Genomic DNA, 1,125,968 nt, shown 5'->3' with positions numbered 1-1,125,968 from the left:
AGGGTGAGCCCTAATCCAATATAGCTGGAGCCCTTATAAGAAGAAGAGAAGAAACACAGAGATAGACATGCACAGGGAAAAAATGATATAGAGACACACAGAGAGAGGATGACCATGAGAAGTTGGAGGCACAGGTTGGAGTTTTGAAGTCACTGGGGTTGCCAAAAGCTGGAAGAGTCAAGAAGGATCATCCCATAGAGGATACAGAGGGAGCATGGTTCAGCTAACAACTTGATTTCATACTTCTGGACTTTAAAATTGTGAGAAAATAAGTTTCTCTTATTTTTTTATTATTATTATTTTTGTGTGTGTGTGTGTGTGTGGTATGCGGACCTCTCACTGTTGTGGCTTCTCCCGTTGCGGAGCACAGGCTCCAGACGCACAGGTTCTGGACGTGCATGGTCAGCGGCCATGGCTCATGGGCCTAGCCGCTCTGCCGCATGTGGGATCTTCCCAGACCAGGGCACAAACCCGTGTCCCCTGCATCGGCAGGCATACTCTCAACCACTGCGCCACCAGGGAAGCCCAGTTTCTCTTATTTAAAGCCACCTACTTTATGGTACTTTGTTATAGCAGCTGCAAGAAACAAATACAGTCATGATTCTTACCCAAGTAGAGTCTCTCCATTTAACTAACGTTCTGTTAACTTTCAGTCTTAACCAACTAGAGATGGTTTGGTTCACTAGGAAATCTCACAAAAATCCAGACAGCCTACAAAGTTTTGAATGTTGTAATTTCGTGAAGACTGTGATTTTCAGTATGGTTATAATTAAAAAAGAAAAAAATTGTTTAGTATTTTGTATGTCATCTCAGGCTACCAAACCAAAATATCACAAATTGGGTGGCTTAACAGAAACTTATTTTCTCCAAGTTCTGGAGACTGGAAGTTTGAGATTATGGTCAGATCCTGGTGAACACTCTCTGACTTGCAGGTGTCTGCCTTCTTGTCATGTGTTCACATGGCCTTTTCTCGGTGCCATGAGAGGAAAAGAGGGAGAGAGGGAGAGAGGGAGAGAGAGAGAGAGAGAGAGAGAGAGAGAGATCTGGTCTCTTCTTATAAGGACACTAATCCCATCAGACCAGGGCCCCACCCTCATGATCTCATCTCACCCTAATTGCCTTCCAAAGGCCCCATCTCTAAACATCATCACATTGGGGATTAGGGCTTCAATGTATGAATTGGGTGGAGAGGCATAAACAGTCAGTCCATAACATATGTATTAAACCAATAAGTTACATATTATTCACTTTCTCCTTCAAATATATATTGATATCAGGTTAATGCAGTTCAAATAACTTTTGGAAGGTGAAGGAAGGGGACAGGATGTGCTCAGTGATTATTAAGACATGGTCTCTGCCCTCAAGTATCTTGCAGACTAATGGAAGAGATAGATTCTTAATACAACATTACAATGTAATATGGTAAGCATATTGCTGGAGGTGAGCCTGAGGCAGCAGGTGAGGTTCAGGGATATCTTCCTTTAGGAGACCCCAAAGTCAGGGGAAGGGACTATGTCTCATTCCTTTTCATCCATAAGTGTGACTAGCAAATTTCAACAGCTATGGTGTGTATTTAATAAATTCTTTTTGAAGAAATGAATGAATGGATGAAGAATATTGTCATTAACAAGAACACCCAAATTCCTTATCATGGTCAAGGATTCTCTGTGTTTGAATATCATTATAAAATTCTAAAATGTAAGTTGAGGTATTATACAAGAAAAAACATTGAACTAGGAATCTAAAGAAAGGGTTCTAGTCCTAACTGCCTTTAAGTATCCCTAGGACCTTTGGTAAGAGACAGAGGAAGAAGATTTCTAAGATTTAAGGGGGTTTGTCCAGCCCCTGTCAGCTCTAAAACTGTGATTCTGGGATTCCCTCCTTGGATTTCATCTAAGGAACATTATTAATAACATCTGGAGTGCTAAAAGGAACTCATTACACTCTGTAAGGTGGTAACCCCTGAAAAGGCCCCAAAATCCAAATAATAGCCATGAAATGAACATGTGTTGAATTGAAGGAATAAGTAGTATAATGTAGCAGCTCTAGTGGATTTTTTTCATTCATTCAAAAGCATTTATTCAACTACTACTAAATGTCAGGCTAGGGAAGAGTTAATGATACATTCATGTATATCTCAAGAAGTGTATACATACACACAGTTATATAAATTTTTAAACACTAAAATCTATTTCTTCCAAGTAACTTTCTAAAAGGCTTTTTAACTTTTCAACTTGAGAGCTCTGTTGCCATAATCTCATGTTAGCAATGCTCTGTGGAAAGGAATTCCCCCTAATGCTTTAAGTGCTTGGCTCTTATATCTGAACCATGTGGTTATTGCACTTGACAAAAGCCAAAAATAGCTTTATAAAATGCAGCCTCTCGCCTCCCCTTAGAATTTGAAAAATATTAATAAAGCTTATACTTCACTTTCAGTTTGGTGGGGGGAAGTAAGTATATTTTGTAATTCTTTCCGAATTCAAGTCCACCTCTATATCATTCCTTTCCCAGCATTTCCTACATCCTAAGGAGATAAAGGAGTTTCGTTTTATAAAGGAAGTAGCGGTCCAAGCCTTGCCTCCTCTCTGCCCTAGCCTTAGGTTCCAAAGAATCATAGACCATTAGTGACTGAATGGCCATAGGGCTGATTTAATCCAACTCCTTCATTTTGAAGAAAAAGAAGTAGGCCTAGAGGATGGAAGTGGTTACCCAAGGTCATTCAGCTAACTGCTAGTGAGGGTGAGACTGTCACTCAAGTCTCCTGACTTTAAGTTCATAATCTTTCCACTAACTCATACAGCCCAATTTCTCTGTTTCTCTTTTTTCCTTCACATACATTTGCTCACAGATGTAGACATTTTGAGATCTCCATCATGTACCCAACTGGCTCATATCTGTTTATATCAGGGGCTAGCAAACTTTTTCTATAAAGGGTCAGATAGCAAATCTGGCTTTAAGGTCCATATGGTCTCTGTGGCAATGATACAACTCTCACTGTAGTGTAAAAGCAACCATAGGCAGTATGAAAATGATTAATCATGCCTGTGTTCCAATAAAACTTTATTTACAAAATCAGACAGTGGAATGGATTTGGCCAGTGGGCTGGAGTTTGCCAAACCCTGGTTTAGATCTGCCTTCACTATTTCTGATGCCAGGAGCCCTCTTCCTCTGATTATCAGGGTTGTGAATGAAAGATACCATCTTTCTTCCCTTATCGTAACTACAAGAGCTTGTGAATTGTATACATTTATTCAACAGAAATCTATTGCATACCCACTTTATGGAAAAATAACAAGGGGTTAAATAAGCTGTAATAATAATAATAATAATAATAGGGTATTATATTTATTGAGCACTTACTATACCCCAGTTATCAAGCAAAGCACTTTTATGTATATGCTTCTCATTATCCTTACAAAATCTTATTTTACAGCTAAGGAAAGTAAGGCCAAGCAGGAGTAGGAAACTCATTCAAGCTAGAAAGTTCTAGAAGTGAGATTTGAATCCAGATCAGCATGGTTCTTATCACTGCCACCTACGGGGTTCCTGAGACCATGGGTCTGGTCTCATGTTATAGAGGAAGCATAGCTCTAATCCTGGGTCCAGCTGTCTTCCATTAATACCAGGGATCCCTCCATCTGTTCCTCCCCCTTTGCTCTTTTGTTTGACAATAATTTGTGTTCACATACATAGCTGTGAATGATGTGAGTTATTGAATAAAAAGAACAACAGGAAATTACACTGATAGATTAGTCTAGGTTTCCCAAGAAGGTTAAAAGCCAACCTAAAGACAGATAGATAGATGATAGATGATAGATGATAGATGATAGATAGATAGATATAGATGATAGATAGATAGATATAGATGATAGATAGATAGATAACTATAGATCTCAGTCTTTCTGTCTTTTGATATGTGTGATTGGCCCACTCTGATCAGCATGGTGCCAGGCACTGCTACTCACACAAGCAAGATTTTGGAGCCCTGAGGTTGAGGGCTGACTCTTCAGCTACTTAGCTGAGAGAACTTGGGCCAACACCTCACACTATGGTCCTTACATTCCCCTTTAAAAAAATAAGAGTTTTATTTAACACTCACTAAGATACCTTCTGGCTCGGATAGTCTAGTTAATGAGTCTGCAAGAAAGGTAAAGTGTCACATAAGCATCCCTCCTAGGGTTTAAGAATTCTTTAAAGAACTACCTCTGATCCGTAAGGTTCATGTGAAGGATGTTTCTGGGGGCCAAATTTTAATTCAGAGCACCTGACTCTGATGGAAAGACGGTGTGAACACACATATGCACGTGTTTGCCCAACACTATAATGTGATGGTTAAGAGTCCAGGCTTGGGTGTCAAACAACCCTGGAACCCCATCTTGATTTTACCAAGATTTTTGTTAATCACATGGTCCACAAAAAAGAGAGGGTTAAAGTGGACTGGACCACAGATCTTCTCTAGCTAAGATATAAGAAGGGAGAGAAAAATAACTGAGGAGGGCTTCCCTGGTGGCACAGTGGTTGAGAGTCTGCCTGCCAATGCAGGGGACATGGGTTCGTGCCCTGGTCCGGGAAGATCCCACATGCCACGGAGTGGCTGGGCCTGTGAGCCATGGCCGCTGAGCCTGTGCATCCAGAGCCTGTGCTCCGCAACAGGAGAGGCCACAATGGTGAAAGGCCCGCGAACCATAAAATAAATAAATAAACAAACAAATAAATAAATATAACTGAGGACATTGGGGGTTCCATGGAGTAATAAAATTAATATGATATGATATAATATGATAACTATGGGAAGATGTCAGATCTAAATAAATTTTAAAAAGTAGTGCAACAAATAGGAAGGCAGTGAGCTCCCTCTCCATGGAAGGATTCAAATAGCAGCTGGACAGTAACTTTTTAAAAATTATATTAAAAAAAAAACAGGTACCAGATAAGAGTATGGCCAGAAAGTCTCCAAGAGTCCTTCTGATTCTGAAATTCTGTGACCCTAGGGAATGTGAAAGAGATTTGTTTACTTATCTTCTGTCAAGTGTAAAAGGAACCCAAAGATCCTTTGGGTTAAGCTCCTACTCTCTTAGAGTATCACAAAGAGCACTTAGCATAGCCTTTCAGCATTCCCAAAGGGCATGTTCTTCCTTCCGTAGAGCCTAGACAGCCCCTCAAGTCATTTATTTGCTCAGCATGTGTGCAGTGACCTTGACTTCACTGTTTTTTCAGGTAAGATAGACTGCCGGAGAGCTGCCCAGGTGGAACCATGGAGTTTCTACCTCAATGTTTCCTTACCTTCGTGATCACAATCCCCAAAACCTTGCAAGGACATTTGGAGTCTTCTTCTGAGTAATCATAACCCTCGGTGGAATAAACTGCCCCTAGAAGGTATGGGCCCTTGACATGGAAGCATAGTAGTTGTATTAAATGTTCTTTCATTCATTTAACAAACCACACTATTGCACTTTCTACATGACAGGCACAGTGCAAACCCCTGGAAATAGAGGAGCTACCTGTAATTTGCCTTTCTATCCTTAGTTCCCAGCATTGGTGTTGTGATAATACCTTGTATCTGGATCTCCATGAAGGCAATGCCATAACTGAGAGGTCATTCCTGAATGTGACAGGGAGAAGCATTGTTACTGGAGCCAAGTGTGATGAGGTGAAATGCGATGCAGTGTCAGCAGTAAAAGCCCATGAGCTGATGTCCCCTCCACCAGGTATATTTGTTTCTGACTTCTTTTACCTGCTTTGAGAGACTAAGCAATAAATTGCCCAAGAACATCCATGACAGGACTTTTGGCATGTCTTCATTACAGTCAATCATGTAAATTCTATTTTTGAGCTTGCTCATTCCTCTCTGCAGATCAGCCAACTAGGCATCCACTCAGAATCCTGTAGGAAAGCTCTGGTGCTCACCTCCAATTATCATATCCTCTGACTTCCATCTCAGATTTCCCTTTACATGATTCTTAACAGATTAGAGCTGTAAAGGCAGTCATAATAAACACACCAAATAAGTGTGGCATATATTGTCTGTTGATCCATCCCTACATTTTTAAGCTCCCCTCTACTGCAAGAACTGAAAGTCTAGGACCTATTACCTTCAGTGTGATTCTTACTCCAAGATTTATACTTAACCAATGAAGTACTTGCACAAGATTTATAAAACATAAGAGAAAAAGAAAGTCATTCTTTTCAGCTATACGCAGGCATATGGGCATTCAGAGGTAGAGCATTTTTGCAGAAACTTCCTAGCAAACACCTGATAGTCAACCCCTTCCATGAGGCTGGCAGCTGAGACCACAGGCAGTGGCTTCTCTGTGATTCCTAAACATGAGTGTGTTCTGAAATTTAGCAGTAGCCTTCCAAATCTTCCTGCCCCAAGTCCTTCCAAGTTGTGAAAATCTATCTCTTGCTGCATCAACTTTCTTCCTGCTAGAAATTCCTAAAGTGGTTTTCATTTCCTTGACAGATCTACATGGCAGATTATAATAATTAACTCACAAAAATAACTCCCATTATCGAATGATACTATTTGTTGGGCACCCTTCTGGATGCTCTATGAGTATTTTTTTATTTATTCTTCATAAACTGTTAGTCCCATTTATTAGTTGAGGAAATTGGGAACAGAGATGTTAAGTAACATTCAAAAGATCATATAGAAACTGAGTGGAAAAGCTAAGGGGAGGCCAAGGTTTTCTGAAATCTAAGCAGAGCCCATAGGGATGAGCCATCCCTTGGAAAAGGTACCTGGAGGAAATCCAGGCAGGCAGGTAGGACACAGGATCCAGAAAAATATGGTGTAGCGATAGGATGGTCCAGGAAGTGATACAAAGGCCAGTTTCAGAGGAGGTGAATTGGGAGATCCAGTTAGACAAGCAAACAGTTAGCATCAGTGGGGTCTTGTGTCATGCAGTAAGACATCACAGCTGAAATAAGATTCAGGGCCAGGACTATAGATCCTAGCAGGGCTCATCTAAACTATGACAAGTCTCAGTCTTGAGGGAACTTAAGTACCAGGCAAGATAACAAAGCAGGAACTCAAGTATGGGCAGTAAGGCTGGGATAGAGTTATTTGAAGTGGTCAAAGCAGAACAGTTCTTCATGGAAAGAAACCCTCAAAATGTGAAATGTGATGACATGCCTTAGCAACTTCTTAACTAGTCTCTTTAAGCCATCCTAGAATTAAACCAGATTGTTCTCAGAGACTAGTAAGGAAATGAGTTTAGAGGTGAGTGTCAAGAGGCCTCAATTTTGGAGTTTGTAATAGTGAAAAGACATATTTATACAATTTATTGTTATCATATCATGCTTTATTTTTCCCCTTATATTTTAGCACAAAGATTTCCCATTCTTTTGTACAAAGAACCATGGGTACAAAACGAGTGAAAGCTATAGGGTGTGTTAGGTAGTGTCCCCTAAAAATATATTCAAGTGATTTATTGCAGAAGAATTTTCAAGGTAAGGGAGTGAGTGACAGGGGATAAGACAAGGGGGAGAAAACTGAATAGTCTCATCTGGATGTTTCATCATTCTGATGTCACAGGGAAGCTCTGGAGGACAAACTGCATGACAGAGTTAGTCCCACCTTCAGGCAAGTGGTCTGGCTGACCTTTTATATCACTATGCCAGTGAGTCTTTTGTCCCAAAAGAGGGAAGGAGAGATAGCCTCCAAGGAGAGGTGATCCTTTGGCAATTCTCCAAAAAAGAGAACAGCTATGAACTATTCTCAGGCAACAATGAGCGTACTGGTTGATTTTTAAAAACCTGGGCAGGAATGAACAGCATCCACTACAGTCCACCCCTTGCATTACTTGTATTCATGTGTTTCTTACATTAAGTTTACTCCTTCTGAGTATAGCTTCTCAGAATTCTCATTGATGTCAATTTCTTGGCAAACTCACAAGGGATGGTTAATTGGGATGAACTCCATCCCCTTCTGCTGCTGAGGCATAACTGATATTCATCATCCCTAACTTCTAAAGCCATGTTAGATTTCCCTCCCCTGGGGCCAGTGCTTCTACTAATGTAGGGGGCTTGTCTGATGGCTTGCCACAAAGTCTTAACCCTAGCGGGTCTGAAACCTTGGTTACTATGTTATTATTGGGTTGCTCTATTTGTCAACTTGAGATTACAAATGGGCCTGAAAGTACCAAGAGATGCCTAAGTGAATTATCTCTAATTAGATAATTAGACATAATTATCTAATTATGTTAGATAGTTAGACATATTTCTCTTGGCCTTCATTATGTATGAGCAATCCCATCACTTCATGATCATCAGGGTTAGTTACCTCCACCACTATGGTAACTCCTTTATTTGGCTGATGGTCAGCTGGCTTGAGGACCCCAAAGTGACCAGATGGCAGCCGCAACTTTAGATTAGAAGTATTCTTACTCTGTCTACTGATGGAAGCATCCCCTTCTGGAACCTAAAACCTCTAAAACCACATAGCCTAAATTTGCATAAAAGTGTTGCAAAAAATCCTTAAATTGATTACAGGGAATCAAAATGAATGGTGTCATTTCCACTTCCAGTCTTTAGTTCTCAGAGCCATGTATTACTGGGAAGACAATATATAATGCTTAATGGTTTAAAGTGTATTCTGTTAGCACTCCATCTTTGTATGGTGTCTTCTCAAAGCTAGTGCTTCAGCTATAGCAACAAGAGTTTATCTTCTTTGCTCTATTAGGCCATAAGCTTCTGGATGGTAGGACCCATGGATGCCATAGCCATGTGCTCCCAGCTCCATCTCCGTTGCTGTAAAGTGGATCCAAGCAATGCTATATGGGATTCCATGTTGGTAGGTCAAGTACTCTATGAGGTCTTGGATAGTGGTACAGCCCAAGGCATGGCAGGCAGGCAAAGGCAAATCTATGACTAGATTATTTGTCAACTCCAGTAAACATGAATTACTGACCTTTCCAAGATGGAAGAGGTCTAATTTGTCAACTTGCCATTTGTTTGGCTCTTTTAAGGATGACACAGTCTCAGGGTCTCTGTTGCTGGCAGGTTGGATATTTAGCAGTGGTAGTAACTACATCAGCCTTGGTGAGCCCATGCATAGCCTCCATCTCTGCCACCATGGCTAATCTGTTTACTGGGGTCGTTGACGACAGAGGCTGCTTTACATCTACTGGCTGTATTAGCTTGTCTACTTAGAATTTTAGTCCTCTTCTACCATGGATGTTTTCTGATGGGCCATGACATGTGACACAAGATCCTCACACATTTTCCCCACTTTCTTGGGACTATCCATATGGCTCTTTCCTAGGACTGTCCCCAGGTGACCAATCTTGCACTTTTCAAAGGTCATCTCTGACCAACTAAGATATTCACTACTGCCCATAAGTCTATGTGTACCCTTGCTCCAAACCACTTCTCTGTCCACACAAAATGGATAACCAACCAGGTTCAAAGACCAAAGCTCTGCCCATTGTCCTTGTGGAACAGTACAGTTGCATATATACAGGCAACTGGGAGGTTTGTCTAACATTTAAGTGACATTTCAGATTTTCACGCATTTTCTCTCTTCCTTTGTGTGTGTGTGTGTGTGTTTCTCTCTCTCAGTCTCTTTCTCATTCCTTTTTCCTCTTTCTCTCATTTCTTTCAAATATAGTACATTGGCTGTAGTGAAGCAACAGTCCCTGTATGGCTTGTACTTTGTACATACAAAGCCAGCCCATTCATGAACTAAACTCAGGCTTTTTCTTCCGTCATCACCTGATCCTGTGGAACTCCCATCATGAGGGTCTAGGTGTGAGCTAAGGAAAAGGTGACAGTATACAGAGTGACATTTGGGTCCGGACCTCCTGCCCTCTAGTTTACTTGATCCCACTGTGCCTTCTCAAGCCTGATCCTAGATGAACCACTTCTATTTAGTGACAAATTGCTTCTGGAATTCTCATCCTTACGACTTGGTGGGTTTGACAGAATAATACATCACTTGATCTACAGTTCTGCTCACATGGTCAATTGATAACAAGTAGTCAGAGAATCAATTTCAATCAGGACCCAGAAGCACATCCGGAGAAATTTTAGAATGTTATATAGTGCTCTGTGGTAGATGGCAGGACCTTGCTCCAGAACCACAAGATTCTGCTCTATGACTCTCTTATTGGGTCCTGCCAGAGACTCCACATGACTCTCAACTTTATCCCCAACCAAAGCTAGAAGTCTTCTGCATCACCTGATAAATGGGTTGTAACAGAATTCCCATGTGTGGAAGAGACTGGCTTCAAAATCCAAAGAGTTCTATCAAGTGCTATACTTCTTTCTTACTGGCAGAAGGAGCAAGGTGAAATAACGTTGTCCTGTCCTTTGAAAGAGATGTCCTGGCATATCCCAGACCACTGGGTCCCTAAAATCTCCAATGTGGCAGGCCTTGAATCTTCATAAGATTTATCACCTGTCTTCTGTAGTGCATGTATCTTTCTAAAGCATCCAAACTACTTGCCATTTAATGTTTATCAGGTCAATTTTGTAGACTAATATGACGTTCTGAATTGTCCAGAGAGTCGAGGCCCCTTTGGAATATATTATGACAGAGAACATAGAGTTCACAGAGCTGTCACTAAACCGTGAATGTGTATTGTTACTTGTCTCTTGTGAATGTGAACTGCTCTTAGCCATACTCCTTGATGAGTATGGAAAATTAATTAATTAATAGCATTGTACCATGTACGTAAGTCTGCACGGGATTTTTTTTTCATTTTTTTAATTGAAGTATAGTTGATTTACAATTTTGTGTTACAATTCTGTGTTAATTTTTGCTGTACAGCAAAGTGACTCAGTTTTATATATATATATAAATGTTTATCCCAGAACATTGAATATAGTTCCCTGTGCTATACAGTAGGACCTTGTTGTCCATCCATTCTATATGTAATAGTTTGCATCTGCTAACCTCAAACTCCCAGTCCATCCCCCTCATCCCCCCACCTTGGCAACCACAAGTCTGTTCTCTATGTCTGTGAGTCTGTTTCTGCTTCGTAGATAGGTTCATTTGTGTCATATTTTAGATTCCACATATAAGTGATATCATATGGTATTTGTCTTTCTCTTTCTGACTTACTTCACTTAGCATGATAATCTCTAGTTGCATCCATGTTGCTGCTAATGGCATTATTTCATTCTTTTTTATGGCTGAGTAGTACTCTGTTAATCGACTCTAGGAAAGCTACCATATCAGTATATAGTTGTCACTGGCACTAATATTTGGTTAAGTTTGGGTGATCCACTATCATCCACCATGATCCACTTGGATTTTGCAGGGTCCAGACTGATGAAGCAAACAGGGATATGATTAGGGACCACCAATCCTGAGGGTGACATTACTAGCTGGCATTACAAAATGTGTTCTTATTTTTATTTACTTGAGGGGCAGTTTGGGGAGCTTCAATTTGGCCTGTTTTACAATAGTTCTCATTGTATAGAACAAGAAACCATTGTAAGGGTTTCTGCCAAGTATGTCTATTACAATTACACTTTTGGGAACCAGGATCACAACCCTTGTAATAACCCATCCCTTTGCTACATGTATCTTGACTCTGACTGTAGTGAAAGGAAGTTCAAATTTGGGAAGAAAATTACAAGGAGAACAAGGAGGAATCGCCTCAAAGGACAGAAAGTTCCTACCATATAGATAACACACTTCTCTGGAATCCAATAAACCTCAACTTCGTGTCAACAGCTCAGGGACAGAGGAGAAGGTACAAAGTCCATGTTACAGATTCAGCGGTGAGTATGGGCCTGACCTGCAGGGCATGCCCTGATGTCATTTTTATTATGGCAGCATTGATTCACTCTATTGGATAGACTCATGGAAGGGATTTTATGGTTTATCTAAACCATCCCCTCATTTTACCAATTAGCAGGCTCAAGCCCAGAGCAGAGAAGTGTCATGTCTGAGAGTGACAGAGGTAGCCTCAGATAATACCGTATAGAAATTCTCGAACAAGTTTGCCTGCGGCCAGATCCTGACTCTGTTGCTTGCTTGTTGACCTGAAGCAAGACAGGTAACCTCACAGTTTACTCACATGTAAAACGGGGAGAATGTTATTGTGAACATGATGAGCTGGTGCTTGGAATTGCCTAGGACAGGGCTGATATATAATGAAGGCTCAGGTAATATTAACTCTACTACTGTCACCTAAACAAAAGTCACCTGACTCCAAATCTGGTGTTTTGTTTAATTTCAAAGTCTGAATCTTTCACCTACTAGATGGGGCACTTTGGACACGTGACTTAATCTCTCTATGGGCTCATTTTCTTATCTGGAAGGTAAAGACGGTACTTACCTCATAGAATTGTGTGAAGAGAAAACAAAATAATGAGTGTAAAACACCTCACATTTAACATCATGCCATCTTCCACAACACTTTCCCTAAAGGCCTGTGGTTTAGAACTTCATATTGTAAGAGAGGAGGGTCAATTGGTAGAGAACTCACTGAAAATTAATGAAATGATTTTTATACTGTGTATGCACTTTATCTATAGCATCTTCATTATCTTTAATCCAAAACTGGCTACTATTAGCCCCATTTTACATATGAGGAAAAGAGAGTCTGGGAACTTATCAAGTCTGCAGTACTAATACAGGTTAGAGCCAGGAGTTCTACCAAGGTGCCTGGTAGCAGAGTTCTTGCCGTTCTGTTCCTCTACATTCAGGCAGTGGGGAGCTAAAGACGAAGGAAGAGGAAAGGGATCATTTATTGGGTGTGCCTACATCCAGGCTTTACCTGTGTTAACACATTTAGGAAAACATGACATTCTGTGAGCCTGGAAACTATCTCGACAAAGAGAGTACAGTGTCTCATAGTTATGTTTTTCAATTCACCACTGTTTGATTTTTTTTTTAAATACTAAGGTAAACAACACTGGTGAAGGGGCTCCTAAGTCTGTTCACACAGATGTTTACTTAGACACCATTCCTCAAACAATTGCATTAAGTGAACTTCAAGTTGAGGAATAAACAGCCAAAATCAATTGTGGTTGCTGATTCCGTATGGGTTATCTGCATAAATATTAAAATGCCTTCCATGAATTTAGAACTACTTCTAACCCAGTAAAGAGTGATGTCCAGGATTTATTGGTCGTCAGTCCAGAAGCCATGAGCTGGAAACATCAGCATCCACACAGATCTGGCTGTGGACAATTTGGGCATCAAAAGTCAAATTAACTGAGCAGTGGAAATGTTGCTAATGTAGCCATTTCTTGAAGAAATCACAGTTGTTATAATCGCAATGATTAGGCTGACGTGTTCCTAGTGAGCTCTGTTCATATCTGTGTCTATAGATTGTCAACACAGCATTTTAAAAAGTAAAAAAAAAAAAAAGAATTGTACCCAGATCATTGGTGATTATTTTAGCTACACACAACCACATAACTGACATTACCATATTTATAGTTAGTACCCCCATGTTATTTTTCCAAAGGACATTCGAATTTCTTATTTTATCCTCACAACTCTGGGAAGTGGGCTTCAATTACTGTTCCCAATTTATAGACAAGGAAGTGAGAATGCAAAGAACTTCCCCAAGGTTACACAGCTGAAAATTCAGACATAAAGTAGTCCTGAGTGTTTTTACCTAAAAGTTAGCAACTATGTTAAGAGACTAGATATTAATGTTTAAAGATCAGTTTGCTCATCTGTAAAATGGGGAAATAAGAGAACCTAAACCATAATATTGTAAGAATTAAATGATATCATTAATGTACGTCACATAGAATAATGCTTGGTGCATTGTAAGGACTCACTAAATTTTAAACATATGATTATGTTTAAACATAAACATATGATTAATATTTCATAACATAGCAGTGGACTGAAAAAACACCAAGGTTCAAGCCCGACCTAATACTTTCCAACTGCATGAGTTTGGGTTAGTGTCTAAATATGATATGCTAAGGGAGATTAGGTTATTCTTGCCCTATCAGCCTCACAGGATGCGTGACATGATGTAAGTGGAAATGCTTCGAAATTTGCAAAGGGCTATGAAAATATCAGAAGTTATTATGTTGGTGTCACACAAACTCTTCAGGCAGCAGAATTAATACTAGTTAACATAACATTGACTCCTTGCATGCCTGCCAGACACAGTTTGCTTAGTGCTTTACATGCTGACCCCATTCCATTCTCACTGTTGTCAGGGACAGGGATTAACATCCCCATCCTATGGATGAATATGCCAAGGCTTAAAGCATTGAGGTAATTTACCCAAAGTCACTCAACTAATAAATGATGGATAGAATAGAACCCAAAAGGAAATCCAGGTTTTGAGCTTAAGCTCTTAAGCACTATACTATAATGATGAGCTAGTAAACTTTATAATGGTGAAGAAAGGGCCAAAAATAAAATAGCATACATTTTTTAAAGCAAGACTCATTTATTGCATATGAACGAGACTGAGAAGATGGGCTTTGCCCAGCCCTGAATGTATTATCAGAAATAATAAACTACACTGAGCTAGTAGTTTGTCATCTGCACATATGGACACTGCTTCCATCTTGGGGTTTTACTGGAAAATCCCAAACTGATTTCTAATCTTTTTTTTTTTTTTTGGACTTCTGAAAATTCTTTATTAAACCACATTGAATTGATTTGCAATTATGCATTTTAAAATTGTGTGCATTAATACCTAGATAAAAATTATTTCTGACAGTAGTTGAGCATTTTTCCAGAGGACTTGGGACAAAATCTGTAATTCAGGTCCGTTACTAGCAATTTAGGTAAAATACTGTTATCTATTTTCTCTAATATTATAATAGCCTCCTAATTGGTATCCTCACTTCCTCTCTTACTACTCTATCTCCTCCCCTTATTTCCCCAATCATTCTTCCAACTTTATGCAAATATTATGTCATATCCATACAAAAATCCCCCAAAACAAAACCTTGTCTTTAAACACCTTCATTCCCTTTGTCCTTAAGATAAAGTCTAAGAAGCCCAAGTGATATGACTTATTGTACAGCATTGTCAAGTGCCATTCTATCCCTTTGTGTTTTATACTTCGTCTGTACTAGATATCTTTTAATACCTTGAATTTTCTGTGTCCTCTTCTACCTTAGTCCAGGCGTGTTTTGTTTTTGTTTTTTCCACAGCAAAATTACACTCATCCTTCAGATCAGAGCTTGAGCATTACTTCATCAAAAAGACTAAATTGTCTTTCTCTAGAATCTAGTAATTCTCTTCCATAACATCATTGTATTTTTAAAATCTGTCTCTTGTGCTAAAGAGTATAAGCATCCTCTGATTTCTAATCTAATCTACGTAAGTATTTGTATTTCTTGAATGAAACCAGAACCCACCACTAGGGGGAAAAAAAGTGACAAGAAGAAACCACTGAAAAGCAGTGATCCCTCCCCACCCTGGGGTAGTCAAGGGAAGGAAATTAAAATGCCATTTAAATGGAAAAAATTTTTTGAATTTTTAATCCTGAGTATTTCAATCTGTTCCTCTGGAACTTGGCAGTATTACAAATGTATTGGCATCTTTTTTAAGGAAAATACTGTGGAAAGTCCTATTGGATTTATTTTTACATACGCATGCCCCTACTGACCCTATTTAGGAGATGCCAATCCTGAGAGAGATTTATTTTTTTGTAACTTAAAAACAAATCAGAATAAGTTTTCCTCCTTTTTCCAAAAAAAAAATAGTTTTTCAATGCATTTTAATAAGACTCAAACTGTCTCCCTGTGTGTCTTCCTTCAATTTATCCATATTTAATTGTCTTCGATCTTGGCATCTTGATGCCATAGAAAGGAACTGTGGTTCTGTTCTCCCACCCCCTTCCTTGTCTGCTCCCTGAAATAAGCTTAGCAGCCATCTGCACCTCCGGGTAGAGTCAGGCTGAATGTCATCCCTCCTGTAGGGCTCCACAGAAGAGAGCTCCAGAAGACATGCTGGTCTCACACCCAAACTGCCATGCCCTTGCCTCGCTGTCTTTTCCTATTAATATTTCAGCACGTGGGTTGCATCGGCTTGGGAAGCCCTTTTGTCTCACTAGGGAGCAGATGACAAGCTTCATAAAGAGTCTTTTTCCCGCAGACATTTGAAAACTACTATTTAGATCTAAAGAGCCCAGTCTCCATCGCCTGTCTTTTGGTAGGCTAGAGGGACTAGGTGTTCAAGCAAAACTTTCAGAGAAAGGCAGAGAAGCCAGGTACAAGTTGGGTTGAGTGCTGAGTAGAAGGGAAAATAAAGATGCTAAAGAAAGAGGCTAAAGGAGAAAAGGTTGAGAAAGAAGGAAGTAGTTGAGGGAGGAATAAAGAAAGAAGAAAAGAATGTAGGTCCTATGCTTAGTTTCGAGGTGGCAGTGACAGGTAAATGTACAGGAGGAGGGAGGATCTAGAAGGAGAGAGGTGGAAGGAGGAAGAAAGAAAGAGATCTGTAATGCCTAATATGTATCAATCATGTGCTTGGGGCTTTGATATCCACTCTCTCATTTGATCTTTGCCATGATCCTATATGGTTGGTGTCAGGAAAGTTAAGCTCAGAGTGATTTTCAAAGTTGCCTAAATTTCAGAGCTAATAGCAGAATCGAAAACTCACTAGCCATTATGTCATCAAGCAAATATTTGTTGTATCCCTTATAAGAGGTGTCATGTGTGGTGCCATTTGTCTAGGTAAGTGATGGATAGTCTCTGCTCTCTTAAACCCCACAAGAAATTATAATAGATTTTTTGACAACAAATGGGAGTCTGGCCCCAGGGTGACTTGACAGGGCTGACAATCTGGAAGAGTCTATACAATACAAAACAGTCTAGAGTTTCAGAATCACATTAGGAGCTAGAATTCCTTCTAGCTTGGCTGGAATGGCTCTCAACTCTTTAGACTGCTGTTGAGGGAAGTTGCTTGGATGTAGGGTTCTTGTGTTACTCAGTTTTCCCTCAAACTGGAGAGATGTTCCTGAGGTGAATGCTTCTGATGTACAGAAGGGTCTGTCTTGAAAAGACCTCAGATGGACGTCAAAAAGATGGTGGGCTAGGAGGTCCCAATGCTTGTCTCCCTTACAAAAACAAAAAATGAAAATAGCTCTGGGAAAGCTCTAGACTACAATAAAGAAGCAGCAGATATCCAGCTGAGCTCAAAAATTGAAGATGGTTGCATAGAAAAGGATAGGAAAGATTTTACCTGCTTCACGCCACCCCTAGTATAGAGCAGCTCAGCACCAAGAGGGATCCCCTCAGAGAGATTTCACCCCACAGGGAAATGGAGAGTAGGAGAAGCAAAGTGATCCTCATCACACCGTGGATGTTTGTCGCCTTTGCTACTGAGGACCCCACAAACACTGAACCCAGCAGACGGAGCTGCCCAGAGTCCCCACCACTACATCTCCTCCTTGGGGCTGGAGTTATAGCCCTGGGAAAGTAAGTTAGAGGCTCACAAATAAACAGTAAAAAAAAAAAAAAAGAAGGAAAAGAGAAGGAAGGGGAGGGAGATGGGGGAGAGGAGAAGAGTACCTTCTAAGAGATGGTTCTCCTCTTCTGAAAGACGTTTCACTGAAGCCCTGGTATATTCCCTTTTGGAAACCTGTTTCTATCATAAAGCGTGGAATTTTATTCCAAATATATTTACTGAGCACCTACTACATGCTTGTCATGAATCCTCAGAGTTGTATAGTATGATTTGCAAGCAGGGAATGGAAGTCTGGGCCTTTTGCACTAAACTGTGTGGTTTCCTCAATGGGCATAAACTTATCATATACCATCCAAAAAGCAAAAGTTGCAAGCATTGAAGGGCTTTCATCTTGCCTTCAGTATTCATTCAACGATGACCTTACTCAGCTTCAAGCCCTGAGTACTTACCTGGAGTTCAGCAGAAAGCAAGTTGTTTCTTTATTTCCTATCTCTGACCTGAAATAAAGATTTTGCAATTCAAACTCTGATGACAATTTAGTTGTTGGCATGAGTGAGACAATGGATTCCTCCTCTTCTACTGCTCTATTGATGGAGGAAGAATATAGCTAACACCCACAACTTGCAGGAATACAGCAAGAGGATTACACAAGCCAATTTCATATACCAACCCCCCTCCCCCCAGCTCTAAACACACATTCAATCCCCAGCATTGTCCATTCTGCTTGGTGCTGAGATTACAGAGATGAATAAGACACATCCTCTGCCTTTGAAAGGCTGGACAAAATCCAAAGATAATAGAGAAACATGTAGTACCAGCAAACATCAATCTACAATTATGTGAATCCATCCTCATTTCTCTTCTATCTTAAAAGAATTGCTTATTAGTGTTTACGCTAAGCAGTATTGTGACATAAAGAATCCTTATTCTCACTTTGTGATACCTCCTTCCTTCTCCATAGGCAGGACTGTTCATGGATTTTAAAACCTTACTTCCTTAAACAAACTCTTCAAACTGACGATGCAAGAGCGGTCATAAGCCCCAGGACAGTCCTAGCCTATCTTAAGACTCAACTCCATAAATATACCTGGTTTCTAGGTCACCTCAGATTCAAAGTGTTTTCTAAGCATGTGCAGAGCCCTCTCTTTTTGTCAGTTTCTGGATACAGTTAGCTTCAAGGTAGCCTTGTATGACTGGGTGTTTCATTGAAGTGAGGTGTGTGGACATAATTAGAAGAAAGGATGAGTCCATTGTCTAGTTAGTAGAACTCTGTAGCAGAGAAACTTGAGCCAGCATTGTTCAAAACTAGAATGTGAAGGCTCCTTCATCCCACAAACATCATGAGGTTCTGTTACTAACACTGCAACGTGCCAAGGGCTGCCCCCACTTCAGAACTCAGGCACGCATAACACTGATGTCCAGAGTGTTGGCAACTGTTCAAGTTTCCCAGGGCTGCTGTAACAAACTACCGCAAACAAACTGGGCAGCTTAAACAACAGAAATTGATTGTCTGAAAGTTCTGGAGACCAGAAGTCTAAAATCAAGATGTCGGCAGACTTGGTTCCTTCTGACGGTTGTGAGGGAAAATCTGGCCCATGACTCTCTCCTGGCTTCTGGTAACCTCAAGCGTTCCTTGGTTTGAAGATGGCATTCTCCCTGAGTCTTTACCTTGTTTTCCCTTTACACATGTCTATTTCTCTGTCTAATTTTCCCCCTTTTTAATCCATCATCATTGGATTGGGACTCACTCTGATGATTTCATCTTAACCTGACCATCTGCAAAGACCCTTTTCCAAATAAGATCACCTTAACAGGTATCGGGGTTAGGACTTCAACATCTTTTGGAGAGACAATTCTACCTGTAGCAGCCACTGAGAGCTTGCAGTTAAATGCTCTCCTGAGATTGTCCTCAGCTGAAGAAAGCCAGCTCTCCCAAGTTATGCCCCCTCCCTGTATCATATCAACCTACATCCTATGATTGATCAGTGAAGGGAGTATAAAGGCCCCAGATCCCTTGCCCCAGGTCAGAACAACTTAGCAGTTATCCTAAATCCAAAACTCCCTGTAGTGTTGGCAAAGATCTCTGCCTAGGCCTTCTTCCTTCACTTCCCCTGTAGGCACTAAACTGGAAAACGCACCCTTATAAAGTTCTCTCATGCAAATAGCTAAATCAGAGTCTACTCATACCACTTGTAGCAGTGTTCCTCTGAGCCTGCGCTGGTCCAGATGCTGGAGAATCAAAGGTAACAAGGTATGTCCCTACCCTCCAAGATTTTCCTCAATATCAGAAAATGTTATAAGGTATAGAAAAAAAAGTCTTACCTCAAACACAACCTGCCTTTGGGACCTTCACTTTCTATTTTATGATTAGTCCCCCTTTACCTGCTCCACCCCCAAATCTCAACCAATGATCATATTCTTCTTCTCCTCATGAATTGAGCTTATAACAGGAAAAATAAAGAGAAGAGATTATTGTTTATTAGGTAGTATTGTGAGCTAGACATTTTGCATATGTGATCATATTCAATTCTCTCAACAGCGCTATTGCCTTTACATTACCAATGGAAAAACTGGAATTCTCATAGAACCAGTAAGGGTTCAGCTCATCTGGTCATAGCAAATCCAACAAGGAGGGGAACACAGGGGCTTCTGCTTTCAAAGCCTATGCTTTTTCTTCCACACCAGTGGTTCCCAGATTTACATTATACAGTCCAGTAAATTAAGAACAAACAAAAAAATTGGCAAACAGAAATAGAGATAGCAACTTTGGATACTGTCAAAAACATTAAACGTAAAAACTTCAGTCTACTAATACCACCATTTTATAATAAAAGGGACATTTCAACACAGAACATTTTGCAAAATCAAATCTCAAAATAGAGGATCAGCACTTATCATTGAATGTATTTAGCTTTATGGAAAATACGTCACTTTGCCCTTCACTTTTTTTTTCTTTTCATTTTGCCAAAGATTTGTGAAAATTTTGTCAAGGACTGGTACCAATCTTGAAAAAAAAGCTTGGCAATCACTTCTAATAGATCTGGATTTTATTCACACTAAAATAAATGACCTCTCTAGGTTATTCAGCAAAATGTTTTGAGGATTTCAGAAGATGTACCTAAGTTAGCTTTGATGTGATCAAACATAACTGAGAACTACATGGGAATGTTACATTTGAAGAAACAAAGTGAAAGCAAACGGAAATCATATTTTAAGTCTTGGCTATTTTTCCCCCAGGTCTCAGATCTCTCTCAGAACTCAAGAGCTGGCAAGGCGCCAGTTTCCAATCAGAAGATTTTGCTCTGGACCTATCCATTCGCATTTGAATGCTGAAGTTATATTCAACGATTTTTATTCTGTCATCAGTTACCTCTGGCAGGGGACAAGAGTTCAAATTCATATGTTAATAACTAATGCTTGTAAAATGCCAGCTCAGGGTTTGAAATGGATGCATTCTATAACGTTTGTTGCACATGTGCTCTCAGTATTTGGGGGAAGTATAATGAACTAATATATTCAGCAGTGGCAACAAATTTGTCTTGTGCAGAAATACTGGCTTATATTTGCAACCGTCCTTCATCCAGAGGGCTCTCACAGCACCTCATAGATGGGGTAAAGATCAGCCACTCACTCGTGAAATTCAGATGCCTCAGGGGCAAAATCCCTCGTGTCTGAGGTTTTAGCAGTGCAGAGAGCACACTGCAGCATTACATGAGATAAAGCTCGAATTCCCCAAGTATTACAGATTTAGAACTGACATGAGGGATTTCATTTGAAGAACAGAAGTATTTTAAGAAGGCTGAGTGCAATTTTGAAGTGGCAATCATTCCTTACAGGCAGCTTGTCATAGTGGCGAGAATGAAACTTCAGGAGTTCATCAGTTAAGTCTGAATTCCAGCTCCACTGCTTACCCAGCTGGGTGATCGCGAATACAGCCTGGTTTCTCTTTGTGAAAGTGGGGATGATAATGATGCCTCCCCACAAGCTTGCTGTAAAAATTGAACAAAAGATTGCACCCAATAAATGATAGTGGCTGGTATTTTTTATCTGTAAAGTGAAGGTGTAATGACTCTCAAAGTGTCGTGAGAATAGAAGTAAAAATAAGGAACGTTTAGTGAGGAGTTACTATGTGCTGGGGAATGTGCTCACGGCTTTATCTCATTGAATCTTAACAATAAATGTATCATTTTACAGATGAAGAAACTGAGTCACTGAGAGAGAAAGTAACTTGTCCAAGGTCACTATGCAGTTAATAAGGGACAGACAGTATCCAAATTTGTAGTGTTTAAGTGTATAGTCGGGACCAAAAAATTGCATTTAGTTGATCTCTTTAGAGAATGACTTGGAAAGCCCATCTCATCTCCCTACACCTATTACATCACTGGCAAGTTAGTCTGAATGGACACAAAGTCAAGTACACACTCTTTCTTAATTTGCCCTTTCCCAGAATAACTCCTTCAATTCCATTCAATGCACTAAACCATTGTGGAGCTCCTGCAGAGTGCAAAGACTGTTCTAGGCACTGCAGGTATACAACTATTTTCAAGATGCGGGTCCAGTCCTGCCCTATAACAAGGTCACAATCACGGCTAATTATCAAACGGGTGAGACTGTGATAAGTTTGAGTATTTGCAAAATGTTATGGACTCAAACGAAAAAGTAATTAATTCTGCTTGGGAGGAAGGGGAAATCTGCAGAGTGGAAGGGGTACTGGAGTGAACCTCAGAGACAGTACCGTCTCTAAGCCATCCTTGACAGGTGTCATTCTTTTGGGTTCAGCCTTGCCCTCTTCTAAAATGCAAACACTGGAAAAGGAAGGTATCACATCTCTTACATGGTCATTTTTAAGATCATTTTCAGCAGTATCTGACACGCCCTGGGAATGTCAGCACACTGGCTTGTCAGAGAAAAGAGACAGTAGGATGGAAAGGAAACAGGAAGCAGCACATGGGTGAGAGGCTTGGAGGATAACCTTTCAACTAGGTGAACAACATGCAAGACTATTAACGCGGCCCAAGTTGGCTGCTTTATCGGAAGGAGCACAAAGCTCTTCCCAAAAGCAATGGGCAGAAATGTCACAGCTAGGAGTATATTTTAGATACGAGACAGGACGTTTCCAAACAGCATGTAAGTTTTCAATTTGAGTCAGTTTACTGGAGATTAACTGGAGTCTTTTGATTTCTGCACAGGGTGCAAGAGATGGGGTGATGGATTGTTTGGTGTCTTCTCAGTTCTTCACTTCTTATGCATAAAAGCTGTTTTCTAAGAAATTCACTTCGATTCCAAAGGGTGACCAACATATCCAGAGGAAAGAAGATAGCTTTTTATTTAAAAATCTGCCTGAAGCAGTAATGATGTCATAGAAAATATATGAGTTTGGCAGCCAAACAGATGTGGGTATCTGTTTCCTATAGACTTCCCAAATTCGCAGCTGTCTGACCTCTAGCAAGCTAAGTTTTCCAAGCTCCAGTTTCTCATCTGTAGAATGGGAATTATATTATCCACCTAGGGTTGACATAAAATAACATGCAGCACTAGAAGGTAAGTTACATGAGGGCAAGGATTCATATTTTGTTTTTCATTGTTGCATTTCCTGTGCCAAGACCATTGCTAGCATTTATTGAATGAATAGATGAGTGAGTCCATGAACAATAATACTGGTTCAAAGCTTACTATGTGCTAAGTATTATTCTAGTAATAAGATGATACCTATAAAGTATGAAGTATGCTAAATAAGTATTGTTTCTCTTTATGATATCTCACACAAAACAGTGAATACGGGGAAAGAGAATCAGTCCAAGCATTGCTAACTGGCTCAACCCTCTCACTGAGGTTCTGAGTTGACATGAAGGAGACTCTCTTTTCCTGATTGCTGCCATTTGATTTCACCAGCTGCTGTCCCTTTATCAACAGCCAAAAATTTTTAGATCTTCCTGACTCAAGGCTTACTAAGCTTGCAAATCAAAGGCAGCCTTACTCAAAGCAAATGCTAAACATCTTTTCCATAAAAGGCTCACCCTGAAATAGCACTGATTTTCTGCCAATGCTTATTTGGAACAGACTTATATTTTAAGCTCCTCAGGTATGCCTTTAAGTCTCCAGTGTCCATAAAAGCATTTGGCAGTGTTCTGCACACAATAGTGCTCGATGAATGTGGTGTTTATTAAGTGAGTCAGAGAAGACAGAGGAAGAGGAGCAAAATTTGGAGAATGTAAGGAAGAGGAAGAGACGATCAAGAAGGAAAGGCAGGGGCTTCCCTGGTGGCGCAGTGGTTGAGAGTCCGCCTGCCGATGCAGGGGACACGGGTTCATGCCCCGGTCCGGGAAGATCCCACATGCTGCGGAGCGGCTGGGCCCGTGAGCCATGGCCGCTGAGCCTGCGCATCCGGAGCCTGTGCTCCGCAACGGGAGAGGCCACAACAGTGAGAGGCCCGCGTACCGCAAAAAAAAAAAAAAAAAAAAAAAAAAGAAGAAGAAGAAGGAAAGGCAGGCAGAAAGCACCTTCCCTCTGCTCTGCGTCCGTCTGCTCTATTTAAGCACTCCTCGAGGCAGTGGTTTTTGAACATTGGTGCACAAAATAGTCACTTAGGGAACTTGTTAAAATGCAGATTCCTGCCCCCACTCCCAAAAATTCTAATTCAGTAGAGCCCTCAGAAACTGCATGTTAACAAATCTCCCCAGTTACTTCTGATGCAAATAGCCTTGTGATGCTCTTTTCAGAAACACTGCCCTAGGGAAGATGAGAGGGAGACTGCTACAAGGAAGGCGAGCAGTTCAGGAAGAGACTAGCCACAGGCTGAAATCAAACACATCAGGAATAAAGAAGGGAGTAGCTATTTTCTTTGAAAACACCACTGCAAAAGAGAGAGTTAAAAATATTGCTATTATTACCATGATACACTCTTGCTAAACATGCCAAATAGCTTCTCACTGTCAGTAAGATAATTTTAGCAAGGCACTCCATAATCTGGCTCCCACTTACTTTACCAGCTTGATCTCTTTCCTCATGCATTTACCCGCCATTCCAAGCAGAAGGAACTATGCATCAACCCAAGTATGCAATAAATATCATTTCCACATCTATGGTGGAATATAAAAAAGTGTCAAATCATTTCCACCACTTGGAGTGATCTAACACAGAATTTCTTCAAATCGCAGGATTGAGGGCACCCCCAGATTTCTGGCTTGCTCCTGCAAGCCTGCCTTCTTAGCCCTCCCAAGCTTGGTGTCCCTGGGCCTCCAAGCCAGAACCTCAAAACTTTCTGGCAGGGCTTCCCTGGTGGTGCAGTGGTTGAGAGTCTGCCTGCCGATGCAGGGGACACGGGTTCGTGCCCCGGTCCGGGAAGATCCCACATGCCGCGAAGCGGCTGGGCCCGTGAGCCATGGCCGCTGAGCCTGCGCATCAGGAAAACTTCCTGGCAAGTCCGTGAGTTCCTAAAATTCTTCAAATAAATTTGCTTTTGCTCAAGTAGAGAGCATTACTGTTGATTTGAATCAAAGAACACTAACACTTACGCATTCTTCCCTTTAACCTTTACTTTCCCTACTTTTCACTGAGCACTTTCCATATACTGACTCATCCCATTAATTTTTCATCCACTTTTGAATTTTTCCACAACCAAATCCAGCTCTTTGGCTACAGAGACTGTCTTATAATTCTTTATGTGACCCTCTAAAGGCCTAGGGTAGTGTCTTGAATAAAACATCTGTGGTTTGGTTAGGTTATTGGCTACCCCCAGAGGTTGAAAGTCACCTTTCTAGCCTCAGCATAAAGTGTTCCTAACACCTTGACATCAAACTCTTTCTGGAATTTTCAAAATCATTGGTAATTCTTTGCCAAACCAATCTATGTGATGGACAGGGAGCATTCCTGTCTGTAACGTTTCCCTAGTGCTGGTGTTTAACAAAGATTGTAGCCCTGCGAACATCTGCTTAAAAACAAAAACAAAATTCCTCTACGATAACTTGATGTCTGAAATTCATCAAGAAATATTTTGGACTCCATAATGCATCAGATCACTAGTGAGTCCCACACTGTAATTATAGAATGAGACCCTAACATTTTCCCTCTGTTTAGGAGGTAAAGGGTGGGCTTTGAGTCACACACCCTCCCAGCAGCTCACCAGCCTCTGTTCCCTTGCCCCTTTCTGTCTAGTTTTCCAAAATATCTACTCTTCTGTACCAAGGCTGCTTTCCATGAGTGAAAGAACATTGCTAAATCAAATGAATCTACCGTGAATGCTGCCTTTCTATTTTCCACATAGAAGACACACAAGAAAAACCCATGCCATACAGTGAAAATATTAATTTGCCCTTTGCAATGTCATATTACTTTAAAAGTAATTTATTTGTAATTTCATATATACTTAAAAAGTATCTATTCTTTAAAATAAACTGATATTTGGGGAGGAAGTGATAAAAGTACTTGAATATAAGCAATTGACTGGGGATCCTGTCTACAAAGTTAAGGCTCACAACATTTCTTTGCAGTAACTCAAGGATACACCAAGCAGGTACACAGAGATCTTTCATGTACTCAGCCTTGGAAAATGCTATCAACCGATTTTTAGTATTTTTCAGTGTGAGAATAATCTTTCCTCCTGCTTCTACTCACTTTGCCCTTTAGTCCCAGGGAAGCAAAAAGAATAGGGGTATATATGCAAATACTGATAACCTTCAGGACTGCACTTAATTTTTTGACAGGAAAATTTGTGCTCATGCCTGAAGCAATCTCAGGGATATTTTCTGCTTTTGGGTGACATTTCTTCTATGATGATAACCTGAGAGAATTCAGCCCACAGTTACATGAAGAATAAACAAATTATCTTCCAAAGATCTTAATGCTAAAACTCAGACAGTGAGTGACACAATTTAGACTTCCTATGAAGTCTGTCTCCATCAAGAATTCCTTAGACAACAAAGCACTACATTTAGAGCTTTTATTCTCTCCAATACAATTGAAAGTGTCACATGCACAAGAAAGCCAAAGTTTTTTTTTAATTCTAAGAAAACAATGTGACAATGTCTTGCCTTAGACTTCTTCAGCTGAATCCCTCACTGCTTATTACTATTATTATTGATAATAAGCATTTCTGTGCCACTAAACTATTCACAGGACAACATACAGTTATTCTCTCTCTAAGCTGCTCTTTAACCCCTGCATGAGGTAAACCAGTTGTATACTGATTTTATTAACAGTAAAACAAAGATCTCAAGTAAATAAGTAACCCATTCCTTCTGAAATTCTTTTACTTAACAGAAACCAGAATGTATAATTTTTATCACACATCACAATCTGAAACACTATGTAGATAAAATCACCAAAAATGCCTACCAATCATGGGGACCATGATTATTCTGCAAATCCTCAAAGGTAGTCCTGTGAGTCTGCAACTTTATTTTCTTTGCAATTTGATCAAAGGAAACATATTAACCTTACACTCAGCCTTAATTTAACCTGCTCCAAGCAACTGCCAAAAATCTTCCTTGGAAATGCTGGTTCTTGTTCTAAGAATTATGATATCTGAAGTCATGTGTGACAGAAACCTTGTTTTACTAAGAGCGAGGGAGCATTCTAGCTGTAAAACCAACTGTCTTGCCAATGCATCACCAAAATACGCCCACCAGCCACAGACAGCAGGTCAGCAATACATAACGTGCAATTGTCAAACTAGGATACTTGTCAATTGCCTATTCCTAATGAAACCCCCAGTGCTAAGAGCAGAACCACTGAGTTATTTTCCCCTCTTTCATATATCAGCTCTTATCTCCTTAAACAAGAAAGAGAGGAAAAGAAGGGAAGTAAGCTTTGTTTTGGATCTCTCCTGCAAAGATGGTGAGCACCTTCCTCCAGCAAGACTGTGTTAAACATCTAAGAGAGTCTTTGGCTTACAGACAGTGATAAATAATTGACAGATAATTAAAATTAAGATGAAAAGGACAATGAATCCCTTCTCTGACCGGCATTTGGCTGATGTAAATGAGATAGGCATTTATTTTTTTTTGCCCTGTAAGTGGTTATTTCTAGCTGGAATCACAGAAAGGCTACTGTATCAAATTGAGCTATTTGCAGACAATCTGTTTCTGTTGACTCTAATTTATCTGTCTGTTTCAAACAATGTAAGCAATGTATCAAGCATATATTTTAAAAGGGGGGGAAATGGGCTTATTATTTGAAGTTGGGACAAAAAGGAGAGTTGTACCACCTCCATGGTCTCCATGTTTATAGTCCTATTCCCAGCATAGAAGATCAAGACCACCCATGGCCACACTACTCACTGCACACCTCCAAGGAACCCTCCAATGGTCAGCAAAGGGAATGGCCCTTCCTGGAAGCTTGGCACGTGGTAACCCTATAAACCCTCCCTATCAAGCCTGAGACCCTCAGTGTAGAAACAGCTTAAAGCAGATACAGTTGTGTTGACTCCTTCTGGACTAGAGTTCGGTTGTGCTGTCTGGCTTTTCCTGCCCTGGAGAGAAATGGAGATGTAGTATTGGGTCTCAAGGGACCATTTGAATGAATGGGATGACAATTGTGGATGTCAGTCCCAAGCCCTGAGAAGGACTTAGAGCCTCTTAGAGTGCTCAGTGACCACCTTCTTCCCACCTCCTTACTTAACTTCCCACCTTCTGACCTAGCTCCCCCAAGGCTATTACCTCAAACATGGGTGCTTTCTTTCCCCTTCCTGTTGTCTCCTCTGAAACCAAGGGCAAAGGGTTAGGATCTTACTACTACTGGCTTAACTGCTCTGTCTTAGCTAGAGAACTATAGTAACTAAAACATTTTTTCTGCTGGGGTCATGCCGACCAATATGAATAAATCTGTGGGATTATTTTTTGTTCTATTTATTTTAAATCAAGATACATTCACTGTCTAAACCCTAAATATAGTCTTTATGACTTCTGTTACTGTTTGTTTCCAAGGGAAGATCATAAGAATACTTTATAAGAAAATTCCCAATATACAGACTGATACCTACATTGCTTTTTGTCATCCACCAAGTTTAAATACTTTCAAACAGAACTTTAAAGACACCTAAGAAAAGTTTTAGATAACACTATCGAGGAAATATTTGTTTACTCAAAAATAATGAACACTTTTGTAAGTGCCAGGGAAATAACACTGAACAAGATGGACACAGCCACTGCCCTCAAAGAGCTAATAGTCTATCCCCAGGATCTTGAAAGGACTAAAAGATTTTGCCAACCCAAATTCTTTCTACAAGAAAATCCATCTCAACCAGTGTTAATCCCATCGTAGGAGCTCAGCTGATGATGAAGAATAATCAGTCCTTTGTGAAACTGACACAGTACTCTAGAAATGCTACTATTTGAATGTGGCCCAACATTTTTCCTTCTTACAAAAGTGACACTTTGTCTCAGCACGTTAGATGCAAGGTGCACACAGGTACCCTCTTGAAAGGGTAGACATGCACTGCTCAGCATGCTGAGGATGCAGGGGATGACATTTATTTTGCTTGTTCTTTCAGGGTGGCATTAGAACCCCACAGACAAGGAGAAACAAAGAAGTCTGTGTTGCAATGTGGACAGACATAAACCTGAAAGTCATAAGCAGTTGATCATCCATCTCCTACATTAATCCCAGGACTCAAAGTTACTTAAGTAAAAACTTGGGGCCTCAATTGGTATTTCAGTGCAGGACCTCAACAGTCTTAGGACCCAGATGTTTGAGACTCAGATGTTTATTATCTTGAAGTTATTGCTCAATAAGTTACAACTTTATGTATTGGAAATTTCTTAGAGCTTCCAATAGGGCTCCAGGCGCTGAAATTGGTTGAGGTCCAGCTGTTCAGTTAAAATTACCTAGGGTGGACCTCTTTCTCTGGCCCAATACTCTAGGCTTCAATAGCATTTATAGTCTCATCTATCATTCCCTCTTGTATTGCAGAAAACAGTTGGAGTTTATCAAACCCCATCCCATTCTCAACCCCAGGAATACACACACACACACACGCACACACACACACACACTCTTTTCTTCATATGGAAAAATTTTAATTATCCTCAAATGCTCAGACTAAATATCAATTTTTCTGTGTCAATGCCCTAGGTAGGGCTCCCATAGCACACTGTTCATAATCCGATTTTGAAATTTAATACACTACATTGTAAGATATATATTTATATTTATTACATTATAAAATATATATAGTTATGTTCCCCAACTACTCAATGGATTCCTCAAGGATGGGGATTGAAACCTCTTTATATTTTATCCACAAAACCTCACAGGGTGCTTAGAACACAGTAAGTGCTTAATAAATACTGAATGAATAAAAACTTTGTTGAATGGAACAAACTTACCCCATTCTAGATTATTCCATAACCCCACCATCACCAGGGTTACCTGTAAGGACAACTATTCTCAAGTAAACCACTTTGGATCTAAAGTGAATCCTTGGATGCTCAGAACTTCTGGCCCTCTGTGAGGTATAGGAATGTTAGCAGAAGCCATTTGTTTTTTTTTTTTGAATTACAGCTGAAATATATATAAATATTAATAGATATTCCAAGAAGCTCTGGAACTTTGGGGAAAAAATATGTGGATTTCAAGGAAAATAAATATTCCATCTCTGGCACAACCTCAAGTACCAAGAGCTGACTCTTCTTAATGAAGTATTAACGAAATGTCAGCACAGACCAGAACACCGTTGATTTGCATACTTCTTGGTTAATAGTGTGAAAATAGGATTGCATGGATGTTAAATCCTGTTTATGTTATAGAGCTAAAGTTCCTGTTAAGATTACTGATTCTTGGGCTTCTCTGGTGGCGCAGTGGTTGAGAGTCCGCCTGCCGATGCAGGGGACACGGGTTTGTGCCCCGGTCTGGGAAGATCCCACATGCCGCGGAGCGGCTGGGCCCGTGAGCCATGGCCACTGAGCCTGCGCGTCCGGAGCCTGTGCTCCGCAACGGGAGAGGCCACAACAGTGAGAGGCCCACGTACCACAAAAAAACAAAAAAACAAAAACAATTCTAATTTTCAAACAGAACATCTTTCTTTGTTGTATGCAGAAAACAACAGAACGGGAGGCTTGGAATTTTACAGACAACCCCTCATTCCTAAAAATTTGAGGGTCTATGCTAGAGGAAAATTTAATAATCACTGGGACCAAAGTCATTGAACCCAAGCATTCACTCTTGACCAAAGAAGTATCAGAAGTAAAGCATAGTGCCAAGGACAACATTGCATTACTATTTTTTGGAATATAGAGTAATTACCTTCTAAAATATGCTGCATCAGCAAAGTAGCTTAAGTATAAATATAAATATGCAAATATTATATACATAAGTTTAATATATGAATATTTATACAGTCCATAAAGCCATATTGCATTAAAATGTATTCATTTGTTATTGATAAAACGTTATATAAATATATTAATATTTATTCATTGTATAAATATATTGAATTACATATTATACATATATATAAATATTTATAATATAGAAATACTTAATATATACATATATAAAACAATGTACAATGATGTTCTTTTGGTGATTTCAAACTGTATACTGATGGCATATGCAAATTCATATCTGCATTTTATTTCTCACCTGTTAGTATTACACCCATGTGTTCAGCTGGAACTTCAAACTTATCAACAGCCACAAAACTGCACTTATCATCTTCTTTGTCCTCCTCCTATAGCCCTCTCCCTGTTCATGTCAACATCTACCCACTGAACCAGGAAAAGTCATCCATACCTCTACCTTTCTCCCTCATCCCCACATAACAATGAATTACTAAATAACTCCAACTTGACCTCCTAAATATTTCCCAGAAGATATCCTTTTGTTCTATTCCTACAATTACTTCCATGGTTTAAACACTCATCATTTCTCTTCTGGACCACTTGCACACCTCCTTACCTTCATTATTTTCTCTCTGGAATCCATCCTCCAACCAGTTACCACCGTGGTTTATCTAACATCCAAATATGTTTCCATGGTTTAAAACCCTTCAGTGACTCCCCATGACTTATACTGTAGGTTCAAGCTCCTAACACAGTAATAAAGAAGTGGCCCTGTTTACCTTTCAATCTCTTCCAATAACTCCATGTCTTGCTTCTTACATTCCAAAACACCTAAGTATTTCTACTCCTTTACATAGAGCATGATGATTTTTATTTGTTTGCTTTGTTTGGGGATTGTTTTCAAATATCTGGGGACTTTATCTGTATTCCTCACCTTAGTCTTCAAGAGTTCAAGACTAAGCTCAGACATCACCTTCTCTACTCTCTCATCTCTCAAGATACAGCCAAGTTTCCCTTCCATGTACACTTTCATACTTAGGGTAAAAAGTGTTACTTTTCTTGCTGCTTTATTATTTGGTTTCTTATTTTATTCTGGTTTTGTCTGTTTCTTACTAGATAATGCACTCCATGAAGGCTTGAACTAATTTTTTAATTTTATTTTATATTGGAGTATAGTTGATTAACAATGTTGTGTTAGTTTCAGGTGTACAGCAAAGTGATTCAGTTATTCATATACATGTATCTGTTCTTTTTCAAATTCTTTTCCCATTTAGGTTATTACAGAGTATTAAGCAGAGTTCCCTGTGCTATACAGTAGGTCCTTGTTGGTTATCTATTTTAAATATAGCAGTGTGTACATGTCAATCCCAAACTCCCAATTTATCTCTCCTCCACCACCTTTCCCCTCTGGTAACCATAAATTCATTCTCTAAGTCTGTGAGTCTGTTTCTGTTTTGTAATAAGTTCATTTGTATCATTTTTAAAGATTGCACATATAAGTGATACTATATGATATTTGTCCTTCTCTGTCTGACTTACTTAGTATGAAAATCTCCAGGTCCATCCATGTTGCTGCAAATGGTATTGTTTCATTCTTTTTAACAGCTGAGTAATATTCCATTGTATATATATGTACCACTATTTTTTTTAATCCTTCAAACCTAACATTTTGCCTAGAAAATAGTTGTTAAATGAATGAATGAAGACATTATTGTTCACTTTAATTTCTCTTAAGAAACAAATGTGTTCAATGCTCAGGAATAACTTTGTGAGCTAAAGTTCTCTGACCTGATCTTGCTTCATTCTTTTCTGCACTGTTCACTTACTTTTACCAATTCCCATAATGAAAACTTTTCCCTCCCTTTTCTTTATGTTTTTTAAAACTAACTCCAGAAATTAACAATTTCAAGAGGGTCTCTGTTATCTCTATTTCTATACCTCTATACATGGTTGTTTTTAATTATCTACTGGATATGTCTGTTCAGTGCAAGAACCTAAGCCCAGTTCTCCAATACATACAGAGTGAAACTGCCTGTTTTAATTTTCTGTCTCTGCTTAGTTATGGAAGGAAAAGGACCAGAAACACATTCTTGGTCCTTCCTGTTATAACTTCCAAATTTAATACTACTTGAGAAATCTTCCCCACTGAGCAGAAATAATTACCTATACATTACTTCTTGTATTACTTTAACGTATGAGGAGCTAAATCACAACAATGGACAGGATATAATCATGGTTCAATGAATTTGTATATTTGTGAAGAAATAAGACAAGAAACTGGACAATTATAATTCAGTTGCGAAAAATGTTATAACTCTCACCAGAAAGTTATTTTTTGAGTGGAGATCCCAAGGACAGGCAGCTGAAGTGCAGGAGACCTACTTATCTCCCCACCCTGGAAGCAACATCCCTACCACTCAAATGCTGTGTTTTATTTTGTCCAATATAGGGAATGCCCACAGGTACCCTGGCAGTGATCTACAGGTGTGTTTTAGCTCTTCAACCACAAAGCAAAATAAGCTAGGTGCTGGCACTTCCTTAACAGGATTGCCTGTTAAGAGTGTATTTAGTTCTTGAGATAGAATTTTAGGTGATGTAAATGGGAGGCACCCTCTCAAATTCTCCTACATGTGCCTGTTTAGAAGGGTGTCAACTCAGTACATAGATCAGAATAATATCTCCCCTATCTAAGAATCATGAAAGTGGTGACAACTGAGCCATATCTCAGAAAAGAGCAAGCTAGCCTTCTTAAGCATGTTTAGTGACTAGTGTTGACAGTTAACAAAACCCTGAAACCCTGAAGCTGGAGCTTGGAAGCCACTGATGGGTTTGGAAAACTTAATAAACATTTATTCATGTGTTTATGTATTTATTTATTTGATAGACACTTATGGAGAGACTACTGTGTGTCAAGAAATGTGCTAGGAGATGCGGAGACAATCATTAATAAGACATAATTCTTACCCTCAAAAGGCTTACCATTTAGAAATTCAAGTAAACTGTGATGATAATAGAATGTTCTCTGTGCACAGAAACTCAGAGATGCAGTTAACCCAGGCCTAAGGGATCATGGAAAACTTCTCAGTCAAGGCAATCTAATTTCTACACTGAATCTTGAAGGAATTAGAAAAGGATTTAGAGACCCTACCTTGCATTTGCCTTGAATAATCCAGACCTTCATTGCACATCTCTGTGCATTCATTCTGTGCTGCAGGGGTCCTGCCTATCCTCTCCTGAGATAATCAAAGATGTGTTGCAAAGGCACAGTGCAGAGCTAGATGTAGTTAGCTCATGTGTGTGACTCAGTCTTGCTAAAAGAACACCAGTCCCAGTTGAAGTGTTTACAGAGTAGATAAAAATAGGCAAATGATTCATTTACTTAGGCTTATTAATGAAGATATTCTTCACAAACAGCATAAACCTATTCTCTAAACCTCTGAGGCACAAAAGCTTTTGTTTCAGCCCTGGAAATCTGCATCTACTTGTGCCTGATTGAGTGAACCCTGAACAACGAAGAATAAAATTCTTTCTCAATAACTTTATTGATTGGCTCTGGAATGGAGAGTTGTTGGAATGGCAATAATTCATGTATTGCTATAGGAAGGTTTTCATGCTATTTTTATTGGATTTATTGGTTTTTAATCACAGCTTAAAAATCAGACATGCACATTTAAAAATACCTTACTAAACAGCTATCATTGTTCCCAGCACAAAATCTTATGTAATCTATTGAGACAATATATTTATGAACATATTCTTTTTTGTGATCAACCCTTGAATTGGGACTAAACATTAATCAAAATTTTTCAAAAATGATTCATATCAAAGTATTTTCTTGGATTACCCCCAAAGGGATGGAATGGGGGTAAGAACTAGCTCCATGTTTCACTTTGAATATTTCAGACCTTGGACTTTCTTTTTTGTAATTAAAAAAGCAATAAAGATGGAGGCAAAACTGCCAAATTTTAATTCTGTGATGAGACTCAAGAGGATATGATATATTTCCCATGCCTGGAAAATTTCCTCTTACAAAAGACAGATAACAATAAAGAAATACTTCATTAACTAGGAATCCAGGTGTAACATTGGATAGAATTAAGCTCATGTATTATTGCCATAATCCCCCTTTGCTGTGGATGTCAGAGGTATAGGATGTGGAAATTGCAGCATCATCAGTAAAAGAATCTTACAAATAAGTGAGCAGGTAGTATACAAACAACAGTTTAATCTCTCAAACAAATGCTATCTGCATTGATGTAATTCCACTTGTGTGTCAAATATGTGAATGAGATGGTTGCCTTTAAACTTCCAAAGCACATTCTGTCCTCCAAATCTTGGAATTACCATCTCTTGAAAGAGGAATCATAAAAATAGATGGAACTATTTGTAAGAGCCACAGAAATGGACTTTCTGAAAAATTGGGTCCACTGTACATGACTGAGCCAAAGCCCTTGAAAACATATATTGACACCAGGGCAACCAGCTAAGTATGAAAAAATCTCATCTGTGGAAACACACATCCCAAGCAGAATTTTAGGACATGAAACAAGATTATTGAGAATTTGACCTAAAATGGATTGAACCAGAAGGAATGGCAGAAGCAATAAGCTAAAGTAGAATCGTGATCAGATTGTTTCCGTAGCTTTAGGCAGTGCCTACGTCTGTAAACCACTCTGGTCCAGGGAATCAGAGAAGGAAAGTTCTAGTGACACCTATGCTGCTGACTGCAGCCTTCGGAAAGATACTTCTCCTTTGGAATATGAAAATGATACTTACTTGTCCTTTGTGCATTGTAAGGCACAGAACTTGAGGAATGCAAGCCCTAGGGAAAAGTCAGAACTCTTCTGTAAGGGAAAGAGCAAATTTAACCTACATGTACTCCTGCTTCTCAAACCTCTACTCAAATGGGTTGGTCCTCTGACTTGGCAAAAAAATAAGTAAAGCTCTTAATGTTCATAACATAATGACAACACTGCCTTCCTCATGTCTGGTGTCTAAAGCATGCAACTTTCACATTAGCCAAGAGTGTAGAGTAGCCATGTCATCAGTTGTTGCTCCATCAGGAATTGTCTGTGAGCCAGCACCCACCAGAGGCTGGCTTAAGGCATCTGATATTTGAAAAAGATAGTGTAATGGGCATGCTACATACCCTTTCTCCTAGACTCTGCAAGCCTACTGCATTTTAAGTTAGATCATCAAGAAGCAATGTACTTGGACCAAATTATCTCAGTTCTCCATAGAACTACCTTCACTGATTGATGATACAAGGTTTTGCCCTGAGTGCCATAGAGGGTCGATAGGAAAGCTGTCTCATCAGTACTTCTGTTGTTTTTGTAAAGCTGGAGCCAATCTGTGTCCACTATGTTTGCAAATATAAGTTTTTTAAAAGACCCACAGAAATTCACCTCATTTAACATAATTCCAAGGGAAGTTTTGTTTCTTGTCAGTAAAAGTATGCTTTCTTTTGTCTGGAGAGAACTTTAGGTAACTAAAGAGGTTTCCTTTTAGATGTCAGGAAATTCAGAGCTAAATTCACACATACCTTAGAAATTAACTCACTTTCGGTTTATAGCACTATCTATTTTTGGTTGTGTTTTTTTAGATAGTGTTTCTTCTGTTTCAGTCATGAACTATCTATTTTACATGATATTTATCTTGGAAGCTGCTTTTTATCTTTTTAAATTTGGGAGGCATACAGCTGAAGGTAAGTATAAAAGTAAACAGAATTCTCTAAACATTTACTGTGTGTCGGGTAGTTCACATTTACTACCTTAGGTGTTATTCAATAATATCATATTCTGTTTTAAAGTCGAGGTTCAGGTGTGTCAAATAACATCATCAATGTTACAAAACTAGTAGGAATCAGGGTCAGTGTTGGAACCCAGATTTTTTTTCTAGTTTTGTCCAAAGCACATTCTCGTATTTGTGACTCTACTATATATCTATTTAACAACATTAATTATATATATATATAATTCATATATATTTATTTTTATAACAAGCTTATTTTGAGCTTGATTATTAAGTTCATTAATGAATTAAATACCTATTCCCCTTTGCAGTATTGTTGTGAGGATAAAATAAAATTAAACACATGAAAGTACTTTGAATTTTAAAGTGATGTACAAATGTGAAGTGTTTTATCATCTGCTACCCCTTCATGTTGATCATTGTCAGGTTTGAATCACTATATTAAAATCTAATGGCTCCTGTCCTGCCCCTAGGTTCTTCAGAAACTTTTTTTTTTTTCAGATTCCAGCTGCATAGCACAGGGAGATCAGCTCAGTGCTTTGTGACCACCTAGAGGAGTAGGATAAGGATGGTGGGAGGGAGGGAGACGCAAGAGGGAGGGGATATGGGGATATACGTATATGTATAGCTGATTCACTTTGTTATAAAGCAGAAACCAACACGGCATTGTAAAGCAATTATACTCTAATAAAGATGTTTAAAAATAAAGTCCCAGGGCTTCCCTGGTGGCGCAGTGGTTGAGAGTCCGCCTGCCATTGCAGGGGACATGGGTTCGTGCCCTGGTCCGGGAAGGTCCCACATGCCGCAGAGCGGCTGGGCCCGTGAGCCACGGCCACTGAGCCTGTGTGTCCGGAGCCTGTGCTCCACAACAGGAGAGGCCACAACAGTGAGAGGCCCACGTACCACACACACAAAAAAAAGAAGTTCCATAAAGATAAAAAAGAATATATTACTCAACTTGCACCAGAGGTAAGAAGAATACTGTGTATATAACAACAACAAAAAAATATATATATATATATAAATCTAATGGTTCTATGTGAGTATGTAATTCTGAATCTTGAGTGCCCCACGATTCACTTATTAGTACTCAGCAATGATTTTTAATCAGCTGGAAAGCTGAAAAGGGTTTTGGTAAACGTCCCTCAGATGTAAAATATTCTACTGAAGTTCATCAACAAATGACATTCTAAATTAAACTTCAGCTCATAAAATTCCTGTTCCAGTAAAGAAATTCTTCTTATGCCATACATATATAGCACCTTCCTGCAAGCTGTATAAAACCATCCATTTGAAAATCTTACAGTGGGCCGCCGACCTGCAAACAGCTATTTCAGAGAAGAGAGAGAAAAACTATACCTCTCCTATGTCCTGAGAAACCTCCTCAGACTTTATGAAATGATCCATTGCCTCTACTCACAGACAAGAATAGTCCCTTCACTGCTCATCCCAGTCCAAGTCCTCAGCCAATATTAAAGTGCAACCTCAGCACGCTTGATCCTACTTCATTAATAAGTTTCTCACTTTCTTCTCAGTCCCCTCTTTATCCTTCCAGAAAATGACTTTGGCTATTTCAACTCTTGATACTAATTATATTTTTCATTTTGTGTGTTAGCCCTACTACGTCCTTTATTTTCTCAGTAAGAAAAAAAATTTAAACATACTGCATTAGAAACCATGGATATTTTTCTAAGCATCAACCGCAAGTAATTGCACAAGGAAGATTACTATCATGGAAAGGTTTCAGTGCTGCTTCATTATTATAAAGGTAGAAAATTCAGGAGATTGCAGGACTGGGTGCTATTTAAACACAGCTTCATTCTTTCTGTAGGACATTTAGCAAACTGTAGACACAATATTTTCTCTTTCTTATTTTTAATATAATGAATTGCAGCAATATCCTCACCTCATTCTTACCCATACTTTATCATCACTGGTGGATGGGGTGGGCATTTTTATATTCCCAGAGGTCTTTGGACATTGGCTACATCATGCATCATATGGTGATAAATGCCTTGGAAGCCTCTGGTGCTCTAAAAAAATATTATAAATGCAGATGAAATAATAATAACCTTTGACCCTTGGAACTAGGGTGACAAAGACCGTTCTGGGCAATCACTGTCACTCCATTAGAGAAGCAGTAGAAAGAAAAGTTGCAGAGATGATGAGCACCTTCCTTTTCTGAGAGGAGCATCACAGATCTAAAAGACCAACTGGGATGGAACTGATTATTGAGCACTGTTGGTACATCAGTCTGGGACACTTCACAGCTCCCTTAGAGCCAATGGAAACACAGAAAAAACAGCAGGAAAATTAAGAAACATGTGAGTATACTGTCAGTTTCCCTTGTTAAGAAGCAGAGCCTGAGGAAGAGATTTGGATGCAATCTGTAAGGGAGGGAAGGAAGCAGAATAGAAAAGGAGAGAGAACCAAGCAAGGACATGGGTATCACGTGTAGTATGGGGTTGGCCTCATATGCTGGGAATAAGTGAAACTCTAGAACAGAGTCAGCAGCTTCATTAGCTCTCTCGCAATTTTTCAGCTCTGCCATTGTAGCATATAAGCAGCCATAGGCAATAAAATAAATGAGCCTGGCTTTGTTCCAATAAAACTTTATTTACAAATACAACCTGTGGGCCAGATTTGGCCCAGGGGTCATGGTTTGCTGACTCCTTCTCTAGAGTATAAATCACATCACACAGTTGCTGTCTTCTCCCCACTTCAGAGGCAAGGAGTTTGGCCTTTTGTCCCCTGTATCAGTCAGTCAGCCACTGTGGAGCTGGGTGGCCATGGTGCCTTACCTCCAAGACCAAGCGGTTTCCATCAGCTAGTATGGTAGTTCTCAAACTTTGCTGTGAATCAGAGTCATGTGGAATTCCATGAAACACAGATTATTGGGTACCACCCCTGGAAAGTCTGATTCCGTAGATCTGGGGTGGGGTTTGAGAATTTGCATTTTTAGTACGTTTCCAGGTGAAGTTAACACTGCCTTTTGGGAACCACTCTTTGAGATCGCTGAGTTCAGACAGCTCTCTGGAAGTGGGGCAGCGGTGAGCTCTTTGCAGCCAACACTCAAGGCAGCTAGATGTTCTGGCCTTTTAAGGGGTATCTCAGCAGGTCATCAACAGCACCCAGTACAATACCTCAATGTTTGCAGCATGGAAAGATACAGATATTTTAAAATATACCTTTGGATGAGGAAATGTTTACTCATGCCATATTTTCAATGAGGCTACTCATTCTTGAACTGTCTTTTCCTGTCTTTTTCTGATCCAGCTATTTCATAACACTGAATTATATCCTTCTGAGTATCTATATTTATTTATATGTGTTATCTGCCATGTGTTTATTTATGCACTCATTGGTATTGGTTGGATACTAATTTTTGTTAAATTCTAGAATCCTTGGGAGCACAGACCATGTTTTCTCCTAACTTTACAACTATAAATGTAAGAGTATTCTATGCACTTCATAGCTGCTTTGAATCAATATTTCCCTGTAGAAAATAAAACTCATAGCATATAGAAAATTTGGGTTTCTTTATTTATGTCCTCCCATAACTTCTCTCTTGTTCTTTATGTATATTTCTGTTAGCATAAAGTATATTCCCAGACAACTGACATCACCAGCATAACATTGAATCTCTCACTAAATTTGTCTTCATATATATTATTGCCCAAGTATTAATGCCTTCCCATGAGCACTCTAATTCTGGCCAAAGAGTCATTACAAGGAACCCAAAGCAGAAAGAATAATCTCAATTTGTGCCTTATGAAGCAAGTTCTCTGAGCCACCTACAGTTTGAGGGCAAAAAAAAAAAAGAAGAAGAAAGAAAATCACTGTTTATCTAAATCTCGATTTTATCTTTCTTAATATCCTTAAAGACTAAGCAGAGAAATGTGGCTTGGAGTTGTGACTAGTTGATGAAATTAAGTCTACCTAAAGGATAATGATAGGTAGAGTTATTTCAACCTCAAGTGTTTGCAGTACTTCAAGCTGTAATAACCTCAAGTTAGTAATACACACACATGCACATGCTCTCACACATGCCCCCTGCTCCCAACACACACACACACACACACAGCAGGCCAAGAAGTAAATACTTAGCATGCTGGCTCAGTTAGCCAGAGTTGGAGATGGGGGATTAAGTGGCTGAATAAGATGAGAGCTATTATAGTCTATAGATCAACACAATGCAAGCTACAGTAGCAAGTCCAAGCCAAAATATTTTGGGAAACACTGAGTCAAAAATCAAGAAAATGAAGTAATAAGATTAAGATGAAAGCAAGAGCTGGATCATAAACCACATGATCCAAATAGAAAAACAGAATGAATTAGAACTCAAAAGATCATAAGGAAAGGAAGGGTAGACATAGATTATGACCAAAAAAAAAAAAAAGGATAAATATAAGTGATGTGTGCAGTTTTCTTTATTGTTCAGAAGGTGTGGTGGCATAAATTAAAAATCAAAAGCATTATTTTGTAAGGTTGAGCATTAGCATACATACCTTATAATCCAGCAGCTCCCCTTATAGATATACAAGTTAGAGAAACTTACAAAAATGGACCAACAGATATGACTAAGAGTGTTCGAAATGATGTTGTTTATAAAAATAAATTACCCGAAATAACCCAAATGCCTATTTACAGGAGAATGGATAAATTGTAATATATACACATACTAGAATATTACACATCAGGGGGAATAAATGAACTACAACTATATACAATAACATAAATCTTGAAAATTTAATGCTGAGTGAAAAAAATAATCCTTATAAACTCCACTTCCATTTAAGCTATAGGAAGCTGAGAGAGAATGTTGCTCCCAGCCTAATAACAACAACAAAAACAATATACAAAATAATATACTATATAAAATATAATATACAAAATTATAACTTATCTTGAACCCATCAAGGAGCTGAGGTCATAAGGCAGCCATAAGAACTGAATTTCAAAACCAGACAAGCCAGCAATTATACTCCAATAAAGATGTAAAAAAAAAAAAAAACAGACAAGCCCCTCTAAAGAGAGACATGAACATTATTTTACCTTTACCAGAGATCAAGAGACATAGGAGGCCACTCGAGAAGAAGGTGAGACATCAGCTAAACTTGTAACAAATACCTGAAGGTCAAATGTGGGCTAGCATGTAAGTTTAGAATAACTAAGAGCCCTGGACCCAGGATAATTCTTATTCCCACACCAACTCTTCTCCATGGGGCTCCAATAATGCTCTCAAGAAAGATTAGGGGCAGGACAGGAGACCTGCTAGATGTCCCTTCCGTGGTGTATGCAGATGGAGAATACCTTCTGCTTAGATTCAGACACAAAAACATCATCCACTTCCCTGGACCCATCTTTCATCAAAAACAAAAGCCACTTTGGGAAGAATAGAAAATCCTCTATGTGTCCATGGTCACTGAGGAAGAGGTAATAGCAAAACCCATCAGCCTCTGGAGGAAGAGTATGACGCTCCCCTTCCTGTCACCAGAAATCTTCTTAAGGAATGATAGGAACAAAGAAGTCTTCCCCAGGAGAGACAAAGGAAAATCTTCAAGTCCCAGTGATCTGAACCAACACAAAGAAGAAATCTGCTACCCTAGAGGATGGTCAGGAAACTCTTCTTCCCAATACCTGCCACAGATACAAGGCAGGGTTTGGTTGACACAGGTGGAACTGACAGAAACACTAAGAATGCCCTATCCCCAAGGCCCAGGTGCATAGGGGCTGGCTAAAATTGAGATGATTTTCTTCTTATTTTTTTCTTGGTTATCTTGTTCCATTTATTTTATTTTATTTTATTTTATTTTTTAAATTTTTATTGAAGTATTGTTGATTTACAATAGCTTGTAAGGTGTATAGCACAGTGACTCAGCTATATATATATATATATATATATATATATATATATATATATATATATATATATATATATATATATAAAGATTTTTCAGAATCTTTTCCCTTATAGGTTATTACATAATATTGAGTTTAGTTCCTGTGCTATACAGTAGTTCTTTGTTAGTTATCTATTTTATACAAAATAGTGTGTATATGTGGTATACACACACACACACACACACACACACACACACACCAATGGAATATTACTCAGCCATAAAAAAGAATGGAACATGGATTTTGCAGCAACATGGATGGACCTAGAGATTTTCATACTAAGTTAAGTAAGCCAGACAGAGAAAGACAAATATATGATATCACTTATATGTGGAATCCAAAAGAAAAAAAGAAAAAGAAAAAAAGAGACAAATGAACTTACTTCCAAAACAGAAAGAGACTCACAGACAAAGAAAAAAACTTATGGTTACTGAAGGGGAAAGGGGGGTGGGTAGAGGATTTTTTTCTTATTTTTAATAATATTAAAAGAAAATATGTTGTCTAAAGCATAAGTAGTAACAATGTATTACAAGGTTTATAATATATGAGAAGTAAAATAACAACAATAGTACAAAGGATGGGAGGGAAGAAATGGAAGAATTCTGTTGCAAGGTTCACACAACCTGTATGAAGAAATGTAATATAATGTGAAGATAGACTATAATAAGTTAAAGACATATATTGTAAACCTTAGAGCAATCACCCAAAAATTGTAAAAGAAATTTAACTAGAAAAAAACAAATGGAGAAGAAAGAGAATCCTAAATATATTCTATTAATTCAAAAGAAGTCAAGAAAAGCCAAAAAAGGAACAAAAACAGATCAAATAGAGAGCAAGATGGTATATTTAAATCAAACCATACCAATAATTATATAAAATGTAAATTGTCTGAATGCTGTTATTTTAAAAATTATAATTTGCAGACACTTAACTACATGATAGCATTTTTACAAGCCTCAAAAATGAGCAAAACTAAAAAAAATGCTTGTTAAAGATGTACATCTACATATGTATGTAACTATTTAAAATATGAATGATAAAATTCACAATAGAGATTATCTCTAGAAAAGATGGGGAGCATAGCAGTCCAGTGATTTTGTGAAATTCTGGTTCTTGAGTTGGGTGTTAAGTACACAATGCATTACTATGCTTTGATACATATGCATTACTTATATTTTGTCATAAGTGTCAAATAAAATACTTTGAAAAGAAGATTATATAAATAACTAAATATAGAAAAGGACCTCAAAGTAAACTAGACGGATTTTCAAACAGCAAAGGGAGAAAGGGCATCTAGAACTACACTGAAGTGAGAGATTCCATAAAAGTTTAGTTCAACAAAAATATCTTGAACGTATATTCCATGTGCTGAGATTTACAGTGAATGTAAAATTATAAATAAGACATCATTCCCTACTCTGTATAGCTTATACCATAGTGGAGGAGTTCACTATCAAATCTCTATCTGAAAATAATATGTTGTTTAAAATAACCGGAAGGTAAGGACACAAAGAGGGAATCAGTGGAGGTACCGAAGGAGCAAGATTGGCCATGTGTTGATAACTTTTGAAGTTTTGTGATGGGAGCAAGGTGTTCATTATACTATTTTTACACATTTATAGATGCTTTAAATCTCTCCTAACAAAAAGTGGGTTTGTTTTGTTTTGTTTACAAAAATTATCCAGTACAGTACTTTTAAATAAAAACTAGGATGAAGAATTGGTGAACTTTCTGATCAATGGTGAAAAACATAGATGACACTTTCTTGATTCCGAAGTTCTTCACAGGCTAGAACAATGGGGTAAATAAAAATATATGTAGTAGAGATGCAAGAAAAAATAAGGTATACACATTGGAAAGACATACAATCGTCTCTACTTGCAAATGACATGATTGTATAGGCATGATATAGAAAATTTCAGACCTTTTAAAAGCTATTAAAACTAATTAGTGAGTATCAAAGTAGAAGAATACAATGTCAATATAAAAATTTAATAATATTTCTATATACTAGTAGTGAATAATCAGAAGTTTAAATTTTTTGAAGTACCATTTTCAATAGGACCAAAAAATGAAATATATGTGTACAAATATTACAAAGTAAGTGTAAGATCTGTATGCTAAAAGCTATAAAATATTGATGAATGAAATCAAAGAGGATCTAAATAAATGGAGTGATATACCAGTTCAAAGAATGGAATATTCAAAATTGTTATATAAGTTCTCTCCAAACTGGTCTACAGAGTTAATGGAATCCTAATCAGAATCCCAAGAAGATTTTTTTAAAGAAATCAACAAACATTCTAAAATTTATGTAGACAGGCAAAGAAACTAGAGTAGTCAAAAACTTTTTGGAAAAAAATTGTAAAGTTGGAAGTTTCACATTACCTGATATCCAAACCTACTATAAAACTAGAGAAGTCAAGACAGTCCGATGTTGGTGAGAAGAAATACATATAAATAAATGGAACAGAATGGAGAGTCCAGAAATAGATGCACACATATATTATCAATTAGTTTTTATGAAGGTGCAAAGACAATTCAATAGAGAAAGGAAAGTCAGTTCAACAAATGGTGCTGAGACAATCAGATAACAATGGGGAAAATTTTTTTTAATGAACCTCAATCCATACCTCTCAGTCTATACAAAAATTAACTCAAAATGGATCAGAGACCTAAATGTAAAATCTAAAACTATAAAACTTCTAAAAGAAAATGTAAAAAAAATTGTTGTGTTCTTGAGGTAAACAATGATTTTTTTAGATAAAACACCCAAAGCAAAATCCATAAAGAAAATATTTGATAAATTGGACTTCATCAAAATTAAGAACATCTACTCTTTGAAATACAATGTCAGAATGAAAAGAGACAAGCCATAGAGAGGGAGAAAACATTTGCAAATCGTATTTCTAATAAAGAATTTTAAATAGATTATATAAAGAACTCTCAAAATTCAATAATAAAACAAACAAACAAATTGAAAATGGGGAGATATTTGAGCAGACACTTCATATTGCAACCAAGTACATGAAAAGATGCTCAACATCAATAGTCACTAGAGAAGTGCAAATTAAAACCACAATAAAATACAACTATATAACTATTAGAATCAAATCTAATTTAAAAAAATCTGACAACATCAAGTACTGATGAGGATGTAGAGTAAGTGGGACTCTCAAACATTTCTCAGAGAAATGCAAAAAATACAGTCACTTTTGGGAAATATTTTGACAGTTCCTTATAAAGTTCAACATACACTTACCATACAACTTAGAAATTCCATTACCAAATATTAACCCAAGTGAATGAAAACCTATGTTTAAACAAAAAGATGAACACAGATGTTTAGAACAGCTTTATCTGTTAATTGCCAAAAACCAGAAACAATTCAAGTGTCTCTCAGCTGGGGAATAGATAAACCCCCAGTATATCTGTAAGATGGAATACTACTCAACAGTAAAAAGAAACAAACGCACTTGAGACACACAACAATATAATTGCATCTCCAATGAATTCTACTGAATGAAAGAAGCCATAGTCAAAAGACTACATACTGTATGATTTCATCAAAATGACATTCTTGCAAAGGCAAAATAATAGGATCAGAAAACAGATCAGTGATTGCCAGACATGAGATTGGGAGAATGGTTGACTACAAAACTGCACTAGGGAGTATTTTGGAGCAATAAAACTGTTCTTTATCTGAATTGTGGTAGTGGTTACATGGCTCTATAAATTTTTCAAAACTCAAAGAACTGTACAGTAAAGAAAGCAAATTTTACTGTATGCAAAATATACCAACATTTTTTAAATGGAAAATATCCCCCTCCAGAAACATAACATAGATAACCATAAACTATTTTATTTGGTTTTCAAAATTCATAAATACAAAATGAGAAAAATATGATTTAATATGCATACATGTAAAAGTATGAGAAATAATTATAAATTCAATATGAATAAACCCCTTGGCATGACTGACCAAAAAGTCAATTCACTCAGTAGATACACAGAGTTCAAAAAAAAAGGCAGGGAGTAGTGCCCTGTTATTTTGTACTACTGAGGTCACAACTGGGGCAATAATTTGAATCTGGGGCCAGGATATAAGAGGGATATGACCCATGTATCACTATCTACTAATAGAATCTCCTTTTGTCCAGCCAGTGTGAATTCACCATCATCGAAATTGTTCAGAGAACACTGAAAACACTGAGATCAATTTTGAAGTGAATTAATAAGTCAGAATTTCAACATTTGTTTTTTGTTTCCTCTTAAAAAGTTATCAGTAATGCACCTGCTCTGGGCCAAGAACTATATAGTCTGGAAATATACTAGTGAACAGGTACTGTGTTTCCAGCCTGGGAAAGACCTGGTTAAAGTTATCAAGTTAAGCATTCTTTCCTTTAAACTGCAAAACCTGTAGTTGAAAAGGGAGACATGCAGAGAGCAATACTTCCTGACTTATTTTACTTAATTATGTCCGGGAAACCCTCAGGCAGCCATGATCATGAGAAGACAGCCAAATTCTACTTGACTGCCTATGCCTACAATTCAGTTCTGTTGTTGTTTTGTTTTGCTTTTGTATCTTGGATACTAAATCTGGACTTCCTCAGCATGGTTGCTTGTTGCCTTACCTTAAACCTCTCTCCAATTAGTATCTGAAATGATGTGAGTAGGAAGACCAGAAATAAGCAGTTCATCACATACCTCTGTTTTTACTGAGCCTCATGTACACTCGATGATTTATAGAACACGAACCTGATAATGGCTTTGTCCTATAGCTTTGGCATTCATCGTGGGGGCTTTTTCCACTCTACGACACACTTGTCATATTGTATGTTGATGTATTTTATATATCAGGCCATGACTTTCCTGCTGCAGATGTTCACACTCTCCTAAAGTAATTCCTTAATCACTTGTGATTCATTCACTCATTTATTAGCTAGTAGCCTCACCTGTATTTACCAAGCATCCACTCTATGTCACTCAACTTGCTAGGTGTTAGAGGTGCAAAACTGATTATTTATAATTATTTCACTAGAATTTAATTTCATTTGGTTTTTACAGCTTTCTCTGACCAAAGGAAAGCACATTGTTGATTTCTTTCTCAAGGCAATAGTTTTTGTTAGTGTGATTAATACATGCACAACTCACAATATACACACACACACACAATTAAAATGGCTTGATCCTAAATTTTTCTTCTCAAAAATATACCTTGATTTAAAACTACCTCTTTTATAAAGGTTTCTCTAGTTCTCTTAGCCCAGAATGACCTCTCCCTCTTGTAGTCCTCAAATATACTTTACCATTTGTCTTTCACTTTATAACATCATGTGTCTTATTGTATTTCTTTGTGTTCACTTTTCAAAGGTTTTTATTTCATTTTGTGTCAAGGTAATATAACTGTACAATATGAGCATATGATAATGATTTAAAAATCATACAAAAGAAGTCTTCATGAAAAGCAACAGTCTTTGCCCCTCCTTATCTTGCTAGGCACCACCCTCCTGCAACCATCCTAATGCCTAAAGGTAACAGCTTTTTAATATTTGTATACTAGCCCTTCTAGATATTAGCTATTTTGTTTTTTGAGCTATAAACTTAAGATATTATATCTTGGTTCCTGCCATGAAAGACTAAATTTTAACTTATTTACCTTGTTTTCCATATTCTTATCCCCCTCCCAATTCTTTGATTTCTATAATCTTTTTAATCAACTTTCGAAAGTACACCTTGACTCTCAGTTATGTACAGTGAAACTATTAGTGCTCTTACCTTTGATGCCACCTCACTTCCCTTCTGAGGAGAATGTTTCTACTATCCAGACCAAACTGATTCACTAATGTTTTATCTCATATGTTGTTAATTCATGTAATGTCTCTTATTTCCTTCATATTTGGACCATGACTTCTGATACAACTTTCTATTTGACTTTCCCATACGTTTCTAATTGTCTTTCATTTTCTTACTGACAAATTAATTCACTAAATTCACTAATATTGCCAGTTTTCAGCCCTCTGATTATTCTTTCTCCTGCTTATAATCCACTCCATTTTTTTTTATGAGGACTTTCTTCATGGAATCTTCTGACTTTCTTTTGAAATTTACAACAGTTTTCTTTTAGGCCTCTACACAAATTATCATTACAGGATAAATTTTAATCATACTCTTAGTTTAGTCCCACAGTGTCTTGAATTTTTTATCTTCTTTCTTGGTTTTCACCAAAATTTCCCTTGAGTCTCATTCTTAGAAAGGGTGCATAGAGATGTGATAGGAAGGGTATAATCTTTGAATGTACGAAATGTTTTTATTTTGCCCTCAAAGTAACTTGACTGGGAATGGAATTCCAGATTTAAAATAGTTTTCCCTTAGACTAATACTTAGGCATCTTTCTGTTGTCATCTCTCAGCAAGTGTTGTTGAAGAGAATTCTTGCCAATTCGTCTTTCATTCCTTTGTAGATACCTACTGTAGGTTTTTTTTTCCTTTCCAGAAGCTTTAAAGTCCTTCTCTTTTTCCTTGATATTTTGAAATTTCATGATGATTGATCTCAGTTTGTCAGTCAGGATCCCCATAAGAATAGATGGCTGTTGTGTGTAACCAGAGGAATTCCCCAGGTTAAATCTGAAACTGGCCTCTGTACACAGTGAGAAAGAAGAGTCAAAAGAAAGAGGCAGACCACTCCAGACTGGTAAGTGGCAGGTTTGATAAGGGAATTTACATACAAGGCTTGTCTTGGCAGCCATAAGACATGTAGATTTCCCCATCCACCCCCCAAAATCTTAAAAGTTTATTTAGAGTCCTTAACTGGGTTCAGTCATGTATACTATCCAGATGGTCTCAACAACACATTGCTCTCTCAAGGCTGCATCCTTGTCCTTGAAATGACTCCAGTGATGCGGATGGTGGGCAGAACATACATTCCAAGGGCGGGGGAGGTGTGGGGATGAGGAACCTTCAATTGCCTGGGTCCAGCTCTCCAGTCAACCTGCAGTCACGTCCTCTCAACAACCTCTTCCAACAGTGGCCCACTCAAGTTAATAAAAAATGTTGAGGAGGATTTAATCTGGAGGATATTTACAAAGGTATTGGGTATGGGAGATATGGAAGAGTCTCAAGGGATGCTGCCATGACTCAAGATCAGTCATTACAGAGCTGTTACCACTCCTAAGCTCAAAGGGACAAGGAAATATGGGATGGCCAGGGAGTCACATACAGAAAACTGACCTGACAGTAGCAGTGACTTGTGTTTGAAGAGACTCTACATAGAGGGACCCACAGACAAACACCCTGAGCCTACCCTTCTTCCTCCCTCCCATCTCTAACTAGGATTCCCAGTGGCAAAACCCACCCAAAAGCCCGAGGGCTGGGGACCAGATGGTATCATCCATCGTGTTAGAAAGTGGTAAATGGTGGAGAGTGAATATAGCAAGACAAAGAAAAGGTAGCCAGCACATCAAGTATGATGCTTTTCTTTTCTCTTCTTCTGTACTGAATGGGCTTTCAATCAAAAGTCTTGTCCTGACTCAACTCCAAGAAGTTTTGTTCTATTGTTTCTTTTACAACTTCTTCCTCTCCTTGTTTTTCCCCTTGCTTCCTGAACTCTTCATTTTCTCTTTCTGCAACACTTCACTTTTTGTTGGCTTCACCAAATCATAAACTTCTTGAGGGGAGAGAATCCACAGATTATATACTTTTTTGTCTCCTGCAGTACCTGGCACAGTGGCCTGAGCATGAATGGTATAAGAAAATGAGTTCTAAATTGAATTCAGTCTAAAAAATGTTCACTTTAAGTGTCAGTGCTGTACAATGTTTAAGTCATGAGAACTTGGAAGAGAAAGGCTTTCAGAAGCATTTACTTTTCTTTTACTGTGCAGTTTTGCTTTGATATTCACATTGATACAGAAAAAAAAAAACCAAGGAATTTTGTTAAACTTTTGAATTAGGATGAGGAATGAATGTGTATTCTATTTTGACTTAAAATGTACAAAACATGAAAACATTTAGCTCTTTAATTAAAAAGAGTTAAACAGACAGTAATGACCAACAAATTATTGAATTTACATTTAATTTTTAATACCCTGGCATTTTTAAAAAGAGCTACTGGGATTCTGCGTTATGATTTAAGGTAACATGATACATTCAATGGATAGAATCTTTTACGGTTACTTGTGTTGTTCTTAAAATCTTCAGTTTTTCAATACCAAGAGATGTTTAGACAGCAACCAAGTCATTTTTGTCAGAGGAGAGTGGACCATATAAATTCTCACATTCTTTGGCAGGAAGGAGACCAACCCCAATCCAAGGTGTGCATTCTGATTCCATCACCCACCAGAAGTGATTGAATTTAGGCACATTATGACCTCTGAACTTCACATTTCTCACCTGCACAATAACATCTTAGATTGTTATGATAATTAACTGAGAAAATTCTGACAATACCTTACTGAATATCAGTCACCAGCCCAGGAAGACCTGTCCTCACACTTTTTACAGTTTATTGGAGAAGATGGACAATTAAACAAGGAATTGTTTAAACCAAAAAGAAAAAAAAATATCTCTAGTTAGTGCTAGATTAGGGAGTTTCAGGGATCTTTGGGGTAGAAAATAAGGGCCTTTTATTTTGATGAGGGGGCGGATGTATGATAATAAATACAGCAAGTAGATTAGGTCAGGTCGGGAAAAGTGTGCTGGAGGCAGACAGAACACAGTGCATCTACCATGTGGTTAGTGCTCAAAAATGGTAGCCAATATTACTCAAACACTTGGTACAAAGCCAGGCACAAATGTAGCTAGCAGATTGACTAAGTGGGACTCGCAGAGGCAATGAAGTTGCCCCTGCCCTCCACCTGTGCATTCGGTCTCTTCTGTGGGATGTGTTCTTCCTCTGCCATTAAGTGAAATCTCAGGTAGTCTCCATACCTTGGCTAGTCCTGCTTGGAGGATGCGTACACATGAGTAAGGCATACATACATGGGTTACTAGCAGTCCAAACAACAGTCTTGTTTCAGGAATGTATATGTTCACTTCAGCATGATAAAAGTATCCAAAATTAAATGTCCTTCTCTCCTCTATCAGAAGGATGGGTGTTGGTTCAAAACCTCAGGAGCTTCCTGGGTGAAACCTGAAGCTGGCCCCCATACACAGAGGGCAAAAAGAGACTGAAAACAGAGGCACACACTACAGTAAGTCCCTACATAAGAACGAGTTCCATTCTGAGTACAGTTTGTTTGTGAGTCTAACAAAGTTAGCCTGGGTACCCAACTAACGTCGGCTATATAGTACTGTACTGTAATAAGTTTATAATACTTTTCACACAAATAATACATAGAAAACAAACAAAAAAATAAAGAAACCATTTTTAATCTTACAGTAGAATTCCTTGAAAAGTACGGTAGTGCAGTACAACAGCTGGCATACAGGGGCTGGCATCAGGTGAACAGACAAGGAGAGTTACTGACTGGAGGAGGGAGAGGAGGTGGGAGATAATAGAGCTGAAGGATCATCAGCAGTAGGAGATGGAGGCCAGGCTGCAATTTCACTCACACCTGAGGTTGATGGCACAGGTTCTGGTTCCTTGCTGGAATCGATTCTATCTACCCTCCTGAAAAAAATGATCCAGTGATGTCTGGGTAGTAGCTCTTTTTTTCTCTTCATAGACGACACGGTAGCACTGGATTGCATTCTGAACAATTGCTGCAACCTTTGTGTACCATTCTACGTTTGGGCCCTGTGCCTCAAAAACTAACAGTGCCTCCTCAAATAAAGAAAATCCCCTTGCCATTTCCTGTGTCGTGAATCTCTTCAGGTCTTCAGTTACTTCTTCCTCTTGTCTCTCTCCTTCCTTTCTCTGGGCCTCCAATTCCTGCTGTTTCTTAACAGTACCAGCTATATCACCACTGCTTTTAATCTTGTTTCCGACATCCTGGGCCTGAAATAAAGATACTGTACTACTGTACTCTATACAGTACTTACAGTAAAGTACACAAAAGCACAACCACTTGTAGAGGATGCACACACGTGACAATGTACTCCAGACACGTGAACTAACTTATATGGTTGGACATGCAAACACATGTTTGCATCTTTGAAAGTTCGCAACTTGAAGGTTAATATGTAGGGAACTTACTGTACTCCAGGTTGGTAAGTGCTAGGTAATAAGCAAGGGAACTTACATACATGGCTTGTCTTGGGCAGCCGCAAGATGTGTAGATCTTTGGCACCCACCTACCAGATTCTTGAAAGTTCACATAGAGTCCTTAATGTGGACAATCAGTCACATATACCTTCCAGAGGTTCTCAGTAACACATTGCTCTCTCAAGGTTGCATCCTTGAAAATGACTCCCACTATAGGAATGGTGAGCAGAACCCACTTTCCAAGGATGGGGAGGGAGAGGTGAGGAGCCTCTGATTGCCCAGGTCCAGCTTGCAGGTCAACCAGTGGTCGGTCACATCTTCTCAGTGACTTCCTCCAACGATGGGGTGAGCTACTGCTTCCTTTCCCACCTCTTTTCTACCAGCCCTAGGCTTCACATACTCTTCTAGGGGAGAAGCCAAGGAAGAGAAAAGAGGTAAGGGAGCAGGAAAGTTACTGCTTACCTGACGTCAATAATCTACCCTTAGTTTCCTTTAGGCTATGTGGAAGTTTAAAACTAAGTCTCTTTGGGCTTGGGAGAAGTTTAGACTTTTTTTTTTTTTTTTTTTTTTTTTAGTTCTTTGTAGACAGTGTCATTACTGGGATCTCTGCCTGAGTTCCCATAACTACTGATCCCTTAAAATCCCCCCATTTGAGTGGTCTAATCTGAACAGACTCTCCCTTTTGGGGACCCATCACTTCTCCTTATTGGAGAAAGTCATTGTAACACAGCTTTGGGCAGATTTTTGTCTCATATTGTCCCCCATCTGCTCATCAGGCAACCCTCACCCATCCTTTGCTCAAGCTCACCCATCCTTTGTTCAGGCTTCCCTAACACTTCCAGCTATGCTATGGACACATCTAACCAACAATAACCTTGTAACTTTAGGCTGTTCTAGGCTTGACCTAGGTCCTACAGAAGACATAGGTCAATCTGTCAAATGGTTTCCTCAATGCACCTCTCACTCAACTTGGGGTGAGTGTGGATAGAGTGGGGGTAATATGAGAGAAAATGCCTCAGCACTCCAAAAACTTCCACACACATTCTCTACTTGTCACTTCATGATTCTTTCAAAAATGGATAGTTATTCAAGGGCTACAAAACTGAATTTTGAAAGCTTTTCTGCAAATCCTGCATAAGTGGCCTGGTACCTCACTCCATTGTAGAAGAGCACTTGGGTAATAAGAAAGTACAAATCTGACTCCATATTGGATCTGTTTCTTTTGCCTTGACCTTTGTATTCTGTTGTTTTTGCTTCAAGCTAAGAATATTGCCTACAGCCTGAAGTATACAGGACAGCCCTTTCTCAAGGCTCTGACCTTTAAAGGTGTAACACTTTTCCATTCACATAGAGATAGGTTGCAGAACAGAGGACAACATTTGACTTGTTGGAGGTTTACAGGAACATGAACATCATGGCCTAACCATCATGGACAGATGCAAAAACAAAGGATTCCGACACCAAGAAGTTTGCAACAACCAATCATACCCCCTCCCCTTTTAGTATAAAAGAAGCCTGAATTCTAACTTGAGTAGAATGGTTCTTTGGGAAACTAGTCCACCATCTTCTCAGTCTTCTGGCTTTCCAAATAATGCTGCTATTCCTTGCCCCAACAACTCACCTCTCAACTTATTGGCCTATCATCCAGTGGGCAGTATGGGCTTGGACTCAGTAACACTTGCACCTACTGATTTGGGGCCTCAGCCCAAACTGAGGCAAGAAGAATCCTTTTGAAACATCCTGTTACCCATAGTAGCAACTCAATAAGTGATAGTCAGACAGCAATTTGTGCAAGAGAAATTTCCAATGAAAGATAAGCAGGTATTATGGAATAAAGTGACAAAAAGATCAAACTCTAGTAAAGCACAGAAATAAGGTTTCAACAAATCCTTATTGGGGAAAACTTGAGATAGGAGAACACTATCAGAAGGACAACATTGACCTTAGTAAATAAAATAATAATAGTTGCTAGTTATTAGGGCTTTCTCTTTGCCAAGCATAGTGAAAAGCACTTTATAAACAGGATCTCCTTTAATCCTCAAGTAACCCTATGAATTAAGTATTACTATCCATACAATTCATATAAGGAAACCAAGTCTGAGAGAAGCTAAGCAACTTTTCCAAGAATATGGTTCTATGATATTATGTGTAATTTCCTGAATACCTATATATTTAATTATATGTATTAAATGTCCTTTTGAGGTTTCCCATAAAGAACACTTTAAGATATTATAAGAGGGAAGACTTGGAATTTGTGGGACCAAAATAACAATCACCACCAAGGTTCTGGAGCCCAGAGTACACAGGTTAGAACCACCAGTAACCAGAGAGTAACTAAATCTGGTCTATTCTTTTTGTGGCATCACATTGCAGAAGGACTCTAGTTTTTAGAAAAGAAACTGAAAGTGTCTTTGCAATTTATTCAAAGTCCTTATAACTCGGATCAGCTAAGATATAGCCTCAATATAAGCTAAATCACTTATAAGGAGTTTCTTTTCCTTTTATTACACTATTTAACCCCTAGCCTCTTTTGTGGTTTAAGCAAAAGCCGATTTTAATAAGTAGGAAAAAATTACATGCATGAAACTTATAAGCTTCCAATCACTGTATGCCAATAACCAGCTAGTTCTTGCAGAATTTCATAACAAGGTATAATTCCAATGGCTCTTTGTGATTTGACAGAAAATTTTAAAACTTTTTCTTCTTTCTTCTCTCTAGTAGTTTCCAAGACTTCTTTTGTTTCTTGTGTATCTTGTTGCCTATAAGATGTATTATTTAATTTGCTCTGAAACTTTAAATTTACTTTTTATGTTTGTCCTCAGAAGAGAAAATAAGTAGATAGATTAACCTCATCTTACCAAAATTTGAAGTACCGAATATGTTTAAATTAAAAACATACAAACTTGGGCTTCCCTGGTGGCGCAGTGGTTGAGAGTCCACCTGCCGATGCAGGGAACACAGGTTCGTGTCCCAGTCTGGGAGGATCCCACATGCCGCGGAGCGGCTGGGCCTGTGAGCCATGGCCACTGAGCCTGCACGTCCGGAGCCTGTGCTCTGCAACGGGAGAGGCCACAACAGTGAGAGGCCCGCGTACCGCAAAACAAACAAACAAACAAAAAACATACAAATTCCCTGAATCCTTGACCCTCCACTGCCAAGTAATCCCAAACCCCTGAAGCCTGTTTCTACCCTCTTCTCCTCTCTGAACTGTGAATGGCTCCATCCACCTAGCTGCTCAAACTCCTCCATCAAATCACTTCCACATCCTGTCAATGCTAATCCCAGAGGACATGTCAGGAAACTCCACGTCCTTCTAGCATCCCAGAAACCACCTTGCTCCAAACTACTAGCATCTTCCCAACCTCCCAAGTGACCCTTTCACTTATGTTCTTGCTCCCAGCTCAAATGATCTCCAAATAACAGCCACTGAGAGCTTTGAAAAATGTAAACTGCATTCCATCACACCCCTATTAAAAACCTTCAAAGGCTTCCTATTACCCTCAGAATAAATAAAATTTAATCTTCTGAAAATGGTCTACAAAACCTTATATGGTCTTGTCTCTGCTATTCCTTCCAAGCATATGCTTTCCACTCATCTTTTATACCAATGTCTAAGTATTTGTGTATTTGGTGTAATGTTTCTCTCCTCCCCTGGACTGCGAGTTGCAGGAAGGGGGACCATGAGAGTTTTATGTATCATTCATGATTTGCTTGCACCACAATACCTGGCACATAGGTTCTCCATAAATTTTTATTAAATGAACATGTTACTATAATCAGCAGGAAATATTCTATATTATATGCAGCTAGTAAAATGGGAATTACAAACAACAGGGAAATGTATACAATATATTATGTGAGGAAAGAAAAATAGGAAATGTTATGTAAAATACAGTTGTATATAACATTTACAATATGATTAACATAATACTTACAGTGTGTATATGTTATAGATATACAGAGCATCTGCAGTACAATTGAGCACATTAGAACATAGAGTTGTCTTGCATATTTTTTTAAACCAATCCTTATTATAAAGAAAGGGAGATCTATTTAAAAAGTTATAAGCAGGGTCTGCCTTCTGAGGTGGCAAGTAGAATTTGGCTTTGGAGCAGATGATTCCTTTGTCTATAAAGCAATGTTTTGGTGGACCTTTTAGTTACAGAGAGTGAAGCAAAAATCCTTCTCTGACATGGAAGGTGTGTGGAGCTTAACTGCTCTGTGTAATAATGATTTGGTCTTCAATGAAGGTAGAGGTGCATCTCTGTAGATTTTGCTTCCTTTTTGAATAACCTCCTGAGCCTCCCATCCCTTCCTCCCTTTTGGGTAGCAATGGTGGAGAGGGTCTTTCAAAGAGGCTGGAACTTAACCTCTGTAGAAGCATGGGTTAGGGAATAATGCACTGAAGCCATCTCATGACGTCTCCAAAGACCCAATTGTTAAATTCTCAGGAATTTTGTGAGATCACTGTTAAAAGCAGACATTATTAAAAATTCATTATTATAATCTTACAATTATATAAATTTTATTTAAAATAAAGTTAGGGAATTCCCTGGCAGTCCACTGGTTAGGACTCCTCACTTTCACTGCTGAGGGCCCGGGTTCAATCCCTGGTCAGGGAACTAAGATCCCGCAAGCCGCACAGTGTGGTCAAAAAAAAGAAAGAAAAAGAAAAGAAAGTTAACAAATACTCAAAACTCATCAATTCCTATTTCATTACATTTTACTATCACCTCTGATCTGGAAGTTGCTTATGTGTCCTGTATCTGTAAGGTGGAAATATTGCATTGATATAATGGAATGCTACTGCACAACTCTCCCCAGCTCCGTGTTTGATGGAGTCATGTTGATAGCTTGAAATCAGCCATGGTGGCTCCATTTATACCACGGAAATTGGCAACTTCTATAAAATAGGGTTTGATTTATTGTTTTGTTGACTTTCCAGACTGAAGTGATACAGAAAATATTTTAAAATCCAGATTAACCTTTAAATTGTGTCATGTCTGTAACCATTACATTGTGAATAGCAAAAAACATTGCCAAAAACAAAATTATTGAAACTTGGCCTATGTTTTCATTGTTTCACTTTTGCTGTATTCCTTAATATAAACTAAAATATCAACCAGCATTTATGTCAGAACTACACTTGTCAGTTGCAACCATATGTTGTCTAGGGCACAACAGTTCGGCAAAAATCGATGAAATCACTCCATGAGAATCAATTCCATATCAATCAATTGATAAAGAATTTACTATAAAAATATTGCATATTTTATTATTATTGTAAATTGTGTTACATCCTTCATATCAGTAAAATTAATAATAAACTTATGTACATATGCATGCACACATTTTTTTCCCAGCAAGCCAGTTGTTGAACCAGCACATCACTGGGTCTGGGCCACTTATGTAGCAGAATGGAATTTGTGAAACACTAAGCTTTCTTTCAGATATGTAGAAACTTTGGGGAAGGAGAACCTAAAAAGAGACTGCTCTTCCTGCAATATAAAAGGATGAGAACTCCAGCTATTAGTATTTGGGAATTAAAAATGAGAGTAGTTCCTAAAACCTGGACTGTCAGATACACATACGTAAAATATTTATGCATATAGACAAGGACTAGGGAGTGATAACTGTCATGAAATAGACAGCAATAGGTTTATGAGTCATTTTTTTCCTTTATATTAATGATTTTATTATCTTGAAAACATATAAAACATAAAAATACATGATTGTAGAGAGAAGCTGTTGGCTCAAAAATAAGAAATATGCAAATTTAGATTTTATGCCTAGCTCTCAACTTGTACTAGCATGGGTGAAATAGTTTGGCCTCACTAATTCTGTTTCTCATCTCCAAGGAGTGAAATAGAAACGTGGATCACCAGGTACCCATGAGGAATAAGCAATTCAGTAGCTTTTTCACCATAGTTTCTTAAAAGAATGATAGATGGATCAAAGGACAGACTGTATTATAGAAATACTAAAGATAAAGCTAACCACGCTTAAATAGATAACACTTCCTTGGTGGTCAGCTGACATCCGTTATCGAATCTGATGTTTTGAAATATCTATGATCTGTCTTTGGACATTCCTTCATTAATTCTCTTAAGTATATGAGAATTATACTGCCATTAACTAGGAAACGTGAAAAATACATTCTAATGAGACTGTTAATTATAGACAGTGCTTTATTTCCTAACTTGGTATCCTTATAAATTAAATGTTTTTCCCTCTATAGGAACAGAGAAACACAATTGTTATTTTTACAAGGCCAAAAGTAACAAGCAAAATTTCCAGAAATGCCACCAGGTGATAGGGGTCCTAAGACATCCCCCAATAAACCTGGAAGATCTCTTGTATTGTAATGATATGATTTCTCACATACAATTTTACATAAAATAAATCAATGGTAATATTTAAAGGTAATTGCTTTGCTAGATGAAGATAGTGTCAAATCGACATTCCTATAGGTAAAAGAAGGTTGCAATTCATCAGGGAAAAATGTTATTTCCTTTAATAAGTAGGCTTTTACCCTCTCGTTGTTTTCCTTCCCTCTAATTGGTGTCAAAATGAGATCAATATCCCATCCTTACCTCTTGAGAGGACTCTTGTAAGGATTACAGTATATATGCAATGCTCAATACAGGCACACAATACACGCTATAGACATGTAGCTATTTTTTATTGTTATTATTATATACATGAAAATGTGACTTCAGCTCTGTACCTGCCTGGAGGCGTATTCCCACGGTACATTTTCACTATCTCATGGCCACCTGTCTCGCCATCTGCCTGAGCCATGTTCACATCTCTGACTTCTTTCTTATTGCTTCATCCAGATTTCTCCATGATTCTCTGGCCACCTTATAGAAATTAGAGATAGATATTCAGCCCCACTAAAGGTATCCAGGTAGCAGATCTCCTACGATTTTGTGCAGTTAGATTTTTATAAAGCCCAAAAGATAGATTGTTATATTTTCTCAGGCTCTTGTCTCATGGTCCTGTTATTCCAGATAATTTATTTTTCCTTATTGTGTTTCCTTATTCATTCTTCTTAATACTAAATACACAATACTATTTCTACTTGGTGTATTTTTAGAACAAATGACCAGTTGTTTTAGAATGATGGAATTAAAGGAATGGGAAGAACCTTAAAGATTAGGAGGTCAAAGCTCTCATCAAAAATTGGGTGTAACCTTGCAACGCTTCCATCCTGTATCTCTCCTGTCTCTTCACCACTTTACATCATTTACACTTGAATAAGCAGCAGTTTTTATCTGTCTACCCTTCCCACCATAGAAGTGCTCAAGTGACGTAGGCTGCTCAAAGTATCTCATCACTCTGGTCACTGTCATGGTCTGAGGGGGGACATGTGAAAAAAACAGGGCTGATTGGTGTCTTTGAAGATTGATATTGATACCAAGAGAGGGGTCACTCTATTGTCTATGGGATCCCTAGCAGTGAGAACAGTTCAAGTCTAGAGTCATCTTCCTCACCAAGTGGAGAAAGCCTTTCCAGAGAATTCAGTAACTTCTAATTAAATGAAGTAATTAGCACTTGTAGCATTCATAGTATATGCCAGGCACTGTGCCTGGTACTTGAAACATATTATTTTATTCAGTCTTTCTAACAAATTTTTTAGGTGGATACGGTTTTCCCACTTGCAAATGAGAAATTTAAGGCTCAGAGGAATCAGGTAACTTGCCCCAAACCAAATCCTCAGTACTTGGCAGAGCAGGGATGAAAAGAGCTCTTTCCATCACACCACATAGGGATAAACCATCTCCATGGAAGTGAAAACTGTCCAGTGGCTACACCCAACCTTCTTTTTTCCAACAGAAAAGGTGGGTGTTCCTGTGTAGAGAGCCCAGTCTAGCCCTATCACTACCTAGATGAGACATACTCCTCTGAAATGCACCTACTGCATGGCTGTGGTCAGAGGTGCCACTGTCTAATTACTAGGCTATGTCACCAGACACACACGCAGGGGAAAGAGAGACTGAATGTTGCAGACAAGGATTTAAAGCAAATTCAGGCTGGTGGATATTCCCTGTGTCTTTCAGCCTGTGCCTTCTAGTAGCTGACGATTCAGACAGAAGTCAAGATAGTCATGCGGATTAAAAACAACAACAACAACAACACTAGCAAACTGTCACCAATGCTATGATTAAGTGATAACATGCTGTGGGGTTTCCCATGAAGCTGAGAAGAACTCTGCCTCCTATTCTGATTTCTAATGTCATTCTTTTGAGTTAATTTTTCCAACATAGAATGACTGAATTCTCTTCCAGTGAGTCCTTCAACATAGAAAAACAAAACATCCTTCCCTTGATACACACACACACACACACACACACACACACCAACTCTATTTCTCCTGTCTTGCATTCCCCGTTCTTTTCTTGGTGATGATAGAAATTCTTCCCAGACATTGCTTTGTCTAACATTCCACTTACTGTTCTTCCCTGCCTTCCTTGGAGCATTGCTGAAGACACACAGCTGGAAGAAACAAATGGAAGCCTTTGCCCTGTCCCCATCCGCAGCCCTCAGACAAGTCCTGACTATGGAGCATGGCAGCATCGTATGCCAGATTTTCCTGCCAAAGAAAAGGGAGAAGGGTCATTTTTCCCCCAGTTCAGAATGCTCTTTTAAAAGTGCTCTCCAGGGCTTCCCTGGTAGCACAGTGGTTGAGAGTCCGCCTGCCGATGCAGGGGACATGGGTTCGTGCCCTGGTCCAGGAGGATCCCACATGCCGCGGAACAGCTGGGCCCGTGAGCCATGGCCGCTGAGCCTGCGCGTCCGAAGCCTGCGCTCCGCAGCGGGAGAGCCTCCAACAGTGAGAGGCCTGCGTACCGCAAAAGAATAATAATAATAATAAATAAGTGCTTTCCACAGGGAGTTTCTCTAAGTGGTTCCTTACCTCTTTCAATACTTTGTTCCATTCCATCATGACTCATTCGAAAGGTCTCTTCCTTGCCCCTCATTTTCTTAATTGGTTTCCTCAGAGTATTGAAGGCTACTGCTGTGCAAGGTTCAGGGTAGGATGTATGAGCCCAAAGTGTCCTCGCTCACAATGCAGTCTGCAGGCTGCCCCTGGTGGATCTGGACCACTGCTGCCTACCTGCACTAATCTTTCCTAGAAAATCCTTACCACCTACAGCAATCACTGAACATTGGACTTAGGCGAGCCATGGTGCTCAGTAGAGCACACAATCTCTGGTGACCCTCAAAGTGATCCTATGAGATAGGTATGATTATTATCATTTGCAGATGAGGCATCCATGCTCTTCAAAGTAAAGCAACTTAAGTTCACAGAGCTAGTGGCACAGCTTGGACTCAAACTTCAGTCTGTCTGATTCTAAAGCCTGTGCTTTTTTTTTTTTCTTTGTTGAACCTGTACATTTTATTGCTTCCCAAGGAAAACACTAGAAATTTTACATCAGTATGACTTGCTGTTCTCCAAGTCTGCCAGACCCTTACTGATTTTGCTTCTTCTGCCTGGAATGCCCTCCTACCCGCTCCGTGCTTGGCTAATGATATCTGCCCTTCAGCCTTCAGCCCTAATTTCCTCTAGGCTGGATTATCTCCTCCTCAAATGTTTCCCATATGACTCTGCACTCACAAGTGCTTCATCACCTGAGCACCATAAGCATCTCTTCCATTGCATGGTCTCCACATTTATTTGATACCAGCATCCTATCAGTGAACCATGTTTGAGGTAGCAATCCAATTTATGTATATGTATTTATGTCACTTGCAGTACTATTCTTCTGATATAGAATGTGTATTGTAAATCGACATGTAATACAAAAAATTTAATATAAAAACTTAAACAATGTTCTCAATATCTTGATAATGATACTGGCTTCAAACTACCGTATTGTAAATCGTTTAGGACACAATGTATACTTAGGGTTGATCATTAAGAGAATAAAAAAAATCAATATTTCAAAAGTCATCTTGATTTTATATTTTTATGTGACTTCTCAACTGATCTAATTTGGTTTGACACTGATTTTACCTCCTAATGCAGTAATGTGTCCTCCAGTTTCCATAGTTCTATAGCTACAAATGGACTCCAGCCTAGAAAGCAGTTGACAATACCTTTTCCCCATCATTTCACCAGTGGGAGATGCACCCTGGTCCCTGTTTTCAAGCACTGAGCCTGGCTCAGGTTCCCACCTCTTTGAGAAGCACTTTCAGTCCAGTTGTCCTGCATAAACTGGTCTCCTGATTGGCTCTGCTTATTTGGGAACAGGAAACCAGGAGGCCAACAGGACAGTCCTTCAGCCTTGTCCTTACTTATCATTTAAATTTCATTTCTGGTCCATGGAGATACTTGTCTTGTTTTAAAGCACAAAAATCTCTTTAAAAATTTCTCATTCTATGGTTTTTTGTTTGTTTGTTTTTTTCCTATCTGGGGGAGAGGATGGTACTTAAATGCACAATTCACAACATTATCTCAATATAAGGTCTCTTATCTTTGTATTCCCAGTAATGAGCACAGATTATCCATGAACAATTGAAGAGTCAATGCAGGCACTCATGACTCCCTGCAAGGAGAAAGCAAAGCCTACCTTACAGGACTATCTTGAGGCTTAAAGTAGTCAGGTCTGACTCTTGTCTTTAGTGTTTTAATTTTTCAGCTAGTTTTATTCCATCTGAGTTAGTACACCGAGGAATGTCTGATTGTTAGACAGGAGTTCGTGGGAGGAAGAAGATTTCACAAAACTCTCCTAATCTGAGCTGGTTTCTGCCTGATGGCCGATTTGGGGAGAGGAATCAAGCAACTGCATAACTGGAAAGGAGGTGTGAACACCAGATTTATGAAGGAAGCCGCTTGGCTCTGGGCTGGGAGAAGGCAGTGTGGGATGACTAAAGCCAGATCTTCTGGGCTAGAATAAAATGAGATGTGCTGTGTGAAAGAATTTGAAAAACTGTAATCTTAAATTTGTAACGTGGGGTTTAACAAGCAGGAGACCTACTTGACCTCTCTGTGGTCAGGTCTTCTCATACACAAATCAAGAGGAATAAATTCTGTGCTTTCCACAACCTGTAGCATGTGTTAAAGGTAGGCAAAGAGTATCAGTGAAACACTTTCAGCTTCCTAGAGGAGAAAGAGCAGCACTGTGTAGGTATATTAATTTTCAAGTGTTTTTAGATTAATGTTATTAGTAAAAGCTTCAAGATATTACTTTTATGAGCCCTTTTGATTTAGAGGTGTTTATTATACATGCTCTACAATTCTGTTATTTATATTGCTTTTCTTTAATTTTATTTTTCACACATGTAATTTAAAGAATTTAATAGGAGATCTTGTTTAGGAAAGGCACTAAAACTCACATTCTCTTTTTTACACACAGTAAAACTTAAACCTCAAAGGGGAAATATATTTTAACTATATTTGTACTCACCATAAAGCAAAGCTTTGTCTCTATTCACGCTTTGAGGCTGAGAAGAATCCTCATTTGGAAGGTACATTTGGGGTGGCCCTTCTGAGTAGAGGTTGACCCACGGCTATAAGGACAGTCAAGCACCTGGCATACCTGCCAACCTGTTGCTGAATCTATATTTGGCTGCCAGAAAATCTCTTCTAGTAAATAAAAATAAATGCATGCATGAAGGAACCAGATGCTATGGACATCATTTTGCTCAGTTTGAAAATGTTTTTCATGAACTGCAATTTTCAAGCATAAGAATTTGCCTCTGAACAGGCTTTAATAATGGAAATGGAAACAGTTCTAAAGACGAAAGGAAGGTTGGCGTGTTTGAATACCCACAGAAAGATGTATTTCCTAATGTGAGGTGACAGGTATGAAATAAGACCACAAAATTGTTGGCATTTATGAATATATTATTTATATTCTTTCCTGAATGCAGGTACCATACTGCAATTTCTATCCAACAGTGAAAAACCTGTGAACCCTGATAAAATTCAACCAGGAGTTATTGTACTTATATCATTACAAAAAGAGACCCCTTTTATTGCTTGAGTTAAGAGTCTGTCCATTTTCATCTCAACCTTGATTTCTGTAAGATTTTCATCTATAAAACTGTATAAAGGGTTGAACTTGATATAAATTCTTCAGAATTGTATGGTTTGCCCCAATTTTTTCTACCCTCTAATCACTTTCGTGTATTTTACTGTGATTAGCACAGGATAAAGCAGTGTGATCTAAAGATCAGAATGTTCTAATTGCTTGCTCATGTTGCCAAAGAGGCCGCATCCTTGTTCTGGATTGAGTTATCAATTGATTAGGCCTAAAGCAGGGAAGCTGGTGTTTAAGAACACCATCGGTGCTCCCATCTCTTTCAGATTGCATGTATCCTTTGATCCTTATAGCAGCTTTATGAAGCAGAAAGAGACATCTCCATTTTTATAAATGAGGAAACAGAGGCTCAGAGAGGTTAAAGAACTTAGTCAAGGTCACACAGGGGACAAATGGTACAAGGGAAATTCCAACCCCAGTCTTCCTGACTTCAAAGGCCCTGCCCGTTAACGCATTCCTCCACAAGATCTTTATTCTCTAATATCAGGGCTCTGAGAAAGTTGGTTACATGGAGGCTTCTGGCCCTCTTCATTTTTTTCTCTTCAGTTATAAACTTCCAACAATAATAATCAGGTGCTAAGTGTATGGACTAGAACCAGAAGTGCACTTTTACTCACACCTTTCCTGTGGGGAGAGTTGGACTCTCCTTTGAGAAAGAGCTTAAGTAGCCAGCCTATATCTTCCTTTCTGTCTGCCTCTCCAGCCCCACACAATGCCCTCTCCCCCACAGATACCAGTGCCCTCCAGCCACCATCCAGGTGTCCCCTGGCCACCTCTCAAGCCTATACTCCCAAAGGAAGCCTCATTCATTAAGCCTTTGTGGTCAGTCAGCAAGTACGGAACAAGGACCTCTAACAGCCAGAAACTATAGCAGAAGTGGAAGATGTAAGGAGAGGTAAATAATACACAGGTCCTACCCTCCAGGAGTTTACAGTCCACAAGGGGAAAAAAATGCATCCAAACAGGTAAAGAACCACAACATGACACATACTACAGGGCAGTTATGAAGCAAGAAAAATAAGAACACAGTAGAGTGAGAAATGAACTCCCCTTGCAGTACTTGGATCACACTTCTTGGAGGAGGTGAGCTTTCTGTTGTTTTTTTTTTCACATTTTTATTGCAGTATAATTCCTTCACAATGTTGCATAGGAAGTTAAACAGCTGAAGAAGAAAAAGAGGAGGATTCCAAAAGAGGGGAATTTTACATATAAGGGCAGAGAGGAGTACATGGACAAGGCAGTGGCTAGATGTGACTGAAGTAGAGAGAAAGCAGTGGAGTCCACTGGTTTCCTGTGGCTGCCCTAAGAAAGTACCAAACAGTGGGTCTCTTTTTTTTTAACTTTACTGGAGTATAGTTGATTTACAATGTTGTATTAGTTTCAGGTGTACAGCATAGTGATTCAGTTATACATATACATATATTCATTCTTTTTCAGATTCTTTTCCCAAGTAGACCATTACTGCACATTGAGTAGAGTTCCCTGTGCTCTACAGTAGGTCTTTGTTGGTTATCTATTTTATACATAGTAGTTCATGTATGTTAATCCCAGGCTCCTAATTTATCCCTCCCCCTCACGTTTCCCTTTTGGTAACCATAAGTTTGTTTTTGAAATAAAACAACAGAAGTGTATTGTTTCACAGTTCTGGAGGTTAAAAGTCTGAACTCAAGGTGTTACCAGGGCCACACTCTCTCTCACAGCTCTAGGAGAGAATCCTTCCTTGTGTTCTCCTAGTTGCTGGTGGCTGCTGGCAATTCTTGGTATCCCTTGGCTTGTAGATGCTTCAATCAAGTCACCTGACCATCTTCTCCCTGGTGTTTTCATATTGTCTTTTCTCTGTGTGTGGGTGTGTCTGCTCTGTATCCAAATGTCCTCTTTTTATAGAACATCAGTCATATCATGTTAAGGTTCACCCTACTGACCTCATCTTAACTTGATTACTACTGTAAAGGCCCTATTTCCAAATAAGTTTACATTCTGAGGTACTGGGGGTTAGAACTTCAACGTATCTTTTTGTGGGGCATCCAATTTACCTTTAACATAGAGTTAAGGCTGAAAAGATCAGTTGGAAACTATTGTGAAGATTCATTCATTTAACAAACATTTATCAATCGCATATCAAGTGCCAAACATTGTGCTGGAGAAAAAAATGCCCACACGGATGCTCAAAGTTTTTTGAGCTATGATCCAATGAATTTAGGTTGTAAGAACAGAAAGAACATTGTATCACTCATCTATTGCTCTGTAATTAATCACTCTGTACTTGTTGGCTTAAAATAATAATCATGAATTACTGATCACACATCTGTGGGCCAGCTGGGGGCCAGCTGATCTAGTCTATGCTTCTGTGAGGAGGTCCTGCTTCAAATATCTCTCATCTTGGATCAGTGGGCCGGTTGGGGCATGTTCTTATCATAACAATGGCAGAGGAGGAGGAGGGCAAGTGGAAACAAGCAAGGGCTGCCATTTCTCTTCATAGATCATTGGTCAAAGCAAGATTTATAGCTCAGTTCAAAGTTTAGAGGGAGCAATTGTAAAGTCACATGGCAAAGGGAGCAAATATAGAAAGGTTGAAGAATTGGGGGCAAACTACCCTACGGATTTTGCAGTCAAATTGGACCTTGCAGGGCTTCCCTGGTGGCGCAGTGGTTAAGAATCCACTTACCAATGCAGGGGACACAGGTTCGAGCCCTAGTCCCGGAAGATCCCACATGCTGCGGAGCAACTAGGCCCGTGCGTCACAACTACTGAACCTGTGCTCTAGAGCCTGAGAACCACAACTACTGAGCCCAAGCACCACAACTACTGAAGCCTGGATGCCTAGAGCCCATGCTCCACAACAAGAGAAGCCACCGTGATGAGAAGCCCACACACCACAATGAAGAGTAACCCCCGCTCTCCACAACTAGAGAAAGCCCACGCACAGCAAATGAGGACCCAGTGCAGCCAAAAATAAATAAATAAAAATAAATAAATGAAAAAAATTGGACCTTGCAGTCAAATAGGCCTGAGGTTATGTGTGATAGATCTATGACAGATAGATAGAGAGACAGAGAGAGAGAGAGAGAGGGAGAGAGAGAGAAATATGTGAAATTATTATTTTCATAATACACAGTCCTCTGGCTCTCTTATCAGTAGACAATAGCTTGCTCCTACAGAATATCTGAAGTCAGACTCTCCTGTTTTTTACTCCTTGTTCTTTTAATCTGCTCTTAGTTTGTTTTCAAAGATGGAAAAATCTAATAATATAAAATGATAAGTACTGATAATGGTATAATATAATGTCTTCCCAGGAATACATTGAGGGATTCTGCCTAACCTGGGGGTGGATATTGCTTCATCTATCACAAAGAGGTAATAATGGAGGAATTTCAGGCACCTATGAAGGACGTTGAGGTTAGGCAGAATCCTCCCACTACGCTACATAGGCAGCCACCTATTTTACCCGTATGTAGAGCAATTATGACGCTAAAGGCCCAGAAAAGTCTCTGTACTAGTTCTCCTTATCAATCATCACCAATTGAGGGTGATGCTCAGGGCTGGCTGTCGGGATGCCTTATAGAAATGCAGATTAAATCTAGACTTTGGGACTGTATTCACCTGTGTGCTCTGACAACATCTTTACTCTGTCAGTACTCAGTCAGTGCTTTTCCCCCATCATTACTGTCATTAACATCATCCTCCTACCCATAAATGTGTCGTCTGCCTCACTGCAGTGGCAGCTCCCACACACCTGAAGTGTAAAGCCATCTCTAGGCTTCTACTGGCAACTGAATTATAGCATAAACCATATCAACTCTTGATCTGTGAAAAAGAGAAGGCACTGGGATGCTTCCTCAGGCAGAAACACACATTTGCTTTTATGGAGAACAAAACTTTAAAGAAGGAATAAATGACTCATTAGGCTCACTTCTAATAACTAGATTTTTTCCCTCTAATTTTAAAAGTAGAGTATGGTCATAAGCAATAAGGAAAATTATAAAACGACTAAATAAATCATCGGCCCTAATACCATCACCCAGAGATAACCATAGCTAACACGTTAGTGCTTTTCTTTCATGTTACTCTTGCATATACATAAATACATATTTTACTTAAAATTAGAACACAGAGAATAGATGGCTTACTTTTATTCATCTTTAATATTGTGGTCATTAACCCAGATCATTTTCACTAAATATTCTTGAAGGACATGATTTTTATGCTTTTAGGGTAGTTCAACAAATCCACTGATACCTTTTCACTTCTACATTTCTCATGGTCACATTTGATGTCCATGAATCAAAAAATAAAGACCTTGTTTTAAGGATATTAATGGCTAAGATATTGACCTCCCATTCTTAACGTTTGTCACAAACTGAGTCTCCCAGAAAGCAGAGCCTGTGGCTGAGGGTATGTATGCTCTTAATTTACTGGAGGGAAAAGTGGGGGAGAAGAGAGAGAAGTGGGGAAGGAAGGCGAGCCAATACAAGGATGCATTATCAAGCTGGCGGCCACAGGAATGTTCAGGAAGCTGTATAACCAGAATCTCAAGGTCATCCATAGGAGGACAGAAGGAAGAGCCTTTATCCATTTGCACCCATCTCCCATTGGACTCAGATTCAGTCCACGGAGCTTTAATTCTGCACTTTGGGTTTGCACACGCATGGATACCAGGTGGATCCCTGGTCATCAGCCAGAGGCAAGGCATGGTCAGCTGGGGCCACATGACCACATGAGGTCTGGGAAGCTGGTGCTGAGCCGAAAAGAGACAGGGAAGTGGTGCAGAAGTGGTGTCTGATCTAATGCCTTGTCTACCCTGTCTGCGACTACACGACTATTTAAAACACAAGACCAAAAAACAGTAAATGTCGTTTAAAAGAACTACTAATTTTACAGTTAGTCTTACAATGTTAGGAGGCCAAGAAAGGTATGAGGGAAGAAAACCAGGGGACAGGGGTTGGTGTGTCACATCCTAGTAGGACAGTCACAACCGCCTGCCATTCCTTCAAAACCCTCCTAAAAATAATCCCTCTGGGATGCCTTTCATTATTTATTCCACCTGAATGAACATTGCTTGCTTGATTCTCCCCTGGCATTTTTGTGCTCTCTTCATACTGCAGTCATGACAATCTCATAGGACGGACTCTCAGCTTAACAAGGTAGAAATTCCTAAGAATGACAGTTTACCCTATTATAGACATGCATGTCCTCAAAATTGTGTAGTAATTGAAAATAGAATTTCAGAGCTAGGGGCACTTCATTTCAATACATAAATGATATCCAATCCCCATTCTGTAAACAGCGTCATTTGGGGCAGTTCAGTGGACATTAATTCGATATGGCAGTGCGGCTGGAAATAAGGTAGCACAGTATACAAATGTTTTGTCCATCCAATACACCTTGATCACCCACTCATTCACACCAAGTATGAGTAAGATATACACGAAAATCAGATACAACCCTTTATTTCAAAGGTTTTACAGTTGACAAAAGAGCATTTTCTACATTTGTTACAAGCTCAAAGTATACTCTTATATATATTAACTAGTTAGATGTTTATAATGACCCTGGGGAATGAAGGTTAAGCCTCAGGGCTCTGGATTTAGAGAGATGTAGTTTCAACTTTGGTTTTGCCATTAGTGGCAGTGTGGTCAGGGGGCAGTGGGCATTCCAAGCCTCACCTCACTCGTGTATAAAAAAAGAATAATGATAATATGCACTTCGTCTGGTTGCTGTGAGAATAAGATAAGATAATATATGTAAAGCACTTAGTACATCGAGCATATAGTAATTCAGTGAATGTTAACTGTTTTAATATTGTTCAGATTTCACAGTGAATTTAAATGCATTGTTTACGATCCTATGCCACAGCCAGGGCTAGAACCCTTGTTTTCTGTCTCCGCAGTCTAGTGATACTTCCTTTGAAGTATAACAATGAGGAATACGGGCTTTTCCAGACTTTCAACCCTAACGTCCAGCACAATATTCCACCTGTAATGGAGAGTCAGGAAATACTGCTGAATAACTCACTGGCAGCAGACTCCAAGTCAAATTATAGAGTTGCAAATGCAGAATAAAAATAAAATGTGTTTCAGTGCTTCTTCTTGGCATTGCTTTGGAAGATATTAAAGATAGTTTGAACAAACATAGTTTGTTCTTTTGGTCCACCAGCTGGCGAGAAAAACCATAGGTGCTCAGATCATGAACAAATCCTTTAAGGAAACATTTTGCTTTAGCAGAGTTTGCCTGACCACAGGGATCTTGAAGAGATAATCCCAGTCCTCATCCTCTTGTCAGGTGGAAAGCAGGAGGGTATAGGACTGACCGAGGGAAGGAAAGGCATTTTGCTTTGGGCTGAGGAAAGGCCTGTGGCAGACTGCACGGCCCAGACATCCAGAGAGGGGGAAACCCCTCCTGGATCACTGGCGTCTGACTCAGTGGGTCTGCGACAAGCAAGATAAGTCCACGCAAGTGTGAAAATTTCAAGTTATTGAAGTCCAGCCCAATTGGAACAAAAGGATAGAGGCTTCCTTGAGAAAGAGCCAGTGGCATGGAATCCATGTCCTGAAATGTGTACCTGTGTTTGTTCTCTGGCAACCAATCATTCTAGAAAAGCATGTTGCTGGAATTTTTCTATTTCATTACCTGAGTACAACTACCAGGGACTTTCTAGTCACCATTTATTGAGCATCTGTTTTACACCATGGACACCATTTACTGTACATTACCTCATTTCATCCTCCCAATTCTCCTATAGCCGTGGAGAATTGGAGCTCAGGGTAGGGGGTTTGTTCATTTTGCCCACCACGATATCCCCAGTGCCCAAAACAGAGCCTGGCAGAGTAGGTTCTCAGGAGTTTTTGCTGAATGTATTAAGAGGATGAAGTCTTAATGCCAAACCTGAAACTCGGAAGGGTGAAGTGACTTGCACAATCTAGGAAATGAAGCGGCTAAGACTGGAACACAGATCTATCAAATTCCAAATCCCACCCTCTCGGCCACTGCCCTCCTCACTCTTACTGGTTTCTCTAATTCTAGGCTCTCCCCTCTTCAAAGCAGAGCACACAAACCACCATTAGTACCCTAAAACACTGTCTTCATCTTGTCATTTCTCAACTGAAAATCCTCAGTGTCTCTCAGCTACCTTAAGATGACACTTAGACTCCCCTGCCTAGCTTTCCAGGATCTTTAAAATCTGGACTTCACGTTAGTATTTTCCGCTAAAACTCCCACAGAAAATCTCTAGCCCAGTACTCTCACTGTCCCTAGGTCTTATGCATTTCTGCCCACCACAGTGATTCCTTTATATAAGTCATTTGAAATTACCAATTCATTCTGCCGCCCTCTCTGAATCCCCTCCCATCCTTTAGGATTCGCTCATGTTGCACCTCTTCAACAAAGTTCCTGACTATCTCAGCAAGCAAAAATTTCTCATGTCCCAGAAATGACAAATCTCTCATTACGTGTCTAGGCAGTTAAAAATGTTCCTTATGGGCTTCCCTGGTGGCGCAGTGGTTGGGAGTCCGCCTGCCGATGCAGGGGACGCAGGTTCGTGCCCCGGTCCAGGAAGATCCCACATGCCGCAGAGTGGCTGGGTCCGTGAGCCATGGCTGCTGAGCCTGCGCGTCCGGAGCCTGTGCTCCGCAACGGGAGAGGCCACAACAGTGAGAGGCCCGAAATGTTCCTTATGATTGTTGATCTTTATTAAGAGTCTAAAACATGAGTATAAGCATATTGAGAGCAAGGAATATGTCCAGAAGCAAACAAAACAAACACTATACCTGGCATCTAAGAATAACTGGTTGAATGGTTAATGCAACTACGTATTTTTGGTTAAGCTAGCTAGGTGGCATATATTAAAAATATATCTGAGGTTATTGATTTAGAACAAAAAAAGACAGTAAAATGTCCCTACCCTTCCCTCTTTCTCTGACTCTTTGCTCTTTTCGGTTGGCAAGGTCCTTGTGTGTCTCTGCTGCAGGGCAGAGATTGCCAATGCTGGGAGACAGCCATTGTGAGACAAATGCAGGGTCATGTCAGCCTGGAGGCTTGATTAGAGTTCGATGATCCTGGCCAAGATTTCAAACTAGCTCCATTCAAGAGCTATGGACTTGTGTGTGGCAGACTTTGCTGTGAGATCACTGCTGATGCAGTTTCTCAGTGTCTTTACCAGGGACATGAGAGAGGACCACCCAAGATGCTGGGGCAAGTTAGGGAATGACACTGTTAGGGAAAGACTGTTATTTAGCAACAGACTCAAACCGCTATGATATTCTGCTTATACTTAGGATGAAAGGATCATTCAGACTAAATAAACTCTACTGTTCCTTCCAAGTTAATCAATTGTTAGGGAAATGCTAATGAAACTGACCAAGGATGTACTATGTTGGAGTGCAAGTAGGGAGAAGCCGTCTCCTTCCTGCACTGGCATGTGCCGCCACAGTAAAGAAGCAGCTTCCAAGTCTGTTCTCAGAAGGGCTGTTTCTAACCCTTTTGGGGGCAAGAGAATGATTTGTGCTGAGCAATCTCCCATCAGCAGCAGTTCCTATTCCCAGAGGAATCCGGTTGCTCCAAGAGAAAACACTTCTGGAAACCAACCCCTGGGGACTGTTCTGGAACCAGTCGAGGGTCCTCTACATCATGTGAAGTAGAGAGATGCATCTGAGATCCTAGTAGCTGCTCTGGAAATGTTTTCAAAATAGTTGTTCACTTAAAAAAAAAAAAAAAAGAGCTTCCTTTTCTCTGTACAATAAAAGCAAGTTGGGGACTTAGAGGTACTCTGAAAGGGACAGGGACCCTGCAAAGGAAGCAAGTATAAGTATTACACTGAATTAAAATTGCTGCTAACTTGTGTTCTAAGGCACAGAAAAGGTGAATAGATACAGCGAGAGTAGGATGCAAGCTTCTTGAGGCAGGAACTGTGTCATATTAACCTCTAGACCCTCTGCTACTGGAACATAATAGACACTCAGGGGTGTGTATAGAATGCATTTATGTTTGCCCAAGTAGGTATACGGGCTAATAAATGAACAAAGTCTTTTTCCATCTTGATTCTTATGGAGTCTATTAGTCCAAACAACCTTATCAGAATATTATTATAAATCCTCTCCCACAAGTAACACTCAGATTCCTAGAAATTAAAACCTGGTGTTACCTGAATTCTCTAGAGCTTCCAAATATTCTAACCAAAATGGGATAAAGCATGCATGTTTATTCAGAGTTTAAAATATATATATACTCTGCCCCCATTTTAAAAAACACTAAGCAAAAATATGATGTGATCTCTAAATGGTATTTGTCAATATGAAGACGGGGCCAGCTTCCTTGACTGGGACCACTGTTAAAAACACTCTGTGTTACCCTCATGAGCTGGAGGATGCTTGACAGGTTTGCCAGAGATTTTCACACCACTCTGGCCTCCCCACTAGCTTCTGGGAGCAGTGCTTCAATACCTTGTGACACCACTACTGTCACTCTCAAACAAGCTCAGAAATATGTTCTGAGAAATGAAATTTTCTTCAGACATTTCTTCACCTAAGCCTTCCAACTCTGAAAGATAGAAGGCTCCAGTAAATTTTGTCTTAAAGGCAAATAAAAAGTTACTGGCACCAGGTTTCCAATATCTCAGGGAAAGTAATACTTGCAACATGGCTAAAACAAAACTCACTGATTTTAGGTACAAATTGAAGAAAATGAAAATATTTTCCATGTAACTCCTTAAAAAGTCTCATTTTTTTCAGGTGCCTAGTCCATGTAAGTAATATGAGTGTTTCATTTTAAAAAAAATCTTTATTGGAGTATAATTGCTTTACAATGGTGTGTTACTTTCTGCTGTATCACAAAGTGAATCAGCTATACGTATACATATATCCCCATATTGCCTCCCTCTTGCGTCTCCCTCCCACCCTCCCTAACCCACCCCTCTAGGTGGTCACAAAGCACTGAACTGTTCACCCTGTGCTATGCAGCTGCTTCTCACTAGCTATCTATTTTACATTTGGTAGTGTATATATGTCCATGCCACTCTCTCACTTTGTGCCAACTTAGCCTTTCCCCTCCCCGTGTCCTCAAGACCATTATCTATGTCAACGTCCTTATTCCTGTCCTGCCCCTAGGTTCTTTAGAACCATTTTTTTTTTTTTAGATTCCATATATATGTGTTAGCATATGGTGTTTGTTTTTCTCTTTCTGACTTACTCCACTCTGTGTGACAGACTGTAGGTCAATCCACCTCATTAGAAATTACTCAATTTCATTTCTTTTTATGGTTGAGTAATATTCCATTGTATATATGGGCCACATCTTCCTTATCCATTCATCTCTCAATGGACACTTAGGTTGCTTCCATGACCTGGCTGTTGTAAATAGTGCTGCAATGAACACTGTGGTACATGACTCTTTTGTAATTATGGTTTTCTCAGGGTATATGCCCAGTAGTGGGATTGCTGGATCATATGGTAGTTCTATTTTTAGTTTTCTAAGGAACCTCCATACTGTTCTCCATAGTGGCTGTACCAATTTACATTCCCACCAACAGTGCAAGAGGGTTCCCTGTTCTCCACACGCCCTCCAGCATTTATTGTTTGTAGATTTTTTGGTGATGGCCATCCTGAGTGGTGTGAGGTGATACCTCATTGCAATTTTGATTTGCATTTCTCTAATGATTAGTGATGTTGAGCATCCTTTCATGTATTTGTTGACAACCTGTATATCTTGTGTGGAGAAATATCTATTAAGTTCTTCTGCCCATTTTTGGATTGGGTTGTTTGCTTTTTTGATATAGAGCTGCATCAGCTGCTTGTATATTTTGGAGATTAATCCTTTGTTGTTTGCAAATATTTTCTGCCATTCTGAGGGTTGTCTTTTCGTCTTGTTTATGGTTTCCTTTGCTGTGCAAAAGCTTTTAACTTTCATTAGGTCCCATTTGTTTATTTTGGTTTTTATTTCCTTTTCTTTAGAAGGTGGGTCAAATAGGATCTTGCAGTGATTTATGTCATAGAGTGTTCTGCCTATGTTTTCCTCTAAGAGTTTTATAGTGTCTGGCCTTACATTTAGGTCTTTAATTCATTTTGAGTTTATTTTTGTGTATGGCGTTAGGGAGTGTTCTAATTTCATTCTTTTACATGTAGCTGTCCAGTTTTCCCAGCACCACTTACTAAAGAGGCTATATTTTCTCCACTGTATATTCCTGCTTCCTTTATCAAAGATAAGGTGACCATATATGCGTGGGTTTATCTCTGGGTTTTCTATCCTGTTCCATTGATCTATATTTCTGTTTCTGTGCCAGTACCATACTATCTTGATTACTGTAGCTTTGTAGTATAGACTGAAGTCAGGGAGCCTGATTCCTCCTATTCCGTTTTTCTTTCTCAACATTGCTTTGGCTATTCAGGGTCTTTCGTGTTTCCATACAAATTGTGAAAATTTTTGTTCTAGTTCTGTGAAAATTGCCATTGGTAGTTTGATAAGGATTGCATTGAAATTGTAGATTGCTTTGGGTCGTATAGTCACTTTCACAATGTTGATTCTTCCAATCCAAGCACATGGTATATCTCTCCATCTGTCTGTATCATCTTTAATTTCTTTCATCAGTGTCTTATAATTTTCTGCATACAGGTCTTTTGTCTCCTTAGATAGGCTTATTCCTGGGTAATTTATTCTTTTTGTTGCAATGGTAAATGGGATTGTTTCTGTAATTTCTCTTTCAGATTTTTCATCATTAGTGTATAGGAATGCAAGAGATTTCTGTGCATGAATTTTGTATCCTGCTACTTTACCAAATTCATTGATTAGCTCTAGTAGTTTTCTAGTAGCATCTTTAGTATTCTCTATGTATAGTATCATGTCATCTGCAAACAGTGACAGTTTTACTTCTTCTTTTCCAATTTGGATTCCTTTTATTTCTTTTTCTTCTCTGATTTCCATGGCTAAAACTTCCAAAACTATGTTGAATAAGAGTGGTGAGAGTGGGCAATGTTGTCTTCTTCCTGATCTTAGAGGAAATGGTTTCAGATTTTCACCATTGAGAATGATGTTGGCTGTGGGTTTGTCATATATGGCCTTTATTATGTTGAGGTAAGTTCCCTCTATGCCTACTTTCTGGAGGGTTTTATTATAAAAGGGTGTTGAATTTTGTCGAAAGCTTTTTCTGCATCTATTGAGATGATCATATGGTTTTTATCCTTCAATTTTTTAATATGGTGTGTCACATTGATTGATTTGCATATATTGAAGAATCCTTGCATTCCTGGGATAAACTCCACTTGATCATGGTGTATGATTCTTTTAATGTGCTGTTGGATTCTGTTTGCTAGTATTTTGTTGAGGATTTTGGCATCAGTGTTCATCAGTGATATTGGCCTGTAGTTTTCTTTCTTTGTGACATCTTTGTCTGGTTTTGGTATCAGGGTAATGGTGGACTCGTAGAATGAGTTTGGGAGTGTTCTTCCCTCTGTTATATTTTGGAAGAGTTTGAGAAGGATAGGTGTTAACTCTTCTCTAAACGTTTGATAGAATTCTCCTGTGAAGCCACCTGGTCCTGGGCTTTTGTTTGTTGGAAGATTTTTAATCACAGTTTCAATTTCAGTGCTTGTGATTTGTCTGTTTATATTTTCTATTTCTTCCTGGTTCAGTCTCGTAATGTTGTGCTTTTCTAAGAATTTGTCCATTTCTTCCAGGTTGTCCCTTTTATTGGCATATATTTGCTTGTAGTAAACTTTCATGATCATTTGTATTTCTGCAGTGCCAGTTGTAACTTTACCTTTTTCATTTCTAATTCTATTGATTTGAGTCTTTTCCCTGTTTTTCTTGATGAGTCTGGCAATGGTTTATCACTTTTGTTTATCTTCACAAAGAACCAGTTTTTATTTTTATTGATCTTTGCTATCATTTCCTTCATTTATTTTTCATTTATTTCTGATTTGATCTTTATGATTTCTCTCCGTCTGCTAACTTTGGTGTCTTTTTGTTCTTCTTTCTCTAAATGCTTTAGGTGTAAGGTTACATTGTTTATTTGAGATGTTTCTTGCTTCTTGAGGTAGGATTGTATTGCTATAAACTTCCCGCTTAGAACTGCTTTTGCTGCATCCCATAGGTTTTGGGTCATCGTATTTTCATTGTCATTTGTTTCTAGGAATTTTTTGATTTCCTCTTTCATTTCTTCGGTGATCTCTTGGTTATTTAGTACTGTATAGTTTAGCCTCCATTGTTTGTGCTTTTTATGTTTTTTTCTCTATAATTGATTTCTAACCTCATAGCACTGTTGTTGGAAAAGATATTTGATATGATTTCAATTTTCTTAAATTTACTGAGGCTTCATTTGTGACCTAATATGTGATGTATTCTGGAGAATGTTCCATGTGCATTTGAGAAGAAAATGTATTCTGTTGTTTTTGGATGGAATGTCCTATAAATATCAACTAAGTACATCTTGTTTAACGTATAATTTAAAGCTTGTGTTTCCTTATTTCTTTTCATTTTGGATGACCTGTCCATTGGTGAAAGTGGGGTGTTGAAGTCCCCTACTATGATTGTGTTACTGTCTCTTTCACCTTTTATGGCTGTTAGCATTTGTCTTATGTATTGTGGTGCTCCTATGTTGGGTGCATAATTATCTACAATTGTTATAGCTTCGTTTTGGATTGATCCCTTGATCAATATGTAGTGTCCTTCTTTGTCTCTTGTAATAGTCTTTATTTTAAACTCTATTTTGTCTGATATGAGAATTGCCACTCCAGCTTTGTTTTGATTTCCATTTGCATGGAATAACTTTTTCCATCCCCTCACTTTCAGTCTGTATGTGTCCCTACGTCTGAAGTGGGTGTCTTGTAGGCAGCATATATATGGGTCTTGTTTTTGTATCCATTCAGCCAGTCTGTGGGTTTTGGTTGGAGCATTTAATCCATTTACATTTAAGGTAACTATCGATATGTATGTTCCTATTACCATTTTCTTAATTATTTTGAGTTTGTTATTGTAGGTCTTTTCTTTCTCTTGTGTTTCCTGCCTAGAGGAGTTCCTTTAGCATTTGTTGTAAAGCTGGTTTGGTGGTGCTGAATTCTCTTAGCTTTTGCTTGCTTGTAAAGGTTTTAATTTCTCCATCGAATCTGAATGAGACTCTTGCTGGGTAAAGTAATCTTAGTTGTAGGTTTTCCCTTTCATCACTTTAAATATGTCCTGCCACTCCCTTCTGGCTTGCAGAGTTTCTGCTGATAGATCAGCTGTTAACCTTATGGGGATTCCCTTGTATGTTATTTGTTGTTTTTCCCTTGCTGCTTTTAATATTTTTTCTTTGTATTTAATTTTTGATAGTTTGATAATTATGTGTCTTGGTGTGTTTCTCCTTCGATTTATCCTGTATGGGACTCTCTGCACTTCTTGGACTTGATTGATTGACTATTTGCTTTCCCATATTAGGGGAGTTTTCTTTTTTTTTTTTTTTTTTTTGCAGTACGCGGGCCCCTCACTGTTGTGGCCTCTCCTGTTGCAGAGCACAGGCTCCAGTCACACAGGCTCAGCGGCCATGGCTCATGGGCCCAGCCGCTCCGCAGCATGTGGGATCTTCCCAGACTGGGGCACAAACCCATGTCCACTGCATCGGCGGGCAGACTCTCAACAACTACGCCACCAGGGAAGCCCGGGAGTTTTCAACTATAATCTCTTCAAATATTTTCTCAGTCCCTTTCTTTTTCTCTTCTTCTGGGATCCCTATAATTTGAATGTTGCTGTGTTTAATGTTGTCCCAGAAGTCTCTGAGACTGTCCTCAATTCTTTTCATCGTTTTTTCTTTATTCTGCTTTGCAGTAGTTATTTGCACTATTTTATCTTCCAGGTCACTTATCCATTCTTCTGTCTCAGTTATTCTGCTATTGATCCCTTCTAGAGAATTTTTAATTTCATTTCTTGTGTTGATCATCATTGTTCTTTGCTCTTTATTTCTTCTAGGTCCTTGATAAACGTTTCTTGTATTTTCTCCATTCTATTTCCAAAATGTTGGATCATCTTTACTATCGGTACTCTGAATTCTTTTTCAGGTAGACTGCCTATTTCCTCGTCATTTGTTTGAGCTGTTGGGTTTTTACCTTGCTCCTCCATATGCTGTGTGTTTCTCTGTCTTCTCATTTTGCTTAACTTACTGTGTTTGGGGTCTCCTTTTCACAGGCTTCAGGTTCATAGTTTCAATCATTTTTGGTGTCTGCCCCCGTGGGTAAGTTTTGTTCAGTGGGTTGTGTTGGCTTCCTGGTGGAGGCAACCAATGCCTGTGTTCTGATGGATGATGCTGGATCTTGTCTTTCTGGTGGGCAGGACTGCATCTGGTGGAGTGTTTTGGGGTGTCTGTGACCTTATTATGATTTTAGGCATCTTCTCTGCCAGTGGGTGGGGTTGTGTTCTTGTCTTGCTATTTGTTTGGCATGGGGTGTCCAGCACTGGAGCTTGCTGGTCGTTGAGTGGAGCTGGGTCTTAGCATTAAGACAGAGATCTCTGGGAGAGCTCTCACTGATTGATATTATGAGGGGCTGGGAGGTCTCTGGTTGGCTGATGTCCTGCACTTGGCTCTCCCACCTCAGAGGCTCAGTCCTGACACCTGGCCAGAGCACCAAGACTCTGTTAGCTACACAGCTCAGGAGAAAAGGGAGAAAAGAAAAAATAAAAGAAAGAAATAAAATAAATTGTTATTAAAATAAAAAAAATTAAAAACATATTATTAAAATTTAAAAAGTAATTAAAAAAAGAGAAGAGAGCAACCAAACCAATAAAGAAATGCACTGAGTATAACAAGCACTAAAAGTTATACTAAAAAAAAAAATGGACAGAAAGAACCCTGGGACAAATGGTAAAAGCAAACCTATACAGACAAAATCACACAAAGAATCACTCACATACACATTCACAAAAAGTGAAAAAGGAAAAAATATATATATTTATATACAAAAGGAAGAGAGCAAGGAAATCAATATACCAATCTACCAATGATAATAAGGTGTAAATAATAAACTAAGATAAACATAAAACTAGAAACAAATTAGATGCAGAAAGCAAACCCCAAGTCTACAGTTGCTCCCAAAGTCCACCGCCTCAATTTTGGGATGATTCGTTGTCTATTCAGGTATTCCAGAGATGCAGGGTACATGAAGGTGATTGTGGAGATTTATTCCGCTGCTCCTGAGGCTGCTGGGAGAGATTTCCCTTTCTCTTCGTTTGCACAGCTCCTGGGTTCAGCTTTGGATTTGGCCCTACCTCTGCATGTAGGTCACCCTCTGGCGTCTGTTCTTTGCGCAGACAGGACGGGGTTAAAGGAGCAGCTGATTAAGGGGCTCTGGATCACTCAGGCTGGGGGGAGGGAGGGGTACGGATGTGGGGTGAGCCTGTGGCGGCAGAGGCCAGTGTGACTTTGCACCAGCCTGAGGCGTGTTGTGTGTTCCCCCCGGGGAAGTTGTCCCTGGATCACGGGACCCTGACAGTGTGGGCTGCACAGGCTCCCGGGAGGGGAGTTGTGAACTGTGACCTGTGCTTGCACACAGGCTTCTTGGTGGCTGCAGCAGCAGCCTTTGCGTTTCATGCCAGTCTATGGTGTCCATGCTGATAGCTGCTGCTCGCGCCTGTCTCTAGAGCTCGTTTAGGCGGTGCTCTGAATCATTTCTCCTCACGCACCTGAAACGATGGTCTCTTGCCTCTTAGGCAGTTCCAGACATTTTCCCGGACTCCCTCCCGGCTACCTGTGGCGCACTAGCCCCCTTCAGGCTGTGTTCACGCAGCCAACGCCAGTCCTATCCCTGGGATTCGACCTCCGAAGCCCGAGCCTCAGCTCCCAGCCCCGCCCACCCTGGCAGGTGAGCAGATGAGCCTCTCGGGCTGGTGAGTGCTGGTCAGCACCGATCCTCTTTGTGGGAATATCTTCACTTTGCCCTCTGCACCCCTGTTGCTGTGCTCTCCTCCTTGGTTCCAAAGCTTCCTCCCCACCACCCCGCAACTACACCAGTGAAGGGGCTTCCTACTGTGTGGAAACCTTTCCTCCTTCACGGCTCCCTCCCACTGGTGCAGGTCCCGTCCCTATTCTTTCGTCTCTGTTTGTTCTTTTTTCTTTTGCCTTACCCAGGTACGTGGGGAGTTTCTTGCCTTTTGAGAGGTCTGAGGTCTTCTGCCAGCGTTCAGTAGGTGTTCTGTAGGAGTTGTTCCACGTGTAGATGTATTTCTGATGTATTTGTGGAGAGGAAGGTGATCTCCACGTCTTACTCCTCCGCCATCTTTCCGATTGCTTCTTACAACCAACCAGGATTGCTTGTAATTACCTGCCTCAAAATTCCCATCTGAAGGTTTCAGAAAGTGTGTGCCCCTGTGACTATGATGGCAACAGCATTCATAAGGTGCACAGACAAGTTCAGGTTCATACCCATGCACAACAGCACTTAAGATTGTCAGGAGATCAAAGCTGCTGAGGCAGCAGGAATTTCCCCAGTCTCCTCAACTTCCCCTATTTTGATTCTAATGATGGGGGAGATGCACCCAAAGTGTACTTGATACAGAGAAGCACTTCCTTCTATCACTCACGTGCCAGACCCTGGTAGCATAAAATCATATGAACCAGGGTGTAAAGGAATGAAAGTTGTAAACAGGGCCAAATAAATGCAGACATAGCCTCTGTTCTCTCCCCAGATGGTTCATTTCTCCTCCCCATCAGGTCTGTAGTTGGTTCCAACCTGAGGAGAATAGGTTAGAACACATTTTGGATACTGTGGATGGTTTTCCCAACAGCTGTGCCTGCCTAAGCTAAATGAATTGGTTAATTGAAGCAATTACCTGGCAATTCAAGCCCAAACACCACCCCATCATCAGGAGGAAAGAGAATAATGTGGAGTTTTTGAGAAATTAGTTAGACTACCTGACTGCAGCCTGTGCGTAGATTTACAGGTTGAGTTAAAGGGGTGTGGCACTTCCATCCTTGAGGACACAGATCAGGCTCCACATGGGCTTACTCTGAACTCTGAACACATGTGTGTATGTGAAGAGTAGTGGTTTTCAAGTTTTAACAAGCATCAGAGGAGAGAATCACCAGGAGAGTTTGTTAAAACTCAAATCTGTGGGCTCCACCTCCAGAATTTCTGGTTCACTAAGTCTGGCGTGAGGCCTGGGAAAGTGCATTTCTAACAAGTCCAAATTGACATGAATTCCACTGGTCCAGGGACCACATTTTGAGAACTACTGATCTAGGGCTCTCTCTCTCAAGAAAATGAAAACAGTACAAGGCTTCCTATGGCAACTCCATGCTCTGCCACCTCTTGGAAACTCAAACGAGGCTGAGATGTATTTATTCATTCAACCTGCAAAGAGTTTTTTTGAGCACCCACCATGTGATGCTCACCTTGGTGATACAGAGATAATCACCAGCCTTTATCCTCAAGAGGCTCCCATTCTGGTGGAAAGACAGACACGAAACTAGATGAAGATGAGGATGAGGCAGTGTGACAAATGATATCACAGAGGTAAAGACTGGATGCCACTGGGAACACAGACACTCCACTGGGACTGGAGGTTTATCAGTTCTGGGCTTGGTGGGGTAGCAAAGAAATGAGAATAAAGGTGTTAAGGTTGAGAGGTCTGTTAACATCCATAAAAGTCAGCCTTACTGAATCCAAGGGCTGCACCCATAAAAGTCAGTCTTATGAATCCAAGGGCTGTCATGGGCAAGCTTCCTGATTTCAGGGACCATTTATGCCACAAAGATCTCCATCTGCCCCTCTGCACACAGTAGGTTTTTAGTGTATGAATGAGTTGCTGTCAATGCTTCATAAATGCCGTCTAGTGACACAATCTGCCCAATGGAAAATGTATGGAGAGAAGTAGCTTTTTTCAAATTGACTCCTGAATCAGAGTCAGAGGAAAAGAACATTTAATCACTACAAATCTGGTTTGAATTTGGACTGGCAGATTTGGAAATGAAAACAAAAAACACAAAAAAACCTGAATCCTATGATCAACTCCTTGAAACTGCTACTTCCTCATAATCAGTAGGGTTTGTTTGTTTGTTTTCACTTTACTGAAAATCAACTGTATTTGGCAAGTAGTTAGTTTTGGATGAACAAAGTTATCAGGTACAAAAATAGATGATGTTCTGCCAGCATTCTTTGACAACAGCCACAGGCAGCAAGATGCTGGTTCACAGTGACGTTTTTGTTATGCAAATAGTTTGATGCAGTTCACTTTTGAAAAATTATGCTGACATTCATGGCTAACATTTGGCCCGGTGAAATGAAATAGGTATTAATGTTTGAGCTAAAGTATTCTAAAAATAAGGGTAAGTAGACCTTTTCATGAATTCAAAATGAAAAGGGGGTTTATGTTCCTTAATTTAAGGCAATATGCCAACATTTATTTTTAATAATACTTTGCTGATTCAATTAAAATCATGTAATAAAATCAATTGCTATAATTTGTTCACCAACCTCTTGGAAAGACTTTTTCCTTTTCTTTGGTTCGGGGGCTCCTGAGTTTAGATGGATTTTTTTAACATTCCTGTTTTGGATTAGTCAATGAATAAGGTAGAAGGTCACATACTTCTTCCTTTTAGCAAGTAGACAAAAGTCTTTGTTCTGTGCCTGGACTATTTTTTTTGGAGATGCACTAAGCCTGAAGCAATAAGTAGCTAAGACACTTAGGCAAATTAAAAGACAGGAGATAAATTCTAACTACTTTTCCAGTCTAAGATTTTATGGAACTTATAATAAATGGTGACCTCACTTTTATGTTACATAGCAACTTTCCCTTTGATTGGTAAAGGAACGTCTTAATTTACAAATAAGCTGTGTTCCCAAAGTTTGTAAGCCAGTTGTTTTAAACTTGGAAAGTTTTTCCCACAGAAATATGTTATAAATTGTGGTCTGACTAGATTAGCCCGCATAAGCATGTTTTATTTCTAATACAACTTATCTATTGTATTGAAATATAGGGGCAGACAATAAATATCAATACTTTATGAATAATTTTAAAAGCAGTGATTTTGAATAAAAAACTAAAATTTCACCTCAAGATACTCAAAGAAAAGAAGGTTTAGGTAAAGGTCAATAGGGTAGATGAAAACTTTTGGTGAAGATGATGAAGTGGGATCCTGAAACTATTAATACCTTAGTATTTGATGACATTTATCATTTATAGTATTATGTCAAAACACATATCAGGTGTAACCCCAAATATCCTGTTTGCTTATTAGCCATGGTTAATGTTGAACTTTAGTTTATAAAAAAAGAAGGATGGGGTGGTAGTGATCTTTAAACAAACAACTTGAAGCATTCATTTGTAGTCCTTCTTACTGTTACATTTCTTTATATAATCACTTGATAAATAGTGACTTCTCCACTGGCCCAAAGATCCAAGAGGGCAGATATCAGTTTTTGCTAACCATTATATCCTCAGCGCTTAGCAGAGAGCCAAGTATGTAGCTGCTTGGAAGTATTGCTTGAATGACTAAAAAAGAAAAAGAGGAATGGTCTAAAGAATATAGAATTGCAGATGCGTTAAAAATGAGTGTCTGATATTACATTTATTATTAGTCTCTGTGTAGCCAAAGAGGGGAGAGTTGTAGCCAAAACAGACGTATAAAGAGAAATTTCCCCAAGGATAAGGACAGTTGGTAATACAATTTTCTTGGTGAAAGCCAAGCAGTTAGGTCTGTCCAAGTTTTCTTTGGTTGTTGTTCAAAATAAGGAAGTTTGGGATTGATCAGCTTTATGATAGTTCAGTGGCAAAGAAGGACCCCTGCAAGAATCATCAGAGGCTTGTGTACAAAAGGTGGGGCAGAGAGTTCTGCCCAGTGTGCAGACATTGGGTGGATAGAAGCGCTCTCTGTATGTAGAAAATTTTAAAAGGAAATTTAAAAAGAGAAGTCAGTCTGCTCTTTAGTATTACTATATACCTGCAACTGTAAAAACGTCAGTGATAAAATATTCCTCTGTAACAAGATCTCTTTTGGTCTAAATTCTAAAAAAATCCTGCGGTTACTCTTGCTTTAATTTAGTTACTATTGAGTTTTCATCTGGAGTTTGTAAACTCCAAATTAGCATATTTTAATTCCTTATCTTTTTACTAAGCTTTGTAGTCTAAGTGGAAGTTAATTCAGAGAACTTCTAGTTGCATAGTGGGTCCCCCAACACAGGAGGCCTTGGCTATACATGTTTATCTTAAGAGGAAGTTATTAAGAGTTTGGAATAATCCAAGTTCATTTCAGGTACAGTTTGCGCCTAAAACACCTGAGATACTACGTATCCCTTATAGGAGGTTTGAAAAAGCAACTAAAGTAACTAAAAACTGGAAGAAACAGAACGTGAGTTTTGGACTAAATTTTTTCATGTGCAACATTTTCCTTAATCTGGGTTCTGTGGAGGGACTTTAGAGGGACACAGAAACTACTGAAATAGAATGCAGAATGTGTATGTGTGTATATGTGTATTTTTAAGAAGATGTTCTGTAAGTTTAACCAAAGAGGTCTGTGACCCAAAAAACATAAAGTGTATCCAACGTCTCTTCTATATTCTTTTTTTTTTTTTTTTGGCTGTGCTGTGCAGCTTGTGGGATCTTATTTCCCCGACCAGGGATTGAACTCGGGCCCTCCACAGTGAGAAAGTGGAGTCCTAACCACTGGACTGCCAGGGAAGTCCCTATTATAATATCCTTTTTAAAAACAAATTTTTAATTTTTTAGTATTTTTGGCTGCATTGGGTCTTCGTTGCTGTGTGCGGGCTTTCTTTAGTTGCAGCGAGCGGGGGCTGCTCTTTGTTGCAGTGCACAGGCTTCTCCTTGCAGTGGCATCTCTTGTTGAGAGCATGGGTTCTAGGCGCTCAGGCTTCAGTAGTTGTGGCACACGGGCTCAGTAGCTGTGGCTCGTGGACTCTAGAGCGCAGGCTCAGTAGTTGCGGCACACAAGCTTAATTGCTCTGAGGCATGTGGGATCTTCCCAGACCAGGGCTCGGACCCGTGTCCCCTGCATTGGCAGGCGGATTCTTAACCACTGCGCCACCAGGGAAGTCCCTCTTCTATATTCTTTGATGTTTTATAATACACAGAGTCAAATGAGGAAACATTTTTCTATGAAGATATGTGAATTATAATTATAGTCATATATGTAGTATATGACATGTTGTTAATTATAATATAATATATATTAATATTATATATAATAATCTTGAAAAAGGTGAATTTGAAATCTAAGGAGGTTTATTTATTAATGAAGAGCAAAAATGGATATAAATAGATGTTTCCATCCACAAGTGATCCCCTTACATATTGAATATAAACATTTTATGGATTGCATGATATTGAATATCTGGAATATCATTTTGCTGTATTTGGATAAAAGTTTGGCCTTTAATTGCTGAGAATTACAGAATTTTAGCATGGAAGGGATAGTAGTAAGTCTGAACTTCGTTCTGGCTGCTAGCACTGACTTTAAGCTCAGATGATATTAAAAAATTGCCTAAAGATTTGGATCTAAAAGAATAGTAATAGTTAAAATTTGTTGGGTGCTTATGTTGAGCACATGCTTTTATGAATTATCTCATTTATTCTTACAATATACTTATCATTATACAGGTCCTATATTACATATGAAGGAACTAAAATCTAGGGAAACTAGGTAACTTATCCAGGATAATACAACTCGAAGGTGGAAAGTGAGAATTCTAACTGTCATTCTGTCTCCCTCCAGGGCCTGCTCACTTCACCACCACCCTAAATCGACTCCCTGTCATGATATAACTTGACTTTATCTGTTTCCAAAACATCCTAATACCACAGTTTCTTGACAGATCCACTCCTAGCCCAAGTTGATAAACACCTATCCTTTGATTAAGTACTTCCAGGGAGGAAATTCCAGCACTTTTCTCAATTGTCCATTGTGGTAACGAATTCTTCTTTAAAGGAAACTGTTCTGGAATGTTTATGGAAGGCTAACCTTGAGGTAGGCCCTGCCTCAAATGTCACACTAGACAAGTTCCTCTCTGATCATTGATTTTCTGAGCACAGAAACACAGTGAATGGGATTAATAAGAAGAGATCCGGGTGGGATATAATTGATCACAAACAAGAGCCAGTGTGTGTGTGTGTGTGCGTGTGCATGTGCGTGTGTGTGTGTGCTATAGCACATTTTGAAAAATAATTTGCTCCTTAATGTAAATATGTAGAATTGATGGTGGGTGTTTGCTTGGCATTTTGCCAGAAAGTAGAGACTGATAACAAAGACTTACTGAAAATGCTTCACTGGGGAGTGTGACCCTAGGGGACCCAGCTAAGGATGGAGAGCCAGGACGAGGATGTGTTATCAAGCTGGCCACTGCTTCAGCTGACTGGCTCCTCAGGAAGACCACCTGAGGAGCTCTATGGAACACATTTCAGGACCCTTTGTTGGAGGATGGAAAAGGGAACAGATATCCATGGACTCCCACTGGGCAAAGATTTACCACAGGGTGTTTAAGCTGTCATACTTCTTTCTGGGCTTTCTTCTAAACCAAAACTTCAACCAACAAGCCTCTGGGTGGGACAAGAGATGTAAGAGAGGCCTCGGGTGAGACACTGTCAGACTGGACCTGTGTGAAGCCAGTTGGAGCCCATTTAGAACTTGGCTCCTGCAGTGGCTAAAAGAGACAGGCCCAGAGGATAGGAGGTGGTACATGGGAGGTGTAATATAACAAGTAACATTATTTTATTATTATTTTAATCAAATTATTTTATTATTCAGTTCACAGTTTTTCATTCCTTGGCCTACTTTCCTATAAGGAATGTCCTACGTATCATATTCATTGGGTTTAATGGAAGATTCTCAAGCTTTCATTTTCCGTTCATTCTTTGAATATTTATTGGGTATTTACTGATATTCATGGAATGTATTAGACCTGTGTAGGGAACTGGGGGTAGAAATATAAACTCACATGACTCCCTGCTGTCATAAAGCTTACTATGTTATCCACACTGAGCTTACTACAGTACTAGCACACAGTAGGCACTTTTTAAAGAATAAAATGGCCTTCTGAGAATGAGTATTAAGTACTATGCAAATCTTAAATGACCAGAGGGGTGTCCTACTAGATAAACCACCTAATCATTCTTGTAGGAAGTCTCTCACCCCCTGCTGTAAATGGCTTATGTCTGCCAAGGGAGTAAAGACTATTTACTTTATTATCTATGTACTGCCTAGGGATAGGGGAGGCTGAAATTTAGACAGATTTCTGTACTTATCTGTAACGTGCCTCCGAGGCATAAGAGAACATTCGGAGGAGCTGAAATCCAGGAGCAGTAGCAGCTGTAGCAGCAACCACACCTACACTCACCTGGCAGTCTTCCCAGGCAGAAGGTGGAAGATGCCCTGTCTCCTTGCCAGCACTCCTTCCTTGAGCATCCTAGTGGCCAAACAACCACTCGCTGACTCTACCCAAAGCGCCTGGTTTTGGGAGCCAACTCGTTTCAGCACTTCCCTGGGTGGGAAATATCGATTCCTTACAACCTTTGATGCACAGTTGGCTGAATTCTGTTGGTCACAAGCAAAATGCCCTGCCAGGGTTATACACACACACACACACACACACACACACACACACACACACACACAATAAACTTTCCAGTGCCTTAGAAAGCTACTGAAATAAAAATAAAATCAGATTTAAATTATTCAAATGATAACATTTTGGAGGACAGGAGAGTCTTCCTAGACCTGTTGGTGCTTTCCCTCACTCCAGACCCATCTTCTGGCCTTCTGTGACAGTGAAGCCCTAGGTAACATCATGCTGATTACCTCCGAATTAGCTGATGTATGGGGAGCTGTCACTGTTATTTAGTATTCACATTAAACTCTCAGGGCAGAGTGACCAGAGCATGCCTGTGCTTTATGGGGCAGTCAAGGCAGCCAGGCTGCTGGAGGCTTTCAAGGGGAACCTTCCACCTGTGGGGAGCGGCGGGGCCATTGTGTAGCTGCAGCAGGGCAGCGGCCCCAGGCTGAGAACTGGAAGGACAGAAAGGTAAACTCCGTTGGCTCTTCAAAGGACTCGCTCTAGTGACTGAGCACAAAGCCCCCGGTAGCCACCCCTACCTCATTCCCCAAGGAGAATTTCATGGTTGAAAAAAAGTAAGGATTTCTTTTGGAGAAGAGATCTGCAGGCCTAGCTCACCTCTCCTCTGGTGCCAACGGTAGAGTTGGGGACAAACCGCCTGGGAGAGAGCATCCGGGGCAACATGCCAGCTCGTGTGCCTGCTAAAAGGACAGATGCGCGTTGCTGTGTGTGGAGAGTGGGGATGGGGGACGGGGGTGGGGGTGGTGTTAAGACGCTTCTCAGTTCTGAGGAGAAGAAAGGCGGAAGTGCGAGGATACATGGAGAGCGGGACGAGTGCAGGCTCCGCGGCAGCAGAGTGTGCGTCGGGGGTGGAGTCGGGGTGTGGTCTGGGAAGCGTAGGAGGGATGGGGGCGCACAAGTTACTGGAACAGACGGACAGACAGGTTGCAGTTGCAAATCATCAAGCCCCAAATCAATCACTCATTCCATTTAGAAGTACCTCTCCTCCATTTGGACATAAAAATGTTTAAAACGATCTGGGGGCAGGGAAGGAGGGAAGAAAATGTGCCACGGTTACCCCTTTAGTTTAATACTCTCTCCTCCACAGGGGAATTAGATGACCCCACGATCCAGAAATGTGTGGGAAAGCAGCAGGAACCCTTTCTGGGAAGCACGTAATAAAATCAAAAGTCACTTTGGGTGGTTTCATCTTCAAGCTACAAAGTAACCTCGGGATCTTAGATTAGCCATTTTAATCTCCATGTGCCTCAGTTTCCTCATCTGTCCTCCGAGAGTAACACGTGCTGGACCTCTGCTCGGGGCTGTGGTAGGGATGAGACTGAGAGCGGTGTGGGTGAGCTCTCTGAAGCCGGCACCACGTTCCGCCCGCGCCGCCAAGGAACGTTGGTGTTATCCTGGAGCCCCAGGGACACGGTGGGGGAAGACTCGAGCTCTAAAATTAGTCCAGCTTCCAGGCCCGGCGCCCGGAGCGCCCTCCAGCACGCCGCGCCTCCCCCATCACCCCCCTTTCCACCCGCCCCCTCTCCCCAGCGCGGCGCTCCGAGATCGCTAGTCATCCCGGACGCCGGTGCTTCTCTCCCCCTCGCCCTTTGCGCTCGCGGTTTGGGAGGAGGAGACAGCGACAGAGAAGGGAGAGGGGGAGATGAGAGAGAGAGGGGCTTGGCCGTGCGTCGGCGTCGGCTGTGATGGGGAGCTGGGAGCAGCCAGGCGCCGAGCAGTAGCGGCGGCGGCGGCAGCTCGGAGCACACACGAGAGCCGGCGCTCCTCCCGGCAGGCTGCGCTGTGATCTGGGCTGCGGACTGGGATCTCGCGCCACCGTCCCCCTCCTCCCGCTGCCGTTCTCCTCCTCCCAGCTCCGCTCCTCCGCCTGCGAGCCCCGGCGGCGGCAGTGGCGGCGGCGTCCCGAGCGCTGAGCGCCTCCGCTCGTGGCCCCAGTCCCCGCTAGCGCGCTACAGGCACTGCGGCGGCAGCGGCCGGGTGGCCGGCTCGCCCCGGGCACGAGCGCCGGGAGAGGAAGAACAGCGGGGGAAGCGCCTGGTGTAGCGGAGGATCGCCGGCGGAGGCAAGGGTGCGTGGGCATTTTTAACGTGATTATTTGGCTGCCCGGTGCACCGGCTGGAGCGCGCCTTCCGGAACACAGCTCCAGCTTCCGGGTGCAAACTGGCTGCGAGGTGGGCTCGGGTAGGCGAGAGCCGGCGGAGCGCGTGGGGGAAACTTTTCACCTTGTAAAGTTCCTGCCTCAGCACAGCTCCGAGCAGTCTTTGCCGCTGCAAGAAAGAGGGGAAGGAGACTAGGTCTCGTGGCGGTAGCCGGGAGGTTGGCATGGAGAGTTGGTTAAGTTTGGGGCTGAGGATTTGGAGAGGGGACCCGAGGGGGCTTGCAGATCAGTGCACCCATCCCCCGACCCCCCGAGCCCCGACCGCCCGCTGCAGGTGGATGAGAGGGTCCAGGCGGCGAACCTGCTTGGTAGCCGTTGCCTGTCGGGCGCTGTGGGGACGTTCAGATGCCAATGGATGCATTTGAGGGACCCGGAGGCTCAAGTTGGGTCGTCACTTGGCGAGGTGCCGGGTGGAGCAGGGAGCCCAGACTCCACTTTGGCCAGGGAGGGGAAAGGGTTACTAGACATTCTGCGGGTCCACTCCATGCTTGACTCCGGTTTGCGGGGGTCATGGGCAGGGTGAGATGTGCTGAATGGCAGAGGCTTTCGGACTGGGGCGACAGTCTTTTACGGAGTGGCGGGGAGGTGGGACTTTCCCTGCTATCTTGACAGGAGGAGGGAAACGGAGTGCCTTGAGAATGCACGGATTTTGGCGGGCGTGCGTGAAGGTTGCTTGTCTTTGAAAAGAAAGCCGCGCGGGTTTGAGTGTCCTGGGGGTGCGTTGCGGCCCTCCCTGTGTTGGGGAGTGGGGGCGAACGCGAGGGCGCGCCAGCTCCACTCTCAGGGCCCCCTCCTGGGCGGTGCCGGGTAGACTCCCCGGTGGGGACCAGTGTGGGTGCGAGGTCCGGGAGGGGGTTTGAGGCGCTCGGGCGGGGAGGCAGCCGAGGTGGCCGGGGCAGTCTTCTCGCGGCGCGCTGAGCACCAGGATTCCGCCAGTGGGGGTCGCTGAGCTAAAGTGCATCTGGCCCCCCGGCTTGCGCGAGGTGGCGGGCCCGGGGAATTTTTAGCAGCACTGTGGTCCGTACTCCTCCCTCCACTCTCCCGCTGACTTCCGTCGCGTGTGCTTTCCGAGACGGTTAAACATTGACCGCGATTAGGCTTCGCGGAAAGCAGCTTTCATTGTTCGCTTTTCCCTGCTCGGCTCTCGTGGGCGGGGGCGAGTAGGGGGCAAGGATGCGGGGGTGGCGGGAGGTTGGCTGTGAACTAAGGGAGCCTCTTAGGTAGCCTGCGACAAGAGGAGAGGAGGGCGCTCCTGGGATGTGTGTGTGGTGATGGTGGTGGCATCCAGCGGCTGCAGCTCCGCGTGATAATGGGGGCAAACCTGGCAGTGGAAGGGGATCCCAGAAAGGATGTGAAGAGGGAGGGAGCCTGCAGGGACCTGGCGAGGTCACCGTGGAGGGGCGGGCCGGGTTGGAGAGGCCCCCGGGAGGGAGAGGCGCCTGCGGCCTGGAGCGTGGCCGCTCGGTGGCCTGGGCTCGCGGCGTCTGGCCGGTTCAACCTTCCTCGGCCCCGGGCTCCGTCTCATCGCCACCGCGCGCCGAGCGGGACTCTGGCTTCTGGTTGGGGCGAACCTGCAGCAGCCGCGGTGGGAGGCTGGGAGGGAAGCGCGGAGCGCGCTGCTGCTTGAAGAGTCTTTTCTCCTCCTCTCCCCCCAGCCTCCCGCTCCTCCCCGCCCCCAGACTCCGGCGCGTTTGTTTTCCAAGTTGGATCCCACTTCCATTTACAAGTGTCAGACAAACCCGCGCGAACCTCCCCCATTCACCCTGGCCCCAGCCAGACGCGGGAGGGGCCGGGGGCGAGCTGTCTGGGCAGCGCCTAGGGCTGTGCGACGCTCCCACGGGGGGGCTGGACTAGCTTGGGTTCACATTTGTGGGTCCTTGATGTTTAAAAAAGAGACACGTAAACAAACCACGAAACCCAAACCGCTCTGGCCACTTGTATTCCGCCGCTTTTCTCCTCCTCGCCTCGGACGTTTTAATTTTCTGGCCCCAACGCCTGTCTTTTTAAAGGCGAGTCAGGGGCGGTGGGAGGCCGTGGGCGGGGGAGCGGGCCGCCCAGTTCATCACGGTGGATTTGTGCTCCCGGCTTTGTTGCTAGGATTAGATTCTCTGATTCCGCCCGGGCTGGGTTAAAATACATGCAGAAAGACTGAGAGCCGACCAGAAGGACTGTAGACGACTTTGCCCGCATCCAGGCGGCAGGTCCAGGTGGTGGAATGGGGAAGCCCGCCATCTAGGAATCGAGGACTGAGGTGCTCCCTTCTCAGTATCAATCAAAGAGAGCCGGGATTTCGCTTCCACCGGCAGGCACGCAACTTCTCTTAACGTTTATCGAAAGCCTGAATGATGTTCTGGTTTGTGACGTGGAGATCTGAATCTGAGAAGGAAAGGAAGGGAGGGGATGGAAGAGAGAGAAGGAGGGAGAGAGATGGAGAGATTGAGATTCTGCAGAATCCTGGAAACTGCACCGAGCCAACTGCTCTTTTTTTTTTTTTTTTTTTTTTTTTTTTTTTTTTTTTTTTTTGAGTTCGTATTCCTAAATTGGAGCAGTTGAGCAGTGAGAGAATAAAGGACAGACAAGAAAACCAGGGCGCCAAGAGACAAAGACAAAAAAAATGCATAATAACTTTAGCGCTTTGATGTGCTTTTTTTTCCTCATAGGGTGGAGTGGGGGAAGGGTATTTAACGTTTTACAAGGAGAAAAGTTGTCTCTTAGAATTAAGCGGTATGCTGATATTTAATCGTGAATCCTTGTTGTTGCCTGTTTTGGAACTTGGACAATGAAGGGTGGTGGGGCCAGTTTCTGTGCACAGTGAGCTGGGATGAGAAAGTTCCCAGAACTGTCCAGTTATAATGTCTTCATATCAGAGCCACACAGAGACCTTCACATGAAAGGCAGCTGGCTCAGAGATCAGAAATCGGTCAGCTGCTGGGCTGGCTCCATGTCTTGGAGCTGTAGGATTTTCACAGCCAGTGTTTGTTGACCAGGGACTGGCTATCAAGCCCCCCTCCCCCTTTTTTTTTTTTCAAATTTATTTGTTCTGGTTCATGGCAGAGTCATTTTGGGGATTTAAAAAAAAATAGGACCCCGTCTATCTGTTAACTAGCAATTACAGTTGTGCTGAGCTACTCAAAATTGAAATGAGTAGCAATAAACAGAGTGGCTGCCCACTGACCTGTATGCTGTATGGTTATTTTGCCAGCTCACAGCGTTTTGTAAAGCAACAGCTCTTCACGCTGCTCACAGAAGAATTTTTTGATGACATAACTTTGATGACACATTTTTGATGTGTCAGGTTATGTTATCAGCCTTGCTTTCTTCATATGCTGCAGAACGACCCACTGTAATCTGGCTAATGAATAATGTTAAATAGAAGTAGGCAGTTACCAGTGAGGAGTGGATATTTAGTCATAGCAGCTGGTGTGAGGAGTGGCTCTTGTGTTGTTATGCTTTATTAATAGCTCATGAGGCAAAGAGGACCATGGTGGCTTTATTTTCCTGTTTGTGGAGTTGGGTGTGGCTTTCCTTGACACCCTACTTCTGTCCGGTTGACTGGTAGGTTGACTTTTTCCTGCTGAGCAAGAGGGAAAGGATAATATTGGTGATGTTTGGTTACTTGAATTGTGAGTCATTCCTTGGTTCTTTCCTTCTGCAAGGGCACTGAGTGGGGAATCGTCTGATGGGATCAGGTGGGACCATACATTTGGATTGATTTCCTTTGATTGCTGGGGAAGGACTATTGATGAGCTGTTGCCTTTGCTGATTGTGACAAACACCAGGAAGGAATGATAATCTAAAAGAGATCTGACAGACCTAGTGGGGAGGACATGTCTGCTGCCAAATTCCTTCCTGAAGATAAGAGAGCCCCTGATTTCCACAGATGTGCAGAGTCTTAAAAAATTAAAGGAAGAAACACACCCCAGTGTAGATTGCTTTGCTTATTGATGCAATTTTCTGAAATACGTTTCAAACTCTAATTGTTGAATATGTCTTTATGAGCTTCTTTCTACACCATTGTGAGGGTTGGCTCTATTTTTATAGTCTGTCCTTTGAGGATACCATGCCTACTGCCTAATAGACACTAAATAAATATTTGTGGCTTAGGTGACTTCCTCTGTGAAGACGCTGATGGTACATTTCTTTTCTGTGTTTCACTCAATTTTATTCTACAGGCTTCTCAAACTTACTGATTTTTCTGTCAGTTGAAGAGTATCTACTTCTTTAACTGGCTTTTTTCTTTCTTTGTTTACACTGTTTCTTTTCCCCAAATTTCTTTCCAAGAATAACTTTAGGAAAGCTTACCTTTCCTTAAAGAAATAAAAACAAAAAGGCTCAGTTTAATGCCACAGATTGAATTTATTGAGAACATATTTGACACTTGTCTGGTGGCTTCGAGCCAGTTTCTGGTCTACCAAAATAGGCTATCAGTTACATGTAACAGTGACAAATGACCATTCTAGTAGTTCTGGATTGGAATGGCACTCCCTGGTTAGTCTTAATTTTAGCCAGTTCTAGGATTGAGATATTTTTGTATTAAAGTAGAAGGATTGAAAATTTGAGAATGGATTTCCTGGCATGATGGTGGTTGCAGAAAATAGAGAACAGATTTCACAACTTAATGAGCAAACTCTTTATATAATCAAAGTGTGTTACTTCCTTTGCTGGATAGATATGTATGAATGTGGAGGCCTGGGAGGAGGTTGGGAGAGGGTTGTGAGATTGTCCTTCTTTAGAAAATGTTTTATGAGAGTATTGCCTTGCCTGGAGAGAAAGGTTATACATGGGACCCTGAGAGGAATCCTTGAGGAGATTTTAGTATTTCACCTTTCCGATCTTCCAGGGTTCCAGGATTGTGGAATGCAACCTCTATTTGATAAAGAAAATTTGTTTAATTAATTCTTGCCCTTGTGTGTCTTAAATTTATCTTTTTATTTTTATTCTGTTAAGTCACACTGAATTTAAAGTCATTTTGGGTTTTTTTCCTTTTAAAACAAAGCTTTACTTTTTTAAACTTATATTTTTGTTTCTTTTATCTCTTGAAGAAATTTATTTCACTTAAATTTCTTTTCAGTAATATTTACGACCCTAAGCAGGATTCAGATATGCCCTTTGTCAAAGTAAAATGTATCCTTTGCTTCTGTATGCTTACTGTGTTGTTGGGAAGATGGGAGGATACCCATGTGTGCAAACTAGAAATCAACACATGACATATTTGTTAATCGACAAAAGAGTGTCACTGAGCAGGGTCCTGGAGGAGGAGGGAGAGATTAATATGAGCTTGAGCAAACTTTTAGGGGGAGTATAAAAGTGAATATAATCCAATTTCATAATTCTTAGTGAAACTGTAATGTAAGCAAGACAGTACAAAATTAATCAATTCTTTCATTTCTTTAGGACAGTGCTCCTTTTTGGAAGAACACACTCACGGAACAGGCCAAATAGGCTGTTGGAATGTTATTCAGTATTTTGGTAAGACACCAGAATTTATTCAGGCCCTTTTCTCCATTATGCTTTTGTGGCTCCCCACCTCCCCATCCCCAGCTTAAAAGAGGAACTTTTAGGCGTTTTAAGTGTGTCTGGGAGCCTGCATGCAGGTGCACCTGCCTGCCCCCATTTCCTCCACTATGTATTCACACACTCTGGCTTCCTAGTGGTTCCATCACTAATTCTGGGTTTTTTAAGTTTTTTTTTTTCCTGTTGGTAGTATTTAAAAAGTATGGGTGCGTGGGCTTCCCTGGTGGCACAGTGGTTGAGAGTCCGCCTGCCGATGCAGGGGACACGGGTCGTGCCCTGGTCCGGGAAGATCCTGCATGCTGCAGAGTGGCTGGGCCCGTGAGCCATGGCCGCTGAGCCTGTGCGTCCGGTGCCTGTGCTCTGCAACGGGAGAGGCCACGACAGTGAGAGGCCCGCATACCGCAAAGTATGGGCGCAAATAATTTGCCTTCTGGGAGGCAACTACTGATTCTTTAAAGAATCATTCATTTTTGCTGTTTTGCATAAAATTTAATGGGCCTTTTATGGCACCGCTTATTATTATTCAACAGGGAACTCTGGGAGACTTCTCACACCACCCAAGGTGCCCCAAAGTGATCCTAAGGTAGGAGTCCTCAACCTTGACTGCACTTTTGGAATCACCCAAAGGCTTTTAAAACAGCTGACTCACAAGTTGCATCCAGAGCACTGAAATCAGACTCTCTGGAGGTAGCACCCAGGCATCAGTATTTTTTAAAGCCTCCCAGGGGATTTCATTGGTTAGCCAAGGCCAAGGACCACTGCTACAAAGGCTGTGTCTCCATCTGGGAGTTAGAGTTCACTCCTGTCCGAAGCTCCCAGACCCCAGGGAATTTGAATGGAAATCAAAAACGCATGCTCTGCATTCTCCTGCTGTGAATGTAACCCCTGGGACTCTGTACTGTGTTGAAGTTAAGCTGGACTGGCCCTGACGGAGGTGGCTAGGAAGGTCCTGGCTTCCATCCTCCTGTGTTTTTTTTGGTACTCAGTTTTGCCGGTGCTTAACATTCTTCCAGTTGCCTAATGTGGATTTAGCCTGTTTGACTCTAGTTTGCCATGGTGCCTTCTCCAGATAGTAATCATGGTGCTGTCTAGGAGCTGGTAAATGATATTTGGAAAGTTTCAAACATCTTCAGGAACAGAAATTCCTTCCTTTTTCACATTGGATTCTCACCCTATCTAGAGTCTTTTTTTTTTTTAATGTAATTCTGAATTTGGGGAATGAATTCAATGTAATCCATCAATATATGCTCAATTTTCTTTCTATTTGTAGGGATTACAAGAAATGCATTGCACAAAAAAATGAATCAGGTCTTCAGGAAGCTTACAGTCTAGTTGTGCCTCAAGATGTGTACTCTTAAGGAAAAAAATCACAGCACTGTTTAATGTTGGAGGTGAAGGAATCTATGAAGTTTGGCAGGCATGCTTCTGGCACATGTTAGGAAGAAACTTCATTCCCATATACTGATGTAATTGGCGTCTTCTTAGTTCCATTTTCCTCTGACGCTTAGTTAGTAATCTCAGAATTAGCTTTAGCACAGAGAACTTTGAGGTGTTCTGTCATTTAGGAATTCAGCATTCAGGTCTGTTGCTGGCTTTTTAACATTCAAAAAAAATGTCAAGTAAATGGTAAGCCTAGTAATGCTAGCTTTCACAATGTGGGTGAAAAGGCCAGAACTTTTACCTTGGATGTTCAGCATGAGTTGCTGAAACTTGCACTTTGCAAAGCAGTTGCAAATACTGTTTCAGTTATTCTTTATTTCTTTTCTTTTCTTTTTTGAGATGTCAGAGACAAGCCTAGATGTTGAGTGACGCACAGATAGAAAAGGTTAACCGGAAGTTTAATTGTAACTTTAGGACTTCAAGTAAATTAAATTCCCAACAATCTGATAAAAATTATAGCCTTTACCATACCAGAGAAGGTTAAAAAGTGAGCACACTGGAGCGGCTATTACATTTCACATTTTGAAATAAACTCCAAATTATTAGTGCTACTAAATATCCATATCATTGAACATTACTTAACACTCATAAACATCTGAAAGCATGCCAGTTAATACAGATTACATCTAGTGACAACTGTGCTTAATGACAGTATAAATATCATTTTTTTTCTATCAGATAAACAGTGAGTGTGTGTGTTCTCTTCAAAAGCAGAAGGAGGCTATATCTTGGGAGAAGGGGTAGCTTGGTCTTTTTTGCAACCTAGAGCATCTGTTACAAATGATGTATTGCTGATTTTTAAACATCTGAGTATGTGACTAATATTTTGGGCATCTGAAGTCTGTTTTTAAGACTGGTTTGAAATTCTCTGTTTGGCTCTAAGTGGTGGCTAAATGATGGCTGTTGGTGCCGTGATTGGTTGAGAAATGCATTGTGTGATACATGTGGTGTGGTCTCTGTTTGGCTCTAAGTGGTGGCTAAATGATGGCTGTTGGTGCTGTGATTGGTTGAGAAATTCACTGTGTGATACATGTGGCGTGGACCTGTGCCAGGCTGGAGTGTGTAGCTACAGTTTCATCAGATTGGCCTGGCTGTAGAGAGTCTCACAGTAAAGAAATGCACACACGAAAGTAGGCCAAATGCAGACAACTTTAGCATTGCTGGATTTAGGGAGAAAATGTGAATCTTTCCCACATTTCAAAAAAGGTTTCATAATAACCATTTCAGTCAGATGAACCAGAATTCAAAAGTATGTAGTAATCTCCCTTGAGAATTTGGTACCTATCTGATAGGACTGTAAAGGCATTTCAGAACGTCAATTAAATGGAAAAATATGCCTGGAATTGAATATAATTAAGAAATGCTGAAGTCTGGTGTCTACATATTCAGACACTGTATTCCATGGTTTAATTAGTGAACCAGGACTTGCATTTATTGACAGAAAGTCTCTTTCTCATGGCACGTTTCACCCTCTATATTATATTTATCTGATATTGAAATCCACATTTCTCTGCGTCCTTTTCAGTTTTATTGTTGATCAGTTAGTGGTATCAATCCTTTTTACTCCAGATTGTGGCTATGGAAAAGTTCCCAGTTAAACAGGAGATTGGGAAATTCTTTTCTTTCTTAAATATCCTTGTTGTGGGATGTATTTCTTTTTGAACTGCATTTGATGGTTATAAAGCCTTGAAAATACTGTAATTAATAAAGAGATAACTTGGGAATGTTGACAACAAGTGAGGAAAAGGGAGAAACACAGTTCACCTAATCCTTGAGGATTTGTCACTACCTGATTAGAGTTTTTAGCTGACTCCTGTACTTGTATTAATGTGAACAGCTAGTTTTATACGAATTCTTAATTCCTTGTCTTCATAGGTATGTTCTGTAACTAGCAGCAGTTTAATGTAATCTGGCATTTCATCTTTCCTGTAGACATAGCAGATCATTCACAGTCTGGGAGAACTAAGTACACATTACATTGTTAACCTTTCTGAGGGCCTGTTCTGGGTTCTTCAAATCTGTGTGTCATTGTTGGCAAAAATGTATTGAGTGCTCTTATTACCTTGTACTGATTTTTTTTTTTTTTTTTTTTTTTTGGCGGTACGCGGGCCTCTCACTGTTGTGGCCTCTCCCGTTGCGGAGCACAGGCTCCGGACACGCAGGCTCAGCGGCCATGACTCAAGGGCCCAGCCGCTCCGCGGCATGTGGGATCTTCCCGGACCAGGGCACGAACCCGTGTCCCCTGCATCGGCAGGCGGACTCTCAACCACTGCGCCACCAGGGAAGCCCTACCTTGTACTGATTTTGCATGCAGCATATTAAACAAATGTGGTGCCTGACCCTTCAAAAGTTAGCCTTGTCAATTGACTCTTGTTTGCCTAGATAGGCCCAGAAAAGGACAAAATGACTGCGGGACCCAAAGTTAGAAAGATGGCACCAGCATCTTTTATTGAGATGAAGTGACATCATCTACTTGGAAGTACCTGCATTAACAAAGGACAATATGTCTTCCATTTATATTCAGAAGACAATCACTACAGTGAGGAAATTATGCAGTCTAGGCAATTGATTGGGAAATGTAAGACAAAAACATACTACCTTGCCAAATCAGTTTCCTAGATCTCCTTGAATTATCCAATCATTAGATAATCTTCTTTTACTTTGGAAGTGCAGATTTTGTATGTGTAATTATTTGCGTTAATGACTTTATTCCCAAGTTGTATTCAGCAGTACATACAGTCTGTTCAATTTATACTCTCTCTATTTCTGTTAAGTAGGTAGAATTAATAACATATTATACTTCCTCTCCAAAGAGAGAGAGGGAAATACAGGTATTTTTATAACATTTGCCACTTTCATACAATACAGCTCATCAGTGGTTATTATAATAATCAAAGTGAATAAGCCTAGATTGCTCTTATACAATAGATATGTTTTTAAATGCGAGTGTAAGTTCCATTTTTCCAAGCAAATCACATTTTAACTGCATTCAGTTAGGGAAAACTCACTATTTCAGCAGATCCTGTGGCACATTCTTTTATAAAGTAAAGAATATTTTGTTTCTCCTTAATTTACCTGTTTTTCAACTTTCAATGTTTGCATATCAACTTTCTTAAAAAGAAGCAAGAGTGTATGCCTATGTAAAATATATTTTCTTTTAAATATGTGATGAACTGAAAGTTAGTTTGTCCTTCTCCCTCTGAACTGCTTTCAAGAGAAGCATCAGAGGGGAAGCTAAATGGGGAAGACACGCCTGGAGTTAGAGAGGATGGGAATGTCCATGTCATTTGTGGAGACTGAGGAAATGTTATAAAGCTTGAGAATTTCTGGGCAGTAGGGCCAACCCAGTGCAACCCAGAATTACACCTCTGATGATATCCGCTCCTTTGTGATGTTGACTGAGAGAAGTACACAACCTAAAAGTTGAGAGTTGTTTTATTTGGTGGACAAAAGTGAGGACTTAAGCCCAGGACACAGCATCTTAGATAGTTCTGAGGGACTGCTCTGAAGAGGCAAAGGAAGAGCCAGGATATATAGGAGTTTTTGCAACAAAGACCAGGTAGTAGGAACGTCACAAGATTACTGTTAATAAAAGAAAACCAGACATCTCAAGTAAAGGAATTTAACGCTTTTCTGCGAAGGGGAAGGTGCCAGAGTCTGGGCTCACTGAAATCATTCCTTTGATATGCACCTCAGCTATCTGGGGCCAGTGTCCTCTGCTTCTCATCCTGAGTTTTCTCAGGGTGCACCATGGGGGGTGGCTGCAGTGTCTGATGGCCTGATGGCAGGCATTCTCTTTCCATCCTGAGTTCCCTCAAGGCTCACCTTTGGGGGCAGCTGTAGTGGCTGATAGCTGCGACATCCTTTGTTTGCTGATATTTCTACACACGGTTGCCCACTACAGTTTGTGTTACTATCATAGCACCTAATTCCATCTTGTAATGAACTTACCTTTGTTGGTGTCTCTTCCTTCCTATAGACCATTCATTCCTGGGTTCAGTGAAATAACATAAATCTTTGATCCTTCATTCTTATTACTGCTGGATCTTACCAGTGTTTAATATTTAAAACTGAATGACCATATTTGTTGATGTTTAACTTGAATAGTATATTATTGACTTTCACAATGGAACATCTAAGACTAAACATTGAAAAATATCCCTGAGATATTAGGACTTCTTATGATACTGGTACTGGTGAGATATACAATTGGCCCTCTATATCCACGGGTTTTGTGTCTGTGGATTCAACCAACCACAGATCAAAAATATTAAAAAAAAATTCCAAGTGGTTTCAAAGAGCAAAATTTGATTTTGCCATGCTAGCAACTATTTATGTAGCATTTACATTGAATTTATAATTATTTACATAGCATTTACATTGTATTAGGTATTATAAGTAATCTAGAGATGATTTAAAGTATTTGGGAGGATGGTGTGTAGGTTATATGCAAATACTATGCCATTTTATATAAGGGATTTGAGCATCTGTAGATTTTGGTTCCCAAGGGGGACCCTGGAGCCAATCCTCCATGGATACTGAAGGACGACTGTAGTATATTCGAAGTCCTCATTTTCTAGTTGAACAAAAGACCCTCCAGGCATGTACACCCAGGTTCTTGATTGGCTGGTCTGTCAAAGCTGTGGATCTTTCCAATAAGTTCTCAGCCAGTGCGGTGAAGACACCAAGAAGCCATGTTGGGTACATCCAAATATTTGTTAGCTTTCAGTAGCACCACTTTGTTTTCCAGGAGGTTCTGATAGAGGAATTATTAACCTAAGGGTACATACACATGCACGTTGGATGGATATTCACAGTCAAAGGTCAGATTTACTGGGAGTGGGGAGCACATCTCAGTACTGAGTCTTTTCTTCTCAGGAAAGCATAAAATGCATATGTAAGAATGTTGTTATTATAAGAAAATGTGAAGCCTTTTAAATTTATATTTAGAAATTGAATTATTTGTAAACACCTTTGCTGTAACTCTTGTTACACTAAATTACAATCAATGTACCATTCCAGTGGGTACGAAGACACAGAGGTTCCCAAGGGTATTACTTACCCAGTTCTGACCATTGTGGGCAAGAGAATCCTGCTTTAAGGGCCGAATTTACAGTATCTGGCATGTAGTAAAGCTTGTGTGTATAAATGAATGCACAGAGTTACCTGGCAGTTAGTAATAGAATAAATTAAAAGCAAATCTTGTAAAATTCCAAGTATCTTTTTTTTTTCAATTACACTGCACTAAAGCATTATTTGAGGGGCAGGCCAGTGAAATCAGCATGTGAACAGGTGTGTGTCTTGGGAATGTCATATTACAAAAAATGTTCAATAACTATTTCTTGAATGAATGGAAATTGGAAAAGGCCAGGTCTGTCTTTTAGACACTTTGTCGTTCTGTGAGCTTAACAAACAAAATCTCATTAATGCTGAATGCATGGGAGCACGAGAAATGTGTAATGCTCTTAATTTCTTATTAAGTGATTTGTGTTTATTGAAAATTGGCTTGAAGGTACACTGAACATAATTCATAATATTGGATTTAAGGGAGTCTAGATAGCCATGTCTTTTCTGTACTTAGAATGTGCTTACAAGCGCATATTGGAATAGGGGGTGGGAAGAAGGATAGCTTATTTCTGGAAGGATTTCATTTCATTTCATTCTCTGTAATGAGAAGATGATGAGTTAGACTTCAGAGATCCTTTTCTGATGCTCTCGTGCCTTTTAGGTTTGTGTGAATTGTGTAAGGCCTTTATTTCTCCAGGCACGCTTTGTACGTGTCTACAAGCAGATGAGAGGGAGCGAGGGCACTTCGGGGCTGGTAGAGGCAAATGTGGATCCTGTTTTTTCCCTATTAACTCATGAGGCCTGCTGGGTAGCAGCAGGCACTAGCAGACATTTAATTGTGTGCTAGGTAAGGCTGGCACAACTCCAGCATCATGGTGGAGTAAGAATTACCCTAATCAGCTGGGATATACTGCATATATTGATTAGAGTTGGATTTTGTTGTGCAAAAAAAAAAAAAAATCTTTATAAATAGTGGGAAAGTAATTGAGAGTAATTAAAAAGGCAGAGAGTTAATTCACAGTTCTTTAGATGAAAAGGCATTTTGATCCTTTGCTTCCATGCAGATTTCTGGGCAGGCTGAAGCAGTCTGTGAGCACTGAGTCTGAATGGTGTGATGGCTGTTACTGCTGCCCTCAGCAGTAAATGGGCAGGCTGTGTAGATGAAGCACAGGTGACCAAGTTCCAGCAGTTTCTTCTTGGTAGCTCTTTGCTGCAGGAAGCCTTCTTCTTTATTTGGGTCTGGGGGGTTTTCATTTCTTTTTCTTGGCCCTACTGATAGCTTTTGGTTATTATTAATATCCCTGATGAGAACTGGATTGGGACCCAAGTATCCTAGAGAACACTGGAGAGAACATTAAACTTCACTGGAATTACCTGGAATTTCAGCATGTTTTGTCCTTGCTTCCCTCCTTCCCCCAACTGAGAAGGCTTCGTAGTCATTTGATGTCACGGAAAACACTTCATTTCTGAAATGATGACCTGAGTAGTATATTTGCACACCCTTTCTTGCCTCCTAGCCCTTTCACTCATAGGCAGTGTCTGCCACAAAATAGATGCACAATGAATATCTGCTGGATGGATGAATGAATGGGATATTGTATAGGTTTGGATGCTGGAAGGATTTAGCATTTTTGAGAGAAGTTATAGATGATGTTTGGTGGAGTTCCAAGCATCATTAAGATCTGAGATCCTGAATAACAAAGGGAAAAAGGGGAATAGGGGATGGAAGAAGAAAATGGCTAAGATTTATTGAGCATTTACTACATCAGGCTCTTTGCATATGTGCTTTTGTTTCAGCATCAACTATGTTCTGGGAGTTGTTTGTTAGCATTATCATTTCATAGGTGACAAATAATGGTTAGGAATTGAACCAAAGTCACAGACCTTAGTTGGCAGGATAGGGATTTGAACCTACAGCTCTTGTCTACAACCAGGACTTCTCAAATGTAGCCACACAAATCCCCATACTGGAAGAGGAGGTTGGTCTCATACTGTCAGAGCTTGGTGGTGAAGCCCAAAGATAGGCCGTAAGCATCAGTCAGATTTCTTTGAAGGCTGAGTATTTTTCTACAAACACTTATGGGAATTTTACAGTCTGTTCCATAATGTGTTTGGTTGAATGTGAAATAATATTTTAAATTACTTGATTATCAAAGTGTTTAATTTTTCTGCCCCAAGTCTTTCATTACAATGGACCCACCTAAAGTTGCTCCAAGTGTATCCTCTGGGACTTTTCTGGGAATTCCATGAAGAGAGAATCAGAGGTGGCAATTTTGTTGGAGGAGGGACTGGGGAACCTGTCTTGAAATTTTGTTCCCACTTCAAGTGTAGTTTTTTACTTAGATTGGATGCTTATTTGCAGCGGCATGGGGCTATTAGAGATGAGGAAGGTGCCAAAACTCCCCATGATTTCGTCTTGTTTATCAGGAGCTTTAAGTACCCTGATGTAACTGCTGTTAATCCAAGTTTGAGAAGTACACACAGAAACATACTTCACTGTATTATTTGAAAAATAATAATGATGCCAATAACAATTACTGTGCATATGATTAATTGGTTAGTCATAAATGGCATTTTATCCTAGTTTTACTGTATGGATGATAAAACTTAAAGGAGATACTTGAGAAAAGAATGTGGATTAAGAATCCTTGAAAAACAGAATATTCCCAAACTTCTGCTGGTCAGCAGGCACTTATTGGTAGGAGACTATTAGAAAGTAATTCCTGACAATATCAATAAAAACTTGCATTTGTTTAGAACTTTACCATTTATAATTTGTCATTCATTTTTACATTTTTTTTACAACAACTAACATTGATGAGAGATTTACACATATTATCTCATTTATCCACCAACAACTCTATGAGACAGGTACTATTATTTTCTCTACAGATGAAGAACTTGAGGCCACTTGACAAGTGACTTGCCCGAGGTGACATACTTTCGGAGGTCAGGATTCAAATTCCGCCTTATCTAACTTTGCAACCTGTGCTCTTTACCCCTCTGCTGGGCTACCAGTTGTTTTTCTCCTTGGTGAAGTTCTCAGTTCCTGGCCTGTCCTCAGCCTCACTCATAGTTATAGCGACCCTCTAGTAATCCTGCAGAGGCATCCTTCTCCAGACTGCAGTATCCCTTAAAACACCTGCCAGTGCATGGCAAATCTGGTTTGATTTTCTAAAACATGAGTATGCAACCCAGGTCAGCAGGAAGCAAACTTAGTCTCTCCAGAGGGTCATGGGAAGAGTACAGATGTTCCCTCTTGGAAATTACTTTTCCCTTCCGGGATAACATAACAACACAAAAGGAAATGGAAAAGTTAACCAATGCCCATAAATGTGGGTTGTTGCAACCTTGCTGGAACTAACTTCAGAATTGTTGGGCTTGTCTGAGTTCATCTTACTCCTGCGAGTTGGGCTGTTAGGTTCCAAGTGACTGTCCTACAGTTATCCATGGCTGTGCTTGTACAGGACAGGTTGGATCAAGAAGCGGGAAATCTGTTTTCTGATTTTGATATCTCAGCTGAATGTAAATAAAAAGATGGAAGATAAAAATGGAGAAAAATGCATTAGCTTGATTAGGGTCTTTATTTGCATAAAACTCTTTGAATCACAATTTCCCTCTGGCTTTGGACCCACCCCCCACCCTTGCCTTTCTTATTATCCAGTCCAAGGTCGTTACTAAAAGACTTCCTGTTTCTTGGACGAAGACTTACTGAAATATTAATTTCATTGCCCAAAGTAGATTCATATGGTCTGGTGAATAACTTGAGGTTCTGTCAAAATCACAAAGTGAGAGAGTTATTTTTTATGCCTTTGGAAATGTGGTTCAGGAATTTTAGTAACAGGCAGCTAAAACTTCACTCTCATTTTGCCTGTGTTTATGACAGAAGTGAGTACAACTCTTTATGTTCTTTGGTAATTACTGCAGTGAAACAACTGTAACTGGGTAAGTTGCATGTTTAAGTCATCATGGAGGAGATTTTGTTTTGTTTTGTTTTCCTTTAATTGCACTGTGACTGGGTTTGGATTTGATGCATAAGATTCTGAGAGAGAAATGAACTTGTGACATTTGAAGTTTGGAAGGTTTTTTTTTTTTTTTTTTTTTTTAGTATAGGTAGAGCTTGAATATTCAAGATTTTGTTGAATACCTTTTCAGTTTGTAACTGCTTTCACACAAAAGCTTGACTTCAATGCTTTTTTTTTTTTCTGTTGCTCTTTTGCAGCCTTGGCTGTATGTGTAATTTAATCCAGTGTATTAAAAAGAAGTTGCGTTCCTCAATAGTAGAGCAAAAAGCCCTCAATCTCCCTTAGTAGTAGTTAATGATAATAATACTTGCAAGCACAATTCTTTAAAACAAAGACAAAACAAAACAAAACAAAACCCAAACTGTAATTGAAGGTTTTTGCATCATTACAGGCAACAGCCTCATAAGGCTGTAACAGATACACTTGGAGAGAGTTTGGCTCATTTTATTGACATATTGTTTTGTCTGTTGTGAGTAGACATGCATTATTCTTGGCCCAAGTAACATATATCAGTTGACAAAAGCCAGCAACTTACTTACCTGGTCTCACTTTGGAAATATCCTTGAAAGCTCTTACTTTAGTGTTCTTTTCAGCTGGTTTTGCTCAGTAGCTCTTTGCATAGCTGTTTTCCAGTCTGTTTTATAATCCATACGTGTTCCCCCCACACCCAGCCTTGCATTGCTGGAATCTTTTCTGTTTTACTTTAAAAAGCACTTTGCTAAATGTCACAACAAAATAAAGCATGGATTAGAAACAGCATTGCAGTTGCAGACTTAATGCCTTTGTGACATCTCATTGCTATGCAAATGAGATTCAAGGAGGTCATCCCTTTAGCAGTTGCTCTAGCCCCCGGTATCTACTTGATATTCGTTGGCCCAACTTACTAAGCATTCATTACTGAGCTGGCCTAGGTGTTTAACTCTTTGTTGGCTTTGAACCTGCTATTTGAGTCTGCTGAGTTCAACAGCTCCTTCTTTAGTAGATGTTTGCATCTTAGGGACCTCTTTGCATCTCTGCTCTGTGCTTCTCAGACAGTGGGTACCTCAGGAAACCCAGTACTCCTATTTGCAAGATACACTTGTTTGTATGCCAAGACAGTATTGGGAAAGCTCATTTGTGATGTTTCCTTTGCTGTCTCAAGTATTTTTATCATTGCTAAATACTATACATTTAGATAGATGTTTTATTCACTTGCATCTGTGACAAATTCTTACAAATATTCCGTAGAAAAATGTGTGTCTGGGCTGGTAAATGTTCATGTAATACTTACTTTAAAATTAATTGTCCACAGTTCAAACTTGATTTCATCTGATTTAGCAGATGTGTTAATAGTAAGTAGTTACTGTAAGTGGTGGAATCTGGTTTTAATTCAGTAAGAACCAACTACCTTTAATGAGTACAGATTATTGCTGGTGTTCCATTTGCTTGGTTAAAGGGTGTTTTTAATTTGCTAGTATGATTCGTTTATAGCATGATTATAAAAGTAAGATGCACTTGTCTTATAATTCCAGTTTTGAATGAGCATTTTGCAGTTTGAGCAACTGGCCATATTTTAAATGGTTGATTCATTATGTAATTATTCTCTTAGTGATTATTTCAGTGTAGTGGATTTCCTTTACACACAAGCAGATACAGAGCTGTGTAAACACTGAGTTAGTTCTGAGAATTTGGGTAAAATAACTGCTAACACAAAGAAAGCACGCCTTGTACTTGGTGTAAGAAGGCTCAGGCACTCTGGAGAAGAACAGTCATCTTACACCATGGTCCCGTACACATTAAGAATTAAAATGTTGACATTGATGAGAGGGGTGATTTGAACAACTCTGTGTTTCACATGGAGAATTACAGAATGAGGATTTGACCCTTTTCATGTATTAAATAGGCATCTCTGGATTAAGGTATTTAATCAAATCCAAAAAGAAAAAGTTTTTAAAGCTTCTTTGGCCTTTTATAGACCAGTACCTTTCAGAGTGTCATATCTGACTGCCTACTGGTGTGAAGGACTGCTCAGACATCTGATAATGACAGGTTATCTTGAATTCTGCTGAGAGCGGCATTACGCCTTCATGATTTTGATCAAGGGCAGCAGGAAACTACTAGTAGTTAAAATTGGAACAATATTTCAAGGGCCAGTTAAGTGCAACATTAGAGTGAAAGCTTAGAATCACCCTTCTCTGTGGTTTCCCACCTCCTATCCTCGTCTTTATTGGATCATAAACATTCATGGCGACCCTGTTACACTCTGCATCTTGCTGGGTGCTGGGAGGGCCAGGGAGATAAATTTAACTCTTCTTGACTTTGAGGAATTTAAGGTATGGGGGTGAGATAAGGCCTACCAGTAACCATCAAGGAATAAGACGTGGTATTGCTGCAGTGGCTGTGCTCTGCTAGTTTGGGCACAGAAGTGTTTTCTCTGAACTCACCTGGGAATTGATTTCTGATCTGTCTCTTATGGACACCTCTAAAAGCAGGACTCCCTGTTCAATGCTGGAGCATCCTGATACAGGAACCGAGGGTGGCCAGTTACCCAATAACTAACACTTGAAGAGTCAAATTTCTCAACTTGATGCTCCTAATCTATCCTGGCAATTCTTCTTTATTCAATGAACAATTAGAAGGAAATCTTATTTAGTAGGTGCATTCTAGGAAACAGAATATGTCATCTTCAGAGGATTTTTTTTAATTGTTGTGAAATCTTTTCATGTAAAGAAGCCCTCCAAGTTATTCTTTTGTAAAGAGACATATAATTTATGAGTTATAAATTTGAATTTACCAAAGTGATGTTAGAAATATTAAAATCCGGGAATAATTATATTTGGTTTGCAGATTATCTTGGGGCCTGGCAGGCAGCTGCCCCTTCTCTATGGTCTTCAGTTTCCCACCTAAACCAGGTGTTGAGTGTGTGACCTGTTGAATTGAAATCAACCAATATTGATTAAAATGAAAAGAGGAGACAAAGTTAGAGAATGTAGAAGCTAAAATGAGATAAAGTCTGAATATTGTTTGTCTCTGCTGTCATTGTTTCCAATAACACAGATGATTCAGTGGAATGCTTTCAGATGTGGGTGAATTATCACAGTGGTAAGTTTTCTTCTGGGGCTTTTGAGGAAAGTTTTAAAAATGAGTTTGCTCAGAGTTAGATGGAAATGTTCTTTGCTGGAAGCCCTGATTTTTTTAAAAAAAATATTACCTTGCTCTCTGTTTTAGGAAATTGTCTTTTTTTTCTCAGTAGAAAACTGTCAGAAAATTGAAAATTAGTAGGTCAAACATTTTGCATCCTACCCCATACATTGTTTTAGAAATCGACTTTCTTATTGCAAAAGATGCTGGTTGATAGACTGCTCTACATCACTGTTGTCATCAGTGTTTGCAAACCCAACGTTAAAGAGGTCTTCCTGGGTCCTTGGCCTGCTAATAGGGTAAAATGCTACCAGGTGAGCCACAAGGCTTTGGTTTGTGATCTGAACCATAAGCCAAGGACTTGAATTTTAGATCCAGATTCCAAACCATGAACTTTTCACTGGGCATGATTTTTTAAACTATGGATCCAATCTTTATTAAAATGCCTTAAAATAGTAAATATCAACTCTGTTACTGTGCATTATATATAACAATGGATTAAGGTCAGAGTTTAAAGAAATGAGCACCCAAGTAAATTTAATGCCTTTCTTATCATTCCATTGTGATTCATATGGCAACCCTTTTCTAATACACACACTTGATTAGAATGTTCCTCTCTGCCTTACAACTTTTCCCTCAACTCTAGGGTCAGAATCTCTTTTTGGGGTATTTAGAAGAGGTCTTTGAAGTAGCGTAGCCCCAAAAGACCTTGCAGCTATTAACTGACGTAGGAAGAGGGGAGGAGATTTTTGAAATGTGAGATTTTGAGGTAATCATATTGTTTTGCACTTTGTTTATATCATCGGCTCCCTGATTGAACTCCGCATTACTCTTGAGTAAAAGCTCTTTTATGTTCACTTTATAGCTCCTACATAGGATTGCTAGGTAGAGTAAATAAAAATACAGATCTCAAGTTAAATTTGAATTTGAACAACCAATAATTCTTTAGCATATCTCCAATATTGCATGAGATGTATTTTTGTCTGTCCACCCAACTCCTGCACTGATCACAGCTCATCCTATACAGGGTATTGAGAAAGGGTTTGTTGAATGACTGAATGAGCCTCCAAGGGGAAATATCCAGGAGTTAGTTGAAAATACTAACTTAGAACATAGCAGAGCTTGATTCAAGAGTCTCTATCACATGCACGGGTGGTACTTGAAGCCCTGGAGATTGTCCAGGGTCATTGTGTTGACCTAAGGTTCTTAAACTGCAGTGAGCATCAGAATCACTGAGAGGGTTTGTAACACATAGATTCCTGTGCCTCACTCCATAATTTATGATTTTGTAAACTTGAGGTGGGGTTCAAGGACTGCTTATCCTACAGGTTTCCAGTTTATGTCAGTGCTGCTCTTCTGGGACCACGCTTTGGGAGCTACAGCCTTGACTCTCTAGAGATGGATCTGCAAACCTTTTTTGTAAAAGACTAGATAGTAAATATTTTAGGCTTTGTAGGCTGTACTGTCTCTATTATGATTACTCAACTCTGCCTTTGCAGCTTGAAAGCAGCCACAGGTAGTATGTAAATAAATGGGGTGTGGCTATGTTTCAATCAAACTTTATTTACAAAACCAGGATACTGGCCTGATTGGGCTCCTGGGTCAGCTTCAGTTTGCAGGCCCTGCTCTAGGGTGAAAAAAAAAAAGGTGACTGTTGAAGACATCCAGGTTTAAAAATTGGGCAGAAGAAAAGGAAACAGAGGAAAAGTGATCTGAGCCATGGTAGAAGACCCAGGGGAGTATCCCCAAAGCCAAGCAATCACCCTCATCTATTGTCTCAGAGCAATTAAGGATGTGGGAGGGGATGAATGCTGAAAGAGGCCATTGGATTTGGCAGTTAGGATGTAATGACCACTGTTGAATGAGTCATTTGAATAGAGTGGTGGGGAGGGATGCCTGCCAGATGGCAGTGGGCTGAAGTGAAGGAAGAGGTGGAGGCAACAAATTTTGAATCCTCTTTCAGGAAATTTGGCAGTGAAAGAAAGGAGGGGTTCGAGGCTAACGCTTAAGGAGAAAATTGGGTCCGAGAAGGTTCTTATGAGGATAAGAGGAAAACAAGTATGTTTATAGGCAGAGAAGAAAGGTCCAGTAGAAGCAGGAGCCTGGGCTGCAAACACATGGTCTCCTAAGAAGATGGTTCCCCGCAGGTTGTGCAGCAGGTCGTGAATAGGGACCAGAAGAAGATACAAGAGAGAAGAGATCATTAATGGGGGAAAGTTCTCAAAAGAAACAGTGCGGGAAGGGGGATTAAGAGAGCCTGCAGAAATTGCCCTTGGTCCGGAGAAGGATAATACTTCCTGTAAGACAAGAGCGGGTGAGCATCACTCCATTTCGAGGAAGGAAGGTAAGAGACTTCCCAACCCATCGCCTTTGTTTCCTTGGAAAGGTTGAAAGCTAGGCTAGAGTGAAGAGATTGTGGGAAAATTAGGGATTTTAAGGAAAGCAGTGATAGTTTGGAGTAGGCAATGAGGCAGAGAGTATACCAAAGGTAAGTACTATGCATACCAGGTAGCACTGAGGACTCTGATGGAGTTTAAGCTCATTTATGAGCATCCATATGTCACCCTGATATATGGAACTTTCCTGTAGTCTGTAGCTGCCTGGAAAATGTAGAACATGTAACAGATGGAGGGTTATTCAGAATTGCAGGTTGTCAAGAGGTGTTGGTCAGAAAGACATGAGGCGATAGAATTGGAGATGCCTGTGAATGGGAGTATGAAGGAGAACGAAGTGGAGAAGCAAAGGAAACCAAGAGTGGTACCCGTGTCATAGGTTGAAGTCTTGGTAAAGATGAAGAAGAGCAGGTTTAGAGGAAGATGTAAGGGGGTTGAGGAGGATTGGAAATAATTAGAGATGTTGGGATTTCTTAGTGATTTCAGAGATGTGGCAATTCCAAGGGCCTGGGCTGTGGCTGCGGAATTAGGCTCTGAAGTCGAGTTGAGGGGGTGTGTTCAGGAATTGAGGGGAGTAGTTTGGGTAGGTTAGCAAGGTAGATCCTGAAGTTATGTAAGTCATGGCAGGAGAGGAGGAAGCTCTTGGCACAGCAGGGGACCTGCCTCTTCTTCTACCTGGAGGAGCCTCGAAACTGTCTTGTTTTGCTTTTTGTGGGGCTCCCCAGTTCTTGCTCTTTTGGTCTGCTTCTGCCATTGCCTGGCATGATGTATCTCTTCTGTGACCATTGAAGCAACTCACCACACATTTTCCTTCTTTCTTTCCTCATTTTTCTCCCCTGGCAGAAGCAAGAAGAAAGATTATAGACAAGTAGGGTACCTCTTGTTGGTAACTTGAACTTCTGTGACTGTTCCTTGCAACTCGGAAGGAAGCTATTTTCCAATTCCCACTATAAAAGAGAGAGCAAGTTTTTCTCCCTACCAAGCCTTACTAGTTGTTGGGCATCATTGAACATTTGCTGGTACCTTCGAGTCTGTATTGTTGCTGACTTCTTTGAGGAAGTCTGTCTGTTGTAAAATATTTGGGCTCACTTGTCTTTAATTTTCCAGCTTTTGGTTGCAAATTATCTTCTAAAAAGGAACTGGATCCTTTCTACTAAAAAATGCAAGCTCATGTATGATAACTTTAATGAACTAAGAAAAATAACATTTAAATGAGCATTTAAGAAGGGCTTAAAAGAAATGGTTAAATGGTGTCACCACAGAGGATTCACGCTTCAAAAGGAGTATCTCCCCATTGCCCAATCCTTCCTTTGTCCTCTCTTTCTTTTTCTATACAACCATTTTCTTTCACCTACAGAAAAGAGGACTATGTTTTGAATTTGTCTTTATTTTTGATGTTTTTTTTTACAGGAATGGCTTGATTTATATCTCATGCTCTCATGTATCAGTTGAAAAATCTGAGAAAATGAACTGAAAGAGTGTATCATTTTTTAATATTTGAATAACATCTCACACTAGATTTCATATCTCATACAGATGGCATTACCCTTTGCATATTTTCCCCCCATTTTGGAATTGCCAAAGGAAAGGTATGAATATGAAAGGTAAATGAATGTTGGAGAAAGATTATTAGAATAGCTGTCAGATGTTATGAATACCCTATCTGCTTTGCTGGAACGTATAAAAGTTTTCCCTTTGACTAAATCTGTGCAGAAAATGTTACCCTGCACTTGATATCCATCAGTATTTTCAGAACTGAAACATGAAAAAGAAATATAAAATTTTCTTTCAAAAACTCTATCCCAATTTTACATCTGTTGTCATTAGGGGAAATAATATATATTGGAAAAAAGAGAAAGAAGAACCACTGATGGTGATTGTACTTTGGCAGACCAACATCCAATCTCAAAACTGACTACATGACGATGACATTTCCACATACATTTTAGTGAGGTATAGAGTTTGGTGTTTGAATAAATAACCTGTACTAGATAGACAACTCCTAAGAGATAGAATAAATTGTAACACCATAGCTCCATTAGTGATCCTGAAAAGATGTAAAAACCACGGAGTCTTAGGGGCTGGAAGAAACTTCAGAGTGAATCTGATTTAATCTTCTTTCTTTACAGATGGACCGAGGTTCCGAGACGGCTAATAAATTGCCCAGGAACATGGAACTAATTAGGGACTTAGTGAGCGGCTAGACTCGAATATTCTAAAATCCGAATTCTGTGCCCCATCACTAATTGGTCATCTAGATTTAAGCACTTTACCATTTTCAGACTGAATTTGAAGGTGTGATAGGCATTTTAGAAGGCTTATTTGTGACTTAAAAGTAAGTTAAAGTACCTGCATTTATCTCACAAAATATGGGAACGTTTTGACAACTACGTCATTCTGGAAACAAACTCAAATGAACTTGCAGGGAATAACTGAGATGAAAATGATTGATCCGAAGGGGGAATGGGAGACTGTAACAAGGCAGCGTGTGTTTGTAAGTACAGGGGCCACCACCTGTGACTTTGAGGAGAAGTGAAAACGCAGAGGCACGTGTAATCCGAAATGTGCCTCTCACTCATCAATCAGTGTTTATCAGAATTGGAGGTCTTCGTAAGCGAACTGAATGCTTTCAATCCAGACATGCCAGTAATTGCCATCGACCGAGCGTTCTGTCACACCTGCCTGCTTTTCTTTCTCTTTCTCTTTACTTCATTACATATTGATTGACTTCTTGGGTTTTACAAGTTCATAAATCACATTCTTTTAATAGGCTTCTTGGCTTTTGTGTGTGTAGACTGAGACTACTGGAAAAGATTGATACTCGAATCACAGTAACGAAGAACTTCATTTTCCCTCCTTCAGTTTCATATGCAAGAGTGACATCAAAAGACAGTGTCATTGTGATGAAACAGATTTAAAAGCAGTGGAAACACCTTATAAAAACCTGGAGCACTAATAGCCAGCCCTCTTGGGTTTAATGGAAACTCTCATCTTACACACATGGAAGGATTGGAGAGAGCTGGAGAGACTTCACAATCAAGAAAAGTATTATTCAGTAAATAAATTATTATTTTAAAATATTAGAAGTATTATTCAGTAAATAAATAAATAAGTAAATTCAGTATTAATTATGTAATGAAATGTCACCTTTGCAAATAACCACAGATATTCCTACCTGATTGCAAATCCATAATCCTGGTACAGGATAGAATAGATTTTTGTCTGTCTTGGAGGGCTACATTTTATGTGCCTGCAGTAGAATAATAAAAGAATGGATACCTATGATCTCTTCTGCTCCTAAAAGTTTTTCAAATTTATAAATCTTAGGAATTGAACTTTGTTATTATCCTTTTCATGAAAAAAAGGTCATTGTTCTCTCCACTATGGACATTTTAAATTCCTGTTTTATGAATGAATCCTAAAACATCCACTTCTTACTGTTTCTGGCTACAAACTGATATTTAAACTCCGTAAGAATTTTTTTTCCTATTTTTAGTACCTGTTTTTTATTTTAATATAAAGCAGTTACATGACATTTAAAATTCTTATTTTACAGATGAATTCTAAAATACTCATTTTTTTTTCTTATTTAATGATACAAACTGGTATGTTAACACTGAATGGGATAGTTTCCTATTTTTGGCATCTATGCATTTTTTCTTAAAAAGTCACGTGGGACTTTTATGGAAAGGCCTATGCAGTTGTATAATATTAATGTCTGTTGTCCTCTTAAATAACAAGGGAGTCTACTTTGTGGGTTTGTAGTCCAGCATTAGCAACAAAAAAAATCATATTCCAGGCATTCTTTAACAGCTGATTTAATTTGGAGATATTCAGCCATTCATTTCTGCATTAATTTAATTTCTGACAGCCAGTTTAATACCTCAAAAGGGAAAAAGAAAGCAAAAAATGCCACTGAGGTTGACTGTAATTAATAGAGCTGACTTCTGAAGCACTCCAGACTTCTAAGCCCTCACATGTGAGAAGTGGCTTATTCTGAAGGGATGGCACTTTGAAAGAGCAAAACAATTGAGGCTTGAGAAGGGAGGCTGTGAACCAGTCTTCACTTTGGTGATTCAGAGCCATTGCTTCTATTTTTCTCTGTGAGGAGGAAGCAGAAGGAGGACGGGAAATGTTCTGGGAATAGCTGTCTTTTCTTCACAGAGTTTGCAAACAGAATTTACAGGCAGAAGTGTGTCTTTTGCACTAGTTTAGTAAAATGACATGAAGTCTCACCATGTTGCTACAGAGAGTCATATCTCCGAAATGAGGTAATAGAAGATAGCCATATTTACTGTGGATCAGTCAGTGTCTACAGTACATGTGATATTTTCTTGAGACAGTTTTAGTAAATAAACAGATCCAGAGAAATTCCCTTGAAACCAGAATCTGAAAAACTGAAATAAAATACATTTCAAGTACTTTAAAACAAATAAGCATCATTATTAATTGAAAGGCAGTACTGTGTTAAATACCATATAGACAGTCTCATGTAAGCTTCCTTACCTCTGGCCTCTGAGGGAAATACTGTCCTTCATCTTTATAGATGAGAAAACTGAGCTTGAGGGAGGCTAACGAGTTGATGGTTCCACACATGATGAATAATGGAAACCAAGTATGTTGGCTATCATAGTTTTTCTTTAAAACCTGTAGAATATATCAGGTTATACTAATTGAATTCATTTAATTATTCATCTTAATTTTTTTAGGAACCTCTAGAATGTTAGCATTTAGACAAAAAAGCAGGTACTTAATTGTTAAAACAATGAAAAAGAATTGATGATGTTACTGAAGTGTAATGACCTCATGATTTTCCACAACCAGATATTTTTTCTACCCTGGTTTCCTTATCTGTTACATCTCCAGTAATGTGCTTAAGGAATTCATATTTCTTTTAGTATTAATCAAAGTAGAAATCTAATTTTAAAAAGATGAATCTGTGAATAAAAGCCCACAAATTATATTTCATAGTTAAAAATTACCTTTTCATTAATTCATTGAAGAAATAGGAAATTGGAGTGCCTACTTTGCCAGGGATACATGGGGGACAAGACAGGCAAAGTCCTGCTTTCATGAAACTTCCAGGTTTTTGAGGGGAAAGATAGCTAATAACTAAGATCTGATTTGCTTTTATCCATTTTGAATTAGCTATCATCCGGAAAGATCCTAGGAACAAACAAACGGATGTGTTGAAAAGTACTATTAGTTTACTTGGGAAAACCTTCCCTCCTATTTTGCTTTAACAAACTTGGAAGTTCCACATAAGTAATTCACTGGTTACTTTTTAAAATGTGATTAGATAATCTGGGGTTGTATAGTACTCCATTTTTTTAAATTGAAATATAGTTGATTTACAATGCTGTGTTAGTTTCAAGTATACAGCAAAGTGATTCAGTGATACACACACACACACACACACACACACACACACACATTCTTTTTCAGATGCTTTTCCCTTATAGGTTATTACAGAATATTGAGTAGAGGTCCCTGTGCTCTACAGTAGGTCCTTGTTGGTTATCTATTTGTTATGTAGTAGTGTGTATATGTTAATCCCAAACTCCTAATTTATTCCTCCCCCCTTTAAACAATTATTACTTGATGAATTATCAAGGCTTTGAGGGTTGATCATAAATGTGTAAAGGCATTAGAAGCCAGTGGGCCAGGTGGCACTTCTAGAAGGCCCTTGGGGAGTCAGGAACCACATACCTGATGAAAGGAATGAAGTACCAGAGGGAAGAATGCAGAAAATAAATTTAGCAACTTTGCCAAAGACCAGCTTTATGAGCAATCCTTGGAATTGAGAGCTCTTTCTCCTAAGTTGTGTATCTATGTCAGTGCTGGAGAGACATGGAATCAAATGGAGTGAAATCCTTTAGGTTCAGCTGCCCTCTGTGACCCTGTCAACTGGATTGCCCCAAAGTGACGCAGTTACACAGCTGCAGGGCTAAGTCTAGAACTTTATGACCATTTCTCATGAATCCTGTGCTATGGTTCTTCTTTGAGGTGACATCAAGGAGAGAACAGTCTTCCTCTAAATCATGTCGCTGAACATCGCAAAGAATTTACTTGGCTGCAAGCACAGCATTGGAAGGGTGCATCATTTCCTTTCCTTTCACTGTTTCTTGGCCCCATCCACTTGGGTCCCTAACAGTCGTGTGCCAGTGTCAAAGCTGTTTCCTAAGCCGTAGTTCCCAAACCTTGCTGTGAATTAGAATCGGGAGCTCTACAATTTAGATTCCCAGGTCCAACTGTTTCAGGTCATTTCCTTGGCAAAGAATAAGCAAGTAAGTGCAAGTAATCTTCCAACAGCAATAAGTAATTCTCTCTCTCTGAACCCCTACTGCAAATTTGCTGGAAGGGCATCTTCTCATCACCTCCCTCCCCCACCTCCTTCCCTATAGAATGCTGGCTGTGGAGTAAGTTGTGGGGAGGAATGAGTCACAAATATTCTATGTTGTTTTTCCCAGGGGATTTGGCTGTCACTCTGAGAGCAGCACTCAAGCCCAGGTACCTCCTGCTCTTTCTAAAATTATTACATATTTTCCTTCTGCTAGTGCCTTTTTGCCCGAATCAAGCAGTATTTTGCAGGTACTTGGGCCTGTTGCATAAACTCAGTCACCCCTCCCCCACTGTCCCGGGAGCAGCCTGGAGGCAGCCTGGAGGCAAACGACCTTCACACGTTTGCCCAAGCTTCTCACTGTAATGGTGAAGTGGATTCTCCCTGTCCGGTGTTGCTGAGTGGATCTGGGTAATACATCCACTCAGAGGGAAGAAGATTGATCCATCCCACCGTAAAAGGGCTGTACCTTCTCTTCCTCTCCCCTCCACATCCTGGACAGCTTCCGCTTCTCTATTTCCCACTAATGCACTTCGGATTTGGTTCCTCCTCTTTTTGGGGGGAGCTCTCTTCAGTTGATCTGTCCTCTCGTTGGTAGATTTAAACCTATCGTGTAAATCACCAACTTCATAGTTAACAGCATTGCCCTTCAGTCTTGCTAGTTTTTCCTGCTTATTTCCTTGGTTTCTGCTCTGAGTTTTTCTTCCATGTGATAGGAGCTGGTGCTTTTTGCTTGCCAAGGACTCCTAGGACATATTTATTGTCTCTTTAGAAAGTAAACCAACTGGAAAGCTTGAGGATAATTATTCAGTACTTGGAATTTATAGAGAGCATCTCTTTATAGTAACTCGGGTTTCTTTAATGTGAAGCAATACTGGTTTTAGACCGTAAGTACCGCTAAATTGCACCTGTGAGCTAGCCATATTTTTTTCTTCCCAGTATTTTTAGAAGGGACAACTTTTAAGAAAGTCAGCCTTTGTGGGGATTTTTTTTTTTAACTGCAGAAACGTCAAGGTAAGTGGTCCAGGCTGACAACTGATTCATTGAGTCATAGAATCTCAAGTTGGAAGGGATTTAGGAAAGATCGTTAGTCGTCTACTATTGATGACTTCTGGACTGAAAAGATCACATTGCAAATTCCTAGATCACTCCAAGATTTAATTTATTTGAGATCAGATACTTGAACTAATTCCAATCAGGTATTGGTAGTTTTCTAACCTCTGAAAGTAGTGGCAACCTTTCTTGACGTTGAAATTCTCCATGGAAGTTCTAGATTTGAAATAGATGAAAGCAGAGTTCTCTGATTGCAGAGGAAGAGGGCTCTGAAATAGGGATTCTTACATATCCCCTGGTCCTTTCTACCTAGTTCTTCTTGCTGAGAGATGGAAGGTGGAGGAAAAGTAGAAATCCAGCAAATCTGTCTGCTCACTGTCATCTATTAAAACTATACCATCTTTTCCACACCAAGGGCCCTAATCTGCACATCCAAATGTAGGCAATGTGGCAAGATCTAAGAAATGTTGATATCCTGAGAAATCTCGCAGAAGGATCCAAGATCCTGAGTTAATCAGAGATCAGTTTTATTTTAGTCACCAGACTGTTACTAAGATAAAACATTGTATTAACGCATTTTAGAAAGATTTTTAAGGACAAAGTGTAAAAAGGAAGTTTCAGAGAGTTAAGATCTTGATGGCTAGAAATATTAATGCTGTTCACAAAGCATTGGAGAAAAACAGGGCATTACAACATGTTAAAGAATTTATATATTAAAACTTTCAAATCCTTAGGTAGGGAGGAGCTTTAGGTAAACTTCAAACTGGTGGTGGATGCCAGGGTAGATGGTAGAGAACTACTTGAGATTTTAGGGCTGGGGAAAGCATTTTATGACATGTTACTTTATCAAACTTTTATAGGAACTTACCCAATACCTGGGCATACATAGACAGCCAGGGAGAGGTGAAAGGAAAGTTGGCATTTTGAAGCTTTGTTGGCAGATATCTCGTATTATTAAAAAACAAAAAATAGCAATTGGCTGAACAATTCCACTGGGCTGGAATCAGGAATCCAGATGTTATAGAAACAAGTCCAGTGGCCACTTTGCCTTTGTACATGCTATGGCTAAAATTAGCCCTAGCTAAGGGCCCCATCAGCAACATCAGAGATCTGTGTTCCCTGGTCCTCCAGACCAGGATGGGGCCCTCTGCTATATCCATCCTTTCACAGGGTCCTCCCCGGCTTGTAGCAATGATCCTGACTTTAATTAATTAATTAATTACATATTTTTTTAATTGTAGGGCTTTCTTTGGTGAGTTTTATTTAATTATTTGGGTACGTTTTAATATTAGGTTTTTTTGAATAAAAATTTCTCAGTAGCTGCCTTGAAGGCAGATACAATGCATGTCTTCTTCATTATTGGAACCCTGCTATCTTGCACAGTCCCTGCCATATAAAAGAAACAACTAAAAGAACATACTGAATGAATGAATAAATAAATGAATGCTGAAACAATCAGATTTCTACATTTTTATCAGGGAAAAGGAACTGTTGTGGGCATTTTGGATACCAAGAAGGCAGCCTACTGGAGTAGATACAGACATGGTGCTCTGAGTTGAGTCTGGCTCTGCCACTCCCCAGCCTTTAGGATGCTGGGAATTGACTTAACCTTTCTGTGCCTTAATGTTCTTCTCTGTAAAAGGTGATAATAATAGCACATAACCTGTAGAGTTTTATGAATATTTGAAGGGGGACCTGACACAAAGTGAGTGCCCAAGAGGAGTGGGGTAAAGGTGAATGAACGGGCTCTTGACTAAGTAGGGAGAAACTCCTCTGCCATATGTATTTCAGACTGTTACTAATTAGAAACAGGGCCTTTACTGGGACAAGGATGTCAGGAGTGGGTGAAACCAGAGAAGGCCCAAGTAATTGAAATATGGAGGTGACAGCTACCCCATTACAGCAGAGAAAATCAAGTACAGTTGACCACTGAACAACATGGGGGTCAGGGGAACAGTGGGAAATCCATGTATAACTTATCCCTCTGTATAAGCAGTTCCTCTATATTCGAGGTTCTGCATCTGTGGATTCAACCAACCGCAGATCATGGAGTACTGTAGTATTTACTGTTGAAAAAAATAAGTAAGTGGACCCATGCAGTTCAAACCCATGTTTGTTGTTCAAGGGTCAACTGTAAAACTAGAATGTTGAGCTCTGATGCAAATACCCTTAACTTTTGTGAAAAACTGATCTACAAATTACAAAAATCCATCGTTCTTATCTGGATATTGAAGTGTGATAGTGGATACATTACCCATTATCCTGAGCCTAAATGACGCTGAGTATTTTTCGCTGTTTTGTTTTGTTATTTCCCAGTTTCACCTTGAAAGGATTTGGCATCCGTCTGTTGGCACAGCAGATAGGTCTTTCATGGAGCAGGGTGTGTTGCTCCAGGAAGAAGATGGGGGTCCAGAGGAGACCCCTGGGAAGAGTGCACACTCAGTTCACACACACTGTTAAAACGTTCACGGTTTCCCTCAGTGACAGAGGAATGCTTTAAATGTTTGGAATTTATAGTCAAGGAGTTTCCAAGTGAGCAAGGCTGTACATGACTCATTTGTAAAGGTTATAAAACACCATTGGTCATAAGATAAAAGATGCCCTCCAAATTTAATATTGTTAATATTATAAACAAACAAGGGGATAACTAAATAAAAAGGAGATAGAGAATTAGAAAACCAAAGTACAAAACCAAAAGAAAATCCAGGCGTCATTTGGCATGTGTGAATCAAGCCTTTTCTTTCTTTCTTTCTTATTCTTTCTTTCTTTCTTTCTTTCTTTCTTCCTTCCTTCCTTCCTTCCTTCCTTTCTTTCTTTCTTTTAATTGAAGTATACTTGATTTACAATATTGTGTTAGTTTCAAGTATACAGCAAAGTGATTCAGTTATATTTATTTATTTATTTATTTATTTATTTATTCAGATTATTTTCCATTACAGGTTATTACAAGATACTGAATATAGTTCCATGTACTATACAGTAAATCCTTGTTGCTTATATATCTGTTAATCCCATACACCTAATTTATCCTCCTTCTCCTCCCTTTCCCCTTTGGTAACTCTAAGTTTGTTTTCTGTCTGTGAGCCTGTTTCTGTTTTATATATAGATTCATTTGTATTATTTTTTAGATTCCACCTATAAGTGATATCATATAATATTTGTCTTTCTTTGTCTGCCTTACTTCACTATAATAATCTCTAGGTCCATCCATGTTGCTGCAAATATTTCATTCTTTTTTATGATCAAGGCTTTTCTAAGTGTAAGGTTGCTTACACTTAGTGCTGTGGTTCTTTTGAGTTTAATAGTCATTTAAGTGTTTTATTACCATTTGCATTTGCTTTGGATTTACTCTGGGCCACAGGATGTTTTGTGTTTAACATTTTACTTGTGCTGTGTCAAGATCATCACAGTTGTCTGAGGTTGGTATTATTATGCCCATTGAGAAACAGAGGTTTAGGGCGCCACTTAATTTGTCTGAGATTATATACTTAATCAATTGTGGAGCCTGGATTAGAACCCAGACCTGCCCTGATAACAGTGCTTTACTCTTGACCATAATGAGACTGCAAATCATACAATCTCAGCCCTTGGGAAACTTGGATTTTTGGTAACACTAGCAACAGGTCTTTGATGAGCAAATCTTGCTCCTTTCTTTTACTAGTTTTTTTTTTTTTTTTTTTTTTGAGTTTTAGAAGTCTATTGCCTGCTATTGACCATTCTGGGGTTTACTTACAAGAATCCAAATGAAAACCTCATGCCTTAGCTCAGATTGTTGTCACTTCTTCTGAGAATGACAACACCGAAAAATAAATTTCTATGTGTGGAGGCTTGCTGCGGAGAACAGCTACGGTGGTGAAATTAACTCAGAAATGCATAAAAACCTGACGTGGTCTTTTCCATTTGTGCCTAGGATTGTTTTGCTCCCTTGCGAAGAGCAGAGGTCCTGGTTTTCATAGCTGTTTGCAGTTTCAGCTCAAGTCTTGTTATAGTTTACATTTAAAGCTTTACAGTTGTACCAGGTTCAGGCTAAATTTGAAAGGAGCTCTGGGGAAGACAACTTCAGCATTTCCACAGGGAAGTGGACTGGAAAATTGCTAGAGAGTGAACTGTAGGGAACAAGCTTGACTTGGTCTCTTGGGTTGGCCATAATTACCTAATGGATTTTCCATCTCTCAAAATTTTAGGAAGGAAAAAATTGCATTAAAAAAAAACAAAAATGTGAAACCCGAACCTCCTTGATTTCTCTTCAGGACTATAAACTCCTGCCCTCCTGTCTAGCCTTTGAAGAATGGGTGTGTTCTGGGACAGAGACAGGCCAGAGGAGACAGTGCAGGAGAAACGGATTGAAGTGATTGAAACTCACAAATTCCATAACCTTATTTCCCCCTTCTGAATCACTGCTGAATGCTGAGATTCAGCTCCATTCAATATGGCTTTGGGTGCAGCTGGGACTATATTTTAATGACCTGTATATCCTAATTATTATGGAGCATTTTGTTTTTCCATGGAATATAAAGGTATTTGTTGAGTGGCTTAGCTGTTTGCATACCAGGGTTTCCTGCTCAAAGGGACCCATTATGCAGTTAGTTTTCACCTATAACACTGCCCACCTCCCACCTCCATCTTGCTTGGAAATTGTATCTGGAACCAGGAACATTAAACTCAGTCCCCCACCCCACCCCCACTGGATGCGTCCCCAAAACTGTTCTATTTTAACGTGTTTGGTTATTATTCAGATTGCCCAGGAAGATAAAGTGTCTGTTGCTCTTCTACCCCTCTAACTTTTCTTATTGGCCAATGTGTGTAAGACTGTGCTTGGCTTTGGGAATAAATACGCTCCAATAGAGGGAGCCAGCCTCTGTGATCCCACATACGTTCATTGGACCGATAAATGTGAGTGTTTGCTGGGTGCCCAATGTCGTGTTACAGCTGTGATGGACCCACACATGGAGCAAACACTGACTTGCTGCTTTCGTGATTGGGGAAGTAACTCATTTACAGAAGAAAGAAAAATACCAGGTATACTATGGCGAGAGCTTTAAGGGATCCAAGTGCTACGAAGTTCAGGCAAAGGAGACTTCACCTTGGCTTGAGGGATCATGGGAGAGATCATTTGAATTAGCTGCAGTCTTGCCTGTGCCAAGAAAGGAGGGTCCGGCTGGGTCCAGCAGCACCAGCAGAGGCCCAGGACTGGGGAGCAGAGGTGACTGGCATGGGACTGTGCATGGTTTCATTTGACTGGCATATTGGTTGTATGGAGGATGGTAGTGGCAGAGAAAGTCGGAGCCAGATTTTGAATAGTAGTGGACATCAAGGAGGGAGCTTGGGCTTTATTCATTAGGCGGTCAGGTTTTGCTGCAAAGATGTGAGCATCTTGGCATCATTATGAGAACCATGATTACTGTGGAGTTACCTGGAAGCAGTGTGGTGTGCACAGTGGATTGTAGGAATATGGGGGCACGGGCAGACACAAAAAAATCAGGTGAGTTAGAATGAGGATGATAGGCGACGGACCTAGAGCAGGTGGGATGCAGATGGAGACCAGAGACCAAGGTCGCTGGGGAAGGAGAACCAGCGATTGAACCAGTAGTGTGCGAAGGCTGTGGCGAGAAGCTGAAGGATTAGAGTTTGGATGACAAAGAGACAGGTGGTGACATTAACATAATTAGTTGAGGAGGGAGGAGTGTGTGTGTGTGTGTGTGTGTGTGTGTGTGTGTGTGTGTGTGTGTGGTTGTTGGGCAGGAGGGAGTTGTGGCCAGGCTGGCGTTCTTTCAGAACTTGATCTGATACTTCCTTAGCCGTGTAATCTTGAGCAAGCAGCTTCACCCCCCTAAGCATCTAAGCATTCTACATCTGTAAAATACGTCTTTAATTCTCATGACTTATTATTCCAAATATTATTTGTTTAAGAAAAATAGAGAATAGAATGGTTCCATCAGTTCTCAGAAAGTAAAAGAGAGGAACAGGAAATGCAATATGGAAATCTTTTGAACTTTCTGCTGCTGCATAAGATTTAGACCCTTGACATTTACAGCAGAAAAGTACAATTTAATAAATGATGGAGGGTATGTTAATTAGTTAGTAAATAGGAAGTTTCCCCCTTTGACACTTCAGATGGCCATAATTTGGGGTGGCACTTACCCTGGCCACGTTTATACTCAAGGCTAATTGTGCATTGAGTGATAAATAAGAAATGGGTTGAAATTTCCAAAGAGACCGACACAAATATGAATATTACAAACTGGAAAAAAAAAAGAGAACCTTCAAGCTCCTGTTTTGCCTTTATATATGGTAGATGACAAGAGAAGAGGTCCGCTTTGGATTGGTGGTATAGGTGGGTATATTTAGTGCTCAAAACTCAGCACTTCAGAAGGAAGTGAAATCTTTCTCTACATCTAACAACTTGTAAATAACCGTATGGCTTCTAAGCTACTTGAAATTTTGTTGAGTTGAAATGAATTGGAAAGGGACCAGACCTGTCATTGAAAACTAATGGATTGAGCTTTCTTAAATACTAAAAGGCACCTAAATGACCTCCCCAGGTTTTAGAGAAGAAAGTTTTCAACCTGCTTTCATCTCCTCTTCCTCTGGGTATTTTTCATGTAAGGGATGGGGAACAGAAGCCACAGTTGGGGTGTTTTTAAGGTGAGACTGGAGTTTGCCCTCCAGTCTTTCAAGGATAAGACAGTTTTACTTACCAGGGATAGGATCTATTACACCCTGAGCAGCTGCTGTTTTTGAGGTAGGAAAGTGAGGCTGAAGAGCTTTGTACAGCTGTCATGCAGAATTCTAAGCACCCATTTTACAAACCTGTCAGTATGGCCTGGTTTCTTGGGCAGATGCAGCCTTCGGCTGCAGCCTCTTTCCCTGCTAGCCCTCTTCTTTCATCAGTTTTGTTTTTGTTTCCTGTTAGGAATGTTCCAGATTTAGCAGCTTATAAGCAGGATGTGTGTGTATGTTTTAAGAGTCTTCATTTGTGTGCTTGAACTCAGACTCCTGTTTGTCTTCAAGGAGTCATATACAAAAAACCCCCCAAAAAACAAAAACCTTGACTCAAGGCTCTGAAAATTTTGTCCTACAGGGAAAAGGAAGAGCAGAAATCCTTATCAGCTTTCTTATTTGCTTATAAAAGTGGTAAGGCATGAAATTGGAACAGATGGCATAGAAATAGCTAGACTGATCTCCTTTAGTTGAATTTTGCTGACAGTTTCTTTAAAATCTTTGTAAACTCCCACTTTCAACAGTTCTTTTAGGTCTTTCAAGGCCCTGTGGGTAAATGCAACAGTGTAATAAGCTCCCATCCAGGTATGTTACAGGAAGGAAGCTGTAAACTAATTCAGGACCCAAGATCTAGACCACGAAGCCTATTTTACATATCTCTAATAAATAGATCCTAAAGTTAATATATCACCTGTTCTGTCATCCTGAAGTTGAGACAGTGTAGTTACCATCTTAGGTTGTACCTGAGGGGGTACGTGTAGTGGACAGCCTGTCTTTGATAAGTTAAAGTGGACATTAGAACATCCTTTAATAGAAGGGTTGAGGAGATTTTGAGAATTGCAGGCTGAGTATGCCAACACATAGGACATTGGATAGACAGCAAAATAACTTAAGTAGTGGGTATCCTATTCACTTTTTTCACTGTAGATATTAAGCAGTATGAATAGCTGGAGAAAAATTGTTATATCATTAGCCATGGGTGGTGTGGTGATAGTTTATTATAGGGTAGAGTTACTGAAAAAGAAAGAGATGTATCATTATTCATATTAAAAAATGCTGTGACAATGTACTACTTCAGATGAGTGTTGCTCCCATAAATCATCCCAAATCCCTGTACTCAGGGGATTTGTGAAAAAATAGTATTTTCAGAGGCAAAATTATTTCAGTTTCTTCATGGGAGAAATTTTAGAATGCAAGGAGGAGTTCATCCAAACAAGAAAGCCATTTACTGAGTTCATATCATTAAATAGGAAAGGTAAGGAGGAATATGCCGAGTTTAAAGATATCTTAAAACAACTCTCCCCAACCTGGGGCCTCAGACCTCTGGGCGATTGCAGTGTGTGTCAGACCTGCATTGCCTATAAACTTAATGAATAAAAACTGAATTCCTTTCTGTTTTGAGAGTGGTATTAAAAGGGCCTCGTACTCACAAGGGTTGAGAAGTGTGCTTTAAGGTGAGGTACAAACCTTAGTTTGCTCTCTCTCTCTCTTTGTCTTTTAATTTGGCTATTTTCTTATTTATGGACATTTTAGCCCAGCTCAGAATAGAACAGCAAAATTGCAGTCACCAGCTGGACCCAGTTTAGTACAATATTCAATCTAAGGGTCTTGTATCTTACAAATCTTTGTATTATTCCAAATCCTTAGTGGTTACATACCTTATATATTAGTACTTGATTTCTCAAAAGATTTCCTTCTAAAAGCAGAATAATACCACAACTAAGAGGTAAGGGCAATGTACTTTGAGTTTCTGAAGCCCTGGCTCTTTGACCTACTCATGCTGGCTGGATGCAAAGGCATTTTAGTCATTCCTTTCATTAAGGATTCCCCAAATTAATGCCTTCTAATTAATTATTCAATTAAATTATGTTGTCCTCTTTCTCCTGAATTCCAGATTTTCTTACTCCTGTATTGCTTTCCTTTATTATATATTTGCTTTTTTCTTTACTTTTTAAAAAAAATGCTTTAGTCTTTAGAAGAGTAAATGGACTTAAGCATTATTTTGCTTCCATGTGACCTAAGGAAACTTGCCCAAATGCTACCATATTAGATATAGCTTTTGCTTACCAGAGGCATCTGAAATGGCAGAATTATGACAAGAACGTCCAGAGAAGGAACATTTAACTGGAAATTCCACCCTTGAACAGATCACAAAATAGAAGGAGCCCTCTTTAGCTGCCCTTAACTGGTAATAACTGCTCATGGGTAGTTTTAATATCCTTCAGAATTCCTCATCTTTCCTTCTCTATATTTTCTTGTAAATAGGTGTCAAGAAGTAGTTTCAGTAACTCTTTTGAGGACTGGATAGAAGGAGCAAATTTTTGAATTTGCTCCACTTTTATTGAATTCAGAGTAGTCACTTAACATATTAAGCTCTTTCCATCAGCTGAAGAAATCTTACCTCAGAATTTGGAGACACCAATCCCTTAACCATTATGAGACACTTTTAAGGCATCCTTGGCCTGGTCCTTCTTGTTGGAACTCAGAAAAGATTATCAGACCCTTTAATGACACCTTCACCATCTCAGGAAATTAAACAAGTCTGTTTCTCCATCAAATAGAATTTTCACTGGTCCTTTGTGAATGGGCAGAGCATGATATATTTCAAATAATTTAATGAAAGAATTGAAACAAGTTTTACTTTGATAACTATTTGGGAATATATACATACCCTTCTTGAGAAAATGAGAAGATTCCATGTGGGACTGAGATAAGACCAGGGTTAGGAAACATTCCCAGAAGAAAGGGTGAGGTGTCAGTATCCCTGCTTCTGAATCTGTAACACCTGGCCCCAAAGCAAGTGATTGTAAATACTTCTGAAGGATGATTGTCAGTTCTTTTCCATAAAGAAGAGAATAATAAGAGCATAGAGAAATAGAGACAGTTATTCTGGTCAAAATAGCTACTGAAATGCAGGTACTCCTCTTTGGGCCTGTGGTGCCCCTATGATGATGTCTTTTATCTTCTTTTCCTTCTTTATTCCTTTTCACTTTGTAGCTGGTTGCTGTACCTCACATTGTTTCTTTAATAAATGGAATATTTATCACATCCACCTGGGGATCCTTGGTGGTTTTGTTCCCAGTATTCACAGTGCAGTGCTGAAGAGATAATGGTTTGTGTGTGGTGGGGCATCTCAGTGTTAACCCTGCCAACCTCCTGTGGGCTTCACACTTCTCAAGGTTCTGTCCAGCATTTTCTTTTTCAATTTTTTAACCTGGTTTTCCTCAGGTTTTCTGTGTCATATCACAGTCTGGAATTACATATATATACATATATATATATATACACACACACACACACACACACACACACACACACATATATATCTTTACTAAAGATTAAAGTATTTTTTTAAAAAAGTAAAGAAAAAAGCAAATATATATATATATTATATACATATAAAATATAGTGTGTGTGTGTATATATATATATATATATATATATATATATATCTTTACTCTTCTAAAGACTAAAGCATTTTTTAAAAAAGCAAAGAAAAAAGCAAATATATATTATATATATATAAAATATAGTGTGTGTATATATGTATATATGTGTGTATATATATATATATATATATATATATATATATAGTATTTGCCATATGTCACATTAGACAGTTGTAAATAGAAAATCGATTCCTTGAGAAAGATTTCATTTCATCAATACTGTGGGAGTAATAACTGTATTGCTGCTTTATAAAGATTTTAAGGGTTTGTGAAACACTGTTTATCCTTTGTCTAAAATTTCCTTCCTTGTGTCTGCACAAGTTGTGAATATTGGATCTGTTAGGTAAAATGCCACTTTTTCTAAAATGTGGTATGGTAAGTGTGGCATTTGAATATAAGTATACATGTGTGTTATAATTTTAATTTTGAGTTCTAAATGCTTCCCCATGAACAAATGATGAAATATTTCCCCAATTTATTATCTGTTAGCATTGATCATATCCTACTTGGTATTGCTTTTAACCTTCTCTCTTTTTTTTCATCTTGAGTTACTTTTCTAAGGCCCCTAAGAGTAGGGATCTACATTTGGTATCAGTTCTTAGGAGGAAAGAAAGCTGACATATCCTGAGCAACCACTGTGTTCTAGGCATTGTGCTAGAGAGACAGTGTTCAGAGAAGTGCTACGAGGTAGGTATTATTACCTCTATTGAGAAACTTAGGTGCAGAGTAGTTAAGTACTATAGGCCCATAGTTACATTTGATCTACTGACCAAGCACTGTCAAGCCCACTGTTTCATTTCTATTTTACCATTATGCCTCTTCTACCCTGTGTATTCTAAGGTGTCATTTTGTTGACTTCAGCTAATTTAAGTATAGAAATAATAAATAATAGAAACCAGGGTAACACGACATTTTCCTTGTCTCATGACAAGCCAAGGGACATTACCGTAATGCTAATATGTATTTCAGATTTGAATCTGGAATGACTTGAGACTTGAATTTTGAGCCTTGTTTTCATGTTGTACCCATTTCAGGATAGTGGATCTTAATGCATTGTTTTCCACATCTGAAGAACAGAACATGAAAATGGTTATCTGTAGTGTGAGTGACATGTGTATTGAAATGGTTAAATTGTAGAAACCAATCATGGGTTGTTTTAAGGACATTAAAGTCATCTCTGCCCCTTGTCCTGTAGAACATACTATGCATTTAGAGAGAACTTAACCAGTAATTCAGGATGACCACTGTCACATACCATACACTTACTGTGGGTGAATCCAGGTTGCTATGACAACGGAAATATTTTCAGTTTCTTCTTTTTAGAATATAAACACACAAAGCTGGAATATTGCTTAAGTTCACATTTCATATTTATCTTTTCTGACTTCAGGTTACAAAGACAAAGAAGTGAGGAAGACACTAACCATATTTCTTCAGTTATGCAATTGTTTCTCCTTTTCACTCCCATCTCCTAGTGGAGTTCCTGGAATTCAGCTTGGCTGTCGCTAGACTATGCTGACATCTCTTCTTAAGGGCAATGATGAGGAGAGATTAGACAGCTTTCATTACTGTTCTCGTTTAAAGATTAACACATATTTATTTCAACTTGGATTTGAAATCTAAATCTCCTTGGGTAAAGAGGATTCAGGATCAGAGATACACAGTATCCCCCCTTTATAGATGGCAAGGACTTCATTCTGTGAATATTCTGTGGGGGGGTGTTCTTGGCATTCAGGAAAGAAGAAAAAGGTAGAAGAGAGGAGGAAAAAACAAAACCATTGCTAAGCCAAGAGTATAGAAATTACCCCAGGCTCCCTGGGGCTTTTTCTCTTGAGGTCCCTTCTTTGGGACCCACAGTGTGAGTTAAGAGGATCACTAAAGAATCAAATAGCTGTAGATGGTTCAGCAATTTTTGAGCCAGCTAGGTGCTGAAACCCTATATTTATTTGAAGGGTAGCAGACATACTGGCTTCTGCTCCACAAGGCTAACAATGAACACTGTTAAGGAGATTTTATTTTGTTTTGTTTGGTTTGGTTTGGGTTTTTTTGTTGATATATTTATTTGGCTGCACGGCAAGGCTTGTGGGATTCTAGTTCCCTGACCAGGGACTGAACCTGGGCCCTCGGAAGTGAAAGTGTGGGGTCCTAACCACTGGACTGCCAGGGAATTCCCAGGAGTCTTTTTTTTTTTTTTTTTTTGCTTACTAGATCACTGGTTTATTATAAAAGCATATAACTCAGCAACAGCCAGACTGAAGAGATGCAGAGGGCAAGGTATGGGGAAAGGGTGCGGAGCCTCTATGCCCTCTCCGAGTGCAATACTGTCCCCAAATCTCCATGCGTTCACCAACCCAGAAGCTCTCTGAACCTCCTTTTTTTTGTTGTTTTTATGGAGGCTTCATTGCATAGGAATGGTTGATGAAATCATTGGCCATTGGACCTCCAGCATCTCTCCCTTTCCCAGAGGTCAAGGGTGGAACTGAAAGTTCCAACTCTCTCTTCAAGGTTGGTTCCCCGACAGCCAGCCCCCATCCTTAGGTGCTTTCCAAATGTCATCTCATTAACAAAAACTTAGTTGTGGCGAAAAAGGGCTTGTTATGAATAACAGGACACATTTATGGCTCTGAAATACTTTCAGGAACTAAGGATAGAGACCAAATATTATGACAAAAGATGCTCCTATTGCCCGGGAAGTTCCCAGCATTTGGGAAACTGTGAGCCAGGAACTGTGGATGAAGACTAAATATATATGAAAAAAATATTTTGGCCGCCTCACCAAATATACATGTTTCTTATAAATCACAGTATTGCACGTGGCAAAATAGACTTTGTAGATGTGATTAAGTTAAGGATCTTGAGATGGGGAGTTTATCCTGGAATATTTGAGTGGGCAATGTCATCACAGGGTCCTTACAACAGTCGGGGTCAGAGAAGGAGATGTCATGACGGAAACAGAGGTTGGAGAGATTCGAGGAAGGATTGTTACCCAGCCAGCTGCCTGGCGTGTACAGAAGCCAGTACTATGGCGCTGGCTTTGGAGGAAAGGAAGAGCTTTATTGCGAGGCTGACGGGCAAGAGGACAGGAGGCAGGACTCAAATCTGTCTTTCCCATCCAGAGTTCAGGGCAAAATTTAAGGGTGAACTTGGCAAAAGCTGATTGGCTAGTCTCAACTCATCCATCTGGAAGCCATTTTTCCTTATTGAAGGACTTCTCACTTTGTAAAGGGCTCCAGTGGCAACGTTTCTATTCTTTGAGTTCTGTAGACTCAAGATTTTTGGTTCCAGGGTCATCCTGGAGCCATGGGTTCCTGTCTTGCACATTCATAGTACTGCCTCTGTGAAATAACTACAGGTTTGAATACTCAACAACCTGTTTTAAGGAAGCAAAGGGAGTTTTTGCTGGTCAATGTGTTATGTGCTATTTCAATTTCCCCTTATTTCTTTATACATTCCTCAATCTTGAGGGAAATAGGGTGCTTCTTGCTGATTAGGAGCATGGTTTTTTATAAGAGGAACAAAATTGTTTTGCACTTAATTGTAAATATTCACAAGTCCCACCTTGAACTCTTAAGTCTTAGACCATCATCGTGTGAGTGGGGAGGCCTATTAAATATATGAGACAGACAATAAGTACAAAATTTGGTGAGTCCTGTGAAGGCGTCTACAAATACCAGCAAATAGCCGTAATTTCTCATGGCTCTTAGACTCACGGTCCAGGCTATTTGCAAACCATCTCCAGGAGATTTTAAAAAGTACAACTCTGCAGCCTTGGGCTTCCCCATATTCTCTCCATCCACCCCTCCATTCTCTTTTTTCTCCTTTTTTCTGTACCCTTCAATATTGACTGAGTGCCAGGCACTGTGTTAGAAGATGCAGGTAAAATGATGCCTGGGGCAGACCTCTTTTTCTATCTTCATAGAGCCCCAGTCTCAGGGGGAAGACAGATGGGTCGACAGGAGATTACAACATGGTACTCAACGTTCCCTGAGAGGGCAAGGGGAACACCAAGGCCTCTGGTGCTGGTAAGACTTCCTGCGTGGGGCAAAGGCAGCAGGCTCCAGGCTTCTTTTCTCTTCTCCTAACTTCTTCCTTCCCCTTTCCTTCCATCATTTCTTCCTGTTTTCTCAGATTATCTTGAATATTTGTCCGAACTGAAACTATGTCTTCAATAACTACTTTTTTATTATTAAACATAAGGCACGATTTGTAATATTTTCCTCCAAGTCTTTAACTTGGAAGGAGATTTATCTCAGGTGCTAAACGCTGCTTTTAAAGAAATACCGACTAGTTTTTCATTAAGAGAAAGAGGATAATAAATAAGCTACATTTCTTTTCAAAATTCATCAGCGTAGCTCTCTGAGCAATTCACGCTGTTCATTTCATTCTGTAGTTTGAGAACCTGGCCTCACAATGAAAAGTTATGCCCAAACATCCTTGAAACTGTATTTTCTCTTTAGTATAGGCAGGAGCTAAAGTGTCTTCAGATCCAAAATGCTGTTTATTCCGTGTTTGACACGTACAAATCCTCTTTGGTAAAATGTCATTAGGGAGGCATATTGAGCTGTGTGGCCTCCGTTGATAGGTATTTTTCAGCTTTTATCACTGTCTGTGACAGAAAATTAAGTGTAATCTAGGGTACTTTCATTCCTTTGTTAACTCTAGTGGGTGTATTTTATATTAGGGAATTTAGTACCACATTTTGCCTTGGAGAAATGCATGTCCCTTTCCACTCTGACAGCCTCAGCCTGCTCTGTCTGGAGGGTTGTGACTGAAAAGCCTTTTTGCCCACCCTCTGGTTGAAAGTCCTCTGCTGAAGGGTAGCAGGGATGGTTCTCAGAGATTCACCTCATTTGCAATTCTGTTTTGCAGAGAGAGTGTATCTTCTATTTGCAGGGTGACTATTTGCCGGAAATTTTATGGAAACACCACCTGAAAATCTGGGTATGCTTTTTGGGTGCCTTTTCCTGATTTCATCTGATGATTTTCATTCTCTGTGATTCATGCCCCAAGGTTGTCAGTTAATTCTGGCATATCACCCACAGAGTAACATCCCATAAGCAAAGGGCCCATTAGCATGTGTCTGCATGCTGCCCTGTGCTGATAGAAATCCTCTGGAAGAAACTTGGACTTAGCCGCTGCTCCACTCTGGTGTGGAAAGGTGTTGGAAGGCTGCCTGTCTGACAGTGAGTGCCTTACATGTCACCAGCCATAGCGCCCTAAATTTGCACAATGCTGATGCTTTGTACCAACTCATTTATTGGCAACATTTACTGGAAAAGAAATGTACTTGGCCTCCATGAGTTTATCATATTACTTGTTATTCAGGACAGAAACATTGGGACAGAAAGCAAATTCTTTTTGTATGCACCTACACTCCTCAAAGATGAAAACAGTGTAGAGATTGTTCATTGTAGGTACATTCTTTCATGTTTGTAAAGAATTTCTAAATAAATGCTGAAACTTCCTACCAGAAATCTAATACTAATTCGTTCTAATTAGTCAACCTTTAGTACAAGAAGAATATGATGGATATGTTTTGCTGGGGTCAGGGGAAAGAGTGCATAGAAGCTAGAGGTCCCCTCAGCAGCCTGAAGGTGCATAGAATTTGGGGATGGTCTTTGGGCCAAGATTGGCAGTTTGGGAACAATTGCTTTTAGGAAGGAATAACTAAAGGGTTTGGAAGTATGGAAAAAAGCAGTGATGGTGATGGGAAATGAACCCCCCTAAATACAGCTACCAATTAGACTACTCACACCCTGTCCATTTTTTTATGTCTCTGATTAAGTGGCTAAAATGTAGTTTTATCTGAAAGTATTAAAGCGAAGTAAAAATGGAATGTTTAATTCTGACAGTTCTCAACAGAAGCTCTTGGTTACCATTATTTATTTGGAGATACCGTTGTCCCTTGAGCAACACCGGTTTGAACCGTGAGGGTCCACTTATATGTGGATTTTTTGCCAGTCGTAAATACTGCAGTACTACATGGTCCATAGAGGGTTGAATTCACCAGAGCAGAACCACGAATGTGATGGAACCTCATATAAAGAGGGCCGACTGTAAGTTATGTGTGGGTTTTGGACTGTGCAGAGGTGCCCTAACCCCCTCGTTGTTCAAGGGAATCAAATCCAACAATACATTACAAGGATCATACACCACGATCAAGTGGGATTTATCCCGGGGATGCACGGATTTTTCAGTATCCTCAAATCTATCAATGTGATACACCACATTAACAATTTGAAGAATAAAAAACATATGATCATCTTAATAGTTGCAGAAAAGGCTTTTGATAAAATTCAACATCCCTTTATGATAAAAACTCTCCAGAAGGTTGGCATAGAGGGAAAATATCTCAATCTAATAAAGGTGTCCTGAAATTCTTAAGTAATCGAGTCTGTGAAAATCTTTTTATGGGACTGTGTAAGAGTATGCATAATGACATATGTGAGCCCTGATTTGTTAGGATTTGGGGAGCTGGTTCTTCAGATTGAATAAGGTAGCAATTCCTCGTGAACCTGCTTAAATTACTGAAAATTGAGGCTCTTCTTCTTTCAGTATACTTCACTAACATTATAGCCTTTTAGAGTATAAAGGGAATTTAGTTATCTGCCCTAAGTTCCTCATTAAGGAAACAAAAACAAAAACAACTAATCTGTTCAGAGGGAAAAAAGGACAGAGAACAAACCCTAGTACCAGCTCTGGGTTAATCGTTTCAGATCATTAACTTATTTAATCTTAACCTTGTGTGATAACTATTATCCCCATTTCACATATTGGAAAACTGATACTCAGAAAGGTTAAGGAGCTTGCCCAGGGAAACATAGCACAAGGCAGAGATGAGTTTTAAATTTAGATCTCTCTAGTGTCAGTGTCCATACTCTTTCTACTACCCCAAGCTAAGGCCATTCAACTAGTTAGTGTTAAAGAGAATGGGCTAGAACCCAGGTATCTTACTCCCCTAAACAGTGATCTTTCTAATATATGATACTACTTAACTTGGAAAAATTTGAACATGTATGCCAATTGTAAAAAAGATTAATATAGAATTCCACTTTCTTAATTTTTTCAAAAGTAAAAATAATTTTCCTTGAGACTGTAATTTCACAATCCTCCCTCCCCCCCCCCTTTTTTTTAAAGCTTTGTTTTTTGCATAGAAGCTAATTGAGCTTTCAGACACTTCACTAACTTAATTTTAATCTCTGGTTGCTCTTCTGTATATATTTCTTTTCCGTTCAGATGATGAGTATGCAATTGTGGTTACCCTGATTAATGTTTTACATATTTCCCCAGGCATTCATACAGAGTTGACTAAAATATAAGTTACCCTTGGCTTCAGAAAACTTCTGGCATTTAGAAACACGCACAAAATATACCCCTCGGTAAGCAGTGTTCCAACTTGCAATTTTCTTCCTTTTAAGGAAGGGGGGAGAGAAAGAGACATTTTCCAGGGAGATTTTGGTTACAGAAAAGACACTGGTTTGAAGCCATTATTTTTTCCATTTCAGCCTTTTCCTCAACATAGGAAAAGTTAAAAAATAGATGTATTCAGGTGTTTTTAACATGATGAGCTGGAATGGAATGCAGAATCAGCTCTTTTTTCCTCTTCATCTCTGAGCAAAAATATCACCATATCTTAAATGGCTTTGGGTCAGAACACTGTTTGTTGAATTATTCAGCAGTTTGAACTGGTAGAATTAGAGGATTCATTAGACCGAAGGTGAAAAGTTAAGTTTAAAACACTTCCTTATAGTTATGATATGATTCACAATGTTGACAGATTCCAGAATGGCCTCAAGAGCTGAGAGATGTGTGGTCTTAATGAGCTAAAAACACTCTTTTGCCTGGCCATTTAGCCCCTCGACCACTCAGAAGTACCCTGAATTCAAATCACTTAGGTCTGTGTTAGATCTGTAGGCAAGTGTGTACTGGGTAATACTCCCACTGGTTCTTTTCACAAGATATTTACATGAGACTGGAAATTCTTCTACTGATTTATTTTCATTTTCCTGGTTTATCCACATCCCATGAAAAAATGAATCTGGTTCATACTGGGTCGTATAATTGGAACAAACAGAACTTTCTGCTCTTCAATTCATCTTTCAGTTATTTGTTGAAAGAGCGTATGGCTTGAAGTCATAAGATGGAAACTGTATTGAGCAGATTTCTCATTAGAAGGATGGCAAAAGAAAGGGTAATATAGCAATACTGTGCATATACCGAGTACCAAGTGTTCATGGGCAATAAAATATTTACCTGCCTTCTTCCTTATTCATGTGTATACAGAGGGTACTTAGTGTTGAGTATCACCATTTTAGAAATGGGTAAGACGATTTGCAGAATCAAACCAAGAACACTGTTCTCTTGTCACCAGTCTGCCCACTATGATCCACTTCCCCTTCCCATTTGGCAACTTGGGAATTTGGAAAGTTGGGCTTTGGGAAGAGTTCTACCTTACACCTTCTGGTGCTACCCACTATTTCATTTTCTTGCTGTCGGTTGAAACTCACTTGTTTTAACATGCATTAATTTACTAGTTTGGACACTAAAGAAATAATTGATGGTGAAGCCATCTGAAGAATAAGATGTTCCTTTACTACTTTGGCTGTAGCCACTCTCCTCTCCATTAAGGCTCTTTCTTTCCAGGTGATTGATGATGTCTTGTTGATCTGTATCTTAAGACCCTAAGCTGCCAAAGGTGGTGAGATTTCTCAGCAGCTTTTGGTGTAGGTGACCACTTCCTTTGCCTTGAAACACTTTCATTTTTGGTCTTCAGTAATATTACCCTGACCTGGTTTTCCTCCCACTGCACTGGCCATTCATTCTTGGTCTCCTTTATTGATGCTCCTACCAACCTCTAAATATTGAGTGTTTCAGGGCTTGAACTTGGACCCTCTTCTCTCTTTCAGTCCCCTTCCTTACCTCTAGTGATATCATTTAACATTGCTTTTAATACCATCTATAGGTTACTCTTAAATTTATATATCTGATTGAACTCCCACTTGGATGTCTGAGGGATGTATACGTATGTGGCTAAAGAGAACTAATGTTCCAGTCCCCACCCTGAAAGCTGCTTTTACCCCTGTCTTTTCAACCTCCATAAATGGCACCATCATCCACCCATTTTCTCAGGCTAAAAACCTAGGAATCATCCTCAAGTCCTCTCTTTCCCTAATTGCCCACATCCACACCATTATCCAATCCTGTCTGTTTTACTTCCAGAATATATCCTGAACCTGACCACTTCTCACCGTTTCCATTGTTCTAGCCCTTGTTCAGGGGATCGACATCTCTTCCCTGGACCACTGCAGTGGCTCCCATCCAGGAGCGGACTCCCTGCCTCCAGTCTCCCACTCTTAAAATTCATCCTCCATGATAAGCCAGAGTGTTGATCAGGCCACATCACTGTCTTGCTTATAGCCTTCCAGTGGCTTCCCATTGATATAGGTATAAAATTTAGACTCCCTACCCTAGCCTCAAGGTTCCTTGTGACCTGGCTCCTGTCTGTCTCTCTGATTTCCTCTCCCTTCACTGTCTCTCTGGTTATCATGGCACACAGGCCTTTTGTCTGTAATGTAAACCTCCAAAATGTCCTGCCCCATCACCTTTGTCTCTGCTGCTCCTTCTGCTTCCTTTTCCTCCAAGTCTTTCATCTTCTGCTTTTTATCATTTATGTCTTGACTCACCCCCTCCAAGCAGCCACGCCTGACTGTTCTAGTTGAAGTGATCCCTCTTCAAACTTCTTTCTTAGAAAGATCCTATTTCATCATCTTCACAGCACATTTTAGCACTAGAAATGATTATGTTTATATAGTCTACTCTCTGTCTTCCACCACAAGAATTTCTGGTCCTTGGGGGCCTGTCTGTGGGGTTCACTGCTGTTTCCTCAGTGCCCAGAACAACACTGCTTGGTACATAGTAGCTGCTCAACAAACACTGGTCGATTATATTTGCCTCTTGGTTTCTATAGCTCTTTTGATTTTTCCTTTAAAAAGAGAGGTAACAATTCCCTTTGATATGCTGGACTGGGTAAATTAGATTTGCTCCATTCATCTAAATAAATTACCCTGCCAGAGCCTATTAATCGTTTTTTTGTTTTTGAATTTTATTTTATTTTTTATACAGGAAGTTCTTATTAGTTATCTATTTTATACATATTAGTGTATATATGTCAATCCCAGTCTCCCAGTTCATCCCACTCCCCATGCCCCTTTCCCCCCTTACTGTACATATGTTTTTTCTCTATGTCTGTGTCTCTATTTCTGCCTTGCAAACTGGTTCATCTGTACCATTTTTCTAGATTCCACATATATGCGTTAATATACAATATTTGTTTTTCTCTTTCTGACTTACTTCACTCTGTATGACAGTCTCTAGGTCCATCCACGTCTCTACAAATGACCCAATTTCGTTCCTTTCTATGGCTGAATAATATTCCATTGTGTATATGTACCACATCTTCTTTATCCATTTGTCCGTTGATGGGCATTTAGGTTGCTTCTGTGACCTGGCTGTTGTAAATAGTGCTGAAGTGAACATTGGGGTGCATGTGTCTTTTTGAATTATGGTTTTCTCTGGGTATATGCCCAGTAGTGGGATTGCTGGGTCATATGGTAGTTCTATTTTTAGTTTTTAAGTAACCTCCATACTGTTTTCCATAGTAGCTGTATCAATTTACATTCCCACCAACAGTGCAAGAGGGTTCCCTTTTCTTCACACCCTCTCCAGCATTTGTTGTTTGTAGATTTTCTGATGAAGTCCATTCTAACCGGTGTGAGGTGATACCTCATTGTAGCTTTGATTTGCATTTCTCTAATAATTAGTGATGTTGAGCAGCTTTTTATGTGCCTCTTGGCCATCTGTATGTCTTCTTTGGAGAGATATCTATTTAGGTCTTCTGCACATTTTTTGATTGGGTTGTTTTTTTAATTTTTTTAAACATCTTTATTGGAGTATAATTGCTTTACAATGTTGTGTTAGTTTCTGCTGTATAACAAAGTGAATCAGCTGTATGCATAGGTATATCCCCATATCCCCTCCCTCTTGGGTTTCCCTCCTGCCCTCCTTATCCCACCCCTCTAGAAGGTCACAAAGCACCGAGCTGGTCTCCCTGTGCTATGCAGCTGCTTCCCACTAGCTATCTATTTTACATTTGGTAGTGTATATATGTCCATGCCACACTATGACTTCATCCCAGCTTACCCTTCCCCCTCTCCGTGTCCTCAAGTCCATTCTCTATGTCTGCGCCTTTATTCCTGTCCTGCCCCTAGGTTCTTCAGAACCAGTTTTTTTTTTTACATTCCATATATATGGGTTAGCATACAGTATTTCTTTTTCTTTTTCTGACTTACTTCACTCTGTATGACAGTCTCTAGATCCATCCATCTCACTACAAATAACTCAATTTCATTTCTTTTTATGGTGGAGTAATATTCCATTGTATATATGTGCCACATCTTCTTTATCCATTCATCTCTCGATGGACACTTAGGTTGCTTCCATGTCCTGGCTATTGTAAATAGTGCTGCAATGAACATTGTGGTACATGACTCTTTTTGAATTATGGTTTTCTCAGGGTATATGCCCAGTAGTGGGATTGCTGGGTCATATGGTAGTTCTATTTTTAGTTTTTTAAGGAACATCCATACTGTTCTCCATAGTGGCTGTATCAATTTACATTCCCACCAACAGTGCAAGAGGGTTCCCTTTTCTCCACACCCTCTCCAGCATTTATTGTTTGTAGATTTTTTGAAGATGACCATTCTGACCAGTGTGAGGTGACACCTCATTGTAGCTTTGATTTGCATTTCTCTAATGATTAGTGATGTTGAGCATCTTTTCCTGTGTTTGTTGGCAATCTGTATATCTTCTTTGGAGAAATGTCTATTTAGGTCTTCTGCCCATTTTTGCATTGGGTTTTTTGTTTTTTTGATTGTTTGTTTTTTAAAAATTGACCTGTTTATATATTTTGGAGACTAACCCTTTGTCCATTGATTCGTTTGCAAATATTTTCTCCCATTCTGAGGGTTGTCTTTTTGTCTTCTTTATAGTTTCCTTTGCTGTGCAAAAGATTTTAAGTTTCATTAGGTCCCATTTGTTTATTTCTGTTTTTATTTGCATTACTCTAAGAGGTGGGTCAAAAAAAATCTTGCTGTGGTTTATGTCAAAGAGTGTTTTTCCTATGTTTTCCCTGAAGAGTTTGATAGTGTCCGTTCTTACATTTAGGTCTTTAATCCATTTTGAGTTTATTTTTGTGTATGGTGTTAGGGAGTGTTCTAATTTCATTCATTTACATGTAGCGGTCCAGTTTGCCCAGCACCACTAATTGAAGAGACAGTCTTTTCTCCATTGTTTATCCTTGCTCCCTTTGTCATAGATTCATTGACCATAGGTGCATGGGTCTATCTCTGGGCTTTCTCTTCTGTTCCATAGATCTGTATTTCTGTTTTTTTGCAGGTGCCATATTGTCTTGATTACTCTAGCTTTGTAGTATAGTCTGAAGTCAGGGAGTCTGATTCCTCCAGCTCCGTTTTTTCTTTCTCAAGATTGCTTTGGCTATTTGGGGTCTTTCGAGCACACAAATTTTAAGATTTTTTTATTTGGTTCTGTAAAAAATGCCATTGGTAATTTGGTAGGCATTACATTGAATCTGTAGATTGCTTTGAGTAGTGTAGTCCTTTTCAAAATGTTCATTCTTCCAGTCCAAGACATGTTATATCTCTCCATCTGTTTGTGTCATCTTTGATTTCTTTAATCAGTGTCATAGTTTTCTGAGTACAGGTTTTTTATCTCCTTAGGTAGGTTTATTCCTAGGTATTTTATTCTTTTTGTTGCAATGGTGAATGGGATTGTTTCCTTAATTTCTCTTTCTGATCTTTCATTTATAGTGTATAGGAAAGCAAGAGATTTCTGTGCATTAATTTTGTGTCCTGTAACTCTACCAAATTCATTGATTAGCTCTAGTAGTTTTCTGGTGGCATCCTTAGAATTCTCTATGTATAATATCATGTCATCTGCAAACAGTGACAGTTTTCTTCTTTTCCGATTTAGATTCCTTTTATATCTTTTTCTTCTCTGATTGCCATGGCTAGGGCTTCCAAAACTATGTTGAATAGTAGTGGGAAGAGTGGACATCCTTGTCTTGTTCCTGATCTTAGAGGAAATGCTTTCAGTATTTCACCATTGAGAATGATGTTTCCTGTGGGTTTTTCATATATGGCCTTCATTATGTTGAGGTAGTTTCCCTATAAGCCCACTTTCTGGAGAGTTTTTGTCATAAATGGGTGTTGAATTTTGACAAAAGCTCTTTCTGCATCTATTGAGATGATCATATGGTTTTTATTCTTCAATTTGTTACTATGGTTAGTCACACTGATTGATTTGCATATATTGAAGAATCCTTGCATCCCTGGGATAAATCCCACTTGATCATGGTGTATGATCCTTTTAATGTGTTGTTGGATTCTGTGTTGCTGGTATTTTGTTGAGGATTTTTGCATCTATATTCATCAGTGATATTGGTCTGTAATTTTCTTTTTTTGTAGTATCTTTTTCTGGTTTTGGTATCAGGGTGATGGTGGCCTCATAGAATGAGTTTGGAAGCGTTCCTCCCCCTGCAATTTTTTGGAAGGGTTTGAGGAGGATAGGTGTTAGCTCTTCTCTAAATGTTTACTAGAATTCACCTGTGAAGCCATCTGGTCCTGGACTTTTGATTGTTGGAAGATTTTTAATCACAGTTTCAATTTCATTACTTGTGATTGGTCTGTTCGTATTTTCTATTTCATCCTGCTTCAGTCTCAGAACATTATACCTTTCTAAGAACTTGTCCATTTCTTCCAGGTTGTTCATTTTATTGGCATAGAGTTGCTTATAGTAGTTTCTTTCTTATGATTCTTTGTATTTCTGTGGTGTCTTTTGTAACTTCTCCCCCTTCATTTCTAATTTTATTGATTTGAGTCCTCTTCTTCATTATGAGTCTGGCTAATGGTTTATCTATTTATTTTATCTTCTCAAAGAACCAGCTTTTAGTTTTATTGATCTTTGCTATTGTTTTCTTTGTTTCTATTTCATTGATTTCTGCTCTGATCTTTATGATTTCTTTCCTTTTGCTAACTTTGTGGGGGTTTTTTTGTTGTTGTTGCTCTTCTTCTTCTTTCTCTAGTTCCTTTATGTGTAAATTTAGATTGTTTATTTGAGATTTTTCTTGTTTCTTGAGTTAGGATTTTATTGCTATAAACTTTCCTCTTAGAACTGCTTTTGCTGCATCCCATAGATTTTGGATTGTTGTGTTTTCATTGTCATTTGTCTCTAGGTATTTTTTGATTTCCTCTTTGATTTCTTCAGTGATGTCTTGGTTATTTAGCAACGTATTGTTTAGCCTCCATGTGTTTGTGTTTTTTTACATTTTTTCCCCTGTACTTTATTTCTAATCCCATAGTGTTGTGGTCAGAAAAGATGCTTGATATGATTTAAGTTTTCTTAAATTTACTGAGGCTTGATTTGTGACCCAAGATATGATCCATCCTGGAGAATGTTCCATGTGCACTTGAGAAGAAAATGTAATCTGCTGTTTTCAGATGAAATGTCCTGTAAATATCAATTAAATCTATCTGGTCTAATGTGTCATTTAAAGTTTGTTTATCCTTATTAACTTTCTGTCTCGATGATCTGTCCATTGGTGTAAGTGAGATGTTAAAGTCCCCCACTATTATGTTACTGTTGATTTCCTCTTTTATAGCTGTTAGAATTTGCCTTATATATTGAGGTGCTCTTATGTTGGATGCATATAAGTTTATAATTGTTATATCTTCTTCTTGGATTGATCCCTTGATCATTATGTAGTGTCTTTCTTTGTCTCTTGTAACATTTTTAATTTTAAAGTCTATTTTATCTGATATGAGTATTGTTACTCCAGCTTTCTTTTGATTTCCTTTTGCCTGAAATATCTTTTTCTATCCCTTCACTTTCAGTTTGTATGTGGCCCTAGGTCTGAAGTGGGTCTTTTGTAGACAGCGTATATACGGTCTTGTATTTTTTTTTTAATTTTTAAATTTTTTTGGCTACATTGTGTCTTTGTTGCTGCACACAGGCTTTCTCTAGTTGTGGTGAGCAGGGGCTGCTCTTCGTTGTGTTGTGGGGGATTCTCATTTGTGGTGGCTTCTCTTGTTGCAGAGCATGGGCTCTAGGCACATGGGCTTCAGTAGTTGCAGCACACAGGCTCAATAGTTGTGTCTCGTGGGCTCTAGGACACAGACTCAATATTTTTGGTGCTCGGGCTTAGTTGCTCTGTGGCATGTGAGATCTTCCTTTACCAGGGATTGAACCCGTGTCCCCTGAATTGGCAGGCAGATTCTTAACCACTGCCCCACCAGGAAAGGACCTGGGTCTTGTTTTTGTGTCCATTCAGTGAGCCTGTGTCTTTTGGTTGGATCATTTAATCCATTCACATTTAAGGTAATTATCAATTTTAATGTTCCTATGACCATTTTCTTAATTGTTTTGGGTTTGTTTTTTAGGTCCTTTTCTTCTCTTGTGTTTCCCACTTAGAGAAGTTCCTTTAACATTTGTTGTAGAACTGGTTTGGTGGTGCTGAATTCTCTTAGCTTTTGTTTGTCTGTAAAGCTTTTGATTTCTCCATAGAATCTGAATGAGATCCTTGCCAGGTAGAATCATCTTGGTTGTAGGTTCTTCCCTTTCATTACTTTAAATATATCATGCCACTCCCTTCTGGCTTGTAGAGTTTCTGCTGAGAAATCAGCTGTTAACCTTATGGGAGTTCCCTTGTATGTTATTTGTCATTTTTTGCTTGTTGCTTTTAATAATTTTTCTTTGTCTTTAATTTTTTTCAATTTGATTACTATGTGTCTTGGTGTGTTCTTCCTTGGGTTTATCCTGCCTGGGAATCTGTGCTTCCTGGACTTGGATAGCTCTTTCTTTTCCCATGTTAGGGAAGGTTTTGACTATAATCTTTTGAAATATTTTCTTGTGTACTTTCTCTCTCTCTTCTCCTTCTGGGACCCCTATAATGTGAATGTTGTTGTGTTTAATGTTGTCCCAGAGGTCTCTTAGGTTGTCTTAATTTCCTTTCATTCTTTTTTCTTTTTTCTGTTCTGTGGCAGTGAATTCCACCATTCTGTCTTCCAGGTCACTTATCTGTTCTTCTGCTTCAGTTATTCTGCTATTGTTTCCTTCTAGTATATTTTTCATTTCAGTTATTGTATTGTTCATCTCTGTTTGTTTGTTCTTTAATTCTTCTAGGTGTTTGTTTTTAATTCTTCTAGGTCTTTGTTAAACTTTTCTTGCATCTTCTCGATCTTTGCCTCCATTCTTTTTCTGAGGTCCTGGATCATCTTCACTATCATTATTCTGAATTCTTTTTCTGGAAGATTGCCTATCTCCACTTCATTTAGTTGTTTTTCTAGGGTTTTATCTTGTTTCTTCATGTGGTACTTAGCCTTCTGCCTTTTCATCTTGTCTCTCTCTCTGTGAGTGTGATTTTTGTTCCACAGGCTGCAGGACTGTAGTTCTTCTTGCTTCTGCTGTCTGCCTTCTGGTTGATTAGGCTATGTAGAGGCTTGTGCGTGCTTCCTGATGGAGGGACTGGTGGAGGGTAGAGCTGGGTGTTGCTCTGGTGGGCAGTGCTCAGTAAAACTTTAATCAGCTTGTCTGCTGGTGGGTGGGGCTGAGTTTCCTCCCTGTTGGTTATTTGGCCTGAGGTGCCCCAGCAGTTTTTGCTATGGGCTCTTTAGTGGAGCTAATGGTGAACTCTGGGAGGACTCATGCCAAGGGGTACTTCCCAGAACTTCTGCTGCCAGTGTCCTTGTCCTCACAGTGAGCCACAGCCACCCCCCACCTCTGCAGGATACCCTCCAACACTAGCAGGTAGGTCTGGTTCAGTCTCCTATGGGGTCACTGCTCCTTCTGCCTGGGTCCTGATATGCACAGAATGGAGTTTCTGTTTCTCCAGTCCTGTCAAAGTCCTACAATCATATGCCCCTAGCCTTCAAAGTCTGATTCTCTGGGAATTGCTCCTCCCGTTGCTGGATCCCCAGGTTGGGAAGCCTGATGTGGGGCTCAGAACCTTCACTCCAGTGGGTGGTCTTCTGTGGTATAAGTGTTCTCCAGTTTGTGAGCCACCCACCCAGCAGTTATGGGATTTAATTTTATTGTGATTGTGCCCCTACTACCATCCCATTGTGGCATCTCCTTTGTCTTTGGATGTGAGGTATCTTTTTTGGTGAGTTCCAGTGTCTTCCTGTCATTGATTGTTCAGTTGTTAGTTGTGATTCCGGTGCTCTTACAAGAGGGAGTGAGCATATGTCCTTCTACTCTGCCATCTTGAACCAATCCTCCCCTATTTATCTTTTTTATGTAACTTGCCTTTTTCTGTCTTCTTGTACCCATTTGGAAGTGGATTTATTTTATGTCTCAATATCGTTGTCCCATTTTTAACCTGTGTGTGGCAACTCTTGGAAGCAGACTCTACTAATCTCTCTACCTCCTCTCCTGGATCAGGAGTGGCTTGCCTTAAGATTGCATCTTTTTTATTATATAGCTGTGTAAGAATTTAGATCAATTCTCTCAAGCAGTCATCCTCCTCCACCTTACTTCTCTTGTGTTGCAGAAGGAAAAATCCCTGGTTTATTCATCAAAGAGAGCTCTTTTATTGATGTCATTGTAAATTCCTGCTCACATCAGAGGTAGTGGTGATTATGCAAAGGAACAGTGAAGCCACTGAAAGGTATTAGAGGGGAAATTGAGTGTGGGTACCATTGTTCACTGTACCCTACTTCCATGGGAGTCTCACCTGGTTGCAGATGACCAAGCAGGATAGAAGTCTAGCATGTAAGGCTGAGTGGCCTTTACCATCTTTCTGGCTAAGGACTCTCTGTTCCAGCATAAAGTTTGCATTCACATGGCACAATTAGACTACTTTCTGAGTTCCTTGTAAATGTGTGACATTTTGTGAGTTACTGAGTAGTCATGGTGACAGTGGTTGGGAAGATAACTGAGACATGGATCATGTGCTCAGGAAGCTCTTCATTAATAAATATGGGAATAATCAACATAAAGGGCATAATATGATTTAAGCCAGAGGAAAGAAAGAAGCAAAATGTGGTGGGTGTTTGAAAGGGGGGAGATTACATGTAGGCTGGAGGAGGATGGGGGAGAATGAAGAGGGAAAGCTGCAGTGAAGAGGGGCCATTTGAGGAGCTCATGTGCTATGGGGGTGGGGCAGCCAGGGAAAATGTGCCTCAAATGACTGAAGTGTTAAGGAAGGGTAATCCTCAGGCATCCTTCACTTCTGTCATTGTCAATGACCTTGGACAACCTTGTTAAAGAAAGGATTGCCAAGGAAGCCTGCTAGACCTTTTGAAAAAGTAAGATCTGTTGAGCCCAACAAAGTATTGATCTGCAAACCTCCTATCTAGCTTCAGATGGAGATCTGACCCTACACCTTGTCAGTATTGTATTTGTCAGCAGGGAAACTGGGGGAAGCCTCAGCCATGTACTCTGAGGTCCACTTTTTTTTCAGTAGATAATCTTATTTACATTAATACAGAATCACTTTACATTCTTGGATCTGACACTAGTAGATGCTTTATTTTAGTAAATTATGAAGGAAACAAAAAGGAAATTAATCAGAAGTGTTCTCCATGAACCTGTCTTACCATAGCAGGGGGATCTGGAAACACAATGGAACTGGCACATCCTTCAAGCCATGGTTGGGGAAACAGTGTTTTGCTTTGGCTGGATGATGGAGAACTTTCTACTGCTGTGACTGTGCTTTCCTTTTCTGAACAAACGTTAATGCAGAAAAGCATGATTATTAACATTAAATAATTTAAACACACTTCTGAAAACAGAGGCCAGCAGTGTGCGTGGTTTCCCTAAGTCAGATTTTCATGTATCACCTTCTACTGACATGCCACTGATGAGTACCCCCTGTACCCCTACTTACGTCATATTTTCCTTTAAATCAGTCCTCTGTTTTACTTAAGTAAATCGAATCTCATCCTAAATAGTATCTGGAAATCATGAGTCTGATGTACCATGTGTTTACATAAATTATAAACCACCTACCATTCATCTCATGTGTTTTATATAAGTGATGCTGAGATGCCGAATTTGTTTGTTCGGAACTTATGTCTTCTGCCTTTAAAATCATTTCAGCTTTGGGGGAAAAATAAAATTACTTCTTCACCATCTTTGTAGCAGTCCTATTAAGCCCTTCCCCTTCATCTCTACCCCCTCCCCCTGCCGTCATCTTCGCCCTGTCCTTCCAGATTCTGTAGCATTCTAAGCCTGCAGGGATCATGGAGGACATAATAAAAAAGATCTTGGGTATTTTAGGATTTGAAGTTCAATGAAAGGAAGTTACCGACACACTGAGTCGCCATTAAATGGGAGATGGTGATATCAATCTGGTAATGTTTCCTACGGTCCTAGGTGTAATAACTGTATAATATCATACACTTTATCAAAGTAATTTAAAAGCTGGCAAATGAAGTTGTTATGGAGCCTCTGTGTAAAATGAAACAAAAGTCAGAGGGTCTAGAAGTTGGTGAAGGAGGAAGAACAGACTATATTCAGTCCTACAGGACCAAATTAGAGGAGAACTATAAAGCTCTGTAGCCAGAATAGATTTCTCAAAGTCAAGTTCATGTTGACATGGGGCTCTGAGTCTCTGGGCTCTGTTATTCTACAGAGAGTAAAAAATGATGCTCTCATCCCCTCTTTTGTTTTAACCATTATTATTCTTCTGAGCTGATGTAAGTTAGCATGCAAAGTTGCTTGATTTGTAGACTGTGATTAAGTTTACTAGAACAATTCTGGCATAATAAACTGACTTTATGAGGGGCCTGCTATCAGCAGGATGCATGTTTAGTGCATAGCTCAACCCATTAGTTTTTATAGCCCATAATGAAATGTCTGCTGTTATCAAAAATTTAATGAAAATTATGGTGGTATCTCTCAGTGTCCTTATTAAAAAATCAGGTCTTGATATTTCTAAAACTTTCATTATTACTTTAATCAGTTTGTACTCTCATTGTCTTTCTTGGGCACTAAAATTCTTGAAGTTTCACATTTTTGTCAGTATTGTTTTGTCACTGTTTTCTTCACATGCATAATCTAGAACATGATTATAGAGGAACGGTGGAGCATAATTAAGGGAGATTTCTCTTTCTTTTTTTTTGGAAAATAAGCATAAGTTGGAAAATCACGCTCCTGTGTTTTCCTTTACTCTCATATTACTACCACACTTTACTTCCTGTCTGACACTGGATGTGTGGGTTTTCCACACAGCAGGCATTTCTGCAACACCAGTTGGGTGTCCTACAGTTCAACTCAGTTCTGACACTATCTACCTGGAGGTAGCATCACATCCCTCAAGTTGAGGATTCAGTTTCACAAGACTGCCTTCACTTAGGCACCAGTGGCACGTCTCACGTTGCCACCTGTACTTCTGACGGACTAGGCTATAAATCTGGGTTCCCATGACCCCCTGCTAGTGTTCCATAATTTGCTAGAACAGCTCATATAAGTCAGGGGGACACTTACGTTTACCAGTTTATTATATAATCAAGGATGCCGATGAACAGCCAGATGGAATAGGTACACATGTCAATGCATGTGGGAAGAGGTGCGGGGCTTCCATCCCCTCTCCGGGCACACTACTGTCCCAGCACCTCCACGTGTTCCAGCCTGGAAGCTGCCTGAAACCCGTACTTTGGGGATTTGTATGGAGGCTTAATCACATGGGCATGCTCAATCATTAACTCAGTCTCCTGTCCATCTTCTCTTCCCAAAGGATGAGGGCGGGGTGGAAAGTTCCAAGCTTCTAATCATGGCTTAGTCTTGAGAGTTTCAACCTTCTAATCATGGCTTGGTCTTTCTGGTGACCAACCCCCCATCCTGAAGCTATACAGGAGCTTACCAAGAGTCACCTCGTTGCACAAAAGACACCTCCATTGTTCAGGAAATTCCAAAGGATTTAGGACCTTTTTGTCAGGAACCAAACACCAAATATTAGAACAAAATGATGCTCCTTGTGCTGTTATCACTTAGGAAATTAGAAGCATGTTAAGAACTCTGTGCCAGCAACTGGAAGCAGAGATCAGTACATAGATAAGTTCTTTTTTCTATTATTTCACAAAGTAGGTATTATTTTTGTTACTGTAATCATACTGCAAGTTTTCTTGACTTGGTCTTCAATTAAAAATTTCTGATTACTTGGGGGGTCACTATTGTTTGATTTAGAATTATTGATAAAAAGAAGGTTTTCTAAAAAATTAAATAGTATTGCAATTAAATAGCTTGTGAATGTTAGGTTTAAATTTAGAGTCCCAGAATTTGAGCACTTTATATGCATAAATTTGTTGGACCACTTCTGGTTTATTTTCAAATCTCATCTTCTGTGAATGTGATGTCAGTTATAAAGCATTTTTAAATAATTAAACTCTATAGGACTTCTTCTTCTAGAAGATTTTTTGGCCAAGGGTGTACATACACTTTTAAATCTTTAAAAGTATTTTACACTTAGTGAAAAGCTTTATGTTATTTCAGTATATTTCTTCACTTTCTTTATCAGTTTAGGGTCAGAAGTATAGTATATTGACCTTACTATCATATTAATAGTCTAATTTTTCCCATTTTTTTAAATTCAGGAAAATAAAACACTAAGTTCTTGACCTTTCCTATGACTCTGTGGGCGCCCACATTTGTCTAACCTTTCCTATATGTTTATTTTGCTGTGCTGTTTGCTTTTATGAATGTTAATATAAAGAGCTTCTCATAGTTGTGAAAGAAAGAACGGCAACTTTTAAATGAGGATTACTAGGAAACATTTTTCATATATAAGGACTCATTTGCACACATACACGTTGGTCACTTCCACATTTTAATTGTGTATGTCAGATATTTAATGCAATGTGAATCAACATAGCAACAATAACAGGGAACTTCTGCAGCAAGATGAACCATGAATTCTAAGCCCTTGATTCTTCAGTCTTCCCAGACACCACACTGAAATCAGGAGCCTTCTCCATCTCTCCATCTCTCCCTGAAGGGTTTTATAATCCTGGGCCAGACCCTCATTTCCTTATCTCGTGCTGAATTAGGGTCATAGACATCTGCAAGACTTCTCTGCCTTTTTACTTTCTCCCTAGCTGTCCATCCATATTGCCAGAGTGACTTCCCACTTTCAGACACTTTCAGCATTAACTCCCTCGCCATATTAAATCCAAACGCCTGTGTCTGGGTTTCAAAAGCTGCCATAATTGGTCTCAGTCTCTGTATTCTACCTTATTTTTCTCTAAATGCTGAGTGACCCCTCTGTTCATCTTTGGTTCCATTCATTGGCAAACATACCACGCTTCTTCTTATTTCCATTACATCAGTTATGACTCCCTTCCCCCAGGTTTTCTGGACTGTATTTCCTAAGTCTCCCTCATTTTGTCAGTACTTATCTATCCTGTAAAGTGCATCTTGATTTTTACCTTCATCATGTACACAAATCACTGCTCTTCCTCATTTGGAAGACAGCGCTTGTTTCTGCCACTAATTTAACACTTAACTACCAATTGAATGGTTACTTTTCAGGAGCACATGCACTGTGGAAAATAAGGAACACCTTTTAAATGTTCATTTTGATGATAATAATTCCCAAGTTGGAGACTTGTGTACATTTATGCTTATTAATCACAACCTTTTATTTTCAATAATTCCAGTTTTCCAGCAACTTTCCTAACCTATAAAATGGAGTTAAGTGTCTCATTTTTAGAATATTTTCACCATTAAAATTTCAGTCAAATTTAAGAGTGCATAGTTTATCATATGCTTATGATGTCATATGTATGTGATACATATAGAGTAAGAATAGTTTTTAAAAGAAACTGATAACTCACTACATCAAGCTTTGAATGTGAAAAGGAGGCTGCTTAGCTGTCATATGATGGAACATTTTTTCTGCTAAATTGCAGTTCTCTGTGCTTGAATCTGCATGGGTAACTAGATCTGAATAAAACTGTTTTCTTTAGCTCAAACTATTTAACAAAACAATGCCTAAAACACTAAATCTTTTTATTTCTATTAACATTATCAATCAGTCCAGTAATACATTTTTATCAAAGTAGTCACAAAATTGTAACATCATAAAATGATAGAGCTAAAAGTGACTCTGACAATCAATTTTAACCAGAATTTTGACCTATACAAGACCACAAGGAAGCCTTTTACTTTGGTCTGTATGGTAGCTTAGATTATTGTTGAAAATGTTCACTACCTTCTCTGTCTCCATGGGAGAAATATATTTTCTCACTCTGGGATCTTGCACTTGGCCTTATGACTTGATTTGCCCTCAAGGTTGGTGGAGTCTGCTACCTGTCCTTTGATGACTGGTGTGGCCAGGTGGCTCCCTTTGGCCAATGGAATATTAGCATTCATGACACAAAAAGAGGTTTGAAAGGTGTCTTGTGCTTTGCCACTGCTGTGAGAAGAACTTCCCCCAGGTAGCCTGGGTACCTGAACGCATGTGTGTTGAGCAGACCCAGCCTCCTCCACAGTGAGGAATCAAGCTCAGCTGACCCAAAACTTGAAGCAGAGATGCTGACCAGCCTAGATCCCAGCTGACTTGGGGACCCATAAGCATGAGAATAAAATGCTTATGATTGATTTTATGCCATTGAATTTGGGGTAGTTTGTTATGTAACATTATTGTGGCAATCGCTAATTGATATAGTAGCATAGGACAGCCATATTTGTTTTTAAATCATTTCCATTTCTGGTAGAAACTTTCCTAACTAACTGGTTTACTGAGTTCCTTTTTGGGTTCACAGACACTCCCTTCACACTCTGATAAAAACAGTCTGACTGATGCCCGTGACTCACTGATCACTGACAGCTGGTAGCTTACTCGTTAAAGTGCCCATATGCTTCTGCCCCCAACAGTTGTTAGGTGCTTACAAGAATAAATTTTAGTTGTGCTCAAACTTGCTGATACCAGTTGTACTTCTATGTTTCAATTAAATATTAGTGAAACACATCTGTTTAAAGATAGTTGCCTCTGGGAAACCACATTAAATGCTGGGAAAAAGCTAGTTTCCAAAAAGTTTCTGTCAAATAGGGCAAGTGAGGTAATTGTATAAGAATGGAAAAATTGTAAGCTCTAGAAGGTTGCTATGGAAGTATCCCTAAGTTATTACTTTACTTTAAAGAATGCCTAACTGGAAATCATAGGCAAACCTGTGTGTGCCGTTCACATAGGATAGAGCTGAGAGAGGACTTGGCCGTCTCAAATGATGGGTGAATGAACTCATATCTATGTATTTTATGTTAAAATTACATGTTTAAGTCATGATTTCCTACTTTAATCACCTCTTTTGATTAACTGACCAACTATTGGGTTGGAAAGCAGCTTTGTTAGGGATATTTCATTGGGGTTTGCCCCCTTGTAGTAAATTGTTGGGACATTTATGAAGTTTGGACTATTGGAGTAAACATTCCTTCATGTTTTTTCTTTATTATAATATTTCTTCTTATAGGTAGGCATATATTTGGATGTTCTACACATTTAGAATTTGCTGGGCCTCTTTGGATTTTCCACGTACAATTTTAAGAGTCACAATTTTCAGGGTTATTAAATCTAGAAATAATTTTAGATAATATATATTAATGGAAACTGGAAGCTGAGGTGGGTGAACAGTTTTATATATAAATATTTTGTGTATGTATTCTTTATGAAGTACATACATAAACACACATACTTCATATACTTCATAAAATTTTATGTATATATACTACTCCTATATAAACAAATTATAAGCAACTGTCAAAATAAATGGATGAACAAAAACAAGTTGTGATTCAACTCTTTAGTCTTGAATCCTATTTGCACAAAGTTAATCAGCAACATGCAATGATTCATGTTAGTTCCCCTCGCCATGAGTGCCAATTAGAAAAGATATGGTGATAGAATAAAGGACGTTTTTCTGGAGACCAGCCCATCCCAGGAGACAGTCTATCTCGAGGATGATAAACAGAGTGTTTGTTGATTGTGTGGCCTGTTTACTCTTGCCTGTTTACATCGTGGGTGGCTTCCAGTCCTCTGTGGTGGGCACTACTGGATTTTGAGGACCACAGGAATATCAAGAGAAGAGGGAAGGGAAACAATAGCTCTGAATTAGGAAGTGCCCCTCCCAAGTGGATGGAATTCTAGCCTAAGCACTGTAAAGATGGGTCCAAATAAAAGTGATATCATTTACAATCACACTGCTGTACGTTTTATGTAAGACTTTTTAAGCCTTTTATACCATGTATAAGATGACCTTAGGGTATGCAGATTTGTCTAAATACCCATTGGTCCCACCTGTCTCCCATTTTTGGTGTGACCCACCCCAACCTATGGCTCAACCTCCCCTTCACTGACTACTGCTGATGTCTTCATCTCCTCCATAGGTACAAAGGGCGAGGGTAGGTCAATTGGGAGGCAAAGCTCTAAGTTAATGAGGACATATCATCTGTCAGGAATAAGGAGAAACATTGAATAAATGTTGACAAAACGAAGGTTCTGGAAAGAACCTCAACAGTGAAATTTGACTAGAGGGATGTGGAGATTCCCTCTAGAACATCATCAGTCCATACCACCATCTCCCTCTTAAATGGGAAGGGTAACCTACAGGTCTTCTTGATAGGGGTGTTTTAACTGTCTTTGAAATCAGTCACCAAATCTTGTAGATTCAGTCAGCTTAATATTCTTTGTACGTACCCCTTTTTGTGCATCACTGTTGCCTAGCTTCAGGCCATTCTTTGTTTGCTCCCGGATTATTAAAGTAGGTCACCAGGGTGTCTTTTCCCCTCCAGTGTACCCCCCATCTGTCATTGCCACAAGTGTGGCCTCTAAATCATGAATATGATCATGTCCTCTTTTCCTTAAAATATTTCAGTTTCTCATAACTAACTCTGTGATGGAGTTAAATCCCAGTAGTTCAGCTCCCAAGACTGTTTGTCTTTATGAGTTAGTTCTTGGCCATCTCTTCAGCTCCATTCAGCCACTCCCTCATCCCAACATACACACCCCTTTGATCTAGCTTTGCCGAATTACCTGAAGTCCCTGAACGTTGTCATGCTGTTTCATGCCCATATACCGTCATACATACTATTCCTTGTACTTCACTTCTATTTCTTCCTCAAAACTCAAGCTTATTTAAAATATGTATATTCTCTTTAACCTAATAATTCCACTTCTAAGAACTTACTTTAATGAAATAAATTTTATGTGCAAATATGTTTATTGTTACTGTTTATAATGGCAGAAGTACTGTATTTGAAAAAACTTAAATATCCAGTGGTAGGGAAATGATTTAGTAAATACTATGCAATATTGCATTTACATTACATTAGATTTTCATAGGTTTTTGGTAACATGAGAGAACATCTATAAGATAATATTAAATGTATGAAACACAAACACATGTATATTTATTCTCATTTATTTCTTTTAGTGTCTGTTCCTTTATTTAATGAGGAGTGGAAGAGAGAGACTGGAAAATATCACCAGAAGGAAATATCATAAAATTGATAGAAACTCTTTGGGTGATAGAATTGTAGGTGATTTTAATTTTTCTTTATATTTATGTAATATGTAAAATTTTATATTATATAACATTCTTTATATTAATTTATTATGTCTTCCAAGTTTCCACAAGTGTATGTGTATTTTATAATCAAGAAAACAATTCTAATTAAACACATACAAATGAGTTCAAGGATCCATCTACCTGGGAAGCCTTCCAGGAACTCCCCTACCCATCGGGATCCTCCGCAGGTAGGGGAGTTCTCTACATGGGATTCTCCCACATTTCCGCAGGCCCTGTGCTCAACTTCACTTGTGCATCTGTGGTACTGGATGCTAGTCACTGATTTATTCATCTCTCTCCAATCCTAGACTGTGATATTCTTCAGGGCAGGCAGGAGACTTAAATGACTTTTCCCCAGCACGGTAACTGCCCTATGATGAGTGCTTAGTCAAAGGTCATGAATCCATAAACTAGCAATGACACCTCTTCTGGTGTTAGGCAGCCACTCTAATCACTCACTGGTCCACTGTGTGGTAACAGGAGACCTGGAGAGCATTGAGACCTGGGAGCAATGACTGTAGATTTGGAATACTCCTTTTCTTAGAACTTAACCTGATTGAGTCCTCATACTGAAGGGTCCTACTATTCAAATCCCCATCCCCACCATCTGATCTCTGCAAACTGTGCCCCTTCTTTCAGGTCTGTTTCAAATACCATCAGCTCCCTGAGGTTTTAAGGAAGCATATCTTGTTTAGATTTCAGTCCTTAACAGTGAGTGCCTGATGATATTTTTGTACACAGTTTGTGCTTTGTAAATGACTGTGTCCTTGTATCACCAATTCTGCCTTAGGAATTCTTCCTACTTGGGCCTTCCCTAACACCTGTCCATCTAAAATTGAAAATTTTCTTTGCCCTGGAACTTCACATGTCTCCTATCTGGTTTTTATTTTATTTTATTTTGCTGTAGAGTCATCATCACCACCAAACATATATAATTTACTCATTTATTTATCTGTAACATCCAATAGATGGTAGAGATGAATAGTAGTTTTTTGTTTTTGTTTTAGTTTTTTGCGGTATGTGGGACTCTTACTGTTGTAGCCTCTCCCATTGCGGAGCACAGGCTCCGGAGGCGCAGGCTCAATGGCTATGGCTCACGGGCCCAGCCGCTCCACGGCATGTGGGATCTTCCCGGACCGGGGCACGAACCTGTGTCCCCTGCATCGGCAGGCGGACTCTCAACCACTGCGCCACCAGGGAAGCCCTGAATAGTAGTTTTGTTCACAGCTATATCCCCAGAGCCTATGACTGTGTGTGGTATGTATAATAGATGGTGTTCAGTCCATATTCATGGAATACACAGTGAAGGATAAATATATTCAGTTCCATTCACTTCAATAAGCAGGTACAAAATGCTTACTATTTGTAAAGCACTATGAAAAGAACTGTAGATAAATATGAGAAAGGATGGCTTCCGGTCCACAGAATTATTTCCCAGTCTCATAAGAGATACAATATACAGACACAATACAACATGAACTTTGATAAGTGCAATGATAAAAATACTGACAGTGTTCAGGGGGAATTTGAGGAATAGAAGACTTGATTTCCACTAGGTTTATCTATGAGGGCTTCTTGGAAGAAGTAAAATATGAGCTGAATTTTGAAACACGGGTAAGATCTGGAGAGTGGTGTAGAAAACAGTAGGCACTGGCGGGTAGCCGGAGGGAAAAACAAAGGTGGGAGATGACAAAATGAATTCTGAGGACAATTAAGAGCTCATTTGTCTTAGTTTAAATGAAGGGGATGGGAGGGCATGGCAGAGGAAGCAGTTTGGAATTTTACTTAAAAACATGAACGTTCCCACAAGTGTTGAGCAAGGCCATGTTGTAAAGTCTTTGGAAAGGTGGTTTGTAGTGAGGAAAGCCTGGAGTCAGGGAGAGGTACAGAAAGAAGATAGATCAGTTGGGAGTCTACTGAAATCCACCTAATATGAGTTGATAAGAGGCTGGATTTGGGTGGCAGGAGGTATTGTATCCATGGAGCTTGAGAGTTTACAGTGTAAAGTGAAATTTGGAAGATGGAAACAGTAGAACTCAACTTCTTACTCTGTTGCCTCATTTATAGAACAAGAATAGTGATTTGCTTTGGCCTCCTCTAAAGAGGCTGTTTAAGAAGTATAAATTAATTTTCGTTGAACATTAACTTTCCTGTGAACGCAGGTAATTTCAGCACTGGATGGAACTTTATTAATCATCAGTCTATCTTTTATCCATTGCTTTTACCTGAAATTTACAATCTGATTTAATTTTTATAAAATAAGCCTCTGAAATAAGCATGCTCATCCTTGTTTTATAGACAAGAAAACTAGGGTATAGAGTTTGAATGATTTCTCCATAGTTACAATTAAGTTATGGGGCTGGTACTGGAACATAACATTCAGAATTCTACTCCTGTGCAAATTCTAGTTCAGTGCTCTGTCTACAGCCCAGACCAACTCTCTGGAAAATCTTCTTGTCTCATCTTGGTGTTATGTCCTCAGAAAAGATCATACCAGTAACCATTTTATTCCCATTAAAGCAAAATCAAATCTGAGACTTATCTGTGGCAAGCTTTGCTCCTGAGTTGAGAGGCATTAGGATTTTTTACTTGGTGTGTAGGTTGGAGTATTATAATGTTTATCAGACAAAATTTTTGACACCAAACCTCCACATCAAGAATTAAACCTTAGATCATTTTCTGAAGCATCTTAGATACTGTGACAGTCAGATAAGCCTGGTTCTATCAAGATACTGGCTCTGTAACACCTCCTAGATTCTCTACTCATTAGTTTTCCTCGTTTGGGTTCCGGAGACTTTTTAGCTAGCAGTTCAGTGAATGCCCTAAAGAGTTGAATCCAGTTTCTTTTGCAACTTTTACAGTTAATGATGGCCTGTTCACCTGAATAAGCTTCTGGTCTCACCTTCAATTCAGGAAGAGCTAGTGATGTACTTCTCAGTACAATTGGAATCCTGGTGCTTTCTGGAAGTCTTCGTTAAAGTGGCCTTGCACAAAGTGAGAGCCACCGGGTGCATTGGCTATGTCATTCATTTATCCATGCATTTACTCCTTTATTTCACAGACTGTTTATTGGGCTAGTGCACTTTGAGAGAACAAACCAGGTGCTGACCTTGCCCTAAAGTAACTTAACATCTAGAAAGGGTGATAAGACCTCTCCCTTCAAGCCTTTGCTGACCCACTGAAGCAGGTGATATTCTTTCTTTTGTGTCTTGGGACACAAAAGTTTTCTTGGGACTTTATTAAGTCTTGTATCCTATTGTATTGCATTTCTGTATGTCCAGGTCTCTGTGAGTTTTGTGAGGGCTTGCAGAAATTCTGTTCATTCACTTCTACCTCTCTAGTACCAGACATAGCACAGGATAGGTTTTTAATAAATGTGTGGTGAGTATATAAACACGTAAGAAAGTTAGGTGCAGAATGAAGTACAGTTCCATTGGGAAGATGATAGAGGCATTGGCATCTGAGCTGGCTTTGAAGGATGGACATGAAGGAAAAGGAGAGAAGGCATTACAGCATTGGAAGCAGCATATTAAAGATATGGAAATGGGGAAGAATGAAAGCTTCTGTGATTCCAGGAGTGATTCCTTTTGAATGGAGTGTGGGGTTCACCAAGGTACGAAAATGGAAATCATGTTGGAAAAGGAGCTTTGGTCTTTTGGGGTCCGATATGGGTTTTGCAGAGGAGGCAACAAATAGCCAATAATGTTGCAGCTCACTGGCCTTTACACCAGTTCTAAAGACTCCACCTCTTAGGTTTTAAGGAAAAGGAAGGTGAGGGGTCAGAATGGGAATATTATGTTATGAGAATCAAAGCCTGGGCAGTCCTTCAAGGAGCTCAGGACTGAGAAGGACTAGGATGGGAAAGAAGCCAGGGCCCTTGGAATGGGCCCATCCCACCCTAGGGTACTTGAGTGTTGTTTCCATTTGTCAGTCTTGGGCCACGATGTGTTTCAAAACACCGGTGCTGGATTTTTTTAGATGAACTTTGCAGAGGCTGAGTGCTCAGAGGACTTTGTTGCTCTGCCCCTTAGCTCTCTGCACGTGCTGCCAACATAGTACCTCAAATACGGTAAGGCCCCTACATACGAAACTTCAAGTTGTGAACTTTCAAAGATACGAACATGTGTTCGCATGTCCAATCACGTAAGTTAGTTCACGTGTCTGGCATACATTGTCACGTGTGTGCATCCTCTACAGGTGGTTGTGCTTTTGTGTACTTTACAGTACTGTATAGAGTACAGTCGTACACTATCTTTATTTCAAGGCCAGGATGTCCGGAAGCAAGTGTAAAAGCAGCAGTGATGTAGCTGGTATTGCTAAGAAGTGTCAAGCGAAAACGATGGAAACAAAAATGAAAATAGTTCAGAGTGGAGCGAGGAGAAAAGATGGTAGACATTGCTCATTCTTATAACACGAATCGTTCAACTATCGGCATGATTCTAAAGAACAAGAACAAGATCATGGAACGTGAAGTCTGCTGTGCCATGATGTCGACAATAATATTGAAGAAGTGTGGAAAAGTGATGGAGGAGATGGAGAAACTTCTCAGTGTGTGGATGCAAGACCAGCATCAGGGTTGAGTCCCACTCAGCTTAATGCTGATTCAAGAGAAAGCTAAAAGCCTTTACGAAGATTTGAAGAAGAACATTGCAAGGAGTCAGAGGGTGCGTCTTATAATGCCAGCCATGACTGCTTTCGTCAGTTCAAGTCTAGAACCAACGTTAACATCGTAAAAGTAAGTGGTGAGTCAGAGAGTGCAGATATGGTAGCTGCCCAGGAATTTCCTGAAACGCTTCAAGAAATTATTGATGAAGGCATGTATTTACCTGAGCAGGTTTTTAATGTGGATGAGCCGGGACTGTACTGGAAGAGGATGCCAGACTGAAGTTGCATCAGTAAGGAGGAAAAGTTAATGCCAGACTATAAAGCAGAAAAGGATAGGCTAACTCTGTTGTTTTGTGGCAATGCTTCCAGCGATATGAAGCTGAAGCCTCTGTTAGTTTGTCACTCGGAGAACCCAAGAGCCCTTAAAAACATACCCAAGTGCTCTCTTCCTGTTGTGTGGAAGAGTAATGCCAAAGCCTGGGTTACACAGACCATTTTCTAGGACTAGTTTTTCCACCACTTTACCCCAGAAGTAGAGAAATATTGCTGGGAGAAGGACATCCCATTCAACATTTTTTTGCTGCTTGACAATGCTCCAGACCACCCCCCATTCATGGATGACTTTCATCGTAACATCAAAGTAGTGCATCTGCCACCAAATACTATGTCACTCATCCAACCTATGAACCAGGAAGTTATAGCAACTTTAAAGAAATATTATTTATGTCACACTTTTTGTCAGGCAGTAAAGGCGAATGATGAATCAGGAACAACCTTGTGACAATTTTGGAAGGACTTTGACATCTACAAGGCCATAAAAAACATTGACTTTGCTTGGAGTGAGGTTACGGCCGACACCATGAAAAGGGTTTGGAAGAATCTTTGCCCGCAGTTTGTTCATGATTTTCGTGGATTTGAGAAGGTGGATGAGGAGTCCAAAGAGATCTCCAGCAACTTAGTGACCCTCAGCGAGAAGCTGGAGCTAGATCTGCAAGAGGACAACTTCACTGAACTCCTTGCTGTGCAACACGAGGAGCTTACTGATGAAGACCTGATGGAATTGGGGGCCCAGGCAAAAGACGAAGAGAGACAAGAGGAAAAAGAAGTAACTGAAAACCGAAGAGATTCACGACGCAGGAAATGGCAAGGGAATTTTCTTTATTTGAGGAGACACTGTTAGTTTTTGAGGCATAGGGCCTGAATGTAGAATGGTACACGAAGATTGCAGCAGCTGCTCAGAATGCAAATCCAGTGCTACTGTGTCACCTATGAGGAGAAAAAAAAGAGCTACTACCCAGACATCACTGAATTGTTTTTTCAAGAGGGGAGATAGAATTGAATCCAGCAAGGAACCAGAACCTGTACCATCAATGTCAGGTGTGAGTGAAATTACAGCTTGCCCTCCGTCTCCTGTTGCTGATGGTCCTTCAGCTCTACCATCTCCCACCTCCTCTCCCTCCTCCAGTCAGTAACTCATCTTGCCTGTTCACTCGATGCCAGCCACTGTATGCCAGCTGTTGTACTGTACTACTGTACTTTTCAAGGTACTGTACTGTAAGATTTAAAATGTTTTCTTTAGTTTTTTTGTGTTTGTTTTTTATGTATTATTTGTGTGAAAAATATTATAAACTTATGCCGATTGTGTTAGTTGGGTACCTAAGCTAACTTTGTTGAGTTTACAAACAAACTGGAATTAAGAACGCACTCTCAGAACAGAACTCGTTCATATGGAGTGGACTTACTGTATTGTCCTAGGGATGCTTGCAGGTCAGTCGTCTCCACAGATGGCTGCAACTGGCCGAGGCTGCTTTGTTTCCCCAGACTGAGTGCAGTGCTGGCACATGGAAGATCCTCTGTAAATATCATCTGAGTGGAATCGAATTGCTGAAGTATAGCCAAAGATAGTATTACTCACCTCGGGGACATCAGAAGCAGAAGTTTCCATCTAGGTCGGAGTTAGGTGCTCTTCGCTTATTGGTGATAGAATTTACCCCTAGGAAAATGACACTACAGGTATTATCTTCCTGGTTTCCTTATGCCATGGGGATTGGGAGGGAGCAAAAAGAGGAAGGCAGCGAACTGTCATCAAATCAGTGGCTCTCCCTAGGACACGAGTGAGGTGGTGATTCAGGAAAGTTGAGGCTGCATGGTGAAGTCAGAGACTCCTCCCCTTTTTCATAGGGGAGGAGTGAGAGAGAGCAGAGTATTTAACATAGCTCTGCAGGCTCTGCTTATGAGTTGCATGTGCACAGCTACACATGCAACTGGGTTTTCTGAAAACCTACCCAGTCTGTTTGTTTTTCCAATTATATACACACTGGTATGCACATCCAGTTTTTACTAGGAGCAAGCTGTTATCTATTAACATGGTATTTTTATTATTACCATTGTTTTGCCAAATGGTAAGGCTTTCTAGAATGGGAGTAACTTGACTATGTGCAGGAATGGGAAAGAGTTAGGATACTGGGCAGAAGTAATAGTACAGCTTGTGAAGTGCTGATGTGTTTTGCTCAGAGCGTCATCCCTTTCTTGCAGCTCATTTGAGGAGTTTACTCAAGTGGCTATTTGATCATCCATGTGATATCTGGGGACAGGCAGTTAGGTCTCCTCTGTTTTCATGAAATCATGTATCTTAGCCAAATTTGGAATTATTTCCTTTATACTTAGGGAAAACCAGTATCTTGGCAGAAGAATCTTCTGTCTGGTTCTGTTGTGCAGGTCAGTGTTTTGTCTCCTAAGAGGAGGCATTCGTATATTTTTAAGTCAATGCCAAAATTAAGCAAAATTCTCTTTAGTCACTTATGTGTATGTGTGTTGAATTGAGGCAGCAGAGGGTGGAAATGGCAGCGTATTGGGGGATTCTGTGTTTTGTTTTCTAGAATGTTCCACTTTGCTCCCCTGCCCCTCCACGGTGGATGGTGGTGGGGTCCGTGCGCAGGATGGCAGGCAGTGTGTGCACTCTTGGGTACCACAGCTAATGCTCTTCCCCAAGATAAGAGTGTTGGCAACACCTGCTCCTAGTCAGCAGCGTGACTCCCCTCCTCTCCCTGGAGACCGACTGCCCCCCTTCACTGTTGGCTCCAGGCTTTAGATCAGAGATGCCTTCTAATGGGAAACTCTCCCCAGTTTTGGCAACGGGGATACACATTGCTGGTGATGCTTTGTCATTCCAGCAGCTGATTTGTTGCAGGCGTTCAGTATGCGGTGTCTGTGGATTGGAAAAATTCAGGGGTCAAGTCTATTTTATCGACTTCTAGGCTGGCAATCACTGCCAGTGACAGGATCAGTCCAGGGTTTTTGATTATTCTAAATTTCATGTCCCAGAAGCCTGGATAATCTAGCGGTGAGTAAAGGATGCGAATGCCCAGATTCTGGAAATAGCTTTGAGAAACCTTCCCTTATATACATGGGAGGGAACTTACTCTGTTTGTTCTTTATGTAATCAACAAATAGTTACTGGAGTGGAATGGCTCCTGTTATTTAAATATAGAACATGGTTTTGGTGTAGCTGTTTTCCTGAATGACCATATGTGAAGTGACAATACTCTCTGATAACTAGTTTGTTTAGAAAAGCCTCACAATTCCCTCATCTTAATAATACATTAAACACTTAGGGGCCTGATTTTGAGCATTTTACTATAGTGATAGCAAGGGAGAAAAAACTCTAGCTGGTGCCAGCCATTTTTTAGGTTATACATTAAGAGCTCATTTGCCTTTTCCTGTTAAGGCTTATGGCATCGGTTTAAGAAAAGCTGCTCCTCGGCTGGGCCCGTGAGCCATGGCCGCTGAGCCTGCGCGTCCGAAGCCTGTGCTCTGCAACGGAAGAGGCCACGGCAGTGAGAGGCCCGCGTACCGCAAAAAAAAAAAAAAAAGAAAAGAAAAGCTGCTCCTGGAGGTTTGGACTGCGTTAGGGGTGTAGCCTGAAGTATTCAATGACTCAATCTGTGACTTCACGTTGGCTCATTACTCCCTCTTGAGCAAAAGACAATATGTGAAGAATTCTGATTATAGCTCAGATCTTCAGCTTTAAGAAGTTGCCCTTTGAGCTTGCTCTGTAAATACTGATTAGTGTCAAACCTTCAATTTTGGTCCTTCACCACCCAGACTGGTGCCTGGGTACCGAAGAAAAGTGCTTTTCTCACTGCAGAAGCACTTGAAACAGTAGATTCTTTTGCAGGGAAACGAAAATAGGTTTCCTGTTGTTTAAATGGGTGTTCTAAGTGCTTTGCAGGTGTATCTTAGAGAATGGAGGTATTTATTTTTAATGAGAAGAGCTGAAGAATAAAAACAATCGCAGCCTTGGAGAATTGCAGATCAAAGCTTTTCTTATTATAAAACAAATGAAGGCCTCCCTCCTAGGAGTTAGTAAATTTATTAATTTTTAATAGAGGAATAGGCTGTACATGGTAATTTAATTCTTTGGGAGAAGATCGTTTAAGTGGTGTTTAAAAATCTACATACTTAGATGGTTTGAAGTGAGAACTTGCTGTGATATCTAAGGTAGTAAATGGGCAGGGTGGTTGAGAAACTTATTCAGAAACACCATGAGTCCTTTACAAATGTTCTTCTTCTACCTGGTGTACAGTATAATATTTTGTACTGTAGCCATAGTTAGCTCTTATTTTGGACCTGGGTTTCCTATCTTGCCATTTGAATCAGAAATGCCACTGTCAAGAAGTAGAATTTTGTGCAGAAATAATAAGCAAATCCCAAATCTTCTATTTCACATTTTTCCTCCTTAGTTAAGATCTCCCCTCACCATTCTAAATGCCTGTGCTCCCCTCTAAGTGATCCCCCTCTGTTTTCCCCTTTTGTCTTCAAGTAGCAGCCATAATATTTCTTGAAGAAGCCAGCTGTGCTCTCTATGAGTTGTTTTGTGGAGTTGGATTTCTAAGCTGCTGATTTTTGTGATCACTGCCCCGAGCCCTCCCAGCCTCTTCAACATTGTGGTGCTGGCTTGGAAAGAGCCAGTCTGCTCCAGAATGCCCACGTGCCAGGGGGCAGCTCTTCCAGAATGGGTCTGCCGTGAACTGAACATGTTGGAATGGCCACAGAACCGAGGGCATTTGTTAAAGTGACCTGAGTTTGAAGCCATTTGGCAGGCGCAGAAAAGTTGCAGAGCAAATGAGTTGTCTCTGATCTAGGTGTGTGTATGCAGGCGTGCATTTGTCAAAGGGAAGTCACTGCTGGGCTGAGAAATACCTTTTGGGAAATAAGATGAATCATGAGGTCTGAAAAGCATTGGGGTAGAGGAGGCCCTGCCATCTTCTGGTTCTATCCCCTGCTTTAGAGATGAGGAAACTGTGGCTCAGAGCTATGAAAGGACAGCTTTGGAGCCTTAGAGCCAAACACTACCTGAGTCTGCTTCTTGCCTCTCCTGTCCTTTAGCTCTGTAAGCTGGCTATTTACGCATTTCCTTATTTCAAATCTTTCCTGGAGCAGGGCAGCACATTAATAACTGAATTAATTTATGCCTTCTGTGTTTTAACATGTTCATTCTTATCATCTGTCTGTTTATCCATATTGTAAATCTGCAAGTGATTGTCTATCTTGCTTTCCTCCCCTCTTCCACCCCTCAAATTGGAGCCGCAGGAAGGTAAGGACCTTATTGAAACAAAAACAAACCTATAGCATCTAAAATTCCATCATGTTCCTTGACTATTCAAAACATGTTGCTAGGGAATGAGCCTCATGAATTAAATATTTGCAATTTTTAAAATCTTCCTGGTTTGCTGGGACCACACTTGGTTAGCTCTTTGGTGAAGGGTAGTTGTTAAACCTGATCTAGGAAAAGCAAGTTTTCCCATGTCACTGCTTCCCTTTCTATTCCTTGTCAATGTGCTGACAACTCCACCTCAGAACTGCTGGAGCCTGAAAATTATCTGTTGTGAGCTCCAGGCCCTTCTTGCAGGGCTCAGGAGTCAGGGCGCTAGGTCAGGCCTTGAGGCAGAGAGGTGCAGGGCTGTAAAAACAATCATAGATAACTCATCTGGGGCCCATCTAAGAGCAGGTGTTCTCTAAATGACCTCTTTGATGGTTTTAGTCACACACGTTGGCTGGCAGTTTGGAAACATCCAGTGTTGGAAGGGTTAATCCCCCAGGTCCGACTCCAGTGCCTGTCGAGGTGGGGACAGTTTTCCTTGCTTCTTATCTGTGTTTTAGTTCCAGGCTCAGGTTTGGGGACCTGTTTCTGGGTCCCTTGATTCTAAATGGAAATTCCTATTGCACTGTCTCTTTCTCCTGTGTCATCCTCTGCTTTTTGTTACTTTCTAATGGCATGCATATATGTTGGCATTCCGTTCATCTTAAAAAAAAAATCCTTCATTTGATTTCACATCTCCCTCCATACACTGCCCCGTTTTCTGCTCCCCTTTCAGTAAAACTCCTTAAAAAGTTGCTTATTCTTGTTTCTTTCACTTCCTTTCCATTTCCTCCTCATCACTCCACTTAAACAGTTCTTGTCAGTGTCATCAGTGGCCCGGTGGTCACTATAACCAGTGGTCAGTACTCAGCCCTCTTCTTAATTGACCCATCAGCAGCATTGGATACAATCCATCATTTCTTCCCTCTTCCTTGAGACTCATTCTTCATGGAAGGAAACACTGGCTTTCCTCCTACTATTCTGCCCATTCCTTCTCAGTCTCCCTTGCTGATGTCTCCTGGTCTCCCTTGTCGCAAAATATTGGGGTGCCCTGGGATCAGTTCCCTTCTCTTCTGAAACAAGATTCATTCTTTAATAATCTCCAGTCTCGTGGCTTTTAATGCCATCTATACATCCTAAATGTAGAGCTCTAGCCTGACACTCCCTCATACTCCAGATTCGTATATTCAGTGTTTCATTCAACATCCAAATGGGACCTTCAGAGGGCTTGTGAAACTTCACATGGCCAATATGGATCTGCAAGTCTTTACCCCATATACTTGCTTCTTCTGCCATCTTCCTGAATAATGGCAGCTCCATCATCCTTCCAGCTTGGTGTCTCCCATATATATATATAATTAATAATAAACTATAATATAAACTTATAAATTGTATTTATGAATTATGTATTTCTATATTAAATATATTTATTATATATTTTAAAAATTAAATAGTTCCAGAATCTGACCACTTTTCATTGCTCCCACCTCAGTTCAAGTCACCATTATCTCTCTTTTGGATTATTGTAATAGCCTCTTAGCTGGTCTCCTTACTTCTACTCCTCTGTGCTGTTTTTTTGTTTTGTTTTGTTTTGTTTTTTTGCGGTACACGGGCCGCTCACTGCCGTGGCCTCTCCCGTTGTGGAGCACAGGCTCCAGACGCACAGGCTCAGCGGCCATGGCTCACGGGCCCAGCCGCTCCGCGGCACGCAGGATCCTCCCAGACCGGGGCACGTACCCATGTCCCCTGCATCGGCAGTCAGACTCTCAACCACTATGCCACCAGGGAAGCCCTGTGCTGTGGTTTTTTTCAACACCTCAGCTCAGTAATATTGCTAAACCTTCATCAGATTATCTCACTCCCCTGCTCACAACACTGTTGGCTTCCTATCTGAATCTGAGTCAACTTAGCAAAGACTGTATGGAATTTTGACCCTGTTTCTCTCCGACTTTATCTTTCCCATTCTCTACCTCATTGACTCTTGCCACAGTGCTCTCATTCCTGTTCCTCCAGCAGAGCAAGCCTCTTCCCATCTGAGGGACTTTACTTGTGCTGCATCTTCAGCCTGGCATCCTCTCCCCTACACACCTACATAGCTCACTTCCTTACCTCCTTCCCTTATTCAAACCTCACTTTCTTGGTGACACCTTCCCTGAATGCCCTATTGAAAACTGTTACCTGCCTGCAGCGCTGCCTATCTCCTTTTCCTGCCTTCTTCCTCTCCACAGTCCCTATCATCATATGTTTTAGTTATTCTCTTCATTTCTTTTCCTTCTCCCTCCGCCAGAATGTAAACCTCTCTGGGGCAAAGATGATGTCATCTGCTTTTGTCTGGGCCTGTATCACTAGCTCCTTAATGGGGCCTGATTTGTAATAAGCCATCAGTGCCTTGAATAAATGAATGCTTTCCAGCAAAATCTGCCTTTTCATGGCTCAAAGGTTCTGTTTTCTGTGTTGTTAATTTTTTTTTTTTTTTTTTTTTGCGGTATGCGGGCCTCTCACTGTTGTGGCCTCTCCTGTTGCGGAGCACAGGCTCCGGACGCACAGGCTCAGCGGCCATGGCTCACGGGCCCAGCCACTCCGCGGCATGTGGGATCTTCCTGGACCGGGGCACGAACCCGTGTCCCCGCATCGGCAGGCAGACTCTCAGCCACTGCACCACCAGGGAAGCCCTGTGGTGTTAATATTTAATACGAGATAGTCCAAACTCACCAGCAGAAGCAATGGATTTAATTTATATAATGCTTTCTTCAGCTGTACACCGGCCACCTTAGAACACCAGTGTGACTTGTCTAACTAATCAGGGAATTTTTGCATAATTATAATGGTGATATTATAAATACTAAATTGAAAGGCTTGGGCTTGCTAAGATATATGAGAATCCATATACCCCCCCCCAAGTGTGCTTTAAAGAGACCAACCATAACAGAAATAACTAACATTTGTTGAACCTTTACTCTGGGTTACACTCTGCTAAATGCTTTTTGTTATCACTCACACACATACACATACACACACATTCTGTGAGGTAGGTGGGCATTTTTTTCATTTTGCAAATGAGGACCCTGAGGTTTAAAGGGCTTAAGTACTTGTCAAGTTCAAAGGTGAGGAAGTGGCCAAGTCAGGAGATGTCTTAACTCCTCTGCTCGGTTGGAAGGACTGACTCCTCAGAGATTCACTGGGTGAGTCCTTCCTTTCTCACCAGGCAGGTGCTTCTGCCCTTGGTGGGAGTCTGACACAGTCATGAAATCAGGTCCAGTGGGAGAGGAGAGAGAGGGCAGAGTGAGAGCAGAATGGATCCCTTGCTCAAGGGCTGGGCTGCTATCCAGCCCGTACCCTCAGCTTTGGGACCCAGCTCCGTGCTTCAGGCTGCGGAGGGAGGAGTGTTAGCTCGTCAGAAACTCAGTCGGGAAGAGAAACCTAGTCTCTAACTTTGCTGGATGTAGATTTCGTGCCGGCCTCCTACCTCTCTCTCAACAAAGCAGTTTAGTCTAAATGGGATGTCTTGCTCTGGGGGCCAAAAGTTATTTCTGCTTTCCTAGGTCTGAGCCACAGAAAAAGCCCTTATCTACTCTGATCACCCAAATAGGAGGATTTCAGAGCTGGAATGGATTTTAAAGATCCTGCAGTACTTCCTTATTTTGTGTGCTCCATCCTTCTGGAAGAATACACAAGTGCTCCCACACACCCTTCTCTCCTCACCCTGGCCCTTGCTCTGTTCCCTCTCCTGTGAAACGTTCTCTCCCTGTCTCTCTGGCAAATACTTTAGGATTTAGCCTAGTATGGAGAACACAACTGAAGATTTGCAATTATTGTTTTTAATACAAATGAAGGACAGTTAGCAGCATCATGATTTGCTTTCATGTTTGCAGTTTATTCTCTGAAAAAAAATATTGATTTGCATATGCAGATGCTAGCATCTGAAAGTTTGGTCAATCTTTTAATCCCTCTTATCTATCACAAGGCAAAATTTAACCATGGATGTGAAACCCAAACAAGTGTATTAATTAATGGATATCAATGGCCTGTAAAATCAAGGCACGGCCTGTTGGTTAAACATAGTCTCAGATTAATGATAAACAGAAGAATATTTTTTAAAAAATATGCTAAGTGCATAAGTTTGTGACTACATTAAGTGTGGGTTTATCATTATTATCCTTAGGGAGAGAAGGGGCTAGGTTATTATTTAATGAATCCAGATGTCCAGAACTGTATTTCCCCTCAAATTTAAACATACTTCCAGCCAGAGTTTCAAAGCTGGAGCTGTTGAACATGACCATGGGGATGGGAAGTGAGGTAAGACAGCTGCTTTTGTCTGTGAGGAAACTTAATTTGTGTGACACTCGCCTTCTGTCTTCCAGAAAATTAGCATGTGTCATTTTAAACCACAGAATGGACATGCTGCTGTGTTTATTAAGCAGATCCAGTTTATGCCCCTGCATAGCTCTGTGACTATGTACAAAAACTTTTAGACTGTACTGTGTATAGCAAATTTCTGTGCACCTGAAATGCCACTTTTATCTAAAAGGGGGGTTTCAGTGTGGAGCCCAGTAGGAAGGAAGGGAACTGACATTTATTGAGAGCCTTCTGTGTGCCCGGCAGTGGGCTATATTCATGCTTTGGGCACGAGCTGGCATTTCCTACTGAACTCTGAAAGCGAGGGTGTTTTAAGAAGGGCAGGGTCGTGGGGCTGGACATCCTGAGCATTTCTGAATAAAATCAGCTCTCAGTGACCCGAGCCGATGGAGAAGAGCAATTTGGCAACTGTGGTGGGTACTCTCCCAGGACCTCTCTGATCTCCAGGGAGAGGGTGACAATGGAGAGCAGAGAGGAGGGTGAGGCCCTGGAGGAGGTGTGAGGTCTTCTACCAGCTCCACGGCTCCTCTCTTCCCTGCAGAGGGAGGGGCAGTGGTGAGGTTGCTGGGAAGGAGGTCAGTCTTTTCCTTAGAGGAGCCCATAGCCTTCACCCCGTGTGGTTTTTTTTCTTTCTCTTCATTCAAAAGTAATTTAATTATTTGTTGAAGATTTAGAGAATGTACATGAATATAAAGAAGAAAATTATAATCATGCCCATAACCACCTGACCCTGATATAACCAGTTACCATTTTAAAGTGGAGCCTCAGATATTCTGTAAGTAATTTACAGTAAGAATATACAGTACATACCTTTTTTTTTTTTTTTTAGTTCTCTTTTTTTTTTTTTTTTTTGCGGTATGTGGGCCTCTCACTGTTGTGGCCTCTCCCATTGCGGAGCACAGGCTCCGGATGCACAGGCTCAGCGGCCATGGCTCACGGGCCCAGCCACTCCGCGGCATGTGGGATCCTCCCGGACTGGGGCACGAACCCGCGTCCCCTGCATCGGCAGGCGGACTCTCAACCACTGCGCCACCAGGGAAGCCCAGTACATACCTTTTTAGTTAATCTATTAGCCACTGGCTTTCTTAATTGAGCAATTAGGAAATAATTGTGGCGTGGATAGAGAGAGGCCTCCAGGAGAGGATCCTGAGGCCTTCCAGTGCTCACGGACACTGGAGGCTCAGTCAGAGCACCCAGGAAAGGACCCCAGCTCTGTTTGTAGTAATAATGCTGCACAGCCGTGCACTCATGAAGCTCTTTATAATTGTTCAGAGGTTCTCTGATCCTTGTAGTGTCATCAAGATATATATACATCTCCATGTGCTTCCACAAAAGCCTGAGATGAAACCAGCTGTTCTGTTGACTGTGGAAAGAAGGGGCCTCAAACCCTTGACATTCTTCTTTTAACCCAATAATTCTCATTCTCAGATGCACAATCAAATCTCTTTGGAGGTTTTGGACACCCAGGTCCTTCTCCAGACCAGTAGAGTCTCTGGGGGGTTCCCAGGCCTGAGGATCCAGTGTGCAGCAAGGTGGAGAACCACCATCTTACCAGGTTGAGTTCAGCTCTCACCAGGTTTCAGTTAGTTGGGTGATTGATCATGTACCACTGCTCCTGGTAAATAGTGGGGATAGGACGTGGGGAGCAGATGAAGGAAGACACTTAGTGGTTTCTCCTGGTTCAGTGGTCAGGGCCAGACTCAGAGTCTCTAAATATAGTTGAGATTGATTTTCCAGGTCTAGACCCACATTTTTTTTTCAAAAAAATTGAGGTATCATTGATTTATAATATCACATAAATTTCAGAGGTACAACATAGTGATTCATAATTTTAAAGGTTATACTTCATTTATGGTTATTATAAAATATGGCTATATTCCTTGTGCTGTAAAATATATCCTTGTAGCTTATTTATTTTACATTAGTAGCTTGTATCTTTTAATCCCCAACCCCTATCTTGCCCCTTTGTTCTTCCCTTTCCCCACTGGTAACCACTAATTGTTCTCTATATCAGTTAGCCTGTTTCTTTTTTGTTATGTTCACTAGTTTGTTGTATTTTTAGATTGCATGTATAAGTGATATCATACAGTATTTGTCTTTCTCTTGGACTTGGAGGGTATTATGTTTTTTGAAATAAGTCTGACAGACATAGACCCACATTCTTGACAGCTTCCCTAGGTTAGAAACTCAGAAATCCACCTCTAATTTCCATACAGTTTCTGGGAAGCATTACAGAGTTGTGGCTAAGAGCACATGGTCAAGGTCACAGGCTTTGAAGTTGGAAAGAAAGGAATGCAAATCCTGGATTTTACACTTATCATGTGTGTGTCTGAAGCAGCTACTTTATGTTTTCATGGCTCAGTTCCACCTCTGGAAAATGGTAGAATCATACATGCATTTCAGGATTTTTAATGGTTAAAACAGACTGTGCACAAAGAGTAAGCACTTCATTCTATCGGCTACAGAGGGAGGCTCACTAGACATTGACTCTCAGGGTAGCTGTGTATCTAGTACGAGGGTCAACCAGAGATCCTGGGCTCTGAGTGCCAATCCTAGCACTAGCAATGCTGGTTATCACCATCTAAATGATGACCTAGGGATGGAAAGCAAGTTCAGGAAGCTACTAGTGGCCAACTTCATATCAGGTCCAACTTGTCATGGCCTGTCTGTTCGATGGGTTTTTGACAATCAGTAGAATAATCTGATGAAATATTTAATAGATGTTTTGAAACCCAGAATGAAATGGAGCTGAGCTAGCAGTTAGCCTGCCTTTTCCACCTCACCACTGACCTCCCTATTTGTCAGGATGGGACGTGAAGGATGACTCCATTGCACCTGCTGGCCAGAATCATGGCAGTCCCGATGCCTTAGCACTCTCCAGGCTCAGAACTTAGAAAGAAGGACTGACTTCTTTCCTGGATTTGAATGTGCCTCCTGTGTTATTTAGACCACTCAGTGACCCAGAGCAGTGAGTATTAAGTGATCCCTAGATTTCATTTTAGTAATGTAAACCTCTGTAGGCATCAACATTACCCACGCTTCAAATAAGCAGCAGCATTAGAGCTTGATTTTAGTTATCTTGCTTCTGTCCTGTCCTCTAGAAACAAGCAAACCAAAGTATGACAGGAGGAGAGGAGCAGCCCAAAGACTAGATGGGCCACAGCACTGGAATAACTGTAGTTGACTGGACTTAGTTCATCGCTGGTAAAGTCCTTCTTCTTCATGAAGCTGTCCTCGAATACTTGTCCTCGTTCAACCAGATTCAAGGTGTTGCCTCTTCTGAATTCTTGTAGTGTTTCAGTGACTTTTTAATGACAGGCTTTCTTTTATTAAAATTATTTATGCCCATATTTCTATGAGCTTCTTATGGGAAAGGACTTGTATTAGTTATTTTTGTATCTCCCTTAACATCTAAGCCTTTTTACAAAGTAAGTACTCAGTGACCGTCAACTGAATAGATGTGTTTTGGGCACAATTATAAGAAATGAATCTGTACCATCAAGACTCACCACTGTAATCCTGACCATTGAATGACAGCTGTCATTTACTTTTCAGGTGTTTAATTGAAACACTGATATCCAGGCCTTGTAGAGTCCTTTTAAGAATTTTTTGATATCTTAGTTTTGATGTCCATCCTCCAGACAAACCCCATGGCCAAAAGCAATGAAGAGCTTTCACCATTAATATTTTTTCCTCCAAATTCACAACTATTATGTAAGCACACATTTGCAAACGTACTGTTTTGTGTGTTCTGCTGGTGTCTAAGTGAGTGTAGTTATCATTTAGAATTCTCCCACCTGCTTCCAGATGTCAAAGGTGGGGGAGGGATTGCTCTTGAGAGCTCATCAATTCTGCTTCAGTGGACACTGGGAAGGTGCACGATGTAAATTCTCTTTTGAAATCTTGAATTGTTCACAATCTGTGGCAACTCTGGCTTTATTTGAATATGTTGGAATGGTGGGGTGGCAGTAACTGGAGTCAGAAATTCTGTCCAGCAGGAGCTGGACATAAAAAAACAGCATTTTCCTGCCTGGTGGTAAGCTCTTTGGGGAAGAATAAGCTTGTTTCTGTGTGTACAACAAGGAAATGGGGGTGGTGAAGACATCCAGGATAAGACAAGTGGTGATTGACAGCCCAGCTGGTGGAAATGGGTAATTGGAAATTCATGGCACATAAATCTCCCAGTACTTATCTTGAAGCACAGGAAGAGAGGAGATCTGAGCAGGGGAACATTTAACTCTTTCAAAGAGATCTAATAATGTAGCAAATCTTTAAGTTCTTCATTTTAACTTTAATTAAATTACGGTTTTCTGTCTTGGAGAGATAAATACATTCAGCTAAAGGAAATGTTTCTGTGCATAGTAAATGGAAATGTGCAGAACTGTTGAAGAAAAGTTGTTCAGTTTGTTAGTTTACTTTGAATAAGTAGTCCTTTCCCATGGGTCGCATTCATTTAGAGAACAATTGTTTCCCTCTCTCGATGGGTTTCTGGATTCTCTGTATATAGTGATGTCTCCTTTATGTACCTTACCTTTCTAATTTCCAAATTGGTGTTTTGTAAAATGAGGTGGTATTAGAGCATTAGCAAGTAACTTGAATTACAAATACTAGCATAGCGAAAGGGACATTCATCATACTTGTTGAAGTCTCATGTTTTCTCTGATGATCTGATTTTTGGTTCAATATTTTTGACCTGGACAACTACCTGCCATTATCTTTCTCATGATAATCCATCATACTATTAAAGATAATCATTAAGTTACTTCTAATTTTTATCTCTAAGCCAGACAACCCCATACAGACTAAATAACTAAAAATTTTCATCCCAACACAGTTTTGGACTTGTCAGGGTATGAGTGAGATTGGGAAACTCGGAGTGTCCAGTTTGCATCTGAACCTGATCAGTGGAGCTCCCTGGTACCTTTCCATAATTGGGATGGGTCCCTTGAAGGATTGGATCTATTTTATCAACTGGGCTTCTTCCATCTCTGCTTCATTTTCGTTGCAATTCAGACACTTATCTAATCTTAGTGCCTTGTATGCCTGAAGATGTGTGGCCACATCTGTGTTATTTCTGGCTGGCCAAATGTTGCATCTGTTGCCATGCCAGAGTTCCTGCTGGTGAACAGTGTTATGCCATAGGGGGCCAGCTCTCTATGGCTTCAGGGCTTCCATGAGTCTAATGCCCTGACATCTGGCTGAGGTCTGAGAAGGGAGTAGAAATTGGAGAGGTACGCTGGGATACAGAGATAGACATGACAATAGTTATAATGGTGGGGCACAGGGTGGGTGGATTAATCTGAGGGAATGCATTGAGCTTTGGAAGCACTGAGCCATTGTGTTAGGCATCCTTCAAAGTACTCAAGAAGGACTAAGTGTGGTCCTTTGGTGACCTGAAGCCAGGAAACCCAGGTTATCATCTGAGCTCTTCCAGGAGCCAAATAGGTTACCTGGTTTGGACTAGGTCTTTAAGATGAAATGAAAGGGTTGGACTGATAATCATGTACAGTAGGAACAAAAATGCTATAAACTTTCTTCCACTATTCAAAGGCCATTAAGGCTATTTTATGATTCTGATGTGTGAAGCATATGTTATCTCACACGATGATCCTTGCTGTGCACAGAAGAAGAAGATGATATGTACACATGGGTTGACTGATTCAGTGTGGAGCCAGGTAATGGCAGAGTGGTGGATCACAGGGAAGAAGTGAAGACATATATTTGACAATCACAGCAGGAAACCTTTAGTAGATGAGATTATCAAGCTTTAAAAACCATGTTTCATGTCTGAAAAAGCACTGCAATGAATATATGTCTCTACAGTGAAGGACACAAAAAGCCAAATCTTCATTTAAACCACATCAGCAGTAGCTGTTAGCACTACCAGTATAGGCTTTCTAAGGGCAGGCATCCAGGTTCATTGGTAGGTCACTGTTGTCATCCCTGAGGTTTTCTTGTGAATTGCAAGACCTTTAATGGCCCCCGTACCTACAGAAAGAAGTCCAGCTGTCTCCAACTTTCATCTTTCAACCTTCACTAACTGCTGTGAACCTGTCTTTTTACTCTTCACCCAACTCATTGTGCTAGATTATTACGATTCAAAATGAGTAAGTTTGCTATTGTTAAAGAATGTACATTCTAACAAGGGGAAAAGACATGGAACAAATCCATACAATTCAGTGCTTAAATGCCATAAGAGTAACTTCTACAGGGTACAAATGTCATTTATAGACATGTCATACACTCTCATGCCACTGTTCCTTACCTCATTATATTTCCTGGGCCCAGAATGTTTTTAACAAGTCTGGTGGCAAAATCCAACTCTTCAGTCGAGGTCATGGTCGAAGGTCACATTTTAGAAATGTTCATGGACTCTTCCCATTGGGGTTTGGGTGGGAGTTTGGGGTACACTTATTATGTCACTGGGTCTGTGTTCCCCACTATACCATGGGGCCTTCAAAGGCAAGGGATTTGTCTAGTTCACCTTTGGGAAGAATAGGAGCTTAACGAAAGTTTACAGGCATGCAGGCCGGCTGTTATGGCAGGGCCTTTGCCATTGCTGTTCCCTCTGTCCAGAATATGTTTGTCCCAGATCTCTGAATTGATGACTTAGTCTCAGAGAGGCCTTCCCTGACCACCTTCTCTAAAACAGACCCTTCCTTTCATCCAGGTTTCTCTTCATCACTTTGTCAAGGTGTTTTGTCTTCGTAGCACACATCACTGTGGGAAATTACTTCTTAATTGTTTTTATTTAATTGAAGAATAGTTGATTTACCATATTGTGCTAGTTTCAGGTGTACAGCAAAGTGATTCCATTTAATATATATATATATATTATATATATAATTTTTCATATTCTTTTCCATCATAAGTTATTATAAGATATTGAATACCCTGTGCTATATAGTAGGTCCTTGTTCTTAACTGCTTTTGTCTGTTAAGACAGCTTAGACAGCTCTCTAAGAGTGGGGATCTTGTGTGTCTTGTTCACTGATGGATTACTTGCACCTAGAACAGTGTCTGACCGGTAGAAAGCCTTCAGTATGTATTTGTCTAATCCATGAAAGGCGTTTGGTTCCCTTTTAACCCGATTTGTATTTCTCATCTAACATACATTTTTATTATTTAAAACCGAGCTCTTTGCACATTTCCAGTGTTTTCTTCTCTCTCTCTGGGCTGGTTTGAGTTTTCCTGGCACCTGGAAGATAAGGGCGGCAGGATGGCATGTTTTCTTTTGCCACATTTGGCTCCGGGCTGCTGGCCTTTCATGAGTGGTCTTCAGCAGGTGTTTCACAGAGTTTTTTCTGAATCATGGAGGCCTGGACCCTCCACTCTTGTGCTTTTGGGAACTGGCATCCCAGGGTCGGAGTTTGGCTTCTGACCTCCTTTGTCTTTTTCAGCTGTTTGTCTCCATCAAGTCAGCTGGCCCACACTGATATATGAGTTACGTTTGAGAGGGACAGCACGGAGGTTTTTGTATTCTTTCCTTAATGACTGCTGACTGTTCCAAAGGGAATAAGGGCATGGAGTTGAAGGAAGAGGAGAGGATGACAAAGGAGAGAGAGATACAATGGATAAGCCCGTGACTGGGAAGTCCTGAGGTTGCAACCACTTGAGAGTCCTGAGTGCAGGAGGCCCTGCCCACTTGGGTGGAGGTGGTTGCATGAGCACCCCTCTCCCTCCCCTTGTTGAATCTGCTTCTCCTTCCATAGGCATAAAATACCCCAATTCTGGGCCTGCAGCTCTCTGCCAACCAGTCACCCTTACTTTAACCACCCTCTTCTACATAGTCTGGAGGTGGGCAGTGGGATAAGGGGTGTGGAACTAGCTTTGCTGGATGGCAAGTCCATCACCCCTCTCCAGTGGGGACAGTTATACCTACTGTTCTCAGCCTTGGGACTCAGAACAGCCAGTTAAGCTGTTATTATTGTTTCTCTGTTCTAAAGGGGCTTATAATTTGCTGCAGTTATTACCAGGGAGCATGAGGATCAGAATGCTTGAAGTGTCAGATGTCATAACTGAATCATCTTTGTATGCCTTATACTAGGTCTAGTGTGTGTGTGTGTGTGTGTGCGCACGCGTGTATGTTTTAGGTTAAGCTGTAAGCACAAGTATCCACAAAATCCCCCACCTCTTTCTAAGGGGCCCATAGAAGCCCTGAATCATTCAGGGTACAGGCTAACTCTGCAGAACCTCCTAGAATCCCACTGACACATCCTAATGAAATGTCAGGGTGTTAACTTCTGTAGTCTCTGCTTTAGGGATGGAAATGCAGACACACACACACACACACACACACACACACATACATACAGTTGACCCTTGAACAAGGTGGGGATTAGGGACACTGGCCTTCCTGAAAAAACTTCATGTATAAGTGGCCCCACATAGTTCAAACCCGTGGTCAATTGTACATGTAACTATCTCCACCATGAGAGTATTGTTACCTTGTTTCTCTTTGGTGATCATTAGCAAAAGATGGAAGTATTTCTCTATGCAGTTTTAAAATATTATTGGATAATATTCAGTCCTCCTGGTGGTTTCATGTTGCCGAAACTGAAATTCTAAGGGAAAAAAATGGCCTTTGTAGCATGGCTACATAATGAACTAGAGTACATTTAGTTAGCTGAAAAACTCTGGCAGTTTATTGTGTGGATGTAAATTGTAATTATCTACCTAACATTTTCTCATGTTAAGCTTGTTGTTGAAAAGGTTGTTTTATCTCCTAAGTTTTTTTTTTTTTCTTTCAGGCTCAGCACCATTTATATGTATATTGAATTTGATTAAGGGAAAAGAAGAAAAAAATTGGTAATACCAATCGGTAGAAATCACCCCTTTGTGGAATATTATCTAACTTTCATAGTAGCATAGAAGCATAAAAGGCACTGCATTTACAAACAGTCTCTACATTTATGAACAATTTTTTCTCAGTCCAAACAGAACTCATAGATCTATTTTGAATGAGAACTAGTCTCAAGTTGGAATTTATTATTATAATCACTCATTTTATTAATCATTTAACAATTGTGTGGTGTTGATTAATTTTCTGGCAGTGTTATGTTAACAAGATTTCGAGGAAAGGAAGGAAGTAATTTCATGTATATGGGTTTAGTTTAATTTTATTCACCAAAATGGTATTTAATTAATAACAATGATGGAAATAAGCACAGATTCAGAATTTGTCACCTTCTATTTTAGTGCATGGCTAATGAATGGAGCAGGTGCTTGTGGAAAAATAGGTTGTGAGTCACAGGGGCACTCGACCTCATTTGAGTGTTTGCAGTTTGGATCAGAGATGGTTATCTTCTACCAGACTGTGATGTGTCTATGGATGCTTGGTCGATGCCAATTAATGAGGAGGGTTGAGATCCCCTGTATAGTTTTAAGTTTGTGCTGATTCTTAATGCACAGATTTCCCATTAAGTGGAAATCAGTTTTGCGAGGAATTTATTTACAAATTTGTAGGTAAAATTTATTTTAAAATTAGGATTAGTGCTAGTTTTAAAATTCTGTTGTGTTGTTTTCTCTTCCATTTTCCCTCTCTTAATTGCATGGTGATGGGGTTATTAACCCGTTTGTCAGAATAGAGATCTCTGTCTCTTACACCAGCCCACATGGTTGTATCTTGTGTGTGTCTTCCAAAGGTTCACCTCTCAGAGTATTTAGTTTTCCAGCTCTTAAAACACGTTAGCGTTTTACTAACATAGTTGGTTAAAGGGGCTAACACAGTTTTGATCACCTTAGGATTTGAAGAATTGAGTCTTGCCCTTTGAACCAAGTGGTAGGCATTTCTTCAGTATATTGCTCTTATAGAGTCTAGATGGTCTTTGAAATTCTGGCCCTAAAGATGAGTTTAAGAACAATAAATGTATTGTTTAGCTCAGAGTTTCAGTAGCAGAGCTTAGGTGCTGAACTAGCTTTTTAATTTTTTTCCCTTAAAAAACATTTGTAGCTTGGGATGGATAGTCAGAGAAACCATGGTATCATAGCAGAGAGTGGGCTGGGTTCACCTCATCACATAATCATTTCATTTTGGATGAAAATTTAGCACCTGGTATTGAAAACCTAGAGAAAGTTTTGACAGCCTATTAAAATGTAATTTAGAGAGTTTTCGATTCTAGTAATATAATAAATATAGAAGCCTGTTTTAGCAGTCATATGGTTATGTAAAGATTTTGACGCAGAGCTCATGGGGTTTGACGACATATTCTGTTTGGTGGTCTAGTGATTTTAAAGGGCGTTTGCAGAGTATGTACCTGGTAAGTAAGGGAGCTATGTGATGTGGTCTTCAAGCCACTCTCTAACCTTTTCCTCATAAGACTTTTCCTTCCTTAATCCTCTCCTGGTGGTTTTCTGGTTCTCCGAGGCATGCCAGCTTGAGGAGTGAGCCTCAGGATGGCTCTCCGTGGGTGCTCGGAAGGGGGCTTGGTAGCTTTTTTGCTGACCTCTACCTATATTCCTGCCTAATGAATCAGGGTTCCTCCTGGGTCTAGATTCTACAGTGGAGAAAGCTAGCAACCACCACCTTAACCAAATGATCAAAGTTATTTTTACACGACATATCACTATCATGTAACCCTTGGTCTGATGCAAGAGAAAGGAGAACATCACTTCTATGGTATTCTTTCCAAAAATACACACCCTGAGTTAATCATGAGTAGACATGAGGTAAACTCAAATTAAGAGACATTCTACAAAATAACTAGCTAGTACTTTTCAAATGTAAAAGTGATGGCTGTTGTGGAAATGTCACAGTCTTAAGGAGAGTAAGGACCCAGGACAACTAAATGCAGTGAGGGTTCCTGAATTGGATTCTGGACCAGCAAAGGGACATACCTGTGACAGTCAGCAAAAATTGTGTAATCTGTTGATTAGTTAAGAGTGTAGCATCAGTGTTAATTTCCTATAATTGTTATATGGTTGTATAAGATATGAGCATTTGGGAAAGCTGAGTGACAGATATATGGGAACTCTTTGTGTTAGTTTTTCAACTGTTTTGTAATTTTGAAATAAAAAAAGAAGTAAAACTCTCTTTTCTTTAGGAGATATTAAGCTTCATTGAACTAATGGTTTCATTAACTCCCACATATCCTGTCTCTGCATATACCTAGTCGCTCTTCTAAGAAAATTAAAGCACATGGAGACTCTCCTTTGATGTTATCATTTTACTTGAATATCAGACTAAGTTTTTTAGCGTCTCAAGGTTGCACTCTCCTCTCATCATCACCAATAAGAGAAGATACTCAAAGTTCTACCGAAGGGGGCAGGGATGGTCCAGCTTTTCCCACCCAGTTACCTGAGTCTTCCTACCCTTGAGTTGCTCTGAAGGGAGACCCCATTGATAATAGGGCATATTTATTGTGAAGTTATTGAAGCTTCGGCTTCAGAACGCTTCTCGCTCAGGGGCCTCTTCCAAAGACTTCTGACTTAATTTTGAATTGAAAATTTTATACTTGTTTCTTAAAGGGGGCCCTCCACATGGTATAAGCTTCAGGCCCCACAATACCTGAAATGCTCCTGCTTCTTGGGAATATTTTGCCTGAGGTAGCCCCATACAAGGTCATGCAGTCTCTTTCCATTCTGGCTCACCAGTTCAAAACAGCAGAGAAGAAAACAACATCAAGTGGATGCCGCAATCAAATATTTCAAAAGTTTTCCTTTGGGACTTCCCTGGTGGCGCAGTGGTTAAGAATCTGCCTTTCAATGCAGGAGACACAGGTTCAAGCCCTGGTCCGGGAAGATCCCACATGCTGCAGAGCAACTAAGCCCGTGCACCACAACTACTGAGCCCGTACTCTAGAGCCTACGGCCACAACTACTGAGCCAGCATGCTGCAGCTACTGAAGCCCGTGCTTGGCAACAATAGAAGCCACCACAATGAGAAGCCCGTGCACTGCAACAAAGAGTAGCCCCCACTTGCCACGACTAGAGAAAGCCCGTGTGCAGCAACAAAGACCCAATGCATCCAAAAAATAGATTTAAATAAATAAATAAATAAAATTTAAAAAAACAAAAAGTTTTCCTTTGCTGGATTTGGTTCACTACTCGGCTAGGCAAAATTAGAATCAAATAAAGGTGAATGCAAATGAAAAGCATCCATGTCAGCAGTCAGAACCTGAGCACATTTGGTCAGAAGATCAGCTTTGCTGCATCCAAAAGGTCACTGCCCAGAGGAGCACACTTTGGACACTTAGAAGCAACATGGCTTGGACTGACTTGGAGTTGCAGCTGATACTTGAAAATTCAACCCCCAGCCCAGCCACAAACTCATCCCAGTTCATCTATCTGTCAGATAAGCTCACAGCCCGGATTTTCAAGTACCAGACCTCACAAGAAGAGGCCAATTATCCATATGTAGAAATCTGTGTTAAATAAAATATAGGATCAAGCCAAGGAGCATGAAATTTGGCGCTGGTGTTGACAGCCCCTCATTCCTGTCACTTATTAATTTTATTTCCCTCCTCAGCTTGTGTCATTGCCTAAAAATTATTTAAACATAGGTTTTCATATTCTGTGATTTAACTGTTGAAGACCTTTTGTAACACATGGGAACTAATGACCTCTTTCTCTATGAACATTTTCGATCGAGTTCATTCTTAGGGAAATTTGATCTTTAATAATTTTATCAAAGTGATTGTTTTTAAAGCCTAGCTGTTCTAACCCTGAATTTACCAAGGACATTTTCTTTTTCTGGCCACACACTTTTGAAATCGAAGATTAGAATTACAAGACACAAGGCATTCATTCTGAAGTTGCCTTCTCTCTCTTGACTTTTACAGTCTGTGTGTGTTGTGTGTGTGTGTGTTCAGAAATTTTTATTTCCATATCTATGTTTCCAGAGTAAGCAGGGGACAGGATGTAGAAGTGATTTGAAATCACAAATTAAACTAGTTATGCTAGAAATATCAATAAAATATTGTTAAATGAAGAGGCTGATGGTTTGGAACCCTCACTTGACAATGGTTCCTGTTTTTAATGAAATACATCTAGCAATATTTTAATTGAAGTATAGTTGATTTACAGTGTTGTATTAATTTCTGGTGTACAGCAAAGTGATTCAGTTTTATATATAACTCTTTTTTTTTTTTTTTTTTTTGTGGTACGCGGGCCTCTCACTGTTGTGGCCTCTCCTGTTGTGGAGTACAGGCTCCAGAGGCGCAGTCTCAGTGGCCATGGCTCACGGGCCCAGCCGCTCTGCGGCATGTGGGATCTTCCCAGACCGGGGCATGAACCCGTGTCCTCTGCATCGGCAGGTGGACTCTCAACCACTACGCCACCAGGGAAGCCCTATATATAACTATTTTTCGTATTCTTTTCCATTATGGTTTATTACAGGATATTGAATATAGTTCCCCATTCTATATGGTAGTACCTTGTTGATTATCTATTTTATATCTGGTGCTTTGTATCTGCTAATCCCATATTCCTAATTTATCCCTCCCCTACCCCCTTTCCCCTTTGGTAACCATTAGTTTGTTTTCTATGACTGTGAAACTGTTTCTGTTTCTTAAATAAGCTCATTTGTGTCCTATTTTAGATTCTCATGTACATGATATTATGTGATATGTGTCTTTCTCTTTCTGACTTACTTCACTTAGTATGATAATCTCTAGGTCCAGCCATGTTGCTGCAAATGGCATTATTTCTTTTTTATGGCTGAGTAATATTGCATTGTATATATGTACCACATCTTCTTTATCCATGTCGTTGGACATTTAGGTTGCTTCCATGTCTTGGCTATTGTAAATAGTGCTGCAATGTATCTATTCAGGGTGCATGTATCTTTTCAAATTATGGTTTTCTCTGGATATATGCCCAGGATTGGGATTGCTGGACATATATCCAGAGAAATCTGGATCACCTGGTAACTCTATTTTTAGTTTTTAAAGGAATCTCCTTACTGTTCTCCATGGTGGCTGCACCAATGTACATTCCCACCAGCAATGTAGGAGGGTTCCCCCTAGCAATGTTGTTTTTGATGTTTTATCTTTGGTCTTTGAAAAAAAGCAATTGTTTGATAATCAAATGAATCAGAGACAGAGAGAATACCATTTTTAAGGAAGACTTGCTATGAAGTATATTGAGGGAACCAAGTCAGGTTCTCTAAAACGTATATGAGTGAATCATTTGCCAAAACACCAGAATTTGGCTATGAAGAACCCAGCAATCACCAGAGTCCCTTATGAATTAAAGCTCAGGAAACCTCACATGTGAAACAGCCTGCTGGCCATCAGAGACCTGAGGATACAGCAGAGATGATTTCATTGGCTTCAAAACTCTATTAGAGGGACTTCCCTGGTGGCACAGAGGTTGAGAATCCGCCTGCCAATGCAGGGGACACGGGTTCGAGTCCTGGTCCGGGAAGATCCCACATGCCACGGAGCAGCTAAGCCCATGCACCACAACTACTGAGCCTGTGCTCTAGAGCCCACGAGCCACAGCTACTGAGCCTGTGTGCCACAACTACTGAAGCCCGCGCGCCTAGAGCCCATGCTCCACAGCAAGAGAAGCCACCGCAATGAGAAGCCCTTCTCACCACAACGAAGAGTAGCCCCCACTCGCCGCAACTAGACAAAGCCTGTGTGCAGCAACAAAGACCCAATGCAGCCAAAAAACAAAACAAAACAAAACAAAAAAACTCTATTGGAGTTAAGCTTCTTAAAGATGTTCAACCAAGTCATCATGCTCTTCTATCCTTACATAATGTCTGGTATGTGTGTGGCTTACACCCACCCCCTGCCACCCCGATTTTGCCTGTCACTCTACAGAGGAAATAAAGAAGCAGTAGACCCAGTTTCTGGACTTATGGAGATGCTAAAAGCCAGTTTATTTCATATTGATCATACCAGGGAGCTAGCCAAGTATGGTGTTAATTGGGTCCTTTGGAATTCTAAGCCCTCGGGACTGAAAGCTTTCTAGTGAGGAGGGGAAATAACCCACAGGCTGCATAAAAATGAAATCCAGGAGCCCACAGTGTCCCAGTTGCTGGTGATTTGGCCAGCTCATTTTGTATCCAGTTGCTTATTTCAATTAGCTTGTTTTGTGTTATGTTTCCCCACACCCCCCCTTTCCTGCAAAGCTGTGAAGACTTGTTTTGAAAACTGCTGCCCCAGAGTACACTGGTTTGGCTGTCCTGTCCTCATTGTTATAAGGCTCATTCCATATGTGGGTCACATCCTAGCTCTCTCCACCCCTCCCCCCAGTCCCTTCAGTAGTCTCCCCTTCCCTGTCCAGGCATCCAGGCATTGGCATGCACTTGCTAGTTCTCTCTCTCTCTCTCTCTCTCTCTCACACACACACACACACACATACACACACACTTTTTTCCCCTTATGAGGCAGAGGGAAAGAGCAGATTCTTTTAGGAGCTTGCAGGCAGAGCCATTCAAACTTACTAAGCTGGTAGCTGTGCATTTAGTTTATGGCAAACACCACTTCACCTTCATGAAAGTCATTATTCTGTTCCTCTCCCTTTTTCCCTCTTCCTACCCCTTGCTCTTTTCCCTTCTCTTTTTCCAGGACAAAGGTCTTTAAGAAACTAAGATTGCTTCTTAGTTTGGCCCTTTCTTGTTACCGTGGTAGCGGGTGGGTATCTCAGACAGTGAAGGATGGAGCAGGCAGGCTGGAGTTTTTATGCGCAGTTCTTTGGGAGCTGCAGAAGGAGTCCGCTGAGAAATGTGTGTTGCAGGCATGCATGCTGAGTTTAGTCTGTTGGTTATCTGTCACTTACTCTGACTAAAAGGTAAGGGCTTCTGTAATTTGCTGCTGCAAAGAATTGGTGCATTGTTCTATTTCTAAGGCCTTCAACTAATTGGCTCTTGAGGGAAGATTGGAATGAGAGTTTTTGCTTGACTTCTGTGGCCTATCCTGTTAGATCTCTCTGATTTTTTTTTTTAATATCTGAAGAAAATATAATCTTGGCTAATGTTATGGCCATTAATGGAAGGTCTATTTACATGTCTTCCAGGGGGAAAAAATGCAAAAACTTTTGATTCCATGATGTTTCTTTCTTTTCATCTAAAACTTTTTATTTACCAGTGAAGAGGGATGGGGTACATGTAGTCACTATTTTCAGTTATTTCTGTAAACTTTGGGAACATGTAGTCACTATTTTCAGTGATTTCTGTAAACTTTGGGAATAGGACTTGTAGTTTTATCCCAAGCTAATAATATTTTCATTCAGCAGATTGCATTTTTACCAATTAAGAACTATAGTGCATTTGAGTAGTCAGAATGAGGAAAGTTAGAGACTATTTAAACAAGAAGTAGCATTTACAAGTAGCATTTAAACAAGAAGTAGCATAACTGATTGGTCAGTTACTCTAGCGTGTGTAAATATATATTGATAAATAGAAATCACCAATTATACCTCTTGTTTTATGTGTGTTTAGAGGAAATTTTCCATTTCTGATTAGAATTCAGATATGAACTGAAATATAGGCAAAAAAATCTTAACAATGGAACTATTATAAAATTATAGAGACCTTAAACTTATGTTTCTCAAACTTACCTACTTAAAGTAATTGAAACTAGAATATCAGATGCCTGTTATCCCTGGGAAAAAAAGCTTACCTTTGGTTAAAGAAACATAATTTCCAAAACAGATTGCCCATCGCTATGGAATTTGTACAGTTGGAAACCAACTGAGTTTTATTGAAAAAAATGATTACACCTTATTTTCGTAAGCACTGGTGATTTATGGAGACTCTTTGGTAGGAGTGTAGGATGTATTTTATTGGAGATGGAGGTCCCTTTAAATATATTTTCTTTTATGGTTGCTACTTGGGGCGTGTGATGTGTGTTGCAATCTGGCTCTATTTATCAATCTGTCTCATGAGCCATAAATGAAGGAAAGGTGTATGTTGGGACACCCAATTTAAGTCAACTTATTTTATGTATTACTTTATAAAATTTGGGCCAAAGAGCCTGTGGGAAATGTTTCTTCCAATATTGATGCATATTCCTCCAACATATTGATGCATCTACTTAAAAAACCTAGTGATATTAGCAAAACAAACTGGATTTCTTTAGTGATTAGACTTTGAGAAGAAACAAGAAGTAACGTGGATACTGAAGGGATGATGCTGTCTATAAAGGGGGAAAGTTTTATTTCCTTAACCCTGACTAACGTATTCCTACTGGGACTACTAGAGATTGAGTCTACAGAGTAGGGCCCAGATTTTAGAGGCTGTTTCTCTCCCACAGCTACCCCTAACCCCAACCCTCACTGTCCAGTGTCTTGTCATTAAGTCCCTCTGGTTTCTTTAATGTGTCAGCAGGATGGCTTTACCTTCCATTTATTTATTTATCTATCTATCTATCTATCTATCTATCTATCTATCTATTTATCTAGGCCGTGCATGGCATGCTGGTCTTAGTTCCCCAACCAGGGATCAAACCTGCGCCCCCTGCATTGGAAGCACAGAGTCTTAACCACTGGACCACCAGGGAAGTCCAAAACTAAGATTGACCTTCCATTTGAAATCAACAGGAGATGGCTCAGATCAGCACATACTCCTGGAGACCTTAAAAATCTTTCCTCGGGCTTCCCTGGTGGCACAGTGGTTGGGAGTCCGCCTGCCGATACAGGGGACGCGAGTTCGTGCCCCGGTCCAGGGGGATTTCACATGCCGCGGAGCAGCTGGGCCCGTGAGCCATGGCCGCTGAGCCTGCACGTCTGGAGCCTGTGCTCCGCGATGGGAGAGGCCACAGCAGTGAGAGGCCCACATACTGCAAATATATATATATATATAAATAAATCTTTCCTCCCATGTTTTATTCCAAACATCTCCTTCTTAATACAAAGAAAAAATAAACAAGGAGGAAAAAAAAGAAACCAGATACTTCTTCATATGAAAATTTTTTTCTCTTCCAAGTGTTTCATACTTTATTTTCTAAAATTTAAACTGGATTTGTCCCTTATATAAAATTGGATACTATTTTATGTACTAAATCAGTGACTGTTAGCCTGGGCGTGTCCTTAGGACTCACCTGTAAAGTGATTGAGTGATGCCGCCGTCAGGGAGTTTGTTCTGGAACTCTACATCCATGCCTGGTACATGGTAGGTGTTCAGTAATATCCAATGAATGTTAAATACTGAAATGTTTTCAGAGTGGATTCTAATAGGCCACATTGGATAAAACTCATTGCAAAATCTGTTCCTCTTCCTCTTTAGTTGAATTTAGAGAAGGGCATGTCCCAACTTCTATGCTTCCTACATGTAAGTTGAGAAATAATAAGGCTTCTTTTGAAAGGCTGGACTTCTTTTGCAGACTTTTTCAAACCTCTGAAAATGGATGAATAAGGGCCCTTTAATCATTTTCTAGCACACAAAACAAAGCGACTTCTATAGCAATGATATTAACATACCTCTTAGAAATTACTGTGTACTCCAGTCCCAGGATTCTCTCATGAACCTCAAAATGATACAATGGAGAGAACCCAGCCAACTGAAAACATTCTCTTTCCACATGTGTATTTTTGGGTTATGTGTGTATCTTCTCACTTGAACCAGTAGAAGTGTGCCTCTTGAATAATATTGGGTTGGCCAAAATTTCTTTGGGCTTTTTCAGAAAAACCTGAATGACTTTTGTGCCAACCCAATAATTATTATGTATTTCTCAAACAATTCTGAAGGCACCTAGGTAGACATTACATATCAGATGAGGCTCTATCTCCATAGACCTGGAATTGGTATGTGACCTAAACATTTGTTTTTCATATCAAAGTTTCTCTCCTCCAGTGTCTTTTCTACTTTAGACTGAGTCTTGAAAAATTATGAGAGTATCTAGACAATAGGGGCAAGACCCTTAAAAAATGTTCAGTGATACTAATATGTTAATATTATCTGTGATTTGAAGACTTGGATTAGAAGAGATGAGCCTTAAGTCATTCCCAGGTTTCTAATCTCTGAATTTTAGTCTTTCTTTTATAAGTTTAATCAATTCTCAGTAGTCATTTCTGCTGTAACACTTGTTTTGAAAATGCAGATTTGTTGCAAAGCAATTGATGTATTAGAGAACAGACATAAAAGAAATGTATTTGCTTATGTTCAGTTTCTTCCTAGAGAGACACTAGGTGAAGGCAGAAAACTGCAGCCAAGCTTAACGCCACATAGAATTACCCCAAAGTGTGTACAACACCCAGTTATCTACATACTCATTTTACTTATGAATTATGAGCCTCATCCATCCACATTTGGTGTGAAACAACTTTCTGTCTCATTTCAGATCGCTTTTCTACCACACTTCACAATAAACGCATCTCTTCCTGCACCCAAGTCCAAAACAAACTGTAGCTTTTTTTTTTAATGAGGTAAAGTGTCATATTTATTGTAGTTCTTATGTGTTTCTTAACCGTTTAACACAAATAAAACTTTGATATTAAAGTCCTGCAATTTAAAAATGTTACTGATATCCTTTTTGAGTGCTTACCCCTAACCCCATGCTCCCCCTAAGTCCTATGGTTTTTATTGCATGATTTGCATTGTATCATGATTTTCGGGAACACTTATGTTTTGTTATAGCAGAACTGACTGTAATGGATCTTGGTGTGATAAAATTCTTAGAGGCTAGTGATGAGGACATTTAGCATGTCCTAGCATTGTTTTCTGAGTGTGGACAACTTGGCATGCTTTTTCCTACCTGCATTTTTTTTCCCAGTGCCTTTATAGGTTTGCTTCAGAATAATCATTTTCCAAAACTGCAAACTTCAGAGGAAGTTGTATGACATTCCCAAAAGTGAAGACCATTGAAAGATGATTATATTCTTGGTCCAATCTTAGGAATAAGGAGAGTTTTCTGGTCTTGGCTAATTAATATTTAAGGTCATTGGGTGATATAATTTTAACCGATTCTAAAGTTCAGATTTTAAAACATGTAGATGTTATATTTTGCAGTATAAAACTTGATCAAATGAATCCAAATTGGATCCTTTTTACATTTACCAAAAAAAAATAAACGCTGGACTCTTCATCATATGAAACAAGGAAGAAAGCTGGCCTGGTTTGGTAGAAGGGAAAGGGGATTGTCATCTTCAGAGGTGGTAGAGAGGTAATCTATACTGTAGGGTTGTTGGTTTGTTTTCAGTGTCTGCTTACTGTGAGCCTGGGAATTGGAGTCTGTGTTTTTGTTTCTGATGCTCCTCAGGGTTCTGACTTTTGGCCACAAGCAGTTACACCATATATTGCTCAGGGTATCCTCTTGCCACTACCTACTCTGTTAATATTTCTTTCACCACCGAACTTGCCCTCCAGACCTTTGCAGAACTTCTCCAGGGAATTGAACATGACGGCCAGAGTTTGGAGCTGCAGATGGAGCCCTTGTGTTGTCCTAGGGTCTCCTCTGTTTTCTAGCTGTAATGCCTGTCAGGCCACATGGGCAGGCTCTTTCGTCCTGACTTGTAAAATGGAGCTTCTCTCCAGTTCCTTCATGAGAACTTTTCCCTTTGAACTGTAGACATTTAAAAGCTTCCCAGGCACATCCACAGTCCTTAGGTCAATGACCATTCTCAGAACTTACTCACTTGACTAGAGGGCTGGTGCCTTGATCATTATATATGCTTAACCCGTTTTTACTCTTATTAAATATCCTGTTAGGGACTGAACATTTGTGTACCCGCCTCAAATTTATATGTTGAAGCCCTAACCCCAATGTGACTGTTTGTGGAGACGGGGCCTATGAAGAGAGGAGGGTCATAAGAATAGGGCCCTAATCCAATAGGGCTGGTGCCCTTGTAAGAAGAGAAGACACCAGAGTTCTCTCTTTCCCTACGTGGGGACACAGTGAGAAGGTGGTAGCAGTCTGAAAGCCAGAAAGAGAGTTCTCACCAGGAATTGAAACAGCCTTCACTCCAATCTTGGCCTTGTCAGCCTCCAGAACTGTGAGAAATACATTTCTGTGGTTTAAGCTGCCCAGCCTGTAGTATTTTGTTATTGTAGCCAAAGCTGACTAAAACACACACACAGTTTAATTCATCACTTTAATGAATTTCTGGTTGAAGAGAGGAAACAAGAAAATTGACGTTGAAATACAAATAAGTTGCCAAGAAGTATAAAACTAATAATCCTATTAATAACCTTGAGATTGACCTGAGCAGATCTTCAAGCTGAGTTGAACAGTGTTCTTATATAGCATATCAGGTGCTAAAAATAGAAGACACAGTACCTGCTCCATCCACTATGGCTCTTCATTTACTGAGATTAAAAATTATTCACAGGGGCTACCCTGGTGGCGCAGTGGTTAAGAATCCGTCTGCCAATGCAGGGGACACAGGTTCGAGCACTGGTCTGGGAAGATCCCACATGCCACGGAGCAACTAAGCCCGTGCACCACAACTACTGAGCCTGTGCACCACAACTACTGAGCCCATGCGCCTAGAGCCCATGCTCTGCAACAAGAGAAGCCACAGCAATGAGAAGCCCACACACTGCAACAAAGAGTAGCCCCTGCTCGCTGCAACTAGAGAAAGTCCGTGTGCAGCAAGGAAGACCCAACAAAGCCAAAAAAAAAAAAAAAATTCATATCCACTCTATGGTTATTTATTGAGATGTCTGTGCAAATAGAAACCTGAAACCATCAAAATTACCAAAAAAAAAGTGGGTTAAGCCTGTGATGCAAACATTTCAACTATCAGATCACGAAATTTGGTTTTTTTTTTAAATTTTTGACACAATATGGTGCAGTTAAGCCTCAATGTACATGTTAATATGTGCTCGAGCCTAAGATGAAACCTTATATAATGTTATTTTAAATTTAAATTGTAGACAAATGATTAGTTTTCTTACAAACTTAAGGTAAATGAAATAGCATTTCTTACTTATTAAATGGGAAAAAATTGGAATTTGTCTTCATACATAATGAATGTTATTAAAATTGTATTAAATGAACTTTATGATAAAATCTTTAATAATATATTGATCTCAAGTGAAATGCTTTATTTTAAATCCCTTATCATCTACCATGCAGAAAGGATGAAATGATTAAAAGTTTTCCTAAGGGGTTTCCAGTGGTGATGCATTAGAGTGAAAAAAGGGGTCCCAAGTGAAAAGCGAATAGACAATGCTAGGCTGAAAGATCCCCAAGGCCTCTGTAGAGTCTATAGTTCTCTGATATGCCTGGAACAAAGCAGAATTAGGGATACAAAGGTGGAAAGAAAGAAGCGATTCCTTAGGAAGTATAAAGAAGACACTCCACTTGGAGCTCCGTTAAGTGTAGAAGGTTTCATTGAGCTGAAAAAGAGGCGTTTCAGTTCTCAGACACAGGCTGCACCCTAAGATAGCATGATTGTTGGCAGCAGTATAACTATTGGTTGTTGAAAAAATATATACAAAATACATATTTCTTAGTTGCTTTGATTAAAAAAAAATCTGTCTGTTTACAATGGTCCTTTTAATATCATGCCAAAAATAAGCCCCTAGCTATCCATGCTTAACAAGTTGAATTGGTTTACCTTTTGACTACTTCATAATTAACTGATTCGGTTAGTCTTGGCAAATGACAGAACCCAATTGTTGATCTATTTTCTAATATCTCTGTAAAATTAAGCTGAAAAAATGCATACAGGGTAAATTACAGCAGGAATTGCAGTGCACCCACCTTCTCTTTGTGTTGAAGAAAAAATAATGATTAGATCACACTTTAGATTCATTTGATTTCACATCAACTCTACTTATGATCATAGGTCTAGGTTAGGGAAGGTCTGTGGGACCTCTGTGCTGCTGTGTGTTGAGCTGAGTACACTATTTAATAGCCTCATGGTAGCTTTTAGGCAATGATTTCCCACATTCCTCTCCTTCTCCAGTCTGGAGCCAGGTGCCTTGGGAAAAGGGAAAGCCATAGCTTAATTTGAACAAAGAAGGAATTAACCAGTTGCCTTTCCAATCCTAGGACATACGGAGCATACTGGCTGTGCCACTAAGGAGTTGGCAGAGGAGGAACTGGGACCTCAGGACAGATGGCACTGAAGGGAAGGAGGAAGGGAGGAAGGTAGAAGGAAGGAAGGAAGGAAGGTGGAAGGTGGGAAAGAAGGAAGGAGGAAGGAAAGAAGGTGGAAAGAAGGAAGGAAGGAGGAAGGAAAGAAGGTGGAAGGAAGGAAGGTAGGAAGGAAGATGGAAGGTAGGAAGGAAGGAAGGACAGAAGGAAAGAAGGAAGGAAGGAAGGTAGAAGGTAGGAAGGAAGGTGGAAGGTAGGAAGGAAGGAAGGTGGAAGGTGGGAAGGAAGGTGGAAGGTAGGAAGGAAGGAAGGTGGAAGGTAGGAAAGAAGGAAGGAAGGTGGAACGAAGGTAGGTGGGTGGAAGGAAAAATTGAGGAAAAATGAAGGATGAAGAAAACCAGCAACATGTACTTTAAAAATGTTTTGTGTCCTCTCCCTCCAAACATGGTGGACATGGAGATTCACATATATTCTTCCTCAACTTTAGTTGTATTCTTTTGTTTGTGTAATATAATGTTTAAATTTTTTAGAGGAAGCCCTTTCCGTTTTGCCATTTTTTTTTTTTTTTTGCGGTGCGTGGGCCTCTCACTGTTGTGGCCTCTCCCGTCGCGGAGCATAGGCTCCGGACACGCAGGCTCAGTGGCCATGGCTCACGGGCCCAGGCACTCCGTGGCACGTGGGATCTTCCCGGACCGCGGCACGAACCCATGTCCCCTGCATCGGCAGGCGGACTCTAAACCACTGCGCCACCAGGGAAGCCCCGTTTTGCCTTTTTATAGCTGAATGACCTCAGGTAGGTAATTTTGCTGGGAAATCAAAGGATTTGGTTGTTTGAATTGCATTAGCATCAGAAAGGCAAGTTGCCTGGTGCGCTGGCTAAGGTAGCCTTGTAGAAAGAGGCTGAGCTGGTCGTGGGGAAAGAGATTGTTCCTTGGAATTAAGAGAGAGCTGGAGTGGCTTTGTTGGGCAATCAGTAAAGCCCTGCTCACAGGTATTGCTGAATATCAAGTTCTCTTTGCTGGGCTGGGTAAAGCCTTATTGCAGTTGATTGTGGCTTCTTCCTTGTTGTCAGTAAGTATATACTTGAGGCTAACTAAAGTGGTCTATACTGTTTTAGTGCTCACAACTTTTCTGAAGGCTTTTCATGTCTTCAGACTCCTAGAATTACAGGCTACAGGAGACATGGTGGAAGAAAGTATTCTAGCCGGGGTCAGGAATGCAGTCACTACTCTTAACCGACTGCTTTTGAGCAGTTCCTTTTACCTACATGGCCTCAGCCTTATCCAGCTTTAAAATATGGGACCTTGACTCTAACAGTCTTTATTTTTCTGTTTGCATTTATTTAATATGAAAGCTCCTGCCTGTGATTGAAGTTGGCCCAAAGTGACTGGAGGGATAGAGTTATTCTTTAACAGAAATTATCTGCCTTTACCTTGAAAATGTTTTGTAAAGTACTTTGCAAAGTCCAAATCACATAACATCCCATGAGATAGAGAAAACACCATTTGGGCATGGATTTCTAGAAATGGGCAAACTGAGATACAGACAGGTGGTGTGGCAGCCTTGATATCCCAACTCGGATTTGGAAGTATTATGGGAATCTTCTTCTGAAAGTCATTAAAATATATATATATATATCTATGAGATATATATATCTATGTCATAGATATATATATCTCATAGATATATATATATATATATATATATATATCATATATCTATTATGAGATTCTGAGAATATGAAGGTTATGAAAACAGTGCATTTGCTTGTATTAGTGTTTACTGAACTTTATTTAATGGAAAAATGTTAATAGTTATGGGGGAGGGGAAGGGGGGAGGACAGAAGGAGTTTCCCTGGTCAAAGCAGGTTAGCAAACATTGAGCTAAATGAAGGAAGCAGGTTTTTCTTACACATGTAAGATTTTTTTGTAATCTTTAACCTGCTGATGTGCATTGTAAATCTCTAGCATGGGTTATAGAGGTAGTTCCCAAATCTGAAATCATAATCACAAATTCCTGGGCTCCAAAGACTCACTGCATCAAAACTGTGGGAGGTGGGAACTGGGGACTTCCATTGAAAACACCTTTGGGAGACCACCTTTAGGCAGTGAGTTCATTTATTTCAGCAGGGGTCCAAGGCACCACTGTTAGCCAGACTGCAGCCCTCCCGCCCCAATTTATTTAACTGCCAAACTCCTTTTGTCTGAGAAATGCATGTCGACATTTATGGAACTAGCAGTTTAGAAAATGCTGGTCAATGCATTCTCTTACTAAAGGCTTAAAGAAAAATACGACCATCAACAAGTATTGGTTTGGGACTTTCCTTTGAGTTGTGTATTTTGTGTGTGGTGGTGGTTCAGATAGCACTAAAGATCACATGCATTTTTTTGAGCCCACAGTGATGTGTTATTTATTATTTTTTATAGTGGTGTTTATTTCATTTATATTATCCTTAGACTTTTTTTATTTTTCTCTTTTGCAACAGACTTTCCCAAGATGTTGAATGTAATATGTAGTAAACTGTTTTGTTCTTTCACTTTGTTAGGGAATAATGCTTAAACTTATTTAATTTCTAAAACTCAAATCTCCAGAGATAGGGAATTCTGTAATTAAAGTGAGTTTGATAAACTTTTGGCATAAAATAAATAAGTCTTCCAAGAGAGGAGAGAGTGAAGGATCTCATTTTTTAAAAAATCTTGATTGTTTCTAGTACTGGACTCTAGATTATTAATTTATTATGCTGAAGGAGGCTATGACAGTGACTTAATTAAAATGATATAATTAGACAAATACAATACAGAAAATACTGGTCCTGAAAAGAAGATGATTTTTCTGAGGGGAAAAAAATTGGGAAAACCCCTCCAAAGGGGTTTAACTTTCTCCTCATATGTGTTCTGATGCCACATTTGAGAGCCTCAGAGCTGAGCTGTGGAACTGAGGCAATTCACTGCAGACTTTGGGGTTCTGTATGGACACCCATGAAGACGTTTGGGGTGCAGCTGTATTTTGAGAGGAGATGATACACTCTAACGGTAACTCCCTTCACAGCCATTAGAATCAGGTGTAATGTAAATACAACCTTCTTTTCATTTTGAATATCCTTCTATGTAGAAAGCTGTTTCTCATAAACTCACATTTGAGTCTCTGCTCACTTATTAAGACACTGCAGACCAGATCACCATTTCTGTTCAAGCGACTGTTGCTGAGGTTCAGTACCATGGACCTTTGAGATCATAGGTAGATGAAAGGGCTTTGAAAATTTTTGTTCAGTCATCGAAAACCTTAATTGCTGAAGTGCAGACTCAGGTTCACTGTAGACCTTGTCTAAGGGTCCAGTGAAGCCACGTGCATGTACAATATGCTAACAAAACACCAATAGCAGCACACACGTGGTGGCCTCTAACCCATTTCATGATGATAATAATTGATCTAAAGATTCTCTGAAGAAAAGACCAATTATCGCTGACATTCTGCAAGCTGGAACTCCCTGTGGGTTAGACAGAGGCCCTGACTGAAGACTGTTACCAGGAATTTGAAGATGATTCTGGCAGAGGTACTCCAGGAACCAGGACCTTTAATCTGATCACATTTAAAACCCATTTCAAGCATGTTAGGTAAATTATGTCAAGGCTCTGGGGAGATATCTCCGGAATCTGAACATTCTCTGGGGATTGCTGTTTGACATTTAAAGCAGGTGAGAGTCCTATAGCTTGTGAAGTCGTTAAGGTACAATTATGACCAGCTAGACTTGATCCTTTCTGATGTGCCTGCCAGACTTGACAGCTCCAAACAGTTGGTGGGGACCCGAAGACACCTCTTCTTGGTTCCTTGTAGCACAGTGAAAATATTCTGCTCCCTGTGGCTAGAGCTGCATGAAAGAAATTTTTGCTGAGAAAAGGTAGAAGGCCCTCTGTTGACGGTTGCTATTAAGTTAGAAACCTTGGGCCTATTATCGATGACTCCCTAGGTGTACAGAATGGGTATAATTCCTCTTCTTCTTTTTTTTCTGTTTTTACTTGTGCTTTAATTGGAGGCTGACATTTCTTTATTCTGTCAGATAACTCCTTACCTTAACTCTCATTTGACATCTGGCTAAAATGGTGTCTGTGCTTTTGGAATGCAGGACGGTGGCATGTCTACAGCAGCTTGAGTGACATAGATTAAGGGTCATTCTTTTTATTTGTGTGGATGTGTGCATTTCTTTCATGCATGCCTAAGCCTTTGTAATTTAGGGCCTGGCTCCCAAGCCATATTCATGTTGGCAAAGTAGTTTAAAACAAGTACTTCTTGAGTAGGCAACCTAATCTTACTAAGAACTCTGAGCATCGGGGTCACCCAGGGTCCATCCAGTACTAGCTATGTGATTTAGCACAAGTAATTTAGTTTCTAAGCCTCAGTTTCCCCAGTTGCCCATCTGTGAAAAGCAGCTCCTTAAAACTACCTCCTAGGGTCATCTTAAGGTGAAATGAGACAGTGCATTTAAAACACAGTGTGACGTACCACAAAAAAAACAAACAAACAAAAAAACACAGTGTGAGGTACATAGTAAGTACTTTATAAGTTGTACTATAATTATTGTTTGCAGTCAATTTCACTAACATAAAATGAATGTATTTTTTATCTCTTTTCCTTGAAAGACTAAGTGATAAATGATATGGATATGAACCTGGAATAGAATTTCTGAATTAATACATCTCTGCTCTCAGGAAATTATCTTATGTTGGTGGCTGTCTTTGGTCTTCCTTAAGTCTTAAGGTGTTCCTTAACTTCTCTTTATTACTTTGGTTGTGTTTAGAGTTTCCCCCTTAGTTATATGTAAATGTATTTTATCTAACGCTTCATTTTGAAGAAGATAGAAAATGTTTGTATTCTTTAGAAATGCATTAGATAGCAAGTAATAGAAAACCCAACTACAACAACTTAAACAAATAATTTATCATGCTAATATAGCAAGTAGTCCTGAGGTGGGTGATTGCTAGCTTTGGTTAAGGACCTCAGCAATGTTAGGGTCAGTGCTTCTCTGATTCTCGAAGATTTCCCTCCTTTTTTTCCCACATGGTTGCAAAATGGCTACTGAATTCCAGATATCACATCCCCATTCAGGTAGGAAGAAAGAAAGAAGAAGGAAGGGGCATGCTGCCTGTCACCCAGTATCATCCCTTATTTCTGCTAGTCTCATTGGCCTAAACTGAATCACATCCTACCTGCAAAGGAGATCAACTGTGATCATCACCTGGAGTTGGACATATTTGCTCTCTAAATAAATATGGTGTTAGTTAGGTAACAGCAGGATGATGAATATTGAGTAGACAAAAATGGTCTTCTGCAGTATTGCAGACCTCAGCTTAGTTTCTGTACCAGCTGCCTTCTGCACTAGAGGAATTAAATGCCAGGGGGAAAACAGTTAATCCTAATCCCTCTAACCCTCCTCCATGTGAACTGAACATGGTTAATGTCTGTATTATTTATTAGGTGCAATGGACAAAGAAGGAAGCATTTGAACCAACAAGTTGCCTGCCCCAGTCTCCATCCTTTGCTTCAGGATGGCTTCCCTTCCCTTGGTTACGTCCATCAGGATGGTTGTAGTTTATGATGGATATAATGGATGTGATGTTGGACCATCTTTGACCATGACTAGTTCTCCACCAAAAAACATCCAAACAAGCATGAAGCCTGCTGCTCCCGACTCACCCTCTTGGGACTCTGGGCAGCCCCCTGGTGTGTTCTCCTTGCACAGTCTGCATTCATCTACGTGGGAGCCCACCCTTCCCCACCCCCACCCTCACTCCTACTTTATCAGAAACTGGAGGCTAATTTCCTATTGTCTTATAAACTCCCAAGACTCACTTAGAAATAGGAAAGTTTATTGACTCAATTTCATTATCTAGATTAGTGAGTCAAAGTTGAATAATTCTGCAATAGTTCTAGGGACTAAACCATTCCTAAAATCAGCACTCACTGGCCCAATACAAAGTAGCTACTTGCTTATCCTAGTATTGCATCTGAGAAGCAACCTTGAAGTTCCCTTTCCTTTCGTCTATCATTTTCTCAAGGTGAAACAGGCATAACCAGAACTTTAAGGTATTCCTTATACAGTCCAAATGCTTTTCAATTATATTTATGAAAAGACATGGAGTCGCTTTTGCTTATCATGCAGCTTGTTACTGACTTTTTCTTTTCTGCATAAAAAGAAAAAAAAATACCTCTGTAGGCTTCCTATTCAAAGGCACCTAGGCTGAATGAAAGATTTCCTTTTATTATTGTTATTTTTTTCTACTTGCAAAGCCAGGAGTCAGAACCATGGAATCAGAGAATTCAAGTTTCTTTATAGTTCAAGCAGAGTGAGGCAGGGAATGGATAGAAATAGGTCACATTGTGTTTGAAAGTCCAGGACAATGAGGGTTTTCTTGGAGTGCTCAGACTCTGATGGATTCTCATTTGGGGGCAGAGTGTTTCAGAAAAGTCAGAAGCCAAGAATTTATAGTATGACAGCCAGTAAAACATTGAAAAAACGTTTACTAGTCTGTGTGTTTTTTCCTAGTAAAAGGAATTTGGCAATATTCTTTAATCATTTGTCAAGAAGAGACAAGTGGCTTTTCCCAAGATAATTAGAAGATGGGTTGAATGTGTCTTTTCTGTTGCATGTAGCCCTTGAATGATCTTTGGACATCACCAGCTCCCCACATGGCTGGGTAATGGAGACAGTAGCCGACCCCTTAGCTGAGATCCCTAGGTCCCAGCCACTGGTTTTGCCAGTAAAGATCATTTGGCAATGACTTTGAGGAAGTCACTTAATCTGAGGGTGTTCTTACCAATAAAACAATGGGTCTGTTTGGCCTCTTCAGCTTCTAAAATCAGGGTGTTGCTCTCACTTTGTGGTGTGCAGTTATAAGGTAATCTGGGGATTCTTGGGTTATTGCTCTGAGTCTAAACAGATATAAAAACGGGTAAAGAAGAGGTGGAAGCTTCCATGGGCCCCTGTCACTATCTTTGTTTTCCTCTTCCCATAAGAGACAGGGTAATACCCAGAAGGGCTGTGATTTTTAATTTTGCAGACTAACTCTGAGTGTTGCATGGGCTCTGGTTTCTGTCTTGTTCTTGCTGCCCCTTCATCTGGGATTTAGGGACATTACCCCTCTCCCTTTCTTCTCAGTTCTGCCCAGAGATTAAGTGCTTTGGATTCTTGTACGTCACCCAGACATACCCTCCTGCTTCAGAATGCCACTCCCATCTCCAGTTAGCTTTTCCATTCTCTGAACATAAAGCCAGACTCAGCTAGCTGCCAGATTATTTGATGACATTGATGGACGTCAGGTTGTTAAATGATGCTGAACTTTAGCAAGGGTATATACATTTTTAAAGAACATCGCCCTGAAAAGGATCTCTAGTTTGTGGAATATGTGGAGAAGATAAGAATAACACTATGTGTCATGTTTTATCCACTTCAAAAGGCTTTCACATTAATCATCATGTTTAGTCACACCAGGAAAATGAACTAAATAGGGATATCCCTCCGGGACTTTATTTATTTCATTTGAGCAGCTGAGACAGGTTGAGCAGATAATGCTCAAGGCCAGCTGGCTAAAAAGTGAAAAACCAAGACCTTGCACCTAAGTCTTCCCATCCTGGGCTCTGGCTTCTGTAAGAAGCACCTCTTCACAAGTGCCACTTCCTTTTCCTCATCTTCCTTTTCCCTGTTGAATCAAGTACATTGGGCAAAGGGCCACCACATATTTAAGGGACATGCTGACTTTAGAAGATGACTTATAAATCAGAGGGTGTTCAACTGTATGTAGGATCAGCTTTGCAGCCTTAAAACATCTACCACTATGGGCTTTTTTAGCTTTCCCCATCTTTTAAAAGTGAACTCAGTGAAGACCAGTGTTGGATTGTGTGGTATAAGAAGTGGGGCAATTTTATACCATGACATGGGATGTTATCTACCTGGTGACAGTACTTCCTGTGACACAGGGAGGGGAGTTGTGGCACAGGGCTGCCATCTGCTTTGATGCTTTAGAAGATTGTGTTTAAACCACCAAATAAAAAATCACAGTTCTTTATTCTCCAAATAGTATGCTTTAAACAGCTCTTCATTCTTCAAACAATAAAGAAGAATGTAAAATAAAATGTAAAATCTCCTACCCCATTCAAATCCCTCTTTCGGGTGATTTTTGAGTGTGTAATCTTCCAGACCTTTTTCTACACCATACAGTGTATATATCTGTATACATATTTTTAAAAAATGAATTGTAGTTGTTTTAAGAAAATCTTTCCCTGTTAGTAAAAAAAACTTGATTTTTCTTAACGGGTGCCTGATATTCTACTGGATGGAGTCACCAGAGGTATTTACCCTTCCTTACTGAAGGGCATTTAGTCTTTCTTTAGTACATCACTACTAAAAACAACCTCGTAAAACATATTATGCCAGTATTTCTGTAGATAGATTCAAAGAAGTGAAATTGCAGAGTCAAAGAATGTGCCATATTAAAATTTTAATAAGGGTTGCCCATTGTCCTCCAAAGCTATCATCCCCAATTACTCTTATAGTAGCAGTATTTGAGTGTGCCCGATTCCCCGCATATATATTCACCAACATTGGGGAATATGACTCTGGTTTGCCAATTTGATAAACAAAACAGGCTCTCATTTGATTTATATTTCCCTGGTCATGTGAAGGTTGTACATCTTTTTCATAGGTTTTTTTGCTATTTGTATGTCTTTTGCTGTGAAGTGCTAGTTCATGTCCTTGTTCCAAATTTCTTTATCAGTACAGTCCTCTCTCTCTCTCTCTCTCTGTATCCATGGAGGATTGGTTCCAGCACCCCACTCCTCCCCTTGGAAGCCAAAATCATCGGATGCTTAAAACCCTTACATAAAATGGCATAGTCTTTGCATATAACCTAGGCAATCCTCCCTTATATTTTAAATCACCTCTAGATTACCTGTAATGCCTAATACATTGGAAATGCTATGTAAATAGTTGTAAATACAATGTAAATGCATGTAAATAGCAAGCAGCAAATTCAAGTTTTGCTTTTTGGAACTTTCTGCAATTTTTTTTCGAATCTTTTTGATCCATGTTTGGTTGAATCCACAGATACAGAACCCGTGGATATGGAAGGCTGACTGTATTTGTTTTCCTCTGTAAGAGCTCTCTCTGGTCTGTCATTAGCCTTTTGTTTATGGTATCTTCTGCTACTCAGGTGTTTTTAATTTATATGTGGTCAAATCTGTTAGCCATTTTCTTTATGGCTTTCTAAGCATTGTGCCATCTTTAGGGAGGACTTCACCCTGCTAAGATTTTGGAAATATTATACATTTTTTTTCTAGTCCTTTTAAAGTTTTTTTTTCTTTTCTTTTGTTTGTTTGTTTTAGGGTATAGATTCCTGATTCATGTATGACTGTAGGTAGACTTCTCATTTTACTATGAAGCACTAAAAATTAACAGTTATTTAGGAAAGAAAATAAGATATAAAATTGCACCAAAAATAAAATGAACTCCTAGTTATCCAGGATCTGGAGGGCCATTCGGGGTAAGGTTGGTGATCCAAATCACTTACAGGGTGTTGGGGTCCCTTGAAGCAATTTCTCCACCAAGATCTTAGAAGCTGTAAACTATCACATTCCCCTACTTTTAAGCCCATCATGATGTGTTTCAGGACCAGTCCACCTGGGTTTAGTGACTAATGAAAGATAATGAGTTAGTCATTTGTATTTGTTCCTTAGTAGACAGTGCAAAAGAACAGGTGTGATGACCAAGAAGATATTTTCTAGGGTAAGCATCTTGAGATGAAGGGGAAAGTTTAGTGGAGTCTGGCAAAGACCTGAATTTATGCTGGATTGCAGAACTTAGTATATTTCTTCTGGAAGAGAATCCCCCTCATAAAGCAGATGCATTGTTGTCAGTGAAGAATGAGAAAATAGCGGAATTCATGAAAAATGTCTTCAAGTCACCTGAGTGCATGAATGACTTAGGGAACATATATAGGTAACTGGCTTAGAGAATTGCTTATAGAGGAAATGATGTCAGGACAAAAATGCATGCAGAAGGGATTTATCCTCAGCATGTCTTTCTTAGAAAAACAGAAACCAGATCTTAGGTTAGGAAGATGGTGGGCAAGGCAGTTGAAGATCACTTGTGAAATTTTGATCTATTTTGAGTCCCCTTTTCTCTGAAGATACCTTTAGATTCACAAAAGGGAGCAGAAAAGGATATCAGGATGTGAAGGATGTGGTCACCCCAAGGTCAGAGGTGAGAGCAGGGAGGGAACAAGACCCTGAACCTTACCGTGTCTCTGTCAGGATGGAACAGACACACATAGATGCACGCCACATCACAAAAGGGCGTTCAAAATTTTTTTCAAGAGAAATCCCTGAAGATTCGATTTTCACTAAACCAATTATAACTTAAACTAAAATCCTTAAACTAAAATCTACTGAAGAGAAACAAGCCGTCCTTATGAATTAATGCTTGTCTCATCTGACTTGAAGCATAGATGAAGTAATTTTGCTTGGGGTCCATAATAATCGAGACCTCTGTGAACCAAGACCCTGGGATGTTTGTCCTTGCTGTGGGCCTTAGGAGCTGACTAATTTTTCCAAGTCACTTAACTCTCTGAGCCTCAGCTTCCCCACCTGTAAGATGAGAAATAATGCCTGCTTCAGAGAGTTGCCATGAAGAAAAAGCTAGCTGGTCCATATAAAAATTACCTGAATAATTTGGAAAATTCTGTGCAGAGGGTGAGATTATAAGGTGTACTAGTGCTATAAATGATCGTGAACCTTTTTTGGCCTTCTTTCTGATATAGGTTAAGTTTCCTCTGATGCCATTGAAGGTTGTATCTTGACTCATTGTACCCTGAAACATCTGACATTTTATATATATATATATATATATTTTTTTTTTTTTGAGGTACGTGGGCCTCTCACTGTTGTGGCCTCTCCCATTGCGGAGCACAGGCTCCGGATGCACAGGCTCAATGGCCATGGCTCACGGGCCCAGCCGCTCCTTGGCATGTGGGATCTTCCCAGACCGGGGCAGGAACCCGTGTCCCCTGCATCCGCAGACGGACTCTCAACCACTGCGCCACCAGGGAAGCCCTTATAGATACATTTTAAAGAACTATGACATTAAAAGGGAAATTTGAATTGTCTTTTCCACACTGTAAATATAGGGGTGATGAGTTAAGCTTTCTGAAGTGAAGGTCACATTGTCTACTTTTGTTTCTCCCCCAGTGTCCAGCTAGCATAGTGCTGTGCACATAGAAGATGCTAAACAGAGGTTTGGTGATGCTCACAGATCATCACTGAACTCTGCTCCAAATTCACCTGTAATGCTGAGAGCTGGGGCGTATCTGTGTCCCTCTTAGAATCTCATAGTGCTTCTGTATTGTTTCTGCACCAGCTCAAATGAAAATGCTGGAATTCCAGCTGGAGTGTCAAAAAGTCCCCCCACCTCTCATTTTAGGGAGATGAAGGGCTGTTTAGAGAGAGGCACTAGAGCATCCATCCACCCTTTGGCTGCATTCTCACTTACCTGCTACAAAACCCCATGACTCTTCCTTTACTCCAGAGCTGACATTTCCAAAACTAGACCTTGGAGAACTCTATGGGAATTGGATTTTGGCAGGCAATTTCTGAACAGGCACTAGTCTTTCTGCTTTCATAGATCCTTAGGAGTTGTTTGCACCTAACACAATCTTGTCAGTTAAAACCTCAAGCCAGCTGAGCCCTGAGGATTCAGGGAGTTGCTGGGGGAAAACTGCCTCTGTTTGCTAACTTGTTTTAACTTCAGCTTCTGAAAGATGGGGGCCAACTCAAATTCTTCCTGCTGCGCTTCCGTTGCTGGGCACCTATCTTTCTTTGTTTCTTGTCTCAGACAATAAACAGAGGGTAATGGTTGCACAAGCATCCAGTTCTTTTGTGATAGCCTGGGAGCTTCATGCAAGGAGGTCTGAACAGGTTGCAAAACGGAGGCTGTTGCTGAATGAAAAAGAAACACACACACACACACACACACACAAGAAACAAAAGACAAACCCCAAAACACACACAGACACAAACCCCCCCAAACCTCTTCCTTTCTAGCTTGTTACCCTTTTCCAAGCCTTCTTGAGCCTTACCTGTTAGTGAGTCAGTACCTTAACCGTTTCTTCAGTAATAAGCTGAGGGGTAGGATTGAAACTTGTACACTTGGTGATATCATAGGAAGTTCTTACCTGGGCTTAATAAACTTCAGCCTCATTTGAATGTATTTTTCATAGTCACTAGAAACCGGGCATGTTCTTAAACTCAAACATTAATGGTTTTGTACTTTTAATGTTTTAAAGCAAGGGTTGTAAATCCTTAGCATAAGAAGAAAACTAAACAGACAAACCCCAAAGCAGTGGTAGGGTAGTGGAAAGAAAACTGAAGGAGATAGCAGAAGAGCTGAATTATTATCCTAGAGACCATATGTAAAGCAAAATAAAATGTTCTTTTGGGGGAAATGTCACAAGGCTCCATGTATATTGAAATTAAAATAATATATTTCTTGACTGTATGACTGCAGAATTTGGCATAAATTTATGGAAGCTACACTCTTCCCCTTTCTGCTTTGCTGATGCCCCCCAAATTGTGAGTCAGCCTATGGGGGAATCTAGCCCAGCTGTCTTGGCTCTGTTGCCCACTGGATTTTGACTCTGTAAGACATCTCCTCTCTCTTGTCCTTGGCTTCCTCCTCAGTATACTGAGAAACAGTTCATATGTTACACTTCTGGTTACTTTCAAATACATAGCTCCATAGTAGCTCTGTGTGATAGGAGAGGTGGAACAAGTTCAGAAAGTTGAAATGTTTTGCCCAGGGTCGTAAGCAAGCAGGAGTTTCACCTCCTACTCACTTTCCAAATCCAGTTTCTTCAGCTCCACTGCTTGGCTAGGGTTTATTATAAATTGTTAGGACCTGACATTGGGTAATGGACAAAAAACTATGCAAATAAATGGAGTACTTTATTGCTTCATTGTTATTTATTTGAGTAAATATTCATTTACATGTTGCTATTATGTCTCAAAATGTGTAATTGTTTTATTGTTGGGAGCATTATCACTTTGGAAGGAAAGGCTTTAAATATCTGATAAACATAGAAAATATTGAATAACGTGAAGCATTTTAATGAGTTTCCATTGACTTTAGTTTGCAAATTATGGTAATAGAGTAAAGGAGGGGATTTCTTGTTAGTGAAACTGACAGGAAGACACTGTGTATGTGTGTGTGTGTGTGTGTGTGAGAGAGAGAGAGAGAGAGAGAGAGAGAGAAAGAGAGAGAGGGAGAGAGAGGGAGAAAGAAACATCTACAACCACATTTACAGCTTTTCAGATTCTGTTATTGAATCTGTACAGAGTTGAATAAATAAATGTTAAGAAAATAAAACCTGTAATAAAATACTTTATCATGCCAAATAAAATGTATACTTAGGAGTACCGTTTGAGATAAGTTTTCAGCCTATCTCTGGATGTAATAGATCAAGAGTCATTTAACATTCTTTAGCACTCCTGTTGCACAGTTAAACATTATCTATGGTTGAATGGATCATGAAATGCAGTGCGCATAAGGTATGTTTTCTTTCTTCCATTTTTTTTCTAAATGTGGGTTTCATCGAAACCTCTCTACGATATTAAAAGTCCTTCTCTGATCTGAATAAATATTTTCTCTTCAGGCAGATCATATATTATAGTTTGACCAAATAAAGGCTTATGGCAGAGGCACATGAAATGCAGATCATAGTAAAATAGCACTGGATAAAGCCCCCCAGGGCAGGTGCAGGCTGTACTTTTAGCAATGAACCCCTCCTTATGAAAGTCTCTGCCACAGGGCTTCAGGAGAAGTTGATGTCCTTTTGAATCAAAGTGGCTGTAATATTGCTTCCTCACTTCTTTGCCCTGATCATGGACTGAGATACTCCAGTAGTGCGATACTAACATTCTTGTCTTTAGCTTGTGAAATTCATAATACAATGAAACCTAAGGTGAATGAAAACAGAATTAGAACTTTGCTTTTAAAAAAGAGTTTTCTCTACTATATTCTTGTGATTTTTTTCCTTCCAAAAAATCATTTTTTACTTTGTTGAATAAAGGTACTATTGATATGTAACAAGAGGGATTTATAAGAGGAGAAATAATATATTAGACAAGAGTGCGTATACAAAACACTAAAGCTGAGATGAATTAACTCGACTAAAGGCTATTATATTATGTTTCTTAAGATCGCCTTCTCTTAGCTTAGTGTTTCTTATCAGACTTCCCTGGTTCTTATCTCTTCTTTTAATTGCATCCTACACATATCAGCTACAGAGCTATAATTTTCCTGAAGCAGCTCTTCCATCTTGATGCTTCCTTAATCAACAAAAATAGGTAGGGAGAGGGTTCCAAAATTGCCTCCAAGCTAAAGTTCATGATCTTCAGTTTGATATTTAAGGCTTGGAGGCCAACCTCTTTTTTTTTTTTTTTTTTTTTTTTTTGCTGCACGTGGGCCTCTCACTGTCGTGGCCTCCCCCGTTGCGGAGTACAGGCTCCGGACGCGCAAGCCCAGCGGCCATGGCTCATGGGCCCAGCCGCTCCGCGGCGTGTGAGATCTTCCAGGACTGGGCATGAACCCGTGTCCCCTGCATTGGCCGGCGGACTCTCAACCACTGCGCCGCCAGGGAAGCCCGACGCCAACCTCTTGAGCTTTATTTACCTCTTTCCCTATCGTGTCCTCTTGCTTCCTCTAGTCCAGCTACACTGGGTCACTGGTTCTTTCATGGCCTTGCACTTTCCCACATCTGTGTTTTCACTTTCTTGGAGTTGGGACCAAAAAGATTCCAATCAATCATTAGAATTCTTTCTGCCCTTTGTGACCCACCTCACATGAGAGTGTAATACCGTGGTGGGCGAGAGCCTGGGCATTGCAGTCAGACACACCAAGCTGGAATTTTAGTTCTATCATGTGAATGAGAATGTGGGCAAGAACCTTAAACTCTCCAAACCTCAGTTTCATCATGTGTGAAACAGAGGTAGTGATACCTCATGAATTTATCGTGAGAATGAAATAAAATGATATAGGTAAGGCATATATGATCATAATGCCTGGCATTTAGTAGGCACTCAGTAAAATATTATTCAATGCTTCCTTCTTCATGGAGTTTCTCTATTTTCCATCCTACAAAACAATTAGCCTATTTGAATTCTTAGAACACTTTGCATCTTTATAGTATTGCTGTGTTCTGTTAGCATTTTCCTTCCCTTAAGCTCCTTGAAGTTTATCTCTGCTAGATGTTTCATAAATGTTGGTTGAATTAAGTTAGGTTGCTGAACCAGGGCTTAATAACAGTGGGGTTTATATGATTTCATCATAAAATAAATGGGAATTTTAGATAATTAATGGTTCCTAGGTCATGCCAAAACCCAAGCATCATTTTTATAGTGTAATAACTAAAATTGAGCTGAAAATAAGGAGCACTGAAAGCCAGATACTTAAATTATAAATAGCTGGGGAGGACCAAAGAGGTCAAATAGCTGATGCAAGGTCATTCAACATGGAATCATAACCAGGTATTTGGACATGGCCACCAGTGATTTGATCTGCACTCTTTGTAAAGTTACAAATATTTATTGTAATGGTGATTTCTCTGTGTTTCAGATTCTCATTAAATCATACTAGCAATGCTAGCTTTCTAATAATTTTAACTGACTTACATGAATCACCAAAATTCTGGTGTAAGGGAGTCAGGCAGTCAAGTGAAGTAGCAACTTGCTCCCCAACCTGTGACCGGGAGGAAAGTATAGTCAGCACTCACTGTTTGGCTGTCCCTCTACACCTCTCCTCCTCCTCTTCTCTATACAGCTGCTCTTTCTCTCTGAATTTCCTTATCTGGTGGGGAATTTGGAGCTGCAAGTCCTGGAACGTATTCAGAATTCTCCAGATTCTTATCTTGAAGTATTCAAGACAAGAAAAACTGTGAAAGTTTTTTTCCAACCTTAATTCATGTTCAAATTATCATCCTCCCTACATCTGCCTCATAAATGTAGGTTTTAATTTAAAAGTATTTTTTATTTCTCCATTAAGGCAGCAGTGAGACATTTTTGAAGAAAGGACAAGATATTAGGGCTCTCTCCAGTTATATCCCACACTCTTGAGCTGTGAAGAAGCATTAGTACTCTTCCTAAAGCATCTCTTTAATCATGACCCTCCCCTGATTCCCACCTCCGCCCCTCCACAAAATCAAAAGGGGAGAAAACCTTTTTCATTTTGCTCCCAGTTAAGTAGATTACAATTGGTAAAGGACTGAGGGTGAAAATGGAATTGCTAAGCAAAGGAACTGACCAGTATTCCAGTATTTCCATATTGCCTTTCTTCTCTTTTAGAGTGACTTCATGAAGGAAGTGAGAGTCATAACTTAAAGAAAGTAACATCATTATCTTTGGTAGACTGTGCAAAATATCTTACTAATGCCTTATGACTTTTGTCAGGATTCATTTTATACTCCCACCTAAGAGGCTAATCTGTAGCTGATGATTTTCTTTCTTTCTCCATTTTTAAATTTCAGTCATCTATAGAGGGATTCCAGAGAGTGTCGTTGATAAAGGAGTGATTCTTTCCATGAGTTAGGAGGGTGCATTTTATGTGCAAATAATGCCATTCATATCAAGCTTATAATTCTCTCCTTGGTAGTATGCGAAAACACCACCTTGAGGAGAAAAGATAGCTGCTTCAATTATGGGAAGCCTTTGAAACAGCCCTGGGCCAGCATTTGTGAAACCTGTTCAGAGATGCTCTCTTCTGCCAGTGAAGAGCTGACTCAGATAAGAACTGATCACAGTTAAATTAGGCTTCTGTGAGGGAATGTCGGGCTGGAGGGAGTGCCCTTTATGTTCACCATTGATTAGACCGGTGGAAATTCTTATCCTGAAGGCACTCTAGGCCAGGATCCTGAGGAACTCTGCATGTATTAGAAAGGAGAAGCGCCGACTGCGTTAAATGTCTGATGATGCTGCACCGGGAACACGAGACAGGACACCATCACTGTCATCTGCTCACTTTGAGAATCCCGGGAGTTACATTTAGTCCATTTCCTCCCCTCCTCAGTGTTGGATCCTTCTTCTGTTGATCTACATAGGGAAACCTACATACTTGTTTTTGTTCAAAAAAAAAAAAAAAAGGCAAACATTCCCCAACTGTCTTTCCCCTGACTCAGACACTGAATGTATGCAAAATTCCCAAATGACTTGAAACGGAAGATTTCACTCCTTTGACTTTTTATTTAGGTTAAGTGGTTGATTATGGTTTTCTTGTCAGGCAGGGGGGTTTTGCAATTGATTGATCGGATGGATGATGGACAGAGGTGATGTATTAGAGTTATTGGGTACTTCCGTGCATTTGAGTGAGGTGATTGTTTGCCATTATGTAATCTACAACAATCACACCCGCTTTCCAAAAAAACTGTGGCTTTTCCAAAAATCTCAGAGGCTTTGCATAGTATATCAGTATATAAATCTGATGTAAAAAAATGTAAGAGCATGGCTTTGAGGAAGGCTAATGTTTTTTATACTTTATTTTAAATTGTGATAAAAAACATATAACACAACATCTACCATCTTATCAATTTTGAAATATAGTGTTCAGTAGTGTTAAGTGTTTTCACATTGTTTTCTCACTATAGGCTAATGGTATTGAGGAGGTCCTAGTCTAGAAATAACTGCATACAATGTGACAGAGATTGTGAACATGTTGTTAAAAAAAAAAAGATTCTGGAACTGAAACTAAAATTAAATCAGTGGAAAAGGAAGAAGCTAGAGCAAGAAGGACATTCCAGGGGCTTCCCTGGTGGCGCAGTGGTTGAGAGTCCGCCTGCCGATGCAGGGGACACGGGTTCATGCCCCGGTCCGGGAAGATCCCACATGCCGCTGAGCGGCTGGGCCCGTGAGCCATGGCTGCTGAGCCTGTGCGTCCGGAGCCTGTGCTCTGCAACGGGAGAGGCCACAACAGTGAGAGGCCCGTGTACCGAAAAAAAAAAAAAAAAAAGAAGGACCTTCCAAAATTGTCCCCAAAATCAAAGTCCAAAGTTTCAAAGGAAGATTGATATGTATTGAATCACATGAGTATATATTCTATATAATCTGTGTCTGAATTGTGAAGGGCAAAAATATACAAATCAGTTATTTGTTGGCTTCACTTTTACTTAGTGGGGAGATCAACATTATGATAATCTGCAACAGAACTGACTTTTGGGGGCCGTTTTTTAATAAAACCAAATCACCAGTAACTATTCGATTGTAAAACCAGATAACCTTAAACTACCAAATAATGTTTCTTGACTCTTTCTTAGTGACATGTTGAATCCAAATAAACTCTGGAGTGGTAGAAGTAGGGTTGCAGACCATATGGCTTCCATTTGCAATTCTGTGAGAGTATGGTAAATAAACATTCTCTTTGTACTTCTAGAAATTATTTTAAAAGGTAATAGTTTTATAACTGTTTATTTTTGGTTTAGAGCTTGAGTTCTTATCCTCGCCCTGCCATCAGCAAGCCCATGTGATGAGTATTGAGTTCTGAGCATCATCTTTCGACCTCCATGGCAAGGTTGATGCACCAAACTGTTACTGAGCACAGGTTCACGTGCTCAGTGCACAGTGAGGCCAAACAACACTGAAAAGTCAGAGTTTGTAGCAGAGAAAGGTTTATTACAGGGCCATGCAAGGTGACAGGTGGCTCGTGCTCAAAAAACCTGGAATTCCCCCCAAAGGGTTTCAGCAAAGCATGTTGAAAGGCAAGATGAGGGAGGGGCATGGTTAGTTGTTGCAAACTTCTTGGTATTGGAATCCTTTTCCAGCTGTTCTTGCAGCTGTCCAAGTCGGTCAGGTCATGATGTTCCTGTAAACCTCCAACAAGACAAATGTTATTCTCTGTTCTGCAACTTTTTATCTCTATATGAAAGGAAAAATGTTATACGTTTAAAAGTCAGAGCCTTGAGAATGGGCTATCCTGTATATTTCAGGCTATAGGCAACATTCTTTTACAAAAGGTGCATAGCTAGCATGACTAAGCACAGGTAACAGAGTACAAAGGTTAAAGTAAAAGAAACAGATCTAATATGGAGTCAGATTTGTTCTTCCCTATTACAAAACTACCTCTGAAATTCCTTCCTCCTTAACCTCCCTAACTCTGGAAGCACCAGTGTTCAAGTTATCTTAGATAACAAAACAGTGCACAAGGTCTGGCCATGTGGTAAGCACTCATTCTGTGTTAGCTGTTATTACCATTTCCCAAGTCAACGAATATTTATTGAATGACTGGTATTTGATCTTGCAGAAAATATGGGAGGCCAAGAGTAGCGATGCCTACAATTCTAGTTAGGGACATTTAATCTAAGTAATTTTTCACTAATATCATTTGTTCTTTCTCCTAAAAGCACATAAGTAGTGGAAGGATGGTATTGTTACCTTTGTGAGGCTGAGAGCTAGCACTTCTCTTTTGGATGTGGAAATAGAGGCTTTTGCAAACTATAGTATAGCCTAGTGGATTCGTGAAGCTCAGAACTTAAAGTGTTTGGTATACAGATTTTTCTGTTGCTACATTCTTTATTAATAATATTTACTCTTGTCTGTTCGCATTTACTAATAACACATGGACATTGAAAAGCATACTTCTGGGCTTAACGTTTGTAATGGTTGGATGAAATTTGCTCATAATGGTCAAACCACTAGGGCTTCTTTCCTTAGTTAAAAAAAGGAAGTGGGAAAGGCATGTTAAACACAACAGAAATCTGTTCTAAAGGAAAATTCAGATCTGAACCCCTTAGGTGGAATGGTTTGATAAAGGTTAAACAAACCTTCTCTCACTCTTGTGGGACTTTAAAGTAAATTTCATCTAAATTCTTGTCAGCTTCCCTGTACAGCTGTCCCTAAACATCTGCCGTGGCTGCTCGGTATGGCAGCTTCCCCCTTTCACAGTTTACACATGCTTGTGTAAACTATTTATTTGTAATACATAATTGGTGGAAAAGTGTAGACTTGGTTTTTAACTACATCGACTCAGGGTGGACTGGAAGAAAGCTCTATTTAACTTCATGGAATGGGAGTAGTTGGTTTAAGGCTTGTTAGATTTGCAACCCCATTTATTTTCCAGCAACTGTTGATGTAAAGGGGTGTTTAAAAATCTATTTAGGTTCTTGTAGCTTGGGGTAATTTGGGGAGTTGTGCTTGGCCTCTCAATCCAGGACTGGGTTTGAGAACCCTGCCTGGTAGACCACGCTGCTGAGGAAAATGACTCTTTTGAAGCCATGGAAAAGTGAGGCAGCTCAAAGCCTGGGGAGGCTGTGGTCATAGTAGTCATGCAGAGAAAATTATGTGACCCTTGAGAGAGGTGGCCCTCCATTAACCTGGAAAGATCAATCTTCCAGGGTCTTGACTCTGTTGGCAGAATAAATGCTTCTGTAAAGAGTGAGATCCAAGTCAGGTTGTTGGAAAACTGGTGAACATTAGTCCTTGGGAGCAAAGAGGGAGCCTAGCTGTCAGGGTGACTGATGGTCTTGCCACACGTGAATACTTCCTGGAGAAATCAGGTCAAATGGTTCCACCACCGAGAGGTGAAGGTTTCTTCATTCTGTGTTGGGGGCAGGTAACTGAGAACCCAGCCAGGGTCATCCTGTGGGGATGGAGGTCATCCCATCCCTAACAGAGGGGAGTTCAATTCTTAGTACCAGATACTCAGAGCTGTTCTCCCTGGGTCAATATCCTGGGAACATCTCAAGGGCAGCAGAAGGGCTCTGTGAAGTGTCTCTTCCATGAACCATTCTTCTTGGGGGTCTTTTTATTTTATATGCTACTACCCTTCTCAATATAATTGCCCTTGTTGCCCTAGTCCAGTTGCAACCTCAGCATTAATTGACATCTTACTCCTGATGCTAATTCTTTGTTTGGGAGCCTGTCTTGTGTCTTGTAGGATGTTCAGCAGCATCCCTGGCCCAAGCCCACCAAATGCTAGTGGCACCTTTCTCCTCATTGTGACAATGAAAAATGTCTGCAGACACTGCCAAATGTACTCTGGGGACAAAATTGTCCCCAGTTGAGAACCACTGCTCTAATCCCATGGTTTCATAAGACATTTATAGTTTATCCAACAGCAGATATTGGGCACCTGTTACGTGCCAAACATTAGGTTTGGTGTGGGACAAGAATGATGACCCTAAGATATGGTCCCTTCCTTCATATAGTTTATAGTCCAGCTGGGAGAGCAGATATTAATCAAATGGCCTTACTAAAATATAATTAAAATGGTAATAACTGTGATGAAAGAATGTTCTGGGTACTCTGAGGACCAATAACAAGAAGCCACAGCTAGTCTTGGGGATCGGAGAAATGTGCCTGGAGGGATACAGAAGCTGTGGTGACTGTGAACGTGTTTCCTGATGGAGATGGGGCTGGGAAGAGTTAAACTCAGGGGCAACAGCATGTACAAAGTGCCTGGGGCAGGAGGTGATCTGCCAGGAACAAGAAAAAGGCCAGTGTGGCTAAATGCAGAGTGGTTAGAGATGAGTCCAGAAAAGAAGCGAGGGCCAGATTCAGCAGAACCTTCTCAGGCATGTTAACAGTTTTGGTCTTTATTATCCTGAAAGCACAGGAAATGTGCCCTCAGTGGCACCCTCATTCTCATCAGCCATGAGTGAACTTTAATCTGTTCCAGCTCCAAAGTCCTGGATTTGAATTTGCTGCATTCTTATAACATTCACATTCTTTCTTTCTTTTTTCTTTTTTTTTTTTTTCACTGTCTTTTTGAACCTACTACATTTGACTGCTTTCCCACTTCTGGCTCTCAGGTTCCAAAATGATACGAGGGTCCCAAGAAGCGGGGTGAGGGGATGTCCCAGGAAACCATTTCATTAGCCACGCCCACCACTTTGGGTCCTAATTCTTCCAAAATTGTGATGTGCAGCAGTATTGACAGAGATGCAGAAAGTAGCAGTTTAGCATTTCTCAGGGTGACTCCACTGACCAGCCTTGTCCGTGTGTGCTTAGTAGCTCTTCTCCAAAGATAGGACCTACCCTTGGCCTTTTGGCTCCATTCTAGGTAGCAGAGTTCTTGTCAAGCCAGCTCTGAGGCACTGAGTGTTCACACCTAGTCCTTTTACAAGTGCTTTGGGATAGTAACCCTGCCCTGGACCTAATATGTTAGGCTAAGGTTGGTTATACTGAAAATTACTATCTAGGTGCTCCGAGGTTCTTTGACAACTCCTTCCATGTGGATCTACAGAAATGTTACAAATATCTCATTCTTCTCAGGAAATATGTTTTCTTTAGTGAACGTGAAGACCCCACTGACACATGATTCTGCATCCTTGGGCTTCTCAGTTGAGATGGAGGGAAGTTGATACTCAGCTGGCCTTGATGACCTGTTCTTAGGAAGACTCTGGGTAGTCCCGTGTGGGGATTGAACCTGTGACCTTGGTCTCATTAGCACTGGGTACTAATCCAAGCAATGTCGGTATAAACCCATGAATCAGTAACAAATAACCTTAATGGAGAGTATGGGAGAGCTGAAGGAAGCCAATTTGCATTTATGCCTTGTTTGCTAAGGCACAGTTGTCAGTGATGACAATGTGAGGAGACGTGACTGACAAGATTCCTGGATTGCCAGCAAACTTCGAGACTGCATTTCTTGACCTACATGTGAGCTGTTTTAAATCCTGGCCAATATTTTTGTTGCTTATTCCCAAATCATCTTCTTTGCCTTCTCCTGTATTCTTTACCTCTCACCATAGTGTGTTCATCTTCCATAAGTTAACCTGCTTTTTCATCTCTTCTAGGATTGCTGCCTAGAATACCTTTTTTTAAAGAGTCTCTCACCCATTCCCAGATGTATTTTTTCTTCATTTCTTGCCCACATATTCTCTTCCCCATCTTCATCTGCCCATTCCCCAGCTTTCATGCGGTGACACATATAGTATCACGCCGTTGGAGAGAGTTGAGCGTGTATCTCTTTTCTTATTAGATTCATTTAACAATGCTGTACCGTGCATAATATTTAGGGATCAGTGCTGCTGCCTTCTTACATTCGGGGGGGGGGGCATTTAGCCAAACACATAGGCCTTTCCAGAACTGTCTTCTGGAACTCGTGACCTGCTTTGTCCAGAATAAGACCAGATCCCATGTGTAATTTTGGAAAAATTTGGAGTTGAATAAATTCTCCCAGAAGTCCTCCAATAGTCTTTAGGATGTTTTATCATTTTCACATCTTTCTTTGGTGATTAGGTTCTTTGGGAGGAGGGAAACCTGATACCCCCGTTACCTTGTTTTGGTCCCAGAGCTCTGTGTACCTCACCCTTCCTCAGCTCTCCCAAGGATGCACTTCCTAACATTACCAACACTTATCACAGTGGGGAAGGGAGGTACTGAGGGATGCTCCCCCATATTCTGCTTTCCTGATGCCTGATTTTACTATGCAGAATACTCTTTTTCTTGAAGGAGATCCACTTTTAAAGGGGTACAGCAATTGGGATGGCTGAAATGATGTTAACTTTTGGAAATAGGACAGATCACAGGGACTTAACACAGCAGTAAATATGGGTTGTTTCAAAACGCACTAAGCTAAGGGCTCAGAGAACACAATTCCCTTCAACTGCATTTTGCCCCCTAACTATTGGAATGAACACTGTTAAAAAGAATTGTTCCATTTGAAACTATTCGGGTTCTTTTTTCTTTCAGGCAGTTATGCAAGAGTAAATGCCATTACTTGGAAAAGGCTCTTTTTTGCTTTTTCTTTCTTCATTTTTAAAAAATCTTGAGTGAACACTAATGTATTTACTCTTTGGTTTCTGTCAGCGAGGCCCACCAGAGAAAAATTGAAATCATGCATTTTTCTGGAACATTTTCCCAGACAGCCAAGCATAGAAGCAAATTATATCCACTCCATACATTTTTTTTTTTCTCTTACCCCATGATGAATTTCTTTCTCCAGAGGGAAAAGTGATTTTTAAAAGGCTTGAACAACATGCTAATCTTCCTTCTTATAGCCCCTGGTTGAATTACCCCTGAATTTGAAGCATTTACTGATGAAATAATACTTGACATTAACCACTATTGTATGGAAATATTTCTAGCACCTGGGGAGAAAATAAAGGAGGGTGTTCATAACACTGCTGCTGTGTGGCCTGAATCTTCCATTTTTCTCAGGACCAACTTGAATTACACTTGCTCCATGCTGACTGACTTTTCTCCTGAGAGACCACTCTTGGACAATAGAAAGATGTGCACAACTGGAAAAAATGAGAATTTACAGTATTATTATAATGAAAAATATTGGGTTTGGGTAACATTCTGCTTGGCTGGTTGGCAGAGCCAACTGGAGGCTTTGGTTTGGGACTTGGTCCTCGTTCAGAATGACAGAAGTTGATATCATATCCTTGTCAATGAAATACTCTTTTGCTTGTAAAACCCTGCTTAGGCTTGGGGCTCAAGTAGACAAGCAGAATTTTCCAGAGAGGTGTGAAATATGAACTTGGTTTTAGGTTTTGCATCTCAGAATATTTTTGATTTGGCAAACTGCTTTTGATCATTGACTAAGTAAAAACAGATAATAAAAACTATGAAAATATAAGGATGATCATTTAACATTAATAAGGTTCTTCCCCTCATACCAGTCTATGTAGCTCATAGGACTGTGAAAATTCTCTATTTGCCTTTTTTTTTTTTAATGAGAAAAGAAAATATACAGCACACTATAGAACATTCAGCTTTTTCTTCAGTTGGAGCATGGAGATGTGTTTATATGACAAATATTGAAGCAGTTTCTTCAGGGATAAGTCTCAGCTTAGTTGAAATGAGAAAACATACCCTGTGATATGGTGATGAATAATGAACCAGTCTCAAGAATCTTGGGATTAGCCCTCACTTCCAAATCTTTCCAGGCAGCTGTTTGACCTGTCTGAGCCACAATATCTAGCTTGGACTCAACCAGTGTTTCCCCAACAAAATATTGTTTCTTCTCCTGCTGGTGGTGGTATGGGGAGGGGGTAGGAATGGGGAGGAAATTCATGATCAAATACATTTTAGAAATAGCGCATATACTATCCCTTGGGATCACAATTTACATAGTATGTCTGTTCATGCAATGAGAATTTCTGAATCCTGACCAAGTACCAAGGAACTTTATTTCTCCTAGTGTAAGTAGACAATAAATACAGATTGTCCTTTCCTAGGGAGTTAACAAAGCAGGGCAAATTATTAGAGGTGACTAAGGAAGGGAGATGGGGAAAGTTTATTTTGGAGCATAGTAAAGGCTCCAAGAAGTTCTAAATTAAGAAATCCGTTTAGCTTTGTTCAACCAACATTTCCTAAAATGTTTTTTAGTTGCATACCTATTTTCATATCATAGAATGATGTGTCATAGGACACAGTTTGGGAAATGGTGTACTATTTCTCCAAGGTGTCTAGGTTTAATGACTATAATTCCTGATTTGTCCAATGCTCATTTTCATCCTCTCCCTGGAGCATGTTGTGAAGTACACTGTCTAGACAGTGTACATTGGCAAGACAAGTTTCACTCGACAAAAGTTGATTGAAGTTTTGCCTTTTCAAGTTAGATACTGTAAAAAAGAAGAAACAAGGGAACTTACTGTCCAGTATGTAATTTACAAACACACATAAGTAACTTTTTTTTTTTTAATGTTGAGCCTTCTTTTAATTAATTTATTTTTATTTTTGGCTGTGTTGGGTCTTCGTTTCTGTGCAATGGCTTTCCCTAGTTGTGGCAAGCGGGGGCCACTCTTCATCGCAGTGTGTGGGCCTCTCACTGTCGTGGCCTCTCTTGTTGCGGAGCACAGGCTCCAGACACGCAGGCTCAGTAGTTGTGGCTCACAGGCCTAGTTGCTCCACGGCATGTGGGATCTTCCCAGACCAGGGTTCGAACCCATGTCCCCTGCACTGGCAGGCAGATTCTCAACCACTGAGCCACCAGGGAAGCCCACACATAAGTAACTTTGATACAAGGAAGGCAGTGCTATCAGGAGGTGCATATGGATAAGCTACAGACAGTTTAGGGCAGTGGTTCTCAGAGTCCTGGTCGTCCCAAGATGAGCATCTCCTGTGAACTTGTTAGAAAAGAAATTCTCAGCCCCTACCCCAGACCAACGGATCCAGAATCTCTATGGTGGGGCCCTGCAATGTGAGCTTTAGCAAGTCCTACCTTGTTTCCAACATTTGCTAAAGTTTAAGAATCTCAGCTTTAGATGTGGAGCTCACTTTTGGATGGGGGTGGGTATCTCCAGGACTGCTTCAAAAGGTATGTGGCATTTTAGCTAAATCTAAGAAGATGGAAAAGAATTATAGGCACGAACAAGTAGAGACCTGTATTATAAAGGAAGCAATAGCAACGAGACAAATTCACAGTAGAGATCTGAGGTCTAATTTTAGCTTTTTTACTGGCGAGCTGTGTGACCTTGTCCAAATTACATAACCTCTCTCGGTGTGTTTCCTCAACTCTAAAACTGGGTTGTTGGATGAGACAATTTTATGATCCTTGTGTCTGTAAAACTCATTGGGTCTCCATGCCTCTGGTTTAGTATATCATAATGTCATCTGAGTAATGGCATGACATGAATTATTTGTGATGCAAATGCTTAGTATATTATCCTGTACACTCTCTAGCTACAATGATTTGTATTAAGAAAACTACACAGTAAACATTTTTTCTACTTTTCAGGCAGCCATTAGCATCAGCCAGAGAGTAAAACTTTATTCCCAAGTGTGTCATACAGCCAGTCTATAACTGATTTCAGGAGCAAGGACCCAGAACATAAAGTAGTGCCATGAGGATGGTAATTTAAGCCATATTGAAATATGCTGCTCTGGAAGATAGGGCTTAATAGTATCTGGCTGTGCTGGAGCTCATCATTGCAAGGAGAAACCCTGCTAGAACTTGTCAGGAATTAAAGGCCAAATCTGAGGAGTAGGTCCCTAATGCAGCTATAGTTTCCTAAGTTTGAAAGTGTACACTCAGGAGTTGGGAATGAGTTACAGAGCCTTGGCAAGAACCCTTAGCCTATGTTACCATGCAAAAGACCCCTCCCTGACTCTGACCCCAACCCATGGCAGGAGCCTGGGTCTGTGGAAAGGTTATCTTTCCTATTAGGGATGGACTACCCCATGGATTGTCTTCCTCTTGACCCCTTATCCTCAGCCCAGTTTTCAGTTATTTTCTACTTTGTCTCAGTTCTTCTGAACACCGTAATAATTATAGCACCAGTACATATTTGTGAAACATTTACTGTGTGCCAGACACAGTTGTAAGCCTGTTTCATGAGAGTGGGAACTGGTATAATCCCTGTTTTAAAGATAAGGAAACTGAGACTTAAAAAGCTTTATGTGTTACCCCAAGGTCACCCAGCCAGTAAGTAGCAAACTTCTATTCAAGTCAGATATCTCTGACCTTTGGGTCTCATGGAGTGATCCTTTGCTTTTCGTAAAGAGGACATCCTTTCCTTTCCCTTCAATGTGGCTTCTCTTGTTGAAAAAAAAAAAAAAAATGTCAGCGTAGGTTGTAAATTTCGTCCATTATCCCTCTCTTGTGACTCACAGATTTTGCCGTCTCTAAAAACTGCCTTAGTTAATGATATTAATAGCCAGCAGTTGTATACTTACCAAGTGCCATGGACTATTTTAAGTGCTTTATATTTATTAACTCAAATCCGATTTGGTAGGCAGTATCATTCTCATTGTGTAGTCGAAGAAACTGAGGCACAGACAGGTTAAATAGCTTGCCCAAGGTCACACAGCTACTAAAGAGCAGTGCTAGGGACGTCCCTGGTGGCGCAGTGGTTAAGAATCCACCTGCCAATTCAGGGGACATGGGTTCGAGCCCTGGTCTGGGAAGATCCCACATGCTGCGGAGCAACTAAGCCCGTGCGCCACAACTACTGAGCCTGCGCTCTAGAGCCCATGAGCTACAACTACTGAGCCCGTGAGCCACAGCTACTGAAGCCTGCGTGCCTAAAGCCCGTGCTCTGCAACAAGAGAAGCCACCGCAATGAGAAGCCCACGCACTGCAATGAAGAATAGACCCCCACTCTCCGCAACTAGAGAAAGCCCGTGTGTAGCAACGAAGACCCAACACAGCCATAAATACATACATATATACATACATACATACATACATTTATTAAAAAAAAAATAAAGAGCAGTGCTGGGATTCAAACCCAGGCAGTCATGCAACAGAGTGTGTGTTCTAGAACCAGTGTGCATGGAGCGTTTGTGTAGGTTTCAGACACAGTCACAGCACACCTGAGCCGTGATTGACCTTCCCTTTGCAGTTCGAACATAAGGCATCTTCGTGAAGGATGCCTGTAAAGGGGAGGCCCTTCAGAGACTGACTTTGTTCTTTGTTTCACAGGCTGTCATAGCACATTCCCCAAGCATCATCTCTGGCTTACAAAACCCTTTGAAAATCTGTAAGATACGAAGAGATGGAGTAAAAATAGAATGCTTTTCTAAGATGCTGTTTCTACTGTTCAGATATCCCCGCTGTTTAAAGAGGCCAGCTTACTGATGGCAAAATACAGCTTCCCCAGGTTACCTAAGCAAGTAGAGGCACTCCGGGACTCCACTGAGTCAAGGCACTTCCAGAGCGGTGGGCTTTGTAAGAGGTGTTCATTACCCTGAGGTCTGTGGTATTTTTTCATCCCTGGAAAGAAAATCCGCATGCCCTTCTACATCCCAGGCTAAGATCCCCTCTATCTGAGTGGGCAGGGCCGGATGGTGAGGCATGCTGGACTGCTTCTGGAAAATAAATGTCTCGAAGATTGATGACTTGATGATCTCTTTGGAGATTATATCAAAAATTATTGATTATGTTACTGAGTCGTAGAAAATAGGCTCTGAGGTTGGGAGCTAAGTGCTTTCTTTAAAATAATCCAGAAGCAGTAAAATAAATCAATGTGCAGAGCTTCTCAAACACCATCAACTATCATATTGGCTTCACAAATAGCTTGGCTTCAATGTGGAAAAAGCAGGACTCTTTTTTTAAGAAAACATCTTAACAGTCATCTTGGCATACTAAAACAAGGAAGCCAAAAACTAATTCTAGTACTTACTTTGCAGAATTTTAAAGGATTTCTCACTTCTAGCACTTGTTTATTTTCTAAATTGATGGAGAAAACTTCAAGGTTTTGAAATAATTTGTGCCATATAAGACTTTTTTTTTTTCAAAAATAAATATACCAAAACCTCATGAGATATTTTTTGGTTTTAACAACTGAAGCCTACAAGCTCAGTCCTGCTCAGGTTTTTTGGAGTTAAATCTAAATTTCAGAGCACAATAATACAATTCCATTTCAGCGTGGTTTGAAGTCTTTTCATTTGCATTTAAGACCATTGATTCTGCTTTATAAGAAAAGTATTCCAGCAGTGTATCTTGCTGAAAGAAAAACTCAGTATGCAAAAGTACTGATTTTCAAATAGTTAACATGAATGACGTTTTTCATATTATGACAGCATTCTGTGTTTTGAAGGATTCACCAGAAGGATTTGTAAAAGTAACTCTTCCCCAGGGCACTTCAATGTTTACTTATAAACAGTTAACTACTTAGAGGAGGCAGTAACACCGGGGAGACTAATAAGATGTCAGAAAACAAAGATGGCTGCAAAATGTTGATAAACCACAGCTCTAAAATTGTAATATAACTCAAAGGAGAACTAATTCAATTGACACACATTTCCATTTGGTATCAGCTCGAACCTGGGAGATCTGAGACCTCATGTTAGGGAATCTCGTCCTCTTTATGGGCCTCAGTTTCCTCATCTGTAAACTCAAGAGATTGAAACAGATGTTCTTTAAGGCTCCTTTGAATCAGTATAATTTCTTGATTCTGTTTCCTGAAGTAAGATGTGCTTATTTTGGGGATTTGGAAACTGAGCATGTTAAAGGCTTCTGGGCCTCTGTTTACTTCTGTACCTTAATATTCTGTTCAGCAAACCAGTATTGTATGCCTCCTACGTGGTATGTGGTTGGTGGTACATGCTGGACTGCATGCTGGGAATAGAGTGGTGCCCAAGTTCGGCTCATCCCATCAGGTTTCCTTCAATCTGGGCTTAGGGTGGGGATGGGGGACAGACTAAGAAAACTGCAATTGAACTAAATTTACCATTGAAATGGGTTTCTTCTCTGGTGATCAAAGAGTCCAGACTCCTTGGGCTAAGTATTGGTGAAACCCCAGGAGTGCCCGGGGTGTAGACTAGTGAGTGGGAAATGAGGCAGAAACTTGCTTTGTATTTCCCTGGAGATGCTGGGAGTAACCTGTTTGCTACCTTAAGAGAGTGCACATGCCTTCAGTCATCCCCTTGTAAAAACCTTGTCTCCTTCCACTGTGTTCATAGTGCACCTAAAAATACCTCTTCTGCTTTGGAGCATTCTCAGATGATGAAATAAAAGAATCTTATGAGTCATACAGGTTCTTATCAAAGCTTCTGCTGATTTCTATCTGTGGTCTCTACAGAGGCTCTGTCACTCCCACCTTTCAGCTGAGTGTCCTCCACGGAGAGTCACCTCCAGTCACTCTGGTCCCCTGGGGTTCACTCTCCTGAACCTTCTGTATCCAAGCTGCTGCTTTGCGCAGAACTTAGCACATGGGACATTTCCAAAGGACAGCCAGCCAGAGGAACTGCATGTGAAATTAACTTCTTTTATAAAAAGTCGTCCCATCTTTCTGCTTTTCATTTTTATTGTCTATTCTGCTTACAAAATCCGTATAGTAAACTGTACTCTTTCTACCCATCTACTCAGTGTTTCCTTGGTACTTCACCAGGTGACAGCAGCAAGGCATATTTCCTCCTCAGTTGGAACCAAGCAAATGCAGGCTCGGAATTTCACTTATGAGAGTCTCCTGTAAGGCAGAGTTGGGGGGGGGCGGGGAATGAGAAAGTGCATGGGGTGTGGAGAGAGTCTGCTACTAGGAAAATGAGGTTTGATGTTCTCATCTAAAAAAGGTATAATAGGGCTTCCCTGGTGGCACAGTGGTTGAGAATCCGCCTGCCGATGCAAGGGACACAGGTTCGTGCCCCGGTCTGGGAAGATCCCACATGCCACAGAGCAGCTAGGCCCGTGAGCCATGGCGGCTGAGCCTGTGCATCCGGAGCCTGTGCTCTGCAACGGGAGAGGCCACAACAGTGAGAGGCCCGCATACTGCAAAAATAAATAAATAAAAATAAAAAAAATAAATAAATAAAATTAAAAAGGTATAATAGCATGTGCGTTGCCAACCTTGAATATTTGTATAAACTACAAAGATATCTTTGTAGATGCTAAACTTCCATATGGGATTTTTTAGCTTGCAGCCAGTGATTGCAATTAGTTTAAACCCAGAATGGAGATCATCAAATAGAGAGGATGTGTGGGTTTTATGCTTTTCCATCAATGATAAATACTGACTAGTTCAACAGAATGAAATTATGTCATATGTGCTTCTAGGGAACCTGATTATTTCATTCTTGCTTATAGATAATTTAGGAAGAATGGTGGTGTGATAGGAAAAAGCATGGCTTTTAGAGCAAGAAAGACCAGGGTTCGAGATCCTGCTCTGCTACTTACCAGCTGGGAGACATTGGTTGGGCCAGTGTTCCAACCAAGTGGGTTAACTTTTCTAACTTTCAGTTTTCTAACATGGAGTTGGGTGAAATTGTACTTAGGGTGTTGTGAGGATTAAATGTAACAAAAGGGCTAAGTCACAGTATGCCGGCTAAAGGATTCATTTCCTATCTCCTCTTCTCTCCCATTCTGTTTCCTATAGAAGAGACGGAGAGAGGAAATGGGAGGTTCTGGTGAATATGTCTTGGTGGAAGAACTAATACATTTTGTTGTTCTAAAAATCTGAGTCATCATGGTATAAATAGGCTTAGCTCTTCCCTGTTAAATAGCATTTCCCCTCTCTATTTTTAAAGCACTTGACAGATTTTAGAGTTAAAATAGGAAAATGTTTTGATAATCTACATAGTCAGAGCTGTGGTGACTTGGAAATTTAATAGTAGCTGATAAAAATAATTGGAAGCAATTCCTTCAGTTACTCTTAAGAAAATAAATCTCTTGTCATTCTTTAAATTTTTCTTGCACAAAATCTTTCTTACCTCCCTTGTCCTTAGTGTCATGGTCCACTTGTGAATGTCACTTAGCTCATGCAACTCCTTAGGGATGGTCCTTCCTGCTTTGTTTGTTACATGATGTTTTGTTTATCCTCATGGTAGTAGATTATGCCTTAATTTTGATCAGTTTAAAAGTCAACACAACAGAAGATGGTGATACCTTGAAAACATTTCTTTAAAGATCATAGTTATAAAAGTAATTACACAACCATAGATGAGCAATGTTAACTGAAGAAATATTAGAAAATGCAAAGATGCCCCCAAACCCACAACACAGTTAATTCATTTTAAATGTAAAAATGCAGTTGTATATATAAATGTTTAAATAATAATAGAATGATATCACATATACATACTGTTTTATGATTTTTTTTTATTTAGCATTACATCTTACTTCATCGGAAAATATACATCTTTTTATCATTATTTATTTATTTTTTTATCATTCTTTTTAATGGCTTCATAGTATTTTGTTTTATGAAATGTGCCACAAATTAATTGCTTCTCTATTGATAAGCAGTTAATATCGTTTCAATATTTTGTATTTTAAACTGTGCTCTAAATGTACAATTGTCTAATTATTTCCATAGGATAATTGCCTAGAAGGTAATTTTATGTCAGAGGTAAATGCACTTTTTAAGGCTTCCAGAACATATTTCTAAATTGACCTTCAGAATGCAAGAAATCTACCAATGAACAATGCTATCAGCAGTGTAAAAGTGTCATTTAAAAAAAATCAAATAAGATAAATTTAAATCCTAGTGGTTTTGAATTCCTTGTCATCTAGTAGTGGTAAGGAGTCTAATTTTTTTCTCATATTGATGTTTTAGTAAAAATATTTTATAATAAAGTTTTTAAAAAGCACTGTTTCATAACAATTATTTCCTGTTCCTTCTCCCATGTTCCTCTAGGTTAATGTATCTTTCTCTCTCTCTTTTTCCCCCTCCAGGATGGAAGTATGATGTGATGGATATAACTATGGGATACTGTGTAGGTACACGGCCTCCCTCTTGCCTCATCCTCCTGCTTCTCAAGCTTTTAGCCACTGTCTCTCAGGGGCTGCCGGGGACCGGGCCCCTTGGTTTCCACTTCACACATTCCATTTATAATGCTACCGTGTATGAGAACTCGGCAGCAAGGACCTATGTCAACAGCCAGAGTAGAATGGGCATCACCTTAATAGATCTGTCCTGGGATATCAAATACAGAATAGTGTCTGGAGATGAAGAAGGCTTCTTCAAAGCAGAGGAAGTCATCATTGCAGATTTCTGTTTTCTCAGAATAAGAACTAAAGGTGGCAATTCTGCCATATTGAATAGGGAAATTCAGGACAATTATTTATTGATAGTAAAAGGTTCTGTTCGAGGAGAAGATTTGGAAGCATGGACTAAAGTGAGCATACAGGTTTTAGATATGAATGATCTGAGACCCTTATTTTCACCCACAACCTACTCTGTTACAATCGCAGAAAGCACACCTTTAAGGACTAGTGTTGCCCAGGTGACAGCAACAGATGCAGATATTGGTTCCAATGGAGAATTCTACTACTACTTTAAGAACAAAGTTGATCTCTTTTCAGTTCACCCCACGAGTGGTGTCATCTCTTTAAGTGGACGATTAAATTATGATGAAAAGAATAGGTATGATCTGGAAATTTTGGCTGTGGACCGGGGGATGAAGCTCTATGGAAACAATGGAGTGAGCAGTACTGCAAAGCTTTACGTTCACGTTGAACGAATAAATGAGCACGCTCCGACTCTCCACATGGTCACTCACATTCCTTTCTCACTGGACAAAGAGCCCATATATGCACTGGTGACAGTGGATGACCTAGATGAAGGAGCCAATGGAGAGATTGAGTCTGTTTCCATTGTGGCTGGGGATCCTTTAGATCAGTTCTTCCTGACTAAGGAAGGAAAGTGGATGAATGAGTACAGGATTAAGGAGAAGAAGCAGGTTGACTGGGAGAGCTTTCCCTATGGCTACAATCTCACTCTTCAAGCCAAAGACAAGGGGTCACCTCAGAAATTTTCAGCAGTAAAGATAGTCCACATTGCCAACCCCAAAAGAGACACTGTCCCAGTTAGGTTTGAAAAAGAAACATACGATGTGAGCATTAGTGAATTTTCCCCTCCTGGTGTCGTGGTTGCTATAGTAAAATTAAGTCCTGAACCTCTAGATGTGGAATACAAATTATCCCCTGGAGAGGATGCACAGTACTTCAAAATTAATCCTCGGTCAGGTCTGATCGTCACAGCACAGCCACTGAATACCATTAAGAAGGAGGTTTATAAACTAGGGGTGACAAATAAAGAAGGAGATTTAAAAGCACAAGTCACCATCAGCATAGAAGATGCGAATGATCACACCCCAGAATTTCAGCAGCCACTGTATGATGCTTCTGTGAATGAAAGTGTTCCAGCGGGAACAAGTGTTTTGACAGTTTCAGCTTCTGATAAGGATAAAGGAGAAAATGGGTACATCACCTATAGTATTGCCAGCTTGAATTTGTTACCATTTGCCATTAACCAGTTTACAGGTGTTATTAGCACAACTGAAGAATTGGATTTTGAATCCTCACCAGAAACATACAGGTTCATCGTCAGAGCCTCTGACTGGGGTTCGCCATACCGCCATGAAAGTGAGGTCAATGTGACTATTCGAATAGGAAATGTCAATGACAACAGCCCTCTCTTTGAAAAAGTGGCTTGCCAGGGAATTATTTCCTATGACTTTCCAGTTGGGGGCCATATCACAGCTGTCTCAGCAATCGATATCGATGAACTGGAATTTGTAAAGTACAAAATCATCTCTGGAAATGAACTTGGTTTCTTTTATTTAAACCCAGACTCTGGTGTTTTGCAGCTTAAAAAGTCACTGATGAATCCTGGAATCAAAAATGGAAATTTTGCCCTTAGGATTACAGCCACCGATGGGGAGAATTTTGCGGATCCTATGTCTGTTAACATTTCAGTCCTGCATGGGAAGGTGTCTTCAAAAAACTTCAGTTGCCGAGAAACTCGCGTGGCTCAGAAGCTGGCAGAGAAACTACTCATTAAGGCCAAAGCAAATGGGAAGCTGAATCTGGAAGATGGATTTCTTGACTTTTATTCAATTAATAGGCAGGGGCCACATTTTGACAAGTCATTTCCTTCTGATGTGGCCGTGAAGGAGAATCTGCCAGTTGGTGCTAACATCCTGAAGATTAAAGCCTATGATGCCGACTCTGGCTTCAATGGAAAGGTGCTATTTACAATATCCGATGGGAATATGGATAGTTGTTTTAATATTGATATGGAGACCGGGCAGCTTCAAGTCCTTATGCCCATGGATCGAGAACACAGAGACCTCTATCTCCTTAATATCACTATCTATGACTTAGGTAATCCACAAAAGTCCTCGTGGAGGTTGCTCACCATCAATGTGGAGGATGCTAATGACAATAGCCCGATTTTTCTTCAAGACAGTTACTCAGTTAACATTCTTGAAAGTTCAAGTATTGGCACTGAGATTATTCAAGTGGAAGCCAGAGACAAAGACTTGGGTTCTAACGGTGAAGTGACTTACTCAGTCTTGACAGATACACAGCAGTTTGCCGTCAATAGCTCCACTGGAATCGTGTATGTAGCTGACCAGTTGGACCGGGAATCCAAAGCAAACTACTCTTTAAAAATAGAAGCCAGAGACAAGGCAGAAAGTGGCCAGCAGCTGTTTTCGGTTGTCACCCTGAAGGTTTTCTTGGATGATGTCAATGACTGCTCCCCGGCTTTCATTCCCAGTAGCTATAGTGTGAAGGTTCTTGAAGATCTCCCCATTGGCACTGTCATTGCTTGGCTGGAGACCCATGACCCAGACCTGGGACTGGGGGGTCAAGTGCGCTATTCTTTGGTCAATGATTATAATGGGAGATTTGAAATAGATAAAGCAAGTGGCACCATCCGCATGAGCAAAGAGCTTGACTATGAAAAGCAACAGTTCTATAACCTCACCGTTCGGGCCAAAGACAAAGGGCGGCCTGTCTCTTTGTCATCCGTTTCCTTTGTTGAGGTGGAAGTGGTGGACGTCAATGAAAACCTCCATACTCCCTATTTCCCAGACTTTGCTGTTGTTGGATCTGTAAAAGAAAACTCACGGATTGGAACAAGTGTGCTGCAGGTTACTGCCCATGATGAGGACTCCGGGAGGGATGGAGAGATCCAGTACTCCATCAGGGATGGCAGTGGTCTTGGAAGGTTCAACATAGATGACGAGAGTGGTAAGTTTCATATTTTGTGCCAGAATTGTTGTTTCTCTTCTCATGAATTGTCAACATTGGAAAAGTGAATGGCTATTCTTACACTCAAACGGAATGACAAATGAGGTTGCATTTGGTGCAGAGGTGATGCAAGTAAAAGCTTTTCCGTAGAATGCATTGACTTGTAAGAAGACCCGTTTATACAGTGATAGCCAGTGGTTTTCAGTGGGAGTCCCTGGTTTTTGTTTTTCTTGTTCAGCATTGCCATCACCAGGTTATCTTTCAATAAGTGTAAGTAATTGTCACCTCTGTTGAGTGCACTTCTGACCTTCACTAAATTAAGGGCCCTGATAAAGTAAATTACATTTGAATTGGCTTTAAATTAGAAGTGTGAAATGGATTTTCAAATGGATCTTATATACCAGTGTTTCCCTTTATAGTAAGGCTTTTCTAAAGTGATATTGCATTAGTTGCTTGGTCTCTTGTGTTTCCCAGGCACATCTGGCACTTGAATGACAGGCATTTGCACTGTATCGGCCCCATTAATGCATGGAGGCAACCTTCTACAAATGTTTTCATGATAGACTAGAGGAGGCATGTTGTGGCTTTTATTTATTTAAAAAATGGTTTTAAGATTTTATCTGTAAGGTTTTACCTTTTACAGAAACATTTTAAAATATGGGACAAAATAGTCCCAATATTTTCATTGTCCTCTACCTGTTTATTTATACACTGTCATAGATACAGGTATAGATTTTATTTCTATTCTTATTATTGTCATTATTTGCCTTTAAATGTACAGGTGCTTGGACACCTGCTTGTGTGTGTGTGTGTGTGTGTGTGTTCCTTGATCAATACAGTGCCTTTTTCTAGTCTTCTCTAGATTGTACACATCTCAAGACAGGGACTGTGTCTTCTCTATTCCTGTGTGAATGGTACTATTAGTGCTTTACAGTTTGGGGGCACATTTGTATCCAGTAAATCATTTTCTACAACACTCACAGGGTGTTTTGTTCCCAGTAATGATGATGACGATGATGATGAAGAAAACAGATAGTGGGAAGTTGTCATCATAGGGATACTAGTTGTACATTAATTATACTAGAAAAAGGGTTTGAGAAAGTATTAAATACTGGATAGGAGTTACAAAACTGTGTATACTGTCAAAAATTTAGACAGTAAATTTTTTGTATAAATGGTTTCTCATTTTGGCTAGTATAAATTGTAAAATTGATCTCCATAGCCATAATGAAGGAAAAGGTAAATGTCAAGAAAACTGGGTTCTGATGTAGCCCTATACTCTATCTTATTATATATAACTTGTCATTTGATTAGAATATATTTTTACCTTTGAAGTACAAAATGAGAAAGAAAAAGTAGTAACCTTTACTGGGTGTCTATTCTATGCTAATACTTTACTATTAATAATAATGACTTCATTGAGTACTTGCAATAGGCAACACACCATATGAAGTGTTTTAGAGTCGGGTCTTATTTAATTCTCCCAACAGCTCCTCCAAAACTAATACTCATCAACTCATGAACTGATGTTCAGAGAAGATACATAACTTGGAGCCTGGTTTCAAGTTTAGCTCTGAGTAACTGTAGGATACACTGCTGTCTCCCATCTAAAGACAAGTATGTGCTTCCTTGCATGTTCCTAGATACACATGAATTTGATGTTGATCTAAAATCTGTAAGGCAATAAAGTGTTAAATGGGTTTCAAAGTCCTTACAATCCTGGGCTTGTTGGCTGATGGCACCAGCCATTAATCATCTTCCTTCTTCCTCACAGTCCCATTGTTTGTGTGGCTCTTCAGTGTGAGAAGCTTACCTTTGGGACTCAGGTGGATGTAGGTAGGTAGGTCAACAGGAAGGTGTCAGGCTGAATCACTAACAACTGCAACCTTCATGACTACATCAGGCCACAATGAGTTGTGTTCATTAGTTTCATCTTGGTGTAGCTTGATGCAGAGAAGAGCAGGAGCAATTTGGTGAGAGTGGCCTAGATTTTCCATGTTTGTACCATGCTATTTTGTTCTCATCTTGGGTGTTATTTCAGAAAATGTGTGTATAGTCATCTGATGATGTAGCTGCTTTTATAATTCTTTACATAAATAGAAATTATTTTTATTGAAGTATAGTTGATTTACAATGTTGTATTAGTTTCAGGTGTACAGCAAAGCAATTCAGTTATATATATGTGTGTGTGTGTGTGTGTGTGTGTGTGTGTGTGTATGTGTGTATATATATATATACATATTCCTTTCCAGATCCTTTTGCATTATAGGTTATTTGAAGATATTGAGTATAGTTCCCTGTTCTATACAGTAGGTCGTTGTTGTTTATCTACTTTATATATAATAGTGTGTATCTGTTAATCCCAAACTCCTAATTTATCCCTACTCCCTTTCCCTTTGGGAACCATAAGTTTGTTTCCTATGTCTATGAGTCTGTTTCTGTTTTGTAAATAAGTTGATTTGTGTTTTTCTTTAGCTTTCACATATACGTGATATCATATGATATTTATCTTTGTCTTACTTACTTCACTTAGTATGATAATCTCTAGGTCCATCCATGTTGCTGCAAATGGCATTATTTCATTCTATTTTATGGCTGAGCGATATTCCGGTGTGTGTGTGTGTGTGTGTGTGTGTGTGTATACATATATATATACCCCACATCTTCTTTACCCGTTCATCTGTCTATGGACATTTACATTGCTTCCATGTCTTGGCTATTGTAAATAGTGCTGCTATGAGCATTGGGGTGCATCTATGTTTTCAAATTAGTGTTTTTGACTCCAAGAGTTTGATGTCTTTTGCCTCTGTTGTAAAAACAACTTCCTACTTTGCATTGTGCCCTTATATTCTGGATTGTATAAAATAAGTTTTGCCATGAGTGATAATAATTCCACTTTCATTTTGACATTGCTTTGTGACTTAAAAATCTCTTTTCTTATGACATCAACTCCCTTGGGGTAACAAATAGCTAAGTGCGTTGTGCAAACCCACATACCCATTAGAGGATTTAGATCTAGAACCAACTCTCCTCAGTCCTAGCTCAGTGCTCTTTTCTTTGCATTCATTACCCATGTTTCTGATTTACTTTCCTAGAGAATTATTCATTTTTAAAACCATAGTGACTATTTCTTTTCCTCTTTTTTTTGAATTTTATTTTATTTTATTTTTTTATACAGCAGGTTCTTATTAGTTATCTGTTTTATACATATTAGTGTATATATGTCAATCCCAATCTTTTCCTCCTTTTTATTTCATTTTGTTTCCCCCTTTTAGGAAGCAAAACTATCTTTTTCTCTAGGTTATAGGAAAAAACTTTCAACTTAATGTTGAAATTTTTATGAAGATTAGAATTTCCATATGGTAATATTCTTAACCATCTTCCTTCTGTCTCACTTCTTGCAGATTTTAACATCCCAGACCAAAAAGATGATGAGGAATGATTGTGTGGACTTGTGCCACGGGGATGCTAGGGTTAGGGAGAAGTTTGGCAAATGTATGTCCAACAAGAGAAGCCATCACCATGGCGCTATTAGGTTTGCGCTACTGTTGAGTGATCAATCAGCTCTTTGCCTCCCAGCTCTAAAAATCATGGCTTGAGCTGCTGGTAGAATGAGTGGTTGTTTAGCCCTACAGCTGCTACTGGGTCTTAAGCTCGGACTCTGTTGTTTCATATGACCCCTTGGGCATAATAAAATGGCCTAAAATTGTTGGGGTTTTCGTCTTTCAAGAACCTTAAGTCATCCGGCAAAGGTTCTGTCATGGCTTGCCTTGTTTAATGGGTCTAAACATAATATGCATGCACATGAATCAGCTGGAGAGTTTGTCAGCAATGCAGATCCCCAGGCCTGATTCCCAAAGATTCTGATTCAGTTGGTCTGGGGTAGGACCTGAGGGATCTTCATTCAAGCACTCCAAGCGGTCCTTCTGTGTGTGGTTCAGAAACACTACCCTAAATTTACCTGGGCTCCTTAGAGTGTGTCTATCAGATTATATCTTTTCTGTAAAATCCTGTTCCTTATTCTTTGTAAAGCCAAGGAATTGAGCTCATATTTTAGATAAATTTCTTTTCTAGTCAAGTTTTCCAATCCAAATAAATTTTCTGTTATTCATTAGTGGTGATAGTTTTCTGAATGCCTTCCCAATGGATCAAAATCTATTTCTGTGCTTCAGTAATTGCAGTGCTCCTGTTTTGTGAGACAGATTATGCCGGAATTAGTTGATCCATTTAGTAGTTTTATGTTCTTGACCTTTTTGGAGCTCAGTGAACAAAACCATACCTTTGAAATTCTTTACCATGCACGGGCATTTAATAAATGTTTAATAATGTTCACAGTAAATGGATTAACTGAGGGGCCCCCAACTACAGTGGATTTGACGACAATTTAAATAACCAGTCTGGAAGATGCAATTTAATCTTCTTTTATTCCTTCACAAAGAATGCATTCTTATTCTTTGACATAATAGGAATGCATATTCTTGACTACTCAGAAGTTTTAGAAGGTTCATACAGAGCACACTGTACATTTTAAACAGTGATTTTCTATTAGATTCTTTTGTAAACTGCAAACTTGAGCAATGACTTCACTGTTTTATTTACCTGGTGTTAAAGAAGTATTTAATCCAGATAAACAATTTCCAGTTTAGCGTATTAATCATGGGTGATTAGGAAGATATTTTACCATCCGTTATTACTAATTATATTATTGCTTCCATTTATCAAGTACCTATTGTGTGCTAAGCACTATGCTAGGTGCTTTGTGGGTACTTTCTAGTTGTCACAGTAATCCAGCACGGTGAGGTTCAGTGAGGTTTGCCCAAACAGGGTCAGGCATCTGGAAGTTGTTAGAACTGGATGCTCTAGTGCAATGGACTCCAAATCTCAAGTCAGTTCCCCTCTTTTCCACTGCAGTGTGCCATAATAACCTTGCTAAGCATATGTATTAGTCAGATTTTTTCTGTATTATTACTGTATAACAAACAATCACAAAATTTCAGTGGCTTATAAAAGCAGACATTTTTTTCTTCTTGCTCTTAAGTCTGGGAAGACAGTTGAAGTTGTTGAAGGCTGTAGAATGAGTTACGATCTGTTCTACATGTGTTTCCTACTTCAGGACCCAGGCTGAAGGGAGTACTCACTGTCTGGGATGTAGTGTTCTCAAAGTCAGATCAGGAGTGCAAGAGGCTGATGGAAGTTTGTGGTGCCTCTTAAAGCCTCTGCTCAAGACTGGCCCACATTCCATTGGCCAAAGAAGGTCTTGGGGCCAAGTTCAATATCGATGTGGGGTAGAGAGTAGTACTTCTCTTACAGAGGGAGGGAGGAAGAGGAATGAATAATTACTGAATAAGTAATAATCATAAGTACTGAATAATAATACAGCCTAACATAGCATGTGACAGCTCTCACTATTGTCTTCATAACTTAATGTTAGTTGGACATTACCTTTGTGGAACGCACTGGGACAGGCAGAGGTGACACAGAGAGCTACAGGTATCAGACCTGGGCCTTCTATAGTGGGACCAGGATCTTTCAAGCTCTCCAGTGTTGAGATGCTGTACTTGATCTTCTATAGGGAGAAGGATTCACTTCAACTGGTGGCCAGGGAAAGAATAAATACATAGAGCTTTTATTTATTTAGTTCAACTGAAGAATGTTTACTGGCTGACAGTGCTGAGTCTAATACTCTTTTATCTGCAGACTAATCATTAGAGAGTCAAGAGTGGGTGGATGAAAACCAAGAACGGGAAAATTTGTATTGTTAGAAATTTGAGAAGCTTTTGTCATTGCAGAAATCGGATGTCTCAACACAGATATTTTAAAAGGTGGGTAATATCCATAGGATCATGTTTCTTGCATAATGTCATAAAATATAAGCTTCCCTTTTCTGATATTCAGAGGCACCAGAAGCCATATTTTATCTTATGGTTGGCTGTTAATCTTTCCAGTTTATTCTCCCCAAACTTTCCTGTTAAACTCCTTTTTGACAATCTGAGGTGTAAGGCAGATGCTACTCGGTGGCTTTGGTGCAATTCATGATAATTCCAAACTAAATGGTGTTCTCCATCCTCATTCTTTTTTCAAGGTGATGTTTTGTCTCTACCCGTCTAGGTTAAAAGAGAATCACTGAATTTTGGCTCAAAATTGCCCCTGGGACCAGAGCAAGTAAAGGAGAGGAATGAAGTTATGATCAAGTGATAGCAGAAACTTTTCTCAGCTCTGGATTTTTAGCCTTAGCTCTAGACTTCTTGATCATAATTATTTGAGAGAAATATAATGTTCCCAGAGGAGCCCTGAACACTCCATAACATTCAAATGAACGTAGTAGTTGTCATGTAAATCAGGCCAGAGAGAGGATTAGAAGCTTCTGGAAAATAATGAAGAGCATGTTTTTATTACTCTTTTCAGCACGTGCCTTCTTCTTGACCTTTTTTTCTTAACTGTTGGCTGAAGGCAGTCTAGGTTTTAATAGAAGACAGTTGGTTCAAATCTGTAATTATGCCTGCCTTGTACATCAACTTTGAGCTGCTATTGTCCCTAGGTAACTAGTAAATGGTAAAACTAGTGACCAGCATAAAGATGAAATCCAAATAGGGTGGCAAGCCAACAACCTAGAAACTTGTGTGGTCTTTTCTCTGAAATCAGTCTTCCTTTTATATTTTAATAATAGAAGTTTCCCATGGCTTACCTGGCCCATCATGCCAAGGTCATGATTTCCTCAGTGCCAAGTGATAATGAATTATATTTACTTCTTCAGTTAACAAAGAATGAAATTTCAGAGGCCTAGTAAGCAGAGGTTACAAAAAAAATCAAAGGCTTGCATCATGTATTAGTGGCTCTCCAGAAGGTAGTGGGATCAATTTATTGCCTTCTGTGACTTCGGATAGCTTGTGTCTCATTTCAGTCTTCTAAAAATGTTTTTTTGGCAGGTGTTTTATATGCATGTTGAAGGATACTTTCATTTATCATTACATTTGGAAGGTTTATAGAGTTTGATAAATATTTATGTGATGCCGCTACATTCACAGTGTTTCATTGAAAAGAAAATGAAAATGGGCTGCAGCCTGTAGTTTTAGCTTGCCAGTTTTTATGAACGCATGTCTTATCGACAGACAGAATCTACAAAGAGTTGTGTGTGGGATTCAATTCAACTTATATTAAATTCTGGGCACTGGTATACAATGATTGAATATAATAGGACTCTCCAAATTTTCCCATTGGACATTGGAGGACTTAGTAGCTCCTCTAGGGCCACACTCTTTGTGATTAAATTCACCGATTTTCATTTACATAGCATAGTTAATATTTGAGTTGCTTTTAAAAAGCAGCATGCTAGTGAGAATAGTACCAAGTAAAAATAATATATTGAATAGGAAATGTCTTGAGTCAAAAAGTGAATAAATGTTGAAGGAATTAAGATAAGAATTTGAGGTACACACACACCAGCATACACACACATGCACACACACACAAACACACACATGTTATGGTAAAAACATAAAGGCTTTGTGGTTTAGCCCCAAGATCTATAAAATAGAGCTTAAACCATTTTCGGTTTTTCTCCACATTCTTAAAAGTCTGCCTCTTGGCTCTCGTGGCTTCTCTGCTCCCTTTTTTCCTCATCCTCCACCTCTTCCTTCTCTACTTGCCACAGTTATAGTGCACAGATTCTCTACAGGCACAGTGCTTTGCACTGAAGAAGATGCATAGATGATTAAGTCACGGATGGGTAGTAGAGACAGAAAAGCATGTAATTGCAAACCGTGGGATACATAAGTGACACAACGTAAGTGAGTGCCTTGTGCTGGCCATTCATCATGTTCACTGTGGCCTTAGCATCACCCTTTGGCACTGTGGGATGATTTTTACAAATTCCAGTTAGAGACAAGACAGTCTGAGAGATAACCAGGGCATTAAAGTCAGTTGATGATGATATATAAGCAAGGCTTAATTGTCAAGGAATGCATAACCCGAGAAATGGATCCAGGTTTTGTGAGACTTAAAGCTCATGCAATTTGGTGTGCCTGCTTTGAGAAAAATTATAAAAAGTATGACTACAAAATCTTTGTATTTGTTTAGAATGAGGAAAGAAATCACAGTAACTCATGAGTTTGAAAGCCAACAAACACAAATATCACAAAGCTCAGGAAAAATATAATATTTTGTTGATTGATTGTCTAACATACCTTTCTAATACTTTTTTCCCCTGCATTTTTTGGTTGCCTTTTTTCTTTGATTGCCTCTTATAGGATAATAATCTTGTAATTGTTTCTATAAAAAGTGCAGAAAGATTATTTTTCCTCCAATGTGGTTGATTGAAGTTTGTTTTTTCACTGAGAGTTTAGAAATGTTTCTCTAGAGTCACAGCTTGTTATTAGTAGTGCTATGTGTATTCTCTCTATTGGTGTCAAAGTTGAAAACATCTCTATCAAGTTTATTTCTCATATGAGCTGTGGCAGATCTACTTGCTCTTAATAATAATTGCTACAGGTCTGTGCTCTGTAAACAAAAATCGTATAGTAATTTCCATGTCTGAGAATCTAATCCACCAAAGGAAAGAACTCATGGTGCACTTATGCTGCATTTCAGGAGAAAACTTTGCTGCAAAACTTTGATTTTGACTCTATAGGCAAGAACCAAATCTTCTAATTACAAGTTTACATGTCTAATGATTGGGGAATTTTCCACAGACTAGCTCCTGGCTCTGTACATTTTGTACTTAGTCTCTCCTTCCCAATGGCTGTAATTCGAGTGCTGGCCACCCCAGGATATGGTCATGTGGTGATACAAGTTCTTTCCCTTCACTTCCATGTTACAATGCTGGGTGTCTCGGTGCAATGGGTAGTAGAAGAGTTTTGGGAAGCCATTCCTACACTGGACAGCTAACAACAATTTGTCTATACATGGAATTGATGGTGAACCACATAAATATATGCCACTAAATGCAAACCTAATGTATCTTCAACTCATTCTCCATTAGATCCTTCAGATGCTTACAACTACTTTATCTGGTGATGCAGAGTATAATAGAGGAGAAGTTGAGGGGAAAGAGAAAGAAGTTTTAAATGATTGTGGTTTAGGTATATTACTTTTGCAAAATTTCTAGAAATGTGTAACCCTGTGAATCATTGCTAGGGTCCTCTATGGGGCTTGGAAGCTTTGACTTTGATAGCTTCATATTAAATGTGCATCTGCCTAGGAGTGTTGGTAAATGAATATTTTTCTGAAAGAAGTTAAGTCTTCAAGATCATTGGAGGGAGAGACTGAGCTGGGCCAGGCCACAAAGGCTAGTCCTGATTTGTAGACTGCCGACCCCTAGACCAGGTTTATGGTTTTTGTCACTCTCATGTATTATTGAACCAACAGACAAAACTGTACAAAGGACATAAAATCACGGTTACGTGTGAATGGATCTGACTCCCTGATATCTCCAAGTATCTCAAGGAGGTGCCCTGGAAGTGCGTAGCCAAAGCAGCCCTTGAAGAGTAAGAAGTGGGCAAGTTCAAAAAATACAGAGTTTTGAGCTCACTGCCTTTTCTGAGTGGTTGGCTGGTGAGAGAAATGCATTGTTCCTTGGGCCCACTCTCTTTTATAACACCTATTTGGAAATTCACTAGGAAGTATACACTAGGATCTGGAAGCCAAGGAAAAAGGGTCTTTGAGAGCTGTCCTAATGACAGTCACAGAGTTCTTTTGCTTTGACTCATTATCTGTATCCTAAAAGCATGATTTTGAGGTTTCCCCTAAAGCATTAGGGGTTTCACTTAATCAGAATTTCAACATTATTATGAAAGTGTTTTTTGGTAATCTAATTATTGCTATTGTATCGTACATATCAGTAGCACATCTCACAATCGGTAATTTCCATCCCCATGGGCTGCTGGCATTGGTAAGATGTTTCTGGAACCCTGATAACACCCTGTTATTTTTAAAAATAAACATTGACTTGAGGTCAGCTTTAACAGGGAATTCTATTCAATAGATATCACATCATATTGAGCCAGCATGAGGCCCTGAGATCTTGAATGAGGCTGTGGTGATACCAAGCAGGGTTAAGGTTTTCTTCCATGTTTGTCTATCCCCTGTTCCCATGCATATCAGCATCTTTCCCTGAACCTGGGTAGAGTTGTACATATCTTTCTCACACCTTGAGTATACTTCTAAAGAAATATTTGCCACATGATTAGACTGAATGAGCCTTGAATTGAAAACACGGTGATTAACTTTTAGATGACAATTTCATAAAACATTGTCCTGATTGCTAAAAGTGCAGGCGTCGGGGTGTCCCTGGTGGCACCATGGTTAAGAATCTGCCTGCCAATGCAGGGGGCACGGGTTCGAGCCCTGGTCTGGGAAGATCCCACATGCCGTGGAACAGCTAACCCTGTGCACCGCAACTACTGAGCCTGCGCTCTAGAGCCCGCAAGCCACAATTACTGAGCCTGCATGCCACAGTTGCTGAAGCCTGTGCACCTAGGGCCCGTGCTCTGCAACAAGAGAAGCCACCGCAATGAGAAGCCCACACACCACAAAGAAGAGGATCCCCCACTCGTCGCAACTAGAGAAAGCCCGCACGCAGCAACGAAGACCCAAAGCAGCCAAAAATAAATAAACAAAATAACTTAATTTATTAAAATAAATGAATAAATAAATAAATAAAAGTGCAGGCGTCGTCCATCTGTCTGTCAGGTAGTTTTATCCTAGAAGGCAGATCATCAGAATTGGAATGAGTAAGAGTTTCATTTATGGTCACTAAATTCCTGTGTTTCACAGCTAGGATAGCGTAGACAACCAATGGTGTTAATGCTAAGTCAGAATTCTATATTCCACAGTCATACCACATGACTCAAAAATGTATAATTAGCTAAACTGGAACTTGATAATTTGGTAGAATATGTTCAAGAACCAGAGTGTAAGCAAAAATTGCTATTGGGAGCCTTCTAAATAATCTTTAGAATGAATTTGTTCTGCTATACACGAACTCTTGGGTTTTTACCTAGACCTTTTCTTTTTCTCATTAATTTATTTTATTTTATTTATTTTTGGCTGCGTTGGGTCTTTGTTGCTGCACGCGGGCTTTCTCTAGTTGCGATGAGCAGGCGCTACCCTTCATTGCGGTGCGTGGGCTTCTCATTGCGGTGGTTTCTCTTGTTGCGGAGCACGGGCTTTAGGTGTGCGGGTGTCAGTAGTTGTGACTCGCGGGCTCTAGAGTGCAGGCTCAGTAGTTGTAGTGCACGGGCCTAGTTGCTCTACGGCATGTGAGATCTTCCCGGACCAGGGCTCAAACCTGTGTCCTCTGCACTGGCAGGCAGATTCTTCTTTCCTGCACTGCACCACCAGGGAAGCCCTTTACCTAGAGCTTTTTAATTTTACTTTGCACACAGTTCTAGTAAGCTAGACTTTTTTTTTTTTTTGCAGTACGCGGGCCTCTCACTGTTGTGGCCACTCCCGCTGCGGAGCACAGGCTCCGGACGCGCAGGCTCAGCGGCCATGGCTCACGGGCCCAGCTGCTCCGCAGGCATGTGGGATCTTCCTGGACCAGGGCACGAACCCGCGTCCCCTGCATCAGCAGGCAGACTCTCAACCACTGCACAGCCAGGGAAGCCCTAAGCTAGACTTCTTGATGTATAATCCTACAGTATTTTAGAAACTGCACAGCAGAGAGATTGCTGTAGATAGGCATACTAACAACAACGAGGAATAACCCTGTTCATCAGACAGGGAGAGAAATCAGTGGCTAACCCCCCATTGCCACTGGTATTTATTATGTGCCAGACATGGAAAAGTATTAACTCATTTACTTTTCACAAGGATTCTGTAAGGTAGGTACTCCAATTATCGACATCTATGGATGAGGAAACAAAAGCTTGATTTTAAATTACTTGTCCAGGGTTTCACAGCTTGTGGTAGAGCAGGGACTTGAATGAGGCAGACCAGCACCAGTCTGAGCTCTTAATCACTATACCTCAGACATTTTCTGGATGAACAGCTCTAAGTATCTCCTTAAGGGCTGACCCAAAGGGAGCCCATCACTTCATTACCACACAGTATAAGAGATGATCATTATCATGAAGAGTCCCAACCATTGTAGAGGCCCAGATTCCCTAGAAAACAGAGCCCAAGGCAAAAATTACAGTACATGCTAATGTTTTATTAAGAGTGCAATCCCAGGAGAACAAGAGCGAGGGAAAGAAGGAAGCCAGGCCTGAAGGAAGGGAGTCCAAATATTAATTGGTATATTAAATTAGTCACAGCTTTACAACAAAAACCAGCCTGTTTCTCAGTCACCCTGCCGTCTCCAGGGAGGCCACTTAGAACCTCTGCATCTTGGGCCATTTGGCCTGGAGTTGGAGGGAAGAGCAGGCAATTTTTCTTTTGACTCCCCTTTTTGACCTCTTATTGGTCAGATCTGCCACCAAGTGGGGGCATCAACACCCCAACTCTTCTGGGTTGCATTGGGTATGCTTGGGCTGCTGGTGGGAAAGCCAATACTTTGTGGGTACAGCCTGGTCAGCATTCCTGCGTTACTGTGAGTAAGCTCCTTTTCCTGCTGTTGCACTGGGGGTTCCTCACGGGAAGCTGGTGAACAATTGAGGCTGTGGGAGAGTAGTGGAGCAGACGGAATTGAGTGGATCTTGGCAATGCACAAACAGGGTCTGGGCAGAGAATTGCAATGTATTTGGGAAAGATTTTTCGTTGAAACAAACAAATAAAATCTAAGCAACATGAAACACAACCCATAAAATTGTGATGCCTACCTGAGCAGACGCTAAGCTACTTACAAAACTCAGTTACACAAAATGACACATTTCCCCATAGCTCTGATTTGTCAGGGTGTTGTGATTCCTGTTTCTGTGGGCCCTGGACTGCTAAGAACTGCATGGGAAGAAGTGCCAGCACTGCATATTCTTTCATTGATGTGGGCAAAACCTCCTTTTAACACCTCTCCTTTCTTGACATCTGAGTGCTATTTTATCAAATGTTTGTGCATGAATTCATGCGCTAGAAATACAGGGGGAGGTAGAAGAGAGACTAGAAGCTGAGGATTTTGTGAGAATTTTGTCTGCTGAACTTACTTTCCCATTATCATTCCTTGTCACAATACAATCATCTTTGTTATCCTCCTCATTGGTATCATCACCATCATCATCTAGCACTTTATTGGAGAGCTTGTTATCTGCTAGATGCTCTGCAGGATGTTTTATGTACTGGAACTCATGCAGTCCTCACACGAAACTTATGGGCCAAGGACTCTTATGACCCCAGATTTATGGGAGTGGGAACTGAAGTTTAGAGTGGTTGAATAACTGGCTAAATTTCACAAAGCTAGGAAGTAGCAGAGCCAAGGTTTCAACTCAGATCATCTGACTCCCAGCCCTTGCTCTTGTCCTGACCACACACTGTTCCTGGAACCCACATGTTTGGGTCCTCTTAGAAAAATGCCTGTCCCCACCCCTGCCGCTGCCCTGTGCATCGATTTTCTTATGTGCCTTTGTTGCTAGGAGCTTAAAGGGAATATCTACAATATTCAACAATTCATTAAAATGGACATTGTATGTTATATCATGCAATATATAATATAATGAACATATGTAAGCAAAATAGAATATGTACTAAATATAATAATATATAATAGAGTATATAATATAAATATAATTATAATATAAAATATATAATATAAAACAACATAATTTATAATACATATGTCATATAGTATTACATGTTATACAAGTTATAATATGTTATGTATTTGGTATTTTCATATATGGTATGTTATTATATATTATATATATTGAGCACCTACTATGTGCCAAGCATTGTTCTAGGCAGCAAGCTAGGCCAGCGAATCAAATGGACAGAAATCCTTATCCTTTTAACATTCTAATGGAGAAGGAGATAATAATCAAGATAAATATAACATGTAATATGTTAGGTAGGTTTAAGTGCTAGGCAGAAAAATCACGCAGAAAAATCAGGTGGTGGAGTGTTCCAAAGAAGGCCTCACTAAGAAGATGGCCTCTGGATTAAGTCCTGAAGGGATTTTAGATGTGGAAAATTATTATTTCAGCTTGGAGGAAGGCAAGAAAGATGGGGCACAAACTCAGTTGATTGCCACAGACAAACTCTCTAACTACTCTTTGTGATTAACAAAATCACTATGAACTGTAGGAAGGATATAATTTAAAAGACACAATTGTAAATGCAGATTTGTTCAACACAGAAGTCTCCTGTTTTAAAGTATTTTCCAGTGACTCAAAAGTCTTGATGTAAATGTATCCCATCTCAAATTTCCTTTAACTTCAACATGCCTACGTCATAAGAGGAAAAACTATTTCCCTTGTTAATTATATAACTATTTCCCATCTTCCTTCTAGAGTCTATTTTTTCTGATACTGTTTCACAGCAACTGTACTTTCATTTTTATCAAATGTATTGTATTAAAACATGTCCAACTGAGCAGGTGTAATGTCTTAACTGCTGGGAGTGGATCTTGGCTCCTTGCTTGGAGGACTTCTAGTTGGGAAGATAAGGCATGTGTGCAGGCAAAGTGGAAGTGTTCTGTCCTGTTTAATAAAATAAACATGTACACACCCTGTACCTAAATTACTAATTTTCAAAGAATTGGAGTAATTTAATACACTTTCTGCTAAAATTATAATTGAACTGGATTTTTAAAAACTCCTTGATGATTCTTTGGAGCACATTTCGCCCAGTGCCGTGCTTTGACATTTGAGGAAGATGAGACTTACTGAGATAAAGTGACTTTTCCACAGCCCCAGAACTGGTCAGTGGTACCACTGAGCCTTGAACTGAGGACTTGTAAGTATGTACACTGTTTTGCTCAGAGCTGTCTCCACGATTCAGAAAATGCTTTTGATGTCTTAGGTTGTCATCATTAACCATATTTATTACTGAGGTGTGGAGTTACCGACTTTGCCATAAGCAGACATCAACTTTTAGCAGAATGGCTTATGCTGCAGTTGACTGTATGTTCACTTTACACTTGTGAAGATTTTGGGTGACCATCCTCTATGGTATTTTACAACTTATTTTACATTCTGTTGTATACTGCCCTAAAAACATCATACCTAGCATTTGAAGCAAAGATGAAAGCACACTTTTTTTTTTTTTTAAATCACACATGCTCAGTTTTTAGTCATGGAACTCTTGAAATGAAATCATTAGCATATGGAAACACTCTTTTTCCCAAATTGGTTTTTTACTCTGCAATTATTATGTTGTTTGGGGTAAGATAAATAAGCCCAACATGAAAACACTACATATTAAAATGAGAAACAGTAACATTGTCATTATAAAATATTAGGGAGCTATGAAAACACAAACAAACACAAAGATCCCCCTGTGGCTCCTGGCAGGGTCTGTTAAACACAGTGATGCCTGACCCCAGTCTTGGTCCTCTGGCTTCCCTGGGTGAACACTGGGCTGTTGAATATTCTCTGCTGGAACTGGCTGGCCAGGCCACTAGTGGGGGTAGGCGGGAGGGAGAGGTTTCTGCCTTCTTTTGTTCTGATCAAACCCACTGCAGTTTCTCCAGCTGTGAGGTCGAATTTCCAGCGCTTAGTAAAATTAAATCATCTGCTTTGTCTAGTACCAGTTCTGATTTCAGGCAGACAGAGCTATAGTGGGAAAGCAACCGTGTGGGTAACACAGAGGTAGTGTTGGCTTTGGGGCAAATAGTTTATCATTCTGGGGACCTTAGATACTCAATTAACATACAGAGCTTGGTACCCAGGTTTGAGTAGATGGCCTGTCACGTTCAAGAAGATTTCTCTCTGTTGCAGGGGAATCTTTCGTAGTTGGCACATGGGATTCTTAATAAAGATGTTGGGGGGCCTCCCTGGTGGCGCAGTGGTTGAGAGTCCGCCTGCCGATGCAGGGGATACGGGTTCGTGCCCCGGTCTGGGAGGATCCCATATGCCGCGGAGCGGCTGGGCCCGTGAGCCATGGCTGCTGAGCCTGCGCATCCGGAGCCTGTGCTCCGCAACGGGAGAGGCCACAACAGTGAGAGGCCCGCGTACCACAAAAAAAAAAAAAAAAAAAAAAAAAAAAAAAAAAAAAAAAGATGTTGGAAACAGCAGCCCTGCTATGTTTTGGCTTCTCACCAGAAGCCAAATAAATATCAGAAGTTCTCTGTCCCTCTCAAATGGATCCTAGCATCTCTCACTTCGGAAAATGAGTGTGGTTTTGTTAGCTTGTGTGTTTCTTGTTATTGTTTTCTGTCTTTTAGTGTTTGTGAGTCACTCAGATTTGGCAAAACTTGAGTAGACATATGAACCCCAAATAACTGTAGTAAGAAATGCAGAACATACTGAGCAGGAGGTTATTGGATTTCCTTTAGTAAGCAAATATATCCTAAGAGCTCATGGGTGAAAATAGCTTTTTATTTAATGAGTCATTTTTATTGGAAGGTAATGCTTATGTGCAGGTCGTAAATACAGTGTAAATTCCCTTCAGTGGACATTAAAAACTTTCAGTTGTAAGCAGCTTTAAAGGCTTAAGAATTCTGAGGTACAAATTTTCAAACCTGTGCATTCTGTACACATATGGTTATAAAGAAATGAATGAAACCCAACAAGAGTTTGTGCATAGGAACAAATGTTTCTGACCACCATCTGTAGTTGAATACAGCGACTTGAACGAGAACATATAATGATAACAAGTTTTCAAGTTATTGTTGCATGTGGCATCTCATTTTATTGTTATAGCATCCTGTGAGTTATTATCCTCTCTCCATTTCACAAATGAGAAAAATGAGGCACAAGGAGATTTGGTGACTTACCCAAATACTTCATATTTCCAGTGTATTATATTGACTCTTCTTGTGTCTATGAATATGTAATTTTAGGACTAACAATTTGAACAATCCATCTTCAAAGTTTAATTATATTTTTCTTCCAGGAACACTCAACCAGAAATAGGAGTTATTGCTGGTGGATAAACTTAATAGCTTATACATGATAATTGTAAAAAATCCAACTGTGCTCCACATTTACCTAGGAAATAAAAACTGTTGTCTAGTCATGTAAAATCATATCTAGACTCTGTAACCTGTATTCTGTCTGTATTAAGATTCTGTTTAGCTGCCCAGAGGGCAGGTGACAAAACTTTTTCAGAACTTTTTTAGAACTTTTATATAGTCATACTACCAAGGTATTGAACTGGCTGTTTCCAGCTAACTCTCTGGGATCAGCTGGTTTTGTTGGAATAGCCGAGCACACAGAAGATTTGGGTGTAGAGGCCCAGATTGAACTACACCCATCATCTTGGTTCAGCATCAGTTGTACATTTGTCTTATTCTTTCTGCTTGATTGTAAGCTCCTTGAAGGCAGGATTTATTTCTCTTTTTTTCCTTCTTTTTAAAATTGAAGTATAGTTGATTTATAATATTGTGTTAGTTTCAGGTGTACAGTAAAGTGGTTCAGTTATATGTGTATATATACATATAATATACATGTTTTTTTCAGATTTTCCATTATAAATTATTATAAGATACTGAATGTAATTTCCTGTATTATACAGTAAATCCTTGTTGCTTATCTATTTTTTTGTATATAGTAGTTTGTATCTGTTAATCCCATACTCCTAATTTATCCCTCCTCTCCTCCTTTTCCTTTTGGTAACCATAAGTTTGTTTTCTATGTTTGTGAGTCTGTTTCTGTTTTGTATGTAGATTCATTTGTACTATTTTTTTAGATTCCACATATAAGTGATATCATATAATATTTGTCTTTCTCTGCCTGACTTACTTCACTTAGAATGATATTCTCTAGGTCCATCCATGTTGCTGCAAATGGCAATATTTCATTCTTTTTTATGGCTGAGTAATATTCCATTGTATATATATACCACATCTTCAGATGGCCAACGGGCACATGAAAAGATTCTCAATGTCACTAATTATTAGAGAAATGAAAATCAGAACCACAATGAGCCATGCTTCACACCAGTCAGAATGGCTATCATCAAAAAGTCTACAAATAATAAATGCTGGAGAGGGTGTGGAGAAAAGGGAACCCTCCTACACTGTTGATGGGAATGTAAGTTGGTGCAACCACCATGGAGAACAGTATGGAGGTTCCTTAAAAAACTAAAAATAGAACTACCATACAATCCAGCAACCCCACTCCTGTGCATATATCCAGAAAAGCCAAAATCTCTATTTCAAAAAGACACATGCACCCCAGTGTTCATAACAGCATTATTTACAATAGCCAAGACATGGAAGCAACCTAAATGCCCATCAACTGATGATTGATTTAAGAAGATGTGAGATATATACACTACAAAGGATTTCCAAAGATTTGGGTTTTTTTAAACTTTTTATTTTATATTGGAGTATATTTGATTAACCATGTTGTGATAGTTTTGGGTGTACAGCAAAGTGATTCAGTTATACGTATACATGCATCTATTCTTTTTCAAATTATTTTCCCATTTTGGTTGTTATAGAATATTGAGCAGAGTTCCCTGTGCTCTACAGGAGGTCCTTGTTGGTCAGCCATTTTAAATATAGCAGTGTGTACATGTCAATCCCAAAATTCCAAAGATTTATTTCTTATGCACGATTGTGTCCTATGTCTTGCCTAGTCAGAGCTTGGCATATAATCAATGCTGAGTAGAAATTTTTGGAAGGAAAGGAAGAGAAGAAGGGGCTGGCTGTATATATCCAATAGCAGCTCTATGTCTCTGTCTCATTCCTCTCGAGAGGTTGGATTAGATGAAGGAGACATGTTTTCTGGCCATCAACTTCACCTCTTGAGTACAGGAGGGTTTGTTCCAGTACCTTTTTCTTCTTCTGTGATTCAAAGCTTTGAATAACCAATACGTAGATAAAGAAAATTGAGATGTGGATTATCTATGGAAAAGCTTCCCTGAAAATACTGGCTTATATTTTCCCAGCCATTGAAGGTAGAGACAAAAATAATGATAAAAGCTTACATTTGAAAATAATTTGACTTTTTAATGATTTTCACTATGTCTCATTGACCACCATAGGGTTTTTAGCTTCTACATAAGCTTTCTTTCTCCCTACCTGAACACAACCAACACAATGTCCACAGAGCTGCCCATCGCTTCCTTATAAATTTCATCCTCTCAGACTTCCAGTGCTTTCTTGTTACCTGGCTTCTTCTTCTCTTGTAATGTGTTTAATGCTCCTGTGGCCAGTTCTTAGGCTGACTCTTTCTACTTCTGTTATTGGAAGGACTTTATCCTCCACATAATTCTTTTATTCTCTTTCTTCTCTCCCCGCTATTTGTCAGTAAGACCCCATAAACCTATTATTGGTCACTTCAGCTCACTAAGCCCTTCTACATCCTTGTCTCTTTGAGTAGGTGTTACCTCATACCCTGGCTGGAACTTTGAGTTCATTTCAGCCAGCAGTTTTTATATAAGACTTTCCATACTATTTCCACTGTGCCAAGGGCCTCCAGTTTCACCACTCTCTTAAAGGTTATCTTCATCCTTAATTTCTACTTTATATGCATTGACTTCTTTTGGTATTTCTTTGCAAAAGTACTTTACTGATTTTCCAAGTTAGATCTTTGGCCTTGTCACCCTGCCTACCACCCTCCCATCCATGTGCTTTCTGTCAGCAACACTTTTCTGACTTCTTTAAAAATCTTCTGTCTTCCCCTTCATTCCATCTTCTTCTTAGGTAGGAAATATTCTATTTTTCTTCTTGGGATAACATAGTTTTAAGCTTGTTCCACAAATGATTTTATACTAAATGAGTTATTTTATATACCAAACATGGTCAGGATTCCTTGTATATTTATTTTAGCCTTTCTCATTCTGAAAGGAATGTAATGGGCATCACTGGTGCTCAGTAGTACCTGTCCCCACAGACCCAGACATTCATAAATTTGAAACATAAGGCATTCAATTATCAAACATTTCTGTATTTACCAAGCCATAGTTTCTTTCTTCTTCTGGCAAGTAGTGTATGCCACTTTTGATGGGGTTACCCTGTTTCATGGGGCCAGGAAAATGGTCTCCACGAGCAGGAAATCATCTGTTTTGTACATACCAGGCAGTTCTAACACTATTTGGTGGTAACCCAGACCAAGGCAGATTATTCTGTCTTTGCCTCCACCAAAATCACTTAGCTGGATTATAGATGACAAAACAGCCTGACAATCATGTAATTAGATTCCTCTGTGTGTGTGTGTGTGTGTGTGTGTGTGTTTGTGTGTGTGTGTATTCAAGCAAGCCAGGAACAAAATGGTACAGGTGAGGGTCTGTTCTCAAGATAACTGGTGTTAAATTTTATAACCGGGATTTTATGTGGGGAAGGTGCAGTTTGAAAACAAATGTGAATACGCCTGTCACATAGAGTGTGTCTCTTATACCTTCAAAATTCCCTTTTGTGGTTGACCTTTGACACTTACTGTGCCTCTTGCTAACGTCTGGAGTGAACAGTGTGGACCTGGTACATGAACATTCCACTTGCTCTGTGGCCCTCAGCGTTTCGTGGTTCTTAATCGGTTCTGCATGCCCCCGTCATCCTTTTCCAGTCTTGGCCATCTGCTTGATCTGTCAGCTGTGGTTATACAGCTGTTTCTTTTCTTCTTTTTTGAGCACCCCAAAAGAAACCATGTGGACGGTGCTTTGTCATGTGAGGAGGTGCCCATGTGACCTTCGCAGCCACCCTCTGAGGCATGATTATCCAGACTTCAGAGATACAGAGCATAATTTAGCTCTCTTTATAGAGCCAAGGTGAAACCCAGATCCCTTCATCCTTAAGCCAATTCCCTTTTAGTAGATAACCTGGTAACATGTCAGTCTTTTATTTAGGAGCTAGAATTCTTTCATAGGTTGGGAGAGATACAGGGTCACATTTCCATGAGTGGGTACCAGAATATAGACTCCCACTCTAGGCCCCATACCCACAACTGACCTCTCTCTGTCAATGAGCTGCTTATGGGATTATGTCCTTAGGGAAACCTTGGCATTTTCCTGATTTTGTTTTTGGTTTTTGTTTGATTGAGGTGAAATTCATATAACATGAAATTAACCATATTAAAGTGTTCAGTTCCATGGCATTGGTACAACCACCACCTCTATCTAGTTCCAAACTGGGTACCCATTAAGCACCCATCTCTCCCCTGCACCTGGAGACCACCAGTCTGTTTTCTATCTTCTGTTTTGGTTTTTCATAAGCATAAAGTATAGCCATATGAAAGAATGAGATGCCATGTTATTCAATTACCCCATTGTTAAAAGAGAAGGTGGGATCTTAGGGACTGGGATTTCTTTTATGTTATCATAAATCCAAGAGGTGAGTTTCAGGAATAAAACCACATCTTGCTTTATCTTCCCTTTAGTGATAAAAGAAAGATGTTAATTTTCTGAAGCAGCTTTGATCTGACTTTTAAGGAGTAAACCCATATATTTTTGTTCAAGCAGACAGCGAGATAGCTGAAAGATAATTGAACTATTTTTTTTTTCATTTTAGAATTGTATTTTTTGGAGAATCCTAGTAACACTCTGGAAATGTATGGATTAATTTCCCATTTTAAGTACCCGATTCTGTTTTTTTTTTCTTAAAGGAAATATTTTTGAACACCGGATTTCATTATGGGAAGACGAGTGTGCCAGGCATTAAAAAGAGAATAAAAGAAATATGAGATGCTGTCTTTTTCTCAAACATTGAGGGTAGTTTGTATACTTTCGGCAGGATTTTTGCTTCATGAGTTTTTGTTGCTTCTTCATTGCAGTATTAGTTACTTTCAGAGGGCCAGATCTCATAAAATGCCAGAAGATCCAGGAGAAAATTGAACCCTTGGGCTCAGATCAATTACATATTACGTTAGAAGACTGCAGACTTCATGAAAACGCCTCCTGTTAGGAGGAGGATCTGAATAGGATCTGAATCCAGATCTGTAGGATTTAATAGTAAAAAGACATGGCTTCACATGTATTTTTAATTTCCTTAAGTTTGAAAGTTGCATGAGTCTTACACTGACCCTTGGAAGTGGATTTCAGAGTTGCTATTTAAAATAAAAGAATCACAGAGACTTTTGTGGGGTGGGGGTCAGCTAGAGTGTCATTTTCAGGAGCAAGCAATATGTATTTTGTCCTTTGTTCAATATTTTCTGCAGTTTTCATTTGGTAAATCTGGTTGTTATGAAAGTGCCAAAGCTAATGGAATTACCTGCTGAGGTACTGTCCCAGGAAGGCACCTGGAACAAAACCTTCCATTTACTGAGGGGAGATTCTTATGAGGTCCTGCCTCACAAGAGGGACCCCTGAGGGTTACACTGGAACATTCCTTCATTCTACCTGAGTGTCCTTTGGCTTTAATCCTTCTGCCACCACCTAGATGCCTGTCAGCCTCCAGCTTAAATTCATTTTAAGATACTCCTTGGTCTTTCCTTGAATTAAACACAACAATAAAACAACCAACACTCTGGAGGGTTTTTCTTCCTTCAGGTTTTACTAATTTTGAGATAGCCATAGTTTGATGGCTTTTTTCAAGTGTGTATCAGGAAAGATGTTCACGGACCCACCAACTATAGGTCAGGACCTAATGTTTCAGGTGACTGTGTTCTTGTTCAGTGTTGTTGTTTTTTTTTAATTTATTTTTTAACTGAATGAAAGATTCTTTAAATTCTACATTGCTTTACAATTTTCAAAAGTTTCACACATGTGGTTTCATATAATCCCACAATAACCCTTTTAAAAAAATCCCCTACCCCTGTATTGCCCCTCCTCCCTTCCCTCTCCACACTGGTAACCACTAGTTTGTTCTCTATATTTGTGAGTCTGCTTCTTTTTTGTTTTATTCACCAGTTTGTTATACCTTTTAGATTACACATATAAGTGATATCATATAGTATTTGTCTTTCTCTGTCTGATTTATTTCACTTAGCATAAGGCCCTCCAAGTCCATCCATGTTGCTGCAAATGGCATTATTTCATTCTTTTTTATGTCTGAGTAGTATTCCATTGTGTGTGTGTGTACCGTATATAAGTGTATGTATATATATATATACACCACATCTTTATCCATTCATCTGTCGATGGATGCTTAGGTTGCTTTCATATCTAGGAGACTGTAAATAATGCTGCTATGAACATTGGGGTACATGTGTTTCTTAAAGAGTGTCTGCCACGAGTCAGCAGGTATGGAGTGGGCCAAGCATCTGCATTTCAAACTGGATGATTCATATTAAATCAGATGATTCTGAGATAGGTGATGTGCAGACCATACGTGGAGGACCACCATCCTAGCCTATTGAAGCCAATGGGGGCCTTGCTTTGTTATCCAGCATATTTGTTGTCCCTCCTTTTTGAGTCATGAGAAAATTTGGTGAGATATTCATGATCTAATCGCAGTCATTAGGAAAAATGTTGACGGATGCAAGACTGGATTCAGAGTCCCGAGGCAAGCCGCTGGAGACTCTTTTCTAAGTTGACACTGCCTTGTGTGTACTGAAATTCAATCAGTTTTATACCCCTTTCCCTGGCTTGTCATTTGGCCCACATTTTCCCTGTTATGTCCTCTGGGATTTCATGAGAGATTTTTGTCAAATGCCTTGCTGACATCCAGCTATGCTATATCTATAGAATTTCCCTGATCCACAGTTTAGCAAACACATTTTTAGACAGGAAAGAATAAAAGAGATGGGCAAATAAAATTTTAAAAAGGAAAAGAAAATTGAGCCTAATTTGGCATGCTGTCCCTTTTCCTGCTGATCCAAACATATAAATTTGAACCCACAAATTTCTTTGGTTATTTCATCTGGAATGCTCAGATTGTAAGGTATACTTCCCAGGAGTCACTAGAGCCTAACAAAGAAATCTACATGCATTTTACAGGAGGTTTTGCCTCCCCACAGGAACATGTGCAGACATAAATGTGGTAAGTCATTAATACCAGCCTCCCTCTTTACGTGATGGGAAGCAGGGGGGCATCTTTTAAGTCTGAAGCAGTGATTTTTGGGGAAGGGTATAGAGATAGGCATTTCCCTGTAAAAATCTCTGAAGGTTTCACACTGGTCATCCCTCACTTTCTCATCTGCATACCTGATCCTCCCATTCTTGCTAAGTGGCCCTGATCCTTTCTCTGTTTGTCTTGTGTATCAGGGAGGAAATAGGCAAAGGGTTGCTGCTCAAAGAGAAAGGGAAATTCCTGTAGCACATTTGAATGACAAAACTGTATTTTTCAGAGGGTTTATTCCTAGAAAAAGGAAAGAGAGTAGTTGGAATATGTGTGTGTTTCAGAATTCTGACCATGAAACCGCAGAAAAGAATTTGACTCACAACTCACTTAAGCTAATCCCTCCCTCAGCGCCCCCCTCCACCCCGACTCTCACAATGTGGTGATTCATTGTGGAAATCTGAAGCAAACTGAATTTAAGCACATGCAGAAGCTAGACTACCACGCATCTGGGGGATTACGCACTGCCATCATCCCTCGAAAATTGATGGTTCAAAAGCACTGCCCTTCTGATGTACAAATTTGAAAAGTGAGGGAAGCAAATTAATGATATTCAAAAAGAATTTAAAGTAGACTAATCAGGGCAGTGGATGAGACAGGGAGATGTTTACAGATGTGTGATGTAGAAAAATCAGTGTTGGCTTTGTCTGGAAGAAGGAGTGGGGTTCTTCTTCTCTAGCTAATTAAAATGGGCTTATCTGTACATTTAGTCATTCATAAAGCTTGCTTCCACAAAGCTGCTGTTTTTCTAATAGGATGGGAAGGCTGGGTTTCTGTAAATGTGGGTCAGCCATGTGATTGAGTGACCCAGATTTCTGCAGACACCCAGAAGACAGAGCAGAGAGAGGATCTGCCAGCTCAGGCTGCACAGCACAGCATGGGCACACCTAGCGCCTACTCCCGTGCGCTGACAACAGAGCTTGAACTTGAATGTTTTCACTTAGAAATCAGGTTGTAGTTTTCTCCTAAGAAAACAGCACCAACCACCAGGTCTTCCTGTTTTTTTTTTTTTTTTTTTTTTGATCACGTCTCTTTCTTAAATTTGCTTTTAAGCATTGAAATTACGGCAACATCTTCCTTGGCTGTGGCTCTGTCTGGGATAGCTGGCAGCACAGGAATTGGGCTGGGGTCCCCGAGTGTCCATCAGTGGAGAGTCTGGAAGTGGACTCATGCTGATTTTAGACAGCTCATCAAATTAGCATTTTATTATCTCTCTGCATATTTTCTTTATAATGTAACAGCAACTGTTTTCATCTCATGGTCAGCCAAATCATTTTTTTTGTTGTTGTTATAAATTATGCTCAAGATGACATGGCTCAATGTAGAAAACACGAAGAAGCAAAAAAAAAAAAAAAAAAAAAAAAAGAAGGGGTGATTAGAAAGGGAGATAAGAAAACTCTTACTGCTACCACTCAGAGATAACCATTCTTATTCTTTTGAAGACATGAGAAAGAGGTGGTTTTGTTTAGAGGATTTTAAAAAAAGGAGCTCTGGAACCAGCTACCTGGATTGAAATCCCAGCTCTGCCACTTCTCAGCTGTGAGATTTGGGGAAATTAATTGATCTCTCTGTATCTCAGTTTCATCTTTGATAAAATAAGGATACCTACTTCAAGAAAATTCCTTGATCTAATTAAAAGACTTTGAACATAGTAAACATTCAATAAATGTTTGTTGGAAAAGACGCTGAATGAATGCTTAGGTGGAATGTTTCCCATGCGGTACAAAGTTATGTATCTGGTCCCTAGTCCAGTACCTAGAGCAACACAAAAACATAATGGAGCCTGCTTAGCCCAGTGTGTGTATCGTAAGTGCTGTGTAAGTCTCAGTTATGATTATTGCCTAACAAATACATTAGTATTTGTTAGATATTTCTTGAATGAATGGATGTCAGTCACTTCCCTTGGGTCATTTAAACTTGAGAGAGAAGGCAAGAGAAGATTCATGAAATAATAAATAAGTTGTGAGCCACTTGGTACCCATTTGAGGGGAGAGCTCCCTGGGGGCTCTTTTATTTCGGAGGTTTCTTTGGTGTGTTCAGTTGATTAAAACGCTCCCACTACAGCCTGATTGTTACTGGGTAGTGGATCTAGGGCCAGATCATTCCATCACAGAATAAGAAATATGCTGTGGCTTCATGCATTCATCTTTTTAATTTTTTTGTTCCAACAAACATTTCCTGAGTCCTCACTGAGTGGCAGGAGCTCTGTCAAATTCTGTAGCTCCAAAGACATTTGCAGGGGACACAGTTAGAGAGACCTCTGACTCAAAGGGGAATTATAATGTACTGTGATATATGGTGAAAGCCAGCAATGCCCAGGGGCTGTGGGAGCTGGTGTGTGTGTGCTTATGTGCGTTGGAGGGAGAGGGTATCAGAGCATCCTTTCCCCAAGGAGGCCCAGTTGGAACTACATCCCAATAAAGACTAGGTATTAGCCTCATGCAGTGGGTGCGGCTCATTATAAACCAAGGACACAAGAGTGGCATTTGCAAACATTGAGGAGAGTAAGAAAGCTGGGAAGGTGAAAAATCATCCTTAGTTCAGCATGGCTAGAGGTCTAGAGTGAGGAGGGTCATGGGTCTTTAAGTTTAAGGCTGAATGGGGCTGGTTGCCATTGAATGATTTTTAAGCAGAGAGTGACATGATCAGAGCAGACTTTTGGAAAGCTAGTCAATAGCCACATGTACGTGGAGTGGCAGTGGGGGTGCATGGACTGGCATCAGGAAGACTAGTTGTGGAAAATCCAGAAGTAAGTGGCTGGAGTAAGGGTGGGGCAGCAGGGATGAGCAAAGGAACTGATTTGCGAGATATTAGGGAGGCAGAATTCATCAAATTTGGCAACCCATGAATGTGTCTGCGTTGGAAGGATGGGTGGTGGTGGGGTGAATTAATGATGGTCCTCAAGTTTCTGGCTCATCATGAGGTGCATGGGATGGTGAGAACTTTTTTTTAAATATAAATTTATTTATTTATTTTTGGTTATGTTGGGTCTTTGTGGTTGCACGCGGGCTTTCTCTAGTTGCGGCAAGCAGGGACTACCCTTCGTTGTGGTGCGCTGGCTTCTCACTGCGGTGGCTTCTCTTGTTGCAGAGCACGGGCTCCGGGTGCGTGGGCTTCCGTAGTTGTGGTGCGTGGGCTCAGTAGTTGTGGTTCACGGGCTCTAGAGCACAGGCTTCAGTAGTTGTGGCTCACGGGCTCTAGAGTGCAGTCTCCGTAGTTGTGGCGCACAAGCTTAGTTGCTCCGTGGCATGTGGGACCTTCCCGGACCAGGGCTCCAACCTGTGTCCCCTGCATTGGCAGGCGGATTCTTAACCACTGTGCCACAAGGGAAGCCCAAGACCTTTTATCTAGATTAAATATACAGGGGAAAGGTCATTGTTCAGGTGGGAAGATGCCAAACATACCAGTGGATTTTGATGAGCCTCTGACACATCAGTTTCCTAAGGGAGCGGCCCAGAGAAAGCACTGCTGTAGAGGTAATGCTGGAAAGCGTGGCTTTTTTCATGCAGATGACCTTCTGCTTGCATCAATATATATCTCTTGGTTTTTCCTCACTAAGTAGTTTGGGAGTTACCGGCTTACGTTAAGTTCTGTCTTCTTAGCGTAACTGTCCCGTCCATAGAGAACTGAGGTCTGCTGTGCTTGTTCTAAATACAGGACAAGGATCTTTTCTGGTGAAGGGAACTACTCTGGACAACTCATTTCCATTTTGGGGCTTTCTGCCAGGCTTGTGGGAGGCAGCACTTAGAAGCAGGGAGATGGAGATTAGCACTGACTCATTTTTGATGCTTTGGCTCCAAGCTGATAAAGTAATGAAAGTTTTATGATTTCAACATGGTTTTGTGGATGGGTCATCATTATTTATGTATTTGAAAGTGAAGGAAAAACCAGTTCTTAGAGGGAAATGTGCCCTCTCCTTGTGGCCGAGTCTAGATCTGGCGCTGCCCTTTCCCCACCAGCACTGGGCCAAGTCATTTTAATATGCTCTTTGAGAGAGAGGCCTCCTGATCTTCTGACCGTCGCCCAGGGGGTGGAAGGTAATATTTCTTGCCCATTTGTTTTATAGTGCTCAGTGCCTCAGGTCAAGAGCGTTCCTGGAAGAGAAATGGTGGGAAAGAAAAATTAGGAGTCTGGGATTAACATAAACACACTACTATATATAAAATAGATAACCAATAAGGACCTACTGTATAGCACAGGGAACTCTACTGAATATCCTGTAATAACCAATAAGGGAAAATAATCTAGGGAAAAAATTATATATATAATTGTATCACTTTGCTGTATACCAGCAACTAACACAACATTGTAAATCAACTATACTTCAATACAAAAAAAAAAAAAAAAAAAAAAAAAAAAACCTAAAGAAAAGAAATATTCAGAAACAGGAACCTATGGCTATAATTTACTTCTTAATTGTTCTCAGGTTACATATAGAGGTAGGATAACAAATTGCGTTCATGTTTCAACAGCATTTATTTAGGACTTACTATTGTCTATCAGATATTGTAGTAAGTTTCCTGGTGGCGTGATGAAGGGGTTGCATGTATAAAACAACAGGGTCTGGTAGTCCTGACCTGAAGAAGGTTACTAACTTCCTGGGGGAGATGGGTTTCCAAACAAATAAATGCAAAACAACGAGTAAAGTGTTGTAATAGAAGTATATCCAAAATAGTACGGGGGCTCAGAGCATAATTGCCTGGGGAGTGCTAAGGAATTCTTTACATAGGAATGCTATCTGGGCAGTCTGCTTGCTTGTTTACCTTGTTTAAAATAGACTGAGACCCGTGTCCTTTTCCCTGCACTGGACTTTCTTTATATTCTATCTGTGCTTCTTTGTATTGCAGTTTTTTCGGTCTGAGTCTTCTCTCCTCCACTATCCTGGAGCATCTTCAGGGCAAGGCCACTGTCTGTTCAACTTTCCTATTCCCTGCTGGGCCCAGCAAGTACCATAGTAACACACAAAATTTATCATTTCACTCTCAAAATAGCACCATGGCACAGATGTTATTGTTAGCCCCATTTTTGAAGGTAAGAAAATTAAAAGTCAGAGCATTGAAAACTGTTTTCAAGGTGTTTTAGTCAATTCTGGCCACTTTAACAAAATTCCATAGGCTGGGTGGCTTAAACAATAGAAATTTATTCTCTGACAGTTCTGGAAGCTGGGAGTCCAAGATTAGGGTGCCAGCATGGTCAGGTTCTGGTGAGAACCCTCTTCCTGATTTGGAGACAGCTCTCTTCTCTCTGCATCCTCATATGGCAGGGGGAGTGGGAGAGAGAGAGGAATCAAGGTCTCTCCTCTTTATTTAAATTTTTTTGAAATATAGTTGATTTACAATGTTGTGTTAGTTTCAGGTGTACAGCAAAGTGATTCAGATATGTATATATACACACACACCCACACACACACACACATATATATACACACATATATATACTCTTTTTTAGATTCTTCTCCATTATAGGTTATCACAAGATATTGATTATAGTTCCCTGTGCTATCCAGTAGGGCCTTGTTGTTTATCTAGTATGTATATTTTAATTTCCATCTCCTAATTTATTCCTCGTTCCCTTCCCCTTTGGTAACCATAAGTTTCTTTTCAATGTATGTGAGTCTATTTCTGTTTTGTAAATAAGTTCATTTGTATCATTTTTTCTAGATTCCACATATAAGTGAGATCATATGATGTTGGTCTTTCTTTGTCTGACTTGGCTTCACTTAGTATGAAAATTTGATAGGTCCATCCATGTTGCTGCAAATGGCATTATTTCATTCTTTTTTATGGCTGAGTAGTATTCCATTGTGTATATATACCGCATCTTCTTTATCCATTCAGCTGTTGATGGACACTTAGGTAGCTTCCATGTCTTGGCTGTTGTCAGTGTGCTGCAATGAACATTGAGGTGCACGTATCTTTTTGAATTAGCGTTTTCTCCTGATATATGCCCAGCAATCTACCCAAGAAAGAGTCCAGAGTAATGATTGTAAAGATGATCCAAGGACTCGGGAGAAGAATGGATGAACAGGGTGAGAAATTAGAAGTTTCTCCTGTCTCTTATAAAGGCACCTAATCCCATCATGAGGGCCCCACCCTCATGACCTAATTAATTACCTCCCAAAGGCCCCATCTCCAGATACCTCATTTTAGGGACTATGTCAACATAGAAATTTTGGGAGGACAGAATCATTCAATCCATAGCAAAGGGTCACACAGCTAGTTGAGTGAAAGCCAAGACCAAATCTAGAACTTTTGACTTAGGCTCCTTTCACTAAACCACCCTATTCACTAGCATCACCGTACCTGAAGGTGGGTGGAGGGGTACTACATCTCTGTGGAAGCTCTGTGAACAATGCACAGGTACAGGAGCCCCTCTCTTAGCTTGGGTTTCCCATAATTTGAATTTAGGGAGATTATTAGCAGGGAGCAAAGAGTGTTAGTACAGGGAGAGAGGAAGAAATTCAAGAATGGAAGGCAGCCAATGAAGGACATTTACCACAGAGAATAACTGGGGCTGATTCCAGGGAGAAACTCTGGGAAATGGTGTAAAACACAATTTGAAATTATTCTGTTCAAGGGGTGAGGGAGCTGAAGTATTGAGGTGCCATGTTCATTCAGTCATTGGTTGGGGACTGCTGGGGGATGGGGGCGATTAATTCCCTGGCACATTCAGCCTGCTATGAGATAGGCAAAATAGCCTTAATTAGTTTCAGGAAAAACTCTCAGACACAGAGACGTGGAGGGAAATCATACAAAGCACCCTGAAATGGCAAAGTCATTAGGATATCAGTGGGGGCCCTGACAGTGTCTCCCAAGCCTCCTGCCTTCCCTGCATGGATTCAAGCTCATAGATGAGTTTCCTGAGCACTTGTTTTTTGCCTTTCAGGGATATAACAGTAATGACTAGTGTTCTCTGTCCTGGAATCAGACTAAATACTCATAACCACTCCTGTTAATGATTATAACTTCACAAGGCACATTATTCTTATTCTTGTTTTACAGGTAAGAAAACAGTAGACAAACTTAAAATCTAGTTGGTGAGAAAAGGCTCACGTGCAAGGATAATGAAATAAAAATAGATTTAAATAATAAAGACTAATGATATTAGATATACCTTAAGGTAAAACATAATCAATTGTCAAATGAATGGTACACAATAAAAACTCTCATTTATTGAGTGGTATGGCTGTGACCATCTTGGTGAAGTGCTTTATAATAATCTTCTCAGTAGCAGTTAGAAGTGTGTACTATTACTTTTCACTTTTACTGAGGATGAAATCAGTGCAGAGAAGTTAATGATCACATATTAGTAAGTATCAGAGTAAATGTCAGGTCTGTTTGTTTCCAGTGCTTATTCTCTTAAATGTGCAATCACAGCAGTGTAATACCCTGACATATTAAACTTTGAGTTGTTCTTTTCCACACTGGCTTACATTCGATCTTTCTAATCAGCTGGTGGTCTTCACATTGCCTTGTGGAGAATTAGGGGCATTCTAGGCAGGGAGCAGAATAAGCAGGAGGCATGCCCCTAGAAAAGCAAAGAAAGCTAAAGAAAAAAAAGCTATATATATATATATATTTACTTCCAAAATAGGCTTTTGAAGTCCACATCAAAAATAACAGTTTTAAAAGCACAGGTTTTGATCTTAAGAGCTAAGTTTTGTTGGGAGAAGAAAAGCCTCCTGAGAATAAAAAATGAAGGTCTCTGAAAAAACTGACCCTAGACTTTATGCCATAATCACAGATTGGAAAGAGACTAGAGGAAGATTTAGAAGCTTCCCTCTCCCCACTTGATTCTCCCAAGACTAGCTGAGGATCCTTGGGTTGGTAGAGAAGGAGAGTTAGTTAGGACTTGAGCAGGGCGGAGGGGTCTGAGGCTTGCAGTGATGGGACCAGACCTGGGCTGCTCAAGGAGACAAGCAAAACCAAGTGTGGAGAGTGTGCCATATGCTGGCCATGGCTATGTCTGGGAGCTCAGCCAAAACCTACTCTCTTTCACCTTTGGAATGAGCACCGTATGTCACCTCAAGGAACCATGGTGGTTGCTTACCACTGCTTATCAGGCCTTCATTGATCGCTGTCTGCATGCTACTGGTGGACCACCCACTGAGCCTTGATGTGAACTGCCCAGTTTAGGCATTCCCCTTTTCATGACCCAGGATACTCAAAGCCTTGCAAAGGAAACCAATCTCTGACCTGGGTAGGACTGACGGTATTTTGAAAGAAGTGAAGACACTCTATGATGGTTTCCAGGAGCAGGTGGGACCAAAGTTGGACCTTGAGGATGAGTAGGACCCAGGAAGTGAGAGGGTAGGAGAAGCCTTCAAGGAGGGGATCAGAGTGCATAGCTGTGGAAAAGCATAAGTGTTGTGGATGTACTTAAATCCTGTAGTTACAGGTTAGGGCTAGAATCTGGCATCGGGGGCCTTGAATGTGAGATTAGAGTTCAGACTTCAGCCTGTGGACACTGGGGAGTCACTGAGGTTATCTTTTGTGTGTTTGTTTATTGATCTTCATAGTGGCTTGATGAAAGGCTCTACTAAGCATTTTTCACGGACGTACGAACGACCCACTTAATATTCAAGAACAGCTCCAGAGAGGCTAAATAAATTGGCCTGAGGCCACATAACTGGAAAGAGGTAGAACCCAGCAGATGTGAACTCTGGGTTTGTCTGCCAGAGACAAAAATCTCATGTTCTTCCAACTGTTCCAAGCCGTCCTTCAACCTGTAGGTGCAGGTTGGGGCTAGCATCCTTGATAATGCTTGGAGTCTGGAGTCAGACAGTTGAAGATCCCAAAGTGTTCCTGCAGCCTTGCCAATGAGTGTAACACCCCTGTCCCCCAAAAGGTTTTCTAGCCTAGTCATTCCCAAGCTGTGTGGCCCCTCATTCTCCTAATTTTATTCTGACTGAAAAGTGAAATCAGTGTCAATCACCTATAGGCTTAGGCCCCAAGGCTGTAGGCAAATGGTTCTTTATGTTGACATCTCAGCTCCTGGATCTGTGCTTTGTACAAGATCCTGTGCATAATGTTTTTCTTCCCCTCGCTCCTTCAGAGTAACTTTGTTCCGGTGTCGAGGGAGGACAATTTGTATGCTTTACTGTGAGTTCTTATTTATATGTGGTTTAGCTCTGTGTTCTGTCACCTCATTAATTTGTCTGCTTTTCATTCAGTTAGTGACAAATGGACACTACACAAATGTTTGACATTCAAAATAGACAGCTCGGCAGTTTTGTGCTTTTAGATCATTTACTCCCTCCAACTTGGAGATTTATCTAAATTAGCATGACAGTGGCCGTCTTTCCATGCACTTACTTCTACTGTCCTTTCTGGAGTTTTTCTTGGCACCTCAGAGTTAGGGATGGGATTCATTAACATCAACAATTCTTTGAGATAGAGAGGATATGTGTCCTAGGGTTCTGTTCATAGTGCCCACAAGTTATTCTGCTGTCCAGTGGAGTGGTGATGGTTGCCTGGAATGCTCAGTTGTGTCCATTCCATTGGAATTCAGCAGTTTAGCATCATGCTCAATTGGAAGTAACTTTGACATCTACTATCAGATAATCCATCTATTCTCTCTTTCTCCTTCTCTCTCCTCACGTCTTCCTCTCTTTTTCTCTCACACACGTGTACACAAATACACGTTATATTTCAGCCAAATTGAACCATGTGAATTTTCCAGAATGTTCCATATGTTTTCTTACCTCTAAGCATCGGCAAATGTTGCTGTTATTGTTATGATTAATACAACTATAGTAATGACAGTGATGGCTATGAATTATTGAGCCCCAGGTTGTTTCCTCACATTCTCTTATTTAACGGATGAAGAGGAAGAGCTTGGAGTATTTGACGCACAAGAACAAATTTCTGCCCGGCTCTAGAACTGCTCCCTCTGCCTCGGCTGTGCTCCTCCCTAGCCACTTGGCTGATGGTGCTTTCTCTTCGGGACTCAGTGTGCTGCCTGCCCGCAGTGTCTCTACACCAGCTGATACCGTATTGCAGCAGGATGCATGCTGCACTGTATTGGCCAGTATGTCTGGCTCACTCCTCTACTAGAGTCAGGGACCACTGCATCTGTCTTGTTTGGAACTGTTTCCAGACTGACTGTAGTGCTAGACTGTCCCTGCTCAGTCAAGGTGGAATGAATGGCAGAAAGTGATGAACAGGTATGGAAGGAGGATGCTGCGTAGCACCCCTCAGCTATTTTGTGGTTGTGACTCTTGAAGTCCCCTCCCCTTCAAGCCCATAGCAGTGATCAATAAGGATTTGTTGACCAATTGAATGAGTCTGATGAAGACAAATCTGAGCAATTTGTGACAGCTTTCGGGACCTGGCAGTGCCTCAGACTGCCAGGGAGACCAGGGGACTCTGATCCCATCTCTGAGTTGCTAACAGGCCATCTTTTCCTTGACTGCGAGTTGGGTGGAAAGCTGGTGGTGACTCCCTGTTTTCTGAATGGAACCTAAATGTCAGAGTTACGTAAGCAAAGAACAAAATAGTTCTCTAGTTGCCATTCCCTTTCCAGCTGGCTTTACACCATTAGAGACAGATGAAAAAGACCCATGGAAGGCCAACTTCACCTGATTTTGTGTGCACGTGTATGCATGTGGGGCATGAGTGTGTTTGTTCACACTCCTGTGTCTCTGCCTGTGGGGATTGGGGAGGGGTTCTGTTTTGCCTCCAGCTTCTCGAGGAAGGCATTGCTGTCATCACAGTGAAACATGTGGCATCAAAGCAGCAGCGGCAATTATGCCACCATTTGGATGCCTGTGCTATGGCAGCATCTGCTGATGCTCTGAGACTCTTCTGCCAGGATTTCTCCTGCCAAACTAACCAAACCATATGTTCTCATCAGCAGTAAGACCCGCATCCCCAAGTCTTTTAGGGGTGAGGCATCATAGATCAACGACCGGCATCTCGGTTGGGATAAGCACAGCTTGTGCTTGGCTTTGATAGCTGAAGGGAAGTGGTGGGATACTTTGTAATTTTGATTTCAGAAACAATAGGTGTTAAAAATAATGTTGAATTTACTTCTGATCCACAGTAATTGACAGTGTAATGAATGGATTAATTAATTACAAAGAGCGCAGTGTTTTTCCAAGGCCTAATCTGCTGGCTTGTTGTTAGTGAGAAGCATCATTAAACAGAATAGCATGAAGCAGTTGTTTTCCTAAGTGGCAGGAAAGAGTGTCTTAACTTCTGGTTGGGGAGTATCCCACTTTCTGTTGGCACTAACACATGAATTTTATATGCTATTGATGTGCTACCTTGCAATATCTCAAGAATTGATTGCTTTCTAGTTGTTTCAAAGTATATGTTTGTTTTTTGTTTTTTGCGATACGTGGGCCTCTCACTGTTGTGGCCTCTCCCATTGCGGAGCACAGGCTCCGGACGTGCAGTCTCAGTGGCCATGGCCCACGGGCCCAGCTGCTCCGTGACATGTGGGATCTTCCCGGACCGGGGCATGAACCCATGTCCCCTGCATCGGCAGGCGGACTCTCAACCACTGCACCACCAGGGAAGCCCAACAAAGTATATGTTTTATTTTCTACCCCCTCTTCCTCCTAAAGAAGTGATGAGCCTGTTAAAAATAGGGCTACTCATGTTTTTCTTTTCTACTACTAGGAGCCCACTACGACGTTGAGCCCTGAGGAGGTACTCAATACATCACTCAGAGAAAGAATAATACTGACAAATAAGATTTATTTAGGAGGCATTACAGTATGGTTAAGTCACCAACAGATTATAAAAATTTAAACTTTTATCGAATGATCTATATACAAGAATTAAAGCAGAAAACTCTTTTATCCCAAATCAGATTCATAGTCTTTCCTGAGTTTCCACAATTAATAGGAAATTAATATTTTTCCTTAATATACATGCCATAAAGCATTTGAATCTATCTACACACAGTTGGAGGCTATTGGAATCTTTAAAAGAGGTTAAAAGTTTTTAATATTTTCCTACTTCTCTCTAACTTTTCAAATTAGAACACCATAACTATATCCCTAGAATTCAGCGTCCATTAGGGCAGGGATGTTTGTCTGTTTTGTTTTTCTGCCTCGCCCATTGGCTGGAAGAATGCCTGCCACATAGCAGGTATTGAGTATTTGCTGAATGAATACCTGAACCCCAAATCCTTTCTAACCCAGTTAAGAGTGCTATAAATAACCTTTTTTTTCAGTTTAAGACTATTAATTAAATATTTTCAGTAGTTCTAAATACTTTTTCTCTACAGTTTCCCTAGATATGTCCTCCTTTTGTCCTTTACTGATTTCTTGTTCTGTCTTTCTGTAAAATGAAAAGACTTAGTGTTGAACTAGACACTTGAATTGTTTGACAGTTTTGACATTATTCAGCATTTGGGTCACACCGATCACTTACTGGGTGCTCAATAAATATTTGTTGAAATATTGCAGCCCATCTGATTGACGCTCAGTCCCCTTCTATATATGGGCACTTTTTGCTCATTTGTATTTACAAAATGAGACTGTACGCCCAGGTCTTTCTTACTAGTTTTCTCTCTTACCATTGTCTAAGAGTCCTGCATTCCAGTTTCACCACATTTCACCACATTTCTTGCCATTTTATAAAGACACACTTTTTTTTTTCATGCCTTCTTTTATCTCCTTTCTTCGCATCCCTGTCACCCGGGTTCAGTGTCACTTTCTCTGGTCTTGGGCATCCCTGACCCCAAGTAATATTTAACCAACTGGTGCTGTGGTGTACACTTGTCTCGTTGTCTCTCCCTGTAGGTGTTGAGTCTGTCCAGCTCAGGGAAACTAGCTTTTTCACCCTTGTATCCTTCCCCCTCTCCCTTCCCTAACAGCCATCCCACCCTGATGCCTACTCAGTCCCCTGCCCATTCAGGGCACTGAAATGTTTATAGAAGGACTGGCTGATAGCTTCCCTCACATAGAAGGGTAAGTTTAAATCAAAATTCATATCATAAATCTGAGCCCATCTGTGAGCCAGGCATTTTACAGTTACCATCTCATTTAATTCTCAAAAACTCTGTGAGATGAGTATGCTCGTAAATCCAGCTTATTCCTGAGGAACCAGAGATGGGGAGCTACTGAGCAGAGTGTTACACTGTGAGTGATTTGTTTCCTTATCTAAACCTTTGTGTCCCTACTTGCTCTGCTGCCCTGCTATCTCATATGCAGGTATTTTATAGGGGCCAGAAGGGCAGAATTTAAAGGTCCATCTGCTCGTTCTCATCTTGATACTGACCATGGTTCTTGACCTTCACTTAATCAATAGAAATTGATAAGAGGCCAGACAAGAAATTCAGGCAAGGCTTTACTGGGGCTCCTGCTGCAGCAGGGGGGAGCAAAAACAAGTAACAGTTTCCCTTGCTGGCTCCCCAAGAAGAAGGGGTGAGCTGTTTCCATCTATGGGGTGAGGGTAGGGGTGTGTCCAGGGGTCAGGCCAGAGGTGTGGCTTGGGTGTCTTGCCCACCCCTTTGGTGGTGCTGTCTGCAGGAGGCATGCGCAGTACCCTGCTTTTGCTCCCAACACCCTGTTTTTGCTCCCAGCTCTTCAGAAGTGGCAGTTGGATTTTTGGTCTCTTTGTATCTTGTCCATAATTTGCCCCAGCCACGCATGCGTGTTTTTAATCTCTCATAGTTTCTTTGTATTTTGTTGCTCAATGTTGTAAGCATTGCAGCAAAGGGTCCAAGGTCCCAGGTCCCAGGTCCCAGCCTGTTTGAATCTGACCAGGGAGTGGGAGATCTGGTTTACACGGAGGGATAGCATCGTAGGATGGTTTGCTGCCGGTGGGTAATGGGTACTGAGGTGTGTATGAATCGGCAGCTTCCCCCAGCCCAGGATGCTACGCAAATACAGTGATCAGATGAGCAACTGCAGCTCACGAGTAAATCATGCTAGGCTACCCCACCTCACCCTCCTGTTCTGGTAACAGAATAAGTCATTGGGTTTCCTTTTGTTGTCCCTTTGACACCCTAATTGACTGCATACATTTATACATACATGAGATTTGGTAATAATGCAGTTTTTCTCTGTTAATGATAATATGATGGTATGTTATAGGGATTTTGTGCCACATAATTTGTGTTACAATGTGCATTACAATAGCAAGCCTAAAACTGTTTACAAAGTGGTTTTTGTTTTGTACTCTGTTAAAAAAAAAAAAAGGACTTGGAATTTTGGGGATTTGGGCATTAAGCAATACATTTGCCCAGATGTGAAAAGTTAATTTCTAAGGGATCAGGAGATCTTGTTTATGGTATGTGAAGGAAGCTTAAAGGGAATTAGTTTAATTGTGTAAAAATATTAAGCAATCTTCTGCCGTCTGCTGTCAACAGCGCATGGGTCCCTGAAGGTCTGCTTTTCCGTTACTCTGATTTTCTCCCTGTCTGGATGGAGTTCCCAACATCATTAACATGCCTCACAGTTTCTTTTGAAGCTTGGGCTGGGTTAAATCATTTTTACTTATGCAAAGTGGATTGGCAAAAACCTTTTCCCTAAATACCTGCCAAAAACAGCTATTTTTGTCTTCTCTTGCAAGTGATGCATGGCCAGTTTCATACAGTATATTACCCCGGCCAACAGCTACTCTATTTAATTATACTGCTCTCCCTGCCTATCTTCCCAGAAAAGCTGGAACCTCCTTCCATTCCCCACCCTGCAAACGCTCCATCTTTCTTTTTTTTTTTTCCCCTGCCTCCTGTCTTAAGGAGATTGCCCAGATAGATTTCAGTGATAGTATATTTGCCTGTGTTATGGAACACTGTTTCACAAACTTTTTTTGGCCACAATCCACAGTAGGAATTACATTTTACATTGTGAACCAGAATATACATCCATATGCACATAAGCACACGCTCCAAAGGGACTCTATAAAGACTTTCTCAAACCAGTATTGTGTTAGTTTCCTAGGGCTGCTGTAACAGTGTACCCAAAACTGGGTAGCTTAAAATAACAGGAATTTATTGTCTTACTTCTGGAAGCCAGAGTCTGAGATCAAGTTTGGCTTGGGCCGTGTTCTCTCTGATGACTCTAAGGGAGAATCCTTCCTTGCCTCTTCCTGACTTCTGGGGTTTTGTGGCAATTTTTGGTGTCCTTGGCTTGTAGATGCATCACTGCAGTCACTTGGCTCTCTTCTCCCTGCGTGTCTTTGCATCGTCTTCCTTCTGTGTGTGTTCTGTCCCTGGTGAGATTTCCCTTTTCCATTAGGACACCAGTCGTATTGGTTTGACTCACCCTAATAATTTCATTTTAACTTGGCTACCTCTGTAAAGACCTTATATCCAAATAAGGTCACTTTCTGAGGAACTGGAGTGGGAGATACCCCCAATTAGGATGTCACCGTATCTTTTTGGGGGGGACACAACTCAACCTATCATAAACACCAACCCTTAAATAATGTCTTAATATCTATTCTCTTCTTTTATTAAAAATGTTGCTTATTTCTCACAAAATTAATTTCATGTAAGTTTGAAACACTGTTTGGGACAGTGGTTCTGAGTTTCAACCTGGCTTCTCTGATCTTCAGTTCCCTCCTATAAAAAATAGAGATTATAATCCCTACATTACAGGATTGCAGTGAAAATTAAGAAGAAAATATAATGAGATACTTGGTAAGCTAAATGTAATAAAAAACAAAGTGAAAATGAGAGGGAAATTAGGAGCAGTACCTTTTAATCTGCTCGGTGAAACTACACAGAATCCATTATGTCTGACGTGATCAGGATCTGTAGTTGTTAATCAAAAAAATCAGACTATTAACAATTATATACACATACCATACAAGATATAAATTATTCATTTATTCTCCAGTCTTTTAATGTTGGACCAAGATTTGTGATTGTTACTGCTGCTGTTGTTGTCTTAAGAGTCCCATGGTTGATGTTTCACATCATTTTTCTTGTGTAAAGCCCATATCACTAATAGTTTCCTTTTGGAGGGTTTTTTCAAAATAACGAAGTGAGAATTTAAAACACAGAGCAATCTGAGTGTAGAATTCTGAGTAAAGCTTTCTCTACTGATGTAGAAAATAGTTAACTATTTTCCTGGAAAGTTTCACAGTGGTCTTGCTCACGTCTAATTTGATGGCTAATTTAACAAAAATCAATTCTCATTCAACTTAATTTTGTTTTTGTTCACACTCATATTTTATTAGTTTATGCAATATTTGCTTAAATTATACAATGTTGTTAACAAGTAAAGCTGGCATATATTGTTTAGGGCACAAACCCAGCTGATTCTCAGCCTGACAACCCAGTTGGTGGGGGTAGAAGACAAGATATCACGGAGAAGGGCCTACTGGCTAAAACCCTTCAGTCTAGCCATGGGTGCGGGTTCATATTTTTCTGAAGGAATCTAGAGGAGTGGTTGATTTGGTGAGTTGGTTAAGTGGTGGTAGATTAGGGAGCTTTTACATTTTGATGACCACTTACATGAATCAGTTCTCCGTTCAGGGGACTCTTGTCTAAATCTTCTGCAGCCCTCCCCATCTGTACCTCTACCACAGATACAGGACATGTGGCTGGGAAAGCAGAACCCAGCAGTTGGGCTGCGCCCCACAGGCCTACAAGGCCTGCACTTGCCCAGCTTTAAGACCAAAGAAAAAGCAGGGAGTCAGCAATAGAGACATCAGTGGTTTACTCGACAGTGGGGAGCTTACATGTCTGAAGCGACACCCCACTGTCTGCTGTGGATGGTGGGCAGGATGTGGCTACAGTCTTCGCTCCCAGGGGAAGGAGGGATGGTCAGTTATAGGGGGGATTGACATCCAGTTGGCTCATTGGTTACCAGGGAAACTAGCAGAGGGGGCAGGCCCCTCACTGCCCCTTTGATAAGAACAGTCACTACCTGGGGCGGGGGCAAGTATGTAGACAGGTGAGTAGGGTGTAGGTGAAGCAGGCACTGGTCAAACAGGGGATGTACAGGGAGCAAGAAAACAGCCACTGTGAGTGGCCTGACCATATACCAGCCAATAGGAGATACATTAAAAGTGAAACAATATGGAGAAGGAAATGAGCTTGATAGACGTGTTTCTTTGTGCCTGCTCTGCTTCAAGGATGCTCTTAGGATGGACTTTGGATGTATGCTCTTATCTCAGTGCAGGGATTATTGGCTCCTCTTAGCTCTTCCTTAACACCTCTGAGATTGTAAGAAAGAGAATGCACACCTCACAGTGAAAGAGCTTTCTCTACTGATGTAGGTGACTTTTTGCTTGTGTCAGTATTTTTATCTAGCAAAATGGGTTTAAGCTGAACTTTAAAAAAGGCAGATATGTATCTTCACTAGGCATTTACTAGGAAATGTCAAGTGGTGTTTTTATTAACTCAGTGAGATAAAGCCAAAGAAATACACAGGAGATCTGCAGCTCGGCTTGAAACAACTAAGAGACGTTTTCTTTGTAACTGTCTTAGCCTTGGATCGCTTATCCACACAAGGAATATGCTTTGACTTTGATTGTGCTTTTTTAAGTGTTCTGTCTGCAGATCATAGTGCTCAACAAACAGGTCTAATGCTCAGGATAAGGTTGGTAAGAAATGGTAAGCACTGTACATGAACCAGAATATGGAAGAATTTAAAATAAAGATGTCTGAAATTAAAAGTATTGTGGCTTGGCAGTCAATGGTCATATCATCTTACATTTGTGCATTACTTATTCTTTGTCAGATGTGCATTTTCTTACAAACATCTCTATGAGAAAAGTACTCTCCATGTAGTTTTCTTCCCAAAGAGACTGAGACTTGGACATTTAAATGCCAGATAAATAACAATAGGATGAAACACCCAAATAGAGGGAAGATAAAAGTAGAAATTGAGTATAATATATGATAAAACAATGAAAATTGATATGATCAACAAATGAGAGGAAACACAAATTGGTAATATTCAAAAGAATGCCTATTTACAGGGTTATTAGAAATTTAAAAATTTGTGTATGTGCATACACTCACAAAGAGAATGACATGAACCGCTATGTGCCAGTACTTTTAAAAATCTAAATCAAATGCACAAAGTTCCGGAAAATATATAGATTACTGAAACTGACCCAAAAAGAAATAGAAAACCCGAAAAGATTAAAACCATAAAAAGGGGACTTCTAGCTCCAGATCTGACATGCAAAGAGCTTGGATATTGTTACTCCCAACATTACAATATCGATTGAAAAAATATGCGGAAGCTAAAAGTTGAAAGTTACATTTTATTCTGCGGGCAAAACTGAGGACTTAAGCCCAGGACATGGCATCTTAGATAGTTCTGAGGGACTGCTCCAAAGAGGTAAACGGGGAGCCAGGATATATAGGAGTTTTTGCAATAAAGACCAGGTAGTTGGAACATCAAAAGATTACTGCTAATGAAAGAAAACCAGATATCTGAAGTTAAGGTATTTAGCGCTTTTCTACGCATGGGAAGATGCAAGAGTCTGGGCTCACCGAAATCATTCCTTTGATATGCACCTCAGCTATCTGGGGCCAGTGTCCTGTGCTTTCTCATCCTGAGTATCCTCAGGGTGCACCATGGGGGAGTGGCTGCAGTGTCTGATGGCCTGATGGCAGGCATTCTGTTTCCATCCTGAGTTCCCTCAGGGCTTACCTTCGGGGGCAGCTGTAGTGGCTGATAGCTGCAGTTTCCTTTGTTTACTGACATGACAGGCAGCATTCTTATACACATCAACAACAACAAACCTGATCAAACTGGAAATTGACTTTTCTTGGAATTTGGTTACCTGGAACAGAAACCAACCAGTAAGTGCTATAAACTGGTAGGAACATTTTGATAGAAATTTCGACGAATTCCTAGTGGCTGAGTGTAGACGACAAGTGGGAGATTGAGAAGCTCCTGGGAGCTGAAATAGACCCAGGAGAATATGTAGGTCACCACATTTTCACAAGCTTTACCTTTGGAACCTGCCCAGTGTTCAGGAGGAGGATCCAAGAAAGCTCCCGTCCTGGCTCTGGGAAAGGAGATGGGATGAAATAAAGGAAACCCTCTGAGACTCTTCTCCCTAACAACGGTCTACTCTCAAGGGGGAAGGACTTCTCTAGAGGGCAATTCTAAAACCTTATCCCAGCTGAGGGAAGGGAACTGGCTCCACCACAGCTGCCTCCAAGCCTTTCCTCTCACTTAAGGGAAATATAAGTAAATAAAAGCCATAGTCAACAGGGGAGGGAGCTTTAAGGAAATAGACTGGGAATGTTATAGCCTGAGAGCTGAGAAATAAGGCTCTTCTCCTGGAAAGGGACAAAACACTTCTGAAAGCCACACCCCTGAGACATAAGCTCACTAAGCCTGAGACTTAAGTGAGGATTTGAGAACACTCCTCTCCCCCACATCCTACCATTACACTCACAAGCTTCCAGTAATAATAACAGTGGGGTAGAGCTGAAGAGGCTGCAAAACACAAGTTCTTTCTGAGAAGCAATAAAAAGGGAAGCCCAAAAACTAAGAGAGGGGGAACACAGAAGCCCACTATAGGGATTTGAAGCCTTGGGTACCAACAGCTACACCAGACATTAAACACAGCTTATCTCCTAGCCCGATTAGTATAAATTCTCACACTAAAGTCCTATTTATTTCAGTAACTATCCTATAGGACATGTCTTGCTTTCAGTAAGAAATTACTAGTCATACCAAAAGGCAAGAAAAAATCCTCTCACTCATACACACACACATATGCACAGTCTGAAAAGACAAAACAATCATCAGAACCAGACCCAGATATGACATGGATTTTGTCATGATCAGAGATTTTAAAATAAGTATGGTTAATATGTTAAAGGCTCTAGTGAAAAAAAATAAGCAAGATACAAGCCCATATGGTTAATGTCAGCAGAGAGGTGTAAACTCTAAGAAAGAATCAAAAGGAAATGACAGAAATTAAAAAAAACAGTAATAGAAACAAAGAATGCCTTTGATAGATTCATAGGTAGATTTAACATAGCCAAAAGGAAAGAATAGGTGAACTTGAAGGTAAGTCAATAAAACTTCCAAAACTGAAATGTAAAGAGAAAAAAGAATGGGAAAAAGGCAAGTAGAACATCCAAGAACTGTGGGACAGTATAAAAGATGCAATGTTTCTTTTATGAGCAGCAGAAGAGAGAGAGAGAACAGGGCAGAAGAAATATTTAAAGTAATAATGGTTGAGAACTTTCCAAAATTAATGATAGACACAAAATCATAGATCCAAGAAGTTCAGAGAAATCCAAGCAGGTTAAATACCATATAACCAACCAAACAAACAAACAAACAAATACCAAAAACCCATACCTACACATGTCATATTCCAACTGCAGGAAACCAAAGACAAAGAGAAGATCTTAAAGGAAGTGGGGGAAGTGTGAGGTGAACATGAGACAGTAGAATCAGAAATCAAAACTTTTCCACTCTCTTCCCACTTCTACCCAGCCTGGCCTCCATCACCAAGATACTGATCCATATTTTTACATCAAGTTTACCTAACTTTCAAGGAGTCCATAATCTCTATTTTATACAAAGTCTTCCAGGAAATTTTAAAAAGTGGGGATGAGGAGTGAAGCAGATGGCACAATTTGTTTTATAAGGCTAACCTTTTTTATCAAAACTGGACAAGCCCAGGATAAGAAAAATGTAGGCAACTCTCACTTGCAAATATAAATGTGAAAATCCTAAGCAAAATATTAGCAACTGAACCCAACAGCATAACCTACAGAAATACATTATGTCTGAGAAGGATTTCTCCTAGGAGATAGTTCAACATTAAGACATTTGTCAACTAAGAGAACTGATTAACAGATTAAAGGGGTTAGTTAAGCAATTGCTTACTCATATAGCTATTAATGGGTAAGATTTCAACTTGCATAGTTCAGAGCCTAAGCTCTCATCTACTATTCTGTCTCTGAACAAAGACAAAAAAGGATGAGGATGGAGGCAAAAAGAAAACTGTAATGGCAACGAGTAGAAACAGACTGTGGTGGCTGAGCAAGATGTCTCATTACACTGATCTCTTATTAGGGTTTTTGTTTCTTTGCTATTTTACCCAATCTTCTAAGTCCCTACCCTCAGTGTCTTCTTAAATTGTTCTGTTCCTAGGTTTCTCACTGACTAGCTGTGTTTCCTTGAGCCCCTCTTACTCCCACTTATTCCATAAAAAGAAGGGTTGCCCTTTGGCACATAGGCTCCCAGAAAAAGCAAATTAAATACAATTCATTGCCACATGTGATTAAGTGTCATGTAGATATTACAGATCACAAGTATAGTAGGAGTTTAGAGATGAAAGCTGGGGATAACGTTTAGGAAGTCAAAATAAAGGAGTTAGATTTGAACTAGGCCTTAAAATTTGGGGTTGCCATTTTCAGAGATAGAGCGGGTTTATAAGGATGCTCTAGTCCAGGGCTTCAGCATTGTTAAAGTCCTAGAGGTGGGAACGTGTAGGTCAATGTAGGTCATTCTGCTCCAGTGGGAAGAAAAAAGTTTATATTGAAGAGTGGTAGAAGATAAGTATGAGGAATGGATTTTATCCTTTGAAGGAAAACAAATAAAAGTTTTGGAACTTTCATCTGTGAACTTATTCATTTGTTCCTCCATTTAACAAATATCAAGCATCTATTCTATACCAGTCTCTCTGCCACCATTCAGAGTACAAAGGTCAAATGGAAATGATTCCTGCTTTCAAGGAGCTTTGCAACTAAAAAGAAAGATGTGTCTGTAACTAAAATGCACTGAAACAGGTGCCGTACTGGTGGAATGTATGACTGGGTGTGGGAGGCCCAGAATAAGGAGTGATTAATTTTGTCAGGCAGGAGAAAGAATAACAAAGAGCTGGAAGAATCTAATTCCAAGTAAACTATCCTGAATAACTTCGAGTAGATGATCCATCTTTGTCAGATCCTCAGCACTATTCCTCACTGAGCATCTGTGGACTTTGGAGGTTTTCCATCTGTGTTTGGTCATGGCCTGACCCCGTAGTGTGGGGGTCATGGCCTCAGAGCCCAGTATGACCAGTGGATGAAGCTGGCTTACTGGCAGTTGTCCTAAAACACCTCTTATTTACGGCTTCTTCCTGTGTTCTTCATGGCCATTTCTTCCCAAGCAGAACTCTTCTGTTTGACAGATACTTCACTTCCAGCTATAGAGTTTGCTTCTACTTTCCCCAAGTTTACATATATCACTCTTATTGTGGAAGATTCCATCCTAATGCCTTCCCATGATGCTTTAGAGAAGCAAAGGTAGCATTGAGGTACATCCGGGGGCTGTATGTAACATTCATGGTGGCACAGCCTCTCAAGCCCTGTTCAAAGAGGTTTTATTATTTGGCAAGAATTTTCTATATAACGTGATCTCATCAAGTCCTCTTTTGAGTGGTATCAAAGGATGGCATGAGAATGAGGCTCCCATTTATACATTAAGATCCTTGAACCAACTGGAGAACTTTTAGAAAAAGTAAGTATTTGGTGGTGTAGAGAAAGTAACTAGTGGGAGTGGCTAGAAATTTTATATCCTTAGTCAATTTTCAAAAATTTAAAATTTTCTATGACCAGTGATATTTTGCTTTCTTTTAGCAAAATCGTTTTGGACTTTTCCGAGTTTCCTAGTTAAACCCATGAATATTCTGAAACTTTGACTCTTTCAGGACATAATCTTGACCCTTGAAATATGCCTTGTTATTGTTAAAGCCCAAAAAAACCCCGCTTCATTCCTTGGTTCATGCGTACATGTTGCTTGATTTATATATGGCTGCTCATCCTTCTCAGGCTCCACTAAGAGTTCAATTTTCTCTTTTTAGTGTGGCAACAACAGAATTTTAAAAAGGATTCTTTTTTAGCATTTGAGCCATACATTCTATGACTTTGTCTTAATGTTTCTATGGAGATTGTCTTCTTCTTTGAGAAACTGTTTTAGGAGTTAGTAGTCTCCAGAATTCGTGCTGTTTTGTTTCTTGTTCCTTGTGTTACCCCAGTCCCCGATAAAACCATATTTTAGTAGTTTATACACCTCCTTTCTAATTGCATATTTAACACATAATGGATACTTAAAAGTTGCCTTGTAACTAATTGTTCCCTTTCTTAAATAAATACCTTAGTGCTTCCTAGATCAGAGTAACCAAGGGAACAGCATCTCATTTTCCCAAACATAATCTGATTTCTTTCCTTCATGCACATGCTTAGTTTGCTGGCCTGAAAGTTGTACAGACTGCATGGACTTCCAGAATTGTTTCCAAAGGGAAAGATAACTCACGTGGAATCCTTCCTATCATGGGCCCCATGTGAGCCTCGCCTGGAGGAACACTGATTTCAGTCCCTTTCCGGGAACCAGTAACAACACATCCTAGTAGCTCCCCAGTGGGCAGATACCAGGTGCCTCTAGGACCCAGGTGACTGAGGCTGCCAACATGGACTAGATAGACACATCCTTCTAGGCAACAGCAGATTCTCCAGGTTTGTGCCCTTTTCCTGACCAGCCGAGGAATCCACCCTACAGATCCCGGAGAGGCCTCTGTTTCTTCATAATGTTGTCAAGTTAATGATTTAAGAAATTTTCTCTTATATCTTAGAAGGCTAGACTCCTGGAGACAATTAGAGAAAGGTACTCTGGAAGGCTGAACTTTTTTGAAAATGACAATTATTCTAATTGCCAGAGACCAGACTCAAGGGAATCTGTCTGTTCAGGTTTAAGCCAGATGATTTTATTTGCTAGAAAAATTATTTAGGAGATACTGCAAGAGTGTAGGAGGGGTAGAGTATGTTTAAGAGAGAAAGATTGAGAGATGGAGATTGATTAGTAACACGTAAGGGATCCTTTTTGAGAAAATGTGTTTATTCATTCATTTGGTGATGGAGCACTACCAAGTGCCGGGTGCTGTTGAGGAGTTGGGATTACAGTGGTGAAAAGAAAGGCAGGCACGGTGCTCCAGAGCTTCTTAGAATGATGCTCACATGTTATTGCTTCACATATATATCCCAAACACCTAGAACACTCTCTAGCACGTAGTAGGTACTCAGTAAATGTTTGTTGAGGGAAAGCATGAATAAATATTCAGTGAATTTCTCTGCTATCATCGAACTGTTATTTTCTAAGTTTTTCAGTGCTCGTACCTTGGCTTTGATTCATGCATGTAGTGTAGTTTGCCTGTGAAACGGTGGGTTGATTTGAGAGGAAGTGCCCTTGATTCCAGACATGTAACTAGTCAGGACTGATCAGATTGAAATCTAATGTAGACCCCTAATTTAATGAGGAGAGAAAAAATTACCCAAACAAGAGCATGTGTAATTATGCTAAATTTCATGACTTCGGGGTCATAAATGGATTTTGCTTGATGTTCATCTGACATGAATTAATTCCAGTTGTTGCTGACTGTTAAGCAGTGGCTTGTAGAGTCCCTTATAATAAGAGGACATTAATTCCTGTTAAATTGTGATGAGCCTCCTTCAGAGTCATCCATTTCATTCATATAGATGCAGCTAATAAGGAGACAGTGAAAGACCAAGGGGAACAGAAGGAGGCTTTTGCTGCAGAAATTGAGAGGGAATGAACCTTTGCCTCCCGTGAGGCAAAGAGGCAAGGAAGAGTAGTTAGCTCCAACTATGGTAACAAAATACCACAGACTGGGGGCCTTAAACAATAGAAATTTATTTTCTCAGAGCTCTGGAGACTGGGAATTTCAAGATCAAGTTTCGAGCAAGATTCAGTTTCTGGTGAGAGCTCTCTTCCTGGCTTATTCGATGGCTGCCCTGTCCTCATGTGGACTTTCCCTCTGAGTGCATGCCGAGAGAGGGAGCCGGAGAGAGGACGAGATGGAGGGGGCAGAGAGAGGGAGCGATGCTCTCTGGTGTCTCATAAGGACACCAGTCCTATCAGATCAAGGCCCCATGCTCATGACCTCATTGAATCTTAATTACCTCCTATAGGCCCTGTCTCCAAATACAAACACATTGGTGTGCTGGGGCTTCAGCATATGAATTTGGGAGACACAGTTCAGTCCATAGCGGTGGGGTAGCCTGAGGTTTGAATTCCAGCCCTTTTTCTGCTTAGCTGTTTCGACCCTGGCTGGTTGCTTAGGCTCTCTGAGTCTCATTCCTCTAACTCCATATACCATGGGGGTAAGAATCACAGCCTGAGTCACGAGATTGCAATGAATTAAATGTGTTTGAGAGCCCTCACCCAGGCGGGGCACATAGCGGGCACTCACAAAGGCCAGACCTCAAGCTCCTCCCTTACCCATTGTGCCCACTCAGACTTCATCCTTCTTTGCCTGGCCAGGCTGGGATCCAGGTTCTCAGGTACATTTTTGATGTGGATACCCCTTTCAGTGATCAGTGGATCATAGTCTAGGAGGGCAGAAAAATCTTCAGAAGCAGGGATTAAATGTGGAATGTGTGACAATCTGCCTAAGTGGTGATGTTGAGAAAATGAGAGGATTAGCAAGCACATTAATGCCAATGGAAATTATGGAACAGTGAAGCTAAGGAAGGCATTTTTAATGACTTGAGTAAACGAGAGAGTGACTTTAATTCTATTCTATCAAATTATGGGATTAGGCTAAGGCCTTTCTTTGATGAGAAAATAAAATGGAATCATTTTTCAGCAGAATTCTGTTTTAAAAGTATGCTCATCTTTAAATATTGTTCTTTAATAATCCTGTCAACTGTTAATGAAGTAAACATTATGTATAGATGTGTTGTTTTTATTTCCTGCTCTGCAGATAAATCTCCTAAGAAAAGATTCTACATCTTCTCTGGGCTTTCTTCTCATGGTATTTGAAATTAAATTCCTCTGGCCAAGTATTATATATATAATTCTTATTCCTGATTTTACCACAGATGTTAATAAATGTCACCCCAGTATATTTGCTTTCTTTATTAACCTGAATTAACAAAGTTTTCATATATATATATATATATATATATATATATATATGTAAATATATATAAACACATCTGTGCAGCCTGAACCTTGATATTTTTAAAGAGATAAGCATATTTTCCCCTCCCTTTCTTTGTACTGAAGAAAAAAATGTCATCAAGTGTTATGCCAGCTGCATTCCAATACCTTTGCAGATTTTTGTTAAATATATTGTTTGTGCTTGCGTATTAAGCCCTCTAATGAGCTAGTATCAGTCCTCTGCTATAGTTTATTGGTGGCATTTCCGCAACTCGGCAAATACATCTTCTTCATTCATTCACTGAGCCTGTGGAGTCGTTGTCAGTTGGTGCTATTTAGTGTGACAGAGGAAGGAAAATAGCTGTGCTTGAAAGTGCTGTCAAATTATTATCTTTTTTTTTTTTTGGTCCCAGTCCTTGTATTTGGTATACAGAAGAAACCCTTTATTTTAAGGCATTGAGTACAAAATTAGATCAGTTCCATAAGATAATGACCGTATTTCACAGTTTGAGCTGGTGTGATTGCAGGGTAGCACTTACAGCTTAGAGTCACTTCTTGTTGTGGTACCTCGATGAAGTGGACTCATATTTTTTATTTTCTTTTGTGTTTTGCCAGCCTCAGACAGCGTTCTGTACTGGCAGTTGGGATAACAGACCTTGAATTTTATTGAATGAAGTAGGGTGGAATGGACATCATCTTTCTGACTGCTAAATTGTGCTGGTGCATTTGTTTATCCACTCATTTGTAAGAAGTAACACAGAGCATGCACTGTTTGGTTTTCGGAAAAAACAAACAAACAAACAAAAAAAAACAACATTGCACGGAATAAACAAGGGCCAAAATGTAAGGAATGAAAACAAGTCCACTTTTTAGATTTCTTTTACCTGAGGATCCTTGTAGGATTATGACTCTATATGCTCTTTGTAAGGCGGTCCGTGATTTTTTTGTTGTCTTTTTGTTATCATCAGATGTACTGCAGCTTTGGGATTCCACAAATCCAGAAATCCTTTGTACCATTTTCTGTCCTGACTTCTTCACCTGTATACTAATTGCATAATATGGCCATTTAAAATTTCACTGTACTTGAATTTCTTTTATGGTGTGGGTGTGTGTTTGTGAATAATCACTCTGGGACTAATCAGGGGGAGAGTGGAGCTTGAACCATGCTTTTGAGACATCTGAGAGATTATGATACGGGCGTACAATCTGATAAACACCTTTGTTGAGTCAATTTGAGTTAACTTGAAGCCCAAGAGTATTTCCCCAGTTTTTCCATTAGGGGGTCCATATTTTTGCTGGTGTGTAAATTCTTGTGTCATTTTTTTGCCTTTAGTTCTCAGCCAATAAGTAAGCTTAGTAGCTGATGGGAAGGAGGGTGAGTTTATTGAATAACTTTCCAGATCAGTTTGTGGCCCAGACTTCAGCTGCAACCAGCATGATTTCAGACATGCCAGGTCCTCATTTCCTCATTGACCTCCTTGGCCTTCCTGCCAGAACCAGGCAAAATAAAAAATAAATTAAAAATGTGGCTCCTTTCCTGCCGTTTTCTTGGAATATAGTCATGGGGACATAAGCCAAAACTCTAATGAGGAAAAAGAAACCTTACTGGAAGGAAATTTTCATATATCACCCTAGATTTTTTTTCTTACTATTGAATGTTAGGTACAGTTGGTATATGTGACAATTTCCTATGCATAGATTGGAAGGTCCTGAAACTGTAGAGTCACTTAGGCAAAGAAACAGGATAAAGAAATACATGAGGAATGATAAAGCCAGGAGAACCTCTAGGCAAGTTACAAAGTCAGAATGACCCACTTCTTTTTCTTTTTTTTTTTTTGCGGTACGCGGGCCTCTCACTGTTGTGGTCTCTCCTGTTGTGGAGCACAGGATCCGGACGCTCACCTCAGGGACCATGTCTCACAGGCCCAGCCGCTCCATGGCATGTGGGATCTTCCCAGACCGGGGCACGAACCTGTGTCCCCTGCATCGGCAGGTGGACTCTCAACCACTGCGCCACCAGGGAAGGCCAGAATGACCCACTTTTTGAACAAATTTGTTTAACTATTGTTGATTTACAATATTGTGTTAGTTTCAGGTGTATAACTTCAGATTCTTTTCCATAATAGGTTATTACAGGATATTGAATATAGTTCCATGTGCTATACAGTAAATCCTTGTTATTTATCTGTTTTATATACAGTAGTGTGTGTATGTTAATCCCAAACTCCTAATTTATCCCTCCTTCTCCCACTTCTCCTTTGGTAACCATAAGTTTGTTTTCTATGTCTGTGAGTTTGTTTCTGTTTTGTAAATAAGTTGATTTGTATTCTGTTTTTAGATTCCACATATAAGTGATAGCATATAATATTTGTCTTTCTCTGCCAGACTTAATTCACTTGGTACGATCATCTCTAGGTCCATCCATGTTGCTGCCAATGGCATTATTTCATAGAATGACCTACTTTTAAGGGAACAAGTTAAAGATGTGTTACTTAGTCTCTGCATGCTACTCCCATTGTGCTAGGAACTGTAGAAATTTCAAAGCTGAATCAGACCAAAGTCTAGTAGGAAAGTACAGAAAATGCTGTAAGAACATTGTATAAGAACAATGACAGATGCCCAAAGACATACAAATGTATTTTTAGGAGACATAGAGTAGGGAGAGATTGCATCTATTTCATTGCTTCTGAAAGTGTGTCTGCAGGCCTGCTGCTTGTTGGAAATGAAATTTCATTGGCCCCGCCTGAACCTGTGCTGGGGCTGGGGCCCAGGAATCTGTATTTTAATGAGCCCTCCAGGTGATACTGGTGCTTGCTAAAATTGCAGAAATATTCAGTGTATAAAGAGAGTCTTGGGGTTTCATGGGGGAGGTGGTATTTAAGTGGGGCAAGAGAAGCAGACAGAACATGAGTAGGCACTGCAGGAAAGCAAAATTTGCGAAGTCCTTAAGCCACCATCTATTTTAGTGCCTCCGACTCTTAGAATGAAAGATTTATTTTAGACTTAATGTAAATTCATCATGCTTTTCCATAAGGCTGTTTCCTCTGTTTTCATTCTCAGTGGAATTGTGAACATGGTGATCATATTTTGTGTAACAGCCTTTGCTGTATTTCAAGTAGAATATTAAGTTCCCTACTGTCTTTTCTTCCCCAGGCTAATTAATCTTCATTCGTCAGCTTTTTCTCCTACCTTCCAACCCTTTTATCATTTTCATTGCCCTTGTCTGGGCTTTCCCCAAATCTTCCATATTTCTTCAAAGTTACAAAGACCCAAATTATACCTGGAGCTGGTTGAGGTCTTTGCCTTTACAGTCAAGTGGATGAACATCTTGAGCCCCACATATTATTTTTCTTTGTGGGAATTTACCTACAGAAGTAAGAGAATGTATTTTTCAACACATTGTCCTTGGATTAATGGGGAACTGGGGATTGTTCGCATGGAATCTTAGATCCATGTAAGTACTGGCCATTGTCTGCAGACTCAGTAACTATCATGATTTCTACCTAAATGCATTTCTTTTTTTCCTCACTTATTTAGCTGTGATAGGGATTAGCAAAATATTATTTTAACTTCTTATGCTTTCTTAACACAGTAAAATCCAACTACCATGGTGGGAATCTATGGAATTTTTAAAGTCAACAAAGGAGCCCTTCTTGGTTTGAAAACATATTTATTGGGGCAATACGCCAGACAATGAGCATGGTGCCCTGTCTTCGTCTGTACAATAGGAAGAAAAGGATCTGCCTTTCACGATAATCATCATGAACCATGTGTCGAAAGGTGGTTACTGTATGTAAAAGAACATAGTAGGTGTTTAACAAATGGGAGTTATTATTTATGTGTACTGACTCTTGTGTACCATACATGCCTTTTAAGCCACCATGATCATTTGCTCATCTAGCCCTAGAATATTTAGATGGCATCTGTCAAATGGTGCCACACTTTTCTCCATTTACACCTCTGTTCTTTTCACTTTCTTGTGTTTAAGTTTCTGTGGGTAGGGGATCGGGGAAAGATTCCTTTTGGAGAGTGTCCTTAGTCTGAGTTGGGGTTCGCTGTGCTGTATCTTGCCATGAGAGGCCCCTTCATTCTCTACTGGATGTCTAGAATTTCAGCATTTCCTGCTTGAACTAAAAGCAATAAAAGATGAAATAGTGTGGGTGGGTTTGCTGAACGGCACAAAGTTGAAAATTTAAGACACATTTCTATATAGTCATTTGAGTTTTCACCAAGAACATTATTTCCATATATGTTGACAGGCAGGAGAGGAAAATTTCTGACCCAGGAGTCTGTAAAGTGTTGAAGACTAAATAAATGTTCTTAGCAGACCTGAGATGAAGGTGTGGCTGGTCTCAATGGAGCCTTTCATGAAAGAGATGCAATTTTCATGGCTCAATCTCTTTCCAACTCCCGGATCTGTGTGTTTACCTTGGTGATGTTGGCATAGGTTGTCCTTTTCTCTGTTGCAATGGAAACAGGTGATGCCACACCTACCTTCTCTGTCTGCTTTGCATTTTATGTGAGGAGGTCTGAGAGGGCCCTGGTACACATGCTTCTTTGATGGATCACTGCTCCGTTAGTAATGCACAGTTCTTATAATTTATTGTTGTGCTGCATGCTGGAGTATCATTTCCTATCTTTGTCATTTCTATTTGTCTTCTATTCTTAGGCTTTGTTTCTTTTTTCTCCTCTAAGGATGTGGTACCTTTATTTTTATTTATTTATTTATTTATTATTTAAATTTCAAATACATATATATAATTATTCCAAGTCTCCAAAGTTTTTTTGTTAGTTTCTGCTTTACAACAAAGTGAATCAGCTATACATATACATATATCCCCATATCTCCTCCCTCTTGAGTCTCCCTCCCACCCTCCATATCCCACCCCTCTAGGTGCTCACAAAGCACTGAGCTGATCACCTTGTGCTATGTGGCTGCTTCCCACTAGCTATCTATTTTACATTTGGTAGTGTATATGTGTCCAGGCCACTCTCTCACTTCGTTCCAGCTTACCCTTGCCCCTCCCCATGTCCTCAAGTCCATTCTCTATGTCTGCGTCTTTATTCCTGCCCTGCCCCTAGGTTCTTCAGAACCATTTTTTTTTTTTTTTAGATTCCAAATATATGTGTTAGCATATGGTATTTGTTTTTGTCTTTCTGACGTACTTCACTCTGTATGAGAGACTCTAAGTCCATCCACCTCACTACAAATAACTCAGTTTCATTTCTTTTTATGGCTGAGTAATATTCCACTGTATATATGTGCCACATCTTCTTTATCCATTCATCTGTCAATGGACACTTAGGTTGCTTCCATGTCCTGGCTCTTGTAAATAGAGCTGCAAGGAACATTGTGGTATATGACTTTTTTTGAATTAGAGTTTTCTCAAAGTATATGCCCAGTAGTAGGATTGCTGGGTCATATGGTACTTCTATTTTTAGTTTTTTACGGAACCTCCATACTGTTCTCCATAGTGGCTGTATCAATTTACATTTCCACCAACAGTGCAAGAGGGTTCCCTTTTCTCCACACCCCCTCCAGCATTTAATATTTGTAGATTTTTTGATGATGGCCATTCTGACTGGTGTGAGGTGATACTGCTTTGTAGTATTGTTTTGCATTTCTCTAATGATTAGGGATGTGGAGCATCCTTTCATGTATTTGTTGGCAATCTGTATATCTTCCTTGGAGAAATGTCTACTTAGGTGTTCTGCCCATTTTTGGATTGAATTGTTTCTTTTTTTGATATTGAGCTGCATGAGCTGCTTGTGCCATTTGGAGCTTACTCCTTTGTCAGTTCCTTTGTTTGCAAATATTTTCTCCCATTCTTAGGGTTCTCTTTTCATCTTGTTTATGGTTTCCTTTTCTGTGCAAAAGATTTTAAGTTTCATTAGGTCCCATTTGTTTATTTTTGTTTTTATTTGCATTTCTCTAGGAGGTGGGTCAAACAGGATTTTGCTGTGATTTACATCATAGAGTGTTCTGCCTATGTTTTCCTCTAAGAGTTTTATATTGTCTGGCTTTACATTTAGGTCTTTAATCCATTTTGAGTTTATTTTTGTGTATGCTGTTAGGGAGTGTTCTAATTTCATTCTTTTACATGTGGCTGTCCAGTTATCCCAGCAGCACTTATTGAAGAGGCTGTCTTTTCTCCATTGTATATTCCTGGCTCCTTTATCAAAGATAAGGTAACCATATGTTTGTTGGGTTATCTCTGAGCTTTCTATCCTGTTCCATTGATCTGTATTTCTCTTTTAGGGCCAGTACCATATGTCTTGTTTACTGTAGCTTTGTAGTATAGTCTGAAGTCAGGGAGCCTGATTCAGCCAGCTCCGTTCTTTTTTTCTCAACATTGCTTTGGCTATTTGGGGTCTTTTGTGTTTCCATACAAATTGTGATATTTTGTGTTCTAGTTCTGTGAAAAATGGCACTGGTAGTTTGAATAGGGATTGCATTGAATCTGTAGATTGCTTTGGGTAGTAGAGTCATTTTCACAATGTTGATTCTTCCAATCCAAGAACATGGTATATCTCACCATCTGTTGGTATCATCTTTAATTCTTTCACCAGTGTCATAGTTTTCTGCATACAGGTCTTTTGTCTCCTTAGGTAGATTTATTCCTAGGTATCTTATTCTTTTTGTTGCAGTGGTAAATGGAGTGTTTTCTTAATTTCTCTTTCAGATTTTTCATCATTAGTGTATAGGAATGCAAGAGATTTCTGTGCATTAATTTTGTATCCTGCTACTTTACCAAATTCGTTGATTAGCTCTAGTAGTTTCCTGGTAGTATCTTTAGTATTGTCTATGTATAGTATCATGTCATCTGCAAACAGTGACAGCTTTACTTCTTCCTTTCTGATTTGGATTCCTTTTATTTCTTTTTCTTATCTGATTACTGTGGCTAAAGCTTCCAAAACTATGTTGAATAATAGTGGTGAGACTGGACAACCTTGCCTTGTTCCTGAACTTAGAGGAAATGGTTTCAGTTTTTCACCATTGAGAATGATGTTGGCTGTGGGTTTGTCGTATATGGCCTTTATTATGTTGAGGTAAGTTCCCTCTATGCCGACTTTCTGAGGGGTTTTTATCATAAATGGGTGTTGAATTTTGTCAAAAGCTATTTCTGCAGCTATTGAGGTGACCATATGGTTTTTCCCCTTCCATTGTTAATATGGTATATCACATTGATTGATTTTCATATATTGCAGAATCCTTGCATTCCTGGGATAAACCCCTCTTGATCATGTTGTATGATCCTTTAAATATGCTGTTGGATTCTGTTTGCTAGTATTTTGTTGAGGATTTTTGCATCTATGTTCATCCGTGATATTGACCTGCAATTTTCTTTCTTTGTGACATCTTTGTGTTGTTTTGGTATCAAGGCAATGGTGGCCTCATAAACTGAGTTTGGGATTGTTCCTCCCTCTGATATATTTTGGAAGAGTTTGAGAAGGATAGATGTTAGCTCTTCTCTAAATGTTTGGTAGAATTCACCTGTGAAGGCATGTGTTCCTGGGCTTTTGTTTGTTGTAAGAGTTTTAATCACAGTCTCAATTTCAGTGCTTGTGAGTGGTCTGTTTGTATTTTCTATTTCTTCCTGGTGCATTCTTGGAAGGTTGTGCATTTCTAAGAATTTGTCCATTTCTTCCATGTTGTCCATTTTATTGGCATATAGTTGCTTGCAGTAATCTCTCATGATCTTTGTATTTCTGCAGTGTCAGTTGTTACTTCTCCTTTTTGAGTTCTAATTCCATTGATTTGAGTCTCCTTCCTCTTTTTCTTGATGAGTCTGGGTAATGGTTTATCAATTTTTTTTAATCTTCTGAAAGAGCCAGTTTTTAGTTTTATTGATCTTTGCTATTGTTTTCTTCATTTTTTAAATTTATTTCTGATGTGATCTTTATGATTTCTTTCCTTCTGCTAACTTTGGGGATTTATTGTTCTTCTTTCTGTAATTGCTTTAGGTGTAAGGTTAGGTTGTTTATTTGAGATGTTTCTTGCTTCTTGAGGTAGGATTGTATCACTATAAACTTCCCTCTTAGAACTGCTTTTGTTGCATCTCGTAGGTTTTGGGTCATCGTGTTTTCATTGTCATTTGTTTCTATGTATTTTTTGATTTCCTCTTTGTTTTCTTCAATGATCTCTCTGTTATTTAGTAGTATATTGTTTAACCTCCATTTGTTTGTATTTTTTACAGATTTTTTCCTGTAATTGATATCTAGTCTCAAAGCATTCTTGTTGGAAAAGATACTTGATACGGTTTCAATTTCTTTAAATTGACCAAGGCTTGATTTGTGACCCAAGATATGATCCATCCTGGAGAATGTTCCATGAGCACTTGGGAAGCTGTGTATTCTGTTGTTTTTGGATGGAATGTCCTATAAATATCAATTAAGTCCTTCTTGTTTAATGTATCATTTAAAGCTTGTGTTTCCTTATTTATTTTCATTTTGGATGATCTGTCCATTGGTGAAACTGTAGTGTTAAAATCCCTGCTCTTACCTTGTTACAGCAATTTCCCCTTTTATGGCTGTTAAAAATTGCCTTATGTATTGAGGTGCTCCTATGTTGGGTGCATAAATATTTCTGATTGTTACATCTTCTTCTTGGATTGATCCCTTGATCATTATGTAGTGTCCTTCTTTGTCTCTTGTAATAATCATTATTTTAAAGTCTATGTTGTCTGATATGAGAATTGCTACTCCAACTTTCCTTTGATTTCCATTTGCATGGAATATCTTTTTTCATCCCCTAACTTTCAGTCCATATGTGTCCCTTGGTCTGAAGTAGTTCTCTGGAAGACAGCATATATACAGGTCTTGCTTTTGTATCCATTCAGCCAGTCTATGTCTTTTGTTTGGCTCTTTTAATCCATTTACATTTAAGGTAGTTATTGATATGTATGTTCCTATTACCATTTTCTTAATTGTTTTGGGGTTTGTTTTTGAATTACTTTTACTTCTCTTGTGTTTCCTGCCTAGAGAAGTTCCTTTACCATTTGTTGTAAAACTGGTTTGGTGGTGCTGAATTCTTTTAACATTTGCTTCTCTGTAAAGGTTTTAGTTTCTCCATCAAATCTGAATCAGATCCTTGCTGGGTGGAGTAATCTTGGTTGTAGGTTTTTTCCCTTTCAACACTTTAAATATGTGCTCCCACTCCTTTCTGGCTTGCATAGTTTCTTCTGAAGGATCAGCTGTTAACCTTATGGGGATTCCCTTGTATGTTATTTGTTGCTCTTCCCTTGCTGCTTTTAATATTTTTTCTTTGTATTTGAATTTTGATAGTTTGATTAATATGTCTTGGCGTGTTTCTCCTTGGATTTATCCTGTATGGGACTCTCTGCACTTCCTGGACTTGATTTACTATTTCCTTTCCCATGTTAGGGAAGTTTTCAACTATAATCTCTTCAAATATTTTCTCAGTCCCTTTCATTTTCTCTTCTTCTTCTGGGACCCCTATAATTCGAATGTTGGGGCATTTAATGTTGTCCCAGAGGTCTCTGAGACTGTCCTCAATTCTTTTCATTCTTTTTTCTTTATTCTGCTCTGCAGTAGTTATTTCCACTATTTTATCTTCCAGGTCACTTTATCCGTTCTTGTGCCTCAGTTATTCTGCTATTGAATCCTTGTGGAGAAATTTTAATTTCATTTATTGTGTTATTCATCATTGTTTGTTCTTTAGTTCTCCTAGGTCCTTGTTAAACGTTTCTTGTATTTTCTCCATTCTATTTCCAAGATTTTGGATCATCTTTACTATTATTACTCTGAATTCTTTTTCAGCTAGAGTGCCTATTTCCTCTTCATTTGTTTGGTCTGCTGGGTTTTTACCCGCATTTGCTCCTTCATCTGCTGCATATTTCTCTGTCTTCTCATTTTGCTTAGCTTACTGTGTTTGGGGTCTCCTTTTCTCAGGCCTGGCAGTGGCAGGCTGCACAGGCTCCTGGGAGCGGAGGTGTGGATAGTGACCTGTGCTTGCACACAGGCTTCTTGGTGGCTGCAGCAGCAGCCTTCACGTTTTATGCCCATCTCTGGTGTCCACGCTGATAGCTGCGGCTCGCACCCATCTTTGGAGCTTGTTTAGGCAGTGGTCTGAATCCCCTCTCCTTGCGCATCCCGAGACAGTGGTGTCTTGCCTCTTCGGCACGTCCAGACTTTTTCCCGGACTCTCTCCAAGCTAGCTGTGGCGCGCTAGCCCCCTTCAGGCTGTGTTCACGCAGCCAACCCCAGTCCCATCCCTGGGATGGGACCTCGGAAGCCCGAGCCTCAGCTCCCAGCCCCCGACCATCCTGGAGGGTGAGCAGACAAGCCTGTTGGGCTGATGAATGCTGGTCGGCACCGATCCTCTGTGCAGGAATCTCTCCGCTTTGCCCTCTGCACCCTGTTGCTGCACTCTCCTCCGTGGCTCCGAAGCTTCCCCCGCCCACCCCCCATCTCCACTAGTAAAGGGGCTTCCTAGTGTGTGGAAACTTTTCCTCCTTCACAGCTCCCTCCCACTGGTACAGGTCCTGTTCCTATTCTTTTGTCTCTGTTTTTTCTCTTTTCTTTTGCCCTACCCAGGTACGTGGGGAGTTTCTTGCCTTTTGGGAAGTCTGAGGTCTTCTGCCAGTGTTCAGTAGGTGTCTGGAGGAGTTGTTCCACATGTAGATGTATTTCTGATGTATCTGTGGGGAGGAAGGCGATCTCCACGTCTTACCTCTCCACCATCTTGAAGGTCTCTCTACCTTAGGCTTTGTTTTGAGTCATTTTGTTTACACCAAAATTCACTCATCCAAAAACAAGCTGGGAGAGATCATCATGCCCCAGGCCCCCAATTCATGGGCAAGGAACTAGGAGCTCTTATGAAATGTGAACTGCCCCAGAAACTAGTGAACAAGTGAGAGACTGATGTTTGTAGAGAGAATACGAAAATGCTCCATGTGTTGGTGTTCTGGCCAATACAGGATACCTGACATTGATTAGAAAGTTAAACCTTCTAGGTGATTTCTCTGGCACTTGTGGTTTTCCATTGCAAAACAAAAAGTAGTGACGTTCATAGAATTTTAACTTTAGCCTGTCTTTTCTTATTTTGCCTTTATAAAGCATTGCATCAGTTTTGTATTTCTCCACTTCCTCTTTGCCTACAAGAAATACATCACATGGGCTAGATGATTTTCTTTCTTGGAAATGTGTTTGACAAAGCTGCATATAGTAATAGCATAATTTTCTCATCAGGAGAGCACAACACACTACGCTTTTGCAACTGGGCTTTAAAAAAAATCTAAAGAATACACTTACTTAGATCAACTTGGGTTGTGTTTTCATATTTTTGAAGTGGTGTCTTTGTTTCAGAACATTCCCAGTTGAAAAAATATGAAACTCTCTTTTACTGATGTGCTGGGAAAAAAATGGATTCTCCTGCCAGTTTCAGCTTGAATAATCATGGTGCCTGTTTAACTTGTTCTCTTTGTAAATTATAAGCCTTGAATAATTCTGCCATTTCCCAAGTTTTAAAATATGTTCTCATTTGATCAAATTTACTTAGCAATGAATGCTGATGGTGTTCCACAGATTGATCAGGCTCTCGTTTTGTTACATGCCTTGGGTACTGCATTCCTCGATGTTTGTGTGTTCTTGGCATGTCTGAACCAGGATGGGCATAGAATCAGAAGCCTTGGATTGGGGACAGATGCCCCAGGCCATTAGCTAATCTGTCCTCCTGCATCACTGGAGCAGCAGAATTGCAACTTATTCCCCTCATGTTGGCCACAATTTCAGAAGAGTGGGGTCTCAGTAGACCATACTGTGCCTCCGTGCTTCATATATCAATGGCTATACTTTCAGAAGACCCTGTATTATCACGGTTGAACGAAAGAACATCTAGAGTGTCAGAACAAAAATACCACCAGGCACAATGCAGATGGTTCAAAGCAACTGAAGTGTAGGACTAACTTTGGGGGTTTCCCTGGTGCCATTGGCTTTGCAAGGTCCAAGTTGGCCCCTGAAATATGCTTTGTTTTAGCCCCTATCACTTGGAAGGTGAGAAAGAGTGTGAATAATCATGTGGGTAAATGTACTCATTTTCCAGTATAAGATTTTTTTTGTGGTGTTTTAAACCCTATTGCTTACAATTAAGAGCAAACCATCTTCACACAGGCAGAACTCCTTGAAACCTATTTGTTTAACTTTTCATGTTAACATTAATGATAATTAATTTATATGACATTCAAATTAGTGTTTCTTATACATTTTTCTTTCATTGGGAAAATGGATATGCTGTGTTTTGTTAAGGATATGTAAGAAACCATTGGCAGAGCCATCTGGATCAGATTATTTCTAAATTTTGTCAGTGCTTTATCCATTACACAACACTGACTTGACTTGCGACATAAAAAGCTCACATAAAATGTTGTCACCAGTCCCTTGAAAGGAATTAACATTTTAGCAACCCACCCCAGAAACTTTGCCTGATGGATGAGATTTTTTGTGAGGCATAAGGTCACCTATGAGATACCCTTGCTTAGTGAGTCCCAGTTCAGAGGCAAGCACACAGAAACTGATGAGACCCTTTCTCAAAGGCTCCTCTACATCCTTCACAGGTGCAGGCCTGTCCACATCCTGCTGAGAAAGATGGATGTGTCTGACTTTTGGTTGGAGAGGATGGTTGCCAGGACAGATGCTGGAGGTTAGGCAGTGGCCTGGGGAATTTGGCCAAGCCAGCTTGGATGTGTGCCTTGGAAAATACCAGCCATGCAGAATGATCCAGGAGCTGGAGCAAGGGAATAGAAGCTAAAAGAGGGTATTTAAGCAATTGTTTGATTGTCTGAGCTCCCTTTTCAGGTTTAGAAATCAATTCCTAGTCATCATGCCTTGATACAACCTGCTGTTTTGATAGTTCTTAGGAATTTGTGGTGATTTTATGGTTGTTTAGTTCCTACTTTTAAAAATGCTAACCTATGATGAAGGTTATTTCTAAATCACAGCTGTGGGGAAGAGTTTGCTGTCAGCTGGTAACAGGGCTGTGTTTCTCATTATATAATTAAACCCATTCCAGGGTCTCGATTTTGAATTGTACACTCTCAAATTCAACATTAAAAAATACATATTGAATACTTCTTAGGTACTTTGCTGGATTCTGGAAATAGCAAAATGAGAAGAATGGACTTTGTTCTCCTAGAATGTATCATAAAGTAGGAAGACAGATGTGTAAACAGTAACTACCGAGTGGTGTGATGGGTGAGTGTAGCCACAGAAATGTTAAGGTAAAAACTGAGCATGGAAGAGGTCATGGTCAACTTTCCAGGAGTGTGTGAGTCAGGAAAGATTTCAGAGAGGAAATGATACCTGAATCGATTTGTCAGATGGATAGACATTCATCAGAAAGGGAAAAGATACAGTGAAAAGTTACCAGGAAGAGCCACACAGCATGGGCTGAGTCACATAGATGGGAGATTTATGTACTTAGTCTTAAACCACTCTTGATGGGAAAGAATTGACTTACAGAATCTTCAAAAATAACATTTAAAAAAAACCCAAATAAGTAATAGATTCCGACTTTACTAATCATATCATACAGTATCATTGTTGCTCCCTGTGGATATTTAAGCAATAGCTGTCCTTAAACTTATGTGAGAAACATCTTCCTTAAATTTAGGAGAGGAAATAATAGTAGTAGGTTCAGAAGGTGCTTTTCCCTTAAACCAGCAGGTGCCCTGCACATACCTGTTGAGTGGGTGCTGGAAGGGGACTCTGAGGTGGGAATTCTAGCCTCCTTTCTGCAGTCACCGATGGGGGGGTGTAACCTCGGGCTTATTACTTAGTGGAATCTCACTTATATCTTGATCAAAATGAGCTGTTTCTGTGTCTGATATCTAAATTCTCCTTCCAGCTCTGATCCCATCACCTATCAAAATACCTTTTAATACATTTTGACACACGAAGGAGAATAATTCACACGTCTCGACAATTCTCTCATAGTGGGTAACCGAGGTAGTATTAGTAAATGCTAATGCTAATACCATGCTCAGTTTTTACCTTAGCATTTCTGCGGCTACACTTAGTAAATCTTTCACTTAGTAAATGTATTTTATGTAGTGATAACCTCATACCCTGAAGAAACCAGCTTTTACTAGGCTACAGAAGAAATTATTTTAAAAAATAATATTTAGGAATAATTATAACAACAACAAACTTCCGTGAAAGTGTTAAACAACCTTCCTCTCTCCATAAGAGAGAATAACTTTTCCATTATAGCACCACCAGGCAGCTGTCAGATTTGGTGCCTTGCTGAGATCCTCGCTGTCACCCTCCAGGCGTCATTAGAAGGCAGTGAGCACCTTTGGTAAAGACGCAACTTAGAGCACGTCTGCCTCGCTGTGCCTGCAGGTCCCCAGGAAGCATTTGAAGGGCTTATTGACCCTGCTCTCTGGGGACCACTCCAGCCAAGAGGGCTCATCCATGCCCGCAGTAACAGATGCAAAATGTAGTTTGCTTAGGGAATTTGTTTGAGTTCTTTATCAAATCAAAATTCTATTCTGTTTTTGTTTTTTAAATGACATAACTTTGCTGGAAATTGCCTTTGTAGTACATGATACTAAGAGAGATATTAGAACCACTGCCCTCAGAGTGCTTTCAGTCTTTGCAAAACATAGATGTACCTATTGTAGCTTTTAGGAAATCACTAGGCCTGGAGAAGAAAACATTTTTATAATATCTGGACCTCCTGGTCAAACATCAATCTAGCTTTTAGAAATTACCGGCAAAGCAAAGGAGTGTTCAGAAGAGGCTTTGACCTTTCCCTGTCTGCCTCCCCATCAGGCTTCTGACTTACTGGATCTGAAAAACCTTTAGTGCAGGCTTCCTGCTCCCCTACCCCCAATTCATATTCTATATTAAATATATTAGTGGTCTCTATAGAAACTCTCCAGAACCATTATTATGACTTCTGGATTTTATTTTCTTTAGGTAAGCATTTAATGATAAAACAGATTTCATGAACACAACATTTCTGTTGCTGTCAAATTTTATGTTTCATGGTGGTATGCTATGTTCATTTCTATGTAGCATTCTTTTTTGTTTGTTTGTTTGCAGTATGCGGGCCTCTCACTGTTGTGGCCTCTCCTGTTGTGGAGCACAGGCTCCGGATGTGCAGGCTCAGCGGCCATGGCTCACGGGCCCAGCCACTCCGCGGCATGTGGGATCTACCCAGACCGGGGCATGAACCCGTGTCCCCTGCATCGCCAGGCGGACTCTCAACCACTGCGCCACCAGGGAAGCCCTATGTAGCTTCTTAAAAGTGGTTTAAGGGACTTCCACATTTCTAAATTGAGCTGATGTCCAGGAAAACCTTGTACAGGTTGCAGGTGATGGGTATTTATATTGACCTACAAAGATCCAGGAAATTCATGGGGCCCTAGTTTTTGTTAATCCCATTATAAAGGGTGTCTGAAACAGAAAGTTTAGGGCTTGAAAAAACTGAAGATCCCCAGGAAGATAAATAATACGATATACAGCAGAGATAGGAGGATTATATTACATTTCTTTAGGACCTCGGATTTCTTTAATCCCTAGGTGTGTTGGGATAGTGCTTACCTTCATGACTGAATTAGCAAGGTAACTGAGGAGTTTTGAATTTCACTTTCTACCTTTCTAATGCTTTATATTTATGACTGGTGTTACTGTTGTATATTTGTTCATTTCAACTGTGTACCCATCACTAAAGCCAGGACCACTGACCGGTCTTAAATGAGATAAGTGACAATCTGGAGCCAGCAAGTCAATTTCAGGTGTACTCTTTGTAATTTATTTGAAAGACTTCATGCCATCCCTCTGGCTATATAACAAAATCACAAGTTGACTGAAGGGATACTTGCCATCTTTCAAGGATAAACTCTTACAGTCTTTAAGGAATGTGGGAAACTTGTTTAATATAAAGATCATTCCTTTAAGGATGTCTCAGGCAGGAGAAACTTGGAAAGTTAACTTAGATTTTTTTTAAACATCTTTATTTGAGTATAACTGCTTTACAATGGTGTGTTAGTTCTGCTGTATAGCAAAGTGAATCAGCTATACCTATACATATATCCCCTCCCTCTTGTATCTCCCTCCCACCCTCCCTATCCCACCCCTCTAGGTGGTCACAAAGCACTGAGCTGATCTCCCTGTGCTACGTGGCTGCTTCCCACTAGCTACCTATTTTACGTTTGGTAGCGTATATATGTCCATGCCACTCTCTCACTTCGTCCCAGCTTACGCTTCCCCCTCCCTGTGTCCTCAAGTCCATTCTCTACATCTGCATTTTTATTCCTGTCCTGCCCCTAGGTTCTTCAGAACCATTTTTTTTAATTTTTAGATTCCATATATATATATATATATATATATATATATATATATATGTGTTAGCATACGGTATTTGGTTTTTCTCTTTCTGACTTACTTCACTCTGTATGACAGACTCTAGGTCCATCCATCTCACAACAAATAACAAAATTTTGTTTCATTTTATGGCTGAGTAATATTCCATTGTATATATGTGCCACATTTTTATCCATTCATCTGTCGAAGGACACTTAGGTTGCTTCCACGTCCTGGCTATTGTAAATAGTGCTACAATGAACATTGTGGTACATGACTTTTATTTAACTTCTTTATTGGAGTATAATTGCTTTACAATGGTGTGTTCATTTCTACTTTATAACAAAGTGAACCAGCTGTACGTATATATATATAGCTCCATATCTTCTCCCTCTTACGTCTCCCTCCCACCCTCCCTATCCCACCCTTCTAGGTGGACACAAAACACCGAGCTGATCTCCCTGTGCTATGTGGCTACTTCCACTAAGTATCTATTTTACATTTGTTAGTGTATGTATGTCAGTGCCACTCTCTCACGTTGTCCCAGCTTACCCTTCCCACTCCCTGTGTCCTCAAGTCCATTCTCTACATCTGTGTCTTTATTCCTGTCCTGGCCCGAGGTTCTTCAGAACAATTTATTTTTGTTTTTAGATCCCATATATATGTGTTAGCATATGGTATTTGTTTTTCTCTTTGACTTACTTCACTCTGTTTGACAGTCTCTAGGTCCATCCAACTCACTACAAATAACTTAATTTCATTTCTTTTTATGGCTGAGTAATATTCCATTGTACATATGTGCCACACCTTCTTTATCCATTCATCTGTTGATGGACACTTAGGTTGCTTCCATGGCCTGGCTTTTGTAAATAGAGCTGCAGTGAACATTGCGGTACATGACTCTTTTTGAATTATGGTTATCGCAGGGTATATGCCCAGTAGTGGGATTGCTCGGTCATATGGTACTTCTATTTTTAGTTTTTTAAGGAACCTCCATACTGTCCTCCATAGTGGCTGTATCAATTTACATTCCTACCAACAGTGCAAGAGGGTTCCCTTTTTTCCACACCCTCTCCAGCATTTATTGTTTGCAGATTTTTTGGTGATGGCCATTCTGACCAGTGTGAGGTGATACCTCATTGTAGTTTTGATTTGCATTTCTCTAATGATTAGTCATATTGAGCATCCTTCATATGTTTGTTGGCAATCTGTGTATCTTCTTTGGAGAAATGTCTAGTTAGGTCTTCTGCCCATTTTTGGATTGGGTTGTTTGTTTTTTTTTGATACTGAGCTGTATGAGCTGCTTGTATATTTTGGAGATTAATCCTTTGTCAGTTGCTTCATTTGCAAATATTTTCTCCCATTCTGAGGGTTGTCTTTTCGTCCTGTTTATGGTTTCCTTTGCTGTGAAAAAGGTTTTAAGTTTCATTAGGTCCCATTTGCTTATTTTTGTTTTTATTTCCATTTCTGTAGGAGGTGGGTCAAACAGGATCTTGCTGTGATTTATGTCACAGGGTGTTCTGCCTGTGTTTTCCTCTAAGAGTTTTATAGTGTCTGGTCTTACATTTAGGTCTTTAATCCATTTTGAGTTTATTTTTGTATACGGTGCTAGGGAGTGTTCTAATTCATTCTTTTACATGTAGCTGTCCAGTTTTCCCAGCACTACTTATTGAAGAGATTGTCTTTTCTCCATTGTATATTCTTGCCTCCTTTATCAAAGATAAGTTAACCATATGTGTGTGGGTTTATCTCTGGGCTTTCTATGCTGTTCCGTTGATCTGTGTTTCTGTTTTTGTGCCAGTACCATACTGTCCTGATTACTGTAGCTTTGTAGTATAGTTTGAAGTCAGGGAGCCTGATTCTTCCAGCTCCATGTTCCTTTCTCAAGACAGCCTTGGCTATTTGGGGTCTTTTGTGTTTCCATATGAATTGTGAAATTTTTTTTTCTAGTTCTGTGAAAAATGGCATTGGTAGCTTGATAGGGATTGTAGTGAATCTGTAGATTGCTTTGGGCAGTATAGTCATTTTCACAATGTTGATTCTTTCAATCTAAGAACATGCTATATCTCTCCATCTGTTTGTATCATCTTTAATAACTTTCATCACCTTCTTATAACTTTCTGCATACAGGTCTTTTGTCCCTTTAGGTAGGTTTATTCCTAGGTATTTTATTCTTTTTGTTGCAGTGGTAAATGGGAGTGTTTTCTTAATTTCTCTTTCAGATTTTTCATCATTAGTGTATAGGAATGCAAGAGATTTCTGTGCATTAATTTTATATCATGCTACTTCACCAAATTCATTGATTAGCTCTAGTAGTTTTCTGGTAGCATCTTTAGGGTTCTCTATGTATAGTATCATGTCATCTGCAAACAGTGACAGTTTTACTTCTTTTCCGATTTGGATTCCTTTTATTTCTTTTTCTTCTCTAATTGCTGTGGCTACAACTTCCAAAATCATGTTGAATGATAGTTTTGAAAGTGGGCAACCTTGTCTTGTTCCTGATCTTAGTGGAAATTGTTTCAGTTTTTCACCACTGGGGGATGTTAGCTGTGGATTTCTCATATATAGCCTTTATTATGTTGAGGTAAGTTCCCTCTATGCCTACATTCTAGAGTGTTTTTTTCATAAATCGGTGCTGAATTTTGCTGAAAGGTTTCTCTGAATCTATTGAGATTATCATATGGTTTTTATCCTTCACTTTGTTAATATGGTGTATCACATTATTAGTGTATATTGAAGAATCCTTGCATCCCTGGGCTAAATCCCATTTGATCATGGTGTATGATACTTTTAATGTGCTGTTGGATTCTGTTTGCTAGTATTTTGTTGAGGATTTTTGCATCTATGTTCATCAGTGATATTGGCCTGTAGTTTTCTTTTTGTGACATTGTTGTCTCCTTTTGGTATCAGGGTGATGGTGGCCTTGTAGAATGAGTTTGGTAGTGTTCCTCCCTCTGCTATATTTTGGAAGAGTTTGAGAAGTATAGGTGTTAACTCTTGTCTAAATGTTTGATAGAATTCGCCTGTGAAGCCATGTGGTCCTGGGCTTTTGTTTATTCGAAGATTTTTAATCACAGGTTCAATTTCAGGGCTTGTGTTTGGTTTGTTTATATTTTCTATTTTTTCCTGGTTCAGTCTCGGAAGGTTGTGATTTTCTAAGAATTTGTCCATTTCTTCCAGGTTGTCCTTTTTAGTGGCATATAGTTGCTTATAGTAATCTCTCATGATCCTTTGTATTTCTGCAGTGTCAGTTGTTACTTCTTTTTCATTTCTAATTCCTTTGATTTGAGTCTTCTCCCTTTTTGTCGTGATGAGTCTTGCTAATGGTTTATCAATTTGGGGTTTGTTTTGTTCATCTTTCTCTAATTGCTTTAGATGTAAGTTTAGGTCGTTTATTTGAGATATTTCTTGTTTCTTGATGTAGTATTGTATTGCTATAAACTTCCCTCTTAGAACTGCTTTTGCTGCATCCCATAGGTTTTGGGTCATCATGTTTTCATTGTCATTTGTTTCTAGGTATTTTTTGATTTTCTCTTTGATTTCTTCAGTGATCTCTTGGTTATTTAGTAGTGTATTATTTAGCCTCCATGTGTTTGTATTTTTAAAATTTTTTTCCTGTAATTGATATCTAGTCTCACAGCATTGTGGTCGAGAAAGATACTTGTTATCTTTTCAATTTGCTTAAATTTACCAAGGCTTGTTTAGTGACCCAGGATATGATCTATCCTGGAGATTGTTCCCTGAGCACTTGAGAAGAAAGTGTATTCTGTTGTTTTGGGATGGAATGTCCTATAAATATCAATAGTCTCTCTTGTTTCATGTATCATTTCAATCTTGTATTTCCTTATTTTTTTTTCATTTGGATTATCTGTCCATTGGTGAAAGTGAGGTGTTAAAATCCCTGCTATTACTGTGTTACTGCAATTTCCCCTTTTGTGGCTGTTAGCAATTGCCTTATGTATTGAGGTGTTCCTATGTTGGGTGCATAAATATTTATAATTGATACATCTTCTTCTTGGATTGATCCCTTGATCATTATGTAGTGTCCTTCTTTGTATCTTGTAATAGTCTTTATTTTAAAGTCTATTTTGTCTGATATGAGAATTGCTACTCCAGCTTTTCTTTGATTTCCATTTGCATGGAATACCTTTTTCCATCCCCTTACTTTCAGTCTGTATGTGTCCCTAGGTCTGAAGTGGGTCTCTTGTAGACAGAGTATATATGGGTCTTGTTTTTATATCCATTCAGCCAGTCTGTTTCTTTTGTTTGGAGCATTTAATCCATTTACTTTTAAGGTAATTATTGATATGTATGTTTCTATTACCAGTTTCTTAATTTTGGTGGGTTTGTTTTTTTAACTCTTTTCCTTCTCTTGTGTTTCCTGCCTAGAGAAGTTCCTTTAGCATTTGTTGTAAAGCTGGTTTGGTGGTGCTGAATTCTCTTACTTTTCCTTGTATGTAAAGATTTTAATTTCTCCACTGATCTGAATGAGATAATTTCTGCACAGAATAATCTTGGTTGTATGTTTTTGCCTTTCATCACTTTAAATATGTCCTGCCACTCCCTTCTGGCTTTGAGTTTTTTTGCTGAAAGATCAACTGTTAACCTTATGTGGATTCCCTTGTATGTTATTTTTTGCTTTTCCCTCGCTGCTTTTAATATTTTTTTCTTTTTATTTAGTTTTTGATAGTTCGATTATTATGTATCTTGGCGTTTTTCTCCTTGGAGTTATCCTGTATCTGACTCTGCACTTTCTGGACTTGATTTACTCTTTCCTTTCCCTAAACTTCTTTTAGGGAAGTTTTCAACTATAATCTCTTCAGATATTTTCTCAGTCCCTTTCATTTTCTCTTCTTCTTCAGGAACCCCTAAAGTTCGAATGTTGGTGTGTTTAATGTTGTCCCAGAGGTCTCTGAGACTGTCCTCAATTCTTTTCATTATTTTTTCTTTATTCTGCTCTGTTGTAGTTATTTCCACTATTTTATCTTCCATGTCACTTATCCCTTCTTCTGCCTCAGTTATTCTGCTATTGATTCCTTCTAGAGAATTTTTTGTTTCATTTATTTTGTTCATCATTGTTTGTTTGCTCTTTAGTTCTTCTAGGTCCTTGTTAAACGTTTCTTGTATATTCTCCATTCTGTTTCTAATATTTTGGATCATTCTTACTCTTATTACTCTGAATTCTTTTTCAGGTAGTGTGCCTATTTCCTCTTCATTTGTTTGGTCTGCTGGGTTTTTACCTTGATCCTTCATCTGCTGTGTATTTCTCTGTCTTCTTATTTTGCTTAACTTACTGTGTTTGCATCTCCTTTTCACAGTTTGCAGGTTCATAGTTCCCGTTTGTTTTTGGTGACTGCCTGCAATGGCTTAGGTTGGTTCAGTGGGTTGTGTAGGCTTCTTGGTGGAGGGGACTGGTGCCTGTGTTCTAGGGGATGAGGCTGCATCTTGTGTCTCTGGTGGGTAGGACCGCCTCCAATGTGGGTTTTGTGGTGTATGTGAACTTATTATGATTTTAGGCAGCCTGTTTGGTATGGGTGGGGTTGTGTTCCTGTCTTGCTAGTTGGTTGGCATGGGGTGTCCAGCACTGTAACTTGCCTGTCATTGAGTGCAGCTGGATCTTAGCGTTTAGAGACAGATCTTTGGGAGAACTCTTGCTGATTGATATCACGTGGAGCCGGGAAGTCTCTGGTGTACCAATGTCCTGAACTTGGCTCCCCCACCTCAGAGGCTTAGGTGTGAGAGTACCAAGACCCTGTCAGCCACACGGCCAGGTACGTGGAGAGTTTCTTGCCTGTTGGAAAGTATGAGGTCTCCCGCCAGCGTTCAGTAGGTGTTCTGTAGGAATTTTTCCACATGTAAATGTATTTTTGATGTATTTGTGGGGAGGAAGGTGATCTCCACGTCTTACTCCTCTGCCATCTTGAAGGTCTCCCCCATTTAGATTTTAAGTCCATCGTGATTTTTATAGTTGATTGTAGGAGCAGGGATCAGAAAAGCCTAGCCTGCAGGCTGGCCGCCTGATTTTGTTACGTTTTAATGGGATACAGCTTTTGCCATACAATGGCAGAGTTGAATACTTGCCACAGAAACCGTCCAAATCTACAAAGCTTAAAATATTTACTATTTGACACTTTACAGAGCAAATTTGTAGAACCCTGCCTTGGGGGTATTATTGATGCTTAATATTTATTAGGACAATTTATCTGATAATTATAATTTGTAAAATGGAGGGGTCTTAAGTTAACATATGCACTACTATATATAAAATAGATAACCAACAAGGATCTACTCTATAACGCAGGGAACTATACTCAGTATCTTGTAATAACCTATAAGGGAAAAGAATCTGAATCAGGATATATACATATGTATAACTGAATCACTTGGCTGTACACCTGAAACTACCACAACATTGTAAATCAACTATACTCCAGTAAAAATAGGAAGAGGTCTTTTTAATAAGTCATTACATTATGGTTTCTGCTTTCCCAAAAGTGAACATTTTTTTGACCACTCATAAAGGATGCAGTGGTGGAAGGGCTGAACCAAGATTGCACGTAGATAGCTTCACTCAGCGTTCATTCACGGAGACATCCTAGAGCCCCCGTTCTCATATCCCAACCAATTTTATATTGAGTGGGATTTCACATCCAAGTTCTGGTCCTAAAGGATTCAACAGTTTTAGAAGACCTGCCTAGCGTAAGTGCTGATCAACCTCTCCACTCTGATGGGGTTTGTAGGGCAGAGAGAATACCCATCATAACTAAATGCTTACTAATTATTTAAATTCTACAAATTCCAGGACTTTTGCAGCTTGACTCAGTAAATCTTTCCTGTCTTTCTTTTTTTTTAAAGCAAGGGAAAAATAAACAGATTAAAGTGCACTTAGAAACCCAGCTGACTTGTTTTTAAGCTCCCAAAGGAGCACTTGATTCCGTTACACTATTTTCCCTTTTTATCAAATTGCTAAGAAACAGTAACTCAATTGATTTAAATGATGTCTATCACACATAAATTTTAAGACAAGTAATCGGTTTATTATGCTCCATCATAACAATGATATTTTACTTCTATGAATTGTATTTTCAGCAGTGCTCATAAAATACCCAGTTTGATTTTGTTTATTAACTTTCTCGTTTTTCCATTAACTAATGTTTTCCTGCCTCAGATAATTTTCCTGCCCGTTGATATTGCATAACTCAATAGAAATGTGTCTTTCAAAAGAACGAACAGAGCATTCTTTGAGGTTTGGATAAGATGATTTTATCTGAATATATCTTGAAGAATAATTCTTTGGTTTTTGTTTTAGTCAAATTTCACTTTTAATGTAATCTGAATATCACTTTGAATTTAATTACATTAATTTTTCTGCCTTGCTATTTAGTAGTTTCTTACTGCTGAGAACCTAGGCATTAAAAAAATTCATTTTATGCATTTTAGATAAGAAGATATGATTCAGTTTTCATTCATTCAGCTCTTGTCTACAAAATTAATTAAAAAGATGTCTGGTCTTATATTAATAAGTTTTAGTTTAGTGTTTTATTCTCTGTTGAGTCTCTTTCAGTCTGTTGCTGAAGCCATCTAGATCTGCATAAGGCATCTGCATTATTTTTTTATCTTCCTCATGTTTTATTGGCAAGTGACCTTGTGTATGGTAATTGAGAAATTGTGTGCTTACATGGGTTTATGGAATTTGCCTCAGCAACTTTTGGAGATCTTAAATTTTTGTCTCTAAACAGACTTGAAGGGGAAACTTTCTGAAATACTGTCTTCTGCTTAAAAATGTTTCATTTTATTGAGTGACAGTCAGTCTCAAAACATTAAAGACATATTTCCCTTTTCTCTTGTCCATATTTTCTTGTGCCTTTGTAATCTTGGAGACTGGAGCCAGAGGCAACTTTTCATTTATGAGGGGGTACTGACTGCCAGGAAAGGGGACAAATATTCACTGAGCCCCAGGTAGACCGAGGTCAGCAAGCTAAGCCTTCACATGCTTCATCGTAGCCTCTCTTGTCCATCAACTGCTGTTCTTTCCTCCCTTTTTTGACAAATGCAGATACTGACAAATGCAGATACTGACAAATGCAGTTTGAGATAGTGAGGTGACCTTCGTCTGGGTCCACCAGTCAATGTAGCAGAACAAAGTTTTGAGCTCTGCTTTGTGTCTTTGCCACCTTTCTGTCACCTGTTCCTTGGCAAATGTGATTGATTCTGCCATCAAGAGAGACACCTAGTGGGACTTCCCTGGTGGAGCAGTGGTTAAGACTCCACGCTCCCAATGCAGGGGATTCTGGGTTCGATCCCTGCTCAGGGAACTAGATCCCACTTGCATGCCACAACTAAGAGTACACATGCCACAACTAAGGAGCTCACCTCCTGCAACTAAGGAGCCTGCCTGCCGCAGCTAAGAGACCCGGAACAACAAAATAAATAAATAAATAAAAGAGAGATACCTAGTTCTCTTTTTTAGCTGCTTCCACAATGTTTCCTCCTTTGTTTGAGTCCTTACCCATTCATTCTTGTACTGGACCATGCCGTCCTGCCCCTTTTGCCTGACTCTTCCAATCCCATTCCTACCCTGATCTCTGGCTTGTGCTTCTCTGATCCCCCTTCACTTTTTCAGTCCCTGAGGGCAGTTTTTTCTGGGAAAGTGCTTGTGTTAAACTTGGGCCCCTCTGGCTTGAGACAAATTCCATCTTGAACCTGTGGGGCTTGTTCAGTCCCTGGCAGAAGCTGGAAGGCCATGTCAAGGGGGTGGAGTCTGTGTTTCCATACACATTTTATAATTTTTTGTTCTAGTTCTGTAACAAATGCCATTTGATAGGAATTGCATTGACTCTGTACATTGCCTTGGGTATGGTCGTTCTAACAATATTGATTCTTTCAAACCAAGAACACAGTATATCTTTCCATTTGTGTTGTCATCAGTTTCTTTCATCAGTGTCTTACAGTTTTTGGAGTAAGGTCTTTTGCCTCCTTAGGTAGGTTTATTCCTAGGTATTTTTTTTTCTTTTTGACAAGACGGTAAATGAGATTGTTTCCTTAATTTCTCATTCTGATATTTCATTGTTACTGTATAGGAATGTGAGAGATTTCCGTATATTAATTTTGTATCCAGGAACTTTACTGAATTCATTGATGAGCTCTAGTAGTTTTCTGGTAACATTGTTAGGAATTTTTATGTGTAGCATCATGTCATCTACAAACAGTAATAGTTTTAAAAAGAAGGGATGGAGTCTGAATGGCTTTGAAAAGAAGAAACTTGGTAGAGCCCATGGGGTGGGGGAGAAGCGTGCTTGACCAGAGGCTCGGGCAGGATGCTGGGGCCAGGGTACATGTATGGATAAGTGTGTTTCCATTGGGCATGGAAAGGTGTGTGATGAGGGAGACAAAAGGCTGAAAGGAGGCTGAAGCTGGGCCATAGAGCCTGAAACACACCTGGGATTATGGCCGCTGAGAGCTGCTGGAACTTGGTGGCAGAGGAAACCCTGCCTGCCCTGTGCCTGGCAGGCAGTCAGTGGATATTTACTGAACGGCCACAGATGGGATCTGGACATTATGGGTCCTCCTGCAAGGGAAATTAACTGAGTTGGAGGAGAGTGAAATGAGAGGCAGCATAACCCAGTAGAATGGATTCATTTTTCCTGTTCTCTGTGTGTAGGAGTCACAAGAAACTAGGGATACACTCAAGGAAAACACTCCAGAATCATATTCCTGGTTGATGGGTTTATATTTACTATTGCTTCATTTATATTTAGGAGAAGTGATACTGAAGACTGGATGGAGTACAGACAAAGTAAAATCTCTGATACACGGGCCTCTCTCTTCCTCCTTCCCTGTCCCCAGTATCCTGAGGCAATTAGGAACACTGCATGCCAGCGAGCCCTGAATTCGTCCAAGTCAGTGCTTTTCAAACTGAGGTATGATCCCATCCATGGATCATGCAGTGAAGTTAGTGGGTGGCAGAGAGCATTTGAAATAACACATTATAAAATATAAAATAGCCCATTGCATTGCACATCATAAGGGTCAGTTCTGTTTTGTGACAGAAAATATATTTCTTATTGTGGGTCACCGAGAAATTTGAAACACAACTGTAAGTGAAAAGAGCTTATTACTTAGGAATATCATATATCTATCTTTAGCTCTTTGTGTAAAGAGATCATATGATTTCTCATCCCAGCCAGGACACATTTCAGAGGGAAAGGGGTAGCTCTTAATTAGACCACAACAGGTGTAAACCGGGACTGCCTCAAGCTAATTAAGAAATATTGTCACTCTGCCTGTATTAGAGTTCTCCAGAGGAACAGAACCAATGGGATATATACATCTAGATCCATCTATCTCTGTATAGAGGGGGAGAGACAGAGAGAGGGAGAGAGGATGGGGAGGATATTGAGATTTATTTTAAGGAATTGGCTTACGTGCTTATGGGGACTGGCACATTGGAAATGCGTAAGACAGGCCAGCAGCAGGCTGGCTACTCAGCTAAAAGCTGATGCTTCAGTCTTGAGTCCAAATGCTGCTGCAGGACATCAGGCTGGGAACTCAGGCAGGGTTTTCATGGTGCAGACTTGAGGAGAATTCCTTCTTCCTTGGGAAACCTCAGTCTTTGCTTGTAAGATCTTCAGCTGATTGGATGAGGCCCACACACATTCTGGAGGGTAATCTGCTTGACTCACAGTTTCTTGACTTAACTGTTTATCACATAAAAAATACCTACACAGCAACATCTAGACTGGTGTTTGACCACACAACTAGGCATCATAGTCTAGCCGAGTTGTCATGGAAAATTATCCAGCACACCCCACTTACTTAAGAAGGACAGATGGTGGATGAACATAGCTACAAAGCTTTCTTTAGTGCCCCAAGACTCTGCTGAGGCTGGACAATTTATCAGGATTTTTGTTGTGCTGTTTACTTTTATTCATAGTTATTGGCAATGAAGTTATTGAGTATTTCCAATTTGACCTTGTGACTTCTTAAAATAATTTTTTAAAAAAGGTTTAACATCTCACTTTCGTGGTTTAGATCACCTTTTACCTAAATGTGAATTATATGTAACTTCGTATTTAAAGCTGTTTTATATCTTACCAAATGTTTTTATGAAATGTTTGGAGAAGAATATTCCTGAATAGCTTGGCTGCTTGGGACACACTGTTTATCCTATAGAAACTGCTACAAAAATTTCTTTATAAGTAGTCAACAGCTTACCACTTCTCTTGCTCCAAGATAAACTGTGAGGGCTCTGAAGTGCCAGAGAATTTGTGAAAACTTTAATTCTCATCAAGTGGCAGGAACTAACCATTAGGCAGCTTTGCCCTATAGTTGGCTACAACAGAGTAACTGTTAAACCCTGAGCAGAAAGCTGGCCTTGCTAGGATCTTTGAAGAAGGAGAGAGAATTCTGCAAATTTTCATATTGAAAAATATCCAAGTGAAACTCTTATCCTTCATCTTTGCTGACCCTATAGTCAACTTAGTGCTGAATATCTTAAGTTTTGCATTTTCCCTAGTTTTAGAAGGATTGTTTGCCAATTATAGAACATTTGGAAGCTATTGAAGAAGTACAAAGAAGGAGCAGAAATGAAAAATGATAACTCTGATCATAGTGTAGTAGGATCATTAATGTTTGAGTATTTTCCTTCCACCTTGTTTTCTGTAAACTTTTAAAAAATTGTAAGATTGCATGGCTTACATACTTCTATGTCTTGTGTTTTTGTCAGGTGACTTAATAAGGGAACACTTTCCAATGACAATAAGTACCTTTATAAGCATTATGTTTGTAGTCGGCATAATCTTTCATCATGTGAACACATCATATTTAAGTCATTTAGCATTCTTCCCTGTTGGACTTTCAAGATACTTGCCAATTCTTTTTTATGATTGTAAATAATGCTGCAGTGAACTGCTTTGTGAATGAAACTTTTCTCTTGTTTGGATTTCTTTAAAAGATAGCTTCCTAGTTGCTTTTGAATATAGGATTAGAGCCTTCCTATTGGGCCCTGCGTGCTCTGGGTCCTGAGGTTGGCCAGGGCTGAACCAACCCTCAGCATCCTTGGATACCTTCATGGAGGGCTGAGCTGCTTGCTAAATGGCAACAAAAAGCTACTTTCTCAAGGGAGCCATTAACTCTGGTTGAGAGTGATAAGCTTCAGAGGATACTGATCAGGTGAGAGGTGCTATCAGTCTCGGAGTGTTTCACCTCACAAGGGATTAAGGGAGCCTGGTGAGTCCAGGACTTGAAGAACTCATAGGCCAGGAAATCAAGGTGGGGCTGCAATGGAAATTCTTGTTGGGGATGCTCACGTTCCTCCCTGGCAGTGCATCACACGTGATTTTTAGTAAAGAGGATGAAGGGAGACTCTCGCTCTCTTAGAATCTCATGTTCTGGTTTATTTACATCATGTCTGCAGACAGCCAACACAATACGGGCTCCTGCCCAAGTACTTCTTTTCACTCTTGAAAATAAATCTGTGTTGAATAGAATCGTCATCAGTAGTTAGTCTGAACACCCCTCAGACTGCCTTATTTCTATGGAAAACATGATCAGGCAAGCCTGAGGTCATCACTTTAGAAGCTCGAGATCATGATACAATGTGGAGAGAACCCAAGTAGGATTTAGGGACCTGGAATCTCTTCTGCCTCTGCCGATGTAGAACCTTTGCCTCATTCTAGAGTCTTTGATGTTGGTTCATAGCACTGGTTCTCGAGCCAGGTAGATCTTGACCTAAAATCAGTCTCCCGTACTCATTAGCCATGTGACACAAGCTGCGTGACCTTCTGTGCCTCTGATCCTCTGTAGCATGAATATGTCACATCTGCTTCTCAGAATTGTTCTGGCAATTGGATAAACATAATGTAATTCTAGCAGTGTACACATTACTTAGTATTGATATATGTATGCCAGCATTCATTAAATGAAGCTGTTTTTATTTTTTTTTAATGGCTGTCCCAAATAATCTCTAAATTTTTGTTCTCATGTATGAAATTTCGGTGCCCCAGTGGGTAGCTCTTCCCCGGTGTCTCTACTGTGACTGATAGTAACTGGCGTTAGAATCACAAGAAACAGCCAAAGGTGATAACACAGCTCCTAAGGATGTTATTCTCTGGGATTCTCTCTGCCTTCCTGTTTTCTTTGTATTTTCATTATCTGCTCTGTGTCCAGTACTCTGGTAAGTGCTGGGGATTTTAAGTTGAATGAAACACCATTTCTGACCTCACATCATCTTTGTGGTCTAGTAGTTCCCAGATTTCTAACTTGTAAATGCATAAAGTACCTCTGATGATGCTTTCATTCATTTGTGACATACCCTGAGGATTCTCAGATGTGAAGGGCTCTTTATCTTCCCTGTAGTCGTTTTTTTTGTTTTGTTTTGTTTTTTTGCGGTACGCGGGCCTCTCACTGTTGTGGCCTCTCCCATTGCGGAGCACAGGCTCCGGACGCACAGGCCCAGCGGCCACAGCTCACGGGCCCAGCCGCTCCACGTCATGTGGAATCATCCCGGACCGGGGCACGAACCCATGTCCCCTGCATCGTCAGGCGGACTCTCAACCACTGCGCCACCAGGGAAGCCCTTCCCTGTAGTTTGATACCCAAAGTTAACTCTACTTTGACAGGAATCTTTTCTGGAAGGAATGGGTTCCCACCTGTCAGAGTTAAGACACTGTCTGCCAGCTTAGCATAACTTCGGGTACCTGGCACTTCCTAACCCAGTTCCTAGTTCTATCAGGAACTAGCTATCCTATGGACAGAGATGAAAATTTGCTTTTCAGATCCTGGAGCAAGGACCCAACAAGACATGGCTCTGGCCTTTGAGGTCCATTGGTTCCATTTTGGCCTCTGAGTTTCCAGTTTCTTTCTTTTTTTTTTTTTTTAACATCTTTATTGGAGTATAATTGCTTTATAATGGTGTGTTAGTTTCTGCTGTATAACAAAGTGAATCAGTTATACATATACATATGTCCCCATATCTCTTCCCTCTTGAGTCTCCCTCCCACCCTCCCTCCCCCACCCCTCTAGGAGGACACAAAGCACTGAGCTGATCTCCCTGTGCTACGCGGCTGCTTCCCACTAGCTATCTATTTTACGTTTGGTAGTGTATATATGTCCATGCCACTCTCTCGCTTTGTCACAGCTTATCTTTCCCCCTCCCCGTGTCCTCAAGTCCATTCTCTACATCTGTGTCTTTATTCCTGTCCTGCCCCTAGGTCCTTCAGAACCTTTTTTTTTTTCAGAGTCCATATATATATGTGTTAGCATACGGTATTTGTTTTTCTCTTTCTGACTTATCTGTATGACAGTCTCTAGGTCCATCCACCTCACTACAAATAACTTGTTTCTTTTTATGGCTGAGTAATATTCCATTGTATGTATGTGCCACATCTTTATCCATTCATCTGTCGATGGACACTTAGGTTGCTTCCATGTTCTGGCTATCGTAAATAGAGCTGCAATGAACATTGTGGTACAGGACTCTTTTTTGAATTATGGTTTTTGCCTATGTTAATTACACAGTGATTAATTGTGGGCAGAGAAACTGGGTTTGGATCCAGCTCTCCCTCTTGTTAGTTATGCAACCTTGAGCAAGTTATTTAACCTCTCCAAGCTTCAGTGTCCTCATCTGCATGAAAGGGGAAATTTTTTCAATATAGCTCACAGGGCTGGTGTAAGTTAAATGAAATAAGCCCCCTGGTTAGTGCATTTCAGTAACCATTAGCTGTTATTATGATGGAGCATGGAGAAAGGCAGGAACAAATCCACACTGAGCTGGGCTGCGAAATTACATTTTCAACAGGTGTTCGTGGTGGGTGAGGATATTCCAGGAAGGGAGGGCACAGAGACAGGGAATTGAGGGTCTTAGTGGGAACATTGGGAGTAATCCAGCTTGGCTCTGCTGTGTAATGCATGAGTGCAAGAGCGAGATGCAAACTCTAAAAAAGTAGTTGAAACCTGATCACAGCTGTCTTGGATGCCAACATGGAATTTAAAGTTCAATCATTAGTATGTGTATGTCTGTGTGTGTGTGTGTGTGTGTGCGTGTGTAAGAGAGAGAGAGAGAAATGGACAGACAGACAGTAAGAAAGAAAGAGAGACCAAGATATGATTAGACCTGGGCTAAGGGAGAGTAATTGGGTGAGGACGGATAGGAAGGGAGGCTTTCTTTAGATAAAGTGGAATTATAGCTTGTATTCTGATAGTGTATGTTGAAAACTTACAAATGTGTCTCCCTCTGGCCTGGCAATTCTGATTTTAGAAAAGTATGCAGAGATGATGGTTTAAAACTAATAACCTAGGACTTCCCTGGTGGTGCAGTGGTTAAGAATCCACAGGCCAATGCAGGGGACACGGGTTCGAGTGCTGGTTCAGGAAGATCCCATGTGCCTCGGAGCAACTAAGCCCATGCGCCACAACTACTGAGCCTGCTCTCTAGAGCCCGTGCTCTGCAACATGAGAAGCCACCACAATGAAGAGTAGCCCCGCCCACTGCAACTAGGGGAAGCCCACTCGCAGCAATGAAGATCCAATGCAGCCAAAAATAAATAAATAAAATACATTTATTAAACAAAAAACTGACAATCTAAATATCTAATAATGGGGTCTTGGTTAAAGAATGGAAAATCTATATAATTTAATGTTATCTAGTCATTAAAAATGATGTTATTTATCAACAAAGATTACCAAAATAATGCTAAAATTATTTAGAAGGTATGAAATGTTATGTTGGTATGATCTCATAAAAAATATATGTGGATATATGATGGCCTATACCTTCATTCATAAAAGTCCGGAAGGGATTTAAACTGAAATATTAATAGTGGTTACCTTTGGGTGACTTTTTAATTGAATTAAAATATACATAAGATAAAATTTACTATTTAACCATCTTTAAGAGCACAGCTCTGTCATATTAAGTACATTCACCATTGTTCTGCAGCCATCTGCATTCTCCATCTCTAGAATATAGGTGATTTTTTTCTTTATTCTTCATGCTTTTATCTACTGTTTGAATTTTTAAATTTTATAACCAAAACAAAATTTGAGTTAAAAAATACAAAGCGAGGTTTTGAGGCTCGCTGGGCTATTATTGCTGGGATGAGGGAAATCACGTCCTGACTCAAGATCATGACCAGTGGAGTGGAGAGGAAGTGCAGGGATTGAGAGAAGGCCAAGTTGTCCTCGTGTTTTTGCTTATAATGTTTGATCCCCCTGGATTAGATGGTGCTTTTTCCCCCAAGATAAATTTGGGGCACCAAGTTTATGGGAAATGGACTTAGGAGCTGCTGGGGACTTGCAGGCTTCTGGTGTGCATAATATATTGTAAGGCAGCTAAGCCACCAGATCCAAGATCAAGCTGTCATACCAACTTCAGGAAACCAAGGGACCCAGATCTGGTTCAGGTTGCATATATGAGGAAAAACTTTGATGGAGGCACAAATCCTTACTTTGGCCTATGGCTGCTTGTGGGAGAGCCTTCCTTTGTTATAGCATCAAGAATCTCCACGTCAATTTCATGTTGCATATAATTGGATTCTCTGATGCCCAAATTCCTTCACTTACAGGAACGTTTGTTTCATCAGCATTAACAAATGGTCTCAAAGTAACAAAACAGAAGACTATTTAAAAAATTTTTTCTGCAACACACAGGCTCCAGGCTCCAGTACCTCTGATCTAAAACAGAATTGAGAGTATTTTAGCACTTTTCTTTCATATATTGTGTCTTATTAGGTATGCTTATTATACAATGTGAAAGCCAGATCTCCCCATAAGATAGAAAAATAACTCCATAAGGAAGCATCCTTCAAGAAGAAACACATGGTTTTATTTAGGGACATTTCTAAAAAGTTCACCTTTTTTCAGCAGACGTGGAGCAAAGCCTACCACATGGAACCACAGTTGCTCTGGTGGAGGTGAGAATGAACATGACAGGGTGTTGGCCTCCCAGGAGCTCATGATTTAGTCTGTGGATTGTAGTTCAAAGTAAATACACATGTAAACATCTTCATAGGGGACCTGTGCTACTGAGAGGTGCACAGTTCTCCGGATGGTGGCGGTCTCCCTGGCTGATTGGCTCAGGAGGTTTGGGAGGGCAGAGCCTGGCCCAGAGCCTTGAGGATGGGTAACTCAGAAAAGGTGGTTATGCACAGGAGGTGTCTCTTGACGGAAAGAACAGCCTAAGTCAAAGTGCAGAATTAGAGATGTCCAGCATAGTGTTTGGATAATGGGTTTCCCCAGAAGCAGAATTGGAGGCAAGGATTTTAATTTAAGCCCTTAATTAGGGGGGATCCTGGGCAACGTTAGTAAGGGGTAAGGAAGTGAGGCCAGGAAGGGAAGGAAGCCAGTAAAGGGTGTGTCATGGAGCCAGTGAGCACTTTGGGCCAGTGGAGCTCAGCCCTGCTGGAAAGCTCTGGGAAACGATGTGTAACACGCCTTAGATTTATCCCAGCTGAGGCCAAGGCAGCCCCTATCCACAGCTCTCGGACCATTGCTGCTTGAGGACTGCTCCCAGGGACATGGATGCTGGCCCTTCCAGATGGTCCTGCACAGGTGGTTTGCACTTCTGGGGCTGGAATAAAAAGCTCTCGGGCAGTGATGCTCAGAGGTGTTTGTAATTAGAGTCTTCAGCATATAAAGAAGAAAGACTAGAGTGTTAAGGTACATCCATTGCATGAGTGGTCATGGTGGACGGGTGTCAACTGAAGAAACAAATTAGAGACGGAGCGGAATGCCATGCAGTGTCAAAGGAGAGCTTCCATAAGGAGGGAAAGTCGAAAGGAAAGTAATATTTTACCAAAAGCATGGTCATAATTGTGCTTTCAAACCCCCAAACTAGCCGATTATGTGTTAACTGAGTGGTCTAATGGAATAGGCTTGCTCTGAAAGTTGGCTGTAGTTCTGGTTTTGCTGTTCTCTAGCTGTGTGACCTCAGGAATGTCCCTTAACCTTTCTGGGTCTCAGGTTCCTGTTGTGTAAAGTGAGGTGGTTGTTTCCAATCTCTCCAAGTGCCAAGAGACAATTTGTTTGGATTCAAAGATGTCGTGTGACTCCCGCCTCACTCCTTGTCGTCTATTAAGTTCATAAGTGTACTGCACATGAGACGGAGCAGTAATCTAATTTCACAGTTAAATAAAGAGCTAATTTAAATGACTGTTGAAATTAAAATGTCCATAGAATAAATTTGCTAGGTCTAATAAATGCACTATCAAGCATTTTTCCCTCCCCCCCATTCTCTGAACCCGTCACCCTCTATCTTCTCTGTCTGCTTCTGTTCTCCAGCCTCCAAATGGACTCCAGAATTATTTTTATTTCGTGTTTGTTTACTTTTATCTATGGCTGTTTTGGCAGCAGGAATTATATCTGTTTCCCTGACAGAGAGTTTTACGTGGAGCATGTGTTTGAAAGATTAATATAAGCAGTCACTTCTGAAACAATTTAATCTTGCTTTCCCATAGTAATGAAAAATGAATAATCAAAAGCAATAAATTGTGTCTGGAAGATAATAAATACTTCTTCAAGCATTTTAGAACTGACTGTGAATTATAGCTGACCCCCAAATCGGGAAGGATGAATATGACCAATGGAAACTCCACAGTGGGTGCCACCGGCCTTTAATATCAGTGTTTAGCTGCTTGATTGATTTCATTGTTCCCTATCAGAACCCAGAGGATCTGCTGTCTGTCCTGCTGATTTAAAACTCAAAAGGGCATCTCAAGTGCCCATTAGGGGAGTCTGTTTTTAAACCACCATAAAACAGTTTTCTCTTTCTGTCCCTTAACTAACGTACAGACCCAAGTGGAGCTCCATTAGGATTTAAAATGTAAATAGTAACAACTGAATAATCCTAGATCCAGCTACTGTAGACCCAGAAACTCCTAGGAATGTATTTTATCCAGGACCTCATCAATTTCCTGGGCATGAAAGCTACTTCAGTAAACTCTAGAAAGATCCCTCAGAGACCTAATTTTACTTTCAGCTGCCCACCTTCTGCTGGCACATTCATGAACCAGGGCTTACTTCAGACCTGATATGTTTTGAAAAATAGTGCATCTCTTTCATGAGACGTTCTGTGAGGTATTGAAGCCCTGAAGTAAATGGTTGGCTTTCTTTTGAGATGCAACACTTAGGAAGTATATTTGAGCACCTGTGGCATTCAGATTGCTATGTGCAACACCACCAATAATACATGCATACATACATACATACATACATACATAAAACAGTTGTATCCATACTGTCTCTGCAATGAAGAAACTTAAACATTACTTGGCAAATGTAGACTTAATGCACTTTACAAAGCAGCGGTCAGGCACAGACACAGAAAGTTTCCTGCAAAGCTGATGGATGGCAAAGGGAATCAAGACATGACCCTGGTCAAGCTCTTGCACTGTATGCAACTGCCTGCATTTAATGTGTTTATATCTGCCTGCTGCTCTGGTACCCAGAGAGGCCATATTTTCACACTACTGAACCAAAAAGCAGGATGCGTCCTCCTTCTCTGATGAAGCTTGGCAGGTAATTATCATGAACCCCAAAGTACATCTTTATAGTGTCCGATTTTTTCCATGCTACCTAGTAGCTGAGATATTTGAGCTGAGGTGCTGGAGCTTCAGCATCCTCTAAAATGAAAGTAAGACTTCCCTTCTTTCTATTTCCAAGAAACGTTTCTAAGCACAAATGAAATAGTGTGTGGTATACATAAGCGCTTTGAAAACTCTATGGTGATGGTCAAACACAAGTTGATAGACCTGCCAAAAGTTGATTCCTCTTATATTGCTGTTTTGATTCTATTGTAATTGTAAACATAACTATTTAAGAGGTTTTGTCAAGGAATATTTTCAGGTCTTGTACATTTATACGAGCTTATATGTTTTCAAACCTGGAAATATAATTCTGAAATCTCCTAAATAAGTGAGAGAAAAATCAACTCAGCAAACCAGACTTTTGAGAGAGGAGAGGCTCTCCCTAGTTCATTGTTTCTAAAAATAAGCTTTCCAAATTTAGCATGACTGTTTGGGAGCAGGGATGCGATGTCAGTAGCCTTAAGTCCCCAAGTGCATGCCATGCTGTATTGTCAAATGCTTACAGAGCTACTGAAAAAATTCCTGGCATATGAGTTTCGTTCTAACAACTTAACACAACATATTGTTTTTTTTTTTTTAATTTTGCTTTTATAGAAATGTTCAGGTTCTCCTGGAATCTTCTGAACTGTTGCCAGTATGTGATTTAAGCCCTTGACTTGGTCCTACAAACAGAAGTTGAAAACCAAAGATGAACAGTCATGTGGTCTCTTACACATGAGAATTATCCAGTTAATATTTCAAGTCGCCAAGGCTGGTCTAGCAGGAAGCATGCATTTTATTTTTGTTGTAAAACATTTCTCTTTTGAGCTATTTCCTGAAGGGCTTTTGCAAGAAAACAGTTCATTGTATGTAGGAAGATAGCTATTTCTTAATGTGTTCTTCTCTTTCAATTCCTTGTTCCAAAGTGTCAAGCTGTTGGTGGTGGGGTTATAATAATAACAAGAAGAAAGAAAGAATAATGAGGAGAAGAAAAAGAAATTAGGAAGAATGGGAAGATGAGGAAGAAGAAGAGGAAGAGGTCATAACAATGTCCTTCAAGTCATTTATTCTTTTGTAATTTACAAAGTGAGTTAGTGAGGAAACTGACTTTTTGGTGTGACATTATTTTCTGTGTGTCATATAGCTTAAGTGACAGAGCTACAGCTTAAACTTCTGATTCAAAGGCTGACTTTTTTTTTTCTAACAAACAGTTGATTCCATATTTTCATTCCTAACTCTGCATGTACAGTGTGGAGTTTACAATGTGAGCTAATCTATTTGTAATAAGGCTTGAACTAGGGCCCTCCATAGAGTGAGTGCTACACTGAAAATTTGATAAAGAAATATAATAAAAATTGTCATTAGAAGAAAGAATGAAACATAGATAATTGTTAGAGTTTATCTCAGACAAAGGGGGTAATGTCCACCAGGTTCCCAAGAAGAAAAATACTTTAAGGATGCTAATGAATATTATTGGGAAAATAATGCAGAATATAGGTTATATTACTTTCTTAGAAGCACACATGTTTATGAATGAATGGCTCAGTTTCACAGAAGTCAGATAACAATGCTCAGGATACTTGATTGTGGCAGCTGTCAATGAACATGCCCTTTCCTTTCTCAAAGATATGTTGCGAGGAAATTAGTAGACACCACGAAATTGAAATGTAATGACTATTCCCTTTCAATGGCTTCTGTCTTAGAAGGTAAAGGCTCTGTCATTTTGATAATACACAATAAAATTCAAAACTGTTTATTATGCTCTGAATTGTGCCCCACTCCCCAATTTGTATGTTGAAGTCATAACTTCCAGTGTCTCAGAATGTGACTGCATTTGGAGATTGTCTTTAAAGGGCTGATTAAATTAAAATAAGGCCAGTAGGATGGCCCCTAATGCAATCTGACTGGAGTCTTTATAAAAACAAGAAATTTAGACACAGACACACACAGCGGGGAGACAATGTGAAGATGCAAGGAAAAGATGGCCATCTACAAGCCAAGGAGAGAGACTTCCAAAGAAACCAACCCTGCTGACACCTTAATTTTGTACTTCCCAGCCTCCAGAAGTGTGAGAACACAAAATCTGTTGTTTAATCTACCCAGTCTATGGTACTTTGCTATAGCAGCCCTAGGAACTAATACTTTTTAAAATCAGTAGCTCCCAAACCCAGCTGTGTTTTAGAATCACATACGAATTTTTTTTCAATTAATGCTCAGGGTACCATCCCAGAACAATGGAGTCAGAATTGCAGGAGATAGGACCTGGGTGACTGTGTTTTGCAAAGACTTCCCCAAAGATTCTGATACAGTTTAGGTTGAAAATCACTGATTTGCATTTCCTTCCCAGAAGAGTTCCCAACTGGTTCCTTTCGGGGAGGGAAGACAAATCTTCCATCCAGGTCTGGGTTGTTGGAGTTCGTTACTCAGAGCAAAGGAAGAAGACATCCCACATGGATCCAGTGATAGTCCATCCTTGCTGATCCTTTCAATCATTTGAATGTCTGTTTAAAAATACTTATTCACAGAGATTCTAACTTGTGAATCTTTGGAGTTCTGGGATAGGGGGCAGGAGTTTGAATGTTTAAGATGGTCTGTGAGTGATTCTGATGATATTTTAGATTAAGAATGGCTGAACATTTATTTTTATGTATGTGTGTATATATGTATTACGTATGTATTGTCTTCAGCAAGGAAAAATTACCTATAATTCCACCAACAAGGGAGCCTACTCACGTTTCTGATCTGTGATTGTTTCCCCATGTCTTTTTCCATCATTAGTTCAATGATGAAAGTGTTAAGGACATTGGGAGTGATTTTCACAAGTAGATGTGGGACAGTTTGGTGTTTTGTAGTAATGACCTCAGGTTAATCAGTATTTTCTCTTTATAAAACCTGCTGTTAGGGCAAAAGGTCTGATGCTAACAAATTATGTCCTTCACAGTTGAAGTAGAAATTGAACTCCAAATCCATTTGTTTGCCTCCTTATGAATACACTAATCAGCCTCTTTGGGGAAATTATCTGTCATGTATAGTCATATATTCATGCAACATTTCATTGACCCAAAGTCATTGATCCCCAGCCAAACAAGTTAAAATCTAGTTGGAGGGAAAAAGAAGTCTATGGAAAGTGAAAGTCAGTTCAAAATAGTAACTGATATGTGTCATAAATGATATAAATGTTTATATTCATAATCTCAAAACAACCTCATGTGATGTGCTACTATACCCATATTACAGATGTGGACATTGACGCCAGGAGAGAGGTGTTGGGTAACTCACCCAAAGTCCTGCTGCTAGGAAGTGGCAGAGACAGTTTCTGTATGCTCTTAACAGTTATACCTCTACTCACCCTAAACTTACCAGTTAACTCCTCCATGAGCCCTTTTCTCAGTCTCTTTTAATCTCTTTTATATCTAATTTTAACTAATTTTGGATTTCAGGTTTCCTAACCAATATCAGGTTTAAAACAAGCTTCCCAATCAAAGACCAGAAAGGATGCAATAGATATTTTTAGAGTGAGTGGTCCCTTTACACAATTCTCTTATTTTCACTTGTAAAAAAGTAATATACTATGATTTTCTTAAATATAATATTTCTATAATAATCTTCTCATGTATTAAATTGCAAAGATATCCATACATCCATAGGCTATATTCATAATCCCATCCTGATATGAAAATTATTTGTGTTTTGCCTACTATCTTTCAGTCTTTGACCTGCTGGTGTTTTTTATCATTGCAAATGGAACACTTATTTTTTCATATTCAGTTTTTCACTTATGTAAAGACATTTTGTGTCGTTTCAAATTGTTCCAGGCAGTCATCAAAGTAAATATTTGCAAATAGTTCTTGGAGTTGATACATCTGGATTTGCAGTCTTATGTCATAGCATTTTCAGCACTTCCTATCTCTTAAAATCACCTAGATTGTAAGCTTTTTGAGATTGACTATCCTGTCTAAAACCCAACTCTAAATTTACAGTTTGGCATACTGCAGAACAAATTTGTAGCAAATAAATGTTGATTGAATGTAGCCTAATAATTGTTTTTCACATATTCTCTAACTAGAAATGCTATACACACATAATACATATTTATATATATAATATACATAACAATATATATGTGTATGTGTATATATATACAGTGGTTTAGAGCACATATTTCAGACTTAGGCTGACTTGGACTAATACCCTTTTTCTACTATTCACTCCCTGAGTCACTTTGGGGAAGTATTTGATCTCTTCAAATCTCAGTTTTCTTTTCTGTAAAGTGAGGACAGTAATATCTACTTGTAGGTGGAGATTAAATGACAAAATAAAGGTGGAGCTCTTCAAGATGTGCAAGCCTGGCCCACTAAATGCCCAGTAACAGCTAAACAGTATTATAATGAAAATTCCTGTGACCCCAAACTGAAATACAGTAATTGTACAAAGCAAGGTAAACTTTTATATATAAGTACTATGAGGGTAAGGCACAGAGTGAAGTTTCCCTGGTCTTATTTGGAAATAACACACTTCTTTTGCTGAATATGGGCAAGGTTTCCCTGTGTACGTTGCCAAAACAAATGTCTTCATATAAACATGTCCATCCACTACTGTGAGCCAGGACCAATAGTCAGGTATGTGGAAACGTTTCTGGAAGGAGAAGTGGAAAGAAAGAACCAGAGTGGCTCCTTTTATCCAAAGCTAATCCCTTGAGCAGTAGGAAAGGAAGATGGTCAGGCCTGCCTAGAGTGCTTGTACCTTTGTAGAAGGTGGATGCTGAATAAATCTTGCAAACACAGAGGCAGGTAGGCAGGATCCAGAATGAGGTTCAAATCGACCTGGGGTTGTAAAAGCTCATTCTAGAGCCAGAGGGAGGGCTTGTGGGAGATGGCTGGATGAACTCATTCTGGAACCAGATGGCCTGGGTTTGGCTCCTGGCTCAGCTATTTACTAGTTGTAGGACTTTGGACAAGTCTTTTTGCTTTATTGTGGCCAATTCCCTTGATTGTAAAATGAGGGTAAAAATATCACCTACCTTCAAAGTTTGTTGCGAAGATTCAGGAAATTAATTTATGAAAGTGCTTGGAACAATATATGGTGAAAAGTGAGCATTCAGTAAATGTTAGCCATCATAATCTATCTACCCCTAGAGAGCTGAATGGTCAATTTTGCTCTCGCCAAGTTTTTTTCCCCTCTTTTTTTCCATGATTGTACCTGGATTTATGTGCATTTCCACTTAAGAGGTGACTCTTGAAGGTTTCTTATTTTCTGGGGGCAGAAAAATGTATAGCATTATGAATGATAAGTCTTGAGCCTGTTCTGTTATTAAAGTCATGGAGACGGTTACTTTTTATATTAAGAATGGTTCATCATCCTTCCTAATCTTCAAGATGCAAAATTTGCACTCTGACAGGCCTGGGTAGCACAGGACGCATTTGCAGGCAGAACAAAAACTGTACATCCACACACTTCTGAGGTTAGAACATGAATTAGTTTTTAGCAAACGTGTTTGCTCAGGATTCCAATTTCTTTTCTCATTCTCTGGGATAAATTCCTTTAACCACAGCTGGAGCTTTTCGTCGGGCTGGACTCCCTCCCCCTTCATTAATTTATTGCCCTTGTTGCCTGCTGAAAGTGTGCTCGGGAAATAAGACTGTGATTTCAGGCTTCCTCCTCCCAGCTTTCTTGCATTCAGAGTCTCTGGGATTAGACTACTGTCACTAAGCCCACTTTAGAGCCACTGATCTCTGAATTCTGCCATTAAGTTTTTTGTGCTGTTGTTCCAAAATATATTACAAGGATTACAGATTTTGCTGCCCAGGTAGTTCCCAAGGGCAGTGTGCGGCTACTCAGGTGCCAACCTCTGTCTTGAGTCTGGAGATGCTTGTGGCTGGCTGGCCTATTGGTATGAGGCCCACTTGGGTCACCAGACCAGCAAAGGAATGCAAGATTCCGATTCAGCCAATTTTTTTGTGAAATCCGACTCTGAATGGAGCTCAGTGGTAGATGGTTTCAGATGCCTCCGCATTTACTCCTCACAACATCCTGATACCTAGTCTGCAGATTGATGGGGGCGCCTGAGGGAGACTGAGAAAGAGTATCACTCCTCTCAGCCTGAGTTCTGAATAATTTGAGAAATAAAGCAAAAGAGCAAAGATGGAGGCCAGAATATCATCTTTATTGTAGAGATGCTAAATTGGCAGATGTAAGTTAGTGCCAGAGCCAAATGAGCTTGCAAAGAATGAATCCCAGAATTAGGAAGATGAATTGCGCTTCCCTATGGGCAGCTCAACCCCGAGAAACTGTGCAGCTGAGTGGAGTGCACCTAGTTTTCTTCCCAAATATGCTAAACCAATGAGTCACTCCAACTAGAGATGAATGGAATGAGTCAAGTGCTGGAAAAGGGGCATAGGAGCATGTTTAAGGAATATGTGCTCTCATGAAAACAGTGTAGGGTAAAGTTCAGATGAGAAAACTGAGGCACAGAGAAACTCAGTAACCTGCAAAAGGCTTCAACAGTTCCTTAGCAGAGGAGCTGAAATTTCAACACAATCTTTCCACTCTTCCACCGAGGCTGAGGTAGAGCTTTTCTCCAAATTGAATGACTGGAATCTTGACATAGGAAAGATATGTAAAAGGTCATTCATCCTCTAGAATCCAAAACAAGATTTTACATAAACTATCCAAGAAGCATAGGCAGGTATTTTCTCCTTTGGGCTTGCTACTTCTGCTTTTGCTGTTAACTGGCTGTTGAAAATTCTAGTGGCCTTGTTTTCCATAATATAGGTCACTTCCTTATGAAGTTATCTTGGCCACTGGACTTCTGCCTCTCAAAACTGACTCTCACCCTGTATACCAAAGCCCACGTCTGAGAAACTTGCTTTTAGACCATAGATGATTTGCAAATCAGCTTCCTTCCCCGTGACATCTCTTGCACAGCCATGCCACCTCCTTAACCATAGAGGAATGCTGCCTCAGCACCAATGGACTGTGACAACCATCTGTATACCTCCTGCCTGACCTTATGTTCTCAGCATTAGCAGGCCAGCTGAGGACCCATTAACTGCCTTGAAGCCTTGCTGTTGTTGTTGTTTTTTTAAAATCCCTTTCTTTCACATGTGATTATCATGATGCTTAATATTTAAATTTTTAATTGCGTTTTTAAATTTTTGGCATTAGATGGCTGAATGGCATCATCTTTAAGGACAGCTTACACAGTTTCCTGCAGGGGTGGGACCTTGCTCTCAAATGTGTTCATGTTCAGAGCTCAGCTTCCTTGTGGCTCTGTGGGGGAAGTGTGGAGTGATGGTGGAGGGATTTATGGGTGCCGTTTCCACTAGGAGGCTTCCTGGAAGATCTTTATGAATAAGCTAGATAAATGTCCTGAAGGAGATATGGTATCACAGCCTCTGGTTCCTGAAAGGTTTTATGAAGTACACAGGGCTGGAAACAATTAGGAGCAGCAGCAAGATTTGGGAAGTAGGAAGAAAAAGGTAAATCTTGTATCTTGTACCCAGAGTTGGACATGGGAATTTGGAATCTCCTTCCAGTGAATCAGAAGTTATAGCCCAGAAGCCATGAAATCCCAAAGCCTACTTACCTCTTAGTAATTTTAAAGAGGCTAAAATATCCTTTGCCTTCATGGCTATGCTAAACTGATAGTATGGACATTTTATAAGTTATGTTCCCTTGAAATATTATTATCCAGATAGATTTGCATTGTTTAGAAACTCATCTTTCAGTATGGCCTGTTTCCATACTGAAAGCTTCCAGATAAGTGTTCCTTGAGAAATCAAGACGATGTAAAATAGGATCCTGATTCTTGCTGGTCCGTCTATGGAAATTTTCTCTTGAGTTACTTTTCCCACCAACTGTAGAGCAGCTTTTATTTAAAATTCTACAGAACACTTCCTTTCTTCCTTTCTCTCTTTTCTGTCCTCACGGCTGAAAGCTCAGAAGATAAGCAGGAAGGTTTAAGTGGTGATGCAATAGTAAGCACTTGCCTGTCCGTAAGAAGTTGCAGCTTTGAGGGACCCTGGAAAGAAAACTGCGCTCCCTGCATGTGGCGAGGAAGTGTTTCCTATTTATGGACAGGTTCATTGGCCGATCACTCTGGGGAGCTTGTCCTCAACAATTTAATTCAGGTTGGGAAGCTAGTGAACCTTCAGCACAGCTCTGTGGATAAGGTTGTAACCAGCCTTCCATAACAAGTCCTGCCTCTGATTCCCTTGAGCTAGGGTTATTCTTTGGACTGTCAAACTGGCACCTTTGGATATTTCTATGACCTTGAAAATTAGAATAATTAAGTTTCCTCTGGCACAGCGGGAGTTGATATGCATAATTAACAGCAGCCAGCAGTCCCTGGAGAACAAATTTATGAAAGACATTAAAGGAGGAAAGAAGCAAACCTTTTTGAATGAAGGGAAGTGAACATTAGTTATGTGAGTGTGACAGTATTTGGATGTTCCTTATCATAAGCATGTAGATACTTCTGTGAAATTTAATAATGCATTTTCCCTTATTTTTCTTGGTAGCACCTATCATGTGAAACAGAGGGATGTGAACAAGTGGCAACCAGATTAATGAACGTGGGAGAGAACTAAACAACTTCCTCATAGGGGAGAAAAAAACTAGTTGCAGGTTACATTAACGTTTTTGCAACAAAAACAACTTTTAGACCACAATAATTGTGTATGTGCATTTTCTTTTCTTAAGTTCTGAGAGTGCCTAGCGTGAATTGGTCACAAGTACCTGCCTAAAAAATGTGCAAGGAATGTGTTTGAGTGTATGTCTTTTTAAACATTTCTCCAAACAACTGTGATTCTTTATAGCCCTGTTTTCTCTGAAATTTTCTTTAAATGTACATAGATAGAGAGACTGATGGACAAATGAGAGAGAGAGAGAGAGAGAGAGAACAATCCATTAGGATAGAATTCTATCTATCTACCTAATGACTGCTTTGAATATGGGTGTTTGCCTTCAGCCAATGGGAGTTAAAAGAGTAGACTGTAGATATGCTCTCAGCCAAAGAGCATTAGCATTCCATCTGTACATACTCTCTGCTGGTGAGCTCTGGTAAAGGGTGTGTTCTTCCTCTGGACTCATTATGGCCTTTATTTCATTTGGAACTAATGCCAAAAGTATGCAAGTGATAGTATCTGTGTGTCCGTAGAGTATCCTTCTAGCTGTAAGAACATAGATTCTTTTTTTAAACATTTATTTATTTATTCATTTAGGCTGCGCCAAGTCTTACTTGCAACATGCAGGATATTAGTCTCTGACATGTGAACTCTTAGCTGCAGCATGTGGACTCTTAGTTGCGACATGCATGCGGGATCTAGTTCCCTGACCAGGGATCGAACCTGGGCCCCCTGCATTGGGAGTGCAGAGGCTTACCCACTGGACCACCAGGAAGTCCCAAAACATGGATTTTTGCAGAGATGTCACACACCTTCAAGGAAATGATCCAGACATCTAGTAGTATTTACCAAGAAGCAATTAGAGATTAATGGAAATCCTTTGTCATTGTGAAGAGTGTCATAAACATCTTTACCACTGAGGAGGGGTTGATCAATTACTTAGGAGTGGTAGTTGATAAAGAATATGGCAGAGGGGCTTCCCTGGTGGCGCAGTGGTTAAGAATCTGCCTGCCAATGCAGGGGGCATGGGTTCAAGCCCTGGTCCAGGAAGATCCAACATGCTGTGGAGCAACTAAGCCCATGAGCCAAAACTACTGAGCCTGCGCTCTAGAGCCCCCGTGCCACAACTACTGAAGGCCGCACACCACAACTGCTGAAGCCCATGTGCCACAACTACTGAAGCCCATGTCCTAGAGCCCATGCTCCGCAACAAGAGAAGCCACTGCAATGAGAAGCCCATACACCGCAGTGAACAATGGCCCCTGCTCGCCACAACTAGAGAGGGCCCGCATGCAGCAACAAAGACCCAACTCAGCCATAAATAAATAAATAAATAAATAAATAAATAAATAAGAATATGGCAGAGAAGAGATTTTCTGAAAAGCATGGAAGGATCACTAAAGTACTGTGATGGGAACATGTATCCATAGGAACAGTGCTGTAATGACCTGTGCATTGTAATTCAGTTAATGCTAAATGGAACAAACACATATTAGTTCTTTGATAGAAATGTCTAGAAAGAGGGCAGGGGGATAACTGCCCTATAAACATCCACTGTGGCAACCCTAAATTGATATCCCTGTTTTTGTTACTGATTTCTACCCACTACCACTCACACCACTGCTGAATAGCTCTCTACTTCTCGCCCAGAATAAATCAGCTTTGAGGCAATTTGAACATTAAGAAATTAATCAAAAGATATTCTTAGAGCGTGGGTTCAGTGAATAGGTCATAGTAAGGCAAAATATTGCTCAAATGCTGCTTTACATACTGTTCACCAATAAAACCAAATGCTATAAGTTAAGTATTTATCACTTACTACTATGTACTATGTACTGTATACATTAGGCCAGTCCAAATGGGCATTTCCCCTTTCTTTGGGTGTTTGTATTGTGCTAATCAAATTCTAAGTTCTCTGGTCCTAAATAGAAGACTCATTTTTTTACCTCTTCACATTCCAAGTAAGGACTAGAGCCATTTCCCAAAACATTTTCTGAAAAAAAAAAAAAAAAATTAGTCCCTTAAGGTGCTCAAAAAGAAAAAAAGAGTAAAAATGATGTGTATCAAATGAGTACGAGAAACATGGGCCACATATCTTTTTTATTTTTTAACATCTTTATTGGAGTATAATTGCCTTACAATGGTGTGTGAGTTCCTGCTGTATAACAAAGTGAATCGGCTATACATATACATATATCCCCATATCTCTTCCTTCTTCTGTCTCCCTCCCTCCCACCCTCCCTATCCCACCCCTCTAGGTGGTCACAAAGCACCAAGCTGATCGCCCTGTGCTATGCGGCTGCTTCCCACTAGCTATCTATTTTACATTTGGTAGTGTATATATGTACATGCCACTCTTTCACTTTGTCCCAGCTCACCCTTCCCCCTCCCCATATCCTCAAGCCCATTCTTTAGTAGGTCTGTGTTTTTATTCCCGTCCTGACCCTAAGTTCTTCACGACCATTTTTTTTTTAGATGCCATATGTATGTGTTAACATATGGAATTTGTTTTTCCTTGCTGACTTACTTCACTCTGTATGACAGACTCTAGGTCCATCCACCTCACTACAAATAACTCAATTTTGTTTCTTTTTATGGCTGAGTAATATTCCATTGTATATATGTGCCACATCTTCTTTATCCATTCATCTGTCGATGGACACATAGGTTGCTTCCATGTCCTAGCTATTGTAAATAGAGCTGCAATGAACTTTGTGGTACATGACTCTTTTTGAATTATGGTTTTCTCAGGGTATATGCCCAGTAGTGGGATTACAGGGTCATATGGCTATTCTATTTTTAGTTTTTTTTCGGGACTTTTCCATACTGTTCTCCATAGTGGCAGTATCAATTTACATTCCCACCAACAGTACAAGGAGGTTCCCTTTTCTCCACACCCTCTCCAGCATTTATTGTTTGTAGAGTTTTTGATGATGGCCATTCTGACTGGTGTGAGCTGATACCTCATTGTAGTTTTGACTTGCATTTCTCTAATGATTAATGATGTTGAGCATTCTTGCATGTGTTTGTTGACAATCTGTATATCTTCTTTAGAGAAATGTCTGTTTAGGTCTTCTTCCCATTTTTGGATTGGGTTGTTTGTTTTATGATATTGAGCTGCATGAGCTGCTTGTAAATTGAGGATATTAATCGTTTGTCAGTTGCTTCATTTGCATATATTTTCTCCCACTCTGAGGGTTGTCTTTTCATCTTGTTTATGGTTTCCATTTCTGTGCAAAATGTTTTAAGTTTCATTAGGTCCCATTTGTTTATTTTTGTTTTTATTTTCATTTCTGTAGGAGGTGGGTCAAACAGGATCTTGCTGTGATTTATGTGATAGAGTGTTCTGCCTATGTTTTCCTCTAAGAGTTTTATACTGTCTGGCCTTATATTTAGGTCTTTAATCCATTTTGAGTTTACTTTTGTGCATGGTGTTAGGTATTTCATTCTTTTACACGTAGCTGTCCAGTTTTCCCAGCACGACTTATTGAAGAGGCTGTCTTTTCTCCATTGTATATTCCTGTCTCCTTTATCAAAAATAAGGTGACCATAAGTGCGTGGGTTTACCTCTGGGCTTTCTTTCTTGTTCCATTGATCTATGTTTCTGTTTTTGTGCCAGTACCATACTGTCTTGACTACTGTAGCTCTGTAGTATATCTGAAGTCAGGGAGTCTGATTCCTCCAGCTCCTTTTTTTACCCTCAATACTGCTTTGGCTATTCCGGATCTTCTGTGTCTCCATACAAATTTTAAGATGATTTGTTCTAGTTCCATAAAAAATGCCATTGGTAATTTGATAGGCATTGCATTGAATCTGTACATTGCTTTGGGTAGTATAGTCATTTTCACAATGTTGATTCTTCCAGTCCAAGAATGCGGTATATCTCTCCATCTGTTGGTATCATCTTTAATTTCTTTCATCAGTGTCTTATAGTTTTCTGCATACAGGTCTTTTGTCTCCCTAGGTAGGTTTGTTCCTAGGTATTTTATTCTTTCTGTTGCAATGGTAAATGGGAGTATTTCCATAATTTCTCTTTCAGATTTTTCATCATTAGTGTATAGGAATGCAAGATTTCTGTGCATTAATTTTGTATCCTGCAACTTTACCAAATTCATTGATTAGCTCTAGTAGTTTTCTGGTGACATTTTTAGTATTCTCTATCTATACTATCATGTCATCTGCCAACAGAGACAGTTTTACTTCTTCTTTCCAATTTGTATTCCTTTTATTTCTATTTCTTCTCCCATTGCTGTGACTAGGACTTGCAAAACTATGTTGAATAATAGTGGCGAGAGTGGACATCCTTTTGTTGTTCCTGATCTTAGAGGAAATGCTTTCAGTTTTTCACCATTGAGAATGATGTTTGCTGTGGGTTTGTCATATATGACCTTTATTATGTTGAGGTAGGTTCCCTCTATGCCCACTTTCTGGAGAGTTTTTATCATAAATGGTGTTGAATTTTGTAAGACGCTTTTTCAGCATCTATTGAGATGATCATATGGTTTTTATTCTTCAATTTGTTAATATGGTGTATCACATTGATTGATTTGCATATATTGAAGAATCCTTGAATCCCTGGGATAAATCCCAGTTGATCATGGTGTATGATCCTTTTAATGTGTTGTTGGATTCTGTTTGCTACTATTTTGTTGAGGATTTTTGCATCTATATTCATCAGTGATATTGGTCTGTAATTTTCTTTTTTTGTAGTATATTTGTCTGGTTTTGGTATCAGGGTGATGGTGGCCTCATAGAATGAATTTGGGAGTGTTCCCTCCTCTGCAATTTTTTGGAATGGGTTGAGAAGGATGGGTTTTATCTCTTCTCTAAATGTTTGATAGAATTCACCTGTGAAGCCATCTGGTCCTGGACTTTTGTTTGTTGAAAGATTTTTAATCACAGTTTCAATTTCATTTCTTGTGATTGGTCTGTTAATATTTTCTGTTGCTTCCTGGTTCAGTCTTGGAAGGGTATAGCTTTCTAAGAATTTGTCCATTTCTTCCAGGTTGTCCGTTTTATTGGCATAGAGTTGCTTGTAGTAGTCTCTTAGGATGCCTTTTATTTCTGCGGTGTCTGTTGTAACTTCTCCTTTTTCTTTTCTAATTTTATTGATTTTAGTCCTCTTCCTCTTTTTCCTGATGAGTCTGGCTAATGGTTTATCAATTTTGTTTATCTTCTCAAAAAACCAGCTTTTAGTTTTATTGTTCTTTGCTATTGTTTTCTTTGTTTCTATTTCATTTATTTCTGCTCTGATCTTTATGATTTCTTTCCTTCTACTAACTTTGGGTTTTGTTTGTTCTTCTGTCTCTAGTTCCTTTAGGTGTAAGGTTGGATTGTTTTCTTGAGATTTTTCTTGTTCCTTGAGGTAGGTTTGTATAGCTATAAACTTCCCTCTTAGAACTGCTTTTGCTGCGTCCCATAGGTTTTGGATCATCGTGTTTTCATTGTCATTTGTCTCTAGGTATTTTCTGATTTCCTCTTTGATTTCTTCAGTGATCTGTTGGTTATTTAGTAACATATTGTTTAGCCTCCATGTGTTTTTATTTTTTACCTTTTGTTTTCCTTTAATTCATTTCTAATCTCATAGTGTTGTGGTCAGAAAAGATGCTTGATATGATTTCAATTTTCTTAAATTTACTGAGGCTTGATTTGTGACCCAAGATGTGATCTATCCTGGAGAATGTTCCGTGCACACTTGAGAAGAAAGTGTAATCTGCTGTTTTTGGATGGAATGTCCTATAATTATCAATTAAATCTATCTAGTCTATTGTGTCATTTAAAGTTTCTGTTTCCTTATTTATTTTCATTTTGGATGATCTGTCCATTGGTGTAAGTGAGGTGTTAAAGTCTCCCACTATTATTGTTTCACTGTCGATTTCCTCTTTTATAGCTGTTAGCAGTTGCCTTATGTATTGAGGTGCTCCTATGTTGGGTGCGTATATATTTATAATTGTTATATCTTCTTCTTGGATTGATCCCTTGATCATTATGTAGTGTCCTTCCTTGTCTCTTGTAACATTCTTTATTTTAAAGTCTATTTCATCTGATATGAATATAGCTACTCCAGCTTTCTTTTGATTTCCATTTGCATGCACTATCATTTTCCATCCCCTCATTTTCAGTCTGTATGTGTCCCTAGGTCTGCAGCGGGTCTCTTGTAGACAGCATATAAATGGGTCATGTTTTTGTATCCATTCAGCAAAGCTGTGTCTTTTGGTTGGCGTATTTAATCCATTCATGTTTAAGGTAATTATCGATATGTATGTTCCTATGACCATTTTCTTAATTGTTTTGGGTTTGTTTTTGTAGGTCCTTTTCTTCTCTTGTGTTTAGAGAAGTTCCTTTAGCATTTGTTGTAGAGTTTGTTTGGTGGTACTGAATTCTCTTAGCTGTTGCTTGTCTGTAAAGCTTTTGATTTCTCCATCAAATCTGAATGAGATCCTTGCTGGGTAGAGTAATCTTGGTTGTAGGTTCTTCCCTTTCATCACTTTAAGTATATCATGCCAATCCTTGTGGAGTTTCTGCTGAGAAATCAGCTGTTAACCTTATGGGAGTTCCCTTGTATGTTATTTATCGTTTTTCCCTTGCTGCTTTCAATAATTTTTCTTTGTCTTTAATTTTTGCCAATTTGATTATTATGTGTCTCAGCATGTTTCTCCTTGTGTCTCTCCTGTATGGGTCTCTTTCTGCTTCCTGGACTTGGGTGGCTATTTCCTTTCCCATGTTAGGGAAGTTTTCGACTATAATCTCTTCAATTATTTTCTCAAGTCCTTTCTCTCTCTCTTCTCCTTCTGGGACCCCTATAATGTGAATGTTGTTGCGTTTAATGTTGTCCCAGAGGTCTCTTAGGCTGTCTTCATTTCTTTTCATTCTTTTTTCTTTAGTCTGTTACACAGCAGTGAATTCCACCATTCTGTCTTCCAGGTCACTTATCCGTTCTTCTGCCTCAGTTATTCTGCTATTGATTCCTTCTAGTGTAGTTTTCATTTCAGTTATTGTATTGTTCATCTCTGTTTGTTTGTTATTTAATTCTTCTAGGTCTTTGTTAAATGTTTCTTTCATCTTCTTAATCTTTTCCTCCATTCTTTTTCCGATATCCTGGATCATCTTCACTATCATTATTCTGAATTCTTTTTCTGGAAGGTTGCCTATCTCCACTTCATTTAGTTGTTTTTCTGGGGTTTTATCTTGTTCCTTCATCTGGTACATAGCCCTCTGCCTTTTCATCTTGTCTGTCTTTCTGTGAATGTGGTTTTTGTTCCACACGCTGAAGGATTGTAGTTCTTCTTGCTTCTGCTGTCTGCCCTCTGGTGGATGAGGCTATCTAAGAGCCTTGATGGGAGGGACTGTTGATGGGTAGATCTGACTGTTGTTCTGGCAGGCAGAGCTCAGTATAACTTTAATGCACTTGACTGCTGTGGTGGGGCTGTGTTCCCTCCCTGTTGGTTGTTTGGCCTGAGGCAACCCAACACTGGAGCCTACCTGGGCTCTTTGGTGGGTTTAATGACAGACTCTGGGAGAGCTCACGCCAAGGAGTACTTCCCAGAACTTCTGTTGCCAGTGTCTTTGTCCCCACGGTGAGCCACAGCCGCCCCCCCCACCCCAGCCTCTGCAGGAGACCCTCCAACACTAGCAGGTAGGTCTGGTTCAGTCTCCCCTGGGGTCACTGCTCCTTTCCCTGGGTCCCGATGCACACACTATTTTGTGTGTGGCCTCCAAGAGTGGAGTCTCTGTTTCCTCCAGTCCTGTCGAAGTCCTGCAATCAATTCCCACTAGGCTTCAAAGTCTGATTCTCTAGGAATTCCTCCTCCCGTTGCTGGACCCCCAGGTTGGGAAGCCTGATGTGAGGCTCAGAACCTTCACTCCAGAGGGTGGACTTCTGTGGTATAAGTGTTCTCCCATCTGTGAGTCACCCAACCACCAGTTACGGGATTTGATTTTACTGTGATTGCACCCCTCCTACTGTCTCATTATGGCTTCTCCTTTGTCTTTGGATGTGCAGTATCTTTTTTGGTGAGTTCCAGTGTCTTCCTGATGATGATTGTCCAGCAGCTAGTTGTGATTCTGGTGTTCTCACAAGAGGGAGTGAGAGCATGTCCTTCTACTCCACCATCTTGGTTCCTCCTCTTGTTTCTTGTGGTAGGATTGTATTGTTATAAACTTCCCTCTTAGAACTGCTTTTGTTGCATCCCATAGGTTTTGGGTCATTGTGTTTTCATCATCATTTTTTTCTAGGTATTTTTTGACTTCCTCTTTGTTTTCTTCAGTGATCTCTTGGTTATTAAGTAGTGTATTATTTAGCCTCCATGTGTTTCTGTTTTTTACAGACGTTTTCCTGTAATAGATATCTAGTCTCATAGTGTTGTGGTCAGAAAAGATACTTCATACGATTTCAATTTTCTTAAATTTACCAAGGCTTGATTTGTGATGTAAGATATGATCTATCCTGGAGAATGTTCCATGAGCACTTGAGAAGAAAGTGTATTCTGTTGTTTTTGGACAGAATGTCCTATAAATATCAATTAAGTCCATCTTGCTTAATGTATCATTTAAAGCTTCACATATCTTTTTGATATATAGATTACGTATAAAGTAGTGTAGTAGCTCTGAGAAGTCCTGAACCAAAGAAATTTGCTTTATTTAAACCTACGCTTTGACTCACTGTATTCACCATGATAAAACTATGTATATAAATGACTAACATTTATTGAGGGGGACTGTATTGTCCAAGGCATTATTTTATTGCCTATCCCAGTTTTGTTTTAATGTAACACCTATTAACTGTCTAATAAACCATCAAATGATTTTCCATTTAAGGGAAGCAAAATGTTGTACACACAAGTATGATTTGAGTACCTCATGGTCTAAATCAGCACTATCCAATAAATGGATAATTCTAACCACATATGTGATTTTAAATTTTCTAGTGAAATGGACCAAAAAACCCAGTTGAAAATAATTTTAATAATATATTCTATGAACCCACTAGATCCAAAATATAAAAGTTATATTAATATTAAAAATAGAGGATGTCCCTGGTGGCACAGTGTCTAAGAATCCACCTGCCAATGCAGGGGACACAGGTTTGAGCCCTGGTCCAGGAAGATCCCACATGCCCCAAAGCAGCTAAGCCTGTGTGCCACAGCTAATGAGCCTGGCCCATGTGCCACAACTACTGATGCCCGCATGTCTAGAACCCATGCTCCTCAACAAGAGAAGCCACCTCAATGAGAACTCCGTGCATTGCAATGAAGAGTAACCCCCACTGCCACAACTAGAAAAAGACTGTGTGCAGCAACAAAGACCCAATGTAGCCAAAAATAAATAAATAAAAATAGAAAGTTTACATTAAAGTATCTTATTAAAGATATTTTACATTTTTCCCCCATTTTTCCTATTAAGTCTTCAAAATTCAGGGTGTATTTGGCACTTAAACATTCCTCAGTTCCCACAGCTTCATTTCAAGAGCTCAGTAGCCACACGTGACCAGTGGCTACTCTTCTGGACGATGTGGGTCCATTCCAAGATGGCCCCTGTGGGAAAGTCTTCCCTGCCTTTCCTTCCAGGAGTGCAGTGCATCCAGTTCTCCTTTACTCCCAACAACACCATCTGGAATGCAGATCAGATGGTGAATATCTGTAGACACACATTTCTAATTCTTTGATGTTGCTGTTTCATTCAGCTCCAGTGTCAAGTTTCCCCAATGGAGAGGGAACACAAATGGGGGAAGCCTTTATTATTTAACGAAAATCAGCAGGAAGGCATCCAGAAACCTCATTTAACCTTGTCAGGATAACATTTAATTTTATTTAGGTAGGCCCTTAAGTTGACTTTCTGTGTCTTGGAACCCTGATAGGTGGATGTGGATTTTTAAAACAAGGTATTTCACTAGAACATTGGTATGGTCTTTGAGGGCCAGAGAAATTTCACTACAGTGTAATTTACGTAGGAATGTGTGCATGCATTTATTAAGATATAGATGATAATAGTAATAGTTAACTTTTCCTTAGTGTTTTCCATGGGCCAAGCCCTATTAATATGCATCATCTCTTTTAATCCTTACAATTCTATTAATTGCCTCATTGTATAGATGAGGAAAATAAGGCTTAGGCAGGTTAGGAAATTTTGACTGAGCTTCCCCTGTTGTCAGCTCTATTCAGTGCTGGAGCCCATGCTCTTACAGAACAGGGAATTCCCATGTGCCCTCCATTCAAGAATTGACAATCTTCTAGTATCTGAATGGAAGCCGAGTTTGGGCAGTCATGGTAGGATGGCTGTAGACCAACAACTGCATGAGAATGTGCTTCAGGGAACATCTCTGAATATCCTTGACACTAGGATGTTTAAATACTTTCTTCCTTTCTGTGAATGTGAAGATGATAACATTTCTATTTTAAAAATCAGGGGATAGTTTGAACCTAGTCTGGGAGAATCAAGATAATTCTCTTAGTTTCAGTTTATCCAAGCCTTGCAATTTCAACATGATGACTCTGTTCCCAGAAACTGTGGCTCTGACAAGCTCCTGATGCAGTCACTTCATTAATCTTACTCTACTAGGACACCTGTTCACTACTGTGCAGTGTTGGCTGATATCATGCGGTAATTATGTTGTTAATTCATGGGCTGATGTTTTCCAGGCTGAAGCATGGCTTCCTGTAGGCAGTGATCTGGGAAATCAAATCAAGGAAGCAAGGGAAACATTGACAATTGTCTGCTTCTGCCAGCTTGAATGGCATGACTTTGGGTGGAAAGAATGCCTTTTGGTGAATATGGTCTTTTTCATTTGGCCACAGCAGAAATACTGTTAATTGAATGGTGGGATAAAACACAAATTCTTGAGTGAGATGACCTAAATGGAGCTAGGACCTAAATCCTAGCTCTATTCCTTAATCTGGAATCTTGAAGTTACTAAACATCTCAGAGTCTTTTCTTGTATGATAGAATGACAATAGAGCTAGTGTTATAAGATGCAAACTCTTAACCCAATAAACACTCAATATATGTTAACTTCTATTATTATTATTTAGCAAATATATATCAATGGCTACTATTAATTAGCAACATGGAAAAGCTTCTTGAAGAATATAATATTCTAGTTCAGCCATTTATAAATAAGTAGAGATAAGATAGAAGAGCATTACAGATGGGGGAGCAAGGCTTTGTGTGGTCTGGTGTGGTTTGGATCCTTGGGCTCTGAGAATCTGCAACGGGATTTTTGCCTTTCAGTTCTATGTGATGTTGTGATTTTGAAGGACTTGGACTACAATCTTGCCTCTACTACTTCTTAACTGAGTGACCCTGGGCAAGTTTCTCCATCACTTGGTTCCTTCATCTAAAAAGATGCAGAAATAATACCTACTTCATAGGGTCTCTATGAGTATTAAATAAGTAAAGCATATCAAGCACCTAAAGCTGTACCTATCTCCTGGTACATACTCAGGAACAATTAGCTATTGCGTATAATAATATTATTTTTTAAAATATTTATTTATTTATTTATTTATGGCTGTGTTGGGTTTTTGTTGCTTCATGTGGGCTTTCTCTAGTTGCGGCAAGTGGGGGCTACTCTTAGTTGTGGTGCACAGGTTTCTCATTGTGGTGGCTTCTCTTGTTGTGGAGCACAGGCTCTAGGTTCACGGGCTTCAGTAGTTGTGGCACGGGGGCTTAGTAGTCGTGGCTCACAGGCTCTAGAGCGCAGGCTCAGTAGTTGCGGCACACAGGCATAGTTTGCTCTGCAGCATGTGGGATCTTCCAGGACCAGGGCTCCAGCCCATGTCCCCTGCATTGACAGGTGGATTCTTAACCACTGCACCACCAGGGAAGTCCTATAATAATATTATTACTTCTGTAGTTTATAGTTTCCCTGGGGAGGCAGACCTAGCATATGAAATTATAAGCAACCTATGATTCATTGCCACATATGTGGTATAACTTGTAATCAAGAACAGTAATTTCCAACTTTTTCACCCCAAGTACCTCATCATTACCTTCTCTAATGACTGTTAAAAAAACAAAACAACAACACAAAAACTTTAATTTTTTCTTATTGTAAAAGCAATAACTTGGATATCATAGACAAATTATAAAATATAAATATGCAAAGTGAGGAATAACATTGAAATCCATAATCACACTACTCAGAGATACATGTGGTTAATACCTTGATGTATAGCTCTTCATATCCCTGTCTTAGTGTGTGTATATATAACTTTTCTGAAAATGGAATTATACTATCCATACTGTTTACAACCTATTTTTATCCTTAATGGTGAATATTTTTATCTGTTAATAAATGCTTCTCAACAACAAATGTTTTTTAGTGGCTGAAGACTATTTCATTGTATGAATGCACTGTAATTCTTTCAACCAACCTCCACTTCTGGTGCTTTCCTCTGTGTGTGTGTGCCATGGCGAACAGCACTATGATGAAACTATCTTATGCTTAAATGGCATGCAGCTCATTCCAGTGTTTTGCTTGACCTAAACTTATGAGTAAAGAGGATGGTCATGGGTCTATAGCTAGGAGGTAAGGGCCAAGGTGGAACTGTCATCCATTTCCTGGGTAGAGGAGGACACAGGAGCAAGATGATCCCAAGCAGTAAATCTAAGAGTAAGGGCAGATGGAGTATAGAATGTGATATATTTAGAATGTGTTTTCCAAGGCAAGAAAAAGAGAGCCTGGAGGTCCTGTAGATGAGGACTAGAAAGAACTAACCCTTCTCTGCATTGCCAGTCGCCTGAGCCCCTTGCTATTTGAGGCTATGATCCTCTGCCCCAAGAGGTCAGAGAAAGGCCAAAAGCTCTGTGAGAGAGGGCAGCTGGAAAACCTTCTTGAAGTAGATATTGTGGGTGATAAATACAAGATAAGTACAAATAGGTCCAGAAGAATCATAAGAGTGTTTCAGATGGCAGAATAGCATGTATGGTCTGGTGTGGCTTGGACCTGTGAGCTTTGAGAAGCTAGCAGTGGGATTTTGTGGTTGTAATCACTCTGCAGAGCTTCTGGTAGTTGCATGTGAGTTGATTTGCAAAAAGGACCCTGGCCCACCTTGCATGTCCAGAGAAACGGAGAAGAGCTAACTGATGAATATGAGTGGATATCCTTGCCTTAAAATAATCATCAAAAATGACCTCATCCAAATCAGTCTGACCTCTCAGAATAAGATTCTATTTAATATAATTATACATTAAAACAAACAGACTGAAACATCTTAAGGCATTGGGTCAGAATTAAGCCAGCAGTTTACTTATCTCTCACAGAGAAACAGGTAAGAAAAAAAAAAACATTACCTTCCTCCTCAAAGCCTCCTACTTATGACCAGAAGAAAATCTCTAGTTTTCCCCAAAACACCACCTTTTATCAGGTGGTGTCCAAATTTTTTCTTCTATGGTGAAGAGCGCTATAATGAGACTGTGGTATTCCAGTTCCATTGTTCTAAATATTTTAACTAATGGAATTTTATTGTATTTTTTGCCCTGGGGACTTGAAGCAGTAGGTAGAACTATACAGGGCTAACCGATAAATAATAAATGCCTCAATGCCCATTAATCTATATTTGGAAGCAGTGTTTCTGTTGCTCTTTCCAGGTTCTCACATTTACTTGTACACTTTGCCCCTGACTATGTAGGTTTACATTAGCTGCATTTTCCACGGAATCATTTTCTTTAAATTTCTAGGGCCCGTAACATATATTTTTGTCCACTACTTGTTCGTTTGAGAGTGAGGTCGAACTTGTTTTCCATATTTTGCCATGAAATTTTGAGAAACCCAACACTGCTCTCTGCACCCCCCTTATTTCTGCCATTCCGCTTTCCAGCCACAGCAGAGGGACTTTTCAGTTTCCTAAGTGGTACGGGCCATTGTGAATGTCATTTGAAAGATAGATGGTTTTTCACTGGCCTTCCCGAAGATATTTTACGTGACGAGCATTTATATGGTGTGATGTACTGTTGGGAAAACTGACAAGAGGCAGCACGGTTTTGCATGGTCTGGGATCTGAGCAGGCTGCCAGGCAGAGCTGAGCCTAGTCCTAAGGAGAACACGGGCGTCCTTGCACTGTGATTCCATCAGCATTTAGCCCATTGCCTTCATTCAGCGAAATTCATCAACCAACATTGTGTATGCCTTCTGGGGGCCAAGCACAGGCACTTGATAATGATTTGCTAAATTTGAATTTAAGCAACCTTTACACCTGTTTATCATAATGTGTTGAGACCGTTGATTACATCTCTCCATATTAAGAAGACATTGGTTGACAACCTTGAAATGCAGATTGTCCTTTGTTACAGTCCTGTGACCCTCACTGCAGCAGGTCTCCTAAGGTGTGGGACCATCTGTGCTTTAGCAGTGCAAGGACCCTGTTAGAGCACAGCCCAGGAAGGACGGCTTCCTGAATGAGGTGGCGTTGGAGCATGGAGCGCAGCAGTGTGGATGCTCAGCCGTCAGAGCCTGTGACTTCAGAAACCGCAGGGCATCCCCTTGCCCATAGGGCCTTCCAGTTGGTCCTGACAGCTGCTCCTGTAGTGCTCAGGAGGCAAAAGAGCATGGAATGAGGGAAACTGAAGGAGGGACTTTGGGTGCCTGGCTCCGCTCCTGGCCAGCTTCGCAGCTTGGGTAAATCTCAGCACATGTCTAAGCCTGAGTCCTCTTCCACATTATAGCCATAATACACCATGTGTGCTTACCTTCCCAGCTGTAGTCAGGTTCCATTAAATAGGCTCCTCACGTTCTTGGAAATGCTCTCTAACTTCCCTGTCTACGCCTGGAGCAGAGGAGGGGCTTGGAAGTATTTGATGATGGAATGAATTGAAAGCACTACATGGATCATTCTGGTCAAATTCGAATTTTCAAATTCGAGCAGATGGGGTCTCATTCTCTTCCTGCTCATGTGAGGGTAGAGCAAGGACCCCACTTGCTTAATTGGGGGAGCAGCCAACACTGGTTTGAGGTCACCACACATCTCTCTGGCCAAACATCAAAACCACGTTTCCCTGGGGATCAAGAATGGGAAGCTAGCTGTTGCAGGACATGATGTGTTTTTGCCATTGCTTCAAATGCTAGTTAATCTTGAACTTTGCATGCCTTGTTGGCAAGCCTGGAGCTCCTTCAAAGTGTAATATTAAACAAGAAGAGCTATGGTTAGTGCAAGCCAAAGAAAAAAATATGTTTTCCTTTGTTTTGTCTTTAGCTCGAAGTTTATTGCTGCCAGAGACCTATTTATTAGCCAGCTTTAAAAAGCAGCTGTTCTCTGTCTTCATTTTGCCTCCAATGATGCCTAACTTGGATATTTGGGCACAGCTTAATTTTAACAGTGCTCTATAAAGTGAGTCCTGGAAAATGGATTTTATATCTCTTTCAGAGGTTAGAGAAATGGAAGTATAAATATTGAATCCACATATTAAAGAGAGGGTAGGTAATTAAGCTCTTGTATGTTCCCCAGCAGCTTGTTGATGTGTTTTTATTTTCTAGTGAATGAGTGATGTTTTTCAAAGGGAGGTGCCAGTTGGGAAATCAGATCTCTGCTGAAGCATAGCAGTGATCCCTGCATTGATGCACACAGTGCATCGTGTTCTGCACGGGTCCGGCTCTAACCCACAGGCAGGCGGCAGGGCTGGACTAACTACGCAGCTGTCAGAATCACACAAATGAATGTACTGGGAGTGCTGCTGCCTTATCTGTGACAGTGTTTGTGGGTTTGGATTTCACTTTTTTTTTTTTTTTTTTTTTTTTGCGGTACGCGGGCCTCTCACTGTTGTGGCCTCTCCCGTTGCGGAGCACAGGCTCCGGACGCGCAGGCTCAGCGGCCATGGCTCACGGGCCCAGCCGCTCCGCGGCATGTGGGATCTTCCTGGACCGGGGCACGAACCCATGTCCCCTGCATTGGCAGGTGGACTCTCAACCACTGCGCCACCAGGGAAGCCCTTACTGTTTTAACAAGCCCTTACTTTTTTAACAGTGATCTGTTAAAAAGTGATCAGAAAGCACTCGTGTGAAATTGAAAACTTTCTGAAAACAGTATTAGAAAGTATATCTGTCTGTGCTTGGGGTCCCATGATATAGAGCGTGCTTGCTACCAGTCCAAAGTCACCACTGCTAGTAAGACAAATAGATGAAATTTAGAATCATGCTGTGAGTCAGTGACCTTTATACCTCGCAGGAACATGCTCATTCACACAAAGGACACATGCACCCAGTATCTCTTCTCTCATTAGATGTATGTTACGGATGTTGTATAGCTAAAGTATAATTATGTTATAGACATATAGTGGGAAGCTTTATGGTTTAGAATGTTTCTCTGTGAACAGGAGAGGGGACGCCTCTCCTGAGAAGCCATCACCACTGACGTACAGATGTATTGTGAAACCATCCAGAAACCAAATAGGAGATGCTTTTTGTTCTGAGCTGTAAGGACCAAGGAAGTGTTTGAAGGGCTGTGCCATGCCTTACCATCTTCGAGCCTGTTGTTAAAGGAAAAATCAGTTATACTGATCCTGTCTTTATTTAAAGTGTTGATACTTTTTAATCAAGGATTGCATTAATGTTGTTTTTTTTAATGTTGTATTAAGATATATTCTGTCTAGATTATGGTGTTTTGGGGGGCACCCTCTTAAGTTTTGCACCTGGGACAGGTACCTTGCTTGTCTCACTCTAATCCTGGTCCCTTGGAGGGTCCTTTGCATTCTTCTAGAAGATGAGAACACAGAGATAGGAGCCTCCCTCATGCTGGCTCTGCTGCCTGGTACTTTCTCCTCCTTCCCCAGTAGGCCTGGTTGTGTGATATAGTAACTGCATCAGGCATAGTCCTCACGTTCATGGAGTTAATGGTCTGGAAGAAATGATAGACAAAATCAGATTAAACACATTTATAAAATCAGAGTAAACATGTTTATAAAAATTAGAGTAAACACATTTATAATTTGTTTGTTTACAAAATGCAAAGCACTGTTTTAAAAAGAGAACACTGGGATATGAAGAAGAATGGGAGTTGTGATGCTGGAGAATCCTTAGAGCAAAATTAGAAACAGCCACACACGGAGAAGGAGCTGGCATTCAGATCAACACCTGAGGAGACGATGACGAGCTGGGGGAGAGGACTTCAAGGCAGAGGACACTGGGTGAAGGGCTGACTTCAGCGAAAAAAGGTGGTCTTTTCAGTAAATAACTGCAGTTGGGGCAGAGGTGTAGTGAAGTAGCAAGAGAAGGGCCTGGAGTTAGAGGCAGAAGCCAGATGAGAGAAGCCTTTGAAGGTTAAGGTCAGAAGTCTATCTCGTCTGAGAAACTCTCCTCTCTCCCTCTGCCTCATCTTGGTTCACCCACAGCTTCCCAATCATGACACTTATCACGGTGTAGTAAGTGCTTTTTCAGGTGTTGTCTCCTCTTCTAGACTGAAACAAGGAATGTGACTTAACTGGTATTTCTTATGTCCACCACGGGGCTCAACAAGCATTGTGACATAACTAATCCTTACTGTTCAGGAAGACACGCTGGTAGCCAGAGATCAACCTAGCTGAGAAAAAAAGCAGGGAGTGTCTTGATATTCTCCCTTTGGGACTGAGGGTAACAATCTGCCAGAAAAAAAACGATTTGGGACTCAGGAAAGCAATTTGCTGTATCCATGGATATTCTTAGGACCAGAATCATATACTCCGAATCCATGAGTGTTTTTATATTGTTTATGTTGTCTTTAGTTCATTCTCTTTGCCTTGGCTTATAAAGCAAATGCCCGCTCATCTTAGCTTTAAGATTTTATTTGGGGTGTTAAGGCAGATTCATCATCCTTCTGTGTTTAGAAATGGCAGAAGAAGGCAAAACCAGAGGAGAAAACACGGAGGAGAGGAGAGAACCCAGGGGAGTGTGGAGGAACACATCGTGAAGTTCCACGAAGTTCAGTCTCCTCCCTTTTTATTCTCAGAGAAAATCTAGGATGCTTTGTGCATATTTTACCCAGAGTCATTCAGTTCATGCTGGAGAGTTCCAAATCTATATTATTAATTAGCTTTCAAGTTTGAATATCCTGATGCAGTGACTGATTCTCCTTTGATAATGTTTTTCATTAAGAATTGTGTTTTATAGCCAAGATGTGGAAACAGCCTAAGTGTCTGTCGACAATGGGCAAAGAATGATGGATAAAGAAAATGTAATATATTATATATATGTGAATGTTATTCCTATATATAATATAATGGGATATTATTCATCCATAAAATAAGAAGGAAATCCTGCCATTTACAACAACGTGCATGAAACTTGAGAGCATTATGCTAAGTAAAATGAGTCAGAGAAAGACAAATACTGTATGATCTCACTTACATGTGGAATTTTTTTTAAGTCAAATTTATAAAAGCAGACAGTAAAGTGATGGTTGCCATGGGCTGGACGGTGGAGGAAATGGGGAGATATTGGTCAAAGGGTACAAACTTCCAATTATAAAATGAATAAGTTCTGAGGCTCTAATGTACAGCATGGGATTATAGTTAACAGTACTGTGTGGTATTCTTGAAAACTGCTAAGAGTGTAGTTCTTAAAAGTTCTATTTGTACACACACACAACGTAACTATGTGAAGTGATGGATTTGTTAACTAACCCTATTGTGGTAACCATTTCACAATATAAACATATCAAATCATCGTCAACTTAGATTTGTTATATTCCAATAGAAACTCAGTAAAGCTGGGGGTGGGGAGAATTGTTTTAGGAATCGGAATTCCAGTAAAATGTAAAAGGTTAAAAGAATGTTTGTCTTATTCCCTAGCCAACAAAACTTCCAACACCTCATGCTCTCTTTTGTCTCAGAAAGAAATACAGCTTTCCTGCAACCAAATCTGTTGTCCGTTTGGCACCTTTTATGCCCTTTATTTTTTCCTCCCATAAACACGCGCTGGTGTCTGCTGAGAACTGTGCTAACTAAGCACCCAGATCTACAAGTCCTGTGGCCTCTGGAGAGGCCCTGCAAGAGTAGGGGGGAGGTGGGAGGTGAGGACAGAGGGTAGTTTGATGGGCTTTGGAAGCAACCGTAGAGTGAGAAGTTTATTTTTAAGGGGTATAAGTTTCATCGAGGAACAAATATTTGTGCCAGCACTTAAAAGATGCCTAACAGGGGCTTCCCTGGTGGCGCAGTGATTGAGAGTCCACCTGCCGATGCAGGGGACACAGGTTCGTGCCCTGGTCCGGGAAGATCCCACATGCCGCGGAGCAGCTGGACCCGTGAGCCATGGCTGCTGAGCCTGCACGTCCGGAGCCTGTGCTCCGCAACGGGAGAGGCCACAACAGTGAGAGGCCAGCGTACTGCAAAAACAAAACAAAACAAAACAAACAAAAAAAAAGATGCCTAACAAATGTATACAAATTTATATACTGTTTTCTAAATATAGTCTCTGGGATGCATTTAGTTTATATCACCCTTTTCTCAACAAATGAGTGGCTGATATTCTTTAACAAATTATTGAATCATTTGTGTTTATTGGGAGATAGTATAGTACAATGGTTAAGAGTACTAGTTCCAGAACAAAATGGCCCATGGACAAATTCCAGCTCTGCGAGCTGACAGCATGTGTAACCTTGGGGAGGACTCTGAACCCCTCCAAAGATCAGTTTCCTTATCTGTAAAATGGGTACAATACTGCAGCTCCCTCCTAGAGTTCCTGGGAGAATTAATGAAATGGTCCATGTAAAGCACTTAGTGTAGTAACCTGCACTTAATAAGTGTTCAGTAAATGGTAGCCATTTCTATTAGCATCAGATTTGACTTCGGGAGTTTGTTAAAAATGCCAGCTCTTTGTTCCCACTGAAACTCACTCAGTCAGCTTTCCTAGGTTATTTTCAGAATCTGTGTTTTCACCCCAGGTTATTCTTACATAGGCACTCTGGTACCCATATCTGTGCTGAGGCTTGTCAATTACAGGACTGCAAAGGATCAATGTCTGGACTTTACAGTTAGAAAAGCATGAGTTTGAACAGCAGTTCTCAACCCCTTTCTGTCTGTGTGACTCTGGACGATTAAGTTCTCTGACCCTCTGTTTCCTAACTTGTAAAACAGAGATAAGACCTTCTGGGTATCTCATGAAAGTTCATGAATATGGTGACACAGTGAATGTGGAATACTTAGCACATAGTAAACGCTCAGTAAAGCATGGCTGCTGGTCTCAAGAGTGTGTGCTACCCACTGTGCTAGATGCTGAGGATACAAGACCATAGTCATCTTTAAGTTTGCAGTCAGCAGTGTAAAGGCTGATGAGGGCTTTAATGAAGAATAGCTCCCAGTAGTAAGAAGGGCATTTAAAGATCACCTAGTCCCTTCTGGTGGAGGGATGGTTACTCCTTTAACATTCCTCGGAAGTGATGGTCATCTAAATGGAACACAACTCTATCACAAGTGGGCCTGCCTCCTGATGCAGTCTAATTATTGGCTCTGGCATATCTGCCCCTCTCTCTTCCTGCAGAGTAAGTCTCATCCTTAGTGGAAGTTGCCATATTGAAATATCTGAGGGCAGATGTCATATACCCCCTGGCATTGATTTTCCAAGTCAGCATCCCCAAAGACTTCAGTTGTTTCTCATACAGGATGATTTGGGGCTCCCCCCCATCCCTCCATTGGGCTCCCATTAGCAGGGATATCTTCAACCATGAGGGAAGCTCAGGGGACAGCTATCATGCCATGAATGCCTCAGTAGAGGTGCATGTAAAGCCCCTTAAAAGGCCTATGTGGGAACTATTTCTCATATGAAATAATACCATCGCATTTCATAATCATGGATTGACCAGTAATGCTGAAGCAGATGGATTTGGTTATTGTGAAAGAACATTGAAAGGGTGAATACGAAAATAAGTACTTCTGAGTATTTCTTAGACTATCCCAAACCTTAATCGCAGGCTCCAATTTTTGTTTAAAGTTATTTCTTTGAAATGTTGAAATATCTGTAACACATAAAGCTTGCCTGACTTTGCTCTGCTCCTAACAAATAAAAATGCACTCGGACCTGTTTGAGAGGACAATGCCATTTAAACTCTGAGAGCTAATGAGAAGGCCAAAGCATACATTTGATAAGCTTTGTCATCTTTTTGTCTTGTCTGCAGATCATAGACCTTGCATTTTAATTTACTATACATAATGCTTTCTTAATGAGTTCCAGTGGATGGCCATTGAAACATGCTGGAGCAGCTGCAGACATGATGATGGGGGGAGGGGTGGGAGGAGGAAGCATTTATTTGACTTATGTGATACGCAGCTAGGGTAACTAATATTCGCAGCCAGGGTACAATAATGGCAAGGGAAAAAATCCTCAGTATTACTGTGGACAGGAGAAAGGTGCTAAATCAATTTAATTTTCCTGTACGTGTGAAAACTACTAATTGCAAGCTAATGGAATTGCATTTTAAATGTTGAGTATCTTGCTAAACTATGATTTGCTTTATGCCAGAAAGTTTGTATTAAGCCAGTATAATTATCAGAATATTTTTAAAGTGAAAATTGAATTGAGGCTTCCCAGTACTGACTTCGGCTATGTTATAAAGCTCTGCCTTCAAAAATGAATAGTGGCTTGGCGGAAGAGAAGAGCAAGGATTGGGGATGAGTCCTAAGACTAAAACACGAACAAAGTCACACATGTAATTGCCACAGTTACAGGCACTAGTTATAGGGCTTTAGTGTTAATAAGTGTTGAAAAGCACATTCATGTATATCACCTCATTTAATTCTGCTAACAATTCTGTACAGTAGGTACTATTGTTCTCATCTTCCAGATGAGGAAACTGAGGCTTTAATAGCTTAATGTATTTATCCAAGGTAGGAATGCTCAAACGGTGATTTGAACTCTGACTCTCTGAACCTCAGTTTCATTTTTAGAGATAATAATACCTGTTCTTGGAACATTGCTGTCTCAACAAATCATGCTTTGAATGTATTTATTAAATTATGGAGTACTATCTCTGTAGATATAGGATGATAGGATGATTATTACTGTTATCAATTATACAGTTAAACAAGAAGGTGGGAACATCAAATGGACAACAAGCAATCGAAAACCTAAAATTGAGGGGTGTACAGGCACACCTCATAGGTATTGTGGGTTCAGTTCCAGACCACCACCATAAAGCGAGTGTTGTAGTAAAGTGAGTCACACAAATTTTTTGGTGTCCCAGTGCATATAAAATTTATGTTCACACTATACTGTAGTCTATTAAGTGTGCAATAACATTATGTCTAAAACACAATGTACATACCCTAATTAAAAAATACTTCAGGGCTTCCCTGGTGGCGCAGTGGTTGGGAGTCCGCCTGCTGATGCAGGGGACACGGGTTCGTGCCCCGGTCCGGGAGGATCCCACATGCTGCGGAGCGGCTGGGCCCGTGAGCCATGGCTGCTGAGCCTGCGTGTCCGGAGCCTGTGCTCCGCAACGGGAGAGGCCACAACAGTGAGAGGCCCGTGTACCACAAAAAAAAAACAAAAAACTTCATTGCTAAAAAATGCTAGCCGCCATCTGACAAAGCAGGTTTGCCACAAAACTTCAATTTGTAAAAAAGTGCAATAAAGCAAAGTGCAATAGAATGAGGTATGCTTATATATAAAGAAGAAGAAAATCATTCCTGGATGTTGAGTTATTAGAATTTTATCTCTAGGTTCTGAAACCATGATTCAAAATCTATCACTTCTACACTCAGCGTCCCTCACCTTGTCCCCATCGTGCTGTCCACTTGGCGTGGCCAAGTTGCCACATCTGTGACTCGTTTCCTAATGTCTTTTGACATGTATAATAACTATCCTCTTCTCTTTTGTGAACACACACACACAGAGACATGCACGCACCTTGGGGACCCTTTAGTTATTATCTTGCTTTTTCCATTAATCCTTCCCTTCCTTGGGTTAATGAGAAGAGTCATGATCCCAGCTTCAATTCCTACTCTGTGTAAAGAAGCAAAACCATGGTGACCTCGCTCACCAGTCCTCCATGCCCTTATCCCTTGGCCTCTATATAATTTAGTTAATCACGTCTGCGTACGTCCAGGGCTCTGTAGTCATACATTTGTTCCTTTTTGTTGGTCTGTCGCTCATTGTCAGTTCCTTCAGGCTGTGCCTGCATCCTGTGCCCACATCCTGTGCCCAGAATGAACCTCACACTTGATGATGAATGTTGTTGAAGGCTGACCTGACCGTGGTGCCCTCTAATCTGGAAGCAAGAACATCACCATCTCTGAACATTTGCTGAGGTTTCAGTGTTTCTCCAACCCTAGGGCTACAGCATTAACTTCCTCCTTCTTCCCATTAGAAGAAAGAAAAATACAAATGTTAACACAGGTCCATTATCCCATATCCAAACCCTTGGGACAAGATGTGTTTCAAAATTCAGAATTCTCCAGAATTTTTTTTTTTTTTGCGGTACGCGGGCCTCTCACTGTTGTGGCCTCTCCCGTTGTGGAACACAGGCTCTGGACGCACAGGCTCAGCGGCCATGGCTCACGGGCCCAGCCGCTCCGGCATGTGGGATCTTCCCGGACCGGGGCACGAACCCATATCCCCTGCATCGGCAGGCGGACTCTCAACCACTGCGCCACCAGGGAAGCCCTCTCCAGAATTTTTGAAAGGCAATGGGGAGGGGGCATATACTGTAACATTTACATGACATCCTCAGCTGGGTCTAGGGCAGTAGCTTGTAATCAAATACTTTAATATTTCAGTGGTAAAACATATGGAGAGTCACACTGGTGGGTTGAGTATAAGAGTCTCACATTGGGCCAGGTTGTGTTTAATCATTAAATCGTTTCTGGTTAAATCAGGTTTTGCAGTTAAATGAGTTTTCAGAGCTTTTGGGATTTTAGAATTATGGATAGATCAGGGATTGTAGCCCTGTACTTACAGAGGAATCACTGTATAAAGTAACTCTCCATGCCACATGCCTTTTTATAGAAATTTGAAGAAATTTCTTTTCTTCAATTAGACAACAGTAAACATTTTCTTATAATAAAATACACCAGATTAGAATATGGTTGACCTAATGTGGTGGTTTATAACTTGATAGAAGCCTTAGGAAGTCCTCTTGTCATATATACCCTTTCTTATAGCATCTATAATGCATTAGCTCTCAATATATTCAGAAGAGAGGTGTAACATAATGTCTGCTTTCTTCCCTCTGAGAAACTGAGATAGGATCAGCACAAAGGCAAACAACACACAACGTGTGGAGAGCCTGCATAGTTTTAGAGGCTTGTGTCAATCTTTATATATAACTTTTCTTTCCTGATCATTTCTTTTTCTTGGATGTGAGGCCATAGCCAAACTACCAAGGTGTCTCATCATCCCAAAGTCGTTTTCAAATGTATTCTGAGTTTGAATGCTGAATAATAATTTCTCAGCATGGTTTCACTGTCTGTTAGGGTCATAGCTTAATGAACCTATCATAAGGCTGATCAAGGTCAGTGTATATGTTAGTGATAATTAAAAGAGAAAAGGCAGGCATGTGGGATCTTGATTGTTTCATTCAAAAACCCAAAATTGTTCAGGAACTCATAAATTAGCCCTGTTTAATGAAGATAATTAGGGAAAGATTGCTTCAAAGTAATAACTGTTATAAAAATGAGACCTTTTTAAAACCCTGATTTATAAAGCACTTATTTGCCTTCAAGACTTTTGGGAGCTGATTTATAAGCTGATTCACCATCTGTGTCTTCTTGGCAAAACAAAGGACAAATGGTTGGATACTATTTTAGGAGCTAGATTAAAATATTAATTGTATATTTTACAGGAGCAAGAAACCAGGGGAGCTAGGATTTGCCTTCGACTGTGGGTGACTCCTTTTTATAAAGTATCTTTTAAATTGTTCTACATTGTGATCATTTAAGCTGAAAAATAAATATAATCTAAATAGAAAAAATAAAGCTTGAAACCAACTGGTGTTGCTAGTAAGCTTTTAATCAAAGCTTTTAGAGTTTCATGTAGTTTACATAGTGCAGCAGTTAAATATCTGGGGTATATTATCCAATGATGCTCCAATTCCATTTGTGGAAGAAACCGCCGTATTCCTGGGATTCACCTTTCCCTCCTTTTTTTTTTTTTTTTTTTTTTTTGCGGTACGCAGGTCTCTCACGGTTGTGGCCTCTCCCTTTGCGGAGCACAGGCTCTGGACGTGCAGGCTCAGCGGCCATGGCTCACGGGCCCAGCTGCTCCACGGCATGTGGGATCTTCCCAGACCGGGGCACGAACCCGTGTCCCCTGCATCGGCAGGCGGACTCTCAACCACTGCGCCACCAGGGAAGCCACACCTTTTCCCCTTTTTGAGTGCTCCCAACATGCCGCACATAGTATTTATTCCCATTATTTCTAAATGTCCAATAGCCATGCAAGGTCGATACTGTGTTATTATCCCATTCTTATGATGAAGAAATTGAGTCTAAAGAGGTTGAGAAACATGCCCAAGGCTGACCTGAGTTCAACTCTGAAGGATGTTCTCTCTCTTCTTTTCTACACTTGACCTTGATTCTTTCAAAAATTGGGGTAATTATAAGCAAGTGTTTCATAAACGAAAGACAGTTATGCCAGTGGTTGAAACCATTAGACTCCTGGTCAAGGTGTTTTAAAAATCAGTCTTTGCATTCTGAGTTGATGATGTCTTTTACCATCAACTGCATAAAATGTACTTCTTATAACCCTCAGAATCCAGTTCTAGCTATATTTTCTACTTAGATCTCACTTGACTCTCCTTAATCTGTTCTCAAATGCATGCCTAGACATAGAAACCATATGCCCACTCCTTGACTGAGGTACAAATTGCCTTTTCCATCCTGTGTCTGTTTGTCTTAATTGTGTCATCTGTCTTACTTAGATTGTAAATCCTTTGGGAAACACTGAGTCCTGCTGTATATGGAGCCCACAGAACTTCTCGGGTTATTATTCTCCATTAAGTGAGACAGCAGTGATCCAGGGGTGATCATTTTCAGTGGGTTTGGCTGAAATATCTGGTCTTGGGAACAGAAGTCTTGCATACATGTACACACTGGTCTTATTTGTAGTTTTCAATGCTCTTTGCAATCTGGTGCTTTTCAAAATTGTCTCTTAGATTAATTTTTCTCCTGATAATCAAATTCTGAAAGAGTCTCCCCATTATATTTATAAGCATAGCTTAAAAAAACATTTTATATCCTTTATAGAAATTTTTGAGAAAAGATAAGAATAAAAAGAAGAAGATATACTTATAATCCCATAAACTAACAATGATCACACTGTTTTTTGCAACCTGCTTCTCCCATTTAATATATTTTTAACATTCTTCTACACATTAAACATTCTTCTATAAATGTCAGTTTTAATGTCTATATAGCAGTCTATTTATGGATATGCCAATTCCTTTTCTTGTTGTTGGAGAATTTCATATGTTTCTGGCTATTACTTAAGTATATTGCTTGTAAGTTTTGTTATTATAAACAATGTTTTGATGAGCATCTTTGAAGCCTAAATCTTTTAACAGACTTTTATTACTTTCTTAGTTTTAATTAATTAAGTGTAATTATTGGGTTAAAGGGTATGAAAGCATTTTAAAGGCCTTAAAATTAATATATAACAATAATTTGTTTTCTATAAAATTTTTAAATGAATGATTAGTATACAGAAAAGAAAGCCAAATGGTCAGTGAACATGAAAAGATGCTCACCTTCACTGGTAATCAAGAAAACAAATTAAAATGACAAGAACCATTTCACACCTATCAGCCTGACAAAAATTAAATTTGGCTCTAACCGAGTGATTTTGAGGCTGTGAAGCAATAGAAACTCATGCACTGCTGGGAAAGGTGTAAATTGTTTCAACAACTTTGGACAACAATTTGACAATATCTAGAAGAGTTGAAAATGCACTGACACTAATCAATATTGGAGAAAACTCTCCTAAAAGAGCATGAAGTTTATGACAGTGTTTCTTCTAATAATAAGAAACTGGGAACATCTAAAAAGTCCATTTCTGGAAGAATGGATCTAACATAGGGCAGTATATTCATGCAGTGGAATACTATATAGATGCGAAATCAATAAACCAGAGCTACATTTATCAGTACAAATAAATCTCAAGAAACATACTGAGAGAAAAAAGAGGAATCAAAAAAGCCAGCTTTTTGTGTTTTATATATATCATTTAAATAATATTTAAAACAAACAAAACATCATATATTATCTTTGGAGATATTCACATGGAGTAAATATATTAAAAAGTGTGCATGAAAATGAGAAATTCACAGTAGTGATGTATGGAGGGAAATGGGGTGGGGTTTTATTTATGTCTGTGAATTTTAGCTCTTAAGCTAAATAAGCAGTACATAGTGTATATATTATATTATTCCACTACACTTTTTAGTGTTCTGAAATATAAATGAATGATTTTTACTTCCACGAGTACTATAAGTGATTATCCATTCCTCTGGCCTTTTCCAACACTGGCCAACACCATTTCTGATGGCAGCTTGGTAATCTGGTCTCTGTAGCTTAATTTAGAAAATTTTTTCTACCACTCGTGATAGGTTTGAACCCACACTCTCTAGCCTGTCTTGTGATAACCAACAAGTGATTGAAGACACTGACAAGAGTCACGGGTGTTTTTGAATGCAGCAGAACAAATTTTTCTCTGTAAAGAAAACTACCTGGACCTTGGTTAGACTCCCAAGTTGTTTCCAGCTAAGTTAATAATTCAAGTCAACACACGTTTTTGAGTGTCTACGGTGTACAACCTACAGTGTTGTGAGCCTCCCTTGCAACTGAATTTTCTACATAAAAACTGAACTACTAACACCCTTTCAGAGTTTGAATCTACTCTTCAGTGTAAACACAACATAACTGTCATGGCCTCCAGACTTCCTGCCATCCCCACTTTGCTTCTCCTTTATCCAGTGGCCAGAAGAGTCTTTGTAAAGCTCTTATCTTGCCCTGCAGTTAAATGCTTCTGAAGATGCTAGATGATGTTCAGCCCCTTAGCCTGGCAGTGGAGGCCTTTAATCATCTGAGCTCTACACTCTCCTAACCAGCTCTCACTCTACAGGCCAGATCATGGTTCTTAGAAGGCTGCTCACTCTTCCATTCATCGGTGACTTCCAGATTGTTCTTTCTGCAGGTTTGAAATTTTCTTTGTCCTTTATCTGCTTGGTAAACCCCACTTACCCTTTAAAATTTAGCTTAAATGGAAATAGCTGGGGAAACTCTTCCCTGATCCTCAGTCTCTCCTGAGTACTCCTGGGTCCCTGTGAATATCAACTTCTGCAGGCTTTGGTCCTCACTTGTGACTCTTGGTGTGTGTATCTATTTCCCTAATCAGGCTTATAAACTTCTTAGAGTCAGACACTATGTCCTTCATGTTTGTACACTTAATTGGTGCAGTACTTACCATACAGCAGGTACTCAGTAAATGTTTGTTAACTTAATTGCAATTAACAATAATCTCAGTCATGTGTGTGTGAGAAGGAGGCTGTTCAGGGAGTGGGGTGGAGAGAAAGAAAAGAGAAAGATCAGATCAGTCAGCCACCATCTTATCTTTTCACATCTATCCATCTTTAGCATTTCATCCTTTTCCACTGGGATCCTTTTTTAGTTGATTGCAATTATTTTGAAGTGTTATCCAGTCATTTGTAGTATTGGAATGTCACCTGGCTTAACTTTACCTGCAAATTTAGTAAGCACATCTTTGATTCCTTCATCTTAGGCATCAATATGGACAGAAATAGATTGCATTTTAGGATTTATTCCTGTGACAAAATTTGGTAGATCTCTCCAAGTACTTATGAGACACTTGTTTTTCTTGTTTTTGCACTGAAGTTAAAAACTAACTCCTAAAGCCGGGTGTCCCATGAATCATATATTTTATGCCTCATGCAAGTCAGCAAGTCCCTTCACAGAGAAAACACTGTGTGAACCTCGGAACTGGCTAGAAGCTCAGAATGTTTTTTTCACATAGGTTCAAAAAAATATGCCATTCCTGCAGTCCTAGTCGAGAAAGATTTGGGTTCTTCATTGGCCTTTTGTGTAGAAAGACTGTTAAAGAAGTGACCTCCTCAGGCATCCATAGGATTTTTTTGTACCTGTTGCTGTCACTTAAGGCTCTTGTCAGGACACTTCTGCTGCCAGCATGCTTATGAAGCTGGGAATCACAAACATTGCATGGATACTTTGTTATTAGGTGATGTTAACTCCAACTGGAAGGTATGATGCTTGATTGTCAGGAGATAAGGGAGCCGCCTTCTTTTCCTTTGGGATGAAAGGCTCTCCTGGACCACCCCAGTGATCTCCAATAAACCCTGCATTGAGGCTCACTACTCTGGGTGTTCCCAGCACAAGTGCAGGTCATTTTGTATCAGGGGCTCCTAAGCCAGCTAATAGGCTATCATAATTTCTCTTCTAATGAAGGATGGTTGTGCCAGTGATACGTTTCTTTATCAGAAATTTATTACCAAGAGGAGATATAATAGATATACCAATATGTTCCCTCAAAAGAGCATACACAAAATATAAAGAATAGTGAAGGATAGGTTAAGTCCTATGACAGCCTCGAGCCACTACAGCCAAACTAATTCTGGGTTTGAGACTAGTGAGGTGGGCACAGATTCTATCTTTATTGGTCAGAACTCACAGACTGAGTGTGTTCTATGTGCTGGGAATACAGGGATGAAGGGATAGATGCCATGGTGCCATCTCTACCCTCCAGGTGCTTAGAATGTAATGTGGCAGAGACAAGAAGCCTGAGACAAGGGATCAGAGGGTCGGGGTGTCTCAGAAGAGGAGATGCTGGACTCCTAGAATAGGGGTGACTGATGTAAGCTAGGGGCCCTCGAAAGGCCTCCTGAGACAAAAATCAGAAATCAAAGCTAAAACCTGAAGTTATCAAGTGAAGAGGGAAAGAGTAGAGTGTTTCTTTCCATTTAGGTGATGCCAAGGTAAAGACTGATATCAGGTTGCTCCTAGGCTGGTGACAAAAAGGAGTTACGAAGCCTGGAAGGTGGGGATAATACTGGAGATGCCTAAAAATGTGCTTTGCTGTCTTTATAATCTGTTGTTCCTCACTGATTCTATTATAAGCAGTAATGTCATCATGACGACGACACATGGAAGGCCCCATGGGAACATCACCCTTCTTAGTTGTCTACCGGTCTTCAATAATTTTCCCTTCTCCATACCTTATCTGGATATGGATGGCTGTTGTAGGTCTTACCATTGTGGGTCTTGATTAAAGGCTGTTTTTTATTTGAGTATCTCACCATTTTCATGGCATAGTCCTTGAATGTAGAGATTGTATCTCTCCTCTAGTTTCTGGGATACCACTCTTCCTTAGTTCTCCTGTCTCTTTGGAGATTCTAAGATTCTCTGAATCTTTATTTATTTATTTATTTTTAATCCTTGTGCTATTTTTAGTGACCTCTCCCAAGCTGCATTGTTCCTCTCCTGGCAGAGAACTCCATGTACCAGTAGCACTCTGCTGGCTATTCTGTTCCAGGCTGTCTGTTTATTGTCTTTGGGTCACTGATGAACAGGGGCCATGGATATACCCTGGGATGCTGCTCTGAACTGCTATTCATGTGGGGAGCCCAGGGTCAGGGAAAAGGTGAAACAGTTCTGAAAGTACCCACATATACATGTGAAAACTGGCTGCATGTTCCCCACAAAGACAAAGCCTTACAATTCTCACTCTTAGGGGTGGAATTTTTCAGTTCCTAACTTTACAAAATACTAAATTCCGTGTTAGTTTTTTAGCACTTACTTATTGACCAGAGGAAGGCGAAACAAAGAAACAAAGAGAGAACCTCAGCAGAACAAGAAATATATGAGAATATTTCAAATAGTTAAGAGTTTTGATTATCCTTCGTTCACTTATTTATGAGTATGTGTTTGGAGTGTGATATTTTAAATCTACCTTTACAGACTAGAATCATCATAGTCATATATAAATTGAAATTTATTTTTAAGGAGTCACCTCCATACAAATCTTTATAAAAAGGCTTTATTGAGAGAGCAGGTCATAAAATCAAGTGAAAAGGAAGAAACTAAAGACCTAAGGTTAATGTGGAGCAAAGGAAGAGATTAAGTGATTTATGAGACAACTCAACTGAGAGATCAACTCCCTTTCTAGGTTCACGTATCTAATGGAGGTACCAGGCTGGCCAGCAGTGAGTTAGTGAGCCTGTGTGTGCACAAGTGTGGGTGAGCATGTGTGGGGCGGGGGGATTCCAGGACTGGGTTAGTGGGAGGTAAAGAGGCATCTATGAAACACAGAATATGACTGGAGGACTCATGTCAAGAGAGCAGCCTTGGGACTTCCCTGGTGGTGCAGTGGTTAAGAATCCGCTTGCTAATGCAGGGGACACGGGTTTGATCCCTGGTCCGGGAAGATCCCACATGCCACAGAGCAACTAAGCCCATGCGCCACAACTACTGAGCCTGCACTCTAGAGCCCGCGAGCCACAACTACTGAGCCTGCGTGCCACAACTACTGAAGCCTGCTTGTCTAGAGCCCGTGTTCCACAAGAGAAGCCACCGCAATGAGAAGCCCGCGCACTGCAACAAAGAGAAGCCCCCACTCGCCGCAGCTAGAGAAAGCCGGTGTGCAGCAACGAAGACCCAACACAACCATAAATTAATTAATTAATTAAAAAAAAAGAGGGCAGCCTTTTGTTTTGTTTCAGCTTTGGCTAGATCACCACTATCTTTTTGTTGGAGCCAGGTCAGCTCAAATCAGTTGACCAAATGACAGTGTTAGAGCGAGGATCTCTCTAATTTGTGTAACCCACTTTCAAAACCATTCTTAGAAGCCATCTAAATATATTTGGGTCATAAAATTACATCAAAGTCTACTATCTCTTCTATCTCTTATTGTGGAAGCAGAAAGAAAGTTTGGAATTTTATGAGACTCAGCAGCAGAGCAGCACACACACCATGCACTATATGCCCAGAAGCATGCAGCATGCACAAAATGAGTCAACAGCATGATAGTGCAGAAAATAGAGAGTGAATGATTTAGCAGTTTACTTGGAGTGGCATATAAGACATTTGATTGCATTGAATTGATCAAAATAAATTGAGTGGGCTATGTGTTAGGTACTGAGTGAGCTCTGTGAGAATAAGAAGCTAATCCTTGCCCTCATGAAACCCATAAGCTTTGTAAGCTAGGACACCCAAAGAGCTTGGTGGGGGGAACATGGATGGAAGAGGGTAATGTACATTTACTAAAATAAGCCTGTTATTATGAGTGCCCTGCATTTGGAGTTGAAGAAAGTGGTACAGAGGAGCTAAACACTAATTAAATTTATTCTGGAAAATGGTAGAAAATTACCCATATCAAGTATATTTGTTGTGACTTTCTCCTCTACTTGTTTATTTCTTCCACCACCTTGACCATCATGTGAAGCCTTGCTTTGTGTAACCAGTTATTTAATTCTGTTCAGACTGTCAGCAGCCAAAGGTAGTAATGTAAAATGTTAATAGTGTACTTTAATTGTGTTGAAAATTCCTCCATATACTACCATTTTTGTTTCTTAATACCTGATGGAAAGTTCATTGATGAACTTTCTTGGTAAATCCAAAGGGACCATGATTGGTCTTTCGTTTATTCTTCTTAATAGAGACAGCTTTAATCTGAGAGCTTTATTTAAAATACTTTCCCACAAAGAGTGGGGTTTCTATGGTAACATAAGACTATTCTGTATAGCAGATGACAATGTAGATTTCATTATTTGGGGGTTTCTGATGTGAAGTGTATTTTTGTTGTCCATGGCCTCATGCTTTTTGTAGGTGGTGAGTGCAGCATTCTAAAAATACAAACTGTCAGACTCCTACTTTAGGGAAGTGAATAAATAGGTACAAAATGAGGTATGCAGCCTAACCCCCCAAATTAAGTGTGCCTCTCCTCTCTTTTCTGGATAATTCATATACCTGTGCTTTTGTGAGCACTTGTTCTTATAGACATGTCTTCACTTTAGATAGTCCATCATGTTCTTTCCCTGACCTTATTTATTATCTCACTGGAATCAATTACTCTCTCACCTTTTATATCTACATCTCCTCTAGTACTTAATTTGTGTTAGTGTACTTATTTATTCTATTGTCCATGTGCAGCCTTGGATGTGAGCTTCTTGAAGGCAGAAAACATGTTATTCAGCTTTGAAGCTCTTACACTTAACACAGCTGGCGCCTGACCCCAGAGCAGAGGCCCAGGAAATGTACAGGGTTGCATCTGTTCGGGGTTCACTGAATTTTTCTATGTCTGTATTAGAACATGAGATCGGTTAGACAGCTTTGGGTATGCAAGTCATAATCAGCCTTGACCTTGGTTAACTTACAAGAGCATGCTCTGGGAGGTCTGTCAAAATGGCAGGATGGTGTGGGTCTGTGAAACCAGGTGGCTCATTAACAGTCAGTAACTCTATCCCTGGTAATAGCCTTCAGAGTAGAAACCAGAAGGCCTGGTAGACTGAGTTGGCTAGCACAGTGAAGTGTTACTTCTCTGAAGTGTTCTTAAGGGAAAAATGAGTGTAGAAAAGTTATTTAAGGCAGTTAAGAACCTCTGTGTTCTTATTAGTTAAGAACTGGCTATGTGAGGCCAAACATTTTCAAGATAAAATGCTTTTCTAGGCCTGGAAAATACTAATTTCAGTATTCAAGATATTTATTTCACAGAGAACATCATGAGCTGGTAATTCATCACCTTGGCTCTCTCTCAGACTAGTTTAAAATTTCTACAGATGACAACAGCATTTTCCCAGTCACCCTGACTTGATATCCTGAAGGCCATTTTTTTCCTCTTCTTTAAGTTTCTTTTTGGACTTGCTTATTGAGTCACGAGCCAGATTCTGTAGGTTTAACTTCAGCACGATGCTTGGTGTACTTGTGTTTCTTCCAGTTTCACCAGCATTGTCCTTCAGCTCATTAAGTGACTACCTGTGACTGCCCCCTGCCATGAATCCCTGCCTCCTTGCTTAAGCGGTAGCATGTAAATCTGGAACTTGCCCGTATACTAGCTCACGGCTCATGGGGATGTCTACTAACTTCTCTGAGCGTCAGATTTTTTCCCAATGGAAAATAAGGTCAATAATAGTAGCTAACTCTTGGAAATTTGGGAGTATTAATTGAGGTAATGTTGGGAAAGCAATTGAAACAGGATTGGCCCAAGTTTAATAACTAAAAGTCACTACAACCAAGCCTGTCATTAAGGGTCAGGAAATGGTGATTTGATAGGGCATGGTTGAAAATAGTTGTTCAAAGAATAAACTATTTGTATTTATACCCCATTACAATGTAAACCCATGACAGTAGTTACATGACGATGCTGCACCCCCCCAACCCCTTCTACTGCTCTGGGTTATTAGTTTTCTTTTTTATAGCTTTTTGAATTTTCTTTCCAAGAAGATGTAAACTTCTTGAGGGCAGAAACTTGATGTTCTACTTCTGTTTATGTGTAGTACATGAACCAGTTGACCATGACAATATTAGATTATTTTTGACCTCCAAAAATGGCTGTTTCGTAGGTTCAACTTAATTATAGACAACCAGTATGCCAGTGCTTGATTGATAATAAAAACTATTATGTTTTAAATCTTTCCCACTCAGTTACTTTCAGGGGAAAGAACTTCCCTTGAAGAAAAGGTTTTACCCTCTTTGGTGGCAAAAATACCTGCAAACATTTATAAGAATGTATGTGTATTTTAACTCATTTCTGTTGAGTTTGAAAAAATTACGTTGCTTTGCTTCTGTTCACTCTTTTGCATGTCAGTATGGGAACCCACCATCTTCTATATTGTGACACACACACACACACACACACACACACACACGAAAGAAAAGAACACTGCAGAAAATGCAGAAAATAACATATATGGCTAGAGACCTGGATTTCACTCCAGCTTAGTTACTGGCTGCTAGTGTAACTTTGGGCAAGTCACTTCTGGGCCTCCATTTCTTCATCTTATAGACCAAATGATGAGATCAGATGCTGTCCACAGCTTCTTCCACCAATAAAATTGTTCAGTTTGTGTAGAACTCTCTAAAATATTGAGAATTTTTCATGATAATCTGTTACCTATACCAGTTGGGAGAACTGGTTTCTTACAGACTTTTCTGGTTGTGTCAAATTCCATTTACACTGTAAAAAAAATGGACGTCTATTAATTCTCCTGCAAATTCTCCTCTTGCTTCGTAGATGGTTGATATGGTTGCTCTGGCAGAAGCCAGCTCTTGGGCTGGGAAAGGTAGAAAGACCTGAGTGATCTGACCCACAAGCCCAGACCAAGTGTCCCTTTTCTTCAAGGCAGACAGCAGCACAGCTACGAGGCTCGGGACGGGGAGGCAAGGTGGACGAGGGTGTAAGTGGACTCTACCCACAGTTGAAGTCATGATAATTTTGCCCTTTTAATCGTGTGTCATGCTTATAGCTTCTAAGCATGCTTTTACAGTTGTATCACATTCTACTAATTTATTCCACCCGCAGACATTTTTTTGAGCACTTACTGTGTGCCAGTCATTCAGGAGACATACATCAAACAGACAATTTCAACTTGAGTTGTAGATGAAATTCGGGGTGCTTTGAAAGCATGTTAAGGGAATATCTTTACCTTCCATTGCTCTTGCATGAAGGCTGTGGAGCCATCTATGGAAAAAGGCCAGTGTGCCTGGAATATGAGGGAGATAGATGTGAAGGGTGACAGGTCATCATCTGTGGAGGACCCTTCAGGCCTTTTAAAGGCTTTGTGATGTTGTCCACATATGTTAATGATTTTATTCCCACAAACAGCCTCCTGAGATAAACAGAAAAGATACTACAATTTCCATTTTATAGACTTTATAAACGGCTGCAGTGCAGCTAAGACGTTCAGTGTCTACCCCAAGGTCCCTCTTTCAACACTCATTTGCTCACTTGTTTAGCAAATATTTATGAGTATTTATATTGCCTCTGGGGTAAGTCCTAAAATTGGGGCTCAGGATTATGTGCTGCTCTAATAGCATCTGGTCAACTCAGGAAGGCCTTACATGGCCCGACTGCAAGTTCCTCTCCCCGCTCGGCTCCCTGGTCAAATACTCTCCCTTATCAAAGGGACCAGTCCCGGCTCCTGCCAGCCTGCAGAATTACTCAAACAAGCCAATCACGTTGTCTGGTGAGAGACAGGGGCCACGCTACGGTCTTGGTATTAAAGCCTGTCTCCCATAGCCCCTGTGGGTTCACTTTGTTCCCAAGTTCAGCCCCTGTGTGGTCCTGTCTGGCATGCATTCTCCTTCCCTGGCCTGTGAGTGCTTGGGACTATTAAACTTCAGTTGATCTCATCTGTCCAGTGTTGAATGTCCTGTGTCCAGCCATCCCCATGACCATAGGACAGGAACCCTTCCCTTAATAACAGGATGAATAGGAGGCCATTAAAACAGTGCCAGAAACACACATTTTAAGTGGAGGAAGTTCAAAGAGTTGATGTATTTTGGAGTTGGCTGCCTCTGCATATTTGAATTATGAAGCAAACTAATACTAGAACTTTTACTATCAAATTAAGGAAAGCATTTGCATCAAAGGGCCCCCTATACCAAAATTGCACTGGTGAGTGTGTTTTGGGAATGCAACCCACAGGGTGAAAGGCAAGAGGAACAACTGACTTGGTGTTCTGCTTCCCTGGTAAGTTTACACGAAACAAATTTTCCAGTGTCCTCAAAGATTATGAGCAAAAGGTAGCTAATCCTCCATAGGTCCCCTTTCCATAGCATTATATGATGTATGTGGATTTTCCAGGGAGATCAGAAAGGCTCCAGGATCATATAAATGGAAGCAGTGCCCATTTTATTCTGACCATAAGTAAATGTAAATGCTTTGTTATAAGCACAAGGGGAGTCAACCAGTTGCTGATTGTGAGTTTAATAAAATCCTTTCATTGAATGCTGCATAGCCAAATAAAGAAATGCATAAATCATGTGGAGTGAAACGAGCTTTGTGGATGAGGCCATAAGAGAAGATGCTAAAGGGAGTTCCTGCAAACATGTGTTGTGTGAAAGAAGCTTAGGGAAGCGACTAAGCTGCTGTTATTGTCCAATCCTTTTGTTCATTCATATGTGACAAAATATTGTTGCAAACTTAAGAGTTTCTTCCTTAAAGATGACTAAGAGGGCTTCATTTATAAGAACCTAAACTGGTGATCAGGAAGACTTGGATCGTCAGTGTGATCTTTGATTCATTTTAGCATTTGTTGACTTGCTCTCTCATATATGAGTATGCATTTCAAGGAAAATACTCAATTATTCCAGTCAGTTAAACTGGAATCATGCTGTTCCTACCCTTGCTCATCTTAGTAAAATTCCCTGGGCAATGATGATATTCCAATTATATATAGTTTGAAAAATTATGTTTGTCTAGTATATTTACCTCTTTGTATTATATATTGGGATCCTGGTGATATTTTTAGCTTTGCATTATTGCTTCAGAAATTAAATTCTAAATCTCTGGGAAAAAAACAATCAAAGCATAAGCTATGAGGTTAGAGGAAACTTCTAAATTCAAGGGAATAGTATATTACCTATTTTAGTGCATTAATCCAGTTTATTTTGTTGCAAAATTTTTTTGAAGAGTGTTTTTAATTGAAGGTGGACTTGGATTTGTTCACTTAGTATTATGCAAGGAAAACTACAGAGTAATGTTGAATTAGTTCTGATAATTTCTCAGGATTTTAAGAAAAAAATTGACTAATGAAATTAATTGAGTCAGCATCTAAAATATGTGTTTCATGCTTGTAGCTCTTGTCCTGTCAATTACTGTACTTTTTGATTTCTCTCTTTTGTGAGTTATCAGATCAAGGGTGGCTTTAAATTTCTGATTAGGAAGTAGAAAAATACGAGATATGTGATTCTGGTGCCCATAAGGACACCATGTAGCAAACAGACCATTGAGAAAAGACTATTAAGAAAAAGCACAGCCATCTCAAAATCTGCTTCTTGAAAATAATAGTAAAAAATATGATTACAAAATGGATACATTTTTGTTAAACCACACTATGCAAAGTATAATTTAGAAAATTAAAGTCTCCTTTAATTTCACTCCACAGAGATAACCATTTCTAATAACTTGATGCTTATATTTTTCAAATTTTTAAAAATGAATTTTACTTAGAGAAATTGGCTGATACTATATGTATTGTTGAATGTGGTTTTTACTTAATTATACATTTGGGCACCTGCCATGTCAGATCTACATAAGTAGATCTCATTCATTTTAATACAGTAAGGATGTAATACACCATAAACCCTGCTTCTGTTAGTGAACACTTGGATCGTGTTCCATTTTTCATCATTTCCAACATTATTACAATGGGTAGTCTTTTGCACTTATGAGAGTATTTCTTCGAATTAAAATTCGTAGAGTGGGGATCATAGATTTAATCATAACAGCAGTAGCCATTGGTAACTTTGAGGTCCTTACTATGTGCCAGGTCTTCTGCTGAGAATGTGCAGTATTCCCTTCTAATCCTTAGAACAGCCTTAGTGGGCATGTTCTTTTATGTTTCCCCATTTTATAGCCGAGGAAACCACATTTTTGATTTTGTTTTTGTTTTTGCGGTATGTGGGCCTCTCACTGTTGTGGCCTCTCCTGTTGCGGAGCACAGGCTCTGGACGCGCAGGCTCAGCGGCCATGGCTCACGGGCCCAGTCGCTCCGCGGCATGTGGGATCTTCCCGGACCGGGGCACGAATCCATGTCCCCTGCATCGGCAGGCGGACTCTCAACCACTGCGCCACCAGGGAAGCCCGGAAACTACGTTTTAAAGAAATTTAAAAGCTTCCCCAAAGTCACCTAGCAAAGAAGAAACAGCATCAGGACTTGTTGTTTCTGATTTTACAACCCATCACTGTCCTCTGGCCCCATTGCCAGGTCTGCAGCAGTACTTCAGTTGCTTCATCCCAGTGCATCTTTTTATCTCTGCTTGAGCTTCTTCTCCACCTTGCGGTGCTGCCAGCTTGCTGTAGAAACCCCCAAGACCTCTGCTTTCCACCTCACATCTAGAGACTGGCCTGGGCATCTAGTTCCTCTCTCCTCTTTTGCACCTGACCCTTCCCCAGCTCCATATCGGCCTCCTCCGTTGCTGAGACTGCGTTCCTGGTAGAAAGCACAGCCTCCCTATGTGTGAGAAGAGAGGGAGAGTTCCCTTTAGCTTTCCTGGATTTATAATGCCTTTGCTGTCATCCAACAGATTTCAGCTGACCAGCAATCTCAGGAGCAGTCACAAAGAGTAGCTGTCATCATAAATCAAGGTGGAAAAAAGAAAGAAAAATGACTGCATGTACAGAACGGAAAGAGTCATAAATGCTCTTTGGTGCTTTGAATTACACTGGCACAACCAGGTATTCGGAGTAGCCAAGTAAATGAACTGGGAGATGTTGGTGTGTCTTTTGGTAAAACTCATATTGCAAAAATAGCCACCAGCCGGTGCTGATTCTTAGACGAGCTACATGAACTCAGTGCACAGATAACACAGTATTTGAACGACTTCTGAGTATTGTGTGGGAGGAGTACATTTTTCTGGAAATTTTCGGCATGTCCATCATAATCCAACTCCTTTCTTAATGTTTCCCCACTTCCCCTACAAAACACTTTTTTCCCTTTTATTTTCTTTTGTTGTTTCTAAACAAAGTTGTTTTCTAATATTTATGTATGCAGCTCTATTAGACCGTGAGACTGTGTGGGTATGAATCCTATCCCATTTCTCTTTTATTCTCATTTATATTTTCCTCTACCCTTATTTTGCTCCCTTTCTTCCATGCAAGTGTATTAAGCATCTCTGCTATGTCAAGCACTGCCAAGCACATCATACCCCTAGAGGTTACAATGATGTGTGCGGAAGATACATCCTTTTCTGTCACTAGGCTCATAATCTAACACAAAGTGTTGAATAACCTAGACTCTTTCATAGTATCTGACACAGAAAGGCACTCTGTAAGTACTTGTTACATTTATCTTTCAAATTCTTACAGATAATAAGGAAACTGATTTTCAAGATTATTAACTGACTTGCCCGCTCTCTCACAGAATGCAAGTTTTGATTGCCTGTTGCCGTGACGTAATTCCCAACTAGCCTGCCCAGTTAAGGTAGTTTTTATTGCTGTTACACACTAAGGTGAGGGTGGTATATCATGTGTCATAATCTATGTTAATGATCCTAAGAATAACATGTGGGACAGACAGGTGGTCAAGGGCTGTCATTCCTTCACTTTTTCAACGTGACCATTGCACAAATTTTCTAAGAGATCAATCTTCTGTCCTAAGGTCTGTCTTCTTGGCATAGAAACTTGGACCCTATGCCTGCTACATAAATTATAAAAATAAATTCTCATTACTTTACCAGTTCCACTGTGGTATTCCCCCCTTAGCAGTTTTATTTTTTGTTGTTGTTCTTTTATATTTTATTTATTTTCTTATTCTAGAACTATTACCATAAAGTAGATTCTGAGGTCGGACGAATTTTACCCATGTTAGAATTTTCACTCGTGTTTGAGTAGTATCATAAAGAAAGAAACCTCTGGAAGATACTTCTTAAAGACTGTTAATAAGAGTGCCTCTTTGTACCAGGTGGATAGATACAGGTATAGTTTTCCAGTCAAGATGAAATCTACCTGGAAAAGGGAGAAAATGAAAATCACTTTAGAACAATAGAATATTTCCTTCCTTAGGCCTCCTCCGGGAAAGAAAAACAAAGATTTAAAATGTTGGAGGATGATAATAACGATGCATTAATTTTATCTTATGTAAATTATGTGAACTACAGAAAAAAAAAACAAATCATTTAATCTAAAACCCAGTTTATTGTATGTAAATTAGATTAGAGGGACTGAGTGATTCTTCCCATCTCTCCGCAGAGCAGTAACTGCAAATTTCACTCTCTATGTTCACCTCTACTTTGTATCTTCAGCTAATAACCACTATTAATAATATTCTGAAATACGACACTCAGTTGCTCTACTGCAACTGTAGCTCATCTGTAGGTGAAGAGAATTTCTTCATAAAGAAGTTAATTAGACAAGTAATTCTTGAGAAACGTCTTTGAAAATGTGTGTGTGATGAAAGTGAATGAGGGAGTGTTCACGTGTATATTTATAAGCCTAACAGTTTACTCAGTGTACAATTTTTGGAGAACAAGATTCACAGTTTAAAGTACAAAGAAGTAAGCCCATAGGTGGCTCCTCTAAGGGAAAGATAGGTTGTATTTAATCTCAATTGACTGCAAATAGAACAATTCTTCAAATTAAAGAGAAGCTTGCCTGCATCATGACAGCCAATAATGTAATGAAAACAGGCCATTTTAACTGCTTGGAATCCTAGTATTGGGTTGTATGTGTGTTCATTACTTACGCTCTGGAAACTGTGGCATATCGTTTATAGTAAATATATGTTGAAAACTGAAATATATGTTGTTCATCTCTTCTCCATGCTGATTTCATTTTAGAAGACATATGGGAGCTTGGAGTGTCCCAAGTGTATAGAAAAGCCCAGAAGAGTGATCTCTTAAGTCATGCTTCTCTTGATACAGAAAAGGACCAGACTAAAGCTGTGTTTAGACCATTGAAATAATTGGACCATCTATTGATAGACTGGCTTATTTCAATAATCTTGATAAGAGCACCAAATCCAATAGATTGCACAGAAATGAAAAGCCCCAAACCCCAAAGTAGTGTCTGAAAAGCGAATGCTATGGTCATGTATATATGATGTGAATGAAAACATTTGTCCCCATCCTGCCCTCCCCACCAACACAAGCACACAAATTTGTATGTGCTAAACAACCGCAGGTCCCATGGGAATGCTTGCCAGCTGCTGGAGCACACCAGAAAAGCATGGAAACACTTCTCAATTGCAAAGAATAAAATACCAGCTTTTATGTACCCTAAGAATTTTACTGTTTTAAAGTAATCTTTAAAGATTTGATGGAAGGACTTCTGACTGGGTAACTGGCTCATTGTAACTTTATCAAGACTCTGACTCTGTTCCTAGATCAATACTGCTCATGAAGAGTTAATTCTGAACATAGTCTGCATGCAGGGAATAGAAAGGGTAGAACCCTCAGCTCAGATTTCATCCAGTGCAGCTGCACTTGAACAAAGGGGATTTTAGGTTGACACTGTACACTGCAGGTAGGAGATATGGGTAAGATATGGATAATTTCCATGAGTTCCTCTAAGGACTCATATGTGAAATAGACGAGAGTCTGCTGGTTTTTTGGTAGACTCCTCTTTGTTTTGCTTTAATTTGCTCTCGGAATAAGACACTCCAGAATTGTCCTTTGGGGGGCTGTTACTACGGATTGGTTAGTTACTTTATTGACTGTGGATTAACATTCTCTGAACTACGTGTTCTGTCTGTTTCTTTACTAAATTGTACTTTGCAACTTAGACAGAGGGCGGTGCCTATTTTAGATGGGCATCTTTTGGTGCTTCTTTTACACATGAGTCTGCTCTTTATTGGGGCCATGTCCATCTCTTATTTCAGCAGTCAGTGAAGAGAGGTCAAATTACAATGTACAGGGAGAAGAATATGGCATTTGATTTCATTAATTCATTCATTCTTTAGTTTAATCTGTAAGCATTTTTAAGCACTTTCTTTGTGCAAGATACTGCGATCAAGTGCAATCTAAAAATCCCAGATAGTCTGTCTTTCCTCTTTACCTTCCCAAAGAACATTACCCAGAACTCTACAACCAATAGCTATAAGTTTGGTATCATCCAGAAGTTTCTTTATGTCCTCCTCTATTACATCCTCATCTCTATTCTCTGAGTCTTCGTTTCACCTTTGCAAGGCTAAAAGCCCATTCAGGTGGTTTTCCTTAACAAAACAGCTTTCTTTACACAACAATGAACTCTGATCTTTACCTTTATGGACACAGAGAACTAGAGGAGGGTTTGAAATTAGTTTTCCTTTATATTCTACCAAGATCTTACCCCAATGTCCAACTCTCTTCTGATCCCTACACGCAGGCATTGTTAGTGCAAATCTTTTCCCAAATATTGGGAATTATAACCTTGATTGGGGAAGAGGGAGGGGACATGACAGAATAGAGGAGAAAGAAAGGTGGCGTATAAAAGTCATCACCTCTTTCTGGAAGAATCTTCTCCTCCCCCTTATCCAGGGCAGTATGATGTGGTTCCTACCTCCAACAAGTTTTTAATCAAGTAAGGGAGATAGAAAAGTAAATCTACAATGACAACATTTCATGGTGAGTGCCTAAAGCACACGTTCCCATAGAATGGGATCCTCACTTAATAATTGTTTAGATACATCCTTGAGGGTGTCTGTATGACTTGTTTTAATCGGTTTCGGATTATTTCTTTCAGAGGAGGCAAGTGCAGGAACTGGGTCCCTGGAGGGTATACAGAGCTTTCAGGAGGTCTACACAAAAGATGTTTCTCTAGCAAACAAAAGGAGGCTGGTGGGGCTTCCTTCCAGTAACACAGTAGATTTACAAAAAAAAAAAAAAAAAAAAAAAACCACACACAAAAACCTCATAGTCTGGGTGTTGCTATTACCATTATAGATAGCAGAGGAAAGAAAAAAAAATAAAACCTCCCTTCTGTAAAGCAAGATTTTTCATCTATAATATTTGAATTCTAGAATCAGGAACCTTATATATTATGTGATCTAATATTTTTACAGAGGAAGCTGAATCCCACAGATGTTTTTAATAGTAGCCTGCATTTATTGAGCATGTCTCTGTGTCAGACATCCAGACATAGTTTACACTGATCATCAGTTATCTCTCACCACAACCCTAAACTCTAAGAAGTAGACTCCATGGGACTGCCATGATATAGGTAAAGAACCTGAAGCTGCTTGAGGTTAAGTAACTTGTCCAAGGTCACACATCCAGAAAGTGGCAGAAACTTGAATCTAGATCTTCATGGCTCCAAAGGCCATGCTCATGACCACAGTGCTAAACTACATAATCTAATAGAGCTACTACAGCATCTAGTTCTTTTGATTATACCTTCTACATGCCCCTTAAATCCATAGTCTGGACTAGTAGTTCTTAACTTTGAGCATGCATCACAGTTATCTGGAAGACTTCTTAAAATACAGAGTATGGTGGACAGACTCTGAGGTGGTCCTCCACAATTTCAGCCTCCTGGCATTCATACATTGATATAATCCTCTCCCTTTGTGCAAGGGATCTGTGACATGCTTCTAACCAATAGCATTTGGCAAAGGTAATGAGTGTCACTCCCATGATTATGGTACATTATAGAAGACTCTGTCTTGCTAATGGATTTGTTCTAGAGACATTGCTGGCTTGATGAAGTAATCAGCCACTTTGAGCAAGCTCATGAGGCAAGGAACTGTGGGCAGCCTCCAGATGACAGCTAGCAGGAAGCCACCAGATGCAGCCTCCAGATGACAGCCTCCAGATGACAGCTAGCAGGAAGCTGCCAGTGCCCTCAGCTCTACAATCACAAGGAATTAATTCTGCCAACAACCTGAATAAGCTTGGAAACCGATTTTCCCTAGTTGAACCTGCAGATGAAAACACAGCCCCGCCAATCCCTTGATTGCCACCTTATGAGGCACTGAGTAGAGGACCCACCTAAGCAGTGGCCCCCCAGACCTACGAAATAATAAGTATAAGCTGTTTTATGCTGCTAAGTTTGTGGTAATTTTTTACCCAGCTGTGGATGACTAATGCATCCCCAGAGTTTCTGATTCAATAGGTCTGGGGTGGGTCCCAAGAATTTCAATTTATAAAACCGTCCCTGGGGACAGTAATGCTGCTCATCCAGAGACTGCACTTTGAGAATCACTGGCCTGGACCCTAGACAGTTGCATTATATCCTACTTGTTCTCTCCATACATCCTCTGAACCTCTCTGCTGCATTGTCCACACTGCAGCCAGAGAATTTCTTCAAACACAAATCATATTACTGCTTCCTAAAAGCCTTTCAGCAACTTCCCACTGCTTTAGGATAAAGATGCAAATTCTTACCTTGGCCTGCAAGGTGCATGTGTTACCGACCAGGGTTCTTGGATTCTCTAATCAATAGAAATTGATAAGAGGCCAGACAAGAAGTTCAAGCAAGACTTTACTGGGGCTCGTGCTGCAGCAAGAGAGAGCGGAAACAAGTACCAGGTTGCCTTGCTCGCTCCCTGAGGCCAGTGGTGAGCTGATCCCTTATATGGGGTGAGAGTAGGGGTGGGTCCAGGGATCGGGCCAAAGAAGGGGCTTAGGTGGCCTGCCCATCCCCTTGGTGGTGCTGTGTGCAGGGACCATGCACAGTACCCTGTTTTACTCCTGACATCTCAGAAGTGGCAGTTGGGTTTTGGCCTTTTTTAACTTGTTGTTCATAATTTGCCCCAACTGTGCATGCACGCAATTATTTTTAGTCCCTTATAGCTTCTCTGTATTGTGTTACTGGAGATGTTTGACCAGGTACAAGCACTGCAGTAAAGGGTCCCAGGTCCCAGGTCCCAGCCTGTCTCACATGTTCTGCTGTTGCAGCCACTCAAGCCCCACTCCCTGCTTTCCCTCCTCTGCCTAGAACCTCCATCCCCCCAGATTCACTTCTGATCTCTCTTTAGATGAACCCATAACTGCCTTCCAACTCAAGGGTCACCTCCTCAGCAAAGCCTTCTCTGACTTCAGTCTGGACAAGGATTCCTTGTTACACACCCACTTGGAGGTTACAAGTATGGCCGCTGAAATCCATCTGTCCGGGTTTCAATCTCAGTTCCACCATTTACTCTCTGCGGAATCTTGGACAAAACTTGTTAACCTTTCTGTGCCTCCATTTCTTCAATACTAAAGCAATGAGTTCAGGTTCCTTCATCAAGTTAGGAAAATTAACATCTTCTGCAGTAAAAGGGGGTGATGGTAAAGTGGGGTTATGTCATCAAGTTAGAAAAATCAAATGAGTTAAATGCAGAGGGCTATTCCTGGTACCTGGTATGCTCTCAGTAAATGGTGAGGGTGCTGCTTTTTGTGTTGTGACTGTTGTGATCTCCCATAGACACATATTCCTTTACCTCACTGCATGAAATTTTAATTTGTTAATGCACATGTCCATCTCCCCTTTTAGATTATAAGCTGCATGAGAGTAGGAACCGTGACCATTTTTGTTTCTCATCTCAGCTCCTGTACTTCCTGCAGTACCTGGCATGACATGGACAGTCAAAAGCTACAGTGCATAGGAGATGAGTGAATGATCAGTAACAGGGCCAGGACTTATTACCAGGAAGCCTATTCCCAGATCCATGTGTATTCTCTCCACTTGGATGGAATGCAGTTTCCTCTGTATTTCAATCTCTAACTGTACTGGTCCTTAAGCTCCACTTTTCACCCGCTGGGTTGTGTTGAGATCATATGGAGAGTCTGTTAGGTTCGTTCTTGATCATGGGTTCCAGTGAACTCTGTACCATCAGCTGTAATTTGTTGATTTGTTGTTGCCATGGAGCACAGAGGAAAGGTAGTGTTGAGTAATTGTATGAGGTCAAACACGTGAGCATCTTTGCTTCCTAAGATTTTCCTTCTTCCTTTAAGGTATTTCCAAAGTTGTAACATCTACCAGATGCTAATAGGCATTATTGATCTAAACCAAACTATATTGGCTACTCTCTGAGATCAAGTACTATGTCTCCAGAACTCAGCTACTCTTCGCCAGGGCTGGTTAGAGTGCTGGAAAATACATTACGACATAGCTCTCTTCGCAGTGTGCTGGAGAGGAGCTTAGTTCCAGCCTTGATTCCAAAAAGAGAAATGCATTTTGTAGCTTTCTTACTTATCCTGAGAGCAACAAAAGAGCTGGCCCAGAAAACTAGAGTCTGCAAGGTTCTCTGGAGATGTTTTCCCTCCCTACCCCATTTCATTAACCTTTCTTCTGAAAATACTTTTGAATGTCTGGGTTTAATTAAGAGTTCTTGCATGGAGTTATGGCAGGAGCCCATCTCTCCCCTTGGTTTATTCCTTCATCTGATTTGGGTTGAACATATACATATTTTGAGAATTAATTATAATTGCTTTTGACAAAAGAAATAGGTCTTTTTTATGTCTGCAGATCCTTAATCCTGGCTTATGTGCAACTAATGATGATAGCCATCGACATAATCAGTTCTAATGGTCTCCACTGTCTACCTAGTTTTGCATATAGGGATATAATTCAAATTTCAGAAAGGCTGAGCTGAATGGCTCTTTGTTCTGTATTTAAAATATTACTTCAGTGCTCACTGGAAAGAGGGCTGTTCTCACAAACTGGATCTGAGTGTCTGCTTTCTGGCTCTGGGAACATGGGGCGATTCTTTAGTTCTTTCAGGTTGTCTCCTCACTTTCCAGATAACACCAGCCCGAGCAAAGAGACCATCGAAAGAGACCATGTGTGTGAAAGGAGGTCATTATTATTGCTAATTCATATAACAGGGATTTTTTTTTTTTTTTTTTTTTTTTTTTTTTTGCGGTACGCGGGCCTCTCACTGCTGTGGCCTCTCCCATTGCGGAGCACAGGCTCCGGACGCGCAGGCTCAGCGGCCATGGCTCACGGGCCCAGCCGCTCCGCATCATGTGGGATCTTCCCGGACCGGGGCACGACCCCGTGTCCCCTGCATCGGCAGGCGGACTCTCAACCACTGCGCCACCAGGCAAGCCCTATAACAGGGATTTTAAAAAATTTGTTTGAACGCTACATTGAGAAAAGAAAGCTCAAATTTTATTACTGATTTTTAAAAACCAGATAGTAACACCTCTCCATTGTTTAGCACTTACAATTTATAAAGCATTTTCTCACACATTAACCCATTCCTAACCTTCTGGTGCAAGGGGAGATGTGGTCTTGCTAGGCAGCTTGATGTAAGTATTACACTTTTCCCAGAAACGTTATGAGGAAGCAAAAATTAGTTCCACTTTTAGGATACATAAACTTAGGACAGGGTCCAAGGTCCATACAGCTTGAATTTATCGTTCTCTTGTCCTCACTGGGATAGTTCTCTTCTGTGAAGAAATTTTAAAAATATAGGAAGGGATCTTGTGTTTGCCAGAGTGGACCACTTGGCAAATTCTTCTTTTTAAATCTCAACCTCACTTAGCATAGAAACATGGAACCAGAAGGGACTTCCAATGATGTATTCCTCTGCTTAGATTAAGGCTCAGCCAGTATGACCAAGGTACAGACCTAGCACCAAAATACTCTAGCTCAGTGGTTCTCAACTGGTGGCAATCCCTCCTACCCCAACACCACATTTAACTATATCTGGAGACATCTGTTATTGTTGCAACTGGCCGGGTGCTATTGACATTTAAATGGTTAGAGACCAGGGATACTGCCAAACATCCTACAATGTGCAGGACAGCCCTACCTCTCACAACAAAGAATTATATAGCCCAAAATGTTAATAGTGCCAAGGCTAAGAAACTTTACTCAAGCTGGAGGAGTCAGGGAAGGCTTCCTGGGGGAGGTGACACTAGAACTGTGTTTTTAAAAATAACTAAAAGTTCTCCAGGCAGACAAGGAAAGGAAAGGGCATTCCTGACAAAGAATGTGATGTTTGCAAAAGTAAAGAGGCCTGAAATTGTGCCTCATGTGTAAGAAATCCTGAGTTCTTTGGCATTGTTGCAGTGTTTCTGGGAGGAGAAGTAGTGGGATGACACTAGAACGATGTGTTAAGTTCCCTTTTTTCCAGCAGTAATTCACATTAAGAGTTGGATTGTAAATTCACTTTGTTCCTGAGAATAAATAAGTCTTTCTGCCAGACAGCCTGTGAATATCACCAATTCTTAAGATGCTCATGCAGAGACTATGCTGCAGTGATGATACAGGCAGATAGTCAAGCCCAGCCTCAGGGCTTCACAGACCTGGGCTTGTTTCCTCTCTGTGGGTGTTTCTAAGAATTGAACCACATGTAGGTGAACATTTGAACACATGAGCCAAACATGTCTTTCCTAGCTTTGTATCCATGGCCCCTGGTACAATGTCCCCTGCACAGTCTATACTGCAGAGAATTTTGATGGGCCAGGATGTGGAAGTGGTACCCAGTGTGCTCTTCTACAGTAATGCAGGGCTGTGGATCTCCAGCCAATGAAATTTGCCAGCCCTATGTGCTTCTGAACCTATTTATAATTATGTATGTACTCATATCACAGAAGATTTCCCTCCTTTGTAGTATACCACAGCTTCAACTTGGTGAAAATTCATTCTATTTAATATATTCATCAACCCTATACATATGTGTGCACTGACAAATCTGGGTTTGCATCCTGGTTTGGGCTTTTGCTTGCTGTGTGACTTAGGACAAATGCTTTCCCCTCTCTAAGTTTCAGTTTCTACATCTCTAAAATGGAGCTCATAACACTTAATGAGCAATATTGTATTCAGCATTAGAGATAGTATGCAAAGAATCTAAAACACTGGTAGCAGATATGCTACATAAATGTTAGCTTTATTTTTACTGCTATTATGACAAGGATTATGACAGTGTGCACAGCATTTTGATTGGTGCTTTGGAGGAAATGAAGGTTGATAAGATGCATTCCTATCTTTTGGAGCTCACACTGAGAGCCCACCATGACAATAGTCCTGCCATCCCAATCTGGTGCTAACCCTGCAGCAGCAGCGGTAAATCAGAGCTTTGTTACCTTGGATAAGTTATTTCACTTCTTGGAGTCTCACTGGCTGATTTGCAAGAACTAAATTAAATAAAACATTTAAAATTATTGTCACATGGTAGATGCTGAACAAATGCTGGTTCCTTTCTCCCTGAGGCAGTTATCATCAAGATGTTCTCTGGATTTTACTGCTGGCAAAAACAAATAAGGTTAAATAAAAGTCAGGGATGAAAATAAGGGGAATTACAGAGTTTTTGTTTTCTTTGGCTTTGTTTTCTTTCATTTTCTTTGCATAAGATGCAGAGAGTCTTCTCTCCTCCAAACTTCAGTGAATTTGATGTCTTATCATTCTCCAAGGTGAAATTTTTCACCATTGATCTCTAGACAACGCTAGACATTTCTCATGGATGATTTTCACCTTGGATGGAGGCCTCAACCTTGTCTGCACCAATCTCCTGGTTGCACCCCCTCCAGGCCTAGCTTGGACTCCCAGAATTTCTTCTCTGGCTCAGCCACTTCTGCCATGGCTTCTGGGGGTCTGCTTGCACTAGACCCCCAGGAGGTGGACAGCATTTTCCTATTTACACTCACAGCTCCTGCCCTTTGGCTCCTGGCCTTACTCTGAGCTGTAGCTACTGCCCTGGCACTTTACTGATGGTGTGTAGTTTCCTGTCTCAAGCCCTTAGAGTTCCCCTGGTCCAGATTGAACTCCACCTGGAGTTCAGGTATCTTAAGTAAGCTTTGCCCCAGTCTTCTGTTATTTCTTCAGACACCTTCCTCTGCTTGCTGTTCCTTGAATATGCTGATGTTCCTTTCACTCTGGTTGAATTGCCCTTCCACCCTCAAGGATGGGCATGGCCGTCTTTCCAAGGCTCAACCCATAGTACTTTTCTCCCTCCTGTAATCACATAGCATGTGTGATCATCTTTATTAAAATACTTACAATGCTTGTTAGTTTCCTGTGTGTCCCCAACAAGACTTTGAGTTCTCAGGGCCAACGGGCTATGAAAAATGAATCTTCATTGAATTCACAGCCCTGATACCTGTGCCCCAATGCATATGAAGAAGGAGACAGGGAAGGAAGCAAAAAGGATTTACAGACATGCTGAAGGATAATGACAGGAATGGAACTATGAGTAGATCCTTCAAACTTCATTGTCTTGGTGCCACTGGGAACTGACCATATATGAAGTCCAAGAGTTTCAGAGACTTAGCTAGAATCAGCAGTGGGCTGGGAGAATGGTCTTCTGGAATCAGCAGGAGCCTAACAGACCTGGAGGAGAGTCTTCATTCCATCACTTAGTAGCTCTGTGATATCATGCAAATTGTTTAAGGTCTCTGATGCTTACTTGCATTTTTGGTAAAAAGGTGGTTAGTATCATCTACTTAGAGATAATGCATTTGACCCGTATTTGACACTAATTGAGAAGTCTTTATGGTTAACATACCCAATGTGTGAGTGACTTTAGGGTGTCCCTTGCATACATCTGTTCCATGGTCTGAGTTTATTGCACCTACCCTCTGGTTGCCATCATCATGATCATTAATAAACATTAATGTGCCAGGCACCGTGGTGGGCATTTTCTGTACATTTTCTTCTTTAATTTTTCCCCAATAACCCTGTAAGATAAGAGGTTGTATTGTCATACATACTACACAGATGAGGAAACTGGGGATTAGAGAATGTAGGTGACTTGCCCAATATTTCCCATAATAAGTAATTGGGATTTAAAGCCAACCAGTCCTACTGTGGAAACTGCACTCCCCCCCGACCACCCTATATGTTACTGCTGGTGTTGTCAGGAAACAACTAGGGGAAGTTGTCCTGGGTAATGTGGGAGCCTTAACAGAATGTGTGGAAAATGCGATTTCTACCTTAAAAAACACTGTATTTCAAGTTCCTAATTCTACCTAGGAATGGACCAAAGGATCAAATAATCCTAACACGTTAATAATCCTAATACATAAATTATAAGCTTAAATCATGAGACCACTGGGCATAATTTAGGGGCAGCATGAAAACTGATTTGGGAGATGGAATTTAAAGGATTTTTTTTTTAAGCTGTCAGGTAAATAGAAATCTACAGCGGTCTAGTATGATTTTTCTTCCCTGCTGGTCTATAACCTCCTCAAGGATAGGAGAACGTCTTCTGTTGAATGACGAATCATTGTATTTGTCTAACAAATCATGCTTTCCAAAGTACATTTGTAAACTCATCTCATTTGCTACTCATAGCAACCCAGCGAGATAGGCAGGGCAAAGGACATCCTTCTTTGTGAACAGGTGAGATGGCTGAGGCTTTTAACAAGGGTGAGTTATCCAAGGTCACACAAGTGATTAGTGACAGGTTTCTTGCCTCAGCTTGCAACTTCTCCCAAATGCCTATTTTAATGGGATGGCACTAGACAGCTGCAACAATTTGTACACAATGAAATCTTCAGCAAATATTGACTGGTTGATTTGGCTCAAAACAACTGAAGATACTTGTCACTGTGATTTCCATTGTTTCTCCTAAAGTAGTTTAGAGGCACTTTATCTCCAGTTTGCCCATATGCAGGAAAGAAGCAGAAATCAAACCACTGATCAGTTTTGAAAGTCTTTTTCTCAGGCACCTACAACTTTTCAGAACAAGGGAGTTTGCTGTTTGAGTCAATGGCTAACACACGCTCTCCTCTCTTTAGTCATCACTGGGAATAATCTCCTTGCAGCTAGTAAATGGAGTCCATATTGGAGAGGTCGTCCAACCAACTCCAGCAACTTCTGAGACATAACATCCACTGGAAGGTCCTGAGAGAGTAATAGAACTATGTACACAGTACACTATTTTTTCAGACCCTTGACAGAGTAGTTTAATAGAGTTCTTTGTAGTGCGAGCCATGTGGGATGGGGAAGATTTTGGTCCTGAGCTCTTAGCTATTTGAATCCAAATCAGCTGGTTTAAATCAGAGTTGAAGAGCCATTTCCAAGTTTTAGCTATTAATTTTGCTAATCTGGAAAATCTTCCTTATAAGTGCATTTTCCCCAGTGCAGATCCATCCAAAAGATGAGCACTGACAATTTTCAGTGCAAAAAACTGGGGAGCTGTGGATTGATTAAACCTCTTGTGCAGGGTATTGGGTGAAGGCCTGGATTAGGATCGCTACCATCACATAACAACCCTGTCAGCTGCCCCACCTACTGAATGGACATTTAATAAAAGCCAATGGATTTTACAGCATTTGTAACCTTTCACTTAAAGAATATTCCAGCTGAATTGAGATTTTTCTCACGATTCTATCCCCAGTGCCTGGCACATAGCAGTCGGTAAGTGTTTGTTGTATGAATGTCATGTCATGGACCTTTGCCATCTGCTCCCCCTGCCTCCCCACTTCTAACCCTGGCACCCTCCTTTACAAGCACCAGACTTTCTACTGCCTCTTGGAAAACCTCTTCTCCTATAACTCCTCTCCTGCCTAGCGATCTTATTCATCCTGTGAGCCCAGATCACATGCTTTTCCTCTGTGGGACCTTCTATGACACCTTTTCAAGGCGGAGTTCACAGCATCCCCATCTGTGCCTCTCTTTCCCCTGCACACTCTTCCGTGGCCATATCTTTCACACCCCACGGCCATATGTCAAAGTTCCCCTGAGCTGTACCCCAAGTGCAGGACCTCTGCTCTAGTCACACTGGTGGCTCTGTCTCTAGGGCAGTGATGGGCACGCGGCAGACACTTGCCAATTACTTGTTGGATTGAAGGAAGGAAGGAAGGAATTCAGCACCTAGCCCAAAGGTATTAGTCTTGCAAACCACTTTAGGAAAAGAGGGAGGAGGTTATGTTTTACTTTCTGAGGATAGGGTTTGAAGAGACCCTTCCGTGCTGTTGGAGAGAGCCACAGGGAGCCTGAAGGCAACACTCCAGAGCTGGGAAGTGCTATCATATGCCCAGCATTCACAGTGGTAGGTGATAATCATAAGGTGATTTCACACACTTGCACTCCGTCCTCCACCCCTTCACTGTGATTGCTTAAACACTTAACATGCCACAGGATGGCCTCTGTTTAGCTTCCTCACTTGAGTAGAGCATGTTTTGCACTGAATCTGACTTTGGTGATGGAGTTCAGCTGCATTTGTCTAGAGTTTATCTGGAATTCTATAGCCCAGTTTGCATCTCTATTACCTGTTTCCTTAGGTCCCTGGGATTCGCCTTCCTTATGAACTTGATGTGTATCCAGTGACACACTTCATCTTACTTCTCCACTGTGGTGGGTTTGGTTTCCATCCCCTCTTAGTCTTTTCACTGCATCAGAGAAGGGACCACAGCTGTTTCTCTGCTGCCTGGCACTTAATTGAGGTCTGAGCCATTTTTGTTTGATAAGTGAATCTCTGTCGGGAGGTTTATTTTTAGTGAAAGGATTCAAATCAAAGTTAATGTCTGTGCATTTTAAATACCACCAGCAGGTGCCTAGTGCAGATCTTTGGGTTGGGAAAATATCATTTTAGCCTGGAAAATTCGATACAAATAGAAACTAAATTCGATGCGGCTCTGGCACAACATTTCTCGCTTAACTCCCCTGTGAGGTAGGTGCCATTCTCAGCTCGATTTTTATGAAGGAGGAAACCGAAGCCCTTGAGAAGTTTAATTGTTGGCTGAAGGTCACACAGCTGGTTCATGACAGAGTCAGACTTGACCCAGGTCTGTCTCCAAGACCTTCTGATATGACATCATCTGGTAATGATTAAGGTGACAGCTTAAATTGGTCAGATACCATCGATCAATAGGGCAAGAATACTGTATAAAGGAATGCAGTTTTGGGGCTTTTTTTAAGGTCTTGCTTAAAAGCAAAGGTGGACTAAAGGGCTTCTCAGAGTTTCCTCTTTCTCCACTGCTCTGCAATTCGATGCAACTTTGCGTGACTTGTAATGTTTAGTGCAGGTGTACTTATAAAGGCTATTTTGGTGTCATTCATATAGTAAACATTTGTTGAAGACCTACTATCTTTTTGATACAGAAGTGACTGCTATATGTCCTATGACCTTGAATAGATATGTTAAAAGGGATAATTGCTGTATAGCATGTGAGTGCTTTATTAGCGGTACAGAGAATTTATTATGGAAATCTAGTGGATGGAGTGACTAATTCTGCTGGGGGGAGGCAGGAAAGGATTTGGGAAAGTCTCCACGTGGTGTGAGCTGATCTAATCATTTGAGATGATTTTCTGACTGGTAGCTCGGGACCATGTATTTTATCACAATTTATAAAGGGCAACTGTCATCTACTATCCAAATGTTAACTATAATTGATAACCAAGTGAAATCTTGCTAAATCGTACCCAGCAGAGTATACCTTTAGTAATCAGGGATTTAACACCAATGGTTCTTGAATAAGAACTGTTCTGAGGGTACCTGATATGAGCACTTCCTAATTTTGCTGAGAATCCAGTTGTAATCTCCTGGCTTTGGAATGCTGCATGGAAGCAAAGGATTCGCAGAGTGAGTGAGCCTGGCTGACTTCCCAGCAGTCACATCTGAACTTGGCTTTGTTGTTCTCCATGGCACCTTGAGTCACCTTGTACATGAGCAAAGCTTTGATTGCTTTGTTGCAAATGACCGTCATTTGAAATATTATATCTTGAAAAACTTGGAAAACCAGTTATTAACTTGTGCTGGAAGGGAATGCACAAAAAATGTGACTTGTCAAAAAAGTGATAGCATAGAAGTTGAAGAACCTATAACAACATCTGAGACTTGGAGTATTAATACAGAATATCCATTCCCTTTACAAATGTCAGGGGTCTGATAGATGTAGAAATTTTTCATACTCAGATTGAGATTGTACTGAGGCCTATGCAATATGCTAGAAAAAGCTTAAATAATGTTGTAAAATTGAAAATGTTTTTAAGTTTCCTTGGGCTTTCACATTCCACACTGTATCCATAGACTGAGAAAGTGCATGCAATGTAGTAGATGCTCGATAAATATTTGTTGACTGGAATTAAAAAGGCACAGCATTGGGACAGCATTGATGCTGTAAAGTGCTGGCCAACATGATTTGATTGTAAAAGGAATTTGAAGAAGGAAAAACAAGATGAAGTGTTTTCAAATAATGACATCTGATAACTCATGTTAAGTGTCTAATGTGCATTTTTCCTTTGTGTTTCTCTTTCTCTCCCAGAAAACAGCCTTCTTGCAAGATTCCCCCTTATCAGAACAAAGTAGTAAGAGGTAATTTTTTCAAGCCAAATGTGACAGAACACACATCAGCATTCAGGAATGAGGTTTTGGCAGTAGGTAATAGTGTAATCGGTTTTGCCAGAAGCAGAATGTACAATCCTATTAGAGTTGGGGAAAAGGAAAAGTATCACCTTAATTTACCTCCAGGCAACAGAGCAATAACTTGGGGTACCTAGGGCTGCCTGTGTAAAGATACTTCAATCATATAGTAAAAACATTTTTAGTCTGCTGCCTGCTTTAGATGCAGGAAGACTCCCCTAAGTTAATAAATGAAATTCATCCAGCACACAGTCTGGCAATGATGATATGCTATTCTAAATCTTTTTCAACATTAAATCTGTATAAGAAATTTAGCAGGCTACAATGAGATCAATTTCCCCCCTACATTCCCTATGTTCATTGTAGAAAAATTGGACTGTGGCCTTTGGATGGAGTTGATACTACACAAGAAAGAATTGCTCCAAAATTAAGGGATGTCAGAGTTTCATTTCACAGCCTTCAGATAGAAGCTGCTTTCTATTGTCCCGTACCTTTGGGACTGAACTCATTATAGTAACCATCAAACTAGAAAGTCTTCAGCTGGGGGTATTTCTCTGTTTGCTCTTTGGCTGTATGGAGAATGTGATCTTTAATTAGTTCAGGTTGTAAAATATTGCAGAGAATTTCCCAGGCACACTTTGCTTTGTCGTTTAGGTCAGCAAATGCAATTCTGTTTTAATTGTGGCTGAGCTATTGTCTTAGACTGGTATTCCTAGAGTGCCTTTTACCAATTAATGGTAATATACTACTGGGAAATCATGTTGCCTTGTGGAAACCCATTAATAGCAAGGCCCTAATAGGCTGTCTATTAATAGTAACACAAAGTCAAGGATCTAATGCCATTAAATGGTGGTATTCATGTGTGAAAGCCTTCTAGTAACTACTTTAAGATTTCACCAGTCAACTGTGTGTGTGTGTGTGTGTGTGTGTGTGTGTATGTAGGCATGTGCATGTGCATGTTTTCTTCCTGTCTCTTTCTCTTTTCTTTGTCTTTCTGTCGGGCTCTTTTCTAATAAGAATTTCCATTTTCTGTCAACCCTATGATTGATTGGGTTCAGGGAAGCAACATGTGCCAGTCCTTGCCTTTGCACCCATACTTCACATGTGTGGCGTTTTATTTCCTCTCCTGCCTCTTGGCTTATCATCAATTCTAGCAGTGAATTTTGACACATGAAAATTAATAATCATTCAGTGAAAATGAATATGGTGACCTTTGTGCCCACACGATGTAGTAAAAGGAGAGGGATGAAGTGCTCATGAACTCGTGGAGTTTACAGTTTCATGAGAGAAGCAAAAATGGATGCTTTTGTGGGTGTACATATATATTTCCATCTGCTCAAATAGTCTGTCAACTTATAACGGTTTAATGTAACTGCATGCTTTTTACATTTGCATGTGATATGCTCCTGAGAATAAGAGTTAATTTTATGAAAGACAGAATTAAGAATCGAAGTGATCTCTCTAGGCTGGAAAGCTAAGCCAAAAGCAAGGCAAGGAAATATTATAGGGATACAAATAAAACTTTCATTGAGGTTCAAAAGTGTGGTTGTAGAAATGCAGGGTGGAAAGATGTCCTGGCAGTTCATTTGAAAATTACTTTGATACTTTCGGTGACCAAAACCTGGAGATGAAGCAGAGTGTGAGGTAGTTTGTTTCCAAGGATCTTAACACAGTTTCCAAGGATAGGGATACACAAGTGTGGTTTTAAACAAACCAGTTCTCCAGTAACCTGGACAGGCCACACGCATCAGGAGTATTGCATTAAGGGACGTTTTCAGATTGAATATCATCTAAAAGAAGATGAACAGCATGTGAAAAATGTGTAAGAGGCATCTCATAAGAGTGAAGTCCAAAAACAACTAAGAATGTTGACTCCAGAGAAGAAAAGACAGAGAGGAGAGAGTCATTCATCATATTAAATTATGTGAAGTAGAAGAGACTGAATATATACTCTGTACTGTTTCAATGGGTGGAAAGTGTAGGCAGGCAAATATGTGGGCCAGATATGAGAAACAGCTTTCTAACAGTCACAACTGCCTATTGATGGAGCAGAAGGGTTTGGGGAGTAGGAAGCTCATGAATATATCAGGCCTTCAAACCCAGACCAAAAGGATGCTACAAGTTGAGGCCTGCCACAGGTAGATGTTTGGATTTGATGATCATGATGTAACTTACCCTGTTGAGGGTCTCAAGATGTGCCAGATGGACATAGGAGCAAAGCCTGATTCTCTCACTTACTAATAATATGGCCTGGAAAACATTATTGAAACTTTCAAACCTGTTTTCTCATCTATAAAATGGGTTTAATACAGTGCCTGTAAGCACTCAATAAAAGGTAGCTAGCGCTCTAACCTTATATACCTATCTTCTTCTTTGCTTTAGTCTGGGAAGTGAGTTTAAGGTCAGCTGATGAAATGCTAATACAGTGCTCAGTTCACAGTTCCTTGGTATTTTTAGCCAGGGTTTAATTTACAGCTGAACATCAAGCAATTTGAATGAGAAAGGGTGGCAACGACAAAAAAAGAGTGCCAGTCTACTTTGCTTAGTGACGTCCAGTGAACATCGAGAGTAATATTTGATTCTTACATTTTAGGCAATACCTGATCATAATACACATATTACCTTACATAACAATAGTAATACTTAAAAAATAATAATATACAAAACAATTAATTGCTAGCATTTAAAGAGTGTTTATTATATACCAGGCACTGTGCTAGGCATTTTAAATAGTAAACAGTATTCCCTACCGTTATCTTAATAGGTGAATTAAGCACATTATATTATTTAAACCTCAAGTAACTTTATGAGGTGCCATCCCTATTTTATAGATAAGGAAACAGGCAGAGAAGTTGTTTCTTGCACGGGCACATCACCAATAAATCACAGAGATAAAATTAGGATTTTTCGCCTGCATTTTCACCGTGCTTCCTGACTTCAGAATTGGAGTCATTTACAGTTGGTTTATCCGTGGTTTTCTACCTTATTTGGCTATCAGCCTCAGTAAAAAATACATTTAAATACACTTTGTATCACAACCCACTGTACTTACTCTTTCTCTCATTCTCACACATACAAGTTTTACAAAACACTATTTATCCTTATCACGCAGAACACACTCTGATTTTTCCATCCTATTATATTTCATTCAAAAAAATATACAGGTTGAACCTATTAAATTGATTTCATATCTTACTAAGTGATCATTACTAATTATAATTTAAAAAATAATGCACCCTTGTTCTTTCTCTTCCTGTAGGAATAAAAAGTTCTATACGTTGGATAAATTATAGGGCTCATATATGTAAACGGATTTGCTTCTTAGTCTTTCGAGGTGGTCACATGAAACAGTGTCGTTTCATAACGGCAGAGGTTACAGTAGGAGAAGCACATTATATGAATCATGTTGTCCAAATGAACTACTGCTGTCATCTGAATTAAAACAGATACATTGTTCCAAATCAGAGTCCTAAGTGACTTGAACATTTACATCAGAGATTGTGAATTATTATGTAATGGAAGCTAAATAGTTGTAGTTTTTCATTTTAGAACAGCCATAGCTGTCAGGTCCAGATCATACACAAAAGCTAGTTGTGCCATGAAAAATACAATGTAATAGCCAGAAGACCGCAGAGATTCCATGAACGAGCCAGACTTCTTGGGAGGTCGGTGCTCAGACTCGGGCATGGAGGGAGCAGGTCTAACTTATTTTAGTGATTTTTTTCCACCCATCTCTTTTGGATGTTGCCCAGAGAATATGACTGTTTGTTTGATGGGCATTTGAAACCTTTCTGGTCTCTGCTCAGGGCTCGGATTTGATAGCAGAAACAGAAGTAAGGTATTCCAGAGGTCCGCTGGTTGTGAACAATTGTGACTTAGGAGTTTAATACTGGTTCTCTGCAAGAAATCATGCAAAGGACAGATCAGTTCTACCCACTAAAAATAAAACATTTTTATAGCTGATTTAAAAATCCTGTATCAGCCATGTCTTTGAAGCATTCCTTGAACTGGTTATGAATGAATATATTACACATTTGCCTCCTTTTCCTTGCTATAGTTTCTCTTTTCACAAGAACAGTTATCCTGTTATCCTGGACTTTACGATCTTCCCAACAAGATTTACCTGTTGGCACGTTCCCCAGCAGGACATTTCTGTGAATGGCTGCGGATCAGGAACGGGTTTCCTTTTCATCCATTTCACACTGGCTAAGTGATTATGTGTGTCAGGGACCAAGCGCACAGAAGATGAATAGGACATTGGCCCCCTTTAAGACACTCATTGAGGTGTCAGACATACAAAGAAAACTGCAAGAGTGTATTCAGTACCATAGTAAAGGCAGCTGTAAATATAGTGGTAGAATAAGTGGCCAAGTCTGTTTTGGGGGTTAATGGCTTCACAAAGCAGGAAGTGCTGAATTTTGTCTTAAAGGTGTAGGAGGGTGGTTCTTCCAGACAGAAGGGACAACATGAGCATTCTAGGGTGTCTGGAGTGTCCAGGTGGATGGGGCAGGGGGTGGCAGGAGATGAGACTGGAGAGAGGAGTGGAAAGGTCTTTGAGATGGCCATATGTGCCTACTAGAGATTGCGGAGGTCGACTTGCTCTCTCCTTTGAACCAACTCTGGATTCTGGGGTTCACCTGCTCATGTACAAACCAAGTTTTTCTGAGCAACGGCTCTCAGGTCCCTGCTGGAGAGAATGGCTCTGGCTGACTCTCCCTCTGCAACTGTTCTTGAACTTGCTAAGACTTTCTGTTGGAGACTGAGCAGATGTTACACTTGACTCATGACTTTGGCTGTTTGTTTACATCTCTGGTCGCACCTTCCGGTTATGCACCAGATGCACGTTGGAGGAGCTGAAGCTGAAAGTTCCAGTGTGGTGCTGGTATGTGTCGCTGCCCTCTCTGGGACTGTCTCTGCAGTGGGGTGAGGTTACTGATCCACCTCTACTGCAGCTTTACATGGGTTATGTGAAGACCGTGACACCTGGTGAGAAGCTTAGACTTTCTCAGCTGGGCCTCCTGCTATTTTAATTAAACTTTGCTTTTAGCAGCTCTTCCTGTTTCTAGTCTGCTGGGGTTAACTAGGTGCTTTTCTTTTTTCTTGCTTTTTAACTCATTGCCATATGTTGGACACTGTTAATGGATTTATAATAATTCTTGGCTGGGCTCTTCCTGCACAGCCATCAAAACTCCATTGGAAGTAGAAACACCATTCACTCATTCAATAAATATTTAATGTTCAAGTATTTTGTGCACAAACTGTTAGGGGCTCTTTGAGATAGGTGCTGGGTCTGTGTTGAGTAAGACAGGCATGATCCTCTCTGCCCTGGGGGATATTACAATCTAGTGGGGAGATAGACACTAAGCCCATAATTAAGGTCACATGCAATGAAACCTGTTCCTCAGAAAGGCAAGGTAATACCTCTGTGCCTATAAAGCATCCCTAAGGCTTTGAGCACATAGCTGGTCAGAATGGACCCCAACACAAAAATTCCCTATGCAATGTACAATCCAGGATGATCTCCTGAAAATCCAAGGTTATTCTTGTGTTCTTTTTATTTTAGTTTTTCAAAATTTATTTTATTGAAGTATAGTTGATTTACAATATTGTGTTAATGTCTGTTTTACAGCATAGTGATTCAGTTCTACATATATTTGCATTCTTTTTCATATTCTTTTCCTTTATATTTTATCACAGGATATTGAATATGGTTCCCTGCACTATACAGTAGGACCTTGTTGTTTGTCCATTCTATATATAATAGTTTGCATCTGCTAATCCCAAACTCCCACTCCAGCCTTCCCCCATCTCCCCCTTGGCAACCACAAGTCTGTTTTCTATGTCTGTGAGTCTGTTTCTGTTTCGTAGATAAGTTCACTTGTTTCATATTTTAGATTCCACATATAAGTGATATCATATGGTATTTGTCTTTCTCCCTGCATTCTCTTTAATGCCACATTTCTCATGTTGTTCTTTGCTGTTGCAACCTTCCATAGGTACCTGGGATTTCACCCCTGTTGGAACCTGAAGTGTAGATGCAGGAAAGGAGGAATGGTGGGTGTAGCAATGCCCATGAGAACCCGGAGGCCTCCTTTCTGAACACCTCCTCTCTTTTCTCTTTGATATTATTTTGTCCATATTGTCTGACAAGGAGCTATCCTAAGTTTAACTTAGAGCCACATTTGTTGAGTGACACCTCCCAAATACCAGTCTTATGCATTTTAATTTCAGTGGCTAAACTTTCATTTGGATATTAGAAATTTATCAGTAATGTCCATACGCTGTCTATACTAGCATCAGAACCCTTCGTGGGAGTCATTCACGTACATGTTTTAATCAGTATGTTAATGGAATATAATATGATAAAATAATTTTCATATTATCTTGAATTTTCACAGTAATACAGCGATCACATTATTACTGCTTTGTTTTCAGAGTTTGTAATATAGTTGTTTCTTATCCCATGCATATTACTTGAGCCACATTATGGGCAGTATCTAAATTAATGTTCTTACAAAGGGGAGACAAATCAACATGATTTTTCATCTCCATGTTGAGAAAAGTGCAGAGTGATTTGTTCACAAATCTCAATAATTTGTCCTAAAAGTAACATTTACCTGTATTGCTATTTACACAGCTTAGAATTGCTAAGCACTTTTAAATATAGAAATTTTGAAAAAGCTTTCCTATCTGCAGCATAAAATCAGCATGGTAACAACAAACTAGTCTTAATAGCAGCATTTTTTCCCTCTTCTTTTCACTTCTCACTGCACGTCAACAGCTACATATTTACCAAAAATGCCTTGTGATGTGCACACTGCTTTTAAGAACTATAGCTAGATGAGGAGTGTGCATTTGTTTTCTCCTCCAAGGCTGATGAGACAGAATGAGTATTTATCTGTGTCCTGTCAATGCCTCTGGTACTGTCGACAGAGCAAGTGGGCACATTTCATCTCAGTTATGAATAGAAGATGAATCTGGGGTGGTGTGCACTTGTCAGAGGTTAGAACCATTTAATGGGATGAAATGCGAATGAAAATTGGAAAACAATCCAAGGAATCTATAGAAGATGAGAATGGGGGAGACTCAATTAGCGAAAACCAGACACTTACCTCCTTCTGGGCCCTGGTTTCTTTGGGCTATTGTAGGTGCTTATTTGGTTATAAATAGGAAAACAAAGAGTTTATTGTTTCCATTGTGAAGAAAGGTAAGGTGGTTTCAAGGATTTTATCCATGCGCTCTAATGGGCATGTATAGTCCCTATAACCTAATCAACCTAACTTAATTACTTAAGTGTGGCATTGTCTGTGTGATTTCCACAACATTGATCAAACGAAAAGACAATTTAGTGAGATTTAACCTGAAAGGATGAAAGAAGACAGAAGTTCTGTAGGGTACTTTTCTCCTAGGTAAGCTTTTATAAACGTATCCTAATAAACGTAGTTATTAAGTTTTTGGCCACATATAGGAAAAAGCAACCACAATACTAAACTTAGACCCTGATCCAGCTTTCTTTCTTTGCTCTGTGTTTCACTTCCATCACCTAGATTGTGTTTTTGCCAAGGGAATCAATTCAGCTATTTGGATATCAAATATGCAGTTATCTGTGCAACCTCAGTAAAAATATTTTCTTGGTAAATATCCACTCAGCTGTGAAAGTCAGAGTGTATTCACTTGAGAAAAGAATAAGTGAGCTGTATGCTTTCATTATTTTATTAGGAAGTTACTGAAGGCTATTGCTCCCTATGGGGTGGTAAATAAGAGCTTTGTATCTGGGTGGATGCAGCTTGACTTATAGTTTCCATATTCTGATAATAGGAGAAATCAAAAAGAAGGAAAAAGTGTTCCCTTTAACTTGGAGAAAAAGTTTCGCAAAAGGGAAAATTTCCAGAAAGTTCAAGTGGAGAAGTCCCATTTTTAAGAGTGGACTTTGTACCATCCTGAATTGCTTGCAGAGTAAACACAGGATCTTTTGAGAATAAGCCTGTATGTGCACACACTCCAAAGCATTTACCCAGTCATTTTGGTTCCGGGGGTCTTTCTTCAAGTCTAACTTCTTGAAAGTGAAAAGCCTTTTCTAAGCAAAACTCAAATTCCCAGTCTCAGATTTTTTTTTAAATTGTATCTACATAAGATCATGGATGCTAACTAAATATATTGTGGTAAACATTTAACAATATATGTAAGTCAAACCGTTATGCCATACACCTTAAACTTATCCTGGGATGTACGTCAATTGTATCTCAATAAAAATGGGGGAAAAAAATAAAAAAATTCCCAGTCCAAATGAAGACTCTTATAGAGCTAGTCTGCTCAGAGGATCCAGGTGTCCTTTATGCTGAATGAAATTTGGTAGTAAATAAGTCTAAATATTGGATTAAAGTATGACTAATATGTAATATCTAATGTTACTCGAAGAGCTAAAGGTTGTGCTCTGACATTTCATTTAAAAAACCCCACAGCACTTTTCAAGGCTGAAGAATTTGGTTTTGTGGACAGATTTTAATTTAATTAAAGTTGTGCCTCATGTAAAGTCTTTTCTTTTCAATAAAAATTTTAACACCATCTCTCTGTCAATGTTTTATCTCACCACAAAAACATGGCATTCTGTCGTTGAGTCCAATGGTTAAAATACAGTGAGGAATTGATTAAAGGTTTTTATAAGGTCAGCTGTTACCTCTATACATGGTAAATTGCAGATTTTTTTTATTTTGGGTTTATTTTTAATTAATTAAGTTTTATTTTTGGCTGCGTTGGGTCTTTGTTGCTGCACGCGGGCTTTCTCTAGTTGCGGCGAGCAGGGGCTACTCTTCATTGTGGTGCCCAGGCTTCTTATTGTGGTGGCTTCTTTTGTTGTGGAGTACAGGCTCTAGGCACGTGGGCTTCAGTAGTTATGGCACACGGCCTCAGTAGTTGTGGCTCACGGGCTCTAGAGCGCAGGCTCAGTAGTTATGGTGCAAAGGCTTAGTTGCTCCCCGGCATGTGGTATCTTCCCAGACCAGGGATCAAACCCATGTCCCCTGCATTGGCAGGAGGATTCCCAACCACTGTGCCACCAGGGAAGTCCCTATTTTGGGTTTTTGTTTCACCAACAATAATACAGATCTTATAAAGATTTAGTCAAAAATGTGAACAGAAACTGCTGGTAAGATTATAATTAGTGTAGCCTTTCTGGAAGACAGTTGATTCAAATACATTTTAAAATGTACAGGCCTTTTGACTCATCGTTTCTGCTTCTAGGAATTTATCCTAAGAAATAATTGAAAAAAGATATAGATGCAAGGTTATTCATCTAAGCATGAGTTATAATAGCGAAAAATAAAATACGACCTAATAAATGACTTAGCAAGAGGGCCTTCATTATATAAATGATAAACACTGTGTACTTCAACAAGTATTTATTGAGCATCTAGTGTGTACTAGCCACTCCTCTGGGGTATACAACAGAGATGCAACATAGAAAACTCTTGCGTGTAGGGAGCTTACATTTTATTATTAGTGGACTAGTGGGCAAGTGGGCATTACTACACAGGCATCAAAAACAAAACGTATAGAATTACAGTCATCAATATGGAAAGCTGTTCAGTAGACGATGGTATGTGAGGATCCATAATTACAGAGAAATATGCTGCTTTGGGGTGAAAATAATATAGGACAAAGGCAATACATCCAGGATATTAACAGTCATTATCTCTGGGTCATGAAATAATGAGTGTTTCAAAAACATATTCATTTTGCATATTTTCTTCTACAATGAAGTTTTATTTTTTTTTCAACACAGATTTACCTAAGTAACCAATTTGAATGCTCCAAAAGCTTCTGCTAGGCAAAAAAGTGCCTCTTTATTTTTCTTCTTCCCCTTTCTTTCTCCCGTTCTTCCTTCCTTCCTTTCATTCTTTCTCTCTTCTCTCTCTCTCTCTCTCTCACACACACACACACACACACACTCTCTCTCTCTCTCTCTCTCTCTCTCTCTCTCCTATCACTGAAACATAGGAATAGACAGAAACTTCAGCTTCCCTCAGAGAGCTAGCCCTTTGTTCCTCTCCATTACTATCAGAAAATATTTCTAGGTATCTAACCAAAATGCTTTGTGCTAAAGTTTATGCTCAGGTCTTCTAAAGAAACAGAATCCAGCTAATCACTGCCCTTCGTGAAATAACCTCCATGTTTCTAGAAACTTAACAAAATTACTTCTTGACTTTATTGCGTATATTGAGATCATTTTCTCCATTGCTTTAAATTTCAATCTTCCATTCTATTCGGCTGTGAGGATCCAGACCATTTTGCTGGGTATGGGGGTATGCAAATTAGCACAGACCACAGAAAGAATCTGAGGCTGGGAATAATCTGGGTTACAGAAAAGAAGGAAAAAAAATTAAACAATAATGCAAGCTGGATGTGTTGCTCACAGCCTGGTCCTCTGTCCATTTCCTGTTTTTAGGCTGTTGGCACCTGGTGCCAGCTACACAGACCAGAATTACTGAAGAGAGAGCACAGGTGTACATTTTGAGTCCATTGAAAACAGGTCCCGAAAAGTTTATCTTTAAGAAGAAATCAAATACCGAGTGTATGTTTACTGAGCACACGGAACTTCACGTGAAGCTTTTGAGCACGCAGCTAAGTTTTAGAATTTCTGGGTCCCAAACAGACAAGGAGAGCTGTCCATTTTCATTAACTCCAAATAAAAGCTTGAATTCAGCCTGCAGCCTTTCACCTTAGTCTAATGTGCAGATCGCCAGCTTTGAGCCTTGTGAAATAACACAGAATGAAGGCGGCTTGCATTTCAGGACATAACTGTTCCCCACGACTGTGCTGTCGATGTTTTCTTCTCCTTCTGCAAAGATGAAAGATAGCTAAGCAGTAGGAGCTGGCATGAAGAGGAGGGAACAGAGTAGAACAAAAGTGTCCGGTGAGAATCAGTGGATGAGAGGCCAGAGTGAGAGCACCTTGCTGGTTCTCTATCTGGAGGCCCAGGGCTTTAATTCTGGCTGCCTATGGTGTGTGCCTGTGGCAGTGCAGCATTTAAGTGCATGATAAAATCAACTGATGTCTTCATCAAGCTGCATCTTGGCTTTAAGCCTTGAAGATGTTACCATAACACCATCCTTATTCTTGGTAGTAAAGGGACAACTCAAAACTGGACATGGTTTTTAAGAAAAGTGTCTTATCACATAGGATACTTCACAGATGGAGAGTTGACTTTCAGAGCCACTTAACTATCAGTTCTGCATATACCCTAGAGAAGCCTAAAATCAATGACAAGCTCAGTCTATCCCATTTTATTTTGGCTAGTGATCACAGGCAAACAGGATGGCTAGATGACTCATTTTGTTTTTCCTAATGTAGCTTATGCATCAGAGTGCTTGTCTGTAAAAGAGCCAGACATCCCAACTTGCCTGCATTTACCAAATATTATGATGTTATCCTTCATTCATTTATTCAACATTTAGAGTGTTCCAAATTTCTAGCCACCATCCTAGAATAGAGAAAAACAAGATAGAATGGTCTCTACCCATAGGGAGCTTGTCGTAGATTGGGAAAGGGACAAAAATAAAGTGCTAAGATAAAGGCAGATGGGGGACACCCCAGACCCCTGGCTGGCTGGGTGAGGGGTGTTCTCTGAATCTGAAACCTCTTTGAAGAACAGAGAAGGCGGTTTGGTTTGGGGAGATGGGCTGAAGGAACAGTACGTGCAGACTGGATGTTTAAGGAAGACTCGGTCTTCTAATTCTCCTGGTCTCAAACCATTCCAACAACTGAGGATCTTCTGAGAAGATATAAAAATGGATTCAGAATAATATCTTGCAGCAACTTTTAGAAATGGGGGAAAGTAATGAAACTATTGGATTTCCTATTACTAAAGAGCTGATACCAACCCACTGAGAGGAGCGCAGGGGCATGGAATTGCCTTCTTTTTCATGATAATGGACACATGTGGATAAATCAGCGGGCAACTCCAGTAATGAAAAGAGTGCATACTCTGATTCACAGCTCCAGATTCCAGGCCTGACTTTGCCACTTGATTAGCTGGGTGATTCACTTAAAATTCCCGATTTAAAAATTGCCTTAAATTATATATTTAAATATATTATGTGTCAAATATGTGATATATAAAGTATATAAAAGCGTATGCATATATAATATGTGTATGCTAAAATGTATTTGAAGCATTTTAAATATCTAAGTTAAGATTTTCTCCACCCGCAATTGCTCTATGCATTTTGGTTCAGCCTATTTTAGCTGATTTCAGTTGATTTCAGTATATTTCAGAGTGGTAACAGTTATAGGTATGACCATGGGTGTGCGTGGACTGACCCTGGGTTGGGCCTATGAGGATAAAATCCCCATTCTTCCCTTAATTATCACCACACTCTGCTAAGAACAGTGATCCTTCCTAAGGCAATAAGAGCTTTATACAAGTCTGGGGATGAATAGGAAAAGAAAGAAAAATAGTATCTGTGTGATCCTCCTAAATAAAGGCAAGCAAGGGTTGGCTAAAGAGGGTTATGGAGCCCATGAAAGAATTCATATTCTCTCAGAAATAAATGTAGTTAAGTGTTTGATTCTTGAAGAAATAAGCAATTTAAAAATACATGTAGATGTTAACATTGGTGGAAGCTGGGTGAAGGTTGCCCAGGGACTCCTGTCCATTTCTTTGCACCTTCCTGTTAGTCTATAATTATTTCAAAATAAAAAGTCAATACAAATTTTAAATGCACTGAGAATTGGGAGTTAATATTTTGACTGATTGAGAATAAGAATTAAATATATATGCACAAGTAAACGTCTATTAGAGGTATCTACAAAGAATATGCAACCAGGGTGTTTTTAAAATTTTGTCGTCTTTTTTTTTAACTGCCTCAGAATCTATAGTACTTATCCTGGCAGAGGGATTTTCATCATGTTATGGGCCCATAGCCTCCATCCAAAGCACTCCCTGAACCATTTGTTGACAGGTCATTTTAGAGCTGTTGTGGGTATTTGGTTGTCATTCTTTGGGGGCAAGATGTCATTTGAGACTTTGGGTGCCACATACGGGGATATGGCTGGAAAAAAGGTAAATTGAATAACCCAGTGTGTGATGGTCATCTGATTTGAGCAGCTCCATACATTTTTTTCCTTTCATCTCCAATATGTAGGGTTTATTCTATGAGAACAAGGTGCATATAGTTTTTCTAATATTTGTGAATAAGAAAGAACAATTACAGCTAACATGTGCTTCATGCTGGGATCAACTAATTCCATTTCAAGCTGTGCACAGTTCTAATAAATAAATAAATAAATACTGTTTGTGTATCTGCTTATACAATTAAATATTAGGTTTCTCAAATAATTCTAGTCTGCTACTAGAATTATACAGCAAGTAAAGAAGAAACAGGAAAAGAAAAATTTTATAAACATAAGCTTATCTCAAAAATAAAAAATCCCAACTTTATTTCTAAAGATTCTTTTTTATTTTCATGAATATCAGCATAAATTTGGCATCTCAACTGAATCCACATTGAGCATTTCTGTGATAGGTGAAAAGGCAAAGAGGGTAAGGATGTATCTCCGTCTGGGATATTCCACCTGAGTTCTTTCTACTGAGCAGCGCTCCCTGAAATTTGCTAGAAGCTCACTGTGGATGGTTTATTTTTTAAATAAGATTTATTAATTGCTCATTCTTGGTTCAGAGCAGAGACAAGGAAGAAGAGAATAGAAGCCTATGTGGTACATGAGGAAGAAATTCTTAGACTGGAGAAGAAAAACCATGGAGAGGGTCATTTTTTGATATTTGAAGAGCTATCACAGGTGAATGGTGGTTTGCAGACTTGTTCTATTTTATTCTAGGATGTGAGTTAGGAAAACATTTAAATTAGAGAGACTGAAGTTTTGCCTCAGTGTGAAGAACTCTGCATTAGCTGAAACTCCCTAGCAAATGATGCGGACCCTGTCACCAAACTCAGCAGAGGCTGGGTGCTGGGTCAGGAATCATGTGGGAGCATATACCTACTGATTGTTAGGGGTTTGGTTATACCTATTGATCTTTGAAGTCCCTTCCAGATCTGATTTAGTGAGGCTGACTTATCTCATCAGTGATGTAAACTAACCTACTGCTGATTCAGTGTGAGGATTTAAATTCATACATGAATATTTTTTGAGTGTCTTCTACATGCCAGGCACTGTTGTATGCAGTGAGACCACAGTGATTAAGCAGCCAGATACTCTCCTTGTAGAATGTACTTTCTCTAACAGGCAGATGGAAGGAGACTCTTTTCTGAGGATAAACACTCCAGGACTGTGTTAGGTAACGGACTACGAATATGTCACAAACATTTATGTTCTGCATATTTTGATAAATCAAAAAAGACTCTCTTTGCAGAGAATCAGTACTGCTGTGATTGTGTTTTTATATTCTACAAAGAAATACTAAGAAGTACCTTTTTATGATTTCTACAGTCAATTTGGAGAAGTCAAATAGGAAAGTATCATATTAATTCAACATTGTTTGCCCAATTAATGACACTCCTCTAACAGAGGGGAAAAAAGAATTTCTTTGGACATAAAATACTATGCGAGTCTGATGTCTATATAGATTAAAAAGACAATAATGAGATATGGGGATATATGTATATGTATAGCTGATTCACTTTGTTATAAAGCAGAAACTAACACACCATTGTAAGATGTTAAAAAAAAAAAAGAAAATAATGTTGTTTTGGTGAACAACCGGTCTCAAGTTTGACAGACCAGTGTTTGAGAATGGGGTCTTCTGTTTACAGGCTGAGTGATCATTCATAAGTTACTTTACTTAAATCTCTTTCCTTACCTGTAATATGGCAATAAAAATAGTAACTACCTCATGAGCACTTGGCACTAAGAAATATTTGCTGAATGAATGATAGGTTTGAAAATTTAATGATGAATGCATTTATTGCACCTATCATCCCAGCACACAATGATTAAATAGTCATGAATGTGTAGGTGATGATAGTGGTTGTAAAACTGTCCCTATTTGGAGATAATATGATCATCTATGTAGAAAACCCTATGGAATTTGTAAAAACCCTGTAGTAACTAATAAGTGAGTATAACAAGGTTGCAACATACAAGATCAATATACAAAAATCAGTTGTATTTTTTATTTATTTATTTTTTTGCGGTATGCGGGCCTCTCACTGTTGTGGCCTCTCCCGTTGTGGAGCACAGGCTCCAGACGCGCAGGCTCAGCGGCCATGGCTCATGGGCCCAGCTGCTCCACGGCATGTGGGATCTTCCCGGACCAGGGCATGAACCCATATCCCCTGCATCGGCAGGCGGACTCTCAACCACTGCACCACCAGGGAAGCCCCAAATCAGTTGTATTTTATATACTAACAACAAACAATTAAGATTGAAATTAAAATAATAATGCCATTTCTAATAATATCAAAATATGAAATGCTTAGGGATAAATTTGACAAAAGATGTGCTAGATCTGTGTTCTGAAACTATACAGCATTGCTTAGAGAAATAAAAGAAAATATAAATTAATAGAGAGATATACCATTTTCATGGATCAGTAGACTCAAAGTTGTTAAGATGTCAGTTCTTTCCAAAATGATTTATAGAGTCATTATAATCCCAGTAAAAATCCGAATAGGTTTTTCTAAATTTCATATGGATTCTAAAGCTGATTCTATACTTCATATGAAAACACAAAGGATTTGGAATAACCCAAACAACTTTGAAAAAGAAGAGCATAATTGCAAGACTTACACTTCCTGACTTCAAGACTAATTATGAAGCGTTATTAAGAAAGTGTGATATTGATATAAAAATAGACAAATAGATCAAGGAAACAGAATGGGGAGTCCAAATGTAGACCTATACATATATGGTCAATTGACTTTCAACAAAGATGCAAAGGCAATTCAGTGGAGAAATGATAGTTTTTTTCAACAAATGGGGCTGGCACAGTGAAAAACTACATATGAAAAAATGAGCTTAGGTCCATAGCTTGTACCATATACAAACATTAACTCAAAATTCATCATAGGTATAAATGTAAAACCTAAGACTTTAAACTTCTGGAAGAAAACATAGGAGAAAAATCTTTGTGACCTTGGATAGGGAAAGATTTCTTAGATACTTAGATAATATCTAAAAACTGAAAGCAACCTAAATGTCCAACAAGTCAATGGTTAAAAAAAAATTTTGCTATATGCGTGCAATGGAATACTACTCAGAAATTAGAAGGTCTGTTGTATTTTTAAATGTACAACAACATGGATGAATCAGAAATAATTATTCTGGATGAAAGAAGCCAGACAAAAAGAGCACATACTGTACCATTCCGTTTCTGTAAAATTCTAGAAAATGCTAATTAGTCTGTAGTGACAAAGCTAATCTGGTTGTCTGTGGGTAGGGAAAATTTAAGAGCATTTTAATTAGACTAAAAACGGGAAGGTGAATACTTTCAGAGGTCATGGTCACATTTTTTATCTTGGTGGTGATGTTTTCATGGGTGTCAAAACTTACAAATTGTTTATTTTTAAATTCTTTTAGAGAAATTGTAGAGGATTTTTTTTAAATTTATTTAATTTATTTATTTTGGCTGCACCGGGTCTTAGTTGTGGCATGCCATATCTTCAGTGTGGCACATGGGATCTTTCAGTTGCAGCATGCTAACTCTTTCTTGTGGCATGCATGCGGGTCTAGTTCCCTGACCAGGGGCTGAACCTGGCCCCCTGCATTGGGAGCATGGAGTCTTACCCACTGGACCACCAGGGAAGTCACACCGATTGTTTACTTTAAATGTGTATAGTTTATTGTATGTCAGTTATGCCTTAATTGAAAAAAAAGTAATAAAGAACGTATGGTAGTTGTTACAAAGCTATGGGCTTCTGACATGATTTTGGCAGTCTTTGGGCAACCTCAGAAGTGAGTTTTTGCTTGATAGAAAAGCTCATGTGGATTTACATTTTTAATTGTGACCACGTGGATCATAATTAGCTGTGAAGCACTGAAGAAAGTGAGAAAATGCTATCACTGGGCATTGGTTGTTTAATATAGTTAATATGGAGCCTTGGATGAATCTTATAATAATTGTCAACACATTTCATAGCCCTTCTTTTCATTTTGTCCTCAAATTTTTGGATCATGAGAGCAAAGCCTGAACACTTATGTTCCAAGATACTCATTTGCACTTCTACTTAATGAGTAAATATAGCCATAGACTTATTTTATCTTAATGAGAGAGAATTTTAATTTCTAGAGGACATATCTGATGTTGCATTAAAAAATAGAGTAAAATTCCACCCATATATTTTAATTTGCATTAGTGGATGCCTTTCATCTAAGGCCTTCTCAAAATCATTTAATGTCCAAAGCCTGTAAGGTTCAAAGCCTGTCCCAGTTTGACAGGTCCAAGAAAAGGGATTTAAGTGACTTCCAGGGATCCCAGAGCAATTCTGTGAATACAAATCTGTGTGTGTGTGTGTGTGTGTGTGTGTGCATGTGCACAAGAGCGTGTGTGCATGGTAGGTGATCAGGCAAGGTACAGACAAAGCTGACCTAACTTCTGTGATTTTCTTCCTTCTTAAGTTCTCTTTTTAATGGACTGACTTTGCTGTTCTCCAAACAGGCCAGATACTTTCATGAAAAGGTATCATGGGCAAGTCACAAAGATCAAGCAACAATACGCCGCATGACCAGAGGAGAAAAAAATACCTAACAAGACTGTCCATTGCAAACTTCTCCCCTCTCAAGATTATTCCTTGCTTTGGGGGGTGGATACTATTTACAAGGCTTTGGGTATTGCTTTTTTTTTCTTTTTTTTTTTAATTATTCCCTGCCTTTATTTATTTTTATATATTTAATTTTTCAACTTTATTAGAGTATAATTGCTTCACAATGGTGTGTTAGTTTCTGCTATATAATGAAGTGAATCACTTATACATATACATCTGTTCCCATATCCCTTCCCTCTTGCGTCTCCCTCCCTCCCACCCTCCATATCCCACCCCTCTAGGGAGTCACAAAGCACCGATCTGATCTCCCTGTGCTATGCGGCTGCTTCCCACTAGTTATCTACCTTACATTTGGTAGTGTATATATGTCCATGCCTCTCTTTCGCTTTGTCACAGGTTACCCTTCCCCCTCCCCATATCCTCAAGTCCATTCTCAAGTAGGTCTGTGCCTTTATTCCTGTTTTACCCCTAGGTTCTTCATGACATTTTTTTTTCTTAAAGTCCATATATATGTGTTAGCATGCGGTATTTGTCTTTCTCTTTCTGAATTACTTCACTCTGTATGACAGACTCTAGGTCTATCCACCTCATTACAAATAGCTCAATTTCATTTCTTTTTATGGCTGAGTAATATTCCATTGTATATATGTGCCACATCTTTATCCATTCATCCGATGATGGACACTTAGGTTGTTTCCAGCTCCGGGCTATTGTAAATAGAGCTGCAATGAACATTTTGGTACATGGCTCTTTTTGAATTATGCTTTTCTCAGGGTATATGCCCAGTAGTGGGATTGCTGGGTCATATGGTAGTTCTATTTGTAGTTTTTTAAGGAACCTCCATACTGTTCTCCATAGTAGCTGTACCAATTCACATTCCCACCAGCAGTGCAACAGGGTTCCCTTTTCTCCACACCCTCTCCAGCATTTATTGTTTCTAGATTTTTTGATAATGGCCATTCTGACCGGTGTGAGATGATATCTCACTGTAGTTCTGATTTGCATTTCTCTAATGATTAATGATGTTGAGCACTCTTTCATGTGTTTGTTGGCAGTCTATATATCTTCTTTGGAGAAATGTCTCTTTAGGTCTTCTGCCCATTTTTGGATTGGGTTGTTTGTTTTTTTTGTTATTTAGCTGCATGAGCTGCTTATAAGTTTTGGAGATTAATCCTTTGTCAATTGCTTCATTTGCAAATATTTCCTCCCATTCTGAGGGTTGTCTTTTGGTCTTGTTTCGGTTTCCTTTGCTGTACAAAGGATCTTGCTGTGATTTATGTCATAGAGTGTTCTGCCTATGTTTTCCTCTAAGAGTTTGATAGTGTCTGGACTTACATCTAGGTCTTTGATTTTTTTTTTTTTTTTTTTTTTTGCGGTACACGGGCCTCTCACTGTTGTGGCCTCTCCTGTTGCGGAGCACAGGCTCCAGATGCGCAGGCTCAGCGGCCATGGCTCACGAGCCCAGCCGCTCCGCGGCATGTGGGATCTTCCCGGACCGGGGCACGAACCCGTGTCCTCTGCATCGGCAGGTGGACTCTGAACCACTGCGCCACCAGGGAAGCCCCTTTGATCCATTTTGAGCTTATTTTTGTGTATGGTGTTAGGGAGTGATCTAATCTCATACTTTTACATGTCCCTGTCCAGTTTTCCCAGCACCACTTATTGAAGAGGCTGTCCTTTCTCCACTGTACATTCCTGCCTCCTTTATCAAAGATAAGGTGACCATATGTCCGTGGGTTTATCTCTGGGCTTTCTATTCTGTTCCATTGATCTATCTTTCACTTTTTGTGCCAGTACCATACTGTCTGGATTAGTGTAGCTTTGTAGTACAGTCTGAAGTCAGGGAGCCTGATTCCTCCAGCTCCGTTTTTCGTTTTCAAGATTGCTTTAGCTACTCAGGGTCTTTTGTGTTTCCATACAAATTGTGGATTTTTTGTTCTAGTTCTGTGAAAAATGCCAGTGGTAGTTTGATAGGGATTGCTTTGAATCTGTAGATTGCTTTGGGTAGTAGAGTCATATTGACAATGTTGATTCTTCCAATCCAAGAACATGGTATATCTCTCCATCTATTTGTATCATCTTTAATTTCTTTCATCAGTGACTTATAATTTTCTGCATATAGGTCTTTTATCTCCTTAGGTAGGATTAATCCTAGGTATTTTATTCTTTTTGTTGCAATGGTAAATGGGATTGTTTTCTTGATTTCACTTTCAGATTTTTCATCATTAGTGTATAGGAATGCCAGAGATTTCTGTACATTAATTTTGTACCCTGCTACTTTACCAAATTCATTGATTAGCTCTAGTAGTTTTCTGGTAGCATCTTTAGGATTCTCTATGTATAGTATCATGTCATCTGCAAACAGTGACAGCTTTACTTCTTCTTTTCCTATTTGGATTCCTTTTATTTCCTTTTCTTCTCTGATTGCTGTGGCTAAATCTTTCAAAACTATGTTGAATAAGAGTGGTGGGAGTGGGCAACCTTGTCTTGTTCCTGATCTTAGTGGAAATGGTTTCAGTTTTTCACAATTGAGGATGATGATGGCTGTGTGTTTGTCATATATGGCCTTTATTATATTGAGGAACATTCCCTCTATGCCTATATTCTGCAGGGTTTTTATCATAAACCGGTGTTGAATTTTGTCGAAAGCTTTCTCTGCATCTATTGAGATGATCATATGGTTTTTCTCCTTCAATTTGTTAATATGGTGTATCACATTCATTGATTTGCGTATATTGAAGAATCCTTGCATTCCTGGAATAAACCCCACTTGATCATGGTGTATGATCCTTTTAATGTGCTGTTGGATTCTGTTTGCTAGTATTTTGTTGAGGATTTTTGCATCTATGTTCATCAGTGATATTGGCCTGTAGTTTTCTTTCTTTGTGACATCCTTGTCTGGTTTTGGTATCAAGGTGATGGTGGCCTTGTAGAATGAGTTTGGGAGTGTTCCTCCCTCTGCTATATTTTGGAAGAGTTTGAGAAGGATAGGTGTTAGCTCTTCTCTAAATATTTGATAGAATTCGCCTGTGAAGCCATGTAGTCCTGGGCTTTTGTTTGTTGGAAGATTTTTAATCACAGTTTCAATTTCAGTGCTTGTGATTGGTCTGTTCATATTTTCTATTTCTTCCTGATTCAGTCTTGGCAGGTTGTGCATTTCTAAGAATTTGTCCATTTATTCCAGGTTGTTCATTTTATTGGCATTGAGTTGCTTGTAGTAATCTCTCATGATCTTTTGTATTTCTGCATTGTCAGTTGTTACTTCTCCTTTTTCATTTCTAATTCTATTGATCTGAGTCTTCTCCCTTTTTTTCTTGATGAGTCTGGCTAATGGTTTATCAATTTTGTTTATCTTCTCAAAGAACCAGCTTTTAGTTTTATTGATCTTTGCTATTGTTTCCTTCATTTCTTTTTCATTTATTTCTGATCTGATTTTTATGATTTCTTTCCTTCTGCTAACATTGGGGTTTTTTTGTTCTTCTTTCTCTAATTGCTTTAGGTGCAAGGTCAGGTTGTTTATTCAAGATGTTTCCTGTTTCTTAAGGTGGGATTGTATTGCTATGAACTTCCCCCTTAGAACTGCTTTTGCTGCATCCCATTGATTTTGTGTTGTCATGTCTCCATTGTCATTTGTTTCTAGGTATTTTTTTATTTCCTCTTTGATTTCTTCAGTGATCACTTCGTTATTAAGTAGTGTATTGTTTAGCCTCCATGTGTTTTTATTTTTTACAGATCTTTTCCTGTAATTGATATCTAGTCTTATAGCGTTGTGGTCGGAAAAGATACTTGATACAATTTCAATTTTCTTAAATTTACCAAGGCTTGATTTGTGACCCAAGATGTGATCTATCCTGGAGAATGTTCCATGAGCACTTGAGAAAAATGTGTATTCTGTTGTTTTTGGATGGAATGTCCTATAAATATCAATTAAGTCCACCTTGTTTAATGAATCATTTAAAGCTTGTGTTCCCTTATTTATTTTCATTTTGGATGATCTGTCCATTGGTGAAAGTGGGGTGTTAAAGTCCCCTACTATGAATGTGTTACTGTTGATTTCCCCTTTTATGGTTGTTAGTGTTTGCCTTATGTATTGAGGTACTCCTATGTTGGGTGCATAAATATTTACAATTGTTATATCTTCTTCTTGAATTAATCCCTTGATCATTATGAAGTGTCCTTCTTTGTCTCTTCTAATTGTCTTTATTTTAAAGTCTATTTTGTCTGATATAAGAATTGCTACTCCAGCTTTCTTTTGATTTCCATTTGCATGGAATATCTTTTTCCATCCCCTTACTTTCAGTCTGTATGTGTCTCTAAGTCTGAAGTGGGTCTCTTGTAGACAGCATATATATGGGTCTTGTTTTTGTATGCATTCAGCCAATTTGTGTCTTTTGGTGGGAGCATTTAGTGCATTTACATTTAAGGTAATTATCGATATGTATGTTCCTATTCCCATTTTCTTAATTGTTTTGGGTTCGTTATTGTAGGTCTTTTCCTTCTGTTGTGTTTCTTGCCTAGAAACGTTCCTTTAGCATTTGTTGTAAAGCTTGTTTGGTGGTGCTGAACTCTCTCAGCTTTTGCTTGCCTATAAAGCTTTTAATTTCTCCATGAAATCTGAATGAGATGCTTGCTGGGTTGATAATCTTGGTTGCAGGTTTTTCTCCTTCATCACTTTAAATATGTCCTGCCAGTCCCTTCTGGCTTGCAGAGTTTCTGCTGAAAGATCAGCTGTTAACCTTATGGGGATTCCTTTGTGTGTTATTTGTTGGTTTTCCCTTGCTGCTTTTAATATGTTTTCTTTGTATTTAATTTTTGACAGTTTGATTAATATGTGTCTTGGCATATTTTTCCTTGGATTTATTCTGTATGGGACTCTCTTGCCTCCTGGACTTGATTAACTATTTCCTTTCCCATATTAGGGAAGTTTTCAACTATAATCTCTTCAAATATTTTCTCAGTCCCTTTCTTTTTCTCTTCTTCTTCTGGAACCCCTATAATTCGAATGTTGGTGCATTTAATGTTGTCCCAGAGGTCTCTGAGACTGTCCTCAGTTCTTTTCATTCTTTTTTCTTTATTCTGCTCTGCAGTAGTTATTTCCACTATTTTATCTTCCACGTCACTTACCCATTCTTCTGCCTCAGTTATTCTGCTATTGATCCCATCTAGAGTATTTTTCATTTTATTTATTGTGTTGTTTATCATTGCTTGTTTCATCTTTAGTTCTTCTAGTTTCTTGCATTTTTTCTTTTGTATTTCCAAGATTTTGGATCATCTTTACTATCATTATTCTGAATTCTTTTTCAGGTAGACTGCCTATTTCCTCTTCATTTGTTAGGTCTGTTGGGTTTTTATCTTGCTCCTTCACCTGCTGTGTGTTTTTCTGTCTTCTCATTTTGCTTATCTTACTGTGTTTGGGGTCTCCTTTTTGCAGGCTGCAGGTTCGTAGTTCCTGTTGTTTTTGGTGTCTATCCCCAGTGGCTAAGGTTGGTTCAGTGGGTTGTGTAGGCTTCCTGGTGGAGGGGAGTTGTGCCTGTGTTCTGGTGGATGAGGCTGGAGCTTGTCTTTCTGGTGGGCAGGTCCAGGTGTGGTGGTGTTTTTTGGGGTGTCTGTCGCCTTATTATGATTTTAGGCAGCCTCTGTGCTAATGGGTGGGGTTGTGTTCCTGTCTTGCTAGTTGTTTGGCATAGGGTGTCCAGCACTGTAGCTTGCTGGTCGTTCAGTGAAGCTGGGTGTTGGTGTTGAGATGGAGATCTCTGGTAGATTTTCACTGTTTGATATTATGTGGAGCTGGGAGGCCTCTTGTGGACCAGTGTCCTGAAGTTGGCTCTCCCACCTCTGAGGCACAGCACTGACTCCTGGCTGCAGCACCAAGAGCCTTTCATCCACATGGCTCAGAAGAAAAAGGAGAAAAAGTAGAAAGAAAGAATTTGTAGAAGTAGAAAGAAAGAAAGAAAGAAAGAAAGGAGGGAGGGAGCGAGGATGGAGGGAAGGAAGGAAAAAAAGAAAGGAAAAAGTATAATAGAATAAAGTATGATAATGTATAATAAAGTTATTCAAATAAAAAATAATTGTTAAGAAAATAAATTTTAAAAAAAAAGGGTGGATAGAACCCTGGGACAAATGGTGGAAGCAAAGCTATAGAGATAAAATCTCACACAGAAGCATACACATACACACTCACAAAAAGAGGAAAAGGGGAAAAAAATCATAAATCTTGCTCTCAAAGTCCACCTCCTCAATTTGGGATGATTCATTGTCTAAAGAAGGGAAGGAAGGAAGGAAGGAAGGAAGGAAGGAAGGAAGGAAGGGAGGGAGGGAGGGAGGGAGGAAAGAAAGAAAGAAATAAAGAAGATTAAGTAAAATAAAATAATTAAAATAAAAAATAATTATTAAGAAAAAAATGGACGGATAGAACTCTAGGACAAATGGTGGAAGCAAAGCTGTACAGACAAAATCTCACACAGAAGTATACACATACACAGTAACAAAAAGAGGAAAAGGGGAAAAAATCATAAATCTTGCTCTCAAAGTCCACCTGCTCAATTTTGGATAATTTGTTGTCCACAGGAGGGAAGGAAGGAAGGAAGGAAGGAAAGGAGATAACGTAAAATAAAATAAAGTAAGATAAAATAAAAGTTATTAAAATAAAAAATAATTATTAAGAAAAAAAAATTTTTTAAGAAAAACGGACAGATAGAACCCTAGGACAAGTGGTGGAAGCAAAGCTATACAGACAAAATCTCACACAGAAGCATACACATACACACTCACAAAAAGAGGAAAAAGGGATTAGAAAGCGGGACGTTTGGCTTGGGAGCGGGAACGGCTTAGTCGTACACGGAGAAAGAACGATTTAAAAATGGGTGATGTTGAGAAGTGCAAGAAGATTTTTGTTCAGAAGTGTGCCAGTGCCATACTGTGGAAAAGGGAGGCAAGCATAAGACTGGGCCACATCTCCATGGTCTGTTTGGGCGAAAGACAGGTCAGGCTGTCGGATTCACTTACACAGATGCCAACAAGAACAAAGGCATCACCTGGGGAGAGGAGACGCTGATGGAGTAATTGGAGAATCCCAAGAAGTACATCCCTGGAACAAAAATGATCTTCACTGGCATTAAGAAGAAGGGCGAAAGGGCAGACTTGATAGCTTATCTCAAAAAAGCTACTAATGAGTAATAGTTGGCCACTGCCTTATTTATTATGAAACAAATGTCTCATGACTTTTTATGTGTACCATATTTAAATTGATCTCATACAGTAGAATTCAGATCATGAATAGCTGATGTAATATTTCTGTCCTGATTTAAATAAGATTGGCTTGTGGCTAAATGAATATGGTCAGCTTTTTGAATTTTGATAGTAATTCTGGTTCAGCAAGTACTATCCCTGTTTTCCCCTTCTAAAGAGATGATTAAACTTGAATAAGGAATGTTAAACTTTTCAGGGATATGGTGATTGCCTTCTCAAACCCTATAGGAGATTGGTTTTATATTTAGATTTCTATAACTGGTTATATTAAAATATTGAGAAGCTCCCTTCACTGTCTCATAGACCAGCAAGATTCACCTGTGTTTCAAGTTGTGTTCATTCACCTGTTAAGGCAAGGGCTGAAGATACACTGACAATGCCCACTTTATCTTTTTGGTCTTAAATATGCCAAATTAATTAAAATTCTCCATCTAAAATATTGCATTTTACTTAATGAAGGGAATTTTAGTGTGGTTTATGTATAGCATCAGATAAAGAATATTTAGTACTTCTCACATTTTATAGATGATCTTTAAGATCAGATGCTTTTAAAATTCACTGTGACATGATAGGTTGGGAAACTTGCTTGTGAATTCTTTACAAAGTCAGATTAAGTTATAATTCAGGATTGTCTTTTAAAGAGGTATTCAGAAACACAACTGTAGAACTACTGTAGATAGATGTGTGATTGGTAATGATGCTTTTGCCAACTCAGAAGGGTTTCGGTAGAGGAGCTCTATCATTAGCACAGATTTGTAAGTTATCTGATCATAAGGCTTGAGAATTAATAAAAAGTCACAGATTAAAAAAAAAAAAGAGGAAAAGGGGAAAAATCATAAATCTTGCTCTCAAAGTCCGCCTCCTCAATTTGGGATGATTTGTTGTCTATTCAGGTACTCCACAGATGCAGGGTACATCAAGTTGATTGTGGAGCTTTAATCCGCTACTCCTGAGGCTGCTGGGAGAGATTTCTCTTTCTCTTCTTTGTTCTCACAGCTCCCGGGTCTCAGCTTTGGATTTGGCCCCGCCTCTGCGTGTCGGTCGCCAGAGGGCGTCTGTTCTTCACTCAGACAGGACGGGGTTAAAGGAACAGCCGCTTCGGGGACTCTGGCTCACTCAGGCCGGGGGGAGAGAGGGGTACGCAGTGCGGGGTGAGCCTGCGGTGGCAGAGGCCGGCGTGACGTTGCACCAGCCTGAGGCGCGCTATGTGTTCTCCCGGGGAAGTTGTCCCTGGATCACAGGACCCTGGCAGTGGCGGGCTGCACAGGCTCCCGGAAGGGGGGCGTGGACAGTGACCTGCGCTCTCACACAGGCCTCTTGGCAGCGGCAGCAGCAGCCCCAGCGTCCCACGCCCGTCTCTGGGGTCGGTACTGTTTTAGCCGCGGCTCGCGCCTGTCTCTGGAGCTCCTTTAAGCAGCGCTCTTAATCCCCTCTCCTCGTGCACCAGGAAACAAAGAGGGAAGAAAAAGTCTCTTGCCTCTTCGGCAGGTCCAGACTTTTTCCCGGACTCCCTCCCGGCCAGCCGTGGCGCACTAACCCCTTCAGGCTGTGTTCACGCCGCCAACCCCAGTCCTCTCCCTGCGCTCCGACCGAAGCCCGAGACTCAGCTCCTAGCCCCGCCCACCCCGGCGGGCGAGCAGACAAGCCTCTCAGGCTGGTGAGTGCCGTTCAGCACCGATCCTCTGTGCGGGAATCTCTCCGCTTTGCCCTCCGCACCCCTGTGGCTGCGCTCTCCTCAGCGACTGCGAAGCTTTCCCTCTCCGCCACCCGCAGTCTCCGCCCGCGAAGGGGCTTCTACTGTGTGGAAACCTTTCCTCCTTCACAGCTCCCTCCCACAGGTCCCGTCCCTATCCTTTTGTCTGTTTATTCTTTTTTCTTTTGCCCTACCGAGGTACTTGGGGAGTTTCTTGCCTTTTGGGAGGTCTGAGGTCTTCTGCCAGCGTCCAGTAGGTGTTCTGTAGGAGTTGTTCCACGTGTAGATGTATTTCTGGTGTGTCTGTGGGGAGGAAGGTGATCTCCATGTCCTACTCTTCCGCCATCTTTCCCGGAAGTCTGGGTATTGCTTTTGATTCATATTGATTTAACATATACTCAGCATCTACTGTGTTGCAAGCATTTTGCCAAACTCTCGGCATACATTTAATTACGTGATTGCCACCACAGCACTGAGATATGGGTGATAGAACTAGGCTTGCTTGGTTCAAACACTTTGTACAGGGTCAAAGAGGTAGTAAGTCATGGAGTCTGGGTTGAAACTGGATCATTCGAGGCAGACAGATCTGGATTCTTCTGCAGCTAGCTGTGTGACCTTGGACAAGTTCCGTACTCACATTTGAGACTTGATGCCCTCATTATAAGAGAGAATTATAAAGCTTACAGAGTTCTTTGGTGGATAACTTTAGAACTGAAACTTCAACATCAGTTGGGCGATCTCCCTTTGAATCGTATAGCTGTTCTGAATTACAGGCAACCTTCACTTTTCTGGCCTGTTTTTGGAAAGATGCCCTCCTCCCTCCCAGGTGCTATACTTGGCAGTTTGCTTATGCAAGATCTACAGGCCAAATTATGTGCCTAATCCAACAGGAGTACAGAGGATATAAGATTCAGGTCAGAACTGGAGAAGTGTTTCTTGGCTCCTTCCATGGATCTTTTTTAGGGTATAAAGGTTTACATGAATTACACGCCTTCCAGGTGTATCCTGACTACTTTTAGAGATTTTATAAGCTGAATCCCAGAGTTTTCCCATCACAGTGGAAAGTACTTAAGAGTTCCTGTAGTAACTTTCTATAGCCTTGGTGGTTTGCATGAGGGCTGTAAAGATATTCAAGAGCACAACATTTTCTCTTTGGCTTTTCTGTCAGATGTTTGATTTCCTGGTTGGTGCTTGTTTCAACCATGAAATGGGAAAGGTGGAAGGGAGCAGACTGGGCATTTTTCTGATCCTAATTTAAAATGATTGTCCCTGAGTATCCCTCAAAGTGGCTTAGAGTTTATTTAGTGCCCTCTGTAGAGTTCTTGAGGGGACTAGAGCTCATTCAGAAAGTATGTTACTATGGCTTACGGCTTCTTCTCTGATTCTTTTGGAATAAATGTGACATTAGATTTGTACAGAAATAGTATCAAGGAGTTTTGTACTTTTGCATGCAAAGTAGTTTCTATCCTAACAGGCAAAAGAATATTTAAAAGGTCTTTTTCATTTTTGTGAATGAACAGACAAAATAATGTATCCCGGGAAAGCTCTTTGTTGTATAGGAAATCAATTCGACGTCAGGTCAAATGGAAATTTTGATGTGATAGTGCACTGATTTCCCATGCATTATGGGAAGTGTTTTTTTTTTTTTTTTTTTTTGCGTTACACAGGCCTCTCACTGTTATGGCCTCTCCTGTTGTGGAGCACAGGCTCCGGATGCGCAGGCTCAGCGGCCATGGCTCACGGGCCCAGCCGCTCCACGGCATGTGGGATCTTCCCGGACCGGGGCACGAACCTGTGTCCCCTGCACTGGCAGGCAGACTCTCAACCACTGCGCCACCAGGGAAGCCCCATGGGAAGTGTTTTGACCTCTAGCCCACTCTCTTCCCATTGCTCCCAACTGTCTCGTGTGTGTGTGTGTGTGTGTGTGTGTGTGTGTGTGTGTGTGTGTGTGTGTGTGTGTGTATAGATACGTCTATCCCCGAAATTCAAATAAAGTATTTGTGAATATAATTATACTTCTCAAATGGTAGAAGAACTGGTTAGTACAGTTTTGCAGAAAATAGTTTTCTGATGTAAAGAGAAACATCTTCATTTAATTTTATGTGATGGATTTTTTTTTTTTTCATATGCCAAGATCACTTAGCACAGCCGTTCTCAGTTTGGGGTGATTGACAATGTCTTCCTGTTTTGCTATAGCAGTTACACTTTCCCTGCTTTCTCTTAGGAGTCATCTCTACTTCAGACATTCTTGATCGAGAGACAACAGGGTCATACTGGCTGACTGTGTACGCCACAGATCGGGGCGTTGTTCCACTCTATTCCACGATTGAGGTCTACATTGAAATTGAAGATGTGAATGACAATGCCCCGCTGACCTCTGAACCTATTTATTATCCTGTTGTCATGGAAAACTCTCCGAAGGATATATCTGTCATTCAGATCCAGGCTGAGGACCCTGACTCTAGTTCCAGTGAAAAACTGACATACAGGATTACAAGTGGGAATCCTCAGAACTTTTTTGCCATCAACATCAAAACAGGTAAGGGAATGCTCATATGACTGTTTTTAGTTGTTAGTCCACAACTTTTAAATTCATGAGTCTGACACTTGCTATACCCTCTTATTTATTTTATTGTGTGGAGAACAGCATTCTCCTTTCTGGGAATTGCTTGAAAAGGTGAGCGTTTTACCTGTCTGGTTTGGTATGTTTTAATTCCAACTGACATTGAGGTGAAGTGATCTAAGAGAAATTGTAGGCTTTCACAGGAAGCCTTAGATTTGCTTTACTCATAATTGTAAAACGTGGTTCCTAAGCCATTCAGAGAGCCAGCTGCCCCCTTTCTCTATCTTGGGAGAGAGTAACCTGGGCCATGCTGGGTTCTGTGGGTAGCTGGCTTTGTCACACCTCTCTTTCTAGGAACTTCTCCCTTGCTTGGCCTTAGTCCAGCATGCCATAAATAATCTCCTTAAAGCCTTAACTTTAAGCCCCAGATGTTTTGTGATTTCTGTACTACCCATCAATGAAATGTCAGTGTTTAGTAGAACTTCCAGTATCTAAATCTTTACATAAAACATACACATTTTAGTGTTCTTGGTTTTTGCTCAAAAAGTTTCTAGAGAGTGCACCGAAAACTTAACTTGTTGACTAAGGACCAGAAAGGGCAGGTGTGGAGTTTGGTTGAATGCATTCTGAGACAAGTACATATACTGGAAAAAAGTGCTTTGCAGAGTAAATCTCAGAAGCTTGTTGCTTTCTTGTGATTTTCCTCTTTTAGATCTGAACAAGCAGGTAAAACACTCAGTGAGAGTTGTGATGGATAGAGTTTTAATTAAATGAAATTTAGAAGAATTAGAAGATACTATAGCTATCTCACTCTGGGTGAGTTGATATTGGTCAAAAGTTAGGCTAGGTGATTGATGTTTGTTGGTTGGAACATGCCTCACTTTCCTAACAAAGTACTGATCGAGTTGATAGTTATTTCTCCTGCTCATGTTTGTTCAAGTAGAAACATATAACTGACGCCAAGCGTTTTATAAATGCCAGGTTCCCATTAACATAATTTAAAGAGAATGCCAAGGGTTTTTTTTGAAACTATTGATTTTTTTTCTAATTATGAGTGGGTCAGTCATTTTGTTAATCAGAGTTTAGCATTTGAATAGTGTTGAATCAGGATCTGACTTTAATTTCATTAGAAGACAGAGAGTGGTCATCAGCTATCAGTGTCTAATTCAGGCGTCCTTGAACTTAAAGGAGAAGACTCAGAGAACCGGAGCCACGCCCATCTTTTCAACACCCTCTTAAGTATGGGGAGCCTCCCATGCACGTGAGGACCCCCACCCTCCTGATTCACTTTCTCACTGTAGCCAAGAGCTCTGTGTAATGTGGTGACAGAGAAATGAATTCAGATACTTGAGAAAGTCAAGAGGGAAAAAGAACAAAGACAAAAAAAAATCACAGGAAAGAAGTTGAGGACATAGACGTCTTCACACTTCACAGCCCCTGTGGAGCCTGAAACACCCCAGTCATATTCCGAATCCTCCCTCTTGATTCCATTGGCACTTGAGTCAGTAAGAGTGAACCCAGCACCCTCTTTTATAAAAGACACTGCACAAGGGCAATGTCAACTGGTCTCTTCCTCCACTCATGGCTGAAATTAAAGAAAGAATAAATGTCACAGGGAAGAATTTGGACTGGAAGTGAAGACCATAGACCACACACTATTTGCAGAGAAGAACATGGAGACTCATGTAACTAAAGCTGTCTTTTATCTATCTTTGAAAAGTTTGCCCTTGGATTTTCAGAAATTCCTGTATTATCGAAATTTGGACTGTATTACGTAAGAGCCTTAATCATATTTATAATTTCTCTGTCCTAGCTGTAGATTTTTAAAAAGGATTTGTGCCAGGAATGACATTTTAGACCAACTTTTCTAATAGTCTAGTAATAGTAATAAAAGGAACGTATAGCACACTTTGTAATTCTCAGACACACGATAAGAAAACACTGGATTTTGTTTATCCATTTAGTCATTCACCAAGCATTTATTGTGCCTACTAGTTTCCAAACAGGATCTTATAGAGAGAGTTATAAACTTAAGAGATGGCCCAAGCCTATCAGGGACCCAAGGTACGTGAAATTACTAACTGACAAATATTTATGATAGAGTGAAAGTAGAGTGAAAGTTTGCAATAACTGATTATGGTAGAGGAGTTTCACTCAATATGGGGTGGGCAAGAGTGGTAGTTAGGGAGTGTTTCATGGAGGAGGGTAGCATTTGGGATTAGAAGTACTGGTTTTCAAACCCTTGCTCTGCACTTCTAACTGGGAAACATCACCAACCACAGCAGGGAAAACATAGACTAAATCAGACACTCTGGGCTCTGTGAGCTTGGGCAGGTTCCTGAACCTCTCTGAACTTCGGTTTTTAGTGAGAAAGGAAAATTGCAAGGCATAAAGTGGTCCTCAAGTAAAATGCTTACCACAGTGCCTGGCACAGTGAAACTGCAAAGAGAGTTGATACCCCATCCTGATTGCTGTAACTCTGATTACAGGCACATCAGTTATTCTCCTCGGACCTCAGATTCTTATCTAGAAAATGAAAATGATCTTGCTTACTTCATACGAGTTGCTCAAGAAGTCTGAATTCATGGTGTGTTTGAAGGCCATTGGTGAACTACAAAGTTCTAGAAGAATCATGTTATTACTCTTCTTATTTCTATTGAGATTCGCAGAACCATGAGCCTGGTGTAACCCTTGTTAAGCTTGTTGCTCTAAATATAATGCTGCCTATGCAGCAATTTCCATCCGATTCAACAAGCTCTCCAAAGAGATGGCTTAATTTTTGGCATACTTCCTGTCTCTCTAAAGTCCTTTGTCTGCAATAGTTACGTTAATGTAACATTTTTCAGGAATGAAGGGAGAGGTGTACCTAACTGGTATATTTAGGTAATATTTATGCTTTAGATTTTTTCAACTGGTGTGGGCTCCGATAAACTGACCTTTCATTCTTTCCTCTGTGGTAGAGCTGAAATTTATAGAGTTCCATTTTGCTTTGGCAATGTGCTACATAATAAATAAAGATTAACATGATTAATGCGAACTCGAATAATGTCAATACTTAGGGTCCACAGCTTGCAGCAGATAACAGACGTCCGGGACCCAGAAAGGGAGAGAGATTTCTCTAATGAACACTCTGTTCTCTACCTAAAGAACTGTTTTTTTTGTTTCCTACCAGACCTAAAATCACGTAGAGTCAGTAGTCTGTGGACTTTCTTTAGTAATTCCTGTGGCTTAAGAAGGAAAACAAAAGCTGTAATGCTCTGAGGTCCTTTCTGGCCTGTACAGAGAACCCTTGATTAATTCCAGGCTGAACAGGTGATTTTAATCAAAGGCAGCTTCCTGCATGCGCCTGCCTTAGCTAGTCAGTAACGGGAGTCTTACCCACGTGTTCTGAGCGGGAGACACCCAGCAGGCTGGTGCTCACCTGTCTCTCTGGGTGAGCAGGAACTTAAATGCTTCCTTCCAGCACTTGTAAGGAAATCCAAGCTGGCTGCTGAGTGGTCATCCAGGCTGAATTGGGGAACAGGTGTGGGAAGTTCCTCTAGGATTTCAGAATGTTTATTGTAGTTGTGTCTGCAGTATGGGAACCATTTGGCACAGTGCCAGCATGCCAGCATTTAGTGGAGCACTCAATAAATATTGTTGTTTTTATTATTATTAATCATCCTGTTTTCCCCACTAGAGTCAAGTTTGTGTGAGTTGCAAGCATACTTCTCCCGAACCCCCCTGTCTTATTTTTGAAGTATAGTTGATTTAAAATGTTGTCTTAGTTTCAGGTGTACAGCAAAGTGATTCAGTTATACATACATACATATATATATATATATATTCTTTTTCAGATTCTTTTCCATCATAAGTTATTACAAGATATTGAGTATAGTTCCCTGGGCTATACAGTAGGACCCTGTTGTTTATCTGTTTTATATATAGTAATGTGTATCTGTTAATCTCAAACTCCTAATTTATCACCCCCTTTCTCCTTTCATAAACATAAGTTTGTTTTCTATGTTTATGCGTCTGTTTCTATTCTGTAAATAAGTTCATTTGTATCATTTTTTTAAGATTCCACATATAAGTGATATATGATATTTGTCTTTCTCTGGCTTATTTCACTTAGTATGATAATCTCTAGGTATAGCCATGTTGCTGCAAAGGAGACATACTTGAAAGGCGGTGATGTCTTTCCTTCCTAATCAGTGTGTAGCACTGGAACCTTCCACGGGGTTTTATAAAGTGTATTATGCACTACTGTGTGCCACTGCTGTTCTGGACCCCAGGTATTGGTGGGATGGGAGATAGAACAGAAGTATAAGACATTACTGCATTCAGGGAATTTATTCTTATGGGAAAAATAGGACCATCACACATACTACGCACTTTAGTAGGAATGTAAGGCAGTTTATAAAAAATAAATGGTCAAACTCTGTGGAATATAAGCTGTGAACAGGATAACATGTCTGGGTGGGGCAGAGCTCAGTGCCAGCTGGAGTAGGAGAGGATGGTGTGAGGACTTTGCAGACCCCTGAAATGGACCCTGAAGAATGGATCAGTCTGCAAAGAGAGAAGCGAGAAAATTACCCAGGGACTATGAACAAGTTAAGCTGACCTTGTAAACCCATCCGTTGCTACTTGAGCTAGTTGGAGAGGCTTTATATCATTAGAAAAGGAATTTTAAAAGACTCATAAATGTCTGGAGTGTTGGAAGACATTAGAAGTAGCAACTATGCACATCTCTTTTATTCTTGTTTGATGATATTTAGATTTTTAAAAGCCCTGGGTCTTATATCTTCCTTCTGAGAGGCCTAATAAAATAACTTTTTAGAGGGAAAAAACATACCTAAGATAGAGCCCTTTATTATTTTCTTTGCCTCTGTTAAACATAGATCCAGGATTAGGGTATGCTGTATTAAGAGCCTGTATCTCTGGAAGTGAGCCTTATTTAATCCAGACCTTTTGATGGTTCACTAGCCAGGGCATGGGCTTTCTAAATTCCTTCCTTCAGTTGGGATGTCTCCCTTTGGTCCATGCTCTGGCCGCTGGCATTGCCACCTAAATTTGAGCGGAGGTGAAGCTCAGCTTGCTTTCACTTTGTGTGAGTCTCTTGGGATTAACCTGACCAAAGCATACTTATGTGTAGGAAGACTTGCTGCCCTCTCCTCTTCTCAGGGGAGCTGACAGAAAGTGAACCTTTCAAAAGCATGTGTGCTGTAGGAATACCTCAAAGCCTAACCTTAACGATTGATTCCCTCGGGCTTAGACATTTTTCCCTATACAAAGAGGAGGGATAACTTATTATAATATTGGATGTCATTAGTTTTTTAACCAACTCTAAATAATAGCAGCTTGGGACTTCCCTGGCGGTCCAGTGGTTAAGACTCCATGCTTTCTGGTTCCACTGCAGGGGGCATGCATGGGTTCCATCCCTGGTTGGGGAACTAAGATCCAGCCTGCTGCACTGCGTGGCCCAAAACAAACAAACAAATAAATAAATAATATCAGCTTGCCTTTCAGTGTACAGTATAAGACGAAGCTGGTAAGTGTTACCTGGAGGAGTAACAGAGAGAGAAAAATCTAGACCATATTTCAGCATGATGATGATCAACTGGCAGGCTTGTTAGACTATGGATTCCTGGGGTGGAGCTCGATCATTTGCATTTCTAGCAAGTTCCTATGTGATGCTGACATTGCTCCCCTGAAAACTAGGTTAGCAAGACTCTAGACTTCAGTATCCAAAGAGAAACGAAAGAGGGAGGTAACAGTTCTGAGAGATGACCTGAGGACAAGGTAGCCAACTTTGTAATTTATCTGTACACTCTTTTATTTTAAATTTTACTGGAGTGTAGTTGATTTACAACGTTGTGTTAGTTTCAGGTGTATACTCTTGACTTACAGTGCTGGGGTTTTGAAATTTGACCATGAATGCAAAGTGCTCTCTGTACCCACCCCCAGAATCAACTTTCATACCCTTGCTTATACGTTCTGTTTTATGGAGTAGAGAAAAATGAAAATTCTGTCTCTTTAATGGTCCATGAGCAAAAACATTGTGATACCTAAGACTTGTGGTTAATAAAAATTCTGGGTTATATTAATGTTTGGATACACTTCTCTTGTTTCCAAATATATAACATTAAGAAGAAACTGTTGCTAAATGGAATTCAGAAATACTTTAATGAATCAGCAAACATTTGATATTAGTTTATCATTATAAAAAGAGTGATGACTCATAAAAGAGTGGTGCTTAAAAATAATCTGGTATCATAAGTAAGCTAAGCCTTCTGTTGATGCCCGGCTCTATTTGGGGATAATCTGCTTAACAAACCACCTTTTCCTGGAAAACAGAAGGAGACCTGGCTTTATGTTATAACATCAGAGATTAAAAAGAAGAAAACACACAAGGTGAAGGACAAGGCAACAAATATTGATGATTTTTCTTTCAAGTGAACATTGCAGAAATCCCTTGTTACAGTCTCTTGTTCCTTGTTTCTTCCTAATGGAAAGCTAAATTCTCCTGAATGGGTAGAAATGACTGCGGGATGATGAGTTGATATTCATAAGTCCAGGCACAAAGCAGATAATGTAGCGAATAAGTACGTATGAAACTGTAAATCACCCTTGCTCCTTCTTTCAGCCATGAAAGGAGGCCTTGTCCTATAGAACATTAAATTGTGTTCATTTAATCCAACGAGTCCAGTAGAACAAATCGGCCTCATGCAGATTGATCACAGGAGGTTATTTAAATTCAGCAGTGACCTTTGCATCCCTGTGAATGTGCTTCACGTGAACAAGGACAAAGGGAACTTTTCTGCACTGTCATTGTATCACTGGGGAGACTGTGCATTTCCCCATTTGATCAACTCATAAGTGTGGACTGGGGGTGGGGGGTTCTGAGGGTGCAGAGGGGGACATTGCAAAGGAGAGTGTGCTTTCACCTAGAGTGGACTCAGGTTCTGCCTTCTTGTGGCTTGATTTTGGTTTTTTTTGTTTTTTGAATGCTGCTTGTGAATGTAAGTACCGATTTCAGAGTTTCTCAACTTCAATACTTTCGACATTTTGGACTGGATCAGTCTTTGGGGAGCTGTGCTAGGCATTATACGATGTTTAGCAACATTTCTGGGCCCCTACGAGATGCCAGTAGTGCCCCTTCCCCTAGTTGTGACAACCAAAATACCTCCAGACATTGTCAAGCATCCCCTGGGGTAAAAATTGCCCCTGTTGAAAACCACCGAACTAATGTGGAATATTTTCCAAGACTCTATTTCACTTGCCCTTAACAAAACACCCTACAAAATGAGTAACTAATTAGGGAGGTGTGGTGGTATTGTTAACATTTTCAAAAAGTGCTTGTGTGCATATATCTATATATAGAAACAGGTGCAAATGTATATTATTAACAATAATAAAATGATATAAAATAAAAAAGGAAGAAATCCAAAGCTGCCTCTCACTTCCCTCTCACTTCCCTCTCACTCCGGGTTCTTTGTATTTTAAAGGCTTTATGAATATTTGAAATCAAATCCATTAGCAAAAAAAGAACAAAACAATAACAAAACTTCCAACAGAATGAAAGTGGAGGAAGTTATTGTTTTCTCAAATCTGAGTGTTTGGACAGAATCTCATCAAAGTCAGTTTTGCACAGCGTTCTTCAGAAAACAGCATCAAGGGGTTATTTTGAGGGTCCCAGAGTTTATTCCCTTGAAATACTTAAGTAGCTCCAAATCCTGTTCCTGCTTAATGTCAGCGTTCTGACAGATAAATATGAGGATTGCTACTTCCCTGGAATAAAAGGGAGTGGGAAAAAAAAAAAAAAAACCTTTTGCCCTCAGTTGGGGAGTCTGCAGTCCTGTATCTAGATTAAGGCTCTCTGAGGTCTTTGGCATCCCTTGTAAATATGCAGTGTTCATTTACAAGCCTCAGGGAACTGGTAGATTGTGGGGACTTAGACCAGCATCTCAGATCACCGTCCTTGGATACACCATAGGTTGTGAAGACTTTTCTAACTGGTGCCACCATCAGTAATAGGAAAGAAGACTTTGACCCCCAAATTGAGTCACGTTTCGATGGACAGCTCTGCTAATTAGGTAACAGCATTCATGAGAAACAGATTTGGATCTTTGAGTTAATATGACTGTTACTTGGAAAAAAAGAGCTTCAGGTCTTGACTTTTATAAAATTGAATTCCAGGCAGGTATGAGGAACTTGGGTAAAAGGGAGGGAAGACTGAACAGACAGGAGCTGGAGCGAAGAGATGCCTGGCTGGGAACCGCCCCTGGGCATGCAGGTGGCTCAGAGGTGCCTCCCCAAGTCGATGAATGCTGCTCATTCTGTGTGGCTGGTGGTATTGCTTGGGCCTCCATGCTCTTTAATGTCCTCTAGCCCACTGAGGAGGGGTGGGAGGGAGGGGCAGTGTTCCTAGATCTCCGGTAGATACCCAGCCTGCTCCTGGGGCTCAGCGGCAGGTGTAGCTGCTGCTGGAAATTACTGAGAATTATTTGGGAGGGTGATAGAGTCATGTAAATAAAGCAGATGATGGAGTTATATGTATATATGAAAAAAAGGATTGATTAATGTCATAAATTTCCCTTTTATTTCTTTTATCTGGGCATTAATTCCACAGCAGTAATTTACTGCATTGGTTTATTACTTTCTTCTGTTCTGAGAGAAACAGTGAATTTTAATTGAAACCACTGCCTGCCTCTCTTCATTCTTCCCCGACATTGTTAGGGGGACTCCTGGATACTCCCTAGTGTGTGCCCCCTCCCTCCCAGGGGTGATGGAAAAGTGGGAAGAGGAACCTTAAGCCAGGGAAGCCAGAGTGCAGGTCTGCTCTGTGCCCGAGCCAGACCTATGTTTTCACATATTATCTAATTTAGCTCTCACCACAGTCCTGGGAAGAAACTGGGCCTCTGGGCACCTTGGTGACCTGCCCAGAGTCACCCAGCTGGTCATACAGAACTAGGATTGCTCTGATTAATGGTCCCCAGTGCTAAAGACATATGCCATTGAAAGTGAAAACGTGAGCAACTCAATGAATGCATTAATGACCTGAGGACTCTGGTGCTCAGGGAATTCTTTTCGATGATTGTACTCTTTGTTTTGCAGGTATTTAGGGATTGAACTGGGTCCCCCCAAAAGACATGTTGATGTCCTAATCCCCCTGTACCCATGAATGTGACCCTATTTGGAAATAAGGTCTTTGTAAATGTAATCAAGTTAAAATGAGGTCCATTGCATTAGGGTGGACCCTAATTGAAGGACTGCTGGATACAGAGACACAGACACAGAGGGAAGATGGCCGTGGGAAGCTGGAGATAGAGGCAGAGATTGAAGGTATGCTGCCATGGGCCAAGGAATGCCAAGGATTCCTAGCATCCACCAGAAGCCAGGAAAGGACTGGCTCCCTTCAGAGGGAGTGTGGCCCAGCTGACACCCTGATTTTCACCCTCTAGCCTCCAGAGCTCTATGAGAAGAAGTTTCTGTTGTGTTCAGCCACCAAGTTTGTGGTACTTCTTTACAGCAGGCCCTGGAAACTGTGCAAGGGGCAGTCCAAGGGTACAGGTGGGAAGCTTGAGTTCTCCTGAGGGAGTAAAGGTGTTGGTATAACCAAGGAGTCATAGTATGTGGTGCTCTTCTTACTACACCAAATGTTAAAAATTTAGCAGGGTTTATTTTCCAGGGTTTTTTTTAATATATTGTTCAGATTTTTTTCCTATTGAAGTATACTTGATTTACAATGTTGTGTTAGTTTCAGGTGTACAGCAAAGTGATTCAGTTATACATACATATATATGTTTTTTCAGATTCTTTTCCCTTCTTGGTTATTACAAAATACTGAGTAGAGGTCCCTGTGCTCTACAGTAGGTCCTTGTTGTTTATCTATTTTATATACAGTAGTGTGTATATGTTAATCACAAACTCCTCATTTATCCCTCCCTCGCCTTTGCCTCTGGTAACCATAAGTTTTCTCTATGTCTGTGGGGTCTATTTCTGTTTTGTATATAAATTCATTCATATCATTTGTTTTTTAGATTCCGTATATAAGTGTTACACTGATGGACCTAGAGATTATCATACTAAGGGAAGTAAGCCAGGCAGAGAAAGACAAACATCATATGATGTCGCTTATGATGGAACCTAAGAATTTTAGCAGTTTTTGCATTAGTCAATCCAGGCTTTAGTTAGATAGATCGTTTTTGTTTGTTTTGCAGTTCTTATGATCTGGTTAAGTTGAATGATTTGGGGAATTCTAAAAGGGGTAGTATATACACTATTGATACTGTATATAAAATAGATAACTAATGAGAGAACCTACTGTATAGCTCAGGGAACTCTACTCAATGCTCTGTGGTGACCTAAATGGGAAGGAAATCCAAAAAAGAGGGGATATATGTATAGCTGATTCACTTTGCTGTACAGTGGAAACTAACACAATATTGTAAAGCAACTATACTACAATGAAAAATTTAAAAATAAATAAATAAAAGGGATAGGGGATTTGCTGAGTGATTTGTGTGGCCTTGAGTTGCTATAATCATTTCAGGACCCCTGAAAGATCATCCGTGGGTGGTGCTCTCATGCCCCACAGGGCCATTTGTGGGAGTATTTTTATGTAACTCACAAGGCCATGTGGAAGTTACTATTCAGTGTCATTGGTGTGCTTCATAAATCAGAATCTCATCAGAGTCTCATTTATTTTGTCACTTTTCAATCATTTAAAGTGGATTCTCTGGAAGCACTTTTCTTTCAAAGCACTGGAAGTTTCTGCCTGAAAAGTAAATACAGGATGAAGTGTAGTTTCACCATTGACCTTGAGAACCCAAAGTCCAGTTTTAGTATTGTTGCTACTTTATAGTCTGGCCTTGGTATTTGCTGTCATTTTTAAATGACTTTGTTCCTAGTTTCTCGACATTCTTATAAAAATGAACAAGTGTTTTAAAAATCCATAAATTTTATTCACGTTGAGGTAGATTATTCTAGGAAAGCATATGGAAATCTAACAATAAAATTACAAAACCAACCTGGGGTGAGTTACTGATAGTAGTCTCGTGACTTAATAGCCCAAGGACAAATGTCTGTTTAGCACTTTGCCATTCATTATCATGGTCGGGCTTCATAATAACACTGGGAGGAAAGAAGCCACAAGGAGTAGTGTCCAAGAGATTGGACACTGAAATCAGATGTCTTTGCATTTGAATCCCAGCTCTACCACTTCTTAGCTGTGTGATGTTGGACACATTACTTAACCTCTCTGAGCTTCAGTTTACTCCACTGTGAAAATGGGGATAAGTTCATTAACTAATGAATTGGCTCGCCACCAAGATTAGATGAGTTAATATATGTAAAGTACTTTAATAAGCATTTAGCATGTAGTAAATTCTCAGTAAATGTAAAGTGATATTATCTTCATATGTATGGAGTTTATTTTAGCTAATTTGGCATCCATATTGTATGATTAAGTCTTTGAGTCTTTAAGTGACAGTGACATTGAAAGGAAGAAAAGGAGGGGACTGATAGGACAGACAGAATAGAAATACAGTTAACGGGAACTTGGTAACTCTGAGAAGGGGTGAACACAAGCGGTGAAGACAGTCTTCAGGGTGTAGTGAAAAGGAGCATCAGGCTTGAAATCTCACAGAGAAGATACCTTGTTATAAATAACGTTAGAGATATCTGTGTAGCCCACAACATCATCCCTTTTCTCTGAGTACTGACCCCCAATCCTTCCCTCCTTGACACTGGGACAAAGATTCTCTCTCCCAGGAATTTATTGCTGGGATTCAGAGATAATCTCTAGTGGGGGTAGAATTGAAGAGTTGTAAACCTGACAACTGTGGTTGAATGTTTGTGTCTCCCTAAAATTCATATGCTGAAACAATCACTGTTGTGGTAGTATTTGAAGGTGGGGCCTTTGGGTAGTAATTACTTCATGATGGTGGAGCCCTTATGAATAGGATTAGTGTCATATAAGAGAAACTTCAGGGAGATCCCTCTCCCCTTCTGCCATGTGAGGATGCAGCTAGAAGATTCAGGAAGTGGGACTTCACCAGACACCGAATCTACCACATCTTGATCTTGGACTTCCATCATCCAGAACTGTGAGAAATAAATCTCTGTTGTTTATAAAACAGTGAGCTGATGATATTTTGTTAGAGCCATCCAAACGGACTAAGACAGAGGCTGTGGGCATGAAACAGCTGAGGGAGAGACAGACAGGCTCTGATAGGCTTGACCCTGAAGGCTTTCCAATGGCTGGTCCAGGTGTTAGTGACACTCAGCTGTACTCTTTGCCCTTAGATTCTCTAATGTACCCTGCAGGAATAATAAATACTTTTTTCCATTAAAGTTTGGTATAGGTGTCTCTTTCGTAAATAAAAGGACCATAAAAGACTTGCTGTGGAAACCATGTCAGGAGAGAGGCTCAAGAAAAAAGAAGTGTTCTCTAATGTCAGTTGTGCACAAAGGTTAAAGCCTAAAAGAAGCCTTTAGATTTAGTAATTAGGGGAGAAATCAGTGAAAGGCGTTTGTCCTTATAAGTCACATTATTGCTGGGATTTTTCATCTACACTAGCTTGAATGTTGACCATCACCTTTCATCTTTTATTTGTGAAATTCTGTGGGTCATGACCTAAAATATCTGTGGTCTCCAGTGTGTGCTTGGATTAAGCCCTGTCTCTCTTTATTACTAGTTCTTAGATATTTGCTGGTTTAAATTTTATCTGTAGTGTTCCATAGGAAAATTTGCCAATAATTCTGTTAAAAGCAAATTATCCTATTTTAGACAACCCCATTTATCCTTAATCTTTTGAACAAGATGTGCATGACAACCACCTGTTTTCTCTGAGTTTCACTCTGTGAAATTCGCCAAGTACACCCATGAGAAGCATGGATTCTTCCTGGATTGGCGCCCCATCTCGTTCACATACTAACCTTATGGTGATAGACAAGTTTCTTAACCTCTTATGGATCAGGTTGTCCATCAGGAAAATGGGGATACTAACCCAGTTGTTGCTAAGATTTAACAGATCAATGTATTTTATCAAGCACTTAGCTAAGCCTTGTACATATGAAGCGCTCAACAAATGTTAGCTATCATAGTTATTATTAAATGCATCCAACATTCTTGACTTTCATCAAAATGTTCTTCATAAAGAATACTTTCTTAAAAGTTGATGAAGAATCAGTCTGATTAAATGCCTTGAAGGTATCAGATATATACTAAATGTTCATTTGTTTACGAGTGCTTACTGTACACTAGTATACTGTGCTAGGCCTAGAGGGTCCAAGGATGATAAAACAAGAACCCTACTCTTTAAGATCTCATAGTGCAGAATTATTTCACCATCAGCTGTCATTCACTGCTGCTGTCACATAGCTTTAAAATGAATAGATTAAGTAAATAATATTAAGGACTTATACGGGACATTTTTCCGGCAATAATAAATGTTATAATATTTATAGGCTATTTTCGGACGGAAAACATCTGAGATCATGAGTGAGGAGATGTAAAATAATAAATCCATCATTTTAGAAACTTACTATTACAGGTAGAAAGTGCTGAGCCTTTGCCAGTGCACCGTTTTTAAATATATTGCCATTACAGATACTTCAGTTAAGGAAGACATCCAATTTTACCTCCTACCACTTAAGTTAATTTCTCTTCTCTGTAAAATTTCCTATTTTATAAAGACATACTTTATCTTGGCTATGTACATACTAAATTGTTCATTTTTTTACTTAGTTAAATTGTTTTCTGTCACAGTGAGAAATGCTTTTCTCTGAAGAAATGATGTTCATGCACGGGAAATAGGGTTATTTATTAAAATGGTTTATTATGAAATTAGATTTAGACATATTTCTATAATTTTGTATTTAAGTGTTTTTAGTGTCCAATGAAATGATTTTCAATGTAAAGTGGGCTTTGATAATCAGTCTCCGAAGTCTCACTTCTATAGTTAATCAAATATACCTGGTGGATTTATATTTACGTGCATATGTTTAGAAATACCAGAGATGGTTTCAATAGACCTCTATCAATGCTTTGCTGGGTCATCATAATTAGTAGATGGCTTAAGTTATTTTGTGTTTTCATTCCTCTCTGATTTAATATGCCTTTGTGGATTTGGGACTCTGTACATAGGTGTGGGAGGAACACAAAGAAATAGGAAACCTCTCAGCCCTAAAAAAACAAACAGGCTATTTTTACAAGACAAGAAACCACTTTATAACAAAGGGAAAACCTGTGTTTGAGGCTGAATCTGGAGCTTATTATTGAAGTTACATGTTGGAATTTTAGTCATATCTAGTACCTCCCAAGATAGAGGAATTACACTTAAGTGGTTTTCCCACGTAACTGAAGTTTAACCCTTTAACTTATCTACAAAACAGAAATAGACTCACAGACATAGAAAACAAACTTATGGTTACCAAAGGGCATAGCGATGGGGTGGGGCGGGGAGATAAATTAGAAGTTTGGGATTAACATATACACACTACTGTATATAAAATAGGTAAACAACAAGGACCTACTGGGCACAGGAAACTATACTCAATTTCTTATAATAACCTATAATGGAAAAGAATCTCAAAAAGAATATACATATATATATGTATATATATATATGTATATATATATATATAAAACTGAATCACTTTGCTGTACACCTGAAACTAACACATTATAAATTAACTATACTTCAATTAAAAAAAAAAACCTTTAAGTGCCCAAACTACAATAAAACCCCTGTGTTTCTGCATCCCTTTCTAAAGTGTATTAAATGTGTCTTTCAACTCAGCAAGCATAGTATGCTGAACATGACAATACCAGCAGTTCTGGTTTCATGGGCCTACAGCCCAGACAGTTACCTAGGGCCCATGTTCAGAAGGGCCACTTGTATGGTTTAATGCTCTGCTGGCACTATCTGGAAATGCTTAATAATTTTTGAACACGAGGCTTGGTGCTTTCATTTTGCACTGGGCCCTGCAAATTACGTAGTCTGCCATGGATACAGGATTTCCCTCTGGAATCTTAATGGTTGTCTGGGGCCATCAAATGTACTACTGTTTGGGTTTCCTCACTTAAGCTCAGCTTGACAGCACTGGCTTCTGTTATCAGCGTGCCTCTCTCTCCCAGGGCTCTGTCTTCCAATCTGATGCTTCTCATCTGCTGAGACATCATATAAATAAGGGATTTGAATAGTAAGTAGGTTGAGAATCACCAGGCTCTGAAGGGTGACTTTGAAGACCCCTCCCACAGAGTAAAAGTGCACAGCGTCAGTAACCAGGATTTGTGGCATTAATTTCAGTGATCACAGGGCCATTTTTGCTCCTCTTCTGGACTGACTGCTTTGGTGAAGAGTCTGCCTCTGTATAAATACCATGTGGGGTGGTACAATTCTGGTCCATTTCCAGTAAAAGAAAATTGTTGGAAACAAATTATTTTCAAAGCCCACTTTATTTTCAAAATTAATCATAGATGGTAAGATGGTGAGGGAGGTTTCTTTTCATGAAACTCCTGTCACATAAACCTCATGAGCTCTGAAGCTTTCCCTGTTGACTGAGGGAGAACGTTTTTATTCCGGTAATTTCTGTCCCTTCAAACTGTTCATGTACCTTCAAAGCATTGTTCTTGCCTGATGTCCTCTTGTCCTGAAGGAAACCATGCTATACTTTTTTTTTTTTAATATAAGTACCTTTGTATATCACAGTATTCTGAATGATTTTCCTTTTTTCTTTTCTTTCTTTTTTTTTTTTTTTTGACATAGGTCATAGTTACTAGGCTTTCCCTACAATTATGCAACTTCATTTTTCACTGTCTTCTTGGATTCCTATTAGCTAATCTCTGAGGTGATTTCTAGTTTTCTTCTGGTATGGTTTTCTGGTTTCCAACATCCAAGCTATCTGTGGCAAAAGCAAGTAAAGCCAAGTAAATGTTCTGTTGTTTTTTTTAGGCTGTTCATAGTATAAGAAATGTGCTGGCATTTGTATTATAAGAAAACAAGAGTCTTCAGAGTTGAAAGGGGTGTTTCTTACTTATCATTTGTTTACTTGTTCATTTATTCAACATTCAGTGTTGTTTGTTGAGCCCTTACTGTGTGCCAGACACTGAAGTAGGCACCAGGGTACAGTGGGAAATAGGGAGTTGTTTTCCATTCCAATAACAGTGCTTTACACACAGCAGATGCTCTAAGGAAACATGGAAGGAAGGAAGGGAGGGAGGGAGGGGGGAAGGAAATACATGCTTTGGATAATATGTATCATTTATTAACATTGCTCAGGGATTTCTGAACTCCTTTTGTAGCAAAAAGCGCTTACACCTTTCTGAAGTCCAACCATGGTTGAAATTCTCCTGACTAATTGCTTTTGTTTAAACTTCCATTTGACATTTGAACTGTTTTCAAAATGTCATCTCTGGATTCAGTTGCCTCTGAGGAATTGAAAGAAAGTTTATATTGACACAGTCTACAAGTCATCAGAATGTACACAGTCCTGGAAATTTCATAAGTGTTCACAAAAGAAAATTAAGTGGTCCTTAGTCTTTTTTAAAATCAGTTAATCCTAGGTTATCAAAGTGCTTTGGGAATTGCAGCATCAATTTTGTGCCAGGTCTTAACATTAACTAAAATGGTTAAAGGTGTGGGCATGGTTAAACCAATGTCACAGTGACCTTCTACCTCAGTGATGCTGTCCTTCTAATATGTTGGATTTTAATGTGATTTGACATGTGGAGCGGGGAAAGCAGGTAATTATTTGGGAAATGCCTTTTACTTTTATAAACAGGAGGAAAATGGGAGTTGGTCTTTGCTAATAGATATAATAATAATTGCAATCATAATTGTAATTTATATGATGCTTCACAGTATTAAAACCCTCACAAATTTTATCTAAGATAGGTTTAGAATAACCTCTTTTGCAAGATGAAAGTCTACCTAGGCCACCTATAGAAAAGTTCTCTAGAATTAGAATTTTATACCTGAGAATCAAAAGCAGCAGACAAATCTCGGTTACTAAGCAATCTTACTTAGATCCTTTATTTTTGAGGAAGGCCAACCATTGTCCTGAGAGTTAAAATAAAGAAAGGGGTTGTGATAAAAATATGGCCAGATGTCTATAAACCTCATTAGAAACAAAATATTGGAAGCAGCGTGTTGTGTACCTGTGGGTTTCGTCTGTATCATAAATTCATCGTAACTAAACTCAGTATTTTATGGCCTTCCATGAGTTGATGATATTGTTGTGCCTTGACTTATGTAATAATTATGAATTAATTAATTCAGCAAACACATATGGAAAACCTTCTCCGTGTCAGGTGCTGTGCTAGGCCCTGGGAGTGCAAAAGGAATAACACGTCATCCCTTAAGATAGGCAGGGTCTTCAGACTTTTGTTACAATTTTTGCAGTACTTCATGTCATTTTTATTGATCCTACTGAAAAAATGGCTCCTTACCCATAAATAGCTTTAATTTCCCCTGCATCCTGGGTTCTTTGTCAAGACAAGAATGACTGTAAACCAATACTTCCATGCACTGGAGGAACATGCCTGAACCCTGGTGTCAGGCCTCTTGTGGAAAGAAGAATCTCAGATGGTTCTGTTTGGGGTATACAGTCCTCAGCTAAACATTAAAGTGAATACATTTCTAAAAGGATGTTGGTGAGGAGAAGCTGGTATCCTTTCAAAACTAAATGTAGAGCTGAAACAGAAACAGACTCAGAGAACAGACTTGTGGTTGTCAAGGGGGAGGGGGTGGGGGAGGGATGGAGTGGGAGCTTGGGATTAGCAGATGCAAACTATTATATATAGGATGGATGAACAACGAGATCCTACTGTATAGCTCAGGGAACTATGTTCAGTATCCTGTGATAAACCATAATGGAAAGGAATATGAAAAAGAATGTGTGTGTGTATATATATATATATATATATATATATATATATATAACTGAATCCAACACAACATTGTAAATCAACTATACTTCAGTAAAAAATTTTTTAAAAAAGTAAATGTAGAGCCCTGGATCTGTTTTAACCACAAATCAAACATGCCCTAGTACAGACGGACTGTCATCACCTGACCTGTCTCCTCCAACCCAGGAAGTAAATCACACTGTGAAACCTGGACCTTTAGCAGAGTCATCACCCTTAGTAGAGGTTCCCAGAGTCCTGTCCCCAACCAGGAAAGCTCTCAGAATTGACAAAGACTCCTGGTGCTTTTGATGGGCAGCGCCCTCCTCTGGGGGCAGGAAGGGTTAGCCGGCCACCTCAGCCCTCAGGGAGCTCCTGTTTGAGCGGGAATGGTCATTCTTGTGGTTGGATCTTATGGCAGTGAAGCAACTAACTCCCTTCCGACAGGTTTTGGGATGAGGTGAGCCAGACACCGTGCCCATGTCTTATTGAACTGTCAGAGGCATGTGCTGTAATTAACATTCACTGTACCACAGATGCTCAAAAAATTTCGGTCTTACTAGGTCAAAGCACAAGTTCTTCCCTTGGCCTCTAAGGACGGTTCTGATGGTTGCCCCTCTCTGCCCCTCCACGCCCCACTCCTCACTGCCTGCCTTCTGTCACCTGTGCACTTGGGCACACTCTCGCCCTGGGACTGTGGCCCACTCTGGTCCTGCTGCCTGGAATGCTTTTCCTCTTGATCCCCCGCATGACTGGCTCACTAGTTCCTTCCTCCAGTGCCACCCTCTAAAGCAGCCTTCCTTGCCCACCCCATCTAGTACTGCAATTCCCAATTCTTCCTATGCCCCTCCCTGCTTTATTTCTCTCATAAACACTTACCACTATCTAACAGAGTATATCTGTAACCTGTTTATTTTGCTTCTTCTTTATTTCCCCACTGGAATGGAGGCTCCATGAAGACAGGGCTTTTGTCTGTTTGTTGACCCCTGTATATTCTGTCTTGAACAGTGACTGGCAGGTAGTAGATGCTTAGTAAATTATTTGTTGAATGAATAAATGAATGATTGGATAAATTAGTGAGAGAATAAATTTGCCAGAATTCTTACTCTGAGAGGTTACAAACAAGGGGGTCCAAATTTGTACTCTCTCTGTCGAGAGGCCATGCATTATACCTTCCAAACCAAAAGGCTAGGGAGTAGGGACGATGTGAACTTGATTTTTAAAATCTGCAGGTGTCAAGGAGAGAAGAGACCTCTACATGAAGGTTTGGAAGTAGAGGCGGTCAGGTACATCTGTTACCGAGACCAAGCTCACTCTGCTCCCCGCACGACAGGCCAGTGAATCTGGAGACGAGGTGCTGAGGCAAGGAAAACTTTATTCTCGGAAAGCTGGCAGACCAAGAAGATGGCAGACCAGTGTCTCTTGAAAAACCATCTTATTGGGGTGTGGATGTCAGTTTCTTTTATAGCACAGAGAGGGAGGGGAGATGAGCAAGTGAAGTAAAGTAAAAAGGCCATATGATTTGCAATTGTCCCCTGGAATGGCCAGCCTCGGCGTGGGGATGTGTTAATTTCTTCTTTCTTGCAGGCATTCACAGGTGGACAGGGCCAGGATGTTTCCCTGAACAAAGGCACTTTGGTTTAACATTCAGGCAGAGGGGCAGGGTTCCCTGAGGCAGGCCATTGTGTATAGACAGCGTCCTTTCAGTGAACAAAAGCAACAGGAAGCAAAGGTTAAAGTAAAAGAAACAGATCCAACATGTAGTCAGATTTGGTTCTTCCCTGTTACACATCCTTTCCCCACTGTCCTGGGTTTGTATGGGAATTTGCCTTGCCAAGCATCTATTTAAAGACAGCATTTCCCCTGTGCAGTCATGGGTGTTTCGTGCTCTATACCAAAGCCATTTCTGAGCCACCTCTGGACGTGTTGTTGCTTAGCAAATAGTCTTCCCATCCTGAGATGATAACTGATAGTAGGATGTGACAGGGCATTTCTAAAGTTAAGCTTTTGATCCTGGAAACATTTACAGCTGCACTTAGAGAAATTGTCATTTTTTTCCACTTCTCTCTCTGCGTGCTTGTTAGATTTTCCATACGTTGTTTATAATAACTTTTCCCTGTGGTTGAAGATAACAGATTTTTGCTTTTAATTCAAGAAATGTCGTCTGCTGTAATGTTTTGCAACATGATACTTTCCAAGTTTCAAAGTGAGAGTGTGTTGTCTGATTGTGTTTTTGCATGTGAAACTGTAGAAATGGTGATAATAGCCCCAGAACTGCAGTGTGCAGCTCCTCTGCCCTTCCATTCTTGTCAGTGTGTTTAAGTGAATGTAAAGGATTTTTTTGTCGTTGTAATTTAAATTCAGAAGGAGTCTATTTGTATGGTAATTGTAAGCTAAGGAAAACAGTGTTTCATTTCTCTCTGGGATTTGTTTTCTGACATCTTAACATTCTCTAGTACTTTAACCCGGCAACAGCGTATTAACAGCAATTCATACTTCGTATTTTAACATGTAGAACAATCCCCAGCAGATTAATACATGATGAGGAGAAAAAAAACAAGAAGGGATGTTGAGGCCATCATTAATTTTGCTTTCATAAACCATACCTTGGTGCTTTCTGATCTGAACTGAAATTAGAGTCACCCTAGAGTTTTCAACATCCAGAAAAAAATATTATTGTCACATGGAAGCACAAACAACATTGCCCTTCTTTTAAAGACAGATTCCGACACGAGGATACAAGTGATATTCTCATTGTTCGAATTCATTTTTTTTCAACAAAGCTTTTTAAGGGGGTAATTTTCTTTTTGTGAGCACAGTCAGGAAGGACCTCTTTAACTAACTGCTCATCCAGTGTGCCCTGAACCGGAGAAAGATGGAGAGTTAAAGAGACTTCTCTCTCAATTCAAGTGATTACAGCATGTTCTTGTCTTAAGTGAGAGAGTTGTGAGGCCAGGGGTTATATCTTCAATCACATCAAATCATACTTATTTGTTCACAAAACAAGCTCAGTTAGATTAATTTTAGGTGAGGTGATTCAGCTAATACCTTAAGGTTTCTTCAACTCAGGTGTCTTGTGCTCAGATGCCTTCCAGGACAGGCAGGTGGTAACATAAGGGAGCAGTATGAGCCTGGTCAAATGGCTGCACAGAAAACAGGACATTGGCTACACAGGTCTAGCTGGCAGCTTTACCTTAAACCACTGAAGGTGGCCAAACAGACAGTCCTGCCCCCCAGCCCCCAGCCCCCATCTATTTGGGTTGGCCAAAAATTTCCTTCGGTTTTTAAGTAAAAATAAAAGACACATTTTTCATTTTCACCAAGAATTTTATTGAACAACGTATTCACCTTTTTGTTCCACTACCTTCTGCCATTTTTCAGGCAATTTCATAATTCCATCTTCCCAAAACATTTTATCTTTGTGAGCAAAGAACTGTTCCAGGTGCCTTTTACAGTCTTCCAGGGAATTGAAATTTTTTCCATTAAGGGAATTTTGTAAAGACCGAAATAAATGGAAATCCAAAGGTACAATGTCTGGGGAATATGGAGGATGAATCAGAATTTCCCAGCCAAGCTGTAACAGTTTTTGCCTGGTCATCAAAGAAACATGCAGTCTTGTGTTATCCTGATGGAAGATGATGTGTTTTCTGTTGACTAATTCTGGATGGTTTTTGTCGAGTGCTGCTTTCAGTTGGTCTAATTGGGAGCAGTACTTGTTGGAATTAATCATTTGCTTTTCCGGAAGGAGCTCATAATAGAGGATTCCCTTCCAATCCCACCATATACACAACATCACCTTTGGATGAAGACCGGCCTTTGGTGTGGTTGGTGGTGGTTCATTTCACTTGCCCCACCATCTCTTCTATTCCACATTATTGTACAGTATCCACTTGTCATTGCCTGTCACAATTTGTTTTAAAAACAGAACATTTTCGTTAAGTTTCAGTAGAGAATCGCATGCAGAAATACGGTCAAGAAGGTTTTTTTCACTTAACTTATGTGGAACCCAAACATCAAAGTGATGAACATAACCAGATGGTGCAAATGATTTTCAACACTTGATTTGGATATTTGAGTATGTCAGCTATCTCCTGCGTGGTATAACATTGATTGTTCTCACTTAATGTCTCGATTTGATTACTATCAACTACAACTGGTCTACCCAACTGTGGATCATCATCCAGTGAGAAATCTCCAGCACGAAACATCGCAAACCACTTTTGACAAGTTTGATCAGTCACAGCACCTTCTCCATACACTGCACAAATCTATTTTTTTTTTTTTGCATTTCATTTGCGTTCTTACCTTTCTTGAAATAATAAAGTATAATATACTGAAAATGTTGCTTTTTTTTCTTCCATCTTCACTACTAAAATGGCTACACAAAAATTCACCAATTTTGGTAAGTTTTTTTTAAATGCATGCTGATATGACAGCTGTCACAATACAACTAACAAAATTGTTTCAAATGAAGTTAAAGACAGCTAAGCGCTACTAGAGCTACCGTACAGAAAAATACGAACGAACTTTTTGGCCAACCCATAAAAGAGGGTTGCCACTTTTTAATCTCAAAGGATGACTGAGTACAGAATGTTGCATTGAAGTGGCCAGCTCTTTCTTCAAGGGATGCTATAAATCACGGTTTTCATGCAAAATCCCTCGATTTTTATATAATGTTAGTTAAATCTAAAAGAAGCAGTCATGGGCACCAACCTAACAAAACGTGCCTATGGCTTTAACTTTCGCAGGTCCAAGATCAAAATGAGAACAAATAGAGACCCACATGCCACAAGTATAAATATTTAAAAGTAATAAATCAAGCTAGCAAAACTGTTAATAAAATATGTTCCATTCTCAGACTTTGACAAATATTCAAATCTGAAAGGCCATATTTGAAACTAGAGTTCTCTGCATCCTACGAGCACCAGACAAAGTGGAGTGGAAAGAGCAGGCCCTGCAAGCCCCTACTCCTACCCAGCTTCTCTTCTCACCCCCGGCTCTGTTCCAGGTGCACGTGTGTGGGGTGCACGTGTGTGGACACCTCAGTCCACGTGGCTAAGCACTGCTCTCTCACACTCCAACACTTGCCTCCTATAAACAGCTGCCTCTTAACCAACCCTCTGTCCTGGGCAATGCGGAGGCATGGCCTACCCCAGGGAGAATGGATCCAGTGAAAAGACCCACTCAGGCCTGGAAACAGGCTATAGGTGGTCACTGAGGCAGAGAATTCCAGAATCTCTAAAACCAGAGCTTGGTCCAGAATCTAGACTTTAGAATGTGTGTGGAGGGTCATGCAGTGACACCAAGTGGGCACATCTCCTTGGTCCTCAGACTCTTGGTTTTGTTGGGGGATGCATGGCTGAAGGAGGGCCAGGGGGTGCCTTCTGCATTATAGGAGCAGGGACTTTGGTGGCTGGAATCTTAGGGCAGTGTTTAGGCCCTTGATTTATAGAATATTTGTTCCCAGTGAGATCTTAGAGATCATCTTATTAGTCCAAGACCTCAGTTTACAAAGGAGGATCCTGGCTAATGAGAGGCAGTGTCCATTCATGTAGAATCAAAGGCTTTTTAGTCAACTGTATCGGACATATTTGAACCTAATCCTTAGTCCAGTCATATGCCAGATCAGTGACATGTTACCTAGCTTCCTTGAGCCTTGGTTTCCTCCTCTGGAAAATGGAGATGAAATAAACTTTTTTCTGGCCTATCAAGGGCTTTTCTAACCAGTTATGGTTGAGACCTTTCGTTACTGGTTCATCCTAGCAGAATCTCCTCCCTAGGGAATGTCTATTCCATGGAACTCTCTCTCAGCCGCAGTTGTTTGCTTTAGGCTCTTCTGGTTAAACACAAGGACAGTCTGTGGCTGCCTTTCTAGTACTTGAATTATCTTTCACTTTTCCATGAGAAAAGAACAGCATAAGGAAATTAGCTTGATGATGTGAAAATATGAAAAAGTTCATGTCTTTCCTCTGAATCTGATGGTGATAAGTTTTCAATTTTTAGGGCCCTTGTAACCATTTTCAAAGCTATGTGTGATTTCTAAAATTAATTTGTTCAAAGGACTTGGTACTTAGATTCTTGCTTAAGTTTCCCTGGAAACTTATACCCATGTAGCTTTTATGTATCAGTAAATGATCTTTTCAAAGACAGACTTTTGTTTATGTTTTTGTTTTAGGAAGACAGGAGAGAAAAGAGGGAGAGACAGTTTCCTTACTAAGAGGAAATTATTTTAAACACAGTTTAAATCAAAGCTTTTCCTAAATTATAAGACTAGTTATTTGGTGTGGAATTTAGAATGTAATACTGAAGTGAGAGAAGTTGGCATTTGCAGGTTTCATTGGCCACCAGCAATGACCATTGAGTGTTGGCATCGGGCTTATATTCTCTTTTATTTAATATATTAAGTCAGTTGTTTAAAAAAAGAAAGTCTGGCTAATTAGCCTGCCAAGATCATAATACTATCTGGTTCTAAGGCTATATGAGCCTGAAAACCCCATTATGGAATACTTCTTTTATGTGCAGAATAGTCCCTAATGCCTGAAAATGTCATAATTGCCTCTTCATCTTGGAAAGGCAATAGATACTATTGGATACACACTTCCTCACAGACTCATTCACATTTTTCTTGCCTTAGGCATTGTCCCCCACTATGAGGACATTTTCCTTTAGGACAAGCGATAACCCATATTTTAGTACAAGCAGATCTAGTTGTATATAAGAATATTTCAAACCAATAAGCCCATTCAAAATGTTTTCTGCTCCTTTAGTCATAACATAGTTTTATTATGTTGGAGATTAAGGTTGTTATTGTTCACCTGCCATCAGCCTATTATTGAAGTTCCTTTCTCTCCTCATGGTTTCCATGACCCAGTGAGCTGGAACACAGATTAAGTAGTGGATCCCAAATAATAGTAGAAGAAGATATATGAGAATATTGTGATTTTGGCATTTAGTGAAGGTATAGGTTGATGATGATGATGATTCATACTTTGGTGTATCTGCCAAGCATACTTAATGATCAGTATGATTGTTCCCAGTTCATCATTGAAAAAAATGAAATTCAGTAATCGAACTTGCCAGGGTCACTCAACTAGTAAGTAGCAGGATAAGGACTCAAGGTCAGAGCCAGTGACTCAAGAGCCTGTGTTTTTGTCCAGTACACTGTGGATACAGAGACAGAAATGATAGCCAACATTTTTTAGTAATAGGAGCTGCCTTACAATATGCCCTCACTCCATTTCATTTCAGCAAGCCAGAGAAGGGCATTACGATTAGCTGCATTTTATAGATGAGGACACTGAAGCCCGGAGAGTTTTTATAAATGTGCCCAAATCACACAGCTTGTAAATACAACAGTTGGAATTTACTCCAGGGCCTCTAGAATGCTGGGCCTTTTGACCAGAAAGGGGAGAAACCTTCAAGAATTAAAAGCCAACTTTTGTTTTAAATCATTTTCTATGGTATTTAGCAGACAACACTAGGGAATTAAGCCATAAAGAGATGCCCAAGTGTCTATATTTGAGTTCACCAAACAAAAAATTTCCCAGTGGATTCCTTCATCTGGTTGTGTGAGCTACTGTGTGGTGTATCACCACCCAGCTTAAATGAATAGACTACCAGCCAAGCGAGAAGAGCCAGCAGGCTGCAAGCTGTGGTTTTGTAAATGTTCAGTGATTAGAGTGGATAATTATTAATATTATTTTGATTTATTTTGCAGAAGACATAATCCACCTGTATGTATATACATATATATGCATATATATGTATATGTATATATTTATATTTGGCTAAAGATTCAGGAAATTTTTCAGGGAGATTTTCATATGTGTCCTCTTTCTCAAGTTGCTCTCTTGCGACTTCTCTACATTAGGCAGTGATGACCCCTGCGAGCATTGACCAAATCCACTTCCCTGCTGTCCTGAGTAGCCTCTCTGTAGAGTCCCTGCTAAGATAGAAATTCACAAACAATAGGTGGCCATTGCCAGCAATTTGAACACAGCAGTCTTGGTCCTTGGCAGCAGTAACCAGCAATTGGCAAGCTATTACCCAAATCCCCTGCCAAGAGAAAGCTAGGACTTTTGAAATTACCTTGTTCCTTCCACCTGGTTGCTACATTTCTCTCTTTTAAAAAAACAGGCTTTGTGTGTACAAGTATGTTATTTGATAGCCTTCATGCTAAAACTGTCCTTGGCATGAGCGGATTTGGGTCTTTACAGGTGCTTAGCAAAATGAGTGCCCTTCCATATGGAAATGCAGTTCTTTCCTTGGATACAGGATTTGATTTGGGAGTCCTCTGCTTCTTGATATCCTATGGCACCTTAATTGAAAATTATAAGAAGACAGATTGTGTATGTGGGTCTGTGCTGTATATCAATGTGTTGAGTGGTAATTCACACCTGATTTTTTTTTTAGTACAAACATACAATCAAAGGTGTCCGGAGCTTATGTAACCATTTTACCAAGAAGGAAACTGAGATACACAAAGTTTAATTGATTTGCCAAAAGTCATGAACCTAATTTAATTCATTGGATGTTTGTTGACCCCCTGCTAAATGTGGAAGAGGGTGGCAATAAGAAAATTTTAAATATATTCTTAGGGGTATACCTACAGATATGCAGGACATAAGCCACAGTATAAATCTGTGTAATTAAGAAAAAGTATTATCATGGGTAATAGCTACTTTAATTGAGGAAAGGAGAGCTCAACATTGTTTAAGAGATTACAGAGGATCCAGACCCTAAACTCGTTCACTCATTTATTAACTCAGCAAAGTTAATGCTTTGCTTACTATTTGCCAGGCACTTCCTAGAGTGTGGAGATGGCCCAGCAAATAAGGTGCATGTGGTTGCTGCCATCATAGAGTTCAAGGTTCAATGGGGCAGAGAGATAGATGGGGAGGAGTAGCACAGTGATGAGTCTTCTGAAGAGACAGGATGCTGTGGAAATTCAGGGTTGGGGGACACTAAACCCAGATTCCAGGAGTCTTGGGATGGGTTGTTATAAACCCATAGGTGGAGGTGTGATGGAGGGCATTCTGGGAGGGAGCCAGCATAAAGAGGATGAGAACATGAATTGCCTGGGGAAGAGCCCTGTGCTGGGCACTGTGCTTAATACTTTCCATACAGTATCTTTTCTAGTTCTCACAACGTTAATTCTCACAATGTTAAGTGGTGTGTATATTATTAACTGAGGTCAAGTGACTTGCCCAAAGTCACATAGCCAGCAGATAGAGAAGCAGTGTTCTAACTTAGGTCTGCATCACGGAGAGCTGTACTCTTAAGAAACCACTTATGGAAAAGGATTTTAGTTAACATTTAAAACATGGTTTTAAACATGGCTTGATATGATGATGTGTTGACATACATTGGTCTTTGGGGTATCTTGGACCCTGGATGATCCAGGAGACACTTGCCTTTTGGCCCCAACTGGAGTATACCCTTGGCCTTCTGGCAGCTCATTATGGGTTTCTTTGTGTTCAGCAGGCCCCTTGCTTGCCCCTCTGACCTCCCTCAGCAGCATTCCAGCTAAGCTGCCTCTTTGGCTCTGAGGTCTCTACCCACCCCACTTGCTGCTTGTCACTAGCTCCATGAACCAGCACTTGTTTTCTGCTCTTCTCCTGGTACCTGAGCTACCACTTGGATCTGACCTCAGGCCCCTCACTAGTCTCAGTCTTTGAGTGTGGCCCAGCCTCCAGATTCCCAAATTCTAAGGCCCAGATGAGTCTGAACCTCGAAGTACCTTTTCTTTTCTACCCATCATCCTCTATCTGTATCTTCGATCCGATCCCTCTGGGGCAGGGCTAAGCCCCAGTGGTTTCTATAGACCAATTGGCGGCCAGAAAATATCCTCAACTTCATCAGATGTCTGGGTTCAGCCTGAGGGTCATTCTCTGAAAGAACCTGTAGTGGAAATATATGGTTCAAATTTGCCTTTCTTGGGACTTTCTAAATCTCTCTACTCTAAGAAAACTATTATGTCAATACCAGCGCTCTCAGCCAACTTTAAAACAGAGGATCTAATTTTCTCTCACCTTTTGCATTTAAAACAGGGAGACCTATTCCTTAGGCTTCCTCCCACCTGACCTGTTTCACTATTGCAACTTGCTTAGGTGACCTTTGTCTTTTTCCCGTGAGGTAGGTGTGTGTGTGTGTGTGTGTGTGTGTGTGTGTGTGTGCGCTTGTGTGTTTTCTCAGCCATTTTTCCTCAACTTCTCTACTAAAATTTGGAAAAATATCATTTTCATGGACTTTGAAATCTAGCCTTTCATATTTTTTTCATATTTTACAACAAATGCCTGTTATTGTAGAAACAGAAGACAGGCCAGGAATTTTTAGTCTTTTACAATTCTCTATTACATTAGAACATGCAATGAAATAATTTCTTATTGAAACTGCTACACTTGGTCATATTATTACAGGAAACACGCTGTGGACTTGTTTTGAATGTGAAACATCTTTAGACTAAAATTTTAAATTACTTATCCAGCTAAGGTTGGTTGATGTTCAGTAATAATTCTCAAGTGTTACTTGTTTCAAATTTCAGAATTTTTTAAAAAAGATTCTATCAGGTAAGGATAGAATGTGACAAATTCAGTGAGGTATAAGATAAACCTGTCTTTATGTTTCTTAGGGCAAATCATATTTTGTCTTAGCACAGCCTTCTTGCCTTTAGTATGCTCAAAGAAATTAATTTGACTGTTTACGATGTTATTTAATTTTCAATAATTATTCAAGCATATATAACCACAGACATCTATGTAGTAGGCAGATGGATCAGCAATTGTGCATGTAATTAGAAATAATCCTTGAAATATAAAAGTAGATTTTAATATTCAGCTTCCAAAGAATTGCTAACATTTCAAATTGCTCATACCCTGAAGTGGCAGCCAGTGATGTAAAAATTTAAATATAAGAATTCAAATGAAAATTTCAGCCTTCTCAGCACCAAGCAGTCATTGAATGACAGTAGAAAACCATGGCAAAATCACTTAAAGGGACACTCTTTCTTTAACATAAAAATATGATGTGTTGGGGCTTCCCTGGTGGCGCAGTGGTTGAGAGTCCGTCTGCCGATGCAGGGAACACGGGTTCGTGCCCCGGTCCGGGAGGACCCCACATGCCGTGGAGCGGCTGGGCCCGTGAGCCGTGGCTGCTGAGCCTGCGCGTCCGGAGCCTGTGCTCCACAACGGGAGAGGCCACAACAGTGAGAGGCCCGCGTACCACACACACACACAAAAAAAAGTATATATATATATATAGATAGATAGATAGATAGATAGATAGATAGATAGATAGATAGATATAATGTGATGTGTTTGTAACTGATTATCACTTGAATAATTAAATTTGAAATTATTTAGTTTTGAGTGTCTTTTTATAGCAAGTCACACAATCAAATGGAAAAAGTCATGTTTAAGAATCATATTAGTAAATTCGAGCTCACTTGATTTTTACAGAGAGGAAAACAAAATAGTCTGCTTTTAAAATGAAGGACAGCACTCATATTTACTGCTGTCAATAAATATAAGGAATGTACTTCATTGACTATTGAGAGAGGGGGAGAGGCAGACTCTTATGGTGAAATGAATTCTGGTTTTAGATTAATGAGTTCTGGATTCAAGTCCTTGGTCTGCTATTTATAAGATAAATAACTTGAAGTTTCTTAAAGTCTCAGGACTTATTGGTATTTTTGCTGTATAGCAGGGCTCGAACTCGTGTCCCCTGCATTGGCAGGTGGATTCTTAACTGTGCCACCAGGGAAGTCCCGTCCTTGATAAAGTCTTAATAAAAAATTTACTGAAGAAAGAAAAGAAAAAAGAAATTAGAAATGGGAGGGGGGCATAAAAGAAAATAGAAACAGAAAAAGAAAGAAATCCCCAGTTTTCAAGGAATAATATTACTCCCTTATGGCATTTGATAATATTATGGCTAAAAATAAACAGTCCAGTTGTATTTTTGCAAGTATAAGCATCACCTCTTTATACTTAGGTCAAAGGCTAGATCTTGTCCAAATAACAGATATTTTCCTTTTGAAGTAATAATAATGTTTGTGGAGTTTCTACTTTGTGTCAAGATAATGAGACACAAGTATTGGCTTAAAAGAACTTAGAGTTTAGGGAGGTTGTTTCTTCCAGAAAGAAGGAATTCATGCTGGGACTACTCTGACCCTGGAGTTACCAGGCACCTGTTTAGCTTTCAAATGTGGGAAGGTTGATATTATTCATGAAAACCAGAAATTTACGTGCAAAACAGAGAATGAAGCTGGGTTTTTTTGCCACACTAGGAGCAAATTTAAGCCCTAGAGGGGCACTGATGGGGAAATCGAGGACAGAAATTCTAGAATTCATTGTTTCTTTATCATTGTGAGAGGAAGGGTGGGATAGGATTTAGTTCAGGAGAGAAAGAAAATGGAGGACTTGGTAGCATTGGTTGTGTATTTCAAACCCATAACTAGAGAAGATATAGCAAAAGTAGGTGACTTGGTGGATGATATTAATGCTTGTAACATCTACAACCTAACTCTAACCCCAATCTTTGATCTCACTTCCTCCTAACATAATATAAAAGTCAAGAAGTATGTCCTCCTGCGCCTTGCTTTTGTTCCAGGCCTTATGTTTCCTATGACCCATGGGTGCTGATTATAAGGCAGAAGAGTCCCCTTTCCTTAAGAGGAACCATATGTGATCTGTGTCCTGATGTGTTGTTGCCAGTTTCTTTGCTGGCTGCGAGCACTTCCGTGGCTGGCATTGGAGAAAGTATGAAACATCCTCCCCACACCTTCTGATTCTGATGTGTCTGCTGCACAGAAGCTTATGTGATTTGGGGTAATGATGCCACTGGGGATTAAAGAGCTGGTAGCACTTTTTATTCATTCGTCTGACTGTGCTAATTCACTAGTATCTTAGAAAGAGAATACCTAATATTACAGAGGCATGTTTTTCAATCCTTTGGTCATAACAAAAGCTTTGAGACCAAAAAAAAAAACCTCATTCCAGTTTTTTCCTATGATATCTAGAACTAGTTGGTGCTTTAAAGTGAAAATTTGCAGAGATACCATAAGCCCAGATACATTTTTCTCTTCCTGGAAAACATGATGGCTCGATGTGATGATTCTGAGTTTCTGCGATGATCATTGCTGTGGTGTACTAGGGATGGTACTGCAGTGTTAACGATTTAAGGAGCTGAGTGCAAAAAAAAAAAAAAAAGTTTCCTTTGGTTATGGTTAGGAATAATATTCTTATGTAACTTTACATTGGAAATAACTTGAACTGCATGCCATAAAATTAGTTTTAAATGGAAATGGGAAGTTGTGGTTGTTTGAAGATGTTTTCCTTTGTTATTAAGCCAAGTGCCTTCTGGGATAACAGTTTGTATACTTTAACTCCTGGGACAAATTTGTTTTTTCTTTAAGGTTTGTATTGCTTTGTCCATTCAGGCGTGTCTAGGCCACCCTCTGGTCAGTTCGTTCTGAGCTAACGCCCACAGCCCAGCCAAGCAGGGAAGCTGCTCTTATCACTGCCCCTTTGTGCCTGGTGTTCTGAGCAGAAAGGGAGAGAGGTGGCCTGGGTTGACTAATCCTGGCAGCCACCCACCCTCCTCACGGCTGGTCCAGGGCGAGACTCGGCTCAGTCATTCACAGAATCAGCAGTACTCACAGATTCGTTTCGGGAAGTTTATGCCATTTTATGTTTTTAATCAAAAACATACAAACACACATAAATTATCCTGCTCACCCCAAATCTTACACTTGGCATCATTTTCTGTAGCCTATTGGTTAAGAGTACACTTTGTGTTGACATCCCGGCTCTGCTACTATGGGCTTATGATCAGGCAAGTTCAACAAGAATCCGTAAAGCCTCAGCCTGCTCATTTTTCAAATGAGACTAATAGTGCTGTCCATGCTGGGTTATGGTGAGGATTACGTGGGGCAATGGCATGCACCGTGATTAAATCGGCACCTGGATGTAATCATTAGCACTAAACAAATGTTGGCTATGACTATTGTTGTTTTTATGAGTTTACCCATAGCCACCTCACTGTAGAGGATTTCACTTTTCTGGAAACCTTCTCAAATAGAGGCTATTCTCTTATTCTGCATAACATGGAGGAGGAGGGTTGAAGAACATGTTCATGGAATTCTCTCCTTTCTTTTCGCTGTTATCTACCAGCCTCCCAGATGTTTTCCCATGAACTGTGTGTTCCGTACCAACATCTTCTCTATCCTTGCCTTCACTGTTATCCTCAGGGCATATAATGACTTCATGATGATTATCAAAAATTCATCGTTTCAAACAAAATCAACTTCTCTACTCTTCAGGTCATTAACAAGGCAAAGCCAGTATGTTTTCATTGAGTCCTACCCCTGAAACTGAATTCTCACAATCCCTTTGTCTTCTTTCTCAGCTCATATGCCACCCTACTCAGTGAAAAGCCATGGTGATTTATTACTTAATTCATGTAACTGTGTTCTAATTCCCCCACCAAAAGCGGTGGGGGGGGCGGGAATCAAAGCTCTTCACTGATCCTGGTACTCCCCAAGGTGCTGAAACACAATAATGAACACACTGCTTCCACACCCAATTTACCAGTCCATACCTCTGGGTCACTAAAGTCCTCAGTTCTGTTAATTTTAGGCTGCCAAGCCCCACTAGAGGAAGAAAAAAAAAATCACAGCTCCAATACAGATTATTATTCACAAATGCCCAATCACACGCTAACCACACAATCACAGCACTAACCACACACTGAACTGTGACTTCCTATTTACTTACCTGTCTCCCAACAGAACTCTGAGCTCCATACACTGTTTCATACATCTCCATGCCCCGATCCAAACTTGGCTTATAGTAGGGATTCAATTAAAATTTGAATTCTTGTCAATTAATGCATTTATCACTTTCAACTTTTTAAATAGTCTGCAACTGCTGGTTGGCAAACCCATTTTTCCTATTTTTTATCTTTCTTTTACTCTCTGTCCCATTCCTCCCAGTTTCTCTTTCAAGTATTCCCACTGAACCCTTCACTCTTCCATCTTCACTTTCTACAGAAGAATCTGGCTCGTATTTTATCAAGGGTGTTGACACTGCCTTATGTGAGTCCCCTTGGCTTCCCGTTCAGTTGCTTCTACCTTCAGTGCACCCCACTACCACGTTATGGAAAGCAGTGGGATGGATTGTGGGATCCCTCTGCCTCCTAGGACTCTCCTCCACCTGTGTTTTCCACTGTGATTAGGTCGATAACCTGCAAAATATCACAGGCTCAGAGGAAGTTTAAATTTAACTATTACATTCCTTCCCAAAAAGCTGTTAAATTAAATTCCTTCCCAAAAAGCTGTTCAGAGTACTGACCTTAAACCAATTAAAGTTCTTCTTGGCACTGTGGGTCCACCTTCACTGCCCGCTTTGGGCCTTGTGGTCTGTGACCAACCAATAAGCCAGAAGTCAGCCCCGACTCCCCCTCCTGCTTAACCCCAGCCCCCTTATCTCTGCAGCCCTGATCTTGCCAAGATGGGATTGCTCCATTCTTGATAAACTCCGGTGTTGATGCAGGGCCTACCCTGAATCCAGCCATGGTCTGGGGACAGCCTGCAGCTCTCTGTCCCAGTCAGACTGCAGGGAGCCTTTGTAAATTCACGAGCAGTAGAGGGAGTGATAAAACTTATGCTTTAGTAAGGCTGTCCTGGTTTGGAAGAGAGGAAAATAGAATCATAGGACGTCTTAATATGTCTTGAAATCTTGGCCCCTTATGTGCTAAGAACCTAGAAGTGTTCTGAATTTAATAAGGAGAATAAAAGAGTTCATCCTCTATTCCTGAGGGGTGACTTATTTTGGGGTAAAGATTCACCAGGATTGCCTTTGACAAAATGTGCAAGTTTTGTAAGCCTGAAGGCTTTTTTATGGGCCTTATTTTGGAATGGCTTTTTTTATTTGGCCAAGGTAGATGGTTCATGCTATCATATCAGGCATTTGCCGCCAGCTTCTGGCTTGTGAGAAATGCTTTGAGATATGAAGCATCCCATAAAGGGCCATCATTCTCTAGGATGGGTCTGGGCGTGCAAAAGACTTGGATCTCTGGAAGAGAAGGGGACATTTTCTGTCCTCTGAGAGGTACTGGTTGTCAGGGGGCTTATTCCAGGAAGCATAATTACTAACTGCTGATAGGAATTTATTTGAATAACTCCAGAAAATATTTGTTTAGGTAAGAGGGAATTTTCCTTTCCTGAAGATAAGCTCTTGCCTAACCAGCATTACATTACATTTCAAAAGGTCTCTCAGAAGCCAAAGCGTGAGTGCAGAGCATGGTGTATTTGTATGTACTACTGGTGTGTGTATGTGTGTGTGTGTGTGCATGTGTGTGTGTGTGTGTGTGTGTGTTTAAGCTGCTGAGTGCTTAAACCTGCTTTTGTATTTTGAGGGTTATTTCTAGTAGGAGACGAGTCTGTCCAATTTATCTCTGGCACCGAGTAAGCCCTATTTGTCTCTGGCATGAAACAGGCTTAGCTCATCTGGTGCCGTCTCTGGTTATCATGCTACTCAGCGGGGATAATTTGTTTTGTTTTATTTCTGTCCTGAAAGGTAATTAATAATACAGGGGCAAAATTGTTTGTGTGGTGTTTTTATATTTTTGATTACCCAGAGAAGAATTTTTCAGGAGCTTTTCCAAATAGCTGCTCAGCACCTGGCTGGAGAATTGCTTTCCTCGATGGCAAAGAGCTAATTTGGGGAGAACTTCCAGGGTCTATTCCTTCACCTTCACAGGCCTCCAAGCCCCATTTAGTGTGGGTCAAGGAGAACTTCAGAGGGTATTAAAACACAGATCAGTGAAAGTAACACTGAGCCAGAGCCTTCATTGTTTAGCACAATTTTCTGGCTTCTGCCAATGGTTCAGAGAAATCATTCAGAATGCTCTAACACGCTAGGTGTTCTGTGTGCTCAATTCTTTCCATGCATCTTATTTCATCTTCATAACAACCAGTGAAGTCTCTCTGCACCAGAGGTGAGGGACTTGAGGCTTAGCAACATAGTATTTAAAAGTTGAAGTTGCTTTTGCATTTTAAGAGTAACTCTTCTTCTTCAACCCTAAGATCTCAATTACTATTCCAGGAGTGGCAAACTCAGTGGTCTAGAGGGCCCAGACCTGTAGGCTGGGGATGGGGATGTAGCTACATTGGCGAGCACTTGCTCCTCTTAAGGACGCTGTTTGTATTTTGCACTTGCTGGTAGCTGTAGGGGTTTGTGGGCCACTGAAACCAGGTAATTCTGAGTTTTCAGTGCAAACTGGAAATATGGTGCTCGTCATTATAATTCTGTAAGTTTGGTGTAATTGTTACTTTCTTTTCAGAAGCAGTAAATTGAGGTTTGAGAGAATAAGTGACTGTCCCCAAATCATTCAGTTAATAAGTATTGTAATTGGAATTCATACCTATGTTTGTCAACCTCAAAACCCCATTATGTACTATATTTCCGTGATACCGTGTATATTTTCACCCTCAGCCTCAGCCCCTGGCAACCTCCAGGTAACTTTTTTTTGGTAAGAGCTTTATTGAGATATAATTTACATACCACACAATTCACCTATTTATGTACAATCAGTGTTTTTTTAATATATTCACAGAGTTGTACAACCATCACCATGATCAGTTTCAGAACTTGTACACACCTGGACCTTATAACTGTCTCTCTCCTTTCCCCTTGTGCCCCAGCCCTAAGTAGCAACTAACATTTTCTGTCTCTATTTTTTTGCTTATTCTAGACATTTCATGTAAATTGAATCATATAGTGTGTGGTCTTTTGTGACTGACTTCTTTCACCAAGCATAGTGTTTTCAAGGTTATTAATGTTGTTATGTATATCAGCACTTAATTTCTTTTTATGGCTGAATATTATCTGCATATACCACATTTTGTTTACCCATTCATCAGCAGATGGACATTTGGGTTGTAGTGACTATTATGAACAATGCTACTATGAATATCCATGTACACATTTTTATGTGGATATATGCTTTCACTCTCTTAGGAAAATACCTAGGAGTGGAATTGCTAGGTGATATGGTTATTCTATGTTTAAAGTTTTGAGGCATTCCCTACCGTTCTTCAAAGTGGCTATCCCATTTCATATTCTTACCAGCAGAGTTTGAAGGTTCCAATTTCTCCATATCTTCTCTAACACGTATTATCTGACTTTTTGTTTTTAGCCACCCAACAGGGTGTTAAGTGGTATCACATGGTGGGATTTTGTTGGTTTGTTTGATTTTTATTTATTTTTTATTGAAGTATAATTGATTTGCAATTTGTGTTAGTTTCTGGTGTACAGCAGAGTGATTCAGTTATATATACATATATATATATATAAACTGAATATATATTTTTGTGTGTATATATATATATATATATTCTTTTCCATATTCTTCCATTATGGTTCATGAAAGGATATTGACTATAGTTCCCTGTGCTATACATAGGACCTTGTTGTTTATTCATTCTACGTATAGTAGTTTGCATCTGCTAACCCCAAACTCCCAATCCATCCCTCCCCCACACCCCTCCACCTTGGCAACCACAAGTCTGTTCTCTATGTCTGTGGGTCTGTTTCTATTTCATAAACAAGTTCATTTGTGTCATATTTTAGATTCCACATATAAGTGATATCATATGATATTTGTCTTTCTCTGTCTGACTTACTTCACTTAGTATGGTAATCTCTAGGTCCACCCACGTTGCTGCAAATGGCATAATTTCATTCTTTTACATGGCCGAGTTGTATTCCATTGTATGTATATACCACATCTTCTTTATCCATTCATCTGTTGATGGACATTTGGGCTGCTTCCATGTCACATGGTGGTTTTGATTTACATTTGCCTAATGGCTAATAATGTGGAGTATCTTCTCATGTACTTCTTGCCTATTTTTATACCTTCTTTATAGATATATCTATTCTTTCTAGAAGTGTCTATTCAAGTCCTTTGCCCACTTTTTAATTGAGATATTTTTCTTTTTATCATTGATTTGTAAGACTTCTTTATATATTCTAGGTACAAGTCTCTTATCAGATATATATGATGTGCAAATATTTTCTCCCATTCTGTGGATTGTCTTTCACTTTTTTGATAGTGTCCTTCGAAGAATGAATGAGAGTTTTTAATTTTGATGAAGTCCAATTTATCTGCTCATTTCTTTTGTTTCTTGTGCTTTTGCTGTCACATCTAAGAACACGTCACCAAATCCAGAGTCACAAAATTTTACCCCTATGCTTTCCTACTTATTTACATTGTCCTAAGACATAGTTTCCTTTTTATGGGTATATTCCTTGGTTTGAGAATACTGGGATTTGTTGAAAAATACTGTTTCTACTGTGCATGATCATAGAAACTTCTGTCATCTAATTTTATCCTTAGGTTTTCTAAAGATTTCCATCCCTACAATCAAACATCATTTTTGGTCATTATAGGTGCTGGGCTACCTCTGTTGGAGTTCTGATATTGTTTATTGGTCAATTTTTGATTGAGTTATATATTTCAGCTCCTGTGATTTATCTTTTGCTTATTTTTTTGTTGTCATTATTCTATTGCTCTCACCAATTGGCCTTCTAAACATTCCTTCAGAAATACTGGAGTATTTACTGCAAAAACTTTTCATGCTTTAGAAATTCTGAGAGAAGCTTTTAGAAAAGGAAGAATGCCTGTCAATGCACTACCCTCTTATATTATCAACTTTTTTGACAGAATATTTAAAAGGTGATTTAAGACTGGTTAGGCAGCACTTATCAGCAGGAAAGAAAATGTCTCTTTCAGTTACTTAATAGCCTATCTGAGGCACCTGCAAGGAAAATTCTCCAAATTTCACGGATGTTTTTGTCACTACAGTACCCTAGTGTATACAGTGTGGCTGACACTTTTCTAGTTCTTCTCCTTCAGTATTGACAGTCTTTCAGATTCTTCTGCTGTGTGTGTGTGAGGGTGTGTTTGTGTGTTTACCCTAAATGATTCCATTGTGACATTTTTATCTGCCTCATACATGAATGTTATCTGCTTTATGTTTTAATAATGTTCTGAGAGCTCTTTTAAGGAAAGTATAGCATTTATACAGAGAAAATTAAACTATTTATTTGTTTAATTTTCATAAAATGTCCACCAAAATCCATGCAGTTAAAAGTACTTTATAGTGTTGAGCTATATATACTTTTTTACAGGTAGGAATTTATCCAACTCCATAAAAACCTTGTCTTCCATAGCTACCATGACTTTCTTCTTTTGTTTTCTCAGAGGGAACAGTAAATTTGTTTCTGATTGGCATCAACCATTTGATAATTTTAAATGGCTCTTGGCCATGAAAAAGGAGTATTTGGAGATGTTGATCTTAATAGCATCTATATTCATTCACTAAGTTGAGTAATTAAAGTTTATGCCCAAGGTAATTTTTCCCTTTACCCCTCTGCCCTGTTATCTGGATGCTTTCACTTCTCAACAGCAGTGTTAATTGATCCCTTACCTGGTTCTGTTTAACTCTGATTATCACTTTTCAGCCTTTCACCATTTAACATGAAGTTTTTTCATATATGATTCAGTACCTGGATATTTGTTTATATATGATGTGTACATGTGGCTGCCTCCTATACTAGGTAACCACATAAACTGTACAAAACAGAATTTTTTTATGGCAACTATCCTGTCTGTCTGTCTCTCTCTCTCTCCTTTCTGTATTTTACATATTCTCTAGAATAACCCCTTGCATATAGAAAGCTGAGATATATATTTATTATGTTAATTCATATTCTCCCAGTTACTCTGGTATAAATGAGTACTTAACTTTGCTGAGCCTCAATCATCTTACCTGTATAATGGATATAACATTTAACACTGCTTCAGAGAGTATGCATGGAGATAATTTTTATGAGCAGCTTTGATTTTTGGACTATATTTGGGAAGAGCTGGAGCAGGGGTCTTCTGCCTCTTCTTTCTCTGCTGTCTTCTGCCCATAGATTCTTCTCCCCCAAGCCCAATGTCATCTGTGGAGTAATTGCTCAGAAAACGTTTTCAGAATGGTTTCTGGGTAACTACTTTATTCTTTGAGTATAAAAGGAATTCTCTGTTCCTAATATTGGCTCTATGGAAGCAGCAGAAAATATGTGAGGAAGAGGGAGGGACTCTAAGTAATCATGGGGGTTTACTAAGTAACACAGTGGTCTCCCAACTTTTTGATCATGTACTCCTATCAGTAAAACATTTTTGAGCAGTCATCTCAATATCTTGTGATTGATTGGAAAACATATTTATGTCAACCAACTTCAAAAACTAAAAGGTTATCCAAATATATTGTCATTAATATTAACAATAATAAAAAAAGTCTCAGCGTTCTTTAACTTTCAGCCAAGAGATATGAACCAAGGATCGACATTACAATAAATGACTCATTTTACCTGAAAAAATCAATAAATTCTTGAGACTGACTTTCCCTCCACCAACCTGCTTTAAAACCCAATTTAAAATTCACCCCTTTCATGGGGGTGGGGCAGGAGGAGGGGAATTATAGGGATGGGGGAGTGGGAGGTACAAACTATTAGGTGTAAGATAGGCTCAAGGATGTATTGTAAAACATGGGAAATACAGCCAATATTTTGTAATAACTGAAAATAAAAAGTAACCTTTAAAAATTGTATAAAAAATTTTTAATTAGAAATAAAACAAATTCACCCCTTTCAGTCAATACAAAATATTACTGAAGGGACTTCCCTGTCGGTTCAGTGCCACCTGCCAGTGAATCCGCCTGCCAATTCAGGGGACACGGGTTCGAGCCCTGGTCCGGGAAGATCCCACATGCCGCGGAGCAGCAAAGCCCATGCACCACAACTACTGAGCCTGCGCTCTAGAGCCCGCGAGCCACAACTACTGAAGCCTGCGTGCCTAGAGCCTGTGCTCCACAACAAGAGAAGCCGCTGCAATGAGTAGCCCACACACCGCAACGAAGAGAGCTCGCCGCAGCTAGAGAAAGCCCATGCACAGCAACAAACACCCAACACAGCCAAAAATCAATCAATAAATAATTTTTAAAAATTATTATTGAATCTCTACTCTGCCACCTGGCACTGTTCTAGGCACTGAGAATATAGTGAGGAAAAAATACATACAGCATGTGTCCGTAGGCAAATGGAGCAGCAGAGTCAGCACAAGCAAAAAGCATTTTGTAATTTCTAAATACATTTACTTTAACCTCTCTTCCAAGATCAGAAGAATTTAAATTTTACTGATATTTAATATTCAGGTTAATATTGACACTGACCCTTATCCATGAGTTAGGTGGCGACCTGCCACTTGTAGTATTCACAGTATCCTGCAGGCATCATCAGATACTGGAAAAGCAGACAATTAAGCCATTTTTATATTGTGCGTATGCTTTAGAGTGGGCCAAAAATTGTAGGTGACGATGCTTTGTTGTGATTAATGCCAGCAATGCAAAGAACAGAAAATGTGTTCCTATTAGGCTCAGATACACAAAAGTGTAACAGATCCTCAGGCAACCATTAGATCACCGTGGCTAGACTGGTTATCAGCCCTTAAAACCCTTGAATATCTCCCAATTGATGACAGGATGAAGTCCATACTCCTTAGCCTGGCATACAGGCACCTTCACTCTCTGGCCGCTGTTTGCTTTTTAGTCTTGTTAAGTCTTTTTTTTACATTTGTACATGCCTCGAATGTCATCCTCATTCTCTTTATCTGATGGTTTTCAACTTGTCCTTCAAAACTCTGCTGAAAGATGCCCTTTGTGAAGTCATCCTGGGTGTTTCCAAACCGTTACTCACATGGTGCTCTGACCTCTGGTGGCTTCTCCACCTGGATGCCTGTCAACCCTCAGCTCACTGTATTTTGATTATCTTTACTTGTCTCTTTCACTGACTAAAACTGTGAACTCGTATCACCACCCGGTCCTCATGAAAACCAGTGGTTTTGGCCAACAGGCACATGAAAAATGCTCAACATTGCTAATTATTAGAGAAATGCAAATCAAAACTACAATGAGGTACCACCTCACAACGGTCAGAATGGCCATCATCCAAAAGTCTACAAGTAATAAATGCTGGAGCAGGTGTAAAGAAAAGGAAATCCTCCTACACTGTTGGTGGGAATGTAAACTGGTGCAGCCACTATGGAAAACAGTATGGAGGTTCCTTAAAAAACTAAAAACAGAGTTACCATGTGATCCAGCAATCCCATTCCTGAGCATATATCCAGAAAAGATGAAAACTCTACTTCAAAAAGATACATGCACTCCAGTGTTCATAGCAGCACTATTTACAATAGCCAAGATATGGAAGCAACCTAAATGCCCATGGACACATGAATGGATAAAGAAGACGTGATATATATTGATATATAAATGAAATATTACTCAGCCATAAAAAAGAATGAAACAGTGCCATTTGCAGCAACATGGATGGACATAAAGATTATCATACTAAGTGACATGTCAGACAGACAAAGGCAAATATCGTATGATATCACTTATATATGGAATCTAAAAATGATACAAATGAACTTATTTACCAAACAGAATCAGACTCACAGACGAAGAAAACAAACTTATGGTTACCAAAGTGGAGAGATAAATTGGAAATATGGGATTAACAGATACACACATAGCACAGAGAACTATATTCAATATCCTGTGATAAATTATAATGGAAAAATCAAATAAAAAAGAATACAGGTATATACATACATATATATATATATATATATATATATATATATATATATATATGTATAACCAAACCACTTTGCTGTACACCTGAAACTAACACACTATTGTAAATCAACTATACTCCAATTAAAAAAAAAAAAAGAAAGAAAACCATTGGTTTTGCTTCCGAGGACATTCTGGGTATAGCTTGACTTTCCGGAGTTAAAAGGTCTTCTTTTCCCCCATTGTGTCTACCCCATCAGGTGTCATGGGACTGAAGTTCATTGAGCAGGTAGCCAAGCCCTCTGTTTACACATAAGGTCGAAGCTTCTAGTGGGTCTGTATTTGGCCCAGTGGCTAAGCTGGGTACTAGCCAACCTAGGAGCAATCGCTGCTCCCCTGCATACTAGCTCTGTGATCTTATGTTGCTTAACCTTAGTGCCTCAGTTTCCTTTTCTGTAAAGTGAAGATAACAAGCACACTTATTTACATCATTGTTCTGAGGTAGGGGGAATGTGCTTCTAAAGGCACAGCTCCTAGAACATTGAATCAATGTAGCTACTGTGGTCAAAATGCAAACTCTATGCAAGTCCACATAAGTATACATAGCTTTCAGTCAAAGTTTAAATGACATTATCACTTATGTCATTAAGTTCTTGCTTGTTTTGAATATTTGATGTGGTGGATGGAGGGAGGGAATATTAACCACGAGAAGAAGGGTAAGGAAAGATGAGACTGGGACACTAAAAATACTATTACCCCTATTTTCCCAATTGGTAAGTTTGGTAGATTTCCTGCTGTACTAGAGGGAAATTGAGCAGAAACACTGCTGCTCGTGTAATTTTTGTTGTCATGGTTCTTATTGTTGTTTTCCCTAACAGAAACTGCATTACATGTCCTATTGCATTCATAAGAAGTGGAGTGGACACATCCCCACTCAATTAAAGTTCCCCCCTTTAATTTGATCATTTTGCATATTTAATAAAGCTAGCATGCTCTCTGCCTCATTAGGAGACTGGTGTCTGCTGTGGGAATCGCAAGCTTTTACCATCTCAGTGGCTCATCGCAATAATTGGTTGGAAAAGTGATTTCCAACAGCTCAAGCTATCTGGAGCTACGACTGAGGGCTTCATCTCACCGCAGGCCTCCTTGTCAGCCTGTGATGTGTTATTGCTCGCTTTTGTCTGACTATGTATGTTCCTTTAATGTCTCTGACAGCAAGGTGTCTGAAATTCACAATTTCACTTGGTGATGAGAATTGTGATCAGTGCGTCCTTAACACGGTTGTGTGGGCACCATGTAGTAAAACTGGATTTTGGCTGTTGAGCAAAGGGTAAAATTAGCATGCAGTAGTTGGCTAGGATGAAAAATTATAATTAAGTTGAATTCACTCTTTAGCCCTATATTCACTGGCAGCACTTTTCAGCCTCTGCCATGTAATAATGATGATAGATGCACATGTTGTATCTCTCCTCTAGAGGGTAAGCTCCCTAAGACAGCCTTGGTCATCCTGTGCTTGTGTATAAAGCAGCTTCAGCATATATTACTTCTCAGTACATGTCTGATTAAGGACTGCGTGAGTGAGAATCTAAGCATGGTGTTGGATAATCATTAGTGATGTTACCTTGGGAAATTTTCGCAATGTTTTGATTATGAAAATTGTTAAACATACACCAAAAGAAATAGAAGAGTATAGCAAACTCCTGTACACCCATTTTCCAGCTTCAATAGCCATCAACACTTGGCTAATCTTGTTTCATCTATATCTCTAGCATTCCTTTCACCCATCAGACTATTTTGAAGAAAACATATAGGAAAGATTTTGATACTGATTTGCAGAAAATTCAGTAAATTAAGTAAATACACAACTTACTTTGCATTGTCTGCCTTCAAGGGATATTTGCAAAGAGCAAGCTCTACTTGGCATTTTAATGCCACTGATTAAAAGAGGCACAGTCCCTATCTATTTGGACCCTGTTCTAATCACACAGAAACAGTCTTCTCCAGGGTTTCTCAAGATTCTCATTGTTTAATAGCTGGTGGAACTGAACTACCAGCAAGGTGTAACTGCAGTGTCAGAAGCTTCTTAATTTATTGGTGCATTTATCCTCTGAGGATGAAATTCCTGTCCTCTATCCAGTATTCAGTAAAGGCTGTTGACTACCATTATATTTTTTTCTATTCCAGGGACTGTGTTGGGTGCTCGGATTAAAAATAAAGAGCAAACTTCTTAGCCATTTCTAAAACTCTCTAGCTAAAAACATTGGGATTTTTTAGATTTTTTCAAAAGAGCCTAGAAATGCAGAATGAAAGAAGGGGAAAGAGGGGAAGACCAGGGCATCGACAAGGGACCTGGATGAACAGGCTAAGTGCCAAGGGAGGGAGGCTCTTGAAGTGTCCTTCCCCTCTCCTTAGGGACAGAGGTCCTGCTCCAGGTCTGTGCTGCTCGGGTGCTGGGGCACAGGCAGCCAGGGGCCAGAGGGGAGGATGGCCAGTAGCTCCCTCTTGGGCTCTGAGAGTCAGTGACAAGGAGTAGCCACCAACCACAGGACCTGTACCCCAAACTGAGCCGTTGGCAGGTTCCTTCCTACTGTCATGAGCTCAGTTAAGCCACGTCACCCCAACTTAAAGGTTGCTCATTCATGGAATGATTGTCACCACTGTCCTCACCGTGCAGGGGCAGCTCGCTTCTCTTTGCAGGTTTTACCATGACTTAAGACAAGTTTTGCAAAATGTTACTCTTCCCTGGAATTTGAACATTTGATACTGTTGTCAGCTAACAACAGACACTAACGTGTCTTCTGCACAAGGCCATTAAGACCAGGACAGATGCTGTCACTTTTGCTTTCTATCTCCTATTTTTCTCTCCCCTTCTCCTCCAGTACTTAGCTCTTCTTTCTGGTCCTTGGTTTTCTTTCTCTGTCTAAATCTTGCTTCTCTTTTGTTGCTTCTTACCCATTTTGATTCCCTTCCACATTTGATTTCTTCCTTTTCTCTCACCATCCTTCTTCCTGTTTTCTCCTGGCTTTACTCTTGGGTAACTATGTGAGAGTTTTCAGGGGTGTATCATTTTTGTATGTCTGAAAACATCTGAACTACAGCATTGCCTATCACATACTTGAGAATGGAAGGAATGCTTGGAGTCTCAACCTCAAAATGACATTTGGCTTTTACAGCCCTCATAGGTACCTGACCATAAATCCCCTTTTTCATTCAGACAGTGTTGGCTGAGTGTCACCTATGTCCCTGGCACTGGAAATTCACATGGGCATTAAGGAGACACAGCTCCTGTCTTCATGGGGCTCACCACCCATTGTGATTTATGGTAAAACATGGGGAAAGACATCCTTCATTGTCCAATTTAAATTGAAAGATCTTATTAGAGGTCTACTGTTTTAAAGGTATAACTTACTTAAGTTACTGTATTATTCTACCAACAAATTTCATGGGTAATCTTTATGCTCAAAAGCCTACAGATTCTTAAATGAGATTCAGCCTGAAGCCAGCCAGGTTGAAATGATAACCCTGAGCATCTGACGACAAAAATAAAATGAAAGGGCTTCCTGGTGGTGCAGTGGTTGGGAGTCCACTTGCCGATGCAGTGGACACGGGTTCGTGCCCCGGTCCGGGAGGATCCCACATGCCGCAGAGCGGCTGGGCCCGTGAGCCATGGCCGCTGAGCATGCGCGTCCGGAGCCTGTGCTCCGCAGCGGGAGAGGCCACAACAGTGAGAGGCCCACGTACTGCAAAAAAAAAGAAAAAAAAGAAAAAAAAAACGAAATAAGCACTACAGGTAGTTCAGCATTTTCTCATCCATGCCCTAAATGTCAAGGGATATTTTTTTTTAAATGTCTCTCTCTGTGCTATTCGAGCAGAGTATTAACAACTGACCATGCTTTTTAAAAAATCTGTCAATATTGCAATCTTAATAACATAGTTAGATGAAAGGCAGCATATGGCAATGAATCATTAGGACCACTCACATGTCAGGAGAGCTATAAAACTGAAGTCTCTCCCAGGAGTAAAAGAATTAAAATGACTGTGTACGTTGAGGTGTTTTTAACTAGTTAACCAGTCATTGAAGTAGCTAATTGCCGAATGGGTGAGTTGTTCAGCCTGTTCGGTTACCATGACAACAGAACCCTTCATCTTCTGTAATATACATTGAATTTTCACTACTTACAATCTAAGCATTTGATTTCCTCATGAGTTAACTGATAATCATGCAGTATCTTGCTAACCTAATTAAGAAACATGTCATATGAAGATGGTGCCTGGAATGCAAGTGAAAAAGAGAAGGTGGATTGTTAGAAATAGATTCATGTCAAAACTGAGAAATGCCATGGCCTGGTTTAGGCAACAGTGATGAGTCGTACAAAACTGATGCTATTTTATCTTCTATCTTCTATTCCAGTTTCTTTAATTTTTCCCCACCTTCCCTGTAGCTTAACTGTTAATTGTTATGTTCTGGGACCTGTGCAGGTGCTAAGGCACAAAGATGAAAAGGGATGTTTTTGTCTCTCATAAGACAACAAACTAGTAGGGAAACATCAGCTAAATTACTATCTTGGGTCATAAATGCTTAAATAAATGTGCTGTGGGAAGATCCTGAAGAAGTAGCTAATTCAGCCTCTGCTCCCTGACCCCCTAAGGGTGACTATGCTGGTAGGGAATAGAAGAAATTTCCCCAAAAGATCAAACTTTACTGCAACAGGAAGTCTCTCCACAACTCCTAGAAACATCTCTCCACTTTCAATTTTGTTGGAAGTGAACACAGACAACCACAGCCTTTACTGGTTACACTGGGTTATACTCCCTCCTTAAAGATATGTCCAAGTCCTGAACCCAGTACCTGTGAACATGACCTTTTCTTGGGAATAAATGTAATTAAGTTAAGGGTTTTGAGATGAGATCATCCTGGATTTAAAGTAGGCTCTCAAATTAGGAGTTTGGGATTAACATATGCACACTACTATATATAAAATAGGTAAACAACAAAGACCTACTGTATAGCACAAGGAACTATACTCAGTATCTTGTAATAACCTATAAGGGAAAAGAATCTGAAAAAGAATATGAATATATCTATAATTGACTCACTTTGCTGTACACTTGAAACTAACACATTGTAAATTAACTATACTTCAATTAAAAAAATAAAATAAAGTTCTCATTGGAATAACTTGAAAAAAATAAAGTGGGATCTAAGTCTAATAGTGAGTGTTCTTAAAAGACACAGGAGGGCTTCCCTGGTGGCGCAGTGGTTGAGAGTCCACCTGCTCATGCAGGGGACACGGGTTCGTGCCCCGATCCGGGAGGATCCCACATGCCACAGAGCGGCTGTGCCTGTGAGCCATGGCCGCTGAGCCTGCGTGTCCGGAGCCTGTGCTCCGCAGCGGGAGAGGCCACAACAGTGAGAGGCCGTGTACCGCAAAAAAAAAAAAATAATAAGACAGAGGAAAGAAGACACAGAGACACCCAGGGAGCAGAAGGCCACGTGAAGACAGAGACAGAGATAGAACTTAAGGAGTTAATTCAGCTCCAAGACAATGAAGGCCAAGGGTTGCCAGCAGCCAGCAGAAGCTGGAAGAGAGGCACAGGACAAATTCTCCCCCAGAGCCTCCAAAGGAAACCAACCCTGCTGACGCCTCGATTTTGGAATTGTAGCCTCCAGAACTATAAGAGAATAAATTTCTGTTGCTTTAAGCCACTCAGCTTGTGGTACTATGTTCCAGCAGCCTCAGGAAACTAACGTACTTGTCAATTAAAAAAAACAATAAAGAAAATTGAAATCACCTACAATGAAAGGTCTCCATCCAGCCACAATATATAACTGACAGATTCCATTCAAGGCACGTTTAATAAAAGAGCAAACATTTGTTTTCACAAGGCTGACATGCCTCCAAACATTCCAAGGGCCTTCAGAGGAAAGAGAAATTTGATTTATGTCTCCCTGCTAGTTGAAAATAGTGTAGCAGTGGGTGAGGCTGTTTGCCACAGAGCAGTGCTACACCTGTTTTATGTGTTATGGTCTCTGGCGGCCAAAGTTAGACACACGTGCCTGAGATAATACTGTATCAACAGAGCAACAGGAAATAAAAATCCCTCCCCAAACTCCCCATTCTGACATCTAACTTAGAATTTGAAATGTGTTCGTGGTGCATGTCAGAGGTGACAGAAGTGTCTGCTCCCATGATGGTGTGCCCCAAATTCCTCAGTGGACTCCAAACACCTTCACCTGGCAGTAGACTCAAGTAGAATGAGCCCTGTGCACTCCTCAGCCTCTCATTTGTGCTTCTGAGCCTGGAGTTTAACTTTGCAGGGCTTTGTTTCTTTGTCAGTAAAATGGGGATAATAATGCCACCACAGGAAGTGTTGTCCCCAGCCTCCTTAACCAGAGGGGAAGCAGCTATACTTCTCTTTAGCAGTTGATTTGTTTTCTGCTAATACAAGCTGTAAATCTGGAAGGAGATCTCTTTTCTTCTTATTTCAGTGTGTTGGAGATTGAGCCAAATCCTGGTGAGCTTCTAGTAAATGTACTGGGTCTTTGGCACACCTCTTTGTACACTATGTAGTGTGCACTATCTTAAATATCGATGGCTAATGTGTGTGGAGCATTGCTTCATTTTAGTCACTGTGCTAGGTATTTATATTCTTGACTTTATGTCTTATCCCAGCCCTGGGTGGGAGTAGTGATGCTCCCATTATCATTCTCCACTTTGCAGAGGAGACTGAGGCTTTGAGTTGTGTCTGTCATTGACTCAAGGATCCACCGCTGTTAAGGAGTGGGGTTGACGGCTGGCCTGCACTCGGATTCGGATCTGGTGTCTTCAGAGACCAAGCTCTCAACCACACAAAACAGATTATTATTATGATGCCTATGACTTGCTTTTTTATTTTTTATTTTTTAACCTCTTTTTTGGAGTATAATTGCTTTACAATGGTGTGTTAGTTTCTGCTTTATAACAAAGTGAATCAGTTATACGTATACACATGTTCCCATATCTCTTCCCTCCTGCGCCATGACTTGTTTTTTAAAAACTGTCCTATCATTGTTCTCTGTTTACCCTGATTTTCTCATTTATTAATTATTTATACTGTTGTTTGCCATGGATATCGTTTAGCTACTTCATGAATTTTGAGGAACAATATATAAGACTAGTACAGGTGATGTAAGGGTTACCTGAAAGAATTTAGGTAAACTCTAACCCAGTTTCTGACACACTAAAGGCACGAAATAAACACTTATCCCTCTGGCTTCCCATTCAGTGCCTGATGCCAGCATAACCCTCAGTCCGGTTTCTTCTACTTCTTTCCACTTCTCAGGCAACACCATAAATTGATTGCAAATGATCAGAAGAAATAGTAGTAATAATAATATTAATACACTGTGTGCAAGTCTGTAATGAGATGTCCTGAAATGAATCAAATTTGCATTTAAACACTATTTCTATATTTTGTCTCTCATATTCTCAACTTAATTATCCAAGTATATAATTATCCCTTCTAAAGATCTTGTAAACGAATTGGTTGAGGTTTTTTATTTGTTTCTTTTTTTTGTTTTCTGGTATTTTGGGGAAAGTGGGTAGAGGGGGGTTCTCTTTTTGATAATATTAACACTTCTCTTCATTAAGTCTCAATTTCTTTATCCGTAAAACGGGGTTGATAATAGTTACTTTACCGAATTGTAATTACAATTTAGTGATAAGGGCACATGCTGACTCCATGTACTTAGAAGTACCATGTACTTCTAAATGGTACAGTTTCAGCAATAAACTGAAACCCCTCTCTCCCTCTCTTCTTCCCTGAGAGAGTCTTCTTCTTATAATTATGTTAATTTTTTTTTTTTTAATGCAGAAATGTTAGTAGGCAGAATACAGAAGACTTTTCTTCAGGACTATTTTCAGTTTTTTGAGACTAGAAATGGAAAGTCAGAATTTGTGATAAAGCAGAGATACCTAGCCTTTTAGGTTGTAGTAAAATCTGCCACACTTAGTTTGAGGTTTACATACGAATTACTTTAGTTTAATAATGAGCTGTCATAAAAATGAATTATAAATTGAGAGTGTAAAAATGTGCACTGGGCTTCTCTGGTGGTGCAGTGGTTGGGAATCCACCTGCCAATGCAGGGGACACCGGCTCGAGCCCTGGTGCGGGAGGATCTCGCATGCTGTGGAGGAACTAAGACCGTGCACCACAACTACTGAGCCTGCGCCCTAGAGCCCGCAAGCCACAACTACTGAAGCCCATGCGCCTAGAGCCTGTGTTCCACAACAAGAGAAGCCACCGCAATGAGAAGCCACGCACCGCAAAGAAGAGTAACTGCCCCCTCACTGCAACTAGAGAAAGCCTACATGTAGCAGCAACAAAGACCCAACGCAGCCAAAAATAAAATAAATAAATAAATAAATAAATAAATAAATAAAATGTGCACTGATCCTCAGTATCATCTTTGCCAATGTAGGTAATTGCTTCAACCTGGGATGGGATTCTGCAGCATATGCAAATGATCAGAGTAGTTTTTTAAGGAAGGACCTCAGGTCCTTAAGGGGTGAAACTGAAGAAGCAACACAGCCTTCCATTTCTCTGGTGGTTGACAGCCCCCTAAAATTAATTCCTAGAGAATATTTAGTTACTTGCTTTGGTTTCAGTTACTTGTTGGTCCCAACCTTAACATGACCTTACCTATGTCATTGAATAGCATCTTGTGGTGAGGTCTTTGGGACATTTTGACAAACAGGTGGATTGTATCACAAGCAAATTTATAAATCTTTAGCCCGAGAGGAGATTTAATATTTCCGTGTTTTAGACCACATGTTCATTCCCAAGCAGGATGTGTAAGCTGTTCTTATTTCAGTGAGTACAGTTCGTGAAATGTTTTTATGCCATAGGAATAATCCATTCAAATTCTAGCCTCTGTGATGAAATGCTAAAAATGGCAGATTTGGGCAAAGCACACTAAGTTGTCATCCTCTGAGGAATACCTCCTCTGAAAGTTGGCATTAACTTCCAGGCAAAAGTTCCAATCAGTGGAGCCTTTGTCACATAGAGGAGGGAGAAACATAGGGAGAACTATTTATACCTTTCCTGCAAGTGATAAAAAAAAACAGCTTAAACAACAAGAACAACAACAACAAAAAACCCTTCCTTCTCTAACTTAGATTTTACTTTTGATAACCTCCAAGAAGACATTAAGCAGTACATTCATTACAATAAAATTTTAACCTCCTCAAGAAAGAAAAGATGCTTTAGAAAACAATTAATACTGTGGCACTGAGATGACTGCAGGTAGACTTCCTGGAACTCAACAAAGAAATTCACAGGGCATCAGAATGTTGGCAGATAATGGCCATTTCCAAAGAAAAACGCAGATCTATTTGTGATTTAAAAATTTTTTGTGGTATGATTTTTTATTGTATTATTTCCTTCGATTGTACCTTGTGGAAAAAGTGGGAGAGAAAAGAATTGAGATTTAGATAGAAAAAGAGAAAAGAGATAAGGAGAGAACTGAGAAAAGAGAGTGCACACACTGAAAAGTAAATCATTTGCAAGTAACCAATATATTAGAAATAATCTAGCAGATCCTTATGGAATACCTATAGTATGCACGGCATAAAGGGACACATAGCTTTTATGTAAACTCTGAGCTTCATGTTTAAAAATTATGTGCAGGCTAAACAATTATGGACTCAAAGTGATACTGAAATACTTGCAAGAAGAGTACTATTTGAACATTAAATATTAAGGATAAGAAAAAAAGAAAAAAATAGTAATTTGACCAGCACTCACTATTAGTGTTTGCAGGATTATTTTACCAACACTGACTAGTAGTGTTCACAGGGTTACTTGGTTCTCTTTATTAACAGATTGTGCTTGTGCTAAGTCATTTTAAATAATTATACAATGCATTGAAGATTAGAGGATTTGAGGATGGTTTGCTCATTTGCAGTGAAAACTTCTGTAGCTAGTTTGGAAGTCCTGTTGTGTACTCTCTGATTTACCCTTGATAACATTTACCCTGTTATCAAGACCACTTTACAAAGCAAAAACCCAGATTTCGTGAGTGACCTACTGGAAGTCACACCTTTAAGAAGACTTCAGACCGCATACCACATGGGCTTTCCACCAGGTGATGTTGTCCCCTGCAGCACTGTTACACGGGGTTGGAAATTTTTCCTATTTTGATAATGGACTGCAAATTTGAGAGAGTTATTACCCAGTGCAATCTTACAGCTGCATTAGGCAGCAGAGAGCCGGGGATGTCCACCCCAATTCTCACCCCTGTTTTACCCGTCTGTCAGACCTTAATCATGTCCTCTTCTGAGGCCTCACTTTGCCTGTTTATAAAATAAGGAGTAATAAAACCTTCCATCTCTCAGAGATGAGTGTTTTAAGGACACATTAGATCACTTATGAGAGAAGCTTTATGTTCTTTCAAAGAAAAGCACATGGCAAAGTAACATTTTTCACCATAATCGTCTAATATGTCATAAAAAACCAATGCTGGAAAAATAATTAAGTATGTGGCTTTGACAGAGGAGTTGAAAGGAATGAAAAACTGATGAAAATAAAAATAGTCGGTTATCTTGGTGACTGGATGGTATTACCTTATAAGGGCATTTCTGAGCCAGTGGTTCTACTAAGACAGTTCTTTATTCAAAACCAGATGAGTATCTATAGCCCCATTAACTGTGTTGTAAGCTAAAATCCAGACTAATCTGGGAGTAAAATTTGTAACATAAAGATCAGTGGTCTGTTCTTATTAAATTGCTATGTCAGGACCCTATGACAAATGAAATATTTGGAAAATGTCAGGAATGGATCAGTGAAAATGACTCAGAATTAGGAAGCAGAACTTGTTAGGGAAAGGTTGAAAGGAGAGAATAAAATAGAAGACAAGGCTGCAGGATGAGGGAAATATGAGAGATGGATGGTGACTGGAGGATAGAATGAAAAGAAATTGGTTTAAATTATGACCAGAGGACTCTAAGCAGTGCCCAAGGGAAACCCTGATGCGTCTGAAGGTTGTAAGCTACTGGAATGCACTACTGATTGAATTTATAGAATCTCTCTTTTTTTTCTGGAGATATATTTAATAATAGGCCACCTTTCCATCTCAGCAGATTGCTAGAGGCTGTGGATAAAAGGGTACATTCTATCATATCGTGTGGTCATGCCCTAAGATAATTAAATTTGGAGACAGAGTGCTTTAGTATGTGGAATCTCTCACTAGAAGAGCTGCAGCATTGCAGGACCCCAATCAAATGCTGCTTGGCGTATTAAGTAAAGACCTCTGTTCCATTTTCGAGAAGAAATAATACCGTTACTCCTTCTCATAGCTACAGAAGTCTCACTACCTTGGCAATGGCATCAGAAAAGCTGCCCCATAGTCAGTACCTGTTATGGAAAGATTTTGGAAGTTAGGGGACTAGCCATACTCCATTACCTTATGAAACATCTTTGTACCCAGATGGCAAAGAAAATGGGATGCCTTCTTTGAAAATTATTAAAAGTTTATAAAAAGCAGTAATTATGTAATCTCTGAATATTTCAATATAATTAATATGCTTTAAAAAAACTCCAGTAGTTAAGGTAAACAAATAATTTGGCATAGACTAGAATATTACATAAGCCTAGTTATTCAGGGTACATTATGTGCCCAATAGTTGTTTGAATTGCTTAAGGCATGTAAAGCAGCCTCCATCGTAATCTTGTTTTTGTTAAGTTAACATGGAAAAAAATTAAATATAAGCTTTTTATTTCTGTTAAGTAGAAGATTAGGTCAGGAAGGATAATGACTCATATCTGCTGTTGTGGTTCTCATTTTCACCCTAACTGTAGTTTTGTTTTTCCACCCAATTCCAGAGCAACCTTACTTAGATGCCTCAATATGTCCTGGACCCATAGTTCCATTTCATCTGGTGATGCTACCATGATTGTTTGATGTCACCTTTGTTGGAAATGCTCTTTCCCCAACACTAGCTGCACCTGTTAAAATCCTACTCATTCTTTAAGATTCAACTCAGAAAACATTTCTCCGATTCCCTCCTCACCCCCAATTTGGTAAGACAGTTTCCTGTCTTGGGCACATCCATGGTACATAGCTCATGCCCTCTCTTGACCTTATCAGAATCTGGCTATTTATTGTTCTCTGTCTTAATCTCAATCTTTTCCCCCTTGATCAGGAGCATTTGGAAGGCATTGATGTTTTACTTATCCTTCTCTTCTTTGCAAAGCCTAGAATGTCATCTTGCACATATTGGATATTAACTAAATATCTGTTGAATCTGCTTCCCCTCCTGCCTCCTCTTTATGCACCATCCATTGTCTTGCTTTTTATGCCTTTGGATTGAGTGTCTTCTGGTCATTCTTCCTTTTGGCATCTTGTTCTGGGCTTCTCTTGGTGCTTCATAGCTGAATTCCTGCCCTGGCTACCTCATCAGAGCCTGTTTGGATCCCTTGGCAGTCTTGCCCTCTCCTGCTAAGCTTTGAGAACCCATAAAAACCCCACAGGTACAGTTTAGTAGCTCAGGGAACTTTTCCAACCATTGCCTTTTTCATTCGATTCCATCTTCCCATGTTTGCTTTGAGGTTCCTAGTTTCTAACGTGTTTCCACGTGCTTGACTTTGGCCTCTCTGAATCATTCCATGATGTCACAGCCCTCACTGGACAGCTCTTGGTTTGGTTTTCCATTTCAATTCTGCAAAGGAACTGGCTCTTGGCTCTACTTTCCCTATATTTGTTTCAGCCCAAATGCAAGTCACAATCCAGCATCCCCAAATCCTAGCAGGGACACAGAGGTTTGCTGTCCTCTTGTAGGAAAGGGAATTATAGTTGTTATGGAGCTTAGAAATCAGCTTCTTACACCAGCATCCAAAACCTTGTGTAATCTGCCCTCACCCTCTCTAGGTGAACTTCTTTGCCCTGTCCCGTCAAATAGTCCCATCTCTTAGGTGGCCTATTCTTGGTGACCCTTGAGGACCACAGGCTCATGCCTCTTAGGGGGAATTTGCTTGTACTGGGATGACCCCTCGTGTTGAACACCCTCTTCTTTAGTCTTATTTTTTTTCATAACAATTTCTTTAGAACCCAATTCAAGATATATTCTTTATGATTTTTTTTGTCCTAAATTCAGACCATCTGATTTTTTCTCCATCCTCACCCATACGTTGCATTTATGATTTTGGCCTTGGCTGAATTGTCATTTTATGATTGTCCCAGGAATGGGCACCTCATCTTACTGGCTAGCTTATAAAGTCTTCCAGTGTCGATGATTCCGCAGACTTCTCTTTTGCCATTGCACCTCCCTCAGAAAATATGATTGTACTGGTGTATATGTATGTATGTGCGTACACACACACACACACATACACACAGTATGTACCTCTACATGGCTTATTTAACTTAATATACACAAGTAGGGTTGCCAGATAAAATATAGGATGCAAATATTAAGTCCTGTAATACACTAAAGAATGATCCTAAATGTTATTTTTTGTTTATCTGATATTAAAATTTAACTGAGTGGCCTGTATTTTAATTTGCTAAATCTAGCAAACTTTTACACAACATCCCTAAGAGATAAGCATTTATTACATCTGTTATTTTATAAATGAGGAAACTGAGGCTCAGTGACATTCAGTCATTTGCCCAGAGCTAGATTTCAGATGAAATCTTTTGGCTGGAAACGTTCTTTAAACACTATACTTAGCTTAGTAAGTGTGAAATAATGTGATGGCACACAGAATGGCATGACACCTTTCAAGATAACCTAATTCACTTTGTCTTAAAGGAGTGAATCATATTAACTCCAGTTCAAGATAACCTAATTTCACTTTGTCTTAAAGGAGTGAATCATATAAACTCCAGCTCATCTTCAGATCTTCTGTTGTGAAGGTAAAAGGGCTGTTCAATAGTTGGAAAATGCATTTCTCTAATTTTAACATGGGAATGGACCTCTTCTGAGCATAGAAGCAAAACCTAGGTGCAAAACTTAGCCACAGTAGGTACTGTGGAAAGCAGTGGAGATGAAATATATTGAGCATGATAAGGCACCTATTAAATACTCTTTAGCAATTTTGTTACACTTAATATACTTCCCTGTAAATATTGGTTTCCTTTATTAGACTGTTATTACAGTGAAATCACATTAGCACTTTGCAGAATATTTTTTTAAACCACCCATCTCCTACAATTATGTTAAATCAAATTTAATTCAGGCTCCCTTGTCTAAAAGAAAATATCTTTGCATTTAGTGAATCTAATTAGCATTACATAGAACTTCCCCATTAGGGAGGGTGCCTTGGAATATTCCCCTTGAATAGAGAAACTCTTTTCTCTATTAATGAAGAAAAACAGGGGAAAAGTGTAGGAAGCTTTGCAAGATAGCCTTCCCCTTCCTTTGTATTTCCCTCTTTTCTGTTGGGTAAAGGCAGGGATTTGCTGGAAAGCTTTGCTGTGGGCTGGTCTGTGGAAACCAGACTTAGAGGAAAATGGATGGAAGCCTGTAACCTCTCAAACTAAAGTACTAATAAAGCTCAACCAGGGACTTCCCTGGTGACGCAGTGGTTGGGAATCTGCCTGCCAATGCAGGGGACACGGGTTGGAGCCCTGGTCCAGGAAGATCCCACATGCCGTGGAGCAACTAAGCCCGTGTGCCACAACTACTGAGCCCACGAGCCACAGCTACTGAAGCCCGCGTGTCTGGAGCCCGTGCTAGGCAACAAGAGAAGCCACTGCAATGAGAAGCCTGTGTACCGAAACAAAGAGTAACCCCCGCTCACCAAAACTAGAGAAAGCCCGCGCAGCAACAAAGACCCAATGCAGCCAAATATAAATACATAAATTAAAAATTTAAAAAAAGCTCAACCAACCTAGGATAAAGGTTGTGACCACCCTAGGATAAAGTTCATCTGACACATAGGCTGCCTTTAGGATCTTTAACGAGACTGCAAAGTGTAAATGGTACGTCTTTTGGGCCTTCTTGCCTCCTATTCTGAGTCTTTCTTCCTTCTCAGCCTCTCTTTTTGCCAACAGTTCTGTTGATGACCCTTGGTCTAGAAAGTTACACAACTTTCCCAGTCGTGTCTCTAAAACTCCAAAAAGACCTCCTGTACCCTTTGACCACAGGCCACAACTCCATTGTCATTGTTATCAGCTATATCTGAAGTTGATGTTCTGCTTATTTTTGTCTAAATTTTTTTTTTTTTTTTGCGGTATGTGGGCCTCTCACTGTTGTGGCCTCTCCCGTTGCAGAGCACAGGCTCCAGACGCGCAGGCTCAGTGGCCATGGCTCATGGGCCCAGCCGCTCCGCGGCATGTGGGATCTTCCGGACCAGGGCACGAACCCGTGTCCCCTGCATCGGCAGGCAGACTCTCAACCACTGCACCACCAGGGAAGCCCTAAAATTTTAATTTTATGCAGCTCCCAGGCACCTCAGCAACTGAAGAGTCTTCCTTCCTCCCTCCCTCCCTTCCATTCTTCCTTCCTTCTTTCACTTTTAATTGAAAGGAATTTTAGAATTGAGGTTGTCTGACTCTACTTGCCTACAGAAAATGATTTCAAACAGCATACTGAAAACCAGAGAGACAGTAGATGAAGCATTTTAATTGAGTCATCGAGGTTAGACAAAATTCTTATGGGTACTAAGCAAAGTGCAAATTCTTGTGGCAAGGCAAGGATCACCCTTAGATAGAAAAGGGTTTAATTTCCAGCTCTGCCCCTTGCTATCTGGGTGACCTCAGGCAAGTTTCAGAAACTCTTTAATTCTCCCTTTCCTTGTCTAAAAAATTGTGATAAAATATAGCTACCTCTCTGTATTTCTGAGACTATTAAGGGACATTATATGGCTTGGCTAGTTTTGAGACTCTGTAAACAATAGCTCTTATTGTCGTGCTTGTTATATACGATGGATGGTTGGGATTAGGTGTGCCCTTTGCTCAGCAGCTACTTGCCCACAGCTTCCTCACCTCCCTCCCAGGGCACAGAGACTTCACTTTCACAAGGACATTGGTGATCAAAGCGGTGGGCCCTGGATTCTGCAAAGACCCAGTCTTTGTATTTTCAGTCATTAAAAAAATTAATTTAACTGTGATTCACGGAGTTTATTGAAGTGGTTTTTATGGTGCAGAAAGCCTTTTTTGCTACTTGACATTTAGCTAAGCCTGTTCCTGAAGGCTAAGCAATACATTTGGGGGAGCTTTTTTGCCTTGCTGCTCATATGTGCTTGTCTTAGTCTGTTCTGGCTGCTATAACAAAATAACATAGACTGGGTGACTTATAAGCAACAGATATTTATTTCTCAAAGTTTGGAGAAAATAAATATGGAAAGTCCAAGATCATGGTGCCCACAGATTCAGTGTCTTGTGAGGGCCCTCTTCCTTTTAGACAGTTGTCTTCTCACTGTAATCTCACGTGGTGGGAAGGGCAAGGGATCCCTCTCCTGGCTCTTCTTAGTAGGTCACTAATCCCATTCATGACATCTCTGCACTCATGACCTAATCACCTACCAAAGGGCCCACCTCTAAACACCATCACACTGAGGATTAGGTTTCAACATATGGATTTGGGGGGACACAAACATTCAGTAAATAACAGTTCCTGAACCCATTTGTAGAGTCAAAGGTGAGAGCATAGGCTGAGTTAATGTTTCACTTTGTGGCCATATTAGTGCCATGAGACTTGTGAGATCGTTATGCCCAGGAATATGAAATAGAGGTGGAAACCAGTCTTAGGCAGGCTACTGATATGGTGAGCATGATAGTAAAAAGGAAAGTGTTACAAAAGAGTGGGAATGCATATACTTTAATTCTTTGATAGTTTGTGATCCTCACAGAGATGTGTGTGGTAACTATTTATAAATTAGAATATTTCCACTTCATTTTCTAAACATGCAGAGGAACGTTTTCAGTAGATTGGAAAAAAGCCAAAAAAAAAAAAACCTGATTGGAAAATTAAGTCATTATCTCAGCTGGAGGGCAGTATTTTGCCTTGAGCTGTGTTTTGAATAGGCTGTGGAATTACTTAGATTATTTGAGCTAGAGATTTATAATTTAAAATGATACCCTTTTGTATTCATGTAGAGACCTTCATTTTAGAAATGCTAACTGCTGAAAAAATACCTAATTTAACATCCTGTGGGAAGAAAAATTATGGAAATGATAACAGCAGTCATTGACAATGAAGTTATTGGGACAGTAATTAATATTTGCAAGTCTTTGATAATCAGGATAACCCAGTCTCTGTTCTTAAGATGTGGACATTCTATAGACCTGAGGGATGGAAGAATAGGAAGGAGTTAGGGCTGGATATTATAATGAGTTTCATTTTCATTGTTTCTAATTCTGGTGACTATAAATTTAATTTTGCACTGTTTTTCTATAGTTTCCATCATCAGCATACTTGCCAGGAACATCTTAAGGTAGAAAGCTTGGCTGAATGCATTACAATGATTGTCTCACAGTTACACCTCTTATAGTGTTACCTTGAAGAGAGAAATTATGCACTTCTATAGATAGGTAATAAAATAGCTAGCATTCAATTATTCTTACAAAGTTCCAAATGCTTTACACATGTGAACACATTAGTCCTATAAGATAGGCACATGATTTCTGTTTTAAAGATGGAGAACCCAGGCACAAATTGGTAAAGTAAATTCCCCAAATTTTCACAGCTACTCAGTAGCAGATTCAAGATTCCAACCCAAGTTTGATTCCAGAGCCCATGCTCTTACTCTTTTTTAATTTTTTTTTATTTTTGGTCCCTGAAATGTACCATACCTATTGCTACCAAAAAATTTTTTTCTTCTTCCCTCCCTCCCTCCTTCCCTCCCTCCCTTCCTTTCTTCTTCTTTCCCCCTCCTTTCTAAAGGGAAAAAAGCCCAAGTGAAGGGGGATGGCTGGTTGCAGTTGGGCCCACTGAGGTCAAAGCTGGAGAGAGGAAAGTGCTGAGAAGATCAATGGCTGGGTCATGTCAGTAGATGAGACTAGTGACATATTGGGTATTGAGCAAATAAATAAGTGGATAATGGAAGCCAGTTTTCTTACTGTCAGAGGAGAATGATGTTGCAAATAGGAGAAGAGGAAGGCTAAACTGACTCTGTGATATTCGATTGGAATTAGAGGCATTGGTATGTTTTCAAGATTTATAGGTATCTGTAGAAATAAATATAGATGTAAGGACACGTGTGTGTGTGTTTATATACAGATAGTTCTTAGCTCTGTTCAGTAGGGACACTTCAGTATCAATAATCACACCTGAGCTCAGCCTGCATCATCAAAAATGATAAGGTCATGGAGGTCAAGAGGGACTGAAGAATGTCTTCCTGATTGAAAAAGACTCATGACCATTAAGTGCCACATGTGATCCTGGATTGGATCCTTTGACTGTAAAGGAAATTATTAGGACCACTAATCAAATTTGAGTGGGGTCTATGAATGAAGGATGTATGAGAGTTCTTTGTACTCTACTTGCAGCTTTTCTGTAAATTTGAAATTATTTTGAAATAAAAATTAAAAGAAAGAAATAATAATATTAAATATTAATAATAATGATATTAAATAATAATATTAAATATTAAGAATAATATTAAAAGAAAGAAATAATATTGGACAGTAACAGTTGTCCTGTTACTTTCTAGTTTTTTTTGTCAGTAAATTTAAAATATTGGAATTTAACCAAGTCCCCAGAATCAGGGATTATTAAACTCCACTAATTGTGGATTAAAAAGAGTTTCTGTTAATTGCAAATAATGAGTCTGAATAATGACAATATTTTTATATGCTTTCTTTTGAGAACATACTCTGATTCACTGAAATACCATGCTTTTAAGAAATGGGCTACATTTCAGCAACCTCTTTTCCTAAATTGCTTTTGTGAAAAGCATGTTTCTGAATGATACTAACTGGAGAGTCTTTTAGAACATTGGTTCCAGGTAATTAAGGGAAAGAGGTTTTCCTTGTCTTGGAATAATTTCAAATGTGAGAGGCATGGCAGAAACGAAACGTACAAAGCTACACAACTGATTTCCGGTTAGTATACATTTACCTGCAGTGGTAGTGATGAGAATCTTTACAGCTGATGTTCTTCTCTTTACTTCACTTTCTTCTAGACATAGGAAAATATCAATGTGATATTTTCTAAGGATTTTTAACTTGATGCTAAAGTGGGCCCACTTTTGTAATCCTCTTAAATTCAAAAGAATTCATTAAATTATATTCATGATCCTCAAGAAAAGGACCTTGATCTGTAGAATGTGGAATATTTAAGTATACTGACTTGGTTATTAGTGTTATTTCATTTCAGCAGATCCCATGTACCCCCTTTTCTTTTGTCTCCAATATCCAGGGTGGGGCTGTTTTTAATTTTTTACTGTTATTAAAAAGGTGCTTTGTCTGTCTGGCTTACTTCACTCAGTATGTATGATATCCCTTATATGAGGAATCTAAGAAGAAAATGATACAAATGAACCAATTTACAGAGCAGAAACAGACTCACAGACTTAGAGAACGAACTTTTGGGTAAGGGGTGGGGAAGGATGGGGGGAGGGATAGTCAGGGAGTTTGGGATTGACATGAACACAATGCTATATTTAAAATGGATAACCAACAAGTACCTACTGTATAGCACACGGAACTCTGCTCAATGTTATGTGGCAGCCTGGATGAGAGGGGAGTTTGGGGGAGAATGGATACATGCATATGTATAGCTGGGTCCCTTTGCTGTGCACCTGAAACTGTCACAACATTGTTAATTGGCTATACTCCAATATAAACTAAAATTTTTTTTTTTAAAAAGGTGCTTTGGTCAACATCTTTGTAAATGGATCTGTTTTTATTTCCCCTTTAGAAAAAAATTCCTAGAAACACACTTGCAGGTCAAAGAAATGCATATTTTTGAGACTTTTGATGTGTTGCCAAAATACTTGCAGTCACACAAACTAAAATGCCCCCCTCTCACTTTAACTACTTAAGCATTTTTTAATAATTAAAAATGCTAAAGTACAGCGTATTTAACTTAGCAAAATGAAATATTGACCCTGAATGTTGCATCGTGTTCTTAGAATGGTGAGTCTGTTGACTCAGACCACATCATGGTACTAGAACATAGAACTTCTCATTCCTAGGGAGGCTCGGAGAAGACGAGATTGCAAGCTTTGCGTAATGCTGAATCTCAGCAAGGAACAAATTTGTTCATTTTTCCTCAGCAGTGGACTTGGAGCAAGGTTGGCCAGCAACATGAACTAACAATTCTCCATTTATTCAAAGTCTGCTGTCAAATCCCTCACCACATCTCTGAGTCACTTAAAAACATCCAAGGGCTTCCCTGGTGGCGCAGTGGTTGAGAGTCCGCCTGCTGATGCAGGGGACACGGGTTCGTGCCCCGGTCCGGGAAGATCCCACATGCCACGGAGCAGCTGGGCCCGTGAGCCATGGCCCCTGAGCCTGCGCATCTGGAGCCTGTGCTCCACAACGGGAGAGGCCGCAACGGTGAGAGGCCCATGTACCGCAAAAAACAAAAAAAAACATCCAAGACGTTAGGTCTCCTACTTTGCTTTACTATCAAAAGGATGACCATACAAGGTCTAACGATCTTTTCCAATAGATCTGTGCTCGAGACTTGGGGAGCATGCATGTTTTCATCAGTGATGTCCCTTTTCTGTCATTCACCTTGAGTCCATTTGTAGAGTAACAGTGTTTCTAGCTATGGCCTCTGTTATTCTTTCTTTTGATGTTATTTGGCATTATGCACAGATTTTTCATTTGTTTTTTGTGATAAGGTGCTGTTCCAGAGCAAAGATGGAATGTTTTCCTTTTCCAGTAACTTGCCAGTATGGTACATCCATTAAATACAGTTACACAGGTACCAGAATGTACTATCGTTATCGGCAGGGACCTCATTGATTAATTACAGGCTGACCCTCTTGACAACTTCCTACTGATTTTACTTCCTGAGTGATTAGCTGCAGTGTTGCTTATGCAGTTGCAGTAAAGGAGGCTTAGTAATAGTCCTGCTTTGGAACACTCTCTGCTCTACTGATGTTAATTAACAGAATACTCCACAGAGGAAAATGGGTATTTATGCTGTCGCAGATGAAAAGCGTTAAGAAGCTTCTTCGAGACCATTCAGCAACTCACTGGTATCTATCAGAACAGGTGAGAAAGAAATCAGCCTGTCTTTTTTAGACGTCAGCCAGATGAGTTTGGATGGAGCAAAAGTAGACAAAGATCCACAGAAGAGCAAATAGGATGTGACACATATCCCACAAAATATGATCATCATAGCCTGGTCCCCATTCCGACTCTAGAAAAGGCTAAATACAGCCACCTTCCAATAGTTCTGGGGCAATTTATATTAGGGAATAATGAGGAATTTTATTAGTTAGGATAAAAATTAAGCTGCCATAATGAAGAAACTTCCAAAGTACAGTGGCATAATGAAGACAGTTTATTTCTCTTTAATGTGACAGGTATGAGGTGACAGTCCATGTAGATGGGGTGGCTCTGTTCCATGTGCTCAATCAAGGACTAGAAATTTTCCATCTTATGACCTCACCATTTCCTTGGGTATTACCTTGACCTCTATGGTTGAATCTGAGTCCTAGGCACATCCATGTTTTAGCTCACGAGAAAAGGAAAGGAAGGAAGTCCAGGGCATATGGCTTGACCTCTACATTGGAGATGACCTAGGAGTTGCATTCCATTGGCCAGAACTAGCCATACCCAGCTGTAAAGAGGGGTAAGGAATGAATGTGGTTTCCAGCTGAGTGGCCATGATTTTCCATTACTGTGAAGAAAGAGAACAGATAGTGGTGGGCAAGTGACAGTTTCCACCACAGATTTATTTTCTGCAGCACTTCCCCTTTCCTAGTGAAAGTTTTGTCAAAGAGCATATAGCTAGCACTTATGGGTACTCAGTATATTTTCACTGAATGAGTTAATTCAAGTATGAAGAAGTATAGCAAGTTTCAATCTATAGATCCCAAATCCTGACCCTCTCTCCCCTAATGCCACCTAGGCACAATTTTCTCCTCCTAATTAAGTTGTGCTGCTTATCTAAACTTAAACTTGCTCACTTGTTCAGCAAAGTGGATATATCAATCATATTTGCTTTACTTGAGCAAGCTTATCTTTTGGAAAGACTTCTGATTGTCTCTCTCTGTGTGGCCACATAAAGGACATTTCTTCCCCTCCGATCTCAATAACAAAGATGTGACACGTCTAACTGAGGCCTAATTGAGGCTATTCATATTGTGAGGCTGCTGTCTCCTTCCATATCAAACACCGTTTGTCATAAAAGGATGCTTAAATACAGGAAATAAATCTTGTACCATCAGCAAGCTCACGGAATACCAGTCTGCTACATCAGACCAATACAAATAGGTGCCTAGGTGCTCACATTTACCCCAAATAAAATTTCAGTAGAATTCTAAGTTGGAACAAATTTCTCTCCCTGTTGAATCTCACCTTTTTTCTCCTTGTTTTCTTTTGGTATCATTTCTATAAATATTCTTTAAGCAGCTGCTATGATTCAAGTGCTGTGTATATGATTCAAGTGCTGTGTATGTGATTCAAGCGCTTGGTACATGGAGGCCAACACATAGAGATTTATTTTTAGTTCAGGGAACTTACTCATAAGTGATATAATCAAGGTTTCAGCAATATACTGTAGGAGGTTGAGGAGGTGAGCAATAGAGCAAATCAAAATGAGAAAGTGTGGCAGAGGCTTCTTGGGAGAAGGAAGATTTGAACTTGGCCTTTAAAATTTAGGTGGGCACACATGGTAGGAAGGCTTTGCCTGTCAAGAGGAAGAGCTGAGCTACAAGATGGAAAAAGTTCAGAAAGAGAGCACACTAGTGTGTTTGGAGGGGGTGTGGAGGGTAAGGGAGAAAAACCACATGAGTAGGTAGAGGCCAAGTCGTGGATGGATACGCATCTGAGAAGTTGTGTGACAGAAGGTTGTCAGGCTCACAAAGTACAATTTATCATCATAAGACCAAAGTCAGATTTTAAACTAGTTATCACTGCTTCTGTTATACCTTGAAAATAGCTGACTTTATATAAAAAGACTGAAGGAAGAGTGCTCGAAAACTAACATTTCTTTATCCATAGAATAGTCCTCTGTTTTACAGTAATCATCTCATTTGATCAGGTACAAATGCTTCCAAAGCATTTGCTTATTGAGCCTTCACTGTAACAGCTTATTAGCATTCACTATGTGCTGGGCATAGCATGCTGAAGTAGACGTAAAAAGCAAAGGAGATATTTGTTGCTTTTTTCCTACATCCTTTCTTTTCCTTCATCTTTTAATAACAATCCCTCTATGCTTTTATATGGTTAGAGGAGCTAGGATTTTGACACAGAGGCTGAGTTGATTACAAGGGAGAAAGGCGTAGAAATTGGAAAGCAGCCAGCCCAACCCATTTCTACTGCTGGACTTAAAATTCAACCATCAGCCCAAGGAGGCTGACCTCTGTGGGTGTTTAAATCAAATACAAAAGAGAGGAAGCTAATGGCCTGGACGTTTTCAAATTCAGGACCCTTTGAAAGAATTCTATAACCAAGCCAAATGTAAATTTACCTGGCCTAGGAACAAAACAATAAAACTCACTTTAAAGTACTTAGGACGGCCTCTGGCTTTGAAATGTGGTTTTAGTGACCTTATATCCTCTAAGGCTGAAGTTTAATATCCCTCATTTCTGAAGTAAGTGCCAGAATAGCTTATGGTTCCTAATGGGCCCCAGTGCTTCCCACAAATGGGCTTCTGCATTGGGTGTGTCCTTAGTACAGGCCTTATATGTAAGGAGCCCTGTAAAAGAGGAATATTCTGGGAGAGGATTTTGGAAGGATTCTGGAACACTGTGGAATGTATTCATGTATTTCTATGAGTCCCAAGAATGCATTCATTTGATGTAAACAACCAGATCACAGCAATAGAAGCATAGCAGCTAGGATTCAGTGTGTTAATCATGTCACTCTTTTTTCTCTAATTTTTATTTTTATTAATTTTTATTTTTTTTACTGGAGTATAATTGCTTTACAATGTTGTATCAGTTTCTGCTGTACAATGAAGTGAATCAGCTATATGTATACATATATCTCCTCCCTCTTGGACCTGCCCGCCCGCCCCCATCTCACCCATCTAAGTCATCACAGAGCACCGAACTGAGCTCTCTGTGCTATACAGTAGGTTCCCACTAGCTATATACTTTACACATGGTAATTTATTTATATCAAACCTAATCTCCCAGTTCATCCCACCCTTCCCTTCCCCCTGCACTGTGTCCACACATCCATTCTCTACCTCTGCGTTTCTATTCCTGCCCTGCAAATAGCTTCATCTGTACCATTTTTTCTAGATCCCACATATATGCATTAATATACGGTATTTGTTTTTTTCTCCTTCTGACTTACTTCACTCTGTATGACAGACTCTAGGTCCATCCACATCTCTACAAATGACTCAATTGCATTTCTTTTTATGGCTGAGAAATATTCCTTAATATATATGTACCACATCTTCTTTATCCATTCATCTGTTGATGGACATTTAGGTTGTTTCCATGTCCTGGCTATTGTAAATAGTGCTGCAGTGAACATTGGAGTACATGTGTCTTTTTTTTTTTTAAACACCTTTATTAGAGTATAATTGCTTTACAATGTTGTGTTAGTTTCTGCTGTATAACAGAGTGAATCAGCTATAAGTATACTTATATCCCCATATGCCCTCCCTCTAGATTCTCCCTCCCACCCTCCCTATCCACCTCTCTAGGTGGTCACAGAGCACCAAGCTGATCTCCCTGTGCTATGCAGCTGCTTAGCAGCTGTCCCAGCTTACCCTTCCCCCAACCCCGTGTCCTCAAGTCCATTCTCTATGTCTGTGTCTTTATTCGTGTCCTGCCCCTAGGTGCTTCAGAACCTTTTTTTTTTTTTTTTAGATTCCATATCTATGTCTTAGCATATGATATATGTTCTTCTCTTTGTGACATACTTCACTCTGTATGACAGACTCTAGGTCCATCCACCTCACTACAAATAGTTCCGTTTCATTTCTTTGTATGGCTGAGTAATAGTCGATTGTAAATATGTGCCACATCTTCTTTATCCATTCATTCATGGACATTTAGGTTGGTTCCATGCCCTGACTATTGTAAATAGAGTTGCAGTGAACATTGTGGTACACGACTCTTTTTGAATTATGGTTTTCTCAGGGTATATGCCCAGTAGTGGGATTTCTGGGTCGTATGGTAGTTCTATTTTTAGTTTTTTAAGGAACCTTCATACTGTTCTCTTTAGTGGCTCTATCAATTTACATTCCCACCAACAGTGCAAGAGGGTTCCCTTTTCTCCACACCCTTTCCAGCATTTATTGTTTGTAGACTTTTTGATGATGGCCATTCTAGCCGGTGTGAGGTGATACCTCATTGTAATTTTGATTTGCATTCCTCTGTGATTAGTGATGTTGAGCATCCTTTCGTGTGTTTGTTGGAAATCTGTATATCTTTGGAAAAATATCTACTTAGGTCTTCTGCCCATTTTTGGATTGGGTTGTTTGTTTTTTTGGTATTGGGCTCCTTGAGCTGCTTGTATATTTTGGAGATTAATCCTTTGTCAGTTGCTTCGTTTGCAAATATTTTCTCCCATTCTGAAGTGGTCTTTTCATCTTGTTTATGGTTTCCTTTGCTGTGCAAAAGCTTTGAAGTTTCATTAGGTCCCATTTGTTTATTTTTGTTTTTATCTCCTTTGCTCTAGGAGGTGGGTCAAAAAGGATCTTACTGTGATTTATATCATAGAATGTTCTGCCTGTGTTTTCCTCTAGGAATTTTATAGTGCCTGGCCTTACATATAGGTCTTTAATCCATTTTGAGTTTAGTTTTGTGTATGGTGTTAGGGAGTGTTCTAATTTCATTCTTTTACATGGAGCTGTCCAGTTTTCCCAGCACCACTTATTGAAGAGGATGTCTTTTCTCCATTGTATATTCTTGCCTCCTTTGTCAAAGATAAGGTGACCATATGTATGTGGGTTTATCTCTGGGCTTTCTATCCTGTTCCATTGATCTATATTTCTGTTTTTGTGCCAGTACCATACTGTCTTGATTACTGTAGCTTTGTAGTATAGTCTGAAGTCAGGGAGCCTGATTCCTCCAACTCCGTTTTTCTTTCCCAAGATTGCTTTGGCTATTCGGGGTCTTTTGTGTTTCCATACAAATTGTGAAACTTTTTGTTCTAGTTCTGTGAAAAATCCCATTGGTAGTTTGATACAAAATGCATTGAATCTGTAGATTGCTGTAGGTAGTAGAGTCATTTTCACAATGTTGATTCTTCCAATCCCAAGAAAAGGGTATACCTCTTCATCTGTTTGTATCATCTTTAATTTCTTTCATCAGTGTCTTATAGTTTTCTGCATACAGTTCTTTTGTCTCCCTAGGTAGGTTTGTTCCTAGGTATTTTATTCTTTTTGTTGGAATGGTAAATGGGAATGTTTCCTTAATTTCTCTTTCAGAGTTTTCATCATTAGTGTATAGGAATGCAAGAGATTTCTGTGCATTAATTTTGTATCCTGCTACTTTACCAAATTCATTGATTAGTTCTAGTAGTTTTCTGGTAGCATCTTTTGGAATCTCTGTGTATACTATCATGTCATCTGCAAACAGTGACTGTTCTACTTCTTTTCCAGTTTGGATTCCTTTTATTTCTTTTTCTTATCTGATTACTTTGGCTAAAACTTCCAAAACTATGTTGAATAATAGCGGTGAGAGTAGGCCACCTTGTCTTGTTCCTGTTCTTAGTGGAAATAGTTTCAGTTTTTCACCCCTGAGAATGATGTTGGCTGTGGGTTTGTCATATATGGCCTTTATTATGTTGAGGTAGGTTCCCTCTATGCCTACTTTCTGTAGAGTTTTTATCATAAATTGGTGTTGAATTTTGTCGAAAGCTTTTTCTGCATCTATTGTGATGATCATATGGTTTTTATCCTTCAATTTGTTAATATGGTTTATCACATTGCTTGATTTGCTTATATTGAAGAATCCTTGTATTCCTGGAATAAACCCCACTTGATCATGGTGTATGATCCTTTTAATGTGCTGTTGGATTCTGTTTGCTAGTACTTTGTTGAGGATTTTTGCATCTATGTTCATCAGTGATATTGGCCTGTAGTTCTCTTTTTGTGTAGTATCTTTGTCTGGTTTTGGTATCAAGGTGATGGTGGCCTTGTAGAATGAGTTTGGGATTGTTCCTCCCTCTGCTATATTTTGGAAGAGTTTGAGAAGGATAGGTGTTAGCTCTTCTATAAATGCTTGATAGAATTCTCCTGTGAAGCCATCTGGTCCTGGGCTTTCTTTGTTGGAAGATTTTTAATCACAGTTTCAGTTTCAGTACTTGTGATTAGTCTCTTTCTATTTTCTATTTCTTCCTGGTTGAGTCTTGGAAGGTTGTGCTTTTCTAAGAATTTGTCCATTTCTTCCAGGTTGTCCATTTTATTGGCATATATTTCTTGTAGTAATCTCTCATGATACTTTGTATTTCTGTGGTGACAGTTGTTACTTCTCCTTTTTCATTTCTAATTCTGTTGACTTGAGTCTCCTCCTTTTTTTTCTTGATGAGTCTGTCTAATGGTTTATCAATTTCACTTATCTTCTCAAAGAACCAGCTTTTAGTTTTATTGATCTTTGCTATTGTTTCCTTCATTTCTTTTTCATTTATTTCTGGTTTGATCTTTATGATTTCTTTCCTTCTGCTAACTTTGGGTTTTCTTTTTTCTTCTTTTTCTAGTTGCTTTAGGTGTAAGGTTAGATTGTTTGAGTTTTTTTCTTGTTTCTTGAGGTGAGATTGAATTACTTTAAACTTCCCTCTTAGAACTGCTTTTGCTTTCTCCCATAGGTTTTGGATCTTCATGTTTTTGTTGTCATTTGTTTCTAGGTATTTTTTTATTTCTTCTCTGATTTCTTCAGTGATCCCTTGGTTATTTAGCAGCACACTGTGTAGCCTCCATGTGTTTGTCTTTTTTACAGTTTTTTTCCTGTACTTGATTCCTAATCACATAGTGTTGTGGTGAGAAATGATGCTTAATATGATTTCAAATTTCTTAACTTTTCTGAGGCTTGATCTGTGACCCAAAATGTGATCTATCCTGGAGAATATTCTGTGAGAATATTCTTGAGAAGAAAGTGTTTTCTTCTGCTTTTGGGTGGAATGACCTATAAATACTGATTAAATCTATCTGGTCTATGTGTCATTTAAAACTTGTGTTTCCTTATTTATTTTCCATCTGGACGATCTGTCCATTGGTGTAGTGGGGTGTTAAAATCCCCCACTATTATTGTGTTACTGTCGATATCCTCTTTTATGGCTGTTAGCATTTGCCTTATGTATTGAGGTGCTGCTATGTTGGGTGCATAAATATTTATAATTGTTATGTTTTTTCTTGGATCGCTCCCTTGATCATTATGTAGTGTCCTTCCTTATCTCTTGTAACAGTATACTTTAAAGTCTATTTTATCTGATATGAGTATTGCTACTCCAGCTTTCTTGTGATTTCCATTTGCATGGAATATCTTTTTCCATCCGCTCACTTTCAGTCTTATGTGTCCCTAGGTCTGAAGTGGGTCTCTTGTGGATAGCATATGTATGGGTCTTGTTTTTGTATCCATTCAGTCAGTCTGTGTCTTTTGGTTGGAACATTTAATCCATTTACATTCAAGGTGATTATTGATACGTACGTTCCTATTACCATTTTCTTAACTGATTTGGGTTTGTTTTTGTGGGTCTTTTTCTTCTCTTGTGTTTCCCGCCTAGAGAAGTTCCTTTAGCATTTGTTGTAAAGCAGGTTTGGTGGTGCTGAATTCTCTTAGCTTTTGCTTGTCTGTAAAACTTTTGATTTCTCTGTAGAATGTGAATGAGATCCTTGCTGGGTAGAGTAATCTTGTTTGTAGGCTTTTGCCTTTCATCACTTTAGATACATCCGGCCACTCCCTTTTGGCCTGTAGAGTTTGTGCTGAAAAATCAGGTGATAACCTTATGGGGATTCCCTTGTATGTTATTTGTCACTTTTCCCTTGCTGCTTCTTATATTTTTTCTTTGAGTTTGATTTTTGTTAGTTTGATTAATATGTGTATTCTTGTGTTTCTCCTAGTGTTCATCCTGTATGGGACTCTTTGCACTTCCTGGACTTGGGTCTCTATTTCCTTTCCCATGTTATAGAAGTTTTCGACTCTCATCTCTTCAAATATTTTCTCAGACCCTTTCTCTTTCTCTTCTTCCTCTGGGCCTGCTATAATCCAAATTTTGGTGCATTTAATATTGTCCCAGTGGTCTCTGAGACTGTCCTCAATTCTTTTCATTCTTTTTTCTTTATTCTGCTCCTCGGCAGTTATTTCCACCATTCTATGTTCCAGTTCACTTATTCCCTCTTCTGCCTCAGTTAGTCTACTATTGATTCTTTCTACTGTATTTTTCATTTCAGTTATTGTGTTGTTCACTACTGTTTGTTTGTTCTTTAGTTCTTCTAGGTCTTTGTTAAATATTTCTTGTATTTTCTCAATCTGTGGCTCCATTCTATTTCCAAGATTTTGGATCATCTTTACTATCATTACTCTGAATTCTTTTTCAAGTAGGTTACCTACTTCCTCTTCACTTATTTTGTCTTGTAAGTTTTTACCTTGCTCCTTTGTCTGTAACATATTTTTTTGTTGTCTCATTTTTTTGATGGGTGGGGCTGTATTCCTGTCTTACTGGTTGTTTGGCCTGAGGCGTCCAGCACTGGAGTTTGCAGGCAGCTGGGCAGAGCTGGGTCTTGGTATCAAGATGAGGACCTCCAGGAGACCTCACTCCGATCAGTATTCCCAGGTGTCTGAGGTTCTCTGTTAGTCCAGCGGTTTGTACTTGGCTCTCCCACCACAAGACTCAGGCTCAACCCCCAGTCTGCGAATGAAGATCCCACAAGCCACACGATGTGGCAGAAGCAAAGAAAAAAAAAGGAGCAGTATAATAACAAAGAATAAAAAATAAAATAAAATTAGAAAAATAAAAAACATGTTAGGAAACATAAATATGTAAGTGAAGCAACTGCAACAAGGTAAAACAGAACCACAACAGAAAAAGGAAAAAAGAAGGGGGGTGGGGGGAACATCCAAAAGGAGCAGAACAATAACAAAGTATAAAGAATAAAATAAAATTGGAAAAAAGAATATTAGAAAAAATAAAAATATTAAGAAATCAACAACAGGGTAAAACAGAACCACAACCTAAAACAAGGCCAGAAAAGGCCTTGGCTGGGGGGCGGAGCTTAAGTGGGGACGGGGTTTAGAATGGGGGTGGGGCCTAGGCTCAGGACCCTGCTTGGGGGGAAAAGACCTTGGGGGTGGGTCCTAGGTGGGGGTGACAGGCGTGGGGTGGGGCCTGGGATCAGGACCCGCAGCAGCCGGGAAAGGCAGCATGGCTGGAGGAGGGACCAGAGGGGGGCGTCGGAGTTACGAGGTAAGGCCCTGGGTGGGGGTATACGGGCATGGTTTAAGCCATTGGATGGCATGTTGGAGTGTGGCATGTAGAGAATTATGTCACTCTTAATTGCCTTATTCCACCTATAATGTTATCATCTCAGAAAGAGTTTTTTTAATGTCTAATGCAGTTTCACTATTGCAGAGACTAGTAGGAATATCAAGTCAATTTTTCCTAAACTATAAGCATACCAGTTGATTTACAAAGCTCAAGACAGGAACTTAAAATATTTTTACTCCTAAAAAGGCATGCAATTTTATCATCTTAGTTGCAGGCAGAATAGCAAACATCCAGCTTCTGACATATGAATTGTTACAAAGGGAAATGAACATTTTCTGTTTCTTTGGACCTGTCTTGTTTCAGCAGTAGTTAAAATGAAGGAATGCACTCTCTGTCCATTTATTCAGTGCTCCTCCTTAGGCTTTGGGGATACAGAGTAAATAAGACACAACCCCTGCCTTCAAGTCCTTCTTAGTCTTGTGATCAAGGAACATGTGTCATTTTTAAACTTGTCTAGACACTAACTCTTTTGTAGACAATCATATGGCCCAACAATAGATCAGGAATCTTCTAAATCTTCTAATTCTTTTTTTAAAGAATATGAACCTTTTTGTTTGTTTGTTTTGGTGGTAGGCGGGCCTCTCACTGTTGTGGCCTCTCCCATTTTGGAGCACAGGCTCTGGACGCACAGGCTCAGCGGCCATGGCTCACGGGCCCGGCCACTCCGCAGCATGTGGGATCTTCCCGGACCGGGGCGTGAACCCGCGTCCCCTGCATCGACAGGCAGACTCTCAACCACTGCGTCACCAGGGAAGCCCTGAACCATTTTTTTGGTACTGATTAAAACAAGCTATATTTAAAGTATATATTACATTTATGGGACAATTGGACATTTGACTGCTGATGGGTATTTGATGATATTAAATAATTATCTCTCTTTAGGTATTGTGGATATCTTTTTTGTTTGTTTCTGTGGATTTATATTTTTTTAACTGTGGCAAAATACAATAACATAAATGTTACCATCCTAACATTTTTTAGTGTACAGTTCAGTAGCATTAAGTACATTCACATTGTCTAGCAGCCAATCCCAGAACTCTTTTCATCTTGAAAAAGTGAAACACAGTACACATTAAACAACTCTCCCTTCCCCTCTCCAACAGGCTCTTGGCAACCACTATTCTGTCTCTGTGACTTTGACTACTCTAAGTACCTCATATAAGTGGAATTACATGCTATTTGTCTCTTTGTGACTCGCTTATTTCACACGCATAATGTCCCCAAAATTCATCTATGTTGTAGCATGTGTTAGAGTTTCCCTCACTTTTAAGGCTGAATAATATTCTATTGTATGTATACACCACATTTTGTTTATCCATTCATTGTGGATGGGCACCTGGGCTGCTCCCATCTTTTGGCTCTTGTGAATAATGCTGCTATGAACACAGGTGTGCAAGTAACTCTTCGAGACCCTGCTTTCAGTTATTTTAGGTATATACCCAGAAGTGGGACTTCTGAATCATATGGTAATTCTATTTTCAATTTTTTGAGGACCACGATACTGTTTGTATATCAGCCTCACCATTGTACATTCACACTAACAGTACGTAAGTATTCCAGTTTCTCCACAACCTTGCCAACAGTTGTTATTTTCTGGGGTTTTTTTGATAGCCATCCTAATGGGTGTGAGGTGGTCTAATTTAGTTTTAATTAGCCATTTAGCAAATGTTTATGGAGCGGCTGCTGGTGAAAGACCCTGGGCTGGGTTGTACTGAGCTCTGAGTGTTTCTCTTGTAGTCAGTTTACTGATCAAAAGTTACCTGGTGACCTCAGCTAACAATCAGATGTATTCTGTCCCTTCCACATTCTGGAGGGGTAACTAACAACAGGTGCAGAGTGGGCAACACTGACCCTGTTGCAAGGTGTAGCACCCTGTCTCAAGACTTCACATGAAAGGAATCCTAAGATTATGAGCAGATTATATTTCAAATGTATTTACTAATGTCTTATTGGAACACATACAATTATAATATAGGATTTGATTCCTGAGCTAGGTCAGGAAAGACTATTGAAGCAAAAAGTAATAACCAGGTATGATAAGTTTTATTTTAAAGCATTTTCTCAGTTACGTATGTTCCCACTTCCAGGTTGTGATTTCAGAGATACAGATCGTTACTCTGCACTGCATCCACGGCCTGAACAAAAATAGGAGGAACAGGGGCCCCTTCTCCCCAATCTTCTTTTCACCCATTGGTAAGCAGTGGTGTGTGTCACAGTGAGGGCTCAGCATTAGAACCAGAAAGAATCAGAGGCAGGATTCAGGGAGCTGGGGGTGGGTGTGCACTGCAGGGACTTTTGGATCCCAGTAATTTAACTTGCACATCTGCATAAGAGAATAAGAGAATGATTGAATAGTCTTCCTTGCTCCCTAGGTGTTCAGAACTACGAAACCCAGACCATTTGCCACTTCTGTGTACTAATTCCCCTCGTACCTTTGTCATTCTTCACTTAGTGGGCCACATTTGTATTGAACACATACTTTCAATGCCTCGTGGATCAGGCACTGTGCTGGGCATGGGGATATGGTGGTGAGAAAGATAACTTAGTTCCTGAACTTATGGATGGCACTTAGGGTCTGTTGGTATTTATGGATTACTCATAAGGCAGAGGCTCTTAGTGGAAAGATTGCCTATACATTTTGCAACGATACCCCAGATTGCTTTACAGTAAAACCCAGCCCCCTTCCCCACCCTTGATGTTTGCTGCCAGGATCCACAGTATGCTTCAGAACGCTTTCTATTTTGGTAGTGCTTCTGAATGAGTGTGAGGTGGATTGCTTGCAGGAAAAAATAGATATATGTAGTAGGGTTCGCTTAAAATAAGATATAAGGGTAGAAAAAGCATACATCTTAAAGTACTCATTCATACATATAGTATTCCTTTTGAGCCAGGAATAAGGATCATCTTGATGCCTCTGTGTACCCTGCATAAACCATGTGAGTTCCTTAATTTCACTCCTCTTTTCCTTGGTAAGATGAATGCTTCTTTTTGGCAGGAAGGATGGGACTTGTCAGGGATGTGAACCTCTTGGTTGAATCTGATTTTAACAGCATGTGAGTTCAGAAGAGGGTGGTGGAGGCAGACTGTCTGGTGAAGCAAGTATTGAGGGGCCCGTGTCCCTGTCGAGCCTGCTCTGGGGCACTTCCCCTCCCCAGCTGTGTGTCCTCTTTGGCTTCACCTTTGATTGCATTTCTGAGAAGACTGGAATCTGTTGAATTGAGTACAGGGATGTGGGCAACAGAACAAAAAGTGTTTTATTTATTTCCTGACAGGCTTTTAACAGGCTGTGGTTATAATGGTAGAGAAATGCATTCTGTCCACAACACAAATTGCTTTTCTTCCCCAACATCATGGTGGTACTTCCTGGCCCAGGATTTCCATGGTTGTTGAATTTGGTCTCTCTTTTGTTGGTTTGTGAACTAAGAAAGAAAAGAACAAGACCTTTGTAACCCAAATAACAGAGTAATAATTAAGTCCTTTATAAAGGCAAGCTTATTCCCACATCTTATTCCAAGGTACAAGGCATACTTTCTCATTAGGAAGCATTGTAAGTACTCATTGGTAGTGTATCAGGCATTAGATGGAATAAATAAATATGACCTCATTCATATGGAGCTTCACCCCTGAGACTGACACCTCACGTGCTTATGGGGACCTTCTCAAATGCTATTACTGTTAGACAGTAACGGTGTTGGTCAGAGTCCTAGACCACCTCCCCACCCTCAACTATCATGTTTTCATGCTTGACATCCAGGTTTCTGGGTCCTGGAGGGGTAATCGATACCCATTTTTTATTGATTAGCCTAAAACAAGAGAGAGCATTGGGTAATGTTTGTGTGTGTGGTCCAGGAAATATTGGGGAGATTGAGGTGATGGAGAGAGAGCTCATTAGCGTAATAAGGCTTCTGAGAGTGATGTTTTCCAGGTCATCCTTATCAATACACAACTCCCACAGGGTAACCCGTATTTGGCTAAGAAATATACTACATTTTAACATATATTCTTTATTTTTTAACATCTTTATTGGAGTATAATTGCTTTACACTGGTGTGTTAGTTTCTGCTGTATAACAAAATGAGTCAGTTATATGTATACATATATCCCCATATCCCCTCCCTCTTGCGTCTCCCTCCCACCCTTCTTATCCCACCCCTCTAGGTGGTCACAGAGCACCAAGTTGATCTCCCTGTGCTATGCAGCTGTTTCCCACTAGCTATCTATTTGACATTTGGTGGTGTATATATGCCAGTGTTACTCTCTCACTTCATCCCAGCTTACCCTTCCCCCTTCCCATGCCCTCTTGCAGCACTATTTACAATAGCCAGGACATATATTCTTTTTAAAATAATTCATTGGGAGAGCCTAGCCTTCTTGGGCCAGTACACGGTTTGTGAGGCCTTCGCCACTGTGGAACCCAGCTCTACCACCTTCTCCCCCGACCCGCCCACCACTCGCACCCTCCAAATCTCCCTTTCTAAGACACACCAGCAACAGCTCTGTAATTTTCTGTATAGGACAGGGGGGTAGTCAGATCAGTGGGGACTTCAGGAACTTGCCTTGGGCCACATTTTCAGAACCAACACAATTTTTTGCTCAGATTACACGTATGTTCCAGACGACCCAAGGGGCTGATGGTGGTTTTGGGTGCCATGCTTTGGTGATATGCTCTTCTGAATTGGGTGGCCAGCAGACCGTGTTCAGTGCACGATGATGTATAATGAGAGACATAACCATCTTGCTGTTGACCCTCTCATGCACAGTGCAAGGAAGTGAGCCATGGGTACAGTGAGAATGGACTTCCTTCTCTATTCTGCTGAGTCAGATACCATGCTCTCTGGTATCTAATTATAAGAACAACAAACTCGCTTTCCTTCCAACTTCCTAGTGGCCATGATTATCAAAAAGTTTTTTTTTAAGTCTTTATTGAATTTTTTACAATATTGCTTTGTTTTTGATGTTTTGGTTTTTTGGCCACAAGTCATGTGGGATCTTAGCTCCCTGACCAGGAATCGAACCTGCAACCCCTGCACTGGAAGGCGAAGTCTTAACCACTGGACCGCCAGGGAAGTCCCTATCAAAAAGTTTTGACTAAACAACCTATATCAGGCTTCAATACTGTCAGACATCCCTCCTTTCTTAGTACCACCAGCTGCTGGTGCCCAGTTCCCCCAATAAGGCCACCTGAGTTCTCATGAGTTTTATCGCAGTTACTGAGTAGTTCTTTCCTAGTGTGCCCACCCTATAGTACTGAGATTTAGTGATTTTCTTTCCCCATGCTCCTCCCCTTTATCACTTGAATGACCAATATTGAATTTGTGTGGATTTTGTTCCCTTCACTTTTTAGTTTAACCTCTTCTTTTCTTCTCTGTGCCTGTTTCTTACTTCACTCTGTTCCTTTTAACACCTCCCCCACTCCAGTATTCTTTCTCATTAAACCTATCTCATTGCATCCTCTTGGATGTGCTTATGGTTTACAGAGTGTTTTCATAAATTAGCTCAATTGCTAAGAATTTGTCTGATGTCACATTTAACTGTGTCATTTATGGGTAGATGTTCTGGTTAGAAATGACTCTATGGAGGTCTTCTCTTACACTTGCATTAAGCTATAACTTAACTGGTAGCCTTTACATAGTGATCCATCAAATCTTTTCAAAGTAAATGAATACATCCTCTTTTCTGGCTAACATTTTATTGAGCACCTACAAGTGACAGGCAATTTATAGGATATCATTATTCCCATTTTATAGCTAAGGAAACTGAGACTCAGAGTTTAAATCTTTTCCCTAGACTCACATTGCTGGTGAAGGGATAGAGCCATGATTTAAACTCTGGTCTCTATGGTTTTAGCCAAGCCCTACCATTTCCATTATGGAGGCCCCTTCATGGATGGAGAGTTCTTGGTTTGGGGAAGCCCCTTTGACCATTTCTTAAGCAATTCTTCCTTAGCTGTGTATTTGCATAGAGAGTAGGAGTAAAAGGTTTGGCATATTTCTTGCCTTCCTTGGAGATTGCCAAAAATGTTGATTCAAGTATGTTCTGAGAAATGTAGACTTTTCTTCTGAAGTAGGTCCTATTATATATTATTGAGAACAGGATGCAAAACAAATGACCCAGGGATGCATGACTAGTCTCAAGTTTATAACTAAGTTCAACGTGCCAGACCTATATGAATCAAAAGAAGAAAAAGCCTTTAGGAAAATATTTGAAATATGGAAGCAAAATGCATCAGTAACCCATGAGAATACAAATAGCCTCATTCATTTAAAAGATCTGTATTTTATTTGGAGTTTCCTAAGAGAACAGTCTCCTCAGGGTAACTTTTTCTTAGAAGCTCATAGTTGGAGAACAATTTTGAAATCCATATTGAAGACTCTGATGAGGGGAAAAAAAGCATATGAACTTGTATAAAGTCTAGGTACATTTTCTTTTTTTAAATGGGTTTCTTAGGCTTGAGGAAAACATGTTTTTTGTGCTACACGGGTGTTCACATAGAAATCATCTGTGTAATCAGATATATAGAGCTTACTTTTGTATGTCATGTAAAAGTTTCCACAGGGATTCGAGGGCATCACTGGAACTTCACACAACTCTGTGAGGAAGATAGTGGGGATTATTCCCATTTTATAGATGAGAAAACTGAAGCCCAGAAATTTTAGGTGATGCATAAGACATCCAACTAGAAAATGGTGAGACCAAGTCTGGATTTGAGGCCTGGCTCCTCTGTTTACTACCTGGCTAATCTTAGTTACTAAGCTTTCTATTCCTCAGTTTCTTCTTCAGTGTGATGCTGCTGCTGCTGCTGCTGCTGCTGATGATGATGATGGTGGTGGTGGTGGTGGTGGTGGTGATGATGATGATGATGATGGTGGTGGTGGTGATAGAAAAGACCTAATAGAACTATTCTTAATATGCTGTGAGTTAATGGTTAAAAAGTACTCAGCACAGTTCCTAGTACAAAAGAAATAATAAGTGTCAGTTTCTCTTGCAATGATTTTTGCCTCCTAGCTCTGTGCTCTTTCCTCCTTACCATCCTGCACCTGCTGGCCATAGAATAAGCTTCTGAGAAGAGGACATCCCCTCTGGACTGCTTCACATCTGGAGATGAGAATATTCCACTGCTTCTTCTCACCCCTTTGTTTAGTGTTACTATCCAGGGAGTTCATTTCTTTCCTAAGGGCATGGTCTCAACATCCCAGGAAGAAACTTTAGTAGAAAGCTCAGAAGTGCCAATCACCAAACCCCATCACTATCCCAGAAAATATCAGATCAAATGGTTGTCCCTTAGCAAAGTGAATTAGGGATTGTGGAGATTAAATTTCACATAATAGGCTGCTGGTTCCCCAAGGAAACAGTTCCATCAGTAAAAAGTATGTGCCCAGGGCTGTGCTAAGCTTACAACAAGAATGCCTTATTTATTTGACCTCATTGGAAAAAGGTGTCCCACCCAAAGGGGAGAATTCTTACAACTGAAACCTATACTTTTAAGTGCTTATACCTCAAAGGACTCCTTTTTTATTTATCCCAATAATATCTTTTTTTATTGAAGTATAGTTGATTTACGATGTTGTGTTAGTTTCTGGTGTACACTTTCTTTTATAGCAAAGTGTTATATATATATATACTGTTTTCCAGATTCTTTTCCATTATAAGTTATTACAAGATATTGAATATAGCTCCCTGTGCTGTACAGTAAGTCTTTGTTGCTTATCTGTTTTATATATAGTAGTGTGTATATGTTAATCCCAAACTCCTTATTTATCCCTCCCCTTCCTTTCCCCTTTGATAACCAGAAATTTGTTTTCTATGTCTGTGAGTCCATTTCTGATTTGTAATTAAGTTTATTTGCATCATTTTTTTAGGATTCCATGTATAAGTGATATCATATGATATTTGTCTTTGTCTGACTTTCTTCATTTAGTATGATAATTTCTGGACCCATCCATGTTGCTGCAAATGGCATTATTTCATTCTTTTTTATGGCTGACTAGTATTCCATTATATATATGTACCACATCTTCTTTATCCATTCACCTGTTGATAGACATTTAGGTTGTTTCCATGTGTTGGCCATTGAAGTAGTGCTGTTATGAAGATTGGGCTGCATGTATGTTTTCAAATTATGATTTTCTTGGTGTGGCCACTATGGAGAACAGTATGGAGACTCCTTAAAAAACTAAAAATAGAGCTACCATATGATCCAGCAATCCCACTACTGGGCATATACCCTGAGAAGACCATGGACCTAGAGTTTGTCCAACCATGGATGGGCCTAGAGTCTGTCATACAGAGTGAAATAAGTCAGAAATAGAAAAAAAATATCGTATATTAACGCATATATGTGGAATCTAGAAAAATGGTACAGATGAACCTATTTGCAGAGCAGGAATAGAGACACAGACATAGAGAACAGACGTGTGGACACAGGGAGTGGGGCGGGGGGATGAATTGGGAGATTGGGATTGACATATATACACTACCATGTTTAAAACAGATAGCTAGCGGGAACCTGCTGTATAGTGCAGGGATCTCAGCTCGGTGCTCTGTGGTGACCTAGATGGGTGGGATTGGGGGGGGAGGTCCAAGAGGGAGGGGATATATGTATACATATAGCTGATTCACTTCATTGTGCAGCAGAAACTAACACAACGTTGTAAAGCAATTATACCCCAATTAAAAAAAATACTGGTTGTGATCCCCAGCACATCCATGATCCCATGGGCTGTAATGAAGTCACTTTCATGACATTGTTGAGGTAGGCAGAGTGTTGGCCCTCACCATGTAATGCCATCCCCCTCCCACACATGCCTTTTGACCTCTTATACCTACTTTTTTCCTTTATAGTTGTCTTTTTTACCTCTTATTCTTTTTTTTTTTTTTTTTTTTTGCAGTACGCGGGCCTCTCACTGTTGTGGCCTCTCCTGTTGCGGAGCACAGGCTCCGGACGCGCAGGCTCAGCGGCCATGGCTCACGGGCCCAGCCGTGGCTCACGGGCCCCAGCCGCTCCGCGGCATGTGGGATCTTCCCAAAGCGGGGCACGAACCCGTGTCCCCTGCATCGGCAGGCGGACTCTCAACCACTGCGCCACCAGGGAAGCCCATTTACCTCTTATTCTTAATTATCATTTCTCATTGTCAGAATCTGCTTGGATGCTGAAACTGTGCCTAAAATAAGAGTATATAGACCCTTAGTGAGACCCAAGCAGCCTCTCCCCTAGCTGAGTACATGAACTTCTGATTACTCCTGAGTTGCAGCTGTCTCTGAGATGGTCAAGGTTGCTGCTCTCAGGGAAGTTAGGTGAGTGGGGGAGAGAAGATGCACATTTCTTCAGATAAAACAGGACAAGGGCTTCACTGGTGGTGCAGTGGTTGAGAATCCGCCTGCCGATGCAGGGGACACGGGTTCGTGCCCCGGTCTGGGAAGATCCCACATGCCCCAGAGCGGCTGGGCCCATGAGCCATGGCCGCTGAGCCTGCGCGTCCGGAGCCTGTGCTCCGCAACGGGAGAGGCCACAGCAGTGAGAGGCCCGCGTACCGGAAAAAACAAAAACAAAAACAAAAACAGGACAAGTATGCTCATGAGAAAATGCCTAATTGTGAGAGTAGGTGCATTCGGAGTTCACATTAGGTGAAGCCATTAGAGAAGGCTTTGTAGAAAAAGAGAAGAACTCTTATTCTGCTTATTCTTGAGTAGAACCTCAAAGAACTACTTAGAGTTGTAGATCCCCTCCCTCACTCCCTCCTTCATGTACTTGTTCAATAAATATTTATGGAGTAAGATTATGGGCAAGGTTGTACTGTAGGTGCAGAAGATACAGTATACAAGCCAAGCAAGTTTTCTGTTCTCATGGAACATGTCTGTGAGAGTAGAAAGACAATAGGACAAGTAAGGAAAAAATATAGAGCGCATCAGAGGGTAATAACTTCTGGAAACAAATAAGATAGAAAAATAGCAAAGATAATGATAGAGACTGATGGGGTGCGGCCATCAGGGGCTGCTTTAGAGAAGGTGGCTGGGAAAGGCCACAAGAGAGGTGAGCTTCTGGCTGGAGCTTGAATGGCGAGACAGATCTGGCCATGGGAATAGCAGAGGAACAGAGTTCCAGTAAAGGGAACAGAAATGCAAAGGCCTTGAGGCTGGAGCCAACTTAGCAACGTCAAGGACCAAAGGAAAAGATGCTGAGGCAGCAGCCAGGGGGTGGGTGGGAGATGTTATCAGAGAGGGAGGAGGGCAGGGGCACATAGGAGTTTAGATTTTGTTATAAGGGCAACAAGAGGCCAGGAGAAGGTTTTAAGTGGAGAGTGATGTGAACCAACTGTTTTTTGAAAGGTTGCCTGGATGCTGTGAGGAGAAGAAGGTGGAGGTAGGGCAGGAGTGGAGATGAGTGCATAGACAGGTGAAGCCATTCCAAGCAGGCATCTTCGAAGGAAAAAGCATAGTATGCAAGGGGTGTGTGTGTGTGTGTGTGTGTGTGTGTGCATGTGTTTATGTGAGGGGGGCGGTGTGGGAAGATAGTCTGAGAAGAATGGCAGTGAAGGATATAAAGTTGGAGGGGGGGACACGTGGAATCTTCCAATGGAATCTGTTACATATGGAATGAACTTCTGTAGCTGAGAAGGCTACATTTCTCTGTTTATCCTTCTGCAAAACAGCTTAGAGTTGGTATTCACACCATCAGTGCCAAGACTTGATTGCCTCTGAGGGTTCACATAGAAGAAGTTACACTGCACCCAGTTTCTCATTCCAAAATAGCTCGTCCTTAAACTCTGCTAGCATGTGTACTCTGTGAATCTGGGGCTTTGGAAGACGAAACTGGGCTGATTCCAGCCAGGTGTTTAGAACACACTTGGTTCTGCTTCTCCCTCAGTAAGAGTAATCATAGCTGACATTTATTAAGTTTCTACCATGTGCAAGGCACAGTCCTCCGTGCTTATGTGTATTACCTTACTTAAGATGCTCATCCCTTTTTATCTCAATTTGGCAGATGGGGAGACAGACACAATAGACCAATTAGTTTGTTCAAGGTGACAGATAATGAGAGATGGCGTCAGGATTTGAACCCAGACTGCTTGACTTCTGAGTCCCTGCTCTTCACCACTCTGCCTCCCCCATGCTTTACGTTTCTGCAAGAATACTTAGGGATACAAGTGCACATGAAGCATGTGGTAAATCCGAGAGGCACAGATGAGCTGCCACTTGGTACTCCCGGCTTACTATTCAGCTCGACCCTCACGCTTGTTTTCCTCATTAGTAAACAGCTATTGGAATCTACTCCAACCCCAAAGCAGCCTCTTCCTTGATAGAGGGGATGGTAGATATTTACTGCTTGATTTGTTAAAAAAAAAAGAAGAAGAAGAAGAAGAAGAAGAACATAGTGCAAGGTTTCTGAGCCCTTGAACAAAAGATTCAGTGGACTCAGGGTCGGTGGCAAATTTTCATTTCATTTATTTGTTGGCTCTGCCAGGTGTCAGCCAAAAAGTAAAAAATAATAATCATCCAGGCAGCTTCGACATGCTTTTCAACAAAGATTTACTAGCCCTGTGCTATAAGGAAAGTTCATATTGCAAAGACTTCATTACTTTCAGTATGCATACTGTGAGACAGGATGATAAATCATTTAACCCAAACTTTACTAATCAGAATTAATGTACAGAAGTCTTGTTGTGATGGCTTATAAGTTTTCTCAGTAACTCTCAGACTTTGGTAAGCTTCACTGGGCTTCCAAGTCATTAGTGAGAATTGCAGGCTCTCTCCAGCTCTCTGCTGCTGCCCCGTCTACCCTCGTGGTAGCTATGCTTGTCACGTGCTGTTTTGGGAAAAGCATTTCCAGGATCCCGCAGTTCCATAGTGACTTCTGCTTTCCTTCCAAAGGACTAGATTGTGTATGAATGAGTTAGGCCTAGAGGCTTCAACTCACCAAAGTCTCAATGATGGGAGAATAATGAACTGTGTTTGTTCATTTGCAACTCTCAAGGGTAATCGCTTGGCCATTTCGATAAAAGGAGTTTGCTTTTTATTAGAGCCCCATGAAATAAAACTGCACCTCAGTTTCAAAAAGGAGTTGGAATTTCAGAAGTTTTACATTTCTCATAAAGGGATAGAGTCCATTTAAATCATTAGATATTTAGATTGCATGTTTTTTTTTATTTTTCCTCTCAGAGCCCTTACTGGGGTCTGCTTCTATCCCATTGATTTCTGTGCCCCCAAGGTCATGCCCTATCTTTGGATCGTCACAACACCTAACACCAAGTTTGTACGTAATACGAGTCTACTATATGTTTGTGAAATTGAACAGCTCTGAACAGTTCACCAGATTGCACTTAAATAACAAGCATTGAACATACAGTACCAGAAAGAAGCATAATTTATCCTTTTATGATACATTTTTCTTCCTGACTTTTAGACATTCTAAGATCTCTGTTTTCACATGTACTGGATTCTTATATTCTGCATCCTGATAACAAACTAAGATATGTATTTTTATCTTACATTTAACGCTCAGTCTAAAATACCCTCCAGCTGCTTATATATGAAATGCTGTGATATGCATCAGAATTTCCCTATGTAGAAGAGGTCAACACAGGTTTCATTTACAGTGAAATGGATGTCACATATATATTTCCTTGAGGGTCCTCTCAGTATTTATATGTGTTTTGTTCTGTGAATGTGCCCATCAGCTGTGCTGACAAGTTTTCAGTATCCCCACCCAGAGGGGTAGATCCCTGAGCGTATATTTCCCAGGGTAACCTTGCTAAACAAATAGGAAAATATTCAAAAAATATGTTGTAAAAAAGTTAAGTGTTAATATGTATGGACCAATTTTCTGGTAAGGATTATTTTCTTCTTTTTTATTATGAATTTGTGCTTGAGGAATGCAGAATAACCTTATAAACTTAATTATATTTAATTATACTTTAATATCTTCTACATCTCCACCACCAGGCTGGGAATCACAAAGGAATAAATGACACAAGAATTGTCCTCTTTTGCAGGTGATTAGTTTATAATCCTCCCTAGGTGGTCTCCAATCCCATAGTCTTTCCCCCAAGCCAAACCCTGCTCTACCTCACGACCAATCACTGTTCCAAGAGGAGGATTTCCTTTCACTACTTAAACTTAGAGATTTTGTCATTGACCCCAATTAACCCCAGTGTATATGCCCATCCTACATCATCTTACTCTGTTCCTAGCAGCAGTGTTGAATTCCAGAAGGGCTGGTCTCTGGTCTCCTGCATCCCTCACTGGCACAGTGCCCCTACTCCTCAGAAAAGCCAGGGCAGTAGGGACATGCAGGAATGCTTCAAGCAGAGGATTCAGGGTCAGACAGGCCTGGGTTCAAATTTGGGCTCTGATATCTACTAGCTGAGTGCCCGTGAGCAAGTTATTTAAACATTTTGAACTTGTACTTCCTCATCTGTACATGTAATGCCTCCTGCGAGATGTTTATGGAGATGGAAATGAGGTAAGTATGCAAAGCACCAAACACAGTGCTCAGCCCACAGTCTGCATTCAGGGCGTGGAGCTCTAACGGGGCCAGCCGCATCCTATGAAATTTGCCCCAGTGCCTCCAGCATCATGAATATATCCCCTTCCAACTTCCTGCTGCACTTGCAATCAGAATTCCTGCGAGGCAGGAATTGTGTCTTCCTTTGAATTCTCACATCCACATAGTCTGACAGACAAGAAGAGCTTGACAAACACCTATTGACTCCTGTCTAAGTGACAAAATCGAGCCAACCACGTCCTCCGGCCAAGGGTTTAGATCAGCAGCATGGAGGTCAAAGGAGGGTATCCTGGAGTACCTGGGACCACACTTCTCTGCCATCTAGAGTGGGCTGGGCAGTGACTGGGGTTGGTGGGCCCTCATCCCACAGTATTTACCAGGTGCTGACTCTTACCCAGCAATGGGCACGGCCCTGCAGAGCAGTGATGAACAAAACAAGCATGATCTCTGCCCTTAGACAGGTATCATCTGTGGGAAAAGATGCTTCAATAAACACACATTAGTAAATATTGAGGGACAGAAGAGTGTGCTATGAGGAAGAATAAAGTATAAAGAGAAAGCGCTCTGGAAATTCAGAGAAATCCCCTCTGAACGTACAAATGACATAATAATAATTGAAACAACTTACAGGTTACTACTTTGTATGCTTTATACAAACCACAAAAATTAAACCTTACAAAAATTAAATTTCAAAATAATGCAATAAAATAGCTACTATTATCCCCATTTTACAAATGAGAAAACTGAAACTCAGGGAGGGTCATTCTTACCCAAGTCAACTCATGAAAGCCAGAGCCTAGACTGCCGCCAGGAGTGTCCACAGTCCTGGGCCCATAGTCCAGTGATCAGTATGTAATAGTCTTTGCCAGGGCCCCTTCGCCACATCGCCTGCAAGCATCAGTTTTTGGAATGGGTGACAAGCCAGGGAAGCATGCTAGAGGGGGCAGAGAGTAAATTCAGTGAACAAAGAATGTCATCCTTTAACCGAAAACTCATGTTCTCTCCTCATTTACAAGCTGAATGAGTTAGTCGTGTGATAAAGCATCTGCTTTTTCCCTCATTAGGCCATCAACAACTGGTGACTGATTCCCAGTCCTCAGCTCCCTCCAGCTTTCTACTTATTTCCATAAAGTCAGGAAAGCTTCAGTGTTTTCTCAATCCAGCGAGTTAAGAGGTTTCTGTTACTGCAGTGTTCGAGCCTCATAATTCCGTCCTAAGAGTTTCCTAATGAGGTTTTATTTTATTTTTTTAAATTACTAACCAGAAAATTCTGTTCCCATTTGGGGTGAAGCCTCATCATCCTTTCCAGGCTCACCCAGTTTGCAGTTATCCCTCCTCCTGCCAAGGCAAGAGTGCAGTCTTCATGTCCTTGCCCGAGAATGGACACTTCTCTAGGTCAAGGACCTGGCACCCCATAGACCCAGTGCCTGGGCATTGCCTGGAACTCCAGCCTGCAGGAGAGGTGGACTGCTTTGGACTGCTTCTGTCCTCCCACCTCCTCTTTCCAGCTCACCAGTGAGGAAACATCTCCTTTTGCTGAAGATGATAATAGCAGTAATAAAAACACTTTTCATTTGTTGAGTAAAGCACTCTGTGCCTGTTGTTCTAACTTCTTTATATGCATGGTTTAATTTAATCTTGAGGTCGCCATTATTAAATCACATTTTATTTAATTTATTTTTTAATATATGTTTTCTATTTATTTATTTTTAGCTACATTGGGTCTTCGTTGCTGAGCGTGGGCTTTCTCTAGTTGGGGCGAGCGGGGACTACTCTTCATTGCGGTGTGCAAGCTTCTCATTGTGGTGGTTTCTCTTGTTGCGGAGCGCGGGCTCTAGGTGCATGGGCTTCAGTAGTTGTGGCTTCTGGGCTTTAGAGTGCAGGCTTAGTAGTTGTGGCACACGGGTTTAGTTGCTCTGCGGCATGTGAGATCTTCCTGGACCAGGGCTCGAACCCGTGTCCCCCATATTGGCAGGCAGATTCTTAATCACTGTGCCACCAGGGAAGCCCTAAATCACATTTTAAAGTTGAGGAAACTGATTTGCTCATGACTCAAACCTGGCTCTGTCTCAATCCCAGTCTGGTTCTTAATCAGTTCCTGTGAGCAGGTGGGGGTGGGAAGTACCCATACCTCTCTTCAATTTCATTTGGTTTGCCATGGGGACCCCTTCCCAACTAAGACAGTGACATGGGAAAATGGAGTGTAGAACAGTGACCCTAACACATTGTTAGATTACAGAGCAGCCTGGCAACTTCCTGCATCTTCATCCTCTCTGTTCCAAGCCACCAACCATTAGCAATGAAGATGTGTAATTTAACCATCACATCCCATTGGTGACCTTAGTTTTCACTTGAGTAGTCTGTTGTAATGTTTGTATCTCTTGGTTTGGAGCCCACTTAGTATTTTTGGTGGATGTGAATTTTCTGTGATGCTTAGAAATTTTTGTTGGTGATCAGTGAAAGTACTCGCTGAAATTTACTTCATGAGATTTTCCCATGGAGACCCATCATTTCTCTTACACTCTCTCACCTCTTCCTCACCAGCCTGGAAGCAGGATAGGGTGGCTGCTGACAGAGGAGACTAAGAGAGGGGGAAAATGACTTGCTCTAGTGCAGCTAGCTGCCTTAATCTGTCATCATTGATCAAAGAAACATGGTAGCAATTACACTGATTTTTAAAACTAACTTCTAGAGACATTTGAATATAACAATTGGTTAGTAACAGGATATTATGTCTCCTTGGGGAACTTTATCTGTTCTTCCAGCACTGTTTTCAAACTAGCTTAGATGCAAATGTTTAGGAATTTCTTGCATATATGAAGGGATAATGATTGTTTTGCTGTTCAGTCTTTAAACTAATTAACCGAGCAGAACTATATTTTAAACATGTATTTAAAATAAACAGTTCAAATGCTGAGCATCCTCTCGAATACCATGTGGTTAAAATTGCCCCCATATTTCATGTATTACTATAAACTTTTCCTGGCACATGAGTCACATTGGTCAAAAAATTATTATTAATTTCTCATTTACATTTTCTCATTTCTCAATTTTCCATTTTAAAGGTAATTTACTTTTCTTGCTGATTTATTTGTGAGGCAAGTTCTCTATATACGTGTGAGTAAACATGAGTATGTATTTGGTCACCCTTAATATTACTGGTTTCCACTTACCATAGCCCTGTCCAATTTCCTTTATCCTGATAAGGCTTTGGACCAACATCTCTCATATCTACCTAAATTTCCTTAGAAATGTGGTCAAGTAAACAAAGAGTGCCTTCCATTTTGGAACATTTATCTTTTTCACCTTAAAATGAAATACGATGACATCTGACATTGTCATTGAGGTTTTAAGTGTGTTCAGGAAATTAAAAGCTGGGATCCCTGCAGGAACCATAAGATAATGATACCTGGATGATAAGTGTAACAAATTTCACATATATCTGAAGGAGCTGAGTCATCACTGCCTTTTTGCTGTGAATAAATACCAATTCCCTGACCTTAAAAATCTTCAGACATTAAGTTAATGCATTTTATTTCCATTTCCAGTGAGTTGTTTGAGGCAGTATTACACACATGAGTTCTGATGGGTTTTATATTACCGGGATATTGATACTTGCCAAGACTCAGTTAATTTACTTTTCATTTTCAACTCCTCACAGAATGATATGCTGTTAGTTGTTACTTTTCAATCTGTATTCATGCTTTCATATTGCAATTACTCAGCTTTTAATGGAAAACGAAATGGAGAAATCCTGCTGGGGTGTGAAATATGTGAATTTGCAGGTTACATATTTTCTGCCTGTGTCTTCCTTTTGCATCCTACCTCAAAACTTCTCCAGCCTACCTCTTCTCTCCCGACAGCATCATGAAACAGGATATAGCTTTTCGAATGGGCTAGCTGATTGCATAGGAGCCTTCCTGGGTAATTATGCTTGTAAGAATCAGGGAATTAAAAAGAACCTGATAGTGAGATAACGTTCTTTGTGAAAATACAATCCTGAGTTCAGCATTAAAAACAAAACAAAACAAAACAAAACAAAAACTCCTATCTAACTCAGCAGTGTTCTCAGTGCCTAGGGAACAGCATCTCAGCCAGGGAAGGTGGAAGTAACCACAGAGAGTCAGCCAGCCAGGGAACACTCAGAACCTGCCTTTGCAGGAGCTTTTGAAATCCTGGAAGCAAATTGTTGCCAGGCTTCCGGAGGCTACAGCTTTGTGGCACAGAGCAAGGAAGGCAAAGCATTAAGATAAATGGAAACCTTTCCCCAGAGATATCTCCTAATTTTTTATTTTTGTGTCTGATGTTTATGAATGTGGCTGCTTATAACATAGCTGTTTTGTTTTGCATACGTTTTGAGCAAGGTATCCTTGAGCACTTACTGAGCAAAAACGTCCTTGCTTTCCCACTGATATTTATTCGTGATCACTGAATAATTAACTGTGGTTCATTCGGTTTTCAGAACTCAAATGTACTATGTACAGCCCTTGTTCCACGGTGTGTCTCTGCAACTCCCATAGCAGAAATGAACTTTTAAGTAATTCCTTGATAATAGCAAAGCACTTACAGTGGCATAAAATGGGGGTTGGAGAGTTTCTAGTTCATAATTATTGTAAATGTAGGTTAAAACTTGTTTGGAATTTGCAGGTCGTTCTGTGTATTTGCTTTGTGCGTGTGAGAGTGTGTGTATATTTGGAGTGAAGCACATGATCCCTGATAGATTCTGAATGTGGATTTGCTTTGTGCATTCATGAAAAACAAGTGTGCCAAAAGCTCATTCTAGCTCAGGTACTGTCTAAGCTGAGTGACATGGTGGGCAAAACAATATATTTTGGTATCAAAGCTTGTTTGGGGAATAAAAAACAAAACAAAACTAGAGATCAGATACAAAAGTGAAAACCAGCAGTTATGAGAGCTGCAAATAAAAGTTTGTTCGTCTTAAATAAACTTATGGTTACCAAAGGGGGAACTGGTGGGAGGGATAAATTAGGAGTTTGGGATTAGCAGATACAAACTACTATATATAAAATAGAAAAACAACAAGGTCCTACTATATAGCACAGAGAATTATATTCAATATGCTGTAATAAACCATAATGGAAACAAATATGAAAAAGAATATCTATATATGTACATATATACATATATATAGCTGTAAAATCTATATTAGAAGGAGTATTTCAGTCACTCTTACAGGAGGTATTTACTGAGCATCTAGTCTATGCATGGGTTTTTGTCAGACAGATTCTTCTTAAGGACACTATCTTTTGAATTTTTTTAAAGATACTAATGGGACTCTGCAGAGTAATTCTAATGAGTAATTCTAACTCTAATAGCACTTATTTATGCTACATTACATATTTGAAAAGAATAAACCGACACTTTTAAAGATGTTCTAAAGTTCAATCATTTGTATATTTCAGTTCAGTATTTAGGCCCAATTTCTCTTTTTTAGACTTTTAGTGTCTCTTAAACCTTTTCCCTTTTAAGTTACAGGCTTCCGATATTCCTCTCTTTACCTGTGAAATCTTGGTTTAAGTGTCTTGTCCTCAGAGGAGTCTGTCTTTGGCATCTCAGATCAGGTGAGGTTCCCCTCTTTAAGATCTCAAAGCACCCTACATTTCTTGAGAGCACTTATCATAATTGAAATCACATCATTAAAGACATTGCTTTAGTGCTTCCCTCTTCCATCCTAAAAGCTTCACTGGATAAAGACCATGTCTGTCTGACTTGAAGACAATGCCTCACACACAGTAGGCACTTCACAGATACTCCCCCCCGGAGTAAAAGAGCAAATGTGCAAAGACTATTACTGGTCTCAGTCCTTGGCGTCCTTCATGTGAGATGTTCTTGTCTGAACACACTTAATTGGAGAGTATTTCAAAATCCAGGATTAGGAGAGATTAAAGCCAGTTTAGTTTCTTTCTTTGACTTTGGATCTCTAATATGTCCTATTTGGCTTCTGATCTTCAAAGAGGTTTTTTTTTTTTCTGAATTCAAGGAAGAATTAGTAAATGGCCAAATAAGAAGATTATTGAATGACTGTCTTCTTTCTGTTTCTTGATATACTTCGGTGGTGTAGGAATAATTGGGGGAGGGAAGAGATCAAATTGCAGTGGCCTCAACAGAGGTCATTCAGGAAATATTGCAAAGGACCAAACATCTCTACACCTCAGAAGAAAGAAGAATAGAAGAGTTGAGACTACATAAGGACTTGACTTGCACATTTGCTCTCACTGTGTGACCTCTAACAAGGTTCTTAACTTTTTATGTCTTAGTTTCCTCCTCTTCAAAATGGGGGAGAAAGATAGGACCTACTTCATAGCACAGCTTGAAGATTGAAAGAGATAATACATGAAAAGTGGTTAATTCACACAGTACTAGGCACATTAGAGACACTCACTGTTAGCTATTTTATTGTTTTCCTATGTTTAGAGTTAACCCAGAGTGAAAATGTCTCCACATTTTTCTTCCCTTGTCTTACTTGTTAAGGTGTTCCATACAAAAACATTTCAATTTTATACTAAACCATTGTTTTCTCTTTGTCTCAGAATAACCATAAAAATGACAACTGGTTACTTACCTCTCCATCCCACTGCCACAAAAACCCCCCATTTTGCACATTGACTCTGAATCCATACCTGATAATGAGAATGATATGAATCTATTTTATCAGTTTTACCAGTGGATTTTTTTTTTCTTAATTAGAGGAATGGGAGAAAGTTGGAGACTATAACAGGGCTTGGAGTGCTGGTTAATTAGGGAATATTCATAGACACAGCAGGATAAGAAAAACAGTAAGAAATAAGTGCAGGGACTTCTCTTACCTGAATTAAGCCAGGATTTATATGCAGGTCTGTCAGAAGGCTTGTCTTGATGCGGGGAATTGAATTGGTAAAGATTGACTGAAGAGAAATGACATCGATCGTGTCAGAGAGAAGCGATGGCGTTCTTTCTCATTTCACAAATATTTGAGAGCCTGTTCTGAACCAAATCCATTGCTAACTTAAATTCTAGTGTAGGGACAATTTAAGTACATACTTTCTGTGACATAAAATTAAATAAGAAGGGCTTCCCTGGTGGCGCAGTGGTTGAGAGTCCGCCTGCCGATGCAGGGGACACGGGTTACTGCCCCGGTCCAGGAAGATCCCACATGCCATGGAGCGGCTGGGCCCGTGAGCCAAGGCTGCTGAGCCTGCGCGTCCAGAGCCTGTGCTCTGCAACGGGAGAGGCCACAACAGTGAGAGGCCCGTGTACCGCAAAAAAAAAATTAAATAAGAAAAAAAAATTTAAATAAGATATGTTCAAAGGAAGTGCTATGTAAAGTTCACAGGTGGGAGAGATGGCACTGATTGGAGAAATCAGAAGATGCTTCCTAAAAGACAGTGGCATTGAAGACAGAACTTGAACGATGGCTGAAGTCTTTTTTTTTTTCAATTTATATTTTATTGAAGTGTAGCTGTTAATTTCTGCTGTAGAGCAAAGTGACTCAGTTATACAAATATATACATTCTTTTTTATATTCTTTTCCATTATGCTTTATCCCAGGATATTGAATATAGTTCCCTGTGCTATACAGTAGGACCTTGTTGTTTATCCATTCTATATGTAGTAGTTTGCATCTACCAACCCCAAACTCCCAATCCATCCCTCTCCCAAGCCCCCTCCCCATTGGTAACCACAAGTCTGTTCTCTATGTCTGTGAGTCTGTTTCTGCTGCGTAGATAGGTTCATTGGTGGATGGTGCAGTTTTGATAGGTGAAGATAAAACCCTGAAGAGGCACTATAGGCAGAGGGAAGAGTATAAGCAAAGGCACATAGGTGGGTAGATGTGTGAGAAATAGTGACGTTTCCGTTAAGCGTGAATGTGTATTATGCAGGTGTTGGGAGGAAGAGACTGAGTAACAAAGCTAAAAAGTAGGATGGGGTCATGGAGTAAACTTTACTTACCTACTGAAAGTATCTCCTATATTTAGAGTCACTAAAGTTCTTTAAATGAAAATCATAGCCTATTATCAAACTCAAGGATCACCTTCTTGGATTCTAAGGTAAAAGTTTCCTGCAGCTCATGTGGAGTATATAATAGGGTCTATATGTGCAGCGTTTCTGTTTTGTTGGTCTTAATGGTTTTCTAGAATAATGTCTCTTGGCCTTCTTCGGTCAGGAAGACTTTGGAAGTCACCAGACTAGGTCATTCACAGTTGTTACTTCTTAACCTCTTCCCTTTTCCTCACTTGTGGAATTTTCTAGCTATTCTATTTAGGACTTAAGAAAACCAGAGGGACTTCTCTGGTGGTACAGTGGTTAAGAATATGCCTGCCGATGCAGGGGACACGGGTTCGAGCCCTGGTCCAGGAAGATCCCACATGCTGTGGAGCAACTAAGCCTGTGCACCACAACTACGGAGCCCATGTGCCACAACTGCTGAAGCCCACGTGCCTAGAGCCCATGCTCCACAACAGCAGGAGCCACCGCAATGAGAAGCCCGCACACCACAACAAAGAGTAGCCCCCACTTGCCACAACTAGAGAAAGACTGTGCACAGCAACGAAGACCCAATGCAGCCAAAAATAAATAATAAATAAATAAATAAATGAGTAAATAAATTTAAAATCTAAAAAACAAGAAAACCAGAGAGTTCATTTTAAAACACCTTTATTGAGGGTGAAAATAATCAAGTTTGAAAGTAATTAAGTGTAAAAAATGAACTGTTTTAAAATAACGCAATTAAATTCTAAACCAACTTTAGATTGATTTAAAAAGCAATGAGAAGAAAAAATGGTTCTAACTCCTCTTTTAATCACTATTTTTCAGTACTCATTTTTGAAAATCCCATGAGCACATCACACACACACATATACACACATACACACAATACTCATATTTAAGGACCCATCAACTCTCCTCTCTCATTAACCCTTTGGGGTTACTCTCCAAACCCAACCTTTCAGCCTCTACTTGGGAACTGGCCAAGGAAAATGAGGCAGCTGACTCCCTAAGAACTTCCTTCATCAGTGTATCAGACAGCTTAACTGAGAAGCTGATAGTAATAAAATGAGTGATGAAATATGTGCCTTGTTTGCTTATTTTTAAATTGTACAATTCGATCATTTTTAGTGCATTGACAGAGTTGTACACCCATCACCACAACCAATTTTAAAACATTTTCATCACCCCAAAATGAAACCCTGTACCTATTGTCAATCATTCCCTACCTCCCTCAGATCCTCCTAGATTCTGACAACCACAGATCTACTTTCTGTCTTTATACATTTGCCTACTCTGGACATTTCATATAAATAAAATCATATAATATACGGTTTTTTATGAGTAGCTTTTTTCACTTAGCATAATGTTTTCAAGGATTATCTGTGTTGTAGCATGTATCAGTTTTTCATTTTTTTATTGCAGAATAATACTGCATTGTATGGAATATTTTGTATGTCCATTCATCAGTTAATGGACATTTGGATTTTTTTACTTTTTGGTTATTATGAATAATCCATGTACAAGTTTTTATGTGAATATATATTGTCACTTCTTTTAGGAGTATACATAGGAGTGGATGTGGTCATATGGTTACTTTATGTTTATCATTTTGAGTAACTGCTAGATTTTTTTCTAAAGGTGCTATGCCATTTTACATTCCTATAAGCAATATATGAGCAATTTCTTTACCTCCTCACCAACACTTGTCTTTAACTGTTTATTTTGATTCTAACCATTCTACTGAGTTTGAAGCAGTGTCTCATTGTGGTTTTTATTTGCCTTTCCCTATGGCTAATGATGTTAACTATCTTTCCATGTGCTTATTGAGAATATGTATTTCTTTCTTGGAGAAATGCCCATTTAGATTCTTTGCCATTGTTTGTTGTTTTACTATTGAGTTTTAAGTGTTCTTTAGATATTCTGGATACAAGTTCTTTATCAGATAGATGCTTTACAAATGTTTTCTCCTAATCAGTGGATTATCTTTTCACCTCCTTGATGATGGTTTTTGAACAACAAAAGTTTTAAAATTTTATGAACTTAAATTTATCTTTTTTCTTTTGTCACATGTGCTTTTAATGTCATATCTAAGAAGACTTTGCCTAAGCCAAGGTCATGAATATTTAATCCTGTATTTTCTTCCAAGAGTTACATAGTGTTAGCTCTTGCATTTAGGTCTATGATTCATTTTGAGTCTTTTTTTTTTGGTGTGATGTGAGCAGAGATCCAACTTTATTCATTTGCATGTAGATATTCAATTGCCCCAGAGGGATCTGTTGTATAGACTATTTTGTTCCTTTGAATTGTCTTGGCATCTTTATTGAAAATCAGTTGATCGTAAGTGGAAGTGTTTATTTCTATACCCTCAATTGTAGTCCATAGAACTATACATCTATCTTAAGGCTAGTACCACACTGTTTTGATTACTGTAGCTATATAGTAAGCCTTGAAATCAGCAAGACTGACTCATCCAAATTTTTTCTTCTTTTTCAAGATTGTTTTGGCTATTTTGTCCCTTGCATTTCCATGTGAATTTTTATTATTAGCTTGTTAATTTCTTAAGAAAAAGCCAACTGAGATTTTGTGGGTATTGTGTGAATCTCTAGGTCAATTTGGGGAGTATTGCTATCTTAACTGTATTTAGTTTTGTGATCTATGAACAAGGGATATCTTTACATTTATTTGTCTTAATTTCCTTCAACAACACTGTAGTTTTCAGAGTACAAGTCATACACTTGTATGTATGACTTAATTATTTGTTATATTAATTTCCAAGGATTTCATTCTTTTTTTTTTTTTTTTTTTTTTTTTTTTTTTTTTTTTTTGCGGTACGCGGGCCTCTCACTGTTGTGGCCTCTCCCGTTGCGGAGCACAGGCTCCGGATGCGCAGGCTCAGCAGCCATGGCTCACGGGCCCAGCCGCTCCGCGGCATATGGGATCCTCCCAGACCGGGGCACGAACCCGTATCCCCTGCATCGGCAGGCGGACTCTCAACCACTGCGCCACCAGGGAGGCCCATGGATTTCATTCTTTTTGATGCTATGGGCTCCTATAGAATTACTTTCTTAATTTCATTTTGGATTGTTCATTGTTAGTGCATATAAATTCAATTGATATTTTTGTGTATTCATCTTGTACCCTACAGCCTTGCTGAACTCATTAGCTCTAATGTTTCTTTTTGTATTTCTCAGGGTTTTCTATATACAAGATCATGTCATCTACAAATAGATGTAGTTTTGCTTCTTCTGTTCCAAACTTGATGTCTGTTATTTCTTTTTCTTGGTTAATTGCCCTGGCTAGAGCCTTCAGTACAATATTGAATTGAAGTGGCAAGAACATACATCCTTGTCTTATTCCTGAACTTAGAGAGAAAGCATCCAGTCTTTCACCATTACGTATTATGTTAGCTGTGGGGATTTTTCAGATGCCTTTTATCAATTGAGGAAGTTCCCTTATATTCCTAATTTGTTTAGTGTTTTACTCATGAAAGGGGTGTTGGATTTGTCAAACACTTTTTCTGAATCTATTAGTATAGTCATATAGTTTTTGTTCTTTAGTCTATTGAAATAGAATATTATATTAATTATCAGATGTCAAACCAACCTTCTATTTCTGGGATAAATCCCAGCCCAACATGTTGTATAATCCCTTTTAGACATTGCTTGATTCAGTTTGCTAATATTTTGTTGAGAATTTTTGCATATATATTTATAAGAGATATGGGTCTGTAGTTTTCTTATGATAGTTTTGGCATCAAGATAATGCTGTATAATGAGTTGGGAAGTGTTCCCTTCTCCCATATTTTTTGGAAGAGTTTGTGAAGATTTGAAATTAATTCATGTTTAAATGTTTGGTAGAATTCACCAATGAAGCCATCTGAAATTGGGCTTTTATTTTGGGGAAGATTCTTTTTTCTTTTTTTTTTTTTTTTTTTTTGCGGTACATGGGCCTCTCACTGTTGTGTCCTCTCCCGTTGCAGAGCACAGGCTCCGGATGCACAGTCTCAGCGGTCATAGCTCACGTGCCTAGCCGCTCCGTGGCATGTGGGATCTTCCTGGACCGGGGCACGAACCCATGTCCCCTGCATTGGCAGGCGGACTCTCAACCACTGTGCCACCAGGGAAGCCCTAGGGGAAGATTTTTTTAAATAATTATTATTAATTCAGTCTCTCTACTTATTATAGGTCTATATTTTTTTTTTTAAGACTCCTGCTTTTTATTTATTTATTTATTTATTTTTATTTATTTATTTTTGCTGCATTGGGTCTTTGTTGCTGCACGTGGGCTTTCTCCAGTTGTGGCAAGTGGGGGCTACTCTTCATTGTGATGCGTGGGCTTCTCATTCATTGCAGTGGCTTCTCTTGTTGTGGAGCATGGGCTCTAGGCCCACGGGCTTCAGTAGTTGTGGCACGCAGGCTCAGTAGCTGTGGCTTGCGAGCTCTAGAGCACAGGCTCTGTAGTTGTGGCACACGGACTTAGTTGCTCCGTGGCATGTGAGATCGTCCTGGACCAGAGCTCGAACCCGTGTCCCCTGCATTGGCAGGTGGATTCTTAACCACTGCCCAGGGAAGCCCCAGGTCTATATTTTTTATTTTGGTATTCCCACTATCTTCTTTATTATTTCTTTCTTTCTACTTGCTTTAGGTTTACTTTTCCCTTCTTTTTCCAGCTCCTTAAAGTGGAAGTGTAGGTTATTGATTTGAAATTTTTATTCTTTTTAAATACAGTCATGCACAGCTATAAATTTCCCTTTAAGCACTGATTTAGCTGCATCTCATAAGTTTTGGTATGTCATACTTTTGGTTTCATTTATCTCAAAGTATTTTTCATTTCCCTTGTGATTGCTACATTGACTCATGGGTTATTTAGAAGTGTGTTTAATTTCTACATACATGAGGAGTCCCACAACCTCCTTTTATTATTGGTTTCTAATTTCATTTCATTGTGGTCAGTGAATGTATTTTGCATGATTCTAATCTTTTAAAATTTATTGAGTCTTGTATTATGGCCTATCCACAATCTATCCTGTTCCATGTGTTCTTGAGAAAATGTAATTTGTTGCTGAGTGATATATAGATGTCTCTTTGGCCTAGTTAGTTTATAGTATTGTTCAAGTCTTCTATTTCCTTCTCGATCTTTTGCCTAGTTGTTCTATGCAGTCTGTGCTTTGACACAGAAATCTCAATAGTATAAATTTTATATTGACTTAAGCCACATGTTTAATTTTTTTACCTTTCTCTTCAGTAGCTTCCTGTAACAAAAATCTTAGCTTAGCTTTATTTTTTTTAACCAAATTTTAATCATACTATCTCCTCAGCTAATGAGGGAAAATGTTAGTTGGTTTCTTTCTTTTATTTACTACACTCTCAACATTGCATTATTTTTTTAAGTTCTTCTTGCAGTGCACATTTTTAATTGAAGTTTGAGTCCATTGTGTTTATTTCTTTAAAAGACATTTTTATTTGATTTTTTATATTGTTTTTTGTTCCCTCTGTCACTGCCTTAGTCTTTTTAGGCTGCTGTAACAAAATACCATAAACTTGATGGCTGAAACAACAAACATTTATTTCTTACAGTTCTAGAGGCTGGGAAGTCCAAGATCAAGGTGCTAACTGATCCAGTGTCTGGTGAGAGCTCTCTTCTTAGTTTGCAGACAGCCGTCCTCTCATTATACCCTCACATGATGGAGAGCAGAAAGAGGAAGGAGGCTTTTTTTATAAGGACACTAATCCCATCATGAGGGCTCCACCCTCATGACCTAATTGCCTCCCAAAGACCTCATCTCCAAATATCACATTAGCCATTAGGGTTTCAACATATGAATTTAGGGAGGATCACAATCATGTAGTCCATAGCAAGTACCATCCTAAATCAAGGCTTGACCTTGAAAACTACTTCCTAATTTGACCACAAAATTTAGCTCTGCCTTTTATCCCAGAATATCTCTTCCCAGTCAACCAGGGAATGTATTTACATGAGCTCTAGGTTCATCAGGGAATCAAGAATATCCAAACAAATGGAGGTAGCAGAAGAATTCTTTGTCTTGTGGAAGAAGTTGGGAGAAAAGAAAAATTAGTTTTCAGATGAACTATTTCCCAATGGATAAAATCACCAGCACTTCTTGCTTATCCTTAAGGTTTATATTTCATTCCCTAATCCTCCTCTTGAAATGCTGAACCTCATTTAACCAGATCAGTTCTTTGGGAGAGATGGAGAGAATCACTCACAGACACTTGACAAAAGCTTCACTGTGTGATGTGGCTTGGTCCTCCACATCATTAATTTCCACAGCACATATAGCTCATGACCATCTTGTTTCCTTTACCATTAATGATCAGGATGGTTCTTCTACTTGTTCTTTTACTTTAAAGGCTTATCCTTGTAATCCATGCTGTTCTTTGAATGTTTGTGATTTTTAAAGTCTGTTCTTTGAATTGCTTGAGTTCATATAAGATGACATGAAAGTTGTATGGGCCTATAACAAAAGCCATCCTGAATAAATAGTCACAGTGTTGTTTCTTATGACTTGATCAGCAGTAACCCTCTATCAGAAACTCCTGGGATTCCTGTTTAAAAATCAGATTTTGACATGGTACTCTGAGTAGAGGCCCAAGAATCTGCATTTTAGCAAACCACATAATTCTTATATATTCAAGTTTTAGATCCACACTTAGGGGCTTATTGTGTAGATACCCCATTGTAGGTAAGAATTCTGCCCTCACCTTTAGCATCCAGCACCTTAAAATTTTTGTAGAATGTAATTATGAAAGAGTTCCTGAGATTGGTCCCTGTTATTAGTGCAGTTATTTTCATACTATTATATATGTTATTTATTGATCCTAGACAGTATTCACAATAATCCTTTGCCGAGCAATTCTTTGGAGGCAGTGGAGGACGTACAACAGCAAATGTTTACACAAGCAAATAGAGAGATAGAGGGTGAGATCATTGTTGAGTGATTTTGATTGTGAATCCATCGTTGCTGCTTCCTCAGCCTTGACTTCTGGGGAGCATGCGAGGTTTTCCCTTGTGATAAGAAACAGACATGTTGTGTGTATTTATATATCAACCTTGGAGCGGAAGCATCACACATCACAAGTCATGCGTGACCTGTTTTCATGAGGTTTTAGGAAGAAGACGTGAAAAATCAACTGAAAAGAGAGGAAAGGAGGGCCTCTCAAGTGCAGGGTCATGTGGAGTTCTCCTTTGAGCCCTACTAGTTTCATAGTGAAGCCACAGAGGTTAATTAAAAGGAGTTTAAATCTTCTGCCTGAAATGATGCTCTTCTTCCCTGAGACTCTCTATAAGAAACTTGACTGCAAAAGCAGCCTCATGTCTGCCTCTGCTGTGTGAACAAGCTTCCTCTTAAAGAATTACGGCTGTGTTCCTGGGTGGTTCCATGAGGATATATCAGTCACTGACTGAAAGCTCCCCCAGGGTGGCCTCCCAGCAAGTTTGGATTCAAGACACCTCCTGTAACGAGGCTGACCCCAGGGATGTCTTTGAGTGCCTTTCACTGTCTGCTCTTGAAAGCCTTAATGTTCAGCCCTGACATCATCTTAGAAACTTAGAAAAGAACGTGAACACAAGCCATTTCTGTCATGTCTACCCTACATCGTTCCATGTAGCAGCTTAATTGAATATTGCAGAGAAGGAGGTATGCCTCCCCCCGATGATCGGTGAGCTTACACAGAACACAGGGACCTTGTTGTTCACTTTAGTATTTCTGATCTTTCCCATGCCACCTGCCCTCCTTACTCCCATCCCTTTCAGTCCCTTACTTAACGTGCAACATATACAGCAGTACTCACCGTGCATATGTGTTTGTTAGAATTGCACTGAATTGACTTAAATCAGATTGGTATTAATTGGTCATAAATCAGATGGATGAGCAGAGTATATGTGAACTCATGTTTTTGGTTATGCGCACCAAAAAGAGATTGGGAATATGCTATATCAATGTTGTATGAGGGCAAGATAATCTATCACTTGCTCACTGCTGTATAAAGGATACTATCAATAAATTGGGGGGGGGGTGGAGAGGAAAGATACTATGATGTTTTCTTAAATTGTAGCATTTAGAGTGTTATAGAATTAGTATCACCTGCTTTTAAATATTAAGACTTTTATCCCATACAACAAATGTGTATGAAGTTCTTAATATGTGTCCAGCACTAGGCTAGATACAAAACAAACAAGGATACAAGAGCACACAAGACATAACCTCTGCTCCCAAGTTGTTCACAGGCCAGATGCTATTGATGTGCAATGTAGCAAGACTTTTGCTAGCGCCATGCACAGAAACTATGGAAGAAGTTCAGGAAAGGAGCTTAGCCTACCTGGGATGAGAGAAATCTTCCCAGAGTAGCCCCCGGAAGTGATAACACCTGGCTGTGGTAGGACAGTATTTTGCCAGGTAAAGAGCAAGGGGAAGGATGTTCCCTGCAGAGAGAATAACATCAACAAATGCATGTAGATGGGTGAGCCTGTCAGGTGTAGGAAACCAGGTAAGGCTGGAAGCATGATTTTGAGGGAGGGAAAATTAACAAGATAAAAGTTTAGGAGAAGCTGGCTGGGTCAGATCCTGAAGGGTCTGGCATGTATAGGCTAAGCATACTTTCTCTACCCTGATGCCAAGAGGTATGCGGTGAAGATTTAGAAACAGATTTGCAATGTAGAAAGACCACCTTGGCAACAGTGGGAATTGGAGGATGATGAGATCTGAGGCCAGCCAACCAGCTGGAAGCCTCTGGTGGGGACCCACGTGAAAGACGATGGTGGTCTGAACTAAAGTCTAACAATGGGTGGAGAAAAGTGAATGGATTCTGAAAATATTAGGTAGGTAGAATTAGTGGGACCAAACACTGCTTGGCTATAGGTCCAGAGAGAGAGACAGAGGAAATGTCAATGTCTGGCTTGGTGGGAGTTTTCCTTTTCTAGGGCTGCTGTTAAAAATACCATAAATTGGATGACTTAAACAGAAACTTATTTTCTAGGAGTTGTGGAGGCTAGAAGTCTGAAATCAAGGAGTCAGCAGAGCTGTTAGGGCAGAATCTGTTCAGAGCCTCTCTCCTTGGCTTGCAGATGGCCATCTTCTACCTTCGTTTATTCACATCATTGTCCCTCTATGTGTCTGTCCCTGTATCCAAATGTCACCCCCATTTTTTTTTTTTTTTTTTTTTTTTTTTTTTTTTTTTTTGCGGTACGCGGGCCTCTCACTGTTGTGGCCTCTCCCGTTGTGGAGCACAGGCTCCGGACGCGCAGGCTCAGCGGCCATGGCTCACGGGCCCAGCCGCTCCGCGGCATGTGGGATCCTCCCGGACCGGGGCACGAACCCGCATCCCCTGCATCGGCAGGCAGACTCTCAACCACTGCGCCACCAGGGAAGCCCATCACCCCCATTTTTTAAGGACACCAGTCTCACTGGGTTAGGGCTCACTCTAATGACCTTGTTTTAACTTGATAACCTCTGCAAAGACCCTCTCTTCAAGTCAGATCACATTCTAAGGTACTGAGGGGGTAGGAATCCAACATATCTTTTTTGGGGGAATACAACACAACCTGTAACAGTGGGTATGGAGCCATTCACTGAGAGCAAAAGAGAAGGAGGTTTGGTAGATGCGGGGGTAGGAGAATGAGACTGGTTTCATGCTGTGCTGCCCGTGCCATGGTTTGCTTAAGTATATTATAGTATTATGGTCACATAAGCTGCTTGCTTTTGTGACTTTCGTTTTATGCCTATGCAGCACCTTTGTTTCTGTGTTCATCTTACTTTACTGGTTTAGTCACCTGACAGTGCCTAAAGGAGTGGTCCAGTGGAGAAACCATGAGCTGTCCAGCTTATTCAAGGGCTGTCAGATTCTATGGCATTGAAGACATTCTTCTCTCGGATGACATTAATCCGTGCTTCAACTCCCTCCTCCTCAAGATAGCGGCTGTCATCCCCGGGAATGACACCTGAGGCCAGCGAAAACAGCCTCTCTAAGCTCTCCACAATCATATTGTCAGCTGGAGCCCCCAACAAAACTCAGACGGATAGCCCAGAGAGCAAAGATGTAAAATTTAGCAGTTAAATATACTCAGACACCATACTGGCTCTTCATTTCCCCCCAAGTTGTCATTGGCTATGGTCATTTCATGCTCTGTGGCGTGAGGTAGGGTGAGTGCATTGTCAGCCTCTAAGTCAGTAAACCAAGTATCTGTCCTTCACTTTTTTTTTTTAAAGCAGATTAGTCAGTTTTGCCCAAATCCTGAGACATATGTAGCTAAAACCCCAGGCCTGAGATTCCACACCTTTGTCGCTTTGAAACATTGTGTCCTGCTGAAGGCAGAGATAAATTGCGACCCAGAGAGGAGAATCACATCAGACAGAAGGACTTCCTGGGTTTAATTAAAGTACTCACATTGATGAGTATTGTAAGTGACTTGCCAAATCACCTGACAAAATCATTTCCACAGATAACTCCTTGTTTTCAGAAAAATACAAGAAAGTAGCCAAAGCTTTGAAGTGAACCAAACGAATGACATCCTAATGGAGGATTAGCTGGAAGAGGCCTGAGGTTTGGAAAATGACCAAGTGTTACTCTGGAAAGCTCCTTTTATGATAGCCCCTGGAGCAGCCCCAAAGACTGACTTTGGATTTATCCAAGGTTGTTTTTCTCCCCAACTGAAGAAAGACATTGGTATTTTATTTGCCTAGATTATTCTTACTGAAAGTTCCTTTTAAAGAAAGACAATTGAGATAATAGTTTCAAAAGTTAAGATTTCATTCGGCAACCTGATTTAATTCCCTTGATTTAATCAGGGAATTTGAAGAAATAACATGCTGGGTCTTTTTAGGTTAGAGAGTTACAAAAAAAGAATTTATGTTCATCATTTTGTTGGCTAAGCTGAAAGATATTTTAGATCAAGGAAAAGGGAGTTTGACATTGTCATGGCACATCCAATTTTGGGGGTTCTTCCAAACATGAACCTGATGCTTTCCTTAATTTCATTTAAGGAAATGAAATTAAGCAAATGACTCAGTGGCTTCTGTTTCTGACACTTGCTTGGGTCCTTTTGAGGCCAAATATTATAGCCCAGAAGACTCTAAAGTTTCTCATACATGCCAGCTCCAGAATGAATGAGGAGTAGTTCTAGAACTTCGTCTTGATGGAAAAGTGACGTGAGCTTTCACGAGGAACTGGGACGATCGTGAAGAGGTTTGACTTTTCTCCCCAACCCAACAAAGAGTTAAGGAGAGTGTGGGTAAATGGGATGGCTGGCACAAGGCTGTCAAGGCAGATATCCTTCACTCCATTGGTTCTGCCAGCTATTAAGGTTGCTTATTTTACTTCTCATGAACTATGCATGGTACTTGTTCTGATATGGAGGGAACCCAACCACTAAGGCTCTTCATCCCAGTAAGAGCCATTTGCTATAACTACACTCTTAACTCACCCAGTGACATACAGTTAAGAAAACAATGAGTGAATTTTACTAATGAAGCTGCAACATTGTTGAAATAGACATAGACTTCCTCTCCCTGTGAATTTTAATCAGCCTGAAAATCCCCATTTATTAGTGATGGGTAGTCTAGACGTCTTACTTTTTAAAGGTCTTCAAAGGAAATTGAATGTTGTGAAAGCATAGGGGTCTTCTTTCATATGCATGTAACTCATGTTAACATTAATCAATGTTCCAGCAGATTAAGGAAAGAGACCTCTTTATATAAGTGTTAGCAAGGAGGACAGAGGCAATGATTTCAGTGGCCCTCTGTGAGCAAATAAGCTCGATGGCTGGATTCATAGGTGAAGGTTCTATTACATCAGAGAAGAGAAATACAACCTAAAGTTGTACAACTTTATGATGCGCTGGGGAGGGATGGAAAAAGGCAGCCAGGTCCTCTGAAAGTCTCCTTTAAAGCAGTTAACAGAGTGAAAGGGAGTCCTTTGTGACATAAGTCCCCAGGGTTTAAACTTTTATCATATAAAATGTCTCCTAAATCTCCAGGAATTTATAGTTGGTAGAGACAAAGCAAGAGAAAGGAAGAGGGGATAGAGAAGCCCACTTAGGAAAATAATTTATCAACAGTAAATAACAAGGATTAGGTCATAGGAATGTGGGTTGGGGAGAAGCTGGGGTTCGAGAGCCAAGCAATACTGTGACTCAAGTCTCACTTCTGTGGAAGGAGTTTACTCTCTTTGGACTTTGGTTTCCTGAGCAATAAAAAAACATAACTTGGACAGGCTCTCTTGAAGTCTCCCTTTCCTCTAACAGTGGATGATTATAATGTAGAGAGCAAAATGTGTGTGCCGTTGATAAATAGGTTGATGGCATTATAAGGATGAGTTGACATTAATCATGAAAGGATTACAGGAAAAAGTACAGTGTGAACAGCTTTGTAAGTAAGCAGCCTGGGCAGGGAGGCTACTGAGCCCAGAGAGCAGAGTCAGGGGCTTTGGAGTCAGGAAACAGGTCTGAATCATAGCCAGACACCTACCGTGTGTCCTAGAGAATGTCTGCTCCCGCTTCTCATGTGACACCCGGGATGATACAGCCTTCTTCATCTGGTCATTGAATGGGATAGTTCAGATACTGATGCCCAGGGTGTAGCAGGTGACTGCACATAGTGGGCCATTAGCAATCTGATCTTTACTTCTGAGTAATGCATCTGCGCACTGTCATTAGCAGTTGAGCAAATGATTCCCTAAAATTGTTTTAAAAACTCTCAGAATGTACATTTTATCATCCATTCACGAGGGAGCTTGCTATTTCAAAAGAATCTATCTTGACTCTCTTCATAACGGGATTTTTATAATGCTCATTACCTACTCATAATTTACCTGGCTTCTTAAGTTAGGCTTCTGTTCTTTGGTGTTGTCTTAAAGTGGGAGCAAACCTGAACTGATATCTTGCTCCATTCCCATTTGAGCTCTTTTGTGAGCGGCTGTGATGACATGTGATGACCAACTTCAAGAAAAATGCCTCTGCCCTCCTTCTCTTGAAGCATTAAACTAGGGGAAGCTTTTCTTCCAGAGATTATTCTCATAGGTTGAATGGTCTTTAAATTGCAATTGACAGAGTGCTTAGTGAAATGCTATATTTAGGAACCATTGTGTACCTATGTCTATTATCTGTTTCCTTTTCTCTTCCACGAGGTGGTGTTTCCATGGAAAAAGCACATTTGTTGCTTAGGAGATCGCCCACTCCTGTCTTCTTGCGTATCTTTCCTATTTAGTCCCAGACAGGTTTGTAATATCATTCACAGTTGCCGTGGAGACTATTATGATGTCATGTGTGTGGAGCTATTATTTAAAGTGGTGACTTAGCCTGATCTCCTGAAACAAGAAGGGCCCATGCACACACCCGCGGGCACACACACACACAAACACACTGCACTGCAGGAATTCTTGAAATCATCCTATCACAGACTTTTTGGAGGAAAAACTGCATCAAATTTTCTTTTCATAATTTAGTCGAACTTCTATTCTGCTCTCAAACAGCCTGGCTTCTTGGACATTCAGGATTAAAATAGCGACAAGAGAAAGAAGGATGTACAACTTTTCTTACGTAAGATACTACCTAAAACTGTAGTACTCGCTAGCAGAGCCAATTAATGTGTAGCATGCACCCAGATCTTCTCCTACAAGCTGATCATTCTTTATTTATTTTTTATAACATTCATTGATCACCTAAGTTTCTTTTTTTAAAAATTTATTTATTTATTTATGCTGTGTTGGGTCTTAGTTTCTGTGTGAGGGCTTTCTCTAGTTGTGGCAAGCGGGGGCCACTCTTCATCGCGGTGGGCGGGCCTCTCACTATCCTGTCCTCTCTTGTTGTGGAGCATGGGCTCCAGACGCACAGGCTCAGCAGTTGTGGCTCACGGGCCCAGTTGCTCCGCGGCATGTGGGATCTTCCCAGACCAGGGCTCGAACCCGTGTCCCCTGCATTGGCAGGCAGACTCTCAACCACTGTGCCACCAGGGAAGTGCCCTGATCATTCTTTATTAATCAGTGTAACTGGAAATGAATCAAGGTATAGTAGCAGGGAGAGAATTCAATGACTCATAACTATGCTAGACATTTCATTCTGCTAAAGGGAAAATGAAAAAAGAGAGGACTAACATTTTGTTGAGTTCTTCCTATGTGATAAGCAGTTAACATCACCAGGATCTCCTTTCTGCCTCTTCTCTGCTGTCCTCTCACTCCTCTCCCCCGACACCAACCAATAAGTATGTTCAAGTCTCTCCTGTGTTGATCCCTCCTTCCCCGTCCCATCTAAATTAGACTCCCACCCGTCTCTCTCATTCTATTTTGTGCCAAGTGTTTTGAAAGAATAGTCTACTGTTCCAACCAACCTGTATATCACAATCACAAGGGGAGCCTGATAAAATACAGATTCCTAGGTTCCTCTTGATTCAGGAGAGATTTGATTCAGAAGATTCAGAATGTGGCTCAGAGGTCTGTTTTTAGCATGCTCCCTGGGTGACCCTGTCAAGTATTGGGACACTAATCTATACTCGTTGCCTCTTATTTCCTCTCTTCCTGCCCACTCACCAGCCCTCCTCTATCTGACTTTCATCCTTCTCATGCCAGTGAAAGTGCTCTTGCCAGGGTCACTGCGGTCCTTCCTAACTGCTGGGTACAGCGGCACATTGGCCCTGTAGTTGAACCCTGGACATTGTGGGTCACATCTGCTTTGGAACTCTCTCCCCACTTGGCACCTGTGACACTGTACTCCCGAGCATCCCTCCTGCCCCTTTGATGGTTCCTTCTTGGTATCCTTTGTGGATTCTAATTTCTCATCCTTATCCTCAGCTGTTGGTTTTCCCCAGGATACCATGCTCAACCTTCTAATCGTATTTCCCTACGAAATTGCTCAGACAATTTCATACCCTCTTATGGTTTAACTACCTCAGATATGTTGATGACACCCAAATGTCCCTACAGCCCTGACCATCTCTTAATTAAGCTTCAGATTCTCATGAAAATCTCCGTGTGCTGGACTCATGTGCCCAGATACCCTGTAAGTGCCTTAGGCTCAGCTTGTCCAAAGCTTGTCTTCCTCCCTAAATTGTCCACAGCCTGTTTTCTCCCCGGAGAGATCCCACTCTCAATGAAGCCAAAACTTGAAGTCATCTTCGTCTAATTTTTCTTACCCTTAACATTAAACATTGCCAAATCCTTCCAATTTTTCTCCTGAATATTTCTTGATTGTATTTTCTCTTCTCCCAGCTTCAGGCCTTTATTACCCTTTGTGACAGACTTTGAACAGTTCTGCCAGGTATCTAACAGTAATTCATGCTCTCACCACCCCTGTTGGATGGTTAGAGCCGTGAAGTTAGAAAATATGGCTGCTTCATGCTATATTCTCAGCATCTAGCTGAATGCCTGGCAGGTGATCAATAGAATTAGATAAATGAAAGAGTGAACCATCCAGCACACAGCTTCTTTGGGAATTCTTACTTACAGATCAAACACACAAAGCAATGAGCTTTCAGGGCTAGCATGTTTAAAACCCGAATTGCCAGCCACCAGATTGGTATTGGTATTAAGTCGAGAATTTTTCAATTTATTTCCCTCCTTCAGGTCCCCAGCACCAAATCAGGTCAGCTGGAATCTTTCCCTCACACTGCAAGAGCCAGCTATTTTGTTTAAAACTGACCTTTCTCTAGTTTCATTGCTATGAATCACAACTTGACAATGAGGTACTCACCCTTGTATCTTCTCTCCAGACCTACTCCAATTAGCAGGGAATTACAAGCATGGTCAGTGTGGCTTGGGTCTTCTCTGTCACAAAGGAACACTATGGCAGTCTCCTCACTGAATCTCTGATTTCCCTGTTGGATCTGTAACAAAATATCATTGAAAAATTAAAACCTGTCATTCTTTTCCCCTGGGGACAAGCAGAAAGCATAGCTCAGGGCAGCAAGCCCTTGTCCAATCAGATGATGACTTGGGAGAAATGAAAGTTCCATCTTTTCCTTTGATTATTATGGAAACTTCCTCCTGACCCTACACCTCTCTCTGTAAGACCTGCTGGGTTTTCTGGCCCTTTGCATGATAACTGCGTTTGTAGTTTCTTGCAGGAAATATGTCAACTTAAATAAGTGGTTATTAGTATAGCCATGGGTGATAGTTGACATTTGAGAGCCCATGTTTCCAGTTACTGTTTTTAGGATTATATCTGCAGTATTTTTCTTGGCTTCAGCCACTCTTTACGGAAAACCATCCACATAGAATACCTACGAAGACTTGTAGGCTCATTTGTTGCATAATCTGCCATATAGTAAATATAGCCATTCTAGCAAGACCTTGACTATCCATGCTAATGAGGACAAGGCATGGTATGGATAATTTAAATCTACAGATAATATAAGAATCTTGAGTCACTCTGTATTATCTATCTTCTCCTGCTGTCAAACCGGCAGTCATTCGAATTTCACATTTTTTCCTTCCCACTTTGCTTTCATGAAAGGTGCTAATGAGAGGCAAAATGGCCAAGAGGTAGGCAGGTTACTGGGGAAGGAGCTGTAGCTCAAGGATGAGCTGAGGCAACAGCTGGATAATCAGCTCCTGAAAAATGGTTTCAAAAAGCATTATTCGACTCGTCTGGACTGCTCCTGAAGGCGAGGCAGTCACTTCTCTTCTGCAGGCATTAACCGAGGCCTCCTTAGGACCAGCTTCTGTTCAGGGGGCTGCAAAAATGTCAAGAAGGTAAACAAGACATGGTTGTACACAAATTCCTATAATAGAACACAGCCCCAATCTGTGTCATCAGGGAAATTCCATGTGCTGCAGGGTCAGAGGCAGGAGACAGAGAAGCATTGACACGGTTTCACCTTCTGGCCTGTAAATTTATTCTTCCAAATTTCACTGTGGATGTGTAATCAGAGGTTAATTTCTATTCTGGGCGTAAGGTCAGAAAGGAAGTGCCTCTCTTCATTTCTCGGGTCTTTGGAGAAACATAGGTTTTAGACCACGTGGGCACAGTGGGCTGGGATGTAGGTACAGTTATTTTCACTGCCTCTGAAAAAGTGTCTCGTATTTGAGGGGACATTGCCACCTATGGTTATTTTCTACATGCTTTTCCTTATTTTGTACCTGCAACCTTTACTTATACTAATTCCCTGAAATGTTGGTGGTATAATTGACTATATTTATTTGATAAATTAATTGTGCATTCCTGGTTATTTTCCTTCATTCTCTGATACTTTATGACACATTGGGGGATTGACTAAATATAACCAACTGTGCATAGGTAGGTTCACAAACATAAGGCGCTTCTCACTCACAAGAGGACTACAGTTGAAGGGGTTTTAATCCCTCGTGGGTCAATAGCTTTTAATCTGAAAGAGAGAGCTTTCCCAGGTTTGATGTAAGTGAGTCCTGGCTCCACGTAGCCTCCGAGAGCCATTTCTTGTCTGATGGGTGTTCCTAGAGAACAGTGGATTTGATGGTTACATTTTCCAGACCAAAATAAGCCAAATATGTCGTCAGAGAGTAACTTTAAGAGCCTTGTTTGTTGCCAGCGTCCTAAAAATCAGGATAATGGCCCTGTGAACTCTACAATGTCGACAATTGAGTAGGGACTCAGCATAGTGCAACAGACTTCTGAATAATTCCACGGTGTGTTATTCATTCTCTGTCCTCAAATTCAGGAGACTGACTTGGTTTCAGAAAGGAGAACAAAAGGTTCAAGCCTAGGAGTGAAAGACAATGAACTCCCATTTTTAAACAATAGATTGGTCAGCAAAGCATGTTCTATCAGGCCCTTATTCATCTTGCTACTTATTCGTCTTGGAGGTGAAGGACGGAAGGCAATAGATCACTTGATAAATCTGAGTCTGATCACTGTTGATCTCCATTCCAATGGTGTTCTTCAAGAGAGACCTTCAATAGATGAGGTTAAAGATACAGGAAAATTGAACATGTCAGTGTTCAGTTGGGTTCCTTATCTGCCTGTAGGTGTCATTATTTTTACTCCAGGGAGGAAAGATTTCTTTGTCCTTACCTGTATGTACTGAGTACTGTGCTAATAAGTGCTGTGGATATAGGCATTAAATGAACTGTTTCTTCTCTCAGGGGGCTTGGACTAAAGCAGAGATGGGTACAGGAGCATAATATAATGATCGTGGTATAACATAACTTTTCATTTCTTATGCCAAGGAATTGAGGCCCTCTGTCCTCTGCTTGATAGAATATTGTGTTATAAACAGTCTTCTTCTTGACCATGGCAGCCCTTCACAGGCCAGGACAGATTTGGAAATGCAGAGATTCCAACAGTAAAGTCTTAAATGGATAGCATTTCACACAACAGAACTCTTTGTTTCTGATCTACCACTACTTCTTCCTGCCATTTTAGACCGCTGTTTCTTTCTTTTTTTGCTTTTTATTGGAATATAGTTGTTTTACAATATTGTGTTAGTTTCTGGTGTATAGCAAAGTGATTCAGTTATATATATATTCTTTTTCAGATTCTTTTCCATTGTGGTTTATTACCAGATATTGAATATAGTTCCTTGTGGTATACAGTAGGCCCTTGTTGTTTATCTATTTTATATATAGTAGTGTGTATCTGTTAATCCCAAACTTCTAATCTATCCCTCCCTTACCACCTTTCCCCTTTGCTAACCATAAGTTTGTTTTCTATGTCTGTGAGTCTGTTTCTGTTTTGTAAATAAGTTCATTTGTATCATATTTTAGATTCCACATACAAATAATATCATATGATATTTGTCTTCCTCTCTCTGACTTACTTCACTTAGTATGATCATCTCTAGGTCCATCCATGTTGCTGCAAATGGCATTATTTCATTTTTTTATGACTAATATTCCATTGAATATATATATATATATATATATATACACCACATCTCCTTTATCCATTCCTCTGTCGATGGACATTTAGGTTGCTTCCATGTCTTGGCTGTTGTAAATAGTGCTGTAATGAACATTGGGGTGCATGTATCTTTCAAATTAGAGTTTCTCCGGATATATGCTCAGGAGTGGGATTGCTGGATCATATGGTAGTTCTATTTTTAGTGTTTTAAAGAACATCCATACTGGCTGCACCGATTTACATTCCCACCAACAGTGTAGAAGGTAGCCTTTCCTCCACACCCTCTCCAGCCTTTATTATTTATAGACGTTTTGATGATGGCCATTCTGACAGGAGTAAGGAGATACCTCATTGTGGTTTTGATTTACATTTCTCTGATAATTAGCAATGTTGAACATCTTTTCATGTACCTATTGGCCACCTATGTGTCTTCTTTGAATAAATTGGACCCCTATTTCTTACAGCTCCTGGAAGCCCAAGTCCTTGCTTTGTAATCTATTTTCCTATCTCTCAGTCCTCATGGTCAGGTGACAAATTTGTACTGTCCAACAGTCTATCCATTATATCTCATTTAAATCTCTCCCAGTGTTGTAGCTGAATTCTCTTTTCTCCTGATTGGCCCCCAGTAGCAAGACGGAGCAGCTGGTCAGAATTCTGTGCATACTATCTCCTCCTATATTAAAGATTGTTAAGTCCCCTCCATCTTCTCTTCTCTCAGCTATGCAATTCTTGGACCTTTGACCTTTTTCCAAGAATTTCATTTTCTAATCCCTGAATCATGCACTTCTCATGTCCTTCAGGGTGTAGAGTATGGGGTTTTTTGTAGAGCCTCAGAAAGCAGAGAGGTGGTGAGATCCTCTCCAGGCTCTCCTCAGCTAGGGACAGTCATGCACACTCCAAGGACCTGGAACTCCACAAAGGACAGGAAAGAAATGAGCACCAGAATGAGATGAAGAGTGTTATGGACTGTATGTTTGTATCCTCCCAAAAGTACTGTGTTGAAGCCCTAATCTCCACTGTGACTGTATGTGGAGGTGAGGCCTCTAAGGGGGTAATTAAGGTTAAAGGAGCTCATAAGGCTGGGGCCTGGTCTGATAGGATTAATGACCTCATAAGAAGAAACACCAGAGAGCTTGCTCTGTCCTCCACACACATGCACTGAGGAAAGGCCATGCAAGGACATAGCCAGAAGACGACCATCTGCAAGCCAGGGAGAGAGTCCTCACCAGAAACTGACCAAGCCCTCACATTGACCTCGGACTTCCAGCCTCTAGAACTGTGAGAAAATGAAACTCTGTTGTTTAAGCCACCCAGTCTCTGGTCTTTCATTATGCCAGCCTGAGGAGACAAATTCAAGCTGTTTCTTGGGCAATCCTTACACTGCTCCTCGGTGCCTGGATTCTCACAAGGTTTATTCCTGCATGAGCCTGCTAGGATGCTGAGATTTCTTCCCCCTGTCATTCTGATCTATTTCTCTAGCAGAATATTTAAGACAACATTTTCAGTAGGGCATTTTCCTGTTACTGATATTGAGGAAACAAACCATTATGCAGAAGAGTTGGTTGAACCAGGCTTTTCCTGGATGCTGTAGTTAGTCTTTCCACTAAAATTGATTTAATCTGTAGTATGTTAAAATCTATTTAATAATAAGGTATATCATGAGGATATTCTACTTTATTATTAAAATATCAGGAATCATTGCCTGATGAGGTCTTCAGCATTATGTTTTAATTATATATATAGAAAAAGAGTTCTTAGGCTTCAAGTCAGCGTGCAATTTTTAAAAAATTATTTAAATTGACTCTGAAGCACCTTCCAGTCATTTGTTGAACGGTTAAATTCCCCAGAATGCCTGCTGTTTTCTCGCTAAGTTTTTGACATTATTATCTTTCTGGAAACAGAGCTGCTATTTAACTCAGCTAATACTGAACAGAAACTGATTATTCTCTTTTGATGTAACTGGAGTGACTTAAATACTTACAGTCTTTTGTGTTAAGGGAAGATTAAAGCAGAGGAGAAAAGTGTTCTGTCTTACAACTCAAAATAAATATTTCAATATGAAGTGGCTATAATTTCTTTAGGAAAAGCATACCAGGTGTTCAGTAGCACAGCCTAAGAGAGAGATGTAAGTGGTTCCTACAGGAGTCTTTATTCTTAAAAGATGCAAAGGCATCCGTTGACTTTGGTCATGATATATGACTGAGCAGAAGATTCTGGTGAGGGTAAGTTATACCATTGACTCTTCTTTCTATAAATCAGAGACTTATCATTACCTTATCCGTAATCCCTATTCCTGTCAGAGTTCTTTGTGAATTACAATTCCTTTCAGTCATTACAACTTCTTAAAGGACTTAATGCAGCAGAGACAAGTATGGCTTGAGAGGTTTAGATAGAATTTAGACAAATTAGATCTTCCTAACTATTGGGCAGTGAGTTTTAGCAGCTCTCAAAAGCATCCCTGGGCATCTACTAGTTTCTGAGAAACAAAGATCCAACAGTAAAGGAGAAATCAATGTGTTATTAAAAAAAATAATAAAGTCAGCAAGATTCATAACAGCTCTTGGGCTTTCTGTTGACAGCACAGTTTGGAATTCACTGAAGACTTTGCTCGAACTGGACTCCAGGCTTCAGGCGTCTTCCTTTTGCTTAGGTGAAGGTGCAAGCTAGATTGATCAGTAAGCCCATTTCTGGCAAAAGAACCATGGTGACAATCCAGCTGTGTCCTTTTCATTGTTAGCCTCAGCTAGTTCATTCTTCAAATGACTAATGACCAATCCTAAGTAAAATTAAGTTATCTTGGCTCCAAATATCAATATCACCCAGGACTTCAGTACTGGTCCTGTCCATCCTTTCTAACTGGTCATCTTGCTGTCACTGCAAACTCAACAATGTCTTATTTCTACCATTCACATTTTCTTCTCAGAGTGGTTTCTCCACACTCCTCCAACTTGCCCATTTCTGTCGACGTTCAAAGGATCCCTCATTCAACTACAGCAAACCTTTACTGGGTAAAAATTCAGTGCCAGGAGTTCTGTTGGGAGAGTCAGGACCAAAGTGAGAAAGGGGGCGGGGCCCAAAGACATATGAAAAGGAAAAGACAGCCCCTGCCTTCACAAAGCTGACAGTCTGTTGAGGAGGTGGTGTAAGGCACAGAATGAATGATTGAAAGACCAATGTTCCATCAAATATTGGTTTAATAAAAAGTACCAAACCTCTTGTACTTCTTAGAACACCATGCTGTTATCTTGGAAAAGAGAATGGCTAACGGAGCGGGGGAGGGGTGGGCCGGAAGGATGAATCCCATTTCTACACCTTTTGTTTCACTTAACAACAAAATTAAGACAGTGTAACCTGCTACCTATCTTGCTGAAAACGTTGTTATGTCCTCTCACTTTTGCAGTGCATCATTGCAAAGACTAATAATCACTATACGGTACCTCCATCATTAATGGCACTGAAGTCACCAATGCCTTCTTCACAGCAGGGCTTGATAAATAGCTACACAATGTTCATTTTCACTGCATAGGCAAGTAACTTATGATCAGGCATCAACATACATTGTTAAGAGCTGAAAGAGCTGTAGGAACTTTGTGAGTGTTCACTTCCATGTGGTTTATGAAAATCTCCCAAGAAAACAAGAGCAAGGTAACTGTGAATAAGGGGGTTTATCTTGCCTTGCTGAGCTTCTGAATACTTTCTGTACTGTGGAAATAATACTGACTCTGTCATGTCTCTGGTTAATGATATCTTCTCAGTATACATTATACATGGGCTTTTGTCTTTAAAATAAATGAACCAGCATGTCAGGCATAGGAGGCAGCTAGAAATAAAATTGACTCTTAGCAAAAGCTGCATGTCATTTGAATATTATTTTTTTACCTTAATACAGTGCATACCCCTCCTTCAGGTAACTTGTACTATTGAGGTTCGGAGATCCCATGTACTCCATGTTGTGTGTGGTGCATCCACTGGCATGGATCATGTGAAAACATGAATCTCATCACGTGGATTTTATTGACTTCAATTTGCAATATACAGCACTCACTAAAATGCTTTTTAAAAAGGTTGAGATGGACTCATTGCCCTATCATAGGGCAACCATTTCCATATTAAATTTAAGCTACATCAAATAATATGGAAAGCAAATAGGCATGTGTATGCAAGTATATACATAACCTTGAACTCCTATGCCTTTTCATGATCGACTGAACATGATCTTGACCCAAGTGCAATATACTAGTCAGAATCCTACTTTAAGACTTTTTTCTTGAGCATTCTTAACTTTTGTTTCTGCATCAGTTGGTTTAAGATCTCAAGTATATCCCATCGTGACTGTTCATCTTGATAAAACCTCTCTGATTCTCCCTTTACCTCTGAGTGAATTGAGTATGCTCTGTTGTATCATAAATTTGGGCTTTATGGAGTCCAGATTTTATAAATGGGGAAAGCCATATTTGGCACTGTGGGATTTAAGTCTAAATGAATAGGAGTTCTGAAATGTGGTTTCTTCCAGAAACCATTTGGACGCACTGTGGATCTTACAATTGTATTAGAAACTTACTAGTATGCATCACAGCAAATATCAGTGTCAGTAATAGTTTTCAGAAGTCAGGAAGACATTCTGATGTGAATTTTGCTTTTCTGGATTGTATACATACATGAAGCAAGAGGTGAAACTGGGCCCATTGTGGGCTGCAGACCTGGTTTCCAATGCTCATCAATCCCTTCTTTCAAAAGTTCAACCTGATACAATAAAGGAACTCGATGATGATTGGTCTGGTAATGATATTAGTCATGTTTCAGAATGTTATGGTACTTGTTCACTGATTCATGGTTAACCTCTTAGAGCCTCTACTAGTCTGACATTAGCCCTGTCTAACTGAGAAGGTAGAGATTCCATATTCCCAAGCACAGTCAATGTATGTCATTCCCTATGTGCCTACATTTCTCCATATTAATACATTAATTAGTATTATAGTATGGTAAGTATATTGATGCTAACAGCCCGAGGCACAGACATTGATGAAATAAGTTGGGCTGCGTTGCAAACCAAATCTCCTCTTATCCTGGAATCAACCTTCTAGGGCTTCCCTTCTATGTGAATCAGCATATGCATGTGAGGGGAGAGAAATAAGGACAGTGCCATAGGGAGATCTCAGGGGCTTCAGATTTAATATCTGCCACTCTAGAGCAAGATTTTCTGGCACTGTCTTTAATGTTCCCCCCATTCTGCTTACGTTGGGGAGTAAACAAAACCTGATTCCTCTAGTCTAATAAATGAAACTCTAAGGATCATGCATACACAGAGAGCTGGGTGCCTTTTCCTGCAATTCAGGTAGAATCACAGCATCCTGTAGTTCTCAGCAAATAGCACTGCAATGCAGTTGTGAAAAATTTGGTATCACACCTCTCTCCTCTCTCTCTCCTCTCTCTCCCTCTCATGTCTCTAGCCTACTACTAGCCTGCCACTTCTGCTGGGAGCCATTTACTGTTTCATCATGGTACTTGGTAATATACCTGAGCCGAGTAATACCCCTACAGCAGAAATGTCTAAGAGTTGTGTGAATCTCCTCAACCAGTGAGGAGCATGAGTTTGAGTGCCTCTGGGGCCTTTGCTTCTGAATATACTGTGCTTTTCAGTCCTTTACCAGCCAGCTGTGGGGTTTATTTACAGGTAGTCTCCATTGCTACTGAGAATCACCACTTTATCTTATGAACTACATGGCTTTTACTGACTCTTAACCTCTTTACAAGTGTGTTTTCTAGATTGTAAATTTATTTAATCATCTTATAGGAAAGGGCTTGGGCTGTACTCAGGTGCATGAGTTTGGCATTGGAGGCGTCCATGGTCAATGCCAGGACAGATTTCCAAATGAGCCTTCGCATTCCACCTCCCAATTCTTCCTCCTTGGAATGCCCTTTTCCCCACTCTCCCTGTCCAAACTCTATTCATCTTTTTAATACCTCCTAGTTCCTGGAAGTCTTCATTTCAGTACTGTGGAGTTTTGTTTGTTTGTTTGTTTGTTTGTTTAGTTTTTTCTGTCTTCAACTAAATTGGGGCAGGGAGTTTGGAGAGGCCACATCAGGGTCTTGTCACTAATTATAAGTGTATGAGATGATCCCACAACAGATTTTAGGTTCCACCTGCCCCAGGCCCACTATGTACTTGTTAGGTCAGGAACTCTGGACAGCAGAGGGGCAGAGGCCTATCAGGCCTTTTTGTTATAATGACCTCCAGCTTGGGTGAGTCACTTCATCTTGATGAACATGATGTTTTTACTTCTTTACCTGAAAAACAGATGTAATGATCCATTCCTCACTGGACTACTATAGGGATTCATTAAACCAGATAATGCATGTAAATAGTTTGGCCTGGTGCCTGAATCAAAGTAAATGCTCAGTAATCATTAATTATTAATTAATACATTACATTACAATGGTTACATTAATTAACCATTGTAACTATTATTATTTGTAGAACAGGTTAGAAACATATCAGGAAGTTTTCCTAAATGCATCCACATAAAAACAAGGACATGGAATTACAAAATACTTTATATGAACCGTTACTCTAAGTTTCATGCTGTATATCCCTTTGAATATTGAGCATACCCTACCTTTCCATTTGAATATATTTTTTATTAATGCAGTTAGCTCAAATTCTTTCAGGTACACTAACTTTGTTTAGCATTTAATGATTCTTTCTGAGTAAGAGATAGCCCTGTATGGATTTATTTCTACTCAATTCCCATTTTAAGAGCCCCAGTGTAATTATTTATTTTCCCCACATAAGCCACAGGTGTTGAATGCAGTTGGTCAATGGATGACAATCTCTCTTGTTTTTTGTCCCATCATGCAACCTGGGATGATGAAGGACTTTAGATCCTAAGTGATAAAACAATAAATTCACCATATAATTCACATACACACTGGAGAGAGAAAGAGAGAGAGAGAGAGAGAGAGAGAGAAACACAGATATAGATATAAATACATAGATATAGAGATCACATATGTACATTATTTATAAACATACTATACTAGTTTCCTAGGGCTGCTGTAACAAATTACTACAAACTCGATAACTTAAAATATCAAAAACATATTCTCTCACCATTCTAGAGGCCATAAGTCCAAAATCAATGTATGACAGAGCCATGTTCTTGCTGAAGGCTCTAGGAGAGAATCCTTTCTTGCTTCCTCCAGTTTCTGTGGCTCCAGGCCTTCCTTGGCTTGTGGCTGCATAACTCTGCTTCTGCCTACATCTTCATATGGCCTTCACTTCCGTGTTTCAAATTTCTCTCTGCCTTTTTCTTTTAAAGACACCTGTCTTTGGATTTAGGGTCTACCCAGATAATCCAGGATGATCTCATTTCAACATCCTTAATTACATCTGCAAAGGTTCTTTTTGCAAGTGAATTTACATGGACAAGTTCTGAGGGTTAGGAGGACATGGACCTATCTTTTGGGGTGCCACCATTCAACCCACTACACATACCTATAAACTATTGTGCCTACCTGTTATAACCATCCTATTATTCTATCATTTGTGTTAAGTTTGGAAGTGAAGTTTATCACTATAACTTTAAAACAGACAAAAATTAGCTGTTAGGTTAGCTGAAAAATTATTTCAACATACCAATTACTACTAAGATACTGAGATCTATGGAACATGAGGTTGAAGGAGATCACAAATCACACTGTTGGAGTCCTTTGAGGAAGACTGAATTCCTGTGAAAGGCATGGTTTAACCTGGACCACATGTCTGTACCCTGCAAATGGGAGCAGCTGTGTTAAGTTGTGAGATGCCTGTATCTGAAACAGGGGTCTGTGAATCTTCCTTTGTGATTTGCCTTTGTGAAAGTGGAGGAAATGATCCAAGGCAGCCATGGATATAGGTAGAGAAAAAGTACCTGCCAGAAATGCCTTGGACTTAAGCTTCATCCTCTTTCCCATCTTCACCCTGCGCCATGATTGTCTTTGTGTCCTCGAGTACCATGACTCAAAGATGCCTTCATGCAGGTCCATGGCCCACCTGCCCCATCAGCAGAGCAAGTTGAAAGGGTGCATCACCATCAGGACACAGAGCTGATACAATCTGCTATTTTAACCTCCAGTACAAGACTGGACTGTCATCTCAATAATTTTCCAGGCCCTACAAAACTCTGACTGGCAGGAAGCCCACTCTGCTAGACGGTTGTTAGAAGGTGATTTGGATTTTATCCTAACCAGAGGATTGAGAATATATTTAAATCAGCAAGAAATGCTTATGATATTGCAAAGATGGTTGCTATTATCTTTTCCCCTTAGTATGCATCCATGAACAAGGGCACACTCTGAAGCACTGCTGGCTATTTGAGGATCGGCCAAGCATACCTGGAGAGCACTGGGACATGGCTTCTACCCCCGACCTCCTGGGGAGACAGCAGACTATGTCATGCCTGGCACTTCCCTCTGGCTTCATCCCTGACATTTAGTCAGAGCAAGGCTCTCCCTAGATGCCTAGAGTTCTGGGGCATTCCCATGGTGTGGACTCTTAAAAACCCTTTCCTCACCTTTTCAGAATAGATGAAACCCACAGGGGAGTCTGATGGAAAGGGGAGCAGAACTAATCCTTACTCTGTGCCAGGCTTTGCACCTGTGCATTATTCCCATTATCTCATTCCATGTACATTGTGACCTTGTGAGGTGGTATGAATGAATAAATGAAGTAGTATACATGATGTCAGCACCAGGATGCTTTTGGTTCACTATTAATTGCTACATACCCACAGGTATGATTACCTGTGAGGAAGCAGACTCCTAAAGAGGTTAAGTTATTTGATGAAGCTCATCCAGGCCACTTATTCTTGCTGACTGTAAATCTTTGCTCTTTCTGCTGTATCAGATTGCATGTTAATTAAAGCAGATACCCTGGTCCTGCCCTGATTCAGATTCCTTGGGACCCTGGAATTGCAACCTCAGAAGCAAGAGGGACATTCATGATGCCAGCAGCCCTCGCACCCAAACTTCCATTTGGAGGCTTCAGCAAAAGCCCCGTGAGACAGGGAAGTGTCTGGAAGGTCTGCATTTATCATGAAAAGACCTGGGTATGAGTCCTGCTTAGGCTTCCTCCTTGCGGTCTAGCTTCTGGCAAGTCCTTTCATGTCTCTGATCCATCTTGTGCATCTGTAAAATTGGAACAATATCACCTGTCCTGCTTCCAACAAGAGGAATGATGATAGTCAAGAGATACTGTAAAAATTGCTGTACAAATGTTAAGATGAGATTACAAGAAGATGCGTGAACTCAGAGATAGACAGACAGTCCCTTGCATGACAAATCCCCCAACACAAAGACTTCACCACTGCTTGTGCACACACATGCCAGGCCATCAGCACTTCTCCAGGCACTTCGACTCTGCCACGGTGTTGGGCTTCGTCTCTAACGCCTTTTATGATGGCAGTATTTGTAAGGCCAATGTCTTCATTGACACCTGAACTTGCATAAATCACCTCACACCATGCATAACCCTAAGAAGATGCCTGGTAAATATTTGTTTATTAAATGGAAGAGTGAATGCATGCCTTGGAGATTCTTTTCAGTGAACTGCAGGGTTACTGCAATCCTATCAGGGAATATAAAGTCTTAACTAGCAGTCATCCTTGTCAGTGCCTGGGCGCCTGCACTGCTGCCTGCCAGGGCAGCCCAGGGCAGTCTCCAGGGTGGAGGGTCCAGGTGGCAGCCCCAGAGCCATCCTTCTGTCAGGCAGGTCAGGGGGGCCACCTCTGAAACCTGCATTGACATACAGCAGCCCTCTTTAGTAGAAGTACCTCCCCAGGGCCAGGCATCCCCCTCAGTTCCGGTTCATCACCTGGCTTTTTCCCTCTGTCATCTATTTTTGGATGTTGCCCTCTGGACCAGTCATCATGATGCCAAATTTTGAGATGTCAGCCAGACATTCTGAGTATTGTTGACCCTCTTCCCTGGGAGCTGTCGCAGGAGAGGTGCCGGTTCTTCATCACTTGTCAGTGTCCATGTTTTGTCCTGTCAAGGAAGACACATGTGCCCCTGATCACCTCTAATCCTTGGCCTTGCGCCTGAAATGAAACAATTGCTTCCTGACACACACACCCCCACGCCCACGTACTTCTCACTGGAGATAGATTTTGATGAATTCTCTATTATGAGTTCACTGGCGCACATGATCCATGTCTCCCCTCGCCTTGCAGTCCAGAGATGTAGTTGTCATGTGACTTGACTGTCCCGAGGCCAAAAATCCAATAAAGATGACACGCCAGCCTTGTTATGTGTGCTGCTCCTTTTCCATAGCTCATCGCCTGCCCAGGTATTGCACTTTGGGGGCAGAGTCAGGAGTTAATTTAAATGGCTAACACATTGTATCTTGCAGAGGATCCTTTCTCTAACATGCGTGACTGGTTTTGTCTCCATGTAGGAAGTCTTCTCTTCTGCTGTGCAAAGCGTAAGTGGAAAAATAAAGTCTCAGAGAACAGGGACTTTATTCTCGATTGGAGTGAAAACATGACAGAAACAGGACTCTGGTTGAGAAAGTGCTTCGGTGGTTGTCAGCACTTTCTTCTAACAGAGTGATGCATCTTTTTTAAAAAATAGTTTTTTATCATCCTCCTGCACTTTATTTACTTCAGTTCATGTTAAGAAGTTTTCTGAGTAGATGGCAAAGAACAATTCTTAAAATATGTGAATACCAAATGTAAGATAAAAAACATAATTGCAGTTTAGACTTCAGATTTATTTGAAAAGGGGATAATGATAGTAATTACCCAGTTTGAGTTTTGTAGAAGGCTAATTAGATCCCCAAAGCATTTGTATGCACAAGGAAAACCATAAATACAAAAGACCATCTGGTCCTTATCAGCTTACAAGACTAACACTGTCTGTAATTATTTTTTCTATATTGTTTTGATGTTGATATTTTATGGAGTGATACGCTCTACGCTGGTTAGGGAATAACCTACATTTCTGAAGACCTGGAGGTTTGCCCTCATTTTCCTAATAAAAGTTTTAGGGTTCCACAGGTAAAAGAGCCACTGCTTTTGAGAAACAGGTAGACATCCTTTCATTATACCTATCATTCCAGAAACGTGTTGTTTATCAACTTCTCTGGCTTATCTGACTTGTTAATAACTTAGTCTTCAAATACTTGGATTCAGTTTCAGTTACATTCTTTTGGTTGTTGTTTTTCAGTACAATGGAGAGTGACACATTGAACTGTGTTGAGGGCACAGAAGTACAGCATCCCTTAGTCACTTTCTATAGTTGGCTCTGTACCTGGCAATTTGGATATTACAAAAGTAACATTATTTGTTTTCATGTTCATCGTCTACCTCCCTCACTAGAATGTCAGCTTAAAAAGGTCAGAGATTTTGTTGTATTTCTTTGGTTGTATATCTTAGCTTTTATAATAGTGCCTGGTACATGGTGGATACTCCATGGTTATTTGTTGAAGTGAATTAAGAAACAAAGTAGAAATGCATGATTTCAGCCTCAAGATGTTTATGATTTGCTATCAAATATTACATAATAAACCACCCCCAAAATTAAGTGGCTTAAAACAAGTAACATTTCATTAGCTCTCAAGATTTCGTTGGCTAAGGATATGGGCAGTACTCCAGTGGGAGTTCTTTTGTTCTGCATGGTGTGGATGGAGGTCATTTGGTGGTGCTCAGCTTCATTGTATCTAGTCCTTGACAGGGATGGATGGAAGGCTGGGCTCAACTGGGACTCTTGATTGTAGCATCTACGTGGCCTTTCCACATGGCTTGGGCTTCCAACAGGGTGGCAATGCCAGGTTTCATGAGGGCAAAACAGAAGATGCCAGTTATCTGAGAGGATAAGCCTGGAATAGGCATAACACCACTTCTACCATATTTAATTATTTAAGTGAGTCCCTAAGTTCAGCCCAGATTCAAAGGGAGGGTAAGTGACTTCCCCTCTAGTAACAGAAATAATTGCAGCCGTCTTGAATCTACCACACCATCTAACTGAAAAGCGAATTTACCAAACAACCAGAAAGCAATATTTAGACAAGAATGGTATGTGCTATATAGGTGACCATCACATGAATGCAGAGTAAGAAATCAGCAGTTTGAAGGAAGACTTCATGGAAGCCATGTGTGAGCTTTGGCCTGAGCCTGGAAGAAAAGATAAGATTTCAAAATCTGAAAGATGTTGAAGGAGGGTATTCCCAAAGAAGGAACTTCTGCTTAAATATTGGTGTAGAAGAAGGATTGACAACATTAACAGCATTTCTTTAATTAAAAGTTGTTAGTTGGCAGTAAATTGGAGATAAAAGGACATGACCATCACCATTTTTGGAAGGGCACTGTAGGAAACAACATATATAATTTTTGACTGCATTTCCTGTGAAATACTGACTGCGTCCCTCCTTAGAGAATACCTTGTAGAGAGTTATCTTTCAGAATCGTGCTAAGAATAGGCTTTGTTAGATCTGTTCTGCTTTCTTCTTTCTGATAAGAACTAGGACAATTCCTATTTTCTTTGTCCCATTAGCTTCTGGAGGCTCAGAACCAAAATTGAACCTCTGGCAATTATGTTGAGCCTTCCGTCTGGCATTTCTGAAACATCTCCTTTTCTTTAATCCAAATGTTTTAATTCCCTTTCCTTTTTGCTGGCTCATTGTATGAGCTTTTGCTTTAATCTACCTCAAAACCATCTACAAGGGGCTTCCCTGGTGACGCAGTGGTTGAGAGTCCGCCTGCAGATGCAGGGGACACGGGTTCGTGCCCTGGTCCGGGAAGATCCCACATGCCGCGGAGCAGCTGGGCCCGTGATCCATCGCCGCTGAGCCTGCGCGTCCGGAGCCTGTGCTCCGCAACGGGAGAGGCCACAACAGTGGGAGGCCCACGTACTGTGTAAAAAAAAAAAAAAAATCCACAAAATAAATTGAGCAAACAGGAACTGAGTGCTTATGCAAATTCTTAGAGTTAGAAAAAAGATATAGAAATCATTAAGAACAAATAACATAAATCCTTACTTAAAGAGAATATATAGTTAGGTTAGGATCCAGGTACAGGAGGATGTTAAGAACAATAGCAAATGTGAGCCATGGACTTCAAATGAGGTAATTGCTAGAAATAAAATGAACAAGGTGAGTTGTGATCACCCGATTGAATCCTTGAATGCTAGAATAAAGGAGCCTGCCTTAACTGGAAAATTGGAAAAGTCTGACATCAGTATGACAAAGTATTTCAAGCTGATACAGCCTATATATTTCTCAAGGAATTGAGTTTTTCATGGGTATTTTCTTCTAAATTATTTCCTCATTCAGAGAATAACTCAAAATTCTTATAACATTGTTCAGTTCCTCTGCACTGAGCAGCAACCTCTGCTGGGGGGTCTGAGAGGTGTCAGGACCTCTAAGATAACATTTTGCACTTCCAGCAAGTTTAGAGTAGAGGTGGAAAGACAACACTATGTTTTATTGCCAACGAGCAGCCTATCAAGTAGGCTCTGTTTCCCGTATCATATTTCTGGATCTTAATTCTTCTGGCTTTCTAAACAAGGAACACAGGAAATAGTAGATAGACATTTGTCTCGTGTTTGATGGGACAAATAGACCATTCCAGCATGAGCAGTGTTTTTTAATAAATGTCAGATGTACAGAACAGGAAATCGCTCAATGAAATGAGAGTGTGCTTGTTTTCCATGCTGTACATTCACCCTATGAAAAGTAAACCTAGTCTCATCTCACCGGTATGCCTGGATTTCAGTAGATTACTGTCACCTCCCAGGGAGAATAGGCTGAATGGAGATTTCAGTAGAAATTCACCTGGTAATGTCCCAGGAAGAGGAAAGTGGTTAAGAGACCAGGGTTATTGGAAGTGGAGAAGGCATTTTTGTCTTCATTCTGATGACTGCCATATCTGTTCTGGTGAGTGGAGGGGTGAGTGGGGTAGGGAAATGATAAAATTCTTTCTGGGTTGTAGAGTAAATAGCAGATGAATCAAGTTGCCCTATTTTTGTTGGGAGGAATGAGACTTTCTGCAAAGAAGGTGAAAATGGTGAGTTGAAAGGTGATTACAGTCATTGACAGCCCTGAAAATCAGACAAGGCACTCTGATAGCATTGTATGCCTGTGGCCTCTTTGACTACTTTTAACTATAGCGGTTGCTGTGGTGTGCTGTGCAGGCTCCTTAGGGCTGAGACACCATCCCTCCTGCTTCTGGGAGTGCTGGCAGCTGATGACCCTCTGTTGATTCCATCTCTGGGAATAGTCTTAGCTGAAGAGAACCAACATGCCCTCTCTAGACACAGTTTACATCAGGGATATACCAATGCCTGCTTTGCTCAAGGTAGAACAACTGTGCAGGGTCATCCTGGCTCCAGAGCTGTCCTTGGATCAGCTGAGGCTTTTGTTGCATTTCAGTTCTCACAGCTCCATGACTGCTGACCCCAAGGAGCTCCCCAGTAAACTGCCTAAACACAAATCTTCATCTCAGTCTACTTCCTGGGGGACCTGACCCCAAAACACAGGCCATCTTCAAAATTGTGTCCTAAGACCAGGATCCAACAAACAATTGGAAGCACAAACTTTTGACCAGGGACTCATAGAAGGCATGAAGATGCACATTTAAGTAAGGCCTATGATGACCCCACAGTCTGAAGCTGTCAAGAAACGACAAGGATTGGGACTTCCCTTGTGGTGCAGGGTGGTTAAGAATCTGCCTGCCAATGCAGGGGACACGGGTTCGAGCCCTGGTCCAGGAAGATCCCACATGCCGTGGAGCAACTAAGCTCGTGCGCCACAACTACCGAGCCTGAGTGCCACAACTACTGAAGCCCACACACCTAGAGCCTGTGCTCCACAACAAGAGAAGCCACTGCAATGAGAAGCCCGCGTACTGCAACAAAGAGTAGCCCCTGCTCACCACAACTAGAGAAAGCCTGCGCTCAGCAATGAAGACCCAATGCAATCAAAAATAAATAAATAAATTTATATTTTAAAAAAAAAGAAACAACAGGGATCACCCAGGAATGCTGCAAACTATCCCTGGGTAACCTTGCAGTTGACTCTCCTTTCCTTCTGTTTCCCATCCCTTCTCTCCACAGTCCTGTTCTGAGTCCCTTTGCCTCTATTTGGCTTTATAATTCAGCTTCATATACCTGCCCAGTGAGGCATAAAAGGTGATATTTGTCTTTCATAACTAGTGTGTGGAAAAGTGTCCAGTCATGTGATGAAACAGGTCTCACCCTGAATTGTGATGAAGACTGGCATTTCTTACTAATTATGAAGAATATAGGATCACTGGGTCTATTGATTTCCGTTAACTTGTAGAGAGTTATGAGCCTCAAAATGGAAGTCCACAGCTACAGATACCTTAGGATGGTGTTTTATAGCAAGCAAGACTCTAGGGAGTACCATAAAAATCAGCCTCTGATGCTCGTCTGGGGGTTTATGACTTAAAAAATTGCTTGTGTTTTATCTGCAAATGCCTCCCAGTCATCCTTGGGAATAGTGGCCTGACTGAGGCAGAGGCTACACCTGAGTTGAATACCGAGCTCTAGAACTCTTCTGAAATTGGCTGTGTTCTTTCTTCACTCCCCATTTCTTGTACCTGTTGTTGAGGACTTATTTCCTTGTCATATTGCCAGCAGGTCCCTATTCTGGCATCCATCCACCATGTTTTAGAAGGATCCTCTCCAAAGGTACAGAGCAGGCATCGGCATCTTGGCTGAGTGCTTTTGTTGTTCAGTCTCTAATCTCAGAGAGCTTCATAGATTTGTCATGTAGTGCAAAGGATACCAAATGAAGGAAAATGGGCCTTGTATCCCCATGAAGCCAGATTGAGCTGTCTTAGATAAGTTTTGATATCAGAGATCTAGATATGAGATACTTAGGATCAAATTGAAACCATGATTTTTTTTTTCACTACCTTTTCTCCTTTGTTCGTCAAGCATTGATTGAACACCCACTTTGTACCATTGTGTATATGACTTCCTTTCCCATTCTTGCCTTTTTCTTTCTCCCGTGTTACTTAATTTCTAGAACAAATAAATGAAGAGGAAGTCAGGTTCCTCTGAGGAGACTGCTGGGTTCTTCTCTTTGTGTATAGAGACGAGTGCTTTCATCGGACCACCTAAGGGGGGTCAAGCATTAGAGAATGAGGGACCAGGTCCACAAGGAACCTACAAAAGTGTCATTTTCTTTCATTACAATTGAGTGTATAACTTTCTAACAACCAGAATGCTGGTGTCTTCTCTTCCTTCCAAGTATCAGAAGTCTGCTAGGAATCAGAGAAGGGGCACCAGCTGATCTTGAGAGATATTTGTTCCAGCCTGTGGTGGAAACTAATGAACTATTCCTTCTGCTTTACAAGAACATAACTTTCTGGTGGCTTGGGTCTTTCAGACACAGTGTTCACCTGCTGTGTGGGGGGCTTCCTGACAAATCTTAATACTCAGTGTTCGTTTTCTAGTCTCCCCACATACGTCTGTCCTTCTGTCTGCAGTCATCATTACACACGGCCCTTGTCATGCCAACATGCAGGCATTGCCAAGTCCATGTAGTATTGTTTATTGATTACATATGGGGTAATGGTTCATTAGCAGAGAGACTTTGGAATCAGACAGCCCTAGTCAGTGGATGTGCTGGTAAGAATTGGCTCACACACACACACACACACACACACACACACACACACAAAGACCTGATTTATAGTGCTTGCTGATTTCCATGGTGATATACTCCCACCACGGCCAAGTTCAACCTACCCAAGTGAAATCGCTAAATACAGTTAGCAAAAGATGAGAGCACAGTTGGTTCTCATGTGCTGGTACCAGACACCAACGACCCTATGACTGAGCCCATGATCCAGTCCTTTTCAGCCCTGGGAGCATTACTTACCTTCTCCAAGTCCCAGCTTCCTTGCATGTGAAATGTGTTTGAAATGAAAATAATTGCTCCAAAGGGTAATTGTGAGGATTCAATGATATTTCATACATAGAGCTTAGCTAAGCACAAGGAACATGGTAACCATTCAGTGAGGGATACCTAGTTAGCTAGGAGTCCTAGGCACCCTTATCTCATCAGTAATCCAGCCCTCTCTCTGCAATAGCATTATTTCTGGTGAACTTTCTACGTATGAACCAACCCAGCTCATGATGTTGGTTTCAGTTATGGAAAGGTACTGTCCTCCTTTGGCTTAGGGGACTCACTCGAGAAGCAAAGTGGGGCTGGCAGCCCTGATCATCTCCTGTAGCTCCATCATCCTATTTATTTGATAACCAATTATTGGTTATTAAATGGCAGCTGTTCTCAAAAGAGATACAGTGGGGAGAGATACCTGAGCGGGTCTAGACCTCACTTAACAACTTACTGTTCAGTGGAGGGAGGCAGATGTGCACAAGGAACACAGAATTGTGGAGCCAGCTGGGCTGAGGTAAGTCAGGGCAGCACTATTGGTGCTGCAGGCTGATTGCTCCCAAGAGGACTGCTGGGCTTGATCAACACACCCAGCTTCAGGGACAGGTAAAACGTGGAATAAGCTTTCCTGCTGTGTAAACTCAGTCTCACTATGGAATACAAAAATGCCCATCACTCTTTTAATCCCATCTGGGACTGTGTATTGCTTTAGACTAGAGTCTCAGTGGGGGAAATCTGGGTCTTTTAATATGAGTTAAGACATAATTTTTTCGTTCTCAGAATACAGCCACCTAGCCCCTACTCCACAGAGTTCCATCTTGGCCAGAGTTAAGAGGGGCACACTCAGTATCTGGAAATGAAACTGATGATGAGAACAGATGCCCCTGCCAAAAGAGTGGGTGACCCACTGCACACTTCCCAGTTTCCCAGTTTTTCCTCCAATCTATTGCTATTTACCTCTTCTGGACGGTGCAGGAATGAGCATCTAACAGGTCAGCATTTGTCTCCTTTAAGCAGTGCCAAAGCCCTCCTTGTCAAATCTTTCCTATCCAACTCCTGAATTCCTGAGATTTTGAAGGTTGATGTCTAAGGGATGCTTTGGTTTAAAGAAATGGAAATTGATTTGATAATTTGCATAATATATTCGTTTTAAATTGTCCGTCTTCCTGTCTGGACTGTAAACACTTTGAGAGTAAGGGACTCACTCATATATGCCCTGACATTACTGAACACATAGCCTCACTGTAGTCATCCCAGTAAACCTGTGAGGGAGGTGCCATTATGATGCCTTTTACATACCTATTGAAATACAGGGTTCCTAACCACCCCAAAACTCCACAGTTTTTCCTTGGTGAAACTGGGGCAGCTGACTCCCAAGCCCTGCTCGCAAGGCTGGTGCTCTGATCACCTCCCACTCTTTGCCACTGACAGCAAGGCCCCTCCAGTCCAGCCTGAAAGGAGCTTGGTTCTCATCAAAGCTGTAAGCCATATCCAGACATATGCCTGTCGCGTTAAGGAGGTCAGATATTCAAATTGACATAATTTTTAAATTTTTAATTCCAATACCACTTTTAAGGCCATCAAACTGACTTTGCTTTCAAGAATTTACTAGGCCACTTTGAAGAGATAAACTTATGCAAAACTCTGGCCCACATTTTCCAATAAAACTGTTCCTGTGTTCCTCAGAGCTGCAAACAGGGCTTTGATTAAAATCAGAAACCAGTAGCTTACATGGGATAAAGAGCCGCGGAATGCCATGCTTTTCCTATTCTCTCCCACTTACCCAAAAGACTGTCTTCTTCAGATGAATGTTTCCCTTTGTTTTAATTGCACCTCAGAAACAGAGGGAAAAAAAGAGTCTGAAGGACTTGGCTGGGAAATGATAGCCATTGTTTTGTGTGTATTACTGCAACAATTTTGCATCTCCCATTTAAGTATAGGAGTTGGGGAGATGCTTCCTGAAGTATTACAACCTCTTCTGGCCCTGGCTCCTACCTCATTTCCTTTGCTTATAGCTTGCATTTGGGCTCACAGGATGCTTAAAATCCCCTTCTCTGCTTGTCATGAAGTGTTTGTGTGTGCACATCTTCCAATAACCAACTAAAATATTCCTTCTCCATGAAGCCTATTTTAATCCCCAAGCCAGAATTCATTGAAACTGCTTCTGTGTCCCAGTGGCCCTTTCTACCATTCCAGTGGCCCTCATCTGCTGTCTGACGTTACAACAGATGGTGTTACAAATTGGGGTGTAGTGGACTTTCCAAACCTCACTCTAGGTAAGCTTCTTGGAAATGGGAGCCCCAAATCATCTCTGTAGCCCACCTCCCCACCAGTATGATGCTTTGTATGTATTAGCACCCGACAAAGGCTATCAAAACCAGATCTCTGCTTTCCAAAAAGGTATTAAATTATAAGTGTGTTGGGGAGCATCCAGAACTCTCTTTCCTAAAGCAATTGGTTGCTCTGGCAGTATTAAGAAACGATGGAGTCTGGTTCACGATCAATCTTAAATCATTGCGTTCACTGTTTCATAAATTGTAGTTGGAAAGTCCAGTTCCTTGTTATGCCTTCCTGATGTGAACCTAAGAAATTACATCTTCTCTTCTTGGCCGCCAAAGTATGACTCTAATTAGCATTAATATTTCAGTGAATTTTAAATACACACACTTTCTTTTTTTATTTTTTACTAGAATAGATTAGTTGTACTGCCTCTAAAACAAGGTCTCTCGTGGTTCTAGAAAAATGACACCTATGCACATTACCCACCACTTCTCAAAGCTCTCTGGAAGTCTCATGGAGATGTTGTAATATTTCTAAACCTTTTAATATTTTGTCTTAAAGTTTGCTTATAAATTACTAAATCACTCCATTTTAAGCTATTGTTCCTTTATTTTCTTGTGGCAGTTTTTCAAATTAGTTTGACTCTTTTTCTTGGTCAGTGATGGCAGAAATCCACTTACTTAAGGGACTTTACATATTGCATCCTCGGCAGTGTTCAGGGGTTAAATTAGTAAGTAATGAATACTTTATACATTTCCTTCAGAATTCCAACCCCCTGGGAGGGCAGCAACAGTATCAGTTTTGTAAAGCTCTGTATCCCCAGCACCTAGAACAATTTCTGGCACTTTGTAGACAATGAATAGTAGATGAATGAAGGGATACTGGCTCTGTCACTTTGTGTCTGTGGATATATTGCTTAATTCTTCTGCATTTGTTTCTTTATCTATAAACGGGTTTGTTGTCAGGACAAAACGTGATAGTTATATAAGCCTCTTAACAAAATAAACAATAATAAATGCTTGTTATCACTGTTGTTATTTTTCGGTACATGTTTGTCTCATTGTCCCATCTGTCCGCTCCAGATCATTCAGGCTCAGCTCTCACTTAAGGTGCTCCAGCAACCTTCCTTGGTGAGAAGTGCCCTCTCCTGACTGTGACCTGCCACAGTGTTTGCTTTGAACATGGCATCTGCCCCCTCTGCCTCGTGTTCAGCTATTCAACTTTCTTTAAGTACCCACAAGGTACTGAGCTTTGTGCTGGGTGCAAGTGTGTTTATTTTTGTAGTTTGTTATTGGTTGATTTCTGAAGTTTGGCAGGAGGCTCCTTGAGAGTAGTTCTGTGTCATGTTCAGCTTTGTAACCTCACATTGTCCAGCAGTACACCTTGCATTTAGTCCTCATTGCATATATACTGAATGAATGAATGAATGAGTTGAGTGACTGAGTTACCCTAACTAAATCTTAAACTCCTAGATGCACTAAATCCATTCCATCCTGTCCATCACTGCATTTCTTGGGGGGCACAAGATGGATTGGGCTGCAAAATGCTTGAAATCTTTGCCCACACACTGGCAAAGGCTCACAGACCTCTGAATTTTGGGTTTATGAGTCCATGGAATTGTGTTCCTTGACCTTACATTTGATTCAAACCATTGCCTCTGCTCCCTTTGACAAATGTTTCTGCTGGGAACTATGAGTGCTAGGTCATCTTGGGTATAGAAACAAAATTATGTAATGTTCAGTGGTAAGAAGATGGGGCTTGGTTGTTAAATTTCCCTTGATCTCAACTATAGACTATAGATAGCCAACTGGTGATGAATTTGCTTTGCTCCATTAAAATCCACTCTATAGCTCTGGTCTAGGGACCTGGGGTCTCGGAAGTGATTTCTTGCCTTGGGCTAGGTCCTCAGCCTCCAACATATAGATGCCTTCTTTTTTACTTTATTCTTTGCACCTGCATGCATGCCTTTTTTTGCTACATACTTGTTTTTATAACCCAAACCATCTGCTTATCCCATATAGCCCATCTTCTTGATGTAATGACACAACCAAACCACCAGATACTGACATAAAATTCTCACAACGATGACTTAGACCACCATTAGTTCTGCTTTTTTTGCCATCCCAATAATGAGTCCTCAAGTTTAAATTTACTTTCTAATTCAGAGCAACCATAGTTTTTCTAATTACTTTAAGTGGTTTCTGTGTAAAAAAATACCTAGCAAATACTTAGCATTAATGGCATTCTTTGAATTTTTAAGAGTGAATTACAGTCATTAATTAGCCAATTAATACAGCATCCCTGGGTGGAAGACTTTATCAGCCCGGATTCCATTTTATAGATGGAGGAACTGAAACAGATCAATTGAGACGTGCCCCTTGGAGCTCTGCCTTTTCCTATTTATTTCTCTGCCCCGTCCTCTGCTGCTCATTTTACCACGTTTCCTCCCCCTAAACACCTGCCTTACAGATTGCTCTGCGTGTGTGTGTGTGTGTGTGTGTGTACAGGACAGGGAGAAAAGGTAGGGAATATCTGTGGCACAGAAGAAAACTTGATTACCACCACCAAGAATTAAGCTAGAGAAGACTCTGCCCTAGGAGAGGAGAGGGTGGGTTTGAATCGAAAGCTTATATTTCCACTGGAAAATAACACCGTTAAGCATTTTTCAGATCTCTTTGTTTAGAGCATGTCTGTTTTTTAGTGGCATCACCAAAGCCGCACCCTCCACCCCCAGAATAGGGATTGGGCTGATCCCCTATTACACTGAGTGGTTGGTCATCTGCAAAATACACATCCTGTAGTGTATCCAGTCATGTGCCCAATAACTTAAAGTGAGTCAATTTTGCTCAATAAAGATAATCGTGAAAAGGTAAAAATATGCATTTAATGTTTCTTAGGTAAGAATTCTGATGGCAGAAGGCACCATTTGATTATTATTTGCACTGTGGGCACACAGAAAGCAAATAGTGGGTGTGGCCCTGGAGTCTGAGTTAGCCAGGTTCTTGGTGAGGGCTATGAAGTCAACATGTAGGGTATAGAAGAGCCCCTTCCATGGGGCTGTGGAAGGAGATGTCTTGACTGTTACAAATGATGGTGGGAAGTTGGAGTGTGCTGTGGAATTCACGTGTCTTCTCTGAAGTCCTCTCAGATGAATTCCACAGCATTTTATCATTCAACCGAATAGTAGAAGGCATATTTATCAAATTTTCAGAGGACCTAGAGATAAAAGGGAAAGAAAATTCTTTTGAATATTGTATCAGAGTTCAGGGAGACCTCAGGCAATAAGACACTGATGATATCTAAATTAGTAGAAGCCAGATTCAAATTCAGCTCTAGGCTCCAAAGCTTATGCCCTGTTAGACCCGACAAATCCATTACAAAAGATATGATATTCCCAGCACATTTTTAACAGTCGATAATATCGAAAATTTTATCTCCATTTCTGGAATGTATAGGCCAGTGCTGTTAAATAGAAATATAATATGATATACATATGTAATTAAAAATTTTCTACTAGCCACATTAAAAAGGTGAAAATAAACAGAGAAAATTAATGTTAATCATATATTTTATTTAACTTACTATGTACAAAACATAATTTTTTGGTATGTAATGAATATAGAAATATGAATGACATATTTTACATTATTTTTCACACCAAATCTTCAAAATCCAATGTGCATTTTACACTATTGGCACATCTCAATTTGAATGCTGTTTTCATCATAAATTCTTCATCTGTATTTAGATTTCATAAAATTGACAGCCGAAAAAGTAGATTCACATATCCAAGTGGTTCCAAACCTATTTAAGAGTTTTCCAAAAAGAGTATTGGTTTCTAAATTTTAATTTGAACTACTTAAAATTAAGTGAAATTTAAAAGTCTGACCCTGAGTTGCACTGGCCACATTTCATGTGGTCAGTAGCCACATGAGGATGGTGGCGAGTGTATTGGGTAGCATGGGGCTAGATTCAGAATGATTCCGCGTGTGGGCATTAGGATGAGGCAGGGTCTCAGTCAGGAACAAGGGGCAGAGCAGAAGGACTTGCTTGGCATCCATCAGTGATATGGTGGGAGGAAGCTGGACTGAATGGCCTCTGACTTCCTCTGAGTTCATCCAGTTTTGCAAAGCCCCAGTCCACTGATCTTGCCATTTTGCCTGGCTGCCTTCCCAGAGGCTGTTGACTCAGTGATTACGTAAAACACAAGGCCCAAGCATTTTTAGTCTTTGTGAAGTTATGCCACCTGTTTTCTCAAGTTCTTCTCTACAATTAGACATGCTTATAGCTCTTCAAGGACCCACTGTGTTTTCTGAGTAGGTAAATGCTCTTTTGAGGAGACAGCTGGCTCAACCTGCTCCATCAGCTTAGCCTAAGGCTTGTTGAATGAGTTGTAAGTGCCTTAGGGGTAAGGGGTCTAAAAATGAGTCCTTGTCCTCATGATCTTGGCCATTGTCATCATCATCATCAGTGTTGTCATTATCCCTTCCCCCCTTTCAGTCTATCAAACCCTCACTATCCAACTGAAGCTCCTGTTTGGGGATGGGGAACCTAGATTCTCATGCTATGTATCAAACTAGAAGTTTATGGAAGAGAGAAAAGAAACTAAAATATGCTAGGCATTCTTACATAACCCTCACTGAGGGAAGCCTGGCTAGCTGTCCCTCCCTCTTTACAACAGTTGGGAATACTAAAATTCACGGAGGTGAATTCACTTGTCCAGGATCAAGCAGCAGAACTCAGATGTAAATCCAAGGGGATCTGACTCCCAACTCCATGCTATTTCTGGTGATCATCCTTATTGGAGGACAGAACACAGGGAATGTAATAACACAGCAAGTCCTCAGTGTAACACAATTGTGTTGTACGTTGAAGTGTCTACTCCCAAATGAGGGTACAGTTGTTACACCAGAGAGCTGATAGGAAAACTACATTGCTACCCATTTGTTATAAAGCCATGTCCATGAACATCAAAGAAGGATTCTTCTTTCACTTTCTCTTTCTAAGAATGCTCACAAGTGCTATCTTACAATTTCCCTCACAGTTTCCCCATCATTATCCCCATTTTGCCAGTGAAAAAGTCTGAGAGGAAAAACAGTCAAGTGTTAGTGTAGGAACATTGGTTTCTAGAGAAATAATATCTTAGGAGGGCTGCCGCCTTGGTCGGACCCCTACTGTAAAGCCTGGAGCATAAAAGAAAAAAACAAAGGTGTGAAGCTGATGGTAGTAGATGACCTTGTTCCCAAAATGTGAGTGATGAGTGATGATTGACAGTGAGGAAGACACACTGCAGGGAGTATCTAAGCGGGAGGGGTGATGGAGCTCCTGCCAAGAGCATCTCAGGGCTCTCAGACTGGACCCCCGGTTTGTGTGGACACCAACCCTATGGGAACACTGCTGTTACATAGTAGCTCTCTGAGGAATGTTGGAAAGGTACTGGGGGAAAAAAAAAAAGCAGGAGCAGCAGCCAAGATTTAGAGCTTTCTTGGGACTCTCACAGAGCCACCTGTTGAGAATATGGTTATACTTCCCAGGCAGCATATGGAAAACATGAAAGGAAAATTAAGGAATACAGTGTACCAATTATGTGCACCACTTAGGGTTTTTTTTTTTCACAGTCTAATAAACTGTAGGGTGCTCCACTTAAGTATGAGTATAGTATAATAAAAACCCAAATAACTCATTGGATTTCTACTGCCATTTATTTATTTATTTCAAAGTGTTTTTTTATTGAAATATAGTTGATTTACAATATTGTGTTAGCTTCAGGTGTACAACAGAGTGATTCAAAATTTTTATAGATTATACTCCATTTAAAGTTATTATAAAATATTGGCAGTATTCCCTGTGCTGTACAATAACCTATCTTTTTTATTGAGGTATAGTTGATTTACAATATCATAGTAGTTTTAGGTGTACAACAAAGTGATTCAAAATTTTTATAGATTATACCCCATTTAAAGTTATTATAAAATATTGCCAATATTGCCTGTACTGTACAATATATCTGTGGTTTATTCATTTTAAACATACTCGTTTGTACCTCTTACTCCCCTACTCCTATCTTGCCCCTCCCTCTTCCCTCTTCCCACTGGTAACCACTAGTTTGTTCTCTATATCTGGGCGGGGGTCTGTTTCTATTTTGTTATATTCATCCTTTCGTTATGTTTTAAATTCCACATGTAAATGATAACATATAGTATTTTAGCATCTAAGCTAAGAATAAATTGATGCTTTGAAATACAAGAATATTTGTGCTGTGGGTCAGGGGGGAACAGGGTTTATATCTTTAAGTTCATGAAAGAGATGATTTCCTAAATAACACTAGAGTCCCGACTGAATAAAAATCTCAAGAGCATTTCATTTTCTTTGCCATCTTACCAAGTGGTGGGGGCAGGTGCTGGGTGATGATAAGTAGGCATTATTCTTCTGAGGTTCAGAGTAGAGGTCTGTCCACTAAAATGTCCAAAAGTGATGACCAGTCCTGCTCACCCCAGACTACAACCCACTTGCTAATGAAATCTCGTTTTCAACATGGTGGAGAGGTGTCCCAAGGCTGTTCCTTTTTTTTTTTTTTTTTTTTTTTTTGTGGTACGCGGGCCTCTCACTTCTGGGGCCTCTCCCATTGCGGAGCACAGGCTCCAGACGCGCAGGCTCAGCGGCCATGGCTCACGGGCCCAGCCGCTCCGCGGCATGTGGGATCTTCCCGGCCCGGGGCACGAACCCGCGTCCCCTGCACCGGCAGGCGGACCCTCAACCACTGCGCCACCAGGGAAGCCCCCAGGGAAGCCCCCAAGGCCGTTACTTTTTGAGAGCTACTGTAATCATTGTGAGAGTCAGTGTTACACTAAGAAGAAAGCAGGAAATGAGAAGTCTGGGTCTCTTGCAGTGATTTAAATTGTGGTCCTAAACTGTGAAATTAGCTTTCCATGTTCTGAGTTTCACATCTTTGAGACAAAGGGAAATAACAGTGTCAGCCTGCCACTGACATCATGGGCTGGAAGTCTTTCATCATATAGCTTTCACCTAAATTTTTCTCCAAAATCAGAAGCACACAAAATATATCATGTTCTAGGTTATGTCTTAAACAGCAACAGCTGTCTTCACAGTGGGGATTCTTCAACATTTAGTTCGCATGGCAAAAAGAGTAGTATCAAAAGACCTAGTAAAACGTAATCTTTAAAAAAATATTATTCTACTTCTCTATCTACACATATATATATTTTCTAATCTGGCCACTTCATTTTGTAAGTACTTGATAATGAAGTAAAAATAGTTGTGGGATTGAGCCAAAGAAATATGTTGAGTGGTATTGGAAATGGCTCTGAACCCAAGAGGAGCGGGTGGAGTTGGGATGTTAGGGCGGGGTGGGGAGTGGGGATGAAAGGGGGGGTGGGACGAGAGGGGGCGGGGCGAGAGGGTCTTTCCAGGAAGTGCCTGTGTGGTAATAAGCTAATCAGACACAAATTGTCAGATTCCACAAACAACACACAGTTACATCTGAGTCAAGGGTACGCAAAAAATATTCATGGGCTAAACTTGATAAAATGTGATCACATCGAGGGGACAGAAAGTTATGTGGTCTTTTGAACCCTGGCCATGGTCCATGATGTGTCCAGAACTTCCCCACCATTGTGACGAGGAGATGCCATCACCATATGTGGTGAAGCCCTGAAATGAATTCAATTCCAAGATCCACATCCTGCCTCCAAGGACCCCCTAGAGTCATGAAGACAGTTTCACACATGGATTCCAAGGCATAAGGGATGGGCATTAAAGTATGTGGCTGGCAGTGCTCCTATGAAGCACTGGTGTCCTTTTATCTTTCTTGTTTAAGAGCATGTTGACACATGTCCTCTTACATAAATAAGTGTTCCCATCTCCACTGACCTGTTTGGAAGCATCAAGAAATTCACGTAGGGGAAAAACTCAGTTGTCTTTAGAAATTGAAAAAGTGAGTGTTTCAGAAAGAACTGGAGAGGGGGAAGGGGCGTTTTACAAATGATCAATAAATTAGCATCTAATTTTTTACTAAAATAAGAACTGGCTATTTATATAGTCCAGGCGGAGACTGTGAGAAAGGAATTATAAGATGGGAGATACAAAGAATCTTTGTATTTTGTTTAACAGCCAGAAGATCTTCAAGCAGATGTAAGATGCATGCCTTACACATCTGTGAATGTGGGTGATGATTATTATACAAAGAATTTGGCTTTCTTGGTAGCCAAGCAGATGATCTGTGTTTCTTCTACCTCTGTATTAACATTATTACTACAGTTACTGTAATTATTAGAATAACATTAACATGCTTGACCAGTATAAATATAGAAGGAGCTATATTTTATGAGCAGAATCTAATGACATATCCATCATGTTGGCACTCAGAATCTAAGTTGCTAGTGTCTTGTCAACTAATGTAGAGTGAGAATAGGGCATCTTATGCCAGGAGCCATTATCAGTGTGGTATCAGCCTGGCAAACAGCAGAAACTAGAGGCAGCAGCTGGGGCGTGGAGAGCATCTTTCTACTTGTTTCTGCATCTCTGAACTCTTAGGTGATGAGAGAATTTACAAAGAAGGAGAGGCTGCCTCTGCTCCGAGGTCCACCCCTCATTAACCTGATTCCTTTCCAGAATAATTCCTTTATAATTAGAGGTCGAGTTGTGTTGTTTTCCTGGAAAGATCTTAAACTGTTGACAGCTGAGGTTACAGCCTGAATTTAGCCATCGTCGGGGTCACAGATGCTTATGTTTTCACACAAGTGGCAATAATCATTTTTTTAATTTAATGAGTATATAAACATGAAAACCTCACGCTTAAATTGCCAAAGAAAACACATTTTTGCCTCTTCTTGGGCTCTGCACATGGAAGTCTTAATGCTCAGGCATGGCAGGAAGGGTCATGACAAGTAGAGAAGCCGGATGAACACCAGAAAAGGGAGAAGGTCTAATCTTTGCAATTTTGTCAGTTCACTAAGTCATTTGTCATGTTTCATCACATCATCCTGAATGGTCTATTCCCCACTGGGGCCCAAGTGATCAGCCCTGAAGCTTTTAGCTTCTGATGTGATAGCGAGACCCTGTGTTCCCAGGAGCAGAGCAAAGGACGTTCAATGCTGGAAGCCCAAGGAGCCTGCACTCCTTTATTTAGCACGTCCTATGGGGATGGCCCTGCTCTGGTAAACTTCCATTACAATGTGACTTATGGAGACAGTGATGGGCCAGGTGGAGGAGGCAAGACCATGCATCAGAGGTGTGAACTGCGTGTTCTGGGAGGCCAGAGGAAGAGGAGGTTGTTTATCACCGAGAGGTACCATTGGGGGAACATTTGATGGTTGAGATGGGATTTGGGATGAAACCTGAAATGTGTCAGATTTCAACCAGTGAAGTGAACGCAGGCAGGAAGGGAATGCTGAGCTGGGGAAACAGCAAATAGCTAAGGATGTGTTTAGGAAGCAGGCAGGTGGTTTGCTTGGCTTGAGTATCCAGGTTGAGGGAGAGAAGGCTGAAAAGAGGTTGGGACTAGTTCAGGACAGTCTTTGAAAGCCAGAATAAGGAATCTGCGCCCAATTCCATGGGCAGTGGGGGAGCTAGAGGAAGTTATTGCACGAAAGTGACAGACCTACAGTTCAGGAGGAGGGTAGTTGCTGACTGACACCCAGATACACCATCACTGCCCCTGCCTTCTCTCCTGAGCTGGAGACCTAATTATCTAACTGCCTCTGGTGTCCCTCTAGCGGGATGTCTCATGTAGAATCTTGCGTTTGGCATGTCCAAAAGTTCTACCAGTCTAAACTCTTTCCTCTTTTCTGAGAAGCAGCACACCCACCCACTTAGTTGATCAAACCAATCCTCCTTACATGCCCCATCTCTCACTTCCCACAGCACACCAGTCACCACATCTGATAGATTCTCACTCCTACTTCATGAACCTGATTGTTTCCTCTTACTCATTGCCATCCTACATCAGCTGATTCAATTCTATTTTTTTTCCTCCCCAGTCAGCCTCCATGTGGCCACTGGTTATTGTTTGAAAACAGATAAGCTCGTATGACTTGGAGATTCTAAAATCACCACTGGCTCTCTGTTACCAAAGTCTAAAACCATGCTTCTTACAACATAATAAAAGAGCCATCACAATTTGGCCTTTTCTACCTTTGGCCTATCTTAACACCTCTACCCTCAACACATCACACACCATGTCTGGGCTTGTGTTTTCCAGATATACATGCTTGTTCTCATCTACATGCTTCTACACAAAATGCACATTCGGCATGGCGTGTCCTTTCCCTGCTTGGCAATCTCCTACTCATCCTTTGAAACCCCACTGGATTCTTCCCTTTGTTTCCTCTTCAAAATGATCAATCCATTCATTACTCTGTGCTCCTGTAGTGCTAGTTCATAGAGTAGTTTAGCACTTTTAATCTGTTGCATTTTAACAAGCTCTTTTCCCATATCTGCCTCTCCCACCAGGCTGTAAGCTGCTTGAAGGTAGTGACATAGTCTGATTGACATTAGTTCTCCTTCTGCTGCCTGATATGCAGGAGACTCTAATCAATGTCTGTGAAATGAATGAAGGACAGAGATGACTACAATCAGAATCACGGTGTATGATGGATTATTGATATGCCATTTCTTAACCCGGCTCTCAAATCTCCTTTAATTTACTTTTGTATTCTTCTGTAAAATGAGTTAGTAGAGATAAAACATCTAACACATTGTCTGCACTTGGCAAATGTGTCATTCCTACCAACACACACACAACACACGTACACGCACATGCACACACATACACTTTTTTTTTTTTTTTTTTCGGTACGCGGGCCTCTCACTGCTGTGGCCTCTCCCGTTGTGGAGCACAGGCTCCGGACACGCAGGCTCAGCGGCCATGGCTCACGGACCCAGCCGCTCCGCGGCATGTGGGATCTTCCCAGACCGGGGCACGAACCCGTGTCCCCTGCATTGGCAGGCGGACTCTCAACCACTGTGCCACCAGGGAAGCCCCACATATACTTTTTAAGAGAAATTTTATATCTCTTTAGAGAATAATAATTACCAATATAGCTTATGGATGAGAACGTGAAATAGGTAATGCATTGATGTATACTTTTGTCCCAGAATTTTAGTTGTTAGACTAACTTCTGATCCTGTAGGAAAACATCTTCCTTATATAAAATATTCAAATATTATATTGTTTATTTATCTGTTTGCCATTTGAATGCTTTTATAAATTCCTCTTCCCCCGTTTAGTGTTTCCTTCCCATCCGCACCCACTTTCACTCCCAACAAGAGTGGACTGGTTATTTGTTTGGGATTTTGTTTGCAGCATTAGATTTAATGAAGAAGGAACAGTTTTCTTTGGTTGTATGTTTGGTCTGAAATTCATATCCTAAAATCCTCAGCAAGGAGTCATATTTGTCCCATTTGTCATTGATGACAGTTGCAGTACTGATTTGTGCTCAAACTCCTCCAAGAGCTTGTTAGGTCATTTTTATCCAATTATGTTCTACAGCCAAAATCATTTTAATACTGTGAGACAGAAGAGGTTAGAAGAGTCCCTGTTTGCCTCAAAAATAAATTAAGATTCCTCGAGAACCTCCCACAAATGCATGTTGGCAGTTGGTTTGAATGCCACGGCCCTGCCATACCTGACCTCCAGTCATCTTTTCCTGTGCTCTTGCCAGAGAGGAATGTTTGTCCAGATGCATCTCACGACATGATGTTGTCAAGTACGGAAGAATGACTCCAGTAAAAATAACAGACTTTTGAAAATGTAACAAGTACCAACTGTAGTTATGTTCATCTGGTTCTACTGACAGCAAGGTTTCTCTTTCTAATTAGTAAAAAAAAAAAAAAAAAAAAGAAGAAGAAGAAAATACTCAAGATAGGGAAGACTGGTGATAGCAATATATATAGTTCCCAACGAGTCCCCAAGAGAGTTCTCCTAGGGTTTCTATCACTTTCCTCAACTGAATTGTGGAAGAAGTGGTGTCATCTCAGTGGCTGGTCCCTGAACCCTTAAAACTTAAGGGAATAAGCACAGATCAGTCAAGCAGGAACTCAGTGTTTTCATTTCCTGGTCTCAGCTTCAAGGGAAATGAGCTATGTAAGCATATTCTCCTTTTTGACTCATTGTGGTCCTCGCCTTCTCTGTTCTTCTCCACCAGCCACCTTGAGAAACATTCCATGTCTACCTGTATAGCCAGGGTCTTCCAAGGATGCTGACATTTTCTGTGGGGGAAAATGCTCTAATTGGGTCTTCCCTTTCTTCCACTTCAAAAATTCGCTTGCACTCCAAGCTTATCTTTTCTCTTTTAGCACTCTATTCTGAAACACCTTCTCTGCCTCATTTGATGCAAATTTTATGACATTGCCTGTTGGCAACTTGCTGCTAAAAAGAGGCTTAGTAAAGGGTTGAGTTATGAATGTAGTAAAAGCGGTGAACTAGGAACATCAAGCTTGAGAGGAGTCTGGGTGAAACATTTGTGTTTGATGGTTTAATTGATCAAGATGTTAATTTGGCAGGGAAATAGATAATACTTGATAGATTAATTTATCCAGATTTTATTTCTTCTTTTTAAATTTTACTGAAGTATGGTTGCTTTACAATGTTGTGTCAATTACTCCTGTACAACAAAGTGATTCAGTTATACATATATATATATATATCTTTTTCATATTCTTTTCCACTATGGTTTATAACAGGATATTGGATATAGTTCCCTGTGCTATACAGTAAGACCTTGTTGGTTATCCATCCTATGTATAATGGTCTGCATATCCAGATTTTATTTCTAATCCATAGTTAAGGATGAATTTGAAGGTATTTAAAATATATCCTTAAGGGACAGGTTGCTGATGTAAATTGCTCTGAGGGGACTAGGGGAAGGTAGGAGAACTGAACTATACTCCAGCCTTAATGTTGAGTGCAGTAAGCCAGCAGAAGGGGAAAGAGCATGAAGGCAGGGCATGGAAGGTTATCCTCTGGAAACCTGAAAGTGACATACATCCCATCTCCATCCCATATTCCATTGGCTGGAGTCAGTCACATGGTCGTGTCCAGCTTCAAGAGAAGCTGGGCAGTCTAGTCCAGCTGTGTGCCCAGGAAGAAGAGGAAACCAGCTCTGGTGAGCAGCTGGCTAATGGCAACAGAGGACCAGGGCCAAGACACAGCATCTCTGAGCCTGAGTTTACTACTTACTTGTAACCTGAAGGGGTGATGCCGAAGATTCCACTTGTATCTATAACATCTATGATTCCAAATGGACAGCAGATCTCTTATATGACTACCACACCACTTGCAGTTAATTCTTTTTTTATTACTTTAATTGAAGTATAGTTGATTTACAATGTTGTGTTAGTTTCCGGTGTGCAGCAAAGTGATTCAGTTTTATATATATCCTTTTTCAGATTCTTTTCCATTATAAGTTATAAGTTATTACAAGATATTGAATATAGTTCCCTGTGCTATACAGTAGGACCTTGTTGTCTATTTTATATATAGTAGTTTGTATCCATTTGCAGTTAATTCTTAAAGAAAATTTCCAGCAATTAAACAAACAAACAAACAAAAACCTAGTGAGAAGTGGGCTTTGGCACTTATGTTAAAAGAAAGTGTTTCATCGCACTTCTTGTTAGCGAATGCAAGTTCGTGTGCCCAAAGCACAGTGAGGCCAGACAAACCGAAACATGGGAGTTTGGGGCAAAGAAAGGTTTACTGCAGGCCAAGCAAGGAGATGGGCGGCTCTTGCCCAAAGAAATGGAAACATGTTATACTCTTTAAGGTCAGAGCCCTGAGAATAGGCTATCCTGTATATTTCAGGCTATAGGCAGCATTCTTTTACAAAAGGTGCAGAGCTGGCATAACTAAACACAGGCAACAAAGCACAACGGTTAAAGGAAAAGGAACAGATCTAATATGGAGTCAGATTTGTTCTTCCCTATTACACTCTTTCCTATTCCTATTACATTGGATGAGGTAGGTTTTTCTTGTTCTTCTCTCCAGCCCTTTATACCCTTTCCTCTCTCCTACTTAACCCCCTCAGGCTTGTAAACAAACACAACAGAGACAAAAAACTGAGAGAATATACCCACACCACCCTCACCCCTCCCCTCCAAGGTAATTTTGAATGCCAGCCAAGTCCCTTTAGGATAGAGGCCAGGCATTTTGGCAGATCCCTTTGGAATTTTGAAGCCAGAGTGCTGACAGTTGAGACCTTAGTGAATGGGGCTGCAGAGGAGCCAGTGCTGATTAACGACTTACACACAAGCTGCCCAAAGAATGTTGGCTCTTGCTGGGGTGGTGATGTCATCCCTAGCAACAGGTGGCAGCCCTCTTTCTCTGAGCCCTCCTCTCGGAGGTCCTAGTGTTCCCAAGCTTGAATGAGGAACAATAAGGCCACCACAGGGTTAACTGCCACTTTCACTCACTCTTTTGTGGATCAGGGGCCTTTCCCATAGAAATGTTACTGGCTTGAACTGATTTCTTTTTTTCTGTTTCCCAAATGTCAGACTCTCATATAAAAGTGGATTGTGAGCGACTTTCGCCACTGAGGCCCTTTAAAGATCAGCTAGTGATGTGTGTGCTTTCCTTGTGCAAATAGAACCTATCTCAGGGAAGGGTGGAGGGATGAGAGACTGCCTTGGGCTCCCTATTAGGGAAGATCATCAGAGAAGCATGAAACCTGCCCTGGCTTTTGGGTTTGTATTTTGCCTTTTTTATCTCCTCTGGTTTGGGAGTACAGTGTGTCTTCAGCACTGGGTGGCAGGACAACAAAGTTGTCAGAACTCACTAGGAGATCTTACAAAAGCTGTTCAGTGGACCTTCCCATAGTCACCTGTCCCAGGACTGAGGCTGGCTGAATGTGACCTCAATCCATCACTCTCCATCCTGTTACCCAGGAAGGGAGCCTTTTACAAATGCACATCCTCAGTTCCTCTCAGGAACTCAGCACAGAAAGTGGAAATCACAAAGAAGAAGACGTGATCCCAGACTTAGAGAATGAACTTATGGTTACCGGAGGGGGGAAGGGTGGGGGGAAGGGATAGTTATGGAGTTTGGGATTGACATGTACACACTGCTATATTTAAAAAGGATAACGAACAAGGACCTACTGTATAGCACAGGGAACTCTGCTCAATGTTATGTGTGGCAGGCTGGATGGGAAGGGAGTCTGGGAGAGAATGGATACATCTATATGTATGGCTGAGTCATTTTGCTATGTACCTGAAACTATCACAACGTTGTTAATTGGCTATACTCCAATATAAAATAAAAAGTTAAAAAAAGGAAGAAGATGTGATCCTTGCCTACAGGAAGTTCATTAGGTCTGTCAGAGCGGGTCCGGAAATCTCTGTTTTTAAAGTGATCCAGGCTGTTCTGAAACACTCTGGCCTCAGGCAATGGTCAGGGTCTCCAGTGTAGAAAGAGAGATTGAACTAGAGAGGGAGAAATAACATGGGCTGTAGGCTCACACAATGTGGGTTTGAATCTGGATTCTACTACCTGAAAGCTGTGTGACCTTGATCAAGTCCTCAATTTCCTGAACCTGGCTCTCCAATAATCTGTAAAATGAGGGAAACAATACTTTTCTCTAGGATCATTGTGAGGTTTAGAATGAATGTGTGTCAAGCTCCTAGCACAGTGCCTGACATCAAGTAAATTGCTTAGTAAACGGGTCTCAGTTTCTTCAATCTCTTATCTGTAAAATGTGAGAGTTTGACTAGATGACATCTAAGCATCTTCTAAGCTTTAATATTCCACGCTACTTTAATATTCCAGTGATACTCTGGCATTGGGGTCCACTTTCAGAGTGGGTTGTGTCCAAGCAGCATGAAAATGTCCCCAACCAGGGAAGGAGCCCCTTGACTGAGCTGAAGTACAGACGTCATAAACCAAGCAGGGTACTTGAACAACAGCTCCAAAGGCTGTCTAGTGAGGACGTACGTAGCTGTCTTTAGTGACTTTAATTTACATTATTACAAGGGGGCCTGTAAACCATCCCTGGCTTTCCGAGACATCTTTTATGGTACTTTCGACCATGATTTATCTAGCTCTTCTTTCAGCTTTTTGATGGTTTCACACTATTCTATGCCCTAAGATAAAGGATCAAAGTTGACGCTTGCCATCTCAAGTAATCCTTTCTCTCACTTGCTGTACACTGATTCTTTCACCCTTCAGAGTTTGGGCTTGGTTTCAGACAGACAGACCTTCTCTCCAAAGCTTTCTAGCTTTGTGATTTCACATAGTCACTCAGTGCTCCTGAGTCTGTAAGAGCAGTGATCACAAAGTCTATGCTGTGCAGTTGTGCTAATTAAATGAAATAATTCACTCCCTGCCAACAACCCCCTTCTGAATTTCACTGGCAAGCCCATGTTCACTATGTCCATGGCTTTGTGAATATACAGATTTTGATCCTAACCCTTCTCTTGTCGTTCTTCCTAGACCTGGTCTGTCCTACACAGAATCCACACTTTGGACATGTCAATTACCAGTTCCTTAGTACTTTGCCTGTCCCTGTTATGGCCCGTATGAGCAAACAGCCCATTTTTCCTATCTGAATTAGGAAAAGTTGGCTGGACTTCTTATCCAGAAGCTGGTGGCAATACAAAAATGGTAAGAGCATATACTTTGCAAACAGGCACCCCTGGTTTCCAACTCCAGCCCCATCACTTACTAGCTACAGGCCCTAGGGTAAATCATTTTACAGAGTAAAATTCCCATCCATAAAATGGGAATAATCATGCCAGCCTTGCAGTGTGATGGTAGAGATTACATGAGAGCTAGCTAGTACTGCTGCCTTTCCAAACAGGCAGCATGGGCTGTAGACAGGAAATGGATCAGAGGTCAAAGACCTAGTTTCATCAACAACTGGCCATGTGACTACAGAGGAGCCATTTAACTCCTCTGAGTCTGTTTTCTTAGCGGTCAAAAGGCATGATAAGTCTTCTCATATGGATACCACAGTGATGCTTTCTGGCTAAAAGGAAAAAAACAGAAGTTGTATCCTTATTTTTATTAATGTTCTAACGCTTCCTCTTGGTGCTGCCCAGAGATGGCTTTCATTCCTGATGATCTGGCATCTGCTTTCTAGACATGCTTTTAAAGCATGGGCAACCTCTAGTTTATCTTCAATGAATGTGTTTGTAATAGGGGTGTTTTATTCCTTTGGGTTGAGATAACTGCTTTCCATTCTGGAGTATTCCTTAAAAGCAGACTTCCTGTTCACAAATTTCACTTGACCAGATACTGATCAGCACTAAAACCAGTGCTTCTCCCTGCCCAATTCGACAAAACCACTGTGCAGCCTTTTCTAGATACAGATCAGCAACCGCATTACATGTTTCTTTATTAATGAAACAGCAAATCGCACCCTTTTGGAGGATACTCGAATTACCTCTGGAAGGAAGTACTTTGTTAATGAGCTGAACAGCCTCATTTAGGGGATGAGTTGTGTTGACATATCAGATGTCCTTTTGAGCCAGCGGCCGGAGTGCTTGGGAATTGGGGCCAAACAGTGTTTCATGACAGTTTCCTGAATTCCATTGCCTGAAATTTTTTTGTAACGAAGTGGGTGCTAGATTATTTACACTGTGATCACATCTGCAGAAGAAATGGCTTGAATTGCAAAAGAGAAAAAGCATTTTATAAATCGGTCACACCTGTAGTGGGGAACTGAGACAGGTTAGGGTAGACAAATTGGACACAAAACCACTCCATGTCTAGCCAGAGCTTACTCACAGGACAAGAGGAAGGCTCCGGAAGCCTCCAGTTCCCGAGCTGATAATCAATCATGTCACTCTCTTCCTCAAAACCCTTAAGTAGCTTTCCATTGCTGTAAAAATAAATTTAAAAATATTCGAAATCCAACATACAGAACCCTTGCCTGGTCCTCTAGCCTCAGCCCACCCCATTACTCCTTGGCTCACTCTTCTGCAGTCACACTGACCTCCTTTCTTTCTTTCTTTCTTTTTTAAGGTTTCTTTTTTATTTATTTATTTTATTATTATTTTTTTTGGCCGTGTTGGGTCTTAGTTGCGGCTCGCGGGATCATCGTTGAGGCATGCGGGATCTTTCATTGCGGCATGTGGGCTCTTCGTTGGGGTGCACGGGCTTCTCTCTAGTGGTGTACAGGTTTTCTATCTCTAGTTGTGGCATGCGGGCTCTGTAGTTTGTGGCTCGCAGGCTCCCTAGTTGAGGTGTGCGAGCTCAGTAGTTGTGGCACACAGGCTTAGTTGCCCCGAGGCACGTGGGATCTTAGTTCCCTGGCCAGGGATCGAACCCACATCCCCAGCATTGTAAGGCGGATTCTTTGCCACTGGACCACCAGGGAAGTCCCCTGACCTCCTTTCATTTTCACTAATTCACCTAGTTTTTTTCCACCTCACGTTGTTACTACATACTGGTTACTGCCCAGAATGTTTCTCCCCTTCTCAGGCCAACTAAATTGTGCCTATTCTCCAGGACTCACCTTTAAGATCTCTTGCTTAAACTGGCCTTCTCTGTACCCTCCAGTGTAAATTGGGTCCCCTTTTATACATTTCATTGCATCCACTGATTCTCCTTCAAAGCACTTACTATAGCAACCTGTCCTATGTGTGTGTGTTATTTGTTTAATGTGCATCTTTCTTACTGGGCTGTAAATTCTATGAGGGCAGGGATTGTATCCGTTTTGCTCTTTGTTATATTCTTTTTATATCTGAGTAAAGTGCTTAGGCAATAATAGAGGCTTATTAGATAATTTCTGGAATGAATTAATGAATGATTGAGGCCTTTGGCAGGGCTAAACGCTAAGCAAAAAGGACAAAATATGCAGTGGGTACCCTCTCATCCCCAGACTCTCCATCAGTCTAATCATGGTTCACTTGACCCAGCACCCTGGCATCATTATCCCATTTGAAAGACCCTTTCAGGACCCTCAGGCCCTCCATCCATGTGGTCTGCAGGCTGCCCATTGCTGGATGGGCAGGAAAATCTAACAGATGAATCTTTAGAGCAGAAATGGGTTTTGCAGCGTTTCCAAACATTGGAAACCTTGAAGTAAATACTGCTGAAGACTCTACTCTGCCCTTTGTTTTAAATGGTCACAATTTACGGTGGGAAGTCTCTGGCAACTATATTGTTTTTATCTCTTTATGATCTAACCAGATATACAGATTTGGGTAGCTTGTTTTGAGGAGGGTGACCATGACTGAACATGATCTGAAATCCTTGAATCAGAGGGAGAAACTGGGACATAATGATTATTCTTGAAAAACAAAGGAAAAATCTAGTGTTTGTCATTAAGTATTCAAATAGGTGCCATGTAGAACAGGACAAGATTTTCCTGTGTTTTGCTGGAGGGCTGAGGTGAGCATTATAGGGATACACATTTTTATCCCTAGAAAGAGGAGCTTATGATCCCCTTTTAGATTCAAAAGTGAAGGATGATCTGTCATGACGCTGTGAGTAGAATTCAGATAGAGGTTGGTTGACTCTCTGGTAGGAATATTGCAAAAAGTATTCATGTACTGGCTCTGAAATGGACTTTAAAGCTCTTTCCAACTCTGGGAGTTAGTTATTCTTATTCTGCATGGGGTTATTCTTAAAAACCATTCATTAGTTTGATTTCGCTTTTGATTTAGGCTACTTTACTTCAGGCCTTGGGATCAGAAGGTCAGGCTAATTTTCTAAAGTGATTTAAAAGGGGAATTCAATTGAAATTAGATTATTTCCTCATTTTCACATGACCAACTCATATTCAGTACTCAGCAAAGAAGTCATAAACTATCAAGCTTTTTCCAAGTGTCATTTTAATTTTACCTTTGACTGTTAAATATCCAATTATGTTCAATTCAACAAACACTAAGGAACACGTATTGTGTGTATTCATCCAACAAGCCTTTATTCCATATTTACTGTGGGTCAGACAGTATTAGACACTGAGGACATAGACTTTGTCATGAGGAACTCATGGTCAAGTTCAGACAAGTATCAGTACATCAGCAATAACAATCCCGGTGGTACGTGCCATGATAGGTGTTAGCATGTGGCACCGTGTGAGTGCAAAGAAGACTGTATAAGACATCCTGGGGGAGAATAAGGGATTGGGGAGGCTTCCAGGAGGTGGTTAACTGGTAGGCACCCAGATGCAAAACAGGATGATACATGATTTCTCTCCTCCAAAAGTTTGCAATTCAGTTGGTATTTTGGTGTCTAGGAGATGCCTAAATGTTCACAAGGTGCTGTGTTAGTTCATTATGTATTGGGCTATTATTTCCTTCACTACAATGTGATCATTATATATTACTTTTCCACCTAGTCTGGACTCTAATTCTGCAATAAAAAAGCCTTAGGAGTCTGGAATGGAGACGGTCCCAAATCTGAAGATTGGTATGAAACCCAGGTGAGTGAGGAGCCCTCCTTGTGTGGTCCAGACAAGGTGCTGGATGTGATGTGGGAAGCAATGAGGAATTTGGAGATGTAGAGGACAAAGTACTGTGTCATTGGTGCCTCCGAGGACTGGGAGCTCCTGAGGTCTTGGGCAAGGAGAGAAAGGAAGAGGTTTCTGGACATGTGCTCTAGCGCACAGAGAGGTGTGGATCCGAGTGCAAAAACATTGAGAACCTGGGGTCGATATGTTACTCCTCCCTTTTCCTCCCCTACCCACTCCAACCTGCCTCTTGGCTCTGAATTGTGTTCCTTCACTTTGCTTCTTAAAGGCACATAATGATCTAGAAAAAAATGTGCATAATTAGAGATTTGGAAGGAGCAAGATAAATAAGTGATGTTTATTAAAATGTTTTCATAATCAGTACCCCCTCTGAGAACAAGATGTGCTAGGCTTTATTCCTGTTCCTCCTCTGAAACCGATCTTCCTCTGACTCAATTTTTTTATCATTTTAATGGGATATAAATGCTTGTTAACCTCACAATTTAAAGACGTGTCCTGAAATTCGCTTCCTATGGCTTGAGTGGTTGAGAAATCTAATTCTCTAGCCAGAAGCATGAGTGTTACTCTCTTTGTGATCCTTGAGCAACATTTATTGTCCATTTGCTCTACTGAGAAGCCGAATGAACAGCAAGAAAAACTCATCTTCTTAGGTTCAGGGAGAATCTCACCTGCACGATTGCAGGAAGAAAACAGTTCCTAAGAGTACGGCTAAGGTCATTTGAGAATCTGCTCTTTGCGTTTGATAGCAATGAACTTCTCAGGATAGAAATAGGACCTAAGTCCATCTCAACAGCACTTAAACTTAGAACTCAATCGATAGCAATTAGGAAAAAATTAAAGCACACCCTGGAGGCTCCAAAAGTAAATATTTCTCTGGGCAGATGTGTTATAGCTGAATTAACTGGGTGTTTGTGCAACTGCAATGAATCGGAGAGATAACAAACAGTCTTTATTGCCTGTAGATGTACCCTGTGATTTCAAAATACATGTGGTGTTAAATGTTCCCAGTAGAGGTTCAGGCAGTTTGCTGAGCAAACTGTAGCTGCTGCCAGGTTATAATCATACTGCCTTAGGTTATTTGTCCAATTCTAAGTAATGACGTTCCCATCATCCTCCATTTGAGGAGTGTTTATCTTATGAGAACTTGGGTCAAACTGAACTTAAATTTCACTTGATTGTATTCTCCGCTAAGAATCCTTCCTAGAGGAGTTAAACACAGATTGATTTCTCTCATATTATTGCTTGTTAAAAGTTTTCGCAGGAGAAAAACAAATGCTCTCCCCTTTTAGGTCAATCGGGTGATTTGGGGTGATGCCTCCAGCCTCTCGCTTTCACAGGTGAGAAAGCTATAAGAGGATGATGCTGCCTGGATACCCATGTCTTTTCTGTTTTCATCCTGAGACCACTTGACAGGAGCAGCCTTTTGTGACATCTCTTCCGGGATGTAATAACAGGAGAGCAGGCAATAAGTGTAGAGGTGGAGGTTACAAGCATCAGAAAAAAAGAAACAGAGAATGCCTGTAAAGCACTGAGCTCAGCTATCTGTTCTGGCTTATGATCAGCGTTGTTACCTTTGCTGTAATACGATGCATTGCACCAATATAAAGGCTCCACTACCAATGCGTGGTTTAGTTTGGTCCAGCCAAGGCCAGGATAAGACAAGTATTCACATGGGCTCATCACCTGCTATGCTTCAACCCTCATGCTTCATGCTTTTATGTGTATGATTGTAACTTATATTTACAGGAAGACATAAAAGGTTGGTATTATTCCCCACCTAACAAATGAGGAAAGAGAGTCTGCCCAATGGCACATGGGAAGTAAATAGCAAGGCTTGGACTGGAATCTAGTCTGTTTGATTCTGGTCATCTTAACCTAGATTTGGCTGAGGTCGGCATCATTGCCACAAAGACACTTCCCGCTCAGGCATATGAAGTGGCAGGCATTGGACCCAAATGGTCATATCTGGAAATTTCCCGAAGGAGTTAAGGACCCCTGGTGCATAGCCCAAAAGCATTCAATACGTTTTTGTTGACTCCATAAATGAGATGAAAGTTAGACTGGGTTTTGAAATAAGTAAGGTTAAGGAGAAGTGGATCTTAGTCAAAGCATGACTGTTTAATTACAGAATGGCTGTAGAGTCTATTATTATATAACCTTTTTTATTCATATCTCTATATATGAAAACCAAGAGACTTTAATCACTGTCCTATTTTTGTTAAAGTAACACTTTATTTGGAATAGCTCTTTTAAAGTTGTCTTACTTGGAGCCTCTCATTTTCATTCATTCTCTCAACTGGCATTTATTAAAACCTATGTCTGGACACCGTGTAGAGGAGATTTAGGGCTAGAAAGGAAGCCTGGGAGCTGATCACAAAAGGGGCTGAACATCAGGTGGGGCTGAGACTTTGTACTCAATAGGCTACAAAGATATGGTGGCAGGGAAGTAATGGATGATGATAAATGGATGAGCTACATGGTTAGACGTTGTTATTATCCCTGTGAGAATGCAGACACTGAATCAGAGTGGCTATGTGACTTGCATAAGATTATAGAGTATATAAGGGGAGAAACTGGGGTTTAGCCTTGTTCTCTGGGCCCTGAGTTTTCTCCACTATCCTCTGCTCCTGTCTTTCTTACCAAAGACCACTAACGCCCTTAGCGAAACAACAGGGGCAGGGTCAAAAAAAGAGAGAGCTGAAAACTTCTACCTGTGGGCTTGCCACAGAGGAGCCCATTTACTCAGGTAGAAGATTACAACTGAGGGAATTCCCTGGCAGTGGTGGTTAGGACTTGGTGCTTTCACTGCCATGGCCTGGGTTCAACTCCAGTGGTTAGGACTTGATGCTTTCACTGCCAGAGCCTGGGTTCAATCCCTGGTCGGGGAACTAAGATCCCACAAGCTGCACAGAGCGGCCAAAAAAAAAAAGAAAAAAATTCAACTGAGCAGAAAGGATATGGAAGTAAGAGGTGCTTACCCAGAGGAGCAGAGAGCTGTTCTGATGATCTCATTTGCAGGAGATTAACATCAACTCTGAGATTTGAATTCAGTCCATTGACTCAAATGAGATTAGATCACTTAACCCTCACACTAGCCTCTTTGGTCTGTGGTAGAAGTTACATCCTCTCCCTGGAATTTCCTGCCAGCAGGGTGCTGACCTCCAGACATTGCTATGGAACCAAACTTGTAACCGACCTTCCCTGACAGTTGACACTCCAAGCTCCTGGGTTTTTGAAAGAGAATAGAGAATTCTAAGATTTTCCTGAACTTCCATATATTCTTCCTATTTTCAAATTCATCATTTACTTGTTCAGTATGGACAGATAGTTAGGTAAAATTATAAAAGTTAAATATACTTAATAACTATATAAGGAGAGAGTAAGGAGCACATCAAGTCCTTCCTTGTTGCATTATAGGTGCTTTCAGGAGCCTTGAGCTCCTGAAGCTCAAGGAGTTTGAGTCACTTGCTCAAGATCATTGAGCTGGGAAGTGGGGAAGCTTGGAACCAAACCTGGATCTTTCTTCACTCCCGTCCACTGTCCTTCAGGCTAGTTCCCAAATGGAGAGCATCCAGAAACTTTTAGTCATGTAATCAAAACCCATACCGAAAACGTTCACTGGGAAAATGCAAGTAGAATGTAAAGCATGCAAAATATTTAAAGGCAAGGACAGGAGAGCTTCAGCAATGTTTACAAGTAGTTTTTCATAGAGGCATTTCTCCTTTCATTCAACAGTCATTTACTGAGGGACTACTATGTGCCAGGCAGTCTTCTAGGTGCTGCAGATATGACAGTGCATAAGAAGAACTCGAAGCTCCCGCCTTTGCAAGGCTTACATTCTAGAGAAGGAGAGACAATAGATAAGTAAACAAGTAGGCAAACAGGATAATTTCAGACAATAGGGTCAGAAGAAAATAAAACAAGGAGGGGGAGATATTAGATGTGGTGATCAGAGAAAGGAAGTGTTCTCTCTATTGATGATATTTGAACTGAGGTCTGTGTGATGAAGAAGGAATCAGCCCTGCAGCTATGGGGAGTGGAGGGGGTGTAGGGAGATGGATCCTGGCCCAGGGTAGGGCAAGGGCAAAGGCTTAAAGCAGAAATAAGCTTTACATGTTCAATGTGAAGGAAGAATTGCTGAGTAGCTGGAATCTAGTGACAAATTATCAATGTTTTGGTGAATTGAGTTGAATTTGTTAAGTGTGAAGACTTTCTTTCAAAAGAAAGAGAATAGCAAGGAGACATGGAAGAGGACAGAACCTAAGGAGAGAAACCCTCAGAGAAGATCCAGCAGAATCCAAATTATATGGGTCTGGTCTTGGCAGAGTTCTTAAGAGAATCATGGTGTTTGGATCCCCGTAGGGTATCCTTTGGTTAATTGTGGGGGGCAGGGGTCCCAGTGACACTTAATTGAATTGATCATACAACAGCTCAATGGCTTAAGAGAAAAACACTGTCCACACACTAAATTTGCACTTTTCTGAAGCAGTATTGTAATGGAAAGATTTGATGTGGCCCCGAACCCACTGGGAACTGAAAAGCAAGTATAGACACTTATCTGAAAATGCTTTTCCAGTGAATGGAATAATGAATGAGAGACAAAATAAAAGACAGAATAAACAAAATCATTCCTATGCTTTTTCAAATATTATGGTTAAATGGTGGCATCATTTTACATGAAATAGTGGAAGATAAAATTGAATCAGAAGAGAAGTCTTGTGTCCTTGTGGTTAAGAACAAGGATTCTGGAGTCAGACAACTTGATCAAGTTTCAGATCTCTCACTAACTGTGTAACTTCTGCAAGTTGCTTGGTCTTGCTGAGAGTCCATCTCTTCATCGGCAAAATGGGGATGGGGATGATAATAGTGTTTACAATTTAGGAAGAGTAATTTAGAACCGTTAGGAGGATTAAATGAGATGTTGCATGTAAAGTGCTCAGCACACCACTGGCAACATGGAGAATAATTAGAAAATGGTGCCAGTTGTTAGCTCTATTAGGAAAATGTGTGATCATGGAAGGAAGACAAAAAGAAGTCATAAAGCAGTTCTGAGTGGTTTTGAGCAGGGCCATCATCTAATTGGAGCTAAGCACTGTGGAATCTGACAAGGTGCTGCCACTCTCTGGGCCTTAGTTTCCTCATCTGCAAACCCAAGGGGGATGCCCGGCCAAGTAGTAAACACTCTTAAGATGTGTCTGGCCTTGAAAATTTACTGTTTGAATAAGTTCATTGCAGAAACCTGGCATTCGGTTGTGATCTAAAACTATGGCGACCAACCGTCCTGATTTGCCCGAGATTGAGGGGTTTCTTGGGATGCAGAACTGGGACTTTTGATGCTAAAACCAGGACAGTCTTGGGCAGATGGTTGCCCACCTTCCAAAAGTGTTGCTTCCAAGAGGAGACAAAGGGAGTGAGGAGGAAGCTCTGTTTAAATGGTAACTCACCGACGTTCTCCTAGCATTCCTGACCTGTCACTTTGTTAGGCTCAGGTACTTGCTTGCAACTTGGTCCTGGTCCCTTTTTTCTGAGCCTGACAGGAGTAGAGAGAGAACTTTTCCCATCATCACCTACAATGCTGTAAAAACACTTCCATGTTAAAAGTTAAAAGAGCACCTTGCAGAGCTGACTGATTGAATGCTTGTAAGAAAAAAGGTATTATTTTCTTTCCATTTCCAACAATGAATAATACAAAATTCCAAGGTTTCCCCTAAGGTGTCCTGAAGTAACTTTGGAACAGGACTGGGGTCTTTCTTGTCTGTGTGCTTCTGTTACTGAGTCCAAACTTGTACTGCTCACCACAAAACAGGCGAATAAATTGAGAGACAATGTGTTGGGGCAAGGAATAGCAACTTTATTCAGAAAGCCAGCAGACCAAGAAGATGGTGGACTAGTGTCCCAAAGAACCATCTTACCAAAGTTAGAAGTCAGGCTTCTTTAATACTAAAAGGGGAGGGGTTGTGGTTGATTGCTGCAAACTTCTTGGTGTAAGAATCCTTTGTTTTTGCATCTGTGCAAGTAGGTCAGGTCACAACTTTCCTATAACCCTCCAACAAGACAAATGTTGTTCTCCATTCTGCAACTTTTTACCTCTGTATGAATGGAAAATTGTTATGCCTTTAAAGCTCAGAGCCTTGAGAATGGGCTATCCTGTATAGTTCAGGCTATAGGCAACATTCTTACCTTGTAGCAAAAGCAATAGAATACAAAGGTTAAAGTCAACAGATGCAATATGGAGTCAGATTTGTTCTTCCCTACTGCACTTTCCCTGTCCCATCAGAATACCATGAAAGGTCCTCTCTTCCTTGTCTAGCTGAAAAACTGCTGTTTCAACCAAGAGAAGGCTTCCCTTGCACTCTCAGGTGGAGATCAAGGCTGACTCCTCTGTGCCCCCGTGTTACCTTTCTTCAACAGTTTAGCTATAATTATCTCTCCACCGCCAGTACTGTCAGTGTTCTCTAAAGGCAAGTACCCCGGTGGTCCCAAGCCAACACCCGGGCTCGAACTGTAGTCCATGTTATATTAAAAATTCAGAGCCTAGAATGGCTGATGAGACAGTGCAATGCGTCCTGCCCTCTGTCTTGTCTGCTGCTCCAGTTTTTTAATGCAGAACCTTCCAGCAATTTTCTTTTCCATGGGAAAAATGAAACCCATTAACATAATTTCAAACCTTAGTCTATCTAGCTTGAGTTCCAGGTCTTCTAGTGCCAGGACACCAATGTGACTCACAAGAATGAAAATTGCAGCAAAATTAAATAATCTTGTTGAATGGGTGCTAAACTGGGCGCCAGTTACATGACATGTAGCATTGACATGTACAAGTACTAATTATCCACTAATTACAACCACAGCAGAATTGAGCTCATTTTCACTGCGGAAAAAGGACTGACACTGTTTTGAATGGTTTAAAAATCCACTCTCAGACTCTGTATGCACAGCCATTTTTTTGGAAAATACTGAATTACTCAGAATGCCAGCAAAGATGATGATATTTTAACATGGTTGGTGTTTTTATTTGGCTTGCTGGTTTTTTAAATGGGTACCTCTTGTGTACTCACCCAGTACAAACTGTTAGCCCCAAAGAGGGGATGCTAAATTTCTAAAAATGGAGAAGAAACATTTTGTAATTCTGCTTCTGGCCCCTTTGCTGGATTGGATGGGAGGGGATGGAGGTCAACACTGGGATGACAAGAAAAGGAGTAAGAAAGACAGAGAAACCTGAACATGGGTGCCCAGCTGACCCAACACCAGAGGCAGCCCTGAATTTCCAATTTACCCCATTTCAGGTCTGCCATCACTGTTCTCATCCCTGAAATGGGGGGAAAACCTAAACAAGCTTCTGCCACCTCTACCAAGGGAACCCGTAAAAGGAAAGCCAAGCAAAGGGCACAAGGGCACAAGTTTAGAAGGCACACAGAGCTAGCTAATAGTAATGTAACAAATGACATATATTTATGTTGATGTTTTCTATTAATATGGAATAATCAAGATCTAGACACAGATGCTATGGTGGTCTTCGAGGCTGCCCATCTCCCCCCAGCTCCCCACACCAGCCCTACTGCTACAGAGCCAGTATTTGCTGCTTTCTGATTTTGCCCCAGCTTTCACTCTGTCAACAATTCACTCACTTACTTGCCAGTTCTTTTAGTTTTGTTTTCATTTTCTGAACAAGAAACTAAAATGGCACCTAAGTCACCCCTTCAGTAAGACATGGCTGAGGTACCCCATTAGCACAGTCCTTTTACTAGGTTGTTGGTGGCATTTTGGAAGGATTAATACATTAGAGCCACCCGGGAGTGTGATCCTACCAGACCCTTTGACTCATCTTCCATTTTGATATTCACCATAGAATGCCTGGTGGACCTGGAGGAATCAGAGGTTGGCTGCCTTTTGCAAGCTCCCTCTTTCTGTTTTTTGCACCCTTCCTGCCACTGTTTTAATGTTTTTTGGGAAGTGAAACATGGGCCGAACCCTCTCTGACAGGTTGGCAATCTCTGCTTATATGTGACAGATTCTTGGATAAATAACATAACTTAGTTAAACAAAAAGTAAAGGCAGGGCTTCCCTGGTGGCACAGTGGTTGAGAGTCCGCCTGCTGATGCAGCGGACACGGGTTCATGCCCTGGTCCAGGAAGATCCCACATGCCGCGGAGCGGCTGGGCCCGTGAGCCATGGCCGCTGAGCCTGCACGTCCGGAGCCTGTGCTCCGCAACGGGAGAGGCCACAACAGTGAGAGGCCCGCGTACCGCAAAAAAAAAAAAAAAAAAAAAAAGTAAAGACAAAAGAGGAATAAAATACATGTTAGAAAGAGTAATGAAAAACTCATTAGCATTGGCAATCTGCCATTTCCCCCCCTTAACCTCAATTAGCCACACAGACTGCAGACTCTGACATAGATACCAAAAAACATGGCTTTATGAACTTGTAACATTGTATGTTAAAAATCCAAAATACTAATTATCACAGCATATAATTCCATTTAGAATTTATTTGGAAGCTTTTTCCAAAAGGCATGGAAGCTTTGCAAGCCACAATGTAAATGCTGAGTGATCATTCCCATGAATGTGGACCATTACCTGCTTTGGGTGGTGCTACACATACCTAGGTTCACACACACTTCCATACACATTTTCAGTAGGATAGTTTATTCATCCAATAGGCTAGTATTTATTGATCACCATCCATATGCCAGGAACTTTGAAAGATATACAGATTAGCCCAGGCTCTTAAAAGATATTCCTTTAACAAACATTAAATGAGTAAAAATGTAATGGCCTGGAGAAGCCACAGTCTATCGAAGAAAACAAACACGCAAACAAAATACAAATTGATAAAGCTATAATGGAATTGTTTATAAATTTTTCTACAAAAGAGTAGAGGGAGTATACAACTCCTCCCTGGATTGATAAAGCATTTTTCTCAAGGAGTTAGAAAGGATTCTAATTCTGCCTTTATTTCCACTCATTTATAAAGGAAAAAAATAGCATATGTTAATCATAGTAAGGAAGAAGTTAATTGCTTCCCCATTAAATCATTACTATGTTGCAGAGGAAGAAACTGAGGCACACAGCATTATTAAAGGCACACAACAGTCTAAAAGGCTTGACAAAGTTGCTGCATTCATTGATGAATGATTAAGCACAAATTTCATCATTCTTGCAAGAGATGGTACATCTTCCCAAAGAAGAGAAGGACCATGAAATTCCATTAATTCAGACTCTCATTGAGGAGGTTTTACAGAAGTTGAAAATGCAGATTCTAGAATATTTCAGGAAACACACATTTCCTGCTTTCAAATAAACACATAAGGTTAATGCTAGTGTTAACAAAATGTTGCCAAACAAAAGACCTGCTTGGATGGACTCTAATGAATAGTTATGTGGGCCATTTGCAATTAGAACATCAAAATGGGGGTTCTTAAAGTGCTTTGCAAATGGTTTGTCTGGAGTACATTAAATATTCCCCTGAGAACTTTCCACACTATTAATTTGCCTAGGTAGTACAAAGGTGAACTTCAACCAGCCACAGACCTATTACAAATTCTCAGATAGGTAGAATGAAAAGTAATAAAGTTTAACAGTGTATATAAAAATGTAGGACAAAAGGAAAGGATTGAATTATGTGAAAATTAACTGGAAAATGTGTGATATTAAAAAAAAAGTGTTGTCAGTCTTCTGATAACTTTCAAAGCTCTCCATAACAAGTGATGTTTTTCCCAGATTTTTTAAATTGGGTTTCAAAACATGGCTCTTACTTAAGACCTCACAGAGCAGAGATGATCTTAAAGGGTTGCACACCTACAAAGCATGTGTGTGTTTTCAAGACTCTGCACATCCTCTGAGTAATTTGCACTTTAACCATCCTCCTGATTTTATCTGTCATGTGAAAACAGATGTAGAGACAAATTATTTGCATTGAAATCATTTCTAAGGGGAGTGCAGTGGTGACTTTCACACCTCTGGAGTGTGGCAGGAATTAATGAACTTTGCAGTGTTCATTTGAATGAGCAGAAGGAAACTTCAACTTTTAGTTGTTTGGTTATTACATTTTTAGACATTGTCAGAGGTGAAAAATCTAGAGACAATAAGGTTTTCCTTTAAAATGTAATCAGAAATAGCATCCCAGTGCTCTTCAGGTTTTTAATAAAAATTAAAGATAATGCACTGCCTTTTATAGATGCTGTTTCTATTTTTCAAAACAGCATCTGCTAAGTGTAAGGCACCATGCTAAGCACTTCATCTGGATCATTTTTAACCAAAAGCCTATGAGGGAGTTATTACTATCCCCACGTCAGACATGACAAGACTGAGATCAGAGAAGTGATGTAACTTGTCCTTGGTCACATAGCTAATAAATAGCAGAGCCAAGATTTAAACCTAGATTTACCTTTTTCATTAACCTTCTGTCTCATGATTCTTAGCTACAGATTTGACATTTTAATTTCTTCCAACTTCTCTGTTAGAATCTTATTCACCATTAAAAACCAGGACAAATTCAACTTATTCCCTCATCTTTTCTAGTTGCACAATTCTGCAATAATCCTTCTTCAGGGCACCCGAGTTGTCCAGGGTGTTTCGCTCACACCTAGTATCATAGTTATTTGCATACATGTGTGTTTCCCTTACTGGATTGTTAGTTTCATGAGGGCAAATATGGGGATTTACTCTTGTATCCTCTTGGCTCTTCCCACGCTGTCTCAAGTAAAACTATGCTTTTGTGGGAAAGAGGTAGCATCACCACGGAGGTGGGGTTTAACCTCTGCTATGAGGATCCTGAGGGCCAGAAGATGCTAGGAAACGTGTAACACAATATAAGAAAGTGTGCCAGGGTGAAGATGGAAAACTAGCTGAGGTAATCCAGTGTATTAGGGGAAGACACCAGGCCTGTAGCAGATGTGAAGCCAGAACAGATCTGGCAACCATAGTTTAGTCCTTTTCTGGGAGAGTTCAGCATAGAAACTTGCAGAATTCATAGGAAGATATGCAGGGGTCCATGTGCCAGGTGTCTCATTCTACTGGCCTTTAAATTATCTTATATTATAAAATTGAGTGTTGTTCATTGTGGAGAAACTAGACCATTTGAATAAGCCAGAAAAACTAATTACCATAACCCCAGCACCTATTGGTAACGACTGCATATACAGTGATTCTCACCCCTGGCTGACTATTACAACCATCCAGAGCTTTTTAAAAATCCCTGTACCTGGGCCCCCATCCATACCAAATAATTCAGATTGTCTGGATGTGGGACCCTGGCATCAGTATTTTTTAAAGCTACCCAGGTGATTCCAGTGCACAGCCAAGTTTGCACAGCAACCGTCTAGAGTCAGGCTTCTCAAAATTTAGCATAGGTACAAATCACCAAGGTATGGGAGAAGCTTGCAGTTCTGCATTTCTAACTTAGCTCCCAGGTGATTCTGATGCTGCTAAGCCATGTCACACTTTGAGAAATAAGAATATACGCTCATCTCTCAATAAAATTTAACAATGCATGGATGAAGGATTTCTTACGAATATATCTTTGGACAAGTTATTTAAACTGTGAGCATTGGTTTCCTTATCTGTCAGATGACAGGGTAAGAAGTAGAAATTTTACAATTTTTGTTGCCCCAATGTTCAGACCCACGTGAGGGGAATCTCAAGATGGGAAGGAAGCAAGATTAGACCATTGAACACATATGATACTTCAGGCATTATTTAATAAGAGTAACATTTTTGAGCATTTAATATGTCCCAGGAACCAAGCCAAGCATTTTAAATTGATTATTTAATTTAATAAGCCTCATTTTACTTAAAGAAGCTAAATAACTCACCAAAGAACAGGCAGTTGCCTAGGGCTGGTAACGGGGATGTGAAGTCAGGCAGTCTGATGTCAGAGCCTAAGTACTGTTTACTTGATGGTACATGATGGTGGTTCATGGTGCCTCTCAGGCTAGATAATCTTTAAAACCCATCCATATAGTATAATTTAGGTTGCCAGCCACTTCTTCCTTATTTTGATCATCCAATATTCAGAATTCTGTAAAAAAAAAATATCTTGGCAGAAAGAGAAAGGGGGAGACGTGCACCATATTGCACATCTGAGCACACACATCAGTGGTATGTTAATGGCACCTAAAATGGCATCATTTCTTGTGACATCCCTAATATTGGTTTACCATCTGTAGCTTAATTTCTCTGAAGAAATCCAATATGGCATTCAAAGTTTAGCTAAATCGCCTAGAGACTTCTTCAGGTGCACAAATACTTCTTCATCTAGGCTGAATTAGAAGGCAGAGCCAGAGGGCTGTGTGAGACTGGGAGGGAGAGAGCCATGAGGATTGGTGATGAGGCGAGGAATAGAGGGAAGAACAGGTGGGACTGGTAAGTATCCAGGTATTCTGGCAAAATGAGACTCGTACACAGCATCTCCGGTCCTAAGTGTATGTGTGTGTACATGTATATGTGTGTGTGTGTGTGTGTATGTGTGGGTGCATGTGGCAGGATCACCTTGTATGAGAGAGAATTATTCAGAGGAGATGGCTTTTGGAAATATTCTCCACCCTACATCCTCAGCATTACCCCTCCCTTGTTAGCCACTATCTTATCCTTCACTCTAATGACAGGTTGCCTTGACCCAGATCCCCCAATCGATTTCATCTGTAATGAGTAGCACAGTGAGGGAGCGGGATTTGCCTGAACCTCAGAACTCTCCCTCCAGGCAGCAGGCAAGTCCATCTGTCATCCAGGCCTGAAGGGAAGGTGCAAGGTATGTGCCAGCATCAACACTTTTCCTTTACAAGCTGGCTTTTCCCCTTTGCTACCTGTAGTACCTACAGAATACTGTATCCAAAGGGGAAAGTGTTTCTGGCAGGAGAGAACTGCCTGCGATTTCCCTACTGCTAAGGCAGAGTTGGGAAATTCTATCCATTGGCTTGCAAAGAAAAACAAGTGAAAGTTACCTGTGACAGAAAACCAACAACTATGAATCATGTTTGACCCACAAGGTCTTTCATACTTCAATTTAAGATGCATTCTCACTTATACAGCTTTAAAACTTCTATCAGCATCTTGGAAATCACTATTTATAAAGAAAATTCCAAGTTTCAGGCTTAGAATTCCATCGATGATTTCCCCTGTCAGATTTTCTTTTTTTTAAATATTTATTTATTTTATTTTATTTTTTGGCTGCATCGGGTCTTAGTTGCAGCACGTGAGATCTTTGTTAAGGCATGCGGGATCTTTCATTGCAGCGCAGCATGGGTTTCTCTCTAGTTGTGGCATGTGGGTTTTCTCTCTCTTGTTGAGGCACACGAGCTCAGTAGCTGTGGTGCGAGGGCTTAGTTGTCCCGCTTCATGCGGGATCTTAGTTCCCTGACCAGGGATCACACCTGCATCCCCTACATTGGAAGGCAGATTCTTTACCAGTGGACCACCAAGGAAGTCCCCAGATTTTCTGAAGGAAATTTACTAGCAGCACTGTGTGCCCAATTGAGCAACCCCAAATCTTTACATCCGATGAAACAGCCCTTACTTAAGAAGAATGCCTGATAGGGCCAGTTCTCAGAATCCTTTTTTAACCCCCCTCATATGTATATGTTTTTTTCTTTCTGGTTTTTCTTTTGAAAGAAACATCATGTAGTCCAAACAAACATTATTTAGTCTTTTTTTAAGCAAACCTGATATGTGTCTTCACCTCAACTTTAATTTTTTTCTGCAACCTGAAACTTTCAGGTACTGTGTCCATTTCATTCTCTTTGAATTAATTCAGTGCACAGTCTGATGTCCATGTGTAAATACTGTAGGGAATATTTTAAGCCTTCTTAATAGGCTTAAATGAGGTAGAAAAAGACTTTCTCTTACAGAGTCCAAGCTCTTACTGCTTGCCACATGATAGGCCAATAAATCGAGAAATGAATTGTTGGGTCAAGGAATAGTGACTTTATTTGGATAGTCAGCAGACCGAAAAGATGGTGGACTAGTGTCCCAAAGAACCAACTTACCTGATCAGGCTTCTTTTATTCAAAAAGGGGAAGGGGTGTGGCTGGTTGTTGCAAACTACTTGGTGCAGGAATCCTTTGTTCTTGCAGCTGTCCACATCTAGTCACAATATTCCTGTAAACCTCAAATGAGACAATTGTTATTTTCTTTTCTGCAACTTTTTAATCTCTATATGAATGGAAAAGTGTTATGCCTTTAAAGAGCCTTGAGAATGGGCTATCATGTATATTTCTGGTTATAGGCAACATCCTTTTACCCAGATGCAGAGCCCTAGAGCTAAAGGAATAGATCCAATATGGAGTCAGGTTTGTTGTTCTTTGTTACATTTCTAGAAGTTAGAATCTTGTGGAAGAGAAAATAAACCTGAGAATAACTACAGTGTTGTTTTATTTTTTTTCCTACTTAAAAACATACATTCATAGTTAACTGATGTTTTTATTTTGCTCCTTTTAGAAATATGCATATGAGTGCTTAAGTGTTGATTTTGTGGATAAATAAAAACGAGAACACAGCCCCTCTTGTTCCTGCCTGGGTGACCCGCCCATGTCCTGCACAGCTGGACTCAGGTCCATAACAGAAAGTGGGGTCCAATGAGGCAGCAGGAAAGGAAGAAGAAGAATGATTGCCTTTTAATGTTTCTATATTACTATAGACTCTTCACACTGAAAAGAGACTTCAGGACATTCCTAGATGAGGAAACAGGTCTAGAAAAAAAAACATGTGATGGCTCAAATCTCAAAGCCAGTTACTGACCAAGGTGAAACTGAGATGCAGGTCTCCTGGCTCCTATGCAGGTGGCTTTGCCATGGCTCTGTATCCTTGTCTGCTAGGAACACAGTGGAGAAGTTTCAGAGTTAGAGTCCCTGAGTTTGAATCATGGCTCAGTCATAGCTGACCTTGAGCAAGTTATTTCCCTCAGTTTCCTACTCTGGACAGTCAAAATAGTTGCTATGTCTCTGAACTCTTGTGAGATTAAATGAGGTCACATATGCAAACTGTTTAGTATAGTGTTTGGCACATAGTACTCAATAAATGTTGTATACTACTGTATTATTTTTTGCCCACCTTTCCCCATAAATTAGATAGAAACCAGGATGTTGGAGAACTATAAAATGGGCAAGTAGCCCCTGCGTCTAACATTAAAGATTAAAATCTTTAAAAATCCACTGAAATATTAAAAAATAAAAGACTATTAGGAACTGTTCTAATGATCTCCAACTATGAGAACAGAAGAGGTTGTCCAAAAATTGGGAAAACATTAAAATTATTCAAAGAATGGATGAAAGCATTCAGATAACTTTAACTCCCATGCTTTGGGGCCATTGTGGCCATTTTGTATAAAACAATATTGGACTTCCCTGGTGGCACAGTGTTTAAGAATCCACCTGCTGATACAAAATTAATGCACAGAAATCTCTTGCATTCCTATACAATAATGATGAAAAATCTGAAAGAGAAATTAAGGAAACACTCCCATTTACCATTGCAACAAACTTGCTGAAGGAAACAAAATACCTGTATGCAGAAAACTATAAGACACTGATGAAAGAAATTAAAGATGATACAAACAGATGGAGAGATATACCATGTTCTTGGATTGGAAGAATCAACACTGTGAAAATGACTATAATACCAAAAGCAATCTACAGATTCAGTGCAATCCCTATCAAAATACCAGTGGCATTTTTCACAGAACTAGAACAAAAAAAAAATCACAATTTGTATGGAAACACAAAAGACCCTGAATAGCCAAAGCAATCTTGAGAAAGGAAAACAGAGCTGGAGAAATCAGACTCCCTGACTTCAGACTAGACTACAAAGCTACAGTAATCAAGGCAGTATGGTACTGGCCCCAAATAGAAATATAGATCAATGGAACAGGATAGAAAGCCCAGAGATAAAACCGTGCACATATGGTAATCTTATCTTTGATAAAGGAGGCAAGAATATACAGTGGAGAAAAAACAGCCTCTTCAATAATTGGTGCTGGGAAACCTGGACAACTACATGTAAAAGAATGAAATTAGAACACTCCCTAACACCGTATACAAAAATAAACTCAAAATGGATTAAAGACCTAAATTTAAGGCCAGAAACTATCAAACTTTTAGAGGAAAACATATGCAGAACGCTCTATGACATAAATCACAGCAAGATCCTTTTTTACCCACCTCCAAGAGAAATGGAAATAAAAACAAAAATAAACATACGGGACCTAAGGAAACTTCAAAGCTTTTGCACAACAAAGGAAACCATAAACAAGATGAAAAGACAACCCTCAGAATGGGAGAAAATATTTGCAAATGTAGCAACTGACAAAGGATTAATCTCCAAAATATACAAGCAGCTCATGCAGCTCAATATCAAAACAACGAACAACCCAATCCAAAAATGGGCAGAAGACCTAAATAGACATTTCTCCAAAGAAGATATACAGATTGCCAACAAACACATGAAAGGATGCTCAACATCACTAATCATTAGAGGAGTGCAAATCAAAACTACAATGAGGTATCACCTCACACCGGTCAGAATGGCCATCATCAAATATCTACAAACAATAAATGCTTGAGAGGGTGTGGAGAAAAGGGAATCCTCTTGCAATGTTGATGGGAATGTAAATTGATACAGCCACTATGGAGAACAGTATGGAGGTTCCTTAAAAATCTAAAAATAGAACTACCATATGACCCAGCAGTCCCACTACTGGGCATATACCCTGAGAAAACCGTAATTCAAAAAGAGTCATGTACCACAATGTTCACTGCAGCTCTATTTACAATAGCCAGGACATGGAAGCAACCTAAGTGTCCATCAACAGATGAATGGATAAAGAAGATGTGGCACATATATACAATGGAATATTACTCAGCCATAAAAAGAAACGAAATTGAACTATTTGTTTTGAGGTGGATGGACCTAGAGTCTGTCATACAGAGTGAAGTCAGAAAGAGAAAAACAAATACCATACGTTAACACATATATATGGAATCTAAAAAAAAAAAAAAAAAAAGATGGTTCTGATGAACCTAGGAGCAGGACAGGAATAAAGATGTGGATGTAGAGAATGGACTTGAGGACATGGGGAGGGGGAAGTGTAAGCTGGGACGAAGTGAGAGAGTAGCATTGACATATATACACTACCAAATGTAAAATAGATAGCTAGTGGGCAGCAGCTGCATAACACAGGGAGATCAGCTAGTTCCTTTGTGACCACATAGTTGGGTGGCATAGGGAGGGTGGGAGGGAAATGCAAGAGTGAGGGGATATGGGCATATATGTATACATATAGCTGATTCACTTTTTTATACAGCAGAAACTAACACAACATTGTAAAGCAATTATACTCCAATAAAGATGTTAAAAAAAAAAAGAATCTACCTGCCAATGCAGGGAACATGGGTTCAAGCCCTGGTCTGGGATGATCCCACATGCCTCGGAGCAACTAAGACTGTGCACCACAACTACTGAGCCTGCGCTCTAGAGCCTGGGATCCACAACTACTGAGCCCACTTGCCACAACTACTGGAGCCCACATGCCTAGAGCCCGTGCTCTGCAACAAGAGAAGCCACCACAGTGAGAAGCCCGTGCACCGCAACAAAGACCCAACACAGCCATAAATAAATAAATAAATACATTTATTTAAAAAAAGAAGAAGAAAACAAAACAATATTGAGAGTTCTGAGAGACTGCATCCATGTCACCCTCATTCAAACAAGTACCCTCAGTGTACCAGGTTCTATATTAAATGCCAGGGACATGAGATGAATAAGATCTATTAACTACCTTTACTTATATCCTGTTAGGGAAAATTGACTCCTTAACAAATAATTAGAGCCAAATAGTGGGTGCTGTACTAGTAGTACTGTTGTATTCAACAAACATAATAGGCGCTGATTGAGGTTCCTGAGCTCAACTGGTGAACCACCCAAAGCCTTCCTGAAACTGTGGTCTAGAAAGAGATCCAAACAATAGATGAGTTACTTACCACATGCTAGAGGAGGAAAGGTCAGAGAAGCCTTTGCAGATAGGTGACATTTGAACTATCTGGAAGGATGGTGAGAGGGTTTACCAGATAGCCAGGGTAGGCATGGAGAAATGGTAAGCAGACGAAACTGAATATGAAAAAAGAGAGTAAGCACTAATTGTAGCTCACAGGGCTGATACTCCATTTGTATTTGTAATACCAAACTCAGTTTCCAACAGTCCTGAAAAATTATGCTGAAACAGCTAAGACCTACACTGCTTCAAGCAGTACTTAAAGGAAATGTCAATGTCATGGCAATAGATTACACAGCTGAGACCCAGGACACCCACAGTCCGGAAAAGCAGGGGAAAGATGTCATCCTTACAAGTATCACTTCTCTGACCATAACTACATAGAACATTTTGAGTTCTTTCTTGAAAAGGCAGCCATATTTTCATGCTCAGACTGTTTATCAGAAAAGTCATTAGATTCTCCCATTTCCACAACAAAAAAAAATCAAAAGCAGTCCTTTTTAAAGTAATTGCACAGTTCCAGCCATATGTTCTCCCGTCCTCTTTACTGAGTATCATTCACTTAGGACTGGCATAATTCCCCGCCTAAATTGGAGGCTTGCATATGTAATTATATCAAATGATGTGTTTGTTTATATCTCCAAACCACATTCAAAAGCTTGCCTATGATTTATGTTTGAAATTCAATTTCATCATGTCAGTCCCCAACTTACTGTGCCCAGTGGGTCTACAGTTACATGTGTGATGTATACGCCTCTCTCTTGCAGAGATTACAGGATGAGGGTGCCTTCCACAGTGATGAATCAGAGCAGTTGAAGAGGGAGATTGCTCTGTTACAGTTTCTGCCCTGTTCTAAGACCCAACTGCATTCAGCTACAACAAAGTTGTTTAGAAAGGAAAATGCAGCTTTGGCAATTTTGACTAATTCCTCTGGACCAGGAGGGATGGCTCACTTCATTGCTGTCTGACTGTGAAACACACCGTGCGGCTGAAGCTCCATAGCTCATCCTAAGTACACAACTTTAGAAGGAAGAAAGCTTTTGCCCCTTCTTAGTTTAGCTGGCCCTGTCTTGACAACAAGGTTTATTTTCAGTGCAAATAACTACCAGTTGTGACTTTAACCCAAAATGTACTTTTCATTATTTTTATGTTCTAGATGCCCCATGGACAAACCTGATGGCTCTATTCATTCCAGCCCCTCTTCCTACCAGATTCCTAAACTAACTCATTCATTCATTCATTCAATCATTTAAGTATTTTTTAATTTATTTTTTATTTGAAGTGTAGTTGATGTTCAATATTATATGTTACAGGTGTACAATATAGTGATTCTCACTTTTTAAAGGTTATACTCCAGTTATAGTTATTATAAAATATTGGCTGTATTCCCCGTGTTGTATAATATATCTTTGTAGCTTATTTTTTACCTAATAGTTTGTACCTCTTAATCCCCTACCCCTATATTGCCCCTCCCCGCTCCCCTCTCCCCACTGGTAACCACTAGTTTGTTCTCTATGCCTACGAGTCTGCTTCTTTTTTGTTATATTCACTAGTTCGTTGTATTTTTTAGATTCCACATGTAAGAGATATCATACAGTGTTTGTCTTTCTTTGCCTGGCTTATTTCACTTAGTCATTCAACCGTTTAAGTATTTTTAAAGATCTGTCTCCTCTAGGGACTTCCCTGGTGGCGCAGTGGTTAAGAATCCGCCTGCCGATGCAGGGGACACGGGTTCGAGCCCTGGTCTGGGAAGATCCCACATGCCGCAGAGCAACCAAGCCCGTGCACCATAACTACTGAGCCTGTGCTCTAAAGCCTGTGAGCCACAACTACTGAGCCCACATGCCACAACAACTGAAGCCCGGGTACCTAGAGCCCGTGCTCCGCAACAAGAGAAGCCACCGCAATGAGAAGCCCACGCACCACAATGAAGAGTAGCCCCCGCTCGCCACAACTAGAGAAAGCCTGTGCACAGCAACAAAGACCCAACGCAGCCAAAAATTTAAAATAAATAAATAAATTTTTAAAAAGCAGGTTGAATTAAAAAAGAAAAGATCTGTCTCCTCCAAACATGAAAGATGTGTTCAAATCTAAACGGCAGAGTTTGTGATCTCCTACTGATTTTTTTAAATTAATTTATTTATTTTAAAATAAATTTATTTTATTTATTTATTTTTGGCTATGTTGGGTCTTCGTTGCTGCAGCGGGCTTTCTCTAGTGGCGAGCGGGGGCTACTCTTCGTCGCGGTGCTCAGGCTTCTCATTGTGGTGGCTTCTCTTTGTTGCAGAGCACGGGCTGTAGGTGTGCAGGCTTCAGTAGTTGTGGCATGCTCTCCTACTGATTTTTAAATGCTTTACTGATACATAATTTACGTACAATAACAATCTGGCTTTACTGATACATAATTTACGTACAATAACAATCACCTGTTTAAAGCATACAATTCAATGGTTTTCAGAATACTTATGGAACTATGCAACCATCACCATAATCTGTAATTTTAGAGCATTTTCATCAGCCCCAGAAGAAACCTTGTACCCCTTAGAAGTCACTCTCTGTCCCTTGCCCCAACTTGTCCCATTTCCTACTGATTTTCACTTTTGACTTAGATTTTTTCCCCTGCCTTTTACTTTAGATCTGTGAAAATAAAGGTGATAGAAACCCAGAGAACTGAGACCTGCAGAGGTTTCCTTGCCTTTCCTTCACAAACAGAAACTCCTTGGCTTTCTCACAGCTCCAGGTTCACTGTTGTGTATGTTGTTTCAGACTTTTCAGGAAGCCTGTCTTCTTCCCTGTTGGCTGATAAATAGGTGAAAAGTACATCGTGGGGGAGGTAGGCAGATGGAAGGGAGCCACACTGTTCTCCCACTTATACCTGGGCATTGTGAAAAGAAGTGGCTTTCCTAAAGAATTACCCTCAGGATAATCGGGAGAGGAAGCTGACCTCCTTCCTGAGCACCGTCATACCACAATGGGCTGTGACTGCATGACCTGGGCAAGGAGGACCTGAAATGACACAAGATCCTACGGAGGGCGGGGGGGGCCGGAGTGCAGACAGAGGGCAAAAGGGTTCCTGGTCTTTTGTTCCTGGAAGAGCAGCAGGCGAACAAGAGCAGAGGCTGACAGCCCTTTCACCCATTTATAGCCTCCATATAACAAGTATTTCTCATTCCCATTGTGACCTCTAACAGAGGATGCCCCCTGAAGAAGTGGTGAGGTCTGTGAAAGCCTCCAACCCCCTTTCGAGAACACACTTACATCTCACTTGGAGAGAGCCACCGTGACGTATGATCTTCTGGGATAGCGTGGCCTGAAAATGAAGGCGTCAGATTTGTGCTTTAGATGCTCCCTGGTGTAACCAAGCTGACCCTTAGTCAGTATGACTCAGAGAGCAGGTTCCCTTTATTCCTCCTTTATCACCTCACCCACCAGTGCATTCACACATCTCCATCCCCCCGCCGCTCACCCTCCCAACACACACACATACACACACACACACACACACACACAAACGCACACTGAGCCCAAGGTCTGATCCAGATGCTAAAGCTTCTCAGGTATATTTCATTCTTGGATGGGCAGAAAAATTCATGTCAATAAAAAGTCATAGGGCTTCCCTGGTGGCGCAGTGGTTGAGAGTCTGCCTGCCGATGCAGGGGACACGGGTTCATGCCCCGGTCCGGGAAGATCCCACATGCCGCGGAGCGGCTGGGCCCGTGAGCCATGGCCACTGAGCCTGCGCATCCGGAGCCTGTGTTCCGCAACGGGAGAGGCCACAACAGTGAGAGGCCCGCGTACCGCAAATTAATTAATTAATTAATTAATTAAATAAAATTAAATTAAAAGTCTTAGTGAGATTCAACAAAGGATAGTGGAATTGCAGAAAGCCTCCTCTTAGAATCAGAGGACCATCTCAAGGCATCATCCCAGGAGATTTACACACAGTAAATGAGGGATGGAGTGGGGCACAGGATCTCTGTTTTGTTGAGTTTCCCCGGGAGGTTCTAATGGGTAGCTAGGGAAGGGAAGTTACCGATTCTCTCCCCTGAAACTCTTGAGAACGGTCTTCTCTCTGTCATCTCTGACAATAGTTCAGAGGTGCCTAGCACTGTGCCATTCACATAGAGGAATTTAGGAAGTGGTTTAAATGAATACTAAAGGCACACACTCCCTCCCCATCCACAGATACTCTCCCCACACACAAAATAATACCCTCCTAAACAAACACATTCTAAGTCTGTCTGTAGCAAAACTGAAGATTAGAATATGAAAAATCCATCTTTTCTACAACAACTTTTGTCAACTGATCCTTAATGAATTTCCTGTTTTGTTTTAGGCCAGGGGCTTAGGTGGACCACAGGGCTTCTAAATCGGAAGGCAGGTCTTTCCCATGAAGTCACTCTGTCAACCTGTCTGGCAGTAAAATACAGATGTATGAGCAAACGATTGCAGTAAAAGGCCTAGAATGATACTGTGGTGGAGTATACTCATTCTGTTAGTATGTATCTGGTGGACCCTTAACCCTGGGGGAGAGGGTCACCTCTCCAACACCTGAGCTAACACCTGAGCTAAATTCGAAAAATCTGTGGATGGGTGGGGCACATTCCAGAAAGCATTCATGGAGAGGCAGATCACTTATGCAATGGGAACATGGGTTTCCCTCCCATGGGGAGTGTGGACAGGTGAGAGTGGAGAGGAGTGGGTTTGAAACCACACAACATCAGATTGGGGCTGGAACCCAATCGCACCTCAGATGGGATTCGAACCCAGCCAAAACTCAGACTGGGACTCGAACCCACGGGCTGGGACTCGAACCCATGGGCTGGGACTCGAACCCACTGTCTTTTAGTTAAAATCACTCACCTGGGGTCAGGACTTACTAAAACTCAGGCTGTTTATGTCTCTGCACAGAAGGAATTCAGCGAGAGGCTAAGTGATAGGTAAGAAGTAGGTTTATTAATATAAGGTGCGTTTGAGGGATACAAGTGGGTCGTCAGGGAGGCTCTGCCCCAAGAACTAAGTGGGAAAGAAGGTGTATTTAGGGAGATACACATTCCATAGACAGAATGTGGTACATTTGAAAAAGTAAGAGTGGCCCAAAATATGGGGTGGTTAATTTTTACAGGCTGAGTAATTTCATAGGCTAACAAGTGGGAGGATTATTCCAACTCTTACAGAGAAGGGGCGGGGATTTCCAGGAACTGGGCACCACTCACTATTTGGCCTTTTAAGGTTAACCTCAGAGCTGTCATGGTGCCTGTGGGTGTGTCATTTAGCTAATACTAATGTATTACAATGAGCATATAATGAGGCTCAAGGTCTACTGGAAGTCTAATCCTCCACTATCTTGGGCCTAATCGGTTCTAACCAGTTTTGTTATATCCTCAACGGCTATGTCATTCTTTTAAAGGTTGTGCCCTGCACCCTTCCCTCCTGTCTCAGGGTCAGCTTGTAAACAGCCATGCTACCTGCAGTGGGATTTTATTTTGAAGGCCATGTGGAGCCATCTAGCCTCTGGTAGTCTTACTCCCACCTGCTACCTGAAAACAAAAACGTGAGCACCTCAGCAGATTTTGATAAAATACCTTTTCTATATTTCATGTACCTCACCAGCATTGGGAGTGAGCTTTTCATGATTTCTCTGTTATCTCATGTCAGTCAGCATATGCCATGAAAGCAGCCCAATCCATAGTCTCTTATCTTCAGGGGCATTGAAGAATCAAGAAATAGAATGTAAATTTGACCTCCTAATTGCCATTTGACAATAATCATAATAAAACTTGCAATAGACAAATTGGGTGTCCTTGACAGTTTTGTCTTCTCCTTCCTTTTTCTTTGCCTTTATACTCAAAGGGGTGATTCATTTATGGGAAATGCCATTCATAGGAAAGATAGATATTTCCCATGTGGAACTTATTTTGTGTAAAGATTTAAACAAATAATACAGAGTGATAAAACTACAGTATGAGATCTTCTGTATATGAGATATTATATTTGAAATAATTATGTGTACAAGTAGTTATTACAGAAATAACCTTCTTTGTCAAGTATAACCAAAAAGATTATATAAGCAGAAAAATGTTAAATAAGGAAAGTTCTATTTTATAGCCTGAATCTAATCAGCTTCAACAACCTATTAATTGTTCAAGAACTCTTAAAATCTTTAATAAGGTTCCTATGGTAGAATATCAGTCATATGCAAATGCATCATTGAATTCCAGAAAAACAATGGTTCTTCTGTGAGATTTCATATCCCCAAAGTGATGAAAATACCTCATCTGTGGTAAGCAGAACCGAGAAACAAATTTTTCAAGTTTTCTTTGTAAATTTTATTTTGTTTGAAGAATAATTCTGAGACCATCTGACTGTCACTAAGGACTGGCCAGTTATACTGTTCTGCATTGCTTTTGCTTTTCCTTTAACTGGACTTGCTTCCCACACCCAGTAAGCTGCTTACCCCAGATATTTAAAAGTCAAATATTCTCATTTCTACACAGGTCTGATTACAACAACGTCAAGGAAATTGGATCGAGAACAGCAGGCAGAACATTTTCTGGAGGTAAGCACCTAGAGGGAGCTGGTATTCATTAAAAGTGACTTTTCCTCAACTGCTTTAACCTTCCACCGGAACTGGAACTTGAATGTGTGTGAACAGTGGGTTGCAAAATGCGGCTGTTTCTCTTGGGCTAGTTGGTTCTGAAGTTGGAGATTTCTGGTGCATTCCTCTTAATGCACTCCTGTGTGCAGAGAGTAGATGGCAGGGTGGGGACTTTGCGTTTCCTGGAAGCAAGTAGATGTATCGACTTTGTGCCCCTTTGTCAATAACTGGAAAAGAAAGTTCAGGAGCAGAGCCCTGGAAGCCATCATGGCCTCAGAGGTAAAAAGAGAGTGGGCCTAAGTGCCGCAGTTAAAGTGAAGTATGTCCTTTGTGAAGAAGTGCGCTGCTCAGCCCCTCATTTCTTTTCTCGGGAGAGGATTGAGAAAGAGAAAGCTGCCAGTTGATTCACTGCCTGAGAAGACTGTTTCTGAAACCATAAAATGTGCTCCTATAATTCATGAAGACAGAAACAATAGCAATAAAAACTGTAAGAGCATTATTTCTGGAGGAAAAGACCAGGGATGAGAAAATAGATATGAAAGAGTCTTGTGGAACATTTTTTCCATACATATCGAGTATCTTTATTGGGAAGCTTGAAGCCTGGGTAGTATGTATGACGTGGTGATTTAAGTGTGACAGTCTGATACTGAACGGATGACAGTTCTTAGAAGGTAGAGCTTTGTTTCATTGTGTCCATGCTGCTAAAATGATCTGTCAGTCCCAAGAACGACTCACTGGAATCCACAGGTCCTATAAACACTCACACAGACCTCAAATCTCTTTTGATATTCCCCTTTAAGTCAGTTCACCAGTAATGATTTATTTAAAGAACACTGGTCTAGAAATCAGTGCCTTGGGTCCTAGGGCTTCCCTGTCATGATTAGGTTGGAGCCTTGGAAGCTGTTTCATTGCCCTGGACTTCAGTGTGGCAAATAATTGCTACTCCATATACCTCAAAGGATCTCTGTTAGGATCAAACCTGATATTTTATATCAAAGTAGTTTTAAAACTCCTAAAACATTACACATAATAAAGGATTATTATTATTGTGCAGCCCTGTGATAAGCCTTTTAAAACATTGCTTCCATCACATAAAGATGAAAGACTCCAGGCTGCCGAAAAATAATTATTTTAATTCTTTTTCAAAATCATCCTAATGGGCTACATACCTACCTGGTCCAGAATTAGAGTCAGTTTGCCAGAATAAAAACGCCTTATGTTATATTCATGGGCTTCTTTCCTTTGCAGCAGTGTCCAGGCCTCCTGGAGAGGCTATGTTCTCGGGTAGTTGAACCTATTACCTCCCAGCAGGGAAAAGGGAGGGTGTCTCATTAGCTGGGGGATCTGCCTGAGATCACTTACTGCCTTGTCCCTGGAAAGGTGGTGTTCTGGGGGTGTTTGGGGGCATGCAGAGTGTGACTCTAGGGAAAAGAGGCAAAAGTGTTTTCCAGGCATTTGAATACACTTCCCAGAAGAATCCTTAACAGTTTCACATCCTTTACAGACTTACATGAATACTCACTCAACACTTTGGTCCTTTGGACAACACAGGTGCTCAGTAAAATGTAATTAGAATCGTTGTGGTTTTATTATCCTATGGTGTCACAATACCTGAACTCTCCTACAGATTCAGCTTCATCTCCACACTCCAAGTATCACTTCAGACACAAGCTCTCTGAGACCACTCAAAGAAGGTTCCATAATAGTGCTTGAAAATGAGGGGGTGATAGGCAACATTCAATGGGGCGGTTAGGAGGGCCTCTTTGAGGAGGTGACATTTGGTGACATGAAGCCAAAGTTCTGTTGGAGAAACAGAACCCAGACCAGTGTGATTGAGTATAAAGTTAGAGGGCCGTAGAGGTGGTAGGAAATAAGTTGGAAAAAGCAAATAGGGCTGTAGTAAGGATTCTGAATTTTCTCCCAAGTGCAGTGGAAAGCCAGTAAGCAGGGTGGGTTGGGGCATGATAAGATTGCAGAGTGAGAGATCACTGGCCGTTCTTCTGAGCAGAATCAGGCTGGGACAGGGCTTCTGTAGCAGGAAGACTGGGATGGGGGTGCTTTGAGAGGGACCCAGGTGAAAGATGACGGTGACTTGGATGAGGGTCTAATACAAATCCCATCATGATTCTAGCTAGCAAGCAGATATGGGTTTTCTGAAGTTTCCAGGGTAGAGATTTAAAAACCTACAGGTCATCTGAATTACACTAACTCGCCCCCCAGCTCTGCCCACATGCCAGGATTCCCCATCACAGGTTCTCTTTCATTTGGTAAACTACCCTGCTAAGGTTTGCAAAAACCACTTGAATCTCTGTCTCCTACCCTGTCTGTCTCTCCTCCTCTTCTCTCTCTCTCTCACGTACAGTCTTGCTCTCACTTTCTAAATTGTGCAGTTCTTAGCCACATTTTTTTTTCTATATAACATTGCCGTGAGCATTTGAATGGCATTCATTTCTTTTTTCTGAATGGATCATGGACAGAATATTGCTTTAACTCAGCCCTGCAAAAAAAGTAAGTAAAATAATATCATTCAGAGTGCAGAAGACAGTTCTCTGCTGTACACAAATTTCTGTAACTGCTGACACATTTTGTGAGTTGTAAGCGCTGGGTGTGGGTAATTAACCTCCTGAAAAGCCTTTAATTGCCAAGATAACCCTATGCTCCTTTTTTTTTTTTTTTTTTTTTTTTTTTTGTGGTACACGGGCCTCTCACTGTCGTGGCCTCTCCCGTTGTGGAGCACAGGCTCCGGACGCGCAGACTCAGCGGCCATGGCTCACGGGCCCAGCCGCTCCGCGGCATGTGGGATCTTCCCGGACCGGGGCATGAACCCGTCTCCCCTGCATCGGAAGGCGGACTCTCAGCCACTGCGCCACCAGGGAAGCCTCCCATGCTCCTTTTAAACTCATATTAACCTTCTGGTTCTATTGCATATCTCTCCTTCCCAATCAAATAAAATGGACTCTTCTTGAAAGGATCCATTTAGAAGCTGACCTGGCAGGTACACTTCTGCATAGGTAGCCAGGAGGACATTAATGATTTGTTTATAGTTTGCTGTCCCCATGATGGAAAGCACTTCAATTGTATAGTGCAGGTACTCTGCCTGTGCATTAATTTCAGATATTTAACTTGACTGTGTAAGGGTTTTGGAGTCTGTAGAACATTCATCTCAAATCTGTGACTATAAGAAGGGATTGTCATTATCAGAATCTAAGGAGCTTGCTAAAGAAGCAAGAGCAGCAAAGGACTACAGAAAACTTCACAAGTACAGCTTATATTTCTCTGGTGAATTCTAAGTGTTACTTCTTGCCTAATTTGGAAATCTGTTATGTGAAAATATTGGCCTGATCTTTTCTCCCTACCATGAAGTGCAAAAATATGGAATTTTCAGCTCATTTATTCAAAGTCATACACATTCCTTGATAGCCAGTTATGATCACAGTGGAGGTAGAAGTCTAATTCTAGCAAGCAGATGCACAAAGTTGAAAATGATGCATAAACTAAACAGTGAATTAACATTTTCGCTTAGTGGTTGTGACTTTAGCCCTGATTACCTCATTAGCAGAGAAGGCAGCTGTGAAATAAGGGAATAAATGCACTAACTCTATATTATAATCACTTGTATAGATTGTTTCCTCACCTACTAGATTTGATCTTCTTACGAGCATGAAACTTGATTTATCAAGATAGTGAATGGAAGTGGTGTGGGAAAGCATGGATGTTCCATTCAAGCAGGCCTGAGATTATATGTGGGCACTGCTCACAGAACTTAGACAGGCTCTCAACTCTCTGAACCCCCTTTCCTTCATCTACAAAGAGCGGATAATGGTTTCTAACATGGGGTTGGTGTAAAGAGCATATGAAATTGTTACCGAGTCCAAGCTCATACTGCTCACTGCATGACAGGCTAATAAATCAAGAAACATGATGTTCCTCCAATAAGACAAATGTTATTCTCTGTTCTGCAACTTTATCTCTATGTGAATGGAGAAGTGTTATACCTTTAAAGGGCAAAGGCTTTAGAATGGGCTATCCTGTATATTTCAGTCTATAAGGCAACATTCTAAACTTGTAGCAGAAGCAATAGAGTACAAAGGTTAAAGTAAAATAAACTGATCCAATATGGAGTCACATTTGTTTGGATCAGGCATCTGAACTATGAAGAACAACATCTTATGAAAGTCATCAGTGGTTAAATGTTTAGAAACCAGAGAATGTGGACTGTTACATTCTATTTTAGCAAATACATTTTACAAAATACATAAATTTTAGCAAAATAAAAGATTTCAACGTGAAAAAAAAAGAAAAATGAAAGGTGAGACGTCCCCAGGATGACCTCTGTTAGACAATGTGTTCCAGGGACAGTGACGGGTGTTGTCAGCACCAACTGTCTTACCTCTCTATTTAGATCATCTAGTTAAGTACCTGGAAAGCAGGGGGCACTCAATAAAGGATGTGTGAATGAATGATTACGCTAAGAGACCTTTATTTTACTCCTAGATGAGATCACAGAGGTGGGTATTAGCACACAGGAAAATGCTTAGGCTTGGAGACAGAAAGAGTGGACTGTTCTGCCTCTCTCCATCTGCTTTGCCAAATTAAATTATCTCTGATCCTCCATTTGCTCATCTGTAAAATGGGGCTACTAATCCCTACTTCATCAATGAACTACACAGAGGGTCTGGCACGTAGGGACACTATTCTATTAACCCATTATTTGCCCCACCCTCTTTCCCCTCCCTGCTGTCCTTGTCCTCAATAAACACTTGGTCAGTTCCATTTCTTTTTCAGAGCTGGCCCCAGTGTTTGAATAGCTTACAGCAGTTTGATATTCCTAAAAGTTATATCTATATAAATAATGCTATAGTCCCAGCCTAATTATGTGTGAATCTTTATCTTGTTTGCTAAAAGAGTATGATTTTGCCTCTCTTTTGATCTTGAAATGCTTCTCTGTTCATGGGTAGATGGTTCTGGTAAAAGTCTCCCAAAGAAAACAGAGAGAATATTTTATTTGAAAATCAAAAAAGATGACAAGGCCCAGTATAAAGACAGAGGATGAGAAATTATGTTGCCTGTGTGGGTATATCTTGAATCTCACCAGAGAAGGTGGTGAGATTTTATAGTGCAGTCGGTATAAATAACAAAACACATTACAGAGGAATATGCTAGATCTATAGGAATGTAAATTATTTAGTATCTGTCTCTTTAGAATACTCATCCATCGTCCTCTCTAAGGTACATCTCCTGTGACTATTTTTTCTTCCTGTCTGAAATTCTCATCCCTTTTTATAGTTTTATTTTCTGAGGGAAAAAAATATTGCTCTTCGGTAAGTTTTTATAACATTTCCTGTTGCCTTGGGATGCAAATTGATTTCTTTAGTGAGTGCACATCCTTAGTGGTTTCTTACTTTAGTAAGCAGCTGCTTTTGAGGTGATGGTAATTTCTGGTGGTGAACAGTTGCAGGTCTATCTCAACCCATTAAGCCATCCATATTTTGATAATTTATCTCCAGGTGAAATGGCAGTTTCTCTCATTAGGCTCTTTTTTCTGCCACCCTCAAAAAACTTCACAGAAAGTTCCAGTAGGCCTTCAAGAAAAGATGTGTCTCCATGCACAAAAACGGCACCTGTAGCAGGCACGGGCCTCGAAAGGAGAGTGATCGTGACTTCTGTTTTCCAGAGCTCCCAGGAGAGCCCCAGAACCCTCTCTCACCGTTCTTTACTTCTAGGACTGTACCTTCTCTAGTCTTAGTTGTTTGTGTTTGTGCTGTATCAACTTCAATGAAGTTAATGGCAACTCACTCTTTTTTTCCTTCCTTTCTTCAAGGCTTATTCTGAGCCTGGTATTGGGCTAGGCACCAAGGTTCTGTTTTTGGAGTTAGTATGTTTTTCCCACTGGATGTTTGTTTCTTTGCCTTTCATGCTGAGGTCTATTCACAGAGATTACATTGCTGATTATTTATGAGCTACTACAGTTAGCTGCTGTCTTGGAATCAGGGGGCTGTTTTTCATTCAGGTCATCCAAACTCCTTCTCTCCCATTATATAGATGCAGAAACTGAGACCTAGAAAAGAGAAGAGACAGGTCCAAGGTCACACAATCACTTCATAGTAGTGTCCAGTATAGGTCTTCCTCTTCTTATAGAACATATATAGGCCTATATGTCCATCAGTGTGTTAAAGTGTGGCAAACGGAATCATCTTTTCCCACTCTCATTTTATAACAGATTTACCCAAGGCTCAGCTCAGTCCCCCCCTCAAGGATCAGCATACACATGTAGGGAAAGAGGAGGTTTTCTCTTACACTCTTTGGCTTTTCTTTTACCACCCCCTCAGCTGTTTGCTCTTCAGAGTAGTAGGCCCAGCGTTGGACAGGGGCTCGCTCTGCTGCTGGGCCCCAGCCCAGGCTCCAGGACAAAGTCCATCTGAGAGGAGGCTGTGCCTGTGTTGTGAGTGCCAGTGTGGACTCCAGCAGAAGAGTGACTGTATACCAGGTGTTATGGGCTGAACTGTATCCCCTTAAGGTTCCCCTTAAAATTCGTATGTTGAAGCCCTAACCCCTGGTACCCCAGAATGTGACTGTATTTGGAGTCTTTAAAGTAGTTAAATTAAAATGAAGCCATTAGGGTAAGCTCTGATCCAGTATATGACTGGTATCTTTACAAGAAGAGGAAATTTGGACACAGACACATCCAGAGGGAAGACCATGTGCAGACACAGGGAGAAGACGGCCGTCTACAAGCCAAGGAGAGAGGCCTCAGAAGAAACCAACCCTGCTAATACCTTCACCTCAGACTCCTGAGACTGAGTCCTCCTAAAACTGAGTTCCTATGCTGGGTTTATGATTAACCTCTCTATCCAAATCTTTACTCCCTTTCTTTTCCTGAACCTGTCCCCCTCAAGATTGAGGAGTATCAAAGAAAAGGGGGAATTGAAACTATGCAAGTCCCTGTGCCCCTGTCCTTTGAAGGAAAAGGCTTTTGCTTTAGTCTCCCAGGCCTCCCTTGAGTCTCTAAAGGCTGACTCAATCACTAATGATTAGAAAAGGCGAAGAGGTAGAAACAAAGAAGAGCTGTTGGGCTGGGAAACTGGTAACAATTTAGACTATAAATCCGCCACACCGCAGAATCACCAAACTCCCAGTTCCCTGAAAGATATAGATGAAGGCCTGACACTCACTTCTAAGTTGTTTTTACAGGAAACAGACCCCTACTAGATGAAAACCACTGACCTCAAGAACGTAGACCCCAGACTGGTTGAAACCAGAAAGTTGATGATGCTTGGAACTTCACCTTGATGCCAACCAATCCGAGATTGTACACAAGCTGATCACACACCCTGCAGACCCCTCCTTCACACTGCCTTTAAATCTCTTCCCTGAAAGCCATTGAGGAGTTCCGGGTCTTTTGAGAACGAGCTGCCTGTTCTCCTTGCTCAGTGCCCTACAATAAATGCTGTATTTTCCTTCACCACAACCCGGTGTCAGTAGATTGGCTTTACTGTGCACAGATGAGAGGACCCAAGTTTGGTTTGGTAACACTCCTAAGCCTCCAGCATCGTAAGAAAATAAATTTCTGTTGTTCAAGCCACCCAGTCTGTAGTCCATTGTAATGGCAGCTCTAGTAACTCATACAGCAGGCCAGACCATTCATTGCCTGTCCCTGCCCCTCTCTTCTCACACCACCACCTTACAAGGCTACGTACATGCATTAGACTTTACTAAGGGACCAGGGCAACTACACTTACAGTGTGGGAGGCTAAAACCTACATCTAAATATGATTATCTCCATGTCCCACACTCCATACTACAAGGGGGGGAGAACCTGCAAGTGAAAATTCTTCACAGAAGGCCTCTCCTGCTTCCCTAGGCTCAAGCAACTGCCTTTCTGACTGCCTGCTTCCTCCACTCTCCTCAGGGAGCATTTCCAGCTCATCTTTCCCAGAAATCTTGTCTCTTTACCCACAGGAATTATTCTTGCTCAGGAACAAACCCTTCCCCATCAGTAGAGTTTCCTAAATCAGTGTCATTTTTATGTCTTATCAGTGCCCCAGCAAGCTAGGCAGGGATGGCCTTGGGCACTCCAGTCTAGTTAAAAAGGAGTGGTGGTGGTATATGTGTCTGTGTGTGTGTGTGCACACATGCATATGAGGTAAGAGCAAGGGTTGCCGTTCTAATTCCTGCAGAGCAGTCTAGGTTCATGTGGGTCCTTAAGAATGATCCTTTGTGAGAGCATCCCCAGCAGTGTGAATTGCAGACGGACCACTTGATTTTCCCAGTTGACTGAAGAGTAAATATTGAATCAGACACACAAGCAAATTTTTCAAAGCAAAAATTAATTCTAAGATAGTTTGTTCAAAACAGAGTTTGGGGCTTCCCTGGTGGCGCAGTGGTTGAGAGTCTGCCTGCCGATGCAGGGGACACGGGTTTGTGCCCCGGTCTGGGAAGATCCCACATGCCACGGAGCGGCTGGGCCCGTGAGCCATGGCAGCTGAGCCTGCGCGTCCGGAGCCTGTACTCCGCAAGGGGAGGGGCCACAACCGTGAGAGGCCCGCGTACCGCAAAAAAAAAAAAAAAAAAAAAACAGAGTTTGCCAAATGCCCACAGGGCTGGGCAGGTAATTCAGAGGAGCAGCATGTGTACTGGTGAGGGTGGAAGGGAGAAGTACTGTGGGTCTCACCTGCCCCTTCTAAAGAAGTTCAGCCAGTGGCAGATGAAGCAGCCAGTTTTACCAGAAAGTCTTATTTTTTCCAAAAACAAAAACAAAATCAGATCTGCATACCAAATTTGGCACCTCCATTTTTTTGTAACACTTTGTAAGCCAGTGAGGCCCTGTTTTGCAACATTTGATATAAAGGGTGATTTCTTACTTGCCTCATAATATGTAATCATCTCACAGGGGAAGTAATTCACATGTATTGTAGAATGCAATTAATTTCTTGTCATCTTTTCACCCATTTTTTCACAGCATGCCCCTTTGGGCCCATAAAAAAATAAGAGATGAGCTCATGGCTAAGTCTTAAGAGAGCCTGCTGAGGTTGGAAATGATAGAGTGTAGGGAGTTGGTTAGGATCTCAGCTGAGGGCCGTCTTCCCACTCAGCCTCCATGTGAACTGAGGGAAGGAGGGAGCGGTTGCTTTGGGTCCTTGAGTGACAGAGAGTTGCTTGGGCATCATGTCTGCTTTGTCTGCCCCTGGCAGTTCTCCACCTCTTAACCTTGCTTGTCTGTGCCCCTGGTTAGCCTCCAAGTTCATAACCTGCAGACAAACACTTATATATGCTAGGAGAGTTGTCTGAAATAAATCTTTGATTCCGTAAATAACCACCCTCTAATTTACCTGTTTGCAAAAGGTTGCATCTGTTTTATTTCCCCTTAAATCTGAACTCTGATTAGTAGAGTAACAGTGAATGAAACCTGTTCCCTTGGACCTGGGATGGTCCTTCCAGCCAGTGGCTTAGTCTGGAAATGAGTGGGCTTTTGCGCTCTGCTCACCGGGCATGTGCGAGCAGATAGATAATTGCTCCAGTGGGATCACAGCTTGTTGAGTTGCACACACAGGCTACAGGGAGCCAAGGCTCTGCTTTTGTTTTCACTTAGGAATGGTTTCCTAATGTGGTGCCATGCTGCTGTTTCCTTCAAGCCTCGGGGGCAAGTGATGGTTGGGTCCTGTGGGCCGGTGGGGGGACCCCTTACCCTGCAAGCCTGGTATCACACAAATGGCTTATCCCATTTCAGAGAAGAGGTTCAGATTTCCTGCCTGGCTCTGAACAATCATGAGAACTCCCAACAAACCATACGGCCCGGAAGCCCAGACTGGCTTCTCTGCAGGGCCGAGATGGTAAATTGACCCTCTGCCGTTTGCTTCCCTAGCTCCTTTTCCCTCTTCTCCCACTGTGTTGCTTTTCTAGTTTATTTGTACAACACACTCTGTGAGCTACAGAATGATCCGTCCAGTCTGATTTCATTGGGGCACTGCAGAAACCACCCACACCCATGCCTAACACCATATATGACCCAGCTGAGCACTTTAAGTCTGTCTGTGGGAAAATAAAAAATGGAGTGTCAGCAGGTTCAGAACTTGAGATTTCAACTCAATTGCCTCCATTAATAAAAAGGAAAACTACTTTGGCTTGCTTCCTGCATGCTGCAGACAGCTTTATTCAAATGAGCTGTTGTTTTGGGACCTTTCAAGTGACTTGCTTTCATGGCAGATCAGGGGCTACCAACCTCATCTATTTTGCAGCAGGACTGGTTTAGTGAAATGCTGAGAGGGTTGTAAGCAGGATACAGATGACTGTAAGGAAGGTAAGTCAAGAGAGCCCCAGATTTCAGAGCCCAGGAAAATAGGTCAGTATGTTGGAGCAAATACAGTTCCTCTAAAATTGAGAAAACCTTTAATAAATTTGGTTATTTCATCTTTCTGGATGTATTTTGTGCAAATATTTAATCTGACTTAGTGAGAAATAAGGCATCTCTCATAACAATGTCTTAATTATAGTAGTCCTCTTAAAGTTTACATCAAACCAATCATGTACAACAAATGTAGACAGAGATGGTTAAAGCATAGATTTGGAGACAGAGAAGCCTAGCCACTCACTAGCCACGTAACCTTTCTTAATGTACCTAGCCTCAGTTTCCCCACCTGTAAAACTGGGATAATAATAATAATTTTTTTTTTTTTTTTTTTTTGCGGCACAAGGGCCTCTCACTGTTGTGGCCTCTCCCGTTGAGGAGCACAGGCTCCGGACGCGCAGGCTCAGCGGCCATGGCTCACGGGCCTAGCCGCTCTGCAGCACGTGGGATCTTCCCGGACCAGGGCACGAACCCATGTTCCCTGCATCGGCAGGCGGACTCTCAACCACTGCGCCACCAGGGAAGCCCCCAATAATAATATTTTTTTCATAGGATTTTGTTAGGATTGGCATGGTGGATGTACATTGCGCATATTAAGAGTTTAATATGTGTCAGCTATTATGATTAGAAGCTTAACATTTTCCCTTTTGATTCCTGAAGCAGTCTTCTTGTGGCAGAGTTCAGAACACTTAGTGCATTATATTACATGGCATATATAGTTTGCCTCATGGTTGTTGAATATATTTATAGTACTTTAGCAAGATAGCATCTGTGAATGTACCTAGATCCTGGCATATGGTGTGCACTCAAAAGAGTACTAATTTCTTCCTTCCTTTTCTGGAGACAAGCCCAAAGTTTCAGAGATTTATCATCTTCCATTTGCCAGCATCCATTTAAATGGACTATGGCCATCTAAGTTGGAACAGCTCATTCTACAAAGATAGGCAGGATAAGGAGTCCACCATGGGTCTAGCCTGGCTCTGAAGAAGGTCACTGGGGCTCTGCTGGATGATGTGCAGTTCCCCTGGCTTTCTAAGCCAAACTCTGAGATGGGAGACTAAGGCATCCTAGCTCAAATGGCAGAGCTGTAGCATTCCCAGATAGTTAATTTCTCCAGGTTTGCCATCTCTAGGCCTACCCAGCTTCATCACTAACTCCCAAGCTTTCCCCAGAATTATAGTGACTTTAAGGCCTTAAATTGTGTTTAGTTGTTAATATTTAAACACATAATGGGAATTTTTCCTGTTTCATTCAGATGTCAACACTTAATTGAGTGGAAATGATAAACTAATCATTAATAGGCAAGAGATTCTCAGTAGAGGTCTTCCACACCATGGTTAATACCCAGTGACAGATACTGTAATTCAAAATTTGTTGCCTTTAGTAGATTCAAGTTTGGCCTCTCGTTCAGGCCATCTCAGCTCTGTTAGAAAGCTGCAGGATGGGCTCCCTAGAGATTCAGCAATGTCTCCCTTCCTGGCCCTGTCTTTGGCGAAGGCCAGCAGTAGGATGGGGGGGCCAACCTAAGGAGTGCCCCTCTTTGTACTCCCAGCACCTAGAACAACACCTGGAACATCATGGGCACCCAATGGACATTGATTGAACTTTAAGTTTAGGGCTCCAGGAAATCTACAAACCAAATAACCCATGCTTCCCAGGCTACAGTGATCTGTACTGCCCAGAAACCCACAAAAGTAGGTGCCTAGGCAAGAGTTTGGCAGGTCTCCTGTGGTGCCAACTGCCATGCAGGAAGGGAAAAGCCTTCACCCCACTGCATCCCAGTCAGTACAGAGGCCTCTTGCAAACCCCAGTGCGTGTTTGGAGCCTAAAAGCTGTTCTTACATCACATTTACCTCCCTGAAATCTGTCATCCTCAGGAGGTCATACATAATTCAGAAGGAAGACTTTTCATGAGGTACCCTGTTATAACTCTTGGCATGCCACTATACATTTTTAAAGATGCTAATAAATCTTTAAATTGGACATGGGGCTAAGTTCCATGCTAAGGTATACTTTGCTAATATGTAATTGAAATAAAATCTACTTTTAGGATACTATTTCAAATGAAATAGGAAAAGCTCAATATTTTTTTAAATGTATAAGTACTCATTAATAGCCCTCTTAAGAAGCTTCACAAAGACATTTTTAAACTAAGAAACTAGTACCCACGGGGCAGGGGGCCTCTGACCAATCAAGCCCTGTGTTCTGAAAAAGCAGAATGTCTTCTTTCTCCATATAGAGAGAACTGATTTTCTCGTGTTGCCTTTAAATTGAATGTTGTGAAAGCAACTTTTGGTATCCCACAGATACCAGATGACTGAATTTTTCTCTTTACAATGTGGGGCAGCCTCTTTGCCATTGTGAATAAGTTTGGCAAAGTCTCACCTTTACCATCACTACCATCAAGTCAGAAAGGCTGAAATTAAGTTTAAAGCACATTATAGCATTGCCAGCAGGGAGACAGGGCTACGGCAGACAGACTCTTGTGGTGTCCAGGAATTAGAGAGGTGCTTTCAGCTAGAGAACACGATGGGGTTTTTATTTAGCATTTTTACAACAGGAGACATTGTTCTGTCTGTCAGTGATAGCAGGGCATGCTTGCTCCACCTCAGGATGAAGAATTACAAATCTCTCTGTGCAAGACTGTGACAGACTCATGATATGTGCTTAGATACATGCACAAAACCATTTACCCATCTTCAAAAATGATGCTTCCAGGAGCAACTCATTTAAAATTCCTGTCATATCACAAGGACATCCATATGTAAGGAAGATTGATCTCAGTTTCTAATGGTTTAAAGCATGTGTCTATACACTTCAGTGAAAGGGAGAAAATTAGAGTTTATTTCAAAACTCTTCTTTTAGAAATTACTTAGTGCCTATGGTAGGATTTTCTTTTTTTAAATACAGTTATTTCAAATTACAGAATAAGTAGAAACATGTAACTATGATGTACCAGAAGCATGTTATATATAATACACATTCATTGTTTAAAAAAAAGAGATAAAGATAAGCAAAAAAGAAGAAAAATGTAACACTCATAATTTCCCCATGAAATGATGTTTACTTTTTAGATTTTGGAGTATAAACTTTAGGAACTTTTATTTTGCATTTATGTGTATAAGCTCATATATTACATATAATCCTGCATAAAATTTGTCAAAAAGATTGAAATCATACTATACCTGTAGTTTTAGAACCTCCTTTTTGCATTTATCAGTTTATTGTGAGAAATTTTTTGTTAAAAAATTCAGATTCAGTATGGCTTTTTTTTTTGGTTGCATGAGATCTCATTAAATAGCAGTCTGTGGTAGGGTTTTTAATGACCTTAAGTAATGGACCATCATCACTTATTCTGGAAGACTGCATGGATACAGCCTAACCTCCTAGCTCTCCTATTAACACTTCTGTAGTGTGGGTTTGGAGCCCACTTGCAAGCAGGCATTTCCTTAACCTCCTGCTTGTAGATCAACTGAAAGAAAGACCCTGGACATGATCTAATATCACTTAGCAGATTGTTTCAGGCACTTGACCAGCCTGCATACAAATATAAGCAAAAATCCTTCCCTTGGCTGAAGTTGTGAGACCCTACCTTATAGAATTCACTTACTGAAGGCAAAAGTACACAGCGTAAGAAAATTTGTACATAAATAACTCCAAAACACTTGAAAAAAAGGGACTACTGCATATTCACTCACGTCATTTGTAAAATTATATCAGAAACCTGAACACGTAAACTAAAGAGGTAACGTTATACTTCTGAACGTTTTTTCCACGAACATGAACTATCCCCATCTCTTCCACTGTAGATTAATATTTTCCTTTATAACATTTTCTCAGTGAAGGCAAAATGATGCATTGTCAGCATCTTTTCACAAAAGTGCAAAGAAATCCCACAGAATCATAAAATTTCGGCGCTAAGCAGGCCTTAGATATCGTCTACTAGACGATGAACTGTTTAAATCCCAAATTAAAGATCTGGGTAAACATTTGCCAAATGTGGGCATGCAGGCGACATTCACATTTGGCATGACTGTCTGCATTCTCTACTGGTGACAAACTGTGGTGTCAAAAGAGGGAAAGGATCCAAACCAAGCTGTATCTGAAGCTTGACATGTCTTTGAGAGGGTACATAGGCCTTCCCGTGCTTCAAAACAAAATCCCATCAAATGATGCAAGGAGAACTAGTAGGAAAAAGGGCAGCCCTGACTCCCTATACATGTCACATCAGTTTCCACTTGGCGCTGGTAAGTAAAAGGGACTCTGGAAAGACTGGTGCGCATGCCAAGAATAAGTCATCTTTGCACCCAGAGAGACTCCACTTTCAGACAACCTTGAAGTGTGGTTTTTAGTGAGGGAGGGCAGGAAAAATAATATACTTCTATGAAATATCCCTTCTTAAGGTAAAAATGGAAAGAAATATATCATTCATGAGTATGTCTCTGTTATGAGACCATAGATTACAAAGTCCTTAATGACAATTTCAATTTTACTCCTGGCACTGAGGTTACACTTATTAGACCTCAAGTAAGTATGGGTTGAATTGAATTGAAAAAAAAAATGTTCTTTCTCTATCCTCTTTATTGTGGTTAGACAGAGGAAGGAGAAAATGAATCTCAACTCAGTTACAATTAGTTCTTATCCGTGAGGAGCTTAAGCTGCATAGGCCTGTGCCCAGATATTTCCAATGACATAAATACGTAACTTTAGTCATTTGACAAGTGGCAAGGCCAGTTCAGAAACCATAGAAGGAAGCAGCATCTATGAGGTTGCCTGCTGGTAAGACAAGTGTATCTGGATCATGTTTCTCTACAGCTCAGCTTCATTATATTGTCCACATTAGGGCCACTTAACCCCAGGACAGCATGCACTGGATTCTGTGTTTGTTTAATAAAGGTTTTATCTGGAGACACCATTTCCAAAGGCCAGACCCAGCCTACAAGGTTGAAATCTGACCCATTTACGTGAGACATTATACATACTTCTTACCACTTCACACAGGTGTTCAAGCATGAAGCCTGATAGCACATTGAGGAGGCAAGCTGGTGGAAAGGACAGCTACTGGAAATGATAAATAGGCCCAGACATAGGCTCATATGATCAGGAATGATAGGTGAATCACTGAGAAGAGAGCTGCCTTTGACTGCCATAGCCAAGGTTTGGAGTAAGAGTTCAAAACCACAAAGAATTATAAGCAGAGGAAAAGCATTTTTCCCGCTGCTTTTCTGTTCTCTCCTTGATTGTCATACATTTCATTGGCATCCAGATGTTCCATTATTTTAGCTACCAACTTGAGAAATTACATTATAGTTACTTTCAAAGTTGTCAGAACACTAAACTCAACAGTGACAGTTTATAACCCATTTTCTCTAAAGTGCTTAATTTTTTCTTCTTCTAACCCTGATGGGCTGGCATTTAAATAAAGAAAGTTAAGATTCTGAAATTCAGTTAGTTTCTGTGTATGCCAAGTTATTCTTGAGGCTCATCCACATGCATATTGCTTCTTGCATGTACATATTGAGTATACTTTACTTGAACTTTTCCTCTATTTGTGTCTAGATATGTTAAAAAAGGAAATTAATTTGCTTCATGCTTCAACTTTGAATATTTTCACTCATCAATTTTAGATTCTTTTGGCATTCAAATGTATGCATTTTTTCAGAAAATTGAAAGCTAGTTAAAAAGAGCAAGGTTATTAATTTTGAAAATGCATATTTCCCCAGTCAAATAAAAAACATAGTGGTACATAATATCATATTTTACAGCTGATTTAAGATTTCCCAGAAAACTCCATTTGTAATTTCCAGTTGCAAGGGGATGAAGTTCTTCATTTTAATGCCTGCAACATTCTTGTGGTAATTTTGAAATTGGGAGACTTGGCCACATTCATAAATGGTAACTGTGGAAAATCGGCCACTTTCCAATCAAACAAAAGCATAGAAAACCTTGAGGATACTTTTGAAAAGAGGAGATTATTTCTAACAAGTCTAGTTACACTGTCTATTCCTAAAGCACATGAATGGGAGACTGTTATAAGACTACTGCTGTTGCTTTTTTCTGTATAGGCTGCTTGTATTATCTGTCTGTACAGTACTTAGCACCCTGTTGAACTCAATAAATATGCAGTGGTAATAATATTATTGCTCAGAATTCATTTAGCACTTCCACATCTTTTGAGTATCACAATGTTCTGCCTACTAGGTGCAGGGAATTTTAATTTAATGCTCATTCTGAGGCTTAACGCTTGGAAGTGTAATGACCCATGTGAGATTATCCTCCACTCCAGCAGGCCATTTTTGGAGCACAGCCATTGAGTTGTCCAAGAATTCATTTAAACGCAGAGGAACTTTACTTCCCACACTAAAATTTAGAGGCTCAATACCCTGGCTTTTCCAGTCTCTATCCTCCAAGCCATCTACATCATAATCCCCTAACACACAAAAAAAGGAGAGAAACAGAGAAAATTCTAATAGATCTGTGACAGTTAAATAGTTCTGACCAACCTCAGTCAATCTGTGTCCATGGAAGAGGTTGAAATAGAAATCAGATGGAGCTGGAACAAGTTTTTTTAATCAGGACAACCAAGTTTGTGCGTCAGCCTAATTCAGCTATTGTTAGACTTTGGAATATCTTGATAGTTTCCACATATTTTCTCCTATGAAATTGCATTTTCCTTTTAGCTTAATAGAAACTACCCATAGAGAGCTCTGATACCAGTAATGTCCTTGATACCTGACATAGTATCTGGCATCCAGTAAGCATTCTGGAACTATATAGTTGTATGAATGAATGAATGAATGATCTATGAAGGGAAATCCCCATCTGTTCTAGAACCTCATTTAAAAGGAGAAAACTGTTGGGGTTACCTAAAAATATCCTTAACTTTTCTCGTATCTCATTTGAGGTTTGTCGGGCAACTAGCCTACTTCTTAACAATCTATTTTATCAATAAGTGTAATAAAATGCTCTGGGTATATTTTTCTTGACTTTAAATCTATGTAAATTATCATTCATGAGAATATACAAATATTTGGTGTGAAATTTGGTGAACAGCCCATGGTTAATACAATAAATAAATAACTACAGATACACATATTTGTGTACACACACATATACACACATACACGTGAGTACTTGCAACACATAAAACATGGTAATTACACTCAAGTTTACCCTAAAACAGTTGGAGGTCACCAAAATAACACAAGTGAATCAATAATTAACTGCAGAACAGTACATAATAAAATTATGCACCCAATTGTGAGAAACAATTTGTATGTCCTACAAGAGTCAAGAGCTGGATTTATCAGGGAGAACTTAATCTGGAAACTGCACTGTTTCTAGCAGAGGTGAGTTTGACTTAGCGTCCATGTATTTTAATTTCCTTCTTTACTGCATGTACTTGGGACTTGACCCTGACGAGCAGGCAGTTCATTCACCAGGGCCACGTTGCCTGATGAACCCATCATCCCATGGAATCGCAATTGTGTCGAGGTAGAATCTAAAGAGAGATTCATTGGGGGAAGGGAGGTTTTCCTTTAATAACTGTAGTAGTGGTCTAGTATTCTAACAAAGAATTGAAACTGTTGGAATATTTGCATATCTGGACGAAACCTGTTGTTATAGCCTGGAAAAAGCCTGGGTGTGTAGGTTGAAGTTGACCAGGGGTTGAATTAAGATTCTGCCATATATTTGGTGAAAGACTTAGAACAAATTCATAATCTATAATATTAAAACCTCACTGGGCTGTTGTAAGTGCTGCGTAGAAACCATATGCAAAGAGACTAGCATAGAGCAATATATCAACTATCGTTAGTTTCCTTCTTCTTCAAGGCAAAACCCCCTGTATGTTTCATTGTTCCTAAGGCTTAGCTCAGTCCTAGGAAAGTCAGTAAGTATTTTGCCCAATGGATGCAAAATCAGAAGGGCATTTTGAGAACTAAGGAAGGCAGCAGCATCCATAATCAAATACACACGTTTGCCTTCCAATGGGGGAAGTTAATCCAGCACTTCAGCTAGCATGCATCCATAGAATAGTGGGTGTGTGCATCACACTTCCCAAGGTGAGCCATTCTATCCCATCCCACAGGTCTGTCAGGAGGCTCATGATGACTCACCTTCCTACAGATCAGGTGCCTAATTATGTTATTAGAGTGTCAGAATGATCTCCAATGGCTTTGTCATCCATCTAACAAGAGGCCTCAGTTTGACACTGCTGAGTTCAAAATGACTGAAAAATGTGAATGATGTATGAGATGATGTATGAACATATATGGAAGATTTTTCAAAATGTTTTATGACAGACATTTTTCCCTTTTACTCCTATGCTTTAGCTATGACATTGTTCTTAGCTTAAAATTCACTTTAGTTCACGTCTATAATAATTTCTTCAGTGCCTAGGATATGCAGGTTTTATACTCAGCTTCACAGGGACATAAGGTGATAAGACTTGGCCCCCTGGGACCCCAGCCCCGACCTCTTGCAGAGTGGAGAAGCCCTTCATCAGGACAAAATTATCCATCGTGATATTCATCAAAAGAATTTTACTCACATTACAACGAAATGGGTATACTGGGTGTTGCCCAACTGCACTCAGCTAGATGGTCGTGGTGGATTGTAAAAATGGCCACAAATTTTCGCAGCTCCTCCTATCAAGAAGTGAAGACCTGGCTTGGTGACTTGCTGTGACCAATAGCATTCATCAAAAGTGACGTTGTTCAGTTTTCAGTTTCTGAGCCCCAAGAGACCTTGCTGCTTTTCTTATTGTGCATGTAATCCTGAGACTTTGCCCTGTTTTGTGATGTGATCACTTCTCAGAGGCCATATGGCCCCTCCATCCAAACTTTGGTTCAAATGTCAAGACCCATGTTGCCACACATTCACCAGGAGGGTATGAAAGGGTCTATTATTGGAGTAATGTGCTTTCTGGGGTGAGCAGGGTGAACACCTAAGCTGGTCCAAAAATTGTTTGAGAAAGCAGGGAAGGGAGATGGGCTTGGGGTTATATATATGGCAGTTGGGGTGAGGCTGGGGTGAGGGTTCCTGCCCTTGAGCTGGGGCTGACATGGCTTGAATTTCTTGCCAACGCCAAAGGTGCACCTGAGCTTTCTTATCAGCTTGCCCAGATGTGGAGTGTAAGGGGAAGAGAATGTGGTGAGGCCTGAAAGCCATCAGCAAACTGAAAAATGGAGTCAGACTCTTTGTTACTCTTTATTGCAAGGGTCTTCATAGCACTTAGCACCTGAAATTATCTTTTAAAAAATTTACGTGTATATTATTTTATTTCTGTACTTTCTCTGCCCTCTGTGAATTGTAAACTCAGTAATGGCTGGGACCAAGTCTGTATGTTCTCCCCTGAATCTCAGCCTCTAGATTAGTGCTGGTACATAGTAGGTGCTCAGTAAATATGTGTATATGAATGAACTTCTACTAGTGAACATTCATTTCTCTGTATCCAGTCCTGATGCTTAGAGTCCCATCAGAGAGCAATTGCACTGCAGGTAATTCTTATGATCTTAAGTTTGAGTGACCTGCTCTGCATCTCCTGTAAGATGATGCCCCCAAAGGAATGGCTGAGAAATGTTAGCCTTTGGTGCTCTATGCTTTGAACTATATCCTTGTATCAAGTCAGATTGCCAGAACACCATCTACCTGGATTGGGTTACTCTGGCTTCTCATGGAAATATTTTTACAGCATTATATTCTTGATTTTTATTGAAGTTCTTATGCTACAGAGCCATATCCAGCTATCTCTGAATATTTTTTAAAAGTGCCACTCAGAATACTGTTATCTATGTTATTCACTGTTTCCCAGGGAGGACCCTTGCAGCAGGATCTCAGAGTTTAGAGGTGGGGCTAAGGGGCATTTCCTCCTCTCTGAGATGAAGAGTTCAGCCCTCGGTTATGGAATGAACTGTTGTGCTAAACAGTAGTAGCTTCCCTTATCCTAGGTTTTTTCATATTATTATCCCCCAACCCTTTTCTTTTTACCTTTCTTTTAAATATGTATATATAATTTATTTTTTTAAATTTTTCATTAAAGCATTTTTAATTGAAGTATAGTTGATTTACAATATTGTGTTTCAGGTGTACAGCAAAGTGATTCTTATATATGTACATACATATATTCTTTTTCAGATTCTTTTCCATTATAGTTTATTACAAAATATTAAATATAGTTCCCTGTGCTGTACAGTAGGCCCTTATGGTGTATTTCATATATAGTAGTATGTATCTGTTAATCCCAAACTCCTAATTTATCCCTCCCCCTCCTTTCCCCTCTGGTAACCAGAAGTTTGTTTTCTATGTCCGTGAGTTTGTTTCTGTTTTGTAAATGAGTTCATTTGTATCATTTTTTAAGATTCTGCATATAAGTGATATCATATGATACTTGTCTTTCTCTCTCTGACTTACTTCACTCAGTATGATAATCTCTAGGCCCATCCACGTTGCTGCAAATGGCATTATTTCACTCTTTTGTATGGCTAAGTAATATTCCATTTTATTTATATAAATATATATATATATATATATATTCCACATCTTCTTTATCCATTCATCTGTCAAAGGACACTTGGGTTGCTTCCATATCTTGGCTATGGTAAATAGTGCTGCAATGAACATTGGGGTGCATGTATCTTTTCAAATTAGAGCTTTTGTCTTTTCTGGATATATGCCCAGAAGTGGGATTGCTGGATCATATGTTACGTATATACATAATTTTAATGATTAAATGTATATGTATGCTTTTCCTATTAAGTGTTCTCAAACCTTATCTGGAAGTAGGTTTGATATTAGTAATTAATAAATGGATGCTCACTCCTGATACACACAGAAAAGTCCAAGGAAGACTTTACTTTCCATTGTCCTTCCTCTGTTTAAGGGAAACCTGGCCCTGGGGGAAAAGCTGAGAGTCATGCCTTCAGGTTACTCCATAGGGGACAGATTGTTTTTCACCTTGTGTCTCCCATAGCACATTTGAAGTGGTTAATAAATGTTTGTTGCATGACTCTCCCTTGAGGTGTTTTCCATGCCATCGGGGCTTAATTTATGTCCTTATTTATGACCAGAACTTGTAGAATACAGGGATCTAGAATTTGAAATCCATCCACTTTACAGAGAGATCCCAGGGGATATCTCTTAAGTAGAATAAGAGATTGATTGTCATCTGTATCCTCCCACTGCTTATCATAGCATCTAACTCTTAGGCACTAAAACCTGTTGCGGAATAATTACTAATTGATCTTCAGGAGCACTTTAATATCTTTGAAACTCTGGGGTTGATTATCTTCTTTTACCTAGAGCTTGATACACTGCAAATGAATCAAGAAGTCATTGCCAGTATAGCTGTTTTAATCTATAATTTAAAATGCTTTAAAAATGTAATCTTGTTAACCTTTCTTTAGGAAATAGATAGGTACACCTAAGGTGAGCTATGGAGTTAGTTTCTATAAAATGAGTCTATTTCCCTGCCATTTTGTTTTTTAACCATACAAATAGAGATATGTTTTCATTAAAAACGTGTCTTGAAATACTGAACTGTGAAATATTTGGTGAAGGAACACCCTTAATTGGACAGTATTGCACACTGGATGATGGAGTGGCCGACATGCTTTCTAACACTTCTGGAAGTGTGCAACATATCTCAACTCTATTCCACATTCCCATTTCTAGATTCCACACTCCAGCTTCTGGAACTTAACTCTTCTTCATCTTATTAATAGCAATTTGAAGTGTCTTAATAGCCATCTAAATTTGCTTAATTTTTATGCATTAAAAATAAATTACTAAACTACCATAGGGCTTCAAATTCAAAATCTGCTAAATAAGCTCCTTTAATGCAAATAATATTTGAACTCAGTGGTTGTTTTGCTCTTCAGATTTCTGTGTGATGGTCCAGGATTCTAAATGCCATAGCATGGTTTTTAGTAACAAGGCACACTGCATGTGTTGCAATGTAGGATAATTGGGCTGATGCTGGAAATATGTTATCACAAATTAAATGGGATGTTAAAGGTCCTTATTAGCTATCGGTATTAGAAAATATGAAACAAAAAGCTGTGTGCCTTTTGGGGTGATGAAATGTTCTAAAATTAGATTTTGGTGATGACTGCATGACTCTGTAAATATACTAAAACCCATTTAATTGCACACTTTAAACAGGGAAACTTTATGGTATGTAGAGTATATCTTGATAAAGCTGATTTTTTTGAAAGCTATGTCCTGGTGCAGGAATGAAATAATGGTTTAATTTATATATACTTATAAAGGCATCAGTGATCCTAAAAAACCTTCAGTTGAAACGAAGAGTAACTGCAACATTAAAGGTGAAAACATCAACTTCCTAGGAAATTTCCTAAAAGTTGTGTCTTGTCTGTGGCCATGGCTGCATCTTAAGAGATACAAATGCTGCATCCTTGATGCTCATGCCAATTGGCAGGTGTTTATTGAGTCCCACTGAGATGGGGCTGCTCCCATAGAGTCAAATGTATAAAAGATGAAACATCTGCATCAGTTACCTATTGCCATGTAACAAAACTTAGTGACTTAAAACAACCATCATTCTATTTAGCTCACAATGCTGTTGGTTGTTAGGTTGTTCTTATCTGGGCTGGTTTGGCTGATCTCCGCTGGTCTTTTTCAAGAGATTGTATTCAGTTGACATGAAGGCCAGTTGATCTGGGACAGACTCACTCACCTGTCTGGCAGTTGGCAGGCTGGAATCCAAGGTGCTCACTTTTCCTCCATGTGGCCGCTTATCCTCTAGCTTCAGACTTAGGATTGGAACTTGCACAGGGGGTCACTCGCACTACATTTTATTGGTCAAAGCAAGTCACCAAATGTCTTACTCAGTTTGAGCTACTATAAAAAATTGCCATAGACTGTTTATATTGTCCATGATCAGGGTGCCAGCATGGCATGGACAGGGGCTGGTGAGAGCCATCTTCCAGGTTGCAGACTGACAACTTCATGTCGTACCCTCACATGAGGAAAATAGAGCAAGCTAGCTTTCTGGGCTCTTCTTATAAGGACACAAATCCACTCGTGAGGACTCCACTCTCACGACCTAATGACCTCCCAAAGGCCTCACCTCCTAATGCTGTCACAGTGGGGTGGGGGCTGGGGGACAAACATTCAGTCCAGAACACCAAGCAGCCCAGATTCAAAATGTAGGGAAATAGAATTCACCTCTTCCTATGAGGAGCTACAAAATTTTGTGGCCATTTTTACAATCCACCATGACAAACAATCTAGCTGAATCTAACTGGTGCTATTCAGTTTACCCCTTACATTTTCTATAAAGTAAGTTTCATGATAAAGATGATTTGGCCCTGGGTGTTGTTAAATGTACAGTCATAATATTTACACGTGCATTTGATTTTATATTAATCACCCCATTGAAAGTGACAGGGATAACAGCAGCTATGGCTAAAATTGTTTAAATTTTGCTTTTGAGTTTTGCCACAGATTTACCTAGTATACAGATTTCTTTGTGTTCCTAAAGTGAACAGCATTAAATAGAAGCCCAAAGCTAGAGGAGCAGGGAGAACCCAGGATGGGATTAAAATGATGCTGTAATTAGTACACATTGTGTAATTGAGAATCAACTTCATTTTATTTTTTGTTCTGATTCTGGTTACTTACCAGCTAGAACTTCTCTCACAGCAATGGGAAAATTTCAGGAGTAGACCAAAGCATTCACATGAAAACAACAAGGAACACATCAAGACAAGAGGGGGAAATAACACTCTATATCCTATTGACTAATGTTAGAAAAGAAATTGATAATATCCACAATCTTGTTTAAGCTACTTATCAAAAGGAAAATCAATAGCAACTAGTCAGAATTTGCCAAATATGATCTCACAACCTTGTTAAATCTGTGACACCGTCATCTTACTGCCAGTTGTCCCTAAGAGAGGGGCACTCACCTTATAGGCGAAAAACAGACAGCCGGGGTCGAGCCAGAAAAACCACTCAACTCCACAGCATTTGACATTAGTTAAGAGAACAAAGACCTTTGTGCATAGTCATTAAAAATTTTACAATCCAACTTTGAAAATCCTCTTGAGGTTCAAGCTTGGGTCTCAAGTAGAAAAATCTATCGCCCAGCTACCTAATCAAAGTGGAGTGTTCAATTTGATTTCCTATCCCTAGGCATTCGTTTTCTGTAAACACAGCTCCCCAAATGATGGTATCATATTAAATCCCTGCTTCCAAGATACCTGATAGAAGAAGAAGAGAAAAAAAAAAAGACCTTCTTCCTTTAGACCTTTTAAAATCTCATTCTATAGATAGAGAAATCTAGCATCTTAAATGGTATTTTAAATGGCCATTTTGTTTCTATAATCTGTTGCCTCAGATACAGTTGAGATTTTTCTAATAAAAGTACTAGGCAAATTTCTTAATAACATGTTAATTTAGGATTATAAAGAGCTTTTATTCTTTTCTTCAAAACAAGATCCTTTTTCTTTGCTATAATCCTCAGGTTTACAGTTATATAGAGGCTCTTTTTCAACATTTCTGTCTATCGAGTCAAGAGTGGAATAGTGGCAAAAATCTTGTCAGGGTGCCGCACTGGAGAGATTTTACATCTCTCCATTATCTCTCTGCAAGTAGACAGTTTATTTTTTCAATTTTAAAAATTGTTTAATTTTTAAAACTTATAATTAATCAATTACAAAAAACCTCTCTTGTCTAGAGCTTTAAGCCACTTCATCAAATGTATTAAAATACCAACTATAAAGTTTATACAATTTCACATTGGGTTGAATTGCTTTAACAGCTTTTCTACAAAGTTCTACAGTTTCTACAAAGTTCAAGTTTTTCTTTTCTATATCCAGCACTTTAAAAAGATCTAATTTCTCAAAAACTAAGGGTCACAGATAGTTTAATTTTCTTGTCAATATGTTTAATCTTTAAAAAACCTATATTTTATTGCCAACAACCACAATTTCAGGATGACACTAGTTTCCTATATATTCATCATAAACATGAATTTGCTGAGGAAAGACCCAGAACAACCATATCAATAAGATACGGTGAATATGGTTACTCATTGTTAGAATACAAATCTTAAGGGACTTCCCTGGTGGCACAGTGGTTAAGAATTCGCCTTCCAGGGTAAGCTGTGACAAAGTGAAAGAGCGGCATGGACATATATACACCACCAAACGTAAGGTAGATAGCTAGTGGGAAGCAGCCGCATAGCACAGGGAGATCAGCTCGGTGCTTTGTGACCGCCTGGAGGGGTGGGATAGGGAGGGTGGGAGGGAGACGCAAAAGGGAGGGGATATGGGAACATATGTATACATATAACTGATTAAATTTGTGATAAAGCAAAAAATAAAAATAAAAATAAAAATTAAAAAAAAAAAAAAAAAAAAAAAAAAAAAAAAAAAAAAAAAAAAAAAAAAAGAATTCGCCTTCCAATGCAGGGGACACGGGTTTGATCCCCGGTCTGGGAAGACCCCACATGCCGTGGAGCAACTAAGCCCATGTGCCACAACTACTGAGCCCACATGCCACAACTACTGAAGCCCGCATGCCTAGAGCCTGTGCTCCGCAACAAGAGAGAAGCCACTGCAACAAAGAGTAGCCCCTGCTCACTGCAACTAGAGAAAGCCCGCGTGCAGCAACAAAGATGCAACACAGCCAAAAATAAATAAATAAATTAATTAATTAAAACAAAAGAATACAAATCTTAAGTTGAAACACACTTTGTGTCATTGGTCAAAGAATGATTAAGTGATAAAATTTGAAATAGTTTTAATGGCAAAGGATGGAAGATAGATGCCAAAACCACCCTTTCACACTTGGTATGATAAAATTCAACGAGTTGCCAAAAACACCAAATTAAGTCTGATAAGTCATTCTGGTTGAAAGTATGAAAAAGGTCAAACTCTAGCATAACAGAAAATGACATTCAAAAACAACTAAAGAAATCTGGAATGTCTAAAGCCTTTCCGTCTCAAATGATAAGCTTGTTTGTTATTATGTAGCCACTGGGATATCTGAGAAATGGGATATGTCACCATGGTAGCAGTGGGCAGGCAGATTTAACGTGAAAAATGAGAACTGTCCAAAGCAGTAGAAAGGAAATAGGATGGGACTACTCAAAAGATTGAGAAACTATTAAATTTATCTTAATATTAAATCTATTCAGTAGAAATCTAAATCACTCTGATTCTTAACTCCCTCAATAAAATGAACATTCAGTAAAATGCTGCTCTTAAAATAAAAGAAAAAACAGTCATCTAATGTTTCCTTAAAATCGTCAGAAGCTATTAGGACCACTCAATGTAATATGAATTTTCATTAACTTTGTAAACAGTTACAAGAAATAAGATGTTTTGGTAAATTTAGCACGTTGATTTTTGGCAAATTGGCTTTGGCAAACTTGTCATTCTGTATATTGTTTATTTCAGCCTATCGAGTTTTAGCAATTTGGCTTTCTTCTGATATCTGGTGCCCTCAGGGAACAAACTAGATAATCAAAGACTTATTCTTTTTTTTTTTTTTTTTTTGCGGTTCGCGGGCCTCTCACTGTTGTGGCCTCTCCCATTGCGGAGCATAGGCTCCCGACGTGCAGGCTCAGCGGCCATGGCTTACGGGCCCAGCCGCTCCGTGGCATGTGGGATCTTCCCGGACCGGGGCACGAACCCGTGTCCCCTGCATCGGCAGGCGGACTCTCAACCACTGCGCCACCAGGGAAGCCCCAAAGACTTATTCTTTTAAAATAAATATCAAGTACCACAAGTTATGGGCTAGGAAAGTAGGTGTACAGAGGTGACTAAGACAGATGTTGCCCCTGAACTCATGGGAGTTACAGTCTGTAACAGGGAAGACAAACATTAAATAAAAGTTACACAAATAGTTATTTAGCTTGAGTTGTAATAAGTGCTTTAAAAAAAAATAAAAGCATGGTGTGAAATGAGAGAGTCTGAGAGGAGGACCTGTTAGCCAGAGCTTTTTATTTTTAATTGAATAAAAATAGAAAATGCAGTGTCTGCCTGCCGAAACAGACTACGAGAGTAGAGTTGAGCATCACCACATCTGTTGTCATGGGTGATGCAGTGGGGCTGCCGGAGCAGGTGCAGACCGAGGGCCAAGTGGGCACTGACGGAGGAGCAGGGGCTGGCTTTCTTATAAAGTCTGTCATGTTCCTCTTGTGTAGTGGCCCTTTCTGTTTCCTCAAACGCCCTAAAGATGATCTTTGTCCTTAAGGTGACATCCTAAGCTTCCTACATGTTTCTGTATTTTGTCTCACTCACCTGTAAGCTCCTGGCTTCCCTCTGCCTGTTGCATGCTGTTCTATAACTGCTTTCCATTGCCCTCACTGGGGCTGATCTCATCGGTTCCCTTTCATTTTCTTCATTTTTATTCTTGTAATTCTCTGTCACCTTCTGCCCTTCTCAGAGTTCTCAGCCTTTGAGAGAACATATTGGCTGGTCACAGCATTCCTAGGCCTCTACACAGCAGGGTTGAACACCTGAAATTCATTAGATGTGGCCTTTGGGTCTCTGACACTTGCTAGGGAGTATTTTTACGCTGCTGTAGTGTTTTAGAACTTATATTCCTGGGAAGTCTTTATTTAGAACTTTAAGGATTGTCAGAGACTAGATTTGAGATCACTAGGTTTGTAACTAATTCTAGAAGACAGGTTATCCTTATTATTATTATTATTATTATATATTTTTTTGCGGTATGCGGGCCTCTCACCGCTGTGGCCTCTCCCGTTGCGGAGCACAGGCTCCGGACGCGCAGGCCCAGCAGCCATGGCCCACGGGCCCAGCCGCTCCGCGGCACGTGGGATTCTCCCGGGCCGGGGCACAAACCCGTGTCGTCTGCATCAGCAGGCAGACTCTCAACCACTGCGCCACCAGGGAAGCCCTGTCCTTATTATTAAGAGAGGTCTTGAATATTTAGAGTTTCTTAACAAAGATAAATGAAAGACCATAGATGAAACTATACGTACAATGTGACTAAGACATACCTATCCATATATAATATGTAGATAGCTATGTCAAAAAAGTAAAGTCATAGTAAAAGTCATCAAGAGAGGAGAAGTGTTTTTAGTGCATACGGAAATGCATATAAAGAAACTAACTGATGGTTTGCTTTTCAGTTCTCAAACCCAGAAGTTCTTCCAAAGCACGACATAGATCACTCGTTCTCAACAAGGCACAATTTTGCCCCCAGGAGACATTTAGTAATGTTTGGAGACTTTTTTTTTTTTTTTTTGGTGGTGGTCACAAGGGAAGGCAACATCTAGTGGGTTGAGGCCAGGGATGCTGCTAAACACCCCAAGTGCACAGGGTAGCCCTCACAGCAAAGAACTATGTGGCCCAAAATATCAATACTGCACATGTTAAGAAATACTGGGGGGCTTCCCTGGTGGAGCAGTGGTTGAGAGTCCGCCTGCCGATGCAGGGGACACGGGTTCATGCCCCGGTCCGGGAAGATCCCACATGCCGTGGAGAGGCTGGGCCCATGAGCCATGGCCGCTGAGCCTGCACGTCCGGAGCCTGTGCTCCGCAACGGGAGAGGCCACAACAATGACAGGCCCACGTACCAAAAAAAAAAAAAGAAAGAAAGAAAAGAAATACTGGGATAGAACAACAGCACCCATCTTTCAGCTCCATCTCACAGGAGTTCCCAGCTCTTTTCCCACTGAAAGGCACAGAGATGCAGGCTTTACAAAACATGCATTTAAAACAGAGGGTCCAGCATCATTTAAGAGATCCAGACTCACTCTTACTTCTTCTCTGTAACTTTTGCATAGCAAATGGCTCCCATAACATCTCAAATCTAGGGTAATGAAAGTGTTTTGCTCTCTGGTGGCTTAATGATTTCTGTGAGACCTTAGATTCACTTTGGAGGGATAAAAGAATTCAGGACAGTAAGAAGACCCTCAAGAGTACAGTTGGTTGCTCCTTCATCTGTGTTCTCTCTTTGTATCTCTAATAGAATAGGTTTGGGGGTTTTTTGTTATAATTTCAGGGTGATTTTTTTTTTTTGGTCAGCTCATTAAATTAAATTATGGTATAATGCCAGTATCTAGGGTAATGGCAGCACATAAAAACCGCATAATAAATGTTTGTTAATTGTATTTAGAGTTTCGTATTCAAGTTATAGATCATAAATTTCAGTTGCCTGTGGTTTCCCATCAACTTCCACAGAATGACTCTGCCTTCTAACTTCAGTTTTACTTTTTCCATTGGTTTTATTTTTGCCATCTGGGGATCTACTTTTCACCCAGTTAATTCATTCATCAATTTACTAATTATTTCTTATGCTAGGTGCTCACAGCATTGCCAGAAAGGCGTAAGAGACCTGTCTTTCAGGAATGAGAGAGCAAGACTGGAGTAAAGACAATATGGCAATATAGAATTTAATTATAATACAGAGAATAGCTGGATGCTATAGGAATCCATGCATAGAAAGATCAAAATAGAATTGAACCATAGAGAAGCCTGTGAAAGTGAATTGGCCCAATCTACACTCCTGAAAATAGGATGAGATTTGGACAGGTATTCTTTTGTCCATCACTCACTCACTCAATAAGCATATTTTGAGTGCCTTCTGTGTTTCTAGAGATTACAAAGATCAGTAAGATATTGTTTCTTCCCTCAAAGAGGCCATGATTTGGTGAGGAAAAAATGGACAGTAAACAAACCTTCTAGGATAGTTTGTTAAGTGCTGTGCAAGCAATCACAGAGCAGGTTTGCTGGGAAAGTGACAAAAGACAGCTTCCTGAGGGAAAACCACTGAATTTGATGTTAAAAACAGTTGAAGTTCATCCCAGAAAGAAACTGAACAGGGTGTTCCAGACATAAAGATGGCAGGTTTGTTGAGGGGTAGGTAGCTGACTGAAATCTAGGGGACACAGGAGACAGAGAGAGAGGAAAGGGACAGGAACAGTGGGAACACCAGAGTAGCAAAGATTGAGGAGCAAAGCTGGATGTCAACAGGCTTTGGGGGTCTTATTAGACAGTTTGGATACAACTGGGAGCCACTGGGAGACATAGAGTGCTTGGTGACCATATAATGGATGACTAAAATAGTCTTGTGTTCTGGAAGGGCTTGGGGTGAAGACTCAAGTAAACTTTGCATATTCTGGGGTTACTAGCCCAAGGCTCATGTTTGAAAGTTCAAGAAACCAATTTGAATAAGTATCATGAGGCAAGACTATAATGGAATTTGGTCATCATGGTGGTCTCTTATCTGCAAAGTGATATACCAAACATGGTGCTTTAGCACCATGTGTACAGTGTCCTAGATGAGGAAGAGACTTGAGGCTTGATACCGGATATGTAATTGTTAGCTAGTTATGAAACTACAGACCAGGTGTTGGGGAAAGCAACAGAAGCAGAAATGAAGAGATGGATAGAAGTCTTCAGGAAAGAAGAATCAACAGTATGAAAAGGGGAAGGGAGAGCCTATTAAGTCTATAAGCTGAGATAAATGAGGGCATGGTGGTTCCAGGATGAAATAGGCAGATGTGTTTTGAGAGAGAGAATAGTGAGTTGAGTTTGGCACATTATGTTTTAGATGCAAGGGAGTCAAAAAAGCGAAACTTCCCATTTGGACCTTGGGTATATGTGGGAGAAACAAAAAAATTGAAGCTGGAGGTACAGATCTGGGGATCATCAAAGCATAGATGATTGTTCAAGAGTAAGTAAATGATTCTTCACGTTCTTGATTTCCATTTTTTTAAAGAAGTTTTCTAGTGTTAATTAGTTGCTTCAGTCTGACATTTTATTAACAGAGAGGCACTTATAAGTATACTTTTCTTTGCTGGAAAGCATCTGGTTAATAAGTGCTTCTACTTAATAAGCCAGCATGTTCAGGGTCCTCAGTAACTCCCTTGTGATAAATTGGCACTTTTGGAAGCTGCATTAAATTTTCCAGACTCCGAAACACTCTCTGAGTGTCTGATGTTTTAATACTTAGGGGAACATCACTACTTTAATTATGGTGAGAGTTCTTAATAACCGGATCCCGTGTATGGGACTCTACCTACTTCTTCTGGAAAAAATAAAATAAAAAATCTCTGGTGGGGATAAAGAAGCAAGCTGAAGTTCAGTTTGGTGTCAGTGATGTCAGTAAGAATCCCACATATTTGAGTGCCTACTATGTATTGGGCAGTGGATCAAATACTGGGGACACAGCAAATTCTTCTTGGGGCAAGTCAAGGGAACAATCACAGTGAATGCGGATAAGGGCTCAAATACAGGTCTGTACCAAAAGCTATAAAGCTCTAGAGGAAGAAGAGGTCTCCTTGCTCAGGGAAGTAGGGTAGAAAAATCAATCATTTGAATTGAACTCTGAAGGCTAAGGCACATTTGCAGTTAAATGAGATCATGTCAGCTGTCACCAAATGTATATATTGAGCATCTAGTCTGTGCCAGGCACTGTTCGGGTACTGAGGATAAAGCAGAGATGCGACAGTCACAGTGTCTATCCTCATTTAGCTGGTGTTGAAGTGGGATAAAATGGACAAGAAAAATATTAACCAGTAAAATAATATAGTTGAGTGAGTGGGGGAGTTGCTTTAGCAAATGTAGTCAGCAAATGACCTCTCTGAGGAGATCCTATTTGAGTTAAGACCTAAATGAAAAGAAGAAGATAGGTAGGGGATAAGATTTACTGAAGCCACAGCAAGTACAAAGGCCCCAATCAGGAATGAACGTCTCAGGGGCAGAAAGAAGCGCACTGTGAGTGGCTGGAACCAATTAAATGGGTAAGTTAGCAGCAAGGGATGGAGTCAGGGAAGCAGTAAGAGGAAGCACTTAGACGTGGTTAAGAAAACACTGTGTTTAAACAAACAAACAAACAAACGAAAACCCTCTGTATTTTACTCCAAATGTAATGGGAAGCCATTAAAAGATTTTACACTCTAATTCATTAAAGGGAATTAGAGCTTTAGGAAAAGATCCAAGTCTGGAGATCTACACCTGGGAGTCATCAGCATATGGATAGTTTTTGAAGCCATGAGACAGAGAATGTAGATAGACTAGACGAAAGTGCTGAAAGCTTTGGGCAGTCCAGCATCTTAGACGTGTATGAGGGGCAGACAGTGGAGAGGGGGAGACAGTGAAGGCAGGAGGGAAGCAGGCAAGCAAGGGTACCTTGGAAGCTCAGAGAAGATTGTGCTTCACATTTGAACCAATATTGAACCAATTGAACCAATATTCAGTGGTTCATAATGAACCATATTCAATATCCTGTGATAAGCCATAATGGAAAAGAATATGAAAAAGATTGTATATATGTGTATAGCTGAATCCCTTTGCTGTGCAGCAGAAATTAACACAGCATAGTAAATCAACTATACTTCAATAAAATAAATGTTTTTAAAAATGGTGGTACAGGGAAAAGCAGTGAAAATTGCAAGAGCAAAGCCCTTGAGTGGGCTAGAGTAGAATCCAAGCTGAGTAAGGAGGGGATGAATGAAGGACATGGTGGATAGTGAATCTGGGGTCTCACAAGTAATAGTGGCATTTGAGCAGGAGTGCTGGGGGAGGCAGGCTGGGAGGGTAGGAGGTGTTGTCACAGAGGGTTATGTTTGAAATTGAGAGATTCAGAGCTCTTCCAGTTATTGGTGATGTCAAATCCAGGGCACATTTGTTATAGGTCATATCTAGCTATAGCTAAGTTTGTATCATAAGCTTGTTTATCTGACTTAGTTGACAAACAATGTTATGACTAACAAAATATTCATTAAGCACATAAATGGTACTTGCATTGCATGCAGATATCTGAAAATCATAGTAGTCATAGAGGCTCTAGTTCAAGAATGTCAACACCTGATATAAGAGAGTTCTTATAAGCATTGAGCTCATTACAAAGTTAATAGAACCACTTGAGCTGGCTTTCAAAAAAAAAAGTGGAGGTAAACAACAATGAAATACATGCTACACACCTATTGGAATGACTAAAATTCAAAACACAACAGTATTTGCTGGTGAGGATGTGGAGCAATAGGAACTCTAATTCATTGCTGGGAATGTGAAATTGTACAACCACTTTGGAAGATAGTTTGGATGTTTCTTACAAAATTAAACATAGGACCCAGCAATCAGACACCTTAGTGTTTACCCAAATGAGTTGAAAATTTGTGTTCACACAAAAATCTGCACACAGGGACTTCCCTGGTGGTCCAGTGGCTAAGACTCCGTGCTCCCCATGCAGGGGGCACCGGTTCAATCCCTGGTCAGCGAACTAGATCCCGCATGCTGCAACTAAAGATTCTGCATGCTACAACTAAAAGATCCCGCATGCCACAGCAACTAAATATCCTGCATGCTACAACGAAGATCCCATGTGCGGCAACCAAGACCCGACGCAGCCAAATAAATATATATATATATATATATATATATATATATATATATATATATATATTTAAATCTGCACATGGATGTTTATAGCAGCTTTATTCATAATCGCTAAAACATTGAAGCAATTATTATATCCTTCAATAGGTAAGTGGATAAACACACTATAGTATATTCATACAATGGAGTATTACTCAATGATAAAAAGAAATGAGCTGTCAAGCCTCCAAAAGACATGGAGGAATCTTGAAAGCACATTGCTAAGTGAAAGAAGCCAGTCTGAAAAGGCTATGTATGATTCCAATTATATGACATTCTAGAAAAAGGCAAACTTTGGAGATAGTAAAAAGTTCAGTGCTTGCCAGGAGTTTTCAGGGAGTGAGAGAGGGATGAATAGGTAGGGCACAGGGGATTTTTAGGGCAGTGAAACTAATGTATATGATACTGTAATGATGGACATATGTCATTATTCATTTGTCAACCCAAAGAATGTACAAGACAAAAAATGAACACTACTGTAAACCAGGGACGTTAGTTAATAATAATATATCCATATTGGTCCACCAGTTATAACAAAGGCACCACAGTAATACAAGATATAAACAATAGGGGAAACTGGGAAGAGGGGGCATGTGAAAACTGTACTTTTCTGAAGACCTAACACTTCTCTAAAAAAAAAAGTCTATTAATTTTTTTTTAAAAAAAGCAATGCACTTGTTTCCTTGGAACATTATAAGTGCTCAAAAACGAAAAAAGAAATGTTTGCCAGATAGGTGAGAAGAAGAAGAAGGTATGTTTATTTCCAGAAAGAAGGAATGAGGTGTGTGTACAAATACAGAGAGAGGAAGAGTAGGCATGGTATGAAGATGTGTTGGGAGGTTGTACTGAAAATGCTGTCAAGCAAATGATCAGATTTGCTGTACAAAATGATCCCTGAGCCTGCAACAGGGAGGATGGTTATGGTTGGAACAGGACCAGAATAAAAGAGACAAGTCAGGAGGCTATTGTCCCGGTCTAGAGGAGAATGGATACGATCTGAACTAAGGTAAGGATTGAGAAGAGAAGATGGATTTTAAATAGATTTGGCTGGTAAAATTAAAGGAACTTGGTGGCTGATCGAACAGGAAAGGGTTCTCAAAAGCCACCATATGGAACTCTCAGTAGAGCCCAGGCAAGTCATGTCTGATTTGGAGCATGCAGATCTGACCCCACCTTGTGCTGAATGATGAGCTTGATTTTTCCAGCGCCAATTCTCTTCTCCTTGATTGTTTGTTTGACACCTTGGGAAGTAGCATTAACACTTTCAGGTCACTAGGGGGCTAATCATAGTCATTTTCATGATTGTAAAACTGAATTGCAGTTCAGAGAGAGTAATCATCACAGTTCACACAGGGGTCTTTCCTGGAAGAAGATTTCACTATCTTAGGACAAAGTCTTAAGACCACGCCATGAAGATAGTGTCATGAAAGTCATTATTTATACAGCTTTTGCCCTCAAATTTTCAGGCACCCCAGAAGTCCAGTGAACACTAAATCCTTTGTTCATTCCAGATGTGTGTGTGTGTTAAACTGATGGACACAGACTGATTAGAAGGATGAATGGATGGATGTAGATAGATAGACAAGCAAATAGAAATTAATGATATGGTAAAGTAGCAGGATACAAAATTAATGCACAGAAATCTCTAGCATTCCTATACACTAATGATGAAAAATCTGAAAGTTAAATTAAGAAAACATTCCCATTTACAATTGCAACAAAAAGAATTAAATATCTAGGAATAAACCTACCTAAGGAGACAAAAGACTTGTATGCAGAAAATTATAAGACACTGATGAAAGAAATTAAAGATGATACAAATAGATGGAGAAATATATCATGCTCTAGGATTGGAAGAATCAACATTGTGAAAATGACTCTACTACCCAAAGCAATCTACAGATTCAGTGCAATCCCTATCAAACTACCATTGGCATTTTTCACAGAACTAGAGCAAAATATTTCACAATTTGTATGGAAACACAAAAGACCCCAAATAGCCAAAGCAATCTTGAGAAAGAAAAACGGAGCTGTAGGAATCAGGCTCCCCGACTTCAGACTATACTACAAAGCTACAGTAATCAAGACAGTATGGTACTGGCACAAGAACAGAAATATAGATCAATGGAACAGGATAGAAAGCCCAGAGATAAACCCACCCACATATGATCACGTTATCTTTGATAAAGGAGGCAGGAATATACAGTGGAGAAAAGACAACCTCTTCAATAAGTGGTGCTGGGAAAACTGTTACAGGTACATGTAAAAGAATGAAATTAGAACACTTCCTAACACCATACACAAAAATAAACTCAAAATGGATTAAAGACTTAAATTTAAGGCCAGACACTATATAAAACTCTTAGAGAAAAACATAGGCAGAACAATCCATGACATAAATCACAGCAAGATCCTTTTTGACCCACCTCCTAGAGAAATGGAAATAAAAACAAAAATAAACAAATGGGACCTAATGAAACTTAGAAGCTTTTGCACAGCAAAGGAAACCATTAACAAGATGAAAAGACGGCCCTCAGAATGGGAGAAAATATTTGCAAATGAAGCAACTGACAAAGGATTAATCTCCAAAATATACAAGCAGCTCATGCAGCTCCATATCAAAAAAACAAACAACCCAATCCAAAAATGGGCAGAAGACCTAAATAGACATTTCTCCAAAGAAGATATACAGATTGCCAACAAACACATCCAAGAATGCTCAACATCATTAATCATTAGAGAAATGCAAATCAAAACTACAATGAGATATCATCTTACACTGGTCAGATGGCCATCATCAAAAAATCTACAAACAATAAATGCTGGAGAGGGTGTGGAGAAAAGGGAACCCTCTTGCACTGTTGGTGGGAATGCAAATTGATACAGCCACTATGGAGAACAGTATGGAGGTTCCTTAAAAAACTACAAATACAATTACCATACAACCCAGCAATCCCACTACTGGGCATATACCCTGAGAAAACCATAATTCAAAAAGAGTCATGTACCACAATGTTCATTGCAGCTCTATTTACAATAGCCAGGACATGGAAACAACCTATCCATCAACAGATGAATGGATAAGGAAGATGTGGCACATATATACAACAGAATGTTATTCAGCCATAAAAAGAAACGAAATTGAGTTATTTCTAGTGAGGTGGATGGACCTAGAGTCTGTCATACAGAGTGAAGTAAGTCAGAAAGAGAAAAACAAATACCATATGCTAACACATATATATATAGAATCTAAAAACAAAAAAATGGTCATGAAGAACCTACAGGCGAGACGGGAATAAAGACACAGACCTACTAGAGAATGGACTTGACGATATGGGGAGGGGGAAGGGTAAGCTGCAATAAAGTGAGAGAGTGGCATGAACATATATACACTATCAAACGTAAAATAAATAGCTAGTGGGAAGCAGCCGCATAGCACAGGGAGATAAGCTCGGTGATTCGTGACCACCTAGAGAGGTGGGATAGGGAGGGTGGGAGGGAGGGAGACGCAAGAGGGAAGAGATATGGGAACATATGTATATGTATAACTGATTCACTTTGTTATAAAGCAGAGACTAACACACCATTGTAAAGCAATTATACTCCAGTAAAGATGTTTTTTAAAAAAGAAATTAATGATAGCAGTTACTGCTCTGCTTCCATGAGCATGTTAACAATTTTAAAGGAAAATTATAAAAATAATAAAAATTTTAAAATAAGTTTTTTTACATTTTAAAAGAAAATCATTTAGTAAAAAGCAAACATATTTATTAAACATCAGCTACATGCAAGGTACTGTTTTGGACACTTATGTGCACTACTAGACTCAAAGCTCTTGGTCGTAACACTTTACATCCCCATCAACAGTGCACAAAGATTCCCTTTTCTCCACATCGTCACCAACAATTCTTATCTCTTGTCCTTTTGATGGTAGCCATTCTAACAAGTATATAGTGATAGCTCATTGTGGTTTTGATTCTGATGATTAGTGAGCACCTTTTCATGTACCTGTTGGACATTTGTATACCTTCTTGGGAAATACTGTGTTATATACTTGAAAGTTGCTGAGAGAGTAAATCTTAAATGTTCTTACCACAAGAAAGAAATGGTAATTATGTGATGCAATGGGGGTGGTCAGCTATAGTGGTAATCATTTTGCAATTGGGGAAAAGAAAGCTCTTGGAAGACAGAGGTGGAGGATCTATTATCTTTTTATTCCCAGGGCAGGTAGTTGGTGCTCTAAACATGCTTGCTGAATAACTAACAGAACATTTCATTTAATTCTAGTAAAATCTCTATGAGGTATATATCACTATTCCCATATAACAGACATGGGCATTGAGGCATAATTTACATAACGTTCCAAAAGGTTGGATCAGCTTGGAAGCAGTGGAAAAACTGGAATCAAACACAAACCTCTGTGATCCAGAAGTATTGTTTTTCTCTTGCTCTCCACCATCTTGGAGATGGCTCTTTGTAGATATAGTGTGATCCTCCTCGAGCTTCTGAACAGTGCCCTGATTGGGAACCGAGTTATTCTTCCAGGTCGTGGAGAAGTCCCACTCTTGGCAGCCGACTTGTTTGCGCTGACAGACATTTCACAGCTCCATCTGGAGCTGCCATTTAAGAAACACTAGCAGAGAGCCTGAGCTGAGGTGTCCCCAGCCCACCAGCTTTTTGAAATGAACAAGATAATGACTTTTATGACCCCAGCCTTGCAGGATGCTCCCCAGGCCCAGATGTTCACCCTCCACAGAGCACACTGTAATTTCCTCACCCACAGGCCACCAGACTGCATTCAGGTAACCATGAAAACGATTCCCATTGATTCAGTAGAACCCAATTACACTGCAAAAGAATGAAATGGAGTAGAAAAATGGCATGTGGAGGCAGAACTGTTGTTAAGTAATAGAAAATAAAGAATGCCAATTGACCCTTTAGGTGTTTGGTCAGACCCACATGAGACTGCTAAAACAACAAATCCATTTTAAGGCTATACCTATGCCTTCTCTCTGAACCCCTGCTGCCAGAGGCCATTAGCATTGTCCAACCAAAAGCTCCAGAAAGTCCCCAGCCCTCATTTAGCTACTGAGATCGTAGAAAGTTTGTCTTTGGGAAGAAAGTCATAAATATAACAATACCTGTACCCTTTTGAAAAAGAACGATTCCTAGTATTTGAGCTATCTGGTCAGAATCTGATCCATTCATTTAAAAGATCTGTCACTCAGATGCAATTTCAGTCACTTCCAGGGTGGTCTTTTTTTTTTCCTCCTTTCATACGTGTAAAGGGAGATACGACCCTCCCACTCCACTCCTGCTCATCTCATTGATGACTTTAGAAAGCTGGAACCAGACTCTGATTACAGACCTTTGTTGCCACAAAGAGACAACAGAATGTGGTTAAGGAAGAAGAAAGAGTCTTAACTATGAATTCATTTCCTCTGAAGGCTAATTTTTTTCTCTTATACCTTTCCAAAAAGGTGGCGAGGTGACATCTACATAGAGCATACTTAATTGCAACTTTCAGAAGACTGAAGCAGTAATACCTCACAGAATTCTCAGTCACAGTTCAAAATGTTTGGAAAAGCACAAGATGAAGTGTACTGTCAGCAGAGGGAGAAGAAATTGGAATTTTGAGTAATCTGCCTGGTCTACTGAGTACGCTCTGTAACAAAGAGGATATACCAGCCCTGATTTTAGTCTCTGATTTCCATTTATCTGGGGTCCTTTCATTATGAACAGGGTTTCTCTCTGGGTAGCCACAGTACTTATAGTCTAAAGAACAGCAAAGAGCATTTTGTTCTATTATGATGTGGTGATGTCAGATGCAAGTAATTTGATCCTAATCCCTACCTACAGCATCTAAAGGCAGGTTAAGGACCTCACCCAAAGCATCTTCCTAAACCACAGTTACAGAGTGTGTATGTCTGCATCACTGTGTATATGTGTGTGCCTGCGTGTGTGTGTAGGAAAGTTTATTCATAAAGGAGCACATGATAAAGCCATGTGAATAACTAAAATTGATGACCCAGCCATTAGATAAGAATTTACCTGGCTAGTTCAATTTTGACACAGAATTTCTAAAAATGAACAGTCAGAAATCTCAGTATATTTCAATGAAATATAAAAATAAAAATTCAAATATTTATTTAATTATTTTAACTTTTTGTTCATTTAATTCAGTGGAATTAGTTACTGAAATTTGGGAAGAATAAACTTTAAGTCAGAAAATGTATTACTCACATAACTCACATAACAAGAGTCCAGAAGCCATGCAGTGCTAGGAATTGCTCAGTTGTGTAAAGATGCTAAGAAACCTAGTTCTTCTGCCCTGCTGTCCTTGATGTCAGGTCATCCAGAAGCTAGCATCCCTCTTGACCCTCTTGGTTCTAAGAAGGCTATGAAACAACTAGGACTACTTATTTCCTGGTTCACATTGACACAGGACTAGAGGGGCAGGGGAGGCGGGGGAGCTGAGAATCAGTGGTAAATAACCTTGATAGCCTATAAACCCATTAAAAAAAAGATGTGTAAGGCTATGATCTTTTCTTCTATAGCATTTTTTTGTGAGAAGTACAGGTCTTAAGGACAAGCAGAACCTTGAGAAATCCTCTGGGCAGCCCTCCAAAACAACACAACTACATTACTCCAGATACACTTAAAAACATCTCACTTTATGAGGAAGAATTCCATAATCGTATTAGAAAAAGAGAAATCAATAATACAGATTTCTTTTCTGGGACTTTGATTTTCCAAAAGTAAAGGGCATTCCTTTAAAACACCGGGTTCCCTGGGACACCCAGGCGCCATTGCATTGACGACACATTAAGAAGTTTTAGACGGACTACTTCCATACACAGCCCACATATAGAGCTTTTTCTCTCTTCCATCACCCCTTCATTATTTGTAAACATATCTGTTGTCTCTTCCAGACAGTAAGTTCACATAGGGCAAAGACTGTGTTCTTATTTATCTTCATAATCTCTCCCCCCAAGAGTGCAGGTCCCCAAGAATTATTGAACACAATGCATATTTCAGATTGATAATAGTGAATTCAATGTATTCTAATATAAACGATACACTTGCGTATATCAAGATATGATACTTCCCCACTTTTAGCTGATTTTCCCTAGGAGTGTATGTGAATTCAAGCTGGTGTCCTGTGAGTCTGTGAGGGTGTCATAGCATCAGCCTGTATTGGACCCTGTGCTGTGCTGGGTCTTCCATCTGCTGTCAAATGGGATTAATATTGCTTGACCAACTTCCCTAGTCAATTCTTTGGGAGAACAAATGAGATCACAGATGTGAAAGTGCTCCAAAGGGGTGGCATGAATGAGGTGGCGTCAATGATGTTATTGTAGTGGCTTAGGGATCCAGAATATGAAGAGTCCCTGTCACCCTGTGGTTTTCAATAATAAATCACCCTGGCGTCAGACCCACTAAACTCAAAAGCACTGAGAAAGAGCCCTGAGACTTGATCTGGCTCAGGGACCCAAAACGACAGAGGGGGACAGCTTTGTGAGTGCACAGGTCATCTCACGCTCAGCCTGCCTTGGGTTGCAGCGATGTGTCCTGGGCCCCTGACCATCAGATTTCAAAACCAAAAGGACCAGAACCTGGATAACAGCCATACATCGTTCATTGTCAGGTAGCCTTCAGCTGCTGCTGACACAACGTCCTGATGCCTTGTGTGATCTTTCTGTTTGAATAATTTCTGGAGATTTCCAAGAAAGGCTGTGGGCCTATTCATTGGAGCACGGAAACTGATAACTTTTTATGATCAATATATATTCCCACCCGCTTTAAGTCTATTCAAGAGTCAGTTTTATCATAAGCTCTCTGCTGAGTTTTTTTTTAATTCAAGAATAGCTGATTTATAGCGTCGTGTTAATTTCTGCTGTACAGCAAAGTGACTCAGTTACACATATATACATTCTTTTTTATATTCTTTTCCATTCTGGTTTATCCCAGAATATTGAATATAGTTTCCTGTGCTCTACAGTAAGACCTTGTTGTTTATTCATTCTAAATGTAATAGTTTGCATCTAGTAACCCCAAACTCCCAGTCCATCCCCCTGCCTCTTGGCAAGCACAAGTCTGTTCTCTATGTCTGGGAGTCTGTTTCTGTTAGTTTTTTATTCTAGTAAAAATCTAACCTGCTTGGGAGCTTCATAAGCCAGTTCCTCTTACTGTCAAATTATAATGCTTCCTAGGACATTTTCCATATATTTTAGTGAATTCTTTTTTCTTACGTTGGTCAAATATTGGGATCCCTGAAACACTCTTTAGACAAAGCCAGAAGGAAAAGGAACTTTTCACCTTCACAAAGTTCCATGTTTATGTCCGGAATGAGATTTTTCAGGACAATTGGAGCAAAACACCTCAACCTTCCCTGAGTGTGCAGTGGTGTTAAATCTCACCCAGTGCTTGGCAATCTCTGCTGCCTCTCACACATTTTGAAATGTGGTTTGGGAATATTCCTCTCAGAGTGCTTTTGCCATAAAGTAAAAATAGTTTCAGCTCCCTGCTAAGTAGAGTTCTTGCAAAGAGACGTTCATTATGCATTATTCACTTTTCTCCAGCGCTGCCCACCAGGGATCTCAGGTTTCACTCGTAGGTACTTGTGGACATGATTTTCTGAGAAGAAAGTTTGGGGAGGAAATAGAGAAAGTAGAACTGCCCTGGCAATGGCAAGCCCCGGTTCACAAAATGAATGGGGAAGGTGTATCTGTTAAGCACGGGGACGATGGTGGCCCGTGTGAATATGGTACATTAAAGGGAGTCATATCTGATCATCATAATCTCACTCCAAGAATAAAATTCAAGATTTTAAAGTATCATCTGTGGAAACTACTGTATTATATCTCCACCCAGCAGAGAAACTGAGTACTTCTTGGAGGTCTTTTGTTTCAAATGCCTTTTCAATAGTTTTGGCTGGGCAAAAAGACTATTTCTAGAGTTTATAGATGCACAACTGAGTTATATGTTTTTAATTGTCTCCTGGGCAGTGTGACTGATTTATCTTCGATGATTTAACACATTTAATCTATTTTGCTTTTGACATGGGCAGAAAGTTCACCAGCCACTGTTTTTCATTACTTAGGCCTGGTGATAAGGGCTGCCTGGGGCATAATGATGAGAATGTTTTTACTTAGCCCTCTGCCTCTACTGCTGAAGAGTGAAAAGTGAAGAATTAGGCTTTAAGTGGGATTTCAATAGGTAGTGTTGACGAGGAACAAAGTGGAAGTTTTAGGCATTTTTTAAAATTCTTTGAGGTTATTATTTATTTTCTTAAGTTATTGGATTTGTGAAATCTATTTGATTCCATGGTCAAAAGATAATTTGGATTTTTTCTTTTCTTTATCTCTGGAAGAAGGGATTTAAAAAAATATATATAAATGCTTAAAAAGAAAATTGTTGCCTTCTTGATTTTGCAACAGTCATATTTTCAAGAATTTATAATAAAAGGGATACTAGAGCATCCATGTGATTTTTTTCTTTCACATTCTTTACTACAATATGAACATTTCTAGGCTCTTTGATGGATAGGTTTTATATTTTTTATTTGTGATTGTTTTCATTTTCTGGATACAGCATGGAATTATTTTATTGCTAATATTTTTCATGGCTGAGTTTTCATAGCTTTGGCAGTTTACTTTTCCATGCATTGCTTTCATTCATCCTTCTCTAGGTACTAAGAATGGGAAAATGAAAGTTACAGTTCCTGCCCTCAAGGAACTCACAGACAGTTTTAATACAGACTTACAGATGGTTTGATAGAAATAAGCATAAAGTCTGAAGGCTCCCAGAAGAAGAGACATAGTTTAGACCTCGGACTGGGTATGTGTCTTATATTCCCCTGGAAGGCAAAAAATGGATGAATGTAAATACACATCTAACAAATTTGCTGAATTCAGATACATGATAAATACTTCCTAAATATTGCATATTGATCATTATATTCACCCTTGAATTTATCTTTGTGAATCTATTTAAGTCTACTGAATTGATCTTTATTTAAAACTTGCATATGCTCCCTTTTGTCTTGTGAAAGTAATTAAGATGCTTTAAATATCTAAGAGGAACCATCTTTCTCTTTTAGTAGCTGTATCCTGAGCCATGTTTCCCCAGGGATTTTTATTTTACCATGTATAAAGAACAAACCTGTTCTGTGTTGAATACAAGAGAAAACAGGCTTCTTAATGGCTGTGTTAATGGGATAATGAATAATGTTTGTTTCTAACTCATAGGATATCTACCTAATTTATCCTAATTTATTAACAATCTCTGCTATGATTCAAAATTAAGATAACATGCCACTAGAATAAGAAAATAAAGCAGGATAAATAATTCCTTCACCAAGGCAGGGCTTTTTTCCCTGCTGCCTCTTATGAACATCAAAAGAAACTGATGTTAGTTTAGCATTTATTATGTATCGGGATATCATGCAGGATGCTGCCAATATAGTGATTGGTGTGGACTTGCCTTCATCCCCAGGGAGCTTACAGGCTAGTTCAATGCAATGGTGTTAAAGAGGACAGACATGTAATAATTAGATGTGTGATCAACATTGTATTAGTATATGAAATCAAGTCAAGTGAGAAATGAAAAGGAGTAATCCTATCTGAACATGATCTCTTGAGAAGACATCATAAAAGGACAGACATTTGCATGGGGCCTTGGAGGATTTTGAAAGAACTGCAAGAACAGGGAAGTAAAGGGAATTCTATGCAGTGGGAACCCCAGCAAAGCTGCGAGGGTGTTGAAGTACACGCTTCATGTTAGAAGAACAGGTAGACCTTGAGGTCCTGGAAGGAGCCCATCTTGCTGACCACTGTATACCCCATGTCTAAAACCCTGCACATTGTAAGCACTGTATGTATTTGTTGAATAAGTGATCTGATTATGTGATTAAAACTTTAGGTATAGAGTGGGTGGAAACTAGAGGTTGAGAATAGCCCAGTGGACAGGCTGTATCAATACTGAAGAATCTTGTAGGTTAATATGAAGAGTATGGGGCTTCCCTGGTGGCGCAGTGGTTAAGAATCCGCCTGCCAATGCAGGGGACATGGGTTCGAGCCCTGGTCTGGGAAGATCCCACATGCCGTGGAGCAACTGGGCCCGTGAGCCACAACTACTGAGCCTGCGCATCTGGAGCCTGTGCTCCACAACAAGAGAGGCCGCGATAGTGAGAGGCCCGCACACTGCGATGAAGAGTAGCCCCCGCTTGCCGTAACTAGAGAAAGCCCTCGCACAGAAACGAAGAGCCAACACAGCCAAAAATAAATAAATAAATAAATAATAAGAGTATGGACTTTATCCTGTAATTCAGCACTTTCCAAAGTATGTTCGTTGAAATGTCAAATATGAAGGATGTTAATAAACATCACTCAACAAAAACATTCTGTTATCAAATAAGCTTGGGAAATGCTTGCTTAAACAACGTTAAGGCAGCTTCTTTGCTTAGATTTTCTCCGAGCCATCACTCTGCTTATGTGCATCGTGAAGTTCCAAGAAAGATCTATAGTGTTCTTCAAACTTCTTGGATCCTGGACCCTCTTCACCTTGCAGGATTGGTGTTCTCCATGACACATTTTATGGAAATCTGTCCTAAGCAATGGAGAGCCATTAAAGACCTTTCAGCAGGAGATTGTCATTATCTGAATTTCATTTTAGAAGATTCTCTGGCCTTCAAAAGAATGGTCTCAGGAGAGGCAAGACCAGAGGCAGGGAGACCAGGTTGATGAGAGGTGCATTGGTTTAGGCAGAAGATAATGAGAGCTGGACCCCAAGAAGAGAGAAGAAAGAACCAAGAGCTACAACTGACATTTCAGAGGTAGAACTCGTCAGGGCTGTCATTGGAGTGACACAGGTTGTGCCCTGCTCAGGGACTCCTGGCCAAGGTGGTCCCTGGGCATGAATCTGGCCTGCACTCTTTGTCACCAAGCTGTGCCTCCAGATGCAGGACTGCATCCATCCTGAGGAAGGACACCTGTTTCTATTTCACAGCTTCAGGATCCCTAATTAATGACTGGTGAGATGTGGGAGGAAAGCAAGAGAAGTGTTCAAGATGACTCATGTTTCTTGTTTAAATGATTGCATGGCCAAAGATGCCTTATTTTTTTTTTTTTGCAAACTTTTAATTATTCTAAAACCTTAGTATCTGCAATCACAATACCTGGAGAAGGAATGATGATGAAGGTGCATCTATATTGCTCTTAACAGACTCTGCCAAGAGCTATGCTTTTCTCTCTACCACACATGAAAATATAAATACATCCTATCATTAGGGAGAGACCTTTACCAAGACCTTGAACCAAGGGCTACAAACTCAAACGTCTACGGAGCCGACTCGGGCATCATAAATGAGTGAAGTATGTAGCAGGCTGAGTGTTTGCATATTAAACTTATGAGAATGTACTTCACTTACCAAAAGAAATATGCTGTCTTCCATTTTTGCCTTTGAATATGCAGTCTTCTCCATCTATCTTTTATAGCCATTTTTGATAGGAATGTGGATAGTGAGAAATATTTCTCTACTCCAAGAAAAATGTCTGCCCAGTATTGATGATGAATGACACCTGACATGGCAGCAGTTAGGAACACAATAGAGAGGGGTGGGCCAGTTATTGTGATTTTTTCAGGAGACACTGGGCATTTGAATTTTTATGTGATATCTCTCTAGTTTTCAATGGAGACAGAAATTTTTCAATAAACTGTATGGGCCAAATAAAAGTATATCTCTCGGCCCGCAGTTCATGATCCCTCCCTTAGTCCATATGTGCTATCATACATACACATGGGCCTCAATTTTCTAAGTTAATAGATTTAAAATTCATATTTTTAGGTAGACAAAGTATTAAAAACCCGCTAAGCTGCCCTGCAAACCTAGGTTGAATTGCTGAGAGGAGAAAAGCTGTGTTTCCTGAGCTGATAATTAGAGCAGTGTCCTTATTTTTGCATTAAGCCTTTACTGTGGAAAGAAAGACCAAAAATCTGGTGCCTGGAGAGTGTTAGAGCTTACAACCAAATCACATCATCAATGGAGCTAAGGCATGAGAGTCTGCCAGGATAAAAGTAACGTAAAGTGTGAGGTCCGGTGCTGTGAAATAGAGGGGAAAGCTACTAATATACACTTCCCATTATAATTCATACCTGGTGGATTCTGTTTCACAGAGAGGGGAGCGTGGAATCGTGTATTGATTGACTAAGGCCTTGGTGTCAGGGGAACTGTGAAATAGTGCAGGGGGATTTAGTCCCAGGGCTAATGTGATGTCACATCTTGGTTCATGGCAGAACTTTCTTAATGGTCCACATGTGAGCACACAGATTGGACCCATCTGTTTGAAAGGGGGAGTTAGCACATGTGTGGTAATCACCATCGTTCTAAATAAACGTTGAGGAGGTGTTTAGTTCCTGCTGATAGGGAAGATTAGAATCAAGCAAGTTTTATGAATAGAAAATGATGAGCGGATGAGCCTGAAAGGAAATGGAAATGTGATGAGATTAGTAGCTGATGTATACCTCTCTGCAGGGAAAGAAAACCTTTAAGAGATGTCAGGCTGGGAAATACTTTATTTCCTGAAGTGCGAAGAAGAGATTTGGACAAAGATGTAATATTAGCAGCCACTGCCAAAGTGAATCGGTCAAGGATCTTTCTAAAAAAGCTGCCATTTAGCAGTTGCTGGATCTACACATGACAAGGAAAAGATGCCTTCATTGCCCTGAGATACAAGGTTCAAACGTGCATTCAACCAACAAATAGTTACTGACCACCAACTCTGCATTAGCACTGTACTAGCCCTGGGAGTGGCTCACAGACTTGTGGGAATCAATGCCCTGCAGAAGACAGACCACAGGTGCACTGTCTCTGGATGGATTGTGAGCAGATTTTGTCCTGGGGCTCCCCAGTAATTTGGTATCTTTGGGCAAGAAGAAAGATCACAAAAATGAAGAGTATGATTCAATGGCTTGAAGACCTAACTTCCATGGTTCCATGGTTCCATGGGTCACGGAGCCCCTCTGGTTTGTACCTTTTCAAAAACAACTTTTTAGGAAAAACAAACTTTCTGAAAGACAGTTCAGAGCAAACTCTCATTAGATTTTTCTAATCTGTTCCCCAAAGATTGGCAATCCTAGCATTTAGTGAATGTTTTTTTTTCAATTGAAGTGTAGTTGATTTACAATATTGTGTTAGTTTCAGGTATACAGCAAAGTGATTCAGTTATATATTTATATTTTTTTCAGATTCTTTTCCATTATAGGTTGTTACAAGATATTGAAGATAGTTCCCTGTGCTATACAGTAAATCCTTGTTGCTTATCTATTTTACATAGAGTCATGTGTATCTGTTAATCCCATACTCCTAATTTATCCCTTTCACCCCTCCTTTCCCCTTTGGTAACCATAAGTTTGTTTTCTATGTCTATGAGTCTGTTTCTGTTTTGTGAATAAATTCATTTGTATTATTTTTTTAGATTCCACATATAAGTGATATCATATGATATTTGTCTTTGACTAACTTCACTTAGTGTGATAATCTCTAGGTCCATCCATGTTGCTGCAAATGGCAACATTTCATTCTTTTTTATGGCTGAGTAATATTCCATTTTGTATGCATACACTGTATCTTCTTTATCCAAGTGAATGGATTTTCTTGTTTCCATGACTTTGTCAATGGCTTTCTCTGTATGGAAGGTAATACACCCTATTCTCTTCAGAAAACTGCTCTATTCCATCCAGATTCACCTCTTCTTAAATCTTACCTACCTACCTGCCTTCCTTATTTCCTTCCTCCCCTTCTTTCCTTCCCTACTTCACCACATACTTTAATGTTTTCTTCCTCCTTTTCTTTTCCTTCCTCTCATCTCTTCCTCCCCTCCCTCCTTTCTTTCCTTTCATTCCTCATCCCTTCCTTTTTAAAAATTTCAGATAGAGACTCTTCCCTTATAAAACAAACCATTCTCTAAATGTATTCAACCTAGTAAATACATCTCCTGAAATACCTGAGAATATGTCCCTCAACCGTACCCAATAGATAGCAACATGGGATAGGGAATTCAGGGTGGGAAGGGACCAGGATACCTTCCCATCCCCACTTGGTTTCTTAATGCCAAATTATAGGTCAAATAAGAGGAATTACATGTAATAAATATAAAGGCAGTTAGTTTAAGGCTGATTTTTTATTTCTTTTCCTCCTCCATGGAATATATTAGTGATACTGGGGGTTTCAGAAAGTTTATCTTCAAGAGTGGCTCCTCGTTTGAAACCTACCCTCTAATTTACTGTTTGTTCATAGTTTCCTTTCTAGAAATGGCAGGAAGCACTTGTCTTCCCAGCAATGCAAGAGTCTGAACCCATAGGCAGACAGGTCTGAATTCCACCCCCTGCCTTGGTATCAGCCCCTGAGTATTCTTTGAGAAGGTCATTCTCTGTTGCTTCACTTGTGAAGAGGAGATAAAGTTGTTTTAACCTCTCCTCTGCTATCTTGGGTGGATTAAGGATTTAATGTTTGGGAAGCATTTTGAAGATAAAAAGTAAACATGAAAAGTAAACATAACATCTACTCTAAACACATTTCTTTTATTGTTTCAAGAGTCTAGCATTTTGAAAAATACCTAAATTAAAGCCTCTGCCATATTGAAATCACACAGATATCTATATCTGAGAATTTATGAATGTATGCCTCATTTGAAACTCAAAGGGCAGTTTGAAATTGTGGAACTAATCTCTTGGAAAGATTGAGGTTATTGCCAGTAATATCATGTTGGGTTAAGAAGCTCATTGGTCTACACCCATTTCCTCATCTGTAAAGTGAGCAGATTGAAGCAGAATGGGGTCTAAACTCCATGTACTCTTGATTTCTCTTAAAGTCTAGTGATTGTGTTTTCCTGAATATAATAGAGGTAAGGAAAGAGAGTTTCTCCTACCCTGAGTTTCTGCAATACATATGGCAACATGGCAGGGATAAGAAAATACTCAACAGTGGTCCTTTCATCCATTTGCCTACCTGTGTGGTGACCATAAATGGAGACACCCAAGCACAGGTAAGTGGTAAAAACTGTGCTATCCACAACTGGTCCTTGGTGAAAATAGATAGGCATCCTCACCAGAATTAACCGTCAGCAGCACCAGCATCTAAAATCCTACCCATGGAGAGAGTGTTCTTTGAATCCAGTGACCTCCAGGCATATTGTGTTAGAATACAATCAGATCCAAGAGAAGGGTGACATTATTTGTAGTTTATTACAGGGCTTCCTAACCATTTTGCCTTTATGGTGCACATAGAAGATGATAACATTTGTATGATACCTTTAGGTAAAGGGAAAGGCCAGCCCCAGTTAGAGATCCAGCTGTAAGAGGTCACAGGCTTCTACTCAAGAGTTAGGTGGATCAAATATTGCAGCACATCTGACACTGACTTGCCTCATGTGGTTGGAAGCTCTGCCTTAGTTTAAATGGCTTTATCTTTAGATTTCTTCCTTGCACAGAATCTATTAGCCAGGTCTTTAGACTTTTGATAATGAAATGGGGGGGGGAGGTAAAAATAAATCTCTTTTAAGCTTTGTCTTCTGCTTTAGAAGAGTATCAGGTGCTGAAATAGCTCAGACCAATCAGGAGACTCAGAAAAAGGGCACAGAGTACTTCGGAAGAAGAAGGGATATTGCCAGATGGGCAGAAGGTATGCGGCAGCCAAGTCGGGAGGCTGAGATATTTGGGATTTGGGGTGTGTTCAGCCTAGACAGTGGCAGATGGGTTGGTAGTAACAGCACTCTGGATGATTTCATCCTAGACGTGTGAGGCCACATCCCACCTGCGGTGTGAAGAGTGAACTGTTGATGCCTACTGTGGCCTCAGGGTGCAGCTGCCAGATTGGAGCAGCCAAGGCCCACGTGCCATAGACTTGCCAGCTTTGCTCAAAGCTGAAATGATGGTACCGAGGCCAATGAAAGGGCATGTTCTAACCGTGTTCACAGGAAAGAGTTGGGACGAGCATTTAGATGAGAGACAGCATGGGGTGGTGGTTAGGGGCACAGACCCTGGCCCAGGTGGAATCCACTTTACTTTCTAAGCCTCTTTTTTTTTCTTCTTTTTTTTTTTTGATGTGGACCATTTTTAAAGTCTTTATTGAATTTGTTACAGTGTTGGTTCTGTTTTATATTTTGTCATTTTGGCTGCGAGGCGTGTGGGATCTTAGCTTCCCGACCAGGGACCGAACCCGCACCCCCTGCATTGCAAGGCGAAGTCTTAACCACTGGACTACCAAGGAAGTCCCACTAAGCCTCTTTCTAATCTGCCGTGTGGGGATAATTATCCCACCTTCCCCCTGGGACTGATATAAGGATAAATGAGTTAATATTTATTAAGGACTTAGAAGAGTATGTGCACAGAGTAAACACTAAGTGCCTGATGAGTAAGAGATAACAGAAATGGCCACTGGGGACCACTCAGTTTCACCCTTCTTCCTCCCATTGCCTTTATCAGGGCGAAGGGCATGGCGAATTCTGTAAGAGGGAGCTGAAGGTGTAGACGTGTAACAAAATAGTAAGAGAAGATGTAGCTGCACTAAATAAGTCTTGGAGAGCTGAAAGAAGTTGTAGCCACGACCCATGACCTGGTGGCAGTCTTTCAGCAATTGAGGAGAACAGGAAGGGTGCCACAAGGCTGGAGACGAAGATGATCCCAATTATCAAAGGAGGGAAAAGCTTGACTCTAGAAGCACAGCTACGAGCTTGATGCTGATCCAAAGCCACACTTGGGGAGGGAATTTTAAACAGATGGTTAACAGATGCTTCTACACGGGACGGGCTGCTCAGGATAGGGAAAAGAGCAGGAGCTGGGACGCCAAGCTGGCTGGGGTGCAAACCCACGTCCCGTCACTTACTGGCTGAATGGCCTTGCAAAAGTTACATCGCTTCTGGGTCTTATTGTCTCCAGCTGTAGAATAGAAATGGCAGTGTCTCCAGGGTTCCTGTGAAAAATCATGATAATGTAAACGACCACACAGAGGACTGAGCAAAGCAGACATGCAGTCAGTGATATCTGTGTAACCAAAGAGGCAGCGGAACACAAGGTTTAGAAGAGAGATTGTGGCAAACTTTTCTGTAAAGAACCAAATGACAAATATTTTAGGCTCTGTGGCCCATACAATCTCTACTTCAAGTGCTCAACTACACCTTTAAAGCAGGAAAACAGTCATAGATAACATGTTCATAGATGGTATGAATGGGTGTGACTGCAACCCAATAAAACTTTACTTACAAAAACAAGTGTCCAGATTTGGCTGTAGTGTGCTGATCTGTGGTTTAAAATCAAGCAGCCAGGAGTAAAACAAGGCCTTGCCACTATGAGCAGTGTGACCTTGGACAAGTCCATAAATTGAGTTGCTTTGTCTATCAAATGGGTTGTAATTGTAGTACCTGTCTCATGAGATTGTTTGAACAACAAAAGGAACAATTAAAGGAGCTTGGGCTGTGCCTCTCACAGTGAGTCCTGGATGCCTAGTAAGCTTTTGATACCTGCCTCCTGTCATTGGTAGGATTATCCCGGTAGCCTAGAATAGGGAGCCAAAACCTCCAGTAAGATGAAATTGAATAGGAATGAATGTAAAATCCTGTACTTTGGCCTTCAAAAGGAAACCACACACTTATAGTTTATTGCTCCTCATAAGAAAAAGACCTAAATGATTTAATTCAATCATGTCACAGAGCTGTGTGACAGGACTGCCACTCAATATAAGTAGAGTCATGAGCTGAATAAAGGGACTTGAGATTGTCTCTAAGACTACAGCAATTTACACAAGTCTGAGTAAGTTTGACATGCTATTGTTTTGTCCTGGCTATCGTATTTTAAGAAGGAAGCTGGTAGATAAGAAAACATCCTGACAGAGGCAACCAGTATAATGAATAGCAATTCATTATACATAATGAATGACCTGAGAGATGATTATATGAATTAGAATTTTTTTCAGTCTGGGGTGAGGATTCTCAAATATCCTTAAGGATTTATGAGTATGGTAGTTTTAAAATATAACTCCCAAATTACTTGACCCTCTTCTCATCTAGAGGTGGGGTTTATGACCCCACCTCTTGAATCTGGACTCTGGGACTGCTGGCCAACGGAATATGGATCAAGTGATTATGTGCCAGTTTCTGAGTTCAAGCCTTAAGAAACTGGCACCTGCCACTTCCTGTCCTTTAGGGCTTTTGATCAGAACCCAGCCACCATGCTGTGAGGAAGCACAGGCCACACAAAGAGGCTACTTGTAGATATTGGGCCCGTTGACCTCAGCCCCAGCTGAGGTCCCAGCCAGTGGCTACCATCAACCAAAAGACTTGTTTGATGACCACAGGCCCAGATACCTATGACTTGAATTGCATGAAAGATTCCACACAAGAACTGCTCCATTCAACCCCTAGAACAAGGAGAGTTAATAAAAAGATAATGGTTATCTTAAGCCACCTAATTTGGTGTTACTCAGCAGTAGATAACTGGGACAATGTGGGAGAGGAATTTGAGTTTTTCTGTAGAGTTACAAAGAGTAAAAGTAGTCTATAGGAAGCTACAGTCAGTCTAGGCTAAGAAGAGGTAGATAGAAACAGGTTCAATAAGAAGAAGAACTTTGGGAAGATTGAACCTATCAAACAACAAGTGGGCTGCTTCATAAGGGATTCGTTCTTCTTATTGAAAATATCTAAATTAAGGCCAGATGACTGCAGGTCGGGAACATTGCAGAGGATTGGGGCATGGGGGAGGGGTGAATTTGATAGGAACCCATGCTCGCTGGTTGGTTGGTTGGTTGGTTGGTTGATGTCCCAATTTGCCTAGAAAAGAGTTTTCTACCTAGAAGTCACTGGATGAATATTTTATTAATTCATTTAACAAATATTTATTGAATGCTTATTACATCCACTGTTGTAGATGCTCAGGAAATATCTGTGAACAAAAGAGATGAAAATCCATGCATATACGGAGCTCATATTCTTAAAGAGGGAGACATGCAATAAACAAGCTTATATGTGAAATGTATATAATATATCAGATGATATAAAGTGTCAAAGGCAAATATAAAGTGGAGCAGGGGGGAGATATGTAATTCCTGAAGAGAGGTTTACAATTTTAAATATAGGGGAATTCCCTGGCAGTCCAGTGGTTAGTGGCCTGGAAACAGCCATTTTTGGTAAATTAAGAGTTGAAGAGAATGACAGAATTGAACTCTTCATCTTAGAAATATTGAATATATTCTCAGACACTCTTGTAATCACTGGGGACAAGGCAGTGGACAAAACACAAGGTCTCGGCTCTCAAGCAGCTTATGTACTTATATTCTACTACATGGAGAGGTAAAACTAAAAGAAATACATCAGGCAGTGTCAATGATTGAGAAACATGGCCTTCCACCAGCTGCCATAACTCCAGAATTCTCAACATTCACACATTTTTGGTCCTATAAAGCTCTTGCATCTTCCATGGATAGACTTAACAACAGGTTCCTCATTGTAATTTTGTCATCATAATGCATTGGGCCATGCTGATTGCCTTCTGGCTCTGCCTGGTATTCACAGACCACAAGGGTATCATAGAAAATTGAAATGGGCTGTACTGTCCTTTCAGGGGTACTGTGTTATTTCTGGTTCCTTTTGTTAGCTGTAAATAACTAAAGAAATTAATCTTTCAGAACTTTGATTAATTGCCAAACCACTGACTATTGATCAATGATGAGAGCAGAAAATCTAGGTTAGGGTGTCAGAGTGAGAGGACACATGGATAGTTTCTAAACAATGGCTAATTACTTGCATCATTAATGAAAAATGATGCAGAGGAGGAGATATAATAGGGATTCATCTCAGTTTGGCTTAGGTCTCCAGTGCTATTCCTCCTTCCATATAGGATAATTCCACGTGATGGGCTGAGGTCTAGCACAGCATGAAGTGTGAAGTCTGAGGAGCTGATGGAATTGTCAACAATTAATATTCCAGGTACCAACATGGCTGGAGACATGAGTGGGTCTAGAGGAGTGATAACGGACGTTAAGACTTTGAGTTAGTTCAGTTCAGCAAACGTTTATCAAGAGTACACTAGGGCTTCCCTGGTGGCGCAGTGATTGGGAGTCCGCCTGCAGGTGCGGGGGACACGGGTTCGTGCCCCAGTCCGGGAAAGATCCCACATGCCGTGGAGCGGCTAGGCCCGTGAGCCATGGCTGCTGAGCCTGCACGTCCGGAGCCTGTGCTCTGCAATGGGAGAGGCCACAACGGTGAGAGGCCCGTGTACTGCAAAAAAAAAGAGTACACTAGTTTCCAGGAAAGAGATGAAGAAAACAAGCTTCCTACCTTCGAGTGGCTCACAGTGTCCTGAAGGAGCCAACACACAAATAGATCAGTTGAGTAAACTGTAGACAATTGTCCACAGTGGCAAGCACAGTTTTGGAAGTAGCTAGAAATCATTATGAGTAATCATGGGATCGGCAGTGTTCTCAGTGACACAAGATGGGTATGAACCCCAGAGTGCACAGTTAAAATTGTGTCTACCTCTACCTGACCCCCATTCAGAGAATCATAAAGCACTTGGGAGATCTTACGTTATCAGTCTCTTCATTTCCTACAGTTAAAGAAGCAGAGACCCTTCACTGTCTGAATGTTCTCTCCATTTATTATCATAGGGAAAAGTTTGGGGTAGATTAATTCTCAATTTCACTCAACAACATGTATTTGGCACTTAGAACTGTCCCAGGTGTCAGAACAGAACAAGGAATGAGATGGTCCCTGACCTCAAGTTGCTCATGGTCTGGAAGGATTGAGCGCAGACCAACAAGCAAACAGACACATAAAGTTGTAAGATGATAATTAGCGTCCTGGAACTATACACATAGTGGAGTGGGAACAAGGTGAGGGTGTCTATGGCGGTCTGCAGGAGGCAGGAATGGCTTTGCAGAAGGAGTGTTTGAATTGAAGCTTCTGGAATGAGTCAGGCGTATTCCCAAAAGAAGGGCTTCTATGGAGACAAACAGCTATGCAGAGGAATGAAGGTGTAAGAACATGGCATACTCAGGACCCCCCAGGCTCACCATGTAGCTGAGCATGGAGAGTGGAAAGGGGCAGGTAGCACGTGTTGATAATCAAGGCAGGCCAGATCCTCAGCCTCAAGGAGCCCCTGAAAAAATGTTATGCAGGTCAGTGACATGATCAGATTTTTGAGGAAGAAATAACGCCTTACAACAAAGGTGAAGGCTAGAGGCAGGGAGACCAGGAGGCCTCTGTGGGAGTCCAAGCAAGATGCAAATGAGGCCTGTCCCAGGGCAATATGGCAGAAGAGATTGGTGTGAGGGGTGCACATGAGAGATGCCTGCTAGCCTCCACATTTGCTTGGATGTGGATAGTTAGAACAGGGACACTAGATGGATGCCCAGGATTCTGGTGCAGACCAGTGTGTGAGTGAATGTGGGGGTGGGGGGTGGTCATCACTGAGACAACACAAATGGAAGAAGGAGGAGCTTTGAGGATAATGATTTGTCTGTGACTTTTGGGGGGTTGGGGTGCATGTGAGGGTCCAGAGAGAAGATTCCTAGGAAATAGTTGAACGCATTGGCTTGGAGGTAGGGAACGTGGTTTAGACACAAGAGTGCATATCGGGGAATGATCAGCAAACAGGTGGTGGTTAAAGCCTTGGGTAAGGAAATGGAGGCGTTATGGGTGGAGAGGCAGCTTGGGGTGACTTCATAAAGGGCCTTGAATGATCTACGAAGGCTTTACAAGGTGAGACAGCTTTGGCTAAAGATCTTGTCCAAATAGGACCTGAGTCAGAGTCTAATTTATTAAATAAGTAAACATGGAGCATAGCTTGACACAAAGGTGAGAGCAGTGAACAAAAACGCAAAATCTGTTTTTGCCCTTATGCATCCTATCAGCTTGGTGGAGAACCATGTATTTAATTAATTTCCACAACCGTAAGTGTTGCAAAAGAAAATTATAGGGTGAATTAAGAGTACATAATTCAGGAGGCGGAGAGAGTGCGAGGCCGGCACTTGGTCTGTGAGGTCAAGGAGGCGTCTCTGAGGAAATGGCATTTCAGCTAGATCCAAAGGATGAGTAGGCAAGATCCAGTGAAGGGAGGGGGAGAGGACGGCATGTGCAAATTACCTGAGATGGAAGACACTGTGTTGGAGCACCTGAAGGATGCCCACATGGCCTGAGGGAGCATGAGAGCTGGTACCCAGGGTGAGGCGGTGATGTAGGTGTGCCTGCTTCCCATCGCGTGCGTGGAGGCTGCTTCATGAGCCTGTGCAGCTGCCACCCTTTCCTGCCTATAAGCAGATACCTCGAGGATGTGGGTTTTTAAATCCAGGTCAACTCTGAAAGGAAGCATCTTTATAGCAGCAGGATCCTCAAGTGAGCAGTGAACTGCAGCCAGGAGGGCCTCTCTGTCCCTTGGCAGCCACCTGGCCCTGAGGCAGCCCCAGAGCTCCACCTCGGAGCCCACTGCAGGGAGTTTGTTGACAAGCAATGAGGAGGTGATTTTGTGCACAGTAGAGACAGTGAGAGTTGTCTGGATTTGGAAAAGGGGCCGTTCAAGCAGTAAAGAGAGGCAGAGAAGTTGAGCAGCCAAGAAATCAACATGTTTTTGTCAACACAGCTCACCTGGGAGTATAACATTTTAGTTCAGCAGCAGCAGTAAAACATGCCTCTCCAGAACTTACCATGTCCAGGAATAAGCTCAAGAGTCAAAATCCAGCCTTGGCACCTAATGGCCTGACGTGTTTCTTTTGTAAAACATAACAAACCAATTGGGAAAATAACCTTGGAAGGAAACTGGATAGATTTTTCTTTTTTTTACACAGAAGGTTCTTATTAGTTATCTATTTCATACATATTAGTGTATATATGTCAATCCCAATCTCCCAATTCATCCCGCCACACACACACACTTTCCCCCCTTGGTGTCCACGCATTTGTTCTCTACATCTGTCTCTATATTCTGCCCTGCAAACCGTTCATCTGCACCATTTTTCTAGAATCCACACATATGCGTTAATAGACGATATTTGTTTTTCTCTTTCTGATTTACTTCACTCTGTGTGACAGTCTGGGTCCATCCATGTCTCTACAAATGACCCAATTTCATTCCTTTTTATGGTTGAGTAATGTCCCATTCTATTTATGTACCATATCTTCTTTATCCATTTGTCTGTCGATGGACACTTAGGTTGCTTCCATGACCTTGCTATTGTAAATAGTGCTGAAATGAACACTGGGGTGCATGTGTCTATTTTTTTTTTTTTTTTGCTGTACACGGGCCTCTCACTGTTGTGGCCTCTCCCATTGTGGAGCACAGGCTCCGGACGCACAGGCTCAGTGGCCATGGCTCATGGGCCCAGCCGCTCCATGGCATGTGGGATCTTCCCGGACTGGGGCATGAACCCGTGTCCCCTGCATCGGCAGGCGGACTCTCAACCACTGTGCCACCAGGGAAGCCCGCATGTGTCTTCTTGAACTATGGTTTTCTCATGGTATATGCCCAGTAATGGGATTGCTGATTCATATGGTAATTCTACTTTTAGTTTTTTAAGGAACCTCCATACTGTTCTCCATAGTGGCTGCATCAATTTACATTCCCACCAACAGTGCAAGAGGGTTCCCTTTTCTCCACACCCTCTCCAGCATTTGTTGTTTGCAGATTTTCTTATGATGCCCATTCTAACCCATGTGAGGTGATACCTCATGGTAGTTTTGATTTGCATTTTTCTAATAATTAGTGATGCTGAGCAGCTTTTCATGTGCTTCTTGGCCATCTGTATGTCTTCTTTGGAGAAATGTCTATTTAGGTCTTCTGCCCATTTTTTGATTGGGTTGTTTGTTTTTTAATATTGAGCTGCATGAGCTGTTTATATATTTTGGAGATTAATCCTTTGTCCGTTGATTTGTTTGCAAATATTTTCTCCCATTCTGAGGGTTGTCTTTACATCTCATTTATAGTTTCCTTTGCTGTGCAAAAGCTTTTAAGTTTCATTAGGTCCCATTTGTTTATTTTTGTTTTTATTTCCATTACTATAGGAGGTGGGTCAAAAAAGGTCTTGCTGTGATTTATGTCAAAGAGTGTTCTTCCTATGTTTTCCTCTAAGAGTTCTATAGTGTCCAGTCTTACATTTAGGTCTTTAATCCATTTTGAGTTTATTTTTGTATACAGTGTTAGGGAGTGTTCTAATTTCATTCTTTAACATGTAGCTGTCCAGTTTTCCCAGCACTACTTATTGAAGAGACTGTCTTCTCTCCACTGTGTATCCTTGCCTCCTTTATCATAGATTAGCTGACCATAGGTGTGTGGGTTTATCTCTGGGCTTTCTCTCCTGACCCATTGATCTATATTTCTGTTTTCTGTGCCAGTATCATATTGTCTTGATTACTGTAGCTTTGTAGTATAGTCTAAAGTCAGGGAGTCTGATTCCTCCAGCTCTGTTTTTTTTCCCTCAAGATTGCTTTGGCTATTCAGGGTCTTTTGTGTCTCCATACAAATTTTAAGACTTTTTGTTCTAGTTCTGTAAAAATTGCCATTGGTAATTTGATAAGGATTGCACTGAATCTGTAGATTGCTTTGGGTGGTATAGTCATTTTCACAATATTGATTCTTCCAATCCAAGAACATGGTTTATCTCTCCATCTGTTTGTGTCATCTTTGATTTCTTTCATCAGTGTCTTACAGTTTTCTGAGTACAGGTCTTTTGCCTCCTTAGGTAGGTTTATTCCTAAGTATTTAATTATTTTTGTTGCAGTGGTGAATGGGATTGTTTCCTTAATTTCTTTTTCTGATCTTTCATCATTCGTGTATAGGAATGCAAGAGATTTCTGTGCATTAATTTTGTATCCTGCGGCTTTACCAAATTCATTGATTAGCTCTAGTAGTTTTCTGGCGGCATCTTTAGTATTCTCTGTGTATACTATCATGTCATCTGCAAACAGTGACAGTTTTACTTCTTCTTTTCCAATTTGTGTTCCTTTTATTTCTTTTTCTTCTCTGATTGCCATGGCTAGGACTTCCAAAACTATGTTGAATAATAGTGGTGAGAGTGGACATCCTTGTCTTGTTCCTGATCTTAGAGGAAACGCTTTCAGTTTTTCACCATTGAGAATGATGTTTGCTGTGGGTTTGTTGTATATGGCCTTTATTATGTTGAGGTAGGTTCCCTCTATGCCCACTTTCTGGAGAGTTTTTATCATAAATCAGTGTTGAATTTTGTCAAAAGCTTTTTCTGCATCTACTGAGAAGATCATATGGTTTTTATTCTTCAATTTGTTAATATGGTGTATCACATTGATTGATTTGTGTATATTGAAGAATCCTTGCATCCCTGGGATAAATGCCACTTGATCATGGTGTATGATCCTTTAATGTGTTGTTGGATTCTGTTTGCTAGTATTTTGTTGAGCATTTTTGCATCTATATTCATCAGTGAGATCGCTCTGTAATTTTATTTTTTGTAGTATCTTTGTCTGGTTTTGGTATCTTTGTCTGGTTTTGGTATCAGGGTGATGGATTTTTCAAAGAAAGCAAGAACGCCTAAGAAAATTTATTGGAAGTCTATTAGATCCATCCTCCTAAGCCGCTTGTAAGAGAAACCTAACTAGATTGCAGTTCCATTTTGTAAAAAGCCATAAATTTGTTTTTCCACATTTTGGGCCTTTTTTTCCCTCATTTTTCCTGTCAGGTTGCTTCATTAGGTGGAAAACTGGATGACCAGGGGCTGTAATTTACTGTAGTTTTTCTCCTATTGATGTTGAGTGCATCTTTATGTTTCTTCCAGCCTCCAAATACGTATTTTGAGGTAATAAGCTGTCTTATTCAAGGTAATGATTTAAAGATTGAGTAGAGATTCCTCTAGGTTTTGTGGTTAAACACAATATCAAGAATTGCCAAAAGTTCAATACCTTATTTTAGGCTTAATAACAATGAGACCTCAAGCCTCTGTTTTCTCACCTGCAAAATGCGAGTAAACAAAACTGCTCCACTTACTGAGGAGAGTGTTTTTGGAAAGTGAATGAGATAATATATGGAAGAGTGCTTATATGGCACCATCTGCATATTAAGTATTAATATGATAATAATTATCATCACTATGACCAAGAAGAAGATTATTCACACTAAGACTCAAAGACATTTTACATCTGCCATGCAAATTCCTTATCTACATATTATTCTTTTCTCTCTTCTCTCAGTTTTCACAGACACGCATAAGAGTAGCATCTCAGATGTGAAAAGGGGTTGGCCATCCCCCTCCACTTCCCAAATAGGAAAAAATTATTTTGTGACTGTTAAAAACATATTTTAACTGTCAAAGGTGCTTACAACCAGCCATCAAAATTGTGAAGTATACATCAGAGTTTTCCTTTTGTTCGGTGACAATGTAAAAATCACAAATTTTACAGGAAGATGGAAAAGAAAGAAAGGAACATGAATACTGAAGGAATTCGGATGCCGATAGCAGTTCCCAAGAATTAGATGAAATACCCATGGGTTAACATATAATAAAGGTTATATTGTTTTTTGTGTCTGTTGAGGGGAGCATATTTTAAGTCTACTACAGCTATATAACCTGACACATTTCGTAAAGTCAATCCTATTTCTTCTCCCTCTCCACTCCACACCACAATAAGAGCCTTGCCTCCTTCCTACCCTTTCAGCAATGATTTCCATTACTGGATTTAGGGCCTCCCCTGCTTTTATGGATGAACTATGAAGAGTTATGCATTTGACATGAACTACAGGAATAAGAGAAGTTGAGATACCCTAAGGCACAGAATAGACCTTTCATGGGGTGGCAGGGGAAAGAGTGGCAAAAAATGTTTTTCTCTTTTCTAATTGTAAAATGCTTTCTCTTTCAAAACTCAGGTGACTGTGACAGATGGTGGTTTCTCTCCAAAACAGTCAACCATTTGGGTGGTGGTTCAGGTTTTGGATGAAAATGACAACAAGCCCCAGTTCCCAGAGAAGGTCTACCAGATCAAGCTGCCAGAACGTGACCGGAAGAAGAGGGGAGAACCCATTTATAGGGCTTTTGCATTTGATAGAGATGAGGGCCCCAACGCAGAAATTTCCTACAGTATCGTGGATGGGAATGATGATGGAAAGTTCTTCATTGACCCTAAAACTGGCATGGTTTCTTCCAGAAAGCAATTTACAGCAGGGAATTATGACATTCTAACGGTAAGATTTTTCTGAACCTCGATAACATTAATGTGGGGGAGGAAGTTATTTTCTTAGTCATGTATATTTTTTAAGCAAAAAATCTCTGGGGTAAAAAGTGCAGCCACACAACCGTGGAAGGCTACTTTCTTTTTCAGTGATATTCTTAATGAGACCATTTCCTTTGGTTGTGTCCTATCAGCCAAACTCCCCATTCCCAGTACACAGCCTGCTCCATCATTTACTCAATTACACTTCCTGTTGCCCTAGATCAATTCAAGGTACTGAGCATAGATGTAAACTGAGGGGAGGGGGATAGCAGAGTGACATAACCTTGTCACCGCTCATTATGTCCTGAAAACATCCCAAAGAAAACAACTCTTGTAATTGTTGACAATGGGTTAGAACATGAATTTAGCTGTATAAATTGTGAGACACAAATCATAGCTAGGCTCATTCTGTAAAAAGTGAAAAAACTTAAGTAAAAAATGACTTAATTTTTCATTGTTAGAAAATTAAAAATAAAAACAAACATGAGCACCATCTCAAATAGAGGCTTAAACTCCCATACCTAAGGTGCCAGCCTGAACTCCCCACCCCTAACCACTTTAGACTTGTAATGCCTATTCCCAAAGGGGGACTGCTCAGCCTCACAGGTGATGGGCACTTCCCAGGGTCTCAACAACTGTCAAGAGTTAGCACCATCTGCCATCCTTCTCTTAGTCTTCAGCCTTCTCCACTGTGTATGGTCAATCCTTTATTATTTTAAAGGATAGTCAGAGTGCATTTATTTATCTTTGTACTCCTATGGTCTGGACTTGGATTCCTTTCCCTGCTCAGTAATGTATCCAGAAGAGTGGGCAGAGAAAATAAAATAATAATAATAATAATAATAAACAGCCCTGTTTCTACCATTAGCAGCTCTCATGTAATATGTGCTGTTACAGTTGTGTGAGACTTGCCAATGGGAATCTTTGAGGACTGGGTGGATTGCAGTGGATATTGTTGGTACCCTGTCCAGATCCCCTTTATCAGGCTGGTGCAGACATCCGCCAACTGTTGTGAGTGTTGGCTGCTAAGGGCTCACAGCTGCCCCCTTCTCCAGAGGGTCATCTTTGGCTGAACTTTTTGGCCCAAGAGGTTCCACACTCCTACCCCAGCCCAACAGCCCACAGCCAATAACTACTAACTGACACCAGATAAAAAGGTCCAACCTTCTTGCCTCCAGGTGGATCCAACACTTTGATACAATTATTCAGAGCTCCCTTTGGGATCAGACTGAGGTTAGACTTCAACTGAGACCACACCCTTGCTTAGCATCTTCCCCGTCCATCCTGCTTTCTTCACTCCCTTTCTCCTGGGAACACTTCCTCCTGAAACCATTTGTACACAAATCCCTATCTCAGACTCTGCTCCTAGGAAACCCTACTTAAGACATCTACCTTCAAACGTCCTTCATCTCACAGGAATTTTCTGGGGCAGAGTGATCATCCATGAACATAGCATTAGGGAGCTATGAGTTGTCACTGTTTTAAAGGCTATAACTATTAGCTATGCACCTAAAAATGTTTTTATTGATGTAATATTTTTAGATCCGTTTTTTATTTAGATTTTTAAATTTCTGTCATTGATGTCTGCTTGTTGGACTTAACTGCATTCCCCCCCCCCAACACACACATTTAAATCCAGGACACCACAGCTGTTAACCCTGCATATCTGGTCAAGGAAGCATGCTTTTCTCAGTCCTTATATCAGACCATAAAGAAGAGTCATTAACACCCTCTTCCTTTCCCCACTGGCTCGAAGAGCCCATGTTTCCACCAAGAGAGGTCTCTTTCACCCCTTCAGAGTTAGAATAACTGAAGGGCCTCTGAGATGAATTTTGCAAGGCTGATGCCTTTCCCAGAACCCCTCCCATTATCCTCCTGGAATCCTATGTGACAATTCTTGTGTCTATGTGATGCACTTTGTTCCCTTTCCAACACTACCACCAGAGGTATAAGGAATCAAATTAGCTCTTGTTACTCAAGTAACTATCATTTGTGTCCATAAAACACTAAAATTTGTAAGTGCACCATTTATTTTTCAAGTTTTCCACATCTGCAAAGTTGGCAGTGATTCAAATCACCTTCTGGCAAATGTGGTGTGGGCCCCCCATGTGACCAAGTTGTTTTCCCCAATTCCTGAGCCCATTCTCTCCAGATCTCCACTGTCTTCTTCCCCTTGCTGACCCTGTGATGAGGATGGACTCTCAGCCCAACAACATATGAGTGACAGATTGAGACTTCCACCAGGATCCGGGCTCTAAGACAGCTTTCTGTTCTCTCCGTGTGTGAGTAGATAAAGGCAGTGGACAATGGGCGCCCTCAGAAGTCCTCCACGGCCCGCCTCCACATTGAATGGATTAAGAAACCACCTCCTTCACCTGTACCGTTGACCTTCGATGAGCCATTTTATAACTTTACAGTCATGGAAAGTGATAGAGTGACCGAGATTGTAGGGGTGGTGACTGTGCAGCCAGCTAACACCCCTCTGTGGTTTGACATCGTTGGTAAGTTCGAGTCCTCCAGAGCAGTACTGGGCAATGTAATCATTGACTGTTCAGAGCAACTAACAAAACAAACAAAAAACACAACGATTAGCGCTAAGATTAAAAGATATATAGTGCTGGAATGCAAAAGAGCCAGTAAAATGAATAATCGACCTGTGCTTTCATTCTGACTCTGTAGCTAAGCTGAACAGAAAGTGCTCTCTGGCTGGATATTCCATAGTACGTTATTTACTGCAATCTTAATGTCTTTCTGTGTGTCATTTAAATTCTATTGTCACACTTGGCTAATCTCATTTCTAAATGTATTGATGGTACTGGACTTGCTGTCCTTCATTTCTCTCTTTTTCTTCACCTTTTTCTGCATTCTGTTCTTTTTTTTTTTTTCTGCTCCCGACTGCCCTGCTTCAAGGTGGCAAGCATGCTCGAGAGATGTTCTATATTCTACAGACAGCTTGTGGGCAGAACTGTTCAACAGAAGGTACCCTTAGTGCAAACACATTTGCTAAAATACAGCTATCCAATCTGCCTTTTACGGGTTTTTTTTTTTAAGCAAATTAAATTACATCTTTCATAACTGCCTGTGACAGGCTGAAGTGCAGCCCACAAATTTCATACATGCCTCTAACAGCTATTGCATTACTCGTATCCAGTGACTCCTTTGTTTGAGGTTTGACGGGTTTGGATTTGGGGCAGGGATGGGGGGTTGTTTTGATTTCTTTAAAAAAATTTTTTTTCTTTGCTTTTGAGGTATGTGGGCTTTTTGTTGTTTTGTTTTGATCTTTTTGTAGGTTGGTTTAACTGGGCCTTTTCCAACTGAAAAGTAAATTCAAATAGATCCCAACCCCTCGGTTTTGCAGCAGGAGTGCCATTCGTAAACCAGAAAGCCCCACCAGGAGAGTCCCTGGCTGCTGTCCACAATAGGAAGGGCAGGAAATGCAGCCTAGATATATAGCCAGGGAGAGCTTCCCGTGAGAGCTGAATACAGAAAGCAGATGGATGCAGGCAGGATAGACCTTGGAAGCCAACCTTTAAATTCCTTGAAAGAAAGCAAGCAAGCACGCAAGGCTACAAAAAGAGAGGGCAAAACAGCACCACTGCCCTCCACAACCAGGCAGCGAGAGGCAGTGGAGAGGAAATAAGTGCTGAGGGCCAGGAAACAAAATGAGGGGAGAGAGTGTGTGCCAGCCCTGGATCTGACACTGCGTCGAGCTGGAGCTGACTTCCCATGGTTCTCTGTGGAAGGCAGTGAATCTAGAGAGCTGGTCTGGGGGAATCATTTCCTTCCACATGTCACTGCTTGGATAGGATGGGTAGGGACCTGCCTCTCTTCCCAGGAATGGCTGAGTCTGGGGAAAGCATTTAGAACATTCCACATCTGTTTCAATGAAGCACAGAAAAAGAATGCCCCATGGCCCCCAATCAAACTTCAGTAGAGGGCCCTCTGAACTCCCCAAAAGAAAGGGCTTGTTTTCTACCTATTTCATTTTATGGAATGCCAGTAGAACGTCTGTGTTTTACTTAATGGGCATTAATCACACCATCCCTGTAGATGACCATCCTCATTCCCAAGTTTTCAACTCCGTCTTCATTTCCACTTAACACATTTGAAATGGAACCTCTTCTGTTCCATGAAAGATGTCTCCGCTTCTGTATCTTCTCAGTCATTTTCAGGTCATTAAGTTATTATCCAGTGCAGTGTCTTCTTTCTTGGTGAAACAGAGGGTCACACCTATGCATCGCCTGGTTGTCTGTGCTGTCACCTTTGGTGATCCCTTCAGAACCACCCTCAGTCAGTAACAGAAGATACATCTCAGTCTCAATGTGTCCCCGGTGCAATCATGACTTCTTTTAAATAACTCGAGGAAGAGTACAGTGGAAAGCCAACAGGCTGCAGGGCTCCTGCCTTGCTGTCCCGAGATGTGAGAGGAGTTGCCCTCTGCCATCAGCCACCAGTTCATCTCCCTCCTCCCCTGACGCTCCAGTTTGCAAGCACCTCTACATCCTGACAGCACCACTTCTCTCCCTTGTGTGATGCATGCATGCAACCTCCTGACATGCAGCACATCCCACCCACCCCAGGATGCCCTTGCTTGCACTTCTTGTCAGAAATCTTGCAAGCACAGCTTTCAGTGATGCTCAGTCTAACCAACCACCTGACCCCAGTTATCCAGTCACTTTTGCAATTCTTCAGCATCCCTGCATGGGTGTGTATGGTGTGTATAGGTAAGCATGCCTAGTGGTGCTACATGTAACCTTACTTGCATGAATTCCATGCCAGCATTATTAGTACTAGTGTACATTTTCATTTGTGTTTATCCTAGTTTCAATGTTAACCCTTAAGGTCAAGGTCTTTGCCTCCTGATTCCTTCCTCCTGCCAATGCTTCTTTTGATGTCCATCCACGGTAAGTGGAATAAACAATGGTGACCGATGGAGATGCCCCAGGTAGCCCATGTCTTAACACTACTGATACCTCCTGAGACCCATCCAGAGTCAGTGTGACCTTCCACTGTATTCCCAGCCTGAGCAACACAGCACCTTTTTTTTTTTTTTTTTTTTTTTTGTGGTACGCTGGCCTCGCACTGTTGTGGCCTCTCCCGTTGCAGAGCACAGGCTCCGAACGCGCAGGCTCAGCAGCCATGGCTCACGGGACCAGCCGCTCCGCAGCATGTGGAATCTTCCTGGACTGGGGCACGAACCCGTGTCTCCTGCTTCGGCAGGCGGACTCTCAACCACTGCGCCACCAGGGAAGCCCAACACAGCACCTTTGACCAAATGAGGACTGGTCCAAGAAGAGACGGGCAGTTGACAGATGAGAGTCCTCACTGGAACGAGTCCCTTTAGGCTTCTTCAAATCCATATCCAGGAATCATGATCAAAAACATGGCATCCATTTTCATGTTTCTCCATCTTTATTCCTAAATCTATACTCTTTTTATAGAATCCTCTCAGTTTTAGTACACAAGTACTTCTCTTAATGAAGACCTACTAGGTTGTTCCTCTAGTCTAGATACTTCCATCACAGATTTCACTGTATATCTCGTAACATCTAGTCAAGCATCTCCTGAAAATTGAACTTACTGGGCCAGATGCTCAAACAGAACATGATTTTATTTCCGTCCCTGCATCCAGCCAACATACTAAAATGTCAACTCTTTATTTCACGGCAAAATTACAAACTTTTCCGCAGAGTGCTGGCTGCACTCAGAATGGATATGGTCCTCCTTCCACCAAATCCCCCTCCTGAAAATCTTTTCTGATCTAAGAGAGTCATATTTTTTTCAACCTGCTGACAACACCTTTCCCCTTCTTAAAAACCTATTGTTTCCTTTATCATATTCAGATGTTTCATTCTTACTTTCAAGCTTTCTTGCTTGTTTATCCTTGGCCACTGAAACTCTCCTCTGTTTCTTCCCTTCCTCCTTACCTAAACATATTCCCTGGCCAGGCTAACATACAGGAGAGAGAGGGAAAGTGCTTCTCAGTACTTAAGAAACATAGCAGTGTACTGCTATGGACACTTATGGTTACAGACAATACCACCTCCCGGCCTAACAGTTATAGCTTACAAATGCTATAACTAATGAATCCTCATTAAATCAGCAGAAATAGTGTTCCAGCATGCCTTTTCCCCGAGAGTATTTTCTCCTCATTTCCATATTTTGAAATCTGCCCGAATCTTGTTTAACTGCATTTCTTTTCCTCCCACCATGATATGAATTCACAAAAACCATGTCGAGAGCAATATTTCGTTCCCAAGTGCAAACCCCGCCAACAAGGACCTGCCAGATACTTTCTTGTGCCTCCAAAGAGACCACTGCTTACAATGTTACGGAGCTGGACTCTCCTCAGCTTCTAGAAACAGAAGCCCACTTGTAACTGAGTTAAGAAAGCTATAATTAAAAGGAAACATTATAAAGTTCAGCTGTTCTGTGGTTAAACAGCCCATCGCACAGCATGTTCCTTCCCTGTGTTAAAGGGGAAAGAAAATGAAGGAAACAAAACTAACCCACAATCCTTTGTGGCTTTATCACATATCTTCACACTTCTCAGGAGACTATGATTTCAACTCAGCAGCATCTTGATTTACATACTCTCTAATGTGCATGCAATCTGGTCCCTGTATCCTTATCCCATGGGCAAATATTTGTATTGTAAAGATCACCGTTATTACACACTTCAAACAATTCCTCTTTACCTCCAGTTTGATGGGGCATGCTACCACCCACTTTTCTAGCTTTTCCCCTGACTTAGACTAGAAAAACTGTTTTCCTTGTAGACAGTAAGCACTTAAAATATCTCTGTTTATTTGCCTCACCCAATATGTAGAGAAGAGAAAGGCTGTTCTTTGAAAATAATCCTCTGATGGTACAAGGGAACACATGGGTCCAGCTCTAGCAGAAATACATTTCTGTGTTGCAGGTACAGAAGTACTACCTGAGCCCTTAGTTTGTCATAGGTTCCTGCAGAATTTGGGTTCTTGACTGCTTCTGTCTCATAAGCTTATACCTGTCCTTAGAGAACCTTGTCCCTAATGGAGCCATCCCTTAATAGGGTTCCATCAAATAGGCAAGGTAAAGTCTTTGATGGCACCCTGACTAGCACTTAATCTCTCTGGGTCTTCTCTAACCTCGTGGCCAGATTTCTTTATCACAAAACTCCCCCCCACCCCTCCCAAGAGAAGCCATGTCTGTGTCCCATTTTTAATACAGCTCTTCCTCCATCAGGATGACGCTTGCTCAGAGTCATCAGTTGACATCATTTCTTCTAATTGGATCCCAAACATGCCCCTCTTTTCTTCAGAGCAACAATGTGGTCCATAGGAACACACCTGAAGAGACTTTAGGAAAATAATAAAAAGCCTAAAACAGCTTCGGATATTATCGTTTGTAAGAAAATGAATTTCAAACCAGATTCTAGACAGGATTTTCCTTCCTACCACTGTTTCCCACCTCCAGCCTGCATCTCCTGCCTTCCATGTAAATATCCGTTTTAGCCCCGTACTGTGCTTGCTTCATTCCAAGGCATAAAATCATTCATGATCAAACCATAGAAATGGTGTTTAACATTTTTCCTTAAGTTAGGTGTACATGCTGAACTTGAATGAAAAGCTTGCGAACAACTCCCTTAATTCATTGAGATTCAGCGGCTCAGTGTTTTGGAAGCTTCTCCCATAGCTCGTCTCCCTTGATGACTACTAGATTTTGGTTGGTATTTTTACCATCGCACGTAGAGTGGATTGGAATCATAGCTAGGGGAGGGGCCCGGAAGCTTCCCTCAAAAGGAAAGTTGTGAGATAGTCAGCATTGGATCTCATTATGGAGAGATGGTGATTCTTTAAAGAAAAACTTAACTAAATCATGGCCCAACACCCTGCTGCCCAGTACATTCCAGCAGTAGCTGCTGGCTCAAAGTATTTTCATTCCTGTCCCATTTTTAAAGCTTTTTGGGACACTCTGACTTGCAATGTTTAACTTTAGAATCCAATAGAAATCCAACACGCCTCTCGTGCTCTTTGTTTACTCCTTAACACCCGTGTTGACCGAAAATGGTCAAAGAGAAATGTCCCTGACATGAATTCTCTGTTATGTGGGCTGTTCACAACCTCGCTTTTAACCATCTCTGCCTCACACCCCTGCAGCAACGCTCAGGCTGTGACTTCTCTTAATTCCCCACTTTGTTGAAATCAGACCAGCTCCGCAGTGTCCTCCCTCCTCCCCACCCTTTGTTTAGCCCAGCGCTGCTGCCCCAGCACACTCTGGCTTTGCATGTTGTTACTGGCTCTGAGGAAGCACATCTTCTTTAAACAGAATGCTGCTAGTGAAAGCAGACTCCTTCCATTTAATAGTCTCACCCCAGATGAATTGGACATGGGTTCCTACAAAATGAAATCACCTTTCAGGCTAAAAGGGAGCCTGAAAAATGAGGCCTGGGGGAGAGAGACGGAGTCATTCATGAAATGGGAGGCTTAAGTAGTAGATTATGAAATTGCGGGAGGGTTGATGGTGAACTGCTGGTCTAGATTCTGTATCCCTTGTCAGAAATTCATTTTAAAACTCAGGGAAGATTTGGGGAACCTGGTTTTACATAAAATCTTGGTTTAACTAGGAGCTAAAGCCCTAGAAGTGAGTATCAGAGGCTGCTAGCCTTATTGATGGATGGAAAGACACTCACAGGCCTTCTTTGTCAAGCTCACCTTGATCTGCTTTCTCTTTGTCTATCTCCCCTGCCCCTTTCAACTTTTCTGTTCTAGAGTATTTGAAACAATAAAGGTGAATGGGGGAGATACACACACACACACACACACACACACACACATATGCAGGAGGAGAGAAAACTGTAAAAAATCACTACCATATTGAGGAGAGTTCCCTGTGCTCTGCCCAGTATTCTCCAATAACCTAAATGGGAAAAGAATTTGAAAAAGAATAGGTACATGTATATGTATACTGAATCACTTTGCTGTACACCTGAAACTAACACAACATTGTTAATCAACTATGCTCGAAAATAAAATAAAAATAAAAAAACACCACCATAAAAGTAGCCAAAAATGTTTTTTGATACAAAAAATGACTAATAAGAAGGTGCACAATCTATATGCCATATGTAAAATATGTAAATTTTATGCCACTAAGCACATGAAATGATGATGTATTTCTGTATAGGGAAGGCCCCGAGGAAAATGTGACTCTAGGGCAGTGAGGGAGAGGAAATAGAATTGCCCCACTGAAACAGTAACTGAAACTGGAAATCTCTGCTTGGAAAGAAATCTTTGCTGGAAATCTCTAAATTTCATTTTTATTTGTCTTAAAACTGGAGCAAATCAAAGGCTTATAGTTTGTGTAGTTTCTATTTTACTTTGACCTACAAATTTTCACCTTCCAAAATAATTGACCCTCCTCCACCCCCTGAAAAAAATCATAGTACTCAAATTTAAGAAAGTAAAAATCTTGGTTAGGAAGACATTCTAAAGATGATTTTAAATGTGATTTAAAATATGATTTAATACCCACTAGAAATGGCTTGAGAAGTTGCTTTCCCATCTTTCCTTCTACACAGTCTGAGGCAATTTTATGTCTTTTCTTTGAAAGTTTCCATGGCAGAGTGTTTTTTTTTTCATAATATACCACTTGATAGCAAATGATTTTTCTTTGCTCATTAGGACGGTTATTCAAGACACTTGAATCAGTCACATTTCATTTCATGTGGTTATCGAGATGAAACATTCCCTTTGAAATAAGCACGGTGACCTAAGTCTTACTTCCCTTTCAGCCTAGATTTCCTCCCCTTTCTCTTTATCCTGTTCTTCAAAAGACATTTTTTGGAGTTAACATTTAGTATTTCTCAGTAAATCAATTAAAGATATTAAGTGAAAGATGAGTCTCTTTTTGAGATGAAATTTTTGAAAAATATATCATCTCCAAGCAATTCTCTGGTACACAGATATCTCCATAACTTTAATTAAATGTCAAGGGCAATTATGTTCTCTCTAGCAATTAAATAATCTCAAGTGTATATGACAGCTACACGCAATAAGTATCTGAAAAACCTGGTCATATGTATGACTAGGTTTTTTTTAAGTACACCATATTATTTATTTCGTGTAATTATACATCAGATTCTAGCAATTCAGGTAAAATTCTCTTTTCCTTTAACTCATCTGCCCATTTCTAATTCTAATATCATAGAAACTGTATATAATATTGTTGACTGATCATCAAAATTAAATGCAAAAAAGAGAAGCCAAGATTTCTTTTCTAAAATATGAAATTCAGTAATGCATTGCCCTATGTGCTGTAGTTAAATAAAATTACTGTCCAAGAACAAAATTTGTGGACATGATGAAATTTCAGGCTAAAGTGAATAGAGCTTGTGAACATATACTGATACTTAATTAAAATCGTTCCAGAACTTATACCAATATCTTCCCTCCCCTTAAAAAAAAAAATCTTTCATTTTGAAAAAGATCATAAACTACACTTTGGTTCACATAGATGGAAACACCTACAGTAATTTCCACAAAGTCTATGCTGTCTTAGGCACATTAGTTACAGATTATGGGTTACACCTAGTCCAGGGGGAGAAAAGTAAAGTTTTCTAAACTTTTCTATGGATTATTTTATCAGTTGATGTTCCATAGCTGATGTTTTCATCTCCTTTCCAGATTTCATTTTGTAAATCTCCCATAAACTTTCTATTTTGGGGCGAGAAAGATAATTCACACTGTCAAGATGGCAAAAATATATTTCTATAAATATCCCAACTTACAGAGAGAGAACTTTTAATAAGAAATTCAATTTTATTGCTTTTTCTTATTTTCTAGTATTTATAACTTTATTTCTGACATCTAATTGAGGGAATCTGAACTCTACCAACCATATGTTTACCATCAATCCTGGAATGGATTTCAGAGTGTCTACTAATTTTTGTTAATAATAATTAGACTGTTTGTTTACCTAGAATTTATCTATCAATACTTTGGAAAAGCAAAGGATCTACAAATTCCTAGCCCAGAAGTCACAAGGGGTTGAAGGGACTTTAGCTTTCTAAATATTTTATGGAGTCAGTTTATGCTTCACTGCTATAACATTAGTGCTGAGGGGATTTTTGCAATACATTCTTTTTTGTGACATTTGTTATGCATTGTAGAGGCTGTACTTTGAAATATGAATTAAGTTATAAAACAAAGGGTCCCATTTAAGATGTACAAAATTGAGCAATAGGGATGCCTGTCAAAAAACGTTTCTATGTAAGATCTCCCTTTAAAGCTGTATGCTTCAATATGTGTAATAACTTTTCAGATATGCTAATTTCATGTTGTTTTTGTGAACTCGTCAGGGGGCAATTTTGACAGCTCTTTTGACGCAGAAAAGGGCGTTGGGACCATTGTCATTGCAAAACCTTTGGATGCAGAACAGAGGTCCATCTATAATATGAGTGTGGAAGTCACCGATGGGACAAATGTTGCTGTCACTCAGGTAAGATGTCAGATTACTAAATAGTGGGAATGCTGAGAAGTCTGCTAAAGTCAGAGGTACAAGCAATTAAAATATGTGTTGAAAGTAGTAAATTATGTCCATGGATTTTTAGCATTTAAAAAAAAGCATTTGCAAGAACAGTTTAGACAAAGGATTCTATCAACAATATTACATAACTTAGCTGCCTCTTTCAAGAAATTATGATTGTTCATGCATGGAAGAGTGATGTGTATTTGTTTCCCAATCATTTCCTGTAACATTTATCTCTTTGACAACAAAGTCAGCTTTCCTTGAATTTACAAAGAGAAGGACATCTGTAGTGTCTGAGTTAACACACCATGATATTCTTCACCTCCTCATGCTTTAATCACAGAAAGTTAAAGCTAGAGAATGCCTGAGTCCAAATTCATTTTACAAGCTAAGATAATCTAAGTAGTATATCCAAGGTCACACAGCCTTAACAAAGAACAAGAGAGCTGGGTGTCCTGACTTCCGTCTCCCGTTCCAGACCCTATGCCAGTGGTTCTTCATCCTGGCTGCACAGTAAAATCCCCTGGTTGTGGAGGGTGTTAAAACCAATAAAGCTTTAGCTCCATCCCCAGAGGTCCTATGTGATTCTAACATGCAGCCAGGGTTGAGGACCATCACTTCTACTCTTCTACTTGAGTGTTCATGGAAGGGCGCTGAGAACAAAGAAGAGGAGAAAAAATCTCTGGGTGAGACTAATACAGTTTTAGATATCAATATGGAGCAGATTTACCCTACATATGAGATTTTTGTTTGTTTGTTTTGTATTTTAGCACCAGAGACCTTAAGCCAGTTATGGCAGAGGACTGGCACACACACATAGCCCCTAACCCCTCCCACCCTCCCTACCTCTCTCTTCTGTTCCCATGACCCCAGAAACCATCACTAATCGATCAAGGGTCTTTGTTTGTTTGTTTTGGTTTTTTTCCTGCTGAGCACAGATGTGGCCTCAGAATCCTTCTCAACACAATGCTTCAGGTATTGAAGATGAAATGTTTACCAACCCTAAAGTAAACAAGTGTTGATTTATTTCAAATATGGTGTAAGCCTTTGTAACAGTGTGGTTTTTAAAAGGGGAGAGGAGGAGGGTTTTATGTATTTGTCTATCCAGCTGTCTGTCAGTTTGAAGCTGTTTCAAAAACATGATGAGACTCTTTTCTTTGAGGCTGTTTGTAAGCATAAAGTGGCAGAGTTTGAAGGAAACAGTAGCGCTGGTTTTAGTACAACCCTTTTACTTTTCATTCAAATAAACTGAAACCCAGAAAGGGGACGTGACATGTACTTGATAAGGCAGCCCGTGAGTATCAACTCCTGATCTTTCAACCCATGTCCTTTCCTAGGATGAATATGCGACCCTATTTGCCTGAGAGAATCCCATTTATACTGGTGTAATTATCACACTCAAAGTTGCCCCAGTTGAGACAGTAAATTGTATGGTCACCCTACCTAAATCCAGACTGCTTCAGAGTATCTTCAAAAGATAGAGATACCTGGAAAGGACCCCAGGATTGAGATCCTGCATGAATCACACAATCTAAAGACTAATACAAAACAACCCACTTGTAGCATTGCTAAGTCTTTAGTGCTAATTCACTTTAAATGGGAATTTAAATTAGACTTTTTAAATTAAACATGTCTTAACATATCCAACTTCAACTTTTTAGCACCACCTAGAAACATAAGATGTATCTGAATAAAATACAAATAAATGCATGGAACCCTATTCATTACTGACTTTTCTCCAGCATTCCATAACAGTGGAATTAAATGGTGATTCATTGTGCCCAGAATGTTATAGATACATATTAAATATTTTAGAATGAATTAATGGATAGTAGATATTACATTTTCAATAGGGTCTGAATGGCAGGTATGCTGGATCTCCAAAGCACACAACTGATAAATGTTAACCAAAAAATTATCTATGAAACTTTTATTTCAGAATTTCATTAGGACCAGATGATAAATCATTCAACAGCATCTTTTCTACAAACATTTCTTGAGTTCATACCATATGCAGGGAACTGTACTACATGCCTGAAGTCACAGTGGTTCAGAGTTTTAGACCTAGATAACTGATGTGCACCCACTTTAAAAAAATTAATATGGAAGCATGTATTACAAGACTTTGAATGTACACGTTGTTCACATCCTGCTTTTGCTGATCTTACTTCAGACTAGTGTAAAGTTAGACTTGTCTCTAGAGCCATTCAGGAATTAGAGAATTGGGGTGAACTTGGAGGTTCCCTTTGGCAAGCCCAAGCTCAATAGGTTAATAAATTAGGATATCAAGAGATTTTCTTGTCAAAAGCTTCCAAGTTACCCTGTGTCTCCAGGGCTATGACCTTCTCAAGAAGTAAGAACTAACAGTTTCCAAAGCATAAATTTGTGTACCATCATTATTACCATCAGAAAACCAATATTCTGTCTATCTGGCTGTATTTGAGCCTGAAGACCCACCAGCCTCTGCCAGTCCAGGCTTCTGCTAACATTTGCCATGGCTCCTCTGGCAGTGCTGACAGGAGCAATTTCTGAATTAGTCAAAGCCCTCAGTGTCAAGGACATTTTTACAAAAAGGATATTTGGGGAAAGGAAAGGCATTCTAGGCTTCTTTTAGAAACCACTAAAGCACACTCCAACCCATGACCTGAGGCAACTTAATGATTTACCATCAAGTGGAGATTCTTCACCATATAACTGAAATGTCCTGTAGCCCCCAAAACACCTGTTCAGTTTTCTTTGGGGAACTTTTCTCTACTTTGTTCATTTGGAACCATAAATTATGGTATGACATGGGCTTCAAATCAGCCATAAACAACCTGTTGAATTTCACTTCACAAATGTCAAATAAATCACAGCCTCAGGGACCTCTGTGTCTACAAGAAAACCATTCCTTCATCTTCAGTTTTGGCCTGTTCTCCCAGAATTCTTGTGCCTCAGAGCTACAATATCTGGTGATGAATAAACATCCTTTTCCTCTCTGAGATTCAAGCATGAGTACAGAATGTAAAAGGGTTTGGTGGACTTCAAGTTATAAGGATGCAGACGTACTAAACAAGAACAAAGCATCCTCTTTACAAAAAGCTCCTGGACAAGGGCCTCAGTATAAAAGCGTTGTTGATTTTATGTAGGATATTATTGTGCTTTATATAAATAGCATAGTGTTTGACAAACTGGGCTTTGTAGGGAATAAATCCATGTCCTAATCCCAACTCTGCTATTTACTAACTGTCACCTCCAGCTGGTGCAGGTCACTTAATTTCTCTGCACCCTAGTCCCTTCATCTATGAAATGGGGGTGCCAGTACCTACATCATTAGAGGTGCTGTGAGGATTACATGAGTTTACATATACAGAATAATAGCAAGGGAGATTGGTTTAAAATAGCACAGTAGAAGGATGTGCTCTCACTCCCTCTTGCAAGAACACCAGAATCACAACTAATTGCTGAACAATAATTGACAGGAAGATACTGGAACTCACCAAAAAAGATACCCCACATCCAAAGACACAGGAGAAGCCACAGTGAGACAGTAGGAGGGGCACAAAAACAATAAAATCAAATCCCATAACTGCTGGGTGGGTGACTCACCAACTGGAGAACACTTATACCACAGAAGTCCACCCACTGGAGTGAAGGTTCTGAGCCCCATGTCAGGCTTCCCAATCTGGGGGTCTGGCAACGGGAGGAGGAATTCCTAGAGAATCAGACATTGAAGGCTAGTAGGATTCTATCGCAAGACTTTGACAGGACAGGTGGAAACAGAGACTCCACTCTTGGAGGGCACACACAAAGTAGTGTGCACATCAAGACCCAGGGGAAGGAGCAGTGACCCCATAGGATACTGAACCAGACCTACCTGCTAGTGTTGGAGGGTCTTCTGCAGAGGCAGGGGGTGGCTGTGTCTCACAATGAGGACAAGGACACTGGCAGCAGAAGTTCTGGGAAGTACTCCTTGGCGTGAGCCATCCCAGAGTCTGCCATTAGCCCAACCAAAGAGCCTGGGTAGGCTCCAGTGCTGGGTCGCCTAAGGCCAAACAACCAACAGGGAGGGAACCCAGCCCCACCCACCAGCAGACAAGTGGATTGAAGTTTTCCTGAGCTCTGCCTACCAAAGCAACAGCCAGCTCTACCCACCACCAGTCCTGCCCATCAGGAAACTTGCACAAGCCTCTTAGCCTCATCCACCAGAGAGCAGACAGCAGAATCAAGAAGAACTATAATCCTGCAGCCTGTGGAACAAAAACCACATTCACAGAAAAATAGACAAGATGAAAAGGCAGAGGGCTATGTACCAGATGAAGGAACAAGATAAGACCCCAGAAAAGAAAGTAAATGAAGTGGATATAGGAAACCTTCCAGAAAAAGAACTCAGAATAATGATAATGAAGATGATTCAGGATCTCGGAAAAAGAATGGAGGCAAAGGTAGAGAAGATGCAAGAAATGTTAAACAAAGATCTAGAAGAATTAAAGAACAAGCAGAGATTAACAACACAAAATTGAAATGAAAAATACACTAGAAGAAATCAATAGCAGAATAACTGAGGCAGAAGAACGGATAAGTGACCTGGAAGACAGAATGGTGGAATTCACTGCTGCAGAACAGACTAAAGAAAAAAGAATAAAAAGAAATGAAGACAGCCTAAGAGACCTCTGGGACAACATTACATGCAACAACATTCACATTATAGGGGTCCCAGAAAGGCAAGAGAGAGAGAAAGGACCCGAGAAAATATTTGAAGAGATTATAGTCGAAAACTTCCCTAACATGGAAAAGGAAATAGCCACCCAAGTCCAGGAAGTGCAGAGAGTCCCATACAGGATAAACCCAAGGAGAAACATGCCAAGACACATAGTAATCAAATTGGCAAAAATTAAAGACAAAGAAAAATTATTGAAAGCAGCAAGGGAAAAATGACAAATAACATACAAGGGAACTCCCATAAGGTTAACAGCTGATTTCTTAGCAGAAACTCTACAAGCCAGAATGGAGTGGCAAGATACACTTAAAGTGACAAAAGGGAAGAACCTACAAACAAAATTACTCTACCCGGCAAGGATATAATTCACACTCAACAGAGAAATCAAAAGCTTTACAGACAAGCAAAAGCTAAGAGAATTCAGCACCACCAAAACAGCCCTACAACAAATGCTAAAGGAACTTCTCTAAGTGAGAAACACAAAAGAAGAAAAGGACCTACAAAGAGAAAGCTAAAATAACTAAGAAAATGGTAATAGGAACATACATATTGATAATTACCATAAACATAAATGGATTAATGCTCCAACCAAAAGACACAGGCTTGCTGAATGGATACAAAAACCAGCACCATATATATGCTGTCTACCAGAGACCCACTTCAGACCTAGGGCCACATTCAGACTGAAAGTTAGGGGATGGAAAAAGATATTCCATGTAAATGGAAATCAAAAGAAAGCTAGAGTATCAATACTCATATCAGATAAAATAGACTTTAAAATAAAGAATGTTACAAGAGACAAGGAAGGACACTACATAATGATCAAGGGATCAATCCAAGAAGAAGATTTAACAATTATGAATATATATGCACCCAACATAGGAGCACCTCAATACATAAGGCAACTGCTAACAGCTATAAAAGAGGAAATTGACAGTAACACAGTAATACTGAGGGACATTAACACCTCACTTACACCAATGGACAGATCATCCAAACAGAAAAGTAATAAGGAAACACAAGCTTTAAATGACACAATAGACAAGATAGGTATAATTGATATTTATAGGACATTCCATCCAAAAACAGCAGATTACACTTTTTTCTCAAGTTTGCACGGAACATTCTCCAGGATAGATCACATCTTGGGTCACAAATCAAGCCTCATTAAATTGAAGAAAATTGAAATCATATTAAGCATCTTTTCTGACCACAACGCTATGAGATTAGAAATCAATTACAAGGAAAAACACACAAACACATGGAGGCTAAATAATACGTTACTAAATAACCAAGAGATCACTGAAGAAATCAAAGAAGAAATCAAAAAATACCTAGAGACAAATGATAATGAAAACACGATGATCCAAAACCTATGGTTTTCAGCAAAAGCAGTTCTAAAAGGGAAGTTTATAGCTATACAAGCCTACCTCAAGAAACAAGAAAAATCTCAAATAAACAATCTAACCTTACACCTAAAGGAACTAGATAAAGAAGAACAAAAAAGGCCTAAAGTTAGCAGAAGGAGGAAAATCATAAAGATCAGAGCAGAAATAAAGGAAATAGAAACAAAGACAACAATAGCCAAGATCAATAAAACTAAAAGCTGGTTCTTTGAGAAGATAAATAAAATTGATAAACTATTAGCCACTCATCAAGAAAAAGAGGGAGGGGACTCAAATCAATAAATTTAGAAATGAAAAAGGAGAAGTTACAACAGACACCACAGAAATACAAAGCATCCTAAGAGACTACCACAAGCAAATCTATGCCAATAAAATGGACAATCTGGAATAAATGGACAAAATCTTAGAAAGGTATAACATTCCAAGACTGAAACAGGAAGAAATAGAAAATATGAACAGACCAATCACAAGTAATGAAATTGAAACTGTGATTAAAAATCTTACAACAAACAGATGTCCAGGACCAGATGGCTTCACAGGTGAATTACATCAAACATTTAGAAAAGAGCTAACACCCATCATTCTCAAACTCTTCCAAAAAATTGCAGAGGAAGGAACACTCCCAAACTCGTTCTATGAGGCCACCATCACCATGATACCAAAACCAGACAAAGATAAGACAAAAAAATAAAATTACAGACCAATCTCAGTGATGAATATAGATGCAAAAATCCTCAACAAAATACTAGCAAACAGAATCCATCAACATGTTAAAAGGATCGTACACCATGATCATGCGGGATTTATCCCAGGGATGCAAGGATTCTTCAATATACGCAAATCAATCAATGTGATACACCATATTAACAAATTGAAGAATAAAAACCATATGATCTTCTCAATAGATGCAGAAAAAGCTTTTGACAAAATTCAACACTGATTTACAATAAAAACTCTCCAGAAAGTGGGCATAGAGGGAACCTACCTCAACATAATAAAGGCCATATACAACAAACCCACAGCAAACATCATTCTCAATGGTGAAAAACTGAAAGCATTTCCTCTAAGATCAGGAACAACAGAAGGATGTCCACTCTCGCCACTATTATTCAACATAGTTTTGGAAGTTCTAGCCATGGCAATCAGAGAAGAAAAAGAAATAAAAGGAACACAAATTGGAAAAGAAGTAAAACTGTCACTGTTTGCAGATGACATGATACTATACATAGAGAATCCTAAAGATGCTGCCAGAAAACTACTAGAGCTAATCAACGAATTTGGTAAAGTTGCAGGATACAAAACTAATGCACAGAAATCTCTTGCATTCTTATACACTAATGATGAAAAATCTGAAAGAGAAATTAAGGAAACACTCCCATATACCATTGCAACAAAAAGAATAAAATACCTAGGGATAAACCTACCTAGGGAGACAAAAGACCTGTATGCAGAAAACTATTAAGACACTGTTGAAAGAAATTAAGGATGATACCAACAGATGGAGAGATATACCATGTTATTAGATTGGAAAAATCAGTATTGTGAAAATGACTATACTACCCAACACAATCTACAGAGTCAATGCAATCCCTATCAAATTACCAATGGCAATTTTTACAGAACTAAAACAAAAAATCTTAAAATTTGTATGGAGACACAAAAGGCCCCGAACAGCCAAAGCAGCCTTGAGGGGAAAAAAAATGGAGCTGGAGGAATCAGACTCCCTGACTTCAGACTACACTACAAAGCTACAGTAATCAAGACAATATGGTACTGGCACAAGAATAGATATATAGATCAATGGAACAGGATATAAAGCCCAGAGGTAAATGCATGCACCTATAGTACCTAATCTATGACAAAGGAGGCAAGGATATACAATGGAGAAGGGACAGTGTCTTCAATAAGTGGTGCTGGGAAAACTGGACAGCTACATGCAAAAGAATGAAGTTAGAACACTCCCTAACACCATACACAAAAATAAGCTCAAGATGTATTAGAGACCTAAATGTAAGACCGGACACCATAAAACTCTTAGAGGAATACATAGGAAGAACACCCTTTGACATAAATCACAGCAAGATCTTTTTGATCCACCTCCTAGAGTAATGGAAATAAAAACAAAAATAAACAAATGGGACCTAATGAAACTTAAAAACTTTTGCAAAGCAAAGGAAACTACAATCAATATGAAAAGACAACCCTCAGAATAGGAAAAACTATTTGCAAATGAATCAATGGACAAAGGATTAATCTCCACAATATATAAACAGCTCATGCAGTCAATATTAAAAAAACAAACAAACCAATCAAAAAATGTGCAGAAGACCTAAATAGACATTTCTCCATAGTAGAAATACAGATGGCCAAGAAGCACATGAAAAGGTGCTCAACATCACTAATTATTAGAGAAATGCAGATGAAAACTACAATGAGGTATCACCTCACACCAGTTAGAATGGGAATCATCAGAAAATCTACAAACAACAAATGCTGGAGAAGGTGTGGAGAAAATGGAACCCTCTTGCACTGCTGGTGGGAATGTAAATTGATACAGCCACTATGGAGAACAGTATGGAGGTTCCTTAAAAAACTAAAAATAGAATTACCATTTGACACTGCAATCCCACTACTGGGCATATACCCAGAGAAAACCATAATTCAAAAAGACACATGCACCCCAATGTTCATTGCAGCACTATTTACAATAGGTAGGTCATGGAAGCAACCTAAATGCCCATCAACACACAAATGGATAAAGAAGATGTGGTACATATATACAATGGAATATTACTCAGCCATGAAAAGGAACGAAATTGGGTCATTTGTAGAGACATGGGTGAGTCTAGAGACTGTCATACAGAGTGAAATACGTCAGAAAGAGAAAAACAAATATCACATATTAATGCATATATGTGGAACCTAGAAAAATGGTACAGATGAACCGGTTTGCAGGGCAGAAATTGAGACACAGATGTAGAGAACAAACGTATGGACACCAAGGGGGGAAAGCAGAGGGGCGTGGGGGTAGGGGTGTGATGAATTGGGAGATTGGGATTGACATGTATACACTGATATATATAAAATCGATGACTAATAAGAACCTGCTTAATAAAATAATAAATTAAATAAATTAAATAAAGAATAGCAAGAGGTTGAAATGTAATGAGTGCTCAATAAATATTAGCTACTACTGCTATTATTATTACTATTATCACTTAACCTCTCTGAGCATTTGTATCATGGGGACTGCCCCACTGGTTGTTGTGAGAAATAAGTGAGTGCCTGAGACAGTGCTCTGAAAAAGTGATTATCCAGTGCTGCATCCCAAACCTTTAGTGGAGAACCATCTTGGAAACCATCTGACTAGTCTTGGGGTAGAAAGTGAGAGATGATCCATTAAAGCACTGTCAATGCTGATGAACCATATAGAAATTTTCAAGGGCTCTGTAAGCACACAAGACCCAGAGTATGTTAGTGGGCTTTTCCTGGTTCCTGATGGTCCCTCCAGGGTTGGCCACATTTGACAGCTCTTTGACAGTCTTTTCTTTGCCTAAAACCAGCCAACATTTTTGAGTGCTTTCTGTATTCCAAGAATTATCCCAAGTTATTAAGAGCTGACTTCCAATTTCTACATATATCATATTGTGGAGTGGTAGCAAATAATTCATGACTGGCACCAGAAATAACATTCATTGGTCTAGACCAGAGCATGAATAATGTTGAGTGGAGAAATTTAAAACCAACACCCTGGTTCCAGCTATGTTCCCTTCTGTCCACACCCCCTCCCAACCTCCACATCCAGCTGCTTCCAACAAGCTGGGGCAAATCAGAACCTAGTTGTGCAAACAAATTAGACTCTCCAAGGTAGTTTGAGTCCCTGGCAGATCCTTGAAGCTTATGAAATTGTTGATATATTTTGGTGTGCATGTATATTTTTTCAGAGAGTAGTCCCTTAGTACTTATCATGTTTTTAAATGGGTAAGTGGCTCAAAAATGGTTAAGGTAAACTAACTCCTCAATATTTTCATTACTCAGAAACTCTAGTTAAAAATTTCAACATGCAGCCACCCAGGCTTCCTAGGAAACATACATACCTGAGAGGGTCGTTGGTTTTCTGATGCCTCCCTGCTCTGGTGACTGGGCTGGCTGCTGCCATGGTGTTTCAAAGCACTGTTGTTCTGGGTTAAGAAAGAATTAAGTTTGCCTACCAAAGCCCTGAATAGCAAATAGGAAGTTAGCTCCCTTCAAGAAATTTTTAAAAAGTAGAAATAATCTGTGAAAAAGGGTACCACTATTCTTCAGCATTATGGAAGTATTCCCCACTTGATGTCATAGAAGGTCAGAGATGAGCAAGGGTGTCTGGCTTAGATGAGGAGAATAAAAGAATGAAGAGAAGTGGGACAGTCTGGTTGGTGGAAAAGTGAGGAATCACAGGAACACTGGCTGTTATAAATAAGAGGGGAAGTGGGAACATCCAGGTGAGACCAGAGGTTCATAAGGGACAGGAATAATGAGATGCTGAGAAGGATGAAGTTATTGTCCAAACATACAAGAGCACTACAAATCCATTTGAAGAGGGATTCTACTCTTAGCACCCAAACTGTGGTCTCTACATACCATTTCCCATGGAAAGGAACCAGGATTCCTCGTAGAAATAGCTGATTCCAGCCTGGGCATCTTATCCTGCCAGAAAAGGCTAGTGGAATCTTGTTAGAAGGTGACAAGAGACAACTTGAACTGCCTTCCACTGGTCAAAGATGGGATAATTTGAGCATCAGAAAGAATAATTATTATAATGGACTGAAACACTTAAAATAGATTAAAAACCCAAGTGTTTATATTATATTCAAAAACAAACAAACTCACTTAACTCTCACAATTACTCCATGAGGCAGGTACTATTTGTGGTGGGCAGAATGCGCCCCTGTCCCACACCCAAGATGTCTATGTTCTCCTAGTCATCAGAATTTGTAAATATGTTACATGGCAAAAGGGGCACTGCAGATGTAATTAAGGATGCAGATCTTAGGATAGTGAGACTCTCCTAGATTATTTAGGTGGACCCAGTCTCATCACATGAGCCCTTAAGCAGATGATTTTGTCCAGCTGGAGTTGGAAGAGATGCAGCAAAGGGGAAGTCAGAGATTCCAAATATGAGAGAATTTGAAACATCTTTGCTAGTTTGAATATGGAAGATGCAACACAGCAAGGAATGTAGGCAGCCTTAAGGATCTGAGAGAGGATCCTGCTGACAGCCAGCAAAAATGCAGGGACCTCGGGCCTTTAACCTCAAGAAACTAAATGCAGCCAACAACCTGAGTGACCTTAGAACTGATTCATCCCCACATCTTCCAGAAGGGAACACATCTCTGATGGCCCCTTGATTTCAGGCTTATGAGACTCTAAGCCACACTATGCTCAAACTTCTGACCTATAGAACTAGGAGATAATAAATGGGTGTTATTTTAAACTGCTAAATCTGTGATAGTTTATTACGTTGGAAATAGGAAAAGAATCCCCTGTTGGCATCCCCATTTTACATATAAGTAAATTGAAGCAAAGCGAGGTTAAGTAACTTGAGTAGATCAGGGTTTAGATGTAGTCAGTTGGATTCTAGAGACTGCTCTGCACTCTCAACCACTACACTGTGCTACCTCGCAAAAGTAAGATTAAATCTTTGCTACCTATTCTAAGGCAGGAAGAGACACTCATCTGGCTCTACTAGTTATGAGGGGGACACTCTTTTAAGTGGTTGCCCCATAAACATGGCACCACCTATGGCCCTTAGAATGTTTCATAGCTGGTCATACATGCTAGGAAGAGAGCAAAATACCCCAACCTCTTTATAGCCCTCCCTTCCACCCACTGAGCTTATGAGCTACAGAGACACACACTACCAAGGATGAGAAATGACAAATTTTAACAACTTTCCCCATGTATCTACCAAACCCATATGAGCTACTGCATCTTCATTGCAAATTTAAATAAATCTAGAGCCTGGCTCATCCAAAAGACCAAGAGATGAAAATTAATATATAACACCTGTTATTTGCATAATAACACTTAACAAGCCTCATTCTAAGCTTCATTTCCCTGACACTCAGGGAGTAGTTAAATCAAGTTTTATCATTACATTCATTTTTCCAGTGAAAAACTGAGGCACAGACAGGTTAGGTGGCCACCCTAGGTGTACACAGGTCGATATACAAACCCACTTCTTCCTTCTCAAAATCAGATACCATCTCGGGCTTCCCTGGTGGCACAGTGGTTGAGAGTCCGCCTGCCGATGCAGGGGATGTGGGTTCGTGCCCCGGTCCAGGAAGATACCACGTGCCACAGAGTGGCTAGGCCTGTGAACAATGACCGCTGAGCCTGCGCGTCCGGAGCCTGTGCTCTGCAACGGGAGAGGCCACAACAGTGAGAGGCCTGCGTACCGCAAAAAAAAAAAAAAAAAAAAAAAATCAGAAACCATCTTAGGAACTTTCCCTTACATGTCTATGTATATAAAATATACAGCTTAATTCATTAGGGGAAGTATTTAGTCTAGTGGAAGGAGCACTGACCCTGAATCAGGTGACCCAGGTTCAAAGTCAGCACTTAACCAATGGTTGACTGTGTTACCACAGAAGGAAGCTCTATCTCTGTGAGACTCAGTTTCTACAACATAATGCGAGTAAGATCTTACATACCTCATGGGTTATTGTAAGAATAAATAAGATATTATGGATATGAGAGCTGTGACGTGTCAGACACATGTAGGTTTTATTATTGTAGTCTTTTCTCAACTTAAAACTGTAATAATATACCTACTAACTATAAAATATTATGTGTGTGGATTTTACTGTTATTCATGAAAGGCAGCAGAGATATTCATGCCCAAATAATAATCTAAAAATTACATCGATTTTATTCAGGGACTTATGATATATGCTTTTGTGATTTTCATATGCTTTTCTTATTCAAGTCCTGCTTTGATTTATAAAGATATAAAAATCAGCTTGTATTTGTATGCTCCACAGCCAAACCTGAGATTAAAACTCTCAGATCATTTCCACATTTCTTAAGCCCCACAAGGCAGTTAATTTAGATGGGCCAATAAGTCTTCCAGCCAGCGGGTCCCTATTCTCTGGGGCTGGGAGGTCTGTGATGTGTGTTCCTGGCTTAGCCTTGCCCTTGACGGCCATGGGGATTCCATTCCTCTCTTATCTCTAGGTGATGTTGGGAGTTCCTAACTGGCCTCCTTCCTTAAAAAGCAGACTTTACCTTGAAGATTTGGATTCTGTCTTACCCTTTTCCTCCACTTTGCACCTGCTTAAAAGGAGATGGAGGGTAGAAACAAATCACTTTTGCTAATGCTGCTCCATGATCCCTCGAGGGGCTTTCAAGGGACACCCTCATCAAGGGTTTTCTTTTGTTTCCTTTAACATCATCTCCCTCTTAGCAGGTGAAAAAGGCAGTGGCCTAAATCTTCCTTGTATATTTAGGCTAAGACAATGCTGGAACAAGTGCAATTATATAGATGAAATAAGGCAGCAAACCAACTCTACTGTGAGACTTTCTGTTAAAAAAATAATAATGATAAAATCTCACTGAATGTAATAGATCCATGCCTGACAACTTATGAATAAATCAATTCTTTAAAACGGATTCCAATTTTAAAGGCAGCAGGGAACTTTCTTTATTTTTAATATATAAATTTATGTATTTTATTTATTTATTTTTGGCTGCATTGGGTCTTCGTTGCTGTGCACGGGCTTTCTCTAGTTGCGGTGAGCGGGGGCTACTCTTCATTGCAGTGCACAGGCTTCTCATTGCAGTGGTTTCTTTTGTTGTGGAGCACGGACTCCAGGCTCGCGGGCTTCAGTAGTTGTGGCATGCGGGCTCTAGAGCAGAGGCTCAGTAGTTGTGGTGCATGGACTTAGTTGCTCCGCGGCATGTGGGATCTTCCTGGACCAGGGCTCGAACCCGTGTCCCCTGCATTGGCAGGCGGATTCTTAACCACTGCGCCACCAGGGAAGCCCAGCAGGGAACTTTCTGTTCAGAATAATCCCATGGTTAATGTTCCTGAAATGAGAATGGTCGTGTCAGCTATGTGTTTGGTAAATTAGGATTTCTGTAGAGCAAGGTACATAATATTTGCACACATGTTTGTTCACATGTATGTTTTGTACATTTATAGTTAATGCATATATAATTTAAGTGCACATGGAAACTGTATAATGGAATGCATACAGAATTTGGCTCCATAAGACCTAGGTTTGAGTGTGGCCTTGCCCTTGTGACTTGGGCACATCCCTTAACTTCTCTGATTCTCATTTTCCTCATTGAGAAACAAGAGATAATACAGTTTAAGAAATGAATATGGTACAGATTTATAAACTGGAAAACAAGCACACAATTTTTCTCCTTAGGCATTCAAAAACAAAACTTGTAAACTTGGAGAGAATACAAGAGGCATCATCCTTGAAATCACAACTGTAGAATGTTTTAAGTATGGTTTTGAAATGCAAACAGAGGCAGGACAGAATTTTCAGTAATTCAGGATTTAATTGGTTCTAATAAAAGACAGAGGCCTTACCCTCCAACTCACCCCATGGACACTTCATGCCATGAGCCTTTGTAAAGCTGGACTTGGCATCTACCCAGACTTAGCTTAGACGAGCCTGCAAAACCCAAAGTGTTTGTGGTGAGCAGCATTGAAACCAGCTCTGAAGAGGCTTCCCACACTCAGGTTTCCTCCTGCTTTGAATCCATTGTACTTCTTTAGGCATTTCAATTACCATTTTGAACACAACATCTTTGAGAGTTACTTTGCTTTGTTTGGTGGTTCAGGAGCTCACAAATGGCCCCAACTGTGGGAAATAAAAAGCAAATGAGGAAAGGGAAGTCTTTTACAGAGAAACACTTGTTCAGACTGTAGATTAGGCTCAGGACAAAGCAAGCAGAAAGAGGCAAGCTTTTCAAGAGCACATCAACTTTGAAACCTCAGGAAGGTCAGGGCAGGCTTGCTGGCCGGAAAGGCTCTTTTATCCCATTAATATGACTGTTTCTGTGAACACAAATATTTTAGCATCTTGACTAAGTTAACTGGAACTTTTTAAAGGAAAGAATTGGCATTCAAAGAATCTAGTATGGCTTTCCAAATACAGTGGAGATAAAACAATACCCAAAATGCTATAAGCACACTTCTCTAAACTTTTTCTACCATAAACTACAAGCAAAGCTTGTCCCCACGTCAAGCTCACTCCCACGGCAAGTCGTCCTGGCACAGAAGTCATAGCACGGCCCTTTTCCTCTCACTCAAAAAAGCACATCTCCACCAAAGTGATGGATAGTACAGTTATTTATAAGAACAACCATGGTCTGACTACATTTATTTCTAAAAGTAAATAATTTTCTAGAATGCAGCCAAATGCTTGCATATTATTTAATGGAGAACCACTAAAGGCTTTCTTATTAGTCAGGAATAAGACAAGAATATCACTGTTTCCACTACTATTTAACATTGTGCAGTAAGTATTAGCCAATACAATCAGCTAAGATAAAGCAATTTGTGTTATAAGAATTATAAAGGAAAAGGTAAACTGATCTCTATTTGCATGTAGTATAATTATATATCTGAAAAGCTCCAAGGAGGGAATGGAAAAACTACTTCAAATGATAGGAAAATTAGTAAAGTAACAGGTTATAAATTTAACATACAAAAATTAATGGCCTCCATATATAGCTCACCCCCCCCAAAAAAAAAAACAGTGAAAAAGTGTAATGAAAAAGAACCGATTTAGGTTAGCACATATATAAACTTTAAAAGTGTTCAAAACCTATTTGAGGACAACTAAAGCACTCTTGAAAAACAAAATAGTAGATATGAACAAATGAAAAAAGACAAACTATGTTCTTGGATAGGAAGACTCCATCATGAAGAAATTAGTTCTTCCTTAATTATCCTTTACTTTTAACATAACCCCAGTTTAAAATGCTTTCATTTTATCAGGTGCTATAGAAGTTGATTATAAAGTTAATTTAGAAGAACAACAATCGGGACTTCCCTGGAGGTCCAGTGGTTAAATCTTCACCTTCCAATGCAGGGGGTGCGGGTTTGACCCCTGGTCGGGAATCTATGATCCCACATGCCTCATGGCCAAAAAAACAAAACATAGAACATAAGCAATATTGTAACAAATTCAATAAAGACAAAAAAAAAAAAAAAAAAACAGTCAAGAATAGCTATGAAGGGCTTCCCTGGTGGTGCAGTGGTTGAGAGTCCACCTGCCGATGCAGGGGACACTGGTTCGTGCCCCGGTCCGGGCAGATCCCACATGCCGCATAGCAGCTAGGCCCGTGAGCCATGGCCGCTGAGCCTGTGCATCCGGAGCCTGTGCTCCACAAGGGGAGAGGCCACAACAGTGAGAGGCCCGCATACCGCCAAAAAAAAGAATAGCCATGAAAATCCTGAAGAGAACAAAGAGAAGACCTAGCTTTTCCGAACAATTAAAATATATATAATGGAAATATGGAATCACTATTTGTGCACCAGGAACTAACATAGTATTGTGGGTCAACTATACTGCAAAAGCAAACAAATAAACAAACTCATAGAAAAAGAAGCCAGATTTGTGGTTACCAAAGGCAGGTGAGAGGGAGAGGGGGAACTGGATGAAGGGTAGCAAAAAGGTACAAACTTCCAGTTATAAGATAAATAAGTACTAGGGATGTAATGTACAACATGACAAATATAATTAACACTGCTGTATGTTATATGTGAAATTTGTTAAGAGAGTAAATCCTAAGAGTTCTCATCGCAAAGAAAAATGTTTTTTCATTTCTTTAATTTTGTATCTATATGAGACGATAGATGTTGACTAAACTCATTATGATAATCACTTCATGATGTATGTAAGTCAAATCATTATGCCATACACCTTAAACTTACACAGTGCTTTATTTCAATTATGTCTCAAGAAAACTGGAAGGAAAAAAATACTATAAAGCCTCTGTAATTAATACATTTTGATGTTGTTACATGAAAAGACAGATAAACCAATGGAACAAAATAGAAAAGACAGAAATATACTACCGGCATTGGTAGAGTTAGTATACAGTAAAAGTGACTTCTCAAATCAGTAAGGAAGTGATGGTCTGCTAAAAAGTAGCATTGAAATAAATAGAGAGCCATGTGGAATAAAATAAAACGGGACCCATTCTTCACATAATATACTAGGAAAAATTCCAAATGGATTAGAGATGTAAATGTAAGAAAAAGAAGCATTTAAATTCAATTTTTAAAAAATAAGTGTGATCACCAAAATCTGGAAATGTAGAAAATATTCTAAACTATGACTTAACATCCAGAAACAGTAAGGGAAAAGACTGATGCATTCAACTACATGAAAATAAAAATAAAATCTTTTGCATGGCAAAAAAAATTACCATAAACAAAATAAAGATAAATGACAAAATTGAAAACATTTGCAATGTGTATCATCATGCTCCCAAAATAAAGGGAAAAAAGTACCATCTAACCCGTAGAAGAACGAACTGATATAGTTTTAACAGAAAAAGAAATGCAGATGGTTCTTAAACATATGAAAAGATGCTCAACCTCACTTATAACAAGAGAAAGGAAAATTTTAAATACATTGAGATGACATTTCTCATCTATCAGCTTGGCCAAAACCCCAAAAGTTTTACAGCATGCTCTGTTGGCAAGGCTGTGGGAAGACAGTCATTCTTAAATACTGCTATACAAAGGCAAAGTGATCAAACTTATAGGTAGGGGAAGATGGAAAGTATCTCACAAAACCATATAAGCACTTCTCCTTTGATTCAGCGATCTTAGTTCTAGGGACAGAAATATATGTTAGCAAAAATGTGAAAAGACACAAGCACAAGGCTCTTCGTTGCATGGTCATTCGAAGAGCAAAAATAGGAATGCACGTCAATAGAGGACTGATTGAATTAACTATGATACATTTATCCATGGAAAAGTATTTCTGTACTGCTGTAGCATGGTCTTCATGATATAAAGCAGCAACATTATTGACCTTTTGAGTCAGATAGCTCTTTGTTGCAGGGGGTTATCCTGTGCATTTTAGGATGTTTAGCAACTCCCCTGCCTTCTATCCACTAGGTTCTAGGAAAATCCCTCCCCCGAGCTGTGACAACCAAAAATGTCTACCGACATTGTGAAATGACCCCAGGAGACAAAGTCATCCTCAGTTGAGAACTATTGATATAATGCAGCAGTCCCCAACCTTTTTGGCACCAGGGAGCGGTTTCATGGAAAACACTTTTTCCACGAGGAGAGGAGGGGGAATGGTTCAGGTGGAAATGTGAGTGATGGGAAGCAATGGGGAGCAACAGATGAAGCTTCGCTTGCTTGCCTGCCGCTCACCTCCCACTGTGCAGCCCTGGTTCCTAACAGGCCACGGACTGCTACCGGTCCACCGCCCAGGGGTTGGGGACCCCGGATATAATGTTAAGTGAAATAGCCTGTTGAGGGGAGTGTATACAGTATGTTAATATTAATAAAATAGATGGATAAAATGTAACATTACTAAAAAAAAAAAAAAAACGGTTACCTGAAGAAGGGAATACATGAAAGAGAAAGATACAGAAGCTAAGCTTGACTATAACTTTTTGTAACTTTAACATTGGTAATTTTACATATAATATAAAACAAAATTAAATGTTAAAAAAGCAAGTCTAAAATTTGAAAGTAAATGGTAGCAGATGAACATATATGTGTATCCAGTTGGGAGCATGTATGCACAGGGAAGAACTATTCTAAGTGACTCTACACATACTAATTTGACTGTATATGCCTAGTGGGATAAATCCAAAGGACAAAAAGACAAAATAATATCAAATTAGTTTGAATGACCATAATTGTAATGTGATTATAATAACAATGTTGGTGTTATTCGGAGACTTGGGCATGTATTTCAGATATGTGAACATTCAGATAGGTGAATAATTATGGTGATGTCCTTGAGCATGAGAAATGTCATCATGGGAGAAAGAAGATAGACAGGTAAAAAGAATGAGATTAAGTAAAAACCTTGATGGGTACCTTAATATTGTCTTTTGTTTTGTTTTTTATTGAAGTGTAATTGACTTACAATATCGTATTAGTTTCAGGTGTGCAACATAATGCCTCGATATTTTTATACATTACAAAATGATCACCATGATAAGTCTACTTACTATTTGTCACCATAAAAAGTTACTATAATATTATCAATTATACTGTATTCCCTTTGCTGTACATTACATCCCTGTGACTTATTTACTTTGTAACTGGCAGTTGTACCTCTTAATCCCCTTAACTTATTTCACTTATTTCCCCACTTCTCTCCCTTCTGGAAGCCACCAATTTGTTCTCTGTATCTATGAGTTTGTTTCTGTTTTGTTACATTTGCTTTGTTTTTTAGATTCCACATATAAATGAAATCATAGAGTATTTGTCCTTTTCTGAGTTATTTCACTTAGCATAATACTCTCTATGTCCATCCATATTGTTGCAAATGGCAAGGTTTCATTCTTTTTTATAGCTGAGTAATATTCCATTGTTTGTGTGTGTGTTTCTGTGTGTATGTATACACACACACACACACACACACCCCACCTTCTTTATCCATTCATCTATTGATGGACACTTAGGTTGCTTCCATATGTTGGCTATAGTAAATAATGCTGCCATGAACATAAGGGTACATATGTCTTTTCAAATTAGTGCTTTTTTTCTTCAGAAAAATACCCAGAAGTGGGATTTCTGGATCATGTGATAGTTCAATTTTAAATTTTTTAGGAACCTCCATACTGTTTTCCATAGCAGCAGTATCAATTTACATTCCTACTAACAGTGCATGAGTGTTTCCTTTTCTCAGCCTCTTCATCAACGTTGGTTATTTGTGGTCTTTTTGACCATTCTGACAGGTGTGAAGTGATATCTCATTGTGGTTATTTGCATTTCCCTGATGATTAGTGATGTTGAGCATCTTTTCATGTGTCTGTTGGCCATCTGTATTTCTTCTCTGGATAAATGTCCATTCAGGTCCTCTGCCCATTTTTTATTCAGGTGGGGGTTTTGATGTTGAGTTGTATGAGTTCTTCGTATATTTTGCATATTAACCCGTTTTCAGATATATCATTTGCAAATATCTTCTCCCATTCAGCAGGTTGCCTTTTTGTTTTATTGATAGTTTCCTTCACTATGCAAATGTTTTTCAGTTTTTCATTTGGTTTTGTTTTTGGCTTTGTTGGCTTTTATTTCCATAGCCTGGAGAGACATATTCAAAAAAATATATTGCTAACACAACATCAAAGAGTGTTAAGCCTATGTTTTCTTCTAAGAGTTTTATGATTTCACCTCTTACATTTAAGTCTTTAATCCATTTTGGGTTATTTTTGCATATGGTGTAAGAAAGTAGTTCAGTTTGATCTTTTGCATATAACTGTCCAGGTTTTCCAACACAATTTACTGAAGAGGCTGGCTTTTCACCATTGTATATTCTTGCCTCCTTTGTCATAGATTAATGGACCATATAAGCATAGGTTTATTTCTGGGCTATGTGTTCTGTTCCATTGATCTATGTCTCTGTTTTGGTGCCAGTACCATATTTCATTGATTAATGTAGCCTGGTAGGATAGTTCAGGTAGCATGATACCTCCAGCTTTTTTCTTCTTTCTCAAGATTGGGGTCTTTTGTGTTTCCATACAAATTTTAGAATTATTTGTTCTAGTTCTGTGAAAAATGCCAATTTTTTTGATAGGGATTGCATTGAATTTGTAGATTGCCTTAGGTAGTATGGTCATTTTAACAATATTAATTCTTTCAATCTAAGAAGATGGTATATCTTTCCATCTGTTTGTGTCATTGTCAGTTTCTTTCACCATTGTCTTATAGTTTTGAGTACAGGTCTTTTACCTCCTTCGTTAGATTTATTCCTAGGTATTTTATTCTTTTTGATACAATTGTAAGTTGGATTGTTTTCTTAATTTCTCTTTCTGATAGTTCATCATTAATGTATAAAAATGCAGCAGATTTCTGTATATTATATATATATTATATATATATTATGTATATATATATATATTATATATTTCTGTATCCTGCAACTTTACTGAATTTATTTATCAGTTCCAATAGTTTTTTGGTGGTGGTGTTAGCATTTTCTATATATAGTATCATGTCATCTGCAAACAGTGACAGTTGTACTTCTTCTTTTCCAATTTGAATTTTTAAATTTCTTGTCTGATTTCTGTGACTAGGATTTCCAATACGTAAAAGGATTTCCAATTGCATGAAAATGGTGAGAGTGGACATCCTTGTCTTGTTCCTTTCTTAGAGGAAATGCTTTCAGTTTTTCACCATTAAGTATGATGTTGGCTGTGGGTTTGTCTTATATGGGCTTTATTATGTTGAGGTGTGTTCCTTCTATACCCACTATGTTGAGAGTTTTTATCATAAATCGATGTTGAATTTTGTCAGAAGCCTTTTCTGCATCTACTGAGATTATCATATGATTTTTATTCTTCAATTTGTTAATATGGTGTATCACACTGACTGATTTGTGGATATTGAACCATCCATCCTTCCATCCCTGGGATAAATCCCACTTGATTATGGTGTATGATCCTTTAAATGTGTTGTTGAATTCAGTTTGTTAATATTTTGTTGAAGATTTTTGCATCTATGTTCATCAGTGATATTGGCCTCTAATTTTCTTTTTGGCAGGTATCTTTGTCTGGTTTTGGTATCAGGGTTCCACTGACCTCGTAGAAAGAGTTCAGTAGCATTCCTTCCTCTTCAATTTTCTGGAATATTTTGAGAAGAATAGATACTGACTCTTGAAGTGTTTTGTAGAATTCACCTGTGATGCCATCTGGTCCTGGACTTTTGTTTGTTGGGAATTTTTTGATTACTGATTCAGTTTCAGTACTGGTAATTGATCTGTTCATATTTTCTACCTTCCTGATACAGTCTTGGGAGATTATAAGTTTCTAGGAATTTACCTATATCCTCTAGGTTTTCCATTTTATTGACATAAACTTTGTCATAGTAATATCTTATGATCCTTTGTATTTCTGTGGTACCGGTTGTAACATCTATTTCATTTTTAATTTTATTGATTTGGGCCCTCTCCCTTTTCTTCCTGATGAGTCTGGCTACAGGTTTTTCTTGTTTCCTGCGGTAGGCTTACATCATTATATTTCCCTCTTAGAATTGCTTTGGCTGCGTCCCATAAATTTTGGGTCATTGTGTTTCCATTTTCATTTGTCTCCAGGTATTTTTTTTATTTCTTCTTTAATTTCCTCAGTGACCCATTGGTTGTTTAGTAGCATATTGTTTAGCTTCTACATCTGTGATTTTTGCAGTTTTTTTCTTGTGGTTGATTTCTAGTCTCATAATATGGTAGTTGGAAAAGATGCTTGATATGATTTCAATATTCTTAAAGTTATTGAGATTTGTTTTGTGGCCTAGCACGTGATCTCTCCTGGAGAATGTTCCATGTGCATCTGAAAAGAATGTGTATTCTGCTGTTTTTGAATGTAATGTTCTATATATTATATATATATATATATATATATATATATATATATATATATATATATATATATATATATATATATATATATAAATTAAGTCCATGTGGTTAATGTGTCATTTATGGCCAAAGTTTCCTTATTGATTTTCTGTCTAGATGATCTGTCCATTGGCATAAGTGGAGTGTTAAAGTTCCCTACAATTATTATATTACTGTTATTTTCTCCCTTTATGTTGTTAATATTTGCTATATGTATTTATGTGCACCTATGTTGAGTAAATACATATTTACAATTGTTATATCTTCTTGTTGGATTGATCCCTTTAACATTATGTAATACCCTTCTTTGTCCCTTGTTACAGTCTTTGTTTTAAAGTCTATTTTGTCTAAGTATTGCTACTCCAGCTTTCTTTTGATTTCCATTTGCATGGAGTACCTTTTCCCATTCTCTCACTTTCAGTCTGTATGTGTCTCTAGATCTGAAATGAATCTCTTGTAGGCAGCATGTATGTAGGTCTTGTTTTCTTTTTTATCTATTCAGTCACTCTATGTCTTTTGTTGGGACATTTAGTCCATTTCCATTTAAAGTAATTATTGATGGATATGTACTTATTGACATTTTGTTAATTGTTTTCTGATTGTTTTTGTAGTTCTCCTTTCTTCCTTTTATTCTCTTGCAATCTTCCCTTGTGATTTGATGACTATCTTTAGTGTTTGTTTGGATTATTTTCTCTATATTTTTTTGTGTCTATTAAAGGTTTTTGATTTGTGGTTACCATGAGATTCATATATAACATCTAATATGTATGGGTATGTATTTTAAGTTGATGATTTCTTAAGTTTAAATGCATTCTAACAGGCCCACATTTTTACTCCTTTCCCCCCACATTTTATGTTTCTGACAACATATTTTACATCTTTTTATTCTGTGTATTCCTTATCTACTTATTGTAGATAAAGATGATTTTACTGTTTTTGTCTTTTCACCTTCCTACTAGCTTTATAAATGCTTGGTTCACTACCTTTACTATATTTTGCCCTTACCAGTGAGATTTTTCCCATCATAATTTTTTAAATTTCTATTTGTGGCCTTTTCTTTTCCACTTAGAGGAATCCCTTTAATATTTCCTGTAAGGTTGTTTTAGTGGTGATGAACTCCTTTAGCTTTTGCTTGTCTTTAAAACTCTTTATCTCTCCTTCAGTTCTGAATGATATCCTTACCAGATAGATTATTTTTGGATGTAGGCTTTTTTCCCTTTCAGCACTTGGATATATTATGCCATTTCCTTCTGGCCTGAAAATATTCTGCTGAGAAGTCAGCTGATAGTCTTATGGGAGTTCCCTTGTTTATAACTAGTTGCTTTTCTCTTGCTGCTTTTAAGGATCTCTCTTGGGACTTCCCTGGTGGTCCAGTGGTTAAGAATCTGCCTTCCAATGCAGGGGATGTGAGTTCAATCCCTGGTCAGGGATCTAACATCCCACATGCCACAGGGCAACTAAGCCTGAGTGCTCTGGAGCCCATACACCACAATGAAAAATCCTGCATGCTGCAACTAAGACTCGTGCAGCCAAATAAATAAATATTTACAAAATAAATTTAAAAAAATAAAAATTATAAAAAAAGGATCAGTATCTTTAATTTTTGACATTTTTATTATTATTTGTCTTGGTGTGGACTCTCTTTACTGCCTGGGCCTGGATGTCTGTTTCCTTTCCCAGGTTAGGAAAATTTTCAGCTAGTATATCTTCAAGTATGCTCTCTGCCCCTTTCTCTCTCTATTCTCCTTCTGGGACCTTTAGTGTGCTTGTTAGTGTGCTTGATGTTGGCCTAGAGGTCTCTTAAATTATTCTCATTTTTTTTAATTCTTTTTTTTTTCTGTTTAGCTTGGGATTTCCACTACTCTGTCTTCTAGTTCACTGATCCTTTACTCTGTATCATCTAATCTACCGTTGACTTCTTCTAGAGTATTTTTTTTACTTCAGTTATCATGTTCCTCAGCTCTGTTTGGTTTTTCTTTATATTTTCTAACTCTTTGTTAAAACTTATGACTCTGCTCATCCATTCTTTCCCCAAGCTCGTTAAGCATCTTTATGATCATCCTCTTAAATTCTATGGGGGTAGATTGCACATCTGCCCTATGCTTAGTTCTTCTTCTGGGGTTTGGTCTTGTTCTTTCATTTAGGACATATTACTCTGTCTCCTCATTTTACCTTATTTTCTGTGTTTGTTTTATGTATTAGGTAGTTCAGTTATGTTTCCTGGTCTTGGAGAAGTAGCCTTGTGTAGGAGACATCCCGTACAGCCCAGCTGCACACTACCCTCTTGTCACCAGGGCTATATGTTCTAGTGGTGCCTCCTATGTGGGCTGCATGGGGTCTTTTGTTGTGGCAAGGTCAACTACTGTTGATGTGCTGGTAGGCTCTCAGCTCACTTGGCTGCCAGGCCCTGCCACATGCAGTGGCTGCTGTCCCACAGTGGATGGGGTTGGATCCCAGTGCAGCTGGCCACATGATTTCGGGGGTCCCAGGGCTGGTGCCAGGCCACTGATAGACAGGGTTGTTGACGACTTAATTTTGAATTAGTAGTATCAATATGAACTCATGAAATAATTGTTTAAAACAAAACACTTTCCTGACTCTGTCCACTGAAAAAATAGCAAAGCTAGCAGGAATAAGCATTCCTAGCACCAGACTGTGGTCTCTAAATGCCACTTCTAACTAAAAAGAAACCAACACTTCTTGGAGAAATGGATAATTCGAGACTGGGGCAGAAAAAATGTACAAGATGACCCTGAAAAAATTACCAGCAGCAATTATTGGAAAGCAAGGAAGCTATCAAAGACTACTTGGGTTGTGTCAGAACATTGCAAAAGCCAACTTGAAGAGGCTCCCCATGGCCAAGGAAGGACCATTTGTTCATCAATAAATATAGTAACTGCAGTGGACAGAAACACATCAGATGTGATTAAATTCATGAGCTCATAGTGATGCTTGAAAAAAAATACCTTACTGATCACTTTGGGAGGAGCTGAAGAACCAACTCATTATTTTGAAATGATCAAGGAAAAGAATTCTTCTTTCTTTTCAACATGAAGTATACTTCAGAGTAACCAAATAATTGAAGAGAATTTTCTTTTTAGAACTATTCTAGCTAATAAGTGAGGAAGAAATCATAGAGTTAAAACACTACTGTTTTGAATGTTATCTATATCATGATCATCAATGGCTGCTAATATCATGGAACAAGATAGAGAACTAGATATTATGTTTCTCCAGATGGAAATATACTATATCACCCATGAAAGATTCTTGTCAAAAAAAAAAAAGAAGGAAATTGAATGTGAATTTTATTGTCTCCTACATAAAACTACCAAGTTATAAGAAATACACGGGACAGAGGAACATGTAGAACAAAACCATGGGGATACAATAAGCAAAATTCAGACTGTGGGAACTAAAGAAGAAATGGCTCAATTTTTTGATTGCCAACAATAACAACATAAAAATTGCAAGGAAATCGATGAAGATAGAGAACCTACAAATTAAAAGATAATTAAAGGAAATGTCAATCAAATGCAATGTCTGTGCCTTATTTGCATATCCTGGTTAAAAGAAACTGAAAATATATATGCACATGTACACAAGAATATATATAACTCATTACAAAACAATTACAGAAGTATGAACACCAACTGAATATTTAAAGACATTAAGGAATTCCTGTTTTCTCTGTTTAGATGCAGTAGTGGTGTTGTGTGTATGTGTGTGTTTATTTTGAGTCCCTGTCTTTTAGAGATGTACACTGAAATTATATGATGGCTGGGACTTGCTTCAAAATAATATGAGGGAGCAGGTGGAGATGAATGGGCATAAAGATGAAACAAGGTTAGCCATGAATTGATCATTGTCAAAGCTGAGTGATGAATATTCAGGGTTCATTAAGCTATTACTTTTATAAAATCTGCCTGAAATTTTTTGAAACAACTTGGGATCTTCATATTTTAACTATCATTAGTACCATGTTCTTTGCTAGACACCTCCCATCTGAAGGAGAGCCACCTCTGTATTCACGCCTCCCTTTCCTCTGCCTCTTTGTTACTTATCTTGTCACTGCCTCCACATTAGGTCTACTCTAAGAAGCACATAACAAGAATGTAAGATAATAGGAACTTAACAAACTAAGGTCACCTTGTGATCTCTTACATTGTACCTCAAATAATCTCCTAGAATTATCACTCCCCACCCCATGGGCTGTCTCATCTGTTCACTTAATCGTGAGAATATTGATCCTCATAGTTTATGTTCCTGCTAATGTGAACTACAGGTTTATCGTCAACCTCTAATTACAGAGTGCTTTCATAAGAATCTTCCTACATATTAAAGTAGTTGCTAGAAGCTGGGATCACAGAGGGAGGAGAGAAGGAGGGAGCTTCTTTTACTAGAAATTAGTAAATTGGCATTAGTCATCACTCTTGTCTCCTTTTAACTATAGGTATTTATCAAAGTGCTGGATAATAATGATAATGGCCCAGAATTCTCTCAGCCAAATTACGATGTGACAATTTCCGAGGATGTGCTTCCAGATACCGAGATATTGCAGATTGAAGCCACAGACAGAGATGAGAAGCACAAGCTAAGCTATACTGTCCACAGCAGCATAGATTCTGTCAGCATGAGGAAGTTCCGGATTGACCCAAGCACTGGCGTGCTCTACACAGCCGAGAGGCTGGACCACGAAGCCCAGGACAAGCACATACTCAACATAATGGTAGGACCAAACTGCTTAATATGCTCTCCTAGCAGAATAACTGACCATCCAAGGTACATGCCTTAGCCTTCAGATGTACAGGGCCCTTGAATTTTGTAAGTAGTAGTAAATTTGGTCTTTTCAACCGCAGGGTTGCATTCATTCTTGCATTTTTAGTTCAGTGAGGAATTACTATTGTTAGATAGTGACTCCATATGTTTGCCAAACTGAAATATTAGATGAGCTCTACAGACAGTGGCCGCTCAGTAAAGGCTGCTGACAGCCTGATTTGAGAGGGAAGGAACAGGCCGTGTTTCTGTACTGGTTCGCATACAGAAGATTTTGTGCAAACGTTTAAAAGAAGTTCCTTGAGAAGTTAATTACAAGGGTAATCATTTATTCAACCTGTACAATGCTCAGTCCTTGGAAGCATTTAGAGAACTGATTGATTACTTATTGCACTGGTATTGGACCTAGTGGTAAATACTGGCCCACAAAAGAGATCTCAAAACTCACCAAAGCCTACAGAGAATGTTGAATTTGGGTTCATGGGGTCTCCAAATTATGTAGAAGATGCTTTCATTTTAAAACAAAGTTTGGCTAGTTTACATAATTAGGAAGTAAAGATTAGTAATAAACACCCTTGTTTAAGACCTAAAACCTGTCCCTTTAACTATCCAAGAACCCTATGGGCAATTATACAGCCACTGCCTAACAGGGCCCCCCTGAGTTCCTTAAGACCAGGTAGGATGGCAGAGATGTAATCTTTGTACTGATTGGCTTTAAAATACACTAAGATGATACCAGTTCCCAAGCAGCTGAAGTACTGTTCCACTAAGTACTACTCTTCCTTTCCAAGTCTTTGGGCAAGAAGAAACTAGAGTTCCATGCCTTTGGCTATGGTTTCCAGATGAGACTCCAGGGAACGGAAGAGGGACACAGGGTTCATCAGATCCATCCCTCTGGCCATTCATTCATTCATTCAACAGATATTTCTCAAGCACCTACTGTATACTAAATTCTGTTCTAGGCACCGAGGATATAAAAGAGACAAAGTCCCTGCACCTTTGGACATTCGATTGGAACAGAACTAGATTTCAATAATCCCAAAGTACAGAGTCAAGTTTGGTCCTTGGGTGGGACAGGCCAGTCTACAGACAGGGAAACTCATCACGCTCACCAGCTAGCTTTTGCATATATCTCTTCAGGAGCAGAAATCTACTGCCAGTGACTAACTCTATTCTCATGATTTCTTCAAGCCATTTCTGTTCATTCTTTCCTTAATAAACTTAGAATTCAGTGCACTTACCCTGTATCATTTATCATTTATGTAATTGAATATTTAGAGCAAACAACTCCTTTATGCTGCCTTTCTCCAAGCTAAGCCCTTTTAGTCATTTTGCTCAATTCCTTTTAGGTAATAGTTCTGAAAACCCCTTTCCCTTTGATAGCTTTTCTTGGTATATATTCTAATTTCTTCAAATCTCTCTGAAGTTAGGGGATCTAAAATTGAACAAGCAAAAAGCACACATTGGATTAATGCTACATACAATTATAGCAAAATCATGTGTTAGAGTTAAAGAATTGATTAGTTGCAAGTTTCTGCCACATGCAAACCAGGGAAAACTTTAAAGCAGTCAGGCAAGGTTCTTTGGTGATTTCACAGTGCTGGGGTCTCACATTTCAAAAATTAAGATTTGGTTCATCTCCCCAGTGGTCAGTGTTCTCTCTTAGTTCTGGGACTTTATTTATGTTGGTTCTTCTTGCCTGAAATATATGCCACGCACTCCCCCCCTTCCCAGCACTTTACTACTTCTACTTGGTTTTGTTACCTCTTCCAAGCTAGGCTAACCTCCTTACTAATTACTCATATTCTGGCACTTACCTCTGGGCCTTGTACCTTTCTACTTACTTGTTTGGATTCCCCAGTCAACTATAAGGTTCTTAAGGTCAGAAACTGTATCTAATCCACCGTTGAACCACAAGAGTCAATCCCAGGACTTGGTAGATAATAGATGATAATAAATGTTTGTTGAATGAATGAATGAATGAATGACAATGGCTACATTGCATTCATTAATTCCACATTTTAGTTTCCCCTTTACAAGGGCCTCCATCCACCATTCCATTAGCAACTGTATACACAAATTCCGGGGCATGGAGGGTGGGGGGGGCATAGGAAAGTGTTGTGTTTGTGATATCCTGACATCAGTTCTACAAGCGCAGACTGAACACAGACCAGAGGCCAGGCGTAATGCTGAGCAATAAAGACAGCGTGGCCCCAGCTCTCACTGTGTTCACAATCAGTGTCCTCACTTTATAATAGCACTGCTTATTGAATACCTACTCTGGGCCTGGGACAGGGTCAAGCAGTTTTTGTGCATTATTTCATTTTGACTTCACTTTAGGCACAGCCAGGTGAATTCTTTGCAACTTAAAGATTTTAGTCCTACTACTTCTTGTATTTTGCCTAAAGGTCAGAGATCAGGAGTTTCCTTATCGAAGAAACTTGGCCCGAGTCATTGTGAACGTGGAAGATGCTAATGATCACAGCCCTTATTTTACCAACCCGCTGTATGAAGCATCTGTGTTCGAATCAGCTGCTCTGGGATCAGCTGTACTGCAAGTGACGGCTCTGGACAAAGACAAAGGGGAAAATGCAGAACTCATATATACAATAGAAGCAGGTGAGAGCTGGTGCAGATTGCAGTGTCATGCATGGCATTGGACCCTCAGTAGTATTTATCACCATGTAAAATTCACATAGTTACCACTGGAATGTCTCCAGATGAATTTTTTGGCCAAGCAACTGCCCTATTTGCACAACGATGGTGTATCAAGTTCTTGGCATTTCAGTAATATGTTTTCCATCATTGACAGTGAAGAAGGAGTTTCCTTTTACTGTGTTCAATCTCAGATTTTTCTGGAATGGAGAAGAGAGAGGAATGTGTAATAAAGTCGGTGGCTTTTACTGATGGGTCAACAAGCCTTGGCCTCAGACTAAAATAACCAAAGCCTCCCATCATTTGAGGGCTGCCAGAGAGTTTGGTGAATTGAATCTTAAAGGTTAATGCTTACTTGTCAGTAGGTGAGCTGTGGGCTGTGGGCTTCAGAAATTCCTAGGGTTAGGGTTAGGTTTAGCACAAACTCACTTCATTGGAAGTGATCTGAGTAGCAGAGTAGTTGGTAGGTACTGAACTGCTTGCTTAACCTGACAGATAAATAACTGCAGATTCTCGTGTTGTTAAATTTGAGATTTTTTAAAAAAATCAATTTTAGTATCTAGAAAGCAAGACCGTAGTTTCCTGATGGTTTGCAGTTGGACAGTTAGAAAACATTTATGACAGAAGAGATGAATGTCCAAGCAAAGGCAGGACTGTGTGCCTAAAAATTACAAATATCCTTTATCTGCTCTGTTTTCCCTTCCCCTGTTCTGTCATTTTTGAATATTCAAGCCTCATATTCCCAAAACATTCTGCAACATTATGTCTGTCGTGCATAATGCCAAATGCTGTTTCCTTTCATGCCAGCACTGGAAAGGCTTCTTTTCCTTGATGGAAATATGGAGCATTTTTGTGAGTGGTTGAATTAAAATATGAATGCTAGAATGACAGTTCTGGACTAAAAAATATTAGAAAAAAAAGCCAATGACTTTCTTTAAAAATAGCCCCTGTATTTACTGACAATCTAAATCTATTTCCTTTACTAGGCACCTACATTTTACATGAGTCTGTGCTAAACTCTATACCAAGAAAGAAGAAAAGATGTTGGTTCAGAACAGCCAGATACCCCAAGAGAGTTCACCCCTTTCTTTTCCAGATTTCCATGGAATTTCCTTTTAGCCTAAAGCCTGACAGTACTCTTTTTTTAAATGCTATTTTTCATCTCTTGTTTATCAGAGGATATTTTAATTATTTCATTACACAGTCCTTGTTCTTTTAGTTTCACAAATAATATAGGGAAACTTTAAAATACATATACTTAAATAATGCCACAGGAAATGTCACCTAACCCAAGAACTCTTTATGTCCGTTCTATAGTTTTCCCCTAATCTTATGTATTTTTTCTTTTCTCGTAATTCATTCATGCATATACATTGTTTCATGACATTGTAATCATTTTGATATAGGGTTTTACTTCTACTTTTCTTAACATCTTCTAAGCATTTGTCTGCATGTGTACTTGCTTTTTATATTTGTCATGAAGGCTACTACATATACTCCTCTCAGATAGCCAGACATTTTGAAACCAGTTTGGAGGTTCTCAGAGTAATTTAAGAGTAATTTACCATCCAGCTGAAAATTCTGCCTTGCTTATCTTTCAGCTTCCACAGACTATAGCCGGGTGCTGAACATAGAGAAAGAACTCAATCATTTCTTCAACAGTTGGCTAAAACTAGAGAGAAAAGTTATTTCCTTAAAACATCTTTTATATAGAAAACTCGAGTTTCCAGAAAACCCACAGGAATGCTTGGTATCTCAAAAAATAACCTTTGATTGGATGTGTAAAAAGCTAATGAGAATTACAGGACAGACAGACCTACACTTGACCTGGACTGGTTTTAGTTAAGTCAAGTTTCTTCACGGATCATGGTAGGATAGAAGCAGATCCCAGATAGTTCAGGACTTTGAGTCAAATAACAAGAGGTTGGTGTAAAGTATATGTTTTATTTAAGTGCTCTCAAAAACCTCAGAGAAGCAAGATTTTACTCTGTTTACCGGTGGGCCATACATTTCCTATCCCCTGTCTGGCCTAAAGTAACTACTGAACCTTTTCATTTTGACCCGAAAGACTGAGGTGGAATTCAAGTGCAGAACTTCGAGTCTTATATTTAGTTCAGGTTTGATGTTTGGTGCCAACAGTGGCTCATGAGTGGCTCAGAGACAGGGCAGTACAGGAGAGACCAGGACTAAGAAAGTGTTGAGTTAGGATGGGGGCATATTGGACCCCAAGATATATACAGATAGAGACTTAAAAACATCTTTTTTGATCTACCTCTCTCAATCATTCAACAAAGATTTATTGATCACCTTTTATTTGTGCCAGGCACTGTGCTGTATACCAGATTAATAATGATAAGTAAGGTCAGCACAGCTTTTGCCCAGTTGCCAAAAGTCTATAAGAAGTCATAGATTCCAAGAAAGCAAGCAGAGATTAACTTCCAAAGATTTAAGTACAGAAGAAGAGAATAAGCAGGAAGTGGATTCTAAGAAAATGGGACAGTGCATTGAAGAGGGAAAGAGGCAAAGAGCCCATTTGGACCTGATGTATGAGCACAGCATCCAGGAAGGGGGTAACAAGCAGGTCAGCAGCCATGGAACAGCAGGATGGGGAAGCTCTACTCAAGGTCAGAAGCTGACCTTCCTTCATCCCTGCCATATATATCTTGCTGTGTATGTACGAGCCTGGAATAAGAAAGGACTCACCTCGAAACTCCACATGGGACACCATAATAAGGATGTGGCATTCATCATTCAGGGTTGCATGTTGTTGCCACTGCTAGAAGGTGACCATTACTCAGGTATCTCTATATTTTCCTCTCCTGAGATGCTAAAGTGAAATGATTCCTGCCTCCTTGTGAGGGTCTATGAATCAAATATTGGAATCACACGTAATTCCACGGTACTATTTATAGAAAATTTGCAAGTTTGTTCATGAGTTCATTGACCTTCTTGTTGTCACCACAAAATGGTCATGTTCAGGTGACAAAGTAAAAAATCATGCTGATGTCAAAGATAATTTTGTTTAATATTCATACTTGGGGTCTAGAATCAAATTATTTATTTCTTTGTTGGACTTGCTCCCTCTTGAGAAATAAGCAAGCATCTTATAGAAATAGATTTTATATGAACATGACATTTTTGTTTTCAGACATGGAAAAGTTTAGTTAATAAGTATGTAGTAAGAAGTGTGCAAATAGCTGTATGTGTTGTATATTTCAATAAACACATTATCTAACTGCACTCTCAATCCTGGAGCCTATCTTAATGATAAGATATTTAAACTCTCTGTATGTTGCCATACTATAGCACTTCAAAAAGAAAGAAAAATTCAGATACAATTGAATAACCAAACTTTTAACTTGTGATGTAAAAAAATCTAGACACACAAGCATGTGTTCTTTGAGAAGCATGGGAAAGCCTCATGAGAGAAGCAAAAAATAACATGGTGAAGCATACTGCTTCCCAGTGTTCACTACCTGTGAGACACATTCTTTACATTTTTCAAGTTTTGTGTTCCCCATTCTCTCCTCCTCTTTTCCGCAGTGTCATGGTTCACAGCTCTTCCCATTTCAGGTTTGTCAAAGTGGGGTGCCAGTTTCTTAGTTTCATAAGGATTATGCTCAAGTTCTTGGTTTCTGTGCTGCTTCAGATTTTTAACACTTTCTTATTTCATCAGAAATGTCTCAAAAATTGAGCAAATAGAATGGTTACAGATGGAACAACTGCCTTATACATTTTGTGTCTACTTTTATGTCTGTGTGTGTTGGGGTGTAGGGGAGTGAAGAATAGAAGGAGAATGAGAAGAAATTCTCACAGCTTACAAAGCAAATGGTGACTTGAGAAGAATCCTCCATACCTGAACAAACCCCCGTCACCAAGCAGTGTTTGGGATGAAGTTGGTTTTGATGATATGTATGAAACTATACCAATTCCACATAGCAAAGCTTACCCTTGGGAGAGTCTTAAACCAAATGACTATATGATAATGTTCTGAAGTGATTCCTACAACCCTCTTCCTTTTTTATTTTTTTTAAATTATTTATTTATTTTTGGCTGCATTGGTTCTTCGTTGCTGCATGTGGGCTTTGTCTAGTTGTGGCGAGCGGGGGCTACTCTTTGCTGTGGTGTGAGGGCTTCTCATTGCAGTGGCTTCTCTTGTTTCAGACCATGGGCTCTAGGTGCATAGGCTTCAGTAGTTGTGGCACGTGAGCTCAGTAGTTGTGGCTCACGGGCTCTAGAGCACAGGCTCAGTAGTTGTGGCGCATGGACTTAGTTGCTCTGCAGCATGTGGGATCTTCCCGGACCAGGGATTGAACCTGTGTCCCCTGAATTGGCAGGCGGATTCTTAACCATTGAACCACCAGGGAAATCCCTACAACCCTCTTTCTTATAATGTAGAACACAGAATTATGGCACTGGTTTCAGGATAAATGCCTTTTTATCAGTGTCATTGGCATGTGCTAGCCCAGTCTGGGAATAAGAAAACCCTAAGCAGAAAAGTCTTTCCTACAAACTCTCCTGTTTCCCAGTTTGAATGTACACAGAGCTGTGTTGTTGTTCTTGTTAACCTGGATTAAGAAGATACTGATCTGAAATTCACAATTTACTGGAAAACTCATTTCAGTTGCTTTTTTGAATACCCCTAAAAAGCAAGTCTCTCATTTTATTTCAGAATGAGGTGAAGTGAAAATGAATAATTGCTGTTTGCCATGTTGTGTAAAGTAGCCTTAAGATGAAGAGTTAGGGGTTTCCCTGGTGGCGCAGTGGTTGAGAGTCCGCCTGCCGATGCAGGGGATACGGGTTCGTGCCCCGGTTTGGGAAGATCCCACATGCCGCGGAGCGGCTGGGCCCGTGATCCATGGCCGCTGAGCCTGCGTGTCCAGAGCCTGTGCTCCGCAACGGGAGAGGCCACAACAGTGAGAGGCCCGTATACCAAAAAAAAAAAAAAAAAAAAATGACCCACTTGAACTCATTTCCCTGTTGATTTTTCTATTGTAGGGAACACTGGGAACACATTTAAGATAGAACCAGTCCTGGGCATCATCACTGTTTCTAAAGAGCCAGACATGACAACAATGGGTCAGTTTGTCCTGTCAGTCAAAGTCACGGATCAGGGTTCCCCGCCGATGTCTGCCACCGCGATTGTGCGAATTTCTGTCACCATGTCTGATAATTCTCACCCCAAGTTCACTCACAAAGACTACCAAGCAGAAGTAAATGAAAATGTTGATATTGGAACATCGGTCATTCTAATCTCTGCCATCAGTCAATCCACCCTCATTTATGAAGTCAAAGATGGAAACGTTGATGGGATTTTCACCATAAATCCCTATTCTGGAGTCATCACCACACGCAAGGCACTGGATTACGAGCATACCTCCTCTTATCAGCTCATTGTCCAGGCCACGAACATGGCAGGAATGGCTTCCAACATCACAGTCAATATTCAGGTTGTTGATGAAAATGATAATGCGCCAGTTTTTCTCTTTTCTCAATATTCGGGTAGCCTAAGCGAGGCAGCCCCCATCAATAGCATCGTCAGGAGCTTGCACAACAGCCCGCTGGTGATTCGAGCCACCGATGCCGACAGCAATCGGAATGCTCTGCTTGTGTATCAGATTGTTGAGTCCACGGCCAAGAAGTTCTTCACAGTGGACTCCAGCACAGGTGCAATCAGAACAATCGCGAACCTGGACCATGAAACCATCGCCCATTTCCATTTTCATGTGCATGTGAGAGACAGTGGTAGCCCCCAGCTGACAGCAGAGAGTCCCGTTGAAGTCAACATAGAAGTGACAGATGTGAATGACAACCCACCTGTGTTCACTCAGGCTGTGTTTGAGACTGTCTTACTTCTACCTACCTATGTCGGAGTGGAGGTTCTGAAAGTTAGTGCCACGGATCCTGACTCCGAGGTGCCCCCAGAACTGACGTACAGCCTAATGGAAGGTAGCTTGGATCATTTTTTAATTGACTCAAATAGTGGAGTGCTCACCATTAAAAACAACAACCTCTCCAAAGATCACTACATGCTGATAGTTAAGGTGTCTGATGGAAAGTTCTATAGTACTTCCATGGTCACCATCTTGGTTAAAGAAGCCATGGACAGTGGCCTCCACTTTACACAAAGCTTTTACTCCACCTCCATCTCAGAGAACAACACGAACATAACCAAAGTTGCTATTGTCAATGCAGTGGGAAATCGCCTTAATGAGCCCTTAAAATACAGCATCTTAAACCCAGGAAATAAGTTCAAGATAAAATCTACCTCAGGGGTCATTCAGACCACCGGAGTCCCCTTTGACCGTGAAGAACAAGAGTTATATGAGCTGGTTGTGGAAGCCAGCCGAGAGCTAGACCATCTGCGGGTGGCAAGGGTGGTGGTCAGGGTTAACATCGAAGACATAAATGACAATTCTCCAGTCTTTGTGGGCCTCCCCTACTACGCTGCTGTGCAAGTTGATGCTGAGCCTGGCACCCTGATTTACCGAGTGACAGCCATTGACAAAGACAAAGGTGCAAATGGAGAAGTGACCTACCTCTTACAGGATGACTATGGCCACTTTGAAATTAACCCTAATTCAGGGAAAGTTATTTTAAAAGAAGCTTTCAACTCTGACTTGTCCAACATTGAGTATGGAGTCACCATCCTAGCCAAAGATGGTGGAAAACCCTCTTTGTCCACATCCGTGGAACTTCCCATCACTATTGTCAACAAAGCAATGCCTGTGTTTGATAAGCCTTTTTATACAGCATCCATCAACGAAGACATCAGCGTCAACACCCCCATTCTAAGCATCAACGCCACCAGCCCAGAAGGCCAAGGCATCATATACATCATTATTGATGGGGATCTTTATAAACAATTTAACATTGACTTTGACACTGGGGTCCTGAAAGTCGTTAGCCCTTTGGATTATGAAATTACATCTGTTTACAAGTTGACAGTAAGAGCCAGTGATGCCCTTACCGGGGCCAGGGCTGAAGTCACCGTTGACTTGCTACTTAATGATATAAATGACAACCCCCCTATTTTTGATCAACCCACATACAATACAACATTATCAGAAGCTTCTCTCATTGGGACACCTGTTTTACAAGTTGTGTCCACGGATGCAGACTCAGAAAACAATAAAATGGTCCATTATCAGATTGTCCAGGATACTTACAACAGCACGGATTATTTTCACATAGACAGCGCAAGTGGCTTAATCCTGACAGCGCGGATGCTGGACCATGAGTTAGTGCAACACTGCACTTTGAAAGTCAGAGCCACAGATAATGGCTTCCCATCACTGAGCAGCGAGGTCCTGGTTCATATCTACATCTCGGACGTAAATGACAACCCTCCAGTCTTTAATCAGCTCATTTATGAGTCATATGTGAGTGAATTAGCCCCCCGGGGCCATTTTGTAACTTGTGTGCAAGCCTCCGATGCAGACAGCTCTGATTTTGACAGGTTGGAATACAGCATTTTATCTGGGAATGACCGGACGAGCTTTCTGATGGACAGCAAGAGTGGCGTCATCACACTCTCCAACCACCGGAAGCAGCGGATGGAGCCTCTGTACAGTCTCAATGTGTCCGTCTCTGATGGACTGTTCACTAGCACTGCCCAGGTGCATATCAGGGTCCTCGGGGCCAACCTGTACAGCCCTGCCTTTTCTCAAAGCACCTACGTAGCTGAGGTGAGAGAGAACACAGCCGCTGGGACAAAGGTAATTCACGTTCGAGCCACGGATGGGGATCCAGGGACATATGGGCAGGTCAGCTACGCCATCATCAATGACTTTGCTAAGGATCGATTCCTCATAGATGGCAATGGACAGGTCATCACAACAGAAAGGCTCGACCGGGAAAACCCTCTGGAAGGAGACATCAGTATTTTTTTGAGGGCCCTTGATGGCGGAGGGAGAACAACTTTCTGCACCGTGAGGGTGATTGTGGTGGATGAAAATGACAATGCCCCCCAGTTCATGACAGTGGAATACAGAGCCAGCGTCAGGGCAGATGTCGGACGGGGTCACCTGGTCACTCAGGTTCAAGCCATGGATCCAGATGATGGAGCAAATGCAAGGATTACTTATTCCCTCTATAGCGAGGCCTCGGTCTCAGTGGCTGACCTCCTGGAAATCGATCCTGACAATGGCTGGATGGTCACAAAGGGCCATTTTAACCAGCTGAAAAACACAGTGCTGTCCTTCTTTGTCAAAGCAGTGGATGGGGGCATTCCAGTGAAGCACTCCCTCATCCCCGTCTACATCCACGTCTTACCCCCTGAAACATTCTTGCCATCCTTCACCCAGTCTCAGTATTCCTTCACCATTTCAGAAGATACAGCCATTGGGAGCACGGTGGACACCCTGAGGATTTTGCCCACTCAGAAAGTCAAGTTCAGCACAGTTAATGGGGAGCGGCTGGAAAATAACAAAGGAGATGTCTTCATCATAGAACAGGAAACAGGCACGATCAAGCTGGACAAACGTCTTGACCATGAGATCAGCCCAGCTTTCCACTTCAAAGTAGCAGCCACTATACCCCTGGACAAGGTAGACCTTGTGTTCACGGTGGATGTAGACATCAAGGTACTGGATCTGAATGACAACAAGCCAGTCTTTGAAACTTCAAGCTATGAGACGATCATCATGGAAGGGATGCCTGTGGGCACCAAACTCACGCAGGTGAGGGCCATCGATATGGACTGGGGAGCCAATGGGCAGGTCACCTACTCCCTCCACTCAGATTCCCAACCTGAAAAGGTGATGGAAGCGTTCAACATTGACAGCAACACAGGCTGGATCAGTACCTTGAGAGACCTGGATCACGAGACAGACCCCACGTTCACCTTCTCTGTGGTGGCCTCCGACCTCGGGGAGGCCTTCTCTCTTTCTTCCACAGCATTGGTCTCTGTCAGGGTGACGGATATAAATGACAACGCTCCGGTCTTTGCCCATGAGGTGTACCGAGGGAATGTGAAGGAGAGCGACCCTCCAGGCGAGGTGGTAGCTGTCCTCAGCACATGGGACAGAGACTCTTCTGACATCAATCGACAAGTGAGCTATCATATTACAGGTAAGTCTGTCACCCTTGGTTTTCACTATGTGCTCTGCTTTCTAAAGAAAGATGGAAGGTGGCAGAGGGGTAAGAGTAGGAGAGAATAAGGAAGATGAGATGAGGGTTTGAGAAGTTATCTTACCTCTCTGGGGCTGAGGAAAATATCTGAGTAGCGTCAGTTTTTTAGTTGTTACTAACTCAGCCTTAGTTTGGAGTTCATTGTTTTGCCTATGACAGATTACCCAGATTGGTACCCAGTCCTTGAGTCAATTTTTATCATCTAAAAAAGAGTCCAGCCAAATATCTCAGTGGAAGAAATGAAAATAACAGCTCTTTTTGATTGGGGGCGGGGGAATGTATGTTGTTTTTTTAAGTATATTCCTTTCTCCTACTTTTTGTAGCAGTAAGAAAAATAAATAGCTTTACTTACAAGTCTTTCCAGGTAGTAAAAGCTCAGATGCGTGCACACACACAACACACACATATACAAATCAAAGGGCATGGTTTGACCTTTTGCTGAAAAATGTTGAATTATAACTCCAAGTCAAAGGGTATGTCTTCTGACATCACAATTTTCTTGGATCCCTTTTCTGTCTTTCCAGATAGTAAATAGCAGTTCAATAGGAAAGCCAAGATAGACAAATGAGGTCACCCAGAGCGCACAAAAAAATGTCACCATTACTCTAAGCGGCAGAGGATCTCATGTCAGAGTGAAGAAGGGGTGTCACTGATCAGGAATAGCTTTCTGGGGGTGACTGGCCTTAAACTGCGAAGAGGAGAGTGTTGGTGGTGTGGGAGTAGTCTTCCTAAAAACTATTTGGGGGTTTTAAAGCTAACATTTTGATGTCATGACATTCAAAGGCAGAACATAAGCAAAGTGCCAAAAGATTTTAAAGAATCCATCCATACTTGTAGTCAGGTGGCCTCCCTTTAGAAAAACTACATTATTCAAAGTGAAAAATGAATTAATTAGAGTGCCCTCAGGGCACAGAATCTGCTTAAGTATGTTAGTGGGAAAGTTAATTAATCACTGCAGAATAAGACCCACTGAACAGCATATGTGTCATTGCTCGGGACCACCACACCTCCCCTCCACAGCACTACTCTTTTTCTTTATGGAACTGTTTTCTTGGTGCTGTTTTCTGTTTAAAGGTCTTAATGCATTTGTGCTTTGTCTGATACCGTTCATTGTGGGGTTTTTTTTTCATTGAAATGTATATTTCTGCAGTAAAGACATGCGTGATAGTGGTAAGGAAAGAAAGGTGAGTAAAGAAAAAACTTTGATTTATTTGCATTCGGTTTCAGACAAAAACCTTCTTAGGCATTCTTTTTTTTTAAGTTTTTTAAAAAATTTTATTTATTTATTTTTGGCTGCACACGGGCTTTCTCTAGTTGTGGCGAGTGGGGGCTACTCTTCATTGCAGACTGTGCACTTCTCATTGCAGTGGCTTCTCTTGTTGTGGAGCACGGGCTCTAGGCATGCGGGCTCCAGTAGTTGTGGCTCATGGGCTCTAGAGCACAGGCTCAGTAGTTGTGGCATGCGGGCTTAGTTTCCGCAGCATGTGGGATCTTCCCGGACCAGGGCTCGAACCCGTGTCCCCTGCATTGGCAGGCAAATTCTTAACCATTGTGCCACCAGGGATGCCCTTCTTAGGCATTCTGAGGATACTTTTCTATTTGGAAGAATGGTTAAATACTCAGCTTTAATTATTTACACATCGTCTCTGAATTCTCAGTGGATGGTTTAAGGGACCATCCCACTGACTTTACCAAAGTAATGAGAACAGAGTAGCTTCAAGCTACTGTTACTATTAGCCGTGCCAACCACCAACTGATTTTTATTAGATTTAACTTTTGCTCTTGATGTCACACAACTTGGCTGTGCTGCCACTGATGAACAAAGGACGATTAATCATTTTATTCCACAAAAGAGCAGTGTGGGCCTGCACCAGAAGCATTTAATAGAGAGGTTACATTTGTGCATGCTGAAATCATATTCAACTGAAGTAAAATTGCATCCTAGCCAGTGGTAGAGGAAAGTGATTTTCCAGGGAGGACCCCGTGCCTTACCAGAGCATGTTTCTCAGCCTCAACATTATTGGCATTGAGGGCTGGATAGGTCTGTCTTGTGGCATTGTAGGATGATTACCAGCACCTCTGGTTTCTATCCACTAGATTCCAGTAGCACCACCACCAGCATCACCCCTGATGTGACATTCAGAAATGTCTCTAGATGCTGACAAATGTCCCGGGGGTTTGCACACAGCCACTGTCAGTTGAGTTGAGAACCACTGCCCTAGAGGAATGTGCAGCCCTCACCTTCTCTGCACTGTCTGCCCAGTACGATCCATTTATCCTGTTGTTGTGTTACCAAAGTGTGGCCTCTGTGCACTGGTGCCAGATTAAATCTTGGAGACAGTTTTGGGTACAGTAGAAAGAATTTGCTTTATTGCTTTGCCAGGCAAAGGGGGCCACAGTGGGCTATTACCCTCAAGACTGTGTGTCCCACCCTGGAGAGGGTACTGAAGAGTTGTCTAGTGTTCAAGGAGCAGGGCGTGATCAGCTCGTGGACATTCTGATTGGCTGGTGGTGAGGTAATGGAGATTCAGCTTCATCAACCTCCTGGTTCCAACCGGTCTGGCGTCTATGTGCATGTGGGCAGCACACAGTTAAATTCTTCTACCTGGTGGAGGATTCAGTATCTGCAAAACAGCTCAAAGGACATGGCTCAGAATATTACCTATAGCCCTTGAGGAAGAATAAAGGCCTTGACTTTGTTTAATGGCTAAAGTATTATTATTTTGTCTTGCTTGACTGTTTTCCTTTCTTTCTGCATTTTCTCACTTCTTTCATTGAATTTATTCTTTGATTAAAGTTTTCCTACAGACAAAAGGCAGGTGGAGGTCTACTGTGGGAAGGCCTCATAGTATCCTGCTTGGTTACAGTTGTTCCACACTGCTGAGCCCCTGGATGCCTGTTGCCCCCGCCCCCCATGCCTTATATCCAGAGTGCAGTCTGACGCTCAAAGTCCCACTACTTCTCACTCAGTCCCTCCAGCAGGACTGTGGGTTTGCCCTCTGTTCTTTTAAAGATTCATTGTAAGAAGATGAGATGGCTCCACTTTTTCAGTGAAGCAGCAGCCAGCAGGCAGTAGGCTTTCCTTATTTATTTGTTTATTGTCAGTCTTTTCCATCAGAAAGTGAGCTCCACCAAGAGAGCAGGGATTTTTGTCACTTTTGTCCACTGCTGTAGCCCCACTGCCTGGCACAGTGCCTGGCCCAGAGCAGGTGACAAATACGTGTGAATGCCCAAACAAACGAGACAGCAATGACCTAACTGGATTCCAGACTTCTTGCCAGTTTCTCGTCCAGTCTTCCTCCGTGTTTGAAGTGACATTATTTCCCCCTTCAGGTTTGGAAGGTCAAGGTGGTTTTCTTCTTCCTTCCTCCAAGCTGCTTTTGTCTCCCCGTAATTCAGTGATATGGGAAAGTAAAATTGCTGGGACTACATTCATTGTTTCAGCCTCATCAAGAGCGGTTCCACTCCAGCTTTTCTACATTTCTTCCATTTTCACCAGCTTCACTGTGTTAAATTTGATCTAATTGCAGTGCTTATCTTTGAACGGCTCCTTCAGTGACCCTGCATTGGGGCTATTTAATCCTAATGGGTCTTCCTCTGTCACACAAACTTTTCTTCCCCAAACTGCAGTCCTTCTAAGAAGAGCTGCTGTATGATAAAGGCTTCATTAAGATTCCTTAATAGAACTGACTGCCTTTCCTTGATTGCATAATCAATGGCTAATGAAATTGTCTTGGTAACAAGAGCTATAGTGTATTACATCCTCTCTTGAGATGAAGTGGAAAGACAGTTGTATCAGCCAGATAAGAAGATTGATTGTTCACAGTTTGAATTTGATTGTCCTTAAGGGGAACTAAACAAGAGATCATCTCTAGCTTCTCTAAGTGCATTTTCTTCTCTTGGAAAGTTACTGTTTTACTTTCCACACAAGCCAAGCATATAAATATCATGCTTTGTTGCAGGAGAGTCAAAAGGAAGTGAGTGTCAATTCTTTTTCAGCATCGTAAAGGATGCAGTTTGAGAGGCACCTGGATGACCCCGCACAGGCCTCTTGCTGTAGGTGGAGATCAAAGCTTTTCATTTCACATCTTCAAAAACTCTTTTTTCACCACAGGAGGGAACCCCCGAGGAAGGTTTGCCCTGGGCCTCGTGCAGAGCGAATGGAAGGTCTACGTGAAGAGACCTCTAGATAGAGAAGAACAAGACATTTACTTCCTCAATATCACCGCCACTGATGGGCTCTTTGTCACTCAGGCCATGGTGGAAGTGACTGTCAGTGATGTGAATGACAACAGCCCAGTGTGTGATCAGGTGAGATTTGCAGCTGTGTCGGATATATCACTGCTTTTTACTCTGCTTATCTAAAATTAAGTCAAAACCCATTTCACTTTTCTCCTTAAGGCCAGGCTGCTTTCTCATCTTATCTTCTTAATTAATGAGCTCCAAATGGATATAAGAGGGTAAGAGGTGGACTCTAGGATGAAATATTATAAACATGAAAAGAGTATAGTTAGCACGATCTAATTCTGCCCACCAAAAAAATCAAACAAACAAAAAAATGAAACCAGGAGTCTCAAAATTAAATAATTTTTAAGGACTCATAAAGGACACTATGAATTTTTCTGTCTGAATCACCTATTTCATAAAAGAAGAATGGACCACTCAAAAGTATGAATTACGTTTTTTGTATAAGTTTACACAGCTTGTTGGTAGCAACGTTGATAATGAAGCTGGGTTTCCAGACCCCTTATGGTGGCCTTTCCACCACAGTTCAAAACGTGACAGTGAATGCAAGGTGCCAGTAATTGATTTTATTTCCTTTCTTACCAAAATTAAATCACCCTTCATTTACCTTTTCCTTACATGTGGATTGAGAGACAGTATTGGTGCTCTTTAGCTTAGAAAAGTGTTGCAAATAGATTTAGTCTCTCATACTAATGCCAGATGTTAGTAGTGGCTCTTTAAAGAGTTGAAGGGTCCCAAGGACTATGAGGGGCATGATCAATATGTGATGTGGGTCATGGTTCCACAGGGATGGGGATTTTTGTGTGTTTTCTTCTCTGTTGTACTTCTAGCATCTCAGTGGTACCTAGCACATAGTAGGTGCCCAATCAGTAGTTGTTGATGATGAGCATAGGAGGGGCAGAGCAAGAGATATTCTCTGTTTCATCATATGGCATAAGATGATTCTGTGGTAAAGGAAAAACGTAGCTGAAGATAAATTATGCAAATGCATTTTTAAAGAAATCATTTATAATGCTAAATATGACAATTGCCCCACAAATACTAATGATTCAATTACTTTTCTTTACCTTTGCCTAGGTTGCATATACAGCATTATTTCCCGAAGACATTCCATCAAACAAAATCATCCTGAAGGTCAGTGCCAAGGATGCTGATATTGGATCCAATGGAGATATACGATACTCACTCTATGGATCTGGAAACAATGAATTTTTTCTAGATCCACAAAGTGGTAAGGCGAAATTTATTCTTTGGGTAAATGCCATTGTTAATCCATGAGAGAAGTTAAACTCTCACATGGTCTTATCACTAGGGTGTAGTTAGTATACAAGAGCCTTGATATGATGCCCTGCTATCTTGGACTCTTAAGAAATACCAGTAGCACATGATGTTTGGAGGACAGAAACCTCATTTGGCCTATAAAACTTGCCCTGAATTTACCTACATTTAGCAGCACCAAGTAATCAGATGTGTCTGTTTGCTTCTCCTCTTTCTCATATCCACGGGTTAAAGCAGCTGACCTATAAATAGCATAAATAGAATTCTATCACAAATGCAAGTTTCCATGCAAACCAGACAGTAGTGCATAGTAAGGAGAGTTTTGCCCTGTTGAAATCCCTTCTGGGTCCCTATGCTTATTAACATACTTGTCTGGTTTTTATTCATCATTCCTCTCTAGTTTCTCCAAAGCTATGAGTCCTCAGACTTGCTTACATATTGAGGTAAAATTTATAAGGTGAAAGGTTATGTACCCTAAAGGCAGATGCCCGCATTGAAGGCCATAGATAATGGAAAAGGCATTTTCTATGGAGGTAAATTATCTCAGTGTTGTGTATTGGATGGCCCAGCCATTGACAATTTTTAAATGAAGGGTAAAGATTGAATAATTTGCATATTTACAGTGTTGTGTTCATCATAATGAACAATAACTAATTTCTGAGTCTCCAGAAGGTATTAGCTCCTCCCTAGCTCTCTCCCATGTCCGGTGCATCTTACTGGGAAGGGCTTAGCTACATAACAATATGCTACTTGGCTAAAGAGGCCTGGCAATTTTTTATTGAATAGGTAACATTTATTAACTACTAGACCTAAAAGTACTTTATGGGATATTTGTGTTCGATTCCAAGATGAACCAAACAAAGCATCCCCAAGGAATATTGTATCCCAGTGGAGAAGACAGAGCTGTAAGTCAATACTGATAATAACAGAAAAAACAACAATAATAGTGAAAGACAGAATGAGTGCCCGGGAGAGATATCAGGAGAGGTATATCTGGGCAAAGAGGAAGAAGTAGCTAATATTCTGATAAGAGGGAAGGAGAAACCTTTAAAGCAGAGCTGGCATTTGAAATGAGCCAGGATTCTAGGAGCTAAAGCAGGACACTGCCGGTCATGGGGGCAGTGAGGGCAGAGAGCACAGCACATCCAGGGAAAGCTGTGTACCACATTGTCACTGGTCAGAGGAGCCACAGAATGGCTCATGAGAAAAGTGGTGGAAAAATAACTTTAGGTCAGATTTTGGAGGGTCTTGAATGCCCAACTGAAAAAACACTGGGTGTTTTGGAGAAGGGGAAAATGATCCAGGCTAGATTTGAGAACTGGCTGCAGTCAGGAAGCCATAGGAGGAACAGCTTTATAAGTATAGATGGCTTCGTCCCAATGACTTCTACTAATTTTGTTGAGAGTACATAATATTTCATGAGTCCTACTTTTCACCAAACAGTATTTATTCAGGTCTGTCACTGTGCTTATTGCCATTATCCATTGAAATTTAGGTTAACAAGAATAACAAAATCCCCACAGGGGCTGACACTCAGGACCAGTACAGCTATCCGAGTGATTAAAATACAGACATAACCTCCCTCCATGTTGGTTGCCAAAGAGCTGCTGCTTTAAGGTTCTCAGATAACCCCCCACTGGAATCCTCCCCCAACAGCCACAGGCCCTACCACTATCCAGCAAGTGGGGTTCGTCTGGCACAGTAGGACTCCTTCATGACCTCTTTCTGCTAAAGCCAGCCTGTTTTGACTGTTTTTCTCTAAAAGATGGGGTAAAAAAAATGTTAAATATCTGGAAGCAGACAGACTGCCCCTTCTGAATTTACAAATCATTGACCTGATTGACGGTCAGAGAACTGAGGATACTGGTCCATTCTTCATGCTTTTTCTGGAGAAAATCCAGAAACAAGGCCGATCTCCAGAGCAGTTCTTAAGATGTTTAAAGAGGTATGGAGCTTCTCCATGCTGCCAAGAGAAGGAATCCCTGAAACAAGAGGCTTCACAGTGGGATTAATTCATCTGAAGGTCGTACAGTTGGTTTTTTTGTTGCGTCCAGAATCCCATCACTTTTTCCCTGATGCTTAAAAAAATTGAACTTGCTCGATTTTTCAAAGCATGAGGCACTGGAGCCAAATGTCAGCGATCCTTCCTGTACTGGGGATTCTGTATGCACAATAATTGATTCTCTGCTCTTCAAAGAAAGACAGTTTTTGAAAAGCTAGGCCATTTATTTTCACAGGTGAGTTAAAAACTTTGGCTCTGTTGGACCGGGAGAGGGTCCCTGCATACAGCCTCATCGCCAGGGCCACCGACGGGGGTGGCAGGTTCTGCCAGTCTGACGTCCGTCTGATCCTGGAGGATGTGAACGATAACCCCCCAGTGTTTTCGTCCGACCACTATAACGCCTGTGTCTATGAGAACACAGCCACCAAGGCTCTGTTGACCAGAGTTCAAGCAGTAGATCCCGATGTCGGTAAGTCAGCTGCACTGATGGGATGTCTCCCTGTTTGTACATTTGACACATCTTCAGGTGCTACCTGTCCTTTAGTTTCATCAGCCCACCTTGGCTCCTTACCATGAAAACAAGTACATTAAACCACATTTCAGCTCTTCCACTGACACACTTCATATGCACAAGAGAACTCTACAAGGCATCTTCCCGCCTCTTTCTAGGATTTGAAGAAGCGATACTATGAATTCCTTTACCTTTTAACAAAGAGCTTGGGGTTTGCATTTTTTTTAACCTTTAGCATAAAAATAATAGCTTTCTTACTTGCCCATTCCTCCTGAACATAGTTAAAATGCTGTGTTGTGGGCTTCCCTGGTGGCACAGTGGTTGAGAGTCCGCCTGCCGATGCGGACATGGGTTCGTGCCCTGGTCTGGGAAGATCCCACATGCCGTGGAGCAGCTAGGCCCATGAGCCATGCCCGCTGGGCCTGTGCATCCGGAGCCTGTGCTCCGCAACGGGAGAGGCCACAACAGTGAGAGGCCCGCGTACTGCAAAAAAAAAAAAAAAAAAATGCTGTGTTGTGTGGCAGGGAGAATTCATTTCCATTTCTATAAAGAATTGCATCCCATGCTTTAGCTGAAATATGGCAATCTCGATTTATGGTGGTACCCATAGTGCAAAGACCAATTACGAAATGTGCTGCCAGTCCAATGTGGATTTTTTTTAACTGCCGTTTTCCAGAGTATTTTGCTCATATAAACTGACATTACTAGGAGGCGTGTGGGTGTGGGCGATAAGAAGGAATTAGAATTGAAAGTTGTTAATAAAGTTTGTGTTCCAATCCACTTTACATAATGAGATGGTGAGTTAGAAAAGATCAGAGTTAATTGCTAGGTAGTCCTTCTGAGAATTCATAAGTTATTGAGGTGACTGCATGATGGAATCTAAATACGAAAGGGCATATAGACAGCCTCTTGGTTGTGCATTTTAAGAGCTGTAAATCAGGGGACTGGGGAATGATGGGGTGTGTCTGTTATGCTAAACAGGCCTTTATATAATTCAGGGTGTTATTGTTTAATTCTGAATTGAAAGAAAAATTATTGGACTAATGGAAAAGTAAATACATGATAATTAGTTGAAAACAAATGTAGAGCCCAGGGTCCCTGCATATTTCCCCTTAGAGAAATTAGTGGCTACACTATGAATTATTGTTCTTACATCATTAGCATAATTTTTGAGGCTGAGAACCAACACTTTAAAATCTGCATATTGTAAAGCTTGGTTAAAAAAAAAATGATAAACAGGAAAAGACTCTTATTTTTGGCTGTGCCACGTGGCTTATGGGATCTTAGCTCCCCGACCAGGGATCAAACCCGGGCCCTTGGCAGTGAAAGCGCCGAGTCCTAACCACTAGACCACCAGGGAATTCCGGAAAAGACCCTTTTATTGATTTATAATTATGTAATACTTACAAATACTCTTTTTTAAATGAGGATTGGAAAACATTCTGTGGACTCTTGATAGCAGACTTTTGGGGAAAAGAGGACAGAAATCATGCAAATGAATCATTAATAATTTAAATTTGACTCTGAGAATGTGTAATTGGGCCAGAGATGAAATTTTAAGATCTAAAAACTTTTTAATTTAAATTAAAATTTCAATTTTAAAAAATTGGAGTTTTTCTACTCACCTCCTTCCTAAAGGAACTGGCTATGCTCTATGTACTAGAGACTGTACAGAACACAGAGGGAGTCTGATCAGTGCACATGATGTTTCAGACAGTGGAGGTGGGGAGAAGTTACTGACTCACAGATATGGTTGTGCTGGAGGGTATGCAGTTAGCTCCATCCTTCTCACTTCTTCTGAGTCAGCTGTCCGGGTTGGCAGTTGGGGAAGAAGGGTTGACCAGACTCTGGGCATTAGCAGGACAGAGATGATAAAGCCTTTCAAAGACCAAACCCAGAATAACGACCTTATCAGCACCTCCCTCTGCTCATTTGCACTAATTAGCAAAAAAATTAGCTTACGCTCAGAGCTTCAAACAGACATGGAGGTTATGAGTGCTGCTCATATAAGATGTGTTCACCAGGCTATTGTATTCGCTTCCGGAAAACCAGAGCATAGGAAACCAGATTCTGGGTCATATTCTCAGTTTTTGTAGAATTCGTTTAGCTTTAAAAAAATAAAAACTAAGACAGCCGGGAAAGAACAAATGAACACCTCTAAAAAGGCAAGCTGAGCACCTACTATTTCCAGGCACCATGCTGAGGAGGTGGGTGTGAAGGTCTTGTTCAGAGCCTGCAGGGGGATTCCAGAGTCAAACCCACATTCTCCAGAGTCCCGGGTGTCAGTGACTGGGGGCTCATGCCATTTTCATTAGCAACCTGATTCCCCATTTCTCCATCTTCTGTAAGGCATCACAGAGGAGCGTTGAACCGCATACTGAGATGACCAGTTTGTGGAGTGGGCGAATCATCTGGTGGCCAAACTCAGCCTCTGGCCTGAAGCTGAGTTTGCACATGAATCGTTAAGACTGAATCCAGCCCTCCAGTATCTTTAGTTTGGCTTACATACAGTGTTCCAAAAAGTTTGAATTAATTGTCAATAAAAGTCAAGAGATATTTATTTAAATTTTCAATTTCTGGCATTTTCTAAAAACAGCACTCAGAAGACTCAGCAATTCCAGATGCACAGTCCCACCATGGTAGGAGCTTAATAGCAGCTCCCTCCTTGATACCAGCCAGTTCTCACCCTCCCAATCCCCAGCCATCTCACTTACTTATGTTACCACCTGACTTCATAGGCCCCTCTCTAAAGTGACAAGGAAATGTCTGATTTTTAAAGAACTTTTAATTTTGAAATAATCATAGATTCACAGGAAGTTGCCAAAAACAAAAATGTACAGGAGGTGGCATGTACTTTTCACCCAACCCTTTCTCCCAATGATACCATCTTGCATAACTGTAGTACACTCAGATTTTGGCGCAGGTGCGTATGTGTGGTTGTGTGTGTGTGGTTGTGTGGTTATGTGTGTGGTTGTGTGTGTGTGTGGTTGTGTGTGTGTGTGTGGTTGTGTGTGTGTGTGTGGTTGTGTGTGGTTGTGTGTGTGTGTGTGGTTCTATGCAGTTTTATCACCTGTGCAGCTTCATGTAACCACCACACCCACTTCCTCTGCACGCTTCCTTCCCAGTCTCTAACCCCTGGCAACCACTAATCTCCGTATCTATAATTTTGTTATTTCACAAATGTTATTTAAATGGAATCGTGTAGTTTGTCACCTTTTGAAAATGGCCTTTTTCACTCAGCATCATTCCTTTGAGATCCATCCAAGTGGTCTAATTGGTTTCTGACCCTAGTGAAGAACATTGGTTCCATTTGTAAAAATGACAGGGCTATTTGGTTCATGAAACTTCTTTTGTTAAGCATATTTCTTTACCTAAAGTTACAAACGATTTCAACAGCATTTGGCTGCAGTATATACTAAGTCACTATAAACTGCAGAAAAAAGTCAAAGATATATTAATCTGAAATCCAATTCCATTGCTTCATAAATTCAAAATGCTTACAGTGACTTGCTAACCTTTCATATCCTGGTTTCCTAATTTTAAAAAATTTTATTGCTTTTAGCCAAACAACTCTTTTCCTATGCCAAATTCATTACTCATAATGAACCAACTGCCTAGGTCAGGAATAAAATAAAAACAGGAAGACAAGACCATTTTAGCACCCAATTTATGAGTTCTAAGAAATAGCACGGCAACTGTCTAGATTTCAGCATTAAATTCTTAGTTTTCCTGTAAAATGGAAACATCCTCAATCCCATGAACTAATGACACAACTTTATGACCTAACATTTATAAAAATTTAATCCTTTCAGTAAAGATTAGGAGACCTTTTGTTGCACCACCTCTTTGGGGTTAATATTTTACTATTTACCGTACCTCTTAAGGTAGGAATTGTGTCCAGGTTCTCAATTTTGAGGGTTTTTTTTAAGCTAGCAAAGGGAATATGCAGAGGTGAAAATCGAAGCTAAAATCTGTGACCATTTTAGGCAAAGTGACATGGAAATAAAATGTAAACTTGCACTGGAAAATATGCCAGAGACCATGATTTATTGAGAGGCTAATGTCCAGATATTTGAAATTCAAGAGGACATATTTTTCCTCTTATGGATCAGGGACATAAAGCAAGGAAATGTTCTAATGAGCAACTCACTCCTTTCCTGTAAAATATTTCCTACAAAGTTTAGAACTTCTTTCAGGGATTTTGGAGAAACTTGGAAGCCTGTAACATGCATTACATTTATTTTCCATTCAATATAACTGATATTTAATGAGTAGCCACATAGCAGGCATTCTAAAAGTAACTATACAAGGAATGTGCAGTGACGGCCCAGTTACTATGCAGTAGTGAAGGGCATGAATCAGCAACACATAGACCTTGAATAAAAGGCAGAGCTCACAGAATGAATGTGATTCAACAGGCGGAGGGAGACAGGCCTTCAGGAAGACAGAAACCAGGAGGATGAAGTTGCAAATCTGGGAAACTCTGGACCCAATTAAATAGTTGGGAGATCATCACATGGTCAAGGACAGAGAGAAGGCAGTGAGATGAGAGAAGGCATCTGGGCCTGATTGTGGTGGTTCACAAAGACCAGGAATTGTGTGCTTAAACCAATAGATAGAAAAGAACCACCGAGCACTTTGGAGAAAAGAAATTCATCAGTTCTGGGTTTGAGAAATGCTAATCTGATAGGAGCATCTAACATGGGCATTAGGAAATCTTCTAGGAGAGTATCAAGAAAGATCACAGGGGCCAAAATTCGAGTAGTAGCTTTGGGATTTAAAAGGAAGGAGCAGGGACTTCCCTGGTGGTCCAGTGGCTAAGACTTCATGCTCCCAATGCAGGGGGCACAGGATTGATCCCTGGTCAGGGAACTAGATCCCCCATGCCACAACTAAGAGTTCACATTCCGTAACTAAAGATCCCTCATGCTGCAATGAAGATCCTACACACGGCAACAAAGATACTGCATGCCATAACTAAGACCTGGTACAGGCAAATAAATAAATAAAAGGAAGGAGCAGAGGAGAGAGAGATTTTACATGTGAAATCTGTCGATTTTGGTGCTGACTGGATTGAAGGCACAATGGACAGGCTAGACAAGAACTCAAACTCGTGCACCAGGTGCAGGTGCTGCTTGCACAGAAATAGCTTAGGTAGCCTGAAGCAGGACTTGGTGTAGAAAGATGAAAAACTGGAGACACATTGGGAACTAAAGTACAGTCCTTCAGGAAGAAGTCGGGAATAAAGATAACAAGTTTGTTAATCATGACAGAGTAGGGAGGCTTTGCCTTCGAGGGGTTTACAGTCATAGTGGGAAACAGGCAAGGACAAAAGAACATTCAAAGAAAGGTAGATAGCTAGTGGGAAGCAGCCGCATAGCACAGGGAGATCAGCTTGGTGCTTTGTGACCACCTGGAGGGGTGGGATAGAGAGGGTGGGAGGGAGACGCAAAAGGGAGGGGATATGGGAACATATGTATATGTATAACTGATTAAATTTGTTATAAAGCAAAAAATAAAAAATAAATAAATAAATAAATAAAACAGCTGGTAAAAAAAAAAGAAAAATGGAATCAATGTTATAAAAGAGTTGCATCTGTAAAAGTAGGAATTTTGCTTATTTTTTAATTTAATTTCTATTTTATATTGGACTACAGTTGATTTACAATGTTGTGTTAGTTTCAGGTGTACAGTAAAGTGATTCACTTATACATATACCTATATTCATTCTTTTGCAGATTTTTTCCCATATAGGTTATTACAGAATATTGAGTAGAGTTCCCTACACTATACAGTAGGTCTTTGTTGATTATCTGTTTTATATATAGTAGTGTGTGTATGTTAATCCCAGACTCCTAATTTATCCCTCCCCCCATGTTTCCCCTTTGGTAATCATAAGTTTGTTTTCAAAGTCTGTGAGTCTGTTTCTGTTTTGTAAATAAGTTCTTTTGTACCATTCTTTTAGATTCCACATATAAGCAATATCATATGATATTTGTTTTTCTCTGCCTGACTTACTTCACTTAGTATGATAATTTCTAGGTCCATCCATGTTGCTGCTAATGACATTATTTCATTCTTATTTGTGGCTAAGTAATATTCCATTGTATATATGTACCACATCTTTTTGTCCATTCCTCTCTCAATGGACATTTAGGTTGCTTCCATGTCTTGGCTTTGTAAATAGTGCTGCAATGAACATTGGGGTTCATGTATCTTTTGGATACAATTTTGGATAATTCAAACAGAGTCATGTACCAAAATGTTCATTGCAGCTCTATTTACAATAGCCAGGACGTAGAAGCAACGTAAGTGTCCATTGACAGATGAATGGGTAAGGAAGATGTGGCACATATATACAATGGAATATTGCTCAGCCATAAAAAGGAACGAAATTGAGTTATTTTTAATGAGGTGGATGGACCTAGAGACTGTCATACAGACTGAAGTAAGTCAGACAGAGAAAAACAAATACCATATGTTAACACATATATATGGAATCTAAAAAAAAAAATCTTCATGAAGAACCTAAGGACGAGATGGGAATAAAGATGCAGACCTACTAGAGAATGGACTTGAGGACATGGGGAGGGGGAAGGGTAAGCTGGGACGAAGTGAGAGAGTGGCTTGAACATATATACACTACCAAATGTAAAATCGATAGCTAGTGGGAAGCAGCCGCATAGCACAGGGAGATTAGCTTGGTGCTTTGTGACCACCTAGAGGGTTGAGATAGGGAGGGTGGGAGCAAGGGAGATGCAAGAGGCAGGAGATATGGGGATATATGTATATGTATAGCTGATTCACTTTGTTATATAGCAGAAACTAACAGACCATTGTAAAGCAATTATACTCCAATAAAGATGTTAAAAAAAAAGGGGGTGGGGGCTTGAAATTGGGTCAAGAAAAGGGGAACGATCCAGTAGCAAAAGAGAAAGAAAGAGATGAGGATTGTATTAGCCAAGATAGGCTTGACGAGACTGAGGTAACTTTTTAAAAATCTCAGTGGCTTAGTCCAGCAAAAGTTTAATTCTTGCCCCGAAGTACAGGTTAGCATGAGTTCATTCAGTGACGTGGAGATCTGGTCCCTCCATCCTGAAATCAGCATCTTCTTGACCTTTCGTGCCCAAGGTCACTGCAGCAGGAGAGGAGAGGGATGAAGGAGGCACACAGGCTTTTAGCTAACTCAGTCTGGGAGAGACCCACATCACTCTGTCACTTTCCCTTGCCCAGAAGTAGGCAGAAGAGGCTGGGGAATGTAGGAGAGGCCATGGGGTATTTGGTGAGCACTCGTTGTCTCTGCCACAGTGATGAAAGCAGGAAAGGACAACTGCCCCAGCAGGTCCCAAAGAGACTGGAGAGGGTAGCATTACTCATATGAGTAGGGAGGTTGAGCCTCAGCAATTTGGAGAGACCACTTGACTTTAGAAATCAAAAGAAGGAGAGGGGCAAAAAGAAAAAAAAAAACTGACACTCAAAGGAAGAAACTTAGAGGGAGATGCTGAGGATAACCCAGTTAGGAGGCACACATCCACCCTCAGACATCTCCATGTGGTAACAGGAGACTAACATGGCGGCAACTGGGCTGGGCGCTCTGAGGTGAGGGAAGGGAGCTAGTTTCAGGGGCTAAAGGCAACATGAGAGGGAGTCACCAAGAAGTGGGGAAGAGAAATTCCTCACCCACTGAGGGCTCTGTAGGTGCTGGGTTATGGAAATGAACAGATCCAACCAGTAGAGTGAATTACATAAATAGAAAAGATGAGAAGTTCTCTCTCAGAGTCTTCCAGAATGATGCTTTTCTCTCTAAAGTTAATAGTTAGATCCTCATATTAACAGAGAACAGGAAAGAAACAGAGTACACGTATCTCTTGACAGAACTTTTCCATTTTTTTTTTCTGACTGCATCGCGTAGCCTGTGGGATCCTAGCTCCCCAACCAGGAAGTGCAGAGTCCCAACCTCTGGACCACCAGGGAATTCCCAGAACTTTTCCATTTTTACCCAAGTGTTTGTTTTCCAGCAGCCCTCAGCATCCTTAATTTTGCACTGTCATTCACTGTAGTAATGTAAGCTTGCAGTCCATGTTGGGGATTCATTTTCTGCATATTTCACGAGGGAGATAGATGGCATCATGACTCCAAGCGTGCTCTCATGGGACAGAAGCTGGAATGAACTTGGTTTTCCAGAGAATGGATCTTGTCGGAATGAAGGGCTGGCCCAGTATCTCAGAGCATCATTTGCTCTGAGCGTGTAGCTCCTCATGAAGGAGCAGGAAATTATTTACCTGAGAGGAATGTTCACAAAAATAACCACTGAGGGTTATTAAATAGAGATCTTTCTGACCAAACCACTTTAAATGAATCTCTCCAGTTGTTTCTTGCCTCTTCTGACACATTCCTAGCCTTGTGTGGCTGCCACTTGTTGAGCCGTGAAAAAAGACTCAGGAAGAACAGCTAAGAGATGAGTTAAGTGCAAGTGCACCACAAAGTGCTGGAAGGATGACAGAAAAGCATGTGGGTCGAGCGCTCTGGGCTGGCTGTTTCCTGCATCATCCTGGGATGAAGTCTGAGGGAGGGTCATTCAGACCAGTCTGTCAGAGTCAGAAACATTTGTCTACTGGAGCTCTCCCTTACCTTCAGATATGATGGCCAAAGCTTCAACTCCTGGGATGGTGTTAGGTTTTAAATATTCCCTCGTCACCCTTCTGGTCTCACAGAGGTCCCTGTAATGGAGTTTGATTTTAAGTCTTTCATCATCACCTTCTAGTCTCATGGAGGAAAACAAATATCCATTCAGCATGTACTCTTGGAAGGACTTAGCTGAATATGCTACCTTTACACTGGGCCCCAAAAGCAAAAGAAAAATGTCACACCTGACAAAAGAGGTAAATTCTGAAGCATTCCTTTTCCATAGCCTTTGGCACCCGGCTGTGTGGGGCAGAGAGAAGTGTCAGTCTGTGGAGTCTGTGAAGGAAGTTGGAGGTACCCATGTATCCCACAATGGAGGCATGCAGGTGGCCTGCCATTTTTCTCTTTTAAGACTTCCCAAGTAGATAGCTTCTTGGCAGCCTCATAGCTCCGCTGAGCCAGCAGCCCTGGCCTCCTCAGGACCCTGCATATCATGGGGTTAATCCCTAAATGTCCTTAAGGGACACATCTCCTAGTAACCAGAGATCAAGAGGCCACATGGGTGTGTAGAAAGCCCTGGATGATTAGTGCCCTGTGCTGTGTGCAAGCTTCATGACCTTCGGCTAGTAACTGGTCTCCCCCAGACTGTTTCCTCTTCTATCAGTATAATGTTAGAAGGACAGGAGTAGTGCTTGCTTTGCCAAGCTTGAAGGGTGAGTGAGAGGCTCATCCAAGAGTGACTAGAAAGGAGGGAACTACATTGAGCCACATCTGCCCTCTTTGCAGCTGGATATCCTGCTCTAATCTCCAGCAGCATCTCAAGATTTTCCTTACATGGAACTGCTTGCATATCTCTTCTCTTCTACTCTTAAGCCCCGAAAGGCAAGACTGGGGATTGCTAAGAATTTTAAATGAAAATAATCATAATACGACTAACAACATTTACTTTGTGAGCTTCTACTACATACCAGGCACCGTGCCAAGTACTGCAGATACATTATTTCCTCTTCTCACAACAACTTCTGCAGGTTGGCAGATATTTTTGTTATTGTTCTATTTAACATATGAATAAACTCTGAAGGGTGAACTTGCCCTGAAAGAAAAACTAGTTAGTGGCACCAAAGGAGGCTTGGTTAATAGATATCAATAGTTATATTTTAGTCAAGGGCAGTGGTTTTCAAAAAGTGGTCCCTGGACCAAGAGTATCACCTGAGAGCTTGTTGGAAATTGGACTAATTCCCAGGCGATATTAATGCTGCTGTCCCAGGACTGCACTTGAAGAGCCACTTGCTTAGGGATTCCTAAACTTTTTGTGCCACCCGTACTTTGACAGTTTGGTGACACCTACAGATTGTGTCTCAGGATAATGTTTTACAATTCATAAAATAAAATACAAAAAGTGACAGAAGAAATGGGGTCCAAATATTTTTTAAACTTGTTATATAGTAATATGAAGTTCTGCCTTAATACATTAAATAAGATCTAGCACAGTAGATCTCATAACTTTTATATTTTGGAGTAGTGGTAAGCGGGGGGGGGGGGTATGTGCCACAACTATAAATTATGAAAATAGTTGTGATTTCTGTTGGTCACAAAAGCACAGCTGCTGCTCATACTACAGTGATCGGTTGCCAACATTTACCATTGAATGTTGTGCTAAATCCAGTTAGAGGTTAATGAAAATAAAGATGTAAATTTTTCCCTCGGTGGTAGGCAGCTTCTAAGATGACCCCCAAGGACCACCCCCCTACCTCTTGGTCTTCCCATCTCTCTCCTCGAGAGTCCGCTGGACATACTGACTCCTGATTCACTTCTAATGAATAGAATATGGTAGAAGTGATGGCTGATATCACTTCTGAGATAAGCTTACAGAAAGACTGTGACTTCCCTCTTGGGCATGCTCTCTGTATTAGTCTGCCTGGGCTGCCATAACAAGATACCATAGACTGAGGGGCTTAAACAGCAGAAACTAATGTTCTCAGTTCTGGAGGCTGGATGTCAGCTCAGGGTGCCAGCATGGTCAGTTCCTGGCTCACAAGTGGCTGCCTTCTCACTGGCGCTCACATGACCTTTCCTTGGTGTGTGCAGAGAGGGAAAGAGCTCTCTCTGCCTTCCTCTTCTTATAGGCCACCAATCTTGTTGGGCTAGGACCCCACCCTTATGACCTCTTGAACCTTAATATCTCCTAAAAGCCCTATCTCTAAATACAGTCACATTAAGGGTTAGCTCTTCAACATTCGGATTTGGTGGGGGACACAATTCTGGGCAAAGCACTCCCTCTGACTCTCTCTTGCATCGCTCACTCTGGGGAAGAGAGCTAGGATATGGTGAGGCAGCCCTGTGAGGGGCCCACATGCCAAGGGACTCAGTACCACCAACGATTGCATGAGTGAACTTGAAAGTGGACCCCATGCCCGCGTCCACTGGAACCTTCAGATGAAACTGCAGCCCTGCCCAACAGCTTGACTGAAGCCTCATGAGAAACCTTGAGCCACAGAGAGCCAGCTAAGCCATTCCTGCCCCACAGAAACGACGAGGTATTAATATTTGTTGTTTCATGCTGCTAAGTTCTGGGGTAGTTTGGCATGGAGCAATAGAGAACTAATACACTAGTGCAAGTTCATGGACCTCCTGAATTCTACCCACAAATCCTTAAGAATTCCCCATCATAGCCATTATCCTTTCACAGGCTTTACCCAGAGGGAAGGAGGGCTCAAGTGGGCCAGGGGCAATCAAAACAGGGCCTTCCCTCCAGGAGAAGTGGCTCAGCCAAGCTGGGAACATGGCTGCCATGACGTGGGCAGGGTGAGTGATGACGTAACAGCTGTTGGCTGCTCTTTGCTGCTGTTCTCCTGGATTCATGGATTCTCCCTGGGGCACTAGGCCTACTCCTTCTGTGAATCATAGTCCTTATAGATCTTGGAATGTTATGCTGGGAAGGACCTGAGACTAAATCCAGTCAAAACCCTTCTTTTTCTGAGAAGGGAACTGGGGCTCAGAGATAAAGAGACTTACCCAAGATGACTTCGTTAGTGGCAGAGCTGGATCTAAAAGGAGGGTACCCTGATACCTCAGTGCAATGCTCTTTTCTATTCTCTAGTCATTTCTACCAGAAGATGTTGTGGGGTTTTTTTTATATATTTTAATAGCTTTTAATAGCTTCATCAATTCTTCGGACAGAGATGAAAATTTTATTTTATTTTTAAAATTAAAAAAAAATTTATTGAAATATAGTTGATTTACAATGTTATGTTAGTTTCAGGTGTACAGCAAAGTGGTTCAGTTATACATATATAAATATACATATTCCAGAAGATGTTTTGAGAAGGATTCAATTCTGATGTCAGCCTGTGTGCTCTTAAATATCATGTATTCTATGTCTTTCCTTAACGCCTTAGAAATTATTACCTCTAAGCTGCATAAATCAGTGATTTAATATGTTTTTTTTCCTTCCCCAAAGCCCTGCTATTTTCTTTTTTTTTTAAGAACTCTTATGATTTATTCCCTTAACTTTCAAGTCCTGCTATTTTCTGAAGTATTAAATCTTTGAAGGCAGCTGAGAAACTGTTAAAATGTTTGTAAAAACTAAATAATCCCCCTAAAGACAGAGACATGAGCCGTTCTCTGGAGCACATTGTAGCCAAAGCCCTTTGTCTGTTGTAGATATCAAAAAAGATAATCTCATGCTTGAAGCCTTTCTCCAAAGAGCCCCAAGCCCTCATGCATGTAATCTTGCTACAGCTAGGACAGACCTTCATACTCCCACTGACAGATGGAGAAACTGAAGTTCAAAAAGGCTTGGTGCCCCCTCCCAAGGCGTTTGTAAAATGGGTAATAGTCCTGAGTAAAGAGCTCCAGGGTGCCATAAAACCCTTCCTGAATTCTTTACCTTCCACCAGCATCAGGATGTCTGCTGCAATACATGCAGCTATGTGGCAGACTGTGACACCCCATCACCTCTGGGTCACATTGTCCTGTCACTTTGGGAATCACAAAGGGGCTTTGGGATGAGACCAGATTAAATATCCCAGTTCCAACCCTTACTAACTGTCTGGCTTTAAATAAGTTCCCCAGCCCCTCTGAACTCCTCTTCCTCCCTGGAAAAATGAGATATTAATTCCTTGTTTTCACTCCAGAGCTCCTGGAGGGCTGGCATACCAGCCCAGTCACGAGTGCAGGCAAGGCACCAGCCACCCAGTACATGCTCGATACATATCTGCTGAACTGCCAAGTTGTTGGGAGAACTAAATAGACATTCCACCTAAATTCCCTAACGTCATGTCTAGAACATATGTGGATTCCTTCCTCAGGTGTTTTTACACACAGAGCCTGGGCTCCCTTGTGTAGAAATCTCAGAGGCTGGAAATTCCCCTCTCCAGTCATTGGAGATAATATTTCTGTCACACAGGGCTTAATTTGGGAATGGACTGACCTCCCCTATGCCCAAGAAAATAGGATGCCTTCAGTTGATTAGGGCCCTAGGAACTACCCCCTCCCAAATCCAGAATCCAGCAGCAGAGATAAAATAACACACAAAAATCAGACAAACTGGTTGTCAACCCTGGCTGTACACCAGAATCCCCTTGGGAGTTTTTAAAAATAAACATACAGGCCAGGTCTCCATCTCCAAAATCTGATTCAGGAAGTCTGAGATGGGTCTGGACGTACATTTTTTTTTCTATAGTTGACTGTGATGTCTTGCCTGGTTTAGGAGTCTTTGCATTGGACACATGTAAGTTATTATTATTACTCTTTTTAAAATCTTCCAAGCAGGGGGAGGTCAAAACAATAGTTATCAAATAAAACAGCACATTCCTTTCAGAAAGGAGTATCTTAGTGAACTGTTTCAGCAGCCACCTATAGGCAGGGAGTTCTGATTTCTAAGAGTTAATCTCTGTGACTCATTCCCGTGAATTCACACGTACACACGCTGTCTCATCCATAGATGCCACAGGTTGGTCACAGCCTTCTGAGCTGCTCCTTTGAATCAATCCTGATCCAACACACAGCAGTACACAGGATGGGTTTAAGGGAGCGCTAGATGTCTGGAGGAATTTCCAGTCACCCCTGAGCATTTTGTGCAGAATCCAAGGACCCCAGCTTTGGCTTGGTGCCTCTGCAGGGTATGTTAAGGTCAGTGGAGTGTGCTTATCAGCTCTGCTTTAGGATACATGCTATCATTTCACCTTGTGAAGACTCCTTGATGGGGGCAATTATGTTGTCCATCATCAGTGGGGAGCTCTTGGAATAACTTCTCCCGTATTACATAGCACTTCCCACCCACACACCCTCTCCATCTCACCCCTTCTGATCTTCCTTCTTCTCTCTCTGCTAATTTATCCATTAACTTCTGCCCAGTTTTTCATTTACTATAGCTATAATTGTTTATAACAGCTCTGGTAATTTGCTAGCAGCTCCGAAAACAGACAGCTTCAGCACCTGCCCTTCTAAATGTGTAATTTTGCAATACTGACCCCTTAACCCTTCTCTGAGTGCCCCTTGCAATTTCATCTTTCTTAACTTCACATATGTTCCCATCGCCCAAAATGCCCTTTCTTCTTGTCACTTTCCCACTTTGGTACTCCTGACAACTCCTGTCTTTCCTTCATGGTTCAATTCAGTTGTTTCCATCTCTGGGAAACTTCCCCTGGCCACCTCTCTCCAACAATCAGCTATATACATGTTTGTCTCCTGAGAAATAGGAGACATTTGAGGGTAGAGATGCTGTGACCTTCTTGTTTGTATCCCCAGTGCCTACCATACGGCAGAAGTCCTGTGAATATTTATTGGATGGATGAATGAATTGATCCAATGGTCAGAGTCAACAACCCACCCAGGAAACATTTTTAGTTTTACTGCTGAGTAGCAGTTCAGCATAGAAGTTCTGTGCCCCAATAGAGATGGAGTTTTAAGTACATGGTTGATGGATTGATTTATTTATAAAATAAATTAATAAATTTATTATCTATTGACTATCCCAGTTAGCAAAGGGCCAAGTCATAGATGCTTGAAAGAGTTATACCCTGATGAAATGCAACTTTTTTTTTTTTTTTTTTTTTTTGCGGTACGCGGGCCTCTCACTGTTGTGGCCTCTCCCATTGCGGAGTACAGGCTCCAGATGTGCAGGCTCAGCGGCCATGGCTCACGGGCCCAGCCGCTCCTTGGCATGTGGGATCTTCCCGGACCGGGGCACGAACCCGTGTCTCCTGCATCGGCAGGCGGCACTGCGCCACCAGGGAAGCCCGAGCTGCAACTTTTGAGAGATCACAGAAGGCAGTCTCAGCAATGGGGCCAGCTTTATCGGTGTGCAGCCTTTGCAACTGTACAGGGCCCCATGTTTAGAAGGGCCCCATTTTGGTTTAATGTTCTGCTGTGGCTGCATTGAACTTCTTCACTCTTTTTTGTAATTGAAGTATAGTTGATTTACAATATTATGTTTGTTTCAGGTGTGTACAGCAAAGTGACTCAGATATATACATATATATATATGTATATGTATGTATATGTCTATACATATATATATATATTCTTTTCCATTACAGGTTATTACAAAATATTTAATATAGTTCCCTGTGCTATACAGTAGGTCCTTGTTGTTTATTTTATATATAGTAGTGTGTATGTGTTAATGCCTCCTCCTTTGGTAACCATAAGTTTGTTTTCTCTGTGAGTCTGTTTCTGTTTTGTAAATAAGTCATTTGTTAACATTTTTTAAACAAGTGTCCCTAGATTCCACATATATGTGTTAATATAAGATATTTGTTTTTCTCTTTCTGACTTACTTCACTCTGTATGACAGACTCTAGGTCCATCCACGTCTCTACAAATGACCCAATTTCGTTCCTTTTAATGGCTGAGTAATCCAAAAAAGAGGGAATATATGTATACATATAGCTGATTCACTTCGCTGTACAGCAGAAACTAACACAACATTGTAAAAAAACCATACCCCAATAAAAAAATAAATAAATGAATTTATGAAGGATAAACAGAAACACACACACACACACACACACACACACACACACACAGAGACCCCTGCATTTTTATGTTCTGTGAGAACTCACATCTTGTGGCCAGTCTTACCCAGCAGAGCTGGTGCCAGCCCAACTGACAAGTCCCCAAGAAGTTTATGGTACACTCAGGATCTCCCTTACTCTGTGGCTGGTGCTACCTTCTGTCTTTTTTTTTTTTTTTTTTTTTTTGACTATTCAAAAAGAGTCAAAAGGGACTACTGACCCGCAGAGTTGGTATTTTGCATGTGGGAGTGTGCCAGGATTAGTTATCACCCAATGAAAAACTTTTAAAAGGCACTTAAAGCAGACATAATTAGAGAGTCTATTTAAAAGTCATTTCTGATTTCAGAAGTAATTGCAATTCCAGGGAACTCCTCAGGGCAACTTTCTACTTTATTTCCTATCATCTGAAGGCATATTTTAAAGACAGAAAAGAACGTTCAGTTTGAGCTCTTTCACTGTGATAGAATTTTATTTGCCTCCCACAGACAATGAGAGAAGAATTTGAGGCTTGCAACTTTCTTCTACTGCTTAAATAGTTTTAAGAATGTATCACTTGAAATAACTTTATAATAAGAACTTTGACCCAAAAAAAGTGATTTTCTAAGTAAAGTCAGTGCCTTTCTGAGCAGAAACTAAAATGAGGAATGGAAAGATCCATAAAAAGAATCTTATAAAAATACCTTTTTCTACAATTATTTCTAGTATGTATATTGAGAAATAAACTGGCCTGGAAAATAACCTGAAAATTTGACTACTCTCTAAGATGGATACTAAAGAATTATTTTCTATGTACATGAGTTTTATAATAGTTCATTTACTTATTACAAACATGATCTGTGTCTACTGTGTAAAATCTGGAAGGACAGACAAAAAGAAAAAAACAGTCAATTCTAACCAATGTTACCATTTTGATAGAAGTCCCTTCCACCTTGTTCTTTACAAAAATGGGCTGCTAAACTAGATACTGTTTTGTAATCTGCTTTTTTCACTGGCTTGCAAACATATTTCTGTGTCACTATATACTCTTTTATACTTTTACGTAATGATATATATAGTATTCTTTGATATGAATGTACTGTGCTTTATTCAGCCAGTCCTTATTCTTGGAAAATTGTGTAGTTACTAGTTTATTTCACAAATGAGAACATCTATTTAGCAATAGCTTTGTATATAATCTATGAATGTTTTATGTACATTTTTAGTGTTAAATATTTCTGACTTCTCCTCTTCGCACTGTTTGGAGCCTCTTCAGTTCTTTGGCCTATGCATTTGCGGTGGGCATGTAACACCAGTGTGCACACCACCCCTACCTTCATCCTGTTAGCAGGCTCATCATACGCTTGCTGTGGTCCCCTGGATGTTCCTTCTGCAGTTCAACATTCATTCTCTCCTGTTGTGTGCCAGGCCCTGGACTCAGAACCAGGATACAAAGATAATAAAACACAGTCCCTTAGCAGGGGGTGGGAGTGGGGAGTATCAGATGGAGGCAGTCAAAAGGTACAAACTTCCCATTATAGTTATAAGATAAATAAGTATTAGGGATGTAAGGTACAACATGATAAGTATAATGAACACTGCTGTATGTGATATATGAAAGTTGTTAAGAGAGCAAATCCTATGTGAGTTCTCATCACGAAGAAAAGATTTTTTTTTCTTTTTTAAAAAAATTTTGTATCTACCTGAGAGGATGGCTATTCACTAAACTTACTGTGGTAATCATTTCATGATATATGTAAGTCACATCATTATGTACACCTTAAACGTATACAGGGCTATATGTCAGTTATATCTCAATAAAACTGGGGGAAAAAGTAAAGTGGAAAGGAAAAAAAAAGACACGGTCCTTCTGCCTAAATGATACATTAATCTAGTGGGAGAAAGGATATAAATATAACTAATGAGAATGCAATAATGATGTTAAGGAAGCAAAGGGAAGGGAGCAACTGGGGAAGTTAAGGATGCTGTCCCAGAGGAGACCCTGCAAAGAATATGTAGGATTTTGACAAGTGAAGGCGGGGAAGAGGATGTTCTGAGTAGAAGGGAAAGCATGAGCAGAGGCCTGCAAGGGTAAATGTGAGTGTGTCTTCAGGAGTGACTGCAGTAGACCACCCAACAGGGAAGTGGAGCAGGAAATGACCTGGAGAGTGTGGGCTGGGACCAGACTGGAAAGGACTGGAAAGCCATTCTCAATCGTTTTTACTTCTTGCTGTAAGAAGTGAGAAGTCGGTAACTATCTTGAGCAGGTGGGGCAGGACTGGACCCAGCGTTTTAGGAACTTAACTCTGGTTAAATTTAACCAGGAAGGGATGGAGTCCGAGTTTGCAATTAGGGGTCCCTTGCAACAGTGTAGCTGAGAGAAGGTGGAGCCTTGCCTGACAGTGAGTCCTGGCCACAGACATTCAAGAGGTCTCTCAGAGGTAGAATCAAAAGAACTCAACATTCCAGTTCAGGTAGGATTGGAAGACATGCAGGAAACCCTAAACTATCTGATAGCTAAGATATTACTTTAATGCATAGTTAATAGTTTATGTAATTCCTTGTCAAGTTGCTAAGCTCCTAGAATTAGGGAAGCATCTTTTGGGCTCCACTTCACCTCAGCATGGTGCCTGGAATAGTCAAACAAGTGGCACTTGACAAATCCTTATCAAATGGGAGGGTCATAGCCAGGGTCTCTGGTGAGAAAGACAGAACGCTTGTGCTTCTCAAAAGTATTATATTTTAAGGATAAGGCTATTGCAAAGAAATGCAATGACATATACAAGAAGCAAAGCTTTGTTTAACATTTTTCTTCAAAAGGTAATCCTTATAGCTTAAATAAGAATGTGTCTTAATCACCACGCCTGGGTCCTAAAGACTGAAATCTAGATGTACTTGTGGGATTTCAAGCACTGATAAATAGACATTCATGAAGGCGGGGGAAAGTGTTGGTTCAGAACAACTTATTAGATTGCCTAGGTCATGGGATTGAGGGACTGACAGCGATGGGACATGAAGGAACTGTAAGCGACAATTGCAATGATCTGTATCTTAATGTGGATAGTGGTTCCACGGAGATGTACATTTCTCAGAATTTATGAGCTAGACGCTTAAAATGTGTTCAGGTTATTGTACATAAATTATGACACCTCAGTATTCAATAAAGCTGATATGAAAGCAAATGATTAGAACCAAAATTAAAAGTATTTCTAGAGTATGATTGTTGAGACTGTTTCAGATTACTTTTTCCCCAGATATCTATTCTGTATAAATTCAAGTCCCTTTAGAAAAGCCAGTTTACAGCAATTTAGTACAACCCCCATTTTCTGTGTGCTGCCTACAGGCCAGATCCTGTGCAGGCACTGGAGGATAGAGTGTGAAGGTCACAGACACGGCCCTGCCCTGACAGAGTCAAAGCAGCAGCCAACATGAGGCCCCCTGAGTAAGAGCAGAGCTCTTGTAGGTTCCTTAAGCCCAGGGAGCTTGATCTCAGAAGGAGGGGAGAAAACATTTTTAAAGACCAGGTAAAAAAAAGTCTCAGTGTACTTGCAGTGTTGGCTGCTCTGGCCATTTGGTTTTGGTGCTGAATCTAACACCTCTAACAATCTCAAGTATCAAGCTGAGTTCTTCTGACACTAGGTGAGATCCTTGGGGATGATCCTAGCAGTGGGTGTTATTTCTCGCTGAGGTATAAAAACCTTGCTGTAAACTATATGTGTGAACTCTCAACATGTAACTGAATGGTATGAAACTACTGTGTTAAGTTTTCATCCCATCCAGAAGAGTCCAATAGCTCATCATCACTGGGTTGAACGTGACTTTTCCTTTGGTGACTCAGCCCATTTATGCCCAGGTCCAGCAACTTAATGGCCAGTTGGAGGAGAGGGTCAGCCCTTTGAAAATAAAAATGAAACCAACTCCATTAATTAACTTGCAAATGAATCACAGTGCTGGAAGATCATCTTACACTTCAATGGACTAGGTTCTATCATTTTAAAAATGAAGACACCTGAGACCCAACGAGGTTAAGCTACATGAGTATACTTGGGAAACCCATGGGCTACAAGCAAGATCTCCTGTCTTCCAAGACTGCACCACACTGCCTTCATTCCTAAGCATTTAAAACTTTGACTTTTCTGTACAGTCCATGCTCCCCAAATAGTCCCTCTTTTCATTTGGCCCAGTTGAGAGGAACCTAGCCTCCATTTAGAAATCTTCCAAGGGAGGGAATATAGATGCCCCTGGCAACCCACCCACCCCAGGATTTCATAGCCTTCTCTCTGGGAATTTGTACATGCTATTTCTTTCCTCTCACCCCACTCCACAAAATGCCACTACCTGTAACTTCCTTTGAGCAAATCGGGATTTTAAGCGTTCTCTGTTTACTTGATTTTAATCCTCTGAAGGCCTGCCTGCTCCATGTGCCACAGTTAATGAGCAGAAACTTCACATGCAATGAAAATCATACTTCTCTTGGTAGTCTGGCATTTCAGCATCTTAAGAAGCTAAGTAGCTCCGTCCTCATTAAATTAAGTGCAAATTGGAGAAGAGAATTACGTACTTAAAAACACAGACGCAAAATGATGGATTAATGTTATACCTTAATATAACACGTCGTGACATGCAGTGATAGCATTAGACCAATTAGCAAGCAAGTCTTCTGCTTGGGTTCATCTTTTCTGCCGGGTACGTAGTGAAAAGCTGGTGATTTGAAGGATGGCATTTATCAAACACCCTTGGATAGAAAGTTTCCACTTTAGTGACGGGACCCGCATTCATTTAACAAAGACAGCCCCCATTGCCTGGTAATATAGCAAAAGACCCGAGTGCTCCACTAAAAGTATTGCCTGCACGTTGGCATTTATGCATCTGATTTGATTTCTAGAAACCACTGAAATCTGTTGCAATTGTGTCTAAATTGGCGTTTAGATACATTCCAAAAATATATCCTGCTCTTTTCTTCAGAACTACCAAATCACAAAAGATACCACTTAGCAGGTTTGTTGGTTTGGGTGCCCACCCTGCCCCAACCTTTTCTAGTCTTACTTTCATATAAGGTCTGACTGGTAACAGAAAGGAGAGGTAAACAGTAAATCTCCCTGTTCCTCCTGGTGTGAATGCACAAGATACTGTCAGAAGCAAAATATACGTGGAGTGGGGGCAGTTTGGGCCAGCAACTTGTTGGGGATGGTTTTATGCTGTGATAAAGCAAAAACCCTGTCCCTAAGCTTTAAAGGAACAGAACCTACCTGGAGGGGAGCCGTGGTCTTTGTGTGGCTGATCAATGTCAGCCTTGTAAATGCAGGGTTCCAACAACAGGGCTAGCCCGGCTGAGCTGGAAGCTCGGAAAAATATGGCCTCTCCTGCTTGGGGGTCTGAGCAAAGCCAAGGGCCTCTGAATAGGGCTGGGAGAGAAATCTGCAGACTGGGAACACAGGCAATATTTTTAATTAGATTTCAGCTATCTGTCCCAGTGAAGGAAACACAGGCAGTCATGAACAGCACCTTCCCTTCAGGCCTTGCTGCCACAGAGAGCGGCAGTGTGCAAACCCAGCCCCTACCTCTCCTAACTCAGCGGGTTGGAGCACTATGGCTTTCAGAACAGGGTCAGAAATGGCCTTCTTCCTACATGATCTTCAAGCCTGAAGAGGAAGCTTATCCAGGAGCACATCTCCTGAAAATAGGACTTTGTCCCTCCTGCTTACCTACATAGGCTAGTGGCACCAGGGAAATCCCTCAGCCCTCAGTTTATGCATCAGTGAAGTGGGTGTTGTCAGCAGATGCTCAGATGAAAGATCCTGCATGAACTTCCTGGCCCATCTTATTGTTGGTAAGAGTGCTCTTCCATATGCTGGGGCTGGGAGTCAATCCCCAGGGAACGTGTGTGATTTGAAAACCCATGTGGTGTATTTATGTCAATCACTAATGTGTTTCCATAAATGCATTTTTGTGCCTTTGAGAGGTGTCCTGACACTATGCGGTCAGTCAAGGCAGTTTCCAGGGCACACAGTCAGTCAGCTCCGACACCCAGGCAGGGTTATTGTTTTTCAGGTTCAAGCTTGATCACCTCCGCGATCCTCCGTGTATTCACCCCAGGAATTTATGTTGAAAAGTTTAATCTTGCAACCACCTGTAAAAGTAGCCAGAAAGTAACCCTAAAACACCTGCTTTGGGCTTCCCTGGTGGTGCAGTGGTTGAGAGTCCGCCTGCCGATGCAGGGGACACGGGTTCGAGCCCTGGTCTGGGAAGATCCCACATGCCGCAGAGCGGTTAGGCCCGTGAGCCATGGCCGCTGAGTCTGCACGTCCGGAGCCTGTGCTCCGCAACGGGAGAGGCCACAACAGTGAGAGGCCCATGTACCACAAACAAAAAAACAAAACAAAACAAAAAAAACACCTGCTTTGGGGCCTTATTTCAAGGGGCAGCAAGGAAAGAGCAAAGACTTCTTGTTTTTCATCCCAGCACCAATAAAATCAGAGGTTGATGTTTATACATCACGGGGTGGTTGTTTTGAAAGAGAAATAGAAGTAAATGATGAAACTTTGGAAAAAATGGACTCTCTGGAATGGAATCATGAACAAACTCTCAATGTTGACCTTCTGGTTAAAGCCACATAATGCAATTTCTGTCATTCCCTCCAGATACATGATTATTGGTTTGCTTGGAATTTTGGCTTAAGGGAAACTGTACATTGAGGGAGTAAAATGTTTAACTCTTATTACTGCCAAAGGCCTGTCCCCATGGTGAGATGGTATAGTAGAAAACGACAGTGCGTAGGCCCTCCCTGTAAGAGCTTATATTCTAGGGGTCCATGATTCGCAAAAGACATTTTCAGGTAGTTGTCATAGCTAAAGTCATGACTAATGACTGTCTTCATTAAGAGCGTTTAGGATCAACATGATGCTTTTCAGCCTATGAAGTTGTTATGTTTTCTTTCTTATAAACTGTAACTCCTAGTGAATTTGAGGTTTATAAACCATTTTGAAGTGCTGAGCTCCTCGGATGAAAACAGTTAAATCAATCTTCAGAATCGGAAGTTGATCCAATCATCATTCACTGATTTGTTGGTTGTTAATGAACATTTCCTGGTTGGTAGGTTTTAGCTTTAGTATATATTAAGGTACAATGGTATTTTGATAACTATGTGCATTTCTTTAAGTCATGGAACTGGAGACCGCCCTCTGACTAGATCCTCTCCCTCCTTTGATGGGGTGCTCTAGGCTTACTGGCCACTGTATTTCTTTTTTCCCTTTATATTCCCTTATGACCGCATCCATTCTTACGGCTCTGCTGGCTCTCTGAATGCTGAAGACCCTCAAAAATGTAACTCCAGTTTGGACCTCTCCTCTGATCTCCAGCCTCCTCTGCTAACTTCCTACTTGAATCTCCACTTAAATATAAAATGTCCATCTCACACTTAATCGATGCAAAACAGGGCCCGTGATCTTCGTCCAAATCCTATAGTCTTCCCGTAGTCAGTCCTCTCCATGGCAGCTGATGATAACTCCCTCTTTTCAGTCGCTCGGGCCCAAACCTAAGAGTCATTCTGGGATCTTCTCTTTCATTCACATCCCACATTCTGCCAGCTCTACGGTGAGAAAGCGATCTATTCTCACCACCTCCAAGTTCAGAATACATTTAGGGCCCCTCACCTCTCACACCTACGTGTTCAGAGTACATCTGGAACCAAACCACCTCTCACCCCTTCTAACACCACCGTCCATTCCAGCTGCCCTTATTGCACACCTGTCTTCCTGCAGGAGACTGCCAGTGGGCCTCTGCTTCCTGTCTTGCTGTTCTGTTCATAACCAGCTGCCTGAGTGATCCTATTAATATCTAGTTCATATCATGTGACTTCCCTCCTTAGAGCCCTCCAGTGCTTCCCAACTACCACCAACCACCACCCCTCCGGGCAATCTGCTCCCCAGTGCACCACCACCCTGCTCTCATCTCCTGCATCTCTCTTCTTCACTCTGCTCACACTGGTCCTCTCCCCCGCACTCCTCAAACACGAACTCGGCTCCCACCCCAGGCTTGCCTGGGTCCCTCTGCCTGCAGCGTTCTTCCTCAGATTTCTGCACTGCTCACTCCCTCCCCTCCTTCAGGTCTTCACTCAAATGCCAAACTTCCAACCACCTGTATTAAAAGCACCACCCTTCTCCCCAGCTCCCAAACTCCCTCTCCCCCCAGCACTCATGATTCCCCCCCATTATAGCTTCATTTTTCTCCCTTTTTACTCCCTAACATACAATGTATTTTACTGATTCTTTGTTCTTGTTCATTTCTTATTTACTCTCACCAGAAAGTAAAAATTTCCCTCAGGAAATGTTTGTCTCTTGTCCATTATGAGAATCTCTAGCCTTTGGAATAGTGCCTGATAGAATCTAGATAAAAATTTGTCGAATTAATTAATTAATTTGTCTTTCTCTTTCTGTGGCACATCTTGACCCTTATACCTATTGGCATCTTAGAGTTTTTCTTAAGGGTGCATGGGGTTCTATAATATATTAAGAAGATCCAACTATTTCTTTTTTTTATTAAGTTGCTGGATTGTTTATTAGGAGATGCATAGTAATCCTCAGGATAACAGTTTCAGATGGAGGTTATAAAGATATGAAGAAATTGCTTGAGGGCTTGAATAATAATAGGTTATATGTTCTTCACTGTTTTCAAAGCATTTTTCATCTTACTTGTGGCCTAGGCAGGTAAGAAAGACTGTAACTTGTCCAAGCCATACGAGCCAGAAGAATTGAAGTCAGTTTCTCTAACATGATCAAGACAGTTGGTCAGTTATTTGAAAACATTGAAGTAAGGACTCATAACAATGTGACACATGCATGCAAAATGTTTTGCCTTAGATCCAACTATTTCTGATATTTGTTACAAATATTTTCCATTTCTTTACCATTTGGTTCAGTTGTATATTTGTTATAAACTGAAGTCGTCGTAGGACCAAAGCCATTGGTTTCCATAGTTACCGTTTTTCTTTGTGTGGCCCTTAGACAGTCATCAAAGCTACAGTCTTCTAGTGCAGAGAGCATCCGGCTGCGTCGCTCTCCGCTCACGCTCTCGTGTCTCCCACAGGCACCAACAGGAAGGTCATGTACTCCCTGGCCGACTCGGCCAACGGGTTCTTCTCCATTGACAGCTCGTCTGGCATCATCATCCTGGAGCAGCCGCTGGACCGAGAACAACAGTCCTCCTATAGCATCAGCGTGCAGGCCACCGACCAGAGCCCCGGCCAGGCCCTGTCCTCTCTGGCCACTGTCACCATCACCGTCCTGGACATTAACGACAACCCCCCCGTGTTTGAGAGGAGGGACTACCTGGTGACGGTGCCTGAGGACACCTCCCCTGGCACCCAAGTCCTTGTTGTTTTTGCCACCAGCAAAGATATAGGCACAAATGCCGAGATTACATACCTCATCCGGTCTGGAAATGAGCAAGGGAAATTTAGGATCAACCCAAAGACAGGTGGGTAAACAGCAACCAGCTTAGAATCTAAGGCTTCACTACACCCTGGTTCTCCTCCTAACCCTCTAATCAACCGCCCTTCTTGGTGGAAACAGGTCTTCTCAGAGCAGGACCTGCATGCTGACCCCCGAGTGCCCTCTGACACTCTGTTCCAAGGATGCCCCCTGCTAAGTTTCAGCTCCTTGCTGTGGGCTCACTGGGCAAATACTTGGCCCCTAGGTTGGCTCCAGGATTTTTCAGATTGGCAAGCTTGGGAACAGTCATGTGGTTCAAGATGGGGAGATAGTATTTGCAGATGGAGCCTCAGGGTCTGTTTGTTTCTCTCTCTTTTCTGATTGCTTGTTTTTGTTACTTGGGTCCTATATTTCTGTGTTGGAACAGGTCTTGGGGATTAGCCTCCAGTTGCCACTGTCCACACTCAGGTTGCCACTCTCTGGTCACCTACCAAGGCAGACGTTACTGAGTGATCTTCACGGCGACCTTCAGACCTTCTGAACCCAGCACACCGGCCTGCTGGAAGAGATTCCGGCTGGAATCTCTTCCCCAGGAGATGCCACACCCTCCCGCAGAGTCAAACTCTGTGGGAGGGTGTGGCATCTCCTGGGGAAGAGATGTCTAGAAAGAAACCAAGAGAACAAGGAGAACCCTAGGGCTTTCTCTTCCTTGGGGAGTTAATAACTATTAGAGCTGTTTTGAGTAAATGAAGAGGATAATTCAGAAAAAGTTTGGCTATTCTTTGAAAAGTAAACATACTCACCCTTGCGTTTTCAAAGTGTTTATATTAATATTTTCAAAGCTCTTTTGTGGATATTCTTATTTGTTTACCTATCCCCCTATGAATAAGCAAGGCAGCCCCATTTCACAGATAAGAAAGATGAGTCCATCATACCTTCTGGCCACTGGACATAATTCTGTCATCACTCAAGGAATATGTACTTGTTGAGCAAGAGGGCAAAGGAGGTCTGTTTCCTGTTGGATAATCCAAGAAATATGAGCAAGAAACTATCACAATTAGCAATGTTCATTTAACATGGCAGATACACCAGATTCCTATTAAGTCATTGGTTATTTCTCCCATTTTCTGTATGAGAAAATCAGCTTCAGAGAGGTTAATTTTTCCAATGTGAGTAAGTTGTGGGTGGTGTAGGGATCCAGGATTTGAAATCAGATCTCTCTGACTCTGGAATACATGTTCTAACCTCTATATAGCACTGCTATGCCATGGGGGTGCAAAAATTGCAGGACATGAGTCCCTGCCTTAGTATAGGAGGGTGGAAACATTAATGGAAGGATGGCAGCAGCAGCTTCTCCCAGCAGTAACCCTGTTTATTAAGTGCATTACTTCAAATTAAAATGTATGGGGATTTTCCTCATTTACATATGTGTTAGCCTTAGCATGTCTAGTTATGGCCATTGTATATGAATACCATGGGGAAATGGTTGAGTACTGTTTAAATCTGGCTCTGGATAACGAGGCTGGGATGAAAAATAAAGCGCTAGGGGTGGTAATTGCTAAGAAAACATAATTATGGAGAGAAAGAGGCTCTTGCTTTAGGTACGACTTCTATTTCTCACCTTAAGTAGAAGGGCAGGCTTAGCTCCCTGAGAACCTGCCTGTCTGGAAAGAGAACAGATGTGATGTACTCACCTTGGTCCTAGTGACTGTTTTCCAGGTGGGAGAGAGAGGTAAATGCCCTTGAGAACTGCTCTGCAGATGGTACAATGACCAGCTACCAAGAGCAGAAGGCAGGACTGGGTCGCCCACCAGAAAGGGCTAGGATGGGAGGGAAAGAGCACTCAAGGAGCCCCTTGTGGAGGTGCCCCCACCTAGCTGCTTTCACCTGTTCTACTTGCTTAATTTAAGTAACTCTGTGCCATGGGTATTAGCTCTGCTCTGTAGTTGTAGACACTAAACTCACACTTGCTATTTGGCAACGGATTCCCAAGTGTTTCCTTTTCCGTCACATCACCATATCCTGAACTTTCTGAGGTCTTTGTCCTCTTTGTGCCATAAAAGTTTTAGAAAAGCACCTTATTAGTAGGGGAGGCACCTTAGTGGTTAATTCAGTTTAAGAGTTAGGTTAAGTCTGCAAGTATATACTTACTGATGAGGGACGGGGTCATACAATCACATCCACACATCTTGGTTCATTCTCAGTCTGCCTGGGTCCACTTGAGGAATCCTGGGGAGATGCTCATAGGGGATGCTTGCTCCAGTCCCCCCTCCCAAATTGCCTGAGGGTGAATAATGCCAGAGATTTTCAGGCTGCTTGAGGGAACTTCAGAAGCTATTGCAGAAACATGCAAAGACCTGACTTCTTCAGCATTGTGTCTGATGGATTGCAATGTTTTAACTGACAGCATTAATCAGACTCTGGGTTGCTTTCAGCTGGGCATTAAGTAAACAAATTCCTGAATATCTCAAACTCTTGGCAGGAAATGATGTTACAAATATTACCATGATTGTGGGACTGCTGACCAGAGTTTTTCCTAATCAAATCTAAAGCTCCCCATTTTCCTTCAAAGGGAGTATCTCTGTGTCTGAGGTCCTGGACTATGAACGATGCAGAAAGTTTTACCTGGTGGTGGAAGCAAAAGACGGGGGCACCCCCGCCCTCAGTGCCATGGCCACTGTCAACATCAACCTCACGGATGTGAATGACAACCCTCCCGAGTTCAGCCAAGATGTCTACAGTGCTGTCATAAGTGAAGACGCCTTGGTCGGGGACTCTGTCATTTTGGTAGGTGCCAGTGGGGTGGTCCAGATACCTGGGACTAATAATCCTCAAGAGAGTGAAAAAGTGAGCAGAGTCTATCTTGGATTCTCTTTGCACTTTCTCTTTTCAGTGTCCTTTGGTCCCCAAGAACTTTAGTCAGACACCAGCCTTTCAACTACTCCTTCTCCACATTCTGTTAGAAAGGGTCTGATAAAGTTCACTTATATCAAGGTGTAAGTGATCACTCATCACTTTCCTCCCAGGAATGTATTTTTTTGAGAAACAAAACAGACCGTGGAATGAATTTCTGATGATAGCTCCTACTAGTTTGTGACCTTGGATGACAAGTTAGTAGATGGCTAAGGACAGAATAAAAGATCCTTCCCACCCACCCCCAAATACACACATACACACACACACACACACACACACACATACACACATACAGAAGGGCAGCTACAAATGGGATCAAGCTTAAGACTGACTGGTTACTCTTAAAGGAGCTCTTTCTGGAAGAAATTTTTTTCTATACCAGTAAGAGCAAGCTATGTATTAGGAGGACACAGGTTCTCTTAGACATAGAAATTACATTTGGGAACAGTGAGTCAGTCCTGTCCTCAGCATCCTCATCACCCCTAGGTGGGAGAGGTCCCTTCCATCCACCCTCATATCTGGCTTCTGCAGCACCAGGTGTTCATTCTTTACACATCCAAGGTAGACTTCCCAGGCCATTTCTCCTGGGGCCTGAAACTATTACAAGACTATTTCCATACATATAAATCCCAACATCACCAATGTGGAGCAGCAGACAGTGGGGCTGTGTGTTTGCCATGTGGGAAAGGGAATTTTCTTGGACTTCCTTAACATGGGAATGCATAAGTTTAGAAAATACCTGACTCAGTGACAGAGACCATTGTTTTGCCGAATTGGGAAAGAATCACCAAAGTATCCCTATCAGTTAGTTTTGGGTCTATCCTTACTGGCTCAAGGCCTGAGGATAATCAGGCCTAACAATCATCAGGCTATAGGCAGATTAAAAGGAACATAAATAAAATGGCAGCTCTAGTAATGGTGCTTTCCTCCTTCGGCCAACTCCAAATCTCTTCCCCTGGTGCATGATCACTGGCATTGGTGAGTAGAACGCCTAAGAAAACTCTCAGAATTGTGCCCATTTGTACAGACCTGGGACCCTAAGAATAAACCTTTTCTCTGTCTGTCTTGTCATGTCTTTGCTTTGTTTTGCTTGTGTCCCATGAAGCTAATAGCAGAAGATGCAGACAGCCAGCCCAATGGACAGATTCGATTTTCCATTGTGAATGGAGATCGAGACAGTGAATTTGCTGTGGATCCTGTCTTGGGACTTGTGAAGGTTAAAAAGAAATTGGACCGGGAACGGGTAAGCTAGTTTAGGCCTGCTCCCTTCCCATCCACACCCACCTCTTCACTAAAATCAGGCACAGACTCCATGAGTATAAAAGTAGGAAGGTTCTCCATTCTAAGTAACAGGAGTGGGAATTCCCTGGTGGTTCAGTAGTTAGGACTCTGCGTTTTCACTGCCGTAGCCTGGGTTCGATCCCTGATCGGTGAACTAAGATCCCATCAGCCTCGAGGTGCAGCCAAAAAAAAAAGAAGAAACAAACAAGCAAACAACAACAAAAAAAAAACACACATTGAATAATGGGAGTAAATAGGGATGGACTAAAATGCAGCAGGAAGTATTTCATTAGACCTTAGAAAGAATTTGTTGCCAGTAGATGCTGGTATTTTCTTATTTTTGGAGGCTTTAAAGAAAAAGCAAAAAACTGACTTTCTAGATGGTTTGAATTTTGGTCCTTCCAAAGCAAGAAGGCAGAAAAGTATATTCAGCATCGGGATCCTGTGGTCCTGGTTTCATGAACAGCATTGACCCTAAGTGAGCAGATACAAAAGGATAACCTGAAGGTATCTAGGTCAGAAAGAATGATCCAGCTGATTCCTCTGTCCGAGGTTAAACTAAGTTTCTAAACACTGCCTTTTTTGACCAAAAATATGTCTTCAAAGTGAAATTTACATATGGAAAAAGATGCCATTGACGCTTAAAAGTAGAAAGACTTCACTGGGTAATAGAAGCCCGTAATATACTCCCAAAGTATCAAAACTAATACTTAGGACAGATCAGTTGTGACAACTGTTATAGTTTGAACAACGGCCAAGAGCTGTGGTTCTAACCCGGGCTGATTTTACCCCCAGGGGACATCTGGCAATATTTGGAGACATTTTTGATTGTGACAAGCAGGCAGAGGCAATATTGACTACTAGTGAGTAGAGACCAGGGATGCTGCTAAACATCCTGCAATGCACAGGTCCGCCCCTGACAACTAAGAATTAGCTGGCCCCCAATGCCAGTTGGTGCCGAGGTTGAAAAACCCCGGCCTAAAGACTCAACGTGAAGATGGCTCATCTTCAGCAAAGCATTGTGAGCCTGCAGCGCCTGAGTGGGCCCAGAAGGAAGCAAGCGCTGTGATTCTTTACTGTCGGCCCTTTGTGCTTTGGCAGGTGTCTGGATACTCCCTGCTCGTCCAGGCAGTAGACAGCGGCATTCCTGCGATGTCTTCAACTGCCACTGTCAACATCGATATTTCTGATGTAAACGACAACAGCCCAGTGTTTACACCTGCTAACTATACCGCTGTGATTCAGGTGAGCAAATCTGGCCTCCCAGGCTCTTGTCCTTATGCACTCATCCTCCTTCCTCTGCTGTTAATTACTCATCATGGTTTACTCTTGTTTTTACCTAATATCAACTCATCCCATCATAGGGCTAGTATGAAAAGAGCCTGATTCTTCTACTGCAACTGATTAATAAAACGTCGACAGGCGCTATGGCCAATGGGGTTCTTTCAAGTGTCAGGTGCTTTCCGTACACGGTCTGTCCTCACAACCGCCCTCACTTTATAGTGAAGGAGGTAAGGATCTGAGAGGTTAAGTAGCTCAACCAAGATCATGAAACTGTTAAGTGATAGAGTCAGCATTTGAACTCGGGTCTGTCTTCTGAAAAGAGTATTCTCTTCCCAGAGTGACAGGCTGCCTTTAAGCCACTTTGTGCTGTTCTAGCAGGGGAGGGAGGTTGATATGAACCATCTTGTTTGTCAAAGGGAGATTGGCCATCAGGCTAGAGCTGCTCCTCATTAAAATCGGTCTTCCAGGGCTTCCCTGGTGGCACAGTGGTTGAGAGTCCGCCTGCTGATGCAGGGGACACGGGTTCGTGCCCTGGTCTGGGAGGATCCCACATGCTGCAGAGTGGCTGGGCCCGTGAGCCATGGCCACTGAGCCTGCGCGTCTGGAGCCTGTGCTCCGCAACGGGGGAGGCCACAGCAGTGAGAGGCCCACGTAATGCAAAAAAAAAAACAAAAAACAAAAATCAGTCTTCCATAAGCAGTTTGTTTAGCAGTTTAAACCCACTTGCTCTCTGAAATTAGACTGCAGGAGAGAGTGACTTACTGCTGGGGTTCTGCTCTCAGAGAGAACTTTTCTTCCCAGCTATTTTTTTTTATTCAAAAGATATCTCGTGAGCACGGTACTAAATGCCAAGCTACTTCCATTTCCCAGTATTTCTAGAAGCTGAAAGTCCAACTTCAAGAGGATCAGGAAATCCAGTCCAGGAATACTGTCAGCATGGAGGACTTACAGGAGACAGGGATGGATATATGTGTCTTGTGGGGACCACAGATATTTTAGGAAATCAGCCTCAGAATCACCCACCACGGCGTCCCAGGGCTCTGTGGGTCGAAGGTGAGATGAGAGTGAGCCAGTCTTGAGGGGCGCCTTTGGAACAACTTTCAAGACTCTGCGTCTGGCCATCTATAGGCCCCCAGCTCCCCACACCACTGAGCCCCCCCAGACTCAGGCTGAGCAGCTCTCTGCTCCCTTCCTACCCCTTTCTCAGCGAAACCTGATTCCTTCCCCAGCGGTATTTTGGTTTCCTCTCCTCTCTGATGCTCTTTCCAGCAGCTGTGCATTCCTACCCCTCTCCAGCTTCCACAGAGCTCCCCCCAGGCTCTGCCCCTCCCCCTACTGCCGTTTCCCTCCATGGCTCTGCTCCCCACCTGTCCCCACGATGCTGCTCTCTGCCCCCCCTCCCCCGCCTCCGCTCACTAGCCCAGCGCCAAATGGGCTCTGCCTACTCAACGTTCAGTTTTATGACACGCGTTGATCAGCTTGACAGACTCTTCTCACACGCACTCCAGGAAGTCAGCAGGGAAAGAACAGAGACTCTGAGCCCATGAGCGGTGACCGTGGCTTCTTGTCTGCAACACCATGTGTTCTATTTCACCCTCCTTCCTCGGATGCGACCCCTCAGGCACACATCCTCTTACCCTCTCTCTTGTATGGAGGAAATGGCTTTTATAGAGAGAGCAAACAAATCAATAAATCTTCTATTTTGTGTGGAGCTGAGGGTACTGTCAGTGTGCACCAATAAATCTACACTGGGCTGGGACATTTCCACAACTTATTCCAGAGGGAGACGGTGTCTAGTTCCCGATAACCAAAAGGCCACTTGAGAGGAGGAGCAACATGAGAAGTCTCTGAGGTTCTTTCCTCCTCTTTTTCTCCTGCAAAAAAAAATGCTCCTCCCATTGTTCACCCCAGAATAATTTTCTTTTTCCAACACATGGTTCTCATAAGACTAATTCAGCGCCTAAAACATGAGTGTGCACCGCCCCCCTGCCGCCCATGACTGCTGTCATGCAGGGTATCATTGTCTACATCTCTGTGACCCAAACTCACTTAATCCAAAGTCAATGTCATCAGAAGGCCTGAACTAATGAAAATGACTTCAGGCCCGAGCCGTGGGAATGCTGAAGTCTAAACAGAGTAGGGCAAGGAAACCAGTGCCTGAGCCACTGAGGAGTTTAATTTGGTGTTTTCAAAGTAAGGACAACTTTGAGCCCAAGAAGGAGTAGCTAGGAGCCTTTGTGTTTCCATCTGGGGTAGAAGGCAGAGTTTCTGCCAACTCATGTTGGCATAATGACATCCGGACTTCTGAAACTTCTGATGATGTTACAGATTCCTTTTCTCTTCCTTCGCTAACTGAGGAATATCCATCCCATCCCCTTTCCCTTCCCTTAAGAAACAGCAAAACTGTGTTCTGATGGCTGGCGTGAAAAGCCCTGTTTTTCACCTGACACCTGCCTTTGTATTTTTCCTGGGAAGTTGCCAGGATGTCCCCCTAAAGAGTCCGGTATTGTGACTTTGTGTCACCATGTTGGGCCTCCACGTAACCGTGCTGTGCTAAGTGTGACGAAGTGCTTTCCCATCCTGAAAGGTTGATGTTTTCTTGGCCCGAGAGGATTTCTGACATCGTCATGAAGGCTGATGAGCACTGTGTATCTCTGGAGCCGTTCGGGTGAACTCAGGGCCATTCCAGCCTTTCGAGGACAAGGTATAACCAGCAGCATCCTTGGAACCTGCAAACCCATTCAAAGCCAAGTCCTCATGTTTTCACCTGCAGCTCACTGTCTATCAGGGCAGCTGTGAAGTGGCAGCCAAGGATGGGAAACATGACCCTTACAGAGGCCAGCACATTTTCAGAAGACAAGATAACATCACAGGGAATCCCTTCCGCAAAAAGCCCTGTTTTTAGCACAGCACTCTCAGCCGGTAATGATGGGTTGTTTTTTTTTTTTTTAATGTGAAGAGAGGTGTAATTTTATCTTCCCTTTTAATATACTCTGTTATGCAGGAAAATAAGCCAGTAGGCACCAGCATTTTGCAGCTCGTGGTGACAGACAGAGACTCCTTTCACAATGGGCCTCCCTTCTCCTTCTCTATTTTGTCGGGAAACGAAGAGGAGGTGTTCGTGTTGGACTCGGATGGGATCCTGCGCTCAGCCGTGGTCTTCCGGCACATGGAGTCTCCAGAGTATGTGCTGTGTGTCCAGGTACAGCCTCATCCTCTGGCCGCATCAGGCCAGCTTTCTCTCGTGCTGGTTGCTGTGCCCCTTGGTTGGGTTTTCTTTGTCGAACAAGTCAACATAATTCATTACTGTGCAGGAATGTTCCCCTTTTAATCTCAAATTCATTTTCACACCAGTAAAAGTGGCCTCTGTATGTGAAATTGAACAGGAAGGAAAGGAAGCATCATGGTTCAAGCAGGACGTTCCTGTAGAGTGTGCCGGGCTGATGGTCACTGGGCTTAAATCTGCATTCTGAAAATTCCTGGGGTTCTAGTTGAGCCCCAAAGACAACTCATTTGTCAAGGCTTGCTGCTTGGTACTGAGAAGTATTTCCCAGGTCAACCCAAATGGGGAAGCAACCAATCCTTGTCCTAATGTGATTGAGCTATTTCATGGCCTCTGCTTTTGAAGACACCTCTGCTTGGTAAGTTTCCCCAGTGAGGAGGGAGGGGAACAGGGACTCAGATGGCAATGGCCTCCCAACATTTCAGCTTCTTCAAGGTCATGGTGTAAAATGAAGTGAGACAAAGAGGCAAAAGTGGCAGTTATGGGAAGGGTGTGGATAAGAGCAGGAAAGAGAGAGCACCAAAAATTCACTGGGTGCAAATTTTGCCAGTACCAAGATGTGGGTCCCGTCAGTGAAACTGAGTGACTTTTTTTACCCGCAATTGGCACAGAGGGCAACCTAAACTCATTATTAATGGTGGCAATAATAACAATGGTCATTCTTTATATAGCATTTAATTGTGTACCTTGTTTCTTTGGATAAATTATGGCTTACTCTACTCCACGAAACCTTCCAAATTAATGACTTCTGGCTCCAAGCACATTGATAAACTCTTCAGTTGCCACCCACGCGTCCAACAATATTATGTGAATGATTTTATATCACAGTATAGGTCCTCAAGGGCAAAGAGAGAGTTTTAGTGCCTTCTCACAGAAGCTAGTACAGTTCTTTGCATACCTTCTCTGGTTGTTAGCATATTTCACAACTCAGACTTTGTAAACACCATGAAGAGCTTCCACCTACTAGTCCCTTATATTAAACTACCACCAAGTCACACGTTTCTGCCTTCATAAGGTCCCCGTGTGCGTCAGGTATGTTCCCTTTGCCATCACCCCACTTTATTCTATATCACCCGATACTCATACTATTGCAGAAGCCTCCTGGATGTTCCTCTGGCTTCAGCCTCATTCTTTTCTGATCTATCCCTACACCCCTCCAGGCTAATCATTCCACTTTGATTATATCCGTCCACTTTGATTATGTCATTCCACTAAACCAGAGGTCAACAGACTATAATAGCCCCTGAACCACATCCTGTCCTCAGCCTGTTTTTATAAGTAAAGTTTTATTAGAACACAGCCTCACCGATTCATTTACATATGCTCTGGGCTTCTTCTCTGCTGGAATGATAGTTGAGTAGTTGATAGAGATCATATAACCCCAAAGCCTAAACTATTTCTTATCTAGCCCTTTACAGAAAAAGTGTGCCAACTCCTAAACTAAATCCATCTGAGCTCCCTAGTGCCTGAAAACTTGTGAATTCTGGCTCTTTCAGACTTTAGGCAGACATGACTGTCCAGTCCTTCTCAGGCCACAAGCCCATGAGTCTGCCACCTTACACCCAGTGGCTTCATGCCTTTTTGTCACCTTTCTGGTTTTCAACATCTGAGTGGGCAACCTCTGGCCTATAGAGTCCAAACTCATCACCGTCTTTTTTTTTTTTTTTTTTTTTTTTGCGGTAGACGGGCCTCTCACTGTTATGGCCTCTCCCGTTGTGGAGCACAAGCTCCGGATGCCCAGGCTCAGCGGCCATGGCTCACGGGCCCAGCCGCTCTGCAGCATGTGGCATCTTCCCAGACCGGGGCACGAACCCATGTCCCCTGCATCGGCAGGCGGACTCTCAACCACTGCACCACCAGGGAAGCCCCATCACTGTCTTTTGAGGCCATACACAGTTTCACTTCAAGTTCAACCTAATTTGCTAAATTTATCTCTTCTTACATGAATTTTCCATTTCAGCATCTCTGGTTCATATAATTCATTTTTAAATGCATATGGTGATGGTAATAATAAAAATAACAACATTACATTAACTCTCACATACTAAGTACTTCTCTGAATCAAGCCTGTGCTAAGTATGTTGCAATCACTGTGTCTGTTAATCCACACAGTACAAGAATCCTGTGAGGTAGATATGACTATTTTATTCAAATTAAAGATACAGAAATGGAAGCTTGAAGAAGTTAAGTAACTTACTCCAGGCCAGACACATAGAGGCAGAGCCAAGATTCAAACTCAGGTCTCTGTGATGAACAAGCCTGTGCTTTTATACTGCCTTCTACATACAAGGACACATCTCCCCAGATGGTACCTGGCCTGCAAGGTCCTTTGCAGCCCCACATCCTGAGATACCCTCCCTGGGGACCCAGCCCCTGAGAATCTGCCCTTCTCAGAAGTCCTACAGCACTGACTACCTTCACATTGCACATGGCAGGTACTCAGTAAAGATCTGTTTCAGGGTAGTGGTTCTGTCAATTCTTATGTAAAGAAGGAAGTCAAAATGGGTTTTTTCAGGCTACCTATTTTGCCTTTCAGTGTACCATCTTTTATTCTAAACCTTGATATTGTGTACTTCTCACTTTAAATAACATTGTTTCTTAAATGTGCAGAAAAGTGCTGTCTGGTCCAATCAAAAGCAAAGAAGCCAAAGAGAACAAAGATTTCTCCTACAAGTGGGAATGCCACTTTATGGGGTTCCCCTGTGGCTTCTGTCCAAAATTAAAACAAGGCCAGCCTGTTGTGGGCATGCTGGATCCTATAGCACCCTCTGTTCTCCCTCCCAATTCACCCCCCATGGCTTTATTGTGTTGACACATTTTATTGTCCATAACAGAGTGTACATATGGGGACCCCAGGTGATAAATCACTCCTCTTACTTAAATGCACATCCTCAACATTTTGCAGAATAGTGGCAGGGGATGGAGGAAGAAGCAAACGTGGTTAAAGGAACAGACATCTTCAGAGTTTTGTTGATTTTTTTTAATTATTATGTTTTTTTTCTTACTTCCTTGGCTTTCTCCCTCTTGGTTGTTTTAGGCAAAAGACTCAGGCAAACCTCAGCAAGTTTCTCACTCCTACATCCGCGTGCGGGTCATTGAGGAAAGCATCCACAAGCCCACAGCCATCCCCCTGGAAATTTTCATTGTCACCATGGAGGACGACTTTCCTGGTGGGGTCATTGGGAAGATCCATGCCACAGATCAAGACGTGTATGATGTCCTCACATTTGCCCTGAAATCGGAGCAGAAAAGCTTGTTCAAGGTGAACAATCATGATGGGAAAATCATCGCCCTAGGAGGCCTGGACAGCGGGAAGTACATCCTGAACGTGTCAGTGAGTGATGGCCGTTTCCAGGTGCCCATCGACGTGGTCGTGCATGTGGAGCAGCTGGTGCACGAGATGCTGCAGAACACCGTCACCATCCGCTTCGAGAACGTATCCCCTGAGGACTTTGTGGGGCTGCACATGCACGGGTTCCGGCGCACCCTGCGGAACGCGGTCCTCACCCAGAAGCAGGACAGCCTGCATATCATCAGCATCCAGCCCGTGGCGGGCACCCATGAGCTGGACATGCTGTTCGCGGTGGAGACACCCAACAGTGAGTTCTACAAGCCGGCCTACCTAATCCAGAAGCTGTCCAACGCCAGGAGACATCTGGAGAATGTCATGCGCATCTCAGCCATCCTGGAGAAGAACTGCTCTGGGCTGGATTGCCAGGAGCAGCATTGCGAGCAAGGCTTGTCGCTGGATTCCCACGCGCTCATGACCTACAGCACAGCTCGCATCAGCTTCGTGTGCCCGCGTTTCTACAGGAATGTGCGCTGCACCTGTAATGGTGAGTGCAGTTCGGAGATTTCCCTCCCCAGTCCTGAGCTTTCAGAGGTGGCCTGGATTACCATCCTGGCATGCATGCATTCGTTCATTCACTCATTGGACAAAATATTTACTGACCGCCAGCGATGTGCCTCATCACCATGAGGGATGCTGGGGCTGCAGGGTGAACAAAACAAGCTCCGCCCCTTCTCCGGTGGAGCATGTAGCTTATGGGCGGCACAGACATACAAATAGGCTGTCATACTCCACATGATGAGTATCATTAGGGGAAGTACAAAGTCCTGTGGGAGGACCCTATCAAGAGGGAAGTTTTCCTGAAGGGACTATCCTCTAGGTTGAGATAAAAGATAAGTAGGAATTAGTCTCTCTCTGTCTGACTTACTTCACTTAGTCTGATAATTTCTAGGTCCATCTGTGTTGCTGCAAATGGCGTTATTTCATTCTTTTTTTATGGCTGAGTAATATTCCATTGTACGTGTGTGTGTGTGTGTGTGTGTGTGTGTATGTGTATCTATAGATATATAGAGATATATACCACATCTTCTTTATCCATTCATCTGTCACTGGGCATTAGGTTGCTTCCATGTCTTGCATATTGTAAATAGTGCTATGATGAACATTGGGGTTCATGTGTCTTTTCAGATTAGAGTTTTTGTCTTTTTTGGATATATGGCCAGGAGTGGGATTGCTGGATCATACAGTGACTCTATTTTTAGTTTTTTAAGGAACCTCCATACTGTTCTCCATAGTGGCTGCACCAAATATCATATGATATCACCTACATGTGGAATCTAAAAAAAAATTATATGAGCGAACTTATTTACAAAACAGAAATTGACCCTCAGTCATAGAAAACAAACATGGTTATCAAAGGGGCAAGGTGGAGGGTATAAATTAAGAGTATGGGATTAACAGACAACAGTACTATATGTAAAATAAACAACAAGCACCTACTGTATAGCACAGGGAGCTATATTCAATATCTTGTAATAACCTATAATGGAAAAGAATCTGAAAAAGAATATACTTATATATATATGTAGAACTGAATAACTTTGCTGTACACCTGAAGCTAACACATCATTGTAAATCAACTATATTTCAATGTTAAAAAAAAAAAAAGTAGGAATTAGACGTGTGAAAACAGGTAGGGGAGGAACAGCATTCCAGTGGAGGGGCTGTTTGTATGAGGCTTAGGGGCAAGACATTAACCTACACTGAGGGGATTGAAAGAGATTTCCAGTGATGACAAAGGAGACTTTTGAGTCAGCCCAGTGATCACAGAAGAGCCATTAGCCAGGGTGAAGTTCTAGAAATTATCTCAAAGCAGTGGGAGCCATTGGCTCATTTGAGGGGGAGAAGTGACAGAATCAGGTCTGTATTTCATGAAGAGCCTGCTGGCTGCAGAGGTGAATGGGTTAGACGGGGCCGGGCCAGAGGCAGGGAAACAAGTTCAGAAGCTATCGCAGAGGGTAAAGGCAGCTGGATTTGCTTCAGTGAAAAACAGGGGCCAGATATTCTGGAGCACAGTCAAGGGGTGGATTCAGCCCTCAGAGCAGCAGAGATGGAATGGTTTGTATTTGTCGACGTAACTAGGGTCACTGAACCTTGACCTTCCCTGGTCAGAGGCCATAGCTGCACAGAGTCGCATGACCACAGTGGTCAGCAAGAAACCTTGCTCTCTCTCTCTTTTTCTCTCTCTGACATGTGGCGCCATAAATTCACTGCCCTCTTCGAAGAAAATTGCACCTGTAGTTTTTCTAGCCAGTGAAAACTTGGCCTAAAGGTACTGTGGCCAGAAGAGAAGCCATTTATAAAACATCCTTTAGGTAATTGAGGACAGGCAGGGCCCCTGCCCTCTTCCCTCGTAGAAAGTTTTGTGTTGCACTTTGGAGAATGAGTTCATCAGAGAAAGGTCCCAGAGATCACAGCTCCCTCGAGAGACCTTTTGATGACCTCCAAGCAGCCTAGAAGAGTGCTGGCCACTCACTCTGTGGTCCCCAGTGAATTCTGTTTGTGTTTTCATCAGGTAGATGCAGTGATGTCCAAACTGTTGAATATGTAAATTAGCTCCAAAGTAGCTCCAAAGTAACTCCAAGCATGTGTGCTAGGTGAAATGCATTTCTGGCAGAAGCCACCAACGTGCAGGATTTATGAATGCCAGTCGTCCAGACCCTACCTATATTTCCTTTGTAGGCAAATTGATTTATGCACCAAAGCTCTGCTAGAGCCTTCCTGCAGTGATTCACAGCAGGGTTCAAAAGAGGTTCGAGACAGGACAGGGCAGACTCTGCAGGAGAAACTAAACCAGCTAATTAATCCTTGTGCTCTGAGAACTCATTTCATTCAGTAAAAAACTGTGGTACTGGCAATGTCCTAGGCACTGCAGATTCAAAGTGAAAAAAGACACAGTCCCTGCTCTTAGGAGCTGGCTATTGTGAACTCAGCTGTTGCAAGTACCTGTTTGCATTAATAGTGTTCTAAGGAATGCTGGGGAGGAAAAAGGACAGAGTCCCTATCGTGGCCAGAGGAAAGCTTTCTGTGACACTTAGGCACCAGAGACCACCTATATTCTAAGTTTTGAGGGATGAGTATGAGTTCTTCAAGAAGAGACAAGGGGAGGGCAGGCTTAGCAGTTTTCTTCAAAGCAGGGATTTAGATTTTGTTGGAGAGAGGGGTCTAGCTCTGCATTTTGCATGAGACACTGATGTTTTCAATGCAGTGAGTTTCAAGGTGGTATCCTGGCCCAGGACTCCTGTCCTCGAGTCCCCATAAATCTTTCCACTCCTGGGAAACCCAGAATGCTGGAAGTTTTTGTGATTCAGCCCCCAGACCTCCCAAGAGGAGGCTTTCTCGGTTTAAAAAGTGAGCATTTCCTGAACAAGAACTCTGTTCAGACTCAGCCCCACTTCTCAGCCCCTTTTCACCTTTAAGTCACTCTTGTAATTAAGCTGCAAAATAAAATACTGGATTTTAGTGGTAAAAGGACCTCAAAACATCATCTGGCCCAGTCCCCATCTTCAGCAGCTGATATACGATAATCTCCCTTTTATAAATGTGGTAGCTCCTTGCCTTGCCCAGGGCCATACGGCTGGTGAGAAGGTCATGCTGATTCAATAAAGGTTCATCTTGGGCCCCTGTTTTATTACCTGCATCTTAAGAACAGGAACTCTTCCATTTTTTATATGATTCATAACCCCAGTGCTATGTACTCTATAAGAATATTCAAATAACCCCATTTTTCCTGACTGATCACCAACCTCACAGACCCATGGCAGAATAGCAGAGGATCTCAGACTCCAGTATGCCTGTGTCTTACTAGAAATGCCCACTACTGAGACCCACACTCAAATATAGCAGGAGGTTTTGGGTGGAGCCTGGGAGTCACTATTTATGTAGCCTGGGTGATTCTAATTCTGGCGAGTTTGCTGAGGGAACCAAACTCTAAGAAATCTCACATCAACATAAAATAGAAAAAATTTCCTGTGGGTTCAGAGGGCAAACTCTTAATTATAATAGTAATAGCTCTCTCAGTTTTTCTGAAGTATCCTCTTAAATAAAAATACAGTGAAGAACTGTTAAGGAAAGCATTAATCATTTTAGACATTTCCTCATTTATTGGAAAGGAGAGGTAATTGAAGTCAGTAAATGCCCCCAGGCCCCCAGACACACACACATACACACACACACACACACGCACACCCAGTATTGCTGCTTGTCTGTTTACCCTAGAAGGCTGGCAGATACAATAAATGGACTTTCCCACCACCTGGTGGAATAATTAGGATGATAAATAGAGGTAGCTGCCCATTCTGGGCTGTGTAGTAATATTTATACAGATTTGGCCTCAATATCCTACCCTCCTCCCAACTTCCAACCCACCTTTCTCTCATGCAGACTTTTTTTTGGGTCAAATTAACACCATTTACATCTTAAACCAAAATGCTGAGTTGCTTTGACAAAATGCAAACAGGCTTGAAATTTAGTGCCAAAGAGCCTCATTATATTCCAGCCCCCATGAAGCATCACGTTTGAACAAAAGTTTGAGAGCTACAGAGTTCTGAGGTCGTGCGGTGGCTCCTGGTAAACTTTAGATGCTCAGTGCACTTTGGCACTTCGGTAAGAAAGCCCGACACCAACCTACCTAAACGATGGGGAATGATAAAGGCCCTTGAGCTCCTATGCGGAAGCCAGAGGACAGAGCACAGGGGCAGCCCGTGGGGCAGTGGTGATTGTCCATTTTGGAAAATTTTCATTGATTTTTCAAAAGTCTAATCTAGAAATATATCAAAAAGGAGACGCTTGTCCAAGAGAATGGACTCGCCATGAGACCATCAGAGTTTAAGACCAATGTGTTTATGAGAATATTAGTGGAAGTGGATGCCTGGTTTGTCTAGTCCTGGTTCAGATATGGAACCCAGACTAGAAACTGGAGCTCCAGTAAAATGCGTGGAGCGTCTGCCGTGGGTGAGCCCTGTGCTGGCAGGGGTGAGGGTGACAGCAGCCGTGCCCTCAGCCAGTGGTGTATGATGCCACTGTAAGGGTTTGCAGGGCAGGGAGAAGAACACTGAGGGTGATGCCACCTGCACTAGGTCTGAAAGGATGCCTAGAATTAGGTAGGTGATGGGGAGGGAGTCCTCCAGGCTGAGGAGCATTAGAGCCAAGGAATAGAGGTGAGAAACCGTGTGCAGTGCGGGGCACAGATGAAGGCAGGGACAAACATCCAACTAACATTTAGTGAGCAGTAACCTGTTACTGTGCTGTTTTTCACACATGTGTCATTGCATTTAACCCTCATCATAACCCTAAAGGGTAGGTATCATGAACTTTCCTCAAAAGCTCAGGAAACTTGGACTTGGAAAGATCAGTTGACTTGCTCAAGGTCACAAACTTAGTAAGGGTCAAGCTAGGATTCACACCTGGCTGTCCTAACCACCGTACCCTATCACCTCTGCACAGATTTGAAAGGAACTTGAAATTCACCCAGTCCACCCTCCCACCCACTATAGACATCCTGTTTACTGTACTCCTGGCACAGTCATTCAGCCAAGGTTTGAACCCCAGTCTGGGCACTCACTACCTCACAAGATGGACCTAAGACAGCTTCTCTCTTCTAGGGCACCAAAATCCACCTCCTTGTGATGTCACCCAGCTCCACCATTTAGAGCTACACAGAACCTGACCTGTCTAACCCCTCCTGTACCAGTTGCCCTCCGGTCATCTAAGGATAGTTTTTAGGACCCCTTGAATCTCTTTTTCTAGACAAACAACAGAAGTTCCTTTGCTCCTTCGCTGTGAAAAATAGGAGCTAGAAAGAGTTGTAATTCCTGTAGTTGGGGCACAGAATAAACATAAAGGAAGGAATCCTCTGTTCTACTTGAAGGAGTCCATGAAAGGCATTGGAAACAATGAATAGTCCTGGGAAGGCATTTTGAGCAGAGAGAGAATTGAAGAGAAAAGCCCAGGGATTCGGGACACCCTTTCATTTGCTCACTCACTCAACAGTGAATTAAATACTTTTCCAAGCCTTAGGCAGGCTGCTGGAGATACAGTGGTGAGTGAGGCTAACAGGTCCCCATTCTCATGGACCAAGAACCAGCATCATGTACTGAGCGAACAACAGGGAGCTCAGTTGGATTGAGTTGGATGGTGGGGAGTCTGGACAGTCCTGGAAAAATATGGTAGGACAGGTAAATGGAGCCTGTGAGAGGCAGCCACCGTGATGTACTTCTCATAAGCACAATAAAATAAAATAAAATGATGAACGCTTCTGTAAGGCAGTAAGACACTTAAAACTTAGCCTTGACAAGTTTTTAAAAAACATAAAACAACCTGAGATTGGGTTTGCACTTGGGCTGGGGATTGTTAATGCTAATTCTCAAAGGACAGAGCCCATTGTCCCAAACCCAGGGATTCTGAATAATTTAGTGTTATCTCCGAATCTTAACCAGATTCCCCCTAAAAACTGGGAAGTTTTTATTTCTCATTCACAACAGATATGTCTCTGCAGATCCCTGATCTCCAGCATGCATGAGTCCTGAAGTGCCAGGAGAGGTTTGGAGGTGCCCACTGTGGAGGTGATACCAGCTTCTCACCATGTGGATAAACCCTTATATATTCCATCCACACACAGCTGCCCCAGAGAGGATATCTTGAATGAAATTGTACTCAGCCTTTAGCAGAATCATCCAGAAAATATGGCGGAGCCAAGCAAACACCAATCAACATGATTCTGTGCTTCTGGGAGAACCACAAGAAACCACTTCAAAGCCAAGGGACCTTAGGAGAATGAGTTTTAAAACTTCATGTAGGGCTTCCCTGGTGGCGCAGTGGTTGAGAGTCCGCCTGCCAATGCAGGGGACACAGGCTCATGCCCCGATCCGGGAAGATCCCACATGCCGCGGAGCGGCTAGGCCCGTGAGCCATGGCTGCTGAGCCTGCACGTCGGAGCCTGTGCTCCACAACGGGAGAGGCCACAACAGTGAGAGGCCCGCGTACCATAAAAAAAAAAAAAAAAAAAAAAAAACAACTTCATGCAGGCCAGGAATTAAGAAGGAAGCTCATTGACTTATGTGGCATTGGCTGAGATATGGCATCGTGGCAAAGCATTTGAACTCAGGGTGTAGGATATTTACCATCAGTCATTAGATTCTCAGTATAATGAGGCAGTGATATAAATCAAGAGGTTGAATAAGCTCAAAGTGGCAGCAATAATAATCACAGCTAAATGCTGATGTATTAGCTAAAGGCATAGACTTAACGCTGGGAGCTGTGGGAATTCTGGGGAGATAAGGAGAGGAGAGTCATACATAGGGAAGTAAGACCCTTTTAAAACCACGGGAGGATCACCTTCCTCCTCCCTGCAGGTTCCAAAGCTCTGAGCTTCTGCTCAAGTGAATTGTATATTGTCAGCTCTGTAGAAAGTGACCTAAATTTCCACCCGAGCGAAGTTTCAGGGGTGGGAAACCTTGTGATGAATGGCCACATCATGTGCACATTTCTCCTGGTAGAGAGACTTTGTGAAAAGAATACCTCTGCCCGAGATAAGCTTGTGAAGGGGCTAACCCAGCTGCACATGGCCTGTGACGCTGATTAATAAAAAGCTCCTCCCATGCACACAGTATTTCATATCATCTGTCAGTTTACAAATCGTGAATCTGACCCAGAAAGAACAGCAAGAAAAGGATTACACTGGAGTTTAGATCTCTGCCATATTGTCAGGCTAGTGTCTCCAGTTTGGGGACCTTGTAGTCATTTGTTTTTACTCTAAATTTTTTTCTTTACAAGTTGCTTTCACATACATTAGCCCATCTAATGCTCACAACTCTATGAAGAATCATTATCCTCATTTTTCACAAAAGAAAAGCAAGACCCAGAGAAGTCAAGTGACTTGTTCAGAGCCATACAGGAAATACGTTGAATAATTAGGGCCAAAATCCAGGGCTGCTGCTTGTCAAGGCTGCACCCTTTCCTATTACACTGCCCCACCTTCCAGAGGGGACCTAGGGATGGGGAACAGAGATTTCTCTGCCTGCTTTATGCTCTGACAATTGCTAAAAACATTTGATCCTTCTGCCCTGCCCTGACGCACCACAAATGGTGTCAGTTGGTTTGATAAAGTGGGACCCTTCTCCCTTCATGCTCACTCTGGCGCCAAACTGATGGATGCCTGGAGATGCAGATCATGAAAGTGTAGAGCCTGCATTCCCCCCAAGCTGTCACTGATCACAGAACAAGTTAATTAAACCTGGATTATTTAACGACAGTTAATAAGATAAACTTCCTCCCAGAAGCCAATGGGAGCAGACACTGTTGTCCCTTAACGGTTGTACAGGAGTGGATGAGGCACTTTCTTCCACCAGAGAGAGCGTCTTTAAGACTCCTAACGATAGTAGGTATGAGTGCTTCTCTGCAAAGGGGATGATGTGAGCATATGTTTTCTAAAAACAAGTTAACCCCTCAACAGCCATTGAAAGCATACTGGATTCTATGTTGCTGGAAACTTTATGGCTTTGGCTGGGAAGAGGGTTGTTATCCCCAGGAAAGTGTCCCCAAAACCCAGGCCTGGGTACATTGGAGGTCAAAGCACACACGGCATTGTTCAGGGTTGGCGTATGAGGGTCAAGTCCCTCTCACGATAAATATTTCAGAAAGGACCTAATTTCTTATCATAGCTGAAGAGAGGGAAGAACTACACTATCGCATATGGGGAGTATTTAGTTTGGGGAAACCTGTTTTTCAGTAACCAGAAGTCTTTCTCTACTTGGAAAAGACTGCATGTCATGCACATGCTCACATCTGTCCCCAGCTAAGGAGCGTGTTACATTTACACTGACCTCCAGACTCTAATCTGCCTTCAGACTTCCTTGAGCCACAAGAGAGCAGACAGTGAACAGAGCAAACTGACAGCAGCAGCTGGAGCCAGAACGTTTATGGCTACTCCCGTCCCTGGCTGGGAGGCAGGGAGGAGGGCCCCTAGGATTTTTTAAAGCATCGAGAGACAGATCGCTTGCCAGAACTGTCCCTTCTGCCTTTGGAAACCTATTAAAAAGAAAAGGAAGGAAAAAGAACCTATCAAAGTCAATGACTGCTGGAATGAATAGAAATATACATTATTATATGTTTAATATTTATACTAATATTAATTTAGAATGCTCTTATTATAATATATTAATATATTTTCAATCTGTCTTCCAGCTAGAGTTTTTATAAGGGGGGCTGGATCTAATGCAATTCATTAATTTAATGAATTTAACTATATGGGTTCTACGGTTATGACATAAGGAAAGAAGAAGAAAAAGAGCTGTGAATTTGAACTCCAGTTACTGATCTAAGTGACTCTGTGCTTTAACCCAATATAAGCGATATGGGTGATAAAGTGAGAAGCCCAATGCTAACTACCAGGGCAGGACTGGTGGTAAAAGAAAAGGCCAAGACATGTGAATAAAAGGGAGAAGTACTCAAATGCTGTGTTTATTCTGAAATACAGTGATTAGCCTTTATTATACGCACTTACAGCTTTTTTTAAAAATTTTTCTTAAATTATTATTACTATTAATTTTTTAACCATAACTTCTGGCAGGAGAAAATAGCTTTGCTATCATGGGTTTGAAATTGTCTAGTCCTCTTTTCTCCTTTAAAACAGAGGCTTTGAAACTGCATTATTGATAATGCAAGTTTTCTAAGCAATGTAGCCATTGCATTAGGGCAAAAAAGACTCTGAATGTAGTATATGTAGCTGTATCTCAGAAACAAACACAGACATTTATAGAAAGGACATCTTTTGACCAGCTAAAATAGGACATGGGAAGAGGCACGTCCACAGAATGGAAAGGAACAGACTTCTTAAATACATAAATTACTGTTCCCATGTCTAACTGGAAGTTAATGCCCAGGTAATTTAGAGTTACATCCATTTGATGGGATGAATTCTGTGATTCATTTATGCTCATTGCTACCTCCCTGTTCCGTGGTTCCATTTTTGAGCCCATGCTAACTAGTCAACAGGTAGGAGCCACCTAGGAGTTTGCAGGCCTCAGAAACGGAAATGAATCCAATCATGGAGACAGCACAGAATAGACTGGGAGAGTTGTGAACTTACCCTAAGTAAACATTAACACGTGCATGCGGTCAAGCCACTAACGATGGTAGATTCATTCCCAAGAAACACAGTTCCCTGCTACTCAAAAGAGCTCATCCTTCAAGCCAGAGTTTTTAAAATGCTTTCTTCCTCTGCAAGGACTTCTGACATTCTCCCAGGAAACACAATTGTTCCTTCTCTAGGGCTTCCCTTGCACTCACATACCTCTAGCAAAGCAGTTACTTTATTGTACTGTAATCATGTGTTTGTGTGTGTTGTTTCCTGTGGGGAGGAAGAGGTGGGACCTTTTTTTTTTCATCTTTATATGTCCAGGCCTATTACCTCGCTGGCCCTAAAAAATTTTTTTTGTTGGATGAATGCATCAAAAATTCCAAAACTGGTTATCAAAAGCCTCTTGAAGGGACTTCTGTGGTGGTCCAGTGTTAAGACTTTGCGCTTCCACTGCAGGGGACACGGGTTTGATCCCTTGTCAGGGAACTAAGATCCCGCATGCCACATGCTGTGACCAAAAAAATTAAAAAGTTAAAAATTAAAAAAAAATCTAGTATCAAAAACCACTTGAGATCATAAGGTGGCTGAACAGCTGTTTTAGGTTCCATAAATATTGATAAATACATGGCAGGAATAAAGATTTCTTGGAATGAAATGAGGATGATGTATTTCAGGGCACTTAGGTCTTTTAGAGCCATTTGTGAAGATCATTCCAAATTTTCAGTTAAAAATCCCTTCATCTTCTAAGACTTCGCAAGCTGGATCATTGCCAAGAGTATCTTTTATGGCTCAGCTCTCAACCAGTGGAAAATAGGATTTATGAACTCTGAGTTTGCTAGTGCTACTTACATCTCTCCCCTCCAGGATTACAGTTCCTAAAATGTTTATGTGTAGTTAGCATTAAATGTCTGCTTTCTCCTGGACACAGAAATGACTGTATAATGGAATAATATGCTTAATGAGGAGGAATGAGTTGGTATAGAAAGGAAGATGGGAGTGGGCCAGATCTTGCTGAGGAAAGATGCTGCTAAGGCCCAGTGTGTTCTTGGTTCACAGAGAAAAGGTGTTTCTTTAGCCCACTGCTAAGCCAGCTGTGAGTTGTTTTCAATTTGTGTCTTCTTTCCTACAGTCCTCTTACCACCTCAACTCTCGCCTAATTACATTTGAAATATCCAAGACCTTTGGAAAGTGCATTTTCTTCAGTGGATCTATAGTTGCCATCACCACAGTTCTGAAAAACTCCCTTGGGTCCTGAATTTTACCTTAATCAGATAATCTGCCTTCCAGAATTTCCTTTCTGAGGAATTAACCTTTCATCTCACTGTGCTATGCACATTGAACAGGTGAAAAGGAAGCCTTCCTTTGCCAAGGAAAATTCTGCTATGTTTGATAGCCAGCAGGGCACATTTACAGCTAATCAATACAATAGCAGGGGGCAGAAGGGATTAGGAAACAATGCGAGTTCTGCTTTCACAATTTAGAATGAGTCATACTTTTCTTTAGAAAAGTCTTTTTTCCCTCAATCTGAAAACAACAGCTAACATCTTGTGATGTCTACCTAAGCATAGGTAGCATAGGAGCATAGAAGAAGTCTAAACTCAAGTGATGCATTCAAATGGCCCCCAGTATGCAGGAGCCCCATCCAATAAAGACTACCAGAGCTCACGTGGTATGGTCTTTCTTCACCAGAAGTTGGCCCTGTCACAACCTTAGCATATTTTAGCCTAAACAGAGGAGCTCCATTGACTCTTTGCCCCCAACGTACTTCACTCTGGCAGTGAGCTTTTGGCAGATGCAGGGATGTTTGATGGGCACCCACACCAGGTGGAGCTCACACAGGCATTCCTGCTTCTGGGCGGCCGTTTTATCTCTCAGCTCAGAGCCTATAGAGCCCAGCTCCTGAACCATTCCTGTGCTTCCTGGACTTCCTGGAGTGTAGAGTGATTGCCTTTCTACTGATCATGCGTGTTCCCCTCTGTCACAGGAGGACTGTGCCCAGGGTCCAACGATCCTTGCATGGAGAAGCCGTGTCCAGGGGACATGCAGTGTGTCGGTTACGAAGCCAGCAGGAGACCGTTCCTCTGCCAGTGTCCACCGGGGAAGCTTGGAGAGTGCTCAGGTGCAGAGCGGGGCCAGATGACGAGGGTCTAAATTCATATTCTGTCTGCATGCGACGTTTTCCTTCTGCATGGACCCCGGCTAGCCTCCCCCCTCAAATACTTGAGATTTATGACAGCTACAGCCTGTGCTCAGGAAACATGCAATGCCTGTGGGCTCCTTATATAATGGGAGGTCACAGCATGTGTTTCAATCATGTCACATGGATGTTAGGGGTGTGAAATTATGGAAAATAGAAGGCTGTTGGTTAAGCAGAGGAGTCGGAGTATCTGTGGCATGGCTTTGATGTTCAGAGCCTCCACCTTTCAACAGAAGGTAAAGCTGAGCCAGTTCAGTTGACCTTCTGTAGGGTAAGTCCAGCCTAGATCAAGAAGACTCTCCACTGCACATGTACAACTAACTGCGTGTTCCCAAAGGAGAGGGAGGTGCTCATCTCTGTTTCTTAAAGAAAGAAAAAAAAATCAGTATTTGTGTTATTTCAATCCAAATGATCCTCCATTTCTGATTATCACTCAACTTCAATACTTCTTTTGATTCACATATGCTCTACCACTTCTTTCCTCTAAAAAGAGTCCTGTTCATTTTTGGTACCAATAGATACCTTTTTTTGGTAGAAGATGTATTTCAAATATAGGCACGCTGATACCAATTTTGGAATCCAAGAAATATTTATTGAGTGATGATTATAATAGCCATTATAATGGGAATAAATATGCCTTGTATTCGCAAGGCACTTGTTAAGCACTGGGTTCTAGAAACTCAGCCTTTGCAAAGACAAGCACTGTTCTTAAAAATGGAAGCCAAAGCTCTTTCAGAGTTGACTTCGAGAATGGAGCTGCCCCTGAACTGAAGGGATCACCCACATACTTGCCTTTGAAGGCTTCTAAGGCTTAGACTTAAAAGATATTTATGCTGACCTCATCCCAACGCACCTGCTGTGTACACAGCAGGTGGGTCTGCAGGGTGACAGTAAGGCCAAGTCTCCTAACTTCAGATGTCCCTTTCTGCCCATCTCCCTTCTCCTTTCCATAGGGAAAACTCTTCATTGTCCACGATTATCATCCATTTGGTATATTTCCACACTTTCCACCCTTCCCCCCCAGCGAGAGGGCTTTTCAGCCGTTACTTTGGTTGTTAAAACATAAAGCTGGAGACAATAAAAAAAGAGAGGGTTAACTCAGAATTGGGTGATGTGGGTGCCACTAAAGATTCTAGGAAGGGGAGCCTTGAAATTAATGGTCAAAAGGCAGAGCTGTGACTGCACAAGACCTAAACTTCCTTTATATCGTTATCCTTATCAACATTTGTGCAAATGACCTAAGTTGTCAGTTCTGCATTAGGATACTTGGGGAATATGGATATTCTTCTTCTTCTTTTTTTTTTTTTTTTTTTTTGCGGTAGGTGGGCCTCTCACTGCTGTGGCCTCTCCTGTTGCGGAGCACAGGCTCTGGACGCACAGGCTCAGCGGCCATGGCTCACGGGCCCAGCCTCTCCACGGCATGTGGGATCCCCCCGGACCAGGGCATGAACCCGCGTGCCCTGCATCGGCAGGCGGACTCTCAACCACTGCGCTCCCAGGGAAGCCCTGGATATTCTTTGAGAATGGTTTTGTCTTTCCCTTGTTTCATAGAATTGAAAATTCTTAAATATCTAAGTGATGAGGGTGGGCATAAAGGGATATCTTTTAATAGTGCTAATTTTAGAAAATAGGAATTGGGGATTTAGTGACACTAAGAAAATTCAGGTTAGAGAATATACACCAAGTTGCCCTTGACATGAGAGAACTAAGATTTTTCAGCATCTGACTAGTAAATTTTTTTTTTCACTTTGATATTAGAGTGTGACCTGAAATGGAGAAACAGTTTTTAATCCAAAATGGTTTCTCCTCAGTGCCTTCCCTAACTTCCCATGGTCTTTCATCCACTTGCTTGGTAGTTGTTGGGTGATTTCATGTGTCCCTGCTCGTTTCTGGATGTTAAAAGTATCTATATCTCCTCGTCATGGTCTTTTCAGGGCACACTTCTCTCAGCTTTGCTGGAAACAGTTACATCAAATACCGGCTTTCTGAAAATAGCAAAGAAGAGGACTTTAAACTGGCCCTGCGTCTGCGAACCCTGCAAAGCAATGGGATTATAATGTACACCAGAGCAAATCCCTGCATCATTCTAAAGGTAATTAAAATAGGTTATCTTTTCCCGCAGTCAGTTCTCATGTTAGTATTTTGGCTCTTGGATTGGGGTCTGAAATCATTTTGTCTTTTAAGTTCAGAAACCAGAAGCCGACTTTAGGGCCAGGGGAGCAGCAGCAGAACTGGGAAGTGTTCCAACACCCCATTTCCTTTTGTACATTCAGCTTCAAAATTAGCTCTTCGGAGACTGGGGCACCTCTCTCTAGAGTAGGTTCAAGACCCGGCCTCCTCTGAGTTGTAATCACTCAACAGTTGATTAGAATGTGTTTCCTAATCAATTCCATGGCAGGGTGGTCCTTTCAAAAGACTGACTGTATCTTCTTCTACCACACGGGTCTATCCCCAATGACCCCTGAAGGTCACTTGTGTTCTTGCTCAGCGAAGAAGCTGGACATCTGGGCTGTAGATGATTCCATATGCCCTCTTATGGCCCAAGTAGCCCAATTTTTAAAACATACCCAGCCTCAGAAACCCTCCAAAGGCACCAGATTTCCTTTAGAGCAGGGGTCCCCAAACCCTGGGCCGTGGACGGGTACCAGTCTGCGGCCTGTTAGGAACCGGGCTGCACAGCAGGAGGTGAGTGGCAGGCGGGTGAGCTAAACTTTATCTGGCGCTCCCCATCGCTCCCCATCGCTCCAATTACTGCCTGAACCACCCCCCCATGGCTCCAATTACTGCCTGAACCACCCCCCCATTGCCCAATTACCACCTGAACCATCCCCCCCATCGCTCGCATTACCGCCTGAACCATCCCCCCATCGCTCGCATTACCGCCTGAACCATCCCCCCCATGGCTCCAATTACTGCCTGAACCATCCCCCCATCGCTCCAATTACTGCCTGAACCATCCCCCCATCGCTCCAATTACCGCCTGAACCATCCCCCCCATCGCTCCAATTACTGCCTGAACCATCCCCCCATCGCTCCAATTACTGCCTGAACCACCCCCCCATGGCTCCAATTACTGCCTGAACCATCCCCCCCATTGCTCCAATTACTGCCTGAACCATCCCCCCCATCGCTCCAATTACCGCCTGAACCATCCCCCCCATCGCTCCAATTACCGCCTGAACCATCCCCCCCATCGCTCCAATTACCGCCTGAACCATCCCCCCCATTGCTCCAATTACTGCCTGAACCACCCCCCCATCGCTCCAATTACTGCCTGAACCATCCCCCCCATCGCTCCAATTACCGCCTGAACCATCCCCCCCATTGCTCCAATTACCGCCTGAACCATCCCCCCCATCGCTCCAATTACCGCCTGAACCATCCCCCCCATCGCCCAATTACCGCCTGAACCATCCCCCCCATCGCTCCAATTACCGCCTGAACCATCCCCCCCATCGCCCAATTACCGCCTGAACCATCCCCCCCATCGCTCGCATTACCGCCTGAACCATCCCCCCCATCGCTCCAATTACCGCCTGAACCATCCCCCCCATCGCTCCAATTACCGCCTGAACCACCCCCCCATCGCTCCAATTACCGCCTGAACCACCCCCCCATCGCTCCAATTACTGCCTGAACCATCCCCCCCATCGCTCCAATTACTGCCTGAACCATCCCCCCATCGCTCCAATTACTGCCTGAACCATCCCCCCCATCGCTCCAATTACTGCCTGAACCATCCCCCCATCGCTCCAATTACTGCCTGAACCATCCCCCCATCGCTCCAATTACCGCCTGAACCATCCCCCCCATCGCTCCAATTACTGCCTGAACCATCCCCCCATCGCTCCAATTACTGCCTGAACCACCCCCCCATGGCTCCAATTACTGCCTGAACCATCCCCCCCATCGCTCCAATTACCGCCTGAACCATCCCCCCCATCGCTCCAATTACCGCCTGAACCTTCCCCCCAATCGCTCGCATTACCTCCTGAACCATCTCCCCAACCCGAACCCTACCCCAGCCCGTCTGCGGAAAAATTGTCTTCCACGAAACTGGTCCCTGGTGCCAAAAAGGTTGGGGACCACTGCTTTAGAGCAAGTCTGGCATTTGTAGTCAGGTCAGAGCTTCTGGTCCCTTCATGAAAACAACAACAATAATACTAAGAGTGTGACATGCCTCATTTGATTTGTGTCATAAAGCTAATATAATAAATGTGTTATCTATATATGATCAGCCCCATTTGATCAAGGAGCATATAGAGGTTCAGAGAGGTTAAGTTATTTACCCAGAGTTGTACAGCTAATAAGTGGCAGGTCTGGACCTGCCTTCCAGTGTCTCTCACACCATGCTCTTCATCTCCATGCTCTCCCCAGTTCTCAGTTTTGTAACTATAACTCATTTTATCCAGAATCACATCTGGGCATCTGTAGACCAGATTAAGCCTTCCAGGATGAGAGGAGAAGGGAAAAGTAGGAGAAAGACGTGTTTAATTGAATGTTATTCTCACCAGGCAGCTATGCCAGCCCACCGTAAGTGTGTTCAGAGATGGGTGAAGTCTGTCCAGTAGGAGATGCCCATCCAAGTGGAAATGGCTGGCGATTTTCTCCTTCCTACTGTTCTGTCACTAAGCTTAACTGGGATCATGGTGGGCCTTTGTAGCTTCTGTTCTTTGATTGCTAGGTCACATCCAAGTTGATGAGATGCCCCAGGCTTTAATCCTGGAGGGAGGAAAGTATGCAGAACATTAAATGCCAGTGGCTCCTCCTACCACATAGACCTTTATGTACCTGCTTCTGGTACTGCCAGGTATTACTTGGTGTCCAGAGGGAGTGAGCACAGAGCTGGAGTTTAAAGTTGGCCATTTTCATGGGCAATCTCCCAATACCCTGACTCATTCAACTCAGAGAATCATTTCAGCTCTGTTAGGAAAGCAGTGTTTTCAAAAGAAAACAAGATAAACACTCTGGACGCACAGTTTTAGAAAACAATGAATTCAAACCAGATCTTCATGGTGGAAGAATATAAATTCAAAAACCTAAGTGCTGTCTTTTTAACCTCCTAGCCTGTGAGCAACCTGCCTGGGGTCCTTAGCTCACTCTCTAACTAGCCCTGAGCAGTGGGGTTTGTATAATTACTGGGAGGGTGCTCTGCCCATTCAGACGTACCAGCTCCCAGGGGCTCTGCCTGGGTGTCGCTGACCTTCCACCTCTCCCCTTCAAGCTTTAGTAAAGCTTGTTGCTGAGCATCCTTAGGAGGCAAATACTTTCTATTAGCAATTCTCTTAAATGGCATCAAATTTGAAAGAGAGCAAAAATATTGGACGTGAATGGCTTGATCCTAAAATGGAGCTTGCCATTCGACACTTCACTGGCAAGTGTCTAAGATGTGCAGAACCCTGGAGATGGGAAAGAAGAATAATTAAACCTTTTAGTCCGCGCTAGCTCCTAAGGTATATTGTATTTCGTGAAACAAGCGTGTTTCTGAAAGTTGTGTAAATTGAATCTCTATAAATGGAATTCTAATAAACTAGGGATGGTTGCTATTTGAAGGAACTGTTCCATTAGTCCGTTTGTGTTGTGAATAATCACCCTGAAATTGTCTGTTCTGTAAGTTTGCTTTTCATATGTTGGCTTTGCCCAAAGCCGGACAGAGCTGTACTGACCTACTGCAGATACTTTCCTACAGTTGCCAGGAATATCCACTTAGGGGATTTGAATCTGTTTGCTTAACATTTTCAGACTCATGCAAGATTTAATTTCATTGGCTTTAGGTACGGTATGTGCCTTGCACTTTGGTTCAATGACTACACTGAAATGCTTTGTTTAAACTGCACCTCTTGGTTGTTTATATTTTCCCAATTAAAGCACATTCCCTAAAAAGTACTTAAGATGATCTGTGGGGTGAAGGGCACCCCTTCAAGACAGTTGAAGAGCTGCATGGAGACCTTGGGAAGTGAACATTCTCATGGACAAGGAGCACCGCTGTCTTTTAGCAGCAGTAAAGGCACTTATTCTTCTGTTCACCATTGATACCCTGTCTTCTTCCAAAAGAGATTCCAGGCTTACCATAAATATGCAAATGCAATAAAATCAAAGACCATTAAGCGAAAGCAAGGATAGGTAAAATAGGGGAAGGGGATTAGGAGGTACCAACTTCCAGTTATAAGTCATGAGGATGTAATGCACAGTGTAGGGAATGTAGTCATTAATATTGTAGTAACTTTGTATGGCAACAGATGGTAACCAGACTTATCGCTGATGATCATTTTGTAATGTATAAAAATATTGAATCATGTGGCACACCTGAACCTAATATAATAAGTCAATTATACTTGAATTTTAAAAAAGATGAAAATGAAAGGTTAAGACTCAACCAATGAAATAGGGACGGACAGAATATCATCATTGAAAAATCTATACCAGGGGTTAGTTGAACACAAACTATAACTCTGAATTCCCTGGCAGCCAAAGTCAGGATGAAAATGGTGGGATAGATTCTGTGGCTGTCCTCGAACCTATAAAAGAAACATGTCAGATCACCAGGAGAGACACAAGTAACTTTTTCCCTATGTTAGTCTCTCAGGTGCAATATTATAGCAGAAGCACAAGAAGTACTTGCTTGTTAATCTAGAAATATCACATTTGATCTTTGGGGAAAGTTATAGATGAAACATGGCTTCATTTTGATGATTCTCAGACATGGCTAGTTAAGACCCCAGGACTAAGAGGAAGATAGTCAAGGAAAGCTCATTTGGTTTATAAAACAGTCCACTTGGAAGAGCCAGCTCCTTGCAACACGGATCAGAAGAGTAACACGGAAGACCTCACAAGATTCCAGAGTTTCAAGGATATATGAAAGCATATCACTGAGAAGTGAGCTAACTTATAATTACACATTATAGCAATAATGAAATACCTAAGAGTTTATGAAGCACTTTCACGTACATATATTTTTATTCTCACTCTCCTGTGCATAGATGTGAGTGCCTACTTTTTCGCCTGTGAGGAACCTGAGATTCAGAGAGAATCATTGACTTGCCTAAACTAATCAGTAGTGGACCTGGCCCTCTGGCGGTGGTAAGCAGGTCAGGAGTACAACAGTGTTTATCAAAAGAAGAGATTTGAAGGACTGAGATTTATTCACTCATGTATTCATTCAAAGTGTATTTTTTGAGCATCTACTGTATGCCAGATAGCTATTCATGGCTACCTTAAAAATAGGTTTTCAAGAAGTTCGCTTTTCAAAGAATATTTAATAACCCTCTTAAAAGTTTTATCATGATGGTGCATTTGCTAGAGCCACACATGAACAATGTGAAGCAGTAAGACTTTATGCCATAATTCATACTTTTTACTCAAAATCCTACTTTCCTACAAGATGACTTCTTATAGCTCTGATAGCTTGTCTCCCAAGCTCCAGGCCACAGAAGTTCCAGGTTAAAGCACATCACTGATTTCAGACAACCCTGAACACCTGCGTATTTCATAACAGTAGGGCCACACTCTGAATTATGCATTTCATTGAACACATTGCCTACGTGCCTCTGCCCCTCCCCCGTCCCCCGCACATCATTCAGATCCTTGCTGTAGACTTTTCTTTTTTTTTTTTTTTTTTTTTTTTTTTGCGGTATGCGGGCCTCTCACTGTTGTGGCCTCTCCCGTTGCAGAGCACAGGCTCCGGACGCACAGGCCCAACGGCCATGGCTCACGGGGCCAGCCGCTCCGTGGCACGTGGGATCTTCCCAGACCGGGGCACGAACCCGTGTCCCCTGCATCGGCAGGCGGACTCTCAACCACTGCGCCACTAGGGAAGCCCTGTAGACTTTTCTTACAGTTTCATGCACACCTCAGTTTCTATTAAAATAACTTGCCCTCTGCTTTGAGAAAGCTTTGTCCTCTTAAAACAGAGATCCTTTAAAACTGGCTAAACCCTATTCTAAAGACAGAAAAACTAAATATGATCAGCGTATAATTTTCCAAGATGAGAGGACTCAGATATGAAAGTGTTCTTTCCTCTCCCTGGCATAATATACTTGTGAAATGGCCAAATATTAACTTTTTGCAAGGTAGCTTTTGGCATCAACATTCTTGTTTGTCATCTAGACAAGGCTTATAACTCCAAACTCCTAGAACTTTGAAGGTACGAATCATTTTTGTTTTCAAAAGCCTGAGGCTCATGTAGGCATCTGGCTTTCTATTAATTCAGCGGTGTTGCCACTCTTATTTTTTTCAACAGGAAAGATAAAGGGAAACTTAACCATGCTCGGTGTTACCATGCGAGAATTTTATGTTCCTTAGTGATAGAATGTCGATGTATGTGAGGCTGTCAGAGCCACATCAGTTCTCCTGGATGAGTTTGTAACTTGGTTATTATCCCAAGAGGTAGGGCGTTAGGGAGGGGAATGGACCAAGTAATGCATTAATTGAATACATCCTTTACCAAACCTTAGATGAACTGCACCCTCACCACAAGATTTTCCTTGATAGACTGGGGACCCCACTCTGTAGCCACTGAGCAGAACAGCAGATGGACTGTGCCAGAGGCAGGTAGTCCCTAAAGTCACATTTGATCATTTGATTACTTACACTGAAATAAAGATATGGATATTACCCAGGAGTTGTCCCTGAGCAAGTATTCTGGCATGATTTACAATATTCATTCAGTCCATTTTGTGGAACAACAACAGAAAAAATGACAAAGGCAACAGCAAAGATTACACATGAAAGGTCTCTGAAAAGAAAATTAAAATTTGTCTCCAGTCTTTGCACGTTCGTACATTTGCATTACATAGCGCAGGATGTATGTACTAACTGTGAATGAGGAGGCTGACCGTTCTGCAGTGGACACAGTCAGTCTCCTTGTAAAATAAGTCACAGCAGTTATCTCTGCTTTCCATAGAAGAGGTCTCAAACCCAGAGGAGCCAACCAATGCTCTCCAAGGGACCTGGATGATACACGACAAAGCCAGAATTAGATTTCTCATTTCTAAATTCCCAAGGCTCTGCCTGGTTCACAGAGCCCCCTGCCTTTCATATACACACATTTATGTGGCATAAACTTTACATGCAGGAAGAGAGGGTGACAACAAATCCATGGAGCCATAGGGGCAGTAATGAGAGTCCCTAAGAATTAGTTGCCTGGGCTTCCCTGGTGGCGCAGTGGTTGAGAGTCCTCCTGCCGATGTAGGGGACATGGGTTCGTGCCCCAGTCCAGAAAGATCCCACGTGCCGCGGAGCGGCTGGTCCCGTGAGCCATGGCTGCTGAGCCTGTGCGTCCGGAGCCTGTGCTCCACAACGGGAGAGGCTGCAACGGTGAGAGGCCCGCATACTGCAAAAAAAAAAAAAAAAAAAAAAAAAAAAAAAAAAAAAAAAGAATTAGTTGTCTGCAGAAGATACTGAAGCATAGAAAAACACCCCATTTGTGAGGGTGGGTGATGTTGTGATCATTCCTAACAGATCTATCAGTAGCCAAACGCATTTTGGAAAGACTGGCTCAGTTTATTTCTACGAATTCACTTGACATTTGTACCTCCTTGGCACTTAGTTCCTGGAAGGTCTGTCTTCCCTCCCCTTCTGTCCCTTCCCCTCTCTTTCTCCACAAGTTCTTGTTCTCTACCCAGGTTTTCACATAGGACTATACATAGATCCTAAGTAAAGGCCAGCTGCCCTGGCGTGACTGAGACACTGGCTCCACAAGATCCCTTTGCTGGGTCATGGACAAAGACCGGAAAAGTAGCTTCTGTTTCACAGTTTTCTAGCTGTGAATTCCTTCATGGACCAATAACAATTTGTTGACTACACATGGGTCCAGCCCTCAATCCCTGGATCCTCAAACCATCTTGCATTTCTGAGAGATGCAGATGAGGGTGGACGACAGAGGATTCAGAGGCCAGCCTGTCTCCTCGGCAACAGTTGAACCTGGGTCTCCATGAAGGACCCGTACCTGCCCAACAGCGTTCAACTCACCAGCATCCTTCAATAGCATGCTTTCCTGATTTTGGTGTCCCTCTGGGGTCAGGCTGCTGAGGGTGGGGGGACTTGGATGCCCTCCCTGCACCAGTGCAATTAAAAAAAGCAGGCAAGTCTCTGTTGTAGCTGACCCCAGACCAGGGGCTGGAAGTATCTCCAAGGTGTAAACAGTTAACCAGATCCTTCTGGAGTTCCAGAGGTCATCAAATATACATACCTTCTTAGCAAATGGCCAAGCCCTGAGCACTTTGTGAGATAATCTTAACCTAAATGATGAGCAGCAGTCCTGAAGAACTGTTTTAAGAAGATGGCTAGTGTTTAATAGGAGGGTTTTTACATCTTAAATATGTATGAAGCTGGGAAGTAAGAAATCTACCTGGCCTCTTTCTCTCCCCTACAGCACAGTCACACAAACTTACCTGGGGAGTATATGTGTATTTCTGTGCTGATCTGATTAATAGCCATCTCCCCCACTCAAATATAAGCCCCACGAGGGCAGAGGTGATAACTCCTTTTGCTAACAGTGGTCCCCATAGCACCTAGCACATTGCTTAGCACATGGTAGATGTTCAATAAATATTCGTAATTAATATTAATGAGTCCACAGAAATCATTCCTGTGCTGGTAGTAACTAGGAAGGGCGCAGAGAATAAACAGACTCCCTAAACAAGAAATAGCTGTGAATATTTAAAGGATGAAGACGGAAAGAATAGGAGCATTCTTAAATATGTAAGTGTGGCTTTCTGAACCTGTGCTCATATTGCTAATTACAAGAAGATTTGTGAAATATCAGGCATGCGTTTGCACGGCATATAATGAGGAGGGAGAGTGATTATTAAAAATCAAACCACATGGGCTTCCCTGGTGGCGCAGTTGTTGAGGGTCTGCCTGCCGATGCAGGAGACACGGGTTCGTGCCCCAGTCCGGGAAGATCCCACATGCCGCGGAGCGGCTGAGCCCGTGAGCCATGGCCACTGAGCCTGCGCGTCCGGATCCAGTGCTCCGCAGCGGGAGAGGCCACAGCGGTGAGGGGCCCGCGTAACCCACCCCCCCGAAAAAAAAAATCAAACCACAGCAGATTTATGGCTGGATCAAAATTGTTGTCCATTCTAAAGCCCAGGCTGGTTGGGAACAGGGTGTCCAGGAACTTATTGCCAGATGCATATTAAAAAGTGCTGCGGTGTTCGTTCCTGCACAGATCATGGACGGCAAGCTGTGGTTCCAGCTGGACTGTGGAAGCGGCCCTGGAATCTTGGGCATCTCGGGCCGCGCTGTCAACGACGGGAGCTGGCACTCGGTCTTCCTGGAGCTCAACCGCAATTTCACGAGCCTGTCCCTGGACGACAGCTACGTGGAGCGGCGCAGGGCGCCCCTCTACTTCCAGACGCTGAGCACCGAGAGTACCATCTACTTCGGGGCCCTGGTGCAGGCGGATAACATCCGCAGCCTGACCGACACGCGGGTCACGCAGGTGCTGAGCGGCTTCCAGGGCTGCCTGGACTCCGTGGTGCTGAATAACAACGAACTGCCGCTGCAGAACAAGCGCAGCAGCTTCGCCGAGGTGGTGGGCCTGACCGAGCTGAAGCTGGGCTGCGTGCTCTACCCTGACGCCTGCGAGCGCAGCCCCTGCCAGCACGGAGGCAGCTGCGCTGGACTGCCCTCCGGGGGTGAGTGCGCCTGCGCCCTGGGCACCCTGCCCCTGCCGGGCGGGGCTGGGAGGGAGGTAGGGGGGTAGGGGGGATGGGGGGCAGACCTGAAGGGGGACTCGCTCTCACAAGCATGACCAACCCAAGTGCTCTCCCAGAGGGGTGTATGCACCCATGATGCTGGCCCAGCTTCTTAATCCCCTTTAAGGAAGTCACAAAGCTTGACAATTACAGGAACGTCCAGTTTAGCCAATCCGTTTGCAGCATCCCACAGGCGCAGTGAGCTGGCTGCAGGAGCCCAGAAGATGCTGTCACGGCTGCCCCCTTACCTGCCCACTCCACACCCTTCCAGGCCTCCGCAGCCTGGAGGAATAGGATCTCCTTTTAAGTATCTGCTCCTTTGGACCACTTGCAAGTCACTGCAGAACAATGGGTAGCAGTCTGAGTTATGACATCCATGCACTATCCTTTCACAAGTAGCCATATATCTTTACTAGAAGCTAAACGGTGTGTGGGGTGAACCCACCACCCCAGAAATAGAAGTATAGTTTTAGAGCATGCTTTGAAAATAGAAGTATAGTTTTAGAGCATGCTTTTAAAACGTGTGTATTACAAATAAGTCTAGGGACAGCTCTATGAAGGATTAGAATGTCAAGAATAAGGAGAGGGCAATTTACATGAAATATCAGGACAAACCAGTCAGTGAGGGCAATGATTCTTTACCCCTGTAAAATTCCGCACAGAGATACATCGTGAAGAGGAAAGAAAGAACAGGGTAGGCCAAAAAAGAGGGGAGGAGTGGTGTAGATTTATAGAGGATTTCTATTGTTTGAGGGAAAAGTCAAGGTTATTTAAGTCCTAGGAGTCTGACGATGAAAGCATCCCTGACTTTACCCAGATGCAGGATCTGTGTTGATGTAAACTAGGTCAGGCGCTCTCCTGGCTGAAGGCTTTGCCACCGCAACAGCCTAACTACTGATTCCACTTTAGCCCCTCTGCAGAGCCTCTCAGTGGGAGTGTGATTACCAAATTTAAACCTTCCCCACAAATCACTTAGAGGTTCTGCTGTGTGCAATACTATCTAATGTTCGTGAAGCCCAACTCCAAATGTAGATTCGATTTTATTATTAGAATGTTATAAACTGCCCATGAAATGATGCAGTGCCGAAACACAGACAACGAAGTTACTTAAACTTGCATATGTTACTGCCACAATGAGGGCCAAGTGCCCTGGGGGGAAATTTCTGCTGTCTCGATTTAAGAAATCTATTTGCTGTTTTTACTGTCTCAGCAGTATATGTAAATAAAGGGTTGTTATGGTGCCATAATTCCTGAATGATGGGCAGTAACTATACTTCAGTGGTTCTATAAACCAGCCCATTATGACAAGTCATGGCCAGTTTTTCACCAGGCAAAATAATTCTGCTACTGTGAGCCATCCACAATATATAAAAGGAGCATGTAATTAAATTTGGGTTGAAATAGAACACCACTCCATGTCAAATGCTGGGTACATAGCCACAAATTGTAACATACTTTTAACGATAGCAGGACGTTGTTTTTGCTGGCAAAGCTATGGGCTTCCACAATGGGTTTGCTTTAAAATAATAATAATCACTGTATTAAGGGAAAAGACTGAGGAATCTTGCTTTTTCTTCAGTGTACATTTAAATTTTTTAATTGCCATGAAATCCCTGAGCTAAATATTCAGTGCAGGTATGTTCATTAAATGACTATGACCCCTATGACCCACATCAGAAACAGCAGTTTTCCTCTTTATTTATTTATTTATTTTTTTTTTTTGGCGGTACGCGGGCCTCTCACTGTTGTGGCCTCTCCCGTTGCGGAGCACAGGCTCCGGACACGCAGGCTCAGCGGCCATGACTCACAGGCCCAGCTGCTCCGCGGCATGTGAGATCTTCCCAGACTGGGGCACAAACCCGTGTCCCCTGCATCGGCAGGCGGACTCCCAACCACTGCGCCACCAGGGAAGCCCTTCCTCTATTTTTTTTAATCTCATTTGGTTTAACCAAATTTCAGGACTGAGGACCCACCTGCCATATACTTTTTCACATGGTCTAAAGAACCTACTTTCCCCTCCCCAGGGACCCAACTTTACCCATGGGTTGCCTCCTCTCTCAAACTCCTCTTTGGTCCCTGTTCCTCACTTTCCCCTGTGATTGCGCTTGGGATTCTACAGGAGGTACTCTTTCTTGCAAGGGAATAAAGCCTTTTATCAGCTCAAGTATCTCCTTTGTACCAGGGGGCTAATGTTTTCCTTAGACAAAGAAGGTGTCCTTCCTCACCTCCATCTATACAACTCCCTTCTCTCAAGCCTACTACCTGTTTAGTTGAGAGGGCCCAGTGGTCCTTATTTCAGGAGCCCCCAGGTGTGGTCCAGATGGGGAAATACTGTGCTCTCATGCACAGCAGTACTGAGCCCAGGGCCACCAAACTCCTGGCCACTTACCAGGAAATCCAGGAAGAGTGTTTCTGTTGCTTCCCTGGGGAATCAAAGGCACAGGAGCCTTCTGTTTTTTTGTTTTTTTGTTTTTGTTTTTGTCTGTGTTGGGTCTTCATTGCTTTGTGCAGGCTTTCTCTAGTTGCGTCAAGTGAGGGCTACTCTTCGTTGAGATGCGCGGGCTTCTCATTGCGGTGGCTTCTCTCGTGGCGGATCACGGGCTCTAGGCGCTAGGGCTTCAGTAATTACAGTATGCAGGCTCAGTAGTTGTGGCTCACGGGCTCTAGGGCGCAGGCTCAGTAGGTGTGGCGCACGGGCTTCATTGCTCCGCGGCATGTGGGATCTTCCTGGACCAGGGATCAAACCCATGTCCCCTGCATTGGCGGGCAGATTCTTAACCATTGCACCACCAGGGGAGTCCAGGAGCCCTCTTCTGATGTGTGAGGAGGTACCTACCTGCTTCCTGGCTGTTAGGATCGGGGTTTTGGCTTCTAAGAAAAGAGGAGAGAATCCATTTTCTTGCCCCCATTATCAGTGGAATTCTTGGAAGGTCTCCGTATCCTATCTGCAAATTCCCTAAACTGGTGCCAAATAGTAGGGAGGGATGGGAGGACAAGAAAAGGAAGAACCAACGATTTTCCCTTTACCTCATATCTATGAAAGTATTTAGCTAATTATAAGCTTATTTAAAATAAAGCAGGGCTTCCCTGGTGGCACAGTGGTTGAGAGTCCACCTGCCGATGCAGGGGACACGGGTTCGTGCCCCGGTCTGGGAAGATCCCACATAACACGGAGCGGCTGGTCCCGTGAGCCATGGCCGCTGAGCCTGCGCGTCTGGAGCCTGTGCTCCACAACGGGAGAGGCCACAACAGGGAGAGGCCCACGTACCACAAAATAAATAAATAAATAAATAAATAAATAAATAAATAAATAAAGGAAAAGTCATCTTAGCTGTGAGTGATGGTTTAAAAAGAACAATAATACTGAGTCATTCATGAAAGAATATCCATGCCTGGAAGAATTCCCTCTGGCTACCAGGGTACCTAATCACAGGACAAGAGTCTTGCTTCCCCAGATCGAAGGCTAGGATGCATGGAGTATTCAGATAGGAAATGTGAGCTGGAGAAAGTAGAGTGAGGTGCTTAAAATGACTCCGTGTGAGAATGTTGATAACACAAGCTAATGGTTTGAACATCTTACTGTTGTTGGAACCCTGAGTTATGTGTTGCTCTAAAATTCCATCAGACATATTTTAGCATAATCATTCTCTTGGCCCTTCAAGAATGCTGGGGTATTGGTCATTGGCTCTCCTGGTGACAGACTCCACTCTCTAATTGTGACAATCCTAGCACCAGGCCCTTGTTCCAGAGCATTCAGAGTTTTAAAAGCAGGCAACCCACAGCAAGAAGCAGATTTCTTTCAGAGAAGCAGGATTCTGCTCCAGCCACCTCCAAACCCAACCAAACCCTTGGCATAAGGGGCAAGGAAGCCGAGTCTACTAGCTTGGAATGGCATAGTCAGCAGATTTGACCAGGGTTATCCCTCTGACTGTCCCAGGAGCAAGCCACGGGAACCCCAGGGGAGTCAAAGCCCAGAACGCTGACTTGTAATAAGAGGGTAAATATGACTCTGTAAATCAACCACAGAGGGAAGGCTCTCTCTTGGTAAAGTCTTAAAATTATATGTATTTCATAAACATGAACTGGAAATAGCAACCACCATGGAAAAGAAATGGCCTAGTCCCATCGTGACCCCTGCGCTTCCAGACCCAGTGGGTGGGCAGCAGCCCAGTGAGCACCCACGATCTGAAAAGGAGGCCCCAGTCCTCCGTGCCTTATCCTGCTCAGCTCAAGCCCATGATCGGAAAGCCAAGTTGAGGCTAAACTATAATTTGGCGAAGCAAGGCAGCAACTGATGACTACCAGGCCAGAAATAGTCATTCAGATGGCTTTCATGAGCCTGCAAGTTTAACTCTTAAAATGAGAAGTTGATAACTTTTTCGATGGTAGAGTTCCATTTGTTAGTTTGTCATTTTGTTACTATGTGTTTGGTACTGTGTTACCAGTGCTGTGACACAGTTCTCACCCCAGTACTCTGGATCGGTACTATTCTTTGCTCCCTTCAACCCCCATTTTTCAGATAAAGAAACAGGCCAGAGAGGTTAAGTAACCAGCCCAACATCACACAGTTAGTAAAGTGAAGAAGCAGGATGTGATCCAGGTTTGTGGAACTCCTCCCCCCTGCCCAGCCCCCCAGCCTATGCTCTTAACCCTTGTTACTCAAAGTGTGTTCCAGGGACCAGCAGAAGCCACATCACCGGAAATGTTAAAAATGCAGCATCTCAGAATGAATCAGAATCTGTACTTTAACAATATCCCTAGGTGATACGCTAATTTCTCTCTCTGTCTCTGAACTGCCCTGAAACCCCAAAAAGAAATGAGTTATTTTCTGTTTTCATGTGTTGAAATGTGGTTCTCAAATTCCAAGGTGCCTCTGCACCATCCGAGGACCTGATTAAAACAAGACCTTGTTATAGAAGAGTCTCTTGGTTGTTAAGGGAAAAGGAGAATCTATTGACTTGCCTCTGTCATCCGCTGTCCACATCCGAGGAACCTTCTCCTAGGTCACTGAGTTGTATTTGCAAGTTCCTGAATTTACCACCAAAAAAAAATGTCTCAGTGAAAACTTTGGAGGAAGAAAAAGACCCAAACCTACGAATCAGAATCTCAGAATCTGCAAGAGTGGAATTTGGGCATCTCTGTTTTTAACAAGCCTCCAAGATAGTTCTATGCAATTCTGAGTTTGAGAACCACTGACATTTGGGAATCCCAGTAAACTCTGTATTTGCCAGAATGTGAATCAGTGAATTACAGGAGACATAGGACATTCAGAAATTGAATGTCAGATGCACAGCCTGCATTTTTAATAATTGATTTAGTGTAAAGATTGAGCTTTGTTCCCCAGAGAGTCAGAAGTTTGAGGTCACCTGAGCCCCCTTTCAAAGATAAAAGTAATAGTGCATACCTACTCCCTCTAAGCAAGGTGCATAAAACAACAAGTTCCCAGATTTTGTTAATAGTTGGGCATAGAAGCATCTTCAGCTACAGAGTGACCTGTGCTACTTTGAGTAGCACATAATTTTGCTGAGTATTTTGGGCCCCTAACTTGTAAGTGTCTAGATTAATTCAGTCTATCAGACTTTAATCAAGTGACTGATTTGTGTCGAGCTCTGTGTTAAATTCTCTGTGTTGCTGTCTCTGTGACCAGTGGATCCACTTATGTGGCCTCCCTCCCTTCACAGCTGGCTTAAGGGAATTAGGTTCCCTGTATGTGCTCAGCCCACTGGCCCACTGAGCACAGGGAGACAGAGAAAGGAAAAACCAGGCTCCCAGATAATATGGACAAATTTGACTGAGCTTTGCAGCTTATGGGGAAAACATTTTTTTTTTCTGGGTGACTTTCTTCTAAATACTGAGGTAACTTTTTTTGGTACTTTAGAAAAGCCTCATGGTAACAGCATTAATAATATAATATTGATATTAATAGAAAAACCCAAAACCCGAAAGCAGCCAGGTTATGTGCAGACACAAAAGAACATGCCAGAAGGTGAAAATTTACTTTGTGCTTAATGTTAACACATTAAATGTTTCCAGGTCCTCAAGGAAAGTATTAGAGGTTCGGGCCAATATACAATATGTGAAATGTGAGCCAGCTTTCCTAGGGGAAATTAGAGGTCTCACCTGCAAAGGTTTTCATCTTACAAGGTCTAAAGGTATTGCATGGACCCTGCTTAGTGAAAGAGAAAAGTCACAGTGACTACAAGTTGAGAGGGTGAAGTAATGACAGAGGTCATAGTCCTCAGCTAAGCTCACTCCACTTATGATTAGCATCTCACGTGATAATGTAGCCACCAGTTTTCTCAAACTCATTGAGATTCACGTGGACTAGAAGTTTCAGTATTTCCCAACATTCAGCCTAAAAGTCAGAGTGAAAAAACTCCCATGGCTTTCTTTTGTTTGGTTTATGAGCAACTCAGAAATGAAGCTGATTTTAGAATCCATAGTAATTACAGTAATTACAACAATAAAGCACCTAATGTTTGTGGGCTGCATTGTGGTTGATGAATCCAGAAACCTTATTATCCCCTATGAAGTGGGTATTAGTGAGGCTTAATTATCAGATAAAAACAGGGAGGTCCCTAGAGGTCAGGTGGCTCGGCCGTGATGACATCCAGCTGGTGAGGAACAGCCAGAACTTAGACATGTACCCACCACATCACAGCTGCCTCCCCAAATTGTAAAGTTCCTGGAGTGTCTAAATGCAGTCATAATTCAGCAAGCATAGTGGTTGACGCTGACTTCAGATCCCAAGTGCTAGTCGCACATCTGTCATTATTTCCACCTTTGTGTGGAAGGTAGATGTTTCCTTATCAAGGCAGCCAAACTGGATCAGAATGATGTTCACCTACGCAAGGTGAACAGGGCCAAAGGTGGACGCTATTACTTAGGTGAATCAGGTCGGAAAATAACTAAGTCAAAGGAGTAAGATAGGAATTATCTTGATTATTTGCCTACACAGCCCAAAGTCATTCTATAATTGCTCAAACCATTTCTCTTTTTGCATTTAATAGGTTTTGCAATGTTCTTCTTTGAGCAAGGAAAGGAGAGGGCATTTTAAGTTCATCTGGGTGCAGATTTCAAAACCATCTGTATCAGCTGTAACTAGAAGGATTGTAAACAAGAGCACAACTTTGAGGCAAGGCTTTAAAATACACTTCTTGATGTGGCACATGTATACAATGGAATATTACTCAACCATAAAAGGAAACGAAATTGAGCTATTTGTAGTGAGGTGGTTGGACCTAGAGTCTGTCATACAGAGTGAAGTAAGTCAGAAAGAGAAAAACAAATACCATATGCTAACACATATATATGGAATCTAAAAAAAAATGGTTATGAAGAACCTAGGGGCAGGACAGGAATAAAGATGCAGATGTAGAGAATGGACGTGAGGACATGGGGAGGGGGAAGAGTAAGCTGGGATGAAGTGAGAGAGTGGCATGGACATATATACACTACCAAACGTAAAATAGATAGCTAGTGGGAAGCAGCTACATAGCACAGGGAGATCACCTTGGTGCTTTGTGACCACCTAGAGGGGTGGGATAGGGAGGGTGGGAGGGAGACACAAGAGGGAGGAGATGTGGGGCTATATGTATACATATAGCTGATTCACTTTGTTATAAAGCAGAAATTAACACGACATTGTAAAGCAATTATACTCCAATAAAGATGTTAAAAAAAATTTTACATAAAATAAAATACACTTTTCATTTCACAAGGGTTTGAGAGGAGAGAAGCTATGACATTGTTTATTTGTTTGTTTGTTTTTAATATGTATTTCAGTGCTAGTGTGACAGTTATCTTTTTTAAATCTGGAAACTGGTATGAAGTAGCATCTGCCACTTACTGACTGTGTAACTTTGGGCAAACAATCTTATGTAAGCCTCAGTTCCCCTTTTGTAAAATAATAGTACTTTCAGCAGAGGGTTGTTTTCAAGTATTAAGTGAGATAATGCATGGAAAGTTCTTAGCGTTTTTCCTGGTGCATAATAAGCTGCTGTTCTTGGTGATAGTTTACTTATTTGACATTCTCCCCCAACCCAAGACAAAAAATCTACTCTTTTTCATAAGACTTTGAGATTATCCACTGAATTATATTTTTCTTTTACATTCACAAAAGTGTTAAAATATTATTTGTGATCAAATAATGACTGACTATCTTTGGGAATTCGATTCCCTCTATTTGTGTTTTTTTTTTTTTTTTTTTTGCGGTACGCGGGCCTCTCACTGTTGTGGCCACTCCCGTTGCAGAGCACAGGCTCCTGACGCGCAGGCTCAGCGGCCATGGCTCACGGGCCCAGCCGCTCCGCGGCATGTGGGATCTTCCCAGACCGGGGCACGAACCCGTATCCCCTGCATCGGCAGGCGGACTCTCAACCACTGCGCCACCAGGGAAGCCCTCTATTTGTGTTTTATATCAACATATGGTAATGCTTTGGGAGAGCAGAAGCTTTATTATGCTATTATCTTTATTATTTGATGATTATTTGGCTCCCAGAAGGATGTGTGATGCTGTCCATCTCACTGCATCTCATTGGCTCCCTGGAGAGTTGTGGGGAGTAACTACAAGCCCCTCCTGATTCCTAGTAAGTTGTGAGTTCTGGCTTACTGACAAGTTCCAATGCCAATACAGTCTTGTAGAAAGATTTGAGAATCTGAAAGCCTGGATTCAAGTTCAAACTCATCATTTACTAGCTATACATACTTGAACTAAGCCACTATTCTCTCCAACACCCCCGTGGAGTAGGGATGTTAATGGGGCCTCTTATTTTCCTTTCACGGGATTATTGTGATCCTTCATAGAATGACAAAGTGATTTTAGACATTACATCACTTATTATCATTATGGCAGACTTGTTGACATTTTAAAAATTATTAATAATAAGGCCCAGGCCAGGATAATGAGGTCATAAATAATGCTTCATTAGAACAGGTTAATTTTATCAACAAGCCTCTTTCACAAAGGCTAAATAGCAAATATAACTTTTCTTTCATTTAAAAAAGAAAATCTGACCACTTTTTAAAATCCAATTGCTTTTCCCTTCCATCATGTTGACATAAAAATCCCTCAAAATTTAAAGTTTTTTCTTGCTTTTAGGCAAGATTTCTTCAAAAGTGTCTCCGCCTCCCTTGTCCCATGGGTTTGACATCATGAGAACAGATTCTAGAAAGTTTGCTTCTCTTTTTAATAAACAGAGAAATCCAGATAGAGAGTGTAATAAAGTATGATTGTTAAACTTACAATTCAGGATAATACTGAACAACTCAGGACTCTGGAGCCAGACTACAGGGGTTCAAGTCTACAATAGTTTCATGACTGCAAATAATTAATCTACTTCTCTGTACCCTGGTTTCCTCGTCTATAAAATTGGAATAATAATAGTACCTTCATTGCAGGCTTGTTTTAAGATTTAAATGAGTTAATACATGTAAAGTGCTTAGAACTGTTCTTGGTCCATAATAAATGTCACTAACTGTTAGCTATCATCATCATCATCTTCTTCAAAATGGACAGCTAGTTTTCTCAGAGGTAGAACAAGGCTTCTCCCTCGTGCAAAGATTGTAGTGCTCTCTGTGCTCATCGATGGTGTTTTTCTGTCTTTGTATCCCCAGTCCCTATTTCAAGAGTGTGCTGGAAAACCAAGTCTCTAAAAACAAAAGCCCTGATCTGCAATGTTTGCTGATTTCTGTGGTGTAAATATTCTCAGCCTTGCTGGCATCAGGCTACCAGTGGTTTAATAACTGTCTGCCAAATTCCTGAATACTTAAAATTCAGTACCCTCAACCCTAGATGAGCTGGCTCCAGCACACCACTGCCGATGGCTTAGACACTCAGTGAATAGTTTAATCAGTCAGGCTGGTGGCTGCATCAGGTAGCACTAGATATCCCACAGAAGATAATGAAAATGACAAAATGCAGAAGGAAATGTGTGAGAGTAAAATAGTGCACTAGAGAGAGTGCCTCATTTTAAATTCTGATTTTCCAAGGCAGAAAGACACCCAATCAAAGTAATCAAACCCATGACCCTCGTTAGAATCCAGTTTCCGTGATAGTGATTCAAATGTCCCTTATTTCCAGACAGTTCCTCCTTGCCCCTCCCTGGCCCCTTACTACTGCTGCTATGGTGTTATTTGAGAAAAGTCCAGGGCTTGTCAAATAGGAGCTGGAGAGGGAGAAATTGTACCTGAGCTGACCCACCTCACCTTAGGTTCCCCCTCCTGACTGCCCTCCCTCCTCATCACTGCCCTGCTTTGCAGATTCCCGTACTGTGGTTGTTCTGCCCCGCCCTTTAGTCTTAAAAGGAATTGAATTCATTCTCACAGGTCACTCTCCCTCTAAATGGCATGCCATCCTCACCAAAGACTAGCCAGGTGACATAAAGAATCATTTTTCCCAGTTCCAACTGCTTTCAGCAATCCCCACTTCCATTTAGGTGAGCAACTTCCCAAATTGGAAAAAAAATTACCCCAAGTCAGCAGCATAATTTGAAGCAAGCAGACCTCAGAATATTGCATCCTGCCCATAGACTTCAGGCCGCCCATCTCTGGACACAGTTTGCATCAACAGTGGTCTTTCCTTATACATTAGTTCCCTGGTGTTTCATTGGTGTTGCATTCAAGAGTATTATGTCTCTCTCTCAGAGCCTCAACCTCTGGCCCTCTGGATTCTTAGTGCCAGGGAGGCTGGGGCTACCCAGTTCCTTCCTCTTAGGAATGTAAAGATTTCTCTCTTGCCTCTTCCACTTGCCTCCTGAAGATGAGTCCTTCTCTCTCCCAACCTATGAACACCCACACACAGTCATAATGTCCTCCTGTATGTGAGAGTCCTCTGGAGTGTGGATTCAGTAAAATGTCCATGAGAGCATGCTGTATTTCAATCTATAGATTATTAGCTATCTTATACCTATAGAGATCAATCTACAATATCCCAGCATCAGTCACTGATCACTTGGGGAGCAGAGGTTAGCCCAAGAGCCCTTCAAATAAGAGTGAGGATGGTTATTTGCAAACCAAAGTAAATATCATGTGCTTGTTGGATGCGGAGACCCACAAATACTCTTCCTCTACTACCACCCACTCACCCAAACATTAGAAACCAGGCCTTTACCCTCCCTCTGGGCAGATGATAGAGCCATTAATGTGGAAATTAACCAACCTTGACCAACCCAAGGGTACTGACACAGTATTGTTGTTGACAAGCCCCACTGATGTGCTTAGAGCTTCCTATCAGATTTCGATTTCTAGTTTTCTTCAACCCCACTCTTCAATATGAGCTGATAAGCCAGGATTACCAGAAAAAGGAAATCCTCTCATGTGGAAGATATGGACTGTATTAAGGTTCTCCAGAGAAACAGAAACAATACGATAGATAGACAGATAGATAGATGATTGATGGAAAGATAGATAGATAGATTATAGATAGGTAGGTAGAGAGAGGGAGATAGACTGATTGATTGATTGATTGATTTTTAAGAAATTTGCTCACAAGATTGTGGGGCTGGCAAGTCTGAAATTTATAGGGCAGGATAGCAGGCTGGAAATTCATGAAGAGTAGATTTTTCAGTCTTTACTTTGAAATCCTCATAGCTGGAAATTCAGCCAAGATTTCTGTGTTGCAGTCTTGAGGCAGAATTCCTTCTTCTTAAGGCCTTCCTTTGAATGGATAGAATCCACCCACATTATGTAGAGTAATCTGCTTTACTTAAAGTCAACTGATTGTAAACGTTAATCACATCCACAAATACCCTCACAGCAACATCTAGACTAGTGTTTGACCAATAACTGGGCACCATAGCCTAATCAGCTTGATACATAAAATCTACCTTCACAGAGACCAAATCACAGAAACAGAGAAAAGCAACTTGGAAGAAACTATTTATGACAATGTAAATGAAAATCTCAATAAAAGTTTCAAAAGATGAGAAACTCTCTCGGAAAGTAAAGCAAAACCCCACAGAAGTGTAACGTGAGAGAAAGATAAAATTAAAGGAAGATCCAAATGATCTAAGATCCAAACCATAAAACTTCCATAAAAACAGAATAGAGAAAACAAAGGAAATCATCAATGCAATAAAGAAAATTTCCCAAAGTTTCACAATTTCCAGATTGTGAGAACCCAGTACTGGTTCAGGTTAAGTGTACATCATTGTGAAAGCTCAGAAAATTGTTGGGGGCAGGAGAAACCCCTCCAAACTGTTAGCGACACAAAGAAACTAGGTCACACACAATGTTCAGGAACCAAAACAACTTTGGATTTCTCAAAAGTAACAGAGGAAATTGCTTAGAATTCCATACATAACTTAATTATCAAAGAAGTGTAAGGGTGGAGTAAAAACATGTACAAGGTCTCACAACATTGACTTCTTATAAACCCCTTCTCAGGAAGCTACTGTAGAATGAGTTCTAATGAAATGAGTATGGTACCTACGATAAACTCCTTCATGGAGACATCCTGCCTTTTACAGTAGCAGCCTGGTGGGGAAAGCATCTTCCGCCCTATCCTGGTTTCTGTTCTTGGGATCTGTTCTCTGGGTGTCGCTTACCATTCTCACTAGCATTCATGTATGTGGTTAATTAGGTGAATTTTTGGACTAGCACAAGCTCCAAACCATTACTTGGCATTTTTGTGGCAAGATGGGTTCCAAGTTCAAAATAACCAATTTGCTAATCATCTTGGGAATTTGGGCCCTGCCTAAGATTTGATTCAGAGGAATTAGGCCATGTATGGCCGAGTCCGTGCACTCTGAGCATTATCAGTGGCATCCATGGCTCATGAGTTCCTCTGTTTCTCCAGGTTATCAGTGTACCTGTCTCTCCCAGTTCACCGGGAGAAACTGTGAATCGGAGATCACAGCCTGCTTCCCAAACCCCTGCCGGAATGGAGGCTCCTGTGACCCCATAGGAAACACTTTCATCTGCAATTGCAAAGCTGGGCTCACTGGAGTCACGTAAGTGAGATTGTGCAATTAGTCTTTCTCTACGCTGCTTCTTGTTGCTAAGAAAACCAAACAGTTAAAAACTAACTGAGATTGGGACTTCACTGGTGGCCCAGCAGTTAAAACTCCACGTTCCCAATGCAGGGGGCCCGGGTTCAATCCCTGGTCAGGGAACTAGATCCTGCATGCCACAACTAAAAAAGATCCTGCACGCTGCAACTAAAGACCCCGCACCGGCGATGAAGATCCCACATGCTGCAACTAAGACCCGGCGCAGCCAAATAAATAAATATTTTTTTTAAAAAAAACACCTAACTGGCATAAAATATTCAGCACTAATAGGATGGGCAAAGGGTTAATATCTTAATATAAAGCGTGCTTACAAATGACTAAAATGTTATCTGGGATTATCTCTGGGTAGTGGGGTTATGGGTTAATTATATTTTTACTTTATACTTCTCTATATTTTCAAAAATTTATACAATTACTATGTGTTCTGTAATCAGAAAAATAATCCTTTTAAAGAAAGTCTTCTCTGATCCCTAATATTTCCAGTATAGCTCTGAGGCAGATATACTATCCATCTCCCCAGAACTCATAAACTGGGCTCTACTTTCTAGCGTTTTATGATCATTCTGAGAAACTGAATGATCCTTTGCAAATCTTTTTTCCCCCAAGGAAGAGGGAAATTAAAGTGTGAGCCGAATGGAAAGGGAATGTTTTAAGTTCTTAGTAAAACAACGCTTTCAACCATCCTTGATGGTTTTAGAAGTATATATATATATATATATATATATATATATATATATATATATATATATATATATATATATGTAATCTCAAGCAAAGTGATATTCTAATTACAGATCAGTCTTACATATTCATTAAAGTAAATCTCCTGAGGACTTTACCAGGAAATACTTAGCTGACTTTGAATTGTTGGATGTAATTTAAAGTAATAAAGCTGCATTTATTTTTAAATACTTCGTGATTCTGACTAATTTCCAGCTGACCTGGCCTCAATCTGTTCAAATTAGGGACATTTGACTACATTTTGAAAGGTAGACTACCAAAGATATAAGTGATCGGGCCTTTTAAAATGAACATATCAGAACAACTTGGGAAGTAGGGGACAGGAAGAAGAAAGATCTATGTCCTTAAATAATGTTAAACTAAGAAAGAGTAAGACTTACATGTTTGCCTTATAATTATACTCAAAACAAGTCACGGATTGCTTTAAAGAGAATAAAATTGATTTATTTTTCATTAGAATGCTTTAATCATTTTTCCTGATAATCTGCGTTAGCATTAGCCTTTAACATAAGCATAAAATCCAGAAGATACAATGCTATGTAGCCCTCCACCCACTACCTACATACACCCTATTACCCCTGCTTCCCAGAGAGACCAAAAATGACTGTATCCATTAGAGAGAAATGTCAGAACCAAAAACATTCTCCTCACTGGAAACTCTATTATAGGGTATCTAGCTTCACAGCTCTTTAAGTGTAGCTCTCAATCCCAGAAGCTCTGAGAACTAAAAGGACTGAGGATAAATTCGTGGCAAACTAATTTGGTGGCAAAATCAGCCAAACCCATTCTGAGGCTACTTCTAGTCTTTATTTCCCTCATTTAGTGTGAATATACATATGTTTTACTGTAGAAACACTGGCATATTTGATTATGGGTCCTATGTCAGCACCAGTTCCTGGGATGGGCTGGGTATTCTACATAATATGAAAGATATGTACTGTATGTCATTTCTAAAATTGCAAAATTTTACATTCTGAGATGCATCTGGCCCTGAGCATTTTGGAGACCAGTGCGTCTTCAACAGCATCTGTGGTTTCTTTTTCTGCTCCTTCTCTTCCCTTCCATGGCAGCCGTTTTCTTCCTCTGACCCGCTAGGGTCAGAATATGGGAGAGATTGCACTGGGAGAAATCCCTTAATGCATGATGATCACCGGGGTCTACGGTGGGCGCATAAATGCTCACCCACCTCCCACATACACTGCATCACGTCATTTTTGTTTTGCTTCAGGTACCCTTTAGGTGCTTTCTCTCTTTTATTTATTTATTTATTTATTTTTTTTGCGGTACGCGGGCCTCTCACTGTTGTGGCCTCTCCCGTTGCGGAGCACAGGCTCTGGACGCGCAGGCTCAGCGGCCGTGACTCACGGGCCCAGCCGCTCCGCGGCATGTGGGATCTTTCTGGACCGGGGCACGAACCTGCATCCCCTGCATCGGCAGGCGGACTCTCAACCACTGCACCACCAGGGAAGCCCACTTCTTCTCTTTTAAAGATGTCGGTTTCACATGGAACGTCCGCAGGTCCTGATGTTTGAGGGGGGTTTTGTGTGTTCTGTCGCGAAGGTGCGAGGAGGACGTCAACGAGTGCGAGCGGGAGGAGTGTGAGAACGGCGGCGCCTGCGTGAACGTGTTTGGCTCCTTCCTCTGCAACTGCACACCAGGCTACGTGGGGCAGTACTGCGGCCTGCGCCCCGTCGTGGTACCCAACATCCAGGCCGGCCACTCCTACGTGGGGAAGGAGGAACTCATCGGCATCGCCGTGGTCCTCTGCGTCATCTTCGTCCTCATCGTCCTCTTCATCATCTTCCGCAAGAAGGTCTTCCGCAAGAACTACTCCCGCAACAACATCACACTGGTGCAGGACCCTGCTACGGCCGCCCTGCTCAACAAGAGCAACGGCATTCCATTCCGGAACCTGCGGGGCGGCGGGGACAGCCGCAACGTCTACCAGGAGGTGGGGCCCCCGCAGGTCCCCGTGCGCCCCATGGCCTACACCCCGTGCTTCCAGAGCGACTCCAGGAGCAACCTGGACAAGATCGTGGACGGGCTGGGGGGCGAGCACCAGGAGATGACTACATTTCACCCCGAGTCACCGCGCATCCTGACGGCCAGGCGGGGTGTGGTCGTTTGCAGTGTGGCCCCCAACCTCCCTGCCGTGTCCCCCTGCCGTTCTGACTGCGATTCCATCCGGAAGAATGGCTGGGATGCCGGAACTGAAAGTGAGTCGGAAGTAGTAATGCATCATTATTTCTTCCGCTCTTGTTTACTGGAAGGAAATTCGGGAAGGGAGAGTGCCCCGGAGGCACAGAGCTCTCAGTAGGACATGTTCTGACCCTAAATGTTCACACCAGCCCTGAAATATTGCCCTGGTTCTTATCCCCATTTACAGATGAGGAAAATGAGGCTCAGAGAACATACATAAGGTGCCCAAGGTCACACAGCTAGTAAGAGGAAGCTGGTACTCCAATACAGGGCTGCCAGCCTCTAAAACCCATGCTCTTCTTCTTTTTTTTTTTAATTAAAAAAACTTTTTATTTTATATTGGAGTATAGTTGATTAACAATGTTGTGATAGTTTCAGGTGTACAGCAAAGTGATTCAGTTGTACATATACATCTATTTTTTTCAAATTCTTTTCCCATTTAGGTAGAACGCATGCTCTTCTCACAATAGCACACCATTGGCAATAAAACAAGCAGCGTAGCCACTTATGTGATATACAGGAAGTGTGCTATGGAAGGTCAGAAGAGAGTATTTCTAGTCTTAGGGTGAAGACTTGAGGGGAACAGAGGGACATTTGAGTTGGACCATGGTGGATCAGAGGTCCAGAAAAAGGAGGGCATTCCTCCACATAGAGGCACCCACATGATCAGAAGAAAAGCATGTCCTTCTGTTTGGCTGGAATGCAGGGTTCAGGAAACAAGAAAGTGAACCACAAGCAGGAAAAGTGGTCCAGGCCAGATGCTAGTGTTTCCCTCTCCTTTTGGCCTCATATAACAGAATTCTAGGCAAAGAGAAGAGCCACAAGTGCAAAGGCCCTGGGGTGGGAAAGACTTTAGTGTATTGAAGAACATAGACAAGGTCAATGTAGTTGGAGCTTGGTGAGCAGTGGGGAGAGTGGATACATTTTAACAGCAACAGTAATGCAGTTTTTAATCAGGTAAGTAGCTTGATCTAATTTACATTTTTAAAAGATGGCTCTGACTGATCCATGGAGAAGAGACTAAATAGGACCAAAGAGGGAAGGGAGCAGAGACCATTTCGTTGTCCTATATGAACATCTGGGGAGAGGTGGTGATCATTTTCTCTGTCCTAACATCAGTCAGAATGAAACTAAGGCAAGCTCCGTTGTATCCTATGACTTTTCATCAGGCCTAATGGCTTTATATTTGAGTAGCAGTGACACCCTGGGTAGCAGGAGTTTCCAAAGGCTAGGATTAGAGTACTATGATGTATGTCAGGGTAAAGGGGGAGGGGGGAGGCTGTTTCAAATGGAGCTAGAAAGCACATGCACCCAAGAGATACAGGGCGTCTCTATGAAGGAAGGAGGCATTCCTACTGGCGTCTTTAAGCATGAGTAAGATTTGAGTAGGAAACTATTGGAGAGGGCCTAATGGGAACAGGAAGCAGCTCAGTTAATGCAGGGGACACGTGAGGGGTTACCTGAGGGTGTCTGGCTCTTTTGTTCAGGAGGAAGGCAGCCAGAGGTGAAAGTTTGGACACCGACTACATGAAAAATGATTGAATCTCTGAGAGTGTGAGCTCACCGAGGGAGCAGGAACAGAGAGAGGATGGTCAATCTGGGCCTCAGAAAGAATCTTAGAGATGCCTACATGAGGGAGGTGGGCAGGGAGTTGGGGCCAGGAAGGGAAACAAACACATGTTAACAAAAAGAGAGCAAGGAAAGCAGAAAGGGCAGCCAAGCAGAAGCCAACCAATACGGTCAGCAGGGTTGAGCACCTTAAAACCATCAAGGAAGACACAGTCTTAAAAAAAATACTGCACTTGCCACCTAGAAGTTTCTTAGTGATCTCAAGAATATCCCAATGAGTCCTCAAGACAGTTCAGCATGCAAGGGTTAAGGATGAAGGGATTTGGTGAGAAAACAGAGGCAGCAGATGAACATGAAAAACCACCACTGCCGTGTGCTGGATCATCTCCTTAAATCCCCACAGCTGCCCCACATGGGTGCCAATTGGAGGAGTGGATAAGTGAAATGACTTGCCTTAGAGCAGTAACTAGGAAAGGGAGGGATGAGGATTAGCATCTGTTGCATCAGGGTCCACAGCCTGTGCTTTTACCCAGACCGCTCTTGGGAGCTTTACCAGGGAGGAGGGAGAGGGACAAGAGAGGGAGAGAGTCTTCTGATGATGGAGGTCAGAGCCTCTATTCTAGTACCACTCCAACTGTGCTCCCTGCTGACTCCACCTTTGAGTAGACACACTTATACTTCAAGTCCTTCCCCTTGGATTTTAACCATAAATATATTCCCTCTCGAATTATTGGTAGAGTTAGACTTCACTGCAGCCTTGCCAATCCCCTGGTTAGTAGAAAGCCTCCTTTTATTTAGCAATGAAGATTTTGAATAAATGGAAGAGTGGAGAAAGGAGTTTTGTGCACAGCACTATACTCACCAGGGTGGATCATTTGGCATTTCCTTCCTTGTGTTCAGGGCTAAGCCTGGTGCCCACCTTGTGCTTTTCCAAGGCACATGTTTTCTGCCACATGGCTGTTGGGAGGTGAATATCTCCCTGGCATCTCTGTCCACTTGTATCGGTTGCTTATCCAACTCGTCGTTTTGCTGTGGCTTCAGCATCTGATGGCAGATGCAGAGCTGCAGTGCCTGCACGCTTTGTGGAAGAAACAGCGATTTCTCTAGTCATGAAAAAGAACAACTGTTCCCTTAATCACGAGTCCCCGTCTCTTCATACCGTCACATTCTGTGATGATTTGAAGCTTTTCCTGGTGATCAGTTCCCTCCACCCACTTCGTAATGTGACAGCTTTATTTCCAGAATCCACCTCAGGCCAAAACTCACGTGTGCCCCCAAAGTATTGTTGAGCTTTTATCGACTACATTTCCCCCTTTGTTAAGCAAGGCAGAGCTAGCTGGCAAGACAGTCTCTGGGTGACTAATTCATTTTTCACTTGACAACTTCAAGATATGGGTTTTTATTGCTTCTTTTAGTCCATCAAATAAGAAAGTAGCCCTGTAGCGTGTGTGTGTGTGTGTGTGTGTGTGTGTGTGTGTGTCTGTGCAGGCTCTCTTTGTATGGCAAAGAAGGAGAAGTGTGTGGCTAAGAGCACATCCACACCGCTGACTGCTGTCCTCCGGAGTGCCCGATGCTGTCATTCCCAAAAATGATGTGGCGCTGCCCTCTAGAAGGCAAAGCTGAGAACTCCACTCGCTCCCCAGAGAGGGAAGTTTGGATAAGTGTAATGGCATTCTTGCCTATAAAATATTTATACCCCTATTTTTAAAGTAGTCTCATTTAACCTGGTGTTGACACCACATCAGTTCATGTAAATGATCTAAATTAACTCTGAATGGCAAAGAGCAACTCGGCCACTTCATCCTAGCTTTCCTCTTCACTTAGTCGCTTCCCTTTGAGGATGGAACAGCGACTTTTCGGCTGTCAGCTATTTGGAAGCTCATTTACCACAGGTTAAGGGTTTCGAATCCATAATGTAAATTTCTTGATTGACAGACCTTTGCCCCTGATGGTACAATCAATTTTCTATTGTGCACTAAATTATTTTCTCTAAGCAAATGAAAGTGCCCCAAGAAGTGAACTCTGGCAGGGGGCAGGACTGGAAATATGCACAAGGTAACCAGTGTCATTTCTGCTTTCTTTCTGGCTGTCCACGAAGACAAAGGGGTTGATGACCCAGGAGAAGTGACCTGCTTTGCAGGCAGTAATAAAGGCAGCAACTCAGAAGTTCAGTCCCTGAGCTCCTTCCAGTCAGATTCTGGCGACGACAATGGTAAGAAGTCATGGGATTTGTCCCCCCCCACACCGGTGGGCTCTGTTTCCTGTGCTGGCGATCACTGGTTGAGAGGAAGGTGTTGGGACCCATTCTGTTTCCTGGTCCAAGCGTGGGCTTTTGCTCAAGCTCACAGCTTTCGCTGGGCTCCACTGTTGTGTGTCCGCTGAAAAAGCAAGCACTCATTGAGCCACAGCTGGGAGCAGGCACAGAAGTAGAGGAAGTTCTCGCAGACCTCCAGTAATGTGTCCTCTTTGACTTGGTTCATGATGGAACTACCTCATCCCAAAGGATACTCTCTAGCAAAGTGTGATTTGTTTCCTTTTTTATTCTAGCTCATGATGATCTCTTCACACTTCACTATCCATCCAACCTCCCCATCATTAGAAATTAGTTCAGAGGCAAGACCTCCTTCTCGTAGAACCTCCTTCCCAGAGAGGCGGTATCTTCATTCTTCTTCAATCATTTGAGGTCATGGGCCTTTGGAGAATCTTATCTTAGATACGATGGATCAGCTCCTTAGAAAAATGCACATACACCCAAAATGTTGCATACAATTCTGTGGGGTTCATGAACCTCACTGACACTCCAAAGCTGCAGCCTCTACCTCTTGTGAACCCATGTTTATGGAGAGGGCATTAATGAAGGACTGGGTTTTCTGAGCTTGAGGAACCAGCTTTGGAGGATGGGTTGGTCTCCCCAGGGCAGGGAAAGGGTACAGAAATAGTCATAAAACAGTGAGAATTTACCACATGGTGGTGAACAAAGAATAATTTCAAATAGCCATTGACGATGACAGGCAGGCTTACCTTAGTCTATACGTTATGCTATTTTCCCATTTATCAACAATTGGCAAAATTGAATATTTATAATTTATGTAATCATTCACCCCATAAACCCTTGCTGAGTTTCTCCTGAATGTTGAATCCTGTGCTGGACATTTTGTACCCTGAAGAACAAAATGAAAATGACATAGTCTTTGCCAACCATCACTTGCCCCCGGCCCGCCCCAGGTAAAGAGAGGAACAAAGGAGCCCCAAGGCCATAGAAGCAGTCATGGAAGTAAAATAGTCTACTTTCCCCATCACCACCCCCAAATCTCTTCCACCTCCATCCCAAGTCCCTGGCACTCCTGAGAGGTGTGGAAACTTCAGTGCATCTGACCACTGGGGTAACAAACCATGTAACAGTGGATTTCTTCTGAGCAGTCTCAGAAGGTCAGAGGCAGGCCTCCAGATTTCTTTGCCTTGGTGTTTACTCCCTTCCTCATCCCCAGCCAGAAGAAAAGTTGTTGCTGGCTTGCATTTTATGTAGAAGCAGCCAAGAACGTAGTGTTTCCAAACTCCAGGCAGCAGCTCCAGCGATGATGCCTGGTTGACTATTCTCACAGGCTTTTCTTCATCACACACTTGGGCTTTCAGGCTTAGCATTCTAGGTTGGTCCTGACTAAAGCAGGCTTCCTAAAGTGCCTGATCACCTCTCCAGAAGCTACTGGTATCAGGTGCTAAGGCAACCCATATGAGCACAGAAATCTCCTTCCCAGTTTCTGACTATTTCAGAGGCCAAATGCTGACTCCCATCTACACTTTACGGGTGGGATCTGGGCCTCGGGTCGTTCTAGGCTATCGATGGCATCATGTGAGTGTGAAACCATCAGTACTGCAAAGGTTATCCTTCATCACTGGCATTTGGCTTGGAGCAGCATGGCTGACCAGCAAGTAATTATCCCTGGGAATAGTGAGATCTTCCTTGGAGCCTTTGGGAGTCACTAATGAGAAATTAGCATAAGCTTATGGCCTTTGCCTTCCTAGATTGATTTCACTGGGCCACGAGGTGTGAATTTATGACCCAGCAATTCCTGCCGATCATGCCTTTCAGGAGGACTGGCCCTGGATTTGCTGCTGTTTCCCTTCCTCCAAGAAGCCAGGGGGATGAAAGTGTCCACTGGAGTCCAATGGATGGACTATGGGAAGCTTTGGGTGTTTGCATGCTGTGCCTTTGTTGTTACCATTGTTGTTGTTAAGACAAGTGAATGTATGTTTAAAATACATAACTAACCTGAAGCTGTCCTTCTCCTCCCTCCTGTCTTCTTTTCCTGGCCACAAGCATCCATAGTGACTGTCATTCAGCTTGTCAACAATGTAGTTGACACTATAGAGAACGAAGGTATTTACTGTTTTCTTCCATAGCATTTCTTTGTGCAGAGTTAACCTTTTGGAAGTATCACTTCCTTGTTACTTTGAACTAGGGGTGACTTTTTTTTTTATTGAAGTATAGTATAGTACAATGTTATATAAGTTTCACGTGTACATCATAGCGATTCACAATATTTGAAGGTTATACTCCATTTATAGTTATTGTAAAATATTGTCTATATTTCCTGTGCTGTACAATATAGCTTTGTAGCTTATTTATTTTATGAACTAAAGGTGATTTTAATCAGTTGGCAGCAGAGGGGGCGGTACAGGTGGTTTCAATGAGATGCTGAATGTCTCTCTCTGGATTGGAGTGAATTTTACAATTTCGAAAAAAAATCCAGGTCATAATTCTTTTAATGTGTGAGGTACTCTTTTTATAAAATCCCTTCCGAGAGAAGAGTACCCACTTAATCGAAATCCAGATTAATACTAAATTCACTCTTACATTCAACATGTATTGATTGAGCACCTACTGTGAGCTGGGGATATTTAAGAAATCACTCAAAACTACAATATTATGGGAATTGATTTCAATCGGGTAACTTTTATTAGTGATTTAATACTGGTAGGGCCTGGTACAGATGTGACATATCTTTTCATTTCACAAATAACAACAAGGAGAAATAGGAACATTTTTTACATCATCTAGAATGTTCTATTGCACCTTCTTCACATGACTTGGACTGTCAGTTTTACTTCTCACTTTGTATTTAAACAGTGTCTGTCACGGATCAAGGACAGAACTACAACCGAGGTGATTCTGCCATGCCCCAGCATAACATGTTACTTATGCGTTTGGAATTGCTGAGTTTGTTCTTACCCTGTCACCTCCTTCCATCTTTTCTGAGTTTCTTTGATCTGAAATTTGCATGTTCCAGGTGTCTTGTGTGCTTGGTACTGGAGGTGAAAGCCCCAGCCCAGCATCCTCCCTCCCCCAGCTTCTCCCCTGCTCCAGCAGCTCATTCGTTTGCACGCACATCTCCCTGCCTCCCGTGGTCCACAGGACAGCTGATGCATCTCCCTCTTCGAGCATGTTGCCAGCCTGGATGTGCACTTAGCCTATGGCTAGGAAGAGGAGAGAGGGTTCTAGAACTGTTGTTTGCTCGGCACGCCCTCGCTGGCCATCGCTTCCGGCATGGCTGAGTGGGAGATGCTGCAGCAACCAGGTGTCATCCTCAGAGTTGCCATTGCCTAGTACTTACCGGGCCAGAGCATGGCTGGTCCTGAGAGACCCTTGTAAAAAGCATGCGGGTGACCCTGGCTTCTTAGGGTCTCCTGGATGTTAAGAATTGCATGTCAGGTTCCTTGCCTGCTCCTTTCTGAGCCCTGACTCCAGCTCCATTCTGGAGGAAACTAACTGACACGGCTTCTCTCTCACAGCCTATCACTGGGACACCTCTGACTGGATGCCGGGGGCCCGCCTGTCGGACATAGAAGAGGTACCCAGCTACGAGAACCAGGAGGGAGGCTCGGCGCACCAGGGCAGCACGCGGGAGTTGGAGAGCGATTACTACCTGGGCGGCTACGACATCGACAGCGAGTACCCACCCCCCCACGAAGAGGAGTTCTTGAGTCAGGACCAGCTGCCCCCACCCCTGCCAGAGGACTTCCCGGACCAGTACGAGGCCCTGCCGCCCTCCCAGCCGGTCTCACTGGCCAGCACGCTGAGCCCAGACTGCAGGAGAAGGCCCCAGTTCCATCCCAGCCAGTACCTCCCTCCCCACCCCTTCCCCAATGAAACGGATTTGGTGGGCCCTCCCGCCACCTGTGAATTCAGTACTTTTGCCGTGAGCGTGAACCAGGGCACAGAGACAGCAGCAGGCCCAGCAGACAGTGTGTCTCTCTCCTTGCACAATTCCAGAGGCACCTCGTCCTCGGATGTGTCAGCCAGCTGCGGCTTCGACGACTCCGAAGTAGCCATGAGTGACTATGAGAGCGTCGGGGAGCTCAGCCTCGCCAGCCTTCACATTCCCTTTATGGAGACCCAGCACCAGACCCAAGTGTAGAGGATGCGCCCGGTGATGCGCCTGGTTTGTTACAGAAATGCGGAGGGAGACTGGCTGGGCTCACATCTCCACGAAGGGTCCTGTGTTGAGCGAGCGGGAAATGTGGTATTTTCTTCTGGGAACTTCTTCCCGAGCCATACTGTCATAAGCAAGCTCGACTCTAGCTGGCCGAAAAGGAAAGGTTCAGAAATTGTTTCTGAGAGGTGACCCATCACCCTGGCAGTGCGTCCCTGCGCTCATGACCGACAAGACGCACCTAGTTTTTAAAGGGGGAAACAATTTCACCCATTGTTATACAGTCCATCTGTATGGCTTTGTGCAGTACTGTGCCCTGGAAAGTGTTACAGCATCGGTCCTTGCAGTATTAATAACTGGCAACAAGCCAAGAGGCATTGTTGCATGTAATTTTGAGCCAATGGGGAGGGGGGAATGAAAATAGTAGTTATGATTGTTGGAAAAGTTAGTCTCTTAGGCAAAAGAAAAGAGGAATAAATATTATTAAATAAGAAAATGGGATGAAGGCTTTCAAATCAACTCTCTTTTTTTGTTTTTTTTAATAAGCTGCCCAATTTTCAGCTATAAAATTAGGTTTGGGTAACATGTTTAGTATGCTCAGTTATTTTTGTTTGTTTGTTTGTGTTAAGCATCCAATATAATATAGTTGGATTTTATGATCTTTGAGAAAGATATCAATGAAGAGGAATACGTGAGGATATTTGGGTACCATTTTGTAGGTTGTGCAAACATTAGAAAGAATGTGATTATCTGTCTTTGTGTTTTCCAGTAAATATTCTTGGCTGTAACTTTAATTTTAACATTGCTGCAGAAATTGGCCTTTGTTCTGAGAATCAGGAAATAAAAAGACAAATAAAGGAATATTTTGGTACATTGTTCTCTAGAATGAGAGATATTGAGAGGTTTAAGCTGAATTCACAAATTCAGGGAAAAAAAGAAAATATAATACTTTCAAAGTTTTCAGCTAGATAATCACAATTCTTGATAATGCAGATAAAAGGTACATGTTGTTTTAAACTGTTAGCATCATCACTATAAATGCAATTATGTTTTTAAAAAAGGAGAAGAAAGTAGATAGTCCTTGTGTGTAAATTATAATAGTGTGTGTTTCTGGTCCTATGTACAAATATGTGCTTGCACTCAATAAGGCTGCTCTTGAGGAAAGCTGACGGGAAGGTTTTAGGATATGGACTATATTAAAAATCCTGCCAACGAGGCCAACCTTCCAATTTCTCTGATCTTGATGATATTAGAGAAACACCAAATGCCGTATTTTATTCTGGTTCAGTTAACTTTATTATGGTACTGCCATTTATATTAACTTGAAGCAAAACTGTGCTTTCTTAGGAAACAAAAAAAACAAAAACTGTATTTTGTTATAATTTTCCAGAACTAAACTCTCATTTGAAAAATGTGTAAAGTTTCATTACACCCTGGGGTTCTCCTCTCATCTGACCTGTGGGCTTCAGCCTTGAGTTTCCAAATTTAACAGGAGAATCAGCCCACTGGAAATACAATAACCCGGTAGTCGAAGCTTAAAATTGACGAGTTGAGTGACTTTCCTCTTTTGCTTCAATCAGATCGTGGCCACGGGCGCAGCGGCCATGGTTAAATAAATGCATATTTGCACTCTCTGCATATGAGCAAATCTCTGTGTCCACAGTTTCTGATGACATATGGCATTGGTGTGTCCACCGTACTGTCCTGATCTGTGTGTTATCCACTCAGACATATTTTTAATTGCTTCAGTTGTGTTCAATCCACTTCTCTGCAGGAGTCAGTGTTTCTGAAAGTTCGTGGTTAAGAAAAAAAAGAAAAACTCATTTTCATTCCCAAGCTTCCTGAGTATATGCATAAACTTCACAGATTTTTCAGCTTTTCTCCTCTTCCTATCTCTTAGTCAGACCTACTCATGGAAGCATTATCTGCACTGTGGTCTTGAAATAAATGAATTTCACTAAGGCTGCTTGGGAGAATAAAGTCTTTGATATTTCTCTTATGTAAGAAACCATTTGCAAGAATCATGGAGAAAATGACGAACTAATGGTCTAGAATAGAACTGCTGCTACACTTTCGATAATGCAATGACATAAAAAACAATCAAAGTAAAACCAACAATTCATTTCTTGCCCCCAGGAAATATTAGAAGGAGATTAATGCCCATGAGTCAGTCCTGCTTACACAGCATCCCCTCTAGGCAGACTGCCTGACCAACACAGTAATGAAGGAATAAATAGATCCTAATGCGGTTGTGAAGTCACCCATGAAAATTGTGCCCACTCTTGGCTCTGACCTATATAAAATACCTCTTTCTTCAGGATATCTTCCCTTGATTTTCTGCAGAGTAGCTCTGTAGCTAAATGTATCCCAGATAACCTTGTGTCATACTTTGATTCATTATCTTTAAACACGTGATATCTTTTCACTTTTTGGATAATTAGCTTTCCCAGTAGATTCTGAAATGCTTTGCAGTCAGGCCAAGATGGAACTAGGTGGGGTGACCACTGATTCAAGTGCTGGAAGGGTCCTTAAGGTCTGCTTGTCCAATCCCCTTATTTTATAAAAGAGTAAACATACCCAGAGAGGGGAAGGGACTTCCCCAAGCTCACACAGGAAGGTAAGTAGCTGAGCAAGAACTAGAACCTATCCATTTGGCCAATATTCTTTCTATTAACATTGTTCACCACTAAACTTCCTGGGGCATGGTATCTGCCTGCTTCTGCTAGACCTTCTGATTTCTCACCATTCCTGCTTTGGAATATACTAGAAGAGAAACCTCATGGAGAGTATTTTTCTGGAAGCCTCATGATCCTAGGTTTCCTTGCAGCTCCCATAGGAAAGGTGCAGTTACAGAATTCACACATTTCTTTGGACATCTATCAAAACTGCTTTCGCCAAATGAATGTTTACTAAAATGAGGATGGAGTGATAATCACAGGATGGAACTAAGACCAGTCAGCAAATTCAGTAAAACTTTGATTATATTACCTATTAGGTGCATTTATTTTTCTCCTTTTTCCCCTCTCCCCTCCCTGGTGTTTATTCCTAACCCATTCACCATGCTGAACCGCGTGGGAAAGATTTAAGCCAATTAGTATCTTTCCCATACATATTTTTCTAACATGTATGTTCTACCTCTGGAAGCCATTTTCCATAGCCTATTGTAGGCATTTTACTTGTATTGCACACATTCTGATTAGGTTGAGAATAGCTGGACTAGTGATGTTTGTCATATAGTAAGCAGAAGCTATAGGGCTGTAAAAGATAAATAAAATAGGTGTTGAATTTATTTGCTCTCTTCTATGAGTATTTTTCTGCTGAATTTCGTTCCATGCCAGCTTTCCATGTACTCATATCCTGCCAATTCATGAAATGCCATTGAGGAAGACTTAGTGATATGAATAGGTCAAGTCTATGCATCTGAGGTTTACCCTATCAGACAATCAGGGTGAAGACCTAGAAAGGGAATTGATGATGCATTCCTGGAACTTACCTGGAACCACCCTAGGGAATCACTAGCAGATCTGGGGAAAAAAGCAAGGAAAACACTATTGGCCAACTCCTGTTTACTTCCCACCCTCACCCCGCCCACTGCCCCCACTAATGCTGAGTCTACATAATCAACGTCGGGGAATAGACATTAACAAAATAAATCACTTAGGACCCAGAAAGCACTTTCATGGGAAATAATTCAGGAAGATCTGGTGTTCATTTTGCATGGGTTGCCCAGATAATTGTCTGGGCTCTCCACTCTGCTGCCCCCCCAGTGCACAGATATTGCTAAAGTGGTTAGGCTTTTATGTTTTATGTTTTTAGCTTCAAACCATGAGAAATGGAGATTTGAAGAGACATTTCTTTAACGTCATCATTTTGTGTGGTCTGTGAGAAGGCGGGTTCTGTGTTTGTGTTGGGTTTTGTCCTGCCATGTTCAACTGCACAGTATTCTGGTGGAAATCCACGATGTCTTTAAGCTTCTGGTTGTATAATTCTAGGGTTTAAAGTCTCCATGTGTGGATTTGGCACCAGTTAACATTTAGCCAGCTAGCTAAGAGATAGGAAAAGAATAAGATTTTCTTTCCTTATGTAATAATGAAAAGCAATAATTACAAGTATGTAATATTACACAAAGGCCATAATTAGTCTCTTCCAGTGTTTAGAATGCACTCGAGAATCATAGAGTCATTTGGAGCGTGTTTGGACCCATTAGTATGTACTGTAGTACCCTTCTGGCAAACAAATACCTGAATTGCTACTATTTAACAATTTTATGAGCCCATAATACTGCATTTCGGGAAGTGACAAACGTGTTCAAATGTGTTTGGAAATGGAAACAGTTCTTTTTAAGCACTGTATCAGAGAGATTGTCTTGTAAATTTACCTGTTACAAACAGGCTGGTTTGTAAAAGATGTATGTTTTGGTGTTTAAAATGTTTATAAAATTGTATATAATGGTTTCAATTTTCCAGGCTTTTGTAGATATACTGTATTTGATGCCTATCAGGATGCTTTAATTTGGGGGGTCGAATATAATTCTAAGTCATCCATGCTGTTGATCTGCAAACTTCTGAGGTAACTACACACACACACAAAGCATTTTAGATTTGAAAATGATGTTTTTTAAACATTTCCAAAAGTACTGTAACCTTTCTTTGGTTCTACTATTTTCATTTAACTCTCTCTGTTTCCAAGAAAATGCTTTCATTGACATTTTAGAAAACAAGTGTGTTTTGCCCAGTTACTAAATACCTGATTCTTATGCCTTTTCAGATTCAGAATGAAGTACATCATTTCTTCACACACATGTGCACTCACCTAAACTTGCACACACATCACACACCAAACGTTATGCAAAGGGAAAGCTAACACTTAAAGTGGGTCTTGTCCCTTATGGAAATAGATTTTTTGTGCATATAATGCTGTTGGCAGTATTCAGTCTTGTGTTCTTTTTCTAAAAAATGAAGGAAAAACAAAAAACGAACAAAAAAAGACAGCCAAAAAAAAAAAAAAAACCAACAGTGTACAGGTTTGTAACTGCCAAAATTTGATGGTTAAAACAAATTTTCAAGTAAAAAGAAAAAAATGAAACTAGCAATTGTGTTGACTCTTTTTAAGTGTTGCCTTTTATTTGTCTTCAGCTAATTGCTCCCATAGCACTTATATTTGTAGGGATGGTAGTTTTCGCAGAAACTTCTTACCTCCAGAAAGATTTCCTTTGGCTCTGGTGCACCTGTGCTGGAATTTTATGTAGCTTCTTACTGGGCACACACCCTGTAGGGTTTTCTCCTGATGAGAACGAAAACAGTGCTCGAGATTTGAGCAAATAAGGGTCATCGAGCCACATTTCTGCAGAAGTCATTCGTAAACACATCCCCACACATTCTAGGCAGCTTTTTCCAACAAGCCTCGTCCCCCCTCAAAAAAATAAAATAAAATAAATCTAAAAGTTTGGGGCACAGTTAGCACTTGAGTTTTCCTCCAAAGACCAGAGCTCTAGAAATTTTTTTTTTTTTTTTTTTTTTGTGGTACGCGGGCCTCTCACTGTTGTGGCCTCTCCCGTTGCGGAGCGGAGCACAGGCTCCGGATGTGCAGGCCTGGCAGCCATGGCTCATGGGCCCAGCTGCTCCGCAGCATGTGGGATCTTCCCAGACCGGGGCACGAACCCGTGTCCTCTGCATCGGCAGGCGGACTCTCAACCACTGCGCCACCAGGAAAGCCCTAGAACTTTTTTATACAGAGTGAAAGTCAAAATATATACAGGACAAGTTGGGGAGGAGGGACAAACTGACCTTTCAAAGATGACCTTTCAAAGAAGTGACATTACAAGAGGTTAGCTTGAGACCAGGAAGGACTCCAGAAGGGGAGGGGCACCTTCCTCCCAGCCTTGGTGAGGGAAGGCGAGGTCCTCCTGTGAGAACCACACTGTCTGAGCACCAGCAGCATAAAAGCTCCTCCTCAGGCCCTGGGGCACCCCTGGAGTTGGCCCTGCCTGCACCAGCAGCAAAACTCCACCTACCTGCCCCTGACCAGGATCTTGGAGCCCTGGAGCCACTCTCCTCTGACTAGGCATTCAGTCTCTTCTTACTGGAAATCTTTACCATGCAGGCAGAGTTAAGTGTGCTGCATCCTCTGGTTACTTGTCCATCCACGTAGGCACGTAAATGCTTAAGAACTGGATAAAAGAGAGGATGCACCAATTTGTTGCATTTGCCAACTTCCGTGGTATCGATGCTGAAAACTCAGCCTCTGTGCACCAGTGCCAGATCGAATCTTGGAGACAGAGTTTTGGGTGAAGTAGAAAAGAAGAGCTTTATTGCTTGCCAGGCAAAGGGGGATACAGTGGGCTCATGCCCTTCAAAACTGTGTGTCCCAACCCAGGGGAATTTGCTGAAGAGTTTTATAGCAATGGTTCAAGGGTGGGGTTGCCAATGAGAATCAGGGTGTGCAATCCTTTAATCTGGTCTCAGGTGGTCTCCTGATGAGTTTCTGTGGTTCTCCTGAGGTTATCAAACTGTGACCTTCTCTCTGGAATGAAGAATACTTCATCAAGTAGTTAACATCTTCCATTTGTTGGGGCTTTGAGTTCTGCAGAAGAACTCAAAGATACTGTTATGTGTATCACTTGAGGCAGAACCAGGATCCTGTCCCAAGGCTGAACTATTGTTTCTTGGTGGCTTCTCCCTTGTCTCTGCATCCCCTCCCTTCCCTGATTAGCAACTGCTTGAGCCTACCCTTTGGAACTCAGGGAAGGTCATGGAGGCTGAAGCCTATTCCCTACAAACAAGAAGTGGGGGACACAGAAAGGTTTCCATGCCCAGGAACCCCACAGCGTCCTGCTGGGTTTCAGTATAAACACTTGTATCATGGCTGGTTCCAAACTACCAAGGTAACGTGAACTGGCTCACAGATTCCTGAGACTCTAACATTGGGCTCTAGAAAATCAGTATAAGCCAACACCAGCAGACCACTGGCTCCCCATTAGACCAGAAGGCAGAGTTGAGCCTTCACTGTCTTTGTTTCCCAGGTTCCCAGTATAATACAGGCCCTTACTAGACATTTTTGATTGAAAAATTAATCAGTGATGTCTCCAGCTAAATCCCCTTGATCTTATAAATCCTTCCTCATTTTGGTGAACTTAGTAACTGCAGTGAGAAAGATTTCAAGAGACACAAGTGTTGAGAATGCTTGAAGTCTCCTGCCTTTCAACCCAACAGCACAGTGATGTGTTTGTAAATTGAGCAGCAGGAAAATATTCATGTCCATGTCTCTCCCATGGCCACCCTTAGCAGAAAGAGAATTTGTTTCAATCTCCACCTGTACCTCCAAAATGGTAAGGCCACCCAGAGATGTCAATTAAGAAATAACATTGGTCCAGCTAGGGAAAGAGGAAAAGGAAAGGATTTTTTATGTCGATCTCCATTCTCTGCTGGTTCTTTGAAATAAAGGGGCTGGTTTTAGCTTGGAAACTGGTCTCTATGGAAAGGTAATTTTCTTTTTCTGTGCCTGGGTCAGGGATGCCAAGGTTCAGTGATTCCCTAGGACAATTCAGGACTCAACATAGAGTTCTACTCATAGCTATGAAATACTGTCAACCAGGGGAGCTCATTAGACATTCATCATTCAGGGTATCATTGAAGGCTGGTCTTGTCAGCAGCCTTCACCTGGGCTGTACCAAAATTCCAGACTCCCAGAAGGAATACAGGTGTTCAGCATAAACGAAATGGTGGGAACCCCTCCTGAAATTCACTCTCCCAAACACAAGCCAAGGGCCCACCTGTGAGCAGGGCTTTCAGAGAACAGCATCAGCCCTGCTAGTTCCCACAAAGACCCTCCAAAATTTCTGCTAAATTGTTGCTTCCCCTGATTATCCAAACTCTTAGCAATTAACAACCTCTATTTTTCATGGGACACTCCATGTGGCCTGGGGCTCTTCAAATCTCTACCTGCCCTTCTCTGTGGAAGCAAAAGATCCAACCAATGCAATTCTGCCAAAACAACTGGGTGAAAGCAACCCAATCAATAGATGATGCTATGCAGTAGTGATTTCAGCAAAAATTGTCATCTCCGGTCACTAGTTTTATATAACTGCTGGTTTTGGTGCACAACAGGGCAGTTTTCCAACTTAGATATTCATCTTGAAGCACTTTGGACTATTTCTCAAAATTCTTCCATTTTTGTCTCCATTCTTTTGCTTTTTAAATTCCAGTTATAGACGAAAACATAGGAAGAACACTCTTTGATATAAATCACAGCAAGATCCTTTTTGACCCACCTCCTAGAGAAATGGAAATAAAAACAAAAATAAACAAATGGGACATAATGAAACTTAAAAGCTTTTGCACAGCAAAGGAAACCATAAAGAAGATGAAAAGACAACTCTCAGAATGGGAGAAAATATTTGCCAACGAAGCAACTGACAAAGGATTAATCTCCAAAATTTACAAGCAGCTCATGTAGCTCAATATCAAAAAAACAAACAACCCAATCCAAAAATGGGCAGAAGATCTAAACAGACATTTCTCCAAAGAAGATATACAGATTGCCAACAAACACATGAAAGGATGCTCAACATCACTAATCATTAGAGAAATGCAAATCAAAACTACAATGAGGTATCACCTCACACTGGTCAGAATGGCCATCATCAAAGAATCTACAAACAGTAAATGCTGGAGAGGGTGTGGAGAAAAGGGAACCCTCTTGCACTGTGGGTGGGAATGTCATTTGATACAGCCACTATGGAGAACAGTATGGAGGTTCCTTAAAATACTAAAATTAGAACTACCATACGACCCAGCAATCCCACTACTGGGCATATACCCTGAGAAAACCACAATTCAAAAAGAGTCATGTACCACAATGTTCATTGCAGCACTATTTACAATAACCAGGACATGGAAGCAACCTAAGTGTCCATCATTGGATGAATGGATAAAGAAGATGTGGCACATATATACAATGGAGTATTACTCAGCCATCAAAAGAAACGAAATTGAGTTATTTGTAGTGAGGTGGATGGACCTAGAGTCTGTCATACATAGTGAAGTAAGTCAGAAAGAGAAAAACAAAAAGCATATGCTAACACATATACATGGAATCTAAAAAAAAAAAAAAAAGGTTCTGATGAACCTAGGGGCAGGACAGGAATAAAGATGCAGATGGCAGATGTAGAGAATGGACTTGAGGACATGGGAAGGAGGAAGGGTAAGCTGGGCCGAAGTGAGAGGGTAGCATTGACATATACACACTACCAAATGTAAAATAGATAGCTAGTGGGAAACAGCTACATAGCACAGGGAGATCAGCTCAGTGCTTTGTGACCACCCCGAGGGATGGGATAGGGGAGGATGGGAGGGAGATACAAGAGGGAGGGGATATAGGGATATATGTATACATATAGCTGATTCACTTTGTTATACAGCAGAAACTAACACATGATTTTAAAGCAATTATACTCAATAAATATGTTTAAAAAAAAGAAAGAAAGGGAAAGAAAGAAAGAAGAAAGAAAGGGAAAGAAAGAAAGAAGAAAGAAAGAAGAAAGAAAGAAAGAAAATACAGTAATCAAGGCAATTCCAGGATACTGAGCAGCCATTGTGCTTAGGCCGGTTTCCTACCTTTCATGTTTAGCATTTCCTATTTTCACAGCATTATATTTTTAAGTGTCAGAGACACTAATCCTGTTGTATGCTATTAGAATTAAAATTAATAAACCTACATTGTAGACAAGATAATTGAAGCATAGTAAGATTTAAAGGATTTATTTAAGTAAATAAAAATAGAACACATAAACTCTTGCATTTCGTTCCCCTGCTCACCACATTGTGAAAGAGCAGGGAGTATGGAGAATATAAATTCCAAAACTTAATACCTTGAAACTCAAAATAAATAAATTATATAAATAAATTCCAATTAATTTTCAGCCAATTATGCCTGCTCTGTACTGTTTTTAATAAAGAAGTTTTGGAACAACTTAAGTATCTAACAATAAATGATAACTTGGAACAAACTGGCCTCAAAATTAAAACAGCCTAACAAACCAAGCAGGAAGAAGTGGATTAGAAATAGAAAATTCTAAAACAGTTTTTAAAATATCCCTTTACTTCCGGGTAAGATGGCAGAAGAGTAAGACGCGGAGATCACCTTCCTCCCCACGGATACACCAGAAATACAGCTACACGTGGAACAACTCCTACAGAACACCTACTGAAGGCTGGCAGAAGACCCCAGACCTCCCAAAAGGCAAGAAACTCCCCACATACCTGGGTAGGGCAAAGCGGAGAGATTCCCGTACAGAGGATCGGTGCCGAGCGGCACTCACCAGCCCGAGAGGCTTGTCTGCTCGCCCGCCGGGGAGGGCGGCGCTGGAAGCTGAGGCTCGGGCTTCGGCCAGAGCGCAGGGAGAGGACTGGGGCTGGCGGCGAGAACTCAGCCTGAAGGGGGCTAATGTGCCACAGCTAGCTGGAAGGGAGTCCGGGAAAACTCTGGAGCTGCCGAAGAGGCAAGAGACTTTTTCTTCCCTCTTGGTTTCCTGGTGCGCGAGGAGAGGGGATTAAGAGCGCTGCTTAAAGGGGCTCCACAGACGGGCGCGAGTCGCGACTGAAAGCGCGGAGCCCAGTGACGGGCGTGGGACGCTGGGGCTGCTGCTGCCGCCGCCAAGAAGCCTGTGTGCGAGCGCAGGTCACTGTCCACACCGCCCTTCCGGGAGCCTGTGCAGCCCGCCACTGCCGAGGTCCCGGGATCCAGGGGCTGCTTCCCTGGGAGAACGCACGGCGCGCCTCGGACTGGTGCAACGTCACGCCGACCTCTGCCGCTGCAGGCTCGCCCCGCACTCCGTGCCCCTCCCTCCCGCCCGGCCTGAGTGAGCCAGAGTCCCCGAAGAGGCTGCTCCTTTAACACTGTCCTGTCTGAGCGAAGAACAGACGCCCTCCGGCGACCTACACGCAGAGGCGGGGCCAAATCCAAAGCTGAGACCCAGGAGCTGTGAGAACAAAGAAGAGAAAGGGAAACCTCTCCCAGCAGCCTCAGAAGCAGCGGATTAAAGCTCCACAATCAACTTGATGTACTCTGCATCTGTGGAATACATGAATAGACAACAAATCATCCCAAATTGAGGAGCCAGGAGTCAGTGCTGTGCCTCTGAGGTGGGAGAGCCAACCTCAGGACACTGGTCCACAAGAGACCTCCCAGCTCCACATAATATCAAACGGCGAAAATCTTCCAGAGATCTCCGTCTCAACACCAGCACCCAGCTTCACTCAACGACCAGCAAGCTACAGTGCTGGACACCCTATGCCAAACAACTAGCAAGACAGGAACACAATGCCACCCATTAGCAGAGAGGTGGCCTAAAATCATAAAAAGTCCGCAGACACCCCAAAACACACCACCAGACGTGGACCTGCCCACCAGAAAGACAAGATCCAGCCTCATCCACCAGAACACAGGCACTAGTCCTCTCCACCAGGAAGCCTACACAACCCACTAAACCAACCTTAGCCACTGGGGACAGACACCAAAAACAACGGGAACTACGAACCTGCAGCCTGCAAAAAGGAGACCCCAAACACAGTAACATAAGCAAAATGAGAAGACAGAAAAACACACAGCAGGAGAAGGAGCAAGATAAAAACCCACCAGACTTAACAAATGAAGAGGTAATAGGCAGTCTACCTGAAAAAGAATTCAGAATAATGATGGTAAAGATGATCCAAGATTCTATTTCCCAGATCCAAAATCTTGGAAATAGAATAGACAAAATGCAAGAAACAGTTAACAAGGACCTAGAAGAACTAAAGATGAATCAAGCATCGATTAAAAACACAATAAATGAAATAAAAAATACTCTAGATGGGATCAATAGCAGAATAACTGAGGCAGAAGAAGGGATAAGTGAGGTGGAAGATAAAATAGTGGAAATAACTGCTGCAGAGCAAAATAAAGAAAAAAGTGAAAAGAATAGAGGACAGTCTCAGAGACCTCTGGGACAACATTAAATGCACCAACATTCGAATTATAGGGGTTCCAGAAGAAGAAGAGAAAAAGAAAGGGACTGAGAAAATATTTGAAGAGATTATAGTTGAAAACTTCCCTAATATGGGAAAGGAAATAGTTAATCAAGTCCAGGAGGCACAGAGAGTCCCATACAGAATAAATCCAAGGAGAAATACGCCAAGACACATATTAATCAAACTGTCAAAAATTAAACACAAAGAAATCATATTAAAAGCAGCAAGGCAAAAACAACAAGTAACACACAAGGGAATCCCCATCAGGATAACAGCTGATCTCTCAGCAGAAACTCTACAAGCCAGAAGGGAGTGGCAGGACATAATTAAAGTGATGAAGGAGAAAAACCTGCAACCAAGACTACTCTACCCAGCAAGGATCTCATTCAGATTTGATGGAGAAATTAAAACATTTACAGACAAGCAAAAGCTGAGAGAGTTCAGCACCACCAAACAAGCTTTACAACAAATGCTAAAGGAACTTCTCTAGGCAAGAAACACAACAGAAGGAAAAGACCTACAATAACGAACCCAAAACAATTAAGAAAATGGGAATAGGAACATACATATCGATAATTACCTTAAATGTAAATGGACTAAATGCTCCCACCAAAAGACACAGATTGGCTGAATGGATACAAAAACAAGACCCATATATATGCTGTCTACAAGAGACCCACTTCAGACCTAGAGACACATACAGACTGAAAGTAAGGGGATGGAAAAAGATATTCCATGCAAATGGAAACCAAAAGAAAGCTGGAGTAGCAATTCTCATATCAGACAAAATAGACTTTAAAATAAAGACTACTAGAAGAGACAGAGAAGGACACTACATAATGATCAAGGGATCGATCCAAGAAGAAAATATAACAATTGTAAATATTTATGCACCAAACATAGGAGCACCTCAATACATAAGGCAAATACTAAGAGCCATAAAAGGAGAAATCGACAGTAACACAATCATAGTAGGGGACTTTAACACCCCACTTTCACCAATGGACAGATCATCCAAAATGAAAATAAATAAGGAAACACAAGCTTTAAACGATACATTAAACAAGATGGACTTAATTGATATTTATAGGACATTCCATCCAAAAACAACAGAATACACATTTTTCTCAAGTGCTCATGGAACATTCTCCAGGATAGATCATATCTTGGGTCACAAATTAAGCCTTGGTAAATTTAAGAAAATTGAAATTGTATCAAGTATCTTTTCTGACCACAATGCTATGAGACTAGATATCAATTACAGGAAAAGAGCTGTAAAAAATAGAAACACATGGAGGCTAAACAATACACTACTTAATAACGAAGTGATCACTGAAGAAATCAAAGAGGAAATTAAAAAATACCTAGAAACAAATGACAATGGAGACACGACGACCCAAAACCTATGGGATGCAGCAAAAGCAGTTCTAAGAGGGAAGTTTATAGCAATACAATCCCACCTTAAGAAACAGGAAACATCTCGAATAAACAACCTAACCTTGCACCTAAAGCAATTAGAGAAAGAAGAACAAAAACATCCCAAAGTTAGCAGAAGGAAAGAAATCATAAAGATCAGATGAGAAATAAATGAAAAAGAAATGAAAGAAACGATACCAAAGATCAATAAAACTAAAAGCTGGTTCTTTGAGAAGATAAACAAAATTGATAAACCATTAGCCAGACTCATCAAGAAAAAAAGGGAGAAGACTCAGATCAATAGAATTAGAAATGAAAAAGGAGAAGTAACAACTGACAATGCAGAAAAACAAAAGATCACGAGAGATTACTACAAGCAACTCAATGCCAATAAAATGAACAACCTGGAATAAATGGACAAATTCTTAGAAATGCACAACCTGCCAAGACTGAATCAGGAAGAAATAGAAAATATGAACAGACCAATCACAAGCACTGAAATTGAAACTGTGATAAAAAAAATCTTCCAACAAACAAAAGCCCAGGACCAGATGGCTTCACAGGCGAATTCTATCAAGCATTTAGAGAAGAGCTAACACCTATCCTTCTCAAACTCTTCCAAAATATAGCAGAGGGAGGAACACTCCCAAACTCATTCTACAAGGCCACCATCACCTTGATACCAAAACCAGACAAGGATGTCACAAAGAAAGAAAACTACAGGCCAATATCACTGATGAACATAGATGCAAAAATCCTCAACAAAATACTAGCAAACAGAATCCAACAGCACATTAAAAGGATCATACACCATGATCAAGTGGGGTTTATTCCAGGAATGCAAGGATTCTTCAATATATGCAAATCAATCAACGTGATACACCATATTAACAAATTGAAGGAGAAAAACCATATGATCATCTCAATAGATGCAGAGAAAGCTTTGGACAAAATTCAACACCCATTTATGATAAAAACCCTGCAGAAAGTAGGCATAGAGGGAACTTTCCTCAACATAATAAAGGCCATATATGACAAACCCACAGCCAGCATCGTCCTCAATGGTGAAAAACTGAAACCATTTCCACTAAGATCAGGAACAAGACAAGGTTGCCCACTCTCACCACTCTTATTCAACATAGTTTTGGAAGTTTTAGCCACAGCAATCAGAGAAGAAAAGGAAATAAAAGGAATCCAAATCGGAAAAGAAGAAGTAAAGCTGTCACTGTTTGCAGATGACATGATACTATACATAGAGAATCCTAAAGATGCTACCAGAAAACTACTAGAGCTAATCAATGAATTTGGTAAAGTTGCAGGATACAAAATTAATGCACAGAAATCTCTGGCATTCCTATATACTAATGATGAAAAATCTGAAAGTGAAATCAAGGAAACACTGCCATTTGCCATTGCAACAAAAAGAATAAAATATCTAGGAATAAACCTACCTAAGGAGACAAAAGACCTGTATGCAGAAAATTATAAGACACTGATGAAAGAAATTAAAGATGATACAAATAGATGGAGAGATGTACCATGTTTTTGGATTGGAAGAATCAACATTGTGAAAATGACTCTACTACCCAAAGCAATCTACAGATTCAATGCAATCCCTATCAAACTACCACTGGCATTTTTCACAGAACTAGAGCAAAAAATTTCACAATTGATATGGAAACACAAAAGACCCCGAATAGCCAAAGCAATCTTGAGAACGAAAAATGGAGCTGGAGGAATCAAGCTCCCTGAGTTCAGACTATACTACAAAGCTACAGTAATCAAGACAGTATGGTACTGGCACAAAAACAGGAAGATAGATCAATGGAACAGGATAGAAAGCCCAGAGATAAACCCACGGACATATGGTCACCTTATCTTTGATAAAGGAGGCAGGAATGTACAGTGGAGAAAGGACAGTCTCTTCAATAAGTGGTGCTGGGAAAACTGGATAGGGACATGTAAAAGTATGAGATTAGATCACTCCCTAACACCATACACAAAAATAAGCTCAAAATGGATTAAAGACCTAAATGTAAGGCCAGACACTATCAAACTCTTAGAGGAAAACATAGGCAGAACACTCTATGACATAAATCATAGCAAGATCCTTTTTGACCCACCTCCTAGAGAAATGGAAATAAAGACAAAAATAAACACATGGGACCTAATGAAACTTCAAAGCTTTTGCACAGCAAAGGAAACCATAAACAAGACCAAAAGACAACCCTCAGAATGGGAGAAAATATTTGCAAATGAAGCAACTGACAAAGGATTAATCTCCAAAATTTATAAGCAGCTCATGCAGCTCAATAACAAAAAAACAAACAGCCCAATCCAAAAATGGGCAGAAGACCTAAATAGACATTTCTCCACAGAAGATATACAGACTGCCAACAAACACATGAAAGAATGCTCAACATCTTTACTCATTAGAGAAATGCAAATCAAAACTACAATGAGATATCATCTCACACCAGTCAGAATGGCCATCATCAAAAAATCTACTAACAATAAATGCTGGAGAGGGTGTGGAAAAAAGGGAACACTCTTGCACTGCTGGTGGGAATGTGAATTGGTACAGCCACTATGGAGAACGGTATGGAGGTTCCTTAAAAAACTACAAATAGAACTACCATATGACCCAGCAATCCCACTACTGGGCATATACCCTGAGAAAACCATAATTCAAAAAGAGACATGTACCAAAATGTTCATAGCAGCCCTATTTACAGTAGTCCAGAGATGGAAACAACCTAAGTGTCCATCATCGGATGAATGGGTAAAGAAGATGTGGCACATATATACAATGGAATATTACTCAGCCATAAAAAGAAATGAAATTGAGCTATTTGTAATGAGGTGGATGGACCTAGAGTCTGTCATACAGAGTGAAGTAAGTCAGAAAGAGAAAGACAAATACTGTATGCTGACACATATATATGGAATTTAAGAAAAAAATTGTCATGAAGAACATAGGGGTAAGACAGGAATAAAGACACAGACCTACTAGAGAATGGACTTGAGGATATGGGGAGGGGGAAGGGTAAGCTGTGACAAAGTGAAAGAGCGGCATGGACATATATACACTACCAAACGTAAGGTAGATAGCTAGTGGGAAGCAGCCGCATAGCACAGGGAGATCAGCTCGGTGCTTTGTGACCCCCTGGAGGGGTGGGATAGGGAGGGTGGGAGGGAGACGCAAAAGGGAGGGGATATGGGAACATATGTATATGTATAACTGATTAAATTTGTTATAAAGCAAAATAAATAAATTAATTAAAAAAATAAAAATAAAAAAATAAAATATTCCTTTAATTTCTTGTACTGCCCTTTCTCCTTTCTCCCTTCCTTCCTCCCTCCCTTGCTCCCTTCCTTCCTTTCTTTTTTTCTTTCTTTCTTCCTCCTTCCTTCCTTCCTTTCTTCTTTATCTTTATCTTTACCTTTTCTTACTTCCAAACCGTGCAGTTTCATTACAAAAATGAGAAAAATGAAGACAGGCAAAGGAAGGTCTTAAATAACCCCTACATATATCTCTAAAAATGATCGCTTGTATATCAGAGTATAGTATTTTACGACTTTGTCTATATAGATATATATTAACATTTTTTTAAAAGGAGAATCTTTATGAATATACTTTTTGGAATTTTAAAGAATATTGCTCCAAGTAATAGATGACTGCTTTCTTACGCAAAGACAGAAACAGTACAAAGGCATCCAAAGCAAAGCATGAATGGTCCCCTGCACTTTCAACTGATGTTCCACCCCCTGACCTCTACCTCCAAAACAAACAGGATCATTTCTTTAAAAACGTAGGGGCATTTTTTAAACCCTTTTATTCAAATTCTTCTCTATCAAGTGTTTTGTGATCTTTCCTTTTTATATGTTTTCTGATCTGCAAGCCCCTCGTTTATCTACCACATTCCCCAAGATTCAAATAGCTCTCCTCCCGTGTCCCTTTCTCAAGCTTCTTGAAATCCTGCATCGTTTTCGAGTTGTGCCCTTTCATTTGGCAGTCAGTTGCATTGAACTGACACTAAGTATACAGAACCCATGATCAGCTAGAGCCAGCGTGTCACAGAACCTGATTCCAGGGCTAAGCAGGGAGAGATGTTGAAGTAGAAACGATTTCTACAGGTTTTCAGTTCATTGGTGAATGTTTCCTTAGTGTAAACACCTTTGCTTCCCCACTCAACCTCCTAACAGTGAGGGGTTCAGATAATGAAGACTTCTTGTATATGTACAAATACACATATGTGGATGGGAAGGAGTTACAAGATAGGATCCTATTTTATATATTGTCCTGAAACTTGCTGTGTTCGCATAACACCCTGTTTTAGATACCTCCACAGGTCAGTGCTGTCTTGTGCTTAATGGCTGCATTGTTTTCCACAACATGATTATCCTTAATTTTATGTAATCATGCCCTTCTTTTCTTATTGAAATATAGTTGATTTATAATATTATATTAGTTTCAGGTGTGCAACATAGTGATTCAATACTTTTATGAATTAGACTCCATTTAAAGTTATTACAAGATGATGGCTATATCTCTCTGCACTGTACAATATATCCTTGTTGCTTACCTACTTTATACATAGTAGTTTGTATCTCTTAATTCCACACCCCCATTTTGTCCCTCTCCCCCTTCCCTCTCCCCACTGGTAACCACTAGTTTCTTCTCTATATCTGTGAATGTGTTTCTATTTTGTTACATTCATTCGTTGGTTTTACTTTTTAGATTCCACATATAAGTTAATAATGCTCTTCTAGATGGACTGCTTTAATGTTTGGATATTACAGACAAGGCTCCCAAGAACATTCTTATGTAAATGTGCACATGCGTTAGGATTTCTGAAGGATGGATTCTGGAAGCAGAATTTTTTGGTCAAAGAATATGTCCATTTTTAAGTCTGAGTGTTTCTCCCACCTTAATTGCTTTAGAAATTGTTTCATCAAATAATAATAATGGGATTATTATTAACTGTTTATTATTATTAACTGTTATAATTATAATTATTAACTGTTTATAATTATTATTATAATTATTATTATTAACTGATTATTATTAACTGAGTGAGTATTAACTCACTCTCTCCACCAAGTACATGGAGCTGGCCCCATGTTCCAGAGGCCATACTGCTGCTCTAGATTCTTAGGAGCTCCTAGGTTGGGGACTGCTACGGCAACTTGCTGCCACCATGAGAAATGACCCATTAAGTCTCATCTCCTATAAATATTGTCACATGTGCCACTCTTCTCTGCCTGTGCAAGGCAGGGCTCACAGAGGGAGGCCAGCCAGCTGACTGGCAGAACCACCAAGAACTCATTCTCACTGAAACACTAAATGCCTGGTTTTCAGACTGTACCTTTGAACAGGAGGGTCCAGGCAAGACAGATTTTGGCAAGAAAAGTGTAAGCAGATTCTACAGAGCTTGAACGCTGAGGTTCTCATAACATCAGTCCGTGTCTGAGCCATCGTTATTCCACAACCTTGAACCTGAAGATTGTTTATCTGTGTGATGTAGAAAAACTCAAAGGAAGCCTTAAAACATGGATTTCCATATGAGCTTTTGTCAGTTGAAAACAAAAAAAGGACCATCGACAGGAACTATAATGTATTGCTTTAGAGGCTGTGGAGTTAGGCTCTACCATCCTGCTTCTCAAACAGTGGTCCATGGACCAGCAGCATCAACCTCAGCAGGGAGCTTGCTAGAAGTACAGAATCCCAGCCCCACTGAATCAGAATCTGCGCGTTAAGAAGTTCTCCAGGTGATACGTATGTATGTACATGAATATCTGGGAAGCACGGCTGGACTTTTGACTTGGACTCTGATACATACCAGCTGTGTGAACTTGGGTGAGTTACTTAATCACTCTATATGTACTTCAGTTGCTTCATCTGCAAGACAGGCAGGTTACTGGAAGACAATGATGAAATGCATACAGAGTGTCTGACAAATAAGAAACACTCACATCATAGCCACATATGATTTTTCCTGATTTTCATCCTGGTCCTCCTGTATAGAAGCAGCTTTCATCATTTCCAAGAGCCCCAACTAGTCTGGCTGCTGGAGGAACAGTTCAGTTCATAAAGATTAAAGCTATTAATAAAAAAGACAAATCCTTTGAGTTAATGCTCCGGTGTTCTCTGGAGTCATGCTTTGCCGGAAAACTCTTTGGAGCATTATCCAGCCTCTTATTTAAATAAATGTGTTTTGCACAGATAAGAGGTATGGGACCTTGATGCAGCTGCACATCCGTGTTGAGGTTCATCCTTTCTCTCACCCAGTTATTTTCTAGTGAAGCCGAGCCCCTGATCAATTTCAGGAGCTCCTTCGCCAGGCAGAGTTTTTTTTTTTTTTTTTTTTTTTTTTTTCTGTACGTGGGCCTCTCACCGTTGTGGCCTCTCCCGTTGCGGAGCACAGGCTCCGGACGCGCAGGCTCAGCGGCCATGGCTTACGGGTCCAGCCGCTCTGCGGCATGTGGGATCTTCCCGGACCAGGGCACGAACCCGTGTCCCCTGCATCGGCAGGCGGACTCTCAACCACTGCGCCACCAGGGAAGCCCCAGGCAGAGATTTTTAAGGCTGTATCATTCCTGTGACGCCCCCCACAACAAAAATGTCATTTAACTAGGTCACAAAGGAATTCAGTGACAGGTGACGAGATCTTGGTACGTGGGGAGGTTAACGGTCTGGATGCTTGTTCTAAATGGTAGGAAATTGACTCTGAGAGGAATGAGATTAAAATGACCAAAAGGGCAGCAACTTCAGGGACAAAACTGAAATGCACTGATAAGGTTTACTGTGTAAATAATTCACCTAGCACAGAAAAAAGCTTAGGATGGGCTCTGAGCACAAAGGGACTTTTTCATGTCTCAGAATATAATTAATTAAGAATTCAAGATACAAGGTAATTAGAGAAACCGTAACCTGGAGACATGCTTCTGAATTATTCTGATCATTTTTAACAATGAGAAAATTTAATTTTCCTGTCATGTGGCATAGAGTTTGAATTTGGATAATGTAAAGAGCAATGTTCAGACAGTGCAGTGAGCAAATTAAATTATTTCTTTTGATTTTGATTTTCCAGCAAAAATTAGGATCAAATGATTGAATCTAAATCATGGAAATGATTGTTAGAGCTGAAAAATACTTGAGAGAAAAATGTACAAATTACAATTGACTCTCATTTTCTCTAACACTAAGTTGCCCATGTTGCTCTCTTTGTAATTACTATGTGCATGTGTGTGTGTGTGTGAATCTATTTCATTACTTGCCCTGGGACAAAGGGGATGAATAAATTATTCTGAATATAATAGAGGTTATATTGAGTTACCATCAAATTAAACTCTCTTTCCTTGACAGGAAGAGGCTATCAACAGTTTTTTAGACCCCAATTAGTACTCATAGAGTTAAAAATTTAAAATTAAATTCACTTTTAAAAAAATTCACTTTTTGATGAACCCAGCATTCACAGAAGATGTGCTACAATCTACTGTACTTAAATTACCCATTTTTCACATTCTTTCAGGCATTGCTTATTTAAATATTTCCAAGGGTACTTGAGATGCTTTTTAATAACATCAATTATCCGACATGCATTTTCAAGAGAGTTACAATGATGTTCCAATATCTGTTACCTCATTTTGTACCTATAAAATCTTTAACTGTACTATCAAGATTTCAGAAGGTCCCACTCAGAATTTTGTCCCCTGAAAAGATATTGAAGTCCTAGCCCCAGTGCCTGTGAATGTGACCTCATTTGGAAATAGGGTTATTGCAGATGTAAGCAAGTTAAAATGAGGTCACACTGGGTTAGGGTGGCCCCTAAGCCAGTATGGCTATTTTCCTTATAAGAAGAGAACACACACACAAGGAGAATGTCATATGAAGACGGAGACAGAGACTGAAGTGGCATGACTACAAGCCAGGGGGACACCAAGGATTTTTGTCAACCACCAGAAACTAGGAGAGAGACTCAGAACAGATTTGCCCTCAGAAATTCCAGAAGGAACGAACCCAGCTGACACATGGATTTTGAAATCTGGTGTTAAAAAACCATATCTACCTTACAAAATTGGGATGAGATGTTGCTTACAGGTACAAACATGATAGGTGCTTGGCACACGCTAAGATTCTAGTTTCTAGCTGCAGGAGGCCTAGAGGTAAGAAACAAACCCAGTAGAGAAAACCAACCCTGTCCTCGTCAGGCAAAATGACTGTTCTTTCATTCTGATTGGAAATTTTTGATTGACAAGCAGCAAGAGCAATATGAAATAAGCTTTTGTTGCAGGAGAAAACTCACCACACTACTACTACCCTAACAATTTCTGTTTTCATTTTCTATGATTACTTTACAGTCTTTCATTCATTTGCATAATGTTTCATAATTGTAATCACAGTATAGACATCATTTCATCTTCTATTTTTTCACTCTGTTATATTTAAATATTTTTCTTGCTTCTACAAAGGCATCATAATTAAGTGTTAATAATTTACCTTCTTTATATTTGAGGGTCATGGATGAATTCATGGAAAATGAAGCTTCCAAGCTGGGAAAGCTGAGAGGAGGGGAGAATGAGAAGAATCTTGAATCTTCTGAGGCTGGTATCAGAAAGAAGGAGGGCCCCTTCTCTCTGAACATTCCAGGATCGTGAGCCTGTCCACTGGATTGGGAGGGTCTTGTGTTTGAGAATGAGCCCCCTTGGAGACATGGATGCTTCCATGAGGCCTTGGGAGACCTAGAGACCAAAGCCCATGGCCTTGCTGGTCATGAGGAATGGGTATGGGTGCTTTCTAAAACTCCATGCCTTGTTTTCCAGAGGCAATCTCCACAAGGTCCTATGAAGACTTTCTTGAAGCTATTTTTGCAGGCCAAGCACACTCCTAGGTTTCACATTTATTTGGGGTGGATGAAAATTATGGAGCTCTAAACACCCCCCAAGCACCGTGTTGGTGTTCTCACTGATCACATGTTTAGCCTCAAGGACTGCCTGGAGGATCCACCCCTCCCCTGGGAGAGTCATTAGTCCACTAAACCATATGCTCCTCGTATTAGTCAGGGTTATCCAGAAAAACAGAACCAACAGGAGGCATAGAGAGAGAGATTTATTTTAAGGAATTGGCTCATGTGATTGTGGTGATTTAGTGGGTCCAAAATCTGATAGGGTAGGAGAGCAGTGTGGAGACTCAGGGAAGAGTTATAGTTCAAGTCCAAAGGCAGTCTGCTGACAGAATTTCTTCTTGCTCTGGAGAGATCAGTCTTTGCTCTGTTAAGGCCTTCAACTGATTAGGTAAGACCCACCCATATAATGGAGGATAATCTGCTTGACTTGAAGTCCACTGATTTAAATGTTAATCTCATCCAAAAAAACACCTTCAGAGAATACTGCTTGACCAAAATAGTGTTTAACCAAACACTATAAATAATGTTTGACCAAATATCTGGGCACCATAGACCAGCCAAATTGACACATAATGTTAACTTCCTCCAGGGCAGAAAGCCATGCCCTCTTAGTCATCTCTGAATTCTTCATATGTTTTTATTTTAACTATAAAAGTTATCTACACACATTTAAAATCAGAAGACAAGTAGAGAAGAAAGCTAAAATCTTTCTTATCTTCAACTTACTCCCCAAAGTCACCCCCATATAATAATTTGATTCATATTCTCTGGTCTTTTTAAAATAATGAAATGTAAATGTGTGAAATTTGTTTTACAAATATGGGACCCAATGGTACACACTGTTCTGAAACATGCCCTTTTCACTTTGTGGGAGTCCCTGGACATCTTCCTATAATCAGTACATTCTTTCAGCAGCTGCATAATATCCTGCTGCATGGATGCACCCTAATTTATTTAACAGTTCCCTTGTTGATGGATATTTTTGTTTCCAGTTTGGGACATTGAACACATTTTAGCAATCCTGTGCAAGAATATTGTACAATAAAGATCTAATAGCGGGGCTTCCCTGGTGGCGCAGTGGTTGAGAATCTGCCTGCCGATGCAGGGGACACGGGTTCGTGCCCCGGTCTGGGAAGATCCCACATGCCGTGGAGCGGCTGGGCCCGTGAGCCATGGCCACTGAGCCTGCGCGTCCGGAGCCTGTGCTCCACAACGGGAGAGGCCACAGCAGTGAGAGGCCCGCGTACCGCAAAAAAAAAAAAGATCTAATAGCAAAATTATAAGATCAAAGATATACTCAATTTAAATATTGCTAGACCTTCCTTATCAAATTAATAGGTGCTTAAGGAGTGTTTGTTGAGTTGATCTGAAAAGACACAGAGTTCTGAGGCAAATCCAGCATGGAAGGAAAGGAGAGAGAAAAGGAAAGGGAAGGAAAGAGGGAGATTAGGAAGGAGGTGGACAATGTTCGGCAACCAATCAGAATTTGGCTCTGCCCATGCTGTAGATATTACTTAGTGACCATGAGGTTGTGCACAATGACTCCCATGAGGTAAGCTCTAAGAAGGCAGGGCTTTGTTTTGTCATTGATGCAACCCAAGCTGTTCAAACAGAGCCTGATTAAAAAGAAGAGGCTAGATAGAGAAATATTTGTTGAATAAATAATACAAAGAAAACCAAGACCCATAGAGGTTAAGTTAAATAAGAAAAGATATGTAGTAGTGTGTCTGTTAATCCCAAACTCCTAATTTATCCCATCCCTTCCCCACTTGGTAACCATAAGTTTGTTTTCTACATCTGTGAGTCTGTTTCTGTTTTGTAAATAAGTTCATTTGTATTTTTTTTTAGATCCCACATATAAGTGATGTCATATATTTATCTTTCTCTGTCTGTCTTATATCAATTAGTATGATAATCTCTAGGTCCATCCATGTTGCAGCAAATGACATTATTTCATCCTTTTATATGGCTGAGTAATATTCCATTTTGTGTGTGTGTGTGTGTGTGTGTGTGTGTGTGTATGTATACATATATCTCACATCTTTATCCATTCATCTGTTGATGGACACTTAGGTAGCGTCCATGTCTTGGCTACTGTAAATAATGCTGCTATAGATAATAAACAAGGACCTACTGTATAGCACAGAAAACTCTATTCAACATCTTATAATAACATATAATGTAAAAGAATCTGAAAAAGAATATATATATATATATGTGGTGGGGGTGTATGTATATATAAGTGAATCACTTTGCTGTATAACTGAAGCCAACACAACATTGTAAATCAACTATAACTCAATATAAATAAATAAATAAATAAATAAAAAGATATGAAAAGCATATTGCATGTTGTATGCACTCAGTACATGGTAGTTACCTTTATAATAGCAGATACTAAATTGGGTTGTCAGTAAGTATTGGAAGAGTGAGTACACCCCAGTTTGCTGCCTGCTAAGCAAGTGACTTCCCACTGCCCCACATGGGGTGTCCTTGACTGAGGGAAATCATCTAGAAAAAGTGGAATTCAGGTTCTATACTTGGACTGAAATTTAAGGACAAGGTAGAGTAACTGAGAGTGGCACATTTTGGAGTAAGCAAAGCAGGGGTCCTGAAAGACTTGAGTGTGGCCTCTGGTTCCATTTTTCACTTAGGCTCAGGTTGCCAGCTCTATGGGGCATAGAAGAGGGAATACAAATATTTTCTTCTGTAGAATTTCCTCTTACAATAAACAGACCAGTTTTAATCATGGTACTAAACGAAAGTGGCACAAACGCTGTGTAGGTTCTGCCACACACCCTGTAGCTGTGGCAATTACACCATTTTGGATAATTGTCTTGTAATTGCCACTGTGATTTAAAATCTAATGTTATCCTCCAATTGTTCTGATGTCTTTTCATGAATAATGTAATCGTCCCATGAGCCCTCCCCCAGTTTCTCATTTAGATTGGCCCTGTGTTTGAGTTATGAACCATTGTCTTACACGCCATTGTCTCATAAAAGGAGTGCGCCAAAGACAATACAGAGAATAATTAGGGCTTGACTAATTATGGGAATGTGAGTGAGTAAGGTATGAAGTTTTTCTCTGGAAATATTTCCAACTTCAATTTGACCTATAAGTAAAGACGAGGGGGGCAGATTTTTCTTTAAGGGTCTTCATCTACTGCTATCTGTGAATGCTGGACATGTTTGTTCTGTCTGATGTGGTGGGATTTTTCTTTTCAGAACAGAAAGAAAACAGATTTTCCATAGGGTGGCTTTTCTCAGTTGTGTTACATTGTCATCATTAAATGCAAACAACTCTGTAAACATGAGCTGGTGCATCACCCTACATGGCCAAAATACCAATTGTTTATATGAATGGGCAATGGCAGCTTGGATTTGTGTTTCTGGAGTCTGGGACTTGGTTTAGTGTAACAAGAAGAAATCCATTGTATTCAGACAAATGACAAGAGAGTCATTTTAGAATTCCAATTTAGCTTCTACCCTGGGAAGGGACCCTCTCAGTCTGGTAGACTTGCTCCTTTATTTCCATGCCAATGACATGGATGCCCTCACTACGAGGCCCTCTCGGTCTTGATGGAAGTGGGCAGAGGTGTACCCTGACCACCTAGCAGAGGAGGGGAGTATCAAATTAGATCTAGTCACCATGTTCTCTTTGCATTAGAGCCCAAGATAAGTTTCCGAGGCAGCTCAAAGCCTACCCTTCTCATGCAGAGAAAGACTATTCACCTGAGCTGGGCTTCTCACTGCCCTCAACACCGAGTCCAGATGCCCCAGCTTGACATCACAGCCCTTCAAAGACCTGCCCGTTCTTGATATTTCCAATCCACAAGCCCACGATCCTGCCCTCCGGGCTTCAGCTCCCTCTGGGCCTTTGTACATGCATTTTTTTAAGAGGTCAGTATTTCCAATAAGTTTTCTCTGATTCCTCAAGCTTTGTTGTTGCTCCTCCTGTGTTCTCCATAGCGTCCTGAAGTTAGCCCTGTCACAGCTTTTCTTACATCATGTCATACTTTTCTATTCACTTGTCTGTCTCCCTTGCCAGATGGTGGGATCTAAGTGAGCAGGATGAAGTGTACAATCCAGTTCAACCCCACTTGCCATCAATGAACATCTGGTGAAAGAGGGGATGAATGAATGAAAGAATAAGTGACTCTGTGTCTTCCTGGCCTCACCCAGGTGGAGGAAGCAGGGTATCCACAGTGAGTCTTCAGAATCGGGGGCTATCAGCCGCAGCCTGGTGTGCTGAGTGGCTGGGACCCGGTGAGAGCTGTGTGTCAGCGCAGAAAGAGCTCCCTTCACGAAAGCACAGACCTCCCCAAGGAGTGAGTTGGGAGCTGCTGAGCCTCCTTATTTGGCCTGAGGAGATGGGCTGACAGATGACCTGACAGGAAGCTTTTTAGAGCCCTGGAGTCTGACACAGGCACAGACTGAAATTTCAGAGCCAGGGTGCTTCCTTTTGGGTCTGAAGCTTTTGGGTGATCCAGTGACAGCAGGGAATCTCCCCCAGCATCCATCCATTATTGGAAGGGAAGCAGCTGCCAGGAAAGTGAGTCAAGCCTCCCGGGAAGGGAGAGAGGAGGCTGGGTTGGGGCAACGTGACCTCTCAGGAAAACGTGGACCCAAGGTGGAGTGTTGTGATGGGGTAGGGTAGTTTTAGTCTGTACAGTAGGGGTGGTTGTTTAATATTTGAAGTCCCCTAAGTGGGACAACAGACTCTAGAGATGGTTATTTAGCATTTGAAAGAGTAATCAGAAGCCCCTCTGACCTCAGAGGTGTAGGGGACAGCATAATCACAAGTCTCAACCGTATTTATCTCCAATCAGCACCAGTGGGTGTGTTGTTTGTTGTAATGGGTATTAATAAAGAGTGTTCACTGGTGAAGTGAGCAGAGTTGACACATGAGTTGACTAGAACTATTGTACGGGCATCTTCCTGGATGAGCAGGTGAACCCAGGGTCCTTGACCCTTTCAAGTGGCAGCCAGAGCCTAAGGATTCTATCCTGTGTTGAGTCATTTTCAGGGGGTTCTCTTCCCCACTAGAAGGTTAGGTGAAACCTACTGCTGGGATGTCATCCACCTGCATACCAGGTGCTCATCAGAGACTGAAAGGTCTCTGGTGGCTCAGAGACTTCATCAAACTCTACAACAGACATGTGATTGTTTTATGCCTGCTAATAGAAGCATATGTGAAGGAATTGTCTGAGACTTGGTTCATTGTACCAACTGGTCTCAGGGGTGGGCGTGATATCTAACAAGTAGAGGCCTCCAATACCTGCCAACCAAGAACCTAATCACTGTGAATGAACAGGGTGCCTTAGGTCCATTTGCAACATCATGTTAAGGACTAAAGGAGGGGGCCTGGGCCAGCAGAAATGACTTCTCAGGTAAAATGCCAGAGCTCTCACTACAAGCCTGAACTGCCATAGCCATAGTTTGGTGCCAAACTCTGGTGGCTCAGCCAATTCTGGTGGCTCAGCCAATTCTGGTGGCTCTTTGCAGTGCTGCATAGATAGGCTCTTGGAGTTTCTAATGAGATGAGATTCTCTCACTTACCAGCAGTGGAATTACTCCCACCCAGGGTGGAATTACTCAGTAGAGAATATGGTACTTAGAGGATTAACTGTGACACTTTTTAATTTTCTTTTCAAATTGAATTTAAGGAATCTTTAAGAAACGAGGTCAAGACGGTGAGTGTTCTTGAAAATTGAATAAATTGGCACTCAAACATTCACTTATTTCAACAAAAGTAGGTTGACATTCACTCACGGATCAACAAATGTTTTTCAAGTACATATTAAGGACACATCTAAGTTGGAAGTTTAGTTCCTCAATCATTTTAAGCAAAGCTGTGGTTATGATTTTGAGAATTTTAAATAAAGTGTTCTGAGGACAAAAAGGACTAGCCATTTTCCACAGACCCCAGGAGGCATGAGGAATCCAACAGGTGAGTAATTTGCACTCTATCCCAGCCACAGCTCCTGCACTGGCCTGGGTCTGGGTAGCCTTTGACATTGACAGGCTTGAGGTGCTCCAAAGCTGGTCCAGGTTCCATTAGGCAGAGTCATGCTGACAGCAGCTGGAATTTGACAGGCTTCCCAGCACTGGAGACAGGTGAGCTTTTTGATACCTGGCACAGTGACAGCTCTGATGTGTCATCCCACTATTATTTCTAGGTTTGTGCTGGGTGTGGGGTTTCCCTGGGGATTTGCACATGAAAGGAAGCCAACTTGATAGTCAGGAACAGGTAATGTTATTGATCAGTGAAAAAAAAATAGATCACTGCACACTTGGTCTAAATCTTGGACATCAAAGTCCCAAAGTGATTAGGAATATCACTTCCTGCCCATCTCCAACATGGCTACAGAAAGGACTCCAACAGCCCCCTTAGACCTTGATACTTTTTAATAGCATTCTCAATGTTTGAAGATTAATGACTTTTCCAATAGAGAACTGATTGCAATTATCATGCAGCTGATTAATTTACTTCCAGGAAGGCTGGGTGTATGTGCATGTCCTAGCACCTCCTAGCAGATGCTTCTGGGCAAGGTATCAAACTTCCATGTTTTAATTACGCCCCTGATTATCTCAGCCTGGACCTCTCCCCTCTCCAGAACAGCATCTCTTTTAGTTAGCGATCCACCCCAACCTCTCATCATAGAAGCTCCACCCTTCTAATTCCTCAGGCCAAGAACGTAAATGTCACCTTTAACCCCCTTTCCTTATATCCCACATCCAATTTTTAGATATTTGTCAGTTTCTAAATATAGTTAAAACTTCTCACTGCTTATCTCTATCATGACTATCCTCCTGGTCCAAGTTGCCATCTTGCTTGGGTGATTGGAAATCTTCACTGCCTTGCATCTTTCCTGGTCTACTTTCCACCTCTACCATTCTCACTGCTCCCTTGCTTTATGCATTTATCACCACCTGATATTTACTTGTCTCTACACACTAAGTAAGTCTAAGGGGTCAGACTAACATCTAGCACAAATTCTGGCAATATTTGATGGATGGATGAATACACCACAGGCAGACCTCGGGGGCCTGATTCCCAGTATATGATGAATGAGCATGTAATTTAGCTTATTAAGTGCCATGAGGCGATACTCTGCTGCATCTGAAAAATGGAAAACAGAAATTAGGGAACAAAAGGTTACAGAGCTCCATTCATTCCTCACCCTCTAGGCATAGTAACCTAACCTAAATGAACATGGTGAGCAGCAGGTTGAGCCCAAACATCCATATATAGTGCCTCCCTTCTGCCTAAGAGAAATTCACATTGACTCTTTCAGGATTCTGAATTCTAAAGCACCTAGCACCAAGAATCGAGGACATGGTAGTGTTGGACTAACCTATTGGCACTGAGATCCCACCCTATGCCATTGTGACTATACTTTATCACATCCCCAAACAATACTTCCTTATGGGAAACAGGAGAAGGATAGGATAGAGTCCTGGGTAGGAGAAGGCTGTTAGGACCTGAATGGTGTGTTCACCAACCAGAGCATAAAACTGCTTTGAAGCTTATGAGCCTTAAGTTAGTTGTTCATCTACCCAGAGGTTCCTCATTGACCTCACGCTTTCTTCCTTGGAAGAAACCATGACAGCTAGTCTAAATTTTATTATTAATTTTTTTCAGTCAATACACAGAAGTATCTAATCTACATAGTGGACGTTGCTGAGGAAACTAAATTGCAGGGAGAAGAAGGACATGCTTCATTTCTTGCTGGCCTTCACTGATGACTTAGTGACCCTGGCCACAGATGCTGTCTTCTCCATGGCCTTGATGACGCCAGTGGCCAATGTTTGCCTCATGTCATGCACAGCAAAACAGTCTGGAGGAGGAAGGAAGGAAGAAGCAAGAGTGAAATTTCTAGAAAGAGGCATAGAAGGAAAGGCTCCTTGGCCTCAGCCAGAGGTGCTTTCCTTCCCAGGACTCAGCAGCCATCAGTCCCTGGCTCACCTAGAGGTGGGTACTCAGAGAAGGTCTCCACACACATGGCCTCGCTGGGGACCATCTGCACTATGGCTGCATGAGGGCCTTGGGGTTGTCCTCCAGCTTCTTGCCTGAGCACCGGTCAATCTTTTCCCTCAGTTCAGCAAGCTTGCCGGAGACATGGGCCACGTGGCAGTCCAGCACCAGCATGGATCTGTCCCGAGTGATTCAAGATGATCCCCTGTTGAGGGGAGGAGGATGGAATTAGAAGAGATCGGATGGCACTTGTGATCTGGGGCCAACTCTCGGCCAACCTGTGCCTTCTGTAGAAGTCAGGGTTAATTTCTAAGAAGCATTTCCATCACCACTAAGCTCCAAGGCCCGTGGCCTCCCAGGCAGCTTACCTGCACCACAAAGCTGCCGGCCTCCATGGGAGGCAGGGGGGGTCGTTCTTGCTGTCTCCGGCCACATTGCCACAACGGATGTCCTTCACAGACACGTTCTTCATGTTGAAGCCCACATTGTCACCAGGCAGGGCCTCGGGCAGGGCCTCGTGGTGCATCTCCACAGACTTGACCTCAGTGGTGATGCTGCAAGGGACAAAGCTGACCACCATGCCAGGTTTCAGGAGGCCAGTCTCCACACGGCCCAGGGGCACAGTGTCGATGCCTGTGCAATGGGAAGGGCACTCAGAAAGATTCTAGACCCACCCAGTGAGAACTGGCTTCTGGGGAAGTCCTTTGTCCTGGGGCGCAAGGACCAAGGCCACCTACAGGACTAGTAGGAAGCACCAGGACCCATGACTGGCTTATTTATGCTATGTATCTATCAGATAAACTGGAAACGCTGGGGGCTTTGGCACTTTATCCTACCTTAAAAGTCAGGATCTGAACCCTGGCAAGTCAGACACCGGACCTCATTCTCAATTCCTTCATTCCTCAAGAAGCCCTGTCACCTCACCTCCAATCTTGTACGCGTCTTGCAGAGGCAGCTTCAGGGGCTTGTTGACAGGGCGAGTGGGCGGGAGGATGGAGTCCAGAGCTTCCAGCAGTGTCACCTGGGTGGCGTTTCCCTCCTTTCGCTCAACCTTCCAGCCCTTGAACCAGGGCACGTACGGGGAAGGGGGATGGGGATGCGGAGCGGAGGTGAGCCTGGGTCATGGCTCCCGGTGCGCCCACCCCAGTAACAGGACCGGGACCAGGACCAAGACCCGTGACGCACACCTGCTGACCCGGTCCGCACTCACGTTGCTGTTGGGCTCTAGCATTGTTGTCGCTGTGCCAGCCCAAGATGGGCACGAAGTCCACAGACGCAGGGTTGTAGCCAATCTTCTGATATAGGCGCTCACTTCCTCCGTGATCTCCTGGAAGGCGGGCTCGGTCGAGTCCATCTTGTTGATGGCCACGATCAGCTGCTTCACGCCCAAGGTGAAGGCCAGAAGCGTGTGCTCGTGGGTCTGCCCGTTCTTGGAGATGCCCGCCTCAAACTCGCCCACGCTGCCAGCCACGATAAGCACGGCATAGTCGGCCTGCAGGACACAGACACCATGGGGTCAAGGGTTTAGTTAGGGGAGGGGGCGCTGGCCGGGCTGGGAAGCCTTCTAGAGTTTCGGGCAGTCCCGGGCCCCTTGGGAAAGCTCGGGGACAGGATGCTCCCCAAAAGTTGATAAATTCGTGGGTCCCTTGGTCACTGCTGTTCACAGAGGTCCTGCCTCCCAGTTAAACTCTCACCTAGTCCCATAAATGAACTTTTAGTTCCTTCCTCCCAGATGGACCCCAAGTGATCTACTTGTCTGGGTGTCAGAAAACCTGGTCCCTGCCCCAGCCTGAAAGGGGGCCCATATCTGAGCCTCACCAAGTCTGTCCTCCTCTGGTTCTTTGAGAATTGATGATTGGCATGGATGACGAAAACCTTCTAAAGCTTATGATACCCTCCTTCCCAGAGTCCTGGAAATAAAGCCTGAGTTTCCCCCCTTCCTCTGTGCCTGCCCCGCCCCCATCCGAAAGGGAGAGCCCTGGGAACAAGGGCTGCTTTACCTGGGAGTTGTCCGTGATCATGTTCATGGGGTGTCGATGATGGTGATGTAGTACTTGCTGGTTTCAAACTTCCACAGGGAGATGTGGATGGTGATGCCATGCTCTCTCTCTGCCTTCAGTTTGTCCAATACCTGGGCATAATTGAAGGCACCCCTACCCACCTGGGGAGGGGTGGGGAGTGAGTAGTGTGCATTGACGGGAAGCAGAGGGATCTATCCCAGAGAATTCAGTGGCACCCTACAGTGCACCCTACTGTCCGTGCTCTGCCACCAGACACACCCAGAAGTGGGACATCCATCCTCCAATCCTCCCCACCCCCACTGCTAGACACCAACACCGCGCGTGGGTGCCTTACCTCGGCTGCCTCCTTCTCAGACTTCTCGATGATCCTCTTATCGAACCCCCCACACTCATAGGTGCAATGCCCGGTGGTGGTGGACTTGCCAGAGTCCACGTGGCCGATGACAACGATATTGATATGGGTCTTCTCTTTGCCCATGGTGGTGGGTTCCTTTCTTCAGTAACTGCTAGAGGGGAGCACGGGGCGGGTGAGGCCACAGCGTTCCAGGCCTGCCTCTCTCCTCTCCTCCCCTCCACTCTGCTCCTGCCCAGCACCCCCCTCCCCACTTCATAGCCTAGCCCGGAGCCCGGGACATGGTAGCATCAACTGAAAAGTAAAAGACTTGCCAGGCTTACGCCCTGGCAAGAGTCATGATCCCAGGGCCATAGCTGGTACTTCCAAGCAGTCCTGGCCCATCCATCCTTTCTCCTGTGTGGGCCTTCCCCCCACCCTTCCTCTCATCCTTCCAATCCCCCCATCCAACCCTCACCCCCAGCACACTTCCTGTACAAGAAACCCCAACACACCATAGTTTGCAGGGGCTCTCCTGCCCCATGCAAGTCCCTACCTCCAGAGAAAAAGAAACAAAGTTAATCCAGCAAGAGCTGCAGCAGCTGTGCCTCCTGCTTTTATAAACCTAGCACTGGACCCGCCTCTGGTTCCACCCAAATCTGATACCAGAGCTGGAACTGGTTAAGTAATGCCTCTCCCTACCCCCAAGCCCAGTTGCACAGACTACTTCTCGGACTGATTGAATATATGAGTGAAGAGAGGGTGGGTGAGGTGTGTGGGTGAAGTGGGGGAAGGGAAGATTTTGTAAATAGGAAAAAAATAAAAAGAAAGAGAAATAAATAATTTTGGCGGGAATGAATGCCACATGGCACCAGATTTTGCATGCGACTTCCCAAGACTAAGGTGCTGAAAGGTTGTGGCCATTCATTCATTCATTCATTGAGCAGTTTATTGAGAAGTATAGTGCTCAACGCTGTGCCGGAGGCTGAGGCTTCCAAACTAGGAAGCAGTCATGGCCTGACTTCGGGAAAGCTCTCAGGCTCCATGACGGAGAGCAATCCCAGCTGGGGCTCCGTCAAGTCAGCAGTCTGGGATTGCTGAGGGAAAGCTTGTGGGACTGCTTTGAGGCTGGCTGTGGCTATTTGGGGTTTTATTCGAGGCTGAGCATGTCCTCATCCCTCCAGAGGAAAGTTCTCAGCAGAGCTTAATCACTCACACACGGTTAATGCTGACTTTCTCCAGCCCCTCTCCCCAGCCCAAGCTTGGACCCAGGAGGGCAAGAGGCCAATACTCTAGACTTTCAGTGTTCCCCATCCCATTGAGGCCCACCTCCTTGAGCATTGCCCATTTCTCATTCTTAAATCATCATCCCCACCTTTACCCCTAAAGAACCAAAAAGCTAGAATATCAGAGAAGCGGGGTCCTCAGGAGACATCTGTCCTTTCCCTTCCCTTCCCCAATTTTATAGAAGAATCAAGGTCTAAGATATTCAAAAGATTGTCCAAAGGTTCTGCAACTCCTTGGTCCCCCACTATTAACAACTTTCCCTCACCCAGTCGCTTTTTACAAGAGAAGAAGCAGAGCTATGGAGCCCACTGATTCATTCCACTAACACATAAGAGGGACCACTGCTTAGCTCTGCCTTGGGAGCTGTGGATTCAATGTGAGTGATGCAGCCCCTGTCTTTGAGGGGTTCACACTTTAGTAAGGGAGACAGACCACAAAGAAACTATTTCCATGTAATGAGTGCGTCATGAGGGCTGAGAATGAGGCTCTTTTGGAGAGTTCCCAAGTGTGTGGGGTGATGAGAACCTCTTCACAAAGAAGTTTTAACAGGTCTTCAAGACCATGGCATCTCAAGGCCCACAGAGGAGGGAGGGGCTGGTCAGGCAGAATAATCAGTTGAACACAATTCTGTACTCAATTTGCCTGGAGGACAGGAAGTGGATGGGAGAAAACAAAGGCTAAAGAGATGAAGGGGGAATATCATTATGCATTAATTCCTCAGAGTTTAGTTTTCCTAAACTGTAAGTCTAATTATGTAATCCCTCTGCTTCAATCTCTTGATTACCCTTTATTGCCCTCGGGGGAAAAATGACTCTGTTCCTTCAGTGATGAGAAGCTCCGAGAGACTGAGGCTCTAGTCAGGGAGCCCCTTAGGAGGCCACCACAGGAGTCCTGGCAGTGGGGAATGGGGCCTCAGCCAAGGGGTGCAACTGATGTGTATGCCACATAAATAGAGGGGGGTCAGAAGAGAGAGGGGGGACCACTTGCCATCCAGATGGAGAACACAAGACTTTGTCAACATCTCCTCCCTCATCCCAAAGTAAGCTCAAGCCCCTGAAAGAGTACCCAGAGGACCCTGCAGTGAATTCTAAAGGGTCAGAGTCTAGACTCTTTCCTGACTCTGCAGCCCTTCCACCTGGTGCAGTTGAGCTGATCACTCCCTGGTCTGGATCTGAAATTCCCTAGTCTTACAATGAGACTATAGTACCATCTCGTTTTGGCCTCTTTGAAATAGCACAAAGACAAATTAAGAATGCAAGACAATTGCACTTCGGAATCAGGTAGACCTGAGTCTAAATCCTGCCTCTTCTACTTCCCAGTTATGTGAATTTTCTATCTCTGAGCTTCCGTTTCCTCATCTGTAAAATGGGGATAATATTTACCTCCTGCTTTGCTTGAGGTTGAACTTTATCTTCCTGCACAGTGCCTGGCACGTGGCAAGTGATCCATAACCAGTATCTACTATGGTCCTGTCTTCCTCTCCCTGTCTTGTGTTGCCAGACTCCACTCACTAAGAGGTGAAGTGCTCACATACAGACCAAACAATTTGCCCAAGGTCACGGAACACATAAATGAAGAAACAGGAGGATGCCCCTTAGTCTCTGGGTTTCCAGGCTTCTGCTGAGCCAGACTGTCTCCTCATTAAGAATTATTATTATTATACTTCCTCCATTTAAGCCATTTACATAGTATCTCTGTGGCTTGGCTGACTCAGAACTGAAAGAATAATCAGAATGAAGAGGTTTTCTGACATTGAAATCAGCTGAAGGGTAAGTGCTCCTGATAGAATGACTTTCCCAGCCTAGTGTAATTGGCTGTCACTAGGGAAATATTCCCATTATTTACAAATTCGAAGGGCCCTGGCAATTCATTATCATTTTATTAGAAATAGTATTTACAATGTATAAGCATAAAGTCATCAGGGTTTCTGGACTGGGACACTTAAGAATTAGAAGTGAATCTATAGTGACTGTAATGCAGGCTTCAGAGGAGTTGGGATGAAATAAAATCATTTAGAATGACAAGCACAATGCAATGAGAATTCACGGAGACAAATGAAGTTATATGATCAAGATGTGCTTGTTGGGCAACTGCATAAATACAAGAAGAGGTGACTTTGTAGTGAAAAGTTACTCCAGAGAGGGTTGGTTCATAAAAAACTAGACAATGTGACCAATATTGGCATATGAACTAAATACACCTATTAATTAATTTATCTATGTAACTATTAACCAAAGCTCCTTGGTCTTTAGAGTTAGTGAGCAGAGGTGTAGCTATGAGATCTCCCCAGTTTATTCAGGTTTACTAGAGACAGAACCCATCGCAGACATAGACTAAGTCTGCACAACAGTACCAGTAAATTTTAGAAGAAACCCACAAAGTGAAACAAACTGGAGTTTGTCATGGGGAACTTTAAAGGTAAAGGTTCAACACCTAATACCAATACAATAGCCAGGACATGGAAGCAACCTAAATGTCCATCGACAGAGGAATGGATAAAGAAGATGTGGTATATATATACAATGGAATATTACTCAGCCATAAAAAAGAATGAAATAATGCCATTTTCAACAACATAGATGGACCTAGAGATTATCATACTAAGTGAAGTAAGCCAGCCAAAAGACAAATATTATATGATATAGCTTATATGTGGAATCTGAAAAAAAAGATACAAATGATCTTATTTACGAAACAGAAATAGACTCACAGACATAGAAAACAAACTTATGGTTACTAAAGGGGAAGGGGGGGTACATTACAAGTTTGAGATTAACAGGGACACACAACTATATACAAAAGAAACAACAAGGACCTACTGTATAGCACAGGGAACTGAACTCAACAGTTTGTAATAACCTGAAAGGGAAAAGAATCTGAAAAAGAATACGTATATTTCAGTTATATATATATATATATATATATATATATATATATATATATATATATATATATATATATATCTGAATCACTGTGCTGTACACCTGAAACTTATATGTGGAATCTAAAATACAACACAAGTAAACTTATCTATGAAACAGAAACAGATGCACAGACATAGAGAACAGAATTGAGGGTTGCCAACAGGGAGAAGAGGTGGGTTTGGGGTTAGCAGATGCAAACTATTATATATAGAATGGATAAAGAACAAGATCCCACTATATAGCACAGGGAACAATATTCAATATCCTGTGATAAGCTATAGTGGAAAAGACTATGAAAAAGAATGTATATACATATATAACTGAAATCACTTTGCTGTACAGCAGAAGTTAATACAACATTGTAAACAAATTATATTTTAATTTAAAAATTAATTAATTAAAAAAAAGAATTGTTTTGACTTAGTTCAGTCCAATTTCAAGTGTGTGAATGAGAAGAAGGGAAAGCTGACTTTCCCAGGGTCTGATCACCTGAATATGGAGATATCCAGTTTGCAGACCTGCAAAAATAGGAAATCAAATGCTAAGAAAGAAGGAGTTATTTCTTTGCACAAATACTTACACAGCATCTTTCCCGTGGTGGTCTTGAAGCATGAGGCGGACTAGGCTATCTGCTCTCCCTGACTCAACAGCGTGAGGGGGAAGCAAGACCAGGCTCATCCAGCCCACACCCCAGGAGCTGGAGTTCAAGCACCGGAGGAGACAAAGAACTGGATATTGGAGTGACTCTAAATTAGTGATTTTCTACTCAAACAACTCCTTGCACAGAGACAAAGGGAGAGGGCCCTTTCCTTCAAGTTCCAGAGCTTGACGACTTTAAGGGGAAGGGCAGTGTGGGAAGATCTGGTCAAGCCCTATTAAAATGGAAAGCTTTTCCTATGAACTCTCTGAGCATTAGTCATTCAACAAATATTTCCAGAGCACTTTGTGTTACTGCATCCCCATCCCAAAGCTGTTTTTGCCTAACCTCCATTTCACATATGGCTCAGAAAAGTAAAATGAGTTGTCCAGACCACACAACCAGCATACAGGCAGGAGTAGGGGTGGAATTTTAATCAAGACATGTTCCTTTCTAAAAACAACATACTTACCACAGCCAGGACATGCTACCTTCTGGAAGTCCCCTAGGCATCATTCTAATGCAACACCTCATCCTAGATGTAAAAACTGAGTCTCAGGCAAGTCCTATTCAATCTGATTTGAATACATAAACATTTACATGTCAGGCATGGTTCAAGAAGGATCCGCACCTCTAGGAATTCCCAGGCCAGCTAATGTGACACATTCACAGTCCCAGGCAGCTACGGTGACACACTCATACCCACACACAGTAGGCTATCATAATACAGAGGTCTGTACACAGGCAGTGGGAACAGAAGCCTTCGGTAGACCCTGCTGACAGACTTGATCACAGGTGCCTCTATTGAGCATTCATCCAACAAAGGAAGCTCCCCGTCATATTTATTTAAATAATTGCTTTTCTTCTCCAGTGTTCTAGGGGTGACATCTCTCTGCCAAGACTGCAGTTAATTTGGAGTCTCCCAATCTCTACTCACTTTGCATCATAAGCCAGATAGAAGTATAAATCCAAAAGCAAGTGAATTCTGAACTTCAGCCCAGAGGCAGCACAGGATGGAGACTGAAACTGTTCAAGGCTTCCCCTTCTCCAGCCCCACACCCTGCTCAGAGAAGTGTCCCAGAGGAAGAACTGGGACAAAGGAGGGGCTCCTTTCATCTGTGGTTCAACAGGGATGGAGAAGGAAATAGGATGAGGTAGGGGTGATGGTGGCATGGCTAGAAGAGAGGTGCTACAGACACAGGTAAAGTTAATGTCCCCGGGGGATTTCCTTTTGAAGCCAGCAAGAATCTGAGAAGTCGGTGGAGGATGTCAGCATAGAACTGCCCATTCGTTCCTTCTTTCATCCATTCATGTAGCAATGTGAAAGTACATGTTTCCAATTGTAACTTTTTTCATTGTGAAACATATGCTATAGGGAAAATCATTTTGTGGATATCCCATATATGTGAGCACCCTTCCCTCCCTTGATTCCAGAAATCTAAGTTCAGGTTCTTTCTCTCATTTATCAGTGTGAATTTGCATAAGCTATTGACACTCTGAATCGCAGGCTCTTCACCTGTAGAATAGGACTGATAAACATTCCTGCTTTTCCCTCCACCAGTCCTTAAGAGAATCAGCCAATGAGTTGGTAGTGAAACTGTAGGGTCCATGAGGGATCCACAGAGCAACTGTCCTCAAAGTGAGTAGAGACTGAGAACTTTAAACTTAATTCTGCAATGCTGGCAAAAATAGATGTTACCTCCAGAGCACTGGAGGAGAAAAGTGATTATGTAAATATCATCAGGAGTTTCCTTTTTTTGATGGATGCTCAGGGATCATGATGAACTTATTCACTGCTGTCTCTAAGATGCCATTCACAGTGATTTGCATAGAGCCCATTAATGAAGGATCAAAGGAAGTACTCAGGTATCTATTGTGTCGATTTGTTAGTTTATATATATATATATATATATATGTGTGTGTGTATGTATATATATATATATATTTTTTTTTTTTTTTGCAGTACGTGGACCTCTCACTGTCGTGGCCTCTCCCATTGCAGAGCACAGGCTCCAGATGCGCAGGCTCAGTGGCCATGGGTCACGGGCCCAGCTGCTCCATGGCATGTGGGATCTTCCTGGACCGGGGCACGAACCCGCGTCCCCTGCATCGGCAGGTGGACTCTCAACCACTGCACCACCAGGGAAGCCCCATTAGTTAATATTTAAACATCTTATAAATCTGAAATCATGCTGTTAGCCCTTGAACACATACATGTTTTATGACTACCTTGGTCTCCTTTGGAAATCATTTCATTTGGTCTACTGAGAGACAGTAAGATACAGACAAAAAAATTAGAGGGTAAAGCAAGGTTCTCCTTCCTCTGGGTTGCTCCTAAGGCAAACACACTCTCTTCCTTACCTCCCCAGATGCACATCTGTCCTAATCCAGATGTTAATGCTCCGGAGTTGACAGTACATCAGGTGAACATCTAAAATATTATCCTGAGGAATGTCAGATTCACTGTGTAGTGTTTATAATTTAACTGTTATTTAGCATTTATGGATAACACTCATACTTGCAAATTGTTTTACAATCATTTTATAGTTGCTGTGAGAGATAATTAAAGGAAATCCACTTTAAATGGAGCTACTCAGAGGGACAAAGTTGTTGTTTTGCCAATAATGTGCTATATAAATGCAAATTATCAGGATTTGTATTATAGGGAAACTGCTTAAATCATTTTTCATGGGACCAATATGTAAATGTTATAATAGTTCCCTGATTTATAGAGCACTTTTCTCCCGAAAAGATAAACATACCTAGCCATGCATTACTTAACAGAACTTCCCAAATTCCAGCAGGAGGAAATCCATTCATTTATTGATCCTTTCAATCAGATCCTACAACAGTGCCCAGCCCATAGTAGGTCCTTAATGTTTAACAAGTGAACGAATGAATGAGGAGTTACTTTAACAAGGCCATAAACATTTGTAGCCTTCATGCAAAGAATGAGGGTGCAGAGGGGGATGTCATGAAGTAGAAAAGGTCAAGGTCGCCACCTTTGGTGAAGCACTGAAGTAGTCAAAAGACTTGGCAAGAACAGAAGGAATGAAAACAGAAAGAATGAGGGTGAGGTTAGGCAGGTGAGTTGAGGCTATTGTCAGCATATGGAGGAAATCTATTTTTCTAACCCTCAGAAAATGAAACTGAAAAAGAAGAAACAATGAGAAAATTCATTAGTAATTGGTGCAGTTAATGTTCTGGAGAAGTGCCCCAGCTGAACAATAATCCATACAGGGCTTCCCTGGTGGCGCAGTGGTTGAGAGTCCGCCTGCCGATGCAGGGGACACGGGTTCGTGCCCCGGTCCGGGAAGATCCCACATGCCGCGGAGCGGCTGGGCCCGTGAGCCATGACTGCTGAGCCTGCGCATCCGGAGCCTGTGCTCTGCAACGGGAGAGGCCACAACAGTGAGAGGCCTGTGTACCGCCAAAAAAAAAAAAAAAAATCTGTACAATTTAAGTACCTGAGAAGCCAATAAAAATGTAGTCGCGGGAGAACTGTGTCTTCATTAGCACAGGGTACAGCAGCAGCCTCATCAGTGATGAGAACAGAGCAATCCATGCTTTACATTCTATAGGAACCCTGTTTCATAGAAAACTCATCTTAGAGTTCACTCCATGTATTTGATTGGGGAACACTTTTTTAGAAGTACACAATTAACCACTCATGGAACTAATGTACTAAGGGCTACAGTTTGGAAAATAATGGTTTAGAGCCTAGAAAAATAGTACAGAAGAGCAGTCCCCATGGAGGTCATATTTCTTATATAAAGAAACAAGTCACATTCCTATTCATCTTTGGCACTTAACAATCACAAGAGATGTCCCCAAACCTTGAATCCCCAGACTTCTGAATACTACATATAATGTATGTATGTATAGGATATATGCTTATCATTTCCTCTGTGTAATATAGTATGAATATAACTGGGACATTGAAATGACCCCTTCAAACCCTATTGATTCTGTAAACGTGAGAATAAAGTTTTTTTTAATGTAAGCTATTGCTGTCCTTTTTTCACACCATTAAAACACAGAACAGTTCCCTGTCTCTGACCATTGGATCCATGTAGATCCCCATCTTGGGTCTGGACTGGGAAGATAAAAGACTCATACCTCCAGCCTGTTTTGATGATTGTTGAACAAAGCAAGAGCCTGGCTGTAAACTGCAAAGATCACCACTAGACTTGTCACCCCAAAGATTGGGTTACCTGTAAAATAACAAGAATCATTAAGAGTATGTACTGGCCTTCCTAGTGGCGCAGTGGTTCGGAATCCACCTGCCAATGCAGGGGACATGGGTTCAAGCTCTGGTCTGGGCAGATCCCACATGTTGCGTAGCAACTAAGCCCGTGTGCCACAGCTACTGAGCCTGCACTCTAGAGCCCGTGAGCCACAACTACTGAAGGCCACGCGCCTAGAGGCCGTGCTCTGCAATAAGAGAAGCCACCACAATGAGAAGCTCGCGCACCGCAAGGAAGACCCAACACAGCCAAAAATAAATAAATAAAATAAATATTTTTTTTTAAAAAAAGAGTATGTATTGACCTTCTGACACGGTTTTGAGCACTCTTCATGCATTGTGTCATCTCATCCTCACTATAACCCTATGAGCTGGATACTATTACAATCCTTGTTTTACAGCTGCAGCTGCTGAGATACAGAAAACCCGTTGGAATATTGCTTTCCTGATATAATGCAAGCATATTTTGTTATTCTCAGGTCTTTACGGTAGAAGTGGCATTTCATGTAGGCCTATGAGAGCACACTGGATATTTTCAATCATAATGAATAGGCTGGGACCCTAACCGAAAAGAGATTTAAATGATCCTTTGAGCTTGAAATAAAGGTCACTAGGTCATCTTTTCAAAGCTTCTGAAGGGTCCTCTCCCCTCCAATACCTTTTTCAAGTTGTGGCACCGAATTGATAGAATGATTTCAAGTTCAAGGTCATAACAAGAGCTAGGAAAAACAATGGTGATGGTGGAAGAAACAGGAATTTTTAAAAGAATATGGAATGATATAAAAATAACATAAAGGAAGGAGATGAGGGGACTTTGCCAATACTTTATGCTGATGGTGAAAATGATGAAATACACTTACGACTTTAAGGTTGTGGGCAGAATTGTTAGAAGTTAGGAGGATCTGGAGTCAGACCACTTGGGCCAAACCTCACTCTACTACTTCCTATAGATAAATGATTGTCAACCAGTTAAACCTTCATAAGCCTTGCTTCGCACCATAAAATTGAAATAATGATATTATCTACCCTCTACATTTGCTTTGATCCTCTCATGGGAGGATCTGTAGAATGGTGCCTGGTATATATTAAACTCTCAGTAACTGATGGTTTTATTATGCCTTCCTTCTCAACAAATCTGTTACACTTCCAAAGCTGGTTCCTACCAACCTTCCTCTGTTAAATAGGTCTTCAAAGAGAGAGAAGCCCATCATGGTGATGAAGAAACCAATTCTACTTTGAAATCATTTTATAAATGAGGTACAATGTGAAAAATCCCTTAGCACAGCGTTGATTGAGCACATAGTAAGTGTTCAATAAATAAAAGGTGTTGTAATATGAATCATTATTTATAATTGCACAATGAATAAGAAAGGATAGAGGCAAATTCACCCCAATTCTTAACAAAATTACATGTCCAAAGAATGTCAGAACCCCCATAACCCTCGTTCTGCTCACATATGACGCACTGCTGGAAGATGACTTGTGTGCTGAAAACCAGCCCAGGCACCCCAGGGGTAGGAAGGTCACAGATCCTTTGAAGGGACAGAGTGAAGGGAGAAAGGTGGCTGGTCAGAGCCTCAGGATGAAAAGGCAACAGGTGACAGGAGGATCCTCCCTACTGATGGTGGGGAGACACAGGCCTGATGTCACACACTCGGTGGATCTCCGTGTCTATCCACATGAAAGAAAAGGGACCCATGGGCAGTCTCAGCATCACCCATAATAATAACAATATCTACTATTACTTTAGAGCAGAACTTGACCAACTATGACCCGTGGATCAAATCTGGCCTGCACCAGCTTTTGTGTGGCCCGTGTGTAAAGAATGACTTTTACTTTTTAAAATGATTGAGTAAAATCAAAGAAAAAAAGGATGATTTATGGTATGTGAAAATCAGATGACAGACATTCCAATTTCAGTGTCCATAAATAAAATTTAATTGGAGCATAGTCACATCCATTCATTTACCTACGTCAGTGGCTGCTTTGGGACACACCAGCTGACTGAGTAGTTGCAACAGACCCACAGAGCCTGAACTATTAACTCTGGACTTTTTTTTTTTTTTTTTGCGGTACATGGGCCTCTCACTGTTGTGCCCTCTCTCGTTGCGGAGCACAGGCTCCGGACGCGCAGGCTCAGCAGCCATGGTTCACGGGCCCAGCCGCACTGTGGCATGTGGGATCCTCCCGGACCGGGACACGAACCCGTGTCCCCTGCATCGGCAGGTGGACTCTCAACCACTGTGCCACGAGGAAGCCCAACTCTGGACTTTTATAGATAAGTTTGCCTGATTTAGAGCATTGTGCTTTTTGGTGTTTTCCCATTCATTCATTCATCCATTCATCAAACGTTCCTGAGCATCGCTCTGTCCAGGCACTAAGGAGACTGAGATCCAGGGATGCAGAAAAAGAAAGATGAAACCAAAGCATCCATAGTGCTTTAATTGAGAGGTAATACACAGCTAGGGTAGTGCGAACCGGAGGCGAGAGAGTGGGAGGGTTCAGTAAACGTTTCAGGAAAGAGATTCTCAAACATGAAAGTCACACAGTGACCAGACTGTTACTCTTTTCTTGGATGTGCTGTGCATGGCATGTGGCACATGGGATCTTAGTTCCCAGACCAGAGATAGAACCTGCGCTCCCTGCAGTGGAAGTGTGGAGTCTTAAGCCCTGGACTGTCAGGGAAGTCCCAGACCATTACTATTTTGCAGATGTAGATACTGAAGCACAGAGAGGCCAACAGCTTGCTGAGGGTCAATTGCTAAAGCAGGGTCAGGACAAGGCCAGAATCTACTTCCAGGCTTCCCAAGTCCAGGCCCATGCGATCTACCTACCAAAGTAGGCTGTGTGACAACAAGGGAAGAACCATCTGTGTAGCAGGGTGGGAGACCAACGAGAGGGGAAGACGCGGTGACTATGTCAAGGAGTAGATCAGATTCAGCCAGGGAGACAGCCAGTGCTTGCTGGTGCAGGACAAATGTACCTTCTGAATGACATTTGAGAAAGTAGCCAATTTCTGGACCAGAGGTAACTCTCCTCTGAGAACTGTGTGCAGTTTATTTCAGGAACACTGCTGCCAAAGCGTGGATTTTGTTACCTGCTTTGAAATCACTGGAACTATCCCAAGCTTGCAGTCTGGTTTATTTCCATCACTCTGGTTTGGGACATATCCACAGAAGCTTGGAAGGGGAAAGCATTGTCTTTTTATGTTTAGCCATCTTCTAACCATTTTTGTTTTGTTTAGCAAATGTGTTAAATGTTTACCATGTGTTAGGAAATTTTACATTACATCATTTCAACAAATCATGGTTACTAGTAAATGGCAATTGTGTTGAGCGGAGCAAGGCTTTGTTTCATTTTATTCTCATAACGAACGACTCTGGGAAACACAGGTTTGTAAAATTGGAAGTGGAAGGTCAGGATGAGAGGTGAGGAGGAAAGGAGAATTGATATTCGTTGAGCACCAATCACAGAGTTCAAAAGGTGTTCTCATTTTTTGCTGTTATGAATATTGCTGCAGAGAATAACATTAAAATAAAAACATTTTTGTCATGCAAAATCTCTAAGTTGTTGATTAATATTGACATTGTCTGAAGCTACCCTATATTCCTCTAGGGGTTTCTTAATGTCCCTGAGGGCAGGGCGCATATCAATCTGATCCTGAGCCTGACCTTGGTCATGGCCTCATTCTCCCCTACTCCCCCCAACACACAGGAGAGAATGTGAGCATCTTTTGAAAATATGCAGCTGGGGACATAATTCTCTGAAGGATCCACAGCTTTGGGTCTATGTCCTGCGTCCCTTCTCTTTCCCCCATCCTAGTTCTCTTACTCCAGCCCTGAAGCTTAGACTGCCCCTGGGGGTCCTTGGAGCTACTACTAGTGATCCTATTGCCTGAGAACAGGAAGGGGCTTCTCTGTTTTCACTTTGGGATTTGGGTTTTCCCAGCCTAACAATAAATATCTACTCAGGTGAGACTAGAGCATTTTCAAGGAGTCAGTATATTTGCTAATTAAAATTTACAGCCTGTAAAAGATTCACCTTTAAGGAACTATGATTTTTCTCCCCCATCCAGGCCCCTTGATGTCACGATTATTAAATGAAAATCCAATAACTTTATTGAAAAGAAATGAGATGCTCTTTGTCCTATCTATCTCTGCATTCCTATAAGGCTACAAGAGGAGACTGAATGTAGAGATTGGGTGGAATGCTTCCCTTGTGGGGGTGGTATTAGTCACCTGGCTAATTAAACTCCATATTTCATCACTTATTATTTCTCATGCATTGCAAAGGCAACTCAGCATTAGGGAGTGCGGCCCTAACACCTTTAGATTCGAGCTTAGACTCCAAGAGCTCCCAGGGATTAATAACAAGGGAGAGGCACAGGGAGACTTGGGCTTCTGCACATACGTAGCCCAGGCTGCTGGGAATTTAACTCTAGCTTTGCTACTTACTAGCTGTGAGACCTTAGGCAAGTCACTTAACATTTCTGAATCTCAAGTTTTCATCTGTAAAAAGAGGATGATAACAGTACCTATTTCATAAGATTGTGACTATTAAATGAATCAGTTCATGTAAAGAGCTTAAAACAGTGCCTGAACATAAGGGCCCAATAAATGTTAGCTATTGTGATTAATTATGCTTGTCATTGAATCATGGAAAGGACACATCCAAGTCAGAGCTTCCCCGAGAAAAGTATCGCACCCACTGTAGACAGATTATACTCGGCAGCTCAGATTATACTCGGATCTTTACTTTAAATAAATAAAATGCATTTGCTATTGAGGGGATTGATTTGCATGAACTGTCCATACGTTTTTCATTTAGTCACTCCATGAGTTGAGCTGAGATCCAGGGATAAAATCTATTCATTTAACAAAACTTATTATCAGGCTCTGGGCTAGAATACAAATAGAGATCCACATAGCATGTGTCCATTCAACAATTCTAAATCAAGGTAACAAGTCATTACATAAAATGGTTTATTTGCTTTCAAGCTGATCTGGAAAGCCTGGTTTGAATTTAGAATTCTTGGAATTATCAGAGTTCTGTGCCCAAATGTGGCAGGACTGCTGACCTTGACCCCGCCCATGGCCTGACACCTTCTCTTCCCATCCCAGGTCAGTCTGCACACTGTGTCCTTGCACACAGACATATGGATGCTCTAGCTTTCATATCCCAACTGCACTGTGCAGCTTCACCCACCCCAGGCCTAGGGGGGGCTCACCCTGATGGCATCATCTACCCTTGTGAAGGGAAACTCAGGTAAGAGGTGTTTACGGGGCAATCTAAGTGGATCCCAGCCCTTTGAGGTAAATAATTCCAGGGTCCTGAGCATCCATAAGGAGGACAGAGCCTTGAATAGACAATTCCCTTGGACCTGTAGACTCCTTGGGCCATGAGAAGAGGTATCACTGGAGCAGGGCAGGAGCATGAGCTAGGCAGGGACCTTCTTGCTTATGTCTAAGGGCCCTTTCTTTGTTGCCCACACTGTCCTTGACATGGGAGATACCATGATGAGAAGATAGACAGAGCATACAGAGCATAGCATATGAATAAGCATTAAACAGCTACTTAAACAAATAATTTCCTCCAATTGTGATGATGCTGTGAAAGAGAAATCCAAGGTGTTGTGAGTATATGGAGAGAGAGCTCTGACATCATCTAGGGTTTGTGGGAGGTCTTCCTTGGAAAGCTACCTGAGCTGAGACCTAGAGGATATAGAAAGTAAAGAGGGTGACAGAGAGTCTTCCAGGCAGAAGAAACATCACATGTAAAGGCCCTAAAGTGGGAAGCAACCGAAGAAGGTTAACACGTCTGGAGTACAGAGAAAGATGGAGAGGGTATGGGGAAAGATTGGAGATGCAGGAAGGGGTGAGGTGCTTCAGGGTATGATTGGAATTTTGTTTTGTGAGGATTTTGTTTAGTAAGGATTTATCTAGGAGCCTTGGGAAGGCATTTAAGGATTTTAAGCAGGGGTATGATCTGTTGAAATCTGTATTTTTAAAAGTTCTCTTTGCCTCAGCTTAGGGAAGGGGTGGGGATTGGAGGCACAGGCGTGGACATTGTGAGTCCAGTTGGGAGGCTAGTGCCAACACAATGGTGGCCTAGAGAAGATGTGGAGAGAAGTGGTGACTCCAAGGCATGGAGTTAAGTGAATGTGGAGGTGAAGCAGGGGGAGGTATCAAAGGTGAATTTCCAAATGTCTGGCTTAGCAACTGGGTGGGTGGTAGCATGTCTAAGAGGGGCAAGACATGCAGACTTGGAGGTGACTTTAAGAACCAGAAAGAAACACCGAGAAGAAGCTCAGAGAAGATGCCTGGGTAGGACCTGTCATTGAGCAGAAGGCAATTGGAGCTGTGGGAGGAGATGGGGTCACCCAAGTGGCATCTCACTACAGGGCTCTCTCCTCAGGAAGAAGAGGTCATGGTTCTCCTCAGGGAAAAGAAGTCTTGGTTCTTATCCTCAAGGAGAAAAGGTCATGGTCCTTCTCTTCAGGGAGAAGCAGTCATGGTTCTTCTCCTCAGGGAGAAGAGGTCAGGGTTCTCCTCAGGGAGAAGAAGTCGTGATTCCTATCCTCAGGGAGAAGAGGTCATGATTCTCCTCAGGGAGAAGAGGTCAGAGTTCTTCTCCTTGGGAAAAAGATGTCAGGGTTCTTCTCAGCAGGGAGATTAGTCCTGCGGAGCTCCACAGTGCCCTGTTGGATTCCATAACTTCTCACCCTTATACCACCATCACTCTGGTCCAAGCCACCATCATCCCTGTTCCCCACAAGGCAGTCAGGATGTTCCTTTTAGAACACATGTCAGATCATTTCTCTCCTTAGCACAAAAATCTCCAATAGCCCTCAGCTCACTCAGGGTGGTGGACCACAAGGCCCTGCACAATTCAACACACACACTCCCCCACCTGATTTCCTCTCTGACCTTATTGTCAACTATTCACCCTCTTACTCTGCACTAGGGCATTTGTACTGACTGCTCCCTCTGCCTGGAATGCTTTTCCCTCAGATGCTGCATAGTTTGCCTCCTTAGTTCCATGTCACTTTATCAGTGAAGTGACACTGATCACCCTATTTAACCCCACTTGCACCTGGCACTCTCCATCTACCTTCCCACTAAACCATAAGCCTCATGAAGGCTGAGATTTTTGTCTTTCGATTTTTCATTGCTGTTTCTCAGCACCAGAAAGAGTGCTTGGCACATACTTGGTAGTCAATAAAAATTTGTTGAATGAAAAAATTTTAAATCAGATAGGATGATAAGGAATCTGAGCTATATCAGCCATTTAAGAGAAGTGATGCCCAGCACAAGACATTAAAAAAAAATAAGTGAGCGATTAGATTCCATTGAAGATGAAGTAAAATTGAAACAGAGCAGGACCCTATGGGGCCTTCCCAGAGCAGAACCACCCCTGCATGTCCTCTGCCTGCCTTTTGCCTGTAGAAAAACTTTAGTCAAAGAATAAATTTAATCAGAGAAGTGAGAAAATGCAGAAACAAAAGAAAAGCAGTCAAACAGGACAAAATAATAATAGTTTAGTCATTAAACAAAGTCAACGACCTTTAGTTCTTCTCAAGCGCTACAGATAATATTCTGAGCCATATCCTTTGAACTGTTTTGTAGATACTGAAACCCCCACCAGGTGGAAGTTAACTACATGATGACCAGATTGTAACCATTACATAAGCTGACACTATTCTGAGAACTGGCCTCAAAGAAATGGAACAGAAGATTAACTGTACTTAGAACAATCAAGACGACACTGACCAGACCCACTGTATGATTAACTTCAAGAGGACTGTCGGAGCTGACTCTACTGTTTCTGCATGTAGCCCCCTCCCTCTTCCTATACGCTCCTGAAACTCTCTGTGACAAAGGGAAAGAGAGGCATGGACATATATACACTACCAAACGTAAGGTAGATAGATAGTGGGAAGCAGCCGCAGAGCACAGGGAGATCAGCTCGGTGCTTTGTGACCGCCTGGAGGGGTGGGATGGGGAGGGTGGGAGGGAGGGAGATGCATGAGGGAGGGGATGTGGGAACAGATGTATATGTATGACTGATTCACTTTGTTATAAAGCAGAAACTAATAAATAAATAAATAAATAAATAAATAAATAAATAAAAAAAAGCTCTTGCCCACTGATCAGCAGTGGGGAGTTGGCTTCTGGACATGAGTCTGCCTCTCCCACTGTTGCCGGCCTCCAAAATAAAGTAGACTTTCCTTTCTACCAATACTTGCCTCTCGAGTATGGGCTTTCAAGTGGTGAGCAGCCAGACCTGAGTTTTGGTAAGAAAATGAAGACTGAAATGTGATCTTTGCACTCCTACATGACCAGCTGGTGAGCCACATGAGGACAGGGATCTTTGCTATTTGTTTACAGTGTATTCTCAGTGCCTGGGACAGTGTCCACAGCACAGCAGATATTCCAATACATATCTTGAATTCATGAATAAATTGACATAGTGGTCATCTGTTGGTGACCTTGGTGATGGCCCTGTTGGCTGTGCAGTGAGGGTGTGAGGCTGACTGAGGGGGTTGTGAAGGATGAGAGATGAAGAAATGGAGTGCCATGAGCTTGGACAACCTGGAGAAAACTGGCTGAAACCTGGAGAAGAGAAAGATGAGGAAGTGGCTGGAGGGAGGTGTGAGATCAATGAAGATTTTCATTGGTTCTAAAAGATGGGAGAGGCAGAACCATGTGCAAATTTTGATTACAGTAAGTCCCCTACATATGAATCTTCAAGTTGTGAACTTCCAAAGATGCGAACGTGTTTGCATGTCCAATCACGTCAGTTAGTACACGAAGGTTGCAGCAGCCATTCAGAATGCAATCCAGTGTTACTGTGTCATATATGACAAGGAAAAAAGAGCTACTACCCAGACATCACTGAATCGCTTTTCCAAGAGGGGAGATAGAATTGAATCCAACAAGGAACCAGAACCTGTGTCGTCGACGTCAGGTGTGAGTGAAATTGCAGCTTGCCCTCTGTCTCCTATTGCTGATGGTCCTTCAGCTCTACCATCTCCCACCTTCTCTCCCTTCTCCAGTCAGTAACTCTTCTTGCCTGTTCGTTGGATGCCAGCCCCTGTATGACAGCTGTTGTACTGTACTATCGTATTTTTCAAGATACTGTACTGTAAGAATAAAAATGTTTTCTTTGTTTTTTGTGTTTGTTTGTTTTTATGTATTATTTGTGTGAAAAGTATTATAAACCTATTACAGTACAGTACTATACAGCCGATTGTGTTAGTTGGGTACCTAGGTTAACTTTGTTGGACTTAATGAACAAATTGGATTTACGAACGCGCTCTCGGAACAGAACACGTTCATATGTAGGGGACTTACTGTAGAAGGAACCAGCAGAGGGCGATGGGAGAGATTTATGAGAAAGCGAGGAAACCAATATGGTATAAGTTCCTTAAGAAGGCAGGATGGCATGGTACCCAGACACTGCACTGGAAGAGACCCCTCTTCTCCAGGGACAGTCAAGGAGAGGCTGGTGCATCCGTGGAAGTTACAGGCATTTCCCCTCATGGTTTCTACTTTCTCTCTGTAGTAAGTAGGAGGAAGGTCATGGAGAGAACAAGAGCAGAGGGAGATTTGGAGTCTTTCAGGGAAATGAGAAGACATTTGGATACAGAATGACAGAGGATGGGTGTAGGCAGTGTTAATAGGTGGGGGAAAGTGTTTGGTGGATCCCAGATGAGGAAGCCTTTGGTTATTACATAGAATAGATCAAAACAGATATAAGAGTTTGGGTCGGGGCTCTAAGTTCGGTGGACCTCAATCCCCTTCTATATTTGGAGGAAATGACCTACAATCTCTTTCTACTTTTACATTTTATAACTCTTTTGAGCCCAGGCAGGTATTAGGTATCAGAACAATGGTGTTGGCTCCCTATAGTATATTAAGGTAACTGAGAGGGTTGCTTAGTCTCAGAAAGAAATTCCATTAAACACAGGGCTTTTGTCTATCTTCCAACCTCTCCAGGAGGCAATAATGCATTATTTCATAAACTAGAAGTAATTAGCCTGAGACGATTTGCTGTTTATATTAGGGAATACTGTGTGAACCCTGGCCTCCATGGGCCCACTCCAGGGAGTTGAGGCTTCCAGTGGAGGATAAATTAATGTAGAGTGCACAGCCCCTACTCCCAGGAGACCCTGCTAGAGAAGAGTGAAAATATGACTAGATCTGGAATCTTTATCTGGATTCAAATCCTGGATCTTCCACTTGGGGAAAGGAAGGCATGTTGATTTTGAGGGGAACCTCTCTGAGCTTCTGTTTCCCTATGGCCAATCAACTACACACAAATACCTACTGGAATCCTTAACATTCTATGGGCCAGCCACTATTGTGAGTGTGTCTTTTATCTTCGCAACCCTCGAGAGGATGCTGTTTTCATACTTCTCCGACAGATGAGGAAACTGAGGCAGAAAGATGTTAAGTAACTTGCCCAAGGTCACCCAGCTAGTAGGAGCTGAGCCATTCTGGCTGCAGAGCTGGTGTGCTTACCCACACTCTGCAGCTGCTTCCAGGCACCAGGGAAACTGACTGCTTACTGAGATTTGCCCACATTACAGATGTTGTTGGGTCCCAGGGCAGGCTGCCCCAAATATGCCTCAATGTCATATTGATTATTTCGAACTAAAGTCACTTGAGAAGGAGCCTGTGGGGGAAAAAATGAGATTAAAAAAACAAAACCCAAAACACCTGACCACCCTCTTTCCCCCAAATGCAGGAAATAAATCTCCCGTGTAAAGGTGTCCTCCCCATACCAGGAAGATAAAAAGCATCCTTATCACCAGAGTCAGGGAATTCAAGACTAAGAAAGCTGTATAGACAGACTTTGTTACTTCTTCATTAGTCTGCTGCCCCAAGCACAAGCCCCTTTGTTTTGTCAAATCTTCACAAATAGTTTCTTTGACCAAAAATGATACTTTGGTCATTTCCTATTGTCCTATTTCTATAAGACCTCTGTGCATATGAATTAAATTTGTTTTTTTTCTTTTCTCCTGTTAAGCTGTCTTGTGTCAGTTTAATCATTAGGCCAGCCAAAAGAACTCATGAAGGGTAGGGGGGAAATTATGCTTAATTATCCCAATAACCTGCAACATCATTATCACAGGTCATTCATGCGTGAGGCTATAGATGCTCTCAAAGTTTAAATCACTTGCCGGGGAGCACAGAGTCCCTCTGGGCACAAGCCTGGGTTTCTGGCTTCCTTCCACATCGAGGTGCCTGATCCAAATAAGGTAACACACGGAAATGCTTGGTAACTTGTAAAACCCTGTATGGATAATGGTATCACCATTCTCGGCAGTTCTGGCTCTCTCCAGAGCTCAGAGCTTCACATTGCTCTTACAGATAAGAAAACTGTGTTTCAGAGCAGGGAGTTACTTTGCCAGTGTGACATGGACAGGAAACAGGAGAGCTGGGATTGGACCCAGAGGAGCCTGGCTCCTTGAGGACCATGGTCTCTATGCCCTTCACACTGGGGACCCTTAGGCCCAGGGGTCATGGGTAAGGTGCTTTGCATAAAGATGATGAATCCTTCTATAGAGTTGATTTCATTTAGAGAGTTGGGTAAAATATCATTTTATGTTAAATATGGTGATATATTAGTGCATTGGAATGCAGCATTCACATGAGTTTTTTATAATAAATCATGAAACTTCAAAACAATTTTGTTTTGGCTACTGCAGCTTAGGACTATCCTCCCAGGCCCCCAGAGATATAGATTAGTCCTCCTGGCCAGTAGGGTACCTGGGAAGTTTGAGAAGCTCCTCCAACATCTTACTCCAAAATACTGGGGACAAAAATGCAGATACAATAGGGGCATTTGTATCTTCTGGACGTTTTTGTACTAGTGGAGGTGCTGATTGCTTAGAAGTGAATAAAGCTGCTTAACACGAGGTGAAAGTCAGGGTGTTTCATCGTTGTGTGTGTGTTGCTTTCACCCTCTGTGGGCACCGTTGTGCACAGTGTCAGTGGAGACTCCAGGGCATAGGTGACAGACGCTACCTTCCAGCCTTCTAGACTCCACTGCTTGTATTTTCCCTTCTCTACCACCGGGGGGCACAAGCGCCCACAGTAATGCTCCATCTCTTTCTAAGAAAGCAAAGGAGTTTCTTTTTCGTAAATGAGAGCTGTGTGTGGCTGCAGCAAGGTCCTTTTGCCCTTTCACTGATGAAAGGGGCAAGTGCGGGGATAGCGCGGGTGGGGAGGGGCAATAAGAGGGGGCGGAGCTTGGAGCTGCAGGGCAGGAGAGCGGGCTCCTCCCAGGGAAACCGCCACCTCCCTGCTGGTGACCCCTCAGGGCGAGGTGGGAGTAAGTGGGTAGTAAAGCAACTGTGGGGTGATGGGAATAACTGCCCCATGTGGACCACATCTCCTTCACCCATAGGCTAAATAGCTTCCTGATGCGCTGCTAAAGGACAGCCAGTGTTAAGAGCTGGCTTAAGATGAGGTCAGAGTTTAGAGGCGAATCAACTTAAAGAAAACATTGAATAAGAAAATGTTCAGGTAACCGTAAGTGTGTTTTCTATGTCTGTGAGTCTGTTTCTATTTTGTACATGGATTCATTTGTAATACTTTTTAGATTCCACAAAGGGGAAAGAGAAGGAGGGGAGGGATAAATTAGGAGTATGGGATTAACAGATAAAAACTACTGTATGTAAAACAGATAAGCAACAAGAACTTACTGTATAACACAGGGAACTATATTCAATATCTTGTAATAACCTATAATGGAAAATAATCTGAAAAAATATGTATTATGTAACTGAAAAACTTTGCTGTACATCTGAAACTAACACAATATTGTGACTCAACTATACTTCAATTTGAAAAAAATAAAGAAAGCAAGAAAAGGTTTAGAACGTCCATGTGTATGGCCAAATGAGTGAGGGACTGAGCTTGGGAAATGGTTATTTTTGTTGACTCTTTCTAGGCTGGGCACCTCCGTGTTCTCAGGCTTTTTGTTCCCAGAGCCTGGTGTAGCTCCTTGATGGTGGTAGACTCACAGTAAGTGCTGGAAGAAAGTAGAGATGAAATGAGGGAGGATGGGAAAAGGAAGGAAGGAAAGAATGGAAGGTACATATGTTAAGCTGGTGTAAGTGGCAGATGGCCCTCAGTGACTCCATCTTCCAGTATCCGTGCCCTTGTGTGACCCTCCCCTGAGTGTGGGCTGGCCCTAGTGACTCACTTCTAATAAACAGAATATGGCAAGTGTGGTAGAGTGTCACTGCCAAGATTAGGTAACAAAAAGGCTGTAACTTCTGTCTTGAGCATCCTTCTTGCTCTCTGACTCTTGCTCTGAGGGAAGCCAGCTTCCAAGTTGTGAGCTGCTCCATCAAGAGGATGGTGTGGCAAGGTCTTGATGTCTGGTCAACAACTTGAGAAGACCTGATTTCTGCCAACAGTCAAGTGAGTGAGCTTGGAAGCGGGTCATCCCTGTGAGCCTTCATGACTGCAGCTCCAACCAACATCTTGACTGCATCCTTGTGAGAAACCCTGAGTGTGAGACACCCAGCTCATCACACCAGTTTCCAGACACACAGAAACTGTGAGACAGTAAACGTTTGTTATTTTAAGATGCTAATTTTATGATAAATTTTTAGGCAGCAACAGGTAACGAATATAGATTTTGGTACCTGGAAACGAAGTGTGGCTGAAATAAATATCTAAAAATGTAGGAGTGCAGGCAGTGGAAGGAGGCTGGGAGGATTTTGAGGAGAGGGTTAGAGAAATCCTAAATTGCCTTGAACAGACTTTTTGTAGAAATCTGGGCTTGAAAGCCTCTGCTCTTAATTATTATATCAATACATCCACACATCTCAGAGAATGCAGAGACTCTGCATGTATGCAAGAATCTTTATGCAACTGTTTGTCTTCCTCTTCAGCAACTCCAGAGAAGTTATTGATTTTCATGTTTTTAAATATGAGCATGCTATTACTGTAACTATTCGACATTTGTACTCCTTCTGTATGCCAAGCACATGCTTGGCAAGACAAAGGTGAATAAAATCATTTTTGCCCTCAAGAACATCATCTAGTCAAGTATTTTGTTTGTTTGTTTATTTATATTTTTTGTTTTAAAACTGGACCCCAAGTTGAGGAGTACTTGCATCTGAAAGCTACGTGTATTAATTTTATGGAGCGCAATGATCATTCCAGAGGCTCTACACCATTTGAGATATAATAGATTTGAGTTAAGCACACACACAGAAGCTCTTAGTAACTCACCATTTTCTCCTTCTCAGAGCCACGATATCATGTCAGCACTGACCAGCTCTAAACAATATGTTGAAGGTGTCATGTTGCAATAGCTGAAAAAAATCTCTGATGTGCTTCTGTGGACCACATTTGACTGAAAGGTGGTTTAATAACTGTGCAGACCACAGAGGAAAGAGAACTGGGCTGAGAGTCAGAAGCAGGGTTCTAAGTCTTGTCTTTGCTTTTGACTGAGTGATGCTAGGCTAATCGCTTGGATTTTCTGTGCTTTAGAGAATCAATAAAAATGGAGAAACACACCTACAGGTTCCTGTGAATATCATATACAACAAAGTAGCTAAAATTTCCTTGAAAACAATTTTGTTCCTCAAGTGTATGGTGATAATCTTGCAATGTTTATAGAGATCTAATTACAATTTTCCTTCTTTTTTTTTTCTTGGCAACAATTTCCTATGTTCTGACAACTTTCCCAGAAGTATTTCAGAGATAAGCACCAATGGCCAATAATACATTCCAGATTTAGCATTAATCTTATAAAATTTATAGAATCAAAATGAAATACCTCTTGTCAATTTTTTCCCCATGGAATCCAACAAGGCACATTTTCACTTCCTTCACATGGATCCGCCTCATTTCCTCTTTTCCCACTTTCCTTCTGTCTTCCCTCCTTTTTCTTCCCCTGGAAAATAAAGGTGCTAAAATCCATTTGGCCAAATAAAACAGATAGGTAATATTTAGGGTTAGCAAGGCAATAGAGAAGAAGACATTTTTCATACTCTGCTGTTGGAACCATAGATTGGCCTGGCCTTTTAAGAGCACCAAGTGGCTATATTTCAAAATTTTAAAATTTTGACCCCAAAAGTTTACAATTTGACCCCAAAAGTTCACTTCCAAGAATTATTTCTACAAAAATTACTTGCACAAGTCATATTATGCATAAGAAGAAACAATCATTCCCAATGCTGTTTAAAATAATGGAAATTCAGAAAGAATATAAATGCCACCAAGGTGTTTATTTACAGTAACTGATAACATGGACTGCTATGCAGCCATTCAGAAGAATTCAATAGATCTGTATATCTACTGGCATGGAAAGATCTCTCAGATATTATGAGCAAGAAAACAAGTTTACTTTTTCACTTTACTCATGGAACAAATATTTATTTAGCACTTATATGTCAAGCAGTGGTATAGGTACATGAGATATAAAAATGAACAATTCAGGCAAAATTCCTGTCCTCAAGAGTTTGCATTCTAGTTGAAGATCATTGTTTAAAGTATGACCTCTTTTAGGTTAAAAAGAATCATATATGGATATGTTTGCAATAAAGATGAATCTGACATGGGCTTCCAGTGCACAGGAATGATGTTCCTGTTGACAGCATGAGCTCAGAGACAGGGACCCGGGTAGATGGGCACACCCCGAATGCCTGAGTCACAGGGAAGTGTGCTGGATCATAAGGTAGAAGTATGAGTTAGGCAGCTGTGGACTGGCAGGAAGAGTACACAATGATTATTTCTCTCTTTATCCACATGGATTCTACATACAGATAATATACTCTCATTGAAAAGATTCAATAACCCAAAGACCTCTGCAACCTTCTGGCCCCACCTAATGTGAAGGTAGCATTTGCTCCAAACGTCTTAAAGCTAATGAAGCTTTAGGGTCCCAAACTCAGATGCTTGCAGGAGCCAGAGGGCATGATGGAGAAGTTGATCAGCTTAGTCTGGGCTTGAGACTCAGCCCTTTCTCAGAGGGCAGCTGTCACGTGGCTCAGCCCAGGGTGGGTGTGCTGGAAGACGAGCCTTGGACACCAGATCTTCCGATTTTTAAGCCACGTAGACTCTAGACATTTGTAAATCTTGGCTCAGAAATTTTTTTACACTTCTAAAAAATCACAGCTGCCAATAGCACCTGGCTCACAGCCTCCAGTTTGTGACCTGCTAGTCTTCACTGCAGGTTCTTTGAAGGAGCCGTGAGAGAACTACCTTAGCTTAGCATACCACACAGCAAGACTCTGGAGGGCCTGCACAGACACAACTCCCGGCTGAGAGGTCCACGCTCAGCCACTGCTAGAAAGCTCTCCCTACCAGCCTCTTTGCATAACCCATGGGGTGGGTTATGCAAAGCGGAAATTGCTTGGAGACTTTTTCTAATTGCTTAAAGAAAAAAACAAAATTAGTTTAAATTACTCCTATTTCTCAGGAGAGGTCAAGTTGACTTGAAATGGTTATCTTTTATCTGATCTCCTTGTAATTGTTTGTTAATCTAAATAAATTTGACAGCTCTTCCTGGAGCCATGAAAAAAAAAAAAGCCCACCTGTAGGAAAGTGTGTGCTTCACCTCCTACCTGGCAGCTTTGCTAAAAGAACAAGCCCTCCTGAGAGTCAAGTGAACTCAAGTGAAAATTTCTACTTCATCATAATAAAACACACACACACACACACACACACACAATACAAGAATCCACAAAAGATGTGAACAACCTAACAATACACCCTGTCTACATCCTACTCCAACCCACAACCAAGTCACATTCCTTCCCATTAACTCCTTATTCTGTAGAGCACTGAATTCTTGTCTATACTCCATCACTGTTTAATTTTGAGTCTTTGAGTCTCAGTTTCTTCATCTGTAAAATGGGGAGAGAGATTTCTGCCTCAGAGGACCATGAGGATTAAATCAAAAGACATGTGAGAGAGCTTTGCCATCTATAAGACATTGTGAAAATATAAAATATGTTTATTACTAATAAGGGGCGAGATTGGGGAACCAGGGAAAGTTTTCAAGTAGATTTTTCAATGTGCTTCAGAAAGAACTCTCTGGTAACATTTCAAAGCATGCTCTAGTGAGGGGAAGGGCTGGAATAAAGAGACCAGTTTGGACTGTTGCAATGGTGGAGATGAGTGGTGATGAAGGACATTGACACTGGGATGCATCAACAGGCCCCATGTGAGAGAGGCGGTCCAGAGAAGGAAGGCAGTGGTGATTTCGAAGTTGTAGTCTGAGTGACTGGGAAGATAAGGATGACATGAACTGAAATGGGTACTTTATGTATGTGTTTAACAATGTTTACTGAGTGCCTGGTTTTTTCCAAGCACCGGTCTGGAGGTTGGAGTACATCCAGGAGCACCATGTAAGTTCCCTGTTCTCAGGGTTTACGTTCTGAAAGTGCACCGTGGACCTCTGCCAGCTGTTAAAATGAGATGTGCATAACCCAATCCAAGGATGAACTTGAGTTGGCATGATCTGAAGTGCAGACAGTGTGTCTCTGTCTAAATGAAAGAGCCTTTACGTCTATGACAGGTTTCAGAAAATGTTGTAAGAATTTTGTTCTTTCTTACTTTTTATTTTAAAACATTTCAAACATATACAAAAGTAGAAAGACTAGTGTAATGAACTCCCATGCATGTATTACTCAACTTTCATAATTATCAACTTACAGCCAATTCATCAACACTCCTATCCATTTCCATCCCCCATTGCCCTGTTCTGATTTATTTTAAAGCAATTCTCAGACATTGCCTCATGTCAATATATAAGTATTAAATATTTTAATATATATTTCTAAAAGATCAAGACTTTTTAGATATATGATCACAATACCATTGTCATTCCTTGAAAAAGTTAACAATAATTCTTTAATCTTTTTGCTGACTAAAATGAACTATTCTGAGGTTGCTGATTTCATCTTTAAAGAGTTTATGTATGCAACTACAGTTTCAGGAATCCTCTCACCAAAGGCAGGGAAAGACCCCAAACAATGTATTTGGAAATCTGTGTGCTGTTTACATCTTGCAACATGGAGGAGGTGGGTAATAAACAATTAAAGAAATAAGTGGAATAGATAATTGCAGTTAATACTAAGTGCCAGGAGGAAAATGAAACAGGGAAGTTTGGTGGTGCTTGGGGGTGGCAAGGGGGCTTCCTCTCTTAGGAAGGAGCCTCCAAAGACAGGGTGAAAGGGAATCATTTCAGAGAGAAAGTGCAGAGAGAGCAGAGACCCTGCCCATGAGCAGGCCAGGAGGCTAGAATGATGGGGAGAAGGGGACACTGGTAACAAATGAGGTGAAATCAGGCAACCAGGGGAAGGAGCCTGGAGTTTTCATTCTAAGTGTGAAAGGAAACCATTGAAGGGTACTGAGCTGGGGAATTAGCTGATTTACATTAAAAAAAAATAGTCCTGCCTACTAAATGGAGAAAGGGTTGGAGACAGGCAAGGTAGGAGTAGGGAGACTGACTAATCTGGGGCTCTTGAGTTGTCACCCTATCCTTATTGTCACCAAGCAGGATCCAGTGGGGCCTCCCCTGGACAGATCCCCTCCATGTCTTCTGCCTGCCTCTTGTTTATAGAAAAACTTTAGCCTCCTAGGCCTTTCCTGAGTTCCAAAGAATAAATTTAATCAGTAAGTGAGAAAATGCAAAAACATGGGAAAATAGACAAGACAAAATAATAATAGTGTAGCCATTAAACAAAGTCAAGGACCTTTGGTTCCTCCTCTAAATAATATTCTGAGCCACATCCTTTGAGCTGTTTTGCAGATACTGAAGCTCCCACCAAGTCTACTATATGCATGTAGACCCCAGACTAGTTAGAACCAAAAGGTTGATGATGTTGACTCCCGGTTACCTCACAACCAAGCAATCAGAAGAATGTCCTCAAGCCAATCACTCACCCTTCAACCCTCTCCTCAGTGAGTAGTCCTTTTCTTCCTCTTTTCCCTATACAGTAAGTCCCCTACATATGAACCTTCAAGTTGCCAACTTTCAAAGATGCGAACATGCGTTCACATGTCTAATCACATAAGTTAGTTCACGTGTCTGCCGTACATTGTCATTTGCGTGCCTCCCCTACAAGTGGTTGTGCTTTTGTGTACTGTACTGTACAGTACTGTATAAAGTACAGTAGTACAGTAACTTTATTTCAAGCCCAGGATGTCTGGAAGCAAGAGTAAAAGCAGCAGTGATATAGCTGGTACTGGGAAGAACCGAAGAGATTCACAACACAGGAAATGGCGAGGGGATTTTCTTTATTTGAGGAGACACTGTTAGTTTTTGAGGCACAGGACCCAAACATAGAATGGTACACAAAAGTTGCAGCAGCCGTTCAGAAGCAATCCAGTGCTACTGTGTCATCTATGACAAGGAAGGAAGAGTTACTACCCAGACATCACTGGATCGCTTTTCCAAGAGGGGAGATAGAATTGAATCCAACAAGGAACCAGAACCTGTGCCGTCGACGTCAGGTGTGAGTGAAATTGCAGCTTGCCCTCTGTCTCCTATTGCTGATGGTCCTTCAGCTCTACCATCTCCCACCTCCTCTCCCTCCTCCAGTCAGTAACTCTTCTTGCCTGTTCACTAGATGCCAGCCCCTGTATGCCAGCTGTTGTACTGTACTACTATACTTTTCAAGGTACTGTACTGTACGATTAAAAATGTTTTCTTTATTTTTTGTGTTTGTTTGTTTTTTATGTATTATTTGTGTGAAAAGTATTATAAACCTATTACAGTACAGTACTATATAGCTGATTGTGTTAGTTGGGTACCTAGGCTAACTTTGTTGGACTCATAAACAAATTGGACTTACAAACACGCTCTCACAACAGAAATCATTTGTATGTAGAGGACTTACTCTATTATCTCTGAACAAAACCTGGGCAGTGGGGAGTTGGTTCTTTGGGACATGAGTCCACCTTCTTCCCAAGATTGCTGGTTTCCTCAATAAAGCTATCTTTCCTTTTATGCAACACTTGTCTCTCCGTATTAGATTGTTGAGCAGTGGAACCTGAGTTCAGTAACACCTGTAGGATGGTAGCAGCGAATGGAAAGAATTGGATGAATATGGGAGGTCTTCTTACAAGGAGATGAAAGAGAACCAGCAGGTTTGGGGATGGCTGTGGTAACTTCATTTTTAAAGCATTAAGGATAAGATGCCAGTGGACTAGTTTGAGGAGGGCATGAGGCTATTTGAGGGCATCCATTAAAATAGCTGGGTTAGTCTTCACAGTGGGCGCACAGCAGTGAGGGACCAGGTATCCAGCTGGCCACCCTTTCCTGTGAGCCCACACTCCTAGCTCACACCAGCATCACAGTCATGATGCAATGATGCTCCTGCATACCCCACTTCCTTCAGAAGTGGGAATAACTGCAGGTGGGTTTGGTTCTGGCTTCTTTCTTCCAGTGTCCTCAGGCCACTCAGGGTCTCCCTCCACATGAGGAGGGAGCAGTGAGGAATAGCTGTGAGAGGGGACAGTGATGGAAGGTGTGAGAGTTTCTACTCAGCAGAAAAATATTTTCATTCATTCGCAGAGCAATTTTCAGCTTATTGCATGTTGGGTACCACGTGAGGAAGTAATGAGGCTAAAAAAAGAAAAGAAGGTACACTCCATCCTCAAACTGTTCTGGTCTAATGAGAGGGAGAGGGTACATTTATTAGAAACCAGTAGGGAGTTAAATGGGGTATAAAATAAAGGTGAAGTAGACTAGAGAGAGAGGTAGGCACAAATAAGAAATAAAATCATCATTTTTCCAAGGATACTTGAGGAATACATATCTTATTTCCCCAACCCTAACATCACCCAGTCACCTTAGCTTCAGGATTCTTTGTGTTTCCCCAGCAAGTACCAATTTTATTGGGAAAGGAGCTGTATAGTTTAACTATCATAAAAAATCTAGACAGATAGTGTGACAATGAATTTTTCTCCCTAATTCTTAAAATTATTTATATGAAAATATTTATAAAGGCATAAGAATTAGATCACATTTGATTGCCCAATTAATAAATTAGCCTTATTTAAAATGACATAGTTATGTGTACTGGAAAATCTAGAACAGATGCCTTATAATATTATTTGTTGCTTTGTCAGTGCCTCTCCTGCCCACCCCACCCCTCCTTGGCCAATTCTCTTTGAGAAAGGGAGCCTACCTGAGTGATTTAAAAGATTATAAATCAATCTCTGGACTAAATTGGCTGATTCACAAAACTGTGAGCTATTTATATCTAACTTAGACTTGGCTTATAACAACCCAGCAATTGGGAACTCTCTACCATGGTTTATTGATATCGTGCTGCTAAGATATTTTTGAAATATTTCTCCTGCTTACATAGTCACAGGTATTTCAGAAGATTTTGGACTAGCTGGCCCAAAAGGGCACTCCAAGTTTTGTTGAAGGACCAAGGAGGGGCTACTTCTCTTGGGCAGCAGCAGGAAAGAGGGAGGGAGAATGCAGGAGAGCAGACATTAGACAGCAAGGCTGTCCCCTGGCCTGTGGGATTTAATTTGGTCATTCAATCCATTGGGAATTGTGGGATGTCTGCCACACATCAGCACCAGAACCACGAGAAGCTAGGAAAGAAGCACTCAGTTATGTAGGCTCACAACCTTGAGTGCTTATAGGGGCCAGGCAGGTGAGATCAATGAACTAGTGGGTAGGAGTAAGGGGCACAACCCCCGAGATCTCTTATTTACCTATGTTTAAATTTAATTTTCTATTTACCATAAGGAAATAGTACAAGCATGTTGATAGATGGCAACTGATTCTCCTTTGGTATGAAGAGCACAGTAGAGAGTGGTGGTTCCCTGTGGCATGCAGGCCCCATCTAAGGAAGGCGGGAGTGGCAGCTCCAACTAAGCTCTGACTATAGTCAGGCCAGGCATGCCAAAACTCCAATTTTTCAAGCAAAGCCAGATGTCAATTTTTGGGGGTCAGATCTTATTTGTAATGGTGGCATTGACTTAAAATATAAAACACCTTTGGAGCCATAATTCTGTGGCCAAGCCAACCTGTTTTCATTCCCTGAAGAAATGGGCCCTGTCCTTAAGCAAATTGCCGTATCCCTGGATGAATATAACACATACTAACTTGGGCAGGAAATGAGAATATCTCTGGCATATAATGGTTGTATGATATATGTTCAACCTCTTCCTCTTTCTCATTATGAAACAATATTTTTCCATATCTTTCCTACTCCTATCTAAGAAGGGTGAAATCCCTTCCTCCAGTTGGAGAAAGAAAGTGGGCAAGAAAAGAAACACTGAGAGTTTGTTTTGCTAATGAGGGTGACCGGTTAAGGAGGTTAGTAGAGACCTATATTTCTCTAGAATGGACTCAGGGCCAGAGAATCTGGAGAGGAAGAGAAAGGCTGGGGCAAAGGGGGACAATAAGCAGCAGCAAAGAGATTCAGTTGATGAAGGAAAAACAACTTTAGGAAAAGAGAAGGCAAAACTTAAAGGGACCTCAACATATTTTGCCATGTGTTATGTACATAATCCCCTGTACACCCAAGACATTTAAAAAATAATCTACAGTCCTCTTCAATGCATTTGTAGTCCTATTTGTGTTTTCTCTGCGATGAGAATGAAACACAGCCAGGGTTACCTAAGCCTGTGCCACAAAGAGTGGTAATGACTAAAGGTGACAAAGGTGAGCTGCCTGCATTTTCCAACCAAGACTGGGAGGAACCCAAGGTCTGACAACAGAATGAGATATTTGACCATAAAGGAATGTCATAAAGAGTCGAGGTTCTAGGATTGGTTATGGTAACCAAAAAAGAAGGCTCATTAAAAAGGGAAGATATGAAAGCAGAGGGCAGGGGAGGTGAAGAGGTGCCTGGTGCATCCTGAGGATGGGGGTAAGCAGAAGCTTTATGCCCAGAATATGTCTCATTTTCATGTTAGGAGGGTGGGGCCTGAGTCATCATCAGCTGTAGGTTAGCTTTAATTTAGTCAAGGCTCCAGGCTTTGCTCCCTTACCCTAAGAGTGTCGAAGGACTGTAGGTAAGACCCTCAACATCACATCCTTAGAGACCAGGCTGTCAGACATAGTCACTCCAAGGTTCGGATCTTAGAAACATTTGTAGGCATGCAATGGGCATTTGTAACTTCACTGGTTATATTTTTTCCTGCCTGTAGAATCTGATTCTAGACACTCAGAACTAGCCAGTTCTGCTGAGTCAGTTGTCTGTGTGAACCTGCACACAGCAAACTCACGAGGTTGGCTCCTGAGGAGATGTCTTTGAACCCGGGTTGGGCCACCTGTCTCAGTATGCTTACAGAGTGAGAGAGGAGAAGTCCAGTGCAGGGGCCCAGAAGTTGCCTTTGGGCTGGCTTCCCCACCAGACACAAAATCCTAGGCAGGCCAACTAACCTGCAGGACCTCAATGTCAAATGAGGACATTTCTGGATCTGCATGTGAAGATTTTACATTTTATATATTTTACATTTTTATATTTTACATGAGGAAACTAAGGCACAGAGAGGTTAAACAGCTTGTCCAGGGTCACACAGATAGTGGTCTGGCTCTAGGGTTAACTACTATGCTATATATCTCAGAGATATTATTAACCAAGAAGACAAGAGGCTTTGGAATCAGACAAACCTGGGCCTGCCAGTTCTTAGCTCCATGGCCTTGGGAAAATTAGTTAATGTCTCTGTGCCTCAGTTTCCTCATCTGTAAAACATGGATAATAAACTTATCTATATCAGAGAGTTATTGTTTAGTAATGCACAGGAAGTGGTAACACATTATCTAAATATGCTCAATAAACAACTATTATTACTAGATGCAGCCCTGGCTAGGGAATGTAGGTGCAGAAATAAAAAGAAGAGGTGTAGGAGTAAAGGGTGACAATGAGAGGCCTGGGGATATAGACTCCACAAGAGGACCAACCTTATTTTGCTTTCTCCTATTGATGAAGGTATATCCTGAATGCCAGAGGATCCTGTGTATAGGGAGTGGAGGCGGGGACCAAAAGTGGGGATAGGTGTGTGCTGGGTGGAACAGTGGACAGTGAATTCTCAGGAACTTCAGTCAAGTGCCCATCTATTCCCATGATGTTCCTGGGCACAGGATGAAGAATCCAGTCTCATCTTAGGACAGGCCACTTTCCAGATCAAATCATTCATGTCCTCAACAACAGATCACAGGAAGTCAACTAATCAAGTGGTGGCTGGCAGTACTCTGCCCCCTGCCTGGTAGCACAGGTGATGACAGGCCCTTCCAAACAAGCTGGTTTTCCATGTTTAATCCATATGTTCTTTAATGATAACCAGGCTTGTCTGGTCTAGGTGACTTTTAGGCCAAAGATACAGACACTCCCATGCATTATGGAGGGCTGCTTCTCCAAGTACAGGAACAGACTCAACTCTCTATAATCAAGAAGGCTTCAGCTGGCTGTGGATATTAGTTTGGGGATGAGGCCAGGACTTGGCAAATTAACTTGGCTGGAAAATTATAGCACTAATTAAGCAATCACAGGGAGAACATAGATCAAGTCACTCATGTTTAAAATTCTGCCTCAGGATGAGTGTCCCATTCACTGGCCTTGGAGGCAAAGGTACGACACTACTGACTGAGGCCCTTGGGGGCTGATAACAGCCAGTCTCTGGGGAAGAGGCCTGGTCTGCTAACAGCATCTCTGCAGGAACACAGGGGTATTCTCCTAAAATAAACATGCCCCCATGAGACAGGAGAGTGGTTACACACCCCACCCAGCTCAGGCTCCAAGAGGGTTCACCAGCACCCTCTGTCCCCGGAAATGGAATCCACATTGGCCTTTGGACCATACTTCCCTAATAGCTCGGAGACCTCTCTTCCCTAACAGCTTGTCCCTTGAATGAATTTCCCTGTGACTGGGTCCCCTTGTCCCCAGGTTTTAAAAGAAAGCATTAAGATTCCAAGATAAATTTCCTTCTGCAGAAGTCAAAACCATCCCAAATTTGGTGTAGCCCTTTCATTGGAATCTTGCTGCTTATGATTTTCTGCTTCAATTTATTTTTACTAGGAAAATATACTGTTCTGGTTCATTGTAAACTATAAACAAAAAAATCTGCCAATAAAGCAAGAATTAAACAATTTAAATTATTTATATAAATACATAAATAATATATATATGCTAAATAATTCATTCTAGATAATGTGGGATAATAAACACTGATCTGGAGTTCACTGGATTCCAAGGCAAGGGTCAACCCCTTCTACTTGAACATTGAGCTGTTAGATTTGATTCAAATCTGAAGTAACCAGGACAGTAACTCTTAGACTGATGCTTCCTCTGAAGAGAAAGAAAAGTCAGAAAAGGTAAAGATCATGCAACCAGCAGTGGAGAGAATTTGCTGCTCTGACCTTGCCTGGCCCAGCTGGGTCCCTGGATCACTCTATTGGTCTCTGCCATGAGCCTGTGCTGGGTAACAGGAGGGAGACTGTCCAGGGGTGGGGTTTTTGTTGTTTTTGTTGTTTTGTCTTGTTTTCACTCCTTTCTTGTACAATATCCCTCTTTCCAGATTACACTTCAGGAAAAGATTAGGGCAGCTTCTCGATGCTAAGCAGTGGTATATCTTCTAAGTTATCTAAATAAAAGCTATCTTTTTCAAAACTCACACAAGCTTTTTCTTCCAGGGTTCTACCTGCCCAACATCATCGAGCTCCCCTTCTCTTGAGGTGAAAAAGAGCCCAGAGGTTTTAATATTCCCCGATGCAAGGGAAAAACTGTACCAGGTTTTGGAATCATCCTAGCTCTGAGACCTACCAGCTGAATCTCAGTTTCTTCACAGTAGACAGTAATCCTACCCATCCCATTGACATGGGAGGGTTAAATGAAAGTATCCATATGTCTCCTAGCACATAGAAAACACTCAGTGTTAGCTGTGGCTGCTACGATTATTTCTTCTGGTATTACTAAAAGGGCAAGTGGCTCTTTCAACCATGTTGCAAACTGATTACCTAAAGAAAGTTTTGATTATATGCTTTGTATATTTCATATGGGGGAATATAAACCATTAGACATTCAATCAAAGAATTGGATTCTGGGACTTCCCTGGTGGCTCAGTGGTTAAGACTCTGTGCTCCCAATGCATGGGGTCAGCATGCATGCTGCAAATATGAGTTCACATGCCACAACTAAGAAGCCAGCAAGCTGCAACTCAGCAGCCCGTGAGCTGCAACTAAGGAGCCCACCTGCTGCAACTAAGACCTGGTGCAGCCTAATTAATTAATTATTTTAAAAAAGAAGAATAATTGGATTCTGTTAGACAGCTGGGTTACAGACTCATCTTGGCCATTCATCAGTCACCAACCTTGGCACATTATTTATCTCCAAGAGTCTGTTCCTTTCTTTTCCAGCTGGGCCAATCATACCCGCCCCCCCAGGCCTCACAGAACTGTTGAAAGGAGATACAAGATGGCCTGGGTAAAAGTGGTTTGGAAAAGGTTTCAAGTACTATCCAGAGTGAAAGATATTATTGTTGGGATGTGGGAAGCTGAGCTTCTGTGAGCATATTTTGATTTGCATTTGAACTTGGGGGCAGGCATAAAGAATGCCAGTCCTGCTCATTTTTGTAGCCCTAGGACACTCCATAGGTGTTCAAAATGTTGATTTACTTTTTAAAGAAACCAGCTAAGAATCTTAAACCTCTCTCCTTTGGCTCTCTCCTTTCCCTTCTCTAGGGTTTGAATTTTCTTCCCATATAATTTAATTTCACTGTTGGCAGCCACTATTGGTTTCACCTATTATGAAAAGAATCCTCTTATGTTAAGAGGTCATGAGCCTGGAACACTGGAAGCAATCACCACTGTTCTACACTTGGACGTCAACATGGGAATTGCTTTCTGTGGCAGACATCCTCTCTGCATTGGAAGGGAAACCTGCCAGAGTGGGGCAGGTTGCAGATGCCTGGCAAACCCTTCAACAGATTCTACTGTGCTTGGGATCAAGTCCAGAGTCCTCAAGGTGAACTTGAGGCCTCCCTGGACCAGTTCCTGCCCTATTCTCTAGCCTGATTCTCAGGCCTGAACTTACTTCTTTCGGGATTTCTTCTCAGTTCCTTGAATGCGATACCCTCTCTCTTAAATCTGGGCACTCCTCTCCATCACCTTGGATGTCATAGCTCCAATCTCCCCATCATCATGACTTCTCTCCCTAGATTTGCTTTAGTTTGTCTTGTTGATAGTAGGGTGGATTCTGTTTCGCCTGAAGATGTATGAATCACCCAAAGTCCATAGCTTACATTAGAGCTCACTTTTGGTGTTGTACTTTCTATGGGTTTGGACAAATGTAATAACATTTATACACCATTGTGGTATCACACAGAGTAGTTTCACTACCCTAAAAATCCTCTGTGCTCTGTTTATTCATCTCTCTTTCTCCCCTAACCCCTGGCAACCACTGATGTTCTTAGTGTCTGCATAGTTTTGCCTTTTCTAGAATGTCATATATTTGGAATCATACTAGCCTTTTCAGGTTGGCTTCTTTCACTTAGTAATATGCATTTAAGGTTCTTCCATGTCCTTTCATGACTTAATATCTCATTTCTTGTTAGTGCTGGAAAATATTTCATTGTATGAATGTACCACAGTTTATTTATCCATTTACCTATTGAAGGACATCTTGGTAGTTTCCAGTTCTGGGAAATTATGAATAAAGCTGCTATAAACATCCATGTGGAGGCTTTTGTGTGGAGATGAGTTTTCAACTTCTTTGGAGAAATGTCAAGAAGTACAATTTATGGATCATGTGATAAGAGTGTGTTTAGTTTTGTTAGAAACAGCCAAACTGTCTTTTTAAAAAAAAATTTTATTTATTATTTATTTATTTTTTGGCTGCGTTGGGTCTTCGTTGCTGTGCGTGGGCTTTCTCTAGTTGCGTCAGTTGGGGCCTACTCTTGGTTGCGGTGTGCCAGCTTCTCATTGCAGTGGCTTCTCTTGTTGCGGAGCATGGGCTCTAGTCACACAGGCTTCAGTAGTTGTGGCTCGTGGGCTCTAGAGTACAGGCTCAGTAGTTGTGGCACACAGGCTTAGTTGCTCCGCAGCATGTGGGATTTTCCCAGACCAGGGATCAAACCTGTGTCCCCTGCATTGGTAGGCGGATTCTTAACCACTGCGCCACCAGGGAAGTCCCAAACTGTCTTTCAAATTGGCTATACCATTCTTCTGACCTTTTAAGGCACAGCCTGGTCAGCTGTGCCAGGAGACAGCATGGACTTCTTGGCAGCAAGTACCCCAATTCCAATGTCCAAAGGTCTTGAGATATCTGTTGTGGCTATGTGCATGATCCCAGACCAGGGCAGCACAGGGCAAATACCCTGTGTTTCATACACAATTAACCAATTGTGTGTTATTGATGTGTCTGAACTGGGGCAACATATATTGTATTTAACTTACCTATTGCTCTGAGGGCCACTGACAGCCAGAGAAGTGCTACTCTATGTTTGCTACACGTGCACTTGTATGAACAGGGCAAGCATGGGTGTCCCTTCTTTGAAAATGCCCCTAGACACCATCCAGCTGTGTCTGTTTCTCATTCCTGTTGCTCTCCTACCGACTAGCTGCTCATTCCTCCTTGTTCATTGGGGATTCGCCCCCAAATCATGGGTTTCCTTTTCTCTCACCACCATAATATTCAGCCCGTGACTTCTCAGGTCCTCGACCTTCTCATTTCCAACAAACTCCGTCCAGCAACCCACTCCCATCATCACCTCAGAGCCCTCATATCAATAAAATCCACACTCCTCAGAAATCTCAGTTTCAAACAAGTCACTCTCTCAATACCACAATTTATGTTTTCCGATTCATCCACCACAACTCTTTGAATTCAACCCCTCCCATGCCTTGATCCCGCCTCTTTCCCATGACCCACCAGCGCCCCCCCTCCCCGTTTTCTCAACTTCTCTCGTTTAATGTCCTCCTAGGGTCCATCTTCCCATCACACCCTCACACTTCCTTTTGTTAATTACTCCTCACCGGCAAATCGAAATCCTGAGCGAAGTTCACTCTGCCTTCTCTGTGTCTATCCTGAGCGGCTCCAAGTTGCTGCTTAATAACCACCAACATGGCTGACTGGCTCCATTTCAAACCATCGTCTTAAGCTGTACAGTGGTGCATGTTCTCCTGACACACCTGCCATGCTTTCCTAGTTAAAGTTTCTCTTTTCTGTAATGACATTTCAGACCTTCTCCTGTCTTCAAATCTTCCACACTCTTTCCCCCTGAATCCTGGCTAATGAGGTAGCGTCAAGCACCCTGAGAATACAGCAGCCAGAGGGGAACTCCCTCATCTCATGCCAATCTAGAAACACTTCTGAATTTGTACTGGCTTCTGCTTCATTTCTACTGTAGAGAAGAAAGCCTCTCTCTCCTAACAATAATTTACCTTCCTTGGGCTCTGGATGGGCTCACCTCTCAAGGAGTTTATTGCTTTAATTATTATCTTCTCCTGCATCATCATGCCATTAGAGTCCCTTCTCTCCACTGCATTCATTTTTGTTTTTGTTTTTATTTGGGGGAGGGGGTGGTGGGAGAGTATAATTTACATATAATAACATACATACAAATAACATCCCAGAAATTCATTTCATGTTCTGTTCCAGTCAATCCTCACCCCCATGGGCAACCATTGCTCTGATTACTATGACCATAGATGATATTTTCCTGCTTTTGGCCATTCTATAATTGGAATTGTATAGAATGTACCCTTTTGTATCTGGCTTCTTTTGCTCAGTATAATGTTTTTTTTTAGATTAATCCATGTTGTTGTGTATATCAGTAGTTTTTATTGCTGGGTGGTATTCACAATTACCACAATTTGTTTACCCGTTCATCTCTCGAGGGACCTTTGGGCTGTTTCCATGTCTGGGTTATTATAAATAAGGCTGTTCTGGATAATTCATGCACAGGTCTTTCTGTGGGCATATGTTTCATTTTCTTTGCATTTCTGGCCATAGGATGGTATATGTTTAATTCTATAAGAAACTATCAAACTACCAAGCACTTTAAAGTGGCTGTACCATTTTGCATTCTCATAAAAGTGATGTATGAGAGTTCCAGGTACTTTACTTCTTCACCAGATAGATAATCAGTCATTTTGATTCTAGTGATGCAAACAGAGCTTAAGACAGTGCTTGGCATAAATTTACCCTCAAGAGGGATGAGCAGTTGTTATTATCAGAGTAAAAGTGCTCAGACATTTTAAAGGAAGGGCATCTAAGTTCCTTCTTTCCTATAACCATAGTGCACTATTCTTCTTGTTCTAACCCTCCAAAAACCACATCATAATAACCCCCAGTATTGACCATACATCTATTTAAGTATTATCATGTTTAAATAGATGTTCTTAAATCTATTTAACTACTGTCATGGCTTTTTAAGGAGGACAGGGCAGAGACATCACCAATGCTTCCCACATAAACAGCAAGTGCTCAATAAATAGCACAGGTTCATCTTTCTCCTGCAGCTGCCTAGAGTGTAACCCTCTCCCTTATTTGCTCTGGGATCTGTCCCCATACCCTGGAGTCACCACCTCTTTGGGGCTGTACAGCCCCATGGGACCTCAAACCCTGCCCTTTTTTTTTTTAACATCTTTATTGGAGTATAATTGCTTCACAATGGTGTGTTAGTTTCTGCTTTATAACAAAGTGAATCAGTTATACATATACATATGTTCCCATATCTCTTCCCTCTTGCATCTCTCTCCCTCCCACCCTCCCTATCCCACCCCTCTAGGTGGTCACAAAGCACCAAGCTGATCTCCCTGTGCCATGCGGCTGCTTCCCACTAGCTATCTATTTTACGTTTGTTAGTGTATATATGTCCATGCCACTCTCTCACTTTGTCACAGCTCACCCTTCCCCCTCCCCATATCCTCAAGTCCATGCTCTAGTAGGTCTGTGTCTTTATTCCCATCTTACCCCTAGGTTCTTCATGACCTTTTTTTGTTTGTTTTTTCCTTAGATTCCATATATATGTGTTAGCATATGGTATTTGTTTTTCTCTTTCTGACTTACTTCACTCTGTATGACAGACTCTAAGTCCATCCACCTCACTACAAATAACTCAATTTCGTTTCTTTTTATGGCTGAGTAATGTTCCATTGCATATATGTGCCACATCTTCTTTATGCATTTATCTGTCTATGGACTCTTAGGTTGTTTCCATGTCCTGGCTATTGTAAATAGAGCTGCAGTGAACATTTTGGTACATGACTCTTTTTGAATTATGGTTTTCTCAGTGTATATGCCTAGTAGTGGGATTGCTGGGTCATATGGTAATTCTATTTGTAGTGTTTTAAGGAACCTCCATACTGTTTTCCATAGTGGCTGTATCAATTTACATTCCCACCAGCAGTGCAAGAGGGTTCCCTTTTCTCCACACCCTCTCCAGCATTTACTGTTTCTAGACTTTTTGATGATGGCCATTCTGACTGGTGTGAGATGGTATCTCATTGTAGTTTTGATTTGCATTTCTCTAATGATTAATGATGTTGAGCATTCTTTCATGTGTTTCTTGGCAATCTGTATATCTTCTTTGGAGAAATGTCTATTTAGGTCTTCTGCCCATTTTTGGATTGGGTTGTTTGTTTTTTTTTGTTGTTGTTATTGAGCCGCATGTGCTGCTTGTAAATTTTGGAGATTAATCCTTTGTCAGTTGCTTCATTTGCAAATATTTTCTCCCATTCTGAGGGTTGTCTTTCGGTCTTGTTTATGGTTTCCTTCTGACAACCAATCAGCAGGTCTCCGACAAACTGCACCTTTTCTAGTCCGAAAATCTGGGTGTCCCTAGACACAGCTTCTCTGACGGTGCGCTCAGGCACTGAGGCCCGAACTGGACCAGGCACGTGCTGGGCTCCGGGCGCCATCGCAGCTGCTCCTGAGCTAGCGAGGGGGGGACGTGCTCCTTGGGCAACGCCTGCACCCCAAATCCTCCTCCCTTTCCTACGTTTTTTCTCCTTCCCTTGCCCATGTTTATCTTTTCCAGGCCCCTCTCCACTGGCCTCCTCCCTGGCCCCCCAACCTGGGTAGGGAAGGGGGCAGCAGGAGTGCCGGACTCAGCACTGCGTGCCCAGCCTGCAGAGAGACAGGGTGCATGGTGGCTGGCGCGGTGCGGGAGGGTCCACGATGCCTGAGAACGGCTCCTTCGCCAACTGCTGCGAGGAGGGCGGCCGAGCGAAGAGCCGGGTCTGGACTGGGGCAAGAGGCGCGCGGCCCTCCGGGACCCCCCGGCCGCCCTGAGAGGTGCCCGCGCTGTCCGCCGTGCTCATCGTCACCACCGCGGTGGCCATCGTGGGCAACCTCCTGGTCATCCTCTCGGTGTTCGGGAACCGCAAGCTCCGGAACGCAGGTGAGCGCCACGCCCGCTGCTGCGTCGGGCCCCTCTCTGGTGTCTGGTCTTGCCCCTGACCCTGATCCTGTCCCTCGTCAGGGCCCCGTGCCACGTTCCCTTCTCTCTCACCAGTCCCCCAGTTTGGTCTTGAACTCAAAAGTTAGGGTGAGTTGCTGCCTTTCCCCGACTTGCGGCTGTAGCCAATGGACCAGGAAGCACTTGGCGCATCAGTGCCAGCGTGAATCGGGAGAAGTTTTTCTTGTGCACTTTTCGGCAGACCGGGGCGCTGTGGAAATCCAAGCGGCTGGAAGCCATAGCTCTCCAAGGCGCTCCAATGTGTGCGGGTCCCCATGGTGCCCCTCCCTGGCCACAGAAATCTCACCATCTTCAACCCCTCCCTCGCCTGCCAAGCATTGTGGTTCACGCAGTAGGTGCTTAGGAAATATTTGCTGAGACAATGAGTGAATTAATGGAAACGCTCCAGTGAATTTTCATCCTAGACGTATCTCCTCATCTTGGTTCCAAACAAAAGAGTGCCAAAAGCAGACACCTGCAGCCTCTGCTTGGATGGAACTAAATTGTTTTGTGATAACCATGGTCAATCCTGAGAATATTTTGGGGTTTAGTGTTGCAATCCTGAGAATATTTTTCCGCTTTCAATCCACTCTCTTTTCAACTTTCCCATACTCAGGTGTACCAGGGAACAAAACCAGAGGGAGGGAGTCTCTAAACTCTCGCCCTGAGGGTCACTGGAGCACACTGACCATTCCTGCTTGGGGAGAAGCTCAATGACCTGTTTGTCAATTTGTTATTTCCCAGTTTGGGTCTTAGGGGCAACTCAAATATTAGAGTGAATTAAAATGAAAAGATAGCAGAAAGCCAACTATATAGCTTAAACATGCTTTTCTAAGGAGGCTGACCATTCAGAAAGGCTATTTTTAACAAATTGTTATATATATTTTATGTGGCCCTGTGACTCCATGATTTTTATCTAAAGAACAAACAAAAACTAAAAATGTGAGATTCTGTGCATACTATTGGAAACTTCATACTATTAAGAAGAAGTAACTGTATGGTGACAGATGGTAGCTAGACTTATCGCAGTGATCATTTTGAAATGTTAAGAAGCATCGAATCCCTGTATTGTGCCCTAGGAACTAACATATTGTTATAGGTTAATTATACTTCAAAAACAAACAAACAAACTCATAGACAAAGAGTGGATTTGTGGTTACCAGAGGCAGGAGCTGAGGGGAGAGGGAACTGGGAGAAGGCAGTCAAAAGGCGCAAACTTCCAGTTACAAGATAAATAAGTACTAGGGATGTAATGTACAACAGGCTACATATAACTAACTCTGCTGTGTGTTACATATGAAAGTTGTTAAGAGAGTAGATCCTAGTTCTCACCACAAGGAAAAATGTCTTTTTTTCTATTTCTTTTTGTATCTATATGAGATGACGGATGTTCACTAAACTTATTGCGGTAATCATTTCATGGTGTATATAAGTCAAATCATCATGCTGTATACCTTAATCTTATACAGAGCTGGATGTCAATTATATCTCAATAAAACTGGAAGAAAAAAGTAAGCTTTCTAACTCAGTCATTTCAGTAGTGGATGCTCGTATTATCTGCAGTAACTTTTTCAAGATATTATTGTGTCCTTTGAGTAGAGGCTTATCTACTAGGAAAGAGCAGGTTACTATCAGAAAGCTGTGTTTAGTATTTCCATCCTATCGCCCTTTTGTAGCAGCCACAAGAGTTCATTTCCTGCCCAGGGAGGCAAGGAGGAGGCAGGGCCTCTCTTCCTGACTAGCAGGGTGTTTAGAGGAGACCCGGTGGGCTGCCTACCACGGGCGGGGTGGCTGAAGGTTGAGGGTGCTTCTTCCTTTTGCCTGAAGGAGACAAGCTTATTCTCCCCTCCTCTGTCCTGAAGAGGGCTGACCTCTTCTGCTCTCCTAGCGAAGTTCATGGAAACCTTATTGATTTGGCCCGGGTGGGTAATGAGCATGTTAAATTGCTGGCACACCGTATGTCCTATCCTTCCTAACTCCCTTTGAGTCTGCTACAGCCCAGCACCAGAAAAAATTTTAACACTTTATCTAAATGATATTAATTCCTGACACATTCATTAAAGGCTGTTCCGGTCACACAACCAATTTTTATTTGACCCATGGCTTTATTGCTGATAGTCATACATACTATGAAAAATCATCGTATTAATGTAAACTAAATAACTTTGGCAGATTGAGATTTCAAAAGATGCCTGAAAACCTACAGCAGTTTGAATAGTTAGCACCCATTCCACTATTAATCATGTCTTCTCTTACTGAAGAGTATGGACTTACTTTAAGAAACATTTGTCTTAGAGTTTTCTATAATTGAGTCTGGTTCCTTAGTTCATCACTATTAAGAAAATAGGGGGCTTCCCTGGTGGCTCAGTGGTTGAGAGTGCGCCTGCTGATGCAGGGGACATGGGTTCATGCCCCGGTCCAGGAGGATCCCACATGCCGCGGAGCGGCTGGGCCCGTGAGCCATGGCCACTGAGCCCGTGCGTCTGGAGCCTGTGATCCACAAAAGGAGAGGACACAACAGGGAGAGGCCCACATACCACACAAAAAAAAAAAAAAAGAAAAAGAAAAAGAAAATAGGGCTGTGACAATGAAAACATGTGTATTTCCAATGACTAAGGCACACAGCCCATACTGAAGTCACAGCAGCATTCTTAGCAGGTGTCAGTATCCTCTACTTGACTATTACAAACCCAGTTTCTCCGTGCAGCAGACTCATCATTCATAACAGGGATGTTCCTGATAGCGGGGTAGGTGATTAGATTAACTGTCCTTTTTGAGGAAGGGACTCCCCTGTCTTCAGGTTCTCTTGCTCGTGCTTTGGGTTGACTTCTTCAGAGATGGCACTAGAGCAAGGCAGACAGGAAGGGATGGAGGAAAGATGGGGGCAGATTCAGGGCACTGCCCCAACTTAGAAGGTAAGGCCAGGTGTGTGTTACACTCTTTGCTATGTTTCCAGAGCCTTACACATTGCGTGGCACTGGTGGCATTTCATATTTCTCGGTGTGTGCTTTCTGGGGCCTGCCACACTTCAGGCTCTCCTGACAGCGTCTGAGGACTTTTCCTTGTGCCCGCCCCTGTCACTCATCCCCACCCCGGACCTCACCAATGTTCATCCCTGTATTTTCTCTCTCTTCCTCTCCTGCTCTCACAGAACTTTCTTCCATCAAGTTCCTTCTCTCTCTTCTGTATTTTCAATTTCTGTCTCTGTCCCTTTAGCTCACACACACACACACAAACACACACACACAAAGGGCTCCTTTGTTTAAAAGAAAAAAATATTTCCAACTTCAGGGCTATCTTTCTCCTTCTCTTTTCAGCCAGACATCTTAATATAACAGTTTACATCCATTAATCACCTCATTGCTTCCCATTTTCTCCTCAGCCCCCTGGGGTCTGCCCTCATGGGAAATGCCCCTCTATGCTGTGTGTGACACTGAGGGCCACTCCCTCCTTGAGACCTTCCATTCCCTTGGCTTACCTGATGCTAGTTTTTGGACCTCCTTCCTCTCTTCCTCTCTCAGACACCTGATCCCTGGGAGTCCTCTTTGGTTCCTTCATTCCCCAAGCCCTCCTGATTTTTGTCTCATAGTGTCTCTCCATTTCCCCCTTTCCTGCCCCCTACTCCTACTGCCCCAATTTACACCCTCATCCTCCCTTGAGCAAACCATGTCCATAGTCACCAGACAGCTTTCCCCACTACTCTACCCACCCTGTTACCACGGCCAGGGTCACCCCTGCCTCCAGGGATCACCCTCCATCTACAGAAGAGTGTCCGGCTCCAGAGCACGGCTGGAACAAGCCTCCGGGACCTGCCTAACCCCCTCCATGTCACAGACTTGTCTCACTTCTCCCACTCAATGTGACACGAGCTGTTGTCACTCCCACACGGTCTGTGTTCTTTTTTTTTTTAATTGGGGCATAGTTTTACAATGTTGTGTCAGTTTCTGCTGTACAATGAAGTGAATCAGCTATATTTATGCACATATCCCCTCCCTCTTGGACCTCCCTGCCCCCCGCCATCCCACCCATCTAGGTCGATGCTCTATCCTCATCTTGGGAAGCTCCCTGCCTCTTTTCGGCTATTGAATATCTCTTTCAAACCCCTTCCTCAGCTCCCCTGCGGGTTGTTGATTTTTATCATTAAGAGTATAAAAGGTGTGGTTACTGTCTTCCCCCCATCCCAGGCCCAGCCCAGGCTCCCGCATGCCCTCCCCATACAACACCTCCCTCACTGTATTGCTCTTAGTTTTTTTTCTCTCCCCATTGGACTGTGAGATCCTTGAAAGCAGAGACTTTTATTCCATTTGTAAAACTGAATATAGATTTTACTGAAACAAATTGAAGTGGACAAGATACCAGGAAAGCAGTGAGACAGAAAGTATTAATTTTGCTTCATGAGGTGAGGTCTACTCAGCACCGCTCACGTCATCAGTACAATTCTCATGGAACTGAATTGCTTGGAGCACTGAAAGCCCAAAGTACACCTGACTCTTGTCCTCAGACACTGACTGGCACCTGCACTAGGGTGTACCTTGATCCCTGTTGTTCCTGTGTGGCCCGTGGGCTCCCTAAAATTGTGCCCCAGTGACTCCTTCGGGAGTTTGTCTTTTTTTTTAATTTTTATTGCAGTATAGTTGATTTACAATGTTGTGTTAGTTTCAGGTATACAGCAAAGTGCATTAGTTATACATATATATATGCCCACTCATTTTTTAAAAAATTTTTTCCCATATAGGTTATTACAGAGTATTGAGTAGAGTTCCCTGTGCTATACAGCAGGTTCTTACTAGTTATCTATTTTATATATAGTAGTGTGTATATGCCTCTTGCCAGTCTGGCTGGAGGCTGCCCACTTTAAACTGCCTGTAAAATTGAGCCTCCTGCCCTTACCTGCACCGTCCTGACTGTCAGCCACACAGAAGAGAGCTGAGAGAAACGTGTCCTTACTGTAACATCGAGATAGACTCCATCAGCAAGGGGAAAGCACAACAGCATTCATGATTCTTGGCCCATCAGCACAGGGACCCTAATTTCCCTGGTGACGATCAAGAGCCATCGTCTGACAATAGATGTTTGTACTGCAGATGGATTCAGAGGCTGTCGGAGAGGTGTTATTAGTGAGCGGATGCATATCCATACCTAGGACATCCCTGTGATTTGTAAGGAAAAAGGATGTGGACTATTTGACAGGAAAACATGGAGGATTTGCTTGCTGAGCACCCAGGTCCTCGTCCGGAATCCACTCTGTCCTCTGGATGCCCAGTGATGCGTGGAGTCTGCATCATCTCTTATCCAGAACCGATGACTGCATTGCAGACTTCCTGATGGGGATTTTCAGCCTGGCACGTGTTGGCATCCCCAGTTACATTAGAGCAGAGCCCACCACGCGGCCCCTTTTCCTCCCACTTGTTGATCGAGGAGGTAAATGATGATTGAATAAGCAGGCTGGCCCTAGGCAAAAGCTCTTGAAAGGCCTGGAGGAAATATTTAATAGACCAACAGCCCCTGCCCTTCAGGTGTTACAAGGTAAGGTCGAGCCCACTTCATCCAGGCTCTATCCTACCGCTGAGTACTCCTGGAGATGCCCCTTGGTGACAGGCGTCTTTTAACCTGCTGAGCTTTCAGGCTTCAGAGGGCTTCTTATCAACTGAAAACCAAACTGGGCTACATTGGACTCCTTCCCTGATATTGCCTGAACTTTCCAACTTCACATTTTGGCTCTGAATACTTCTTTTCTCTTTACCAGGCAAAAAGGAAAGCATTTTAAATCTCTTAATTATGTCTTTAGCCAAATAATCAGGAAAGCGCATAATCCTTGTTAATTCCTCCCATAGAGTCCTTAGCAGCCATGCGTGTGAACACTTTCACGTTAGACTGTCTTTTTCTTCCCCTGCACAAAGTCGGAGTCTGTATTTAGCATGATATGCAGCAAAACTCAGAAGATCCTGATGCTGCTGTTAGGTCTTACAGTTTAAAATACTTATGGCTGAAAGAGGAAAAGTTAGGGAGTTGGGAAGTAAAGTTGCAGTTCTGAGGGTGTTTACACTCTAGATGCAATGTCCTAATTTCTTCATCGTCCTCACCCTATAGGACTTCTCACGTCTTATCTCCCAGGGAGCTTAGTCCAACCTTATGATCCTCTTTCTTGTTCTTTGTAATAATAATATAAAACTGTTATTGTATATAATTATAATAATATAAAAACTAATAATAATATAAATAATAATGCAGCTGATAATATAAAAATTACAATAATAAATAATAGCTAAGATTGTTATGTGTAGGGTTAGCAGATGCAAACTATTATATATAGAATGGATCAACAACAAGGTCCTACTGTATAGCACAGGGAACTATATTCAATATCCTGTGATTAAACCATAATAGAAAAGAATATAAAAAGGGACGTATATATATGTATAACCGAATCTCTTTGCTGTATAGCAAACATTAACACAACATTGTAAATCAACTATACTCCAATGAGAAAAAGATTGCTATGTGCTTATTATGTGTCAGATACAAGCCTCTCTCATTTAAAAGAGAGAGAAAGAGAAAAGAAAACAAAATATCTTACACAATCTCTCCATCAAAGGATAGCCCTTTCCAAGTACCAGTCCATTTCTCTCCGTTTCTCTTGAAGGCAAAGCTGGGTGGGAGGGCAGCCTCCAGTGCAAAAGTTTATCCTCCAACACTCAACAGAATTCGCCCTTGCTAACATCACTGCTGACCTCCTAACTGGCAGGTGACATGGGCACTTTTCTGCTCTTTCTCATTCTTGTGGATAACCAAAATCTCTACACCCTTAATCCCTTTGACATTTCTTTTTCCTGGTTTCCTCTTGTTTCTCTTTTTGCTTTTTCTCCCTCTTTCTCTGTTCACATATTCTGGGTGTTGGTTTCTTGATCTGTAAAATGGAAATCATGCAATCAACCTTAAAGGATTCTTGTGAGAAACAACTGAGTCAGTTTACGTGAATGCACATTATAAATGTCAAGGTACTATACCAATTATGTGTGGGGGTTGTTATAATTAAAGTAATAAAATGATTCCATAAGAGTTTCCAAGCAATGCCTTGATGGTTATGGAATATGATTTTGTAATAAGCATCTCAGTTAATTATTTAAATGGATGCTTATGCTCTTAAATATATTTTATTCTTTTAAGTGGTTAAAATACCCCCATCATATTTTTTTATACTATTAGCTTGCTTAGTAACCCTTTTCTTTTTAAATTAACGTGATATTTGATTTCACCTCAGCCCTTGTATGATTCATCCACACGCTCCAGGGTTTTCACAAGCAATGTGATTTGGGAAGAAAACAATCTCCACCCTCAAAGAATTTGGGAATCTAATTAGGAGCTTATGTTAATATAAAAGTGCATTGTTTTAGTATTTGTGAGGAAGTCACATTTTTAATAAATTATCTGTTCAGTTATTTCAAATGCCTATCCCAGAATATAACTAACAAGTATATCTCACATTCATTTGGAGACTGTTATTATGTCTTAAATTTTTTCCCATGCAGGATCCTATTTGAGGTGAACAGCCATCCCGGGATGGAGGCAGGCCTGTGACAAGGGCCTTTGTGGTTTTGTCCGACCCCTTACTGAATTGTCCTGCTTGACCAGCCCCATCCTCCAGTACTGCCCTCAGCCTCAAGACGACTTAGTTCTTCCCCACTATTCCCACCACCTCGTGCTAGCCTCCAACCCAGCTCTCACCACACTGAAGAGCCACTGTTTCTGTATCTCTTTCCCCAACAGCACTGTTAGCATCTCAGTGGCAGGGGCGTGTCTTTCACCCATCACTGCACCCTACCCAAGTGTGATAGGTGCTCAGTAAATATATTACACGTTTGAGCAAGTGGAGGATGGAAGAAGACCTCAAGGCATGGAAAGTTTAACCCTGTTAGAAATGATAGATCATCTGTTTACTTCCCTATCGTAACCCTCATCACATCTTGATTTTATTGAATTGTCTCTTCTATGAGACCACGAGCTTTGTAAGAGGAGAGGATGTGTCTCTCTTGCTCACCATGCCCCAGCATAAGCCAGAGCCAATACCTAGTAAATATTCAGCAATATTTGTTGAGCAAATGACTCAATGACTATCTATTTCTACATTGCCAATTTTAGCTCAATGACCAGAGACAATTTAAAACCAAGAAATTCCTCTAGGAAAATAGGGTGGGTACAGGGAAGAGCAAGATAAAGGTAGCTTTACCTTCCAGAATTCTCCTATCTGATGAAAACTAGATAGCTGAACATCTGCTGGCTCCTTCTCAGATTTCCAGATTCCCATTAAGGACTAGATTTCCCAAAAAGAAGGAGAAAGTAGGCCAGTGGGGAGGGGATTGTGGTGGCTGTATGTGTGGAGGGATGTGCTTTGTATATGAATGCAAAGGGAGGGGAGTTCCATATTAGTACAAAACCTTGTTGTTGAGGTCTGTCTCCACTAATACGCCCTGTCTGATAGAGGCAGATGGAAATAAGTCACGCCAAGACTCGTGATATAAATATTCATTAGAAGACTGTGCACCGGATGATAAGCAGTGCTGTGTGTCCTGGTTGATTTCTCACCTGTCTGGGGAAAACATGAATAGAGAACTCGCTCTCCCTTTGCTGTCATCTAGACAGGGTCTGGCTTCTTACAGATGGGAGACAAAGCAAGAATTTTATTTGTCTAACTTGGAATTGTGTCAAGAAAGTCGGGAGATGGTATGACGTCTGAGGGCAGATGGATCTACAGCAGAAACTGTTTGATTTCAGCCTTATAGAAACCCCAGGAGTAATGGGGGAGAGTAATTGAAACACTTTCCACATGGAGTTGAATGTGTTCTTCCCACTATTTACAAGCTGTTTGCCAGCTTCTGGGGCATTATTAGGGGATGAGCCACATTAACACGGCAGAGCTTGACTTGCTTTCCCAGGAACAGCTGGCTGAGCTGGCACCCACACCCAGCCGCTCTTGAGTTTCTCCACACGTGCTTGCAAGGGCCAAAAGCTTCTTTGCCACTCAGCCAGGAAGCCAGTGGGCGCTGCAGAGACCAGTATTCCCACATGGGAAAGAAGGGATTTTCTTCACAGAAATAATCATGTGGAGTGTGTGTGAGGAGGGGGAAGGAGGGTTCCAAAAGAAAAGAAGGGAACGGAAGAAACAATAGTCACAGAGAAAAGAAGTTCAGTGACTAGGTCAAGTTCAAAGTGGCAGGACTGAGGTTACCCCAGATCACTCCAACTTCCAGCGCCACTTCCCAATGTCAAAACAACATTTAATTTTTTTTTTGAGAAGTCTCCATACTGTTTTCCACAATGACTGCTTCAGTTTACATTCCCACCAACAGTGTACGAGAGTTCCCTTTTCTCCACACCCTCACCAGCATTTGCTATTTGTATTCTTTTAAATCATAGCCATTCTGACAAGTGTCAGGTGATATCTCATTGTGGTTTTGATTTGCATTTCCCTGATGATTAGTGAGGTTGAGCATCTTTTCATGTGCCTGTGGGCCATCTGTATGTCTTCTTTGGAAAAACGTCTATTCAGGACTTCTGCCCATTTTTTGATCAGGTTGTTTGTTTTTTGGATATTGAGTTGCATGAGCTATTTATATTTTGGATAGTAACCCCTTATCAGACATATCATTTGCAAATAATTTTCTCCCATTCAGTAGGCTGCACGTAAGATCCAGCAGTTCCACTGCTGCATATATATCCCACCAAAAATAAAACACTAATTTAAAAAGATACATGCACCCCAGTGTTCATAGCAGCATTATTTACAGTTACCAAGGTATGGAAGCAACCTATGTGTCTATCAACAGATGAAAGGATAAAAAAGATGTGGTGTACACACACACACACACACACACACACACACACACACACACACACAGTGGAATATTACTCAGCCGTAACAAAGAATGAAATTTTGCCATTTGCAACAACATGGATGGACCTGGCGGGTATTATGCCTGGTAGAATAAGTCAGACAGAGAAAGACAAATACTGTATGTTATCACTTATATGTGAAATCTAAAAAATACAACAAACTAGTGAATATAACAAAAAAGTAGCAGATTCACAGATACAGAGAACAAACTAGAGGTTATCATTGGGGAGAGGGAAGGCGGAGGGGCAATATAGTAATAAGGGATTTAGAGAGACAAAATACTATGTACAAAATAAATAAACTACAAGTACTGCACAGGAAATATAGCCAATATTTTATAATAACCTTAAATGGAGTATAATCTATAAAAATACTGAGTCACCTCTGTGCTTTCATTAATACTATCTGATTTTTCATCTGCTTTGTCTGTCTCTGCAGCTTTTTGAAGGCAGGAATTATGTCTTGTGTCTGTATCACTTTCCTCCCAGTTAATAAATGTTTGTTAAATGAAAAAAATAATACTGAATCACTATGTTGTACACCTGAAACTATGCGATATTGTAAATCAGCTATACTTTAATTAACCAAAAAGAACACTTAAAATTCTACAAAGAGACAAGGGCTCCTGATTCAGATGAAAACAAGAAATTCGAGAGAGGAAGTCCCTCTCTTTCTTCAGACCAAGTAAGTTCTCAGTAGTGGAGTCAAAACCTGAAATCCACCAGTGGAGACAGAGAACAAGACTGAGAATTAAACGAACAAGAAGGAGACTCCCCCGCATCCCAAGCAGGTACTAAGATGTATGTTTCTTGCCTTGTAGTGCCAACCATACAGAATTTGAGGGGGCTTTTCTCCCATTAAGTAAATAGATCCCTGAGATAGTAGAATAGGAAGGAATCTTGCAGTTCAATCTGAGGCAGGCTTCTCCTTTACCATCCAACTTGTACTTGAATACCTCGAGAGACACGGAAGCTCACTACCTGGAAAGCACTTTAAGTATCCAAATCATCTCCTTTCTATTCAGTTACATCCTGTCTCCCTCGGGCCCTAACCTAGCTCTGGACTCAGGAGCAGTTGGGTCCTGAGAACTCCCAGGGAGCTAACAGATGTCTTTTTGGTCAGTTCTAAGTGGAGTTACCCCAAGCATCTGAGGCAAAAATAGGCACTTCACGAAGGCTGCTTGTGGGTCTCCCAGCTTCCCAGGGGCACGTCCTATGGAGTCTTCCCTGAGATGGGTTGAGACTGTGTGTCAGGACAGGGAGGGCTGGGAACGCCCTTCCTCTACCTTGTGGGTTTGCATGTAGCTGCAAGTACAGAGTCTGCTTCACCTGAGGGTCTGATTCAGGGGAACTCCCCGCTGAGTGGCTCTGAAGCTCCCTTTTTCCAAACCCCCTTGAAGCCAGACCACAGCCTGACTTTTCTGGTTGCTGTGCCTTCTGGATCCTTTCCCTCTGCCTGATGCTTTGGACCCCAGAGGTAGTCACAGCAGCCTCCGCAGAGTACCCACAGACGTATGGTGGCTGTGGCACATCAGTGTCCTGGGAGAGTCCCTCCTATGAGGGACAAAGGCTATAATGTTCTACAGAATAGACATCGTGGGGTTTTGTCCTGACTCTTGCTTCCTGTTTCCCACTCCAGGTAATTTATTCTTGGTGAGTCTGGCATTGGCTGACCTGGCCTTGTACCCCTACCTGCTAATCCTCTTGGCCATCTTCCACGACGGCTGGGCCCTGGGGGAGGCGCGCTGCAAGGCCAGCACCTTTGTGATAGGCCTGAGCATCATCGTCTCCGTCTTTGACATCATCGCCATCGCCATTAACTGCTACTGCTACGTCTGCCACGGCGTGACCTACCACCGCATCTACTGCCACTGGCACACCCCCCTCTACATCTGCCTTGTCTGTCTCCTCACCCTGCTGTCCCTGGTACCCAGCTTCTTCGTGGGGTTCCTGGAGTATGACCCACACATCTACTCCTGCACCTTCATCCAGACGACCAGTGCCTGGTACCTGGTGGCAGTGGTGGTCGTCCACATCCTGCCCCCATGGCTGTTGTGTGCTTCTGTTACCTGTGCATCTGGGTGCTGGTGCTCCGGGCCTGCAGGAAGGTCAAGTCGGAGAACAATCCATGCCTGTGGTCCAGTAACATCCGAAGCTTTCTGACCACGTTCATGGTGTTTGTGATCTTTGCCATCTGCTGGGCACCGCTGAACTACATCAGCTTTGCTGTGGCCATCGACTCAGAAGTGGCTCCCCAGGTTGCAAAGGGCCTCTTTGTCACTAGCCACTTCCTGGCTTATTTCAACAGCTGCCTTAATGCCATCGTCTATGGGATCCTGAACCAGAACTTCTACAGGGAATACAAGAAGATCGTCTCTGGGGCTTCCCTGGTGGCACAGTGGTTGAGAGTCCACCTGCCGATGCAGGGGACACGAGTTCGTGCCCCGGTCCGGGAAGATCCCACATGCTGCGGAGTGGCTGGGCCCGTGAGCCATGGCCGCTGAGCCTGCGCGTCCGGAGCTTGTGCTCCGCAAAGGGAGAGGCCACGGCAGTGAGAGGCTCGCATACCGCAAAAAAAAAAAAAAAAAAAAAAAAAAGCAAGGAGAAAACTCTTCTAGGCTTTCCTTCTAAACCCCTGACTATTTTGGTCTCCACACCTCTGTGGTCGAGAGGGGCAGTGAAGCGGGGGATAGAGGAGGTGGACCCCAGCAGGAGGTGTCAGTTCACATGGAAGAATCCAGGGCACTCTCCAAGCCTCAATCTCCCCATCTATAAAACCGAACAATCACATCTGCCCACCACCACAGGAGTAATGTAAGACTAGACAAGTTAGACACGTCATGTGACTGCTGAAAATAAGGTCCGTATCATGGAAAGCCCCTCTGTGTAAATATCTCATAAGATACCTATTTGTTTGGCAGGCATACTGACACGGGTATCAGTTTAGATTATCTCTACGCAAGCATCTTTTTTCTTCAAAGTACTCTTAACTTTGCTTCATTATCCAGAGTATCTCTGAGGGGGCCCTTTGTTCCCAATAACCCCCTTCTCAGGGGCTAAATTCTCTTTAATAGCTATGGTAGCACATTTTCTAATTGTGTATGGAAGTTTAAAAGAGCAGAACTGGGCTTCCCTGGTGGCGCAGTGGTTGAGAGTCCGCCTGCCAATGCAGGGGACACAGGTTCGTGCCCCGGTCCGGTAAGATGCCACATGCCATGGAGCGGCTGGGCCCGTGAGCCATGGTCGCTGAGCCTGCGCGTCCGGAGCCTGTGCTCCGCAACGGGAGAGGCCACAGCAGTGAGAGGGCTGCGTACCGCAAAAAAAAAAAAAAAAATGCAGAACTTTCTTAACGTTGGACCAAGTTGCAATTTCCAAATCAGGTTCTGTACCACCAACAGCCCACAGCCTGAGCCCGTACACTGCTGTTGATGATGAATGAATTCTAAAGAAACAGGGAAATTCGTCTTGATGTGGGGCATGAAAATTCCCCAGCCCTCGTGTTTCTTTGGCTATCTGTTTTCCTTAGCATGGATTGCAAATCACGTCATTTTCATCTTCATCATGCGAAGAGGAATTCTAGCCCACTCCTGGGCTAGCGTGACCCATCAGGTGCGGAGATAGCCACTATGCACACACAGTCAGCATCAGTCATCTGAACAAAGCCTGTCCTGGGCCAGGAGAAGAAAACAGCTGGGATGCACCTGCTGGTTGCGAAGATGCTGCCACTGGGCAAGGCCTTCTGAGACCAGCACGAACTTACAGACTGCAGTGAGCCCTACAGCCTTGCTCCTTAGCTGCAAAGGCAGAGTTAGGTAGGATGACCATATGCTTTTGGAAATGAGAGAGGAACTGTTAATGATTCTGTAAAGACAATATGTCCAAATCAGACTATCCCGGGTAACGTGGAAACTATGGTCTCTAGGTTTAGAGAAAATCCACTGATACAAGGGAAAACTGCAAGAAAATGATACGGTGGATCTGTCAGAACCAGTCATGCTAGCTTCTGTCCACCTGAAGTCAAATGCTTGCAAGAGAAATGGAAGAATTCAACCCATTAAAGGTTTACATTGAAATAGTCCTTCAAATGCCTCACTCCCCATCCCCCTGCAAGGCTTTCTGTGAGAACCCAACGTAACAACGTTTGCAGAGCACTTAGACAAACCTCATCCAGAGAAAGTGCTCGTGAATGTAGCCAAAGGTGGTGGTGGAGCGTGGGTGGAGAGTGTCAGGGGTTGTGACAGTAACAGCAATAAATAGCAGGATCGCTGTGCTGCAAGAGAAGAGGTGTGGGTAGAAGGCCTCTCCAAGGGGGACACTTAGCTGGTCACCAGGAGCAGCCTGTCCCTTGAGGAAGGATCAGAAGGATGAAGGCACGCTGCTATGGAGGTGGAGATGCCGAGGGACCCTTTGCACTTTGGGTTTGCACACTGAGCCTCTGAAAGGCAGCATGGGCTGGCGATCAAACAGATCTGGAATTCAATACTGACCTGCCACTTACCAGCAGTGGGAACTTACTCATTGTCTAAATTCTCTGACCCGCATCAGAGGGTCCTCAGGCTCCTAATCTGTGAAATGTGGAGGATAATAACCACCTGCAATGCTCACGGGGAGAATTGATGACTTCACATAGTCAAGGGCCTGGCACAAGTTTGTTCAGCAAAGTAGTTGTCCCATCCCTAGAACTTCATATATAATGCAGGAGAAACGATGGTAAGCAAGAGTGAGAGAAAACTCATGTGCTTTACAAACCTTTTCCTGAAACTAGGGTATTATTTTTTAATATATTGAGCACCTTAGAAAGCTTCCTAGTAGGCAACAGTTTACTTATCAAGACTTGCTATTCCTAAACTATTATGTCACAAAACTTGTTACCTCAAATTAATTATCCATCGTGAAAGACTCACCTTAAACCACTTAAACGCAGACCCTCAAACCTTACAAATGCCCTCCCTGACCTCTCCCTTCTGAGATACTACTAAGTCTGTCAATGTGGTGTTCTCCCTTCCTGCAGCCAGCTGCATGAACTTAGCTTTGACCAAGAGGCTTTCCGGTGATCTTCTGCAGAGTTGACAAGCATCAAGCCAAACCCAACCATCTGAGGTCCACCACTAGACAGGATTCCCTGTGTTTTGCCTGCACTGCCTGCTTGAATCCTGTCTTTCTCAGAGACCATGATCACACATGGTTATGCATGTTTCCCTCAAGCTCTGAGGCCTCTGCCTTCTCTGAAATGCCATCCCCCTGGACACACACATTCTTGCTGTTACCTCCTTTACTTTGCCTCATATTAGAGCTGTTTATATATTTATTTTGTCACTGTCTTCAGTGCCTCCTGTATTTCAATTGAAGATGCCAACATTGGGCCTTGCACATGACCAGGGCACAACAAGCTCATTCTAAAAGTGCTTTTAAAGATTTCCAAAATGTTTAAGGAGAACAAGTCAAAGGGAATGTAAAATCCTTATTTTTTTTCCTTTTAGGCAAAAAGTATAAAAGTTAGACCTCTGTTAAAATTCAGAATTGCATTTGGCTTTACCAAATTGGCTTCTTCTAGTTCTTTTCAAAGTCTTTGGTGATTCTTTTTTAGTCTGTTTTGTATTCTTTACACACACACACACACACACACACAATCCACACACCAAATCTCATCAGCTTAGGTATCCTGGGATAGCCCTGTCCTGTTGTTATAGCTGTCTTTCTCTTTTCTATCTTCTGTAACTTTGGTTTAGTGTGTTGAAACATTTATCTACTTCTTCCTCTTATTATAAATCCCCCTTGAAATGTGTCCCAGGCACTGTGCTGGGTGCCTTATGTAGTGGGGATCCTGCCTGAATGGAGCTCAGGTTCGGATATGCTGCTGGGGGAAAACAGGTGACAGCACACCACACAGTATCTAGACACCTTGTTTCTAATGAAAGCTTAAGCATAAACAGACAAGGGTTGATGTACTGCTGAAGTGCTTGTGATGGAAGCAAGATAGCATGGGTGGGGGGAATGACAGAAACATCATCAAAAGTGAGTGGAAGGCGTCAGGTGCAGTGGGACACAACCCACATGAATGCCTGCATGTCAGTGACAGGGAGGATAAAGGAGCCAATCCAAGGTCTTCTTGGCCTCATCATGGCAGCAGGCTATGGATGTCTTAAGACTTGAGCAAGGTTAAATGAGAAGAAGCAAATATGCCCACAGCTCTTTTACCTTGCTACATTTCACTCTGCTGTCCATGTTTGCCCTCTCTACTCCCCCCACTCCTCTATGCTGTCACTATAACAACCACATCCTATGACAAGTAGCAGAACCATTATCAGGAAAGATAGACGATGCAAACCTGCCCAATGACTCCTGTTTGATTTAGCCTCAGATTTCCTATCTAATTCTCTTCCCTTGAGCTTTTAGTATCTTGAGATAGATGATATCTGCTCATGAATTACTGAAAACTTTCCAGCTGGAGGTTAGAACCAGTTCAGGAGTGTTTCTTTGATTCTCGCCAAATATTAACTGATCAATTGATATTAAATGAATATAAAATAAAAATTTGGGTGAAGACAATGGTGAACATTTCTAGCACAAAAGGAAATGCCCGTGTTCTTTCTTAGTCTGTAAGAAAATGCAGAGGGACAATGGGTTATATCCTGAGGGCCAAGTGGAGATGAACTATTTTCTAAGCATATTGGCTTTCAGATCCCTGCTGTTTAAGTGGGGAACACCCCCTACCCCAATCTGATTGGAGTCCCTTTCAAGAGCCCTTGAAGGGTACTGCCTGCCTCACCAGTTATCCCAAAACCATAGCCAGAATCATTGTTTAGAACTGATTGGATCTAAAGTCGTGTTTTAGACCTCAAAAAGATCGATGTCCCCTCTCAAAATTTCATCCAAGGAGAAGATTAGGTTGGATGGAATTTAAAATGTAACCTGCGATTAAGTCTCCTTTATTTTGGTGACTCAGAAAAATCTTTCTAGGAGGTTATTTGTAGGCAACTTTTATTGCCCAATTTCCTGTTTATGTACATAGTTTGTTGACTGCTTTACCTCATTACCGATAAAAATCAATATGCTAGCAGTGTATTTGTGGATTCATTATTTTGCCTTTTAAAATGATGAATCATTATTAATGTAGCTTGAAGCGCTATTTAACCTATAGCATGATGTGTGAACAACCCCCCCTCCACATATATACATATCACAATAGCCTGGATGTTATGTGGCAACAATCTTTTAATATTGCTGTGGCTCTAATCTCACTCCCTTCTAATCTGTTTTTCATAATCCAACCAAAGTGATTTTTCCAAAATGTACAAATGGTTATTTCATCCTCCTATGAAAATCATTCTTGTATGTCTTCACACTTATGAATTTCACAAGCTCTTCATGATTTTTTCCTTGCCTTTCTCTCCAACTGCATTATCAGCTGCTCCATTGTCTCTTTCTCTTTTAAATGTACGTACCTAACAATTTAACATGTGGGATGATTTGTACCATTTGGTATGAGAATGTATGTCACCTCATTATTTGTAGCACTGAAAAATTGGATTCTATATCAACAGAATTATGGTTAACTAGAAAATAGTACATACAAACTATGGAATACTATGTAGGTGTTCAAGGATAGATTTACATACCAACATGGAATTGTGTCCATTATGAAAAACAACAACAAATTGAAGATAATCATTTATAGTATGGTATCATTTCCCCCCCCAAAATATATCTTCTTTATGTGTGTTCATCTGCTTATAATGTGTTTCACACAATAAAAAGTCTCGAGATATATTTACCAAATTTTTACCTTTGTAGAAAAGGATGGACTGTGGTTGAAGGAGAGAGACCCTCAGTTTACACTTTACTTCTTTATTGGTTTTTTCAATGTGAGGATGTCTTATTTAATAACAATTAAAAATATAAAAACTTTTTTTGAGGGGGGGCCATGCTGCACGGCATGCAGGATCTTAGTTCCCTGACCAGGGATCAAACCAGTGCCCGCTGCAGTGGAAGCACAGAGTCCTAACCACTGGACCACCAGGAAATTCCCCAAAAATGTTTTTAAGTCTACTACATGGCTAGGACTTGTCATCTATCATGATATCACTGGGCAAGGATGGCTTAACCACAGCAAAAGAGGACAGACAGAGCAGGGTCTGGATGAACTCTTTGGATCTGCATGTACTAACAGAGCGGTGGGGTGAGGGAGATGTTGTTGCATTGATAGGACTGGGAAGAAGTACATCCAACACCTAGAATCAGGTATTCAAGGACAATGGTGAGAGGTAACAGGTTGAGGCAAACTGCCAGTGTCTGTGGTCCCAGAGATGTACAGGATATCCTTACCCCCGGGTGGCTGGCTAGGAGTGTAGGCTGGAATGTGCTTGGCAGCAGCAATCAGAGGCCTAGCCAAAGCCTCAAGTGCAAGGGAAGGGCCTCAGCCCTTAGGGTGGAGCAGAGGGAGGTGACAAGAGCAAATGAGAACCTTCAGAGGACACATAAACTTGAGTCAGGGAGAATGACAGGACCACAGCCATGGACCTGTAAAGGAAAAGGCAGAGCCCAGTTTTAGAACAGAGATAAGAGATCCACTCACTTATAACATGACCACTGAGCAGTGTGAGGGGTATGTCCAAGCCTACACTTGAGGGTCAAGTGTTCTGAGCTCTGGGGAAGAAGGCTGTAGGGAGGGAACACGGGCAGACGTTGGTGCCATTCCAGGTAATTGAGAAAGTGCTGCAGACCTTAACCTCTTGGTTGGCTCTCCAAAGCTGTAGAGTCAGAATGTGCTTGGTCTGGATTGCGGCTCAAAAAAAGGAATCCACAATAATAAAGGAATATTAGAAATAGTATTGACTCAAAGTGAAGGCTTCTAGAATTTCTGATAATATTCCTCAGAATAAACTTCATATTTTGAGAGTCATTAGGAACTGAGAGTCTGGTCACAGTAACACACACCTCCACATTAAGTCCATCAATCCTGATGGCTCTGTCTCCTGAACTTTCCTGAAGCCAGTAGCTACTTACAGTTGATGGAGTGGCAGGCAAAAGGAAGAGACACAAGTGCTACCTTAGATTTATGACCTCCTTTTTCACTCAAGATAAAAACTCCAGAATTTAGAATACTATATTTTAATCTGATACATGGGACTAGATTAAATGTTGAGCTACATGATAGATGAAGGTGGAATTAATTAATGTCCGTTCTCATACAAATGGCTTATGATGAGAAACAATGAAATTAAGGTAAATAGATGTGATACATCATCATTTCTCTTCATTTAACCTAGCTTAGAAGTAGGTTAGGAGGAAGACACATTGCATAATAAGAAAAATGGGCAGAGTTGGTGATAAAGTCACATTCATTTCCTTTTCAGGGTAGTTAGGAGTGGTTCTCATGAACCTAAAATTCATATTTAGTGTACAAACTAGCTCCATGGTTGCAGTTAAAAGCAATCTGCCTTGTTCTATCAGGCAATAATATAACCTTTTATTTAAGCGATGAACATTTGCAAGGAAAATTGGGAGAAATTTTCCATGGCTGAAATATTAAAGCTATAACACCTTTCTAGTTAAGTCTTGGATAGGGTGAGTTCCCTTGAAGCCTGGCAGTCATGACAGCAGAAAAGATTTAGTATATTTCCAGCTTTGTTCACATGCATTCAGAAGTCAAAGCCAGACCATTTCCAGGAAGCATGGAGTCAAGTCTGATGATGGACTCTACAGTTCTTTCCCAGTCACCATCTCCATGTTGTCTGCACAGAATGGGTACTAAGAGGCAAAGCAGGGGAGGCTCCTGATGCAGAGAGGCTCCAGTATGGCAGGACATCACCCAAATTTATCAGAGAGGAGAAAGTACTTCAAACTATGGAAATCTAGTGTGCTCATTTTGTCACCGACTCATATGCAACCAAAATATTTTTAATGTTCATTAAACAAGTACATATGGGCTAGGCCTGGTGTTGGGTGCTGAGGACGCCAAGGTGATTAAGGCTCCTGTCTTAGAGAAATTAATAGTCAGGAAGATAGACACCTAAACAAATAATGTAGAGCATGTAATAACAGAAAGGACAATGTACTGTGGGAACATGTCCTCTGCTTGTGAGAGTTGTAGAGACTGGCCTTTGGGCCTTGCTCAGAGTAGATAGGCCACCGGTCAGAGGAGGCTGGGTGTGAGAGACAGAGGAAACTGTGAAAGCAATGGCACAGATGCCTGAAATGTATAGTCTGATTTCTTTACCTATCAGATTGCCAATGACTAAAAAATGTATATGCTACCGTGAAGACAGCAGTGCTGGAAACAAACCCTCTTGTGTGTTGCTGGTTGCAGTGTAAGCTGGGCTGAGCCCTACTGAAGACAGTTTGGCAGATCTCTCATGATTACAAAGGCACCGACGTGTCATTTAGCAATTCCTCTTCTAGGGAGTTGTCCTAGAGACACACTCATCCTTGTGCAAAACATACTAGGTTAATTATTGCAACATTGCTTGTAGTAGCAAAAGATTGGAAACAATTTAAAAGTATGTCACAGGGGACTGTGAAAAGAAACATCAGTGTAGTCCTACAATGCAACAGTATGGCACCATAAAAGAATGACAAGTCTCCTTATAATTTCATATGGGATGATCTCCAAGATATAGTATAAAGGAAAAGCACAAGGTGCAGAACAGCAGGTAGGGAAGACCACTATTTATGTAAATAAAGTGGACAAAATATAAAAAGAATAAACAGAAGTATTCAGCAATGTATGCATAAGATGTCTCTGAAAAGGAACGAGAAACAAAATGTGTAGACTCAGAAGAGGGAAACTGGGAGGTGGGGTGCAGAAGTGGACAGGAGGATGTTCATGATATACTTTTTGAATGTAACCATATTACCTGTCAAACATCGTCAGATAAATTTTCCCCAGTTTTAATGAACTGTAATTGACAGATAAAATTGCATACAATTAAAGTGTACAATTTGATATTTTGACATAGATATATATAGTGTAATAAATAATCACCACAATCAAACTAAATAACATATCTGTCATCTCACATAGTTACCATTTTTATTTTTGTAGAGAGAACACTTATGATGTACCCTCTTGGCAAATTTTTTTAAATATAAATTACATTGTTGTTTACTGTAGTCACCTTGCTGTACACTAAATCTCCAGAACATAGTTGTCTTGCATAACTGAAACTTTATACCCTTTGACCAACATCTCCCCATTCCTTCTTCCCCACAAGCCCTGGTAATCACTATTCTATTCTCTGCTACTATGAATTTGACATTTAAGTTAATTACATATAAGTGAGATATGCAATATTGTCTTTCTATGCCTGGCTTATTTCACTTAGCATAATGCTTTCCAGGTTCATCCTTGTTGCAAATGGCAAGGCTTCCTTCTTTTTAAATGCTAGATAATATTCCATTGTGCACGTATACCACATTTTCTTTATCCATTCACCTGTCAACAGACAGGTAGGTTGTTTCCATATCTTGGCCATTCTGAATAATGCTGTGATGAACATGGGAATACAGATATCTCTTTGAGATCCTCATTTCATTTCCTTTGTATATATACACGCTTCGATAACTTTAAAGTGTATCGTGTATTTAGAGAATCGTCTACTATGACTGAAGTTCAGGGTGTGTATGACTGTGTTGGGCAGGTGGAGGTATGGGAGATAAGCCCCCAAAAGTTGGAGGTGTAGGACTTTTTATCCCAATTTGTGAAAAAAGGCATAATAGTGTGATGGTGTGATATTCAGGGCACTGGCTTTGGCAGCAGAGAGAACCTAGCTTTGGAATTCCACCTGACACTTCCTAACTACCTGAGGCCTTGAGCAAGTTATTAATGCCCTTCAGCCCACATCTCTCAAGTGAGGTATTAATAGCTTGTGTGATGGTGCCTGGACACAGTAGTCTTAGTAAATCCCTCCTTCCTTTCCTTTCTTCTTTCTGCTATGTTCTGGCTTCTTAGTTCTTGCATTTATATGAATGGATCAGAGAAAGAAAATGTTTGAGAAGGTCATCCTCCACTGACTCAGCTTAGCTTGGTAATAGGGCATTGACTGAGGTAGGCTTGAAGAGGGGGCATTTAACTCCATGGTACCTGGTGCTTTTCCATGTTCTTTTTCTATAATAGAAAAGGTTGTTACAAACTGAGACCTTCCATTTTAATTATTTTGTTCACCATGGGACACATTACTACAGTTTTATGCAACTAACAGGGAGGTCTCTTGAATCAATATGGCACAGAGAAAATGAATTGAAAATGGAATTGAATGTGAGAGGGTAATTCTGAACACAGAAGTGCATTCAGATTAGCTCAAGCAATTCCATTTACCGTGGCTCTCACCATTAGGAAAATATCATTACTCAATACTTTACTTCCTTCCTGGGGTGACTAAGTGGTCAAGCAAGACTCAAGATGCAATGCGAGCAGTTTATCATCATGGTACAGAAAAGGAAAAGTGGGTTTAGAATGTAGTGTGCTTTCTAAGGAAGCATGGAGACTATAGACTTGGACTGTCAGAAGTCAGAGCCCTCATGGTGGCAGGGCCTGAGGATAGGAGGGATGGAAGACTTAAACCATCCTGAGATGGGAATGGGAGGGGCTGCACTTCTGAGGGACTTAATCATTTATTTTGGTGGAAAGTAATATTTTGGTTTCTACATTTTGTAAATTAGAAAGTGCCTTTCTACTTCTCCTGGTTTCTTTCCTTTCTTGTTTGTTTTTGCATTTATTCAACACATGTTTATTAAGTGCCTATTACCGTATTTGTCTAACATTGTATAAGGCAATCAGAATACAAAGAAAAATAAAACAGAGTTCACTCCTTGGTGTGCCCCTTCACCTCTTCCCTACTGAAATGGCATTCTTCAGTTCAGAATGCCCATCGATATCAACATCAAACACCCCACTCCCCACAGCACACACACACACACACACACACACACACACAGAGCTGGTTTTTTCTAACTAAAAGATTAGTACTGTAAAAATGAAACCAAGCACGACCCTGTGGGAACTTCCTGGGGACAGACATTCCCTCCCCCACCCCTTTCCCCTGCTTCTTCTTTGTAGAAAAACTTTAACCTCCTAGGCCTACCCCAAGTTCCAAAGACAAATTTAATTAGAGAAGTGAGAAAATGCAGAAACAAAGGAAAACAGTCAAGACAAAATAATAATTGTTTAGCCATAAAACAAAGTCAAGGACATTTAGTTCCTCCTCATGAGCTATGGGTAAAATCCTGAGTCATATCCTTGAGTTGTGTTGCATATACTAAAAAGCCCCACCAGGTGGAAGGACTTAACTGCTGCCCACCAGCACATAGATCCCAGATCAGTTTAGAAGGTTGATAATTAAGATTCCCCAAATATCATCTAGTGACTTCACCACCAACCAATTAGAAGAATCAATATCCATGAGCTGATCAGGCACCCTGCAACCCTCTCCCTCACCTTGCCTTTAAAAACCCTTCCCCAAAAGCCATTCGGGAGTTCAGACCTTTGGAGCATTTGCTGCCCATGCTCCTTGCTTGGTACCTTGTAATAAATGCTTTACTTTCCTTCACCACAACCCAGTGTCAGTAGATTGGCTTTTCTGTGCTGCTTGGGTAAGAAGACCAAAGTTTGGTTCAGTAACCAAAATACAAGGAAACTTTCCATTTTTTGGTGGAGAAATCAGCCCAGACATTGGCATGTGTGATTTTGATGCTTTGCCAAGAGAGATGGTCAAGAAGGTAATAGTGAGTCAAAAACTTAGTGTGCATATCTCGACTATGTAGCCAAACTTAACATGACCAGTAAGAGAACAAACGGCATTATGCATCTCCAAATATAATACAATGGGAAATACACATTATCTGAATCTAGTTAGAAGAAAACAATCAGACAACTCTAGAACGTGCTGTATCCTATAAGACAGTTGGCATGGACTTTTCAAAATGTCAGTGTCATGTGTGATAGCCACCATCTAAGATGCCCCCCACACACACACAGTGATCCTAGCTTTTTGGTATCCATGCCCTTGTATAGTCCCCTCTCACACTGACTAGGGCTGACTTGTGTAAATAATAGGGTATTGCAGAATTGACTATGTATGGCTTCCAAAGAAAAGTCATAAAAGACATTGTGGCTTCTGTCTTGTATATTCTTAGTTGTTCTAGAGGAAGGTAATCACCATGTCATGTGAAAGACACATAAATAGTCCTGTGGAGAGATCCATGTAGTGAGGAACTGAAACCTCTTGCCAGCAGCCAGACCATCTTGTTCACCATGTGAATAAGCCACCTTGGAAGTGAGCCCCCAGCCTCAAGCCTTCAGATGACTGCATCCTCAAGTGACTTATGACTGCAGTCTCATGAACAACCCCAAACCAGAACTGCATGTCTAAGCCATTCTCAAATTCCTAACACACAGAAAATGTGAGTTAACAAGTGTTTGGAGTTAAATCACTAAGTTTGGGGTAATTTATTATATAGCAGTAGATAACAACATTGTGAAAGAAAATAAAAAGCAAAGGAATTATTCCAAATTAAAGGAGACAAAAAAAACATGGCAACCAAATGTAGTGCATAACTTGTCATTGAATCCTGGAAATGCGGGTGACAGCTAACAGGAATTTGGAGGATAATTGCGGAAATTTGGGTAACATTTCTGAATCAATGTCAAAAGCTGGGGCATGCTACTAGTGTTGTGGTTAAAGGGTTAGTGACTTTTGTTCTTAGGAGATGTGAACTGGAGTAGACAAGGGTGAAACGTCATGTTTGTAGTATTTAATACTTTCCAAAATAAAACTATAGGGAGAGATAAAGCAAATGTGGTGAAATGAATTTGGTGAAAGTTATATGTTTATTGTCCTATTCTTTTGTTTTTTCTCTACATTTGAATATTTAAAAAATAAAAATTTGGGAGAAAATGTGCACACAACTTGAGGCAGTAGTTAACTTCAAAGAATTTATATTAGTGATGTAATCAAAGATAAGCACAAAGATTTAACTACAAGAATTTTGTTCTATTTTATAGTAGTCAAAATGCAATTTTCACCTGGATATTTTTGTGCAATTTTAAAAATATTTTTAGTCTATTTTAAATATGCTCCAGGGGGACCTTCAAGATAGTGGAGGAGTAAGATGTAGAGATCACCTTCCTCCCCACAAATACATCAAAAATACATCTACATGTGGAACAGCTCCTACAGAACACCTACTGAATGCTGGCAGAAGACCTCAGATTTCCCAAAAGGCAAAAAACTCCCCATATACCTGGCTAGGGTAAAAGAAAAAGAAAAAAACAGAGACAAAAGAATAGGGACAGGACCTGCACCTCTGGGAGGGAGCTGTGAAATAAGAAAAGTTTCCACACACTAGGAAGCCCCTTCAGTGACGGAGACGGGGGGTGTGGGGGTAAGCTTTGGAGCCATGGAGGAGAGCGCAGCAACAGGGGTGCAGAGGGCAAAGCGGAGAGATTCCTGCACAGAGGATCGGTGCCGACCACACTCACCAGCCTGAGAGGCTTGTCTGCTCACGCGCCAGGGCAGGTGGGGACTGGGTTTTGGAGGTCAGATCCCAGGGAGAGGATTGGGGTTGGCCGCATGAACACAGCCTGAAGGGGGCTAGTGAACCACAGCCAGCTGGGAGGGAGTCCGGGCAAAAGTCTGGAACTGTCGAAGAGGCAAGAGACCATTGTTTCGGGGTGTGCAAGGAGAGGGGATTCCTTCACTGTATGCCCACAGAAAGCAGAGCACCACCTAAGCAAGCTCCAGAGATTGGCAAGAGCCGCAACTATCAGCTTGGACCCCAGAAATGGGCATGAAATGCTAACGCTGTGGCCACTGCCACCAAGAATCCTGTGTGCAAGCGCAGGTCACTATCCACACCCCCCTGGGAGCCTGTGCAGCCCGCCACTGCCAGGGTACTGTGATCCAGGGACAACTTCCCTGGGAGAACGCACGGCATGCCTGAGTCTGTTGGAACATCATGCTGGCCTCTGCCACCACAGGCTTGCCCCGTATTCCAATTATGACTACTGTACCTCTCCCTCTCCCTGGCATTAGTGAGCAAGAGAACACTAATCAGGTGCTGCTTTAACCCCCTCCTGTCTGTGCAGGAAACAGATGCCTGTGGGCAACCTACATGCAGAGGCGGGGCCCAAACCAAAGCTGAACTGCAGGAGCTGTGTGAATAAAGAAGAGAAAGGGAACTTTCTCTGTGCAGCCTCAGGAGCAGTGGATTAAATTTCCACAATCAACTTGATGTACCCTGCATCTGTGGAATACCTGAATAGACAACGAATCATCCCAAAATTGAGGCAGTGGATTTGGGGAGTAACTGTAGAGTTGGGGTTTGCTGTGTGCGACAGAAGAGTTTCTGATATTTATGTTTATCTTAGTACTGTTTTTAGTGCTTGTTATCAATGATGGATTTGTTTATTGGTTTGGTTGCTCTCTTCTTTTTTTTAATTATTTTTTTTATTTTAATAACTTTTTTATTTCTTTTTTTCTTCCTTTTCTTCTGAGCTTTATGGCTGACAGTGTCTTTGTGCTCCTGCCTGGTGTCAGGCCTGAACTTTTGAGGTGGGAGAGCCGAGTTCAGGACATTGGACCACCAGAGACCTCCTGAAACCACGTAATATCAATTGGTGAGAGCTCTCCCAGAGACCTCCATCTCAACACTAAGACCCAGCTCCACCCAATGGCCAGCAAGCTCCAGCAATGGACACCCCATGCCAAAAAACTAGCAAGACAGGAACATAGTCTCACCCATTAGCAGAGAGGTTGCCTAAAATCATACTAAGTTCACAGACACCCCAAAACACACCACCAGATGTGGCTCTGCCCACCAGAAAGACAAGATCCAGCCCCACCTACCAGAACACAGGCACCAGTCCCCTCTACAAGGAAGCCTACACAAGCCATTGAACCAGCCTCATCCATTAGGGGCAGACATGAAAAACAACGGGAACTATGAATCTGCAGCCTGTGAAAAAGAGACCCCAAGCAATGTAAGTTAAACAAAATGAGAAGACAGAGAAATATGCAGCAGATGAAGGAGCAAGGTAAAAACACACCAGACCAAACAAATGAAGAGGAAATAGGCAGTCTCCCGAAAAAGAATTCAGAGTAATATAGTGAAGATGATCCAAAATCTTGGAAATAGAATAGAGAAAATAAAAGAAATTTTTAACAAGGACCTAGAAGAACTAAAGACCAAACAAACAATGATGAACAACACAATAAATGAAATTAAAAACTCTCTAGAAGGAATCAATAGCAGAATGACTGAGGCAGAAGAATGGATAAGTGACCTGGAAGATAAAGTAGTGGAAATAACTACTGCACAATAAAGAAAAAAGAATGAAAAGAATTGAGGACAGTCTCAGACACCTCTGGGACAACATTAAATGCACAAACATTTGAATTATAAGGGTCCCAGAAGAAGAAGAGAAAAAGAAAGGGTCTGAGAAAATACTTGAAGAGATTATAGTTGAAAAATTCCCTAATATGGGAAAGGAAATAGTCAATCAAGTCCAGGAATTACAGAGAGTCCCATACAGGATAAATCCAAGGAGAAACATGACAAGACACATATTAATCAAACTATCAAAAATTAAATTCAAAGAACAAATATTAAAAGCAGCAAGGGGAAAACAACAAATAGCATACAAGGGAATCCCCATAAGGTTAACAGGTGAACTTCAGCAGAAAATCTGCAAGCCAGAAGGGAGTGACAGTACATATTTAAAGTGATGAAAGGGGAAAACCTACAACCAAGATTACTCTACCCAGCAAGGATCTCATTCAAATTCGACAGAGAAATTAAAACTTTTACAGACAAGCAAAAGTTAAGAGAATTCAGCACCACCAAACCAGCTTTACAACAAATGCTAAAGGAACTTCTCTAAGCAGGAAACACAAGAAAAGGAAAAGACCTACAAAAACAAACCCAAAACAATTAAGAAACTGGTAATAGGAACATAAACACTGATAATTACCTTAAATGTAAATGCTCCAACCAAAAGACATAGACTGACTGAAGGACACAAAAATAAGACCCATATATATGCTGTCTACAAGAGACACACTTCCACCTAGGGACACATACAGACTGAAAGTGAGGGGATGGAAAAAGATATTCCATGCAAATGGAAATCAAAAGAAAGCTGGAGTAGCAATTCTCATATCAGACAAAATAGACTTTAAAATAAAGACTATTACAAGAGAAAAGAAGGACACTACATAGTGATCAATGGATCAATCCAAGAAGAAGATATAACAATTGTAAATATTTATGCACCCAACATAGGAGCACCTCAATACATAAGGCAAATGCTAACAACTATAAAAGGGGAAATTGACAGCAACACAATAATAGTAGGGGACTTTAACACTCCACTTTCACCAATGGACAGATCATCGAAAATGAAAATAAGTAAAGAAACACAAGCTTTAAATGACACATTAGACAAGATAGACTTAATTGATATTTATAGGACATTCCATCCAAAAACAAAGGAATACATTTTCTTCTCAAGTGCTCATGGAACATTTTCCAGGATAGACCATATCTTGGATCACAAATCAAGCCTTGGTAAATTTAAGAAGATTGAAAGCATATCAAGTATTTTTTCCAACCACAATGCTATGAGACTAGATAGATATCAATTACAGGAAAAAAACTGTAAAAAATACAACCAAATGGAGGCTAAACAATACACTACTAAATAACCAAGAGAATAATGAAGAAATCAAAGAGGAAATCAAAATATACCTAGAAACACACGACAATGAAAACACGACAACCTAAAACCTAAGGGTTGCTTAGAACATCCTAAGGAATATTCTAAGAGGGAAGTTTATAACAATACAATCCTAACTAAAGAAACAAGAAAAAGTTCCAATTAACAATCTAACCTTACACCTAAAGCAATTAGAGAAAGAAGAGAAAAAAAAACCCCAAGTTAGCTGAAGGAAAGAAATCATAAAGATCAGATCAGAAATAAATGAAAAAGAAATGAAGGAAACAATAGCAAAGATCAATAAAACTAAAAGTCGGTTCTTTGAGAAGATAAACAAAATTGAACCATTAGTCGGGCACATCAAGAAAAAAAGGGAGAAGACTCAAATTAACAGAATTAGAAATGGAAAAGGAGAAGTAACAACTGACACTGCAGAAATACAAAGGATCATGAGAGATTGTTAGAAGCAACTATATGCCAATAAAATGGACAACCTGGAAGAAATGGACAAATTCGTAGAAAAGCACAACCTTCCAAGACTGAACAAGGAAGAAATAGAAAATTTAAACAGACCAATCACAAGCACTGAAATTGAAACTATGACTTAAAATCTTCCAACAGGGACTTCCCTGGTCGCACAGTGGTTAAGGATCCACCAGCCAATGCAGTGGACACAGCTTTGATCCCTGGTCTGGAAAGATCCCACATGTTGCAGAGCAACTAAGCCCATGTGCCACAACTATTGGGCCTACACTCTAGAGCCTGCGAACCACAACTACTGAGCCCACATGCCACAAGTACTGCAGCCTGTGTGCCTAGAGCCTGTGCTCCCAAACAAGATAAGCCACTGCAATGAGAAGACTGCACACCACAACAAGTAGTCCCCACTCGCCACAACTAGAGAAAGCCCACGTGCAACAACAAAGACCCAACACAGCCAAAAATAAATATATAAATGAATAAATATATTAAAACAAAAAATCTTCCAACAAACAAAAGCCCGGACCAGATGGCTTCACAGGCGAATTCTATAAAATATTTAGAGAAGAGCTAACACCTATCCTTCTCAAACTCTTCCAAAATATAGCAGAGGGAGGCACACTCCCAAGCTCATTCTACGAAGCCACTGTCAGCCTGATACCAAAACCAGACAAAGATGTAACAAAAAAAGAAAACTACAGGCAAATATCACTGATTAACGTAGATACAAAAATCCTCAACAAAATACTAGCAAACAGCATCCAATAGCACATTAAAAGGATCATACACCATGATCAAGTGTGGTTTATTCCAGGAATGCAAGGATTCGTCAATATACACAAATCAATCAATGTGATACACCATATTAACAAACTGAAGGATAAAAACCATATGATCATCTCAATAGGTGCAGAAAAAGCTTTCAACAAAATTCAACACCCATTTATGATAAAAACTCTCCAGAAAGTGGGCATAGAGGGAACCTACCTCAACATAATAAGGGCCATACATGACAAACTCACAGCCAACATTGTTCTCAGTGATGAAAAACTGAAACCATTTCCTCTGAAATCAGGAAAAAGACAAGGTTGCCCACTCTCACCACTATTATTTAACATAGTGTTGGAAGTTTTAACCATGGCAATCAGAGAAGAAAAAGAAATAAAAGAAATCCAAATCAGAAAAGAAGAAGAAAAACTGTCACTGTTTGCAGATGACATGATATTATACATAGAGAATCCTAAAGATGCTACCAGAAAACTACTAGAGCTAATCAATGAATTTGGTAAAGTAGCAGGATACAAAATTAATGCACAGAAATCTCTTGCATTCCTATACACTGATGATGAAATATCTGAAAGAGAAATTAAGGAAACACTCCCTTTTACCATTGCAACAAAAAGAATAAAATACCTAGGAATAAACCTACCTAAGGAGACAAAAAACCTGTATGCAGAAAATTATGACACTGATGAAAGAAATTAAAGACAATACAAACAGATGGAGAGATATACCACGTTCTTAGACTGGAAGAGTCAACATTGTGAAAATGACTATACTACCCAAAGCAATCTACAGATTCAGTGCAATCCCTATCAAACTACCAATGGCATTTTTCACAGAACCAAAACAAAAAAGTTTACAATTTGTATGGAAACACAAAAGACCTCGAACAGCTAAAACAATCTTGAGATAGAAAAACAGAGCTCGAGGAATCAGGCTCCCTGACTTCAGGCTATACTGCAAAGCTACAGTAAGCAAGACAATATGGTACTGGCACAGAAACAGAAATATAGATCAATGGAACAGGGTAGAAAGCCCAGAGATAAACCCACACACATATGGTCACCTTATCTTTGATAAAGGAGGTAAGAATATACAACGGAGAAAAGACAGTCTCTTCAATAAGTGGTGCTGGGGAAACTGGCAGCTTCATGTAAAAGAATGAAATTAGAACACTCCCTAACACCATACACAAAAATAAACTCAAAATGGATTAAATACCTAAATGTAAGGCCAGACACTCTAAAATTCTTAGAGGAAAACATAGGTAGAACACTCTATGCCATGAACCACAGCAAGATCCTTTTTGACCTACTTCCTAGAGAAATGGAAATAAAAACAAAAATAAACAAATGGGACCTAATGAAACTTAAAAGCTTTTGCACAGCAATGGAAACCATAAATGAGAAGAAAAGACAACCCTCAGAATGGGAGAAAATATTTGCAAATGAAGCAACTGACAAAGGGTTAATCTCCAAAATATATAAGTAGCTCATCCAGCTCAATATCAATAAAACAAACAACACAATCCAAAAATGGGCAGAAGACCTAAATAGACATTTCTCTAAAGAAGTTATACAGATTGCCAACAAACACATGAAAGAATGCTCAAAGTCACTAATCATTAGAGAAATGTAAATCAAAACTACAATGAGATATCATCTCACACTGGTCAGACTGGTCATCATCAAAAAATCTACAAACAATAAACTCTGGAGAGGGTGTGGAGAAAAGGGAACCCTCTTGCACTGTTGGTGGGAATGTAAACTGATACAGCCACTATGGAGAACAGTATGGAGGTTCCTTAAAAACTTAAAAATAGAACTACCATATGACCCAACAATCCCACTACTGGGCATATACCCTGAGAAAACCATAATTCAAAAAGAGTCATGTACCACAATGTTCACTGCAGCACTGTTTACAATAGCCAGAACATGGAAGCAACCTAAGTGTCCAATGACAGATGAATGGATAAAGAAGATATGGCACATATATACAATGGAATATTACTCATTCATAAAAAAATGTAGTTGAGCTATTTGTAGTGAGGTGGATGGACCTAGAGTCTGTCATACAGAGTGAAGTAAGTCAGAAAGAGAAAAACAAATACCATATACTAACACATATATATAGAATCTAAAAAAAAAATGGCTCTGATGAGCCTAGGGGTAGGACAGGAATATAGATGCAGACATAGAGAATAGACTTGAGGACACAGGGAAGGGGAAGGGGAAGCTGGGACAAAGTGAGAGAGTAGTATTGACATATATACACTACCAAATGTAAAATAGATACCTAGTGGGAAGCAGCTGCATAACACAGGGAGATCAGCTCGGTGCTTTGTGACCACCTGGAGTGGTGGGATAGGGAGGTTGGGAGGGAGACGCAAGACGGAGGGGATATGGGGATGTATGTATACATGTAGCTGATTCACTTTGTTATACAGCAGAAACTAACACAACATTGTAAAGCAATTATACTCCAATAAAGATGTTTAAAAATAAATAAATATGCCACCCAAAATTTAAAACTTCAATTGTCAGCTCTCTACATATTCAACCAGTAGAAGAATCATCAAGTTACATCAATGCTGTGGAATAGTATGCCATCATCAAAAATGATGTTGAAGATTAATAGTTATTGATATTATAAAAACATATTGTTGAGTGAATAAAAGGCACATAAATCAGCAGGGATAGCATGACCTTACTTCTAGAAAATATTTGTGTAAAAATACATGTGGAAGGGTAATCCCTCAAGAGATTCCCCCAAGGGGCCATCTCTGTGTCACAGGAGAATGGGTATTTTTTTCCTTCTTTTCACTTGTCTGCATCTTTTAATTTTCTTCCATGAATAGGAGGGGGAGAAAATGTTATCATTGACTTAAAATGATGGAGGTACTGCTTCATTTTGGTGTCATACACTTATATGCAAATTGGCTGGTACCCTCACAAGAAAAACCAGCTTAACCTCTTTCATGTAGAAGGCATGAATTGTAGAGATGATATGAATCTTGGTCAGGTTGGAAAGATCCACTGTTATCCCAACAACTTAACATACAGATGTATCCTAACCAACCGTAAGGAGTTGAATTTCTTTTCTGTGGTTAATTTGGACAGTCCAATACAAAGGTGACCCTATAATCCACCCTGTGCCTTTGCCCCAGACGCCTGAGGCAAAGGTCCCCTTCTGAGAGTCCCTATGAGGATTCCTTGGTTTCCCCTAATCTCACACTCTCTGTAGCTGCTCCTGGAAGGCCCTCATCCTGGCGTTGTCTCTCTTGAATGACTGTAATCCCCACTCATGAAGGCAGGAGGCTCCTCTGGGTCTTGCCCATTGGCCTTGTTAGTACCACCAGCTTTCCCTGCTGCTACTCCTCTCTCTCAGTGATTACAGGACCCTCTTTCCCCCCTTACTCAGAAAGAAGAAACCCCACATTTTCCCTAAGACTCATACTTATACCTGGATCGCACTAGGTATCACCCAGGTTTTTAGCCCAGGAGCTGAGACAAGATGGACTCTTAAGTCACAGCCTTCCAGTCCCCATGTAGAGATACATCCAAGGGCGAGTGAAGTGGGGCACCTGAATCTTCTGACTTCTTCCCTCACTTTGCCTACCCTGGGGGAACTTGCCTTGCCATTCTAAATTGTGGCCTAAGGTCCCAGCCACTGAGGCCACATGCAGATTTCCTGGTGTCAACAGCTCTTACCTCAAGGGTATAGTTCAGGCCTCAGGGCTTCAGAGTTGTTAAAATGCCTTCACATTTGATTATCACAAGTACTGTGAAGTCGGCCATTCTCCTTTGAGAGAGCAGACAGTGGGCTCAGCAAGTGAGTAAAAGAGGCTGGTCCATGTGGTGTGTGACAGCCACCATCCAAGATGGCTCCCCAGTGCTCCTGGCTTGAAGGAGGCTGGTGGTGGAGCAGGTGGATAAGCTTTCCAGGTAGACCTAGGTGCAAATCCTGACCTTGCCACTTACCAACCACATGGTACTGGGCACGTTTTCCAAAGTCTCGAAGTTTCCTGAGTCTCAAAGTTTCCTTATCAGTAGAGTGGAGGTAAAAATATTTAGCAAATTGAATTGTGATGAAGATTAAAGTATTGGAAAATAGTAGGTGATTAATAAATTTTAGTTTTCTCTGCTTAATCCAGATTTCTTCTGGCTACACTGTGCAATTTCTCTTAATAGAAACATTCCAGCTCCTTCAAGCCTAGGGAATAACACTCTCATTTTTGATGAGATAGGTTAATGGCAGAAAAGAAGAGTTCCTGCCTGTGAAATGCAGCCACAGTTTGAGTTCCTATGAAAGGCTCCTTGATTCTAGCATGAGCATACGCTGCTGAGACTTGCTCATGGCAGAAGTCACCTGGAAGCCGGGCACCCAGCTGTGTGGACCATTAGTTAGCTGTGCAGCTCAGCTGTGGGATGTCAAGAGCAGAGGCTCGGCTGGCTTTGAAGCAGGTGCAGGCTTGTCATCTGTGAAGCAACAGCTAAACGCAAGCAGAGATCCAACAGGTTGGCTATCCCTTCCAGGTCCTGGGAGCCCTGTGAATACCAGTATTAAATATCTGTGTGGGCTTCCCTGGTGGTGCAGTGGTTGAGAGTCCGCCTGCCGATGCAGGGGACACGGGTTCGTGCCCCGGTCTGGGAAGATCCCACATGCCGTGGAGCGGCTGGGCCCATGAGCCATGGCCACTGAGCCTGCGAGTGCGGAGCCTGTGCTCCGCAACAGAAGAGGCCACAACATGAGAGGCCCACGTACTGCAAAAATAAATAAGTAAATAAATAAATATTTTAAAAATTTTAAAAAATAAATAAATATCTGTGCATTTGCATGGATTATTTCCCAAGGAGAATACAGAGAGCCCACCTGGTCTGCACTTGGGAGCCCAGGAGGGTCTGTGAGGAAGCCTTCAAGCTGTGCTGGCCGTAGGATGGGCAGGCAGGTCTGGAGGGCCTTGGGAGTTGACAGATCCGCTGAGGTTTGCTGTTTCTCCTTTCCTGGGTGGTGAAGGAGCAGGGGAGGCTGCCGGCGAACCTGCAGCGACCCAGGCCTGGGCTCGACTTGCCTGTGGCACAGGGTGTGGGATGTGGAGGCTGTCACTGGATGCAGCCTGAGGTGGACTTTGGGCCAGAGCCAAGGTAAGAGTCTGAGTCCAGTGCGTAAGTCGAATGAGAATAGATGAGGCATTAAACAAGCAAGCAGGTTGGGGATTTCAGAGAACTGACTGTCACAGTGGGTGGAGGGTATATGAGCTTGGAGGAGTTGAGCCAGAATTGAGGGACGAGCTTACTGCTTTTCCGTGGGGTGTCTGTGACCACTGGCATGATTGGGCATGGCCAGTTAAGGGACCAACACGAGACAGTGTTATTCTTTTTGACCGAAAAAAATTTTCACATATTGAGTTATGGGGAAGTCATTCTGGCTTACACATGATTTAACTTGAACTTTAGGCCAACCAGAACAGCCTGTTTATGGCCTATTAAGCCTGCATTATACATCTGCTTTACCCATTAAAGAAAAGAATGCATTTAAAAAATAAAAATGGAGTAACTGTGGTTCATTTAATATAGAGTTGAGAGGCCATTGTGGACATGGTTTCAGGCATGTTCCTGTATCACTGAGAACTTGAACTTTCTGAACTGTATCAGATTCAAAGATGCCACCAGCCGTTCTCAAAACAGTATCTGTTAGCAGATGCCAACTGCAACCTTATGGTCTCAAGGTCTCCCCTTGTAACTATGTGACCATTTCAGACCCCAATCAATCCTTGCTTAACAAGCACCCTTACTTCTTGCCCCTCCAATTATAATTCTTGACAAGCAACTTAGGTATTGATAATTTTGTAGGTGTTACCTTTATAAGTCTTCCCCATTTTGTAGTCTGGCAGAACACAATTCAAGTGCTTCTTGAATCTGAGTCTCCCAGGCTATATTCCTCAGTTTGGCTCAAATAAAACTCTTCTATTTCTATCATAAATTGGTATTGATTATTTCAGTGGACAATTTTTATGTTTCTAATGTGGTGCCTGACACATGGTGGCTACACACCAAATTCTGTTGAATAAATGGGGCCAAAAAATAAAGGCCAGCTTTACATTTCTCCTCAGACCCGGTGAAGGGGATTTGTGCGAAACTCTTAAGCCTCCTGGTCTCTTCAGGCATAAAGAAGTTCAAGAGATCACTTTTATTCTCTATGAACTGGAAGCTGTCATGAATCTGTCTAGATAAAATATTAATCCAATATATCTCTGGTCCTCACCAAGAATAAGTTCTACCTCTGAATTCTAAGGAGGGCCAGAGCTTTCCTGGAATGTGCTCGAAGCAGTTATGAGATGGATTTAGGAAAAGCAGAGTGAGGGAGATGCAATTTAGCAAATGCTTTCCATGTGCTGCCCTGGAGGCTGTAAATGACTGTGGTGGGATCTATGGTCTCCGTCATTGGAAGGTTGCCATGCAGACTCCTAGGGCAGAATAACCAACAGCTTTTGTTGTCGGAGTGGTGCCAGATCACACAACTGACATATGGGGATTTTGCTTTTTGACTAAAAGCTCCCAGTTTCTTTACAAGATCTGCTTTGGCTAAAAGGTTTTCACAAAGCGACCCGGTCAGAGTCCAGTGTGGACAGTTTTGTAGAGAGAGCTATGCCCACAGCTTTCTCTTCCTGAACTTTTGCAAGCTGTTTTGATGTATTTGCTTGTTTGTATGTTTTTAACCAAATCTGAATTACAAAATAAAACCATCTCATGTTATTTCATTAGATTTGATTCATCTCTCCAGCCTGCCGAATATTTTCTGATCCTAATTATGCAATCAAATATATTCGACATTTATTGAGTAGCTACTCTATGCCAGGTGCTGTATATATTGCCTTTAATTTTCATAACAAGCCTCAAGGTAAATATTATTAACATTCCCATTTTAAAGGTTATGAAAGAAAGGCTCATCAATGACTTGCCCAAGATGACACCCTAATAGGTGGGCAGAAGTAGAATTTGAAACCAGCATCTTTTCACTCCTACTCCATGCCTCATTCGGTTTTGATATACTGCATCCCATTCATGGTCCCGATTGTGATCTACTATGTTAGCAACTTTGATGAGGATGCTATTTAGGTCTTTACCCAAGTCACTGGTGAAGATACTGAGCCTATGGCCAGGGCCTGGGTCCAAGCACAAGCCTTGCCACTCAGAAACTCCCTCTGGGTCACCTTCTTGACTTAAGGGCAAATGTTCTAAATTTCCCTGGTGTTTTTCTGTTATAGATTTCTCCATGCCGACAAGAAGGGTATCATGGCACTTCCAGTAAGGCCTTGCCCAAACAGAGGTACCTATGCTACCTACCTTCCTTATCTATTTCTCCAATCTAATTCTTTATTATTAAAGAAGGAAATTAGATTTGTCCACCATGACTTGTTGCTCAAAGAAACCACGCTGGAACCTAGGGTCATGGTTTTCTCTACCAGGTTTACATTCCCTGGCCTCCTTTCTCACCTCCTCTCTCTTCCTGCTGCCTTTATCTTGTTTTACTAAGGATTTGAAAGTGTCTTATACAGAAAACATACATTGTAATGGTAGAGCACAAATAAGCAAGATAAAGCAGGACCAAGGAGCTCTAAATCAGAATAGAAAGACTGACCAAAGGCAGAAAATAGAATGCAATTGTGCAGACTGTAAAGGTTTTCATAGTTGACATGTAGAGCCTAAAGCTATTTCCTAGGAGCTTACAGTAAAATTTGAGACAGTACACTACATAATTCTTATCGAAATTGAAAAAACATTCACGCTGGTTACTAGCAGGAAAAAAGCTTTGTCACTATTTAGTTCTACAAGAAAATGTTCACATCCTGTTTTATTAAGAGTGCTAAAATCAAATCTATATGATCACAATCAACCCTTCCCAGAATCTTGCTTTGAATTGACCTCATCCTGACCTGTCAGAGACTTGCAAAATCCACTTTCTCCCTCTTTACAAAAAATGGAATTAATTCAACTCTGGTTTCTAGTACTTTCAACAAGTTTACAAGTCCCCACAGAGGCTTCCAATGCAACTTAATTAAAATCAAGGGATATTTCCTAGGAGAAAAAAAGAGATAGACTCTTTATACTGAAAAGGATTGTATGGATGGGATATGCATTCATTTGACAAATTTAAGCACCTACTGTATGTGGAATTCAAGGATAAGCTTAAACTTAAATCAGACTTTGCAAGTATTAAAAGAAACGATGTTACTATATTTCATAGAGAAAATAATTTTGTTGAAGGAAGTATTTGGAGAATCCAAGTGTTGGATTCTCAGCAAATGAGAAAGAGAAAGTCAGGGAATATCTGCACTCTTGTGATATGAAAAAAGGAGCACCATCAGGGGATTAGGTAAGTAAAACAAAGGTCTTACTTTAAAAAAATACCATATAATTTCACTCATATTTGGAATATAAATAAAAACAAAAAAATATACCAAACAAAAACACATAGATACAGAGAACAGAGTAGTGGTAACCAGAGGGGAAGGGAGTGGGGGGAGAACAAAATGGGTAAAGGGGACGAACAGAATGGTGATGGATGGAAATTAAACTTGTGGTGGTGAGCAGGCTGTAGAGTATACAGAAGTCAGAATATCATATTATATGCATGAAACTTTATAATGTTATAAACCAGTACAGAATAATTAAAAGCAAACAAATAATAAAAATAAAACACTGCTTCTTTTCTCATTGTGAAATGTAACACATGCAAATAGTGCATAAAGTATAGTATGTAAGGATGATTTAGTGATAATTATAAAGCAAATACCAACATATCTACCACTATAGTCAAGCAAGATAATATTGTCAACACCCCAGAAGCCCCCTGGTACCCCTTCCCCATCACAAACCTCTCCATCCAAAGAGTTAATCACTGCCCTGAATTGAGTCATAATCATTTCCTTGCTTTTCTTTATCACTTTATGATCTAAATAACATCAGTTTTGCCTGTTTTTGAATTTGGTATAAAGGAATTATACAGTGTGTGTTCTTTTATGCCATGAACAGCCATGTATCCTAGTGCGCATGTTTTGCTAGAGAATATTCCTAGGAGTGTGGCATCTTCAAATTTACTAACACACCCAATTGCTTTTCAGAATGATGGTGTCTATTAAGACTCCCTCTCCTGGCCACCGTTCAATAGTGCAAGATGTTTTAAATTTTGCCAATCAGGAGGACAAGCAATGTTATCTCCTTAATTTGCATTTCCTTGATGACTGGTATGTTGAGCACTATTTCATATGCTTATTGTGCATTTGGATCTCTTCTTTTGTGAAGTACACGTTCAAGAATTTTGTCTATTTTTCTACTGGGTTAATCTCTATCTTATTGACTTGTAGGAGTTTGCTATGTATTCTGGATTCTAGTATTTTGTTGGTTTCATGTGATATGAATACCTTTTCCCTCTCTGTGCCTTATCTTTTTATTCTCTTTATAATTATTTTGGTGTAGTCCAACATATCAAACTTTTCCTCTGTTACTACTCTTTTTCTTCTTTTTTTATTAACCTTTTACCATTTGAAAGAATCATCCTCTATCCTTTATAATCTGGCTTTCCACATGGACTTGACTTTGTGTATGGTATAAGGTAGGAATGCAATTCCATTTTTATCCATATCCATATTCACTGAGTCCAAGCTCATACTGCTCACCACACAACAGCCTAATCAACCAAGAAACAAGTTATTGGGGCAAGGAATAGCGACTTTTTTCAGAAATCCAGCAGACACAGAAGATGGTAGACTAATGTCGCAAAGAGTCATCTTGCTCAGGTTTGGATGCTGGTTTCTTTTACAGAGCAAAGAGAGGGGGTGTGGAAGTAAAGTAAAAAAGCTGATAAGTTGTTGCAAATGTTTCCTGATTCCAGCCAGACTCCTGAAGAGATGTGTTAATTTCTTCTTTCCTGCAGCCATTCACAGGTGGGCCTGGTCAGGATGCTTCCTGTGAGCTAAACAAAGGTATTGTAGCTTCAACTCAGGCATGGGAGGCAGCGTTCCAGGGGATAGGCCATTATGTATATTTTAAACTGTAGGCAACATCACTTTAGTGATTAACTGGTAGCAAAAGCAATAGAATGCAAAGGTTAAAGTACAGGGAAAAAAATCTAATATGGAGTCAGATTTGTTCTTCCCTGTTACATAAAGACTGACCTTGCTCCGTTATTCTGCAGTGCCACTTCTATCATGTGTCTCGGCCTATATATTAATAGATTTATTCCAGGGCTCTTTACTTTGTTTCGTTGATCTATTTATCTATCCCTGAACTAAGCAACATTTTCTTAATTACTGTAACTTTAAAATGAGACTTGATTTCTTGTAGACCAAAATGTCTACCCCATTCTTGCAATTTCTATAAAAAAATCTTAGAATCATCTTGTTGAATCCACAGAAAAGTTAGGATTTTGATTGGAATTATAAAAATCTGTACATAAATTTGGGGAAAAATTTACATTTTAACAATATTGAGTCTTTGATTCTATGATCGTAATATGCTACTCAATTTATCTAGGCCTGTTTTAATTTATTTCAGTAACATTTATAAATTTCTCTGTAAGTTCTTTTTATTTATTTATTTATTTATTTATTGGCTGTGTTGTGTCTTCGTTGCTGCACGTGGGCTTTCTCTAGTTGTGTCGACAGGCTTCTTATCATGGTAGCTTCTCTTGTTGCAGAGCATGGGCTCTAGGTGCGCAGGCTTCAGTAGTTGTGGCATGTGGGCTCAGTAGCTGTGGCTCGCGGGCCCTAGAGTACAGGCTCAGTAGTTGTGGCGCACGGGCTTAGCTGCTCTGCAGCATATGGGATCTCCTTGGACCAGGGCTTGAACCTATGTCTCTGCATTGACAGGAAGATTCTTAACCACTGCACCACCAGGGAAGCCCAATAAATTTCTCTGTAAGTTCTTGAACACATTTTATTAGATTTTTTTCAAGATACTTCATATTTTTAAAGTAAGTCAACACAGAAAGTTCTGTTCCCCAGTGTCCTTTGCACCTGGGACAGATTTACGTGACCTATGGTCCACCAACCAGGTTCACCCACATGAGATTTCAGTTTAGAAGTGAGCAACTTGAGGAAGGCGGCCCCCTGTGGGAAACCCTTCACGGGTTAGGACTCTGACAGAATTATTCAGCTTTGCAGGGCAGTCACAAGGTTGAGTTCCAGAGCAGAGAAGGCATCAGTTGGGGCAGCAGTGCTTGAATTCCTCTCCTTTTCAGGGCATTTCTGCTGCATGATTTTAAACCATTGTTCCTAGAAGCTTAGCATCAACATGAGCTACCCAATCGCTGGAGTCAGTTCCATTGTTTGCAACTAACAATGCTGATCCTATTGTAAACGGAATATTTTTTAAAATGTCATTTCTAGAATTTTCTTGTTAATATGTAGAAATATAGCTCACTCTTATATATTGACTTTTTAAAATGTGGCAACCCTGATAAATTTTTTTTATCAATTTCAGTAGATTTCTTTTAGATTTTAAATAAATATATGCATTATCTTAATATAATGATAAGTTTGTTCCTTCCTTTCCAATATTTATACTCTCTCTTTCCTTCCTCTCATCTTCTTCCTTTCTCTTCCCTTCCTCCCTTTTCTCCTTTTTCTTTAAAAAATATATAGAATTTGCATTTGGAATAAGCTGGGCTTGTATTCTGTGTGGGAAGTTCTTTACTACCTGATTTCAATTTGTTAGATGATTTTCACGTGATTCAAAGTTTTTATTTCTCCTTGTCAGTTTTGATAAATTGCATTTCTCTATAAATTTGTCTATTTCATATAAATTTTTACAGTTTTTGCCCTAAAATTGTTTATAATAATACTATATTTTAATATCTGCAAAATCTGTAGTAATATTTCTTTATATTTCTCTCATTGATTATTTGTACCTTCTCTCTCTTCTTAATTGAATATAATTGACATATTAGTTTAGGTGTACTACATAATAATTCAATATTTATATAGACTGTGAAATTATCACCACAATAATTCTAAGTCAACATCCATCACCACACCACACCACACAGTTACAATTTTTTTTCCTTGTGATGAGAACTTTTAAGATCTACTCTCTTAACAACTTTCAAATATGTAATACAATATTATTAACTATAGTCACCAAGCTGTACATTATATCTCCATGACACATTTATTTTAGAACTGGAAGTTTGTACCTTTGAACCCTCTTTCCCATTTCTCCCATTCCCCAACCCCTGCCCCCACAATCAACAATCTGTTCTCTGCATCTAAGGGTTCAGTATTTTTTTTTTTAGGTTACACATATAAATGAGATCATATGTTTTTGTCTTTCTCTGTCTGACTTATTTCACTTAGCATAATGTCCTCAAGGTACATTCGTGTTGCTGCAAATGAGAGATTTCTCTCTTTTGTAAAATTCTCTCTCTTTTACTTTACGAATCTTGCTAAGAATTTGTTAGTTTTCTTAATTTTACAAAGAACGTTTCTGTTGTATGTTTGTTTTCTTATTTTTTAATTTTTATTGTCTCATTTAAAAATTTCATTGCATTCATTTTGCTGTTTGAATGCTTAGCTCTTTAATTTTTTAACTTCCCTTCTTTTCTATTATGCACACTGAAAAGATAAATTTTCCTTTGAGTCTTTCTTTAGCTGCATCTCAAATTTGATATGCCATAGTTTGTTAATTTTTAGTGTAAAATGTTTTCAAAGTTCTCTTATAATTTCTTCTTTGACTCATGAGTTATGTAAAGTGTTTATGATTTCCAAAATATAGATATGTTCTAGTTATATTTTTAGCTTTATTTCATTGTGGTCAGGGAATATGCTCTGAATGAGTGCAAACCTTTGAAATATATTGGTCATACACTATGGACCTATTTTGGTCAATTTATAAAAACATTCTATGTAGTCTTGAAAATAGTATGTATTCTGCATTTGTCAGATAGAGCATGTATACATCTATTAGGTCAGGATTGTTAACTTGTTAAAATTTTGTATATGGTTAGAAATCATTTTTTTGCTTCTACAAATTACTAACAGAATTATGTTACAATCTGTTGCCATATTTTGGATTTATTTGTCTTGTATTATAAACTTTTGATTTATACATTTTAAGGTGACATTATTGGTGAATAGGATTTTATAATTGTTATGTTTCCTGGTAAATTAATGCTTTACCATTAAAAATGATCTTTTTATCATTAATAAGGCTTTTTGCTCTAAAGCTATTTTAACTGATATTAACATAGTTATATTTCTTTTGGTTAATATTTGCATTGTGTATCTTTCTATTTCCTTAATTTCAACCTTTTTCTGTCCTCATTTAAGCAAGGTCAATCCCCTGGTTTCTCAATTTTTAATTGTTTAGCTGAGACATTTAATACATTTATATTTAATATGATTACTGACTTACTCGGGTTTAAGTCTACCAGTATACATTCAGTACTTTCTATTTGTCCCGCTTATTCTATATTCCTTGTCTCTTCTTTCTTGCTGGTTTTAATTGGGGGGGGGGGCTCTTTTTTTTTTTTTTTGGTAATTTCCTTTTAATTCCAATAGTTTGGAAGCTTCTTTTCCTTTAGTGGTGACCCTAGACATTAAACATGCATATTTAACAGACCTATGGAATTAATCAAATCTTATACCCTCCTTCTGGATCACACAGGGACATTGGAGCACTTACTTCATTTACACCTCTAATAATTCCTAGATTATTGGTTTCATTCTATTTTTAAAATCCTACGAACCATTGATATTGCTTTATACAGTCCAGGTCCATTTCGAATTACCCACAGATCTACCATTTCTTAGCTCTTCCTTCCATCTGGTACCTCAGACTTCCACCTGTACTTAAAGTACATCCATAGAATTTCATTCTAATCAGAACTAGTTTTGGTGAACTCTCTCAGTGTCAGTTTGTCTGGAAAAAATGTCAATTTTACTCTCATTTAAAAAATTATTTTTATAGGTTTGAGAAGGGAAGTTTACATTCTCTCAGCACGTTGAAGATAACGCTTTCCTGTCTCCTGACACTCCCACAGAAGATCTTCAGCAGTCAGCTGGTGATCTAACTAAATTGCTCCTTTGAAAGGAAACTACCTTTTTTTTCCCTTGCTGCTTTTAAGATTTATTCTTTGCATGCAAAACTGTATGCACTTTCACTATGGTATATTGGATGGGACTTCTTTATGCTTATCCTATTTGGGAATCATAATTTCAGATCTGTGAATTGGTATTTTTCCATCAGTTCTGGAAGACTCTCAACCATTATCTAACCAAATATTGCCTCTGCCCCATCCATTCCTTCTTCCTTCTAGCACTCAGATTAAACATATATTAGAATGTCTCACTCTGTCCTTCAATCTCTTAACCTCACTTCCATGTTTTCTATTATTTTACCTGTCTGTGCTGCATATGACTTTTTTGCTGGCCTCTCTTTTAGATCTCTCTTTTCATCTATTGTCTAATTGGTTTTTAAACCTGTCTGGTAGGTCATTAATATTCTGCAATAGGGAACTGCATTTTTCATTTTTAGAAGTTCTATTTGATTCATTTTGTAATCTTCTACATCACTGCATTCTTCCCTGCAGTTATTTTCATGTTTGTTTCTATTTAAACCAAATAAGCCTCTTTAAAAGCAAAAACAAAAATGCCTCTGATGATTCTAATATCTGAAGTCCTCATAATTCTCTGTCTGTTAACTCTTGTTTTTTTGCTGGCTCTCACTTATAGTGCTTTGCTTCCTTGTGTACTTAGTAAAGTTGATCTTACTGTATACTACCGATCACTGTCCTGGAAATATTACTTGTGGTGTTCTTTTAGGTCTAGGATAAAAGATCCTTCCTGTAGGAAGAATTTGTGTTTTCTTCTGTAAAACATCTAAGGAGGCATTTCCAGGCTAGTGCCACCAGGTGATGTGATGAGAATTTAGACTATAAATCCATTACAGGGCTAGATTTTGGTTTCAATTTTGCAAGGATGAGTTTTGGGTTTTGTTTTAAATCCCTTCCTGGCTGTACTTTATGCTAAGGTAACTTTCTTTGAAGTATCTTGTGCAGAGAGTGAGTTTCCTTCTGACTCAACCTTACCCTAATGTGTAGTTCCTTTAGGATTCGAGGATAAAATGATAGGGGTCTCCTTTGACAGTCACTGGACTTTGATCTCTATCCCCAGCACCACAAGACCATCAAAGCCAAGTTCAAATTTTACGAGATCAGCAAGTGTCTCCAAGGTAAAAGCAGCTTCTACATGCTCTATTCCTGCTTAAGCCATCTGGATTCACATTTTCCCTTACAATTTAGTCTGGTAATTTCTTACAATCTTAATACATAAGTCAGAATAAACTAATGTATGCTGCAGTACAAAGCCCCCTAATATCAGTGATTTAAAACAACACAGATGTATTCTTGATTACATCTCTGTGTCAAGTTTGCAGTGGTGTGTTCCACACTTTCCTTTCTCACGGATCCATGCGGGCTTACAGAGGCATGATCGTCTGCAATGTTGTTGGCTGTCATGGTGGGAGGAAGGTACCATGGTGAATCACACATTGATCTTAAAGGTCTGCCAAGAAGAGTACAAATCTTTTACCTCTGCTCATATTTTACTGTCCAAAGCAAGTCACAAGGCTGCATCAGCTTCAAGAGGGTAAGGAAGTGCAAAGCTACTATGGGCTCAGAAAGAGAACTTGAAATAGTGCTAAACATCGCTGATAACTAGCATACTTGTCAACTCTTCAATGTTTTTAAGGAGGTTTTCTTTTTTTAATTGAAGTATAGTTGATTTACAATGTTGTGTCAATTTCAGGTGCCAGCAGAGTGATTCAGCTTTTTCAGGTTCTTTTCCATTATGGGTTATTAAAACATATTACATATAGTTCCTTGTGCTATACAGTAGGTCCTTGTTGGTTATCTATTTTATATATAGCAGTGTGTATCTGTTAATCCCAAACTCCTAATTTATTCCTGCCTCTTTCGCCTTTGACAACCATAAATTTGTAGTCTATGTCTGAGTCTATTTCTGTTTTGTAAATAAGTTCATTTGTATCATTTTAAATCAATAGATTCCACATATAAGTGATATCATATAATATTTTATATGATAAAGAAGATGTGGTATATATACACAATAGAATATTACTCAGTCATAAAAAAAGAATGAAATAACGCCATTTACAGCAACATGGATGGACCTAGAGATTATCATACAAAGTGAAATAAGTCAGACAGAGGAGGTATTTTTTAAATATAGTATTTGCAGTTGTTTTTAGGAGGAAAGTTGGCCCAAGTAATCCCTGTCTGTATTATGTTCCCTTTTTCAATGCCTACTGATATCCAATGAATCTTAGTTACACATCTCTCTCTTGATTAAAATTTCTCTCTCTCCCACCAATAATTGCAGGGTGTTGAAAAGCAAGTTGACGGTTCTCCAAGATATTCAGTTATTTAACTACAAAAATTTCATTTATTTTCACAGCACTGTAAATTTTAGCCATACATTTGTTAGAACCACAAAACTTGTTTAACATTTATTCTAGGAAACTTTATTTGTTCATTTGATGGTCAAATATACTTGTTAAAGGAAACTGATTTTGCTCACAAGCCTTAAATGCACAAATCAAGTCTACTCTTAATTAACACATTATTTTATATATGCTGAGTGCTTTCTTTCATTAGCAAGAAAACACCAGAGTCTAGTAAAGATTTTTCCTTCTGCATCCTGCTTGAACTAAAGAGCACCCCTAGCAGATCTCAGTTCAAACACAATATGAAGATTCTTCCCCAAGAAGGTCAAATATGTTTGAGCACATGGGAAATATAAATGAGACAGGTAAGGCTCCTGGTTCTATGGAGCTGACATTCTCAACCAAGGGTCAGCAAACTACAGGCTGCAGGCCAAATGTACTCTCTCTGCCCTTGTCATAAGCCTGGGTGTCCTTGTCCAGAGTGACCTTGGGAGCCACCCATGAAAATGGCATCTTTCAGCTGGACAGAAAGGAGACAGACTCCCTCACCGTGAATGAAAAGCAAAATTCTATTGAATTAAACTGTTCACCTTTCAGAAGTATGGACACACACACAGGGTTCTGGATGGCGGGTGATGTGAGGACACACTGGGTGGTATAGATACAGAGGAGGAACAGCAACAAGGGACAGGTTTTGGGGAGAGAATAATGATCATGTGTGGGACACTAGAGCCAGTGGACAGCTGGATGGATCTGTCTGCCTGGAGCTCAGGTGAGAATTCCTGGCTGGAGAGAATAGATCTGGAGTTGCCATTATTCTAAAGGTAATTATAGCCCTTGGTGAATGGAAAGGGCCACAAAGCAGCTGAATGTTTCTCTTCTCTCTAGGCACAGAGTCCATGTGCACAGCCCACCTGTGCTGTTCCAGTCCTATTTAATGGTGAAAGAGTGACCTATTCTGAAAAATGCTTCTTGTTACCCTATGAACCATACTGGAAGGTACCTCTCTCCTTTGGAAACATGAAGCCACTCCTCTCTTATTCCCGGGGCGTGAGCAAACAGGTGAAGTGGTGGTCTCTAACTCCCATTCACAGCTAGTGAGTACTAATGAGAACAGCTGCCTTCAAACACCAGAAGACATGTAAACCAGCAACCAGCGATGTTGTGTGTCTGAGAGAGGGAATCAACTTCACTCTTTGGCTAGGGTTTCTGAAAATGTTCTCCCGGGGAGTGGGCAGGGCTGGGGTGTTGGTGGGGGGAGTGACACTGTCAGTTAAACAAATCTTTCTGAATAATATAAGGTTAACCTGAACAGGGATTTATACCACACTTTTACTACTAAAGTATTTTTAAACAAATTACTATATAGAAAATAGACCATATTTTCTAAAAGTATAAAATTCTTACAAAGTCAGACTCAAAAATTCTCAACATTGACCTTTGATGATTCTGGCAGTTGTTAGCAATACAAAAACACACCTCCCCTATTCCTATACCACTGAAAAATTAAATTTTTCCAAAAAATAGACAATGAGACCTAAAACAAAACAAAACATTCCATTGGCATGCATATCACTCATTTTAGACATGACTTTGGAATGAAAGGGCTTGGATCTATAGATCTTGGCACTCCATCAACTCCCAAGGTTACTGTGGGAGGGGTTAAAATAATTCCCAAGAGACTCATTTCTGCTACTCTAAGTAGTATTTTTATAACTTTTTGTAGGAATGAGTAGTAATCTTATTAACACATTTTGTCAATGATATGTAGAGGTATCTTGTCTGCATATGAGCATAGCATCCTTTCATTTGAAAAATAATGGATAAAGGTTTGCCAGCACCAACATGGATGGAGTAGTTCCAAAAGTATGTCCCACTAACCACTTAAAAAGGGCATGATCTTGTCATCAGGATCATAAATTTTCCTAACAGTCAGATGGTATAATGTTGATCTCCCCTGCAGTATTTAAGAAAGAAGCTTTGTGAGTGGGCTATCTCTGGACCAACCATGTAACTCCAAGAGGATTCAAGTCTCCAGAAAGACATCTGAAGCAAACAAATCCCTGGGGTGGGGATGGTGATCTTATTTGGGGACATTAGAATAAAGGACACTTTGTTGACTTGAAATGGCTCAAATGCCTCCTTATTCCTCAGTTTGTGGTAAGAGTCCTTTCCTGACAACCTAGAAAAAACTCAAAAATATAGACGGTCTGCGTAGTAACTAACCTGGTTTTTGGAAGGAAAGATGTGCCTCTCAATTTGTGCTTTATTTTTGCCTTCATGAACAAAAATAAAGGGGTAATCTGAGCTCACTCTTTTCTCTCCACGTTAGAGGCTGTGTGCCTACCTGCTAATCCCACCAGGTCACTTTGATTGATCCCTGAATCTCACCTGCCAGTAATCTGAAGCAAACATTTTGGGAGGGAATATGGGGCAGTTCTTACCCATTTGAATAAATTATGGTGGGAAATGATGGGAGGCTGGTTTGTTGTATTGATACGTTTTCACCCCATGTGTCCAATTATACCTACAACACAAGGTAAGCGAAAACATTTCCTTTTTGAGGGCTAGTAGGAAAGTATGTTTAAAATTGGTTGTATATAACTTTTTTTTAAGGAAATGTGTGGGGTTTTTTGGACACATATTCCGTCTTCTATATAATGGTAATGGCTTCTGTTATATGAATATGAGAGAAGCTGCAACAAAAATGGTGGTATTTGAAAACAGTTTCAAATACCACCCCTAGCCCTCCCCTGGATGCACAAAAACGTGCCAGTGATAAGCCTACTAATAGTCGGAAGTTGTGATACAGGTGTGTGCTATTGAAAATTTTAATATTACAAATATGTATATATAATATATACATATATTTTGTATGTATGTAGATTATACTATTATGTAGTATGGCTGAAAGCAAATAAACCACTGTGGGGTTAAAGTAGCAAGCTCTCATCCATCTTGATGGAAATGCTTAGCTGCTTACAATAACAGAATTGAAGTTAGAAACACAGATTATTAAGAATATGGTAGGAGCTTCCCTGGTGGCGCAGTGGTTGAGAGTCCGCCTGCCAATGCAGGGGACACGGGTTCGTGCCCCGGTCCGGGAAGATCCCACATGCCGCGGAGCGGCTGGGCTGCTGAGCCATGGCTGCTGAGCCTGCGCGTCCGGAGCCTGTGCTCCACAACGGGAGAGGCCACGACAGTGAGAGGCCCGCGTACTGCAAAAAAAAAAAAAAAAAAAAAAAAATGGCAGATGGTATTAAAGGGTCATTTTAAGGAGCACGTGTCCAACAGCCCAGAGGTCCAGTTAAGGCAAACCTGCTGCTAGCTTATTTTATTTCTTGCTACCATACAGTCCTTAGTCCTAGGGCAGAGAGAGCATCTCTGAACCACATAGATCATTCTTTAGCCTGTGATACCACCTGTAGTGGCACCAAAGTGCCAACGGGTTGGCCAGTCTTCTTGAGATATAGTGGGGACATGTGCTATGCAATCCCCCCCAAACAAAACATCTGAAACACCGGGACTCTGAGAACATGCAGTAGCTATGTTAGGGGGTCCAAAGTAGCCAAGAGTGCTGATGCAGAGGTCGAAAAGATTTTTTTTAAAGAAACTGAGAATTTCGATGTGAAATTTTCATAGTATTGACTATGACCACAAATTCCATTTTGGGAATGGAAACCAGTCACTATAATTTATAGAAGCCATCAAGAGTTTGCAGAGACTCATTGGCAGAGGTGGACCTCGAGGTTAATAACAATAATCTCCAATAATCAAGAGAAGTGTGAACAGCCCTGGGCCTCATGTGAGTCCAGCAGGCTGTGGGCTTCCTTGTTGCAGAGTAAAGCAAGCTTATTGATGATAGATTGAGGAGGATAACATGATGGTGGTAAATAATCAAGGGAAGGGCACATAGAAATTTAAAATCTGTTCTTTGTACTCAGGTGATTCATTATAATGTTTAGCACCTTGTGAGTTTTAATCCCTTGGAGGCTCACTCCTTTTTGCTGCCGCTCTGATGCAATTCCCAGAGAAAAGCAAGATGCTGCTGGTGCCCCAGGTAGGGGTGTTTCGCAAGGCCTGGGGGTCTTCCTTTCAAAAAATGACACAGCAGAGAGGTGGGGAATTGTTTGAGGAACATTTAGATGTGGCTAATATGTGACCATGGTGAATGGGAACACCTTGTTTCTGGGGGGTCAGTGATGCCCCCAATTTATTTTTATACATTTGTACTCTGATTGTTATAACAGAATGACAAATATGAGGATGTTTCTGGGTTGACTCACATCTGTGGCCAATGCCATGTAACTTATAAGAATAAACACCAACGCAATTGCACACAGATTTTTCTCACAGCTGTCCATCATGAGAATTGTTCCACATCGCATTCCCCGCTCCTCCTCAGCTTTCAGAATGGCACAATGGAAAGACAATACCACACAGATTAGTTTTCAAGAAAGACACTGAATGGTCAGAGTTTTGATGTGTTTCCTCAGAGAAATATGAATGTGAGGCTTTACTATGGCATAAGTGGAGGACTTTTATGAAGGGTAAATATCTATGTGTTTTTGGATCCCCAAAATACTTAGAATATATATAAGAACCCAGGCTACACACCTCATATTAAATTATGTAGCACACATGTTCAGAATAAGTTAAAGGAGGAACTTGAGAACCAATTTTAATAATATTTAAACAAATTTATCAGTGCTGATCTTTGAGACTGTTTATCACCCACAATTCAAGACTTAGCGTGAGTGCATTACAGCAGACGATCACGTGGGAAGAGACCACTCTGAGGCTTGGGCTTCCTGGGGAATATGGGACAATGCCCCCATTTTACGAAAATGCTTCCGAATCAAAAATATGTAGGTCCATGAGATTTCTGAAATATTAGAGGTCGGCCAGATGATGTCAGTTGACAGAGAAGAGCTTTTACAGTGGAACGAAGAGAAGAAGTTGTTTGATCCATAGAGAGAGTGATGACATTGCTGTAAGAATGGACAGCTTCTGATTACGGCTGGTATTCTGCAAAGATAGTACTCAGACAAGTCTATCTTTTCAAATATGTATGCAGTGGACATGACGCTCTCTATTCTGTGTGCATGGCTGAGCAGCCTCAACTGTCAATACATGCGTGCTGACTTGGTGACTCCCTGATGGCCACCTCTGGGTGGGAGGGTCATTCCATCCTAGTTAGTTGTCAAGTGCTAGGGTTTCCAGTGTACTGTAGGACATCTCCACGTGGCCTGCCTGCTGCGATGGGAGCAGAGATCATTGGAGTCAGTGTCCAGTGAATTTAGTGCTTGTTTTCTTCTATGGCTGCCTCACCTGCTTCAGAGGAGTGAGCGCAGTGCTGTGATTAGAGCAACTTGTGAGGTCATATCCTCTAGGTCCCTGGTCAACTACATTCTCTAGAGAGTCTTTCTTCAGGATGGGCTTTCAAAAGCTGCACCGTTGACCCCTGCCTCTGCAACCCAGGGATTCCTTTGGGGGAGAGGAGTTTGAATGAATGCTATCTGCTTACACCACTGATCAAAGACGGGTGAGATAGCACCCCATTCTACCATTCTGATAGCATAAGTTTATATTACTTTCAGGGTAAGATGAAATACACCCACAGATTAATTATGATCACTTTGAGATACTGAAAACCATCATTTTGACCTGGAAAAGGGCCAAATTGTATTCATTCTAATGGGCATGTTTTTCTGCTCTGTTCTCAGGATGGATGGAAAGCTAATATTTGTGCTCTACTGCACCCAGGCTGAGATCAGCTAACCCATCCCTCTAGGCATATAAAGCCACAGCAGTGATTTGGTATTCTGTAGGGTACTGTAGGAGTAAATGCAGTGCTGGACGTGACAGATAATGTTCCTGAGATTTCTGAAGCTTGGCATTTTAAAGTCCTTTTGGTGATTATGTTCATCCCCTTTGCCATAAGCAGGAAGCATTATTTTCCCAGCTGGGGTGAGGTTATCAGCGGTCCTGTATTGAGGACAGTTGCTTTAGAGAGTGTTTACTTTGAACCCCCAGCATATTAATGAGATTGCTGCTGGAGGAATAAATTTGAAGTATGGTCCAATCTCTCCAATACCACTTTAGTGAGAAGCATGGGAGCTTGAAACCATCAGTTTTCATCTTCTTCGGATATGTCCTCTTGAAAACTCAGAGGTGCTGATATGTCTTTGTTTTGTTGGAAGGATGCCAAAGGTCCCACGTGGACTAGAGCAGACATCATCAGAGGCTACTTTACTACAGCATGCATTACAGAGCAGGTGTCTTTGTCATGTGTGACCTTGAGATTTTCAGCATCACAGAGGAGGACTGGGACCCATCTCTAGGTAATTATCTAGGTGAACATTCTAGTGAATTACCACTTGGGTATCACACTGAGGATTTATTTCTGCAGACCCCAAGTATTATAGCTCTAAAATACGACGATGCTCAAAATAATGATACCACACTGAACGCTGGGTAGAGTGGCCAAAGTTAATTTTGATGGGTTGAAGGACCCCAGGTTTGATTATTGCCAGAAGGGAAAATGAACCCTCGAGTGTCGTCAAGCAGCAGTAGGCCATCATTTGTAAGGAGGACTGTGAAGAATAAAGAAAATGTGGAAAAGAAACTCTGCAAGGGGACCCTATGCGTGTGATTATTAATGACTTTAAAGCATACCTTTATGGCTGCTGAATCCTTTGACAGACAGTGATAGGAGCCAGGCCCTTTAATTCTGGGAAAAACTTGTGTACACATGTGAGGGTGTGTCGGGATGGGGGATGGGATGAGAGGGGAAAAAACTAGTGGGAAATGGAGATAAGATGTTATCAGAAGTTTCTCAGAAAATTATCCAGTGCTGGCAGTCTTTACACAGTGAGGAAGAGCACTGTCTCCCACACATCTGATCTATGGAAACTTCCTGCAATACTGAGTGCTGCAGGGTGGTATCTCTGTAAGCTTGTTGGTACAGACAATAGGGAAAGTCAATAAATGCCTCACCAAGCATGTCATGCTACCATCACGGTCCTTAACCTTATTCTAAATATGTTCTGACCAGGGCAAGGGAAACCATGCTGTCAATATAATCACAAAATTTTTATCACCCGCCTAAGGCAAATTACAAATAACTACATAGGCTAGAAAGATGTACTCCATCCATGTGTGCTTCCTCCTGGAAGCCCTCCCCAGTGCCACCTAGTTGTCCCTGCAGAGACCTCTGGGCAAATTAAATGCACTGGAGGCTCCTCAACATTTTCGCTCCTTGATAAACTCCCACTGAAAGCAGGTGTCTTTGCACCCAATGAGCTGCTTCTGAGTGTCTCAAGGAAATGCTCATTCTGGGAGGCTGAAAGGAGGGTAATCCTCCAGCAATCTGGCCGCATGCTTCTGCACCATGCAGACTTGGCAGTGTCTGACGGCAGGCTAAGGAATCTGAGCCTATTGGAATTACTTATGTGAGCATTCTCCAAACACAGCAAAACTACAATCTATTTCTTATCATCACGGAAATTGCTCTTGATACCCTTAAGGGTAAAATCCCTCTAATCCACCCAAACCAGATCTGTACTGCAAAGTGTAGTTGAGACAGTCAAATTCCTCAAATGCTAGCATGTTGTTATCTATCTGGTTCTGAGACTTCTGACTAGTTGTTAGCAGAATATAACAAGAAGTTTTATCTGGTGAGCTGTCATCAGATGGAACAAATGAAGAATATGCTTTTACTTCCTTTTCAGAGGAAAATATGGTTAGACCTGTGCTGTTCAATGCAGTCATTAGCCACACAGGGTCACTGAGCCCTTGAGGTGTGACTGGTCCAAAGTGAGATGTGATATAAGTATAAAATACACACCAAATTCCAAAGATATCATTTCTAAAAAGTGTAAAATTTCCCTTAATGATTTTTGTATATTTATTATCTCTTCAAATGATTTTTTCATGCATGTATTAATTAAACTATATCATTGCACTTAAGTTCACCTATTCATTATACCTTTAATATATGGCTCTCAGCAAATTTTATTTCTTTTTATTTTTTATTATTATTTATTATTATTATTATTATTATTTTGCGGTACGCGGGCCTCTCACTGTTGTGGCCTCTCCCATTGCGGAGCACAGGCTCCAGATGCACAGGATCAGTGGCCATGGCTCACGGGACAAGCCGCTCTGCGGCATGTGGGATCTTCCCGGACTGGGGCACGAACCCGTGTCCCCTGAATCGGCAGGCGGACTCTCAACCACTGCGCCACCAGGGAAGCCCCTCAGCAAATTTTAAATCACATAGTTTTCTTGCATTTGTTATATTTTTACTGGACAGTACTAATGACAAAATTTCATCCAGCTCTGATTAAATAGACTGGGGAAGACAAAGTCTGCAGCTGTGCTCTATACCAGTTCTGGTCTAAGAGTGTGTTCAAAAAGGAGAGATGCTTAGACATGTCTTTCCTGAGGGTCAATGGACCATCCCTGCACCAAACTCATATTGCATGTGCAGAAATATTGGACAAAGCGAATTGATGCTTCAGAGAAAATCCAGCACTTCTGCTGAATAAGATGAAGTAACATAAGCAAGTAGCTGTGAGGTCAGAAGAGGGCTATAGGAGTAAAAGTAAGTGAGTAATGTTTTGTGTATTATTACGAACCTGGACTACTTTGCCATGCAACCTGGCACAGGGAAGCACCAGTCCAAGGGAGGGATGTTTCCATCACTGCTTAAACGTATGACAAATTCCACTGTTTATCTTGAAGAAACATGAAGGCATAGAAGGATGTGCAGCTTCCCAAACATGCTTGTCTGGTGAATCTGGGGAACTACAGATGATCCTGATGTTGAATGAGGATAGTTGCTGATACAGAAAAAGCCTGGCTTACTTTATAAAAGGAAAGAGAGTTTTTATGATTCCTGCTTTTCTTCTTTTAAAATGATGTGAAATAAATTTCTTAGTTTATTAGTGTGGGGGAAGGTATGAGTTTGGGGAAAGAGTGAAAAATCACCCATAAGGTAACACAAAATAAACAAAATACCATGAGTCAGCTTATGAATGACATCATAATCTTCTTTATCACCACGATTGATGGAACACCTGTCGGGAGATACACGTCTGTGGAGAGTGAAAGATTAACAGTAGCAGTCTATGATTGCCTCAGCACCAGTTGTTTTATTTATAAAATAAATAACCCCATTGTTTAGACAGAGTATGGTGGAATATATTTTTACATTCTGGCTAACAGATAATCCCTGCCACTGTTAGTATAAGAAAGGAATCTTTAAAAACAGCTGTGATTTATAGCCACATGTTACAGACTATGGAATATTCCTCTTCTAAAATGTTATCAGTATTTTACCTTAAAGTAGATTATAAAGTTTTTTGGAAAACTACTATTTAGTCAAATGTCTAAGTAAAGACAAATTTACCAGTTGCTTTACAGAAATAAGCTTTAAGGCACCAAAATTTACAATAATTTGAATATTTTAAAAACTGATTTAATCATAACATACCAAGTAAATAAAAATCCACAAGCCATAGTGATCCTCAAAAAGGGGGGAAAGGATGAGATAAAGCTCTTCTTTACAAATGTAAAGTTAATGAATATTAAAGAATAATGGAACTAAAATCAGTAGACTCCAGCCTCTGTTATGGTAAGGCAAACATCAGCACTGGTTGCTAAAATCTGTAGGTGAAATTTGATTGGGGAACAGGATATTTACATAGTGCCAAAGTATCAGCCTACAGATTTCTCACTGATGTACGAATGAAAGTATACCTTTGTAATGAAGGAATCTGATGATCATCCCCTTAATCAAATGATAAAATTTACATCACTAACCGTGAGACACCATGACATCCTAGGCCTCCTGATATGAAGTGTACAACATTGTCTATGAAGTATTCTTGCCAAAAATATTTATATCCAATCAAGCCTAGAACTATAGTATCCAATATTAGGCACATGTGGCTACTGAGCAGCTGAAATGAGGCTAGTCTGAATTGAGATGTGCTGTAATGTAATATACTGAATTTTGAAGACTTCATTGAGATGATAGAGTGCAAAATATCTCATATTGGTTACATGTTAAGTGATAATATTTTGGAAATGGGTTAAATGAAACTTATTAAAATTAATTTCACATGTTCATTTTTATCTTTTAAGTTAACTTAAAGTTTTACTTTTTTAAAAGGACTAACCTTAAAGTTTTAACTGCTGTATGAAATCTCAATACTTCAAGAGTCTTAACAAATTAAAAATAGAAGAAATTGACATTTGTATCACTCTCCCCAGCAGTGCTTCAACAGACCTGGTCATATATGATCACTATTATTAAGTGACAACTCAATAAAGGTCTCTTAAGGATAGCAAATTGCTTTGGCTGATCTATCAGACTCACATTTAATTAAGAGATAGGGTTATTGACTAGTCCACAGAAGCTCCTCTATTCTAATTTTACAGGACAGGAAGAACAGATATTCATTGCAGATAAACCTTCATCATTACTAGTTATATATAGTTCAAGCAGGGGGAATCAGATATCCCTGGAGGTGTACCTTGTCACAGAAGTGTTTTTCATAGTATATATATGTGTGTGCTGTCTCAAAAAGGTCCCTGTGACTTGGTTCATTTATTGAGTTATGTATTTACTGTGTTTAATATGTATTTAAAAGCCATTGTCACTATTGTGTGTGTGTGTGTGTGTGTGTGTGTAAAACATTCTGAGAAAAATCTATGGAGTGATGGTATGGTTCTCCGTGGGAATTCTTACTGTCACCTTTTCCTTCCACAGATGCATTGTTGTTTGAGTTTTTATTTTTTAGAAAGTTCTCTTCTAAGTTTCCTCTTACATTCTGTAGAAGTCTCATCCACTTTTTGACCATATTTTTTCTGAACAGTCTTTTAACATTCCTCAACACACTCACAGTTATACTTCAAAACTGTCCTCATGTAAGGCCTAAAAATATCAACATTTCTTTCAAAAGAGATATAGCCTTTCAAAATAAGCCTGGGAAGCTTCATCTCCTTCCTTGTCCCAGTCATCACTGAAGTTTCATGAAGTCATCCCAAGTCAACACAAGTCCTCTTTAACTTTGCTACAGCTTCCAATTCTTGTCCTCTTTTTAAAAAACGATTTGTTTCTCCTAAGTATTCCCATGTCTCAGGAGGTACAGGTGCATCTAAACAATGAAAATGAGAAAAAGACAAGTTTGTCCATTCAGCATTTACCTGGGAGTCCTAGCCAGTGGGATAAGGCAAGGAAAATAAATAAAAGGTGAAAATATCAGAAAGGAGAAAGTAAAACTTTCATATTCACAGATGGAATAATTGTTTATTAAAAATCCAAAATTAATATCTAATTAGATGAATGATTAAAATTAAATACTGATTTTAACATGATCATCGAACATAGGACAGTATATAAAAATGAATTGTTTTTCTATGTACTAGCAATGAACAATTGGAAAATGAAAACGCAATTTACAATAGTGTCAAACACCACCAAATAATTAAGTAAATCTAACAAAAGATATGCAATACCACTGTACTGAAAACTATTGAACAATACTGAGAGAAATCTACATTTCTAAATAGTGGAGAGATAAATTGTATTAAGGGGTTGGATAATTCAATATTTTTAAGATGTCAGTTACCTTCAAATTGATCTATGCAGTCTCAATCAATACAGTCTCAATCAAAATCCCAGCAGGTTTTTTGTTGGAAATTTAAACATTGATTTTTAAATATTTATGGAAATTCAAGGATGTAGAATTGCCAAGAATTCTTTAAAGAAAAACAAAGATAAAGGACTGAACTACCAGGTTTCAAAACTTATTTTAAAGCTATAAAAATCAAAACAATTTGTATTGTTGTAAGGGTAGACAAATAGACCAATGAAATAGAATAGAGACTTCAAAAACAAATCTATACTTAGTCACTTTATAATAAAGGCACTACTACAATTCAGGAGAAAGAATGGTCTTTTAAATAAATGTTTTTGGAGCAATTGCATATTCATATGTTTTTTTAAAAAAAAATTTGATCCATGCTTCACACTATACATAAAAATTAATTTCATATGGATCATAGTCCTAAATACTAAAGGTAAAACAATGAAAAATTTGAAAGTAAATATCTTCATGACCTTGGGGTAGAAGAATTTTTCTTAAATAATACTTCAGAGTACTAAGCATAAAAAAAGAAGATTTATTTACAGAACTTCATTAAAATTAAGAACTTCTATTCTTTAAAAAAATACCATTAAAGTGAAAAGGCAAGCCATTTATTGGAGAAGATATTTGCAATAATAATATCCAACAAAAGTCTCAACAAGAATACAGAAAGAACTCCTACAAGTCAATAAGGAAAAGACAAAGAACTCAATATAAAAAAAAAGGGCAAAGACATAAGCTCTTCAAAGAAGAGGATATCCAAATGACTGATAAACATGAAAAGAGACTCAGCCTCATGACTTTTCTGAGAAATGCAAATTAAACGTGATGAGGTACAACAACACATTCACCACAATAACTAAAACTAAAAAGCCTGAAAGTCCCAAGTGTTGGTGAGACTATAAAGCAACTGGAACTCTCATATTTCCCCAAAGTGAAAAGGGTACAAATGTTCATCATCAGGTGCACTCAGTACCTACTCTTCCTTCAGATATCAGCTTAAGTGTCATTTCCTCAGAGGAAGATCCCTAACTCCTCAGACTAGGTGTACTTGCTACTGTTACAGGAATCACTACGTGATGCAACATGTGTTTTGATTGCATGTAAACATGAATTATTTACAGCTTTGAGCCATTTTTATCAAGATTCCACCAGACCTTGCATCTTCCTGGTGACTCACAGCAGAGCTCAGCCAAAAGGACAGCTGAGGTACCACTTGGTGGGACTAGCAATCTGAGCACTGTTTGCTGATTTAAGGCTACAAGTCAATGGATGCAACTGGCCCTTTAATCACCACAAGTGAATGGATGCAACTGGCCAGTTGATAGAGCTTTGAGTCTGGACCCTAGGAAGGGCTTCTCTACAAGGTTGGGGAGGGGGGGCATCTCTATGACTCACCCAAAGCAGACAGGACAGCATTTTTCTATCTTTTCAACTTGCTGCCTAACTTCCTCAGTTCCATGACTTTTCACCTCTGTTCTATTTCTACTTCCTCTCAGGCCACACCTCCACTTTCTCCTGAAATCTTCCCTCTGTGTTGTCTCAAACTACATTCTCTTCCTAATTGAACAGAATTTATGACCTTCTCATTCTCTTTTTACCTCCCTCCTCAAAACACTCTTAAGCCTCCCAGGGAACTCTAATTCCTTCACTAGTCCATTTTCTCCCCATCCAACAGCTCCTCTCTGACAGCTTCTTCTTCCTGCCTTCTTGTGTCTGTGATGTATATAGATTGTTATGTGGATCACAGATGTGACTTTCTGATTAAGAGATTGATTTGATGATTTTTAGAAATATAAAAATATATAAATATATTTTTTAAATATAAAAATACACAATGTATAAAATGGATGGTGATGGCTGCACAACAATATGAATGTACTTAATACCACCGAACTGTACACTTAAAAATGATTAAGATAGTAAATTTTACGTTATGTCTATTTTATCACAATACAAAATGGAAAAAATGGAAAAAAATAGCATGTTACAGATGTAAATAATAGACTAGAAGACTGAAGACATTTACAAATTATGTTTGTTCTTGGGATGCATCTGGCTGCAAGTAAATGAAACTAAACTTAATGTGGCTTTTTAATAAATAAATAAAAATAAAAACAACACTAAGCAAAAAGGTAAATGCACCAGTCAGTTCTTTCTAAAATGGTCCAAGCAGTTTTATGTGCAGAAAATTTCCAACTGTGGCTTGCAGGTTGCTAGGTGTTCTTTCCTGTGAAATGGACCACTGACACTTGGAGGACTAGTTGGCAGGGCAAATATGCACTTGCAAGCTTTTCAGCTGTGTAAGGATTACATCCTGTGCAAAGACAAAGATGAAAAAGCAACTTATGCTAGGTAATTGTGCTACAGATCAGTCTGCCTCCAGTCTTTGAAGAGTCTGGAGAGACTATGAGTTAGAAGGAGTGTCAGAATATGTATTCTAGGTTTGTCCTTGGATAAACATACTATGAGCAAATTATATTAATTTTCTTGTTGGTACCCAAAGCCTGCATTTTGGTCATTTCTAAAAGAAAGGAAATTAGGTTGTATATACAAACGCAGGAAGTATTCCTGCCTCTGGAACCCCTGAGTCTATTATTAAAATGATCAATTCCCAGCCTAATAAAGTGAAATGACACTCTGGGTCATGATAGGGAATGTCTTTTCTGAATAACGCATAACACAAACTTGTTTACTTCTGACTTTGGTACAAATATTGTTTCTTCCTTCCTTGGTTTATGTGCTATTTCTTCTCTGGGGAATTCTTTGTCCTATACTCTTGAAGACACTTTTAATTTGATACTTTCTTGGATCCTGGAGTTCCCTTGAGGGATCAGCCTTTTTACCAAGAACTCCTTAGGACTCTGATCAGGCAGGGATATAGGAAACCTGAATTAAATCCCTTACCTTGCCCCAGACCTGCGTTAAGCTAGTCTCTGCCCCTGTCTGGGCCGGCTTTCTCTGCTGTAGAATGGTGGTAAAAATACACACTCTGCCTGTCTTGCAGGTGGGTGACTGGGGGAAAAGATGATGTGTGAAAGAAATTCAGTGCACATATAAGACGTTCCAGTATTCCTATAACACAAGCACACTGGCAGGGGATGATGTGAATGCCTGAGAGCTGTTTTGCATGGAAAAGATCTTGATGTTCTCAGCAGTTTTTCTGCTTTCTATAAAGGGCTCCAGCCACTCTTCTGCTGCCATTGGACCCAATTAAACCCTCACACAGGCAAGAATTATAAGAGCCACTACTGTGTGATAGACACTGGGCAGATACAAGGTTCCTGTCTTCAAGGAGCTTATAGTTTAGCTGAGGAAAGAAGAAATACCTATTTGAAAAGTGGATGGAAGGCAAAATATATTTCATTTCTTTGTCTGGTGTATTAGTTTACTAGGGCTGCCATAACAAAGTACCACAAACTGGGTGATTTAAACAACAGAAATTTATTTTCTCACAAGTCTGGAGAGTAGAAGTCTGAGATAAAGGTGTCAACAAGATCGGTTACTTCTGAGGCCCCTCTCCTTAACCTGTAGGTGGCCATCTTCTCCCTGTGTCTTCTCGTGGTTTCCCTCTCTACTTGTCTGTGTCTTAAAGTCTCTTCTTATAAGAACACAGGCCCATTGGATTAGGACCCACCCACATGGTCTCATTTTAATTTAATTACCTTTTTAAAGACCCTGTCTCCAAATGTAACCGAGCAGGACCCTAGGGGGCCTTTCTGGGGCAGGCCTTCCCCCATATCCTCTGCTTTAACTCCTCTCTGAAATACCAAGATAACAGTATTTGATGCACATTTCCTGAGTTCTTTTACAGATGTGAAAACCCCCCACCAAATAGAAGGTGTTAACTACTTGGCCATGAGCACATAGGTCCAGGCCTTCTAGAGCTTAAGGACTGATAATGTTAACCCCTGTGACACCACACTGTTCCCTCGCCATCAGCCTGTCAGAGAATTGTGCATGAGCTGATCACATACCTTGCGACCTCCCTCCATCACATGGTTTTTAAAAATGCTTTGCCGAAACCCTTTGGGGAGCTCGGGCTTTTTAGGGCATGAGCCACCCGCCTCGTCCCTCGCAGGGCCCTGCAACAAACATTTCTCTGCTCCAAACTCTGATGCTTTGGTTTGTTTGGCCTCACTGTGCATCGGGCACACGAACTTGCGCTAACAGAAATATAGTCACACTCTGAGGTACTGAGGATTAGGACTTCAACATAAGAATTCTAGGGGGACAAAGTTCATCCTATAACATCTGGTTTCCAAATGTTGGCGTATCAGGGTTCTGTCTTTTTTTTCTTCTCCATCTTTACTCTGTGTATGATTTCATCACCTCCTGTGACTTTAAATACCATTTATGCTTATGATACCCTTAACTATAGCCTCAGCCTTGGTTCCGCTCTGAGCTGTAGAATCTACATAGAAATTGTCCAATTGCATCTCCTCCTTGGGTGTCTAAAGTCATCCGAAACCTAACATATTCTAAAACCAAGCCCTACTCCTCTCCTCAGCTCCCCACTTCTGCTCATCCACTAGTCTCTCTCTTCCCTATAAATGGTACCTCTCACTCCCCAGTCACTGTCCTCTTGGTGGAACTGATTACACCAGAAATTGTGTTTTTATTTCTTTATCTGCTTTTTGCCTGAATTCCTGAACTAGAATGTCTGATTCATGTAGCCATTCAATAAACGATTGCTTGAATAAATTATGAAAATAGTTATACAGATGGCACATGTGTACAGAGGGAGATATCTGTGGGCTTGAGAAGTATGGTAGGGTCCATGCAGGGGTGTGCTGGAGCTGGCTTTAGCCAGCTTGCAAGAGACAAGTGTCAAGTTTTCAGTTGTTAAATACAGCCATTATTAAAAATTAAGTTAAAGTTACAATTCAATATATTACAAATAAAAGTGATACTCAACTCCTTACTTCTTAATTATTTTACTTTCTTTTATTATTATCTGTATGTTTCAGATTATTTTATTTTATTGTATCTGATGATAGAAATACTTTATAAAGATGTGCTTCTGCTCATCTCTTCCCAACTCTGCATTCAGTGACATCACATCGGTAGATTGAAATTGGCGAGAGTGGAAATATTTACTCTATGGAAATCAGTAAATGCTTTTGGCTTTTTGTTTGTTAGGTTGGGTGGGGTTTTTTGTTTTGTTTTCTGGAGAGCTGATTGTGAAATGTTTACCAGCACACTACAGCTTCCTTATAATAGATATCCTTGAAGGATTGTGAGGATCTGTGTCTATAGGGATGAGAGGAGGAGTCTAGGCAGTAGCCAGAGCATAAGCAAAGGTCCAAAAGTAGGAATAGTATTCATGTTTGGAGGGCCATGTATGTGTGTTTGTATGTGTGTGTGTGTGTGTGTTTGTGTGTGTTGGTAGGAACTGGGGGAAGATGGGGAGTGGAATCACCCTAGCAGCATCCACAATACTAGGCTAAGGGGCTTGGATTTTATTCTATAAGCAATCGAACACCAGTGAAATTTTTTCAGCAGCCCAGTGATGCAAAAACACGTATAGTAAATGCTCAGTGAATTCCTGAGGAATGGAATGAAGGAGGGTGCTTTTGGGAGAGTAAACATTATTCATAATTCTTTATATGCTTTACCAAGGTTGTTAAGAGTCTACACTAATCATTCTGAACATGTGAGCTGAAGATGTTCACCAGGGAAAAAAAATTATTCCTTCAGCTAAAACTTCTCCAGATTTTAGTGAACGGAATGAAATTAAACAGATGCTTAACAGAGATTGATCCCTGAATAGAAAAATCTCATGGAAAAATAAAAGCCAAAATGTGGAGTGAAGATGATCAATCTGATGAAAGTTCAACATGATTGTCCACAGAAAAGAAATCATCCTGACTTTTACTGCCAATAAACCTGCCAATATACTCTCTCCACTGACTTGAAAAGGTGAGCAAATGTAGTTTTCCAGATGTTTACTTAAGGATGTGTTTTTCCCCACAGTTGAAGCTCATTAGTAGCAGCTGAAAGTAATTACAGGCTATTTAAAACAGAGTAATGAGGTAGCTAATTACTAATGATATGATACTCATTGTTATCCATTCAGTGGTACTCTTTGTGTCTTACCTGTGATTGGGGGAAGAGCATGAGTTCTAAATACAAAGGGGTCTTGTCATCTCTACTATATAAAAACACTACAATTATGCACACAGAAAGAAAACCCTGGAAGAAGAAGAAGGTCAACCTTCTACATCTCCCTTGACATAAACTGTAAGATAAATCCAAGAATGTGAGGGGTATCTGGACTCTAATGGCTCATCTTCCCCTCTTGATATGAAGACAGGTGTATATGGAAAGAGAAAAACAACTTAATGGTAAAGGGAGAAAAGAACTTAAAAATGATGTGAGAGTGTTTGCAAAAGGACACGGAAAACATAAAAGTTTAATAAGCAACATGTATCCCTTTGTCTGAAAGGACATTGTCAATCTCAGTGAGAAACAGAGAAACAGAGAAAGTTTTCTTCATTGTTCTTACTTGAGCCCCTTTAGTAATATTGATAATGCCTAATAAGAAATGATTATATTGCAAATACTATTTTTCCAGAAATGAGGAGTTTAGTAGAGAAATTTGCACCATCAGGTTGAAGTTCGAAACAACATATACACTTATGTAATAACCTGCCAGACAATTTGATGATGAGGAGGAGGAGGATGAAGAGGATGTCTTACTGAAATTTCCACAGAAATGTATATAATATGACCTAAATACAGAAACCCACCTGTTTTTTGGTTTGTTTGTTTGTTTTGTGGTACGCGGGCCTCTCTCACTGCTGTGGCCTCTCCCGTTGCGGAGCACAGGCTCCGGACGTGCAGGCTCAGCGTCCATGGCTCACGGGCCCAGCCGCTCCGTGGCATGTGGGATCCTCCTGGACCAGGGCACGAACCCGTGTCCCCTGCATCAGCAGGTGGACTCTCAACCACTGTGCCACCAGGGAAGCCCAACCCACCTGTTTTAAGACGCATTCAAAAGCAGTCAACACATTACAGAGAGGAAAATTTTGTAATGGAAGTACAACCAATATTTCACTTGAGTTTAGCAGAATGTACCAAATAATTAATCTACAAGGTGTTTGAGTCTCAAAGGTTATGAGAACTTTATATATTGTCTTGAAAAGCAGAGAAACCCCTGGTGAATGGTTAGTTTAACCTACCTCACCTAATGCAGAAGATAGGATGGGTTAGAGAGATCTTGACCTGCTCTCTACCATCTCCCTCTTGGCCACAGGCAGACATCATGCCTGACCACACTCCCCGCCTCTTGTTCAGCCCTGTAATTGTTTTCCCCACTGCTGTCAGTAAAAGCTTGATCACATCCCAGTCTGTCATGTCATAGATCTTTGGTTCTCCCCATTCCTTGAAGACGAGTCAGCAGGCACACGTCTCTCTCTTATTTGCCACTCCTCTCAGATTGACTCCTGATGTCTGCGCTGCTGCATCTTATGCCCAGACCTAAGCTATGGCAAACTTGCAGTTTTTTGGGTTTCTTTTTTTTTTTTTTTTTTTTTTTTTTTTGCGGTACGCGGGCCTCTCACTGTTGTGGCCTCCCCTGTTGCGGAGCACAGGCTCAGCGGCCATGGCTTATGGGCCCAGCCACTCCACGGCGTGTGGGATCTTCCTGGACCAGGGCACAAACCCGTGTCCCCTGCATCAGCAGGCGGACTCCCAAACACTGCGCCACCAGGGAAGCCCCAAACTTGCAGTTTTTGAAAAGAACTTTGATCTTTCATGCTCCCCGAGCCCTTGCATATCTAATCCTCTGTTCGGCAAACCTTCTCCCTCACTTCTTCCCATGCAAACTCCTACACGTACTACAAGACTCAGCTCCAGTAACATCTCATTATGCTTTTCCTTATTCTACCCTCTTTCTAGGAAAACACCTGCTGTTCTCTCTCTTCTTCTCCCTGTTTTTTTCTAGCTCTATCCCTAATCATGGCAGACTTGAGATCTTTCAACATTCAGCAAATATTCAGTGAGTGAGACAGGAACTACTCTAAATGCTGAGGACGCAGCCGTGAATTCATGTCCTTGTGGAGTTTCCAACCCAGCAGGAAAAGCAGGTTCAAACAAACAAACTAAATACTACAGTGTGTTTCCTAACTTTGGTAAAGAAGACCTGGGAATTTTAGATTCTGAAAAACAGCAAGATAAAGCCTTAGAAAAGTACACCCTGAATTAACCCAAGCAAGCCTCTTCCCAGTGACCTTCTTCTCAGTGTGAGGAAATCTAAGGCAAAGAGATGTGCATGGACTTAGTCAAGGAGAGTCACGTGGTTTATCGGTAGCAGAGCTGCATCCTCAACCCTATTTCTTCCTTGAGTGTTGTCTTCATTCTTCTAAAATCTGACAATTCTCAGGCAACCCATTTATGGCACAGCCTTGACTGTAATCAGGGTCTTTCCCTCCTCCAGCTTTATATAACTGACATATAACATCGTGTATGTTTAATGTGTAAAATGTGTTGATTGATATGCTTGTCTATTGCAAAATTATTATATATTACTTATATATGTAAAATGATTAGCTAACACCTCCAGCCCATCACATTATCACCATTTCTTTTTTGTGGTGAGAACATTTAAGATCTACTCTCTTAGGAACTTTCAAGTATATAATACAAGACTATAAACTATCATCACCATGCTGTACATTAGATCCCCAGAACTTATTCATCTTATAGCCGGAAATTTGTATTTTTTGTCCAATGTCTCACCATTTTCCCCAACCCCCAGCTTATGGTAACCACCATTCTAGACTCCGTGTCCCTGAGTTTGGCTTTTTTAGATTCCACATTTAAGTGATAACCTACAGTATTTGTCTTTCTGTATCTGACTTATTTCACCTAGTATAATGCCCTCAAGTTCCATCCATGTTGTCACAAACAGCAGGATTACCTTCTTTCTCATGGCTGAGTCATATTCCCATTGCATGTATATACATATACATACTATATATATATATATATATATATATATATATATACACACACACACACACACACACACACATACATACATACCACATCTTTATCCATTCATTCATTGATGGACACTTAGATTGTTTTCATGTCTTGGTTATTGTGAATTATGCTGCAATGAACATGGGGATACAGATAAAATCAACTCAAAATGAATGAAAGACTTGAATTTAAGACCTGAAACAGTGAAACTCCTAGAAGAAAACATAGGGGGTAAGCCCAGTGAGATAGGTCTCAGCAATGATTTTTGGATTTGACACAAAAAGCAAAGTCAACAAAAGCAAAAATTAACAAGTGAGACTAAATCAGTGTCTTTTTCATAGTAATTGTGTAAGGTTATTTGCATGAGGTCAAGTATGGGGTCCAAAGCCCTGCTGATTTGTCAAGCCACAGTTTAGCCAGAATGATCAGCTTTCTGCGAAGGCCATTGCTCAGGAGGGTCACCAAGTTGCTAGAGGTGAAATGATTTTAGAAGGCAGGACTCTGAAAAGGTAGCTGCGTTTACTGAGTCTCCTCCCATCTCCTCTCATCTGAGGTATTTCTGCCTGTAGCGTTGGTTGTGTGAAATGTTGATCGGCAGGACAGCTAGGTCAGGGATCTAGCCTGCAAGGCCGTCTTCTGCCACATAATGATGAAGTAGTTATGTGAGATTTCTGTTAGAAAAGCAACCTGAATGGAGAACTCATATTTGGCACTTTGTTTCTGAGTCAGTGATTTACACCACCTTTGTGAGAGTTTGGATGTGCCACTTGGTAATAAAGGTAGAGAAGAAAAGGTCCCACCTTCACACCTTTGCTCATGTTATTGCCCAGCCTGGAGTGGCCCTCCTTACTCCATTCATTGAGCCAAATCCATTCATCTTCTGGGCCTTCCTTACCCACAGTGTTCCCGGACTACTCTAGTCTCTGCTGAGCTCTCCTCCCTCTGAAGTACTGTTCCTTCATAGTTCTTCAAACACAGTTTTTGTTTTTATTTAAACCAGGGTTTCTTACCCTCAGCATTGTTGACATATCGGCCCAGATGATTTTTTGTTGTCCTGTGCATTGTAGGATGTTAAGCAGCATCTTTGGCTTCTATTCACTACATGCCAGAGCACTGCTCCCAAGTCATGACAATCAAAAATATTTCCAGGCACTGCTGAATGTCCTTAGGGGAACAAAGTCACCCTGGATTAACAAGCATTAATTTCAACTCTCATGCATTTATTAATAACAATTGCAGCAGTAGTGCATTGGAGTTTATGTACTGGTACTTTGCCAAGCACTTTACATAGACCATCACACTTGATCCTCAGATAAGGAATAGCACATAAAGTATACTAGCCCCGTTTTATGTATGGGAAAACTGAGTCTAACTTGCCCAGGATCACAGAGCTAGAAGATGATGGAGTTGAAATGCAAAAGTAGTCCTTCTGACCCCAGAGCAGATACTTGTAACCACCATTCTGCCCAGCCTGGGCTCTGTTCCAGAATCCCCACTCCCACATGTCTTTTTTTCCCCTGGCACTGGCATTCCTTTCCAGAAGCAGCAGTTTTTCCAACACTCACAGAGCCAGACTTATTGTACCATCTGAGAGACACCAGCACCAGTCAGCTGGTGCCCCCTCCTCAGATATGTGGGTCTCAGGTCCTTGGGGCCCCTCTGCTAAGCCCAGAAATGCCTGAACCAGCTAAGCAGTGCCCCCTCCTCAGAGATCTAAGTTACACCTTGGCAGGGGCTCATCTTTAAGCTTCTAAATTTTAATAATCTCAACCTCTTCCCTTTGTCCCCCTAGTCCAAGGTAGTAGCTGCTTCTGCATTTGCTACCACTGTGATACTCTCTTATTCTCTTTCTGACTTTTTAGTCATCTAGTTAACAATTCTTGATACCTAGCTAACATTCCTTTATACTAAATTATCTCTGTTGTGAAATAACTGGTGTGTTTTCTGCGTCTTGACTGGACCCTGACCAAGACAGTACTTACCAAGGTTCATTGCTAAATACCCCCGAGGCAAAGGGCAGAACTGAGCAAATTTATTTTATGTAACTCAGGTGATTTATCATATATATTCAGAGCTTGGAATGTGACTCCTGGGAATTGTGATATTTATCAAGAATGTTAACATATTTAATCTTTTATTTATCATGAAATCATGGAAAGAAATAAAACAGAGACTCTCGTACAAGCAATGATTGAGATGTTTTATCATCTGATTTTTTTTCCAGATTTTATTTTATTTTATTTTACTTTATTTTATTTTATTTTATTATTTTATTTTGATTACCAAAGCAAAGACATTGATAAAGCAAATGCAATCTGCAATAATAAATACCTCTGCAATAGATGCTAAATATAATTAAATTATTATATAATTTAGACAGTAAACATGGTCTATTTTTGCTTCTTTCCAATAGAATACATTTGATCGTATTTTTTTAATACAGCAGGTTCTTATTAGTCATCAATTTTATACACATCAGTGTATACATGTCAATCCCAATCTCCCAATTCATCACACCACCACCCCCCATGGCTTTTCCCCCTTGGTGTCCATATGTTTTTTCTCTACATCTGTGTCTCAATTTCTGCCCTGCAAACCGGGTCATCTGTACCACTTTTCTAGGTTCCACTAGCATTAATATATGATATTTGTTTCTCTCTTTCTGACTTACTTCACTCTGCATGACAGTCTCTAGATCCATCCAGGTCTCAACAAATGACCCAATTTCGTTCCTTTTTATGGCTGAGTAATATTCCATTGTATATATGTACCACATCTTCTTTATCCATTTGTCTGTCCATGGGCATTTAGGGTGCTTCCATTACCTGGCTATTGTAAACAGTGCTGCAATGAACATTGGGGTGCATGTGTCTTTTTGAATTCTGGTTTTCTCTGAGTATATGCCCAGTAGTGGGATTGCTGAATCATATGGTAATTCTATTTTTAGTTTTTAAGGAACCTCGATACTGTTCTCCATAGTAGCTGTATCAATTTACATTCCCACCAACAGTGCAAGAGGTTTCCCTTTTCTCCACACCCTCTCCAGCATTTGTTTGTAGATTTTCTGATGATGCCCATTCTAACTGGTGTGAGGTGATACCTCACTAGTTTTGATTTGCATTTCTCTAAAAATTAGTGATGTTGAGCAGCTTTTCATGTGCTTCTTGGCCATCTGTATGTCTTCTTTGGAGAAATGTCTATTTAGGTCTTCTGCCCATTTTTGGATTGGGTTGTTTGTTTTTTTAATATTGAGCTACATGAGCTGTTTATATATTTTGGAGATTAATCATTTGTCCATTGATTCATTTGCAAATATTTTCTCCCATTCTGAGGGTTGCCTTTTCGTGTTGTTTATGGTTTCCTTTGCTGTGCAAAAGCTTTTAAGTTTCATTAGGTCCCATTTGTTATTTTTGTTTTTATTTCCATTACTCTAGGAGGTGGATCAGAAAAGATCTTTCTGTGATTTATGTCAAAGAGTGTTCTTCCTATGTATTCCTCTAAGAGTTTTATGGTGTCCGGTCTTACATTTAGGTCTCTAATCCATTTTGAGTTTATTTTTGTGTATGGTGTTAAGGAGTGTTCTAATTTCATTCTTCTACATGTAGCTGTCCAGTTTTCCCAGTACCACTTATTGAAGAGACTGTCTTTTCTCCATTGTATATCCTTGCCTCCTTTGATATAGATTAGTTGACCATAGGTGCGTGGGTTTACCTCTGAGCTTTCTCTCTTTTTCCATTGATCTATGTTTCTGTTTTTGTGCCAGTACCCTATTGTCTTGATTACTGTAGCTTTGTAGTAGTCGGGGATTCTGATTCCTCCAGCTCCGTTTTTTTCCCTAAAGACTGGTTTGGCTATTCAGGGTCTTTTGTGTCTCCATACAAATTTTAAGATTTTTTGTTCTAGTTCCATAAAAAATGCCATTGGTAGTTTGATAAGGATTGCACTGAATCTGTAGATTGCTTTGGCTTATATATTCATTTTCACAACATTGATTCTTCCAATCCAAGAACATGGTATATCTCTCCATCTGTTGGTATCATCTTTAATTTCTTTCATCAGTGTCTTATAGTTTTCTGCATACAGGTCTTTTGTTTCCCTAGGTAGGTTTGTTCCTAGGTATTTTATTATTTTTGTTGCAACGGTAAATGAGAGTGTTTCCATAATTTCTCTTTCAGATTTCCATCATTAGTGCATAGGAATGGAAGAGATTTCTGTGTATTAATTTGTTATCCTCCACCTTTACCAAATTCATTGATTAGCTCTAGTAGTTTTCTGGTGGCATCTTTAGGATTCTCTATGTATAGTATCATGTCATCTGCAAACAGTGACAGTTTTACGTCTTGCTTTCCAATTTGTATTCCTTTTATTTCTTTTTCTTCTTTGATTGCCATGGCTAGAACTTCCAAAACTATGTTGAATAATAGCAGTGAGAGTGGACATCCTTGTCTTATTCCTGATCTTCGAGGAAATGCTTTCAGTTTTTCACCATTGAGAATGATGTTTGCTGTGGGTTTGTCGTATATGGCCTTTATTATGTTGAGGTAGGTTCCCTCTATGCCCACTTTCTGAAGAGTTTTTATCATGAATGGTGTTGAATTTTGTTGAAAGCTTTTTCTGCATCTGAGATGATCATATGGTTTTTCTTCTTCAATTTGTTAATATGGTGTATCACATTGATTGATTTGCATGTATTGAAGAATCCTTGCATCCCTGGGATAAATCCCACTTGATCATGGTGTATGATCCTTTTAATGTGTTGTTGGATTCTGTTTGCTAGTATTCTGTTGAGGATTTTTGCATCTATGTTCATCAGTGATATTGGTCTGTAATTTTCTTTTTTTATAGTATCTTTGTCTGGTTTTGGTATCAGGGTGATGGTGGCCTCATAGAATGAGTTTGGGTGTATTCCTTCCTCTGCAATTTTTTGGAGGAGTTTGAGAAGGATGGGTGTTAGCTCTTCTCTAAATGTTTGATAGAATTCACCTGTGAAGCCATCTGGTCCTGGACTTTTGTTTGTTGTAAGATTTTTAATCACAGTTTCAATTTCATTACTTGTGATTGCTCTGTTCATATTTTCTGTTTCTTCCTGGTTCAGAAGGTTATACATTTCTAAGAATTTGTCCATTTCTTCCAGGTTGTCCATTTTATTGGCATAGAGTTGCTTGTAGTAGTCTCTTAGGGTGCTTTGTATTTTTGCTTTGTGTCAGTTGTAACTTCTTCTTTTTCATTTCTAATTTTATTGATTTGAGTCCTCTCCCTCTTTTTCTTGATAAGTCTGGCTAATGGTTTATCAATTTTGTTTATCTTCTCAAAGAACCAGCTTTTAGTTTTATTGATCTTTGCTATTGTTTTCTTTGTTTCTGCTCTGATCTTTATGATTTCTTTCCTTCTGCTAACTTTGGGTTTTGTTTGTTCTTTTCTCTAGTTCCTTAGGTGTAAGGTTAGATTATTTATTTGAGATTTTTCTTGTTTCTTGTGGTAGGCCTGTATAGCTATAATCTTCCCTCTTAGAACTGCTTTTGCTGCATCCCACAGGTTTTGGATTGTCGTGTTTTCATTGTTATTTGTCTCTAGGTATTTTTTGATTTCTCTCTGATTTCTTCAGTGATCTCTTGGTTATTTAGTAATGTAGTGTTTAGCCTCCATGTCTTTGTGTTTTTTACATTTTTTCCCCTGTAACTCATTTCTAATCTCATAGTGTTGTGGTCAGAAAAGATGCTTGATATGATTTCAATTTTCTTAAATTTACTGAGGCTTGATTTGTGACCCAAGATGTGATCTATCCTGGAGAATGTTCCGTGTGCACTTGATAAGAAAGTGTAATCTGCTATTTTCACATGGAATGTCCTATAAATATCAATTAAATCTATCTGGTCTATTGTGTCATTTAAAGCTTCTGTTTCCTTATTTATTTTCATTTTGGGTGATCTGTCTATTGGTGTAAGTGAGGTGTCAAAGTCCCTCACTATTATTTTGTTACTGTCGATTTCCTCTTTTACAGCTGTTAGCAGTTGCCTTATGTATTGAGGTGCTCTTATGTTGGGTGCATATATATTTATAATTTTATATCTTCTTCTTGGATTGATCCCTTGGTCATTATGTAGTGTCCTTCTTTTATCCTATGTTTAGCCTATGTTTCATGTGGGGTCTCTGAACATAAAGGTAATAAGCAAAACCACTGGAGAGGGCAACAAAATCTCTATGAAATGAACTTTTTAAAAAAGGTACATTTAATACAGCAATAAACTATCAGTAGGAAATTAAACTGAAATGGGAGAATGGGATTTCCTTGTGGGACTTTTGGATCAGCACACTAGGGGATTTCTTCAAGGAAAGAAATCAATGGGGAACCGAGGCTGGGATGATAGATCCCACTGGTCCATTTTGATTAACAAATGCTTTTTCCCTCAAGTGACAGGATATGAACATTAATGAGTTTTAATCATAGAAAAAGCATACTTCATGCTTATATACCCATGTGCCAGTTTTAATATCTTTTCCAGGTACTGTGCTGTGCCTCCAAACTGTCTGAGGGCTTCAATCACACTGTTTCTATAATAATCCCCAACTTGATTCAAAAGGCTAGACTTATGCCTAAAACATCCTAAATTATTTTGAGCCATTTCTGTGTTACCTACTCCCAAGGGTTTCCATAAGCTACCTGGAGGACTAGGAATCAAGTGCAGGGGAACCTGAGATTTACACAGACAGCAGCTTCCTGCAGGGTTATCCCGGCCCCTCTGACTTGAGCCACAGGATCTCTGCAGCCCTGGCAGTGACTACATTCCCAACAGGGGCACTTGACTGCTCCAACAGCTACGGAGACTCCAACAGAAATCTTGATGCTGTGAAAAATGACAGCTTTTTTGTGGATTAGCCAAGGTTTCCCTGAAAGTCTTCTCAGTATTCCCATAATATGTCTTCTCTTCCTTTAGAGTATGATATTCACTAGGTTTCAATGTTTATGGCTTCACAATTCTCAGGGATATATCTGGGGTTTTTATACTAAGGACTTTTGGAAGTTCGTGCTTACTAGAAATTTCTACATAGATCCTAATAAGATTTATTAATGAGCAGATAAAAATTATGGTCTAGTGGAAAGATCCTAGGATTCTTATACTAATTCTATTAACAGTAAGCTCTGGAAACTTAAATAAGTTGCCTAATCTGCCACAATTATCTCAGTTGTAAAGTGGGAAAAATAATATCTTAAAAATCCTGCCCTTATCATTGGAGAAATGGCTGATTGTAGCTCTGGGGCAGCAAATAGGGTGATCCTATAGCATTTTGTAGCAGAAAATAAGAAAGTACTCAAAACCAAACAAAAAACCTAGATTGATGGGGAGACATCAACGGGACCTAGGAACCAACTGAAAAAAAATTTCTAATGACCAAACCTGGAACAATTTGAGCAAAATAAATAAAGAAAGTATTATTGGATTATAAACCCAAAGTATATGAAAAATATCCATGAGTCCATACTGATATAAATAAATGATTGAATAAATAAATAAGGGATAATAGATGTCTCCCTTGCATAAGAATTCCAAATAATGTCTGCAGATATTCTATCCTTGGGAGAGGGAGCATAACTTCCTACTTCTTAAGTGTGGGTCATGTAATGTGTCTTCCTTCTGAGGAGCAGAGTCTGAAAAGGGAGAAAAAAAATTTTTTTTTTTTTGGATTCAACAAAGATTTATTGTTTTTGTTTCTTTTGTTTTATTTTATTTATTTATTTTTATTACTTTCTGCTTTATAACAAAGTGAATCAGTCATACATATACATCTGTTCCCACATCCCTTCCCTCATGCATCTCCCTCCCTCCCACCCTCCCCATCCCACCCCTCCAGGCAGTCACAAAGCACCGAGCTGATCTCCCTGTGCTCTGCGGCTGCTTCCCACTATCTATCTACCTAAAGTTTGGTACTGTATATATGTCCATGCCTCTCTTTCGCTTTGTCACAGCTTACCCTTCCCCCTCCCCATATCCTCAAGTCCATTCTCAAGTAGGTCTGTGTCTTTATTCCCGTTTTACCCCTAGGTTCTTCATGACATTTTTTTTTAATTCCATATATATATGTGTTAGCATATGGTATTTGTCTTTCTCTTTCTGACTTACTTCACTCTGTATGACAGACTCTAAGTCTATCCACCTCATTACAAATAGCTCAGTTTCGTTTCTTTTTATGGCTGGGTAATATTCCATTGTATATATGTGCCACATCTTCTTTATCCATTCATCCGATGATGGACACTTAGGTTGTTTCCAGCTCCGGGCTATTGTGAATAGAGCTGCAATGAACATTTTGGTACATGTCTCTTTTTGAATTATGGTTTTCTCAGGGTATATGCCTAGTAGTGGGATTGCTGGGTCATATGGTAGTTCTATTTTTAGTTTTTTAAGGAACCTCCATACTGTTCTCCATAGTGACTGTACCAATTCACATTCCCACCAGCAGTGCAAGAGTGTTCCCTTTTCTCCACACCCTCTCCAGCATTTATTGTTTCTAGATTTCTTGATGGTGGCCATTCTGACTGGTGTGAGATGATATCTCATTGTAGTTTTGATTTGCATTTCTCTAATGATTAATAATGTTGAGCATTCTTTCATGTGTTTGTTGGCAGTCTGTATATCTTCTTTGGAGAAATGCCTATTTAAGTCTTCTGCCCATTTTTGGATTGGGTTGTTTGCTTTTTTGCTATTGAGCTGCATGAGCTGTTTATAAATTTTGGAGATTAATCCTTTGTCAGTTGCTTCATTTGTAAATATTTTCTCCCATTCTGAGGGTTGGCTTTTGGTCTTCTTTATGGTTTCCTTTGTTGTGCAAAAGCTTTGAAGTTTCATTAGGTCCCATTTGTTTATCTTTGTTTTTATTTCCATTTCTCTAGGAGGTGGGTCCAAAAGGATCTTGCTGTGATTTATGTCATAGAGTGTTCTGCCTATGTTTTCCTCTAAGAGTTTGATAGTTTCTGGCCTTACATTTAGGTCTTTAATCCATTTTGAGCTTATTTTTGTGTATGGTGTTAGGGAGTGATCTAATCTCATACTTTTACATGTCCCTGTCCAGGTTTCCCAGCACCACTTATTGAAGACGCTGTCCTTTCTCCACTGTACATTCCTGCCTCCTTTATCAAAGATAAGTTGACCATATGTGTGTGGGTTTATCTCTGGGCTCTCTATCCTGTTCCATTGATCTATCTTTCTGTTTTTGTGCCAGTACCACACTGTCTTAATTACTGTAGCTTTGTAGTATAGTCTGAAGTCAGGGAGCCTGATTCCTCCAGCTCCGTTTTTCGTTCTCAAGATTGTTTTGGCTATTCGGGGTCTTCTGTTTTTCCAAACAAATTTTGAAAATTTTTGTTCTAGTTCTGTGAAAAATGCCAGTGGTAGTTTGATAGGGATTGCATTGAATCTGTAGATTGCTTTGGGTAGTAGAGTCATTTTCAAAATATTGATTCTTCCAATCCAGGAGCATGGTATATCTCTCCATCTTTTTGTATCATCTTTACTTTCTTTCATCAGTGTCTTATAATTTTCTGCATACAGGTCTTTTGTCTCCTTAGGTAGGTTTATTCCTAGATATTTTATTCTTTTTGTTACAATGGTAAATGGGAGTGTTTTCTTGATTTCATTTTCAGATTTTTCATCATTAGTGTACAGGAATGCCAGAGATTTCTGTGCATTAATTTTGTATCCTGCTACTTTACCAAATGCATTGATTAGCTCTAGTAGTTTTCTGGTAGCATCTTTAGGATTCTCTATGTATAGTATCATGTCATCTGCAAACAGTGACAGCTTTACTTCTTCTTTTCCGATTTGGATTCCTTTTATTTCCTTTTCTTCTCTGATTGCTGTGGCTAAAACTTCCAAAACTATGTTGAATAAGAGTGGTGAGAGTGGGCAGCCTTGTCTTGTTCCTGATCTTAGTGGAAATCGTTTCAGTTTTTCACCATTGAGGACAATGTTGGCTGTGGGTTTGTCATATATGGCCTTTATTATGTTGAGGAAAGTTCCCTCTATGCCTACTTTCTGCAGGGTTTTTATCATAAATGGGTGTTGAATTTTGCCGAAAGCTTTCTCTGCATCTATTGAGATGATCATATGGTTTTTCTCCTTCAACTTGTTAATATGGTGTATCACATTGACTGATTTGCATATATTGAAGAATCCTTGCATTCCTGGAATAAACCCCACTTGATCATGGTGTATGATCCTTTTAATGTGCTGTTGGATTCTGTTTGCTAGTATTTTGTTGAGGATTTTTGCATCTATGTTCATCAGTGATATTGGCCTGTAGTGTTCTTTCTTTGTGACATCCTTGCCTGGTTTTGGTATCAAGGTGATGGTGGCCTCGTAGAATGAGTTTGGGAGTGTTCCTTCCTCTGAAATTGTTTGGAAGAGTTTGAGAAGGATGGGTGTTAGCTCTTCTCTAAATGTTTGATAGAATTCGCCTGTGAAGCCATCTGGTCCTGGGCTTTTGTTTGTTGGAAGATTTTTAATCACAGTTTCAATTTCAGTGCTTGTGATTGGTCTATTCATATTTTCTATTTCTTCCTGATTCAGTCTTGGCACGTTGTACATTTCTAAGAATTTGTCCATTTCTTCCAGGTTGTCCATTTTATTGGCATAGAGTTTCTTGTAGTAATCTCTAGGGAGAAAAATTTAAAAAGAGTAACTTCATAGTGGAGAACCTGACAAACACTACCTCCGTCAGGTGATCAAGGTCAGTATCAACTGTGATAAATCATGTTGATAGCTGTGTACCTTTGATATTATGTGATCAAATTGGCACTTTACCCTGGCCATAATCCTCCCAAGAGTGAATAACCCTAGTCTAATCATGAGAAAAATATCAGACAAATTCCAGCAGAGGGGCATCCTAAAGCTGAGTAATATTCTCCCAAACTCTCAGAGTCATTAAAAACAAGGAAACTTTGAGAAACTGTCATAGCCAAGAGGAACCTAGAAGACATGACAACTAAATGTAATTTGGTGTCCTGAGTGGACTCTTAGAATAGGAAAAAACATTAAGTAAAATTAAGGAAATATGAATAAAGTATTAACTTTTATTAATCAAAAGGTATCAATATTATTTCATTAATTGCAACAACTGTGTCATACTGTTAAGACGTTAGGGGAAATTGGGTAAGGAAGTATGTAGGAATTCTCTGTACTATCTTCTCACTTCTTATGTAAATCTAAAACTGCTTAAAAAATTGTCTATTTTTAAAAATATGAAAGATTCTGAAATCACCTGCACACACACACACACACACACACACACACACACACACACACACTCCCCTCCTGAAATTCAGGGAAGATGTGAGAATAAGGAAATTGATATGCCTTACTTTATGTTTTTTTAAAGGTAAGGAAGTCAAAGCCATATGGCAACTATTGTTAATTGTGCACCCAATGTCCATTCTTCTTTCCTTTTTATCAATAAACACCCAATTTTGTTTGGGATATCAAGATGCCCAGTTAAAAATATTCACTTCTCCAGGCCCCATTGTCTCTAGAAGTAGCCATGTGACCAAGTTCTGGCTAATGAGATGCATGTGAATGTGAGACTCTTGGAAATCTTGTTAAAAAGTTCGTGCATCTTTGCCTTTTATCCTCAATCCTTTGTTCTCCCCCAATTCTTCCTGCCTGGAACATAGACATATACCTAGAGAGGAAAAGAGGAGGAAACGAACCACACACTAAGGATGGTGGAATGGAAAATGGGAAAGTGCCTGGATTCCTGTTGTCATCATGAAGCTGCCAAACCCATAATCTGCCCAGCTCCAGATTCCTTTTCATGTGAAAAATAAATAAATCTTTTTCTTTGCATGGTAGGGAATAAGACTATTCGGATAAGTAGTGTTCCTGTTACATGCAACCAGATGTATCAGCCGAAATCATGGCAGCTGGTTCTGATCATATCAAATTGATTGGTCAATTCACTTTAGCCAATGAAACAAAAACACCTGTCAACTAAGTCAACAAATCAAATTTGTTGTGTCAGCAATTGCATTGAGCAGCTACATACACTTTTTTAAAAATAATTTTTATTGGGGTATAGTTGATTTACAATGTTGTATTAGTTTCAGGTGTACAGCAAAGTGAATATACACATATCCACTCTTTTTTAGATTCTTTTCCCATATAGGTCATTACAGAGTATTGAGTAGAGTTCCCTGTGCTATATAGTAGGTTCTTATTAGTTATCTATTTTATATATAGTAGTGTGTGTGTCAATCCCAATCTTCCAATTTATCCCTCACCCCCTTACCCAGCCCCCCAGTAACCATAAGTTTATTTTCTACATCTGTAACTCTATTTCTGTTTTGTAGATAAGTGCATTTGTAGCCTTTTTTTAGATTCCACATATAAGCGATATCATGTGATATTTGTCTTTCTCTGTCTGACTTACTGCACTCAGTATGACGTTGTCTAGGTCCATCCATGTTGCTGCAAATGGCATTATTTCATTCTTTTTTAGGGCTGAGTAATATTCCATTGTATATACGGACCACATCTTCTTTATCCTTTCCTCTGTTGATGGGCATTTAGGTTCCTTCCATGTCCTGGCTATTGTAAACAGTGCTTCAAAGAGCTTTTGCACAGCAAAGGAAACCATAAACAAAACTAAAAGACAACCCTCAGAATGGGAGAAAATATTTGCAAATGAAGCAACCGACAAGGGATTAATCTCCAAAATACACAAACAGCTCATGCAACTCAATATAAAAAAACCCCCAAACAACCCAATCAAAAAATGGGTAGAAGATCTAAATGGACATTTCTCTGAAGTAGACATACGGATGGTTAAAAAGCACATGAAAATATGCTCAACATCACTACTTATTAGTAGAAAAATGCAAATCAAAACTACAATAAGATATTACCTCACACTGATCAGAATGGCCATCATCAAAAAATCTACAAATAATAAATACTGGAGAGGGTGTAGAGAAAAGGAAACCCTCTTGCACTGTTGGTGGGAATGTAAATTGACACAAACCCTCTTGCACTGTTGGTGGGAATGTAAATTGATACAGCCACTACAGAGAACAATATGGAGGTTCCTTAAAAAACTAAAAATAGACCTGCCATATGATCCAGCAATCCCACTTCTGGGCATATATACGGAGAAAACTATAATTCAAAAAGATAACATGTACCCCAATGTTCATTGCAACACTATTTACAATAGCCAGGACATATACTTTTTTATTTCAATCTTTGGCCATACTGAATGGGATTACTTGGGAGTTAACATCCAGAAGGCTTTATTTGACCTTCTAGTGGATGAGAAGTTCCCATAGAAAGCACCATGCTTTCTATGGAGCCATAAGTGGCTCCATGTTTCTTCCATTTTTCAATTTTAACAGCCTTGCAATGTGCCTTTTTTCTGATAAGGAGACCGCTTTTTTTGCCTAGGCTTCCAGGAAGTTTATTAAAAATGTTATGCTAATTACATTAACTGTTCTATTTCCTGATAATCGGTAGTAGTCTTTTTCCTATGTCATTATCTTTTTTTTTCTATTCAAATTTTATTCTTTTTGAAAGTTCTTTATTCTAAGATACTTTAAAATTGGGGGAAGAAATAGATGGAGTATAAATACAGATTTTCATACATACATAGTTTGGTTAAGATTACACAGTAATTTGAGGTGACTGCACTTCTTTTTGAAGGACTGATTCAAAATAATAGGAATTATTCTTACTACTCTGTGGAACTTCCTTTTTATGCCATCTGTTCTTTCATGTTTGTCATTCAGGAGACAGCATTGCAAACTTCTCCAGAAGTGATGAAGTGAGATGGTTGGATTACTCCCTACAGAGTTGAGCTCCAAGATTTTTATGTGATTTTTCTAGAGAACAAATGTACACCAATGTCAATAAATGGTATTTCTTTTCCCAACTCAGGAATGAATCAAAAATGTTGCTGTTTTCAATGACCAAACTGTCACAAACTGTTTCAAATATCTTTTGATTTTCTTCTATGTTTTTTTCTATTCACTGTTTGCTCTTTGAAAATAAGAATATGAAAATTCAATTTTGAAAATATCTAAGGTCTTTGACATAGCTGAATGGCTTCAAGAAAGAGAAGAAGCTTTAAAGCTCATAGTTAGAAAGGTAGAGAAGTTAAGGACACATTTCCCCAAGAAACCAAAAGGTACTGGCTGCTAGTATGGAATCATCTTTATGTTCCTTCTCACAGAAAGTTAATGTCTGGTTTCCAGGGAATTATAATAAGATCTGTTGTTTTCTCATTGCCAGCCATTATGCTAAGAACTTTGCAAACACTCATCTCATTTAATTTCTATAACAAGTCCATGAAGTATAAAAGACAGTAAAATAAGTCCTCTCTTTGAGGAAGGAAAATACACAATCTAAAAAGGAATGTCCCTTTAAGAAGGGCACTGGCTTTAATTAAAGGAAAAAGGAAAATACTCCTGAAAGTATTTAGTTTATAGAGATGTTATGCTCCAAAGGCCTTACTCAGTGCTGACAAAGTAGCTGAATCAAAACTAGAAATCCAGAACCCACCTGTTGATCCAGAGTAGGACAAAATTGGTTGTGTCACCTCTTCTGTCAGACTGACACTTCACTGCAATGCTCTCCTCCTGGTCCCTGAAAACTCTCACAATGTTAAATTGTTTTAAGAAAATCTGCTTTTACCTATACGTCACTAAATGTGAAGATTTAAAAAGCATGTTTTAATAGCTGTAGAAAGTCTTCAATAAGTTGTATACATCATGAATTACTTTAGATTTAACTGAACTTAAAATGAACTTATTGGACTTTCTTTTATTTCTCTCTCTCTTTCTCTCTTTCATTTCCTACCTAAAGCTAAACTCATTCTTTAACACAATAAAAAACTAATTCTGGTATTTCAGATAATAGTCATTTTGTTATCTTCTGTCTGCACTGGTTCAAAATAGATATGCTCTGGCACTCTTAAGAAAATAAGCAGTGCAATTCTTTTAATTCTTTTTTATTTTAAAGTATGGTTGTTTAAAATATAATACTTTCATGTGTACAACATAGTGATTCATAATTTTTATAGATTATACTTCATTTAGAGTTATTATAGGGACTTCCCTGGTGGCGCAGTGGTTAAGAATCTGCCTGCCCATGCAGGGGAAACGGGTTCGATCCCTGGTCCGGGAAGATCCCACATGCCGAGGAGCAACTAAGCCACGCACCAAAACTACTGAAGCCCCCCTACCTAGAGCCCGTGCTCCACAACAAGAGAAGCCACTGCAAGGAGAAGTCCATGCACTGCAATGTAGAGTAGCCCCCACACGCAGCAACAAAGATCCAATGCAGCCAAAAATTAAAATTGAAATTAAAAAAATAAAGTTATTATAAGACATTGGCTATATCCCTTGTGTTGTACAATATATCCTTGTATCTTATTTGTCTAATCCCCTTCCCCTATCTTGCCCTACCCCCCTACCCCTCTCCCCAGTGGTAACCACTGGTTCTCTGTGTCTGCTTCTCTTTTGCTATACTCATTCTTTTTATATTTTAGACTCCACATATGAGTGAAAACATACAGTAATTGTCTTTCTCTGTCTGACTTATTTCACTCAACATGATGCCTTCCAGCTCCATACATGTTGTTGCAAATAGCAAACTTTTATTCTTTTTTATGCCTAATATTGCATTATATATACATATATATATATATATATATATATATATATATATATATATATATATACATACCACATATTCTTTATCCATTCATCTGTTGATGGGCACTTGGGTTGCTTTCATATCTTTGCTATTGTAAATTATGCTGCTGTGAACATTTCGGTGCATTATCTTTCCAAATTAGTTTTAGGTTTTGTTTTTTTTGGGGGTATATACCCAGGAGTGGAATTGCTGGATAATATGATAGTTCTATTTTTAGTTTTTTGAGGAACCACCATACTGTTTTCTACAGAGACTGCACCAATTTACAATCCTACTAGTACTAACTAGGGTTCCCTTTTCTCCGGTCCTTGCCAACATTTGTTATTTGTTGTCTTTTTGACAATAACCATTCTGACAGGTGTGAGGTGATATCTCACTGTGGTTTGGATTTACATTTCCCTGATGATTAGTGATGCTGAGCATCTTTTCACGTGCCTGTTGTCCATCTGTATGTCTTCTTTGGAAAAATGTATATTCAGTTCCTCTACCCATTTTTTAATCAGATTTTTAAAATATTGAGTTGTATGAGCTGTTTATATATTTTGGATATTAACCCCTTATCAGACATATCATTTGCAAATATTTTCTCCTATTCAGTAGGTTTTTTCATTTTGTTCATGGTTTCCTTCCCTGTGCAAAATCTGTTAAGTTTAATTAAGTCCCACTTGTCTGTTTTTGCTTTTGTTTCCCTTGCCTGAGGAGACAGATCCAGAAAAATATCACTAAGGGCTATGTCAAAGAGTGTACTGCCTATGTTTTCTTCTAGGAGTTTTATGTTTTCCAGTCTTACATTAAGGTCTTTAATCCATTTTGAGTTTATTTTTGTATATGATATGAGAAAATGTTCTAAATTCATTCTTTTACATGTAGCTGTCCACTTTTCCCAGCACCACTTATTAGAGAGACTGTCTTTTCCCCATCTTCTGGAGAAGACCTTTGTGAAAGTCACACAGCTAGTAGATGACAGAATTGCATTTCAAACCCAGGTCAGCCTGACCTGAAAACCTATTTTTCTGGCCAAACAGGCAAAAACTACATTTTACAGATAAAATGGGATAATAACAATAAATAATGATGCTGAGAGATAATACTTATTATAAACCAGTTTTATAATTTAAATATGTTAATTCATTTAATTCACACAGCTCTATGTGTTATTATTATCCCCATTATACAGATAAAGTAACAAAGGCACAAAGCTGAGATTAAATACCTTGCCCAAGGTCACAGAGCAAGGGGTGAAACTGCAGATGGTGTGGATCTAGAGCCTAGATACTAACCATGGTGTTCTATAACTCACAACAATTAATAACACTTATTTCTACTATCAATAAACAACTGAAAAATTTATAACTGCAACAAACCTATATTTTAGAAGAATTAATCTAAGAAAGAATTACAAGATATCTATGCGGAAAATCCCTTGAAGATAATTGTATTGTTGCTTCACAGGGTTGTTACAAAAATTGAATGAGTTAATACATGTAAAGCCCTTATAATACCTCCTAGACATAGGAAATGTCCAGTAATATTACCTATCATGTTTTTGGACTCAGCCTCACCACTTATGGGTAGTATGATCTTGGACAAGATCAGATTATTCTGAGTTTCAATTTCCTCATCCATAGAACTGGATTAATAACCAATGTCTTAATGCTGCTATGAGAATTTAGATGTGATAATGAGTAAAATCAAACCTTTCCCAATGCCTGGGACATGGGAGGGACTCCCTTGAGGTTGATTGTCTTCCTTCTCTGGGAAAAGACAGTGTCTTATTTTTCTTTTGAGTCTGATTATCCAGGGTTCCCCAGACTCTGAGATTTCAAGTTTTGTTTGTGCATTAGCTTCCTAGGCTGCCATAGTGAAGTGCCAGAAACTAGGGGACTTACTTAAACAGCAGACGTTTATTGTCTCACAGTTCTGGAGGTTAGAAGTCTGAAATCGAGGTTTCAGCATTCTGGTTCCTTCTGAGGTCTGTGAGGGAAGAGTCTGTTCTGTGCCTTTCTCCCAGCTTCTGGTAGCTTCAGTGTTCCCTGCCTTGTAGATGGTCTTCTTCCTGTGTCTTTACATTGTCTTCCTTCTACACATGTATGCCTCTGTGGCCAAATTTCCCTTTTTCTTTTTTTAATAAGGACACAGTTATATTGGATTAGTGCCCACCCTAATAATTTCATTTTAGCTTGAAATGAAATTTAGTTTGAAATGAAACTTATGTAAAAGCCCGAATTCCAAATAAAGTCACATTCTGGGGTACTGGAGGTTAAGACTTCAACATCTTTTTGCTAGGACACAACTCAATGCATAACAGTTTAATTGCTTTTTTTTTTTTTTAAGTTGAGTTGCTGATGTATAGTTGCCAGTTTTTTTGCTTTGTTTTTGCCAAGACAAACCTTAAAGTCTTAAAAACAAAATACCTGCCATCTATTATTTCCACCATTTCATTTAACATATTTTTAATGCTGTAAAAAAATAAAGAAAGTTTATTGTGCTGGAGCAGCTGTAGTTTTCCCGATGTTTTACAAAAGCTATCTTAGATGAAAGTGGAGGAGACAGAACCATTTGGGGTTCTGGACTATTTCCTCCACCAAGAGAAGACAGGCTCTGTATTTATTTATTTCACATACTGGGAGCTCTGAGACGGATTAGAAGATTTTATTCGAAAATCAGGTTGTTTGTTATTAAAACAACAACAACACACTCCTTGACTGCCTATGCTCTAGGGTACTTGTATGAAGTTCACTAAATTCTTCTTGGTAATTTGTCTTACATTTCTAATTATAGTATGTGGTTCATGTATTAGTAAGTGCTATAGATCGAATGTTTGTGTCTCCTCCAAATTCATATGATGAAGCCCTAATTTCCGGTGTGATGGTATTTGGAGACGGGGCCTTTGGAGGTGATAGGTCAAAAGGATGGAGCCCTTATGAATGAGATTAGTGCCCTTTTAAAAAGAGACTGCAGAAAGATAATTTCTCTCTTGGCCATGTAGGGACACAGCAAGAAGATATCCATTCTGCAAACCAGGAAGAGAGCTCTCACCAGGAATCAGTGCTGCCAGTGACTTGATCTTGGACTTCACAGCCTTCAGGACTGTGAGAAGTAAATGTTTATTGTTTAAGACACCGAGTCTATGGTATTTTGTTAGAGCAGCCCAAATGGACAAAGACAGTAAGCCAAAAGCAAAATTCTCCTTAAAGTTCTTGCTAATACACTAGTAATGTCAGCACATCCTGCATGGCTCACTTTTTCCATTGCTACCAATCTCTTCTTCCAGTGAAGTAGTTTCAAGTACTTTAATTTGTCTCTTGGGAGATCCATAAGAGAGTTGAGTTCTAGGCCACCTCCAAATCAGGGAGCAAGTGTTTAGTCATCAGATTTTCTATACAGAAGAAAGCATTCATCACTTGTGTGTATCTCTCTGTCTCTCCCTCTTCCTCTCTTCTTTCTCTCTCTGCACTTTGTACAAGGTTTTGAAGCTTTCCAGCAAAACATATTCCTAAATGGCCAGCTCATTAGACTCATTTTAGACTGACAGTTTCATAAACAAACATTGTTTAGATCATTTGCCTTCAAAAATAAGTGATGGCTCCCTCCTTCCTGACTTATTTTTCTTCTTTCTCCTGGTAACTATTTTTCATTTATGCATCATCTGAGTTTTCTTCACCCAAATAAAACATCAGCTATTTGATGCTATGAAGCATCTGGTTTAAGACACCTCTTTACTGTCCTTTGATAGTAGTGCTGTTACAGTAGAAATGGTGCATTTTAATAGTTTATGTAGCATTTAATTAAGAAATAAAATGTAATGGGATGTGGTTTAGGAGACTCATTAACCATGCTCTGGAGAGTCTAGTTGGTCTTCTGGTATGTATTTTCATCTTATAGTACATGTCCTTTTAATGAACTTCAGCCCCAGAAGATGTTTGCCAAACTGCTTTAATTTTTTTTTCAATTTGAACACTAAATGAAACAGCATTTTATGAAATGAGTGTACCCTTGAATAAAATGCCAACTTCAAAAATGACTGAGATTTCATATGCTAGAAATGCCAGTCAGGCTTTTTGGTATCATGAACTTTGTATCTGGATTTGATTTGAAATTTGAGTCTGAGTCCCAGTTTCAGTGCATGCTGGTTTCATCTTGGGGAGCTACTTTAGACTCTGAGTCACAGTTATTTTTCATATAAAATGAATAGAATAGCACTCATCTTACAGAGCTGTTGTAAACATTAAATTATACACAAAAATAAAAAATGGATCATAAACCTAAATGTAACTGCTAAAACTACCAAACTGTTAAGACTCTATCAAAATTTAAAACTTTTGTTTTGCAAATAGTACTGTCAAGAAAGTGAGAAGGCAACCTATAGAATGGGAACAAATTTTGCAAATCATGTATCTAATGAGGAACTTGTATCCAGGATACAAAAAGAACTCCTGCAACTCAAGAAATCCAACATGCATCCACAAAAAACTGGTACATAAATGTTCACATCAACATTATTTATAATAGCCAAAAAGTGGGAACCAGCCAAGTGTCATTCAACTGATGAATGGATAAACAAAATGTGGTAATTCATATAAGGGAATATTATTCACCTCTAAAAAGGAATGAAGTACTAATCCATACCACAGCATGAATGAATCTTGAAAACATTATGCTATGTGAAAGAAGCTAGTCATGAAAGACAGTATATTGTAAGAGGTCATTTATATGAAATGTCAGAAAAAAGCAAACTTATAGAGAGAAAGTAGAATAGTGGTTGTTAGGGGCTTGAAAGGAGAAGGGAGACTGGAAAGGAATGGGGAGTCACTGCCTGGGAGTGTGGGGATTCTTTGTGTGGGGACCAAAATGTTCTAAAATTAGATTGTGATTATGGTTGCACAACCTGTGAATATACTAAACCCACTGAACTGTATGCTATAAATAGATTAACTTTATTGTATGTAAATTATATCCAAATAAAGCTATTAAAAGGAATTAAATAGCATTTTTAAGGGTCCTAGCAGACTGTAAAGCACAGAACAGGCATGCAGTAAATTTTAATTCCTTTCCCCTGGGTTGTTGTAAACCATGTTGGCTTTGCTGATTTAGTCCACTTTTGTTCTATTTCATTAATTTCTGTTCTTGTCATTATTTCTTTTTTTCTACTTTCTTTAGATTTAATTTGCAGGGTTTTTTTTTTCAAATTTTTAGATGAATCCTGAGCTCATTAATCTTCAGCTTTACTTCTTTTCAAATATGTGCATTTAAGGACAAATATTTTTCTTTAAGTGTTGCTTTGAGCTATAGTCCAAGATACTACATTTCTAACTTACCACTTGACATCTTAAAAATTTAGAAATATATTTATTCATTTCTGAACATAAGAGGGTTTTATAGTTATATTTTATTATTGATTCCTAGCTTAATTTTATTGTGGACAGAAAATATAATGTATGATTTCCACTTTTTGAAGTTTGTTTCACACCTTGCTTTATGACCCACTAGAAGGTCTATTTGTGGCTGTCATGTGCAATGTTCTAGATATGTCCATTAAATCAAGTTTATCATGTTCAAATCTTCTATAGCTTTAATGATTTAGTGTCTTTATTCTAGCTGTTACTGACAGAGAGATGTTAAATCTCCCATTATAATTGTTAATTTGTTGATTTCTCCTTGTCGTTCTGTCAGTGTTTGCTTTATATATCTTAAGTCAATGTTATTTCATTCGTACAAACTCAGAATTGCTATATTATCCTGTTGAATTGAACCTTCTGTAATTATGAAGCACCTTTCATCTCTAGTAATGCTTTCAGACTTAAAACCTATCTTGTCTGATATTGGCATAGTTGCATTTTTTTCTGTCCTTTTGCAGTCAACGGTCTGTATCTATTTATTTAAGGCATGTCACTTATAAGCAGCTTGTGTTTAGATTTTGTTTGCTTTTAATGTCTGAATTATTTTACCTTTTTTATGATATAAAGCTATTTACATTAAATGCACTTACTGATGTATTTGAATTTATATCTATCTGTTATATATTTGTACATACATTTGTATGTACTTTCTATTTGTCTTGCCTATTCTATGTTCCTTTTCCTTTCCTTTTTAGTCTTTTTTTGCATTCTTTTTGATGATTCCTTTTGTTTTCCTATGCTCATGTAGAAGTAATATGTTCTTTTACTAGTCTCTTAGGAACTATAATACTAATTCTAGAATTGTTGAAAACAAATATTAATTTTTTACCCACTTCCCCAATAAAGCAAGGAGCTTCAAATAATTTAACTTTATTCACCCTCTCTCAATTTTTACACTTTTGCTGATGTATATTCTGTTATATATTTAAATTTCCCCTTACCTCCATCTCTCTCTCTTACTTTTTTCTTTGTTCTCTTTCTGTTTCCTTCTTTCCCTTTCTGTGTCCCTCTCTTTCTAACATATGGATAAGTCACAATTTATTATTATTATTAGCTTATAGAAACAATATTCATTTAAATTTACTGATATGTTTGCCTTCTTCCATTGTTCATTATTTATTCCAATATTTGTAAACTTCATTCAGGAATAATATCCTTTTTGCCTTCAGAGCCTGCTAGTAATTAATTCTTTCAGTTTTGTATATCTGAAATGTCTTTATTGCAATTTCATTCTTGAAGGAACTTTTTGCTAGGTATCGGATTTTAGACTGATAGCTATTCTCTTTCTACAAAACTCTATACTTTGATTTTTAATCTTTTAGGAAAGGTAATCTTTTCTGCCTACTTTTTAAATTTTCTTTTTGTCTTTGATTTTCACCAGTTTTATTTTGAGGTGTCTAGGTGTGGATTTGTTTTTACTTATCATACTTGGGGTTTGCAGAAATTTTTCTTTTATCTGTGAATTGAAGATCATTCATATGTTTGGGAAATTCTCAGCCGTTATCACCTCACACATGGTGTCTGTCCTTTTCTTTCTCTCCTTTCCTTCTGGAAATCCATTTAAGCATATAGTACACCTTCTCACTACCTCCTTTATGTCTCATACCCTCTTTTTGTATTTTTCATCCTCTTCTTTCCCCATGTTTCATTCTGTATAATTTCTTCTGACCTACCTTCCTGTTCTTTAGTTTTCTATTCAGCTGTGTCTAATCTGTTGTCAAACACAACCCCTGAATTATTAAATTTTGTTATTGTATTTTAAAGTACAAATTTTTATTTAGTTCTTTTATAATATTTTTTCAGTTCTAGAATTTTAATTTAATTATTTTATATTCCAAAACTCTAATGAAAGTTTACATCTTTGCATCTATTTTACCTATTTCCTCCTCTATTTAAAAAATATATTAATCATGTTTCTTTTTAAATCCTTGTCAGCTAACTCTAATCTTTGGATCACCTGTGGGTCTTCTATAACTATTTTTCTCATGGTTTTAGTCATAGTGTCCTGTCTTTGGCATGCCTAATAATGCTTATTTATTGCCAGGCATTGTGTACAAAACCGTGTTTAAACTCCAGAAGAGCTAACCTTCCTCTAGAAAGAATTTACTCCTCCACTGGGTAGAGTGGCCCTTTATCATTTTAATCCAGTTGTAACAGGGAAGAGCCAATTTTGACTCCATGTTGTATCTGTTTCTTTGACTTTAACCTTTGCTTTTCATTGCTTTTGTTATTAAAATCATACATTATGGCCTGCCTCAGAGAACCTTGCCCCTCTGCCTGAATGTTAAACCAAAGTGCCTTTGTTCAGCTCACAGGGTGACAATCTGACCGTGCCCACCTGTGTGTGAATGGCTGCAGAAAAGAAGAAATTAACACATCCCCTCCCCCGTGCAGGTCATGCAAGGAGATGTTTTGCAAGATAAATGGCCTTTTTACTTTACTTCCTCACCTCCTCCTCCTCTCTGTTCTATAAAAGAAATTGGCATCCAGACCAAATAAGATGGTTTTTGGAGGACCATAGTCTGCCATCTTCTTGGTCTGCCGGCTTTCCAAATAAAGTTGTATTCCTTACCTCAGCACCTCGACTGTAAATGAAATTGTAAAGAAAAGAAACCCCTCACCGTCCCATTACCTTAACAATTCTTGCATTTTCTTTGTCATTCTTACACTTACTAAAAAAATAAACATGGTTGCCATCATTCCATAGATACATTATTAAATGCATTTTACAGCTAATTAGTATTTCTCAAGTTACTGATTAGAAGCCCCCAGAAGAAACTCTGGATGTTCATGGGACAGTCATGAGAATTGTTCATTATAAAAGAGTAGATTAAAGCAGGGGAAAGGTGAAAGCTGCAGTGGAACCAAAAATTACTGAGTCTCCACAGTTTGTTAGGAGCCTAACTTACTTTACCTGGTGATTCTTCAGCCTGGTCCCTGGAACACATAGGGTCAAATCTGCCACCCACTCACATTAGCTTTATTTTTTATTCTATTTCATATTTTATTTCAGAACAATGTAAATAATTATCTTATCTAATTATTTTTATTTAATAAGATAATTATTCCCATTTCATAACTTACATTCAAAAATTACGTGATTCAAACTTGTTACAAACAGCAAAGCTGATACTTGCCCTTGACTGAAAGACAAAAAGGTGCTCTTGAAAGATTATTGCTTCCTTGGCCCTTATGGTAGACTCCCTCAGAGTGCCCCCTATAGGGTTGCCAGATTTAACAAATAAAAATACAGGTCACCCAGTTAAATTTGAATTTCTGGTAAATAAGAAATTAGTTTTTAATATAAACATGCCCCCAATATGCATGACCACCTCATCCCCACAGCCCATACTGAGGGAAGGAGCCTAAGTGGCCACATTTATGCCAAGGGACTCCACCCTGACCACAAAGCAGCTGGCTCTCACTAACTAACTAACTAACCAACTGGCACAGGAAGGGTGGTCACGGGTTCTGAGTATTGGAGCTATAAACTCTTGTCAAACTGGGATCAATCAGCACCATGGTACACCAAGCCACGTACAAGCTGAATTTACGGGAAGGTAGAGAAAGCTGTTTGCTGAGAGGAGACCAGAGCAGAAGCATGGAAAGAACCCAAGGTAAGGGCTATGTGGTCAAGAAAAATGAGGTGGAGAGGGCAGCTGCCCAGCAACCTCCCAGACCCCACTAGGCACGGTTGTACATGCTACCCTGGGGTCCAGAAAATTCCCCTTTATCTGCACTAACTTGAGAGAGCTTCTGTTCTTTGTCACCTGAGTCCTGACTGAACCTCCTCCTCTGTATTGGTGGGAGTTCATGGCTGGTAGCAGCATGGTTCATCTTTCTGGCTGGGTCTGAAAGGCGGGCCCCTCCCTGGCTTTGTGCAGTGGCCCTGTGTCCATGTGGGTGCCATGTGGGTACTGTGTGGTTTGCTCTATCTGCTCCCTTCCTGCTCACCCTTCTAGCAATTTAATGCCCAGGCGACTCAGACCTACAGGCCAGATTCTTCAGACAGACAGAAGAAAACTAAGAGGACACACACAGAGTCAGGGAACTTTCTGGGTTATGTCTAGAGGTAACCCCTAAGGACAAATCCACCTCTGCTTGTCCAGTCACATCTCATACACACATGTGCACATGCCCCCACGCTCGTCAGCCATTCTTTCCTCTCCTTTCCATCATGTTCATTATCATCCCTACTCTCTGGCTCCTCCTTAAATATTGTTGAAAAGCAATGAAGAAACCCAGGACTCATGATATGTCAAATCCTTCTCAGGGCACAAAGTGGCCCAAAGCAGAGAGGTGTGTGCCAGGCAATAGAGGTCAAGCCTCTGTAAGTGACACTTTCCCCATGGTCCAGGCTTCCTTTCCCAGGTCAGAGTATTGCCAGACACTTGGCTTAAGCTCTTTTTTTTTGACTTCTGAGATCTCCTTATGAGCTTCCTTGTTACAAAGAAGCAGAATCTCAAGTTGTTATTTTCTCTGTGTGCTGAGAATGCAAATCAGCCAACACAGACAGCATCACAGGCTGTGCTGACCTCCAGGAAGCCCAATGATTTTTTCGTCCTCACTCTCGGCCAAGTTACTTAAAGCCCAGGAGAAAACTACTCAGCCAAAGGAAGAGCTCATACTCAGCCTGGGCACCATTTCAGATCTGACTCCCCAAAATAAGGATTTCTTTCTTAAACTGAAATCAAACAGGTCCTCACACTTAGTAACTGCCCTTAACTCTAGAAAGAAATGCTCATTCCAGCTTTCTTTTGACTTCTATTTGCATGGAATACCTTTTTCTTGATCCAGTGATCACACTCCTGAGTATATATTGTAGAAACTATAATTCAAAAAGATACATGCACTCCCGTAACAACACTATTTACAATAGCCAAGACATGGAAGCAAACTAAATGTCCATCAACAGAGGAATGGGTAAGGAAGATGTAGTATATGTATATAAAATACTACTCCACCATAAAAAAGGATGAAATAATGCCATTTGCAGCAACATGGATGTACCCCAAATTTTTCATATTAAGTGAAATAAGTCAGATGGAGAAAGACAAATAACATATAATGTCACTTATATGTGGAATCTAAAAAAAAAATTCATACAAATGAACTTATTTACAAAACAGAAATAGACTCACAGACATAGAAAACAAACTTATGGTTACAAAAGGGGAAAGGGTGGGGAGGGATAAATTAGAAGTTTGGGATTAAAATATACACATTACTATATGTAAAGTAGACAACCAACAAGACTGACAAGGACCTCCTGTATAGCCCAGAGAACTATACACAATATCTTGTAATAACCTATAATGGAAAAGAATCTGAAAATTTATATATATATATATGCATATATTCAGTTATGTATATATATATAACTGAATCACTTTGCTGTACCCCTGAAACTAACAGAACATTGTCAATCAACTATATTTCAATTACAAAATTTTTTAAAAAGAAGTGCTCACAAAATTCACAGCCAGCATTATTCTATTTCTACTCCTGGTTTCATTCAATCACTCCCAGTGATTGATCGCACTTAAACTCATGGTTCCCATACAGTGTCCTCGGGTGACTTAGTGGACATTTATGGGGGTCTACCCAGCACTGGTCACCCCTCCTCTCTTGCTTATAGTACTCAGGTTTCCATCTCGGCCCCTTGCAGACCCTGTACTTGGGGATACTAGCCTCCCCTCCAGCCTGCAGTGAGCCCTGATAATGAGGGCTGAGCAGCACTTGTGACCATGAGACTGTCTGCTCCATGGTCATCTTCTTGAGACTTGGCACATGATCTAATCTAGTCCAATCAGGATTCCGCCTGGAATTCTGGGGCAGAAGATGTACCTTTTCTCCTACAAGTCTTCATTTGGAAGTCAGGCGGCTTCCAACTTACTGGGATGTGCTTGTAAATGGAACTAACATTCTGGGTAGCAGAGCAAAAGACGTGCGAGCAAACTGCACCCATGACAATGACATTGTTAAGCTGCTGGATCAGGAAGTCTAATGCCTGCTCTTCTGCCAGACTTTCCAGGCACCCCGACCAACAAATCTTCTTTCTCGTTTATCCCAGTTTGGATTGCATTTTCTATTATGTGCCACTCAAGACAGGTGAATGTTCTAGCCGGTATTCTAGTGCGCAATGAGAAGTGGCCATTCCAACATTGTTAGTGTGTGTCCATGGTGCCCCGACTGCTTTGTGCTGGTCTCAGCCCATGGATAGTAACATTATCAGCTAGAAATGCCTGGGGCACCCACCTGGGCCCTAATGAGGTCCCCACACACTTCTCCCCTTTCCAAACCAATGTTACCACTGGACCGGCCCTCGTGGTTCTTATGATTGCAAGACATCCTTCAGCAGTAACCATTAGAAAACTTCCTAATAGAGCATGGGGGTGTCTGGTTTAAGTTTAGTGACAAGACAAAAGGGGCCTCCTGTAGAGAGCTCTTTCCTGCAAAGAGCTCTTTCCTGACCAAAACTGCTTACAGCGCTAAAACCATTAACTAGGATATCTGCTCCATAGTTTTGCCTTTTACAGAATGTCATACAGTTGGAATCAGACAGTATGTAGCCTTTACAGATTGGTTTCTTTCACTTAGTAATATGCATTTAAAATTCCTCTATGTCTTTTCATGGCCTGAGAGCTCATTTCTTTCTAGCACTGAATGATATTCCATTGTCTGGATGTACCACAGTCTATTTATCCACCTACTAGAGGACATCTTGTTTGTGAGATTCAGCATTTTTCATGTCTATAACTCTACCTGCCCATCCAAAAGAGAAAGAAATGCAGGTGGTGCTGCTGTGAGAGGTGTTAGGAAAGGAGGAGAGGGAACTTGAGGGAGTTCCCATGTGGTGTCACCGTGCCTTCAGTGATGTTAGAAGCAAGGCTGCCTGTGAGATGCAAGTTGGCAATCTAGTTCAGTTCTCCTCACAGAAAAAGAGGCCCTTTCCTGCAGGGCTGATCCCTGCTCTTCCCAGTGGATGACATTCCCTTACCCAGGAAACAGAAATCATAGGAAGAAGAAGGGTCCGGAGAATCCATTCCTCACCCAGGCTACAAGAACCCTGGTTTTTGCACTGGCCTCCTTGGCCCTCCAAGGTGGGATGATGGGGTTGATGTGTGATGGTGAGCATTCATCAACCCAATCAACTTTTATTACTGCTGTGCACAGGTCTCTAAAAAAAGAAGTGGTTCCCTAGCAGTTCCCAGGCAAGTAGGTAAGGGGCAGAGCTATGAAGGAAAGGAGATTATTTCTCAAACCTCTCCCATCTCTTGCTCTCTCTCCCAATTCCTGGCACTGTCTTTTCTTTCCTGCCCCAAGCTCAGAAACAACATCTCCATCCTTCCCCAGGCTCTTTCATCAGAACTTCCAATACCTTTTTGTTTTCAGCTGGGTATTAGAAAGTAATCAGCTAGGTGTCATTTATTGGTGATCCCGTAATCCTTCAAGAGAAGTTTGAATTTTTATAGAGGATGTTTGATAACTCAGAAGAATCTCTAGTTGTTCATTTTTTATCAACTTGTTCTTTCTTCTTTCTTTTAACCTGATAACAAACTTTTTACTCAAAAAAAATACCTATTATACGCTAGGCACTCTAGGTGCTAAGAACATGCGTATGGTGCCTACATAAGTACAAGACACAAATCTTGCCCTAGAAAGAACTCAGTCTAGAATGGAAGGAGATAGGAGTGGGATTCCGGTAGTGGAAATTAACATGACAAGGTGTGGAATTCTGTTTTGGTACAATTATGGAAAAGTGAAAGAGCATGTATTTGTCTGAACTCTACAAAGAATTCTGTGAGGTCTGTGAACTTGTATGGGGTTGTGGGGGGGAGCTGCAGGAGAAACATACTGCTTAGCTCTTAATGTCTTTTGGAAATCCAAGTCAAAGAAGTGAGCATTTTCCAGTGCTGCCTTAACCACTTAGCTTTCCTACCAGCTGAGTTCAAAGATTTTGCCTTGACCTTAGCTTCCACTTATGGTTGAAGTCTAAGGAAGGTCTGATTATAATTTGATTTAATAATAACATTTTTTATAGTATTGAATGATAGAAGACAAAACTAGTTAGTATGGTTTTAGGCGCTTAGTAAGGATATATAAACAGTGCTTGCTGAACAAACTACTGTTTGAAAATTAAAATGCATTGAACTTGTAGACAAAAGAATAAATTAATCTTAAATCAAATAAGTCAACCAAATGCCCATAGTTTAAGGAAATTGCCTCTCAGACTCCTTTTGAGGCAGGAAATAGATGGGCCCCAGTCTGAACAGCCGAAGTCTGTCCCCTGTTGACAGATACTCTAAGATAGCAGGAGCAAGAGAGGAGGCTTGGCCCTGCCCACATAAGAGATAAAAGACCACATATTCCTCATTCTCGAAGTCAAGGAGACCTTCCCAACTACACATGCACAGAAAGGCTCCTTGGTGGTCAAAAAGGGAGGGGACGCCACTCCACAGTAAGTGATGTCAACCTACCTGTAGACCTCTTCGCTAGTATCCATCTTTGCTAATAAATGTGCACGCACACATGGGAGGACCCTGAGATAAACCAAATACGGACTCAGAACCAGGCAAAGCAAGATGATGGGCCAACGGAAACCCAGAAGAAATGTCCCATAGAAGTGATTGAAACTACCATGAGGGCACGACTCTCTCTCTGAGGCCGCCCGTGTGTCTATCCACAAGTACCCTTTTCCCTCCTAATAAACACTTTACTTGTTTCACTACTTTCACTTTACTTGCCTCTTTGTGGGAATTCATTTCTACAAAGCCAACAGGCCAGGGCCTTGCCACTGGTCACTGGTCTAGTGGCTAGGATTCAGCACTCTTATTGCCTTGGCCTGATTTCAATCTCTGGGAGCAGAAGTGAAATCTTGCTTCAAGCTGCTGCAGGCCAAGGCCACCCAAGATCAGTCCTGGATCCTATTTCTCCTCTTTTTTGCAGGCAGTCACGCAGTTTAGGTGTAGTGTACCGGTCTAGGTGACAGTGGAAGTTCAGCTCCCAGTTTGACCCCATTGATACATCCTGGTGAAACGGGAGCATTTATTCACAGTCTCATTGCCCTGGAGTGAGGGTATAAGTTCTGCTCCATCTGGGCTTCCTTGATGGGGGCAAGGAATGAGGGATCAAGAGTGCCAACTAGCACCACATCACCCGCCTTGTTCATTTCCCCCCTACACCCCGCAGGCCTACAGGCCTGTCCTTGCGCAGCTTCAAGACAAAAGAAAGAGCCCAGAGTCAGCAACAGAGACATCAATGGTTTAATGCAGCGGTCCCTAACCTTTTTGGCACCAGAGACTTGTTTCGTGGAAGACAATTTTTCCACGGATGGGGTTGGGGAGGGATGGTTCAGTCAATAATGCGAGTGATGGGGAACGATGGGGAGTGGCAGATGAAGCTTCGCTCACTTGCCTGCCACTCACCTCTTGCTGTGCAGCCCAGTTCCTAACAGGTCCTCCGCCCGGGGGTTGGGGATCCCTGGTTTAATGGATGGGGGAGCTTACACATCTGAAGCAACGTCCTGGAGTTCAAGTCTCCTTCATTTGTTGATAACTCTCCTGCGATTCTCTTTGCTATAATGCCTTTATTCCCTTTGTATGTCTTCGCTGTTATTTCAGAGGAGTCTGATGACCGAGGACAGCCCAATATGTGCTGAGTCCACCATCATGAGATGAAAATCTTGTACTCAACATAGAGATCAATACTTAGAAGATGTTCCCTCAATGTTCATGAAATTGAATTCAGTTAAATCCATAGTGCTGGGATTTCAGCAGTTATGTGTTGTTTATAGCACAGCTTTCAATTTTTGTTTTTATTTACAACATTTGGGTGTCAGATGTTTTGCTTTTATATCTCTAAACATGTAACTGAAATAAAAAATATATTTTTTAGAAGTTTTCATTTAATTATATAAATACTTTAGAAGAATTTTAATGACATAGGAGTATACACACATTCATCTGCAACACACTTATGTATGGTATATGAGCGTGTGTGTCCAAGATATTTCAGCCATATTGAATTAACATTGCAATTTGCACTGCAAAGCCAACTCTTCTTTGGAGGTCTTAATCAGCAATAAAATCTTAATTGTCAACATTAATCCAAATTAATTTACTAAATTCATACCAAAATTTTAATTGTCTGAATAATCCTCAAATTCAGAGAGATTTGGGATTGTTTGGTCTTGCCTTATTATAACCAAAGAGGTTTTAGACATGTGTTTTCAAGGATCTGAATTTTGGTTCAGAATTTCCTTAATAAGAAAAGACTTTAAAGACTATAAAGACTTTCTGAATTAATTTAATCGATTCCTCTTGCTCCAAGCTGCAATCTTTAAACCTTTTGCAGACATCTCAAGATAACACACTCCATCTTTCAGTAAAACATTTCCATGCTTATCACACTTTTGGGAACTTCTTTTTCACATCTGACCTGCTATAATTTGAGCTTGTCTCCTTTTTTTTGTCTCCTTACATTTTTAAGGAGAGTAAAACAACCTGGCAGCATTCGTATAATCACCGAAAGAAGTTACTACTTCATTGTCTGACTTTTGAAAAATGCCAAGAGCGATTACCATTAAAGCTGAATAATGTCAGAGGATGATAATTAATTTGATCCCTTAACTGTTCAGTGTCATTGTCCTCCACAAAGAAGTGACAAAATATGATATACAGAGTTGTCCCTCCTTATCCATGAGGGATTTGTTCCAGGTCTCCCCCAACCCCAATACCAAAATCTAGGAATGCTCAAACCTCTTACATAAATGGTCTAAGTGCCATTTATGAAGTCAAGTGCCCCTAAGCCTTGCCGAGCCCTATTGTGAAAAACCTTTAGATGAAGTGCTTGGGTGGCAACTCTCAGCTACCACTGGCAAAGTGACTATCAGAAATAGCTGAAATAATTCCTAGGTTATTTTATTCTCTGCATTGGACTTCCATCAACGGAGTCTAATAGAGACACAAAGCAGCAGGTTAGAAGTAAGGAGCAAGATGCCAAACCAAGGGCTTAGACAGCACTATACTCAGGATGCCAAGTGAGGCAGATTCTTGGGGGTGAGAAGCTGGTGGAAGGGAGCATGAGGACCTCCATCTCTTTCTGATGGGAGCCATTCTGTGCTCCCACATAGATGGACAACTACCAGGCTTAAGACCTCAGGCTGAAACTGGAATCCTCCAGAAAGAAGGGAACACAATTGATGTGAACAGAAAATGATTACACAATGACTTCTCACATATTTTGTTTTTAAAGTTGTAAGCAAATAACTATGCTATAAAAAAAACCTACTAAAAGGTTTTTAGTGGATACAGGGAAAATTATCCTAAAATTTATGTGGAAAAGCAAATGAACTAGAAGAGCTAAAACAATTTTGAAAATGAAGAATAAAGTCTACCAAATCTCAAGATTTATTCTATAGCTACAATAATCAGGACAGTGTGATATTGGGGGAGGAATAAATTCATAGATTAGTGGAACAGAATAAAAAACCCAGAAATAGACCCACAAATAACCCCAAATGATTTTTAACAAAGGTGCAAAAACAGTTCAATGGAGGAACGATAGCCTTTTCATTGCATGGTGCTGGAGCAATTGGACATCGACAGGGGAAAATGAATCTTGACCTAAGAGTCATACCTTAAACAAAAATTCACTCAAAATGGATGATGGACTTAAATATAAAAGGTAAAAACGTAAAACTCGTTTTGAAAGTAAGAGAAAATCCTTAGGATCTAGGTCTAGGCGAAGAGTTCTTAGACTTGAAACCAAAAGCATAAGCTATAAAATGAAAACTTTATAAATTGGGCTTTATCAAAATTAAAATCTTTGCTTTGAAAAATACCCTGTGAAAAGGATGAAAAGGCAACCTACACTCTGGGAGAAAATATTTGCAAACCACATAGGGTTAATCTGTGATTTGGTAGGGTCTGCACTCATTGTAAAGGTTTGGTTACTTTCATGTTTACCTGTTATCTCCAGATGTATTTATTCTAACTGTATTAAATTATGCTTTTTACTTAACAACATGAAACTTACAGTAACTACTTGAAGTCATGTAATGATTACATGTTTAATGCTATTGAAATTCCAAGCAATTCTCAAAACAGCAAGTTTAATGATTGACTTTACCTTTTTAATGAAAAATGACTGGTTGCTATACTCAGGAGCTGTCAGTACTGCAATCCAATTCTTTACCTCTTCCTCAGTTCATCTAATGTTTATTGACACCTTGCAGTGTTCAGAAGGGACTTTTAAATTTGGTTCAATGGCTGCATTCCTTGTTTGATTCTTGTGCAGTTCTAACCATTATTTTGAAGAGAAAAATTACATACAAATTTCAGGAGTGAAGCACGCGTGAAACATCATTCCATATTCCTCTCCACTGCGAAGTTTCTCCTCTCCTTTTTTTAAATTGTTAAAGTCTGAACAGACTGGATTCCTCCACCCCTTTTATAATAGCAGTTAATCTTCAATCACCTCCTCCTTTTAGGTTACCATGTTGAGGTCTCTTTGTTCAGATCAGCATCTCAGCTCTTTCCATCTTTCATGAGTCGGTTATGTCCATTAATGGAATGATGGGAGGGAATGTGTGAGAGGAAGTTTGTACTAAGTGTACAGATCATGTGCCTGATCCTGACTCTCTGATGTTGATTGATCACCAAGATGAAGATGAAAACATGTGGCTTGCACAGTCTGAGGACATTGCTAGTAACTTCTCAAACTTCGTTACCAAGATATCTCTTCAAACATCAGTGTGCGAATGTGTTTTCTCAGGGGCCCATAGTTTAACTCCATCGAAACCCTTAAGCTCAAAATTTCTTCAAATTATTGTGCTTTATTTTAAAAATTTACATACTTTTTGGATCTTAATAGTATAATTGTTTTTTGGTGTAAAATAGTAGTTTTATTACCATCTCTAGCTGAGACTTACTACATGATTGCCAACCCCATTCCCTCTTCCTGGGCAAACAGAAAGACTCTCCTAGTCCCTCTTGGAATTAGTAACACAGGTCATGTGATGAGGTTCTAGGCAATGGGATGTGGGTAGAAGCGATGTACCCCTCTTCTAGGTCTGGCCACAAAGCTCCACAAAAGGTTGTCCATGCTTTCTCTTTCTCTTCCTTGGTGACCTTGGAGGCCATGAGTTTAATGTGGCAGTGACACAAGATGCAAAGAACTTGTTATCACTGTATCCCCACATGGGAGAGGCGGGTCCAACGTACAGCACACTGTGACATGAGCAAGAAGTAAAATTTTATATGAGCAAGAAGTAGTAATTTTATAATGTTTACAGCTCCTAGGAGCACATTTTCCCTCTGCCTAAGACTACAGAGGTGAGTTGTTAGAGCAGCTATATTACTTGTCCTGACTAACATACCATTAGAACAAATTTCTCCTACCAGCTATACCCATCATGATGCAATTTCATTGAGTTAATCAATTTTGAAAATGAGGTTGAATTGAAGGGTGATAATATTATGAGATTTAGTATCTAGGGAGTTTCTCTCTTTCTTTCTATGACAATATTTCTAGACCTAAGACTAACAAAATATGTGGATACCAAAAATATTCGTTCTTTCACCTGTTTCTTTTTTCCCAAATCTCAATGAGCTTTTTCACGGTAATCGTTGAGAGAAGATGCCCAGAATACCATACAAAAAACAATATTGCATTTTGAAATTTTGGCAAGTGAATCTTCTTGTCAGAGGAAAAATTGTTTGCATCGTTGGGCAGATTTAAAGGGTCTCTGATCTATTGTCATTCTGTCAGTGTCTCAATTTTTATTGAAAAATGGTGACTAATGATGTAATTTATTTTACAAAAATGTGGTCATTTCCATCACTTATATTTTAAGTCTCAAAAGATTCAGTCATCCCCATATTCATTGTCGTCATCAACGGCAAATGCCGGGATTTGCACCCGTTTTCAGCACTGATTCCCAATTTTCCATGTCCACAACCAGGAAAAACCACCTGGGGGCGCTCTTGCGTTATTGTCAGGTCTTCTGTAGCCTAGCCAATTCCCTTAGCCATTCCTTCCACCAACAATCTCACCAGCATTTCTCAAATGTTTGCTATCCCCAAACCACCGAATGGTTTACTCAGTGTACTCGTGGACCATTAATTTTAAGTGACTAGAAAGAGACATGATAAGTATTTAAACTATAAAAATGAAACATAATATTAATGGTAAGATTAATTATTTCATGTCAGTGAAAGAGGGATGATCTCATTGCTAACCTTTTTCACTTTGGGCTCAATAATTCAAGCATTAGGTTCTACTCTACATGCATTATGTTTCTTTCCTGCCTCTTTTACTGCTGGTAAATTAGAGGATTAAAATGACAATTATAGGTGATTGGGAATATAAATGTTTGATGGCTCCATCTGATAAATCTGGATATTCGAGTCAAACATGGACCCAGAATTAATGGAGAGACTTAATGAGTAGTACCTTGAAAACTTTAAGTCCACAATCAAATCGAAAGCTGGCAGTTTATTTGGGGTAGCAACAAACAAATTCTTAATCTACTCTGGTTGCATTGTCTCTGTCAAGCACTTGTTTATATTGTATTGCTGCATCTTGATGTGGCTTTTAAACATACCCACGGTTTCATTGTTTTGTTTTCTCTAATGAGAAAGAAAATCACCAAATATTGGGAATGAGTCAAATTCCTAGTGACTGAGGCATTTGTACCCTAGCTTGTTTTGTCTTTTTTTTTTTCAATGAACTGAAATATTTATTGAAGAAACAAGTCACAGGTAGATAGAAGATTAATTTTTAAATACTAAATTGTTGCCCAAAACTCTTTGCCGCAAATGTGGGCACTCCAGTCTAGGAGAGAACATCCCAGGCTGTGATGCTGAGGAAAACTTTCATTAAAGAAGTGGGGTTTGAACTGTCCTCTTTGAAGAAATTACTGACCTATGTGTTCTCACTGCTTCCATTTAATTATACATTTGTGGTTAATCAGAAATCAGCCCAGAATAATAAGTCCTTTTGTTGCTTCCTATGTCTCTCAGATCACAAAAGTAAGCAGAAACATAGAAGATAATCCAGAAGTAGATTTACAGGACAGCTAGAATTTAGAAAGATAACTTGATGGGGGAAGGACAGAATTGTTTATTGACAACCCGTATCTTCATGTCTTATTTTGTTTTAATCCTGACACATTATCCTCACCATGAAAAACTGGCAATAGTTCATCTTTGCAGTGATGAGTTCAGGATTGTCAAGATAATTGAAGACATCACTGAGATGCACCGTGCATTTGAAATGATAGAAATGGTCTTTATTGACATTATTAATGTCATGAAGGAATGTCCCCATCCCTGATCTCACAGCTCCTAGAAGCACATTCCTCTCTGCCAACCAGCATTCTTCAGTTGGGAAAAGCACTGTTTTATAGTCACTGTCCATTTCTTGGCAGAAAGTCCTGAAAAGGTGTACACTCAATAGCTGCAAGTTGATGGTAGTTGTAATTTTTACTATTACTTCATTAAACATAAAGTTGCAATCAGGAGGCACTATTACCAGAGACTGCTAATTAATCTCTGTAAAACCAAGCAGTACATGGATTTGCATTTAGGGGCTACTTTTCTAATCTTGTAAGAATCTGGGCCTTTGTCAGAATTGAGCACAACACATCACCAGTCTGTATAATGGCTCCAAAATAAACTTTTAATTAAAACATCTCTTCTTCTGCGGTATGGGTTTTCTGTTTTACAATAACCCTAAGTCATCAAACACTTCCTTCATATACATACTATACTGCAGTGGTTGACAAGTGAACCATTGAAGGCATGCCCATTTAACGAGTATCTATCTTCTGCCACTGATATTATGCAATTGCAGCATTCGTCTTTTAAAATTTTTTTAATTTTTTATTGACATATAGTTGACATGCAATATTATATGTTACATGTATACAATACAGTGATTCACAATTTTTAAAGGTTATACTCTATTTATAGTTATTATAAAATATTGGCTATATTCCCCATGTTGTACAACATTATCGTTGTAGCTTATTTTATACCTAATGGTTTGTACCTCTTACTCCCGTACCCTTATATTGCCCCTCCCCCCTTCCCTCTCCCCACTGGTATCCACTGGTTTGTTCTCTGTATCTGTGACTCTGTTTTTATCATTGTATTCACTGGTTTGTTGTATTTTTTAGATTCCACATATAAGTGATACCATACACCATTTATCTTTCTCTCTGACTTATTTCACTTAGCATAATACCCTCCCAGTCCATCCATGTTGTTGCAAATGGGAAAATTTCATTCTTTTTTATGACTGAGTAGTATTCCATTGTGCATACATACTACATCTCCTTTATACACTCATCTGTTCATAAACACTTAGTTTGCTTCCATATCTTGGCTATTGTAAATAATGCTGCTATGAAAAATGTGGTGCATGTATTCTTTCGAATTAGTGTTTTCATTTTCTTTCAGATATATACCCAGGAGTGGAATTGCTGGGTCATATTGTACCTCAATTTTAGTTTTTTGGAAAACTTCCATACTGTTTTCCAACAGTGTTTTTTGATATAAATATTGCCTGGTCATTAACATTGGGTGACCAGAGTTACAAATATATAGTAAAAAAGATGACCCAGATTTGTTCTTTCCAAGAGGAGTATAATTTGAGTTCTCTTGTCTTTTTCCAGTGGCAAAATTCATCTGTTTTATACTGAAAGGTATGACTGTGGTCACTTTAAATGCCAAAGAGCACACTCTGCTTTATGTGAAAATAACACACTTGGGCAAAGCCTCGTGAAGGACAATGTGCTGGAGCAAGTGGATTTTCAGTTAAATTAATTCCAATTTCCAGATAGTCATTGCTATTCTTCTTCTTTTTTTTTATTAACACATACATCAGCTCACACAGTTACCATTTTTTTTTGAATTTTATTTTATTTATTTTTTATACAGCAGGTTTTTATTAGTTATCTATTTTATACATATAAGTGTATATATGTCAATCCCAATCTCCCAATTCATCCCACCCACCCCCAGCACCCCCGCCACTTTCCCCCCTTGGTGTCCACACGCTTGTTCTCTACATCTGTGTCTCAATTTCTGCCTGGCAAACCAGTTCATCTGTACCATTTTTCTAGGTTCCATATACATGTGTTAATATATGATATTTGTTTTTCTCTTTCTGACTTACTTCACTCTGTATGAGAGTCTCTAGATCCATCCACATCTCTACAAATGACCCAAATTTCATTCCTTTTTATGGCTGAGTAATATTCCATTGTATATATGTACCACATCTTCTTTATCCATTCATCTGTTGATGGGCATTTAGGTTGCTTCCATGTCCTGGCTATTGTAAATAGTGCTGCAATGAACATTGGGGTGCATGTGTATTTTTGAATTATGGTTTTCTCTGGGTATATGCCCAGTAGTGAGATTGCTGGATCATATGGTAGTTCTATTTTTAGTTCTTTAAGGAACCTCCATACTGTTCACCATAGTGGCTGTATCAATTTACATTCCCACCAACAGTGCAAGAGGGTTCCCTTTTCTCCACACCCTCTCAAGCATTTATTATTTGTAGATTTTTTGATGATGGCCATTCTGACAGGTGCGAGGTGATACCTCATGGTAGTGTTGATTTGCGTTACTCTAATAATTAGTGATGTTGAGCATCCATTCATGTGTTTGTTGGCAATCTGTATGTCTTCTTTAGAGAAATGTCTATTTAGGTCTTCTGCCCATTTTAAAATTGGGTGGCTTGTTTTATAAATATTGGGCTGCATGAGCTGTTTATATATTTTGGAGATTAATCCTTTGTCTGATGATTAATTTACAAATATTTTCTCCCATTCTGAGGGTTGTATTTTCGTCTTGTTTATCGTTTCCTTTGTTATGCAAAAGCTTTCAAGTTTCATTAGGTCCTATTTGTTTCTTTGTTGGAAGATTTTTAATCACAGTTTCAATTTCATTACTTGTGATCGGTCTGTTCATATTTTCTGTTTCTTCCTGGTTCAATCTTGGAAGGTTATACCTTTCTAAGAATTTGTCCATTTCTTACAGGTTGTCCATTTTAGTGGCATAGAGTTGCTGGTAGTAGTCTCTTAGGATGCTTTGTATTTCTGTGGTGTCTGTTGTCACTACTCCTTTTTCATTTCTAAATTTATTGATTTGAGTCCTCTCCTTCTTTTTCTTCATGAGCCTGGCTAAAGGTTTATTAATATTTTTTTATCTTCTTAAAGAACCAGCTTTTAGTTTTATTGATCTTTGCTATTGTTTTCTTTGTTTCTATTTCATTTATTTCTGCTCTGATCTTTATGATTTCTTTCCTTCTACTAGCACTGGGTTTTGTTTGTTCTTCTTTCTCTAGTCCTTTAAGTCTAAGGTTAGATTATTTATTTGATATTTTTCTTGTTTCTTGAGGTAGGCTTATATTGCTATAAACTTCCCTCTTAGAACTGCTTTTGCTGCATTCCATAGATTTTGGATCATTGTGTTTTGTCATTTGTCTCTAGGTACTTTTTGATTTCCTGTTTGATTTCTTCAGTGATCTCTTGGTTATTTAGTAACGTATTGTTTAGCCTCCATGTGTTTGTGTTTTTTACATTTTTTTCCTGTAATTCATTTCTAATCTCATAGTGTTGTGGTCGGAAAAGATGCTTGATATGATTTCAATTTTCTTAACTTTACAGAGGCTTGATTTGTGACACAAGATGTGAACTATCCTGGAGAATGTTCTGTGTTCACTCGAGAAGAAAGTGTAATCTGCTGTTTTTGGATAGAATGTCCTATAAATATCAATTAAATCTACCTGGTCTATTGTGGCATTTAAGCCTTGTGTTTCCTTATTAATCTTCTGTCTGGATGACCTGTCCATTAATGTAAGTGAGTTGTTAAAATTCTCCACTATTATTGTGTTACTGTCGATTTCCTCTTTTATAGCTGTTAGTAGTTGTCTTATATATTGAGGTGCTCCTATGTTGGGTGCATATATATTTATAATTGTTTTATCTTCTTCTTGGATTGATCCCTTGATCATTATGTAGTGTCCTTTCTTGTCTTTTATAACAGTCTTTATTCTAAAGTCTATTTTATCTGATATGAGTATTGCTACTCCAGATTTCTTGTGATTTCCATTTGCATGGAATACCTTTTTCCATCCCTCACTTTCAGTCTGTATGTGTCCCTAGGTCTAAAGTGGGTCTCTTGTAGACAACATATATATGGATCTTGTTTTTGTATCCATTCAGCGAGCATGTGTCTTTTGGTTGGAGCATTTAATCCATTCATGTTTAAGCTAATTATCGATATGTGTGTTCCTATGACCATGTTCTTAATTGTGTTGGGTTTGTTTTTGTAGGTCCTTTTCTTCTCTTGTGTTTCCCACTTAGAGAAGTTTCTTTAGCATTTGTTGTAGAGCTGGTTTGGTGGTGATGAATTCTCTTAGCTTTTGCTTGTCTGTAAATCTTTTGATTTCTCCATCGAATCTGAATGAGATCCTTGCAGGGTAGATTAATATTGGTTGTAATTTCTTCTCTTTCATTACTTTAAATATATCATGCCGCTCCCTTCTGGCTTATAGAGTTTCTGCTGAGGAATCAGCTGTTAACCTTATGGGAGTTCCCTTGTATGTTATTTGTCATTTTTCCCTTGTTGCTTTCAATAATTTTTCTTTGTCTTTAAGTTTTGCCAATTTGATTGCTATGTGTCTTGGCGTGTTTCTCCTTGGGTTTATCCTGCCTGGGACTCTCTGCACTTCCTGGACTTGAGTGGCTATTTCCTTTCCCATGTTAGGGAAATTTTCGACTATACTCTCTTCAAATATTTTCTTGGGTCCTTTCTCTCTCTCGTCTCCTTCTGGGACCCCTATAATGTGAATGTTGGTACATTTAATCTTGTCCCAGAGTTCTCTTAAGCTGTCTTCATTTCTTTTTCTTTTTCCTTTGTTCTGTTCCATGGCAGCGAATTCCACCATTCTGTCTTCCAGGTCTCTTATCTGTTCTTTTGCCTCAGTTATTCTGCTATTGATTCCTTCTAGTGTATTTTTCATTTCAGTTATTGTATTGTTCATCTCTGCTTGTTTGTTCTTTAATTCTTCTGGGTGTTTTTCTTTAATTCTTCCAGGTCTTTTTAAAACTTTCTTGCATTTTCTCGACCTTTGCCTCCATTCTTTTTCTGAGGTCCTGGATCATCTTCACTTTCATTATTCTGAATTCTTTTTCTGGAAGGTTGCCTATCTGCACTTCATTTAGTTGCTTTTCTGGGTTTTATCTTGTTCCTTCATCTGGTACATAGTCCTCTGCCTTTTCATTTTGTGTATCTTTCTGTGAATGTGGTTTTCCTTCCACAGCCTGAAGAAGTGTAGTTCTTCTTCCTTCTGCTGTCTGCCCTCTCTGCTATTCTTCTTAATTTCACATTCCATTTTTAGCTATTTCTACAAAATGATCACCTTGGCAATCACTTTTCCCAACAGTGATAACTTCTCATTCTTGATTTGCACTGGGGTCCCTCTCTGGCATATACTGTGATGCACTTTGACAAGAGGTAACTTCTCAGAACAGCCAGAGAATACTCTCCTGCGTGAGAAGATTCCAAGAAACTGAATGTATGAGTCTTAGCAGCAAGGATCCATTAGGCATCAAAAATTCAGGAAAATACCCTCAGATATCAGAACTAGATATTATATTTTAGACAGATACTTTTTTAGGCAGAAATTGTCCACTTGCATTCTAAGTCAGATGTAATCTTTTGTACAATAGGCAGAAAGTATAACCTCATTTTTTTTCCTACAGAACAATCTGCTTATATAAGACATGAAGACGTAAAGGCTTGCGAAGAAGTATTTTCAATGTTTTCCTACTTATAGCCTTCACATCCATTCCCAGAATCTCCTGAATATATTTTTAAGGCTTGACTGTTTCATAGGATTTTCTATAAGAGACTCAGACTTGAGTGCTTTATAGTTCTGTAGCTGGCTGAGCTCACATACAAAGTGGAAAAGAGTGTCGTCGGCCACAGTCATTCAATAAATAGGCACAGGGTTGGAGGGGCCAGTACAAAAAGCTTGACTTGGCCCCTGCACTTGAAGATTTTATTAAGTGCCAGAATTCTAATATGGGTTTTTCCTTGTTATTTTTGTCATTTCATTCATTCATCCCACAAATATTTTTGAGCTTCTCCAATGTGACTGACACTCTTCTAGGCACTGGATATTCAGTAGGGAACACAAATGACAAAATTGCCTCCTTCATGGAACTTATATTCTCCAGGGGAGGACAGACAGAGAGGGAACCAAAAAATGAATATATGTATCTATACACACACACACACACGGTATGCTTGTAGAACTCCCAATTTAATAGAGAGATGGACACAGAAAATGAATTACCACAGTGTAGAAAGTGGGCTAATGAACCCAAGGTCATTTGCTAGTGTGAAGGAAGGAGTACACAACTCGTTCTGGGTGGGGGAGAGGATAGGTGGGAAGGCTTCCTGGTAGAAGACATGCCTAAACTGAATCTTAACAGTAACCAAGGATTGGCCAGGAAACAATGGGGGAGGGAGTAGAAGGAAGTAGTTTCAGTATGAAGACGTGATGAAGTCATGCAGATGAAAACCAGGTGGTGTGTGGTGTGTTAGTGGTGCAACCGGCAATTTGGTGTAATTTGGAGGCTGATGCAGGGAGTGAGTGAGGCCCTTGATATTTGCACAGCTGAGGTTGGGGAAGGAGAGAACATTTACGGCAGGGGAGTTTGTAGCACCTAGTCTGTGCCCTCGTGGAGTATTGTTAGGTACTGGAGCTACAAAAGTATGCAAGGCACTGTATGTCCATGATCTGAAGGTGCTTGCTTCTGCACTGCCCATTTTTTTGTTCACTTTCTTGTTCTACGGAAGATCTGCTCAGCCTTGATCCATGCCCAGCATACCTTTCCTCTCCACTCAGTGCATGTTGGGTGGTCAGTGTCCAGCCCTCGTCCTGTAGCCCAGATCTAGATCCAGGATGGAGGATGGGGAAGTTATTCCCTAATTCCTTGGCAAGATGAATGTATTAACTTTCATTTGAGAAGCATTCTATTATCTCGTACAGGTGGGCCTGTGCTTCATGGCACCAGGTTGACAGTGAAGATCAAAGACCTTCATACCATTTAAGCCTTCAAACAAATCTGTCTCCGTAGGGAAACTCTGAACCAAACCTGTTCTTCAAAAACTGATGTACCTTTTCTAAGAATTCTTTCCCCTGGAGTCTGTGGACCCCTTGAAGTGTGAACCCCATAAATCTATATGCAAAATTTTGAGAGAATGTGCATATCTGTTAAGAACAAACACTAAACTTTTTACATTAAAAAAAAACACCTAATTTTATAAGGTGGCCATATTTTTCTCCTCCAGCAAGTATTCCACAGGGTATTTCATTGCATTTATACCTGTATGTTATGTATGCAGTCCTATCCCCACTCTGTATTTTTCTGTTTGGCTGTTTTTTTTTGTTTGTTTTTTTGTTTTTTTTTGGTCTTTATGTTCCTTCTGTTGCTTGACAAGAACATGTACTACTACTACTAAAGCTTTATAAACTCCTTGTTCCTCTCTCAAAATCTTATTTTTCTCTCACAGCCTTCCTTTAACTACTCACTTAAAAACAGTAAAACCCATCTCTTTCTCCTAGCACTATGGTTCCACTTTCTGCCGATCCTCCTTTCTTGGTCCAAAAGCATATTTTTACACAGCTGCAGTTAAAAACTAATTGTATGTATTTATTCTTTACTAAATTACTAATCTTCAATATAACATTAGTATAATTAATATGATCCCCATTGTATGCTCTGCTAAGATATCAGAATTTATGATTTCCTTATTGTTGAACATTTAGGTTGTTTTCAGTATTAAACATAATGTTGCCAATGCACCTTTAGGTATAGGGTCTTTCTCTTCTGATGAACTATATAGTATGTCCTTTTATTAAGTTCAAAGAGCAGAATTATTGATGTAAAAGTATAAATACCTTTATGGTCTCTGATTTGGGGTTGGCATAATGCAAGCAAAATGTATTAGTGGGACTGGTACATATTCTTGACCTTAAGAGAGTGGTAAACGACCTCATGGATGCAGCATCTGCAGACTGCTCTCCCTGCATTCACTCTGAAGGAAGTTCTGGTCATGGTTTTGAGTACGACCTTTCTTTTTTTTTTTTTTTTTTTGCGGTACGCAGGCCTCTCACTGTTGTGGCCTCTCTCATTGCAGAGCACAGGCTCCGGACACGCAGGATCAGCGGCCATGGCTCACGGGCCTAGCCGCTCCGCGGCATGTGGGATCTTCCCGGACTGGGGCACGAACCCGTGTCCCCTGCATCGGCAGATGGACTCTCAACCACTGCGACACCAGGGAAGCCCCGACCTTTCATTTTTAGTCAACTTCTGCTCTTAAATCCCAGAAGTGCATAATATCAGCTTCCAAGATTGAGGGTCACATGACAAGGAATTAACCACAAAGACTTATTAAAATGTTATTATGAGAATATACTAGTGCCCTTTCTAGCTTATAACATTTGTCAAGGTCATTTAACCTTATAAAAGAAAAATTTATTTAAAAAGGTATTTGCAAGTAAAATAATATTTTATTGAAAATTCAGAAGTACTTTAAGACATTTTTTCATATTATAAAGAAAAATAAGTTAAAAGAGAAAGAATTAACTCAAGTGCACTGATATTTAGTTTTCATTCAAACAAACATCATTTTGAAAAACCAAAATCCATAGCTTAATTCATTCACGGTATAAACACATATTTTCCTATTTCTCATCAAGAAAACTAATGGAATAATCTTCAGAGTAATCTTTCAACAAATTACCTTCCTGGATCCAATTTAAATGGCAAATTAGTATTAGTCTCTAATTCCACAGACTACTGGAGTGTGTATATATGTATACATAAGAACTAGGTAACCTTGATATAAAATTTTAAGAATGAGAGTGATTTGTCATTTCATTTTATCATAGGGCAATAAACAGCATTTCTAAAGCATGTTTTCTTATCCCCTAGGTCAAAACCAGCCACTTTCAGAAAGGTGTTTAGCCTAGTGAGCACTAGTGGCATGAATAAGATGAATTATGGTTAATCATACTGCCAAAGTGTTAACTATTACAGTCAGCCATTTAGTGTTAAGAAGTATCTTGTTATGCCTTTTAGATCAAAGTCTCTCAAATTTTCTTATGAAGGGGAGCTAGTTGAGCCAAAAAGATTAAAAGACTCATTTTTTAAAAACTCATTTTATAGTATCAATGGTCTATATTTTTACCAAATTATTTTCTCAACAGAACATATTCATTGAGCCACTGGTATCACTTACATAATTTTATTTGTTATTTCCATTAGCTCTATTATGTATCCTCTTCCTTTCAAATGAAGAAAGGAGTGGGTACATACTTTCAGTAAACAAATGCAGTACTAAGCTGCTGTACTGCCATCTCTGGCATGTCAGTCCCAAAAGATGCCACAGGGAAGCTACAGTAAGCATGTCCACAGCAGGACATGGCACTAATGTAGGATGTCAATTAATATCCCAATTAATATTTGTATAGTACTTTACAGTTAGAGAGCTTTTCTGTAACTACTATGAAAATAGTGAATGAAATCAACCCACGTTAGGACATTTACAATATGCACGTTGCATAAAATGCTTACAAAAATGTTAATTGCATCACATAGGCAAAAGGCAGAAATTGTTTTAATAGAGAAGAATCCAGACAGGACAGAATTAAAACATAGTGTAGCACTTGCTAACACAGTGCTTTTTTTCATTTGGTAACACCATACAAATTTGTCTTTAACTAAGAAAAAACTAGGTCTTACTTCAGTTGTGGAGAAATCTGGCCATGGGGTGACAAGAAAATACTCTGATAAAAAATAAAAAAGGTCTGAAAGCCACTGTTTTGACAAGTTGACTCTGAAACTGGTGACGCCTTTTTGGCTGTAAGGGAACAGTGATGACTGACTTAGCTCAGAGGTCATCAGAGGTGAATAAAGCTTTCCTTTTTCTCCACTAGTAGAAAAGGCTCGTAGGCACCTGATTAGCTTTCAGAGAGGAGGGTGATTTACTGTGGTGGCAGATGAAATGCTGAAGTCATTTAAGCTATAATGTAATGGACCAAAGATACTGGATACAAAATTTGACAGGTGCACTCTCATTTTTCCAGGTCCCAAAGTAAAATCAACAGCTGGTTTAATCAAAATATCCTCTCCAAGAACCTTAGAAATGTTATGACTCATTAAAACTAAATTTTCAGAGGAAAAATACTGCTTGATTTTTTGCAAATAAAACACATCATTAAAAATCCTTAAGAGTGCATTTATACATCTAAATAGTATTTCTTGTTAAGAATTAAAACTGCTCTCTCCATTTTTAGCCCCTCTTCCTTCCTGCATTTCAACTTTTCTCTTGTATTTAAAGTACTGATAATTTAGTGAATTGAGTACTGGAGGTCATGCACTCATCGCTTAAGGAAGCCTGGTTGATAATGTACTCAACATTTGTTCATTGAATTTAAAATTTATATATTACTATTATCAGCTATTTGAAATTTCATTAAATGTGATAAATTCCATAAGGAAAATAAACAAAGGTGAAATATAAAAATAAAATATCACACATAGACTAGAAATACTATCTGAAGACAGCTGACAAAAACCTAATAGTGCTTTCTATTAAATAATACTTTTCAAGTCATATTATACCAAGTTATACATTAAAAAACACCTAATTTACTCTTAGATTCAAGATTATATAACATTAGTTTCAATGACAATTACTTTTCCTAAAACTTCTTCCGCATTCTCCCGTGACTAAAGGTTCAACATAACAGATTTAACATAAAAGTGTCACAAACAGTTATTGGTGATTCTCAATGCAAATGTTTTTTAAAAAGTTTTGATTCTTAAGAATTTGTACCAAAATAAAGCTTCTGATATATCTTTGGATTATACTTGATGACTCAATGATGTAGGCCAAAAAATACTTGAACTAACATTTACATATAAAAATACAGAATATATACACTACTGTGATCTTGGTGATATCTTACAGTATTACAAATTAGAGTATCACCAACCTGACTAAAAAGTTCGATGAGTTTTAAAGTATGAATTAAAAAAAAATCAAGATTCTTAGTTTTAAACTTAACCATTTTTATATTCCATGCCCACTGAGATTCTTTGTTTTGGTTAATAACTGGGCTTGAAGAATATGGAGGAATAAAAGGTATTTCTCTGGAAGAAGCCTGGAGCGTCTCAGTATCTAGCAGAGTTTATTATTGTCTTGATTTTTTCCTAGGCCTGAATCTTTCTCTTATTCTGCCCATTCAGATCAATGGAAGGCTATGATAAGGAAAGCCATGAGGCCGAAAAGAGTACACAAGTCCTGTATTGTGTCAGATCTCTATTTTTTGCCATTAGGAAAGATAGTGCCTACAAACCTAGAAAGAAAGAAACAATAAGGAGAGCTGAATCCACAGACAGGACAGCTGGGCACCTTCTATCAGCCTGCAGTTAAACCAGCAAGGCATTTCTATTCTGTTTAAAAAGCATTGCTTCTTTCCCATGTTGAGGCTTACATGGCCGTAGTGCAGGCTTTTTAGAGTTCCCTGACTTTCTGCTCAGGTCACATATACTTGTCAAAGATCACAACTTACAAAATATTGAAATATAATTAAACAGACTTAATACTAAAGTTAAACAACATAATTTATTCTTTTTCTAGGATGTGAAGTGAAAGATAAAAAAATCCTGGACTGGGAATCAAAAGATCAGGTTCTCTTCATCTCAAGGCTGAGTGGTCTTGATCAAGTTACTTAACCATCCTGGGTATCCATTTCCTCAGGTAAAAAAAACAAGGGAATATGTACTGGATAACTTTTAAAGTCTCTCAAATTTGGCTGAAACACTAAGTCAGAATCTTGCACAGTGCCTTTTGGTTTTCATTATGAAGATCAGCTACCATTACAGAATAGTGTAAAAATAATTCTGGTTTGGGGGATTTTCTGATTCTTACATTATGGCTAATGAGAGTTTTCTAAACTTCCACGGGTAAAACATAAGTATTTGGCTCCCTAATAAAAACATAATCAAGATATTTCTATATTATATACAAAGTATACTTTAAAATTCATTGGCATGGTCAGATTTTAGTCACCTATACTTCTTTAATTCTCTTATTGTTGAAATCCTGTTCTCTCCTCAACTGGGTGGCAATAGAGTAGCATGGAGGTAAAAGAGAGAATCCTCGTTAAAGTATTTGATTGAGAGAAGAATAACAGAAGCATTTTCGTTCTTTAATTTTTTTAACATTTTAATTTTTTCAATTTTCAGAACTAAAATTTTTGAAATTGCTGCTAATACTTAAAACCACGAGTCCGTCGTAGTTTATCAGTATTGGTAAAGAATTATAATTTACTGCCAAAATATCAATGTTGTGCCGAAAGAAAACGGTTTTTAAGTGTATGGCAATGTGTTCTAATGGTTCTTATTTTCATCATTTTCAGACTTGAGACTCATAATTCTGCTTCTACTATTTCAAACCAGATGTAAAGCATGTAGAATTCAAATTTAAAGAGGAACTTTGTGGAGTGCCAGCGAAAACTTTGGCAGTAGGATAAATAATTTCTTCAATAGTCACATATGCACCTAACAAGAAACCAACAACTCCAGTGAACGCAATAGAAATATTTTTCAGGATCATCCATATATTGTAGTGTTCCTTAGAAAATGTAAGAATTTCAACCAGAGGCGGTAGGATCAGGGCCAATGTGCTGCTGCTCACAGCTCCGACGAAGGAAATCACAATGTCTAAACGAGGAATCAGAATCGCTCCAGCACCTAGAAAATTGAAAATACAAATTTTTCTTCTGTAAATATTTAATACTTACATGAATACTAACTGTAGATACATTCACTACATTAAAATTAGTTGATGCAAGTAGGCACTACTAAACTATTGCTTGTGGAAGAATCTGCCATATTCTGTTCTGAGCTAAAAAAGAAAACAAAGAAAGAAACCAAAACAGTAAGTGATATTTCTCGGACTTTGACTTATCAACAGAGTTTCTTACATAAACGACTTTTAATTTTTGCTACGAAATTCTGGGTGAAGAATGTATTTTCATTACTCTGCCATATAGCTCATTCTATAAAGCACAAAACCTGGGGTGGTGTGATATAAATAAATCATTAAATAAGTGAGAGAGAAGAGATAGCTATTCCTTACATTAGAATTCCAATTAACCAAAATAGAAGAAACAATGGAAATAGAAAATCATTATTAAGCAAACACCACGGTAATAACTGTTGCAGGAAAAGTCGCTGAAGGATGCTAGAATTAGTGGGCAAAAACTGTATGAGAACAGGATATATCCCTACAAGATATTTATCAATTATAAAGGGAAAAAGAGTACCTCTACAGTGGAGACATCTGACAGACACCACCTTAACCAAGTGATCAAAGTTAACATCACCAGTAATAAGAAATATTGATGCCACAATGTGATGTATTGAGAAGTGCAAAGCATCACCTGTGGCATTCTTGTTAAAAATGCTTAACTTCAACCTAATCATAAGAAAGCATCACACAAATCTACACTGAAGGAAATTCTGCAAAATTACTGACACTTCAAAGACATCAAGGTAAATAAAGAGAGATAAAAAAAGATAACTGTCAAGACTGGAGGAGACTAAGTAGACATGACAACTAAATTCAGGTGGGACCTTGGATTGGCTCCTTGATCAGAAAAAGGGTATCAGTGGGAAAATTGGCAAAATCAAAATAAGGTCGATTAGTTAACAGCATTGTATTAATGTTAATTTCCTTAACTATTCTGTGGTATGTAAGCTGACAACATTAGAGGAAACTGAGTAAAGGGCTTATGGTAATTCTACTTTCTTTTACAACTTTTCTAAGTTATTTCAAAATGAAAAGTTAAAAAAAAATAATGTACCATTATTGTCAACAGGATTGTAGTCCAAGCTACCATCAAGTCTTCTGCAAGTTTTGATCTGGCACTTTCTTGATCTTTACCTTTATATTACCAAATATCAACAGAAGGTTTGCAAAAATCAAGACTTATATTAGGGACTTCCCTGGTGGCTCAGTGGTTAAGAATTCGTTTGCCAATGCAGGGGACATGGGCTCCAGCCCTGGTCCGGGAAGATCCCACATGCCATGGAGCAACTAAGCCCGTGTGCCACAACTACTGAGCCTGCGCTCTAGAGCCCGCGTGCGACAACTACTGAAGCCCACGTGCCTAGAGCCTGTGCTCCACAACAAGAGAAACCACCTCAATGAGAAGCCCGCACACTGCAACGAAGAGTAGCCCCCACTCGCCGCAACTAGAGAAAGCCCACGCACAGCAACGAAGACCCAACACAGCCAAAAATAAATAAATAAAATAAAATTTTAAAAAAAGACTCATATTCTTTCTCCAAATTGTCCTTAGATGGTTCATTAAATGATCTGTTGAGGGTTGGAGTTGCCATCAGAAATAACAGCTGAGTTTGCTCACATGAAAGCTGTGACAACTATATCACCACTGCCACCAAAGGTGACTATGTAACCACAGTTCCAGCTGTGAGGACTCTAATTATGTATGTGTTGGCTTTCTTTTACTTGTCTTCAAAAGGTACCAGTTTTCTCTCCAACCTTTGTTATCCCTCTCTTTTATTTCTAAGTTTACCTCCTTTTGCTTTTCTTTTTTCTGTCTTTGTCTCTTACTGAAATTTCTGTGGTATATATACAATTTAATTCATGCTCTTTGTAATTAAGTCTTGAGTTTGCAGTCTACTGGCTTCTCTGCTTCTTAATTTTCAGTTTATGGTTTTCTCCCCTCCCCTATTCTCTTTGTGGCCCTCGATGTTTTATGGGAGGATGTGGGATTAATTTGGAACCACCACATTTCTTAGAACCACACATTATTATTTACCACTTTTTTATTTAAATTATTACGAAAGCTAAAACCCTAAAAATTATTTTGAAATCATAAATCTAGCTGCACACCTACAAGGCTGAAGTACAAGAAACCTTCCTAAGTAAAACAACTGAATTTGAAGAAGTTGGAACTCTAAACTAGAAATACTTTATAAAGTGGACCCCTGTTTAATGGATGCGTGCTACATCCTTTTAACATTTCTCTCAAGGGAACTATAAAGTATAACTCTCAAACCCAATTAGAACCTCTTAAAATTCATTGACTATATCAATTTTGTGGAAACATGCTTCATCTACTTATAGTAGGTGGCAGTATTTAAAAGGACAACCATACAAACATGACTACAACTTTGCCATCTGAAGAATGGAATCTATTTTTCATCATTAGTGTTTTCCAATAATCCAATCTGTTACTAGTAAATCAAGTGAAATGTTGGAAAACCATGCGGAGGAACACTATAGTATTTTAGAATTTATTCATTCAGACTAAAATTCCACTTATCAAACACCTTTAAATCATGAAATTTATTGATTAAAGTCATTCTTTAAATGTTATATAACCAATAGATACTTGCGAGTAAAAATGGCTTGAAACGTTATTTGATAACGTTATTAGTTAGACAAGGAAGAGAAATATATACACTTTAGGCAAATCCAACATTGAAGAACTCAAAAATCACAAAAACAGTAAGTCAAAGGAAAGCTTGGGATAAGGATAGTTTATTCATTACAAATATTCGCTATAGGATTACTATAAATAGGTTGCCCCATGTCATTTACAGACAGTTAATATACCTATTAAGTACTAATTAAGCTTATCCAGTATTTCCCAAAACTATATTATAGAGAAAAAGAATGTATCCTTAAGGTACAAAGTTTCCTCTAACATGATAAAAAGCCTATTTAGGTCCATTTGTTTGCATCTAAATGGTGAAAGCAGATATATCAGAAAAATAAAATAAAATGCTTGATACTGTAACATCAACAACAAAACTGTGAGAAACACTCTAGCACATAAATTTTAATTACACAAAGAGTGAATGGTCTTCTCCATATACCTACTGACTCTTAAGATAGAATATTAGGGTACAGAACGGTACTTTTTCTCATCTGCAGTGACAACTAACTTAAACGAAGGATTTTAGTATGTTTTCTTAGTATTCTACAAACTACCAAAGATTTATGCTTTATGTGGTCATAGTTTACTAAGAGTAGAAAGCATACTCTCAAATCCAAGGGCTTTTCAAATTAGAAATAGTAGAAGTATCAATGAATTGGACAATTACAGAAATAAGCAGTATTTAACATATTTTGCAGGTTCAATTCAAACAGGGAATCAAAATACTCGTGTCAAATCAAAATTTAACAGCTTTTTCTACAGGCCTGCTTTTAAAATAAAAGGCATTTATTGTAGTCCAAGGGGGCCTTTGGCCAGTTTCTATCCACTCTTCTCCCTTACCTGTACGATGCTTATCTAGCAGGTAAGTGCCTACAGGGAACATGCAGGAAGAGTCTGACCATCCTTTCAAGCTTTTGAGTTCCACCAAGAAGATACTGTGAAACGGTGATTCAAATACTAAATGGAGACTTGGACATAACCAGTATAATCCAAGCTGATGAGCCCACTACTTTGAAGACCCATCCTGTAAAAGTGGATTCAGTACTTGGAAAGGATTATGGAACGCTGAAACATGCAAACCCAGCTGAGCCTCCACTCTCATTGCTAGTGCTGCACTGCCTGCTCTACAGATATGACAAGGTCCTATCAGCTCTCCACGCATTCATCAATAAAGAGCCTGACCCAGAACCTTTTCAAGTGCTTTGGAGAACAGATTCAAAACAGTCCTGTCATGAATATCAGTTGGCTTTTACTTTAATTTGGAAGGATGGGACAAAGACGTAAATGAAGCTCAGTGTCCAATGATGTGTTTCAGTGAAGTAGGACAGAATATGGCATGGTTTGTGTTCTCTTTGTTCAAAGTATGCTGTAAATATAACCCTCATATATGGTTAAGTAGGTTTACCTATTTTTAACTAAAAGAAAGAAAGCAGCAAAGAAAAAGATGCAATCCTCTGTGACATGAACTCAGCTCCTGAGGAAAAGCCCTGGCTTCTGGGAATAAACCCTGGTAACAGATGTGCAGTATGGTCTGTACCTCAGCAGACAGGCAGCTCAACATAACGACAGCAGTCAATGTGCAGAAACGGATGAAGTTATTAAAATTCAGTAACTAACTCTAAAAGGAGACATACTATCAGAATAGAACTGTCTTACATCTACTGATAAAAGGACTTTGACCGAAATAAGTCTTTGTATTTAGTAGTTGTCAAAATGTCAATAAAAGCAATGTGTAAAAAATATTCCAAAATGTTTTAAAATAACTTTCTCCTCCTGAATGTTTCATGAGTCATCAAAGTATGGGCTTATTGATGTCATTCCTCAATGTGATTTCCCTTATTAGTTTACTTATTTCATTTAAAGGATTACTTTGAAAAATAAGTTTTATCTAATTTTCCCAGTTTTGCTTTTTCTTTGAACACAATGTAATACACGCAATTCTTTAAATCTAGGCATAAGCTCCACCCCAAGCTGCTCAATGTAATTTACAGAGTTGCCCAGAATTTCTAGTTCTACCATTCTCTAACCTTGAGTGGGCCAAGATGGTTATTCACATCTTCTATAGAATTTCCAAAGCTGCTTGTTCCCCCAAATCCCTAGTAATCTGGTCCCTGGTATCATTCTAAGCAATCCCATTAGTTAGTTCAGTGTTGCAGTCATCTTTCTATTTGAGATTATCGTAAAAGTGGTGACAATAAAACAATAATTTCTAACTACTTTGTTAATATTTTTAAATGTCTTATCTTCATTTCACAGTTGAGGAAAGAAGGACTCAAAGGTGGTTTGTAACTTACCTAAAGACACCAGCAAGTAAGTGGGAGGCCTGAGTTTGAACCGTCAGTTCAGTGTGACTGTAAAACTCATACTCTTTCCACTATCCCAAACTCAAGCTCCCTCTCCACAAGCCTCCATCCTTAATTCTACCTTGTGGAGGCATTCTACAATATGAAACTTTAATAAGAGATTATATACACTCCTTCAAATAATAAGTAAAATAAACCACTGAAATTATTAAAGACCAAAACAGAAAAAAACGCATTCATATAGGTAGACATGGAGAGTTAAAATGTTAAATATACAAAAGTTAACAGATACAAAAAAGTTGAGGAAAACTAGAAAACCAAAGTAAAATGTGTATCAATAATATAAGGGGTCGTTTATGCATCTGATTTAAATATATTTCAATCATGAGTGAGGTCATTTCCAAAATAATAATTTGATTAGTTGTTTTAAGTGTGATAGGAGCTAGTTTGTGTTTTCCTTCTATAGCTATAGAATAACAGAATTTTAAACCAAAATGTATCCCAGCTAGGTGAACAAAATTGTTTTAAAAATATAAAAAATAAACTTTTAAGTAGCTTCATTATAAGAAATTCAACAATAAAAATCATTATGCTATAAATATGCAGTGATACTTACAAGTAATAGTAACCAAGAAGGACCTTATTGCAAATTCACAGATTTGCTTCCTTTTAGCATGAAATTTGGATGTGATCACAGGGATAATTATCTCCGCTGGAACATAGAACTGAATTGAATATGTCACAAAGATGCCGAAGGAATAGAGAATTTTCACTGATTGATATAACCTGTTAAAAAATTTCAAAATTTAGTCATTCTTTTATTTCCAGCTTTATTGAGGTATGACTGACCAATAAAATTATAATACACTTAAAGTCCACAACATGATGATTTGATATATGTATACATTGTGAAAGAATTCCCACAACTGAGTTAATTAACAAACATATCCATCACCTCACATATTTGCCTTTTTTTTCCGTTTTGGCAATAACACTTTGATTCTACTCTCTTGGCAATTTCAATTATATAACACATATCAACCACAGTCACCATGTTATACATTAGATCCTCAGACCTTATTCACCTTTTAACCGAAAATTTGTACCCTTTTACCAAACTCTCCTCTTCTTCCCCATCCACCAGCCCCTGGCAACCACCAATCTATTCTCTGTTTATTTGATTCATTAAAAATAAAAAGAAAGTTAGATTCATATTAAGACAACAACATGCATTAACCTGGCAGGCATTATGCTAAGTGAAATAAGCCCAAGAAAGACAAATACTGCATGGTATCACTTAGATGTCAAGATTATAAACAGTTTCCTAAACTGTCGTCAAGCAAGAAGGAATTCGATAAGTTTCCTTCTATAATGTATTCATCATACGAGTGAAGGAGGAAGGAAGAAAGCTGAGTAGAAATAGATTTGAGGGAGGGGATATGGGGATATAGGTATACATATAGCTGATTCACTTTGTTATACAGCAGAAACTAATACAATGTTGTAAAGCAATTATACTCCAATAAAGATGTTAAAAAAAAATGAAGTCCCCAAAATACAAAGTGAAAAAATTGTAAAAAAAAAAAAAGAGAGAGAGAAATAGATTTGGAAGTACTACAAACAGCATAATTAAGGCAAGAAGGAATGCCTTAGGGCCAGCAACAATACTATCTTAATAGTAAAATGATTCAAGATATATTTCTCAGTTTGATGCTTAAACATAAATGGTCAAGCTATTGAAATGTACAAAATAACCAAAAGATTGCTTCATATACTCTGATATGTAATTGTGGAGAATTAAATGAATATTCTTATCAGTTTATTATTACAACATTCCTTTTTTTCTAATTATATTTTAACTTACATGTTTTAAAAATATGATTACCAATATATCTAAAAATATATCATTATGTATAATGATATATATAATTACTTAAAAGTATAATTACTTTTCTATTTATATAAAACAAATTGTATGGGTTAAGAATCTGGTTATTATTAATACCATTCAGTAATATTAATTATATGTAATTACTATCACTTGGTGTTACACAGAGTAGAAATAGGAAATAAAATGGTTTGGGTCTTTTAGAAGCTGGTATATTTGCTAATCATCCACCAAAGAGTAATACAGAAATGAGTATTTAAGGGAAGTGCTACAGTCTTTTAAAATCAACTCTTCCACTTTTACTTCTTTTTTGTTTTAAGAACCCACTAATTTCTATGTTTGATATCTACATTTTCAAGTACTATTTTTCTCTACTCAACTTTTCTATATCTTATCAATCTTTGTTCTCATTTTGGTTTTAAGCATGTATCTGTGGTAATTGTCCATAGGTACTAAGTTTTAGAAATGAAGAGTTGAGAGAAGAATCTACCCAGTAAACTGTCTCTCAAAAGGATAAAAAAACTTGCTTAAAGTGATAGGAATTTGTTTTGATGATATATAAGAACATAAAACAACTTTTAAATAACATATGGTACATGTTAAAAGGTATTTTAAAACTCAGTGCCAGGGACTTCCCTGGCGGTCCAGTGGTTAACACTGCCTTCCAATGTAGCGGGTGTAGGTTTGATCCCTGGTTGGAGAACTAAGATCCCACATGCTGTGGAGTGCAACTAAAAATTTTTAAAAAAAGAAAGAAAGAAAGAAAGAAAGAAAGAAAGAAAGAAAGAAAGAAAGAAAGAAAGAAAGAAGGAAAGAAAGAAAACAAGTCTTAAAAACAAAACAAAACACAACAAAACAAAACTCAGTGCCAAAGTTCTTGAAAGTTAGAGGCTATGTTTTATTCTTCTCTGTATAATAACCCCCCATGCACTTGGCAGGGGATAGATACTTACTAAATGTTAATTAAATTAATATTAATGAACAAAAATGGGTATGGATAGGTGATTCTTAGAAACTACATCTAATCAATATCACAAATAAAAATACTTCAAAAATAAAATGACTCTTGCTTGAAAACAAAGTCTGTTATACTGGTAGCAAAGAAATGTAGTATCTTAGTAAACAGCAGAAATATATTTTTTAAATAATTATTTTGCAGTCAATATATAGAATCAGATTATGGGGGAGAAAACAACTAAATAGTCCAGTGAAAACATAAGTTTTGAAAACAGAGGATTTCAAAAATTGCAATGTTTCTATTATTTTCCCCACATTGGCTAAGAAATCAATACCTAAACAAAATTTATAGATAAGAATTTCTTAATTTTTTTAAAGCTAACCTGGGAAATAGGTGGCTGACTGATTCTCTTTCTCTCAAGGTTGAATACAGAAGCTACCCTTGGAAAGAATCTAATAACTCACTTTCCCTCTTGGACCTTTCATGACTGTCAAGAATCTCGAGGGTTAAGATCTGTCAAGAAGTCTTTGTGAGAACTAGCTACAATCCTGTGGCATGTTTACTAGAATGTAAGCACTCTGAGGGAGAGATTTTTAATCTGTTCACTGCTGTATCACTAGTGCCTGGGAACATTTCCCAGTACAAAAAACACATACAATAAATATCTGTTAGATGAAAAATGAATTTGATACATGCCCTACATTTTAAATTTAATAATATTCACTGTGAGGAAGAAAATGACAGACAAAGGGAAAGGCAGAAGCCGTTTGGGCCAGGATTCCTAGATATAGGCAACTTTAATACTGGAAGATCACTAAGAATTTCTGAGGGAGAGGACAGAGGGAATAGTCCAGAATACACAAACCTTCTTTTTCCAGTTTCCTTAAATTTACTGCTCTACTTCTTTATTTACTGTGCCTCTTGGTGAGTCCATTCTTGCCTAAATATTTTCATCTCAGGTAACAAACTCTTCAGAGTTCAGCTCCCTGATTGTGAGGTAGGATCAATTAAGATGTAGTGTAGCTTGACTACCTGCCACTATTTGTCAGCTTTATTTCCCAGAATACTCAGCCTCCTAGCTCCTGTATGCTACAAACATGAGCTCAGACTTAAGGTTTGTTCTGTTTTGGGGGGAAAATGAAGTCCCAGTTCAATATTCTAAATAAATTAAAATACCTACCTCATACCTTTCCTGTTCTTATATACTTCTTTCCTATTTTTGGTTGAATCTTCCCTATCCATTGTGTGCTTCACAAAGAATGCCACGTGTGAGGCAGCAGAAGTCACCTAACTGCTTCTCAGTGTTTGTCTATATGAAAACCTAATATCCTTGATATCTGTTAGTGGAAGTGTGTCTGCTATTTGGGTTACTTTAGTGGAAATCTTGGAAAACCACTGCGAAAACATCATTCAACTAAGACTAGTAGTAACAAGAGAAATGCTTTTATGCCTAGAATACTATTTAACAAACGTTTACTAAGTGCCTCTTAAATGCTGAGTAATGTGCTAGATTGTGGAGATGCATCACAAACCCAGAAGATGCAGGGTTCCTGCCCTCAAGGTGCTAATGTTCTAGCTCAGAATTGTGAATTCACTTCATTATCATTTTTAAAATACAACCTTTACTTAAAAAGCTAAATGCAATATATTGAACAATATTATTCATAACTAGTTTTAAAAAATGATGCCTAACTAAGATTGAGGGTAATAAATAATAATAACTTGGAGCCTCTCTAATCCATACTTGCTTTATTCTGGGGCTGCTTTCTAATTCAATCTTTTCTTGTAGAAATACCCCGTATGAACTCTGAGACTTTAAGTCAATGTGGCATCAAAAGCCCTTTACAGCTTCCCATAGCTAGTAGCTATGAGTTCCCTAGGGTCTTGTGATTGGATTTCATGCCCAGCCAATAAAGAGTACACTGTACATTCTCTAAATTGCTAGGCCTATTGCCTGAAGCATGGGTGGGTTGGGGGGAGAAGAGACTCATACATAGCATTTCAAGAAAGGAACATTAGATATAACCCCATGACTGTTCTAGTCCAAGCTTCTCATTTTGGAAGACTATCACTATAACCGACAAGCATCTCCTCTCCAGTATCCCTCAGCCATGGCTAGTATTTTAACTGTCCCAGCTGAAGACCATAAAGAAATAAGACTATAGGCCACAAAAGGCATATATACACAATGAGAAGGTGTTACAAGTTCTCTAAAGGAGAGTACCTTGACTTGCTTTCCTGTTTTTTCCAGATTTTTGTTTCTTAGAACACAAGGCTCTCCTCTTCTAAATAAAAAAGCAGGTGTCTAGCTAGGCTTTCTTGAATAGAAACTATGATCTGATAGTCCCTTTTTAATCAAGGCTTGTGACTAGTTCCGTTCTAACTGGGGAGCCACAGCAATTAGGGATAAGGCAAGAGGTGGGAAGGGGATGCAGAAAAAGGGAAGGATTAATTAAAGCTACTGCAGGGACAGTATCACCCGCTCAGGATTTAGTTGTGAATACCAAAAGCACTCCCTCCACAGCCTTGCCCACTGCTCCTTCACCATGTTCTTAATTCCCTGCGGACAGGAACATCTCAACTTGACATGCATGCACTCTCACCTTCACCCTGAAGACTTTCTTTAAATACTTTCGTGAGTAAGAGTAGGGAAGAATTCTGAGATTGTTTCCCCACCTACATTTTATAGTTGACATTAAAAGTACTGTCAAATTTATTTATAAATTTGTTTTCAGGATTTAGTCTAAATATTATTCCAAGTGGAGAAAAATATCATCCTATTTTCTAGACATTATACCGTCTTTGAAAGAGGAACTAAGCTACCATAATTTTTAGCCTCGATTCTCTTATATTAAGCTGTTTAAGTTTCTACTCCACATTAAACTATTACAAAAAAAAGAAGCACATTTGAAGGAAACAAAATTACATAATCAACTATAAAATAGGTTAATGAAATAAATGCTGAACAACCGTATATATTGTTTGTAGTCATGTCTTCAGCTTGAAACAAATGTATGACATTAAAACATGTTCCATCTTGAAATACCTTTGTAAATATGTCATAGCTAAAGTACAACTATAATTTAAAAAAAAAGATAAACACACTGCATGTATGCCTCTTGTGCAACCTGGAAACTATTCTAGGTACTTTCTCTCTGTCATAAATAGTTCCCTACATACCTTTGTTCTAACAACATTCTGGACTCCAGTGAAGACCCAGGATTCAAATGATTACTGAATAGCAGTCAAACTCTCATTAGGAAGCCAGCCAAAATATATACTATTTATTTTATTTTATTTTGTATGGGAAACAATGCTTTATTTTTTTAACATCTTTATTGGAGTATAATTGCTTTACAATGATGTGTTAGTTTCTGCTTTATAACAAAGTGAATCAGCTATACATATACATATATCCCCATGTACGTATACCCCCTTGCATCTCCCTCCCACCCTCCCTATCCCACCCCTCTAGGTGGTCACAAAGCACTGTGCTGATCTCCCTGTGCTATGCGGCTGCTTCCCACTAGCTATCTATTTTACAAAATATAAACTATTTAAACTTAAGGTTTCACAGACTTCTACCCAAGCAGCTAAAGGAGCAGTGTGATATTAATTAAATCAGCATTTATTCTTTGCATTTATCAAAACTAAGGAGTTACCTTCCATTTCATAAATAAGGTAGCAAGTCTGCATTGTAATGACTGCCAATATCTTTTTTAAATCTCCAAAGACCAATCTCTGGAAGAAGAAAAAACCCTATATATTGCTTCATTTAGCAGAATATGGTTCTAATATTAAAGAGAAAATTAAGATGTATATAATATTAATATGAATATTAACACTATTTACTTACAGTTGACCCTTGACCAACACAGAGGTTACGGGTGCCAACCCGCACAGTTGAAAATTCGCATATAACTTTTGATTCTCCCAAAACTTAACTACTAATAGCCTACTGTTGACTGGAAGCCTTACCGATAACATAAACAGTCAATTAATGCATATTTTTATGTTATATGTATAGCTACATATATTTTATAGATTTATGACATACCTAACTTTTTAATTTTTTTCATATTTCTAGGCTATGAAGTTTCTGAGTTTTTTCAAATTGTCACAAATCTCAACAATTTTTTCTAGGAGGTGGGTCAAAAAAGATCTTGCTGCAATTTATGTCAAAGAGTGTTCTACCTGTGTTTTCCTCTAAAAGTTATAGTGTCTGGCCTTACATTAAGGTCTTTAATCCATTTTGAGTTTATTTTTGTGTATGGTGTTAGGGAGTGTTCTAATTTCGTTCTTTTACATGTAGCTGTCCAGTTTTCCCACCTCCTAGAGTAATGAAAAAAAACAAAAACAAAAACAAATGGGACCTAATGAAACTTAAAAGCTTTTTCACAGCAAAGGAAACCATAAAGAAGACGAAAAGACAACCCTCAGAATGGGAGAAAATATTTGCAAATGAAGCAACTGACAAAGGATTAGTCTCCAAAATATACAAGCTGCTCATGTAGCTCAATACCAAAAAAAGAGAGAACGAAATCAAAAAATAGGCAGAAGACCTAAATAGACATCTCTCCAAAGAAGATATACAGATGGCCAACAAACACATGAAAAGATGCTCCACATCACTAATTATCAGAGAAATACAAATCAAAAGTCCAATGAGGTATCACCTCACACTGGTCAGAATGGCCATCATCAAAAAGTCTACAAACAATAAATGCTGGAGAGGGTGTGGCATAGGGAACCCTCTTGCACTGTTGGTGGGAATATATAGCCACTACTGGCCATATACTCAGAGAAACCATAATTCAAAAAGACACATGAACCCCAATGTTCACAGCAGCAGTATTTACAACAGCCAGGACATGGCAGCAACCTAAATGTCCATCAACAGAGGAATGGATAAAGAAGATGTGATACATATATACAATGGAATATTACTCAGCCATAAAACGGAATGAAATTGGGTCATTTGTAGAGACATGGATGGACCTAGAAAGTGTCATACAGAGTGAAGTAAGTCAGAAAGAGAAAAACAGGTATCGTATATTAACGCATATATGTGGAATCTAGAAAAATGGTATAGATGATCTTATTTGCAAAGCAGAAATAGAGACACAGACATAGAGGACAAACGTATGGATACCAAGGGGGAAGGAGGGGTGGGAGGAATTGGGAAATTGGGATTGACACATATACACTATTGATACTATGTATAAAATAGACAACTAATGAGAACATACTGTATAGCACAGGGAACTCTACTTAGTGCGCTGTGGTGACCTAAATGGGAAGGAAATCCAAAATAGAGGAGATATATGTGTATGTATAGCTGATTCATTTTGCTGTACAGTAGAAACTAACATAACATTGTAAAGCAACTATATTCCAATAAAAATTAATTAAAAAAAATTTTTCTAATATGTTAATTGAAAAAAATCCACTTATAAGTGGACCCATGAGGTTCAAACCCATGTTATTCGATGGTCAACTGTACAATGTGGCCTAATTGTGTTCAGAAAGGACTTGGGGCACATACAGTATTAAAGGTGACCCGTAAAAGAGTGAGGGCCGTGAGTGATGGGCTGTATTATTTTATCAGGAACCCAGAGTGTTGGATTTTTGACAGCAAGTATTAAATTTTTTTTAATAAAGTGAGTCTATATTAAAAGATTCATGCTTTGTATGGACACCAAGGGGGGAAAGCGGCGGGGGGGTGGTGGTGTGATGAATTGGGAGATTGGGATTGACATGTATACACTAATATGTATAAAATGGATAACTAATAAGAACCTGCTGTATAAAAAAATAAATAAAATTCGAAAAATCCAAAAAATAAAAATAAATAAATAAATGTCATGTTTTACTCTTATATGTTACTCAAATTTGGAACACCCTATAATTCTGAATCTTTTAAAAGATCCGACAAGAATATGTAAAATCATAGATGATCTCTTCTGAAGATTATGAAAAAAATTTAGATTACACAAATAAAGAAATCACAGTAAAGATTTTAAATGTTTAAATCACAAAACCAAGAATACACCTTTATCATGAAACATTGGTAAATTATATCTACAGAATACACAAACTAGGTTAACAAACTCTTGTCTACCTACCACACATCTTGGGGAAGATTTAAAGTTATGCTGCCTTTGATTTCATCATGGAAACACATATATCCTAAGGTAGCTAATGTTACATACAGAGTTGTAACAATTCCCATGCCAATATTCAGTGCTTGGGTGAAGCGTTTTGATTCTTTCATTTGGTTTTCCAGTGGAAGGACCTAAGAAGAGAATGCAAGTAATTTAAAACAATCTAATATCCCATCTTATATGTACACAAATTAATCTTTCTATAGTTTATATGCAAACATAATTGTTGATGTATTTTTCTACGTGTTACATATTTTTTCACACTACAGATTTTTTTATTCTTAAAAAGACTTGAAATCAGCTCTTAGTAGGCAAAAGTGTCTGTTAGGTTTTTTAAAATAAACTTCTTACTCTGGAATAATTTTAGATTTACAGAAAAGATGCAGAGAAAAACAGAAGACTCCCATATACTCCTGACCAGTTTCCGCTATTGTTAACATTTCACACAACCTAAGTACCTGTGTTACAACTAAGAACCAATATTGGTACATTACTATTAAACTCCAAACTTTATTTGGATTTCACTAGTTTTCCCACTAACGTCCTTTTTCTGCTCCAGAGTCCCATCCAGGACAGCACATTGCATTTTGCTGTCCTGTCCCCTTAATCTCCTCTGGTCTGTGGCAGTTTCTCAACCCTTCCTTATTATACATTACCTTGACAGTTTTGAGGAGCATTGGTTAGGTATTTGGTACACTGTCGCTCTATTTGGGTTTGTCTGATGTTTTCTTCATGACTAGACTGGGAAAATAGGTTTCAGAAAAGGATACCACAGAGGTGCAGTGCCCTTCTCATCACACATGCTATCAACATGATTTATCACTGGTGAAATTAATTTTGATCACTTGGGCAAGGCAGTGTTTGCCAGGTTTCTCTGCCTGTAAAGATTTTTCCCCCTGCCTCATCATACTCTATTCATTGGAAGTAAGTCACTACAGATAGAGGGGATTAAATTAGAGCTCCTGGAGGGGGGTTATCTACATAAGTTATTTGAAAATCTGCCCTAGGTACTTATTTAGTTAATCATTTATTTGTATTAGCATGGATTCATGTATATTTGTTTTATACTTTGAGTATGAATCCCAAAAACTATTATTTACTTTGTTGCTCATATCGTTCCATCTTTGGTCATCGTGAATTCTATCAGGTTGGGTCCTGTGTCCCTTTGACATGCATCCATTCTTTTGTTTTTTGAGCACTTCCATACTTTCTGGCACTAGAAGATGCTCCAGACCCACATTGAATTTCCTTGCTTCAACCCTACAATCAGCTATTTCTTCAAAGAACTTTGGTTCCTTTGTTGCAGAATTGTATTTAGAACTCAAGATCTGGGTGCTGAGTGTGCTCATTGCTACTGGGTGCCACTGCTTCCAGTTCTCTCAGCAGACAGAGTTAGGAAACATATGTATGTATACTAACCCATGTATATACATGTCTATAACTGTTTCTATATCTATCCATCTATATCTAATGTCCATCAATTTAATAAGATGAATATTTTCATTATGGGAAAAAAAACCTTTAAAGGAAAAAAGGCTAACTGAAAGGTTAATTTTTTAGGCAAATCTTTGGAGATTTTGGCCATACAATTTGACCATGCAGTAAAAGACACTAAGTAATAATAATAACAAGTATTTACTGAGTGCTTACAATGTGCTAGGTATTTTTCAAAAGCTTTGCATGTAATACATCACATAGTATTTATAATAACCTCATGAGATAATAACTAATTTCATCTCCACTTTTCAGGTGCGTTAGTCAGGTCTACGTGGAAATTTTAAGTGATTAACAGAAAAGAGAACAGTGAACAATTTGTATGTTCTGGAGATAATCCAGACCTGAAATAAGAAGCTAAAGTCAAGAATGGTGTCAATGCAGCTAGAAAAGGGGGAAGAGAAGGAAATGAACATTTACAGAGGCTCCCTCAAGCAGCATTAAGTGTTTTACACATAATCTCCTTTATGGAATAGATTTGGGGAAATATGAAAAGAAGACTCAACATGTCTTAATTACTGACTGGAATGGGGAAACCAGGGACACAGTGAAAAGAAATACTCTAACATTTCAAGCTTGAGTGACTGGAAGTAAAACTAAAGTAAATAGAGAAATGAGAAAGTGAAACTGGTTTTAGATTTAAAAAAAAAAAAAAGGTTGTCTGTCAGACTTCGGAGTTGTTGAATTTGAGATGTCAGAGGAACAACACTTAACTGGAAATGTCCAACAGTTAACTAGAGCTTACTAGCTAAAGCAGAAATGAAAATCTACACTTATGTCTGTAACACAGATAAGTGGAGCTGTAAGAATTAGTGAGAATTCTATAAAGGAGAATTCAGAGAGAGCAGAAACCCAAGTAAAATGGCGTAAAATTGCCTTTTAGTTCTGTTTTGTCTGTGGTTCATATAAATAGACGTTTATGAGTGGTTTTGCTCCCATACCAAACCATCAGGCTATGAAACATAAGCTATGGAGTAAACAGCAATATTCAACTTTCCCCAAATCTACATATTCTAGGCTTGAAATGAACTGGAAGCATCTTTAATGGAAATATTTAGGATCTCAGAATTCTCAGGATGTTTGTATCTCTTGGTATTAGCTTTATGATAACATCATTTCTCAAAACAAGTATGATACGTATAAATCTAAGCAGAGAATTTACATTTGACTCTTCTTATGCAATAGTAACTTTGTAACAATTTCAATTCACTTAAAATCATCTAGTCTATAAAATATGATGTTTGGGATTTGTCTGAATATAACCCAGACTTGCTAGAGTAGATAGAATACAGATCAAACAAAATTAGCCATAAGTTAATGGTTTTTGAAGCTGGGTGATGCTTACATAGGCGTTCATCACACTATTCTCTAAGTTTTGTATAGGTTTGAAAATTTCCACGATAAAATGTTAAAAAATCATCTATTCAAATGTTCTCATTTTACAGATTAAGAAAAAGTGATACATCTAAGATAAAAGTCTTGGTAAGTAGAAGAAGTAAATTATAATTCAAGTCTATCATACCAAAATGCAAATTGTTTTCTAGGAATAAAAAAATAGAAACAAAAGAAAAACAGGCATTTTTAAATGTAAATAAGTCCTTGTGTTAACTTAAGATTTAAAAAAATAGTAATAAAGACTAAATCCTTACCACTCCTATGCCTTCAAAAGCAAATACAGCAGTACCAAAAAAGAGAGGGTATTTTTTCCAGCCAGCCACTATTGGAAGGTTGTGGGGATCTGGCATATTCTGGAGAAAGGAAAAATAAGATGTCAATAAATTACATCTTTACTTACTTGAAAGAATTTAAAATGGAAGAGCGAAATCATATACTTCTGAGCTTCACAGCAGCAAATGTGTATTATAAATGTGAATAATTCTTTCAATAAAAACTTTAAGCATCTTATGTTAAATGTAGCCAAGCTGTTAGGATTTCACTGCCAAAAGCAATCGTTTTCCTCAAGCCCACACATTCCATCTGAGCTAAATGCTCCTGATTACCTGTTTCCACCTGTAAGTCCCAGGCTGTTCTCACTGGGTATGGCTCCTGCCACAACAGGAAATACATAAGCATATTCAACGTCTGAGCTGAGAGCCATATAGTCAGTTATCAACCACTGCTGACGGTGTTCAATGAAATTCATTCCCCACTCTACTTTCATTGCTCTTTTGGTCTCTAAGATTTCCCGACTTTGGCTTTCTATCTCAATAACGCTGTGCTGTTCTCTAGAACAGGTCTCCTCGTGGTTTCAGCATCTTACTCTTTGACCTGACAGTTGCCTTACCCTTATTACTTGTGCCTATGCCTTGACTCTGGCTTTGATTTCTTGGTCCTGACTCATATAGCCTTTTTCTAACTCTCATTATCTGGAAACTCACAGACTGCGCATCTTGTTCAAGATCCCTGGGTCCACAATGGCCACTTCTTCCAGCTAACCCAAGTCTCCTCACCAGCCTGTGTTCTCTGCCTTTACCTGACTAGAAGTGGAATTCAAGGCCAATGAAAGAGGATGAACAAAGAAACTGAAGTGTGACAGCACAGGGAAAATTTGGGGAATAGATTTAGAAGATCTGAAGCATAGGTAGAACTGTGTGATATAATGGTGAAACATAAGCTAGGGTCAAAATGAAAAAATTATTAAAATGTTTGGGTTGGGCTCCCCTGGTGGCGCAGTGGTTGAGAGTCCGCCTGCCGATGCAGGGGACACGGGTTCGTGCCCCGGTCCGGGAAGATCCCACATGCCGCGGAGCGGGTGGGCCCGTGAGCCATGGCCGCTGAGCCTGCGCGTCCGGAGCCTGTGCTCTGAAACGGGAGAGGCCACAACAGTGAGAGGCCCGGGTAACGCAAAAAAAAAAAAAAAAAAAAAAAGTTTGGATTATTGGATAACGCTAAACTGTACTTCAAGGCTCACATGGTTCCCTCTACCTAAGGAGCTTCCTTTTCTGCTCCACTAACTCCTACATGTCCAGCCAAGGGGTCACGAACTCCAGAAAGCCTTATGAGATCTTCCTGCCTGTCCCCTTTCACTCTCACATGCTATAACAAAGTCTACAGGCTTTGGAATTAAGATGGGGCAAAAAGGAAACATAGATGCATCATAAGAGAATTTGTAATGAATTGCTAATGGAGATTTTAGGACAACTGCTTTGGCAGCAATGTATAAAATGGACTGTATCAGGAAAAAATAGGATTCTCCACCTTTTTTGAGTCATTGGCTCCTATGAGAGATGAAAGCTATACAGCTGCTCAGTAGAAAAATGCATATATACATACAGAAGCACTAACTCTTATAAATAATTTTAAGGGATTCGCAGATCCCCTGAATCCCATCAATAGAATATTTTAATGAAACTGGGTTAAGAATCTCCAGACTGCCTACAATAAAATGAGTTGAGGTTATTGCATACATCAGATAAAGATGTTACAGCCTAGTATAGTGGCAGTGAGCTGAAGTGGTGGCAGCAAATAAAGGTTCAGAAGTGAAAGAAAATTATAAAATCACGTCTGTACTCCCATCTCTTGTGATTGGTTTAAATCTTAAAGGAATAAACAAAACACTAATGAGTTCTTTGTTTCATGTTAGGCAGTGCACTAAGGCACGATCCTAAATCTCACAACTCTAATAAGTCAGGTATTACTATCTTCTGAAGCAATATCATACAGCCCAGAAACATACTTACCAGGATTCAAAACCAGATCTGACTACAAAGCCTATGCTTTCAACCTCTATGTCATATATTGCTTTTTCAACTAAGCAGTATCCCCCAGAAGGAAACCAGAGTTCCCTGATTATCTCCTGTGTGACACATATGAAGTAGAGTCTTTACTTATCATTACTTTTACCTCCAAAGTGAAAAATATTTACTTGTTAAGAAACATATGACACAGTTAAAAACATGTTATACTTACCCTAACAATGTATTGATAAATTATCACAAGACTCACAGCCATGGAAACGTTGGCAAGGAATGAAAGCACAAATAGATTCTTGAGCTCACGAATGAGGACCAAAAGAATTAGAAATGGAAGAAAGCAAAGCATATATATCCTTAGGTCAACAGTTCTTCTCTCACATGGATCTGATGAATTGGTGCTATTCAAAACAAACACTTTACTCTCCAGGAACCCTTCATGAACCTACACAGGATTACCAGGAGAATAAGGAAGAGGGGGGAAAAAACTTCCATCAACTTATAATAATAAAGGAGAAATATGAAGAAAATTATGATCTATATACACTCTATGATAAATTTGTTTACAATAAATAAAATACTTACACAGTTTTAAGATACTCTAGTGTCTTAGAAATATATATATCAAATTTAAGGATAATTAAAATAGGATAATCTTCTTTGCAAAATAACTTTATCATACTGTGAAAAGAAAGTTCACTAAAAAATTATGAGGATGGATTTACTAATTTATTGTGAAGCTTTGTGACTGTGATGCTCATGATGCCTAGAAAGGCTCAACCTGCTTCTGAGATAATCAAAAGTGGAAGCATGCTTGTCCAGAATGGCCATTGGGTATTCTACTAACATACTTTTTTCAAAGTAAGAAACAACTCTAAGTACCTCTTAGAAATGTACAGTACTCAAAATTAAAATTAGAAATCAGAGCCTAACTTTAAAGGTATTTTATAAAGCACCTGCTGATGAATTATCATCACTGTCAATAAATATTTGTTAAAAATCAACTATCTTCATGCATGCTAGACACTAAAAAATTTTTATTAGAGCAAAAAACTTCTACAAGATAAATCAACTTTGCCTCAAAATTTATTCAGCCACTTCTATAAACCTATATTCAACTTTCAAAAGAGATTCAATGATTTATAGGCTCCATTTATTAAAAACTGTCCTTGATTCAATTAATCACATAATCCAACTTACAAAAATAGAAATGAAATTATAGAGGACTTTAAAAATAATCTTAAAAACTCACAGCACAGGCAGATCAAACTATAATATAAATTCCAGTGAAAATCTATTTGCCCCAAATACTGTACCCTCCTTTGAACACAATGGAATGCAAAGACTTATCAAGTCTCTGGATACATAAATTCTTAAGAACCAGACCCTATAGTAATAACAGCAAGTATTTTCTGAGTACTTTCTATGTGTTAGGTACTGAACTAAATCTTATACAACGTCTCATTTAAACCTCAAAACAACACTCTGAGATGGGTGGTAGTATTAATATCAATTTATAGCTGAGGAAACTGAGGTTTAGGAAGGGTAAAAAAAAAAAAATCCCTATATAATATCAAGCCAGTAAGTCCTGGTTCTAGGATTCAAACCCAGGCCTGAGACCCCAGAATCTAGCTTGTGACAGGTACATGTTTACCTGACCAAAATGCTGCAATCCTTAAAGAGGGGCCCTGCCCAAGTAGCCACCTGGCCTCCACCTTGACATCTCTCTCTCTCTCTCTCTCTCTCTCCTTAAATACAGTAACAAAAGGCCAAAAAGTCAGAAGTACAGAACAAAATCCTGATATGAATAATAATTAAAGTGTTTAATTTTACACTTATCCACAATAAGCAATGTTTAGTGTCACTACAAATGTACATATCATCTTAAACTGCAGGGAATATATCTACTAGTTTTAAGTTATATTGGCAATTTATAACTCACACAGGACTAACAAACTCTCAGGTTACACCATGTACCATTTAAGAAATGCATAGCTCTCATTTATATTGTAATTGTCCATTAAAACTTTTAATTTTATTTTCTATAATTTGAAATAGAAGCAAATTTGATAATTCACATTACTTGGCTTTTAAGAATGTATTTTATTTGTTGACCCAATTTCCTCTGTAACCAAATTATTTACAGCCAAATACTTCTGTATCAAAGAAGTACGTCCAATAATCAGATTAGATAATGATGAAAGTTAAGCTCTAACAAGGATACCTGGTAAGAGAAAAGCAGTTATATAACCAGTTTTAGAGAGAACTGTTTGAGTCATTAGGTGCTTGGGAATTTGAAATCAATTCTACCACAAATCTCTCATAATAATTAGTATTCTTTGGCAGAAAGATGGTGATAAAAATTCTCAAGATTAAAAAATAAAGTAAAATAAAAATGTAGATACATACCCAGAGCAAGATTCAGGTAAACATTTGAATCCTTTGGTGCCCTCTAGAGACAGAGATTGGCTATCTAATAGGACTTCCTATGATCTCACATGTTTACCAAAATGCAAAACACTGAAATAAATATTATAAAATAAAATTACTAAATTCAGTTGTTTCCATTTAGATCTCAAATTTACTAAATTCGACTATTTATTAACTTTTCAATTCAGTAATTTAATGGTTAAAATTCCAAAGGCAGATTATGTTCTTCAGCAAAGCTAAAATGCAGAATTAAAGACACAATAGGCTACATTTGCATACTGCATATAAAATGCATAATGCATTTTATAAGGGCTTTCGCAAACCTTTTGTCAGCTGAGCCTCACAATAAATTTATGAGGAACATGGGGAGATTTTGCTACCGTTCCCATTTTACAAATAAGGAAACCGAGGCTTGACGAGGGACAAGAGGGTCTTACCCAATGTGTGAGTTAAAACTGAGAGCATGGATTTGAATTCAGATCTTCTGACTCTAAAGTCCATGGTCTTTGGTATCACAACATTTTTTTTCCTCTGAATGTAAAATCCCTTCCCAACTCTTCATGCCCATATACACTATTTTGTCTACCTGACATTTTCTTGAGTATCTTAGAGTAAGAACAGAGAGGAGCAACTATAACCACCATGGACTAGAATCACTGGAAGCACCACAGTTCTTTTCCCCCTGTCGATTGTCCACAGTGGCTTAACGGGATCAAGAACAGCCATGTGACAGTTACAAAGCAGGAGATGTACACGTTTGTATGGGAACTAAACTCTTAATTCTTTGATTCGATGAAATACTGAACCTGCAATTTTATGTAGATTAAGGAGGTAAAAATCTTACAAATTTTAACTGTAAAAGTAGTAGCAATTAGTAAGGTTTAATCAAACCATGTGTCTTTTATTGGAGATTGCTATCAAGTGTGAGAACACCGCTGCAGAGAGGGAAAATCTCTGATGATGCTGTTTCAATGACCATCTGTCTGCTCTGCACAGGTGAGGTGCTCAGCGTTGCTTTCAGCTTTTCAAGTCTCAAGTCTGACTGAATGTCTTTTTCCATGTTGCTCTTCATGCCTCAAAAGATCTTTTATCTATCTACAGCAAGCTTCTCCTTACCTTCCAGAGAGTCACTTTTTCTACCTGGTCTTCTTAGGATATGTGCAAATGAGTTAAATTCTTCCTTTCAACTTTGGAAGCATCTGATATCATTTCATAGGAGAAAGTCACCAATCCTAAGCTTATATTTATTTTATGTACTTAACACAGTCTATGTCACACACATACACATACACACAACTAAAATCAGACAATGTCCTGCCCAGTGATGAACAATTAATATACTGTGTGGCAGCTATGTCAGGCACCTAAGTTTCTGCCTAATTCACATGACCTAGGGGACACTGCTCATGCTCTGTGAGACTAGGTTTCCTCATTCATAAAATGAGCATGGAACTTATATTACAGAGTAGTTGTAAAAAATTAAAGGATATATATCATAGCTTATAAATATAAGATTATAAGGCATTATTAGCATTATTTATAACTTTAAATAAAGTTTGTTGGTAGCTCTCTTAGGAGATGATAGAAAAGATATAGTACTACCATACTGCACAATCCTAGAAAGGCACCATTTCCACTGTATTCTATGTAAATGACTGCTAAGATGGTATGTCCATCTTCCCAATAAACAGCCTCTTAACTGAGTTAGCAGTCCTAAAAATATGTGACTTGTGGAACTAAATACTTGTAAACTCAAAAGCACATCATCTATAATGAGCAGTGCTGATAAAACCATCAACTCTCTTATTTATAAGAGAAAGACTCAGTGACCCTTTCCAACATTAGAAACCTAAGCTGATGGCTTTATTAAACTTTGGCCTGCAGACCAAACCCATTCTACCACCTATTTTTGCAAATAAAATTTTACTGGAATACAGCCATATCTAATGTATTGTTGTCTATGGCTGAGTTGAGATAGAGATCATATGGCCTGCAAAACAGAAAATACTTATTATCTGGCCCTTTATAAAAAATGTTGCCAAATCTTGGTCTAAATATAAAATGAAGCACTTAGAAAAATGAGTCAAATATATACTTAGATATATACATATAGATTCTTTAGAACACATATTCACATGATTTTGCATTAAAATACCTATGAGAAGTTCTACATATTACTATATATAATGCCTACTACTGCACCATGCACTTGTGTATACTAATAAATGTTATTGATTAAAATAAAGAAAAGCAGAGGGTAAAGTAGGAATAATAGGCCAACTATCAGTTAAAGCACATAAAGAAATGTGCTTTGGCATTATTCTGATAGGGGAGCTTTTTTATTTCAGTGCTTTGCATGTTTGTTCAAATTGACAGTCTCTACCAAGACTGCAAACCACTCTTAAAACAAACCTTTATAATATGGAGAGAACTACAGAACACTGTACATTTCTGGACACAGTATCTTTTTAGACAATGGCAATAACTATGAGATTTTAATAATGCCCACTTTTTAACTTCACTTTTTAGGCTGCTGGCTAATGCCTTATATACTTTTTAAATAAAATATCAATGTAAAAAATATGCTACCAAAACATCCGTATATCTGCTTTTGAGATCTAAATTCCAAATAGCCAAGAAACAGTAAATTATGCCTGTTTTGATCTGAAAGAACAAGCATTATCGATATAATAGCAAGAAATGTAAAAATCAACAATAGCAGAATCCAACTTGCAAAAAAAAAAAACGACTAAAGGAAAACCTAGAAAGATACATGATTTATGAAAGAAATACATTTTCATATTCAACCACAGCTTACTCAGAGAAAATATGATGCCATAACTATGGCATCAGAAGAAAATGATTTCAAAAACTGGAGAAAAATACTTACTTGTTTCACATTTTCAGCTAAGAAGACAATATAAACACTACAGAATCCCAGCTGTGTTATCACCAGAAAAAAATCAACCACACTCCTGAAAAGAGATACCCACAAATAAGTATTAATAAGAGCTGCTAAGATGCCGATGTATTTTTTCTCTTTTTAACTATTTTAAAACATTTCATAATAGTATTTATTCTTTTTACTTCATTACAATAAGAAATAGGCTTAAAGCATTTATTTTCTACAAAGAGCACGTATTTATGATCTGTATATCACTAGAATTATTATTGAGCAACAATATGTTACATAAGTTAAAAGCCCATTTTCCCCATCATTTCCTTCTGAAATTCAACAGTTTAAGGGTATCTGTCTATAAAATGATTTCATGAAAACATTTCATCAGTTAGTTTAAGCCCATCTCTCCTACTTCTCAAGATCTTTTTCAGATCAACCCAGTGTATTTCCAGCAAACAGGATGAACATATTCCCTACTATCCAAATCACTAACAGGAATGGGAGAGGACTGGGGGCATGGCCCTAAGTCATTCCACCAGAGACCTCTCCAGGGGCTTAGCTCTGTTCATATTTTTTTAGATACTCTAAAAAATTCCAGCTACATAAAATAGCATATGGGAGTAGGAAAGGGAAATCACTGGTCAAATGAGCTTTATTTGGGTATTATTATAATCAAAAGTCTGCCTACATGTTATTAGTATACAGCCCATACCTTTCCCTGTTGTTCTGGGAACAATTAGTGACACAAGAGCTTGCACTTACTAATTCATTATAGTCTCTTGTTTGACCATTAATGTCAAGCTGTCAAGCAACCTAGTCTAAAAAATCTACAGACCCTCCTCCTCCCATTTGAAACTTGAAGGGCCCGTGCCCATTTCCATTCTTGCCATAACTCTCTAGTTCTCTATGGTTCTTCAGGGATCTCATTTGTTAGTAATCTTGGTACCCTGAAATGAATTCAAGTTTCTTCTCACTGATGAATTACATATAAGGTATTCCCTTAAGATCTCTTCATCCACCTTTGATTTTAGTATCCTTACCAACAATCATTCCAGCCACTTCTATCTGAAAGCCATTCTTTTTGATAGAAAAAAATAGACAAAGTTGCCTATAGACTGGGGGCAAAGAAGGAAGAAGACAGGGTTCTGGGGGCAAATCCCTAGGGCATTAGGCTCTGTTATCTTCCTTCTCCTACACAGCATAATAGGCTGTGAACTCTGAGAAGCTCATAAACACATCTAACATCCTGAAAATCCCCAGAAAGGCCATATTGAACCATAAACTACTAACACTGCTCTTTTCCTTCTTTTAATTTCCACTGCACGTATCATTTGTACCATAGTCAGCATGTTGTGAATTGCCTGTGCTTATTTTCCAGTCCTGTATTTACCTGATTTTGATTAGCCATGTCCACCAATAATAAAGTTACATTTAAACAATACAAAAATAAAAACAAGATTATGCTAAAATACATACTTTGGATGTCTTAAGAACATGTAGCTAAACACCACACTTTTATTTGAAATAGAGATAGCAACATTTCTCTTGCTTTTTTTCCTTTACTTAATTATTGAGCATGATTATACCAGAGGTTAGCTAGGTGCTTTATAAATATCACTTTATTTAGACTACCATAATAATCCTGTGAAGTATTAGTATAAACTCATTTGATAGTGAAAAACTAAAACAAAATAAAAATACTTTGACCCAGGTCATAAATTTGTAAGATGGTAGAGTTGAGATTTGAATCCAAGTCTGTCTAACTGTAAATATTGTTTCCTCCCAACTTTATCACACTTTTGTTAATGTATCTTGCCAGATTAAAATACTTAAAATTAATGTAATTTTAAATATTATTAATACTTAAAATAATTACTAATAACATAGCAAGTACTTACCGTCCCCATGCTGCTTGCTTCTGCAGACAACTCCAAGGACTTACTTCCATAGCAAAACTCACAGTGTCACTATACCCTAATGGTGACCTTTTAAACCTGAAATATAATGACATACATGCATATGAAAAGAAAAATTTTTAATTGGTCCATAAATCCATTTCTTGAAAAGAACATCAGCTAAATGGGCTATACACTGACAGAGGAGTTTTCAAAATTTCAAGATCTGCATACTTCTAAAGTTATCTCATGAAATTAAAAATTTTTATATACCCTTCTTACCCGTATATTAGTTTTTATCCACTGTTAAAGTTTATGTATTTGTTGAGTTCATATAACATAGTATTTGTGTTTCACTGATTTAAATGTTTCAATTATCTAAAAACATCAACTACACTGTTCATGCTTAAATTATTCCATTCTTAGAACGGCATTATTTAATACATCTGTACAGGGCTTTATAATATATTGTTACACAAACTACCCTATTTAATCATCAAAATAGCCATGTTGTCTCTCCTATTTTTTTAAAGTATATATTGTTATTTAAGATCATAAATGACGTGCCCGAAGTTTTAAGAACATTTAGCAACAACAAAAAAGAGTTAAGATTAGAATATTAGTTTATCAGAATAGACAATATTCATTTTTTTAAAAAGTTGGTTCAGTATCCAATAGAATCATTTTATGATGCAAAAATAAAGAAAACAAAATATTGTTTCATTGACTATCTACCAACCCACATATCAACAAAGAGCAGCAAAGGCATTACACCCAAAATGAAATTACTAACAAATTAAAGACCATTATTCTTTAACTAAAAGTAGCCCTGCTGCCTCCATTTTCCCCATATAACTTCCCTGATTTTTTTCACTTACACTAAATAAAAGAAACCATTCTATTTCACTTCTTTTAAAAGAAGTATATATATATTCTGACTAGATTGCAATCATATGAAATGCTACCTTTTCCCATATTCATTATCCTAGACTTGTCTATGTAACAGATTATAGGAAATACAACTTCTAGTTGCAAAGCACAGTAGAAATATAAGACTATTTGATACTTTAAATAAATATATAGATTTAAAATAAATTAAATAGACTTGACAAATCCACATTTACCTCTGACATAGAAAGTGACTGCAACGTACCAAAATGTGCATACAGTGAACAGAAATAATTCCTATAAACACAAGGCTGATTGGTCCAAGCTGTGAGGGAAACATTTTATAATATTTAAATATTTCAGTTTAATAAAAATCAAGTTACCTTATAAACAATGAGACAACAGACTACTAATTTGCAGTGAGTAAATATTTGTTAGACAAAATGATTAAAGAGTCATTTGCATAACGGAAATTAGTGAACCTGATACAGAAAGAATTTAGTAATATTTAAGACAACCACATATGATTCCATCTTATTGACTTGGCTATCCAAACCTATGAATGTAGAGTATAGGTATGCAACAAAGTAGAATAGAATACAACATCATATTTAACAACAGATGGCAAGTCTGTGACTATCAGTGTCTCACCATTATAAGTATATGCAACTATGAATCATTATCTAAATGACTAAAAAGCACTGTATCTGGGATTGTGGGCAATCTACTTCTTCCACAGATTGCTTGTTGAGAATTACGTGTGAGAAACTGTGCCTAGAAAATAATTATTTGAAAAAGTGGTACATAAAAATTTTCAAGTATTTATTTACTAAAATTAAAATGATGCCTGATTATTGAGAGACAGACAAAATGTTGCCAAAGTTTATTTTTATAATCAGAAATTTTTAAGTTTCTCTAAATTAGGGTGGACAAAGTCCAATGCAGAGAAAGATGACAGTTACAACTGTTGTTAAGAAAACTGGTCAGTTAAAAAAAGTTAAATATAATTTCACTACTTCATAAGTGAATTCTCCCCTATCAGGATTCTCTATAATTACAATAATTGGTTCTAACAAAACTTTGAATATTTGTTTTCAAAAGATATTGTTATTCCTAGGGGCTTCCCTGGTGGCGCAGTGGTTGAGAGTCCACCTGCCGATGCAGGGGACACGGGTTTGTGCCCCGGTCTGGGAAGATCCCACATGCTGCGGAGCGGCTGGGCCCATAAGCCATGGCCACTGAGCCTGCGCGTCCGGAGCCTGTGCTCCGCAACGGGAGAGGCCACAGCAGTGACAGCCCCGTGTACAGCAAAACAAACAAAAAACAAACAAACAAACAAAAGATATTGTTATTCCTTTTCTTAACTATTATTCTTTAAGTCTGAAAACTACGTATTTTATTTGGAATCTAAAAAACTGTAAAATTTCACCAATACAAATACTCTATAAATATATTTATGATATGAACATATTACTTAAATTCCTGAAAATCCAAAAGAATAATAAGATATAACCATACCTAGAAAAATCAAATAGTGATTTAGGATCTTTCTGTCAAATATTATAAATAAGTAATTAAGTAGAAATGAAAAGAGTAATTAACTCTCATTTTTAGTTAGATATTATTATCACAGTTCACATAATTTTATCAGCAACAGCTAAATGATTATCTAGTTGTCACCTGACCAGGTTATATTTGACTAGGTCAGATGTTAACTTGTAATTTTTGCTGTAAATTAAGACTGATAACTGTATTTTAACTAGAGATTACAAAGATGAGTCTTACCACTATGCCTGCATTTTTTATTGCCAGTGGAAGTCCTAAAAGACCAGTTCCAATATTTCCCTTAAGAAGATGCATAAGAGTTTGTACAAATCTGAAAAGTAAAAGTTGTAAGATTTAAACATTTTAGAACAAAAGCTATTAAAATCACATGACCATGGTTTTAGCATTAGAAGGGAACTAAAAATCAATCTAGGCAAGGAATCAAATTAACATTTCCATTCAACCAGAAGTTGAATGAGCCAAAAGTTATATTTGGTTCAAGTCCTATCTTTGCTACTTAAAAGTGGAATACAGAGGGTTACTATGGAGATTAAATGAGTTATTTAAGTGAAAGTATTTTTGTACTTATTAAAGTAATAAAGAAAAGGTAATTTTCTCATAAGATTCTTTGCTGCTATGATATTCAGGACAATGTTGAAAATTATATACAACTAAGCTGGTAAAACAGCAATTTATTGCACTATCTATGTAATCATGATATTAAACATAGTTGATCTATGATTATCAACCTCAGAGGAAGTTAATTAAAAGAAAAAAAATACAATTTCTAAAACTATGTGTATGATCAGGTAAGATAAATACTAATTAACTTTCAGACAACATGAACTCCCAAGGGATTTCACCTAAGAAAAGTTTCCAAGAGGCATCTGAAGGAGGTCTCTTGACCAAGAAAAAACAAATTAAACTAGGAAGAATAGCACAAATTTTTAACTTATGAAACAAAAATGCTTGCCTAAAATTTTTTTTACTTTATTCTTTTTTGATCAATTAAAATGTTACTTTGCTTAACTGTTAAATCACTATTAGAATAATACCTTATTCAAATCTATTAATGATGACAAAATAACAAAAAAAGTTTAAAAAATGTTCCACTGCTTCCCTGGGACCATGACTTTGTTTTATACCATTCACTCAACATAAAGAAGTGTTTATTACCTACTTCCTGCGGTCTAACTCCTAACCATTTCAGAAGCTCCTTCTCTTAAAATTTCTCTTCCTCTCAATCTGATCCCCCTTCTTTCAAGATCCATAGCATTTGATACATATCATTTTAGTAATTCCTACACATGGCTCTGTAATTTAGATGTATTTCTTCTTTCCCAAATAGACTATAAACGCCTTGAGGGTGGGGACTGTATCTTATTCATCTTTGTGTCTTCTGTAGTATCTACTTAAGTGTCTGGTCCATAGAAGATGATTACAAAATATACACTCAGTGAAAAGAGAAAATGACATTTAACCTTAACACTTACGAAATACCCTCTTGATCATCAAGCTGGTAATGCTTCTGAACAGGCAGGAGCTCTTGCTCATGTTCTTCATCTGATGTCCCATCAAAGTTTTGCTCATTTATTAAGGGTCTCATTATATCCATATCTTTAAAAAGAAAAAATGCTTCACTATCATTTTAAAACTTGGGTTAAAGCTGGTATAAATAACATTTTTAATAGTAGGACATGCCATTTGTACGCATCTTTACTATTTCCACCCTAAGTTAATTCACATTAATACTTTTGAGTTTTACCATATTTAGAAAGAAACAACTAGACTTATTTGCTGGATATTTTGTTTGGACTAAGCAGTGCAAAGTGAAAAGCATAAGTATTCAATGCAAAATATTTTCTGTTTTGTCTACCTGAGGTTTATAGTAAATGATGATAGAATTATGGGGTAAAAAATGTGAAGAAATCATAAAATGAACTTCCATCTCTTGTTAGCTTCAAATCATACTGAGTACATAAATGGTAATCATATTTTTATTTATTTTTATTCTTAAAAATTAAAAAAAATTTTTAATTGAAGTAGAATTGTATAATATTATATGTTACAGGTGTATGTATAGTGGTTCACAATTTTTAAAGGTTATACTCCATTTATAGTTATAAAATATTGGCTATATTCCCCATGTTGTACAATATATCCTTGTAGCTTATTTTATATCTAATAATTTGTACCTCATAGTCCCCTACCCCTATATTGCCCCTCTCCCCACTGGCATCCACTAGTTTGTTCTCCATATCTGTGAGTCTGCTTTTTTATTATATTCACTAGTTTGTTGTATTATTTAGATTCCACGTAAGTGATATCATACAGTATTTGTCTGTCTGACATAATACCTTCCAAGTCCATACGTGTTGTTGCATATGGCAAAATTTCATTCTTTTTTATGGCTGAGTAGTATTCCATTGTGCATACATACCACATCTTCTTTATCCACTCATCTGTTCATAACACTTAGGTTGCTTCCATATCTTGGCTATTGTAAATAATGCTGCTGTGCACATTGGGGTGCATGTAGCTTTTCAAATTAGTGTTTTGGGTTTTTTTGTACATATACCCAGGAGTGGAAATGCTGGCAAGCATAATTTTAAATGCTTTAAGAAAATTATAAAGCCACTCCAATCTTTAAATTTTTAGTATCAAAATCTATTCTTATATCTAGCAATTTTTAGCATGATTTTGCTCCTTCTGAGGAGAAAGATAAAAGTAGTCATCACTGCCTGTCTTGTTCTCGTAAAATTCACTAAATTCAAATTTATTGAGATGACTGATATGCATTAATAAGGTCTGAAGTATAGGATATTTTAAAGAAGTGAAAGTTTGTTCCATTCAAATACATACAATAAACCTATGTAACAGGGAATTGGGGTAACCTAAATAACTTAGTTGGAAATGACTGATTGACATAACTTTTTAAAACTTCTTATTTTATACTAATTTCAAACTTACATTAAATTTGCATGAATAGTACAAAAAAAAAACTCCCATGTACCCTTTACAGGCTCAACAAATTTTAACATTTTGCCATGTTTTCTTCTTCTCCCTCAAATGTTTATCACTTTTTATTAACTATTTGAGAGTAGGTAACATATATCATGCCATTTTATCCTATCACTAGCATGTATTCCCTATGAACAAGAATATTTTCCTGAATATTCATAGTACAGTTATCAAGTTCCAGTAGTTTAATACTGATCAATACTTTCATTTAATCTACATTCTATTTTCCAGTTTCATCAACTGTACTAATAAGGTTCCCTTAGTAATTTTTTTGCAGTACAGGACAATGTATTGCATTTAGTTGAGCTATTCTACTAGTTACCTTTGCCATTTTATCTTTTATGGTGCCCTTAATCCTCCTTTTTTCTTATTCTTTTTTTTTTTTTTTTTTTTGCAGTACATGGGCCTCTCACTGTTGTGGCCTCCCCCGTTGCGGAGCACAGGCTCTGGATGCGCAGGCTCAGTGGCCATGGCTCACGGGCCCAGCCGCTCCGCGGCATGTGGGATCTTCCCGGACCGGGACACGAACCCATGTCCCCTGCATCGGCAGGCGGACTCTCAACCACTGCACCACCAGGAAAGCCCTTTCTTATTCTTTTACTATCTTGTTTATCAGTTTTAAATGGTATCCTCTGACTTCCACCTATACAACAATTAATGGTCTAATTCTACTTTTGCCTTTCTGTGTCTCTTATTCTCTCATCTTTCAGTTGTATTCTTTTTGTCTACTTTGGCAATATACAAAATGCTTTACATACTGTTGTTCAATCATGCCCCCACTCATGTTTTAGACCGAAATCTACAATCAATGTATTAAATGCTTGTGATCAGTCCTCTGCCAAAGTTTCCTCAATCATCTCTTGGCTGGAAGAAGTTCATTCTCCTGTAGAATGTGCATCAGAACCACCTGCAGGGCTTGCTTAAACACAAATTGATATACTCCATGCCAAAGCTTCTGATTTTAGCAGGTCTGAGGTGGACCTGAGAATACACATTTTTAACAAGGTCCCAGGTGACTCTGATGTTGCTGGTCTGGGGACTACACTCTGAGAACCACTGCTCCAGTAGATTGCTCAGGAAGGACTCATGGGCTCAGTATTCCCTGAATTTTTGTATGTTTTAAGCTATATTCTATAGCCTTGATATGAAGGACAGCTAGATAGAACATCCTTGGCTCACACTTTCTACCCTTGAGTTTCTTGGAAAATGCTGCTCTACTCTTACCTTACTTTGTATGCTATTCTTGAGAAGTCTGATGTCAGACTAATTTTCTCAGCCATTACGTAATTTGTTCTTTTTGCTTGAGCTCCTGAGGAATCTTCCCTTGTTTTAAAAGTCTAATGGTTTTATTATGATATGTCTTAGGGTTGAGCAGTCTGAGTCAAAAGGGTACAAAGTGGGTCTTTTTGATATACAGATATAGGTTTTCTTTATTTCTGGAAGTTTTTCTTGGATTGTATCTTTACGCATTTGTTTGGTTCAAATATTTTGTTTTTCTTTTTTAGAGATTCCAATTACATGCTGGATCTTTGTTGTCTGTCTTCCACTTCAACTACTTTCTCTAGAACCCTTTTACTGTCTTTCTTTACCTCATTTAAATTCTTCTTTGAAATTCAATGACTTAAATTTTCATTTCAATATATTTCCCTTAGACACCTTGTAATTTATTCTTTATTTATGATTTCTCCTATTGCTAGGCATTTCATGGACAGGGATCCTAGTTTGACAGTATTTCCTTCTGTTAGCACAGTGAAGTTCAGTTTATTTAATGGATGATGTTGAGTTATCAGGGGTCATAGGGAGTAACTGGCATGTCTTCTGGATCTTTTCCATTTCTGCAGAATATTCAATTTCCCCCCTGTTACTTTCCTTCTTCTCTTTACTTCCAGGGATCTGAGGGGCATCTCAACTGCTTTTTCTCCTTCTCCTCCAGAGGCAATGTTTTGCCAAGGCTGCCTCCTCTATTCCTGCTAATGTTCAAATTCCTCCCCTGTATTACCTGTATTCCTGGAATACAGGAATACCCTGTATTCCTTCCCTGTGAATTACCAACTCCCCGACCTGACCTCTGTTTAGACTTTTAACACTTTAGTTTAGATTTTCTCTTTCTAAGGGAGATTTTCACTGTGCTTCTTCCAAGCCTCCTGCTCCCCTCTCCTCTTTTCCACAGAGATTCTAAAGACTCCTCCTCCACTCTCCATATTTGCAGAAGCGACAAGAGCTCTGTTTGAAATTTTGTTTATTTTTCTATTTACAGATTATTTGAAGTTTGTGGTATCCTTGGTCTCCTATTAATGCTTTAAGAATAATTTCATGAATGTGTCTACTTGTGCTTCTTGTTGAATTAACAGGTTTTGGGGGAGGATATGTGGAGAGATTAGGATTTAGGCAGCTGCCATTATCCCAGTGCTATTTGGAACTCAGCACAACAGTTTTTCACAAGAGTAAAGTTATGCTTTAAGATACTGAAAGATGGGCCTCCCTGGTGGCACAGTGGTTGAGATGCAGGGGATGCAGGTTCATGCCCCGGTCCGGGAAGATCCCACATGCCGTGGAGTGGCTGGGCCCGTGAGCCATGGCCGCTGAGCCTGCGTGTCTGGAGCCTGTGCTCCATGGCAGGAGGGGCCACAACAGTGAGATGTCCACGTACCGCTAAAAAAAAAAAAAAAAGATACTGGAAGATTCTTTAGCTTTGTAATAATATACTTTGAAATCAGGAAGCGTGATCAGCTTTGTTCTTTTTCAAAATTGTTTGGGATATTTAAGGTCTTCTATAATTAAAACATTATGATATTGGCATAATGACAGACACACAGACCAATGGAACAGAACAGAGAGCCGAGAAATCACTCTATGCCACTGATCTTCAACAAGGGTGCCAAGAATACACAATGTGGAAAAGACAGTGTTTTCAACAAATGGTGTTCAGAGTACTGGGTATCCATATACAAAAGAATGAAATTGGATTTTTATCTGATACCATACACAAAAATCAACTCAAAATGGATTAAAAGCTTATATGTAAACTTGAAACTGTAAAACTTCTACAAGAAAACATAAGAGGAAAGGTTTAGATATTGGTTCTGGCAATGATTTCATGAATATGTCACCAAAAGTACAGTTAACTAAAGCAAAAATAGGTAAGTGGGACTACATCAAACTAAAAAGCTTCTGCACAGCAAAGGAAACAATCAACAGAGTGAAAAGTCAATCTAAGGAATGGGAGAATATATTTGCAAACCATATATCTGATAAGGGGTTAATTTCCAAAGTACATAAGGAACTCCTTCAACTCAAGAGCAAGAAAAACAAAAACAAATAAAAAAGGGAACCTAATAACCTGATTAATACATTGGCTAAAGATTTGAACAGACATTTCTCCAAAGAAGACATACAAATGGCCAACAGAAAAGATGCTCAATGTCACTAATCATCATGAAATGCAAATCAAAATCACAATGAAATGTCATTTCCTACATGGTAGGGTGGCCATTATCAAAAAGCAAAAGGCAAAAAAGCAACAGGTAAAATTAATTTTAATAACATTTTATTTAACCCAATATATCCAAAATATTATCATTTCAATGATAATGTAATCAATATAAAAATTATTAACCAGATATTTTACATTCTATTTTTCATACTAAGTCTTAGAAATCCAGAGTGTATTTTACAATTACAGCATATTTTAATTCAGACAAACCATATTTCAGATCAGATACACATATGGCTAAAGGCTACCATGCTGGACAAAAGTAAAGTTTTGTGCAGAGGCGTGACATGATCTGAGTTATATTTAAACCAGGATTCCTCTGGGCCTATCTTTTCATGTAGAAAATGAGAGTAGTAATTTCTACCTCACCGGGGTTTTGTGATAGTGAAATGGGATAATATATATGAAGCATAGAGCCTCGTCCTTGGCACATAATAAGTAATCAATAAATATTAGTTTTCTTCCCCTTCCTACATAATGAAATATTAGAAAACAATTTTGCTTTACAGGATTTTAAAATATAAATCTGACATGAAATTAATTCATTTACTACTAATAATTAATAATTCTGAGCACTTATGCGCTACAAACTGTGCTATAATACTGAGTATGCATACAGACAAACTATGTTATGCCAGACAGAAGGAAATTGAGACTAGTGAAGGAGACAAATACTTAAAAACCTAACATTGGATAAACTTTAATAGAGGTAAGAACATATGAAATAAAACAGGAATATTCATGCAAAGTAATTAAAAATTACAAAACCCAACTTACATTACACATAAAGTCTATTACTTGCCAATGTCTTGCCTTTGGCCAAATATTGAATTGGACAGCTCTGAAAAATGCTTATGATTACTATAGTTAAGAATTAACAATGCTTTATACGGTGTTAGAGAATGTTCTGATTTCATTCTTTTACACGCAGCTATCCAGTTTTCCCAGCAGCACTTACTGAAGAGACTATCTTTTCTCCATTGTATATTCTTGCCTCCTTTGTCACAGATTAATTGTCCATAAGTGTGTGGATTTATTTCTGGGTTCTCTTTCTGTTCCACTGATCTGTGTCTGTTTTAGTGCCAGTACCATACCGCTTTAATTACTGTAGCTTTGTAGTATAATCTGAAGTCGGGAACTGTGATTCCTCCAGCTCTGTTCTTTTTTATCAAGACTACTTTGGCTATTTGGGGTCTTTTGTGTTTCCATACAAATTTTAAATGTAATTGTTCTAGTTCTGTGAAAAACGTCATTGGTAGTTTGAAAGCGATTACACTGAATTTGTAGATTGCACAATGGAATACTACTCAGCCATAAACAAGAATGAAATTTTGCTATTTGCAACAACATGGATGGACTTGGAAGTCATTATGCTAAATGAAATAAGTCAGACAGAGAAATGCAAATACTGTATGATATCACTTATATGTGGAATCTAAAAAATACAACAAACTGGTGAATATAACCAAAAAGAAGCAGACCCACGGATATGGAGGACAAACTAGTGGCTACCAGTGGGGAGAGGGAAGGGAGGAGGGGCAATAAAGAAGTAGGGAGTTAAGAGGTACAAACTATTAGGTATAAAATAAGCTACAAGGATATATTGTACAACGTGGGGAATATAGCCAATATATTATAGTAACTATAAGTGGAATATAATCTTTAAAAATTGTGAATCACTATATTGTACACCTGTAACTTATATAATACTGTACAGCAACTATATTTCAGTTAAAAAAAGAATTAACAATGCCTTATAAAATAAAACATTATTAATCAATGGATATCAAACTACCTAGACAAAATTATTTCTATTTACAAATAGAAAAATATAAATGAATAAGAAATACTAGCTTCAGTCAATATTATAAACCATACATTATATACCATATGTATACATTAATGGTGCATACAACTGGAACATTCTTAGGCAGTGCTTTATATGCTCTCTTATATTGCCCAGGCAATTGTTTCAACCTGAATTTTCTAACCTAAAATCAACCTAAATTTCCAGCTGTTGTCAGAATAGAGAAAAATCACATTCATTTAGCAATATGTATTGAAACCTTTAAAATGTTTATCCTTTTCACCGAGTAATTCCACTTCTGCAAATCCAGTGTATGGAGAAAAGGATTTCTGCACAAAGATCTTAATCAAAACACTATAATGAAAATTTGGAAACAACCTAAATGTGCAACAATCAGGAAACTGCTAAATTCACTACAGCAGTGGTCCCCAACCTTTCTGGCACCAGGGACCGGTTTCATGGAAGACAATTTTTCCACGGACTGGGAGGGGGAGGGTGCAGCGATGGTTCAGGTGGTAATTCAAGTGATGGGGAGCAGCAGATGAAGCTTCACTCGCTCACCTTCCAGAGGTCTCCATCCTCTTTGAAATAAAGTGCAGATCTTAAGGAAACCTGTATCTTAACAACTCTACCAGTGCTTTTCACACAGACACCCAATTTTTTAAATTATTTTTTAAATTAAATAATATTTGGTCATTGTAGAAAATCAGAAAATATAAAGATAAGCAACATTTTTGAAAATAAAATGACCTCATCACCTAGAAACTACTGCTGGCAACATTTTAGAGTATACACAAACACATACACTCACTCCAGTATATTTTCATTCAGTTCCATGGCTTTAAATATTATCTACGTGATGATGACTTCCAAATTCATATCTCCAGCCGAGACATCTCCCTAACTCTAGACATAAATCCACCTGCCTACTCGACATCTACACTTTCATATCTAATAGACATTTCAAACTCAGCATGCCCCAAACTGAACTCCTGATCTTCACCACCAAACCTGCTCTTCCTGGCTTAACCCATCTCAACTGGCTATGGATTACTGTATAACAACTTATCGCTGCCATCAGGATGCCTCAGTTCTATGCAATGTGGGCCCTTCCTTACAGTTGCTTGAGTATCCTCGCAACACGGCAGCTGCCTCTCCCCAAGTAACTAATCCAAAAATGAGAGCCTGGCACAATGCCTTTTAGGACCTAGCTTTGAAGTCAAACATCATCACTTCCACCATAATCTATTCAATAGAAACAAGTTACTAAATACAGCCCACACTCAAAGGGAAGGAAATTAAGTTCCTCCTCTTGAATAGAGAAACATCAGAGAATTTGTAGACGTATTATACAACAACCACAACATCTCATTTGATGGCAATTTCATTCTTCTAGACACTCAGGTCCCTGGAGTTATCCTTGTCTCTGTCTCACTCTCACCCCTCATCTAATCTGTTAGGAAATCATTCTCATTCTCCTTTAAATATATATCCAGAGTCTAACCATTTCTCTCCACTCCCACTGCTGCTACCACTACTGCTGTGAAGGACTTGTACACCTGTCTCCTGAATTGCTGAAATACCCTGCTTCTACTTTAGCCCCTTACAGTGCACTCTTCACACAGTGTGATCCTTTTAGAATTCAAGTCAGATCATGTCTCTCCTCTGCTGAAACCCTGCACTGGCTCCCCATTCTCTCAGAGCAAAAGCCAAAGGCTTCACATGGAACTGCAAGACCCCTACATCAGAGGCCTCCAACGCCCAGGCTGTGGACTGGTACCCGTCCACGGCCTGTTAGGAGTCAGGCCGCACAGCAGGAGTTGAGCGGCAGGCGAGCAAGCAAAGCTTCATGTGTCGCTCCCCATCGCTCCCGTTACTGCCTGAACCATCCCCCCACCCCACCCCCCACCGTCACCGGGTGGAAAAACTGTCTTCCACGAAACCAGTCCCTGGTGCCAAAAAGGTTGGGGACCGCTGTCCTACATAATCCGGCCTCATCACCACCTTGATCATTCTGCTTCGGCCTCCTTGCCCTCCTCACTATTTCTGTCTTTACTCCAGCTGTTCTTTCTGCCTAGAAGAGTCTTTCCTCAGATATCCACTTGGATAATTCCCTCACCTCTTCCAAGTCTTTGCTCAAGTCCCACCTATTCAATAAGGTCCATTCTGACTACTTTATAAAATGCTATAAACTGCCCAACTTGTCCCACGCTCTCTCCGGATTTCCCTTACTCTGCTCTTTTTTCCATAGCACTTTTAGCCTAATGTACTTTAAATTAACTGATAATTGTCTTTACTGTTCATTGTCTGCTTCCTCTTACTAGAATATAAGTTCCATGAGAGCAGGAATCTTGATCTGTGTTGTTCACAGATGTATCACAGATGTATCCCAAACGCCTAAAGCAGTGCCTAGCACATAGGAGAAGCTCAACGAATATGTGTTGAATTAATGAAGAGACATAACTTTAAAAAATTAAAATAATTTAGAAAACTTTTTCAGTTAGTAAAAATACATATGGCAAACATCTTCCCATATGACTTTAAAGGGCTATTCAGTATATGACTACACGGCTATTATCACAATTTACCTAAACAGTTTCCTTTAATTGGACATTTAGATAGTCACCAGCTTTTCTCATTTATAAATAACGTAATGAACATCTATTGATATGTTACATGACTTATTTCCTTGGGAAATATTTCTAGAAGTAGAAATGCTGGGTCAAACGATGTGTGCATTTTTAAGGATAAGTATATTATACTGCTTTTACCAGCAATGCATGAGAATGCACATTTTCCCACCTCCTAAGATGGGTTATTAAAGAATTTAAAACAGATAAACCTGGATTCCTATCTGGGTACTGCCATTAATGACCTTAAAATTATTCTATCTATAAAACAGGGATAATAATTGCACCTACCTCCCCATTGTTGTGAAGATTAAAGGAAACAAAACATATGTAAAGCACTTACACTGCTCGACACAGTAAACATTCAATAACATGTTACGTTTATTTCTACCATTACTGTGACTTGAAAGAAATCAACTGCAAAGTGCCCTGCACATTATTACAAGACGGCAATCTGTTACTATAATAAAGTATTTCTTTAAAGCTCAACTTCTTTTTTAATCATTTAGCAACGAATTACGAATATTCCTAATACAATGCATCTAACTGGGAGGAACAATATTATTACTACCTCGATCTCTATTTTTGTTTTCCTTTTGACAGCGGGAAACCATAAACAAAGTTTTGCATTCCCTGTCGCCAAGGAGACAAGACACCAGAGGAAAGCAGGAAAACAAACTCTGCCAAGTGAGCCAACTACACGTCTTATCTCAGTCTGGTCAGCACGTCCCGCTCGCCACTCCTGGGGTGGCAGACGGTAAATTAAGGATTCACCAGGGACTCCGAACAGGGCTGCCGTGTCTGAAAAGCCAAACTATGGCAACTTCCTTAAAGCATCGTTGGAAAAAAACAGTGCGAGTCACAGCGAAGGCTCTGCGTTGCCTTTGAAACGTACACCAGCGCACGCCACCCGTCAGCGCGCGCGCGCGCGCACACGGACACACACGCACATTTTGACGCCCTCTGTAGGGCCTAGCTTTTCGCCTGACCCAGCTCTCAGATCGGAAAACTCGTTCCTGTGCAGGTGCTGACTCGGAGGTCAGTCACCTCCTAAGCCTCGGCTCAACCCAAACGTCCCAGGGAGGTTTGCTTTGATGGTTTTACATTCAAACCTACCCCAGACCCACAACCCCAAGAACCCTGACCCCCAAGAAACCCCAATAATGACCGGAAAGCCACTCCGCGTTTCTCCCTGTCTAAGGACAGGAAACGCAAACCCGGATGCGTGGGGCAGGGTGGGCGGCCGCCCGGGCGCCCGCACCGCCCCCCGACCCCCGGCCGAGGCCGAGCGCGGGCTCGGGGCCTCGGCGCTTCCCGCGGACGCGCATCCCTGCGCCACGTCGGCCCGCGCCCCCGCCCGCGCCCAGCACTCACCGAGCTCTTCGTGCTCAGCCGCCTCGGCCGCCGCCGGCGCCGCAGCTTCCATCTCTCGGGGGTCTCCAGGACGCCGCCGCCCCGGGACGCGCGCTCCTACCGCTGCGTGGCCAAGGCCTCCCCAGCTGAGCGGGAACCGCGCCAAGCCCGGCGCACCGCACCCGCGCGGCGGGGAGCATGCGCAGTGGGGCGGCCCGGCCCGGCCGAGGCGCCGGGGCTCGAGGAGCCTTCCTGGGGTGCTGGGTTGCGGCCAGTGAGCAGCGCTCGGGGTAGAAGACCCGAGTGAGAGGAGGTCCGGCTGCAGAAGGGCAGGGTAACGGGAGAGGAGGGATGTTTTGGACATAACTGGGGGTAGTAACTTAGAGCTGGCGGAGACCCAGGCCTATAGCTCCCTGGTGGGGATGGGGGTGGGGAGGGTGTCTTTACAGATGACCACGAGCTTAAATTCCAGGACGCCATCTACTTGCAAGGCTTTAGCATTCTGCAAGGCACCTTGAAGAATGCAAAGTAGGAGGGAATTTGCCCCATCCATGTTGGAGTTCTGACTACTTGTTTTTCCGTCTCTATGCCTCTATTTAGAGATAGAGGGTGCCCTCAAGTAGCGTTTCATTTAGTCAGATAGTTTCACTTTAAGGATTTTTCAGTGCCCTTCAGATACTTGACGTTAGCCGCAGTGTTGAAAGGAAATTAAGGTTAAGAGTAATTATACTGATGCAGTGTCAAATATTCTTAAGCACTGTACATGCATTGTCTTATTTAATTCAGATGACAAGCCTGTGCGATAATTCTAATGTGTATTTTTACAGATGTGGGAACTAAGCGCACAGAGCTAAGTAACCTGTCCAAGGATAACAAAGTAGTAAATGGCAAAGCTGGAATTCTATCTGCAGCCAGAGCTGGGGCTTTCAATATGCAGCTGGCCCCTCAGGTGGGTACATCAGTGGATGAAGCAGGCTTTTGGATAGAATGAAAGTGCTTTAATTTTGAAATTGCTCTTTTTTTTTTTTTTTCATTTCATAGTTCTTTAAAGCCAGGACATAAGACTTTTTCTTTTTGTCCGTTCTATTTCAGTAGGGTCTTCTGAGGAAAGTTGGTTTGTTGTTGTTTTGATGGGGGGGTTGTGTCTGATTTCTAGGATCACTGATATAACTACATGGTGATAGTGATAAATATTTAAAATGCTAAGATTTAAAAAGTATGCAGTTACATAATATCTGTATCTTTCCTCCTGTTGCATCTTTTGTGAGTTTTACTAGTGGTTTGCCAAAACCCTTTGTTTTCCTTAAATCAACGCCAGTCATTCACAGACATACACTTGCAAGCCCCAAAGAAAGGTTTTCTGTAAAATGTTCCTGACACATAACACAAATGTAGGGGAGATAGAGAAAAAAGAACTGTATCGTGGTGGATCATAACTAGAGGAATAGTCCATAAGCCGTTTTGGGGTGGGGTACCTAGTTACAGATCAGTGGGAGAGAAGACAGGCATCAGATAGGTAACTGTCCAAGAAACCACCCATTGTAGTGAGAACACTCGGGGCAGTGTCTTGAAAGAGCAACATTATCCTTTGAGTGTTAAAAGGGATCAAAAGCCATTGTCCTCTAATCTCAGCATCAGGAAAAGCAGATCTGTCAGTGTGGAAGGGAAAAAGGTCTGACCTGTAATGGAGGCCTGGGCTGAGGCAGGCAGCCAGACTCAGTGTTTTTACAGACTGATACGGAGATAAGCCAAGTGATAGGGATGATCATAAAATTCAAGACAATTATATGGTTTCATATTGCACTACTTGAGAAGATATTTACTGTGACTTCTGCTCCAGATCTTGTAAATTGGAAGAGGGTATAGGGAAAAGCTGTATTAGAATAAAGACATTATAAAGAATCTGACTATTTGAACCCTGGCGATTCCTTTCTTTCTTTTCCTCACTTTAACTTCCTGGATCATATGTCAATTACTTCCTCCTTTGTAACTACCATACTTTGTTCATATCTCTGTTGTAACATCTCTCCCTGTGCATTATAATTATTTCCCTGTCCGAGTCTTCTGCTGTACTGTGAATGCCTGCAGGAGAGAAGCTGTATCTTTGTCTGTGTCTTTGTCTCAAAAGGCCTAGCAGAGTGCCCTGCATGTATCAGTGGTTCAGTAAATAGGTGTTGAAAGTTGTTGAATATAGCCTCATGGATACATGAAGGGAAATATTTAGAAAGCTTTAATTTATTCAAACACATTTATGGAGCACCTCCCCTGTGCTGGGGACTATGCTAGAGTCAGGGTCTATAATGGCAAAGAATATTGGTATGAACTGGAGTTCATAGTCTAGTATAGGAGGATGCAAAAGAAAAGAACTAAACAAAATATTAACTATGTAATTACAATGTTGGTGAAGAAAATAGTAATAGGGTGCTACTGGAGAAACTACTTCGGATTGAGTAGGCAGGACAGTCTTCTCGGAGAGCATTTAAGCTGACACCTCAAGATTAAGAGTTAGATGTATGCAGGGAGAAAAGCAGTTCAGGCTGTGAGAATAGCCTTCACCATTTCCCAGATGGAGAAACGGCTGTGTTTCAGACATGTTGATTTGAGACACCTGTGGAACATCTAGATAGCATCTTTTATACAGTAGTTAGATCTCAAAAGTTTCTTCGTGTGTAAAATAATATTTCCAACCTCACAGTTTGTTGTGAAGATTTAATGAGATAAAGTATTTAGAACATTAGTCCATTGCCACAGAAAGCATCAAGTAAACTGAACATATTAATTAGGAGTTTTTTATTGTACTAGAGAGAGGGACCAGCTTAAACTAACTTAAGACAAAGGGGGACTTTAATGAGGGTACTGAGATCCCCAGGACAGAGATTTGACTGGGGTCAGAAACAGCTGATTTTGATGCCTCTGAGACTCTGTCTCCTTCTCCTGCCATTGCTTTTCTCTGTGCACCTGCTTGTATATCTGTGCAGGTTTTTGCTGCAGAGGTCCTCTGCTTCTCAGGTTTACCTGGCAGGAAACATGGTTCCTAAACCCTCGCAATTTCTGTAGTTTACAGTTCAGGTGTCCAGAAAGACACTAGTTTCTTTTTTTTTCAGTTTCAGTTTTTAAATTTCTCAGGAAAGAACTGTGATTAGATCAACTTAGATCAGGTTCTCACCCCAGACTGGTAAAGTGAGGGGTGAACAAAGTCATATATGTGGTAGGTACTGATGAAATTATTGCGGATGACAGTGTGAAGAAGGTAACAGTTTCCAAAAAAGAAAAGCTGAGCAGACCAAATCCTCAGCATTTACTCTGTTTTGATTCCCCTCTGTGTAAAATATTATTTATTATGTATCTTAAATGTTTTACCCTCTTATGTTTTCAATGTATATAGAGATAATTTCTCACCATCTTCTAATTAATATCCACCTTAATGACTTCTGTATTCTGTTGAAGAATTTAGGAAACATGCTGACCAGCACTGGTCCTCTTAAGAGTTTCTTTGTTGGAGTAATTGTTGCTGATAACCATACTTTTATTACCAATAAGTTTGTTTTATTTAACTCTTTATGACTGATTTAGTAGATTAAAATTAACTGAAAACTGTGCCTAGGGGAAAGAGAATGCAAGTAGTACAAGATAACTAAAAAAACCTGATATTCTCAAGTAAAAATTTTTTAAAAGATAGTGCATCCATAAAACAAGAATAGAATGCCACGGAAAAAGGAATGTTCATGGAACAAAAAGTAGAACAAAATGACAAAAAGAAAGGAAAATAGAAAAAATAATAAAATTAAGGATTCATCTAGCAGGTCCAAGGAGAAGGAAAAATCAAAGTAATAATACAACAGAATTTCTCAGAATTGAAGGGTATTTGTTTCCATATTAGAAGGATTGCCCAGTACAACACTGAATGCCCAGTACAGCAGATTAAAACAGACTTAAGCCAAGACATATCTAAATTGTAAAATTTTAGAACACTGAAAATAGTAGGGAGATCCTAACAGCTTTTTGAGATAAAAAAATGAATAAATAAAAGGTGAGGAAGGGATCACATTCAGTTGCAGTTGCATCTAACTGCCCAGTAGTAACAACAAAAGCTGGAGGACAGTGGAGCACTGCATTACAACTTCTGAAGTAAAACACATCCAACTTAGAATCTGATAACTAGCCAAACTATCAATCAGATGAAAGTATAAAATAAACACATTTTAAGATATATAAGAGCTCAAAAAATATACTTCCTTCTCTTAGAACGCATGGGAGGAATGCTCCATCAAAATTAAGGAGTAAACCTAGGAAGAAGTAGACATGGGATCCAGGAAAGCAGGGATCCAACATAGGAGAGGTGAATCCCAAGAAAATGCCAAATGCTAGGGTCCCAGTTGTGCAGCAGTCCTAGAGAGTAAGCAGTCTAAATTGGGGCAGGAGAACAGAAGGTACCAAGAAGGGATACCTTCGAACACAAAACATTGATAAAAGAAATACAAGTACAGTGCTCCATTTTCCTTGACAGTGAATAATATGTGTCAAGTCATAATAATAAAAACACAAAACATAACTTTAACAGAGAATGTATTACAACTCTGTTTGAAGATGTGGGTGTGGTGGGGAGAAATATTCTCTATGAAGGCTGTGTAAAAGAGCTAAATTCTCACTTTTCAGAGTTGTGAGAAAATAGATATCTAAAGCTGAAACATCAATACTACTGTAAGAGTGTTATTTACAGATACGGAGGTAAATACCAAATGAAACTACCAAAGGAGTTCTAAGTGGTTGCCTCTTGAGAAAGGGAATTGTAGGGAGAACTGGTTTTTCATTATGTCTTGTTTGATTCTTTGAGTACATGATAAAAACAAACACTAAATTTACAAAAAGGGAAAGTCATGGTCCCTGCCAAACACTAATTTTTGTCAAGACAGGTATTCAAGAAAGTCATCTATATGTGAAGTTTATTATTTTTTAAAATTTACGTTTTCCTGTTCTGTAGTTGATTTCAAATACTTCATTTTTAATGTCAGTTATCTCTGTGACTGGGGAGACAGCAGTTTCAGAATTTACATTTGAATGACTGGGAACGACTGAAGAGAGGAGATTTTCTGAAAAGTCCTTTGAAATTTTATAGTCAAAATGAGAGGGACCCTTCTTGAGAAAGACTGCTGGCCTACAAGAAATAGAGTTTTTAAATATCAGTTTACCCAACTACTGCTACATCCTGCTTTTAGATTATTTATATGCAAAATTGTATCACCGTCATAAATTATGTCTTTTTGTCATTTGGATTGGGAAAAAGTAAATTCTCCACACAACGTGGCATTTATTGAAGACTCTGAATTGAATACTTGTTTCATTAATGGGCCTAAGAAGGACTCCCTAGAAAAGCTTGACACTTCAGGACAAAGGGAACCCAAATGAACTGAGTGTCAGTGGAATTACCATTAAATCCCAGATCGACCACACTTAGGGTCTTTTCCCAGAAAGCTGAAGCAATACAGTTAAGCTTGTGCTTGAAACATGTACCACTGAGCATACAAGACAACATTATCGGAAAAATCCTCTTGACAATAAGCAGACAACTGAAATACATTTCTGAAAATGTTCAGAAAGTCTACATTTATAAAGCTTTGAACATTTCTGAAAAATTCTTGGATTATTTGCCACTCACCCCCACAAAGGTAGAGCTAGAATTTGAAACCTGATCTGTGTATTCTTTTCTTTGCTGTAATAATTATAATTACATACCACCTAGGCACCAGGCAAAATTCTGTGTGCCTGAAAGCGTTCTCCACTTGTCTTCCGTTTCCCCCTCAGATCCTCTTTGCCACATTTTCCATCCTGTTCTGGGCCCCAGAACAGGAATGCTTCAATGGGCCTCCAATTGGTTTTGAGGTTTGGAGATAGTGGAAGGAGGTCGATCCTAGGACAGAGGTGAAAGAGGTCAGGAATTCATTTTTCTGGTACCCTCCTTACTAAGTCCCTACAGGTTGGCTGCATCCCTCTAAGAAAGTCACAGCTTCTGTTGGGCAGCCCTCTCCAGGGTCCCGGTAAACACTCCTTCTTACTGCCTTTCCAGGCATAGAGTCAGGAATGTTCCTCTTCCCCACTGCCTGCCCTCGGATACTACATCATCCCCTGTTGATGTTCTTGAAAAACTGCCCATATCATTGTAAATAGTTCCTCTCCTCGACTCTCCTCAATTAGCGCTTTGTATGAGTATGTATGCATATGCCAGCTGTTTCCTGGTGAGACCTTTATAACTGCACATACATAATCTCATTTATTTCCCTAAGAAGACTTCATGTATTATCTCCATTTTACAAATGAAGTAACTGAGAGTAAGAGAAGTTAAATGATTTGCTCAAAATCCAATAGTAGTGTCAAGTTTCAACTACACTGTCTCCAGAAACATTTATTCAGACGATGGGAAATCGCATCCGTATCCCAGAAAGTTCTTAAAATTTGGAATCCTGTATGGCTTTCATTACCATCTCAATAACTTTCTTGGGGGTGATTATTGATTCAGGCCAATAATTGTCAGGTAGGAGGGCAGCAGTTAGTGAAGCAGCTGTTGCCTTGATTTTGGCGAAACACTCAGGCTTCTGACCAAAAGAATAAAGCATGCTGGGTAGAGCAGTACATGGGTACCAAGTGAGGGCCCCTATCATATGTCACTCACTCTGCCTATCCATCTGTCATCTCCAGGCTCTTCCCCTTTCTTCAGGGCTGTTAAGTTGGGAATAGAATTTTCTGCAGTCCCCTCCTCTCATCTTCCCTCCCCCATGTCCAGTTCCTGGAGGGCCCTACTGAGGATATACTGTCCTAGGGCTGTATACTAAATTGTAAATTATCCTGGAAAAATTGTCCATCGAGGCTCCATTTTTCTTCTATTTGGCAGTGGGGCAAAGATGGGGTTAAAAAGAGGGGGTAAAATGATAAGAGCTAGGTTAGGTTAGTTCAGCTTGGTCCCTTTAACCAGATTCTTGCTCTTTACCTTTTCTTCTAAGTCATATTTTAAAAAGATAAGAAAATGAGTTCTCACATCACAATGGTCTAGTTAATTTTGTTGAAAGTAGTCATAGTAATAAATGTAACAACAAGGGAATCTAACTTTCATGGAGGCAAGCCCCACGCTAAGTGAGTTTCACTCATAAATTACCCCATTTACCCTGCACAGCAACCCTACGAGGCAGGTGTTGTATTACCCCATTTTTTAGCTGAAAAAAAATGAGGCTTAGACAGATTAAGCAACTTGCCCAAAGTCCCACAGCTGAAAACCCAAGTTCACTTGCAACGCTGGAATGCATGTTGCAAACCACTGAGCTTCCCAGCCACTTGAGGGAGGGCCTGACTGCTGAGCTGGCAGGTTGTGGGTGCATTTCCACGCTGCAGGCCACTGGTTGGTGGTGTGATTGAGTCATTAGTGCATTGTACATATTGTCTGTCTGTTCTCATAGAGCCAGTGAAAGGTAAGGAAGATCCTCAGGAAGTCAGGTAATTGAGCTTCACCGTTGGGGCTTAACTGACATAAATGTCACTACTCACATACTCAACATTGTCCTCTGAAAATACTACCCTGTGAAGGGCAATAGAAAAAGTGACTTATGGCAAGTGCTAGGAAGCACACACTTATTTTCCCACATGTTATTTATTCCTTTTGGTATTTAATATAAATGGTAAGAAGGCTTGAAACTTGTACTTAAATAAATCCCAGGTGTCCTTCCAAAAGGCTTAAAAGAAGAAGAGTGCTTTCAAAAATGTGCTTCTGGGCTTCCCTGGTGGCACAGTGGTTGAGAGTCCGCCTGCCGATGCAGGGGACATGGGTTCGTGCCCCGGTCCGGGAAGATCCCACATGCCGCAGAGCGGCTAGGCCCATGAGCCATGACCACTGAGCCTGCGCATCCGGAGCCTGTGCTCCACAATGGGAGAGGCCACAGCAGTGAGAGGCCTGCATGTGCTTCTTTCCATTTTAAGCATTATGTATTGGTTTAATATTAACCTACAAGGAAGTTATTTAACCTGCATTGTCTTCTAATGAAACTACTGTCATGCCAAGTACAGAAGTCTAGGTTTTCTCTGGACACTAAGAATTCATTATCCTCACGTGTAAAATTTAACTTGATAAGCCCCCTCTGTTTCAGGACTTTAACATCAGGGTCTCGTTTGGGATTTGATTTGATAGGCCATACCTGTCAGCTTTTGTGTAGCCTACTTTTTATCACAGTTCAAAGGGAGTATGTGAAAAACTTACTTACGGTAAGTAGGTCACCAGAGACACATGTCAGGCCTGAGGAATCCTAGAATTTCCACTACTTAGAACACTCTCCGCGGTGATCTGAGGAGCTTGCTCACAGCTTAATAACGTTGAGTGATACCAGCTGCATTGGGAAGGGTAGAACCATACCTCACTAGGGAAATCTGCCTAGGAGATGCCGATCCCCGGTGGACCTCATTAGAGAAAATAAATACACATAATCTGCTTTTTTGTAATAAAAAAGAGTGGCATGGAAGTTAGAAAGTTTCCACTCAGGAGACAGGAGATATTCCAGCTAGAGGATTGCATTCCAGCTCATGTCCTCAGAAGTTTATAAGACAAGACGTCCTTAGAAAAAGGTACCCTTTTAAAAAGAAAATGTCACCACCCTGTTTCCTTTAAGGCCAAGCTGGTAGCCAACCACATTAGGCTCCATTTATATGGTTCTGTTCCTGTCAATTTTGTTTCTCAGTCATAATAGCCCATAATTGTTGATTGTTTGATTTTTCCCTCATAAAATGGCTAAGCACTTTGACCTGATTTTCTCAATAGATTGCATCCATTTTATAATAAATTAGATCAGTGATTGACTTCTTAAAGATGGGCCATTGTATTAAGTCAGAGAAGTGAGAAATTGACCAAGGAACAGTTCATTTTGCATAATATAAATATTTCCTAATTCATCCTCTGATCAACTCTTTGGATCTACATTAATTGTGTGAAGAAATTCTTTACCATCTGACAAGTTTGACTTTATCTTTATTGGCGATCATTCAAATGTGGCTCTTTAAGGAAATAAAGGACAAAGCTATTTATATCACAACACTTAGGTTTTTAAAAATAAGGCTCTTAATAATAATCTTCATTTACATGTCAATTACCACAACTTGATTCTGACATAGAAAACAAACTTACGGGTACCAAAGGGGAATGGGGGGTAGGGATAAATTAAGAGTTTGGGATTAGCAGATACACACTATATATATATAAAATAGGTAAACAACAAGGACCTACTGTATAGCACAGGGAACTATATTCAATATCTTGGAATAACCTATAATAGAAAAGAATCTGAAAAAGAATATATATATGTGTTTTTATATAAATACATAAACTGAATCACTATGCTGTATACCTGAAACATATATCAATTATATTTCAATTAAAAAATGTAAAAACAAAAAAACTTGATTCTGGAATATAGCTCTCCGTGCATAAAATTTGCCTGGCCTCATACCTTCTGGACTTGGACTAGTACATTAGGAATGGGGACAGAGTAGACTTTCTATTCATGGCGGATAGGTTTTCCATGCAAAGAGGGTACCTCCTGGAGTTGACCATAAATTACAGCCTCGTGCTGTACAAAATAGTGCCTTACAATTGCAATGCATGTTCCACAGCTTGATTTCTTTAAGCATGTCCTGGAAAAATGAAGCCACTAGCCCAAATTGGGCTGAATTCCAGGTTGTTAAAACTGAATGGTCAAAGAATTTCCCCCAGAAAAGCTGCTCTCCTGTATACTGTCCAAACCAATGGAAGAACATGTCGGTAACTGCTGCTATTCACAGGAATTGGTTCCTTGCAGGACTCCTGAAACATTTAATGGGTTTATAAAGATTTGCTGCTGAACCATCTACTGTCTTTGTAATTATCTTCTTTTACTGTTGAGAAAGAAATATAAACCAGGAAACATTTAAAAAGTGTATTTTACAACAGTACTTTCCACCAGGTGTAGAGTAACACACAAGCATATCTTAAAACCTTAAGTGAATGTTCCTCAAGTAAATTGCTATCCCCATGCCCCCATTTTCCCTCCCCGTCCACAATTTATTAGTATCATTGCTATAACAGAGATTATTCATTGTCCCTTCTTTTTCTTTCATTGAAATACAACTTTTACTCTGCACGTGGGAACCTAGCCATGTGTGCTGTATGACTAGACTCTGGCCAATAAGATCTGAGCAGAAAGAATAAGTGCAGCATATGAGTCTTGCCCTGGAACCATGCAAATAAGGGTAACACTCTAGAGATGACAAGCCACCAAAACAGAAGGAGCCTGGGCCCTTGATGATTTCCTAGAGTAGAACTAGTAACATCATCTTGGACTTCTCTGTGAGAGAGAAATCATATTTGAATCGTTACGTTGGGTCACTGTCACCCACAACTAATGAATACAAGCTTTCATTCAGATGACCATAAGGTTTACGGTAAATCATACGAAGAGAAGATTACAGACTCTTACTCAAGTCTATGTTAGCCTGATAATGTCAGCAGAAATCTTGCTCCACACAAATCCTCTGTGAAATTTTGTAAGTAGTTGTCCAGATAGACAAAGGAAATCAGTTTACTTTTCTGGTTAACTTGGAATTTACAGAAATACTTACCAGAAGTTTTGATAGAAGGATGCCTTATTACTTGGAGAGCAAAAGCGCTTGGGCAATATCACGTTCTGTTGGTTCACTTCTCAAAGTTGGGTCCATGGACCAACAGCATCCTTGTCTTTTAATGAAGAATCTCAGACCACACCCCAGATCTACTGATCAGAATCTCTATTTGTAAAACAATACAATGTGATCGGTGGCACATTCAAGTTTGAGAAGCGTTGTTCTAGGAAATAACATGAGAGAGCCTGGTGGAATTTGTATATTCTATAACAGTAGTTCTCCAAGTGTAGCCCCTAGACCAGTAACATCAGCATCACCTAGAAACTTGTTAGAAATATAAATTCTTGGCCCCCACCCCAGACCTACTGACTCAGAAATGCTGAGGGTGTGTCCCAGCTATTTGTATTTTAACAAGCCCACCAGGGTGATTCTGAGGCATGCTGAAGTTTGAGAGCCACCATTTTAAAGCAGTATGTCCTAAAATTTGTTTTTGGAATAGTAGTCAATGTAAACAAATGTCATGTGGGAAGTGTTCCGTGGTCAAATAAGTTTAACAAAACGAAACAGTTTTATTTAATGCAGAGTTTTCATAGTCTCTAATATGTTAATGTGCATGGCCATATCCAAGAGGGTGATACAGAATGCAGTATTTAACAAACAGACTTGACATCAGAACCATCTTTCATGAATTAACTCTTAGGACTGGTGTTCCATGGACCAAACTTTGGGAAGTGCTTTTCTGTAGTTTCTCAAATTTGCTGAAATATTTTCAGGCTGAGGATACAGTTTACAGTTGATTGCATTTAAAGTGAAAGGTTCCAGAGAAGCCAATCCAAACTCCAGGATTATTGTTTCTTGACCACACTCCTTTCCAAGCATCTGGCATCAGGTATAATCACTGAGATCCTTTATTCCTCTTTTTCTTACAACCACTCTCATCTTCTGTCCTAGGCTTACAGGATTTGGCATCCCCTAAAACAACATAGGGAGCCCATTCAGCTTGAGGATTATCTAACATTTACTGAGCACTTACTCTGTTCTAGGCCTCATGCTAAGAGCTTTCTTATATGTTATCTCATTTAATCCTCACACCAGCCCTGCAAAACAGATGTTATTATCAATATTTTAGAAATAACTGATGCTCAGAAATGAAGTAAATCCCAAAGCCCCATAGTAAAAACCAGACCCAGGACTCCAATTCTGATCTGATGGATTTTAAAGCTTCTACTGATTATACCATTTCCACTGCATACTTCAGGCTGTCAGCATCACCCTACCGGCTAAAATATTGACTCCATGCCCCTGTGTCTCTAAGCAGTCTGATTATGCATACCAGATTAAGATAGGGCTTTTTGGTAATGTGTTGAGAAATAAGGGGAAAGCTCAGGTAATTTTTGCTGAAGTTAATAGCTCTTCCATTTGGAACAAACCCAGGATGGTTCTACATACAGAATAAGCTTCTCAAAATCAACAAGTATTCATTGATAATTGAGTCATGTGCATGGAGGAGGGACAATGGTTCATTTGCCCAATCAATTTGGGAACACAAAACAGTCCACGCACAAGAACACTTACCCATGCACAGCTGTATATGCCAAGGGCGGAACAACTGGACTGAACACTTCTCAATGTGACGGGTTAAAAATAAGTAGAGGTGCCTTCTAGTTGGGCTGGTGATGCATTTCCCCTTAAATCTCAAAATCTGTAGTAGAGAAGGTTTAGCAGTTCTGAGGAAGTGGAAAGCGATGGCATTTGAAGGACAGTGAGAATACTTACTAGAGTAGTTCACCTCTGACTGAGCAGTTCACCCTGACTGAAGATGAAGTCAGGGTTTGGAAAGGCCCTAGGATGACCACTTGGCTAGAGAGTCCAGAGGATGGTGGATGCAGTCAGTGTGACGACCGCCCCCCACTGACACTCCCAGTTCAGGTGTTAGCTTCAGTGTCCAGGCAGAGTCCATGCCTCCCCATTGTCACAGGGCAGTGTTTACAAGAAGAGGCCTGACTCTCCTCAGTCCACCCAATGCATGACTTGCTCTTTTAATTGAGAAGGCTGCTCTTACATTAGGTCACAGTACAGAGACTTATTGAATAGTTCAGTCACTTCAAGATTAATCTGGCACATCCAGAGGATCTTTGTACTTGCTCTCAGGATTCACACCTTCTCTTTTGGCACTTATCTGTTGTTGAAAAGAGTGGCTGCCTCGACTCCATTTCCCATGGGATGATCCATGCTCTGATAGCAAAGGTCCCAGTTTGCCTGGGATAGCCCCAGTTTACTCTGTTGTTTGGAATGACCCAGTTTGAATAGTAAGTTTATGGCCACCCTATGCACAGTGCTAGTCACCTTCCAACATGGGAGCATGTGCCCAGAGAGCCACTCTTGTCCCTTGTTCCAGCGAGTTGGATCTACATTTCTGGTACTGTTCACAGGGACATAATGCCATGGGCCAATACTGTCACCCCTTCCAGGAGTGTGGATTTGGGTAAAGCCACTGCTCTTTGAAACTCATCTTTCGAAAACAATTTAAATAGCCACCTAGCTGACAGTAAGGACAAATTATAGATATTTTGACTTTTAACAGTATGTTACACTTTTCAAAAGAGCACTGCTAACACATCAGTCACAAATTCTGCCCTTGCTCAACAGCTCTGGTCCTGAATTCTCAGAGGAAAATCTTGAGTACCTGGCGTTACCACCCAGTGAACTGTTTCCTCTTTACCAGGCTCAGAAACAACTGGGGAGGTGCGCTAAGCAAATGTCAGACGTAAATGTTACATTAAGCAAACAACGGGAGGGAAGAGTACATGACAAGGCAGAAGCCGCTCCACACTACACAGCTGTTCCAAGGGCAAAGAGCCCATAGTGTCCTGGCAGACGGGATGTACTCAATCAACCAATGTTACTGTCTTCTTCTCCCCGCCCTGATTGGAAATTCTCTTGCAACTTTTAATTTAAAGGGCTCTTAGGCTTCTCTGCTGCTCAGCTCTGAGACAAAACATGCTGGGCATGAAGGCTGGAAATGCCCCTTAACATCTGGTTCTGGCTGGATTGGCAATTAACATGGATCATTTAGAACTCAATTCAAAAGAGTAAAAATTTGTTGAGAATATAACTGTGAGCAAGACTAAGTGGGGACTATAAGGGTTTTTGTTTGTTTGTTTTTATAAATTTATTTACTTTGGCTGCGTTGGATCTTCATTGCTGCCCACAGGCTTTCTATAGTTGCGGCGAGCGGGGGCTACTCTTCATCACGGTGTGCGGGCCTCTCGTTGGGGTGGCCTCTCTTGCTGCGGAGCACGGGCTCTAGGCACGCCGGCTTAGCAGTTGTGGCTCACGGGCTTAGTTGCTCCGCGGCATGTGGGATCCTCCCGGATCAGGGCTCGAACCCATGTCCCCTGCGTTGGCAGGCGGATTCCTAACGACTGCGCCACCAGGGAAGCCCAGACTATAGGGTTTTGAATATGATGTGGTCCTTGACCAGCACAGAGTTCATCAACAAGGTTGCACTTACCAGGAGAGGTGAGGCTGGTACAAAAATAACTGGAAAATGAAATAGAATCTGACAGGTACCCTAAAAGGAGTAGAAGCAAAGGGCAATGGAAACAAAAAAGAAGGAGAGAGTCGTTTTGACTTAGGGGAAGGTAAGGATTCGTGGAGGTAGAATTTTTAAATTTATATCATCATAATAACAACATCCACTAGTATTTATGAGGGCTTATTATCACTCAAGAGCTATTCTAAGTGCTTTAAATGTATTTTAATCTAAATTAGTCTCATTTAAGCTTGGCCTTGAAGAAAAGGCATAATTGAGAGAAACAAATGGAGAAGAAAGGGTATTCCTGGTAACAAAAGCAGACTAATGAAAGGTATGACACATCAGGAGGCATTTAGGAAACAGTAACTGTTGTAGTCAGTTTGCGCCAGACTTTGGGATATGTAAGGAATAAGGGAGATAAGGCTCAAAGCAAAAGTTAGTGCCTTAAATATCACAATAACAAATCTGAGGTGTTTTCACTAGGCATTGAGGTTCCATTACAGCAATGACTCTTAATCATCAGAATCCCATGAGGAGCTTTCTCAAAGTACACAGGCCCTTGCCCCAGTGCCAGAGACTAAGTAAGTCTCATTTGCAGTTCAGTTTTTCAAAACTCCTAGACAATTTGGGGAGACATCCCAGTTGAGAACCACTAATCTTCTGGGAACTGCTGTGATTAGATTTTAGCTCTAGGAAGACGTAAGCAGCAACGTAGAGGATAATCAGGTGGGACACAGCCTAATCTCGGGGTGCTGAGTTAATAAACCCCGGTAATACAAGGGAAGTGTGAGGAGGCCTGATGGGAGGTGACAGTGGGCATGCTCTACTGAGGTGAACATAGCACAGTGTTAGAATCAGCTGGGTCTGTGCATTGGCCAGATGGGAGGAGGGAATGAGATAACTCTGATATTTAAGCTCAGGCTAAATTGGTTTGTACTGGTTGGTTGGTACTAGTCCTGGCAGAGATGGAAGAAACAGAAAAAGGGTCATATTTGAAAGCTCAAATGATGAGTCTGGTTTTGAACATACTGAATTTGAGATGACCCTGGGCAACCTTAGGTGAAGGGTACCAGACAATCAGAAATGTACATCTAGCCCTCATCCCTGGAAACCTGTCAATCCTGGCAACCTAGGAAGGTTGGTCACCCTACCACCCTTAAAGAAAAGAGCACAGTGACCTTAGAATGATCATTAGATAGCCTTAGATTTAACACTTTTAACTGTTCAAAATCCGTTCTAAGGAGATTTTTCACTATGATCCCACTGAAGGATAGAATAATAATTATTGTTAACAATAGCTATAATAATGCATTCATTGAGCAATTGCTACATTCTAGGCAATGTGATAAGTTAATGCAACAATGCTGTGAAATTAGTAGTATTATTCCCTAGCAAATGTCTAGTTCCAGTGCCATTTATCTGGACAAAAGTGAAAATCAAGAAACTAACAATTTATTCTATAAATTACAACCAAAGTAATTGGTAAACTTAGAATAGGAGGATACTCCCTTCACACAAATTCCTGTCCTGAACCAATAGCACACATCAGTTTTTATGGTAGAATACTAGAGGCATTCTACTAAAGTCAGGAAGAAAACAAGCCAGCTATCACTGTTATTATTTAATTTTATCCTAGAAGTATTAGGCTCTAAAATAAGAATATTTAAAAGATTAAATAAATAAATATTGGAAGGGTGTCAACATAGTTATTAGTTGCAAATCATGATTGTTTACCCTGAAAAGTTACACAAATCAGATGAAAAACTGCTAGCTCTAATAAAAGACTTTACATATATATCCAGAAGAAGATGTTTTAATAATAGTAACCACTGGAAATTTCTAGTTGAGGGTTATAGTGGAGTTTTATTTTCTTCTTTTTCTTGTGTTACAGATGACATGCTAGGGATTTGATGGGACCCGAAAGAACTATCTTGAGAAATTACCCTTCTCAGCAGTAATTTCCCTTAGTGCTATTGAGTGCAGGCCTTTGAAGAAAAGGAATATAGGGATTTAGGACAACCGGTCTTCGAAGGGAGGGCAGGGAGTTTCATAGTCTGGACTGGAGGTAGCCCTTTTATGTTCAAGGACCCCAGAAATAGGGAACTGCTAGACAGGAGAGGCCCCAGGGAGAGAAAATGGTTAGAGCTTTGGGTATGTAAGCTGCTAGCTTTGGGTACGTAAGCCTGCCCTAACTCAGAGGTCCATAATCATTCCAACCCCCTGAAGGAGCTGTGCTGGGGAAGATGAAGCACAGAAGAATTGTATTTATTGTGATTATATAATTTATTGACAAACTTGTGACATTTTTTGTGACTAGAATAGGACGCAATAATTACGCTAGGTGTCAACTGAGATGGTCAAGCAGCATATGTGCTTTGTGAATGCACATTGGGCCAGTGCCAGGGGCTGGGGTGTGCGTGTCCAGCCTGGCTGCCACTCTGCAGTGGTTGCTCCTTCTCATGGTTCCAGCTGACCTTGTGGGATCAGGATCCTGGTGACTTTAGGAATCTCAGCTTTTCTCTCATGGAGACATTGTTTGCTAATTCTTGGGTCCATATTGCAGGGAGGAACTGCATCAAATATATACTCATATATACATGTGAAAGTGCACGTATATGTGTGTGTATGTGTGTGTATATATATATATATATATATATATATATATACACACACACACACGTATATATCTGCACTTACATAAGGAGATATACTTAGCTGTATTTTTAAACTTTCATCTGAGAACATATGCCATTTCTATAATAATAGTACACTGAGTTTTCCCAGGGCACACCAGTCTATGGGTAGAAATAAGGCCATCTTCTCATTAATTCCCAGTTTTCTCTGGCTCATTTTCCCACACACCGTGACCTCCTAGCCCCTGAGAGTCAGTAGGAGGTGTTATATGTTAACAGACTCCACTATCTGAGCTGCCCTGAGCTGCTGTGTCAGGAGCCAGCATCTCTGTTGCAATTCTACTGAGCATAGCGGTTCTCTCTGGGTGCCAAAGCTGGGCAGCATTGGAAACTGTTAACTGTGGTTACAGTGGGTGCCTGTGGGGAATAAGTGCGCGAGGGAATACTTACTTTTTAACTGTATGCCCTGTTGTGCCTTTTGAAATTTTCTCTATACTTATAGCATTCTTTCAGATATAGAAATAAGTAACAAATTTAAATAGCTGTGTAGGAGCCAGCTAGAATGCCTCTCTGGTTTCTGTGTTATATTCTGGTAGAAAAAAACAAAGCAGGCCTGCTTGTACATCAGCGTGTTCCAAAACTGCCCTGTCATTTTACTTCTCAGTCCTTGCTCTCCTCAGGGCCAAGACAAGCATTTAGAAGACATTTACGGAACAGAATCAAATGCCAGCCACTTGCTGTAATTCTCTCTTCCTTCTGATGGTTAAGGCTTTGTGCCACAGTGAGTCAAACTCACTCTGCCTGGCTTTTCAGCCTCAGCCCCTGAAAAAATGACTCCATTGAGTCACTTAGAAACTCACCAGACATTCCCAAGATGAGTGAACCACCAACAAGGGACCCGACCAAGGGTTAACATGAGTTTGAGGAAAAAGGTTTTTAAAAAAGAAAAGTGCTCTGAGAAACACCAATTATAAATGAAATTGTTTGTACAACCCTATAAAGGCTCTTAGTATGCTTAGCCAAACCCCTCCTTTCCCAGGCAGGGTAAACTGTGAGGACATGTTCATGTAGTTAGTGTTACGGTTACAGGAGCAACATGGGGAAGGCTTAGCTCTTCATTAAAGGAGGAACTTTCTGTCCCTGAGAAGCCTCTAAGAAGTAGGGTTGTCTCAGGGGCCCTGAACACAAGTAACAATGCCTGGCATGTAGCAAATGCTTAATAAATGTTAACTTTTAAAATTATTGTTGTAGTTGTTTCCATAAATTCAAGTGACTTAGAATGTCAAAAACTAAACTTCATTTAAAAAATCTGGAGTTTAGGTCTGTCAGGAGACCAACAATGACATCTCAAAGCCATGTATCATCATTTTAGCAATAATTACTCCCTCCAGAATGGCAGGATCTTTCAGAAGATTCTCAGACCTAGTTGTTGGAGAGGAACAATGATTAAGGTAATACCATGGGCTCTGCTGTCACCTAGTGGAAAATTAGATTATTATAAGCTGTTCTCAGTTATAACCTCATTGTGATAATTGCCAACTGGCTCCCATTGACCTGCACTATACAGTTCATCACAATTAAAAAACATGGACAGAGTCCATGTCTGTGTTGCCACGCTTTTTTTTTGTTTGTTTGTTTTTTACTTTTTTTTGTTTTTGTTTTTTGTATTTTTTTATTAGTTTCTGCTTTATAACAAAGTGAATCAGTCATACATATACATCTGTTCCCACAAGCAAAGGCTCATGATCCTGTGTGAGCTGCCCAGTCAGAAATCAGTGGCTGTAGAGAACGTTCTTGGCAACTTCCAGGTCTCCTGGTCACTAGAACATTGCTGGATCCTAAGGACAGAGGGTCTGGCACATGGTCAGCCTTTGACAAATAACTGCTGGATGAATCTTTGCCACAATCATAACAGACCGAAACAAACAAACAAAATATGCACACAACAAACAATGAAAACTGGAAGCTACTTAATCACATTCCCTTTAGAGTTTTTAAAGTGTTTTCATATATTAAGTTAGTCTCGGAAAAATCTACAAAATAGAGTATATTTTCCCGTTTTAAAGACGAGAAAATTGCTGCTCGGGAAGGATAGCACAGGAAGTCAAGCAGAAAAATCTAAGCTGTCTTCTGACTCCAAATTCTGAGTCCTACCCATATCAGTACAATGCTTTGCGGGATCCTGTGGGTGGCTCATCAGGGGAGATATTAGGAAAGAAGGGAACATTCTGGTTTGTTTTTGAGAGAGGAGAGGAGAACCCTATAGAAGAGAAAGGGCATCCAGGACAGAAGGCAAGACCCTGAGGACCACAGGCTACGAGGTAGGAAAAGACACTCTTCCCCCCTTAGGGCTGGCCCCTCCACTGTGTGGAGATCCCCTGCCCATGGGTTCCTCTGGGCTGTTGCTAATCTGGGAATCTCCCCTTTCCACTTCTGCAAATTTCCATGGGCAAATCCCTTCCAGCTTTAAAAATCAAAAATAAAAATCTGCCTTCACCCAACTGTCACTATGATTCTACAGTTTTGCTCTCATTGTCTTCAAAATAGGGTTATCAGAATTGTAGACTCAGCAGTTTCACTCCCAATGCACCCAAGCATGATTTTGACACCAATCCCACTGCCTTCCCCCTGGAAACTGCTGTTGACCAGGTCACCAAGGACCACCTACTTGCCAAATCCAGTGGACTTTACAGATGTCTGCTTTACTCCTCGGGGCATTCACACTGCTGGCCATGGCCTCCATACTGAAATTCTGTCCTTCCACAGCTCCTGAGACATGGCACCCCTGGGTTCTCCCTTCATGTGTGCCACTTCTTAGTCTCCTTCATTGTGATACTCTTATTCTCCAAACTCCCCCTAGAAAAACTCAAAGGAGTATCACCACCTGACACTTAATTCCATGTCTTAGCCTAAACATCTGCCCTGAGTCCCTGTCTCATTGGATCTCTTGGAGACACTGTAAATGCACTGAATCCAAATCGTGCCCATCACCTTCTCTCCACCTGCTTCCCAAGCCAGGGGAGGAAAGGTTATCAACAGAAAAGTGTAATAGTAAAACAAAATTAGTGGAAGACCCCTGGGCTTAAAGGGAAAATAATGTCATCTTGTTGGGGAGAGAACTTCACCTAAAGACTTAAAAAGACTTAAAAAATTTGTTTCACCTTTCTCTTTTGCCAAAGTTTCAAGCTTATAGGAAAATTACAAAATTAGAACAATAAATTCTCATATATCCTTCACTAAGATTCCCCAATTGCTAATACTTTGCCACATTTGCTTTATCTCTCTCCATACATAACTCTATGTATATATATTATAATTTTATTGATGAATCATTTGAGAGCAAGTTGCAGACATCACAACCATCTATTCCTAAATACTTTAGCATCTATCTTTTGAGAAGAGAGACATTCTTTTACATGGAGCAATGATCATTTAGAAGATGTAATGATGATATAACACTATTATGTAATAGGCAGTTCATATAAAAATTTTTTTAGCAGTTGTCCCAATAATGTCCTTATAACAATGTGGGGTTTTTTTCCCTAATTGTTCACCTAATAGTGAATTGTGGCTTGCATTTCGTTGTCATAGCTCTTTAATCTGCAATTTTTTCCCCAGCCTTTCTTTGTCTCTTCTGACGTTGATATTTTTGAAAAACATAAACCACTTGCTTTATGGCTTTTTTTTTTTTTTTTTTGCGGTACGCGAGCCTCTCACTGTTGTGGCCTCTCCCGTTGCGGAGCAACAGGCTCCGGACGTGCAGGCTCAGCGGCCATGGCTCACGGGCCCAGCCGCTCCGTGGCATGTGGGATCCTCCCGGACCGGGGCACGAACCTGTGTCCCCCGCATCGGCAGGCGGACTCTCAACCACTGCGCCACCAGGGAAGCTCTATGGCTTATTCTTGAATTTGGCTTTGCCTGATAATTTTCTCATGATTAAATTCTGGTTATCCACTTTTGGAGGAATGTTACATAAATGATGTTGTGACCTTGGTGCATCTTATCAGGAAACATGTAATACCAGTTTATCCCATTGATGATTACTTTGCTACAGTGTTGCTCACTGTAAAAGTAATTTTTTCCTCTTATAGTTAATAATCTGTGAGGAGAAATTTTCAGAATGTGTGAATATGCTCATCCCTAACAGACTTCCACCTAATCACTTTAGCATTCCTTGATAATTCTTATCTAAGCCAAATATTGGTATGATGGTTTAAAAATGGTGATTTTCTATTATTCCTTCTACATTTATTAGCTGATGTTCAGCTATAAAGAAAAGACTTCCTGCCATGCTTATTATTTGTTTCCTTTTCTTTTTTTAGTATCATTAAGGACTCATGGATTCTTGGTTGTTTTTTTCCCCAATGTGTTATAATCATTACTATCATTATTCTTTATTATTATTATTTTGCTCAAATTGTCAATGATTTGGCCAGTAGAAATCCATCCACACTTCTTCCTCAGTCTTTTTTACATGCCCCATTTTTTGTACATTTTTTAATTGAAGTATAGTTGATTTACAGTGTTGTATTGCAGGTGTACAGTGAAGTGATTCAGTATATATATACTGAATATATATATATTATATATATAAATATTCTTCTTGGGCTTCCCTGGTGGCGCAGTCATTGAGAGTCCGCCTGCCGATGCAGGGGACACGGGTTCATGCCCCGGTCCAGGAGGATCCCACGTGCCGCAGAGCAGCTGGGCCCGTGAGCCGTGGCCGCTGAGCCTGCGCGTCTGGAGCCTGTGCTCCGCAACGGGAGAGACCACAGTGGTGAGAGGCCCACATACCGTAAAAAAAAAAAAATATATATATATATATATATATATATTCTTCTTCAGATTCTCTTCCATGTAGATTATTACAAGATACTAAATATAGTTCCCTGTGCTATACAGTAGGTCCTTATTATTTATCTATTTTATATATAGTATTGTGTATCTGTTAATCCCAAACTCCTAATTTATTCCTCCTCCACCTTCCCCTCTGGTAAACCATAAGATTACTTTCTATGTCTGTGACTCTGTTTCTGTTTTGTAAATAAGTTCATTTGTATCATTTTTTAAAATTCTACATAAGTGATATCATATGATATTTGTCTTTCTCTGTCTGACTTACTTCACTCAGTATGACAATCTCTAGGTCCATCCATGCTGCTGCGAATGGCATTATTTTGCTCTTTTTTATGGCTGAGTAATTCCATTGTATATATACACCACAACTTCTTTATCCATTCATCTGTCTTTGGACACTTAGGTTGCTTCCATGTCTTGGCTATTGTAAATAGTGCTGCTATGAACACTGGGGTGCATGTATCTTTTCAAATTAGAGTTTTTGTCTTTTCCTGATATTTTCCAAGGAGTGAGATTGCTGGATCATATGGTAATTCTATTTTTAGTTTTTTAAGGAACCTCCATACTGTTCTCCACAGTCAAGTCCCATATTTTTAGAGATATTCTGCACACAAAATGTTCTAGTCTTATCTTGTACTTTTTTTTTTTTTTTTGTGGTACGCGAGCCTCTCACTGTTGTGGCCTCTCCCGTTGCGGAGCACAGGCTCCGGACGCTCAGGCTCAGCGACCATGGCTCACGGGCCTAGCCGCTCTGCGGCATGTGGGATTTTCCTGGACTGGGGCACGAACCCGTGTCCCCTGCATCGGCAGGCGGACTCTCAACCACTGCGCCACCAGGGAAGCCCTTATCTTGTACTTTTGACTCAGCTATTTTTAATGGGGAATGATATTTAAACACCAAGAGCTACATGCTAGTGCTATGTCTGTTCATTGCTACCGGGGTAGCATTACTTCTAGGTTTTTTCAGCAAACTGACCTGGGAAATATATACACATATACAGATTATTTTTTAATTTTTTAAAATTATGATTTCATACTGATATCTCTAATTTTAAGCAAATAGCATAGGTTCTTCCTTATTTCTCCCCATTCCATAAATTGTACTTCCTTTTCCCCACGTGGAAAACCTGGCCCTCCAGAAGCATCACTATATTTACTCATTTGCTCAGTCCTAAAATGCACACAAAATAGTTTCAGAATTGCTGCACCCATATCACTACAAAAACAATATATGTTTGCATTTCTGTTTTCTTTCGACTGAGGGTATATATCTAAGTACTGTGTTCCAAATGACTTGGGTTCGTTCTCTTCTTTCCCCCTTCTATGTAGTTCTGTCATCCATTTGTTATACTGTTAACTTAATTTGTTTCTGTTTTTATTTAATTCAATTTTTATTCAGTTCCTCTCCACAGACTTTTTTTAGAGAGGAACTGGGCTTCCCTGGTGGCGCAGTGGTTGAGAATCCGCCTGCCAATGCAGGGGACACAGGTTCGAGCCCTGGTCCGGGAGGATCCCACATGTCACGGAGCAACTGGGCCCGTGTGTTGCAGCTGCTGAGCCTGCGCATCTGGAGCCTGTGCTCCGCAACAGGAGAGGCCGCGATAGTGAGAGGCCCGCACACCGTGATGAAGAGTGGCCCCTGCTCGCTGCAGCTAGAGAAAGCCGTTGCACAGAAACGAAGACCCAACACAGCCAAAAATAAATACATAAATAAATTAAAAAAAAACTTTTTGATTTAATTTTTTTTAATGAACTTTCTTTTTTAAAAAAATTTTATTTATTTATTTTTACGGCTGTGTTGGGTCTTCGTTGCTGTACGCGGGCCTTCTCTAGTTGCAGTGAGCGGGGACCACTCTATGTTGTGGTGTGCGGGCCTCTCATCGCGGTGGCCTCTCTTCGTTGCAGAGCATGGGCTCCAGGTGCACGGGCCTCAGTAGTTGTGGCTCACGGACTCAGCAGTTGTGGCACGCGGGCTTAGTTGCTCCACGGCATGTGGGATCCTTCCGGACCAGGGCTCAAACCCATGTCTCCTGCACTGGCAGGCAGATTCCCAACCACTGCACCACCAGGGAAGCCCAAGATTTAATTTTTAAGTATGAAAAATACTAACATGCTTCCGAAAGTTAAAGCTGTATACAAAAAAATAGTATACTCAGAGAAGTGTCATTCTATCTCCTGTCCTTTCTACCCCACTCTAGGTAAACATTTCTCTTAGCTTGTGGTTTATCTTTCCTGAGTTTCTTTTTTTGCAATAAATGAAGTTATGTGTATATATTTTTTTCTCTTCTTTTGCACAGAACACACAACATACTCAATATATTCTTTTCTGCCTGTGGAATTTGTACAAAGTACAAGTTGAAGCTTCTACTTTTTCTTAAGGATAGGAAGGCGAGATCAATGGTTGTCATATCAAGGAAAAAAACCTTAATGGTACTTTCTTAAATGGAAAAAAATTGTCTAGACCTATGGTTCTCACAGTATGATTCTTGGAGCAGCTTCATGGCAACACCTGGGAATTTATTAGATGTACAGATTCCCAGCTGCATTCCATACCTACTGAATCAGAAACTCTGGGGTTGGGCCCTCCAGATAATTCTGTTGTGTGCTAAAGGTTGAGAGCCAATGGTCTAGGAATAGCCTAGGAAAGAGGAAGTTGAGAAAATAACATCTACCTTTCATTGAGTGCTTGCTTGGTACCAAGCACAGGTATAAGCATCTTACATACATATATTCCTCATATAACCCTCATGATAGCCCCAGTCAGTAGAGCTGTTGGTTATTCCAAGTTACAGATGGGGAAACTGTGGTACAGATTTGAAACCTGGGCAGAATAGCTTTAAAACTCATAAGCTTAACCATTACTCTATGCTGCTTCTCAGCTTAGCATCAGATAAAATGAGAACTAAAATTCTCTCCATAGCAGAGTAGTAGACTGGCTGCCTGGAGGACAGTTAACAAGTGTCTCTGGTACTGAGAGAGTTGGAGAAATGTTTGGCTAGAGGGAGGTGAAAGGAGTCCAGGAAGCGATGGCAGGCAGGGCTTTGTGAAAGAGCTGAGATTGTCACAGCGAGATAATCACTGTGGTGGGGACAGCAGAGGGTCTTTAAAGTCAGTGCCTTCTACCAGTTGATTTCCAATTGTTTCCCATCTTGTGTTTTGCTGCATCCCCACACCATCACCCCCTGTCATTCAGGAGGAGTCTAGTGCACGTAACATCCATGGTTGGCAGTGCTTTAGACGGAAGGCAGGGGGAGCGGGATCCAGGCATGTGGAAAGCAGTGTAGAAAAGGTCGGCAGCTGTGGGAGACCAGGGAGTGAACAGGGATAATGAATTCACTGGGAGCAGGGACTTAGCATCCAGGTTCTCCCAAAGGGTATTTAGTGAAGCCACAAGACTCACCAAAGGTACGATGAGACAGATATCATGTATAGGAAGTAAAAGAAATATCACCCACTTTCCAACCCTGAGCATTGGTGGGAAGAGGCAGAAGTAGCGAGCGAGAGGAGAACAAGACATGTGCGTCCCAGTAGACCTCTTGGGTCTGGACCGGGGATGACTCATCAGGTCAGTAGGAGCATTACCGCCCTTTCTCATTCAGGTCTTTGGGGCAGATCTCACGTCTAGTGGTGTGGTCACGGAGGGAGGCTGTGAGATTTAACTCTCCTGAGACCTTTCAGTTCCCATGTCAAATAGACGTTGAGTGGAAAGCCATTGGGTCTGCCATCAGGTCAGCCATGGGAGGTCACAATAGACATCAGGAGTAGACTGTCAAGCCCACAGGCTAGAGAGTGAATGTGGCAAAGACTCAGGTCTGCCAGAGGACAAGAGGCACTTTGCAAGAGGCACTTCCCTGGAGACTGCAAGAGGGAGAGGACACACAGCTTGAGGACATCAACTCTCGCCCCTGCCTCACACCCTATACCGCCCCACCTGTTTTGGAACTGAAACAGAGGTAAGGGAGGACAATCTGGAAAGCTGAGCATTTTGCTGGTGATTCTGAGCATTGCCTGATGGAGAATTGTTTAAAATATTGGTTTGAAAGGAGTTTTAAAATATTGGAAATTTAGTTAATGCTCCCCCTGGCTAATAGTTGGGGGTTTCTAAGGACAAGATAGAAACTCTGGACAATATGAAACATTTGCCTTCTTTTCTGTATACTTAGCATGAGTTAAGTTTTGTGTGATTGTTTGATTCCCACCTCCCTCACTAAACTGTAAGCCCCTGTGGGCAGGGATTGTCTGTTTCACCCCCTTGCTCTAGCCCCAGTGAATGAGGGCAGGAACCTGTCTACATTCATCTCTGGTATCTCCAGCACCTGGAACCCTTCCTGACACATAGTAGGCACTAAATAAATATTTTTGATATTAAATTTTGCTCATAACTATTGTTTCAGTGATCTAATTAGAAAGAAATGAGAGAAAGAAGGGAAAGGGACACAGGTTCGTGGTTCCCTGGGCTATGTGGGTGACAAGCGGAGACAGTGAGAATTCCACAACGTGAACGCACATTTTTTCAGCATCGCTATTTCATACATTTTTCAGACATACAGGACTTAATGAAACTAATACTTTGTGTGTGTATAGTGCTTTAAAGCTTACAAAGGACAGTTAATATATATACCATATGATTCTTTCAGCAGTCCTGTAAGATAGATAGGGTATTTTCATGTTTATTTTACAGATGAGCTAAGGTTCAAAGACATTAATCAACTAACCTGAGGTTTAATGCCTAGAGTGGGCAGAGCTGGGGTTAGAACCCAGGTGTCCTGGGTCCCAGTGCCTCAGGCCACCCAGCAGTGGCCAGGACAGAAGTTTGGGGGACTGGCCAGGAGACTCACTGAGGAAGGCACTAGCACATTATTCCTTCTAAGGTGCTTTACCAGCATCTAAGGCCCCCTGGAGAGAAGAGAAGAAGTGACGCCAGTGAGGAGAATGTTTCAGTTAAGGCGTGCCAGGTCTTGCGATGGGGTGATGCATCAGCATCATGTTCATCCAAGAATGGTTGCTGGGGACTTAATGTTTGTGTTTCCCGCCCACCAAATTCATATCCTGGAGCCCTAATCCCCAATGTAATGATATTTGGAGGTGGGGCCTTAGGGAGATGATTAGGTCACGAGGGTGGAGCCCTCAGGAAAGGGATTATTAGTGCTCTTAGAAGAAGAGACCTGAAAGAGATCATCTGTCTCTCCATGTGAGGACACAGCAAGAAGACAGCCATCTGCAAACCAGGAAGAGAGCTCTCACCAGAATCTGACTGCACTGGTACCCTGATCTCTGACTTCCAGCCTCTGGAACTGTAAGAAATAAATTTCTGTTGTTTAAGCCACCCTATGCTTGGCATTTGGTTAAAGCAACTTGAACTAAGTCAGTGGTCAACAAGGGGCTCTTCCAGGGCAATGGGAGCAGGGGGGAAGGGTTAGAAGTCTCTTCTCCAGCCTATGTATGAGGAAGAAATGTGGCAATTTCTTTGTGTACCCAACGTTGTGCCATGAAGATGCAGTTCCATTTTCTTGCTAGGGCTGCCACTTTCAAGAGAGACTGCAAGCCCTTGCTTTGCAGTAGGGCAGGTGGCTGCCTGAATAAGGGGACCATGAGGATGGGGGCCTTTGCCTGCTTCATCAGTGAGTCTGCATTGGTAGCGCTCTCACCAGCCTGAAGCTGAGAACCAAAGTGGGTATCAGGTCCTGCCCAATCTTGGCACTACCTACATTGTCCTCACAGTGGCAGTGTAGCCTTAATTAACGGATGCTTCTCACCTGGCCACGTGGAAAAGAGCACTGTCCTGGCACTGCTTAGCTAGGATGCAGCATACAGCCTGCATCCTTTGAAAAGAAACACTAGCATTTCTGCCATATAGTGCGATTAAGACTCCAGCCATTCATTCACTCACTCATTCACTTATTCATTTATTCCATTTTTTTTTTCTTCATGTAGCTGCCATGCACTGAAAGGCTGCTATTTGAAGGGGACTGCAAGAGGTGCTGGGGATACAGAGATTTAAAAAAAATTTTTTTACGTCGTGCTCCAAGACCTCCAGGAGCTTAATACTGAGTGAGAGATTTGAAAATGGCAAATACCCTGTAACGGTGGTGTGTGCTTAATATGGTAATGGTGGGAGTGAAGTGCGTAATGCAGGACAGAATCCTTCAGGCTTCTGCTTAAATGTGGCTTTTGCAGGAGTGCCTTCCCAGGCCCCCAGACCAGGTTACGTAGCCCTGGTCACTGGTGTCTCAGAGCATGTACTTGTCCTATTGTAACACTCAGCACATTGCTGTGTTATTCCTTGTTTGTCTATCTTTCCTGATAGATGGAACCAGCTTCTCAAAGACAGGGACCATCTCTGTCTTGTTTCTCACTATATCCCCAACACGTATCCTAAAGTATGTTCATATTCACAGTAGGTGCTCAATAAATGCTTATTGAATGAAGACTAACCCAAGCACAATTATTCTGTGATACTCAAGTGCAAGAAACATTATCTCTTTATATTTCTAAATCAAATCAAATATCAACTTACCAAGATTCACAACAAGTCCAGTATTAGTTTATTATTTTAAAAAATTCTTTCCACCTCCTACAGTTCATAGCAAAATCCCAGGGTTAAGAGAGTTATGCAGTTGAGAGAAGTGGAGGTCAAGGGCCTTTTGTGCTGTACAGTGAAGCTCTGGTCTTTTGCAACCAGCTGGGCTCACTGCTCTGGGAGGATTACACTATACCCCTCACCCCCATCATTCTGACCCCTGCCAGCAGGACTCCCTTCTAAATCCCGTCCCTCTCCAACACTGCCTACAAATGGTGCACAGGTACAAGGTGAGGCCCAGAACACACACACCCTCTACCCTACCCAGTGCCTGAGAAGTCTTCTCAAGGGCGGGACCACTCCCCACTTTCCCTCCCCTCCCCACTTGGATAATCATCCTTGCTGTGGTCTTGGGATGGGGAGAGAAAAATACTTTCCAAATTAATGCTGATGAATTTACAGCTTCAAAAAGACAAGATACCAATTAACTCAACAGCTCTCCCTGTTACCAAATGAACGAATGTGTATTTTTGTGGAGCAGTCTTTTATAAAGGCATTCCATATTTATGTCTTCAGGTAACTGTGCTTCTGTAAGTCAACAAGTACCCATTACTTCTGGGCTAGTAATTTCTTTTGATACCAGAAAAGAATACCTACTTCTTGGTGAGGATTAATGGAGATAAAGTCTTTGAATGCACTTTGGGAACCAAAAGTACTATACAAATGTAGAACAGTGTTGGTATTAACTAATGATTTCTGTATTTTACAGCTGAAGGAGAGATGGCATGACAAGTGACCTCTTTGGGGTCCTTTCCAATTCTCCCATGATAGCTTTTTTGCTAAAAACTGTCCTTCAGTGATCCATTATTCTAGAACACTTTGTATTCCCTAAAGAAAAAACAAACAAACAAAACTGTGCTTCAGTGTTTACTTCTTTTTCTTTCTTTCTTACTGGCTCTTAATTCAAACTTGAGATTCTGAGGTACTTCAGCTAAAACCACTTGTGAGGGAAGTAGACAAAGGGATTTTTTGGGCACCTTTTAATTTTAAGATTCCATGATTTATCAAAATGCCTATATGCTAATGATAGTAAAAGCCTGATTTCTCATTCATTCATTCCTACATTCACTTGAATAATATTTATTTAGCACTTACTCTGTTTATAATACCATTCTAAGCATTTCTTATATTTATAATTGGCCACAAACATACCTATGTAATATTCTGATAACACCTGAAATTTAGCTCTCAGTCTTCTCCCCACACCACAATCCCCGCCACTGTACCTTCTTCATTGAGCCCCACTCACAGCTATGTTGTGCTTTTCTCTGCTTTATCTCAGTGTCGTTGGATGCCTTGCTACTAATGTGCCGCCACTTCTATATCAAGGGTCTTGACTGTTACACTGTTTATTGTGCTTATATTGGTTGTTAGAGGAGAACATTCAGAAACTCTGAGATAAAACAGTGAGAAGTAGAGCACTGAAAGAAAAGCCACAGAATAAAAACCTAGTGAGATATAAAATAAAAGTGTTGGGGCTTCGCTGGTGGCGCAGTGGTTGAGAGTCCGCCTGCCGATGCGAGGGACGTGGGTTCGTGCCCCGGTCCGGGAGGATCCCACGTGCCGCGGAGCGGCTGGGCCCGTGAGCCATGGCCGCTGAACCTGCACGTCTGGAGCCTGTGCTCCGCGGCGGGAGAGGCCGCAACAGTGAGAGGCCCGCGTACCGCAAAAAAAAAAAAAAAAAAAAAAAAAAAAAAAAAAAGTGTTGATCTCATGGAGTGGAATCTTTTTTTTTTTTTTTTCTTAACCACAGAAATATCAGTTTTGACCTGGCTAAGCACAGAGTTCCATCTGGGGCACATATTCAGGTTTAATGTACACTTTGGCATTGTGTATAGAGAAGGACGATTTAATTGTGAATAAAGGTGGCCCAGCAATGGGCTGTTTGTACTGTTATGTTATCTCCCAAGTCATTCCTCACTTCTGTTGTTATGGAAACTGATTTGCTCCCCCTTTTCTTGAATTATGATCCCTAATTCATCTAGTTTGGTGTGAGTGGTCACTTTTTTACAATGTGACCCTGTTTTCTAGTCATAGCTTTCATGCAGGGAAGATATCTTCTGTGGGAACTTTAGAGCTGGGATTGGAAGGGAGAGAATGGTTGTTCCCTGCTTTCCTGTAAAACTCGGGAGCACTGGGCAGTCAGATACCAGCATATGGATTGTGAAAGCAAAACATGATGCTGTTGGAGTAGTAACTATAACTAACATGTGTTGAGTCCCTTCCATGGTACAGGCATGGATGGGAGTGCTTGACAAGTATCACACTTTGACTTCTCATGTGCATTTCCTCAGTGAGGGCCCTGAAGCACAGAGAGGTTCAGTTACCTGCTCAAGGTGAAACAGAAGCTAGTGGATCTTGGCTATCATCCCCAGGATTCTGGCTCTTGGATCCACATATAACCACTCTGCTCTATGACCTCTCATGTTTTCTGGGTCTTGATCCCATCAGTTTCTGCCTCCTTTTTCATCATCTAATTATGACCTCACTTTTTTTCTGGAACTGTCTGCTTTACCACAACCTTGGTTTTGCCCATTTGAGTCATTTGAGTACAGTTCATTTCCCCACCCCCCGCCAAACACACACACACACACACACACACACACACACACACACACACACTCTTGCAGCTACTCAGGGAAACAACCCTCCTAGTTCAGTGTGGCCTCTAGGAATTTCCTGATAAGGAGCAGCTCCCTTGCAGAAGTGGGACCTAAACAAAACCTTGGCAATGCAGCATATGTTCAGTTGTTCTAAGTCAGGATCAGTCTGGTTCAGGCACAGCTGAATCCAGGTACAGCTTTATCCAGAATATCTTACAATACCTCTTGTGCACTGCTCTCCTCGTCTCCTATCTTTGCAGATTAGTATTATTATTCCCTAGCAAATGTCTAGTTCCAGTGCCATTTATCTGGACAAAAGTAAAAATCAAGAAACTAACAATTTATTCCCTAAATTACAAACAATACAGTTCCAGCTAGGTTTTCTGACGCTTGCATCCAAGAGACTCTTCACTAACATAGAGAGATGCATTAACGCATTAACTTGTTGAAGTCACGAGTGAAGATGGAGCCCAGAGTCCATGCTCTTACCTCCTATGCTACACTGCAGGAAGGGGCAGATTTGGAGGTGAATTTGGAAATATATATAAGATTAGAATTAATAAACAAAAATAAAACAGACTTGAGAGCCAGAACAATGTCCATCTAGTGTTTGTGATGAATCCTAGGCAAATAATGGCTGCTAGAGAAATAAAAGGGATAATATCCTAAAACAAATATATTAGATTTGGTCCCTTCTGAGAATCTGTGTACACAGCCATGACTTTGCATCAGATCATTTTTATCTGGTGTGGCAAGATCTGTGTCCCTTTAATTTTTTGTGTGAAGTTCTCAGCAGAGAGGCCAGTATAGAGACATTACTATGATGACGTTATATAAATCAGTGATTCTCAACCTGGGTACCACAGACCTGTGCAGAGGGGACTTAAAAATATTGCCCAGGCTCCATGAACCCATAGTCATAGTGTCTGACTAGAAGTAGATCTCAATAAGGCTTTGTGGATAAATGAATACGCACATAAAGCATTACCAATGAAATTACGAATGAAATATTTGGCTCATATAAATACATTCTACGGTTTGACAGATAGATGCTATTGTGATTAATAAAATAATAAAATAAAAATTTATTAAAAGGCTTTATTGATTTAATATAATCTTCCCCCCTCCCATTAACAGATCTCCAAGTAACAGCTACTAAAATGCCTAATTCCTGAGGCTGGAAATTTTTTATATTAAAAATGCATTATTAAACTTGGAAAGGTTAGAAGCACTTGTACAAATTATGTTTCTTGAAGACAGAAATCCGTCCCCTTGCATGAGTACATTCAGAGCACTCAAAATTATATAATGAGTAGAATACATGGCTGACAATAAATCATATTCATGAGAATATGAGAGTAAATAATATGAGAGTAAATAATTTTAAATTTATGATTTAAAACCATTTTATTGTCAAATGTAACCTACATTCATACAAATGCATATAAGTACATTTTTCCAAATATTTATAAAGTGAACACCCTGCAGTCACTTGCTGAATAAGAAATAGAACATTACCAGCCTTCCAGACCCTCCCCACGTAGTGTCATGTCCTGATCACAAACCCTCCCCTTTCCTCAAAGATAAACACTATTCAAGATTTAATGATAATCATATCATTACTTTTAAAATAGTTTTTCCTTCAATATATGTATGCCTAAACTAAGTAGTTGAATATTGACTATTTTTTAACTCTATTTAAATGGAATATATTGTGTGCATTCTTTTGTGTTCTGTTTTCTTGCTCAGTATTAAAGTTGTATGATTCATCCATGCTGTTGTTTATAGCTGCAGGTTTTTAAAATTGTCTTTACCCTTATTTTTTGCAGTACAATATTCCATACTGTGTCTATACTATAGTTATTCATTCTACTGTAGATGACATTTAAGTAGTTTCCAGTTTGGTGAAATACAAGTTTAACAGAAGCATTTAATTAATATATATTTCATGTAATTACTGATAAAGTTTGGGTTTAAATATACCACCTCATTTTGTGCTTCTATTTGTCCCACCAGTCCTCTTTATTATTCTCCCCTTTATTGTCTTTTTTGGATTGAATATTTTTTATCATTCTATTTTTATTTCCATGAGTTTAGAACATGTGTATTCTGTTTCCATTCTTGTAGTGGTTTCCTAAATATTACAACATTTACACTTAAATTATAAACCTCTAAAATTAATTAATACTTTACCCCCCTTCATAATATAACCTTAGAACTGTAGAACATTTTCATCCTTTTTTCTAACCCACATAACATAAATGTTATCATGTATTTTCTTTTTTTTTTAAGATATATTTTAATGTGGCCCATTTTTAGTCTTTATTGAATTTGTTACAGTATTGCTTCTGTTTTTATGTTTTGGTTTTCTGGCCTCCAGCCATGTGGGATCTTAGCTCCCCAACCAGGGATCGAACCCACACCCCCTGCATTGGGAGGTGAAGTCTTAACCACTGGACTGCCAGGAAAGTCCCCTATCATCATGTATGTTCATTCTGTCTTTGTTTTTAACTTAATGCATTATTATTATTTATACTCACTTATTTATCACTTTCTTTTCTCTTGAGTTCTTTTTGCTTCTCAGACCTTCCATCTGGGATTACTTTTCTTCTACCTGAGGTATATTGTTTAGAATTTCCTTTAGTGAGGGTTTGCTCATATTAAACTCTGTCTGATGTCCTTGAGCTAAAAATATGTCTTTTCTCCTCATTTTTGAAATAAAAAGTAGGTATAATATCCTAGATTAGCAGTTAATTTCAACACGCTGAAAATATTCTATGTTCCATTTGTGGCTGAGCAGTCAGCTTTTGGTCCAACTATTACCCTATTACTAATACTACTAAAAGTAGTATTTTAGGAGATTGGTTCAAGATGGCAGAGTAGAAGGACGTGTGCCCACTCCCTCTTGTGAGAGCACCGGAATCAACTAACTCTGAACAGTCATCGACAGGAAGACACTGGAACTCACCATAAAAGATACCCCGCATCCAAACACAAAGGAGAAGCCACAGTGAGATGGTAGGGTGGGCACAATCACAATAAAATCAAATGCCAAAGCTGCTGGGGGGATGATTCACAAACTGTAGAACAATTATACCACAGAAGTCCACCCACTGGAGTGAAGGTTCTGAGCCCCACGTCAGGCTTCCTAACCTGGGGGTCTGGCAACGGGAGGATGAATTCCCAGATAATCAGATTTTGAAGGCTAGCAGGATTTGATTGCAGGACTTCAGTAGGACTTGGGGAACCAGAGACTCCACTCTTGGAGGGCACACACAAAGTAGTGTAGTAGGGCCTGGAGAAATGAGCAGTGACCTCGCAGGAGACTGAACCAGACCTACCTGCTAGTGTAGGATGGTCTCCTGCATAGGCGGGGGGTGGCTATGGCTCACTGCAGGGACAAGGACACTGGCAGCATAAGTTCTGGGAAGTACTCCTTGGCATGAGCCCTCCCAGAGTCCACCATGAGCCCCACCAAAGAGCCTGTAGCCTCCAGTTCTGGGTCACCTCAGGTGAAACAAGCAACAGGGAGGGAATTCAGCCCCACCCATCAGCAGACAAGCTGATTAAACTTTTACTGAGTTCTGCCCAACAGAGCAACACCCAGCTCTACCAACCACCAGTCCCTGCCATCAGAAAGCTTGCACAAGCCTCTTAGATAGCCTCTTCCACCAGAGGGCAGACAGCAGAAGCAAGAAGAACCACAGTTCTGCAGCCTGTGGAACAAAAACCACACAGAGAGATTAAAAAAATGAAAAGGCAGAGGGCTATGTACCAGAGGAAGGAACGAGATAAAACCACAGGAAAATAATTAAAGGAAGTGGAAATAGGCAACCTTCCAGAAAAAGAATTTAGTATAATGATAGGAAAGATGATCCAGGGCCTCAGAAAAAGAATGGAGGCAAAGATTGAGAAGCTGGAAGAAATGTTAACAAAGACCTAGAAGAATTAAAGAACAAACACCTAGAAGAATTAAAGAACTAACAAACAGTGATGAACAATACAATAACTGAAATGAAAAATACACTAGAAGGAATTAATAGCAGAATAACTGAAGCAGAAGAACAGATAAGTGACCTGGAAGACAGAATGGTGGAATTCACTGCCACGGAACACAATAAAGAAAAAAGAATGAAAAGAAATGAAGACAGACTAAGAGACCTCTGGGAAAACATTAAATGCACTAACATTTGCATTATAGGGGTGCGAGAAGGAGAAGAGAGAGAGAAAGTACCTGAGAAAATATTTGAAGAGATTATAGTCGAAAAGTTCCCTAACATGGGAAAGGAAATAGCCACCCAAGACCAGAAAGTGCAGAGTCCCAGGCAGGATAGGCCCAAGGAGAAACACGCCAAGACACATAGTAATCAAATTGACAAAGACAAAAATTATTGAAAGCAACAAGGGAAAAAAGACAAATAACATACAAGGGAACTCCCATAAGGTTAACAGCTGATTGATTTCTCAGCAGAAACTCTGCAAGCCAGAAGGGAGTGGCCTGATATATTTAAAGTGATGAAAGGGGAGAACGTACAACAAAGATTACTCTACCCGGCAAGGATCTAATTCAGATTCGATGGAGAAATCAAAAGAGTTACAGACAAGCAAAAGCTAAGAGAATTCATCACCACCAAACCAGCTCTACAACAAATGCTAAAGAAACTTCTCTAAGTGGGAAACACAAGAGAAGAAAAGGACCTACAAAAACAAACACAAAACAATTAAGAAAATGGTAATAGGAATATACACAGAGAAAATTACCTTAAATATGAATGGATTAAATGCTCCAACCAAAAGACACAGGCTTGCTGAATGGATACAAAAACAAGACCCATATATATGCTATCTACAAGAGACCCACTTCAGACCTCAGGACACATACAGACTGAAAGTGAAGGGATGGAAAAAGATATTCCATGCAAATGGAAATCAAAAGAAAGCTAGAGTAGCAATACTCATAACAGATAAAATAGACTTTAAAGAATGCTACAAGAGACAAGGAAGGACACTACATAATGATCAAGGGATCAATCCAAGAAGAAGATAAAGCAATTATAAATATATATGCACCCAACATAGGAACACCTCAATACATAAGGGAAATGCTAATAGCTATAAAAGAGGAAATCGACAGTAACACAGTAATAGTGGGGGACTTTAACACCACACTTACACCAATTGACAGATCATCCAGACAGAAAATTAATAAGGAAATACAAGCTTTAAATGACACGATAGACCAGATAGATTTAATTGATATTTATAGGACATTCCATCCAAAAGCAGATTACACTTTCTTCTCAAGTGCACATGGAACATTCTCCAGGATAGTTCACATCTTGGGTCACAAACCAAGCCTCGATAAATTTAAGAAAATTGAAATCATATCAAGCATCTTTTCTGACCACAAAACTATGAGATTAGAAATCAATTACAGGGGAAAAAAACGTAAAAAACACAAACACATGGAGGCTAAACAATACATTACTAGATAACCAAGAGGTCACTGAGGAAATCAAACAGGAGATCAAACAATGCCTAGAGGGGCTTCCCTGGTGGCACAGTGGTTGAGAGTCCTCCTGCTGATGCAGGGAACGTGGGTTCGTGCCCCAGTCCGGGAGGATCCCACATGCCGTGGAGCGGCTGGGCCCGTGAGCCATGGCCGCTGAGCCTGCGTGTCTGGAGCCTATGCTCCGCAACAGGAGAGGCCACAGCAGTGAGAGGCCCGCATACCACAAAAAAAACAAAAACAAAAAACAAAAAAACCCACTGTATTACAGCAAGATTTTGCCTGCGTGATATCAGGCAGCTGTTCTGAATGAGGAAGATAAAACCTGTGTTTGTTTGTAAAGATTTCCTCCCTTGAGATATTCCCACGATTCATTTGGCATCTATGATCTCAACATTAATGTTCAGGCCAATGATGGAAGACTGAATGTCTTTAAGGAGCAGTTTTGAAGGGCTTAACATTGAAAAAGAGAAAAGGGTCATTTCCAAGCCTCGTTTTCCTTGACTCTGTGGAGAAAACTACTGGGCACCTGACTGAAGAAACTATTCTCAATGTGTCATCACTGAATAACAAAGATGCAGATTTTGCATTTACAGATTATATGTTTAAATCTAGCCTGATGATATATTGTGGCCTAGTTTATATGAGACTCATTTAAACAATCAATGTTGATCACATCAACCTCTTCAAGATAGACTCAATGAAGGAAGCCAGTCAAGGTCCAAAGCATGAGTTATGAAAGTAGTTCTGGAGTTAAATATACTAAATCGCTCCCTCAACCCTACAACTGCTCCCCAGGACATTTTTTTAAATGGGATTTTTTTTTTTTTTTTTTTTGGTACGCGGGCCTCTCGCTGCTGTGGCCTCTCCCGTTGCGGAGCACAGGCTCCGGACGCGCAGGCTCAGCGGCCATGGCTCATGGGCCCAGCCGCTCCGCGGCATGTGGGATCCTCCCGGACCGGGGCACGAACCCGTGTCCCCTGCATCGGCAGGCAGACTCTCAACCACTGCGCCACCAGGGAAGCCCTAAATGGGATATTTTAAATATTTCTCTTATAAAACCAGAAGCTTTGCCAATCCAAGTTCTGAATTTCCATTTGGCAACAATTGGAAATTGTGTAGAGGCCGTGCCCTCCTTGTATGGGACATGTACTCTCTAGCTGGCCTGGCCCCAACTATTCTCTACTTCCTTTCTTACTTGGAAGCACGACATCTGAGGCTTTGCTATTTTTTCTCTCTACCGCTTCTCACATCTATTTTACTTATGGACTCTATATTCATCTTACTTTGCCTCTCTTAGTCTAAATGTTTAATTAGTAAATTAGTAAATAGAACTGTACCCAGCCACTTGACATCCCCAATCCTTCATTCTTCAGGCTGTATCTTGCCCTTTTGCATCCTCTTGCCCTTCAGTTTCCTCTCTAAAGCTAAAATTGTGTCCCTTTTATCCAGATTTCAATGGCATGAATATTTGGCTGTTGGGAAGACCACATAGTATGGTTTACCCTGAGACCTATACCTTCTGGAGAGAGCCCCATTATCTTTTTATGAATTTCAGGGATTTATATTATCCTTTGCACAGGCCAAGAAAGTTACATGGATCCGGTAAGTGCCTTCCCGAAATAAAGGAAACTGAGAGAGTAATTTTATTAACTTTGATGTTTACTTCATGTGATCTTTATTTAGAATATTATCACTCCAGGTAATTCTGTTAAAAAAAAAATCTGACGCCCTGCTTATTCCTTAACCATTGATAAACCAGAGGAGCAGTGTTCAGCTTTGTAGACATTACTATTTTAGAATTGAGAGACAATTTCTTAAGCCTCCATCTGGCATATTGTTGGGCAAGGCAGCCAGTCATCATAAAACAGTCCTCTGACCTCTGGCTTTGAAACTGTGTACACAATGCTGGGGAATAAAGAGTTCTTTTCCTCTGCTTTTATGTATTCAATTTGGATCACACTATTATAGGCTATTTTAAGTACATGCTGTGGTTGATCTATTATTTTTAGTTAATTCAAGTTGCTTCATCTGTGTATGTTTTATTTCCATTGTGTGGCTAATGGCTACTTATTAGAGAGTGCAGTTCTAGACCATCGATTCTACTCAGGTCTATGTAAAAGATTGAAAGTAAGAGAAACTTAAGGGAAGGTCACTGGTAGGAGGCTATGGCAGTAGTCTAGGTTTGCAAGATCATGATGACTTAGATCAAGCTGAGAGCAGTGGGAATGAAAAGAAAGGCATACATTCATTACCTGATTGAAGAGTAATCAATTAGAAAAATCCTTGAAAGCTGGAAGCCAAGAGAAATCTCTTTAAGCATTAAAGAGCTTCAGCCAAAATTTGTTCTCTGGAATTCTAGTTGCATGGACTGTTAAAAGAAGGAAAGTTTTAGAAATACTAATATTAGGAAACAATTTGTTATACTGTCAGTCATCTCAGAGAATTTAATGTGTTAATATGCTTGTGAGCCTGCAAGAGTGGCATAAGCTAGGCCACATTTCCCAAACTTGTTTGATTATGGAATTCTTTTTGATGGACATCTCATAGTATTAGTGTTCTGTGGAACACATTTTGAGAAAAGAAAACAGTCAAGACACTGACGACTTGCTAATGAGGTGTTAGCTGGATTTTGAGGAGAGAATTTTCAGATGGTGCTTAAGAGACTCCAGAGAAAGTACTTTTGATATTATAATGGTACCATGAGACAACACCCAGATGCCCCCTTGAAGATCAAGGAACTCATTTCCCCAGCTTTGAGAAATGTCAATTGACAGCTCACAGGTGAGGCCCTCTCCAGACATTGTACTCAACTGAAGGTAGTTGCTTGGCCCAAGTCTATGGTCTCACCCCAGGGGCTGCCTGCATCCACTGACTAGTTGATATGGGGATACAAAGGCCCAGCCCCTTGCTTTGATTCAGATCATCTCTGAATGGCCATCCCAGTTCAGAGCTCCCCATAGGATTGGCTGAGTTATAATGCATTGCCATTCAATTTCTCCCTTGTCCTATATGAGCAACTTTCAGTCAAGGAACCCATTGGCTGAAGGAGAGGCCAAGTCCCCATAAAGAAGGAACCTGCAAGTGTGTGGACCTATGGCAAGTATATGGGAGTAATGATTCCCCCAGTCCAGTCCTTCCCCAGAGGAACCTACAGCCATCAATTCAGGCTACCATATACTGAAAGAAGAAATATCCACACATTCAAGGACTATTGGAAACTGAGTCCAAGTTGACAATGATACCCATGTGAACAACTGAGGCCTATTTCAAAATGGCCCCTTTATGAGAGTGGGGTTATATGGAGGCAAGTAATAAATGGAGTCATGGTCTAGTTCCCGGTTCACTGTGTGTTCACCGGTTCCATGGACCCACCAGTGATCCTTTCCCCAGTACCCAAATGTATAATTGGTGTGGGCATCCTGTTAATTGGCTGAACCTTCTCATTTGTTCTTTTGTGTATGGGATAAGAGCTATTGTAATGGGGAAAGCCAAATGGTAGCCTCTGAAACTTCCTTTCTTCCTTACCAAGACTATAAAATCAATACAATATCACTTGATGAGAGGAAGAGCAAAGATTAGTGTTACCCCTTAAAGACCTACAGGATATAGGCATGACGGCCCCATCATATCCTTGTTTATTTAATTCACTAGTCTGGTCCCTATAAAAACCAAACAGATCCTGGAGGATGAAAGTGGATTTTTACAAACTCAGCCAAGTAGTAGCTCCATTTTCAGTGTCTGTGTTAGTTGTAGTATCTTTGCTAGAGCAGATTAACATGGTCTTGGGTATGTGGTATGCAGTTATTGATCTGGTGAATGCTTTCTTTTCCATCCCTATCATGAAGAAGGATCAGTTGACATTCAAGTGGGATAGGTAACAGTATACATTTATAGTCTTGCCCCAGAACTATGTTAACTCTTCCATTCTCTGTCATAGTATAGTCTGAATGGACTAAGACCATCCCATCATTCCATAGTACATCAAATTGGTTTACAATGTCTGTGACATGTTAATTGAACCAGATGAGCAAATAGTACATCAGAAACCCTAGAAGCCTTAGAAAGACATATGTTCACCAGGGAGTGGAAATAAACTCTTTAAAGCTCAAGAACTCATATCATTAAAGTTTTTAGGAGTCCAGTGGTGTGGGCCATGCTGGGACATCCCCTTCAAAGTAAAGGATAAATTATTACAACTTGTACCTCCCACCATTAAGCAAGATGCACAACATCTAGAAGGCTTCTCAGATTTGAAGGCAGCAACTTCCACACTTGGCAGTTGCTCTAACCTAGTCACCAATTGACATGGAAGGCTTCCAGCTGTGAGTGGGAACCAGTGTAGGAACAGGCTTTGCAGCTGTTCAGGTTGTAGAACAAGTGGCCCTACAACTTGAGCCATATAACATGACAGACCACATAGTATTAGATGTATCTATGGTGTAGAGAGAGGCCACGTGAAGCTTATGACAAATCTCAGTAAGAAAAATCACAACATGGAACTCTAGGGTTCTGGAGTAAGGCATGCCATTGACAGCAGAGAACTAAACGTTATTTGAAAAAGAGCCATGATAGAGCCTGACCATAGGATATAGGTGATGATTTGATCAAAACTGTCCATCACGATCAAGATTCTGTCAGACTCACTAAATCATGAAGTCTGGCAGTTCCAGAAGCGATTCTCCAAAAGATGGAAGTGGTATATCTGGGACCAGCGTGAACAGGGACAAAGGGCACAAGTAAGCTGAATGATCAGATCAGACTCCCATGCCATCCACCACTGTTGCCTCTCCCTTAGCTCACACTAAGATGGGTCTATTATGACCTGGGGATGAAAAGGGAAATAGAATGAACTTGGTTCATCCATTTCCATAGTTTCATCTTGGGAGCTGATCTTGGAAGTTCAGCCCTCAAAAAAGGGTATTTTTTTTTTTTTGCCTCCCAATGGTACAGTAAATGATAAAACATCCTTTAATTAATCCCTTTCTCTTAAACTTGTTGAATAGATTCTGCTCTTCAAAACTTAACCGTGGCTGATACAATATCCATAACAGAACTTTTCATAGTTCTCTGTTAGTAAGATAATATTAAAAGAAAAACAACTGTCATTGGTATAGTCTTTTTTGCTCAAGGTTTTCTTATCAAGAAAGACCATAAGCTTTCCTGTTCTTCAATTTAAATAGGAGTGACACTTATAAATTGAAATTATGACAGATAAAAGTTTTGTATCTCATAGTTCATCTTACTTGAGATAGATAATACAAGTCTTATTAATACCAAGTTGCTATGCACCAATCATACTTCTTTTTAGTGAAACAATATTGTGCTTATTGAGTATTAAAATTCTACAAAGGTAGAAAAGTGTGTGACACTGTGATAATTAAATAAAGTTCAAATTGCTATTAACATCACATCTACTCAGATGTTCCTAATACATAACCATTAATGAAGAAGGCTTATTACAACCCCAAAGTGACAGGAAGCATATGTGATGTGAATACTCAGATAGGTCACTCATCCAGCAAAAAGGGACTTAGAGGGATGTCTGTAAATCTTCAGATAATGGCTTAGTCTCAAGGCAGGGGTCCTGCTTGATTATGAAACGTAGCTCTTCACTGATGCCTAGATTGGACATAGTCTCTGCAAGTGGCATTTCCTGGAGAGGAGCCTCCTGTTTTCTATGTGTTGAATAGGTGGCAAAATGACAATCAAGGGCATGAGAAAGTATAATAGTATAATTATAGTAAGACCACTACTTACTGCTAGCCTCATTCTTCCTGTAATTGTTTTTTGCTGTGAGTATAATCTAGTCATATTAAAACTATACAGTAGAAGATATTTCATTAGCTGCCCAACACAGCTTGCAGGAGGGCCAGCCACACATACCATAGGGACTGGGCATGCAAGATTGTGGGGGGAAGAATGAGAGGGGAAAGATTAGCTACAGCTAATTGGATGTATGGTGAACAGCTGACTAGAGGCTGCTCCATCAGAGAATTTGAACTCAGATCCACAGAAAACCAGTGTCAGTGGTAGACCTGATGCTGAGTTGGGGCTAGGGACTATTGAGCCATGTGCAAGAACTGAGCAAGTCAAAGTTCGTGGAAAGAGCCAGAGTGAAGCAAACAGGAAGAAAGAAGCACAGATATAAAGAGGCTACACAGCCTCAATTTTCATTCTACTAAGAGAATATAATTTATTTTAAACAGTGCCTCAAAATCATGCATAAACACACATCAAAAACTTTCAAAAGGCATCTACTTAGTTACTGACCATTCACAATGTTGAGCAGATAATTATTTGCATGGCCCCATTATGACTTTAATGGGATGTAGGCACTTTTGCCTTCATGGGTTTTTTCTTCCATAAAAAAAATGAGACCCATGATGTACATCTGTAATATATATGTATATTATGTATAATATATATTTATCAATTATATTTATGACTGCATTGATATAAAGGCAAATGCAATCCAGGCTGTATTCATTATTATATATATATATTATTACTGTTATAGCCATTTTTTCTTCAGCTTTTAAACAAAATTAAAATTAAGGTATTTTCATGGGCCCTGAAAGTATTATGCATAGGAGCCTAGTATTGTGTATCCAATGGATAAGTTAGCGCTGAGAACTTCTAATTCTTCTAAGAATTAGGTATAGGGACTTTTGTAGAGCATGAGTCATAATTTCAATCATCACTGTTCCTTTTAAGACCTCTTCAATTTTTCTTTTAAGGTGGACTTTAAATTCTTCATGTATATCATTTAAAAATGCATGACTTGTTTGTCAGCAGATACTTTCTGTTCCATTTACACCTATAATTTGGCTGTCGGTTTTTAAGTGGCTGTCATTCCCATCCTAGAAACTGATGCATTTACCTCTCTGCCTCAGTTTAGGAAGTATGTGACTTTGAACTGAGTCACCTTAAGGACATGATTAGCTTTCAAAAATGGGACTGTTTCCTCAGAGCATTAACTGAGGAGGAGTATTCAAAGAAGAAATGAAGAATTCATCAGAGGAGATTGCAAAAGACTGAGGGCAAAACTCACAGGGAAAATGGAATACATGTGACCAACTCATTCCAGAATAAATTTTGCTAAAGGGACTTAGCCCTTTTTCTGCTATCCTATAGAAGCCCAGCTTCCTCATGAATCTCATTCAAGGGCCTGGAATAAAATAAGCAAAGCCACTTAGCACTATTTCCAGGATGTATAAGTAGTAAATATCAATATAACTGTTTCTCAGGAATCCTGTATATTAATAAAATAATTATAATTTTTATTTATTTCAGAATAATTTTTAATGTTGATTTTAAGTTATATTTAGTAGTTTAACTCTCCTTTCTTACTCTTTGACAGATCAAGTAGGATATAGAGCAGAGTTTCTTAATGTTTTGGGGGCCACAGATCCCTTTGAGAACTTGAAAAAACTGTGAGCCTTCTCCCTAAAAAAAGTGCACACAGATCTCCTGAAGCTCATCCATGGGTCACCCATTTTAAAAATCTTAATACAGACAAGAGAAATAATTTAATTATGAGGTAATGAAATAAATATATATGTAGAATTCTATACCTAAGAAAATTAGAATATTGCACTTTTCCTTTTCATGTGCTCAGAGGATTACTCACAGAAATTGATTATATAGGAAACCACAAAGAAAATCTCTATAAATTCTAAAAATAAACAATTTTCCATCAATATCCTTTATCAACATACAATAGAAACAGAAATTATTGACAAGTGTGAACAAAAAATTCAACTTTCTGAAAATAATTAAACTGTCTCCATGAAACTTAGAGCAAAGGAGAAATCAAACTGTAATTACAGACTACTTAGAAAACAGCAATCATAGCACTACATATCAAACACTTGAGATATGGCCAAATTTATACTCAGAGGTAAATTTGTATTTTTAAATTCTTTCATTATTAAGTAATAATGAATGAGCATACTAACATTCACATTATAAGGGTCCCAGAAGGAAAACTGAGCAAGAAAGGAGTAGAAAATGTATTTGATGAAATTATGAAAACTTCCTGAACCTGAAGAAAAAAACATATCCAGGTCCAGGAAACACAGAGTCCCAAACAAGATGAACCCAAAGAGACCCACACCAAGACATAGCATAATTAAAATGGGAACAGTTAAAGAGAGAATGCTAAAGGCTACAAGAGAAAAACAAAGGGCCACATACAAGGGACCCTCCATAAGGGTATCAGCTGACTTTGCAGCAGAAAAGCTGCAGGCTAGTAGGGGATGGCATGATATATTTAGAGTGCTGAAAGGCAAAAAACCTACAAACTAGGATACTCTACCCAGAAGTGTTATTATTCAGAACTGAAGGAGAGATAAAGAGATTCTCAGACAAGCAAAAACTAAAAAAGTTCATCAGTGCTAAGCTGACACTAAAAGAAATGTTAAAAGAGTCTTCTCTAAGTGAAATAGAAGCAAGAAATAAGAAATTATAGGAAGGGAAAATCCCCCTGATAAAGGCAAATATATAGTAAAGGTGTGGATCAACCACCTAAATAAGCTAATACAAAGGTTAAAAGACAAAGGTTGTAAACTCAACTAAAATTACAATAAGCAGTTAAATAACTATCAGTTTTATACAAGTAGATATAGGTCAACATATATGAACATCATGATAACCACAAATCAAAACCTACAATAGATATACAAAAACTAGAACAAAAGGAACACAAACATAACACAGTAAGCCACCTACATACAAATGAGTTACATTCCAAGAGTGTATTCATAAGTCCAATTTGTTTGTAAGTCCAACAAAGTTAGCCTAGGTACCCAACTAACACAATCGGCTATATAGTACTGCACTGTAATAGGTTTATAATACTTTTCGCACAAACAATACATAGAAAACAACAAAATAAAACATTTTTAATCTTACAGTACAGTACCTTGAAAAGTACAGTAGTACAGTACAACAGCTGGCATACAGGGGCTGGCATCAAGTGAACAGGCAAAAAGAGTTACTGACTGGAGGAGGGAGAGGAGGTGGGAGATGGTAGAGCTGAAGGATCGTCAGCAATAAGAGATAGAGGGCAAGCTGCAATTTCACATCTGACATTGTTGGAACACACGTTTGCATCTTTGAAAGACATAAATTTCTCATATACAGGGGACTTACTGTACCAAAGATAGGCATCAAACCACAAGGGAAGAGACTAAAAGAAGAAGAAAATAACAGAGAAGAACTATAAAAACCCAGAAAACGAATAACAAAATGGCAGTAAGTACATACCTATCAATAATAACTTTAAATGTCACTGGACTAAATGCTCAAGTCAAATGACATAGGATGGCTGATTGGATTTAAAAAAGGACCCTTCTGTATGCCACCTACAGGAGACCCACCTCAGAGCTAAAACACACACAGACTGAAAGTGAGAGGATGTAAAAAGATATTCCATGCAAATGGAAGCCAAAAAGAAAGCTGGGGTAGCAATATTCATATCAGACAAAGTAGACGTTAAAACAAAGTCTGTAATAAAAAAACAAAGGCATTATATAATTATAAAGGGATCAATACAGGAGAGTATTTAACATTTGTAAACATATATGCACCTAATTTGGAACACCTAAATATATAAAGCAAATATTAACAGCCATAAAGGGAGAAATTGACAATAATATAATGAGTAGGAGACTTTAACATCCCACTTATATCAATGGACAGATCATCCAGACAGAACATCAATAATGAAACAGTGGCCTTAAATGACACATTAGACCATTTGGATTTAATAGATAACCTCAGGACATTCCATCCAAAACCAGCAGACTACACATTCTTTTCAAGTGCACATGGAGCATTCTCTAGGATAGATCACATACTAGGCCACAAAACAAAACAAGTCTCAACAAATTCAGAGAACAGAAAATTATATTAAGCATCTTTTCCAAGCAATGGTATGAAACTAGAAATCAATTACAGGAAGAAAAATGGGAAAAATTCAAACATATGGAGACTACACAATATGCTACTAAAAAAACCAATGGGTCAATGAAGAAATTAAAGAGGAAATTAAAAAAATACCTTGAGACAAGTGAAAATAAAAACAAAACTTTACAAAATATATGGGACAGAGCAAAAGCAGTTCTAAGAGGGAAATATACAGCAATACAAGCCTACCTCAAGAAACAAGAAAAATCTCAAATAAACAACCTAACCTTTTCATCTAAAGGAATGAAGTAGAAAAAGAAGAACAAAGCCCAAAGTAAGCAGATGGAAGGAAATAAAAAAGATTAGAGAGGAAATAAATAAAATAGAGACCAAAAAAAAAAAATAGAAAAGGTCAGTGACACCAAGGTCTGGTATCTTGAAAAGATAAATAAAACTGATTAGCCTTTACCCAGACTTTTACAAGAGAATAAAATACCTAGGAATAAACTTAACAAAGCAGATGAAAGACCTATACTCTGAAAACTATAAGACATTGATGAAGAAAATTGAAAATGATGCAGATAAATGGAGAGAGATCCTGTGTTCAGGGATTAGAACAATTAATATTGTTAAAATGTCCATACTACCCAGAGCAATCTACAGATTTAATGCAATCCCTATCAAAATACCCATAACATTTTTCACAGAACTAGAACAAATAATCCTAAAATTTTTATGGAATTACAAAAGACCTTGAATAGCCAAAGCAATCTTGAGAAAAAAGAACGAAGTTGGAGATATCATTCTCTCTAACTTCAGACTGTATTGCAAAGCTACAGTAATCAAAACAGCATGGTACAGGCACAAAAAAAGACACATAGATCAATGGAACAGAATAGAGAGCCCACACCACAAAGGAGACAAAAATATACTACAAGGAAAAGACAGTCTCTTTAGTAAGTGGTGCTGGGAAACCTGGACAGCTACTTGTTAAAAAAATGAAATTAGAACATTTAATCACAGTATATAAAAACATAAACCCCAAATGGATTAAAGACCTAAATATAAGACCTGAAACCATAAAGCTTTTAGAAGAGAACATAAGTAGAACACTCTGACATAAATCATAGCAATAGTTTTTTGGATCTATCTCCTAAGGCAAAAGAAATAAAAGCAAAAATAAACAAATGGGACCTAATTAAACTTAAAAGCTTTTGCACAGGGAAAGAATCCATCAAGAAAACCAAAAGACAACCTACTGAATGTGAGAAGATATTTAGAAATAATATGTCTGATAAGGGATTAGTATGCAAAATATATAAAGAGCTCATACAGGGCTTCCCTGGTGGCACAGTGGTTGAGAGTCCACCTGCCGATGCAGGGGACATGGGTTCATGCCCCAGTCCTGGAAGATCCCACATGTTGCGGAGCAGCTGGGCCTGTGAACCATGGCCGCTGAGCCTGCATGTCTGGAGCCTGTGCTCCACAATTGGAGAGGCCACAACAGTGAGAGGCCTGTGTACCGAGGGAAAAAAAAAAAAAAAAAAGAGCTCATACAACTCAACATCAAAAACAAACAAACAAACCAAAACAAAATGAGAAACAAACTGATTAAAAAGTGGGCAAACCTGAATAGACATTTTTCCAAAGAAGATATACAAATGACCAACAGGCACATGAAAAGATGCTCAACATCACTAATCATCAGGGAAATGCAAATCAAAACCACAATAAGATATCACCTCACACCTGTCAGAATGGCTATTGTCAAAAAGACAACAAATAATAAATGTTGGTGAAGATGTGGAAAAAAGGGAAATGTAGCTCAGTGTTGGTGGGAGTGTAAATTGGTACAACCAGTATGAAAAACACTATAGAGGTTCCTCAAAAAATTAAAATAGAAGTACCATATGATTCCACTACTGGGCATATACCCTAAGAAAACAAAAATACTAATTCACACCCCAATGTTCATAGCAGCATTTTTTGCAGTAGTCAAGATATGGAGGCAACCTAAGTGTCTATCAACAGATGAATGGATAATGATGTGATACACACACACACACACACACACACACACACACACACAGGAATATTATTCAGTCATAAGAATGAATGACATTTTGCCATTTGCAACAACATGGATAGACCTGCAAGGTATTATGCTTAGTGAAATAAGTCAGACAAAGACAATATTGTGTTTTCACTTATATGTGGAATCTAAAAAATAAAACAAATGAATATAACAAAACAGAAACAGATTCATAGATGCAGAAAATAAACTAGTGGTTACCAGTGGGGAGAAGACTGGGGAGAGGGGCAAGATAGAGGTAGAGGATTAGAGGTACAAACCACTAGATACAAAGTAAATAACATACAAGGATGTAATGCACATCACAGGGAATATAACCAATATTTTACAATTACTTTAAATGGAGTATAATCTATAAAAATATTGAATCACTGTGTTGTACAATTAAAACTAATATAACATTATAAACTATACTCCAATAAAAAATAATAATAATGAATGGAAATAGATCAATTAGACACTCAACCCAAAAAATCAGAAAAAGAAAACCACAAACAAACCTAAGGAAAATGTAAGAATGGAATTAATAATGATTAAAAAAAGAAGTTGATGAATTAAAAACTAAAAAGGCTTCCTATTCCCAAAAGATCTTCCCCATTCACTTCTCAAAGTACCAAATTTTACCCTTGAAACAATGGAAAATTTTATGATAGAAATGACAGATAAGGTGAAAAACAAAAATAAACAAATACATGACACAAAAAACCAAGATTTAGATTTTTAAAAAGCAGAGAAGGAATGTGAAAACACTTTTGATAAAATGATACACAAAGAAGAAGGTCCGCTGTTAGTCTGATGGGATAGTTAACATAGGTTATCAATTATCATTTTTGAAGATAACCTGCCCATTACGCTAAGATCCATCACATAGTCATAATAACAACTAACACTAATTTAAATTCTACAATACCACAGCACAGAGAAGTGAAGGAACCTGTCCCAACTCACACAGCCAGGCAGTAGGGCAGCTGAGATTTGATCCCAGGTAGTCTGGCTCCAGAGTCTGTGCTCAGTGTCTGTGCTCTGTGCCTCTGATAAGTCTTTGACCTAATAATCCCACTCCTAGGCTTTTATTCCAAGAAACAAATTCAAAACTTAAAAAAAAAAAAGCCAATGCACAAAAATGTTAGCATTAGCATATTTGAAACAAAAACTAGTAATAAGCTAGATGTAAAACAGACCCAGAAGTTAATAATAACAGCAACAGTTTATTGAGCACATATCCTTATGTACCAGACACCATCCTTATGCACATCACTGTATTTAACCCTCATAGCAGAGTGATCATCCCCACGTTATCAATGAGGAAATGGAGGCTTAGGAAGGTTAAGTCACCTGTCCAAGTTCATAGAGCAAGTTAAGTGACAGAGTAACAATTCAAATGCAGGCTGGCTAATTCCAAATCCCCTGCTTTCAACCCCCATTGAGCAGTGATTGCATCTGTTCCAACCTGGCCCTGACCTTAACTAACTAAAAGTACCTCAAACAGCAAATCGCGGAAGGTGGGGCTTTGGGAAAAGCAGAATAGGGTCAGGTCATGTAGGTCCTCTCCACTCCCTGGTGGCGGAGACCCAGGCATTCCTCTGTGTCCCAGCAGGACTTCCCTCCATCATTTCTGAAAGAATATATAGGGGATTTGCTCTGCCAGCAAGTGTGAAGGGCCGTGTCTGCAGTGCAAGTCCCAGGTAGAGGCAGCAGGACAGAATGCAATAATCTAGAAGAGAAGAGAAGAGCAGCTTCCTTTCTGAGCCTAAAGGAGAGCCATGTCTTCCCAATCTCTATACTCCTCTGGATGTAGGGTGAGAACTGGACATAGAGGTGCCAGATATAGCAATTAAAAATGCAGGGTGCCCAACTAAATCTGAATTTCAGATAAATAACAAATAATTGCATGAACCATGCAGTATTTTATCTGGCAATCTTAACTGAGCATCATGTTTTTCTTTTGTAAGAATGGGACTGCCACTTTCAAAAAATCATGTGTACACATGATATTACTGTGTCTTGCTTCCTCACTAGAGGGTCAAGCCTTACTTCAAGCCTTACTTCCTCACTAGAGGGTCAGCACTTGAGGTCTTCTTTGACACCGCCTCTGTGCCTAGCAAAGTGCCTGGCACACAATAAGCATTCACTAAATTCATCTCAACCCTAAATGTATTTTGAAATGGATGAATGGCAGAGGAATTGACAATTTATAATTATGAAGTAGAATATTTAGAAATAGATTATCCATGATTTCAACATCTCTCTGAAAAGTGACCTCCTCTGTGAAGCCTTTCCAGATACTCATCTGTATTAGAGTTTCCAGAGAAAAAGGACCAATAGGATGCGTATATAGAGATAGAGATACAGATGGGGAGAGAGAGAGATTGTTTGATTGATTGATTGATTGACTGACTATAAGGAATTGGTTCATGCAATTATGGAGACAGACAAGTCCCAAGATTTGCAGTCAGCGAGCTGGACACCCAGGAGAGCTGGTGGTGTAGTTCTAGTCTGAAGGCCAGCAGTCTTGAATCGATGTCTCAGTTTGAGCAAGAAGGCAGGAAAAAAAGATCAGTGTCCCAACTCAAAGGTAGTCAAGCAGGAGGAATTCACTCCTATTCTGGGGAAGGTCACCCTTTTTGTTCTATTCAGACCTTCAGTTGAGTGGATGAGGTCCATCCACATTAGGGAGGGCAATCCGCTTTACTCAATCCATCATTTGAAATGTTAAACTCATCCCAAAACATCCTCATGGACACACTCAAAATAACGTTTAACCAAATATCTGAGCACCAGTCAAGTCAACACATAATGTTGAACACCACACCATCCCCAAGCAGAATGTTATCCCCCTATAGGCTCGTGTAACAGTATGAAGGACAGGCGTATTTAAGGAAAGGTACAGGCATGGCTGTAGGCACTTTAAAGTGGTTAGTAGCACCATAAGTGCTGGCTGTTCTTAACTCCTCTACCAAAAGACTCTTCTCGTATTTTTGAACCTTTACACATGCCCCTGTGATGGCTCCATATCTATGCCCAGCTCATTGTGAGTTCCTTCAGAACAGAAACTTAATGCCTAACACAAAATAAAATATCTTTACTTTTTCTTTTAAATCTGTCTGTCCTCTTCTTTGAGCACTGCTTTTATAGACAAGGTGCATTTGATTCAGGTGTCCTCAATTAGGAAGGCATCCCTTTGAAAACTCATGTCAATGCTGCTATCAGCCTTGTTATCATTAGCCTCATTTTACAGACTAAGAAACAGAAATTTTGTATTAATGTCCCAATGCTGTTTTGAGAAATTACCACAGACCTAGTGGCTTAAAACAATGCAATTTATTCTCTTACAGTTCTGGAGGCCAGAAGTCTAACATCAGTTTTATGAGACTAAAATCAATCAGAAGGGTTGGTTCCTTCTGGAGGTTCCAGGAGAGTCTGTTCCTTGCCTCTTCTAACTTCTAGAGACTGTCTTGGCTTGTGGCTGCATCACTCCTATCTCTGTTTCCATCTTCACATTGCCTTCTCCCACTTTATTTTCAAGCTTCCCTCTTATAAGGGTTCCTCTGATTACACTGGGCACACCGAGATAATCCAGGATCTCCCCATCTCAAGATCCTAATGTAATCACATCTGCAAAGTCCCTTTTGCAACACAGGGTAACAGTCCCAGGTTCCAGGGATTAGGATGTGGACATCTTTGGGAGATATTATTCAGCCTACCACAGGCACTACATGACTTGCTGAGATCCATAGCTAGTGAATGGCAGAGCAAGGATGTAAACCAAAGACTTGTTTTCAAATTGAAAATCACCACATTAAACTGTGTTGTCTCTTGACACATTATTGAGCATTGTTTCTTCAAATTAATTTCAAGTGGGAACTTGGATTGATTGGATGTATGACAGGACATTTGGAGAATGGGGAGAGGCTATGGATGCCCAGGTAGAAAGCCACAGTGAGAACCCTGAGCTTCCATGAGGCACCTTGTAGAGGGCATTTAGAAAGAAGAAGGGGGATGGAGAACCACCAAAAACTTTAGCTAACCTGGGGCAGGGCTTATATGCAATGCCACCAGTCTGTGGAACTTTTACTAGAGATGAGCCCTCTTAAGACTCCAAAATTGGAGCACTTAAGAATACCAAGGGCTACACAAGAAGACTTACAGTCTTCCTGCTCAAACTGTGGACTCAAACCTGCAGCACCTTGTTAGAAAGCAGAACCTCGGGCCCAACCCAGACCAACTGAGTCAGAATCTGCTTTTTAACAAGATTCCCAGGTGACTTGTATGCACATTAACTTTTGAGAAGCATTGGCTTTTATCACAGCCTATCGCCTCTGTGTACATGGGAAAGTGGAGCTGTTAATACATTTCAGGCCCAAGGCATCATTATGATCTGAAACTGGTCATTCTTAAAGAGATGCTGTAAACTTCACAGGCTGACTGATGTAAAACACAGAGGAAAGTTCTGAGTCAAAATGCCCTCAAGGGCTTCCCTGGTGGCGCAGTGGTTGAGAGTCCGCCTGCCGATGCAGGGGACACGGGTTCGTGTCCCGGTCTGGGAAGATCCCACATGCCGCGGAGCGGCTAGACCCATGAGCCATGGCCGCTGAGCCTGCGGGTCCGGAACCTGTGCTCCGCAACAGGAGAGACCACAACAGTGAGAGGCCCGCGTACCGCCAAAAAAAAAAAAAAAATGCCCTCAAGGTTATCTGCTGTAGAATTGGGATAGATACTAGGTTCATTAAAAGAAACAATTCCAAGCCACAAGGACAAGAGTCAAGGACATCCTTTGAACATGGCCTCTGTTCAATTTAAGAAATCTGGAAAACATCCAAGTATGATCTTAGAGCTATAGTCAGGCAATGCTAAAAGCTACTGTTGTCAGAATAAGCTGAAAAGAAATGTAAACGTCAACTGAATATAATATAAGAATGTATGTCATCCAAAGGTTAGCACATTAATAGAAGATGTAAAGTATGACAAGTCATTATGAAGCTTTATTCAATTATTTTTAGAAAAATCAATTACTTGAAAAAACTGTATATGAATTGTGTTCTGATTTGTTTAAACCAGACATAGATACATTTATTCATTCAACTGGTAAAACATTTGTTGAATCCCTCCTGTGTGCCAGGTACAGTGACTATAAAGATAAAAAAGACACAGTATTTACTCTCAAGAAATTCACAGAAGAGACACATAGGGTTTTTTCCTTTATAAAAGGTGCAATACGAGGTAATAATCACAGGGTAATAAGTGCAAGGTAGTTACTGTGGATAATTACTGTGGGTAATAGGTACAGGGTATTAAGGTACAATCTATGACAGAAGTAAAGAGAAGGAAGCAACAATGTTGTTGAATAAAGTAGAAGCAATAGAAAATTTAGGAAATACAAAAAGCAGGAAATAAAAAGCATATATTGTCCCTCTACAGGATTTCACAGTTAAAATTTTGCCATATTCCCTTTGGGAATTTTCCCCATGCATGTCTATCCAAAAGTATTTACTTCTGATTTACAGGTTGAACCATCTGGAATTGCTCCTTCTGCAGGTTAAAAATGATTGTCTACTGGCAACTTCAGATGGTTCAACCTAACACTTTCAAAAATGTCCAGGATAACGTATCATAGTAAAACATATAAAACAGGTCATTTTTTTTTAAGTGAGAACAAAAAGTACTTGAAACAGCAGCTGTATAAATGGTCCCAGGCATCTGAGATCCATTATTAAAATTCTCTTTATGATTAAAGGAATTCACCTGGAAAAATGAACTTTTCCTTCCAGTGAAACAAAATGAATTTATTATTTCAAACGATGCTCCTTACATGACTCTCCTTTAGAGCAAAAACTATAATACTAAATCTTCACTCAACGGTGGCCTAATTTAATGCTGGGAGAGAACTTCAAGAAGCTGAAGGGCTGGAAAACTAGCAAGACTCTCAGTCTCAGAAACTGCTTCAAGTAAGCTTTTAACTGGTGTGAATTCATAGTCAAATTAGCTCTTAAATTCTCTTGAAGTGCGGGAAATCTATGTCATTAATTAAAGAGCACTCCATAAAGAGTGTTTTAGGTGCCAGAGTTAACTTTCTTCTCTGACAGTTTATTTAGGAACCTAATTGTTGCCCAAGCTGAAGATCATTTCTGTGTCACTTAGGGCTGCTCAGGGAGGGAGGGCAGAGATGTGCTCAGGTAACTTCTTTGAAGAGGTGTTACAGCATCAGGCCTAATGAAGCTGGAATGCTGAATATCTTTCAGGGTCATTTTTTTTTTTGCTTACTTTTCTTTTTTTTAATTTTTATTTTATGTTAGAGTATAGTTGATTAACAATGTGGTGTTAGTTTCAGGTATACAACAAAGTGATTCAGTTATCCATATACATGTATCTATTCTTTTTCAAATTCTTTTGCCATTTAGGTTATTACAGAATATTGAGCAGAGTGCCCCATGCTGTACAGTAGGTCCTTGTTGGTTATCTATTTTATCTTATTTTTTTAAAGTCTTTATGAATTTGTTACAATATTGCTTCTGTTTTATGTTTTGGTTTTTTGGCCGAAAGGCATGTTGGATCCTAGCTCCCTGACCACGGATCGAGCCCACACCCCCTGCATTGGAAGGCAAAGTTCCAACAACTGGACCACCAGGGTAGTCCCCGGTTATCTATTTTAAATATAGCAGTATGTACATGTCAATCCCAAACTCCCAATCTATCCCTCCCCCCCACCCTTCCCCTCTGGTAACCATAAATTCATTCTCTAGAGCTACCATATGACCCAGCAATGCCACTCCTGGGCATATATTTGGAGAAAAACATGGTTCGAAAGGATACATGCACCCTAATGTTCATTGCAGTGCTGTTTACAATAGCCAAGACATGGAAGCAACACAGATGTCCATCGACAGATGAATGGATAAAGAAGATGTGGTACATATATATGGTGGAATATTACTCAGCCATTAAAAAGAATGAAATAATGCCATTTGCAGCAACATGGATAGACCTGAAGATTATCATACTAAGTATGATATTGCTTATATGAGGAATCTTTTAAAAAATGATACAAATGAACTTATTTTCAGGATCATTTAGTGTGTTCAGCATTTCTGTGACCTTGCCTTATCCCTAATGGCATAGCTATCATCTCAATCTTCCTGGTTTCTGCTAACATCCATTCTCCTAAGCCTTTTCTCTTATTTTTACTTCTTTTATATTTCTGTTACTTCCATCCGCTCTTTCTAAAAATGTCACATTCAACATACCCTCCAGGAAGACAGGATTTGATTGAGTCAAGCCAACCAATATGGAACATCCTTGTTGAATAGACTGAGCTGACCACTCAGGCTAAGGGTGAGGAGTAAGGGCTCTAGAGTCAGGCAAACAGAAAGATGGGTTCAAGCTGCAGCAGCCCCACTTACCAGCCTGTGACATTGGACCAGTTACTAAGCCTCTGTGATGATGTGGGCTGGTCATGAGACACGCAGTTAAAGTTGGATGGTTACTGACAACTTTTTCAATCCTGTCAGGGTATCTCTGTAACTATATGTGTATTGTTATTAGGATGCATTTGATAATATTCTGGTCAATCTCATAGGACTGTTGTGAAGATTAAATAAAACAATCCAATGGAGACCTCAGCATAGTGTTTGACTCACAGACTTAATTGCTCATTAAATATTTAGTTCTATTACTATGCTCAGTTCTTGACAATTACTTTTGACCCTGATTTCTGGTTCAATCAATTTTGGCCAGGTAACAGGGTCACATGACACTAATCCAGGTAACTTTGGGTGCGAGGAACCACCTTTTTTCCAGAAGGGATGATGAACATGGCGTGTGCTTAGTGCTTTACACATTGTGTTCAGGAAATGGGATGCATTTAGCATCATTGGCCTGGAGATATAGTTTGGGCTTTACATAATTAAAGACATTATTACAAACTGTCCTCCTACACCATAAAAGGAAAGAAATAGGAAAACAGCATCCCAAGGGATGGTGCAGGGTTTGTCTACTTTTATTTCATAGTTACTTCCTAGACATAAATCTTGATGCCACAGTTAGATTGAGAGCTTGAGAATAGAAAACCATACATTTTAATTTCCTAAGTTCCTAGACAAATAAAAAATAGATTCTCAAAGAGCACTTGTGACCTGTCTTATTGAAGACAAACATTTGCTTAGCAGTAAATGGAAAATAACCTGCATTTTTCCTTCTCTCCTTTTTTTTTTTTAACATCTTTATTGGAGTATAATTGCTTTACAATGGTGTGTTAGTTTCTGCTTTATAACAAAGTGAATTAGCCATACATATACATACATCCCCATATCTCTTCCCTCTTGCATCTCCCTCTCTCCCACCCTTCGTATCCCATCCCTCCAAGCGGTCACAAAGCACCGAGCTGATCTCCCTGTGCTATGCGGCTGCTTCCCACTAGTTATCGATTTTACATTTAGTAGTGTATATATGTCCATGCCACTCTCTCATTTTGTCCCAGCTTACCCTTTCCCCTCCCCATGTCCTCAAGTCCATTCTCTAGTAGGTCTGTGTCTTTATTCCTGTCCTGCCCCTAGGTTCTTCATAACCTTTTTTTTTTTGTTTAGATACCATATATATGTGTTAGCATACGGTATTTGTTTTTCTCTTTCTGACTTACTTCACTCTGTATGACAGACTCTAGGTCCATCCACCTCACTACAAATAACTCAATTTCGTTTCTTTTTAAGGCTGAGTAATATTGCATTATATATATGTGCCACATCTTCTTTATCAATTTATCTGTTGATGGACACTTAGGTTGCTTCCATGTCCTGGCTATTGTAAATAGAGCTGCAATGAACATTGTGGTACATGACTCTTGGAATTATGGTTTTCTAAGGATATATGCCCAATAGTAGGATTGATGGGTCGTATGGTAGTTCTGTTTTTAGGTTTCTAAGGAACCTCCATACTGTTCTCCATAGTGGCTGTATCAATTTACATTCCCACCCACAGTGCAAGAGGGGTTCCTTTTTCTGCACATCCTCTCCAGCATTTATTGTTTGTAGATTTTTTGATGGTGGCTATTCTGACTGGTGTGAGGTGATACCTATTGTAGTTTTGATTTGCATTTCTATAATGATCAGTGATGTTGAGCATCCTGTCATGTGTTTATTGGCAATCTGTATATCTTCTTTGGAGAAATGTCTATTTAGGTCTTCTGCCCATTTTTGGATTGGGCTGTTTTGATATTGAGCTGCATGAGCTGCTTGTAAAATTTGGAGATTAATCCATTGTCAGTTGCTTCATTTGCAAATATTTTCTCCCATTCTGAGGGTTGTCTTTCCGTTTTGTTTATGGTGTCCTTTGTAGTGCAGAAGCTTTTAAGTTTCATTAGGTCCCATTTGTTTATTTTTGTTTTTATTTCCATTTCTCTAGAAGGTGGGTGAAAAAGGATCTTGCTGTGATTTAGGTCATAGAGTGTTCTCCCTGTGTTTTCTTCTAAGAGTTTTATAGTGTCCAGTCTTACATTTGGGTCTCTAATCCATTTTGAGTTTATTTTCATGTATGGTGTTAGGGAGTGTTCTAAATTCATTCTTTTACATGTAGCTGTCCACTTTTCCCAGCACCACTTATTGAAGAGACTGTCTTTTCTCCGTTGTATATTCTTGCCTTCTTTATCAAAAATAAGGTGACCATATGTGCTGGGTTTATCTCTGGGCTTTCTATCCTGTTCCATTGATCTATATTTCTGTTTTTGTGCCAGTACCATACTGCCTTGATTACTGTAACTTTGTAATATAGTCTGAAGTCAGGGAGCCTGATTCCTCCAGCTCCATTTTTCTTTCTCAAGATTGCTTTAGCTATTCGGGGTCTTCTGTGTTTCCAAAAAAATTGTGAAATTTTTTTGTTCTAGTTCTGTGAAAAATGCCAGTGGTAGTTTGATTGGGATTGCATTGAATCTGTAGATTGCTTTGGGTAGTCTAGTCATTTTCACAATGTTGATTCTTCCTATCCAAGAACATGGTATATCTCACCATCTGTTTGTATCATCTGTAATTTCTTTCATCAGTGTCTTATAGTTTTCTGAGTACAGGTCTTTTACCTCCTTAGGTAGGTTTATTCCTATGTATTTTATTCTTTTTGTTGCAATGGTAAATGGGATTGTTTCCTTAATTTCTCTTTCAGATTTTTCCTCATTAGTGTAGAGGAATTCAAGAGATTTCTGTGCATTACTTTTGTATCCTGCTACTTTACCAGATTCACTGATTACCTCTAGTAATTTTCAGGTAGCATCTTTAGGATTCTCTATGTATAGTATCATGTCATCTGCAAACAGTGACAGTTTTACTCCTTCTTTTCCAGTTTGGATTCCTTTTACTTCTTTTTCTTCTCTGATTGATGTGGCTAAAACTTCCAAAACAATGTTGAATAATAGTGGAGAGAGTGGGCAACCTTGTCTTGTTCCTGATCTTAGTGGAAATGGTTTCAGTTTTTCATCATAAGGATGATGTTGGCTGTGGGTTTGTCATATATGACCTTTATTATGTTGAGTTAGGTTCCCTCTATGCCTACTTTCTGTAGAGTTTTTATCATAAATGGGTGTTGAATTTTGTCAAAAGCTTTTTCTGCATCTTTTGAGATGATCATATGGTTTTTATTCTTCAATTTGTTAATATGGTGTATCACATTCATTGATTTGCATATATTGAAGAATCCTTGCATTCCTGGGATAAAGCCCACTTAATCATGGTGTATGATCCTTTTAATGTGCTGTTGGATCTGTTTGCTAGTATTTTGTTGAGGATTTTTACAACTATGTTCATCAGTGATATTGGTCTGTACTTTTCTTTCTTTGTGACATCTTTGCCTGGGTTTTGGTATCAAGGTGATGGTGGCCTTGTAGAATGAGTTTGGGAGTGTTCCTCCCTCTGCTATATTTTGGAAGAGTTTGAGAAGGATAGGTTTTAGCTCTTCTCTAAATGTTTGATAGAATTTGCCCGTGAAGCCATCTGGTCCTGGGCTTTTGTTTGTTGGAATGGTTTTTTTTTTTTTTTTTTTTTTTTTTTTTTTTTTGCGGTACGTGGGCCTCTCACTGTTGTGGCCTTGCCTGTTGTGGAGCACAGGCTCCAGACGCGCAGGCTCAGCGACCATGGCTCACGGGCCCAGCCGCCCCGCGGCATGCGGGATCTTCCCAGACTGGGGCACGAACCTGCGTCTCCTGCATCGGCAGGCGGACTTCCAACCACTGCGCCACCAGGGAAGCCCCTGTTGGAATGTTTTTAATCACAGTTTCAATTTCAGTGTTTGTGACTGGTCTGTTTATATTTTTTATTTCTTCCTGGTTCAGTCTCAGAAGGTTGTGGTTTTCTAAGAATTTGTCCAATTCTTCCAGGTTGTCCATTTTATTGGCATATAGTTCCTTGTAGTAATCTCTCATGATTCTTTGTATTTCTGCAGTGTCAGTTGTTACTTCTCCTTTTTCATTTCTAATTCTATTGATTTGAGTCTTCTCCCTTTTTTTTCTTGATGAGTCTGGCTAATGGTTTATCAATTTTGTTTATCTTCTCAAAGAACCAGCTTTTAGTTTTACTGATCTTTGCTATCATTTCCTTCATTTCTTTTTCATTTATTTCTGTGCAGATTTTTATGATTTCTTTCCTTCTGCTAACCTTGGGGGTTTTTTTGTTCTTCTTTCTCTAATTGCTTTAGGTGTAAGGTTAGGTTGTTTATTTGAGATGTTTCTTGTTTCTTAAGGTAGGATTGTAGCTATAAACTTCCCTCTTACAACTCCCTTACCGCATCCCATAGGTTTTGGGTCATTGTGTTTTTGTTGTCATTTGTTTCTAGGTATTTTTTGATTTCCTCTTTGATTTCTTCAGTAATCTCTTGGTTATTAAGTAGCGTATTGTTTAGCCTCCATGTGTTTGTATGTTTTACAGATTTTTTTCCTGTAATTGATATTTAGTCTCATAGCATTGTAGTTGGAAAAGATACTTGATACGATTTCAGTTTTCTTACATTTACCAGAGCTTGATTTGTGACCCAAGATATGATCTATCCTGGAGAATGTGCCATGAGCACTTGAGAAGAAAGTGTATTCTGTTTTCTTTGGATGGAATGTCCTATAAATATCAATTAAGCCCATCTTGTTTAATGTATCATTTAAAGTTTGTGTTCCTTATTTATTTTCATTTTGGATGATCTGTCCATTGGTGAAAGTGGGGTGTTAAAGTCCCCTACTATGATTGTGTTACTGTTGATTTTCCCTTTTATGGCTGTTAGCATTTGCCTTATGTATTGAGGTGCTCCTATGTTGGGTGCATAAATATTTACAATTGTTATATCTTCTTCTTCAATTGAACTCTTGATCATTATGTAGTGTCCTTCTTTGTCTCCTGTAATAGTCCTTATTTTAAAGTCTATTTTCTCTAATATGAGAATTGCTACTCCAGCTTTCTTTTGATTTTCATTTGCATGGAATATGTTTTTCCATCCCCTCACTTTCAGTCTGTATGTGTCCCTAGGTCCGAAGTGGGTCTCTTGTAGACAACATATGTACTGGTCTTGTTTTTGTATCCATTCAGCCAGTCTATGTCTTTTGGTTGGAGCATTTAATCCATCTACATTTAAGGTAATTATCAGTGTGTATGTTCCTGTTACCAGTTTCTTAATTGTTTGGGGTTTGTTATTGTAGGTCTTTTCCTTCTCTTGTGTTTCCTGCCTAGAGAAGTTCCTTTAGCATTTGTTGTAAAGCTGCTTTGTTGGTGCTGAATTCTCTGAGCTTTTGAATTCTCTTTTTTGCTTGTCTATAAAGTTTTAATTTCTCTGTCAAATCTGAATGAGATCCTTGCTGGGTAGAGTAATCTTGGTTGTAACTTTTTCCCTTTCATCACTTTAAATCTGTCCTGCCACTCCTTTCTGGATTGCAGAGTTTCTGCTAAAAGATCAGCTGTTAACCTGATGGGGATTCCCTTGTATGTTATTTGTATGTATTTTTGTATGTTATTTCCCTTGTATGTTATTTTATATATATATATATCTTGCTCTCAAAGTCCACTGCCTCAATTTGGGATGATTTGTTGTCTATTCAGGTATTCCACAGATTCAGGTACATCATGTTGATTGTGAAGATTTAATCTGCTGCTCCTGAAGCTGCTGGGAGAAATTTCCCTTTCTCTTTGTTCTCACAGCTCCTGGGGTTCAACTTTGGATCTGGCCCCGCCTCTGCCTGTAGGTCGCCTGAGGGCATCTGTTCTTCACTCACACAGGACGGGGTTAAAGGAGCAGGGAGCTCTGGCTCACTCAGGCCGGGGGGAGGAAGGGGAACGGATGTGGGGCGAGCCTGCGGAGGCAGAGGCCGGCGTGACATTGCACCAGCCTGAGCTGCACCGTGCATTCTCCCGGGGAAGTTGTCCCTGGATCACGGGACCCTGGCAGTGGCGGGCTGCACAGGCTCCTGGGAGGGGAGGTGTGGATAGTGGCCTGTGCTTGCACACAGGCTTCTTGGTGGAGGCAGCAGCAGCCTTAACGTCCCACGCCCGTCTCTGGGGTCCGCACTGTTAGCTGCCGCTCGAGCCCGTTTCTGGAGCTCCTTTAAGCCGTGCTCTTAATCCCCTCTCCTTGCGCACCAGGAAACAAAGAGGGAAGACACAGTCTCTTGCCTCTTCGGCAGCTCCAGACTTTTTCCCGGACTCCCTCCCGGCTAGCTGTGGTGCACTAACCCCTTCAGGCTGTGTTCACGCCGCCAACCCCAGTCCTCTCCCTGGGATCCGACCTCCGAAACCCAAGCCTCAGCTCCCAGCCCCACCTGCCCCGGCGGGTGAGCAGACAAGCCTCTCGGGCTGGTGAGTGCCGGTCAGCACCGATCCTCTGTGCGGGAATCTCTCCGCTTTGCCCTCCGCACCCCTGTTGCTGCGCTCTCCTCCTCAGCCCCGAAGCTTCACCCTCCGCCACCCGCAGTCTCCGCCCGCGAAGGGGCTTCCTAGTGTGTGGAAACCTTTCCTCTTTCACGTCTCCCTCCCACTGGTGCAGGTCCCGTCCCTATCCTTTTGTCTCTGTTTTTTCTTTCTTCTTTTGCCCTACCCAGGTACGTGGGGAGTTTCTTGTCTTTTAGGAGGTCGGAGGTCTTCTGCCAGCATTCAGTAGGTGTTCTGTAGGAGTTGTTCCACATGTAGATGTATTTCTGATGTATCTGTGGGGAGGAGGATGATCTCCATGTCTTACTTTTCCACCATCTTGAAGGTACCCCTCTTTCTCTCCTTTTTTCTTTCCTTCTTTGTTTCTTCCTCCCTTCCTCCCTCCCTCCCTCTCTCCCTCTTTCTTTCTTCCTTTCTCCCTTCCTTCCTTCCTTCCTTCCTTTCTTCTATTTTTTTTCCAACGTTCAAGGTACGGCTAGAGCAGAAATTCTCCAGAGTCTTTTAAAAATGTTGTGCTCTCCTAGCCCGAGGTGCCACTTTCTGCCACTTTTATCACAGTGGCTTAACAGATCTTAAGGATTACTTAGACAACAAGAGAGGCCCAGGTCACTTCCATTTTTTGTGCATTTTCTAAGTCAAAAGAAGATTATAAAACACAAAACAATGCAATACAACTCTATTATTTCTAAGACAATTGAAAGATATACACAAGTATTAATCAATGAAGGAAGTATAACAAAAATAATTTAATGGTCAATTTATAGCATTTCTATAGTTTAGTGTCAAAATTATAAAAGGAAAAGGAGAAAATATAGTAAGATAGATACATTAACTGATAGTATACTATAGATGGTGTGGTCTGGCAATGAGATACACATGTTTAAGTTGTATAATCTTTGACAACTTTGAATCTTGTCAGGGTGTCTCTGTTGAGACAGAGACATTATTATTATAGTGTAATGTATTATATTACATTATAACAATAATGTAAACATTATTATTTTTAATAGTAATGTTTACATTATTAATTGTAAACGAAGTCTTGAAGTCCCTCCCCAACTCCCAGTCAAGTATAATGATTTCATCAGTTGCAATGTCAGTAGTGTCTACTCATAGATGTTCAGAATTTGAAGGACCTTGGAAGTCTTCTTGTCTACCCCCATTCTCCCATTCAGCTTTCTTCTCCTCCCTCCTCCCTTCCCCACTCTGCCACATCTGCTTTTAGTATTCAGTGAAAATGAGTCAACATTTTTGATAATCAGCAAAGTGATCCAAACTCTCTAAACCTGCGAAAGCAAGTCTATAATCTGGCCCCTCCTTGCATTCTGAAAACTGTGCACTACAGCTGGGCTGTTCTGGGAGTCCTTCATGCTCCTATGGTAAATCTTAATCCATTTTACCTCCTCTGCCAGAATCCCTTTTCTTCTACTCCTTCTCCTCTCTCCTCCCTCATTATCAGTCTGACATCAAGCCTTGTCTATTCTTTCTTATTATTTATTTATTTTTATTTATGTTATTTTATTTTTTTGGCCGTGGCACATGGCTTGCGAGATCTTAGTTCCCCGACCAAGAATCGAACCCGGGCCCCCAGCACAGGAAACTCATTCCTAACCACGGGACCTCCAGGGAATTCCCATCCATTCTTTATTTAAAGTATTGATTTTTAGCTTTTGGATAATGGACCCTGTAGAATAAAAACAGTTGGGTTATAGGTACTTTGCATTGTTGCTCTTTTGTTGCTTTGTTATCTCTAGAAGGTTAAGTAACTCTACTAAGGTTTCAAAGCTAAGTGATATAGTGTTTGAACTTAGGTTTTCTAACTCCAGTGTCAGTGATCTTAAAACACTATGCTATATTGCCCTACAGAGAGGTTAATGAAACCTATAAAACTTACTGTCCATAGAAAAATACATAGATAAACTATACATAAAGTCTAAACTTGAGGGTTCAGAATTCTATAGTTATCCTTGTAGCCCCAAATGGTCCACAGATTAAGAAATTTTGCTTTAAAGTATTTCTTGGGTTCACTTTTCTTCTCTCTTCTCATTGCCATTACCCATGCCCAGCTCCCCATCACATTTATCCTTTTCAATTTATTCTGCTGGCAACTTAATCATTCTAAGTACTGCTTTCATCATATCATGCCTCTGCTGAAAACATCCAAAGCAATGGTGGAGATGAGGCTTTGCACATTTTAATCATTTACTTAACAATATATAATTTTTTTTTCTTTTTTTTTTTGCGGTGCACAGGCCTCTCACTGTTGTGGCCTCTCCCGTTGCGGAACACAGGCTCCAGACGCGCAGGCTCAGTGGCCATGGCTCACGGGCCCAGCCGCTCCGCGGCATGTGGGATCTTCCCGGACTGGGGCACGAACCCGCGTCCCCTGCATCGGCAGGTGGACTCTCTACCACTGCGCCACCAGGGCAACCCCAACAATATATAATTTTTTAGGTGCTGTTTTATCTACTATACTGTAAAATCCATGGAAGGCAGGGATAATGTTTGGTTTGTCTACAATTATAGAGTAATTCATAAGCACATGATAAATATTTGTTGCCTGGCTGGATTTTTGGACACTCTCCTACATGAATAGTGGTAATGTAAACTGTAGGGAAATCTGCCAATGTATTTCTATGCATAGAAAAACTGCTGGGGAGACACAAATAATGTTCATAGTAGATAACACTGAGAAGTGGGATTATGGAGGGCTTTTATCTTCTGGTCATCTAAAAAAAATAATCCAGTTCCAGTCTTTTCCCTTAACCTACTTAAGCATATCTTTTACTTCCTTTCTTCCTTACTTCCTTCCCCCTGTCCCTTTGGCTTGTCTTAAAAAGGTCCTTCAAAGTCTGGACCCATCTTACCAGTTCTCCCACTGGTCTCTCATTTGAAAGCTCTCCTGCAGTTAATTTATCCATCCACCCATACAAGCAGTATTTAATGAGGGCTCATGCCTTGCCAGGCAGCATGAAGTGGGGAAGCAGACACATGAACAATTCATTACACTGCAGCGTGGTTAGTGCTGCATCAGAGACGTGTACAAAGGGCTGTCAGAGCGCTAAGGAGGAAGTGATTAACTTTTGCCCGGGGGCCGAAGGAGGTGGGGAGTGCTCTGGGAAAGGAAGCCATCTTTAAACTGGACTTTGAAGAAGGATTCAACCAGGCTGAAAAGTGGAGGAAAAATATTCTAAGCAGAGTGAGCAGCCCATGAATAACTTCATGACACCTATAATTTCATATATGTCACAGGAAATATATGTGTGTATTTCACATGGGGTGAAATACTGTGCGCCTGGATCACAGGAGTCCGAAGGCAGGAGTGAGTGTCCAAAACTAAGCAACCTCAAGTCTCGTTCCCTTCATTAAGTCTTCCTAGGTGCTCCTGGTACCCTGTGACCTCTTCTTTCTTGTAGAGTTATTGGCCAATTATTTGACACTTGATTCAAGACTTCTTTCATTATTCTCTTATACTGCCCCATCTGGTTTGCATCCTTCTTAAGAGCAAAGAATACTCCTTATGTTTGTTTCTCTAGTATCCATTTCAGTGACTGACTGATGTACTCTTTGGTGCATAGTAAGTTGTTAAAACTCATTGCTGACTGATAGGTGGCCTTTAGCTTCTGTGTTTTCAGCTACAAGGCTGTCTGAAAAGCCACAGGAAGATCGTTAATCCTGAAGGTGACTGCCTGGGGCATTTTGATATACCACTGAGATAAGTACTGATGTGCAATCATCCTAGACCTTCTTTTGAATCTTCTCTCACAGTAAAAAGGGCAGACCCATCACTGGTGCAGAACCAGAGTTTCTATAAATAAGGCCTGCTGTGGCCCCATCAGACCTTTCAATACTGACTAGAGAGCTTGCAGTGTTTACTAAACTCCTGAGATCACTGAAGTCCGAAGTAATATCTCATGCCTCATTAATCTCCAGTGTTTGAAGTAATCACTAATGTGTAATAAATCTCTAGTCTCTGAAGGTTTAAACCACACAGATGTGTTGTTTCAGATGAATAATGACCGACCTGACTTTGCCATTCAGCCATTCAACGAATGCTTAAGGAATAGCTACCATGTTCAAAGCACTGCATTGGGCTTTTTTCCTGTGACCCATGCTTCTGTGTCCTAACTACTGTACGTCATAGTGAAAAATGAACTATCTCACACAAAAACATATAGTGGACTGGAAGGTCTATGAATGCAAATTAAGGGATAACTTTAGTGCTCAAATAGATTAAGGAAACTTTTCCCATTAGTTTAAAAGTAAGGACTTAGAGATTCTTTCCTCCCTTCCTCCTTCCTTCCTTCCTTCCTTCCTTCCTTCCTTCCTTCCTTCCTTCCATAAATGCTTATACAGAACCTATAATGTATCAGATACTGTACTTGAAACCACAGATATGATTATAAAAAAAGGGATGTGAGAGGTACAGATTTCCAGGTATGAAATAAATCTCAGGGGGATGTAATATACAGCATGGTGACTATAGTTAATAATATTGTGTTGCATATTTGAAAGTGGCTAAAAGAGTAAACTTTAAAAGTTCTCATCACAAGAAAAAAAAACTTTTGTAACTATGTGTGATGATGAATGTTAACTAGACTTATTGTGTTGATCATTCCACAATATACACAAATCTTGAATCATAACATTGTACACCTGAAACTAATATGTTATATGTCAATTATACCTCAATTAAAAAAAAGAGAGAGAGATGCAATTTTTGCCCATATGGAGCAAAAATACCTTGTGCATAGCAGGCAGGGTCATCTAGAGCTTTAACATTTTACCCTCCTTTACTGAATATTGATTTTATGCCAGCCATTAATTATGGATAAGATATGTTGAGTGAATTATATATGTTCATTACTTTAAAATGTGTCCTTTGTTTAGATGCTAATGAAGTGTGTTTAGAACATAGGATTAAAAGACTTGAATTAAAAGATTTCAGTTCTAGTCTCTGTTGTAGTAAGTTTGTGAGCTGAGAAAAATCATTTCCTTCTTTGTACCTTAGTTTCCTTACCTATAAAATTGCGAGAGTGGCAAGTACCTAATTCCTGGAGGTTTGGGAGAATATGTAAGATAACTCTCTGTACCTTTTTACTTGCTTTTCTCACTCTCTATATTGTCTTTCCCATCTCCCCATCCCTTCTGCTTGATAAATTTCCACTTATCTTTGAAACCCCGACTTAAGTAAGTATCACTTCATGTAAGAAGTCTTCCTCTTTCTTTCCCTGATGATACTGAGCACTCTCCTCCTGGCCATCATTGTACCCATCCAAGCTTTTATATTGCAATTACCACATGATTATCATGCAGAAGGGCAGAGCCTCTGTCTTATTCACATGTTCTGTACCTAGCATAGTGCCTGGCCCATAACCATTGCTTTAAACTCTGCTGAATAAATGAATAAAAAATATGTTGAGAAAATGCTTCATAAATTCCAAAGTATAAACAAAAGTAAGATATTATCATCATCATTATGTTTGTCATTTGAGTGGGACTCAATTCATCTTTACAAAATATAACATTAATTTGGCCTAATTCTGCTATGTAATGGAGGCGGACATTATACTGCTAACAAACACATCAGTTCTGCTCTCCTTCTGACCATGTAGGAGAATTAACGCTTCCCTGCCCACCCCCCAAGCCTCCCCAGAACGTAAGAATAAACGTGATTTGCTTTAGCCAATGAAATCCATGGCATGCATCACTTGCTTGCAGAAGCATTTCATTGCCAGTGCTTGACTGTCCAGCTCTCCATTCCCCCCGCCCACCCACCCCCCATTGGTGGTCCTGGAAGTGCCTTTTGACATGGAGGTAACATGAGATTGAAGCAGCCCAGCATCCTGACCTTGCACCACATAGAGAACCCCTGTGTGCAGAGCCACCCAGACCAAAAGGAAACTTGGTATGACTGAGCACTTAACATGTATTCTATTAATCCTCTGAGATTGTGCCATTTTTTATTACCACGGCATAATCTAACTTATTCTGGCTGATAAAATCATCAACTCATTTCTGGGAAAAAATATGGCAATTTACTGGGAATGCAAACATGGTAATAATAAAAACCAAAAGCATGAACAAAAAACACTTATCTGAAAAGTATACATTTCAGAGTCCAAACATAATACAAAGAATCTAGTTTACTTTACAAGGGTGTTAAACCTCTCTTAACTTGAGTCTCCTTCTCAAAATCTAGAGAAATTTCTCTTGTACTCGGCGCTGAAGCAGGGACTAAATCCCATACTTAAATCAGAGGGAAATTATATGCGACTAAAATATTTTTTGAAACAAGGCATTTGCCTTAAATTGTTTTAAATAAAAAAGCTTAGATTCTTCCACCAACATGATCACTGTAACATGTTCTGTTCACTGTACCCCTTACCTAACTGTGAATGGTAATGAGGATTGCCTCATGATTTTCCACTCCATGAGTGCATAAGAGGAAAGCACTGTTTTTATGAAATTAGTTATGTTTCATTTTTTGTTTTACTGTGAAATATATACATGCACATACTTAAACACAAAGTACATGAAACATATATTTACAGTTTAACAAAAAAAAAAACTATGAAGTGAAACTGAGATAGCCACAACTCAGGTCAAGAATAGAACATTGCCAGGACTCTAGAGGTTCCCCCCCATATGTTCATCTAGATGAAGGAAATCACTGGGATAATCATTTTCTTCCTTTTCCTTGTAGTTTTACCACTGTGCTTATCTTTACATCTGTTATATCATATGAATTGTGGCATAATTTATGGATAACAATGTACACCATACAAAGAATACAGTTTACTGAGTTTTGCAAATGTATATACCTATGTTACCACCACCTCAATCAAGATACAGAATTTCCACCTAGAAACAAATGACAATGAAAACACGATGACCCAAAACCTATGGGATGAAGGAAAAGCAATTCTAAGAAGAAAGTTTATAGCAATACAATCCTACCACAAGAAACAAGAAAAATCTCAAATAAACAACATAACCTTACATCCACAGCAACTAGAGAAAGAAGAACAAACAAAACCCAAAGTTAGTATCAATAGAAGGAAAGAAATCATAAAGATCAGAGCAGAAATAAATGAAATAGAAACAAAGAAAATAGCAAAGATCAATAAAACTAAAAACTTGTTCTTTGAGAAGATAAACAAAATTGATAAACCTTTAGCCAGACTTATCAAGAAAGAAAGGGAGAGGACTCAAATAAAAGAAAATTAGAAAAGAAAAAGGAGGCGTTAAAAATGACACCACAGAAATACAAAGGATCATAAGAGACTACTGTGAGCAACTATAGGCCAATAAAATGGACAACCTGGAAGAAATGGACAAATTCTTAGAAAAGTACAAACTTCCAAAACTGAACCAGGAAGAAATAGAATATATGAAAAGACCAATCACAAGTAATGAAATTGAAACTGTGATTAAAAATCATACAACAAACAAAAGTCCAGGACCAGATGGCTTCACAGGTGAATTCTATCAAACATTTAGAGAAGAGCTAACACCTATCCTTCTCAAACTCTTTCAAAAAATTGCAGAGAGTGGAACACTCCCAAACTCATTCTATGAGGCCACCATCACCCTGATACCAAAACCAGACAAAGATACTACAAAAAAAAAATTACAGACCAATATCACTGATGAATATAGATGCAAAAATCCTCAACAAAATACTAGCAAACAGAATCCAACAGCACATTAAAAAGATCATACACCATGATCAAGTGGCATTTATCCCAGTGATGCAAGGATTCTTCAATATATGCAAATCAATCAATGCAATTCACCATATTAACAAATTGAATAAATAAAAACCATATGATCATCTCAATAGATGCTGAAAAAGCTTTTGACAAAATTCAACACCCATTTATGATAAAAACTCTCCAGAAAGTGGGCATAGAGGGAACTTACCTCAATAAAATAAAGGCCATATATGACGAACCCACAGCAAACATTATTCTCAATAGTGAAAAACTGAAAGCATTTCCTCTAAGATCAGGAACAAGACAACATAGTTTTGGAAGTCTTAGCCATGGCAATCAGAGAAGAAAAAGAAATAAAAGGAATCCAAATTGGAAAAGAAGAAGTAAGACTGTCACTGTTTGCAGATGACATGATACTATACATAGAGAATCCTGAAGATGCCACCAGAAAACTACTAGAGCTAATCAATGAATTTAGTAAAGTCACAGGATACAAAATTAATGCACAGAAATCTCTTGCATTCCTATACACTAACAACGAAAGATGAGAAAGAGAAATTAAGGGGAAAATCCCATTTACCATTTCAACAAAAAGAATAAAATACCTAGGAATAAACCTGCCTAAGGAGGTAAAAGACCTGTACTCAGAAAACTATAAGACACTGATGAAAGAAATTAAAGATGATACTGACAGATGGAGAGATATACCATGTTTCTTGGATTGGAAGAATCAATATTATGAAAATGAGTATACTACCCAAAGCAATCTACAGATTCAGTGCAATCCCTGTCAAATTACCAATGGCATTTTTTACAGAACTAGAACAAAAAATCTTAAAATTTGTATGGAGACACAAAAGACCCCAAATAGCCAAAGCAATCTTGAGGGAAGAAAATGGAGCTGGAGGAATCAGACTCTCTGACTTCAAAATATACTACAAAGCTACAGTAAACAAGACAGTGTGGTACTGCCACAAAAACAGAAATACAGATCAATGGAACAGGATAGAAAGCCCAGAGATAAACCCACACACCTATGGTCACCTAATCTATGACAAAGGAGGCAAGAATATACAATGGAGAAAAGACAGTCTCTTCAATAAGTGGTGTGGGAAAACTGGATAGCTACATGTAAAAGAATGAAATTAGAACACTTCCTAACACCATACACAAAAATAAACTCAAAATGGATTAAAGACCTAAATGTAAGGCCAGACACTATCAAACTCTTAGAGGAAAACATAGGAAGAACACTGTATGACATAAATCACAGTAAAATCCTTTTTGACCCACCTCCTAGAGGAATGGAAATAAAAACAAAAATAAACAAATGGGACCTAATGAAACTCCTCGGGTAGGAGACATGTAATTTGATCCCTATTGGAATGCAAGGCTATCAGAACCGAAGCTCATTAATAAAGTTTTGTTTCTTTTGGACCAGTAAAAGTAATCAGGGCAAAAGTGACTTGAAATTCTCCCTGAGTTTTAAGTTTCCTTAGATTTTGACTTACTGAATATTTGTTATGTGTGATTGCTCTTTTATGCCTAGGAAGGTTATTTTTAATCCAGCATTTAAAATTCAAAATGGAATGAGATACTGTAGTCTCCCCTTAGCCACAAGGGATACATTCCAAGAGCCCCTGTGGATGCCTGAAACTGCAGATAGTGCCAAACCCTATAAATAGTATGTTTTTCCCTATACTTACATACCTATGATAAAGTTTAATTTATAAATTAGACACAGTAAGAGGTGAACAATAATTAATAATAAATAGAACAATTATAACAGTATGTTACAATAAAACTTATGTGAATGTGGTCTCCCTCTCCCTCTCTCTCTCTCAATATCTTATTGTACAAATGTAATGACTTTTCCATTTCCATCTTAACTCAGCACTTATCACACGCTCTGGCCATAACTCTTGCAGTCTGAGTTGCAATAAGAAAAACTAGCATGAATTTCTTTTTCCTTCTTCACAATTTCACAAATAGAAGATTTGTCTTTGCTGTAGATCCTAGCAACCTCAACACATAGTTGTTTTTCTTTCCTTATTAAGTCAAGAACATTCACCTTTTCACTTAAAGGAAGAACTTTACAGCTTCTCTTTGGCATATCTGAATTGCCAGCATCCCTACTCCTGTGTTTTGGGGCTGCTATTAAGTAATGAAATATCTTGTCCATTGATCTGAAAACCAAGACAACTATTAAGTGACTAAGGGCAGGATACACTGGGCAAAGAGGTGATTCACATCCTAGGTGGGACTGAGAAGGACAGCACAACATTTCATCATGCTGTTCAGGATGGCATGCAATTTAAAACTTATGAATTGTTTATTTCTGGAATTTTCCATTTAACATTTTCAGACCATGGTTGTTCACAGGTAACTGAAACCTCAGAGGGTGAAACTACACGTAATGGGGAGCTGCTGTACCATTTCATACCCATTAGGATGTCTACTATCAAAAAAAGAAAATAACAAGTTGGTAAGTATATGAAGAAATTGGAACCCTTGAATACTGTTTGTAGGAATGTAAAATTGTGCAGCTATTGTGGAAGACATTATGGTGGTTCATCAAACAATTAAAAATAGAATTATCGTATGATCCAGAATTCTACTTCTGGGTATATATCCAAAAGAATTGAAAGCAGGGTCTTGAGGAGATATTTGCATTTCTTCATGTCTAGCAGCATTATTCATAATAGCCAAAAGGTAGAAGCAACCCAAGTGCTCCCTGACACATGAATAGCTAAACAAAATGTGGTTTATACATAGAATGGAATATTGTTCAGTTCTAAAGAGGAATAAATGCTGACATATGCTGCAACATGGATGAATCTTGAAGACATTGTGCCAAATGAACTAAACCAATCAAAAAAGGACAAATACTGTGTGATTCCAGTTATATGAAGCACTTAGAGTATTCAAATTCATAGAGACAGAAAGTAGAATGGTGGTTGCCAGGAGCTGGGGTGAGGACAGAATGAAGACTTGTTTTTCAATGTGCACAGAATTCTAGTTTTGGCAGACGAAAAGACAAAAAGCCAACACCCTGTCATGGAAAAACTCTCAGTAAACCAGGAATAGAGGGGAACCTTCTCAACTTGGTTAAGGCTATCTACAGAGCCCCTGTGACTAACATCATGCTTCATGGTGAGAGACTTGAAGCTTTCCCATTAAGATCAGGTATAAGGTAAGGATATTGCCACTCAACACTCCTTTTCAACATCATAGTAGAAGTCCTAGCTAACTCAATAAGGCAAGAAAAGGAAATAAAAGGTATGCAGATTGGGAAAGAGGATAAAAAACTGTCCTCATTTGCAGATGACATGATTGTCTATATAGAAAGCCCAAAAGAATTAACAAAAAAACACCCTGGAACTAAGTGATTATAGTAAGGTTGTGGGGTGCAAGGTTATCATACAAAAGTCAATTGCTTTTCTATATACCAAAAATGAACAAGTGGAATTTGAAATAAAAAATACAATACCATTTACATTACTACTCCTAAAAATGAAATACTTTCATAAAACCTAATAAAATATATATAAGATCTCTATGAGGAAAATTACAAAACCCTGATGAAAAAATCAAAGAAGAACTAAATAAATGGAGAAATATCCCATGTTCATGGATAGGAATACTTAATATTGTCAGGATGCCAGATCTTCCCACCTTGATTTTTGGATTCAATGTGATCCCAATGAAAATTCCAGCAAATTATTTTATGGATATTGACAGACTAATTCTAAAGTTTATGTGGAGAGGCAAAAGACCCAGAATAGCTAATACATATTGAAGGAGAATAAAGTTGGAGGACTTACACTGCCCTTACTATAAAGCTACAGTAATCAAGACAGAGTGATACTGGTGAAAAAATAGACAAATGGATCAAAAGAACAGAATAGAGGGCTCAGAAATAGACCCTCATAAATATAGTCAACTTATCTTTGACAAAGGAGGAAAGTCAATACAATGGAGCCAAGATAGTCTCTTCAACAAATGGTGCTAGAACAATTGGACATCCACATGAAAAAAAAAATGAATCTAGACACAGACCTTATATCCTTCACAAAAATTAACACAAAATGAATCATAGATAGACCTAAATGTAAAATGCAAAAATACAAAGCTCCTAGAAAATAATATAGGAGAAAACCTAGATGATCTTGTGTATGGTGATATCTTTTTAGATACAACACCAAAGACTTGATCCAATGGAAGAAATAATTGATAAGCTGAACTTAGTTAAAATTAAAAACTTCTGCTCTGTGAAAGAATATCAAAATTGGAAGACAAGCCGCAGTAGGAAGAAAACATTTGCAAAAGACACATCTGATAAAGGACCGTTATCCAAAATATACAAAAAACTCTTAAAACTCAGCAATAAGAAAACAAACAGCCCAATTAAAAAATGGGCCAAACACCTCAACAGACACTTCACTGAAGAAGATATATAGATGACAAATAAGCATATGAAAAGATACTCCACATACATCATCAGGAAAATGCAAATTAAAACTAGATACCACCACACACCTACTAGAATGACAGAAATCCAGAACACTGACAACGCCAAATGCTGTCAAAGATGTGAAGCAAAAAGAACTCTCATTCATTGCTGGTGGTACAGCCACTTTGGCAGATTGTTTGGAGGTTTCTTACAAAACTAAACATGTTCTTACCATACAGTCCAGCGTTCATGCTCCTTGGTATTTACTTAAAGGAGATGAAAACCTATGTCCACACAAAACCCTGGACATTGATATTTATAGACGCTTTATTCATAATTGCCAAAGCTGGGAAGCAAACAGGATGTCCTTCAGTAGATGAATGGATAAACTATGGTGCCTCCAGATATTGGAATATAACTCAGTGCTAAAAAGAAATTAGTTACCAAGCCATAAAAAGACATGGAGAAATATTAAATGCATATTACTAAGTGAAAGAAGCCAATGTGAGAAGACTACATACTGTGTTATTCCAACTATATGACATTCTGCAAAAGTCAAAACTATGGAGACAGTAAAAAGATCAGTGGTTGTGGGGGAGTGAGGGGAGGTGGGGAAAGAGAAGAGATGACTGGGCAGAGCACAGGGGTAGTGACAATACTCCGTGTGATATAATGATGAATGTATGTAATTATACATTTGTCCACACTCTAGAGTATACAACACAAGAGTGAACCCTAAGGTAAATTATGGACTTTGGATGATTGCGATATGTTAATGTATGTTCACCCCTCGTAAGAAATGTACCATTCTGGCGAGTGATGTTGAGAATGGATAAGGCTATGCATGTGTGGGAGCAGAGTTTACAAGACATCTCTGCACCTTCCTTTCAATTTTATTATAAACCTAAAACTTCTCTAAAAAAATAAAAAATTTAAGTAAAAAAAAGAGGTTATGGAAATGCATGGTGGTGATGATTGCACTGATTGCACAACATTGTGAAAATACTTAATACCACTAAACTGTATGTACACTTAAAAATGGTTAAGTTGGTAAATTTTATATTATATATATTTTACTACATTGAAAGACATTCTAGGAGGAGGATTGGCCCAAAGAAACTTCCTGATTATTACTGGAAATGGAAGTTGGGAGCTCACATTTATACTTAATATCTACTGTGTGCTGAGGATGATGTCATGTGTTTTACATTATTACTTCACATAATTAGTAATAATTTAAGTAAGAGCTACTTGTCTATTTGGCAAGTAGTCACTGAGCACTTATTTTGTAGGCGTTGAGCTAGGTTTTGGAGATTCAACAGCAAACATCACTAGTGCAGCCCATGGCTGGAAGGGCTAAGAGTCTCAGGTTCTAGTGCAGGATGAAGACCCCTTACAGCACAAGATGGGAAGAACAGAAGAGGAGAATCTTCCCCTGGCTCCTATGTTCCAGGTCCTGCTATACATCTACATACATTATCTCATCTAATCCCCCAGCAAGTCTAAGAGTTAGGAATTATTATCCCCATTTTAAAAAGGATGACCTTGAATTTCAGATCTAACATACCTAAGATTATACAACTGCTTAAGTAAGTGGTAGAGCTGAAATGCCAAGACCAAGTTTGTTATCCAAGGGCCATGTCCTCTATACACATGGGTTTCCAAAATTGTTCTGTCAATCAAGCTGCCTCAAGGCAGAGTTTCCCCATGAATAAAGAAAAGAAAACAGTAAGGACAATACAGTGAGTTTTCTATTAAAAAAAAACCACTTTTTTCCATTAATGGGCTATTCTATATACTGTAATTTGTCCCCTTTCACATTTTAGAACTAAATGTTTTTTTCTCGTATGAACTGATGGGGATAATAAATGGTAGTTGTTACTCTTTTTTAGAATCCTGATGTCCAAACCCTATTCCTATATTTGGAAAATTCTGCACTTTATAAATATCACTGGGAAGCCCTGCCTACCTCCAGCCCTGGAAGCTCAGTTTCCTATCTTCCTTGCAGTGAGGACACAAGCCCCCGAGCTTCGCTCCACTAATGGTAAGTTCATACCAGTCTTTGAACCGAAAACAGCACTGTGAAGCAAGGACTGCCCAGCAACCATTCTGGGGAGGGATGGTGGCAGCAGCAGTGGCTATATCTACTTCCAAGGGCCATGTGTCAGTTCTCAGAGCCATCCAGTGGCAGCGTTGGTGATCTTAGTGATTAACCTATGGCGTCGACTGCTTAATAGCACTGGCAGTGGCTGTGCGATCTTCATCACATCAAAGATTTGGACAGTGTTCTTGATAGCTTGGCCCTAAGTCTCCAGTCCTCCTGGTGATTCTGTGAGCCACACAAAACTCTCATCATAAATTCTTTCCTACTTAAATCTGACAGAATTTAGTTTCTGTTGCTTGCAGCTAAGAACCCTCGCTATGAGAGTAGTTATTTGATTGTTTGTTCTAATACCCATTCTTGACAACCTAAAGGGGGTCACATTAAGCATTTCCCCCAGTTTTTGAAAAGAAAAGAATATTGGTTTACGGAATAAAAAATATTTAGGAACCACTGTTATATATTATAAAATCCTAAGTTGTACATTCAAAGCTGTATCTAATGAGCAATGAAAATGACCTAAACAGAACTGGTATTATCTTGAACTAGTACAGTTACTAAACAGAACTCTGGATAACCACATGGTCTATATTATTCAGTTGTTAATAAAGCCAAAGTAACCAGACTGACTTAGCAAACAAACCAGATTGACTATATGTCTACATACTTGCTTTCTCAGCTGCTGTGAGATGTTTGATCCAGTTAACAATATAGATCAGCTCCACTTTTTAAAAGGTTAAAGCAGCATGTAATTAACTAATTACTGTATTGATTTAGTATATTTACTTACTGAGTAGAGCTATAGGTTTTCACCAAGCTAGATGCCTGGCATGCACGAAAGACATGAAGCTTATGATCTCAATTATCAACCATTCTCTCCATCTCCCCTGCAACCACCATTAGTGGCCAACCACTATGACTTTTCGTCTGGGCTTTTGTAATTGCTCCCTAGCTAATTTCCTTTTTTTCTACTCTTGCTCTTCAGCAATCCATTTTCCATTGAGGAACTAGGGTATTCTTTTAAAACATTAATTGGGTCATATTACTGCTCTGCTATAAATCCTTCAAAAATGTTTCCAGTATCCTTAGCTTAAAGTCCAAAGTGCCTAACACAACCAGGAGGGACCCACATAATCAGGTTATATTTCTAAACTTATCTCACTGCTGCCACCTGCCCCTTGCCTCAATGTCCCAAATGTACTGTCCTCTCAATTCCTAAAATGCTTTCATCTCTTCCTGACTCAAGGCCTTTAATGATTCCTTCTGCCTGGCATGTTTTTGCTCCCCCTGTTCATCTGGCTAGCCCCTACTTAGACCTCCTGTTTTAGATTTCACTTCCTAAGGGACACCTTCTTTGACCACTAAAGACAAACCACTGATTGACTCTCTCAACACATCTGAAAGTTTTCTTTCATAGCTCTGATTGCAATCTGTAATTCTACATTTACATGTTGTTTACTTGTTTAATGTCTGTTTCTTCTATAATAGTCTGTAAGCTTTAAGAAGACAAGGACCATGCCTTTACCACCTGACATTCAACAGAGCACCTTGTATGGGCTCCTTAAACATTTGTCGAATGAATGAATTAGCAGACGAATCCAAGGCTTATATAATCCCATGTCAAAATGTTGTTCTGGACAGGAAGTGCTGGAAATCACAGAAAAAGAGGGAACTCAGAGGAGCCTGGAAAGCCAAAGAAAGGCTCCTGGGACAGGGGGCCCTTCAGGGAGACCCCAAAGGGTGGGTAAGATGTGAACAGGCTCTGAAGAGACCTGTGGGGAGAAGCTTCATTGCTCAAGGAAGGGGAGGAGCCAGGAGAAAGTTGGCCAGTTAGCAGGAGAGAGTGAGGGGTCACACCTGGATGTCACCTGGATCTGGAGATTGCTCTTGGCTGCCAGTTAGTAGATGGCTTCCAAGTGTACAGTAAGGCCATGAAGCAATTTCTTATTAATCCTGTCTCTTGAGTAGACACATTCATGCAGTGAAACTACTCAGGATATAGACCACCAGGTGTGTGGTGTGGGCATTATGGCAGATACTGCAGGCTGGCTCCCTCCATCCCATGCCAGCCCCTGACAGGAGTGTGCTTGCTTCGTGCTGGAGCCTGCAAAGCTAAGATTACATGCCCAGACTCCCTTCAGCTTGATCTAGAGTCTATCAGGCAGATAGACCCGTGCCAGATTTGGGAGGAAGTGACATCATGCATAACATAAGAGACCACGCTTCTGCTGCTTTTTGCAAGCACAGTTGTCAAAGCACTTGCTTTTTTGCGGCAGCTGTAGCAGAGGTCCGAGAGTCAATCACTAGCTTCCTGGATATTGAAGGCAAGGCACAGAGTATCCCTTTTGCTCATGCAGATCGTGGCCAAGGTAAAGTGATTCCAGGGTGAAAACTCTTGGAGAGCATATGATTTAGGGATCTCTCTTAACTAATACAAAGTTCAAAAGTCACTTTAGAATACAAAGACAATGTCAATTCAATAATTTAAAATGCTCTCTAAACTTGATTTAAATTTAAAATCAGTAAAACCAGGTCCTGCTGTAGACTGGCCACATACAGGGCATTCTAGGGTATGGTCCTTCTTTCTTTCCTCGTTTTTTATCCAGCTTGTTTTCCAGCATATGATCCCTTGGGGAGTGGATATCAGAGAAGTTGGAAGGGAAAGGAGAGTTTCTCATTTGACTGGTACTTTGTAATATGGCTTCACACTTTCTGGGTCTGCCAGACGTTTAAAGTTTACTCACTTTTAGAGGTTCTTTAGAGACCTTGATATCATAGTGGTCTTTCACCTGCAGTTTCTCTGATCTGGGCGAACACATGCTATTCCTGCAATTCCTTCCTCTACAAGCTCTAGGGAATGGGTGATCCACCTCAGTGTCATTTCTGTTGAGGTCTCTTTGTTCCTCCTATGATCCTAATGGAAAGGATTAAAGATGGTTCTCCCACTGGCTCTCAAGTTCATGCATATAGCCCACATCCCAGCCACAGGAAACATTCCCACATTCCTTGTCCCCAAAGCTCTGTGAGTGCAGGTCCATCATAGCATAGCAGCAACCCTCCATCATTCTGCCACCAAAACAGCTTGCCAACCCATCTCCAGCCTGTAGATTTTGAGGAGAGGAGTCAAGCCACATCCATGCTGATTCTGTAACTGCAGGGGAAACAGCAAGCTACCCAAATGATTCCCTTTCGGCCCCTCTTACTCAGTTTGTGTTAGGAGTTGACTGAAAAAAAAACCCACACAACCTAAAAGTTGCTAGTTATGTTTTATCCTGAGACCTTACTGAAGACTATAGCCCAGGAGATAAGCTCTCAGATAGTTCTGAGGAACTGTTCCAAGGAGGTAAGGGAGAAGCCAGGAAATACAAGAGTTTTTGCTCAGAAACAAAAACAAAAATAAAAACAAACATGTAGTTGACCATCAAAAGATTACTGCTAATCACAAGAAACAGACATATCAAGTTAATGATTTTAGTGCTTTTCTAAGTGTGAGAAGATTCAAGAGTCTGGGCTCATTGAAATTATCCTTTTGATATGCATCTTAACTATCTATGACCAAAATATGTTTTTCTCCACTGGAATTCCCCCCAGGGCACACCGTGGGCGGGGTGGAGGGGAGCACGGCTGCAATGGCTGATGGCTTGATGGTGGGCGACATTCTTTGCCCCCATAGGAGTAGACACCCTTCCCCCTTAGGGTGGGGGCTTGAGACTTATAGTACACCAGCATCTCTTTCTTTAAAAATTTTTCACACCAAATCCTCTCTCTCTACGCTCTACTATTTTAAGCCCTTGATAGATTTGCCTCATCTAATCAGTTCCCTGCCATCTCTTACACCTACTTTGACATTTCTGCAGAGTAATCTGTTTTGCAACTCACTGATCATATTGTTGCTACATGTATACATGTATTCTTAACATCTTTTTACATCATCTCTCCCCACCTCTAATTTCTGCCTTTCTAAGAGAACATTGCTTTGGGGGGATATTCATCCCATCTCTAGCCCCTAGCACGGATCCTGACTAGTATAATCCAATCATAGTACTTTTACCCCTCTTACCAATGAATCAGGAATTAAGGTTTAAGCTAATCAGGAAAGTATTCTCCTGGTCTGTTATTACCTCAGGTTGAGCTTATGTCCTAAATTAGCCCAGTTATATCAAAAGGCAAGAGGTTCATTCTGTATTTCACCTGGTTGGTATAAGAAAGGACGTGTGTTGTGGTAGTTGCTACTGGCAGCCTTCTTGTGAGCATGAAGAAAACCATCCAGAGGACAATACCAAACTATAGAGGAGACAAAGCTGAGACCTGGAAAGATTATTATGGTATGGCTGGGATTGTTCTACTTTTAGACTTCTTCTTGTAAGAGGAAATAAAAGTCTTTATTATTTTAGCCAATCTGAGTCAGAGGTTTTGTTATTAACAAGCAAAAGCCAATGATCTTCCATAGATTCCCTGTCAGATCATGAGTCCTGAACCATTCCCCATGGAAATGGAAACATTCAGTGATGGAAAACAATAAGTAGTATAGCATAGGTCACTTGTTTCTTCCAAGTGACTTTCAAGAACCAAAGGACTGCCCCACAATTTGGGGAAGAGGAAGAGGTAAAAGAAATGCCAGAGAGGCAAACAGCCCACTGAGACTAATAGGCAAAAGCTTTTTAAAGTAACTTCTGAAATAATTCTCTATTATGGCTGCAGTTTTAATGTCCCAGTTGCCTGGGCCCTGTTAGCAGCACCTGGGCAATTAATGTTATTTGAGATAATTACTTCACATGCATTGTAGAAGCCCACTATGCTTGATTATTTCCTTCCGAATGAAATCTTTAACCTAAATTTTATTAATTTATGAGGCTAATAGGTATTTTGAAAAATGCAATTGTATTTTATAGAAAGATACCCCACCAACACATGAACTTATGAACTTCATTTTCAATTAAATAAATGTCTTTATGGGAAATTGCTGTTTCCAGCCAACAAGACTCTTTAGTTAACCATTTTGTTTTTATTCTATTAGAGTATTTAATTCTATCAGTTTGGTAAATTACCTATGTACTCTGTGTATTTCTGGGAAGCTCAAGATCTCTTTGTGAGTATGTTGATGTGTTTGATGTGAAGAAATATAATCATGCTACAAGCAATGCCAGTTTGTCTGGCTACCTATAGCATCAATGATAAAAATAGATGGAATGAGACACTTAGGATGGCATCATCTGTATTACGGTTGGAGGAATGATCAATAACATCTGAATGTTATTTGTATCTTCCCCCTCCACCACTTTAGTTCAGACTCTCATTGTCTTGCTGGATTACTACAAAGCCACTGAAGTGGTATCTTTTTAATCTCCTGTCTTCCCTGTCTCTGGTCCAGTCTTCACACAGTTTCCAGATACATCTTACAGGCACACAGCTCCCATCACATCACTGTCTCACTCAAGAGCCTTTAGGGACCCTCTACTGCCAGCCAAAATCAATGGCATTCAGGGCCCTGGTATTTAAGGGCTTTCTAATGTGACCCAAACACACTTTTCAAACTTTTCTCCCAATCATTTCCTGCATGCACTGTATGATTTAAACCACTGGACTGTTTGCTGTTCCCCAAATATCTTTCCTGCTCTCACTTCTCTGAGCCTTGACTGTAATCTTTCTCCTATGATGATTGTTGTCTTATTCTGTTTGGGCTGCTGTAACAAAAACATCATAGATTGGGTGCCTTAAACAACAAGCATTTATTTCTCACAGTTCTGAAGTCTGAGAAGTCCAAGATCAAGGCACTGGCAGATTTGGTGTCTGGTGAGGGTCCGCTTCCTGTTATAGACAGCTGTCTCCTCGCTGTGTCCTCACATGGGTAGCACTTGGATGAAGTTGTTTCTCCACACTGCTGGAGAAAGTCCAGAAGTTACAATGTGGGGGCAACCATCCAGGAGGAAAAGAGCAAGAGACCTCACAGGTGAGGAGGATAGGAGAGGGTGATAATCTCTGGGTCAGAGAGCTCTGAAGGGCCATAGCAGCTTGGGATCTCATAACCACAAGGCTCTCTACCTTATCATGACATGACAGGTATCATGACAACCTTGGGAAAGGTTTCACAGGGTATACAAAGCAGTTGGGCTCTAAATGGCTAAAAATCTGCTTATTGGGGCTATTTTTTTTTTTTTTTTTTTTTGCGGTATGTGGGCCTCTCACTGTTGTGGCCTCTCCCGTTGCGGAGCACAGGCTCCAGACGCACAGGCCCAGTGGCCATGGCTCATGGGCCCAGCCGCTCCGCGGCATGTGGGATCTTCCCGGGCCAGGGCACGAACCCGTGTCCCCTGCATCGACAGGCAGACTCTCAACCACTGCGCCACCAGGGAAGTCCGGGGCTATTTTTAAAAGAATTAGATGTGTAAAATTTTGAGCATGATGCCAGTAGACTTTTGAACAAATAGACCTCAACATGCAGTGAAGTGATAAACAAGCCATGGGTCAATAGACTAAGATCATCTTTTATAACATGTTTGTATAACTCATTTATATAATGTATTGGGCGATAACTAGCAGTCAGTGCCACAGCAACCACTTAAAAATTAAATTAAGTATTAAATATTCACATTTTAGGAAGTATCCAGCAAATGTCAATACATATTTTTTACTTATTTATTTATTTTTTAAATTTATTTTTATTTATTTATTTCTGTCTGCATTTTGTCTTTGTTGTTGTGCGCAGGCTTTCTCTAGTTGCATTGAGCGGGGGCTAATCTTTTGTTGCAGTGCGCTTCTCTTGTTGCACTTCTCTTGTTGCGGAACATGGGCTCTAGGCATCCGGGCTTCAGTAGTTGCGGCACGCAGGCTCAGTAGTTGTGGCTCATGGGCTCTAGAGCACAGGCTCAGTAGTTGTGGCACACGGGCTTAGTTGCTCCTCAGCATGTGGGATCTTCCTGGACCAGGGCTCTAACCTGTGTCCCCTGCATTGGCAGGTGGATTCTTAACCACTGTGCCACCAGGGAAGCCTAATACATAGTTTTTAGAATGATAAACTAGGAAAGAATGAAACCGATTTGATTAGTGATGGCAGTACTTGGGAATGGAGAATGGGGAGAATAAAGTGAGCCTGGATGTCCTACTGTATTTTTACTTAGAGGGAACTCATCACTCACTCTCCCCCTTTTCTCCCAAATAAACCCACGGGAACTCTAATCAGAGTTCAACCCAAGATACCCACGTTAAGGTGTCGTTCAGTATGATGGGGAACAGAGGTTCCCCAATGCTATGATCACACTAATGATGCCCCCTGATGGCTGCTGTGTAAGATGTTTTCATGAAAGGACTTCCCTTCCCAATGAAAGAGATGAAAATGTTGGATAAAATGTATTATTCTTCCATGGGGTGATGTACTATTAGAATTGTCTATGTAATCACAATTTAAAATGTCCCACAATTTATATTATTCCCCTAAAGAGTAAATCTTTTTTGGGAGGGTTGTTTTAATACAGAAAGCTCCTACAGTTTGGACTCATTTTCTACAGTTACGAGTCGATAAGTACCTCAATTATTTGTTAGCATGTAAGTCCAGAAGCACAAACAACGATTCTTTACAAAATGAGAGTTTAGCATATTAGAAATTCACAAGTCCCTTAAGAAGTTTCTGGAGCATGAGTCATAATATAAGATTTTAATTATTGCTTAAAACTCCCTGGGATGTTTCCTAAGTTAGTTTGAAGAGATAGTTTTAATCGTGTGACCCTGGAATCTATTTTTTCTTCAACAAATATTTATTGAGTACTTGCTATGTGCCGGGCACTGGGCCAGAAAATGGGGACATGGCAGTGAACAAGTTCAATGTGATTGCTGCTTTAATGGTGTGGGGAATGATGCGGTGGTCATAAAGCTGCCCAAAACATTTGCCCCTGAAATTGAAGATTCTGACAAGGAAGACAAAAATCAGTATTTTTACTTTTTTATTTTCTTCTGGTCTGGGCTCCCCTGAGGCTGGAACTGATTGATTCCAGTCATAAATCCTGTTGGAGACAAAGTGGGTGTTACTACCAAACATAAAATAGATAGCTAGTGGGAAGCAGCCTCATAGCACAGGGAGATCAGCTCGGTGCTTTGTGACCACCTAGAGGAGTGGGATAGGGAGGGTGGGAGGGAGGGAGACGCAAGAGGGAAGAGGTATGGGGACATATGTATATGTATAACTGATTCACTTTGTTATAAAGCAGGAACTAACACACCATTGTAAAGCAATTATACTCCAATAAAGATGTTAAAAAATAATAATAATACAAACGAATGAATATGTCAAAACAGAAACAGACTCACAGATATAGAAAACAAACTGATGGTTACCAAAGGGGAGAGGGAGGGGGAGGGACAAATTAGGGGCATGGGATTAAGAGATACAAACTACAATATATAAAATAGATAAGCAACAAGGATATATTGTATAGCACAGGGAATTATAGCCATTATTTTGTAATAAGCTATAATGGATTATAATCTGTAAAAATACTGAATCACTGTGCTGTACACCTGAAACTAATATAATATTTTAAATCAACTATACTTCAATTAAAAAAGTACCTAAAGTAAAAAAAAAAAAAAGGTGTGGGGGGGAATTGATAGCTGTGTAAGCATATCAGTGGTTTGGGGACTTGAGGTGAAGCTCCAGTTTGCTTCATCAAGCTCCCTGATCTGCCTCAAGGAGCCCACTTCACAGAATCCCACACTCTGACTTATCAAAATATTCATTTGACCTTGAAAACATTCTTGTGGATGTCACGCAGCTAGCAAACAATAAAGTATTTGAACAAAATGTTTGCATCAGTGACTCCAAATTGACACAAACTGTAGATTGCCTAGGATGAGAAACCTCTCAAAGCCTCATTTTATTTAGCGCCTGCAGGGTTTTGTTATTCTCTGTGCTGAAGATGACAAGCAGCATGTTAATTAAAGAACAGACATCCTTCAGTTTACTCTTTTCTCACTAGTTGCAATATTGCCCTTTCTCCCCCAGCTCTCATCCACACTCCTGCCATTCCCAAAAAAAGTGCAAATGAAAGGTTTCACAGTCCTCATGTGAATAATTTGGGGGCAGATACAGTTCTCCTCATCAACCACTTTACAGCAAAGTCAAATCGTGTGCCCTGTTATGTTAAATTTTGATCTTTTTAACACAGGAAAAAATCATTTTGATAAAGGTCAATGCCACCTTAATATTTATACACTTGAATCATGTTGAAAATGCATTTTGAAATTCTGAAATCTTGAATTAATATGACAACGTGCAAAGACTGTGTGACACCATTTGTAATTCATTAGCACATACTTTACAAATATATTAGCATCAAATGTGGAAGGCTCTGTCATGGTCCTGGGAAGCCTAGGAGTTTCATCCTGGTTTAGTCTCTAGCAGTTTAAGGTTTTGACATGGATATCCAGAGTCAATTCCAAATGATTCTTGCAGATCAGGAATAAATTAATTTATCCAGAAACCTGCTAGGTATAATATATGAGCCTGAGAAACATGCAGCCATCTAGCATATGTTTGTCTAGTTTCAAGCAGATTTTGAATATCAGACTGCCATAATGGGAATGAATTGTGACATGAACCTGGTAAATTGGGGACTGCATCTGCTGTCCTGCACCTGGCATGTGGCTTCCTCACATAGTGACTCTGCAAATAATTAAAGGTCCCTACAGTTCACATCATTTTGAAATAGTGCCTGGGTAACCTCATATGTATTGTCAACAGCTCCTGGAACAGATGGAAATCTAACAGTGTCATAGATTTCGTAAGTTATTCTTTGCTGATGCTAAAACCCGCTGGACTATTTATTTTAAGGACTTATTGTCCTGGGAATCTGAAAACCAGTCTCTGATTTACAGATACACACAGTGTCTAAAACAGTGATTTAATGACTACACTTAGTTTGACTATTACCTAAAATATTTAAATTTTAGCTCTTAAAAATTCCCAAATCCCCCCAAATCCTTTGGCATCATAAAATATTCAGAATTCCCCTGAACTTGAAAACTTTTGTAAGGAATACAGCCTAGGAGTTTATGTTTAAAAATATTTATAAGGCTGTTTCTGGTTTTACCATTATTAAAAAGAAAGCTGAATCCTCTGGATTTTGGAATTGACAGGGCTGCTTCATGTTTATTATTAATGTCTGGGACCAACCTACTTAGAACTGTACTGCAACATTTTTGATCTGTTTTATAGTATGTGCGTGTAAGTGTATGTGCATGTGCATATATGCGCACACATGTATAAGTGTCCAGATCTTTATGGAGCAAAACAAATGCACTACTGCATGCGTGAGTGCAGGCTTGTCCTTGTGATCATTGTTGCCTGAACAAGTCAACTTCTTCTTTTTTGTTTGTTTGTTTTGTTTTTTTATGTCAATTTTTATTATTTTTAAATTTTTTTTATTTTTTAACATCTTTATTAGAGTATAATTGCTTTACAATGGTGTGTCAGTTTCTGCTTTACAACAAAATGAATCAGTTATACATATACATATGTCCCCATATCTCTTCCCTCTTGCATCTCCCTCCCTCCCACCCTCCCTATCCCACCTCTCTAGGTGGTCACAAAGCACCGAGCTCATCTCCCTGTGCTATGAGGCTGCTTCCCACTAGCTATCTATTTTACGTTTGGGAGTGTATATATGTCCATGTCACTCTCTCACTTTGTCCCACCTTGCCCTTCCCCCTCCCCATATCCTCAAATACATTCTCTACTAGGTCTGCATCTTTATTCCCGTCTTGCCCCTAGGTTTTTCTGACCATTTTCTTTTCTTTTTTTAGATTCCATATATATGTGTTAGCATACGCTATTTGTTTTTCTCTTTCTAACTTACTTCACTCTGTATGACGGTCTCTAGGTCCATCCACCGCACTACAAATAACTCAGTTTCATTCCTTTTTATGGCTGAGTAATATTCCATTGTATATATGTGCCACATCTTCTTCATCCATTCATCTGTCGATGAACATTTAGGTTGCTTCCAGTTCTTGGCTATTGTACATAGTGCTGCTATGAACATTGGGGCGCACGTATCTTTTTGAATTAGAGTTTTTGTCTTTTCTGGATATATGGCCAGTAGTGGGATTGCTGGGTCATACGGTAATTCTATTTTTAGTTTTTTAAGAAACTTCCATACTGCTCTCTATAGTGGCTGTATCAATTTACATTCCCACCAACAGTGCAAGAGGGTTCCCTTTTCTCCACACCCTCTCCAACATTTATTGTTAGTAGATTTTTTGATGATGGCCATTCCTGCTGGTGTCAGAAGATATCTCATTATAGTTTTCATTTGCATTTCTCTAATGATTAATGATGTTGAGCATTCTTTCATGTGTTTGTTGGCAATCTGTATATCTTCTTCGGAGAAATGTCTACTTAGGTCTTCTGCCCATTTTTGAATTGGGTTGTCTGTTTTCTTGATATTGAGCTGCATGAGTTGCTTGTATGTTTTGGAGATTAATCCTTTGTCAGTTGCTTCATTTGCAAATATTTTCTCCCATTCTGAGGGTTGTCTTTTGGTCTTGTTTATGGTTTCCTTTGCTGTGCAAAAGCTTTTAAGTTTCATTAGGTCCCATTTGTTTACTTTTGTTTTTATTTCCATTCCTCTAGGAGGTGGGTGAAAAAGGATCTTGCTGGGATTTATGTCATAGAATGTTCTGCCTATGTTTTCCTCTAAGAGTTTGATGGTGTCTGGCCTTACATTTAAGTCTTTAATCCACCCTGACTTTATTTTTGTGTATGGTGTTAGGGAGTGTTCTAATTCCATTCTTTTACATGTAGCTGTCCAGTTTTCTCAGCACCACTTACTGAAGAGACTGTCTTTTCTCCACTGTATATTCTTCCCTCCTTTATCAAAGATAAGGTGACCATATGTGCATGGGTTTATCTCTGGGCTTTCTATCCTGTTCCATTGATCTATATTTCTGTTTTGGTGCCAGTACCGTACTGTCTTGATTACTGTAGCTATGTAGTATAGTCTGAAGTCAGGGAGCCTGATTTCTCCAGCTCCATTTTTCTTTCTCAAGATTGCTTTGGCTATTCGGGGTCTTTTGTGATTCCATGCAAATTGTGAAATGTTTTGTTCTAGTTCTGTGAAAAATGCCAGTGGTAATTTGATAGGGATTGCATTGAATCCGTAGATTGCTTTGGGTAGTATAGTCATTTTCACAACGTTGATTCTTCCAGTCCAAGAATATGGTATATCTCTCCATCTATTTGTATCACCTTTAATTTCTTTCATCAGTGTCTTATAATTTTCTGCATACAGGTCTTTTGCTTCCTTAGGTAGGTTTATTCCTAGGTATTTTATTCTTTTTGTTGCAATGGTAAATGGGACTGTTTTCTTAATTTCACTTACAGATTTTTCTTCCTTAGTGTATAGGAATGCAAGAGATTTCTGTGCATTAATTTTGTATTCTGCTACTTTACCAAATTCATTGATTAGCTCTACTAGTTTTCTGGTAGCATCTTTAGGATCCTCTATGTATAGTATCATGTCATCTGCAAACAGTGACAGCTTTACTTCTTCTTTTCTGATTTCGATTCCTTTTATTTCTTTTTCTTCTCTGATTGCTGTGACTAAAACTTCCAAAACTATGTTGAGTAATAGTGGTGAGAGTGGGCAACCTTGTCTTGTTCCTGACCTTAGTGGAAATGGTTTCAGTTTTTCACCATTGAGGATGATGTTGGCTGTGGGTTTGTCATATATGACCTTTATTATATTGAGGAAAGATCTCTTTATGCCTACTTTCTGGAGGGTTTTTATCATAAATGGGTGTTGAATTTTGTCAAAAGCTTTCTCTGCACCTATTGAGATGACCATATAGTTTTTCTCCTTCAAGTTGTTAGTATGGTGTATCACGTTGATTGATTTGCATATATTGCAGAAGCCTTGCATTCCTGGGATAAACCCCACTTGATCATGGTGTATGATCCTTTTAATGTGCTTTTGGATTCTGTTTGTTAGTATTTTGTTGAGGATTTTTGCATCTATATTCATCAGTGATATTGACCTGAAGTTTTCTTTCTTTGTGACATCTCTGTCTGGTTTTGGTATCAGAGTGATGGTGGCCTTGTAGAATGAGTTTGGGAGTGTTCCTCCCTCTGCTATATTTTGGAAGAGTTTGAGAAGGATAGGTGTTAGCTCTTCTCTAAATATTCGATAGAATTCGCCTGTGAAGACATCTGGTCCTGGGCTTTTGTTTGTTGGAATATTTTTAATCACAGTTTCAATTTCAGTGATTGTGACTGGTCTGTTCATATTTTCTATTTCTTCCTGGTTCAACCTCGGAAGGTTGTGCATTTCTAGGAATTTGTCCATTTCTTCCAGGTTGTCTATTTTATTGGCATATAGTTGCTTGTAGTAATCTCTCATGATCCTTTGTATTTCTGCAGTGTCAGTTGTTACTTCTCTTTTTTCTATTGATTTGAGTCTTCTTCCTTTTTTTCTTGAATGAGTCTGTCTAATGGCTTATCAATTTTGTTTATCTTCTCAAAGAACCAGCTTTTAGTTTTATTGATCTTTGCTATCATTTCCTTCATTTCTTTCTCATTTATTTCTGATCTGATGTTTATGATTTCTTTCCTTCTGCTAACTTGGGGTTTTTTTGTTCTTCTTTCTCTAATTGCTTTAGGTGTAAGTTTAGGTTGTTTATTTGAGATGTTTCTTCTTTCTTAAGGTAGGCTTGTATAGCTATAAACTTCCCTGTTAGAACTGCTTTTGCTGCATCCCATAGGTTTTGGGTCATTGTGTTTTCATTGTCATTTGTTTCTAGGTATTTTTTTATTTCCTCTTTGATTTCTTCAGTGATCTCTTGGTTATTAAGTAGTGTGTTGTTTAGCTTCCATGTGTTTGTATTTCTTACAGTTTTTTTCCTGTAATTGATATCTAGTCTCATAGCGTTGTGGTCGGAAAAGATACTTGATACGATTTTAATTTTCTTAAATTTACCAAGGGTTGATTTGTGACCCAAGATATGATCTATCCTGGAGAATGTGCCATGAGCACTTGAGAAGAATGTGTATTCTGTTGTTTTTGGATGGGATGTCCTATAAATATCAATTAAGTCCATCTTGTTTAATGTGTCACTTAAAGCTTGTGTTTCCTTATTTATTTTCATTTTGGATGATCTGTCCATTGCTGAAAGTGGGGTGTTAAAGTCCCCTACTATGATTGTGTTACTGTCGATTTCCCCTTTTATGGCTGTTAGTATTTGCCTTATGTATTGAGGTGCTCGTGTGTTGGGTGCATAAATATTTACAATTGTTATATCTTCTTGTTGGATTGATCCCTTGATCATTATGTAGTGTCCTTCTTTGTCCCTTGTAATAGTCTTTGTTTTAAAGTCTATTTTGTCTGATATGAGAATTGCTACTCCAGCTTTCTCTTGATTTCCATTTGCATGGAATATGTTTTTCCATCCCCTCACTTTCAGTCTGTATGTGTCCCTAGGTCTCAAGTGGGTCTCTTGTAGACAGCATATATACGGGTCTTGTTTTTGTATCCATTCAGCCAGTCTGTGTCTTTTGGTTGGAGCATTTAATACATTTACATTTAAGGTAATTATCAATATGTATGTTCCTATTGCCATTTTTTTAATTGTTTTGGGTTTGTTATTGTAGGTCTTTTCCTTCTCTTGTGTTTCCTGCCTAGAGAAGTTCCTTTAGCATTTGTTGTAAAGCTGCTTTGTTGGTGCTGAATTCTCTTAGCTTTTGCTTGTCTGTAAAGCTTTTAATTGCTCCATCAAATCTGAATGAGATCCTTGCTGGGTAGAGTAATCTTGGTTGTAGGTTTTTCTCTTTCATCACTTTAAATATATCTTGCCACTCCCTTCTGGATTGCAGAGTTTCTGCTGAAAGATCAGCTGTTAACCTTTTTCGGGATTCCCTTATGTGTTACTTGTTTTTTTTCCCTTGCTGCTTTTAATATTTGTTCCTTGTATTTAATTTTTAATAGTTTGATTAATATGTGTCTTGGCATGTTTCTCCTTGGATTTATCCTGTATGGGACTCTGTTTGCTTCCTGGAGTTGATTAACTATTTCCTTTCCCATATTAGGGAAGTTTTCAACTACAATCTCTTCAAATATTTTCTCAGTCCCTTTCTTCTTCTCTTCTCCTTCTGGGACCCCTATAATTCGAATGTTGGTGCGTTTACTGTTGTCCCAGAGGTCTCTGAGACTGTCCTCAATTCTTTTCATTCTTTTTTCTTTCTTTCTTTCTTTTTTTTTTTGTTATGCGGGCCTCTCACTGTTGTGGCCTCTCCTCTTGCGGAGCACAGGCTCCAGACGCACACGCTCAGCGACCATGGCTCATGGGCCCAGCCGCTCCGCGGCATGTGGGATCTTCCCAGACTGGGGCATGAACTCGTGTCCCCTGCATCGGCAGGCAGACTCTCAACCACTGCGCCACCAGGGAAGCCCCATTCTTTTTTCTTTATTCTGCTCTATTCTGCAGTATTTATTTCCACTGTTTTATCTTCCAGGTCACTTATCCGTTCTTCTCCCTCAGTTATTCTGCTATTGATCTCTTTAGAGGATTTTAAATTTTATTTATTGTGTTGTTCATCATTGTTTGTTTGTTCTGTCGTTCTTCTAGGTCCTTGTTAAACTTTCATTGTATTTTCTCCATTCTATTTCCAACATTTCGGATCATCTTTACTATCATTTTTCTGAATTCTTTTTCAGGTAGACTGCCTATGTCCTCTTCATTTGTTAGGTCTGGTGGGTTTTTGCCTTGCTCCCTCATCTGCTGTGTGTTTCTCTGTCTTCTCATTTTGCTTAACTTACTGTGTTTGGGGTCTCCTTTTTGCAGGCTGCAGGTTCATAGTTTCCACTGTTTTTGGTGTCTTTCCCCAGTGGCTAAAGTTGGTTCAGTGGGTTGTGTAGGCTTCCTGGTGGAGGGACTAGTGCCTGTGTTCTGGTGGATGAGGCTGGATCTTGTCTTTCTGGTGGGCAGGTCCAGATCGGGTGGCGTGTTTTAGTGTGTCTGTGGCCTTATTGTGATTTTAAGCAGCCTCTCTGCTAATGGATGTGGCTGTGTTCCTGTCTTGCTAGTTGTTTGGCATAGGGCACCCTGCACTGTAGCTTGCTGGTTATTGAGTGGAGCTGGGTCCTGGCGTTGAGATGGACATCTCTGGGAGATTTTCACCATTTGATATTACATGGAGCTGGGAGGTCTCTTGTGGACCAGTGTCCTGAACTTGGCTCTCCCACCTCAGTGGCACAGCCCTGATGCCTGGCTGGAGCACCAACAGCCTGTCCTCCACACGGCTCAGAATAAAAGGGAGAAAAAAAAGAAAGAATGTAAAATAAAATAGAAAAAATAATTATTAAGAAAAAAAATTTTTTAGCCCGGAGATGGAAACAACCTAAGTGTCCATCATCGGATGAATGGGTAAAGAAGATGTGGCACATATATACAATGGAATATTACTCAGCCATAAAAAGAAATGAAATTGAGCTATTTGTAATGAGGTGGATGGACCTAGAGTCTGTCATACAAAGTGAAGTAAGTCAGAAAGAGAAAGACAAATACTGTATGCTGACACATATATATGGAATTTAAGAAAAAAAAATGTCATGAAGAACATAGGGGTAAGACAGGAATAAAGACACAGACCTACTAGAGAATGGGCTTGAGGATATGGAGAGGGGGAAGGGCAAGCTGTGACAAAGTGAAAGAGCGGCATGGACATATATACACTACCAAACGTAAGGTAGATAGCTAGTGGGAAGCAGCCGCATAGCACAGGGAGATCAGCTCGGTGCTTTGTGACCGCCTGGAGGGGTGGGATAGGGAGGGTGGGAGGGAGACGCAAAAGGGAGGGGATATGGGAACATATGTATATATATAACTGATTATATTTGTTATAAAGCAAAAAATAAAAAAGAAAAAAAGAAAAAAAAATTTTAAGTAATAATAATTTTAAAAAAAACGGACAGACAGAACCCTAGAACAAATGGTAAAAGCAAAGCTATACAGACAAAATCACATACAGAAGCATACACATACACACTCACAAAAAGAGAAAAAGGGGAAAAAAATATATATATATTGTTGCTCCCAAAGTCCACCTCCTCAATTTGGGATGATTCGTTTGTCTACTCAGGTATTCCACAGATGCAGGGTACATCAAGTGATTTTGGAGATTTAATCTGCTGCTCCTGAGGCTGCTGGGAGAGATATCCCTTTCTCTTCTTTGTTTGAACAGCTCCTGGGTTCAGCTTTGGATTTGGCCCCGCCTCTGCGTGTAGGTCGCCGGAGGGCGTCTGTTCTTCGCTCAGACAGGACGGGGTTAAAGGAGCAGCTCTTTCGGGGGTGGGTTCAGGCTCACTCAGGCGGGGGGGAGGAAGGGCAAGGATTGCGGGGCGAGCCTGCGGTGGCAGAGGCCAGCATGACGTTGCACCAGGCTGAGCTGCGCCGTGCGCTCTCCCGGGGAAGTTGTCCCTGGATCACGGGACCCTGGCAGTGGCGGGCTGCACAGGCTCCTGGGAGGGGAGATGTGGATAGTGACCTATGCTCGCACCCAGGCTTCTTGGTGGCAGCAGCAGCCACCTTAGCGTCTCATGCCCATCTCTGGGGTCCGCGCTGATAGCCGCGTCTCGCGCCCATCTCTGGAGCTTCTTTAAGCAGCGCTCTTAATCCCCTCTCCTCGCGCACCAGGAAACAAAGAGGGAAGACACAGTCTCTTGCCTCTTCAGCAGCTCCAGACTTTTTCCCGGACTCCCTCCCCGCTAGCTGTGGTGCACTAACCCCTTCAGGCTGTGTTCAAGCCGCCAACCCCAGTCCTCTCCCTGCGGTCCGAAAGAAGCCTGAGCCTCAGCTCCCAGCCCCACCCGCCCCGACGGGTGAGCAGACAAGCGTCTCGGGCTGGTGAGTGCTGCTCGGCACCGATCCTCTGTGCGGGAATCTCTCCGCTTTGCCCTATGCACCCCTGTTGCTGCGCTCTCCTCTGCGGCCCCGAAGCTTCGCCCTCCGCCACCCGCAGTCTCCGCCCGCGAAGGGGCTTCTAGTGTGTGGAAACCTTTCCTCCTTCACGGCTCCCTCCCACTGGTGCAGGTCCCGTCCCTATTCTTTTGTCTCTGTTTTATCTTTTTTCTTTTGCCCTACCCAGGTACATGGGGAGTTTCTTGCCTTTTGGGAGGTCTGAGGTCTTCTGCCAGAGTTCAGTAGGTGTGCTTTAGGAGTTGTTCCACGTGTAGATGTATTTCTTATGTATTTGTGGGGAGGAAGGTGCTCTCCACGTCTTACTCTTCCGCCATCTTGAAGCTCCTCCTCAGTCAACTTGTTCTTGCTTCTTCCCTTTAGCAGTGTCGGAAAGCTTTGCATTCAGCCTCATCCGTGTCATGCTGCTTCACCCCTCTGGTACGGTGTCAGGCCTGCTAATTGCTTCCTAAAATCCCTTTTATCCCCTCTATAGGAATATCATGCTGGGTTTTAGCTGGATACATTGCTGCCCACTCAAATGTACAATTTCCAGTCTTCCTTGCAGCTAGGTGTGGACAAATGACTTCATTTTAGACAAAAAGATATAAATGGAATTGTGTGGAGTGCATACTCTACCCTTCTTGGACCCCTTCCATCAACCTGCTGCCTGGAACATAACTTGATGACTCAGGCTCCAGCGGCTTTATGTAAAAATATTGAGTGAGGTCCACACAGAGGGCTGGAAGGAGCCTTGTGCTCTGACACCTGGGGAAACTCACCAGTCCTTGGTTGCCTATCTTCGGATTATTTTGTGAAAGAGAGAAATAAACCTGTAGTTCATGGCATTGTTTGTCCGCGGTTGTGTGTGCAGGCAAACGGAATCCTAACAGATTCATGTGTCCCGGCTATTTCTTCCACACCTGCCCTTGATGCTGCCTCTCTCCTGCTCTGAACCCGGCTATCCACGTTATCCATTGTGCTCCCAGGAGCCAGTCCTGCCTGTCTAACATCCTTGACTGGTCACATGAGGCCTGCCAAGATCTGATGACAGCTTCCCTGCCTAGCCTCACGTCTGACGGTTCTCCTCACCCCAGCTCCAGGCTTCAGCAATACGGCCACACTGCCTCCCACTACAGGTTTGGGTTTGTTCTGTCTAGGACATCCTCCCTGTGCTCAACAACATGGAAATATCAAGTCTCAGCTCAAATGCTCACCCTCCTCTTTGAAACCTTCATGTTCCCCCAGACAGAACAAACCCTTGTGTCCTTTCTCTTATACGCACTGCACTGGGTCAAATAATTGTATCACAATCCTTCATGTTAAACTATAAGCTTCTCAAAAGCAAGGAATCAGTTATTTCTTCCTTGTACATCTTGTAACAAGCACATAAAATCACCCGATGTATATAAACTGAATAAAAATTAAAAAGAATGAATGAATGGGTCAACTAGGGACTCATTCCACTAGGAAGCACTCCCCTCACTTTAAATAACCTAGCTCCAACTCCTTAGTTGTCTAGGTGACAGAGCCTCAATTATATTTTTAAAAAACCATATCAGCATTTTATACTATACTGTTTTAAATTTTTTATATTTTACCTTCTTTGTCTTGAACCTTCTTAGGGTAAAAAATGGCATAAAAGTATAAATAAGTATGCATTAGCTTTAATTACTTATCATAATGGCCACCGTCTGTTTAGCATCTTACTGTGGCAACTTGTCCCTGCCAAGCCCTGTGGTATGTGCTTTCCATGCTTTGTTCTATTTAATTTTTGCCATAATTCCATGAGATAAGTATTATGTTCAGACTCTTTTAGTTGTAAATGACAGGAACACAAGTCAAACTAGTTTAAGCAAAACAAATTTACTGGCTCAATTAGCCAAAGGATCTGGGGGTAGTGGTTCAGCTGGATCCAGGGCTCAAACAGTGCTATTAAGGTACTATCCCTATCCCTACCTCTAACCCTACCCACCTCCCCGTCCCTACCTCTAGCCCCACCCTCATCCCTATCCCTACTTCCAACTCTATCTCTATGCCTATCTCTAACTGTATTCCTATTCCTATCCCTAACTCTACTCCTCTCTCCAACTCTATCTCTATCCTCTCCTCTGTCTCGAGCTCCATCTATATCCCTATCCTTATCCCCATCTCTATCTCGCCAAAATCTCTCTTCCTATAGCAATCATGGTGGGCGTCAATAGACTCAAACTTATATTCTACCCCCTTAGTAACCCAAACAAAAGGGAAGCATCTTCTCTACAGTTCTGGGAGTAAAATCCCAGGGAATTGTCTGACTGGCTCCCTTGGGCATTCTGCCTCTCCCTGAAGTTGAGATTGATTAGGGAGGTGGGCAATGTGGTTGACCAGGCCCAGGTCATATCCAACCATGCGAATAGAACAGAGCTCAACCCCTACTGAGCTAAGCACGTGGAGTGAGTGTCCCTACAGGAAGGTAGAAAAATGCCTGGCAGGCAAAAATGGAAGATTTCTGTCACAGAAGATTTCTGTTCTCTCCTCACAGATGAGAAAACTGAGCTTACAGAGATTACTTCATTTTCCCAAGGACACATGAGAGGTAAGTCATGGAGCTGGGATTCAACTCCAGTTCTGTCTGACTCTACAGTCTTTGTACCCTAACACTCTGCTGAATTACCTTCCTTTATACAGTACTAAAAAGTAAACAGTAAACCTTCAAAGTTTAACAGATGATGAACCAGAAATAAAGAAGAATAATTAATTTGCCCAAATTTGTGAGATAAGGCTAAGGCTGTGATCTGAATTGCCCCCACCCACCATATCCTACCCAACCATGTTAAGTCTCCTTACCAAAAAAGTATACTATTCCTTTTTATACATTGTTCAAAAATAAACAACTAAAAACATATGTGAGTCACTTTATGCCTTTAGGGAGTTTACTTTTCATTTTTCTTGAAGCTTTGTTCTTTACATAGATAGTTCCTATAGAGATATTTTATACTCAGCTTCTTAATACCTTTTTCTCACTAGACATAATCATAGCAACCTTAAACTACTCAAATGGATTCCTACGTGAACTCTACTTGTCTTGGCACTGCTTTAACACTGGTCATGTTTTTTTGTTTCCCTAAGAGAATACAGGCTACCCTTCCTACATACTTTCTATGTTTAACACTCATCCATAGGAATCCTAAAAGATTAAGACATGCCACATCAATATTAAGGGATTTGGGTGCAGGGAAGGATCTTAGAGATGATTAAACCCAATCATCTCATTTCACAGATGAGAGAAATGAGATTCAGAGGTTAAGTGGCTTACCCAAAGTCGCTCCACTGCTTTGGCAGAATTTGGGAGCCTAGTTTTTCTGATGCTTTGTCTAACACTGTGTCATTACCCACATTGCCCCATATCTCATTTACCATGCCCTGCTGGGTCTTCCTCTCCAGGACCTGAGATGCAACCTCCTCTGAGACTTTGTGGGCCAGAAAATTCAAGCTATAAACATGTGCCCTTGCACATTAGCCATGTGATTAAAATAAAGATGAGACAGACACAATCAAATTCCAAGGAATAGGAACGTGTGACTGAAAAATGCCAGGGTAAAGGTGTGGAGGTGGTTCAAGATGGCAGAGTAAGAAGAGCCTGAGCTCACCTCCTCCCATGGACACACCAAATTTACAACTACATATGGGAAACCATCTCTGAGAACAGCCTGAAGACTAGCAAAAAAGATGTTCTGCAACTAAAGATAAAGGGTAGGGACTTCCCTGGTGGTCCAGTGGTTAAGACTCCACGCTTCCACTGCAGGGGGCACAGCTTCCATCCCCAGTAGGGGAACTAAGATACCTCATGCCACATGGCGGCCAAAAATTAAATAAGTAAAAAGGTAAAGGGTAAAAGCCACAATGAGATGAATAGGAAGGGCGGAGACACGGTCTGGCTGGGATCCACATCCCACAGGCAGAAGGGAAATCACAGCCTCAGAGGTTCCCCCTGAGGAGCAAGGGCTCCGAATCCCACATTGGCCTCCGCAGCCCAGGGCACCCACACAGGGAAGATGAGCCCCCATGACATCAGGCTTTGAAAACAAGTGGGACTTATATCCAAGTGGGCCAGAGGGCTGTAGGAAACTGAGAATCCACACTTAAGGGGCATGCACAAAAACTCCAAGGCCCAGCACAGAAGCAGCAGTATGAAAGGCACCTGGAGATTCATTGACTAATTTTAGGGTATGTGACTGAGGGGCAGGGATCTGATGGAATTTTTCTTATAAAGGAGCTGGTGGATGCCAGTTTTGTTGTTTGGTTGGTTGGGTTTTTTTCTTTCTAGCTCACTCTCTACCTAACTGGCCCAGTGCTGGCAGGTTCCATTACTGACTCTCCCCATGCAAGCAATTAACCCTGGGTTCACCCATGAACCCAACAGCACAGCGCTCTTCCAAAGCGGCCCCCACACTTCACCAGGCCTGGCAGGTGCCCTTGGCTGGCATTGGAGCCAGACAACCAAAACAAAAGGAAAAATAAACAAATGGGACTATATCAAACTAAAAAAGCTTTTACACCGAGAAGAAAAATATCAACTAAATGCAAAGGCAACGTACCAAATGGGAAAAATATTTGAAAATATGTCTGATAAGAGGTTAATATCCAAAATATATGAATAACTCATACAACTCAATATTTTTTTTAAAAAAACCAGCAATCCACTTAAAAAATGGGTGGATGTCCTGAATAGACATTTTTCCAAAGAAGACATACAGATCGCCAACAGGTACATGAAAAGATGCTCAACATCACGAATCATCAGGGAAATGCAAATAAAAACCACACTGAGGGCTTCCCTGGTGGCGCAGTGCTTGAGAGTCTGCCTGCTGATGCAGGGAACACGGGTTCGTGCCCCAGTCTGGGAAGATCCCACGTGCTGCAGAGTGGCTAGGCCCGTGAGTCATGGCCGCTGAGCCTGCGCGTCCGGAGTCTGTGCTCTGCAACGGGAGAGGCCACAACAGTGAGAGGCCCGTGTACCGCAAAAAAAAAAAATAAATAAATAAACAGTGAGATACCACCTCACACCTGTTAAGATGGCAATTATCAAGTACACAATAAATAACAAGTGTTGGCAAGTATGCAGAGAAAGGGAATGCTTGTGCACTGCTGGTGAGAATGTGAATTGATGCAGCCACTATGCAAAACACTGTGGAGGTTCTGCAAAACAGTAAAAACAGAACTACCATATGATCCAGCAATTCCACTTCTGGGTATTTACCTTAAGAAAACAAAACACTAATTTGAAAAGATATATGCACCCTTATATTCACTGCAGCATTATTTACAAAAGCCAAGATATGGAAGCAACCTAAATGCTCATGGATAGATGAGTGGGCAAAGAAGATGTAATACACACACACACACACACACACACACACACACACTGGAATATTACTCAGCCATTAAAAAGAATAAAATTTTGCCATTTGTGACAGCATGGATGCACCTAGAGGTATTATGCTAAGTGAAACGAGTCAGATAAAGACAAATATTGTATAATTTCACTTATATGTGGAATCTAAACAAAACAAATGAGCAAACAAAACAGAAATGGATTCATTGATACAAAGAACAAACAGGCAATTGCCAGGGAGGAGGAGGGAGAGTTTGGCAAAATAGGTGAATGGGATTAAGAGGTACAAACTTCCAGTTATAAAATAAATGAGGCACAAGATGTAATAGACAACATAAGGAATATAGTCAATAATACTGTAATAATTTTGTATGTAACAAATTGTTACTAGAATTATTGTGTTGATCATTTTGTCATGTATTTGATTGTCAAATCACTATGTTGAACACTTGAATCTAATATAATATTTTACATCAACCATACTTCAATTTGAGAAAAAAAAGTGAAAGAGCAGGAAGAATCAAAGACAGTGCAGATGTGTCCTGCTTGAGGAATAGCACAGATGCCATGGGTGTGTCAGGAAACTCTGAGGGAACCCACTAGCTCCTGTTCTACACATTTCACATAAGGCTTTCAATCTCATAGCTAACTTCTTTCTGTACCTTTACAATAAAAACAGTAGATTCAGAGAAAAATGTATTCCTTCTATTCAATTTCATGTCTACCCTAAAGCTGTTTAGAAAGTGATTTTTTGATATACCTCTCTCTACGTAAAGCAATGGTCCAACCTGTAGAAATAGTAGAGAGGGTTATTAGATCTCTAATTAGTTCTCAATTGTTCTACATTTCATAAAAAGGTTGGAAATAAATCCAGTTAAACACTTTTTTTTTTTTTTTTATGGTACGCGGGCCTCTCACTGTTGTGGCCTCTCCCGTTGTAGAGCACAGGCTCCAGACGTGCAGGCTCAGCGGCCATGGCCCACGGGCCCAGCCGCTCCGCGGCGTGTGGGATCCTCCCGGACTGGGGCACGAACCCGTGTCCCCTGCATCGGCAGGTGGACTCTCAACCACTGCGCCACCAGGGAAGCCCTAAACATTTCCTTTAATGCCAGGAGATTTTAACAGATGCTATGTTCAATGGATTTAAGTATGCTTCTCGCATCTTGTACAGAAACTCATTTTCATTATAGAACAAATAATCCTACCACTGTGTCATAGAAATGAAAAAAGAAAGAAAGAACACCAAGATAAAAGAGTGCCAATAAGTCCTTGCAAATGACTGTTAAAAATTGTCCAGATAATTCTGGTATTCTATTTTTCTATCACAAAGCATTTCTGTTCTCTTCCTTTTAATAATTCCTTTTCCAAAGGTGTTCAAACCACAATAAATTGTCATGTTGTCATAGTAGCCTCATCTCCAGATGTGAATTAACTATATGTTGACTTGAAGGAACATGATTTTCTTATAAAATGCTATGCCAATACTGCTAGTGAAGAGATTAAGCTACTTTGAAAACTCTGAGGTAATAAAATTCTATTAATCATAGTGCTCTGAAGCTTCAAGGTATATCTTCATCTTAATGTTCAGAAACCTAAATGACTTCTTTCAACTGTAGCAATTTCACTGGAATAACAGAGTTCTATAGTGCCGAGGTACATCCTTTAATAAAGGTATTTCTCAGAATTAGGATATATGTTCTAATTCTGTATACCGTGAAACATATTCTGGGCTTGCTTTCACTTAAGTTCAGAAATGCAAGGCCAGGCCTACACAAGACTGAGCATTTCCTCTTAGGCCAAGAATGGCAAAGAGTTTTCAACTGAAGACCGAACTCCAATATACCTAAAAATAAGTGTTGGGGAGGATTGTGAGTGAGATTCCAGCCTCTGTAGGGAGTGAGAGCTTTATCGGTTAGCGATGTCTCCCACAGACAAAAAAAGTAGAGGTATAGCACTCTGTGGCGTATTTATACTCTCCAAAAGATAGTTCTTATTGTCTCTTTGTTTTCTTTTGTTTCAGTTTTAATTTTTATCAAACTTATGTATGTACATAGCTAGAAAGTCAAATAGTCATGGTTAGAAAGCCCAAGAGAAAGACAAAAAACAGTAGTTTCCTGATCAACCTCTTCCCACCCTTGATTTTCATTCCCAGAGGTAACCATTTCAACTTCTTTAGCTATTCTTTTCTTGTTTGCCTCTGTAGTTCTGAGGGTTGTTAGGTACTTGGAAACAACAGACTGACTCTAGACGTGGGGTAGCTCATG

General features: G+C 40.3%; 3 protein-coding genes and 2 pseudogenes across 7 annotated transcripts; 3 read left to right on the top strand and 2 right to left on the bottom strand.

Annotated features, from left to right (window-relative positions):
- Window positions 1–227,534: 227,534 nt before the first annotated feature.
- On the top strand, window positions 227,535–792,604 carry FAT3 (FAT atypical cadherin 3; the record flags this gene model as incomplete). 3 transcript variants are annotated; one of them, XM_079707440.1, is made up of 28 exons in its annotated part: window positions 227,535–230,838; window positions 409,819–410,133; window positions 586,681–586,742; window positions 648,384–648,698; window positions 651,018–651,228; window positions 651,638–651,706; window positions 660,069–660,208; window positions 687,389–687,664; window positions 690,120–690,330; window positions 695,365–699,438; window positions 703,613–703,809; window positions 704,821–704,974; window positions 707,259–707,492; window positions 732,239–732,632; window positions 735,159–735,369; window positions 736,604–736,741; window positions 737,881–738,024; window positions 741,068–741,265; window positions 744,384–745,182; window positions 756,758–756,892; window positions 758,905–759,062; window positions 768,141–768,609; window positions 781,466–781,619; window positions 783,981–784,636; window positions 788,287–788,400; window positions 790,507–790,566; window positions 791,317–791,352; window positions 791,979–792,604. In XM_079707440.1, 28 exons carry the CDS (start codon window positions 227,550–227,552, stop codon window positions 792,602–792,604), a joined length of 13,839 nt encoding a protein of 4,612 aa, XP_079563566.1. The 3 variants fall into 3 exon arrangements, with proteins under 3 accessions (XP_079563566.1, XP_079563567.1, XP_079563565.1); XM_079707441.1 differs by lacking the exon at window positions 651,638–651,706 and having other exon boundaries at window positions 227,538–230,838; XM_079707439.1 differs by lacking the exons at window positions 651,638–651,706; window positions 790,507–790,566; window positions 791,317–791,352 and having other exon boundaries at window positions 227,550–230,838.
- On the top strand, window positions 405,513–405,829 carry LOC307055304 (cytochrome c-like; annotated as a pseudogene). The gene has a single exon. The product of its transcript is annotated as a cytochrome c-like (transcript).
- A 30,067-nt stretch (window positions 792,605–822,671) lies between the features above and the next one.
- Window positions 822,672–825,426, bottom strand: LOC307055313 (elongation factor 1-alpha, oocyte form-like; annotated as a pseudogene). Its single transcript has 7 exons — window positions 825,283–825,426; window positions 824,928–825,088; window positions 824,138–824,419; window positions 823,852–824,002; window positions 823,296–823,560; window positions 822,919–823,132; window positions 822,672–822,790 (listed from the first exon to the last, which is right to left on the bottom strand). The product of its transcript is annotated as an elongation factor 1-alpha, oocyte form-like (transcript).
- A 41,075-nt stretch (window positions 825,427–866,501) lies between these two features.
- MTNR1B (melatonin receptor 1B) lies at window positions 866,502–881,726 on the top strand (the record flags this gene model as incomplete). The annotated part of the gene is given in 5 exon segments (XM_079707787.1): window positions 866,502–866,612; window positions 866,616–866,724; window positions 878,312–878,710; window positions 878,713–879,073; window positions 881,684–881,726. Coding segments are annotated over 5 exon segments (1,023 nt in total).
- Window positions 881,727–982,267: 100,541 nt separating this feature from the next.
- SLC36A4 (solute carrier family 36 member 4) lies at window positions 982,268–1,023,967 on the bottom strand (the record flags this gene model as incomplete). Its single annotated transcript, XM_079709258.1, has 11 exons — window positions 982,268–982,714; window positions 988,354–988,523; window positions 996,709–996,878; window positions 999,891–999,989; window positions 1,002,151–1,002,378; window positions 1,007,254–1,007,338; window positions 1,009,161–1,009,256; window positions 1,010,282–1,010,370; window positions 1,011,831–1,011,921; window positions 1,013,084–1,013,207; window positions 1,023,916–1,023,967. The coding sequence occupies 11 exons, from the start codon at window positions 1,023,965–1,023,967 to the stop codon at window positions 982,407–982,409; spliced, it is 1,512 nt and encodes a 503-aa protein (XP_079565384.1). The 3' UTR covers window positions 982,268–982,406.
- Between the last annotated feature and the right edge of the window lie 102,001 nt (window positions 1,023,968–1,125,968).

This window comes from Hyperoodon ampullatus, assembly GCF_949752795.1.
Source record: "Hyperoodon ampullatus genome assembly, chromosome: 7".
NCBI classification, from domain to species: domain Eukaryota; kingdom Metazoa; phylum Chordata; class Mammalia; order Artiodactyla; family Ziphiidae; genus Hyperoodon; species Hyperoodon ampullatus.
The sequence above is the reverse complement of the archived record's forward strand: the minus strand, read 5'-3'. Positions and strand labels throughout refer to the sequence as shown.